This window comes from Homo sapiens, chromosome 3 (assembly GCF_000001405.40).
Source record: "Homo sapiens chromosome 3, GRCh38.p14 Primary Assembly".
Lineage (NCBI taxonomy): Eukaryota > Metazoa > Chordata > Mammalia > Primates > Hominidae > Homo > Homo sapiens.
This window is the reverse complement of record NC_000003.12, coordinates 187,952,338-188,996,428: the sequence shown is the minus strand read 5'-3', so window position 1 is coordinate 188,996,428 and position 1,044,091 is coordinate 187,952,338. Positions and strand designations below refer to the sequence as shown.

At 39.9% G+C, this 1,044,091-nt stretch overlaps 1 protein-coding gene, 7 long non-coding RNA genes, 1 other non-coding gene and 1 pseudogene across 69 annotated transcripts, besides 26 other annotated features; 7 read left to right on the top strand and 3 right to left on the bottom strand.

Moving 5' to 3' along the window:
* ENOPH1P1 (ENOPH1 pseudogene 1) lies at window positions 6,115-7,244 on the top strand (annotated as a pseudogene).
* Window positions 38,745-39,279: an enhancer, noted in NCBI's record as "NANOG hESC enhancer chr3:188674939-188675473 (GRCh37/hg19 assembly coordinates)". NCBI's record gives its function as "activates a minimal SCP1, AML or CMV promoter by ChIP-STARR-seq in primed H9 embryonic stem cells {active_cell/tissue: H9 hESC(primed)}" and the evidence as "EXISTENCE:reporter gene assay evidence [ECO:0000049][PMID:30033119]".
* Window positions 38,935-39,229: a silencer, noted in NCBI's record as "tiled region #8956; HepG2 Repressive non-DNase unmatched - State 13:Ctcf". NCBI's record gives its function as "represses a minimal TATA promoter and a strong SV40 promoter by Sharpr-MPRA in HepG2 cells {active_cell/tissue: HepG2}" and the evidence as "EXISTENCE:reporter gene assay evidence [ECO:0000049][PMID:27701403]".
* Window positions 41,595-41,889: a silencer, noted in NCBI's record as "tiled region #11355; HepG2 Repressive DNase matched - State 12:CtcfO". NCBI's record gives its function as "represses a minimal TATA promoter and a strong SV40 promoter by Sharpr-MPRA in HepG2 cells {active_cell/tissue: HepG2}" and the evidence as "EXISTENCE:reporter gene assay evidence [ECO:0000049][PMID:27701403]".
* TPRG1-AS1 (TPRG1 antisense RNA 1) lies at window positions 48,790-54,714 on the top strand. Its single transcript, NR_046873.1, has 2 exons — window positions 48,790-49,150; window positions 54,379-54,714. It is a non-coding gene; the product is annotated as a TPRG1 antisense RNA 1 (long non-coding RNA).
* Window positions 57,930-58,431: an enhancer, noted in NCBI's record as "H3K4me1 hESC enhancer chr3:188655787-188656288 (GRCh37/hg19 assembly coordinates)". NCBI's record gives its function as "activates a minimal SCP1, AML or CMV promoter by ChIP-STARR-seq in primed H9 embryonic stem cells {active_cell/tissue: H9 hESC(primed)}" and the evidence as "EXISTENCE:reporter gene assay evidence [ECO:0000049][PMID:30033119]".
* Window positions 58,551-59,052: an enhancer, noted in NCBI's record as "NANOG hESC enhancer chr3:188655166-188655667 (GRCh37/hg19 assembly coordinates)". NCBI's record gives its function as "activates a minimal SCP1, AML or CMV promoter by ChIP-STARR-seq in naive H9 embryonic stem cells {active_cell/tissue: H9 hESC(naive)}" and the evidence as "EXISTENCE:reporter gene assay evidence [ECO:0000049][PMID:30033119]".
* Window positions 81,655-81,949: a silencer, noted in NCBI's record as "tiled region #14211; HepG2 Repressive non-DNase unmatched - State 23:Low". NCBI's record gives its function as "represses a minimal TATA promoter and a strong SV40 promoter by Sharpr-MPRA in HepG2 cells {active_cell/tissue: HepG2}" and the evidence as "EXISTENCE:reporter gene assay evidence [ECO:0000049][PMID:27701403]".
* Window positions 94,959-96,158: an enhancer, noted in NCBI's record as "BRD4-independent group 4 enhancer chr3:188618060-188619259 (GRCh37/hg19 assembly coordinates)". NCBI's record gives its function as "activates an origin of replication core promoter dependent on BRD2, P300/CBP, MED14 and CDK7 cofactors, and independent of BRD4, by STARR-seq in HCT116 cells {active_cell/tissue: HCT116}" and the evidence as "EXISTENCE:reporter gene assay evidence [ECO:0000049][PMID:35650434]".
* On the bottom strand, window positions 105,758-843,408 carry LPP (LIM domain containing preferred translocation partner in lipoma). 59 transcript variants are annotated; one of them, XM_047448115.1, is made up of 14 exons: window positions 842,177-842,272; window positions 804,965-805,034; window positions 788,111-788,229; window positions 770,902-771,024; window positions 654,710-654,766; window positions 590,116-590,317; window positions 511,725-511,837; window positions 471,642-471,764; window positions 386,585-387,268; window positions 288,036-288,162; window positions 236,147-236,316; window positions 130,051-130,229; window positions 123,666-123,786; window positions 105,758-122,078 (listed from the first exon to the last, which is right to left on the bottom strand). In XM_047448115.1, the coding sequence occupies exons 6-14, from the start codon at window positions 590,306-590,308 to the stop codon at window positions 121,950-121,952; spliced, it is 1,839 nt and encodes a 612-aa protein (XP_047304071.1). In that variant the 5' UTR covers window positions 590,309-590,317; window positions 654,710-654,766; window positions 770,902-771,024; window positions 788,111-788,229; window positions 804,965-805,034; window positions 842,177-842,272; the 3' UTR covers window positions 105,758-121,949. The 59 variants fall into 59 exon arrangements, 58 of the variants coding, with proteins under 58 accessions (XP_047304071.1, XP_047304061.1, XP_047304059.1 ...); XM_047448105.1 differs by lacking the exon at window positions 804,965-805,034 and adding an exon at window positions 799,412-799,451 and having other exon boundaries at window positions 654,710-654,773; XM_047448103.1 differs by lacking the exons at window positions 804,965-805,034; window positions 842,177-842,272 and adding an exon at window positions 843,066-843,408 and having other exon boundaries at window positions 654,710-654,773.
* Window positions 113,063-113,562: an enhancer, noted in NCBI's record as "H3K4me1 hESC enhancer chr3:188600655-188601154 (GRCh37/hg19 assembly coordinates)". NCBI's record gives its function as "activates a minimal SCP1, AML or CMV promoter by ChIP-STARR-seq in primed H9 embryonic stem cells {active_cell/tissue: H9 hESC(primed)}" and the evidence as "EXISTENCE:reporter gene assay evidence [ECO:0000049][PMID:30033119]".
* Window positions 113,563-114,064: an enhancer, noted in NCBI's record as "H3K4me1 hESC enhancer chr3:188600153-188600654 (GRCh37/hg19 assembly coordinates)". NCBI's record gives its function as "activates a minimal SCP1, AML or CMV promoter by ChIP-STARR-seq in primed H9 embryonic stem cells {active_cell/tissue: H9 hESC(primed)}" and the evidence as "EXISTENCE:reporter gene assay evidence [ECO:0000049][PMID:30033119]".
* Window positions 200,059-200,228: a silencer, noted in NCBI's record as "silent region_14996". NCBI's record gives its function as "represses an Ori minimal core promoter by ATAC-STARR-seq in GM12878 lymphoblastoid cells {active_cell/tissue: GM12878}" and the evidence as "EXISTENCE:reporter gene assay evidence [ECO:0000049][PMID:35858748]".
* On the bottom strand, window positions 307,563-307,648 carry MIR28 (microRNA 28). Its single transcript, NR_029502.1, has one exon. It is a non-coding gene; the product is annotated as a microRNA 28 (primary transcript).
* LOC124906316 (uncharacterized) lies at window positions 350,125-391,073 on the top strand. Its single transcript, XR_007096213.1, has 5 exons — window positions 350,125-350,354; window positions 350,949-351,065; window positions 378,117-378,264; window positions 388,659-388,836; window positions 390,806-391,073. It is a non-coding gene; the product is annotated as an uncharacterized LOC124906316 (long non-coding RNA).
* Window positions 359,493-360,044: an enhancer, noted in NCBI's record as "H3K27ac-H3K4me1 hESC enhancer chr3:188354173-188354724 (GRCh37/hg19 assembly coordinates)". NCBI's record gives its function as "activates a minimal SCP1, AML or CMV promoter by ChIP-STARR-seq in naive H9 embryonic stem cells {active_cell/tissue: H9 hESC(naive)}" and the evidence as "EXISTENCE:reporter gene assay evidence [ECO:0000049][PMID:30033119]".
* Window positions 360,045-360,597: an enhancer, noted in NCBI's record as "H3K27ac-H3K4me1 hESC enhancer chr3:188353620-188354172 (GRCh37/hg19 assembly coordinates)". NCBI's record gives its function as "activates a minimal SCP1, AML or CMV promoter by ChIP-STARR-seq in naive H9 embryonic stem cells {active_cell/tissue: H9 hESC(naive)}" and the evidence as "EXISTENCE:reporter gene assay evidence [ECO:0000049][PMID:30033119]".
* On the top strand, window positions 427,763-434,192 carry LPP-AS1 (LPP antisense RNA 1). Its single transcript, NR_046623.1, has 2 exons — window positions 427,763-428,054; window positions 433,990-434,192. It is a non-coding gene; the product is annotated as an LPP antisense RNA 1 (long non-coding RNA).
* Window positions 705,494-705,788: an enhancer, noted in NCBI's record as "tiled region #910; HepG2 Activating DNase unmatched - State 5:Enh". NCBI's record gives its function as "activates a minimal TATA promoter and a strong SV40 promoter by Sharpr-MPRA in HepG2 cells {active_cell/tissue: HepG2}" and the evidence as "EXISTENCE:reporter gene assay evidence [ECO:0000049][PMID:27701403]".
* Window positions 705,494-705,788: a silencer, noted in NCBI's record as "tiled region #910; K562 Repressive non-DNase unmatched - State 24:Quies". NCBI's record gives its function as "represses a minimal TATA promoter and a strong SV40 promoter by Sharpr-MPRA in K562 cells {active_cell/tissue: K562}" and the evidence as "EXISTENCE:reporter gene assay evidence [ECO:0000049][PMID:27701403]".
* Window positions 782,287-782,436: an enhancer, noted in NCBI's record as "active region_20975". NCBI's record gives its function as "activates an Ori minimal core promoter by ATAC-STARR-seq in GM12878 lymphoblastoid cells {active_cell/tissue: GM12878}" and the evidence as "EXISTENCE:reporter gene assay evidence [ECO:0000049][PMID:35858748]".
* FLJ42393 (uncharacterized LOC401105) lies at window positions 815,621-817,886 on the bottom strand. The gene has a single exon (NR_024413.1). It is a non-coding gene; the product is annotated as an uncharacterized LOC401105 (long non-coding RNA).
* Window positions 816,510-817,122: an enhancer, noted in NCBI's record as "H3K27ac-H3K4me1 hESC enhancer chr3:187897095-187897707 (GRCh37/hg19 assembly coordinates)". NCBI's record gives its function as "activates a minimal SCP1, AML or CMV promoter by ChIP-STARR-seq in primed H9 embryonic stem cells {active_cell/tissue: H9 hESC(primed)}" and the evidence as "EXISTENCE:reporter gene assay evidence [ECO:0000049][PMID:30033119]".
* Window positions 830,988-832,187: an enhancer, noted in NCBI's record as "CDK7 strongly-dependent group 2 enhancer chr3:187882030-187883229 (GRCh37/hg19 assembly coordinates)". NCBI's record gives its function as "activates an origin of replication core promoter dependent on BRD2, BRD4, P300/CBP, MED14 and CDK7 cofactors, with strong dependence on CDK7, by STARR-seq in HCT116 cells {active_cell/tissue: HCT116}" and the evidence as "EXISTENCE:reporter gene assay evidence [ECO:0000049][PMID:35650434]".
* Window positions 840,139-841,037: an enhancer, noted in NCBI's record as "H3K27ac-H3K4me1 hESC enhancer chr3:187873180-187874078 (GRCh37/hg19 assembly coordinates)". NCBI's record gives its function as "activates a minimal SCP1, AML or CMV promoter by ChIP-STARR-seq in primed H9 embryonic stem cells {active_cell/tissue: H9 hESC(primed)}" and the evidence as "EXISTENCE:reporter gene assay evidence [ECO:0000049][PMID:30033119]".
* Window positions 842,065-842,404: a silencer, noted in NCBI's record as "silent region_14995". NCBI's record gives its function as "represses an Ori minimal core promoter by ATAC-STARR-seq in GM12878 lymphoblastoid cells {active_cell/tissue: GM12878}" and the evidence as "EXISTENCE:reporter gene assay evidence [ECO:0000049][PMID:35858748]".
* On the top strand, window positions 842,341-845,223 carry LPP-AS2 (LPP antisense RNA 2). Its single transcript, NR_036497.1, has one exon. It is a non-coding gene; the product is annotated as an LPP antisense RNA 2 (long non-coding RNA).
* Window positions 842,837-843,737: an enhancer, noted in NCBI's record as "NANOG-H3K27ac hESC enhancer chr3:187870480-187871380 (GRCh37/hg19 assembly coordinates)". NCBI's record gives its function as "activates a minimal SCP1, AML or CMV promoter by ChIP-STARR-seq in naive H9 embryonic stem cells {active_cell/tissue: H9 hESC(naive)}" and the evidence as "EXISTENCE:reporter gene assay evidence [ECO:0000049][PMID:30033119]".
* Window positions 943,262-944,234: an enhancer, noted in NCBI's record as "H3K27ac-H3K4me1 hESC enhancer chr3:187769983-187770955 (GRCh37/hg19 assembly coordinates)". NCBI's record gives its function as "activates a minimal SCP1, AML or CMV promoter by ChIP-STARR-seq in naive H9 embryonic stem cells {active_cell/tissue: H9 hESC(naive)}" and the evidence as "EXISTENCE:reporter gene assay evidence [ECO:0000049][PMID:30033119]".
* Window positions 953,832-1,002,156, top strand: LOC107986166 (uncharacterized). 2 transcript variants are annotated; one of them, XR_001741061.2, is made up of 5 exons: window positions 953,832-953,906; window positions 954,225-954,311; window positions 992,441-992,528; window positions 993,850-994,014; window positions 998,671-1,002,156. It is a non-coding gene; the product is annotated as an uncharacterized LOC107986166 (long non-coding RNA). The 2 variants fall into 2 exon arrangements; XR_001741062.2 differs by lacking the exons at window positions 953,832-953,906; window positions 954,225-954,311; window positions 992,441-992,528 and adding an exon at window positions 993,000-993,150.
* Window positions 959,674-959,968: an enhancer, noted in NCBI's record as "tiled region #10187; HepG2 Activating DNase matched - State 5:Enh". NCBI's record gives its function as "activates a minimal TATA promoter and a strong SV40 promoter by Sharpr-MPRA in HepG2 cells {active_cell/tissue: HepG2}" and the evidence as "EXISTENCE:reporter gene assay evidence [ECO:0000049][PMID:27701403]".
* Window positions 979,654-979,948: a silencer, noted in NCBI's record as "tiled region #1686; HepG2 Repressive non-DNase unmatched - State 23:Low". NCBI's record gives its function as "represses a minimal TATA promoter and a strong SV40 promoter by Sharpr-MPRA in HepG2 cells {active_cell/tissue: HepG2}" and the evidence as "EXISTENCE:reporter gene assay evidence [ECO:0000049][PMID:27701403]".
* Window positions 1,006,100-1,006,633: an enhancer, noted in NCBI's record as "NANOG-H3K27ac hESC enhancer chr3:187707584-187708117 (GRCh37/hg19 assembly coordinates)". NCBI's record gives its function as "activates a minimal SCP1, AML or CMV promoter by ChIP-STARR-seq in primed H9 embryonic stem cells {active_cell/tissue: H9 hESC(primed)}" and the evidence as "EXISTENCE:reporter gene assay evidence [ECO:0000049][PMID:30033119]".
* Window positions 1,009,594-1,009,888: an enhancer, noted in NCBI's record as "tiled region #2895; K562 Activating non-DNase unmatched - State 6:EnhF, and HepG2 Activating DNase matched - State 7:EnhWF". NCBI's record gives its function as "activates a minimal TATA promoter and a strong SV40 promoter by Sharpr-MPRA in K562 cells, with weaker activation in HepG2 cells {active_cell/tissue: HepG2 | K562}" and the evidence as "EXISTENCE:reporter gene assay evidence [ECO:0000049][PMID:27701403]".
* LINC01991 (long intergenic non-protein coding RNA 1991) lies at window positions 1,020,022-1,037,654 on the top strand. 2 transcript variants are annotated; one of them, NR_135538.1, is made up of 3 exons: window positions 1,020,022-1,020,103; window positions 1,029,220-1,029,700; window positions 1,037,466-1,037,654. It is a non-coding gene; the product is annotated as a long intergenic non-protein coding RNA 1991 (long non-coding RNA). The 2 variants fall into 2 exon arrangements; NR_135537.1 differs by lacking the exon at window positions 1,037,466-1,037,654 and having other exon boundaries at window positions 1,029,220-1,031,718.
* Window positions 1,037,466-1,037,605: an enhancer, noted in NCBI's record as "active region_20974". NCBI's record gives its function as "activates an Ori minimal core promoter by ATAC-STARR-seq in GM12878 lymphoblastoid cells {active_cell/tissue: GM12878}" and the evidence as "EXISTENCE:reporter gene assay evidence [ECO:0000049][PMID:35858748]".

The following is a 1,044,091-nucleotide window of genomic DNA, read 5'->3' as shown; positions in this document are numbered from 1 at the left end:
TGGTCTTTATTTCCAGAGCTCCTGATAGTTGACTCTTTGAGGATATGGTTTAGTCTTTCAATTTTCTTCTTTATTCTATTAACTATGTCCTTTGTCTTTTTTATTTTAATTTCCCGGTTATGTCTGTATTCCAGCCATTCTTCAGACCTTTTTATTACATATTTTTAATCTCCCAAAGCTCTTTTTTATTCTCCAGTTGTTCTTGTTTCTTGTTTGGTTTTTAAAGATATGAAACATCATATTCTTATTTCCAGAATATTCTATATTTTTATATCTCTCTGAGGATATTGTTTATAATTTTAATTGGCTTCTTTCATTATATCTACTTTAATTATTTTTATTTGTTATTGTATTTTATTTATTTAGTCTGTTTTGTGAGAGGCTTTCCACAGATGCTTTTCTTTTTTCTTGGAATTGTCTGTTTCCTTTGACAATTTTTCTTTAACTTCGATACATTTTTCTTGTTGCTATTGAACAGCTCTTTATATATTAAGGATATTAGCTCTCTGCTTTAGTATGGTCATAATTTTCTTAGCAATTAATTACTTGCCTCATTAAGACATCTGCATAGAAAATTTTAATTGCTATTTGGTTATATTTAGTGATCATTTTATCTTGGTGGTTTCAGTAATACTTAGACAAACCTTCCACAATGGAAGATTATATTTTATAAAATGTAGGTTTTTCTAAAATTTCAATGGTTTCTCTCATTTTTTACATTGATATTATTCGTTCCTACAGAATTAATTTTGGTGTAAAAAGAAAAGATTTCACTTCCTTTTTTCCCACACAGCTAGACACATGTATCAACATAATTTATTGAGAAATACACTGATTGGAAACGTCATTGGTATCAGTTAGGGTTGTATTTGGCTGGATATTTTATAAGCCTTACCAAAGTCATTAAATTAAAAAGATATTTTCCAACATTTAAGCAGAGATCCACAGATGAAAAGTGCTGGACTGTTTTTGCATTGCCATTACTGTCTCTAAAATCCTGCTCCTTATATCTTTATTCTTACAGTTTCCTCATGTGATGTAAAGGCTGCTCAACCCCTCACCTAAAATCAGTATATTCAGACAAGAAGGAAGAAGACAGAGCAGAAAAGGAGGGGAAAAACAAGGAGAAGGAGGATGAAGAAGAGGATGTGATGGTGGTGGTAATAAGGAGAAATAGGCAATGCCTTTAACAGGAAAGGACCTGTCCCTAAACCCCAGTAGACAGCTATTTACATCTTCTTTAGAAGGCTGTATCTTATGGACATATTTGCTGCAAGAAAGGCTAGGAAATGATTTCTAAAGCTGGACATATTGTTACCTTAAGCTTGTATGCGGCTCCCATTAGTAAAAGAAAAAAGGACAATGGATGTTGGATATATAACTAACAGTTGGGTACCAATTGCTACATGCACTTGATGGATGATTTAGTGCATTTGGTTGTGTATAAAATAATAATGCAGAGTATTTTATAAAACAGAACATCTGGAAACAAATTAGTTATATGTATTTAAAAATAAGAAAAATTAATAAACAAGGCAACTATTGACTTCAGGGAAAACAAAGAACTGTATAAAAACTCAAGCAATCATAATTTATTATTTATCTTAACAATAAACCTTGCTTTTACAGTCATAATAATATAAACATTGAAATCTTTCTGACTTCAGAAGATAAGAAAAAATATTTCAAACTTAGCCTTTAAAGTTCAATTTATTCATCCTTGCTCAACTCCTGAGCCCCAGGTTACAATGCATCAAGAACCTCCCTGAGGAGACTAATAATAACTAATATCACAGACACCCTGGGTTCAAGTGGATATCACATCAATTAAGACAACTCTCCGTCTTAACTCTTTAAAATATCTCTAGCAAGTGGTTACTTAGCTTCTGCTTGAACACATCCACTGACAAGGAGCTCACTGGTCTGGACAGTTTATTCAATTTCTAGACAGCTCATTCAATTTCTGGACAGCTCTAAACACTGCAAATCATTCCCTGTAATCAGGTGAAGGGACCTACTCTAACTTTAATTTAGTCTTTCTTTTTTACTCCCTTAAGTCCTACAGAACATACAGTTCTTCTTTCACAGGAGGAATAGATATCTGCTATTTGAATACTATTGCCAAGCTATGCACTCTCTGTCCTCTTTATGTTAAATTCTTTAGGCCCTTCAAACATTTTAAAATGATATGGTTTTATATTCCAGTGACATTTTAGACATGTTATCTGGAATACATGTCATCTAGTTAATGTCCCTCTTAAAATGTGGCACCATAGCAGAACATGGTTGCCAAGGAAAAAATATGAAAAACCATGTTTCCAAATTTCATTTTCTATTAGGAGATACCTTGTAATATGATTAAATTTCCTTTTAAATCTTTTTGGGATCGTCTTGGAAGAAGATAAGATTGTTGGTCTTTAAAAAAAAAAACTTACGGAAAAGTATGAATTCCATCTTCTAGAACTTTACGACATGTTTCCATTCACTATCCACAATACTAAAAAAGTGCCAAAGTCTAGGTATGAAGTAAGAAAAAATGGGGTCTGGGTGAGCCATTCTCTCTTTTAGGAATCAAAGAAGAATTGTAAACTAAGATATTTTTCAACAATCCTAAATATCAGATTACTTTAGGATAAAATTATTTTCCAATACTCTGTCCTAGTCACATGGAGAAGATGTCCCAATTTGCTGAATTCAAACAGCCAGAAGCTGTTTCTGATCTGCAGTCTTCTTCAGTGTTCTTTTTCTTCGTATCTGCTTATTCCTCTTTATACTGATTTAGAACACACTAATGGAAGTAGCCTGACACGTGGCTTTCCATTTTGCCACTCTTTCTCAAGAAATGTGATTAAAGAACTTGGAGTGGGCTGCTTTATGCACAAATATTCAGACAGTCTCTTAGCAATAAATGGCTGTCGCTTCTATTATCTGTCTGGCTCTGAGTTCTATTATCTGTTGTGAATTGGTGCAGGGCTCTGTAAAACAGTTTTTAGGCAGCCTCATTACACCCTTCCACACCTTCTGCTCCATCTGAGTGATACTGCTGTGATTGCTGGGTAATGTTTGCCATTAGACGAGGCACAAAAAAGAATCAAGCTATGACTAATTCACTCGATGGCTGTGTGCCCTGTGTCATGCTCATTAACACCTCTCAACTCTGTTATTAAAGAGAATCACACAGCAGACCTCAGCGGGCTCACATTTATACTATAGGCTGCCTTATTTTTCCATTGGAACCCCATTTTTATCACAGACTAGTCCTGAGCACCCTTACCTTCTACCCCAGGCCTATTCCATCCTGTTACACTCATAAATGCTTAGGAGAATCTACTGATAAGAAAGGCCTTTAGATTGTCTGAAAATGAGGGTTTTGCCCACTGAAGAATCAGCCAATTTGATTTCAGCTGAAAAGTCATCCTGAGATGCTCCTAATGAAAGCTCAATGAAAGAAATAACAATAACAACACCTTAAACTATTTGTTGAATTTATTAAAGTATATCCAGCCCTTTTATAACCATTATTTCCCTTGAGGTTCACAGCAACCCTGTATGGTAAGCTGCATAAACAGTACCCTACTATTAGCTTCAACACTAGATTTCTAACTCAGAGGCGACATTATATAAAAGACTAATAGCTCATCTACAATGCTGAGCAAAATGTAAAGGAATAGCATCATTTTTGTTAGGCTTTCTCAAGCATAGTAATCAAAGTAATAGAAAAAGCAGAAAGAGAGAGCGAACATTTTTCTTAGTACTGACTCATGTGTTCTAAGATGATAGGGGCATCATACTTACCTTCCTTAGTCATTTAACTCCAACTGAATAGTCAGTCAGTCAGAAGTCCATAGGACTTTGGGGTCCATAGGGTAAGTATTGCAATTGTTCACCAATATCTAGATATGCTCTACTTCTGAGTACATGAAGGATTCCACTAATCCACCTCTCGAAGTTGGACATGGCCATTTGACTTGATTTGACCATGAAATGTGAGTGGAAGCATTTAATTGCAGATACAGGATTCTCTAGTTTGGCTCTTCCCGTACCATAAGAATTGTAAAAGCTTGTATCTATATGGGGAGACCAAAATATTTAAGCAATTAAAATACTGAGTCAGCACATGGGACACAGTTGTCCTGTAGAAACACCTAGATCTTCAGTAGAAACCGAATGAGCAGTAAATAAGACTGTGTCACCAAAAAAAAAAAAAAAAAAAAAAAAAAAACTACTGTAGGTCAGGTGCAGTGGCTCACACCTATAATCCCAACACTTTGGCAGACCAAGGCAGTAGGATCACTTGAGGCCAGGAGTTTAAGACCAGCCTGGACAACACAGCAAAACCTAGTCTTTACAAAAGAATAAAAAAGTTAGCTGGGTGGGGTGGCATGTGCCTGTAGTCCCAGCTACTTGAGAAGCTTAAGTGGGAGAATCATTTGGGCCAAGGAGATTAAGACTGCAGTGAGCAGTGATTGCACCACTAGACTCCAGCCTGGGTGACAGCCAAACTCTGCCTCGAAAAAAATAATTACTGAGATTTTGGTGTTATTTGTTACCAGAGCATAACCTAATCTCTACTGACTGATGCAATCTTCGTTTGCTCTAGACGTATCATACAATTGAGCTATTTTTAGAAACAAAAAAAATTAGAAAAACATTAGAAATGAAAAAATGGGGAAAAACACTGTAATTGGGCTAACTTGAATACTATGTCCTCCATGGAACAATAAACTACAGCCAAGGTTAGGATCAAGGTCGTGAAAAATCATGGTAGCTCAACTAACACTAATTAATTGGAATCAAAAAAAATAAGAGTTTCTAAATAGAAATAAGAAGTATCAATAATAAAGAGAAGCCCTCTTTGGATTGTATCTTAGGGTGAATCCATTGGGGAAAGTGATGATAACAAAAACAAATTCAACTTTGGGAGGCCGAGGCGGGCGTGTCATGAAGTCAAGAGATCGAGACCATCCTGGCTAACATGGTGAAACCCCGTCACTACTAAAAAATACAAAAAAAATTAGCCAGGCGTGGTGGAGGGTGCCTGTAGTCCCAGCTACTCGGGAGGTTGAGGCTGGAGAATGGCGTGAACCCAGGAGGTGGAGCTTGCAGTGAGCCGAGTTCACGCCACTGCACTCCAGCCTGGGCAACAGAGCAAGACTCCGTCTCAAAAAAACAAATTCAATATTCTGGTGGGAAAGGGAGATCCAATTATCTCTAACATGGGTCAGTGACAGAATTTAGCAATGTATTTCTAACTATTTGAATAATTTTCCAGAAAGAGATTTCCTGGGCCAGCCGGATGCTTTTCTGTCCATTCTCTCTCCTACTATAGGGCACCACTTACTCACCAGAAAAACTTGAAGCCTGAACTGGAAGCCTTCTATCTAGATTCTCCAGAACCTCCTTTGCTCTATGATTCCAGATTTGACTTTGCTGATAAGAAGAACTCACATGAGATTTTGAAAGGCAGGACTTGGGGGATCAAGGCAGGCACATAGCTAACCAGAAGGAAGTTATTCAGCTAACCAAAATAGTCAGCTGGGGGCTCTCCCTGAAAATCAAGAATTGCAGCAGTTTCCTAATACATTTTATAACTACTCACTACAGAGTTTCAGGGTTTTTTCCCTAACATTTTGGATATACCCTTCCTGATTTCTCTCCCAGGTAATCCCTAATTTCTATATTAAACTTTACTATTTCTGCATTGCTTTACATGACTGTTTTCCTGTTCTAACAAGGACTGGAACAGGTAGAGATCTAGTTGGATACAGGTAGAGAGATTCTAGGCTGGTTGACTATAAAGTACTTAAAATGGTCAAAAATCAGGGTAGGTTTGGTAAAGAGATAATGAAAGAAAGAGAGAGAGAATGAGAATGAATCAGCAAATTGATTGAATTCCCTTTGAAATAATACAGCAAACCCCAGGGTCCTACATCAGAGGACATATTTCCCTACAAAATGTTTGAGTTTTTTTTTTCTTTTACTATGAAAGATACAAGTGATACAATTGATGAAATGTGAATAATATCTATAAGATTAAATAATGTTGCATTCAAGTTAATTTCATGATAATGATTGTACCCTGGTTATGTAAAAGAATATTCCTATTTTTTGGATGAATTCAGGGCTTCTGGGCAGCAGCCTTCTCTAGTTCCGGGTGTGCAGAGGTGGCCTCTCCCAACACAGGCCAGGCTGCACACAGTCGCTGGCTCCAGGACTGTACAGGGCCGCAGTCCACGTTGCTCTACATCCTCCCTACCGTCAGGCAGATTCCCATAGTAGCATCCAGTAGGGAAATGGTCGTGCTTTCAGTGCCCACTGAAGTCAACCTGATCCCATTAGACGTGGAAGGACATTTTATTTCCTTATATTGAAGAAAATGTTAGAGTATCTGCAGACATATTGGGCAGAAGAGGAGTGCCCGCAGGATATCAATCTCTTGAGGAAACAAGCTGAAGAGGATGGGGCTGTTCCTATCCCTGCAGCAGGAAGATATGCGGCCTGGGAATGGAGTGGATGATCTGCAACAGATGATCCAGGCCGTGGTAGATAAGGTGTGCTGGCAGATGTCCCTGGACGGAAAGACCACCATGTTCAAACAGCTGCAGGACCACACGTGAAGGGCAGCATTCACAGCTCGGCCCATGAAAGCGGAGTTCTTTGCAGATGTGTTTCCAGCAGTCAGGAAGTGGAAAGAGGCTGGAATGAAGGTGTATATCTATTCCTCTGGGAGTGTAGAGGCACAGAAACTGTTATTCGGGCAGTCTGCGAAGGGAAAGATTCTTGAGCTTGTTGATGGTCCCTTTGATACCAAGATTGGACACAAAGTAGAGAATGAAAGTTATCAAAGGATTGCAGACTGCACTGGGGGCTCAACCAACAACATTTTGTTTCTGACAGATGTTACTCAAGAGGCCAGTGCTGCTGAGGAAGCAGATGTGCACGTAGCGGTGGTGGTGAGACTTGGAGACATAATTGAAAGATGATGAGAAGACTTACTACAGCCTCATCACATCCTTCAGCAAACTGTACCTGCCCTCCTCAACCTAAAGAAGGGTTTCCAAGGAAGACCACACTGTTTCTCACAGAGTTGTCCCTGTTGTGTCCAGTTTTATTCTAATGGTAAAAGTAACTTACTTAGAAAACACACATGTATACACATATGTATGCCAGTATATATATATATATGTGTGTGTATATATATATAGTATGTATGTATGTATGTATGTATGCTCAAATTAACTTCCACAGGAACATAAGTGAAAATAGAGAGTCAGTTCAGTGAAAACAAAACTTATTTAAAGATGCTTATATGTAGAAATTGTTTGAAATCATACTCTAAATCTTACTGAGGGCAAAGTGTAATTGATAGAAGAAATTGCTAAAATACTTACCTAATGTGTGATGTTTATAAAGTCATGTACCAAAATGGAAAGCTACTTTGAGAAATTATTCAGAAGTTTTGTTATTTTAATAACGAAATATTTCAAAGACTTGTAATAATTCTGTGCCCCTGTTTAACTGTGATTTAGAAGATTATAACAGCCGTATTTCATATTTGACTCCTTACATATCAAAGACAAAGGTTTTTGTTTCTGCTCCAAAAGAGAGCAAAATTGAAAAGGAAAACTCACTTCAGTCTTGATCAATCAAGTGTCTTTAACTTAAGAAGAAACTTGCTAATCAGCATGGCACCCATAGCAAACAGCTGCCTTACTAGTGAAAAAGGTACACTGATGGAACAGCTAAAATAGCGATGTGGCTCCTAATGCTTAACAGAACGATCCTAATCCTGCTGGTCGTTATCATTACAGATTTTATAGTTGCCTTTTTAACTGCTTCTGAGCACAGTTTGAAAATATATGTTAATTGCCATTGACTATTTAAAATAGTTTTTACTGAAATCAGTCCATAAGATTAAGACAAGCCCTAATAAGTAATATTTTCCTTTGGAATGGAGGTGAGAAAGGTAAATTTCATAACACCAGTATTAATCTTGGTTTAATTCTAATAGGATGCCACGTCAACTGCATGTTGTGATTAATAAAAGCATTTTATTCTTAAAAAAAGAATATTCTCGTTTTTCATTTTTGTGTTTGTTTTTGTTTTTGTAAGACAGAGTCTTGCTCTGTTACCCAGGCTGGAGTGCAGTGGTGCGATCTTGGCTCACAGCAACCTCCGCCTCCTGGGTTCAAGCGATTCTCCTGCCTCGATCTCCTGACTAGTTTGATTTACAGGCACGTGCCACCATGCCCAGCTAATTTTTGTATTTTTAGTAAAGACAGGGTTTCACCACGTTGGCCAGGCTGATCTCAAACTCCTGACCTCAGGTGATCCTCCCGCCTCAGCCTCCCAAAGTGCTGAGATAACAGGCATGAGCCACTGCACCCGGCCTATTCTTGTTTTCTGAACGTACACACTGAAGTTCTTAGAGTTTGCAACTTACTCTGAGAGGGTTCAATAAGATTAGATAGAAATAAATAAATAAATAATGACTAAATAAATATAAAGCAAAGGGGCTAAAATGTTAACTATTTGCGGGCACTATGGATAAATTACATTCAGACATTTCTTGCACTATTTTTGTAACTCTTTAATGTCTAATAGTATTTTAAAATAAGATGTTGGAAACATTTATTACAATAATATGGAGTCAATGTTGTTTTTTTTAATCTCTCCTGCTAAGCACAACTAAAACCCCTGAACACATATATGAAACAAACACCTTGTCTGAAAGGCAGAGAGAAGAAGGTAGATAGTCTAGGGACCTTAGGATACAGGAGACAACACAGTGGTGAGTTCTCTTTTCATCTCACATAACTCAAACTTTGCAGTGCAGAAGATGGAAACCCAGAAACACTGAATGGGCCCAGACAAATAAATAAAGTCTCACCAAAATCAGCTCTCTAGCCAAAGGGCCAGGAAAGGGGGAGCCTAGCAAGACAGAAATACTTTTGACAATAACCACCCTATTCTCCAGACTTCACAGAAAAAAACTTATGCCTCTTTTCACGTACACCAGCAAAGGCCAAGGAGGAACCTGGAATTCCACGCTCACCTGGCTGTAATGAGCCCCTTGCAGGAGGAGTGCCTGAGATGGCCAAGTTAGAAGCTGAAACTTTCATCGCTATAGGGCAAGGACAATTTCTCCCACCCACTCAATGTCAGTCGAAACCACAGGGAGAGCCTGGACTTCCATACCCACTAAGCAGAAATGAAACACTCTCTTATTCCCTTCTGGAGTCCTATCAAAAAGGGCCTAGTACAGAGTTAGGGCTTTCACCGTTTCCCATGGTCCTGAGACTGCCACCACCATCACCACCATCACCACCATCCCGTGTGGGAAGTGAAGACCATGTGGACATCAGTAACCTAGCACTCGTCTCTTCCATCTAAGCAGGTATCAGCAGAGGCTCCCAGTAGGAGCAGTAAGTAACTCCACTCAGCAGTAAGGAGGAACCCACTCTATTGTGTGTCAATGGAGGCCAAGTTGGTAACAAGACAGTGTCCCCCTCTTTCCCTACCGAAGTGGTGTCAGAAAGAACAAGCTAAAACAGAAAGTTATTAATAAGATCCAGTTTTTTATAATGTAATGACCAAAATGTCCAGATTTCAATTTAAAACATTCATGCCAAGTACCAGGAAGGTCTTGAACTGAATGGAAAAGAAGAAAACACAATCAATATAAGCCAACACTAAGATGTCAGTGACATTAGAATTATCTGACAAATATTGTAAAGCAGCTATCATAAAAATGCTTCAATGAACAATTATTAACACCATTGAAACAAATGAAAAAAAAACAAAAAATCCTAGCAAATAAATATTTCTCAGCAAGAAATATAAAATATTATAAAAGACAAAATGAAAATATTAGAACTTAAAAATGTAATAACTGAAATTAAAAACTCAGTGATGGGTTCAACAGCAAGATGGAGGAGACATAATAATTAATGAACTTTAAGAACAGTAGAAATTACTCAATTTGAACAACAGAGGAAAAAATAGGCTAACAAAAATATGAACAAAGTCTCACTTCCTGTGGAAATATAACAAAAGACATAACATTTGTGTCATTGAAATGCCAGAATTAAAGGAGGAAAACTGAGGAGCTGAAAATGTTCTTAATGGAATAACTCAAACTCCCCAAATTTGGCCAAGAAATTTCCATAAATCTGCAGATCCAAAGGCTGGATGAATCACAAAGAGAAAAAAAAAAACAAAGAAATTCATAACAAGACACATTATAGTCAAAGTTCTCAAAAGAAATAAAAATTGAAAGTGATGAAGAAACAGTAAAACGATACCTACATAAGAAAAAAAATCAAATAACAGTGGATTTCTCATCAGAAATCATTAAGGCCAGAAGAAAGTGACATAACATTTTTCCATGTGCTTTACAAAAAAAAAATTGTCAAGTGGTAATCTATTAGCCAGTGAAAATATTATTTAGGAATGAAAGGAAATCAAGACATTTTCAGATGCAAAAAAATTAAGATAATTTGTCAGCAGAAAATTTATAATAGCAGAATGGCTAAGAAAGTTCTCTAAACAGAAAAGAAATAACTTTTTAAAGACTCTTGGAACATCAGAAAAAAGAAAGTAAATGATAACAAAAATATAAACAAATAAAATAGACTTTCCTCTTCATCTTGAGTTTTCCTAACTATGATGATTGAAGAAAAAATTACAACACTGTCTAATGTGGAGTTAAATGTATATAGAGGAAATATTTAAGAATATTATCTTATAATAATATTATGTTAAGAAATGCAAAAGAAAGTAAAGTTTATACACTTCATTTAAACTGGTAAAATGCTCACGCCTGTAATTCCAGCACTTTGGGAGGCTGAGGCAGGCAGATCACGAGGTCAGGAGATCGAGACCATCCTGGCTACCACGGTGAAACTCCGCCTCTACTAAAAATACAAAAATTAGCCGGGCATGGTGGCGGGCACCTGTAGTCCCAGCTACTCAGGAGGCTGAGGCAGGAGAATGGCATGATCCTGGGAGGCAGGGCTTGCAGTGAGCCGAGATCGCACCACCGCACTCCAGCCTGGGCGACCAAGCGAGACTCTGTCTCTAAAAATAATAATAATAATAATAATAATAAATAAATAAATAAACTGGTGAAATGATGATACAAGTAAACAGTGATAAGCTATGTATATATAATGAAAAATTAACAGCAACCACCAAAAATGCTGTATAAAGAGATAACACTCCAAAAGGTAAGAAGAAGTCAAAATGAAATGCTAAACAGTGTTCACATAACACAGAGAATAACAGAAAAAAAAGAAAACAAAGAAACACAAAAAATAGAATAAACCCAAACCATAAAATTAAAGGGAAAACTTAACCTTAAGAGATCAATAATTACGTTAAATATAAGTGAACTAAATACATCAATTCTTATTTAAAAATAAAAACAGAGATTGACAGGAGAAAAAAGAAGAAAGTGGGAGAAAAAAGAAGAAGAAAGTGGGAGAAATCACTCTGACTGATATTAAGGCTTTATCAATACAGTGTGGTATTTGGTGGAGGAATAGACACGTAGATCAATGGAACATGTCAGGGAACCCAAAAACAGACTCATACACATATGCCTAACTGATTTTTGACAAAGGTACAAAAACAATCCAGTGGAAAAAAGGTGGCCTTTTCAATAAATGGTGCTAGAGTAATTGGATTTCTATAGACAGTGAACCGTGACATAATCCTCACACTTTGTATAAAAATTAACTCAAAGTGAATCATGGACTCAAATGTAAATTACAAAGCTAAAAACATTTTATAATAAATATAGAAATTACTCTGGCATATTGTTAGCTAGGCAAAGAATTCTTAGAATTGACACTAAAGGCATGATCCATAAAAAGATACAAGTGATAAAGCAGATTTCATCAAAATTACAAACCTTTGATCCACAAAACACCTCTATTAATGGGAGGATAAGACAAGCTATAAACTGGGAAAATATAAGCCAAGTACATACATAACAAAGAACTGCTATTCAGAATATATAAAAACCCTCACAACTCAACAGTAGAAACAAACAAGCTCATGAACAGAAGTCCATCATCATTAGCCATTGGAGAAATGCAAATTAATATCATAATGAGATACCAATATATATCCAGTGGAATGGCTAAAATAAAAACATAGTGACAACATCAACCTTTAGTGAGAATGACAAGAATTTGAGCCATCCTTTACATTGGTCTGGGAATGTAAAGAAGTACAGCCATTCTGGAAAACAGGCTATTTTCTTTTAACTTAATATGCAGCTACCCTATGACCCAGTAATTGCACTCCTGGCCATTTATTCCAAAGAAATGAGGATTTGTGTCTGTACAAAAACCTCCTATACACAGATGTTTATGGCACTATATTAGTTTGCTAGTGCTGCCATTAACAAAGTACTGCAGAGTGGTTTAAACACCAGATATTTATTGTCTCACACTTTTGGAGACTGGATGCCCAAACCAAGGTATCATCAGGGTTGCTTTCTTCTGAGTGTTGTGAGAGAGGATCTGCTCCATGCCTCTCACCTCACTTCTGGAGGTTTCCTGGAGATTGGTGTCCCTTGACTTGAAGAAGCATTGCCCCAGTCTCTGACTTCATTTTCACATGGCAGTCTCTCAGTGTGCATGGCTGTCTCTAAATTTGACCTTTTCATAAGGACACCACTCATATCGAATAACGGCCTACATTAATGATTGTATTTTAATTTGAGTACCTCTGCAAAGACCCTACCTCAAAATAGGGTCACTTTCTGAGGTATTGGGGGCTAAGAATTCAACTTTTTAGGAGAACAAGATTCAATCTGTAACAAGCACCTTTGTAATATCCCATAACTGGAAACAACCAGACGTCTTTCAATAGGTGAATGTTTAAACAAATTCTGGCATGTCCATATCGTAGAATATTACTCAACAATAGAAAGAAAAATATATTGATCTATGGTTACTACCTGGATGACTTTCCAGGAAACTGCACTGAGTGGGAAAAGCCAATCCCAAAAGGTTACATAGAGCATGATTCCATTTATATAGCATTTTTGAAATGACAAAATTATGAAAATAGAGAACAGATTGGTAGTTGCCAGAGGTAAGTAGGGGATGACATGAGCGGGATGAGGATGTGGCTAAAAGGGCAGCACAAAGGCTCCTTGTGGTAGTGAAATGTTCTGTATCTTCACTGCATCAAAGTTAATACTCCGGATGTAATATTGTACCAGAGTTTTGCAAGATGCTACCATGGGTAGATACTGAGTAAAGGGTATATGAGATCTCTCTGTATTGTTTCTTACACCTGCATGTTTATTTAAAATTATCTCAAAATTAGGTTGGGCATGGTGGGTCACGCCTGTAATCCCAGCACTTTGGGAGGCCAAGGCAGGTGGATCGCCTGAGGTCAGAAGTTCGAGACTAGCCTGGCCAACATGGTGAAACCCTGTCTCTAGTAAAGATACGAAAAAAAAAAAAAATTAGCTGGGCATGGTGGTGGGCACCTGTAATCCCAGCTACTCGGGAGGCTGGGGCAGGAGAATCGCTTGAACCCAAGAGGCAGAGGTTGCAGCAAGCCAAGATCACGCCACTGCACTTCAGCCTGGGTGACAGAATAAGATTCCATCTCAAAAAAATAAAAAACAAAAATAAAATAAGATAAAATAAAATTATCTCAAAATAAAATTTTTTAACAAAATGTTTTAAAAGTTTGCACTATTTTTTCAAGATTATAGTAGTCACATGGAATAAAAGTTGAAGGCTTGGAAAATATAGACTAATTCATAGATAAACATTTAAAAAATCATTCATAATGTAATGTAAGGTTGGACTGTTTCTTATAATTAAAAATGTTACTATATACATGTAACCTAAATAAAATCTGGGATGATCCTGCCCCATAAAAGGTGGATAAGATTGAGTCAAACACATCCTCATTCTTACATCCCTTTCAGTGTCCTGTGAAAACTGAAACAGTCCTCCAGATTTCTGTTTTTACTTGGAGGTAGGAGTAGAGGGTGCTTACAGCTCACAGATATCTGTGTTTCTAGAAATCATGTTTTTTTAATCAGTTCCATTTATAGGTCATCTGCCAGGTCTGCTCATGGCATATCCAATGCCATTGCATACTTGGTTTCCCCAAAACTCTACCCTCTTGAGATAGGTGTGTACATAGTATGTTTTATTGATGATCAAAGGAAGGTGCTGAGGAGAGTACTACATCACACCAGCAAAAATATGCTCAAACGAGACATCAGACTTCTTCATTCTAGGAAGACTTGATTCTCCCACAACTGGATATTGTCCCTGTCCAATTTTCACTCAAGGTCTTCAAGCCTTGTGCTATTTTCTAACTTCTCATGTTTTCCCCTACTACCACATTTCAGCTCATGGTTTATTCAAATAAGTTTAAGGCCAGGTGTGGTGGCTCATGCCTGTAATCCCTACACTTTGGGAGGCCGAGGCGGCTGGATCACCTGTGGTCAGGAGTTCAAGACCAGCCTGGCCAACATGGTGAAACCCCATCTGTACTAAAAATACGAAAAATTAGCTGGACGTGGGTGGTGGGCCCAGCTCCTTAGGAGGCTGAGGCAGGAGAATCGCTTGAGCTCAGGAGGTGAAGGTTGCAGTGAGCAGAGATCGTGCCACTGCACTCCAGCCTAGGCGACAGAGCGAGACTCTGTCTCAAAATAATAACAATAAGTTTAATCTTTTCTTGTCTTATTTTGGCTGCTGGTAGCCCATGATCTCTAAGAATCACTTTCCCACTAATCAGGTGTCAAGAATTTTTCTAAACCAATATTTATTCTTCCTTAAGAGAAGTTATTGTGTCATTTGTTAAGAAAATCCATTTATTTTCTTGGACACACACTTGCTACACACGAATATGCTCTCACTGGATACTGCTGGCCACGTGTCCAGGGACATATCTAGCAACAGAGGTCATCATTATTATAATCTTCAGTTTTCTAAATTATTTCTTATATTGGGCTCTTTCATCACATTTTGGGAAATGAAGGCATCTCAACAATTATTACATGAACAAAATAATGAGAATAAGTAAAGACATAGGTGAGAGTCTCTCCTCTGTCTTTGTTAATCAGGCCCCTGTGTTACCAGAGCAGTAATATGCTGATCTCAAAGGATCAATCATGATGGGTGATTGGGGGTGAATTGTATGTCCCTCCCTCCCCCTTGTTGAAGTCCTGAGTCTTATTACCTCAGAATGTGCCTATCATTGGAGATAAGGTCTTTAAAAAGGTAATCAAGTTAAAATGAAGTTGTTAGGGTGGGCCACCATCCATTATGACAGGTGTCCTTATAAGAAGAAATTAGGACACAGAAACACATAGAGGAAAGACCATGTGAAGACACAGGGAGAAAGCAGTCATCTAAAACCAAAGAAGAGAGGTCTCAGAAGAAGCCAATCTTACTGACATCTTGATCTTGCATTTCTAGCATCCAGAATCATGAGAAAAAAAAATCTGTTGTTTGAGCCACCCTGTCTGTGATACTGCCATGACTATACTACCAAACTAACACAAGGGGTCTAGTCACTCATGGCAATTTGTTTTTACTTTGCATGTGACCCGGTTATGAGAAACACAATATAAGAGGAAACCTTATAGGTCTTTAAAATCAAAGTATCTTCTGTTGTGTTTTAATCATTGTTATATGAAGACATGTGGTTCAGAACTGCAGCAGCCATCTTGAAACCATGAAGAAAAGAAAAAGAAAATGCCAGGGACATTGATCTTAACCCTTGACATCGATGTGTTACTGATCTACTCCCAGAACTGCTAATCTCTGGACATCACATTTGTAAGTTTTATTAATAAATCTCCATTGTCTGAGTTAGTTTTGATAGGTACTCTTTTATTTGTAGCCAAAAGCATCAAAACTGTTAAACCTCCAAATATTGCATTAACTGTTTTCATAGGAAGTCAGTCCACTCTTTGAAATCAGGAAGATTCATTGTCAGAGGTAATATTAGTAGAGCAATCACAAGATTGAATTTCATCACATCAGAAAAGTGGAGAGAAATGGACAGAGGTACACTGTAAAAAGATTTCCTCCCTAGGTCTTGGCATATTAATTCTTTCACTCAAGAAATGTTTACTGAGCATCATTTATGTGCCTGTGCTTGGTGTCATTTCCATTGAAAGGGAATTTGAGTCTTGAATCTGAATTCAGTTCAAAATTGTTTATTGCGTATATGGAGACTAAATATTTTAGCAAGACTCATTTGGCTGATGAGTAAATCTAAACGAGTGAGGTAAATCCTGGCCTGTTGCCTCTGGCTCCAAAAGCAGCCAGACACTGTCCTTTCCACTTTCTGCTTCATGCCATGATAGAGAGGCCTCTTGTAATAGAAAAACCACTGGTCAGATGAGACAATACCTGAAGAAACAACATTAAATGGCAGGTTTGTTGGTAGCCACAGGGGGACTGCACAGCTGTGGGTCTCTGCTCCAGAGAGCAGCCCACCGGCACAGGCTGCCTGCCAGAGGGTAATTGCAGCTTGTAAAAGCATGCTGGCGCCACCAAGACACAGTCAACTGCCCCTCTCCCTTGAGCCTCATTGCTCCAGAGGTGGGAGAACAGGGAGAACAGCTGACACAATTGGTGGCAAGTTAAATTGTCTGTCCGAACCACGCAATTCATAATCAGAGGGAGGAGGGGCAAGTAAAATAAGCCTTCTTTTTTTTGTTTTTTGGTTGTTGTTTTTTTTAAATTTGTTTTTGTGATGAGTGCCAAGAAATCATTATTTTCCCTCCAGGTGCCCAATAACTGAAAAGCCACTTTTGCAGGCGCCAACGCTGCCATCTCGGTATTGTTGTTGCCCCACTGAAGAGTGGGTAGGGACTGGCAGTTAGACAGACTGTGTTTTAATTGGCCTCCTCCTGGAAGAGAAAGAGCCAAATGTTTGCAGGATGCTTACTCGAGCCAGTTTCAGAGTAATAAAAGTGCATCTTTGATACGCAGAGAGTTTATGCTCTTCATAAAAATGCTAATTTCAATCTTTGCTGAAAGGAGCGGCAAGAATGCTTTCCCCCTTAGGCTTTTTAATACGAATACAGTTGTACTATGTGGATGACCTTGTGCTTCTTAAAGAGGGGCAAAGCTTAAGTCCTGTCTACAGCCTTTCAAATCCCACTCTAAGGATTTTACCACTGTGAATATGAGAGTATTCAAACTCTTTTCATGGAAAACTGGAAAGCAATGTATTTGTTTCTTTAAAAAAAAATCTCTAATACAAATACACAGGGAGAGCTTACCATATTTTTTTCCTTCATTGAGTATGTTTTTCCAAGGTCAATTTAGAGGTTCTTCCTACTTGGCTGAGGAAAAACTGGAGCCCCAGTAACTGCGTTCACAGCCCTCTCGGTGGCTTGGAAACCTTCCCCACCTACAGATGCTACAAGAAGTTGCTGATGTTTTTCCAGGGCCCCAGTGTTTGCTTCTCTCGCTACAGAGAGGGAAGACAGGGTGATGAGTGAGGTTTTATTTGTCCTGTGGGATGACTCATTCGGTAAGAGTTTCTGACCCAGAATTCTAGTCTTTCTCTTCTCTGTTCATCCTTCCTCCCATCCTCTTAGATTTTTCAGTCCTTGGGCAGGTTTCCAGTCACCCTCTCCCATCATCCTCTCCCTCAATCTCAAAATACAACAAGATTTCCTTTAAAAAGTTAAACTTCCCACAATTGCATTCAATTTACTCTGGGAACTTGTTTAAAGGGCACGGGTTTTGAAACATGATCAACAAAATAATCAGTTCTTGATTACATTAAATAGTATCCTTACAGACTGCGCCAAGCCTTAAGAGGGAAAACAGCTACCTTCAATCTCTCTCACCATGAATGGGACTCTGTGTCTCAAAACTTTTTATTGAATATTTCCCGAAATGAAGTCTGTCTTTCCAATAGGAGAGTATGCAGTCTTTCTCAGAACTCAGACCCATCTTCAACCCAGCTGCAGCCAGGTGTGGCTCAGCAGCTTTCAGCAGCTCTCTGATGCTGCGCTGTGTCTCCCCAGCTGACACTCTGCATTCTCAGGAATGCTGGTCAGGTGAAACGGTCAGGTGAGAGGGCATTAAATATGAAGAAGTCAAAACACAGTAGACTAACTGAACAAAACACCACTAATCAAATTTCACTGAAGCCATGAAAATGCAAGTGATCGAATATCAAAATTTATTTTCATAATGCCTGATTTGTAATAACCCTATCATCTCTTCTAATCCACTGTAACATGTACAAATTGCAATTCTCTAAACCTCCTCTTCCCATCTGTAAATTGGATGAAGAAAAAAGGAAAGAAACACAGAACAATACTACCTCTTCTACTCTTTTTTAAGAAATTCCTAGGAAAAACAAGAATACTTCTTATGAAGATGCTGCTGCCCAACTTTATAATGCACTTCCCTTTTATTCCAGGTCACATAATAAATGGTCATACCAAAACTGTCTCTTCCGCATGTTTTAAATCTAACACAATCCAGTAATAACCAAGAAACCCAGTGAATAGACGCTCTTGTAGACTGTATCTTAAAGGAGACAGTTTCTACCCCCACGCCAGAGTGACAAAGGCCAGAGGGGTCAGTCAAATCAAACTGTGTGTTAGGGAAAACGGAGGCTTTAACTCAAAGACTTTCTACAAACACTAAGTTTATGTCAAGGTTAGTGTCACAGAACAGACTAATTGGTATCAGATGCTATCATGCTGTCCTGGAAGTATGAAGAGTGAACGGGTACCTAATGGATGGGATGAAAGGATGGAGAAAAAGCTTGTGAGCATGTTATGAAAGGCTTCAGTGAAGAGTGGAGATGTCTTCCTTGAAGTGTTGACATCTGCATTAATCAAGGTGTCTCTTCAATTAACTAAGTGACGAGTGGCTGGGTGCAGTGAGGTATAAAGAGAGTGCTGTGGGCAGAAGGAACCACATTAGCAAGAGCATGGAGACAATGAAGAGCATGGTGTGAAGGAGAACAAAAGAACATACGAATGATGAATGAATGAGTAAATAAATGCTGTGAAATAAATAGGTAACATTGAGGGGCACTGATGGCATTTGAGCAGAAAAGTGACATAGTCAGACAAATGAACATGGCAACATCATGCTGCAGGGCTCGGTAGTATCAGAAGACAGATAAGCCTGTGACTTCTCTTATTTTTCCTATATGGTCAAATTTAACAAGTTTTATCATAAATTTTTTGATGTGCATCTTCCCCCGTGAGAACAGGTTCAAATTCTCTTTTTGTCTTGTTCACTTCTATATTTCCAGCACCTGCTAGATATCTAGTATACAGGAACCATCCAATCAACACGTATGTTGAATGAATGAGCACATGGATGAATAAATGTATAGAGCTTAAGGAAGCCTAGGACAATGACAGCGAGGACAGAAACAGATGTACCAATGCAAGTCTTCATGCAGTATTAAAATCAACATCATTTGGCAACTGCTTTAGATTTGGGGATGCAGGGTTGGGGCAAAGGTGACAGATTTTGGGATTAAGCTTGTTTGGGTGGGGCTGGAAGGTAGCACTCACAAGAGCAAGAGTGGGACCAGGTTCAGAAGGAGTTGAGGTTGGCTTTGGTCCTGTCAGGTTTGGGTTGCGATGGCAATCTTGTTTAAAATGTCCAGAAAAACTGGGAATGCAGAAACTGGGGCTCAAACGAGAAGTTAAAGCTAAAAAGAGAGGTTTGACTGCTCCCTCTAAAGAAGTATCAGTTAAAGCTGTGGGCAAGGATGGACTTGTCCAAGAGGGAGGGCGGCGAAGAGAAAGCAAACAAAGATAGTGCCTCAGGGAGGAAGGCAAGATGAGCTGAAGTCTGAAGTTTGAGAACCAAGTCTTGATCTCCTGATCCAGTTATCTGATCTCTTATGCATTCAGCTGTCCCAGAAAACACCACAGATCCTTGTTCTGCCTAGGGAGATGAGTCCTTTAAATGCATGCTGCATTTTAGCCACTAACTACAATCACCAATTCTTGCATCAACCACTAACAGTGGCTCAGAGATTGCCACTTGAGGCTGCACATTGCAAACTTATTTTCCCCTCTGATGCTATTTAGTTTCTGATGGTGTTATTAAAATAAAAGGCTATTTTTTAATGAGCTGGGAGAGAATCCACTTAACCGAATTGTTCGTAAAAGGAATAAAACACGTCAAGACTCTGCTTAGCGCCAATCCACCAATATAGGATCCTGCCTTTGCAAGAACCTTCTTATGTAAATATTTACAAGGAGAGTAAAAAAAGAAAGCGGTTTGGGGAGCCACCAGATGGAATAATACAAGAACAAACTTGAACACAGTCAAAATGGGCTTCACCAACAACAGGCGTCCTCTTAGGAATCTACCATTGCCTGGGGGGGTGAGAAAGGAAGAACAGAGAGTTAAAAGGAAAAGCGGCTTCTGGCAAAGCTTCTCTTGGGACTTATTTCAGCTAATCTCTGAAAACTAGGTTTTCGTTTCTATTAAAATCTTCAAAAACAATTTATAATAAACCCTCTAATAGTATTTATGAGTTAATTCATTATCCGTCACTTTTGCCTCTCTAACCAAGCTCTACTGTTGTCTCCCAAAGATTTTCAAAGATGCTGCTTTGGTGCTCATGGGTGGTTAAGCAGGAGTGAAGCTCTCTCCAGGGTTCTCTTCCCCAAGTCCCAGGCTGGCCCCTTTGCATTTGACTTCTGAGGCAGAAGAGTCTGTTCACGCTGCCGCACATGAGCCTATTATGCATTGTTTCCATTTCTCCGTCTACCTTGAGTAGCCTAATTACAAAGCAAGGAGCAATAACTGATATATCTATTATATGATGTTCTTGCAGCTGCTCTTTACCCTCCCCTCCCATCTCTCTGGGTCCCCTATGTAACCATTTTCTGACTCAGAGCACATTTGAAGCAAACTTGGCTCACAATGCATTTTGCAAATAAACCACAAAATAACATGATTGTAAAAAATGTTAACTGCAAAAGTAATAAATAAGAAACTAAATAAGTACGTAACCACAGAGCCTTGTCTGGCTCCTCGGCTCGCTGACCACAGCAGCTCTCTGTTGTCCGTCCTCACTACGGGACAGAGTGAGAACGCTAAGAAAAGGGGAAGACACACCATCCTCGCCCAGGGGTCTCATAGATGGAAGTTACACATAGATAGATTGTTCTCTCATTGTAAGACAGAAAGTTTTATGTCAGAGCTCCCCAATCTAGACAAGCATTGTCAGAGAAGAGGAGAAGCAGGCTGTTTGTCACCATGGTTTCATGTTCACCTATTGCTTTTGTGAGCACCTAACAGGGGTCTGGCTCTGTGCCTGGAGGCATACACATAGCATCTCATGTCACTCCTTAGCAACCCTCAGATGTGGGTATGATTAGTCCCAGTGCACAGAGGAAGAAACGGAAGTCCACCAAGAATCGAATAGCAGTTAGACCACAATATTTCACAGATGCTGCAAAGACTTTATACAGATGAGAGTGGAAAGAGGAGAGTGCAGCAGAAATACGCTGTGATGTCCTTCTCCCCCACCACCACTTCCAAGCCTGGCTGTTGAGATGTGCCCAGTGTCAAAAGAATTGGGGATTAAAACACCAAAGCCTAAATATCAGACTTGCCAATTATTTTACTTATATTTACTTTGAAACCCTGCCAGTCTAAAGACCGTCTTCACCAGAAGACTTCTGTGGCTGGGAAAAATCTCTCAAGGCAATGACCAGTGTAGTCCAGTCGAAAATGAAATGGGAAATTGAAAGCTAGGCCTGAAGCTGAATAATACAGTGCAAAATTTTCAATTCAGGGTCAGTACACAGTAATATTTTATGCCTCAGGACAGGGCTTAAGTATTAAGGACAGAAAAAGAGTCACTAATGTTTAATACATACAGAGACAGCAGCACGCTAGGCCCTATGGCCAGGACCCCTACATCACAGAACCGTGGAGGACCCTATTCACATTATCAGCTATGAATAGTGTCCCTCCTCCAGGGTCACACAACACACATGACCTGCAGAGCCCAAAACAGGCTTTTCTCAGGGAGATACCAAACACAAAACAAAAACCAGGGAAAACACAGTCTCAAGTCAATTACCAAGCAAGGGAAAGAGAAAGGTCCACATGCAAATGACAACTAGGGGAGGGGGTAGTTATAATTGCTCTGCATGAATTGAGAATGGAACCACTGCCCAGTTTACTAAGCATGCTCACATGCATTCATGCCTTTTTTTTCACAATAGCTCCACGAATAAGGGTTATTATTCTTATTTTCTGAATGGGAAAACAGGGGCTCAGAGAGGGGAAGGGACTTTTCTAAAATTTCCAACTTTTAGGTTGGAAGCCAAGACCCATATCCAAGTAGCCCCTGCCTCAGAGTTTCTCCCACTGCCCCCTCACTGGCACATTGGAAATGCAGAAGAAGAAGCATCAGCAGGAGCTCCGTGCGCCAGACTCCAGAGGGGAGTTGCAGAAAGCCTCAGTCAAGGAAGAAGCAAAAGAAACCTTAGGAGTGGAGGAGGCATAGACGCGATAAGCAGGAGTTTGGATGAGAGTGTATGACATAATGTGATCCACAGAACTTTGGAATTTATTAAAAGTCAAACCAAATTATTTCTTCTCTGATGAGCAGCATTCCAAATACTGAAGGTTTATGGTTTAAATACAAACTCCATTGTAACTCAATTAGGATGGAACTATTTCTAAAATCGATTATGCATTTGTCTATCTTCTAAGACAAAGCATAAAGAAAATAATTTAGCCTTTCACAAGGGGGCACACTGTAGGCTGTCACTTTCTTCACTGCAATATAATATATGATGACATTCTAGAGGACTCTCTAAATTTAAAGCACCTCTTGACTCCACACTCGATCCGGATTGCTGTGATTTTTAAGTGACTGAGGATTCGCGGCAGGGGTTCTGTTTATCTTGTTTTCTGTCTCCTCTCTTCTTATCAAGTCATCAACCTTGTACTTGTCTTCCTTTTTAGTAGGCCTGCCTATTGTAACCCATTCTTCCTCATCAAATGTGCTGTTTTGGGTCTTGTATATATCTATAGGTAGCCAAGTTTATTAACAGTTTGTGTAAACTAAAATTATTCAAGCTCTGAGTGAGGAACCATAGTAATCAGCAAATGATGTAGACATTAGCACACGAAGCTTGAGTCCTTCTTGGAGCTGTGCCTGCCTCCCTCACTCATTTTGCCAGGTTAATTTGTGTCTTTTTAAGATCTAACTTAAATGAAAAGATCTAAGTTAAATGAAACCTACCCCAGGAAGCACTCCATGAACGCCCAGCTGAAGTTACTTCTCCTGCCTCTGAACTTCCAAAACCACCAGATATGCCTGTCTCTGGGGTCACCACTGCCTTCCTTGGGTTATTGCCTTGGGGATGCTCCTTCGATTACTAAAGACAGGATTTGCACTTTTTGTCTTGATAAAGGCCCCCTAACTGGGGCTTTGTCTTTAATAAAGATATTAATGCTGTCCTGAAGAGAATTTCATCCTATCAGAAGGGGCAAACAGAAAAACGAGAAAGGAGAAAAAGTTGGTGGGAAAAGAAGTTAGGGAGGAAGGTGAGGTCAGAGAGGAGGAGAAAGGAAAGCTGGAAGACCTTTCAGTTCCTCAACCTAGTCCATTTTCCCAAAGTAGCAGCAACACAAAGTCAGGGGCCATTTCTGGCATTTCCCAAGTCTCTCGCTAGATTCTATCCAGTGACTGCCAACAATGTAGCCAGCTGCCACAAGAGCTGGGACAGAGCATGGATACTGGGATAAGCTCACCAGAAAAGTGGGCTCATCCCAGTGTCCATGCTCAGGCCCAGCTCTGGTGGCATCCCTGCCCACCACAAAAGACACCAAAGGGTGGAGGCTCGGCTGCCGGGAGACTGCTGGGGGGAGGAAGCAGCCCCAGCTGGCAGGAAACAATACACTCCTGTGGCTGCAGACTCTTCCCTTTCCTGCCTCTTGGCAGCCTGGCTCCATAGCGCTGAGCTTGTCCTGGGCTGAACTCATCAGAGGCCCTCCCGCTTTTAGACAGGTATTCAAATGAATGAATGATTTATTCTAAAAAACTTTGTTTAAAAATATGGTTTCAGAACTTTCTCTGTTCCTCTCACTCTCATGCTCACCAATGCCAGTATAAGAAAACTTCAGGCCAGTTTGAAATCAACATCAAAGCAATTAAACGTTGGTTGGACTCCCAATATACGTCCTGTGAATATCCCTGTTTTGGAACTTTCTACAACTTGTCTTCTTTTAGATTTCTTGTTGAATGCATTGATTTGCCTCACAAGACATGGACTCTGATTCATCACAGCATTGTCCCAATGTGTGCATCATGGCACATCCACAAAGAGTATCTGCCCTTTTAGCTCCTGGCGCCTTGACTTATAAGGCTACTATAGTGATGCTGTAGTTATAGCCTTTTAAGCACCTACTTTCTCATATTCTGGCAACAGCATCACACTTTTCCTTTAGGGAACCACCGCTCCCACTCTCAATCCATGTAGTAAGAAACTGTCTTCTTCATGTAAGTTCCAGCAGTGGAGTAGATCCAGGCTTAACCAATCAGCATATCTAACTTCAATAGCCACTGAGACTGAATTATAGATAGTTGCATGCCCATTTCAGTACATGGAGAATTGATTCTTGGATTGTTGCCAAAATTACTTGGGGGAAAAAAGACTTTTGATTAAGGTTATTCAATGGATATGATACAAACCTGCAGCTGCTGAGAGGCACCCAGGAAGAGATGCCCAAAAACTTACAAGGGATGTGAAGGACCTCTTCAAGGAGAACTACCAACCACTGCTCAAGGAAATAAGAGAGGACACAAACAAATAGAAAAACATTCTATGTTCATGGATAGGAAGAATCAATATTGTGAAAATGGCCATACTACCCAAAGTAATTTATAGATTCAATGCTATTCCTATCAAGCTACCATTGACTTTCTTTACAGAATTAGAAAAAAAAAAACTACTTTAAATTTCATATGGAATTAAAAAAGACCCTGTAGCCAAGACAATCCTAAGCAAAAAGAACAAAGCTGGAGGGATCAGGCTATCTGACTTCAAACTATACTACAAGGCTACAATAACCAAAACAGCATGGTACTGGTACCAAAACAGATATATAGAACAACGAAACAGAACAGAGCCCTCAGAAATAACACCACACATCTACAAGCATTTGATCTTTGACAAACCTGACAAAAACAAGCAATGGGGAAAGGATTCCCTGTTTAATAAATGGTGATGGGAAAACTGGCTAGCCGTATGCAGAAAACTGAAACTGGACCCCTTCTTTACACCTTATACAAAAATCAACTCAAGATGGATTAAAGATTTAAACATAAGACCTAAGACCATAAAAACCCTAGAAGAAAACCTAGGCAATACCCTTCAGGACACAGGCATGTGCAAAGACTTCATGACTTCATCACCAAAAGCAATTGCAGCAAAAGCCAAAATTGTCAAATGGGATCTAATTAAAGAGCTTCCGCACAGCAAAAGAAACTATCATCAGAGTGAACAGGCAACCTACAGAATGGGAGAAAATTTTTGTAATCTATGCATCTGACAAAGGGCTAATATCCAGACTCTACAAGGAACTTAAGCAAATTTACAAGAAAAAAACAAACAACCCTATCAAAAAGTAGGCAAAGGGTATGAACAGACACTTCTCAAAAGAAGACATTTATGCAACCAATAAATATATGAAGAAAAGCTTGTCATCACTGGTCATTAGAGAAATGCAAATCAAAACCACAATGAGATACCATCTCATGCCAGTTAGGATGGCGATCATTAAAAAATCAGGAAACAACAGATGCTGGAGAGGATGTGGAGAAATAGGAATGCTTTTACACTGTTTGTGGGAATGTAAATTAGTTCGACCATTGTGGAAGAAAGTGTGACGATTCCTCAAGGATCTAGAACTAGAAATAACATTTGACCCAAATATCCCATTACTGGGTGTGTACTCAAAGGATTATAAATCATTCTACTATAAAGACACATGCACATGTATGTTTATTGCAGCACTATTCACAAAAGCAAAGACTTGGAATCAACCCAAATGCCCACCAATGTTACACTGGATAAAGAAAATGTGGCACATACACACCATGGAATACTATGTAATGATAAAAAAGAATGAGTTCATGTCCTTTGCAGGGACATGGATGAAGCTGGATACCATCATTCTCAGCAAACTAACACAGGAACAGAAAACCAAACACTGCATGTTCTCAATCAGAAGTCGGAGTTGAAACTTGAAGTGGGAGTTGAAATGAGAACATGTGGACATAGGGAGGGGAACATCACACACCGGGGCCTGTTGGAGGGTGGGGGGCTATGGGAGGGATAGCATTAGGAGAAATAACTAATGTAGATGACGGGCTGATGAGTGCAGCAAACCATCATGGCACATGTATACCTATTTAACAAACCTGCACGTTCTGCACATGTATCCCAGAACTTAAAGTATAATAAAAATAAATAAATAAATAATTTTTTAAAAAATCCAACCATGTGCTACATAAAGAAACCCACCTAACTGGTAAAGACGTTTACGGAGTCAAAGTAAAGGGATGGAAAAAAAGAAAAAGAAAAAAACAAGAAATCTACATAGAAGAACCATAGCTGAGAGAAGACATGCATAGTTCTGATTTTCTTACTTAGTATTTGTTGAAATTATTCAGTTATATTCCCCAAATATGCTTTTCTGCTTAGCCTTCTTTGTGTTGGGTTTCTGTTAGTGGCAATCAAGAGTCCTCATTAATATAGATATAGAAATAAATGCAATATAAAATTACTATATTTATAATTTTGTATAGTTTACAAAGTACCATCGTATGAATTATTTCATTTAAACTTCATAATAATTTTTAAAAGTGGCCATTAGCGTGCTCCCCATTTAATACATGAAAAAATGGACGTTAATCAATTTACCCAAGCTGCGGTAGCCAGTAGGTACCTGAGTCAGAGTTCAAATATCTTATTCCTATTCTGAATCCAGTGGCACCCATTTTGTTTCAGGGAAATTACAATCAAGTACAGGAGACAAGTTTAGCCCGTATATAAAGTTAATATAACAGTAAGATATAACTAATGAGGTAGCATTTGTTGGTCAGTAAAACTGATGGTCCCTTCGTGTGTTCAGAGGGTAGACAATGCTGAGGCATGGCCAGCATTAGGGGAATATACAGGGGAGAAGGGATGGCACCGTTGATAAATTTCCCCAGAGGATTTTACAACATGTTGGGGTATGAGATTCGGAAAGGCCTTTAAAATTTTCTATTCCAATCTCATCTTTTTACAAAAAAAAAAAAAAGCAAGATTGGTAAGAAAAGGGGGTTTGTTATTATTATTATTATCGGTCATTCCTTGATTATCTACTAACTTTCAGGCTCTGTTTATACACAGCATTGCCAATGCTTTCAACAACATTGCAACATAAGTATTTTTACCTCCACTTCACAGATTTAGAAAACGAAACTCAAAGTTTCTTCCCTTGGTTCTTTTGTACAAGCTGTACTCTGATTTCTTTTTTGTTGTTATTGTTGTTCTTTTTTTATTATTATTATACTTTAAGTTTTAGGGTACATGTGCACAACGTGCAGGTTTGTTACATACGTATACATGTGCCATGTTGGTGTGCTGCACCCATTAACTCGTCATTTAACATTAGGTATATCTCCTAATGCTATCCCTTCCCCCTCCCCCACCCCACAACAGGCCCCAGTGTGTGATGTTCCCCTTCCTGTGTCCAAGTGTTCTCATTGTTCAGTTCCCACCTATGAGTGAGAACATGCGGTGTTTGGTTTTTTGTCCTTGCGATAGTTTGCTGAGAATGATGGTTTCCAGCTTCATCCATGTCCCTACAAAGGACATGAACTCATCCTTTTTTATGGCTGCATAGTATTCCATGGTGTATATGTGCCACATTTTCTTAATCCAGTCTATCATTGTTGGACATTTGGGTTGGTTCCAAGTCTTTGCTATTGTGAATAGTGCCGCTATAAACATACGTGTACATGTGTCTTTATAGCAGCATGATTTATAGTCCTTTGGGTATATACCCAGTAATGGGATGGCTGGATCAAATGGTATTTCTAGTTCTAGATCCCTGAGGAATCGCCACACTGACTTCCACAATGGTTGAACTAGTCTACAGTCCCACCAACAGTGTAAAGGTGTTCCTATTTCTCCACATCCTCTCCAGCACCTGTTGTTTCCTGACTTTTTAATGATCACCATTCTAACTGGTGTGAGATGGTATCTCATTGTGGTTTTGATTTGCATTTCTCTGATGGCCAGTGATGATGAGCATTTTTTCATGTGTCTTTTGGCTGCATAAATGTCTTCTTTTGAGAAGTGTCTGTTCATATCCTTTGCCCACTTGTTGATGGTTTTTTTTTCTTGTAAATTTGTTTGAGTTCATTGTAAATTCTGGATATTAGCCCTTTGTTAGATGAGTAGATTGCAAAAATTTTCTCCCATTCTGTAGGTTGCCTGTTCATTCTGATGGTAGTTTCTTTTGCTGTGCAGAAGCTCTTTAGTTTAATTAGATCCCATTTGGCAAATAAACTAGAAAATCTAGAAGAAATGGATAAATTCCTCGACACATACACCCTCCCAAGACTAAACCAGGAAGAAGTTGAATCTCTGAATAGACCAATAACAGGCTCTGAAATTTAGGCAATAATTAATAGCTTACCAACCAAAAAAAGTCCAGGACCAGATGGATTCACAGCCAAATTCTACCAGAGGTACAAGGAGGAGCCAGTGCCATTCCTTCTGAAATTATTCCAATCAATAGAAAAAGAGGGAATCCTCTCTAACTCATTTTATGAGGCCAGCATCATCCTGATACCAAAGCCAGGCAGAGACACAACAAAAAAAGAGAATTTTAGACCAATATCCTTGATGAACATTGATGCAAAAATCCTCAATAAAATACTGGCAAACCAAATCCAGCAGCACATCTAAAAGCTTATCCACCATGAGCAAGTGGGCTTCATCCCTGGGATGCAAAGCTGGTTCAACATGCGCAAATCAATAAATGTAATCCAGCATATAAACAGAACCAATGACAAAAACCACATGATTATCTCAATAAATGCAGAAAAGGCCTTTGATGAAATTCAACAACCTTCATGCTAAAAACTCTCAATAAATTAGGTATTGATGGGACGTATCTCAAAATAATAAGAGCTAACTATGACAAACCCACAGCCAATATCATACTGAATGGGCAAAAACTGGAAGCATTCCCTTTGAAAACTGACACAAGACAGGGATGCCCTCTCTCACCACTCCTATTCAACATAGTGTTGGAAGTCCTGGCCAGGGCAATCAGGCAGGAGAAGGAAATAAAGGGTATTCAATTAGGAAAAGAGGAAGTCAAATTGTCCCTGTTTGCAGATGACATGATTGTATATCTAGAAAACCCCATCATCTCAGCCCAAAATCTCCTTAAGCTGACAAGCAACTTCAGCAAAGTCTCGGGATACAAAATCAATGTGCAAAAATCACAAGCATTCTTATACACCAATAACAGACAGAGAACCAAATCATGAGTGAACTCCCATTCACAATTGCTTCAAAGAGAATAAAATACTTACAAATCCAATTTACAAGGGAGGCAAAGGACCTCTTCAAGGAGAACTACAAACCACTGCTCAATGAAATAAAAGAGGATACAAACAAATGGAAGAACATTCCATGCTCATGGGTAGGAAGAATCAATATCATGAAAATGGCCATACTGCCCAAGGTAATTTATAGATTTAATGCCATCCCCATCAAGCTACCAATGACTTTCTTCACAGAATTGGAAAAAAACTACTTTAAAGTTCATATGGAACCAAAAAAGAGCCTGCATCGCCAAGTCAATCCTAAGCCAAAAGAACAAAGCTGGAGGCATCACGCTACCTGACTTCAAACTATACTACAAGGCTACAGTAACCAAAACAGCATGGTACTGGTACCAAAACAGAGATATAGACCAATGAAACAGAACAGAGCCCTCAGAAATAATGCCACATATCTACAACTATCTGATCTTTGACAAACCTGACAAAAACAAGAAATGGGGAAAGGATTCCCTATTTAATAAATGGTGCTGGGAAAACTGGCTAGCCATATGTAGAAAGCTGAAACTGGATCCTTTCCTTACACCTTATACAAAAATTAATTCAAGATGGATTAAAGACTTACATGTCAGACCCAAAACCATAAAAATCCTAGAAGAAAACCTAGGCCATACCATGCAGGGCATAGGCATGGGCAAGGACTTCATGTCTAAAACACCAAAAGCAATGGCAACAAAAGCCAAAATTGTACTCTGATTTCAACTCTCCTTCCTTTCCTTGTCTGAATGAGGAGCACCTACTCATCTTTTAAGACATCTTTGAAGATCTCTTTCATAGCGACTTATCTGTCCTTCACAGTTTACTATACTTCTCCCTCAACTCAAGTCCCAGCTACTCCTATCAAAGCACAAAAGTGTATTAAACTTAGAGGTCTTTGTTCAGACATCCATTGGCCCTCTACTAGACTGTGGTAGCCAGTAGGTACCTGAGTCAGAGTTCAAATATCTTACTCCTGTTCTGAATCCAGTGGCACCCATCCTTGTTTCAGGGAATTTACAATCAAGTACAGGAGACAAGTTTAGCCCATATATAAAGTTAATATAACAGTAAGATATACCTAATGAGGTAGCATTTGTTGGTCAGTATCTAACCTTGAGGTTAGATATGATGTTTCACATGTCTTTGTTTCCTAGTGCCTAGCACAACACTGGCAGAGCAGGTGAAAAAGAAAGAAAAAAAGAGAAGAAAAAACGGAGGACCACAGGTTTAGACTTAGGGAAATGTCCAAAGTTATAAGGTAGAGAAGGAAAAAGCTACGAAGTTTTTAGAGAAGGCCAGGATGCAGGTATAGGAGAACCAGAGTAACGTTAAATTTCAAGAGGTACTAGAGGTAAAATTGTCAAAAATATGCAATGCTGCAGAGCGGTACAAGACAATGGGACTGAAGAAAAGGTCACGTAGTGAATAACTATGCTGTTTTTGCAATCTGCTGGTAATTTCTCAGAGGAAATTATCAGGGGTTTGAATTATTGAGAGAAATGTTTTTCTCTGAAGGCAATCTGAAGGATCTATGAAGTTGAGCAATGGTGTAATTAAACTGCAATGTCTAGTTTGCCTAAATAGCCTACGTTGAAAAAACCTTCAGGGCTTCCGGTTTCCATGCTCAGAGCAGGGACTGGTTGTATCGGCTAAGCTTTCACCGGGGAAAACCCAGAGCAATGAAGGTGACGCACATTTCATATGCCAAGGAAAATAGGATTCAAAACCAAGGTATAGGCTGAGCTGAAAATGAGCTTCACAAAGCCTTAGCTAAACTCACAGGTGAGAGATTCTTAATGAATGACTGTAGGGAATCTAGATATCTAGGAGCTACACTCCTAATTTGGTTGTTGCAGTCAGGGAGACAAACCAGGCTCTTCCGCAAAATGCCCTCCATCGCCTCTGTCAGAGACGCAGTGCCAGGATGAATTAGCTTTGCGTTCGTTCCCAGGAAGAGGAACGAACAATGAGCCAGAAGACCAACTTCTAATTTCAGCACCTCTGTTTACCAGATGTGTGATGGTCAGACAAGATATTTCCTCTCTCTGAATCTCTATTTCCTTATCTACAAAGTGGATAGTATAATAATACTTTCCCGCACAAGGTTGGTGTGGGAATCTAGTAAGACACTGGCCTTAAAAATTATTTAGAATTCTTTGTTATACCAATATTCAGTATAGTAGATGTGTTTTTGTTATTGGTAAAGACAAAATGTCAAAATAGGCCTTAAAGTTTGCAAACCCAACCCACATGATTCAGTCCTTTTCCATTTTTTTCTGACCCTTAGGATTCATTAATCCTGGTGTAAGTATCTGCTGGGATGCAGACTTTCTTTTGCAGTCTTTCATTATCTGTTTGTTGAATAACTGTTATGTTATTCATAACATAACATTGTTCTAAGCACTAGAAATATGAAGGGAACAACAACAGTAACAAATAAAAATAATAATAAATACCCAGCATTCCTTAAGCACTTTCTATGTTCCAGATTTGACATATACCAACTCATTTAATCTTTTTTACATCACTATGAGGTAGGTATATTTATTATCTTCATATCAGAGGTGAGAAAACTAAGACTTGAAGAAGTTCAATAATTCACCCAAAGCCAGATGGTGGATAAGCAGAAAAGCCAGGAACTAGGACTGGCCCAGGTCGCCTGGCCCCAAATCCTGCACATTTCACCATTGTGCTATGCTCCTACAATAGTCATGGTCCCTACACTCGCGGAGCTCACACAGTAACTGAGGATACACACAGGTCAGCAGCCAAATACAATAACTGCCTCCAAGGAGGAATTCCTGGAGGGGCAACCGCTCTCAGAGAAAAGAATTCTGTAAGTCTATTGATCAGCACTTGGAAACCAGGCTCTGATAGACAAGGCAGTACCTCCCTCTAACCACATGCCTTGAATCTGAATATTTGCCTCTGAAATATATACAGCCTTTTAGTTCTAACCATAATACAACCTCTTCCATGTATGCAATACGTCACGACCTATTTATAAGGTATGTTACATCCATGGTCTCATTTGCTCCTCCCAGCAGTGATGTGAGATGGGTGGGCTTGGGACTATTATCCCCATTTTATACATGAGGAAAGTAAGGCCCTGAGAAACAAGGTCACTTGTCCTGTTATTAACTTAGTAAGTGGCTGGTTATCAGATTCATGTCCAGCCTTCACTCCCATATTTGCCCTCAAGAGCATATCATCTATCATCTCAGTTTAAAGCTTTGACAGCGTGAATTACTTCTCTGGTCAAACCTGCAGATATTTCAGAAGAGGTTCCAGAGTGGAGTTTTGAAGTTCTGCTTTCCACAAATGTATACTTTTTTTTTTTAGGTAAAGCTACTTTGCAGTGTCTTTTGTCGCTTACATCTAAGTTCTTTCAGGCTCAAAGTTTAGAGAATTTTGTACCCTCAGGATTACTTAGCCATTGACTTGGATCACCTCTGACCTTGTCTAAGGTGATCATCTAATGTGATGATTTTGGTCATTTTAAAACATTGCTAGCCACAGTTCATATCATTTAAGGAGGCCTGGCACAGGCAGAGAACACGGGTACCGGAAATGTACCATTCCTATTTCCAGGGCAAGGAGAGCCTGGCACAGGCAGAGAACATGGGTATCGGAAATGTACCATTCTTATTTCCAGGGCAAGGAGAGCCCTCCAAGCAGATTTTTCCATGAGCCTGAACTTGAGAACAGCATTAGGATATGAAATTGATTTCCAAGCATCATGAAAAAACGTCTCCAGAGACTCTGAACACATTCCTACTTGCTGAGTATAGCCGAGATAATTTTAAATTCTAGAGTGCAGTTTTATTTCTACCTTGTATCTCTTTTTTTTTCTTCCTCACCAAAATCATCCAGCTATCTAGCCAGGAGCAATGCCAGGTAGGCAGTAACTTTTATGGTGATTGACACTTGGAAAGGAACAAAAATACTATTACTGACTCTTGCATATCTCAGTAGTCATGAAGGATAAGAAGGTTATGAAAGGCTGGATTCTATCCAGGGGCTTGAAAACTCACAAAGTCGTTAATTTAAGGCCCATTCCCTTCTACATTTTATCCAGAGTTGTTCATATAACCAAACATCCTTGAGTTTGATTTCTGTTCCTCCTGGGTACATCACAGCATGCCCGAGAATAACTAAACTAAGTATTAGTATTTTTAGGTGACCCAGGTTGAAATATGTTGTGATCTTATTTATCAAACTCAAAATTTGAATATGTAATCTGACAAGTATGAATAACTTTACGGTGACAAAGGCGCTGATATTCACTGAAACCTGTAAAACCAAAACCCTGACCACACTATGATCACCACAAGGCAGGTGGGTGGAAAAGGGCAGGGCCAGGCAAACCGCAATTTGTACACATATCTTGAGAACTCAAGGATATCAGAACAAGCCATGGAACATCATAATTGTATAAATGAGAGCTACTGAAATCCCTACTCTATCATCCAAGGTTATCCTTCGAAAAGCACGGCTCCGATCTTGACATTCAGCAGCTTAAAATTCATCCCTTTCCATCTCACTCATGAATGCTTCATGTTCTCTGTCTCTAGGCTGTTGTACACACTATTCCCTCTACCTTGAATGCCCCTCTCTAACTTTTTCCCCCTGGCAAACTCCTACCTCCTATTCTCTGGCAAGCACAGAGGTTAATCTCTCTGAGAAATCTTCCCTGACTACCAGTACAGATAGCTGTTCCTTCCTCTGTGTTCCCTTACCACTTTGTACTGGCCTCTAGGGTTGCATTAAGCATGTTGCATTGCAATTTTTTACAGGTCTTTCTCCTTCACTACATTAGACCAAAATCATGCCTTCTATAGCCTCAGTATCTTACACGATGGCCAGCAAATAGCAGGCACTTAAATGTCTGACGAAAGAAAGAAAAGAGCTTTTCTTTTTTTTTCCCCCAAAAGAGGAAAGGAAGAAGGGAGGGAGAAAAAAGAAATGGAAGGTGGAAGGGAGAGAAAGAAAGAAGGAGAGAGAGGAGAGGGGAAGAAAGAAAGGAAGGAAGGATGGAAGGAAGGGAGGGAGAAGGGAAGCAGGAGGAAACAGAACAAGGAAGGAAAGGAACTTTATTTTCCCAAAGATAATCCTATATGAGATAGTAATGATTTCTCCTACCTCTCCACATATATGGAGAATCCATATTTATTTCAGTATCTCGATTAAGTGGCTTATTTGGATCTAATAAGACATTTATTGACTCTTGGTTTTCTATCAATTTTGAAAAGGCCTCTAGAAGATTTAATAAAGTATAGAAAAAATAAATAAGTGTACAGGTAATAAACTCTAGATTACATAAGCAAACATTATTTAATTACATTCCCATTAATATACTAACTCTGTAATGAATTTTTGAGCCATTTAATTATCAATTTGACAAGATAATCTAGGAGTAGTTAATGATTATACCAGTAAATTGTTTAAAAAAATCACTGACAATTATTAAGTCTCATAACAGACATCAAATTAACTTGCTAGAGCTGTCTGGTTAAATAGACAGCAGTTAATTATGAGGTATTTACACATGCCTCAAATTTTAATATGCAAGCCTTTTTAATAGTGTAACGTCAAAGGTGTTGTGTAAGGGAGCAGTTTACCCATGGGGAATACTCAAATTCCATGCAGTGTGGCCACTAAACAAGCAAGAGCATGATCTTAGATGCTTTGGCTGGGTTTTCCCGGTTTTCATCCTGGAACAGGAATATAGAGCTCCCTAAAAGAGGAAAATGACTGTCATACACAGTCAGGCTTGTGAGCCATTTGACTAGGGGATGTGGTCAGATTACAAAGGTTTAGGGTAACATTTGCCCCCTTACATGCACTAACGATGGGTCGGACCTGTGCAAGATGTTGTATATAAACTGCCTCCTTTAATAATCAAAAAATAGAAAATCCCACATCAATAGGCAGATTTTCCTCGAAAAGCTTAGTAAGAGAGGGAGAACGAAGAATCATATATACCAGGCCACTGAAATGGCTTCATCTTAGCTTAAAATGGCAGCCGGAGGCTGTCAGCCACTCCGGCTGGAACTAGACAGAGGGCAATGGTCTCACTGTTGAAGACATAAGCCCAGTCTAAGATCCTCTGCTTTTCAGGAGTCCAGAGTACCTATGTTTCAACTTGTCCTCTACCCACACTCTGTGGTTCCAGGAGACCCTGTCTGACCCCACGAATGGGTCAGTTTTCATTCAATGAGCAGTAGAGAGGAGAAACTTGATAAAGCACGCTGACCCTGATCCTCACAGTTCCAGATTTGAAGTTCTTTCTTGAAACTGCCTTCTCCACTGCATATTTCACCATCATTTTTATATGTGATTTATGCTTCCCCATCAAATTGCAAGTTTCTTGGGTCCTACTCCTCCCTCACAATGCCAAACACAGTGGCTATTGATGCAAACTAAACATTCAAAAAAATATTTCTTGAGCTGAAATGAATTAAACTGAAATGAATTGGAGTGAATCAGATTGCCGTGGATGGGACTGAACTAAACTGAATGGGACCTTGTAAGAAAGAAGAACAGATTCTAGAATTTATATTTGACTTTGGTTTCTCTTAGGCCAAAGCTGTTTCAGTGATAATAAGGCAGCATGAGGGCTGTGCATGGATTCTGTGGCCAGAATGTCTAGGTTCAAACCTCAGCTCCACCACTCACAACTTCTGTGATGTTGGATAAGTTACTCAACATTCCTGTGCCTCCCTGAGTAAAGCAACAATAATGATAGTACCTGCCTCATAGAATTGCTATAAGGAATCCATTCAATGAATTAATTGTTATAAATCCCTTGGAATAATGCCTAGCACATAAAACATACAATATAACTTTTTTAATAAAATAATTTTTAAAAATCACTACTTTGAATTGCATTGCATTTTACATGTGGCAACTCATATTTCATCCGTATAAGAAGAATGATTTTCATTTATCCAATAAGAAAACTGAGGCTCATAAAAACAAATGCAGAATAAGAACTCGAGCAGGACATACACTGTTGTAGAAGTTGAGCCCAGTTCTGTCTTATTTAAGGCATGCTTTCAGTTCAGTAGGCACCCTTTCCTTATGATATCTCTGGCCATTTTAACAGGTAGTTCTGACTATAGTGTATGCTATTGGTCACCTGATAGACAAGAGTTATGTAAAGTCACAGTATCCTCAGTATTATCGGAATAAGCTTTCTCTTACCCGGTGCTCACGAAAGCAAAGGATTTTAGTCTGGGTAAAGATGAAAGATCTATGACATAGTGTGACAGAAAAAGCCCCAGTAAGGAAGTTGAAAAAAGTGAATTCTGGCCCTGGCTCAACCACTGGCTTCTGTGATATCAATAACTAACATGTACTGAGAGCTTACTCTGTGCCATCTACTGCATTTATATCATTTAAACCTCACCACAAAACTCAGGCACAGATACTTTTATTATGCCACTTTTCAGGTAAGGAAACTGAGGTTTAGCAAAGACAAGTAACTTATTCAAGATCAAATTGCTTTTAAGTGGTATAATTCATCTTAATGATCTCAAAGGTACTTTCCAACCCAGTCCACCTATAATTGAGTGAGCTCTTGCCTAATCCTCACTCCTCTAGAGGGGTGATCCTGTGGTTCTAGCCAACTTTAAGTCAAATCCCAGGCACCTCAAGGCCTCCCAGGATGCCAGTGTTGAAAAACTGGTGAATTATTGCATAATGTGGGGTTTTACAATCATCGAAAGAATAAAACAGAAAAGAAAAATTAGCAAAAGGTAAAGCCTTAAATCTTTCCCCGTTCATACATTTCATACCTTTATTTACAAAGTTGGTAATTGTGAAGTTCATTCCATTTTGTATTTTTCTTTCTTCACTTAAAATACTATCATGAACAATTTTCCTTATTGATAATAGTTATATTTTAGAATTACAGAATTTGACTATGAAATTTTCAAGGTTCATTTCTAATTCCAAAAACAAAGTCTGGCCTGTTCTTATTTTTTTGGACTTTTTTCCTTCATTCCAACAGAGTCATTGTAATTACTACATGAGTGACGAGCAATAACCACCAAATGATACTTGGCCAAAATATCACAATAAAATGATTACCTTGTTGCTAAATATTTAAGTTGCTTCTAGTGTATTTGGCTAAAATATCACAATAAAATGATTACCTTGTTGCTAAATATTTAAGTTGCTTCTAGTGTATTTGCTATTACACATAATGCTGCAATGAACATCTTTGCACAGCATATTATTTCTATAACATGCATTCCCCAGAAGACAAGGCTACAACGAGTGTGTCCATGTTTATGGCTTTTACATTTTGAAAAAGCAAGATGTAATATTGATAGTGTCCACATATGGCCCTACACTGTTCAAATCTTAAGACATCAAACATTGGATCTTGTTCTAGATCCTGAGTGACTATTACTGAATTGCTAAAGTGAACAAACATTAATTTAACAGAGGGTTTGAAAGCTGAATTCTTGGGGCCTAGTTCAGAGACAAAGCTTACTTACTGTCAAGGGGAAAAGGATCTGCGGAAAGTGCCTGCAAAAAGGAGACTTATGGAAATAAAAACGGATCTTACAGGAATTGTTGAAAGACCAAATCCTCAGGAGATTAGCACTCAGGAGATATTAAGTAAACCAGTTTTCCTGGATCTCACTCTGATATCTGAATCTTAATACTAAAGAAATACTTTCACCTATTACAGTTCAGTGTCAGCTAATCAGAAATTTTGGCTAAAGCTAGGAATCATATAAATACATATATTTTAACTTAAGACTTTCACTTGCCAGTAGGTAGAGCCAAGGCCTCTCTTTAAGTGCACATTTTCCATTTGTGAAGCTCCATCTCATTTTTCTTGAATAAATCACTCCCATCATGCATCCTCTATTAGTTGAAGTTTCAGGTATTTTTGTTTTTGTTTTCTTTTCTTTTGTTCTTTGTAGCAGATAAAAACCTTAGAAACTTGCACAATTATTCTGGATTTTAATCTTTGTGTTATTCTTCTACAGTTATCTCATCCACAAACTAATTTTAGATCATTTTTTCAGCAATTCTTCCCTCTTGAGCCTTTCCAAAGCAATCAATTTAATTTTTATGGACACAGTCTCTTTATTTTTATACTTATATTTCATCTATTTGCATAATATTTAAATTATATAATTGCATTTACTAATAAAAGTAGCATAAACGGGTTTGAGGAAAAAATCAGCTGGTTCTTTGTATGCATCAGATTTGATTAATGGGAGAAGACAGACATCAGGAAACTAGAAAGCAGCCTACCACCCATGAGCACTTAGCATGCTATGAGCATCTGTCAGAATGTACAAAGGGAATGGAGAACTTAGGTTGGTTACCTGAGAGAGAGTTACATCTACTGAACAATTAAGTGCTCCTCATCACGAAAGAAAAGGAAAGAATGCGGACTGAATCCTGTGCCCTGAAAGTCGAATCAGCATATACCTGCTGTTTCTATGTCACCAAGAGGCTGATTCCAGGTGGGAGACTCTGGAAGATGAAGCGATTGGATCTTGAACCCAGAGCACCAGCAAAAGGTCCTGAGTTCCATAACAAGCTTTACTCCAGAGTCGCTGGTGTTGGGGAAATATTTGTAGTCATTTGGTCTAAGTTCCCTTGTTTTAGAATTAGACAATTTGACTCTCACATTTCTAAGGTTCGTTTTTAATTCCAAAACAAAGTCTGGTTGTTATCATTCTTTTTGGCCTTTTTCCCTTAGGTCCAATGCAGAGACGATGACCACTAGGGGTCAGACTTTTTACATTACTCCTCTTGAAAGAAGGAACCCAAGTCTTGGATTTTTTAACTGGGGAAAAACTAGAGAGGTCGTCTATCCTGGTAAGTAATGCTTCATTTAAACTCATTCAACATGTGTGACTATTATATTCTTAAAGATTTCTAAGAAATAGAGGTTTCATGATGCTCCCTTCCAAGGAAGTTTTTGATATCTAACCTAGATCCTTCAAATGTAATTTCAATCTATTTCTTATTTGTGATGTCTCAGTGGAAACTATTAATCATTGACTATTATCCTCTGAGTAAGAAATGTATTTATCTGAGCATGTATCAGTTCATGTCTCATTTCTCTAGCTGTCAAATAGGGGTCTAGGACTAGAATCACTTTTTCAATTAATAGTTCAATAAATAAGCAAGAAAAATAAGGTTCCAACTTAAATAACTCAAAATCAAACTGCCAGTCAATGGCTGGGCCAGGATTAAAATTGGGTTTTACATAACTCCAAAGTCCACATTGTTCTCACTAAGAACACTTCTTGCTGTCTCTTACTTAGTGCTCCTGCTGGCCTCTGGCTACTTGGGAGAACCATCGGCCTTTTCATTTAAAAAAAAAAAAAAAGTGAAAGTGGGGGATGAAGAAAGAGGGTCCCCTCAAGCTGTAATGAAGCAGTCACTTCCTTGGTCATCTAGACCACTGCGGTGATGGGCTGAAGTTAGCTCAAGAAGCCATCGGCATCTCTCAGTGCAGGTTTTGACATGAAATGGCAACATTCAGGCTTTGTAGAAGAAGCTGAAGGCAGTAAACTCCAAGCCAGAGTAAAAATCAAGTGTGTTCTGATGTGTTGGATCAAAACTTGGGAACCTCATGTGCTCTATCCTACCCCTGATAACAGCTGCAAATGTTTGTTTTTTTTTCTCTAGCATCTGGCCGGCCCATGTGTAAACAGAATGAAGAGTCAGCATGGGGAAAGAATCTGAATGCCCCGTTTCTCAGCCTCTTAAGGATACAGTGAAATGGGACAGGGTCTGAGTTAGGAAACTCTTTGAAATTACACGGAGATTCAGGCAGCAGCTCCCAATGGCACTATAGAATCTCTCACCTATAAGTCCCTTTTTATGCAAGAAAGACAGTTAAACAAAGGTAGTGTTGGGTAGTGGTAAGAACAGTGGATTGAGAATTGGATGACTCAAATTCCAAATGAGGCTCCTATAATAACTGACCGTGAGCCTTTGGGAAGACTATTCTTTCTGGGTCTCATTTCACCATCTGAGTTATAAGATGGCGGAGTCTTCTCTAAGGTTTCATCCAGCTTTACTTTTCAACTTTTTGGCATAATTCTAGCTGTAAAACAGGGGTCTAGGACTAGAATCTACCATATTGCTATGTTTATTCAATAGGTATATTCCTAGCTACTGTTTCTTCCTTTGACTAAATGACACTTTAAAGGTTATATCAACTCCCCCAAATCTTTTATGTCGCTTTACCTTGTCTCAATCCTAAACAACAAGTTAGGACTAACATCAGTGCTAAAGATAGAATTCAACCTATCAATTATTGTTTCTGTTCAAAAGCTAATTATTTAATCAGGGTCTTCCACTTGTTCAAAATTATAAGCAGATTAAGTGCTGAGCATGATTTTTAATGTGAAACATATGACTTTGGTATTCAAATGTACTTTTAAAGTTTTCAATATCTTTTCAATTTCTAAAAAGTAGATCAGAGTAAAATTTTTTTAAAGTAAAGATACTATTAGCTTTGATAAATGAAGTACAAACTAAATAACATATTATGAATTTGTAAATTCATATACAAATATACCTTGAAAGCTAAGTAAAGAATGTTGACTTAATTTAGCAGGCAATGAATGGAAGAAGGTTTCTAACTGAAGGAGTAATTACAATCTGAGACTAGAAACTGAGTTATTCCAAGAAATTACTCTTTGTAACCCAGCAATTAAACCTCTCAAAGAAGGCAGAATTCTTAGTTTTATGCCCATTTCACTGGATTACATTTCCCCTCTTTAAATTCTATTTTTTCACCACATCGTGATCCTCTTAAGAAAAGTTGTCAAAGAAATGGAAATAGAAGGAATGAGAAATAAAAGTCAAGAAGACATTGTAGACTTGATCTGTCTTATTTGGAGCTTGTATTTAAACAGAGGTACTTTTCATCCTTTCAGAGTTCCAGTTGGCCCCACTTCCAAGATGGCTGAGGATGTTGGCTCCTGCTCCATTCCAGCAGAGGGCGCTCTTGGAGCAGGATTGGGGATGGCAGTGGGAAACTGGGAGGACAATCTGAGCCTCATTCACCAGCCACTTAAGTTTGGTGTGAATCTGAGTCCTTCTGGACTGACCTAAAAGACAGCTCATTGGTCCGTGCCTTACAGAATTCTATTCATAGTCTAGTTAAACTCTGATGAAGACCCCATTTTCCAGCTCTACCTTCTCTGCTTACTGTAGAGAAAAAAGTGACTAAATTATCCTCAAGAAATAGAAAATAAGTTAAGAAATGTGACATCTGGGCACGTGCACAGAGGAGCTACTGAGGACTGAGAAATCAGGAAAAGGTTAGCCAAAATAGGTGTGTGTGAGAGATGTCAAAACTGCTTAGCAAAATCGCCTGTCTACTTTCTACCTCGTCTTCCAGAAGGGAATTCATAAATTTTTTTAAAAAGTAGTAGCAATATCATGGGCAGAGCCCAAATAATGACACAAAATGAATCTTGTACAATTGGCCCTTTGTATCCATAGGTTCCACATCCATGAATTCAACCAAGTGTCGATGAAAAATATTTGGAAAAATAAATGGAAGGTTGCATTTGTACTGAACATGTAGAGATTTTCTTGTCATTCTTCCCTAAATAGTACAGTATAACAACGATTGACATAGCATTTACACTGTATTATTATGAGTAATCTAGCAATGATTTAAAGCATATAGGAGGATGTGCGTAGGTTATATGCAAATACTACACCATTTTATATGAGATACTTGAGCATCCCTGGATTTTGGTATCCTCAGAAGATTCTGGAACCAATCCCTCAAGGATACCAAAGGATGACTATACTAGGAATGAATAGCTGAAATCCATAAAGGTTTTTGAGCTCAAGAATGATGTGAGCAAAGCTTAGCAACTGGGTTGCCTAGCAAAAGATTTATCCATTGCAACCCAGGGACTGAGCTCCAACTTGTAGCAAAAAAAAAAAAAAAAAAAACAAAGAGCACCAAGGAGCAGTGGAGATCTGGGCTGTAGCCCTAGCTCCAAGACTTCTTGTCTCTGTGTCTTTGGCCAGGTTCCTTGGGTGCGTCTCTTCAAGCCTCAGTTTCTCTGTCCATCAAGTGTGGGAGCTAAACCACATAACCTGTCAGATTCATTTCATATTTTACATTTTGAGTCTGTGCGTTTGTAGCATATTAGAACAGTAATTTAATTTTTCCTCAGGGAATCCATGGAAGGCAGGTTAAAGGTAGCTGACCATTTATTATGTCATTCTTCAGTGAATAGACATGTCCCTGAGGGAAGAGAAGAGCTCTTCTCAGAGACTTCCAGTCGCATCCTTCCCTCCAATCGACATATGCCCTCCAGTCATGAGCAGTGGGGGTGTGGTGTGGGGCTAAGGGTGAGGAAGAGAGTATCTATTTCTTAGCTGGTTTATGGAATCCAAGGTGGAAGTGGAGTTTGATCAGTCACTCAGTGTAGACTGACTTTGGGGCAAATAGAAAGCGAGCACTAGAAGAAGCTTAAGAGCTCAACTGCTCTTCCCTATCATTTAGTAAATGCTAAAATGTAGATCTCAAGGCCACACAGTAATTGGTAGAATAAACCTGGATTATGGTGTTTTTATAGGCTAAATGTAACCTCCAGCATATAACCTCCTCACTTACTAATCCCTATATCTCTACCAGAACTATTTAGATTTTCTCCTCCTGCTCATCACTAGATTTTTGCACTGCTTAGAGATGATCACAATCTCTTTGATCCTTCTCACACAAAACTTCACCTCATATATAGGAGCAGTAAGGTAATAGTTTCAGTGGAATCTGCTGTCTCTTGTGATGCTCTGAAATTTGGATCTTTTGCCTGAACTAACATCTTAGGAGGGCTTCAGTCAGTTCACCATTCGTAAGTGGATTTATTTCTTCATTTCGTGCACTAACTTGGGTCCAAGTGAACCTTTATTTATTTATTTACTTACTTACTTATTTACATAAACCTACTTGAAAAGATATATGAGGAAGCTTATAATAAAAATCACAAGTATTTTTAAACCCAACTATAAAACAGGAGCACAAATGCAGTTATACTTAAACCTAAGTAGATCCACCCAAATTTTTAATGATTTTTTTTTTACTATATAAGTTCACTGATGAATTTTCCATCTGAAACTTTATATAAAGCAACTTAACAGATGCTATCTTTATAACACCATTATAATAAAGGCTCTTCTATGTACCAATGTTACAGCAAACCTTGGTAAGTGTCGGAGGTGTACTATCAAGTTGTACTTTGAAGATAGAGTTCTGGGGCCTCCAAGCCATGTAGTCCTCATTGATATAAAACTTCCTGAAAATTTAATAGGAAGATACAGACAGATTTGAAATATCTTGAGAAATAGCTAGTTTGCAAGAACCCCTATGCAGTCTTTCGTTTTGTTTTGTCTTGTTTTGTTTTTGAGACAGAGTTTCGCTCTTGTCACCCAGGCTGGAGTGCAAGGGCATGATCTCGGCTCACTGCAACCTCCGCCTCCCGAGTTCAAGCAACTCTCCTGCCTCAGCCTCCCAAGTAGCTGGGATTACAGGTGCCTGCCACTACGCCCAGCTCATTTTTGTATTTTTAGTAGATTCAGGGTTTCGCCATGTTGGCCAGGCTGATCTCAAACTACTGACTTCAGGTGATCCGCCAGCCTCGGCCTCCCAAAGTGCTGGGATTACAGCCGTGAGCCACTGCGCCTGGCCAGTCTTTTCAAATATTAGCTCTCTCAGCTGAACTAGGAAGTAGACAGCAGACACGTCTAGACAGAGGTCGCTGGCCAGGCCCTAAAGTGCAGATGTGCTGTGCTGTGGCCTAAAGAAAGATACCCAGAAAGTTCTTCAGACCTGCTAGAGATCGTGAGGCTGCTCAGGCTTCCTCCCTAAAGAACAAGGTCTCTGGACTTGGCTTTGTGTCTAACAAAGCAGTTACCGCATTCCCACCTCTTCCCCTGACCCAAACACACACACACCCTCCACACACACACGTCAATATGACAAGCTGTTTCCTCATGTTCTTTAGTATAGAATCACAGCATATTAGACCAATTTGCTGTTTAACCCATCTATTTAACAGATGAGAAACTGAAGCTCAGACAGAGGGGAGCTGCCATTTGCTTACAAGGTGACAGACCCCAGCTCCCATTTCTGCCCCTCCATGAAACAGTGTCTCACTGAAACACACTGTGGGTCGTGCCATGCTCCTGCTCAGTCACCTCCACTGATCTCCCATAACCCTCAAGGGAGTCCAAACACCCCAGCCTTGGCATCAGAGCCCTCCACAGAATAGCCTTATTTGGGTTTCCATCCCAGTCTCCATGTTCTTCTTCTTGATTGCTGGCGAGTGATCTCCTCAAAGGTCTCCTGCTCCCACGTAAACAGACCAGACTCATTCGCATCTCCATCTCAACATGGATTCTCCTGCCCATTCCCACGTTCTGAGAGCCTGTTCTCAGTGAACTGGGATGTCCAGAAACGAAGCAAGGTCATAAAATGGCTTCGCATACCCTCCACGTGTGCCTCTTCAGAGCGTCAAAATCACACTATGGCTTATTTTTACTTTTAATAATATTTTTGTGTGTAATTAGCAAGGACTCTGAAAGCCTCAGCCCCCTCCTGTGTGGTAGGAATGGCAAATACGCCCATTTTATAGGGGAGATGAAGGAAGTGAGACCCAGTGCTGAGAAAGGGCATATGATTCATGTTTCAGCAAGCAATGAGTCAGAGGAGGAGACGTCGACCCAGGCTTCCTGATGCTGAAGCTAGAGCTCCATTCACACGGCTGGGCGTATTGCCTCTGTTACTTCCAAATGCTTGATATCTTGTTTAAAAAGTCAACAAACACTCACCCCAACAGGCTGACTTTTGAGTAAGTTTTTTATTATGATGAAAAAGCACAAGAGACCTTATCTTTTCTGACCTCTGAACAGAACCTAGAATGTTAACTACATAGTTTATAATAAAGAAGCTTCAAGCTTTCCAAGTTGTGATCCTCTCCTAAGGCAACTGTGTAAATAGAGGCAATTCTGAAAACTTGGACTGTCAAAGAAATTGGGCAAGTCTGGCTGGGCGCAGTGGCTCATGCCTATAATCCCAGCACTTTGGGAGGTTGAGGCAGGCAGATCACCTGAGGTCAGGAGTTCGAGACCAGCCTGGCCAACATGGTGAAACCCCATCTCTACTAAAAATACAAAAATTAGCCAAGCATGGTGGTGGGCACCTGTACCAGCTACTCGGGAGGCTGAGGCAGGGGAATCACTTGAACCCAGGAGGCAGAGGTTGCAGTGAGCCGAGGTCATGCCACTGCACTCCAGCCTGGGTGACAGAGCAAGACTCTATCTCAAAAACAAAAACAAACAAACAAACAAACAAAAAAAGAAATTGGGCAAGGCCAAAAGTCCAGTTGAGGCTGGAAATGATATATCGCACCAGCTGTGTTCTGACCTTCTCTAGTGTCTGATACCTATTTCCAATATCCAGTGGCTGTTCTACTGTTTAGGGGCTGAGAAGAAGGGGTAGGATTGTGGTAAGTGATTTCTCTTGTTGGGTCAGAGCATTTTGAAATCCTGGAAAGGCTTGTCAAAAAGAAAGTGGTCATAGGTCATTCTGCAGTCCTTGAGAGAAGAGGAACAAATGGTAGCCTGCCTCCAGAAAAGGAGTGAAAAGGGTAGGGCTGAGAGCCCCAGTGACCTGGGTATAAAAGATCCTTTAAATGCCCTTTAAGGTACTTTGCCACATTTACTGAGCCCCTGCTAATGTACCATGTACTTGGATAGAGACCCTCAGTAAGGTGACTGTATAATTTATCATCCAAACCCAAAAACTTCAAGGTGAAGGAGGGACCTATTAATAACTAATTATACCAAGACAGAGTCATAAACTGAGATGGCAAATCAGGATGTATTATGATGTACCTTATGATGTACCTTAGCCATAAGGTACATTTTATATTATACCAAGACAAAGTCATAAACTGAGATGGCAAACCAGGATGTATTTATGATGTATTATGATATACCTTAGCCATCAGTATTGAGATCAACAGCAGAGTTTGTATCCACAGAGAAATCTCTATGGCATAAGAGGGATCTAGCAAGCACAAAAATGGCATAACCCAAGGCTGGCTGGGTGTACTGAGACTGAAAGAGAAAGAAGTGACATCTAAATAGAGGAGATGGCATTGAAGCTGGGTTTTGAGGGATGTGAAAGATTTGAATGTGTGGCAGAGATAGGCCAAATAGAGGCCATCAAATTCTGATGAGTTTAAAAAATTTTTTAAGACATCTCAGCCAAGGCCCAAGTGGCAGGAAAGCAGGAGGCGTCCATGGAGCACCGCGACCAGCCAGAACCCATCTGATGTGGCTGCCATGGAAGGAGTGGTAAGACCAACGAGAGATGAGGCAGGAAGGGTGCTGATGCCAGGCTGGGCTTGGTTCTAATTTCCTAGAGAGCACCAGGAGCGAGCTTTCCTCCTCTTATCAGCATGGCTGCACAAATCTCCATTCTCCTCATCCTGGACTTTTGTTGAGACTGCTCAGACCCACATCTCGTGGGCTGCTGCTAGTCTTACCAGGCTGACTGTCTTCCCTCCAACAAGGAAGGGAGTCTCATTTGAGGAACTGCACAACCTCTTCTGGTTTCTGTACCGGTCACTTTCTCTCTCTAGCCACTGGAGAAGTGGGTTGGAGCATTAGGGGGAAGTGTCTGTTTGGCAACCTCACAGGGCTAGAAAACTTGAAGAGGGTGGATTTTAGGGGCTATCCCCTTGAAAACATTCAAACGTTTGAATCTTTCTGGTGAGACCACTTGTATTCCTATTTTCCAGGAGTACACACAAGGCCAGAGGCACTTTGGACCTCAGGGCTTTCAGAGGGGTGAAAGACAAGGCGGTCAGGGAAAGACTTTCTCATTTGGCCTCACTGTTTTGTGATGTATGTCAGGAAGGTGTTATTGTGGTGAACAATGGAGAAGAAGGGAATTTAAAAGCAGAGAAATGAGTGACTCACCCAAGGTCACATAGCAAGTAACAGAGCTGCAAGCGGCTTGAATGCAAATCCCCTGGACCCAGGCCATGTATTCATGAACCTACCTCAAAGCCTGCTCTCAGAAAGAAGTGGAAGAGGGAGAGGAGGAAGACAAGAAAGAAGAAAGAGGAGGGGGAGGAAAAAGAGGGAGAGAAGCAGAGGAGGGGAGAGACAGCAGAGCCCTTCACTGTAGGTGAAGGACCTGGAACCTTCTCCTTTCACCCCTACTCACCCCCACTCCCTTAACTCCTCCTGGACCCAAGAAAATGTGTCCAAGGCTGTGCGGTAGGGAACGGCTGCTGGGTAACTTCTTTGCTGAGGCGCAAGCATGGCCCTGCGGGGTTGCTGAGCCTTTCAAAGGTCACTTGTAAACTCTGATGTGGCGCAGGGGCTGGCCCGGAGGGGCTGGGGCCTGGGCCAGGACGAGAGGACGGGCCTGCCTTTGGTGCCTAGAAATCAAAGCAGTCAACCTTGGGCTTTTTCTTCCCCCTCACACTGAGGCACTTTTATTGGCGAGATGAAGGGAGGCAGAGCGGGCCTTACAGTCCTCGCTTTGCTTTTGGAGGTTAATGACCCAGTTAGCAGCTCTTGGCTGCGTTTCCGACATTTTGCAGACATCAAGCCCCGCGTCTCTGCCAAGTACATTCTGTTCCCTGGAGCACATCCAGTGCATCTCAGATTACTATGTAATGCGACAAAGAGGGAGAGGTGGCTGGGAGGGGCATCGGGGAGCGGGGCGGGGAGGGGAGAGGGCGGGACGCAGGAGCGTGCGGGGAGGAGAGGAGGATGCCACTCTAAATATAGCTGCCCTCCTGGAATGCATCTTTCAAGGTGCTTATTTACTGCACAAGAGTGATCCCAGAGTGAGGGTACGATTGGGCCCTGTCGTCCAGGAATCCTGGAGCGCCGAGAGCGAAGCCCAGAACCAGGGCGAGGACAGACAGTGGGGGTGGGGAGGAGGCTGCAGGAGGCTCCTGGCTGGGAAGGGCTGGGAAGGTGGAATTCGAAGGGGGCGGGGCTAGGAGGTGGTGGCCCCGCCCACAAGGCCGCCGCCCCGCTTTGCAGCTCGAGCCTGAGCTGCAGCCTGCGCGCTAATTATAGACGTGAATGGAAAGCGGCCGCTTCTGAATGATCGCGTTGCTCGAGCTGCCGTTGGAAGCTTAGAAGCAGGTGCTACCGTGCTAGATACAAAGCGATCTATTTAAAAGCCCTCTGTCACGCACGCACACTTACTGACGAATCCTCTGGCTCTCTCCTACCACCGCCCGGTGGCGGATTCCGGAATTGGTTCAAAAGGCCTTGATCCCGAACACCCAGGACAGAGACAGAGTACTTTTCCTACCTCTTTCGCCTGCATCCTTAGAAAACTCCCGTGGATGAGAAGATCCCCAGGCCTTTACAAGCTGTTGTTTTACAAAAGGAGAAACTGAGGCAGGAAGAGGCGGTGGATGTGCACCAGAGCACGTGGTGCGTCGGTGCAATAGCTGAGGTAAACTTCTGGTCTCCTGACAGCCTCTCCATTTGCCTTACCGGGTTGGAACCTGAAGCAAGTCTCACTTTAACGCCGTTAATTTCCAGGCATGGATCTTTAGCCAATGATGAGCATCCTCCTCCTTTCCTGGTTCAGCGCCTGCTCCCTCCAGTCCCCACCCCCACCCCACTCCCACACGGAAAACTTGCTAATGCTGGCTGATTCTCATTGCTGGGTTTACTAGTTCAGGCCTGGAAACTGGGTAACCTCAATAACTATGACCATTTCAGTATGTGTGAGTCAATCTAATGTGCCCTCCCTCAGCATAATCCTGTCACGAGGAACGACGCAGGGGGCAAAACCTAGACTTTTCTTTCCCATCAGCATCTTGGCTGCACCTAGTGCTCACAGCCAAGTGTGTTAATGCACATGATGGCCTAATCCAGTCCATACGAGCACAGTGAAAATTCTTATGCCCATTTTATGGAATCCCTGTAGAAATGGAGTCTTGGAGGGAGGAAGTGACTTGCTCACAGTCATCTGCTGATGAGTGGTCGACTTGAGAGCCAAAACCAAGTTCTCTACCCTCGATGTGGGCTATGTCCAGTATTCATGCTTTGGCCTGCAAGGGGGAGCAGCAATCCACTTAGTAATAAAGAGGGATAAACCTACGTTCCCTCAGACACCTGGAGTGTCCTGAGGATCTCCACTCTGACCATTGGCCTTTTCTGCCTGTGGGTCTGGGGCCACTCCCACGCTAATCCACAGTATTAAACTGGGCATGGAGAGCTGCTGTCTTCTCTAGAAACCGAAATCTCCAAGTCCAGTAACTACATTCAGCTTCCAATAACAAGGCCAATCCTACTTACCACCTGGACCCATCTATGTCTCCCCACCTTTGCTGACTGCTTTGGACTTAACTCTGCCTGTGTCTCTCTTGGCTATTCCTGTAACCTCAAGATCTCCACCAGGGCAGATGGATAAAGAGGCAGCATCCAGTAACATGCTGAAAAAAGAAGGGAGAGGGAATAGGTGTGGATGATAGAATATTTTAGTTGTTTTTTATTTACCTCTTGGAAGCAAAGACTGTATCTTAGTCTTTGTAAGTCCTCCTTCTTCCCAACATATACAAGGTCCAGCCAGCCCAATGCACCGAGCATAGCAGACAACCAGAAATGTTAAAGAGTCATAAAACTTTCACATGGCTGTGGAAAATTGTATATACCTAGGTTGGTCACAGTCATGTTTCTCTGATAACAAAGATAGGTAGTTTTACAATACTGACAAATTATTTAAGCTTTCTAAGTCTCAGTTTTCTCATCTGTAAAATGGGCATAATTGTACCTCAAAGAAGCAGTACTGGCAGTGCTGAGCCAGGAAAAAAGCAAAATGTTCGCATGTGAATGGTTGTATCTACAATCAGGCTACTTAATTTGGAATCTGAATTCAGCTATGAGTCTAGCACTATGACTAGTGTCAGCACTCAGTAGTTCTTCTCACACAGGGTTGTTCTAGGAATTAAGCTGGATAACATATATGAGCACTCTGTACAGTGATATAAGATTGCTCACATACTTTATTATTAATAAATAAAGTTGCCCAGGGTTACACAGCTAACATACAGTAGAACTGGGATTTAAATCCAGATATGCTCCTGTCTCTGTCCTAGGTCTCCAGTCTCAAGTGCATAATAGTCATCATTACTGAGCACTTATTCAATAATATGGTTTTGCATTAACTGTGTCTGCTTCTATTTGAGATGCAGAAATAATAGACATGCCTTTAGGTTGGAGATAAGTAGGTAAGGGCCTAGGACAGATACACAAGTAACTGTGTAATACCAGTCAGTGGATGATGAGCGCTCTGATTAGCACAATAAACCAAATGCCATGAGCACCAGGGAAGAACAAGCAGATACTCCCCAAGGTGGGGAGAAGGGTTCAGGATGGCTGCAGTGAGGGTAAAGGAGCATGAACAGATCCTGGAAGAATTGGTAGCATTTGGACAAGTGGAGGTAGAGGTGAGGGAAGTTCCTGATAAAGGGATCAGCAAGAGCAAAGACCCAAAAGCAGGAAAAGAAAGGGAGGATTTAGAGAACAGCAAGCTTGCCAGCATTCAGAGAACATAGTGCCGGCGGAGAATGAGCAGGGGCAGAATGAGAAAGCACACTGGGAGCTAAGCAAGGAGACCAGGTGTCCCAGGGAGCCAGGGCAAGCTCAGCAGGGCCAGGTGAGTCTCTCTGATGACATGGAGGGCAGATGTGCTACAGTCTCAGGATGATAATGAGTGGAGAAATTTTGCTCTGGGGCCAGTTATGAGGCAGCAGAAGCTAGGGTAGCTTCATAGCTCCTTTGTAGCACCTCCTAGATGTTGTATTTGTGTATTTACTTGTGTTTCATCTTTTACGTTGGCCTATAAACTCCATGAGAGATGGGAACAGGAGCCTTTCCTTTCTTACTTGTCCCAGGGCTTACCACAGTGACATCCATAGTAGGAGCTCGATAAAGACTTGATGAGCAAGTGAATGCTTCTTTGACCCCAAGGCCAAGAGGACCACCACAGTGATCCAAACGTGGACAAAGGTTTCTCCAAGAAGGTTGTTCCTACCTTTAACTTCAGTAAACAGGTAGCCCAGGGTGGTGTAGAAGAGTTTAAAATTCACTGAGCAGGAATGCAGGACTTCTTTAATGATCCCTCAAATATATGTGCTGCAGTTTTAGAAAATGAAATCAGAAAGAACTGGGGAGAAAAGAAAGAAAAAAAATGAAACCTTGAGCTGAAATAAAACCCTTCCTGTGACTCTCTATCTCTTAGTTATCTTAATTACCCATCTTCTGGTTTTAGTCTTCCCTCTCTAAAAAAAAACAAAAGAAGGATGAAAGGGAAGAGAGAGAGAGAAGCAAAGAAACTTGCCCGAGAGAGCTATGAGTTTAGGCAACTGATTTTGTTGTCTTCTAAAGCCTTCTATGGCCTGGCTCCCTTCCCAGCTCAAGTTGGGAAACAGAAAAGAAATCCAATTGGTTTCCATTGTTAAGGGTTTGGGACAAACTGCTGATAGAAGCTGTGCCAACTGTCCTATCCTGGCCTTCTTTAAAATATGAATGTCATTGCCTTTTGTCATTCCACTTGGAAAGGCAATTTAGTGCTATGTTTTTTGAACAAGGGGACAGGATTCCAGGGCTGGAACAAACAGAACCTAGAGGTTACCTAATTCCACTCCTTCATGTTATAAAAGAGAAAACTGAGGAAAAAGAGAGAGGAAATGACTTGTTGATGGCTGCCCATCACATAAGTGATGGAGAATGGCAGAAAGGGATGAAGCCTTCTCATTTTAATGTTAGTGCTCTTTCCATACATGATGACAACTTCTTTAAGAGAGAACTCATATTTCTCTGAAAAGAGGGTAGTTTTAGAGAAGCAGATCTGGATTTAAATCCCAGTTCTACTGTACATTAGCTGTGTAAGCTTGGGCAAGAACCCAGATCTTCTGCAATAACAATAGTCATCATTACTGAGCATTTATTTTGTGCCAGGCTTAGGACAGCTAAGAAACTGGCCCAAGGCTGTGTAAGTTGCAAGTAGTAGAGCCAGTTTGAACCCAAGTCTGCCTTATTCTAAATCTCATAATATTTTCATAGTAGCACATTTCTTCTGTATGCCTCAGCTTTCTCATCTGTGAAGTAGTTATTTTTAAGAAGGAATAAGATATAAAGTGCCTAGCACAGACTTGATATACAGTAGGTGCTCCATAAAAATCAGCTACTATTATGTTGAAGGAAACCTTTTGAATGTATTGTGTTACACCTTAGATCTTACCATTTTGATTATATTACTCAAGAATGTTGCCTATTATCAATCATCATCCTCACACTCATCAATCTCCACCAGCACTGTCTCAGCTTTCCCCGGATGTGTCCTCTCTCGGGGTTACGTTCCAAACATGGAAGATCTAAACAGACAGGTAGGGCAGGATGGGCACTGAACCTCCTCGTTGGTGCTGGAATGCTGAGGCAGACAGGTCAGGTCTGACAAGAGCAGCTATGGCCACTCACAGATCCAGGTGCAGGAGCCAGGTGGGTTGAACTAACTAGGGGCCAGATTACAGGGATTTGGGGTGAGTAATGCCTAAGGTGAGCAGACCACAGCCTCTGAAAGGCCAATTCATAGGAGGAGGGTTCAAGCTACCATTTCTGGCAAAATAAAGACAAGACGTTAGCTAGGAGGAAATAAAACTGGGTAAGTAGATCACCAGAGAAAGAACATAAAAACCAGGATTAAAGCAAAATCCATTTGGAAGGAATTGAGATTATAAGGGATCTAGGACCTCTAAAGATGACAGATGAGTCTTCCTTCCTCTGACTATAAAAAATAATAAATATCATGAAATAGTCTCGGTCATAAATTGCTGTGGATACATTTGTTTGGAGTGAAAGTATAAAAACATTCATGAGAATGATATCCACTAAATTCAGGAGAGTAGATTCCTCTGTTGAGGTTGAGAGTGAAAGAAGGAGGGAGGAAAAAGGAAATGGAAGGTGGAATCTTTTACTTTGCGTGTTACGTTTAATTTATTTTAAGAAAAAAAGAGATCTGAAGTAAATATGGCAAAATGTTAGGATCTGTGAATTCTGGTGGTGAGTACATGGCATCTGTTATGTCTTTTCTGTATGGTTACATATTTAATAATTTAAAATAAAAATATAAAGTCATAAATATATTTAAAATCTAATAAATTTCATTAACACTAATATGTGGCCTCATTGTAGAAAATCTAGGGACTTTATGAATAATAACACAGAAAGATAATGAGTTTTAAATGTTCTGATGTTGGCTAGCTGACCTGATATTTCCTAGATACAACAACAGGCCGTATTCCAAGGGGAATTTATGTAGGATCTTTGTAGTAAGTTAGCATACTGACAGCCCATATATGTGCATTAAGAGAAGAATTTCTGGATTCTTCAAATCACACCATCTGCCCAATCATTCAAAAAATCCGCACTGCTGCCCTCTAACCTGGTTACCCAGAAAGTCCCATTTTAAAATAAGATTCAGGATCTTGTACTCTTATATAAAAAGAAACCCTAAAAATGCTTTTGAACAATCAAAGCTAATGTTACAAAGTCTATAAATTAAAATTTGTTGATGGAAACCCAGCAAGGATATGTAACTAAACAACCACTGAATCTAATTGACCTTTGTAGAACACTCTGCCCAATAACAACAGAATACTCATTCCTTTCCAGGGCACATGGAACATTCACCAAGATAAACCATATGCTGGAACATAAAATTTATGGATGTCACCCATGAAGCAGAGTCCTTCAGACCCTCAATCAAAAACAAGTCTCATTTTACATTAAATTGGAGGACTATCTGGAGTCTCTGACCACCGTGTGACAGAAAAGAGAGCAGAATTGTTGCATGATGGGTAACACTCATCAGTAATCGCTGTTTGCCAAGCCATCTGGGAGGAGACCAAAGAGCTATAAAATAAGTTCAGGCACGGTGGCTCATGCCTGTAATCCCAGCACTTTGGGAGGCCGAGGTGGGTGAATCACCTGAGGTCAGGAGTTCGAGACCAGCCTGGCCAACATGGTGAAACCCTGTCTCTACTAAAAATACAAAAAAAATAGCTGGGTGTGGTGGTGGGTACCTGTAATCCCAGCTTCTCAGGAGGCTGAGGCAGGAGAACTGCTTGAACCTGGGAGGCAGAAGTTGCAGTGTGCCGAGATTGTGCCACTACTCTCCAACCTAGGCAACAGAGCGAATCTACATCTCAAAAAAAAAATAAATAAAAATAAAAAATATATACATAGGTACCAGAGCTGAGAACGTAGCAGCCTGGGACCATGTCATTCAGGAGCAAATAACAAGCCCAGAAAATGCCTGGGAGAAGTCTTGTACCAGTCCACTTCATGGTTTAGTAGGAACATCATGGACTCAGCTGACAATGATTTGGGCATGGCCCTGCCACTAACCCACGAGAAGCTGTAGACCAGTCCCTTTCATTTCCCCTTTCTGGGGACCCGCTTCCCCTTGTGCAAAATGGAGTCACTAGAATCTAGTGTCTTGATCTCCAAGATGATTTCCACTTTTACCTTTCTGTGTCTATTTTTGTGTTCCTTCTAATTCCCCTGGGTCTTCAAGGAAAGGATGAATAATTCTTGGTAGTCTTTGTGTTAGAAGGCAGGGGGTGGTCTGAGACCTGCACAGGGCATATTTGCTTATATGGATTGGCTTATATCGCCTCCCAAATCCTGGATATGCTCAGACATATCCCAAAAGGTTCTACAAGGACATATTTACAAACAGCTTCCAAACAGCAGTAAAATGGCAAAACAAGCCTTGCAAGAGAAATTCTGTATACCAGACAATTTAATTCTGAACAATGGACCACATGAGGGTGTATAAATAACTAATTATGCTGGACAACATGAACAGCTTTTTTGGATGATTGCAAAATTGGGGAGGAAGGAAATGTGATGGGTATTTATATATTTGGGCTTCAGTCAAAGATTTCATATTCATTCTTAAGCAATTTGACTTACAAAATTAGCTCAGACTAGAACATGGTCAAACGACTTGAAACTGGAAGAAAGTCTGCTATCCCAGGGGGATGGTTTGTGCCCAAGAATCCAAGGGAATGGAATGGAGTACTGTGTGTGTGCTCCTGCAGCCTCTGCAGGCTGCTCAGTGAGAGGTTTCTTGGTCTTCAGAAGGACCTGCAGAAAAGGAGTAGGGACTGTTTTGGAGCATTTGTAATAAGTGTTCCAATATGAATCCACTTCATCTTGTTATCACACAAGCACACGCTCCTGAACACGCAGGTCCACATTTTTCCTAGGTTCCTCCTATTCCATCAGTACTATGCCAAGCCTTGAAGTGACGGAGACTGGATTTCTGGGAGGTGCATGGGGACACTTGGCTCACCTCTAAATCCAGTGCCTGCTACTACTTCTAGTGCCTACATACCAGGTACACAGAAATACTTGTTGAACCAACTAGTTTTTTAATGAAATAAGTAGCAGACTGTCCTTGTGAAAACAGAATCCTTTGTGAACACAGAGGGGACAGAACAGTTCATTCTGACCTTAGGGATTGCAAGGCCCTTTCCTTCTTGCCGCAGGGCCTTCAAACATCTATTTGCCCCTTCTTGCCCTCTGCCTAAATCCTATTCATCTTTATATTGCTTCCAGAGAACCTTCCCTAACTCCAAACCCCTCCTCCTTGTCCTTGCATCATTCTATTTCATGACATCATGTCCTTTCTCTTCAAAATACATAGCACAACTTACTATTAATATCTATTTGTGTGTTTGTTTGTTGGGAATCTACTCCTACAATAGACTATGAGCAATAATGTCTTTCTTATCCATGGCTATCTCGCCAGTACCTACTATGGTGCCTGATGCCTAGGAGTGCATAGTAAATATTTGTAAGTTGTTTATTGAATAAATGCATATTATTTACAAAGGAAGTAGAATTTGAGCAGGACCTTGAAAAAGATTTTGACAGAGATATGCAAGAAGAGAATTCGAGGAGGATGGAACAACCTAATCAGAAAAAAAAGAACAGGAAAAGTACACATAGGAGTAATTTGAATGGCCATGAGAATGTCAGTGTTTGCCAGAAATGACATGCTAAGAAACAGCAGTGGGAATCACCCTGATTTTTGCAGAAGATAAATAAAACTACCAGAGCTGAGCCTTAGACAAGTGGCTCAAGAAGTTCCATGAATAATCGATGGTTAAAAAGAGAGACTGGAGAGAAGGATATTATTAGGAGGCTGCTAAAGTGACGCATGCAAAAACCGATGGGGGATCAGACAGAGCAGCTGTGGTGGGAATCGAAAGATCAAAGACTGCAGAATGATTGAATAGAATGCGTGCAGGAGAAAAGAGAAGGAGAAATTAGCAATAATCCTCAAGTTTCTACCTGGGAGGGTGGGTGAAGCAGGTGGAGCTGTGAGCAGAGATTGCAAACACAGCAAAAGTCAGAAGACTTTGGGCTGGAAGTAAGAGAGCTTTATATAGACATCTGGTGTTGGAAGTGTTGAAGAGCCACCAGCGAGAGCTATCTGGTAGAAAAAAGAGAGATCTGAACTTAGATGTGGGTTTAAGTAACACCTGCCCAGAGTGGGCAGCTGGAGTTGGTGAGCCAACTCAGAGTCCCAAGAATGCCTTAGGACCCACCTTCTTTACTTTTTCTGTACAGTAACTGAGCTTGAGCCTCAAATAGTGGTCCCCGAAGAAGGCTTCTAGAATCCGCCAGGCTGCTAGGATCTATACTGGCTTCCTTTGTTGGACATTTGGTAGAAGTGAGAGACAGGACTAGCCGGATTTCCTAGGCCAACTAAGAATCCCTAACCCTAGCTGGGAAGGTGACCGTGTCCACCTTTAAGCATGGGGCTTGCAACTTAGCTCACACCCAACCAATCAGATAGTAAAGAGAGCTCACTAAAATGCTAATTAGGCAAAAACAGGAGGTAAAGAAATAGCCAATGATCTATCGCCTGAGAGCACAGCAGAAGAGACAATGATCAGGATATAAACACAGGCATTCGAGCCGGCAATGGCAACCCCTTCAGGTCCCCTCCCTTTGTATGGGAGCTCTGTTTTCACTCTATTAAATCTTGCAACTGCACTCTTCTGGTCCCTGTTTGTTACGGCTGGAGCTGAGCTTTCGCTCGCCGCCCACTGATGCTGGCCGCCGTCACAGACCCACCGCTGACTTCCATCCCCCTGGATCCCGCAGGGTGTCCGCTGTGCTCCTGATCCAGCAAGGCGCCCACTGCTGCTCCTGATCGGGCTAAAGGCTTGTCATTGTTCCTGCACAGCTAAGTGTCCGGGTTCGTCCTAATCGAGCTGAACACTAGTCACTGGGTTCCATGGTTCTCTTCCGTGACCCACGGCTCCTAATAGAGCTATAACACTCACCGCATGGCCCAAGATTCCATTCTTTGGAATCCGTGAGGCCGAGAACCCCACGTCAGAGAATACGAGGCTTGCCACCATCTTGGAAGCAGCCCGCCACCATCTTGGAAGCAGCCCGCCACCATCTTGGAAGCAGCCCACCACCATCTTGGGAGCTCTGGGAGCAAAGACCCCTGGTAACAGAAGCATGTTCCACATATCGTTGAGTTGTTGTCAAGATGTAGATGTTGTTCTTGCATACTGGAAAATCACCTCCTACTTCGAATATCTTCTTGATTCTCTCTCCTGCTGTGCCCTTCTAACCAGCACATGAAGCCTAAGTTCCCTTTCTCTTGACTCTCTCCTACCCCACACTGCAAGTAATCAAATCGGAGTTCTCCCTGACCATGATGAAGTTTGTGTCCCCATTAAGGAAATAATAAACATGGGGAAAATATCCCACATAGAGCTAGAAAAGAATTCTCCTAAAAGTAGAAACTTTAGCTTTGACTGATAGAAAAGGTATACCCCTGAATGTTTCCAAACTTAAGTCACAAGGAAGCCCAGCCAAGTACCAGACTGGTGTGAAATAATTTCCCCAGGTGAAGAGTACCACACTATTAGTCGACCGTGCAATTGAAGAAGAGAACGTTGCTTTTCACCAGTCATCTAGGGTCTGGAATGGGAAGGCACGAGGCCAGTGTGATGTAGACATACTCAGCTCTCAAAGAATTTTTCCTTGAAAGAGAAAAACAAAGGCAGGATGAGAACTCAATCAGCTGCTTCCTTCGGGAGACTGGGTGTAGCAGGACGGGCCCCTCACAAATATGCCAAGAATGAAGCTTTTAAATTACCACCACCAAGAATACTGGGTCAGAAGTTCCTAGAATTACTTCCTACTTGGATCAAAGAAGCATAGAGGTACAACAAGGTCTGACATCAGATGTGAAGTGATTTTGAACCCTGACCCACACTCCGATCCCCTTGGAGAACATAACTACTCCTGGAGGTGGAAGCGGATCCTGCCTTAATGGATAAAAACTGAGACAAGTCTTTTGTTCTTTTTAATACCCCAAAGGGTTGAGCTTAAGCCTTTCTGTAGGAGCAAAGACATCACCGTAAGGCAAACAGTGCTAGTACAGAACCATAAAACCCTTCTCAGCATCTAAAGGATACCCATTATGTTCATCTCAAAGTCAGAGTTATTTACTTTGCCTTTTACGTTGACATTCTTTTCTCTACTATGATAGTTAGCAAAATTGAATGAGAAAAGGCCCAAGTTCAAAATCCGCTCTGCTGCTTACAGGCCTTCTTGGTTTCAATAGTCAAACCCAGTGATGATTCTTGCCTGAGCAATCTCAGGTTGTTATGAGGAGTAGAGAATATGTAAATATGGGAAAGGGCTTTGTGACTATTCAGCTCTCCACATGTAAGCGGTTGTAATCATTCACTGACTAAACCTATCAGGTGGATTTTCTTCAACCTCAGTTGCTGCTTCATTCTCCCTTAGGGTCATGAAGTATCAGCAAGAGGCTGTTACTAGTTTTCTTGGGCTGCCTCCTGTCTGTCTCAGTCTGTATCTACAATGGAACCGACAATGAATCATATCTGTGGAGCACCAGGCAACTCAGCACTCCAGTCTGTTAAAGTGTCTTGCACTGCTTATATTACAGCAAATAAAACAGGAAAGGAAAATATATTTATTCCCATCATTAATAATCCATCATGCCTAGTCAAATTGGTCATAGTAAACTGGAACAATCACTCTTGCCTACAACAGTCTCAATATAAGGGAGTTCATTGTGCTAGCTGGGAACTTGGGACCAGATCATCCTGGATCTCAGTGGGCCACTTTCTGGCTGAGTGACCCCACAAAGGTCACTTAATTCCTCATAATTTCCTTATAGATATAATCTTGGTTAATAATAACAACCTATGTAAAGAGTGAGCATATTAAGTTAAATGAGGAAATAATGATAAAAGTGTTACATAGTAAGTCCGCAAGCACATTTGGGTTCCCTTCTTCCTTGCAGGTGAAGGGAAAATAAATAATAATAATGATAGCTGGCTGGGCAAGGTAGCTCACACTTGTAATCCCAGTACTTGGAGAGGCTAAGGAGGGAGGATTGCTTGAGCACAGGAATTTGAGACTAGCCTGGGCAATATGGCAAAACCCTAGCTCTACAAAAATGCAAAAATTAGCTGAGTACGGCAGCATGCACCTGTAGTCCTAGCTACTCAGGAGGCTGCAGTGGGAGAATAGCTTAAGTCTGGGAAGTTGAGGCTGCAGTGAGCTGTGATTGTGCACTGCACTCCAGCCTGGGTGACAGAGCAAGACCCTGTCTCAAAAAAAAAAAAAAAAAGTAAATAATGATAGGTAATACTTACATAGCATCTATGATACAGCAGGCACTGTTCTGAGAGTTCTACTTATTAATATATTAGCTCACCTAGTCTTTGCAACTCTGAGATAGAATGCTGTTTTCATCTAACCTTTACAGGTGGGTAAGCTAAAGCTCAGTGAGATTATATACTTACCTGGGGTCACATAGCTCACAGGGACAGAACCAGGATTTAACTCAGGTGCTCTGACACTACAGTGCTGTGCTAACCTACCATGCTACAACGCTGCCCATGATTATGGATATTAATCCACAGGCTTCTTTCAACTTTATATTCTGAGAGCTGAAACATAGGCTTTTTACCCCTAATTAATATGGCATGTCTTCCTAGACAATATATATTCTAATTACATTTTTAATATCTGTCATTTGTAATGATTCAGCTTCTGATAAGCTTGTTAACTGAATGTCATTTTTTTCTCCACCTAAACTACCTTTGGAAAGTTCACACACATCATGCAGTTATTTATGATTTGAGGAAGAGCATCATATATGTAAACTAAAAAATGTTTATTAAAGTTAGAATTAATAATGATTGATTTGATTTCACTGATGAGTTAATTGGGGAAATGAACAGGTAATTGGGTATTTACAAAAGAAGGTCAAGAATGGTTTGTGGGAGTAGTCAGTCAGATCCATTTCCTAAGCTTTTGCTCAGCCTTTCCTTCCTAAAACCCAGCCTGCTGGGGAGCAGGAAAAGAAAGCAAGGCACCGTACATTTGCTTACGACTGACACACTTTTCTCACAAAAGCTGTGCTCTGATCTGATCTACTCTGACACCTCCAAAGGCACTTTTGTCTACAGAATAAAACCAAACCTCATCTGTTTCTCAAGGGTCCTCCGCACTCGTCTGGCTCCAGACCGCTTGTTCATGACTGTCTTCCAATAAGCTTCAGACCCTTGCCATTCCCCCAAAAAGATTTTTCCCCCCAAAATCTCTAAGCTCTCCATTGCTCCAACAGGCCCTTCCCTCTCTAATTCTGCCAAAGTTCTAGTAAGTTTTCAAGACTGTTTCTGGGGTGTCCAATCTTTTGGCTTCCTTGGGCCACATTAGAGGAAGAATTGTCTTGGGCCACACATAAAGTACATTAACACTAACAGTAGCTGATGAGCTTGAAAAAAAAATCACCGGCTGGGTGTGGGGGCTCACGCCTGTAATTCCAGCACTTCGGGAGGCTGAGGCAGGTGGATCGCCTGAGGTCAGAGTTCGAGACCAGCCTGGCCAACATGGTGAAACCCCGTCTCTACTAAAAATACAAAAATTAGCTGGGCGTGGTGGCAGGTGCCTGTAATCCCAGCTACTTGGGAGGCTAAGGCAGGAGAATCGCTTGAACTCAGGAGGCAGAGGTTGCAGTGAGCTGAGATCATGCCATTGTACTCCAGCCTGGCGCAACAAGAGCGAGACTTTGTCTTAAAAAAAAAAATCACCAAAAAATCTCATAATGTGTTAAGAAAGTTTATAAATTTGTGTTGGGCCAAATTCAAAGCTATTCTGGGCTGCATGAGGCCCACGGGCCATGGATTATACAAGCTTGGACTGTACCTTCTCTACTTGTATGTCCCACATACCCTCAGTTCAGAATTAGCTTTTTCTTTCTTCCATTTCCAATGGCACAAAATAATACTTCTATTTTAGAACTGATCCCTCATTATGTTGCACTGAATTTTGTATGTGTGTCTACTTGTTCCACCAGAGTGAGCCCCTAAATAGTAGGGTGAAGGTCACATTCATCTCTGAATGGTCCTTCATTAACATAGTTCCTGGCAAGAGGAAGTTTTCAATAAATTTGGTTTACTTGAATTGAGCTTCTTATACAGCAGAGTGAAATTATTTTGTGACTACAGTTTGAGAGCATACTCCCCAAGGCTAAAACGGACAATGAACTTTTTTCAACTAACTGTAAGATAGTATAAGCCATCAATCTCTTAAAGCCAGAGGGAAATTCACCTTTAAGCACTTGGAGATTTATTTAACTAAAGGAGTCATTCCACCAGAAAGCATCATTGTGATTTCTCTCATTATCTAAAATGAATAAGAATTATTATAATGATAAATTAGTGGCAGGAGACACTGATTTTTAGAAAGGAAAATTAATAATGCACAGTGAATAAAATCTCATTTAGATGTTCTTTGCACATGCTCTCCAATAATAATCATTCAATTTATAGCACTTTACAGTTAGTGCATCCATATATAATTTCATCTTCACATCAACACAGAAAAGCTAGTCTCATTGCCAACTTACAAATAACAAAACTGAGTCTAGGCAGGCAAGGAAACAAATAACTATTAAGTACCAGAGTTGGGTCTCAAATCCAGGACCCCTGACTATATCCTGGGTTATCTTCTCCCAGGCATTGCCAGCCCAGGAACCTCCCAAGGGTAAGTCCTGCAGATGAGCAGCTTCCTCTCCAGGCCCCTGGGCATCCTAGTCAGAGGCCTCTGTGTATCTGTGCCACCCCAGCTACACTTGGTAGAGCACACTTGAGGTGTCTCAGTGCTATAGAACCACCCACTTCAGGGTGTTTCACTGTGCATAGTCCTCTTAGGCCTCTAATGACATTTCAGAAAATTACTTTCACTTTTTTAATCAAAGTCCCCTGCCTTTACGAAACAATCAGTGTCTGACTCTCTAAATCTCTTCTTCCTATCATAATTGCCATCCCCAGTAAACTGCCTTATTTTTTTCAAATATCTTCTTTCAAAATGAAATTAAGCTTTGGGAGGCCAAGGCAGGTGGATCACGAGGTCAGGAGATGGAGACCATCCTGGCTAAAACAGTGAAACCCCGTCTCTACTAAAAATACAAAAAAATTAGCCGGGCTTGGTGGCGGGCGCCTGTAGTCCCAGTCACTCGGGAGGCTGAGGCAGGAGAATGGCATGAACCTGGGAGGCGGAGCTTGCAGTGAGCAGAGATTGTGCCACTGCACTCCAGCCAGGGCGACAGAGCAAGACTCTGTCTCAAAAAAAAAAAAAAAAGAGAAAGAAATTAGGGAGATAGGCCGGGGGTGGTGGCTCATGCCCGTAATCCTAGCACTTTGGGAGGCCAAGGCGGGTGAATCACCCGGGGTCAGGAGTTCAAGAGCAGCCTGGCCAACACAGCAAAACCCTGTCTCTACTGAAAATACAAAAATGACCCGGGCATGTTGGCGCAAGCCTGTAATGCCAGCTACTTGGGAGACTAAGGCAGGAGAATCGCTTGAACCCGGGAGGCAGAGGTTGCAGTGAGGCAAGATCACACCATTGCAACCTGGGCATTAGAGCAAGACTCCACCTTAAAAAAAAAAAAAAAAAAAAAGAAAGAAAGAAAAAGAAAAGAAAGAAAGAAATTAAGGATATAACTGTACTTGGAGGGAAAACTATTTTAACTGAGTTAAATCCTTATCTATTTTAGTAAGGGATGAATTGACAATATAAGTTCCTCAGTGCCTAGAATAGGACTTGGCACATAGAAGGTGCTCAATATGTATTTGCTGTTGAGTAAAGTAAATAAAATAAGAAATAATATTAATAATCATAATAATCATATTATTAAAAACCATTAATAGTAATATTAACAATCTCCACTTGTGGACATAATCACAGCAAAACCTCGAGCAAGAATTGCTGACAGTCATTGCCTCTGAAGTGATGCGAAGGGCATGAATCCAAAAACTGTTGCCTTTTGTTATGTTCCTTCTGGAATATTTGATTTTGGGGTGAAGTCAATCTAATCCAAGCTGAAGCTTTTGCTCAGGCATCCTACCTGAAAATGGTACCTTCCCCATCTGAAAACAGAAAACCACTACCTGGAGAGCATACACGTGCTGTGTCTGTGCCTGTTTTAACCACATGTATGTATTACTTTAATAAAAATTCAAACATTAAATATGTTTCACAAATCAATCCGGTTATGTTCCTTGCCTCTTACAGTATCTGGGTTGCATAAACAAAGGCACAAAGCCTCTAGTAAGAGCCCTTTTCTTCTAGTCTCCTTCCTATATCCTAGAACAACAGAGGCAAAAATGGAAGAAATAAACCAAGAACCACTAACAGGGACCCATTTCCCTCCCACATGCTCAACACTGTTTCTTTCAAAGTGGCTTTCTAGTCTCTCTCTACCAATTCTCTCATGAACCTCTTCCCAAAATATGCCATAGCTCCAGACCACTGCTATGTTCTCCTATCCAAGTTGAGGCTCGGGCCTCCTGAGCCCTGGACAGCACTGCTCAGTGCAGAGGGTGCAGGGAGACACCCTCCAGGCCAGTCTCCCAGGACATGCATGAGTGACTTCTGAGTAGCCTAACCACAGATGCTGAATGCAGGTGATGAACCACACTGCAAAAGACAGGACTGTAGCAAAAGTTCGAAATCAATGTCTCAGTTTGAAATGAAAGAAGAAAGACAAAGAACAGTGGATGCAAGTAGGAAATGTGTACTCTGGGCCTGCCTCTCTGTCGCCAAGGGGTTGTAGGTTCCTGAGCGAGCTACAGGCTGCTCCCCGATGAAAAGAGGACAAAATCCTGGCTTGCCAACCTTGTAGGATTGTTGTGAGGATCGGAGGAGATCCTGGGTGTGAAAAGGACTTAGAAACTGTAAGTTTTCATACATTTTGAAAGATTTTTGTTATCATACGGTGAGTTGTAAAGAGGAGAAGTAATTGGTATTTTTCTCTGGACTGGAACTTTGAATCACAAAGCAGCTAACTCAGCAGCTTTGGGGCAGACCTAGGGGAAAAATTCTGGCCTCCAGCCTCATGTCCCAGTTGTTAAAACCCAGCACATTTCTCTAGAATAGAATGCATCATATAGACGTAATCTTTAAAAGTAACCCAGGGGGACTCTCCAGGCCTTTCCTGCAAAACCCAGAGGACAGTTGTGCTGACTCTGTGAAGCCTGTACTCTCTCCCCAGGATTAACCTTCAGAATTAGAGTCAGAAAATCGGCACTGAAGTCTACTGTTTCTGAGAAAGTTTCCTGGCATTTAGCTAAAGACCAACAACCCTGTGAGGCATGTGCTGTTATCGCCCCATTTTCAAGATGAGGCTTGAGGTTGAGAGAGATGAAGTGGGCTCAAGCCTATACAATGTCAAGGCCCAGATCTCCTCTGTCTGAGCTCCTGGGCCTTATGGTCACTGGGTGTGGGATCAGAAAATCAGTCTGTGGGTGTCAGAAGCAGAGTTCCAAGCTAGGCTGGGATAGAGGTGGGTGGATGTCTTCCCCACCTGCCAAGTACTTACTCTCCAGGAAGGTTCTAGGGGCTTCCAGGAGAAACACCTCTAACCTAGTAACAATAGCACTGCCAGCCTGGAGGGTGAAATTGACGGGCTTGACCTTCTCAGTTCTCTTCCTGGCTTCTGCACTGCAAGGGCTCTTACAGGGAACTGTTACAGCCAGGACAAATCTCCAGGATCTTCCCATGGCAAAGGACCCTCTCTTGGGCGGCACTCCAACGTCAGTCTCACTCAGGCTCTGTCTGCACAGCACGAGCAGCTTCCCAGCCAGCCACAGCCTCATCTGAGGGCAGCGTGGATCCCAGTGGGCATTTGGGAACGCCTGTAATAGGCTCTGATCAGGGTGAGACTCCGGAGAAAGGGCTGTCTTCCTGGAGGTAAAGCAGGTGTTACAAACTCTAAGGCTCTCCGGGCCCCTGCGATCTTTGTGTCAGATTTTGTTTTATCTGCCTGAGCCATTGATGATATAAGTTCCAGTTCAACACTAGGGGATATGGGCTCTAGGGTACCCTTAAGCCAGAAACGTTGCTGAATATCTAGATCTGGAGCCAAGACTAGAATCCCATATGGAGCACACTCCTCCTTTTCCAGGTGTGGGGGTAGATAGGTCCCCCGCCTCACCAGCAGCTCTGCCCCTACTCATCCCAAGACGCGCCACCACTCACAGCTATGTTTCAGGGAAGCCCCGGAGCCCTCAAGATCCCACTGTGGGTTTTGGTTGTCCTCATAGCTCAGCCTCCCACGGCCCCTGACTGTGGTCTGGGGCTTCCTGGACTGGGGTCTAGAGATTTAGGCTTTTTGGCTGCAAAAACCCTAGCCCATAGATCAGGCTGATTCTGGTCCAGGGCTGCAGGAAAGCACCCAGGCCTGGGCCCATCTTCTGGGGGAGGCACTGTGGATGGCGGGGGTGCGGGGAGCTCCAAGAGGGCTGTGAGTGTGGGGGTAGCACGGGGTCGTGGAGGACGAGGACAGACAGAAGCCACGTGCAGGCTCCTTTTGTTCTACCCTCTTCCAGGGAGGAAGCAGGTCAGCTTCCCTGGCCTCTGGCAGTGGGCTGGGGGATCTAATTCTAGCATTTGTTGGGCCTATATGTGCAGACCATGGAAGGGCTTTCTGGGACTGGAAACAGGCTGGATCTTCCCTCTCCACAGGGTGAAGGCTGCAGGGTTGGGGCAGAAAAAGGAACAGCCATGGAATTTCAGGCCTCAGAATTAGACATTCCTTGGAAGGCTCTGGGCACAAACTTGGACTGGAGTTGGTTCAGACAGAATTTGTGAATTTGTGGGTCTTGTAGTATCTAGGGAGAGGGAAAAGATTGGAAATCCCTGTGACATGATTGGGCTTGGTTGAATGGCTACAGTCTCTGCAAATAAGTCCATGAGTGTTTTGCTCAGAGCTCTCCTGGTCAGGCAGAAGAGGGCATTGCTGAGCAGAATCCTGTAAAATTCTGACAGGAAATCCAGGAGCGGGCAGGTGAAAGGAGTAGGTTGTGAGAGTGTGATTTAGAGTGGCTACACTAGCCAGATGGCCGTGGGGGTGGGGAGGCCTAAAACTTTCTATTTTTATTTTTTGAGACAGGGGTCTCACTCTCCCCCAGGCTGGAGTGCAGTGGTGCAATCATAGCTCACTGCAGCCTCCCACCTCAGCCTCCTTAGTAGCTGAGACCACAGGCATGCGCAACCATGCCCAGCTAATTTAAAACATCTTTTTTTGTCTTTCTGTAGACACAGAGTCTCCTATGTTGCCCAGGCTGGTCTCAAACTCCTATGCTCAAGCAATCCACCTGCCTCGGCCTCCCTAAGTGCTGAGATCACAGGTGTGAGCCACCACACCTGGCCTGGCCCAGAGCATTTTTTTTTTCTTTTTTTTGAGACGGGGTCTCATTTTGTCACCCAGGCTGGAGTGCAGTGGCGCGATCTCGGCTCACTGCAAGCTCCACCTCCCGGGTTCACGCCATTCTCCTGCCTCAGCCTCCCAAGTAACTGGGACTACAGGCACCTGCCACCACGCCCAGCTAATTTTTGTATTTTTAATAAAGACAGGGTTTCACCATGTTAGCCAGGATGGTCTCGATCTCCTGACCTCGTGATCTGCCACCTCGGCCTCCCAAAGTGCTGGGATTACAGGCGTGAGCCGCCGTGTCTGGCCACCCAGAACATTTTTAAGTCAGTCAATCCTTTCCACCGCCACGTAGCCTCCCCAAAAGGCTACAGGAAGCCCAAGTCTGTGGACACAGGCACCTTGTCAGGAGAACATAAGTCCAGGCAAAGGGAGAAGGCAGCCAGGAGAGGGTCTGTGTGAGGAAAGGTAGGGCCAGCTGAACATGGTCAGCATGGTTGGAGGCAGGTGAGTAGAGATTCAAGCAGTAATTTGGGGTCAGGGGGCCTAGGAGCAGGTACACATTCTCATACCTGGGCCAGGCTCAGGGCAGGCCAGGCCCTGGTTGGATGGGGAATAGGAGAAGAAAGTTAAGTATACATTAACAAGTAGTAGGGCCCCTTCCAAGAGATTTTATAAAGGCAAGGCTCAGGAAAAGGAGGAATGGAATTGGGCCCAGGTTCCAAGTACAGGGAGAGGAGCCACAGCACCAGGGCCAAGGGGGCAAGTGGCCAGGCTGGCTTGGTGCTCATTTCCTGGAGCTACTGACCCAGGGCTTCCTAAATCCCCACTGATGTTTTCCTTAATAAAAACAGCATTTACTGGCTACAGAACCTAGGGCAAGACTGTGCCTACATAGGGTTGACATGGGATCTAATACAGGTTACCAGAAGGAAGCCTAGAAGGCCAAGAAAGTCCCTGGAGAACCCCAACTCCTCCCTTATTTCCCTGTTTGACTTCTAATAAATCCCATCTCCTCCCTGGGCCTTAGTTACCCCATGCACAAAATAAGGATATTGGACCCCCCTAGAGGTATCCAAACTGCTATCTGTGAAGTCCAGGATACGAAGAGGGGATTCACAGGACTCTACGGGGGTCCTATAAGAGGCAAGTTCAGAAAGGGAGACCAGAACCCGTTGCCCACCAAAATTACCTGGAGCAGTTTTATTTTTAAGTTTCATATGTTGGGTTTCTAGATAAGATTTTATTTGAAAGCCACAACAAGAAAAGGAATGAAAGGCAAAGGAAGTGGGGAAGGGGGAGGAGGGGAGAAAATATTAGAAAAGAAGGGAAAGAAAGAAGAAAAGATGAATAAGAGTGTTAGCTAGATGATCTCCAAGCTCTGTTCCAGGCTTGTTGTTTTTTGAGTCACCATGATACTCTCTTGCCCACATTTTCAAGAACCACTTCTGCCATCCTCTCAGGGAAAATCCATACATAAGGCCAGAAAAATCCACTGCCTTAGATCTCATTTCGCAGCTCTGAGGAGTGCTGGCTCGCAGAGAAGGAAATTGGGGGGTTCTTGTGGGCTGAGTGGGAGGAGACCTAAGGCCCAAGCTGTAAATCAGGCTCAGAGGTTTGGATTCCCTGGAGTTTGACCTTCAGATGCCCCTCTTGACTCCAGAAGCCTTCACACTCACACCCAGGCTCAGGGAAGCATGCCCAGCTCCCAGGCTACACCTGGAAGCTGGGCCCACTCTGAGGAGGAGTTGTTTTGATTTTTCAGGAAAAATTGCTCCTAGCCAAACCTTCCCTCCCAAGAACAACACAGGCAGGGATTTTCTACATGCTTGGGAGATGAAAGCTTTGTGGGGCCTTTTGCCATAGCCTGGCGAGTGAGACCCAGAGATAACATCCATACCTGAAACAGTAGATATGGTTCATAATTGCTGTATGTTTTTACTCTAAACACCTCCCAGCCTTGCCAAGCCTCTGAGCTTCCCAGCGTGTTTTAAATGGTTTTGCTCTACCCTTGCCTACCCTGACTGTGCTGCCTCTCTGTCAATACCCAGCCCACAAGCCGGGAATTCCAAAAAAGCTTGGAGATGTGGCAAATTCAGATCGAACTGAGGATCTTCCTTGGGCGTACACGTGCACGTAGACACACACACACACACACACACACACCTTCCAGTGAGGGCAATACTACTTTCTTAACAGGAGGATTTGTTGAAACCCCTTGAGAATGTAAGGTAGTTGAATGAGCACCAGACTAGGAGTCAAGAGATGAATTCCTTTGACTCTCCCTCCATGTAGGCTCAGATAAGTCCACTATTGTTTCAGGTCTGTTTTTTCTTCTGTAAAATGAGGGGGTTCCTTCACTCAGTCAACTTCCATTTACCATGTGCTTCCTTTGCTGGTGACCTGGCGATCAAAGTCACAGATCAAGGAATGGCACCAAAGCCACACTAGACAAATTAACTCTAGGGATCAGTAGGGTATCCGATTTCAAGTCAATTTTGCCTCTGATGCAAATACCTAAAAAAATAAATTAGACACATTCTCATCCCTCAAAAGCTCAGAGTGTAGTGTGGTAAATGCTCCGGTAGCGATTACTCAGCTATTATGGGAACACAGAGAGGGTGGTCCTGGAGTGTTTCCCAGAAGAGGCGACATCTCTGAGTTTTAAAAGCTGAGCACCTCTTTGCCAGACAAATAAGGGAAGGAAGGCAGAAGGAAGAATATGGAGAGAGTTTGGTGGATTGGAGGAATTTCAAGTAATTCTCCAATGGCTAGACATTGTGGGATGGGAAGGGAAAAGGAAGAGATTAAGTAAATCAGGTCTCCGGGGGTCTGCGTATGTCAGGCTATGGGATTTTGAGTTGTTTTTTTTTTTTTCCGGAAGGCAATGGGAACACATTGCAATGCAAAGGAATAACATACTCACATTTGTATTTTAGAAATTTCAGTCTGGCTGTCTTGCAGGGCATGGTTTAGAGAGGGGGGAAAAAATGGAAGGCAGAGAGATTCCTCCGGAAGTAAGAAGGAAAAGGTGATGGGCTCCTGAACCATGTCAGGCACAATGGGAATGAAGACGAGGGAAGTGAAATCAAAGCAGATAGTAGAGGCCATTCTTGAATGAGAATTTTCCATTTCTAACTTTCTAGGACTCTACAGTTAGAGAAATTTCCCTGCACACATCTCACCTCCCATTTTCACCCACTCCTCCCACCTCCCACACACTGTGAAGCTGGGCTGGCCCCTTCCACTCATCCGCTGCTCGGGTGAGGCTTAGATAATAGGCGTGGCAGCAGGCCCAGGCATCCCCGCCATCTTCTCCACCAGCCCGTTCTGCTGCTTGAGCAGTTGGCTGCCGCCATGAGTGTTAATTGGAGAGACATCTGAAGTGACCAGACTGGTTACGCCGCCGCCATGATAGACACACTCCATCTGCTCTAACCAGGCGCGTCTCAGCACACGCAGGAGGCCAGCCTGATTCCTTGTGCCCAAGACTTGTTAGAAGTTAGACTCAAAGAAGTTAGATTCATAGGCTTGTAAATGGAAAACTGCCTCAGAGAACATTAAGTCCATGCCCTTTGGTTTGACGAAAAGAAGAATAAGACCCAGTCTTGCCCAGGGTTAGACAGAGCTCATGACCAGGTCTCTTGATCTTGTCCTCTGCCCTTTGTAGGTGAATAAGACGTGAAGCTGGAGCAGCACTTCTAACAGTTTATCTCCTACACAGATTCGCTCAAACTGTCCATTAACCACTGAATGGCTCTCACTTGACTTGAGAATGGCATTTTGTATTGAGCCGATTAATTTCTTAGAAATTTTAAATTTAACTTGTTCGATTATCTACCAGAAGGGACTTTAGAAATGGTCTAGTCTAATGATTTTCTCGCTGGCATTTGTTTATTTGTTTGTTTATTAGTAGTAGTAGTAATAGCAGAGCCTTTTTCAGACGCTAAAACTGAGGCTTAGAAAGGGGCGCTCTTGGGTATTCGTGACATAACGCATAAGTGGGAAATTGTGACTAGAAGAAAGCTCTCGTAACTCCCATACATACTCCACATTATCTTATTTGATCTTCATATAACCCCCACTGCTGCCCACTCCCCAGCTCCGCCATTGGCAGAGACAAGAGAGGAGGAGGAGCTTGCTCAGAGTTCCATAGTGAATAAGTAGCAGGTACATACCATTCTTGTTGCAAGCAATAAAATCTTCCAGTAGACTCTTTTCATATGACCTGATTTGGTATGGCGTTTTCTAATTACTAATGCACATTCACACATATAGTTCCACATTCACTGTGAAAAAGGTCTCGTATGCCCAATTTTCAGAAGAGGTAGCAAAACGAGTAATGAATTGCCACACAGTCATTAAGTGGCAGGGCCAAGACCCCCCTTTCTCAGTGTCCAGCTGCCCATCAGGACCCCTGGATTCCTGGACCCTGTAGTAATTGCTCACACTGGGAGTACCCATGCTACTAATTTTTTGTAGAATGTGAGAGACCTGGAAGAGCCAAGGATAGGAATGCAGTAACTTGAATTGATACCCTTGCATTAGTTGCTAATTACATGAACAATTCGTCAAAATGTGTATGAGAAAAGAGGCAGGTTTGGGGAAGATAAGGGGTAAGTTCAGTTTAGGATGTCTGTTGAGTCTAATGTGCCTGTGGGACAAGCAGGTGGAGATGCCACCAGGTAGATGGAATTTCAGAATCATGGGAAACAATCTTCGGATGGACCTTAATTGAGAGATCAGGACCCCTTTCATCTGGCTGCCGCTCATTTGTTTGGTGTGAGGGCACAGCTCACGTAAGTTTCTTAAATGAGATGCTGAGAACAGTCATCACGTGGCAGAAATTCTAATTCTTAAGACTGAAAGAAGCACTACAAGAGGCCCCATCATTACCCGCAGCCTAGTGATTTTCAGACATGACATTTCTATTTGTAAAATGAGGGAGCTATGTCTTCAAAGAAACAAGAGTAACAGCCCTGTGTACCTGTAATCAAAGACACCCTGTGTGGGGATCAGGCCTGGGAGCAGAGGCAGAGAAGAGCAGGTAAGAAAACAAAGGTTCGCAGGAGGTGGGTCACTCCCCTCCCTATGCATATGTTCAACCAAACCCTCCTGCTTTCCTGCCTTCATGACCTGCTTGCTTTTCCTTCCACTTAGATTGAGCTTTCCTCCTCACCATCAAGGCTCAGCTCAAATGCCACTCCTCTAAAAAGACTTCCATGGTTCACCTCCAAGGAAATAATGCTGTCTACTTACTACTGCTTATATTTATTTTATACTTCTCTGCGTATAGTATCTTTCTGTTATCATTATCTATATATTTAAGGCTCTCCTTCTCACCAAACTAGGAATTTCTTGAGAGCACAGATTCTGCTTGATTTATTTCTGTGAGCCCAGTAGCACCTTATATAATGCCTTATACACCATCAGTGTTCCATAAATTCAGGATGAATGGATAAAAACATTCATTTGCGCACTTACTATTTCCATTCTCCCTCTTCTACCCTTTATTTATTTTTTAAGAGACAGGGTCTTTCTCTGTTGCCCAGTCTAAAGTGCAGCGATGTGATCATAGATCATAGCTCACTGAACCCTCAAACTCCTGGGCTGAAGCAATCCTCCCACATCAGCTTCCCAAGTAGCTGAGACTACAAGCGTGCACCACTACACCTGGCTAAGTTTTTAACATTTTTTTGTAAGGACAGGGTCTCACCCAGGCTAGTCTCAAACACCTGGCCTCAAGGGATCCTCCCACTTTGGTCTCCCAAAGCACAGGGATTGCAAGTGTGAGGCACCACAAACAGCATCTTCCACCCTTTAAAAATAGACTTTGTGTGACCTTCTAATGGGCAGGGGTTAGCTCTTAATTCCCAAAGTATCTACCTTGGATATCTTTCAAATGACCAAAACTCAATCATTGTTGAACTCAGTTGTATAGATGACTTATGACGTACAGCAGAGACTTACAATAATAAGGCCTGGGATAGTTATGTTGAATGAACATGCCATGAGAGCTGAAGGACAGATGAGTCTTGGCCCCAGGGTGGGAGAGGAGAACACACTGTAAACCCTGGCGAGAAGAGCATCAGGGTCCAAAGCAGGCAAATCCTGGTTATCTGGACAGATATGTGGACTCAGGATTCAGGGGAAAAACCAACATAATAAATCACTGGAGGGCCGAGTGCGGTGGCTCACACCTGTAATCTCAGCAATTTGGGAGGCCAAGGCAGGCAGATCACCTGAGGTTGGGAGATCAAGACCATCCTGGCCAACATGGTGAAACCCTGTCTCCACTAAAAATACAAAAAAGTAGCCGGGCATAGTGGCATGTGCCTGTAGTTCCAGCTACTTGGAAGGCTCTGGCACGAGAATCACTTGAACCCAGGAGGCAGAGATTGCAGCGAGCTGAGATCGCGCCACCGCACTCCAGCCTGTGTGACAGAGTGAGACTCAGTCTCAAAAAATGATGATAATAATTAAATTAAATTAAAATTTAACACAGGAGGAAGTCTTGAGTCCTGGATGCTAGGCCTGGGTTGATTTCTGATTAGCTCTATAACCAGATTTTTCCATGGCACCTTTTTCTCATCATTCAAATTTCAGCTCAAATGTCACCTGCTCAGAGAGGCCTTCACTGACCACCCTAGGTATAAAACAACCCCACATCACCCTATTTTCGATGTATTATAACACCAATAGAGTACATACAATTATTTGTGTGTTTGTTTATGTGCTTACTTTCTGCTTCCCCTCCTAGAATACAAAGAGTTTGTGGGTAGAAACTCTGCCTGTCTGGTTCATATCAGTAGCCCTGTAATTGGTGTTTGCCATCTTCTAGGCAATCAATATTTGTTGAAGCTAAGGAGTAAGAAAGATTATATCTAAGAAAGTTATGTATTTCCTAACTACACAACATTTTATTCTGTATATCTCTGTTGCCCTTGGAAAGTCTAAAATGAAATGTAAATTTAAGGCCCCATCACTGTCATAATGGCTCTTCAGTATGTAGCTAGCCTAACGGTTTCTCAAGCCTTTTCAAAATTAGTATCAATAACATCTCTTGTTTTTGTTAAAGACTGTAATTTACAGTGAAATTTCTAACTTGATTCTACAACCACCTTTGGGGGACAGTATTATTATCCTCATTTTACAGGTAAGGAAACTTGAAGCATAGAGGGGTAAGGTATATTGCAAGGGTCAGACAGCTTGGACCTGGCCAAGGCAATACTCTACTCCAGGTCTTGTAATCCCAAGCCCTGTGCTTTTCCACTAGACTTCACTGTGTCCTGGCCATGAGTAGGGCAAATCTCTATCCTGTATGAGAAACAGTGTTTGTAAGGAAAATTCTCTGGTGTGTACTTGCTAAGTCTTCCATGCTGGCATAAGCAGGTAGGTTCACTGGGTCATTTAATTCTTCTCCCTGTCAATACGAGATTAGTTCAACTGTGTCAAAACACTGGGCTCTGAGGCCTCTGGTCATAGAAGGATAGAATGTTATGTTAGAAAGTGGAAGAGTACCTAGTTCTTACCTACTATTTTTACAGAGGTAGAAAATCTAAGGCTCAGAAGAGGAAGTAATTTCCCAGTTCTCCTGCATCCATCTCCTGCATACCTTAGTGTCTCATGAAGAAACAGGAAAAAATCAAAACTTGACTTTTTGCCTTAGAAAGGGTGAAGCCAGGTTTGCATCACCAGCCCTAAGCCTAATTGGGAAATCCTAAATTTGTCTGGTAAAAGGAATAAGAAGGGCCCCTTTTCCCAGAGAGAGAAAAAGAGTACAATCCTAGGTCCCTCAGAGAAAATTCAAAGCAAAGATGCTCTCAGTAGTCTGGGAAATTAGAGCCACCATCCTTTGAGGAATGAATGTGACAGCCCAAGGGTGTCTGCCTTCGCCATGAGATGCCTCTTCCTGAGTAAGTGGGCTGGGAGACAGGCCAGGTCCTTGTCACCCTACACACTCAGCCAGAGTCTGAAGAGCACCCATAGGCAAACCTGAGAGGTGCTCCCAGGGGTGGACCTACCTTAGAACCCTAGATAGAGATAGCTTCCAGGGGACATAAGGTAAAAGATTTGGTTTTCCTTAACTCTGGAAAAGATAAGCTCATATCCATCATTTTCTCGTCTGTAGAATATGGCAGAACAGCCAGGAGAATTAAAAGTGATTTCATGTGTGACAGACACTGGCAACAAACAAGCCAAAAGTAGTTTTTTAAGTGGAGGAACTGGAATTTAAACCCAGCTTTGCTAGGTGACCTGGGCTCTTCCCTTGTCTACACATGCCTCATTGCCCATTGTACTACATCATTATTGTATTGCTATAAAGAAATGCCTGAGGCTGGGTAATTTATAAGGAAAAGAGGTTTCATTAGCCCATGGTTCTGCAGGTTGTACAGGAAGCATCGCGTTGGCATCTGCTCAGCTTCTGGGGAGGCCTCATGGAGTTCTACTCATTGCAGAAGGCAAAGGGGAAGCAGTTGTCTCACATGGCAGAATGGGAGCAAGAGAGAGAGGGTGGCTGGTGCCATGCACTTTTGAACAACCAGATCTTGTGTGAACTCACTCATCACTAAGGGGATGGCACAAAGCCATTTGTGAGGGATCCACCCCCATGTTCCAAACACCTCCCACCAGGCCTTACTGGGGATTACACTTCAACACGAGATTCAGGGGGGACATATATCCAAACAATGTCATCCATCTCTTCACATAGAAATTTAAAGGGATGTCTATGGCCATACCACCCTGAACGCACCCGATCTCGTCAGAAATTTAAAGGGATGATCACTCCTCTCTTGCTTCTCTCTCTGTCTTCCTTTCTTCTCCTGATTTACATATTGCTAAATGATGAAATTATACACTACATAATTCCACAGCAACTCTGCAGCTCAAAAAAAAAAATGGGAATGGAGTAATTAGGCAGAAAGGATTCTCAATTAGGCAGTGGATTCTGTTTCTAAAGCAGTAAATGGAGAAGAGATATTTTTTTAACTGTCTCTTGAATATATTGCCAGGAAGAGATTGCTGCCTAGGAGAGCAGCAGCATAGCTCAGAACTGGAACCTTCTGCACAGGCCTTGAAGCAGTGTTTGGCAAGTAAGTTTTCTGCTCAATTCTAGATGTCAGGGCTCAGAACACAATACCCCAAAGTATGGCATTATGGTGTGCTGAGTATTTTGAACTGAAGGGGATTGGAAGCAAGGTCTTTCTGATCTTCTCCCATCTTCTTGTATGCTGCCTTTTTTTTGTCCACCCAAAGTGATGCATAGAGATCAGAATTCTTCTCATCCAGGATGGGTTACAGAAACTAAAACTCCTCTTCCCCAACACACCCGTAAAACCTAAAAAGCTCACACTCTGAGCTTCTCCCTTCTCCCTTAAAGACTGTCATGCATAAGGTACCGTGTGCTATGCAAGAGAAAAGGACAGCCACACAGATCAAGAAGAATCTGAATAGGTGCTGGGTTTCTCCCCCGAGTCTATTATCATTAGATCATACCCTTTTGTCCCATCACATTTCTACATGGCTGTCTAATCTTCATTAAATCTAAGCATAAAAATAGTTTTCCCTGGGTCTTTAGGCTTTCATTTCTGAAGGTTCCCATGTCACATAAAACATTGATTAAATAAATTTGTTATGTTTCTTCTCTTGTTAACCTGTCTTTTGTTATAGGAGTGACAGCTGTGACTCTTACAGAAGGGGAGAAAAGGGTAACACCTTTTTGACACTACATAGACCTTCAGATTTTGGGGGTAACTTCACATTTTAGGACTCTGGCAAGGCGAATGGTCAAGACTACTTGCTTTAATCCGAGATGTCTTCTTTAGTTTTCTGTTTTAAGGTTAGCCCAGGTTGAACATCCCTAATCCAAAAATCCAAAATCTGAAATGCTCGAAAATCCAAAACTTTTTGAGAGCTGACATAATGCCACAAGTGAGAAATTCCACACCTGAACTCATGTGATGGGGCTCAGTCAAAAAGCAGTCAAAACTTTGTTTAATGTACAACACTAAATATACATACACATACACACACACACACACACACACACACACACATAAATTACCTTCAGGCTATGTGTATAAGTTGTATATAAAACATAACTGAATTTTGTGTTTAGACTTAGGTCCTATCCCCCATGATATCTTATTGCCTATATGAAACATTTCAAAACCCCAAGATATTTCAAAATCTGAGATACTTCTGGTCCCAAGCATTTCAGATAAGAAATACTCAACCTGTATTGATTTTTGACTGAACTCATTGAGAGTCCCATGTTTCAGAAAGCTCTGTTTTAGACAGGGCTGCTGATTGCAATATTAAGAGTTTTCTCTTCTGAAGATGGATAATCTTACAAGCTTCTGAATAAGAACAAGTTTCCTTTCATCCATTTACTTTATTTTTTATTTATTTACTTTTTTATGCTGGCTGCAAATATTTTCTCTGCCAGGAGAAATAGGTAGAATTATTCGAGAGAAAGCTGCTCCTTTGTTTGAAAAACACATTTATCAGCATTTTGGTTATTATGCAAGGGCTGGGTCCAGGATCATACTGGAAGAGTGAGCTAAATCAATGAAGAGATGCATTCCTTTGCGTAATAACACACAGTGCTCTCTTCCTTAGGCAGAGATTTCTAGAATATGTGCATATGAAGAGACTCCTACTTCCCCTTGAAGGTTGAAAGGATAAGTGCTTTGGTGATAAGATTAGATAAGGAACTCTGTTTAGAAAGAGTAGACTATGGGAAAGAGGCCAAAGGCAAGGGAATCTCTTGAATATTAGATGGCCACAGACTACATCACTATGGCTGATTTGCAGTTTTAAGATGTTTCCTATTCTGTGTCCCTTCCATCAACCAAATCTTAAATAAAAACTGCTACACAACAGCTTTGTGTCACTGAAGCAAGAGAGAGTGAACAGGTCAGAGGTGGAGTGCTGATTCCATGATCCTAATAAAAAGGTGTGAAAAGATGACATTTGTTAGAACAGTTGACAAGGAAGCCAATGGTGACTGGTGAGAAGCTGAAGAAGGAGCTTGGAGAGTGAAATGTCAATTGGCAAGAAGAGGTAATCTTTCCCTAAAATCCTCCAAAGTATTGGATTTCTTGTGGTATGAAGGGCTAGAGGCTTGATATTTAATTTGTATGTAAAGGTGAAAGTGACAATTTAGAAGACTGAGGACACAGGGCTGAGGACACAAGTAAAGATTGTCTGGCTCAGTTTCAGTCCTGGTTAAAGTTCACAGCACCTGAAAGGTATTAAGTGCAGGAGGCTTTCCAGGCTCCTTTGTTCTGGGAAGCAGCAGAAAATGATGGAAGGTACCTGGGCTTTCCAGGGCTGGTCCTAAATTCCTGACCTGTCACCTCTAAGCTGGGTGGCCTTGCTGAATTCCACCTGTCTGAGCCTTAGTTGGCTAATGAACATTGAGTAATTCCAAACCCATAGGATACTAATAGGATGATGGGAGGTAACGGTTTAAACTGTCTAGCATACTGTAGGGAGTAAATGAAAGATTCAGTTTCTTCTCTAAGAGGAAATGTTCACATTGTTCAAATCAAAGAAGAGTTGTCATGGGGGAAGTGGGCAGATTTGTTGAACTGACTTCTGTGTGGTGTCAGAGGATGTAACTAGAATTAGTGGGTGGAAATCACAAGTCAATTATAGCTCAGCCAAAAAAAAAATACAGAGCTGTTCAATTGTAGAGCTCAACAGGATGTAAGTTTCCTGTCACTGGAGATAATCAAGCAATGGCTCAGCACCTATTTGGAGGAGATGCTTTAGAGGGGATTTCAACTATCAGTAAAAGTTGAACAGTTTCAACTCTTCAGTCATTTCCAAAGCTGAAATTCCACAATTCTGAGTGTGGTCACTTCCCTTTTGTGGCATGAGTGAAAGACCAACAGTTACTAGTCCTTTTGCAAAGGCTTGTCTCTGCCCAAGGAGAGTGAGCCCAGATGTACTAACTTTTAAAATCCTGACCTTCCTCCTTCAGCATTACTGCTATATATTGCATTAACAGAAATAGCATTGCAATCTCTCCCTAGGCCATGTGTTCTGGGAGATTGTTAGAAAGATTCCCGGCGAAGTTTAGATTGAAGACAAAGATGGGGCCTCATGGACCCCTGCATCTTTTCATGCAAAATAAAATTTGAAAGATCCCTATGATTATTTGCAATGGGGTACTGGCTTTGCCAGTGTTGCTTGTTTGCTTTTCGTTTTTGTTTTGTTTTGAGACAAGGTCTTGCTCTGTTGCCCAGGCTGTAGTGCAGAGGTACGATCACAGCTCACTACAGCCTCGATCCCCCGCAACGTCCCCCCACTGCCTGCTCCCCAGGCTCAAGTGATCTTCCTGCCTCAGCCTCTCTAGTAGCTTGGACTACAGGTGTGCACCACCACATCTGGCTAATTTTTTAATTTTGTTCTGTAGAGATGAGGTCTCACTGTGTTGGCCAGCTGGTCTCAAACTCCTAGGCTCAAGTGACCCTTCCATCTCAGCCTTTCAAAATGTTAAGATTAAACAACTGCATAAGAAAGTTGACAAAGAACACAAACAGACACTTTTCAAAAGAAGACATACATGTGGCCAGCAGTAATTTAAAGAAAAGCTCAATATCACTGATCATCAGAGAAATGCAAATCCAAATCATAGTGAGATACCATCTCACACCAGTCAGAATGGCTATTATTAAAAAGTGAAAAAAACAGATGTCAGCAAGGTTGTGGAGAAAAAGGAACACTTATACACTGCTGGTGGGAGTGTAAATTAGTTTAGCCATTGTGGAAGGCAATATAGCTATTCCTCAAATACCTAAAGACAGAAATACCATTTGACCCAGCAATCCCATCACTGGGTATATACCCAAAGGAATATAAATTATTTTATTATAAGGACACATGCATGCATATATTCATTGCAGCACTGTTAACAATAGCAAGGACATGGAATCAACCTAAATGCCCATCAATGATAGACTGGATAAAGAAAACCTGGTACATATACTTCATGGAATATTATGCAGCCATGAAAAGAACAAAATTATGTCCTTTGCAGGGACATGGAAGGAGCTGGAGGCCATTATCTTTAGCAAACTAACACAGGAACAGAAAACCAAATACCACATGTTCTCACTTATAAGTGGGAACTAAATGATGAGAACACATGGACACATAGAGGGACATAATAACACACATTGGGAACTTTTGAAGGGTGGAGGGTGGGAAGAGGAAGAGTATCAGGAAAAATAACTAATGGGTACTAGGCTTAATACCTGGTTGATGAAATAATCTATACAACAAACCTCCATGACACAAATTTACCTGTGTAACAAACCTGTACTTGTACCTCTGAACTTAAAGTTAAAAAAAGAAAAACAAGAAACAACACAACAAAGTGTTAGAATTACAGGCATGAGCCACTGTGCCTGGCCACCAATGTCTTAATCTTGGTTTTCCCCCAGAAGATAAGACGTTTCTTGGGTGTGAGCCCCAATAGGAGGGTCACTATTTATTATTCCAAATTCTGCATGCTCTGAGCTGGACTATGCCTTTGTCACATGGCTAGTGAAATCTGCCAAATGGGTAATGGGTAAGCACCACAAAGCTAAATGAATTTGATGCCAGACTTGTATGAGTGAAACAGAAAGTTTAACCAACTCTTTGAGGTTGACACATCTTCATATTTGCAGGGAAAGCAGAGCTATGAGTTTCTTGGCAAGATTCAGTCAGATTGAAATCATTCTAAGCACATGATATGAGAACTATTGACAGGAATTCACATGGATACTTACACAGCCATTATTTCCTAATTCTATTACCTAAAAATGTTTAATGCTCCTATGTTATAGTTGGTTACATGACTTTCCCAGGAAGGGATCGTGGAATCTACATGTAAAAACCAAGAGTATCAGAGATCATCTAGGTTTTACATGAAAAGATGTAGTCCAACTGGTTTAGAGAAATTAACAATGGAACTTATTTTATAAAGTCTTATGTGAAGTAACCCTCTGAGTAACATAAGTAAATGTGGAGCTGCTCTGCTGCATGTGAGTGGAAGACTAGACACTTGCAGTTGAGGAACCTAAGACAACCCAATACAGAAGTGACTCATTTAGGGTCATACAATGACAGACTGAAACCGAGGCCTTTTCTTACTTAGCAAGGAAAACATGAAGAAGCTGACAAAAATGAAAAATGAGAGGAAATGCCTAATCTTCAGACTCTCTGGAAACACTGCTCTCCAACTCTGAGAATGCATCACACGCTTCATGATTATGGTCCCCAGCTCTAGGACATCTGCTTTAGGACAAAGTGCAAGGAAATTGAGCTTTAATTGTCAGCTTTGAAATGGTGACTTAGTCAGACTGATAAGAACAGGACAAGGGAAGAACCCTTCTCATAGGAAAGAAAGCAGCAAATTTCCATAATACCAACGACAATCAACAAATATCCTAGCCTGTTCTCTAACTGTGGTCACAATGCCTTGCATTTGCATTGTTCTATAGTTTCCAAAGAACTTTTTACGTACACAGTTTAGTTTAATCTTTACAACTATCTTCATTTTGCAGGAGAAGAAACTGAGGCTTGGAGAAGCTAAGAATGTGGCTGTGCCCAATTAGTTCTTGTTTGATAATTAATTTAGGTGTTATGTAGTAAACAGAAAGAAAGATGTTAGAAATATTTTTTTGTTTGTTTTGAGAAAGGCTGTCACTCTGTCACCCAGGCTATAGTGCAGTGGAGGGACCATGGCTTACTGCAGCCTCAAACTCCTGTGCCCAAGCAATCCTCCTGCCTCAGCCTCCCAAGTAGCTGAGGCTACAGATACATGCCACCACACCCAGCTAATATTCTTATTTTTTGTAGAGATGGGGTCACGCTGTGTTGCCCAGGCTTGTCTTGAACTCTTGACCTCAAGTGACCCTCCTGCCTCAGCCTCCCAAAGTGCTAGGATTACAGGCATGAACCACCATGTCCAGCCTAGAAATCTTTCTACATATATCCAGGGATTTCTCTGGACACATTGGAGGAATGAACTGGCATATAAACCTTCCCAGTATATGAGAGATATTACCTTGACATATTTAGTAAGATTTCTATCTTCCCTTCTATCTCCCACATATCACTCAAAACAGTTATCAAGCCAAAACCACCATAAAAATGTACGCTATATATGATAATATATTAAATATTATATAATATATCTATATTAGAGATGTATATAAATATAAATTAATGTGAAAATATGTACATGTATGAAAATATTAATGTAAAAAAGTATGAAAATTTTACAGTTCAGATAAAAAAGTTCTTTTTTTCCAATTTTATTTTGGATTCAGAGGGTATATGTGCAGGTTTGTTACATGGATATATTTTGTGATGGTGGGGTTTGGCTTACAGATGATCCCATCGCCCAGGTCATCAGCATAATACCCAATAGGTTTTTCAGCCCATGCCCCTCTCCCTCCCTACCTGTTTAGTAGTCCACAGTGCCTATTGTTCCCATCTTTATGTCCATGTGTACTCAATATTCAGCTCCTGCTTATAAATGAGAATACGTGCTATTTGGTTTTCTGTTTATGCATTAATTTGCTTACATAATGGCTTCCAGCTGCATCGACATTGCTGCAGAGGACATGATTTCATTCTTTTTCATGGCTGCATAGTATTCCATGCTATATAGGTATCACATTTTCTTTATCCAATCCACTGTTGATGGGCACCTAATGCAAATCAAGACCACAATGAGATACCATCTCACACTAGTCAGAATGGTAAATAGTTCTCAAATGAAAATAATGTCTTACAGTTTCAGACAAAATAATCAACATATTTATGGTGTTTATGTGTCAGTATTAGAAATTTTTATAATATTCCATAACATTTGGTGACTATTATATGCTAGGTACTATACTAAAGATTTTGTAAATATTAATAATAATTATAACAACAAATCCCATGTTTTCTATATACCAGTTGATATGGTTTGGATCTGTGTCCCCACGCAAATCTCATGTTCAATTCTCATCCCCAATTTTGGAGGTGGGGCCTGGTGGGAGGTGATTGGGTTACGGGGATGGATCCTTCAAGAATGGCTAGCATCATCCCTTTGGTGCTGTTCTAATGATGACAGAGTTCTCATGAGATCTGGTTATTTTAAAGTGTGCAGCACCTCCCCCCCCTCTCTCCCTCCTGCCCCCACCATGTGAGACACCTGCTTTCCCTTCACCTTCCTACCATGACTGTAAGTTTCCTGAGGCCTCCTCAGAAGCAGAAGACACTATGCTTCCTGCCTAACATGCAGAACCGTGAGCCAATTGAACCTCTTTTCTTTACAAATTACTCAGTCTCAGGAATTTCTTTATAGCAGTGCAAGAACAGACTAATACACCAGTTTAGCCTGGCAGTAAATGTGGGGCTATGATTTTAGTCCCTAAACAATCTTGTACACCTACAATCCCCATAAAGTCCTTTACAACTAGTTCTGAGAAGCCTGAGGTGACTTACGTGTGCATCATTTGGGATATTTCATTTCGTTCTTACGAGTTCTTTCTTTTGACTCTGGACTGAGGCAAAACCTTCTATGCTACCATCCGAAATTCCACTGCATATGAGCTATTAAACATGCAGACATCACTCATAGTTGCACACTCAAAGCATCAGAGCTACTTCGTGCAGCCCTTCTTTACATTTGGATAGAATGATGTTCTATGGACCCCAAATTGGAGCTGCCTGGTGCTCCTAAGTAGTCAATGAAATCTTGGTTTCAGACTTTTTGTAAGCATCCATTTTCCTGAGCTTTGGCATGAGTTAAGGCAGCAGGCAGTTCAGAAGTCAATGGGTACAACACTCTGAGAATGAATAGACACTCTCTCTTTTCAAATGCCCCATTTTTTGTGGACCTTTATTACAGGCCTTCACTCTTTCTTTTTCCTTAGAAACCTTCCTTTCTAGCAGGTTGTTTGGCCACCACTGCAATAATCACCTGCTGACCTATCACCATAGATCTTCTAGTCCTCTTCAGACAGATCCCCATCCTAGGATAAACTCAATCTAGCTTTTGAATCAACACTCCCACATCATAGATATCCACTTCTCTCTTTGGGGTGGTGGGGAGCGGGGGGAGAGAGAGAGAGAGAGAGAGAGGGAATTCACAGGTAATAAAATATTAAACTGTTCCATAAAGGCAAGTGAAGAATACAAATGAGGTATTAACTGACTATGGGGCAAATATTTAGGCTCTGAGGTCAAGTTTGCTTTCTCTCTGATCTTGGAAAGTACAAGAAGTATGGGCTGCTCCACATGCCTGAAACAGGTATCAGGCTGTACTGCATTCTCCCAGGTATGAATGCCACTGATGTAGAATCCATTTCCGTAATTCAAATGCTCAGGCCAAAGTCTAATGAGGCAGCCATAGTCCTCGCTGCACTCAGATCTCTCAGAGGCAAGTCCTTAGACTCCTATTGCTCTAATTTGCAGAAGCACTCAGAGGTCCCTCACAGACCTGCTGCCATCAGCCCAGAAGTGCCCGGCAAATGTCTGCAGCATCCTGCTCAGAGGTTTTGCTCTTAGAAAGTAGTGCAGAAACTCCTTAAATGAAGAGAGCCAATGAACGATAGATCACTTTGTATGTCCATTTCACAGAGGAAGACAATATTTCAAGGAAGCAGATGTTTCACATCTACACAGTTTCCACTTAGCCTCTGACCTACCGCTGCGGTAAATCTGGTTACTGCCCAGCTGTCAGCCTCCCAGACAGCATTGCTCTCCAATATCCTTTTAGGAGGAGAAAAAGTACACCACAGGAGAGAGAAGCTGTTTCAGGCAAGGTTTGCTTTTCTCTGTCTCTGTGAACAAGGCAATGCTGATAATGTGAATACGTTGAAGAGGCATGAGAAAGAAAGGGCAGTATCTGTTGCATGCACAGGTGTGATGTGCAGGCCTCTTGAAGCACTATCTTCCTAGTGATCCTTTCTTCTTGGTGCCTCTATAGGAGTAGAAATGGTTGTTTAGGAATTCGTTCTGTGGTTGCTGTCAAAAAATCCCTTTGTTTTTTGTTTGTCTGTTTGTTTTGAGACAGAGTCTTGCTCTGTCACCCAGACTGGACTGCAGTGTCACGATCTCTGCTCACTGCAACCTCTGCTTACTGCGACCTCCACCTCCCAGGTTCAAGTGATTCTCCTGCCTCAACCTCCCAAGTAGCTGGGACTACAGGTGTGCGCCACCACTCCCAGCTCATTTTTGTATTTTTAGTAGAGATGGGGTTTCACCATGTTGGCCATGTTGATCTCGAACTCCTGACCTCAGGTGATCCGCTCGCCTTGGCCTCCCAAAGTGCTGGGATTATAGGGTTGAACCACCGTGCCCAGCCCAATCACTTTGTTTTAATGTGCTGTATGATGTTAAAGTTGGATTTCAATCTTGTCTCTAGCCACCCACAGGCTAAGTGACCTTGTACAATCCATTTAACCCCTCTAAGTTTCCTTTTTATGTGTGTGGTTGAGAAAAATGTATTTATTCTACAAACGTACATGGAGTCCCCACTGTGTACCAGTTTCTATTCTAGTTGCCTGGGGTACAGAAAGGGATAAATGAAGAAGATAAACAAAACACAGTCCTTTCCATCAAGTATTTACTGGATTACTTAATTCTTAAAACTCTCTTCTCTCTTGGCTTATGTGACACCATTTTCTTTCTGTTTGATCAGGCCCTGCCTTTCCCCTGCCCCAATTTCATCTTTTGCTGTACACACCAGTACATGTTTATACTCATACACTCTGTCTCCCTTTCATGCCACTTTCTATATTCTTGCTATACTGAACTATAAGAAATATATGTGGCTGGGTGTGGTGGCTCATGCCTGTAACTCCAGCACTTTGGGAGGCTGAGGCAGCAGATCACCTGAGGTCGGGAGTTCGAGACCAGCCTTACCAACAGGGAGAAACCCTGTCTGTACTAAAAATACAAAATTAGCAGAGCGTGGTGGTGTACGCCTGTAATCCCAGCTACTCGGGAGGCTGAGGCAGGAGAATCGCTTGAACCCGGGAGGCAGAGTTTGCCGTGAGCTGAGATCGTGCCATTTCACTCCAGCCTGGGCAACAAGAGCAAAACTCCATCTCAAGAAAAAAGAAAAGAAAAGAAAAGAAATATATGTATTGTTTAGGGTTCTTGAAATCTTTCTATATATAATCCACAAAAAAAGCCATTTCTTTCACCTTCATAGCATTATCACAGTTATAATTTTTTCTTTAGTTCTGTTCTTAATTAGTGGCTATCTCGCCTGCTTGACTAATACCTGCATATGTACAAAGCTCATGTCTGCTTTTCCTCACCATTCCATCTGCAGAGCCTAGCACAGTGCCCGATGTGAACCAGGCACTTAATATTTGCTAAATAAGTGTATTAATAAAAATCTGGTTTCAACTCCCCTCTTCTCTATTTGTCTTAGGGCTTATATAGTTCAATTGTCTCATTTTACAAATGGGAAAGCTGAGTTACCAAGGGGAAAAAACGTTCTCAAGTTCACACTATATATTAGATGCTGAGTGAGAAGGAAGCACCAGGTTTTCTGACTTCAGGGAAAGAACTTGGGGATCTTTCCATCATGTTCTTTTTTGTCCTGTTGAAAATGGGTAATAATTAAAATAAAACTAAAATACCTTAGGCATTACCAGTTTGTGACTTACCACAAACAAATGTGAAGACTTCTTTTTTATAAACTGAAATTTTGATAATGCAACCCCCTACTAGCTCAGTTTCCAAGAATTAACTCCCTCCCCAGTGTCTCCCATTTATGGTTGGGAGATTCCAAAAAGGGGATTCACATGGCCACCCAAAGGTAAATGTCAGCCAAAACCACAGCTCATCTGCCTCTTCTTTTGCTTCTACCTCTACTCCTCTTGTTCATAGCTGATTTCCATAGCATCAATTGCAGAAATCTTACTGCCTCCACCCAGCATTGTGGGAACGCCAGTTTGGGGTCAAGGCATCCAGTGTTTCCAGTCTGCAGGCTACAAGACTATCACTAATTTCCTGAAGAAGAAAGAGAAACATCTCCTTCCTCCCCCATGCCTTGTATCATCTGTTCTTTGTGCTCAGTCTCATAAAGCTTTGTACAATTCTGGCAGATTCTATCAGTCTCAAACCCTTTTCTCCATAGGAGTCCCAAATGAGCAAGGACCAGTCAGGGACAGCTGATGCCATTGATACTCTGTGTCATCTCCCCCAACACAAGCCACCAACCAAAGTCCAGGAAGATACACTGATGGGGACAGGGCTAGGGGGATGAGAAGTTGTGCCTACACTATTTTAGTCTAAACTCAACCATCAAAAAGGTCCTTTTCATTAGTCACTGGGCTGAGGCAGCCCAGAAGCTCAGACAGCAAAGTGTTCTGCCTTACAACAAAGGCATTTTTACTGCACTCAAAGTGTCCTAAGAAAAGGTACTTCTGTTACTCAAGGGACTGCTTTATATCATTTTGCATCTTTTATTGAATGCAGCCCTTTATGCTTCTCATGGAAAGCTCCTGAAATACATGTTTAATGTTTATAACACATCCTCCTACAGGCTAACTGAATCATTTTTATGCTGTGAACTTTATCAAAATAAACACGTGGTATAATGGTTAATTTTATAATATGTGCCAACTTGACTGAACTAAGGAATACCCAGATAGCTGGTAAAACATTACTTCTGGGTGTGTCTGTGAGGCTGTGATATGTTTTGAAAGAGTTCCCTACAAAATTCAGGTGTTGCCAACGATAGCATTAAGAGGCGGGGCCATAAGGGCTCTACCTACATGAATGGGACTGAGTGCTCTTATGAAACGGTTTGACAGAAGGAGTTCATCCCTTTTTTGCCCTTTGCTTTCTGCCATGTGAGGGCACAACATTCTCCCCTCCAGAGGATGCGGCATTCAAGGAACCACCTTAGAAGCAGAGAGCAGCCTTCAACAGATTGATTCTGGCACCTTGATCCTAAACTTCACAGGCTCAAGAAATGTGAGAACTAGGTTTATGTTATTTATAAATTGCCCAGTCTGTGGAATTCTGCTATAGCATCACACAAGGGACTAAGGCAGGGTGTTTCTGGAAGAGACTAGTATTTGAATTAGCAGACTGAGTAAAGATCTGCCTTCCCCAATAAGGCTGAGTATCATCTGTTCTTTCGAGGGCCTGCATAGGAAAAAAGGGTGGAAGAAAGGTAGGTTCTCTCTCTCTTCTTGGGCTGGGACATCTGTCTTCTCCTGTCCTTGGACATCAGAACTCCTGATTCTAGGGCCTTTGGACTCAGGCTGAGTTTTGTTACTGGCTCTCCTGGTTCTCCAGCTTGCAGACAGCAGATGGTAGAACTTCTTAGCCTCCATAATCACGTGAGCCAATTCCCATCATATTTATGTTATATATATATATATATATATATATATATATATACACACACACACACACACACACATATATATCTTATTGGTTTTGTTTTTCTGAAGAACTCTGTCTAATACACTTTGATAGAAACCATATAGCCAGTCTGAAGGATGGAAATGGAATGGTGCCCTACTTGGCCTCTTGTAGCAAGATCTTGATGGGGAAATAGAGATTCTCTATCTTCTCTCTATTTCTTCATTTCTCCTTTCATTAGGGTTTGGGCTAGGATCTGGGGCTACCAACAAAGATAAGACCTGGCCTGGGCCTTAAGATGCACACATAGTTCAGCTGAGTTAGACACGTAAAAACAGAAACAATGTAGCATCTAGCATGATCTGTGCTGTAAATATGCCAGCCATTAGGGTATCTTAGAGAGAGGTGGCTAGAATCCAGGTATCAGAAGAGCACCAAGTCTATTCCGTAAAGATCTGAAATAAAGAGAGAAGTGCTAAAACAAGAAATTGGATAAAACATGAACAATAGGGACCCGGTAACTGAGTGCAGAACCAGCTAAGCAGGACCAGATGTTAGGCAACAAATGATGTGTATTTGGGTGGAAATAGAACTGATCTAGAAGAAAAGAGAGAGTGTGCACAAGGGTCAGAGCATGTACAGCACAGGTAGGCTCCTGGGGAAAGTTGGACTGACACCGCCAGCAAGCCACGAGACGTGGTTCAGACCCTCTGCTTGAAGGCCCCTCTGTTGACTGGGATTCGGTGTGATACTGCTAATAGTTTTATAATGTCCTAATTATTATTATTATTTTGCACCTTGAAGTGACTTTTTGAAGGTCATATTGAAGCTACAAATAGGCCCCCAGACTCCACAGATTCTCCTGTTGCCTAAGGACTCCCAACACTGCAGATCGAGAAGACGAGGCAAAGAGAGCTACACTGTGAACTACGGATGTGGTGGGGAAGTGGAAACCAAGCCGACATTTGGTGTGTTGTAGCATTCCCAGCTCTGGTTTAACACAAGCGATGTGTTTTGCTCACAAACTGGCACTGAGAGCTCATTTCCATTTAAATAAGAGGCTTGTTAATGCCAGCAGGAGGACGCTGTCAATGCCAAGCCTGGCTAAGGATTCCTGCCAAGGAGTTTCTAAGAGCATCGCTCTAGGAAACTCCCCCAGAAGAGAAGCAAGCATGCCTTCTCATTAAGACAACTCCACCACAGTGACATTTGCCTCAGAGCGGCAAGCCTTTGGCTGGGCTGAAAGCAAGTTGTTGAGTCTTGGAAAGTTGTATGTTGCCAAGACAGTCGTTTAGTTCAATTTGGCTCCACACACACTCAGAGACCACCTGGCACGTGTGAGATGCCCTGGTTGGGAGGATGGCTCATTCCTGCCCTCTGGCACCTCCCAGTCACATTGGGAGGACCGGGTGTTATGAAGAAGCACATACAGAAGATCCTGTTACAACGTAAATAGAGGGCCTTCTCCATTGTCAGATAATTCAGTATTGGAAGATTCTTCCTAACATTAACAGGAAACATGTTTGTCTACAGCAGATATCATGTACTCAAATGCCTACAGATGCCAAGCAAGAAACATGGATGGGTGAAATGGGCTGCTTATAAAAACCTTCAGAAGTGGCTGGGATTTTAGTAACCTAGAGTGAACCTCTCTAGTCTAAAGGGGCAAGCACTGCTCAGCAAGATCTGATCTTGGGTTTTATAAACATGGGTCTTGTCCTACGCAGCTTAAAAATTAATGGGGAAGTCAGATCATTAGACATGAATTTCAACACAGTTTATAAGTTCTCTAACAGGGAAGTAAAAAGTGCTGTAGAAGCACTTGATAGTAGCACATAACCCAAAATTTAGGAGTCATGAAGGAATTGATGTTTAAGTTCAACCTGAGTGATAAGCAGAAGTTGCCTAAATAAAGATGGGTGGGGTGGCCGGGCACATGCCTGTAATCTCAGCACTTTGGGAGGTGGAGGAGGATGGATCACCTGAGGTCAGGAGTTTGAGACCAGCCTGGCCAACATGGTGAAACCCCATCTCTACTAAAAATACAAAAAATTAGCCAGACATGATGGTGCGTGCCTGTAATCCCAGCTACTCAGGAGGCTGAGGCAGGAGAATTGCTTGAACCAAGGAGGCAGAGGTTGCAGTGAGCTGAGATCACGCCATTGCAATCCAGCCTGGGAGACAAGACTATCAAGAAAAAAAAAAAAAAAGATGGGTGGGGAGAGAGGGAAAAGCAAGTGCAAAGGCCCTGAGGCAGGAGAGAGCAAAATAGGTAAACTAGCAGCATTGAGATTAAGTAGAGGAGTGAAAAGATCAGGACTAGTGCTGGTTGAGTCTTCTAAAGGTTCTTATCCCAGTTCTGATAAAGGAAGTAGCAAGGTAGATAAGAGTTCAAGGCCGGGCGGGGTGGCTCACACCTGTAATCCCAGCACTTTGGGAGGCCAAGGCAGGTGGATCACGAGGTCAGAAGTTTGAGACCAGCCTGGCCAATATAATGAAACCCTACCTCTACTAAAAATACAAAAATTAGCTGGGTGTGGTGGCACTCCTGTATTCTCAGCTACTGTGGAGGCTGAGGCAGAAGAATTGCCTGCATCCAGGAGACAAAAGTTGCAGTCAGCCAAGATTGCACCACTGCATTCCAGCCTGGGCGTCAGGGTGAGACTCTGTCTCACAAAAAAAAAAAAAAAAAAGAAGAGCTCTGGACTTGAAGTCAGAAGTTTCTATAAATAGAACCCCTGGGCTGTGGTTCCATTTATACCACTCTGTGAACATGGTACATCTCAGTTACCTCTCCTGGAAAAAAGGAAGAATATATATCAATGTAGGTGAAATAATGGGGAAAAAAGAACTGTCCTACCATATTGATTATATGGTAACACAGTAAATGATTATTAAAACTTTCCTGTTAGTATTTTTGACAGTATGTATCCGAAGCCTTAAGAGCATGAATTTTCTTGTACCTAGCAATTCGTTTCTAATTATTTAGCCTTTAAAAAGTTAAGGATATGTGCACATATTCAACTACAATGGTGTTCAATGTAGTTTTGCTTATAAAAGCCCCCCAAAAGCATAATTTAAGCGTCTGCTGACTAGATATTTCTAAAGTCCTTTATTCTACTGAGATCATTTTGGCCTTTAATATTTAAACAAGATTGGATCAGCCAATTTTCTTATGCAGTGAAAACCTTCTGACCCAAATACCAATATCTCTGGCGATTCTTGTTTTCCTACTCGCCTCTGCCTCCAAATTCTGTTTAATTCTCTATCCCTACTCCATATTTCGTACCTGTCCCTGCTGTCCCTTTTTTACAATGTATCACCCTGCATAATACAACCCACCCCAAATATCCTTTACTCTTCCAAGTACCTGGGCCACAGCAAGGAGTATGATCAACTTTTTTCTGAAGGTTTGTGCAACGGAAGGGTTAACATCCCAACAGACAACTACCTTGCCTAGTGGGGACTCCTCTCCCCATGTCTAAGCCTCTTTCCATCTCCTCCTGTCTTTCTTTTTCCAGGATTCCTTATTCTTGGCCTCTTCTTTGGCTACACATCCCCAAGCTATTTGTCTTACTTTGTATTTTTCAAATTCATCTGGCTCTCCTTTTCAATTCTACCTTAGCCTAACTGAGATTCATGAACAGGTTCTATGCAGGCCCTTACCTATTAACAGCACAGAGGAGTCAAGAGGTCTTGATTTAAGATTCCCCTCTCTCTTTCTTGTTACCGCAATGGTCTCTGTAAGTGAAAGGAAACAGTATAAGTATTTGTTTCTCTATTCATATGCAGTATGCTAACCTTCTCCTATTTTTGAAGGCAAAATTGAGACAATGTTTTTTTTAATGCCCTTACTACCCTTGGAAATAATCTCAATGTCCAAAAACTGAGGGTTAAATAAACCATGGTACCACCATGCTATGGAGCACAGCAGAGCTACTAAGATGATGCTATAGAACAGGTATCAACATATTCAGGATACGGTTAAGGGAAAATCTTCAGGATATACCGTTAAGTGAAAAATGAAAATATAAAACTATATATACTACAACTCCATTTTAAGATATATGTGTGTAGGCTGGGTGTGGTGGCTCACATCTGTAATCCCAGCACTTTGGGAGGCAGAGGCAGGAGGATTACAAGATCAGGAGTTCGAGACCAGCCTGGCCAACATGGTGAAACCCCGTCTCTACTAAAAATACAAAAAATTACCTGGGCGTGGTGGAGGGCGCCTGTAATCCCAGCTACTTGGGAGGCTGAGGCAGGAGAATCGCCTGAACCCGGGAGGTGCAGGTTGCCATGAGACAAGATCCCACCACTGCACTCCAGCCTGGGCGATAAGAGCAAAACTCTGTCTCAAAAAAAAAAAAAAAAAAAAAAAAAGATATATGTGTGTATACAAATATAAACACATACATATATGCATACATATATGCAGGAAAAAAGGCCAGGAAAATGGCGTCACTGGTTATCTCTAAAATGATTTTCAGTGAGAGTGATCTTGCTCCTAGGTGGCATGTGGCAATTTTTGGTGACATTTTTGGTTGTTAACAAATGTGGGGAGGCTGTGCTAATGACATCTAGTGGGTAGGGGCCAGGGATACCACTCAATGTCCTCAATGCAAGGATAGTCCTCACAATGAAGCATTATCCAGCCCAAAATATCCCTAGTGTCAAGGTTGAAAAACCCCACTTTAGACAACAGGTTTATGAAAGACTTTCTTTTTGCTTGTTTGTATTTTCTATTTTTTCTTCAATGAACATGTAGATCTTGCATAATTTTTTATTAATTTATTTTTGATTGACAATAATTGTGTATATTTATGGGGTACAATGTGATGTTTTGGTCTATAGATACAATGTAAAAAGAATCAATCAGGTTATTAAAGGCACATCAAGTGAGCACTTCTGAGAATGTTCTGGAGCCAATGCCAATATTTTTGCTATGCGATAACTAATGTAAAAAAGTATTTAGCACAGTGCCTCAGGTTTCCTTGCCACTACGGTCCCTTTCTCTAAACCTACTCCCTTACATTGGGTCCAAGGGACCTGCGACCCTACACCCCAGAAGTAGCAGATGATTTTCTCACTGGATGGCCCAAGCCTTCAGGCAGTGTCGTCTCATGGTATACCCAGCGAATTTGCTGTTAACTAAAATTTACTTTGTCACATATATGGCCCTTGGAGGCATCTTGCCAGAACCCAAAAGGTAGAGCAGGGGACTGACTAATTGAGACAGGGTTGTCTGTGCTCATCCAGAGTTCCAGTCTACTGCTACTCCATTTATGGAGCCATGTCTGGGGGGTTCTATTCATTGGCTCAAAAAACCTGTGCAAGGGAATGTTTCTTGTGGTAATCAAAGTGTGTTTACTTGGAAGTTTCATCACTTGAAGAAGTGGTTTATTGCTCGCACAGACTCCTCTGCTGTGAACATTAGATCTAATTAGTAGCTGAAATAGTGATGATTTAGCAAAGCTTCTGCATTTGATGGCTGTGGTTTCTGGGCCACCAATTGCAGTTAAAAAGAAGGCAATCATCTCTGCCATGGAATGAATCCTTTTTCTTAAAATTCCCAGGGAGCTGAAAGGCCCTGTGGGGGCTGGCTTTTTCTTTGACCCTAAAACTGGTGGAAACTCAGAGTTATGGAAATGACTCACACCCCGGGAAAAGCGTATCCCACAGTTGAAAGGGGCTTTAATTGATTTTCAGAGGGGTACTGCACCTCCTTGTGAATGCTCTAGCTTCTAACAATAATGGGAGGAAAATCTTTTTGAGAGGGATAGCAGGCTTTCTCTGAAGGTGGCACGGGACAGCTGATCTGTGCTGCCACCAGATTGATTGGGAGAGGCAGAAAGCTGAGGGTGATGACTGTTCAACATATAGCCTAAAGTGGTAGCTAATAGAGACTGAACCTAGGAGTTGGATGGGGCAGGGGCTTATTGGTTTTAGAAGGAGTGGAGAACATACTGGAACTTCATTCAGTCTGAAATGCTTGGATCAGACAATTTTGGTTATCTATCATCTGCCATACATGTGAGAGAAGGGACTTATCTGACCTTCCAGACGCACGTTTAAACAGTATCCTTTGTTTCCACTCTCTGAAGACATTCCCAGAGCTTAGGCTCTGCTTACTTCTTCATTTCCTCTGTGAGAAAAGTCACTACCAATCGTGTCTCCAGTGATCTAGTCTGCATGGAACACGGCTCTGAATCACTTTCCTTTCCTCAAACACCACTTGCTTCCCAAAAGGCAGAGCTAAAAAGAAGAGTCTGCAGGGAGGCAGAAGAGAGTGCTAATAGTCCAAAGGTGTGAGAGCTTGTTTTTGAAGGAACAGAACTCCTGAAGAAAGAGAGAATTTACCAGTCTGAACTGCTTGGCAGGGAATGTCGTGGCGACACTGCAGGTCTCAGGATGGCCGGAAAAATGTTGGCTCCTCAATGAGCAACTTTGGCAAGGTCCCTTCCAACTTGGATTTCAGTATTCTTTATTGCTTTTGTGAACAAAACATAACAACAAAAACAACAAAAATCCAAGCCAAAAGCCATTGCTAAACTTAGGGGTATTCTTGGGAATTTTGGGATTCTCACCCCTTCTATTTTTCTCCATCATAAGTGGTTATGATGTGCAGGAAGTCATTCTGTCCAGACAGCAAACTATAACAACAGCCTGGAACATTTCCATTGTACTGAGTCAAAAAAAAAAAAAAAATGAAAAGTGCCAGAGGAAGTAATATTAGTCAGTATTTAGTCACACTTAAAAACAATGGGATAGCTTAGGTTGGCTTGACATCACACATTTTCATCTGGTTATGGCCAAGATGAAGCCCTTTCAGCTGGCAAATTTTGTCTGGTGTTTGAAAAGATTTGAGTCCCCTCACTTCTCCCCACCCCATTACAATAAATAACAGAAAATAGTTCTTCACAGCCCTGGAGGAAAAAGATCTTGCGTACAAACTAACAAAGATTTGGGAAGGGTAGAAATGGAATGGAAAACATCTCAGAGGCAACGAAGGGCAAGTCCACACTGGTCTGTCTTCATCTCCTCCTGGAGAAGGGTAATTGCCTTGCTCCTGCTCTGCAACCACACCTCTGGGTCTCCATTTTTTACAGGGACAGCTCTAGAAAGAGGCCTCTTAACCCTTACAATCCCACACACAGACACTCATTCCCTCATTCATTCAAGTCTCCACTTGATATGCATTTATTCAAGGTCTGTTCTATACCTGGCACCATGCATATGGGAATAAGTAAAACCCAATTTGCGACCTTTAGGGCTTTAGTCTAGATGGAATTTTGACCAGAGGAAAAGGAAATTTTAGTTTCACATGACTATCCTAGTGTATGTGTGTTTCAAGTTGCATAGGCACACTTACGAGAGGCAAACACCTTCCTGGAGGCCAAAGAAAGGAGATTTCCTGGAGGCGGTAACCTGAGGGCTGGGTCTTGGAGTGCGGAATTGTTAAAGATAAACAAAGGCAGACGTGTTAAAGTGGTGAAAATAAATCTTGCACAGTAAGCGCTGACAGTAGGGAAAAAAAGCTCAGCTCTGTTCCCAATTGTGTGGAGGTAACTGGGTGTTTTAGAAGGAGAATGAAGGAGTAGGGACAGGGAGTGAGCTCAAGCAGTCAGGAAAGTGAACAGTTACAAAAAGTGGGTTGGAGGGCAGGTCAGTGTAAATGTGATGAAGCCAGCCGTGTCTGCTTTTTAGGAGTCTATTCTCCCATGGAGATTTAGAGACCAAGGCCCTATCCTTCCTGATGATTACCTTTCAAAGGAATGGCTTTGCTTTCAGGTCCTTGAGAAAGACACTCCTGGGTTGTAGGAGACACATACACATACATCTCAAAGTAACAGAGGAAAGATTTACAATTGCAAGCTCCTTAAAGTAAATTCTCTAAGAAAGAGGGAGACGGCGACCTCTCCTCAAGTCTCAGCTAGAAGATACAGTAAATTCTTTTTACAACTACTAAGTTTTTCAGACAGCAACTAAAAGATGGGCTAGGTCTTCCCAGAGATGCAGCCTTGGGTTGCCAGAAGCTATGCTAGGGTTGGTCAAGTCTTTTCCAGCAGGGGTTCAGGATGGAGGCATTATGTGCCGAGAGTTCTTTTATAATTCTCAGAAAGGAAGGGGAAGGAGCAGTCTACCCAGAGATGTGAGATCTGTTGGAGAAGGGTATGTACTTTAATGGCAGGTGTGTTGGGGAGAAGTGGGAATAGATAAGATAACCTGAAGACTTCAAAGTTTTGCTGAGGAATTTTGATCATGTCTTAGGGGTGAAGGAGAGACAGTAAATAGGATCAGGGGATCAGGGGGACAGTGGGGTCCAATTTGTGGCTTGGAAATGCCAGGCTGCCTGCAGTGGTGGATGGCTTAGAGATGGTGATGAGGGGGTAAGGACAGAACTGAGACTGGGATATAAGTGAGGACTCTGGAAGGGTTTCCTAGAGAAACAGAAGCCTGGACTAGGGTGTTATGGACCAAGCCCAAGTGAGGGAGAGAGCCATATTAAGGGGAAGGAAAGAATAGGGCGTGGGAATGAGAAAGAGGGATCTAGGATAAAATTGAGATTTGGGCGCTGGGTGACCCAACAGACATGCAGACTTTGTTGACATGACTACCTTGTCTTTGCTTTTTTTCTTCCTTTTCTTCCTCCTGTTTACTGTGCTCATCCCCTTTATTAGAGAATTAGGAGTGAAGGAGGCTGTCCGATCTGAATTTAGGAATCTTGCTTGTGGCACTTCATGCAGAATTCTCTACCACTATTAGTTTTACATCATCCTAGGGAAATCATGAGAATGTACTGACTTCCTAAGCAGACTTTGCAAGGCAGAAAGAGGTGAATGCTTTGCTTTGGACATGAATCTGGAGTGAACTTGAAGAAGAATCAATTTAATTCCATTGGATAATAACTTATTTGGGATAAGTATATCTAGCTTATCCAGGATATGCTAGAAACTTTGGGAGCATTTAGGTTAATAAGATAATTTTCTGGCCAGAGGAATCATGACAATTGCATAGGTATGCAGACATGTATGCAACTAAGGAATGATAGTTTGCATAGTAATGGGAACCCAAATGAGGGAATACTTATTTACAATAAAAAAGCAGTAAAGATTTCATGAAAGAAAGTTTTTATGAAAGATGCCGGAGGCAGAGAAGTGTGTAAAGAGGCAGGGGCAGTGTCCTGAAATTATGTGGCCCACACAGAGCTCTGCTCTCTAGTCCTTGTTTTCCATTTATCCATTTATCCTCATCTACATTTATCAAAGGAGCTGCTTCTAGGATTTTGTATTAAAAATGTTGAGAAGTATTTGGGCTTCTCTGTAGCCCTCTCTTGAGGCAGGCTTGTCCCCAGATAAACTGGTCATTAAGAATATATTGAGCACCTGGCCGGTAATCACACCGGTAATCCTAACACTTTGTGAGGCTTAGGCAGGTGAAACACTTGAGATCAAGAGTTCGAGACCAGCCTGGTCAACATGGTAACACCCTGTCTCTGCTAAAAACACAAAAATCAGCAGGGTGTGGTGGCACGTGCCTGCAATCTCAGCTACTTGGGAGGCTGAGGCAGGAGAATCGCTTGAATGCGGGAGGCGGAGGTTGCAGTGAGCCGAGGTAGCGCCACTGCACTGCTGCCTGGGTGACAGAGGAAGACTTTGTCTCAAAAAAAAATACATAAATAAAAGATTATATTGAGCGCTTGACTGTGCTGGAGAGGAAAATGGAAGGGCAAGGGAACATTTCTTCCCTTTCTTTCTCTGTAAACTATTATAAAATATATGATATAAATATAACACATATTATAATGTATAATAATAAAATGAATGCCTATGAACCCATAATGCAACTAACAAAATTAATAAAGACTACTGAAGGTTCCCAAATGTCTTTCACCAATCACATCTCCTTCACTTTATCCTATATTTCCAGAATATGTGTGTATGCATGTATCCTTAAACAATGTAATTAGTTTAGCTTGTTTTAAAATTTCCTACCAATGATATGGTATGTATGTGTTTATTCTTTTATGACTATTTTTTCCACCCAATGTCATGCTTCTAAGAATTGACCATATTGATTTATTCAACTATAGTGCATTAATTTTTACTGTTGTACATTATTCTACGGCAGGAATATACTATTTATTGATTGATTCTTCTTGGATAGATATTTTCAGATTCTTGTCATTATAAACAGTGTAGCTCTGTACATTATTGTATATGCCGCTGAGGCAAATAGACAAGAGCAGAATTGCTGGTCTTAGGGATGGCACATCTTCATCTTTATTGATACAGCTAAATTATTTTCCAAGATTATTTTAGCAATTTAGATCCCATCAATATTTGTATAAATATTCATTGCTCCATATCTCTCTAACACTTGGCATTATCATACTGTTAGATTTTTGCTGATTTGGTTGGTATAAAAAAATGGTAACTTACTCCCAGCACTTTGGGAGGCCGAGGAGGGCAGATCACGAGGTCAGGAGATGGAGACCATCTTGGCCAACATGGTGAAACCCTGTCTCCACTACAAAAATCCAAAAAAATTAGCTGGGCGTGTTGGCGGGTGCCTGTAGTCCCAGCTACTCAGAAGGCTGAGGAAGGAGAATTGCTTGAACCAGGAAGGCAGAGGTTGCGGTGAGCCGAGATGGCACCCTGCACTCCAGCCTGGCTACAGAGCGAGACTCTGTCAAAAAAAAAAAAAAAAAAAAAAAAGGAAGCATAAATTACATTAGTTTTAATTTGTAATTCCCTAATGACTAACTCAATTGTTCTTGCATGTGTCAATTGGCCATGTGTGTTTCTTCTTCCATGAAATGCCTACTCTTGTGCCTGTTTTTCTACTGAAACTTCTTAGGAATTTTAAAATATATTTTGGATAGTAATCCTTTGTCAATTTTATGTCTGGCAAATAGCTTTTCCCAGTTTAAAGCTATTATGAATCTTTTGATTTACCAAGTTTATTAATTTTTGTGGAAACTTATTTGTCCATTCTTTTAGTTATAGCTTTCACAGTTTGTATTTTGTTCAAGAAATCATTCACCAGCTGGGCATGGTGGCTCACGCCTGTAATCCCAGCACTTTGGGAGGCCGAGGTGGGTGGATCACTTGAGGAGTCAGGAGCTCAAGACGAGCCTGACCAACATGGTGAAACCCTGTCTCTACTAAAAATACAAAAATTAGCTGGGCGTGGGTGGCATGTGCCTGTAATCCCAGCTACTCGGGAGGCTGAGGCAGGAGAATCTCTTGAACCCGGGAGGCGGACCTTGCAGTGAGCGGAGATTGTGCCACTGATTCCAGCCTGGGTGACAGAGCAAGACTCTGTATCAAAAACACAAAACGAAAAACCCAGAAATCATTCATAAAAGTCATAAAGATATTTTAATACTGAGTTAGACATTGGATGTTATTTTTTTCCACATGTAAAAACAATTATTTCAGTGATCTGCAATATCATCCCTGTTACACATGGAGTTATAATACCATAAACAGGTGATTTTTTTTTTCCAAGGATTCTCAACCGTCATCTATTTCTACTTTTCTCCTTTTTTTTGGTACAACTAATACACTCTGTTAACTAACATAGTTTTATAGAAAGTTTTACCTGATTAAAAAATAATCCCTCATTTTTCTTAAAAAAGTGTTATTTTGCATTTGTTTTTCATGTAAACTTTAGAATTAGTTTGTCAGAGTCCCTGAAAAGATTTGGTGAAATTTAGAGTTTCATTAAATCTATGGATCAATTTAGGAAAAATTTACATTATTATGATATTATTTTCCCATTTTTGAACATCTTTATCTTTCCATTTATTTCCATCCTCTTTAATGTCTTTCAGTAAAGTTTTAAGATTTTATTCATTAATCCCTTGCCCATTTAAAAAGATATTCTGAGGCACATTTTTTTTTTTGCTATTAATGAATTTTTTGGTGCATTAATGTTATATCTACCAAACTTGATAAACTTTTCTGTTTTGTTTTGTTTTGATACGGAGTCTCGCTGTTGTCCCCCAGGCTGGAGTGCAGTGGTGCAATCTCGGCTCACTGCAACCTCTGCCTCCCGGGTTCAAGTGATTCTCCTGCCTCAGCCTCCCGAGTAGCTGGGACTACAGGCGCCTGCCACCACGTCAGGCTAATTTTTTATTTTAGTAGAGATGGGGTTTCACCATGTTGGCCAGACTGCTCTCAAATTCCTGACCTCAGGTGATCCACTTACCTCAGACTCCCAAAGTGCTGGGATTACAGGCATGAGCCACCACACCTGGTGATAAACTTTTAAATGTGAATTTTTTACATATTACTTTGAGTTTCTATATAGTTTGCTATATAGCTATATCATAGGTGGCAGTTTGGCTTTTTATAGTCTTTATATATATATATATATAAAATTCATGTTTTTAATATAGCTGCACTGACTAGAGTCTTCATTACAAAATTGAATAGAAGGGGCCTATCAATAAAAGAAAGATAGTGAGCATCTTTCTCTTATTTTAGACTTAAAATAATTACTTTTAACGTTTCACTATTTGGAGTGATTTTTGCATAGATAGCCTTTATCCAGTTAAGAAAGTCCTTTCCACTCCTGCTGTGTGTTTTTTTAAAACATAAATGTTTTCTTTTATTATACTGTTTTTAAAAATCTATTAAATAATTTAATCAAAAGACCTTTCTTTTAAAACAAACAAACAAAGAAACAAAAACAGAGTCTCACTCTCTCACCCAGGCTGGAGTGCAATGGCACAATCTTGGCTTACTGCAAACTCCACCTGCAGGGTTCAAGCGATTCTCCTGCCTCAGCCTCCTGAGTAGCTGGGATTACAAGCGCCTGCCACCATGCCCAGCTAATTTTTGTATTTTTAGTAGAGATGAGGTTTCACCATATTGCCCAGGCTGGTCTCGAACTCCTGACCTCAAGTGACCCACCCACCTCGGCCTCCCAAAGTGCTGGGATTACAAGCATGAGCCACCACGCTCAGCCAATCATAAGGCCTCTCTATTTTGTTCTGTGAATGTGGTTCCGCTCACTGTAACCTTGGCCCCCCAGGGTCTAGAGATGCCCCTGCCTTAGTCTCTCGAGTAGCTGGGATTACAGGCACCCACCATCACGCCTGGCTAATTTTTGTATTTTTTAGTAGAGACGGGGTTTCACCATGTTGGCCACGCTGGTTTCCAACTCCTGACCTCAAGTGATTGCCCACCTCAACCTCCCAAACTGCTGGGATTACAGGTGTGAGCCACGGCTCCGGGCCATGTTAATAGACTTTCTAATGTTCAACTACTCTTCTATTTCAGGGTTACACCCAACTTATTTGAGCTTTGTTGTTGTCGTTGTTTTCTTCATTACTGTGCTTGGTTTTCCAGTAGTTTATAAGATTTTAATCGATATATTCACTAATAAGATTGGCCACTTGCCTTATAGATTATGTTGGAGAGTGTTCCCTTTTTTTTTCCATTGTAATTCTAACTTGAACAACCAGTAGAATTCACATTTAGAATCAAGATACTAGGTAGTTTTCGATAAAGAAAATATTTTATCCACTGAAGTAGTATATAAATAAAATGCACAAATCATAAATGTATTGCTCAATACATTTTCAAACACTAAACACAATCATATAACCAGCACTCAGATCGTGAAGCAGAATGTTACCAACCTAAAATGTTAACCCAAAAGCCATTCTCATGCTCCCTTCAAGTAATTATTTATTGGGAATATTTTAACCACTAATACAATTTAACTTTATTGGGTTATTCATGTTGTCTATTTTTTTTTACTCACTTTTTGTTAGGTTACAATTTTTAAAGAGGAACATTTTTATTTCATCTACATTTTCAAATTAATCACATGAAATTGCTCATGCTATTCTGTTATGTTTCTAATACCTGCTGTTATCTATAAATATTTTTCATGCCTTTTTTTCTTGATAAACCTTCCCAGAAATTTGCAATTTCTAACGCTTTTTCAAAGTGCCAAATTTTGACTGTTTTGATATTCTATTATATTCTTGTTTTCTATACCATTAGTTTCATTTTTTTCATATTTTAATTATGCCCTCCTTATATTTTGAATCTTAATTCTGTTCTTTTACTAACGTGAGTTGGATGAGTAGCTCATTAATTTTCACTTTATTTTTAATGTAATCATTTAAGGATTTACATTTCCCTCTTGGAACCATTTGAGCTGACTCCTACAAGTTTTACTACATAGAATTTTCATTATTGTTCAGTTCTTATGATTATGATTTCTATTTTGAAGTAAGCCATTTTAGGGATGTTTTAAAATTTCCAAATGTAAATTTTTAAAATTACCCATGGTTTTTAATTTGCGTTAAATGTTGACATGATGAAAATATTCAATTTGTGTGAAAGATGCTTTGAATTTTGCAGATAATTGGCCTAGAAGGTCAGTTTTAGTAGATTTCTCATATGCACTTTATATATATATATATGATGTATATATATATATATAATGTATATATATATAATGTATATATATATATAATGTATATATTTTAAAAGCTTATTTTTTATCCAATAAGTATGGAGATTCTTATATATCCATTAAAATCAAGCCTTTTAATAATGTTAAAATCTTCTATATCTTTAGTGATTTTTTGTTTTTAACTCATTACTTGAATAGTTACTGAAGAAGGTGTTATTAAAATATCCTTCTCTGAGGGTGGATCTTTGAATTTTTATGGGTTGGGTGTGATGGCTCACGCCTGTAATCCCAGCACTTTGGGAGGCCGAGGTGGGCGGATCACCTGTGGTCAGGAGTTCGAGACTAGCCTGGCCAACATGGCGAAACCCCGTCTCTACTAAAAATATAAAAATCAGCCGGGGGTAGTGGCGGGTGCCTGTAAGCCCAGCTACTTGGGAGGCTGAGGCAGAAGAATCGCTTGAACCCAGGAGGCGGAAGTTGCAGTGAGCTGGGATGGTACCATTGCATTCCAGCCTGGGCGACAAGGGCACACTCCAACTCAAAAAAAAAAAAATTGTTTCATTTCTGCTTTTCCCCAATTCAATTTCTCCTTTCTACTGATTTTGCAGTTATATATTTGTTTTCTTTAGATGGCAGCCATTGAAATATTTACATATATACATAACTTAAAAATGTAAAGATAATCAACAGCACCAGTCTTCTCCAAAATCAACAAAAATCTTACAAAGATTTAACTCTAGTCATTGGGCCTACATTCCACTATCGTCCAGTATTTTAGCTCAACTTTTTTAAGTCCCTCAACTTAGAAAATAATTGTTTGCTATTCCAGTCTGTTTAGAATTGACTATATGGTTGCCTACCTTCTTTGCTCAGCCTTCCTGTTGCCTTGTTGATATTCATTCCTTCTCAGCTTTCTCTCTTCCTGCAACATGATTTTTAGAATTTCTATTAATTAGGGTATCTGGACATTAAACACTCAGTTTTTTTTTCATTTGAAATTTCTTTTTCCTTGAAATGTAAATTATAAATAGAATGCGTCTTCCACTCTCTTCTGCATTATTCAAATCATTTGTATACAGCAATGGACAGAGAGTCAGGAGGCCAGGACTCAAGATCCAGCCCTGTCATTAAAATATTTTATGACTTTGGATAAGTCTTTTCATATCTCTGAGACTTAGTATTTCTTCACAAAGTCAGAGTAAAATAATCTCTAAAGGCCCTTCTAGCTCTTACACTCTGAATAGAACAAATGAATGTATACTATTAGAAAACAGAGCAGAAGGGTAGGTGAAAAAACAGAGTAATTTGAGAAATACAGGGAGAAGGAAGATAAGATTACCTCTTACAGCTTCTTTGTAGAAGAATAAAGAGAAGACAAGGTTACATCTCATGTATTCTTTTGTTTACAACTTTCTGGTAAGAAATTACAAGTACCACAAGTCCCATTGATATACCTACCCTTTGTTTGTTCAAAGATTGATCTTGTGTATGGCAGTTTAAAATAGTGGTCTTTAGTACAGAGTCTTCCCACCTGTAGTTCTCAGATGTCCCAGCACTAGTAGGCAGAAATGTGATGTTGGAGAGATAAGTAGAAAAGAGAACAGATAATCTTTTCTGACTTTCGTGGGGTGAGTTTCACGTATGCTGTAGTGCTAATCACTCTTATTAAGCATCAATAGACTGGGTATCAGGAGTCTTGGTTCTTCTGTAGAACTGCTACTTTAAAAAATGAAAAAAAAAAAGGCTCAGCAAATGAATGCTGATCTTGGGTTATTAACTTTTTTCCTCACTCTTGGAATTTTCATCTATAAAATGAGGGTAAGATAATCACAAGGATATTGAAAATGGAGTGACAGTGAAAAGTCTGGAACATGCTAAGTTACTTTTTCCTGTTTGTGGTTATTCCTTTCCTTTCCCCATAGGTATTTGTATCCATATCTATCAGCTTAACTAGACTATAAACTCATTGAAAGGAACTATATGTCATTGATAGCTGTATTGCTCAAGATGCCTAGTACAGAGGAAATTCTCAATGTTTGAAAAGCATGCGTAATACAGATGGAATAAAAGTATGAACAAGTCAGCCACTTGTTTGTGATGAAAATGGAGAACCCCAACCCCACCCTAAGGGACCCATTTACTTGGATCCAGCTTTAAAAATGAAAATGTCTTTGCAAGGTCAAGACACAGAGTGGTCAAATAATTTTAGAACACCTCTGACCTTAAGTTCTTCTGTGCTAACAGTGGAAGAGAGTGGGTGCTTTCATACTCTTGTGGCACCATATTTGCTATGAGAGATATTCCGTTTCTCAGAAGACCATATGGAAAGCAAATGATGTAAAAAATGAGTCACACAGTAAAGGGGGTTAGAAGAAAAGGAAACAGAGATTATCCAACTCAAAAAGAATTCCACACATAGGCAAGTAAATGTAATAAGAAGTTTATTGGATTTCTAAATATAATAAAGTAGTTGCAACTCTTTTACAGAAAAAAGAAATATAATTTCCATATTCATTCTTATAGAGCATTGAAAAAACATAATTGGTAGAGAAAACTGATAGAAGGTAAATAGAAAAACAGGTTTTAATATAGTCAGATAATGCATAAACACAAAAGAAAATACCTAAATCACTTGCTTATAACAGATTTTATTCTCTTATTTTCATACTGAACTATGTGTGCTATTTTGGATACATCAGTGATGGTTTGTAATGTAGTGAATAAATGCAATTTGCTAAGAATACAAGAAAAAAGAGAAACCTATATTTTAGGAATACCATGGCTCTGTCAGTATCACACATATGAAAATAGACATATTCTTTATATGTTTTTGTGTGCCTTTCCCTAAGTCAGGGAATGTTATTCAGACTAGCAGCTCATCACGGTGGGGCTATGATTGTGCTTAGCTAGTAGGAAGTGCTGCTCTTAGTAGACACATTTAGCATAGAGAAAACCCGGCTTCTCACCATCTCCGCCTTATCTATCCACTTGTAAACACCATTTAACCTTTACATAAGACTATCTTCCATGGTCATAATCATCAGATTGAAACTCAGAGCAAAGCCATGCTGTGTTTCTTCCCAGTCCATTTGTTTCCAAGGAAAAAAAAAATCTCTGTATCCCAACATCCTTATGACATTACACTGAAATTTTTGAACTCATTTTCCAGCGCTAAAATCTGATCCTCTAAAAAATAAAAAAAATGACTAGTGTGGAAATTGGACAAGGTAAAAACAGAAAAGGAACATCAACAGGAAGAGTAGGCATTTTTAGTGAAAAGTATCACCCTTTTGCCAAAGAGTCAACTGGATTCATCCAATGATGATGACTAGAGCAGGGTGGTCACACTCTTGAAATTATGAAACATAGCTGTTCCAACCTCACCCGTAGCTTATGTAATGGGGCTCCTTATATGGAAAAGAGAATGGTGGCTGACTGCAATGGCATGGAGTCCATCTTCCATAGTTTGTCCCCTTTTACTTCCATTTGGTAAAACTGGGTTAGGTAGGAGACAACTTTATGACCAAGAGGACACCAAGAGCTTCCTTGGATAAAGGTTAAGTGGAGGTATCTTGCTTTGCCCAAACAGAGGCATATTCAAGTGAATATGGAGCCAACTGACTTAGAAGGAAAGGGAACGACTTGGCAAGTGTAATCTGCCAGCTGGTTGAGTCAGACGACACATTGAGAACGATCTTTTTTGGAATCATGTCCTCCCTTCAACCCTTCTCCTACAATCATGCACTGTCTACCTCGTCCTATTTACATGGACCCTCTCCTATTGCCACCTCTGGGTAAGAATGCATCACTCTAGGCTATGCTGCTGCTCCATCAACAGTATTGACAGTTTTGTCAGTGATGGAACTATGGAAACAAAAGCCATCAAATAACATACACTACTATTTTTAGGAGTCAAAGTAATGCTCTAAGGATCTGGCAAGGACATTTGGCCCCCTGAGCTTCCAATCCCCACAGCCAAGACTTTTCTATTTTCTCTCATGTTAGCCTGAGAGACAAAAGGAGAAGGAATGTGCTGACACTTTAACACTCTAAACCCACCGATGCTTAGTTTATAGAACACACATATGACACACATCCTAATACAGACTACGGCTCTATTAATTCTCTTAAACATCTTTTTTTTCCCTAAATGTTTCAATGCCATAAAGCTTACATTCCCTTGAAGCAGAGTACAGGAAACCTTAGCAATATGCTACCATCCAGTAGGATATAAATATAAAGAAGCTGTATCAGCAAGGGATGCTCAGGGAATGTGTTTGCAGCCCGTTTCACGGTAGCCGCTTGAGAGGGGATATTGGAAGTGAGTGACTTTCTTTCATTTGGCAAAGTTTCCTTATCTCAGCACCTACTCTTTCTGATGGTATGTTTTTGAAGGCTGCACAGTACGACTCTGGGTACCGTGTGTACATACATATGTAAGGAATAACGTTTATGTTGCTCAGAATAGGCACTTTTTGAAGGCAGTAAATCTAAAAGTAAAGTTAATAGAGCCTATATTTAGTGCTCATCTTCTCACTTTGCTGATGTGTATGCTGAACAGAAGATCACAGATTTGAGTCAGTCTCGCAAAGAGGCCGGAGTCGGCAAATGGCTATATTCAGAGCTGGGGAAGTCTTGCCAACTTAACTGTAGCTGTTAAAAAGGCAGACTTGGAGAAGGTGCAATCGTTTTTCTCAAAGGTGACGGCACAGAAAGAGAAAAGGCATGAAATAAAAGCCTGTGTGCGTGGCTCAGGGAAAATTACTATCCTCAGGCTCTGTATCTTCACGCCACATCTACTTCATGGCACAGATTTGCTACTTAGAAAGTCCTTTCCCTTTCCTTTTTTGTATGTCTCATAATTGCACATATTCCCTTACTTAGCTGTAGAGAAAGAGAAGCCCTAAATCTGTTAGAGTAATGATAAAGGTGTAGGTTAAAAGACAAAACAAACAAAACAAAAGTGGTTTATTATACAGAAAACATGCAAAAGCTCAACGCTACATCCAACTGTAAAGGTTTCAGGTCTAAGTTTAAATTTTCACTTAAGGCACATTAAGCCACATGATAATTTTATACATGCCAAATAATCAGACAATCAAGTGTCATGTTTAATTCTATTTGCTCTTTGAGATATTTCTTGAAAAAGAATGAGGGCATAATTCAGATTTTCAGAGGGGAAATATTCTGACTTTGCCTAATAAAGAAATGAGTCTTGGATAATTTGCTCATCAGCTTTCCCAAGAGAGGAAATGGGTAGTAAAAGGAAGAAAGTCTTTTAAAAATAATTTTGCTACTACTTTACTATAAAGTCTTGGTGACAAGATTTAGTTTCTAGGGTCCTAAATGTCTTTCATCAAAGATACTCCTCAGTTCAGACTTCTCCATTATGCTAGAAGGATGGCATGGTCCCATGTTAGTTTCAATTTGCTGCCTACAGAGGGAGGACCAAGGCACTTTAACTATTTTTGGCACTATAATCCTGATATGTTGATGTATTTGACACAATTCTAAAAACTAAGCTCAAAGTATATAGGATTAGTAAAATGCAAACTCTGCCCAAATACCAACTCCCCATTTATTATTTGAAAGTTAAAACATGAGGCCATTCCTGTCGTTGGCATTTAAATTATAAAAATCTCTTTTACTCTCAAAGTTTATGTTTGAAGGAATGAAACACATTGGGCAGATATATCATAACCTGCTCAAGCTACTCTCCTATTTCCAGTTTATAATTACTAAGTGAGCATTGCTGTCACCCAAAGAGAAAGAGAGAGAAGAAGGAACTGACTTTTTCCCTTTTATACTTAACGTCTCCCAAGAAAGAATAAAAAAGGAAGAAATGTATCTAAGAAAAGCTAGCTCTTCCCATTTTGCATTTCTTAAACTAGTTTGGAAGCAGAGTTAAACAATTTGGGGGTGAGGAACGACATTCAGACTTCATATTTACTCTCTTGTGATGAAGGAAAGAGTCAAGATAGTAACGATTACTGCTATGCCTCGGGATAAAGCACAGCAGGCACCATACAAAGTGGCAACACAATACATCAATAATGACCAAGAATAGTTCTTTACCCTTTTCCCAACAGATAGAAATATAAAGAGAGAATCACGCATGAGAGATAAATACCTGTTTCCACCCCCACCTCAAATTGCTTTGGCATATTTTAAGAGATAAATGGATCCACACAAAATTTAACTAGCTTTTTCTTCTCCTTTTTAGCTGTTACAAAAATGGGTCAGGTTTAGGATTTATTAATTTTCTGGCCTGAAAACCCAAGTGCTTAAAAATAAGATTTATTTTCTGAAGGATCAGCTTTCTTGGAAGGGGTGTGTGTGTGTGTGTGTGTGTGTGTGTATGTGTGTGTGTGTGTGTTTTGAAGACAATACAATTGTATGATCCCTAAATATGGGAGAACATATTATGTAAAGTGAAATACGAAAATTTTTATTAGTTTTTTCTTTATATTATGTGAAGATAAATTAGATGATTTATAAAGGTATTTGAAAATAATGTTTTTCTAAAAGGCTGCTTTTTTCACATTTACCACCTCATTGTCTTTTTATTCCCTCTGATGAGACAACACAGATTCCACCCATGTGAGTCTCTACTCAGGCATACTAGATAATTCTGAGAAGTGCTCAAATTGTGTCTTCTATTAATCCATTCCTGGGGTGGGAATACTCTGTCTATTCGACAAGAATCATTTTCCACTCACTGGCCACAATATTCATCAAGCCTCACAGGGAGGTGAGGCACTTTTCTTTTTTTTTTTTAATTTTATTTCATTATTATTATACTTTAAGTTTTAGGGTACATGTGCACAATGTGCAGGTTAGTTACATATGTATACATGTGCCATGCTGGTGTGCTGCACCCATTAACTCGTCATTTAGCATTAGGTATATCTCCTAATGCTATCCCTCCCTCCTCCCTCCACCCCACAACAGTCCCCAGAGTGTGATGTTCCCCTTCCTGTGTCCATGTGTTCTCATTGTTCAATTCCCACCTGTGAGTGAGAACATGTGGTGTTTGGTTTTTTGTCCTTGAGATAGTTTACTGAGAATGATGATTTCCAATTTCATCCATGTCCCTACAAAGGACATGAACTCATCATTTTTTATGGCTGCATAGTATTGAACAGACACTTCTCAAAAGAAGACATTTATGCAGCCAAGAAACACATGAAAAAATGCTCACCATCACTGGCCATCAGAGAAATGCAAATCAAAACCACTATGAGATACCATCTCACACCAGTTAGAATGGCAATCATTAAAAAGTCAGGAAACAACAGGTGCTGGAGAGGATGTGGAGAAATAAGAACACTTTTACACTGTTGGTGGGACTGTGAACTAGTTCAACCATTGTGGAAGTCAGTGTGGAGATTCCTCAGGGATCTAGAACTAGAAATACCATTTGACCCAGCCATCCCATTACTGGGTATATACCCAAAGGATTATAAATCATGCTGCTATAAAGACACATGCACACTTATGTTTATTGCGGCACTATTCACAATAGCAAAGACTTGGAACCAACCCAAATGTCCAACAATGATAGACTGGATTAAGAAAAGGTGGCACATATACACCATGGAGGTGAGGCACTTTTCTAGTCTGTGAACGTGCATCTCAACCAAAGCCACCACTCTCCCGCTCCCATTAATGTCGCCCTTATTCCTCAGGCATGAGGACTAGGAAGGGGTGAGAAGTCATTTGCTATTTAACTTGGCTCTCATTAGTCCCAAGGAATAAGCAGGTGGATGATGATACTGGCTTGATGGATGATAACACTCCAGGGAGGGAAATGCATAAAACACTTATCAGGTGTGATTATTTTAAAGGATTCTTAGATTTAATGCAGGAGATTTAATGAGAAGAAATGATATTTTTTCTCTCACTTCACATATTTTAGGATATAGCAAACAATGAAAGGAGTGAAATGAGAGGAAATAAAAAGTGGAAAGCACACCCTAAAGGTACAGCTTCCTGAGGGACGCAGCTCAAGAGAAGGAACACTTGCTTGCTGAACTGTTACGTAGAGCAACTTCTAGAGCATACATGGAGACTTTCTAGGAGGTTTTTTGAAAACAACATGGTACCAAATTCCTTGTAATTATAAAAAATCACAAAATGACAGCATCCTGGGAAGCAAAGTCTATCAAATGGCAAAGGCCAAATCTCAGAAATGCCAACAGTTCCATAACATTTGTTTTCAGACATTGTTAGCTCATGGATCGGCTCTATCGGAAATGCCTGTTGCAGCAACATGCACGTGGTGTGCTCTCAGTAAATGTGAATGGAGAGAAAGACTAAAATGCATTGCTAACCTACGGCGGTTTCTGCCTCTGTGGAACGTACATCGTGGTTCATGGGAGAGAGGCTTCTTTTAGGAATCGAGTCACCTCTACATGCCAATGAATTCTAAATGATATGGTCTTGGTTGATATTCTGAACCTGACAGTTCCAGAGAGGTTTTTGGTGAATGGAATGTAAAGGAACTCTCTCTGGGGAAATTTATTGCAATGTGCTTCCTTCTGCCCATTGTTTGTTCTTATCAGTGGCCTTTTCCCACCAACTTCCTCACAGTGCTGATCAGACAGAATACCTAGAGGTTTCCCACAAGAAGACACAGATGTGTGCAAGCTCTAAATGATCTCTAAAGACCGCAGTACACATGTGGATTTGCCACCTGGCAGTCAATTGGTCTCTGAATTTCCCTGGATGACTGGGGGCTTGGTAGTCTGTAAGAAGTCGATATTGTCCTCTAAGGTGTTCTCAGCTGTGAGCGTGGCTACTTGGAGACAGCACTGGACTTGCAAGACCTGGTTATATCCCCAAATCTGCCACTTCCCAGCTATGTCACAGCTTTTGGCAAGTCACTTAATGGCTTGAGCCTCAGCTTTCTCTTCTAGAATAGGGGTACTAATAACTGTCCTCCCTGCGCTATTTTCTGTGTGGAAGCAGTTTGTAAGCTCTCTTAGGAATTACTATTTTACAGCTCAGAAAGTTACCTCCAGGTCCTGCCCAGGAGACTGATGGCAGTTTCTGCTTACAGTGCTCTCTCATTCAAAGTTGGGGTAGAAGAAGCCACAATCATGGTCTTCCCCATGACAAAGGTATATTATTTAAACTAAATAGTCATCCAGAGCAATGAGGAAAGCATTTGTACATTTCCATAGAAAACTATAGCATAATAGAACCCCTCTCCTCAAGAACGATATCCTTTTCCACAGATGAACTAACTAGAAATAATGAGTTTTCGGCAATACCACTATCTTTTGCTTTTGACTTCTTCCTTGTTAGACATGGGGATTATACACCAATATTTCCCAACCTTTTTTTTTTTTTTTTTTTTTTGAGACGGAGTCTCGTTCTGTCGCCCAGGCTGGAGTGCAGTGGCGCAATCTCTGCTCACTGCAACCTCTGCCTCCTGGGTTCAGGTGATTCTCCTGCCTCAGCCTCCCAAGTAGTTGGGACTACAGGCGCCCGCCAACACGCCCGGCTAATTTTTGTATTTTTTTTAGTAGAGTCGGGGTTTCACCATGTTGACCAGGATGGTCTCGATCTCTTGACCTCATGATCCGCTCGCCTCGGCCTCCCAAAGTGCTGGATTACAGGCACGAGCCACCGCGCCCGGCCCATTTCCTAACATTTTTAAGGTCATTATCAACAAGTCAGATAAAAGGGGTGTACTGTTCATGGGTTAGTTACTGGGGAAGGCATGAAGCTACACAACAACTGTCAGAACGGTCTGTCTTCTAAATAGGAAAGTACAACCAGCAACAAAAAAACTCACAAATTCTAATGTCTGGCCCTCAGAACATCCTTCAGACTAATTTTAGAGATTCTTAAAAATTCAAAAAAGTAATGCAATGCCCAAAACAAAACAAATATATATGGAAGGAAAAGGAGGGGGGAAGCAACACTGTATCATGTACTACAGGTTTTGTGTGGCACCAAAGAGAACATATGCCCCAAAGGCTGGCTCTGTTTTAAAGTCGTGTAGCTTGGAACAAAATGTGCTGAAAGAAATGTAAGACCTCAAGGAATAATGAGCTCCCTGATACAGGTGATGTTTAAGTAGAGTCAGAATTGGCACTTTGGGAGGCCGAGGCGGGCGGATCACGAGGTCAGGAGATCGAGACCACGGTGAAACCCCGTCTCTACTAAAAGTACAAAAAAAATTAGCTGGGCGCGGTGGCGGGCGTCTGTAGTCCCAGCTACTCGGGAGGCTGAGGCAGGAGAATGGCGTGAACCCGAGAAGCGGAGCTTGCAGTGAGCCGAGATTGCGCCACTGCACTCCAGCCTGGGCGACAGAGCAAGACTCCGTCTCAAAAGAAAAAAAAAGAATTGGCACTTAGCAATGAATCTGTAAGGGAATTTTAATACCAAGTAGAAAAGATGGCTGGGAAGTCCTTTCTAATAATGGACTCAGACTCAATAGGAAAATAGAGATGTCCTGCTTGTTCTTTTGTGGAGGGTCAAAGGACATGTACCCTTGCTGCAAGAATAGAAGATGTAGCTGTGGATCAATAAGAATGCTCATATTCTGTGATAATAAAGTTCATGGAGGGCTGCTTCCTGTCCATACTGTGCATGCTGGGTTATATTTTGGCAGATCATCTTCTCTTCCAATTATAAAGAGATGGGAAAAGCAAGTAAATACTTCCTCAGGCTTCCTCTATGCCTTTTTCTTCCCATTCAGCCTGATTATTTGGAAGCCTTTTTTTTCTGTTAAGAAGGAATTTCCAGAATCCATGATATTTTGGCCAATGCAGAGGGTCTTCTCTGAGTATAGCCCATGTTTCCCTGTTGTGCCTTAAATACTCTTTTCTCAACTTCTAAATCAAGTCAAAGAATCAGCTCAAGATTTCTTATCAAATTTTATGTACTCCATAAAGTCTTACTAATGTCACTGGAATGACTCTTCCTGATGTCACATTCCTTCCTATTGAGTAAGTACAGATTTAAGTGGTTGGATCTTATTACAGTTGGCCAGAATCAAAGTTACTTAGGGGCTGATTCTCTAACAGTGATTATTTGGTAATTATAAATTGAAGAGCTGAGTAAGAGATAAGGATGTTGGGAGAACAAAAAGAAAAGAAAAATATGGACTCCTAAATGATTAGAGAAAGAAGCTGCTCACTTTTTCTAACATGTAACGTCTCTAGGTACAAATATTTGAGCACAGAATGAATGAATCTCGAAATCAATCAACCAGCAAATATTTATGTATAACCTGTAAAGTGTCCATATATTAAAGTAGAACCTATAAAGTGTTAATATTTAATATGAAAATATGGAGGAAAAATGTCTTATTCTGAAGAAGACAAGGATAAAAGGAAAAGGTTGAATGGAATATGAACTGACCCAGAAGTGGGAATCTCATGGATGGCATATGCATTAGCTTGCTTCCTGTTTTCAGGATGAATTTGATTTTGGCAACATCCAAAATAGTACAGAACAAAAAGTAACAGAACTGTCTGTAGACATGGGAGTTCTATCCTTCTGTAGCTTTTACACTTCTGGGTCTGAGGTTTTTTGGGGAAATTCTCTTTGGGTGATTCCAATTTCGTTTACTTTCAACCCTAAAGAAAGCCTTTCAACCTAGCCTGACTCATGGTGAACTGCCAAGTTTCACTGAGTACACTGAAAATTAGAAAATATGTTTGTGTCCACTGTTTAAAGAAGCAGCAGAGAGTGATAGGACATGACACTATGTCAATAAGTGAAGAAAAGCTGAATGAGTTGGTGATATCAGACATGAAGAGGCAAAGATTTGGACTTAAGACTTGTTTTGTGGAGCTACAGAGCTAGAATAGACGTATGTGAGCGCAACTACATACTGGCCAGGACTAAGAAGATATGGGATGGTGATTCATCAGGAAAATAACAGAGAAGATTCAGATCTTTAAAAGGGCCATGATCCTATTTTTTTTTTTTTTTTTTTGAGACGGAGTCTCGCTCTTTCGCCCAGGCCGGACTGCAGTGGCGCTATCTCGGCTCACTGAAAGCTCCGCTTCCCGGGTTCACGCCATTCTCCTGCCTCAGCCTCCTGAGTAGCTGGGACTACAGGCGCCCGCCACTGAGCCAGGCTAATTTTTTGTATTTTTTTTTTTTTTTAGTAGAGACGGGGTTTCACCGTGTTAGCCAGGATGGTCTCGATCTCCTGACCTCGTGATCGGCCCGCCTTGGCCTCCCAAAGCATGATTCTATTTTATTTGGGAATAGCATTCGTGTTTGGGGGCAACTGTAACTCTCTATAGTGGTGTAGAACACAAGATGACATGGTGATGCTTCTCTTTCTTGGTAGAACATTCCATTCGTAGGGTAGAGAACTGATTTTAGAAGCTACATTCAGTGCCAAGTTGACTGAATGCGATTGTGGCTGTTTAATAACGTTTTTATTTGGGTATGTTACATAAATGCCCACCAGAGTTAAATGAATAAGGATTTCTCTGGCCCTTAAGTGGATGGGTATCTAGGAAAAATTAACAATGCCACATAACATGAAAGGCTTAATGCAATCATCTGAAAGTATTATAAAGGAATTAGCTGCAGTGTTTCACCCCTCTCTAGTATATGTAGGTGTTTGTAGAATATTAATTTTTATTTTTAACAAAGGCTAGATGTAGAGATATTTATTCGTGCATCAAGAGACTTCTGTCAATTAAATAACAACCAGAATTTAACAGCAAAAATTAGCACTTTTTTTTGTAACTTTGAAGGGGACCTGTCAATCAGCTAAAGAAAAAAACACGCGGGGCACGGTGGCTCACGCCTGTAATCCCAGCACTTTGGGAGGCCGAGGCGGGTGGATCACGAGGTCAGGAGATCGAGGCCATCCTGGCTAACACTGTGAAACTCCATCTCTACTAAAAATACAAAAAAATTAGCCGGGCGTGGTGGCAGGCGCCTGTAGTCCCAGCTACTCGGGAGGCTGAGACAGGAGAATGGCGTGAACCTGGGAGGCGGAGCTTGCAGTGAGAGGAGATCGTGCCATTGCACTCCAGCCTGGGTGACAGAGCCAGACTCCGTCTCAAAAAAAAAAAAAAGAAAAAAAGAAAAAAAACGCATCTTTCACACAGCTCTCCACAAAATAAGGGACATGCATGTTGTAACTAAGATAGAGTCCACAATTTTTTGCACAAGGGCCAGGAAAATTAAATAGAAAAGGAAATTAGTGTCCTTTTTTCTGGATTGAAGGGAAATTCTGCCTGTAGTCTGTGATCTAAGAAAAACTGGTGCTGTCCAACCTGCTGAAAAATATTTTAGTATCAACTATTACAATATATTATTAGTCTTACAGGCTAAGTGTTAATCTGTGTTAAAATTCTGAAAATACAATAGTTATTCCTTTGCTATAAGGAAAGTTATCAAGCTGCAATGGAATAAAATAAAATGCCATCATTAAAATTATAATTTTTTGGGGTTACATTGCTTCAGACTTAAAAAAAAAATCTTAACCTAGTCTTTGAAAGATTACTTTGCATACAGCTGAGAAAACTAGATCAGTCACAAATGAATTTTCCAAGAATCTATGACCTCAGTCCCTGATGAAAATTCATTAACATGAAACAGAAAGACTCTATTATCTCATTTCACTTTACGAATAAATACAACCTAAAAAATATGCCCCTATAAAAGAAGATTTTATGGATGCCACATATATTTTCTGGTAGCCTTCCCCTTATGAATATAATCATAATTCCCTAAAATCATAATGCATTGATTTAATTTACAAAAAATCCAAGTACAGCAACACTAATAGGTAGGATGGAAAGTAGGAAAGAAAATAAGAAGAGGAGGAAGGAAGAGGAAGAAAGGAAGGGAGGAAGAAAGCAAGAGAGGAAGAATCCTTACCAAGTCATAGTAGCTTCAGTCAGGTAACTTTTTAAGGTTTGAAATAAGGCTATGCTAACCAAACAACAGCCTCATGAGAAAAGTTTCATTCTAGTTATCTGTCAAGTGAATAACTTGGCCTGAAATATTCATGGTTGCACCATATTAATGCCTCACTGAGAACAAGTTTTGAACTTGTCTGGACCACTATTAAGCAAATACAATGAAGACAATTAAAAAATATGCTGAATGGTGGTAAAGAATCAAGTTGAAGTCTCTGTCCTCATTATCTGACTAAAACTACTGTAAAATCAAATAAAAAACACTAACATCCATTATATCACCTTCTGGCATAAAAATGTTTTACTCATTTAAAGACCTATGAGATACTTCCAAGACAAGGAAAAAATAAATACTACTAGAATATATTAAGATGAAAAGTTGACTTCTCTCTCTTTCTTTTCTTTCTTTCTTTTTTTTTTTTTTTTACTTTTTTACTTTTTGGTGAGTATATTTTTGAGATTTGGTGGTTATCATTTACATCATTGACTCTTCAGTGGAATATTCATAGTAGTGTAAATAGATTCTTTGAAAATAAGGCACAAGTATATGTTGTTCTCTGATTGTCTCCCACGAGAGTGCACCAAACGAGCGATCCCAAGAAATGGACTTGAGGCACATTTTGCAGAGGTGTCTTTTTCAGTTTGCTGGTTTCCCACAGATGGCTAAAGCAGGGGTATGGAACATGCTGTCATATTTCATTCATAACACACATGTACTATAGCTCTAGGCAACAGATGGACAATCGCTTGTTTGAACTACAAATGTGAAATACTAAGGTAGAATAGCAATATTTCTAGAAATGTATATGAAAAAATAAAGCCTTTCCAAGCCAAGAGGAATGGTGAGAGGCTTTGAGGTTACATCAGTGTTTCCCTGATCTCCCTAGCAGCTGCCATAATTTCCCCAACACCCTTCAAAACTTGATAATGGAAGGATCAGGGGGCAGCCGACACAGATTTGACAAGAGAAGCCCAAACCATATCCAATAGAAATAACACTGTTATTCCTGGCTGGTTCACATTAATAGGATTTTTACTAACTAAAAAAATGGCTGGAAGTTGTGTTTTCAGAGTCCTGTCTATATTCCACTAACTCTCTACTATAGCCCCATGGAAAAAGCCCTCTCTTTCTTCCTCTGTACCCAAATATAAAATACTTGTTTAAATGTAGAGTTTCATATCCTTTAAACCTCACCATAAACATCTCTGTGGAATCTTTCATAGGGAACAATTATAGTGTTGATAAGTCCACCCCCTTAATCAGCACATACCCAGAAAAGTAATTTTGATCAGAGAAGTTGCTCCTACAGAAATAACAATGTGTTAATGACAAGAAAAAGAACCCACATCTTTGAGCTGCAGAGATGCCAGCATCTAACAACCTGATGCCTTATGCTGGGACACATGACTTATTTTTGAGTCGATTATTTATTTATTTGTTTTTTTAAACAAGCGCATGCCACCATGTCTGGCTAATTTGGTTTTTATTTTATTTTATTTTTTGTAGAGACAAGGTCTCACTATGTTGCCCAGGCTGGTGTCAAACTCCTGGCCTCAGGCAATCCTCCTGTCTCAGCCTCCCAAATTGCTGGGATTACAAGTGTGAGTCACCACACCTGGCCTTATTTTCGAGTTTTAAAGGCAATTTTCTTGGCCAGTGAGACTCCATGTTGAGTCAGTATGGTCTGGGGGTTGAAAAATTTAAGAAATCCTATTTTGATATGTTCTGCAGAGCCCATGATATAGTGGATTTTTTTCCTTTTCCATGTCTCTCTTGTTACACAGAATTACCAAATATTTATATTCCTGATACTTTTCAAAATCAGTATATTTTTACAAACTTTCTGTTATAGACTCTGATTTTTCTACTATTTATGTATTTAAACCACAACAATTATGATATTATATCAGCAGACAGTATGATTATAATCATTAAAGTAATACAATCTTTTTCTCTCTGTTGCAGGCAAAATTTCATGCAACTAAAAAAGAGTGACTTGGCATTGTTTAAATCAAATGATTAATAGAAAAGACAGTAATATAAATCATATATTTAAGAAACCCTAGAATAAAATATTGTAGGATCCTTTCCTTATTATACCTTGTGAAAGAAAAAAAAAACTCTAAATCTAAATGTTTCTACATATGTATGAGTGCACATTCATTATTATAAAAGAATAAGTCTATCTTAAAAAGAGATTTACTTTAAAAACCTTTGGTAAAGATACTCTGAGGTTATGTTATAAGAATGCATAATAAAGATTGTAAGCAAGCAGTATTCTGCTGACGATGCCACAGGGATGGGTCTGTGACAGCATTTTCTTACAGCTTTTCCTCTTGACATGTAAACATTCAGTTACACAAGGATTTAAATGTAATAAGCAAGTAGAATGTTACTGCATTTTATAGTATAAATATTCAATAAATTCTTCTTCTTTTGGCAAAATTAATAATAATATGACCACTTTAAGAGATACAATCTATCCCTCAATAAATTGGACTCTCTGCTTTGTCCTAAAGAGAATTTCTCCGAAAGTATTACATAAAAAGTTACTAAGTCAAAATTCAAGCCGATTACATTATCAGCCCTATTGTCAAATAGTCAGTGCTACTTGAGGTCATCAGCATGGTCTGGCTTCAATTTGGAAGACAGGAATTCAGAGACACAGTTGACATTGCCTCCCAAAACTAACATGCTGCCCCTAAGTGAATCTCATCATATTTCACATTATGAGAAATATACGATCAAAGATAAGAGAACTAGGGTAAGAAAAAGACAGTGGTCAAAGGAAGCTCTTAAAAGCTATAATTTTGGTGGTTCTAACACAAAACCGTTTAGTGACAAAAGCAAATGAGCCATACATTAAGGATGAGCTATAGTGACCATCGGCTTAAGAATTTCTAGTCACAAAAAAAGAATCACTTTTATGATCATTCCTATTCAAGTAAAATAAATTTAATTGGAATTCCTGAGGAATAGTTTGCAATTCAAAACACGTATCCATAATTTTTTATTTCAGTTCTGATGTTAAAATTAAAAACTAGAAAAAAAACTAGAAATCTGAACATCACTTCACAATAATGAAAAAGATATCTGTGGAATAAGGAAACGGTACATTGGAGGATGTAATTATACTTGTTATATTTGGTGTCTTAAACTGGGTATTAGGTATATAGGAATTCATTATATTATTATTTATACCTTTTTGTAGACTTAAAATACTCCATAATTTAAAAGTATATACTTGTGGGAGATTTGAAGAAAGATTTAAGAAATCTCAGTCCAAAATCCTTAGTTTACAAAATGGCAACTTGCCATGACTAAGCTAGGTGTCTCTCCTTAAGTGAAACATGTTCGAACTTAATAAGTATGGCTTGGCAGTTGGCAAGCAAGTGTTTCACTGGCTAATAAAAGTTTGAATAAAGATTCTAGGCAGAGATTCTGCATATTTTTAGCTCATAAAGACAATTTTTGTTTCAGTGATTGTCTTTGAAAGTGTGGTGTAAATGTCACATTGATGATATGAAAATGTCTCCTGCAATATGTAATTTCAGTTGCAGAAGGATTATGAGAATAATGAAACTGTGGTTTCAGAATCTTTTCAAGCTTTCTACTCTTTTGAAAGTAAACCAAACAAAACTGCACAGTTTTATTTTGTATGCTCTGATTTGCAATTGTCAGGCAAAATGGACCTGGTAATAAAAAAGAAAAAGAAGAGAATTTGAACGGTTTTTTCACAGCCTTCATCCTCTAGAGAAAAAGGCAATTTTGATAGTTGTGTTGGATATTAGAATAAACATGACAATATTTTTAAGATGAGAAGTGGGACAGTATTGAAAATGTTATCTTCTAGAAGAAATCAAGTTTGTCTGTATTACAATGTTCAGGTAGTGCGGAAAAGAAAAATCTTAAGGTAATATTGTGGGACAATAATGTTTTTTTAAACATAACCCCAAAATGCCTTTTCTAGCATATCCCACCTGTAATTTCTTTAGAAAAATATTGAAGCTTGGTTGTCTGTCACTACTTATTAGCTATGGGCCGATAACTCTTTTCCAATTAGCCTTGATCACTGGTCACTATAGATTCTGAATTCTGATGGTTGCAAATTAAATTTGGGCTTGTTCTAACTTATGTAATTTACAGCTTAAATTCTTTACAGCCTAACAAAAAAAAATTGTGCATTTCCCTCCCCAAGGACGTGAGTAGTATAAAGCAAGAGAAGAATATCCTCTTCAATACATGGGAAAAGAATGGCTACTCTTTACAGTCACAGGCAAAACGGAAATGATAGGATGGAGATTTCAAGCCTAAAAGCACCTGTGAGTTGGCAGACTCACCCAGGAAAAACTATGTGACAGCAAATACCACACTAAGAAAAGCCATTCAACCAGATGAAAAGTGAGACAAACATAGGGATTAAAAGTTACAGGAATGCAGAAGTGAATGGGATGGAGCATAATCTGTGCAAAAATGTGGAAGTCCTTGGGAACAAAGGCCCATCAAGATCCTACATGATTCAATGTGAAATGTGTATTTGGTAACAACTTTTAAAAAAAATCTCATAATTTATGTGTTTCTAAGGCAAGGTTAATAGCAGATGAAGAACAGAGACTATCGCGTAGTTTGATGGCCTTTACTCTAGTATTTCTTATCTTTTTCTTGTGTTCGTTCTTCTCAGTGCCGGCTGAACAGGTGACTGAATCTAAAGGTCAGTGCTCGCCTTGGCGGTCAACACCCTGATGCGGGCAGAGTTGCAGGTCTTGCAGAGGATGTGCCCATCCAAGGGGTAGCAGCCTTGGTTATCTCCTTCAGACAGGAGACCACCGCAATCCTAGAACAGTAAAGACAGATGGAAACGACATAAGTAAAAACGTTAAGTACACATGTGGAGAACATCATGATTGAGCTTTCTATTCAAGGCCTCCATAATGTGGCCACTTACTATCCTTCCTGCTTTACATTCTGCTAATCCCCTGTATCCTTTCTCCCAATATATAACATAGTATATCTTGAATGTAATTGAATTAGAGATTGGGGACATAAATATAAATGGACATAAATATAATCCTCCTAAGCTCACTTGATATGAAATACAGGTATAAGAAGAGAAGAGGCCACCCATCTTGGCTCCCATGTAGAAGTTTGCTGCCCCCACTCAACAAGAGAAAATAAGAATGTCCCTAACCACCGATGCATTTTTTACCCTTTACCATTAGTTTAAGGATCTCTCAAAATGCATGCACAGGTACAGGAATGGAATGTTTTGGCCATTTCTGGCCTAGAGCAAAGGTAGACTGATGTCTGCCAAGCAGAAGGGCCACCAGTGGGTTCGGTGTATTTACTTCAACTGCAGTAAGAAAATAAAATCCTAAAGTTTGTGGGGAGTAGTGGTTTGCTGTACTTTCTAAAGGAGACAGCATTGTGGAGAGCAAAGATTGCTAGTCCAGGGGACAGGCCTCCTGAGCACCACCCACAGTTTTGCTACAGTCTGCCTCAATGCACACAGGCCGACTGCCACTCTGAAAATAACTTCTGCCTTTTCTACCTTACCAAGCTGTTAAGAGGATCAAAGAAGATAATGGATCAAAAAAAAAAATGCAAAGAACTGCATAACTGTAAAGGAATATACTACCGCTGACAGCTCCTCTTAGGGTCCATTTTGAAAAGTGTTATATAACAGTTAAATGCTGGCCTTTGTCTTTGGAGAAAATAGAAGTTTCTTTGGAAAATAAATACATAGTACTTCATCAAGAGGTGTGTGTTTGCTAACTTTAGTATAAACTCTCAAAGGCCACAACAGCTATGAACCTCGCCTCTGCTATCTACCATGGTGGCAAGGAGGTCAATGGAGTTCATGTCTTCATTTGACATAGAATGAAATTTAAGTTAACGGGGTATCCAGAACACAATAGCAGCAATGGTTATACTCTGCGGGAAGTTTGGCTTTACTGAAAAGAACATGCAGATATACTGCAGCTCTAGAGGCGTTCAGGAAACTGAGCAATTAGTAGTGCATGCTAACAAATAAATAAATCTCCATGACTCTGAACAAGAAGTTCTAACCAAAGCCTCAGAGCCAAAGTTAAATGTTCAATAACACCATTTCTCACTAATTTAGTATTTCACAATTTACAATGTCCTTTAATATACAATTTTGTATTTCACTCTCACAGCCATATTTGGAGGAGTTAAGGACTTGAGTCCTTTCTTCCGGTGAGCAAGCAGACTGAGAGAGGTACAGTGACTTATTCAACAGCATGTGCTCGGAATACTAGTGTCAAATCTAAAACCCAAGTCCTATGAGTACAGGCACTAAGGCCGTTCTGAGATTTAGTAATTGCTACATCTATGTAAACCTAGCTCGAACGAGCCTTTCAACGCCTGCCACAGACTGGCAGGGCAGGGCTGTCAACCAGACCTCGCATCGGTAGCAGTGAACATGGAAATCTCGATCCAAAGCCACAATACGGACAGTCTCCTCCTGGCCCGGGGCTGGCATAATAGGCTCCTTGCACACAGAACATCGCGGGGCAAATTTCCTGAAAGTGAAGAGAGAGTTCTGGTTAGATACTGCGCGTCGACACTGAGGTGGGACGCAGAGGTAAAAGGAAGAGGTGGAAACTGAGAGTCGGTATACCTGCTTCCTCATCCGTAAGGTGAGGGAGTTAGACTCAGGGACTGTGGAGGTTCTTCCATCAATCGGTGGTAAATATTGTGATATTTGGCGAGGTGAGAGAGTGAGCGTGTGAATTGCTTGGGCATGAAGAGCATCTAGCATCTCTTTCCTGCATGGTGCGCGGTATGAAATTCATCTTTAGATAGATTCTGAATGCAAACCCTGTGCTTGGGATAGGCTAACTGGAGGAGAGAACAAAGTCCTGTCCAGCCCCTATTTGTTTCTGACTTTTGTTTCTAGACTTTTGTATGCACTCCTTAGGTCCTAGAAAAATAGTCTGAGGTTGGTATCTTTGCCTTGTTCCCACCTTTTAGAGCTTCTTTCTTGGAAATTTGCCTTGACTTCTAGGAACTGACATAAGAAGACTCAAATACATAGCTTTTCAAAAGGGCAGAGGTTAGTGCGTTTAAATATACATTACACAAAACTTAAAAGTGGCCAAGTCTGCATTTCCTACATTTTTTATTGTGTTAAACTTTTGCTTAAAAATTAAAAGTTAAAGAGCTATCAAATTCTTTATTCTTTAAAGGATTTTAGCACTGTTAAAGGGTGAGTGTATACTAACACACATACACATACATATACATATAAATATGCATATGCATATGTTTTTGAGGCTGCTGGTAAATACTTTTAATACTTATTAATTTCTTAGTATTTCTCAATATGATCAATGGTACCTAACAATTTTTTTTCTATGACAGGTTAATTGGCTGAAAATATAAGCCATGTATCTCTCTGTATCTTCTGGAAATTGGAGATGGTATTTGTGAAGGTATGAAATGACATATTATTTGAAATGGACCTGGATAAGAACTGAAGAGATTTAAAAAAAGAAAAACAGACTGTGACTCAGTTTTTTCATGGTACTGGTTTTAAGATAAACGATGTTAAAAATTTATCTATTTGTAGTGAGACTTAAAAAGAAATAATGATAATAATCTAACTCTTTGCAGAGCACGTTACGGTTGTCAAAGCATTTCTACATACATTATATTCTATATGTAGGTAATTAATTTTCCTGGCAGCACCCAAAAAGCATCTGTATGGCTGCAATCTAAATAAATATGAATTAAGCAGCAGATCAATTGATTGCTGTGAAAGAAAAGTTAGAAGGATCATGGTACCACTGCAGCAGTAATCAGAGTTGTTATAATTGGTATTTTATGCAAGAAGTTTATATTCAGTGGCAAAAAATTGCTTTGGACTACCAGATTATTTTTAAATCTGGGTCATCAGTGGTGAAATAAGTAGGCTTCTGGGATCAACTGCAAAATTTCCTTTCCCCAAACTCTGTGGGAGCAGAAGTATGTTTTCCTTTTCAGTGTATCCATAAGCCTTCTCCAATTTCCCCAAATAGAATTATTTACTCCTCTAAGATAAGAATTCTGTCATTGAATTTATCCATTTTGGTAGTAATTATTTGGATATATTTATGGGGCACTAAACTCTAAGTTTCCACAAGATAGGACTTTGCTCCATCTCTGAGTCTCCAGGAACAACCACTGTGACTGGTGCAGAAAAAAAAAGTTGGGCTGTATCTAATGAAATGAATCTGCCATATTTCTGTATAAAAAAAGATATTAGTTGGGCTTTATGTTCAATCTCAAGGTTCTTCCTCTTTGGGAAGACATAAACTGTATTCTTGCTGAGTAATGATTCTTTCCTACCAATTGGCCTCATTTCCATAATGAGAAAAACCAAAGCGAAGAGGCAGGAGGTGGTTCTCATAGTCCCCACAGTGTTCCTCCGATAGCAATTCGAGGAGGGCTCACAATCCCAGGTGGTCTATTTCAAGGCTTAGCTCACTGAGTGGACAATAATCGTAAAAGTAAATTTGATGAAAACAACTTTCGATGATTAAAGCTACCATTTATTGAGTGCTTATTATGTGCCAAGCCCTGTTAAGTGCTGTACACACTTGACGTAATTTTCTACTGACAGCAACATTATGAGGAAGTATTTTTATCATTTCTACTTTACAGCCAACAGAGCGAAGGCTCAGAGAGGGATGATCTTGGTCATCTTGTATTCCGGCACATTTCTGGCAATCAACTAATGGATGCTGATTAAATACATAAATGAATGAGGGTAATATTCCTGATAAGAAAGCACAGATAGGGGAATAAAGCCTCCATACATGCAAAGAGTCAGTTAAAGAAATCTGCTTTTCTGGGTTTTCTCACTGGGAATACAAGAATAAGCAACGACTTCCAGTACAGACCTGAGAAGGAGTTCTATATATTTCTGCAGTATTTCTATTAATTTATATATACAAATCCTTATTGCAAAAATGATACAAGATGATTATTGTAAAGTTATATATATATATACACAAACACACATATGTATATACACACACACACATATGTATATTTCTATACCAGTCAGACTGTGGTAAGTGCTATCTACAGCAGACTTATAAAACTCTATAAAACACAGAGATTAAGATGTAAATCTAAACTTGAGAAAAGGGAGGGGTGGAGATCAGAGAAGTTTTCTTCCAGGAAACGGTAATTGAGTTGGGCCTTTAAAGATAACCATTTAGGTGAAATGAGAAAATGTGTACGTGTGTGTTAGGGTAGGGGAGATAGTCTTCCAGAAGACTGCAGTGGTTGCAGCGGTCATCTGAAATGACATATGTGAAAGATTGCATGTCCAGTAGGCTGGAGGATATGAGTCAACATTGACCAAAGGTGTTTATGTAGAGGATGGTCCATTAACAAGTTCTCAAAAACAGTATTCCAGAACCTTGTTACACAAAGTGCAGGCCATGGGCACCTGGGAGCTTGACAGAAATCCAGAATCTTAGGCCCCACTCCAGACCTGAATTAAAATCCAAAGTTTAACAAGATCCCTCTGTGGATTACAGGCACATTAAAGTTTGGGAAGCACTGGTTTAAAACGCAGACTAAGGCTGGGTGCAGTGGCTCACGCCTGTAATCCCAGCACTTTGGGAGGCCTAGGCGGGTGGATCACCTGAGGTCAAGAGTTCAAGACCAGCCTGGCCAACATGGTGAAACCTTGTCTGTACTAAAAATATAAAAATTAGCCAGGCATGGTGGTGGGTGCCCGTAATCCAAGCTACTTGGGAGGCTGAGGCAGGAGAATTGCTTGAACATGGGAGGCAGAGGTTGCAGTGAGCTGAGATTGTGCCACTGCATTCCAGCCTGGGTGACAAGAGTGAGACTCCATCTCAAAATAAATAAATAAAATAAACAAATAAATAAATAAAAGGCAGGCTAAGCAGGTGAGGTAAATCCCTTCTTATGGGTCTCCTGTATCTCAAGGTAATCTCTACTCCCAGGCTGCTCTAGTTACAGCAAAGCAAATCTCCCTGAACACAGAGAACCCTTTACTAACTCTGTGCCTCTGCTTTTTGCCTGAGTTGTTCCCTCTGCCAGGAATCTCCTTGTTTCCCACTTAAAACACTCTTGACATTCTCCGTCCACAAAGCCTATTCTGACCACAGAGCCAGGTGATCTGACTTTGACAGTGCAAGCCCTTACCTGTGCCTGTCTCATGGAGTTCAGCCCTTTCTCCCTGTCTGCACACTTTCTCTGCCCTCCTCCTGGCAAGCTCCTTGCTGACAGTGACTTCTCTATATATATCTGCACAATTTCTCTCCTTGTATCTCTCTCCTTCAGCATTTAATGCAACAATTGGCACACAGAGGGTTCTTTATAAATGTGAGTTGAACTGAATTAACATGCATTTTCTAAAGGTCCACAAAAGGAGACCCATTCAAAAGGACCACAAACAAGGCCCCAAAAACTGTCTGGAGGAGGAATATCCCTTTGTCTGCCCTCTCTTTGGTCTTTCAGTGATTAGCCTATGCTGGACTTTTAGCTGCTTTGTATTCTAGTAATTTTAAGGCTTATAAATAAGAGTTCCATAAAACAGTTTCTTATTTTCCTTTAGGAAATGGAGAAAGGATCAAAAAACTTCTCTCCCTACATACCTGCCAATCATGAAGACAACATTATTATCATTTTTAATTTATGTTTTAACATGCATTGAACGAGTGGGGAAGGTTATCTGGGGGTTTTAATTTTTTTCCCCCTTTTAGTTGCTCAAGTCTGCTTTTTGGGAGCTTTCAGACCCACAAACTGATGTCATCAGTCACCAGTCTCTAATTATGCTCCCTACCCCTAGACATGAAAGATAAATGGCATAGATATAAATTGGCATTTGTCAAAATTGATTTCCTGTTTTAATTGAGGGGTGTAATGTATCAGTCTTTTCTAGCCACAGAAACATGTGTGCTCCGATTATAAGTATCAGTCTTTCTTGGATTAGGATAAGTCTAAGAAAGGAGAGAAACAGTAACAGAACATACTCCCCATTGAGATCTTTTCACTTCCCTTAAGACGCAGGGATTTTTCAATGTGTAATTACAAGCTAAAAATATCAATAATGTGAAGCACAATTTATGCTGTGACTGCCCTTTAAAAGTGAGTCCTTCCTTGTCTAATTCAGGTTGCAAATTTCCGCCTCTGGGATTTTTTAATTCATTCAACCTCACGTCTTTTGGTGAGGTTTTCACTTTCTTTGCTACTTGGAAAGTGGTTAGGACATTCATTCTTAAAATATGAGTCTCAGATCTCCAAACTCCTTGGGGTAAGTGCTTCCTGGCTGTTGACAATCAACACAGTGGTGAGAATTAACCCAGAAGACTTCACACTTGGAAGCCATAGAATGGATACCCAACCTGGTGAGCAATACAAGCTTCATCTCTTTGATAGCCTCAAAGGCTGTCTTCAAAGCCACTGCCCAGCAAACACATACAGAAACCTGAGTCCACCATTTACAGATCATATCTATAGGTTTAGTACAGTTCTTAAAAATATAAACCAAACGTTGGCTGGGCACAGTGGTTCATGCCTGTAATACCAGCTCTTTGGGAGGCTGAGGCAGGTGGGTCACTTGAGGACAGGAGTTTGAGACCAGCCTGGCCAACATGGCGAAACCCCATCTCTACTAAAAATACAAACATTAGCTGGGCATGGTGGTGCATGCCTGTAGTCTCAGCTCCTTGGGAGGCTGAAGTAGGAGAATTGCTTGAGTCAGGAGGCAGAGGTTGCAGTGAGCTGAGATTGCACTACTGCACTCCAGCCTGGGCAGCAGAGTGAGACTTTGTCTAAAAAATAATAACAATAATAATATACATGTATATAAATAAATATATTTATATATAAAATATATAAAAATATATTTACATATTATTATGTATATATATAAACATATATATAAAATGAATGTTATTGAATAATTAAGTAACAAACTGGTCAAATAAAAATAAGCACAATACAAAACTGTTTAAATTTCTTAATTTTCATAAAGACCCCAGCTGTAATACAGGAAAGAAGGACCTAAAAATGAGATAAATGAAGTAGTGGGGACAGATTATTTTGGGCCCATGAATAACTGGCCTTGATCTTGAGGCACCATTTTTTAATCCTCCTCAAAAGAACACACAATTTGCATTCATTAATTCTATTAAAAAATAACTTGAGAAAGAGAAGACTTGGGTGGAAGAAAAGGCTAGGGAATGGCATCAATATGTTGACAATGGCATGAAACTGCCTTTGAATATGTGAGAGGCTTGCATTAGTAAAAGAAACTGAATGGTTCTCTGTGTCTGTCCACCATAACTCCCTATCAGTAGAGTGGCAGGGATGCACAGATTAGCTCTTGAGAAAACTCTGGGTCATCACAGCTGAGAGAGCTTTAGAGAGGGTTTGATCTAAAGACCAAACTGAAGAGCTCAAATAAGTTGAACAATGCCAAATGTCACAAATTTTGTTCATATTTAGGCCAGGATCCTGTTTCTTTCTAACACATACACACTATAGCTGAGCCAGCTTTTTCGTCATTAGAATTACCCAGAGATGCAATGGACAAGCTCTGGGGAAGCCTTGACACAGAGACCAGGCTGGATGACTGCATGGATTGTCTGATATTAATTCTTGCATTGGAGGAGGGGATCAATAAGCTCTTTTAAAAGCCTCACTAAATCCTGAAATTCTGTAGTTCTGAGAGAGAAGAATGTATGCCCAGATGCCAAGCAGTAAGAACAGACTCCAAAAGGACTGGCAGGGTGGTGACGAGAGAGTAGGTTGCCTACTTGTGGAAGTCCTCAATGCAGTGAATGAGCCCGCCAGCATCCACAGTGAATGGGATCCCATCCAGGCTGCGGTGGCACATCACGCAGGTGAAACAGTGAGGATGATAGGCCTTCCCGGTGGCTCGGAGAATCCGCTCCATGATGGGCTTGGAACACACATTGCACTGCTCCAGAGTATTCTGGGGAAGGAAACAGAAACCACGTCAGACTGGGACAGAAGGGGGTCCATACTGCATGACAGGCATCTTTACAAAACAGATTGTCTCAGGTCCTTATCACACCACTCTAAGGAAGGCATTTATCACCATTTACAAACCACATCTACAGCTTTAATACAGTCCTTACAAATAGAAAACAAGTGTTATCGGCCAATTAACTAACAAACTGGCCAAAGAAGTGTGTTATAGAGAGAAGGAAACACAATTAGATGGGTCAAGTGGCTTTTCTAGTATTACTCAGGTAGTAGGTGGCAAGTCCAGAACTGAGGACATGTGTTTTCTGACTGCTATCCTTGTTCCTTCCCTTGTTTCCTACAGCATGGGTGATGGCAAACTTTTCTCTAAAGTCCCATATAGTAAATATTTCTGGCTTTGTTGTAACAAGTCAACTTTGCTATTATAGCTGGAAAGCAGTCATAGCATGCAAGCATATGGGCATGCTTGTGTTCCAGTAATACTTTATTTACAAAAAAAAAACAGACAATGGGCTGGATTTGACCCATGGGCATAGTTTGTTGACCCTTGAACTATACCACTCTGGTTCACCGATTGAGGAATGCTTCACTATTACTTCTAAAACTTGATTCATTATCAAAGACATAGTGTGACCACTTAGACCATAGTGCGATCACTAAGACCCCTACTTTTTACAGAATAGCCTGTCAGATGACTGAGACAGAGCATGCTAAATGCAGAACCCAAATCAGAACTCAGCATAATCAATTAGGCTTCTGATCATTTAAAGCTTTGATTTACACACCATCTCCAAGTTTAGAGTTTGCAAACTCTTGACAGAAATGTTGAATGTAGAAGGGAGCTGGTTTGAAAAAGTGAATTAAGAAACACATTTATCTGGCCTTAAAAATATTCTAAGCTTTAAAAATATATAGCACCCCTTAAAAGAGACACCAGTTAGTGAGTCAGGTCTCAGAAAGATCGGCTGTTAACTTTCCATCCTGCCCTTTAATTCCATGCTCTTAGCAAACAACCACGTTTCACATGTAAAATGCTATATTACAACTGAGGTATCTGGATTAACTCATTGAGTTTACAATCAGGAATAAACCCGGGATGTGGATCTTATTAGAAAGATGCAGAACTGAATGGGATGTGGAAATTCAGGGGTAGCTGCTCTTTTACCATGAGGATATATAAATGGCTATGAAGCAAGAAGTGTCTGTACGTAGGTAACTAGTGTCCTTATGTCTAACCTATAGCAATGACCTATGATTTGGCTTCTTTGTATCTCTCTTCTTATAATACTCCCCTTGCCCCTGTCTCCAATGACTTCCAGTTTTCTTTCCAAACACAGATGTGATCAAATACAAGTACCTTTCTGGATAATAAAATCTTAATGGCTTCACAATGTAAAAAGAGCTTATTCTTTACATGGTATCCAACCCCCCTTTATGGTTCTCATAACATCTCAGACCACTCACTCTTGTTCAAACCTATGTGAAACTCCCATACTTCTGTGCCTTGGCTAATGCCTAGATGTATCGCAATTTGCCATTTTGACCTTTCAGGGTACAGGCTAGAAGGCCATTCCCCAGTGAAGCCTTCCTCAATGGTCCCACTTGGAATGAATTGCTTCTTTCTCTCCCATTCCTGAGCACTTTATTTGGTTTGCTTACAATACTTTCAGTGTGCACTTTATTTAAATTATTTGTGCTTATGTCTATTTCCTCTACCAGACTTTAATTTCATTAGGGGCAGAGACTATGTCTTAAGAATGTATTTCTCTGTCCTATAATGCACCCAGTATACTGTCTGAAATAGAAATAAGCCTGAGATGAATGTGTACAAAAAGAATGAACGAATGAATATTGTTTATATCCCACTCTGGCAGCACAGTGCTGGCCTGACTCCCTTAACTCTGGAATCCATCCCAAGATGAATTGGTAAATCCATCATCATCCTTCCCTCAAAGCTGTGGTTGCCTGAGGTTCTGAAATTGCTTCGTATGCCTCTGGTCACAGTCTAAACGCATGGAAACTATTAACCTATTTGTTTTTCCCATTTTGAAGTGGTGAAATTAAAATAGCAGAAGAGCACAGGGTAAGAGTTTGGAGATGATGATGGTTTGAAGAATGAGGGCCTGTTTCTTTTCTACCCTGACAATGTGAGCTAATGTGGCTGGAAATTGTCTTCCCAGGACTTGTGTTTTGCTCCTCTGTGGGTTTTTACTTTTTTTTTTTTTTTTTTAGTCAGCCCTGTAATGGAGTTGAATAACCAGAAAATGTTTGGCCAGAAAATGTTTTTGTTTGCACTGAGGCTTGGCTGCAAGATTCAGCTCATTTACTCAAAACTAGCAGCAATATAACAGGCTTAGTTCCTATGGAAAGACCTTGTGGTCTACAGATGCTGCATTCAAAGAACAGGTAATACAAACATTTCTGCAACAAAGGAAAAAAAGTATAAAATGTGATTAAAATCAGCCTATTGCAAAATGCCCGCAAATTGGAAAATAAAGGTTCCAAGAATGAAGTTGACTGGCATCCTAGGCTAGTGAATGATGTAGAAGGACATGTTATCCTTCGACAGCCTGCGCCTTTTACTGCAATCTTCCCCTTTCAGTCTCCAGTGGGGCCTACCAGTAGCCTTCGAGAAAGGAAAAACTCACAGTGTCAGGAGGAGGGGGCTGGGAGTTCCCTTAGTCCAGACTCTCATTCCACAGGTGAGCAGGCAGACTTTGAGAATGGATGTGCTGGACCTGAGTTGTGGAGAGCATGAGATGCAGAGGTGGGACTGGTACCCCAGTTACCTGACTCCTAATAATGCAGAGAGGGAGCTAAGGAATTCATTATGTGGCCATGAAAAAGGAAAGTTGCTAGGTGAAGAATATGAATTATCCTTCTGGCTTTGTCAAAATCTGCTGTATGACATTGGGTAAATAATTTATTCCTTCGATCTCAGTTTTCTCATTTGAAAAATGATTAATTCAAACTCTGTAATTGTATTAATCTGTGATAAATCAGTATTAACAACAATAGAAAAAGATACATGTTTACATTATCAGAAATATACAAAAACAACTGGATAACCCCTTATCAGAGGTTTGAAAGGGGCATTCATTTGCTAGAAACCTGGACTATATTACCTTTACTATGCACCTCCACTGATAATTCTAGAAATTGCTAATGGTAAAATTGTAAGGATCATAGAGGGATATTTTTGTGTTATAGATGATTATTTTAAAGCCAGACAAAAAGATGCACGCTTCATACAAATATTGGATTCATCTGAACCCATGACATGAAATGGTTGACAAATAAATCGGTTTTGAAAAAAAAGAAAGTCTTTAAGCAAATAAGTGAAAGAGGGATGTCTCTAAATATGCCTATTCAAATCACTTTTTTCTTTTTCTTTCTTTCTTTCTCTCTCTCTCTCTTTCTTTTTCTTTCTTTCTTTTCTTTTTTCTTTTATTTATTTATTTATTTATTTTTTTGTCTAGTAGGGTTGCCAGCATTGATAGCTGGGGATTTAAAAGAAAAGAGCACCTTCCAGCTTATGAACCTTCAATATCAGTAGCGTGCTTTGTGACTGGACTGCTGATCCAGCTCCATCGTGGTCCCATGGACTCCTCCTCCCAGCTGCCACACTGAGCTTTCTGCCACATCTTTAATAAGCAACATTCTTTTACCAGCCCAGACTATCTTGTATTCTACTTTGCTTAGAGAATGCCTACTCATTCTTCAAAGTGAAACTCAAATGTCACCTCTTCTGAAAAATCTTTCCTAAATCTTTTTCTGTTGTATTCCAAGAAAAGTAAGTAACTTCTTCCACTCCCATAGGATTGTATTATGCTTCCCCTATGACACTGAACACAATGTACTTGATTTAGTGGTTTATGTCAACCTCTATGACTAAACTGCAATCACTCCTCTCTCCTCCCATGAAGCCATAGTCTGAGGTTGTGTTTCCTAGGAAACAAATTCTGAAGCAGATTTGCACACAGTTAGTTATCAAGAAGTGTCCTTGCAATCAACACCTGTGGGAAAGTATAGGAAGTCCTTATACTTCTTATACTTCCTATTCCTATTGTACACTCTATCTACGGTATCCACAATAGTAAGCATCCTTGCCCAGGGACTACAAAGTTCATGACACACAGTAAGTAATTGGTAACGAGCTGTGGAAGGCCTTTGGCCAAAGCTGAATGAAGAATCCAAATTTTATTCATTTTGCAACAGGCACTGTTTGAGGACTTTTTTCCATAAAAAAATGTTTTAGGCTACTCCAATGAAAGTATGGTTAAAATGAAAGGACGTAGAGTAGCAGAAAAAAGCAGATTCTGTTGCTAAAAGTCACAGCTTATAAATTTTTCTGAAATGTTGGCAATACAATTGTGACTAAAAACAAAAAAACTCAGTGAAACTAACAATTAAATCACAAATCAACTTTGTACAGAAAACCCCCAAATGCAACGTTTTTAAGTCAGAGATACAATGGGGTAGTATTTTTTTCTATCTTTGGATATTGTATAAATAACTTGTAACTCACAGGCAGAAGAGCTGAAGAATCATATGAATATAAATGAAGCATATAGATAACATAAACGTGAACTACTAATGAGATGATAAAGAATAAGAATATTACCATTATTTACATATTACATAGGTATATGTAAGTGTTCAATTTTGAGTATTTAAAATCAAGATATACAGTCTTCATTTACATAAGTAATTGAAGATTCAGAAGACTATAAAGTGATTACTGCCATTTGGAAATGTTAACAACATTTTCATTTTATAAAATTAAAATGTGATCTTATATTCATCTTTACCTTTTTTAGGTACAAAAACAATATCGTGAAACAGGAAAGACTCTTGGAAAGATAAGGAGTGACATCTCATGATCTAGATAGTTTAGGTCTTGTTGAGATAAGAACAAAAAGAAAAAAAGAGAGAGTTAGAAGACATTCAGTCTTGAAAAGTCTTTAGAGATTACACTAGCCCAGGAATTTTCACCTTCTTTTACTTGGCCATTCACCCATAATCCTTTCTTCAGGGAAACAATTTATCAAAAAAAGCACATATTAAAGAGCCCAAAATCACTTCTGGCTGAAGGGCATGAAGGGATGGAACCTGTACTATCTGAAAACCATGATTCTAGTCCAACTGCTGGATTCAAGAAACTAAGGTATAGATAGAGAACACAGCTAGTGACAGATTGGGAGTTACAATAAAGGTCTCCTAATTCTCTGTCCAATGGAGACTCTCTCTGCTACATCACATTATATGGAATCTGTATATCGGTAGACACACACTGTATTTCAAATAGAAAGAAGACATTCAGGCTTGCTATCTGCAAGTTACATGCAAATAAATAGAGAAAACATGTTAAGATCTTAAGACAGTTTGTCTCCTAAACTCCTATAGGACAAGAGAAAACTCGTCGTTGGATCCCAAGCATCTACAACAGTATGCTTGCATAAAATTAATGCTCCACAAATATCAGTTAGTTAATGAATTAATAAAGTCCAGGTAAGTACTTTATATAAAATAAGTTTTTTTTTTCTATTTAACCATGCAAAACAATTCTCCAGTCTAGAACTTCTCAACTGGCAGGTTAACACACAGTGTGTTTCAAGTGGGTTCCGGATGCACCATATTTGGGAGGATTCGGAAGGACCAGAGGTGTCCAGAGTTCCTGAGCGGTTGCCTCAGGAACAGGACAGGAGAGATCTCATCCACTTACTCCGTGTGCTGAATGAATGCCATCATTTTCCACATGAACTGGGATGTGAAAAAGGTTGGGAAGTACAGCTCAAGTGTAGGTGTTCCCAACAGAATGGTAATGTGGTACAGTAAAGGAGCAGGGCTATGACTCAGCCAATTTCTCTTGAAATGCCAGTGCCATTATCTGAACTCAGAATACTGCTATTGCCTAACTTAATTATGGAATAAAAACTTATTCTCTACCTTGATTCTGGTCATCAAGATTGCTTCCCAAATGATGGCAGTACTTTTGGGTTTGCTTTGCAAGTGAAGATATCATTTTACCTTGGTAGTTCTAATGACCCTATACTAGATAACCTTCCAACAGCTCTGCCTTCCTGTGAGACATGAACTTTTTATTAACATTTCTCTTGGTCTTTCTAATGTCCTTTGTCTATATCTTAATCTAAGTCTATATTTGTATCTGCATGTAATGTGTGTTTTGAAACAGACTGAAAATAATAATCTCAAGCTTAACAGCATCCCACCCCTATGACTGTGATTTTTCAATTAGAATCAAAATTCCTCTTTTACAGATGAAAGTTTTCCTGATAGATAGGAAACGTTTTGAAACAATTTAATAGATAGCATCAAATCTCTAAACTGTACTTTTTTGATGTCATGACACACCCCCCTACCCCTGAAGATGACAGCTATGAAACACAGAACTGAAAATTCAGTGAAATAATTTCAACTTTTTTTGTTAATCTTTTGGAGCATAACTTTTTGCATCTATTGCCTCAGTTTTCTTATAAACTCTCTTTAAACAAACTTCTTATATGCCTCTCTAAAGAGCAGAGCTGCCTCCTCACTTACTCTAATATTGCAGAAAGCCTAAAGAATGGAACAAAGTGTTCAACAGCCTGGCAGGTACAGAGGAAGAGATGGAAGATAAAGATGCCATCCTTGCCCTCAAAGGTTCTCAATGCAGTGAGACAGGTGGACACAACTATTAACAACTGATTCGAGGCAAAGGGCATGACAAATTGCTATCATTGAGGCACGAGTAATGAATGATGGGAATGCAGAGAAGAGAGTAATTACTTATGAATGGTGAGAGAGCAGGCAGTATGGTGGTGGTCTATGACTCTTAAGAATCTATTCTAGTTGGGATTGGATTTGGCACTTGAAAAAAAACTTATTTTAACCCACTTTGGAATTAATGTTGTGCTATAACAAGAGTCTTTAATATCTAATACTCTTATAGGAGTCGCAGATAAGCCTGCACTGAAACAAATTCATTTCACAGGAAGAATATTGTAACGAAATCTGTGTATTGAGCAGCACTGATGAAGGGGAACTCAATATTGCCAGACATGAACATCCTTTTTTTTTTTTTTTTTTTTTTTTTAAAGACAGAGTCTCACTCTGTCACCTAGGCTGGAGTGCAGTGGCGCGATCTCGGCTCACTGCAACCTCTGCCTCCGAGGTTCAAGCGATTCTCCTGCCTCAGCCTCTTGAGTAGCTGGGACTACCGACACACACCACCACACCCAGCTAATTTTTTATTTTTAGCAGAGACAGGGTTTCACCATGTTGGCCAGGCTGGTCTTGAACTCGTGAGCTCAGGTGATCCGCCCACCTCGGCCTCCCAAAGTGCTGGGATTACAAGCATGAGCCACCACGCCCGGCCGAACATCCATGTTTTAACTAGCACAGACAAAACCTATGTGTTACTATCAAAATAAAATTTAGAAAAACAATTTTCTTATAAAATTTTCTGTTTGTATTTGGACTACATAAACTGGCTTTAAAATTGAGAAATATGCCCTAAAACCATAAGGAAAAAGCCAACAGAAAGAACAAAAAGATCACAGCAATTAGGCCGTTCTATTCAATTTTGCCATGAGCTAAAAATCACATTCTTCACAAAGTAAATTACGCCCTGTTTTTTATTCTTAAGCACTAGGGTTAGGATTGTGATCTGAGCTTTACTAAATCGGAAAAGAAAATCTCAATTATAGAACATTTAGTTTATTTATACCTTAATGCCCGGAGAGGTAATATTTTACTTTAAAATGCATAACCCATGTGACATGCTAGGTCTTCCAAAACACTTCTTTTGAATGTGTTCTGATCCTTGAAAAATGTGGGGCAGGGGGAAGGGGCCTAAGAGCTGAGGACTGTGGGTCAGACCCTCATGCCATGGGCATAATGAACATATCAGAGAAGACTAAGACTATGGTGAGAGAGAAAGAAAAGAATTGAGTTCCTTTCCTTCCGAGACAAGTCAAATGATAGATTTTGCCTTTACAACATAAGTCATGTGAAGATTTATTAACTCAGACATCAAAGAAGGTCTGCCATATTATAGTAAGAGAATTAGTGAAACAGTAGGAAAAAGGTGATCTGGGTTCGAAAAGCTAGGCAATTTTCTTGACCTTTCTGGCCTTTGGTTTTTGTAGACTGAAATGTCTACATTGCAGTGTTGTGAGGTTTAAATGAGTTCACATATTATCAAAGCGAGAACCCAGTCCTGACTATATAATAAATGTTAGTTTTATAAATTCCCTATACAAATTTCAAGGGGCTAAGACATTTATTCAATTAACTTGTCATCCTTTGATCATTTAATGTAACTACCACACTGAAGCACCGTATTTCTATTTTTTCCCTTCACCATTAATTCTCCTATATTTTATATCTGTCCTTTCAACAAATGGATTATCTAAGGAATTGTGTATATGATACTCTGGGATAATTGGATAATGTCATAATATAAAATGGGCTTCTAGATTTCTAAGTGAGTTTCCCCCTGCTTTCCTGGGAATTTTGTGAAAAAGCTCTTCTTCTGTGTAAACCTTATTATACCCCAAATCCATACATTTCTTAATTCTTCATAAAAGTAATTTATATTCCTTTATACACCAAAAATAATAACTGATACTTTGATTTGGTACAATCCTTAAAGTTTACTAAATGTACACAAACAGGAGCCCGTCTAATCTCCAGAGCAATCTGGTATAGGAGGTAGAATGGTAGAATTCTTTTCCGCATTACATGACACACAGCTATAAATGCAGCCAGGATTTGAACCTGTGTTTTCTAAAGTACAAAGAGAAAGGCTCATTCTTCTACTTCACACTGTCCTCCAATTAACAAGTTTCTCAGATATCTTTCTCCGTTATTCTGTATAAAGGCAATTATTCAGAATGCAGTTAATAATCTTTAGCATGCAGATTTCCCATAGCCTCTCATAAATACATAGTTTGGTTGAGCTTGAAAAATTCCCCGAATCATCTTGTCCAACTGTCTCACCTCACATACTAGGACACTGCATTTTGTGAAGCTGATTTGCCTATTGTGGTATATTTGCCCAATGTGATATACTATTTTGTGAAAAAGTCCAGGACGCAGATGGCATGGTTTCTATGCAGTGCTCTTCTCCCAACCCCACACTAGGTCCCTTTTTGAATACCAACACATCTCCCTGGTGTTCTGTCCCACTTAACAATAAGAATATGATAAAATTAACATAATTACTTACATAGCCAATGAAAAATTGTTAAGCTGAGTATGTGACACTACTTGGGTTTTGTCGCTGTCAAAACAAGATTGTTGCACACTGATAAATATGGGGGCCTTCTGGCTAAGAGCTCAGAGCAGATAATCCTATCCAAAGCCTCACATTAGGAAGCCTTAGGTCCAGCTTTCATAATTCCTACTATCAGCAACCTATAAATAGAGGCTATTAACCAACATTTAGACCAGTTTCATTGAGGCAGTGAATTTCCAGAGTAGCTGGAATTCACAGCACCTTGAACAAAATTCCATAAGCTACATGGGTGTCAATTTTCTCATCTATAGAATGGGATACTAAGTATTCTGCCTTAACAATCTCTTAACAATGAGAATTAAATATTATAAGAAATGGGAGAAGCACTGTTTAAGAATGTAAATAGATATAAAGATATTGTTATAAAGCTCTTTTCGCTGGAGAGAATTACTGTTACACAGAAGGATCGACCCTACATCTTGGTTCAACAGCCTCTGACTAATCAACTGAGCCAACTTCTATCATTCTTATTACTGGAGAGAAGTAGACAAGTATAAAATATATACACAAGTACCCATACTCCCTTGAATATTGAATATTGAGTTTGGAAAAATACAGATTATTTTGTTTTTGTTGTTTTGTCTTCAGCAGGTAATTTTTCTTGCCATGTATCTTATTTAGTTTACATACCTGGAATGCCTATCAAGTGATGGAGTAGTTACATACCATGCATTTAGAGTGTGTACAGAGAAGTCTATGAGCCAATAAGAAGTCTCATACAGTTCTCTGTCTAGTTTGCGGCAGTTATACTTGGCAAGGTCCATTTTCTTGACTTAACCGTAATCAAGGTCCAACAAAGCCCCTGGTACCCACGCCTGTGAAGCCCCATCTTAACAACCCTCAATTTTGTTACCTTTATTAAGAGTAGACATGAGGCCTTGATAGAGAAAAAGACTTATCTTTGGGTCACAGTGCTAACCAACCCCAGCACTAAACTAGAATTGCTGACATAGATGGTTACAGAGACTCTGTATGGCTCAGTGGCAAGGAGAAATAAAGCAGAAGTCAAGGGCTGTATTCCAGTCTTGCCAACGTCAGCCACCAGCAGTGAGTTTTGTACAAAGCATTTCCTCCCTGGGCCTAAATTCCGTCAGCTATAAAATAAGGGAATTAAGTTAATAGGGCTTTTGGTCCCTTGAAATGGAGTGATTTGAGGGCTGAACAAAAGCTTCAATAGGGCATGGTTCTTTGTCTTGTTCAAAGCATCACCCTCAGTTTCCAGAACAATGCCTGGGGCACAGAGAAGGAGCTCAGTAAATATTTTAGTAAGTAAATGAATGAACAATCATTTGGGAGTACTCCAAAGATTCATCCAACAGCATCTACTCCCATAGACATCCCCCAAATTTCATTACTATCCTCAGATGGCCTGCATCACCACACTATTTCAGCAGCCCCCTCTCCAGAGCCAGACTCTGTCTCTTTATCCTGTTGCTTTCTTCATAGTGCTTATCACTATGATATCACTTCATGAATTTAGTTGCTACTATGCTTCTGCCATGCTTATTGTTCATCTTACACTAGTTTGTTCAAGACACTACTGCATTTGCAGCCTCTGCGGCAGCGCTTAAGACATAACAGGCAATCAGTAAGTATTGGTTGAATACAAAATTAAATGACATTAAATAACCTAAAATCTAAGGCCTCTTACAACTTTTCTGTTCTTTATTCTACCTCAGCAAGAATATATCTTTTAAAGAAAAAATAGTGCTACATATTTCTCCAGGAATATAAATGATCTGAAGTTAATCACACAACATAGAAATTAGGAGAATGCTCTTTTTACTTACAGTATTTGTCTACCATGGGTAACTAACTCATCCAGGAGAATGTCTAAAACCCATGCTTAAGTGATGATGTTTTCAGCTATGTGTATACAGAGTAATGACTGCCTGCCTGCACATTTCAGATCAGAATTAAACCAGTTTGAGTCATCCATTAGAATCAAGATCTGCAAGCAGAGACTAGAAATGTTCCCAATACCATTCCACTCACATGTTGGTTCCCTTCAGAGCTGCCTGAAACTCAACCCTGCCAAGATGTTTATTATCTACCTGGCTTTATGAATTACAATTACTTCCTAAATTACAGTAAGCTATAAGTGGTCTGAGCCAAACAACTAGGGTCATGGAAGGGCTCTCTTTGTACTCCTGGGGATGATAGAAAAGCTTCTTTGAACCAAACTTGATCCTCTTTCAAAAGAAAGGGATAACTTTAAGCCTATAACTCCTGGGAGTGGCAAAGAGAACAGCCAGAGGGCCATGAGCTAACTTCAATTCTCTAGAGATCAGTTGAACAGATTTGGCAATCATTTGGCTTCTGTTGAGAACAAGGCCTTCTAATTGTATTTCTGCCAATGGAAGACAAAAGACAGCACATGACTTAGGAAGGCCATAAAGACATGCCAACATCATGGCTGTGACTGTGCGGTTCCCTTCCGAAGAGGGCACTGCTGATGTGTATGTCAAATGTCGGCTCTAGGACCCATTCATGAGAATTAAACCTCATGAGGAGCTCAAAAGGAAGCTGGTGAAGTAATTTGCTTCCCTTAAACAGTATCTTGGCTGTAATATTTTCTGACACTAGAAATAAAATAATTCCATGTTTTGATTCCTCCCCCACCCTGCCAAAAGTGATTTAGATTAACTAGGTATGAAACGCACAGCCAGGGAGTATAGGGTTTTCCATTCTATAACTGCTTAAAGACAAAGAGGCAGGAAATACAGATGTTTTCTCCTTGCTGTTGCAAAAGGGTGGTGGACTAACTCTTTCAGTGTCTCTGGAATGCAAATTTTCTTTCACAGTTTAGCAGTCTTTTTTGGATTTCAGCACAGTGAACTAACACTTTCCTGGATTCCAAGACCTCCAGAGAACCAGATGGATGACAGAAATTGGGAAAAAGAACCCACACTGCTTGAAAAAGGTATGAATTTCTCACTCTGCATTTAGCCAAAAAGCACTGAAAATTAGAAGAGTGAAATCACTTTTGGTTTGTTCAAATGCATGCCATTCTAGAGTTGTTTGTGGTGAGTAAAAGAAAAGGAAAAAAAAAAAAGAAAAAAATCTAAAGTGCTTCAATGGTTTGGAGTCTGTGTTCAGTTTAAGCTAGGAAGCAACTTTAACAGAGATGATATGTTTACTATCAAAGGAAAGAAAGATTGTAGATGGAAGAGATTACCAAAGACGATCAGTTTATATGCCTGTGCTCTAAAGACAGTGACTGCTCCCCAAAGCCAAACGTTTTAACTTGATGTTCAAGGCCCTTCAGGATGCTGTCCTACCTCCCCTGTCTAGGCCCCTAGCCTGTCACCTCTCCTACAACTCAGTCTTTGTTCCTGTCAACCCAAGCTTTTAAACACTTTGTGCTCATTGTTCTTTCATGCCTTTCCACCTGCTGTTGCCCCTGCCTTGAACGTATTTCCTTAACAAGTTACATACATCAAATTATATGGCCCATGATATGTGAATGTTACCTCTTCTGTTAATCACTCTCCTCTTCTGTTCTTTCACAGCACCATAGCAGAGAACCCAAGTATAGTGTTATCTGTTCATATGCTATGGCAAGTTGTAATTTTCAAAGATGACTACACCAAAACACATCCCATCTCACAATGTGATACTAACAGTCCACCACTAAGAGGTGAGGTCTTGGGAGAACCTATGCAACTGCCTGGCCAAGAGAATGTCATAGCAGTGATGCTGCCTGACTTCTAATGCTAACCTTTTTTTTTTTTGAGACAGAGTCTCCCTCTTTTTGCCCAGTCTGTAGTGCACTGGCACAATCTCGGCTCACTGCAACCTCCACTTCCCGGGTTCAAGCGATTCTCCTGCCTCAGCCTCCTGAGTAGCCGGGATTACAGGTGCCCGACACTGTGCTCACCAATTTTTTTTTTCTGTATTTTTAGTAGAGATGGGGTTTCACCATGTTTGGCCAGGCTGGTATCGAACTGCTGACCTCAGGTGATCCACCTGCCTTGGCCTCCCAAAGTGCTGGGGTTACAGGAGTGAGCCACCACACCCAGCCCTCCTAATGCTAATCTTAAAATGTGATATAGTTTTCTCTTGAAATACATACCTTTGAAGTCCTCAGTTGCTATCTTAGTTTGCTTTGTGTTGCTATAATACAATACCACTGACTGTGTCACTTTTGAACAACATAAATTTACTTGGTTTATGATAATGGAGGGTGGGAAGTCCAAGATCATGGTGCCAGCATCTGGTGAGGGCCTTCATACTGTGTCATTCCAGGGCAGAAGGCAGAAGGTCAAGAGAGGATGACAGCAAGAGAGCAAGAGGGAGTCAAACTCACTTTATAACATCCTACTCTCTCAATAACTAACCTACTTCCAAAATAATGGCATCAATCCATTCATAAGGGGAGAGCCCTCATAACCTAATCATCTCTTATTATACCCCACTTCTCAACACTGTTGCATTGGGAATTAAGTTTCCAACACATTAACTTAAAGGACACATTCAAACTATAGCAGTTACCATGTAAGAAGTTAGGTTATCCCAAAGCTGGAGAGACCACATGCAGATAGAGGGAGATACCTGAAGACCCCAAGTTGTTCCAGACTAGCTGTTCAAACACTCCTGGCCCAGGTGTAAGGAGAAGCAGCCTTTGAGAGACCTCACACCAGAAACCTCATGAAAGACCCCAAGCCAAACTTGCCCACTTGAGACACAATCAAATTTCTTTCTTTCTTTTTGTCTTTTTTGAGACAGAGTCTCACTCTGTCCCCCAGACTGGAGTGCAGTGGCATGATCTCAGCTCACTGCAACCTCTGCCTCTTGGGCTCAAGTGATTCTCATGCCTCAGCCTCCCAAGTAGCTGGGACTACAAGCACGTGCCATCATGCCTGGCTAATTTTTGTATTTTTAGTAGAGACAGGTTTTCGCCATGTCAGCCAGGCTGGTCTGGAACTCCCCGGCCTCAAGTGATCTGCCTGCCTCAGCCTCCCAGTGTGCCGGGATTAAAGGCATGAGCCACCACGCCTGGCCCAAGATGCTATCAAATTTCTGACCCACCAAACTGTAAGAGATAATAAATGATTGTTCCTTTCAGACACTAATTTTTGGAGTAAATAGGTATTTGGAGCTACAGTAATTGACACATAGACAATATTTTTATATTTAATTATAAACTCTTCGAAGACTAGGATTTAAACATTTTTAAATTGATGTTTCTAGCACTGACAATAGCACATGAAATATAGTAGGGATTGTTTGTTGAATAAATACTTGAATAAATGAATGAATATTAAATTTTGGACATGGCCATGTTGAATTAATGCAGTGTAATTTCATGAAGCAGGTTAGGTTTATTAAAAATCCTAGAGCATATGAGCAATAATAATGCCCAAGGCATAAAGTACGGATGCAAAATAGACTTTCCTCCTCCATACAGGGGAAAATGTGGTTTCAAATTTTGCAAGCTCTTGATTATCCCTGCAAAAGCGTAATACACTGGTATGGGATTATTTGCATAAAATTCCTTTTCTTCAAAAGCATGTAGTATTATTCTTATCATCTCTAGACATGAAAAGACAGTAGCTTTTTTAATGATTAGTTCTCAATCAATAAAGACAAATTATTTAATTATACAAAAAAATAGTTAAAAAGCTAGAACTTCACATAGAATCATAGAGTGATGTCAGAGAGAGGAGAACCTTTGGGGCTATTTTCCCCAATCAATCTGATCTATAAATTCCCTCTACAACATTCCCAGTCAGTCAGTGTTTTTCCAGCCCCTGAGGCTGCTTATACCATGTCCAGGGACAGCTCACTCTCTTGGTTCGTTCATTCCACTGGTAGGTCTAATTGTTAGAGCTTTCTTATTTTGACATAAATATCTTCTTCCCCATTGGCCCTACTTCTGTCCTCTCCAGACAAATCTGTTGCCTTTTCAATTTAACAGCCCTAAAGAGCACTGAAAACATTGCCTTTCCTTAGTCTTCTTTTTATTGGAATAAAGGGATACCTTCCATCATTCCTTATGAGAAATTTCTGTCACCTCACTCTCCCAAGCACCTTTGTCTGCCCAAGGTCTAGTTTATCCAGGTTCCCTTCATCATGTGGCGCCCAGAACTGAACTCAGCACTCCAGGCACTGCTGCTTCCCTGTTCTGCATGCTCCTCTTTAGATGAATGCAGTCCAAGATTTCATTTACTTTTCTGTGGTCCTACATTATTATTATTATTGTTGATCTTGCGGTCAGACTATCTTCTCTACCAGTCTTGTTTTCTTTCTTTTTTTAAAAAATATAAACAGCTATCAAAGTAAATGACATTTATATGATGTACTTGTATAGCTAACTTTTAAAGGTAAGAATGAAATTTGACTTGACCCTCTTAGATTTTATCTTGTTGAGTTTGGCTCATTATTCCAGATAATTAAGAATTTTCTATATATTAATAATGTTGGAAGAATTTTCTAAATATTAATATATTTCACATATCACAATTTCTCCTCTCCTTTACCCCGAACCAATTAGTTCAGGTCAGATAAATTTCAAGAGCTACAGTTTTGCTAGTGTTGAAAGATGTATTAAGTTTATTTTTCCTATATCTCATCAGGTATCAAGTCCTATTAATTTTGCCCACTAAATATTTTAATTCCATCTTTTGCCATATTGTTCTATCATCTCTCACTTAGATAATCACAATACCTGCCTAAGTGACCTCTCAGCTTCCCCGTTTTCTCTGTTTCATTCTACCATCATATTGATCTGTGTAAAACACAATAGCACATCAGACTCACTCAGGCAGATAAAAACTAAAAACTTCATTCAAAAACTAACAACCTCTAGGCCTGTTTAATCATTATCTCTGGGGCTGGGGCTCAGGCATCCATAACTTTTAAAAAGTTCTCTGATTGTGTCAGAACCTCCTCATCTTTTAAAATGAACAGAGTATGTATCTAGACATGTCCGCTATGGATAGCCAGAAAATCATTTTGTCAAGGATTTAAATTCCTTGTAATTATCTATGAGAAACATACGTTGTCTTCAGGTTGGAGGGAACCTAAGGAAGTGAGGAGAAAGAAGGAAACTGGTATCTGTACCATTAGATATCTACCTATTCAATACTAAACACTGGGCTAGGCTCTTTCATTAATATCATCCCATTTAATTTTTAAAACAACCCCAAGATGACATGTTGTTACTATTTTAGAGAGGAAAAAACAAAATCAAAGCATAGATTTTTTTATTCATATGGACCCAAAGTCACAAGTTGGTAGACAGAAATTAAACTTGGGTCTGCCTGACTCCTATCTATATATCAAGGGATTAATAAAAACAAAAATTGATCTTAAGCAAAGGGGAATCACTGCATCCCGTATGGACATATAAAATGATGAATTTGTGCATATTCAAAATGTTCTTATAGGCTTCTTAATTAAAAATCACATCTTTATGAGAATTAAAAATCTGTGGTATAGAAAAAACATTCTACTAGGAGTTAGGAAATAGGATACTAGTCCTAGAAATGGCACCAATTTGCTGTGGTAGGCCTTGAAAATTGTTTCCATTCTCTTCCTTTCTTTCTTTAGAACCTCCAAATTGTAGCTAAGTACATGGCTGCCCAGAATAAATATATTTCCCAGTCGTCCTTGCAGCTATGCAACTTTGTTCTGGCCAAAGGGGTTAAGGTGAAATGATGTGTCCTCAGAGGAAAAGGGTCCCTCCGTCCTCAGTGCACTGGAATGGCACAGCCGTCTGGCATCACTCCACAGTGGTCGCATGCTAGGCATGGCAGAGGAACACAGCAGAAAGCTGGGCCTCGCTCACCACGGTGCTGTGCCTTCTACCTCCTTCAGTGGGAGAGAAGCAAGCATTGTTTAATTATTTAATTAAACAATGTTTAATCATTATTACTTGCTGCAACACCCGGAACCTATTTTCTTTTTTTTTTTTTTGAGACAGAGTCTCGTTCTGTCATCAGACTGGAGTGCAGTGGTGAGATCTCAGCTCACTGCAACCTCCGCCTCCTAGGCTCAAGCGATTCTCCTGCCTCAGCCTCCCGAGTAGCTGGGACTACAGGTGTGCACCACCATGCCCGGCTAATTTTTGTACTTTTAGTAGAGATGGGGTTTCACCATGTTGGCCAGGATGGTCTTGATCTCTTGACCTTGTGATCCATCCGCCTCGGCCTCCCAAAGTGCTGGGATTATAGGCGTGAGCCACTGCATCCATCCTTAATACACTTTTTGATTTGAGCAAAGTTCTTCCCCTCCTCTGTGCCTCAGTTTTTACATCTGTGTATCAAAGAGGTTGGACTAGATGATGCCAAATGTCTACTTCAGGTCTCACATTTTCTAAGACAGAATGGCATGCCATAAGGAAAAGACAGCAGTGAGAAAAATAGTACAAAGGACTTCCTTGCTCCAGCATCTTGACACGCTGCCCTGCTATTGACTGGCCCATCAAAATCAGCAAGAGTGCGACATGAATATCAGTGGGATCTGCATCAGCAAGAGTGCGACATCAGTATCAGTGGGATCTGCATCAGAGAGGGACCCATTCCATGCAGTATGCTGGTGGAAACAGTTCTCAAGCAATTGCCTCTCATTGGAGCTGCAGCCAGTTCAGCTCTACCCGGAGACTCATAAGACAAGACTCGAGGCTCTTATGGTTTTCACAAGTCTCAAATTCAGAGCTTATTCTGCCTGTATCACCCCACAATGGGTACATACATAACAATTAGATAAGATCATAAATCTCAAATGACTATTGTAATCATATCTAGGGAATTTCATAAAATTGAGAATAACAGTTTGTGATATATAATCATAAACATTTCTAACATATATTTTTCAAAAACTCAAGGCAAGGATGAGGATGGGAGCAGTACCTAAGGAGATGCTTACCGTCAGGGTCCCACAAGTGCCTGAGAGGGGAAGTCTCCTTAATTTGGTTCCCCAGGAGCCTGACTTCCTTCTTCCTAGTTCCAGCTCTGCTTCATGTGTTACATTCACTTTATTAATTTTTTTCCTAACAAAATTCTCCATAATGGTTATCACTCATTTCAAATTTGCATTCTATTAAATAACATTACCCAGTTATTTCACATTGGCTGCTAAAGACTGTTTCTACTTTTCCATTGTAAAATATCATTTACAGTTATAAGCCCACTCTAGGCATTTCAAATATCCCAATTTCTTGATTTGTTTTTCTGGTTTCAAGAACAGATATTTGCCTGACAACCTGTTAAGAGTTCAAGATAAACTGTGAGAGTTAGACAATAAAAGTTATTTTTACAACTGCTTGGGTCATAACAATATTATTTTAGCACAATACTTTCTGACCAGGTTCCTGACCTATAAGTACTTTTCAACAGTCTAATCAATATTTTCCAAAGTCTTGAACCACAAAAAGCCACATTGAATACACTGTCATCTTCCCAAAGCCTTCTCTTCTTTCTGGGTTTCTGACTACATGGGAATCCTACCCAGTTACCTAAAATTACAACCTGAGAGTCTTCTTTGATTTCTCCATCTCTTTCATCCATGACACATCTAAACAATCAGCAAATCCATCCTTGCCCTCCTCTTCATTCCTCAAGGCTTCCACCTTAGTTTAGGTTTTCATCAGTCCTGACAGTACAACTGCAACATCATCACCAGTGATCTTTCTGACCCTGGGTTTGCTTTACTCCAAGAGTCTCACACTCAAATACAAGAACCAGAAAAGCAAATGTCAGACTGCATGCTCTAGCTGAAGGTGGAAGACACTTCTCAGCAACAGCTGTTTCTTGCTAGGCAGATATTGTGCACTCTACTTCTTAATAGAAGCTCGAAAATCTAGATTTTTATGTAAAATTTCCCAAATTTTAAATGTTTGCAACTAGTTTACATTAAAATCATTTGGCTATCAAACACAATAAATGTATAGGTATCTGACCTCAGGGCAGATGTGTGTGGCCTCTGTCCTACTCTGGTTGATCACCTTTTCTATTCTGCCACAGCATATTTCGAAGACACAGGCAAGTTCATAAACTCTTTCTTACCTAGAAACTATAAACAGATCTCTCTATGCCTTCTGGAGAAATCCAACTCATTGGCATGATAAGGATGTTTACAACTCTGACCCATGCTCAGTCATTCCCCTATGGTACCCTATATTCTAGCCAGATAAGATTACTTACAGTTCTCTACATGTAACTTTTCTTTTCTCTCTCTTTTTTTTTTTTTTTTTTTTGAGATGGAATCTTGCTCTGTCAACCAGGCTGGAGTGCAGTGGTGCAATCTTGGCTCACTGCAACCTCCACCTCCTGGGTTCAAGCAATTCTCCTGCCTCAGCCTCCCAAGTAGCTGGGACTAAAGGTGCCCGCCACCATGCCCGCCTAATTTTTGTATTTTTAGTAGAGACGGGGTTTCATTATGTTGGCCAGGCTGGTCTTGAACCCCTGACCTCACGTGATCCGCCCGCCTCAGCCTCCCAAAGTGCTGGGATTACAGGCATGAGCCACTGCACCCAGCCTCTACACATATCTTATACTTTCTTGCCCTTGGCACCTCTCTTCATGTTATCCTTATCACTTATATAGCTGACTGAACCAGTAAAGTCTCCGATCATGTGTGCCCTGTTCTCCAAAGCCTTCCCTGAATTAGTCCTTCTCTGGCAGAACTAATTAATCCTTCTTTCTTCACCCATATAACTTTTGCGGGTATACTCCTGTGGTATTCATTATACTGTGTTCTGGTTTTGTATACGTGCTTGTCTCCACCATATTTTGAGTTCTTTGAAATGGGACCAGCACGGACTCATCTTTTGCATCCCCTGACTAGCACAGTGTCTGCACAAACAGCAGGCGTGCAATAAGTGTTCATTGACTAATGACTGACCTAATAAAAGCACAAATGCAAAGAATTGATTTTGTCGAGATTAATAGTGTGAATCCTTATCTGGTTTAGGAGAGACTGGACATCACAGGGGAAAGCAAGCTTAGAAGACAAAGACAAAGCCTCGAAGTTTGGACTAATTATTAGTGTTTTCCTTATCTGAACTAAGAAACTAAATAACCTCTTTGTAGTCATGTAGCATCTTTCTCAGATAAGCTTTCGGTCTAGGACAGATATGATCTCCTTCAGCTTGTTTGTGAATCCACTTGTCCCAAGGTCACAGAGTCATTCTCTGGCAGAAACAACAGACCTGAGAGCTCCCAATTCCCACGTCAGTGCTCTGAGTTCCAGTGCATACTGTCGCCATTAATAGTGTTCTCCTTGTCAAGGGTACACAGCATATATACCAGAGGAGATTTATGAAAGAAACTTGCTGTGAGACCTGTTTAGATATGCTTCACACTCACTCACATTCAATCAAGGAGAACAAATCACAGGCAATCTACACAGTGACCTGAAAAGAGACCCTTTCTAAAATTCTAGATAAATAATGTGTCTCTTGCAAGTACAAATTCACTTTACGGTGTGGATATTATTGTAATTCAGTAATCCTCCCTCAAGCCCACTGAACTTTTCATCTCTCTCAAGCTTTCTGTCCAGCCCCCATAACCCCATCCTTTAGTGACAGAGGCATAAATGCTCTGAGGTTTCCAGCTCTGGGGCTGTCTGAGCCTTGACCGCAGAATCTCAAGACACATCTCCCCACACAGAGGTAATTTATCTGCAATGCAGTTCAAAGTGTGGTCACTTAATAAGCATTCTGATTATGGCCTTCTAGGTACTTCTTTAGAAAATGGCATGAACCAGGGCTTTAAAATATGATTTCCTGAATCCAATCTCAATTTGGTAAAAAATTCTGGAGCTTCTAAAATGAAGTGTGAACTGCATTTTCAAACTCACAAGGCCTCAGACCTTTCACACTTCATTTTGGAAGTTTCAAAGTTAGAGTTTAAAGCTCTGCGCCTCAGTAAAGATTGAAGGAACTAATTTTGATGTTCTAATGAGAAGCCGCAGAAATGACAACTCCTAATGAAGGTGTAATTGCATTGGCACCTTCATTGGTTCACATTTTATGTTCCATGAATGTTATATGTATTACCTAAGATCCTCAATGCAACCTTGAAAAACTGGCATTATTATTCTCAGTTTACAGATAAAAAGACTAAGGCTAAGAGAGCTTAAGTGATTTTCCCAAAGTCCAGGCAATGTAGCCAGGCCAATATTAAAAATTTAGCCCTCTAAATTTCTGTAGGTCTACGCTCCTTCCGCTCCACTGTGCTGCAAAGCATATGTCCAAAGAGATGGACAATAAAAATGGTAGATACTTCTCAAATTCCTTTTTAATTAGAGATAGAATTTTGAATTTTTGACTAATATATGAATAAATACACGAACCTCTCAATTCCCTTGGAATCACTACATTATTGATTTAACACAAGCTAGAAAAATATTCTCCTTTACTGTTCATATCCCTCCAGTATTTTTTCATGCTAGGGACAGATACTGTTTTGTAAAGTGAAGCAGTTTGTATTGAAAATGAAAAATTTATAGAAAGCATTTCCCATAGGGAGAGAAATTATGTTTCAAAGGCCTTTCCTCTATGTATTGTAAAGAGGAGGAGAGGAAGTATTAAATACGTTGAGTCCTAAAGTAAAACAGACATTGCCACATGAATAATATTAACCCAGGACTGGCTGAAATACAGGCAGGCCAGCACTTTCACTATCTCTGCCTAAACTTAGATTATACAACATCTACTACAAATCAGAAAGAAAGAAAATAAGTCAACAGTTTAGAAGGTGCCACCAAAAATAATGATTAAGCATGGGAGGAAGACAGAAAGAACAAATCCATAGTGCAGTTTTGAAGTATGATTAAAAAGCATAATAAAGTATGCCATCCATAATCAGCTTTGCAAATTAACAGTATTCTAAGAACTTGAAAATGAGATGAAATTTTAAGACCCAATACTTTTTAGGGAAATTTTCTTGTAGCAAGCTCTTTAGACAATATTTCTTCTCCAGGCTTCAATTCTAGAAAAGCAAAGTGTAGAGTGTGAGAGAGGAAGAGGACCAGAAATATTATCTCAAGTAATCCAATGCTTTGGATACTTCCTCACAGAAATGCTAAAGAGAGGGACTGCAGGGGCAACTGAAAAAGATGAGGTACCCAGAGGAAGGATTTTTTTTTTTTGAGACGGAGTCTTGCTCTGTCGCCCAGGCTGGAGTGCAGTGGCGCGATCTCGGCTCCCTGCAAGCTCCGCCTCCCGGGTTCACGCCATTCTCCTGCCTCAGCCTCCCGAGTAGCTGGGACTACAGGCGCCCCCCACTGCGCCCGGCTAATTTTTTGTATTTTTAGTAGAGACGGGGTTTCACCGTTTTAGCCGGGATGGTCTCGATCTCCTGACCTCGTGATCCGCCCGCCTCGGCCTCCCGAAGTGCTGGGATTACAGGCGTGAGCCACCGCGCCCAGCCCAGAGGAGGGATTTTTAAGGGACCGTAGGATGTCAGAGATGAAAAAGGGACTGTTCAGTCCAAACCAAACATTTTACTGATGAAGAAATTAAGTCCTGGTGATGGAGTGGCCAGTTACACTGCCAAGCCAGCGCAGAGCTGCCACTTGAACTCGAGTCTCCTAACTCTCGGGCCAGTACCCTTCCCACTTCACATGACGCTAGTAGAAAAAGTGGAGGAATAAATGACTGCTGTGAGAAGCAAAGGTCCATTCCTAATAGTCCAGGCTGGTGTCACAGCCCCTCATGGCAAATACCCTGAGGCCCTTAGAACTGATAGAAGATGGATTTGAGCCAAAGATACAGTTCATGTATTCCCATGTTTTTCCCTTATATAAGATTATGATAAAAAAGAAAAATGGGTAAATTAATTATGGTATAATCGTGGCATACTAAACAACAAAAAGATGAAGACTGCTAATACAACAACATGGATGAATCTCAGACAACTGCACAAAATGAAAGAATCCAGATACAAAAAATAAATATGGTGTGATTCTTATCTGATTTAAAAGAACATATAGAAATAATTTCTGGTGATAGAGGTCAGAAAGTCATTGCCTCTGAGGGTGGCAGATGGGACTTGAATAGAAAGAGGAATAAGGGAACTTAAGGGAACTTTCTTGGGTAATATATACAATTGCCAAATCTCCTAAAACTACGACTCATGATCTGAGTATCTCATTGCATGTAAATTAGGCCTCAATGAAAAATGAGAAAAATGCAAGATGAAAACAAATGATATTCAAAGTGATATTATGAATAAATATATTGTTATATGAATATATAAAATAGAAATAAATATAAAATGAATAAATAAAAATAGGAAAAACATTAATTCTATAGCTCATTTGACAAAGATGAATGTTCTTTGGATTGGGCAAAGATTTCTTGAGTAACACCCCACAAACACAGGCAACCAAAGCAAACATGCATAATTGGGATCACATCAAGTTAATCTGCACAGCAAAGGAAACAAACAAAATGAAGACAAAAACCAGTGAAAGGGAAACATATTTACAAACTATCCATTTGACAAGAGATTAATAACCAGAATATATAAGGAGTTCAAACAACTCTATAGGAAAATAATCTAAGAATCTGATGTAAAATTGGGCGAAAAATATGGATAGATATTTCTCAAAAGACATACAAATGGCAAATAGGCATATGAAAAGCTGCTTAACATCATTGCTCATCAGAGATATGCAAATTAAAACTACAATCAGATATCATTTTGCCTCAGTTAAAATGGCTTTTATCCAAAAGACAGGTAATAGCAAATGCTGTCTTCTGGAAAAAACAAATGAGGATGTGGAGAAAAGGGAACCCTTGTACACTGGTGGTGGGAATGTAAATTAGCCCTCTCTCACCACTCCTATTCAACACAGTATTGGAAGTTCTGGCCAGTGCAATCGGGCAAGAGAAACAAATAAAGGGTATTCAAATAGAAAGAGAGGAAGTCTAATTGTCTCTGTTTGCAGATGACCCGATTGTCTATTTAGAAAACCCCATCGTCTCAGCCCAAAATCTCCTTAAGCTGGTGGGTAACTTCAGCAAAGTCTCAGCGTACAAAATCAATATGCAAAAATCACAAGCATTCCTATACATCAATAATAGACAAAAGGAGAGCCAAGTCATGAGTAAACTCTCATTCACAATTGCTACAAAGAGAATAAAATACCTAGGAATACAGCTCAATCAATTTCTTACATAGAAAAGTTTAAAGAACAACTTCAGAGGAGGAAGGAATATTTTAAGTCATCTGTTTCAAGCAAATAAATGGGTAGTTAAGAAAACAAATTCAGGGCTGGGCGCAGTGGCCCAAGGTGGGCGGATCACAAAGTCAAGAGATAGAGACCATCCTGGCCAAGATGGTGAAACCCCATCTCTACTGAAAATACAAAAATTAGCTGGGCGTGGTGTTGCACACCTGTAATCCCAGCTACTTGGGAAGCTGAGGCAGGAGAATCGCTTGAACCTGGGAGGCAGAGGTTGCAGTGAGCCGAGATCGTGCCACTGCACTCCAGCTTGGTGACAGAGCGTGACTCCATCTCAAAAAAAAAAAAAAAAACAAATTCAGAAAGGGCAGGTGACCAACTAGACTAGAAGAGGCAGGAGTAGAATTTAGTGTCTTAAGTTGTCAGGATGAGCTTAAGTTGTCAGGACACTGTACCACACTGTCCCATGGCATTGAGAGATGTTTCAAACCCAGCCCACCTTCAGACATCCACCTTCCTAAAGCACTATGTCCAAAAATACAAATTACAGAGATTGTTTTTCTAAGGGGTCTTCCACGTGGCTGATGAAAAGACTTCACAAGGACTCATGAACACACGCTATCAATTGGCTGGTCTTAATGAAGGACCTACAGTTAACTACAGCCCTGGTGGTCTCCTAATTCTCCTGCCATGGCCAGGGACAGTCTGATGGCCCACATAGCACACAGTACCTCCTGCACTGGGACCCGGGAGGAAGAAAAGCGAGTTCTAAACAGAGTAGCATTTTCCCAAGTGTTTTGGATGCCCGCCACATCAGATGGCTCTACTTTTAATGTAAAATGAACCCCAGCTTGCTCTGGAGGCCAAAGGGTGCTAGAAACAAGGCTAGAGGTGGAAAAGAATGTTGCTGGATTTCAGAACAGGCTAGTACTGGCATATGTAATTTCACATGATGGGCAAGCCACTTCACTGGTAGTTTCCTCATGTGTAAGATGAGGATAATAATAATGCTTGTGGCCAGGAGTTCAAAACCAGGCTGGGCAACATAATGAGATCCCATCTATATAAAATTAAAAAGAAATTAGTCAGATGAGGTGGCACATACCTGTGTTGCTAGTTACTTGAGAGGCTGAGGTGGAAGGATCACTTGAGCCCAGGATGTTAAGGCTGCAGTGATCCATGATTGCACCACTGCACTCCAGCCCGGGAAAGAGAGCAAGACTCTGTCTAAATAAATAAATAAAGTCCTTGTGTGGGGTTGACAGAGCTAAACAATATGGTAGAAGCCAAAGTCCAGCCCTCTACAAATGCACAAGATTCACCATTACAAAGGATGATGTAATGCCTTCCCTTATCCTTGGGAGTGTCAATATGGCTTCCTTTTGCATTTTCAGTATCTAGTCTCTAGGTCTAAGAGGAAGATGTAGTTGTATGTAGGTAAAACATAGCTTCCAGTGACCCCAAATTCTCTGTTGAATTCCCAGATACTGGTTTCTAAACGGAACAAAGATACAACAAAGATCTGAACATATTACTCCCTGACCTCATCAATAGCTGGAAAAAGAAAGAAAGAAATCGTGGGTTTCTTGGAAAAGGAAGGAATAGGAAAAAGAAGACTGAAGAAACCAAACCAAACCAAAACAAAACTATCTCCTTCTAGTGATACACCGTTGTGTCTTCTGAGTATTCTAGGAGGTAAGACTGGAATAATACCATTTACCCCAAATTAACTGGATTGATGCATTTTTATATCATATATGTAAAGCAGCAATTTATAATTTATTATTTGTGGATAATAAAACTAAAGTTTAAAAAGTTGAGCAACTTACTCTTTTTTAAATTTAATTTAATTTAATTTTATTTTATTTTTGAGACGGAGTCTCACTCTGTCGCCAGGCTGGAGTGCAGTGGAGTGATCTCGGCTCACTGCAACCTCCGACTCCCTGGTTCAAGGGATTCTCCTCCCTCAGCCTCCTGAGTAGCTGAGATTACAGGCGCCCACCACCATGCCCAGTTAATTTTTGTATTTTTTTTTTAATAGAGATGAGGTTTAACCATGTTGGCCAGGATGGTCTCGATCTCCTGACTTCGTAATCTGTCCGCCTCAGCCTCCCAAAGTGAAGCAACTTACTCTTAATGGGCTATGTAAGATTTAAGTAGTGAGGCTGGTTTTTGTACTCGGGCCTGTCTGACTCAATCCAATGGTCCGTCCCTGCGCCTTATCACCTTGCTGTTTACTCAAATGAACAACCCTGTTAGCAGATGTGTTAGCTCAGTCTTGCAATGATTACATTTACTGCTAGTCCTACAAGTGATGAGCAAAATGTTTGCTGAAGCCTTGGGGGCTCTAACTACAGAATAAACATCAGTTATCCTTGTTGACATCATAATGGAGCTGTGGGCCTTGAAATCTACCTAGAGTAATGATCGGCCCTTGCAGTAAGATTCCAGATATTTAGATAAGATTCTATTAAAACACCAATAAAATGTTTTCCCTGTTTATATGCTACACTGTAGGACAGTTTCAGAGTTAAAAGCAGCTTTGCGTAACTCAAATGCCTTTCCCTACTTGTAGGTGCAGTCAGGGTTCTCTCTTTCCTAGAGATGTTAGGTAAAAGAAGAAATACTATTTGGTGATTTTCATCAGGTGGTAAGAAGTGTGAAAGATAGCACTGCAAATTGTGATTCCTATACCCTGACTTCAACTTCTTCTTATTTTAAAAAATTTTACTTTTGAGATACATGTGCAGAATGTACAGGTTTGTTACATAGGTATACATGTGCCATGGTGGTTTGCTCCACCCATCAACCTGTCATCTAGGTTTTAAGATCCACATGCATTAGATATTTGTCCTAATCCTCTCCTTCTCCTTGCACCCGACCCCCACGACAGGCCCCACCCAGTATGTGATGTTCCCCTCCCTGTGTCCATGTGTTTTCATTGTTCAACTCTCACTTCTGAGTGAGAACATGTGGTGTTTGGTTTTCTGTTCCTGTGTTAGTTTGCTGAGGATGATGGCTTCTAGCTTCATCCATGTCCCTGAAAAGGACATGAACTCATCCCTTTTTATGGCTGCATAGTATTCCATGGCGTGTATGTGCCACATTTTCTTTATCCAGTCCTGACTTCAACTTCTAAAGTCTTATAAGAAATTACGCTTCAACTTTTCAAATGAGGAATGAAAATCAGAGTATGAAATGGAGCTGCACCTATCCTAAAGCTGTATATTTTCAGGGAGTAAAGTTTTTTCTAGAATATTTTGAGATAGAGGAGACAGTGAGGAACCAGGAGCTGGATAAGCCATACCTTTTTATAATAGACTCTGATTATGTCAAATGTTTAGGACCACCAAAGCCTTTGGGGAATCAACATGGGTTTAGGAGTTTCAAAAGGTGCATATGAGTCCCCCCATCATTTAGAAGCTAACTTTTGTGACAAAGTCCCTTATCCTCCTAGAATCTTTTTTTCATCCGTAAAATGTAGATCACAGTACATCTGAAAAACAGTAATAAAGTAATGGAATAATAAAGTAAAAAAGGAACATTTATTGTAATAACAGAAAGTTTGATATTATTACCAATACTACAATGTTAAAATAATGAAGTACTTTGTAAGCCATGAAGTGCTAAACAAATATTAGCCAGAATTTGAAGCTGTTATTAATTGGAAGCTACCCAACCAAACAAGACTAGGGATAGGAACCACTAGAGATAGGCTTTTTAATAAGACAAGTTTGCATATGTTGAGTTTGCATAGAGCAATCTATGGCCCAAAGTTGTTTCACGTTTTCCCACACTAGATAGAGAGATGAGGTTTCTAGGGCTCCTGAATTACCTAAAGTTAGAAAGAACACACTGCCAGGATTCAGACCCAGATCTTATAAAACCAAAGCAAGGGCTGTCTCATTTCATTACCATTCTGCCTCCCTTTCTTGCCTCCTGGGCAATGACACCTTTATATTTCTTAAGGCATCCTTGTTAAGTTTGCTTTTCTCAAAGTAATGATGATATTTAAAATAATCTCAAAGGTGGAAAAGATTCTGGAAAGCAAGGTTCAGGCTTTAAAAAAAGCAAGTAATGGCTTTAATAATTAGTCACTGACCATCAGACTTGAAATAGAGGCAATTTCAAGATTTATATGAAAAGATACAAGCAAGGTTGGCAGAACAGACTGAATTTCTCAGTTGCTGATGAGGGTGACTATTGTTCTCTGTTCTCCCATCCTCTGACCAAACGCAAATCAAATTTAGCTGTGAACACAAAGGACAGAGGTTGGGCCTGATAGTAGGAATACCAAAACTAGAAATTAAGCAGGAAGCACAGATTATTATTATTATTATTATTATTATTATTATTATTATTATGTTTGAGATGGAGTCTCATTCTGTCACCCAGGATGGAGTCCAGTGGCGCAATCTCAGCTCACTGCAACTTCCACCTCCCAGGTTCAAGCAATTCTCCTGCCTCAGCCTCCCGAGTAGCTGGGACCACAGGCGCCAGCCACCACACCTGGCTAATTTTTGTATTTTTAGTAGAGACAGGTTTCACCATATTGGCCAGGCTGGTCTCGAACTCCTGACCTTGTGATCTGCCTGCCTCGGCCTCCCAAGGTGCTGCTGGGAAGCCCAGATTTCTTCTCTGGCTCTTCTTTATCCCTAGAACCAGCCAGTCTAGGAGCAGTCACAAAACAGAGTAATGCTACATATTTATGAAAAACAACATTGTGAATATACACACAATATCTTGATGAAGGCACAATATTTTAATTCATTCACTGCCAATAAATGAGGCAAATATGTCAGCTTGCTCGTCTGTGAGTGAGAAGGATTTAGATGGGCTCTAAAAGCCCACGTAGTTCTGACAGTTTAGAATCTTATGCCACATGAACACAAAGTTAGTCAACCAAGCATGACCATGAAACCCGGGAACCAAGCCTTATAAACCCAGTGTTATTTGTGGGAAGATACTGAAAATATTTCCTCTGTAATTGGAAACATTTTAATTTATATTTATTTGGACTCTACTGCAAAGAACACAAAACACTTATGGAGTATTAAAAAGTGATAAGAAACATGTACCAATTAAACGTCTTATAAAAGCCTAGGGAGCGCATCTAATAGAATTAAGCAGCTCACGGAATCAAACTGAAAAATTCATCCATGCATTCATTCATGCATTGAGCCTCCATCGTGTGCAGAGCACAATGAAAAGTCCTGCAGGGATAGAGTGAAGAATCTGACCACGGATGCCACTCTTGTCAAGTTGTTCACACAGAAACAATAAGAGGGAACTCCATACAGGATTGGAAAGTTGACAAAGCTGAAACGTCATGGAATGCCAAATGTTTATCATATAAGGCTACGGCAAATACAACAGCCCCAAAACCTGCATCAATTATTGTTATAGAAATATGAATACCCAGGAATATGTCATGTTTGCCCACCTCCAAGCCTACAGACTAAAGGGAATAATCTTTTATGTTATGCTTAAAAAGACAACATCAAAGAGTTTAAGGCTCAAGATGTGGAGAAGCCATAGCTCACACAAAGAGAAATAAAAACAGTGGGCTGGCAGTCGATACATTTTTCATTACTGTCTTCTTCTTTAAAGAAAAGTAAAATAAACATTTCCTGCAGTTTTGAAAAGCCAAACATGATCCTACAATTCTGGACAGAAACAACATATAAAATTTATCTGAAATAAAAGGCAAAATTGCCCAAATGCATTTGTTCTAAATCCTGGCTGACAGGTATTCACAAGATCTATAATAAAGCCTTTGGTTCCTCATCAAAAATACAAAGAAGTACCCTGGAACAAGATGCACATCTGAGACAATTATAATGGTTTCCCTTCAAATGAAACTACTGTTTCTTTACATATAAAGACTGGGCAGAAGGCTTGTCCTTGATTCAGGAATTGCTACCTTATTTATGGACAGCTTCCCTGTTAGGTAAGAATGGGCACAGCCTCTCTGCCCATTCATAATTCCATTGATATCAAGGTAGAGACTTGTCACATCGTAGGGGCGTTCCTTTCTTGTTGCCACTACTGACTGCTCTGTGGCAGTCCTAACATGAGTCTTGCCCTATATCTCACTGCCTCATAGTGTATTCTTTTTATTTTTTTTGGAGATGGAGCCTCACTCTGTCACCTAGGCTGGAGTGCAATGGTGCAATTTTGGCTCACTGTAACCTCCACCTCCCGGGTTCGAGTGATTCTCCTGCCTCCGCCTCCCGAGTAGCTAGGATTACAGGCATCTGCCACCACCACCAGCTGATTTTTTTTTTTTTTGTATTTTTAGTAGGATGAGGTTTCACCATGTTGGCCAGGGTAGTCAAGTGATCCGCCCGCCTCAGCCTCCCAAAATGCTAGGACTACAGCTCCTGAGTAGCTGGGATTACAGGCGTCTGCCACCATGCCCAGCTGATTTTTTTTTTTTTTTTTGTATTTTTAGTAGAGACAGTTTTCACCATATTGGCTAGGGTAGTCTAGAACTCCTGACCTCAAGTGATCTGCCCCCCTCGGCCTCCAAAATGCTAGGATTACAGGAGTGAGCCACCGCGCCTGGCCATAGCTTATTCTTTAATAGTGTTATGACCCTGTGAATAATTATTTTATCTAACACTGGATTAAATTTGCCTTCTTGTGGGTTAATTGAAGGATGCAAATAATTGATATATGGGTCTGTTATCAAATGAGAACAGGCAGTAAGGAAAATACACTACTAGGTAGAAGTTACTTCTGCCACAAGCTCTTCCCAGGACATTCAGAGGTCGTTCCTCTCTCAGAGATCAGTTAGCTCATCTATAAAATGGAAGGCTAAGATGAATTTTGTCATGCTCTATGAACTGTAAAACTCATTCATCTCCAAACCATTGGACATAATTCATCTGTAAATTGGCAGCTGCTGACATGGATTTTCACTGATTACCTAAATCATCATACGTGGTGTCCCAGATGCTATGGCAAGATCTAGGATTGCATTATTTGGTCCACGAGACATGGAACCTAAGAACATTAATTCATTTCAGAAATAAAGAGTTAAGGAATGTCAGCTTTCTGCAAGGCCTTGTGCTAGGCACTGAGGTTGTACTGAACAAGACAAAAAGGTTATCTGTATCGCAGGAACTCACCACCTGGTGGCGGAAACTGAGGAACTGAATGGAGAAATTAAAATTTTCACTGGTGTGTTGTGGTTAGTTGGTGAAGAGGATCAAAGATGAGAAAGCAGGCAACTTCCTTGGTGGGGAAGGCTGGTAGCACCACATCTGAACCACTGCAATAGTCACCCAATGGAACGTCAAGGAACCAGGCTCAGAGAGTTCACACTAGCATCAAATTAGCACTGGACCTCAGGCCTAGATTGGAAAACCAAAACCAAGATCAAACAAAACACACCAAAAAAAAAAAAAAAAAAAAAAACACCCAAAAAGAAACAAAAAAATCCTAAAATGGTAAATAATAAGTTTGATGAAAACAAAGATACAAATTGCAGCACCAATAGCACATTTCTATATGTTCCCGCCACTTGATATCAAAGCAGCATGTATTATCATGCTGGCAGGAGAATAGAGTGTGCACAGACAAAGGAAAACATTCAGACCAAAGGGGAAGAAAACTTTGTAGGACCAAGTATCAAAGGCTATAGAGTTGGCTGGCTGACTGAAAATTTCCTAATCTAAGTTTTTAAAAGGAAACTTTTGTGGAAGATTTTGGTTTTAATAATGGGATCTTGGTCTTGTTCTTCCCGAAGCAGGCAAAATAAACTTACAATAAAATGGGGATGCTTTAATAGTAATGTGAACAGTGTAATATAAACAGATATATAAAATACACCCTGAAAAATACATATATGAAAACTTATTTCTTTCTTCCAAATGAGGAGAATCAAAACATATAAATAGTTTACGTTAAAAGAATGAACAGTCCTTGCTGGGACATCCTTGAATGGATAGATTCAACATCCTCATAATTGCTCAGGCTCTTGGGGATTAATTTAATTCTTGGTGGTTCGTGGTTGTAGGGAAACTCTAAAGAAAATAAATGAATTTGAGGCTGACTGAGAGTGCAAAGTGGCTGGATTTGTAAGTGAAGACATTTTGCTTAGTGAAATCTTTCGTCAGATACACTGCCAAGGCTCTAACAGCCCTTCAAGAAGAGAGAAGCATGTCCAAACCAGTTTTGCCTGCAGACAGAGGGATGCTAATTGCTTTACTCAGATTCTCTTAAACCTTCTTGCATGCAGAAGCATCAAAATAGCCAAGCTGTATACACCGCCTCTAGGATCCAACGCTCCACCTGCAGAAAGGAATTCAAGTTTCAACTCTGTCTCACTGGCATAGGTTTGCTTTGGTGCCTAATTAGCAACTAAGTTTGATGACAACATAACTGGCTCTAGGGGATTCTTGTTCCTACCAAACAAAACAAAAAACAAATTCCTGAAGCAAGACCTGAAATGTACCATGGGGAATTCAGAATCAGTGATGCAATTCCAAACTGGGGCTGGTCTCCTCTTTATCTCTGCATCAGCAGTTTCCCTGGAGAGCCTGTCTCCCTCAGTGTGGACCAGCTTTGACAAATATTTACTGACAAATGACTATTATTTTAATAATAATCATCATTTGCAATCATTTGCTGACTTACAGCCAACAAACACTGTCATAGATGCTGTCTTACTTGATCGTCACAACTCTGTGAAGCAAGCATGCAGAGCAGGGCTCATTAAGTTATTTAACTGGGTGAAAGTTTGCACTGATGCCAAGTGGTAAAGCTGGGAGCAAACGATCCAGTGTTATCGACTTGCCAGATACATTTTCCTCCAGTCCTTTTGTCATGAAGGAGGCAGACTTGCAACTGTTAGAATGGCACTGGGATGGTTCAGGACCAAGAAAACCAGGAACCCCTCACCAGCCTACCTTGAAATCCCTGGCATGTCCTAGGCTCCCGCTGAAGACCACAGCTGAACTTGACAACATGCAAGCCTCTGTAATACACACATGGTTGCCCTGTGAAATGGAAGTTCCTTGCCACTGAAGATGGTGAAGCAGAACCCTGATAACCACCTACTTGGAAAACTATAAAGGGGACTCTTTTATTGGGTGGGAGGCTTTTCTAAATAGCAGCTGTCTAGAAAACAGTAAAGGGTATTATTGTATTAGGTTTTGATTGTTGGCTAACAATCTCAGTGGCATAAAACAACAAACATTTACTATCTCACAGTTTCTGAGGGCCCAGGCATGACTCTGGCTGGGTCCTCCACTCGGAGTCTTACAGGCTGCAATCAAAGTGTCAGCTGAGTAGCATTCTCATCTGGAGGGTTGGCTGTGGAAGAATCTTTTCCAGGCACATTCAGATTATTGGCGGAATTCATTTCCTTGTGGGTATGTGAGTCAGGATCCTAGCTTTTTGTTGGCTGTCTGCTGGAAGCTGTCCTTAGCTCCTAAAGGTTGCTCACAGCTCCTTGCCTCATGAGCTTCTCTCATATGGTCACTTATTTCCTCAAGCTGTCAAGGAGAGTCTCTCTATCTGCTGAGATGGACTCGTATATCACAACATGTAATCATGGTAAGTTACACCCCAACACCTTTGCCTTCTTCTATTGATTAGAAGCAAGTTACAGATTCACCTGCACTCAAGGAGAGGTATTACACAGAGATGTAAACACCAGGAGGCAGGGGTCATTGGAAGTCACCCTAGAGCCTGTCCTCCACAAGTATCTATGTAGAAAATTTAAGGTCCTATCCAACTTGCTCTTCCAATATCCCAGAATAAATACTACACCTTCCCACCTACTGAAGTCTCATTAAAATCTATGGGACACATATATAGCACATCTTTATGAGATCCTCTGTTAATTGTTCTGAGGGAAGGAGGTGGTATAGCATACTCAGAAAATGGAGGGCTTAGCCCATATGGCAACAGTCATCTTTATGATACATGTTAAGGTACATGTAGGGAGAGAGAGCTGATTGAAAGTCAGAAAACTTGGGTTCTCATCCAGTTCTCCTATAGACTCACTGTGTGATCCTGCACAAGTTATGTCTAAAATATTATAATTTCAAAATTAAGGTAAAGGAAAATCCAAGAGTACTGAGAGATCTCTTTAACCTGGGTGTCCACTCAATCTATGCAGTGTACATGGAACACCGGAAAGAGCCTGGGTGGCCAGGCCTGCAGGGTTATCTCCTTGTCCTCCAGGCTCCCTGCCTTGAAAGTGTATCCTTGTTATATGCTACAGAGGGGGAAGCACCCAGCTAGAGACCAAAAATGTCACTTTAAATTGAGGCAAGTGGGACTGGGCTGAGACCTGGTTGGCTCAGACCAAAAAGGATCAGGACTTTCTAGCAGCTGTTGGGGCAACTACTCCTAGGAGACTCCTCTCTCTCCTAACTGCTGGGACTGAACCCTTTGAGCCCCAGTGCTTGATTTTGCTCTCCAGATAAATGTCTAGGTATGACCACGCTGCTCTCAGTCTTTGCACTCTTGCTGGCTTCACACTTATAGTGGTGTCATCATGTCTTTGGGGATGAACTGCTCAGTTCCTCCTTCTCCATCTTTGCCAACTCCAGTGATTTGGACCAGAATACATTAAAATATGGAACTCTTACCAGGCGCCATCTCCTGGTAGACCATGGCAAACATAGCAGAATGATAGAGAAATCTTGGCATCCCCCCACAGATTAGCTTTATAATTCAGCCTACAGATCTTTGCTACAAATATTACTCAATTTAATAATCCAGAAGTCTATTGAGCACCTGTTGTAATATACACAATACTACAGGATTGAGATTTCACAAAAACTCTATGCAATTTCAATATTTCCAAGTCTCAAAGGACAGTTAATTTGTGAAGCAACAGTCAGCTGGACTCAACAACAATCCAGGGTAAGCACACAATGTAAATGAATTTCTGCAGTGTCCAATAAACTCGGCCCATAATGCTGAGCTTCTTACTATGTAATAGGAAAAATTGACATGTCAGCTCTGAGCATCACTGAATTTTATAGGTAGATGTGGAGACCTCTTGGATTTTCTCAGTGTATAGAAAGTTGTCCCAAAACATAACCTTCTTCCCTATTTCCTAAGTGTGTTTGTTCGTTCGTTGGGGGTGGGTGTGGGGAAGCATTTTTTTTTTTGTTTTTTGAGACGGAGTTTCACTCTGTTGCCCAGGCTGGAGTGCAGTGGTGCAATCTTGGCTCACTGCAACCTCTGCCTCCCAGGTTCAAGCGATTCTCCTGCCTCAGCCTCCGAGTAACTGGGACTACAGTCACGTGCCACCACACCTGGCTAATTTTTTGTACTTTTTTAGTAGAGACGAGGTTTCACCGTGTTAGCCAGGATGGTCTTGATCTCCTGACCTCGTGATCTGCCCGCCTCAGCCTCCCAAAGGGCTGGGATTACAGAGCCACCGCGCCTGGTTGAGCCTTTTTTTTTTTTTTTTAAATAGTGCTTACTCTTTTTTTCAGCCTATAAGTTTTAATAATTAAAAATGAGTTTCCGCATTCTATATTCTTTACAATCAATGTAAAACCTCACTCATGCTTGGAAATTCTAAAGATCTTTTGTTTTGTTTGGTGTGTATGGAAATTACATAAAATGTCCATTTCTATCTTTCACACAGGGACGCCATCAGCCATTATATTTTCACAGAGCTTATTTCATATCTCTTACATTTATACATGATGATTTAGATGATTTATACTTTCAAAAGTTTCTTAATATATCTTTTTTTTTTTTTTAATGAGATGGGGCTTCACTGTGTTGTCCACGCTGGTCTGAAACTCCTGGACTGAAGTGATCCACCTGCCTCAGTCTCTCAAAGTGCTAGGATTATAGATGTGAGCCACCATGCCCAGCCAATGTATCTTTTAATCTTCAAACTATCCCATGTGTCCGGGAGGGCAAGAGTTACTGTTTTACAGAAGTAAAAAAACCCTGAGGCTTCAAGGCACTATTCAGGGTCACATGGTGAGTAAGTAGCCAAGCTGGGGTGAGGACTCAGGTCATTCAACTGCTAAGTGTGAACTTTTTCAAACCCAGTATGTATATTGCCCCAGATAATAGGATTTCAGGTGTCGACGTGGCCAATTTTAGCCACATATACTTGGATTCTTTCATTCCCCCTCTCTGAGCTTCTGATTCCTTATTAGTAACATGCAACTGGTAATATCTGAAGTTTGTACCTCACACAGTGACTCTAAGTATCAAATGAAAAGATGTATGACATTGGGTCTTCAACTGCAAAGTGTTAAACATTTGTATAAGAGTATTATGACTAGGGGTATGGGGCATGCATAGAGGTTTTAGGAGGTGAGTGGGTGACTCCCACTGGACAGAAATGGTTAAGATCGTGTGTAAGTGGAACGAGGCTATGGGAACTGGCCTTGTAGATCATAGTAACTTGATCTGTGAGAAGATTCCCATGAAGGGACAAAGGATAGGCAGGTCATTGAGACAAGGACCATTAGTTCGGTATTCCCGTAAGAGGTGGGAAGGTATGGTGATTAATAGGCGAGGAGAGGCGGTGGAGGGAATATAGCTCTTCTTCTGATGTGATACAAAAATGACAGGAATTAGAGAAGAGTTCCAAAAATGAATGCTAATATAAGATGATTGTGCTTAGAAGAACAGTATCCCATTTGTTTCTCATTCAGCAGCCAAACATAAAATCTCTGATGTGCTGGGCACAATGGGGGGTATAGAGATAAATGAGAGGTGGTCTTTGCCGATAAAAGATCACAATCTAGTAGGAGAAAGAAATACCGACAAAACTATAGATATTTTGAGAAGCATGTAATACTAGAGGCACGAAGTCAGATAATGCTATATACATAACGCATACATATATTCACACTATATATTACATACATAATACCTAAAACACAATATATAATATTGTTTAAATAACAAACGTGACAATCACTATATTTATAGGAGACAGGCCCGAGGTAATGATTGTGTTACATGTGTCATCTCATTGAATCCCTGCAACAACCCAAGGAGATACTAGTTTCCCTAATGACTCTTGATAAACAGACAAGAAAACTGAGGCTCAGGGAGTTCTCTTAACCTGCCCAGGTCACATGACTGGGAAGGATGCAGCTGAGTTTTTTTTTTTTTTTTTTTTTTTTTTGAGACAGAGTTTCGCTCTTGTTGCCAGGCTAGAGTGCAATGGCGTGATCTCTGCTCTCTGAAACCTCCACCTCCCGAGTTCAAGCAATTCTCCTGCCTCAGCCTCCCAAGTAGCTAGGATTACAGGTGCCCGCCACCATGCCCAGCTAATTTTTTTTTTTTTTTGTATTTTTAGTAGAGACTGGGTTTCACCATGTTGGCCAGGGTAGTCTCAAACTCCTGACCTCAGGTGATCCGCCCACCTCGGCCTCCCAAAGTGCTGGGATTACAGGCATGAGCCACTGCATGCAGCTGGGGTTCTAATTCCAGCTCAGGCTGCCTAACTCTGGAACTGAGACTCTTAGCTCCTTCTCCCCCAGCACTCCCTTTTCCCTCCCAGCTTATTTCTCTCCCAGCATGTACTTCCTTCCAATATTCTATATAATTTGCCAATTATTTTGTTTATTGTGTCCCCACTAGAATGGAAACTCCACCAGGGTATTATTTTTTTGTCTGTTTTCTTTACTGCTGACCACTCAAGAACTAAAGTGGTGCCTAGGACACAGTATGTGCTCAATAATATTTGCTGAGCAGATAAATGAATAAATGTTACACTTTATCCTATTGTGAGCCTGTCTCATTAGGGAAAAATGTGGTCAGATGGAAATATTTAGAAGAGGGATGAGATGTACCATACAAAGGTAGACAGAGAGGAAGGTAGGAGAATGGAAAACGTTTTTTATATAAAGAAAAACTGAAAGGCAGGTGGTCGGGAAGCAGATGGGAGGAGCAGGGGTTGCTTGTGGGTCAGTGAAGAGGACGATGAGAGATTTACAGTCCACATTCCAGCAGGCACTTGGCTCAGAACACACAGAAGCTCTGAATTCACTCCCATAATGCTGTTACATGCTGGAGAAAGGAATCTTCCCCCTACCCCTGCCCCCACCATTTGGCTCTGGCCTTCATCTCCTTCTACTGATGGGGCACAAGACTCCCAATATTTTCTGTCTCTCTGTTCCACTCCCTGTTGTGGAAATGTTGCCCAGCTTCAACCCCACTTCTTTAATGCTGCCAATGACTCCGCCAGTTTGAACTCCAGTCATTAAGTCTTTTAACAAGAATGAAACTGAGTAGGACTTTTCTCTTTACCCAGGTTTCTGATTCTGCTCTGTAGAATCACCATATGATGGAAATAGTCATGTTTCCCTCTAAAGTTGCTGTTACTTTGTCTGTACTATTTGTATAGGCAGGGACTTAAACGTATGGGGTCATGTGCTGTGGGGTGGAAAACTGTCTTCTCACAATCATGTGTCTAATATGTGTGTCTCACTATTATTCCAGCCTTATTTCAAAAGAACATGTGGTGTTGGATGTCAGATGAGGTATGAGTCCTAGGTCTATTAATCACTCACTATGTGATCTGGAATGGTCCTATCTAAATCTTAGATTCCCCATTTGAAAATGAAGATGACCTGAGAGGTGGTTGTGGCTAGATTCTTTTGATGTTCATGCCAGCTCTAATAATCCATTCCATTAATATGAAAATTGCTCAGATCTCCTATACAATCAGTCTCTTTTTAAAAGCCCCCAGTCAAAGGAACTGTTTGCACCAGCATTCCACATAAGGTTTCTGCCATTTATTCATTTACTTTTTCATTATGTATTCTCTTAACAGTACAGTGTGGGAGGAACTACCCTAGGCCTGATCAGGGAAGAGACAGGAGAAGATAAGATAGGATCTTATCATCATTATGAAGTTTAATATCAAGTAGTAGAGATAAGGCATATTCAACTATGTAAGAACACAAGTCAGAAAGTGATTAAGGATGACATAGAGAGGTGCAGAGATGAGAGTGGGGGGGGTCCAGAGATGACTGTCACTTTCAGCCAGGACAATTAGGGCAATATGTTTTTGAGGCAGAGGTATTTGAGTTGAGTCTTAAAGAACAGGGTACATGCTGGTGGTGCTGGTGTGGGGAGCTTGAGGGAGGGAATTCAAGGCAGAGAAAATAACGTGAGCAAAGACAGTGATGAGAAAACCTACAGCTAATGTTAAGGGAGGATGAAGGGAGTTAGAGGAACCCATGGGGTAAGACCATGGATGGCCTAGAGTAGCAATCTAAGATATCTAGATATCATTTGATAGTTATTCTGCATTGCACATCTCTCCTTGTATACAGTTTTCTGCCTATTAAAATGTCTATCTTAAAATGTACTGACCATGTGGTACTAATAATAGAACTTTCCAGATGAGACCCTCAACTATTTACTGCTGAAAGCTAATGGGGCAAGAATCGACACGAGGATAACAGGATCTCCTATAAGGAAACCTGCAGAAACCGCAGAGCATTTTGTTAGCCCCTCACCCAAAACAAACATATATTGGATCCACTTGCAAATGGTAAAAAACTTCAGTGAGTAGGAAAGCGTAGGCTTCTCTTTCTTTAGAGGTAACCTGTCCACTGGAGAGTCTACAAGTGTTTGCAAGTAGACTGTCCTCTCCAGTTCATCCTCTGCAGCTGCTCCTGAACCAAAATAAGTAACAGGCTATCCGGTATGAGTTGTACTCTACATAGAGTAGCACACATAAAGACCCATGGGAGGGCAGGGTGAGAGGCTGAGGGGGCGGAGGGAGGAAAGAAAGGCTAGGTATGATTATGTCACCAGGTATCCTTGGTAGACAGAAAATATCTTATACATTCTGCTTGAGTGTGGTGGCACACGGAGAAAAAAACGTGTCCTACGTCTGTCAGCATCAACAGCATGGGAACAGGACATCTCTGTGCCTCAGTCAAGATGGGAGAAGAGATTTCCCTTAAGATTGCCCTTAAATCTTAAGTATCTGGCAAAACAAACAAACAAACAAAAAACAAAAACAAACGAACAAAAACCATAAGCTGAAATGTGTGTGTGTATGTCTTTTTCTAGGTACCCATGGTAAAGGTTTGCAAAGGAGGCAGTCGGTTAAGGCTGTGGTGACCCTGGGCTGGGGAGGGGAGTTTTCGAGGTGCCCCTGGTATCTTCAAGAGCAGAGACATACACATTCCATTACTCTCTCACTCTCAGAACCCTGTCGCCTGCCAAACTGAGGATAATAGCAATAGATTCACACTTCAGATACATGTTTCCTGTCTTGGGAGAGCAAGAGCCCCCTGGGTTGAACCCTTCCTTAGCAGTATATACACCCAACTCTCGAGTTGACTAGTTAACCTTAGTGCTTTCAGAACTAGCTAAGCTCAATGCTTTGGGACCTTCACAGTACCTCCTTCTGAACTTCTGTGCTGTGACAGCTTTCTTCACCACCATACTCCAGTGATCCTACACACACACACACACACACACACACACACACACACACACACACACAGAGAGAGAGAGAGAGAGAGAGAAAGAAAGGCTGGGACTACTGCACCTATACAAAGACAAAGGCAGCACAGATGGTCACTATTCTATGACTTTACCATAATGACATTTAAAAACAATCATTGATGATATTCATAATCAGTCCTAACTTTGGGAAATGATTTTATAGTTTAAAAAGAACTTTCAAACTCAGACATTGCACATAGAATGTGTTGGGATAACCAAAACATAAGCAGAAAGGGCAAATGTTTTCTAGCCATTATGCAGCTGCTCTTGGTCACGTAAGATGAATTTCTGCTAATCCATAAAAGCAGCATGATTCTCAGATGTCCCTTCATTCGTCATTCCCAGCACCAATATCCCACCCTACTTGAGGATTCTAAAGCTTGGTATGTCATCATCACCTTGGTCTTTGATGGCTAAATTTATGAAGGCGGCTGTGAGATTTCACTTCGGAACTCAGATGAAGCCAGATAAATGTGCCAAAGATGACACTGGACATATGGTACTTAACGATTCTGACGGCACTCAGAATAAGCAAGTCTGCTGATCTCACATCTGTGGTGATGTAGCTGACATACCATTCAGCACAAAATAACCACTCCCTCACGCATCCCAGGTTCACAATTTTGCACGCGGTTAAAGGAGAGTTAGAGTTCTTTGAGAACTGCATTACTCCCAGCAGGTCACAGACCAACTCAAGGTGATACCATCCCCAAACAGCAATTCCCAGTGCCCTACACGGAGCTGTCATTCTAGGTCTGTGCTATTCAACAGGATTATCTGCAATAATGGAATAGTTCTTCTGCACTGTCCAATATTGTAGCCACTAGCCATAAATGGTTCTTGAGCATTTGAAATGTGGCTCGTATGACTAAGGAGCTAAATTTTTAACTTAATTTAATTCTAATTAGCTCAAATTTAAAGAAGCCACATGTGGCTGGTAACTATCATATAGCACAGTCCAGTGCTACATCATCAATACTCATGTCTTCATTCTATTGCTACCGCATTCTACATTCTACTTCATTCTACTCTACCAGGAGTCATTTCTTTTAAATCTCACGCCACCCGAATGAGTGAACGTACTTTTCAGAAGACAATGCTGAGGCTACAGAGGATAAATTACCAACTTAAAATCACACTACTAGTATACAGTAGAGCCAGAATTACAATATAACTCTCTCGGTTATTTTTCTGGCTCTCTTTCTACTTAAATACATATTTTTGAGATGAAAGTATGAGACAAATGGATTATTATAAGTAAAATCATGGCTTCTAACTTCCCATTTTCTCCTTAAAATTAATGACTTTGGTAGTGGAATATACTTAAGATCTAATGGTTTTGAGAATCAGCAACAGTAATAACAAAAGCAAGCCGGAGAGATGGGAAAGATAAACATAGGGAGGAATATAAAAGTTTATGACTAACAACAGAATTGGCAAGTTGAAGACATTAAGAAACGTATACACTTTAAAATTTATTATTAATTTCATAATATTTTTGGACTAATACAAATTATGCAAAAACCTCCAAAACCTCCAATAGAATCTTTACCAACTGACCACTGTCATTCTACATATTTCTTCTGTTATTCTCTGCATTTATGTAACTTTATTTGTTCTTTGTCTGTCTATACTAAAGCAGTTATAGATTGCCATAAAATGCAAAAGTATTTTGAAGTCATGGGAATGCAAAAAAGCCTTAGTAAAACGAAACATTTTCATTTGTTTTACTTATTCTTTTTTTATTATCATTTACAACATAGACTTTGTGTTTGTTTTTTTCTGCTCCCCCCAAGTCTGTGCCCAATAAAAATTGGTTCCGAACTGGGATGCCAACTTTCCATCCAAATTCCATTTTATTTAATATCCCAGGGTGAACTCTCTTTAAAAGAAAGGTCTACAATGGAGCTTGAATGGACACAATGTTTAAACAGCAAGATAAACCATGCTGCAGCCATATGAACCTCTCAAGCTTAGATGGCATTAGGAGGAGATCCTTCAAATGACAAAGGTCCAGCTTGAGCAAAGTAAGATGCTTTCTGTCTGGCTACTAGGGGAAAGTTATTTACTGACCCTGAAAACATTTATTTTCACCCATCTCTTCTAGAAAGGCTAAGAAATTTCACACCTTCTTGCCACATTACCTTGATTATTATACTGGCTCACTCCTTTCTGGCTCACAGATTGGCTGGAATTCTAAATATGGCTTTTGGAAGGAAGTAATTGAATTATAAAATGTCCAAGTATCTCTACAGGAAAAGAAATGTCATCTAGCCCATGACAAGGCTTTTGCACAAAAAAACCTGCCCTAATAAAAAGTTTACAGTTTTCTGTATTAAAAAAGAATAAACACCAATAAAAAACCATAAAGGGGGATTTACTTTGGAGGGATTTCACACTGACATAAGAAAGAATTTCCTGTACATATGGTCCCCAATTTTAGACACAATGCATTCCTGGAAATTGTATCATAAAGCAGATCACCAGAAGGGAAAGCTGTGATTGTGCCTGCTTCTTCCATTCAACAAACACCTACTGAATGCCCACTATGTCCCAGGCATAATGACAAGCTCTGCCCTGTTCACATGGCCTAAAAAATGATCAGTGCATCAGAATGGGTAAGGCAATAAGAACAGAAATGTGTTTATGAGGTTATCAAATGAGCATGGCATCACAGTGAGAAAGACTGGGGGCCTCCAGGACATTCTTTCCACCACAGAGTGTGGAACTTAATCGTATACTTCCCCAAAGTGTGACAGAGATAGATGTCTTGTTTCTCCCTTATTTTCCAGGTATCCCATAAATATATGCCATGTCACACGGGTGACCCAAATCACACTGGAATTTCAGTGCTCTCATCAATCGTCTGTCCCTTCCAACCCTCTTGATGCATTTCTTCTTAAGTTTGTCTCAGACCTTCCTGAAACCTTAAGCCTCCAAATCCAGGCTCACTTCTCCTAGCCCAAGTAGCTCAATTTTTTTTGTATCCGAGAAGAGAGTTTTTACATGCTACACCCTCCAATGTTGCTTCATTTCACTTCAAAGAGCCCCGTCATCATTTAATGACCTCCCTGTTCTTCCTGTATCAGAAGAGGAAGTGGACCCACTCATTTCCAAGACAACTTAGCTAGTAGAGACCCTTTCGGTGCCAAGGTCCCATGCTTCTGAAACCTGTGACAGTATATTATTACATCCTGAATCTTTAGGAAGAGCAGAAAACAGCCATTCCTTCGTATTCTAGAGAAAAATGAGATATCAGGGAGCAAACAGCATCTTAGGGGGCTACCATTTTCATTCTTATGGACAAAATTCAGCCCACATAGAAATAAATCAATAGATCATAATTTATTCCCAAGGAAAAAAATTGGATTAGTCACACAAAAGTTGTTTAAGGATGTTGTCTGCAACATTAATATGTAAGAATAGAAGAATGAGTAAAAAAAATGGTCTAACTACAAGTATTAATGTTATACAAGCATTAAAAACCAGGTTCTCAGAAAATATATCTGGGAAGATATGGGAAAATGTCTCTGAGAATAAAACAGATTTGGAATAAAACAAATACACATATTGTAACGTGTACATGTATGCCATATATATATAAGCATAAATATGTAAATTGTGTCTAATATATAAATGAATACATTCACTATATATGCACATATATTATTGTAATTTTAGTTTAAAAGAAGAAGGAAAAAGCAAAAGAAAAAGGTTAGCAGGTTAGCTATTTTTAGGTGTTAAGAGTGACTTATAATAAATTATGGGTTTACAGGTGATTTTGAAATTTATCCTTTTGGAAATGTGTTTCTGTAAAAATGATGAACATCATAATAAAGAATATCTAAAACAATGAATCTTAACATTGGAATGACATTGGGCAGCTTTAAAAAAAAAATACTGATGTCCGTGACCAAACCCAGATATTCTGATTTGAGTGATCTAGGATGCTGCCTGGGTATCAGAGTTTTAAAACCATCCAGATAATTCTAAATATTTAGCTATAATTGAGAACCACTGTTTTAAAAACATGTTTCTTTTTAACTATGTGCATTACTTATTTTAAATATACACATTCAAAAGAATTCAACCTGTAACTAAAAGTTACATTCATTAGGATTTTTCCAACTGAAGTCTGAAAAAAAAATCAGAGGCTACAGAGAGGAATGGAAGAGAGAACTGTATCAGAAATCTAAACATGATGGTCACTTGTGCTGTCTGGTAACCAGGACAAAAGGGAGAATATGAATCAAAAAAAGATAATTTCTGTTAAAGAAGTTTAGAATGAATTCTAAGAGGAAATCATCTCGTATATGTAAACGATGACATGGACATGATGGAAAACATATTTATTAACAGTTTCATAGATAATACAGAGACATTTTCCTATACAAGTTTCGTATACTAACTTCTTATAAAAGCCAAGGTATAACGATGCTGATTTTGTGAAAACATTTCGGTGGTGAACTCAGTGAAGTAGTCTGGACTTATCGGAGTTAACGTTATATTTATTTACAATAAAAAGGATTATTTAAGAACACTAAAAATGAAAATGTATTATCCTTTTAATCTAACTTCCATTTATCTGTAACACAGAAGTTAATTTCTCAGTTAAGCACTTTGTGGTATGTAGATAGGACAGATTTAGGAAATTAAGTTGGGATATGTTAGAAATGGGCTATAGTGAGGAGAAGCAAACACACAGAATGTAGGAATTCACATTCACATATATGAAAGTAGGCTTTTGGACAAGAACATTGGTGTGTACTTTTGAGAAGAGTATTCCTCCTTTTATACCAATGAGTGCACACAGATTCACACAGATACAGACACAAAGAGACACACACTTTTTGTTTTTTAGTGATAACTTCCAAAGTAAATGTACAAATATTTGACTCAAAATAACTTGACATTTTCAGCCTGAGTCTCCTCTCCTCTGTTCTTGACTCAATTGAACACACACACACACACATACACACACAAACACACACACACAAACACCAGTTTCTAGGACAGCAAAACATATCAGGGAGTATAGTAAAGAAGTTCCAAAGGGGAAAAGCTTTTTTTGACTTTTAGCACATAAGCAATAATTTATTGCTAACAGCAGTTAATGTAATGGTTTGAGAAATGTGATTACCACACTTCCTTGGGAGAATCTGCTAAAAACAAAACTAACCCTATTACACAACAGTGAAAATAAGTCCAGAGTCTTGTGGATTATCCATGTGTAGCTGAAGTCACAGACACTATGTAACCTTCTGAAATTTCTAGGCTACTTCAAGTTAGAGTGCAAAGCTTCCCTTTCAGGTAAGATGGACAGCGATCTTAATTGCTTCGGTTTTCAAACTGATGGCTGGCAGTTAGTGGCTTGACATATAGGTTTGGGCACACTCCTGCAGTTCTAACAAACCTTCCCGTGGACCACCAAAGGTGAGTTTGCCATTCAAAGACCCCCTCATAAACCAGGCCTAAACTGTCTTTCTACTTTTATGTCTTAGTTCCTTCACATTCCTGCCCCTCTGCCTGAATCATCGCCACCCATGTGTTCATTTTTTCCACCTCCAATCCCTGGCTGAAGCTCACCTTTCTTTTTCCTCATTCCCACCGAACACCATCTGTCAAAGATCATACTCCGTCTTCAAAATCCAGAACCCACCTCCTCCACAAAGTATTCCCTAATTGTGTAGTTAGAATACATTCCTTCCTCACTCAGTTTTATGATTCTATTACAATACCCTTCAACAAAGTCAATTTTCATTTTTTTGAAAGCTACATTTTTCCTTCCTTTTATCAATGCCCAGGGTATGGGGCCTTGTTTTGTGAATCCTGTAGCCTCTACAGTGAGGCATGCAATAGGTATTCAGGGTTTTTTTTTTCTTTATAGCGAAAACTTGGGTACACATGGATGTAAAGATGGGAATAACAGACACTTGGGAATCCAAAAGGAAGGAAGGAAGGAGGGGGAGAAAGGGCTGAGACACTTCCTGTCAGGTATTATGTTCACAGTGTGGATGATGGGATCGATAGAAGCCCAAACTTCAGCATCACACAATACAATCTTGTAACGAACCTGCATATGTACCCCCAAAATCTAAAATTGAAATTAAAAGAAAAGGATAAAGTGTTTAGCATTTTAAGACCTGACTAATCAAATACTGTCATACAGGAAGAGATGGCAAAAACATTGTAAGTAACACACACACACACACACACACACACACACACACACACACACACGACCCCCATGAGTTGCAACTCTTTAGACAGAAAGGTAAACAAATCATTCAATTATCATCAACTGAATTCTCATGACAATTACCAGACAATTATCTTCATAATAAATTATCTTATCTTCCAACAGCCAAAGTTAAGTGGAAACCAGATCTGACCAGCAAAAGCCTGGGAAGGAAGCTGGTGTATATTAGGTATTTGCAAGGAGTTGGGCACTTCACATATATAACGTTCATATAATATTAACAACTCTGCAAGGGAAGGCTTATTCCATTTTTTTATTTGAAGAAACTGAGCCTCGGAGAGGTTAAGCAATTTGCCCAAGGCTACACTGTTAGGAAATAAAGCTGGGATACAAACCTGGGGCAGTAGAACTACAAAGTCTAAACTCTTTCCATCCTACCAAGCTGCCTCTCAATCTCACATATAAATAGCTCAGAATTTTACTGAAGATTAACAGGAGAGTGATTCTCAAACTACTTTATATTTTTGCAGGGCCTTAGAGTAACACCTGTCCAACTGACATGGAACCGTGAAAGTCCAGAGTCCTGTGGACTATCCATGTGTAGTTGAAGTCACAGACACTACGTAATCTTCTGAAATCTCTAGTCTGAAAGATTCAAGGTAGGGAATAGCTCAAGAGAGAAAATACCAATAGAAAGTATTATAATACTCAGAAGAGCTTGAACCTCAATAAACTGAGGATACATACTATCAACTATTAAATAGTTCTGACAGATTACACCTATTATATGTTATTATTCACAAAAAGCATATTAGCTGTACTGGGGGAAAAAAAGGAGGATTAATTAGAAGTTATGAAACTTGGAATTCAGTTCAGAAAACCATGAACTTGCTGTGGTGTCTTGAGCAAGTCATTTTTCTTGCTGGGTGTCATTTGTGCCTGTTTGCTCAATACCGGGATTGATTACAGGATATGCACCCGTTACTTCTAACATTCTGTAAGCCTGAAGTTAGTAACTTGTAGACCTACAGGACCTCACTAGCAGAGAGGAGAGATTCTGCTCATGCTTGCACTCTGAACATATTTGATACGCCTTAGAATATGATCCCTGCAACTTTCCTAAAAGCATGTATAGCCAGTTGAGATACTAAGATAATAATCGTGTGGAAGAACAAAAACGTAAACTCTTAAACAGGTGTCTGCAGGTGGTTCCCTTGCTGCATTCCTTTGCGGTGAGCCCAGACATTTCCTTGCCCTGTAGTATCTGTTTCTCCACCTCAGGTTAGGTTTTGAAATTTTAGTTTTTAGACAAACACAGGATCTGGTTTTCCATTTTTGTTCTGTATACAAAGTGACGTTAAAACCATTTCAAAGTCAAACAGGTCTCCTCTCCATCCCTCAGCCCTCAAGAATTCAAACAGGGCTGGGTTTTGTTTGGCAGCAGGGAGTGGCAGTAGCTGTGAAAATGCTTGTCAAATGTAAGAAGGTGTGATATGCTTCAGGAAAGAAAATTGCCAGGAGCAAGAAGGATAGAAAACATGGCATACGAATTGAAACAGCTGCAGAAGAGACATCCAGTTTGTTATATCCATTTGTGTATCTCTATAATACAGAACTAAGTGTTTTAACAGCCCTTTTGAAATTTGAAAATGGATCTTCCATCGATTCAGAGCTATACACTGGCTCAAACTAGCTCTTGTTCAAAGAGGTCATCTGGTAGGTCACTGCCCACTACTACACACTGGAGTCTACATCAAACTTTGATAAGGCTCTGTGAAAACAGGGCAAGTGCTATTAGGAGATCTGTAGAGGAAGAAACGCACCAGATTCTACTCCAACCCCACTGCTATGATCACCAGTGCTCTCAACACAGGGCATTTTTACAAGATATCATGAAGAGATGATAGGAAATAGACCCAATTGCTCTGATAACCATGTTGGCTTCTGTATAAGTTCATTTCAAATATATCTGAAAGCAGTCCTGCCTTTTCAAGGAGCCAAATTTTCCCATCTTAATTATTTGCAAATACTTGTTTCCATGCAACAATCAAAAAGGCAAAGAAACTCTTGGGTACTTTATGCTTCTCACTACTTACTCTTGAGGAAGAAAAAAAGGTCAAAAGCAGCTTTTCTTTACCAATGAAGAAGTTGTTGTCAATATTTTGTAAGCAATTCAGATCATTGCAATATTTCTTGTATTCCTATTCGGTGCTTAGCACTATGCTAAGTATTAGGGATTATATAAGATTTTTATAGTATTTAGGAAGACAAGATTAGTTATTTCATAAAACTTGGTCTTGGGTTCCCAAATCCTTTCGAGTTCTGTTTATTCCTCAGCAAGTAAATAAAAATGTCAATTTCTTTGGCACTGAATCTAAATAGCAGAGAATTTCAGAAAAGGAAGAAAGTAAATAAGAGAGATCTCAGGAAAAGTTTCATTAGGAGGATGCACTGACTCAATACATGTACATGTAACATACATGAAGGGAGGTATAAGCTCTGCCTAAGAGAGTGGAATTGAGAAAGCAAGTCAGAAAAACCTCCCAGAAGATGAGAAGGAATCATTCAGGCCGGGCATGGTGGCTCACGCCTGTAATCCCAGCACTTTGGGAGGCCAAGGCAGGTGGATCACCAGGTCAGGAGATCAAGACCATCCTGGCTAACATGGTGAAACTCCGTCTCTACTAAAAATATAAAAAATTAGCCGGGCATGGTGGTGGGCGCCTGTAGTCCCAGCTACTCGGGAGGCTGAGGCATGAGAATGGTGTGAACCCGGGAGGTGGAGCTTGGAGTGAGCCAAGATCGTGCCACCGCACTCCAGCCTGGGCGACAGAGCGAGACTCCATCTCAAAAAAAAAAAAAAAAAAAAAGAGAAGGAAGCCTTACAATTCAGGCTTAGATAAAGAATAAAAGCAATGACCATTGTGTAGAAAAGTGTCTATACAGCAGTTTGTAGTTTATCAGTTATAGTTTCTGATTTCATATCAATAATGTCATTTGAAAAAAAAGGTCAAAAGTGGCCAGAAACTTTACTCAATGTAAAGGAAAAATTTTAAAGTCACCTGAGCTTGATGTATAATCATTTTTTTCTTATGAAATTTACTTTCGGATCCTGTCTCAACAGAATCACAGTGAAATAAGTGATTTGTTGATACAAAGACCCCAGTAATGAAAACTGCTTCCCTGTGGCTTGCAGGAGAACCTGCCTGCAGTCCACCATTGGCTTGAGGTAGAGAAAACAGCTAGTCTTCCCTGAACAGTTGCCAAAGAAACAGCCAGTGTTCTATGACATTATGGTCAGATTAAAGGAAAATAGACTGACCCTGTAACAATGCCATTGGAAGACCAGCTGCTTGGAAAATCGCAATAATTATCCAAAGTCTTCTTTCACAACACACATACAACAGAAAATCTAAACCAACACATACAAGCAGGAAAACATTTTTTTTTTCCCCAACAAATCCATTGTGGAGTTCTTGCCTAAGCGTAAGAGTCAATTACTGCTGCTGCTGCTTTTTTTTTTTCTTTTTTTTCTAAAGGGAGATAGAATCATCTATTATTTTGTCTCACTCAGAGATACAATCTTAAGCCCAGGCTTATATTATTTTAACTAACATCAGCCAGAAAGGAAATGAGTCTAAGATGAAGTGCTTTAAAACCAAACCTATAACTGGCTCTACAGTCCTTGAACATCTTGGTTCTCTATACAATATATACTTGAGAATAGATCTAAAATCCAGAAAGTCTAATTATGCTTGTATTGTATTGGTGTGTTCATTGAAATGCCAGAAAAGTTATCCAGGTGGCCTAGGAGCTGGCTTCAATATAAGGAGGTGGGGTTAGCTTTGGAACTAAATCCAAATAGCATAATAAAGATTGCTTATCCATATGGCAAATACTACAGTGAAGTGTTAGGGGCACTAAATTCTGGTCATTTCCATTGGACAAGTATTTATTTAGTGTCAGATGCCAACACATGTTGGCTAAACATAATCATAACTAGTATTTATTAAGCTTTTATTGTGCGCGAAGCACTGAATTGACTGTGTGACGTGTTTTCTCATTTAATCATCAAATACCCAAAGGGAGGAAGACATATTATCATTGTCCCCATTTTACGGATAAGAGCATTCACTGAGTCTTGGAGTTGGGTAAAGTAACTTGTCCAGATCTCCACAGCTCATGGGCAGGGATATCTTCTGGGCTCTGCCGCTAATGACTTTGCCATATTGACTTTTAAGACTGAGAGACAAATGCAATGCAACATCCAACTTCCCACAGTGGGTGACACATGAATCACACATTGCTTTTGTTTTCTAAGAGCTAGCAGAAAAGTCTGAATTTCAGTGTATGTGTGTGTATGCAAGAGCAAGATGGAATGGAAAATACATCCATTTACAAATAAGTCTCATTCAAGTCACAATAAACCTGATACTACAAGAAAGCAGAGTTTGAGGAACAACAAGAATTTTAATAGCATTTGACTTAGAGAAAGTCATTTAATTTATTTGGAAAAAAAGTACATGGAATTCAAGTGAGGAGGCAGTTGGGCGGAATTTCAGTTATTAGAAGTGAATAGAAAAGCTTAATGTTGTAACTTAGGGCCATTTCCTTATGAGAATTGACTATAATACTGTGAGGAAAGGGGAAGGGAGATTTAACATTTATTCCTAGGATATTAACTATCTTCACCTCTACTTCTGAATTGAACCAGTGTCATATAAGGAGACTGGTGAAGAGAGATCATAACATTTCTCCTAAGCTATGTCCTTATTGTGGCTTTTTTGTAATGCATACTGTCTTAGTGTATATTTTAGGGCAACCTTCTTGTCTACTAAGTGACAGAGGTAGACCAGTTGACCTCCTAACTAAAGGTCCTTTAGCATCTATTAACATGCTATTGAGAAGCACTGCCTGGGACAGATGCTAAATAGACGTGTGTGTGTGTGTCTGTATGTGTGTGTGGGTCTGTATGTATGTGTGTATGTTTGTGTTTTGAGATAGAGTCTCACTTTGTTGCCCAGGCTGGAGGGCAGTGGCACAATCTCGGCTCACTGCAACCTCTGTCTCCCCGGTTCAAGTGATTGTCCTGCCTCAGCCTCCTGAATAGCTGGGATTACAGGCGTGCACCACCATACCTACCTAATTTTTTTGTGTTTTTAGTAGAGACAGGGTTTCACCATGTTGGCCAGGCTGGTCTCAAACTTCTGACCTCAGGTGATTTGCCCACTTTGGCATCCCGAAGTGCTGAGATTACAGTTATGAGCCACTCTGCCCAGCCAATAGATGTTTTGTTAACAAAACTTCTCCAGAATAAAAACTTCCTTTTAAGTATGCTAGATTTGCTCAAGTGGGTCCCCAAACTCAGCAACGGTAATAATCTTATGGAGCCAGGCAATCCCAAGGGGGCAGAGTGCAGCTTTCTGCAGTGTTTAGGGTTATCTAGCCAATAACTGAGTAATGCAACTACAAGAGAATCTAGAACTTTGCTAGACATAGTAGGCATTCAGTGACATGTGGAATGAATAAACACGAGTAGTGATTAAGAATTCATATTCTGGAGATACTACCTGGAATAAAATTTTATCACTACCCGTAGCCTTTTAATTTATGATAACCTACTTTTATATTTCAATATCAATGAAACAAGAATAATAATGATACTGATTTAACAGATTACTGATGATTACATAAGATCATTCATGCAAAATACTCAGTACAATAAATGGCACAGAATAAAGCATACATCAAATAATATCACTGAAGAACCCAGAGGGACATGAGTGACTGAAAAATGGTTTTTATTGCAATGAAATAGCTAAGGTATTTGCTAATCTCACTGGAGTCCAGTAGGTTCATTCATATATAAAAATATACATGGAGTACAATTTATATTATTCAAAGACCATTTTTCTAATTCGATTCGTAAATTCTATATGTGTCTGTCTAGCATGAGTCTATAAGCTCCAAATGCTAAATTTGCTGCAATAACTGGCTCCAGGAATTGGGGAAAATAATAGCAAACTTCATACTGAGTGAGTGGAAATACAGAAGCTATATTTTGTTCATAATCACTGATCAATCCTTTTATTAGTTTGGGTCCATTCTCCTTCCCTTTCCCTGCCCTCACTGATACTTTTTAAGGAGAAAAGCTAAAGGATAAAAAAAAAAGTGTAATTTTTTCCCCAAATCAAACCCGTACCCAGAATGTTAGATGTTTGGAGTAAAATTTCTTAGATATAATACACACACACACATACAGAAAGCTGCAGCGAGAGAGAGAGAGAGAGAGAGGGAGAGTGAGAGAGTATAATTAGCTCCTGGGCATGAGGGGAAATCTCAAAAATTACCCAGGAATGAGGGAAAAATGTCATTCTAGGGTTAGTCCTTTGAATTTATTTAATAATTACATCTACAAAGAGAACGCTAATTTACCCCATCAGTGAACATTTTGGAAACTATTTATTTGGTTTTAAAAATATAATCTTTAAAACATCCTCAATATGCACAAGAGAAGGGGAAAGATAAACACAGATGCTAAAGAAACAAACTGAATTGTGCTTTTTTCAGTTCTTCTAGTCATTTTTGCAAATTCCTTCAAAGTATGCATTTAGATCTTTTTATGTTCTGATTACATTCATCATTAAAACATTGGGTAAAATCCACCACTGCTACCATTGTGGAACTGGAGATTTATGCTAGCTGCAAGAAATACGTTTTTGGAATTCTTTGGTTGCATGAAGAATTCAGTTTGCCCACTGGCACTGCAAGCACCAATAAAAGGAATTGGGGAGCATTGTAGTGAGGAATTTTGTAGTTGAAACACACAGAGGAAAAGCAGAGTAACCAAAATTATCCAGATTTTACTTTATTTCTTATTGCTTAGATCATCAACTATATGAACTACACTTAATGTTGAAAATAAAATATATTTATAGAATATCTATAAACGTACTCAACCTTGACCTAGGAACAGACCAGGAGGAACGTAAGGGAATAAGAATTCTTTCCACAAAGATCCTCTTACTACCTTACAAAAACTTTGGTGGGGAATAAAAGAATGATGAAGACAATATTCTAATGATCTGCAACACAAAGGACAAATGCTTGAAGGGAGATGGATACCCCATTCTCCGTGATGTGATTATTATGCATTGCATGTCTATATCAAAACATCTTATGTACCCCATAAATATATACATCTACTATGTATCCACAACTTTTTTAAGGATTTAAAGAAAAAGAAAACAACAAAAGCACAATGTTCCAATACTCAAACGTTTCAGTGTAACTGAGAGATCTCATTAAGTACATTTACTAGCAAAAATTTACCCCAGGCAAGTCCCTTCCCTTCCCTAAGCCTCAGTTTCCTCATCTATAAGATGAGAAAGTTTTCGACCCCAAGACAGTTTTGGACCCCATGATCTGTAAGGGTCTGTCCTTAATAAATGGTTCTAAGATTATTTCTTCCAGTGCAAAAGACCTGGATATCCCCAGTAATTGCTATAAAACAAGGCCATAGGTTTCTTTCCTAACATAATGACTAAGTTCTATAATCCAATTCTTACGCACTATCTACACTGCTATACTTAAAGGTTAATATCAAATGATGTCTTCTCCAATATGCTTTTATTGATTTCCCCAATCATAATTTTTCTCTCCCTACTCTTTGAGCGTGTGTGCGTGTGTGTGTGTGTGTGTGTGTGTGTGTGTGTGTATACAGCACTTAATCATTTTCTCGCTTTCAAGACCCCTAAGGTCAGTAACTTTTCCTTCACTTTTCATTTCCTAAATGCCCACTGTATAACAGGTTCTCAGTTAATGCTTGGGGATGTGAATATCTATAGTTCTCTTATGTTACAGTCTAAATGATATCCTATGGCCACTTAAGATAGGTACACTTTTCTATGAGTTATACTTCATTGAAAATTTTTATATCAATAATTTACTGAAATCATTATATGCACATATATATATACCCTATAACTCATACATGTGTGTGTGTCGTATGTATTCTCCTACAATTAATGAATTCCATTCCTACATCTATACCCTTGAGAAATATTTTATATATGTACACCAAAAGACATGTGCTCATAGAAGCATTCCTTGTTGTCATGAACCTAACCATAAATAATTCAAATGTCTACTAATAGAACAAAAAAATTATGGTATTTTTCATTCAATCAAAAATTATATAGAATTGAAAATAATTATGGCTTCTGTACAAGATGGAGAAAATGAAAGGAGCACCACTCCCACCCATACAATAATTTAAAACAAGCCAGACAGTGTGCAAATCTAAAACTGGTTTTGAATCCATAGAGAACTGAGGCTGCAGAACAACCAACTACCGTAGTGTCCTTTTATCCGTGGAAGATACCTTCCAAGACCACCAGTAGATACTGAAACTGTGGATACAACCTAACCCCTATACATACTGTTTTTTCCTATACATACATACTTATGATAAAGTATAATTTATAAATTAGACACAAAAAAGATTAATAGCAATAACTAATAATAACGTAGAACAATTATAGCAATATCCTGTAATAAAAGTTACATGTATGTGGTCTCCCTCTCTCTCTCTCTCTCTTTCTCTCTCTTTGTAGAGAGACAATAGTCTCTACATGACTATTGTAATGTAGTCACCTATTTTTGGACTGTGGTTGACCATGGGTAACTGAGACTGCAGAAGGCAAAACTACTGATAAGTGGGAGTTGGGGAAACTACTGTAACCTGAAATCTAAGGAAAGATAGATGCCTCTGAGGAGAGACAGGATGTGAACACTTGCAGAACACTAAGGCAGATGCCTTACTGCCTTAAGGCCTCTGAATGCCATACTATTGGTAACAGAAAAAAAAAACTACAGTTATTAACCAGTTGCAAGAGACTAGTTGTAGGGTAGTATTAAAACACAGAATCTTTGGGCAGTGCAGATAGAAGCGGAATTTAATTTATACTCTTTTCCTCAGATCTCAGCAGATGCTCACACGAAAGACCTGAGGCAGAATAAGAGTACTGATAGACCAATGGAACAGAGCAGAGACCTCAGAATTTACACCACACATCTACAACCATCTGATCTTCAACAAACCTGACAAAAACAAGCAATGGGGAAAGGGTTCCTTATTTAATAAATGGTGCTGGGAAAACTGGCTAGCCATATGCAGAAAACTGAAACTGGACCCCTTCCTCACATCTTACACAAAAATTAATTCAAGATGGATTAAATACTTAAATATAAAACCCAAAACCATAAAAGCCCTAGAAGAAAACTTACACAATACCATTCAGGACATAGGCATGGGCAAAGATTTCATGAGGAAAATGCCAAAAGCAACTGCAACAAAAGCTAACATTGACAAATGAGATCTAATTAAACTAAAGAGCTTCTCCACAGCAAAATAAACTATCATCAGAGTGAACAGGCAACCTACAGAAAGGGAGAAAATTTTTGCAATCTATCCATCTGACAAACGTCTAACATCCAGAATCTAGAGGAACTTAACAAATTTATAAGAAAAAACCAAACAACTTTATCAAAAAGTGGGCAAAGGATATGAACAGACACTTCTCAAAAGAAGACATTTATGTAGTCAACAAACATGAAAAAAAGCTCAATGACACTGATCATTAGATAAATGCAAATCAAAATCACAATGAGATGCCATCTCATGACAGTCAGAATGGCGATTATTAAAAAGTCAAGAAACAATATATGCTGGCCAGGCTGTGGAGAAATAGGAACATTTTTACACTGTTGTTGGGAATGTAAATTAGTTCAGCCATTGTGGAAGACAGTGTGGTGATTCCTCAAGGATCTAGAACCAGAAATACCATTTGATCCAATAATCTCATTACTGGATATATATCCAAAGGAATATAAATCATTCTACTATAAAGACACATGTACCTGTATGTTTACTGCAGCACTATTTTTCAATAGCAAAGACATGGAACCAACCCAAATGTCCATCAATAATAGACTGGATAAAGAAAATGTGGTACATGTACACCATGGAATACTATGCAGCCATAAAAAGGAATGAGGTCATGTCCTTTGCAGTGACATGGATGAAGCTGGAAGCCATCATCCTCAGCAAACTAACACAGGAACAGAAAACCAAACACTGCATGTTCTCACTTATAAGTGGGAGTTTTAACAATGAGATCACATGGACACAGGGAGAAGCACAACATACATCTGAGCCTGTTGGGGGATGGGGGCAAAGGGAGGGAGACCATCAGGACAAATAGCTAATGTATGTGGGGCTTAAAACTAGACAACGGGTTGATAGGTGCAGCAAACCGCCAGGGCACACATATACCTGTGTAACAAACCTGCATGTTCTGCACATGTATCCTGGAACTTAAAGTAAAATAGAATAAAATAAAAAGCAAAAAAGAGTACTGATAAAGTATCTGTTGTGGTGCAGGCTTCAGGAGCGGAACAGCAGCAGCTCTGGGAAAGGCTTAATGCCCTGCCCATATACTTCTCCCGGATTGTCCCTTTGGAATAAAGGTCTTCAGCCCCAGGAAAATAACAGTGAGTCTTGTGGCTCTTAGGGCACCAGTGATAACTCATCATAGGTAGGGGAAAAGAATAAGAAGTGATTTTAGTCCCGGGGAGAGGCAGGATCACTGAAACAGCCTGCTTCGGAGACTCACAGCCACACTGCCTCTCTAAAACTGAAGGTAACAGCAGAAAATGTCCCTCTGCCTCAAAAGCATCAAGTAAAAAGTAACAGCAATCAAGTTCAACCACAAAACTAATTTACATTCCCACCAACAGTGCAAAATTTGGGAGACAGACAAAAAAAGAAGTTGTCTCTGTGGTACAGGCACAAAAAGAAGATCTAAATCTGAGGGTGGAGCAAATACTGAGAAAGTCCTTTTGGAAAACCACTCCTCACCACAAAGACAAAGTAACATTAGAGATATTTGAAATCTGTGGTGCACTAAGGGGAATCACAGCAACAACAACAACAAAAAATTCAAATCAAGGCCAACTTCTGACAAGATTGACACAAACACCCCACACTAAAGGCCTAACAAAAGAAAAGGCATGTTCATTTACAGGTGTGAAATATATTAGCCTATCTTTATTATCCTATATAATATGTCTGGCTTTTAACAAAAACTTACCTGGCATACCAAGAAGTAAAAATAACAACACACTGTCAAGAGACAAAGCAACAAACAGAAATAGACTCAGAAATAAGACAGATGTTGGATTGATCAGATAGGGAATTTAAAATAACTATGATTAATGTTTAAGGCTCTAGTGAAAAAGGAAGAAAATTTGCATGATCTCAAAGATATAGAGACTGTCATATGAGAATATTTCTCATTCTGTCTTATGAAAATAAAATGAAAATGCTAGAAATGAAAATCATAGTAACAGAGAAGAAGAATACTTTGAATAGGCTCATAAGCAGACTCAACTGGGGAAAGAATTAGTAAACTTAAAGATAGGTCAATAGAAATTTATAGAAAGAGTGAAAAGTAAGAGAACAGAGCATCAAAGAATTATAGAAAAATATTAAGCCTGTATGTAGTTAGAACTCCAAAGAGAAAATATAAAAGAATGAAGGCAACAAACCACCAAAACAAAATAAAAATTGAAGAGATATTGGCTATCTTCTAAAGAATAAACAACCAACTGAAGATAGAAGAGCCAAGAAATTAAGGGACTGACAAACAGGATATATACAAACACTAAAACTAAAACCAGAAAACTAAAACTAAAAACCCTAATAAACATAGCTTCAAGCTGTTAGAAAAGAGACAAAGGATAAAAGTTTGAGATCAGTCAGAAAACAAAAATTCATACTGCATTGAAAGCAAGAAAGACATTGACAGCAGACTTCTTGTCAGAAACTATGCAAGTGAGAAAACAATGAAGTGACATCTTAAAAGTGATAAAAGGAAAAAGGCCAACCAATTCTCTACTTGGTAAAAATAGTTTTCAAATGAAGGAGAATTAAAAACTGTTTCAGGACAGAATTGAAGAAATATTGAAGGGAGCTCTTCAAGCAGAAGGAATACGGTATCAGACACAAAGGTGGATTTATACAAAAAAATAAAGTGCTGAAAAAGCAGAAATGAATTAGCTTTCTCATTATTTTTAATTGCTCTAAAAGATAACATTCTAAAGCAAAATTAGTATCAATGTGCTGTGTATTTATAGAATATATATAAGTAAAATGAATGACAACAAGAACACGAAAAGATGGTAAGTAAATTGAGAGTAACAATTGTAAGGTCCTGAAACTACTCAGACAGTGATATAATAGTATTTGAAGGTAAACTCTAGTTAATTAAAGGTGTATATTGCAAATCAAAGGGTAATACTAACATTAAAATCAAGAGTATAAATAATAAACAAATAGTGTAAATGAGATGGAATTGTGAAAAACATTTAATTCAAAGAAAGGCAGGAAGAGAAAAATATAGCAGATGGAAAAGTAACAAAAGCTGATTGTGAATTTCAATCCAACTATATCAATAATCACATCAAATGTAAATAGTGTAAACACACAAATTAAAATACAGATGGTCAAATTGGATAAAATGAAAGACGTATCTGTCTAAAAGCAAGCTACTTCAATTATATAGACATTGATAGACTAAAAACAAAAGGCTGGAAAAATACTTTGTAAACTAATAAAAGAAAGTTAAATTAATATTATCTAAAATTCAGAACAAGAATATTTTCAGAGTTAAAGAATCATATTATGTAATAAGGAAGGAATTGAATATGGGGTTAAGATGATATAACAATCCTAATGTATGTGCACTTAACAGTATGGCTTCAAAATACATTAAAACAAAAACCATACAAGTGAAAGGAGAAATAGACAAACCTACAATTATGCTCAAAGTTTCAGTATCCCTCTAATAATTTACTGAAAAAGAAGACAGAAAATCAGTAAGAATAGAGAGAACTTGTACAATACTGTTAGCCAAATTAACCTAATTGACAACTATAGAACACTTCACCTAATAATAGCAGAATACACATATTTTTGAAATGTGCAGAGCATTAACCAAGATATACCATATTTCTAGCACATAAAACAAACCTCAACAAATTTAGATGAATTTAAGTTACACAAAACATGTTCACAGATCACAAGGAAATAAACTAAAAGACAATAACAGAAAGGCCTAGAAAAAATATCCAAATATTTAAAAATTAAATAACACATTTCTAAATAAACCATGCGTCAAAAAAATTACTAGATACATTAGAAAATATCTTGAATGAAAATGAAAACACAATATATCAAAATTTGTAGAATGCAACTTAAGCAGTACTTTGAAATTGGATGTTCATATTAGAAAAAAACAAAAGATCTCAACTCAACAACTGAATCTTTAACTTTAGGGAAATAGAAAGAGAAGAGCAAACTTAACCCAAGCCAAGCAAAAGTAGTAAAATAATAAAGAGCAGAAGTCAATATAATTGAGAGCAGAAAACCAATAGAGAAAATCTCAGTGAAACCAAAAGCTAATTCTTTTGTGAAAAAAAAATCACAACAAACTCTATTCAGACTTACCAAGAAGAAAAAAAAGAAATAAGACATTAATTATAAATATCATGAATGAGAGGGAAACAATACCACAGTACTTACAGACATTAAAATGAGATTAAATGGACCAATTTTCTAAGAGATGCAAACTGTCAATTAACAAGAATAAAATTTGTAGATTAAAGCCTTCTAACAAAGAAAATTCCAGGTCCAGATGGCTTCACTGGCAAACTGTACCAAACATTTAAATAATAATACCAATTCCATACAAATTCTTCCAGAATATAAGAGAGGAAGGAACTCATCAATTCCTTTTATGAGGCCAGCACTGCACTGATAACAAATCTAGTCAAATATATTACCAAAAAAGAAAACCACAGTTTAGTATACCTCATGACACAAATGCAAAAATCCTCAACAAACTACTGGCAAATTAAATCCAATAACACACAAAAGGAGTAGTACAACACAACCAAGTGGGGTTTATCTTGGGAATGCAAGGCTGATACAACATTTAAAAATTAACCAGTGTTACCTACCATATGAACCAGCTGTAGAACAAAAGTCTTATTATCATACCAACTTATGTCTAAAGGCAATTGACAAAATTCAACACACTTTCATGATTAAACCTCCCAGAAAACTAATGAAAAGAAGGAAACTTGCTCAGCTTAATAAAGAGCATGTTCAATAACCTTACTTCTAACATTACACTTAATGGCAAAAGACTCAATGTTTTCTCTTAATATTGGGAACAGCGCAAAAATGTTCATGTTCACCACTTCCATTCAACAACTAACTGAAAGTCCCTAGCCAGGGCAATTGGGCAAGAAACAGAAAAGGCATGACTTCAAATAATGAAATGAAACTGTTTCTACTCACAGAAAATGTAATTTAAATCTTTTAAAATGTTTATATATTTGGGGGTACAAGTGCAGATTTCTCACATGCATATATTGTGTAGTGGTGAAATTTGGGCTTTTAGTGCACCCATAAACCGAAGAGTGAGTACTGGACTGTATCCAATAGGTATTTTTTCAACCCTCATCATCCTCCCACCTTTATTTCATTCTGTATGTCCATATGTTTCCATTGTTTAGCTCCAATTTATAAGTGACCACATGCAGTATTTGGCTTTCTATTTCTAATTTATTTCATTTAGGATAACGACCCCTAGTTCTATCCATGTTGCTGCAAAAGACATGATTCCATTCTTTTTTATGGCTGAATTGTATTCCATTTTATATATATATATATATATATATATATATATATATATATAAAGATGCACTACATTGAAAACATAATTTTTTTCATTAAACCTCCCCCCGAATAAAAAAAAAGCTACTAGAATAAATAATTTTAGCAAAGTTACAGCACACATGGGCAATATACAAAGATCAATCTTATCTATACAGTAGCAATGAATACTTGAAATTGCATATTTTTAAATCACCATTTGTAAAAGCACCCCAAAACATGGAATACTTCATTATAAACCTTAGGAAATATGTACAATATTCCTACGCTGAAAAATATAAAACAATAATTAAAGAAATTAACAATCTAAATAAATACAGACATGTATATTCATGAACTGGAAGACATAATTATTGTTAAGATGTAATTTCTCCCTAGATTTACACCTACATTCAACAATTCTAATCAAAACCCCAGAAGGATTTTTGTAAAAACTGACAAACGAATTTTAAAATTTATATGCAAAGGTGAACTAACTAGAACAGCCAAACAATTTTGAAAGAGCAGAACAAACCGTACTACCTGATTTCTAGATTTGCTGCAAAATGATAATTGCCCACACAGTGTGTGAACTGGAGAATGGACAGACATATATTAACAGACTGATGGAACAGAATAGAGAATCCAGAAATAGACCCATCTATGGTTTATATGGTCTGTAACATGCATCTGATTTACAATCTGCATAAGATTAATTAAATTACAACAAATGGTGCTGGAACAATTGGACATCCCTATGGGGGGAAAAATACCTTTACTCAAAATTTGATCACCTTATATAAAAATTAACTCAAAACAATAAAACACCTAAAAGTAACACCTAAAATTATTAAAGCTTCTAGAAGAAGATAAACTATGGCCATATTTAAAATGTTAGAAGAACCTCATGAACATAACAGAACAAAAGAAAACTGCATAAAAGCATATACAACAAGTTGAGCATAGTGGCTAATGCCTGTAATCCTAGCCAAGGCAGGTGGATCACATGAGGCCAGGAGTTCAAGACCAGCCTGGCCAACAGGGCAAAACTCCATCTCTAGTCAAAATTTTAAAAATTGCTCTCTGTGGTGGTGCAAGCCTGTAATCCCAGCTACTTGTGTGGTTGAAGCACAAGATTTGCTTGAACCCTGGAGGCGGAGGTTGGAATGAGCTGAGATTGTGCCACTACACTCTAGCCTGAATAATAGAGTGAGACCCTGTCTCAAAAAAAAAAAAAAAAAGCATATACAACAAAAGTATTTTAATCTAATATATAGTATTATTATAAGTCAGGATAGTGATCACTTTTAGGAAAAAAGAAAGGCATACAACCAGGTTGTCATGAAGAAAACTTCTGAAGTAATTAACTGCTAATGTTCCTTCTTTTTTAGGGTGGGGATTATAAAAGTGTGTTTACTTTTGAGAACTTAGCCAAGTATACTTTTATGATATGTAAATTTATCCATATGCAATATATATTTTAAAGCTTTTTTTTTTCTTTTGAGACAAAGTCTCGCTCTTGTTCCCCAGGTTGGAGTGCGGTGGTGCAATCTCAGCTCACTGCAACTTCCACCTCCCGGGTTCAAGTGATTCTCCTGCCTCAGCCCCCCTGAGTAGATGAGATTACAGGCACCTGCCACCACACCCAGCTAATTTTTGTATTTTTAGTAGTGACGGGGTTTCACCATGTTGGCCAGGCTGGTCTAGAACACCTGACCTCAGGTGATCCACCCACCTCGGCCTCACGAAGTCCTGGGATTACAGGCGTGAGCCACCGTGCCCAGCCATTAAAGCTATTATTTTTTAAAAAGACATTCACTGGATGTCATTTAAAAGTCTTTTTCCTTTTTCAGAGACTCAGTTCTTTATATATAAAGAAAGTTCAACCTGACCATCCTAATTCCTTGCTTTGAGCCAAGTGGTAGCTTATTGCAAGTTTCTTAAACTGAATTTTGGTGGTTTAATATTACATACTTGGGACTGACAGTATAAATAACCTGCATTTCTATCATTGATTCCATGAGTTATAATGAAGAGTTAAACCTCACATAATATAAATAATATGCTCTATGAATGGATCCTAAGTAACACAGAACTAAGCATTCAAGAGAATGCCCTCAGACTACTACGTTGACCATTTAGAGTTATTACTTTGTTATATTTCAGAGAGATTGAAAACATAAGAGTCATAGTTACATCCTTTTTCTTTTTCTTTCAAATCTAAAAAATAAAACTGGGAAAAATCAAGACTTTCAGAAAAAAAAGAACTAAGATAAAATACTAAAAATATTAACACTGGTCTACATGATACGGGAATATGCTAAAATCAAAACACATTGAATTCCTGCAGTTACCGTTCAAACTAGCAATCCTACTTTTAACACCATGATGAGGGGCAATAGCTACTTGGATAATTCCTCACAATTCTGTAAGATACTATGCTATTCACAAAAGGTAAGAACAGTCTTTATCCAACTCCATCCTAGTCAGGATATCAATGCATGCATTATTACTCTCATTAAAAGAGAGAAGAACTGAAGCTCTGAGCAGTTAAGAAGATCTACCCAAGGTCACCAGCAAAGAATGGCAAAGTGGGGAAAAGTGCACTGTACTAAGAGTCAAGACATCACGGATCTGGGTACCACTCTGGTACTAACTAGCTGAGTGTCTACATAGATTCGCTATTTATAGAATTAAAAGCTTGGCCCAGTTCAGCTACTCATAACTGTGGGCAGCAGATTCTTGCTGGGCCTTGAGTCAGAGGAGTTCTCAGATAAATGCATCATCTATGGACTAAATAAAATAATAAATACCTAATAAATAAATAAACACCAAAATAATACGCCCTGAGCACTGTTTATAGACGTATGTGCCTCTAGTTTTCAATATATGTTGAAGCTATTATAAATAATAAAATACATATTACTGTTACAGAATATAGAATGCATTAGAGATTTCTTCAGTATTGCATGTATATCAACATATATTAACTGTATAATTTATATTACATGGGTGTTGGTAATAAAATAATCTCTGAAGGCTCTTCCAATTTGAAAATGCTACATTGTAGAGCCTAGGACAGATGACTTTATGACAAAATCTAGGGCTCTTCATTCCATGGCAATGTTTTTTAGACGTTTAGCCCCGGGAACCTTTGTTTAATCTCAAGCACAAAGCCCAACATGAAATGCAGGTAATAATTGGTCTATTCTGTTCGATCAGTGTGTGTGTGAGTTCGGAGAAGAGGAAGGGGAGGTAAGGCCATGGAGAGCTCTGCCAGCCAGTCAGCTGCTCTAAGAAACCCCCAGGGATCTGTGGAGGAGTTCCAAATTAGCCACTGACAAAGGGTTAAAACTCATATAACTACCAATACACTAATAAGGAAAACATGAATAACCAAACCAAAAAGAAACAAAACAAAACAAAAAACCTGGATAAAGGATATGAATAGGCAAGCAGTTACTAAGCATAGAAAATGATGCTAAATCCACCAAAAATCATAAAAATGCAAATACAAACAATGAGATTCCATTTTTAGACAATCTTCTTGGCAAAAATTTAAAAGATGGAACATGCTCAAGGTTAATGAGAGTATGGGGAATCAGGCATTCTTACATACCATTGAAAAGAATAAATTTGGTTTCACTTTTGGAGAGCTATTTCAGTAGGTATCAAAATGGAAACATACATACACTTTTGACTTGGAAAACCCATTTTAAAAATATATCCTGCAGAAAGTTTTGGCCGGGTGTGGTGGCTCACGCCTGTAATCCCAGCACTTTGGGAGGCCAAGGTGGGCGGATCACGAGGTCAGGAGATGGAGACCATCCTGGCTAACACGATGAAACCCCACCTCTACTAAAAATACAAAAAATTAGCCGGGCGTGGTGGCAGACACCTGTAGTCCCAGCTACTCGGGAGGCTGAGGCAGGAGAATGGCGTGAACCTGGGAGGTGGAGCTTGCAGTGAGCTGAGATCGCGCCACTGCACCCCAGCCTGAGCGACAGAGCGAGACTCCATCTCAAAAAAAAAAAAAAAAAGAAAGCTTCAACATTTCATGAAGATAATTGCACAAAGATATTTGCTTTTAATGGCAAAAAAAAAAAAAAAAGAAACAATGTTAAATACTAATCAGTAGAGAAATGACTAAGGGAGTTACGGTTCATGTATCCTATAGAATTCTATATCACTAAAAATACTTAGACCCATATACATTATTATTTTTAGAAATATATCAAGCATACATTCTTAGGGAAAACAAAGAAGCAAGGTGCAGAACAATGTGTGTACTACTGTGTGTGTATACATACGCACGTATATAGGTTTATAATACACAACAAATTCTGGAAGGAAATATGCCAACTGCTAGTGGCTTCCTCTAGAGAGAGGAGTTGAAAACACTTTCACTCTATATATTTGTGCATAACTTGATTTTTTACTAGAAAAGAAATCACTTTTATAATTAAAAACCAAGAAGAACATTGCACTATATAGCATGCTGCCTCTCTACATATGCAAGTTGCTTGCATGAAGAAACTAAAACCTAAGTTAAACCTTAAGTGCAAGACACTATTCTGAACCCCACTTACGTACCTTTTTGTGATAAAGACTATAAAATTAAGGTAACAGGCACACTTTATGAGAAGGTAAGCACTTGCACATTCTGAAGACAGAAAACATGACATACTTCTATGCTGGAAAGAAAAAGGAGTTTAACAATAAAAAAAGATTTAGTAACGATAAAGAGCTTCCTTAAAATAGCAAGTCTCTGTTAAAATAATTAACAGGGCAAGGAGGACATAGGAATGGAAAGCAGTGAATGGCAAAGCTGAGACATTTGCAGTGATCCCCATGTCAAGCTTCAACAATTCTTGCAAAAAATATCTCTGAGGAAAAGTAGGTCAGCATACAAGTCCATAACAAGAGAGCTTTAAATCTTAAGTGGTTTTGTACCCATCGCGAATGTAAAGGTTAAACAGGTATTAAAAGAGCAATAATTCTTTCTGATTAAATTTTTATCCAAAGATAGAGTAAAAGGTTCAAGATGAAGTCAAGACTTTATTAGTTACAGGAGAGGCTGTGAGAGTAAAACTATCAACTGGCTGAGTGAGAGCTTCTATTTATTTACTTTTTAAGCTAAAGGTGATGTAGAATTGGAATGTTCTTGCTCCAGCAGGCTGAATGAGAACATGATAAAAGGCAGTTGACTAATTCTGGATTATTTTTATTATTGAGAAGATTTGGCTCACACTGAAGAGGAAAGAAGCAAAACAACTACACACATGTAGCTGAACTGGCAATTAAATAATTATTCATCACAAACAGTTAATCACCCTTTTAAGTGAAGAGGGTGGAACCCACACTGCAGCTGTATTTTAAGATACTGAGCAAGAAAATTCACCAGCAAGTGACAGAGTTCATAAAGTTTAAACATAAAATCTAAACAGACGCTTCACAGACGGTGAAATTTCCCTTCTCTTAGCATTGTTCTCTTATTCCTACTCAGCATCTTCCCAGCGTGGGCTTCCCATGTTGTTATGAGTGCTCCAGGAAGTCAACATATGGCTACATTAATTAAGGTCTCTCTAAAGTGTTCCTTGACATCAGAAACTACACTATCTATTTCTCTCCCCTCACTGAGCAGTACCGAAAGCCATTGTACCCCATACGATAAGAGGTACATAAAAGAACTGCAGTATGTCCAGGGCAGAGCCACCAGGATGAACACAGTTAGAGCTGAAAACCTGACCTGTGAGGAAAGATAAAATGAACTTAGGATGTTGAGACTGAAGAGACAGCAGCTTAGGGAAGAATAAAAATTCATCTTTGAAGATCAGGGAGACATCTCTGAATGTCTCAACAGGCCTTATTATGTTCCTAGAGTGGGCTAGATTTATGAGTGGCATTGTCTATTATGTGGTAATTTGATACTGAGAAAGTATCAAGAAAGGAATATCAAGAGTATAGGCCCTGCCTGACTGCCTGAGTTGAAGTCTGAGATCCCCTTATATCTGTGCCAACTTGAACTAATTAGTAAATCTAAGTTTCTATTTTCTCCCCTATTATATAGAATGGGCCAGATTGCCCGTTTCATAGGATGAAATGCACTACTGTAAGTATTCACTATTAAATTTGTCATTACTACTTATATTTTATATGTCATGCAAACATTCAATGTCAACACAGACATACAAATGTATGAAGGATATAAAGTGGCCTTCCTGGGAACCTGACATGAGTCAGGCCCTACACCAGGAGCTGTCTTATAAGTTTTCTTACTTATTCATTCCCATTCTCCTGGTGGAAAATTCAGAAGGTTCAGAGTTGTAAAGAAACTTGTCCAAGTTCATAAGCAAATGGTTTCATCATAGAGTTCAATGTGAGCTTAATTCAACCTCAAAGCATTTTTCCCACCAGAAGGAGCTTTGGGAAACACAAATAGAAAGAAAAGTTATAGGCCCTTCTCTCAAAAGCTTCTCTTGTAAGGAATATAATACATACACATATAAATGCATAGCTATATAAATTAATATATGTCAAAAAGTGAGCAGAGCAGGGAGTGACTACTTCTAACTGGGGAGCAAAGGGAATCTTCAGAGATTAGATTACGTTGGAATTGGCCATGTAAGATTTAGACATAGAGATGTGGGAAAGGCATTTCAATGCAGGGGACAGAATGAGGAAAAGCAAAGTCAGAAAAGGATGGGAGCTTTAGGGGAACACACGGCAGGTCAGGATGGCTAGAGTGTAGGATATGCCAGATGAGATCGAATAATCTGGGTCAGAGGCAAGGCTTTGATCTCTCCAACTCTTCTGTATCTAGAAGTCTAGAAGATTATGAGATTTTGATCTGTAGGAACAAACATTAGGCAGCATGGGCAGGATGGACTAGAATAGTGGCAAATGCCTTCCTACTACTTTAAACATATCCCAGTCCTCTTGTGTGGGATGCATTACTTCCCTCAACCTATGAAGTAACAGACTTAGGAAGAACACTTTAATAGCTTCTAGCAAATCCGTGACAAAAACAGACTTCTCACGCTATTGACTTCTGTCCTCCCCTGCTATGTTAGGTTACCAGAGCCTAGAGTAACCAGCTGCATAGAGCCCTGCTGTGTTTGTATTTGCAAGAAGGAGGAAGAGGAAGAGGAGGAGGAGGAGGAGGAGGAGGGGAAAAGAGCTGAAGACAATTCCCTCTAACGGCTATTCTATTCATTGGGAAGAAAATAAAACCAACCAATTTGTTGTCAGGGCAGAGTCTGTGGAGATGGAAGCCTTGAGCTCCAATTTTAAAGTTAGTGGAAGTTTTAGAAGGGAAAGATAGGTCATTTTAGGGGGCAGGAAACGGGATGAAGAATAAGATATCTGGTTCAATCAGAAGGATATTTTGAAGATTGTGAAGAAGGGAGGACTGCAATGGGGTCTGTGTAGAAAAATGGAAAGTATCCTGGCCTAGGAATTGGAAGGCTGTGATCTAGATCTATTTCTCAAAATAATTATCAAAAAGTTGTAGATAAGATGGAATTGGCTAGCAGAAGAAATATGGTTCAAATCCAATGTGTCTTTCTACTAAATCATGTAGTAGAAAATGCAGACTGGGCTCCTATTTGGAACAGGAAATACCTTTCACTCTTCGGGTCATGTTCTTAACTAAACATGGTTTCTTCGTGCTCATCTTACTTTCAGCTCTGGGAAACGATGAGGAGAGTTGGAGAGATGTTGAATACATGGTGTGTGGCTAGCAACCACAACACTTAGGGAAAAGGTTCCCCCAGTCACTTACTCATGATGTTGCTTCCATAGCTCCCCTATTGCCAAAGACCTTTCAGGAAAAGCCTGTAATGGATGGGTGGTATAAAATAATAAAATGGCTAGGCTTTCCTGTACTTTTGGGAAAAAGGCCAAAATGCTTAGCAAGGCCTAAGTCCTTCATGGTTTATCTCTCAAAACTCATCCTGCATCATGCTTCTCCCTCAGTCTCTGAGCTCTGACCACACTGGCCTTCTTTCAGTTCCTCAAATCAGCGTGCTGCACTGTCTGGAGATGTCTAAACTCCTACTCACTCCTCATAACTCAGTGAAGTATCACTTCCTTAGGAATGCCTGTCTTAATCTCTGTCTAAGTCAGGTTCCTGTGTTTTAATTATCTTAGGACAATACTCCTTTCTTTTAAAACACTCTGTCCATCTCCCTTAACAGAATAGAAACTTCCTGAAAGCAGGCCACTTGTCTGTTTTTGCTCACCACGGAATTTCCAGTGCCTGACATGTGATAGGCTGTCAACTGAGATTGGCTGAATAACTGGATAAGCATTTTCTTCTTCAAAAATAAGGCGCACCCCACCAACTGTCAACAAGGAGGAGTAAGAGATTAAATTATCTAGTTGGTGCAAATCGAATCTATATGTTAGTCATTGATATAAATCAGACCACTGCAGAAAACACATATAGGAATAAAATACATATTATGTAGGGAAAATGAATTTTATATACTCTGTTAATATATAACCACAAAATTCGATTTGGAAAATTGCAGGAAAGTATGCTGATCCACAGTAGCTGATGACGATGATGATGACGATGATGATGATGATGATGAAAGCATGACAGAGACTAGATAAATTTGAACCAAACTAATTCCTCTTCTTTTGGGGGTATACAGTGTGGCCACATTTCCAAGCATTCTTTGTTACTGTGTGAAAGTGAATGAGCCCCAGCCAATAGAATATTTGTAGAAGGAACACTGTTTTACATTTATGAGTCTGGAAACTGTAACCATCCCACCACTGTCCCAGAAGATCCTTAATACTCTCTTCTAATTTTAATTCACATAATCTGGCATAGGACCTCTAGGCTTTAGAGACTGGTGGAACCACTGGATGGAATAAGACAGAGTCTCTGAATCCCACGTGGAATGCACTGGCTAAACATGGGGGATTTTTGTCAGACAAAAATAAACTTGCATTGTGTTAAATCCCTGAGATTTAAAAATGTGTTTGCTAGAGTAGTTAGAATTACTTGCTCAAACTAAGACATTAAGAAAATCACGTGTATTTTTTAACGTTATCTTTCCTGATAACACTTTGGGTAAAAACATAAAGGTAGATTTCATTAATCAAATTTACTTCTTTTGTTTTTGTTTTTGTTTTGTTTTTGAGACGGAGTTTTGCTCTGTCGCCAGGCTGCAGTACAGTGGCATGATCTCAGCTCACTGCAACCTCCACCTCCCGGGTTCAAGCAATTCTCCTGCCTCAGCCTCCTGAGTAGCTGGGACTACAGGCACACACCACAACGTCCAGCTAATTTTTGTATTTTAGTAGAGACGGGGTTTCACCGTGTTGGCCAGGTTGGTCTTGATCTCCTGACCTCGTGATCCTCCTGCCTTGGCATCCCAAAGTGCTGGGATTACAGGCATGAGCCTCCGCACCCGGCCTCAAATTTACTTCTAACACGGCTAGCTACCCATTCCTACTGCTCCATGGTTTCTGTAGGTTCCCGGGGCTGAGCATAATCTTGGGGCCATTTTTTTCTGGCTCTTGTCCAATAAAGAAAAAAAAAACCTTTGTCATGGTCTCTGCCTCTGCCAAAGACCTTCCTTAGTGAGGTGCACAAGGACCCCCTGAGGTAGCCCTTCTCAGCTTGTATTAGGTGATATCGAATTCTTTTTTGTGCTGAATCTCAAATCTCCTCGATGGCTTTTTCCAACAAATCGTTTTTCTAACACAAGGAAATGGGTTTGATAAAGATCACTTTTTTTCTATTTGCCCCTTCTTGCCCTCTAATATGAATCCAGCTAAATATAAATTGGGAGTAAGACAGAGGTAGGAGAGTCACTTAAATTGCAGTTTCAGAATATGCCAGAAACTTAGAGAACAAAATACAAATTCACCTTTTATGCTGGTGATACTTTGGGAAATGGCAAGTTCTCCTCCCTACAAATGAGCCATTAAAAGTCTGACTTTTACGTAATATTTATTATTAAACAATGATAAATAATAACAAAACTGCCCATGTCTGGGCCTCACTTTTAGAGATTCTGATTTTATTGTTCTAGGGCAGAGATTTAGGCATCAGAATCGAAAAAGAAAATTCTCCTGGTGATTCTAAAATGCAGCTAGAGTTGAGAACCAGTGAGATATACCTCTATGTAACTATCAACTGTCAATACAAATTATCCATGTATAAATATTGTACTGCAGGGAATAAAATGTAATATGCTTACAGAGACCTCTCCAAAACAGCTTCTAAAATCAGGCTGAATTCATTGCCTGAAGAAAAGCGTCCTTTCTTGTCATGATTTCTGCCCTTTATTAAAGCACCTTAAGTTGGAGCTATGAATAGTCTCGGTGGGGCAGTCCTGGCTGGAGGGAAACTAAGGCAAGGACTTGTGTCCTGCAAAGGCAACTACATAGACAGTCACTTCATTTACCACATATAAGAGGCCCAGACTCCTTTACAAACATGGGAATATGAGTTCCACAAGGGCAGAGACTAATGTACCTGGTTGCCACCTACAATACTGGCCCTAGCACCTAAGGGCACACCTTCTTAAAGATTCTTTCACTGATATTAAACCCAATTAGACGGAAGGCTAGAAAAGTTGCCCATTTACCCATACAGAGAGAAGACAGCTTCCAAGAAGGCCTGGATACCCTTCTGCTAATTAATAAAGCACATATACTCCCATATGAGTAGGCTTTACTTAAAGGGCAGGCTGGCCGCTTACTCTTATGTCAGGACATCATTGAAATGACAGGTTAGATCGCTGATGTGGGTCTCAATTTTGCTATCAGTATAATGAGAAAGTGGCCGGGCATGGTGGCTCATGCTTGTAATCCCAGCAGTTTGGGAGGCTGAGGTGGGAGGATCACCTGAGGTCAGGAGTTCAAGACCAGTCTCTCCAACATGACAAAACGCCATCTCTGCTAAAAATACAAAAATTAGCTGGGCGTGGTGGTGGGTGCTTATAATCCCAGCTACTAATGAGGCTGAGGCAGGAGAATCGCTTGAGCTCAGGAGGCATAGGTTGCGGGAACAGAGATCGTGCCACTGCACTCCAGGCTGGGAGACAAAGCAAGACTTCATCTCAAAAAAAAAAAAAAAAGGATAAATGAGAAAGGGAGGCTTGACTAATCTTCATAATCTCTTCCTTCTAGACTGATACGTACAAAGTAACTTCTCTGGGCCTCTACTACTGTCTGCCAGCCCCTCTGACACTGACAGCCACCACAGCTGGGCTTCCTGTGATGTGGACCGGTGCCCACCAGAGGGACTGGAGGCATACTGACTCGCAGTGCACGGCCCTGTCTTCTTCCCCTCTGCGGAAGCTTCAAGATTCTGTCTCTTTCACTCTGCTTGATAAAAATCTTCCTTCACGCAAACCAGTGAGGAGACTTTAAATTAAATCCAGCATCATCTTAACCTCATACTCTCCATACAGCTGATACTTACTTAAATGCAGTGCCTCCCAGTATTCCAAAAGTCTTGTGATCAGGGTGGGTGACTGAGCAGAGGGAACTCACTCTGATTTTACTTTCTTTACTTCTGATTTCAATCACATTATGAATGAGCGGGAAAAAAGAAAGAGTAAATTAATCTAATGTATTCTCACTTGTTTTTGTTATTTTTCTTTGCCTCACAATCAACCAGGTTTGTTTACACCTAGAAAAAAAACCAAAAAAACAAAAAAACTGTGGGCTTTCCGTTGGTTTGCACTGAACTGCACTGCATCAGAGAAGCTGGTCCTGCCAGCTGAACAGCAGCCCTTTGAGAGAAGAGGGAAGGGGCAATTCTAAAATGCTGCCAGTGAAGATTTTACTGGGACCTGAACAGAAAGGTAGGATTTGGATTGTTGCTTCTCACCGGCAGCAAACCTGGTATGTCTGGCACAATCTGAGGAGGAGGCAGTGAGCTTGCGGTAAGCAGGCAAAGGAGGTGAGTATGGAGCTGCTCCCAAGGGCTGTAAATGTTGACTGTCACAGGCTGAATCCATCTGATTGGAGCTGAAACTAAGAAGGATGAAAAACGTTTCTCCAAGCGGGAACCATTCCAGGTGTTCTCTCCTTTCCCTGTTACACAAAATCTTGAAGGGCGTTAAGTTGTTAACTCGTATCCTGTCCTACAAACTCTGAGAATAGATATACATGATTAGGCTACACACGGTGCTTGGGCTGAGAGAACAGAACCAGGAGGATGGCAGTGGGAAGAAGGACAGCCTGGTATAGCAGCAAAAACAGGGCACTTGGTTGGGTTCAGAAGACCTTAGGGTCTGTGTTGTCTTAGGCGCTTACTCACTAGAGCTCATCCATTCCAACACTAATAGAGCATCTACTATGTGTTAAGCACCAGGTAATGGCAGGGAACTTAATAGTGTCCTCAACACAACAGGGGGACAGAAACTTTCCCTGTCCTCAAGGAATGGGGTGCAGGCAAACAAAACCAAAATCTATACTAAAAAAATAACAGGTGCTATGAAGTGAGACATGCAGCATGCTCTGAGCAGGACATATGAGCAGGACAACGCAATCTTGTGAAGTCAGAGGGGGCTCCATGGAAGAAGTGAAAAATCAGCTGAGACCTGAAGGATGGCAATGTACTGGCCAGGCAAAAGCCCAAGACGAGTGTTCTAGGTACAGAAAGATCACACACAAAAGACTACGGATAGACTAATCATGGTGCAATGGAGAACAGTAGTTCCATGTGTTTGCATCACAGTGGTAAAAAAAAAAAAGAAATGAGGCTAGAGAGATACAAAAGCATTTCATCTCAGTCACTTAATTGCTGGAGCCTATTCATTCAGAACATACATCACCAACACAAGGCCAATGACAAACGATCGCATAAACAAGAGAAACAGAAACATGTGAAGAAGTTTAGCTTTTATATACAGAACAACTAGAGACAGAGCATTGGGAAGAGGGACTCATTGAAGAGTTTTAAATAGGGAAGCAACAGAATGAGGTTTGAATTCACAAAGACCATTCACTTTTCCTTTAGGAAGCTATTTAGCAGTAAGAGAAAAGCATAGAAATGTAGGTGGCAGAAGGGCTGGACAGAACGCAGAGTGAGTGTGCACCCATTTCTCCCAGAGCAGGACCTTGATCTGCAGAATGACCATGCTCCTGAGAGGCAATGGATGGTCTCTAGGGGCCCTTCCACTCTGAGGCCTACATTTCATGATTGCTGACAGACTGCAAGATACAAGAAAAGCCACAGGTAAGTCACCCGCTTGTCCATCATGTTTTGGGACTGAGGGCAAGGCTTCTGCCTAAGCAGGATTATTACCATTTTTGACTTTTGAAGTCACATAAATCTAAAGTGTCTAAAGTGTTTTTCTAAAGCGTTTTTTTTTTTTTGAAGACTTTTCTACTTGGGTCAATTAAGTTGGGCAAAGCAGTGAAAAGCACCATCGCTACCTAGAATAAGAAAAGCTGAATTCTACGCTATATGCTAACATTTTTTTTTTTTGGAGACAGAGTCTCACTCTGTCGCCCAGGCTGGAGTGCAGTGGCATGATCTTGGCTCACTGCAACCTCCACCTCCTGGTTCAAGCGACTCTCCTGCCTCAGCCTCCCGAGTAGCTGGGATTACAGGTGCCCGCCACCACACCCGACTAATTTTTGTATTTTTAGTAGAGACAAGGGTTTCACCATGTTGGCCAGGCTAGTCTTGAACTCCTGACCTCAGGTGATTCGCCTCCCAAAGTTCTAGGATTACAGGCGTGAGCCACTGCGCTCAGTCTGTATGTTAACTTTAAAAATACACAACACACACACATTTATTCATTTAAAAATTCAAAAATTCAACTGTCATAGAAGGGTAGAGAATGAAAAGTAAAACTCTTTTCCAGAGATAATCACTAAAAGATTGGGTAATACTTATACAGGCATGTATCAGATTGCTTATACATGCCTGTATAAGCATGTACACACACACACACGCACACACCACACACACATTCACATATAAACACTCATGTTTGAAATTTTTCTTCAAACACAAATCAGATCCTTTATGTCCTATTTTGTACCTTGTTTTTTCCTAAAATAGTTTTTAAGGTGTCTTTAATTAGCATATATAGATTTGTCTTATTTTTCTGATAGCCTCCATGTTATTATTGCATGCAGTTGCTGTACTTTATTTTACTAGTCCTTTTATTCTATCATAAAAATGTTGCAATGTGTATTCTGAAACAGAATACCACTGTGCCTTTATGCAAATACGCCTACTGTCTGAAATCGAGTTGCAGGGTCAAAAATAGTGCACACCTAAAATTTTGAAAGATAGTGCTAAATTTTGTTTCGAAAAGGTTGTATTAATTTGTACTCCTATCACAAGCCCATGTGAGTACATGCTTCCCATACTTTTGCCAATACCAAGCATTGAACTTATAAATGCCGGCTGGTCTGAGAATGAAAAAATAATATTTTAAACTGTATTTCTTTAAATAATTTGAACATCATTTCATTGGTTCATTTGTTATTTTTATTTTCTCTTCTGTGAATTGCCTGTTGATAGGTTCACTCTTTTTGTCTAATAAATGATTCTTTTAAAACCAATTTCATGAGATTTTTAAAATATATAATCAAAATTATTGGCATCAATGTTGATTATTCCTGTAAACATGAATAAGTAAGTGAGCTGGTTTCCAACTTTGTGAGGATTAAATGAGAAAATGGGTTTGCAAGCACATCAAAAGCTGGAAAGCACCACAGACACATAATTCTTGTATGTTAGGAAGATTTATTTACGTGAATGTTTTGAATCATAGTACATGCATAATCTGGCCACACCATGTGACAGAACGAGGTAAGTGCTTACTGTCATAAAGTATAAGACCGATTAAGGGAATAACCTGAGTAGCTCTTTTTGAATTAAATGTACAGGCTTAGTCAGCTGCTCAAGGCCAGCCCCCTGGGCCCAGCTTTCCTGATTTTCAGTTCAGTGTACTTTCCTCTAAATCAGACATGTTATAATAACCGTTCAACAACAACAACAACAAAAAGGGTTCCAGAACATTGCAATAAAGTGACTATTGAATAAAGTGTGTCACACTTATTTTTTTGGTTTCCCAGTGCAGTAAAGGTTATGTTTACACTATATGGTAGTCTATTAAGTGTGCAATAGCATTATGTCTAAAATAACAATGTACATACCTTAATTAAAAAATACATTGTTGCTAAAAAAAAAACCCAACAACAACAAAAGACTCACTATGGATGAGGTAACACATTCAGTAAAAATAACTGAGGTTAGTGGCCACAGACTGGGAGGAACAGCAAGGTCTACAGGGATGGAGTCAGCAGGCACAAGAGCAGCCACAGAAACTGAGAAGGGGCCCCAAAGACTGATGATGCAACACGGACAGTCAGCATAAGTTAGACCTTGATTCATTCTGGTCTATACTATGTGGGAAAGATGAAGAAAATGGAAAAAACAAAAAATGAAATGAGTGCTGGCAAGATTCACAGGAAATGACTAAAAGGTTTAGAGCCGGGGGGGCGTGCTGCAGGGTTGTAGGAATCGGAACCATTTAGCCAGGATGTGATCATTTACCCCACTGCTACCCCTTTGATGCTTATACAAAGGGTTCTGTAGTCAGTGATGTCATCCTTCTTCAACTCAGTACAGCCCCAGAGTCAAGAAACACTTACTCGGTGCTTACTGCAGGATGCAATGAGAAACAAGACATCAACCCTCCCCTTAGGGAAAATGTATAGCTACTGAGGTATGTGTCAAATAGGTAATTTAAATACAGTCTTCTAAATGCTATGATGAGGAAAAGCAGAGGATGCTATTACAGGATGATGGGGAGGATAAGGCACAAGAATCACACATACTTGAGGGAAAAGTGATGTCTAAATGGAGGCCTGAAGGAGGAGAGTTTTTGGCTAGGTGATTGGGATGGAGATGGGAAAGCTACACATTCCATCAAGGACAAGTGTTTACCCAGCCACAGGCATGAGACAATCTCTCTGTTTTGGGTGTGTGTTTAGGTATGTGTGCACAAGTGGATGTGCATGTGTGTGCATGTGGCTATGAGCTCTTTACATGGTAGTGTGAGGAGTATGAACTGTCTCTTCCAAGTAATGAAAAGTCACTAGAAAACACTGAAGGAACTTGTCTCATAAATGAAAGAAGATATAAAGGAAGCCAAAGTATTATGTCAGAAATTGGTTAATAAGTGGATAAGAGGGGATACTGAAGGAAGAGGAAGGATACAGGCCAGCTCCTGTGCCTTTGGTTGGAGCAACAAGGTAATGCCATTCATGGAAAAGGAACACAGAGAGGAGCAGGTTTAAAAGGGAACACCTTGGGTTCTGTCTGAAACTGTTGCATTTGTGGGCCTATGGGCCAATCTATGAAGACTGCAGGCTAAAATGATAGATACATATCTGGAGCTTACAGAGAGATCCAGCTGCAGATTTTGGCCAGAGAGTTCTCAGCACACAGATGATATTTGTACTCACGGAAGCAGATGAAATAACTCAGGAGTACAGATTGAGACAAGAAGGGAGATTAGGGCAGAACTCAAGAAAAATGGAGAATTTAAGGAATGAAGAGAGGAAATCTATTAAAAACGGTAGAAAGTTGTGTACAGCGATAGGAAGAAAACCCAGAGTGTACGGTGCTATAGAAGTCAAATGAAACAAAGATAGAGTCAACATCTTTAAATGCTGCAAGAGCTCAAGAATGATAAGGACTGAAGAGTCTTAAGTGTATTAAACATCAAAGAGGTCACTGGTGATGTTCAGAAGTGTGGTGTAAGTGGAGAGGTGGGGATAGAAACTGAATTACAGGGAGCTGAACTGTTAGTAGAGCAAAGACAATAAAGCTTAGATGTATGTGTGTGTGTGCGTGTGTGTGTAAGAGAGAGAGATCTAAAGTTGTCAAAGGGTTTTTAATTTTGATTTTAAATTTATATTTAATTAATTTTTCAGTTAATGTAGGAATTTTATTTCAAATCTAAAATTGCCTTTTCTATAAATTAAACTTTAAATTTTCTTATAATTGTAGATTCATATGAAGTTGAAAGAAATAACGTAGAGATCTAAGTACCCTTTATCCAGTTTCCCCCAACAATAATACCTTGTAAAACTATGGTACAATATTACAGCCAGAATATGAGATTGATACAGTCTATCAATCTTATTCAGATTTCTCCACTTGTCTGTATATATGTGTAAGTTCATGCAGGTGTGTGTGTATTTGATTTATGTAATTGCACTGCCTGTATAGATTAATGTATCTGCCACCATGGCAAAGATACAGAGCAGTTCCATCACCACAATGATCCCTTCTATTGTCCTTTTATAACCACAGCTACCCCAAACCCCCAATTCCTAATCCCTGACTTCTTGTCTCCCATCCCTAACTCCTGACAAACACTAATCTGTTCTCCATTTATATAGTGTTATTTCAAGAATGTTATATATAGAATCATACAGTATGCAGCCTTTGGGGGTTGGCCCTTCCCACTCAGTATAATTCTTTTGAGATTCACCCAAGGTGTTGCATATATCAACAACTCCTTCCTTTTATTGCTAAATCGTATTCCAGGGTAAGAATGTGCCACCGTTTAACCATTCACCTGTTGAAAGACATCTGGGTTTTTTCCAGGTTGGGAATCTTACAAATATAGCTGCTATGAACAAATATTTGATTTGTTCATTTCCCTGGGATATACAAGTCTTCATTTCCCTGGGATAAATGCCCAGGAGTGCAACTGCTGGGTCACATGGTAGTTGCAGGATTAGTTTTAAAAGAAGAAATTCCCAAAACTTTCTCTAGAATGGTTGTTCCATCTTATATTCTCATCAGCAAAATATAATTGATGCAGTCTCTCCACTCCACATCCTCTTCTGCACTGATGGTTGGTTTTTTTTTTTTTTTTTTTTTTTTTTTTTGAGACGGAGTCTCACGCTGTTGCCCAGGCTGGAGTGCAGTGGCATGCTCTTGGCTCACTGCAACCTCTGCCTCCCAGGTTCAAACAATGCTCCTGCCTCAGCCTCCCAAGTAGTTGGGATTATAGGCACCCGCCACCATGCCCGGGTAATTTTTTTTGTATTTTTAGTAGAGACAGGGTTTCAGCATGTTGGCCACACTGGTTTCGAACTCCTGACCTCAAGTGATCCACCCGCCTCAGCCTCCCAAAGTGCTAGGATTACAAGCATGAGCCACCGGGCCCAGCCTGCACTGATGTTTAATATCATTAGCACTTTGAGAAAAGCAAGTCAAACTATAATGAGATAATTACTACACACCTATCAGAATGGCTAAGATAAAAAATAGTAACAAAACCATCATGGTACCTATTTGAGACATGTCAGCATACTGATGATATCTAAAAGCTTGGGAGGATATGAGGGTGACTAAAGAGAAAATTGAGAAAGAAAATGATCCCAGAGAGACTGGACAACTTAGGAGTCAGGGAGAATACAAAACAGCAAAGGTAACTGAGACATAGGTAAAGAGAAAATCAGCAGGCTGGTCCTATGGAAACAATGTGGAGATTCCTTAATGAACTAAAAGTAGAACCACCATTTAATCCAGCAATCCCACTACTGGGTATCTACCCAGAGGAAAAGAAGTCATACGAAAAAGATACTTGCACAAGCATGTTTATAGCAGCACAATTCGCAATTGCAAAATCATGGAACCAACCCAAATGCCCATCAATCAACAAGTGGATAAAGAAACTGGGATGTGTGGGTATGTGTGTGTGTGTGTGTGTGTGTGTGTATATATATATATGATGGAATATATATATATATATATATGATGGAATATATATATATGATGAATATATATATATGATGGAATATATATATATGATGGAATATATATATATGATGGAATATATATATGATGGAATATATATATATGATGGAATATATATATATGATGGAATATATATATATGATGGAATATATATATATGATGGAATATATATATATGATGGAATATATATATATGATGGAATATATATATATGATGGAATATATATATGATGGAATATATATATATGATGGAATATATATATATGATGGAATATATATATATGATGGAATATATATATGATGGAATATATATATATGATGGAATATATATATATGATGGAATATATATATATGATGGAATATATATATATGATGGAATATATATATATGATGGAATATATATATATGATGGAATATATATATATGATGGAATATATATATATGATGGAATATATATATATGATGGAATATATATATGATGATGGAATATATATATGATGGAATATATATATATGATGGAATATATATATATGATGGAATATATATATATGATGGAATATATATATATGATGGAATATATATATATGATGGAATATATATATATGATGGAATATATATATATGATGGAATATATATATATGATGGAATATATATATATGATGGAATATATATATATGATGGAATATATATATATGATGGAATATATATATATGATGGAATATATATATATGATGGAATATATATATATGATGGAATATATATATGATGGAATATATATATGATGGAAATATATATATATGATGGAATATATATATATGATGGAATATATATATATGATGGAATATATATATGATGGAATATATATATATGATGGAATATATATATATGATGGAATATATATATATGATGGAATATATATATATGATGGAATATATATATGATGGAATATATATATGATGGAATATATATATATGATGGAATATATATATATGATGGAATATATATATATGATGGAATATATATATGATGGAATATATATATATGATGGAATATATATATATGATGGAATATATATATATGATGGAATATATATATATGATGGAATATATATATATGATGGAATATATATATATGATGGAATATATATATATGATGGAATATATATATATGATGGAATATATATATATGATGGAATATATATATATGATGGAATATATATATATGATGGAATACTATTCAGCCATAAAAATGAATGAAATAATGGCATTCACAGTGACCTGGATGAAATTGGAAATTATTATTCTAAGTGAAGTAACTCAGGAATGGAAAACCAAATATCATATTTTCTCACTGATATGTGGGAGCTAAGCCACGAGGACGCAAAAGCATAAGAATGATACGACGGACTTTGGGGATTTGGGGGGAAGCGTGGAAGGGGGACGAGGGATAAAAGATTACAAATATGGTGCAGTATATACTGCTTGGGTGATGGGTGCACGAAAATCTCACAAATCACCACTAAGAACTTACTCATGTAACCAAACACCACCTGTGCCCCCAATAACCTATTGAAAAATTAAAAACAAAATCGGGAGGCTGGGGTGCCAAGGAAGTTGGGAGGGACAGTTTTGTAAGAATGAGATATCAAGTTAGGTAAACACTGATTAGACTCACGGTTTTGGCAACATGGAAGTCCCTGATGTCCTCAGCTAGTCTATGAAGGGATAGGGGCCTGGTAGCAGGCAGAATACTTGATAGAAAAATGGAGGCAGGATTTTTTTTTCTTTTTTTAAAAAAAACTTTTATTTTAGGTTCAGGGGTATATGTGAAGGTTTAGTCACATAGGCAAACTCATGTCATGGGGGTTTGTTGTACAGATTATTTCACCACTCAGGTATGAAGCCCAGTACCCAACAGCTATCTTCATTCCTCTCCCTCCTCTCCCCCTCCACCCTCAAGTAGATCCCAGTGCTTGTTGTTTCCTTATTTGTGTCCACGTGTTCTCATCATTCAGCTCTCACTTATAAATGAGAACAAGCAGCATTAGTTTTTCTATTCCTGCATTACTTTGCTAAGGATAATGGCCTCTAGCTCCATCCATGTTCCTGCAAAATACATGATCTCATTCTTTTTTATGGCTGCTTAGTATTCTGTGGGGTATATGTACCACATTTTCTTTATCCAGTCTGTCGCTGATGGGCATTTAAGTTGATTCCATGTCTTTGCTATTGTGAATAGTGTGGAGACAGCATTTCTAATATCCAACTTTCCAGAGTTTGGCTGTGAAGGAAGGGATAAAGCAATAGCTACAGAGAGCTGTGGAGTCAATGGAGGGAAAATATGGGCCAAGCTGGGGCACAAATGGATGTTGACGAGAAGAATCCCATTGGGTAGGATAAAGAATGGATGATCCATGGAGCCAGGGCACTCAGAAGACAGGGGAAAAAGGGACCAGAGATACATGGAGACCAATTGGCAACTGATAATCTGATAGGCACTAAGGGACAGAAAGGATGGGCACAGATTTGAGAGCAGAAGCTGAAAGAGTTTCTTCTGGCAGCTTTCATTTTCACTATGAAGAATGAGGCCAGGGCATCCCTTGAGAAGGAAGGAGTGGGGAAGGGAGATAGAAGTCACAGTAGAGAATGTCTGAAACAGTTGAGAGCAGGGTGTAAGAATGTAGGCTGTGGGTGGGGTCAAGGCGCAGGTCAAGGCTGGTCACAACTTATAATGATATGATTATGCCCGGCTGTGTTTTGTTTTTTTTTTTCCCAGCAACATTCAGCTGTTCTGGCAAGCAAAAGACAAGTGGCTGGGTTCATCTGCATCAGAATATTGCTAGGAGGGTATAACAGGAGAGAGAGGCTAGGAACTGCATTCATGATCTATTTGACAGAGAAGGCATGACATGACAGGTATCTTCAGGGTAAATCTCTATAGTCACAGTTAGCATTTATTAAACATATCTTAGGAGGCAGATACTGTGCTAGGCAATTAAACCACATAAACTCATTTAATATTCCCATTAATTCAACATGATAAGTATTCCCTTTTATTAACCTCCTTTTATAGATGAAAAACCTTTGCTTTAGAGAACTAAAGAAACTTGATCCCTTTCACAATGTAGGAAGTAGCAGGATCTGGGTTCAAATTGATATCTCTCCAATTCAAAGGTTCTGTACATTGCTTTTCAGCTTCCAGGTACATGATGCCTGAGACAAGTGGCAAGGATGGTCCTGAAAGTGATGAGATACTGAGTTTTGATCTTTGGATTTGATATTTCCTGATGTGAATTTGCAACTGGAGATGAAGCCAAATTCCCTTTAGTTGAAAAAAGTATTAACTGGTATTACAACATTATTTCCATCCAAGGCAAATGAATAACTATGATACTCTTTCAAGAAGACAGGATATACTGTGGGCTTTGGTACAAGCATATCAGAAGATCCATGTAAAAAGATGTCCTTTTTCTGTGTTTCATGTGTGATATGGTTTGGCTGTGTCCCCACCCAAATCTCATCTTGAATTGTAGTTCCCATAATCCCCACGTGAAGTAGAAGGGACACAGTGGGAGGTAAGTGAATCAAGGGGGGTGATAGATTTTTTTTTTTTTTTTTTGAGACGGAGTCTTGCTCTGTCGCCCAGGCTGGAGTGCAGTGGCATGATCTCAGCTCACTGCAACGTCCGCCTCCCGGGTTCAAGTGATTCTCCTGCCTCAGCCTCCTGAGTAGCTGGGACTACAGGCACCCGCCACCATGTCCGGCTAATTTTTTTGTATTTTTTTTTTTTTAGTAGAGATGGGGTTTCACCGTGTTAGCCAGGATGATCTCGATCTCCTGACCTCGTGATCCACCCACCTCGGCCTCCCAAAGTGCTGGGATTACAGGTGTGAGCGACCGCACCGAGGCAGGGGGTGATAGTTTTATAAAGGGCTTTTCCTTTTTTGCTTGTCTCTCATTCTCTCTCCTGCCACCCTGTGAAGAGGTGCCTTCCACCATGATTGTAAGTTTCCTGACGCCTCCCCAGCCGTGTGGAACTGTGAGCCAATTAAACCTCTTTTCTTTATAATTGCCCAGTATCAGGTATTTCTTCCTCACAGTGTGAAAACGGATTAATACAAACTTCATGTTGGAAAGACCACTATAAGTCATTTTCTCCACTCCCAGTCCTTGACAAAAGTACTGTCCATAGCATCTCTGAAGAGTGGTCATCCAGTCTCTTTCCTTCCAGTCACAAAATGCTAGAGATCACTCATGTGTCCACCTTCCTTTTAATGTAGTACATATTGCTAAAGGTTAAGTCCTACTTATGGCACTAGCCACTGTTCCAAATATAATTTTATTTGACATTCACAAAACCCCTATAAATACTATTATAGCCGCTTTACACAATGAATAAACTGGAAACCCTCTTTATTTCTCCCGGTGAGTTCCTCCCAGTGAATACACATAACACCAGTCTAACTTCCCTTTCACTCAAAACTCTCAGTGCTGTCAGTCTGAATCCGGTAGTGCCTTTTGGCACCAGATTTGTGCTCTAAGTACAACTTGATGAGGAGATTGCTCAATCTCCTTTGAAAGTGTGATCCATTGCCTAATAGCTGAAAGTGTCTCCTCCATTACTGGAATCAGCTGCCCAGCACTGGGATTACTGGAAAGAACTGTTGTGATGGGAACATTTGATCACATATGTAAATTTTCTGGCATCTTCTGAAAGGGACAGTGGGCTGCATCTGATAAAGACATGGATCCAGAAACAATGTAATGAGAATGAGAATGGCGGGGTGGGATCCTGAGGGGGGATGTGTGGAACAATGGTCTTGAGGTCAGGAAGGTAGAGAAGAGGAACGTTTTCACTAGAAGGGAGAAACAAGGAGAGGAAGTGGACTTTTACTAACATTCCAGACTGAGTAGAAACCTGGGGAGCATGTCCAGCTGGCTGAAGAACCTGGTAGAGAACAGCAGCCCTGAGCTTGAATTCCTTCCCCAACTTCACAGATGATTCCTTTGGGAATGTCACCCTCTTTACCAAAGCCTAATTTCTCCCACTTGTGCTTATGAATTTGGATACAAACTGTGCCTCCTCCATTTCTGGAATCAGCTGTCCATTGATGGGAAGCCCTTAAAGGAATTCCATTTGCTGCTCCAATTCTGACCTCACAGACATCATTACAGAATCATTTTGGATACTCAAGAGATTGCAATGCTCCAAAAAAATTGTTGTTCTCAGAGCTCCTGGAAACACAAAGGTTTGATTTCAATGTTACTAAGAGTCCTTTAATCTGATTAACTGATTATTTGTATATAGTTTGGAAGAAGGGGAAGTTCTGATTTCTGTACCTCGTCGGAACTCTCCCTTCTTCCAAACTCTTTATAAAGTCCTATCCAGGCAGAAAACAAGAAGTGGCAGGAAGCTAACTGACGTATAGGTGTTCTAGTCTAAATGACAAGGTTTAGAGCCACACAGCCTTACATTCCAGTCATCCAACCAGCTCTATGTTCTTGGGCAACTCCCTTAAGCCCTCTGTGCCTTTATTTCCTCATATATATATATATTTAAATAAGAAAGAAGAAATCTGTTCGTTAGGCTCAAATTTAGGTTGGAAATGGATGAAGGAACTAGAAGTTAGCCAAAACAGAAGATTCAGATGGACTTGAGAATTTTCTTCAAATACTTAAAAGGCTGCCAAGTGGAAGATGTATTAGCTGTCTTCTCTATGGACCAATGAAAACATGTTGTAAGGAAATAGACTTCTTTCCAAAAAGTAACTTTTTAACCTTTAGAGATTTCAACACAAGGAAAAGCTGCCTTGAGAGCTAGTAAATTTCCCATCATTGGAATTACACTTATTTAAAAAAAATGGCATCCATTTTTTTTGCAAAATCCATTGCAAAATCACTTTGCAAACTCCATTGCAAAAAAAAAAAAGTCTTTTTGAAAAATGAATGAGCAGCCTTCTGTTTGTATCTTTTGTAAACTGCTCACGTGGTTACTTGGCACAAAATGAAAGCAGACCTCCATATTCCAAGACCGACCCATTGAAAGGGAACCAAACGGCACATGTGATGAGTTTGAAGGGTCCTTGCGTGTGCTATTCAGTGAGCTTCTGCCATCCTCAGATCTGTGTGTCAGCCTCGCACTGATGCACGTCCCTTCCTGATTTTCTACTGTCAATCGTACTAAATGAAATAATCCATGGTCCATAGCATCCACTTTACAATTCAGTTTTACTCACCTAAGGAATATGTCTGCAATACCCCTATCTCTCAAGCACACTATCATCAGGTACTTTTTCAGAAGGGGAGGTGGCAAATTACTCCAAACTGCAAGAATTTCTATAAGTGCACTAACATTCCTTAGTTTTTCAAGGACATCTTTTTTTTTTTCTTTTAAGTTGTCATTTGAATTCAAACTCTTTGGAAAACATGCATAATAATCTTAATGATCCCATTGACTAGTTTAAATTCAAATTGTGAAGCATTTGAAATACCATGCTGACAGCACTTTCCATAAATTACTCTCAAATTCAATACATTTCTACACACAAACACACACACTTTTATAAGTATCACACTCAAAAATCTTCAAATTACAGTTTCTCTTTGCTTGTCCCATTTATATTGTTATTTGGTGGATAAACTAGAGCTGTTGTGTCTGCTTACAAATTTCTGTATTATTTTTCAAAAAAATAATTTAGTGGCAGTCACAAAGTTTTATATCTCCTCAGGGTAAATAGAACTTTGTTGCAGGGTTCCTGGCTTTGGTGTGAGTGTGTGTTTGTTTGTATGTGCACATGGGGTGGTTGGTAAATCAAGCCTGATTTTCTCATTTACCTAACAATTCACTCTGTACACTGGCATTTTTAGGAAATTTCCCCACTTACCTCCCTATTTACTACGTACACTAGCAATTTTAGGAAATGCTGCAAGACTGAACCAAAAAGATCATTTCTGCTAGAAAGACTGTTTACCTAGAATCTTTATAATGAGATCCTATCTACAGCAGGGTTGGATTAATTACACCTCCAGAATGTAATGGTTAAAGGAAAGAAGTATCTTTTAGACCTATGAGAGAAAAGACCCTATTTTCACTTTATTCCTAGTATCTTTGAGAAGTAAAATTAGTTCACAAAGCTTGCCAGTAAAATTTCAGCAACCAGGAACTGTATATAAATGAGCTGGGAAATATTCCATTTGTAATATATGACCAAAATAAAGCAATACAGAATGTAGGCATCCTGCAGCAGAATTCCAAGCTTGTGCAATTCACAAATTTAATCATAACTTCATATGAGAAAAAAATTTCTCCATTATTTTGAAAACATGGGTGTTCTTTGCTACTGAATTGTACCTGAAATTCATCTTCTTCCAGTGGAAAACAGTTGGAATATTTGATTCCACTTGAAACATCAATGAAATAGTAAAAATAAGATACTTGGAAATAAGGGGAATTTTTGAGGCTGATTAAAAACTATTTTGATGTGTTAACAGCCCTTATTTAAAGTTACAATTCACTCACTTCAGAAAGGGACAATCTATACAAGCACAACTCTCTAAATTGCAAATCGTAGTTGAGTATTAGCTGGCTAAAATAGAATATCATTACTGTTTTGAATAAGTTCGTATTTAGAAACTCTCTCACTAAAAAGATATCTATTTTACTTAAGAATGATTTCTAAAAGGCTAATTCAAATGTATAAATAAAAATCTGTTATACCCAAGGGCCAACAGAAAATCTCTCCAGTGTTCTGGATGTCAGAGAGAAAAAATCACCAGTATCATCATCAACAAATATTAACAGAACGCCAGTGGAGTGTGAGGACTGTGCAAGGAGCCTCGGGGGATGCAGAGAGACAAAAGACATGCCAAGACACTCATAATCTACGTGAAAAGACAGGACCCTGACATGCTTAGATAAACAGCAGCAAAATTAGCTCCTCAATCTTTTGCTACCCTGTCCATCCAATCTCCAAAGACAGTGCATAGACCCATTATGGCACTTAAAATAATTCCCATTTATCTGTTTGGCTTTCTATCTCATTCAAACAGTGAGTTTCCCAAATACTGATGATTCTCTCTTTTGCAATTTCATACCCCCAATGCCCACTACAATATTTGAAATACAGATGATGTTCAGTAAATATTGATTGGATGGATTTCAATGGACTGAAGGCGATTTAGGCAGGCAACTTAGACGCAGAGGTAAAAAAAAAAAAAAACCTAGATGCATAGTTAGAAAATGGATGTCAGAACCCTGTTTTAGTTTCTTGGCTATATGGGTTACCTTCTCTATGCCTCAGTTCTCTCATATCTAATCTAGAAATAACACTTGCCTTGTAGGATTGTTGTGAATATCAAATGAAAACAACTATAAAAGTATTCTGGGTACTTGCATTTAAGTATAAGGTATTATTATGCTAAATGATTGGTACAGGTGGTAAATGCTAAAGGATGTATAATTAACATAACTGGAAAACAGGTACATAATTAAGTGAAGTTGCTTAATACCATCTAATGGTAACTCAGGGAATTGGGAGTCGTTATTCTCTCCTGGAAATGTCTAATCATTCTCTTCCATGTGAATGTACCATAAATGTCAAATAATAAACTGACTGTTATGTGATTTAGGAAATTCACATGGCTCTTTTTTATCTATAAAACTACAGTCTTACAGGGCTTCAGTTGACTATCTGCAAAAAGAGGAGCTTGGGTTGGAGAATCTTCAGTTTCTTCCAGTTTAAATGGCATGAGAATTGACTTCCACTCAATTCTACCAGCCAAATGAACTCAAACTGTCCAGCAGTACTCAGTGCTTCTTTCATAGCTTTTAAGTATTCACCTTATCAGAATAGGACAGGCAGCACTAACACGGCTTTTCCATTGGCTGTGTTTTCTTGTGGCTTCAAAACAAAGGAATTTTGGCCTTTGTATTGAATTCCATTAAGATGCCATCAGAGGAAGACAATGAGTCTAAGACTATTTGATACTTTTGTGAAAAAGCCTGTTATCCTGAAGGTATTTTTTTACCTCTCCCAGCCCCAAATTTTCTGCAGAATAATGCACATATAATGAATGCTCAACAAATCTTTACTGAACAAGAGGCTGATTTCTTTTCCTTTGATCCTAGAAGCTATAATGGAATTCAACATAAAAAAATGTTGAGATATTGGAACTGTTCTCATTCATTCTTTCCCCCTTATCCATTCCTACTCTACTTTCAAGGCTTTGCTCAAATGCTGCATCCTCTGGGAGGTCTTTCTCGATGCCAGTCCCCTCCTCTCCCCACTGTAGGATGGGGCATGGCCTTTCCTCTGAGCTCTCACAACTGCCCGAATCTCTCACAGATAAGTTGGATTACTTTGCCTTGTGTTATATTTGTTCACATGTCTGATACTTCTCATTCACCTCAGGGCTCCACGAGAGCGTGAACAAGTCTCACACTGCGCTGTATTCCGCATAGCACGGAGCACAGTCTTTTGCACACAGAAGGTGCTCACTCAATGTCTCTTAAAACTGGCAAATAGTTCACTTTTCAGTTAAAAATATTCAATGGACATGTGTTTAAACACTCACTTTTCCCAAGGAAGTGGAGACAATCTTCTCCTCCCTTTCCTAAATTCCCCTTTATAGGAACTCAGAAATACCCTTGAGAAAAATCTGACAGCACAATTTCACAAAAACAATCTTCTTCATTTTCTTTTACTTTGAACTTAATTAATGGTTATGCTTAACCTGTCACTTCTTAATTACATTGGCAAGTTGGTGGGGTTTATCGATCTGTGCATGAGGAGTTAATTCCAGAAGAGACTTTGACAAAAAGCACTTTATGGAAGAACACATCGTTATTCCAGCAGCTTTGCTGGAGTAACCTGCAGACACTGCCCAGCCAGACTCAGGTCAGTTTGGCTTCCTGCCACTTGTGCCAATTTCCTAATGATCTAATAGGAATGTATAATAACCCTCTGAAAAAACAAGTCTTCCTCTCTTTTTCTCTTGTCTTCAAAATGAGATGACATCTAGCAGGTTAAATGTATCCTTAAAGGAAAATGCACCTGAACTGTACGAGGTCTTAAACACTCATCAGGCCCTACTGAATGTCTAGCAAAATTGTTTAAAGCCAACACAGTGCTCAATAAACCTCTGTTAAATAACTAAGCATGGGCCGGGTGTGGTGGCTCACACCTGTAATCCCAGCACCTTGGGAGGCTGAAGCAGGTGGATCACGAGGTCAGGAGATCCAGACCATCCGGGCCAACATGGTGAAACCCCGTCTGTACTAAAAATACAAAAATTAGCTGGGCGTGGTGGCACATGCCTGCAGTCCCAGCTACTGAGAAGGCTGAGGCAGGAGAATCGCTTGAATCTGGGAGGTGGAGGCTGCAGTGAGCCAAGATTGTGCCACTACACTTCAGCCTGGGCAACAGAGTGAGACTCTGTCTAAAAAAAAAAAAAAAACACTAAGCATGTAGTTTCTATATAACTAGAAGCATAGGATATTCTGATCTGCAATCCATCAATCAGTGCCAATTATGCACTTACAGATCTATAGTCAAAAGGCCTAATTTATTGCTATGGACTAAATTGAGTCCCTTTATAAATTTATATGTTGAAGCCTTAACCCCAAAGTGATAGTATGTGTATATGGGGCCTTTGAGAAGTGATTAAGCCTAGATGAGGTCATAAGGATGGAGCCCTCATGATGGTACTAGTGACCTTATAAGAAAAGACACTTAGTGGGCTTGCTCCCTCCCCACACACACCATGTAAGGACACAGTGAGAGGGTGGCTATCTACAAGTCAGGAAGACAGTCCTCAGCAGAATCCTACAGTGCTAACACCCTGATCTCGGACTTCCATTCTCAATCTATAAGAAAATAAATCTCTGTTATTTAAGGCACTCAGTCCTTGTATTTTTGTTATGGTGATCCAGACTGTATAATACATTCATTTTTTAAAAAATGTACTAAATACTCCCCAAAGTGAGAGGTATTGCTTTGGGTGCTATTTTCAGAAATGTGGAGTAAGATTTGGAGGTGGATAGGGAAAAAAAGACACAAAGAACAACAGGAAAAAAAAAATGAGTTTGCTCCTAAGGAGCTCATAGTCTATGTATTTGGGGGTAAGATTACCTACCAATATAAAGCAGAAGTGGTAAACGGTTAAAACAAAGGCAAAAGATTAAACCAAGACATAGATGAAAGTTCTGTAAGTACAGTAGGAAGTGCTTGTCTTCAGTTGGAAGGGTATAGGCAAGGAATCTCAAAACAGGTGTAACCAAACTGGGCAGACCAGAGAGCTGTAACAATGAGACTTGCCGACATTAAAAAGAAAAAAAAAAGTCCTATCTGATGACAGGACATCTGTTAGCATAAATTTATTTAAGTGCAAGGTAGAAGCTAAGATTCAGAGTCCAGGAGCTCAAAGTTCTATTTTAATCCTACACAAATTCCTTATTTTCCAAACCCCCTGGTTTTCTAAGCTTTGATTTTGTTACATTGTAAAAGGGAATAATATCAGTCTCCACTTGTCTGTTGGGGGTGAAAAATGAATGACTATGAGGTACTAGGAGAAAGTGAGATCTACCGAATGACACATTGGGACAGGTCTCTTCCTCCATGAAGACCTTCTTTTTGGATTCCTCCTTTTGCCCCCAAATCCTCCTATGCCCCCTTCCACTAGTTCTTTCCTGAGGCCCCAACACATTTAGCGCGTTCCATTTTGTGGAGAAACTACGTGTACATGTGTTATGCTAAACAAACAGGATTTATTCAGATTATTTGCTTAAACTAGCATAAAATTATAGACATTCATTTTTAAAGGAATATATTTTAGAAGATTCAATTTTATTTTTACTAACACGTCCCATGAGCTTTATTAATATAAATTGCATCAAATATCTTTTAACATTATTAAAGAGTGTGTAAAGTAAAAATAACTTCTGAGGAAGATGTTTAATATCTTTTCCAAAATGACAGATATAATTAAAAAGTCATCACAGATGTGTGTTTGTGATTTTAAGGTTGCTTAAATAGTCCTCAGTGCAGCCATCCAATTGCAATATCCCAAGCAAGGCATTCCTCGCTCTTGTCTTATTTCCCCATACTATAAATGTAGGAGACTGAATTAAAAAAATTTATATATATATATATTCTTTGAAGACCTACATAATACCAGGCCCTTGTCCTTGTGAAGTATTCAAAAAAAGCACCTGTCTTGCTATAATGATGATGTCAGCCTTGGCTGGCATCCCCTTACTCTGCAGGGACAAGAGCAAAAAAAAGATCCAGGGAGTAGACTTTATTTATTCATTTACTTATTTTAAGTAAGCCCTGGCTGTGGGAAGGAATTACCGTGTCCCATTCAAAGTCATTGGAATATCAGAGAACTTCCACTCAAACTCCTTGGCAATTTTCATGGGTGAGTCAGTGTGTTTGACCTTGAGTGTAGTAGCTCTTATGATCATTCTACGGCTGGAAGCTAGACAGCTGGCTTCACTCTCACATCTTTCCCTTCAATCTTTGATATTTACATTTCAGCAATGACTCTGTTCATAGTCTCTCAGAGCCAAGTTCTCCTCCTTCCTTCTTATACATACATAGTCTCAGGTCCTAGGTGCACGAAGGGGCAAGCAAAGGGTATGTGAGTCAATGACTGTGGGGAGACATAGTGCTAGAGTGACACAGGCTCCCCCCAAATCCCCCTCACTATCAGAGCAGCAATAGGTTCACCTATTATGATAAGCACTACAGAAAAGACAAAGACGAATTAAAGGTGACCTCCCTGCAGTCAGGAGATCGAGATCATCCTGGCTAACACGGTGAAACCCCGTCTCTACTAAAAATACAAAAATTAGCTGGGCTTGGTGGCGGGCACCTGTAGTCCCAGCTACTCGGGAGGCCGAGGCAGGAGAATGGCGCGAACCCAGGAGGCAGAGGTTGCAGTGAGCCAAGATGGCGCCACTGCACTCCAGCCTGGGCTACAGAGTGAGACTCTGTCTCAAAAAAAAGAAAAGAAAAGAAAAGAAAAAAGGGTGACCTCCCCGCACCCCGCACAGTCTTCAAGGGGTTCCTGTCAGTACTGGAGTGTGTCAAGGATGCCAGTGACTTGATAATACCAGTTGTGGTGAGGATCAATCCTATGAGAGATGTGGAAATGAAAACCTTGCATGTTCAGAAATGGTTACATCTAGTTGGTTAAGTTCCAGGAAAGCATTTTAAGGCTGGAGATCGGAAAAGGCAGAAGGTAGGCAACCAATGGCATGGGAATAGACAGAGAAACCTCCATATCAATGTCCAGGAGAAGAGTCCTCACCTTGGGCAAGTGTTGTAAAAAGAATGTGTAGGAGAGCTGATGGGAGATAAGAATGCAAACATATTTTGGGACCAATTTTTGCATGAGCTTGACTGGAAGTACAGACTAGTGGATTTCAAACTTGACTGTGCATAAAAATTTACCTCCCAACTCCCTGCTGTCCCAGGAGCCTTGCAAAAGATGCAAAGTTCCTGTCTCCTTGTGCAGAAATTCTGGGGAGGAGTCCAGAACTTTACTTTTTAATGAGGAGTTCACAGTGATTACAAAGCAGGTGACCGCTGACACATTTTGAGAAAACCGAGCTCCTAGTCTCATGACTTGCCATCTCTCAGACTCCACAAGTTCTCAAACCAAGTGGGTATGCAAGTAATATTCCAGAGCCTGAAATGCTGACTTACAGTTGTCCTTTGGTGATTCAAGTTAGGCAAAATTCTCTCTTGCAGATTTGTTATGTGTCTAACTGGGGCTAAGCCCTGGTACAGTTATTTACGACTCAAAGCCCCCACACTGATTTTTGTTCAGTCCTGTCCTCTCCGAATCCTCATTTCACCCTATAACCATGTGAGCTAAGAAACAGTACTTTCATTCAAGTGCCTCTTTCTTTCTTTCTTTCTCCCTTTCTTTCTTTCTTTCTTTTTTTTTTTTTTTTTGAGATGGAGTCTCACTCTGTCGCCCAGGCTGGAGTGCAGTGGCACAAATCCCAGCTCACTGCAACCTCTGCCTCCTGGGTTCAAGTGATTCTCCTGCCTCAGCCTCCCGAGTAGCTGGGATTACAGGCTTGTGCCACCACATTCAGCTAATTTTTGTATTTTTAGTAGAGATGGAGTTTCACTATGTTAGCCAGTCTGGTCTCGAACTCCTGACCTCAAGTGATCTGTGCACCTCGGCCTCCCAACGTGCTGGGATTACAGGCGTGAGCTACTGTGCCCGGCCTCTTTTTTCTTTTTAAATTTTTTTTGATAAGATCACAAATGAATTCATTCCTTTTATGAATTATTAGTGACTTTTACAATATTATTGGTGAATTCTACAATGTTATAATATATAATGTGAATTGTACAATATTATAGAATTAGTGAATTCTACAATATAATAGAATTAATGAATTCTACAGTATAATAGTGAATTCTAACAATATTATAATAGATAGTACAAATGAATGCAGATCCATCTGGGCAAAAATAAACTACAAAGAAGGGAAAGATGTAACAGTCATTGCCTGCATGGGACAATCCTGGAGCTGAGCACGCTAATGTTTTCAAACTGTTTTACAAAGTCAGATGTGAGAACATATAACAAACTGGTTTGCTCTTATTGTTTGTTTTCATTCTAAGTGTGAGGAAACTGAAGCTAAAAGTAAAGGGAAGAATGCAGAATAGCAGCTGGCTGAGTGTGAACCAGGTCTCACTTTAAATTCTATATTCTTTCCTTAAAATCATTTACTGCCTCATACCAACCCCACTACGTAAAAGACTCTCATATCTAGAATCTTTGAATTTATTTTCAGGTTTACTTTTAAGATTAACTTTATGGCCTGATCACACGGACACACACTCTCTTCTCTGCCACTGTCCATTTTCTTCTAATAGAGAATATTAGGTTACAAACATTTATTTCTCCTGAGAATGAAGAGTAGTTTAGGAGACCGTACTAATATGGAGTCCACGCTACAGCTGGGTAATTATCATTCCTTTATCCATTAAGAATTATGGCCAGTGCAGTGGCTCACCCCTGTAATCCCAGCACTTTGGGAGGCCAAGGCAGGCGGATCATGAGGTCAGGAGATCAAGACCATCCTGGCTAACACGGTGAAACCCATCTCTACTAAAAATACAAAAAAAAAAAAAAAAAAAAATAGCTGGGCGTGGTGGCGGGTGCTTGTAGTCCCAACTACTCGGGAGGCTGAGGCAGGAGAATGGCGTGAACCCGGCAGGTGGAGCTTGCGGTGAGCCGAGATTGCACCACTGCACTCCAGCCTGGGTGACAGAGCAAGACCCCGTCTCGGAAAAAAAAAAAAAAAAAAAAAAAAAAGAATTATAACTATGAAAGAAAATGAGGAATAGGCTCCTTTCCTATTTTCTTTCTGTCCTTTTATCTCTAAAGGAGGAAGTTTACTGAACCACTGCCAACAATTCACTCAGCCTAATGAAGTGTATAACTAATGGGATTAAATAATCTTAAACCATTATTACAGTAGCCTGATGCTGACATTCATCCAAACTCTGGCAAACATTGAGTGGTGAGTTCATGCTTGACTTAAACAAACTAGGGCAGTGGGAAGGTTCTAGAATAAAGTTTCAGAGGCATTTAACCTGGAAATCTGAGACCCTTCATTCTGGTTAGGGTGAAAGCAAACGCTGTCCTATTTCTACACTCTCCAACCAAAATCTTACTAATCTCAGCATTTTCTAGGGATGTCTCTCTGGACCTGTAGCCACAAATGTTTAAACCCTTCATGTCGGTCCCAAAGAAAGTAGTTCTTTGAAGGCCTCATGAAGACTCATGGTTTCTAGTCCCACCTCTGCCGTTAATAAATCGTATAACCTCAGGCAAAACACTCAGCTTTCTTGGGATTTAGCTTTCTCAGCTATAAAATGGCATTATTGAATTTCTAAGGTTCCTGCTGGACTTTAAAAAGCATTCTAATTCTATGACAACAGCAGTTAATACGGTTTGCAACAGGAACTGGGAAGAAAGGGTTATGTTCAGCTAGGCCTCTTTGTTGTTCTGGGCAATCCACTTACAGGTCTGTGCCTCTCTTTCCTTACCAAGTAAGGGCTGCCTTGGAACGTGCAAGGATGTGGTGAGCAGTAACTAAGATGAGCAGAGGGCTGGGGGATATTTGGTTGAAAGGGCTAAATAAATACCACTAGCAAAGGAGAGTGTAGTAACTATTCATTCCCCCACTGAAAACATTGTTGTATAATAAAGGGTGATAATACGAATGTCTATTAAAGTGAGAGAGGCTTTCCAAAGCACATTCAATCCCCAAAATACCCTTTTTGCTCATGAGTTAATTATTCATGCAAAACTTTTTTAGCATTCCTCACTTAGATCATTTATACGTTTTAAAGTTTTACCTAGATATTTTATATTTTTTATTGCTTCTGTATGAGGACACTTTTCTGTTATATATTCTAAACCTAAAATTGTCATTTTTATATTGTCAGCTTACTAAACTTTCATTATTCCAATATTTAAAATTTTTCAGGTTCTCTAGAAGAATAATCAATCATTTGTAAATGACTATATGTACATACAGTCTTAAGATGTTGAGTGGAAAAGTCTCCCACTAATACAAATAATAGAATGCCATTTATTTAAAATTAAGAAACACTATGTGCTAACAACACTACATATTGTTTAAAGAAATGCATAAAATGATAAAAAACAAATTTAGAATAGTGGCTCTCTCTGGGGGAACATGATCATGGAATAGAACCCAAGGGATTTCTACTGAATTTTTAATGTTTTATTTCTTAAATTGGATAACAGGTACATGGACCTTTGTCATTATGCTTCATATCTTTATATATGTTAGAAATGTTGCATAATAAATCGAAATATGTAAATACTACTTAGAGCTTATTTTGCATTGCCATTGTTTTTGTTTTTAAATATGAATGCATGAAAAATTTTATTAAATGCCCTTTTAATGAAAAGCATCTATGGAGATTACTAGTTTTTCTAAAATTTTGATATATCAATATAGCAAATTATGCTAAAAGATTCCTAATTGTTCTAGCACTGAATATGGAATAACTGGAATGTTTTATTATGTGGTATTCAATTTGCTAATATTTCACTTAGGATTTCTGCATTTATGAAAGTTAGATTATCACAGAATTGTCTTCTGGGGGTAACCTAGGTTAGGTATTATTATTGGGAGCACGCTAGCTTTATAAAATGATTTGGTAAGCATCTCGTTTTTTGCTAGGCTCTTAAAGTTGAAATAGCACAGAAATCATTTGTTCTTTGGAGATCTGAAAACTTTGATTAGTGAAATTTTCTGGCTCTTTTGCAAGTAGTAGCTTCACATTCCATCTGTCTTTACGAGTTTATTCAAGTTTCTTTCACCTGTACTTTAGATTTGCATAGAACATAGTCTCTCATATAAAATTTTAAGTGCAATAATTTTAAAATGTCATCTGTATCTATGCTGAGTGTCTTTTTCATTCCTAATTTTCTGTAGTTTTTGTTTCTTTCTTGGTTATCTTAACCAAATGTTTATTTCACTGCTCTTTTCAAAAAATCATCCCCAGATCTAAACATTGCAGTATTTTTCAACTTATCAACAATGTTTTATTTTAATGGATTTCTTTAAGGTTGATTTTCTTGTCTGTTCTAGTTTTTTAAGTTAATACATATGCACTGTTTCCTGTTGCAATTAATGAGACTAGTATTACTTGGCATACTATGTCGGCTCCATCCCGTTCTCATTGCTATGCAGTGTTAGCATCATCACTACTTTCTAAGATTCCTTAACCCAAGAGTGCGCTTATGTATTTATTCATTTCTTGTTCTACTATATGGCTACATGTAATTCTGCCAGCCACAGTAGGAACTGTCTACAATTTCCTATTAGACTTTGATATGATAAATGTTTTTCTAAATCTCCCATGCAGATTTAGACAGAAGATAGAAACTCTTTGTTTGCATAGATCAGTGTATGTGGATTAAATTAACGTTATCAATCATATTATTTAACTCCTTTTTATGATTTATCAAAGACTAAAAGCAATGTGTTAAGGTTTTATAAAGAATATGTTTTCACCCTTCTTATCTCTTACTTCAGTATTTTTAAATTATACATTTCAATATAATGATATTTAATGAAGGAAAGCTCAGGGCTATTCTTCATGGGGAACTGTGACATTTATCAAAAAGTAATGTTCTTCAGACTGCTTGATACCTTTGTACTGAATGGTACTTTTCTTCTATGAATATTGTAGTTAGTAGGTAATTAATATTATCTTATTTTGGTCTGAGTTTACTACTACATCTTTGCCCCTTTATTTTTTTACCAGTAGTTTTATTACTTCATTGCTTTTCACCATTTTATTTGCTATGCATCTCTTGTGCATATTATTTTGATTACTTTATTTGCCTTTTGGAAAATATCCTTGAATCAACCTTCAGAAAGCATATGTAGGTGACATATATTCTTTTTCAGTGGTTCAAGAATATTTAAAACGGACTGTATAGAAGGCAAAGTTTGATATACTGTTATGTAACAAAAGCAAGGTACTAACCAATAGTTAAGGTATGATCTCATTGTGTGTGTGTGTATGTAACCACATGTATACAGATGTGTGGTTACATTTGTATACATCCTTCCATACCCACAGGTAAACATAACAGAAAAGAAGTGCATGACAAAATGTGAACTATTATACTGAGATGAGAGAATTACATACCTTTCTTCTTCTATTTGCTAATTTTTCTCTAATGGGCGTACATTAATGAAAAACTTAGGATTTTAAAAAAGAATTACCATCATGGGAAAAAGGTAACCTAGCAACAGCAAATGGGATTTCCAGTGTTTTCTGTTAGATGTAGAGATAGCCGGCCTTGGGAATCAGAGGCCCAGGGTCAAGTATTAGCTCTGACACTCATACTCTATGGAACTAAGCAAGCTGACACTTTCTAAGATTCAGTTTCTTGCCACTGGAAATGAAGGCAAAAATAACTGTAACTATTTTCTAGGATCATTAATTAGAGGGTAATATGATAAAAGAAAAGTGCTTCATAAAAGTTAAAGCACTGAGCAAATGTTAATGTCAATGTCAGTTGTTATAAATATTTTTAACCTTTTTTTTTTGCTTTTTAAGGCCTCAAATGCTCAAGAAAATACAAGGGCTTATGGTTTTTCATCAGTAGAAGTTTAGCATTTCAGGTTCTGTGATACTGGAAAGCATGAGTCAGGTGGTTATCAATTAAAATTTTCTGGGAAAAGGCTATAATTATACCTGATTTTAAATCTGAGTAGTTGGGGGCTTTTAGGATCTTCACGTAGAAAATTTAACATGGGCTGGGTGTGATGGCTCATGCCTGTAATCCAAGCACTTTGGGAGGCCAAGGCAGTGGATAACCTGAGGTCAGGAGTTTGAGACCAGCCTGGCCAACATGGTTAAACCCCGTCTCTATGAAAAAATAAAAAAATTAGCCGGGCGTGGTGGTGGGCGCCTGTAATCCCAGCTACTCAGGAGGCTAAGGCAGGAGAATTGCTTGAATCCGGGAGGTGGAGATTGCAGTGAGCCAAGATCATACCACTGCACTCCAGCCTGGGCGACAGAGAGAGACCCTGTCTCCAAAAAAAAAAAAAAAAAAAAAAAAAAGAGTTGAACATTAAGTTGCACGTTGCACGTGGTGGTGCAAGCCTGTAGTCCTAGCTACTTGCGAGGCTGAGGCAGGAAGATCATTTTATCCCAGGAGTTTGAGTTCAGCCTGGGCAACAACAGCAAGACCACATCTCAAAAAAGAAAAAAAAAATTAGTTGCTGAATGTTAGCACGGATGTTAGTATGGGCCAAGCAATAAAGTGTAAATTATAAAAGTTATTCATAGTCTTTGTTTTGTCATTTACTTTGAAAACATCCGAGCCACATTTGTAAAATGAGACTAATAATCTCCCCATGATCTATTTCACAAGGCTCTACTAGGTATGACAGCATGCAACAACAGATGCTCGGTAGCATTATAAAATGTAAGGGGCTGTATGAATGGAAGAGATAACTATTCCCAGTGGGTAACATGCTTAACTTCCCAAGAGAGTGCTTGACAAATTTTTCTCTTTCTTGAACCATTTTTCTCCTTCCTAGGAGAGTTCTGGTGAAATGATGATGTAACAGCAAGAAGAAAGTGTGTGTGTGTGTGTGTGTGTGTGTGTGTGTGTGTGTGTGTTGTGTGAGACAGAAAGAGAGACAAGAGGCACAGACAAACACTCCTTGGAGGTGAGAGAGCAGACGTAGGCAATTAGAAAAAAAGGAAGAAAGTTCATGTGGATTTTTCAGGTTTAGTCCAAACTCTTGCTTCCTTTTCCAACATCCACATAAAGCACTGGCCATAAGTGCTTTTAAAACATTTTATTAAGAAGAATTGAGTATATAAAAGAACAGCTTTCCTGCAGAGGTACAAAACTACCTCTTAATGTAGGCTGACAAGTTAGAATGTTTTAACTGTAGCCATTTGATGACATAAGGGAGCAAAAGGCTGCTAGTGTGTTGGTCACTAATGCGCCAAGTTTCAGGTACCTTAAAGTGTTTAGCCTCCTGTGGAGTTGGCCTCCTATTTCCAGAGGCCCTTTAGTCATTTGGATTTCAACTCTAGTAAAAATGTCTGTACCACCTTCTGCTGTCAGAGAGTTAGGACCTGGAGTCCATCCACTGGGAATAAAAGCACTGGTTTGGGGGAGGATCCTTGGCTGCCACTTCATAAATAGACTTTTGCTGAGAATTTCTGATGCACTCTGTCCCTAGGCCCAGACTCCTTGGTAATGCTAGGAATAAAACAGCAATTCTTTTTCTAAAACTATACTTATGAGTAAGGCTGTCTCTTTATGTGCAGAAGGGTACATAAGCAGGAGGCACTGTTGCTGCCCTTCATATTCATACCAACATAAAAATCTTCTTAAGCAAAGCATGAACCTCCGCTTTTAATATGTGTCCTTATATTCCTTCCATGACATTTATTTATTTCAGTATTTCCATAGCAACTACAGCCAAGAAATTGCCCCAGATTTAGAGGGTTTCTATAGTGTATCACATTATACTAAAGGGGAAAAAAAAAGCAATGATAAAAATTCTGTTAATCAGATTAAGCACTTATATTAGTAAATAATTTCATGTATACAAAATATCACAACTGCTTATTCCTTATCTGTGAAGACATGGGAGAAATTAATATCTCCCTTTAGTAAATGAGGACACTGATACTCAGAAGCTAAATGATTTACCCAAGGTCACACCAGGAGAGCTAGAATTAGGATAAATACATTCTATTTATATCACTTCCTAACAAAGTTTTAGTGATCTTTACTTTAATCTGTTTACATATTCAAATCTATAAGAATAACCAAAACTAGGCTTTCAAGAGACATATCACCAAAGAAGAAAAGCATCTCATTGATTTTGCTAATAATTACACAAACTTAAAATAACTAAGACATAATGTGCTTATTAAATTAGTTCAGAAAATATAAATAAACTTCTGCCATAGGGGATAGTTTGCATTTTAACATATAGTTTCATTATTGTTGATGGTTCTGTAAATTAGAAAAATATTTCTAAAGAAATCTAGCAAGGTAATGCAAAAGTCCTCCAGATTAAATTTGATTTGGTAATATAAATCAAAGAATTTATGCTAAGGATGTAATTCAAAATAAAAAATAAAATTTTTATTAACTATCTATAGGCATGTTATTTACAATTCTAAAAGATTGCAAAACACACAATACATTTTGACTGGCAAATGGTTTTAAAATGAAGTGTGTAATCTAAATGTAAAACTAAACAGATAAAAATCTAAAAATGAATACTAACAATGCAAAACTATATGAACATTTGTATTATGTTAATAAATAAAAAATAGAAAACAAAATATGTAAAATGATTAAAGAGAATTACAATGCTATACTGAATCAAACTGTTTAATCATAACTACTTAAGCACAAAGATTAAGAACAAACTCAATAAACCACAGGAAAATATTAAAAATCATTGAACCAAAGCTGCAGACATTACTGGTGCATTTTCCCTCAAAATCATGTAAATTTTTAATTTTAATAGGATCTTAAGTTGATCAACAACCAATTTAGGCAGAAGTAAATTTAATTTACATTAGACTGGTCTCATTCCTGAACTCAGAGTATCAAACATGCTGGTCCTTATACAAAAATAATTAAGCCACTATCTTGAATATTCTCATTCCATCAATTAAAAAAAAAAAAAAGACAGGCACACTGACTGATGGCCAAGGGCTAGGTTTGCTCTGGTTTGTATGGAATACCTTTTAGACATCAGTTTTCAACAGTGTAACCAAAGGCAATTTTGCTGGATCACACAGAATATGCTTCCTGTTCTAAGGCTTTTGGTTCCAAGAGAGACGCATAGTTCTAGGATTCTCCTTAATGCAAACTATCTTCAAAGCCAACTTGTTTTATTTCATTTGCCCAATTTCCTCAACCTCCTTACACTTCTAGTATGCAGCTTATTGGACATATAAAAGTTCAGAAGAAATTAAAGTTCTGATACATCCATCTGAGGGCTTGAGGACTGTGCTGAACTCGAATCAATATTGAACAAGGGTCTTTGGTAAAGCTTAACTGAATTCTGATAAGAATTAAATTACATTTTAGAGTCACCACGAATAGATCTCATTAAAGAAAAACCTTGATTAAATGTTCTTATGAGGGAAAGAAGTAAAAAAAAAAAAATGGTTAGAATTTCCATTATTTGAATTCACCCAGTTCTTCCAAGTACGCGATTAAATATCTCCCGGATAGTTTTCCTTCTCATAAGCATAGTATAGTAACAACAAACCAAAGAAGAAGGGGCTGGCATCCTACAGAATCACAGAGACCCATACTATGCCTGGAATGGAGATAGAAACTTGAGCCCACACACTGTAGAAACCTATTATTTAATCAGATTAGACCTTCTCCAGTTTTGTTACGCACTCAGAAAAGCAAGCAAACATGTAAAAATGCGAGGAGTATGTCTGAAAGGTTATAATAATTTCCTAAAGCCCAGTGAATTTCACTGCACATGTAAGGTTCCCACATTCAGAAATATTAAACAGTTTCAGAAACATCATTAAAGTTAATCCCAGAATAACATTTATTCCACTACTTTTCCTGAAGAGGCCCAGTGTGCTTTACTAGGATTGTCTCATTTCTTCTTCATGGAAAATAACTGCCATCGTCCCCATTATATAGATGAGGCAACTGATACTTAGAAAGAGTAAATAATTTTCCCAAGGAGGGGAGGCACTAAGTGACGTAACGAAATTCAAATTCATGTTCTTCCCACCCTGTTACACTGTTTCCCAATACTGTCTATATGATTTCAAGCTAACAAGGGTTGAAACAAAACAACTGAAGAAGGCTGCTGCCACAGTAGCATCATTAAAGTAGCAAAAATCAACTATGGAGTCAAAAAGGGATAAAAAATAGACAGGAGCTATAAAAAAACACAGCAGTATGTGTTTACTTGGTGTAAGGACAACCCTGGGTGCCTCTACACACTCTGCCAACATCACTACCTTAGGGCTCGTGGCAATAAATAATTTCATAAACGTGGTGCCAAGCCATTGTGAATGACACCCGGTTTAGTCTGTTTAAAAAGGCAAGGAATTATGTAATGCCTTTCTTTTTTCAATAAAGATTTCAAAGATATTTGAAATATTCTTATATTCTAAAGAGGTAAGCTTTTGTTTACTAGACTTTCGCTTATGCATAATTGCTCCTTCCAGATCAACAGTACATTACTTTGTTTATCTTTATGTTTAGGAAAATGAAAACCATGTAGCATCTGCAAAGAATCTAAGACTGTGGAGCGTGAATAACGGAATGCAGCCTTGGTTCTGACACTAATGATAGGTCATACGAAGTCGCTTTCCTCTTCTGTATGTCTTGGCATTCTCATTGCTAAAGAGAGTAATTACGCAAATGATTTTAAGATTTTTTTTCCAACTCTACCACTGTATGGCTCTACATGTGTTTAAGCTACCTTTGGAAAGAAATGATGTTACATGTATTAAGTTACCTTTGGAAAGAAAACGAAATAAAATTGAACCTAAGACAGATGCAAAGCCATATTTAATCCTACGAAGCCTTAATCTTGATGAACTTTCAGATCTGTGCTACAGACCCCAAGGTTACAATGGGTTAGAGCTGCCAAGTTATAGGAAAATACCAACCAGGCCAAAAACGTCTTCAATAAATGTGAACCTTGTAAAGCCAAGTATGACTCCCAATACCTTGGTAAAGAAACCAAGGTGTCTTTTATGTTGAAATCTCTGGGCACTGAGGGACAAACCATGACTGTTTTGTGGGTTTACATAACAAACAAACAAAAAACACTACTTTTCCCATCAACATGTGTTAAACAAAGATTAAAATCATGCTGAAGGATAGCAAAGAAATTTACAATAGATGAAAAAAGTCTGTGTTCATTCATCAAATTACTCTACCAGAGAATAGTTTAACAGGTAGATTAAGTAAGTAGCATTGTAAAACGCTAAGGTAACATGACTGAGAATTTTTTAGTTACCCAGGTATATTATTAAAATATAGTTTTTGTGTTCTGTAATAAAAGAAAACAATGATTAGCTCAGTCAGCATTACTGTTCATTTCTCTTTAAGGTGCTTTATAATAAACAGTTCCCCTGTTTGCATCATTAAAAACCTGTTGGATAAGAGGGGGAAGAAACATTTTGGTAGATAAAAATGGACTCAAAGGGCCCAGTATTCTGGAAGAGGACTGACAAGTCCAGAGATTCTGTAAAGTTTCCTTGAAACTACTGGGCACTTCAAATGTAGGGTGAGATCTTATAAGAGGTGTGACTCAGCTACTTGGAAAGCTTTCTGATGCTTTAAGAAAGAAAATTTTAGCTTGTACATACATGCTAGAAAGCCACAGGCTGATGATCTTCCCAGCAGACCACTAACTGAATGGCAGTCCCATGCTAATACACCTTTCTGACTGCTTATGAATGGGGGATGTGTAGAAAAAAATTACAATATGCTAATTTACATGCGCGCACGCACACACACACACACACACACACACACCCCACACACACATTTTGAAGTCTAGGAAGAAGCAAAGATCTGATGGCTATATTCTATCTAGAGTGACTGGCATTCAGCCACAGAAGACATCTTTGCAAAGTGCTTGAGGAACAAATCTGGAACTTACAATGTAGCAGGGCTCGCAGTATGCTTTCTTTTCCACAGCATAGAATGGCTGCCCTCGGAGCTTGTTGTTGCAGATGATGCAGGTAAAACAATCCACGTGGAAGACCTGATCCATGGCAGTGCATCCTGTACCTTCCCCAACTACGTTTTCTCCACAGCGAGCACAGCGGCCTGGAAAAAAAAGGGTTTGATAAGAACACACCAAGGAGTACTTCAGTCCTGCTAAAGCCAAAGTGGAGGAGAAAGCAGGTTCATAACGTCAGCAGCAATAGAACCACCACTCCTGCCGTCATTACCCCAGTACTATTACCCCATTACCCCAGCAAGATCACCAGTACAGCCACCCCTATCCTCTGCAAGATTGGCATGGAGGGGATTTTACATTAATCGGTTGAGGGGATTGAGTCTCATAGTCTAAGTTCTTGCAGAAAGGAACAGTAGAACCCGGTCGCTGGCTTTGAGGTCAGTGCTCTGACTCTCATCTCACATGCAAGTATAAAAGGAACATGACTCAGGATGTTTGGAGTGGAAGGCAAAATCTATAAAACAGTACAGAAGAGTCTTTCTTCTTGGAGATTCTACACATCCAGTTAGAATGTAAGATAATTGGGTCCAAACTCAAATTTTAGTTCCTTTTACAAAAGCCCTGATTGTAAAACCTCTGCAGCCAGCTCTCAGTGACAGGCAGATCCCAAGGCAGTCCTTTAATTTCTAGATCGCTTTGATGGCTAAAAGGTTCTTTCTCCTACTGAGCCATAGTGCTTCCTCATTCTAACTGCTTACCCCATGGTTCTAGTTCTGTCTTCTGAGACCTTATCTCTCTCTTGGACTTGACATCCTTTAATACATCAAAATTCAGTAAGCATTGCTTCCAAGTCTGTTATTCCTTTGAACATCCACACATCCTGCAATAGTTTCATATACTGTAGGGTTTTGAGTCTTTCAGGGCCACGGTTCTCGTTGTTCATGCAGTATTCTGCGAAGCTCCAGCATTCTTAAATTGATTAATGTGGCATCTGGCCTACATATGGACATCAGGTTTCAGTTTTTAAAATTTGCAGTAAGCTTTAAATAATAACAATAAAATATAAATTCAGACAAATAGTTATGTCAGTGAGAGGCATTATGCTGGTTGCCATCCATATCTCTATGTGGCTCCATCATGGGAATCTTGAGCTAGACGTCACGTCCACATCTAGTTTCCCTTCTTAGTCTTTGTTTCTACTAAGTTAAAAAAAATTCTATCTAATAATTATAGAACACTGGGAATGTTAGCCAGAAGCTGTAGGCTTTGATAGATAAGGTATAGCAAATGTAGTGCTTCACATATGTCAGACTTTTTCTAGGGGCTTTAGATATATTAACTCATTTCATATTCACAACAGTCTATATGCAGGTACTGTTATTATGCCTATTTCACAGATGAGGAAACTGAGTCACACAAATGGTTAACTAAATTCCAGCCTAAGCAGTCTAACTTCAGCATCTGTGCTCTTAAACACTATGCTATATTACCTATTCCCAGTTCTGTGCATCAGGATTAACATGGATCTGATGTTAGGGAGCATTATGGAGAGACTTCTCACTGAAGACGGCTTTCAGCACTCCATCACATTGGATTGACAGCCATTTCACACTCAAACATGGGAGGGCTAGATGTTTCAACGTGAGAGAAAAAAAGGTAAATTTATTTCTAATCCTCTCCAGTTGTATTTGGCCCTGAAAAGTATTTCTTTATATCCTGTTGTGGGATTTGAATGTGACTTTAAATATAACCCAAAGTATACATCTTAGTTTTTTTCCTAAGGAATAAGAAATATGAAGGCTGGGTGCAGTGGCTCATGTCTTCAATCCCAGCACTTTGGGAGGCCGAGGTGGGTGGATCACCTGAGGTCAGGAGTTCAAGACCAGCCTGGTCAACATGGTGAAACCCCATCTCTATGAAAAATACAAAAAATAGCTGGGCGTGGTGGTGTGTGCCTGTAACCACAGCTACTCAGGAGGCTGAGGCAGGAGAATCGCTTGAACCCGGGAGGCAGAGGTTGCAGTGAGCTGAGATGGCGCCACTGCACTCCAGCTGGGTGACAGAGCGAGACTTCATCTCAAACCAAAAAGAAATATGAAGTGCTGGAAAAAGAGTTAAAGTATTGGAAACTAAGCTGTCACCACTACAGTTGATATCATTATAAAGTCTTGATACCACAGTCTTGACATTTGATGAAAAAATTTTGTATAGTATTTGTTTGTGGCAGACTTCAAAAGTTTTTATCCAAGACTGAACTTGTACCTGTTTTTATTATGAGATAACATTTTGGACTTTCCTGCCAACAGTAACAAAACTATTTCATATGGCACTATTTTTGAAATTATTCTGAAAAAAAAAAAAAAAAAAAACCAAAAAAACAAAACCACAAAAAAAATGTGCTATGTTTGAAAATCATGCTTAAATTCTAACAGCTTCATGCCACCCTTTGACAACATTTCATTGCAGAAAACGAATTAGGGATTAGGAGTAAATGGATTACCAATCCATATGATTATTAAAAGCATATTAGATTCCTGTGAAAGCTGTAATTTTACATTTTACATTTGTTAAATGCAGGCAGGTCAACAAAATTCTTTTTCTATATTACTCTTCCCTTTTCTAGATGTCAAGCAGATTCACTACATAGTACACGAAGGGCTATCAGGGATCTGTGGACCACACTTCCCCCCGTCCCCTAAAAAAGTAGTTCTCATTAAACTATTGGTAATGGCAGTCTACTAAGCAGCTAAAAGTAGCAATTTTGATTCAGACTATGATGCCCGAAGTGTAATACCTGGAATCCAAGAACCTGAGCCTACATGGCTTATGGAGAGTTTGATAGCTACTCATGAGGATCTGGGAGCAAACTTCAATCACTGATTTAGAGGGAACGGCCAGAGCAAAGCCTTAAAGGTCAGGCTGAAAAGATAAGCTTTGAAATGGTCCATCTATTCAACCTCAAATATCTACTCTTGCCCACGACTATGTTCTCCTTCTGTGTGATATACAAAAATGAATTCGACGATGTCACGATGTCAGTGCCTCTCACAGTCAAGACAACCTACATGCAATAGTCACATGGCAAAGCATGTAACACGTCTTAGAAGAAAGTGCTATGGAATGTGGAAGGAAAACCACACTCACAGGGGCTCAGGAAAGGTTGTGTGGAGAAAGAAGCATTTGAGCCGAACCTTCAAGGATGGAATTTTGAAAGGTAAAGGTGGAAGAGGAAAAGACATTCTAGTTTTCCCTCACGGAGAGAATGAGTGACTATGGCTTGGATACCAAAACACTGCAGTGGCTCCATGATGGCATGACACGGAATTGCCTTCTCAGCTATGAAAACAGATGGACTGTATTGTATTCCTAAGGAATGATCTTCTACTTTATGCTTTGGAGAATATTCCTCTAGAGTGGGTCAGCCTAATATGCTGGACTCAGACACAGGCCAGTTTTGCTGCCTCTCATTATTTTTTCTATTCTTGGGATACAGTGGGGACACTAGCCTTGAGGGTAACCAGTCTGGCACCTTTAAATCACAAGTACAGAAAAAAGTGAAGAACAAAACATAAAAATAGCCCCACACATCAGTAGGACAGAAAAGGTACCTGAATCTTCCCTTTTCACATGAACAAACATTTACAAACTGTGTCCTTTAGGGAGAGATTCAGAATGGAGAGAAAGTTACTCAAGCATAGTGTATGCTTGCCTCTAGAGGCACTTACCCCACACATTATTAAAAGCACACCACAATCTTAAGGCCCATCTTTTAGACAAGTATCTCAGCACTTTTAAACAAGAGAAACCAGGAGAATAGTACCAAACTTCAAGGCATCAGAGCATGAAGGAAACACAGCTGATTAGCTCAGACCCAGGGCTGGTGTGAAGAGCTTGCTGCCAATGCTGAGCAGTCAGTCAATCAAAAGATCCGATGACAGAGGGCCGGCAGCCGATGGGGAACTTTGTCAGTGAATTAAGATTTCCAAACAAAACCAAAAATGGTGTTTATATATTATTACTTATTTTATATATTGCTTTGTACTGACTCTAGATTCAGCCAACAATTCTTCTTATCCTTCACCTCTGCTCTCCCATCTATAGCAACCTCAGCAATGTGTCAGAAATGCCTGCTTTCCACCACATGCCTACTACCTAATCACCCTTCCTTTCAAAGGCTATTGCAATGGCTTCCTGATTGTTCTGATATCTCTGATTTACCTCCTCTTACCAACAGAAAGACTTTACAGAAGTCTTAATAATGGAGCTAATCTGAAGAGTTAGAATTTTAACAAGTCATTTTTGGGGATGGCATGGGTGAATAGTGGCATTCCAGGGAAATCTACAGGTTGAACAAGAGAAGTGGCATAGCGTGATATGGGTTTTCTTTTCTTTGTTTTTTTTTTTTTTTTTTTTTTTTTTTTTTTTTTTTTTTTTTTTTTTTTTTTTTTTGTGACAGGATCTCACTCTGTTGCCCAGGCTGGAGGGCAGTAGTGCGATCATGGTTCACTACACCCTTGAACTCCTGGGCTCAAGTGATCCTCCTCCCTCAGCCCTTGCCACCAGTAGCTGGGACTATAGGCACACGCCACCAAGCCCAGCTAATTTTTAATATTTTCCTGTACAGATAGGGTCTTGCTGTGCTTCCCAGGCTGGTCTCAAGCTCCTGGGATCATGCAACCCTCCAACCTTGGCCTCCTGAGGTGCCGGGATTATAGTCATGAACCACTGCACCAGGCTGGGTTGTCATATTTATTTTCTCTTTTGGTAATATGAATTTGTTTCTTTCATGATGGCAAAATAAACTTTTTATTTAAAATGTTTTTCCTGTGATCACCACACAACTGATAAAAATAAGCCACAGACCCTCTTTTGCAAGCAGTGCTTGTTTTGAGGCAGGACCAAAGCTGTCCACAGCCATTTTGGGAGTTGATGCATGGTGACTGAGCATGACATACTCCCAAACTTTCCCATTATTCACCATCAAATGTAAAGTATTAAATATGTGCAGATGTAAAGCCAGGTCACATTTTTCTTTATGTCTTCCTTGCTACTTGAATTATAATAGACATTTTAAGCACAAGCAAAATTAATATTGTACCTTTAAATATGATAATGAACTGAAGCTCTATATGCCAATTGTATGATATATCAGCATTCCCATTAAGCACATTCTTCGATATATTCTGCAAAAAGTCTTGGTTCTAAAAGTTGAATCAATAAGATTATATAAGGGTAGTGAAATGATGGCAACATATTCCTAGAAACAAAACCTGCTCCAGTTTATCCTACATATGGCTACTGAAGTTATTTTCCTGAAGCACAGTTTCCATTAAGCTGATTTAAAAATTATCTTCCACTGAAGGCCCAAAAAGATAACAGAATGAGTTTGCATTCTTTATATGACAGGCCCATATGATGTTAACTGAAGGCTCTAGGATGGTGGCATTTTCTTATCACCAAAGCTTTTATTTCATGGACTCTGTAGTATTGATGCATGTAATAATAGACAACTTGTTTCTTAAACTGCTTATACTCTAGGACAGTGACTCTCAATCTTGCCTGTATATTGCAATCATCTGGGAAACTTAAAAAAAAAAATATTGATCCCTGGTTCCCAACTCCAAAGATTCTGATTTCATTGGTCTGGAGGTGGGATATTACAGGAGAGAAACTTTTAAAACTCTCCAGGTGATTCTATGTTGAGTCAAGTCAAACTCAGTGTTCTGGGGGTGCCTATTTCTGTCCTGCTTGTCAGAAGAAAAGCTGACAAGTATCGCCCAAACAGGTTTCGTCCGCATGCAAAACAGTTTGGGGACAGACTGCTCAACCACGAGTTGGCTGAAAAAAAGAAATTCCTAACGCATCATAATACATGTTGTTTTTCACCAGAGAGAGTATTCTCCCTAATGCTATCTTTATATTTTAGTTTGAAAAGTTTGCAATGGCTTTCCATCCATTGAAAATATACATGAGCAGAATCAGCTAAATTTTCTCATAAAATATTTTGGTAGCATTGAGCCAGAGAAAGTGGTTTACTTATATTAATTGGAAGCACTGCGATAGAACAGGCTTCTTTTGGGTTGCCGATGAATTTATCATATGGCTCTTCTGTAGCCTTAGACAATATAGAATCCACAAAGAATGTCAACTGTTAGCCATGTAAAGTAAGATATCACATATCACATCATACATCAAACTGAGTTCTCACTATTTTCTTGGGACTCTGTCTTTACATAATGTAGCAATATGCAATCTCCTATGGTTATTGCCATTTAGCTCTGTGAATACAAGAGTTTTTATCATATCTTAAAAGCTGGACTGTAGGACACATGTAGTTCTGTCACTGTGCTTGTGTATATCTGATTCTATAGAGAGGCTTGAAGGTTCAACAGGTACGTGGCTAGTGGGGGAAAGGTGGCTCCAATGTCTGTTTCCCTCTCTCTTGTTTTTCCCTCTACAAATACATATACACACTCACACACACCCACACTCAAACACTCGCAACAAGAAAAGGATCAATGACTGCCACTAGGATGAGTGGTAGACACAAAACAGTTTCGGAGACAGTCACATTAAGAAACATTTTAACATCTTAGTCCAAAAAGAGAAATTAAGGTAAAGTAAAAAAAAACAAAAAACAAAACACACACACACACACACACACACACACACACACACGCACACAACAAGCCAAAACCCCAAGGTTGTCAGGGAGAGGAGTTCAGGAATGAGTGGATAAAGGCCTGGGCAGCAAACCAGATGAGATGAAGTGAAGGCTGAGTGATCTCCTGGCAAGGGGAAGTTGTTATAAAGTCTAACCACGATGTGATTCATTTATAGACAGAGATTTGCTTAGCTTAGACCTTCAGGTGAGGTGGTAAATTAGGAGGGGGAGTCCCACAGAAGGTTGCAAAAGCAAGCATGTTTCGCTGATGTAAATATATGTATTGTGAAGGAAACTAACAAAAAATAGAAAATTATTGTGCATTTTTATCTGTGCTCAGCACTGTCCTAAGCATTTCACATACATTTTTTCATTTAGTCCTACCAACCAATTATTCTCCTTTTTAGATAAGAAACCTGATGTTCCATCACCTGGCCAAAGTCTCAAAGGCAGAATGTAGTGTGGCTGAGACTGGAACCAGGTCTGACTTGTAAAGCCCATTTTCTCAATCAGCACATGTTTCTATGTATACAATTCAATCATAACTCTGACCTATATCAGTATTGTTTAGGAGCAGAACCCATTAACACCTGCAGGGAAAGAGGAAGGGCCAGTCCAGCATCACTTCTCCATCCCCACAAGCCTCAGGGGATCTTAGTGAAAGTCATGATCTACCACAGGTGGCGAATCAGGACAGGTGATGGTCCTCCACTGCAGCTCTTGGGTGTTGACCCTTCAACTCTAGCTTTCCATCAGGAATGTGAGTTTGAGAACCACTGCTGTAACAAGGACTGTATGCTTCTGTGTTCCACCAAGAGTAGTTTGTCCCGGGGTATTGGAATGCAGTGATGGCTAGTGCCAAATCTCCCAGGAGATATATTCTAGGAAACTGGAACTTTAATATGAGGCGGAGAGGGGCAGAAAGTTGGGCAACATATACCCTATTCCCAACCTTGATGAAACTAATAGCATCTATACACATAGTAGTCATGACAGTAACTTTTTGATAACAACTTCCACTCTCAGGAAAAGTAGCAAAAACAAAACAAAAATACCATCACCACCACCACAACAAACAAAACAAAAAACAACCCTGTTTTGCATTTTCGAGTATAATACATGGTTATCTTTTGAACAGTTAGATGTAACATGGTGTAAAGAAAATCAGATATGCAATTCTTGCCTTTGTTACTAGCTATTGGCAGCCTAGACAAGTTTCCTAAATTTTCTGAGCCCGAATTTCCTTGTCTTCAAAACAAGCAGCTGAGTAGACGCACTCACTAGATAAGTGGTCTTAGTTGAGTCACTTATCCAGCCATTCTGTCAATCCCTCAACAAATGCACTTGGTGAGTTTCTATTTGCTGTCAAGCACTGCAGTAACCTTTTCTAGGCTTCTCTAAGAGGGAGATGATCATAACTGCCTTAAATACTTGGCTATGAAATTCGGAGGAGGTAACATCTAGAAGGTGTCCAGCATGAGACCTACTTCTTTCTCCTTTAAACTATAGGAAGTATATAGTTCAACTTCAAAATAAAGAGCTCATAACAACTAGAACAGAAAGGCACATGCTTTGGACTGTTCTCTAAAGATGACAGTCAATGAGTGGAAAATAGAGGTCCCTATGTCTCTGAGGCAGTTGGTTAAGATTTATATTTATCAATATTTTACTGATGGAATTTTTCGGTAGAAATTTCAATCCTAATCCTAATCCTACAAAAATTTGTAGACCCCGGGGTGATGATAATAGTCAATATTTATTCAGCGCTTTTTATGGACCAGGTGTTAAGTATTTAATTGTATTATCTCATGTAGTCACCCCAACAACTCTATGATGTAGGTTCTATCATTATCTCCATAACAGTTGATGAAAAGGCAGCATAAAGAGATTATGTGCCTTGCCCACAACCACAGAGTTAAATATTGAAGCTGGAATTGGGGCTTAGGCAGTCTGACTTTACATCTGTCCACTTAACCAGTTTTCTAAACTGACTTACTACTTTAAAAGTCCACAATTCCTAAAATTATCTGGCCAGGCAGGAAACTTGATTAAATCACAGAACATTCCTGACAGAAACAGTAGTATTTCTTTTGGCCAAAGCAAGATTTCTCTTTAAGTTAATTTTTACACATGGACATTTTCACATTCTCCGTCTTAATTTTTTAACCAGTCTTCTATATTTAGAATTCATTTCATGATTGATCTGCTAACAGAAAAATCAATATTTACTAGTACAGTTAGAACCGCTATTGCAACAATTATTTTTGCCTTATGGTTTGAATCTGCTCCGTGATCTCTCCCGTGGGAATCTGCATTTCCCTTAGGTCCACTCAAAGGGTAAATCTGCCCAGGTACTTTTAGCTTTTGTGGTAGGAAATCTCCAAATTTATTCTGGTTATTTGAGACCAAACCTGATAATAAGGGAACCCAAAGGGGTTTTTCTAAAGCTACTGTATTTCAGCAGCCAGCAACAGAATAATCTTCCCTCTGTGAAGTCATCAAGCATCCCTTATATTTGTCTAGTGCTTTATCTTATTTATCAATGCATTTGATCCCTCAATAATATTTGGAGGCAGCAAAGCAAGGGTTATAATCACTCTCATTTTAACGATGAAAATACTAAAACTTAAAAAGGCTTAGAGGCCTACAGAACTTAAGAGTTCAATGTGTGACTTAAGACCATGTAAAGTTAGATCAGATCCAACAAACAGAGCTCAGGCAGAAGACTATGTTGCAAATGAGGTGGAATCCATGTACATAACATGTAATAGTCATATTGACACCAAGACATAAATGGGAGCCACAGTTTGCAGATGGAGAACTATGACTCATTTTGTAAAGAACATTAGGTTTTCTCCAGTGTCCCTCTTACCTTCTTGTTTCACAAAAGAAGAAAGCAGACAAAAAAGAGTGTTAACCTGGACAAGATTCTCTGGATAGTAAACTTTTTTTTTTATTTTTTGAGATGGAGTCTCACTCGGTTGCCCAGGTTGGAGTGCAGTGGTGCGATCTTGGCTCACTGCAACCTCTGCCTCCCAGGTTCAAGCAATTCTCTGGCCCCAGCCTCCTGAGTAGCTGGGATTACAGGTGTGTGCCACCATGGCTGGCTAATTTTTTGATATTTGTAGTAGAGATGGGGTTTCACCATGTTGGCCAGGCTAGTCTCAAACTCCTGACATCAGGTGATCCACCCATCTCGGCCTCCCAAAGTGCTGGAATTACAAGTGTGAACCACCACACCTGGCTTGGATAGTAAACCAATATGCAAAGGAATGAGTATTTCTCCAATGATCATATTACCCTTTCCATTTTAGAAAAGATGTGTGCTATGATTTGAATTGGTTCCCTCCAAAATTCAGCAGTAGATATTGTGATTTTATTAAAAAGTGTTGATCAGGCCATACGGGCTTCTCTGTCATGAATGGGATAAAGCCCTTTGTGAAAGAGGCTTCATGCGGCATTCTGCTGGCTTGCTCTTCCACTGTCTGCCATGTGAGGAGGTAGCACAAAGCACCATCCTGGAAACAGAGAGTAGCCCTCACCAGAAAACCAAGCCTGCTGGTGCCTTGATCTTGGACTTACCAGCCTCTAGAACCGTGATAAAATAAATTTTCATTCTTTATAAATTACCCAGTCTCAGTTATTCTGCTATAGCAGCACAAAATGGATGAAAACAATATGTGACTAATAAAAGATTTTGTCCATACAGTACCTGCCTCCATGGGAGATACGAATTTAGAATATAGAACAAAAAGGGGAAAATAAAAATTATAATTAGCCTAAATTAAAATTGTGATATATAAAGACTGAAAATAAATTTGCAGATTCACATAAAACTTCATAATTTCTATATTCTCATATGAATCTTATAATAACTAAAAGCTAAATGAGACAATTATCATCTTCCCAACACATGAGTTAACATAGGAATGACCTTGTACATGACTTGAGAAGTAGGTAGCAGAGTTGCAACTCAGCCCAGTCCAGTGATCTTTGAGCTGGACCATACCATATTACCTGCATAAATGGAACTGGCCCCAAAGATGGTGCTATTCTCCCCTGACACTACTTCCTTAGGAAGCCAATTCATCTTACTCGGGATTCTGTTTTACCGTTTAGTAGCAAAGTATCCATAATACATTGTTAAGAGGATTTCAAGGGTCATAGGACGTGTAGAAAATTTAGAAAGTAGCCATTCCAAACTCTTCATTTACAGACTCTATAACAAAGGGTAAGAGAGAGGCAATTCATTGATTAAGATGTCATAGCAAGCTGTCAGGAGAGATGAGACCTGAGAGCCTTTGGGCTCTCAGTGTAGCACTCTCTCAAGATGCACAGAGCTATCTCCCAGGTGCCCTACCTCAAGTATCAGTTTCTTCCCACTAGTAGGCGCTGTTGCCTGATTGTGAGGAATTTCTCCTTCTACCTAACAGTAGATTTTCATTGTAATTAGGAGTATTGCGTGGGACACTAAGTCTACAACATGGCTTCTGTATGACTCCAGAACAAGGTGAACTCCATTACAATTGCAACCAGTAGAGTCATGCCATTTCTCTCTGAAACACTGTGGTGTTTTGGATTTGTACATCTCAATGTTCTGGAAACCAAAGGAATGGCAGTAGGACATGGGGTACTGAGTGGGTTCTGCAGAGCTGTGTTGAGGCAAAAAAAAGTCAAGGCTCTGGTCCCTGTTTGACCATAGCTGGTATAAAATGATTGCTTTATACGTTGGTATTATCTAGAACATTCATTTAACAGAAACTTTCCAGTTTGGCTTTGTTACTTCTTCGTCTTATTATTATTATTACTTTGAGACAGAGTTTTGCTCTTGTTGCCCAAGCTGGAGTGCAACGGCACAATCTTGGCTCACAGCAACCTCTGCCTCCCGGGTTCAAGTGATTCTCCTGCCTCAGCCTCCCGAGTAGCTGGGATTACAGGCGCACGTCACCATGCCCAGCTAATTTTTTGTATTTTTAGTAGAAACGGGGTTTCACTATGTTAGCCAGGCTGATCTCAAACTCCTGACCTTGTGATCCACCTGCCTCAGCCTCCCAAAGTGCTGGGATTACAGGTGTGAGCCGCTGTGCCCGGCCTGTTGTTTATTATTTTTTTTAAACACCACAGACTACTCAAGTAGTGGTAAATCTGTGGATAGAAGAATTGAGTTTTGATTCAAGCTGCACCACATGTATGAACTGTGACTTTGAGTAAGCTATTTTACCCATTTGAGCCATAGGTGGAAGAGAAATAGTAATCTCAGCCCTAGGTACCTCAAAGTATTACTGACAGGATACAAACATACATTCATATATATATGTATGTATGTGTATATATGTATGTGTGTGTGTGTATATACATGTGTGTGTATCCTGCCAGTAAAATAAGTATACACACATACAAATAAAATGCAAAGAATTCCTCTAAAATAAACTGCTGTAAAATAAATTTTCTTATGAATATCTATAAAAATCACCAGTACGATGGAGCAGATGTACTTATATATCTGGGGCTTCCATCAGCAATGACATTCTAAAAAATTTCCATGCAAAATCCACAAGGTAGAATGCAAGACTGATTTGAGTACACTGACTTTTAAGATATGAGTACCTCACAAATACTGGCAATGCCATTTAGATTCTCAGTGGAGTGGGCAGATGGGGCCACAAATACTTGACACCCGATGTTACACTGGAGCTCAGAGGGAGACCCATGAGGCAGGACCTAAGGCCATTTCCATTCTTGTATCTCTGAAGAATTCTCATTGCTAAACTGTAGTCTGCATCTGATTCCATCTCCAGCATTCGCATAGCAACACTAAGCTGTCTGAGCGCTGAAGTGACGTCTAGGGAACAGTTATTAATACACATATGTGTGCACACAGTATGTGGAAATATGCAAGATTGAAAGTGATTAGTGTATTACTTTTAGGTAATACTTCCCACTGGGACTATGCTCCTGGAAAAATTCCTCTCTCTCTCTCCATAGAAGCTTGCACAGTCATCTGCTATCACTTACCAGAATGTTTGGGATAAAAATGGTGTCAATTTTAAGGAAACATGCTTCTCAAATTTCTTTGTTAACATTTGAATAAAACATTAGAAGGTTCTTACTTTTCTCCTCTCGTTTTTCATTCAGAGAATAAGCCCCTTCAGAATCTTACTTTGTGTGAGAGAGAAAATAGTCATCCTTCTTTGCTACCTCCAGACTAGCAGAATCACTGGGTTTTAAAGTAGAAAAGTTAAAATTCCATTCTAATAAAATCCACTGGCTCTCATTACTTCTCAGTTGCATGGCAATGCTTTATAATAAGAACACAGCAAGAAATCATATTTCTACCTGTAAGAGCTTATAGACCTGTGAGATCATCAGAGAGAGCCACAGAAGAAAGGCATGGAAAGCATTATAGGAAGGATTTGGTTGGGAATGAAGGTACACTTTCTGGACCAATGAAAGTTTTGCGAAATGGAACATTGCCTAGGAAGCCATGTACCTGAGCTGGCCACATTTTCTCTCTGTGACTCCCTTTTATAAAATAAATACACCGAATCAAGTGTTTTTCTAAGGACCGTCCTAGTCTTCAGTTTTTATTATGAGATAAATTTTATAGGATAAACACACAAACTAAATTTTGATGAAGGCAGATTGAGGGTAAGGAAAATCCACTCTGTGGTGGTTTCTGGGCAGCCCTTCAAGACTTCAAACTTATTGACACATTATAAAAGTTACAAAATGAAACAAATGAGAAAACTGGGCAATAGGTAATGTTTTATTTATGCCAGTAGAGTATTTCTGGGTGATTCCTCTTGTACTAATGTAGTTTCCATACTTAGATTATCACATTTAGTAAACATATATCCAAATCCCTAATAACTAGTGAGATAAGTCAAGAGCTTTCCCTTACTAAGGCTTATAGGGAGCTCCCAGAAACCATGTAAGTCCACAGAAACTGCATAAAAATGGATACGCTCAGTAACGGTTTCTTGCATCAGCTATGTGATTTTATTTGAAGTTCTGTCTTGGGCAAGAGATACCACACAGGGAGAGTGCAAAGTTGAAGGTCTTCAGCAAAAATTTGGACTGTAAACACAGCTTGGCATTATCAGCATTCTGTTAAGTTCAAAGAAGAGATAGTTACAACAAATACAGCTTGCTTTATTTCTGAAACAAAACTGTGCACATATTTGTGGCCATACTACTAATTAACCTGTAGATTGTTCCTTTCATCTATTCAGCGTGTTTTTCTGCCCCCTGTTACAACATGTTGAGGTTACTTTTCCCATATGGACTATATTTAAACAGTTCCCTTATAGGCATTAGAGAGAGAATGGTACAAATGATTAAGGGACTAGAGAAGCCGACTGTACAGAAAGATTAAAGAAACCATATATGTACATATTAGGAAGCTGACAGGTGACTAGGGAGTGCCATAATGATGGTCTATAAATATCTGAAAGGGGTAAACACTGAGGAATAATTTAGCCTGGTGCAAGTGGTACAACTCGGAGTGATGGTGTCTCTTAAAGAAAAGAGAAGATCATTATTAAAGAAAAAAACTTAGATGCGTAAGATGCTATCCATGCGATATGGGAAAAGGGGAACATGCAGGCTAGTTGTAAGTGCAACGGGATGAGAGTCAGAAGACATGGGTCGGCTCTACCATGTATAGCTGTGTAACCTCGGAAAGGGCATTTAACCACCACGGGCCTCAGTTCCCTCTTTTGGAAATTAGAGCGTGGAATAGAATTAGAGGCTTTCAAAGTATGCTCCAAAGAACTCCACAGTTTTGAGGATCCTGCTCTATTGATCCCCACCAACAGAGGAAGGAGAACGAAGGGGAGTGGTGATTGCCTGGAGCCCCTTAGTCTGTTTCATTTCTATCCCATCAGCTTCCTCAGAATAATTTCTGAGGGATTTATCAACTTAAAAAAGTTTGTAAAAAATTTACTGACTTAAAGTTTGAAAGATGTATTAGGGGTCAGCTTTAAATCCATTCCTATTCAAAAGACTTGAGGTAGAAGACTCATTGAGGTTGTTTTCACAAAAGGCTTACTGAGTGGTTAATTATGGGCCAACATAGCAGACAGAGCAGTAAGACAGAAGTGCTGTTGCCCTCATGGAACTCACATTCTAAGTGCAACTCTTAATATAGGATGTCGAAAATTCACAAATGAATACAGGAATGACTTATGTAACTTCCTGTAAGATTGAAAATAATTAACTCAATTTAACATTTACAGAGCACCTATCAATCTTTAATACTTGTGATAGATAATGTAGGGCATAAACATTAAAATAAACAGATATCAAGTGCTTACTAGACATCAGGCACTGTATGTCAAACCAGGAATATAAAGATGAGTAAGACCTGACACCTGCCTTCCCTAGAACAAATGGACATCTATAATTACCATATAAAATAAATGAAGGCTGTTAGAGAACCACACAGAAATATCTTGAGAGTCATATAAGAAAGCTATTAATTCTTTCTAGAAAATGAGCTCAAATTGGGGGAGGGATGCTGATAAGAAAAAACTTTAGAAAAAAGAAAGGAGACTCAATGAAGGATAGGGAGAACAGTTTACCCTGTTCTCCCTAAAAAGCAGGAAGGGGGAAAGCATTCTAAGTAAAGGAAAAGCCAATTAACAGAGAAAGGAATGAAGTTGTGTGGAACATTCAAAACCAAGAGGGCAGGTAGGAATGGGAGGAAAATCGGACTGGAGTCCTGGGCCCAAGACAGACTAAAAAGGATTTCCTATGTGAGACTAAGAAACAAAATGTGTTTTATAGGCAGGAAGATACCAGTTTCAAGTAAAAAATGGGATGACCATATATACATTTTAGCAAAATCTCTAGCTATAATGTAGAGGAAAAACTGAAGAGGGGAAAGGAGGTTGGGAGGCCAGTTGTTTGGCCATTATAATGTTTCAGGCAAGGGGAGCAATGGGAGTAGAAAATAATGTTTTTGACCTTTTCCTATGCCACCTATCAGGTAGGCATTATCTTCTTCTATCTGCACATTAAGACAAGGAGGCTCAGGATAGTTAAATAACTTGTCCAAGATAGCACAATGAATACATGCAGAGCTAAAATTTGCACCTTAGTTTGCTTGATGTTAAAGAATATGCTCTTTTCATTACACTTGTTTGCAAAAAATGATATCAGCAGTTGGCAGTGCAGTTGCGGGAAGGGGACAGATTCAAAGGTTGTTTCAAAATACACAGTTGAAGAGGACACATTGGATGTGGAGAAAATGAAAGGTAAGAAACAGCTTCCGCATTCCCATTTTGGGCAATTTTGTGGATGATCCCAGAGATCAATATAATAAAGTTCAGATTTTCTACAGCTTCCAGTTAAACTAGGGGTAGTGGAAAAATTCTTACTATGCATCTCTCATTGTGCATGTAAGTGTGTGGATATACACCTTTGTGTACACGTGTGTAAGTAAATGGCTGTGTATATATGTTTGTGAGTATGTATGACTATATGGAAGTGTATGTTTGTGCGTATGGTTATAAGGAGCTTTAGCAGCTGTAAGTAGAATATCAAACTCACCAAAAGAGATTATTGAGAAAGTGTGATAAAGCAAGTCTGACATCATCCAATTTCTACTACAATGCAAATGCCCCTCACAGCCTAAAACGTCATCAAACTCTAAAGAGAAAGAAGACGCATGCCAAACCAGACTGACCAGACCAGATGGCAAACAGATATCTGAGGCTCAATAATCTATGAATCAAATTTAGAGTAAATGAGGATGGGAAAACTGGCCTCTTACCACTTGCCTATTCATTGCCTATCTTGTGATTAATTTTCCTTGTCTTCTCTTCTAAATTTTTTCCTCTTTGGAGACATTCAAGCAGAGTGGTTGGGAATTCTGTAGGTAGGACACAAGCTTCAGAGGAAGTTGGAGTACACTGCCTTTTTAAGGATCTTTCTGGCTCTGAAATTCCATGACAAATCACTTCTGCTTGTACACTTCATTGGTTGCTTGATTGATCATAGGAATACTGTTGAGACTTAATGTGCCCTTCATTTAGCAATAGACTCCCTAGATTACCCTCTTAATTTTATCTGTTAACACACACAGACTGGAGTTTATGGCTTGGCTGGTGTTCCTGGCTACTCTCTTACTCTTGAGTATGTCTGTACACTTTTGCTCTTTTAGGCCTAAGGATTCTCTTCCTCTGGGTGGACACGCTTAACCCTAGTACAATGTGAAGTGGAACCTGGCCTCAATTTCGTCTCAAATGTCCCCTCAGCTGTGTGCCTCCTGCTACACCTGCTATTAGAGTCAGCTGCATTTGATCCCAAGTCTGCTCCTACTGTATGATCTTGTCATTGTAATTATGTGAGTTAACCAATTATTATGTAAATTAATACAAATAAAATGTTTTAATTTCTTAAAATAAAATCTATGCAGAATGCTTTGGAAAAGTTCTATAAAGATATTTCCCTCAGAAAAAGCAGGTAAATGTTCTATGAGGTATGGTTCAGCAAACTTTAAAATATTAGGACCAAAAAATGCACAAAAATCAAAGCACTATGTACACACACTGTTTCACTGTTCTCTGCACTCACACTGTTTCAGGTTCTTGCCATCCTTTAAAGAAACCTAACCTGGACCTTGTAGAGGATCCATTAGGACATACTCACTGTGACTTGCAACAAATACAAGGCTGACAGCCCTCGCTCAAATATGCCTTGGCCGAATTTCAAACCAATTGGTGAAAAACACTTTTTCTTGTTTATTTATTAAAACCACCTTTGTTGAGGTATAATCTAAATGCAATAAATAAAACCATTTTAACTGTACACTTTGATGAATTTCAATACATTTATAAGACTTTGTAACTGCCTCCATTACCAGGATCTGGAACATTTCCATCACCCCAAAAAGTTCCCTATTTGTCAGTCCCCATTATAATCAATCCTTTCCCCACTCCCAGCCTCAGCAAACCACTGATTGCTTTGTGTCAGTATAGATTAGTTTTGTCTTTTCCAGGATTTTGTAAATATATAATTCTAAGGTAGGCAGTCTTTTTTAGGGGTGGAGGTAGCTCTGGTTCCTTTTATTCAGCATCATATTTTTAAGATTTTTTTCATGTATTTGTGCATATTAGCAGATCATTTATTTATTACCGATGAGTCATCTTTCATTGTATAAATATAGCATAATTTGTCCTTTCACCTGTTAATGAACATTTGGGTTGTTTCCAGTTTTTGGCCATTATAAATATAGTTGCTATGAACATTTGTGTACAAGCCTTTGTGTAAAAAAAAGGTTTCATTTCACTTGGGTCAATGTCAAGGAGGAGAATTGCTGGGTCATATGTTGAACACGTTTTATTTTTAAGACACTACCAAACTGTTTTCCAAAGTGGCAGTACCATGTTACATCCTCAACTGCAGTGTATGAGAATTTCAATTGCTCTGTCTTTTAGCTAATGCTTGGTATTGTTAGTCTTAGCCACTCTCATCAATGTATGGAGGTACCTTACAGAGTTTTATTTTGTTTCTTTAATGACTACATATATTGAGCATTTTTCATTTGCTTATTGGTTATTTGTGTATTTTCTTAGAGAAGTACCTGTTCAAATCTATTGCCTATTTTCAAATCTGTTGCCTGTTTTTAAATTGCATTCTTTGTCTTCTTCTTGAGTTTTAATAATTATTTCTATATTCTGGCATAAAATCTTTGTCATATACACATACTGTACACATATTTTCTCCCTGTATGGGACTTGCTATTTCATTTGTTATGGTGTCTTTTAAAAAACAAGTTTTAGAGTTTTTATAAAATCAAATTTATCATTTTTAACTTTATGGTTTGTGGGGTTTTTTGTATACTCCTTAAGAAATATTTGCCTATCTAAGGTTGTAAGAATTCTTTTCTTTTCTTGGAAAAGTTTTATAGATTTAGCTTTTACATTTATTTGTTCCATAATATGTGTTTGTTCCATAATATGTGCAAGGCCTTTACAATAATAATTAAAAACACTGCTGAGAGAACCAAAAAAAAAAAAATGAAGTAAAGGGAGAGATATACCATGTTCATGCATTGAAAGACAATATTGTTAAAGTGTCAGTTCTCCCTAATTTGGTTTACATGTACAACAGAATCCTTTATTGGTATAAATTGACAAGCCACATCTAAAATATATATGGAAATATAAAGGATGCACAATAGTTCAACTAATTTTGGAAAAGAGGAACAAAGTTGGAGAACTTAGACCACCTGATATGAAGATTTGCTCTAAAACCATAGCAACCAAGATAGCGGAGTACCAGCACAAGGATAGATACAAAGACAGAAGTTTAAAACTTAAATTACAGAATCTCCCTTCCCCCCCCAATTCAAAGGAAACTTTGAACCTCGGTGGGACCAAGTGTATCAAGGAAGGGTCTACTTTTTTTTTTTTTCATAAATTTCATGGTTTTAGTTTAAATAACACGTTTCGGAAAATACTGTGCTTCCTTTACTCATTTTCTCTCTGAAGATATTAAAAACTAGTGTTTTAATTTCTTATAAGAAGTGGGGGATTGTGCATATCAGTGAAACACACTGATGCTTTTTAAATTTATTTTCTCCTCCAGAAAGGCATTTGCAGATATCTTATCAAATTAATGTTTTTGCCTCAAATTTGCTTATTTGCTAAAAATAATAATTGTGCATGGTCATGGAAACTGAGAATAGGCACAGGATCAGCAAAGATATTTCACATTTTATCAGGAGATGAGAATTCATGCCTGACTTTTGATGGAACCCATATTCTTTATTTTTCCTGGTGGAAAATCATTTTGCAACTCATAAGAATCAAACTTAAGTGTTTCACTATGAAGTAATCTCTTATGGATCACTCCAGAAAGATAGGAATTTTACAACCTGCTGAGCACACATCAAATAAGTTTAACTGAACAATCACAAGCTGAAGACAAAAGACTTCTAAATGGTCCTTACCCTATGAGTTCAGGCTTATTTTTCATCTCTTACCAGTTATTGTGCCTGAAATATTTAAAGTAAGTTATGAGGTTCTGAAGTATAAAGCACTTCTTATAAAAGAATGTTCTTCACTAATAAGTTAATGTAATTTTTCTAACATTGTGGAATAAAATATTCATAATGGATTAATATGAAAGGATAGAGACACAATTAAATGTAATTTCTCTTTATTAAAACTGATGTAGGATATTGGGCTTGGATAGGTATGCTCCAATAGAGAATATGAATGTATCAGAGGATAAAACACACTACTTTCTTGCAGTCCTAAAATGTTAGAAGTACACTCTAAAGTCCACAGGTAGATCCATTTACTCATTGGCACTGTTATGAACAAATTAAAGTTCACAGCCCATTAGGCAACATGGTCCCTATTGCAAAAGCACCATTTAGTAAACTAGGGAAACAGAGTAATTGACTTTCTGATGCCTGTGTTGATATCAACATTAGCTCTCACATTGACAACCTGGCTCCCTTCTTGCCATACAGTCTGTTAGTACATAAGGGGATACAGTCTGGCCTTCCATACACATGGATAACACTACTGGTGATTTCTGCGAACATATTCTTGAGAAACAAAAGGCACATTATAAATAACACCTTAGTATCAACAAACTCAAGACAATCATGGCCAATGAATGACAGTCATTGGTCATTTAACTTCACAAAATATGAGATTCAGTAGACCAAGGAAGTAACTTTCAGAGATTATTATAAAATGGCAGTATTCTCAGTCAAATTGTGTCATTATCAAGCATGCATAAGGGCTCTTTCCAAACTCTGGCTTTTAGCAGTAGACAGAGATTGAATGACTGCAGCTCAAAGACTGCAACTACAGACAATTGTAAATTCTTGTCTGTAGCCAGCTCACAGATAACACAGTTATATCCATGCAGAGTTAGCTTATCAAGGATATTTTTGGAGTAACTAACTCCCTGGAAGGGAACTAATTTTTATGAGTTAGATTTCTAGATTTATCTTATAACCCCTCCTCCTTTTCCCTGGAATTTTATCTCCTAAGGAATTATACACTGACCCATCACTTGAAATTAAAAGCCCTTCATTATAAAACTATAAAATAAAACCCTTATACATCTTCTAAGAAGCAGCAAAGACTCTGGACTTGTTTTCTACCTGCCCCATGTTTTCCAATCTCTATGCCTTTGCTTGAGTTATTTCTGCATTCTGGATGCAATTCATTTCCACCAACGACAATCACACCTTATTATCCAAGGCCCATTTCAAATGCTATCTTCTCCAAAAAGGCAAACAAGATTTCAGTCCTTTCCTTCTTGTTTCTTCTCTTGGTCACTCCCTTCCTTCCTTTTCTTTTTCCAATGAATATTGCAGTGTTTCCCTTCTGTGGATTGCCCGTTTAAAACTGTGGTCCATTTTTTCATAGGGTTGTTTATAAAGCCTTTCTGTATACCCCCCAAAGCATACATAACTTCTTCCTTCTTCAAATTATTACAGAAATTAATTCTTTTCAAGCAATCATGTTAATTCATTTTGTGCTATAGGCATTTATCTAATTGCCTAATCTCACCTACAAGATCTTGAGGCATTTTTACAGTAGAAACTATGGTCATTTGTCTATGTACTCCATGTGGATCCCAGCTAATGGCTGATATTAGAAAGACTTCAAATTGGTATATGCAGGGGCAAGCCATTATTTCCTAAAGTATTTTTTTAAAGACCAATCAGATAGCGAGTCATCCTTCACAAGGAGTCCGATATTTACACCAGCTAATATTCTCATAGTAAGAGTTGAAAGGTGCATCATTAATTGGTTTATAGAAATTACATCTTGCTGATGTCAAATAAAGGGACACAGTGAATGCAACTTTCACAACAAAAATCAAATACACATAGCACCAGGGATCCAATTAAGTATTCAAAGTTAAGAATTAAAGGACACTTAGTTGCTGGGTGTAGCAACTAAGAGACTTTTTACATTCGTGATGAAAAGCAGCCCACACTTTATCAAACGACTATGTTTGAAAATAGGGATCCATTGCACATATATAATATAACCACAGTAAATTAAAGAGCTTTAAGTTTACCACTAGGGTAGAGTAAGATTCTCCACACAGAATTCTAAACCATATTCCATTAAACAATTAGGAACAAGGTTTCTGCAGTTACATTGTCTGCCTTTAAAATTTGGCTCTGTTACTTACAGGTTTGTATAACCTATCTGGGTATAAACTACCTCATCTATACATGGACAATAGTTTCTATTAAATTAGAGTTGCTGAGGAAATTATACAAGGCAACACATATGAAGAGCTTTGGATGTACCTAGCATATCCACCATAAATAATACTGTGTTTATTGTTGTTTTCGCAAAGGAGTCTACAGATTCACAACGTGACCGATCATCATCATTTGAAAAAAAACACTTTCGGGGACTCATTTGCTACAGAATTTTGTTTTTCAATAATGACAGGTCAGGGGATGGTGGACTAAGAAGACAATTGCATTCCAATATCCTACTCAAATAAAAGCACATCAGTACCAAAAATAACAAGTAACAGAAAAAAATGTAGAGGGGAAGAGAGAAAGGGGATGTATGTGGGAGAAGATGGCTATAACAACCAAGATATTTCAATATATGTCTGGAATGCAGAAAGCATATGATAGCATGTTGATTAAGTGGCATAAGCCATATCCTAAGCAGAATAGAGCTGAGAAAGAGGAGAAAGGAAAGGCTGCTTAAAGACCATTTAAACAGCACAGATTTTTCTCAACTCAGGGCATCCTGTGATGCTTATAATGACAATCTAAATCACAGGGTTGGAAATGGTGGACTAAAGAATCTACAGTTCTCTATGTAGGGGACACTGCCACATTCCCTAAGGCTATTAAACATTCAAAAGTCCATCACTGATACATTCAGCAGCAAACCGTAGCCAAAGCCAGCCCAAACTCAGCCTGGTGCTGAGGTGGTATCTGAGTCTAGAACTACTTAAGACCAAAAAGAACACACTGAATATTTGCTGCCTCCATCTCACAACTGAGGGCGAGTGGGAAAGGGGGATGGTATCAGAAGTTTCTTAGCTCTCTTCCAGAAGAGTAAAAGAACAACAACAACAAAAAAGGGTGATCAATGGAGCGGAGTTCTAAAATTCATCCACGGGAAATTTCATCTGGGCTACTAACCTGTCTACCAGGGTTGACAGGCCCATGGGTACACTAGGATGGGCTCTTTGATAAATTACTGGCTCATAAAATCTTTGAGCCAGAAGAGAGAACCTCAATAAGTCTCCTTGTTTCTTTGTGACAGAGCCAGTGTTAGTATCCACATTGCCCAGCTCTCAGTCCAAGGATCTCTTCACCACTCCATTCACAAATTTCTTCCCTTGTTCTTAGAAACTTTCCTATTTGGCTAATTAGTTCTATATATTTCTTTTTATAAAAAAGTCTTTTATACTTATGAAAATAACACATGTTCATTGTACGGAACTTGAAAATTAAGGAAAATTAGGGGGGAAAATAAAATCACATGTAATCTGATTATTGGGAAGTACTCCGTTTATATTTTAAGGTGTTTTTTAAAAAGAAATTCTACCCATTTTTTTATATAAATTTGGCAATACTGAATATACAAATTTAATGTATTTGCCCTCACAAGATAATATTTTCCCAAATCACTTAAGTTCTTTAAATATAGTGTTTTGGCAATATCTCATTATTTGGGATTGATAATATTTTGTTCAGCAGATTCCCTTTCTATTTGCCATTATAAGTTTTGCATTAGTGAACATTTTCATAAATAGATTTTGTTCAAATATATATTTCTTTAGGATAATATAGATATATATTTATATAGAAACATATATCTCTATAGATGTCTATGTATCTATCTATCTATCCATCTATGTATCTATTACTGATAAATCCATCCATCCATCCATCCATCCATCTGATATTTATCCATCCATCCATCCATCCATCTATCTGTCTGGATTGACAGATATGAGACATTTAAAGTTCTTGAGAAATATTGTAAAATAACTTTCTAAAAGTTTTGGGCCAATTTACGGTCTTACCAGCAGCAAATGACAGTAGTTTCTTTTCCTAAATCTTTGCTAATTTCATAAGTGAAAAACTAGATTTCAATTATTTAAATTTTCTTTTCATACTAATGTGAATAAAATTTTTTTTAAGTTAAATATCCATTTGTATTTATCTACTTAAGAATTATTTACATTCCTTGTCTTTCTCTGTTGGGATATTTGTATTTGCATGAAAATTTTCATACAGTTGTTAACCCTTTGCTTATCATAGTCATTGCAAATATTATTCTTACATATTTTTTCTTAATTTTATATGATATTTACATACACTTTAAAATTTTTGTTTTAAAATTTATTGATAAATTATTTTGTGATTGATCTTTATGTTTTATTATAAAGCACAGAGAAAATCTGTTCTCAGTACAGATCAGATCAATAAAGTTTTTAAAAAGTTGTTAGCTTCTAAACATTAAGTTTTGCAGTCTATCTGGACTGTGCGTATCATTTAAGTGAAGGGGCTGTGTTTTTTGAAAACACTACTTTTTTGATGAGCCACAACTCTTATTTTTAAAATAGTTTAAACTTCTAGGAGAAGTTTGTGGCTAGTCCTGTCTCATTCTTCTAATTAATTCACTCCCTCCATTCAGTTCCTCCAAACTACCTTGTCCACACAGGTCTTTCATAAATCATAATCCCACTAACTCTTGCTGGGACAGCTCAATGGATCAGTTGGCTTCTCCCATGTCTAGTTTTGCTGCCCAGCCCCGTTGTCACTTGTTTAGACACACAACAATTACCACAGTGTTAGTTTGAAACTCCATATGTCTGACATATCATCATGAAAATATTTTGGGGACATTGCCCTTTCTCTGTAACTTTAAAATATGTTATTACAGGCCAGGCACAGTGGCTCATGCCTGTAATCCCAGCACTTTGGGAGGCTGAGGTGGGTGGATCACCTGAGGTCAGGAGTTCAAGACCAGCCTAGCCAACATGGTGAAACCCCATCTCTAATAAAAATACAAAAAAATTAGCCGGGCACGGTGGCAGGCTCCTGTAATCCCAGCTACTCGGGAGGCTGAGGCAGGAGAATTGCTTGAACCCAGGAGGCAGAGGTTGCAGTGAGCTGAGATCGCACCATTGCACTCCAGCCTGGGGGATGAGAGCAAGACTTCGTCTCAAAAAATAATAATAATAATAAAATAAAATTTTTATTTTATTTATATTACACTACATACAGTAAGAATTAAATCACAATAAATGTGACTTAACCCGGCTAATTCATTTAGCATTTTGTCTTTTCTAACTATAATAAAGCTATTGTTGATATAATTAGGAGAGCTCTTCTGAAACATGCATCAACATATTTAATTGCCTGAAACAAACACAGAACAACCACTGAGAAACAAGCTAAGAAAACTCAATGTCAGTGGGTCAGTAAATGATGTATTATACAGGCAGATCCGGCTTAACCAGAAGAATCAGGGTCAACAGTATGTTCTGGGTATAGATCAGTTGAGCTATGTGTTAAAAAGGAATTCTGCTTATGATCAACAACGACGTGAATACTCCAATGTGAACCACATCTGCACATAATTTTCAAGGGTGAATGACTGCTGGGTTCACGTGTAGATTATGGCATTCTGGAATTCAGGGCATGGGGTGACACCGAGTGTCTCCAATTTCAAGAAGGGCTCAATACCCTCAGGCTCTTGACCATATGCTCCCCAAACCTATCAGTGTTCCTCCTGGACTCTTTTCAAATTCAGCAAATGCATCCTTTCCATTGAAGTCATTGGGATGGATGACAATCTTCACAGGTCATCTAATCCGTGCACCTGCCTTCAGGCAGGGCTGCTCCTAAAACCAGCCCAGACAGATGGTTCTTTGCTGTTCTCAAAATTCCCCAGGGAAGGAGGTTCCACAGGCTGTTACAATAATCCATTCCCATGTCTCCCAGTCACCCCTAGGACACTGAATCCTAAGCATTTAGTTAATAGCAGGTGGCAATGAGACAACTCTTTGTTGCTCCCTGAGGAATTGGAAGTTGGCCAAATTAGCCATGGGGCAATTGCCAAAGTGTACAGGAACCCCAATGCTACTCTGAGCTTCACAAATAGCAAGTTAAGTGGGGGTATTTAGTGTTCCCAGCTGACAAAATACCAAATTCAGCAATGAACTAAACAAGTTTCATAATGCTCAGTCAGGAATTTACATGTCACTAATAAATTTCAAGACTTAAATTCTTTCAAATTAAAAAATAGAATAACATTTTTTGATAAAAATAATTTAGAAATAAGTTTCTGAATAATTCTTATGTGGAAGAATGACTGAATTATAACACCTTTATGATAAATTTTAAAAGATATCCAAATGGGATGCAGATAAAGTCAAGGAGAGGCATTTCATCAATTTAAATGCTTTTTATTAGTAAACAGAAGAGACAGAGAAATATAAATGAACATTCAGAGTAAGATACTACAACAATGAATAACTAAATAAACTTAAAGAAGGATATATAAAATAATAAGGCAAACGTTAAAAGTAATGAGTTAGAAAACAAACTCCACACACACACATATACACACTTCTTAGGAAAGTTCCACTAAGGAGGAAAAAGGAAAAACAGTCAAAGCAAAAGGAAGCTATGAATATGGACAAGACAGATATTTTAAAAAGTATAAGTGAGAAATACGCCTATATCATAGTAACAACAGTAGACAATCTTGACAAAATGCATAATTTTCTAGCAAAATATAAACAGCCACATGAATTCCAATAGAAGTAAAACAAAACAAAACAACCACAAAAACACTTCAGTAGCCTAATAATCACTGAAGAACCTGAAAACGTTGTTAATATAAGTTTGTTAACAACTGAATTTGGTAAAGTGTTTGGATATGAGCAAGCAAAGTCAAGAGTTTCCTTTAAACTAGCAATAACCACACATCAACAACAACAAGCAAAAAGATTGCACAGTAGCAACAAAAATTGAATTATCTTGGAATAAAGTCCTCATGAAAAGAAATGAAACTAGAAATAATTGTTGAAGTGCATGAAACAATTCAAATAAAGAGAGAGAGTACCATGTTAGAGAAGGGGGGCTTAATTTTTCAAAATTGATTTTAGTACAGATTTATGAGATAGCATGTAGAAAATAAATTATTTTTCAGGGGTATTGCAGAATTCTTCTGTTTTCTACAGAGGCTTTGTATTTTAACTAAAGCATACTAGCGTGTACATGTATGGTATATAAATGTACACACACACACACACACACACACACACGTTTTTGGTGAAGTAAAGTAAGATTCCTAAGATAGGTTGAGAACTTTTGACTGTAGACGTAGTCACTCTGCAGCAGAGAAATAAAGAAATGTTCCCTTTAGACTGTACCCATCCACAGTCACATATGAGACTTGGATTAAAATTTACGACTACACAAGGTAATTACCCCCGAAATAATAAAGTTCAAATGTGGGCCTGACTATGGCAGGAAGCGGGCAGGAGCAGCCAGTTCCAGCCCTTTTTCACTGAGTTCGACCTGCACATGGGATTCTTCGACTTTGATGCCCATTGCCAAAGTGGTACTGGCCCAACTTTGCTCTATTGTCCAAGCAGAAGAAATTACCACTAAGGTGAGATGACAGAATGAATAGTCAAACAAAAAGAACTTTCTCAACTCTAATACTTTATAGTTGAAAGAGCATTTTCACTGGTATTATTCAGTTTAATTTATACCCCAATACTCTAAGAAGATGTATTTTCATTTTAATTTAATGAAGAAATATGAAACAGTTATCTTAGAAATTTCTGTCATTTTTCTCTTCATTAGGATATTCTTTTTTTTTTTTTTTTTTTTGATAAGAGTCTCACTCTGTCGCTAGGGCTGGAACACAGTGGTGTGATCTTGGCTCACTGCAACCTCCGCCTCACGGGTTCAAGCGATTCTCCTGTCTCAGCCTCCCAAGTAGCTGGGATTACAGGTGCCCACCACCACGCCCAGCTAATTGTTGTATTTTTAGTAGAGACGGGGTTTCACCGTGACCCGCCTCGGCCTCCCAAAGCGCTGGGATTACAGGCGTGAGCCACTGCGCCCGGCCAGGATATTCTTTTTTGACCAATATTAGTTAATCTAATTGGCACAGTTAGCATTAATGTGGCAATGTACAGTGCACAGTGGTTCATGGAAGAGGGAATTTGGGGATGTAAATGTAAGTGCACCCTTAAGACTATCAAAACACAATCCCTTATGTCTCCTCCCATCTAGATCTTAGAATAATTTTATTCATTTCATTTCTGAATTGTGTCTGACCTGGTTCTCATTGCGTCAGATAAACATTTCCATGGGGGAACCATAATTGTTCTCTAACTCAGGAAGAACCTATTGCTTTGACAAACATGTCCTTTCCCATAGCATCGGTCACAAGTTTCCTTACTTAATTCCCTTTTGTGTATTCCATGAAAGTTTCTACTGTAACTTCTGACCTAACTATTCTCAGGAAACGAAAGACTACGCAAGATTAGGATGGGAGTCGGGGTGAACAGCTTTTCCTCCTGGCCTCTTTTCTTTATGCGTATACTCCTTAACACATCTATTTTTCCCTCATCTTTCTTTGCTCACTCCTCTCATTCATTTCTAACACCATTTCTCTGTAAATGAAAAGAAGGAAAGAAAACGAGATAGGGAAGTAGGAAAAAGGAAACCATGAAGGAAGAAAGGAGGAGCCTAGATGCATTAAATAAAAGATTAGACAGGCCAGGCGCGGTGGCTCATGCCTGTAATCCTAGCACTTTTGGAGGCTGAGGTGGGTGGATCACAAGGTCAGGAGTTCGAGATCAGCCTGGCCAGCATGGTGAAACCCTGTCTCTACTGAAAATACAAAAAGTTACCCGGGCATGGTGGTGCACGCCTGTAGTCCCAGCTACTCTGAAGGCTTAGGGAGGAGAATTGCTTGAACCCAGGAGGCGGAGGTTGCAGTGAGCCGAGATCGCACCACTGCACTCCAGCCTGGGGGACACAGTGAGACTCCATCTCAAAACAAAACAAAACAAAACAAAAAAAACAAAAAAATAAAAGATTAGACAAAAATGACCAATGCCAAGGAAAATTATAGCTCAGCTTCTAATAACTTACCAGCTCAAGTGCTCCATCAAAAAGATCAAGCTTCCTTGGGAATCAGCAAACATGCCCCAGATAATCCAGGAGCTTCATGTGGTTGTTAAATCCGAATGATCTTTCCCACAGTGGAAATACCAGCACCAAAAAAAAAGGTGGAGTGAAATCTCAAACTTTCCTTTACCCCAAGATTAGAATCTATGCAAAGGGTAGGGCCTCTTAAAAAATAGACTTATTTAGGTCCCCGCCATGCATGTTCCCAGGACCAGGATTGTTATGTCTAGAAGATCACTGAAAATGTATCAGAAGAGCACTGTCACAGGCAGCGTAATGCCTCCCAAAGAGGACCATGTCCAAATGCTTGAAACCTATGAACATGCTACTGTATATGACAAAACGGACTTTGCAGATAGGATTAAGTTAAGAGTTTTGAGATAGGAAGAGTATGTGAGGTTATTCAGGTGGGTCATATCTAATCAAGTAGGTCCTTACCAATTGGAGAACTTTTCCCAGCTGGGGCCAGACACAGAATGACTATGAAAAAAATGGTCAGAGGTGCTATGTTACAGGCTTTGAGGATGGAAAAAGAGGGCCACAAGTCAAGGAATGTGGTCAGTTTTTAGAAGTCAGAAAAAGCAAGGGGGATTCTCCCCTAGAAAGAACCTTCAGAGACAAATGCAGCTTTGCTAACATGATGGTTTTAGCCAGATGAGACTCATGTTGAACATCTAACCTACAGAACTGTCAGATCACAGATTGTGTTGTTTTAAGGCCTAAGTTTAGAGGTATCATAAACACTTATTGACACAACCCCTTTTAGTTGATAAAATTTCTCCTCCTATCATGTCGATCCAGTTTGAGAATGACAAAGGGAAGAAAGGGCTTAATGTATTTGAACAAAGGTTAAATATGATAAATTCACTCATACTTCCTTACCAGATTCCCAGAATATTTTCCTATTAGTGTTTCTCCACTTACAAGTGAGTACCAAGATATCTCCAACCTTGGGATAATTCACTCAATTCATAACTACCAAACACTGTAAATACGTGGTACAAAAAGGAAATAAGGTTTCCAGAGTTAATGGAGAAAAGTGTTAGCCTGGGCACTGGCACTTGGTGGCTGTGGCTTACACTCCTGTTTCAATCTGGGCACCATTTGCTTCATCAAAATAAATAAATAATGAAGTCAGAATTAGGAGATGATTTCCAAGGTCCTTTCCATGGTAAACACATACAACCTCTTAAGTAAGCATCAGGATCTTGAAATATTTTCTCCTTGAAGGTGGGACCAGCACAAACAATGCACATATGCACATACGCACAATGATTTTCTAAAGATCTACTAATTTCTTAGAAAGTTGAAAGTAATCTTTAAATCTATATGTGTGTATATATGTACTTTTAAAACATCATGGCCATTTTTTAGTTGAATCTGGTGGATTATTCACATAATAGTATTCTTTTTTTGGAGACAGGGTCTGGCTCTGTTGCCCAAGCTGGAGTGCAGTGGCATGGTCACAGCTCACTGCAGCCACCAAAAATTCCTGAACTTAAGTGATCCTCCTCCCACCTCCACGTCCAGATTAGCTGGAACCACAGCATATGCCATCATGCCCATCCATTTTTTTTTTTTTTCACTTTTTGTACAGACAGGGTCTTACTATGTTGCCCAGGCTGGTCTTGAACTCCCAGGGCTCAAGCAATCCTCCCACCTTGGCCTCCCAAAGGGCTGGGATTATAAGCGTGAGCCACTGTGCCTGGCCACATAGTGTTCTTACAGTATTGCTGATGTGTGAAAATCTAAACACACACAAAACACACCAAAAATATAGCTGGCTTGATTTGCATTTCTGCATACCTAGGCACTTCCTGTTTTGAACTGAAAGAGAACAAAAGAGAGCAATATCATGTTTCTTATCCCACAAGCACTTTAAATCTATTCCCATTAAATTTCCAGCCCCATTATTCCCTATTAAGTGGCTTTATAAGGTTATCCAAGTGGTATACAGCAGTAGAAATGGTTATCCCTTCAGTTTTACATAAATCACTAATCTGATGTTACCCATTGTTTGACAATAGTCAACAATTTCCCATTTTGCACAGGTAAACATCCAAAACATCCTTCCTATGACTATCACACAAGATCTTTTATCACTGAACTCCAGACTCTCTATCCTTCCTTGTCCCACTACTTGTCCCTCAACTCAATGTGGCTTCAGCCACAGAGAAGTTCTGTTAGGAAGTAACATCTTCCTGTTCCCAGAATACCATGTTTTCCTACCTCTATACCTTTGTACATGCTGTTTCTTCTGTATCTAACATCTTTCTTCTCTTTCTCTACTTGGAAACATTTTATTCCTTCATGAAGACATCAGATATCACCTCTTAATCTCCCTAGGGAGGTTTTTCCTAGAGCTCTCAAACATTCCCTCTCATAATCATAGGTACAGAGCTCCTTTATAACATTTATCACATGGGAAAAGGGATTATCATATATTTTTTATTCTCTAACCTATAATGGTCTATGGACTTCTTGGGGGCAGAGACCTCTAAATTTGTTCATGGTACATTTTTTTTTTTTTCAGAAAGCACTTATAGTAATTCTAATTCACCCCACCTAAGACAGAGATGGACATATCATAGGCTCTGCATAAATATTTACTTAAACCAAATAACCTTATAATCTACTGTGTCATTAGTAGACATACCAACTCACTAGAGAAGGGAGATCACATAAAATCTGGAAGATAATTTGCTTGCTGGGTTTCACCATCTCTGTTATTTGTTCAGTTATCAAAGGAACAGAAATTGAAAACAGACACAAAAAAGCTATGCAACCCACAAATCTACTATGAAAATGTGTATTCCATATTGATGAGCTGTTTCTTAACTAAACGAAGTGAATAGGTATAGATCTGCATAATATAATAAGCTTATTATCTCTTGGTCAACTGGTTTGTTGTAGGATCCCAGGCAAATTAATCACTCTCTTCTTTTGTATTACTCCAGAACCATCAAATAACATAGTGCATTCTACAAAGGCAGTTTTAAGGAATAAACAAGAAAATCACTTAACATTATAAGTCAAAAGACGCAGGTTCTTTTGCAGATAGTTATAAGTGACATTTTAAAAATCTTTAGAAAGTGATTGTCACTCTTCATTCTGTTTTCATGTTTGTGATGTAAGATTGGACTAGATCAGTAATTGTCAACTTTTTTTGTTATCTCATCACACGTGGGGTATGGCACACTCCATCAGCTAAATTTTCTCCGAGTAATAATATTTTCTCAGTGGATCTAGGGTTATGTCAGTAGATCAGAGTTTCATTGTAAATACAAGGTAGATGTGTGTGGGTGTGTAGTTTTGAATGTGATAAAGCTCCCCCAGGTGATTCTGAGTCTTTATGCTGAGAACCAAGAAACTCCTCAGGTTTCCTCCAGCCTTAACAATCTATGATCTTATAATTCTATGAATGAGTATTAGGAATGACACAGAAAGGATAGCAGTGTAAAATGCAGACTGGTTGCAGAATATAGTAGCTAGTTGAGAAAAGCATCCTCATTAAAAATAGGTATTTGCTGAGCAAAAAGAACAGAGACTTGGCTTATGAAGATCTAGGCTCTTGATATCCGTATAACCTTGGACAAGGTACTGAACTGCCTAAGACTCAATTTTCTCATCTGAAAAATCCGGATATGAATGCTTACCTGTTGTGAGCATTAAGTAAGACCAGCTATGTGAAGTGTTCAGCATGCTGCTTGGCACATGGTCAATGCTCAATAAGTGGCTGTCAACAATTATGAGGCCCATTTGTGTTAGACATACATATATGAATAAGTGTCCCTGTCTTTCAAGGTTAGGGTTCTATTTCTGGTGTAGAATTTTACATAACTCTTCTCTAGACTGGATTGTCTAGAACTTCTATGAATGAAATAAATATCAAAGTTATTTTAATATATTTTATAATTATTCAGTGACCCAAGAAAAGTATTTAATATTTCAACATCTTAACTGGAAATCATCTTAACTAAAACACAGAATATCTTACCCGTGGTCATCACCAGAAATTGGTCTGAAGTTTATGTTCAAATACACAAAACCTAAGTAGCCTGTATCATAACGTTTCAATACTCTCAGTACTGCTGAACATTAACTGTGTGTCAGCCCACATCTGTAAGTAATTTGCATGTATTATTAACTTATTTAATCCTCCAAAACCCCCTATCACAGACACTTTTATAATCATCCCTACCTTGCAAATGAGCAAACTGTTGCAAAGAGAAGCAAAACTTGCTCAAGGTTACTGTGGCAAAGTGGAAATTCAGACCCAAGCTACTTTGGGCTTTTCTGGGATGGTGATAAGGGTAAGATCCTTAGACATGAAGTTAGAGCACCTAAATTGTAGACCTACCTGTGTGTCCTTGAATAACTGACTTCCTTGCTCGGCTGAAGGTTTTTCTGCCTAAACTAAGAGATTTGGATTAAATCTAAGGTCCCATTCTGTGACTTTCTAATTCAAACTACACAGCATTTTGAATGATAAGAATTTGTGTCTGAGAAAGCTCCCTTTTTTGATATTTACTTTTTTTAGCTGCTGTTTTCTTTTGTTTTTCCTGGCATGTGTTATGTTGGCAACACAAACTATTATGCCTACATCTATGTGCTTGTAAATGTTTATGTTGCTATTGCTGTTTATTTGCCTTGTTTACGAGAAATAATAATTCATCAAACAAACAAAAAATGGAAAAGAAACAAAATTAGGCAGACCAGATTTCACCCATAATAGAGACCTCACAATTATAGCGGTCACACTATTCACCATAATACTTCCACTCCAATACCACTGTATCACTCACTATCCCTTTCTCCTGCATAATTTTCTCAATAGGATATACTGCTATCTGACCTGCTATGTATTTTATTTATGTGTCATCATTTTCTTCTCACTGGAATGTAAGCCCCATAAAAGAAGCTTTTCATCTGCTGTAGCACCAATGCTTAGAACAGTGTGTACACACAGCAAGTGCTCAATAAGTATTGATAAAGAGAGGATCTCTGTGGACTGATGGCATCACCATTACTGAACTCCTTCTCTTTTTCTCACATCACTTAGTGATGTCATTACCCACCCAAGATAGAGGCCCAGGAATAAGTCTCAGCCCATCCCTCTTACGCCCCTTTGAAACCCTTCTCTAAATTGTCACAAGATGACTATCTTGGTTCCAGCCCTTATTCCCCTTAGACAAGTACAAATGACACCCAGACTGATCTTCATCCCCCAAATCTTGTCCCATTGAACACCTCTCCCCACAATAGTACCCAGAGTGATCTTTAATCAATATCTTGTGGTTCCCTTGTTGAAACCCTTCATGGAGTTTCCACACTTTCAGGACAGACTCTAGATTCTTTAGTAAGAAATAAGAGGCCCTCTTGATCTGGCCACTAATCATTCATTTAGTCTCATTTCTCCTTCCAATATTCTTTGGCAGTCATATTGCACTTTTTTTGGTGTTGGTCTCTATACCTTTGTCCCTATTGAATTGTTTGTCTGAAATGCCCTTGAATTCATGGCTTACCTGAAAAATTCCATTAATATTCAGTCTTAACATGATCTATGTCAGAAAATCTTTCTCCACTTTTCCATTCATAGTAAGCCATTCTAACTTCTTTCCTCCCATATCACCAAACTCCAGCAATGTATCATATTGGAATTGAGCTATTTGTAAGCACTTCTGTCTATATTTTGTGGACTAATGTTTAATGGAAATGCTTGGAACAATTGTCTGGCATATCATAGGCCTTCAATAATTATTGAATAAATGGAGAAACAAAGAACAACATATATTTCCTATCTAGAGATCCTTATCCTTCTTATTTAGAGCATGTTTACAAATAAAATAAGATTACAAGCCCCTAGCAACAACACAAAACTTAGAATTTTCCTAGTCTTACCTATACATGCTGTGTGGTCTGTCTAGAATACCTCTTGACTTCGAAAGTGACTGCAATGCTGAGGCCATTCCTTCCACAGATGTCTTCATAGGTGATCTCCAAATTAAGTCCACCTTGAGTCTAATGCGTCAGCGAGAATGCTGTTATTATGACGGATACATTTTGAATGGGAACGGGCTGCACGCACTTGGATTGTATTTGCTTGATCTGCCAGAGGAGAACCAGAAGCAAAAGTATCCCCATACCACCTGTGACCAGAGAGGTAGAACACAGCAGGTTCCAGCATAACCAGACACAAGGGTAAACTGTTCCGGATTGCTCTAGAGGCACAACGAAACTTTTCTTTAGAATCAAGGTGACACAGCAGCTTCCTAAAGACACCACACATCCAAAATTAGGAGTGGGAACTAAGTCGAAGAATCAGTTAATCAGTGTCTGACTTCCTGAACCATCTTAATGAAATAAAATGGCAAAATTCACAGATACATTGACACTGCCGCTGACGGCCTAAAATAGCATCAACTTCCGACTGAGTGAGCCAATTGCTAGCTATTGCACTGAACTCTTTTGACTGATGACATGTCAACAGGGTGACTTTATTTTCAAAATCAGTCCCCTTTTCCTTGCTCTCTCTTATTTCCACCTGGGCAATGAGACTGGGCCTGGCTTTTCTACACATCACTAGACTAGAAGATGCCATAGGCATGGATCGTTAAAAGTTAAAACTATTTACGTGTGTGAAAGAAAGCAGTACTGGATTGAGGCAAATTGTGGGGAGAAGAGAGTTTCTGGACATAAATATTGCTACAATCATAATAACCAAGTTTCAAGTCCAAGAAGGAATGGAGGAATAAAGATGCATATTTCAAGTGTTATTAACAACAAAAAAAATTACGGTCAGAAATCGCCTTTTGTTATCTGGACTAAGCAGCCCAACTGGGCACTACTACCCATGTAGGAGGGCAAAGACACTGTCTCAGCAGACATCTGGTACAGAGCAAACAAAGAGATGGTGTACCTGTATTTCTAATTGCTCCCTTATTAGTAGTGAGAGCTTTCAATCAGAGAAAATCAAATCATACTAAAAACATCCCCCAAGGAAAGTAGAGGAAAAAACAGAATAGGATTTACCAGAAAAGTCATGGAATGAGCACAGATCCTGTGAGTCTAATCTTTTTCCAGGCTTTGGCTAGCTCATTTTCTGAAATCTATAGTCACAGGCATGGTATATGCAGGGGTTAAGAGCTGGGTTCTGTGTTCAAATTGCAACTCTAATTACTAGATTCCGGGAAAATTATTTAACTCATCTTGGCTTCAGCTTTCTCATTGTAAAAAACAGTATCTACTGCCTAGAGTTATAGTCCAGATATAAGTAATGCATGTAGAACTCATACTAAATAGTCAGTGCTCAATATGTACTAGTCTTATTTTAAGCAGAATCATTAGTGAGAATGGTTTAGGATCAAATCAGACTAGAGAACCTCTATTGCAAGCAAAACTCTTGGTGGAGTGGCACAAAGATATTTAAAAAAATCATCCAGCTCTATCTCCTCTTCTCATTTTTCTTTTTGGGGAAGAGAGGAAGAGTAAGATAAGAAAGATGTGCTCTCCCATCTTAGTAATTTTACAGTAAAATAGAAAATATATAAACACACATGAGGAAAATAAAGATCATAAGAGTTATGAATCAAATACAATAGTAACAAAAATTAGAAATAAATTTTGACTTAGGAATTAGAGTTTTTTTCCTGGGATATGCTATAGTGCCTCTTTATTTGTGTAAAATCTTTTTTTTTTTAAGCTACATTCACAAGCTAAGTGGATTATGCATCGAAATTCTAGAATCCAATAGGACAAAGTGTTTTTGTTTAATCATTCACATCAATAAACCCAAGTAAGTTATTTTCAGGGAAGCAGCAATTCAGTCCTGTCCAGGTTTCTGTATGTCTGCCGTCTCCCTGCTCTTGACCATCTGACAAAATGACACTGGGACCAGACGTTCAATAGAGGGTCCAGTCTCTGATTGGCCTCTGTTCAATAGAGATCACAGGTACATTTCTGAATGGTTTGAGAAGCAATTACTGAGGGGCCCCAAACTCTCTTGATTAGAATGCTTTAACCAAGGCAGAACGAGACAATTTTAGCAGACTATAGACAAAGCAAAAATAACTAGGTTTCCGACTACCTGCAACTCTCAGCCTTGCAGAAATGTATTCTTTATTCTGTTGAAAAACACTCTATATTGATTATGCTGACACTGACAGTAAAGCTGTGTGGTGGTTGGTTTCCTTTACATTTTCTTCCTCACATCTCAGATGAGAAAGTGGGTTATGATTCATCCTGTTCAATTTGAGTCAAAATTCATTTTGTCTCTTTTCAATTAGTTCTTCTACATTCCACATTAAAAAGCAAGAGTAGTTTGCTCAGCAAACGAGAACATTGTGGTATATCTTGGTGTGTTGCTTTCTCACACACAATGACTAAAAAACACTTTTTGTATTCTCCAGCGATATTCCAATTACAACAGAACATCATAAGAAAATACAAAGTGTTAATTCAAATAGAGATAAACACTGACGTTAACAATTTAGAGGAATGATTATTACACACTAATCATAAATGACACAAATCAAACCAGATGCTGCACTAGGTGGAGATACTAACACCTCTTAAATTTTTGGTCTTCTGCTACGGTTTAGAAAACTTTTTCATACCGACTTATTTAATTTGATTCCCACAATATGCACATAAAATAGATAGGGATAATTATCTTTTTAATAAGTGAAATACCTGAAATTCAGGAAGACTCTGAGGTTCTATAGAAGAGCTAATCTAAACAAGAAAACTGAAATAATTTGGTTTTAACTTCTGACTTGTCCATGGATATGTTAGTTCTTCTGGCAAAATAACACTCATTTTAAAGCTGCTAAAAGAAGAGTTCTCAAGACTGTATAACAAAATACTCTAAGGAGAGCACAAATGTCACATGTCACTAACGTCACACAGAAAAGATGACTTACACTTGGATTTCCTGACTCCAAATCTAGTGCTCACTTTACTAAGCTATCTGACAAAAGATGAATTATTCATTTTTATTACTGCTGTATCATCTACATTAGACTATTGCTCCGTTGATGGTTACCCACACTAATATCACTCACATATGCCAGTTACCATTAGTAAACACCATTACTGAGCCGGTATGCCAATTACCATGACTGAACACCATTACTGAAAATGCTGAAACACAGTGACGCTGCTAGTGTACCCAACACTTAGTGCATGGTATTCTTCATCATATTCAACATCCTATTCCACTTTTATTACCTGGCATTGAAAGCTACTTTCAAGGCAGTGACCCTCTCATAAACCTCAGGAAATGGGTAACAGTAACAAGCAGAGCATAAAGTGATCTAGGAAATATAATTCTTGGGTTTGTTTACAATTCTCCAGAACTCTGAGGCAAGCAGCACTGAAATTTTATATGGGGCAGCTGCTTTTCTTACTCACCTACATTTTAACAGTGTAGAGAGGACAATATATGAAAAGTGTTTGAGGCAAAGGAATTAAGGTCAAAAGGATCACAATAGTTCATGTGTTCTAATCTCGTGATATGAGAGATGAGACCTATGGAAGAGAAACCGGCCTAAGATGTCACAGTGAGTCAGTGGGACAGTATCAGGCCGGCAATGCCTCTCAGTGCTGGATGCCTGGAACAATATCTAACAACACAACACGATCCTTCACAAGAACATGATGACTCCGCATGCAAAAGAAAAAAGAAAAAATTATGCTTTATACACTTAATGGGTAAGCTTGAGGACACCATTTCTTTCACCATGGTATCCTATCAATTTTTCTTCTTGTTGAATGATATCCACATTTCTCAATATTTCAAACATTAGCTGGTGCATGAAATGAACTTTGTTTTTTGTTTTGTTTTGTTTTGTTGAGACAGACTGTTACTCTGTCACTCAGGCTGGAGTGCGGTGGTGCAATCACGGCTCACTGCACCGTTGACCTCCAGTGCTTAAGTGATCCTCCTATCTCAGCCTCATGAGTAGCTGGAACCACAGATGTGCATCACTATACCTAGTAATATTTTTTTCATTTTTTGTAGAGATGGGGGTCTCACTCTGTTGCCTGGGTTGGTCTCAAACTTTTGGACTCAAGCAATTCTCCAGCCTCGGCCTCCCAAAGTGTTGGGATTACAGATGTGATCTGTAATTCCAGCCGTATTTTTAAAATTTAAATATAGTATTCAGTTTAATATCTTTTACAGGAAAGAAGCAACTTAGTACTTCAACCCACAGAATCAAATTATAGATGTTATTGACATGAAGGAAGACAAAGTCGGATAAAAAGTTAATTGATTTAAATAAAAATATTAGGCAAATAATACTATGGATAGTTTACATATATGGTAAAAAAAATTATGAAGATGCTCACTAATGACTGAAGAAAGGGAAGCTTTCAAGCAAGATGATTTCTAAATGCCTCTGTAACTTTGCCATGACCCTAAGGGTGACTAGGAAAGAAAGGGTGAGTCAGTGGAGGTTAAAAACTCATTTCCATTACTCCTGCCTACTGTATCTTCTTAGGCTCTTTCAGCAAGTCACTAGTGTACACTGTTTCTGTTTGCTCTTGTTGAATTTTAACAAATGATGCTCACTGCCAGATAGGAGTAGAGCCAAGTTCAAGGCTCATGCAAGCTCAAAGTTTGATGGTCAAACCTTAGAACCAAGTGAGGACTGAGATCAGAGCTGTACAGTACTATAGGAAATCTGGAAGAATTAAATACAACATGACTAACATCAGAGTCAGACTTAGGAACAGAATTGGGATAAGGTCATTAACTTGGACCTGCTTCTGTGATTTCCCTTTTTTTTTTTTTTTTTAATTGCCTCGGATATTTTTTGCTTTTTCTTTTTAAGTATTTTACAATTTTTGGTGGGAACTCTAACCAGAGACAGTGCATTGCCACTCATCTTCACACACCAGGAAGATGTATGCCTGTACCTCTTCTCATGAACTATTTCAGCATTTTATATGGCACAAGTACAGTGGCAAAATCCTCTGAACCGGGATGGAAAAGAATACATTTTCCACTGCCAGTTGTGAAATCTGTTCTCTATCAAAGCCCTTGGCCCTAGAGGATTTGACAAATGCTTTCTCTCCTTGGCCATTATATCATTTCCATTATCTCCCATAGTATACACTACAATAATTGGTGAGTAGTAGGCACTCAATAAATATTTGTAGAGGAAAGAATCGGTCAATTAAAAATACAACAGGGCCAGGTGCAGTGGCTCACGCCTGTAATCTCAACACTTTGGGAGGCCAAGGCTGGCAGATCACAAGGTTAGGAGTTCAAGATCAGCCTGATCAATATGGTAAAACCCCATAGCTACTAAAAATACAAAAATTAGCTGGGCGTGGTGGCACGTGCCTGTAGTCCCATCTACTTGGGAGGCTGAGGCAGGAGCACAGCTTGAACCTGGGAGGTGGAGGTTGCAGTGAGCCAAGATCACGCCACTGCATTCCAACCTGGGCGACGGAGCAAGACTACGTCTCAGACAAAACAAAACAACAAAAAAACAAGATGCCTACCAAGTACAACTCCAGAGATGTTCAAACAATAGCTTTGCTGACAGTCAATTAATTATGCCTTCTGACAATCCTAATGTCACTTCAAAGTCTGTAAGGAGATGCTTATCTGTGTGTTTTAGAGAAAGTGGTGGGGAAAGTGCAGGTTGGGGGAATGATGGTGGTTTGAAAGGGAAAAGGAGCTGAGTTCACAGTTAATTGTGTTTGTGTGTTAATACCAGAAGATGCATAATTAGCACTTGCAGGTTCAGGTACCAGTACCAAACTGAGACTTTCTTTGCACCACAGACAATGTGTGCCCCATCAGTGCTTTCTCTCCCAGAATTTCAAGTTTGCTTCCACAGTTAATAAGCAAAGAACATTCAATTATGAAGTAGAAATCTCTCTTCTACTTTTCTCTTCTTTCTTCTGATAAAGAGATAGTGATCCTAACGCAGCTGAATGACTGGATGTCTGCTGTTTGTATCAAGACGGTATGAAACACCAATCTTGGGTGGTGGTTCACAGTCTTGAAGAGGCTTACTTTAAACGGACAATCTTTCAGGACAGGTTGCTATGGACAACTCAAGTAAACGTAAGAAAAGAATGTTTCTTTCAATGTGATGCCCTATCCATCCAATCCAATTAGATTAGAACAGAAGAAAATTGTGGTGGTACGAAATGGTCCTGGGAACCAAAGACTATAGATGAAACCTACAGGTGGAGGAAATGTGACCCAGTACTTAAAAAATAAAATCTTAACCAAGTACTCTCTTCATTGACCAGTTGAACCTTTAAATTTCACAGAAGATACATGCAAAAGAGATCAAGTCCAAAGGTGTTAAAACAATTTAAATTTAAGTTCAATAAATGTAGCAGCCATGTCTTACTCTAGTTTATATGTTTTCCTGTGCCCTTAAGTGAATTAAAAAAAGGAATGAGAAAATCTGAGTTATACTCTGTGGCTCTGTCACTAACAAATTTGGGACCCTAAAAATCTCACTCATTTTCATGATCTCTAAAAATGAAGAGGTTTTCCTAGTCTCTTAAGATTCCCTCCAGCTCTAACGTTTTATGATTTTATAAGGTGCTAAATAAATATATCTTAAATGAATGAAGTATTTCCTCCCTATAGTTTACTATATACCATGTCCTGTCACAGAAGTGTGAAAGTCTGCTCACAGTTTTCATTTATTAGTTCATTAATTCATTAACACCTATTAAATATCTCCGATGTGCCAGGCATTATTCCAGGAATGATAGGAACACAATACTGAACTAAACATAAATTGTTGCCCTCACGCAGACTTACATTTAGTGAAGAAAACAGATAGGAAATATTACAAGTAAATTGGATAAAGACACTGAGATAAAAGATACTGGGAATCTCTTTTGTTTCTTTTGAATAAGAAAACTTTGGTTCTTTTGTATTTGAAAAATACATACACAAAATTCCTTAAAAGTTATTTATTTTATTCTTTTTAAGGACAATGTGTTCTTATGTTTGAATAAGGTGGATCTACGGTCTGAGATCACAAAAGTAGCAGGCCCGACCTATGTCTGCACCTTTGTAAACAGCCCTGCCATTCCTCTTCATGCCATCGGAGACTGTCCATTACTCAGAAAGAAAATTTTGACCATAGAATTCAAAACACACCTAGTTGCATGGCTTTGGATAAGTCATTTGGGATACAGTTTTCTAGAAAATGAAGGATTTTCCTAGATAATTTCTAAGATCACATTCTTCTTTACTCTAAGTCTGGGATTCCAAATCAATGCTTAAAAACACATTAGCCAGGCCGGGTGCAGTGGCTCACGCCTGTAATCCCAGCACTTTTGGGAGGCCGAGGCAGGAGGATCACCTGAGGTCGGGAGTTCGAGATCAGCCTGACCAACATGGAGAAACCTCGTCTCTACTAAAAATACAAAAATAATTAGCCTGGCATGCTGGCATATGCCTGTAATCCCAGCTACCTGGGAGGCTGAGGCAGGAGAATCGCTTGAACCTTGGAGGTGGAGTTTGTGGTGCACCGAGATCGCACCATTGCACTCCAGCCTGGTCAATAAGAGTGAAACTCTGACACAAAACAGACAAACAAACAAACACACTAGCCAAATTAATAAAAAATTAATGTATGCTAAGATAGAACACATAAAATGCTCAGAATTATTATTTATTTAGTGCTGTAAACATATACTACTCTGAACAAACATTACCAGAAGTCACTACCACAAAAGAAAATATATCTAATATGCCTCATTAACTAGAGAACATTCTATTCCCACAACTCAAAGATACCCTAAACAAAAAGTTAGAGAGAAACAAAACCAAAAAACCCATTTTTCCCCCCAAATCAATACAACCTTCTCTCTAAGCCACTTATTGTCTAATTTTTCTTCCATTGTGGTTTTGGGGTTTTTCATTAATTAGGTCATTTATCTGTGAAAACAAGATCCACTAAAGGTAGCTGCCTACCTGGAGTCATTTCCCAGTTTGTAATTGATAGAAGCACTTTGGAAACCATTTTCTTGTCACATAATAACACAAACTATGAAATACAAATTACTTTACACCTCTCAGTTGAGATCCTCTAAGCACTTTACAAAGTAATCACATCGTTCCTTATACAGATTAAAAAGCTAAAACATGAAGTATGTTAACTCATCTATCTTATGGCCCATGACCAATTCAGCAACATGGTGTTAACAGCACAATGGGGTGAAAAGTGAAAAGAATTTAAAGTCTGTAGGCCTGTGCCCCAGGGCAATTCTGCTACTTACCTGCTTTATGACTTGTGAGGGTAGTGGAGAGCCCTGGGGAGTGGGGAGTCCCTTAATCACTGAAATCTTTCATTTCTTCATATCCCAAATGGAAATAAACACACTGTCTATTTTGTAGGACTGCTGTCTTGCTCAAGTGATATAACATGTAGAAAAGTGCTTTAAAAAGCATTATATAAATGTTAGTTGAAATCATGTAATAATAATAATGATAATCTAGGGGTAGACCTAGAAGTTGGATGCAAGACGCTAACTTCCAAACAAGTTTAGCGTCTTGTTTGTGCCTAAGTCACAAAATGTTAGAATTGGACAGCACTTATGAAGTATAATCTAATCATCCATCAGTTGCTTGAGTACCTATCACCATTTTCACCAACAAGGGATTATTAGATTCTGACCTAGAATTTTACAAAGACTTTCTTCTGTCTCTTAAGAAAGTGATTTCATTACGCTGAATGGGAACTGGCCAGACTCCCCTCACTTGCCTTTGTTGCTAATTTTTGAATCACAAATATTAAGTCAAATTCCTTTTCCACATGATAGTCTTTCAACAGCAATGAGGGCTCTAGGTTTTCCTCTCTCCATACCTTCAACTGCACCTCAAATCATGGTTTCTAATTTCCTAAGCATCTTAGTCAAGTCCTCTGGACAAGCTCACTTATCAACTGGTCCCACTAGTGCAGAAAGAAAATGGACCATCCTCCTCATTGTTTTTTTTGTTCTGTTTCTATTCATGAACATTCACTGGCCCTCCATTTTCATCTTAATTGAGTTGATACCAAGGCACCAAATACAATGAGCTGGCATAACCAATAAAGTGACCGATCATAGCACTTTGTTCATGTTAACGCCTTTCTTCTCTCAAGGCTTAGCATGTGCTAGGTCCCTGCTGCCTCATGCCTTCACTTTTGTCTAGCTGTCCTTTGAAAAATGAAGGCCTAGTTCCACTGGAACAAACTCCTGGTTTTCTGCAAAAATTCTCAAAAACTCCTACTAACAATACTCAGAGATGAACAAAAAGTTTCCTTAGATAAATGCTAAGTTCTGAGAAGATAATTTACCTGGCACTGCTCTGAAGGATTCTTCAAATAGCTCACTCAATAATTTTAAGGCTCACATACTTCTGCTTTTTTTTAAAGAAGGAATAAGACAATATCATATAAACAATGTCAAGATAATTACAGCTCTATGCTTAAAAATCTACTGTCAGATATTTCCAGTCCATCCTTAGATGTATTACAACATCCATTTCCAGAGATACTGTCTTCCAACAGTGTTGCCTTCAGCCTTGAGGGCTCCTCAGCCAGAATATTATTATTTGGAAAAAATTATGCCATAGTCACAGACATGCATGTATGAAAAGCTTCATATACAAACACGCTTTCTCTTACAAAATGAATGAAAGCATAAAACTTAGAGGCTCTGGGTGTATTACTTAAGGCTGTGGCTGTATCAACCAACACAGAAAAGTCTTGGACAATTTCAAAGAGATATCTCAAGGTTATCTGGAGAAAAACTCAACTTTGCTTTCCTTTAGCTGCCTAAAACTGTTTGAAAAAACAAACTTTAAAACTGGCAACTAGCCCTGTAGATGTCCCAATTTTCTGAGAATAATACCTTTCTCTCCTATTCATTTTAATACTCAATTTAAAAGTTTTCCATTTTCTATTATAAGCTCTGAATTGACTCTAAATTATAATAATTTACAGCTACTTCATCGCCCCATGTTCCTTTTTTTTTTTTTTTTTTTTTTTTTTTTTTGAGACGGAGTCTCCCTCTGTCACCAGGCTGGAGTGCAGTGGCACGATCTTGGCTCACTGTAACCTCCGCCTCCTGGGTTCAAGTGATTCTCCTGCCTCAGCCTCCTGAGTAACTGGGACTACAGGTGCGTGCCACCATGCCCAGCTGATTTTTGTATTTTTAGTAGAGATGGGGTTTCACCATGTTGGCCAGGATGGTCTTGATCTCTTGACCTCGTGATCTGCCCACCTCAGCCTCCCAAAGTGCTGGGATTACAGGCATGAGCCACCCCTTGTTCTTTTTAAGTATCTATCACTAGAACTGAGAGCCTCCTTTAGTATCAACATATTTTTCTAGTTGTCTAGGAAAAAATTTGCTCTAAAATGCAAGCACTTGAACCAAGGCTTCCTGTAGATGAGCTGGGCTAAACACTCACTGTCTGGTTTATTGAACTGGGTAAGAATTTTCTCCTACCCCCAACTTTCTACTATGTTTCCTCCCTTTCCTCTACAGGGTAGTGTTTAGAGGCCCTCTCAATGACACCAGTATTAATGGAAAGACACAGGTCCATGGTAAGGAAATCTGTTATAGCCAAAACTTAAGTCCAAGTAGATGGCAAATGCCCACAGTATAGAGACTGTATCTTCCCTTTAGAGATATAGACTCATCCAACTGCTTTATCATGGTTCAACATCTGTGGCATTTACCTAATACTGTAATGCGACAGTCACAAGTTATAATGAACATGGACAAAAGAAGGCATGGAAACACTAAAACTATCACCTTTCCAGAAGAAATCATTAAAAAAAAACCCAGCTGAGACAGTTAAGGGTCCCTGTTTGTTATATTTTATAAAAAAACCTGACTTGAAAAAATAAGAACGGTGGCTATTAGTGATTTGCCTTCTCCCATGGTCAAGAGAAGAACTACAGACTGCAAAATGGCTGATAGGTAGGTATTCGGTAGACGGTCTTCCTAATGTATGTACCTCAGCCATGTCACAGCAGTTAATTCAGGATGTTTAAGATAGTTGAAACATATCAGTGACATCGAAGTCCAGATTACAAACATGTAATCTTGGGCAGAAGCAGTCCCTCCATCTCTCACTTGAAGATCATAACTTCATAAGGAAAAGTTATGACATGGGAGAGAAACAGCCAGTTACTAACATTCAGCAGGAACAGCATTTATATACCTTTCTGTAATGGTAATGTATTATGATAGACATGAGATCAGAAGAGTGAGGCCAAATTCCAAAATTATTAGCTATGTGAGCTTGAACAACTCACTGAGCCTCTCTGAATCTCTATTTCCCCATCCAAAAAATGAAATGAAGACATCATCGCCAGGTCTGCCAGTCATGTTGTGGCTGCGACTTGGTTTTTTAAACATATGGAGCTCTAGGTAAATATCAGCTTTTGTCATCACTACCACAATTGTCCTCATCTCACCAGCAATAGAAGATGTGTATGTCTGGTAAAAAATAAGAAAAAAAGAAAACGATAACGGGAAATTTCAAAGACCCACTGTAGTCATTAAAACAGGAAAGTTGAGAAGGTGCAGAAATGTCAATCTCTCTACCCACCCAAGAAGGGATTCTTAAGGTAATTCATTTGTGACAGGCTTCAGTACACTTTTAGAGAGGAGGGGAGTCCTTATAGTTGTTGCAGTTATAGCATCTCTAGCTGTTTTAACCTGAGGTGATTCTGCCTCCCCACATTTATCTCTATCTCTGTTTGTCTACGTATATCTGTCAATCATCCCTCTCTCTCTTTCTGTCTCTCTCTCTCTATTTCTGTCACTCTATCAATATTTCAAAATAAAACTGTAGACACAATCATACCTCACCTTATACTGCAACAAATAGCTCATAAAAATAAGATTTTCCTACATAATCACAACACCATTAATATCATCATGAAATTAACATTGATGTATTATCTAATATATCATTGATATTCAAATTTCTCTAAGTTTGTTACCAATCCTTTACAGCTTTTTTTTTTTTCATCCAGAATTCAATCAAGACACATGCCTTGCATTTGAATGGCATGTCTCTTCAATTTCCTTTAATCTAGAATAGTGTTTTATAACATTGACAGTGTTGCAGAATTCAGGACAGGTGTCTTGAAGCATGTCCCATCATCTGCATTTTTTACTTCCTCATGGTTGGATAGAGCTGAAATATTTTAGCAAGACCACTGCCTAGACGATGCTGCAGACTTCCTACATTCAGTTGGCACATGCCAGTCTGTCCCATTATTGAGGATGTTAAATTTCATTACTTGGTTTAAGACGGCTTCCAGGAGACCTCTCCATTATAAAAGTTCCTTTTCTCCTTTGTACTTAAGTCATCTGTGAGGTGATCTTCTGGTACCTCTCCCAGTACTTTTAAGCATACGATAATTATAATTCAATATAAATAAAACTGTTAAGAGTGATGAGGGGCTCCGCAAAGAAACAAGAACTATAATAACATATTCATGAATCATTCTACTTATGAAAAAAAAAAGAGTGTCTTGGAAGCAAAGCAACATGACCACAAAGGAACCTACTCTGTTGACATCATTTATTTACATTTTGTTCACTCTCACTCCCAAGTACAGCCTGTAGTCTAGCAGGAGATCTACAGCATGAAAGCACTTAATTACCTTCAGTAAATCAGCTACAGTTTAAATAAAAATTCCAGCATTAAATAGGCAAAGTAGTAAAGAAAGAGTAGGTGATGGGGTTTTGGCAGGGCTGAGAGGATAGTCCTGCAAAAAAGAGAAGTTATTTAAGGGAAGTGCTTGGCAATGCTATTTGCAGTCCAGAATAGGCCAAAGGTAAAACTCTGACAGAAAGGAAGAGAAGACTTTATCGCTCTTGGGTCAGGCCCTGCTGATGCAAACACACTGCTATGTATTCTTTCCGCTCATCCTCAGGCAGACTTATGGACTCTCACATAGCAGCTCAGTCACACCCAACACAGTGCTAATATCTGCACTAAAATCCTTGACATCTGTGACTCTCTTGTCCTTCCTAGGAACCCGTGAGCCCCATGAGGGCAGAGCCTCTGCATTTGGGTGTCCTGAACACCCAGCACAGTAGCAGGCACAGAGAAGGTGCTTGAGAAATGTTTAAAGCACGGAACAATAAAGGACAGTTCTTTTCACTAGTCCTTTGCCTCTTGATTTCATCTTGCTGGTAAGAAGTGCATCCTGGCTCTGGAGTGCATGTTTTTAACCACTATCCACAGAGCAGTTCTCATGGCATGTGATCTCAATGTGCAAGGGCTCATTATAGACAATAACGTTCTTAGCCTTTAGCCGGACATTGACAGCCTTCCCTAGATTGGTCCTAACCTACTACTTGAACCTTATTTCCCAATATTTGCTACTTCTCACGTGGACACTTCACTCCAGTGGTTTTATTCCCTGTTATGTCAAAAACTCCCCTCATGAGAAATGACTTCACTTCTCTACTATCTTCCTACTTCCAAATCTCAATTAGCACAATTTTAAAGACTTACTCAAAGGCTAAGTATTCCATAAATACTTTTCCATTTCTCTCTCTTGATTTTCTCTTTCCTTTTTCTGAATTCTCAAAGAACACTTGGTGAACATTGATTAAGTCACTTGTCACTTTCTGCCTTGTGCTTATAACACCATAACTCTGTACACATATCCTATTAGACTATAAGAACTTCAAAGGTAAGACCCACATCTACCCCCACCACCACCTAGCAGAGCAGCCTGAATATTACCATAGGCACTTTTTTTTTTGTTTTCTACATAACGTAAATTTTCTTTAAATAATCCTGGCCTCAACTTATATTTTGTTAATTCTGTGTACCTAGAAGAGAATGCTCATCTCTTATTTCCCATCTGTCCAAAGCTAATCTCCACCATAAACACTCTTCTAAATATGTAGCCTGGCTAGCTTTCCCCATCTTTTACAGTGTGGTGTGTAAATGTACAGATCTGCATTCTAATTCAGTTCTGCAATGTATTAGCTGTTGACATTAGGCAAATTAATATTTCTGTGCCTTAATTTCAAAATCTGAAAATGATAATAGTATCTATTTCACAGGGTTATGTTTTCCTATAAGAGTGAAATGAGTTAATTCCTATAATGTAAATAAAATATAGTGCTGCCATATCATAAGCACTCAATAAAAGTTAGCCATTTTTCCAAATTCTCAAATGGTTATTCATCCCCATTTGGCAATGATTACTTACCAGTGACATACGTTCTATTGTTGCTAGGAACTTAAACTTAAATTGAGCATTATTAATGGATTTTTAACGAGCATATCTTATGTCTTAAATAAACTATAAGCCCCAAGAGCATGGGAGAACCTTGAGTATTGTATTGAGCATATTCTACATGCCAAGAACTTGGCTAAGTGCTTTGTATAAATATTTCATCCATTTCTTAAAACAACAGTATAAGCTAGTTATTATTCCCATATTACAGATAAAACAAAACAAAAATGAAGGTTTAGAGGGAATAATACTTGTTCAAGTTTTCTAAGCTACTAAGTAGTAGAGCTTGGACAGTTCTTGAAGGGAAAGGTAATAATTTATATCTGTTTCCCAGAGTGTTCAATATATATTCATTCATGCAATTAGCATCTATGTTCAGTTTTTTTTTTGTGGCAATATATTTTGTTGCTATGATATTTGAAGCATATATACTTGGTAAGTCAGCTTTTCCTTTTTAATAGGACCTAAATACAGAGACCTTATTTTTCACTTTTAAAAAATGTATTTTAGACCCCATTATAAACCCTCCTCACATGGCAATGACAAGAGCATTAATAAACTTTTTGTGTATTTTGATGTAACTAGAAACCTTCGTGGATTTTCTATGTTTTGTTTTACTGTTCTCCATGCATTGTTGTTAATCTCCATCAATTTATGTTTAGCTTTATTGTTATACTTTAGATTAAGGATGTTTGTACATTGAACTTATTACTGTTGAAAGAAATGCTAGAGAACATTTGCCCCAACCGTTGATATAGTGAGGTGGGAAATGGGGCTCAGGCAGATGGGTGACATGCCAGTATTGCTTGGCCAGCGAGGGACAGAGAAGAGACCACAACCAGATGTTTCATTCCCACTCTTTTTGCTCTTTTAGCTAAGCTAAACTGCCACCCCAACACAAATAAAAGCCAGGGTTTTCATATCCTAATACCTCCTACTTCATCTACTGTGTGTTTTTGGACTGGTGTGGTCAGTTGACCTGTCATTACATATTCCCATATAGGAGCAAAAAAGACATGAAAATAGAAAATATTTGAAGAAGCAAAAATCCTGTGCAATTTCCCCATCTTTGTGCCTTTACTAATACTGTTCCCCAAATGTCGTTTCTCTATTTGTCCTTAAAGCAGTGCCACTCAAAAAGTGGTCCATGGATGGGTGTCTAAGAAATGCTTATCACCCTGGATGAGATAAATACAGGAACAAAGGATTAATATTTAGAAACTAGTATAAAAATTTAAAAGAGTAATTCGTTAACAGTTAACTCTAATAATGATAAAATTTCATCTTCCATTTTATTTTGTGTCTTTTATTTCCCTAGTAATTAATTTTAACTGACTCAACAAAAATACTGGTCTCCAACAGATTGGGAGGAAAATGGTCTTCTACCACAGAAAATGTGAAAGGCACTGGTTTAAAGGGCTCAGATTCAAGTGCCACCAATTCTTTACCAAAGTATTCCGGATGCTCCTAATAAATGGAGCTTTTAAAACTTCTGGCCGGGCGCAGTGGCTCACACCTGTAATCCCAGCACTTTGGGAGGCTGAGGCGGGTGGATCACCTGAGGTCAGGAGTTCAAGACCAGCCTGGCCAACATGGCGAAACCTCGTCTCTACTAAAAATACAAAAACTAGCCAGGTGTGGCGGTGGGCACCTGTAATCCCAGCTACTCGGGAGGCTGAGGCAGGAGAATTGCTCAAAATCCGGAGGTGGAGGTTGCAGTGAGCCAAGATCACGCCAGTATACTCTAGCCTGGGTGACAGAGCAAGGCTCTGTCTCAAAAATAAATAAAATAAAATAAAATAAAAATAAAATTTGCAACAATTGACCTAAGCCTTCTCATGTCTTTTATCACTTTCTACCTAGACTAGTAATTATTTGTATGCTTGTCTTACCTCTTTCTGAACAATTTTAACCTCACTGAGGACAGGTTATGCGTCCACAGAACCTCACAATCGGCATATAATTCATAAATTTGCATTATATTCATGGATTGGAAGGATTAACCATTCCTAGTTATTAACAAGTTTGAAGAGGGGAAAATTAAAACTACAAAGAAAACATCATTTCTTCAACTGAGATAGAAAAAAAAATTAAGAGTACAATCTGGAAATTGGATATCAGACAATATCCAATTCCACATTTTTTACTTGAATCTTTAGACCAGTGAGAAATGGGAACATACACAGAAATCCTATTTCTGCCTAATGGGAAGCTAATAAGTTGTCAAAAAATGTCTTCTTTTTTAAAACAAAAAACAAAAACAAAAACAAAAAACAAAAAAACAGGGTCTCACTCTGTTGTCCAGGCTGGAGTGCAGTGGCACAACCACAGCTCACTGAGCCACAGCTCACTGCAGCCTCGACCTCCCAGGCTCAGGTGATTCTCCAGCCTCAGCCTTCTGAGTAGCTGGGACTGCAGGCACATGCCACCACACTCAGCTAATTTTTGTATTTTTAATGGAGACAGGGTCTCCCCATGTTGCCTAGACTGGTAAAAAATAAGTCTCAACAATAAAATTTGTATCTAAGGAAACTCTAAGGACCACTGAAATTTTAGTATAAGCTAAGTAGACATCACATCTATGGCAGTCTTGCAAATGCAAATCCTACAATTACTTAGTTGTGCGGGGATGTATATCAACTCTCATGCATCTGGACTCAAATACTTTACCAGTGGAGCTGATAATAGTTCCAATTACTAAGGAAGGAAATCAGAGCAAGATAGTTACTTCAGAAGTCAGCTCTAGGCCCCACTCACCAAAGTATTCGTCAGCAGGTGGATTTTCCATGTCATACAGCATCTTTTTGGTCAGGTGCTCAAGCTCATCCTCTGGGCGGAATGAAGGGGCAACTGACGAAGGCCCCAGTTGCCCTGAATGGCCACCCTGAAAGGCAGAAAGCACACAGTCCTTTAATTGCCACCTAGACCATCAACCAAGGCAGTCAGCCTAAACAAGCAGCGATTGCACTGGAGAGGAAAAAGCACTGGACGTGGCTGTCAGGAGACCTGGGTTTTAGAATTAGTTTTATCACTTATTCAGTGGCTAACCTTGGACACATCTCTTTACTCATTTGCCTTATCTAGATGAGTCATCTATCAGGCTTTAGAAATCCATGTTTACAATAGGAAGAATCTATTTTGTTCAACAATTGCTAAGTAATCACTATTTGCTGTTATACATTTATGAGAAAAATAAATTGAGTCTTTCTTTCTTATGAACCTTACAGTGAAGTGAGAGATACAGGCACATTAATAATTAAAGAAAAACAGCTGCAGGAAGAGCAAAATAAGGGTATAAGGTGGGACCTCTCGCATAGCCCGCGACGGACTTCCTGAAGAGAGGGAGCAGAGCAGGCTAGGCCTTATTCAGCTAAAAGGGAGAAAACATACAGGTAGAAGTTTCTCACACTCAGGTGAAAAAAGTCAAGCAGCATAAAGAGCTTGTGGAAGTTGTGTACTTCGGGACCACATATAAACTTTGAGATAGGAAATGAGATAAATCTTATCGAGTACAGGAGTCCAGAAAGCGAACATTTTGGTTCTAGTTCTTTTGTTCCAGTTAAGGAAGTTGAGTAATTTCATTTTTCCAGCACTGCAAACAGCCAGATTTCAAATAGTGATGATAAGTCAGTAGCATTGACACTGGGTTGGTGTTGAAATGGGTGGGTGAGAGCAAAGCTACGAGGATGTGAAGACATACAGAGCAAAATGATGGACTTTGGGGCTTTGGCGCGGCCAGGTTGGGCAGGGGGGCAGGGATCAAAGACTCCATATAAAATGTATAGTCTTTTATCCCTCATCCCCTGTACCCATATGGGACATGCAGGGCCACTGGGGCCTTTGTCTATTCCCCCTTCATTCCACCCTTATGGGTACAGTGTACACTGCTTGGGTGATGGGTGCACTAAAATCTCAGAATTCACCACTATAGAACCCATCCATGTAACCAAAACTCACATGTACCCCAAAACATACTGCAGTAAAAAAAAAATTAAAAAATAAATAGGCGGGCGAGCCAGAATTATAGCAATGCAAGAGAATCAAATATCAATTGAGAGAGTACTTGAGATCATCAATGAAGAATAAAAAGTATGTAAAAAAGGAATAAAGGCCATATACTAGATTTAAAGTAGCTTTGTGCTATGTGATTAAAAGGGAATTTATCACATTTTCCATTGCCTATAAATTTGACCATTTCTAATATCTCACCCCAACATTCTTAATAAAAGTGTGATAAAAACAGAAATGCTATTATTTAAATTTAGAACTGATGATGATGTCTGCCATGAGTAATGGGCAGAGATGTGGGTTGGGAATGCTCTTGCCTTGATATTTATGCATTGTTAAAATAGTTGGCCAAAAGGTTCTCTTTTCAGAATGTTTACAAGAGTAAGTTCAACAAAACTGAAAGCTACATATTCATTCTCCTATTATCTTCACTACACCAAGTGAGCTCTTGGACGTGAAAATCCTGTAAAGTACAAATCTCTGAACACATGCTATCATTCCCAACATTTACTACAACTCCAAGATGGGTATTAATCATTTGTGTGATGTCTAAAGCGTTAAATGTCTTCTAAACATAGTCAAGAAGGTTGATTGGTACCTATTTGGCCTTTTCTCTAAAATAATTTCCATTTTTTTTGGTTTCCCAAAATATACAGACATTTGAAGTACAGACACGCAGAAGGCTGAAAAGGCCAAAAATATTTTATGCTGGTCACTAACCTTAGCCTGAGACTTTATTGCATTGTTGAACAATTTGGATTAGAGATGAGACAGTGATGAGTAAACTATGGCATATGCTCAGGTTACAGACAAAAAAAATTGAGTTGCTTGCCAGGATCTGAAGAACCATTATGCTAATCTCCTCTTTGTGAGACAGGGAAACTGAGAGCCCCCCAAAAATCAGGGAGGGCTAGTTTTGATAAAGTCAGGACAAGAGCTCATCCTTGACTGACTTATTTATTAGCAAACATTAAAGGTTAAACTTAGGACCTCCTCTGAACTGTAAACATTACCTGTCATATGAGGATTAGAGAAGCTACTGAATTATTCAGTTATTCTTTTGTTTATTGTTTTATCCACTCATTCTTACAGGGTTTATTTTGTGTACCTTCTGTAAGAACCCAGGAGGGACATGAAGATATATTACACACAACCTTTGTTTTTGAGAGTTTTGCAGTCTAGTGGGGGTAAGAAACATGCACAAATGATTAATTATAAAAAGCACAGGTCGGGCACAGTGGCTTACATCAGTAATCCCAGCATCTTGGGAAATCAAGGCTGGCAGATCACTTGAGGCCAGAAGTTCGAGACCAGCCTAGCCAAAACTGTGAAACCCCGTATCTACTAAAAACACAAAAATTAGCCAGGTGTGATAATGCACGCCTGTAATCCCAGCTACTCAGGAGGCTGGGGCATGAAAATCGCTTGAACCCGGTGGTACAGTTTGAGCCAAGATCGTGCCACTGCATTCCAACCTTGGTGACAGAGGGAGATTCTATTTTCCCCCCACACAAAAAAAGAAAAAATTAAAAAAAATTATATATATATATAGCATAGTATATTGATAGGTATTTGCATAAACATGAATATTGGATGAATGGTTGCCAGTATTGTTAAACTTTAAATTGCATACATGTGACTTGCTTCCAGGAAAATTGTACAGAAGTACTCATACAAGTGAATAAAATTAAATGACGAAGGTTGGTCACAGGAGCCATATTTGAGAGGAGGAACAAGGACTAACAAGGTAAACTAACCAGCAAAAGAATCACCTAAATAGACAATGACAGATACGTACATTGTAAATCTATGGAACAAGCCTGCAAAGATGAACAAGACATGTTTCATAAAGAACAAATCCAACTGCAGAATAGGATAAAGTAACTACAGTTTATTTACAGGTCTATATAAAGACCAGGTACGGAAATGTTAAAGGAGATTCTTTCTAGCAGGTGGAATCTTAGGGGACTTTCACTTTCTACATTTGTTTCTTTATTGTACAGCAAGTAGTTCTACTTTTGTAATCCATGAATATAAATCTTTTTAAACATGATGACTTCAAGTGATAAAGATATGCTAGACATGACCCGCTATCCTGGAGCTTCCAACCCAGGCCAAGTGAAGGACCCTGAGAGGAGCACAGTTTCAAAGTTGAGACGTAGTTTGGTGTGAGTGGGAAAAACTACAAGTGGTTCAGTATTTCGGTCTGGACAGGTGGAAAAATAGGAAGGGTCAGTTAATTACTGCTTCCATGCCATGCTGAGATGTTTAGGGCTTCTCGGTGAGCTAGGGGCTCCAGGCCTTGGGTAAGAACGTGGACAAGTCTCAAAATCTAATGTGTTAAACTGTCTTTTGACAAAACAACAACAACAACAACAACAACAAAACAGGTATCTGCAGTGTACACAAAATTTACTTACAATTTCAAGAAGTTCACAGACCACGGGGAATATATTTGCATGTTCTCAATTAGGAACATCCAGGCATTAGAAACCACGGTAAGTGTTTTTAGAAGAGTGTTCTAATCATATTTAGAAAGTTCCCGCTGAAGTAGAGGGTGAATGGGAGAGCAGCAAGACTGAAATGAGATGGTGAGTTTATCTAATATACTGGTGGCCAGAGATAAAGGAATACATTATACGGCAGTATCATTAAGGTTAGAGACAGAGATTTGACTATGACCTTCACTTGGCATCCTTAGGTGAGCTTGTCAACCTTTCATAACTTCAGGTTCTCTTCTATCAATGGACTTGCCAGTGGTACCTCACAGTCTCTGTAAGAATTAAAGTGAGATAACCCACATTTCATGATAAATAGAGTTTAACTACTTTCAGACAATTGTAACAAAGAGGATCTCTTTGAATCTCTCAAACTGCCTCTGAGGGAGTGGATTATTACAGTTCAGGTAGTGGAATTGAAAATGAGGTTGGGAAGTGACCTACACCTTTTCTCCAGGCTTGCAATACAGGGAGACCTTGAGCCCAAAATATGGTGTCACCTGTCTCCAAGTGCCATGCATTTTTTCCCCAAGCAAACGATGCTTCCCACAGAGAGTGCTAGAAAAGTATAAAATATTACCTCTAATAATAATGGTGCAAGTTGTTTTAATTAAGCCAAACGACTGTTAGAGAAAACTTGATAATTCCTGTCTTCAGTCTTAGGATGGACCCTCAGAGAACAGACACAATTTATCATTGTCTCAACCTAATATCAGTTTCCCTTTCAATATAGACAAGGCAGCAAGAAGGCCGATCCTGTCCTTTATAAATCTAAGCCAGAAATTTAGATTCTACCCCTAGCACTTACATTTCAAGTATAAATCTAATTTCAAAGTACTTACCTTGTCAATATTTCACAGATTTTGAGAAAAACGTTATCATTCTTTTTGTTCTCTGAATACTCTATTTGCTTGCTATGCTGTTTCTGAAATAACACTTGGAAAGGCTATTTTCTGTTAGATTCTACTCTTTTATCTAATGCTAATTATGGATTCCTGTTTTTTTCTTATGATGAAAGATTCTGAGAGACCATTTCTTTCAGTATTTCTGAAGTTTATTTGGCTAGAGAACAGCCTCCACCTCCACTCCACGGCTGTCACTAACCCAGTGCAGAATACTTAACACCTGTGGAATACACCATGGAGAAACACAGGGTTCCTCCGTTAAGAGTTGTCTCTTACACCAAAGAAGACAGCTTAAAACTTTCAGTGTTCGAGCCTAGAAGCAGTAATCCAGTACTATTCTTACTGTCATAATCAGAGACCTACTCTAATACCTCTCTCTCGATAGTGTTTAGGGCTCAATACCTCCTAAGAAAAATGAACAACTGTGTCCAACTTATTTGTTAATAAGCAACTTCTAGCATATTGTATGGGTAATAAAACACGATTGAATATTTGTGGTGGGAGGTGCTGAAAGGGAATAGTTTGTGTTATTTTTGTTTCTCGTTTCTTCAGAAGTAGAAGTGTGAGTTGTATCAGCAACATATTCACTGTAGCATATTAATTCCTCATGTTTGCAAGACCCTTTTCAAGATGCCTACTTTCACAGATGTGAAATCTCAAATGCCTACACAACAGCCCTGTATGACATGTAATCCTATTTCTGGATGAGAAAATAGAGACTTAAGAAGATAAGTGAGCAACCTTGTAGAGGTACCGCTGCTTAAAAACAGCAGAACGTTGAAACTGGGGTGTGCTGAGTTGGGCATACTTCTTCACTGCAATGCCTCTCGGGGTTTTGATATCATTGTCTCCAAGACTTTCTAGTTCTCTTACTGTGCGGCTGTTTGGATTTTAGTCTGAGTCTATTATCTAAGCAAAGATTTCTTTTATCAGAGTGGAGGTTTGCTGCCAAATAGCAAAACAAAGACATTGTGAAGCAAACCTTTCTCTTAAAAAAAGACATTCTTGTAAGTATCAATCTTAATCACTAATATGTTTGTTTCTGAAATACCCGAATCTCTTACTAAAGGCAAGTTAACGTTATATGATCCACAGGTGAGTTACTGAGCGACAGATTTTAGAGGACTCCGTCAAAATTGTCTTAACATAAATCTCCTACGGGATTACCAAGTGCCAAGAACTTTAAGTATAAAGACAAATTATTCAGAGATCCTGTCTCTAACAACTCACAGTTTGGGAAGAAAGAGACATGAAAATAGGCAATTACAATAAAGTCTAAGCTCTAAAACACAGGTATGAATTCAGTGTTCTGAGACGGAAGAAGGCTGCCAAAAAAAGATGACCTGTAGTTTGATCTTGAAGAATAAATTGCGTACAACAGCCGGAAAAAAAAAAAAAAGAAGAAGAAGAAGAAAAGAAAGAAGGAAGAAAGTTAAAGGCATTTCAGGAGGAACATGTATATCTAAAAAACTGTTAAGAGGAAAGGCTGGGCGTGGTGGCTTACGCCTATAATCCCAGCACTTTGGGAGGCTGAGGGAGGCGGATCACGAGGTCAGGAAATCGAGACCATCCTAGCTAACATGGTGAAATCCCACCTCTACTAAAAATACAAAAAATTAGCCGGGCATGGTGGCGGGTGCCTGGTGTCTGTAGTCCCAGCTACTCTGGAGGCTGAGGCAGAAGAATTGCTTGAACCCAGGAGGCAGAGGTTGCAGTGAGCCCAGATCACATCATTGCATTCCAGCCTGGGCGACAGAGCGAGACTCTGTCTCAAAAAAAAAAAAAAAAAAAAAAAGGGAAAAAAACAGAACTAGGATGAGAAAAGAGAAGTAAGATATGGTCAATGCCAAGCCTGTTTTAAGTAATGGGAAGTCATTATGAGATTTAAAAATGGGAGCTGAGTTTTTATGAAAGTCATGCTTCTGAAGTAAGTGTATTGGCAAACATCTTCTAACACCAAGACCACTGACACTTTCAAAAAAAAAAAACGCAGCCAGATATCGTGGCATTCTGAGCAATTTAGTGGCTAATATGCTTTAAAAAGGACTGATGTTTACTAAGCATGGCAGAGCCTGCTAACTGCTCACCAAAATCCATTTCCTCCTCTTGCTGGGCACACTGCTAGACTACATTTCCCATGCTCCTTGCAGTTAGATGTGGCCTTGTGAGGCACAGGAAGGATGGAGACTGGGCCCTGAACTACCACATGGAGATAAGTCACTCGCTGGCCAGGCTGACCTGCCTTACGGCAATACAATATGCTCAAAGGTTAATCGTTGAAAGTCATGGGAAATTGAATGCTTTATATTCTTTCTATGTTTCTGTATTTTCCCTTCTTAAAATAAAGATTTTTTTTTTTTCAGCTGAAAATTATCTAAAACTGGTTCTTCTTTGCCATTCCTCTTTTCTTGCTAGGGGCCCAGGTGATTGTCATTCAAGAAAATACTTAATATGAAGCCAAATTTACAGCCAAATCTGGGTCTAAATCCCTGGTAAACATTATGGGTGGGACTATGCAGTAATGAAGACTTGCTTCTGAAACAAAATGTACACATGAATAGGACCCTTGATGAAGAAGGAAACTCCACTAGATTAAGAATAACATACATAACAGTATCTGTCATATTCATATAACACTTCATGGTATTTGATTATACATTTACATAGAAACCCATAAATACAGAAGACCTGACTATTCAGAATATCTTTAATCTTAGTTCTGCCTTTAAGTTGTCCAGTGATTTTGCTCAAATCATTTCCATTTTCTGAGCCTCAGTTTCTTTATGTGTAACATGTTATTTTCAAAGCTTCCTTTGGTTCTACTCTATCATTTTTTTGTGCCCATTTGTGCCCATAGTATGCAAGACACATATCATTACCAATCTTTAGAGTGAAATCACAGATATTCATATTTACAGATCCTTTGTAGTCTATAAAAATAGACACACTGAGTAAGTGGAAACCTCATTATGACAGAGATTTCCATTTATGAGAGGACTTAAGCCAGTTGTCAGCATCCCCTGAAACATCCAGAACTTCATTCAGCATTCTGAATCTGAGTAAGCAATGGGCAGGTCACAGGGTTTCTGCAGCCTACTGAACTTTCACTACACTTGGGGCATGAAATCAAGAACACACAAAGGTTAATCACCTTATCATCCCACTGCCCCTTTTCTGAGTGGAGAAGAAAAATATCCATCATCCTTTCTAAAGGAAAAAGGAAGCATGGGAAACAGCCCGCACTAAGGTGCAAATGGCTCCCAGGAAAACACCACACCATCTTGCATCTTTGTTACTACAATTTACCTACTTTAACCTGTGTGCTAAGGATCCAATTTACAAAATGGATACCCACTATCTGTCGCAATGTCAGCCCCCTGAGTTCCTCTGGGGCTGACCTTGGCGTGATCATTTTTCTTTCTTGAGTGCTTACCTGCTGTTGATTTCTTTGTTACATGGTGTTAGATAACTCAAATTTACTGCAAATCTGAACCTTACCAGAAAAGCACCGCTCAGGCGGATAAAACACCGGGAAAAGGCAGCCAAGATATTCAAAAAGATTACATGATAATGAATACTCTATCACTCTGGGTACCAGAGCTGCTCATTTTTCTTGTCCATTTGTAGTGATGTACAAGAGGTTCCTTCCCTCAGAGGGAAAATAACTTCAATTATGTGTTCTTGAAAAAAAAGAAACATTGAAATTATCTTCTTTTCAAAAGGTAGAATTAGCCCCGTTTTAGAGCTGAAAGCCTGCCAGAAAAAATATATTTCTGATATTTTCGTTCTTTTCCCCCCTTCTATTTAGCTGTGTCAAGTCTGCAGTTTGCAATTTCCTGTGGCTGCTTCTACTTTTTGACTCTCACTGAATTATACTCTACTCTCAACATCTCACTGCTTAAATGGAAGGAGAACCCCTTCTGGCCAGGGGCAGATGATTTGCTGGATACCTCTTCTGTTTCAGGTTAAAAGCGATGGCCACAGAGAAGGAAAGAAGTGGAAGGTGGATACCTGACTATCTGAATTGAAATCTTCTAAATGAACACTCCTCACAGCTCCTTGGGATTAGAAAAGCATGCTCTTGGTTCTTCTATTCTTATGTTCCATTTTATTGAAGAATGAATTTTAAGGACACAAAGAGGAAGACCCAGAAATTTTGACTTTAAAAGTTTGATTCTTGCTTTGAAACTCATCCCAGTTGATCTTCAACTTTCGAAATCTTGATTTTCTTAAAATCTCTACTTCCTCATATTCCCTTTCTCATGCCATGCATCGATGCCCATAAAATGCCTTTTCTTAAACCAAATTTGGAGTCATAGCCAAGGATGGATGATTCTGAATTACAGACAGGAGGAGTTGTTGGAAGAGTTACTGCAGCTGGGAAAAGGCCTGGGCATCCAGTCAGGGGGCCCTGGTCTCTGCACACAAGGGTTTTATCTAGGCTGAGCTGGGGGAAAGTGAGGTCTCTCCACACCCACCTCTCTCCGTCTCCACGTGTCAAGGCAGCTATAATAGTGCCTGGGCTTGGAGCATCTGGCTCTTAGGCCTGATGTCTAAGATACTACTTAAGTTCTCCAGTGATTTCTTTTTCTATTGTTGATTTTCTCATATATAAACTGGAGAATAATAATATCTGATTCATATGAAGAAGCTTTGTAACATATTAAATATCAAATAGATGTCAGTTATAATTATCAAGAGGGACAACTTAGAAACCACTAACAAAGATGATTTTCTTCTTGGAAGCAGAATGTTTGCAGAATGAGATCTCTCCAGTAACTCTCCACTTTTCCATCTGCTGATAAAGGACTTCAGTGTAGTGTACCCGAATTTCACATTAATTGTTGCTTTAGCAAGGGATGTAATTACTCTGAGTACTTTTTAGCTACAAATCTTGAAATTCATGCCATTTGGTGAACGTATGCCTTGCTGCCTCTCCAACTATTAATTCTTGTACAGTCTCGCCTTTAGGACCAAAAGACAAATAGTAAAGTAAAGCTCATGCTTGGCTATTTAGAGCAGAGCAGCCTCCCTTAGGCTTCGGCAGACAAGGTACAACCACTGATGTTATCCTGCCGGGTAGGCAAGAAGTAAGAAAAGCGAGTCGCAGAGCAGAAGCGCCAAATCCTCAGAGTCGAGGAGAATCTAGGTCAAAGATCTCCTGCCAACCTTATTCACAGTTCTCATTTCAGGGTTCCTTCCCTCTAAACCTCCATGCGGGCCCTCCGTAAAGGAGAAAGCGAGTTTTCTCGGTGGGGTGAGAAGATCTCTATTTGTGTGAAACTAAAAGAACCTATTTCCACAATGTTATGGCTAAAACATACACTCAGTTTTTCCCATTAATTAGGCTTTATGGATGTTATATATTAGAGATTTGACATAATAAAGGCAAGAGAATTCCAAGACATTATTTCCATTGGATGGCTTCACCTAGGCAAGACCCATGACCTAAAAGTTTGATGAATAGAATGAACCATTATTCAAGGTTGGGTTTTCAAACTAAAACCATATTTTGGCCTTTGCTGTGCCCCACATGCCTGGCAGTGACTCCAGGCACACGTTTCATCTTCATTTGGTTGCCTGGAAGAATGCAATGGGCTAGTTGCTCTAATGTCGGGAAAAAAAGGTTTTATCACCATGCACAGCTTTCTATGCATTGTCCCATAGAAAAACTATCCTCAATTACAAGCTACAGTTTTAATAAAGCACTATCAAAAAGACGGCACAGAGTTTCGGTTGCCACGGCTCCAGCCCTGACTGGTTCTAATTTCCTGTCTGCTCAAAATAAGATTTTATTAATCTGTTATTTTAGATACTTGGATTGTCATAATTCTTGCCATTATAGTGCCAAAAAATAAGAAGATATGAAAATAGTACATCTGATAATTACAAATGTATAAAAATATATATGCAAAAGGGCCAGTATATGTTAGCCTATGTAAGTATTATCAAACAGCTACTAGAAGTGAATATATCCAAATGTTAACAAGACTTATGTCAGGATTGTGATATTATGATTAATTTGAGTTTTTCTCTTTATAATTTTAAAATTATCTAAACAGAATATTATAAAAATGGATAGCTCTTAGAAAATAACAGGAAACATACTTTATAAAACATGGGGTTCCAGACTTTTCTTTAGTATTTTCAGGTATGAACCTAGGAGAGATTGGAGAGCCCAAAGTGTGGACAAGTTGCTGATAAAAATAAGGCACCTAGATTTTCAGTCTGATATGCATAAAAACACTTTCCTACTGTACAAGCTGTTTCTGTCTAGTGGGCTTGACAGATGCCTGAACGTGACACAAGACACTGAAATAACATGCAAATCAGTTTTCGGTTTTAATATGCAAATATGACGCTTGGCACATCACTTTCCATGGCGAGGTAAATTTCTGTTTTTGAGTTTTTCGTGGGAAATGCAAACCAGCAAACAAATGGTTAACTCCCCATCTTTCACCTAACACAAGGTGGTTTTCATTTGAGTCAGAGCGGTTCTGGCTCAGCAATCCAAGACACTTAGGATGCAAAGAAAGGGCATGTGTTTTGTTCAATAACAATGCCACCCTAGGCAAGCAATCCTACCTTCTGACAGACACACCGATCACACTGAATTTTTGGGCCTCAGCAGGGAGGCAGACAAAGTGCCTAAGTGAAAATAACAAGAACATGTTTTTTTGCTTGACCAGTGAAAATCAAATCAAAGTATCTCAACATGGTAAGAAGATAAGCTTATAGCCAAAGAAGAGAAAAAAGTCAAGGGTCCTTGTTTCTAGAGTACACGAGCAGTGTAGCAAACTATAGCCTCCTATGAAATCTATATTAAATTATCCACAAATAATAGTAATTAATTAGGCATTAAAGCAGTCATCAAAATGAGTGAGATGCAACCAGTTCATAGAATTTATAATCCAGTCAGGAAATCAAGGTATATGAAGGAGAAATAAAAGAACAAAGCAAAAAATTGAACGTTGATAGTAATCAGTATGCCTTAGATATATAGGTTCTAGGGTCTGCTTACTTGGGTTCAAATCCCACATCCACAGCTTACCAATTGTATGATCCAGTGCAGGATGCTGAATTTTACTACCTATTAGTTATTTCAAAAATAAAATGGGGTAAATAGAATTTACTTTGTGAGTTGTTGTTGTTGTTTTAGACGGATTCTCTCTCTGTTGCCCAGGCTGGAGAGCAGTGGCATAATCTCAGCTCATTGCATCCTATGCCTCCCAGGTTCAAGCAATTTCTCTGTCTAATTTTTGTATTTTGAGTAGAGACAGGGTTTCACCGTGTTGCCCAGGCTGGTCTCTAACTCCTGACCTCAAGTGATCTGCCCGCCTCGGCATCCCAAAGTGCTGGGATTACAGGCATGAGCCATAAGTTAAATGAGATGGTCCAGCCTACACCAATTAAGAAACTAATATCATCCTTAAAGATATACTATGATGTATAAATATTATTCAAGTGTATCAATGGATGATACAGATTAAGAGAGACAGAGAGAGAGAGAGAGAGAGTACTGTGTGCTTAAAGAGCTTGAATTAGGACTTGAATGAGGGACAGAATTCAGAGGAACTGAGGTGGCATTCTACTCTATCAACCATGGGATTAAAATTCCTTCACCTTTCTATGTGCTTTTACAGTCAAAAGATACTTGGGTGCAACACACACACACTAGATTATTTAATATTGTCCAATGCATGAAATCATTTCTTCTTTCTGTAGAAACCAAGTTAGTGGTTTGTTAAGTGATTAGCCAAAATCATACCCATATTAAGTGGCAGAACCAAGAGTTAGGCAGGAGTCTTTTGATTCCAGCTTAGTGTTTTTCCACTAATTTACAGCCATCTCTATATATTCATTTAGAAATATGAAACTTACATGGTCTATCGTAAAGGTTAATCAAGACAGTCAAACTCACTGATTAAAGTATGGTGCTAATTAGACCAGAAGCTGGAGACCAATGTGGCCTTTTTTACTTTCAGAAATATTGATTGTGGTATAATGGAGAAAGCGTGGGCTTCAGAGGCAGAACAAGCTGGTTCAAATGCCAAATTATACCTCCAGTTTTGTATAACATTTCACAAGTTTTTTGTTCCCCCCTTTAGCGTCTTCACCTGTAAATGGAGTTGGGAAAGTAGGCAGAGGAGCTGGGTAGATGCCTTCATCTGAGAGCCACTGTGAGTAATACATAAGAAGACACATGGCATGTGCTAATATTTGACAGTGGCGCACGATTATTTGTATTAAATGCTCACACACAGTCTGTCAAATATGAGCTATGGATGTCTTTCAAATGTGGCAGGAAGGTGGATGAGAGAATATGAATGACTCAGTGTTATTCGTCAGCACTGCAGCCGAGGGGAAGAAAGATCATGCTCTGACAGTGAATCTAAAGACCAGCAACATTTAATATTTCTAATCAATCACTGACCATGATTAAAATAATAGTAGTCATATTGAAGGAATCTTTTATCCATTCCCACAAACTCTGAAAGGTAGAAATACATTAGTATTTAATTTATGTATTAATTTATGTATAATTTACAAGAGTATAAATAAGGTATTCTGAGTGCTTAGTAGGTGTTCAAAATGTTTTATATTGAGTAACTTATTTCATCACCAGTGCAACCATATTAGGTGGCTTCTATTCTGAATTTACAAATGAGAAAGCTGGAGTACAAAGATTACCGTGATAATAAGTGGAGAACCTGGGATTTGAATCCAGTCATCAATTCCAGAAAGGGATGCTTAACCGCAACAAAAGTGCCTCAGTCTCTCAACTCATCTGCCTTTTGCCAGTGAGATTTAACAACCCATCCACTTATTTGTAGTGGAATTTCACATACATTACAAAGTCTTGAACTATCAAAAGAACCTTTCTTAAGGACAAACATTTTTTAATGATATAGTCTCTCTGCGCACAAAGATGGAAACCAAAAATATTACAAGTACCCCCAACTAATTCTGATGCAGGTGGTCTGAGTACAAGGCTTTGAGAGACATGGTTGTTTTTTAGTTTTTATTTATTTTTTTTTTTTTGAGATGGAGTTTCACTCTTGTTGCTCAGTGTGCAATGGCAACATCTCGGCTCACCGCAACCTCTGACTCCCGGGTTCAAGTGATTCTCCTGCCTCAGCCTCCTGAGTAGCTGGGATTACAGGCATGTGCCACCATGCCCGGATAATTTTGTATTTTTAGTAGAGATGGGGTTTCTCCATGTTGGTCAGGATGGTCTCCAACTCCCAACCTCAGGTGATCCACCTGCCTCTGCCTCCCAAAGTGCTGGGATTACAGGCATGAGCCACCATGCCCGGCCGACATGGTCATTTTTAATGTCTTCATTCATTCACTTGACTCATCAAAAGAAGTAGAACTGCTCTTATCAATCTGAGATATAAGCTAGAGAATTAATGTTAAATCTTAAAATAGTAAAATAAAATAATAAATAGTACTGTACCTAAAGGTGGGCAAAGGGAAAAACAGGTAAATAATACTATATTCTTTCACATTAGAAGCTAAAGGACAGTGTCATTTTCCAGTGACCAAACTGAAAAATTTTCTGCCGGGTTCTTACCATATCATGAATAAAATGCTAAGAAAATATTCAATTCTACAACAACTTAGGCCTTTCTAAAATGTGGGAGGCAACTTTAGATTCCCTGCCTTCTGTGAATTTCAGAAACAGAAAAGACACTGGAGACCATTTAGTAGTACATGAATCCCTTCATTTATAAGAAGAAAACTGAGTGTCAAGGAGGGAAACTGAGTTATTCAAGGTCATCTAGAAAATAAGGAGTAAAATCAAGAAGAAAGCTCACATCAGGAAGGAAGGTCTAATTCAATATTCGTTTAATTCTCTTTGCACCAATAAAGATTCACTCAGAAGAGTGACGCATTCTTGATGCTCTGTAAAGTATGCTCATTCTTGGCAAAAATTTTGGGAGCCCTAATCTACATTTATGCAGCATTCTGAGATCCCAAGATGGAAGTTGCTATAAAGTGAAAATCATTGCTGTTATTCTCGGCGAGGCGACACACACTGACAACAGCTGGCATGAACAGATGTGGCCCACAGAGAATTCTGTCGGGCTGCGCTGGTGCCATCCCTTTGCAAGTTTCCTTTTCCTCGACAAACAAAGAGTGTTTCTCCTCAGTCTATGCAGCCCTATGGTCTTCTTGTTGATAGGGCTGAGTTCAAAGCCCTCATCAAGCTGGCCTCTATCTTGCCTCCCCCCTTTCATCTCAACAACTATTTCTCAAATAACATGCCTTTCAGAGAGAAACATCTCTGTTAAACGGTGAAAGTTTTCTTGACTTAGGGCCTTATGCAAAGCCTGGTGGTTGCAATAGTAATATTTATAGAATCACTATGCACTATGTCCTCCCACTTCTCAAATAATACAATGAAATAAGTACTCTGGCTGCCCCACTGTACAGATTAGGAAATTGAGACATCATGAAGTTAAATTACCTGCCCAAGTTCTCAGAGCTGATATGAGAAGGAGCTAGGATTTGTACCCGACCATTCTGGTTCTAGAAATTGCTTCCCAAGTTCTAATCACTAAACATTAAGACCAAAAAGAACAGGATTCAAGGTGACACTCTAATGAGAATAAAATGAGTTTCATGTAATTATGTGCCATAAACACACAAGGTGTTATTTTCATGATACCACCATGAGTATCATCAAAAACTCTAAATGCTTCTGCATCTCCATCATTCTAAATATCCTGGGTAATAGGCAGAAAACAAGTTATAACTGGCTTTATTCTTTTTTCTAATCAAATCATCTAATGTAGTGACTGACCCAGGTCATTCAGGACTCAATTCTGCTGACAATGCTGAACGTATGAACTCAGCCTCCAGTGCTTCTTGCATAGAAAGTCATTCGGAGAAGAACAAGTACATGTGAAGGATCACATTGTTTCTCTTGCAAGATGCAACCTAGCAAGCTTCTAACACAAAAACTACATATACCTGAAGAGATGATTGCAAATAATACATTTATTCAAAGGGCACTTGCTGAGTGCCTAGTAAGTGCCATGCTAAAGATATTGAGAAGTAGGTCTTGCCCTCTAGAAGATATAGTAGAAAATATTAGACACACAAAAATGTCCATCAATCCGAAGTAAAATGTTTTAATGATGTGCTATCAGAGCACAGAGAAAGGGGAGATGGTTGTAGCTCAGGAGATGAAGGGACATTCTCAAGAAAAGGTGGCATTTGAATTAGGTCTTGGACAAAGATGGGATTTGCATATCCAGAGATCTAGCAAGAACAAGATTCCAGGTGAAATCTCGAAAAAGTACATCAAGTGAGTCAAGTCAACAAGTTAGCATGTTTCCTTTCAAGTAAATGCAAATGTAAATGACCTCCAACCTTTATGTCCCTCTTTGTTCTTTTTTGTTTGTTTCATTGTCTGTGCTGTGCATGAAGATGTCAGTGATGTCTCGAAGGTGAGGGAATTCTTTGCTGGTAAAGTCAACCCATATATGAGGCTGCATGACAGCAGCTGTCTGCAGATTACCCAGGACCCTGGCATAGCAGGCTCTATAGAGGCTGAAGAAAATGAGGATCAACGTGGCTGTGGTGATTTTTTGATGCTAACAACTCAATGCTCAGAGGAAGGCCAGGGTGGAGAAATACAGGTATCCTGGGGTTTCTCTGCAAGGGCTATGCTGACACTCTAGGGGCAAGCATCATGAAGGAAGCCAAGATTTTTTTGCAGGTTCCATAAAGTTATGAAAAGTGGTTTTTTTTTTATGTGCTGTCTTTACATAAAAGCTTAGCTGTGAGTTTCCAGGAATACTTCCCATCCACTCCTTAAGTACTTACGTTTCAGTGGATATGAGGCACTATCACACAAAGCCAGCATAAAAGCCAGACTGAAAGAACTTAATGTGCTCTACTGTCTCTGTAGCTTGGACCACAATGTTAGATGGTAACTAGGAGTCAACAGTGTCCTTTTCCAACAAGAAAAGTATAGAGAAAATAAGAATAGAGCAGCCTGGCTGCTAGAGTTCTATGTTCCTCTCTATCATAAACTTTCTGGGTGCTATTTAGGAAATCATTTCACCTCTCTGGGTCCGGTTTCCTCAAGTGGGCGCAATCATCTTCAATCTTCTAATGCACATGTTTCTTGCAACAAATAAACCAAACAGGAGAAGTAGGACTACTCAAGTAATTTGTGAATGGCAATATGAATAAAGGGACACACAAACCATCATCATGTACATCGTCACCATCCACCTTTTTATTATTACAGCTAACCTTTGGGCCAGGCCTTACTCCAAATGCTTCAGATGTATTTCATCCACCCTGCATCTTGATTAGGTGGTTACTTTTATTGCCCTCATTCAGTGCTAAGGAAATTAAAGCACAGATTTCTAAGTAGAGCACTCAAGGCACTGAAGCCTGGATTCCAGTATGACTCTATAGTCCATGGCCTTCACCAGTCAGCTACATGTAGTATTACAAGAGTGGCATTATCAGTACCTATTTGTTATCCCTTCTCTACTTTCGAACTTTTAGCTATGTCATTATATTGCACTCATAACTAAAAATGAATAAAGTTTAACCCAAATTGTATTTACTGAGCAGGCACAAGGTGGCAGATACTGCATTAGTCAGCACTTTGATGATAAAGGTAAGGATAAACTTAGAAATGCAAAATAGTCATGACACAGTAGCTTAAACTGACAGGCAGGAGTAGCTAATACTGTTTCTCTCTAGGGAAAAATATGGATAGAAGTATCTTAAAGGAAGAAAGAAAGGGTCTCAGATGAAGATAAAAACAGTCATGAGAGATAACCCATAATTACCTACTTAAAATGTATAGGGATTATACTAGATGAATGTTCTAAAAACTACACATAATATTGTTAGCATCCTTCTACAAATAGAGGCCCATGAAAATTAAGGAGTTCCCTAAAATCTAACAGGTAGTACAGGTAGGGCAAGACTCAAGTCTGAGTCTGTCTGGGTCTAGCAACTGTGTTCTTAACTACCAAACTACCCCTAAAAGAAGAAGAAGAATGTGGAAAGAGAGAACACTTTGACTATTCTCTCCTTCTACCAGGGTCTGACTACAGGGATTTTGGTAAGTATTTATAGAACCCATCTACATTTTACACAGCTATTTATCATCCTTTAAAATGTGTTATTGCTTGTGCTCAAAGGGAACACGAAAATTAGGGCACCGTATCCATTCCAACTTGTAGATTAAAGGAACACAGAATGTTTTTTGAAACATTAGAAAAATTAGATGTAAAACCACAAATAAAGAAAAAAACTTATCTTTCAGGGAGCAGACCCCTTGAAACAACATATTTTTTGCTTCAACAAATACTTTCTGCTAGCATTACTGTGGCATACTAAGAAGTTTATCGATTTAGAGTTATCAAGCTCTAACCTCCAAAGGAAAAGCCTAACCCCGAGCAAACAGCAATACTGACATGTCACATAGCGTAATGAACACTGGACTCGGGAGCCAGAGGACTAGGATTTATGCCCCAAGCCTGCTGCATACTAGTCACATGACCTAGCTATGTCACATAATCTCTCTGCATCTCGCCTGCTTATTCTAGACTAGGTCAATTCCATTTGCACTTTATAAGGTAGGTATGAAGATGATGACCTTTGGGAGCATTATGCACATCTTTCAGAGTTTGTCACATGTAAATATTGGCAATATCTTGGGTTACCTTGTGATAAAGTCAGGGAAACAGATGCAGTGATTTCACAGGTCAGAGAAGGATATTCAACTTAAAAATCCCATTCTGGATTTTCTAAGGTCACTTATTGAGCCAAAAAAAAAAAATGAGCTCAGAATTCCTGATATACCATCATGTGTCAATGGGACAAAAATTACTAATATTTATCTCACTAGTTTCTGATACAACAGGAAACCTCTAACAAACAGGTAGCATAATAAGCTATATGGATTTGGGCAAGTCACTTCACTTCTGTGGGTCTCAACTATACCCATTCCTCCGCTCACTTGTGATTCAACAAATATAGTAAAGGGTACTAATTCTTACCATATGGACCTCAGAGAGACTATTAGGAACTGTGAAGTGAGATAATGAACTGTGAAAATTCTCCGAAAACAATGAAATGTCAAACAAACCTGGAGGACATTATGTTGAGTGAAATAAGCCAGGCACAGAAAGATAAATATTGCATGATCTCACTCAAGTGTGGAATCTAAAAAAGTTGATCTCATGGAAGTAGAGAGTAGAATAGTGGTTAACACCTCCTCTAAGCCACTGTGAGAAGGACTCCATCACTTGCAAATACAATTGATTACACAAAGCACAAGCAAGTCAACTTTTCCTGCCAAGAAGATTTGTTGCCCTTGGTGAAATAATAGCATTCTGGCCAGAAAGGAAATTTCATCATTTTCCTATGACTTCGATTCTGACTTTTGCAATATGCATGCCTGGGCTTCAGAGTCCAGAACCCAATTCTGGCCCTGTTAGTTTACAGCCTAGAGCCAGTGATTTGATCACTGACTGAGCTGAGGATAGATTTGCTAACTACCATAGCTGGGTGCCAGGCCGACCCCAGGCTCAAATCCTCCCAACACTGAGGCTGCATAGACAGGCTCTCCAGCCAAGCAGGCAGCAGAAGTGTCCTGAATGTTTACCATGTACCAGGCACAGAGATAGAGGAGGAAATAGCATACACAGAGCTCCTGCTGTGTCAATCACATCTCATTCTTTTCTCGTTTAATCTTTCCCTGATGAGGTAGGCAGTATTAGCTCTGATTTTCAGAGCAGTTAACAGATGTGAACAAAGTTAAAATAATAGAGGCGGGATTGTAATCTAGGATTAACACTGAAATTTAAGCTCTTTTTCAGATGAACGAAAGTGCCTGCCCTCCAGGAGCTCACAATCTAGTGGGAAAGTCAGAAAGGTAACTCAATAGACTGTGAGCTCCTTGAGGGCAAGGACCATTTTAAATTTTTTCTTGTATCTTCAGCATCAAGCATGTTGTCTACCATGCAAAAGGCACTTAATAAGTGCTTGCTGAATAGACAAGCCATATTTAGATGTTGCCCTTCATAAAATACAAACCTAATTATATTACTCATCTGACTTCACAAACCTCTTCTAGCTCCTCTTTGTCAAACTCCTGAGTACTACTTAGAAAGTCCTTGAAGGGCCTGCCTTCATAGTCTCATCTTCTGTGATTCCCTTCCACATCCTCTGTGTACCACACTTCCATCTTCCAACTATCTTGGCATATAGGTGGTGTTCAACAAATGTTCATTGAATGGGCAAACAAAGCCAAGAAGGGATATATCTGCATAACATCAGAGGCATCAATATAATGCCTTATGAACACCAAGGGTAGATTTATCCAACTGAAGGCATCAGGAAGGTTTCACAGAAGACAGGACAATTGATTTGAGTCATTAACTCTAAAATCTCAAAGGCTAGATGACATTGCATAGGGAAAATTCAATCCTCTTTTGCTATTAATTAGGCAAATGACATCATAACAAAACATTTTTCTTTAAACCAGAATATGAGCTGTGCCAAATTCCGTCATCTAAAGGATATGGGTTTAGGCCAAAAGCCCATCATATAGATTATTGTTTTTCTTCTCCCAAGTACTTTGGAAAAACTAAGTCTCATTTGGCATGCAGTGCCTCTCAGCAAGGTCATGGTTCTTCTGCCGTGGTGCCTGGGGCAGTTAAGGTAAGAATTGTGTTTCAAAAAAATACCTCAGACACTGTTAAGAATAAGATAACGTGGTGAAACCCCGTCTCTACTAAAAATACAAAAAAATTAGCCAGGCATGGTGATGGGCGCCTGTAGTCCCAGCTACTCGGGAGGCTGAGGCAGGAGAATGGCATGAACCCGGGAGGTGGAGGTTGCAGTGAGCCGAGATCGTGCCACTGCACCCCAGCCTGGGCGACAGAGCGAGACTTCATCTCAAAAAAAAAAAAAAAAAGAGTATAAGACAGCTGGTTAGACAGGATGACATGGGAATATTCAGAGCTTTGGTCAAGAAATCAGACCAATGAGTCAGTAAGAAAGGGTCATTGAATTACTCCATTTTCACACTGCTATAAAAAACTTCCCTGAGAATGGGTAATTTCTAAAGAGGTTTAACTGACTCACAGTTCCGCATGGCAGAGGAGGCCTCAGGAAACTTAAAATCATGGCAGAAGGGGAAGCAGGCACCTTCTTCACAAGGTGGCAGCAGAGGGAGAAGCGAGCAAGAGCAAGGAAAACTGCCTTAAAAATCTCAGATCTCATAAGAACTCCCTCACTATGAAGAGAACAGCATGGGGGAAGGGCCCCCACGATCCAATCACCTCCCTCCCTTGACATGTGGGGATCACAATTCAAGATGAGGTTTGGGTAGGGACAAAGCCAAACCATATCAGCTAGTAAGAAAGTGGGGGACACTCCCAAATTAGCACTTTCATCCTTGATCCCAGCATTAGAACAGACTATGGTATACCAGGGTGGGGGAGAGAGGAAATCTGCCTCCATCTAGATCACAGGCATCACTGGGTTTGCTCATCTGCAAAATAAAGCAGCTGAAACCGAACTAGATGATCTCCATTACCTGGAAATTGGAAATGAGGGAGCATGGAGAAAAGAGATAAGCTATAACCAGATATATTCATTTAAAGACTCATACACAAGCACAGCAAAGCTGTTGATATTGTGTCCTTTCAGACAGCCTGACATTGAAGCCCTCAGTCAGCACAAATATTTCACTTGAGCACACACATACCAGGTGCCTTAGCTTTTCTCTCAAGTTGAAGTCTTAAAGCCCCTGCCTAATATCTGTTTGAAGATTAGAAGTAGCTTTCACATCCTTGATATCAAGGTCTTCACTCCTTGTTTTTTGTGCTGCTTTTAAATAGCACACTGAGATAACAAATGCAGGAGAAGCAAGGCTTCAACTAGATGCACACTTGTTGAGTGCTTGTTTTATGTTGATTCTTCCCATACTCACCATCAGAGCTTTCCCATGGCCTCCCTCGGCTTCCCATCTTCTATCTAAATCATAGATTCTTAGTCTTGGCTGCCCATCAGAATCACTTGGGAAGCTTAAAGCATAACAGTGACTCTACCCACAAGAACAATTAATTCAGTATCTCTAGGGGTGAGGCCTAGGAAGAATATGGTTAGAATATGCCACAGATAATTCTGATGGGCAACGTAAGATAAGAACTGCAAGTTAAACATAGGAAGTCACGCCCTGTGTTAACTTCTCTTTTTCACTCTCTGGAGTATCACTGGGGTATGGTCTATCCACCCAGTATCTATGCCCATTAAATTTCTCCCCAGAAACAGCTAATAGGGTAAGAGTTGCAAGAGAAGCTGTGGGGACTAACTGAAGTGGGTTACCTTAGTTTAAAGGAGTATAGATCTTGCTGTGCCCTCTCTTTATTGCCATTGCCTTTGGTAAAGGCCTGTGGCTACATAAAACAGAATCAGCCACTGGAAGTGCCATGCACTTTGGTAGAATTCATTCTCAATATTTAATAATATTATTAATAATATCAATGGCTACATTTATTGAGTAATATATTTTGTACAGAGCTCTGGGCTGAGTATTTCATATGAATTATTAATATTTAAAAATCTGAAAATGTTCATAGGAAAGGTATTTATCCCATTATACAGAGGAGGAAATCTGGGATTAGAGAGGTGAGCAATGCATGACACCACTCTAGCTTTAAGACTGTCAAACTTCAAAGCCTGCCCTCATACACATTAGGCCAGGGAAGCGCCTTGACTACATCATTACATCATCACATCATCATGATGGAGGAAGAATGAGGATCTCAAAGAGTGGACATTCCCTTATAGGAAGGGGATAAATAATAAATAAGTCATAAATGGGTAATTTTTTTTTTAAGAAAAGTAGTAGAGAAGCTTGTTCAAGGGAGCTAGGGAAGAATGTATACAACTCAGTATTCGTGGTAATGGGACACCACGTTAAGGCAAATGGATTGAATTTGGGAAGTTTCCTTCTTTGATTGAGAGGTGAATAATTCCCAAGGAAATGGTCCAGCTTGCTTAGCTGGGTTTATCCATTTGAGGGTGTTCCCTCAGGACTGCAAGTTTAGCAGTTAGCTTTCTGACCTCACATCAAGGGCTGCTGTGGATGGAAGGCATTCTTGCCATGCGGGTCCCGGACCCGTAATTGCCTAGTGGCCCCATTAAACAAATTAGATAAGGTATACAGACTCTTTGGCATGGGGCTCAAGGTCCCTCAGATTTTGGCACTAAATTTGTTTTCAATCTTATCTTCTACTTACGTGTACACCCTATTCCAGACCAGTTCATTTGCTCTTCTCTCAATTCAACCACAGAGACCATTTTCCACACCGAGGCTGTGGACCACACTATGCTCACGGCTGTGAACACCAACAGCCAGCCATTCTCTGTAGGGTCAAACATTCTCTGTAGGGTCAATTCTGCTAGTCTTCAGATCCTAGTCAGATATCTTGTTCATTAATTCACTGGGCCCCAAACAATGTCCTCCTTCTCTCACTCCCTCAGAGCACAGTGTCGTCATAGAGAGAACATACTTCAGAGCCCACTGTCTTGCACCACTACAATTGATAGTATGACCTTGGGCAGGTTCCTTACTTTCTCTGTGCCTCAGCTTCCTCAATGCAAAATGGAAATAATCACAGTACCCACATTTCAAAGGGTTGTTTTAACAATGACATGGGTTAAGAAAACACATGGAACAGTGCTTGACATATAAGTATTTGGTAAATGAATAAATACCTAACTCTTCTGAGGCACCAATTACTGACTAGCCAGTAGTGTAGTTATATGCTTTTAGCACATATTCAGGGATCTTAAAATATTTGTTTCATTAATTCTGCCAATTGAATACCAACAAAAGAGTCTTTGGCTAAGTTTGAGCACCATCATCATCCTATACCATGCATGAGAGATGACACAGTAACACAGGGAGAGAACTAGTAAAAAGAAAATTTTGTTTTTTTTTTTTTCAGTGTTGTATAATTTTGGTCTCAGATTGACAAGCCTCAGGGAATAAAATATGTATTTACATAAAAATTTCTGGTAATGGCATATTGAAAAGTAATTAAATGAAACAACAGATTCTATTTGCTGACGGCTCCATTTCTAACACTAACAGCGTATGGGACAAAGTTTTGACATAAGACCTGGACAGCCCCTCTCCCAAGTGGTTTTTAGCTATAAGCTATCAGTGAAGGACCTGACTCACCTATGAGTTTTCAAGTACAGAAAGACCTTTGGAACATGGAAGAACTTAATAGGCATTAGGTCACTGGCATAACTCCATGGATAAGGTGAACATAGGTGTTTCATAATGTAAAAAGGTGTACTTTCTTCTTTTTCTCTGCCAGTTTTTTATCCCCAAAAATGTTCAAGAGAGAATTTAGCAACTGAGAACCTGGAGAAAATTTTAGAAATTTTGTAGCTTAATGGTTCTCAGCCTGTTGTACATGGAACTTGATGTGTCCGTGATAAAACTGTCTAATGGAACTTGAGAGGCTGATTTCAAATTTTTAAAAGTCTAAAAATATGCAAACATTTAACCGAGATTAGACTGTTTATTGACTGAATATCAACTCAGTGCAGTAAGAATGGTTATGTCATTTCTGATCAGCCAATGCGTATGTGTCTTGCAGTTTGACTGCAGAATCTTCAGCACAAAGAGTTCGAATATGAAAAATAACACAAAGTTCTCTTGTTCATGTAAAGATATAGCCTGAGATTAAAATGACAACACTCCGGTTTCCCGACTTCAAGTCTAGTGTTTCCTCAACTATACCATAGCTTATTGGAGGGTCTTTGAAGGGATATTTTTGTGCCTACGTGTAAATTGTATGCATAATGTGTTTGAATCCATAGAATAAGGTTTCTTGACCCTCCCACTGTACACTTACAATGGCTTTGTTACAGTAGGCCATAAATCTGTAGACAATTAGAAACATACAAACACAAATGTATATCATGCTCCCCACCCCGCAACACAACTCTGATTTCCTGACGACACATTTTCATAAACTTATTTTTTAACAAATTACAAGGGGTCTTCCTTCATTTGGGGCCCTGTGCCTTTTTGTTAATTTAGGAAATAATCAGGGTATACAGTCAAATAAATACCCAAGTGAACAAGGCAAATGGACACAGCAACTCCTACAGACTATTTCCCTAAGAAACCAGGCAAAAGGCAGGCTTTTGACTAAATATAGAACTAGCAGTCAAAATGTGCAAATAGAAACTTCCAGTTGTGGACTGGTGGGAAACCCCAATAGGCCATCTCAGCAAACCATGTACAGGAGGTGAAATCAGTACTTCCTTAAAAGATAATTCCAGTAAAAGGAGCACATAGGGTTCTCCAATGTGTCTCCTAAGTCATTTATGAGAAAGAAAAGGGGAAAAAATGAGTCCTGCTACCACTGAGACGCCCAGGTCCATGGCCCACAGTCTGACTCACGGTCAGAGAACTAAACTTGAGAATGTGTATAGACATCCCTTTACCTCATTATGCTTGGTCTAAGTGAATTTAAAAATAGGCCTTGGAGAGTTCCTGGACTACTCACAGCCATTGCCACAGAGTCGGTAACATAACATGTGACTTAAGATCACCTTTGTACAGTTTTGCACTGACTCATTCCTACCCAAATGGACTTTAGATGAAAAACTAATGCTAGCTTTCCCTCATGCTTTAATTTAGGATCCTATGCTACTGTATACCTTATTCTTCTTTGTGGTCATCCTGTTTTAAAATATAGGAAAAAAGAGAGGTGCTTGAGAACAGAAAGTGATGGCTGCCCCACCTCTATTTTGCTGCCAAGTATGATATACACATCCCTAGTTTCCTGTGTGCATTAGGGCCTGAAGAGTTGCCCTTCTCTGTCTCATGCATATGTGCCAAATCTGTCTCCAGTGACAGAGAGAAACTGCATGTGGTGCCTGGCTTCCGTTTCAGTAAAAAATATATTTATTTGGATTTCAAGATGATTATTGACATCCTTGGACATTCAGTACAACTTAGTAATTTGCATGGGTGTTTACTCCGCTTGCCAACATGAGCTACAATTAGGGTGAATATCAACTTTTTACAAAAACAGACTGGCCTAGTTCTACTCCTGAAATGCCTGCTCTCCAGCTTCCCTCAAACCCCATTCACTTGCCAAGGTAACCATAACAAATGCTGGTGCCTGTTGCTTGGCCTTAGCCTGACCAAGACACAGCCCTGATAGGCACCTGGGATAGTCAGGGCAGGGACAGCCTACAAAACGAATTCAGACTGGAAAAGTACAAGGTGAGAGCTGCACGGTGTAGATGTGTGTGCACTGACACATATGCTAATAAACGCAAGAGATGGAAAAGAAAGGCTCTTCCTCCTAAAAATCACACAATCTGTGTTACCATTGGATTGAAAAGTCAGTAATTTCTTGCATATGCATCATGAATTTAAAATTGGAAACAATTTTTCTTTGTGTGACATTTCTTGCTTTGCTATTAATATAGCAAATTCCCAGAAGACAAAAAGGAGAGAATAAGGAAATAGAAAAACCTGAATTCAAATCTTGCCATGGCCAAAAACTAGCTATGCAAACCTGAGCAGGTCTCAAGGCCTCAGTTTTGCCATCTGCAAAAAAACGAGGATACAGTATGAATACGGTATTCACTTCACGGGATTATGGTGAAGATCAAATAAGACAATATTGTCATTCATTCTTCTAACAAACATGAATTAGGTTCTTCCTCCTTGAAAGGTGCTGTTCAAGGTGCTGGGGATACAGCAGTGAACACAACAAACTCCCTGTACTCATAGAATTTGGATTTGTCAGTGTTGGGGCTGCTGTATGTGTGAGAGACAAACAATATGCACACACATTAAAAACATACATACTACACATCATGCAAACAATATCAGGATAGTGGTGAAAATAGATGTGAAAGAATTTTGTATATAGAAAAATGGCGTAAAAGTCAAAGTATTATTTAACATTATTACACAAGGGTCCCAGACATAAACTTTCTGCAATTACACGATTTCCTTCCTCCCTCCTTTTCCTTCTCCTTCCTTTTTTCCTCCCATAAGTATTAGTTAAGAGCATACTTTGAGAAGTGCATCATGGTGTAGTTTCTTAAGGGAATCTGATAAATTAGAAGCATATCCTGTCCGCAGGAAGCATACAGATGGCATAGAGTTAAGGCATTACAAATCTTTACCCTAGGTACAATGTGACAAAAGCTGCTTATCTTAGAGAAGGTAGATCAAATGCTATGAACATTTTGGAGGGAAAGGCTCTTCCTGAACCTTCTGGAGGTAACTCAAAGGGGACTGGAGATGTTGAGCCACTGTCCCAGGCAGAGTGAGCAAAGAACTGTGCATCCTAACAAAGACTTCTGGTACTCGGTAGCTCCTAGTGTACAAAAGGGAAATGCGGCCGGGTGCGGTGGCTCACGCCTGTAATCCCAACACTCTGGGAGGCCAAGGTGGGTGGATCACGAGGTCAAGAGATCGAGACCATCCTGGCCAACATGGTGAAACCCCATCCCTACTAAAAATACAAAAGTAGCTGGGCATGGTGGTGTGCACCTGTAGTCCCAGCTACTCGAGAGGCTGAGGCAGGAGAATCACTTGAACCCAGGAGGCGGTGATTGCAGTAAGCAGAGATCATGCCACTGCACTCCAGCCTGGTGACAGGGCGAGACTCTGTCTCACAAAAAAAAAAAAAAAAAAAGGAAATGCACCTGGGAAGATAGAGCTGGGGGTCTGTCAGCTGGAGCTGCATTCTCACTTATGCTCCCAGCTCCGTTTACTCTGTACCAGAAAGTCTTCATGAATGCAAGGATACTCAGTGCTCCAGCGCTGAGTATGAAAGATAAAACTTGCGTTTCATAATGAGACTTTCCCAGATTTCAAAGTTTGAGGTGACATTTACAGAAGCTCCTTTTTGCTAACAACAGCACAATGATCCTTTCAAAGATAATTTCTAAGTAAATGATAAGTAAAGTCATCTTCCTCTGTTGGGTGTGCAGCTCCAGTTACTTACTTCCTAAAGATAGGCTTTTAAGAAAGCTGAGACCTTTCCTGTAAACTTAATAAAATTATTATTTTCTCTTTTTGCTGTCTGAATGCATCACTGTTATTTTCTGCTACTGATTTGAGGGTAAGGTGGGGTAGTAAAAAAATGTTCTCCCACTATTGCAGGCATCTGAAATATGAAGTTAGAGAAGTAAGTTATGCTTTTTGGCTTTATTTCAAATACCCTTCTTATTATGAAGAGTGTGAACTGGAAATAAAGATGTCTTCTTTCATATGAAAGATTGTGAGCATTCTTGCTTGATAGTCCAAATAAATGGATGAAAGCTGCCAACAGTATGTGGCTTCAAATCAGCTTGTTCTTAAAGTCACAGAGAACTGAGACAATCTGAAGCGATCCAATTTAGAAACACTCCTCTAATTGTTACAATTTCAGAACAAAATCCCAGCAGAGGGTAAGTAAGAGCATATGAAGTCATAGTCCATATTTCCAGTTTTCATGAAGGTTGGAAAGGAAAGAAAAAGATGAAGAAAGAGAACGGAGAAGAAAAGAAGGGGGAGTAGCAGCTCTGGGTTTATAAAATAGCAATTTTTCAAAATAAAACAACATTTTTTCCTCTGATGAGTGCTCCTTTGGGCCACTAGTGAATGTTTGTTGACTCCTATTCACCAATGATTCTAATGACAATTTTGCTGTTTCTTCCTCATACCAGAGGAGATTAAAACCAATGAACTTTAGAAGGTAGTGGGAAAGACTGTGAAAGGCAGCACAGTGACAGCAGAGATGGCCGCTGACAGCCTGGGGGGATAGGAGGAAAAAATTACTGAGTTTCAGCAGAGCATAACAATAGATGGTCATGGTGATGACCCTGAGTCATCAAAAGGTTTCAAATGCTTAGAATAGCCCCATAAGAAAAAAGAAAAATATGCCATGCATTTTAATAAGGTTTTTATCCAAAATCTTAAAAATTGTTTATTATTAATTTTGTCTCTGATGGAGGAAAAGTCAGATGTAAAGTACAAAGTGACTAACCAGAGCATCCATGTAATGTATTCCTGAGCACAGGCAAATTTACCAGTTCCTCATAGTGGTCAAATATTTTCAACAGCAACTAAACATGCGCGCGCGCACACACACACACACACACACACACACACACACACACACACACAGAGTATTCAAAGTTTTGGCAAACTAAGACAGGACGACGAGAAAGACTAAAATGCTCATTTGCTTGGCTATGTTGTCCACAGGAGTGGCAAAAGGAATACCATAATTTTAATAATAAGTGAAAGGACAGAGTCATAAATTGAGTGGCTCCTATTATATTCTTGACAGTAAAACAAAAACAAATAAAAAAAAAACAAGTGAACTTTTCCATGAATGTTCACAATTTTCAACCACACCTGTGCTATTATCTGCATCTGTTCTAATCACTTCATGAGGAAGGCTTTCCAGTGATGTCCATTTTACAATTGTGGAATCCAAGGTGCCTATGCAGTTAGTAGTTGGTCCACAGTCACATGGCTTGTTGGGTGACTGGAGACCAGATCCACTGAGTTCCAATCCAAGTCCACATTCCTTCCTCTGCCCAGCACTGCTTCTTCCTTAGGCAGGGACTCCTCTCCCAATACCTCTGAAGATACCCCAGAGCACATGTTAACATTTCTATTATGGGTTGCCTATTAAATGCCAGCATCTTCCCATGTGTTCTCATTCAATCCACTCAACCAGTCTATAAAGCAGAGATTATTAACTGCCATTCTTCAAGTGAGGAGACAGTTCTTGGAAAGCTCAGGTTACCTACCTACATCTGCAGACTTATAATCTAACTTTACTCATTTGAGTCTGGCTTTCGTTTTGTGCATCTTTTCTATCTTCCCACAAGACTAGGATTTAACCTATTTAAATCTTATTTTTCCCTATAAGGGCAAGATCTAGGTCTTATTCATCTACATATCCCTCATCACATCCAACACAGCGAATGGGCCATTGAGGGTGCCCAAAAAATGTTCACAGCTGAATACATGTATGAATGTATGTATTACTTATGTATGTATGTAAGTATGCTGTATTCATTTAATGGAAAAAATATAAAGTTTGGAATCAGAAAGACTAGGATTTACTCTCCTTCCTGCCATTTGAGAACTGCGTGTCTTTAGGCAATTCCTAAAAACCTTCACAGATTTTCTGCTCACTAGAGTAAGGCAGAAATATACAACATATGCTGGTATCAGGAAATAGTCAATATTTGCCTGGCTAGGTTACAGTAGAATTGATTGCTCCATATTCTTTCTGGTGACCCATTCAGAAGTGTTTTAGGAATAGTTTAACAAAATGCTTAACCTATAGAAATAAATCTGAGCTGTATAAAGCTACATTAAATGTAATGTCCCGCAACAGAAGAAGACTTTGGTTTGTTATGCTAACATTTCAGCATCCTCATCTGCTCATTCATTCAGAATTGAGGAAAGCGTGTTGTAAGAGAGCAGCATGACGGAAACTGAGTCTTCAAAGAGGGGCTTTGCTGGCATTGGAACAGAAACTATAAAGCAATGTGTTAAGAGTTATAAGGAAAGTATGAATTGCTGCTTCTGGGAAATTTCCAAGATAGGTACTCATCTTCCAGTTGGCTGGGTGAATAAAGAAAAGCTACAGAATGTAGTTGAAGATTTGGCCGTTTCCACATAAGTCAGAAGCAAGACCACCCTGGGACCATGTTTGGGCTATTCCAGGGCTACAGTTTGATTTCAAGTATCAGCGTCCTCTGTCATTTCCAAATTGTCAAGCTACTGTCTTTGAGTAAACAATCCCAGGCAACCACCCAGACCTAGGGTAGGTGGGAGAAACAGCACTGATGTAAACACCTTAAACACATCCATCATTTAGATGACAATGGACAGTCCGGGCTCCTGTTGTACTTCCATAACATTTGTTAGGCTGAATTGTGATTTGGTAAGATAGATCCTAAATTTCAAAACTCCTCTTAATGTAAATTCAAACTTAATTTCACTGGCATGCAAATGACAGAGCAGCTCATGGAACGCTTCCCTCCCCCTCTCCCATTTCCCAGCAGAAGTTCTGTTATATCATCTCTAGGACAGCCACAGGAAGATTTAATAACAGCTTTTAAAGAAGCCCATTTCATGTAATTCAACTTGATTCAACAAGTATTTCTCTATCAGTTTCAATCTTATTCAACTTCCATATACAGTAGAGTAAGAGGGCATCTCTCCTGAAGAGATACCAGAAACTGAGGAGCAGATTTATGAATTTCACAAAGCCACAGATAAATCAAATATTAAATAAAAGACCCTTAATGATTTTGAGGATGGGGATAACAAGTCACATTCACTTAGTAACTATTATGTAGAAAACGAAAGGTGAAGAAAATGTTAGATTCTAAAAGTAACATAATTGTATTAGCTATCTATAAAACAATAAAGACTTGGCAGAGTAAAACAACATACATTTATTATCCCACAGTTTCTGTGGGTCACAAGTGCAGGTATGGTTTAGATGGGTCCTCTGCCTCAGGGTCTCATTGTCTACAAGCAAAGTTAGGCTGGGGTGGCAGTCTCAACTGAGGATTGACTGGGGAAGGATCTGCTTTCAAGTTTGCATGATTGTCGTCAACAGTCGGTTCCTTGCAGGCTGCTAAACTGATGGCTTCAGTTTCTTGTCAGCTACTAGGTGCCCTCACTCTTTACCACATGGACCTCTCCAGGTGGCAGCTGACAACATGGCAGCCTGTTTCTTTAAAGCCTACAAGGGTGAAAGTCCCCTCATAGAACAAATGTTACAGTCTTATATAACACAATCACACACAAGTCATCAAAGACTACATGTGACCTTTGCTGTTTCTATTGGCTAGAAATCATAGGTCCCTCCCACACTCATTGGGAGGCAATTACACAAAGGCATGAATACCACCACGTGGGAATAATTGAGGGCACCTTAGAGTCTGTCTAATGTCATTTTGTTCCCTCTGTATAAGGATCTATAAGGCCACATTGGTCTTTAATGCAGGAGAGGGGCCTTCATTTTCTGAACAAGAAAGACCTTTAGATGTTGATGGAGATTTTACCCTTTACCCTGGCACAATTTGTTTAAAACGTAATGCAGAATTTTACCTTTTTCAAGTACAAAGACATATAACAAAGAACGAAGAAAACTGTTGTTTGTTTTAATCTTTTCAAATATAATTTTTGCACAGGGTTAGAAAATACACGTTTTTTGGAGATGCATTAATCCCATTCTGGAGTTCAAATGTGTTCTCAACTTCAGTGCTAATGACCTGTCTTCTACCTATCTAAATTACCTAAGATGTGGCGACACGGAGTAGACTATTGAAAACACTTAATTGACAGCTTGTACCCGCTGGCTGCCCTTTATTTACATCTATGTAGCTTCACCTGAATACAATGTAGCTGTTTCAGTATTTTAGTGTATCTCCCCACTATGTGCAAGGCAGGATTTTGTCTAGATTATTCCATGAATACACAAATCTAATCTTCAAGAATTCGATTCCACCAGAATACGGTGGTGACTGCTACCTATTTTTTTTAAAAACGTTTTCACTTTTCTAATATTTTTCCCTTAAAAATCTTTTTATCTATTACAGACCAAAGCCAATTCTCATTTAGAGACTAGTAATCTTTCATTTCCAGTATAGTAATCTTTCACCCCTAGGATTCTTTCTCTTAAATCAAAAAGAGGATTCCAATCACCAAAACTTAAAACAGAATTCCAATGTAAGAGAGAGGATTGCAGCAGTCGGGGCAGTACAAGAAAACACTAAAAATTAGGAACTCTGAAGACATGATTCCTGGGTGCTTTCTATAACAAAGTCAGGCTTCAACATTTCTGAGGAAAAAGAACATACCTTTTCTGATACATATTAAAATGGTTAATATATGCCTATGTAATGCAAATGAGCAATCAGAGCTCACTAAGAACTTTAGAATTATTAAATGTTGGAGTTGAAATAGAACTTTTTATTCATCCAGTTCAATCCCTGTAATTCCAGAAGGACATTTGGGGCCTGAACGGTTACATGACTTGTCTAAGGCTATAAAGCCACTCGACAGTAGAAATAGAACTAGAACAATGATATACTGGCTTCTAAGCTTAGCACAGATTACTACCAACACCCCTTGATGTGTTGTCCTTCATATACAAACATACATCATCCAGAAGGCATATACTTGAAGCTATTTCTCTAATTTGCTAGGAGCTATTCACAGTCTTAGCCCCACCATTCTTTATTTACTTCTTTGCTTTGTGTGTATGCGTGGTTTGTTTGTTTGGTCTACTTGTTGAGCAGTTAAGGAAGCCAACTAATGAAAAATGAAGATCCAGGCTAGCTGTCCAGATTTTGCCATACCTCAGGGCTTGCCGCAACCCACTTCATTCTGTCTGTGAGAACTTCCCAGTATACCCTAGCCCACACTGGCTTGACACACTGCTTCATCTCTACAAATGACTCTAATCAGTACCACAAGTCTGAACAGCTGTTATGTAATCGTTCAATTCCTCCATCTTTTCATTTACCTTCCAGCAGGGCTGGTCCTCTTCTTTTGTATTATACTCATAACTAAGGCTAATGCTGTGGGAGAAATTTCTTCAAAAAATTTCTGAATTACTCCTATGCCCTCGTAATCACAATTATTCCAAACAGGGCAGGATTAGAATGGCACCTAAAAAGTAATATTGCCAAGGACTTATGCAACACAATAGTAATATTCATTCACACACTTCTAGTTGCTAAAGCAGCATGCATGTCCTGTGATAATAAACTTTGAAGTAATAAATATGTCACAGCCTCGGAAGGTTCCAACACTTGATCTTCTGGATGGTCTTTCTATGAGGTGGAAAAAGCATAGACTTTGAAGTCAGAGATGCCTAGGTTCAAAGTTTAGCTTTGCACACCTACTCTCGTACAAGGTATTTAATATCTCTGGGCTCCAGATTCCACATTGCAAAATGAGATGGTAAACCTTATCTAGCAGGGTTATTATGAAGATTAAATGAGAAAATGTAAAGAAGAAACCCAGCCCAATGTTTGTTGAAAAGTAGGTACTTACATAATCGTTTTCCTTTGTTACCTTTACTAAAATCATGAGATTATGTGAATTCAGCTAGAGCTTCGGTGCAGCAGTGTTAACAAAACCAATTGAGGTTCCCAAATTAAACATTTCCTTATGTAAGTTACATTGTGGTATGCTAAAAGATTTAAAGGCGTGACTCTATACCCAAGGCAGATTGGAGAAGGAAGGAAAGCTAAGACATTCCTGTGATGAGTAAAAAGAGAAGAGAGAAAGAAGAGGAATTAGGCACAAAATGGTAAAAAATTTACTTTTCGTGTTTACAAAAACAAAGTTGGGAAACATAGAGTTGAAGAGCAGGAGAAGGAAAAATTGTCAGGGAAGTCAAAGGTAGGAGCTTTTGAGATATAAAGCTTCCATCTATGTTCTTTTTTAAATTGTTGCAACCCTAGTATCCCAGAGTGTACTGTGTGAAAACTTAACCAAGTATAACTAGTTCAGAATGTGGCCACTCAATAGGCAGAAGGGCTTTTAGGCAAATTCAGCAAAAAGCCAAGGGCTCAGCAGTATATTCCAGAAAGGTATTGTGTTTGTTATGACATGCCCAACAACAGTAAGTGCTTATAATGGGTTTGGAATGTTCTTCCCTACACTACAAAGGAGTAAGATGCAAATGACCCAGGGGGTATATTTCATCAGTCATCTCCTAGAGAGACAGAATCTTATGCAATCTTCTTTGAAAAAAAAAAAAACAAAAAAGAAAAAAATTACAGAGACAGAAAGAAAGGGACTCTACCCTTCCTTAAGAGACTGAGTATTGGTACTGCTCATATTCCAATTTTTCTCTTTTCAGTTACTCCAATAAGTCCCGCCTCTCCTTCCTCCAGTTTGGCTGGACAAGCTAAGTTTTCACATCATGCACTCAAAATGGGGAAGGAGAAACTTGTCCATTTTCTCTATGTCTGGAGGAGCAGGAAGAGCCACAGTATCCAGAATCATAGCTTCAGGGAGAGGAAGAATGGTCACGATCTACTGGCTAAATGAACTCTTAGCTGATACCTGAATCCTGAAAAATGCCCCCTACCCATAATGTTTTAAAAGTCTCAGAGAGACCAAAGCATGAGCCTAATTATGATTGATGTTGGTACTAATTAAAATGGGGAAGTATTGAGAAAGTGCTACATTGATTAATTATAGAGGCTGTACACTGTCAAAGAGTTTTATAAATATTTAATAATTTATCTTAATATTGATGTGGATGAATACCACCTTCATTTTTCTTTGATATGACTCTACAGTGGTTTGTTGTTGTTGTTATTTGTTTCCACATATAGGGCCCTATGTCATTCATGAGATGATGTAAATTGACCAAGCTCACAGGGCCCTCAGAGTTAAAAACAAACAAACAAACAAAAAAACGGTACTTCTCTATTATGAATCTGCCCAGCTCACATTTAACTTCTCGTGACTGGAAATAAGCTTTCTTTTACTTGAACTTCCACAGGTTGTTTAATTTGTACTCCTTCAAAGCATATAACCAGTGATAAGAAAGTTATTTATATGCCTTTTTCTCTACTGGAACAGACAGACCATGTTGCACACACATTAATGGCCCAAATGGGACTTAATATAGCTTGGGGATTCTCAGTACACGAGTGCTGAATGGAAACAGAAAAAAAAAAAACAATAAAAGAAAACAATTTTTTCCTTAGAAATGGAAGTCAAAAACTAAATTATAGATAGTAAAATATAAAGTGATTCGTATATTATATTGACTCAATTCCTCCAGTTCCTCTCCTCCCAGGGTTTAGACCTTTAAAAGAGAAAACATACTATTGTCTTGGCAGCAGCTCCAGGAGCAACTCTAAAAGGTGTTGTCAAAGCAGTGGAGAGAAGGGAACGAGCTTATGGAAAGAACAAGCGATTGGAAAACAGTGAAAGGCACCAATCTTCAAAGGTATAGGAAGAGGAAGGGCACAGACAGCTTATTCTGCTCCTGCCTGCAGGGCAGCCTCTGCCCAGGGTTAAGAAGCAAGCTGGTAGCAGCAAATAGAAACAAAAATGGAGCAGGTAAAATCACCCTCTATCCCCACCACCCCCTCCATCAACGTACACACACTGTAAGTGAAGAAGGGGTAAAGATAAATAGCATTTTTACTCCAGTCCTTTAACCCTCCCTAACTCCATCCAACGACAACAACAAATTAATAAGAAAAAGTTGCATAAACAAAACCAAGCAAAACATGAGCCAACAAGATAATGTACCAAACAGGGTAAGCTCTGGAAAATGAATGGGGGTATGGGTGCACTTTCACTTTCTTTCATGAACTTCTGCACTGGATGATTAAAAAAAAAAAAGAGTCTTATAACAAACATTTGAAGACAAAAAGCTCACCATAAATAGCATTTGGGAAACAAACTGCCTTAGTATCAAGAAAGATTATAAACGTGAGTTTTGTCTTCCAGGAATGCAAATAGCTTCCTCATTTCTACCCCTCCCAGTTCTTGCTTAAATTCTTACGCAGTCAGTTCAGACTTGTTCAGTTTGATACCTCAAGTGTGAGCAAGAAAGCATTCAAAATGCAAACACGAAAATTAATGGAAAATTTTCAAGCGCTTCTATTTAAACAATGATTGCTATATGTCTTTTTGCCCTTCAGTGGCAGCTTTACTAGCAACCAATGAAGAATACTTATTTTCTTTATAATTAGATGCTCCACAAATGCAGTAAATGACACAAAAAGAGCATGTTTAGAGCTCTCATTTCTGGCTGACTAATTAGTCAATATTATATTCAAATGCAACTTCTGGTATTTCACCCATTCCGGGCCTAGAGTCTCCTGCACCTCCACTGAGGGTGGGTGCCTAGTATAGTAATTTGTCTGAAACAGACTCATAGTTTTCAGGAGAGAATGGGTAAACTGCTCTACTGTTACATCTCAAAATGCAAATAAGGAAGAGCAAATAATTAACTAGAAACTTAAAAAAAAATAACATAGGCAACTGCCCCTTGATTATCAGAATTCATGACTTTCTGGGCAAAGGGGGCCATGGAGCAGATTCTTAACATTAACGAAAGCTTGTCTCCTTTTATCATGTCAAGATGTAATCTTCCTATTGATGTAGTAAGGGAAAGGGGGAGGGGAAGGCATTAATAAATGAGATTTGTGATTTGCATAGAAAAAAATGGCTGATTGGTTTCAATTTAAATAAATATTGAAGTTTGATAAACTGAAGTAAATGCTGACAACTCTGCCAACACAACTAGATGTTAAATTTTTATAGCCTTTAACTTGATTGCAAAGGGACTCCTGTGAAACTTTTAAAAGACAAGGGATAATATGCCAAAATAATTTATTCCTTACACATTTATTAATTGAAAGAGGCAATGCTAGGTCCTATGGGGATAGGACAAAGGAATTCAAATTGTTATTCTTTTCAAAGTTTTAGTATCTATGGTCGTTATAATAACTATAATCCAAGGTAGATATTAAATGCCATAAAAGAGGCAGAGCCATTTTCAGCTGCGTAGTACTTGATCTAAGACTTTCAAAATTGGAAAGATTTTAGAACGTAGAGAGAACAATCTGGCAAGACTTAAACTGCATAAACAAATATGTGGAGAAAGGACAACTTATGTAGAAAACGCGGGGGAAACTGAAATTGCCCTATTGGGTTAGAAACCTATAACTGCCCAGAAGTAGCAACGGAGCTGAAGTCAGAAAGACAATGGAAGAAAATGATGGAAGTCTTAGGATGGCAACGAGGACACATTAATCATGGTAGCGCTCCAAATATAAAGCCTGTGGTCATAAGATGTGACCATTTGGAATCCCTTGACTTGAGTTTGTTCCCGTCATCCTTCCAACCTTTCAGTTTGGAGGCAAAGGAGGTTGTATCCAGAAATAAGTATAATCTTCAAATGTGCCTGTGGTCAAAGCCTTAGCACCAACCACATGAGTTTAATCCAACGGCAAAATTATACAGTGGAAGAGGAAGTAACGTGCGTGCCAACGTGGAGGTGAGTTTAGTTCAACATGAGGTCCCAGTCTCAAAAATGCTCTCATCTGAAAAGAGTTCAAACCTCTGCTTCTGGCCTGAGATAGCCTTGAATAACAGTGGAGAAGACAAATAACAGAACTAAAAGGGTGGAAAAACTATTGGCTTGAGTGATAAAAAAACAAAAAAAAAAAAAGAGAGAGACCTGGGTTCTTATGCTGATTTTCTCAGTAAATGATATTTGACATCTATGTGACCATTGGCAAAACCCTTCCTCACTCTTTCTCCCATCTGTAAACAAGGAATTTTGACTGGAAGATTCAGGGCATGTCTTCTAACTTTAATAGTGTGACTTTTTAAATTTTAATTAACTAATTAATTTATTTTTTTATTATTATACTTTACGTTCTAGGATACATATGCACAACATGCAGGTTTGTTACATATGTATACATGTGCCATGCTGGTGTGCTGCACCCATTAACTCGTCAGCTACATTAGGTATTTCTCCTAATGCTATCCCTCCCTCCTCTCCCCAACCCCCAACAGGCCCTGGTGTGTGAAGTTCCTCACCCTGTGTCCAAGTGTTCTCATTGTTCAATTCCCACCTATGAGTGAGAACATGTGGTGTTTGGTTTTCTGTCCTAGTGATAGTTTGCTCAGAATGATGGTTTCCAGCTTCATCCATGTCGCTACAAAGGACATGAACTCATCCTTTTTTATGGCTGCTTAGTATTCCACGGTGTATATTTGCCACATTTTCTTAATCCAGTCTATCATTGATGGACATTTGGGTTGGTTCCAAGTCTTTGCTATTGTGAAGAGTGCTGCAGTAAACATACGTCTGCATGTGTCTTTATAGTAGCATGATTTATAATCCTTTGGGTATACCCAGTAATGGGATGGCTGGGCCAAATGGTATTTCTAGTTCTAGATCCTTGAGGAATTGCCACACTGTCTTCCACAATGGTTGAACTCCCACCAACAGTATAAAATTGTTTCTATTTCTCCACATCATCTCCATCACCTGCATCACCTGTTGTTTCCTGACTTTTATTTTTTATTTTTTTGAGATGGAGTCTTGCTCTGTCACCCAGGCTGGAGTGCAGTGGTGCGATCTCGGCTCACTGCAAGCTCCGCCTCCCAGGTTCACACCATTCTCCTGCTTCAGCCTCCCGAGTAGCTCGGACTACAGGTGCCCGCCACCACGCCCAGCTAATTTTTTGTATTTTTAGTAGAGACGGGGTTTCACCATGTTAGTCAGGATGGTCTCGATCTCCTGACTTCGTGATCCGCCCGCCTCGACCTCCCAAAGTGCTGGGATTACAGGTGTGAGCCATCATGCCCGGCCCTGACTTTTTAATGATCTAACTGGTGTGAGATGTTATCTCATTGTGGTTTTGATTTATGCGGCTTGCTCTGAGTAAATAAGACTCTTGATTACCAATCTCAGGGTGAACATGAAATTAAAAATGTCCTCTTCAGTGTCATGGTCCTCTTGTTTCTGTCCAGTCTCAAAGGGCTCCCCACTCACTTCCCTTCTCAATTTTCTGAAAATCATATGTTCACATGCTCCTTCTTTAGTACTCTATACACAAGTTTAAGATTTTGATGAGCCCGTGCTTGTCTTTGACAGGTCTCCTAAGATCTTACAAATAATGATCATTCAATAAATATTAGTGGAATGAAAAAATGATTAAAATGCCCATTTTCAAGTAATGCACAAGGTTATATTCACCAAAAAGGATTTCCAGGAAAATCGTGGAGACAGTATAAACAATACACTTGATCTTAGCCAAAAAGCTGAGAAGCGATAAAGAGTATGAACAATAAGCAGCAAGGAAGATCACATACTGCTGCTCCTGATATTTTTTACTTTGGAGTATTTCCTAGGAAATCTGCAGAAAAAGAATAAGTAATTGTCCCACGGAAAAACAGCAAATGACTCAGTGATCTTGCACGTCTGTTCCAGATTGTAATTCCTAGCTAAAGGCTTTATCCGCAGATTGATGCATCAGAGAAGCCTGAGGATCTAACTTTCAATCTTGCCTCTTCTGCTCAAATACCTATTAAGAAGGAAGATTACATCTCGGCTGTTATAATGGCACTGGAAATTATGGAATTAGAGTTTTTTGGCACTAAAAAATTACTTGTATGGAAGCAATTATACATACTGCACCTACAAATCTTCCAAACCTTTAATACCTGAAAAGTTACATAGCTTCCAGAGAGCGGTTTAGAACTTAGTTATGGTGTTTGATATAAACACCTCCCAACACCCACTTTGCATATCATATGGCGAGTGTAAACTAAATGATTTCCTATTGTACATTGTTCATGTCCAGGCATAAAATTATAAGAGCTTCAATCTTCAGAGTCAAGAAAAAAAGCTAACTTAACACATCATCTTTAAGAATAAATGAGGTTACAAATCTACATTTGGAAGAACAGAATCTAGTCCATATGTACCAGATACCATTTTTTTTTTTCAAACTTAAACTCCGGATTCCAAAATGTATACTCTCTCTATATACTGAGGTAACAGCTTGTCAGAGAAATGTGGCAAGCAACAGCAGGACTAGCACAGCAGATGGGTAGTATTTTTATACTGGCTTTTAAGTGATAATGTGAGTTTACATAGGGTCATCCTAAATATTGTTTAAGTGCATGGAATGACTCGAGTCACTGTCTAACCTTGAGTAGGCTGTTTTGCTTTCAGTTCTTGTCTTAATTTCCAACCATCAAGGCTTCATCAAGAGAAATCTATCTTTTATTTGGAAAAAGGAGCTGCACAAATTTCTCAGAACCTCTCTTTTCAGATTCACATGTTTTACATTGCCATTAAAAACAATACGGAAGAAAAAAAAAAACTATAACAACTTTCCTGTTAACACAGTGGACTAAATCAGTCTCACTCAACAGGTCACAAATGGTATCTGTCCCAGGAAGAAAAACAAAAACAAAAAAGATTAGCACACTAGATGGTGAGGTTGAGAATACCAAGTTCTAATTTCAGCTCTTCTACTAACTGGCTTCATAGCATTTCTAAGCCACAGTTCCCACATCTGGAAGATGTGCTTACCAATAACTATGGTACAGAGTTGCTGGGGTGGGAGCTGTCAAAAGGGAATCTATGTAAAACTGCTACCAAAGATGTTTTTTTTTTTTGAGACAGAGTATCGCTCTGTCACCCAGGCTGGAGTGCAGTGGTGTGATCTCGGCTCACTGCAAGCTCCACCTCTGGGGTTCACGCCATTCTCCTGCCTCAGCCTCCCAAGTAGCTGGGACTACAGGCGCCCACCACCACGCCCGGCTAATTTTTTGTATTTTTAGTGGAGATGAGGTTTCACCGTGTTAGCCAGGATGGTCTCTATCTCCTGACCTGGTGATCTGCCCGCCTCAGCCTCCCAAAGTGCTGGGATTACAGGCGTGAGCCATTGCGCCCAGCCAACTCCTACCGAAGATTTTAGGACTCACATCCTTCCACCTTGTGCCTGAGACTATTTCACTTGTTGATAAAATGAACTTCTAACTTCAGTGTCAAAAGATTCCATGGATTTTAAATGAATCCTACGTAATCAGAGCAAAGTTTTTGTTCACAAATGAGAATGTACAGCAACCTCAAAATCTTAAGAAAGTGATAACTTTTATCACTGTTTTACTGTGTGCAGAAAACAGTGATAAAAGATATAAAATACAAACACTATTATATATCCACTATATAGTGGCCTCCTCTAAGGTAAGGTTTCCCCAATGGGGATGGTAGGTGGAAGACAGTAAGGCAGAAATTTTAGGATTTCAGATGGTATTAGGTACTATTACCTTTGAAAATCTCCTCTTTCTCCCTGCAGCATAACACAACCAGAAATGTAAGCACCCAGAGGGCAGGAATTTTTATGATTGTATTTACTCCTGACTTCCAGTGTGTGGACAAGTGATTGGCACCGAGTAAGCATTCAACAAGTATTTGATGAGTGACTGTTGAATAAATGATGGCTCCATGCAAGCATTTCTCTTTCCTTCTTTCCTGTTGAAAAATAATTGTTATAAAGAAATCCGTAAGGTATATTCTATTTCCCAAAGAAGGATATACTGTGTTTAAAATTAAGCATCTTACCTAAGTTTACACAGCCAGAGAATTACTGAGGCCAGATCCCACCCCAGACTTACAGTTTCTTATTCTTTCTACTAAGTTATACTGCCTTGATGAACCTTTTAAATCTAGAGGCATGGGTCTACTCCTGTGAACAAAGACAAGTCTGTGTGAATCTTTCTGGTCCTTCAACTTCCACACCGTTAAGGATGACATAATAAATATAATACTATAGAGCGTCACTGGCTAGAATGAGATCAAGTCATAAGTTAGGAAATGGTGAAGACTGAATAGCTTCTGAGGTCACTTGACTACAAATAGAATCACACAATTTTGCTTGTTAATTTGTAAAATACTAGAGAAATATAAATAGTTTATAACATTACAATTCTTAGTTTACAAGCTCCTTGAGTCAGGACACTTATGTTATTCATCTACTCATGAATGAATTGGCCAGTCCTTGATATTAGTATCTGGCAAAGTTAGTATTCTGAAATTGAATGACTGGATAAATGAATAAGAATGGCAAAATGTCAAAGGGATAAATGTAAATGACTGCATTTCTGACCAAAACACTAATTGTAGAATTATAGGATGGATCAGATCCTGCCAGATAAAGCACAGGCTAAGATAAAATTATATACTAAATGCAAAATTTTCCTAAAATGCAAACTTTATAGTTCCTCACTTACTTTGTTAACAAAACTGACTGATGTTACAAAGGAAAGGACAAGTTAGTCTCAAGACATGTGCTTTTAAAACTGTATTTAGGAACAAAAGAGTATGTTAGCTGGCCGGGCGAGGTGGCTCATGCCTGTAATCCCAGCACTTTGGGAGGCCGAGGCAGGCAGATCACGAGGTCAGGAGTTTGAGACCAGCCTGGCCAGCATGGTGAAACCCCAACTCTACTAAAAAAAATACAAAAATTAGCCTGGTGTGGTGACAGGTGCCTGTAATCCCAGCTCCTCGGGAGGCTGAGGCAGGAGAATCGCTTAAAACTGGAAGGTGGAGGTTGCAGTGAGCCGAGATTGTACCACTGCACTCCAGCCTGGGCAACAAGAGCAAAACTCCATCTCAAAAAAAAAAAAAAAAGAAGAAGAAGAAGAAGGAATATGTTTGCTCTGTTTAGAGAGGAAATTACAATTTTCTAATAAAACAACTACTCAGACAAACACATAGAAACTATGTTAAACAAAGTGATTTATGGAAACCATTCTTTCCTTTTTCCTAATATTCCAGTTTTTAGATTTTGTGACAATTTTATATTTTCTGGAAATTAATGATATTTTGGGTATTACGGGGTATTGAATGCCTGTAGCCCATTCAACACAGAAAAGGGGCATATACTTTACAAAAATATTTACCAACATTCAATTTCATTATAATGATAAGTCTAACAGCAAAATTTGAATTTGAGTGGAGCAACAGAAAACATAAAACAATACACCATCCTCAGAAAACCCTTAATCACACTCCATTTTTGTGCACTAAAAATCTAGACAGTGGCTCTCCAAAGACGTGGTCACTGAAGAAATGGATCCCTCTAGAGGGCGTACTACACTGGGTGTGTGGGGAAGATGCTACCAAAGTGTAAAGGCTGGAGACCTGGCACACTCAGGTCCTGCCATGTACAGGCCATCCCCACACAGGGAGGAACTCTCTTGCTTTCAATGCCGGTAGCACCAGTAGAAAAACAACTGGCTACACTCTAAGTTACTCCCAGTTTCCCCTAATTTTAGTCCCTGGTAATATTTTTATACCTAGCTCATGAAAAATCACTATTTGATCCAAAAAAATCAGTAACACAGAATATAATACAGAAGATATGGATAACCTCAACGTTATTTAAATATTTTTTGTTTCACATAATTAAAAGATTGTGGCAATGGGTCCATGTATCTCTTCTCTCTCTCTCCACACACACACACACACACAGACACACACACACACATACACATATATCCATCTTCCCCACCAATAGCTAAAGACAATACTCAGGAAAATGCTAAGGGTAAATATAATTTTTAAAAACAGTTTCTATCAGGCCATTGAGTAAATCAAAGTGTTAGAATACACAGGACTTGAACTTCACAGTTGTTTTATTAAAACCAGAAGTCTTTTGGTAGTCAAAGAAATAGGTGAACTTGAAACACCATGTGTAACTTTATTTATTCAAACAAGGCTATGGGATATCTTCTAGGTTTTACACATTTAGCGGCATGCCGAAATGAACCAGTAAGAAACACATCTTCACAGAGCTTTATCTCTAAGAGGGGTGCTAAGCCAAATGGGTGAATAACATTAATATGAAGGAAAAGACTAAAACTTTCATTAAAGATATACAATAAATGGTAATAGGATTTCAGAAAGAGGACACTTTTAGCTCAAGGATCTGAAAAAGCTTAGAGGTGAGTTGGCACTTAAAACCAAAACCTCATTGCAGCTCTGTCCAATTATGACAAGTGACAATATGTGGTTTGTAATAGGTTTAGTGTGCATATCAAGTGACATTTAACAGTATAAATTCTGTAACAGGTGTCCCCAATCCCCAGGCTATGGACTGATAGTGGTCCTTGGCCTGTTCCTAGCAGGTGAGTGGCAGGCGAGCCAGCATTACAGCCGGAGCTCCGCCTCCTGTCAGATCAGTGGTGGTGGCATTAGATTCTCATAGGGGTGCGAACCTTATTGTGAACTGCGCATGTAAGGGACCTAGTTTGCATGCCCCTTATGAGACTCTAATGCCGATAATCTGAGGTGGAAGAGTTTCATACTGAAGCCATCCCTACCCCACCAACCCTGGGTTCGTGGAAAAACTGTCTTCCAGAAAAGTGGTCATTGGTGCCAAAAAGGTCGGAGACCACTGCGTTACAAGGTCATTTGCCCAATTACAGTCCTGAAAAAATCCTTACTGCAGCTTTTCTCTTTGGGTCAGAAGATGGTAACACAGCATATGTTCTGAAAATATGCATAATATATATCATGTATATACAGACCGAATTTAATAGCCACTCTACCCGTTGGAGTTTTAAGTAGCGATGTACGTGACACTCAATATGACAGCATGGGAGGTGGAGAAAAGAAAAGTAAAAACTTGTTTGAAAGAGTTTTATCTTTAATTTATCAGGTACCAGGAGATTTTGAAGGCAAAAATAAACCCTCCTGTGGAAACATTTCATTTACCTAACAGCTTGAGATCTTTGCTGTGGATTATCTTTTATGTGACACTCCCCCATCCCTTTCTTGAGTCTGTATATGCAATTAAGGGAAATACAAAGCTGTAAATGCCAGACACCACAAGGCCCTTTAATCAGATCCAAGATGTCTCACATGGAAAGACCACCAGGCATCAACACACGTGCAGGTTACTGCACAGGCTCACATTCACACAGAGATGCCTTCCAATGATTTTAATCCCAGCCCCCACAGTTCATCATGTTTGTTTGTTTGTTTTTCTCCCCACTTGTTTCTTCTTTCCCTTTGGACTTTGTAGTGTCTTCTGTTCTCTTTGATGACAGTTTGTCAATTAGATGCATTCCATTCAGTTCAGAAGTTCATTAAATTCAGATAACATACTATTCTTGCAAGCTGACTGTGTTTATTAATGTAACATGTGACACAGGTAGTACAACAGGGAATTTGATCTTTTCTTCGCATTACTCAGACACCTGGAATAATGCATTGCATCTGCTATTCACTAAGGGACGTTATAATATTATTTACATATTTAAAGATTTCTGGAGAGTCACATGGCTTTGAGAAATTCACGAATGTGTGCATTGCACAAAGATAAATTAGATATAGGCAATATGCTGATTCACATATCTCTAAATAGCTTTAATTTTTGTGCCTGCTTTGCAAGGGGATGGAGAAGAAAAGGGGCAGGAGAGAGGAAATAAGAAGCTCTTTACATAATTAAGCTTTGGGTATTCAACAAGATGTTGGAACTATTAATAGCTACCATAAAGTCAATCTTTAAATTTAAACAGTAAGTCCAAAGTATTTTCCTCTATTTGTTATCTCATTAAACTGTTTTTTCTACTCTGCCTTTCTAAAGAATAAAAACAAACAGAAATGAAACAAATTCTATCAGGCCACAGTCCCTCACAGAACCTCACCAGCAGGAAAGATTTCCAAAGGCATGCAATGGAAGAACTGAGATGCAGCAAAGTCCATGGTATCTATGGGACCTCTGACTCTCCCAAATCTTAATAACTGTTTGTGCCAGTTGAACCCATCAGGATAAAGGCAGTTTGAAGCAGCCCAACGATGTTATATCACTTCAGGATAAATAAGGCTAGCAAGTTTAATTCAAGAAACATTGCTCAAATGCATATTACCTGCTGAGCACCTTGAGATTCTATGAGATGCATCCTTTCCCCTTAGGGAGCTTCCAGTTTAGGAAAAAATAGAAAAGCACTATGTCGCATAACTGAGAGAAAGTTTTAAAATATTTTTATTGTTTCACATAAGGACAGGATTGAGTCAACATTTCTCCCTTCTTTTCCTTTCTCTTCTCTCTCTTTCTGGTCACACTAACAGCAGATGTTGAAATGTTCATGTTTGTGCAAGTGCACTGCAATAACAGTCAAAAGCTTGACTTAAGAATGCAAAATAATTAAGCACTAACTAAACATCAGAATATTCCTTTTATATCCCCAAGTCTGCTGCCTATTAAATGAATGAAAGAAAAATGAGTTAGGAGTTCTCCAAGATAAATCAGCTTCCCTCAAGTTAGTCGCTTAAGCCTATTTGAAGACATGCTATAGATGAGGCAGGGTGCATGTCAAAAATGCATCTTTGTCAAGCGTTTATGAGAAGACAAGCCACAGAGTGGGAGAAAGTATTTGCAAACAACACGTTTAAGAAAGGACTATTATTATTGAAAATATCCAAAGAACTCTCAAAACTTAGTAAGAAAAACAACCATTAAAAATGGGCAAAAGACCTGAACAGACACCTCACCAAACAAGATATACAGATGGCAAATAAGCAAATAAGCCTGCTACCACAGGCAAAATCCAAAAGTCTGACAACACTGATACTGACAATAAAATTCTGGCCACAATGTTGTAGCAACAGGAACACGCATTCATTGCAGGTGGGACCGCAAAATGGTACAGATACTTTGGAAGGCAGTTTGGCAGTTTTTTACAAAACTAAACATACTCTTACCATACGATCCGGCAATCACATTCCTTGGTATTTACCCAAATGAGCTGAAAATATATGTCTACAAAGAAACCAGCACGTGGATGTTTATAGCGACTTTATTCATAATTGCCAAAACTTGGAAACAACTAAGATGTCCTTTAGGAGGTGAATGGATAAATAAACTGTGGACATCTATATAATAAAATATTATCCAGCATTAGAAAGAAATGAGTTACCAAGCCATGAGAAGACATGGATGAACCTTGAATGTATATTATTCAGTAAAATGGCAATATGGAAAGGCTGCATATTGTAGGGTCCCAACTATAAGACATTCTGATAAGGCAAAACTATGAAGCCAGTAAAAATTTCAGGGGTTACCGGGGTTGGGGGAGAAAGTAATAATAGGCAGAGCAAGGATAATTCTTAGGGGCAGTGAAAGTATTCCGCATGATTCTATGACGGGAAATAAATGCTACACACTCATCAAAGCCCACAACATGTACAACACCAAGAGTCAATGCTAATGTAAACTATGGACTTTGGGTGACAATTATGTGACAATGTAGGTTTATCGATTGTAACTAATGTGCCACTCTCGTCAGAGATGTTGATAGTGGGAAAGAATATGCATTTGTGGGATTTGTGGGGATGGGGGTATATGGGAACTTGCTTGTATTTTCTGCTCAGTTTGACTGTGAACCTTCCTTTTAAAAGTAAAATGCCTATTTAAAACACACACACACACACACACACAGATCTTTGGAAAACCATTTCACACTAGAGATGACAAGAAGTCATATGATGCTTACTACTGCAGCCTAAAATAGTTGAAAGAGAAGTTTAAGACAGAAATAATGAATTTGATTCTTGGTTCTGATTTTAACTAGCTATTTAACAACCCCTCTAAACATTGATTTCTACATGCATACAATGGGAACAAATATTTACCTGAAAGGAGTTTTGTGACTATGAGAATAACATAATGAACACACAAATATTACACACACCTCAAAGCATGTACACATTATTGAATGTTTTTGCTTTTAGATAGGTTGAAGCACCTTCTGCAAAGAATTGGCTCCCCAGATCTTAGGTTTTCTGTTTGCATATGCCAACATTGAACAATATCATGCTGTTGCAATTATTGTAGGTAAACAAAGTTGGGGAAGGAGTCACAATCCTGTGATTGGTGGCCTTAGGAGCATTTTCACACATCAGGAGAACCAAGGCAAAAGTAAGGAGAGAATGTAAAACCAAAAAGCAAATCTATGAGAAATACGGGTAATAAATATGTGTAAAACTAAAAAGCAAATGAGAATTTAAAACTAAAAAACAAATATGTGAGCTGTGCTCTGTGCCATTCCATTCATTTTATTCTCTCGTGCTTACGCTTTAAAGGACCTAACCAATGTAGTTCAGAATAAGCTCACTCCTGTTACACATAAAGTGAAAACCATTTGGATGAGAGACAAAGAATGAGGAGGAAATGGATTGGGAACAGTAACAATTACAAGCAGAGGGCATATAGATTGCAAAATAGTTTCCTATTCTTAAATGATGTGTGTGTGTGTGTGTGTGTGTGTGTGTGCATAGGATCTAACCCCACAAGGAGAACTAATAGTATAAAATGAAAATGGAATAAGCTAATCAAATATTCATATGCACAATGGGTTCCATGAGAGAAGGCTGATAGCAAGATCCCTTGCCAAGCTGCGAGTTGGAGCAAGGATTTGTAGCAATCCGTGGGGAGTTAGGAGCAAGTCTCTGGCTGCACTTCTGTGCTGTAGTGGATCCCATCCCAAGCTACCAACTTGCCTGCTTGCCTGCCAGGCTCTCATTTTTTATAAATCTAACTTGGAAAACAATTGAAGAAACATTTGTTGAATAAATATATTCCGAACATATATTAAAGGCCACCCTGGATTCCTTTGTTAGCAGCTAGTTAACTACACAGATAACTATATTTACCGGCTTACTTGATGGTTACATAAAAACAGTTCCAAGGTGGAAATGAGTAATCCTATTTTATAGATCCAAACTGAGGTTCTGATAAAAGACGTAACATGTAATTAATGACTGCCTTGCTAGAAAGCAACTGAGTCTAGGTCTCCTGACTTTGATAATCATGTTCCATCTACTGTATAACATTCTATTCACCTGTATTCAACGATCATTAGGTCCCAGGGACACAGAGAAATATATCATACATAAACAGCCATCTAATGCTGAAGAAAAATTATCCCTGCTACCTAACAGGTTATTTTACACCATAAAGAATGCATCAAGATGCACTATTATTTTTTAACACTTACTAAGCATCTAGACTATATTTGGAAACATAAAGTTGAGATGCAGGGGAGGCTGCTAGCTCTGTGGTCACTAAGAGCACCTTGTGTTTCCTGAAAGACATGAAAAATCTTCAAATCACTCCATCATTATTTCATTAAATCCATTTTTGCAGCTTTTAAACCTAAGTGTTGTGTGGAAATGGGGCTCTGGAGTATCATCAAGTAACTCTTTTGGCTCAAAGGCAAATATAATCAACCTAAAACAGCAGGTCAGCAGGTCAGTAATGCAGCCAGCCAAAGGACCAGATTGTCACACCTTCTGGAACACTGCAAGGACTTGAAGATAATGTCCAGTGAAAGTCCCTTTTCTCAATTTTGGAGGGAGATGGGTCAATCCTTCCCAGAGTAGGAAGCTCTAAACAGTCAAACATTTATATGGATGGCATATCCGTGTCTTTTGTGTTATTAATCCACAGATAATGTCTAAGATTTATGCCTCCAAAGATAGAAATGCATTTCTGTTTTAGACATGAAGCTGTGCAAATGCCAGGAAGAAGCAGCCAAGAGTGTCTTTCGTGAAGTAGGATTGAGAGAGTGGAGAGAGGAGAAGCACGGAGGGTATGTCGTTTGTTTTAGACTCATTAGTCCTATTAGTTTGTTAAGCCAGTTGCATGTATTAGTTTAATTTAAAAAATAACTTCAGTTAGGAGGCCAAGGCAGGCAGACCACCTGAGGTCAGGAGTTTGAGACCAGCCTGGCCAATATGCCGAAACTCTATCTCTACTAAAAATACAAAAAATTAGCTAGGTGTGGTGGCAGGTGCCTGTAATCCCAGCTACTTGGGAGGCTGAGGCAGGGAGAATTGCTTGAACCTGGGAGGCAGAGGTTGCAGTGAGCTGAGATCACGCTGTTGCACTCCAGCCTGGGCAACAGAGCAAGACTCTGTCGTTAAAACTAAACTAAACTAAACTAACCTAAACTAAACTAATAACTTCAGAAATATGGAACACTTCTTCAAATGTTTCAAAAACAAAACACTGGTTACTCATTCGTTGTCACTGTCACTGTGTTGATTGATAAACAAATATGTCAAGTAATCCCAACACAGTCACAAAGTTCTAAGGTTAATAGGAATATTAAGATGACACATATCTGAGCTGCACCATTATGTATTTTTATGTGTCACTTTTCAGTTTACAGTATCTACTCTAACAATGTTATAAGAGAGGACCAACGCTGTAAGAGTACTATGAGCATGCATATTTACAAATGGAAGAATCTGTAAGAGTATTATCATAGAAGTGGTGTTTTTGAGCTTAGCCAACTTATATATATTTTTAAAGGTATTCTCTATAGAGAAACAATTGTATTAAAAGCAGAGGGATGAATGTAACGGGTTAGTGTGCTTGGGGACTAGCTCTTTGTTTAGGTTGGACAAACTATGGATATCATGAAGAAATATGGGGTAAAAAGACTAGAAAGGCTAAGAAAAAAAGGCCCATAGATATCAGGCTCTGGAGTACAGACCTAATCCCATAGCCATGGGAAGCTGTTCAAAGATAAACTCACGAGTAGCAAACTGACAAAACCAAAATAAAAAGAGCATATCAAATACGCAGAATCCACTGGTAATGCTAAATTTATACCAGCCTGTGATCAATGATTTATAATGTCGAGGAAAGCCAAGTATAGCAAATAACATAAGGGCAAAAATTTTGAAATTAAAGTTGTAATGACACTCACAGAATTCTTTGCCTTTTTTATACATTTTTTATCCATATCAAAGTGAAACAACTGTAGTAAATGTACTATACTATCTGCTTTTGGAAATATATATATATATATATATATACACCTTGACAGCTCTTGAAAACTTATACATCACTACAGTATTACAAAGAATGTGCATGCTCGAGGGGAAAGAGGAAAAAAATAATTGAATTCAGATATAGTCTCCTTAGACAACTTAAAACCCCTAAACAATTCAGCAATTAATAAAATACCTAAAGACCAGCAAAATGTTCCATGGAAATGGGCCAATGTGGACTCTATTTGGAAAGCCCTGTGAGAAAGTAGGGATCAAATATTATCTTCAAAGGAGGTAACAGAATATCCTTTTCAAGAGCTACTGAATGAGTGGTTAGCTAGAAGTGGTATCATGTAGTAGGAAGAACAAGGGATATTGGAAAGCTTGAATTCTCACTTCATAATTTACTAGTCCTGTGACTGTGAGCTGGTCCCTTCTCTAATCCTGTTTCCTCATCTCTTTCACAGAGCTATTGGGCAGCCCTCAGTGGCATGCTGTGCAATGCCAATGTTAGGTATTACTCACTATTATTCCTTCAAGCCAGAAGGCTTCAGAGAACCTGCATTTCAAATGGAGGAAATGAGTGTGATGTGCTTACAATCACAAATCCAGTCAGTGGGAAAGTCATGTTAAGAGCAAGAACTCCCAAATCCCTCCAGATTTAACCACCAGGAAATGGGTCACCTGTCAGTAGTACAAGAAGGACACTGTCTGATGTGATTTGCTACAATTTGGCAAAAACAGAAGCTTAGCCACAAGGCCTTGGCAGGTGAGCAGAAAGGTTGTTGCTGGTTTTTTCCAACACTTTGTTTTTAAATGTAATTGTTTGTTTGCTTTTTTTGAGTCTACACAATCTGTTCTTTGATTTGGGATCTCAAACAGTTTGCGATTGCTTCACGGCTTTGAAGATCAACTTTAAGAAATGAAACCAACTTGCTGTCACAGGCTGTGAGCTTGAAGGCAGCCAATATTTGCAGACATAGCATGTGGAAGGAGGCAGTCAGGTTTGTCTTCAGAACCCTTCCTCTGAGGCCTGGCAGCACCTGGGAGCGCCTGGGCACAGACCTTCTTTCTAAAATCAAAGTGTTTTTTTTTTTTTTTTTTCCTTTTGGAGACTGAGTTTCGCTATTGTTGCCCAGGCTGGAGTGGAATGGCGTGACCTCGGCTCACTGCAACCTCCACCTCCTGGGTTCAAGCAATTCTCCTGTCTCAGCCTCCTGAGTAGCTGGGATTACAGGCATGCACCACCATGCCTGGCTATTTTTTTTGTATTATTAGTAGAGACGGGGTTTCACCGTGTTGGTCAGGCTGGTCTCAAACTCCTGACCTCAGGTAATCCACCCACCTTGGCCTCCCAAAGTGCTGGGATTACAGTTGTGAGCCACCGCAACTGGCCCAAAGTGTTTTTTTAATGTGAGATTAGCACCGCTTGCACCTTGTATAAGGAAGCACTGAAGTCACTGGTAAGAGCTGCATATGGTAGGTTTTGACTGAAAAGTTCAAAATGGTATCAGGATTATTTAATTTAAATAAACTTGTGTATAGACCAATTCTCTCTATTCTATAGTAGATTTCTAGTAGATATCCTCCTTGATCCTTGGAGAAGAACTCATTGAACTTCTGAAATTTAAGAAAACTTAAGGTTGGAAACAACCTTCATGGTGATCTATTCAACCCAGAGATCTGCTTCAGTTGGTGACTAAATCCCCAGTGTAATGTTCCAGCATCCCCAGGGGTGATAATCACACTATCTTCAAAATAAAATCGTCATTGAGATAATCCATGCTTCTTCCATGCATCTTCTACCCAGCATCGTTATATTGTGATATTGATTAAGCAATCTCCCTAATTCTGTCTGCCAATTTTCTCTTAATCCTTTTCTAAAACCCGCCTTATGCTGTGTGTCTTCCTTGAAGTGAACAGGATAATTCTACTTTTTTTTCTGATGTCCTTTCCCTCATCTTGACCCTGATACCACTTCCTGATCAAACTCTGGCACTTTTTAACGTGCTGCTAGAAATGGAAACTTCCCTTCTGGGCACTTTTTTATTTTCTAGTTAATGGAAGAACAGGGGCCTATTTTACATGCATATCAATGTTCAAGTGACTAGAACATGGAAGCAGATCAGTTAAGGCTAAAGGAAGAGAGAATATCCTGCCCTGTATTGCAAAACAAAACATGAGCCTAAAGAACAGTTCATTTTGTATCTTCTGGTCATAGTTGACTTCTCTATGATATATATGCATTCACCTGATTAATAACTGGTGCCATTTTATTTTACATGCATATTACACATATGTTTGTTCCATATAAATTATTTAATTTATGCAGTTTTCCTTTCTAAAGGATGCTGGTCAAACTCCATCAAACTCCTGGACTACAATATTCCATTGGTATTAGTATGATTAGGATTGTTTCCTTCCTGCTGGGTATAACCAAATTGAAGCTATCTTCCTAATTTCTGACTCACTAAAGACACTGCAGGTTGGAGTCCTCTGGAATTTATTTGTGAAAGGATTCTTGTACTTGCAGATGTAGAATCTGCGATCATTACTTATAGAGGAAGAGACTGGGTAAGCTATTGGGGGTCATGCAGAAACTCAGCAAGACTGAGAAATATTGATGGACTTACAACATTTTGCTGAGTGCAGTGCTTAAGCATGCAGTTTCTTGGAGAAAATTGTGGAAAATTGCTCCATTTGATATTGTCATTGATTTGTGGAGATATGTGGAGTATATGTGTGTACGCATACACACACACACACACACAACACAGAGAAAAAGAGTTAATTGTCTGCATTTTAAGGTCTTTGTTGATTTTCACCCTAAGGTGTGTAAGAATCTTGAAGTGAAATGTCGCTAAATTCGTATGATGCACCATTTTTAAGGCATTTTAACACAGATTCAATTTCCAGAATGTTCTATCTCCCTGTCTACTTATGTTATTTCCTCTGTCAGGAATGTCTCTTTCCTAACACTCCTTTCCCTGAGGTCACTGATTGTCCAAGCTCAGTTGGCCAGATTCAATCAACACCATTTTCCTTCTGAACCTCCTCTTAATTCCTAAAGAACATCGTTTCTCTTCATGGCACTTAAATATATTTTGTTTTGTGTATTTGTGCAAATCAATTGGATTTCCCTTTGTGTAAACCACAGAGCTATAAACCACAGTACTTTTCCTAGCTCCACATAATGATGAGGTCCTCAGGAAATCTTTGTGACTTCTATTTCCTAAGTATGAAATAAGGGTCATGGGCATTTTAGAAAGCACACAAGAAAATTTGTTCACTAAGACTAAGGTCACAGCGGACAAGGGATGCTGGCATGATAATCCTTTACCCTATTCTACCACCAAGCAATGGCAGTGGTGGCAAATCACTAACTGAGCTTTAGCTAACAAGCCTGAGGACAGATACGATGGCACAACCAATTAAAGATTTGTCAGTTTTGCATCTAAGACTCATAAGCAGATCCTAGCCAATCTACTGATCAGAGATTCTAATTTCTTATTTAATAAACAAAGAGATAAAAAGATCAAAATGCAAAGAAACAAAAACCAAGAAGGAAAATAAATTTACCTCATAAACTTAGTAACTGAGGGCTGTATGTGATGTTGATTGGTTACATTGGGGCAGGTGCGTTAGATGTGCCTATGAATGCAAGCTCAAAAAGACAGTGCATTTAGTAAAAAATATTTTTGCAGACTTTCAATTATCTTTCACAGTCAGTCTTCTACTCCAAACTGGACCATCTATTATATATGGATGACTTCAGTCCAAGAGTTTCTTTGTAACTCATCTGTTTAGAACTCAGGAATTCATTCTCTCATTAAAAAAAACAGTGCTATAATTGTGTGTTATGTTCACAGGCTAATCCAAAATTTCTATTACACCTATAATTATGTTAACCATATTTTCTGAACCCAAAATAGAAACATGGTATGACAAGTTCAAGTACAAAAGAAAAGTAATAACAAAAACTTACACAGCCAGAAACTTAACATGTGCTCATTTAATCCTTACAACAGCTCAATGAGGGAAGTCCTGTGATGCCCCCTTTCAGTAGATGATGCTTGGGGAGATTAGGAGAGGTGCTCAACATCCAGAGCTTATAACTGAAGCAGTAAGATCAGAATCTTTGTAGTCTGATTCCAGAGCCCATCTCAACCTCTATGCTTTATAATTTTTTGCTAAAAGAACATGTAGTGAAAGCTTCAACCTATTGTCTCAAGACGACTCTTCTTGAGGCAAGAATTGGCAGTGGAATCAGTCTCTGCTCCAGCTGCCTGAGGAAAAAGACACACACTTCCAAACCAGTGTTAGAGGTTCCATGGCCCAAGACAGAGAACTGAGGTGTGAGGAGCTTAGACATTTGGGGGTAGGGTTCTGGATAGAAGACTGAGCACATAAATGTAGAAGTAGCTCCTAGACAGGGCGTGGTAAGAGGAGTGAGCATAAGGGATGGAGACCTATGGTTACCAGCATTGTGAGTAATAGGACCTGGTAAATGGTGGGACTTGGGATACCTCTTTTCTCAAATACCAGGGGATGTTTAATTATTATTTCTTAAAGGCTTCATCAAGGCAGTTAAATGACTTGTTCAAGGTTTCACTGCTTATAAATGGTAAAACTTACCTGACCCTACTTCTGACTCTAAAGCCACAGGGCTGTCCCCTCAAGTCAAACTTTCTGGCCTAAGTCTACAGATATTCCCCAGAATTTAGAATTGATCTGAAATGCAAGAGAAAAGGGTTTTTTTTGCATTTTACAGAATCGGTTCTGTTTTGCATTATACAGAATCTGTTGTACAGAATCTGTTTAATTGAACAGATTCTCCTCCCTCTGGCCAAAACTCCACCTGAGAAGGAGAAAACCATGTGATGAAGAAACCCAACTGGTGACAGAGGATCTATAGGCTGGTATCAGAAACAAGGAAAGGAAAAGAGGACAGAAAATAGAGAAACCTCCAAGGAAAGTTGAAAGTAAGGGAGCCCTATGACAGTCTAATAAGAAGAGCCATATGCATGTTCGGTGAAAGCATATGAAGTCCAGATCACTATTACTTCCACTGGCAGCATGCGCAATAATGTCAGTGGCAAAAACAATTTCTTGGCAATGTCTGGAATAAGGCAGGTTGCTCCAGTGCAGGAAAATTCAAAGACTCTTTTCTCTTGCATTTCATGTCAATTAGAAATTCTGGGGAATACCTGTAGACTTAGGCCAGAAAGTTTGATTTAAGGGGACAGTCCTGTGGCTTTAGAGTCAGAGGTAGGGTCAGGTAACTTTTACCACTTATAAGCAGTGAAACCCTGAAAAAGTCATTTAACTGCTTTGATGAAGCCTTTTAAGAAATACTAATAAAATGGAGATAATGATTACAACCAACCTCTGTTATAAAGACCAAAAAGATAATGGATAATACTTTAGAAACTGTGGTGCCATTATAAACACACTGATAAGGTTTGGCTGTGTCCCCATCCAAATCTCATCTTTAATTCCCATGTGTTGTGGGAAGGACTTGGTGGGAGGTAACTGAATCATGGGGGCAGGCCTTTCCCGTGCTGTTCTCATGATAGTAAATAAGTCTCGTGAGATCCCATGGTTTTGAAAATGGGAGTTTTCCTGCACAAGCTCTCTTCTCTTGTCTGTTGCCATGTGAGATGTGCTTTTCACCTTCTGCCATGACTGTGAGACCTCCCCAGCCATGTGGAACCATAAGTCCATTGAAACTTCTTTATTTTGTAAATTGTCCAGTCTCAGGTATGTCTTTATCAGCAGCGTGAAAACGGACTAATATACACAACAAACTATTTCAAGATAGAGTTGAAGCTTCTAGAAATAAAACGATTGTTTCTACCCTTGCCCGTCTATCATGAGTTCATGCTTTCAAACATAGTTTAAGTTTCTACTGTTTTATGATATCTTCCCCAAATTCCCAAAAGCCAGGCCATCTCTACTCTCCAACTCTTCTCTGCCTCATTATCTTATCTCATATACAGCATGAGTTACACAAAGGAGTATTTGCTGCTTTCTATGTCCATCTCCACTAACAGACTAAGGGTTCCTGGAAGGCAGACTGCGTTATATATGTCTGAATATCCCAGCATATGGCAGAAATTCCTGAAGCACACAATATCCTCAGAACAAACTGGTTGAAGTTGAAAGGGAATTTGTCTATCATCTTAGCCCAGGTTTTATTTTTTCTTTTTAATTGTTCTACATCATTGACTGAGTGTTTCAAAACTGCATGCTGTATAAATTTAAAAATATGATTAGGGTCCCTATTTATTTTTTCTTCTCCTTCAGGATTAATTCGTTTTTATAGAGGGTCAAGCCTTTTCAATAAAGAGACGGTAAATATTGCAAAGTTTGTGGGTCATTTGGTTTCTCAAAACTAGTCAATGCCACCAAGTAGACAGAAATCAGACATAGACAACACATAAGCAAATGGGCGTGACTGAATTCCAATAAAACTTTATTTACAAACACAGCAGTGCACTGGATTTTGCCTATGAATTATAGTTTGCTGGACTTTTTTTCTGGACATATAATACAAGTCCCTTCTTTTCTATTTCCAAGTCACTCAGATAATGTAAAATCCTAATAATCAAATGCCCTATTGCTCTGCCAACCAATTTTAAATTGCAACCAAATGCTTATTATTTGTGAACATCCTTGTGGAATCTGATTTGTAGTCTCTCATCTTCTGACAGCACTTGGTATAGGTCCATTAGAATGCAACCAACAAGGACAGAAGATAGCAGAAAAAACAAGCAGCGGAGCAAGTGTCCACAACCTTTGACTCTGATGGGCACAAGCATAGGTCTAATCACCAAGAAAAGAGGTTTAGAAACAATGTCTCATGATATCAGAAGATGTTATGTCCCCGCTTTATGCTAGCACATCATCTGATACAGAATAAAACGCAGTAAATCAGGGAATAAATGATGAGTACAGGGGATTCTGGCTCACAAAAAAATCATTTTCAGCATGGACTGCCTGAGTTTATGATAATATTGACATCACCTTCAAGAAATTCTCCCTGTTTTTTTTCTTTAACTCATCTATGGAGTGATAACATTTTCTTAGCTGTTTTTGTCTCCATAATTAAAATAGGTATTAGTGCCTAAGTGAATTCTGTAGTAAGGATATAGCAAAATGCTTGCCATATAGAGGGCATAACAGTTTGTAGAATGAATGGATGGATGGATGCAAAACATCAGACAGACTGTTTCAAGTGAGAAATCTATCCTAATCTGAAACATACCATTAGGTAGGAACTCTAGACAGACAGATGGATAGATAGATAGATAGCTTTAGCTGTAAATATTAAATAATAATAGAGACATAGAAACAAGACAAGGTGGAAGCTTAATAATTATTACCTATAACAGAGGAATTCCCTCAGGAAGAATTTACCTAAGCCTTCTATGTGCTTCCTTGGTTCCTTGTTCATTATGACATTTAGCTTAGGAAGTTGGAATTAGTTATTTCTGCTTTGTCTCCATTTCTTAATCATGAGACTCTTGAAGACAGGAATCATAGTTGACTCAGGAATTATAGTTGTTTCATCTCTCTCTCTCTGTCTCAGACCCCAGTGCATTTCTTCTATGACTCACTGCAAGGCTTTATATAATAATAAAAAAAAACCTTCACAACTATTTGAAGAATAAAGGATTTTGGATGCCTGGCAAAAGAATGTAAGTGCTATCACTTCAGGACTACCAAGATGGTATTTCCCTAGCTCAGAGTTTCACCTGCGGTTATCACTTCCCGCATGGAAAGGGACTGGGTTTCACTGCAGGAGCTCTGAGTTCTATTGTGGTTAAGTCCAGTCCCCTTTGGTGAGGCTGAGATGAGGACTAGTCTGGATACAACTCCTGAAACTAAAGGTGCATTAAATCACAGTGATGTAGCTGTCATCCAAACACTGGAGGCCACTCTGGCAAATCATCCTAACCCCTTTGTCCAAGGATATATTTTTCTTTGGCTTGAGTGTTTACAATGTAACCATAATCCTAGTTAAGCATCATCCTTTACCTGTAAATGCTACTGTCAGAGCATGACATACTGGAAACTTAAAGCTATTTTAAATGTAGGGCTTTGAGAAATAAAAAAACTAATTAGCTTCTCACTATCAATATTTTTTTGCATTTGAAATTTCCTTTGTTGAGTTTACTTAAAATATGGAATATCCTTTGTGAAAATGGAACATTCCTGCTATTAAACTGAAAATGACAATGACGATAGCACTTTGACAAGATAACACAGTGATAAAAACATTTTGTAGCAAACACTTCATATGCCAGAATTAGAATCAAGCAAACACTCTTTTCCCTTCCTGAAGCATTACAGAAAAGAGGAAAAACCTTTTTAGAGAGGAAGAAAAAATATTTTTTGACATGTGCATCTTAGCTTGGTTACAAGAGCTAAGAAACCAATACAACCTAGCAACATGCTGGCCCAAACTGGCCAACAATAAAATAGAAAGGGGAAAAAATAAACCTCCAGTGCCAGATCCATCTCAAGTGGAAATTTTCTTGGTGCTTGAGCACCAGAGTCATCATTAAACTCTGGAGAAATTCCCCAGCCTCAGGAACACTGGAAACAAATACCCAAATGAGGGTACTATTTATTTAAAATAAGGGTACCATACTCAAAGTGATTCAAGAAGTATGAAGGCTAGATAGAGCAAATGAAGGAATGAATGAAGGAGAGACAAACAGGACAGAAGACAGAGATCTTACTGCAGTGGGCCAGAGATGATATCTGGGTGTCTGGATACGACGTGAGTGCAGCAGTACACATGAACAGCTCATGGTTCCCCACCAATCCTCCTTGATGAGTATTCATTGTCTGAAATGGAAACCTCATAAGCCAGTTATGAGCACTAAGCAGGATCTAACTTCCCATCCTGATTTGGCATTATGTAAACCTCTGTGAGCTCAATGGATTCCCAGGGGCCTAAGGTCTTCATCTATGGAGTGGGAGTAAGGCATGATCCTTTAGGAGCCTTTGCTAGTGGTGAAAAGAATTCACCATCCCTATGTAGCCCATAAAGATTGTAGAATCACATGATGGCTCGTTTTTTCTAAGTAATACTTAGTGAAAGTTTAATCTAAAGTCAACTACATCATGTGCTCAAGTCAACTAAAGTACTACTATAATGCAGAGCACCAACATATTAATGGAATATGAGGAAGGTTCCATTAAAATTTTCCTATTTATGTAGTGTTCTATTGTCCAAAAAGTACTTTTTCATTGAGTCTCATGTTTGAACCTCACAACAAGCAGAGTGAAAAAGGTCTAATGATTATTCCAGATTTACAAATGAGAACATTGAGGCTTAGTAAGACCAAACGATGTAACTGAAGACCCATCTTTGACCACAGGCCTTATGTGCTGACCATATCCCACAGCTTTTTTCATCCAGTCTTCCCTCACCTTTAATTATGAAAGAGGAACACTTTTTGAGAAAAATATGCTAAAGTAGCCACGATAGAGCAGAGAAGGATCAGGTCAGGACAGCTGTGATACATTACAGAAATGACCGGCAGTGACTCTTCTTCAAAGAACGTGTTTGAGGTAAGCTCAGGTGCTCAGATGCTCTCTCTTAAATCCATGCAGACAGGGTGGAGGTGATGCTTGTTCTGAGGTCCCCATAATAGCCAGGACTAATGTGAATGCACTCTCTGTCTCACATCCACACCTCCTTTATTGTCTCTTGAAAGTACACAAAGGGGACCATAGGGAATGGCAGGGAAAGCTTTCTTAACCTTGGAAAGGCATTAGTACCAGCTGTGTCCTGAGGTATAAACACGCTAAGTCAAACAAAACCCAAGAGAGGGCAGGAGAAAAGGAACAAGTGAATCAAGTCTTCTGTTTACAGTCCTTGCAGGCAAATATTTTTTTTTTTCAACTAATGAAAGATCCATTCATGAAGCCCTATCTCCCAATTAAGCGGGCACTTTCCATCAGGCACCGCAGCAGACGCTCTTTACCGGATCAAGCCAGGCCCCCGGATACAGTGAGCCCTGTGTGAGGACCACAGCTGGCATCCCAAAGTCAGCAGAGTCCTGCACAGGGTGGGCCCAGGTCAGAGCTGGATGGTGGGAAATGCAGTGTGTTCACCTCCACCCTCTTCTGCAAGTGAGCTTACACAGGGAAATCCAGAGTAGAAGTGAACAGTTCAAAACAGGGGTTCCAACTGTTAAGAAGAAGGGTGAGTGGATGAAAAGAAGTAAATATTAGTTGAATACCTATTATGGGCCAAGAACTAGGCCAGACACTGGCATGTTATCTAGCTCAATTAACAGCAACACTCTGCTTGGCACATATTCACAGTAAGGCTCAGGCAGGGGAAGCAACCTAGCTAGACACAAATGTCCAGGAAGTGGCAATGAGATGTGTATTGAGGTTGCAATGATTCCAGAGACTGTATTTGTTTGTTCCTTTTATAGCTTCCTGATGATTTGTTCGGTTTATGCATCTAAGCTTCAGCACCATGTGATAGAAAGGGAACTTGTGTTTTGTTCCTAGCTGAGAAACTTTTTGGCTTTCTGCCAAATGTGGGGCATCAGTTGAGGTGATTTCTAAGGAACATTTAAGATCTGGTAATGTTCTAATTCTGTGGCATATAGGAGCTTTTTGTACTTAAATGTAGCAAGATATCAGTGGTTTTGAGGTTGTGCCCCACAAAATACCAATTTGCTTTGGGTAATTCTGTATGCACATCCTTGCCTTTATAGGCAACCTGACTCCTACGGGCCTCAGTTGCATCATTAGTAAAACAGATAACAAAAACTCTGCCTACAATCATTCAAAAATATGCAGGGAGAACCAACTGAGTTTATAGTACTTTGTATGCAAAGAATTATTTTACAGATAAAATCAGCATCATTGTTCTTCCAGGGGCTAGCTTATAGGGTTCCTGATCATTCACTGGTAGCCAGGACTGCCTCCGTAAACAGAACTTTGGGTATGGTTCTGTTTACCATATTATGCTCCAGGTGACCAGCTGAGGTTCTGGCTGACCATCCTTGGTCACTCCCTGACTAAGGAATAAATCCTGAAGGAAAAAGAAGAAAACACTGATACTTTTACCCTAGGGTGAATGAATGAAGCTATGAAAGTATCTGTCCCTAGCAGGCTGAAACACAATATCCATAATATCATTTCTTCCTAACAACAACCCTGATAAAAAGAAAAAATATTTTCTTCATTTTACAGGTAAGGACATATAACAATGTCAAAATCGGAAGAAATCTTAGACATGATTTCATTTATTTCTCTGTTTAGATTTAGGAAAACTGAAAGCCAAGTCTTGGAATATGTAGGCAAAGCTTTAAAATATAAAGAAAATATAAAGATAAGGTCAGAATTCTACTTTTACCTAATGATTATAAACATTTTTTTTCCTGAAAATTTTGCTTAGATTCAGATCCATTTGTCTGATATAAATTATTTAAGGAATTTATTTTCTGTTTTTTTTTTTGAACTTATATTTGTCAATCAGGGCATGACAAACTTTGCAATCCTCTCAGGGTAAAAGAAGTATATAAAAATTTTCTTATAAATGCACTATCCCTTTAAAAATATTTTCCTATGAACAAGAAAAGAAGGGCTCAGTAGGTTTATCTGAAGCTACTCTGGGTTACAAAGGAGGGCACTGGCAAAACTGATATTAAAGAGAAGGGATCCACGTTCCCACACTGTAGGTATTACTGCGCATTTGTCTCCTAATGAAAAGTGACCTTGTACTCCATGCACGAGACCACACCTCACATAACAACATCTGATTTTGAGCCTTATATTTCTTAACAGGGATGAGGACAGGACCCCGAATACAGATGCTTCAGATGCTTCTGAAAATCATATTTATGAAGAAGTGCTTAAGCACTGAGGATGGCCATCCAAATGGAGAGACGACTGAAGAGATTTGTGAGTATTGTCTTCAACGTATCTAAAGAAAGCATACAAACAAAGGTGCTTTTCCTCTCTCTCTCTCTCCAACCCTTCCTTATTTCTTTCCTTCCATTAAGGAAAAAAAAAAAAAGTTCTAGAACTGAGAAGTAGGACAAGGGTTTAGAAATAATGGGAAAGAGCTTTCACTTATTCAAATATAAAAGTACTTGCTTTGGAAGGTAATAAGCATCACATCACTGGAAATAGTAATTACAACGATAATAAAAATAACCAGTAACTGAGTACATACTATTTTCCAGAAGCGGCTAGGTATTCACATGTATTTCTCATTTACTCTTTACTATAATTCTATATGTAGATGCCATCGTACCATTTTGCAAACAAGAAAGTGGAAGTTTAGAGAGCTTCAATAATTCAAGGTCACACATAGTTACTAGAAAACAGAGACAAAATTTGAGTCTAGCTTTGCCTGATTTCACAGTTTACACTAATCTCTTTCTTCCTGTTCCCTCTCTTGTCTGCACCCTGCACCAAGCCACAGCTACCTTGTAATAGATACGACCAACAAATACCAGGTTTGGAAGAACTGGTCACCCTTTTGTTGAGTTAATAAATCTATGTAGTAGTTGGCCATCTCCTCTCAGCATAGATTCTTTTTTCTCTTTTCTTTTCTGATAAAAAATTTTGGCTTCCACATTATAAAAACCCACTCTTTTGCAATGCTCAATCACACAATTTTATTTTAGTACTTTTTTTTTAAAGCTTGGAATAAATAATAGATGAATTTCAGTGACAGGAAGAGAGAACCATTCTTAGATTACATATCAGCAATATTGAAAATATACTTTTTTGTTATACTAAGCGGCCTCCAAATTTGAGATTAATTCAGGAGTTTCTCTAATCTGAAAGGAACATCATTTCCCATATCAATTTATTTTTATCTTTGCTCAGAGTCACAAGGTTCTCCTGAAGTCCACTAGGGTGTTCAAAATTCTTGGATCAATATTTAAGCTTCTCCATAAGATGGAACCATTTCATCCTACCAAACGTTTGTTTACTTCTTTCACTAGAATTGTTTTCTTTAGCTAAACTGGATACTCATTGATCCTGAACTTGTGAAGTACATTCCCAGGGCTACTGCCTTAGATCCTTTTGTTCTTTCAAACCAGGATGCTCTAAATTGTTCTTCTATCCAAATCATCTCTATTTATGAAAGTCTAGCTCAGATCCCTTCTCCTCCAGGAATTTCTTTGGAACACAGAATAAGCGATCTTACCTCTTCATCTTTTATTAAAATATGATGATCATGAGATTCTTACTGGTAGGTATGATGTAGTTTTTCTTTCCCAGTACTAAAACTGCCTTATAGTTCAATATTTCATGGATAGTGGATGATGTTACTGATCTTTGTTCATGAAAATTCCTCTAAAATTCCCAGTCAGCAGTATTTCTGTCTTCCTTTAAGTATCAAAGGTTTTATCTCTATCTACCTTGGTACTATTTTCTACCTTGTGTCATAGCTATTTGGGTTACCACTGGGTTCTTCCCAGTAGACTTCAGGTTACTCAAGAAAAACAATCTCATTGCTTTTTGTACTCCCAAACAGAAATCCTAGCACATAGACGCTACTGAAATACGGGGCATTTTAAAGTGATGGCTCAGGGGTGTCTCATGGTCTGCCAGAATCCTAACCTGCCTGAGCACAGGACAGGAGACATCACATTTATACTCCTGCACAGGACAGGAGACATCACATCTATACTCCTGGGTTGCATATACTCTATCTAAAAAGGCGTCCAGAAAAATTTTGTTTCATTTGAAGGAATCCACAACTACTTATACTTCACTTCTTGTAAGAGTATCAGAGAGCTTCACACATGCTCATTCTCAGATTTTTATAATATGTCTTCAGCAAGGCAATATTATCTCTCTTAAGTCATTCAGTGGTGAGACAGTATTCCCAGCTGATGAATCTTTAGGTGCATTACTTATTTAATTGAATCTAAAAGCCTAAGACAAATGAAGAAGTGACAGTCTTGGAGCTTAAAATGCACTGGTCTCAGCACATTTTACTCGTCTATAAATAGAAGAATAAAAATGCACCAAATTAAGTGAAGTAAGTTCTCTTAATATTTGCAGCAACCTAACTGTGTGGCCCTGGGTACAACTTTCATCTCTGAAACTTTGACTTTCTCCTCTGTAAAATGTCTGGGCTAGAATAATGAATATTCAATTTCTAGCTCTAAACATTCAAAATTCTAAAAGGAACCTATGTAGTAAGAATCAAAAGTTTCCTCTCATTCATTCCTAGTCTCAAACTCGCTTCTTCTTGTACCCAGGCTAGAGCAAAATATTTCAGTGGTCAGAAACTGTAAATTCTTTTAGCATTTTGGCACTTTTATAACTAAAACTCAATTATCAGGTTAATTTTTTTTTTTCCCTGAGATGGAGTTTTGCTCTTGTTGCCCAGGCTAGAGTGCAATGGTGCGATCTCAGCTTACCGCAACCTCTGCATCCCGGGTTCAAGCAATTCTCCTGCTTCAGCTTCCCGAGTAGCTGGGATTACAGGCATGTGCCACCACACCCAGCTAATTTTGTATTTTTAGTAGAGACAGGGTTTCTCTATGTTGGTCAGGCTGGTCTCAAACTCCCGACCTCAGGTGATCTGCCTGCCTCGGCCTCCCAAAGTGCTGGGATTACAAGTGTGAGCCACCGCACCTGACCGATTATCAGGTTACTTTTATGGCGTCCATCACCCACAGCATGGCATTTTATCCCAATTGTTGACCTCTTGAGTTAAAGATGTCATCACGTCAAATAATAAGTCTCAGGGATAAAGCTAAAATACTCTGAATCTTTAACATTAAAAGCTTAATCTCCTAAAGGGAGACTTCACCAAATACTGTATGAGGACATTTATTCCATTTCTTAGTCCGGCACTGTGTGTGGCTTCAGGAAAGTTGTTGACTACTAAACGTTAACCAAACATCCTATTTTTAGAAGAATATTTAGCTCCATCTTTATAGTGTCTGGACCTGTAACTATCCATTTCTCTAACATTATGCTGAGCCACATGAGAAAATTAATACAGTGATAATATTTCCAGGGCACACTGAGTCACTGTCCAATGTCTAAAATGGGAAATAAATAATTTATGAGGATTTCTTAGCTCAGTGAGAAGAAGGGTACTTGACTACTGGTTTTCTGAAATAAACCTCAGGGTTTAACTTTGGAGGAAATACTCTATTCCCCAAAACTGGGGATGTTAGCTTAAAAAAAAAATTCCACTTCAGGCTCATGAATATGAAGTAAGCATGGGCAGATGTCAGTATCACCAATAATTATCAAGCGCAACTGCTATAAAAGCAAGGATGCGGTTTGCTTCTGATGGTAATAGGCCTTCTTTGGGAAATGAAAGATCAGGTCCGTTCCATCCGGTAACCAGCCACGGGAGAGGCTAAGGATCAAAGACCTCCAGATTCAAATCCCAGGCCACACAGAAAGCAGGGAGTTTCTATCAGAACAGGATGAATGTCACAGCCATTGTGGGAGGCTGCCTAGTCCCCATGTGAATTAACAGAAGTGTTGTGTCTATACTTGGTCCATCCGAAACCTTCCTTTGCTGCCAACTTTACCTCAAAAAGAAAACAAAGAAGAAAAGAAAATAATAGTTACGCTTCTGGATTCTGAGTCCTCACAGTGCTGCTGCACAAAATTATTTTAATGGCAATCCAAAGAGCCTTGCAAAACACATAATGAAGCCATAATAAAATGGGATACGCATCCTGCTGCTCCGATTAGACCACTTCTATTCAATAGTTGTAACTACTGACTTGTTTTTCCTTTGGTATTAGGAGCCTTATTACTGTGCTGAACATAACATATCTCATTTTGTTTTCCTACCTGTGCTTGCCTCTCTTACTGATGACTGAAATTTGACATTTATGAAATCACATAAAAATACTGTATAATCCTCCCCACTAACCCCTCCCAAATCGTATAAAAATTTTCAGAGGACAATAGAAAGATGTACACTTCTATGCATGTGTCCTCTTCTCTAACCACTTCTAACTGACATTCTTCCTCTCACTCTCTCGCTCTGGCTGGAGAACACACTGTACTTTGGAGATAATTGACTGTGGAATATGATTATGTTTATTCAAAAACAGGTCACACAGACTGCAATTTGAGAGTCTTCCTTTATCCTCTTTACTTATTTTCATCCAAGGGAAATGCATAACGCAGTTTCCTGCAAATCAGAAATGTGGAGCCTTAATTACTTCTTTAGATTTAACCTTCTGAGAAAAATCCACTGCAAATGTACCCTCCTCCCTTGTGATTGGAGAGATTTGGAACATTCATCTCAGATTCTCGTTTAGAATAAACTAGAATGAGAGTGAGTGTGCACTCACATCATTCTAAGAGTATGTTCTACTGTTTCTGAAAAAACACATTATGGCATTTGGCCTTATTTTTTGGAGAATAATACAAATAGTAATTTCTGTATGGGAAGTTGTGATTACAATAATCAGTTGTGTTATCAATAATCACTGCCATGGTATAGACATGTAGACAGATTGCTCTTTGGCTTGAGGTCAGAGCTTTTTCTCCAGTGGCCAGTTACTATCATTCTGATATATTCAAGTTTAAAAAAAAAAAATTCCAAAAGAGCTATATGGTAAGGCAATGAGACTCTTGCTATGGGAAGAGTAGCCCATATAAATCACTTCTATTGTAAAAAAGATACCCATATTGCACAGGTTGGATTTTCATAAATTAAGGTAACTTTTATGGGATACCATGAGGGATCTGTTTCTTTTTTTTTTTTCGTCCCAAACTTTTATTATTATTATTATTATTATTATACTTTAAGTTTTAGGGTACATGTGCACATTGTGCAGGTTACTTACATACGTATACATGTGCCATGCTGGTGCGCTGCACCCACTAACTCGTCATCTAGCATTAGGTATATCTCCCAATGCTATCCCTCCCCCCTCCCCCCACCCCACAACAGTCCCCAGAGTGTGATGTTCCCCTTCCTGTGTCCATGTGATCTCATTGTTCAATTCCCACCTATAAGTGAGAATATGTGGTGTTTGGTTTTTTGTTCTTGCGATAGCTTACTGAGAATGATGATTTCCAATTTCATCCATGTCCCTACAAAGGACATGAACTCATCATTTTTTATGGCTGCATAGTATTCCATGGTGTATATGTGCCACATTTTCTTAATCCAGTCTATCATTGTTGGACATTTGGGTTGGTTCCAAGTCTTTGCTATTGTGAATAATGCTGCAATAAACATACGTGTGCATGTGTCTTTATAGCAGCATGATTTGTAGTCCTTTGGGTATATACCCAGTAATGGGATGGCTGGGTCAAATGGTATTTCTAGTTCTAGATCCCTGAGGTATTGCCACACTGACTTCCACAATGGTTGAACTAGTTTACAGTCCCACCAACAGTGTAAAAGTGTTCCTATTTCTCCACATCCTCTCCAGCACCTGTAGTTTCCTGACTTTTTAATGATTGCCATTCCAACTGGTGTGAGATGGTATCTCATTGTAGTTTTGATTTGCATTTCTCTGATGGCCAGTAATGATGAGCATTTTTTCATGTGTTTTTTTGGCTGCATAAATGTCTTCTTTTGAGAAGTGTCTGTTCATGTCCTTCGCCCACTTTTTGATGGGGTTGTTTGTTTTTTTCTTGTAAATTTGTTTGAGTTCATTGTAGATTCTGGATATTAGCCCTTTGTCAGATGAGTAGGTTGCGAAAATTTTCTCCCATTTTGTAGGTTGCCTGTTCACTCTGATGGTAGTTTCTTTTGCTGTGCAGAAGCTCTTTAGTTTAATTAGATCCCATTTGTCAATTTTGTCCTTTGTTGCCATTGCTTTTGGTGTTTTAGACATGAAGTCCTTGCCCGTGCCTATGTCCTGAATGGTAATGCCTAGGTTTTCTTCTAGGGTTTTTATGGTTTTAGGTCTAACATTTAAGTCTTTAATCCATCTTGAATTGATTTTTGTATAAGGTGTAAGGAAGGGATCCAGTTTCAGCTTTCTACATATGGCTAGCCAGTTTTCCCAGCACCATTTATTAAATAGGGAATCCTTTCCCCATTGCTTGTTTTTCTCAGGTTTGTCAAAGATCAGATGGTTGTAGATATGCGGCGTTATTTCTGAGGACTCTGTTCTGTTCCATTGATCTATATCACTGTTTTGGTACCAGTACCATGCTGTTTTGGTTACCGTAGCCTTGTAGTATAGTTTGAAGTCAGGTAGCGTGATGCCTCCAGCTTTGTTCTTTTGGCTTAGGATTGACTTGGTGATGCGGGCTCTTTTTTGGTTCCATATGAACTTTAAAGTAGTTTTTTCCAATTCTGTGAAGAAAGGCATTGGTAGCTTGATGGGGATGGCATTGAATCTATAAATTACCTTGGGCAGTATGGCCATTTTCACAATATTGATTCTTCTTATCCATGAGCATGGAATGTTCTTCCATTTGTTTGTATCCTCTTTTATTTCCTTGAGCAGTGGTTTGTAGTTCTCCTTGAAGAGGTCCTTCACATCCCTTGTAAGTTGGATTCCTAGGTATTTTATTCTCTTTGAAGCAATTGTGAATGGGAGTTCACTCATGATTTGGCTCTCTGTTTGTCTGTTGTTGGTGTATAAGAATGCTTGTGATTTTTGTACATTGATTTTGTATCCTGAGACTTTGCTGAAGTTGCTTATCAGCTGAAGGAGATTTTGGGCTGAGGCAATGGGGTTTTCTAGATATACAATCATGTCATCTGCAAACAGGGACAATTTGACTTCCTCTTTTCCTAATTGAATACCCTTTATTTCCTTCTCCTGCCTAACTGCCCTGGCCAGAACTTCCAACACTATGTTGAATAGGAGTGGTGAGAGAGGGCATCCCTGTCTTGTGCCAGTTTTCAAAGGGAATGCTTCCAGTTTTTGCCCATTCAGTATGATATTGGCTGTGGGTTTGTCATAGATAGCTCTTATTATTTTGAAATACATCCCATCAATACCTAATTTATTGAGAGTTTTTAGCATGAAGGGCTGTTGAATTTTGTCAAAGGCCTTTTCTGCATCTATTGAGATAATCATGTGGTTTTTGTCTTTGGCTCTGTTTATATGCTGGATTACATTTATTGATTTGCATATATTGAACCAGCCTTGCATCCCAGGGATGAAGCCCACTTGATCATGGTGGATAAGTTTTTTGATGTGCTGCTGGATTCGTTTTGCCAGTATTTTATTGAGGATTTTTGCATCAATGTTCATCAAGGATATTGGTCTAAAATTCTCTTTTTTGGTTGTGTCTCTGCCAGGCTTTGGTATCAGGATGATGCTGGCCTCATAAAATGAGTTAGGGAGGATTCCCTCTTTTTCTATTGATTGGAATAGTTTCAGAAGGAATGGTACCAGTTCCTCCTTGTACCTTTGGTAGAATTCGGCTGTGAATCCATCTGGTCCTGGACTCTTTTTGGTTGGTAAGCTATTGATTATTGCCACAATTTCAGATCCTGTTATTGGTCTATTCAGAGATTCAACTTCTTCCTGGTTTAGTCTTGGGAGCATGTACGTATCAAGGAATTTATCCATTTCTTCTAGATTTTCTAGTTTATTTGCGTAGAGGTGTTTGTAGGTTTCTCTGATGGTAGTTTGTATTTCTGTGGGATTGGTGGTGATATCCCCTTTATCATTTTTTATTGCATCTATTTGATTCTTCTCTCTTTTTTTCTTTATTAGTCTTGCTAGCGGTCTATCAATTTTGTTGATCCTTTCAAAAAACCAGCTCCTGGATTCATTAATTTTTTGAAGGGTTTTTTATGTATCTATTTCCTTCAGTTCTGCTCTGATTTTAGTTATTTCTTGCCTTCTGCTAGCTTTTGAATGTGTTTGCTCTTGCTTTTCTAGTTCTTTTAATTGTGATGTTAGGGTGTCAATTTTGGATCTTTCCTGCTTTCTCTTGTGGGCATTTAGTGCTATAAATTTCCCTCTACACACTGTTTTGAATGCGTCCCAGAGACTCTGGTATGTTGTGCCTTTGTTCTCATTGGTTTCAAAGAACATCTTTATTTCTGCCTTCATTTCGTTATATACCCAGTAGTCATTCAGGAGCAGGTTGGTCAGTTTCCATGTAGTTGAGTGGTTTTGAGTGAGATTCTTAATCCTGAGTTCTAGTTTGATTGCACTGTGGTCTGAGAGATAGTTTGTTATAATTTCTGTTCTTTTACGTTTGCTGAAGAGAACTTTACTTCCAAGTATGTGGTCAATTTTGGAATAGGTGTGGTGTGGTGCTGAAAAAAATGTATATTCTGTTGATTTCGGGTGGAGAGTTCTGCAGATGTCTATTAGGTCCACTTGGTGCAGAGCTGAGTTCAATTCCTGGGTATCCTTGTTGACTTTCTGTCTCGTTGATCTGTCTAATGTTGGTCTTTTGGTCTTTGATGATGGTGATGTACAGATGGGTTTTTGGTGTGGATGTCCTTTCTGTTTGTTAGTTTTCCTTCTAACAGACAGGACCCTCAGCTGCAGGTCTGTTGGAATACCCTGCCGTGTGAGGTGTCAGCGTGCCCCTGCAGGGGGGTGCCTCCCAGTTAGGCTGCTCGGGGGTCAGGGGTCAGGGACCCACTTGAGGAGGCAGTCTGCCCATTCTCAGATCTCCAGCTGCGTGCTGGGAGAACCACTGCTCTCTTCAAAGCTGTCAGACAGGGACATTTAAGTCTGCAGAGGTTACTGCTGTCTTTTTGTTTGTCTGTGCCCTGGGCCCCCAGAGCTGGAGCCTACAGAGGCAGGCAGGCTTCCTTGAGCTGTGGTGGGCTCCCCCCAGTTCGAGCTTCCTGGCTGCTTTGTTTACCTAAGCAAGTCTGGGCAATGGTGGGCGCCCCTCCCCCAGTCTTGCTGCAGCCTTGCAGTTTGATCTCAGACTGCTGTGCTAGGAATCAGCGAGACTCCATGGGGTAGGACCCTCCGAGCAAGGTGCGGGATATAATCTCGTGGTGCACCGTTTTTTAAGCCCGTCGGAAAAGCGCAGTATTCGGGTGGGAGTGACCCGATTTTCCAGGTGCCGTCTGTCACCCCTTTCTTTGGTTAGGAAAGGGAACTCCCTGACCCCTTGCGCTTCCCGAGTGAGGCAATGCCTCGCCCTGCTTCGGCTCGCACACGGTGCGCGCACCCACTGACCTGCGCCCACTGTCTGGCACTGCCTAGTGAGATGAACCCGGTACCTCAGATGGAAATGCAGAAATCACCCGCCTTCTGCGTCGCTCAGGCTGGGAGCTGTAGACCGGAGCTGTTCCTATTCGGCCATCTTGGCTCCTCCCAGAAATTCTTAAACATAATCCAGGGATCTGTTTCTTAATCTGAATACCATCCTTCAATTTCCTTTTCAACGATCTAGGCTAGGCATTGGGTAAAACAGGTGACTCTAACACAAAGAGTTTATTACTTGCAAGCAGCTTCTCCACATAGTCCTTTTTCCAGTAATCTGACACCACTTTTTATCAGCCCGGTGACTGGAATTTCTCCAACACTAAATTCAAATCAGGAATTGGAATTCACTTCAATAAACATTTACTGAGTGCTTATTGTGCCACTGGGGAAGTGCTAAGTTAAGGAATAAACTCATTTAAACTCGACTAAAGAACATATCATTCTCCCACACCCCAGGACATCTTCTGATTTCTCACTATATCAGATTCCAAAACCAGAACTTCTAGATTCTGATACATTAGGAATGAGAGCTGAGATGCTGATTTTTTGAGACAATTTCCACTCCTCAAAACACGAGAAATGGAGCCTCTTAGAGGCTCAGTAGCATTGTGTGTATTTCCCTTGCACACACACGTTCATTTCTCACATGGTTCGGAACGCCTTGTCTGAGCATGTCAAAATAATCTGAATAAGCCTGTTCTCACAATATTTGTGGACAGACTAGAACCAAACGTACTGGTAACCTCTTGAGAACAAGCTGTCTCGTGAGATTTATGCCCCACAGTTCAAAGGAAAGGAACTTAGAAACATATCCAAACTCTCAGTATTTATTTAGATGCAACGACAAGCTTTCTAAGCTGTCCCCACTGATGCCCAAGAAGCACTATCACAAAATAGAACCTTTCAGACAATGCAGCATGTGAGTTAGAGACTTCTGAATGCCTAGAGGCATCAGAAATCTAATCGTTCTCCTAAATGTCTATGAGATTAATATCAAACACAAAATACATATTTTAATAATATAATTTAAACATGGAGCCCATAAAGTTTGCAACTCACAACAAGAATTATTTTACTCTAGTTGTAACTCTTCTGCCATGTCCCACATTAGGGAGATGGAGTGGTTGACAAGAACCAGATCTAGAAGGACGGCTGCACAATCTCTTTCTGGTCCCTATTCTATCCTCGATGCCAGTGGTCCCCAACCTTTTTGGCATCAGGGACCAGTTCTGTGGTCTCCAATTTTTCCATGGATTGGGGCATGGGGATAGTTTCAGGTTGATTCAAGTACTTTACATTTATTGTTCATGCTATTTCTATTACTATTACATTGTAATATATAATGAAGTAATTATACAACTCACCATCAGTGGAATCAGTGGGAGCCCTGAGCTTGTTTTCCCAAAACTAGATGGTCCCATCTGGGGATGATGGGAGACAGTGACAGATCATCAGGCATTAGATTCTCATAAGGAGCACGCAAAATATATCCCTCGCATGTGCAGTTCACAATAGGGTTCACGCTCCTATGAGAATCCAATACCGCTGCAATCTGACAGGAGGTGAAGTTCAGGCAGTAATGTGAGTAATGGGGAGTGGCTGTAAATACAGATGAAGCTTCGCCCACTTGCCCGCCACTGACCACCTGCTGTGCAGCCTGGTTCCAACAGGTCACGGACTGGTAGAGGTCCATGGCCCGGGGGTTGGGCACCCCTGCTCTGTGCCTGTAGGACCATGAGCAAATGACTTCAGGCCTCATTCTCTTCATCTATTTCTTCTGTCACTGAAACCTTTGAGGGCAAGGGATTGTGTCTTCTCTACCTCCATTCCTATCACAGGGCCTGGCACACAGTAAGTGATCAATAAATGTCTGCAGAGCAAATGAGAAAAATAATAGCTTTAAGCCAGATACTATATAAACGCCCCTCCAATGCTAAAGTTAATTTGGCAAAGAAAATATCAGAGTGGTCATTTGAATCGCTGAGAAAAGAAACGAAAAGAAAGAGAGCTTTGATTCCAGAATCTGAGACACTAAGTGCTTCCCAGTATTTTCTTTTTATTAAGGTTTATGTAACTATTCTTTATATGGAATATTTTCATGCAGACTTTTGTGTAGATCCCCTTAAAATATATCTTGTGTTGACCGACAGACTGATGGTAGTACAGTTTTGGTCTAATCAAATTATGCATTTTATCTGATAGTTCCATGGCAGAGAGAGTAAGCCATGTCTGGAACAAAGTGAAAAATGAGATCAGAAGGTTAAAAGCCTTCAAATTATTTCCATGAGCAAAAGAGTAAAAAGGAATAACTCTATAGTACATTATACAACATATTGAAGAGGCATCAGTCAAAGATGGAACTGTGATAACAGCTTGAAGAATGATATGAATGATATATAGATGATATATAGATGTACTTTCAATTACATCCCTGCCATTTTACTTGTAAATATTGTGACTGTATTACCTCCATTTGGCAAGAGTGACAGATTATTTTTGTTAGCATGCCCCTCCTCACCCTATCTGACTTTATTTTAATATACTCATGCCATTAGAATATGTTATCTGGAAAAAAATCACTGTGGGAAGAAAAGATGAGCGTGTTCATTCACTGTAGACAGAGGACCAGGTTTTGTATAGTCTTTCTTATTGTTACTCCAAAGAATGTAGTTCACAGCCATTCTCATCGAGAGGTGTGCTAATACTGCTCACAGGAATGCTGTCTGCCACCAGTAAGCCTTACAATACCAGTTATGTAAGTAACTGGTTATTAATGCTTTTGCTTCTCAAATTACAGCAAGAAGAGTGATAGAAGCTTTGACAAAACAACACAACAGCATTTACATGGTCTGTGTAAAGAACTGTGTCTTAGCAGTGACGTGGGAGGTGACCCGGGTGGGTTCTGTTTAGACTGGTTGATGCCTGTGTGCTACCAGCATATGTGGTGAATTTTACTACACAGTTCCCTGTTCTCAAGTACTCATAGCCCAGTATGATAGTGACAACATATCTTGTTCAAGATTGAAGTAATCAACACATCTATATGACTTGGAAGAATCATTCAAAGACTGAACACTCAGATATCCCTACTGGTTCTGTCACTAGGTCACACTGGGTGATGGCTGGCCAACAACTTTCCTCAGATTGCATAAATAAGATAGTATGTTAGACTTTTCTCCCTCTGGGTCAAGGAAAGTTCAGAAAGAAGGCCATGCTTCTATGTCGTCTATGAGAGAGAGAAGAGCCACCAGAATAAACAAATAAGCAGGAAATGGGGGATGAGAAAAAAGATAATGAAAACGAACGTGGGGTAGAGTTGAGGGCTAGCAAGAGAGAAATGGAGGAAGACAAAAGGGGCGCTACAGAAGAACTACCAAATACAACTGAAGAATACCTTCCACTTGTCCGTAAGTGTTAGTATTGAAACGTAGAGTCTTAGTGAAAACAGTTAACGTAAGCCCTTTTCTGGTGACTTGGATAAAGCTTAATTCTTTCAGATGTTGTCACAGAAACAGCTTAAGGGGTTCCAGAACAGAAATGTGACTGGATGTTCTCAGCTTCAGCTGAGAGAGGACATTCTCCAAAGGAACTGAGGTGGCCACAAAACCAGAGTTTCTTTTAGTACATTTGCTTTGCCATTACCCAGGCCAAGTAACCAAAAAACTTTAACTGTTACAGATAGAGAATACATGTGATAGAAGTCCCACCATGTGCAGCACCAGCACACTGGAATGCCTTTCCATCTCCCAGTCTCCCCACCCAGGCCCTATCCTACCGGTCCTATAGGTTAGATCAAATGCTACTTCCTCATAAAGGTTTTCCTGAACATTCAGCTGAAGGTGGCCTTTAAATCACCAGGATAGCTAGTAGATTTTATTTGTAACCACTTAGGTTACCCATTACTTTCTATGCAGTGCTGTAGACATCAGCATATGTATCTTATTCTTCAACATGGGGTCTAGAATATAGTATACACTAAATAAATGTTTGAGGAAAAGACAGAGGTAAGGAGAGAGGGAGGGAAAAAAGGAAAGGAATAACTATTTCTGAGGAAGTATCCAGAGTAAAATAAATACTTTTAAATAAACATGCTTTGACGAGGAAGGAAATGAAGCTTCAGGGGCCCTCATGTACACTGGCCCCTACTAAGGTCTTGGGAGGGGACCAAGCTGTATGTTCACTATGGTTCTTCTACTCTGTCTTCTGTGTACGCTCATGTAGGGAAATGTTAGAATCAACATGTGACCTTTGAGATTGGTTAAGAAAGGTTGAGTCAGGGAGACATTTAGCTGAGTGTCATGGGATATATTTACATGGTCTGCAGTCACTATGGTGTGTGCTTAAGTCATCACCCATCGTCATTGTATAGGAATGAGTTCCTGGAATGCTTCAATGTGCCTGGGCCCATTACTGTCCTAGCTCTGTGACACAGATTTGTGGGACCAGAAGTCACGTGTCATTAATGTGTCCTATAACACCCAGCATGGAAATTAGACTAGTAGAGGAGACAAACAGGAGTAAAATGCATAGAGACAGAAATTGAGTCTGCTGGAAATTCAACCAATAGTCAGATGTGTAAAAGTATACATGTGGAGTACTACTTGGTTTTCGATGATGCAAATGGAGATACTTTCTCTTTAGGAATGTGCTTAGTAATGCACTGAACACAATTATAAATGCACGGCTGACTTGATTTTTCTTTTTGATGCTAATTGCACAAAATAGAACTCATCAGCTATGAATCTGCAGTAAGAGTAAGGGTGTTGTAATAGCTCACAAATAAAAGAAACTTAATAGGAGTGTCCCCAAATTTGATTATCTTAAATTTCAAACAACAATACTAATAAAAGTTGTGCAGATTAAAGGCAGTTTTCCAAACTTTTAAAAACTATAATAATAAAAAATGTTTATCACTCAGGCTAGAAGAAAGATAATTTTTTTTCTAAGTATAAACATTATTTTCTTTCTTTTTCAACTTTTATTTTTGTTTCAGGGGATACATGTGCAGGTTTGTTACATCAGTAAGTTGTGTGTCCCAGGGGTTTGGTGTACAAACTATTTCATCACCCAGGTAGTGATCACAGTACCCAATAGATAGTTTTTCGACCCTCACCCTTCTCCTAGCCTCTACACCAAGTATGTCCTAGTGTCTATTGTTCCCCTCTTGGTGACCATGTGTATTCAGTGTTTAGCTCCCACTTACAAGTGAAAACATGTGGTATTTGGTTTTCCGTTCATGTTAGTTTGCTAAGAATAATGGCCTCCAGCTCCATCCATGTCCCTGCAAAGGACATGATCTCGCTCTTTTCATGGCTGCACAGTATTCCATGGTGCATACATACCATATTTTCTTTACCCAGTCTATTATTGATGGGCATTTAGGTTGATCCCAGGTCTTTGCTATTTTGAATAGTGCTGCAATGAACATACAAGTGCATTTGTCTTTTCATTAGGTTTCTGCCATTACTTTTAATGGCAGAAACCACAATTACTTTTGCACCAACTTAATAGAACAATTTATATTCCTTTAGGTATATACCCAGTAATGGGATTGCTAGGTCAAATGGTAGTTCTAGTTTACATTCTTTGAGAAATCCCTGAACTGCTTTCCACAGTGAGACTGAACTAATTTACATTCCCAACAGGAGTGCACAAGCATTCCCTTTTCACCACAACCTTGCCAACATCTATTAATTTTGACTTTTTAATAATAGCCATTCTGAGTGGTGTCAGAAGGAATCTCATTGTGTTTTTGATTTGCATTTGTCTAATGATTACTGATGTTGAGCATTTTTTCATATGCTTGTTGGTTAATTGCACATCTTTTAGAAATGTCTGTTCATGTCCTTTGCCCATTTTTAAATGGGGATGCTTTTTGCTTGCTGATTTGTTTGAGTTCCATATAGATTCTCAATATCAGACTTCTGTCAGATGCATAGTTTGCAAATATTTTCTCTCTTTCTATAGGCTGTCTGTTTACTCTGTTGATAGTTTGTTTTGCTGTGCTGCAGAAGCTCTTTAATTAGGTCTCACTTGTCAATTTTTGTTTTTGTTGCAATTGCTTTCGGAGACCTCATATGAAATTTTTGCCAAGGCCTAGAATAGTATTTCTAGAATATAATTTCCTAGGTTTTCTTCTAAGATTTTTATAGATTTAGGTCTTACGTTTAAGTCTTTTAATCCATCTTGAGTTGACAAATGTTGACTATCAATGGTTGTAGGTGTGCAGCATGATTACTAGGTTTCTCTAGCTTCTTTCATTGGTTTATGTGTCTGTTTTTGTCCCAGTACCATGAAGTTTTAGTTACTGCAGTCTTGCAGTTTAATTTGAAGTCAGGTACTGTGATGACTCTGGCTTTGTCCTTTCTGCTTAGCATTGTTTTGCCTATTTGGGCTCTTTGTGGTTCCATATGAATTTTACAATATTTTTTTTTTCTAATTCTGTGAAAGATAATATTGGTAGTTTGACAGGAATATCACTGAATCTATAAATTGCTTCGGCCAGTATGACTGCCCCAAATTTTAACAATATTGATTTTTTTCCTATCTATGAACATGAAATGATTTTCCATATATTTGTTTCATCTCTGATTTATTTCAGCTGTGTTTTATAATTCTCATTATAGAGATCTTTCACCTCCCTGGTTAGCTGTATTCCTAGGTATCTTATTCTTTCTGTGGCTACTGTGAATGGGATTGTGTTCCTGATTTGGGTCTCAGTTTGGACATTATTGGTATATAGAAAGGCAACTGATTTTTGTGCACTGATTTTCTGTCTAGAACTTTGCTGAAGTTGTTTATCAGATCAAGGAGCTTTTAGGCAGAGTCTATGGGGTTTTCTAGGTATACAATGACATCATCTGCAAACAGAAATAGTTTGACTTTCTCTCTTTCTATTTGGAGCTCTAGAATTTCCAGTACTATGTTGAATAGGAGTGGTGGAAGTGGGCATCCTTGTCTTGTTCCAGTTCTCAAGGGGAGTGCTTCCAGCTTTTCCTGTTCAGTATGATGCAGGCTGAGGGTTTGACATAGATGGTTCTTATTATTTTGAAGTATGTTCCTTCAATTTCAAGTTGTTGAGGGTTTTTAACATGAAGCGATGTTGAATTTTACCAAAACCCTTTTTTGCATCTGTTGAGATGACCATGTGGTTTTTTGTCTTTAGTTCTTTTATGTGATGAATCACATTCATTGATTTGTGTATGGTGAACCAATTTTGCAACCTATGGCTAAAGCCTATTTGATTGGGTTGAATTAGCTCTTTGATGTGCTGCTGGATTCAATTTGCTAGTATTTTGTTGAAGATTTTTGTGTCTATGTTCATCAAGGATATTGGCCTGAAGTTTTCACTTTTGGTTGTTCTATCTCTGTCAGGTTTTGGTATCAGAATGATGCTGGCGTTATAGAATGATTGAGGGAGGAGTCCCTCCTCCTCGATTTTTGGAAGCTATTTAGTACGATTGGTACCAGCAAGTCTTATTACATCTGGTAGAATTCAGCTGGGAATCCATCTGGTCTATCCAGAACTTTTACTGGTTGGTAGGTTTTTTATAACTGATTCAATTTTGGAACTCATTATTGGTCTATTCAGGATTTTAATGTCTTCCTGCTTCAATCTTGTGAGGTTTTATGTTTCCAGGAATTTATTCATTTCTTCTAGGTTTTCTAATGTATGTCTGCAGTGCTGTTCATAAGAGTCGCTGAGGGTTTTTTGTATTGCTGTGGGGTTGGTGGTAATGTACCCTTTGTCATTTCAGAGTGTGTTTATTTGGTTCTCTTTGTTTGTTCTTTATTAATCTAGCTAGTAGTCTGACAATCTTATTTATTCTTGCAAAAAAAAACAGCTTTTGGTTTTAGTGATCTTTTGTATGGTTTTCATATCAGAATTTTGTTCAGTTCAGCTCTGATTTTAACTATTTATTTTCTTCTATCAACTTTGGAATTAGTTTGGTCTTGTTTTTCTAGTTCCTCTAGGTGTGATGTTAGGTTGTTGAGATTTTTCTAACTTACAGATGTAGGTGTTTGTCTCTACAAACATTTTTCTTAATACTGCTTTAGCTGTGTTCTCTGGTATGTTGTATCTGTTTTCATTAGTTTCAAAGGATTTTTTTTATTTCTGCCTTAATTTCATTCTTTACTCAAAAGTCATTCAGGAACAAGTTGTTTAATTTCCATGTAATTGCATGGTTTTGAGAGATCTTAGTATTGATTTATATTTTTATTGCACTGTGGTCTGAGAATGTGGTTGGTATGATGTCAGTTATTTTGAATTCTTTGAGAATTGCTTTATGAATGGGTGTGTAGTCAATCTTAGAGTATGTGTCATGTGCAGATGAGAAGAATGTTTATTCTGTTGTTGTTGGGTGAAATATTCTGTAGATGTCTCATAGGTCCATTTGGTCAAGTGTTGGGTCCCAAATATCTTTGTTGGTTTTCTGCTTTAGTGATCTCTCTAGAAATGTCAGTGGAGTGTTCAAGTCTCCCACTATTGTAGTTCTCTAATAACCTGTTTTATAAATCTGGGTGCTCCCTTATTGGGTGCATACATACTTAGAACTGTTAAGTCTTCTTGTTGAATTGAACCCTTTATCATTATGTAATGCCCTTTTTTTGTCCTTTTGAATCATTGTTGGTTTACAGTCTGTTTTTTCTGAAATAGAATAGCAACCTCTGCTTTATTTTGTTTTCCATTTGCTTGATAGAGCTTTCTCCATCCCTTTATTCTGAGCCTAAAGGTGTCACTGCATGTGAGATGGGACTCTGGAAAACAGCATAGAGTTGGGCCTTGCTCCTTCATCCAATTTGACACTCGGTGTCCTTTAAGTGGGGCATTTAGCCCACATAAATTCAAGATTAATACTGATATATAAGCATTTGATCTTGCCATCATGTTGTTACCTGGTTCTTATGTAGACTTGATAGTATAGTTGCTTTATAGTGTTAGCAGGCTATGTACTTAAAGGTGTCCTTGTAGAAGTAGGTAACAGTCTTTCATGCTTATCATTCCCTTAAGGACCTGTTGTAAGGCAGGACTGGTAGTAATAAACTCTCAGCATGAAATTATCTTTGTATTCTCTCTGCAGAAAATATTATGAAATTAGGTTGTACAGTTAGTTAATCAATGAATATGCTGCTAAAAATGTAAGAAAAAGTAATCAGGAATTTAATTCATAAGAGTGTTATTTTTCAAGATTTTTGTGATTTTTGAGGTATTTCATAGCTTTTATTAATGTGATTTTTGAGGTATTTCATAGCTTTTATTAATTTATAACATGTTGCATTTCCTCTGTCATTTAAAATAAATGTTCATTTGCCTACATAATTGTTATGAGCTGAGTCATGTCTCCCTTCAAATTAATATGTTGAAGTCCTAACCCCTAGTATATCAGATTGTGACTGTATTTGGAGAAAGGGCCTTTAAAGAGGCCATTAAGTTAAAATGAGAGCACTAGGGTGGACCTTAATCCAATACGACTGGAGTTGTCCTTATAAAAAGAGGGACTAGGACACAGAGAAGCAGAGGAAAGACCATGTGAGGACACAGAGAGAAGGTGGCCATTTTTATCCAAGGAGAAAGCTCTTAGAGGAAAGCAACCTTGTGAGTACCTTGATCTCAGACTTCTAGCCTCTAGAATTGTGAGGAAAAAAAAATCTGTAGTTTATGTCACTCAGTTTGTGGTACAGTTGTCCCTTCATATCTGCAGGGGATCAGTTCTAGGACTCCATGCAGATGCCAAACTCTATGGATGCTCAAATCCCTTATATATATGATATGCTATACACGTAACCTACACATATCCTCTTACATAGTTTAAATCATCTCTAGATTAGTTAAAATACCCAATACAATGTAAATGCTAGGTAAATACTTGTTATATTGTATTTTGAAATTTGTAGTATTTTCTAATATTTTATTGTTACTTGTTATTTTTTACAAACACTTTCCATTGGCAGTTGGTTGAATTCTGAATGCAGCCTACTTGAATATGAAGGCCTGACTGTATTTTGTTATAGCAGTCCTACCGAAATAATATAATACTTTTATGCATACAGAAGTTATTTCCACAGTGATAAGCTTCAAAGCTTCAGGTTTCATAAAATGTGAATATATCTTAACACACACACACACATACTTATAAATTAATCTCACTGCTCATTATTGAGAGTATTAACTAAAATAGGTAAGGCCCATTCGGTTTGTTAGAAATCCTTTATTTTTGCACATACATTTTTACAAATGCTTTCCATTTAACAGCCATTTACATCATAACTACCAAATGGTTAACAGACTTGAATCATTTAATCACAACATTTATTTGGCTTCTGAAATATGTGCAACCTTATCATCTATGGAGTCACTGTCTGCAGACACTTCTTGGATGGAATACTAAGTAATACCTAAATATTAGTCCAGGTCTCTTATTCAGTTTCCTGTTTAATGAATTTCATGTTTATCAATCTAAATGTTAAGCAACTGGAAATGGGCATTCTATAGGCAGAAAAGTTGGAAACTATGATTTCAAGTTCCACATATTTCATATTGTTGATTCTGTATATAAGGGACAAAGATTCAATGATCTATATAGTATGAAAAATTGGAAAACTGACTTGCCTTCTCCGAAATGTTTCATCATCTGTAAAAGAGGATGAATATGCATTATCTCATCATCTCAGTGAGTTCTTTTTTGAGGACCAAATTCACAATGGTTATAAAAATGTGTCCCATTAAAATGGTTTTACTGTTATTTTATCAAAGACAGTGATAAAGTATATATCAATGTATTATCTTAAATATCCCAATACCAGAGGTTTTATGGATTTTTGTTAAAGTCCTAATTATACTGTGAGGCCTTGGGTAGTCATTCTGTGGGTCTTAGTTTTCTTATGAATGGGCAAGATGGCATCTTTGAAAAGCAAAGGCAACATATTTATTTCATCTCTGAAGGTCTAAATATCAATGAATTTCCCATCATTGAACAAATATTTTGGGGTAGCTATTATGTTCTAGAAGAGTATTGACAAAGTTATGTCTTAATTTATAGGACATTTTTATGACTGAAATTAGATAACCCTTAAAATAGAAAACTAGACATCTGTCTTTAATAAGAAATGCTAACACTAAGAATAAAGGGATATAGAAACCTAAGACTTCCCTCACATGATAACATCTTGCTAAAGGAAATAGAAATCATGTGGTTAAAAAAGAAAAAAAAGGAAGAAGGAAAGAAGGAAGGAAGGGAGGAAAGAAGGAAGGAATGAAGGAAGGGAAAATATTTGCAATCTTATCTGTAGAGTCACTGTCTGCAGATTATTCTCAGCACACCAAAGAAGAGAGAAAGAGAGAGAAGGAAGGAAGGAAGGAAGGAAGGAAGGAAAAGGAAGGAAGGAGAAGGAGAAGGAGAAGGGAAGGGAAGGGAAAGGGAAAGGGAAAGGGAAAGGGAAAGGGAAAAGGAAGGAAGGGAAGGGAAGGAGGGAGGGAGGGGAAGGAAGGATATTTCTACTTGACTCCCTATTAATAGTCTGGTACTAGAACTCACAGAACTGCCACAGAAGGCTGAACAGTCCTGGGCTTTTCACATGATCAGGTTCGCACTTCCATGGTTCTCCCAAATATGGCTTTCTAAACAAACTTGGACTAGGCTCACTCACTTGGCATTTCTCCTGCAGGAATGCAACTCAATGTTCTATCCAAAGGTTTCAAGAACGACAGTTTTTGGATGTTTATTTAATCCTCTCTCAAGCCGTGTTTGTTTTGAATAAATGGCAAATGTGATTAGTAAATGGAACATTCATTTTGTTAGACTGCCTCTAAACTCCAGATATAAATGGGCTGGATTTTACAGCTTATTTTAACATTTCCTTTTTCCTATACCCTTTCTCTGATCAGCTCTTCAACGGTGATATAATTTCTTTTAATGCAAATGTACAAAACAATGTTAGTCCTGACTTTTGGCAAGCAGTTCACAAGTTTGGGTGAAAAGACATTGCTCTTGAAAAACAGGTCATTTTTAGTTTTGCTATGTCTTTCCTTCTCACTAGGACATATTGTGCTGATGCAGAACAATGGAGCTAAGGAGGTCTTTAGCTTGTCTTGCATCTATCAGAACTCAGCAGTACTTTCCTCTTTGAGGTTCAATGTTATTGGCTAAAATTTTTGATATTCTGCTTAATTCCACTCTATAGCCCACCAAATACACCCCTCGCCTTGCCGGTTGATTCATAGGTACTTGGCCAGGGCAGGCTAGAAGATGAAAAAGGAAGAGACGACCTGAAGCTCTGTATTAGAGAAACAACTAGGAGGATTGTCTGGCACACACCCGCCCAATGGCCTCATGTTAAGGAGCATCCTCAGCAGCTTAACATATATGTCCTGCTCAAGATAAAAGATAACTAGGTTTAAGACTTAAAGTTGAGTTGCTGCACAGCAGTGACAATTTGAGTTGCTGCACAGCAGTGACAATTTTTTAAAACATACTTTCGCAAGCAGGCAGTGTAGTATAATGGGTATAAACTTGAGGCATGCAGTCTTCAGCAAATAATTTTTTCCCTTTCTCAGTTTCTGACTCAGTAAAAAATCAAGATGTTTATAGTATCTTCAGCCGGGCACGGTGGCTCATGCCTGTAATCCCAGGACTTTGGGGGGCCAAGGCGGGTGGGCCACTTGAGGTTAGGAGTTCGAGACCTGCCTGGCCAACATAGTGAAACCCTGTCTCTATTAAAAATACAAAAATTAGCTGATTATGGTGGCGCATGCTTGTAATCCCACCTACTCTGGAGGCTGAGGCGGGAGAATCACCTGAACCTGGGAGGCGGAGGTTGAAGTGAGCTGAGATTGTGCCACTGCACCCTAGCCTGGGAGATAGAGTGACGCTCTCTTTCAAAAAAAAAAAAAAAAAGTATCTTCATAGACTTTTTGAGGCTATATGAACCAATGTCCATGAAGGCAACACATACAGGAAATAATAACTAATTGGGTGCTTCCTAGCATTTACACTTAAGAGCCACTCTTTAAGCCCTTATGTAATTTTTGTTTTAAATGATCTAGTCATCCATACAATCATGGGGGCAATGTCTATTTCCTTAAAAAGTGAAGATGTTAGCTCTCTCTTTTTTTTTTTTTTTTTTTTAAGATGGAGTCTCTCTCTGTCACCCAGGCTGGAGTGCAGTGGTGTGATCTGGGCTTACTGCAGCCTCCACCTCTCAGGTTCGAGCGATTCCCCTGCCTCAGCCTCCTGAGTAGCTGGAATTACAGGCATGCGCCACCACGCCTGGCTAATTTTTGTATTTTTAGTAGAGACAGGGTTTCACCATGTTGGTCAGGCTGGTATCGAACTCCTGACCTCATGATCTGCCTGCCTCGGTCTCCCAAAGTGCTGGGATTACAGGTGTGAGCCACTGTGCCTGGCCCAGCTCTCTTTTTCCAAAAAGTAATGTTTCACAATAATGAGAAACATCTATGAGTGGGTGGAGTCCAGCATCACCAATAATACATATCGATTTTGAGGACGAGCTGAGTTTTTGTTCATCATTGTATGTCCTTTGGCATCTGAAAATATATGCTAGGTATTTATTGAAATCAAAACTTAAAAAAAAGCAGTAATATAGTAACATTGCAAGTATAACAAAAACCACATATTTCCTCCACATTTTTTTCCCTAGAAATTACTATGAAACTAATATATGCTTGGCTGTGGTAATGCCATAAACAATCTGGCTAAATGACATATGTCCCAACTAGACAGAATTACGTTGTAAGCAGCTCATGTGCTACGTAAAAAGTCCTTGAAATGCCCCAATGTTAGTTCTGGAAAATGAGCCTATTAATGAACACGAAGAGAATACAGAGTATTGGGTAAGTCATGTCAAGGCACAGCTATAACTTGAAAAGGGGAGAAAGAGGAAAGTGAGGAAATATCAAGCTGATGACAAGAGTCCAGGTTAAGATGAGTGACACTGGTGTGAACATAAAGTCTGCAAAAACAGATACCATTATCTGCCTTTTACTGGTTGTATTGCCATCTGGGTGATGGCTGGATGAGACCAACAGAATCTCTAGCTGCTTAGAAGAATGCTCTTGTTAACCCAACTGATTTCATCATAGAAATAGAAATAGACAAAACTTTCATCTTTCACCTGTGCCCATGCCATCCCTGACTTTTAGAGCATTCAGTTTTTAACTGCTAAAATGCCATTAAAAAATAGTGGTGTAATCCCAGCCTGTAATCCCAGCACTTCGGGTGGCCAGAGTGGGTGGATCACCTGAGGTCAGGAGTTTGAGACCAGCCTGGCTAACAATGCGAAACCCCATCTCTACTAAACATACAAAAAGTAGCTGGGCGTGGTGGTGCATGCCTGTAATCCCAGCTACTCAGGAGGCTGAGGCAGGAGAATCACTTGAACCCAGAGGCGGAGGTTATAGTAAGCCAAGACTGCACCACTGCAATCCAGCCTGGGCGACAGAATGAGACCCCATCTCAAAATAAAATAAAATAAAATAAAATGGAGTCCATCTAAATGAATACTAATTTATCGGTTACACGCACTAGGATGTGAATGGTAGAAAGATGAAGAACATAGCTGGAAATGGTAGACTAGATTTAAAAAAATGTGGTACATATAAACTATGAAATACTGTGCAGTCAAAAAAAATCATGAAATCATGTCCTTTGCAGCAACATAGATGGAGCTAGAGGCCATAATCCTAAGCAAATTGATGCAGGGACAGAAAGCCAAATACCACATATTCTCACTTATGAGTGGGAGCTAAACACTGAGCACACATGGACATAAACTTGAGAATAACAGACACCACAGACTACCAGACGGGGAGGAAGGGAGAGGGCACAGTCTGAAAAATTACCTATTGGATACTATGCTTACCACCTGGGTCCAATTACCCATGTAGTAATCCCACACACGTATCCCCTGTATCTAAAATAAAAGCTGAAATTAAAAAAAAGAACATTTATAAAAGCACAGCTATTTAAGCCCACATAAACGACTCTTTTTTTTTTTGGAATAAAATTGCTTTTTTCAAAAAATTTAAGTTCTGGGGTACACGTGCAGAATGTGCAGGTTTCTTAACACAGGTATACACATGCCATGGTGGTTTTCTGCACCCATCAACCCAACAACTCTTGATAATAGGAACTCTATGTGGTTCCATGTCAATTCAGTAGGTGTTATTTCACTTGTTGGTTGACTCTTTCATTTATTCATGAGTGCCTGATACATGCAATGTACTATATTAGGCATACAGAAACAAAACTGAAACAGACATGGTTTCCACTCTTGAAGAACATGGATTTGTATTTGAGAGATAGACACATAATATGAATAAAATCAAATGCGGTGGGAGGTTGCAGAGAAAATGAGATCCTCATACCCTGCTGGTGGGAATGGAAAATGGGGTAGCCCCATTGGAAAGCATTTCAGCAGTTCCTCAAAATGTTGAACATTAAATTACCATGTGACTCAGCAATCCCACTTTTAGGTGTATACCCAAGAAAACTGAAAACATATGTCTACTCAAATATTGATAGAAGCATTATTTATAATAGCCAAAAGATAGAAAAACCTCAAATGTTCATCAATTGATGAAAATATAAATATAATGTGATGTATTCATACAATGGAATATTATTCAGCAATAAAAAGGAATACAGCAATCACATATGCTACAACATGAATGGAAATTGAAAATATTATACTAAGAATCCAGTAACAAAAGACTATATATAGTATTATTCCAAATGTCCAAAATTGTTAAATCTGTAGATACAGATATTAAATTCATGGTTACCTAGACTTAGAGGGTTTGGGGAAAAAGAAAAGTCACTGCTCATTGGTAGAGGATTTCTTCCTGGTGTAAAGAAATTGATTGTGATAATGATTGCACATATACTATATTTAAGAATACAGTAAAATATACTGTGAATATACTAAAAATAATTTAATTGTGTTAAATTAAATTAATTTAATCGCCATTTAATTTAAATGGGCGAATTATACTGTATGCAAATTATCTTAAAATGTTATTATATAAAAATACTGAATGAGGTGCATATTTTAGTGCATATTTTAGTAAATGAATGAAAAAATGCTATGAGAAAAAATCAGAGGAAAGATAAGCTAATAATATGTGGGAACTGGAAGAATGGTCAAACTTCTCCAAGAAGTTAATATTAGAGACAGATCTTGAAGTTTAAATAAGAGTTTACCAGGGTGGGAAAAAAAGGAGGGATATAGAACCTACTCTGCACATAGCATGTTAATTTTTGATTTTGATATTCTGTTCTTCCTTCCCTGAAAATTTCCACTTACTGTCACAACTTCTAATTTAAGATTCAGGATCTGCTGGACAAGAAATAATATTAAATAGTTCAGGGATGTTCAAGAACTTTTAATAAGAATCTAAATTTCATGACGTTCTTCCCATATTTTTGACCAGCAGTCAACAATGTTTTTCTGTAAAATGATATACAGAAAATGTTTTAATATCTGTAGGCCATACGGTCTCTGTTGCATCTTCTCAGCTCTGCTGTTATAGTGTGAGAGCAGCCATTGATAATATGGAATGAAGCGAGTATGGCTGTATTTCAAGCAAACATTATTTACAAAATCAGGTGGCAAGTGACATGTGGCCCACAGGCTGTTGTGTGCTGGGTCCTGCTTCATATTCTCTGGGCTGCCTTCCTGAACTCCTCTCCAGTTCCCATTTTTCTGCCCCTGCAGAGACCACCAGCCTCAGTTGTCTTCTAGTAGCTTACTTAACTAATATTTTGTGTGCTTTGGATGGGGTGGGTAGCAGGATTATAAAGCATGGTTTCTGTCCAGGCGTGGTGGCTCACACCTGTAATCCCAACACTTTGGGAGGCCAAGGTGAGTGGATCACCTGAGGTCAGGAGTTTGAGACCAACCTAGCCAACATGGTAAAACCCCGTCTCTACCAAAAATACAAAAATTAGCTGGGCCTGGTGGCAGATGCCTGTAATCCCAGCTACTTGGGAGGCTGAGGCAGGAGAATCACTTGAACCCGGGAGGCAGAGGTTGCAGTGAGCCCAGATTGCACCACTGCACTCCAGCCTGGGCGACAAGAGTGACACTCTGTCTCAAAGAAAAAGAAAAAAATAAAATAAAAAAGCATGGTTTCCTCTGGTAAAACCTACTAATATCATCTATAGTAAACTTATTCAGACTTATGTTAAAATTGCATTATGAACCACAAAAAATAAGTAACAGCTAACTGATAAATCCATAAATAAAACAACTACCACACTTACACCTTATCCTTCTTGTTTTACAATCATCTTTAAATGTGAATTTAAAAAAAGATGGTGTCATATTTGAGGAGGCATAAATATACCAAACACTTATAAAGACTGAATAACAAGGGACCTCTTACCTTGAATTCAGACTTAGGGTATGCACAGTTTCAGCTCCTTAACTCTTAATAGCAATGTTGACTGAATCTTGGGTTTCAAATAATGTTAAATATATGTTATGTCCCGGAAATACTACTCAGAAGTTTTAGTCTCTAAACTCTGCGCCAAAGGAATATTTTATGTTTGGACAACTCTACACAAAATAGAGCTAATATATACAAACACAGACAGCTACAAATGGAGGCAAGTTTCACAGAGTGGAAAGAACACTGGGCTGGCAGTGAGGCGACGTCAGTTCTTACCCTCCCTTAGGTATTCAGTATTGGTAGGATACTAAAGAAGTTGCCTCTGAACAACTTACAGAGTTTTTCTTATATGAGAGTGTTTCGTAAATTTTATAAGTGATTGAAAAAGAAGTTAAATGTTATTATCTCATATTTTCAAAATTTTGTTTTAAGGAAGCAACCTTCTGAAATAAACCAAACTGTATTATTTGAAGATCATTCTCTGAAGTCCAAAGATGAAACAGATCAAACACTGTATCATTTGTTAAGAGTACTTCTAAAAGTTGGGGTTGCTGTACTCCAGAAAAATCAAAGAACTAAGGTAACAAGTAAATCTTTGTATGTGGGACAATGGCACTTTTGATACTATAGTAGTAAAAATAGTGTCTTTCACTCTAAGACACTTCCTAACACTGTGTGTGCAAAACATTTCAAAGCTTTAATATTCACCAGAAATTATTTATCAATAATGGTTCAAATTTCTTTGTTTGGTGAAGAAGAGAATAACCATAGTCTCTTGTTGAAATTGGACAGTATGAGTGTTTGTAGCTGGCCAAGAAAGAAATGAGATTCCCAAAGGAATATATCAATATGTCAATAAGCAAAATAACTGCTTTGCTTAGAACTGAAGTAAAACAAAACAAAGAAAAAACACTGATAAATAGAATTTCTCTCACTCTGTAAACACAAAGAATTACATATTGCCAGAATTACCTGTTAAAATGATTTGCTGAACTTTCCAAAGGGATTTGAGACCTGGGGTATTTTTAAACAACCAAATCTATGAAAATGATTAGATAAGTAAAATAAATAAATAATATTCACAGACATTTCTTAGTATACCAGCACATCCATTCTGATGATAACTTTTAAAATCAGGATAGAGAGATTATGGACTGAGTCAAAATTACACAGAGCCCATGAACGAGTGTTTTCACAGGAGCAGCTGTGAGACAGAATAGGGAGCACCAGAATCGGAACCATTTTCTATTATTCAGTGGCCTTACAAAACTGATGATGGGGTTCTAAAGATAGGAAATAAGATCATCCTGACAATAGTTATTATTACACCTTTTAAAGGTCACTTACTTCTGACCTCCTCTGTCTTGAACTATCCTTAACCAATATAGAGAAGAACTGCAGAATAGAAGAGTTACATTTTGCATTCACATGAGGTCATTTACTAACCACATAACTCTGAAAGTCACTGTAACTCTTCAGGCCTCAGTTTTCTCATCTGTAAATGTAAGGGGTTAAGACTTATGATTCTGAAAATCGCTTCTATGTCTGATGGTTTACGTAGGCTAGCCTATGGAAGTGGAGAGGAAAGGTTCTTATTTTTTCCAACTTATTTCCTTTAAAGTTGTATCACGCTGTTTCTTTTTCAATCAGCAAGCAAATCTTTCAAACATAAAATGTTGATGAATAGGCTTATCCATAAAGGAAATAAACAATTGCATCAACAATTTTCAGATAAAATGATCAGGTAGAATTGCCTAAGAAGTCTTATTAAAGAAGCTAGTACAACTATTACATTTAACAAGTTATAGGATACAAAGGGAGTATATAAAAATCTATTGCTATTTCTATATGCTAATAACAAATGATTATAAACAAATTTTAAAATACCATTTACAATAGCATCCAATATTTGAAGTGCTTAAGGACAAGTTTACCAAAATATATGCAAAACTATGATATGTAGATGAGAGAAATTAGAGAAGACATACATAAATTAAGAGATAGGCCATCTTCATGGATTGAAAAACCCAGTATTGTTAACGTATCGGCTCTTTTCAAATTGATCTAAAGATTCAAGGTAATCTCCAAATCATAGCAGCCTATTTTGTGGACAACAACAAACTGATGCTAAAACGTATACGGAAATGAAAAAAAACCCATAGAAATGAAAAAGAGCCTGTACAGACAAGGCAATCCCAAGCAAAAAGAACAAAGCTGGAGGCATCATGCTACCTGACTTCAAACTATACTACAAGGCTACAGTAACCAAAACAACATGGTACTGGTATTGAAACAGACATATAGACCAATGAAACAGAACAGAGACCTCAGAAATTACACCACACATCTACAACCATCTGATCTTCGACAAACCTGACAAAAACAAGCAATGGGGAAAGGATTTCCTACTCAATAAATGGTGCTAGAAAAACTGGCTAGCTGTATGCAGAAAACTAAAACTGGACTACTTCCTTACACCTTATACAAAAATTAACTCAAGATGGATTAAATACTTAAATGTAAAACCCAAAAGCAAGCATAAAAACCCTAGGAGAAAACCTAGGCAGTACCATTCAGGACACAGGCATGGGCAACGGCTTCATGATGAAAACGCCAAAAGCAATTGCAACAAAAGCCAAAATTGACAAATGGGATGTAACTAAACTAAAGAGCTTTTGCAAAAGAAACTATCATCAGAGTGAATAGGCAACCTACAGAATGGGAGAAAATTTTTGCAATCTACCCATCTGACACAGGTCTAATATCGAGAATATACAAGGAACTTAAACAAATTTACAAGAGAAAAACAAACAACCTCATCAAAAAGTGGACAAAGGGTATGAGCAGCCACCTCCCAAAATAAGACATTTATGCGGTCAACAAACATATGAAAAAAAGTTCAACATCACTGATCATTAGAGGAATGCAAATCAAAACAACAATGAGATACCATCTCTCACACCAGTCAGAATGGCTATTATTAAAAAGTCAAGAAACAACAGATGCTGCTCTCTTTTTCTCTGGTCTTAAAAATGAGATGACATCTAGCAGGTTAAATGCATCCTTAAAGGAAAATGCACCTGAGCTGTACAATGTCTTAAACACTAATAGGGCCCTACAGAGTGTCTACCAAAATTCTTCAAAGTGAACACAATGTTCAATAAACCTCTGCTAAATAACTAAGCATATAGTTACTACATACATATGTTTCTAGAAACATAGGATATTCTCCTAAAACTTAGTCTAATATATGCTTGGATATAGGTTGATAGAAGACAGGAACACAAATGACTCCAGTACAGTAAAAGAGTGAAAACATCTAAAAGAGAGGGTGAAATAACACACAACTAGCTTTTAGGAAGAGGAGAAAACCTTATGGGAGAAATTAACACTGTAGCTGGATCTTAATGGGTCACTTTTAGATGTGTAGATTTTATTTGGGGAAGGACTGGGAAGAAGGAACTTGGTGAGCAAAGCCATAGAGGTGAGAATTAACTAAAAATGTAACATATCAGCTGGAATCCAGGATACTGGGGAGAGATAAAACTAGAAATCCAGTTTGGGATTTCAATGTATTCTGCAACTGGTTGGGAACTTATTAAGGTTTTTGCAAAAGGCAATTAATGATAAGGTACCATAGAAAGATTAATCTGGTATTACATGTAGGATGTATGGGTACAGAGATGACTGCCAGAGGAAACCCTAAGTAAGAGGCCATTTCAATGGTTCAAGTGAGAAATGGGGATGACTGAACTCCATATTAAGTACTTAGTGAAGGTAGAAAGAACCTCGGGACAAATTTTATGTGACTGATGGGGATGGGGAAGTATAGCTCTAAGGCACCAGGCCTGGGTGCCAGGCAGGGATTTAATGGGTGCTTCCCCTCCAACCGCTGATTTTATCCAAAGGCCATGGTGACTGCCTAAGCCCACTTTAATCTCTGCAGGTAACATGGGTCACAGTGGAGCCATGTACACTGGCGCTGATGAGGAGCTCCTGCCATCCAAAGCATGCCAACATTCAGTCACTTGCCACGGTCAAAGCATGGGAACAATCTTTAGAAGACCTGACTTGGAGCTGTGGCTGTCCGATGAATTTGACATATGACGTTAAGTGAGTGGCTCTCATCACTGGGCTTTTGAACCCTCATCAGAAAAAGAAAGACAAAGACCTCTACTTGGGCTTAATGATCATGGATTTTGTGAGCTCCACAAAGTGCTTTGGAAACTAAAAAGTCTGTACAAAGAGGAATTACTAATATTACAGTCACTGGCCTCAAGCAATATCTACCATTCTCATCTTCACATGTATTCTAGTGTTAGCTACTGACTTGAGGGATCTATCTGCATTCATTCCTCTGCCCACCCTAATCATCTCTTCCATTTTGTTTCTCTGATCCTAGAATTGAGACATAATTAACACAGGGATTACCATACGGATAACTCTCTCCAAATGCCAACAATTCTTTAGAGTGCAATCAATGTATATAACTTTCTCTTTTCAAAAATTAAAACAGGCTGGGCATGGTGGGATCACACCTGTAATCCCAGCACTTTGGGAGGTCGAGATGGGTAGATTACGTGAGGTCAGGAGTTTGAGACCAGCCTGGCCAACATGGTGAAACCCTGTCTCTACTAAAAATATAAAAAGTTAGCCAGGCGTGGTGGCGGGAGCCTGTAATCCCAGCTACTTGGTAGGCTGAGGCAGGAGAATCACTTGAACCCGGGAGGTGGAGGTTGCAGTGAGCCGAGATCACGTCATTGCACCCCAGCCTGGGTGACAGAATGGGACTCCCTCTCAAAAAATAAATAAATAAATAAATAAATAAATAAATAAATAAAATTAATTTAAATATTCTCATACTACTGGAATGTTCAAAGTGGTAGTGTATGAACATTCTCTGTTTCCTTAATCTTAACAGAAATTACAGATCTTAAAGTCCTTCAACACTGACCACAACAGTTCATTACCTCTACACTCTTCTCTGACCCATAAAATATGCCCCAAACTCGAAATCCAAATGAAAAGCAACAATCTGTTCTAATTCTGGAAAAGAAAAACTTTTAGATTTACTGAAAGATGGTTAGTTGACCTCCAAGGTCTCATCTTCCTGAAATATTTTCCAAGAAAATTTTAATAGTAGATGGTTTCAGAATTTAACATAACCTCTACACTAATTGGGACAAGATTCTCCAACTTCCCTGGAATGCACAGCCCCAGCACTTCTACACATTATGTAGCAAATACCTGTCCCTTTAATAGCTGAGGCTGACGGAGATGAGTTTTTATGATAATTGGAGGCTAAAGTTGCCTGGTCACTTTAGACTTGAGAGTTGTGACTAGCTTCCAGGTCCTAGCACTGGAACTTTCAAGCTGAGCCACCTTATCTAAATACTGGAGAAAACGTGGCTCCCAACTCACAGCGATATATATAGATATAGATATAGATATAGATATAGATATAGATATAGATATAGATATAGGTATAGATATAGATATATAAAATGCACAGGACACGAGTTCTGTGAACTACATGGCAAGATGTAGCTGACATTAGCTTTTATAAATCAGCAAAGAGAAGAGATTCCACTGCATCTTTAAGAGGATTTCCAGTGAGAAGAGAACATTTCTACCTTATAAAGACTTATTTATAACACTATTTTTCAAGGAACTCTGCTCAGATGGTATAGGAAATACAGTATGGCCCACTGTAGCATGCAAATTCACTGCTTAGCACATTATGGGAACATAAACATAATCATGATCCCCTAAGCCTTGCAGGTTCTCATTCTGCCTCTTTCCTTTCTTCATTTTTTCCTTTTCATTTTTTCTTTCCTTTCTCCTTTTCCCCATCCTGTCTCTCCTCTTTTTTACTATATCATATTCCTCTTTTTATACTATCCTGATATAGGAAAACTAAAGCAGCTCATCTCAAATATAAGGGAGATTTATTTATTTCATCTTTTAAACTTTTTCCTTAATGGGTTAAATGCCAAACTCCCCAGAAGCACTCAATGTAATAAAGTATAATTGTTTTCAGACATGAGGGTAAGTTTTCCATCAGTGACTAAAAAAAATTAAAAATAAATGAAAGCGAGTGGAAAGCTGAATAGTCTTCACTTGGCAATTATTCAGCCTTTGGAAATTTCCAAGCCTTTTGCAATCATTAATTAATTAGTAAAGATGGTGTTCTACTTTACTGAGGTTTGAAGCATGACATAAAGAGGTCTAGAGGTTTTCCTCAAACTGGAAGAGGAATGTCAAGGAAAGAACTGGGATAAGAATTCGGAGCTCATTTCTCATGCCCGTAGTCACATAATTAAGCCAAACAGTCAATATAAGGACAATAAGGTCCTCTGTGCACAGGTGCAGTAGAATACAGTAGTGTTTTGCTCAAAGGCCAACTGTGAAGGAACCCACCCTTTCATCAGCCAATGCCCTCACAACGCGCCCAGAATTTATCCATAACTTCATCAGCCTCTTCCCCCTTTCCCAAAGCACAGACAGGACAGATGGCTAAATATCAACCTCTAACCACTCTTAATAATCAGAGTGAAAAGTACATGGTTTGATTTTCATTTTTTCAATGCACAGCCGAATATGATGTGAAAACACATGAAACTGTTGAAAAACAAATATATCAAAAATTTTAAAAATAACATGAAATCTACTGATATCCAAAATCTGTAATCATCTAATAGATCATCTTGAATAACCACCTTGCTCAAATAAGAAGTAAAATAAAGTTCCATGTTTTCTGATGAGTGGTTTATAAAAATTCATTCCATCTCCCTGTGTCAGTTGGTGAGGACAGGCCAAATGTTAGGGATGTGGCTGGACCCAGCACTTTAGATCCAGTTCTAGCAGTGGGGGCTGATTCTTTTTCCTACACCAATGGATGGGTTCCAAATGCTGAAGAGAGGCTGGCCAGAGTGCCCAGTGACTTAGTGAGAAAACAACATCTGAAGACTAGCTCAGTACCTCTCACCAGGTGAGTCTCATCAAGACACATAGTTTTGCTTTCTCTCATGTCTGGTTCCTATGTGGGATAACACAATCCTCCAACAAGGCAGACACCATGTCATTCCTTCAGGAACATCACTCAGCCATCCTTTCAGTCACCCTGTTTTGGGCAGGGCTAAATTGTCTGTCTAGTTGAACTTAAACCTTGACAGCAGTTGTTCTGACCTAAAATTTTATTTTACTGTAATCTTCCCTGGGTAAATCTGTTGCAATTGTTGAAAACAAAAACTGTGGTTAAGTTGAATAATCTGTTTCTCTGAACTGGTTGTTTTGAAAATAGACTCCCCTTGACTGGGCCAGGAGGCACTGGTGCAAATATACTGCGACATTAACAAAGAGCAAGGCTGTCCAGATTGGCTATTATGGACAAATTCATTTTAAAAAGAAATAAAAAACTGTAATAACATTTCTTTTCATAGAGAGACTTAAGAAACTGAGTCATGTTTAAAATCATTTAAAATTCTAATTTGGAATCTATCTATCGGAAAGGGATCATGGCTGGCCAATTTCATATAGTGGTCACACATAAGGCTATAGGATTTCTCCAGCTCTTCACAGTCCCCACTGTCAGGAAGAGCTCTATTCCCCTATAGAATGTGAAATTCACATAGGACACCATTAATATGGCAGACGCTTTCATATAAGAAAAACAGTTTAGTAAATACCCTATAAGGAAATTTTTGATACAATGTTGAATATGTGAATAGATCTGTCTTGAAATGGACAATCTTGTAAAAATGTGGAAAGAATTTTTAAAAATACAGTCCAAACTTCTACCCAATCCATCCCCCAAAACTACCATTGAACTTCTAGCTAATTGAGGGCTCTCAAATTTCTGATTTCTCACAGTTCTAACTGAAAAGAAGCAAGGGCACTCTTCCAACCCAAGTGGCTGGAAACTGGCTCAGTTCCTCTATTTTCACCGATTCCAAGTTATTCTTATTGGTTCCTCTAGTCATAATGGGAGGAATCAACATCGTGTTGGTTCCAGTACTAATGAAAAATCCAAGTTGTGGTGAGTGGGCATGTGTAGTATTACACCTTACCTATTCAGACGAAGTAACAGAGAGTGTTAACTTAAAAGGTCCACATATGGACAATTAAATCAAATAAGAAGTAACTGTCACTCATAAGGAGTTTTTAAACATTGCTTAATAGTGCTAAAGGCTGAAGAATAAGATTCTTTCTGGAGGATTAGTAAAATGAATAAACAAGGGGTCACAAACAAGCTGCATTATACTGCAGCCCCTTCTCAAAGGAGAAACTGTCCAAGGCATTTGCATTATCTTAGACCTGCTTGGCCTCACCCATTTCCTGGGTCCTTGGCCACTTGTTCTGGCCCAGCAACCGCTGTGGTACCAACATTGCGGGAGTTATAATCGCCTTCACAGGGCCACAGCCTGACAGCAGTTCACTCAGTTTTGCCCTCCACATGTCTCACCCATAGATCACTACCCTTGCTGAGGCTTGAGATACTACAGACCTGTTTAATGTCCAAGCAAATGCAAGGTGTAGAGGAAGTTTCTGCACAACAGAGGGAAGCTTTAACCAATATAGGGAAGGATGTGAAAAATAAATTATTTTCTCTTTCTCCATCAGAACACTTTGTCCTCAGATGCTATGGTGTCTGTGGGCTTTGGAAGATGATTCTCTGAGATTGAGCAAGCAATTCCATTTGATACTAAACAGTGGCCATATTAGTAACATACTAAGTAGTCTCTCTCTCCTCTCTGGCTTCACTCATCCTTCCCTGGGATTGTATTTGTCAGTGAAATAAAAGTAACACACACACTTTTGCCTTAGGCTTCGCTTCCTGGGGAAGGCAGACTAAGATAGGCACCCCTGTATTCTCCTCCTTATGTTACTGAGTTTCTTACCTTTGGCTGCAATGGTGGCGCACAGGGGGCTGAAACAGGATCTGTGATATAGGTCTTCTTGGGACCAGTGACTGGATACATCCCAGGAGGGTTCTGGTTCCCTGCTCCAGGAGGAGTGTACCCTGGTTCCCGTTTCCAGGTATTTGGGTGACCTTGTTGACCATAGGTAGGGTCAGAGTCATTTCTGCCCCCATAGCCTGGCCCTGCTGCATAGTAGCCTTCATAATAGCGTCCCTGGTTGGGGGCATACCCATACCCAGGCTCCGGCTGAAGTCCTGGTGGTGGAATGTAGGCATAATCCATGCCTCCCCGTGTTGAAGGAGGTGGACACTGCCCAGAGACAGGAACTGGCTGAGTGTTATAGCCCTGGGGCCCTGAGCCATAAATTTGTCCTGATGAAGGGGCAGCCATATAATGAGGGCTGGGCTGGGCTGACTTCACCTGCACATTAAAGGTAGGCCTTGAAGAAGTGGAGGCCGTGGTGTAGGAGGCTGGGACTGGCTGAGGCTGGGGTTTGAGTGTTCCGATTGGAGCCACAGGGATGGGTCCAGCCTGGGGTGCAGGCTGTGGTTTCAATGTAGACTTCTTGGTTGCTGTTAGAGGGGGTTGGTTCGGGATGACCATTCTCTTGTGTCCTGTGACTGGGGTCGAAACTGGAGGAGAGGCTGTTGAACCAGTGGAGCTCTAAAAAGAATAGGAAAAAAAAGAAAGAAAGAAAGCAAAAATTACTGCCAACGAAACTCAATAAAAATGAATAAATGAAAAATATTAATAACTGCTAATTATTATTTATTACTATGTAGAACACAAATAAGGCATAATCTTGCCTTCAAAGTGTTCACAGATGAACACAAAAATCAGTTGTATATCTGTGCACTGCCGACGAATAGCAGAAAAGGAAAGAAAGGAAAAAATTCTACTTACAGTAGCATAAAAAACTTGGAAAAAAGTTATCTAAGGAGGAGAAAGATTATATACTGAAAACTATTAAACATCGGTGAAAGAAATTATACAAGACACAAACAAACGGATAAACATCTGTGTTCATAGGTTGAAAGACTTGATATTGTTAGAATGTATATCCTACCCAAAGTTATCTATAGATGCAGTGAGATCCCTATCTAAATACCAAAATGAAGTTTTACATACATAGAAAAAACAATTCTAAAACTCACATGGAACCACAAAAGACCACAAAAAGCCTTATCAATCTTGAAGCCAAGAACAAAGCCGGAGGCATTACAATTCCTAATTTCAAAATATATTACAAAGCTACAGTAATCAAAACAGTATGGTACTGGCATGAAAAACAAGATATACAGACCAACAGAACAGAGAGCCCGGAAATATATCCACGTGTATACAGTCAATTGATTTTTGATGAGGGGGCAAAGAATAGATGATAGGTAAAGAAAATTTCTTCAATAGATGATGTTAGGGAAACTAGAAATACACATACAAAAGAATGATATTGGACCCTTATCTGACATCATTAACTAAAACTGGGTTAATGATTTAAAGATGAGAAAGGCCTGAAACTAAAACTTCTAAAAGAAGTAACATAGAGGAAAAGTTTTGTGACAATTGGTCATGAAGAATAGTGACATAAACAATGTAACATGTTATCTGAACTTAAACAAAAGGGGAAGTGGAGGGCCTGCTCCAAGAGAGAAGGCAGACACACAGGGGTGCACCTTGTCTGTTCTTATCTCCTGGCCACAGCTAATTCTGATTGAAAATGTAGAAATCTATTTGGTCTAATCTATTGTGCACAGCTTCTCTACCAGACTGGGGGACAGGGAGAGACACACTATTCATCATCCTAGGACACCACTCTCCCCCCATTAACCTCACAGAGCTTTACATGTTGAAGAGGCTTAGAAAATGACTAATGGAAAAATACCACATAAAAAAAGGATTGCTACAGACATTTAAGTCTCAAAAAATAACATATTTGCATATCTGTATTTATAGATGATTGTATAAATAGATTTATATACACATAACAAATCATAGATAAATAAGTAATCTGTATATGTAAATTTCTATACCTGCATTTTTATTTTCAAAATAGGTGAATTTTGAAGTATCTGTTTTTGGGGGCAGACTACAGCTACAGCAGAGTAATTTTTAAAATGTGCTCGATTTTCAAAATAAAAATGTTAAATCATAATAAAACTTCAAAAATTCCTGCAAAAACAAAAACGAAATGAAATGCCAAAAATAAATGCTTGGAAGCACCAAATAATCCAGTAAGTAGAAAAGATTCACTATGTATTTAATTGAATATGTGGGCCAGAAGAATGTTGGCATAGTTTTCTTTAACCATGAAGAACATAAATAAATATGCTTTAAAATTATTCCTATTCTCTACCCCTTCCAGCTCCCGTGATGTAAGGCACGTAAAACTGCAAAGGAAAAAAAAATTATATATATATATATATATATATATATATATATATATATATATATATCTTCTATTTTCAAACATACAGTTATAATATGTAAAATATTCAGAAACGTGCTCACACATACACAATGGAATTCATAATAAAGTTGAGAAAAATCTTCTCATCTCCAAAGAGAGCTCTAATAGTGAGGTATTTCCTAGAAGAAAGCAATGGCTCCTGAAATTGTGCCCTGTTGCTTTAATTCAAAGACTTCAGGATGTTTAAATAGTGTGTGTGTGTGTGTGTGTGTGTGTGTGTGTGTGTGTGTGTGTGTGTGTCTTCACCAAGAAAGAGACTGAAAGAAGAAACTTATAAAAAAAAAGTTACTTTTAAGGAGTTAGGTCTATATTCTTTTTTGTTAATGAATGTTATTGGTTTTCAATTTCAAACTATGCAAATTTTGAACTGCTTTCTTGGGGCAGACTTTACAGCTGCAGCAGAGAGCATGCCTGTCATCAGCCCAGTTGCTCAGTCACTGTCTCCATTTATAGTTGGGTTTGTAAAGTGTTCAAAATAGGAACTCTGGGTTTCTGCTGATCTTGAGTCATCAAAGAAAAGCAAAGCTTTATTCCCTCTTTCATTCAATGCCCATCTACGCTGACTTTTTTATGACTGGCATTATTGACGAGAAAAATCTGACCTTAAATTTTTTCTAGGTTCAAAATGCCTTTTCCACGTCCTCTGTAATAGAATGTTGGAGTCTTAACTGAGTATTTTTTAGGAATGTCTTGAACATACATATTTTAATAAATTGCTTAATGAGGAAACTATGTTTCTATTTAGTACTATTGGGACCACCTTCAAGCAGAAAGGTAAAGCCCCTCCACCAACAAGACAAGAATATCCAGGCTGCTTAAATTACAAAAGTAAATGACAAGTTTACCCTTTTAAAGACGAATATCCAAAAAAACAGAACAAAACAAAACACAAAAACCAACCAAACAAAAAGATACCACTCTATCCAAGAGCTTCTTGTAACTTAACAGGAAGCTAAATCTGGAACTATGAGATCCCTAGGAAACTATATTTGAGACAAATGATATGTGGAAAAGATAGCCATAAGAGTCAGGATTCAAATAAAAATGACAGCACACACCAACTAGGTCTTCTCAAGGATCTGATTTACACAGGTATTATGTACATGGCCCCATGTAATTGCAGAGGAGTCACGAAGGACAGGGAAATAATATGGAACTAGCAGAGGCAGAGCCGTCATCTCCTCTAGGTTCAGGACAAAGAGAGTACTGTGGAGGTGAAAATCTAGAGAAGGTCTGTGACCGTTCTTGACAGTCAGCTCGGAACTTCACAATCAGCAAGCCAGAGAAACATATGTGGCACAAGAGTTTATCAGTGTCTCTCAACAGAGTACTATGGTCTTCTTGAGTTTGACAGTAATGTATTTTGCTCCCTACCCGATAAATGATAACAGTGTCCTCCAGTCATTGTGACAGTTTATAAAAATGTGCCCATTCATTTCCAAACTCCCCATCAGGAGGTGGTTTCCTCTCTAGTTGAGAACCATTGGAAGTAAAATGTTAACCAAATGTCCCTGGGAATTTTTTAATCTTTATCTCTGGATCAACCTAGTTTACCAGAAAGCTATCTATCTGCATCAAATGGAATATTATCTTACGAAAAATAAAATGCTTCTTAAATCTTTCTGTGAAATTGTTACTAATGACAATACCCAATATATTGCTCAATAGCCGCTGAATAATGATTCCCTTTATTTGACACCAGATCTCTGCTTTTGTCTCTCGATTGTCTCCAGGACCATGGCCACAACTTGATATACCTTCTATGTTATGAAGACTTTAGAATTTCTGTCTCCAGAATTCATCTGTATTCTGAATACTAAGCCCAAATCCTCAACTGTCTATTTCATGTGTCTGCTTGAATGTCTCATATGCTTTTCAGACTCAATATATTAAAAACAGATTTCATCATCCACCCTGATCTGCTTTTCATTTGGTTTTCTCATCCACCCAGTTGTTGCTCAAAGGAGAACACTGGGAATCATTTCTGAGACTGCCTACTTTCCATTCAAGAACTAAATCCTGTTGCTCCTACTCTCTAAATAGGGAATTCCATAACTCACAAATATGTCCACATTTTACCATTTCCACTACTACAATCCCATGCCAAGATTCCACCATTTTTCATTATGAATTCTCTAAAAACATCCAAACTGGTCTCCCAATGTCCACGACTGTTTTTCAATGAGTCCTTCATTTGGTAGCCAGAGTGATTTATTGCAAATGCAAATCTAATCATATTGCTTTCCTGCTCAAAAATCTTCAACAGGTTAGGGGAATGATGGATGCAAATCCACCTCTTCTACCTCTCTTTGAGATACATTGACCTTCTTTCATGTCTATTGTGCCAAGCTCTCTCACATCTCAACAATGATACCTACACCAATGCACTTCTCCATTGTCTTTGAATTATCTAGCTGATTCCTAGGAATGTCTTACATCTCAAGCTGAATGTCAGGTTCCTCCGTGAAACTTTGCCTGAATCCTCCAGCACAGTGGGTGCTCTTTACTTCTCCCTCCCTGTACATATCACATGTGCATATGTCTGCTTCTATACTAGTAGAGACTGTCCTTTTTATTCCCTGCTGCTTCCTCATTATGCTTCATCATATCATAGCCCATAAGCTGGCATTTAACAAATATTTGATGAATGAATGAAGGTTAATATCCCAAGAAAAATGCATTTCTTTGGTCAGATTATAACTGACCATGAAAAAATATGAACTATCTTATTTTCCTTATTGACTTGACAATCAAGAAATTCTGTAAAATATGTAATGTGTGCCTAATTACAGTCATCTCATTAGTGCCCCTCCACCTCTAAATAGTTTAATGATTTTAATTTGGAATGTATTGATACTATTATTTTTCCAGGAAGACTTTGAGGTACTTGTTTTCATTTTTATGGCCATACTATATGTGTAAGTTTTACTTGATGCTGACTCAAATCCCCTCTGGAAATAAAGGGCAATTTTTAAATAAACTTACTAAGAAAGGAAAGAGACGAATGCATTTAAAAATAGTATTTAACAACATGTACTAAAACAAAGTACATTCTGAATTTACTGCCAAGTAAACACAATACCACAAATCCCAGAAATTCAATCCAAATTATTTATTCAATAGAAATTTATTGAAAGTCTACTATGTAACAGGCATTGAGCTGCTTACTAGATTCACTATGAGACAAAGAAAGTCACACTCATTGCACTCAGAAAGTTCTTAGTTACAGAATATTTGGGGCAAAATTTAGTGTGATGAGTAAAAGTGATTTCTACTTAGAAAATTTTCCAATGTAACAGAAGGAGAAAATAGACAGTAGCAAAAGGTCAACGTTTAAACAGCAGCACGAAATTCAAAATCATTTTATTACATTTTAATTTCAGCTACATGACATGGGAAACTGCTTAAGATTTAAATGTAAATTTTAAATGAAAAACACATGATGTGAATTCATTTGTACAATACAATTGAGGCCATAGAGAATGATATTTTCATATGGCCAAGGAATATACAAAATATCAAAAGGGGGATGGTTGACTTGCTAGAAGATTAAGATGATGAATATTTCCATTTCAATTATATTTTCATGACAATTATTTGAGTTATTTGAAGAATACCTCAAGTGCTTTTCACTTTCAGTTATCTACTTTGTCTGGACATCCCTGTGGCAGAAAACACAAGCTAAAATACCTATTGGTAACCCCAAAAATGTGTAATAATAGCAAACATTTATATAGAAATTACCTGGTGCAAACATTTTGTGTTGAACATAATTTATATATAATCCTCACAGTTACTCCTGAGACGGAAACCAATCCTCATTTTCCAGAAGAAGATATTGACGAGAGATTAAGTAACTGCCCAAGGACACATCACTAGTAGGTGGCAGATCGAAGGTTCAAGCCTGGGTCATCTGGCTGCATAGTTTGGGGTTTTAAAAACCATCCACCTCTCTCAGGTAATAAAACAGTGAAATATAATAGTTGACATGTTAAAAAAAAAAAAACCACAAAATTCTTTATCAGTCTATCCGTAGTTTTCCTATTTTTAAGAGATAAGTGATCAAAATGTAGACACTGGAAAATCTTTCTCTCTCCTAGAAGAAAAATTGAATAAATTGGAGAATGAACAGAAAATGAGAATGCCAGTGTCTAGGAAACAACAAAGTGATGTGAACTATAAAGCTGAAGAGTTTACTCTGTTAAAAAGGCAGCTGCTATCCCATGCCAGCTCACTGCTGACATGTGGAATATAAATCCAATATTACTCTTCTGACTTTAAAGCTGTGTTCATTATTATTATTATTATTATTATTATTATTATTATTATTATTTCAAACACAAGGAAGAGAAATAAAACAATTTCTGCAGGTCACCTGTAGTGCATGAGGTGCACTTTACAATTCCCAGTTGAAGTTATGGATACTGGCAAATGTAAGTATCACTAGGAAGCATGCAATTGAAGAGTTGTGCACTGGAACTTGGGAGACCGAGAAAAAAAGTGCCAGCTTTACCACTGTTTAGAATTTAGTGACATTGGGAAAGTCACGTGACTTCTCTAGACTGACTCTTCATCTGAACAACAAAGGAGGGGAAATGCTAAGTTACTCTTCTCCTTTTTTTTTTTTTAATAAATAATCTTTCTCTTCAAATAAAAAAATATTTCTATATCACTCAGGAGAAAAAAAAAGAGCTTCACTGGGGTCGAGGTACCTATAAAAGAAGATACTCTGACTCTCAAAAATCCAGTGATTCCAAGAGTAAATGTGCAATATTCAGAGTTTTATTGCCCAAGAAGAGCTTGGTCTCATTATTAGGGATTCATATCAGGTAGGCACTTAATAAATAATGGCTGGATAAATAAATATAATTGGTTTCTGAGTTTGTACAATGAGCAAAAATGGAAACACAGCTAACCTATTTCAGTTATAATGAAATCCCTAATTTGCTGCTTCTTTTGGCTCTATGCAAAAATTACATCATCATTTTATCCTAACCATGACTAGAAGAATAACTAAATTTGCTTTCTTGAGTCATCTCACTAATTATCTTCCATAATTCAGGGTAAGTACCCATATCTCCATTCCTCATCCAACCAGGCCACTTACACTATCCACTTGATAGATGACCCCATGAGTTGGAAAACAACCTAACAGATTAAGAATGTCATATATATATATAATATATATATATTATATATATATTATATATATATGAGATTAAGAATGCTATATATATGTGTGTGTGTGTATATGTATATGTGTGTGTATATATATATATATATATATTTGAGATAGAGTCTTGCTCTGTCACCCAGGCTGGAGTGCAGTGGCACTATCTCAGCTCACTGCAACCTCTGCCTCGCGTGTTCAAGGAATTCTTGTGTCAAAGCCTCTCAAATAGCTGGGATTATAGGCACCCACCACCACGCCAGCTCATTTTGTGTTTTTAGTAAAGATGGGGTTTTCACTGTGTTGTCCAGGCTGGTCTGGAACTCCTGACCTCAAGTGATCCATCTGCCTTGGCCTCCCAAAATGTTGGGATTACAGGCGTGAGCCACCACACCTGGCCAAGAGTGCGATATATAAACATAATACCACACATTTAGAAAAGCATTTCTTAAATCTGACTGCACAACAGAATCATTTAGGGCTTTTTAAATGCAAGTTATTGTAGATAAACCCACTCAACAGAGTGAAATCTGGAAATTCAAAAGGGAAGGGGCAGGTGATTGTCAGTTAAAACCAGAGTTCAAAACTACTTTTAGATACTGTTGCTAAAGCCGAACAGGAAATCCCACTTGGAATTAGGGGCTATGAGTGACATAATGGTGTGACTCCACTTGTCTTAGAAGGAAAACTGATTATATAATTTAGATTTAGGGACGAAGTTAATGTTTGTTTCTATAAAATTTTTATGGGAAATCAGTGGTGTAATTTGGTGATATGTAACAAAAGCCCTAATAAAGTTTATACTTTTTAAACCCATAGTTTCATTTCTTAAAATTTAGCCTATGGAAATGACCAGAGAGCATAAATGTTTAGTTTCAAGAAGCTCCGTGTTAATAGTGTACTTTATAAAACTAAAAGATAATGGAAAATTTAAATAATCAATACATGAGGATTGTTTATATACATTACAGTATAGTCATATAATAGAATACTACACAGTCATTAAAACAATGCCATAAAAATATTTCAAAATATATCAATAATCTGGCAATTCAACTTCTGGGTAGATACCTAAAATAACTAAAAGCAGGAATGCAGCTATTTGTACAATCATGGTAATATGTTCATAGCAGTATTATTCACAATAGCCAAAGGAAGAAGCAATTCAAGTGTCCACTGATGGATGAATGGATAAATAAAATGTGATATATATATATACACACACACATCTATATCTATCTATATATCTATACATATATATACACACACACAATGTAATAAGAAAATTCTGATACATGCTACAACATAGATGAAGCTTGAAGAGATTAAGCTTGAAGCTTGAAGAAACAAGCCAGTTACAAAAACAAAAAACAAAAAACAAATACCATATGGTTCTACATATAGGAGGCCCCTAGAAGAGTCAAATTTATAAAGCTAGAAAGCAGAATGGTGATTGCCATGGGATGGGAGAAGGAAGAATGTAGCTAGTGCATTATTGTTTAATGGATATGTCATTTCAGTTTGAATAGATACAGTTCTGCTGGTGATGGTTGCACAACAATGTAAATGTACTTAGTGCCAGTGAATTATACGCTTAAAATTGGTTAGAATGTGAAATTCTGTATTATGTATATTTTACCACTATATAATAAAAATAATAATATGTATCAAAATTTTTCTTTGTTTTAAAATTCAGTTAGAAAATATTGTTTTATACCTGTTGATAAGTAATGCATCTATCTATATCTCATATATACATATGCATACATATATGGCTAGAAGGATCTATTCCCAACTGATAACATTGGTTATTTTAAAGGGGTTATTTTTGGCTATTCTATATACTTTTCCTATTTTGCTAAGTGTCTACCACATATTACTTTTTCACTCAAAGGAAGAAATATATATTATATAGGCATAGTATATATTATACATTTCTTATATATAAATGTATAAAAATAAATATATATTTAACATAATATATATCAGAAATATATACATTATTTTAAAAACCAAGCAAACACACTCTAAAATATTGTGGTATTCCAATGTCCATGTGTATGTACATACAAAAAAAGGAAGAAGCATAGCAGAAAATTAAAAATGGTTTCAATGTATTTTAAAAGGTTACAGTTTTACACTAGGTGAGGCAGTTAAGAGAAAATTTTGTTCTCCATTTTATGTTTTTGTTTATTTTCCACATTAAAGAAAAAAAGTAACCTTATAAATGAGGATAAATAGTAGCTGAAATCTGGTGATGAGTTAAAATAATCTCAAATATTATGCACGAAATAAAAATCACACAATTTTAGTTGGTGCCACCGAGTTCAAAACATTGCTGCCAATATACTACTAATACTAATTTTTAGTCCTCAATGAACACATAAAGCACACACCACACACACACACACACACACACACACACACACACACACCCCTAACGAGTCCCCGATAGTTTTTGCCAGAGAGATGCACACATAAATATCTTACTTCTTTGAAATGTATCAGCACTTATTCATTTCACAGCCTTGTGCTCTGCTAGTGACGGGTTATTCTTAATAGCTTCAGAGCCAGAAATAGTTAAAACAGTATAGTCTGGTGTGGCACTTCAGAGCAGTTTTTGTCCCAGAAGCTTTTCCATTTAATCCTCACAACACTTATGATAGGGTATATGACACTGTGAAGAAAAACATCTCCCTGGACTTCTAGAGACCCCAATGTTGGTATGTCAAGGTAGTTTTCTCAAACATAAAATCAAGTCAATTAGGAGCACCCAGATGCTACCTTGAAAATCTTCATTTTCTAGTTCCTATTAAAAAGAGAAGCAACGATCCAGGTGAGGGCCTGCACTCACATCTTCATAAAGCTAGCATATCATCAGATTAAAACTAAGAAATCCAATATTTTAAGGAGTGTCCTCTCCCACCCCAGTGACTTTCAAATGAGATAGAATGCCATCGGTTTTGAACTTGAGAGGTCTCCAAGGCTCCTGTTTATGTAAATACCCAGCCATGTATAATTATTTCCTAGAATGAATATGGGTATTATAAATACCCATACAGTACACTCAGTTCTTAGCATGCATGTGTCCAGCACTGGATAAAATGCCATTGTGATGAAGGTGAAATCAATCTGAGTGTGTTCTATCATCTAGAAATGTAGTGAGAGAAGAGCCTATTTCCATAACAAGCGACCTCGTTTGCTGAAGCATCTCCTCAAGGGACCAGACACTTTTCTCCAATCAGGCCAGGGGTTTAGTGAAAAATACTGTGAGTTCAACCAATTAGGCAAGAAATAATAAAACTCAATCCCAGTGGGAATATTACAGGTGCGTTTTTATATGACTGGTAGCACTGAAAATTGAAATGATTCTTTTGGTGGACAAACTTGCAATGAAGAGCTATTAAAACGCACATAAGTGATTTTACTTGTTTATATTAAAGGAAAAATCAGAGGATGGTTGAGAAAATCCTAGAACATTGAGCTAATGGAATGGTATGCAGCTGGAAAGCCAGAAAACATTAATTCGAAATACCAGTTTAAAAGAAAAGTAAGATAATGGTTCATATGTATATTGACAAAAACTATATAAATCAGTTATGTTTCAAGGTTAACAGATATTTTAAAGATTTTAGCAATGTGATTATATGTTATAAACGTGATCACAATTTTTTTTCTCCTCTTGATGCAGTAAAGCTTGTTAATTCTCTCTACTAGTTACCGTCAATGTTTCTACTTCTATTAACTTATTGGTGCCCTAGTCCAGTCCACTATGATTAGTGACCTAGCTTACTGCAACAAACACATACACACGTATATGTGTATTTTTAAAGAAACTGACTGCTTATTGTCCTCTAGTACGTACTCTATTCTAAAATCAAATTTTAAGAACTCAAATATGATCATTGCCTTCCTGTATTAAAATCTCTCAAGAGTTCTCATTGCTCTTACCATGAAGTCCAAATTCTTTCCTGATAGAACTACTGTTTATCTTCTTAGCCTCCTCTCTTACTTTCCTCTACACAGGAGTCAACACTCCAGCTATCCTGTGGTTGCCCTGATTTGAACACTTTCCAACCTGCTTCCATCTCGCAACTTCTAACTGGTTATTCATCCTTCAGATTTCAAACGAAATGATGCCTCCTTTAGGAAGCCAATCTGGAACCTCCAAAATTAGACAAGGTGCCCACCATTAATGTCTCTTTAATAGTTTGCATTATCCTTATGATAACCCTTACGTCTTGTTTTGCAATTACTTATTTAGTGTTCCTTTCCTCTCTAAACTCCATGTGGGTAGAAATTTGGGCTTTCCATCCTTAGGGTCTAGCAAAGAGATTTTTCCATATGTTTTTATTCAATAAATTAGTTTTTTCAATAACATATTATTGAAATCAGTTTTTTCAATAATGTATTATTGGCAAATTCCATACAAGAGAGAAGTGTTTAATCAAATGAAACAATAAGGGAAATAGTTCGGTAACAGAATTGCCCACACTTCCCATCCCCCATCAGTTTTGTGCACCATTCATCTAAGAAGATTTAAGTATGATAGAGGGTTCTGTAGTTCAATCTAATTTTAAAAGTTCTGAGTTAGTTTATAAACATTGGGTTTCTTAGCTGTAGGTAGCAGGACATTTGGAGAGTGTGGTTCACTAGTTTTTGGTTATAATCAACTACTGTAATAGAACCAACCATTCCTATCTTTTACTGCTACTCGGAAGCCATAAAAAGACAAAAGATAATAAAATAGGTGGGATCCCATCTCTCAGGAAACTCTCAAGTCATTCAGGGGTTTCTTATCACTGAAATTTGTGTATCAGTGGCAGAAATTAAAATGTGACCACCTTGAGACAAGTGTCGAAAAAGAGCTATTTGGGGAATAATTTTTAACAGAGGATTCTTTGAGAAGAAATAACTAATTTATCTGTGCATAACTGAAACATACAGTATTCCTCACATAACTGTAGGGCGTAAGAAATGTGAATATCACACATCTCTACATTTTCCTCAAGGAAACAAGGCTCAGGAAAGATTTGCCCAAAGTGAGAAGGTCTTCAGAGGGTCAGGATTAGAACTCTGTTTTCCAGAGTCTGAAACCAGCGTTCCTAACCTCACACCAGAATGCTCAGACTTAATAATAAGCCTACAAAAAAGTAACAAACCCAGTTTTGTTCTTTAACAAAGTGGATCTCAGTGTATACACACCAGGCAGCAGGGCATGGAAATCACAAAGTAGGCTCAATAGGGACAAATTGGGTTGCTGTATTTTCATACAAGAGTTTCTAACATATTCACGGACTTCAGTAAAAGAAGCCACCAGTGTGAGCAAGTGGCTATATTTGCTTCAGTGGAAACAAACAGACCCTCGTTCACATATTTCTAAAAAAATTTGGGTGACCGAAAGCAAAGCGAAAAAGGAATAGGTGGTGTGTTACAGTTCTCAGAGAATTCCATGAGCAAAATTTTCTAAGACCTATCAAATATTTCAAATAAAATATTTGAAGGACATCATATTTAGAGCACATTAAGCTCCTAACAAAGTCACTAGATGTTTGCTCAGTTTTTTTTTTCCTCTTTGCAGAAAACACTCTCATTTTATAATGATCACTGTATTACGATGATTTGAATGTGTATCAGTTACACTGTAGATTGTATAGGAGAAAAAAATTCTTCTTCTAACGTATTTGTTCTTCAAAATGGAGTTGTCTGTCCACTGATTGTAGATGGATAAAAGGAATGGATCCCAGAAAGGTATAATTTCCAAGGAGAGAGCACTTTTGCCACAGAGTAGGAGGAAGGGTAGAAAATGTTTTCATGAAGAGTGACTATTAGGAACAAATAAGAGCTCTATTCACCAAACCTGTACACATCCCTTTATCCCTGTAAAACAAGCTATGAAAGCACATAATGACTAACTGCAGCAAAATTACTCACATTCTAACTTTGCATAATCACTAAAATGGCTCTGGTTTTTTAACCCTCCCCCTTCAACAATTCTGCACTCTTAAAAAAATTTTTTTCAACCACAGCACAAATGGTTACAGCAAACGGGTGTACCAGGCACATCTGCTGCTTCAAAAAGAATTCACTCCCCTGTGCCAAATCCATGTCTATCGGAAGAAATAAAAATAAATTGCGAGCAGGTTCAGCAAATGCCCAGATAAATCCTGTAGTGACCACATGGGTTAGATTCATTTCTGGTAGTCGGTTTGTCCTGAAAAGGGTGAGGCAAAGGAGGGGTGATTTGGAAGCAAGGGACTCTCTCTCTCACGCCTGTCTTTGTCACTCAAGAACTGAATACACAGTTAAGGTAGCTCCCTTCTCGATTTTCTGCACAACTATTTAAAAAATAGGATTGCGTTTATATAATCCCATAGGTGAAGGGCAGTGGGCAACATGTCTTGCAATATATGGACAGTGTCCTTTAAAAACAACAATAATAATGAGAACAACAACAGTCTTAGTTTGAATGGTCCCACAAATAATCTTTCCTATTTTTTCTATTTATATTTCTAACAGCTTTGCTGAAAGCGCCTACTTGATATTTTAGATCATTCAGTGCAGTAGATAACCTAGAATTTGGGGTACTAAAAAATTATGTTTTCTCTTTTCTACACACTATTAGCTGGAAATCTAAGGATGGCTTTTGAAAGAGAGCACCATTATTTTGACCATGGTACAAGGTGACCAAGCTCCATGGCAGAGCAAGGGGAGGGTGGCTAGCCCAAGATCAAGGTGTCAGCACAACTGCTGAAATCCTCATCAGCTGGGGGATACGAATGACTGATGGGGGTTCATTCATTTGGGTCTTATTCCTCCAGTGAAACTTCCTTTTAAAGGTAAAATGAGGAATTAGTTTATTATTCTTCTTTCCTTTTTAAAAGAGCAAACATCAACAAATTCAAAGATAAATATTCTTTGGGACACAATTTTAAATTAGGACAACAAGTACTGAAATTCCTGGGTTCAAACAAATTCACTTATATTGTTTCTTGGGTTTCAATTTCCTCTTTATAAAATTAGGGGATTTGATTGAAAGAATTCAAAGAATTTGGGTAGCTTAAGGTACCTAAGGGACGTTTTTGGGCTCAGATAAATTCTGATACCTAAGGTTCTTTGGAACAGCATATAAACAGAAAAACCTTCTCATTCAAACATTATTTTCATAATTTATCTTTATAAATATCAGGAACTGTAGAGGTAATAGGATACTTAATCCTGTTATGCTATAATGTTTCAGAAAAATAACAGGATATAAATTCATACATATATCATGATAAAAGTCCTATATGTGAATAAGAAAAACAAAACAAAAATTATGAGTGGTAATTATGAGTGGTGTCAATACAGATATTTTGCTCTTTTTTCTCCTTTCATTTTCTTTTATAAAATGAGCATGTATATTTATATTTACAACAAAGTAACTTTATTTACAGAAAAAAATAATCATATCTCCAAATATGTTTTCCTTTCAGAGAACACATTGGATTTTTCCCAAACCACCCAAAACCAAAGAAATATGATGTTTAGTTGGCTCAAAATTTAGACTTCAGATTTCTTTTTGAAAAATGCAATCATTCAGATAGTCATTGAGCATTTACTGATCACTTTCTAATTACCAGGAATGTTGCCAGCTACTGGGTAAAAAGTTACCATTTTTGGCCTCAGTGAATTCAAGTATAGACAGAGAAACAGGCAGAAAACCAGTAGAATTTTTTCAGAATTCCAGAAGTCTTACAAATCCTACTTGGAACACAGCGCTCCACTGCAACCCATTCATTTTTTAAACAGAGAGCTGAGTTCTAGCCAGCTAAAGAACACTGGCTTAAGAGCAGGGAACCAGGGTCCTTTTCATTCCACTCTGAACTGCTGAATTGCTTTAGGCACATTCTTGTCTGTGTGACTCAGTTCCTTCCCCTTCAAGATTCTGGGTAAAAATAATTCTTTATACTTTACATGGGCAGCTGAATTCAAACGTCTTCTCCTAGTCTGTTCTCCCTCTTGATATTCCATGTGTAAGTGCTATGGCCTAGGTAATTCTTACACATTCTTAAGTTTGAGTACCATTGTTCTAAGCTATATAACTCAGGAAGGGGGCCATGTTCTAATATTCCTATCTTCAGCCTTTCATAACACTTAGAACATGGGAGCACTAAGTCTATGCCATAGAAGAGTATCAAAACATCATAGAGCTCTACTTACCATTTGATCCAGCAATCCCACTACTGGGTATCTACCCAGAGGAAAAGAAGTCATTATTCGAAAATGATACTTGCACACGTGTGTTTATAGCAGCACAATTCACAGTAGCAAATCGTGGAACCAACCCAAATGCCCATCAATCAATGAGTGGATAAAGAAACTACGGTGTATACATATACAGTGGAATACTGCTCAGCCATAAAAATGAATGAATTAACAGCATTTGCAATGACCTGGATGAGATTAGAGACTATTATTCTAAGTGAAGTAACTCAGGAATGGGAAACCGAACATCGTATGTTCTCACTGATATGTGGGAGCTAAGCTATGAGGACGCAAAGGCATAAGAATGATACAATGGAGTTTGGGGACTTGAGGGAAAGAGTGGGAGGGGAGCATGGGAAAAAAGACAACAAATATGGTGCAGTGTATACTGCTCAGGTGATGGGTGCACCAGGATCTCACAAATGTCCGTTAAAGAACTTACTAATGTAACCAAATACCACCTATACCCCAATAACTTAGGGAAAAATAAAATTAAAAAAGAAAAAAATTATCAAAGAGCAATGAATGAATGAATATATTAAAGTATGAAATTATTCCTCATTTTCCTCTCTTTACTTAATTTTCTCTATTTAATCTGTGTGTGTGTGAGAGGGAGAGAGAAGAGAGAGAGAGAGCAAGAGTGAACACCTCTATGGGATCTACAACAATTGGAATTATAGAAATAAAGGAACATGATAAGCAGATCAGCTACATCATTATTAGGCAGGAAAAGGAGAGAAAATCACAAGGGAAGAAACACACACACACACACACACACACACACACCAGGCATCAGAGGTGTAATCTATACAGTTATTCATTCTATTCCTAGATTTCTTCATCCAATAACCTAGAAGCAAATAAATAAATGAATCAGAAAAACATACACTTTTCCATGGATACAATTCATGGAATGGTAGGATACAGAATTATTCAAGAAGAATTTTTATTATTGTAAGAGGAGAGTTCAACTTTGTATTCACTGTTTTCATGTTTTTAAATAATGTTTAAATAAAATAATATTATTCATTGTTTCTTAGACTTTTGAGAGAGCTAGGCAAGCCCTCGTGTAAGACAGTGTATTCATTAAAACAATGATACGCCGGGTACAGTGGCTGACACCTGTAATACCAGCGCTTTGGGAGGCCAAGGCAGGCAGATCACCTGGTTAGGAGTTCAAGATCAGCCTGGCCAACATAGTGAAACCCTGTCTCTACTAAAAATATAAAAATTAGCCAGGCGTGGTGGTGGGCACCTGTCATCCCAGCTACTCAGGAGGCTGAGGCAGAATTGCTTGAACCCGAGAGGTGGAGGTTGCAGTGAGCTAAGATAGCCCCACTGCACTCCAGCCTGGGAGAAAGAGTGAGACTCCATTTAAAAAACAAAAACAAAACTAAAAACAGTGATACTCATTGTAGAAAATATGAGAAGTAATAACAAGGTTAATAAAGAAATAAAAAACACTCGTTCAAAACTTTAGTGATAACAACTGTTTTGGTAACTTTATTTTCATGGTTTGTATTTCTATGTATACTTGTATCTGTGTGTAAGTGTGTGTGTGACTGTGTGTATGTGTGTGTGTGTGACTGTGTGCGTGTGTGTTTTGTATAGGTGATGGTGCTTAAATGTGAACCCTCTTTATGTGTGGCTTTGTATCTTATTTTTCATTTAACATTATATCAGAGATTATAAATTTTAAAATTCTTCAAAAATGTTGTTTATAGTGTGATAACCAAGCAGTCAATCTGCTTTAACAGATGCATATGCTCCAATGCACTAATTTCCTATTTATCATACATATTTAGTTGCAAAATCAAAACCAGAACAAAAAGCACTAAGATTTTTCCGCTGTCCTGTATTATGCTATTCTATCATCACAAAGTAGTTTGTTTCTGTTAAAAAGATTTGAGGAGGTGCAATAGTATATCAAAATGCCAGGCATGCACTTCTAACAAAATGTCAGCTCCCACCTCCACACTTCTCATGTGTATCAGATAATCTTCTTTCAATCAGTCATACAATATACATGCAATTCAGACCCATGCCAAGTACCTCACAGTTAAACCCTCTGATATTGAATTCAAAAAGCCTTGTTGTCTCAAGACAATTGATATTAGAGATTAAATATCAAAGACCAGTCATTTATTGTTGTTGTGAGTACCATTATTATTTGTATTATCACATTCCTTCTGTCTCTGTATCAGGTAGACTGTGAGGAACTCAATTGTAGAATGACAGGATCAGGGCTGTGTTGAAAAAAATATTAATCTGGCAGCCATATGCTTATGAAGGGCATAAAGGAAGCCAGCCTGGAAGCTACTGCAATAATCCAGGCAAGAAATGATGAGGCCCTAACTAGGAATAGAGAGTTTGAAGGAAAAAGGCTCCCAGAGCATTAACTACAGAACAAATACTGTCAGAAATGTTGTTCCAGCATATCTTTTACTAGCATCTTTTACTTTGTACAATAATATTTCCTAATATGAATATGTATGGAGCAAATGAGATCCACTGGCTGGTTTAATGGAAACATTATGCTCAAAGAGATCTGCATTAAGAAAGGTACTAGACTGGGGCTTCAGAACAAAGGCAGATAAATGCAATAACAGAAAAAGGCTATGTTAACACTGAAGGCCTACATTCTGCTAGTCAAATTAGTTGATGTTCTTCATATTTAATAGTCTGGATCCTTTAAGAGAAAGGGTGATTTATTTCGTTTGGGCAGTGGTCATGCATATGTCTTAAAGAAAATGCTAGACAATTTTGTGGGAAAGCACAACATAAGTGTCCAAGTGACCTAAATAATTTTTCCTCAGACCAAAATTCCAAGAAATAATCTTGCCTCCAATTCTGAAAGTAATCCTCTGGCTGTGGAGGCTCCTATGTGAACCCTCAGAGGGAAGGAGGAAATATAAAAGGACAGAAAATCAACAACAAAAATCCTCAAGCTCCACTGTATTTATTTCACACACTTCTTAGATTTGTCTAAATAGTTTAAGTAAAACTGGGAATTTAGGGTCAGAAAGGACCATCAATTTGCCTTTGTGAAATAAAGCACTAAACTGACTCAGTTTTCCAGTGGTGCTGAACCTCATAATTGAAGGCCTTAGAGATCACAGGCTAGTTAAATATAACTTAATTCCAGAGACCTAGCAACACTGGGTCTGCATTCCTACATGCAGCCTGGGTTAAATCTGGGAGGTTGGTGAGCCCTCCTGCTTGCCACAGTCTTCACCACTCTCTAGTATTCTCCAATCAGAGGTCAGTTGTAAGTTAACCATTTATCTTCTTGCTTGCACTGTGGTCTGTCCTATAATAAAGGGTGAAGTGAAATACTTCTTTTGCAATTATGTCTTTTTATTTTTTTAAACACAGCCTTGCTGTGTTGTCTAGGATGGATTGCAGTGACGCGATCTCAGCTCGCTGCAACCTCTGCTTGCCAGGTTCAAGCGATTCTCCTGCCTCAACCTCCTGAGTACCTGGGATTACAAACATGTGCCACTATGCCCGGCTAATTTTTGTATTTTTTAGTAGAGGCAGGGTTTCACCATGTTGGCCAGGCTGGTCGCAAACTCCTGACCTCAAGTGATCCACCCGCCTCGGCCTCCCAAAGTACTGGGATTACAGGCATGAGCCACAGCGCCTGGCCAAGAATACATCTTTTTTAAAAATGAAAGAGTATTTATTTTAAAAGATCTTGAAGAACATGTAGATTGTTCCTAGATATTCTCTATGTAAACAAAAAGCATCTATATGAGGAGAACACAGCACACAATACCATTATAAAAGAAATCATACATTTTATCTGCTTCAACTTTTTACATTGCTCACCTGGGTCTGCTACACTGCAATTACCACCCTAGAATAAATGAGCTGTCATTCAGCAGTGCAGAACAAGAAAGGTTACTTAAGTATACGAAAGAGTGCTGTGCAGTGCAACGTAAACAAAAATTAGACATGACAACAATGCTGCAACAAACTGAACTACAAAAACAGAGCAAAAGGGGAAAACAAAAATCAGGCAAAACTGTTGTAAACAATAGCAAAACCTTCATCTTTTCAAATGGAGCTACACAAGCTACACATTTCAGGTCTTTAGTTCAAAATATGCTTTTTAAATAAATCTACAGGTTTTATTTTAAAAATGTAATAATAAAATATTCCCTGATAAAATTTGTGAAATTACCAATTACCATGTTTTATGATTTGTTTTTAAAATATGGCAAATGAGTAGCTTCAATATATAAAAATTAAACTACTTTGAGCCTCGCAAGTTTTCAGTGGTAAAGAAAAAAATGCAAAATAACTTTTATCATAGGATACAGGATGTTAAAACTTTATTTCAGGATATAATCTTTTTAAAGACATACTGGCATTCGAGTTTTCAAAATACATCTATTGGGCTTTAACCCACATGAGCATGACAGGAAAATCATGCAGGCATTGAGAGCTTCATGTCTATGTGCATAAACCATACGCTTATACATATCTTATTTATCTAATTATCCAGGATAGAGAATTGGCATTCATAGGACAGAAGGTAACAGATCTGCTTTCATTTTTCTTTAAATAAAGGAATTTGTCATTCTTTTGCAAAACTTGAGATCTAAATTAGGGAAGAAACTCAATAAGAGGAACTCACATGTTGCTTAAATGGACTAAATGCATTTCTTATTTGTGTTCCTTTTAATTTTCAGATCTTTGCCAATGCCCGGAAGTGATAGGCTTAATGCAAAAATAAGGAACCACATCATGTACACTCAAAAGTATATCAAATTATGTGTACATATATATGTACATATATATGTATATAGATATAAAAAAACACCCTCTCCCCTATCTATTACTAAGCACAGCAGCTCAGCACAAGGCACTGAGCTTTTTGTAGTAGGGAGAAATTTATCACAGGAAGTCCATGGACTCAAGAAGTCCACACACCAGCAAAAGAGGCAAAATAAACTTGAAAATAACTATAAAGTATAGTTGCAAATGCTAAGTAAGACAGAGAAGTGTATGAAAGTTCCAGATGAACTATGCTCAATCTGGCAAGCAGAGGGTGGCTCTCTGAGCCGTATCTTCGGAGGTGCGTGGAATCACAACACATGGATGGCTGTGTGTTTGTGGACACACATACACTGGCCTTGGAGGAGAAGGGTGGATCCTGTTTCCAGCAAACAATGTGAACAGAGACATAGACAAAAGGCTAAGGTGTGTATGGAGAACAAACAAATGTGGCAGAATTTAATAACAGCTAGTACATACAATCTACTAGTCCTTATTTAAATGCTTTACATATAAGTGAGGAAGAACCTATTATTATCCTCATTTTGTAGATGAGGAAACTGAGGTATGTGAGCTTAAGTAATTTGACCCAGGTTTCAGCATAAGCTACTGTTGGTATCTGAATCTACACATTGTGGCTCCAGAGTTGTTCTGTTAGCCACCTCTACACTCCATAAAGTAAAGAAGACGAATCAAGACTGAAAAATTAGACCAGGACAGATTGTGAAGGATAACATCTACCTTTAATTTTAGTTGACAACTAATTTAATAGAATTAAGGGACAAATATTAGGGCATAAGAAGGGCAGGGGAGGGACACAGTGATGAAAATAATACATTGTAGAGATAGCAAATACTTTCTGAAGAGAGGGGACCGTTTTTTCATTAAGAGTAAGGACACACACACCTCTGATGCAAATTACTTCTGTTTAGCTGAGGGTGACATTTTGTCTTGAAAAACACAGCTTGCAAAATGTTATTTTACTGAAGCCCTATTGTCAGAGCTGTATACGCTATTCCATATCCACATAGGATCTCAGTTTAAAAGATAACTATTATTTTTAAATATCAGAGTTTGTCTGCATGTGAAATGTGAATTTAAAATTCTTTCTTCACAGGACAACTAGGGGAATTTAAGTATCAGGTTAACACATTGTGAAAATTAAAACATCAATGATGACCACAGAACCAGATGCATGACTTTCCATTCATTAAGAAATATCATAGCCCAATGTACTGTATATTTGGAATTATCATGTTTTGTATTGTTTGAGGTTTTTACAAAGTAGGGTTGGGGGACACAAAGCGAGTAGGTAAATTATTCCCTAAACCTCTTAAAGAGTGAGCTCATCGACAAATAAGAAACCTATTTTATTTTAAAGGAAGCCAAATAATAGTAGACCCTACAAGATTCGCAACTTATTTAAAGTCCTGAGTACATTGCATCAGATAATTCTGGCCCACAATCTCTTAATCTAAATTCCAAATTCAACAGATACAAATCATATAACCACTTTACGAAAGGCTGTTTCAAAGTACAGTGCCTTTTTATTAGCCTATTATACAAAATTATGGTAATTTCTTAATAAAGTTTTGGAAACAGACCACATTATTAATTGTATGGCGTATATAATATTTAATTAAAGATGCATTATGCTGATAGAATTTAACATCTGGCACTCTGGTTTTGCAGACCATGGAGTGTAGTAACAACATGAAAATAAACAATCCCTATAAATGTCTTCTTGGGCTCCAGTCTTCAGTAGAGCGCCAACTTTCTTTTTTTTTTTTTTTTTTTTTTTTTTTTTTGAGACGGAGTCTCGCTCTGTCGCCCAGGCCGGACTGCGGACTGCAGTGGCGCAATCTCGGCTCACTGCAAGCTCCGCTTCCCGGGTTCACGCCATTCTCCTGCCTCAGCCTCCCGAGTAGCTGGGACTACAGGCGCCCGCCACCGCGCCCGGCTAATTTTTTGTATTTTTAGTAGAGACGGGGTTTCACCTTGTTAGCCAGGATGGTCTCGATCTCCTGACCTCATGATCCACCCGCCTCGGCCTCCCAAAGTGCTGGGATTACAGGCGTGAGCCACCGCGCCCGGCCAGAGCGCCAACTTTCTTTAAAACAACACTTAAGGGGCAAGCGCGGTGGCTCACGTCTGTAATCCCAACACTTTGGGAGGCAGAGGTGGGAGGATCACGAGGTCAGGTGTTCAAGACCAGCCTGGCCAATATGGTGGAAACCCCCGTCTCTACTAAAAAATACAAAAATTAGCTGGGCCTGATGGTGCGTGCCTGTAGTCCCAGCTACTCGGGAGGCTGAGGCAGGAGAATTGCTGGAACCCAGGAGGTGGAGGTTGCAGTGAGCCAAGATCGGGCCACTGCACTCCAGCCTGGCGACAGAGCGAGACTCCAACTTAAAAAAAAAAAAAACAATGTTTAAGGACTATTTTGCTAAAAATACCTACGAGGAGGGGAGAAACTCCCAGGGAACTGTCACATATTACACTGCTCAGCATTCTGCAGTTTCATTTCTCATAGAAATATCTTTTCTCTAAGCATGTTTTAGTAAAATGGGTGCTGCCTGAGGACCCTCACACACAATTAATAATTACTAATTTTTGAAACAGACACTCTAACGACTTTTATTAGTTTAACAGCAAGTTGTCTTACATGTACTTTCCAAAGTTTTCCAGACTCCTTTCTAATATCAATTAAACATGGTCCACAGTGGACTAATGAGGCCTATTTAGTAGCAATTCATAATTTACTGTGCTTGTACTGTTCCCTGCAGGGCTTTTTTCTCTCACTAAACCATAATCATATCTCATTACCATTGTTTCATTACTACATTTTTTGGTTTAAATTTTGTTGCTGGCATTTAGTTAAGAAAAAGACTCTTTCATATTACATATAGAACATTTTCCTCTTAAAATGTCAAACCAATATGTTTCCACCTGAAAAACACTGCACTCAACGTAAAACAGGCAATCTCAACAACAAAAATAAAAACAACAAAAGAATATTTTTTTCCTCTGATTTAAAAGTTATTTGATTTTGCTATAAAAATGGAAACAAACCTCCATAAAGCTAATGTATCTGGTAGCAATTTAACTTGTTGTACTTTAAAAGTAGAATGCAAAAGATCTTCACACCTCTTCCTGCCCCAAAGAGACCCTTTCCAGAAAGCCTGCCATCTTTTATTACAAAATGCAGTCATAGACCTTATGCTATAGCACCTTAAAGATGGATGCACAGCCTGTAAAACAGTGTTATCTAAAAATGCTGGTCTCCATGTAGACTTATATCTGTACATAAATATACAGGTATGTTTACATGTGTGTTTGCATATATTTCAAACACATTCAGTAAAGAAACAGAAATAATCTTGGAACTTCAGACATAAAACAAATACATTTACATGTTTTCTACTTTTTCCCTTATGAAATACCTGTATAAATATACAGTAATAGCAGGTTTTTAATTGTAAATGGTTTTGACGTTTTCAACTTCAGAATTTTAAAACATGTATTTGTAGCCCAGGGGCGAAAGCAGTATGTATGTCTAAGCTTTAGGACTAAAAGAAGAATGCCAAGTCCCCTGTGCTGGTCCCTTCAGTTGCAGAAGGGACCATTTCTCTTTGTCTCTTCCCTTTTTTACTAGGGGGCAGTGCTGTCAGAGTTGTGAGAAAATCTTTTCTACTATACTCCCCATGAATTCATTCAGTTGCCAAGGATATGGCTCAAGCTCAGAAGTCAGCCTTCAAAATAAGGAGAGGAAGAAGGAAAAACAAGTAAAATAAACTGATAGATCCCAACATAAAATGATGCATCTTAAGAGTAGAAAAATACAAAGGGGAGAGGGTTAAGACAGTGCATTTTAACAACCCATTGAATCTTCTTATAAAAACAAGGCATTGACATGCTAAAGGCAACAAGCTTAATAAGTTCTAACATGTTTTCCACCTTTCTGAGGACTCTGATTTCTCTAAATGAGTCACTGGTTCTCTGCAGAATCATATTAAAGTTAGATTATGCCGTGTGATTGACTTATTTATTTGTCCCTTTAAGTTGCCATCTGAAACATGAGCTCTGAGAGATCAAACTTCACCAATACTTGCCAGTCCTCAGTGGAAATCCTAGAGTAATTTCTTAAAACCAACAGTAAAAAAATTTCTAAACGCTTTAGGCAGTGATGCTTCATTTCAACTACATGAAAAAACTTTCATCCTAGTTTTAAAAAGTGTTATAAAAATGTTACATGAATGGAATTTTTCAGGGAGGGATAAATTTATATCACAGAGAGAACTCAGGCCATCTTCACCAGTTTTAATGTTTCAAAAAAGGTTGGTAGAAAAGAAGAGATCTGGGGCTCCGAAGTAAGATGATGTTGAAAGTATTGAAAAGACCCAAATAAAGAAAATGAAAGGAAAAAAAAAGAAGAAGAAAGAGAGACAAGCAAGGGAACAGGATGTAGAAATGAATAATTTAGATATACAGCATGAGGAATAAGCCATGCCAATAAGTAAAAAAACATAATTTAAATAGAAAATGGCTTGAGATTGTATTAAGTCATGGCCAACTTCACACACACACACACACACACACACACACACACACGACTAAAATTAAAAGAAACATTTAAACTTATTTTTCTAATCTAAAATGGGAAAGAAGCGCTTACTTTTTAAAGAAAAATTCCTCATTTAATTCTTTCTCTTATCAGAGAACCTTCTTTGTCAGTTTTAACAGCAGATTAATCACTTTCGCAACCTACGGAAAAAGTTTTCTGGAAAGCATAACAGCCTGCAAGTGTAAATGACAGTATTACTTTTCCTGCAGCTCACCCGCCTACAAATTCTCTCTCATCCATGACTCAGCATGAGGTAAAAGGAGCTAATGAAAAGGGCCACATTTCCTTTTAAAAATTGTGAACTTTCTTTCAAAGTGCAGAACTATTAAAAAAAATCCCCCAAAAGCTTGACAGAAAAATGAAGTAGCTCTCCATGAATGTTTGTCAGTTATATACCTAGAAAATTTCTTCCAAGTAATGTTAAAAATCAGCTTGCTGTTTGACTCCCACCCGAGGCCAAACGCTGTACTTGATTGGGGATGTAGTACTTACACATATCTATAGTACATTTGTAGGATTATGGGGGAGCAGGGGGCAGGGATAGAAATGTTGCTTTGCTGAAACCAAGACATCAAGAGGAAAGATGAGAAACACAGAACTTTGTGGTCAAGAGAAGGGACTTGTCCTGGGGCTTTCCCTCCTTGTAAAATACCAATTAATTTGATTTTGTGAAGAAGCTCTCTAGAAGCAGTCTGGTTCCTAGGGAGAAATTACAGAGGTAAGAAAATTCTATTTTATGATACAGAAGGAAAGATGGGATCACTTTGTTGTATGTGCACTGGCGAGACAGTCACACTATAAACATTCATCAAATATTTACTGAGTGTCCGATCTCTGCTAGACACTGTGCTAAGCTCTTGGCAGCTGAGACTAAGAAGTTTAACAACGCGGTCCGGGTCAATGGTCATCGTCCTCATGGAACTTAAAATGGGTGGAAAGAGGTTATCATTTGGGAGAGGCAGTGAGATAATGATCATTTGCAGGGTGGAAGGTGTAAGGATTAGGAAGTTCAAGGAGAAAAACACAGGAGAACACAGCAAGGACATTTAAACTAAATTATACCAGAGGAGTGTGCTGAAAATGTCTTAAGGGAAATGGCGTCTATGTTGAGACAAGGCAATAAAAGACTGAGGTAGTGAACAATGTTCCAGGCTAAAAACAATATCATGTGACTCTCCAGTGGTGGCTCAATGTCTCTGGGGATCAGAGCAAAGGCAGTGTGTGACTATAGCATGGTGCATAAGCGGGGTGGGAATGAGATACTACACATCTTCTTCATGTATACCAGAGAGGTATGCAACATCTAAAAAGAAAAGTTCAATTACTGTTCCTATTTCGCACGTGGAAAACAAACCAAAAAAGGTTATTTTGTCCAAGATCACATAGTTATATGAGATTCAAACTCATTTCTATTTGACTTCAGAGCCTGTTTTCCTAATCACTGTCTTATACTACAGGAATAAGGAGATAACATATTAGACAGGAAAGTAATACAGTCAGACTTGCATTTTAGGAAAGCCTTGGTGGATAGATTGGGGCGATGGTGGGGAAATGGATACAAGGAAACCCGTTAGGGGGATATCACCAATGGTCCATGAAAGATGATGCTGATCTGAAATCACGTACCGCAGCAGAAATGAGGAGAAGTAGAAAGATTGTGAAATATTTAGGAGGTAAAATTGATAATAAGGGAAAGAGAGGGCTTAGAAATAATACCTAAACTTCTGGCTTAGGAAACTGGTTAGATGGTGATGCCACATACCGAACAACATTGGAGTGGAAAAAATTCCTGAGAGAAGTGGATGAGTTTATTTTGAAAACATTGAGGCTGAGATTTCTGCAATACATCCAAATGCACCTGAGCGATAAGCAGTTAGAAACAATTGAATCTGAAGAGCAAGTTTACTGAAACAAATTTATATCATATTGTAGAGCTGATAGTTGAGGCCATAGTAGTTAAAGGCTCTCTTAACCAAATGTGGGAAGTGAAACAAGAGCAGGCCCTAGGAAAGACACCCCTCCCCAAGCCCCACCAAAGGAAAACAACATTCAAGCCCAGGCACGGTGGCTCATGCCTGTAATCCCAGCACTTTGGGAGGCCGAGGTGGGTGGATCAGTTGAGGTCAGGAGTTCGAGACAAGACTGGCCAACGTGGTGAAACCCCATCTCTAATAAAAAGAAAACAGAAAAAAGAAAAAAGAAAAAAAAATTAGCCAGGCATGGTGCACACCTGTAGACACAGCTACTCGGGAGGCTGAGGCAAGAGAATCGTTTGAACCTGGTAGGCAGAGGTTGCAGTGAGCTGAAATTGCGCCACTGCACTCCAGCCTGGGTGACAGAATGAGAGTCTGTCTCAAAAAAAAAAAAAAAAAAAAAAAAGAAAAAGAAAAAGGTAAAACGACATTCAAGGAGAGGGAGACGAAGAGCCACTAAGGAGAGCCCTGAAGTGAAATTGTTCAGAATGGTAGGAAGAAAACCAACAGAGTGTGGTGTGCAATAACTGTGAAAAGTTGGCAAGATGGCCTGACTGTGCCACAGATTTACATAAGGGCAAGTACAAAAGGGAAACTCTGAAAAAAGCCTACCGAAAGAAGGTCATGTGTTGGAAGAGTCGGCTGAAGTATTGAACCACAGACTGTAAGTTGGATAATAAAGGAAATATAAGAGACTGGTGAGGAAAAAGAAAGGTAATAGAAGGTAAATATGCTGAAGAAAAGTAGAATAGGAGTTACCTGAATGAGAGAGAGTGCTGGAAGAATGAGGGGTTGTGTTCCGAGGCTGGTTTTAATTTTTACGATTTAGGAGGTAAAATAGAGCGAAGCAATGATAAGATCCAGGGTATAACCAGGGGCTGTAGAGGCTGCAGCTGAATGGAGATGAGAGTTACAGATGAGTGAGTTGGGCCCTGAGCCTCCCAACAGGACTAACAGCCTGGGTAGTGGCAGGAGAGAGTTGAGCCACTTGTCCTGTGGTCAATGAGTAAAGTCCAGGACCAGGACATTAATGAATGACAGCAATGTGGAGAAAAGACCATTTAGTCGAATGTCTCTAACCTTCAAGCAGAATATAAACAGTACTAAATTGCAAGTTAAGAATGCAAGAGAGACAATCAACTCTGTATTTAAAACTAATACAAAAGACTGTCTGACCCACTGTGGTTCTGTTTCCAGGGCAGACTGGTGGAGCCTATCCAGGTCCAAGTGTGCCCGAGGTAAAATGCCAGTCTGTCCACATTTACTGTTCCCTAGACCTATCATCACTTCCAGTCACCATCTCCAACGACAATGCTGGCATTCTCATGGTTCTGCTTGAACCTTTATGCTCTTCCTGGACTTTTTTTGCCCTGAGGTATCTGTTGCTTCTCTACCACAGATTTAAATTCTGTAGAAAAAGACTACCCTCCTGTGATGGTCCATTTGTGTGTTAATTTTTTCAGGCTAAAGTCTCCATTTATTCAATCAAACTCCAATCTAGATGTGGCTGGGAAGGTGTTTTGTACATGTGATTAAAGCCTCTAATCAGTTGATTTTTAAGTAATGAAGAGTACACTAGATAACCTGGTTGAGCCTGATTCAATCAGTTGAAAGGTCTTGGAAGTAGAGCTGAGGATTCCTTAAAGAAGAAGGAATTCTCATTGTGGCAAGTAGCTTCATCTCATGCCACGGAGTTACAGCCTGCCCTTCCTAATTGCCTAATCTGTAGATGTTAGATTGCCTAGCCAGCCCACAAAATCATGCAAGCTACTCCTTCCCAATTAATGTCTTAATATATATCTTCTACTGATTCTGTTTTTCTGGCACTATTTTCTGTAGCCATCATCCATCATATAGGCTAATCTTTGACTTTTGGTGGGAAACAAACCATTCATAAGGGGTGCTGATGTTGCTGCAAGACCAATATGTAGACCACTCTTGCTACATAATGATTCCCACCCTAAATACAACAAATACTGCTTCTGAAGAAACATGCCTTCCTAGTATAAGCTGAGAACACTACCAGTGAATTTTCATAAGGACCTTTCAATAAGATGGAAACTCTCTGAATCCTTTAGAAGGTGTCAGCCATCTCATAAGGAGAAGGAAAGAAAGTACACAACATAAAAAGCTACCCCAAATGTCTTAATACTCGTATAGACAATGAGGTCATCAAAATCAGGAAGAGACCAGCAAAAGGTAGAGAAAAACATGATTAAAGAGGCAGAGGTTCTTGATCTTACTGATAATCTTTTATAAATTTTATCTGCCTATAATTATAATTAAATACTAAATGTTTTGAGTAAGTTTTTTTTTTTAATTGAGAAACAATTCTATTGAGAAAATACTTAATTTCAAGAGTATGACTCTCATGGAAAATATAACACAATTATGTTATTTTTCTGGTTAAAATAGGTGTTGGTACCTTGTCAATTCAGTTATTGCACGGTAGTACTATGGTTTGTATAAGCCGAGGTTTAAACCTGAGATCTTAACACATTGGGGTTTTTATTTTATTTTATATATGTGTGTTGTGTGTGTGTATTTGCTTATTTAATTAGAGGCAGGGTCTTGCTCTGTCGCTCAGGCTGGAGTGCAGTGATACAGTCATGGCTCACTGTAGCCTTGACCTCCTACCTCCTGGGCTCAAGCAAGCCTCCTACCTCAGCCCACCCCCAACCCCCCCAACCCCCAATGAGAGTGGCTGACACAACAAGTGCATGCCATCATGCCTGGCTAATCCTGGCTATTTAAAAAACTTTTTGTAGAGACAGGATCTGACTATGTTGCCCAGGCTGGTCTCAAACTCCTGTGCTCATGGGATCATACCGCCTCAGCATCCCAAAGAGCTCAGATTACAGGTGTGAGCCACGGTGCCCAGCCTCACTGGGGTTTAAAAAAAAAAAAAAGCGAGATTTAGAATTGTTAATAAAGTTAGATATTCAGTTACTAGAAGTACTATATTTAAAAATAAAATTTTAACACGATTGCTTTTATTGCTCTTTAATTTTAGTGTAGTTTTGTCCAGTTAACACAGAAACATGATGAACATGTATGATCTTTCTGTTTTGAAATAATTTAAGTAATTACAGAATGTTTTTAACATTTCAACATGTTAAGACCTTAATATGACACCCTTATTGTTCACATGATACCTGAAGTTCCAAAGAGGACACATTACTTTTCCAGTGTCATAGAGATTGGGTGGAACCCAGTCTAGAATGTCACTTTCCGACCTTTTTTCCCAGTGTTCTTCCCACTGCTCAGTGTTGAGTAAGAGAGTTTTAAAACAAATTCACACACACACCTCCATGTTCCCTGCTCTCCCCACCCTTAGTAAAATCCCCTGGGATGCTTTTGGCAGGATTCAGCGATGGCTTTGGCAGCTCTAGCCACGTTCCTGGAATCCATCTGCAAGTGCTGGTCAGCAGAGCCTGCTTCATTCCCTTTTTGGTATTAGTCAGTAAAGGTTAAGTGTATGTGAATTATCATAAGTTTATTTTTAGTCTCCCACTACCCCCTTTTTTTTTGGTAAGTGATCAATGACTACCAGGCACAGGAAATACATTTCACTGAATGATTTTCTAAAATCAAAACTCCATCTGGGCTGGAACTGAGACAGGATTAGGAATGACCATTTATAACATTAATATCAGCTACACTAAACTACTGAAAGATGCTTAGAGTGGGGAAAGGGTCTTCACCTTTGCCTGAAAGTACTTCCAAGGCTGAATCCTGGCTCCTCTGCTAGCCAATGTGTTGTGTGTAATAGCAGCACATGCAGCTGGTGATCACATTGTGACTCAGTGCACCACGGGGAGAGAGGGTCGGACGGATGAGGAACTAACTCAGAATTGTAGAACAGAAGTCTCAGCTAGCAAGTACTAAATGTGGTCTCCTTAGTTGAACAAATCAAGTTGAAAGAAAAAAAAAAGTGAGGGAATGAGTTGCTAAAGTTAGTTTCCTTAAAGTGAGAGATAATATTTCCCCTTTAAAAAGTAAGACACACAAAAAAACCTGTCGCCTTCATTGTGGATTAAGTTAATATTATAATAACTAAAACTAGTAGCATAGCATGGACTGATGAAGACAGTATTATAAAATGAAAATTAGTGTCAGTATAGCAGGGGTAGTCCTGGGATGGGGAGTAAAATTCATAGCCACAGCCATCTGGAGAAAGAAGAAAATAAAGTATATAAGCTTTAGCTATTAGGGACCCAAACTCCTGGCTGCTAGGAAGGAGGCCAATCAAGATTTTATGAACCTTAAAAGAAAAAAGGAAAGGAAGAGAAGGAAAGTGGGGAAAGGGCAAGGGAATGAAAGGAAGGAAGGGAAGAGGAAGGACCATAGTGGCCACTCCACTTGAAAGGGGTTTACTGCAACCACCAGTCTTATGTGTAAATGCTCTCTCTCTTCAGGGTAGTAGGCAAGGATGGTCACTCTATATTGAAATTATTATTAAAAACAATAGTTATATCTTTGTTTTGAGATAGATTCAAGTACAGAGACAAGGACAAGCCATCATCTTTCAAAAATCTCATCTCTTTTTCTACTGTAGTACATTTAAGATCTAGGTTTCACAGTTTATTCTGTGAAAGATTCTGGTTAGTGACTTTCTGGAAAGAAGGAAGGCGGCAGGGAGGGAGGAGAGAGAGAGGGAGATGGAGGTGGGGAGAGGAAGACAGAAGGGGGAGAGGAAAAGAGAGAGAGAGAAAGGGCAAGAAAGAAGAAGGAAGGGGAGGGGAGGGGAGGAAGGAGGGAGGGAGGGAAGGGAAGGACAGAAGGAAGGAAGGAAGGAACGAAGGAACGAAGGAACAAAGGAAGGAAGGAAACCAAAGAGAGGAGAGGAGGGAAACAGTAGAAAGGAAGGGAGGGAGAAAAAATGTAATAGTTTTTAATTTGCCTTTGTAGATATTTATTACTAAAGTTTTTTTACTTGCAAAACATATGTATATACATACATATACTTATATAAATTTATTAAAATATATAGTATACATACATTTATAAATATATTAATTACTGTATGTAAAACAAAAGCAAAGTAGGCTCATTAGAGAAAATTTAAAGATAAGTAGAGAAGTATAGAAAGAAGCCTGTTCCCAAAATCCCAGAAATAACTGGTTAGTGTATATTGACCATTAGATTTCAAGAAATACACACATGTACTTCTATATGTATGAAAATATATTCACAATTCAGATAACATATAGATTTGTCAATCATATTAGGCATGGAAGTAACTAGGGTGTATGTCTTATTTCACATAAGAGAAAATTAGATGAGAATAATTTGTTATTGTCAGGGAAATAACAGAATTAGGATTTTTTAAATCCAAAGCCCTACAATTATACATAATGAATAGCAAAGATATTTTCAGATTAAGTCTTACAAATCTAGAAAGTGTGAGGCAGAAAAAGCCAGTGTTTGAGAGCTCAGTGATCTTAAAAACAGCTACTGTCTTACAGGGGATTATTGCCACTTTGCCACTTCCAAAATGCTTCTTACTCCTTTCTACACAACACGTCTGTATGATTGCCAATGTTATCCTTCCATTTTACCCAAGGGGAAATGAGGCTCCAAGATAACCACGCTGATTAATGTCACCAACGCAGTAAATCATGGAGAAAGGACCTGGATGTCTGAAAACAAATTATTTTACAAGTGGAAAAGTTAACAAAGAATGTACAATGTTTTCTGAAAATGTGTAATTCTCTTCATCGTTTTGAACTGTGACTTCTGGAAATCTGCTCACTGGTGATGGAGATAGTCACGGAAGTATCACCCATCAGGACACAGTAAGATGCAGCCTCTTCTCCTCCCTGATTACTCTCATTTTGGACAAAATATGCCTACGATATGTAGCAAGACTAACATAATTTTCCTGTTAGAACTTCAAGAATTAAGATTCAGTGTTGCTAATCCTTGATTTGTTTTCTGCGATACAGAAGACAGGCCCTGAGACTCTGGTGACTTGGTGGTATAAAGTGAAGAGCACTGGACTGCAAATAAGGAATCCTGTACTCAGAACCCTGCATCACAGAATAGCCTTGCAAATGAGCAAGCCCGTCTCCTTACCTTTACCTACTCTACAAAACAGAAAATAAAGCGGATGAAAATCATAGAGGTACTAGGTAATGTGCCTGGCGCCATGTGTGTTATGCAGAATGAACCACTCAACATTCTACCAGCCTACCGTTTACCATCTCAGAGAGTGAGCCCACAACCCACTAACATATAATGAATGTCCTTTCCTCCAACCTGGTACCACTCAGTTCAACAGTGGCCATATCAATTCAATTGTTTAAATTCTGTGTACTTAAAGGAAATGCACCAATTGGTTTGAACTAAAGCAAATTCCTGCCCTATTAGAAGTGTGCAAAGACCAAAGAATATCAAAGGGCTACGACCTTTCCTGAATCAAGTCTGGATTTAAACCAATGGCCTTAAATAAAATAAGAAATACTAAAATAGAGAACATTAGCCTCAGTAGTTAAGAGCAGGGCTTTAAATCAGTGGACCTTGTGTGCTTGGGGGTGGAAAGTATCCAGATGACAGGCTTCTTCTCCAATAGGGCTTCTTTCCAAACATTTCCATGCATGTCTACTCACTACTGAAAGCTCAGGGTCCTAAAAGATCATCACATTTTATTCCTCAAATCCAGTCAATCACATAGAGGCATTTTCTTGTTTGGCTTGATAGAATAGATGAGAATGATCCCACATGATCCTAAGAGGCAGGAACAACTGGTGAGAACCCATTTCTCAGCATGCTTCAATCAAGAAGTCCACGTCATCAGCAGCGCTAATTTAATTTAAAAAAAGCGGTGGTGCTATAATTGGCTTGCCATTCTAGCTAGTGGGTTTCCAGGGTAACCGTGTTCTTGCCACAGATAAAATCTACCTAGTAGCACAAAGACTAAGGGTTTGAGAAGAGTCAGCATCAAATGAGAGGTCAAGAATTCAGCCTGAAGAGAGCTACATCAAAAGCATATTTAGTTAAGGTGGACCGGATCCAAAATCTGAGCCCTGCCACGTACTAGCTGTACCATTTCAGAAAAAAATATTTAACTTCTCTAGGCCTTGTTTCCTCATCTGCAAGATGAACACAATAATGGAACCTGTTCTTGTAGGATTGTTACAGGAATAAAACAGAGAACTTAAACATTAATTTGTACATTTTAAATCCAGACTAAACGTAAAATAAATAAATAAGACTATGACAGATGTCCCTAAACCTAGACATTCAGAGACTAGGAAAACTAAAAACAAAAAATCAAAATAAGTTTTGTTTTCTTTTTAATTTACAACTTCAGAGAAAAAGCATCCTGAAAGCTTCTGAAAAGAGCACAAAATGGCTTGTAAAACTACGTTGTTATACAGCAGTGCTCATGTTATTACTGCCTCCCAGGACCTGACTCCTGGGAATATGCTGCCATGTCAGAGGCAATTTGGAAAGTCTTAATTGAGGAGAGCCACAGCTTTTCAGGCCGCAAATTAAGGATGGGGAAACCTTCCTTGCTTAGGGTGTGACAGCCAACTGGAATGTTTCATAGCTGTAAATACAGCAGGCCCATTTACCACGATTCCCCTCAAGGAAGAGACTCATCTGCCGCAAACGTAACAGTGATGAAAAAAAGGGGGAAATTTTGCCTCTGAATGAAAAAAAAGACAGAAAAAAAGTGAGCAGTTTGAAGGGGTCTTTAATGTGTAAATTTCAGGAGGAGGGTATCACTTTTATTGTCTTTATTTCTATTAGAAAAGATATCTGAAGATGAATGAGTATAAGCTTCAGCTGTAAAATCCATCATGTTACACACCCCCCTTAGCCCCCACAACACACACACACACAGGAAATTACGCTGGCAAAAGAGAAATGGAATTACTTACACCTGTGCTCACACTGACAGAACAACTTTCAGGCAACAAGCAGCAAAGCAGTGAGAAACAAAGTTTGAGAGCAAGAACATGCACACACAAAAAAGTTTCTGTTGTCCTAAGATTAAATGCTGAGGCAGGAAGAGATACTATTCTTGAATCAAGTGAGAAAAGATGGTAAAGTGCGATATTAAAATGCAGCACACTGGAATAAGTTTGCCTCTATAAAAACTGTTATGTTCTGTATGTGATTTAAATTAATGCCTATATTTGTGGGAGATAAAATTAAAATGAAGATAAATGGTGCCAGCATATAGCGTGTTCGCTGGAGCAATAAATAAGGCAGTGAAAGGTATTTTACATTTCAGTCACATCTATCCAAACAGGGAGCTCAAAGCACTTGAGGAACATTTGTTAATTAAATGCTATAATAGATTTGTGAGTCACCCAGACGGTTATTATATACGTTTTTCAGAAAGAGACAGAGAGGTGAAGTGACCCAGGGTCCTCTGGATGCCACTGAAGAGGAAACCCAGGGTGCTGAAGGCATGCTTTCTATCCAGCTCAGCTGCTTCTTGGCCTGGTGGGAGGGCTTGGAAAGAAGCCTCTCTGGTTGCTGTCCCATTGAACAGAGCTCACAGGCTTTGGTTTATTAACTACCTCAATAGCAGGCAAGATTACAGTTGGAGCTACGGAGAAAGGTAATAATTCTGGCTCCCTATTAACAACATATTTCTCCTTTTCCCCCTTACATTACAAGAATGTCCTATGAATGATTAAATATTGTCATATCATTTATCTTCCACTTGCAAACTTGTCTAAACTATTGATTAGAGACGCCCTCTTTTCCAGTTGAAGCCCTTCAATTCTGTCCTCCACATGTCCTCTCTGGCCCTCCCCTGGTCACTGGCTTCCTGTTTTAGGAGCTCTATACCCCGCAACCCCAAGAACACAGTTTGTGTTCACAGCTCAGCTTGACAAGCAGCCAGATTAACTTGCAAAGTGAAATTAAGCAAGATTGAGAATGTATTGGTAATTGTGTATTGATCATTGATAATGGAGTAGACTGTGGCCACTCTACTGTTCTTCTACACGTTAGAAAACTCCCAAAATAGAAAGGTTAAATAAGTCAAAGGAGGAAGTATCTACCGAAACGCTGGGACAATGCCCCTCTGCTAAGCTACGACGTAAGTCAGTGGCCAGGAGAGGGCCCCTGGTTTCTGAAGATGAGGCGCCAAAAGAACACAGCAGTCATTGTAAGTGTAGGTCATTTGGGGCTGATCCAGGTGAAATTTTAGGGAGGCTTGGGGATCACCAAACCTCATCTCTTATTTTTCAGAACAGAAGATTCTCAACTATATTTGTATCTTCCTTTTACATTTTAAAAAATGCATTCAAATCCATTATAGTTTGAGACACACATCAATGTCACACAAGCAAAATCCCTGCTCTGTCTCTTCTGTGCAGGTTGGTCTACCCTTTTGTGCCTTGGGTTGTCATCTGTACAATGGGAATCATGATCATACCCACTTGATGAGTACTAAAGGACTCTACCCATCTAAAGCACTTACAACAGTGCCTGGTACTAAGAAGCACACAATGATTGTCAACCATTATTACTATTACAAACTTATTGACACTGTTCTCCACATATTTCCAGCTCTCTGCTCTGTGGCAACCCTATGGCTAGGTAGGGCCATGTGAATAGTTTTGGCTAAGGAGCTATATAAGAAGTGACATGTATTACATCCAGGTCAAAGTGTGGAATTGCCAGTTTGAGACCCTCAGAGCTCTTTTACTCTGGCATGGAGGTCAAAAGTGTTGGAAATGACAACTATTAGTCTGCAAAGAACTCCTTCTGTCCTATGATGAACAAGTAGCATAAGTAAGAAATAAACCCTTGTTTTCAGTACCGAGATTTGGTAAGTATTTGTTACTACAGCACTACCTGAACTATCCTAACTAATAATTCTTACTTGGATTTACAAAGTGCTTACACCCCTATCATTCAATTTAATCCTCATAATGAAGAGAAAAGGGCAGAGTACACATATTTAGCAGACATGAATTTCAGCTCAATTTCATGCAATATTTACTGAATGAAATTCAGTAAGTCATAATGATACAGTTACAAATCAGGTTCTCTAGACTTTTGGTCAATCCAAAATATTCTTTCATTGCACTCTGCTCACATTAAAAAGCCTTAGGACCCTTAACTCTAATAATGTGTCTACCGACATTAACCTCTACCCAAATCCTAATGAGGAGTCTAACATTTATTGAGTTCTTACTACACTACCCCATCAAATCAAAGATGCTACTGATTATAAAATACACCATTAGCTATTACAAAACCGGAAACAAAAATTACTACCATTTAAATTATAACATAGGGCTTTGTCGTTAGAATATATATTACATGTTTGTTGAAATAAATGGCTTAAAATTATCCATAGTTTTTTTATCATATGTCACCCCTCTACATACATAAAAAGCAAAATATAAGTGCAACAAATGAAAGCATTCCAAAAATTTCTTTACGTTTAAATTTCAACCCTTTGAATTACTTTTCAAGTCAAAATCATGGAAGTTCTATGTTTTCCTCATTATACTGACCTCTGGGCCATCAAGAGTCTTAATAAAAAAGGGGTCCACTATTGACTCCAGGATTTTCTTCCAAGTCACTAATCTCCATAGACAGCAGATTTTGATGTACAAGTACAGACAATGGCCGCTATGTCATGATTACCACGTAACAGTAATTAGTCAGAAATGTTAAGCATGTGAATCGGTCTCAGAATTGATGACATATGTGAGAGGAACAGCGCCTAACTGATGTCTCCGCAACTGTATGAAGTAGGCATTGTATTACTACAATAATTTTGAAGTCAGGAATTGAGGCATGGAGAGATTAAGCTTCCTGTTGAATGTTACCCAGCTGGCAAGCGGAGGATACAGAGTGTTCCATCTAAGGCAGTCTGACATCTTTAGAGGAGCTGCTCTTAGCAAATACGCTGTATGACTTCTCATAATAACAATTAGATTGGCTTTTTATTATTTATTTGTTTACTTTTTGATGGTGGGGGCATAAGACTTACAAACTCTAAGGGAAGTGCTCAAACACTTAAGTCTTATACAGTTTACATAATGGGCTGTTTATTTTGTTTAAAGCAAACCAAAAGGAAATTGGCTCTAATATTACTACCAGCTCATTTTTGAAACAAGTAGAAAGACCTCAGGGGTTCTTTTTTTTTTGTGATCCTAGAAAGAGATATTGGAAACATTTGCATACAGTCCTATCTTCTGAAAATATTGGGATGTAAGTGCAGTGAACACAGATATATAACATCTATCTATACCTACTAGGACATACATGTGGTAGATCTTAAAACACACTTTTATTGCATTTAGTTTTATATTGGTGTCTATGTTTATACATGAACATGAATGTGAGAAAGGCAAAGAAATCACCACTACTAAACATGGGAGGGCCAAATGTGTGCTTGATCCTCATGGAGCATGAAATAAGACTTAATCTTTGCCCAGAAGGAAAATCTTCCTGAACAAGTATAATGATTGATTTTTTTTTCTTTAGCAGTTCTTTATCTCTTCTCCTTTTTTAAGGACAGTTAGCACAACTGAACAATTACTTGGGAGGTACAATACAAAGCTTTGAGCGTAGCTCTTTATACACTTATCAAATGAGTATAATTTGCTATAATTCTTCCTCCTGATTATATACAGTAGCTATTTCATTCTCTAAATAATATCTTATACTTTTTTTTAGAAGTTGGTTAAATTGCTTAGGAGGAGAATATTAGGCTCAGTTTCTTTGAAGGGTAATATAGTGGGAGTGACTGTATAATTATCTCTAGCGGGCTTTCACCCACCATACAATGTCGTCTACTAGATCTATTGCTTTCCTGTTGAGAACTCCAGTTAATCCTACTAGCTAGCACACAGGAGAATGAGGCAGGCAAATTTTATTTTTAACTAAGGACTGAGAGCATAAGAGAAGGAAATACTAAGATTGATTAAATCTGGTGCATTTGCAATTTTTATTTTAAGCCATTTCAGATATATGTGCTACCCAATAGGTACACTAATTGAGACATTACAGTCCTTTGTGTAGCGTGTCCTATCTGGTACTCTCTGCCTGAGACCAATTGTCCTTTAAGCCACTCCACAGCTGGGCTATTTTATGCCTTGCAATTACTACTCTATTCTGGATGGGGAGTTTTATTTTATTTTAAATTGATGTGGATTTTATTCTCAAAATGCCAAGCATTCCAAATGCTTCATACATACTAAGTTTTTAAAAACAATTCAATGACTTCCAGGAGAGAGAAGTTTAACATAAGCCATTCACCAAAAACATCAGGATTTCTACAATAATTTCTTTCTCCAATATTGCTTAATAGTTTGTCTATGTGCCTTACCTGCAAGACAGAACTCCAGGGTAGGGTCTCAGGCAGTCTTACTCATATGCCTTTGACCAATGACTGCCACAAGGCCTGTCACTTTTACCCTTCTCTGCATCAAATTATGAATAGAGTACACTAATTGCATGCAGAAGTTAGAAATGATATGGTCAAACAATGTTATTCTCCTGAATTAGTGATTAAGGCTATCAGATTGTGACTACTCAAAAAAAAAAAAAGCCATTAAACTGAAGTTGCCATTCATACAAACTGACTACCACTAAAGTAGATTTGAGGTTATCTAGGGTTAGAGTGAGAATGGGAAGCAAATGAGCATGGACTTTTTAAATGTTCTAAAATTAAATTGAGGTAATGATTGCATGACTCTGTAAATAAATTACAAATCACTGAATTGTAAAAAAGCAAAATAAAAACTTTTTGCCAAATATCCCTCTTCACTAACACAGGGACTGTTAGTATTTTCAGTTGTGCCTTTAGTGGCCAATTCATACATTTAGGCTTTGGAGCCAGATGGCCGAGGCTGAAACATGACCTCTGCCACTTAGTGCCTCGATGAGTTACATACAACCTTCTGGGCCACAATTTCCTCTGCTGAAAAATGGGAGAAATGACAGGCTACATCATTGGATTACTAAGAAAAATAAGTGAATTGATTTGTGGAAGTGATACAGTAACTTCTCAATAAATGTTTAGTTACCAATCCATATCTTTTATTTAATTATAATTTTTAATATCAGAAATAATTGGCTATTGCTGCAAAGGGTTAATCTGATGGGGAATTCTACATAAAATTCTTTGTAGATAAGCACTATCCTACACAATACAGATGACATACTTCTAATTTTCATTCACAATCCAGGGCCCCTCCAATTCAAGTATATTCAGATTATCTTTCTAAAGCATGCTTCTCATTTTTTCCTCAAACTTTCAATGCTCCTGTCTTCCCCCCAGACTCCTGTCCCTAGTGCCTGCAACTGCCTACAAGGACAAGGTACAGAACATATAAAGTCATTGCATTGCACCGAATCCAATTGTAAGCGGCTCTCCGAACCCTCACCAATTTATTATTATTATTATTATTATTTGGCTGTTTTCTTTCTCTGTGCCACTTACTCCATTTTCCAGATACTTCAAATTCCTCACTCAGCCAAAAACACCATTCTTTCACGCAAATCTTCCTTTCACAATTGCAATTTCTTCTGCCTAGACTGTGGTCAGCCTTGAAAAACTCCTGTACATCCTTTGTGACCCAACTCGAATGTCACATCCTCTAGCTGACCTCAATCTTCATTGTGACCTCATAATAAGACATATACACCCCTACTGAAGCGTAAGTTCCCCCTCTCCACCCTTCAGGCCCTGCAGCCACTGTCTGCCCACACAGTCCCAAATGTTATCACAATACTAAGCTATTGTGCATTATATGTGATTCACCTCAGAGCCACAGCATATTTTCTTTTCTCTTCCAGAAAAACTTCTTCCTCTCTACTTTCCCCAAGCCACTCACCTCGCAAACTCCTACAAGTTTGTCAGACCTCAGTTTAGTTCAGATCGGATGCATTCAGGGTGTTATGGCAGGAGACAGACATGATCATAGGAAACTTCCTCAGATCTTCCAAGACTAGGTTTGCTTTGTCCCTGAATATGCTTCCAGAGTACCCTCTGCTGACCCTGAGTACTGGTCTATAGCACCAAATGGAAGACTGTCTGTCGATACACATTTTGTGACAGGCTCAGTTTTGTATAACTATTGTCAATCTCCATAACCCTAGCACATAGGAAGTCTCTGGCACATATCAGATGCTCAATATCGGTTGAGTGAATGTATTAATCATCTCCTTTAAAACCAGAGTCAGTGGATTGAAGGGTAAGTATATTATATCTCAAAAAGCTATTATTTAAAAATAAATCTGAATTACCAGTCTATCTTTCTCATTGTAGTTTTACCTCTCAGTTGCTGGACAGAGGTCTTACATGCTTGCATCCCTATCGTGGAGCCTGAAACCTACAAGTTGCTCAATAATGTTTACTGAAATTTCATAAAAATAAAATATTATGCCAGATTCTCAGCCACTGAACTACTTTCTACAAATGACCAATTTATATGAAGCTCCTCAGTAGGTAAATTGATAGTGATATCACAAATCAAGCAGCTGGAAGATTCACTGCTTTCAACATTCACATTTCACAACTAACAATTGGGTCCAGTAAGTGAATTACCCGAGATCGTGCAAATAGGATCACAAAGAATGCCTTCTCCCTAATCAATATCATTAGTGGTATCTAACTTAGAAAGACTGTTGTAATCACAGTAGTCAGATTTAGTGTTATGAGTATGGACTCTGCCAGCAACAAATCACCAAATACAGGTGATGAAAGCTATAGCTAGAAATAAATAGATCACTAGTGGGTTTTTGAAAACATGATCAGATTAAACAGGTGTTGATATGCATGAGAAGAGGAATAAACTCTTGGTTTGATGTAAGTCATTATTTGGCAGTTGTGTAATATCTGATAATCCTTCTAGGCTCTATTTACTCAAAGACCAGGAACTATAAGTATATCTGCTTCATAGGACAGAAGCCAGTGAAATTGGAGACAAATATTTTACATACCACAAATATGGTATTCAGGCAATGATGATAACAGCATCATTCTATAAGACCAACTGTATGACAGGCTTTGTTTTAAGCACTTTAGACACACTTTACACACGGCTTTGACTATAAACTGCATCTTTTTTTTTCCCTACTAACCTACTAACAAAGAACCAACAGGTGTCACTTAATATGTGTTACAATGGTTTCTTACCACATCAATCATAGGATGTGTTTCAATTTTCAAGAAATTAAACTGTGAGAAAGATATTTTATAGGATACAAGTAATAGAGTATAATACATTTAATAGTCCTAACAATCCTATGAGATGGGTCCTATTATCATCCCCATTTTAATGATGTGGAAGTTGAGGCGCAGAGAGGTTAAGGAACTTGTTCAAGGTTACATAAAAGCTTTAATGACGAGAAAAGTTTAACAGAGACTCAAAAAGTTTTACAGCGTCATCTCTCAGAAGCCCATAAAATGCTAAGAATTAGGTTTGTTTCTCTAAATCATACAATTGAACCAGTAAACTTTCCTCACTGAAGGGTATGGTGTCCTGAGATCTAAGAATTCTCATGGCAAAGTATTATGAAAATAAAAGTAGAAAGATAGCAATTTTAAACTCTTCAAGTTTTTATAATTTGCATCCTCTTTGCATTTATATAGCTCAGTTTGTATCAGACCAATTTGCACTCATTTGGATTTTGCTTTTAAGTTTTCTAAATCCTTTCATTTATCTGTTTTCTGTATGCATAAAGATACTGTAACTATTCTGGAAATGATAGTGTATTTGTTTTTCGATCTCCTTACTCCCCTTCTCCACCCTCCAAGCCTTGCTCTGAGCTTAGTGGGCATTAAATAAGTGTTGCTGACTAATTAAAGGCAAATTGGAGATCCAATTTGGCATCATATCCCAAAGCATGATATTAAAAAACACACAACTCAAGCATAGATTGTTAGCTTCTCGTATATGATTAGTGGTATTCTTGGTATAATTTACATAGTGAGAGAACATGGCTTTTTGAACTAAGCAGAAACATCCAAGGATTTGGTATGAATGTTGGAGGGAGAGTTGGGAGGAGGATCAAAGGAACACATTAAGAGATGAGACTGTGATTTGACTATGACTTGATCATCGAATAGAGTCCTTAGGCTGATCACAGTTAAGATACATATTTTTAAATCTGAGTTATTTGGTGAGGTAATGAGAGCTAACTAATAAAGCTAACATGAAATATGATACAGAAAATATGACACAGTTCCCATCAATGTTCATTTTCAAAACAATATTATTTTATGTATAAAATCATCTCTAAGCACAGAAAGGTTGTTTGCTGACTCTTGCTCCCACATATGAAAGTCAAGATATGATATTCCAGATCACCTGTGAAATTCTAACATGGTTATTAGGAACAGCAATCAAAGTGTAAGCACTTTTCCATCGTCTTGTAATCGTGCAAGGGAAGATTGAAAAGAAACACAACTGTATAATTTTCAAATTTTTCCTCATCAAAGACACTGGTTAATTGGGAAGTTATTGAGAATATAAAGTTAAATCTTGTTAATCCTTTTCCTATCATATGAAAATTCCTATTAACCACACGATGAAACCTTCTTTTCTCACACGCAGGTTAAACTAAAAGCTATTCCAAAATCCCTCACCTCTAAGCCCTAAGTGACACTGTGCAATCTCCTACCCACACCTCTCTTTACGGTAAATAGAGAAGAGGTGCACATTCTGGCAAACACATTAGTCCTCATCTACCAAAGTGAAAATCTGTGAGCTAAGAAACTTCTATACATTGTCCAGTAGTACATGTTTATAAAAATAACCTTGAAGCTTAGTCAAAGTCTCTCTGAAGTTATCAAATATTGAATGTTTTTCATTATTTTAATATCAAATATGTCTTCATTCTATTTGGTACTTTAAGTTTCTTTGCCATAATAAGATATAATATACATCAGACAAACATATTTAGGAAAAAACAAAAACCCCGTTCAGTTTTAAAACTGCCAAAAATGTTAGCTTTGAATGGGCAAAAATAGAATAAAGCTTCTTGAAAGTTATCAAAGTCTAATAGTATCTCACGATTGCTTTCTAATGGGCTCATTACTATGTTAGTTTTGCTTATCAGAAGTTTAAATTACAGGTTTACAGATAAACCGTTTTAAAACCAGAATGAAAACTAAATACTAGTGGAACATTGGTCTACAGACCAAAGCAAGAGGCAGTCAGAAAGTGAGAGGAGCGGATCTCTAAGGTCCACAACTTGTTTACTTGCAAACATCTGGGGTGAAGTCCCAGCCTCAGATATTTGGTTTGCCTTGACTTTATAAATTTCTCTCTGTGATAGAGAAGTACATACAATGTTGTCTCTACCACACCAACCACTCTGTTTAAGCAAAACCCTCAAAAAGTTGCTTGTTTTAATAACTACATTGCCACAGTTTTGTAACAGGTAATTCTGCACTCTGGCCACAGCTAGTTGGATCAGACATTGAACCCAAACCAGACTAGATACCCAGGAGCTGTGTTGGAGGAAGAATTCCTCCTCCATGTGTACTGGAGAAGAACCAGCTAAAATAATGGTCCTGTTGGTTCAGGCTTTTCAGTGTAAGGATACAGAAAAAGAAAAGCTGGGAGCAGAGATGGAATGGAGCAAAAGCCAGAGACACACGGCGTAGGATGAGGAGGCCATGAGGCAGGAGGACATCATATAACGAACATCCTAGTGTTCAGAAGAAGACTAAACAGAATCACTAACAGGAGCTGCCACAGAAAACAGAAGGAAAATTGAAGAAAGCTAAGTCCTTGTCCAACAAAGACCCACCGGACAAGGAAACACTGGATGTTTATTTCTGAGGAATGACAAAATCAGCTGCTGTTGTGTCCTCAATGATATTCCAAGTCTCCATGAGGCTTGGTTGTCTAGTTGCTGACATGGGTTTTTGGACTTCCTTCCTTCTCCCTGTATATTACCATAAATTCCCATCATCTAAAGTCATCTGAGGTAACTTTAAGCACATCTTGGTTCCTGCAACCTGAAAGGACCTAACTAAAACAGACCCAAGAAACGATTTCTTTATTTTAAAAGAACTTAGACACACATAATTCTGGCTCATCCTGGTATATTATGGTTTTAAAAAATGACTAAATCTATTAACAGAAGGAAAATAAATAAATAAAAGAGAAGGATAGGGGAGAGAGTTTATTTTGTGTCTCTCTGCTTATAAAGCACAACAACACATTATCTGTGATTTGGGAATTATCCGTGAGGATGCTCCTCTGCGATCTGTAATATCATAAAAGCTAGGCAGATTAGCTCTATTCTCTTACATACCTACATTTTCAGATATTATCCCCTACTAATTACCCTCAGTAGGACCAGCTGCGAATGGTGGAAAGAAGGAGTATGGCATGGAAGGTGGACCTGACTCTGGACCTTCCTATCATAGAATCAGTATAGAGAATTCAATTATATTTTTTAAAGTCTGATTATGCAAAACACTTGTTTCTTAACAAAAAATAAGCTAAAGGTATTTTTTAGTGCATTGCTACATTTGCATTTTTAAATTATGGTAGTTATTTTTATTGCGTTAAGTACCTTATTCTATCTCAGCGAAGAGTCGTGGCTGTTTTAAGTAAACAAGACTGTTACAAGAATACCCTACTCTTCTTCCATGGTGAGTGCCTGTATTCAAACCACAGTGCCATGGAAAATAACTTCCCCAACATTTACTCTCTTGGCCACAAGTGTCTGTTTAGAGAAGTGTCTGGCTTGGTCTGAACAACACATCCCCAAGCAACTAAGTGGAAACCCAGGTCGATAACATGAGCTAAGATGAGGATTCTAACATTTGCGATGATGGCCCACACTGAATTTTGATAATCTCAAAAAAACAAAAAAAAAACAAAAAAAAACACAAGCAATTCCAATTCTGGATTCACATGTACACAAAGATACATATGCAAGGAAGCTCATCTTAACATTGTTTGTAATAAAGAAAAGCTGAAGCTCTCCACTATAAAAGAGACTCAGTGATGAACCCTTACACTATGGAGCACTATACAGAATTAAAAATAGTATGGCAAATCCTTTTTACTGACATGAAAAGATCCAGAGGAAAAGAACTGAAAAAAATAGATAATATACCACACACACACACACACACACACACATATATATGTAAATGTATACATAAATGTATAGATACATGCTTGGAAAGATGCACAACAAAAAGACAATGGTGATTACTCTTTGGAAAAAGAGTTGGGGTTGGCAGGGGAGAAAATGAATGGGTACTGAGGGAGGGCTGTTATGTTCAACTTCATATACTTCTCACTGCTGAAATCCGTTGTGATAATTTATTTGTATATTGCCAGCATATATATGCTTCAGTAAAGTTAAGGAACAGGCTGGTTCCACAACGTGGTCCAATGTACTGCACACATGTTTGGTTGGTGAGCCAGCACAGAGAATTAGAGGAACTATTCCATTCAAAATCAACAGGACCAAGAGTGAGGCTCAGTTCTACCATTTTAGAAGTAGTATTTAGCGTAACTCACTCAACCGTGTGTGTAATAGTGGGATGATGATTTCTGGCCAGGCAACCTCCTAGACTTGATGTGATAATGAACATAAAGCCACTCGACAAACTGCTAGGCACTCCACAAATCTCAAGTACTACTATTATTACCGTTTATATTATTTGACTTCCCAAATTTCCCTGGAGAGATATGGCTAAGTGTGTAATAACAAATCATTTGTTTTCAACTTCTCCCTTTGAACAACATTGTTTTATCCTATTTCCTTTCACTAAGGTCTGAAACTAAACATCAAACGAGGCCGTAGGATTTTATTTTATCTGTCACATACTGCTGTCATTAAACACACTTAAAATGAGTGGGTTCAGTTCAAATAAAACTGCTTCTTTCCCAAACTAACAAACATGAAGGGGAGAGAAAAGGAAGCTTGCACTTGAATCACATTCAGAAGTGCCGCACGTTACATTTCAAGGAGAAGATCCATCTGGCAGGCTGACACAGTAATCAGTTTTTACAATTATCAGGTCAGGCAGATTACAGATCCAGGCTGTCAATTCTTTCATTGCAGTTTTATTTTGTTATTGGTAGCTCATTCAAAAGAAGAAAACCCCTCCTAGTTATTCTATGTAAAAAAGCTATCTTCTCTCCTTTCTAGGATTGACTTCAGTAGGCAGCAATTCAGTCCAACAAATAAGGATCTATTACTGAGCATCAACTATGGTGAAACTGTGCTTGGTGGAAGTTCAAGAATGAATATATCAAAAGTCACGTCCTGCAGGAAGTCACAACCAACAACGGAGATAAACTGTTAAACTGAAAATGATCCTTGTATGAATTAAAGATGCTGGTACACTTGATTTTCATTGTCTTTTTTATGGAACTCCTTCTCAAATGTTCAGATCTACTTAATCTTGACAATTTATCTCTTTGCTGGCTGAGGTAAAAAGAGCAACAGGCAGTATAGGTCGTCAGGAGACCCTGAAAAGGGATGAGTGTGTGTGTTTGTATGTGTGTGTGTGTCTGTGTGTGTCTGTGTGTGTCTGTGTGTGCGTGATTATAAATAGTACACACTGTAGAAGCCTCCACATTCAGTCCACACTGCCCTCTTCTCAACCTTAACGCCAACTGCTCACAAGTCCATGCGCTGCAAATTCTCCATGAATCTCCAGGTTCTCATTAGAAAGTGCACTTTCAAACTGCTTTATCTTTACTCATAACAGTTTCCTCTTCTGGAATGTCTCCCTCCTCCAAATGCCCATTACACTTTAATTATGTTTCACATAGTCAGTGCTCAATAAATATCTGTGGAAATAAGTGAAGTCTCCTATCCTTATATGTAATGAGTATTTCCTTGCAAAATTAAAAAAAATGAAGCAGAGTAATTTAATCAAGTGGGAAGTAGAACATGCTAGACAATTTACCAAATAGGGTGGAAAAGAACCTTAGAAATGATCTACTTCAATGCTTTATAAAACATGAACTAGATGTTCACAGAAGTAAAGCGATTTGCCACATTCCAAATAATTGGTAGAAAAGGAAGGTCTAAAATCTGCTCCTCCGACTTTTAGTCCAGTGCTTGTTCTATACATGCTGTTTCCTTACATTTTTGAGAAATGACAGGGATGTGTACTGACAAGCTCAGTGGATTAATAAGTATAGAATGGATTTCCATTAAAGGAGAGAGGAGAAAATTCAAGGCTGCCATTAAAACTACGGCATTTTCTTCTACAGTAACTACCTATTGAGGCAATGTTTGGGACAATACACACTCAAGTATCAAGGGGACCACTCTCAATGGCCACGTTTTTTAAAAAAAGTTCACTGCCAAGTTTTGCAGAAGCCAATGGCAATGGTAAATTTCTACAATGAAGTGAAATATCCTTCGGGCTTAATAAGGAATTTAAAGTTACAAGTATATTAGAAAATGAAGAGAATGTAGATCCTACAGGCTTAAGAAAATGTTTGAAAGTTCAATTTCATTCTCATGCAAGAAAAACCAGATTTGTCTAGGGACTAATGAGTGCACAGACATTCAAACTTGGATTGGAAATCACATTTACATTCAGGCCAGGACCTGGGATTGGGAGAAGGATGCTGCTTGAAATCCAAGCTATGTAACTAACACCTACTGTGGGACTCCTGAGAACATCCTTTCATCTCCCATCCTGTTTCCTCATCTCTAAAATGTGGGTAAGAATCCCCATCTTCAGGAGTTACTACTGAGACTTCAATACTAATGAATAAATGAAGATACTTTGTAAACTCCCAGATATTAGGTAAATGCACTGACTTATTATCAAGAAGGAAGGACAGCCTTTGTAGAGGTTCTAGATCAGCCAGGCTCAGAAATGTTACTACTTCAGGGGCAATGGCAAGAACACATAGACTTTGAATTCCATAAAAAGAAGAAAACATAGAAAAAGATAGGCTTCATTACTTGAATATCCAGTAAATCAAAGCATAAGTGCATCAGCCTGAACAATCTATGTATCTCTGGAGAGAACTAAGGTATAGGATTGTCATTTAAATATGTGGAAGGATATGACTTGGCATGGGTCAAAGAGTAGGTTTATCTGAGAATCGGAACTGGAAGCCAGGACTACTGGAACCCACTTCATGACTCTTTCTCCTAAACTACATTACGTAGGAGATATGAAACAGTAGTAGCATGAGAAACAGATAAGGACATTGACATCGCATTGCTGCTGAATGGTTGTTGAGTAGTGATTTGAGACCTCACTGAATTGCATAGAATCCCAAGTGATGACTGCAGACCATTTTCCCTCTTTATCTGTGCATAGACGACTCCTTGGTGGTAGCATAGCACAGAGATAAACCAGTGAAGAAGCAGAGATGCGTCAGAGACCCTGGACCATCTACAGAAGGGGAAGTAAACCTGCACCTACTACCTGTCAGTCTCTGTGTTAGATGCTCTCTATGCATTCTCTGTAATTATTCTAGCCATGTCAAAAAGTAAATATAATTATTCCTCTCTTACCAGTGAAGAGATTAGGATCTGGAGAAGTGAAATATCCTCCTAGCATTCAAAGAGCTGCTGAGTGGTGGAACCAGAATTGAGGCCCCAGATGCCACAGTGAGAACAGAAGCTCTTTCCACTTTGCCAAGTGGACAGCCACATTCCAAGTGCCAGCCCACAGACAGAGGGGTCTGAGGTCCTGGAAGTAGGAGGTCAGGAAAGCTGCTATGTGAAAAGCTGGCATTCAAAGAAGAAAGCGGTTTGGGGGAACAGTGTTACATTCACATTTTCTTAAGTGAGTTTATGTGAGGTAAGTGTTTTTATATTCTCGGACGAGAAATTGGAGGATTCTGGGTAGCTTTTTAAAAGTAAACATATTTCCCATTGTGGTACTGGCATAGTAAAAGAATAATAAAATATGTATAAATATAAATATAACTGGAGGGGGTGAGGTGTTGAATGACTCGGACAGAGGGGCTAACATCAGGTCTTGTCTTCCTGCCTTGAGTGAAACTATTGACTCTACGAACACGGAAATACAAGAGTGAGAAACAACATTTTTAATTGTTTTCCTTTCTATAAAGACTAAGACATACTATAGTTCCAGGCTTCATATAACTAGAGCTCTTATAGTACCATCATCTTTAACTCATAAAAATCAAATTGTATTACTGCCTTATCATAATGTGCAAAGTGTTTCTTGCTTGGTGCATATTTCACACATCATTTTACACTCACACGAGATCCTGAACAGGTTACACTACATATATATCTGATAGAACATTTAGGACCCAATTTTCACCATCATTGAGCAGCCTTATGCAATTCAAATATTCAAAAATGTGTGAATAATCTGGTGCCTGTTGTCACGATGGTGAGCCAGTTAACAGCTGAAGGTTGAGTCATATGTCATCACAAGGAATTACTCTGAATCCCACCTAGAATTCCAGTCTAGGATGCTTGGCTGCAAGAGCCACTGACAATTAACTACATCAGCTCCCTCATGTTACATCTGGGGAGACTAAGGCCTAGACAGAGGCAAGGAAATGTTCAAGGTCATATAGCTAGACAGGGGTAGAGGCAGTGCAGGCATTAGAACCCATGCATTTCATTACCTAATCTCTATAATACCGTCCTATCCTCTATTTGATACAAAAAAGTCAAGATCTTTATCAAAAACTCATCCTTTCCACCACGAATTCAAAATAGAACAAAAGCAGTGCTGCTTGGACAAAAGCTGAGTCATACACATTTCTTGGTAGGCAGAAATGAAATAAGTTAATAATAAGTTGTAACATCATTGCCCTTTAGATTCATCTTTTGACCATTGGCAAATCTGTGGTTTTATTCCACTTTTTTTGAGAACAGCAAGTGGGAGGTAGAAATGGCAAATTAACTGTGGTCTGTCAGTCATGGTAATGCTATTTACTATTTTTCTTAAAAAATGAATATTAAAGGTTTGAGTTTTTTACCCATTTGTTTTCATTTGTTCAGCAAACATTTGTTGATTGCCTAACCCATGCCAGATACCACAGGGTTAGACACAGTGGGAATCCCAGAAACGGAAGCACACTCAAACACACTTCCTACAATTCACAATTTTCCAGCCTTGTCAAGGAAGTTGAATCTACACAGCTGACCACAACCATAACAGGGTATATATGTGACAAGTGTCAAAAGAAACGTGTACAGCAACTCATACGGGGTAGGAGGCAGCTCCTCAGGTAAAAAATGAAGGGTGAGAGTGGCAGGTAGGAAGTGATGAATGGCATTGCAGGTAGATGATACGAACAGAGAAACAACCAAGAGCTAGAAAATTATAGAGCTCACTGAAGAGGTGTAAAAGAAGAGAGGATATGAACTCTACAGAGTACAGCACAGTGAGGTGGGAAAGTATGGTATGAATACATGCGTTTTCGTTCTGGTGTTTTTATTATATCAGTTTATCCAGAATGAGGGAGTTAGTTTAAGAGAAACACTCTTGTTTCTGTAGAAGGACAAAAGAACTCAGAGACAGATAAGGAACTTACTGGTTGAGGTAGAGATACTATTTTGTCGGAGTGCCTATGTGGAGTAAACAAGAAGGTGTACAAACACGCATGCTTTCTGCTCAAAAATACTGATAACATCCATTCTCTTTCTGGTCAAAAATACTGATAACATCCATGCTTTCTGCTCAAAAGTACTGATAACATCAGGGATCTTCTCTTTACCTGCTTGATGATTTATAACAAGAGGTACTGAAACTGGGCCCTCTCAACTCTTGTGTCTTCTGATGTCTTGTTTATTACAAGTACAGAAAAGAGAGCGCCAGAACATTCATATGCACATTCTGGGACTAGATAATATCTGGAATAAATTATGGCATTAGCAACAATAGAATTTACTTGTACAACCTCTAGTTTCCCTCATGTTCTTCTTGTCTCTCACCCTTACTCAGACAAATATGTTAGCCAATGTACAGTGTTTGTGGCATGGACTACACAGAGAGAGAGAGGCTAGGTGAGAAGTATAAATATAGCTTCTTTATTAGAAACTTATTACTCCTGACAAAGTAAACCAAGGAGTTGAAAATATTACCTTTTACCATCCAGACTACAACTATGTGAGCAAGGCAAGAATCAGCTGTTGCCATTTATGAATTGGCACAGGAATTGCAACAGATATTTGCTCATGATATCTCATTCTGTCCATGGACACAGTTCCTAAAATATACCACTCATTGCTGGTGTTGTTGCTTAATGTAGTCCTCCTAGCCCGGTGCTTGATTTAGATTTGCAAAACCGCTTTTCAAGAATCTAATAAACACAGTTTTGCTTTATTTCAGGTTTGTAAATAGTTACCTTTATTCGTGCATTTCAAAGAAGATAAAGGAAACAAATATCAAACCATCTTTTTTTTTGTAACGCATGAAGGCACGTCTGAAGATGTTAAAGGCACCATTATTTGAGTTTATAGAAATATGAATGAGAAGAATTCAACATAAGAGGCCATTTTAAGTTCTAGGTCCCAGAAATAGAAAGGGAGGGAAGACTTCACAAAGCTATCTACCGTAGGGCAAGAACACCAATCCCAAAGGTCAACTATCCTGCATGATATACCTCAGGATCACTTTAAAAGGTGAGAAAATTACAGAGGGTCATGCCTGTGAAATAATTTACAGAGAAAAGGAACTCAGATTAACAAGACATTAACTATTATTTTAGGAAATTTAAGTCATTTATTTATTTATAGGTAATTCCAGTAATTAAGAGTTTACCCTATCACTTCTACATTAAGTATTGGAATGACCTTGAAGGTGAAATGTCAATCAATCACCAGGGCATTCAGAAACCTGGATTTCAAGCCTGAAGTGCCAAAAGTGCCAACCCTTGCATAAGGTTCTAAGATATGAACAAGCTATGGTTTCGCAGAGCATTCACAATCTGGAGAACTATGTGGAAGTAATTAGATCATAATGAGGTTAATTCATGTAATGATTAAAAAAACTGAAAAAAAATCAAACCAAAAAAACAAAAAGGCAGAAAATAGTGCAACCGACTCAAGCACAACTCTAGAAAGAGTTTGTATGATTTTCAGGGTAAGAAGGAAATATAAGTCAGGTGTAATTTTATAGATGTTAGTGATCATTTTATTCTTAATCACTAGAGCTAACAATTATTGGTAATTTACTATATGACAGACACTATGGTATATGTTTAATTTTTGCAATCTTCCCAATAAACCTATGAGACAAAACATATCATTTCTTTCCTTTCAAAAGTAAAACAAACAAACAAAAAAAACTGAAGCACACAGAAGGGTTAATTAAACTTTCCAAGCTCAAACAACTAGTAAATATGAAACTAGGATTTGACCTCAGACAGGGCAACTCCAGAGCCCTTGTATTTAACCAATATTTAGAGGGGCCTCGACTTTGACAAAAAGTAAGGCAAGTGTGAGCAAATAGCTCAGAAGAGTAACGATAACTGTTCTTATCAAGGCAATCCTCAACTAAGATCTAGATCCATTGGTCCAACTTTTAATCCTCATGGCATTTGATCCAATGGTGTGGATACCTTGATCACACACTCACTCTTGAAGCACATTTTTCACTTCATTTCTGGACACCACTGTCCTTTGCATTTCCTCCTACCTCAGTGTTTCTTGTCCCAAGCATTCTTTAATAGTTCCTCTATTTTCTCCATGACATCAAAATATTCATGGCTTCCTCCATTACCTTAGGTGATATGATCCAGGCTCAAAGCTCTAAATGTATATCTGCTGACACCTACACCTATATCAAGTCAAGAGCCTGCCCTTGTACCCCAGACTCAAATATACAGCTGTCTACTCAACCAATACTCGAATCTCTAAAAGATAGCTCAAATATAACATATTCAAAGCCAAATGGCTGATCATCCTTTCTCCTTTCTCTTCTAAACAACAAAAACAGAAGCAAAATTAATCTTCCTGTCTCCAGAAATCTCACTAAATAGCAATTCCATTCTTCTCCTTGCTCAGGGTAAAAACCTAGGAGCCATTCTTGACTCTTCTATTACTCTTATATTCCACATCTGATCTGCTCACAATAGTTGTTGAGGCTGCAATGGAAATATATCCAGAATCCCACTACTTCTTATCCCCTCCCCAACACCAACTATACCTACCAAGTCCAACCAACTATCATTTTGAGTTTGATTGTAATTTCTAGTTTGTGTTGTCACTTCTGGTTTGGATTACCACATAGCCTACAGAAAGCTGCCTGAGTGATCCTTAACATAAGCCTGATAATGTGACTCCAAATGCTCTCCATCTCACTTAAACTAAGAATAAGAGGTCCTATGAGGTTCTATGTGATCATGAGGGCCCCTGCTACCTCCCTAACCTTATTTTTCCTCACTTCCTTGGGATCACTTGGCTTCAGGCACCCTTGGCTACTTCACTCTTTCTTAAAAATGCCAGATGCCAGCCATGATCTTCTCAGACTTTTCACGCTTGTGCTTCCCTCTGTCTATAACATGCTTATCCCAAATATCTGCAGAGCTCACTTCCTCACCTCCTTGAGATCTCTCCTCAAATATCTCTTCCTCTTAAGGCTTTTCTTAACCACTTTGTGCAGAATAGCAACTATGGCTCCACTCAACCCAAAGCACTCTTTCACTTTTATCTTGCTTTATTTTTCTCTATAGAACCTAACATGTTTACTATGCCTCTCCCACAGTAATATAAACTCTTTTAAGAAAATACACATTGTTTTATGCATAGCTGTACCCTCACCCTCTATAAGACAGCTTGCCACCCAATAAGTCTTCAATAAATATGTCATAATAACAAAATAAATGACTCCTCTGGTTATTCTTATTGGAGTTCTAGAAATAAGACTCAACTTGAAGAACCCAATAGTATAAAAAGTAATGCAGCAGTGTAAGCACTTCTAAAACTGGCTTGTTGATTTGGAATCAAAGTAAAATATTATATGTCACCATAGATTTGGATTGTGAGTCATAGACTATTAAACTTGGGAGGCAGCTGTGCTGGACTAGAAAGAGAGTAACTTGGAGTCAGGTGATGATAGTTGCAGGCTTGGCAGAGCCACTGATCTGCTGCAAACCTTCAGACAAACAGCTTCAACTCTATGGGTTCTCCTATTCCATCTAAATAAAAGAACGCATCACTGTAAATCTCTAGTGTTCCATAATCTGGTATAAATTGAACTACAACTTGTTCAAAAATATTCTTTTGGGGTTTGTTTACAGGACATATCTTGCTGTTGTCAGCTCTATTTGCAAGTTAGAAAAGAAGTCACATTTGAAATTGTGTGGCTATTCTGAAAAATTATGTCACATCAATAACACATAAAGTAGGGGATAGAAGGTTTTTCCTCTCCATGCACCACAGTGGGTGGTAGATATTATCAACTACAACACAGAAGAAACAAGTTTTCAGGAGGCTAAATTCTTCCAGAAAATCTTTCTTTTTTTTAAAAAAAAGCATCAAATTCACACGTGAGAAACAACTTGCAGTTTTCCTTCAAATGTATTTATTTCTGATTCTTGATATACAGTCTCACAGATGCATGGGATGTGATACATTGTTTTCTCATAAGCAATAGAGATGACCTTTAAAAATGCACCCCCTTTTATCCCCCAGCCTGCAATCCCATGAAGATGAAAGCCAGTTTGCTATTCTGCATTAACATTTCTGTGATCAGATATAGTGTGGGCACCTCAATTCTATCTGTGTCAAGACATTTTCACACAAGTGACTCACTCGGTAGAAGCTCAGGCATTGAACACCACTCTGACACCATCTCCTTTGAGGTTGATTCCACTTTGCTGGTGTTACCAGCCAACATCCTGTTTAGCTGCTTTCCTCTGCAACACAACAGTGTAATTGGAAGTGACTGAATAATAAATCTCAATTTCTCTGTTTCATCAAGAGAATCTTCCAATTTACTAGGCTTCTTCTATTCACCAGTTCATCTTCTGCATTATGAATCATTCTTGAACAAACACACAAGTTAACTGTCCGTTCCTATGTTAAAAACACGGTGTAGCAGGGATAATTCTTTCATTAGATTTCCTAGATCTGTTTTGTGGGGATCTCAAAGAAAAGCTAGTGTTGAATATATAGACAGGTCATCCACCTCCTCACATGGGTAATGCCAGCTCCAACATGCACGAGCTCAATGTGCGGCCATTCCAAGGCATCTCTCTGTCCTAAGTAACCCCCTCCCTGCTACCAAGCTTCAGTCTTCCAAATCTGAGTTACCTTTGCTTAATGTAGGTCTACCTGAACTTTTTACCCAGAACATTATAAATCATGAATGGCATTCTCACAGGCTAGAGGAAAAACAAGTAGGAGGAAAGGGTAGAAAAACACATGATATGGGAAAATAATGATAGGTACATGGCACTAATATGTGTCCCAAGTATACTGAGTCAAAAAATAGTCTTCATTTTCCCATGTTTAAAATGCGAAGGATGGTTGGGTACCACAAGCTACCCACTTCAATTGTTTGACATCATTATAGATTAAATATTCCTCTACTAGGTAGAATTGAATAGCTCTCTATGGCCATCAGAATAACTTCAGAACTCTTTACATTAGCACGAAACACACTTTATGACTGGCTGCTTCATTTCTTCTCACAATCTCAGCCTCCATGCATTAACGTTGTGAACTTATCTACTTTCCTAAAAACAGACTGTGATAAGCATAAGAACAGCCCTCCCCACCCCGCCAAGAATGTACACACTCTAATTCCTCGAACTTGTGAACATGTTGATTACAAAGACTTTGCAGATGTGATTAAGGTTAAAGATTTTGAGACAGGGAGATTAGCCTGAATTATCCAGGTGAGCCTCATCTAATCACATGAGTTCTTAAAAGCAAAGAATCTTTCCCAGCTGTGGTCAGAGAGACATGACTATGAAAGAGTGGTCAGAGAAATGCAATGTCACTAGAAAGACAGAGTCCGAGAGCCAAGAAATATGGGCAGCCTCTAGAAGCTGGGAAAGGTAATGACTATGACTAGAGCCTCCAGAAAGGAACGAAGCTCTGCTGACACCTTCATCTTAACCCAGTGAGTCCTGGACTAGAATTCTGACCTACAGCACTGTAAGATAAGAAATTTGTGATGTTTTAAGACACCAATTTCGTGGTATCTTGTTACAGCAATAATAGAAAACTAATCTGTAGACTAGGCCCACTCCTATTCTCCAGTCTTTGCTCATCATATCTTAGGAGCAGTTAATGGTCCTTATGGCATCCTCTACTTAGTTCCCATAAAGTTTTCCAGATGACAGTTAAATCAGTAATATATGACTACCCTCCCAACCCCAGCACACACTAGATTTTTCATTCCTTGAGTTTATCCAATGCTGGGTTGCTAGCTATAGAGCTACTGTAGAAATCACTTCAGTTCTACTATGTGATCAGTAAATAATTCTCAGGGAGAAGTTAAGATGTAATAATTCTGGGAATTGTAAAACATTAGAGCTGGTCACAATTTTGGAGATTATCAAGTAAAATCTCTCATTTGACAGAGGGGAAAATTAAAACCTAAGGATGGGAAGGTCCCACAGATACAATGCAATATTTTTTTCTGTTTTCTGTTTGTTTGTTTGTTTGTTGTTGTTAATGTTCAAACTTTTTGCACAAACTCCTTTGCTTGACTTACAAGGGCCTCCAAGATGGCATCACATCATTCTAATTTGGATTTTTACCATTGGTCTCTCCCTTTTCATACCCTACTCTGAAGATAAAGCTAAGCTGTTTATGGTTTCCTGAAATAGTTTATGCCATGTCTGCTCCTGAAGCATCACTCCAACCTACATTAGTGAATGTCCACAATTGACCAATGGAAAATTGATCTCTATGGCAGAAAGTGACTCGTCAGTAGCTGTCACCATCTTCCGCAACACACAATCTTCCTCAACCCACAGTACACACCAAACTGTACATCTCCATTCTCCTTTTACTCTGTAAAGGACCTCCTACTCTGTAATCTCTATTAGTGTATATGTTATATTTTCCCTACTAAAACGTAAGTTCCCTATGAGAAGGTCCATATTTTACAGATGGGTGATTATTACAGCATTTGTTCCCTATATCTCTTAGTTGGATAAGAATCCAAAATATTAAAATGAATTTGAAAATAATAGATAGTATATAAGCAATTAGGTTTCTCACTAAGCTTGTGATATGGCTTGGCTCTGTCCCCACCCAAATCTCATCTTGACTTTTACCCCATAATTCCCACATGTTGAGGGAGAGACCCAGTGGGAGATAATTTGAATCATGGGGGCAGTTTCCCCCATACTGTTCTCGTGGTAGTCAATAAGTCTTATGAGATCTGATGGTTTTATCAGGGGTTTCTGCTTTTGCATCGTCCTCATTTTCTCTCACCACTGCCATGTAAGAAGTGCCTTTCGCCTCCCGCCATGACTCTGAGTCCTCCCCAGCCATGTGGAACTGTAAGTCCAATAAAATATCCTTTTCTTCCCAGTCTCTGGTATGTCCTTATCAGCGGTGTGAAAATGGACTAATAGAGCTTAATTTTAAAAAGACCAGAATTTGATCTCTCTCCATGAGTTAATAGTTTGGGCACTACTTTTTTATATAAAAATTTATATAATTCTTATGGAAAACATCTTATGAACCAAACTCCTTCTGTAGAAACAAGCTCCCTGAAGTTCATAAGGAGACTCTTTGCCAAAAGATATAGTGACACCAACTAACGTTTCAAAATGTAGTATAACACATTTATATCATATCGTTTAAAACATAACCCTATGGGTTAGGCAGCACAGATACCATTGAATACATTCTAGAAATAAGGGCTGCAACCTTTTTAAACCATAATCTATGTGTCGTATCACCTCTAAACTAACAGCCTTTCCAGTTAACTAACCAGCAACCTAAAGCCAGTAAGTGCAGCTAACCAGCTAATTCCTGCTTTACTAAGATTTACCTAAAGTAAATACATACTTAGGGCATGATCACTATGGTTAATATCCAAAGACTTGTTCGATTTTTTTTTTTTTTTTTTTTTTTGAGATGGAGTCTTGCTCTGTCACCCAGGCTGGAGTGCAGTGGCGTGATCTCGGCTCACCGCAACCTCCGCCTCTCAGGTTCAAGCGATTCTCCTGCCTCAGCCTCCCCAGCAGCTGTGACTACAGGTACATGCCACCACACCCAACTAAATTTTTGTATTTTTAGTAGAGACGGGGTTTCACCATGTTAGCCAGGATGGTCTCGATCTCCTGACCTTGTGATCCACCCGCCTCGGCCTCCCAAAGTGCTGGGATTACAGGCACGAGCCACTGCACCTGGCCCTTGATTTTTCATTAAGTGTTGCCTTGTTAGATCCTGTATTATTTTTCTTATTCAGCTATAGTTTGAATTATGCCTTTGAAATCGTATACAAATTGTTATTTCTCACAGAGGGGTTTTGTTCCATTAAAAAATTTATGGGGGATGTCCAATAGGGGGATTCTGTAAGATTGGCTTTGAAATATTTTGGTCGCATTAATACAAAAACAGCATCCTCTTTGTCTTACCATAGAAGTACCATGTCAAGATACTGCATTATCTAAGACCCATACAAAGAGAAAGCCTCATGACAAGTGTGCAAATTGCTGGTGAAAATATAGTAACAGAGGTCACAAACTATACTTTCTATGAAAGTAGACACTGACTTTAGAACCAAGATTTTAATGCACACTAAGCAAGGCCTTTTATTGCCAGAAATTGCAGAACAGGGTTCGAGAATTGATGTGCGAGGCTGCAAACATTTATTGTTGTTTTATCCATTGTGAAAAAGGGTATCAGTTTAGCATAAGAATATACATGAGTAAATACAATTTATTTTTAATGAAAAGTTCCATTGCCATGTGAAGAGGGAAATGAGTGGTAGTGGAGACCTCTGTGCTACTCAGTCTCAGGTAAACTGAGTTTGTATTTTTTGGGTTTATCACTCTTTTCTCTTACCAAGATCTTGTACTCTGGAGACAAGGAGATAAAGCACAATGCTACAGCCTTCATGGTAAAGTCAGAGCATGACTATAAAGCAGAATTAACAGGTAGTCAGATTTGGAACTAACAAAGACCTATAAAATTTTTCTTTAAAATCGCTACTTACAGGTCACTGAACTATCAGTCATGCTAACATCCTTTTATTCCTATAGACAGTGGCTCAATGGCACCAGACCAAAAAACAAACAAACAAACAAACACACAAAATAGAGAAGTAGAACCACCACAGTGAGGCTCCATCAATTTATAGGTTTCTTAGACAAATTTTTAAATAACACAGAGCTTTAATATACAGGTGGGGATGATGTATTCCAGCACAGCCATTCTAACTTAATATTTTCCAGGCCAAAAAAAAAGATAAAATGATTAAAATACAACAAGGCTATACAGACTTCTGTTAAACTATCCAGCAACATCCAGCTTACATGAGAAACTGCTTTTTTTAAATTAAAAATAATTATACCTATTCATGTGGTACACAGTGAAATTCCATACATATAATGTATATTGATCAAATCAGGGTAATTAGCACATTCATCATCTCAAATATTTATCATTTCCTTTGTGTTGAAAACATTAACTATCTGCCTTCTAGTTATTTGAAACTACATCACACATTATTGCTAACTATAGTTATCCCACGTGGTATAGAACACTAGAACCTATTCCTACTACCTAGATGTAATTTTGATTCCTTGAGGACTGGACCCAAAGACCTCCAAGGATCCATCTCACTTGATAGTGTTGGGCAGAGGAAAGTTGAAACATGCAGCATTTTATAAAGGATCTGCAATCACTACCATCTGCGGCCTCTCCCAGTTTCTGCCTTGCCTCTCTTCCTACTTTTTATATTCAAATCCAGTCCATCCTGATTCTTCTGGAAGAGGCACAGTTGCTGATAAATGTTATAGTCATGGCCCTCCTTTTCTGCCTTCTCTTTCCTCTTCTTCATCCCAAAGATTTCTAAACTTATTATCCCCAAATTCAAAATATCCCCCCAAAAGAAGGCAGGAAGTCTAATGAAATGTTTGAATCCAATGAACCAATGCATGGATAAAAAGAGAGTAAGCACCTGAAGTGCTGCATGGTGATAACTCGCCCAGCTCAACAGGTCAAACTCCCTCAATCCATGCAATATGATAGATACCTCTAAAACATCGACCGCAAGAGGTCATATTAGAGAGCGTAAAACACTAAGGTTGATCCTCCTTTTGGGACCTGAGGTGGACTAAGCTATGTGTCTTACCAAGAAAAGGAATCACCACGGAATGTTTTTAATCAGACGGTGAGGAGACAAGAAGTCCAGTTCCCTAGTTTATGAATGGAAACCGTGGCACAAGAGAAGTGAAATAGCTTGCCTGCTAAAAATCAAAAAGTGAGTTAGAAGCAGAACTAGGAGAATTCACATGCTCCATCTACCACACCATATCGCCTTCACCATCTTCTTGTTCTTTTATTCTCTCTGTTACAGTCTCAGGGGCTGGGCTTTGATCCACAGGAATTTACGCTAGGATCAGAAGGAGAATGCTAGGGGAGATCCCACGTTAACAATGGCTGTCTTCCCACTTCAGACAGTAAAATAAGCATTAGGTCTTTTCTGAGTGCTCCAAGGTTAGACATAGGTAATAAGCACACTGCAGTTGAGTGGTTTTCACAACACTAGACATGAAGAAGCCTCAGGGCCGTTTCTGGAGTGAGCAAGAAGATGCTCAGCCACGCTCCAGAGCCCAGACTCCTTATTTCAGTCAGAACACCTCAAACTCTGCCATTTTATACATCACACTTCTTATTAAGGTTCACTTGAACAGAGTCCCCAGCTACGGAACACAACTGATGTACTAAAAATGTACTAGGATTTTGCAAAAGAAGACACGACTTTAAGGATTAGATTATTTTGTTTTATTTTTGTAAAAATTAAGAGCAGTCATTTCACATTTCTGGGCCACAATTTCACTATATATCAGGTGGGTTAACAATTAAATCGCAAATGCCAAGTAAAAAAAAGAGACAGTGTATTGCAAATGTGCTTTGTAGCAGTAAAGCTCTTGCAAATCATGAATGTTACCACATGATCCTGTTAGAGACAGGCCCGCAGCTTTATAAAAAGAGGGAAGCTAGATAAAAGGAGGCTGACCTTGGAGAGCCTAAGTAACTTACGGTTGGTGTGATTTTATCCTGAGGGGTTATGGGACTTTCTAGCCCTGACAGTTTTCAGATGAGCTATTAGTTAATTGAGGTTTTGCACTGAGGATAAATAGAGGGATTGTAGAGGAATTTATATTGTGCATGTGTGTTGTTTGTTTCCTGAGATTCCTGGTACTGAGTCATCATTGTGTATATAAGGCAGACAGGAAGACAGAAGGAGGGAATGCATTTGCAGAAACATATCTACGTGCCTTCCTTTCCAGGCTTATCACTTGCCCTACATTTTCTAAGCTCCAACTGGGCTGAACATTTCCAGTTCCTGTAATATATATGCTTAAATGCTCTGAAAAGCCCCCTCTGACCTCTCCAGGAGAATATTGGAGCACCTTCCGCTAGGCATCCATACAGCCTTGTTCATAGATTCATTATCATATTTATCACATATTCTTGTCGTTATGGCTTTACACATCTTTTTCTTACAGTAGAAGTCCCTTGTGGTGTGAGAAAGGGTATAAACTGTGTTCCCCTTGATTGTAATCTGCAGTGTCCTGCATTCAGTAGGGGCTTAACAATTGTTGGTTTGATGAAGTTTACAATAAATAAGTAAATTTTAATAACTGATACAAACTAGCTCACAAGTGACTGTGGATTTCCTCAATTTGTAAGCTGGACTCTGACAAACATCCCAATATGGAAGAGTTAATTGATTGAATAGATCACCAGATGGAATACCAGATAGCTAAACTTTTGTGGAACGAGAATAGATGCCCCTGAATTTCATTAGTCTTCAAATATTGGCCCCTATTTCCAATTTTTTTAAAAATATCGTTACTTACTCAGCTGCCTTCCCTAGATTCCGTAGACTCCCATATGTCTTATTAAATTAAAGGCAAAATCATTAAGGCCAATATAAACTCTGTATGGAACTAGTGAAATGTTACGTTGCTTCTTTTCTTGAGATCTCCTAGAACTGGTCCAGGAGCACTTAGGGACAAGCTCAGACCCACCTCTCTCAAAGGTAATGATACTCCTGCATGTGTTTCCTCCCTATCCAGTCTGATATCCAGTCCTTATCTACCCACTTTCTCTAACTGAGATACAGAGACAGGGATGGAAATGGTGATTAGTAACAGCATGGCATAAATATTATTTAAGACATAAAAACAGATAACAACATAGAAATAATCTGGCAGAGTGGTGAAAAGTATGGGATCCAGAACTAGATTGCCTGGTTTTGAACCTGAACTCTGCCACTTATGAGCTGGTTTGACCTTAGGCAAGTTACTTACCATCTTTATAACTTGGTTTTCTCGTTGGTGAAAATGAGAAGGACCACGTCATCACAGGGTTGTTGTGAGAATTAAGTCAACTTTAATACAGAATATACATGTCTGGCAGATATTAAGTCCTCCACAAATGGAAACAAATACAACATAAAACATTAAAATATGATGTAGTAAAATGTGATACAATGCAATAAAATACAATATAATGGCAGGCTGTACTGTACACAGATGGTCACGACAGTGTCTCTTGCCCACAAACTTGTCTGGAGCCTTACTACAACCCCAACAACAAAGGTGGAGACTAACCCCCTGTCTTTGAGCCCAGGTGGACCTCAATCAACAGTGTATAGTAGAAAGGACACTCTGTGTAAGTTCTAAAACTAAGTCATAACAATGCTGGCATTTCTACCTTTCTCTCTTGTGATACTTGGCCTTGGAACTCATCCACCATGCTGTAAGAAAGCCCTAGGAGCCTGTAGAGGAACTCACATTAAGAGAAACTAAGGTCCTGACACACAACTCTAGTCGCACTTCTAACACCAAACTGCCAGCCATGAGTAAAGCATCTTGAAAGTGAATCCTCTGCACCCAAATCGAGGCACATGGGCTCATTTCACAGAACAGAGTTAAGCTATTTTCATGGAGTACTATCAAAATTGCAGATATGTGAGTAAGGTAGACATTACTAAGCTTTGGGATAATTTATCAAGCAGAAATAAATGGCTGATACAGATACAGATGGAGATAAAATTGTATTTATATGAACCAGTACTTATCCCTTCTGTCAAAAGGGAGTGCTTGTTTTGCCTCAACCTACACATTAATAATTTAAACAAAGCTTACTTTTTTTTCTAAAGGCTTTTATAGCTTACAAAGAATTTTCTTTTTTTTTTTTAATGTTTTTTTTTTTAATTATACTTTAAGTTTTAGGGTACATGTGCACATTGTGCAGGTTAGTTACATATGTATACATGTGCCATGCTGGTACGCTGCACCCACTAACGTGTCATCTAGCATTAGGTATATCTCCCAATGCTATCCCTCCCCCCTCCCCCGACCCCACCACAGTCCCCAGAGTGTGATATTCCCCTTCCTGTGTCCATGTGATCTCATTGTTCAATTCCCACCTATGAGTGAGAATATGCGGTGTTTGGTTTTTTGTTCTTGCGATAGTTTACTGAGAATGATGGTTTCCAATTTCATCCATGTCCCTACAAAGGACATGAACTCATCATTTTTTATGGCTGCATAGTATTCCATGGTGTATATGTGCCACATTTTCTTAATCCAGTCTATCATTGTTGGACATTTGGGTTGGTTCCAAGTCTTTGCTATTGTGAATAGTGCCGCAATAAACATACGTGTGCATGTGTCTATATAGCAGCATGATTTATAGTCATTTGGGTATATACCCAGTAATGGGATGGCTGGGTCAAATGGTATTTCTAGTTCTAGATCCCTGAGGAATCGCCACACTGACTTCCACAATGGTTGAACTAGTTTACAGTCCCACCAACAGTGTAAAAGTGTTCCTATTTCTCCACATCCTCTCCAGCACCTGTTGTTTCCTGACTTTTTAATGATTGCCATTCTAACTGGTGTGAGATGATATCTCATAGTGGTTTTGATTTGCATTTCTCTGATGGCCAGTGATGATGAGCATTTTTTCATGTGTTTTTTGGCTGCATAAATGTCTTCTTTTGAGAAGTGTCTGTTCATGTCAGCTTACAAAGAATTTTCATAAAGAAAAGTTAATATGTTCATCAGACATAAATGAATATACATGATAATGATAGCTTCATGTTATAAACTGGGTAACCATATATCAAGCTTCCTTTACTTATCACTTGCTCAGGGTGACACAGCCACTCAGAGGCAAATCAAAAGTTGAACATGTGTATCTTTTCACTCCAAATCCAGAGCTATATTCATTACATCAAGCTGAAAATCTGTACTAAGTCAGGAGTTTGTGGACTTTGTTCCAACTCATTGTTCAGCCACAACTTCTGGCCTGAGTAAGGCCCTCTATATGCTTTGGACTCCTTGAGAAATGGAGGTGGTTAGATCAAAAGACCTCCTAAACCACATTCAGGTATAACTTTCTTAAATTCTGGAGTTCTTCCTACATCTGTTAGTACCTTTCATTACCTGTTACTCCTTCCAGATTCTATTCTTCTCATGATACCCCACATGCCTCCTCTGCTTTCTGACTTGACAGATTCTACAAATAAACTTACATTTGCACTAAATCCCTGTGGACAGTAAGTCTAACCTCACTCTCTTTTGTGATCGGCAGGTTTATAAGATTCCCCCTAGTATTCTTAATTCCTGGGCTTCACATTCTTTTACAATGCCATCTTTCTTAGTGTGGGCTAATCCTAGTCACTTACTTCAAACAAACAGACTATGGTAAGTGTGATGGGCTGTCCCCTCCACATTTAGGTTTCAAATGATTATGGCTTCCATCTTGTAATCAAACTCTACCTATTGCTTGCTCAGCTTCCATGCTTTGATGTAGTGAGATGCCACATGGAGAGGCTCCCATGACAAATAACTGAGGATAGACTCCAGCCAACAACCAGATATAAACTAAAGCACTTTATGCAACTGCCTGGAAGAAATCGAACCATATAAAAAAATTAAAAACCACCTAAGCAAGGAAGCTGATCGTTCTCCCGTTGAACCTTCAGATACAAGTGCAGACTGAGTCAAAACCTTGATTGCAGCCTTGTGAAAGACCAAGAAGTTGGTGGTCCAGCTAAGCTATATACAGATTCCTGTCTCACCAAGAACAAAGAGAAAATACGCGTTTTCAGCTGCTTGGTTTTTAAGCAATTTGTTGCATGGCAAAAAGAACAAATACTTCTTACTGTGCACTAATAGGGAGATGCTCTGAAAATCACTAAAGGGAAAGACTCACTAAAAATATAAAAGCCTCTCCACCCCTCAATCCCCCAATCCACCAACATCTCTATCCCAGGGGATTAAAGGCAGGACATGGCCTCTTCTATTTCCGATCATACTAACAGAAACGTAAGCCCTAAGAAATTGAGAGTCCTAGTGAAGACCAGTCACATCCTAAAGGAAAGACATGTCAGAGCTTCACTGCAACAGGCTGAATTGCAAAGAGCAGTCAGACCTGAGGCATGAAAAGAAAAGTATCTTAGCAGAATAGAGATAGATAAATGGGGATACTCTGTTCGGACTTCTTCATCAAGGTGAAGGTCATCTTCTGAAACTTCCTTTTAACACTGAGAACACAGACATTGAGAGTGGAAGGCATGAGAAAAGACTAGATTTCGATCTATGTACAAATGTACCTGAGGCTTCAAGAAAGGAGCTGACTTACCTAACACAACCTGCTGGTTACACAACTGGGAAGAGGACCCATTGCTCTTGGCTCAACTCAACTCCCTTTTCCAAGTCAAACGTCAAAAACAAAAACAAAAAATAATGCATTTCAGGCAAAACAGCAACTCACTTCATTCTTAATACATGTGGTGTGTAGGATGTCTTGCATAAAAGGATGTTATGAGAAAAATTCATAATATATGTTTATGTTTGTGACCACATCTCACATATACAAAAGTGTTTAGATGCATAAATGGCTAAATGACAAGCTTCTTAATTGTTTACTTTAAAAAGCAAGAGACTAGAAAAGAAAAAATAATCACAGGAGGGAAATAAAAGGATTCTGTGCACAAGGCAAGTAGTTCACAGTGCACTATTTCCTTCCTGAAAACAGTTAGAAAAGTCAATATTTACCCTAGCTGAGAGAGAGAAGGATGTGCCTATCATAAAACAGATGATGTTTAACAAGATATTGTGTGTGACAACTGGGATGAGAATGCAAAATAATCTTTGTATAGCGCTTTATAGTTCACAAAGCACTTTAATGTACAATGTGTCATTTACTTCTCACAATATCATATATGATAAGCAGAGGAGGTATTAATATCATGGACAAAGAAAATGAGGTTCAGAGAGATCAAACAGTTGACATTCACGTTTCTAGGTATGGCAGAACTGAATTCGGAATTCTAGTTTTCCAAACCTAATAGTTCTTTCAAGAATTGCAGATGCAAGTGTATTATAAATTTGTTGGGAGATTTTAAGTTTTCTCACCACAAAAAATAAATATGGGAGGTAATGCAAATTTTTATTAGTTTGATTTAGCCATTTCACAATGTATACATATATCAAACATCATGTTCTACACCATAAATCTATACAATTTTTATTTGTTTTGTTTTTGTTTTTTTGTGTGTGTGATGGAGTTTCGCTCTTGTCACCTAGGCTAGAGTGCAGGGGTGCAATCTCGGCCCACTGCAACATCCACCTCCTGAGTTCAAGCAATTCTCCTGCCTCAGCCTCCTAAGTAGCTGGGATTACAGGTGCCCGCCACCATGCACAGCTAATTTTTGTATTTTTATTAGAAAGAGAATTTCAACATGTTGGCCAGTCTGGTCTTGGACTCCTGACCTCAGGTGATCCGCCCTTCCCAGCTTCCCAAAGTGCTGGGATTACAGGCATATTTAATATCAATAAACATAAATTTACAATTCTGAAAGACAGAATGGCAGGTACAAATCTTTACTTTTTTTTTTTTTAAAGGGCATCTTCCAGATTCTGTCAATGTACTATGTATGCAGGGAAAGATACTTCTCTAGGTTATGGTTTTTCCTCCTCTAGAAAAAAGACATAAAACTAGCATCCACTTTTGACACTAGGGCAAGCCTTAAGGGTGTGCAGCTATAGAAATAAGAGAACAGAGGAAGACAGTGCTGCTTACAAACATGTGACTGACAAGAAGCTTTAAAGGGTTCACAAAGTGTGGTCCACACCAGAGCAACACTTGAAATACAAATTATTGAGCCTCACTCCAGCCCTACTGAATTGAAAACATAAGGTAGAGCCCAGTAATGGCATTTAACAAGCCCTCCAGGTCAATCAGATGAACAATAAACTTAACTATTGCTTTACATGCTTTAGCGTCTGGGTAGGTGAAGCGTGACAAGAATAACTTACATCAATAGGCCAATGATAGGGTTAGTAAATTGTGACAAATTAATAATCTATGAGTCATAATTTTTGCATTTAAGTGAAGGTTGTTCACTTATCAGAGGAATTATCTTGTTAACCACAGAAACATTCTAGCAATCAACATGTCTTTCAGATGGTAGGACAAGACCATTATGGCTCTAGCTGTAGCTTTTGGCTCCATGCATTAGAAACCAAAGGGGGCTGGGCAAAGCACAAGAACAGAGAGATGTCCTCAGATATCATAAGTAAGATGCCCAGCTGAAAAGAGGTAGATAATCTATTTCAGAGAGTTGGATGGGACATCATGGGCCAAATTTATAAGTCAATCTTCTTATATAAAAGCAGTAACTCAGACAATTTAAGAATAAGCACGCAGCTAACAATAAGATCTTCTAATGCATATGGTGCTAAATATGTCAAACACTGTTTCAAGTGCTTTATACATGGAAACTCATTTAGTCCTCATTACAATCCTGGGAGATAGATACTATAATGGTCTTCATTATAGAGATAAAAGAACTGAGGCACAAAATGTTTAAGTGACATCCCAGGCCACATATTTAGAGTCAGGGGAGTGTGCTCCCAAAATCCATGATTTTAATTACTATAATATATCTTAAACTCTATGAAATTAGTTCCAAATTATCCTGAGCACAATGAATTTGGGTTCACATTATCTTGAACAACATGAACTTGGTCTTTAAATTTGTGAATACTTCCTTATGTTTGCATATAACAAATCCATATAATTGGGTTGTATATCATCAACTCCAACCGAATGTTAAAACAAAATTTTCTATAGTGAAATAACAAAAGCAAAGAAAGAAATATCAATATAGTTTTTCTTTAATACGGGGCAAAAATAATACCAACTCAAAGATAGAATGGGCATGAGAGATCATCTAATTCCACAAGTCCAGTTTGCAAACCAACTGAAAGAAGCCCAGATTGAAAGAAACTCAGAGACTTCTCAGTGTTCACCAAAATTCTACTGATACCCACAGGGGCCAGGTCATGTTCCAAGGTCATTGGAGGTTCTTGTCAGTAACAACTTTAACAAATGAAACATCTATACCAGGTATCACAGCAAATTGTGCAAAGTCATGATTGAGGCTGAGCAGTTTGCTTTAGGCACAGAAATAATCAATTTAAGGGCCTGGAACAGAATGAAGGTCTTCTGTTCTTCCTTCCAAGTTTTATATGAGGAAACAGAAAACTCCAAGAATGAGAGTTCTTGGAGTTCTGTAACCAACAATGGGAGTACCATGAAATCCTAGCATCATTCAAATGAGCTCCCATCTGTTGCCTAAATTCCTTTCCCAGAATTACTGCCAAGATTCATTTGATAATGATGTTGGTGGTGAGACCAACAGTAATAACTGTTTATTATGTACAAGATATTGTATTTTCACATTAAACACACACTTATTATTCCTTGTGGTCCTCATGTCAACTCTGAAATGTGTTATCAACTCAGAACACTGAGATTTAAAGAGTGTGAATAATTCACCTTGTAAATACCAGAGTGTCATTTCAAATGCTCCAATGAAGGAAAACTTGCTCTCTTCTCAGGCAGCCTAAGTTGTACTTCAGCTGCCATTACTTTTAGAAAAATATTGACCTTACATTGCTGACTGCCTTCCTCAGTTCCTAGATACGGGTTTTCATTCTGCTTTCTCAAGCTACACGAGAGTCGGATTCTTCTTGCAAATACTCCCTATCCACCAAACACCTTCTGTGATCATCCAGGTAGATTTCTTCCTTTTCCCATTCAATAAGCACCCTCCATGTGCTTCTTTCTTACCATGTACGCTTAAGTACTATAACTGTTAGATTGCATTTTTCCCCAAGAGATTGTAAGCTTATTCAGAGTGGAGGCCACTCCCAATGCCATGTGTGTATTCTAGGCAAATTATTCAATACAGAGCCTTTTAAAACAAATTTTTTAGTTAAGACATGATTCACATACCATAAAATATGCCCTTTAAAAATGCACAATTTAGTGATTCTTAGTATATTCAAAGAATTGTGCAGCAAATTCCAGAATACTTTAATCACCTTTCCAAAAGAAATCCTGTACCCATTAGTAGCCACTCTGTATTGTCCCCTCCCCCTGGCCACTGGCAACCACTCATCTTTCTGGGTCTCTGGATTTGCCCATTCATATAAATGGAATCATAAACTGTGGTCGCTTTTGTCTGGTTTCTTTCGTATAGCATAATGTTTCCCAGGTTCATCCATATCGTAGCATGTTGCAGAGCTTCGTTCCTTTTTATGGCTGAGTAATATTCAATTGTATGGATACACCACATTTTGTTTATCCATTCACCAACTGATAGATATTTAGGTTGTTCCCACTTTTAGGCTGTTATGAATCATGTTGCTATGAACATCTCTATACAGGTCTTTGTGTGGTCATATATTTTAATTCCCTTGGATACATAAATAGAAATATAATTGCTTGGTCATGTGGTAACTATGACCAATTTTGAAGAATTGACAGATTGCTTCCAAAAGGGCTATGCCATTTTACAATCCACCAGCAACGTATGATGTTTTCAATTTCTCTACCACATTGCCAACACATGTTGTCTTTTTTTATTATAGCCACCTTAGTGAGCGTGAAGTGATATCTCGTTGTGGTTTGACTTGCATTTCCTTGATCAATAAATATGTCCAGCATCTTTTCCTAGGCATATTATCCACTTGTATATCCTTAGGGAAATGTCTATTCAGATACTTTGTTTCTTACTTAATTGGGCTGTCTTTTTCTTAATGAGTTGTAAGAATCTTAATATATTCCAGATATAAGCCCCTTAACAGATACATGATTTGCAAATTCCACGGATTGTTTGTTCACTTTCTTGATGGTGTCATTTGAAGCACAAATTTGGTTAATTCTGAGGAAGTCCAACTCATCTATTTTTTCTTCAGTTGTTTGTGCTTTGATGTCATGTTTAAGAAACCACTGACTAACCCAATTTCATGAACCTCACTTCTATATTTTCTTCTACAAGTTGTATAGTTTTATCCTTTACATTTGTGTCTTACACTATGAGGTAGGGAGTCCAGCTTTACTCTTTGTAGATATCTGGTGGTTCCAGCATCATTTGTTGAGAAAACTATTTTTTCCCTGTTTGAACGTCACAACACCCTGTTGAAAATCAATTGTCCATAAACATAATGGTTTATTTCTGGACTCTCAATTCTACTCCATTGATCTTTATGTATATCTTAGGCCAATATCACACTGCTTGATTGCTGTCATTTGAAAGAAAGTTTTGAAACTAGGAAGTGTGTGTCGGAAACTTCCTCATCTTTTTCAAGATGATTTTGGCAATTCTGGGTCTCTTGAACATCCGTGAATTTAAGGATGTTTGTCAATTCTTACAAAGAAGCCAGCTTAGATTCTGATAGGGATTGCTTTGCATCTATATATCAAATTGGGGAGTATCCCACTTAACAATATTACATCTTGCAACTAATCAACAGAAGATGTCTTTCCATAGATTTAGGGCTTCTTTAATATCTTTGAACAAATCGACAGAGACTTTGTATTCAATTAGTAATCAGTGAATAAAGGAATAAATGAGTGAATAAGCCAAAAACACAAATAAAAAGGAGCATCCAGATGGCTCTTAGAAATACATACACAATGGCCACTGTCTTGAATCCCATCTCACTTCTCAGAAAGCCACTGTTAATTAGTCACAACTTTCAAAATACTGATTTCAGCCCCTTTTTACATAACTTTTGTCATAAAATCTATTGTTTCTTTTTCTTTTGCCCATGTGATACGATCAATAATGCTAGAAAGGCAATGGCCCTGAAAGATACATCTCTATCCACTCTTCCTTCAGAAGGCACTCAAGGAAACATGTGCTAGCACAGCTGCAAACAGACCACTCTGATTTTCCTATCTTTCCTTCCTTCCTGGTTGGGAGATCTCATTCACAAGTGACTGTAGATCAACAAAGTTAAACATCATAATTTTAGCTATGCTAGACTAGATGATGGGAGAAAAAGCTCTAAAATTAATATTACATAGAATATTAAGTCATCCAGGATGCTGTTTATAAAAATTGTTTCCTGGCTTGGACTGCCTTGGTAAGCATCAAGTTAACATAAGTTGGCCATTTGGGAAATAAAACATAACTCTGTGTTGGCTGGGTGACGGAGAGAGCCAAGAAGAAGATTCCTGAATGGTAAGAAGCTTAGCACCTCTAGCAGTATCTAAGAAGTAACATTTTTCAGCATTTTCATATAAGCAGTACAACATCAAGATGAAATTAGAAAGAGTTCAAGACACTTCACAAATGATTTACTTTATGGGTTCATATATCTGACTATACAGGCTTCAAGCTTTATTGTTTCTTCAACTTGTTTCTTAAAAGGAACAAGTAAATATTATATCTTTTTAACCCACTTAAATCTTATATTTTATTTACACCAGCAGAATATGCTACTTTAATGGATCCACTGTTTACCATCAATATAAGCAAAGAATCCATTTAAAATTCAATACTCTCTTTTTAAAATTGTCCGAAGTTTAGATATATTTTTAAGATGTTTATAGGCAAATATATGTGTATGGACACAAAGTTTATTTCCACTTAAAAAGCATGACTTAGATTTAGACAATTAATTGGTTTTGACATGCTTTATAATTGGCATATATTTATCACATTTGAAATACTGGGTCAAGAAGTATCAGAAATAAATTGGTAAAGGAAGGAAGAGGTGAATCTTAGAGGCTTCTTTTAATGAAGCAGAGCTTCCTGGCAGTAAACGCAAAAAAAAAAATCTTGTAATATGGCCGGGTGCAGTGGCTCACGCCTGTAATCCCAGCACTTTGGGAGGCCGAGGCGGGCAGATCACCTGAGGTCGGGAGTTCGAGGCCACCCTGACCAACATGGAGAAAACCTGTCTCTACTAAAAACACAAAAATTAGCCAGGCGTGGTGGCACATCCCTGTAATCCCAGTTACTCAGGAGGCTGAGGTGGGAGAATTGCTTGAACCCGGGAGGCAGTGGTTGCGGTGAGATGAGATCATGCCATTGCACTCCAGCCTGGGCAACAAGACTGAAACTCCATATCAAAAAAAAAAAAAAAAAAAAAAATTCATGTAATAATTATACAGGTGTTTTGGTTGATGTTGTTGTTTTCTGAAAAAAGGAAGCATATATCAGTACATTCGGTAAGCAACTTCTTTCCTCTCACTGAATATAAGGAATTTATCATATTGGTCTTTATTTAGGAAATAGTAACATAATAGTCCTCTGTTTTCTTCAGTTCTGTGGAGAATATAGAAAAAGAGTTGATATTTCTTTCTTATGTTATCTCAACAGTAACAGAATTGATATAATATTGAATTATACCTCATGATAACATCATCTTCTTAACAAAATACATTGTCATCAAGTGATATAAGGCAATATAAGAGTATAGCTGAAAATTTTGGATGAAACATTGGTTACCATTAGGTTGCTCTTATAAAAAAATATTCACTTCGGCCACACTTATTTTTCTTAATGCAAATACATGTTCTTTATTTTAAAAAAATCACAAAGCAGCTATAACTTTGTCATGTGCTAACTCTATATCTATTACAGATTAGCTTTTTTAGCATATTTCTAGAATGGAAATGTAAAGATTTGAAGACAATATTTATTTATTCAGCAAAAATAAATTTGTATGCCTCTCATGTGCCAGAAAACAAATGATAACCTTGCCTCAGGGACTTCACAGTCTGGTACTCATCACAATTATTTCTTTGTTATGCAAACCGAAGTCATTTTATACCTATCTACTGTTCCTGTAAGGTATATTCTGTTACGTAAAACTTCCAAAATTTTTACTTTACATTGAAATATTTGTGACTCAATACAATGAAACATAATTCGATCCCCTTCTGCAGTCTGGAACCTCAACATGACCCCATAACTTAGGTGCATATTGGAGTGTGAGTGCAGGACCCAAAGCAGAGAGACCAAAATGCGCAAATGGTTCTGTCCGCATTTGTAAATGAAAACTGTAACTGCTGGCTCAACAGCAACACGTGCTCACTTTGTATATTTCATTTCAATAGTTCCAGCTTACAGATTCATAAGGAAATATGTATGTTCAAATTATGCAACATAAACTATAGTTTTGTCTTTATAATTAATATACCCACTGAAAGGCAGTGTTTAACTTTACTGGTAATTTTTCCATAGTGTGAAGAACCTTAGCAGTTACATTCCAATGTGATATTTTGTGTGGAGGGCAAACCAGTTACTCACCATGAAAAATTGTGATATGTAGGATGAGTTATTAACCACCTCCAACCTTCTGTCTAGAGATCATCCTTATTATCACTATACTCTAGTTTGGCTATAAAGTATATAAAGAAGTAGATGTCAAAATGGACAAAACAATGACTACAAATTATCTGAGACACGGCTTTTTCTCTTAAAACACAACAATCCTACATATTTGCTGTGGTTATATCTAGTCATCTTGAGTTAAAAAACATAGCTAGACTTGTGTTTTCTTGTTTATTTGCTTTTTAAATCAGAAAAGAAAAGAAAGGAACTATGGGGTTTCATACTAACACTACCACCAAAATAGATATTTAAACAGTGGGAGAGGAAGAAAGAAACAGAGAAACCAGTCCTAACAAGAACACTCTTTAATTTTGCAAATGTGATGTGTGCTTCTGCATAGACATAGGACTAATTATTTCCACTGAGATACTGTTGTAAAATAGAGAAACTCAACAGGCAGCTTTGTTCGTTTCTTTTCAAACCAATGTTGGATTGAGTGATTCAGTGTAATGTAACATAATCATCTTGGAGCCAAGGACTCATCAAGGTCAAACAAACAAATCACAGTTAAAGGCTACCACAAGGACCATGGCTAGAGAACCACAGAAGACAACCCCCTCCCATGCTTTAGCTGAATGAACACCCCATGGCACTCAGCAGCTATCTGCTCAGCTGCCCTCCCCTATCCCCACTAGGAGCTAAGATACATTCAGAGCCAGCTCTTACACTGGGACAAATGAAATGAATATTTTTGGGCAAAAGCTTTGTAGAGGTGCAATGCAAGGTAGATTTTTAGGCTAAATTTCCACTCTGAAAATGTTACATTTTCATGGCACTCAAAACAAAATTTATTTAAAGCTAACGTTGATTATGCTTATTACGCATGACACAAACACATCATCTTCTAAAAAAATGATGAGGTATAAATGTTATTGAAATGCAATTATATACCATCTAAAAATTAATTGCCTGTCATAAAAGTCATGGCATGCAACTCTGAGTCAGCTAACCACTCCTCCACCCCCAAATCATTGTTATTTAACTGTTGAAGTTTTCTGGCGGGTACAGGCTAATTCAAAACAACACAGATCCTCTAAGTAAAACATGGGCATTGTGAAGAATAAGATCCCTTTCTCTTTTAAAATGGTGTTTTGCAAATTTTATTTTACTGTATTCCACTTAACATCACATACCAGAGGTTTCTACAAGGTTTCAACTTTTACCATAGCTCTCAAAGAAAGTTATTATTAAGCAGACAATGCCAATACATAGACAAATCTATTTCTCAGCAAATCATGAAAAGCTCCTAAATTTTTCCTAAGAGAATATAGGAGGAGGAAGATGCCACTATCCACACCTATTTTCTTTTTCAACAGAGTATTTATTACCCAGTTCCTATCTCAAGTCCCAAGCAGCCTTGCCAGAAACAGCAAAGTTTCTAGTCTGTAGGGACAGTCTATGTCTCATCACACAGTATCAGCATGTTGTAGTTTTCATCTCCCAGTAGCCTACATGTTTGACTTGCATTGAATAATATGAAGCATTAAACATTTTAATTACTAATTAATCTCCCCTGCAGCTCCTCATGGCGTTTGCAAGCTAGAACACAGAACACATGAGAAGGGAAGATCCAGGGCACCACAAGACTCCACCCTGATTACACTGCACCCAAGCCCTCAGACCACATGAATTCTTATAAAAAGCTCTAAATACAACACACATATACCTGAAATAATTTCTCAGGTTGCCTCATACATTATTGCTCTATGAAAGGAACCCAGTGTGGGAGTGCTGGGACTGCAGCTAACGATGTGTCCATATGACCACACAGCATTTCAGTACTCAGTTTCCAAATAGACTAAGAAGTTAGAATAGTTTTTAAAGTGAGGAATTAAATATATCGTTTATAGGATGAACAGCATTCAGAAAGGACCAGCCCCCAACCTTCAAAGGCCTGAAGTTTTAAAACAAACTCCAGACACAAGCTAACAATCCCAAAATGAAATGGGAATGACTGTGTGAGCTGTTGCTTTGAGCCATCATCTTATTTCTTGTAGCTTGAGAATACTATTCTATCTTTTGAAAAGGGGGAATGGAGTGTAGTTACCCTGCCCATTTTTGAAATAACCAAAAGGAAGCACAAACTGGTAACATGGACAGGTTCACACAAATGGAGCTCCTTTCAGAGAGGGGACCTCAGGGAATCAAGAAGCCAATGCTCTTCCCGTTGGCAAACTTGGAGACGAGGCTATCAAACTATGCCCCACCCTATTCTTATTTTCAAAATATCTCCAAATTTTTCATATTAGTTGAAGAAGAAAAACTCACCTCTTTCCTCTATGCTACTCACAGAACACTTCACTTCTATTGATTGATTGATTGATTGATTGATTGAGACAGAGTTTTGCTCTGTTGCCCAGGCTGGAGTGCAGTGGCACAATCTCGGCTCACTGCAACCTCTGTCTCCTAGGTTCAAGCAATTCTCCTGCCTCAGCCTCTCGAGTTGCTGGGACTACAGGTGCATGCCACCACCCCCAGCTAAGTTTTGTTTGTTTGTTTGTTTGTTTGTTTTTAGTAGAGCTGGGGTTTCGCCATGTTTACCAGGCTGGTCTCAAACTCCTGACCTCAAGCAATCAACCTGCCTCAGCCTCCCAAAGTGCTGGGATTCCAGGTGTGAGATACCATGCCTGGACAGAACACTTTACTTCTGGCACTAAATGTGAGGGTTTTTTTCATACATCAACTGATTCTATGGTATCAGATGGGTGTTTTATGACTCAATTCAGTTCTGACACAATCTACCTGGAGTTACTATTACAGATCCCACAGGTTAAGGGTTCAAGTCCCACAAGACTGTTTCCACTTCATATGTCAATCACAAGCTGCGGTGGTGGGGCAGAGTAGGGGTGGTCACCAGTTACCCAGACTTCTGTCTGATTTGACTACAAATTGGGGTTTGCCATTATCCCCTTCCCAAGTTTGATAATATGCTAGAATTACTCATGAAACTCAGGGAAATGCTTACTTACATTTACTAGTTTATTATAGAGGATACGATAAAGGATAAAGATGGACAGGCAGATGATGAAGTGCACAGGGCTAGATCCAAAAGGGTCCTGGGTATAGGAGCTTCTGTTACCATAGAGTTGGGGTATGCCACCCTCCTGGCATAAAGATGTGCTTAACAACCTGAAACCTCTCTGCACTTCAGGGATTTTTATACAGACTTCAAAACATTCAAAACATAGGCATGATTTGTTATTCATTCAATCTCTAGCCCCTTTCTCATCCCCAGAGGATGAGAGGTGAAGATTAAACTTCCAAGCTTCAAATCATTGCTTGGTCATTCTGGTAACCAGCCAAAATCCAGGAGCCCACCAAGAGTTGCCTCATCAAAACAATAGATATTTCCATCACTCAGGAAATTCCACAGAATTCAGTAGCTCTGAGTCAGGAACCAAGGTCAATAACAAAATAATGTTAGAACAAAAGATGCTACCAGCACCCCTATCACCTAGGAAATTATAAGGATTTACAAACACTGATTCAGAAACTGGAGTAGAAAAATATATTTATATATTATTTCTTATTATTTCACAGTATCACACTAGTCTAAATGAGGATAGTGAAAGCCCATTTAATCAATTCAAAAGCAACTTGATTCACAAATTACTAAATCTCCAGCTACCATGAAATATTAACGTAAGACAGTTTATTTGAAAAGTGTTCCAAGTCACTCAGTCATCAGCTCCAATCCTACCAAACTTACTTGGGGAAAAAAAGACAGCCCTGTACTAGAAACTAGAAGATGAATACTGTACCCTAACTCTGATAAAAGAAGGAACACAAAAGTCATTAGTTCATGATTGATCTCTTGTCTTCTAAGAAATAGACAGAATTTCGTTCCAACCCCTGCATAGCTTCTAGAGGCTAAGCTGTACTTATACTAACAAATCATGCCTACCTAATGGGTTGGGTTTAGATATATACTAGCTTAAAGATGTTACAACGTCATAAGTTTTCTGTTTACCATTGAAGTACGTCTTTGATATGCCTAATTCTTTGTTATGTGTTTGAGACTTATTTTAAAGAAGACGCCATAAAAGAAAGACTTTTTGGAATAAACCAATTGTGATACTAAAGGAAACCAAACTCTCCCCTGGTCGTGGTTATCATCAAGCTGGGCCTTTGTGTCATAGTTCGGGGAAAATACAAAGAATCACTGAAACTGTCTCTAAATGAGCCTCCTTGAGTGTGTTCTTTCCCTCTCTGGGCAAAAGCTTTCCATCTGTAGAATAAGAGTTTGGCTAAGTGAGCTGGAAGGCCCACTAAAGCTCTGATATTCTATGATCACATTTTGTCTGCAATTCACTCCAGGATCACCTCTGAACTTTTCACATCTGTTCTTCTAAAACTACTCCCTGACAAACACATTTAAAATGTTTAGAAATTTTGGTTTCAAACACTAATGTAATTTAATTGCATAAATCCATGCAGCGTCATGGAGGATTTTTTTATAAAGTAGCTGTAAGCTAAAGTCATTACTCCAAAATCACTGCAGCCAGTAACACTGTTGCTATCCCCCTGTAAATTTCTCTTTCTAACAATGAAAGCCCTTGGGCATCAAAAGGGCTACTTAGGTACTGCTAAGTAAGTTTGAGTTTTTCAGCAGTAATCCCATTTACACTTTACATACCCCATTAGACAAACTTATTCTTCAAATAATATTCACTTTCCACGTTCCTTGACTTTCTCACTCTTGTTATTCTTGCACCTTGAATCCCATGCCCTTCCCGTAACACTTTAAGCCAAGTTAGCTCAAATACTGCCTGCTCTACGCAGTCCTCTCTGACACTGAAAGGTATAAGGTACAATGTTGGTATTCCTGTATTTTATCTCCCAATAATTTTGACACGTGGTGATTTACGTGACAATTTAAGTAGCACATTGAAGCCCTTCTCCTGTGTCCCTTTGGGTTACTTACGGGCTTATCTCTTCTGTAAGATTAAATATCACTCTAAAGGAAAGACCTGTTGATACTAACCTTTAAATCTCCAATGACTGATCCAGAGGAGGATCTCATCAAATGTTAGGTGAATGAATCAATGAATCAATGAATATGTGGAATTAAGCCAAATTTCCAAAATCAATATAGGGATTAGTAAGTGAACATAACTAAAGTCAGAAAATTTGGGAGCGGAAAATACTCCCTAGAATAAAAGGAAGAAAATGCTTTAGCAAAACCTATTTTCAAGAGCTCACATTTTTCAGACTTGTTTTGAGAATGGAGCTCCTTGGAACCTCTTACCATATAAACATTCCACATATATATCATTTTTCCTAGACCATGAGTCAAAGCAGCCTTCCAAAGATGATAGAGACATGGATTCAAAAAAGCTTACAACACATGTTTGACTAATGAGAAATCACAGACCTACTAGCCTATTTTAAGTAGTCAGGTGATTCTATAGGTTTTGAAATTTGCTTTGAACAAAAATAGAAACATCAATGTTGGGCATTAACGGTCTACATTTCTAGGACTTTTCAAGTACCTTTCAATTATAACACAACACCGTCTACTATAGACATCATCTTCTCTTGGCACATACTTTTAATATTTTAAGTGTGTGATTATTGTTCTCACAGCCTATAATTATGTTAACCAATAAATATTAACACATCTAATTCAGTTCCACCAGAGGGAAGATAATTCAAAAGGATGAGATATATCTCCCAATTAACTCTTGCTTTGTTAAATCATAGTAATAGAAAAAAATTAGAATGGATCATCCTTTAATTTCTGAATGGAACAGGCACATCGAAAGTGTATTTTACCATAATTATGAACTTATTCTACTTAATGGCTATTACAATTAATTTTTTTTGACCTTCTGAATGTTTTTCTTTTTATGGGAAAGCAACATTCAAGGGACAGTGTCACTCAGATGACTGATGCCAGCTTTCATCGATGGTAAAATCATTACAAAAACAAAGACAAAACCTGACACCCTCAATCTGGTGTTTAGAACTTAAAATCAAGCACAAGCCAAAATTCAAAGTCCAGTTGTGCTCACGCAGTGCTCAAACATATGGCCAAGGAGAAACCATTAATCTTCTTGGTGAGTCTTAGTTTCATCATCCCTGAAAGGAGCACATCACGCACATCTCAGAACTGAGATATCTATATCTCACTCAAGTGAGAATATATGTGAAAGTGCTTCACAATCAGTACTGTCCAAATATCAGTGATGATGAATTTGTGTGCTCAGAAAGATTCCTCAAACAAAACGTAGCTGCAGAATAAACCTATTAAAATGCAATGGTTTATGAGAGGCATGTATAGACACAACCTTCAAGAATAAAGGTTGTATTAAACAATAGACCTCAAAGCATGATCTCCTCAGTGTCTATTAGGTTATAAGGATTTAGGGGAGGAAAAAAAAGATTTAAATGAAAGCTCCGTTTAAAAAAAAAGCTGGGGGGCGGGGAGGGGCAGGGCACGGTGGCTCATGCCTGTAACCCCAGCACTTTGGAAGGCCGAAGTGGGTCAGTCACGAGGTCAGGAGATTGAGACCATCCTTGCCAACATAGTGAAACCCCATCTCTACTAAAAATACAAAAAATTAGCTGGGCATGGTGGCACACACCTGTAAGTTTGGCTAAATGACCTGGAAGGCCCACTAAAGCTCTGATACTCTATGCTCACATTTTATCTGCAATTCACTACAGGAATATGTCTGAACTTTTCTCATCTGTTATTCTAAAACTACTCCCTGACAAACACTTTTAAAATGTTTAGAAATTTTAGTTTCAAATATTAAGGTAGTTCAATTGCATAAATCCATGCAGTGTCATGGAGGATTTTTTATAAAGTAGATGTAAGCTAAAGTCATTACCCCAAATTTACTGCAGCCAGAAACACTGTTGCTATCCTCCCTAAATTTGGGAGGCTGAGGCAGGAGAATGGCTTGAACCCAGGAGGCGGAGGTTGCAGTGAGCCGAGATCCCACCACTGCACTCCAGCCTGGGTGACAGAGTGAAAACCCATTACAAAAAAAAAAAAGGAAAGGGAGCACAAAAAAGCATTTGGGCATGATACTGCTGAGTCCAGTGGCAAAGTCAGTGGCCTTCCTGTCTTCAGATATGAGATGAGATTTGGGGCATTTGCTTGGGTGGAATCAAAAAAAATTGCTGAACATCAAGCAATGGTCAGAAAGTATGAAGAGTGGCTTGCTGGAGAACATTTTTCTGACCTGGGCTCATTTCCTGCATCATTCTAGAGTTGGTCTTATTTCCTATGTTCCTTTTTCAGAATGAATTTTAGATTTCCCTGATTGAGAACCTTCAAATAATCCCATTATCTACAAAAGACAGATTAAAATCATAATCTGGCATTTAAACGTGTCTACACGCTGTCTGTAGGAAACTACCAGACTTATATTCTCTCTTTTTTTTTTTTTTTTTTTTTTCAGATGGAGTCTCCCTCTGTCCCCAGGCTGGAGCGCAGTGGCGTGATCCTGGCTCACTGAAACCTCCGCCTCCCGGGTTCAAACGATTCTCCTGCCTCAGCCTCCCGAATAGCTGGGATTACAGGCGGGCGCCACCACGCACAGCTATTTTTTGTATTTTTAGTAGAGATGGGGTTTCACCATGTTGGCCAGGCTGGTCCCAGACCTATATTCTACTCCAAGCCTTCAAAGGCTTCATCTGCAGCCATCTGGTTGCTTACAGATCTCTAAATGCAGCCTTGGTGCTTGCTTGCAGCCCTGTGGCTCAGGCTACTCCCTGCTGCTGTCTCGAACGATACAATTCCACTCACCCCTCCAGATGAAAATGCAAGTCTTTTGATAAGAATTATCAGACTGTGTCACCTTCAGAAGAATATATCACTATCTTCTTTGTGCTCCTGCAGTATAGGCCATATCCTCACATATAACATTACAGGCTATTAGAAGATTACAACGGAGTCCTATTTCTCTTCCTCTCAACTATCCACCTTTTTTGCCTCATCGGTTCCCCCAAAAGACCACAGTGCCTTCTACAGATGAGTTCAGTACACATTTACAGGGACAAAGTATATTTTTACTGCTCACAGGATGGATAGAGCCAAGAGCAGGGTCAGTGAGGAAGAGCTAAGTGGTAGTATATTTTGCCATGAATCCCACATGGCTAACAATTCCATTATATGTTAAGAAAAGGTACAGGGAATGTATCTAAAGAAGACAGCAGCTACGCACAGTGGCTCACACCTGTAATCCCAGTACTTTGGGAGGCCAAGGCGGGCAGATCGCTTGAGGTCAGGAGTTCCAGAGAAGCCTGGCCAACATGGTGAAACTCCATCTCTACTAAAATACAAAAATTAGCTGGGCGTGGTGGCAGGCACCTGGAATCCCAGCTACTCGGGAGGCTGAGGCAGAATTGCTTGAACTCAGGAGGTGGAGGTTTCAGTGAGCTGAGATTGCGCCACTGCATTCCAGCCTTGGCAACAGAGAGAGACTCCATCTCATAAAAGAAAAAAAAAAGAAGAAGAAGAAAGTGCTGCCACCTTATGAGCAGTTAAGTATTGAAATAACTGACAGCAGAGAAACAAGACTGGTTCTTAATTTAAGAAAGGAACCACTGTAAATACAGAAGCTGCCACTCAAGAACTGGAGTGAGGCTCAGAGGCTCTATGCACTCTCACTTAGTCAAACAAATGTCACGCAAGAGTCAAACAGCACAGTGACAATACTGCTTCTCTAGCGTTTGCAACTACAATTCTGATGGCTGTCTTCTGAGGAATTGGAAGCCCTGAAACAGATTTGCCACAACCCTTTCAAGACTTTAGAGAGGCAGGGAATGATCACTAGCAGTGGAAGATCAGCTTCTGGAATGCAGATATTAAGTGAAGATGCTGAAAAATAGCCAAGCTCCAAAGTAGGCAAAAATAAAAAAATTAAAAAGCAAAGAAAAACTAACAAGGCACCATTTGCACTTACAAAACACAGATTAATTGCAACCATCACATTCTAGTGAACTTGAGGAGAAACTGATATATTCAAACTAACTGGTGGTACCAGTATCAACTATTCACAACCTTAGGAAAGAAAAGTAAATAAAGTGGTCTCATTCATCAATGTAGCAACCCCACTCCTAGAAATCTGAGGCCAGGAAATAACCCCAAAGAAAATATACACAAATATGTCCCCTGTAGCATTATTTAAAACCATGACAAAAATAATGAAAATCACCTTAATATCCAACAAAACTAATTTCCTTGCAAAAGACACAGCCCTTCACCTTAACCTTACATAGCCAAGCTAAGTCATATTTGTGAAAACTATAACAACATGTAACAAAATATCCATATAGACAAAGCTGTAAGAAGAGCAAGGCAATGGAATAAGAGATTTACTTTTTTATATAACATTTTTGTATGATGTTGTGTTATTTTTAAAGAAAGTACTCAAAGAGTCAATTTAAGAAATTTCTGCCAGTTGACTAATACATGTTGATATTAAATAAAAAGGCAACTTAAATCATTGACTCTAAGAAGATCAAGAAAGAATAAAAGGGCCGGGCATGGTGGCTCAGGCCTGTAATCCCAGCACTTTGGGAGGCTGAGGCAGGCAGATCATGAGGTCAGGAGTTCGAGACCAGCCTGACCAACATGGTGAAACCCGGTCTCTACTAAAAATACAAAAATTAGCCAGGTGTGGTGGCAGGCGCCTGTAATCCCAGCTACTCAGGAGGCTGATGCAGGAGAATTGCTTGAACCCGGGAGGCGGAGGTTGCAGTGAGACAAGATTGTGCCATTGCACTCCGGCCTGGGCAACAGAGCAAGACTCCATCAAAAAAAAAAAAAAAGAGAAAGAAAGAAGAGAGAGAGAGGAAGGAAGGAAGGAAGGAAGGAAGGAAGGAAGGAAGGAAGGAAGGAAGGACGGACGGAAGGAAGGAAGGGGAAATAAGCTCTCAGGTGCAGCATGTTCTTTCTGATAAGAGTAGAATATCTGGGAATGGCTGTGTGGAGATGATTGTGGGCTGCACTAACCTGTGGAGGCCGAGGCTTATAGGGGGAGCTGCACTCAAGGTCAGCCAAGATGCTGGTCAAGGAGTCAATCTCAGCGTCCAGGCTGGAGCGCCTCTCCTCAAGTGTCTTGCCTCCGGGATTCCCCTGTTGGAAGCAACACAGACATGTTAACAAAGGAAATTTCCCTTGATATCATTATAAGTTCAAATTTCTCAAGTTATAATGTGGCTTTGTCCAAGTTTTTCTGCACCTCTTTTTTTTTTAATTAAGCTTTCATAAAATCTCAGTGAGGTAGGCTGAGATAGAATTATCACTTTATGACAGATATGAAAACTGAAAAATAAAAGATGATTTTTCTCAGGTCACACACTTATTTAGCAGTTTTGTCGTTGTTGTTGTTTAAAATAAGTATACAAGTAAAGGAAAATAAATGTCTCCATTCCTGCACCTAAAGAACAGAACCAGCTGAAGAGAGCTCACAAGCACTTGGTGTTTAGACACCACTGCCTAGAATAATATTTATTGGAGTAGCAAGGAGCAGGGAAGGAACACGGACATTCCAGAAAGAGGAATCAGCACTTGAAGACATTGGAGCATGCCAGTGCTTGGAAGTCTCAGGTCCAGGGGGTATTAGGTATGCATGTGTGCGAGAGATGGCAAGACCCAAGAGATGCACCTAGAACATGAACTGGAAAGAGACCTCTTAGGGTTCTGCCAAGGGGCTGCAGGGGAAGCATGTGGCAGTGAGCATGGACAATGAAGTCAGGATCTCCGGATTTCCTATGTCAGAACCTCGTATTACCTGCAGTCAGAATCAACAGGAGAGTAGAGGACAACAACATCGACACAGGGTGTTTCCAGGAATTATGATCAGGTTTGGGAAAAAGAAGCAAAGAATCTGTCTGGATTATAAAGTGAGATGACCCTAGTATTTGGAGGCAGGGTGAAGTAAAAAAATAACCTTTTAAAGTGACAATTTAATAATGATCATATATGAATATGGAAGAAGCTCTTAAAACTTCATTAAGAGACCAAAGTGTATCTTCAGCAAGACTCAATGGCAATACAATAGTGGAAAGTTACAATAATCTAATCAATTCTACTGGACTTGTCTAAGGACGTAAAATATCAAGAGAGTATCTAGTGTCTGCAAAAGAGTTTAGAAAAAGCATTAACCAACCAAGAAACTAGAATATCTTCAGTAACAACAACAAGTAGCGTGCCATGACAGGCTAGCACTAAATCTTATAACCCTTGAAGTCAATCTGTCGTTTTAGTGAATATGTTGAAGCAAGCGTAAAGGGTAATGGCCTGTGAAGACCACTAGTTCCGTATGCCCTAGTAGCTTACTCACCAAACCACCTTACCTGAGTCTTGGAGCTTATTTAACTATCTGTGTAAAAGAAACATAAAGGGATCTGGTGTTTTGGTCATTCTTTTGGGAACTTAGTCAGCTTGAGTTAATCCTTCCTGGGCCTGATTTCTCTCAAGCACAGTAACATCAACTGTCTATGAAGTTGTGGCCCAGGTCCTTGGAGCCAAACCTACTTCAAGAGGCAGTTGGCTTCCTTGTTTGTGAGCCCTCTTTAAACATGGATTTCAGGACGGGCGCGGTGGCTCATGCCTGTAATCTCAGCAGGTTTCGAGGCCAAGGCGGGTGGATTATCTGAGGCCAGGAGTTCAAGACCAGCCTGGCCAACATGGTGAAACCCGTCTCCACTAAAAATACAAAAATTAGCTGGGTGTGGTGGCAGGCCCCTGTAATCCCAGATACTTGGGAGGCTGAGGCAGGAGAATAGCTTGAGCCCTAGAGGCGGAGGTTGCAGTGAGCCAAGATCGTACCACTGCACTCCAGCCTACATGACAGAGCGAGACTCTGTCTCAAACATACATACATATATGTATATACACACACACACACACATATATGTCTCAAACATATATATATACACACATACACACACGTACACACACATACACACACACATACACATATATATATATATATATATATATATATATATTTCATATTATCACATTATCTAAAACAGCCACCTTATGATTTTCTCCTTCTGGATGTATTATTATGACCCCTCTACATCACGTCATGTTATTCCCCTACCCTTTTAAATCCATTTTTAAATAATATCTGCCACCATGTGTATTTTTCTGTTTATTTTCAGTCTCTCCCCTAGAACATATAAGCTTCATGAGAAGCTTTGTCTGTTTTGTTCCTGTTTCCTTGGACTCTCTTTCAAGACCTAGCCCAAATAAGTGTTCAGTAAGTATTTTTGAATAAATAAATCAGTGAATAATGACAGACTGTGACACAGGCAGTAACCTTTCTCATAGCACTATCTTTTGGGTAAACACAGTTAGAAGTACAACAATAAGCAGTGGATACTCTAGAATTTGATATAAAAACGGAACCAAAGAGGTTCAGTGTCCATCTGTGTGTGCACACACACGCTCACACTGGTAACTATGTGTGTATCATCAAGCTGGACGGCCCAGATTTGAAGGCTAGCCTTGTGAAATTGATAGATTTTCTTCAACTCTCTTGTCATAGCCAAAAATAGAAAAAGAGTGACATGACAGGTTGGTTGAAATTTAGACTTTTCTGAGTCTGAATTTCCAGTCTGATTAAACTGTTTAAGGCCAGCAGGTCTGTATACTGGAAACAGATGTTTTCAAGGTGCTAATCCCTCTATCAGAGGAGATTTCATGTTTATATCAAAGGGCAGTAATAACTATGAAACACTGTGGTATTATTAAGAAAAATTCCATTTAACATTTAAAATTCATGTGAACATTCTGGGTAATGGGGGTCCTGGTACAAGGAAAGACAGGACATTATTGTTTTGGAATGCAACTAAAAACTGAGTAAAGTTGATCCTCTTGTGCGCAGATATAAAATATTATAGTAGACATAAATTTGGTAAGTGTATTTCCACATACTCTTAGATAGTCCAATATATTGGCAAGGGTGGTAGAGTGTTGTCTGCTTAAATCTTTCCCTGGGCCATAGTTTTCTCATCTATAAAATGAAGAGAATATCACATGTTCTATCTAAGCCAGGGTGATGTTATAAGATTTAGATAAGAAAATGGATGGGAAAATACTCTGTAAGTTGTAAAGTGCTATAATTATGATGATTTTCCTAAATAGCATTAATTATAGCAACCAGTAACTATAAATTAATATGAATAATATAGCTATTGTTAATTATTCTTCTTCTTGAGGGAAGCATCATTCATTAAGTGTTCCCTTGGGGTATTAGTAAAGAGACAGGATTTAATCAGGTCTTCTACATCTGTACTTTACTGAAGCAGAAAGTACATCAACTGACTATGCCTGAAGTCACTGCAATATCTAACCACTGAGACTCAACAAGTCACAGAATTACCCTGAACTACACAATAAAACAAGTAATTATGATATGCAACCAGTCTGTGCTTGTAAGACATCAATTAGTTTCCAGGGTCCTTATTCTCCCTACCCTCTAAGTTCAGACTGCTCCCTATTTTCAGTTTCTCAAATTAGGTTGATGCAATTTATCACAAGTTCCAGTCTAATGCTGTGTGATTTTGCACAAAAACTGGATAACAGGGGAGCGTGGGGTGAGAGGGGAGAAGATTGTGCAAATACTATAGTAGCTTTACTCCTACATTTCAATTCCATTATGAATTAGAATAGGCCTTTTTTTCACTCTTGAGTCTCAATTTTATATCTCAGTTCAAATAACTGTTGTCCTGCCCAAGTCCTGCCACGAATCTGTAGATATTCATTTACCTTTCGATTTAGGGGATCTTGCTACTCTCAATCCCTTATAGTAGATACCAGGATCCAAAGTCCTATAACCAAGCAACAGAATCCTATAGACTTACCAACATGTCTTTCTCCTAACTCCCTATCTTTGTAGCTGTGCTAGTTACCTGACTGGTAAATGACCTTCCCAATGCCAGCAACAAGGAAGATTCTCCTGACTAATGCTTTTTCTAGTTACCACCACAAACTTTTATAAAGTAGTTAATGTAATTATAACAATCCCCACACTCTTTAACCATCACTAGAGAGATTTCAAAGATTACATCGTCTTAGTCTGTGTTCTGCCAAGAAAAACAATGCCTGTGAGAAAAGCTCGCATGTTGGCCATTTATTTTGGGAATCAATTCTGAGAAACAGTACTGAGGGACTAGAAGGAGTTAAGCAGAGAAGGAAGGAGATATGGTTTGGCTGAGTCTCCACCCAAATTTCATCTTGAATTGTAGTTCTCATAATCCCCATGTGTTGTGGGCAGGACCGTGTGGGAGATAATTGAATCACGGGGGCATTTTCCCCTATACTGTTCTCCTGGTTGTGAATAAGTCTCACAAGTCTCAGAAGTTAAATGGTTGCAGAGAAGGCCCGGCACAGAAAGTGAGTGAAAGGTGTTGCAGTTGAAGCCAAGTGCTACCAGGTCACACCTGTGCAGAGCTGATCGCTGTAGCAGCTGCTGGTACACGAAGGTGGGAGGGGAAGATGCGAGGTGGGGCACCAAAGGTGTCTACTGACAGCGTCCCTTTACCAAGGACCACAAAAATCCTATGAATAAACCATTCGAACATGTTATTTTTATATTTATTTTTATGCATTATCTGAATACATATGTGATAAAAAGCTCACCAAACCACAGTTGGGACTTATTATGACTTGACAAATCATAATAAGTGCTGCCAGCAGAATTATAGGATGATGACTCCCCCACTGTAAGTACATAAAGACAGTCCAATAAATAGCCCAGAACCAAAATGTACAGCGTGTGAATGAAATGAACTTAGGCCATTATCAAGAGTCTGATTTTGAATGGGTCATATTTCAGGCCAACTATCACTAACCCACTAACTACAGGTGATAGACGAGGAGTACCAGCAATTGGTTATGAAAGAGCATTCATTTGTATTTATTTACTTTTTCATTCTTTATATCCAAAAAATTTAAATTCACAGAGAAGTTGAACAACTATTAAAATAAACTCCACTCACCCATCCTTCACCCAGATTCATCAGTGGCCACCATTTCATCACACTAGCTTTCTGTCTACATAAATTAGATTTGCTGTTGCAATTGAACCATCTGTAAGATGTTGCAAAACCACCCCCCGACATCCCCCATATGCACCTCAGTTTGCATCTCCTAAGAATTTCTAATTTTTTCAAAACCATTCTCACACTGGAGAAATTTAACATAGAAACAGTATTATCTAATATCACCCATACTCACATTTCACTAGTGGTGCCAGTAGTGTTCTTTTATCTACTGTTAATTTTCACCCCAAATCCAAGGATCACATCATAAAATGATATGTCTTTTTATTCTCTTTTAATTTAGAACAGGCTCCTAGCTGATTTTTGATTTTTATAAAGCCAACTTTTAAAATAATTCTGGTCAGGTGTCTTATAAAAAGTCCAACCAATCTGGTTTTTCTTGATGACTGGATTCAGATTAAATAAGTCAGGCAGGAATATCACATGCGTGAGGCCACATCCCTTCTGCTGCATCCCATCAGGAAGCTCAAGGGTCAGTTTGGCCCATGCTTGGTGATGCTGAGTTTGATGACTCGATTAAGGTAGTGTGTACCAGATTTCACCATTTTAAGCATGACTGCATGATTTTTAAATTAAAAATAATCTGTGAGGTGATATTTTGGGGCACTGTGAGTATTCTACTAGTCAAAAACCTTTCACCCACCCAGTGGTTTTAGTGTCCATAGATGATCTTTGCCTGAACTAACTATGGCCTTAATGATTGTGAAACGGGATGAAAATAAACATATCTTGCCTAATACGTTAACGATTTATTTGTTCAGTATTCATTTCGGTTTCAAGGTAGGGGAGCAGGACTAACTGAAAAGTCCTGTGCTATGAAAAAAAAATCAGAAACTTAATCATCAAGTAAAAACTGTTACATAGGAAAATCTTATCCAGGATATTAAAGGAAACAAAAGGCCAAGGGGAATGGTCTATTTAATTAAGAAACAGTCTCCACCCTTGGATGTTTATATACTAGAATTAGATCCAATGCCCAGCGTCATACTCAAAACATACATGACCATGAACTAATCTTCAACAACCTTCAGAATCTCTGAGGTAGACAACCATACTGACACATTATAGATTGTGAGTTCAAAAAGCCGGAATTTGAATGTGACTGCTCAATTACAGACCTGAGAAAGTAACCACATAATCCTATTTTTTTCAACTGTGCTTCACAGAGCTCAAGGAATGTCTTACCACTGATCCCATATGGAAAACAAAGAGGTTCCCAGACCCTACCCAAGCTTGAGCTTCCTTTTGTGATTAATTAGAAAAGCTTTCCCTGATAACTTAGGAATATAAAACTGTCTTAATTTAGTAAAACCTAAGAGGCTAATAATACAAAAATTACATTGTGTTTACATACAACTTTTCTTTTCAATGGTAGTTTCATTTAAATTTAATAATACAACAGGAATTTCACTGTATTTTTTTTCTATTATGGTCAGTAATGTTTATTACTCTCTTCTTTCTAATATCAGTGGGGGAAAATGGTGATAACTAAAGGAATTTTGAAAGTGTGTGCTTTTTAAGTAACAAAACACACTATGTTTGTTAGTCTGTTTTGCATTGCTATAATGCAAAACTTGAAGCTGGGTAATTTATAAAGAGAAGAGGTTTATTTGGCTCATGGTTCCGCAGGCTGTACAGGAAGCATGGAGCTGCCTTCTGCTTCTGGTGAGGGCCTCAGAAAGCGTTTACTCATGGAGGAAGGTAATGGGAGGCAGCATGTCATATGGTGAGAGAGAGCGGAAGAGAGAGCGAGGAGAGGTGCTATACTCTTTTAAACAATCAGCTGTCCTATGAACTAACAGAGAATTCACTCTGTATGACCAGTACCATGGGGAGGTCACTGATACAGTTTTGCTCTGTGTCCCTATCCAAATCTCATCTTAAATTGTACTCCCATAACTCCCCATGTTATGGGAAGGAACAAGGGGGAGATAATTTGAATCTTGGGGGCAGTTTCCTCCATACTGTTCTCATGGTAGTGAAAAAGTTTCACGAGATCTGATGGTTTTATCAGGGGTTTCTGCTTTGCATCACCCTCATTTTCTCTTACCACCGCCATGTAAGAAGTGCCCTTCACCTCCTACCATGATTCTGAGGCCTCCCCAGCCATGTGGAACTATAAGTCCAATTAAACCTCTTTTTCTTCCCAGATTCGGGGATGTCTTTATTAGTAGTGTGAAAACAGACTCATACAGGCACCAAGCCATTCATGAGGGACCTAAATACCTCCCACTAGGCCACATCTAAATATTGGGGATTAAATTTCAACATGAGATTTGGAGGGGACAGATATCCAAACTATTTCTATCTAGTTTCTCTTGAAAGTGTAATCATTTTGTTGTAAGTTAGATCAATCTTTTTTCCATCATCTGTCTTTGATGAAATTGGGGAAACAATCAATATTTATTTGTCTATAATCATTTGTATTAAGTAATTTCCTCAAAGTATCCCTAATAAAAAAGAATACTGGTGAAAGCTTTGGAGTCAGGCTGTAATACCTGTATCTCCCAATTGCTGGCTTTGTGACCTTCAACAATTCACCTGAGCTCTCGGGTCCCTCATGCAGTTGTAAAAATTAAATAGGTTTATGCATGTCAAGTAATATTCACATAATAAGCATTCAATAAATGCTAGCTATTTAATTGTTACTTTGACAATAGTCTCAAAATAAATGCTTCTGTTAATAGTCAGGCAATTGAGTATGTGACTTTATAAAGTACTTTGATCAAAAGTAAAACTAAGTTACTGAGAGGCTTCAGTAGATGGGGCTTCTATGCATCTGAACATGTGTAAGGGTGCCAGGAATTAACCATAAAGAACACAATCCTAGATCAGTGTTTTTCAAACATTAGCCTATACAGAACCACCAGGAGGACTTATTAAACCTTAGATTACCAGGCTGTACCTGCCACAGTTTCTTATCTGTACATCTTGGGTGAGGCCCAAGAACTTACATTTCTACCAAGTTCGTAGGTGCTAGTGATGGCGCTGGTATGGGGATGTTCTCAACATCCCCAGTGATGGTGCTGGTCTGAGTCATTCTCAAAGTGAGGTGTTCTCACTTTGAGAATGACTTTTCTAAGTGGATTTCTAACACAATGAACATTTAAGTGTGTGGGGCAGGGGGAGTAAGGGTGGGTACTGAGTGAATTTATAGTTTATTTCCCTTAAAAACAACCTATATTATGTCATATATATGGTTAATGATGCCATGAAAATACCAATTGACACACCAAATAATAGCTAAGAGGTATTTGGATAAAAATAAAAATGAAGACAGTAACATTTCTATTTAATATAATCTCTCATGCTGTATAGTAATATGAGCAGCCTCACCAAACGGATCCTGGTAATGTTCAGTGGACACAGGCCGTATTCAGTAGTGAGAATTGCAGAAAATATGATCTATTTTATCTAATAGAAATATCATTTTATGGAAAGAGATACAAACTGTTGTAAGTTAGGGAAAAAATGAATGCATTCCTATTGGGATGTGTATCCTCTTTCCCAGTCATTCAGTTGAAGTGTTTAGCTTTCCAAAAACCTTACCTATCTATCTCCCCAAATGTACCCTTCTCCAGGGGAGGAGGACTTACAAATAACCCACTAACTTGATAACTGACTCCTCTTTGTCTAATTTTCCATGACACCAATGTTCATAGGGTAACTCTCATGATGGATTTGAGTGGATGGCTTTTCTCCCATGCTGCTCTAGAAAATAGTTTATGCTAAGTAGTATGCAGTGTAAAAAAGCCATGATACCCAACCTTGAGGAGTTTATATATATGTATTCTACTGAAAAATATCACTTGCACTTTTGCCTAGAGATATCAAATTCACTATGTTATTTGATACTCTTTGTAAAACTATGTGGAAGAGACACAAATTTAAAAACAAAAACAGTCCCCTTCCCTAAAATCCTTCTTATCTAATGGCCAACAGAAATACAATTCAACTTTTCTAATATGCAAAACCAGGCCTAAACTCAAGTCTTATTAATATCCGAGAAGGACATCTTCTCCACATGTTAAAGGCAGTGGGAAAAGTTGTCGCAAAAGCTGTCTTGGGAGCAAACACTAGAGCATTCATAAGGGGGAATACATTTCCATAATCTGAAGTGCAATACTGGCTTGACAACTGAGAACACAGCATTAAATAAACAAGAAATAAGGTAACAACAGAAGACAAGAGTTTTTCATGATAAAGCACAAAAACGTTACATTAGGCCATTTTTGCATCACTATAGAACAATAGCTGAGGCTGGGTAATTTATAAAGAAAAGAGGTTAAATTGGCTCATGACTATGCAGGCTATATAAGAAGCATGGTGTCAATATCCAGACAGTTTCTGATGAGAGCCTCAGGAAGCTTATAATCATGAATGAAGGCAACAGGGAGCTACCATGTCATATGGCGAGAGGAGGAACAAGGCTTGGGGAGAGGTACCACACTCTCTAAACAACCAGATCTCGTGTGAACCCAGAGGAAGAACTCACTCATTACCAAGGGGATGGCACTAAACCCCCATAAGAGATTCACCTCTGTGATCGAGTATCTCCCATTAGGCCCCACTTCAAACACTGGAGATCACATTCTGACATGATTTGGAGGGAAAAAGCATCCAAGCCGTATCAAACGTCAACATAGAACATAAATGCTACGCTTGATAAATGCTTGAATTTTTTTTCCTCACAATTTACATTATTTCATCCTTTTCAGCCCTAACACACTCACCCAGTGTTAGCAATGTTTGGCCAACCCAAATCTCCTTTAAAGGAAATGGTCCTGCCCCCATTCTTTGTTGCCAAAACAGCCATGTTTTCAACCATGCGACTCCATTTCAGAACACTGAGGCCCACAGAACCAAGGGTCCATAAATAGGCTGGTGAACCTAACTTTTGGACAGTGACAAGGAGATTAGATGGGCAAATAAATCTCCTTCTCTTATGCGTTTGGACTGAAAAACATGTAACAAAACTGCCGCCAGGCACGGTGGCTCATGCATGTAATCCCAACACCTTGGGAGGCTGAGGCGGGAGGATCACCTGAGGTCAGGAGTTCAAGACCAGCCTGGCCAACATGGCGAAACGCCATCTCTACTAAAAATACAAAATTTAGCTGGGCGTGGTGGTGGGTAACCGTAATCCCAGCTACTTGGGAGGCTGGAGGCAGAAAAATTACTTGAACCCACCCGGGAGGTAGAGGTTGCAGTGAGCCAAGATCTTACCACTGCACTCCAGCCTGGGCAACAAGAGTGAAACTCAAAAAATAAAAAAAAAAATAAAATAAAAAATAAAAAATTGCCACAGGGATGAGCTATGGCTGTGATCAACCAAAAAGATGATGTACATGGTTAATTATTAACAATCCAAACATACAACAGGAGGTAGGAAGTCTATCATTGGGTGGAGGAAAACAATGAACAAGCGAACACTAGAGAAGCAGAGGAATGGAGAGGAGAGGAAAAGAGGAAGGGAGAGAGGGAAAAAAAACAATGAGAAGAAAAATAGATGGAAGAGTTCAGCCACAGATCTGCCCTGACCCTGAGCTTCCTGATATCAGATCTCATTCAGATCCATCCTTAAGATAAACTCCATGATTCAGCGCTACTCCAGGGGGCCTCTGTTTCACACAATCAGCCCTACTGAAGCAGCCTAAACAAGACCAAGTCCCGCTGATATTATCAAGCAGTTTCTTTGACTTTCTGGAACTCAACTTTTACCTCTACAAAAATGAGGGTATGCACCTTCCAGGTCGTTTTCTATTTTTTTAACCTCTAATACTGCATAGATCTATAATGACATTTCACAACTTGCCTGTCACTATCTTTGCTGTTCAAAAGCCATCAGACTAAACCCGTAAGAGTTAGGCCAACTCCGAGTTTAAGCCAACTCTTTTATAAGTAAGGGCAGGGTCATGGTTAAAGTGATCTGAACTTGGGTATACACAAGTAGCCTCACTGTTCACTGTTCTATTCAAATAAGAAAGCAAAACTAAATATGCAACAAAAACCCCTCACTTTTCACAATATTTACCTACTCGTTGAATGATTTCTACTGAATTCCAATCCTTATAAAATAAAAATAATATAAATAATATATTTTTAAAGTAACCCCTTACAATTAAAATAAAGGTCAATTTGCATAGATAATAATAAGGAACAATACATATATTATCTATTCATCAATAAAACAGGAACTCTAAGAATAATCACAATAAGATGAACTATTTGACAGTAAAATAGATATTTGGCACCCCCTTTTTAAGCAGCAGATCCCCTGGTAAAATGAAATCAGACACGGAAACCCATTGTATGAAACATATACAGACAGAGCTGCTTTATCCCCCATCTCCTTTAGTAATATTTCCTGAAGCAATTCTAAGAAATTAATAGTTTAAAAACCACTGCTACAGATTATCTAGGCAAGCTGTGCCATCCTAGAGCGTCACCTTACCAGTTAGTCCACACACACAGTTTAGCAAACTCTAAATGAACTGTCTTTTCTGAACTCTGTGTTTGTGCATAAAAGGGAAATACATTTATTTGAAATTTCTACATTGAAATACCTATAAAGATATCCATAAGATCATCTAGGATCATGGATATTTTTCCAGGAATCCTTTGCATAACAAAATAACATGAAATAATAAAATTGGTAGACAGAAGTTTTTAGAGGTAGGGGAGAAAAGGTTTACTTTTACATTAAGAAAACTTTCATATGTGGTGAGGGGGCTGGAGATGTGCAACAATTGTGTGGATTTATGAATCAAACAGAACTTGTCAGGTAATTTTGCTATTGATTTTGTTTTTTAAAACCTCAAGGAAGACATGTTTCTTATTTTTCATTTTGGTAACACAGGCTTAATAAGCTCAGGCATGATACATTTCAAAAGCCACTTTCTCACATTCCCCAAAATTCAAATAGTTAGAAATGTGATGTTAACTTTATACATTAGCTCATCATTTTCAAGTATTTTTTTTCTTGAACTCTTGTTTGACCCCTTAAATGTTACCAAAATTGGAAACCATAAAAAAGTATTCAATTCCCATGTCCCATATTCCATATCATGTACTCAGAGATATAAAGCAAAGCGTCATGCCATGGAAACGTACAGAGGGTGGGAACTTTATTTATTTATTTATTTATTTATTTATTTATTTATAGACCGGGTTTTGCTCTTGTTGCCCAGACTAGAGCGCAATGGCACTCACTGCAACCTTGGCTCATTGAAACCTCCGTCTCCCAGGTTCAAGCAATTCTCCTGCCTAAGCCTCCCGAGTAGCTAGGATTACAAGTGCGTGCCAACACGCCTGGCTAATTTTGTATTTTTAGATGGGGTTTCATCATGTTAGCCAGGCCGGTCTCGAACTCCTGACCTCAGGCGATCCACCCGCCTAGGCCTCCCAAAGTGCTGGGATTACAGGTGTGAGCCACCATGTCTGGCCGAGAATTTTCTTCAAACATTTGTGGTTCTGATTCTATATGTTAAATACCATTGATGAGGATGTGCAGATAAAAGATGTTTGAACAACTGCAAGAGAATCATTTATAGTTGATAAGCATAGAAAATGGAAATAAGGCTCATAAAATATTAGAACTAGAAGGGGAATTTACGTCGCTATTCCATCATTTTCATTTAAAGATAATACAATTCCCCCAAAAAGGTAAGGTAGTTTGTATAGTGAAGGGGCTGAAGTAGGACTAAAACTTTAACACCTCCCACTGTGAAACATCTTTTCCAAAACGACATCTCGTACATTTCAACTGATCTTCTTAAGAACATATAAAACAGGAAATATCCTACAAGCCAGCAATATTACTAGGCAGCTACCCAGTCCACTGCACACAGCCTGGGACATAGTCACTACTGGGAAAACAAGAGGGAAAATATCATAGCTCCCTCTGTACGGCCATTATCACAGAGAAGTGCTCAGGTTTAGAAAAGCATTTTCATATATACGATCTCATCGAGCTATTCCAGCAATCCTAGAGATTAGTAGATGTTATTATTCCTGTTTTCAAAAGAGGATAGCCCAAGGATCAGAGAGAAAAAGAGAACTTTCTAGGGTTACTCGGGCAGTAAATGGAAGAATTGGAATTTGGAAATCAAACATTTTGCTCCAAAGCTCTAGCACTTTGCATGACATTAGGAAGAAAACACAAAAGGTGAAAGGTCTTCCCTTCTAACACCAAGCAGAGATTATATGGGCCTATTAGATTACCAAAAATTAGGTCATGGCTACAATTACAATTGAAAAGCCAAGCTCTAATACCCTTTTTTGCCATCTACTTCTCCATTTAGGATAGGTTTCATTCACTTTCCTATAAATATTTTTCAAATATTCAAGACACACTGATATGAAGTTCAGGCAAGAGGGACAAGGGAGGGAGGGAGGGAGAGAGGGGAGGGAGGAAGGCAGGGAGGGAAGGAAGGGAGGGAAGGGAGGGAAAGGAAGGAGGGAAGGGAGGGAAGGGAGTGAGGGAGGGAGGAAGGGAGGAAGGAAGGGAGGAAGGGAGGGAAGGAGGGAGGGAGAGAGTCAGGTAGAAAGGAAGGAGGGAGGGAGGGAGGCAGGTAGGAAGAAAGGAGGGAAGCAGGTAGGAAGGAAGGAGGAAGGAGGGAGGGAGGGAGGGGGGCAGGGAGGGAAGAAAGAAAGGAAAGGAGGGAGAGGGAGAAGGAAGGGGAGGGAGGGAAAGAGAATGGATCAGGGGTTCTCTGCCAAGAGCTTACAGTTGCATTGAAGAAACTAGTTTATCCACAAATGTCCATATTAGAAGGCAGACTACATGTAGGTAAGACACACAAGATGTTCGAGAAAAAAGCAAAATGAGAGAGAGGAAAGAGAGAAAGTAGCTGAATAGAGAAATCAGAGAGAGCTATATGGCGACAGAATTGAGAAGGCCTTAAATGGAGAACAAGTATTTAACATATTTACAACATGAGCATAAAGATATAGAAGGAACTCTGCAATGTGCAAGTGTACTTGGCAAACACGAGTGTTCTTTAAGGTAAAAATAGAGTAAGAGCAGACTCAAAGGGTCAGCTGTGGTCAGACAATGCAGGTGTGCAAACCAAGGCATATAAGGAGATTGGCTCTTACCCAAGGTGCTGATATCTAAAGGATAAACACATTCCCCATGACGAAGGAGAGAGTGGGCAGGGGTAATTGTATCTTGGGACTTAGTGTTGATGTGGGAACAAACACATGGTATGAATCACACATATTTCAGGCTGAGCACAGACAATTTATATTAAAACACTCCCAGCAGAAATTCCTATTTTTAGGAAAAAGGTTGCCATTGATAAAAAGTGAGTGAGAGACCGTATCAGAAAGCTACTGATTTCACCTTAATCAGAAATGAACGTGATTCCACAGCACAACAAACAAGGGTTATTGGAGCACGTACACATTTCTGCCTTAGACCCAGGGAATACAATGCAACAGACTGCTATGACAAGACTTTTACTTTGCTAGGTGGAGGCTGAAGAAAGTCTAAAGGAGGCAAGGAATAATGTCGTCTCAAGCTTCACTATTCTTGTCTCAACTTAAAAATCATTTCTATACCCCAGAATTCTGCTCATGTCTCATTTCAGGCTTTCTTATGAAATGTTCCTTTTTTCAAAAAATATTCAGAGTCAAATAATAATCAAATGTCTACTATTTACTCAGTGACAGTTTAGTACCTCGTATTAAAGAAATGAGACAGGCCCGGTGCAGTGGCTCACGCCTCTAATCCCAGCACTTTGGGAGGCCAAGGCAGGCGGATCACAAGGTCAGAAGTTTGAGACCAGCCTGGCCAACATGGTGAAACCCCATCTCTACTAAAGATGCAAAAAAAAAAAAAAAAACAACAAAAAAAAAATTAGCCAGGCATGGTGGCACACAACTGTAATCCCAGCTACTTGGGAAGCTGAAACAGGAGAATCGCTTGAACCCAGGAGGCGGAGTTTGCAGTGAGCCGAGATCATGCCATTGCACTCCAGCCTGGGCGACAGAGTGAGACTCAAAAAAAAAAAAAGAAAAGAGAGAGAGAGAGGAAGGAAGGAAGGAAGGAAGGAAGGAAGGAAGGAAGGAAGGAAGGAAGGAAGGAAGGAAGGGGACAAAAAAAAATGAAAAGTTGAATTACTCACTTCCAACTTTCCTTTTCACCTCTCCCTTGTTCCAATGTGAATGTTTTTCTTTATGGGACGGGTCCACTTAAGCCGAGTTTACAGTCTCTACTGTCAACTGCAAACTCTGTCAGTGCCAAAAAGAATCCCACCTGTTGTTCAAACTTAAAGTAAAATATATGCCTAACCAGGTTAAGATAGAAAGGATTAAACTGGATGTGATGTTTGACCAAGTCGTATACTCTTAGTTTTAGTGTCTTCTTATGAAATAAGGGAGCAATAATACCAACCCCACAGGGATATTTTGGAGACCAGGTGAAATAAGGTAGTAGAAATCATGTGTCCACTAGAATGCTAAGCATACGGTAAGTCTTCTGCACATGTTTTCTGGTGGTATGTTGTGTATAAAAGAGGATTACAGGATTATACTTGGTGTGTTATAAGAGAATTTGCAGCTATTAAATAAAAAGCCCTTGGTCTCAGGTGAAGCTAGATTTTGGTGGCCAAAGATACGTCCTAAAATAAGAAAATACTGGAGTTTTGAAAGGAAGCTAGCAACCTTTGAGGACAGAAGCACCTTCGATATCCATGAACATAAGATTTTCCTAAGCCCCCTCCTAGATTTACCAAATCTAAACCTTTGAAGGCAGGGCCTAATAATTGGCATTTAACAAACCCATCGGCCTCACCCCAATTCTTGTCCATGCTAAATTTGAAATCTGCTGGCCTAGAATTTGGTTGCCAGTTGCTAATCCAAGTGCTAACAATAACTGGAACAATTTAATTAAAATCCCACAACTCTGAACACATTAAAGAATTCTTTACTAATGTATTCTAACCCAATTCCAGGGGACAAGGAAAATACTTTTCTCTCATTCGACAGTTTCTGTGTTCTCACCCGCAGTGCCAACAGAGAAAACACAATCTACTTCACTTCTCCTCATCTGTCGAAATGGCAAAGACGTTTACCACCTCGAAGGAGTGCGAGTTTCCATTTACTGGTGTTAATAAAGTCTTCTGAGTGTTCTCATAAATCAACTATAAGTTGGCATTATTCATAGCACCCTGTTGGAGCTTAATACATATTCAATTAAAAAACAATGACAACAATACAGCAATATCCACAAATTAGCATTAATTATAGCAATGCATTATTCTCACCCTACTGCTACAATTTTGTCTAGGCAGAGCTGTTTATGTCTGGAGACTGTATAGTCCCTTTCATTAACAAAGGGCAATATTTGCTCATTGGTATCAACATTTCCTCTAGTAACATTCACATCACACCTGCTTCAAAGTCCTCATTTTTTTCCAAAGGATTCTTCCATTTGCCACATACTAGGACAGGAAGGATATGTATTCTCCCTGAAGAAAGTCACAATCCTGCCAAGCATCCTGGACTCTTCTCTTTCCCATAAGCCCCCTCTTTCCAAATTGCTTTTGATTCTTGTTCCCCTTCTCCATGGTCATGGCCACCACCTTGGTTAAGGTCCTTGTCTGCCTCAATGGACCCCTGAAGGTGACTCCAAGACACTCTGTCATCACCATTTCTGATCACTTGAGTACCACTATGTTATAGCAATCCATCTAAATACAGATCAAATCATTTTATTTACTAGCATAAAAGGCTCTTTATCGTGTCCTAATGATATAGCCTTAGATTGGAAAAATCTCCCAAATGCCATCACAACTATTAAAGAAAAATTATTTATTTGAATTGGGGGAGTAGCTATAAAGCAGTCAGGGAAACTTTTACCAAGGACAGAAACTGAAGCAAAAGGAACAGCTTAAGCAAAAAGCTGCAAAGCTATGTGTCTCTTTATCTTAGTTCAGGTTTCAGCCTTTTCCAGGGGGCAACGATCTGGTAGTTGGCCAAGTTCCCCACTAAATATGAAAGAACATCACCATTCCCTTCCCTGCCTTCCCCACCTCCGCCACCCATCCGCGCTTCTCTGGGGCACCACAGCTTATCTTGCTATACAAGGTTTTGCTGACTCTGGTCTCCTGTTCTGCATGAGCCTTTCACATGCATAGTTGAGGTTGAGGAATCTGTGCCTAGTGGGTTTGAGGTTTCATCAAGAGAAAAACGGGAAACTTATGTGATTTCACTGAGTAACTATTTTCACTACAAAAAAAAAAAATTCCCATATTTATTTTTTCCCCCTTTCGAAATGGCACTAAGGAAACACATGCCAGACTGCCATGAACAGAGGCTGTACTTTCCAAACAGTAGCAAGGACTAAAAATAGAAAAGCTTGATTTGCTCAAGATGTATATAACTTCCTCTCCCATTTCCTCTCCCCACCACCCTGAGTCAGTATACAGAAGCAGTGCACAATGAACCCTTTGCATGCTTACAACAACCCCAAAAGCATCAAAAGGGTGATAAGTATACAGACTTCATAGTCCTTTCCCAGAGAATTCCTATTGCACAGTCGAAGAAAGAATAGATCAATCAAGCCACAAATATCAATCAAGTAGCTATTCTATCTTCTCGCAATAAAATAAAGGTTATGGGCCGGGCGTGGTGGCTCATGCCTGTAATCCCAGCACTTTGGGAGGCCGAGGTAGGTGGACCACGAGGCCAGGAGATCAAGACCATCCTGACTAACACAGTGAAACCCCGTCTCTACTAAAAATACAAAAAATTAGCCAGGTGTGGTGGTGGGCGCCTGTAGTCCCAGCTACTTGGGAGGCTGAGGCAGGAGAATGGCGTGAACCCGGGAGGCGGAGCTTGCAGTGAGCCGAGATTGCGCCACTGCACTCCAGCCTGGGCAACAGAGCAAGACTCCATCTCAAAAAAAATAAAATGAAATGAAAATAAAGGTTATGGGTGATACAGAAATATGGGTTGTGATCCTGCCTTCAGGCAATTGCTAAAATAAATGAACAAGAAGGTAATGGAAAGAGCAGAGGCCTGGGAGTCCAGAAATCTCTAGTTGTGGTTAGGACCAGCTCTCCTAGTAACTGTGTCACCATGAACAGTTCACTTAAGAAATTTAGGCTCCAGTTTCCTCATCACAAGAAAGGGCAGAGGGGTTAGGACCATGTCAAATCTGGTGCTCTACGATTTGTGATTTTAAATAATTTCTACAAGTCTCCCATGTTATTTTATGATTCTGGCTTATAAAATAAAGTTTGGTGGCAAGATTAATGTACATGCAATGATTACATTACCCCACAAAAGGGTATATATTAAGTGGCAGAAAAAATCAAACAGCATTAATAAATCTATTTATTAACTGACTCATAGTAGCCTTTACTCTGAACCAGCAGTTGTTGGATACTCTACATTATCTTAATTAGTCCTCAAAATAACCTTCTAAAAATTGTTATTAATATCCTCATTTTTGCATGTAAAGATGGGAAATGCAGTGATAAGCAACAGAGCAGGGTTTCTTAGCCCTAAACCCTGGGCTCATGCCACCACATCACATGACTCAATCAAAAGACTGAGGATGCAGAGAAGAGAGAGATCAAGATGATCCAGTTGTCAGACACGTATGAGTAAAATAGTAGAGTTAGGCTTCTAAAAATGAGGATATGAGGGTTCATCAGGTATTGAGAAAGACACAAGAAAAATTGGCTTGGCATATGAAGCTGACAATGACGATATGAGCTTCAAAAGAGCAAGGACTGTATAAAAAGGACAGTGGGAGATACAGTGTGCTACATAGGATGAGGTAGGTCATAGAGTACTCTGAAAAATAAACCAAGAGGAGAAATTTAATGTGGAAAAGCCAAAGGAAGAAAATAATATTTTTTAAACCACTAAGTGGTTACAGATATGCAGTTGGAATGTGAAAAAGATAGAATGAAGGCAATGAGTAGGTTGTAACCCAGAAGATATGAACTAGGATGATGGGCAAGAAAATAAAGAGATTGAAATAATCCTGTAAGCCTTGGTGATAGATATACAAAGAAAGCAAGATATATCATCAATGAACACGATTTAGTTGGCAAGACTAGAAAATATAATGGTATGTCTAACAGAATGTAAGCCTTTGAGTAAGATGATGAGTAGAATTAGGGATACATTGAAAGTGAAAAGGCAGGTGTTATCTATGAAAAGATCTCATGGATAAATGAAACAAAACTTGTCAAAGGAAAACACAGTACCAAGTCACAAGCAGTTCAAATAATTAGATAAAGAAAGATCAAAGTTGATCTTATTAGAGTAGTGACATCTACTGAGAGAAAACGGAAGGTCAAAGTGAGAACTCTGAGTGGGAACCTAAATTTAGAGACAGGGAGAAAGGAGGAGGGGGTGGTAAAGAAGGGAGAAAAGGAATAGTTGCAGGCATGGCAGAGGAATTAAGGAAGTTAGTTCTGCTTAGTAAAAATCGAAGGAAGTGAAAGGGATTCTGAGAATATGGCAAAGCAGGAGGCACCACAAATCTGTCTTTCCACCTAGACAACGATTGCACTGCCACCATCTATATCAACAACTTATTTTGGAAGTCCAGAGTCTATTAAAGGAGTCTACTTTCTGGAGGGAAGCTTTAGATGGTAAGTTGTGGTTAATTTAGGTAAAGTTTACATCTCAGCACAATAGCAACTACCTATACCCCACCTCTTAGATCCTTGGCAGGCATCTGTGCACATGTACTTGAAGCAGCTTGCATACAGCTTACATGATCCAAGCTGGGCAAAAAGGACCTGTCTTCCATATATCAAGGATCTGTGGACTGAACATTAATTGCTGCTTTTAATCACACACATAAAGAAAAAGGGGCAACTATCATTAGTGTTGCCCCTCTCACTCCAGCTGAAGTGACTTCCATGGGACTCAAAAGGCCAGTCCTTTTTTTTTTTTTCTTCCTTTATTTTTTACTTTTTCTCATTTTGGGAGACAGACCTTGATAACCAGGGCATTTGAAAACAACAGAGGAAATGAGAAAGTCATGGCACATAACCAGGGAAACATGCAGGCTCAGAAAATACTTAAGACCACAAGTTAACAAAAAAAGCTAATACTTAGCACAGAGACTGGCAACAATAACCCCACAAAATACAAACGGTAACAGTAAACCTTGGGGAAGAGAAAAGGTCTGATTTCCAGGGCTCTACATTATTAGTTTCAAATATGCAATTTTCAACAACAACAAAAAATCAAAAGACATACAAAGAAACAGGATAGCACGGTCTATTCAAAACAAAAATATAAACCAACAGAAACTGTCTCTAAAAAAGACCTGATGGGGGATCTACCTGACGAAGACTTTAAAACTACTGTCTTAAACATGCTGAAAGAACTAAAGGAAGCAAGGAGAAAGTTAAGAAAACAATGCATGAATAAAATGGGAATATCAATACAGAAAAAGAAAAAAAAGCAATTGTGGAAATGAAAATTACAATAACTGAAATAAAAAATTCACTAGAGGAACTCAAAGACAGATTTAACAGCAAAAGAAAGAATCAGAAAACTTGAAGAGAGGTCAAAGTAAATTAATTAGTCTAAGAATCAGAAAGAAAAAAGATTGAAGACAGGTGAACTGAGCCTAAGAGACCTGTGGGACACAATCAACTATACCAAAGTATGCAGCATGGAATTCCCAGAAGTATGAGACAGAGAGAAAAGGCAGGGACAATACTTGAAGAAATAATCACCAAAAACTCCCCCAAATTTGATCAAAGCCAAGAGTATAAACATCCAAGAAGCTCAAAAAAGTACAAGTAAGATGAACTCAAACAGACAAATAGTGAGGCACCTTCTAATTAAACTGTCAAAAGACAAAGACAACCGGAGAATTTTGAAAGTTGCAAGAGAGGTGACTCATCACATACAAGGGATCCTCAATAAAATTATCCGGTTTTCTTAGCAGCAGCCTTAGATGCCAGAAAACAGAGGGCCAATATATTCAAAGTGCTAAAAGGAAAAAAAATTATCAACCACGAATCCTACATCTGGCAAAATTTTATTTTAAAAGTGAGAAAGAAAATCAAAATGCCAGTCATGAAAAAAAAAAAAAGAGGTGAGAGAGTTCTTTATTACTGTTAGATTTCTCCTGCAAGAAATGCTAACAGGAAGCCTGCAGGTTGAGAAGAAATGATACTACAGAGTAACTCAAAAATCATACAAAGAAATACAGATGTCAGAAAAGGCAAATAGGCAGACGCTTATAAGAGCTAACATCATTGTAATCATGATGTGTGACTTTACTTTTTGTTTTCTACATGATTTAAGAAACTAATATTTTTTTAAATTACAAATTTAAAATCTCATATTATTGTAATTTGATTGGTAAGCCCAATTTTGTTTTCTACAATTTAAGAAATGAGTGTATTAAATTATTAGCTTATGTTGTTGTGTACACAATGTATAAAGATGTAATTTTGTTACATCAACAACTGAAAAAGGAACAGAATTTTGTATGTTATCTAAGTCAAGCTGGTATGACTTCAAATTAGAGTGTTATAACGTTAGGATGTTAAATGTAACCCCCATTGTAACCATAAAGAAAATAGCTACAGAATATACACAAAAGAAATCAGGTAGGAATTTAAATATTTTACTACAAAAAATCAATTGAATACACAAAAAAAATTATATAGGAAATAAAGGACAAAGAAACTATAAAGCATATAGAAAATAAATATAAATGGTTTTATAATCTTATAAATTTTATAAGGGTTTGACTTACAATTTTTTTACCATATGATGGTGTAAAAGTGATACACATTCATTAAACACGATACTTGAAGCATCTATTCTGTCTTTCACTTTCAGTAGAACATACAATAAAATACATAAGATAATTAAAGCTTTATTATAAAATAAGCTTTATATTAGGTGATTTTTTTCCAACTGTCTGCTAATGCAAGTGTTCTGAGTATGTTTAGAGTAGGTTAGGCTAAACCATGATGTTTGGTATGTTAGGTATATTAAATGCATTTTAAATTTACAATTATTTCAACTTAAGACAGTTTTAGTGGGACATAACCCCATCACAACTTAAGGAGCATCTGTAGGAAAATAAGAAGTAATTCTCTACTTATCAATAATTACTTTAAATGTAAATGAATTAAATTCTCTGGTCAAAAGACGGGTTGGCAGAATAAATTAAAACACATAACCCAAATATATGTTGTCTACAAGAGACTTTATATCCAAAGACACAAACAGTTTAAAATGAAAGGACAGAAAACACCATTTCATGCAAATAGTAACCCACAAAAAGCAGACTAGCAAAATATCAGAGAAAATAGATTTTAAGTCAAAAAAGGCTAAAAGACAAAAAAGAGATGAAGAACATTATATTAATAAGAGGCTCAATACATCAAGAATATGTAACAATTGTAAATGTATACACACCTAATAAAAGATCATCAAAATATATAAACCAAAAATTACCAGAATTGAAGGAAGAAATAGACAGTTGTATAATAATAGAGATTTCAACGTCCAACTTTTAACAGTGGATAGAACAGCCAAACAATAGGTAAGTCAGGAAATAGAGGACTTGAACAACAATTGAATACACCTTCTTCTCATGTGCACATGGGACATGTTCCAGGATAGAACATGAATAAGCCCATAAACTAAATAAGGGTCAATAGATTTGAAAAAGTAGATGTCATACAAAGTATCTTCTCTGAGCACAATGGGATAAAAATAGAAATAAATAGACATAAGTAAAACTGCAAAATTCACAAATTTGCAGTAATTAAATAATATACTTGTTTGTTTTTTTTTTTAATGGAGTCTCACACTGTTGCCCAGGCTGGAGTGCAATGGCACGACCTCAGCTCACTGAAACCTCTGCTTCCTGGGTTCAAGCGATTCTCCTGCCTCAGCCTCCCGAGTAGCTGGGATTACAGGTGCCCACCACCACGCCCGGCTAATATTTTGTTTTTTGGTTTTTGTTTTTTTTGAGATGGAGTCTTCCTCTGTCACCCAGGCTGGAGTGATCTCGGCTCACTGCAACCTCCGCCTCCAGGGTTCAGGCCATTCTCCTGCCTCAGCCTCCCGATTAGCTGGGACTACAGGTGCCCGCCACCACGCCCGGCTAATTTTTTGTAATTTTAGTAGAGACAGGGTTTCACCGCGTTAGCCAGGATGGTCTCGATCTCCTGACCTCGTGATCCACCCGCCTCGGCCTCTCAAAGTGCTGGGATTACAGGCGTGAGCCACCACGCCCGGCCAATATTTTGTAATTTTTAGTAGAGATGGGGTTTCACTATGTTGGCCAGGCTAGTCTTAAACTCCTGTCCTCGTGATCCTCCCACCTCGGCCTCCCAAAGTGCTGAGATTACAGGTGTGAGCCACTGCATCCAGCCAATAATATGCTCTTTAACAAACAATGGATCAAAGGAGAAATCACAAGGGAAATAGAAAAATACTTAAAAATGAATGAACATGAAAGAAAACATACCAAACGTATGGGAAACAGTGAAAACAGTGCAAACGAGGCAATTTATAGCTATACACCATTAAATTTAAAGATAAGAAAGACGTCAAACCAACAACCTAAATCTACAGATTGTGAAACTTGGAAAAAAAGAAAGAAAAAACCATACCCAAATCTACCAGAAGGGAAGAAATAATAAAGATAAGAGTAGAAATAAGTAGAATGGAGAATAGAAAAATAATAGAGAATACTAACAAAATCCAACAGTTCTTAAAAAAGATCAACAAAATTGACAAACCTTTAGCTAGATGAAGTGAGAGAGAGACAGAGAGAGAAGACTCAAACTACAAAAGACAAAAATAAAAGTAGGGGCATTACTAACAATTCTACAGAAATAAAAAAGATTTAAGAGAGTACTATGAGCAAGTGTGTGGCAAAAAATTCGATAACCCAGATGACAGGGAAATTTTCAAGAAACACAAAATGCACCAAGACTAAACCACAAATAAAAAATCTGAATATGCTATGAATACTAAGAAGATTGAATCAGTATCCAAAATCTGAGTAAGAAAAAATCTGGAACCATGGCTTCACTAGTAAATTCTACCAAACATTGATACATGAACTAACAACAATTATCCTCAAATCTTTCCAAAAAATTAAAAAGAAGGAAACACTTCCTAACTCATTCTGTGACATCAAAGTCCGACAAAGATACTACATGAAAAGTACAGAACAATATCCCTAATAAACATTGATGCAAAATCCTCAATCAAATATCCCAAGTCAAATTTAATAGCATATTACAAGTTTGATATATCATGGCCAAGTGAAATTTATTATTGTAACGAACGGATACTCAACAAACAAATCAAGGTTATATATTATATTAACAGAATGGAAAAAAAGTTATCTTCTCAATTGACACAGAAAAGCATTTGACAAAATTCAATATCCTTTCATAAGAAAAATATTCAACAAACTGGGAATAGAAGAAAACTATCTCAACATAGCAAAAGCCACAGATGGAAACCCACAGAGAAAATCATACTCAATGATAAAAGACTGAAAGCTTTTCCTCTAAGATTAGGAATACCAGCTTTTGCCATAACAATTTAGTGTAATACTGGAAGTCCTCATCAGAGTAATCAGGGAAGAAAAAAAAATAAAGGTGTCAAAATTAAAAAGAAAGAATTAAATCATCTCTTCTTGTAGATGACATAATCTTATATGTAGAAAACCCTAAAGATTGGACACAAAGACTATTAGAACTAAATAGTGAATTTAGCCAAGTAGAGCATATAAAGTTACTACACAAAAATCACTTACATTTGTATCAACAATGAACAATTCAAAAAGGAAATTAAGCAAATCATTCCATATACAATAGCATCAAAAAATAAAAGACAAAATACTTAGAAATTAACGTGAATAAATAGTTAAAAGCCTTGAACAATGAAAACTTGAATACATTTCAGAAAGGAATTAAAGAAGACATAAATAAATGGTAGACATCTCATGTTCATAGAATGCAAGACTTAATATAACTAAGATGTCAATATCAACCAATATGATATCCAGACTTAATGCGGTCCCGATCAAAATCCCAGTGACATTTTTTAAAAAGTAGAAAAACCTATCCTAAAATTCATATGGAATATGAAATGACCTAAAATAGGCAGAACAATCCTGAGTAAAAAGGAACAAAGGTGGAGGACCGACACTTCCTGATTTCAAAAATTAATACAAAGCTAAAGTAAGCAAAACAGTGTGCTATTGGCATAATAACACATAAGAGACAGTCCAGAAATAAACCCTCAGATATATGTTCAAGTCACTGCCTACAAGGGCACCAAGATCATTTAATACAGGAAGGACAGTCTTTTCAACAAATGGTGCTGGGAAAATTTAATATCCACACACAAAAGAGTAAGGGTGGACTCTTTCCTAGCATAATTATAAAAGTTAACTCGAAATGGATCCATGACCTAAAGGTAACATCTAAAATTGTAGATTAGAATAAAACATATGCAAAAGCATCATGACATTGAATTTGGCAACGAATGTCTTAATATGACACAAAAGGCACAAATAACACAAGAGACAAATTGAATTTCATAAAAATTAAAAATCAAAAGACAGTATCAATGGAGTAAAAAGGCAATCTTCAAAATGGGAGAAAGTATTATCAAATCATACCTGATAAGGGATTAATATTCAGAATATATAGAGACCTTACAAAACTCAAAAAGAAAAAAAAGTCAAATTCAAAAATGAATAAAGAACTTGAATAGACATTTCTCCAAAGAAGATATATATATACAAATGGCTAATACATACATGAATAGATGCTCAAAATCAGTAATCATTAGAGAAATGCAAATCAAAACTACAATGAGCTATCACTCTGCACCCATTAGGATGGCTATTATCGAGACAAAAAACAGTGTCGGCAAGGACGTGGAGAAATCAGAACTCGTGTGCTGTTGTGAGGAATGGAAACAGTACAGCTGCTGTGGAAAATGGTATGAATGTTCCTCAAAATATTAAAAATAGAACTACCATGTTATCTAGCAATTCACTTCTGGGTATATACTCAAAATAACTGAAAGCAGGGTCCAAAAGAGTGATTTCTACACCCATACTTATAGCAGCATTATTCCCACAGTAGGTAAAATGGGGAAAGAACCCAAATGTCTATTAACAAGAACGGATAAGCAGAACATGACATATATATAGCATGACATATGCTACAACATGGATAAACTTTGAGGACATTATGTTAAGTAAAATAAGCCAGTTGCGAAGACAAATACAATCTGATTACAATTTTACCATGTGCTCGTGAAGTTAAAATCTTAGAGACAGAGAGTAGAATGGTGGTTTCAGGGGCTGGCTGAGAGTGGAATGGGGGGTTATTGGTGAAGCGGTATAGAGGTTCAGTTTTGCAAGATGAAATGAGTTCTGAAGATGGATACTGGTGACAGTTGCAACAATATGAATGTACTTCATCATATTGCTACTGAACAGAACATTAAACGGTGAAGATAGTAAATTTTATATTATGTGTATTTTACCATAATTTTACAAGCTGGGGGGGAAAAAAAAGAACATAGGAGGTTCAAGTCATCAAGAGTTGTGCCTGCCTGGAGGAGGTAGAAGACGCTGTCAGAAAAAGAACAATTGTTGCAGAATCAGAGGTGGTAAACCCATGCAACAGCCATTTCCCTAGTACTGAAATGAGCTAGTTCATGTTGGGACTGTTGCTTAAATCCTCATTATAGCAGAAACACAGTGGGTGTTAAGGGGAGGAGAGAGGGTCTCATTTAATGAATCTGTAACTCTATGAAAATACTTCTATATAGTTGCCGTGGCCCAAAACTGGTTTCTATCCCCACTGGGCAAGAAGAGAATTACTAAAGTGACACTGTATGACTTTCAATGAGCTAAAAGGAAATGAAAACAATCCTCTAGACACATCTCTACTTATAAAATGGCTTGATATAAAATGATAATAAAAATGATGAAGTCTTCTGAACATGCACAGTGAAAAACTCTTCTGGTTGCTGTATTTTCTGTTCAATTGTTTGATCATCTCTCCATGAAATACCTAACTCTAGCTGGCCAGACACTCTATGAAGTTCTGACACTGAACTTTCACTCTGAAGTGCGTATATTTTAGAAAGTGATGGCTTGAATCACTAAATCTCTATTCAGGGGATAGTTTCTCATTCTCTTTTCAATATACACCATACCATCAAATACACAATTTAAAAGTTATGCAATTATTCATTGCTCTAAATATGGGGATGACATAATTTCTAATGGAAAGAATTAAAGCTCACGAATAATGAAGAAAATACTAAAATTTTATTTTTTAAGATAAATCCTTCACTTGTTTAGAAATGCTATGAATGTCAAAAAGCCCAGAAGGCAGGACATGTGGAATTATCATACTATCATACCACCTCTACGGCTAGACACTGAGATTCGACTCTGAGGCTTGATCTACCCCAAATCACATCCTGATGTGTCATCTACAGTTCAGAGAGGAAGTGGCTGTAGGATAGATTCACACTCCTTTAATCCCCAAGGGAACGACAGAAACTATCAGGAAAGAAGGGAATTTATTCATTTTTTAAGCCTCTCATAAACCAAATTTTTATTTCAAAAAAAACCACAAAACTTATATTTCTTATAATATGAATGCTCTCATTCTTGTATCAATCCTGTATTCCTTAAAAAAAAAAATGCCACAGAAACTTTTTTTCCACTAGTTGGCAAAATTTAACTTATTTCCGTAGTAAGAAAGATTGACATTGACATCTTTACTAAATTTCATTAGTAAAATACAAATAAAACTAACTAAAAATTATGAAAACATTTCCATTTAACAGGTCTGTACACAGTTTTCCTGTATTTTCCACCACAGTGCTTTCTTCCAATATGTAGAGATACATTTTTTAAAATCTGAAGACAATATTACAATAGAGGATCCTGCAACAGAACTGGTGACAGCAAATAATGAAACTACTGGGAAAGGAAAGTGACAACTGCTGTTTTGTTTCCTTCACTAAAAATGAATATAAAGGGAGAGTAACAATACAGCAGCGATGGCAATGGAGAGAGAAATGGACTGGCACGTCTCAGAGAGCTTCATCCCTGCCTGGGACAGTTAATGCCATGGAAACCTGGAATGCTGCTTAACCTCAGAGCCCCAGAGCCTTCACTGATACAAGATGGAGAATCCTCCCTACCTTTCCCTTTGCAGAAGTTGTCTAAAGGTTCAAGTGAGATAAAGTATATGAAAGTCTTTTATTAAAAAAAGCAATGTTTGCTGGGTGCAGTGGCTCACGCCTGTAATCCCAGCACTTTGGGAGGCTGAGGTGGGCAGATCACGAGGTCAGGTGTTCGAGACCAGCCTGGCCAACATGGTGAAACCTTGTCTCTACTAAAAAAAATACAAAAATTAGCCAGGTGTGATGGCACGTGCCTGTAATCCCAGCTACTCAGGAGGCTGAGGCGGGAGAATGGCTTGAACCCTGGAGGTGGAGTCTGCAGTGAGTGGAGATCATGCCACTGCACTCCAGACTGGGCAACAGAGCAAGAAGACCCTGTCTCAAAAAAAAAAGACGTCAATTTTGAAATTTGCAGGCTAGGAGGCCCTGTACAAGTCAAACTCACAGAAGTTAATGATAAAATAATGATAATAATAGCTTAACCCCTCAAGGATTGGTATAAACACCCCATGCTATAATATATTTTAAGTTATATAGTAAGAGTACAAAAATGCTTGACTTTTGAATGGATCAAGTGAAATCAGCTATGAACAGAAAACCTTCCTAAGACACTAGGGTTTCAAAGTACTATATTCAGAGATAAAATATGAGTTAGTGCCCTAGGTTTTTGGTGTCAGCATCCTCTACTCCCTTTCACTCCTTCTTTCAGAACAAGGTGTTTCTGTGCCCCTGTTGATTGGATTATGTAAATTACAAAAGAACCGAAAGATTTGTGGGCCCAATAGGGCTTTCGTACCAAATCCATGGATAAAAGGTATGTGATACAATCAACAAGGGGTTTGTCAGAAAATATGCTAGAGGCCAGGATGGAAGATGTGCTAATCTTCCACTAAAAAATTACAAAGAAAACTACCTCGGAGGTTCATGGTTACTAAACATCAACATATATTATTGACGACAATGGCTGCTTTTTGAGGATTTAAGAGTATCCACATTCTCTCATTTGTAAAAAGTCACCGAAATGATTTTGTTATTGTCTATTTAAAAATAAGTAACTGCTTTCATGACAATTATGAGATCTAAACAAGTTCCTTCAACTCTTGGATCCTCATTTTTATTTCATTAGTTAAATTATACTTGTGCTGTTATAATGTATTTTGCAAATTATAAATCACCATGAAATTACAAAGAAGTGATATTTTATTACCAAGGCACTGAATTTTAGAGCTGTAAGAGAGCTACATGATTATTTAATTCAATCATTCATTTTATAGAGGAAGTTTGTGGGAGTATTTCTTCTGCAAAAAAAAATATATATATATTTATAAATATATATATTATATATTTATAAATATATATAAATAAATATAAATATAATATAAATATATAATAAAATATAAATATAAATATATAAAAATATATAATAAAATATAAATAAAATATATATATATATATATAAAATCCTGAACCTTATAATAGCAAGGGATGGGATCACGGGTTAACTCTGAGGAGGCATGGTGCAAATCAAATGTCAGTGACAACTATGGCAAAACCCAGCACAGAGACCTGCTAGCCCAAAATATCACAACAGTGAAAATATTTACTAAGTTTTAGGACATGTCAATTACATAAAATATTCTTTATGTGCATTATGTCTTTGAAACCTCACAACAATCAATCACCCATTTTACAGAGGATTTAAGTGGGCCACAGAAAGGTTGAGCAGCACGTTACAGTCATGCAGCCAGTAAGCAGGAAGCCAGATGTGTACCCAGGAAGCCTGGAAGAGCACTTGCAGTGTTAACCATCGCATTATGCTGTCTCTGAAGCTTTCTTTGGCTTAGATAATGCTATCAGAGAGCACGTTTTCTGTGATGAACTCCTCACAGGCAGCAAAGTGAGTTTGAGATACATAGCAAAAGACACCAGGACCTGAGCAGGACACCAGGAACTGTCATAACAAAAAGGGTGAGGGGTGGGGCAAGGCTCTTTAGAATGGACGTTAGGGGTATTTAATGAAAGTCAGTCAAAAGTGATTTGACTGAAGTGATTTAATGAGTTTATGCTTTCTAACAAAAAGGACTCTGCCACAATTCCCAGCACCGCTGGTGACAGTGTGTCATTGAGAAGCAAAGTCACCGATGAAAACACAATGAGGGAGGAAATCAAAGGGGCTTGAGAATTCAACTAGAGATCAATATACATAAGCGCTGGCCACAGCTCCTGCAGCCCTCACCTGGCATACATGTATGGCATGTAAGGGAGGGGCTTTGCTACCTGCCTATGAATCCCCAAACCATTAGCCTTGAGGACCCAGATTAACCTTGCTGGTCTGCTCTTGACCTGTGCATCTAAGGGCAATTCTTCTGCTGGCCTGCATCCCCTAATTACATATATGGTTGAAGACTGAACGTATATACCCTATGGCCACCCTGCATTTAAATAACTATATATTCCCATTTCAGATAAAAGATAAAGGTTTAAGTGCAAGCTAGCTACCCTGAACAACAGATATCCAGAGCCACTCCTACCAAATACTCTCCCCAAATTCAGTTTTATAGAGCATTTATAAGTCAAAAGCAGACTATCACCACAAAAATTAAGAATATAAAAGGGAAGTAAGCAACAGAAATCCCTCCATGTAGTAGAACTATTGGAAAAAGAAAACTAATATGAAGAATAGAGAAGAAATCCAATTCCATATAGTAGGAGTTCATAAAGAAGAAAAAGGTGAATGAAAGATTAAAATATATTTTCAACATATTATAAGAAAATCTTGACTGGGAGCAGTGGCTCACACCTGTAAACCCAGCACTTTGAGAGGCATCAGGACAGGAGAACTGCTTGAGGCCAGGAGTTCAAGATCAGCCTGGCCAAAATAGCAAGACCCTGTCTCTACAAAAATAAAATAATAATAAATAAATAAATTAGCTGGGCATGGTGGTACACACCTTTAGTCCCAGCTACTTAGGAGGTTGAGGCAGGAGGATCACCTGAGCTCAGGAGTTCAAGAAAGAAAGAAAAGAAAGAAAGGAAAAGAAAAGAAGAAAAGAAAGAAGAAAATCCCATTTACATAAAGAAAACCTTGACTTGAGTAGAAATAGCAGAATAGGTAAAAAGCGAGCTGTGTCTAGACACAGTTTAGTAAAATTGCTGAATCCCACAAATAAAGCCTATAGACCAAACAAGAAAAATTTACTAAACTGGAAAAGGAATCAGACTGGCATCAGATTTCTCATCTGCTGCACTGAATACTAAATGATACTAAATGATAGTGTGCAAATCTTGGTACAATACTGAAGTAAAGCAAATTTGACCCGAGAATTCTACTTATAGCCAAGCTTTTACTCAAATATGAAGGCAATAACAACTCATTTTAGATATACAAAGACTCAGGAAATACATCAAGCATGTAGCCTTCCCATAAAATTACTTAATGAAGTACTATGGCAGAAAAAAAGAACAAAAAAGAGAAGAATCAAGATGATGAATACAAGAAAAAGATAGTAAATAGAAAATAGCACAGCAAACAGGTAAAAGTTACAGTTTATTACTGATGTGGTTATAAAATTTAATGCAAGAAACAATTCTCAAAAGAGATTTGCTATAAAGTTAAAAATGTTACAACATATTCTCCAAATTATTTTAATAGAATGTGGGATGGAGCAGGGAAGAAAAGAATGTTCAAGCATCATTTGGCGTGTTTATTGGGAGCAGGACATATAAGCAGATCATAATTTTTCCCTCATAGAGAAATAAATTTGAAAATATCTAATCTACATCGTTTGATTTTTTTACGTTACTGTTTTTGTTTGTTTGTTTCTTTGAGACGGAGTTTCGCTTTTGTCACCCAGGCTGGAGGGCAATGGTGCAATCTCGGCTCACTGCAGCCTCTGTCTACTGGGTTCAAGCAATTCTCCTGCATCAGCCTCTGGAGTAGCTGGGATTACAGGCACACACGACCACACAGAGCAAATTTTTGTATTTTTAGTAACAATGGGGTTTCATCATGTTGGCCAGGCTGGTCTCGAACTCCTTGACCTCAGGTAATCCACCTACCTCAGCCTCCCAAAGTACTGGTATTACAGGTGTGAGCCACCACACCCGGCTGACATTACTTTCTTATAAGTAGAAAAAGACCCACTACTTTTTTGTAAGTTAAAATAAAAAAAACAATAAGTACATTTCACCTTTGAAGAAACCACTAAGACTCTTGATGGGAGAGACAAATTGGGATAAAACTTTCACTGACTCAAAAAGAACCAACTATAGTCTCACTTAACTTTGAGCAAAGGAAATGTTCTGAAATATGCAAGCATAGTATATTACTCCCTATACAGAAACTCAGGAGCTAAGGCAAAGCTAACCTCATTGGTTATCCCTACATTCAACAGAACTAACCACCATCAATTCCCCACAAGACTTTTTTTTGTCGAGCAGTTAACCAATCTTTCACTGCAGAGAGTATAAATGTGTCACAAATTATTTCAAGGTAGTGGTGGCAGTGGTAATCAGGTTGATATAGGTGAGTAGGTGGGTATGTGTATATGTACACATACTCCACTATCAATCCCAGGGGAAAGTTTTACCTCTTTAAGTTCTTAAAAAGTAAAGAAGAGAAACTATGATATTCCATTAAAAGTTTCCTAATGCTAAATGAAATATTGGAATACTCCCCTGGACTCTAGGTCGGCTACTGTCAAAAGGGTTTTTACAAGTCCAGACAACAAAAATGTCCATCTTCTTATCTGAATAACCAATCAGATGATGATTAAGAGCAAAAAGCAACCAGGAAAACTGTGACATTCGCTTCTAGAAAGTCACAATGACCAGAGCCAGTGACATGCTAAGAGCCTACCCAGCCTTAATAAACACACAATGACCTACATATGTGGACCATAAAAATAGGAGATAATTGCAAAGCAAGCTGCTGCTGCTATTGCTGCTTCTGCTGCTGCTGCTGCTACTGTTGCTGTCAGGGTCACAAACAAGCTACAAATCAACTGGGGTTTGCTGACCCAAAAGGAACTAGGCAAAGGGCCAGGAAGAAATAAGCATCTCAATCATCTCTTTGGTATGTTTTCATGGATCAAGATATCCTTGTATTCTCACCCTTTTGAAAACAAGCATTTTAGAATACATTAAAGCTCTTGCTGACCATGTTGTTTTTGCCCTGGCAACACTGTCCACTACCTCTACTCTTAATCTCCACAGCCGACATCTCTTTTCATACCCAGCCTCCTCCTCCTTTATCACACTAACCGGCAGCAGAAAGACAGACTTTTATGATAAGGTGGTCCAACCCACGTAAAGCCAGTTCAGCTGCCTATTTCTGTGAGTTCATGAATGAATGTGGCCATACTGTAGGTTTGAGTTCCTTATGTCTAAAAATAAAATCCTGTTGTTCTGTACCTGAGACCATGATAGTCCTACATGGAATCACAAGACAAAAATTCCAGTGCCGGCCAGGCGCGGTGGCTCACGCCTGTAATCCCAGCACTTGGGAGGCTGAGGCAGGCGGATCACGAGGTCAGGAGATCGAGACCATCCTGGCTAACACGGTGAAACCTCGTCTCTACTAAAAATAAAAAACTAAAAAAATTAGCCAGGTGTGGTGGTGGGTGCCTGTGGTCCCAGCTACTTGGGAGGCTAAGGCAGGAGAATGGCATGAACCCAGGAGGTAGAGCTTGCAGTGAGCCAAGATCACACCACTGCACTCCAGCCTGGACAACAGAGCGAGACTCTGTCCCAAAAAAAAAAAAAAAAAAAAATTCCAGTGCCAGTTTTGCTAAAACTTGAATTGATTTTCAAATTATCATTGTTAAACTAAACACATAAAATTAGTAAGTAGGAAAATGAGGCCGGGCATGGTGGCTCATACCTGTAATCCTAGCACTTCGTGGGGCCGAGGTGGGCGGATCACCCGAAGTCAGGAGTTCAAGACCAGACTGGCCTGTGTGGCGAAACCCCATCTCTACTAAAAATACAAAAAATTAGCCGGTCTTGGTGGGGCGTGCTTATAAAGTCCCAGCTACTCGGTGGGCTGAGACAGGAGAATCGCTTGAACCCAGGAGGCAGAGGCTGGTCAACAGAGCAAGACTCTGTCTCAAAAAAAAAGAAAAAAGATTATAAGCCACTATTCATCATACACATATATGAGCTTTGAATTGTTTTCACAAGAATAGATGCTCAAGAGCTTTTGGAGGCTGACTTTAAAATAAACAATTTCAGACATTTCTCTACTTTTCCACTAATTCTGGGCATAGCTCATGTTACTCTGTGCTTACTCACTCCTTTGAAAAGTAACATCTTTCAGTAGCTTTACTCATCAACTCCTTGAGACATACAGCACCTATCTCTCTCCTGGCCTGGTCATTCCTCTGACTTTGCATCACTTTTTAAAAGGGGAAAGAAAACCAATATGAGGACATCATAAAGGGACACATTTCTACTCAATAACAAAGAGAAATGTTTAACATTTGAAGTAATCACCAATGGACAAAACCCCTCTGTTTTCTAATGTGGAGGGCCTGGAGTTACATTAGCAAGCCTGGCCATTTTGCAGGACCAAACAGAAAAGGAAAGATGAAAACCAGAGGTATGCAAATACTGAATAGTAGGCAAATGAAAGCAAGCCACAGGACTGGGAAACAAACAGAGAAGCAGAGTTAGAAGTTGTCAACTGGAAGTCACCAAGAAAAGACGAACAAAGATATCATAAAAAGAGGAAGTTAAATATTGAGCCCCTGAATTCAAAGCCATCAGATGTCAGCAGGTAAGTCCCCATGGATCTGAAGGAAGTCTACCAGACAACTCAGAATTGTTTGCATGGGGTTTCCTGCAAGTGCAACATGTTTTGCCTTAATTTATGTTAACAGTATCACTTGGCATCCAACAACAGTTCTGGGGATATCACCCTTATATTTAAAATAATAACAAGCCCCTACAATAAATTGTCAATGGTTTCAGAACAAAGAGTAGGTTCCACAGTTAGAAACACAAGGCCTACCACACTTACTTTGAGCTCTCCTTCCTCTGTGTTTTAATTCTTTTATTTTATTGCTGAAAAATCCACTCACCTATCTGAAAATTAAGGTCCCACCCAGCCATCAAAGTTCAGTTCAATTTAAATTGTTTCTATGAATCCTTCTTGCCTCTCTCCAGTCACAGTTAATTTACTTCCCTCACTCTCCACCACTAACCTAGGACTTAGATTATGCTTCTGATCAATGTATGATGACCAAAGCATAATTTACCATAAAATGACTTAAATGACTGTGTATATGCATCTTCCGAATGTGATTCTGAGTACTGTACTGATCCATCTCCTTATCCTGCAGCACTGCCTCACCTATCATAATTACCCATAAACATTTTGTTATGTAGGAAAAAATTACAAGATTCAAACAATAGAAAGGAACTTGAATGTATTAACTCTAATTCTCTTGCAAGTCCAAAATTCTGAGACACGTGACTTCTTTGTAACTACCTTAAGCAATGTTATATAATACTAATACTTGCCTATGGCCTGGCTGAAAAGAGGAAGAAATTACCAACTGTGGGGTCAGATAAGAATAAAACTAACTGGCCGGGCGCGGTGGATCATGCCTGTAATCCCAGCACTTTGGGAGGCCAAGGCGGGTGGATCACAAGGTCAGGAGTTTGAGACCAACCTGGCCAATATAGTGAAACCCCATCTCTACCGAAAATACAAAAAAATTAGCCAGGCGTGGTGGTGGGTGCCTGTAGTCCCAGCTACTCAGGAGGCTGAGGCAGGAGAATCGCTTGAACCTGGGAGGTGGAGGTTGCAGTGAGCCAAGATCCCGCCACTGCACTCCAGCCTGGGTGACAGAGTGAGACTCTGTATCAAAATAAATAAATAAATAAATAAATAAATAAAACTAACTGACCGTCCCAAGGCTGAGACTCAGAGCATTAAACCTATGATGCCAAGTTTTAAGGCTATAATCACTAGCATATATGTCTACTTACAAGAAGCATTCAATTTACACTGAATGAATGAAGAACAAATGAATTAATAAAGTGATTGCTGAAGTGTCACTACAAACATCACAGGCATGGAGGTCACGTTGATCCTGACAGAAAAGCAAACCAAATCCTTCCCCTGTTTTCCAAGTTGCATCTTCCCACATGAAAATGAGAACTGTTAAACCAAGAATCCTTAAGGCTAAATATTTATTTGCCTTTTTTGAAGAAATAAAAGCTTATAGCATATATCAAAAATTCAGACAGCCAAGCAAAACTCCGGCATCACCTGCTCCTTCCAAATAAAAACGTGTAACCCTCTGCAATGAATCTCAGAGCCTTGAAGTCTGCTAGAGGACTAAAGCAAAACCAAGTTCATGGGCCATCTGGGACAGCAGGAAGAAGGTCAAGGCCAGGAGTCAAGATTTTTCAAATTCAATAAGACCTCTGTCAGAAACCAGAGGATCCATCCCTTCTTGGGTCTCAGTTTCCCCATTTCCAAAAAAAAAAAAAAAAGGAAATTAATTTAGCAAATACTTGAAAGGACTGTAACTAGATGCCTGGCGCCAGAGTTGGACTAAATGATCTCTAAGGTCCCTTTCTGCTCTCAAAATCTTACAACTCTTATAATCACTCTTAGTAGACGTTCTTTTGGCTCTGACCTGAAAATCTGGCTGGAAACATAAACAGTCTTCTGCATAAAAACACACATTTACCAGCTATAATTTGGACTTGGGAACATGAGGTTTTAACCATAGCCGAGAGGAAACTGCGCAGAATTTTCTCCAGTGATCATGCTACTTTAGGCTCTACCATGGCTCATTTCTATAGCTGGTACAAACCTGGGCCAGAGCAGGACCAAGCCGCTATCACATCTAAGTCACTTCTGCACAAGGGGAGGGCATGTTCGTTTTCTTTTGAATGTATCAACAATCTTCCATATGAAGCGTCTCAAAAATAACAGGCCTCTCCCTACCAGATTTGTCCTTTTCCATTTGGCAAACCGTATTTTATTTTTTATCCTCCTCCCTTCTGTTTTACAGAGAACTTAAGCCAACATGACAACAGGCATTTTGTTTATTTCCTTCCTCTTCAAAAACAAAGCCACGGCTTGAGTACATCTAACAGAACAAGGTCCACCTGAAAAAAATTCTTCATTATCTTTTGAAAGCCCCATGGTTGAATTTTTTAATGGAACCCACTGGAAAATCCTTACTAGTCTTCTTACATATTAATAGTGATTATTAATATAACATCAAAATATTTGTATAGCCCTTTCAGTTTAATACTTTCAAATCCATCTGTATTTCATTTAATTGTAAGAGGTATATATATTTGTTTTGTTTCTAATGAAGAGGAAACCGGGACTCAGCATGCATTGCGCAAGATCACACAACTAGAATAATCTATGTAACTAGTTTTCAATCACGAGTCTTCTGTCACTACTTCAAATAACATTGTGAGAACTAAAGATTTAAAATGCAACAAAATAGTTTCTATGACAATCTAAGAGAGGAAACAGAGTCAGTGACTTTAAAAATTGTACATATTAAACAATATGCAAAAAACCAACTTCAGCAAAGTAAGACCAAAGGTATATTAAAGCCAAAGCTAAGGATTTCCTCATTTTATTAAAAAATGACTAAAATTAAGAAAAATCACTCATATTGGTTTTATTTGCCAAAGGTTCTATCTGTTACATAAAATAAATACAAACTTTATAGGACTCTCATTCATCACTGGCATCTGATAGTTGATTTTATTAGTATACACCAAAATAAAATGCAAGAAATTCATGGCCTATATTTGCAATACACATATTTTTCAATAGCCTTAAAAGATCTAGACTCCAGAAACTGAATTGGTACTTACTGGTTACAACTGCAATTTACTGATTTCAAATGATAGATAATATCAAAAGCCTTTTCTACTTCTTAATATCTACTATATGAAAATACACTCCCCAAGAAATCTCTAGAGCTCATTCCCTCCTCTCCTTCTTCAAGTCCTCATTTAAGCGTCGCCTTCTCAGTGGGGCCATATTGATAATGCCCATCCTAGTAGGTAAGCCTTGACCCCCTCCCTGTTTCCCCACTTATCCACTCTAATGTACTTTGTAATGTGCGTATCTTGTTTATTTCCACTAGTCCCACTAACTTTTACGTTCCCTGAGGACAGAGTGGTGTCTGTCTTTTTTGCTATAACATTCCTAGTGCTTGAATAATGCCCACATAGGAATACAGAATATTTGTTGAGCGAATGAATCATTTCTTTCTTTGTCTCCTTCAACCTCAAATTTAGGAGAAAGAAAGGCAAATAATAGAACAAACCATTTAAGCAGTTGTTCCCTAAGACTTTTTCTCTTTTACACTTCTTATTATAGGATATTTTAAACATATACAAAGGTATATGTTTAAAAGACTGTATGCCTATATCAAAATATCTCATGTATGCCATAAATACATATCCTACTTGTAGCTACAAAAATTAAAATGAAAAAATAATACTGTAAAACAAATGATAAAATTAATGAGCAATAATTCAATATATTTTATGTTCCACAAATGATATTAGGTATTTTTTAAAAGGTAGACGGAATAACAGAATAAACTTCCATGCACCCAACAGTTATCAAATCATAACCAACCCTATTTCACCCATGTTCTCACTCAGTAGTTTCCAACCCTTATTATTTTGAAAATAATTACCAGACACCATTCCATTTTTTTTTTTTTTTTTTGAGACGGAGTCTCGCTCTGTCGCCCAGGCTGGAGTGCAGTGGTGCGATCTCGGCTCACTGCAAGCTCTGCCTCCCGGGTTCACGCCATTCTCCTGCCTCAGCCTCCCAAGTAGCTGGGACTACAGGCGCCCGCCACTACGCCCGGCTAATTTTTTGTATTTTTAGTAGAGACGGGGTTTCACCGTTTTAGCCGGGATGGTCTCGATCTCCTGACCTCGTGATCCGCCCGCCTCGGCCTCCCGAAGTGCTGGGATTACAGGCGTGAGCCACCGCGCCCGGCCCATTCCATTTTATCTACAAACATTTCCAATGTTTCTCTGAAAGACAAAGAAGACTCATTTTTTTCTTCAATGTATCTATGCGAACATAGTCACACCTAAAACTATAACAATAATTCTATCACTTTATTAGATTTTCTTCTTGACATAAAGCACTTCTTCAGCTTAAATGGTGGCAGCTTTCGGCAGTTACCGATGATCACAGTCTGAGAACCACTTCTAATGTCACATCTGATCCCAGCCCCGAGTTACTTTGCAATTACCACTCGCTGGAACCCAAGAGTTCTATATAATTGATAAGTATGATGTGCACCCTTGAACTTACCCAGAAGAGAAAATCCTAAGGATATTTGATGTTGCTTTTGCTAGAAAAATGTTGCTGACCAAAAGGATCCACATTAACCAACTACAGCCTTAAAATGTCAGCCTTACTCACTTGAATGCAATGTTTGAAGATAGAGAACATAGCAATAAAAAGACATGGCTGTATGTCCTCCAAAATAACAAGGAAATGTTGCCTTCTCAAATAGTATTCCTAAAAAAAAAATGGCTTTGGGATCTGAAACAAAATTAGTAGGCAAAAGTATTTTGAGGGCTTCAGAGGGTAAGCCAGCAGAACTCTGGGAAGCTTGAGTTGGGTATGTTGCATTAAAGTACCTTAGATCTTCATAAGTTGTAAAGCTCTCAATAGGCTCTGGATAAATGTTTATCCAGCACAGAAACACTCATGAAATTCATGAGCTCCCTAGGATGGCTTATAAACATGACTTTAACTTCAGCTCTTACCTAACATGACTTTAACTTCAGCTCTTACCTGTACTTTGAAAGCCTCTTCATCAAGAGGTGGTGGAGGAGGAAAGTTTCCAGAGATAGATGGAAGGGCACTGGAATCATCTAGAGGTGGAGGTGGGGGTGGAAGAAAATCACCTACAGAAAAGAAGTAAACAACATGAAGTTAATAAGGATGCAACGTTATAGTACTCGTGATATATTTGCTGGCATTTTACTTTTTTATAATTGGCTTTGACACATAATTTTGTGTTGTATAGCAATTATTCCCCATCTTAGTTTAATTAGTAGCCTTAATTAGTAGTCTTAACTTTCAGAAGAAAGAGTATCGGATTTGATATTTAGAAATGGTATAAAAGCTAGTCTAGAGGGGTCAATATATTAAGCAAAGCGAAGAATGAGCTTGGGTGGGAGATAGAGTTACTGAATTTTATACACCTTGGTGCTTGCCCTCAATACATTTTCAATCAAATAGAGGAGGAAGAAAAATTGTACAAAACTAAAGATAACACAAGGTGTAATTTATAAAGATGCATGAATAACCTCTGGAAATTAAGATAAAGTGGAGGATCATGGAAGTCTCAGTGGATCATATAATTTTCCTGAAACATGATGTAGAAGGTACGTCCATCCTTGGTAGAGAGACAGGAGAATGTAGGCATGGCGATCAGAAAGTTCAGAGCATAGAGAATAAAAAGCAAGTCATGACATAGGAAAAACATGGGACACAGGAATGTAAAATAATGCCAGTGAGTTATAAAGATTAGATATGCGATAAAATTAAGGTTTTTACATGTTGCACATCAAAAAAAGGGTTTGAATTTTATCATGCATGCAGCAGAGATCCACCAAGGATTTCTGAGAAAGAAACACTTGGTTACAATACGATTTACTAAAGACTAATGTAAAAGTCCATGCAGGACAGATTAGGAGAAATGAATAAGAAACACCCAATTTAGAAATCTATACATAATCCAGGCAAGAAGTAATGAGACTTTGGGATACCGAGAAAAACCTAGCATCTCTTACCAACAAGAGAAGCACACTGCTGTCAGAGTTATTGAGGGAGTGAACCTGATCTCTGTGATCTAAGTTATACACATATATCCAAGAGCTTTATGGTTCCTGGAATGAAACCTTTTTAAATAGTCTGCAAAAAACTGTATTGGGGAAACAGAAACTTCTACCTTTTAACCTGTTCTTTATTTGTTATTTTCCTATTAAAAATAATGTTTTTGATGTGTTGGAGAAGAGATCTTTTCTATTTATGGAGGAGTAGCCTTTCCTTGCATTTTAGTTGCTCAACACTTTGTGGGTTAGGGCAGCAGTCTCCATCATTAAGTGAGTTGCTTTTGGATATTATCAAAACATCACAGTTTAGGCCCTGAGAAATAGAAGTATAAGAATGGAAGAGTGAGCACATTAGAATGACTGTGAGTAGGTTTTGTTGTTCTGATACACCTTTGAAATGGTTCAGTTTGCCTCTATTTGCCTTATAAATAACAGTCTTAGAATTCAAAGTGTAGCTAAGCCAAGAACTGTCAGGTCTAGCCCCAAGCCAAATTCAGACTGCTAAGCAATCAAAAGCACTATCTCTCGAGTACTCCGCTTACTAGACTCGCACCATGCCAGGCAGTTTGCTAAGATTTTCATACACTGCCACCGAATCATACAACAACCCTTAAAGCTGATGGTTCTCAAACTTTAGAGTTCATCAATATCTCTGGAATGTCTTTTTAAAATACAGATTTTTGGGTCCTGGATCCAGAGATTCTGATTCAGTAGGTCTGGGGAGAACTCCAACCATCTTCATTTCTAATAAATCCCTGTGTGATCGATGCCTTTGGGTCTGACAGCACACTTTAATAACCACTGCATGTTGTTACTACTTTAGACCCACAGGATAAGAAATGTTCAATAACTTACAACATAAAGAAAATTTCTACTCCTCTTATTCTCTGGGTGCACAAATCTGTGGAAATAATTTGTACATATCCTTATGACAATTATAAATCCCATAAATCTGTATGCATTCCATTCAGTAGTTTTAAACATTGGTTAAATACCAGAATCACCAAAGAAACACATTCGAAAATGCTGATGTCCAAATTCCATCTCACAGCAATTCAATCAGAATCTTGGGGATAGAAGACAGGGAGTGAGGGGGTCAGGCACCAGGACACCTATAAAACCTAAGGGATTCGAACCTGCAGCCAGGATTGAGAAACTTTCATTTGGCCACAGACTGCATGAAAAAATATTTCATATCTGTTAATTAAAAAGAACTGTCAAGAAGTTTTTTACTGCCTTTAAAGGTCATATGTATGAAAACAGTGCTCACAATGAGAGCTTAGGCAATGAGGCAAAAAAGGTTTAGGTTGCTGTTCACAACCTAATTTCCAAGTTCAAATGTTCTATCTGAATCTATGTTGTATGAGTCTGTTCTCTCACTGCTATAAATAACTGCCTGAGAATGGGCAATTTATAAAGAAGAAGAGGTTTAATTGACTCACAGTTCTGCAGCCTTGACAGGAAGCATAGCTAGAGGGCCTCAGGAAAGTTACAATCACGGCAGAAGGTGAAGGGGAAGCAAGCACATCTCACATAGTGGCAGGAAAGAGAGAGCATGAAGGGGGAACTGCCATATAAGTTTAAACCATCAGATCTTGTGAGAACACACTCACTATCATGAGAACAGCATGGAGGAACCACCCCCATGATCCAATCCCCTCCCACCAGATCCCTCCCTTGACACATGGGGATTACAATTCAAGACGAAATTTGGGTGGGGACACAGAGCTAAACCATATTACTATGTCTTCTTCATACCCATTTTATAAAAGGATTCCTGGGTCCCCTCTTATACTTCATCAGATTCTGTTACATCATGGGAAATTTTCAGAGCATCAGACAGTATCAGAACTGAACAAAATCTTGGAGATCATATTATCAAACAGAGGCCCTGGGTGATTGATGTGACTGGGTCTGAGATCGCACTTTGAGAACCACAACATGTTATTCCTACTTTAGACCCACAAAATTGGAAAGGTTCAATAAACTATGTCATAAAGAAGCTACATGAAAAGTCCAAAATGTCACAACAAGTAAGTCTTAAAAAGTACAACTGTCTGTCCCTTCCAAATATATCCTTCTTTACTCTGTTTCTCTAATAGAACTCAGACACAGTGAGGCACAGGCTGCTGACAATCCTGGGAGGGTCAAAACGAACAAAAAAGAAAAGTGGAATGTTTTTGGTTTTTTTAAGAAACAACTTGAAAAGATGGATTCTATATTCTAAGCATGAAAAGGCAGATGTTTAAAAGCCCTCGTGATAAACACATAATTATCTGCTTTATTTAGATCAATTATTAAGTCAGACCAAAGTTTTCAGTTCTTTAAGCTTAACCATCAAAGGGTCCTTACTGCATTCCTTAGAGAGGTGCTCACGTTTTCAAAAGATGTAGAGGAACGGGCAAATGTCTCAAAAACAGATACAAATCTGATAAAAGGAGAGGAAATGGTTCCCTTGGAGAGAGGCATAAACTAACCGGGAGAGTTTCAATGAAAAACTGCTAATAACTATCCTAAATCAGACTAAAAGTTTAAGAGAATTCTAACTCAGAGCTCATCATTTTCATAGACAAGTAAATAAAGGAAAATGCCTCTAAGTTGCAGTGAAAATAAGTTCAGCTTTAGAGACAAGGCAGAATTATCATGTTTAAGAAAAATGGGAAAATGAAAAGAACTGTATTTATATATGATTAGAAGAAGGGGGAAGGAGGTCTTCTCCATTCTAATAGATTTCTGAAAACAATGAAAGAATGAAAGAGCATGCGGCTTTCATTCCTAGGTGGTGATCCTTCTGGAGGAAAGCCCCTGGATGAAATGAAATGCAGTACCTTCCAGCCAGCACAGCTAAGCTGTAGACCTTCATATTAGTGCATGCCCTGTCCTCTCTGCCTTGCCTCCCAGATTCTGTGACCTACAGGGAAATTGCAACTCACCTCCCAGATTCTCTGACCTACAGGGAAATTGCAACTCACCTCTCAGACTCTGAGACGTACAGGCAAGCTTTTAAACAAAACAAAACAAAATGCCATCCGGCAATTGGCAGCGATGTATCAAATCTAAAATGGAAATGTCCAGTTTTAGAAGCAGTAGAGTGGTCATAGACACGTGCCTTCAGACCTGGTCCCTCCATACTCCTCCACTCATCCTCCAAATCCTACCTACATACAAAATATATTTATGCCTCAATTTTCATGTAAAATGGTTTATTCAAAGTTACATAGCTGGTGAAATACAGAGCAGGAAATGGATTCTCACTCTTGGAGAGATGCTGAGACATATCTTGCTTGATTTGCTCCATGTGAACCCAAATCATTCAGCTAATATTCAAAAGGTTTTTGCTGGGTGCAAGAGGTAGCAGCAAGAAACAGTTAAATGAGGAGTTGGACAAATCAAGTATTCCATCTCTGATTCCCAAACACTACTTACTGCCAATTTACTTCAGAAAACAGCCTGTTAGGCATATTGTTAACTCAAAAAGGGAGTGAGGAAAGACTCCGGAGGACCTAGCTATGCATATTTTCTCAAGCTCTCCCTTTTAATCTAGGGGTAAAAAGGATGCGGCCTTGAGAAGCAGGGATGGTTAGCTGGGACCAGCTGAGCTATTCCCCACTGTGGTTACCCTAACACTTGCGTCAGTCAGATACGAAAGGCATCTACCTAACGCAGAGCTTGCTTAGCCCTTTATGAAACAAAGGCCCCCATCAGAGGGTGAAGATAACAAGAATTTACCTGCAAAGTAAGTAAATTACTAGTTATGGGTAATTGTGGTAGAAAAACACATGGGAACAATTCAACTCTGACTATCAACAAAGTTTGGATTCATTTACTGTGGTACAAAAAGAAAACAAAGAAAGCATCATGCTCTTCTTCATCTAAATATCCATATAAAACCTACACACACATCCAAGGATTTAGATAGCAGCCCTTTTTGCGTCTCATATACAGTTCTATCAGAGCATCTGTAATACTTGATTGTATTTGTGTGTTATGATCACTCCCTCCTGGTTAGAACTGCAGCTTCTTACAAGTAGAGTCCACTCATGATTTATCTTTATATGCCCATCTCTAGTCACAGGTTTGGGCCAGAACATCCTCAGTAACTGTAGGTCGCATGACTGAAAAATAAAAACCCATTCAATTCCTTAACTGATGTTTTAATAAATGACCTGGTGTCTTTGACTCGTACATCTCAGATGTCAATGTTCCAATCATCGGGGAACCTAGATCAAACGCAGACTCTGATTCAGGTCCACACTGGAGCCAGAGATTCTGCATTTCCAACATGCTCTCAGGTGTTGCTGACATAGACCCATGGGCTGCACTGGCAGTGACATGTCTCTAGCTTCTGCTAGCTGGCAGCTATTGCTTCTCCCACTTTGTTGAGGGGAGAATTTTTGGTTGTTGGAGGAAAATCTAACTATTAAGGTAAGCATAAAAGCATGTAGATACTCCACAAGTTAACTTTCTAAATTATGAAGTCAAAAGAGACTGGATTGGAATACCTACACACACACGCACACACACAAGGTGAACACTTTTTTAATCATGGTTAGCAAAGCATAAGTTTCAAGTAAAGACGGTTATTCATTTCCATTAATAGTAACTAGTGGCTGGGTGCATGGCTCACACCTGTAACCCCAGCACTTTGGGAGGTCGAGGCAAGCGGATCAGGAGGTCAGGAGTTCAAGACCAGCCTGGGCAACAGAGTGAAACCCAGTCTCTGCTAAAATTACAAAAATTAGCCAGGCGTGGTAGCAGGAGCCTGTAATCCCAGCTACTCAGGATGCTGAGGCAGAGAATTGCTTGAACCGGGAGGCGGAGGTTGCAGTGAGCCGAGATGGAGCCACTGTACTCCAGCCTAGGCGACAGAGCAAGACTCCATCTCAAAACAAGAAGAAAACAAAAAAACAAAAAACTATATAGTAACTAATACAGAAAAAAATATATGTTTGAAAGGAAAATAGTACGAAATTTTAAGTCCAAAAACTTAAAACACAAACCCCAGCTCTACCCTTTATTTCAGGCAAGGCAATTCTATAGTCCCAGACCCAGTTTTCCTCACCTATGAAATGAGGAAAACCACAGCTACTTCACAGTGTCAATCTGTGGATCAAAGCAGCTAACACAGTAAGTCTGAAACTTTTTGACCACAACCTAGATTAAAAAAATATATTTTATATAATGTGGTAATATTGCTATCTAGATATGTACACGTACATGTATACTAGAAAAAAAGGGTTTCATGAAACCATACCTACTATATAAATAAAACACACATTGAAATGCTCTGTTATTTGAAAAAAAATTGGTTCTGACCCACTAAATTGACTGTGGCCCAGAAATAGGTCTCAATTTACATTTTGAACATAACTGAGCTAAATTACGTGCAAGTGATTAGTACAATGTCTACATTATACATGACAATGCTTTCTTTTTCCTTATGCACAAGAGGGCAACTGAATCTAAACTTGATCACTCAGAGGAGGAGACCAAGCTCCCTGAACAAGGTCCCTTAAAGAGAAAAAGTGAGAGGATAAAACAAAGGTAACAGCAATGATGATCTCCATAAGGCAATGAATTATGCCACAGCTATAATGTACACTCCACAGACTACAGGCAATTTATTATGAAACTAAATAAAGGAAGACTTCACTTCCAATTTCAACTTCAACTCCATCCTCAATCTGCATCAAAATATGTGTGCCACCAAGAAAACTGTACCAGAAAGCACCTTGGGTGAAATATTTTTAAATGCAGCATTCAAGGCCTAGGACAGCATGTATAACGTTATCATTTATTTAATAATGTATACACATATATGTATGTATTATCACGGACTATCTTTTAAATGGAGTCCCAAACTATTGATAACAGCAAGTTGCCTCTATGAAGCTAAATTTTGCAACTGAGGAATGAAAGTAGAAGGGAAATACTCTCCATTATACAAATTCTTAACCTGTCATTATTTTACCCATTTATAATTTTTAAATAACACATATGCACAAAACAGAAATTTTCAGTACCTGAAAATGTGTCATCTCCAATTGTTCAGCTGAGTAAGGTTTTAAAAACCACCAGGAAATGCATTACAGCAAAGGCCAAGAGAAAAATTGAGGATACATCCCATTTAATGCATCACTTCTCGGCCTTCTCAACCTATTTACAGTGCACTGGTTGGAACTAACAATATGAAAGCAATTGCACTGACTTGCTCAACATGCTATTTCTATTAGAGACGAAACCTTTTCAAGCTCTTTTCCTGTCCCACTCTGCCCTTCTCTCTGACAAGGAAGGGGTTATTAATTTGACTGATCCAGCTACTACTGTTAAAGTCTCAGTTTTAGAAAGCAATACCCAGGAAATCTCCTTCTTAAACTTCCTGCTTCAGACCTCTGAGCATCTGGCTCCCAGGACAGACCAGCTGGAATGTTGTACTTCTTGACTCTAAAGCAAAGGATCAGAATGTCAAGCCAGGTCTTCAGGAGCTGCAGCTCACTGAGTATGTTGACTTCCAAGATACAGTGGTGTGAGGAAGATACCGGATACAAATTCTACTTATTCCTAGAGCCAAAGCCTCTGCACTATGTCAGTGGGATCACAGACCTCTGTCCCAGAGGGAGAGCAAGCACTTATGAAGCTATTAATAAAGCGGCACCTGGATTCTCATTTTGCTCCCGTTTCTACAGCGTGAAACTCCTTTGAGAACTCTCTGGGAGAGGGATAATTATCAGGGCAAGGCTTGGCCATTCCATGTTCTCTGTCCTCATTGTCATCAAAATAGCACAATATATCTCCCTTCAGTGACACATCTTCCTCTGTAAATAAGATATGTGACCTTGACCGAGGAACATTAATTTTTTAGTTATCATGCTAGATATCCTTAAACTTCAGGTTCCTTTTATACATTAGAAAAATTAACCTTTCTATTTTTCTTCCATTTGTATTTTCTGCTATTTAACTAGAAAACATTACTATTAATTTTGATAATACTCAAGTTGCTAACAAATTAATTAAAAGGAAGGACTAAGATTAAAAATATTGATAAAACACAGAATTGATAATAGTATAGGGAAACCAGCATTCTCATATGCTACTGCTACTAAACTTTTCTCAAGAAAATTTGGCAAGAGGAATCAAAAGCCTTAAAGATATTTATAAACTTTAATTCAGCAATATCACTTTTAATAAATTATCCTACCAAAGAAGTAACTTAACATGCAGAGGAGCATGTTAAGGAAACTTCATCACAAAGCAATGTAATGCAAAAACTCAGAATGTTCATTAACAGGGTACTGGTTGAAAAATAAATTGCAATCATACAGTGGGAAATTGTGTGGTCACCAAAATAATGATGTTGATCTACATCTTACAACTATTTATTCATCGAGTGCCATCTATATATCATACATTACTCTAGACCCCAGGGAAAAACAAACAAATAGAACTAACAAAGTGTGCTTCTCCACGAAGCCCCATGGAACTTATACTCCAAAGAAGAATAATGCTTAAAAAGTAAATCAAACGGAATATCACATGGTGAGAAGGGCTATGATGAAATGTAGGGCAAGTAAGGGGGTTGGGACTGTTAGGGTGGTGGTGGGAGTTGCAATTTTAAAGAAAAAAAAATGAAAATGGCCTCACCAAGGTGATATTTGGGGAAAGACTTAAATCTAGTAAGGGAGTAAGTATTGGCATATCCGGGGGAAGAACATAAAAAATTGTTTTTCATATCTTTTTTGTTTGTTTGTTTGTTTTTGAGACAGAGTTTTGCTCTGTCGCCCAGGCTGGACTGCAGTGGCGCAATCTCGGCTCACTGCAAGCTCCGCCTCCCGGGTTCAGGCCATTCTCCTGCCTCAGCCTCCCGAGTAGCTGGGACTACAGGCGCCCGCCACCACGCCCGGCTAATTTTTTTGGATTTTTAGCAGAGAAGGGGTTTCACTGTTTTAGCCAGGATGGTCTCCATCTCCTCACCTCGTGATCCGCCCGCCTCGGCCTCCCAAAGTGCTGGGATTATAGGCGTGAGCCACCACGCCCGGCCTGCTTTTCATATCTTATCAGGTAAGAAACAAGGGAGGTTATTGAATAGTGCTTATAATATGGTCCCAATTTTATATAGGCCTGTATGTTAACAGGGGTTGTCTACAGCTCATGAGATGCTAAGCATTGTTTTCAATTTTTTATCCTTTTGGCTTAATTATTATACAATAAGTGAATTATAGGCATGCATTTTTTTAAAAAACCAAAAATAAGATACTTTAAAATGAATCGCAGAATCTACTCAAACCCAGCGTTTAATTTTAATGCATCAGTATATGTACTCAAGCCAAAATTTAATGTCCCTGTCATCTTTCTAAATAACTTAGCTTGAAATGCTCTTTGAGATTCTCAAATTAAAAAGCAAGAAGAATTATCTTTAAAGTAGATGACGTCTCCCTGATTTTAAATTGGACAGTTTCACTCCATATTTAGCTAATACAGAATATATCTGAGACTTTAAAAGTCCTCTTTTATAATCACAAATAAGTACCCTGTACAAATGTGAGACACCTCAGTGTATTACATGAGATACAAGCATACTATAATTCTCTGTCATGCAGTGGTTGGATAACAAATTCAATTTCTCAGTAGAAAACATTAAATGGATTTCAAATCGTATGAAATTAAGACAATAGTCTAGCTCTGCACATCGACTAGAACCAAATAGCACTTTTGAATCCACCAAGTATCATTTGTTTTACAAAAACATAGTAATTGCTATCCAGACAACAAACCACACCATATATTTTTGACTTCCAAAGATGAGCATTCAAAATAAATAGGACAATGAGTTGAGCTTAATGCATCAGTCTTCTATCAGCTAGTGAGATATCTTTAGCTCCAATGCGAAAAAGTAAAATTACCTCGGTTTAAAAATGAAACAAAAATCTAAAAATTCATGTGATGGACAGAAAATGAGGCAACATCCCAGGAAAACAACAACAAAAAGTCTTAATTTACCAGTAAAAACAAAGAAGCTTGCAAACAAATATCAGAGTGCTGACAGAATAGTCCAAAAACATCCTTTCCCCTTAGGATTGGGACATTACCCTGTGGTGGTCATTAAGGCCAGAAGCTTACAACCCCTCCAAAGACAATGATGGTGCCTGAGGGAGCGTGGTTTCATAATAAAAACACTTTAAATAGGGCATTTAATTTATTTCACCACTGCTGTCTTTGGCTATAGAGGGAACCATTCTCATGTCAATGCATGTCAATGCATGTCAATGCATTGTCAATGACATGTCAATGATAATGCAGGCTTCCTTCCTGCTGAAGCTCTATTACAGCCAATATTCTGCTCTTTGTTAGCTTAATTGGATAACTATTGGTTTCCCCTACCTGATTAACAGCTCCTTGAGGGCAGACTCTCTGTTTTATAATCTCTACATAAAGCATATAGAACACATATGAGATACTCAGTAAACAGTAATGATATTATTGCTATAAATTATTATTGGTACAAAACTACCTATATTAAATTGAATAGAACTCTTGAGACAATGAACACATGAACTTTTCCCATGGTCAACTTTGCCACTTTTCAAATATTGACATAAGGTCAACAATGTACTACGGTGGGTCATAGGTCCTTCATGATACCAACAGCTAGACAGTTAATAACCTGTCTTAATGTAGCCATCTAGCTAGGTTTTTTGTTTGTTTGTTTTCACATTATCTTACTGAGGGTATGTCTTCAAAGTATAGGAACAGAGTCTTCATCCTCAAGTCACCACCTGGTTATGGGGGCACCCTAGCCTTCAGAAATATTGCAACCATCTGTACTGTATTGATCTTCTCCAATAAAAGATCTGTTGATAAGCCTTACCCAGTATATGTATATCCCTTAAGAGTATAAAGAGACATTTAAATTTGCTTTTTAATCCCATAAAAGAGAGATGGAGATGAAGAAAGAGCAGAGAAATGAGGGAAGGGGAAGGATACATGTCATAGACAGAATTTGAAAATACTTAGCTTGAGGTATTGAAACTCATCTGACTTTTAACCAGTGGTGTGTATCGGAATCTCCTGGGGCACTTGCTCACACTACATACACCCAGACTTGACTTTAGAATCCTTAATTCAGAATCTTTGGGGTCGGGACCCAGACAAGGACCTTGCAAAGCTCCTTCAATGATTCTGGCGTATAGCGCTGGTTAAGAATCATTGACCTTCTGGAAAAACAAAGATTGAACAACTCTCTCTCTGAAATTAAAGATGACTAAGGTGACAAGGCAATAAAATGCAATATGTGATTCTGGATATAATTCTAGACCAGAAAAGAGACATCACTAGGACAATCAATGAAATCTAAATAAGGTTTATGTATTAGAAGGAAGTATTATGTCAGTGTTTACCTGGCTTTGGTAACTCTACCGTGGTTATGTAAGATGTCAATACTTGGGAAAACTGGGTGATGACTAAATGAGAATCCTTTATACTATTTTCAACCGTTCTCTAGGGTCTCAAATTATTTCAGAATAAAAAGTTAAAATTTATGTTTTAAATTTTAAGGAAAAAGTAAGTCATTGAACTAGTCCAATAACTTTTTTTATAGATGAATACATTTTCCACCATGGAAAAAAAATAGAGAAACAGTCAAAGAATGTAGAACCACACCAGGCAGCCCACTGTGACCCCAAATATCTTAACTTCTAGCTAAGGACACACTGACCACAGCACATGGCAGACTTAGTGTGAGAAACTGAGACTTCTTGGGAATGGTGAGAAAACCCGCTACACCCCTACAAATTCAGAAGACTATGAAGAAGAGAAGAGGTTCTTACTATTTAGGAGACTTGGAATAGACGAGCAGGAACATGTAAAATATCTCCAACAAAATCCAGGCTGAATGCAGCATGGCTAGGCTGGTAATCCTGCCTCGATGATCAGCAGCAATTAAACCCCATAAAACTTCCTTTTCCCCAATGTTGGGGCTCATTCTCTTGCTTCAAGAGAATCCCCGAAGACAAGGATGGCTACATGAGGCCAGGGGCCTTCTGTGATTTATCCAGTATTCATCTTTTATGCACAAATGACTTCAAATTCTTCTCACTGAGAAATTCTTGTTACTATTTATATAAAATGATGCCAACCATTACTCACTCTCCTTCAACCCTGACATTTATTTCATCAAGTCTGAAGCTTAGCAAATGCATGAATGCTTTAAAAATAATCAAATAGAGACACTCATTTCATTTCAAGGTGGTTGTTTTTTGGCATGTATTTTTTTTTTCCAAAGGAATACTGGAGCTGACAGGTACTTGCTCTAAAAATTTACTTCACCACCTGCTAGCTGAAATATTGCTTTCATGGATTTATATTGTATTAAAAGGTCACTGGCTGTTTAAGTCTTAAACAGTTTTAATCATTCTAAAAGTCTCTTAACAGTAAGAAAAGGAAGCTCAGAACAAACAGCAGCAGGGACTCTAATTAAAAGGGCCAATTCATCTAATTTTATTTGGGGTTAATTATTCAGGATTCACTCTTTGATGTGTAAGGAATAGCAATTAGTAATTTTAGTGATTTGAGAATCATTGGAGGTGTAATCAGTTAAAATGAGTGAGTGTTTACAACACAAGATGGTGAATTAGTCTCTCTCAGCTGGAGAACAGGAACATTAGGCTCCAAGAGATCAAGGCTAAGGATTTCAGATCCTAGTAATAATAGTCACTTCAAAATAAAACACATGTCAACAGCCATCTAGCACTCTGTTTACTCTTAGCTGAGGTAAGGCACAGAAGCCTCATGAAGCTGCCTTTATCCAGATCTTGATTTTTGCTGCTGTCCCCAACTGCTTCCCAGTATCTGGCTCTTGTGCCATGGTAACCATAAATGCATTACATTAAAAAAGCAATTCTAAATAAATACACCATTTATAAGTAAAATAAGACCCAGAATAATTGTGGTACTCATTGATTTCACCTCTGAATTTCTGATTGCTGAATGAGCATCATCAAATGAACCTCTAGCTCAGTGCTCAAATCTGAATTTAGATAGGATAACCCACAGACCTGCTAACCTCCTCTTGTGTGCTCTATTTTTCTATTTACCTTATCACAATTCTCCCTATCACAAAGGTGGAAAACCCTTTTCCTTTTTATCTTAACCACCCACTCTGAATACAAACAAGCTATATTAAATTACACCAAATTTTTCTAATTCATTTACTGCTCTGCATCTCCTTTGCCACCAAAATACCTAATGCATAGTTACCTCATATCTAGACTAAACAAATAGCCCAGATAGTCAACATTCTTCCTGACCCAGGTTTTTCCAATGTATTTGATACAACTGTTGCTAGATTAAAAATATCATGGCTCTCTTTGAATAGCCAAAGCAATCTTGAAAAAAGGACCAAGTTGGAGGACACTCACTTCCTGATTTCACAGCTTATCACAAAGCTACAGTGATCAAAACAGTGTGGTCCTAGCATAAGGACAGACATAGAGACAAATGGAATAGAATACAGAGCCCAGAAATAAACTCTCTAATATATGGTCAATTGATTTTATGGCAATTATGCTGAAGTTTTAGAGAATTATGGTTTGAGAGTATTATTGGAAGCTTGGTAAACGTCTGTTCTGAGCCTCCCAAGATTTGACAAGATCTCATTCTGAAAAGGAGGAATCCTCTAACTGGATGGGCCTCTTATGAGGCAATGGAGAGAAACTTGATAAGCTTTGTTGTCAAAGTTTGTCAACAAACTCTGGAATGTACTGGTGAGTATGTATCCTTTGAGACTAATACTGCAGACAGCAGCACTGGACATTTTATATTTCAGAATAATGACTTTTGCTAAGCCACATACCCGGTAATCTGCCAGAATGCTTCCTCTGGCTTCCTGGACACCAAGACTTTGCTCACACCTCTGTCTCCGTTAAGAGTTTCCTCTCCACTATCTGAGCCCAAGCTATTCTTGGAGGCCCATGTCACCCTACACTACTATCCTTTGCCACCAGACGAAAGCATCTTCCCACCTTCAGCCCTCTATAGTAACTTTAGAGCATTATCAAGGTGGATCTTGTGGAATATTCATGAGACATTTACCTCACTAAACTGTGTGCTCCCTGAGGGCAGACATCATATATGAGTCATCAGTCTATCCTAAAAGCACCTCTTCCAATGCCTCACAGAGTTGAGATGGAGAAGATTTGGGAAAATATTTCCTGAGTGGGTATATGCAGGAATTTTTGACAACTACACCCATAAATTCTAGCCCAATAAATTAGTCTTTAAAGGAAGATTGAGAAACTGAGTGACTACCAATTTCAAAATGTGTGTGTATGTGGTTTATGTGTGCGTGTGTGTGTGTGTGTGTGTGTGTGTGTGTGTGTGTGTATGAGAGAGAGAGAGAAGAAAAGAGAGGTTGAAAGATTGAAATAGGGAGACTCAATTGAACATCACCATAGGGATGATCTCGGCAATCACTGCTGCAGTTAGGTAACTTACATATATAAAAAAATAGCTCTGCGACATTAAAATGTGTAAGTTTTTGTCCACTTGGAACCATTTACTAGATGTGTGTGAACCTAGGGAAATCATGAAACTTTTGATTCTCAATATTTTTGTTTGTAAATGAGAGCAACAGCACTTACCTTTTATACTACCCAGGGTTGTGTAGACCAAAGTATTTAAATTTAAAAATACAACACCCTGGTTTTTCTTCAGATGGTATAAATCTTTCGCCTTTTACTGAATTTAGAAATACCATAAAAACTATAATGTCCTACATAAATATAAGTTATTTTTACTGTGAGATTATTCTTTATGTGACTTGCCCAGAAACACATTCTTCACAAACATTTAGAAGCTCAAATATAAAATATAGTTAAGTGTTTATTGAATAGATGCTTTACTGTTAACATGGCTCTTAGCACACCAGGGCTCCAAAGAGTTAGGGGTAAAAGAAAGACAGGGAGTGAGAGAAAAGCATAAGACCGTAACTAAAACGATAACAAAACAAAGTCCTAGAAGCCAAATAAACAAATATTGTGTTCTCCCCAGAATGTTTAAAAATCTTGGAAAGGAACTGCATACGGAGCCTCGGGGTAGTACTGACTTGGCATATCAAGCCCTTGTGCAACTGATTAACCCGACATTCCCCTGGGTAGGGGAGTATTACTAGGTCACTTTTTTCTTTAATGGACAAACTGTTCTCGAACAATTTGCAAGACATAAACAAGCTATTGTAACATACCAATCAAAGAGGGTAGTTTTGTCCTCAAAAATGCGATGATGTAACCAAGTCAAAACAACCGCCACCACCACAACCACCACAACCGGGCAATCAGACAAACAAACATATCCCAATTCCGTCTGCCTAGCTCTGGATGGGCTCTTCTTTACCCACTTTGATGTATAAACACACAGTCCCACATCTGCAAAGGTTAAGTCCCAGATCAATAGCAAAGTTTACAAGACCTCCAAAATCTATTGGATGTTCTTCATCCAAGAACTTAACGGTTTTTGAATTAGAATACAGAGTTCACAATATAAAGGGTTCTCTTGAAAAATCAACTTTTGTCTCTAAGGAGGCCCTCCATAAAAAAGTCAATCCTTGGGTTTCATTCACTCTGCTTTCTTCACTTCCTCAGATTAGGAAGTCATGGGATAGAAGACAGTCCCAAATTGCAAAATTTGGTGACGTGTTCTGAGCAGAAGTTCAGCCACCTTGTTATTTTAGCAGACCAGGTCGGCCAGCCCAAAGACATAATTTAGCTGAGTGAGGAACTTGTTCCCTCCTCCTGCTTCATTTGGCCAGCTGCCTCAGAAGGTCTTTCATTCTGGAGTGCAAAGGATTTATTGCTCCCTTTTATTCCTCCAGCAGTAGTTCCAGTTCACTGAGTTTCAAGTTCAGCGAGCTCAGCTTTGGCATTCAAGGATCTCCTTATGTCTCATCCTAAAGAGAATTTGTCCCAGGTCCATTTGCCAAGGACATGGTGACAGTCCCCTTCCTGGCACTTGAGTCTCCAATATTATGCTTCTTCTTATAAACAGACCCATCCAATCACTTGAGTTCCTTCTTCAGGTCTTACTGGCACTTCCTTGGCTTAACTGACACGGCACAATGTTATAAACTGACAGAATAATCATATTAGACAGGAATTAGAACAGAATAAAGAGGTCCGCTAGTCTACAGGTCAACAAGCAACAGCCAAATGGCCAAATCCAGACCACCTCCTGTTTTTGTAGATAAAGTTCTTTTGGAACATAGCCAAGGTCATTCATTTACTTATTGTCTATGGCTGCTTTTGCATTCCAGTGGCAGAAATGAATAGTTGTGACAAATACCATATGGCCTATAAAACCTAAAATATTTAGTTACCAGATTTACAGAAAAGTTTGCCAAACCTGATCTAGTCCATAGACTCACATTACAGATAAGAAAGTTAAGATTTAGTAGGGTTAAACAGACAGGAAATAAAATTTTCAAAGCAAAATACCCAGGGCAGTGCCAGGCATATGGTGCATACACACTGAGTAAATACCACCTCTGGTGTTTGACAGGACATTTCGTATTCTTTTCATATGGAAATGGACTAAAATGATTTTTCAAAGATAGCATTGTTACCCTTGAGGAATTCATTGCCTAGAAAGGAGAAAAACATATAAACAGATCATTTTAACATGATATTGTGTGTATTCGTTTTCTGTTGTTACTACAACAAAGTACCACAAGCTTGGTTGTTTAGAAGAACAGAAATATATTTATCTTACTGTTCTATAAATCAGAAATCAGTTATGCATATCAATGCACTAAAATCAAGGTGTTGGCAGGGCAGCATTCCTTTCTGGAGTCTCTCCAGAGAATCCACTTCTTTGTCTTTTCCAGCTTCTCAAAGCTACTCCTCATTCTTTGGCTTGTGGCCCCTTCCTCCATCTTCAAAGCCAGCAAAGACACGTTAAGTTTTTCTCACATCACATCACTTCAAAGACCTCCTCTGTCCTCTTCTTCCATTTGCTATCACACTTGTAATAGCGTTGGGCCCATCCTTATACTCCAGGATAATTTCATTATCTTAGGTTAGCTGATTAACAACCTTAGTTCCATGTGCATCATTAATTTCCCTGTGGCATGTACCCTAACATATTCACATGTTCCAGAGATTAAGACGTGGACAACTTTGAGGGCTATTATTCTGCTCACCACAACATACCATAAGAAGGGAAGTCTGCACATAGTGCTAGACTCAGAGTAGGAACATCAGTGCAAGGACAAGTATAGACAAGAGCAAAAGTTCTTGTATTCATCGTACCTATTTTCCAGAGTTCCTCATGATTTTCTAAGAATTTCTTTATAATTTCAGCATATTTTTAAAAAATTTAAACATATTATTTAAGATACTTCTATTTTTTAATGCATTGTTCTATTCTTTTTGTAACTATAATCTTGCTACCACATTTAAACAAAAAACCCCTATTTAATATTAGATTGAGGAATTTCAGGAAGCAAGTCTGAGTTAAGATTGCAGCTAAACAAGTTTTATATTGTCCCCATAGGATTGCTTTTCTTAGGTCCATTTTATGGATAAGGAAACTATCCCTCAAAAAGATTAGGAGCCTGACCAGAATTATACACACCAGAGCTAAAGCCTAGAGAAAATTGTTCTATCTATTTGAACCTTATAAACAGAATGAAAAATGTTAGTGCAGAGTTTTTGCAATGATTCACATAGCAATGCCATAAAGGCGGGGGGGCGGGGGGAGGTGGTGACAAAATCCATCACATTGAGAAAAATGAATGTTATGATTAGCAAACAGGTGGAGTTTACACAGCATATATATATATATATATATATATATATATATATATGTTCTGAGATGACAGAAACCACTTTTTTCAAGTATATTTAGCTCTTCAGACAAAAATATAACTGAGACTAAAAGGCATAAAAATATGAGCCTCTACTGTCATGATATAGAAAGAAAAATTACAAGTTTATTTAGGGAAAAAAATGAAGAGTTTCAAAGCACCATATTAACGAAGGTATTATCAATAGGTATTTATAAACCCTGAAGATTAAGGGCAAAAATTAAATAGAAATTACCTGGTTTGAGGATGTGAGATTGACAAATAACTGGAAGTATTCAAGTAGAGGCAGGAAGGCCACTTGACATGAATATTATAAAGAAGATACAAGCTTTATTAATCCAAGGAAACTGCTTAGTAGCCCTCTCGACACTGATGGTTTATGATTCTATGACTCAAAATGCAAGGGTCAATTAATGGCAATAAGAGACTAAGGCTTCCTTTAATAGGTATAGCCAGAAAGCTCCTCCTGATGCCATAAGATGGCCGTTAACCTAACTGTAAGTAGGCACTTTCCAGGCACATTACTTAAAAATAATTCTCCAGGCAAGATCAGACAAAAAGCAACCAGTAACGTGGACAATACCAATGAATGACCCTGACTCTCCCATCTCACTGCCGTGTTGAAAATGAAGCCTTTAATATTCAGAAATTTCCACAAAGTTATATTCTACTGAACTATTGAGCCATGATTTTCCATATGACAAATGAGTAGTCACCAGGCAGTCTAAAGGAGAGTACCTAGGATTCTGATCCTCGCAAATCTTGCCCCTTCTTCCTGCCCTGCCAGGAATCCCTAAACCTTCTTCATGGAAATAGCCTATCCCCTTTGACTTAATGGATAGTTCAAGGTCTGGTAGAAAGGCTTAAAAACACGTGAGAACTTTCTGACTTGGCCCTTGATAACTGAGATGCAGGTGATAAAACAACATTTCTAAAACTAAGGTGTACACACTTCCACACTTCACAATGAAAACCAAGTAAAATACCAAATTACCAAGACGGAAAATTCCCACCATGGAAAACAAGAGCTACTCAGAAGAGAAAAACAAGACATCCAGTCACAGGAGCTACACGGCCTCCTATTAAGAGTAAATATACACACATTCCCACGCAGAACTTTCTCCTTCTGAATAGAGCTAAAGGTGCAGGAAATAGTTTAATAAAGACATTATATTACTTAGACAAAACTGAACTAGATTATCTGTTTGTTTATTAGATTGTGGTTTTCGACACATTGTTCTACACTAAAAGCTCTTGACATGAGCCGACACACACATTCTTTGGAATGAAGGCTTTTGTGAGAATATTTTATGGTACTTAGGCTCTTGAAAAGACCTGTGAAAGCAGTCACACCAGAGGATTAAGCCCAGTGTTTGGGGCCACCACATCAGGATGGTCCAATTCACTTCACACAGCCTTAACTAGGACATGTGAGCTTTCTTGGACATAACACCGAATAGTTCCGACTTACTCATTGCGGAATTTCTCATATTAATCCCAACCCACTCATCATAGTTACAAACCAAACACCAGGTCCTGGGTGCCAATAGATGAAAATAAAAACAGAGTAATCCAGAAATGGAATTCAACAAGGTGTCACTTCTATCTGTTACTAAAGGGGGAAGTATACTCTGGATTTTATTTTTATTTAAATTTCAGTCAGGAACATTCATAAAATAACAAATTCCCAGAGAATATCACACTGTCTTCTGAATTCCATGTCATCCTATTATCCTAATTTGATAAAAAGATCATGGTATCCCCTTTTGTTCTACTTTGTTTTGTGTGTGTATGTTTTGGGGCTTGGGCTTTTTTTTTTTTTTTTTTCCATAGTAAGCCTTTTTCAGCTTCAAATTGGGTCCGAAATTAGATTGGTGTGTGGAATCCAAAGGGTCTCATCTTAAGCTTCCCTAACATTTAAGGGACTCAGAATGGAGATTCATCCCAAACCAAATGGGGTGTAAATATGAGAAGACCACATGTTTATAAAAACAGAACATCCAACAATTCATTCAAACACCTGCAGCCTTTATTTTTCTGATACTTAAGGTGCTGTGTTATAGAGTGCCCTATAATCCTCTAAGTTATGAAACAGGTAGAACAAGTATTGATCCATCCTTGTAGTCAATGATATATCTATGTTGTTGCTCTGTTGATTAGTGTCCATGAAATCACTTTAAAACGTGATATCTGAATGTTTCACCAAATATCAATATTTTAAAGGAAGGGTTCTTTGTACTAAAACTTATAGAAGCAATTAGGTACACCTCACTACTTACTTCTCCTCTTCCCCTAAATCTTCCATTTGTAGAATCATCTAGATGGACACTGCACCACAGAACTTTCTGCAGTGGTGGGAATGTTCCATACTGTCCTAATACTTGCAAGGGATGGCTACTGAGCACTCAAAATGTGACTAGTGGCTGAGAGACTAATTTTTACAAATGTTTTATTTAAGTTTAATTAATGTAGATTTAAATTCAACTTCAAATGGTCACATGGGGCTAGCAGCTACCATATCAGGCCTTTCAGATTTAGTCATACTGTATTTAAAATGGTTCACTTGACTCCCTAAGCCATCCAAAAAATATTTTGCTATAAAAGCAAGAAATCTAACTTATGTGTTTTCTTCAAGATTTCAATAACAAATAACTTAAAACCTATTAAACACTGTAGATTAAAAGCTAGAAACCTCAACACATACCTGCTTTTCCATTTATCTAAATAGAATAATAATAGCTTTGGGGAAGGAAATTAGGTTTTACTTTCTTTCAAAACTCCAAATCCAATACTGTATTGAGTCGACTTACAAATGAAAGACTGTGATTAGGGCACACTTCAATTTTCTTAGTATGAATTGGTATAATGCAAGGTAAAAAGCAACATAGAAGCCACAGGTGCCAGTGCTGGCTCTGCCATGAATGCTTAGTGTGAATGTTATGAGGACCAAGTACATAAAGGATGCAAGGGTTTCTCAGGAGATCCTAGTACCGAACAGACACTGAACAAAAGCTGGTTAAATGACCGTTCTCTGCCTCATCAAAAGTAAATTAACAAACGAGCTGGATAGCTAGTACAATTTCTACTCAGGTCTTATCCTAGCATGACTAAATATCATACTGCTTATGGTCTCTGCCAGAGAAGAAAATTTAAGAAAATTAAGTTTATTAATATTATGCAGCATTGGACTCTTGCAAGTCTTCTTTCTTTTTGAAGATATTGCAAAGATGGGTAAGAAAATCTAAAATGAAATGGGAGTGGAAGTTATTTACACAGGAATAAGACGACATTAATGAAGAAACCGTGCACGCAGATATAATTGCCAAATATATTGTAGCACTATGGGAGGCCTAGGTTAATCACTTGAGGATCAACCTGAGGCCAGGAGTTGAAGACCAGCCTGGGCAACATTGCAGGACCCCATTTCTAAACTTTTTTTTTTTTTTTAAATTAGTCAGGCATGATGACACACACCTATAGTCCTAGTTACTCTGGAGGTTGAGACAGGAAGATCACTTGCACCCAAGAGTTCAAGGTCAGAGTGAGCCATGATTGTGCCACTCACTCCTACATGGGCAACAGAGTGAGATCCTATGTCTAAAACACACATACACATACACCCCACACGTTCATACATATGCAGTAAAAGAGACACCACAAATGAATCAGTAAAGGAAAGATTATTTTTGTTGTTGTTGTTTTTGGAGACAGTCTTGCTCTGCCTCCCAGGCAGGAGTGCAATGGCACAATCTCAGCTCATTGCAGCCTCTGCCTCCTGGTTCAAGCAATTCTCCTGCCTCAGCCTCCCAAGAAGCTGGGATTACAAGTGCCCCCCACCATGCCTGGCTAATTTTGTATTTTTAGTAGAGACAGTGTTTCACCATGTTGGCCAGGTTGGTCACAAATTCCTGACCTCAGGTGATCTGCCAGCCTCGGCCTCCCAAAGTGCTGGAATTACAGGTGTGACCCACCGTGCTCGGCTAGAAAAGATTATTTATTAAATGAAATTGGAAAAATGGGTAAATTATTTAAAAATCAATGTAGAGCCTCACCTTTGACCAAAATTAGTTTCAGTTTGATTACAACTTGAATAATTTAAAAAACACATTGAAACAAACTTTTATATGCTTCTAAATTGGAACAAAATTAAAAATAAACACCCAAAAAAGTAACACACACACACACACACACACACACACACACACACACACACACACATGCATATATATATATATATATATATATATATATATATATATATAAAGCTCATATAAATTGGCTAAATTTATATGAGCCATTTGGTGTGTTACCAGGAAGGTAACACACACATATGCTATATATGAAGCTCATATAAATTGGCTAAATATGCTAATGCAATAATATACAATCAATTTAAAAATATTTTTTAAAAAGGATAACATGAAGGGCAGTAGCATATCAAACTGAAGAGTATCATATTTTGAGTAAACTCCAAATGTGACACTAATTAGCTTCACTTCATTAGCTACATTAGTTAGTATCTCTGTTTCTCAGTTACCCCATCTTCAAAATGAGAATAATAATAATAATAATAATGTCTATTTTAAAAGTTAGTTTTTCAAAAAAGAGACGTAATTCTTAAGGAGAATTTAGCACAGTGACTGACTACATGTACCAAATCTATAACTAGTTTACAAACGTGAAAGGAAGTGTTGCCCTATTAATAATTGAAGAAAAGCCATTCTCATAAAATTAGCACATTTTTTAAAACAAAGCAATAGGCACTATTAAATATTACTAATGCAAGTATAATTTGGTAACTTTTGGATTAAAATTTGGTAAATATCAAACTTTAAAACTTCATTGTACCATTTGATCTAATAATTCCACATATGGAAATCAATTTGAAATATTGTGAGAAATATGAGTGAAGAAATGGGTGTGGAGGGGATAGGAAAGCTACAAGCCCAAAGATTTTAACAGATAAAAACTGAAAACAGCCTAAATTTTCCAATGTTAGAATAGCAAAATTCCCTTAAAACCTCATTAAGGTGCTGCCTACAATAACTTTGCAAGACTAGGCATATATAAAAATCTGTGGACAATAAAAAGAGAGCTATTTAAGCCTGAGTCAAAAAACGAAAACCACAATTAAAAATACTTAATAAATTCTGTGTGGTTCCTTTTACATATGATACAAAAATAAGCAAAACTAATCTATGCTGTTAGACATCATAATGGTGTTTTTCATGGGGAGATGAAGTAGTCTGAGTGACTAGTGAGGTTCTATTTCTTGATCTGGGTGTTTTTTAAACAAAAATGCACAATTTGCAAAAATTATTGAACATATCACCTATGATACATGCATTTGATACGTATATTGTAAAAGGTTAAAAGTTACTTGAAAGAACCATATCAATATATTCATTACTGGGTGATAAGAACATGGCTTCTATTTTCTTTTGTCAGAAGTTATTTATTGCCTTTTAATTTTATTTTTTAAAAGACTATGGGAAGTAAGATGTCTAGCCAGACAACAAAAATGTCTTTAGGTTGGAGGGGAAGGTCACCTAGTTAAACCACAAACTGACCCTTGTACATCTTGATATCCTTAGGGGTCACTAGGCTAAGGCTTGAAAATCCTCCAGTGGGAAGGAGCTCACCATCCCCCAGGACAGCCCATTCTACCTTCAGATCACTTTGTCAGAAACTCTTTTTCTGTACTGAATGAAAATTTGCCTCTGTTTAAGTTCTGTATTCTGGCATATTTCTATCCTCTGGAGTCCTCTAAGTCTTCCTCTGGTATCCCTGATTATCACCTTCTTAAAGTCACCTTACAATCTCTTTCAACAGTTCCTCCCAAGACATAGCCTAGTTCTCTCTCTATCTTGGCTGGTCTTCTCCAGATGAGAGTATCTCTTTCACAGTAGAGTAACCAAATTGAATACTAAGTCTACAAGCTGAGGTCTGGCTGGGGGACAGTAAACTTTGACATGAGGCTAACTCCACTCCATTCATGGACACTCCCTGCTCTATATTACTTATTCATATCAACTTTATCCAAGCTATCACTAATTACACAATTTCAGATATCTTGATCATGTTAACTATGTTCCTTGTTTTCCACACTTTGCCATGTTCTTTCAAAATAAAAATCTAATGTGAAGAACATAGCCTATACATACACCTTCAGAAACAAAGAAAATGGTTTCCTAAAATTATACCATGTTTTAAAAGTAATAACACAGAAGCTGGAACTCTACTGCCCTGCACAAGGAATAAAATCAATGTTGATAATGGCCGCAAAAGATTAAAGAGAATTCTGTTCCAACAGTAACTGCGCCTGGAACCAGTCAAGTTTTCTGCAAGGGACAAAGCCTGATTTTCAAGTCCCAACTTCTCCTGGATGAAATATTTAATACCAAGCTAAGTCATTTAAAGTCTTCAAAGGCCAAAGCACAGAGAATACGTGATTATCTTGCTTGATCTCTTTGTATAGGATGGATGAAATAGAATCCAAAGTAGAGGTCCCATTCTCAAGGCACACAGATAATGTGTGAGAAGACCTCTGCAATAGTCTTGATATCTGCACTCCAATTGCAGCAAGTTTAGGTTTATGGATCCATTCAGACTCAAAAACAGGAAAGTTGACATGTCCCAGAAAGCTGATGCTAGTACTGATAAATAGAAAGATGTCTGTAAATCAATAAGGCTGTTGTTTTTCTCCAAAATTTTTGTCATAAGGTGGACAAAACTACAGATAAAATTTTTACATAATTGACTAATTTACTCAGTGTGCAAAATGATTTCATCAAACTGCTGCTATGAAATTGTCAACCATGTCTTCGACAGTATTTCCTTGAAGGTAGATATTTCCAATTTTAAGCAAAAGATACATGAACATAAGAAACATGAGAAACTGACTAAGGCCACACATGGACATATAACCAGGGCATTCTCCTGATCTCAGAACAAAGAACCCCCCCCCATGAATAATCAATATAGATTGCTAAGAGGAAAATAAGTATTCCCTTGATCTGATTCTATTGATAATAATCAGATATTGGGGTTCAGAACTAGGTTTGGTGTTGAGTATTGTCATATCCAATTCTCTGAGTATGAGTCCCCATGACAATGAATTCGAAGAATTTTCTTTCCTATCGTTTTCATTTTAAAAAATAAAACCATACATAGAGAATTATTTTGGAAAGTAGGAGTACTAATAAAACAAGTTTCCTGGAAAAGTCAATACTAAAAAGGAAATATGTACTTTGAACGATGGGAATCAGGAACTGCTACGTAAATTCTTCTTCCTCCCTCCTATTAATGAACTATTCTGAGACACGCTAGTTTATGAGGCCTTTGTGAAGATGTGCTGTGATACCAAGAACTCAGCTGCTCTTGTCAGGAAGCTGTGGACAGCTTGATAATGTACCTCTCTCTATGTGCTCTCTCTCCTCTTTTCTCTTACTTTTCTTTTTTTCCTCTCTCCTGTTTTTCTGGGCGTGTTCATTCAAATTAAGCACATAAGTTGTTACCCTAGGTGCCATTTTCTAGGTAATCTAGTCAAACAGAAACATCTACTATGTTTGGTATACAAACAACCCCCTCCTTAGATTTAGGGAATGGCGGAAGTCTCTGTAATGAAGTATTAGCTATAATAAACTTGGGCCTATTTCAGTAGCTCCACTTACAGTATTTTTTAAATTAAAACCACAACTCTTCTATAAATGGAATACTAAGTGATATTCTAGCTAATTTAAGAATGCCAGTTGTTTGGGCTTCAGTACAAAAGGATTACAAATAAAATCTAGTTTATCTGACTTGTTAACTATAGTAGATCAGATCAACCTGGGGTCTCTCCAAACCACAGAAGCCACATAGAGTTTAAACCCTTACCCAATAACATTCCTACATCATGCCCCAAACCAATCCTACTTCCAGAAAAAAAAAAAGAAGGAAAGAAAGAAATCGGCCACGAAAAAAAACCCACACTGCATTCTTTAATCTCCTTTTCCATAAACAGTAGCCATTCCCATACTCATGCAAAAGGCACAAGATCAATAAACATCTTGCAAAAGAGCTCTCCTGACATGTTATTTATGGTTGAGAGATGTTTTAGACATACCTACTAAAGACTAAAATTTGCAGAAGTGACTAACTGACGTAATATCTGAGACTATCTTCAAAATAATCCAGGGTGAGGGAAAGGAATAGGTGTATAGGTGAAGCAAGACTGGCCATCAGTCAATTATTGCTGAAGCTGGATAATATATTCCTGGCGGTACATTATAGTAATCTCATCCCTTTGTATATGTTTAAACATTTCCATAATAAACTGTTTAAAAATTGAAAAGCATACATTTTTAAAAATTATAATAGTAACACCCAGTACCCTAAGGCTAAGAAAGATAATGCATCTCAACTGTGTTCACTTCCTTTATTAGTTAAAATGCACTATGCTCATGTAGTTTTATAAAAATGCAGACAACTCTTCAAAATCAAGAAGTCCATCTTCAAGTGAGTCTCAGCTAATATTTAATGTTTCATGTGGGTCGAAAGTGCTTAAATCCCTGCTGAATCTTTTATCCATATACACAATTTAGCCCATATCCAAGTTCTCCTTCAATTATCTCTTCAGAAGCTGGAAAATGTGCCTAGTGGATGCAAAACTAATAGTACCACTGTGGTTCATATTTGCTGCAAACTGTTTGCACTGGAACTCTAACTTGTGAATGCCTGAGGTAACTGTGTGAGTACAATATTTGAGTTTGCCTAAGGAAATGAACTAAAAATACAATATCTGCTGCTCCATGTATCAGCTCATAGTTTAATACCAATATGCTTCATATTTCTATCATTAATAATACAATTACTATTTGTATAGCATCAATCCTGTGACCTCAAAGGATATTTTTTGAGACGGAGTCTCACTCTGTCACCCAGGCTGGAGTGCAGGGGCGTGATCTCGGATCACTGCAACCTCCACCTCCTGGGTTCAAGCGATTCTCCTGCCTCAGCCTCCCAGGTAGCTGGGAATATAGGTGTGTGCCACCACGCCTGGCTAATTTTATATATATATATATATTTTTTTTTTTTAGTAGAGACAGTGTTTCATCATGTTAGCCAGGATGATCTCGATCTCCTGACCTCGTGATCTGCTCCCCTTGGCCTCCCAAAGTACTTGGATTACAGGTGTGAGCCACCGCACCTGGCCTTAACTCTTAAATCATACCCCTAACGAGTGGAAGTGTTGGGAGAACTGATACATAAACAATGGGATTCCAAACATGGGAGCATTTCAAGCGCTTAGACCAATGATAGTGAAGAGCTAGTACTCCGCTCCTGGGAGGGAGATGCTTCCTAGACAAATTCTAATTTTAATGGATTTTCCTTTCTTTCAAAAGTAAGATGTAACTGGAACTAGACTGGCACCCAGATGTCCCAGTATCTCAATAAGGTTGTTGTCTTCTCTAGAAACTTTGGAAAATTACATTAGTTAGCTGTACATCAAGATGGTGAGTTTAAAAACGGGAAGTTGTACAGTAGGAAAAGATCTTAATGCCATGGCACCTAACTCACACATTTCTGAAATGTCTCCTTTGCCAGATCTCCCAGGGATGGTACTGTGCAGGGTCAATGTGAAGACGTCAGTGCATTCTAAGAAACTCTGCTCCATTTTTGAGCAGGACCAGATTCTGGGGATGTTTTCACTACTCTGTCTATCACCCATGTATATTCTAAACCTGAATTCTTTCTAATTATTTTCAAAAGATTATCTTACAGATGTAAAATTCTGTGACTCTTTCATAAATTTCTGCTTTGGATACCAAATAATAGTCATGGAGTTTCTGAAGAGTTAATGTCACTATCAAAGCCACCTAACTTCTACAAGGAGTGACTCCAGCTCTGGCTAGTTACCTCTTACCCTTTCCTGAAAAGACTCAGGAACTAAGTGACTGTCACAGCCTCAATATAGCAATCTTAAAAGTAATTATAGACTATTATCCTGTCACTCCACGCATTTATTTTTCCTTGCACTCTTAGAGTTGAGCTCCTTTTCTTAAAAATCGACAGGCGTTTTCTAATGCCTCAGCTCCATTTGTTTAGCTGACTTATTTGCTCGAGGTGCTCACACTCTTCTTAAACTCAGAAGCCGAGGTTGACTCTGCCATCAGTGGCAAAAAGAAACGCAATCCTTCTTGGAAATATTTTCACGCCTTTAGGCATACCTACACACACCAATCCTCACCTGACTCCCCTACCCCAAACCCCATTCAGAATTAACCAACTGCCCAAGTCCAGCCAAAAGGCATCTCCCACACTAAGCCTCTGCTGATATCTTTATCAAATGATTTGTTCATCACATTCTTATAGTAACATACCTGTGTTTCTTTTATAACGTTATCGCTCTCTATGTTACAGTCATATCTACTTAATTATAAGGTCCCTGTTGGTGTAAACTGCTGTGTCCCCATAGCACCTTTTCAGATATTTTAAACCATGACTAGAAGAAAAACTGTACTTACACCAAGATCTAATGAGCACATATGCATGTACACACATGCATAGCTGAGAAGTTTCCCCCAATAATCTTTATACGTAGTACAGGGTTTCTAATATGGTGTCAATAAACGCCAAATGAGGTCAGGCCCATTGGCTCACGCCTGTAATCGCAGTGGTTGGGGAGGCGAAAGCAAAGAATCATTTGAGCCCAGTGCCAACATGGACAACATAGCAAGATCCCATCTCTACAAAAAATAGAAAATTAGCCAGGTGTGGTGGGGCACACCAATAGTCCCAGCTACTCGAGAAGCTGTGACAGGAGGATTGTTTAAGATCAGGAGTTTGAGCGTGCAGTAAGCTATGACTGCACTAGTGCACTCAAGCCTGGGTGACAGCAAAATCCTGTCTCTAAAATAAACAAATAAAAAAATTTTTTTTTAAATGCCAAGTGAATGAATGAGCCATGAACAAAAATAGATTTACCGTTTTACAACCACATTTGACAATTACAGTTCTCTTTGTTCCCTAAGTAAAAAGACCCTCTGCAAAATTCTGAAAAAAACCAATATTCTCTTTATAGGGTAAGTACTGAGAGCTGGTTTTACCATATCTAGAATAGGTTACAGTCATTTTTTGCCCAAAAATATTCACCAACATTGCCCTTCTGATTCTGTAATCAGTATATTATGATAGAGTTCATTTTAAAATCAAGTACCCATACCTACTGTTTTCAATCACAGTCTCTGTCTCGCAGAGAGCAAGTGACTGATAAAATAGCACTGACTCAAATGTCACACATGATATCAATTACTTTGCCAATCAAGGAAATTAAGGATATGACTACACTTCTTCTGAGTGTGTTTTATTCACTCCAAACATTAATTAAACCCTATTATCAGGGATGTGTAAAACCTCGGCTTCAGCTTAAAAATAAATCACTTTCTCCTGGGTGTGCGCATATTCTATTTACATGAACCTTTTAATAATCTTTTTGGGAATAGAAGGCAGTGAATCTGGTCAGTACCTTCTCTTTTTTTAATCCTTGTTGGTGCTTTTTATGTGAGCACTTTGCTAGTCCCCAAATATTACTATTAATAATAGCCTTAAGACTTCATCAGGCTCTCAGCTAAAAATTTTTTCTCTGTAAACTGTCCAGAAACCATGCAACTTGACAAAATAGCACCTGTGTTATCTATTAAACTATCTCCCACTCTAATTGGCCCTAGAGCTATGATTCTATTCTAGCTCAGATCTTGCAAAGACAAACATAAAAGCACATATTAACAATGTATGTCATCTCACTTGTATAAAGGATGCTTCTCCAAATGCTCACTACACTAAGTTGGCTTTCGAATAACATTGTGAACACCTTCTAAAACTTTAGATAAGCAGGTAACTTGATGTGGTTTATTCTAGTCATGGCTTTGTGTCCCCACCCAAATCACATCTTGAATTATACTCCAATAATTCCCACGTGTTGTGGGAGGGATGCCGTGGGAGATCATGTGAATCATGGAGATGGTCCCCCCATACTGTTCTCATGGTAGTGAATAAGTTTCATGAGATCTGATGGGTTTATCAGGGGTTCCCGCTTTTGCTTCCTCCTCATTTTCTCTTGCTTCCGCCATGTAAGATGTGCCTTTCACCTCCCACCATGATTCTGAAGCCTCCCCCAGCCATGTGGAATTGTAAGTCCAATTAACCCTCTTCTTCTTCCCAGTCTCGGGTATGTCTTTATCAGCAGCGTGAAAATGAACTAATACATAGCTCATCCTTGCATAGAATGCATAAAACTGGAGTTGTTTTCCAATAATACAAATTACAATTTTACATCTGAATTCTTCCCAAGCAGGAAAGATTTAGCATTCAGTTTATCTCAAATCGTAAATTTAAAGTCTACAACAGAAAAATCCTTAAAAATATTTAAATCCTAAAACCTATAGAAATGAGATATGTTGGTTTTCCATGGATGAAAGTTACTGAGGAATATCATAGACCACACTTCTCAAATACCATCAACTGAGAAAGCCAGTAGTTTCAGGCTTATATTGTTAGCTCTTGCTTACCTACAGCATTGCACGGCAGTTACAAGCATAGGCTGTGATGCCACACTGCCTAAGCTGGTGTCCTGCCTGTCACCTGCTAGCTGCCTAACCTTGGACAAGTTACATAATCTTTCCATACCTCACTTCCTCATATGTAAAGTGGGAATAGTAACTGTACCTGCCTTGCAGAAATTTTATGACAGCCAAATTAAATAAATGCAAAATATGTCACACAGTGCCTAGGATATGCTAAGTATTCAAAAACATTACACCTTATTCAAGCACCCTGCCTTCAATCATACTACATAAGATAGACATATATGGAATGAGAAGAATGTAATAGGATAAAAAGAGTATGGCATTTTAGGTTAAAATGTGAGTTAGAATCTCCACAGTTCTACATGCTATATTTGTGGCCCAGAGCTGTTTAAACGAAGTCCCATCTCCTTATCTGTAGAATGCTAAGAAGCCTAACAGAAGTACCCACAAAATTAACAGGAACTCAGAGGAAATCAAAATAACTTTCAGCTAAAGAATCAGGGGAGACTTAATAGGGAAGGTACTATTTTGATAAATACTATAGAATAGATTTGTGGAAGTAGAAATATTTAAAATGTATTCTGGACTGAGAGAACCATTCAAGCAAAGACACAGAGGAAGGAAAGCATGGTGTGTTTTCAGAGAATTAGCACATGTTCTAACCTGGCCAGCAAAGAGATTGTAAAGGGAAGCAACTGGCGCTGAGGTGAGACAAGCAGATCCCGTCGGAAGGAGATCAGCATTTCCTGGCCGGATTGGGACTTATTCCCCCAGGCATTGTGAACACATTCAAGATTGTTATTGTCCATGGATAGGATCCGGTCGGTATCATACAAGGAGCTGAGCACAAGGTGAAGAGTGTTTAGAAACCCCAGGTCTACACTCCAGCCTGGGTGATCGGAGTGAGACCCTGTCTCAAACAAACAAAAAAGCCCAGTCCTACAGATAAAGGCGTCCTAGAGATAAAGGCTTCCAGAGTCCATTAAGCATCTAGCCTGTGAAAAGCCAAGGAATCAAGGGGGCACGATGCCAGGGTTGGCAAAGATGGGGAAGTAGATTCATACCTGTATGAATCCGGAACCTAAGGAAGGAAGAAAGAAAGAGTCAAAGAGAAATGACGTGACCAGGAAGTATCATAAACATTCAAGAGGAAGAGCAAGAGATAAAACCAAAGAACCCGAGAGAGGTTGGTCCACCTAAGAAGGCATCTCAAACAACCAGCTACAATCTGCTTTCTTCACACCAGTAAGAACCATGGTCATGTATGGCCATGTGGGCTGACAACTTAAGAGGTGAATCTAAAGCTTAAAATAAAGAAAGAAACAGCATCAGGGGCAAAATAGTACGAGAAAGAGATATAAAAGATTTAAAGAGGGAATACAATATGACAAAACAGAGATTCTTCACAGGATACAGAATAACTCCATCGAAACAAGACAAGGAGAAACCAGGTTGTAGTCTCAGTCCCAGGATGTGAACTACTTGCTTTATATGAGATGGCCACTTCATGCCTCAAAAATTAGGCAGAAGCCAGTAAACAAGCATCCTGTCAACACCAGTCATTCTTCTCTCAAGACTTTAAGGTTAGGGGGCAGAAGTACTGAACGGAAAGCATTAAGTTCTAAAGGTCTGGAAGTCAGGAGTGGAGGAAATTTTCCCAAGTCCTTTCTTATTTGTCATTTTTCCTTTTCGATACACGTCACTTAAATGAGAAGAAGAGGACTCTATCATCCCTCAACAACAACAATAATAAATTCTTAAGGAATTGTGAAGCATCTTAGCTGACAATATCGAATGAGCAAACAATAGCCTGACTTGTCATGCAGCAAGTGAGGCCTTTCTGGGGAGAAAGGAAACAAGAGGAGGTGGGGGCCAGTCAGCCGCACAACATGCTCAGAGCCCACACGCTATCAGTTTTTAAAGCACTTCTTCACAGACTATCTGCCCTTGAACAACACATAATATAATGCTCAGCTAGTGAAAGAGAAGGATACGGAGGGATATTCATTGATAACAGTGAGGAAACTTAATTAATGTTAACGACACATTTCTTGATGGGAAGACTTAAAAATTTTATCCTTAGTTCTACTGGCCCCTCTTGAAGAGGGTGTCAAACAAACTGTAGCACCTTCAGAGAAAGGCAAACAGAAGGTTAAAAGAATCTGAAACCAGATTGTTAAGTACGGCTGTTTCTCTCTGAAAACACACAAAAAAACAAACCAAGGGAGATGAGTGTACAATAGGGCGAGCCCCTTACCTATTTTTTCGGCCTCATCTCAAACATCTCCTAGTGTTCTGTCTTGTTCACTGTCATATTCTAGAGCATAGTAAGCACTCCATAAAAATATGTTGAATAAATGAATAAAAGTCCTCAAAACAACTCTGGTTTCACTATCCCTCGAGGATGCCACATTCCCTCTTGCCTGTGGATCTCTGCACACATTATTCTCTCTGTCTGAATATTCCTCCTACTGCTTTACCTTATCCTCTAAATTTTCTGTCTTATAGCATCCCCAAAAGACACCTGCATCAAGTAAGCACACACAGATCATCTACCCCGTTATATACCAGAGCTCTTCTCCTTTCCCTTTGTAGCACTCATGATAGTTTGTAATTAAATGTTTGCTTGAGTATTTTGATTAATGCCTGTCCCCTTGACCACACTAAAGGTTCCAGAGAAACCACAGGACATGTCTATTTTGTTCACAATTTTGTTCCCAAGTACCTAGAAAAGTTTCTACAATGCAATTGCCATACAATAAATATTGAAAAATGTGAAGGAATGAAAGAAGGGCCCTGAAGTAACATCAGTAAAATGGCCTTCCTTGACAACACCACATTTTCAAGAGATTTTTTTCCCACTCAGAAACCCTGCTGAATAGCCAGTATGCCTCTCTATGACCACAGTCCCAGAGATAGCCATGACCAGAAACAGACACTTAACACTTATGAAACAAATCACTTTTCTTCCCAGTAATTTTGAGAGACTGAATCTGTTTACTATGTATGGAAAAGAAGCAGAAACCAGGAGGTACTAGTAGTTCCATACCCATCATATTAGCAAAAAATATAAAGTCATGCAATACCCCGTGCTGGTGATGGCATGAAGAAAACAAGAATCCTAATGCTTTACTGGGGGAAAGTAACCCTAGTGAAGCCTTTATGTTTAAAAAAAAACAAAAACAAAAAACAAAAAACACAGAGCCTAGTGAAACTCAATATTAAAATGCACTATGATCAAGCACCCTCCCCACAGCCACAAATCCTGAGCTAACTTCTGCCAATCATTAAGAACACATATACAAAATGCTCACGACAGTACATTTGTGGCAGCCAAGAGTTGGAGGTATATGACTACCTCACTTTGAGGTGTATCACTAACGAAATCAATCAGTGAAATACAATGGATGCACACTCTGGAAGACTCTACAGTATTACAAGTAGTAAACCTCCTAAAGGAGCTGCAATGTAAATAGATTTTTTTTTTTTTTTTGAGACAGAGTCTCACTTTGTCACCCAAGCTGGAGTGCAGTGGCGTGATCTCGGCTCACTGCAACCTCTGCTTCCCAGGTTCAAGCAATTCTCCTGCCTCAGCCTCCCAAGTAGCTGGGATTACAGGCGCTTGCCACCATGCCCAGCTAATTTTTGTATTTTTAGTAGAGAAGGAGTTTCACCATGTTGGTCAGGCTGGTCTCGAACTCATGACCTCAGATGATCCACCTGCCTCGGCCTCCCAAAGTGCTAGGATTACAGGCGTGAGCCACCGCACCAGGCCTGTAAATCGATTTTTGAAAGATTATGCTGATCATATAGATAAATGTGAATTAACATAATTATTTAAACTGATGAGCAATAGTACAGCAATAGTTCCTAATCTATGGGCAGGGTATATATTGGAGATACTGCAAAGGTCCTGACAATTCTATGCCTGCTCACTGAGCATTATTCATGTATGTGATTAAATATATTTCACACATATTTGTATCATTTGTAAAAGTATGTAATTGTTTTCTCATCTGTAGAAAAAACTAATACCAATGTCTCAGCGCTAATCAAATTTACAAATCTAACTCACACGAATAATATGTGACATTAAATATTTACACGTTATCTATGTATTATAATTCATAATACAGGTTGGGCGTGGTGGCTCACACCTGTAATCCCAGCATTTTGGGAGTCCGAGGTGGGCGGATCACGAGGTCAGGAGCTGAAGACCAGCCTGACCAACATGGTAAAACCCTGTCTCTACTAAAAATACAAAAATTAGCCAGGCGTGGTGGTGCACGCCTGTAATCCCAGCTACTCAGGAGGCTGAGGCAGAAGAATTGCTTGAACCTGGGAGGCAGAGGTTGCAGTGAGCTGAGATTGTGCCACTGCACTCCAGCCTGGGTGACAGAACGAGACTCTGTCTCAAAATAATAATAATAATAATAGCAATATAAATGTTACTTATTTTTGAGGGGGGAAGACTATGCTGAGCAACAACAGTAGTAAAAAGAGTAAGAAATAAGATCAGATCGATAGCACAGAACCATGATCTAAAGGCACAAGGACAAAGTAGCGAAGAGTGAGATGTACAGTCAGATTGCCTGATTTTAAATCTTGCCTCAGCTACTGACTCACCAGGTATGTGAGCTTAGAAAGTTACTTTCTTTGTGTCTCAGTTTTCTAATCTATAAAACACACTAGATAACAGTCCCTGTCTCATGGAGTTTGTTGTGAGATTATTATAGTTATTACATTTAAAGGACTTGAAAGAGAGCCTAGCATATGGGAAGTGGCTGATAAATGTTAGGCATGATTATTGTGGAAATGAAAACAATAGTATATATTTCTAAAAATTCATGCATTTATAAGTGCTATTCCAAGCCCGTTAGGCTTCTGTGAGGTGGAAGGGAGAATGGAAGAAGGAGAAAGGATGAGGAAAAGAAAAGAAAGAAAAAGAAAGTCAATCAAAAACAAGAGAGAGCCTCTTCAAGGACTATTAATAAGAATTGACCATGCTTGGGGTCTTATATTTAACTCAGCCCAGTGGATCTGGTATACATAAGGGAGAAAGAGCAGAAATATTCATGGAATCATGTCAACAGACGTGCAGTAAAGTAAAAGTTTCAAAACTCCTGGTTCCAAGGACCTCAGAGCTATTGTTGTTGCTTCCAACGTCTTTTGGATTTCCTACCACACAATAAACCAACCTTGACTAGTGTGTCACTTTCTATTTTTTGCTATCTTAGTATAATCTCTGACTACGAAAGGCCCTCAAGTAGAAAAAAGTATCAGAGTTGCTCCATGTTGCTGCAGAAGGCAAAAGATTTAAGAAGGTAGAATACAGTTTAAAAAGACACATTTCTGATTCTAATTCTAAACCAGGTAAATTCCAAGGTTTTTCAGAAAAGCACGTTTCAACAACTCACTAAGATTTTTATGAACATAAAAAGCCTCAGACACACTAAGAAATAGTGCAAAATGCATTTTCTTTACAAATGTTGTTTGGGAGAGGACTACCATTTGCCATATACACAGGCTTACTTGGTTCCTCTCAGTTATAGCACAGGCCACACAAATTTCCAGAGGTGAGATTAGTCCACAGTCTCCTACCCAAGTCCCACTGAACGTCCTAGGCAAAACTGACAGAGATCGTCTTTCTGATTGGTCCCCATATTTAGCCCCACCTTGGTTGCTACAGTAAATGTTAGATAAACTTACCACACTTCAGAATAAATTAACATTTATTTAGATAGATATTTAGATAAAGATATCTAAATATAGATCTTTATCTAAATATAGATATCTAAATATAGATATCTTTATCTAAATATAGATATCTTTATCTAAATATAGATATCTCAATATAGATAGATATTATTATCTATTATGTGTTAGCTTTTGCACGAGTCATCTCAGGTAACCTTCCTAAAAACCCAGGGAAATGAGAATATTATCTCCATTACAAAGACGGGGTGAAGGAAAACTCAAAAGGGAGTTTGTCCACGTTCCCAAACCTCCTAAATGCAAAATCATAACTTGAACCCAAGACGTCTGCCAACAAGTACAATTGTTTTACAACATAACACAAATAGTCCTAATGAACATCCCAAATTTTGAATTACAGAGCCCTAAAGATCCAAATCCTATGACCCTCTTTTTACAATCCAATATAGACCCTGTTATAAAAATTATCTTTATATTTTGAGTTGATAGCTTACAAATTCAACCCACTGATAATGTTGAATAGTTTGAAAACAACCTCCAATCTACTCTTCTATGTGGTTGAGGCTTGGGAATCCACTCTGGCCCCCCAGTACAACAGTAGATAATTTGACACAATCAAATGAGAGTAAATGGTAGTAAACAAAATAGAAATAGCACTGATGGTAAATGAGGAGGCATATGTTCTTGTCCCTACTCTATGGCCATACTGCTATAGAATCCCGGAGAGTCACCTTTTTTTTTTCTTCTAAGATGGAGTCTTGCTGTGTCGCCCAGGCTGGAGTGCAATGGCGCGATCTCGGCTCACTGCAACCTCCACTTCCCGGGTTTTAAGTGATTCTCCTGCATCAGCCTCTGGAGTAGCTGGGATTACATGCCACCATGACAGGTTAATTTTTTTTTTTTTTTTTTTTTTTTGAGGCAGTCTCACTCTGTCGCCCAGGCTGGACTGCTATGGTGTAATCTCTGCTCACTGCAACCTCTGCCTCCTGGATTCAAGTAATTCTCCTGCCTCAGCTTCTTGAGTAGTTGGGATTACAGGCACCTGCCACCATGCCTGACTAATTTTTGTATTTTTAGTAGAGACGGGGTTTCACCATGTTGGGCAGGCTGGTCTCGATCTCCTGACCTCATGATCCTCCCACCTCGGCCTCCCAAAGTGCTGGGATTACAGGCGTGAGCCACCACGCCCAGCCAAGAGTCACTTTTGCTTTGGACCTTATATATGCCCTGTAAAATCAAGTGATTCTCAACCCTGGTTTCACAAAATCATGTGGGAAATTTCTATAAACTACTGATGTGCAGACCCACTGCAAAACAATGAAATCAGAGTCTCTCAAGTTGAAGCCCTGGCATTTGTGTTTTATAAAACTCCCTCCAGGTAAAGCCAGAATTGATTGCATAGATGATCTCTGAGGTTTTTCTCAAGGCTTTCTAAGGTTCTGTATCCAAAGGAATCAGAGTTAGACCACACAGGCCACAAATCACATGTCAGACTTTTTGAAGCCCATACACTTCAAAAAACCTCCTTAATTAAGCCAACTGCTAAAGGAGAGACACCATCTCGTCTCTCACTCGTCCTGTGGTCACCAGCACCTGCTCTTGAGAAAGCAACTACAAAAATGAGAAAAACAGAAGTTCTATAATAGAATCCACATTTCTAGAAAGCTTACAAATGAGGCTTAGAGCTAAAAAGGACATGGAGAAAAGGCAAAAGAAAGCCATGAAAACAATCACGGTCCAATCATTCCCTGGGCAACTCACTCCATTGCCATGTTGAAAACATAGATGTTAGAAACCAAAGGGTTTTTTGAAGAAAGCAGGAGCTGAGTGGGAACTTGGAGAACAACAATGAAAGCAATGCCACAAAGAGAAGCTGACAAGCTCTGGAAGCAGCAAAACATTTTCATCAGTCCGTGAAAAATTAAGGAAATTTGGGGAAATGAGTTTAGAAAAGGAGATTGTTTACAAACAAATAAAAACAAAGAAAAATAAAAACCCACAGAAGCCTTTTGATGGCAATGTAAAACCAGTTACTTCAGAAACTAAAGACAGAGAAGTTAAATGACATACACAGTAACCAACAGGTTACAATGACACTTTTAAAAAGAAAAGGCTGAGATAATCTATGGTCAATTTCATGATGTTTTGACCTTGAGGGCCTGACTGGCACGGCGTCTGGAGAGTGGCAGAAAGAGACACATTTCAGAAAAACTGAAAGTCAAACACCACCTGCTACTTTCACTAGTTCTTCTAGGCCGTGTGAGATTGGAGTGGCAAAATGAAGCTGGGCTCTCATGCTCACTTAAAATGATGGACAACACCAGTGTGTTTATTAAAGAGAGCTGTTTCTAGTCATTTAAGTGGTGTCCCACAAGCCGTAATCAACCAAGCATTGTGGACAAGACTCTCCTGAAATTATTATGCATAGAACACATGTGGCAAGACCGCTGCCTTCAAGCAGACTATGAGAAGGCTCTTACTGAAAAAGAAAAACAGTGGGTGCAAAACTGGCAGAAAACTTCCCCTCCCTGTTAAATGGCATACGGAAGAAACAAATAAAATAATTTATTCTAAGAAGAGAGACCTTAAAAATGATAAAACTGATAGGAAACCATTACATCTATCCTGTATCACAAAAAATGGCCAGGAATTCTTTATCTCATTACCTTGCTGCATATGTTGGAGATGTGTGTGTCTCTGTGTGCCTGTGACTTTCACAGCTTGAGCTATTATATATTTATTTGTTTATAATCTATCAGGAGAGCAAATACTTTGGTCATTGCTTATTCCTGGTCCTAAAACAGTGCCTGGCACATCATGAGTTCCAAACATTGCCTGAATAAATGAATGAATGAATCAATGTCTTTTTTACTTTTTTTTTTTAAATTATACTTTAAGTTCTGGGATACATGTGCAGAACGTGCAGGTTTGTTACATAGGTATACATATGCCACGGTGGTTTGCTGCATCCGTCAACCTGTCATCTACATTAGGTATTTCTCCTAATGCTATCCCTCCCTAGTCTCCCACTGCCCAACAGGCCCCGGTGTGTGATGTTACCCTCCCTGTGTCCATGTGTTCTCATTCTTCAACTCCCAATTATGAGTGAGAACATACGGTGTTTGGTTTTCTGTTCCTGTGTCAGTTTGCTGAGAATGATGGTTTCCAGCTTCATCCATGTCCCTGCAAAGGACATGAACTCATCCTTTTTTATGGCTGCATAGTATTCCATGGTGCATATGTGCCACATTTTCTTTATCCAGTCTACCATTGATGGGCATTTGGGTTGGTTCCAATTCTTTGCTATTGTGAACAGTGCCACAATAAACATATGTGTGTGCATGTGTCTTTATAGTGGAATGATTTATAATCGTTTGGGTATACATCCAGTAATGGGATTGTTGGGTCAAATGGTATTTCTGGTTGTAGATCCTTGAGGAATGACCAGACTGTCTTCTACAATGGTTGAACTAATTTACACTCCCACCAACAGTGTAAAAGCATTCTTATTTCTCCACATCCTCTCCAGCATCTGTTGTTTCCTGACATTTTAATGATCACCACTTTAACTGGCGTGAGATGGTATCTCATTGTGGTTTTGATTTGCATTGCTCTAATGACCAGTGATAGTGAGGTTTTTTTTCCATATTTTGGTTGGCCACATAAATGTCTTCTTCTGAGAAGTGCCTGTTCATATCCTTTGCCCACTTTTTGATGGAGTTGTTTGTTTTTTTCTTGTACATTTGTTTAAGTTCTTTGTAGATTCTGGATATTAGCCCTTTCTCAGATGGACAGATTGCAAAAATTTTCTCCCATTCTGTAGGCTGCCTGTTCACTCTGATGATAGTTTCTTTTGCTGTGTAGAAGCTCTTTAGTTTAATTAGATCCCATTTGTCAATTTTGGCTTTTGTTGGCATTGCTTTTGGTGTTTTAGTCATGAAGTCTTTGCCCATGCCTATGTCCTAAATGGTATTGCCTAGGTTTTCTTCTAGGGTCATTTTTATTTTCTATAATAAATTCATGCTTATATATTTTCTTTCACAAAATCCTAAGAACAATCTAGTTCAAGTATAACAAATGTATTTTCCTATTTAATATGCAATCAACGAGTCGGGCATAACTTTTTCTTTCAAGTTCAAGATTTAAAGGCATTGCTAAAGGTATAAGACTTTTTGGTTTATACTTATAATTTCTCAAAATTTACTTTTATACATACCTCTTATCCTCTTAACATATACATGCAATGATACAAACCCTTACAGCCCTATATTATTTGTATTATTAGAAAAAGAATACAGCTCCACCATATCAATGCTGTGTAGAACAAAAATACATCATCCTTGTAGTTTAAAGTATTGAAATTATTTAGTTATTCCCTTCCCAAGAAGTGAAAAATATCTGAATTGTAAAGAGAAAATTTCCAGGTTGGAACATTTTAATGAAGAGAGGAAAAACACAGCTTCTGAGCAGGTTTGAGGAAGAGTCAAAGATGTATTTGAAAATTATGCACTATATTTGCAAAGTGAAGCATGTCCACTAAAAGTACATTCTTTATACACATGCTAACAAAATTAAGGGCACACCATCCTTTATTGAATGAGAGCCTGTTAGAAGAGCTAGTGTGTACCATTTCCTTTTGTTCCCTGGAGGAAAGCTAAGGGATGAAAAATACTTTGTTAATGAATAATATTAAGCTGCAAATTCAAAATTTTAAGCCACTGAGATTGATAAATTAAGGTTCTGATGGCAACCCAATTCTTTCCTGTCAGGCACATGGTATAGCTATAACTGGAACACTTGTTTCCATCTTAAGGAATGGGGAGGATTGATACAACACGAGATTCAGCATTGCTAATTAGGAAACATCAGCAAAAGTCGTTTGGAAGCTGCTGGAGTCAAAACCACAAAGAAAAGGACATGAAACTCATCCCACCATTTTCTCCTTAGCCCAGAAAGTGAGATCATAACAGTCCTTCATGTTTGTTAAGTACCTACAACTTACGATACGCTTCTATACAATATGTCATTTGAAGGAGAAATAAATGCAGGCCAATACTTTCCATCTCTATTGGATAAATGGAGAAACTGAGGTTCAATAGCGTAAGATAACCCTGCCAGGCCACAGAGCCTTCACGTGATGAAGGCAGGCCTCAAAACCAAGCCAATACCTTTTCACTCTAGAATATGGCATCAGACTGAAGCTATGCAGCCAAGAACTTGCTTCCGCCCTTTCTTTTCAATTGCATTATTTTCAATGGCAAGCAGGAATTGTCATTTTTGTTGTTGTAGATTGTGGTCAATGAACACTTAATAGAGCCCCAGTCTGAAAACAGTTTCTTCTCTTTTTTGCAAGTATTATGTGTACCTTTGTGTACAGGTGTTGGTAATAAAAGCATAGAAGACAAAGTTCAAGTAATGAAAATCAAGTTCTGAGAGAAAAGATCACAATGATCCCTTCATCAACCTGTCCACATGTCTCTGTCTTGCCTTTGAAAACAGAAAAAAAATTTGTGTGTCTCAGAATGCTTTTTATCATCTCCAAAATGGTTTTACAAATAGACACACAAACTCTTTCAACGTGCTCTTAAACAGAAAGACTCCTGGACTCAATCAGCACTCCTCTGGGTAACTCACGTATCTGCTCTTCTTCTTCTTCACAGAGCCAGCTGACATTCTCAAGACGAAACCCCTCAATCTGACATGTAACTGTAAAATCACTGGGCCCGAGGAGTGACTGTAATTAAGGGCTTACGTTGAAAATGTATAAACAGAGCTTGATTCTTAAGTTTCGAAAATTCTTCACAGTGATGGTGTGAACTAAATCCACAGCCACATAATAATCAAAACAGAAAAGCAAAAGAAAGCCACTTCAGGAAATACCACGGTCACACCTCAGTTGGCTTCATGCTACAGATTATAGAAAATATGTTGCTGCCCGGGCCACCAATCTGTTGGTTCACATTACTACGTGAGCAATGTAAGTGTTTGCAAGAAGCCATCCACTATCTAAATATCAGATATAGATGCTCCAAAGCAGCTACGTCAGTGATGAGAACAGAGAAAATACGTAGCAACATTTCATTAAGTTGAATTCTAATACTTAAAAGGCTCCTTTTAGTACTGACATTCTGGATTTTAAAAGTTATGTTGACCGCATGTTCTCACTCACAAGTGGGAGTTGAACAATGAGAACACACGGACACGGGGAAGGGAACATCACACACCAGGGCCTCTTGGGGTGTGTGGGGCTGGGGGAGGGATAGCGTTAGGAGAAATACCTAACGTAAATGACGAGTTGATGGGTGCAGCAAACCAACATGGCACATGTATACCTATGTAACAAACCTGCACGTTGTGCACATGTACCCTAGAACTTAAAGTATAATAATAAAAATAAATAAATAAAAGTTGTGTTGAATTCACTTATTCATTTTTTCATTCATTCATTCAATAGTTATTGCTAAGCACCTAGTGCCCACCAGCCATTAGGCTAGACCCCTAAGATACAATGATGCCCCTGTAGAGTGTACAGCTGAGTCTGTGAGGAAGTTATATGTTCTTTTACACACATACGCAATTAGAAACTGTAATGAGTATTGCGGCCGGGCGCGGTGGCTCACGCCTGTAATCCCAGCACTTGGGAGGCCGAGGTGGGCGGATCATGAGGTCAGGAGATGGAGACCATCCTGGCTAACACGGTGAAACCCCGTCTCTACTAAAAATACAAAAACAAAATTAGCCGGGCGTGGTGGCGGGCGCCTGTAGTACCAACTACTCAGGAGGCTGAGGTGGGAGAATGGCGTGAACCTGGGAGGCAGAGCTTGCAGTGAGCCGAGATCACACCACTGCACTCCAGCCTGGGCGACAGAGCGAGACTCCATCTCAAAAAAAAAAAAAAAAAAAAAAAAAAAAAGAAAAGAAAAGAAAAAAAGAAACTGTAATGAGTATTGCAATGGAAAACTTTAGGGGGATTTGAGAACATCCCTTCAACTCTGACACTGTACCTTCCAGGGACTAGTAATCAGAAAATAGAGGCAACTGTGAAGAAACTACGAATTGGGGTCTGAAGGCCTCTAAATGATGACAAATGCACATCCACTGCAGTTTTATTTTTATTTAAAACGTAAGCAACACTACAAAAGAATACATAAACATTCAACTTTAACCAATCCCTGCTTGCAAATTATCTTCTAATATATTCTGATAAACACATACGCACGCATACACACAGCATGGTGAAGATTACTGTTGTAGGACTTTGAGAATCTGGAATCAGTCCTTGATCTAGAACACACTAGTTGTTGAGATAAAACTGCCCCATCTTTATAAAATGGAGCTCATCATCTCTGCAGTGTCAACCACAAAGGGTTGATATGTAAGAATTCAATGATAGCATAGTATAAATACATTTTGAAAAGTGAATATTTTTTATAAACAAAAAGAAATCAATCCATATATCTGATGTATACAGGCACGCACACACACACACACACACATATTAAGGGAGAGAGAGTACACTGCATCAATCCATATATCTGATGTATACAGGCGCACACACACACACACACACACATATTAAGGGAGAGAGAGTACACTGGATTTCTCATTATCATACAATTTTCTTTTTAATCCCAGCAATTTTGCAGTTGCTCTGTTGCCTTTCTTTATGCAAAGTTTTCTATGCCAGCAGAAGATGGGAGAAGGAGGTAAAGATATGTAAAGGTCATTCTGCCTGACTCCTCCATTCACAGTCAGAATAAACAAAGGACTGGAATCAAACCCCAAAGGTCAAACTGCACCACTGTGTGATGATACTAATTAAGATAACCTATGGTAAAATTGGTACCAGCAGTAAGTTTCAGGAAAAATCTTGTGACTTTAATGTGACCATGAATTGACATCTAAGGGAAAGAGTAGCATAATTTTTACTTAATGTTTTGTCAGCAAGCATGCAAGAATGTCAGATGTAAATAACCGAAGCAGCATATTTACATCTGGTTTCCTATATTTAAAAAGCTGATGTGAAATCCTAGACTGCATGTCTCTTCTCTATCAATCATGAAGGACTACAAAAAAATCCTAGAAGGAAATGCTACTGCTTTGTAAGATCATTTATTAATGATAACATTCAGTAAGTGCTTACTAAGTGCTAGTCACTACTAAAAAAAAACTTTAAATATAATACTTAACCTTGACAACAACCTAGGAAGTAGAAATGGTTATTATTCTCTTTTTTACGAAAGAGGACACTGAAAATCAGCAAAGTTCACTAACTTTTCTAAGATCACACACAGTTAGCATTTACCAAACATACTAAACAGCTGTCATTCATCTGGCACTGTGCTAGGAGACCAGGAAGGTTGGGGAAGGTGAAAGGTAGAAAGGAAGACATTTCTGATCCAGAGATGTGTCACACACTGGTTTTAACCAAAGAACTTGCAGAGAAGCTAGGACATGAACAAAAATTTTGATAATCCAAGGTACAAAAATTTAAGTACCACGAGAATGCACAGTTAAGTTCCATCTCCATGTTTATGTGTATGAGTGAGGGTGGGGGCATAGATGAGATAAATTCCAGACAAAACAAATTACAGAATTAAGTGGAATAATCCTATCCTGCACAACTTTAGACATGTCGGTTACAGATTGATTCCTTTAGGACAGGCCCACAGCCTATGTATTCTCTGAACTTGTTTTCCCTGTGGTTAACTTGGTAATATAGTGAACAATAACTAGGATAGAAGGTTCCCAAGGGCAGCTACCATGTCTGTACTGCATCCTCAGTGCCTATGATGGTATCTACTACACAGCAGTGCTAAGACATACGGAGTTATATGTTGAACAAGTTAAAATATTCATTACTTAATTAAACATTGAGCAAAATAATGAATACAGAAACATAAAGCCAGGTATAAAAGAAGTATAGACTCCACTGGACTTCATGAACTGTCCCCAGGTTTAACTTTGCAAATCTGAGTGCCAAGGGACTTTTGTTAGACAGCAAGTGGGATTTCTCTTGAGTGAGACTACACTAGTTACCTAACTGGTCAATTATCTCGAGACTACCAAGGAGCAAAACATGAAGGTTTGTTTTACTCTCTGCCAAGGCAGGAAGCACACAGCGAAATACAAAAGCTGTATTTTCTAGAACTCTCTTGAGAGCTGTAAAGTAACTCATTTGCAGAAGTCGCTGATTTTGTACATGGGGACTGGTTGGTGAGATTGAGGAAGCGAATGATGGTTGACTTCCTGGAGTGAGTCACGGCTGTAACCCCCTTTAACATTATTAATAGAACAGAGGGAAAATTTCCAGGAAACACCAATTACCACAACAACCAAAATAGAAAAGGTGGCTGGTGACTTAATCACCAAACTTTAGGGGAGACTACTCCCCTTTCTTTATCAGAAAATGACAATAATAAATCAAACTAATACATTTTGAAACTAGTGTACCTGCATGTTTTAACAATTTGCAGAGTTCTTTAATCCTATACTAAGATTTTGCTCTAGCAGAATGACCATACATACTCTGCACTAACTACAGTTGAGCCAAAGTTTTGAAAACATGATTAGACCTCCAAGAAATAGACATATGCATTCAATGATTCATTTAGCCATTATTCCTTGTTTTAAACTTTAAATCAATAGGTATTTAATGGGAACCTGCTATGTACCAGAATCTTATTCTCTAAGAAACAAAGAATTAAATAAATGAGGTAACAACTATAATAAGTGTCCTATCCTCTGCTCACCATCGTAATTCTCTTCACGTGGTTTTTACGTTATAGTGACATTAAGGCTAAGAGATTAGTTCTGTTCTATAGCCTCAGGAAGTGTAAAAAACCTTAGGTCTGCCTAATAAGTTCAAAAACCTATGAGATTCTAGTCCTGTTCTGCAGGTATGCCATGCCTGCCTCCATAGTTTAATCACCTCATAAATGGGAAGAACAGTGTAGTTACTACACGTGTAAGTAAGCTCTGGGGCCAGGTTGCCTGGGTAGTACTACTTAATATGGGACTCAAAGCAAGTTATTTCACTGGTTGGGGCCTCAGTTTCCTCATCCAGAAAATGGATATTAATAATAGCACTACCTCATAATATTATGAGGATTAAATGAGACTGTGTGTGTGTGTGTGTGTGTGTGTGTGTGTGTGTGTGTGTGTGTGTAATGCATGGAATAGTGTCTGGAACACAACACCTTAAAATGTTTTACTAGTATTCTCATTATAATTACCACAGCTACTCTAAGATTGGGCTTTTTCATTAGTCACAGGAATATAATCAGTTCCTCAGTTACACAGCTATGACTGGTCATACATTCTAACCAACCTGTCTGTTTGGTCAGTTATGATCCATCACCATGCTTAGCCATCCTGACTGCAATGAAACGACATGATCCAGTCCAAAAGGATATTATATCCAGGCAGTCTAGTTGGGCCACAACTGATTTATCTCCATTGCCTATTTAAATTCAGTGAGTGTGGCCAAGAAAAATAGCCTGTCCATCCTGTCCCTACCCACCTTATACAAATAAATATCTTCCAACTTAACCAGTTACAAATGTCCTTTTGGCCCCCAAGTGCTTCGGCAAAGCTATCACACTTACTGCAGAATGGAATTTAATTAAAGGGATACATAGTAAATACCAATTCATAGAAGCTAGTAATAGCATGCTCCCAATTTCTTCAACATGTCTAGCTTCTCAAAAAGCTATACCCATGAAGACCTTCATTATGTTCTCTAACATAAAAACACTTAAAGCAGTGAAATAACACAAACGACCAGTAATATGGCAATAGTTCAATAAATTCTGGGATGCTTACTTCAAGAACTATAATGCCATTGCTAAATATGATGGTGGGGAATTCTTATTCTGTAGTATTAAGTGAAAAAAATGCAAAATTATGTCTATCTTTAGTTACATATTATGAAAACTATAAACATATATTGGCAAAGACTAAAAGAGTACAGAGAAAATGGAGTTGATGTGTTAGAGAGACAGAATTGTAGGTTTGTTTTTTAAACAAATTTGCTTTCTTGTTATAAAGTCATTTGTGTACATATTTAAGTGTGTGGAATATCTTTAAACTTACCTGAAGTCCACAAAGAACAAAAATATCCAAGAAGGATTTATGTGATTGAAACATATTAGCAAACATCAAGTGCATATCAAATTATCCTAATAGCAGGAACTTTTCCTGTTGAAGGATACACAAGGCATTACTTAGCATATCATTCAAATGCACGTACTTTGGAACGGAAGCTCTAGTATCCTCCTAGATCCATTTAGGCCTGAATCCTACAGAAAAAGCACTGTACCTAAGTCTCATTTATCAGCAGCATCAAGTGTTATTTAGGAAAGTTGCTCACATAAAAGATCATCATCTTAATTTCTAATTATTACCATGGTAAGCAGCTGTATAAATGGCTAAATAAGGTATGGTTCTTAATTCCAAGGAATTTACATCTTTAACTCACACTGTGGCTCTAGGCTCCAGGCTGAAAGGTTGGCAGAGTCTTTACTCTTTTCCTCTCTGATCCCCTGGATCATCCCTACTGCACCTCTGAAAACTGTTGCTCTGTGCACCTCATGTCCTACCCCCCATCGAAGTCGCCTGTCTCCATTAAAGCTGGCCGTGCCACCCCACACCCCAACCCCACTCTGCCTGCTCACCATCCCACTACCCATCTTCACCCACAGACAATCTTACCTACACAAACTTTAAAGCCCATCTACTTTTGCCCTTGTAGGCCTTAAAATATATATTCTTTTTCAAAATTCATACTGAAATTCAAGTCTGGGCCTACCACTATACACCTAATTATTTTCTAATTGGTTTTCTATTTTTAAAATCTCACCAAAAGCCCTTTTTGGCCTTTTGCATAGAAATCCCAGGCCTTACATTTTTGCTTTTGTTTTCTCCCAAGGCAATTAACAGTACTGAACAGATATCGGGTCCTAAGTAAATATATGCTTACACAAACATTATTTATACATAGAAAATGTTGAAAATAAACAGGAGTTGTTCACGAAATGCAAACATGTTTCTCAAGTAATATCTGCACTGTCCATTGAGATGATTAGAACACAGAATCTAGGAAATGTTAAATCTGGGAATCAAAGATCTGATTCTGATGTTGACACCCTAAGCACTAGTGGCTCCGTTTCTTTTAGCCTCAGTTTCTTCGTGTAAAATAAAATTTACTAAAACTGATAACGTCAATTATATATCAGCCATAACCTTAAGATGATCCACCTTATCTCCCTTGGGTCAGAAGTCAGGAGCCCTGTTATTCTGGTATTGGTATCACAACACTATAGTCAGTGGTACTAGGTGACATTACCTCTAGATATTTCATTTTAGTAATCTACACAATGGAAGAGTAACTCTTGCCATTTACATATCCACGAGTTCCAAGGATCAAATAAAGTAATGTGTGTGCTATGAATGTAAAACACCATATTATAATGAAAAATTGCATTGGCTCCTGTTATTGTTAATATTAGGTTTGGGACAGAGGAAGAATGGAAGTTCAAATGGTGGGAATGTTGCTTTAGAAGCGATCTATGGCAAGGAAACAGGTCAGGAAATGCAGCTGGAGAAAGCCATATGCCTTTTGTCTCTTTAGGACAGCAGGAAAGCTGTAGAGAAAAGGAAGACTGAGTGAGATGTGCAAGTGCCTCAAGCTTCAAGGAAAGGGACAAAATGGAAGCAACATTACAAACACAACATCCTCAGATTAATTCAGGTTTATGCACTTATTTCCTGTAACTGATGTAATAAACAAACCTTAGTCTGATTCAGAAAGTGACATCACAGAGATTATTTCCAATATCCCCAAAAATGTGGGGTATTTCCATGGTTTATAAATTTCTAAAGGTAAAATCAAACTAAATAAAGCCTGCATTAAGAAAAAAGAAAGAAAAAGAAACATATTCAGATATTATTTATCCTGAAAAGAAAACAGGTATTAATTTATATTTCCTTATTTACTTTCCCCCTCCCCCCAACAGAGAAACAAATTATATAACACCTTGTGTTTATATAAACGTGTGTCTCCAAGTAGGAGGTAGTACTGTACAAATACTATTTAATCAAACCTCACCTTATCACTAAATGTGGGCAATGGATCATTATTAAAAAGTCATGTTAAATTGGAAGAAAAAACAGCTATAAAATAATAGGAATATTTAGTGGTAAAAAGTAAACCCTTGTGAGTTCAATGAGGTCAAAAAACAGAACTCAAAGGAGACAATTAAGACTCCATTCTTTGATTCCCTACAACATTTAATCTACCCGGAACATCCTATTATTATCAATATTTTCCTTCCCTCAAAGTCCACAGCAAAGCCTTCCTCCTTATATACTAGTGTAGCATTCAGACATTCTTCCCAGTAAGATTAAATTATCATTTTTCTGAGTTTTTATATTTTACTTCTACCCTACCTGTAGTGTTTAACAAATTATATATTTTCTTCGAATTATGTTTATATGTGCGCATGGTATACTCCTATACCACACTGAGATGTTTGAAGTTATGTACTAAGCTTCAGTCTTTCATGTATACTTGTTCCTAGCACAGATCTTTAAAGAAAGTAGGAAGTCTATCATTCCTTTTCAAGAACTAAATCTTGGAAACAAAGACATTAGACAGGATGGTTTCTGGAGCCCCATCCAGCTATAAATTCCAAGATGTTACAGCCAGAAGGAATTTATGACATCATCTAATTCGATCCATCATTGACCCCAGGCTCAGAGTGAGAAAAGGATGCCATCAAGCGCAACCAAGTCTCCTGAGTCCAGTCCGGTGCTTCTTGAACACACTGTGGCACTTTTCTAAACTGAAGATAGTCCAGGGGGAATTGCCTCAGGTTTATCCCCTTAAATTCCAAACCAGGACAGACTCTTAGGATACATCTACTTGGCAGATGACAAGAAAATATTTAGCTTAAATAGCTGTTATTCTGAACATCACAGTGCTGGCCAAAGACTCTTCACCAAGACTGAACTTGCTGCCTGGCACCACTCTAGTAAAATCAAAATGTAAGGCAAGTGCTGATCCTAGACTGGTGTTTTCAAATGGAAGAATGTAACTCATTAGGGTCATACAATCAATTCAGCAGGTATCCAAAAGAATTTTTGTAATGAAATTGAATAGAAAACATTAGTATGCATCACATAAAGAGCCTATATATGAAAAAATATATATATCTATATATGAAAATTTCACTTAGCATAATATTACATTGACAATATATATTACATTGACATGTACATATATACGCTCTTGTCAATGTACTATGTGTTTCTTACCACTATTTATGTCAGAAAAAACAAAGTTCGAAAGTCATTACTATAAAGACTGCAGTAAGCTGTAGAACTGACTGCTACACGATTAACAAGCAGAGAATTCAAAAACAGGTCTTAGAACACTAATCACAGCATCTGTAGACTTCGTCTTCCTATTACTTCTCAACAGTAATCCAGATCGCAACTGGAAACCATGAGAAACATGGGACACGATGAAGTTATACTACCATTCACCCTCCCCACTTTCTCTCACGATGTGGACTATCAAGTTCCTGTTTTAGGAGACAGGGTTTCTTTTGTCCTCACCCACTCTTTGCCTCTTTCTCTCTTTCTGAAATAAAAATTTTAAAAAAAGATAACACCAAGAGAAAGGAAAACAAAGAAATAAAAGGTTTCAGTTTTTTGTTTACTTCTTTCTGCTTTTTTCCTTCCTTCTTTTCCTTCTCTCTCTCTCTCCCTCCTGTCTCTCCATACCTTCCTCTTTCTCTCTGGCCTCTCTTCTCCATCATCTCTCTCTCTCCTTCCTATTTTCTCCTCTTTCTCCCTTTCCTCTCTCTCCCTCCTTCTCTCTCTCCTTTCTCCTCTCTCTCTCTCTCTCTCTCTCTCTCTCACTTTCTGTCTCTCTCTCTTTCTCTCTCTCTCATCCCTGAGCTCTTTCAGCAAACTATCAGAATATTTTTTTCTTTCTACTTCTCTGGCTGGATGGCTGGGTTTGAGTAATTTTCTTTTTCCTGGGGTTGGTTGCTAAGAGACACTCTATTACTTCCCTTTCTCTTATGACCCGATTACTGTGATCAGCAAAGACGGCATGCAGACAACATCCTGACATGGTTCATACAAGATTGCTGTGCCTGGTTACAAAATGATTGACTTTCTTAACCCTCTCACAACTGTCAGACCAAAATTTCCTAAGTTATTTTTCACACAGGGACAAAGGATTTCCCCACTTTCCTTTGAAATGGTGGTTGTGATGGATTAACTGTATCCATCACTATAACGTTCAATACTCCAGTTGAAATACATTCAGTGAAAGCTCCACGCCACCTCCTTATTCTTAATATATATTTCTTTTCATTTTAGAGGTAAACAGACTAAAAAAATGTTCTGAGTTAATCTCCAGCCTAGATAGAGATAAGGCTCTAAGAGAACCACTAAATAGCTTCTTGGCAAGAGTCCTCCAGCCCCTGCTCGTTTTTCTGGTGTACATAGCCAAAGCAAAGGTCATCCCTTGTTCATTCCTATCCTGCACAGCTCTTGGCAGAATACCTTAAAGGTCCTAGGCACTTAATGGATGTTTGCTAAATGAATAAATGCATGTGTGTTCGCACTGAGCTCTTCTTCCCATCCCTTGAGGCTCTTGTCCAATCCTCCCATCCACACATTTCAGGAAAAGTAAAAAGAAAAGGTTACAAGCTCCTTTTAAAGGTTCTAATGCCATCAAAACAGACTAGAAATTTAAGCAACAACAACAAAACTAAATGTCAAAAAGTAATAAAGATCCTGGGTCTTTATCTAGCATATCATCCCTGGGTGATATTATCCTCATACAACTTGGAAGAACCAGCAAGACATTCATTTCTTTATTCTATCCTCCTCCCCAACACAAGGATAACCTGGAAGAGCTTTAAAAAAAAAAAAAATTCTTCTTGCCGTAGGTCAAATTCACACATGATCACCTATAGCATACACACAAAGACCTCTCTGAATCCACCCTGATTCATAGCTACATTTTTATCTTAGAACTTCGTGCCTTCAGCTAATACTCTGATTTCTATTAAAAATGAAGTCCTTCTGGGAGGGTTCCATTTTGACATACTTTTATCAAAGATTTAGAGGACGTCTCTCCTTTTGATAGCTATCGCTGTATACACAGATATAGTAGATATCGGTAGCTCAGTACATGCACATTTAACAAATATTTTTGTATAGACTTTGGAAGTGAGCAAATGAAATACAGTAGAAAAATCATGAAGTTTGGATTTAGAGATATTTGTGTTCAAATCTAAGATCCATTCTTTGTAAGTCATGATGCCTTGGGCAACTTACTATCTCTCTGAGCCTTAATTTCATCACTTGAAAAATGGAAATATTAGTACCAAACTTCAAATAATGCTATGAAGATGACATACCAGATACCCGGCATACAGCAGGAACAAATTAAGTGTTAGCTTCCTCTTAACTACATGCACTTAAGAACATGAATGTATATTTTGCTCAGGTGTAGAGAAAAAGATGTGTAAGGATATTAGCTTAGAATGAAAGGACATGGGGTTGTCAGAGGAATATACTGAGGGCGTACAGACTGCGGAGACTATGACCCATGTCACAACCTAACTAAATTCACGATATTCTATGGGAACAATTTTACTCCATGCACTTCAGGAGTAACCAATTTTATGCAATATCTGTAGTTGAATCATACTTTTGTACAATCTTAGAGCAGGAAGGAAGTGAAGAAACAATATTGTTCAATCACATTGTTTTACAATTGTGGAAACTAACCCAGAGTCATTTGTTGATTTACATAGGCCTCAAGAATGCAGGGAGTGTCCTTTCCATTCACCCTTCCCTCCAGTGAACTCTTGTCTTGTACAGTAATTGCCATTTTGATTGACTGCCACCTACTTTTCAGCATGGCTAAGATAAACTCAGCTTGACTCTGGCAGACCTTTTTGATGGACCATCCCTGCATAATTCTGAGATTATATTCACAACAAAATCAAATTTTAAGATAAATGCGAGGTCTTCGCTAAAAATCATGGCTCTTTATACTCTGTCTCGTGCTCCTAGGGTTGGGTTTATTCTTGAAAACAGAATGTTTGAAGAGTGTTTCGGTCTTCCATGGTGCCCAGCTTTCAACTACACGTCTTTCATCCTTCCAATCCCTCGGTGACTCTAGCTTTGCCTTTCTCTACTTCTGAAAAAAATGCCCAACTAAGGCACTGGTCTATGACCAACAAGTTTCCTGGCAGCTGTTCCAGTGAATAAAAATTTCTTGGTAGTTCTCAAAATAGGCACAGTTTCTCAGATGTGTTCTCAACCTTGGGCTGGCTGTTTTCTAGGGTAAAAGGCAGTCATTCCAGATGACAACCATTTCACGCAGGTTAATTTTCATCTGAATCATATTCAATATAGAGAAAACTGTATGAGATAAGCTGCTTAGGAATACTATAAACTTACCATTAGCAAAATATGATACCTCAAAAATCCCTATATTTAAGAAAACTGTGGCTGTAGCACTCTAAAAAGAGTAAAAGTATTTGAGAGCCAAGAAATCCTAAAGAAAAAAAAAGTTAATTATGTAATAATTCAATGAATTAAAGGAAAAATTCTGGAACAAATAACTTCTACATATAAAAAAAAAATCTCAATGTTGAGCTGGGTGGGGAAGACTCAACATCATCAGTGATGGTGTAAAGCATTTTCAACTTTACTGAACTTGGCCTTACTATTGGGCTTTCAGTTATGTCTATGCCTTCTCAGGTTGCAACAAAAAGATTTTCAGAAATTTTCAGAGATAATCTTGCCAGTGCTGCTTCTCCAGATGTCTAAGGATGTTCAGTCATCTGCATCTATTACTCTAACTGCACATTATTTACATTCTAAACAAACACATGGTATAACAAATCACACAGGTAAGTAAAAGAGTGCAATGATTGCTGCCACTTCATCATCTTAATTGTATAGGTTGAGTTTAAAGAGTTTTTTTCACTTTTCCAATTAACTGATATTTCAGTCACGGTACAACCAGATAGTGGTGGTGTGTAACTGTAATGCTCAAATAACAAACACTTGGTATAGACAGAGAGAAGGAAGATAACATGCTATCCTACTTTTAAAAATAATTAAAGAGCTGTAAGATAACTTAAACCCATGTACAATATAAGCCAGGGAAAGTTGTTAAAAAAATCACATAGGAAATTCTGATAATTTTCTTAATAATCTTAGTTTTGCCTTTACTATTACTCATTCTGAACTCTAGTTTTTCCAACTTATTTCCTCAAAATTTAGACTTATTAAGTCTAAAGACCTCTATGCTCCTTTAGGCCTAGTAAGTCTAAATTTTGAGGAAATAATAACTTATTTATTAAGCTATAGATAAACCCTATTTGTCCTAATCAATCTGGTTAATCTAATCACAAGAAAAGCTTTTAACTTATTTTTGATCTTCTCACTCTCAGAGATGCTGTGTTCTTTTCTATTTAAAATAAAGGAAGTAGTTCTTTCAAAAATACACACATTTTTTAATGTCAACCATAATACGGCCACATATAACAGTGCTATAAGGAAGCCTGACATGGTGTAGAAAAATGTGAAGGTGCTTCCTGGCAATTGCACCTTTGTTTAGGAAAAGGAATTCTCTGAGAGAACCTTACCATTCCCTTTCTGCATTCAATAGCAATATTTTCAGTTCTTGGTCCTTACAAATGAGGTCTTTCCGGATGTACTACATTAAATAATTAAGAGACTCTGCAGTGGAACTATTCCGCTTAAAGAAAAGAAGACGAGTCAGAATGAAGGACATATCTCTATTATGAAAGGGAAGACGGGCTCATATAAGCAAGATGAATTGGCTTTGTTTTTTGCAATTTATAAGGGCAGGACTAGGAACAAAGGTAGGTTTCAGGAGCAGCAGGTTTTACCAAAACATGGGGAAATACTTTCAATCTAAAGTAAAATGGATGATGCATAAATAAAACATATGCTCACTTTCACCATATAGTAAGGCCAATGCAAACCTAAGATTGCCTAAGAGGACCCACCTGCATCAGGGACTGTTACCATTAAGCCTCGTGTCCTTCTAGAGAGTTTGAGGTCATTACTTTGGCTTTGTCTTTGTTTTTATTGGGATATAGAACAATGTATCTCATTAAATTTGTGCCTAGGCATTTTAAGGTGCATTTTCTCTGCAAAAGGAACTTACTTCCACTATCATTTCTAAAGTATTGTTACAATTAAGGGCATCAGTTTTGCACATATAAATTGAACTGGGCCCTCTTAATAAAACTCATAATTATTACTTATTCAATAATAATAATGTAATGTTTCTTCTGTAACTTAACCATACGTTACACATTGTCAATATAATGATGAAAGGCTTAGAGTTCCAGCTCTCAGTCTAGTTAACAAGGTAACTCTAGTGCTGTCTCACTATAGAAAGTACTTATTTTATTTCTTTGTCTAATTGTTCCTCATTGTTCCTTTCCCTAGGATTTATAACTCAAAAGTGAAGAACAGAAAGGTCCTATCTGATGAGGATTGAGTCACAATTATAAAGACGTGATCAGGTTGTTCTTGTTTTGTTTTTGTTTTTTTGAAGGGCAGGTAGTTACAATTTTAAGTACTAACTAAACTCCATGGCTAGAAATTATAAATTTATAAGACTAAAAGATAATCTCATGTTATGAAGGCAGAATTTAAATAATAATAAATCTGATCTCTCAAAAAATCAGAACTTCCTTAAGACAGAAAGCGTTCTTTCAGTTTCCTGCACTAGAAATACTCAATATAAGCCTGAAAAACACCTTGACAGTGATTATATGAATTCAAGCATCAGTGAGAGATTGGCCTACCTTAGCAGTTCTAAAAATGGATAGTGTTAAAAAAAAAAAATATATATATATATATAGTGCCCATCCCAGAGCAATTACATTACAATACTTGAGGGTGAGACCCAAGACTGGAAATTTTTTGAAGTTCCCCAGGTGATTATTACCAGTGTTAAGAGGATAGAGAACCACTATAAACATGTAAAGTCCACTGCAATACAATACTGTCTGTATTCCGGAACATTTGTAGATTCCAAGTCCCAAAGTAAAAGAAAAATATGGGACTTAGGATGAAGATGGCCAAATAGGAACAGCTCCAGTCTGCAGCTCCCAGAGAGATCAACTCAGAAGGTGGGTGATTTCTGCATTTCCAACTGAAGTACTCAGCTTATCTCACTGGGACTGGTTAGACAGTGGGTGCAGCCCACAGAGGTTGAGTCTAAGCAGGGTGGAGCATCACCTCACTCTGGAAGCACAAGGGGTCAGGGAATTCCCTCTCCTAGCCAAGAGAAGCCATGAGAGACTGTGCCATGACAAACGGTGCACTCTGGCCCAGATACTACCCTTTTCCCATGGTCTTTGCAACCCACAGACCAGGAGATTCCCTTGGGTGCCTACACCACCAGGGCCCTGGGTTTCAAGCACAAAACCGGGTGACCGTTTGGGCAGACACCGAGCTAGCTGCAGGACTTTGTTTTTTCATACCCCAGTGGCTCCTGGAATGCCAGGGAGACAGAACCGTTCACTCCCCTGGAAAGGGGACTGAAGCCAGGGAGCCAAGTGTTCTAACTCAGTGGACCCCACCCCCACAGAGCCCAGCAAGCTAAGATCCACTGGCTTGAGATTCTCACTGCCAGCACAGCAGTCTGAAGTTGACCTGGGATGCTCCAGCTTGGTGGGGGGAGGGGCGTCCACCATTACTGAGGCTTCAGTAGGTGGTTTTCCCATCACAGTGTAAACAAAGCCCCCAGGAAGTTAGAACAGGACAAAGCCCACCACAGTGCCACAAAGGCACTGTAGACAGACTGCCGCTATAGATTCCTCCTCTCTGGGCAGGGCATCTCTGAAAGAAAGGAGAACTTTCCCAACCCAGGAAGACAGGCCAACATTCAAATTCAGGAAATACAGAGAACACCAAAAAGATACTCCTCGAGAAGAGCAACCCCAAGATACATAATTGTCAGATTCACCAAGGTTGAAATGAAGGAAAAAATGTTAAGGGCAGCCAGAGAGAAAGATTGGGTTACCCCACCAAGGTTGAAATGAAGGAAAAAATGTTAAGGGCAGCCAGAGAAAAAGGTCAGGTTACCTACAAAGGGAACCTCATCAGACTAACAGCAGATCTCTCTGCAGAAACTCTACAAGCCAGAAGAGAATGGGGGCCAATATTCAACATTGATAAAGAAAAGCATTTTCAACCCAGAATTTCATATCCAGCCAAACTAAGCTTCATAAGTGAAGAAGAAATAAAATCCTTTACATATAAGTAAACACTGAGAGGTTTTCTCAACACAAGGCCTGCTTTACAAGAGCTCCTGAAGGAAGCACTAAACATGGAGGAACAACTAGTACAGTACTAGCCACTGCAAAAACATAGCGCATTGTAAAGACCATCGACACCATGAAGAAACTGCATCAACTAACAGGGAAAATAACCAGCTAGCATCATAGACAGGAAAAAATTCACACATAACAATATTAACCTTCAATGTAAACAGGCTAAAGGCCCCAGTTAAAAGACACAGACTGGCAAACTGGATAAAGCGTCAAGACCCATCAGTGTGCTGTATTCAAGAGATCCATCTCACATGCAAAGACACATACAGGCTCAAAATAAATGGATCGAGGAATATTTACCAAGCAAACGGAAAGCAAAAAAAAGCAGGGGTTGCAATCCTAGTCTCTGATAAAACAGACATTAAACCAACAAAGATAAAAAAGACAAAGAAGGCCATTATATAATGGTAAAGGGAGCAACGCAACAAAAAGGGCTAACTACCCTAAATATATATGCACCCAATACAGGAGCACCCAGATCCATAAAGCAAGTTCTTAGAGACCTACAAAGAGACTAAGACTCCTACATAATAATAGTTGGAGACTTTAACACCCCACTGTCAATATTAGACAGATCAACGAGACAGAAGGTTAACAAGGATATCAAGGACTTCAACTCAGCTCTAGACCAAGCAGACCTAATAGACATCTACAGAACTCTCCACCCCAAATCAACAAAATATATATTCTTCTAAGAACCACATCACATTTATTTTAAAATTGACCACATAATTGGAAGTAAAACACTCCTCAGAAAATGCAAAAGAACAGAAATCATAACAAACAGTTTCTCAGTCTACAGTGCAATCAAATTAGAACTCAGGATTCAGAAACTCACTCAAAACCGAACAACTGCATGGAAACTGAACAACCTGCTCCTGAATGACTACTGGGTAAATAACAAAATGAAGGCAGAAATAAATAAGTTCTTTGAAACCAATCAGAATAAAGACACAACATGTCACAATTTCTGGGACACAGCTAAAGCAGTGTTTAGAGGGGAATTTATAGCACTAAATACCCACAAGAGAAAGCGGGAAAGATCTCAAATCGACACCCTAACGTTGCAATTAAAAGAACTAGAGAAGCAAGAGCAAACAAATTCAAAAGCTAGCAGAAGACAAGAAATAACTAAGATAAGAGCAGAACTGGAGGAGATAGAGACATGAGAAAAACCCTTCAAAACAATCGATGAATCCAGGAGCTGGTGTTTTGAAAAGATTAACAAAATAGATAGACCACTAGCCAGGCTAATAAAGAAGAAAAGAGAGAAGAATCAAATAGACACAATAAAAAATGATAAAGGGGATATCACCAATGATCCCACAGAAATACAAACTACCAATAAATAATACCATAAACACCTATATGCAAATAAAGTAGAAAATCTAGAAGAAATGGATAAATTCTGCGACACATAGACTCTCCCAAGACTAAACCAGGAAGAATTCAAATCCCTGAATAGACCAATAACAAGTTCTGAAATTGATGCAGTAATTAATAGCCTACTGACCAAAAAAAGCCCAGGACCAGAAAGATTAACAGCCAAATTCTAAGAGAGGTACAAAGAGGAGCTTGCTACCATTCCTTCTGAAATTATTCCAAACAATAGAAAAAGAGGGACTCCTCCCTAACTCATTTTATGAGGCCAGCATCATCCTGCTACCAAAACCTGGCAGAGACACAACAAAAAAAAGAAAATTTCAGGCCAATATCCCTGATGAACATCATTGTGAAAATCCTCAATAAAAATACTGGAAAACCGAATCCTGCAGCACATCAAAAAGCTTATCCACTATGAAAAAGTCAGCTTCATCCCTGGGATGCAAGGCTGATTCAACATACACAAATCAATAAACATAATGCATCACATAAACAGAACCAATGACAAAAATCACACTATTATCTCAATAGATGCAGAAAAGTCCTTCAACAAAATTCAACACCACCTCATGCTAAAAACTCTCAATAAACTAGGTATTGATGGAACATACCTCAAAATAATAAGAGCTATTTATGACAAACCCACAGCCAATATCATACTAAATGGGCAAAAGCTGAAAGCTTTCCCTTTGAAAACCAGCACAAGACAAGGATGCCCTCTCTCACCACTCCTATTCAACATAGTATTGGAAGTTCTGGTCAGGGCAATCAGGCAACAAAAAGAAATAGAGAATATTCAAATAGGAAGAGGGGAAGTCAAATTGTCTCTGTTTGCAGATGACATGATTGCATATTTAGAAAATCCCAAAATCTCAACCCAAAATCTCCTTAAGCTGATAAGCAACTTCAGCAAAGTCTCAGGATACAAAATCAATGTACAAAAATCACAAGCATTCCTATAAACCAATGATAGAGAGCTGAATCATGAGTGAACTCCCATTCACAATTGCTATAAAGAAAATAAAATACCTAGGAATACGACTTACAAGGGATGTGAATGACCCTTTCATGGAGAACTACAAACCACTACTCAAGGAAATAAGAGAGGACACAAACAAATGGAAAACCATTCCATGCTCATGGATAAGAATCAATATCATGAAAATGGCCATACTGCCCAAAGTAATTTACAGATTCAATGCTATCCCCATCAAGCTAGCATTGACATTCTTCACAGAAGTAGAAAAAACTAGTTTAAATTTCACATGGAACCAAAAAAAAGCCCATATAGACCCAACAATCCTAAGCAAAAAGAACAAAGCTGGAGGCATCATGCTACCTGACTTCAAACTATGCTACAAGGCTACAGTAACCAAAACAGCATGGTACTGGTACCAAAACAGATATATAGACCAATGAAACAGAACAGAGGCCTCAGAAATAACACTGCACATCTACAACCATCTGATCTCTGACAAATCTGACAAAAACAAGCAATGGGGAGAGATTCTCTATTTAATAAATGCTGTTTGGAAAACTGGCCAGCCATGTGCAGAAAACTGAAACTGGACCCCTTCCTTACACCTTATACAAAAATCAACTCAAGATGAATTAAAAACTTAAATGTGAGACTTAAAACCATAAAAACCCTAGAAGAAAACCTAGGCAATACCATTCAGGACATAGGAATGGACAAAGACTTTATGACTAAAACACCAAAAGCAATGGCAACAAAAGCTAAAATTGACAAATGGGATCTAATTAAACTAAAGAGCTTCTGCACAGCAAAAAAAACTATCTATCAGAGTGAACAGGAAACCTACAGAATGGGAAAAAAAAGCGTGCAATCTATCCATCTGACAAAGGGCTAATATCCAGATTCTACAAAGAACTTAAACAAATTTTCAAGAAAAAAACAAACAATGCCATCAAAAAGTATGTGAAGGATATTTATGTGGCCAACAAACTTCTCAAAACAAGAGATTTATGTGGCCAACAAACATATGAAAAAAACCTCATCATCACTGGTCATTAGAACAATGCAAATCAAAACCACAGTGAGATACCATCTCATGCCAGTTAGAATGGTGATCATTAAAAAGTCAGGAAACAACAGATGCTGGAGAGGATGTAGAGAAATAAGAATGCTTTTACACTGTTGGTGGGAGTGTAAATTAGTTCAACCATTGTGGACGAGAGTGTGGCGATTCCTCAAGGATCTAGAACAAGAAATACCATTTGACCCAGCGATCCCATTACTGGGTATACACCCAAAGGATTATAAATCATTCTACTATGAAGACACATGTACACGTATATTTATTGCAGCACTATTCACAATAGCAAAGATTTGGAACCAATCCAAATGCCCAACAATGATAGACTGGATAAAGAAAATGTGGCACAGATACACCATGGAATACTATGCAGCCATAAAAATGAGTTCATGTCCTTTGCAGGGACATGGATGAAGCTGGAAACCATCATTCTCAGCAAACTAACACAGGAACAGAAAACCAAACACCACATGTTCTCACTCATAAGTGGGAGCTGAACAGTGAGAACACATGGACACAGGGAGGGGTACATCACACACTATGTCCTGTCAGGGGGTGGGGGCCTAGGGGAGGGATAGCATTAGGAGAAATACCTAATGTAGATGACGGGTTGATGGGTGCAGCAAACCACCATGGCATGTGTATACCTATGTAACAAACCTGCACGTTCTGCACATGTATCCTAGAAGTTAAAGTACAATTAAAACACACACACACACACACACACACACACACACACACACACACACAAAGAAGACACCAAAAAGAAAAATATGGTAAGGAACATTAGCGTAACCTCTTCTATATTAGCAGGGCCACCAAAGAGAAACGCATATAGGTTAGAACACTGGCTGTAATACAGTAGTTCAAGTTCAAAGATGTGCACACGAGGGAGGAAGACCAGAACTATCCAACTGAATGAAGACAGAGAAAAGGGAGCACATTCATTTGAGATTCCAGAGATCGTTACACTATGTAGCTCTGCATGGGATAACTATATTGCACAAGGCATGCATTTTAGGTTGTTAGGAGTTCCTGTTCTTTTTCTTTTTCTATTCTTTTTGTAAAAACCAGAAAACTCCCTAGTCACAATCTCATCTCTCCCAAAACTGCATTTAGTTTAATGAGGTGTTTGCAAACTTCACTGGGATTTTGGGAAGACTGGCAGGAAAGACAGCCTAGAAAAATTATTATATCAAAGAAAAAGCTGTGTCTTTGGGTATTGAACACAGTTCTAGCAAAGACATAAAAGCAAAAGGCAGGCATTTAATGTAAGCTCAAAGGCCCCCACTGAATGCTTATGATTTCCATGTACCATAATCTGCTAACACTAGAAAACAGACTATTTATAGTATTTGAGGTTGTTTTTGAAAACCGTGCTGTCGAACCTTGATTTTCTGTTACTTAGCGATTACTGATGATTACTGACCAAAATATTCTACAACAAAAGGGAACATTGGTAATAATGTTGGCACAACCTGGGAAGGGAAAGATCCACCTCTACTCTTCAGAGACCTAGAGGAAGAGAAAGGTAAATGGGGAAGAGAAAGGTACGTGCATTGGTCAAGGCCAGAGCAAAAGCTGGTACTAGCCCCATGAGAAAAATGCAGAAGTTCTGATTCTCAGCATATACTGTGAACCACCAGCTGTTCTCACTTCCCCTGCCAACAGTGTTGACTTTGGCCAGTGAGGGAAGAACTAGTTTCACAAACAATTATCACAATAAGAAATACGGGTGGGGTACTTAGGAGCCATAACCTTGGTGGACCACTTTTTGACTGTAAGATCACGGCCAGGCTTTAAAAATAAATTTATTTGTTCCTTCAGCATTTTACCGGACATGTTTATAATAAAATCAAGTTGGCAATTATTGGTTGTATCGATGTGGTTGAATCTTTTGTTAAGGAATACAAGAAGCTTAAGCAGATGGAGACAGGCAAAACTGACCAAAATAATTAACTTTCACAATATAAAAGCTGCCATAAGAGCCACCACAAATGAAACAGCAGAAAAACAAAAGGGGATTTCTGCAGTTATTAATTGCTATATTACCATTACTATCATTATATAACCCAGTAGCTTATGGGGAGCACTAAATGGGGTATTTTCTGAAGAGACTTTGGCCAACTAGGTTAGGCAATGGCCTCCTTGAATCAAAACCTATTGCTCCTTAAGGCTTGCTTTCTGCCTTGATTAAACACAGTGGCAGGCTCCAGTTGAAGGGATGATTCTTCTTTTTTGAAGGGAGGTAGAATAGAGTAATTGCCAGATGTTTGCAATTTTAGCTATAAAAAGATGGCTGCTTTCCATTCCTGTGTATGTTGGATCTTTTTTCTTTCTACCCAAGCTATTGTGGTTCACTAAAATAGGCCACTGCACTGATGAATCATCATTCAAGACTGCAGTAATAGAAGCAGAACAAATATGACATTTTAAATTCACGTAAAAGAAAAATAAATAAAAATACATGGTTAATAGTTACATGCTAAGGAACAGAAAGCATGTTGCAGTCTAAAGAACACAATTTGGTTCAAACAAGTTATGCCTGAATCTACTCTGGACTACTTTTTACCTGTATGGTCTGGGGCAAGCCACCTCACCACCAAGCTTCCCTCTCTTCAACAGTAAAATGGGGGGTGAGGGGGTACCATCTAATTCAGCAGAAAGAACCCATGCCCTATTCATTTCTATGCCCTGCCTTACACATGCACAGCTCAGGCAACATGTGCAAATATTTGTTGTGTGAATAAATTAAATATATACATATATAAAATGTGTTTAAAAACCATGTATCATGATATAATTGTGTACACGTTACACTTTCTACTGTAGTTACTACCACCACCACATACTCAGTTTTTGCTACAAACACAGCCTAGTAATGTTGGTAAGAGCAGAAATAAAAACCTGTTTTGTTTATTCAAGCAGCAACAATATAACTGGCTTGAGAGACTGGTGACCCCTAGACAGAGATGTTACTTTTCTTAATGGGTAAGTTAAGAATCTCTTCGAGGGTCTGATGGTGTTGTGAATGCTTTCCCTAAAAAAGACATACACGCAGACTAAGTTTAAATACAATTTCAGGAGACTGGCTTAATCCAAAATATGAATCTCAAAAACGAATGGAACCCAAAATAAAATCCCTAATTAAATTAATTTTTCTGAGATTGTGTAGTTAATAATCCCTAAAATCTCTCTGTAGCAACTGACATTTTGGAAAATTAATTTCTTTAATTAATAAAAATCAATAGTTTCTTTCTGAAATGTTCATTTACATTTTAACTGTACTTATAGTTCAATAGTAAAAACACTACTTTTCAAAGAGATAATATAAACATGAATCATTTTTTGCCACATTGACAAAGTTCAAGTAAAGTAATTCTACTTCTAACAAAGGTGTAATGCAAATTCAAAAAAGGAATCATAATTCTAGCAAGGACAAACATACACCAAGCCAATTCTAAAATCTCTATTAGCAAATACAAAAAGAAACAAGGATACAACTAAGATTATTTTTTAAATGGTCAGCATGAGCTATATGGGATTTTATAATTAAAATTTTATAATCAGAATTTTTTAAAAAAAACTATGGATAGAACCCTCAGAGCTAATGTTCATATTTTCATTTCAATAATAATAGCAAGAACAATGATTGCAGCTTCCACTGATTTTGTCATTATTTTGTCATGACTTAACTTTGAAAACAACTCTTTAAGATACAAATATCTCTATTTCATTTATTCATATATTTATTTATTATTTTTATTTATTCATTTATTTGAGATGGAGTCTTACTCTGACGCCTAGGCTGGAATGGAATGCAGTGGCTTACAGCAACCTCCACCTTCTGTGTTCAAGTGATTCGCCTGCCTCAGTCTCCCAAGTAGCTGGGATTACAGGTGTGTGCCACCACGCCCGGCTAATTTTTGTATTTTTAGTAAAGTCGGGGTTTTGCCATGTTGGCCAGACTGGTCTTGAACTCCTGATCTCAGGTGATCCACCCTTGGCCTCCCAAAGTGCTGGGATTACAGGCGTGAGCCACCACGCCTAGTGCATAACTATCTCTATTTTAAAACTGAAAGAACTTAGGTTGCCACTTATCCTGGTGAGTCCAAGTTTCCAGAGAATTAAGAGGTAAAATCAAAACTCGAAACCCAGATCTATCTGATGCCAGAGTCTACAAGCTTAACCACTGCCTCCCTGAGTCTTTCTTCTCTGTAACCTTCCAATACTACCTTGGCTCCAAGCAAACTCTTTCTTCTGATAGAGTTAGCCATGGAGTCACTTCACAAATAGAAGCTGTACAGTAAAGCTTTATATTGTTAGTTAACTGGGCATTTTCATATGTTGAATTTCTAATGAAAATATAAACTGTTTAAGGGCTAAGACGTGTTTTTACTTTTTCCTGTCCACTACAGAGCCTGGTTAAGTAACAATGGCACAAGATGGAAGTGAATAGGACCCAGTAAAAGAACGGAATTTAATGCAGATGTCAAGATATAAAACAGTGAAATCTTATCTACCAGGAATCACATTGGGTGGCATTCATGACACTTTACTCTCACCTCAAGTGGTGATATTTCTGGGAGACCTCATAGAACTTGGAGATTTCTTTCCCAGGAGGTAATTTTTACAGAGGATGCCCTTACTAAAACCCAAGTCATTACAACATTAACAGATCAATAATAAAAATAATGACGAATTAAAATGCCATTTCTATAGAACGGTAAAAAATAAAATAAAATGTCATTTTAATTCCATTGTAATGTCAATAAAACTACCCCTGATATCTGAAAAGTTTAAGCAAGATGACACAATTCAACTGAACTAAGGAAAATTCCAAATGGTTATTCCAAAGGTCTTGTCAAATAATGTCGCCTTGAGACACTATTTGAGAAACTTGGTAATAACTTCTTGAGACTACTTTGGCTGTTTTATATTTGTATACATCATAGACATCCATGCACAGGAGATTGATTTTAAGCAATTTTCACACATTATTTGGATGACCTTAACCTTCAAATCGCTCTGGATAGTAATAATTCGGGAAAATAATGATGGAAAAATTATTTCATTTAATACAAGTAATAATGGCATTAACATGAGATACAGTGTACTGCTGAGGAACAGCTACAGACTTGGATTTAGGAGACAAGGGTTCAATTCCCAGCTTTGCAATATGCTAGTTATTTCACTTTACATACATTATACTTGGCAGATTGAGGGTGATAATAACTTTTTTACAGAGTAGCTAGAAAGATAAAGTAAGCAGTAAAGCAAAGTGGACTTCAGATGAAATGGAAGCTAATAAATCCACTACAATATTTTTCAAATAGTTAAGATACTGTTCTGCCAGATAAGTTGTTTTAGTAATTGTAATAATTCATTATTACCAAATAGTGTTTATCGTACATTACCAATACTTAAGGGAAGATACTAAAATTTGGTCAAATGTGACTTCTACATTTATTAGCCTAACCTTGGGTCTCTGAATCACAGATTTTTCATTTGTCTTTAGGAACCATAATAATGTAGGAACTATAATAACGTTGCAGGATATTCTGGTGATTAAACTAGATATTATGTGAGAAAGTGCTCTAAAATTTATTCACATTTGTGCACACTCATACAAACACATTTTAAAATTACAAGTTGTAATGAACATTTCACAATAAAATCCTTCTTTCATTGCTTCCTGTTTTCTCAGGATTACCCCAACGTGTGAACAAGTAAGAGAGCAAAACAAAACAAAAAATGATTAAGTTAGCTTACAACTCCATTCTTAAGCGTGTGTGTTTGACTAGGTAAAAAAAGCTGCCTGAAATTATTTCAGGAGATTTAAAGAGAATTGCCTTTTGCTTTTTCTTTCTTGCCTTAGCATTTGTATGCACAGGCACATTTCATTCTAAAATATAACAGACAAGTGCAGAGAGATAGCAATAGTACTTCTGGCCAGTACCTCCAGGAAAGTACTTCTTGCCTGTGGTATAAGATCATATTTCTTGGTCCTTCCTCTCTGAAGCTACCTAACTTCCTGGAGCTATTTCTAGAGGTAAGTTTCAGAGCACGCTAGAACATTTAGGTCTACCCATAGTGAAGTCACTCTGTTCACATTGCAAAGCTATTCCCAGGAGCCCAGATGCATTGCCTGAGGACATCAGCAAAGAGCTGCCAAAATTACAAGGGTCAGGATGGGGGCCATTCTCTGCTTTTGCACATGCTGTTCCCTTTACTTGGCATGCCATGCTGTCCACCACCCTTTTCTGCTTGGTAAACAACTAACTCATTCTCCAACACTCAGATCAGATGTGTCCTCGTCTGTGATGCTTTCCCCAGTTCCTCCTAGAGGACATCCTTCATATTATATTACGGCACTAAATTTACATAATGCAATTTTTATGCACATGTGGTGCCTGTTATATGTCTATCTTGACTAGTAGACTTATCTATTCTGTTTGAAGACAGCGACATACAGAACAATGTAAAGAACATATAATAAGGGAGAGTGCTGGAAGAGCAAACTGCTAGAAGACTCAGGATGCCACATCCCAATGACCTATACTCCTCTGCCCCAGGTGCTGTCCTCAGCCATCAGGTCTCTCTGAATGCAGTAATTTTAAGAAAGGATGATAAAAATATCATACTGATTTTTTTTAAGTTCTTTAGGTTAATCGTTATTCTAGGGTATGATTTCTTTATATGGTATATTTGCCCAAAGGCTCAGGTGTCAGATTTATTTTTATAATGTCCATAATGAATCCATTTTTAGATAATTTACATAGGCCTACTGTGACCCAAAATTGGCTGAGATTTCAGGCATTGCTACCCAAAGCAACACAATAGCAAGAGCTCTGTAATGCAGAAGCTTGTCCATGGCTAGGGCATTCTCGAAGAATCCATTTTTTTGTTGTTGTTTGAAATTTTCTGGTTTTGGATCCCAAATAAAATGACCCAGGACAACATATGCAAACGATTGGTGTCTATAATGAAAGCACTGAGGGAAAAGAATAGCAACATGAAAGATGCTCTAGGTCTCTGAATCTGTACAATGTTCACAAGATAAAGACTCTCAAGACTTCAAAAGCTACCATCATTAACTACGGGAGGAAGAGTACACTCTCAGGACTTGGAGAAGGTTCAAAGGAGATTAAGGCACTGGTCCCTGAAGTTAATGAAATAAATGAGTGGTTCCCAAACGTTGGTTGAGCATCAATCACAATTCCCGGGAAGTTCTGTTTTATTTTTTATTTTGCTTTGTTTTAATGCAGATTCCTGGGCCCCATGGCCAGATATTTTGATTCTGTAAAATTGTGATGGGACCTAGGACTTGCTTTAATTTTTTTCTTTTGAAAAATGTTCTCCAAGTCTTTCTGATGACTGGCCAGCTTTGAAAACCACAGGTTTAAGCCATACATTTTGGCAGGGATACATATAGCAGTGATCTTTCAAAGTATCATGCAAGCAATTCAGATGGCATGTAAGATAGCACTTTGAGTAAGAGAAGAATACATTAAGATATCTATATGCATTCCTTTATTTTACTATTATTAATTTTTTTTTAAATATGGACTCATAGAAAGTTGCAAAAATAGTACAGAGTTTCCATGTACATTTTACCCAGGTTCCCTAAATGGTAATGCTCATAAAGCTGTAATACATTCGAAAACCCAGCAAACTGACATTGTTACCTTATTGTTAACTAGGAGTTACTCAGTTTTTACCATTTTATAACCTGCATTGATTTGTGTGTGCATACAGTTCTATGTAACTTTATCCCATGTATAGATTCATGTAATCATCACTCCAATTGAGGTACAGATCTGTTCCACCCATACAAAGACTCTTGCTGCGTCCTCTTTGTAGGAATGACCAGTACTTGCCCCCCCCCGACCCACCCATTTCTGTCCCCTAGCAATCATGAATATGTCCTTTATCTCTAGAGCTTTGTCTTAAAATGAAATCATATAATACATGTAACCTTTCGAGACAGTTTTTTCATTAAGCATGTCCAGGTTATTGCATATACCAACAATACTTCATTCTTTTTTACTGCTGAATGGTATTATTCCATTGTATGGCTGTACCAGACTTCACTGAAACATCTGCCCATCAAAGGATATTTGGGTTGTTTCCAGTGTTTTGTCATTATGATAAAAAAAAAAAAGTTGCTATGAACATCCATGTACAGGTTTTTTCGTGAACATAACATTTTGATTCTCTGGATTAAATGCCAAAGGGTATATTTGCTGAGTCATATGGTTAGTACATGTTTACTTTTGTAAAATACCGCCAAAGAGTTTTCCATCGTGGCTACAAAATTTTGCACATGCCTACCAGCATTGTGAGAGATCATTTCTCCACATCCTTAGCAGCATCTGGTACAAATTTTTATTTTAGCTTTTCTAATACATGTGTGGTGATATCTCTTTGTGGCTCTCTGTTTATTTTTATTATCAAAAAAGCAATTAAATTCTCTTCAGATGTAAAATACGGAGGGACAATAGTATTGTATATTTGTATAATTCAAAAATAAAGATGATTAATATGTATCTCACCACACAAATCAGCATTAATTATTGTTTTTGAACCATACAAGAATTAGGAGGCACCCATCACCTTATTAAGGAACTCATTTCAGTAGTTAATTAAGCTGACAAGTTACAAAATAAAAGAGATTTCTGTCAACAATACAGGGACTTCTCCTTGTTCTAAAACATCCAATCCACTTTGTTCGGGTATATTAGTTCAATCACTGTAACTTCTAAACAAGTCCCCCAAAACGTGTCTATGGCAACCAGAGAAGGAATCCCCAGGATCATGGCTTGGCTTCCCCACTTACTAATCTGCAATACTGAACAAGCCACCTGCCTCTCTGAGTCTCTGAAATGAAGATTAAATTGTTGCCTGCATTCAAGAATTTTCATTGGTTATTTACAGCACTCCTGGGCAAAGAACCTGTACTTCGCTGAAATGTATTAGTGAATACATTCTCAACTATTCTCATCTAGGAAAGAAAGGGGTTGTATTAGATAACTTTTAAGATTCACCCTGGTTCTAGAATTTTACAGTTTATATAGTGTTGAGGCATTGTGATCTCTATCACTGTTGTTAGAAGCTAATGACATGAGTACTTATGGATAACATGCTAAATTATTATTATACTTATATTATCACATATTCATTACTACAGACTAAGTATCGCATATACAAAACATCTGGGACATGAAGTGTTTCAAATTTCAGATTTTTTGGATTTTTGGAATATTTACACATACCAGCTAAGCAACCCTAATCCACAATACTGAAATCCAAAATGTTCCTGTGAGCATTTCCTTTGAGCATTGTGTTAGCACTCAGAAAGTTTCAGATTTTTTCACATTTAAGATTTCAGATTTTTGGATTAGAGTTACTTAACCTATATTAAAGTATTTTTTATAATTTTGAATAGTTATTGGTAATTATATGTAAAGTTATAAAATGCATTTATTAAATAAATTTTATTTCACAAATGTTATCACTATTATTATTAATAATGTTATTTTTATTATAGCAAGAAAATACATCCCAAGAGGGCAGGAACTAGTCTCTGTTTCACTCAGTGCCATTACTTCAGCCCCTAGAAGAGTATCTGGCACAAAATCTGTTTTAAGTAAATGACTGCTGAATAAGTATATAATAGTAACTCCTTAGAGTTATAAGGTATTTTATGGTTTAAAAACATTTTCACATTTATCATCATATTTGGCTTTCAAAACAATCTTGTGAGGCAGTTGGTATTACCAGCTAATATTTTATGAATTAAAGAGGATATGGATTAGAAAAGCATCATGCCCAAGGCCAAGTGATGAAACTGAAGCTTGAATGTAACTGCACTGACCATCAAGCCAGGGCTGCATCTTGGCACTTTTGAGCATCAATAAGGCCTAAGAATATTTGGTAAGATCTGATGTCACTCCAAGAATTACAAGTTAATTTCTCTGCTGAAAGATGCAGTGTAAAGATCAAATTAATACAATTAATATTTGATCCTTTAATGAATACACAGCTTGTTCTTTTGTCCCCCTGAGGACCTGAAAATTAAAACTCATGCACTGCACTGTGCAGTGATGGATGAGGCTCGAGATGCTTACGCTCATCCAGAAAAGGGGCATGACAGGCAAACCCGAGCTTCATTACAGTTCCTGATGTTTCCGTGAATTTGTGGCTATCCTCATGGCATAACACGCATACTTATACCAAACGTCCAAGATGTTACAACTGCAGTCTCTAATTGCAATTAACAGGACTGTCAGGATTACAAAAAGATGTTTCCCATTTGTAACCTCCAAAAAAGATGTTTCCCATTTGTATCTCCAAAGTCAGAGCAAGATTCTCTTTGCATGGGGAAAAGGACAATAAGACTCCAGAGACAGAAAAGCACACCATGAGGACCATACGTTCGCAGCAAAAATAATGGGGAAAATCCAGTCTAAATTATTCCTTTAAATATAATGCCATAAGTGGACATCCATTTCCCTCACATGTTAGTTATCTGCTAAGAAAACAAATGTGTCCTGCCTACCCAGGATACATGGCTTCACATCACTAATGGCTAATTCTCCACCAAGCATCAATAATCCAGGACTCATCAGTTCCTAGGAACCAAGCTCCAAACTTGCCTGGTTCCCATAAACCACAGTGGTACAGCTGAATGAGTGCATTTAGGAAACCTGGGTTCTGGATCAATTCAGCCCCAAACTCATGGGTAGATTAGCAATCATCTATAACTGTTTCCCCTCCATGGAATAATACATTCGTAACCTCACAGTAGCAGAAAGCACAGAAAGATGTCATAAAAAAATAATCCAGGCTTAGGATCCCTATTTAATATAATTCACCTCACCTATCTTGATCTATCTTGACAAGTCTATGTGAACCAATATTCACAAAGCTGGTTTGTAAAAAGGGTCACCATTTTGAAATTAATTTCAAAGAAGAATCATGAAATAATAAAATAATGAAGTTAAAGGAGACATCAGACTGTGTAGCCAACGCTTTAATAAACGAAAGCATTTAAAATTCGTAAGAGCCCTAGGTGTGAGGGTCTCCCTCTACTCTTTTACTAGCTACATGATTCCTTATTAAGCTCTTCCACTTCTACTACTTACAAATCATCAAAATGACAATAACATCTGTTCTACCTACCTCAGAGAGTGACAGTAAGAATTTTCTACTGAAATGAAAAGACAATGAACATGCAACTGCTAAATAAACTATAAAAGAGTATACCAATATAAAAGGATTCCACCAAAATGATCACGTTGAATTGGTACCTAATGCAGACCCAAAGTCTGAATGGCCACAAACCGTTCCCAATATTTGTCTTTAATTTATATACTAAAGGAAAATGTCTCCTCTTGTATACTCAGAAAAGGTAAAGGTTATTATATTTAGAGAGAGAGAGGGAGAAAGAAAAAGAGTGAGAACTGGCATGTCATGCCAATTTGTTTTTTCAAAAATCTAACATAAAAATGTTTTTTAAAAAGAATTTCAGAAATTAAAGAAAGTGAATTCTAGGCCACAAGACAACTCCAGCTTCACAAACGTGAACTTTACAAATCTTTCCAAATGATTATCTATTTTAATGATGGATAAAAAGTATTATCAAATTTCATTCAGCCAAATTAGAGAGAGAGAGAGAGAGAGAGAGACAGAGAAAGAGAGAGAGAGAGTTATTAAGTTGGTGCAAAAGTAATCGTGGTTTTTGCCATTAAAGGCAACCTAACACTAATCCCCAGAGTGTATTAGTAAGATAATTTCAAAAACCATCTTTAAAAAATTATATTAGTACAGTAGGAAAGTTCATTTGCTTTGCTATTTACCAAAAACAGAAAAAGAACTATACTGTTCTGCCATCAAAGTCTAAGACTGAGTTTAATTGCTGTTGTTGTTTTATTTTTGGGGGTGGGGTGGTTGTTGTTTGTTGTATCTTTTTATTTTTTGATTTGGAGCAGAGTGAAAACCCAGATTATAGGACAAACAACACTAAAGGCTAGTATTTTGAAGACCAGAAGAAAAATTGCATTATCTTATCTTGTTGTCATCAGTTACACAGAATAGAAAGTGATGGAACAACATCATAAATATATACCAAAATAATTTCACAAAAAATGAAATAGTTAACACTATAAAATCTTTAAGAATTGTGCTGCTATAAACATGTGTGCACAGGTGTCTTTTTCATGTAATGATTTCTTTTCCTTTGGGTAGATACCCAGTAGTGGGATTGCTGTATCAAATGGTATGTCTACTTTCGTTCTTTAGTGAATCTCCATATTGTTTTTCATAGCAGTTGTACTAGTTTACATTCCCACCAACAGTGTAAAAGTGTCCCCTTTTCACCATATCTATGCCAACATTTATTATTTTTTTAATTATGACTATTCTTGCAGGAGTAAGGTGGTATCTCAATGTGGTTTTAATTTGCATTTCCCGGACAGTGAGTTGAGCATTTTTTCATATGATTATTGTCTGTATATCTTCTAAATACCCATCAGCCAACAAATGGATAAAAAATTGTGGTATATATACACTATGGGATACTACTCAGCCATAAAAAGGAATGAAATAATGGCATTTGCAGCAACTTGGATAGAGTTGGAGACCATTATTCTAAACGTAACTCAGGAATGGAAAATCAAATATTGTATGTTCTCACTTATAAGTGGGAGCTAAGCTATGAGGATGCAAAGGCATAAGAATGATATAATGGACTTTGGGGACTCAGGGTGAAGGATGGGAAGGATGTGAGGGATAAAAGACTACAGTGTACACTGCTCGGGCAATGGGCACACCGAAATCTCAGAAATCACCACTACAGAACTTCTCCATGTAAGCAAAAACCACCTGTTCCCCAAAAGCTATTGAACTAAAAAAAATCTCTAAGAAGACTAAATTTAATTAAAAAATAAGTATGAGTTCGTAAGCACAAAGCATTGAACACAGAGAAAGCATTTGGAAATGTAGGGGTATTCTAAGTTAGCTATGAAAACACAACTTGTTACAAAATCAGTGAAAAGAAATGAGAACAATGGAAGTAAAATAAAAGGACCCTGAGATCTAAAGAGCTACTAACTGGGAAAAAAAGCATGCCCCACTTTTCAGTGTGCCAAAGCCCTTTAGAAAATGGTTATTATCAGAATATCTTATAAAAGAAATTATAAATATGGGTACCCCAGAAAGATAAGTTGATGTGGAAAACATGTGGGTATTTTTCTACTTTCACAGTCAGAATTAAAACATGGGAAAGCAAACTCCAGAGATTACAGACGTAACACCAAGGTGAGAAATGTAAGTTCAAAGAATGGGCATAGGAAGGAAAAGTAATGCAAAGACGTGGGTTGAAACTGCAGAACCACAGTGTCTAATAAGTAGCTGAGAACCTAGAACCTGTGTCTGGAGAAGTAGGTTTATATTACTGTGCTTTATCAATTAATTCAGTTCTGCAAACACTATTGAGTTCCTAGTATGTGTCAGGTATCCTGCTAGGTGCTGTTGAGGGAAAAGGCATGAGTCAGGCAGCCCCTGACTCTCAAAGTTCAGACTCCGCTAGAGAAGACAGGTGCATATACAAGCAAATCTATTAAAAAACACATTGTCATAAGAATTGTAGGCAATGCATGAGGGTATGGGGTAGTAAAGAACAGTTTGCCATTAGAATATAGTACAAGGTTTGGGTAACTCTAGAGTTAGAGGGAAAAGACTTGAGTGCCAACTCGGCTCAGAGCAGGCTGTGCTTCTCTGAACAAATAACTTACACTCTCTAGACTGCAGTTTTCACATTTACGTCAGAACAAGATGGATTGCGTGATTTCTATTAGTTCTAACTTTCTGCATTTGTGGTTGAGCTTCGTGGAGGTCAACTTTTAAGCAATGAATTAAAAGACTGTAGAAGCAGGAAACTGGGGGACAAGTACACTCTAAAAGCCAAAAACAGCATGAGCTGAGGCAATACAGAGCATAAGCTGGTATCACCAATGCATCCTGGAAATAAAACCTGTGCTACCTACTATCTTGGGAATTTCACTGAGAGTATAGAACATTCTAAATGAAAAAAAGAAACGAAAAGGAATGGTTATAAATTGTTTAAATGTGTAAACAAACACAATAGATGTAAGTTACAAAAATGTTCAGAGTAACAGAATGCACTGATAACATTTAAATTAAATATAAAGAAAAGCAAATCTACTTCCAACAAATACATGGATACATCTTTGTTTCATACAGCAGATGCAGAAATGTAGCTTCTATTTTAAAAAGTCTGAATGTCCATAAACTGTTCCCAAGATTTGTCTTTAACTTATATATTAAAGGAAAATTTCTTCTCTTGCATATTCAGAAAAGGTAAAGGTTATTATATTTAGAGAGAGGGGGAGAGAGAAAAAGAGTGAGAATTGGCAGAAATGCAAGAGAGAGCCAAAATTTCAGAAAACAAAAGACTGAGTTATACCATATTCCAAACTGCTTTGGAGAAGCATCACTGAGCAGTGCACTCACCCAGCCAGCCATCCGCCAGCCATCCAAATATATATGCATACATAAGAACACACAGACATACATTTGACCATATGCAACCATTCCTACTAAAAACACAGTAGCATAATATGAGCTATGAGGAACATAAGGACGAGTGAGAAACCATGTCTTGTTGCTTCAATGAGGAAGCAAAGCTTATATATATTCTTATAAGGGATGCAGGGATGTATCACTGTAATATGGGGTTTGCTGCCACATGTGCTGTGAATAGAAGGACAGGCAGTACCGCATGCTGGATATGGACAGCAGCCTTAGTTCAGAAACATACTCCAAGCAAATCATAGAGAATGTCACCTCCTTTAAGCTTCCATTTCTTTATAAGAAAAAAAAAAAAACATTTTGTAGGGTTACATAAGAAGGCAATAAAATAATAAAGAGAAAGCATAGAGCCTGGCATATACTACATGTTCAATATGGGACAGAATGTAAGCAGGAGCAATAACAAAAGTGGTAGAAATTTGGATAAGTCAAAGAATAAGATGTGGAAACTCGGGAAAGGGAGCGATTAATTCTGACCTAGGCTGCACCTAGCCATTTTGGAGAAAGTGATACAAATAGAATTTTCAGGTAACAAAAACGTGTGGGGTGGCATGTTGAGAGGGGACCAAGGACTGTGCTGCAGGGCACGCAAACAAATCACTTCAGTGTTCCTAGAGAGTAAGACAGTGGGTGAACCACACATAGTACAAGGAGGGCATGTCAAATTCACAGTAAAGGAGTCTAAAGCGAGGCCATTATATGCTTCTCTTCTACCTATCTCATATATGCCATTTATGAGCCCACTTAATATAGGACCTGCCCTCACCATAACGCTCAGGCCTATAAGAACTCTCATACCTACAAAGACTTCCTCACACCTTTGCCTTCTGCTCTATAACTGGCCATGTCTGTATTCTGTTCAGATTAGAGAGAGGTCCACTGAAGCTTTCCCCAAAAGTTAGGAGACAAAATAACAATGCCCCTAGTAAGCTGACAAAGGGAAACATTGAAAACATAAATGAGGGCCAGGTGCGGTGGCTCACGCCTGTAATCCCAGCCCTTTGGGAAGCCGAGGCTGGCAGATCACCTGAGGTCAGGAGTTCAAGACCAGCCTGACCAATGTGGAGAAACGCCATCTCTACTAAAAATACAAAATTAGTCAAGCATGGTAGTGCATGCCTGTAATCCAGCTATACGGGAGGCTGAGGCTGAGAATCACTTGAACCCGGGAAGCGGAGGTTGCAGTGAGCCGAAATAATGCCATTGCACTCCAGCCTGGGCAACAAGAGTGAAACTCCATCTCAAAAAAAAAAAAAAAAAAACAAACAAACAAAAAAAAAAACCATAAATGAGGAAGCCAACATATGGCTCCTCCTGTCCCTATGAAGAGAGATTCTCTTCCAGATCCCATTCCCAAGCCCTGAAGTCACTAAAGAAGGATGAGTCAAAGAAAGCCAGTTCCACTAAGTGCTTGATTAACTGCAAAGATGCAGTCTCTTTCTAAGGCAATAAAACATCATGGAGTGCTACAGAGATTAGTACAGCACCAAAGGCTTCGTTTATTGTTTTTCAAGAGCAGCTTTCTGAGGGTCTCGTTCTTGTACTTTCTGAGGAAAAGGATATCCAAAGATCCACAGCTGCAGCTTAGCCATGCATGCTGAAGCCTGATCCTCTCTACCACCCAACCTAGGTGTTCACCTTACACAAGCTAGACATCTGAACTAGGCTTCTGGCATCAGACCCAAAATACTAACAGACTAGTAAAGTGTTTCCTGGGCGCAGGAGAGGACAGGAAAGAAAAGAGGAGGACTGGACTATATCACAGAGTGTGAAACACTTGCGTGCAATATTGACAAAACAAACATTAATGTCATCCAAGAAGCAACTGGAAACATCATGAAGAGGGTAAGATATTAATAATTTTTTTAATGGTGGGACAGGGACAGAAAACAAAGGGAGTTAAATCTCCTTTCACTGCCTCTTCTCTCTCAGCTCCTAGAAGTCTAATATTCTTCAGTTTTTTTTTTTTTTATTTTAAGTTATTTTTTCTTGAGTTTGAATAAGCTGCTAACATTCACTGGTAAAAATATGGAACCTTTTCAACCAAAGAGTATGGTACCATTTATACTGCCTCTGAGGCTTCGTGTGTGAGTGTATACATACACATGAGAGCTGGAGCTCACGTAGACCTTCAAACTCTACTTGATGTAAACTGAATGCATTGTTATTAAAACCCCTGGAACTAGGCTTCACTCATATTTGTCTGGGAGATTCAACAAATGCAGATCTCACAGAACACTCTAGACAACTTATCCTTCAGCAGCCTAAGGGAAGAAAAACAGCCAGAGGAGGTAAACAATTCCATGCACTTTATTAGGTTCACTTTGTATAAGTTTCTGATTGGACTACTGCTTGGCAGCATTTGTGGACATTTGTCCAACGGCAAGAGGGAGGGATGACTGTCTGGTAGCTAAAACCCTACAAGAGAATGAGCTGGAGGTGGAAGATAACGCAGTAGAAAGGCATTGAGCTGTGACTAAAGAGGCCAGGTTTCTAGTTTGAGCTCTAACCCTATTTCATTATGTAACCATAGCCATATAACCCATAAAAAGTCTTTTTCCTAAAAGACGGGGTTGGTCTAGACTATTTCCGGGGGCTCCTTTACTTTTAGTAGCCTATGACACCCACGCTGTGAATTCACAAACTACGTTTTTCTGACACAACTTTGTACTACAAATCACCTATATAACTGAATTTTCCTACTCCAAGTAACCAACTCTGAAATCCCAGCACTTACCCTCACCTCCAGGTTGTTTGTATGGGTTGTACTTAGGTTTTGGAGCAACTACCGGGGCAAACTTTTTGGGTGGCTGTTGTGTAGACACTGAAATGCTGGGGTTCCCAAAGGAATGGGTGGTCTCCATCCGTGCAGGCACATGGCCGAGGGGCTCACCAGTGCTTTTGGGTGGCAGCCAAGATGGGTGAGACATTGTTGGAATCTGCAATGAAAAAGAAACACTGTTTTTATGGAAGCATGAAAACGAAGACAATACTCCTCATTTCATTGCTATTTCACCTTAATCCATACTAAATGCATCCTGATAAAGTTCTCTGGAAAGAAGGGTGAAAGAAAATGGAAGAAAGAAAAATGAAGAGGCAGAGGAATCATGAATAGAAAGAGGAGGAGGAAAAGGAGGAAGGAGAGGAAAAGGAGAAAGAAAGAAAGAAAGAGAAAGAGGAGGAGCAGGAAGAGAACACTGCCTCAAACTTGAATATCTCCCTTCCAATAGTTACCTATTTTAGTGCCTAGCCACTCTTGGGAAATAGATATGAATAAGAAATGGTTCCTAACTTGAAGGAGATTTTATGGTAGGAGGATGGAAAAGAGCTTGAATTTTATTAATAATCTATTAAATTAATTATCTCACCAATTAAATGGTTATGCCTAAATGAAGTGCTAAGTTACCTAAGTGAGGTTAAGAACAAGTGTTGCTGAGATGCAGAAAAAGATAGGCTCACTTCTTGGTGGGGGCAGAATTAACAAGATTTTATTGATGAGGTGATATACAGACTGGGTTTGAGTGCTAAGTAGGGTTGAACCTGAAAAATGTTGGCAAAATTATACAGGCAGAAAAGTACACAGCATTTACGTTTAGTGTGCTTGGAGGGCGAATAACAGAAAGTAGCAAGCAAAAGAACTAAAAGGTGGGTTGAAACCAAAGCACAGACAGCTCAGCAGCCACAGTTGAGTTTAAATTTATTCTTCAGGCATTAAGGAACCACTGAAAGTTTATTTTGGAAACAGGGTTTTAACAGATACCTGGCAGGACACTTTTAAATGATCCATCTGCAGGAGCAGCTCTGGTCCCCACCAAGGGGTATGTGGAAAAGGGGAAGAGGGGCATATTGGTTGCCCCAACGTCTGGGACAATTATTAGAATTTAGGACCGGAGGATAGAATATTCAACACATGTAATGCAAAGGTCAGCCCCGCACAACAAAGAAATGCCCATCAACTTGTATGTTGAGCTGATACCATGTTGGACCTTCATGAAAAGCTTGCTTAAACTAGGAGGGGAACAATCAGCCCAGCCCAGATGCTGCTCTGATCAGATTGCATATAATATTTGAAGAGAGGAAATGTCTCCTCTGTCAGGGTAAGCCAATCACCTCTCCAGTCAGCCTGCCTGCTGGGGATGAGACTCAGAGGCTGCTGCCGAGGAGGGCTCTCCAAGCCTGATTGCAAGAGCTCTCCAGCACAGGGACGCCCGGAAGGCACCCTGTAAGCGCCCCCAGCCCAAAAGCCACCTACTAATTTATTAATTGAACTGAATTAATTAAGAGGGCTACACAATTACCTCCAGATGTCTGTAAAGACAAAGAGCATCAGAACACAGAAATCAAAGGCCTCAGTACATGGCATAGTAATAGAGAGACAGGGTGGAGGGGAGAGCTGGGAAACAGTGTTGCCTGGATATTCACATCAGTCCACACCACCAACAAGTGGCATGACTTTGAACGGCATCGCCTCTAGAGCCTCAGATAGTTTCACTGTCTCAGAGGACTCAGCCAAGCACAATGGCTCACGCCTCTAATCCGAGCACTTTGGAGGCCAAGGCAGAAGGATCACTTGAGGCCAGGAGTTTGAGACCAGCCTGGGCAATAGAATGAGACTCGGTCTCTACAAAAAATTAAAAAATTAGCAGGATATAATGGCGCACACCTGTTGTTCCAGCTACTCAAGAGGCTGAGGTTGGAGGATCACTTGAGCCTGGGAGATTGAGGCTGCGGTAAGCTGTGATTGCACCACTGTACTCCAGCTTGGGCAACAGAGGGAGACCTTCTCTCAAAAAACAAACAAACATATAAACCTCTGTCTTCCTTAACTCTCAGAATTTTTATGGCAACCAATGAGATGATATTAAAGTACTTTTTATAGTATAGAGTGCTATGCAAAGTGAGAAAAAAAGAAGCCTCTATTCTTGTAGAAAGTCAATGGCAATTTTATGACCATCTTGCTTGGAAGAACAGCTTGATGTATAGTTTTCTTAAAAGACGAGGATAACATGAATCAATGACAAAGACTCTAAACTGGTAATCAGGACACATGCTATTGAAGCCAGTGATGGTACTGGCTTTTCACTCTGGTTACAGGGCCTTTCTTTTCTTTTTCTTTCCCCCGTACCTTTTACATATTCATATATACACACACATACATACATGTATATATATACACACACACAAAGACACATACATACTTGCTAAACTTGAGTTCCTTAAAAGGGTAGGGACCATATTTTACACATTTATAAACTACCATTAAGGCCTAGCACAAAACCAATATAGAAAAACTACCAATGAATGTCTGTTTTACTCGTGGTTTTTAAATTTAGCTGTTCATTTGGAATAACTTCAGATGATTTTTTTTTTCTAAATACCAAAACCAAACCCATCTCACATGGCTGAGAAATGCCAATTTTGGTTTTGCTTTTGCTTTTAATTGAGGCTTGGTCTTCTACTAAATTGGGATAAAAGTGACTGGTTTGCTTTCAGTATGACTAAAGTGAATATAAGTGTGAAATAAAAGGGATCAAGTAAAGGTTTAAAACTTTTAATGCATTATGCACATTGGTAGTATAAATGTTAATTATAATTTTTAAAATGGCTTAATACTATCCTTGGAAGGTCTCTATAAATCTAAAGTCATTTTATAATAAAAGGTTGAAAAATTGGTTAATATAGGATGCAGTATTTTCTTAAGCAAAGATTCACATTTTTCATAGTAATCCCAAGTTACTGACTGACTGTATCATCTTGGCTTTTCGGATATAGCACAGATATAAAGAAACAGGCAATTTCTGGGAGAGTATAAATAAAATGTAAGTATCAATATGCAAATCATTGGCTCCACAGTCATTTCAGTTATCCCCAGCATCATAAATTACCCGCATGCTGCCCTCCATGAAGAAGCACCTCCAGCTGCTCCTCCTGAGAGGCCCATCTTCTGACCAATCATTTGTTTGCAGATGTCCTCCTCAGTATCTTCTCTTACCATTCTTCTGCATGTCAGCAGTGACCCAGTGACCCCATTCCCAGGATTTATAATAAGTTTTCATGATTCTGAACCCTTGCTCATGCTGTGTTCACCATCAACAATGCCGTTTCCCTCTCTTCACGTTCTACCAAGCCCTATATTTTTATATTGTCTCAGCTCAAATGTCTCTAACTCTGTGAACATTTCCCTAACTTCTCCAAGGAAGAGTAGCCTAATTCCTTTTTCTAGGCTCTTTAGTACTTTCGGCATACTTATAACAATCCACAAGAAAGCCATTTATTTACCTGCCTACATGTCCCAACAAGTTGGAAACTCCAACTAGTCTCACTATACCGGCACAATGCCTAGGCAGGAAGCCCCTTAAACAAGTATGTTACATAGAAATGGGAGAATGAATGAACGTTACTCTTTCTTAGTTACTCATATCTTTCTAGAATTGCTATAGCATTCACTGATACAATCATCTCTTTTATCTTCCCTTAATTTGGTGATGTAATGAAGCATGCTGATAGATTTCCAGATATTGAACTATCTTGGCATTTGTGGAATAAAATCCTATCTAGTTACAGCTGCAGTGCCCTCTTTAGCAACCACTGATACATTCAACTCTTTTTCCCTCCCTTAATTTGATGATGTAATGAAATATGTTGATAAAGTCTACATATTGAACCATCTTTGCATGCCTAGAATAAATCCTTTGTTACACTTGTGTTTTGATATATTAATGAATTAACTAGGCTATTTTATCTATAATTTGTGTACATATAATCATAATAAAGATCATTTTATAGCATTTTTTTCTGCTTGTTTTACTTATCATGATTAGGTTTTGATAGGGGAGTTTTCTCCAACCTCCTCTACTGTCTAGGATATTTAATAACTACACTGGAATTATCTGGTTTTTTAAAGGTTATCCAAATTCAGCATAAAGTCATCTAAATACATCTTCTTTTAACAGACATTAATCATATTGCCAGTAACTTCTATGATAATAGTAGTAGTTTTCTATTTATTCTGAGGTCATTTTGCAGTACTTTTCTGATAGAAATTCACATTTTTTTCCTAGGTTTGATCTCTGCTCCCTCTGAAACAAGCTACTTCTTGTCTAAAAATGACTTCCAACATACTATGCATCAATTTAGATCATAAGCATTACTTTCTACTAGTCCTTGAAGGCAAATCTTGCACTATATTCTACAGTTCAAGTTATACATCCTTATAGTACAATCCCACAGCATCTACATACTGTTGTCACATATTCGTCACATGGTGCTCTGCCCATCTGCTTTCCTGTTCCCCAAACTAAACTCGCAAATCCTTGAGAGTGGAAATATTTATCATTTTATAATTCCAGGGGCTACCACATGATAGGTACTCAATAAAAATGTCTGTTAATTTAATGAATGAATGAATTTATTTGCCTGGCACTGGAGCTATAGATGAATCAGATTCTTATTCTTTACTCAAAGAGCTCAAAGACTATTTGAGGAAGAAATATTTATAAATGTGAAAAGAGAAAGAGAGCAACACAGAAAGCACATGAAAAATCTTGGGGGATGTCAGAAAAGCTAGCATAAGCTTGGCAGAGGTAGCCCTTAACCAGGACTTTGAATGCTGAGTAAATAAAAGAAAACTGGAGTAACCAGGGCAAAGATTAGAAATAATACTGTGAGCTTGGGTATGAAGCAAGGCATTTCTGTAGGACAGGGATCAGACCAGCGGCACCAAAATGAGGGATTCAGGGAGAACAGTTAGGGGAAAGTTTTAAAAGATAACATGAGTTCTGCCTTTTAAAGGTTTTATATAAAGATAAGAAGCTAGAGCTTTTATCCTTGAATAGGAAGATAACAAGAGTGAAAACTCCAGGTATTAAAAATTGAATCATGTAGGATGGATCCAAGGAAAGTGATAAATCCAATAGTATAGACATAGAGTCCCTGTGGCCCCAGTTCTAGTCTCAGCTATACAAGTGTGACCTTTAACAAGAGATGACACTCATTTGCAAAATGAATACCTGTAAAGTCCCAATCAGCTCTAATATTTTAGAGTGCTTTCTTTCTCTAAAATCTTCATTACAGCCCTTCATTTTGATAAATGGGTTTGATGAAACTTCACAAGTTTAATGAACAGATGAACTAGCACATATCATTGGGGCTCTTGGCTTCTAAGAGAGACCCATGTAAACACAAAAATAAGCAGTGGTGAGAACTGGTGTTGCTGGACCAAGATTTACACTGCTCTTACTTCCCCTCATTCTAGCTAGGTTTCACTCGAAGTTCATAATCATCATGAAAGCAAGAAGTGAAAGGGAAGATTTCCAGAGAGGCTCTGAGAATACACAACCACCATCAGCAGACAGGAAAGCAAGAGCAGTGGCCCTCCTCTAAGCAAGATGCCTACTGCTGAAGGGAGCTGGGGAGCTGCTGCTTCCTCAGCATTGCTCTTTCAGAAATTGTCACATGCAAGCAATTAAGAAGAACCTAAGAGGTTTCACTTATCAACTCCTCTGCTGCTCTTCTGTCTGTTCCCCCAGCGGTCCTAAGAAGACTAGAGACTGACAATAAACAAGTGTTTATTGAAGGTTTATTATATGTCTAGCAAATTTTCAATGGCCACACAGTCATCCTGACTGCCATATGAGGTAGCACTATCATTACCCACATCTAGCAAATCAAGAAAGTAAGACTGTAAGAGGTTGAATAACTTGCTCAAGGATATACAGCTAACAAATAGCAAAGCTGAAGCTGGGACACAGATCTTTAACTCCAAATCTCCGGTCTTCACTCTGTACTACCTCCCTATTTGGAGAAGAAAGGAAAACACCACAATTCAAAGGAAATCAGCACTTAACAGTAGTTTTTGCTCTTATTATTTCCATTCCAGCTCTTGAATTCTACTTGCCATAATGTTTTCTCTATTCTGTACCCTCAAATCTAATCATAATAAGCCACAGGACCACAAAGTGATGAAGCCAATAGTCAACAGAAAAAAAAAATCAAGGCACAACAGAAAGCAAATAACTACAAAAGGCTATGTGATGACCAGGACCCGCCCCACGTAGGTGGGAAAACTTAGTGCCATAGGCAAACTGACAATTAATACTAACAAAGCTACTAAGCCTCTCTCAGGATACCATGTGAATGTCAAGTCACTGTCACCCACAAAAACAGAAAGAAGTAGTGTTTGGTCATATTTTCCTTTTTTTCGTCCAAATCAATATGCTACTCTTCTAAAAAGATTTATATAGATCACCAAAACTGAAAAACAAACAACCGTTACATCATATTATCCAACATCCAGTGCAATAAACTTAGAGTAGTGTTTATCAAAACAGTCTGCACACTAACCTCATATGGGGATCTTTATGTATATACTCTGATTCAAGGGTTGAGAATAATTGACTTAGAGCATTTCTATTAATCTTTAAATGACATTGTATTAGTCCCTATATCTTCCTGGCAACTAACTCAAGGCCTAGCTCTTGGTCAGTGTGCACTGAATAAATGAATGATATTAGAAAAGGGACGTAGATTAACACCACAGAACTGAGGGACTATTTGACTTAAACATCAGAAGTAGCTGATGGCAGACTAACGTTTAGCATTCATGTCCCTTAGCAACATTTTCTTCATTTAAACAAGCTGTTACAATTTAAATAACACTCTCCTATAACTTTGAAGGTTTTTTTTTTTTAAACATTCTCTTTATACAAAAGTCAGTACCTTCCTGGAATTTCAAAACTGCTTTCCTAATCATCCACTAAAGTGGTATAATGTGGTTTCCCCTCTGGGCTATACGGCTCTCCATTATTGTTCACATCTCAGTATTTAGTGGAAAGATGCCTGATCTTCAGAATTCAGACCCAGCTTCTAGTCTTGGCTCCGCCATGAGCCCACTGTGTAACTTCCGTTATCTCTGAAATCTTGTGTCCTTCTCGAAAAATGTAGTGATGGAATTAGATGGTACAAATGACAACTCTGCTCACAAGCTTTTATGAGTCTATGAAAGATCTTGACTTTACAAGTAGCCAACGCCAAGTAAAGCAGATTCGATATCACCCGTGATTCTCCTCATTGTTTTGATATCATCTGTAATTCTCCTCTTTGCTCATCAGTGAGGAAGCACAGTCCTCTTTTTCTCTTTTTCTGTCACCCGTTTCCCTGACTCTTCTATCCTCCCCCTTGAAGGAAGGATTCTTGGGTTGATCTCAGAGATTAACAAGGTATCAATCAAGATGTATCATGCACAAGTAAATAAGTATTTAGGCAAACCTTTTCCAAACGGGGTAAGTCCCTACCAGCGTAATTGCGAAGCAGATATGCTGTGGCATGTGGTGGAGGCGTGGGAAGACAGCATTGAAGAATAAGGCAGGCTGAAAATTACACACAATTGTTAGTTGAACAGCAAATGTATTCACTCTTCCTCTGAAGCATCAGGTCACATAGAGCCGGAAGGGCAAAGCAGGATCTACCATGGGCTGAAAATGTCAATGTATTCACTCAACTTCTTCTTACAGACAGCTTTGGCCCAGCACTGGCTAAGTGCCCCACTCTCTGCATGGACAGCTGGCATTGCTCAGAAGAGGTAACGAGAGAACAACGCTACAGAAATGCCAAACCTTTATATAGGCTATCTGAGAGACATTTGGAAAAACTGGAAAAGGCACTAGACTTAGATGCAGAGGACTTGGGCGTACTTTCTATCTAGCTCAGTCACTAATTGGGTCTATGACTTTCGTTCTTAACCTCTTTGAACCTCAGTGACCCTTCCTATCTGTACACTAAAGATTAGATATCCACTACCATTCCCTCTAACTCTCATGTTTCCATGATTCTCCCACAAGTCCACAAGTTCAAGGAGCTAAGGTTTCTTACAAAACTATGTTTTAACTCCTATGAGACCAGGGAGTGTAGATGAGGGAAGGTAGGGTTGGAATCAGCACATTAAATGCCCATCTGCCTTGCACAGAGTACCAGAAAAAATAAATTAACACTAATGGTGCACTCCTTGTTCTTGGCAATGCTGCAGGTGACAAGAAAAACTCAGCGGCATTTCAGGATCCAAATAAACTACGAAGCAGCAAGGGAGAGAAGCATCAGGTCTAGACCAGTAAACATTGTCTCAGATAAAGAAGTGAGACACGGCCGGGCCCAGTGGCTCAGACCTGTAATCCCAGCACTTTGGGAGGCCGAGGAAGGCAGATCGTTTGAGGTCAGGAGTTCAAGATCAGCATGGCCAACATGTTGAAACCCCTTCTCAACTACAAATACAAAAATTAGCCGAGCACAGAGGTGCACACCTGTAGTCCCAGCTACTTGGGAGGCTAAGGCAGGAGAATCACTTGAACCCAGGAGGCAGAGGTTGCAGTGAGCCGAGATCGCGCCACTGCACTCCAGCCTGGGAGACAGGGTGAAACTCCATCTCAAAAAAAAAAAAGAAAAAGAAGTGAGACACAACAGTGACATGCCTCCACGCTGCACTTTCACTTCAGATTCAGAACGGCACTCGAAAAGGAAACAATCAACCCTGACAGGGAAACAACAGCACTGAAAGATCAGGACTCTCAGGAGAGAAGGTTAAGGACGGAACAAATACTGACTAAGTGGCCTTTAGTTTGCCACAGTTTCTATCAGTCAAGGAAAAAAAGACATGGTTGACAATAGCCAGGACAGACTACTTAAGAGCTAAAAGGTCATAGAGAACCCCAGCTAGGAGAAATCTTAGGAAATAATTTACGTCTTCTAATTTGAGTATTCAAATACCGAGATTTAGAGAAGCTAAAGAAACTTATCCAATGTAATAGAGCAGCTAGAACATATCAGAGGCTGGGTTTAAACCCAAATATTCTGTCTCCAAAGAGCATCTGCAGTGGGAAAGTTTGATTACACAAGCTTATAACTCTATTGCTAGATTATAACTAGATGGGGTAGGTAAAAGGCAATGGAATAGGGCACAGAAGTAAACAATTTCTCTGCCAAGAAAGTTCGCAACCATGGCACTGAAAATTAGCACAGAAGATAAATGGCCCCAACCTTGCATTCCAGGTCACATTTGATAACAATTGTTCCACGTGGCAAAGTAACCAAGAAAATGTGAATTCTCTCTGGACCTCAGTTTCTGCAGATTTAAAATAATAAGCAACTAATGATGACCTTCAAAATCTCCTCCCACAACTTCTTATGATCCACAATGTTATGGCTAGTCTGTGGAGTGTGCAGTGCTGGCAAAAAAACGGGCTCCTTAGCAGGTTTCTTCTAAGTCCTTGATTCTTATAGACTGCTTTTCTGTTCAAGGCCAAGAGAAAACAGGCAACAATAGCCTGCACCTCTTTGAGTTCAGTAAATCTGCTTCTAAAGGTGGAAATCTGGATTTGTAAAGGTGAGACGCTAAGTGCCTAATTCATAAAGATTTTGCCCCTCACCCAGGAAAAAGTGACGATAGGAAAAATCACCAATATGATCTCTAATGAGACCTAGCAATCTCTTTAACGGTTATCTAGCATCTTCTATTTCTAAACCTACCAATAACTGTGTAAGTCTGCAAGTTAACTGCAGCTCACTTAGCTGTGTTTCCCTGACAGCTTGTTCAAACTTGTATTAAAACATGTAAACACTCCATTTTAGATATCCATTTACAAGTGTGTCATGACCATTAGTCAGGCCATGAGATTTTGCTACCACTTTAGGATGTTCTAATTATCTTAATTTTTTAATGATTCTGTTTGTATTTTTCTGTTTTTGAATATTTATTTTGATATCTCAATAAAATAAGGAAGATTTTAAAAGCAATTTTAGTTATAACTTGAAAAAGTAGAAATTCTTAATTTTTCCTTCAATGAATATGAGTCTACTATTGATGAACGTTAAGACATATTTACATCTGATAACACTGCTTGTGACTGTGAACCAATGTTGATTCAGGCCACATAATCTGCTAAGAGTAATCATAGCAACAAGATGGGGAGTTAGAGATTATACTTCAGCCTTTTGAACATCATATTGTTCACAAAACTGTCAACTGTGTTGTTTGTATCCTACATCAGAACTACTATAAATTAGCTTAGAGCTTTTGAATTGAGTTTGGACATTATAATTTATTTATTTGTTTATTTTTATTATTATTATTATCATTATTATTATTTAGAGACAAGGTCTCACTCTGTTGCCCAAGCTGTAGTGCAGTGGTACCATCATGGCTCACTGAAGCCTGCAACTCCTAGACTCAAGTATTTCTCCCACCTCAGCCTCTCCAAAGTAGTCGGGACTATAGGTGTGCCACAATGTCTGGCAAATTTTTTAATTTTTTTTGTAAAGACAGGGTCTCACTAGTCTCGAACTCCTGGGCTCAAGCGGTGCTCTCACCCTGGCCTCCCAAACTGCTGAGATTAAAGTCATCACACCTGGCCTGTAATTTAAATTACTATTATTGAATTAATATTTTATTGTTATTGTAAATTAAAGTTTCCAGTTTAATCTCCGATTCTCTAATTACATATCATCTTAAATATCTATTAAGAAAAAGCTCAGCTGGGAGCAGTGGCTCACACATATAATCCTAGCACTTTGGGAGGAGACCCTGGATTGCTTGAGGCCTGGAGTTCGAGATCAGCCTGCGCAACACAACAAGATGTGTCTCTGGAAAAAAAAAATAATAATAATTTCTAAAAAACATTAGCTGGGAATGGTGGCTCGCCTCTCTAATCCCAGCTACTCGGGAGGCTGAGGTGGAAGGATCACTTGAGACCAGGGGTTCAAGGTTACAGTGAGCCACGATCATGCCACTGCACTCCAGCCTGGGCAATAGAATGAGACCCTGTCTCTAAATAAGTTTTTAAAAATCAACTTTATTCTAAAGCAAAATATAAGTATATTGCTAAATTTAAAATTTTTAATCCACAAATAATAGAAAAATAAAGTGGTACCAGAGATATAAATTATCAACCTTCAAGGACCATGAGATACAGTTTTAGAAAACAAAGAAATCCAACTTCATGCATTATATACTCTGAAATATAATTTTTATTTAACTCTAATTCCAAGAGCCTAGAGAAATTATTTCTCAGTATTTGAAATGGTATGAAAAACAGGCAAGCTTCTCACTAGTTTTTGTAAGAGAGGCTAGTTTTGCAATTTCACATTTAATAGCAAAACGATTGGAAGCATTTTCAACTGGGGACCTTTTTCTTAAGTCATGTTGGAAGTTGTTCCACTTTTATTTCAAGATTTTGAAACAGAGACAAAATCTGGTTAAGCATTAACCAATGGCAACACAGTAAAAATGAACCAGGCTGTTTCAAATCAGTTTCAGAATCACATCTATGGACATTATCCCTTTTAAGTTTCCCTTGATGAGAGAACTGTTGTAGTAGCTTCTGTATTTTTATCAATTATTGACCACTGTGTAAAAATATAAAATAAAATACATGAAAAATATACTCAGCTAATGTTCTGGGGAAATAAAACACAAATACATACACACACACACACACACACACACACACACACTTTAGATATTTTTAAAGAAGTAGCAAAGGACCCAACATTCACCAATACAGAAGTTTAACATCCTTGAAGTGTGAAATTGTTAATGAAGACATTTTATCTAATGTGGAGCTCAAGATGAAGCTTACCCACCATCTGTGAGTTCATTTGTACATGTCCAATGACAAGGAACTCATTACCTTACAAGACAGCCCCTTCCATGGCAGAAAAGTTATGACTGCTAGAAAGTTTTCTGCAGCTGAAGCCTGTATTCCCATAAGTACCACCTATTGGTCCTACCTGTGCCCTCTAGAATCACAAAACCTCTAATACATAGCAGACCTTTATATATTTCAGGTAATTTATTTGTTTCCCACTCAGTTTACATCTTTATGTGTTTCAGCTTTAATCAGTCTAGTTCTTCCCCTCTTTAAAAAGTAGCCTTACGACTTTATAACCAAATATTAAAGATAAATTTTTAAGTCTCAAACCAGTAGCTTTCAAACTTTTCCTTAGCAAAATAAATGGTTTCTTCATGCCAAATCATAAACAAAACCCCAAGTATAAATAGAAAAATTAATAAAACCATTACAGGGGCATTTAAATCATCACACTTTGGCAAAACATACTTTAATTTGGGGGAAGCATAAAATGCATTATTGCCCTAGTATCTCCAGTATGCTATAAGCCAGACTGGAAACCCACTGGTCTAAAATATTACAATACTGTGAGTGAAGAAAAAAACAAAATTGGTATCTACTTTATCTATATATTCCTAGGACCTAATACACAGTATATCCCATCATCAGATCTCAGCAAGTGATTGTTATATAAAAGAGAAGGTAAACTTAAACCCATGAAAATACTAAGACTTAAGCTCTGGTTTCGAATCGTTTTAATTCACATTTCAAACACTGTTCTTGAAGGCTCTGTATAATTAGGATGACCATACATCTCCAATTTATACCTGCTGTTCTGGTGTAATTATTAACAGTGCCCCTTTGCAAAAGTGTCCCAGTTTTGACGATAACTCATATAATCACCTACTGAAAACACTGTGTTAATGAGGTTTTGGTCGTTTAGTCCAAGTGAATCCTGAATACAGTCAAGTCCTCTCCCAGAAGTTCCATATGGCTAAAGCCCTCCCATACTTTTGGTTCATTACTGGCGTGGATAAGAGGCCACAGCAATTAGCAACGGGAAGTAGAGGAGGCTTTGGGGGCTTCCCTGCTTTAGGAGCATGTGCTCTTAAGAAGGAAAGAAGGTACTAAAATGAATCTTCGGGAGAAAAGCAAGATATAGCAGAAACCTAGCAGAAACTATTATCAACTAACCTATTCACTCAGCCTCTTTCTCCTGAAGCAAAAATGTCACTTTTTCTTAAAATAAAAATAAAAATAAATCAAGAGTGTTTACTTCAATTATATCTTTAACACCTGACCCCACACATACGAGATTATCAGTGATTTTATAATATATACTTGGTTACAAGTACTAGAAGGACAATATGTTGCCTGATTCTTAATTTGGAGCAGGAAAAAAAAAAATGTGTCTAAAATACATCCAAATGCACTCACTAGGGTACAATGTAAAGGTGGAAGGGATTACTAACAACTATTTCACATTTCTAAATTGGGGTTACACAGAGTTGAGGGAAAAGTCAGAAGAATTCAGTGAAGGCTCAACATTTCGGAATGTTTCAAGGTGGTTCTTTTATGGCCTATTAATTCCACGTGCAGTTGCCTTGTGTCTGGGTGGGTTTTGTTACTGCAGTGGCCTCCCATCTATTCCAGGACCACCTCCTTTTTCAATCAAGGTTGCCTTATAAATGCACCTCAGTATCTGGCCAGGATGGTCCCAGTTGCTCATTCTGCTTGTTTTGGAAATTTCTTTTACCTATTTTGCCTGTTTATTGTCAAGACAATTTAGAAATTTTTGGTTAAAATTCAAGAATAACTGACCTGTGAGTTGTACTGTGATTGCATGAAATGTAGGGAAAACAACGGTTTAACAACCTCTATGTTTCCTTTTAAGAATAAGCCTATTTAGTTTGTTATAAAGAAACCATTTTACATTAATTCTCATTGCAAAACTTGTATTTGGCTGGTGAGGAGGAAAGTGGGGTCAAAACAGTGCAGCGAGGGAGCAACAGCATAGAAGGTAGGCAAGCTTTTTTAAGACAGAACTCCCCCCAGACATGGTAAGCACTGATATGTTATAATATCGCATGTCTCCATGTAGTACTTTCCAAGATGTTTGAAACCAAAACAGTTTAGAATACTCTCCCACCTCAGGGTCTTCCCTCCTTACAGCATTTTTCTGATAAATAGGAATTCCCCCTTAGGGATTCCCTAAAGTAAAACTGTTGCAGTCCATTCTGTTATATAATTAACTACACTGACAAGTAGAGATGTAATAGAACGTAATTGTTACTCTGGTTCCAACTTAATATCTACTACACACAAAGCCTTATGGAAGACATGCCCGAAATATGAAAACCATCACCCTTAATGTGGTGGATATGGTAGATCGACACTCAAACTTCCCATATTGCACAGGCTGTCTTGCAGGTAAGGTTTGATTGCAAAAGAAATTCTGCCAAAATATATGTAATTGGCTTGATATTTGAAAGGCAAAAGTAAGATGGAAGACATGTTTCTGCTGTTTGCCCTGTTTTCTGTTAGAAGAATGGTGACACAGACATGGGGTTTTTCAGCATCTGTGTTCTCATATTGAGTCTTCAGCTTGGTGGCTGTCAAAAAGCAGCCGTGACAAAAAGAGTAAGTAGCTGGACTCATGTCTCAGTGTCCAGCTACCATCATTCTGACTATGGCTTTTGATCTCTGTTTCACAAGTTTTGTGATGTATCACTGAACTCAGTAATTCCCATGGTGGCTTCACCATTTTTGTCTTGCTTGATTGTAGAAAATGGAATAATTTTGTGCAGTTTTGTGATTCATTTCTGGAGACAGCCTCGATTCTGCTCCATGCAGTCCATCTAATTACTTCTGTGAAACACCCTGTATTAAGTACCTTCCACTTAAAATATCTAAAGTGGTTTGTTTCCTATAGTGAATCCTGACTGAAACTCCCTCAAGATCCTTACAAACTCCCTCAAGATCCTTATGGGCAATAATGATATTTTATCAACAACAGACAGGTTCAAATTCATCAAGCAAATAAATCCTGAGTGCCTATGCAAAGCACTTGGATCACCTCTAGAAGAGCCGTGCACAGAGCACACCCAGTGCCGTCCCTCTCAAAGCTCCCAGTCCAGGGGGAAGAGGCATGCTACAACTCCAGAAGTACTGAGTGATATGGAGGAAGCCAGCAGAAAGCCGAATCTAGTCTGATCTCCGCACGCTAGCCTCAGCTCTATCACTCACCAGCCCTGTTTTCTAACCCAGGGGGCTAGATGAATGAAAGTCCCTTTCTCTCCAACATTCCACACCTCCACAGATGAGTCTTTGTACTCATGAGGGAATTTACTTGGATTTAAGTCCTAACAAGACTTCCTAAATCTTCAGTTCCCTAAATCTGAAGGTCAGAACACAAAGGTCACATAACACACATGCCCGATACAGTTTAAAAGGGAATAGGAATCTGTGACCCCGAAGTATTCTGTGGCAGCCTACAACTAGAAAGCCTCGAGGAGAAAAATCCAAAATTGTGGTTGCAGTACTTGTTAAGAACAGCAGAGAACAAACAGTGTCTTCAGGGTCTCTCTCTTCTTGGAAAATTTCTGCCTCCATGTCTGACAAGAAGGAAGATTATTTACAGACACTGGTTTCTCTTAAAGTACTCAGACCAATAGGTATAGTAAAAGAAATATTAGGCAAATGCAGTAATGCTTAGATCTCTCAAGAAAAGCCACTAATTTCCTTATGTGTCAGACAAGAAAATCTTTGAAACTCATAAATGAGAAGGAGTTTTTGTAGACGGAAAGAAAAACAGCAAGAGAGATCTAGTAAGACGTCTAAACCCAGTTCTGGCACCCGGTCCAGCAGTGGCTGCAGGCCAGGGCCTTCCAGGCCTCACTGAGCCTTAATTTCCTCACCTGTAAAATGGAGACAACAATCCTGCCTAGCTTATCCCATGGGTGTTTATGCTGATCAAGTGAAATACTAAACGTAAGAGCATTTTGTAAATAGCAGAGTGATATACATGTGAAGGAAGACTATTAATAAAGGAATTTCAAAGGAAAGCTATAAATAGTACTTTTTAAAGCCCAGGCAGCAAAAGAAAATGTAAATATAGCAGTGATTTTACAATTTTGTGATCTAGAGGAAGAAATGGTGATCAGAATTGTGACAAACAATGATGTCCAAAAGAGAAGAGAAACCAGCTCGGCTCTGTCATAATTGTCTCAGTTCCTGTACCACACACAACAATGGAAAGATTGCAGGGAGGGGCAGGAGCAGGCCTGTGACTGTGGCACACCAAAGACACGGAGACACAGCTCCAAGAAAATGACGCTTCTACCTCTGTAATAATAACAGTCAGAATCTCATGCTGTGGGTCCTCTATGGATCTGAAAGTGGCTTATGCAAGTGACTTTACCACTTTCTCAGTTTTATCTCTTGGAAGGAACACAATTGGACAGAGTGAGGCCAAACTCCAGGTTTGCTCACCTGGATGAACAGAAATGCAAAGGCAGATCTCACCCACAGTTAGATTTCAGGACCCAGAGGGGATAGGCAGGTTCAGACAAGATTCAGGCAACAACTCACCCAGATTTCTTTCTTTTTTTCTTTTCTTTTTTTTTTTGAGACGGAGTCCCATTTTTTTTTTTTTTTTTTTGAGACGGAGTCCCACTCTGTTGCCCAGACTAGAGTACAGTGGCACAATCTTGGCTCACTGCAACCTCTGCCTCCCGGGTTCAAGTGATTCTCCTGCCTCAGCCTCCTGAGTAGCCAGGATTATAGGCTCCTGCCACCACACCTGGCTAACTTTAGTATTTTTAGTACAGATGGCGTTTCGCCACATTGGCCAGGCTGGTCTCGAACTCCTGACCTCAGGTGATCCACCCACCTTGGCCTCCCAAAGTGCTGGGATTACAGACGTGAGCCACCACGCCCAGTCTCAGATTTCTAAGAGACCATGGAGGGAAACTAAGCAGGAGGTCAAGCACAGCCAAAACTGCTCAGTGCCCTCCATCCTCAATCCACTGTCAAGCGGTCAGGTTAGCAGACAAGTAGAACTGAGCCAAAAGTCAAGTCCCAGGCCCTTGGGCACAAAGGCACAGGAGAAGTTCTAGTTCTGAAGCAAACCAGTGACCTATTAGTCTGTACTGGGGTGTAGATATCACAAAGCTCTCCAGGGTATTGGGACATCAGGTGACAGAGAGGTGAAATAAGTGAGATAAATTAACTCTACCTATAATTCACATAAAAAGAGACATCAGTGGCACACAAATATACCAAACACACACACACACATACGCACACACATACATACACACACACAACTTAAATAATAATCAGGGAAATATAAATTAAAATAGCCATGAAATGCTTTTTCAAACAGTTTGCCAAAAAAATGAAAGATTCATAAAATTCACCATGGGACACGATTTGTCAGGAAATTAACATTCACAATATTATGACTCTTCCTATAAACCTACATATTCTCTATTTGTTTATATATGAGACATATTACATATTGTCTATTGATGCTTTTGCAGCACAAAGAGTTGAGGACCTGTGACAGAGACCATCTGGCCTACAAAGCCTAAAATATTTACTACTTGGCCCTTTACAGAAAAAGTTTGAGGACCTCAGGTGTAAACTTAAAAGTTACTGCTTTCAGTTACTACAGATATAACAAATTTCTTCTTTGCCTGAAGACTTTTGCAAGTTTTATTTTTTAACATGACCACTAATTTATATCAGGGTTTATTGTGAAACATACTCATGATGTAAGTTTTTCATTAACGCTGACCAATTATCCCAATGCCATGAGAATAATCCTTCCTTTTCGGAATGTAGCAAGGTGGTTCTTTTATTGCCAATTAATTCCACGTGCAGTTGCCTTATGTCTGGGTGGGTTCTGTTACTGCTTTGACCTCCCATCTATTCCAGCACCACCTCCTCCTTCAATCAGAGTTGCCTTATAAATGCACCTCAGCATCTGGCTAGGATGGTCCCAGTTGCTCATTACACTTATTTTGCAGATTTCTTTTACCTATTTTGCCTGTTTATTGTCAAGACAATTTAGAATTTTTTGGTTAAAATTCAAGAATAATTGACCTGAGAGTTGTACTAACTGTGATTGCACGAAATGTAGGGAAAACAACTACTTAACAACCTCTATGTTTCCATTTAGGAATAAGGCATGTCTCAACTTATTCAAACAGTCCTTCATGTGAGTAAAAAATGTTCTAGAACCTTTTATAAGACATGCACAATTGCACAATTCTCACTAAAATGTTTCCTCTTTGATTTGCTGTGAATGGGATCCTAAAGATTGGAAAGTACTCATCTTCAAAGGCAATAAAAAAAAATAACTGGAAATGAGGCATGTGGAAACATATCTAAATTTACAAATAACCAGAGAAATGCTAATACCAAAAAAACAACATATTTAATACTAGCATGATAGGGGAGATGCTGACTCACTCACACATTCCTACTAAAGCTAAAAAAAAAAAAAATCCCTTTCACAAAACAAGTCATCAATAGATAGAAATAACCATAAAAATATTCACCTCTGGGCCGGGCAGGGTGGCTCATGCCTGTAATCCCAGCACTTTGGGAGGCCAAGGCAGGTGAATTACCAGATCAGGAGTTCAAGACCAGCCTTATCAACATGATGAAACCCTGTCTCTAATAAAAATACAAAAATTAGCCGGGTGTGGTGGCGCACACCTGTAATCCCAGCTACTCGGGAGGCTGGCACAAGAAAATTGCTTGAACCCAGGAGGCGGAGGTTGCAGTGAGCTGAGATCATGCCACTGCACTCCAGCATGGGCGACAGGGTGAGACTCTGCCTCAAAAAAAAAAAAAAAAAATTAACCTCTGACCCGTGTGTCTCAACCCTCAGACATCATATATAAGATTATTGAAGAAGTAAGCTACATTTATGCATAAATGTTAATCATCGCAAAATTTTCAAATAATGAAACAATTAAGATATGGCACAATCACTCAATGAAATATTAAAGTTATTAAAATTGTAATCATTCAAGAATATGCAGTGATATGGAAAATGCTTAATGTATGATGTCAAGAGATACACAGCATGATGGGTAATTTATGCTAATAGCTAAAGACTTGAAAGGAATACATAAATATGATCATGATAGATTGCACCTGTATCTGGGTAATAGATTTATGGGTGACTCTATTTTACACCTACATGTTCTGTAGGTGTAAAATTTTACAGTCTACATGTTCTGAACTTGATAGAATGTTGTAACTTCACTTGTACAAGTTTAAGAAGAGGGGACAAATTATTAAGTGCCTTACAGATATAAGGTTTGTAATTTCTTTGTCATTAAAGGCAGGAAAATGAGACTCAACGATAAGAAAAGCCTTTTCCTAAGGCCACAGACTAAGTCACAAGCAGAAATGGGACTAGAACCCAGCTCTCTAGACTTAAGATAGCATATTCTTTTCTACACAGCATTTTGTATCCTTATTTTTCTAAAGGCAAACCAACTTTGGGGTCATTATAATGTCTTCGTACATTATAAATAAGCAGTTGAAAACAGTAATATTTAATTACTCTCTATTACAATAACTGCTTTGAAAACCCTGCAAAATGCTTTGATGGGCTGGAGTTTGAATTAAACTTCTCTTCTGAATATGGCTATTGAACAGAATAATGGGCATCAAAGTATGTCCTTCCTCACAATTTCAGAGCTCAGTTAAAGGTTCATTTAATAGAAGGGGAAAACTGGCTTTGGATGTTTACTTTAGAATATAAAAAGTCTCAGCTTGCATTATTATCATTCTTCGGGGAAAATTCATACAACATTCAGAAGCTAGTAAGAAATATTTCCTTGACTTTTCTCACTGCAGTCTGACAACGATTTGGGCAAAAGAGGTTTATATACCTGCATACACAATGGATAACCACAGTCAGTTTCTAATATTCTGTAATGCCTAAAGATAACATTGGGAGCTCACATCTATTCCAATGTAATGTGAATTTTGAGGGGTTGTAATTAGGTCCCAGTGGAGGTAATATTTAGAAAGGAACAAGGTAAAAGAAATCATCTACTGAAAGACAGTAGAGAATAAATGGCTAATAAGGCAGAGAGATTATGTGTGTGTGTGTGTGTGTGTGTGTGTGTGTGTGTGTGTGTGTGCGCGCATGCTATGACTTAAGTGCTATCTACTGAAGGTGCACTTTCCAAGAGACTGAGCAACCACTTCTAGCAATTGGTGAGATCATTTCCTATTTCCTGATATGCCAGAGAACTTTCTTCCTAATTCCTTGGGTTTTCTCAATGTTGAAATACACATCAATCATTTCTCATACTTTTTTTTGTTCACCTATTGAAAAAAAGAATAAATTCTTCATTCCCTTGTGATATTATTCAAATCATGATAAAATTAAAATGGTGGGACTAGGAGTCAGGGTGAGGGAGAAGCCAAGTAAAATTTGACATACAAAAGAAGAATCATCTCAGTAGAGATAATTTTGGGGTTAAATGCATAAAGAAAGAAGAGTATACTAGCAACTTCATGAGAGACCGCACTCAGGTTAATCTTTTCTTCTCACATATTTCTAATGCAGACTTTATCACAAAGGACCCAGCCTACCTAGTGTTAGAATCTTCCTGTTAAAATATCTATATCCTCCAACAGATGCACAAACAGCTCCTTAGGGCAGAAACTATGCCTTTATCATCTTTTCCAGTCATAAAGCATGTTCCACAACGCCTGGTAAAGAGTCTCAAATATTTGCAGAATTAGATTAAACACTTGCTTCTTTGTAGAGTGAATCAGAGAAATCTGCAGAGATATGTAGCTAATTTTATTTTAGATAGCTTTCCATACCACAAGTATGGAACCTAAGTACAGTCCTCATTCTCTTATTTGTTTGTGACATTTTAATAGTGTTTGTAACTTACGTAAGTTCAGAAAGCACAGCAAGTCTTTCTGCTTTGTGGCCACACTCAGCCCAATTAACCCTCAGGGCCCATCCACCACCAGCAAGGGCCCTTCCCCTCTCAGCTCTGTCACGAGGAAGGAACAAATGAACCCTCTCTTCACACCCCCCCACACGCTTACTCAATCATCCAACAAGTCCTGTGTTAATGCAAAGAGAACTGAAATATCTGCCTTAAAAGAGATTTTGTAAAGTTCATAAATATCTCTGGTCCAAAGTAAAAAGTGAAACATTGAATAAAGAAGCTACAGCTAAAGCACTATGGGAAGGTGAGGGGTTCAGGGGAAGGAAATCAGTTCTCAATTGAGGTGGACAGATAGAAAGAAACCAGAGGAGATTCCATCAAGGAGTTACATTTCAGCAAGGCCATAAAGGATGTACTGTCTAAAATAAGTAAGCAACTAGATCCCTAAAGAAAATAGGGGTAGGTGTGTGTGAACATCCCAAGGAGAGGCAAAGTCTTGACAAGAAAGGCTGGGTACTGGTCTGTATCCTTTGATTGCTCCAACACCATCTCATTTGACCCATAGGGTAAACACACGAGGGACAGCAGCAAGATGTACTACATAGGGCATGCCTCTATCTCTCTGGCCCTTCAAATGCATCATGGAAAGGACTCCGGGACTTCTGAAATTTTTTTTTTTTTTTTTTTTTTTTTTTTTTTTTTTTGAGACAGAGTCTCGCTCTGTCGCCCAGGCTGGAGTGCAGTGACGCAATCTCAGCTCACTGCAACCTCCGACTTCGTGGTTCAAGCGATTCTCCTGCCTCAGCCTCCCAAGTAACTGGGATTACAGGCATGTGCCACCATGCCTGACTGATTTTTGAATTTTTAGTAGAGGCGGGGTTTCACCATGTTGGCCAGGATGCTCTCAATCTCCTGACCTCATGATCTGCCCGCCTCAGCCTCCCAAAGTGCTGGGATTACAGGCGTGAGCCACTGCGCCCAGCCTTCTGAATTTTTTTCTTCTGAATACCTAGACAACTGAAGATGGTTTGAGTCCCTTCGTAAATACCTGGATCATCAGGGTTGCCCATCTGCTAAGTGATTCTGTCCCCATTATAAGCCATATATATATGGTGTGTACACATGTATGTAGATCTATACACACACACACACACACACACACATGCACATACATACACTACCATAACTAAAAAGGCAAACAGACTTGGAAAAAATGTTTGGAACAAATAGGTCAGGCAGAGAGTTAATAAATATTTTGGATCCCAAATAAAGAAAGAAGGCATAAACTCAATAGATCAAATGGGCAAGGGCAAGAATTTACACTTCATAAAACAATACATAAACTTCGTCAAAGACACATGGAGCAAAATATTTCTAATGGTCAGAGAGGATGAGAATTAAAACAATGGAGTACCATTTTCAATATGTTGGGTATCCTATTAGCAAGAACTAAAGAAAAGAAACCATACTTATCTCTTTCTAAGGAGAGGAACGTGTAAAACAAATGTGGTCTGATGAATGAGAACATTTGCTGCTGGTGGTATCAATGATTAACGTCTCTTTGGAAATGACATGCTGTTAGTTATTTCAAGAGCCAAAATGTAAATGCTATTTGACCCAAATATCCCACTCTTGAGATTCTGTCTTAAGTATAAATCTAGTGGAAATAAAAGAATAATAATATATAATGAATTCCAAAGTAATTTGGAATATGTAGCAACATTGACATTTAAAAATAATGTTAAGTGAAAGAAGTAAATTATTCTGCATATATTATAATTGAAACATTGTCAAAATATATTCAGAGTTGAGCAAGGACTGGCTGAAAAGGAAGAAGGAAAAGTAAGGAGAGGTTCAGAAATTGAGGTTCTGAACAGTGGTCTTCTTCATTGCTTTTGAAATTCTTTTGAAAATTTACATAATTGTTGTTTTAATATTATTAAGATTTTTATGTAATTAAAAGGACTGAAGAAACTGCAAAGACATCCATATATAGTATACATCTTTCAGATGAAATGTGTCCCTATCTGTGGCATACCATGCTAAGGAAGTAAGAAGAAAGCAGAGGAAATTGAGAAAGATAATAACAACAACAAAAATCAATTAAAATTAATTAAACATTGTCCATAGTGTCTACATTCAACATGACAAAAGAAACATACTAAATTTTCTCACTAATACACACCAAAATATAGTCTGTGTCTGGTGTCATTCCTGATTATGTCTAGGAACAAATGTACCATAACAGGATAAAAAAGAGAAGCAAATTTCAGCTAGAATTAAATAGAATGGAACCCAAAAATAGAATCCTCATAAATTTTTAATATGTGATCAACGTCAGTAATTTCATCCAAAAAACTTTAAAAATAATAAAGGCAAAAATAGAAGCATAACACCAGTATGCCTTAGTGCAGAGCACTGAATAGGCATTGTTTATAAACCAGCACCCAGATTGACTTGAACCAAATATAGGAGTAACCCTCTCTCGGCCTTACTTTTCTATGAGGCAGTTGGATCCTATGTCCCTACGGGTTTTAAGAGTCAGTAGACACACTAAGGTCATCATTGCTGGGACAGAGTAAGAACTTCAGGAGACATCCACCTCAGATGGTGGGAGGAGGTCACAGGTTACAGAGGATAAGAGGGGGAACCAGGAAAGACAAAGAATGAGTTCTTTAAGGAGACGTTAACATCCCACTAATTTCCAGGAAAACAAAATCTTCAAAATAAATGTGTAACAAAAGGAACAACAACAACAACAAAAAAGTGAAGAAACGAAACCATAATTAGCCCTGTACATTTAAATGTCAATATACATAGCACTGTCTTAGGTATGAAGGAGGGTTAAAAAGAAAAGTGTCCAAAGGCGTTTAAAATCCAAAGGAGTTTAGAGTTAACCCAGAGAGTGGGAAAAAACAAACAAACATCATAATTACACATGTAAATGTAGAAAAAAGTATTCATTTTGTTTTAAAAGGCTCTTTTTAAAGAGCCATCACATCCATTATTCACAGTTAAAAAGTGACCACCAATTCTGTGAGAGAGACAGGGTAGACATTATTATTAATCTCATTTTATTAACTTAGAATTTGATGCTGAAAGAAAATCAATCAATGAATCACACAAATAGCAAATAACAAAGCCTAGATTCAATGCACAGGTCTACTGATCTCTAGGCAAATATGATTTCCACTATATTTAGTAAATGCAGGAGACCTGTACAAACACACAATTCACACAATTGAGTGACAAAAGTAGACTTACAAGAATTCTGAGACCAATGTCTATGGCCTGCATTAGGAAAGATTAAAAGGGAGCATCTGGGCAAATGGGATATGAACTGGGTGCCAAACCGTAGAAGGAATGGAGAAAGCAGGGCTTTTTTCTCTATCTTCAAACATTCCCTGGCTGAACATGATGGCTTATGCCTGTAATCCCACCACACTGGGAGGCTGAGGCAGGAGGATCACTTGAGCTCAGGAATTGGAGACCAGCCTGAGCAACATAGCAAGACCCCTGTCTCTACAAAATCTAAAAAAAAAAAAATAGCTGGGTGTATCGGGTCACACCTGTAGTCAGAGCTACTCTGGAGGCTGAGGTGAGAGGATAGCTTGAGTCTGGAACATGGGCAATAGAGCAAGACTCTATACATATATATATATTTAATTTAAATCAACAACAGTTAATTGTCAATTAAATATTGACATTTAAATAAAGAGTTTCCTAGTCTTGATCTTTCTTCTAATCTCCAGCTTTAACTATAAGGCGATTCATTTGAAAAGCTCTCAAAAGTGAAAAGCTCAAACAACTCTCACGCTACCCCCAACCGATATAAAAGTGAAGCTTCCTTCACTATTTCATATTTCAATGAATGACACAATCCAGTCCCCCGAATCGGAAAGTGGGTACCTACTCCTGTGTACCAGTGTAAAGCACTGGCTTCGGGTACTTTGCTTTCCCCAACCTTCTTTCATGTGTGGTAACTCCTTTGAGAACCTTCTAGAGTAAAGAGATGTTGGCCACAGAAGAGCTGGACAGTCCATTTTAGTAACATGAAAACACACAATTACCAATAATTCCACCTAATCCAATAATTCCAATAAGGTAAATGCTCAGTAATGGTTGCTGAAGAAAGAAAGGAAAAGCAGGAAGAAAGGAGAGCAGAAGAGGAAAGAAGAGAAGGGGTAAGAAGGAGAAAAGAGAAAAGATGAAAATCAATAGCAGAAGTAAAGGTCAAAAAGGAGCATTTTAAATTAAATTTAGAAATTATGTGTTAAAGCCTCATAATCTGACTTTGGTGTTTGCATTCGTGTCACACGTTAACAGCTATGTGTCTTTAATCACAGGACCATCTTAGACATGTTTCACTTCTCTCTGGGCCTCCACTACCCATTTATTAAAGGAGACTCCATCAACTCCAGAGCCTATAAAAGGTAAACTAGAATAGTGCAAAGCAGGCATGAAGGTTGAAAATGCAGAAGGATGAAGACATAGGCTCTGGGGTTAGAGTCCAGGGTCTGAATCTAGGTTCTGTCACCTACTAGCTCTGTGACCTTGGGCAAGTCAACTTAACTACTGTATGATTCAGTTTCCTAATCCATGAGAATGGGCTGTAAAGACTGAATGAGATAACACAAGTCTTCTACAAGGCATAGTGTAAATACTCAATAAAAGTTCAATATTGTTGGTGGATAAATGATTCTTCCCCCTTACAGGGATGCAATCCATCTGAGAATTTTATGGGGGAGAAAAATACACCTCCACACAATTAAAGATAATTTTGCAAACAATTTCAGGAGGTTCATGGACCACTAAACCTTAATTTAATAACATTTGAACCATGTAATCTCAAAAATCCTTCCTCTTGCAAAAGTCTGTGACATGAGTAGCTCAGAAACAAGCAATGAGGGATTTCTCTTGGCTACAAGAGATGCAAACACAGGCCAACTACCCTCGGGATAGCTTTGTCTTCCATTTGATTGGCAGGAATCTGTCAAATGAACATAAGGGACATACTCAAGGCCATGAGTCCAAAGGAAATCAAAACAAGGATAGACTCAATATCTAAAATGACAGGTCAGAGTCCTGCAGAGGCAAACATGTGACCCAGAAGAGGGCCTCTTTCTCATAATATGACAAAAATATACAAAGTAGGGTTTGCCATGAAAATGCTGCCTCATGGCAAGTGCCCAAAGAACAACATTTATAACTATAATCTATCGAGTTTAATTTTCCACCATGCCTCTAGTAGTTTAAAAAATAATTATAACAGAAAACAAATCATCTGTGCTTTTTCTACTTGCTCCAGCTAACAAACATAAAAAGTAAGAGGCAGTGGAATATGAGGGAAAAGTACTTGGGAGGGAGTTGTTCATGATTTCACACCTGGTTCTCCACTACCAACCTGGGGGACCTTACAGCTTCATCAATTTTTCTCATTATGGGGGAGAAAAATACACATCTCTAGTCATATCATTCCCCTCTCAAAAACATCTGCATCTCAGAAAAAGTCCAAGCATTCATAATCTCCATGATCTGCTCCCAACTTATATTTCTAACTTCAATTCCTGTAACATTCCCTACAGGCCCTAGTCAGCAGACCCAATAGTCTACTTTCAACCTTTCAAACACAGACCGTGGTTTCTTACAAAGGTTAATCTCTTAGCTCTCCCTAATGCATCATTTTGGGGTAAACTTGCTTCTATTCTTCACCAATCAAAAGCCTACTTATCATGCTGCAACATAGATGAATCTTGAAAACCTAACTGAAAGAAACAAAGTAACAAAAGACTACATATTGTATGATGTTGTATGATGTTTATATAAATGTATGGACATTTATATAAAATGTCCAGAATGGGCAACTTCACAGATTATAAAGTAGATTCGTGGTTGCTTAGTACCGGATGCAAGAGATTTGGGAGAAATAAGAAACGACCACTATGTGTTTTTGTTGTTGTTGTTGTTTTGGTTTTGTTTGTTTGTTTTTTGGTGAGGGACATATTCTAAAATTGATCTTGGTGACGGCTGTGTAACTCTATGAATATATTAAAAATTACTGAATTCTACTCTTTGAGTTAATTAATTAAATTATGTCTCAATAAAGCTATTAAGAAAACTTGCCCATCCAACTAGTCTCTTCGAAAGTTGTAAGAATTGATTCTCCCCACCCTATCAGGGTTAAACTACTTCCACCAAGCCCCCTCAGAATGTCATTTGTATCTCTGGTTAATATATTTCATTGTGGCTGGCAATATAATTACTTTTGGTTAGTTTTGTGGCTGCCTCACCAACTAAACTACCAGTGCTTTCAGACAAAACCAAACTTGTGTCTTATGTTTCCATACCAGGATCTCTGTTAATCATTAGTATCTTTTGTGCAAATTAGGAAGAAAAAAAAAAAGAAAGAAAATGGTCCTTATCTTGGCCTGGCTAGTGGGGAGGGCAGGACTTCAGCCCCACTTGCGCTCCTGCCCTCAAGCAAGGCACAACTTGAGCAGCTGTAAGCAGTGGCCCTGCCCACACCCTTCCCCTTCTCACCCCCAGGAATCCAATAAAGTAATTAACACATGGAAGGCACTCAATAAACAAAGAAATACATGTGGAATGAAAATGATATGTCTGGAACATAGGGAGGAGGAGCCAAGATGGCCGAATAGGAACACCTCCAGTCTACAGCTCCCAGAGGGAGCGACGCAGAAGATGGGTGATTTCTGCATTTCCAACTGAGGTACCGGGTTCATCTCACTGGGGAGTGCCAGAGAGTAGGTGCAGCAGAGTGGGTGCAGTGCACCGTGCACGAGCCGAAGCAGGGTGAGGCATCACCTCACCCAGGAATTGCAAGGGGTCAGGGAATTCCCTTTCCTAGTCAAAGAAAGGGATGACAGACGGCACCTGGAAAATCAGGTCACTCCCACCCTAATACTGAGCTTTTCCAATGGGCTTTAAAAATGGCACATCAGGAGATTATATCCCCCACCTGGCTCGGAGGGTCCTAAGCCCATGGAGTCTCACTCATTGCTAGCACAGCGGTCCGAGATCAAACAACAAGGCGGCAGTGAGGCTGGGGGAGGGGCGCCTGCCATTGCCCAGTTAGTTGTTTGATTAGGTAAACAAAGCGGCCAGGAAGCTTGAACTCGGTGGAGCCCACCACAGCTCAAGGAGGCCTGCCTGCCTCTGTAGGCTCCACCTCTGGGGGCAGGGCACAGACAAACAAAAAGACAGCAGTAACCTCTGCAGACTTACATGTCCCTCTCTGACAGCTTTGAAGAGAGTAGAGGTTCTCCCAGCATGCAGCTTGAGATCTGAGAATGGGCAGACTGCCTCCTCAAGTGGGTCCCTGACCCGCAAGTAGCCTAACTGGGAGGCACCCCCCAGTAGGGGCAGACGGACACCTCACACGGCCGGGTACTCCTCTGAGACAAAACTTCCAGAGGAATGATCGGGCAGCAGCATTTGCGGTTCACCAATATCCGCTGTTCTGCAGCCACCGCTGCTGATACTTAGACAAACAGGGACTGGAGTGTACCTCTAGCAAACTCCAACAGACCTGCAGCTGAGGGTCCTGTCTGTTAGAAGGAAAACTAACAAACAGACAGGACATCCACACCAAAAACCCACCTGTATGTCACCATCATCAAAGACCAAAGGTACATAAAACCACAAAGATGGGAAAAAAACAGAGCAGAAAAACTGGAAACTCTAAAAATCAGAGCGCCACTCCTCCTCCAAAGGAACACAGCTCCTCACCAGCAATGGAATAAAGCTGGACGGAGAATGACTTTGACAAGTTGAGAGAAGAAGGCTTCAGATGATCAAACTACTCCAAGCTACAGGAGGAAATTCAAACCAATGGCAAAGAAGTTAAAAGCTTTGAAAAAAAATTAGACGAATGGATAACTAGAATAACCAATGCAGAGAAGTCCTTAAAGGACCTGATGGAGCTGAAAACCAAGGCACAAGAGCTACGTGACGAATGCAGAAGCCTCAGTAGCCGATGCGATCAACTGGAAGAAAGGGTATAAGTGATGGACGACAAAATGAATGAAATGAAGTGAGAAGAGAAGTTCAGAGAAAAAGGAATAAAAAGAAATGAACAAAGCCTCCAAGAAATATGGGACTATGTGAAAGGACCAAATCTACGTCTGATTGGTGTACCTGAAAGTGACGGGGAGAATGAAACCAAGTTGGAAAACACTCGGCAGGATATTATCCAGAAGAACTTCCCCAATCTAGCAAGGCAGGCCAACATTCAAATTCAGGAAATACAGAGAATGCCACAAAGATACTCCTCGAGAAGAGCAACTCCAAGACATATATTTGTCAGATTCACCAAAGTTGAAATGAAGGAAAAAATGTTAAGGGCAGCCAGAGAGAAAGGTCAGGTTACCCACAAAGGGAAGCACATCAGACTAACAGCAGATCTCTCGGCAGAAACTCTACAAGCCAGAAGAGAGCGGGGACCAATATTCAACATTCTTAAAGAAAAGAATTTTCAACCCAGAATTTCATATCCAGCCAAACTAAGCTTCATAAGTGAAGGAGAAATAAAATACTTTACAGACAAGCAAATGCTGAGAGATTTTGTCACTACCAGGCCTGCCTTACAAGAGCTCCTGAAGAAAGCACTAAACCTGGAAAGGAACAACCAGTACCAGCCACTGCAAAAACATGCCAAATTGTAAAGACCATCAAGGCTAGGAAGAAACTGCATCAACTAGCGAGCAAAATAACCAGCTAACATCATAATGACAGGATCGAATTCACACATAACAATATTAAACTTAAATGTAAATGGACTAAATGCTCCAACTAAAAGACACAGACTGGCAAATTGGATAAAGAGTCAAGACCCATCAGTGTGCTGTATTCAGGAAACCCATCTCACGTGCAGAGACACACATAGGCTCAAAATAAAGGCATGGAGGAAGATCTATCAAGCAAATGGAAAACAAAAAAAGGCAGGGGTTGCAATCCTAGTCTCTGATAAAACAGACTTTAAACCAACAACGATCAAAAGAGACAAAGAAGGCCATTACATAATTGTAAAGGGATCAATTCAACAAGAAGAGCTAACTATCCTAAATATATATGCACCCAATATAGGAGCACCCAGATTCATAAAGCAAGTCCTTAGTGACCTACAAAGAGACTTAGACTCCCACACAATAATAATGGGAGACTTTAACACCCCACTGTCAACATTAGACAGATCAACAAGACAGAAAGTTAACAAGGATACCCAGGAATTGAACTCAGCTCTGCACCAAGCAGACCTAATAGACATCTACAGAACTCTCCACCCCAAATCGACAGAATACACATTTTTTTCAGCACCACACCACACCTACTCCAACATTGACCACATAGTTGGAAGTAAAGCACTCCTCAGCAAATGTAAAAGAACAGAAATTATAACAAACTGTCTCTCAGACCACAGTGCAATCAAACTAGAATTCAGGATTAAGAAACTCACTCAAAACAGCTCAACTACGTGAAAACTGAACAACCTGCTCCTGAATGACTACTGGGTAAATAATGAAATGAAGGCAGAAATAAAGATGTTCTTTGAAACCAACGAGAACAAAGACACAACATACCAGAATCTCTGGGACACATTCAAAGCAGTGTGTAGAGGGAAATTTATAGCACTAAATGCCCACAAGAGAAGCAGGAAAGATCTAAAATTGACACCCTAACATCACAATTAAAAGAACTAGAAAAGCAAGAGCAAACACATTCAAAAGCTAGCAGAAGGCAAGAAATAACTAAGATCAGAGCAGAATGAAGGAAATAGAGACACAAAAAAACCCTTCAAAAAATTAATGAATCCAGGAGCTGGTTTTTTTAAAAGATAAACAAAACCGATAGACCACTAGCAAGACTAATAAAGAAGAAAAGAGAAGAATCAAATAGACGCAATAAAAAATGATAAAGGGGATATCACCACCAATCCCACAGAAATACAAACTACCATCAGAGAGTACTACAAACACCTCTTCTAAAATAAACTAGAAAATCTAGAATAAATGGATAAATTCCTCGACACATACATCCTCCCAAGCCTAAACAAGGAAGAAGCTGAATCTCTGAACAGACCAATAACAGGCTCTGAAATTGAGGCAATAATCAATAGCTTACTGACCAAAAAAAGTTCAGGACCAGATGGATTCACAGCCGAATTCTACCAGAGGTGCAAAGAGGAGCTGGTACCATTCCTTCTGAAACTATTGCAATCAACAGAAATAGAGGGAATCCTCCCTAACTCATTTTATGAGGCCAGCATCATCCTGATACCAAAGCCTGGCAGAGACACAACCAAAAAAGAGAATTTTAGACCAATATCCTTGATGAACATTGATGCAAAAATCCTCAATAAAATACTGGCAAACCGAATCCAGCAGCACGTCAAGAAGCTTATCCACCATGATCAAGTGGGTTTCATCCCTGGGATGCAAGGCTGGTTCAACATACACAAATCAATAAATGTAATCCAGCATATAAACAGAACCAAAGACAAAAACCACATGATTATCTCAATAGATGCAGAAAAGGCCTTTGACAAAATTCAACAACGCTTCATGCTAAAAACTCTCAATAAATTAGGTATTGATGGGACGTATCTCAAAATAATAAGAGCTATCTATGACAAACCCACAGCCAATATCATACTGAATGGGCAAAAACTGGAAGCATTCCCTTTGAAAATGGGCACAAGACAGGGATGCCCTCTCTCCCCACTCCTATTCAACGTAGTGTTGGAAGTTCTGGCCAGGGCAATCAGGCAGGAGAAGGAAATAAAGGGTATTAAATTAGGAAAAAAGGAAGTCAAATTGGCCCTGTTTGCAGACGACATGATTGTATATCTAGAAAACCCCATCATCTCAGCCCAAAATCTCCTCAAGCTGATAAGCAACTTCAGCAGTCTCAGGATACAAAATCATTGTACAAAAATCACAAGCATTCTTATACACCAATAACAGACAAACAGAGAGCCAAATCATGAGTGAACTCCCGTTCACAATTGCTTCAAAGAGAATAAAATACCTAGGAATCCAACTTACAAGGGATGTGAAGGACCTCTTCAAGGAGAACTACAAACCACTGCTCAAGGAAATAAAAGAGGATACAAACAAATGGAAGAACATTCCATGCTCACGGGTAGGAAGAATCAATATCATGAAAATGGCCATACTGCCAAAGGTAATTTATAGATTCAATGCCATCCCCATCAAGCTACCAATGACTTTCTTCACAGAATTGGAAAAAACTACTTTAAAGTTCATCTGGAACCAAAAAACAGCCTGCATCGCCAAGTCAATCCTAAGCCAAAAGAACAAAGCCAGAGGCATCACGCTACCTGACTTCAAACTATACTACAAGGTTACAGTAACCAAAGCAGCATGGTACGGGTACCAAAACAGAGATATAGGCCAATGGAACAGAACAGAGCCCTCAGAAATAATGCCGCATATCTACAACTATCTGATCTTTGACAAACCTGACAAAAACAAATAATGGGGAAAGGATTCCCTATTTAATAAATGGTGCTGGGGAAACTGGCCAGCCATATATAGAAAGCTGAAATTGGATCCCTTCCTTACACCTTATACAAAAATTAATTCAAGATGGATTAAAGACTTAAACGTTAGACCTAAAACCATAAAAACCCTAGAAGAAAACCTAGGCAATACCATTCAGGACATAGGCATGGGCAAGGACTTCATGTCTAAAACACCAAAAGCAATGGCAACAAAAGCCATAATTGACAAATGGGATCTAAATAAACTAAAGAGCTTCTGCACAGCAAAAGAAACTACCATCAGAGTGAACAGGCAACCTACAGAATGGGAGAAAATTTTTGCAACCTACTCATCTGACAAAGGGCTAATATCCAGAATCTACAATGAACTCAAACAAATTTACAAGAAAAAAACAAACAACCCCATCAAAAAGTGGGAGAAGGACATGAACAGACACTTCTCAAAAGAAGACATTTATGCAGCCAAAAAACACATGAAAAAAGGCTCATCATCACTGGCCATCAGAGAAATGCAAATCAAAACCACAATGAGATACCATCTCACACCAGTTAGAATGGTGATCATTAAAAAGTCAGGAAACAACAGGTGCTGGAGAAGATGTGGAGAAATAGGAACACTTTTACACTTTTGGTGGGACTGTGAACTAGTTCAACCATTGTGGAAGTCAGTGTGGCGATTCCTCAGGGATCTAGAACTAGAAATACCATTTGACCCAGCCATCCCATTACTGGGTTTATACCCAAAGGATTATAAATCATGCTGCTATAAAGACACATGCACACGTATGTTTATAGCGGCACTATTCACAATAGCAAAGACTTCGAACCAACCCAAATGTCCAACAACAATAGACTGGATTAAGAAAATGTGACACATATACACCATGGAATACTATGCAGCCATAAAAATGATGAGTTCATGTCCTTTGTAGGGACATGGATGAAGCTGGAAACCATCATTCTCAGCAAACTATCTCAAGGACAAAAAACCAAACACCGCATGTTCTCACTCATAGGTGGGAATTGAACAATGAGAACACATGGACACAGGAAGGGGAACATCACACACCGGGGCCTGTTGTGGGGTTAGGGGAGGTGGGAGGGATAGCATTAGGAGATACACCTAATGCTAAATGACGAGTTAATGGGTGCAGCACACTAACATAGCACATGTATACATATGTAACAAACCTGCACGTTGTACACATGTACCCTAAAACTTAAAGTATAATAATAATAAAATTTAAAAAAAAAAAACAAAAAGAAGCCAACATAATATTTACTCTGCATTTTCAAAAGGATGTAAAGAAGATCCCAGAAACTTGAATGCACTTAACTTTATTTTGGGAAGAAAAGCCCAGGGGAACACTAATCAGAAGAGAACTGACAAGAGTCTGTTTAGAAAAAAAGAAAAAGAAACAAAAGAAAATGATAGGTCTGAAAACATTTCTTACAACAAGACACTCCCAGATTCAGATTCCAGTAGGAAGCTCAACGCTTTGTATTTGGGTTTTGTTTTTTAACCAGTTGTTTATTTTCATGTTATTTAACAGTGACATGAAGTGTTTTTCTTACTAATTGGATTGAAGGAGCTTGTGTGTACATATGAAATATCGTGAATTATTTTAACAAATCTATATAGTAAGGAATACCATAAATTTATCTTATATTAATTTATAATTACTAAAAAGGGTCATGATACTACGAAAACCTACCATTTATAGAGGGGGACAAAAAAGAAGACACTGAGAGGAGTTTTGCTGTCAAGCCAATTTTGAAAAAGTTTTTTCCCCTTTCAACTTCTACAACACTTGGGTTGGGCATGGAAGGCTTTCTACCTTATATGAGAGGCATCTCTGTCTAAGCTCACTCTCCCATGCCTACATCAACAGGCTAACTCCACATCTTTGGGGAAACATACCTCTCCCCACAAACTAGGCCAGAGGGAGAAAAAAAAAAAGAAAAGAAAAAGCCCTTATAAAATTCCCACAACTGGCCTGGCATAGTGGCTCACGTCTGTAATCCCAGCAGTTTGGGAAGCCAAGACGGGCGGATCACTTGAGGTCAGGAGTTCAAGACCAGCCTGGCCAACATGGCGAAACCCCGTCTCTACTAAATATACAAAAATAATTAGCCAGGTGTCGTGGTGCACACCTGCAATCCCAGCTGCTTGGGAGGCTGAGGCAGGAGAATCGTTTGAACCCAGGAAGCAGAGGTTGTGGTGAGTTGAGATCGCGCCACTGCACTCCAGCCTGGGCGACAAGAGCAAGTCTCCATCTCAAAAAAAAAAAAAAAAAAAAAAAAAAAAAATATATATATATATATATATATATATTTTCCCACCACTCAGTCTTTCCTCTGTGGCACCTATCACAACTATAACTACATAATTATTTGTAAAATTATTAATATGATGTTTTTCTTCCCTAGACCTGAAACCCTGTGATGAATAGGCTTGTACCTGCCAGATGTCCACAGTTCCAGTGGCATGTCTGATACCTGGTCATGGTAGGCATCAAAGATGACTTGACAGAATTAACAAATCTCCCCTCTTCAGAGTATGAGGTTTTTGAAAGCAGGAACTGTGTCTAATTCATTTTGGTATCCCCAATTTTGCCTGGTTCAGTGTAGATAATATCTAATAATTCATATATAAATGAATGTAGATAATTCATATATAAATAAATGAATTAATGACCCCCATAGTGGGTCATTTAATGGGGATTGGACAGGCTATTCATGATAGGTTAATGGTAAAATAAGTACATTGAGTGGGTTAATAGTTACCAGTAACCCTCCATGAAACCTGGTCCCAATAAGAGATCTTGGTACAGCACCATACAGAGAAGGAAGGCAAAGTCGGAAATTGAAGATGTTCGTGGTATAAGATTTATGTCAGTTTCTTTGGGCTCCAAGAGTTAATTTTCTCCCAATTTCCGTGGGTGTGACTCTTTCCCATAAGCAAATGGTCTACAAATTTTGTGTTGTATATAAGCAGAGCCCAAGAAAACCAAGTCTTCAGAAAAAATAAAATAAAACAATGGCAAAGCAAAACAAAGCTGCGACAGCCAAGAGACACCAGTAGAGTTACGCAGGCGTGAGAAAAATCAGGGTCCATATGCCATGTAGAAAGTGAAAGAGCCACAGCTTGAAACAGGTTTCCCCTATAGAAAGACTTGTCCAGATTCATGCCACAGCGACCTCCTCAAATGGCTTTCCCAGCCCCATGTCGGGCAACGAGAAAAAAACCATTCTGCCCAACACAGTTGGGCAGATGCCAACCCAGGCTTCCTTGAGAGGCTCAAAGGATCGAAAGGATGGACGGAAAACAAATTGCGTAAACTGTGAGACACTAGCCTGCATCATATCTTGCATAAAACACTGGCAATACACATTGCAGTACAGAAAACCTACCATCGAGATGCTCGGAATCTAATTGAGGAGTTAAATGATAACAACAACTGAAAACCTAAAAGGCTCAATGATAATCATCATGTTGATTAGATGAGGATGCTGACAACATAACACACCTGGGATTGCTAGAGAGTTACCCACATCTATCTTGCTGCCATCACTCCAGGGCACAAGAGCAACGTGCGAACTCCAGCCCCACCACTTGTAGGCGGTGCAGCCTTCAGGAATTTACATGAGCTCTCTGTATAGCTGTAGAATGAAACTAATGACTGTACTCAGTTAAATGTGGGCTGTGATTAATAATTAGTGACTGGCCAGGTGTGGTGACTCACGCCTGTAATCCCAACACTTTGGGAGGCCGAGGCAGGTGAATCAAGAGGTCAGGAGTTCAAGACCAGTCATACCAAGACGGTAAAACCCCGTCTCTACTAAAAATACAAAAATTAGCTGGGTGTGGTGGTAGGCACCTGTAATCCCAGCTACTCGGGAGGCTGAGGCAGAGAACTGCTTGAATCCGGAAGGTGGAGGTTGCAGTGAGCCGAGATCCTGCCACTGCACTCCAGCCTGGGCAACAGAGAGAGACTCTGTCTCAGATAAATAAATAAATAGAAATAATCAGTGACTTAGCCTGTGGGGCCAATGACTGCCTGACAAAATCACAAATGACAGAACAGAAGAATCCTTCCATCCAACCTGAGTCTGTGATTCTTTTACAAAGAGTAAAATTCAGGCCTAGGGAAGGGAAAGGACATGCCCAAGAACACAGGAAATCACCAGCTAATCAGGGTGAGCTGCCAGTCCTGCTGATTCACAGCGCCCAGCACTGGTCATTGGTACACTAGAGTTGCTGTCAGAATTAAGTGAGCTTATCGACGGAAAGCACTTAAAACAGTACCTAGCTCAAAGGCAGCAGTGTGTGGTTGCTATTATTATTGATAATAACAATGCCTTACACATATGTATGAGATGCTTTGTAGTTTACAAGCCTTTTCATATCTATTATCTCACTTAATCCTCACAACAACCCCAGGAGGTTGACAAGACAAGAATTATGACTCCTGAAGTCATAATGAAAAGACTAGGCCACATGTGGTTCCAAACGATTGTTTGATTTCCCCAGGATCTCACTACTAGTTGGCAGAGAGGTGCAGCTTAGAACCCATATCTTCCATTACTAAGCTTAATGTACTTGCCTTCACAAGTACATTAGCATCTTCTTAATGGAGAATTTAAAAAAAAAAAAACTTTCCTGTGATCCCCAACCTATCAAATGCTTCTGCCTAAAACAAGAAACTCAGAGGCATAAGAACTGTTTTTGTTGCTATCACTAGGTTAAACCTAGCAGAAAGAAAGATCTACCTTGGATCTGACCTTCCTTTTCTGTCTATGCAGTGAGATAGTTCCCCAGGTTTAGACATGGGCAGTGGAGAAAGAAGAAAGAAGCTGTAAATGGGGGTGGGAGGAGAGAGAATCACATGATGATTTATAACCAGGCAATATCCCTTAAGCACTTGGAGATGAGCTAGTTCATCTCATGGCGATAACTGTAAACACCATCTTGATGTAGTGAATCTGTCTGCCTGAAATAAGACAGAGAGATAAAATGTGGCGGGTGACCCTCTCTTTCACACACACCTCTTCCTTTCAGGTAAACCAGTTTTCAAAGTGAATAGTATCAAAGGACTGACCCGAGGTAGATGAAGTTCTTTAGAAAAGAAGACATTCGAGGTCCTATAGAGGGTCTTCTCACCTTGAGCATAAAATGTTCCTAATCATGGCTTTCATCTGTTCTCTCTCTCTCTCTCTCTCTCTCTCTCTGTGTGTGTGTGTGTGTGTGTGTGTGTGTGTGTGTGTGAGAGTGTGTGTGTGTTTGTAGTATAACAGTTATAACCAAAAGAAACAGTTAACCTCTTTCTTTTTAACAGAGTGTACAAACAAAAGAGGCATTGAACAGGTAAATGACAGGTAAGTAAGAGACCTTGACTTTAGTTCTGATTTTGTCAGTAACTAATAAAAAGACTTGGAAAGATTACTAAAGCCTTCTGGCCCTCTATTTCTTCATCTGTCAAGGGTGGGCTTGGACAAGATCTCTGAGGACCCTTCCAGCTTAACGAAAAGCTAATATCCTAAAGACATAGGGGAAAAAAAAAAAGCCATGATGGTCAAGCCAACTGTTTCTGAAAAGTTAAAAAAGGGTGTTGTTTCTTCCACAAGCCCTGGTTTTGAATGCAAAAAAAGTATGCCACAGTTTAAAATCACCCATATTTGTGCCTTTGATGGTGAAAAAGTGTACCACCAGAAGCCAACAAAGTTTTGCTTAAAAACAAGCTATTTTCAGGAACAACTCTCTGAGTTAAAGTGCTAATTCACAAAATTGGTTTGGCCGGTATAACACTGTCTTCTTTCTACAATTATTAAGCTCTGAAAGGTTTTTATTTCCCCCTCCTAACAACATTTCATTTCAAAACTGTTTGATCCTTAAATAAACCTGTAATTTCTCCTGTGGGGAAGGGAGGGCAGATGGAGGTCTACAGTTTAGCCCAAATGACTTTATATTTCACACAAGATTATTATAAGATGACAGATGTGAACCTTAAGAATTTTAACAATAAAGTCATGCTATCCAAAGAATGTTCCACAGAACACAAGTCTGGGAAATCATCCACAAAATGGTTCCATTATAAAATAAATTGGACAAAACCTGAATCTAACATAAGAGAAAAGAAAGTTGTGCTTATTGCTTTTGCCTGTTCGACTTCTCAGAGTTAAACTTGTTGGGGATGCATCAAGAATCTCCACAATGGGTGGAAATAATAGCAAGAGTCCCACAGTGATTTGACCATTTATGAATCTAGTATTTCATGGAGCACATTTTAGAAAAGGCTGCCATGAATATAACAACTGACTAGGATAAGGGCATAGCTTTAGACTTGACAGCATCCTTACTCCTGAATGTTAAGTTCTACAATCCAATTAGGAACTTGTACATTTAACTCTATTTTTATCGACATCATATTTATATATTAACTAGTATGCTAAATTCTATTTTTATCCACACCAGATATATCTATTAACTAGTATGTTTAACTCTATTTTTATCTATACCAGATCTATTTTATAATAGATGTGACAATAGGCAACTAAAATATTTGACACTCAGAGTGATTTCTACTTCTTGAGATTTTCTTGGAATGTAGAAGAAGCCATAACCCACTCTATAAGGACTGGGTTCTCCCTCTGCTACAAACATACCCTGTGATAATAGGCCATGCTAAGGGGAACTTTCTCTCTTCTCTTTTTTTTTTCTAACTATTCATAGGCTTAACTAAGAATCAACTTTCTGGCCAGGTGCAGTGGCTCACGCCTGTAATCCCAGCACTTTGGGAGGCCAAGGTGGGTGGATCATGAGGTCAGGAGATCGAGACCATCCTGGCTAACATGGTGAAACCCCGTCTCTACTAAAAATACAAAAAATTAGCCGGGCATGGTGGCGGGTGCCTGTAGTCCCACCTATTCGGGAGGCTGAGGCAGGAGAATGACTTGAACCCAGGAGGCGGAGCTTGCAGTGAGGCGAGATCGCACCACTGCACTCCAGCCTGGGCGACAGAGCGAGACTCTGTCTCAAAAAAAAAAAAAATCAATTCTTTATAATGCAGCAAAACAGTGAGAAGACATCAGGCATAGAGCTAACAAGGGAATGAGAACTGATGCTGTCCCTGTCTAACTGAAAGCCTGCAGCACAGGCCAATATTTGTCTCAGGGTCTCAGCTTTCTCACACGCATGTGAGCTAAACAGATTCCCCGCTTTCACATCTCATGAGTCTGTGATTTTAGCAGTGGCTCTTCATTATCTCTGAAGACAATTCCAATGTGGGGTTACATTGGCAAATGACAAAATAGAGTTTCCAGCACTCATTCCCTCTCAGAAACTTCTAAACAACTAGCCACACACCAAAATACCTCACACACGTTAAGGAATTCAGGCGAGAGTGCAGCACCTGGGTGGAACATAGAAATAAGAAATGACGCATTGAGGAAGGCAGGAAGGACAGCTTAACATGACCTGTACAACCCCCAGCACACCGCTGACATAACCTCCAGGTGAGGGAAAGAGAGTGCCCTTCACCACGGAGCCCAGCCCCAGAATCCCCTCTAAGGCAAAATCAGTGTCTCAAGGAGACACCTGCACTCCCATGTTCACTGCTGCGTTATTCACAATAGCCAGGATGTGGAATCGATCTAAATGTCCATCATTTGAAGAGTGAATAAAGAAAATGCGGTGTATTACCACGTGGAATGTTATTCAGCCTTAACAAAGAAGGAAATCCTGTCATTTACGAGAAGATGGATGAATCTGGAGGAAATGTTGCTTAAGGAACTAAGCCAGGCACAGAAAAACAAACACTGCGTGACCTCACTGATATGTGCAAATTAAAAAAGTCAAACACATAGAAGCAGAGCAAAATGATGGCTACCGGGACCAGGGGAATGAGGAGATCTTGGTTCTTGGTCAAAGGGAGATCCAGTGATACCAAATGAATAATTCTGGAGATTTAATACACAGTGCGGTGGCTGTAGTTAATACTGTATTGTACACTTGAAATTTGCTAATAGAGTAAATCTTAAACGTTCTCACCACATACACAGAAAGGTAACTGTGAGGTGATGCCTATGTTAATTAGCTTGACTAGGGTAATCATTTCACAATGCAATGTACCTCAAAATATGTTGTATACCTTAACTATACATAACTTTTGTTTCGTCAATTATATCCTGATAAAGCTGGAAATTGATTTTTTAATAAAAACAAAATAAAAGATAACATTCAACAGAGTAAAAAAAAAAAAAAAGAAGAAGAAAAGAAAGAAAGAAAGACATTACCAAGATGTTTTGAGCAACGGGGCAGCAACTTAGGAACAAGTGTTCCCTGTGCCTGAATTCCAGTCTCACAAAGACTGCTGCTCGAATAACTACCTCTTGCAGGTACGTGTTCTAAGGTCTAGGCTAAAACTCCAGTCTCATGATTCTACAGTCATGACATGTAATGTTTGGCCAGCAACACACACATTATGGTGCCTCATCAAGTCACATACTAAAAGTGACGGTAAACTTAAAATCAGCTTGACATGGCAGAGAGCAGAGGCGAGACAGACACAGCGTGGAAACACATTCACCACATACTGCAGGGTTGCTGGTGGCATCCTCTGTTGTCATAATGACCTTCTACAGGAAAAGTATTTAAACATACACTTCTACTGCCCAGAATATAATGCATTCTAGGAAATACTCTCTTGCTGAAACCTACCCAGATTTATTTTTAATGGCAGAGGACAAGAGTGGTTTTAATATTAGCTTCTAGGAAAAGGAAGAGATAAAGAGAGAAAAGTAAGATTAAGAGGTCACCAGAAAAAAAAAAAAAAGCGCTTCTATTACCCTTAAAACTCATCTGAGAGAGGAAAAAAACATAAGGAGGACTCAATAGCCCTTTATTAGCCCTCTGTTTAGTGCTCTAAAGAGAACTCTATGATTCTTCTACAGACATCCAACACTTGCTGCCTCTGTCATTCCTATTCCTGCCTCTCACTCAGACAAAAGAAGAAAGCCCCCTTTGAAATACATTTATTAGAATGGACTCCAGGGCTTCTTCCTCTGTTCATTTTAAATACAAGACATCAATACTATAAAAGCCTCACTCACACATCTACTGGTGCTGGAACTTAGGTCCCACCTACAATAACAGGCCTCCAAACGGTCTGAATGGTGGCCAGAGGGCAGCAGGAAACAAATATGAAAAATAAAATAAAATGTGCAGCTCCAAAACTTCACTCAGCCTGGGAAGTCTTTTCCCCTTTCTGCCAGGTCGAATTCAAATTCTAATGAGCGTGCAGGTTCCAGATCAAAACCCTCCTCCTCCAGAAAGTCTTCCTTTATTTTCTCTCCATTTAACTCCAATCCCAGCCAAAACTAACATCTCTCTCCTCTAATGACTACAAATTCCTCAACTCTATCTCTGAGTGTTTTTGCATGTCTATCTCCAATAGAAGTTTTCTGCATTAATTGTCACCAGCCCCATTCTCCCAGAAAGGAAACCCCATAAGTGTAGAAGCTGTGTCTGGTTTAATTCAACAAATATGAAAATAAAATTTGTCTAAAAAACGAACGAAGGCAAGTATATAAATAAGTATCAAATAAGAAAGGCTCTATTAAAGACAGTAAGACAGGGATAGCAAAAAGATTCCAGGGCAGAAGTTAAGCAAGTCTGTGTCAGGTATGAAACTAGATATGAAGACTTCCAAACACAATGCAATATATTGACTGAAAAGCATGGAGATAGCTAACATTAACTGAGCATAAACAATGAGTCGGGCAGGGCCTTAAACATTTTTGGTAATAACTCTGAATCCCCAAAGTAATCCTTGAGGTAGATACTGTCATTACCTTCATTAAGTTGGAGGATGATGAGGCAAATGAACTGCAGAGAGTCCATGTAACTTGCCCAAGCAAATGGCATTGCCTTCAAACCTCGACCAAGACAGTCCAGCTAATGTGCTTGACCACGCTTCTGCAGAAAACTGCCAACATCTTGCCCAAAGGAACAAGTACATAGTATTTTTTTTTTTTTTTTTTTTTTTGGGAGGGAGTTTTCACTCTTTCGTCCAGGCTGGAGTGCAGTGGCACCATCTCAACTCACTGCAACCTCTACCTCCCAGGATCAAGGGATTCTTCTGCCTCAGCCTCCCTAGTAGTTGGGATTACAGGAGCCCGCCATCATGCCTGGCTAATTTTTGTATTTTTAGTAGAGACGGGGTTTCACCATGTTGGCCAGGCTGGTCTTGAACTCCTGACCTCGTGATCTGCCCGCCTTGGCCTCCCAAAGTGCTGGGATTACAGGCTTGAGCCACTGCGCTCAGCCCAGGACAGAGTACTTTCTAGAGCTCAGTCGAAGGAGGGCGTTTGCAAAGAGACCAAAGACGTAAAGAGCCCATACACCTAGGAAAATGTAAGGGTAAACATCATGCTCTAGGGACCTGAGCTGCCTTGATGGAAATATGAAACTCCTACAGTTTTAGAGGGAAAGAGTGAAGCCACTAATCCAGCTGCAGCCTTTTCTAATTTACCTGATTTCCTCAAATTGGAACTCACTCTTTGCTGAGAGCAGTGAGGCTGAACATCTAGTTGTACTGTTATTTTGTGACAGACAAGAGTGTCGTTTTTACCTTGACTTAGCATTTGAAATGCTGATGGTACCTTCGTGATAAATCCACATGCATTTTCCTTCCAGAAAAGGTTAAAGGCCTTTTAGCAAAAAACCGGGCGTGGAAATCAAAGCTTGAATGGTGAAAGAGATCATCCTGTGGGCAGTCTTAATGACACTTAATTCTCAGATGACAAATTCTGTAGTAAACAACCTCTTGATTCTGTGCAAAACGTTTTTAATTTCATGCCCTGCTAATCACACAGCTGTTAAATTTCCCTTCCCATCAGTTGTAAAAAAAAAAAATAAATAAAATAAATAGATAATAATTGTAATAATAATTTAAAAAACAGTTGGGTCTCAAACAAAATTTGAGCCCTAATGAATTTTCCCATCTGGAATTAATAATGTGGTGGATGGTGAAACTGTCTGGATTCAGTTGATGTGAACTTAGATTACATTATTTTAAAGTATCAAAATGGAAGGCTCTGATCATCAAAAGCTACTGACATGCTGGCCACAGAACGTGGTTTCCACTGCATCCTCAGACAAACCTGGAAGCTGACGTATTCTAACAGATTTTAGCGATTTATTTTCTTCCGCAGTGACCTTATCTCTACTCGGCCACAATGGGCACTATACACACATAGAAGTACTGACTAGACATGGCATTGTGAACTCGATGACTCAGAGCCTGAAGAAGAGAAAACGTGTGTGTTCATATTGTAAACACGTCGATCTAATCACTACAGGGAAATAAAAAGAGGCTATCTTTAACACTGCAAATAAAAACAAAAGCTAAGGAGTAAAGGATGGAAGGGGATGTAAAAGTATCAGGAAACAAGAGAAGGAGGATGTCCAAAGGAGTATGGCAGTGAGAGTAAGGCAACGGTGTAGGAGAGAGAGGCTAATGGCCAGGAAAGAAAATTCCAGAAAGGAAGCGGCAAAAAGGATATCCAGTAAAGAAGAAGACAAACACAAAAAGCAGTCAAATAAGCATAGTCAGATGGATCAGGATATTAGCATAGAATCTTTGGAGAAGATATTCTCATATTTCTACTATCTCTTTTCCCATAACCTCAGCTATAAATAGTTTAAGAAATGCCTAGCGTATTGAAAACACTGTGCCTTTTTCTGGCATGTTTCTACCCTAAATTTCATTTGCGGACATCCTTTTAGTCTTCAAAAGGGTTGTTCAAATACCCCCTCCTTCAGGAAACCCCTCCTTCATACTCACGCCCACGGAAACCCTCCTTCGGGCCCACAGCCTACTATCTGTACCTCTCCTTTGTCGCACTGTACATTTCGCTTGGTGCAAGAGCTAGTTATTTATGTGTTTGTGTCCCCTATTGAACAGTGAACTCTGGGAGGAAAGGAAGTACATTTAGCCATATTTTTATTCCTTGGTGGCAGACCTAGGCTTTGCAGAGTAAGCACTTGAGGAATAGATAGGTTTTCTTAAGAAAACCTAGAGGGGCTAGGCACAGTGGCTCACGCCCGTAATCCCAACACTTTGGGAAGCCAAAATGGGCAAATCATTTGAGGTCAGGAGTTCGAGACCAGCCTGGCCAACATGGCAAAACCCCATCTCTACTAAAAATACAAAAATTATCCTGGTGTGGTGGCAGGGCGCCTGTAATCCCAGCTACTTGGGAGGCTGAGGCATGAGAATCGCTTGGACCCGGGAGGTGGAGGTTGCAGTGAGCCGAGATTGTGCCACTGCACTGTAGCCTGAGCAACAGAGCGAGAGAAAGGAAAGGAAAAATGAAAGGAGAGGAGAGGAGAGGAGAGGAGAGGGGAGGAGAGGAGAGGAGAGGAGAGGAGAGGAGAGGGAAAAGGAAAAGGAAAGGAGAAGAAAGGAAAGGAGAGGGAAGGAAGGAAGGGAGGGAGGGGAAGGAGGGAGGGAGGGGAGGGAAGGAAGGGAATGAAAGAAGGAAAAAACCTAGAGAATGCACCCTTTTAGGCATTTTTGTGATAGAAATCATAATTTTAAGGATTTATAAATTTAACCATAACAACACCCTACGACCCCTATAAATGGCAACCGCTACTACTATTTCATGACTCTTTTCAAGTGTACATGAGAAGTTCAGAATATGAAAGTAATATTCAAAATCTTTATCACAGTTTATTTGAAGAAAAATTATAGTATAAATACAACATTGCTCTTCAACCTAAGCTCACAACTATTGGTATGAGTATCATTTCCAGAAACCTAAAAGAGCTTTCCTGAAATCCCAACATCCCGTCAGCTCCACCTAGTCTTCCATAGTTCATTAAAAACAAGCAGCATTTCTTTCATGCCTCATCATTAATGATAAAGCAAATGAGTCAACTGTACAGAAACAAAGAAAACATCAACAATAATTTACTATTAGCATCATTGCATTTGTGTAGCACTTTATACACCCGCTATCTCATTTGACCTTTTTCATGAGCTTCTGCAGTACAAGGAAATGGAATAATTATTTTAGAGACAAGGAAACTCCAGTCCATAAGATGTCCAAGAACACACGGCTAGTAAGAGGTTATGGCAAGATGTGATTCAGGATTCGAGAACTTTTCATCTAGATTTTTGTTCATTTATGCAAAACTGTCTCTCTTATCTAATAAAAGTGTTTACCAGGCTTAAGAAGTGGATGATGGAGCTTCTGAGATCCACATAAATAAGAAGTTGTCTAATTCAGGCCAGATGTGGTGGCTCATGACTGTAATCCCAGCACTTTGGAAGGCTTCAATGGGAGGATCGCTTGAGCCTAGGAATTCAAGACCAGCCTGGGCAGCATAGTGAGACCCCATCTCCACAAAAAGAAAAAAAAAGTTATGTAATTCAGACAGGATATCATATGGACTTCATGAGAAGAAAGAGAGAGGAGGGTGGGAGAAAGAAGGGAGGAAGAGAAGAAGAAAAGACAAAGAGGAGAGAGAGAAGGAGGCAAGGAAGAAAGGAAAGACTTTGGACTAAGATAGTTAAATATCCTGGAAAACAGAGGTCTTGAACTATGCTTTAAAGAAGTGCTAATAAACATAAGCCCACAGAATGACAGTTTCAGGATCATCTGGGAGTGCAATACAAATTCTCCCACACTCTCTCAGGTTTACTAAACCATAACTTCTGAGGGTGGGATTCCTAATTCCGATGCAGGCCGGGTTTGAAAAGCGTTCCTTCAAAGTTAAGGTAGGACCTAAGCAAATAGCAAGAAGGTAACAGACATGTAACAGAAGGGGGGAAAGTGACACTAACGATAAGGAAGCCTAGAATCCAGAAAACTCAAAATATGTCAAGTAAAGAAGGTCTAAAATAATGGGTTGAAAAAGAGGTATCTTGTGAGGGACTGGGTCTGAAAAGCTATCATCAAGTCATATGTTAAAGTGGAGAAGGCTGGAATGTGGGCAGAGCAGTGCAATATAAACCTGTGGGCTCTAGAGTAACCCAGATCGAGTTTTAGGTCTTAAGGGGAGAAAGAGGTATAAACCTAAAGAACAAGAGTATCGTCATGCAATACAAGAATAGAGTTACAGGGGGCTCAGAGGCTCTTCAGAGGAGAATCTCATTTACAACCTGGAGACAGATGAGTTCAGCAGACAAATAGGGAAAGGAACAAGGGAAAAGCTCAAGTTGTAAGACAACATGATCTATTCAGCACCAGCAAGCCACTCTGGATTCACTGTCCTCACGTATAGAGGAAGAGATTAATAATCCTGACTCCACTGGGTAGTTGAGGGGATTAAGGAAGGGAATTTGACATGACAATTCTAATGACCTGCCCAGCGTGGAATAAGCACTCTTTACAGTCCACTTACTGCCTCTCTTCCCCTTTCGGGCCAATGCAGGGTGAAAGAATAAAAAAGATAATGAGCTGCCCCTGCAGCTAATAGGTCAGGTGCCGACTTTAACCATGTTTTCTCCTAATATGTTCTCAGGGCAGCCAGCTAGAGTTCTTGTGGTTGGCAACTCTCACCCGTATGCACATTTTATTTCAAGAGCTGAGACTCCTTCACTTCCTGCTTCTCACTTTTACTTCGTCAGAGGGGCTGCAGCTCCTCAAGTTTGTTACCTCGGATGCAGCTTGCTTTCTAACTGACACATAACAATTTCTATAGGCAAACGTGCTCTAACTTCTTTCAAAAGGGGACTGTTGGCTGTCCTGAGAATGGAGCAAGTTTTACTCTGAGATGACCTGTGTTCAGCAGAAGCACACAACTTGTTGGAAAGTTTACACAAATTAGTCCAGCTGGTTGGCTGGAAGAGGGCTCCTGAAGTGTGTCTTCTGAGGGATGTTAACAGGGGTTTGCTCAAAGTAAAACAACAAACCAGGTCTACAGTCAAAGAAAGCAAGGTGATTGCTGTCTCACGGGACTTCCTCGAAGACTGGGCATGTTAACACGCACTGTCAGCACCTAATAGAGCACCAGAGGGTGCAGCATTTTCCAGACTCGTGTGGCCACTCTTTCTGGAGTGGTACCTCCTTGGACTAGTCTTTGCGGACAATGCATCAAAAAATAATGAGTTAAAGCATGACAAAAGCAACATTTTGCCCAGGATTGACCTCCAGAGAGATTGCGAATATGCTTTTGGAACGCTTGCATCTTCCCACTCAGATCCCTTCTCAGGGCTTCCACCTCCTTCCACCACAAACCCTCTCCACTCCCCACTTCTCAGCGCACACTCTTTCGGAAAGAATCTGCTAAACTCAACAGCATTAGACTGGCATCTCTTCCACTGTTTATTCTGTTTACTTGGAAAGCATCTCCCTTTACTATAATTCTACTCATTCAAGGCCAAACTAAGTCACTTCCCACAGGAAGCCTTCTTTGACTCCTGCCCTTCACCCTGGTGGAAATAATAGTTCTTTTTTCTTCTCTGAACTTTCTCTGCAAGTTTCTATCTACTTTAAGTTATAGTTGTTTGTGTGTTGTCTCGCCTTCACTAGTTGATATACTTCTTCCCTAATCCTTTCACACCTAAACTCAGCCTCACAACGTACAGGAAAGTAGAACAGGCAGTTATAATTATAATCACCATGTGGAAACAATATAGCTTCGTAGTTAAGAGAGAAGCTGCTGAAGCCAGACTACCTGAGTTCATATCCTGGCTTTAGCTATTATATTATTATTATGTAACCTTGGGCAAATTATGTAACATCTCTGGATCTCAATTCTTCCTCTGTGAAATGGTGATAATAACAGTACCTTCCTCAGAGGCTGGTTGAAAGGAATAAGTGAGGTAATGCTCAGAATGCTACCTAAATCTATAAGCATTTAGTACAAGTCCCAGAGAGTTTAGAAGTGGCCATGTCAGAATTTTTCAGATTCACGTCATTTTTTTCCTTCAATATGTCAATCTTTCAAAATTGCTCATCCATTCATAATGTTTATTGAGCTCATAAATAAGCCAAGTGTGACTCCAGCCAGCTGAAAAACAAGACAGACAAGGCCCTGAATTCAAGATCCTTCCACACTCTAGCAAGGAGTAAAAGGAGGCAGAAGGGGGTTGATGCATAAGTAAAATAAACAGAAAAGATAGCAAACATGCTGTTTTTTTGTTTATTCTCATGTCATACCCTCCAGCCAAATGATTTATTATACTATTCTATTTTGGCCAAAACTATACTCAGAATGCTTTCTGTTTTATTTAAACTGTATTTTTAGAGCTCAACATTTGTTTAGGATGCTTGCCTTATCTCACCAATTTCTTCAGAGAATGAACAAGGAACCACTCCAGAATTTTGGATAAATATCTTGTGCATGGATTTTGGATGAACCCTCTCCAACCTCCAGCCTAAACCCGGGTGCATCCCCAGTGGCTGACATGTGACTTAAAAAAAGAATATTCCTGACTTGGCATGCAACTGCTGTTTCTGGGTGCTCAAGTCTTTAAATTTGTTAGTAGAAGAGCATTTTATTGTGAGAAAGAGTTCAGCATCATTCATAAAACTATAGACGTAACCACTCTCTCCCTTCTAGATTTCAGCTATTAAAAGAGTTGAATCTAATCCCATAGTTTGATTCCTGAGGAACTTTGGAGATGATGTTTCAGCATCTAGTGAAATAGCCGTTCACCTTCTTTCCTGTCTTTAGGGTAGGTTTTCTGTCCATGAAAAATATTTTCTTCAATTTGATTTTTTTATGTTGATACATGAAGGCTTTTTGTTAGTGTCACTAACTCATGCCCCTTAATCATTTTTGTTCTTCTTATAGTCTCTACCTTGGTTTGTAAATCACAACTTTTTACTTTTCTGCTCCACCATGTCTGGGGACATACATAGGCCATGCGAAGAGAACCATGGTGGTGGTGGTAGTTGCATGTGTATGGAGAAGAAGGGAGAGACTTGAGGATGGAAAGCAATGGAATGAAAAGTTCAAGTTGTGGGCATTCACCCACCTCCCCAGAATGGTTGAAACGCTTTGGCCGTACAAAGTAAAATTCATATTCTTGACCAGAAGCAGTTGAAATTCCAGCCAAAGCTTTTAGACTTTCCTTTGCCTGTGTTTCTCTAAATAATGGTCTTTGTCAACCCGAAAATCTGGTAAGTTGGAAAGTTAGTTTATTAAAACTAAAATGATGCAAAGATTAAAATCAGAAACAAATGAGGTCTCAATTAGTAAATCTTATCTCAAATTGAAGGATGGAGAATCTTTTTCCACGGAAAGAACTTCCATAGTGACCAGGTTAGCCAAGAACTATTGCCACAGTTGCCCACTGAATCCTTGTGGGAAATAAGCCACTGACTCTAGATCACTTAAGACAGTGATGCCAACAGGTAGGCAGGTTAAGCAGTAGAACCTTTCTTTAAGTGAAACAGTTTATAAAACTCTAAATTTTAACAAGCGAATAGCAGAGCTGCTTGGTTTGAAGGGCCCAGAGTCCCCACTGCCCACCCCACACTCAATCATTGGAGCTTCATTTCTACCCAGAATCCTAGGGCTTCTAGAGCATAAGTTTAAAAATTCACTGATCTAATCTAATTTCACCCTTAAATTTTCTCCAGAAGACACGGAGGCACAGAGATTAAGTGTGATCCACGAACTAGTGAGTAGCATGGCCAAAAATCCTCCCGAAAGAAACTATGTTGCCCTTTTCCACATATATAATATTTATGTTCTAAGACTCTGCCCTTTTAGTAGGAAAAAGAAGTTGGGATCATCAATGTGCTGAGAAAAATTCAAAAATGTGTCCAAGTTCAACGAATGGGCACTAGCAAATAAGGACATCTGATATCTTGGGAAACTTTGGAGAAACAAAAAACATCCGCGCTATAAGTTAAAGTTTCATTTGATGATTCTGTAGTGAAAACAGCAAAATTACAGAAATTTTTTAAGCTACTATCCATAAATGCGTCAGGCACAAAATCAAACCACTCTAAAATAATGTGAAATCCATTCAGTTTTAAGTACAGCAAAACATAGCCGCCTTTGTGTGAGGTGTGGGAGACACGCAACTCAAATGTGCTCCTTGGGTTAGTAACTTAAGCTAGGAATTCATGAAAAAAGTGTGAGGAGCCTACGAGAGTGTTGAGCAAAAGACATTATGAGACACATTGATAGAATAGTCATATGATTAACAAACTGTCACATCAAACTTTTCTACAACGTGGGAACACTTTGACACTTCATATTTTTAAGACTGACATTTTGATTCATTACTGTAAATAGCACTTTGGGTTAAATATTGTGACAAGGAACAGATCATATATATGTACATATATATGCACTCTATATATTACTTGTATATATTTTTTCTAGCTCTGTAACATTTTATAATACACGAAACCTTTTCCTACATTGACAGTTTGAGCCAGTATGTAAACAGGCTATTTTACTGCTGAAGTACCCATTTCTATGACAAGTAGGCAGATGGACTTTCCTTATTTCTCAGAAAGTCTATAAAGCAGAGGGATTTCAAGAGTAATGGAATGACTTCTAAACAGATTCTGAAAAGTCCCAGTAAGTGATTTTACCAGGGCGTTTTACCTTACTACACCTGAGTTCACAAAATCATTATGACGATCATACATAAAATGTCTCTTCTTTCTAGCCAGGCGCGGTGGCTCACGCCTGTAATCCCAGCACTTTGGGAGGCCGAGGCGGGTAGAACACAAGGTCAGGAGTTCGAGACCAGCATGGCCAATATGGTGAAACCCTGTCTCTACTAAAAATACAAAAATTAGCCAGGTGTGGTGGCGGGCGCCTGTAGTCCCAGCTACTCGGGAGGCTGAGGCAGGAGAATCGCTTGAACCCAGGAGGTGGAGATTGCAGTGAGCTGAGATCACGCCACTGCACTCTAGCCTAGTGACAGAGCGAGACTCTGTCTAAAAACAAAAAAGAAAAAACAAACAAAAATATATATATATACATATGTCTCTTCTGTCTTCAGGGTGCTCCCAATCTACTGGAAGAAACAGACACATACATCCGAAATTCTGAAGAAAGCAGACAGGTTTGAATTGAGGAAGGTACAAAGTGATGCTTTTATTTCCTTTTTGTCCTCCCTGTGTGTGTGTGTCTGTGTGTGTGTGTGCGCGCACGCGCGTGTGTGTGTTCATTGATTAATGTTCCCAGGGACGTTATTCACTGTAAACTGATTCAACTGAATTAAGCAAAGTGTGGGTATCAATGAGGGCTGAAGAAATTTAGAAAGTTTACAAGAGTGCCCAGATTCCTAAGACAAAGTTTCTTCTGAAAGAAACTATAAAGATAGTGTTTGGTTTCCATCTAACTTCAAATAATATAATTTTCTAAAGTTTCACTTTGCCTAAAACTGTAAAAGAAAAAAAACATCCATTCCTCCCCACTAAAAACCCAAGTCTCAATATCAACTTTTCTTTGGTGATTCCAAAGTTATTATATACATTGAAAATACAGAAAACTTTATTTTAAAAACCATAAAGCCACCACACAGAGACACGCACACAAAGTACAGAAATAGGCCCACATGCATCTCTGTCTTACGTATTCAACTTTCCCTCTGGACATTATGCCATTATTATTCAAATTATTCTCCTCCTTAAAAGCCTGGAAAGGTACAAAAAAGAAGCATGAAACCTGTATTTAACAAGATGTTACATTCACTACAGATCAGCTTTGCCTCCGTACTGAAATTTAAATTAGTCAATGGTGTTTTTCCTGAGAATATACATTAAAAAAAGAAGACTGCTCGACATTTGTGTGTGTGTGTTTTTCTTTTCAGAAAGAATATAGAATGTTATCAACAAACCTCATCTAAATCCTATAAAAGTTAGGAAAGTATAATGAATGTCATCTAATGAATATGGCAAATATTGAGAAAACCTACAGAACATCAATATCAGACAAAATCTGGGTTTTAGCTGTAGCATTTAAAAATTCCTGCATCCTTTTTTTGAAACCAAAAAAAAAAAAGTGGTCTAGTTTTGTTCTCAGCTTAATTAGTCAATTCATTTAGGGCAGAGTGCCTTTTTCTTTATATTACATATGTGCCTAAATTTGTTAAAAGTTAAAGGAGTCTTACAAACTAGTTCAAGGCTTATTTCAAATTAAGGAAATTAAAGAAGACAGAAATGCAGTATTTTCCTTCTGGCTTTACTGAAAACAAATCAGCTAAAGTGTTACCCAAAGCATAACAGCATTTAAACCTGAGGCCCCATAATTCTTTTCCCAAACTCATAAGGAGGCAGATTACAACATAAAAAGACTGAAGACTCCTCAGCAGAAGGCTGAACCACTGTCAATGAAGTAAGACCTCTTCGGTATGTAGTGGGGGAAAGCAGAAGTAACATTACAATATTTGGAGACAAAAGATCTAAATGCAAATCAAATCTCCATCACCTGTTCCTAGAGGTAAATTTGAGCAGTCAATTGAATTTTTTTTCTTCATTGTAAAATAAGGATAATAATAGACAGTGTATTGGGTTTATGAAAAATAATCACACATAAGAATTCTTAACAAAATCTAATTCGGTGAGAACATTTTTCCACAAAATAATCATTTGCCAATTTTCACCAGCAATTAGTAAACATTTTTTAGAGGTCATCCGAATCCAACTAAGTTCAACTCAACAAAAACTTACTGGATGCTCATCCTGTGTTTAGATCTCTTCCAGGTGCCTGATTAAAAGGTAGGGCAAGAATAAAAAGTGGAAGGGAGAAAGGCCCATTTAAGTCACAATTTCTGCTCCCGAGGACCCTGTAATCTTGTGGCGGAGACCACATTTCACATATAAACTATTGGAAAAATACTTGACATTATACAGTACTCCAAAAAAAGCATGGTACTGACAATGAACGGCTCTTGTGGAAGTTTTAGGTGAGGTCTTACGTGAGGTCAGAAAAGGGTTCAGAGCAGTGAGAACATGGCATTATGATTATCTATCCCAGCCCCTTTAAGCACTCACTTCTCAAGGAACCCATCTGCGGAATCTGATAAGAAACATTCTCCCCCAGAAAAGTTTCTGTGGATGGACATGTTAGTGGCACCTTGGCCATTTACTCTGGGCTTCTTACTCTCCTTCACTTTCCCGTCGCTGCCTCTGCACTGAGTTACTCTCCGTGTCTTCACCTTCTCTGCCCACTCCTAGGCACGGCAGTGTCACCAGCCCATCCCTCTGCAGCTTTCAGGACTGAAGTGCGCACTCAGGCAGGGCTCAGTGCCGTGCATGCAGCTGGAACATCAACAAGCAGGGAAACAAGACCTGACCTCCTCTCCCAGCCTTCTCTCTATGCACTCTGTGGCCTTGAGCAAGTCACCTCCGCATAATGCGCCTCACTGTCCTCACACATCAAATGAGAGTACGGGATATTCACAAGCCCTTCTTGCTCCTAAACATTCAATGTCTGTGCCTGATCTACAGTTTCCAACCGTTTCCAAGTGGCAACTGAGGGCTCGCCAGTCACACAGCTCCCGAAGAGGCACTGACGTGACCACATCAACAGCTTCTATTGTGGGGAAGGTCAGCGACTCCTTCAGAAAATAGCTGATCTAAACAGAGCCCAAGGAGTGTCATGGCAACACCGCTCACAAGCTGCCAAAGGTGGGGAGAAAAAGCAGCCAATACGTGTGCGCAGCTGCCACATTTCAGAACAGCAATCAAACCTCGTTAATATCATCTTGCTTAATACCAAGTCCCATAGATCATAAGCTATTTTTATTGTGTATTTAACAGATTTGTGTATTGTCTTCCCTGCCAGAATCTTCACAGTCCAATACAGAAGACTCTGCCATCACAGAGCCTTAAGACCTGCGGCCACCCAAGGTTAAGTCAGGAGAAGGAGGAAGGGGAAGAAGCAAAAGTAATAGAAGAAAAATGACAAGGGGGGAGGAAATAATACACGTTGAGGTCGAGGCTAGCTAGGGAAGAGGCAGGAGTAAAATGTAGTAAGTGCAAGTAAAAGCCAATGCTACAGACACTCAAGAACGAGGCACTCAGGTTGCAGCTCTCCAAAGACTCAGATGTATGTGTGGAAAGGAGAGTAGAAGAGCTCAGTCTTCTGGTACACTCGGGTGACCACAAGTCCCCCAACGCCAATTTTGATCACAACTTCTGCTTATTTTCACAGTCTCTACAATCCATATCCCTTAGAAGAGCCATGCATGCTACTCTGCAGAGCCCTACACCCGTGTTCTAGGAGGGAAGCATCTATCCACTACCGAGTGCCTTTCAGAGCTTACAGGAAAGAGCTTCTGCTAAATGTCCTATTTAGAAACAATCTGTCTCCCTCATGGAGGAATGGGAATTCTAGCTTTTGATGACTGACCAAGCTAAACTATGTGAAAACACCTGTCACAAGGCCTGTCACATAACAGACATACAATGAATGTCTACTTCTTTCCATCTGTTTAATACAGCAGCAGCAGCACCTGTATTACCTTTATTCTTAGTGGTCTTCATAGAAACAAGGACTCCAGACAGAGCCTGTAGAGTCCTAAGAAGAGACTCAAGTGCCAACCATCTCTCCAATGCTTGGTGAGATGTGGGCACGATTTGCAGAACTGCCACTAACTATGCAGGCAAATTTAAGTAAGTCATTTCTTCCCTGGGGTGGGGGAGCTGGACTAGATAGGTTTTAACTTCCTTTCCAGTTCCGAAATTCTTTAAGCCTATAAGTCTCATATCCATCTCAGAAACAAGCAATAGGCAGAGAGAAAAACTATTGCAGAACATAGTCATTTGCTTCTCTACTGAGCACTATGTCTGGGGCCCTGTGCCAGGAGCTACAGGGAACTCAGAGAAGCAGAAAGTAATCCTTAAATTCAAAGCCTTTAAAATATGTATGAGGGATGAGATGGGGGTGGAAACATGGAAAGATGGCAATACAAAATAAAGTTTAATTATAAAACAAAGTCCATTGCTAAGACTGAATTCCAGAGCCAAAGAGCAGACAGGGATGACTTTCGTGGGAGAAGGGGTACGTGCTGGTTCCTCAGGCAGGAAAGCAAGGCCCACACAGGCAAAATGGCAAGGGGTGTATTTTATAAGAGCTGGCCCTCTGTGGTGGAAGGGTGATCAATATCTGGGATAGTTAAATCTCTTATTCGTTTTATGTCTTAGATTCCCTTAACATCCTATGTTTCATACATTAAAAACTAGAATAATAATGTCCACCCCACCTATCTTCATCATAATGCTCTGTGGACAGTAAGAAGAATATAAAATAGAGGCAGGACACCTGGGTCCCAGGCCTTGCTCCATTGCTGCTATTCTAGTGCCAGGATTTTGCTAAGTGGATAACCTGGCTGTGTGATAAGAGACTTTGTAGAATTTCAGCTAGAGTTCTTGAGGCTTCCTGAGAACTATCTTGTTCAAAGCTCATATTTTGCAGATAGAGTCTAGGGTTCACCAAAAGGAAGTGATTTCTCTCAGCTACACATGTCTGTGATTGATGCCCAGTTCTTCAGCCATGCCTGATATTTGCCTGCTTCCGAGTCCCACTGCAAGCTGGTTTTTGCCTGACAGAGACTTACTCTTCAAATCCTTGTAATATCTTATCAAAGTCCAATTAATAATCTTTCAAAGCCAGCTCTTGTCCCTAGTTCTATAAGAAACCTCCAATAGGAAAGAGTTCTCCAAATTCTGTCTCTCTCAAAGTATAATTACTGAGCTCACACATCACACCAAGTCTTGACTGGCCCTGAATCAAACTCACCTCCACAGACCCGCCAGCTCCCTCCTTCAATTTCTTAGCAAGCTACCTTGCTTGTAGGTGTTGAGTAAATGATTACTAAGTCACGTTGGTCTGAGAGCCACAGTTCGTGGACACTCAGCCAAGTATCTTCTAAAACATGCCATGTTGCCTGCCTCTGACAAGCTCAGAAGTGTGCAATCCCCAGAGCAAGCAAAATGGTTTCAGCCACCTCCAAATCCATCAAGCTTTTTACTAGACCAGCTGAACGTGCAGCAAAGGAGAAGAGGCATGAAGGAAAGGAGAGGAAGAGCAAAGGGCATGGACTGCAAATTGGATGAACAGCATGCTTGTGAGCTCAGGAGCACTGGTATTATCATTCCAGTTTTACAAGTAAGAAATTTGCAGTGCAGCAATTCAACAGCTGGCCGAGGGCCTCAGACAGAGTCCCTGATGGAGCAAACAGGTCTCAGTGCTGCCACCTTTTCGGCTACTGCTTTTACCACTGTGGTAAAATGTTGTATAGACAAAGTCTCCATACGTGCCATCCATGGGGCAGGCCCACTGAACCTATTGCAGAGGATAGGAGGCATCTGGAAAGAAAGAGCCACAGAAGCTACTTACAGCAAAGGTTTATACCGAGTTTATACTCAGCCAGTAATGTCTGAGTGAAAGCATGGCAGAAAGATTGATGAGACAGCGCTGTGTAACTCCAGAGGCAACCCCAGGCACTTATCAAATGGGAATTTTAAAAAATCCCTTTAAACACACGAGGACTCAGATGCCAGCACACGTTTTGATGGCCCCAGCCAGACAGCAAAGGCATATTGGCACCACTGTAATTTGTCCATTCACCAATATGCTTCCCAGAAAGCACCCATATGCTTTCTTTTAGCATCCATATGCTTTTTGAGCAAGGAAACTAAAATATTTCATTAGTTTTGAGTAATTAATAATTACTTATTTCACAATAGTCACCCTCATTAAAAAGCAAAAATAACTGATTAAGCTGCAGGATCCTGGCTTTCAACTCAGGCTTTTTAAATTTTTTTAAAAAAATTCTTCCCCTCTAGGAATTGAGTAATAGGGTAAAGCAGCCAGTGTGGAAATATTCACACTACAGGGAATGAACAGTTATCACCCACAACCCAGCATTCCTCTTGACTGAGACATCGTGGTTTAATGAAAAGAACATGGACTTTGGATCAGAAAGACTTAGAATCCAATCCCAGTTTGACCCCTTCTGAATAGTAACTTCTAAGGAAATGAAGGGTGTTAAAAAGATAAAGCCTGCTGGATCCCTTCAACCCAGTCTTCCATTATTCCCAAGGAGTGACTTCACAGCATCCCCGCCCCCCGGACCCCGCTATCTCAAGGCATGGTACAGCATGCCCCAAGAATGCTGGCAGCATGCCAGGCATTGTCAGCACACCACAGCAATAGCCTTGAAATAGGGCGAGGGCCGAAGTGAATGTTTCTCAAACACTAATGAGCATATGAACTACCTGGGGCTCTTGTTAAAGTAGAGATTCTCATTCAGAAGTTCTAGAGTATGATCTGAGATTTGCATTTCTAACAAGCTCCCATGTAATGCTGATGCTTCCGGTCCTCAGACCAAACTTTGAGAAGCAAGAGACTTACAACTGTCAAGATGAAGTTAGGAAATAGAATCTTGAAAAGCAGAACATCTGTGCCTGTCTCATTGGGCTGTGATAAGGATTATTAATCAGATGGGTGATAGTATTTCTGTATATTGAACAGTACACTGGTATAGTCCTGTTAAAAGGGTATGGTTTCAGCCACGCACGGTGGCTCATGCCTGTAATCCCAGCAATTTGGGAGGCTGAGGCAGGTGGATCACCTGAGGTCAGGAGTTTGAGACCAGCCTGGCCAACATGGTGAAACCTTGTCTCTACTAAAAATACAAAAAATTAGCTGGGCGTGGTGGCTCATGCCTGTAATCCCAGCTACTACAGAGGCTGAAGCAGGAGAATCGCTTGAACCCAGGAGGCAGAGGTTGCAGTGAGCCAAGGTCATGCCGGTGCACTCCAGCCTGAGCAATAAGAGCAAAACTCCATCTCAAAAAAAAAAGAAAGAAAGAAAAGAAAAAGGGTATGGTTTCTATTACAGACAACAAACCTGAGACCCAAGTAAATCAAGTAACTTATCCAAGGCCACACAACTAATCCTGCTGACCTTCAAATACAGGTTTATCTGCCTGTCAAGCCTATCAGTGTGAGTATATGCCAACGGAAAGGTAGGAAATAAAAGTAGATACTACTGTAGATTGCTGGTATAAAGCCTTGTTCTTGTTTTGCCATTATTCTCAGAGAGCCATTAACCTGCTGTGTGAATTTTAGTAAGTCTTACCCCTTCTAACCACCTCCATTTCTGCATCTGCAAGGTGAAGGTACTGCCATTGAGAAACTCCGAGGCGTCTTCCATCTCTGACCTGCCTTTCACTCTTCTGGCCCCCCCACACACTCACAGTGGGTCATCAGGTGCTAAGCTTTAGCTTCACACATGTGGCAGTCATCACAATTTGGCAGCATCCAAATTCTAGCTGCTCACATCTGCATTTGTGCTGATCTGTGCGTGGTCAGAAGTTATCTCTGTTAAAAGTCTCAAGCTCAATATAATGGGGGGGTAGGCCGGGAGGAGGGGAACAAAATAGATGACCCAAAGCACTGAAATTCCTATTTAGGTGAAAACTCAGTATGATCAGGGCACTATGACCCTAACTACTCTTCATCTCCTCATCTCACTTACCAAATGAAGATATTGAGAGCACTAACCTGACAGAAGTTTGAAGAACAAGAAAAAAACTGAGTTATGCATAATGTGTTTCATATGATTATCTAGCTTTTTTTATTCTTTCTTAAGGAGCCAGATAAACACGTAGTTAACGAATTATGATATGAAGTAATTCATAATGTATGATCTTGTCCCTTCCTAAAATCCCATAGTACACATTCTCTGTATTCCTCTGGGGCCCATCTACCATTTTCTACCAGAAATTTCCATGGTTTATGAACTTGCATCATTGTCTCTATTTGTCTTCAATGTTATCTCTGGAGGTATTCACATATTTTGGAGTAAATCCGGATTTAAATCCAGATTTTATATTTATTAGCTGTAAAACTTTGGGCAAATTACTCAACCTCTCTGAGCACCTAGCAATTTTCTATTTTATAGGATTATATACAATAATGTATTGAGATGTCTAGCATTTAGCAAATTCTGAATTAAAATTGAATTTGAATGCATGAGTGAATGAATGAAGTAGAATAAGAGTTTCAATATTAAAATATCACTCAATAGTTTGAGATACATACATGCCAAAAGTCATGCTACAAAACGAGCCTAACACTCAGAGTATAACAATAGGTGACTACGGGGAAAATCCAACAGCAAAAGGAAATGTATGCCACTCAAATGTCATCTCATACTTCCCACATAGAATGAAAACTTTTGCTTAACTCATGGATGGCCTTCAGAGCATCTACAAACCTCCTAAACTTGTTGATAGCATTTTCTGGAGTTCTGCATTTTCCAACTATTTCATAAATTCATCTGAGTTTCTGAAAATTCCATAATCCTCACATCTGCCCCAAACACAGGATCATGTGTATGCACGTGTGCACGCACATACACACACGTATATTAAGAACTACTACTTTAGGCCAGGCACGGTGGCTCACACCTGTAATCCCAGCACTTTGGTAGGCCGAGGCGGGTGGACTCCTGAGGTCAGGAGTTTGAGAGCAGCCTGACCAACATGGTGAAACCCCATCTCTACTTAAAAAAAAAAAAAAAAATTAGCTGGGCGTGGGGGTGTGCACCTGTAGTCCCAGCTACTTGGGAGGCTGAGACAGGAGAATTGCTTGAACCTGGGAGGCGGAGGCTGCAGTAAACCAAGATCGTGCCACTGCACTCCAGCCTGGGTGACAGAGCGAGACTCCGTCTCAAAAAAAAAAAAAAAAAAAAAAAAAAGATTTGCTACTTTAGGCAGGTCCCTGGACAGAAAGGGACTGTCAAATAAAAGAGAAAAAGTAGATTTAATAAAACAAGGCTGAAAGCTGCAAACATACTGTTTGGAAAGTATGGGTAGTGGAACTTATAATGATGACCATCTCAAACCAGAAAAAGGGGCTCTGAATTCAAGATCTGGCTTGGCTGCACATTCGCTGCAGGTCCTTGGGCAAATCTGAGACTCATGAAAATCAGAGGGTTCCTTTGACATCATCTATGCCACCCTCCTCCTCCCATCTCACAGATGGAGAAAGTGCAGCTCAGAGGAAAGTTAGGCATTCACTAAACTCATAGCAAATTAATTAGAGCCAGGATTTGAACCTCAGACTCAGTCAACTGATTTCTACTCTTTGAACCTCTGTACTGTGAGGTTCCAGGTAAGTGCTTAGGTCCAGTGGTCTCTAAGCACCTTCTATCGGATGGGTAACAATTACTACACTCTTCTCCAGACCTGGAAGCCCCCATGTACATGTGAGTTTCATTTTGGCAATGATTATACTAGCTGTTTCTCAGTCCCAGCCCATCCCCACAAGAATAAGGCAGAAGGGTCTGAAATAAGAGAGAAGGGTCTGAAAGGGTGAGAGACACTGCTATTAATGCTGTGTAGCCCAGCAATTGGGAATCGCAGGCCTTGAACTAGACTTCATTGTGTTGGCTATTATTCTTCTGTCCTCTTGCTTATAAATCCCTCATCTGTCTTCTTTTTTTTAATGTTCCCCAACAATGTGCAGGAAACAGGAGCTCATTCTCAGATTCCTATAATTCACTGATTCAGAAAAGGGCAGGAGGCGGGTGGAGGAGAGTGATGATGTCAGCGTCAAACAACCTCTTACAGGAAGAACTGCAAGGGAATCCACAGTCTTTTAATAAACACGGAAAGCAGAAGGTAGCCGGAACCCTCTGTGCCATGTCTTCATGAAATTAATGAAGATACCTGGAGTCCATTTATGTTTAAGGACATCTCACATCCCCATGCTGAAAATGAAATTGGTTTTGCCTGGAAGATAATGGCCTTTTAAGAACTAGGAAGTGAAAGGATAGTTTATAGAAAAAGATTTCTCTACTTAAAGATACAACTATGTAGTCAGAAGAATTCTAGTCCAAGATCAGTCAAAAACACTTTAGACAAATCAGATTCCCTCCCAGACACTAAAATCTCCATCTGTGACATGAAATAATTTGTTTAGATTACTTCGTGAAGTCCCCTCTGGCTTTGACATTCTGATCTCCTTTACAGATCCAGTGATTTGCTCTGGAAAAATCAAATAATGGAAGAAGCATCCACCTCTTCCTAACGGTCTTAATAGGGGGGAAGTTTACCAGATCCTCTCATAAGACCCAGATCAGGGAACAATGTCACAGAGTAAAGAAATGTGGAGGAAAACAGCTTTTCTTTCCTAACAAGGAATTGCAAGTTGCTGGGGTAAGGGACTACCGCTACCGGTGTATAAATGCCCATTCTTACAGTATATATAATAAAAGTCATTAACTGCATGTCTGGTATGTAAAAGAAGCAAAAGCTAAGCAGAAAAATAACTAATTTTCCACAGTGGCTGTGCAGTAGAGTCATAGGACTGTCCTATGATTTTGGAAACATGGCACCAGGAGAGAGAAGGGACTAGCTAGGAAATAAAATCATATATAAGAGAACATTTAACCGGAAGTAATGCCATGATCAACTGGTCCAACTTTGTCATTAGATGATGAAACAGACCTCATAGAGGGAAGGTGACTTGCCTAGGTGACACAGCCAGGTGACATTACAGCTGGGATTAGAAAAGGATTCTCATGGCTTCTGGTGCACATAACATACAACATACTGCTTTGCTCCCAAAAACAATGTGATTCTATTCAGGTTATTACAGAGGTAATTTCACTTATAACTACTGCCTCTACCTCCACTTCAAAAAACGGTAACTGATTAATTTTATTTAAAGCAGACTAGGACTGTTTCCACCAAATTATAATAAACAATTCACTCTGGCAATATAGACAAGTCCATGAGATTTAATTGGGTATTATTCATCCTTGCTAATGAATCACCCTGTGGAAAACAGGGATAATCAACCGTCTACAAGAGGCCAGAAGCCTGTTCTCGTTCAAGTACAGATCTTGCCTATTAAAGAACATTAGGTATCAGCTCTAAATAGTAAACAGGGTATACTGTTGCAGATTCCGTGGAGTGCAGCTTTAAATAGATTTGGTTTGGAAATGGGACAGAGAACACACCGCAGTCAGTGGATCAACGTTGAGAGCAGAGAAAAACAATGATTACACTCATTAAGTGGGTACCTGTTGACACATTTACTGTCAAGTCTAATTATTTATTGAAACTGTTATTCTTTCTTCATTACTGCCACTGATACCAATTATTGCCACAGGATTATTTTAAATTTCTACAGCATGCTCCCAGACTATTTACTTCTCCACCTCCCAAAGGTTACTTGAGAGGTTTCTATCATTCCCTCTCTACCATTCCCCACCTCCAAAATATAACGAAAAGAGAAAGAGAGAAAATTCCTCTTTCTTGAGAGTAATTTTTGTAACCTTTCAGGGCTTGCTTAAAACTCCTCTTGATAGTTTCAAGATGGGTTTCTGTGGGGACAGGGGATACAGTTAATTACTTTTCAAAGCTTATTCTATTAATATTTAACAATTGGCATCGGAGGGAAGGTTAGTGTGATAACTGCAGTTTCTAAATGAACAAGTTAGATCTCTGCCTCACAGAGCTGTCAAAAACTATGATAGTAGGTATCTACAGTACATTCTTTTCTGATATATTTATCCGTAAAAATAAAACATTAGAAATAAGTTTTTGCAGGGTTATTTTGTGGACTAGAAAAGAAATAAAAGGTGGACAGGAGCCATTCTTACATTTTTTGCTACTACCTTTTTTAAAAACAATGTTCTCTTTTTCTGTGTTAGTTTGCTGAGAATGATGGCTTCCAAACACCGCATGTTCTCACTCAGAAGTGGGAGTTGAACGAGAACACATGGACACAGGGAGGGGAACATCACACATCGGGGCCCGTTGATGGGTGGAGGGCAAGGCAAGGACAAATACCTAATGCATGCGGTGCTTAAAACCTGGATGATGGGTGGATAGGGTGCAGCAACCACCATGGCACATGTATACCTACGTAAAAATCCTGCATGTTCTGCACATGTATCCAAGAACTTAAAGTAAAATAATAAGTAAATAAATAAATAAAAAACTTCCTGGGTAAACTAGCTTATATTCCACTTGAAAAATAAATAAATAATAATAAAAATAAAAACAATGTTCTTTTTTTGTAGGAATGAGAAGAAAATCTAAATAACTTAAGTGGCTGTTATGTCTGGTTTAATTACAGAAATTTCATAGTCCATACATAACCTACCTTGTCTGCACGTGTTCTTATTATATATATATGATATTAGCTTTGAAAATCATGTAAACCTGACACCTTAATTTCCTCTCAATTCTAAATTTTCTAAGTCCTACAAATTTGGGGCAATACCAACCAATTTTATTCTTCTCAAAGGTCTGTGCAACTGAAGTCATGGTTGCAGTTCGAGGTCATAGATATAACATACCAAAGGAATTAACAAAATATTCAGCAGAATACATGTGTATAGTACTCTAAATAATGATATCAAATCTTCTACAAAGTTACTATTCTACATATTGACTACTTCACCTCTTTTTGGTTAAGTTACATTACATAAAACACAGTAGAGCTCATTAGAAGGTACAGATTCAGCAGGTTGACTTTAGGAGAAAAATCGCATCTGGTAAATTTTACAACTATGATGCTTCCTTTAAATGTTTTTTCTCCATTGGCCTCCATTTTCTTGGCAAACTCAAGACAAATGTATTCTTCTGCCAAGGATTGGTGTCATTCCCAACAGTCCCCCAGGAGAGTGGCATTCAGATACAATGGATGCAAGGTTTCAAAAGACTAACTCAATTTTCTGTGTTCTTAGGATTTTTCTGTTGTGGCTTTGGATTCTAGCTTTTTGAGATGATTTTGTTTGGCAGCTAAGAGAGAGTGACTGACCCAGCCATAAATATTTGGCCCCTTCAGAGCCAGGTAACACTGGCAGTATAGTGTAGTCAAAAATGCGCTCAATCAAGGGTTAGGAAACCAGGTAAAAAGCCCTCCTGCCACATACTAGTTGAGGATACAATAAAATAATGGTTAAGCACATTCTACTCCATTGCATTTTATGGACACTTAAATACATACACATTAAATCTGAATCGTCTGTGTGGCCCAGATTTTTGGTTTTGGTATTAAACCTTAAGGGCTATGAATTAAAAGGGAAAAAAATAAATCAAAAAAACAAAAATAAAAAGAGAGGTCAGCTCACTGTCTTGGCCATTTTTCAGTTCTTTTCCTCATAAAGTACTTTGTATTTCTTCTATTCTTTGTATTTCTTCTAAAATCAACATTACTGGCTCAGATGCCTATTAGTATTTCATAAACAAGAAGACACGCCTCCTCTCTTACCTCAGATAGCTGGCTCCTGGAATGGATGGTTGACACAAGGTTCAGCCAACTGCAATGCTAGTGTTTACAAATGAAATAAGTAAAAATTACTTCCAGACACCAAACCCATATTTATTCATTAATAGTCATAACCTCTTATATCTACATAATGGTTTCTTGTTTTACAAAACATTTTCACATTCATTGCACCCCACAGGAACCCGATGAAGAAGCAGGAAGAGATGATTCTACTGGCTTCATAGGTGAGGAAACAGAAGCTCAAAGAGGGACAGAAAGGATGAGAAAGGAACTAACACCATCCTCATGATTAACTTTACAGAAACCATATAAAATGAATATTATTGTCCACATTTTACAGAAGTAGAAACTGAAGTTCACAAAAGGAAAGTAATTTGCCCAAGATTACACAGTTTAGTATCTGGCAGGGCATGAATTTGGAGCCAAAGTTTGTGCCTGCTAGTCCAGTAATCCTTCCTTTCTACTTCAGTTTTTCCTAGGTTATTAGGCTAGGGAAAGACAAAGACAAACAGCAACTCATTGTCTTAATTCACAAGGCTTGGTGGAGAGAGAAAATAAAATAAAACCAGCTATTTGATTGAAATGAGGAAATGGGAAAAGTACATAGGATTTCGAGCCAGTCAGATTTCCTTTAATCAATGGCCTTAGGCAAGTTATTTAAACTCCATGAGTGTCAATTTCTTCATATGTATGTGAAGATTATGATATATACTCCATAGCCAAAGTTGCCCTTAGTTAAACTTTTTAAATAAGATTTCTCTCCATTATTCCATATATATGGTTATAGAGAGCAGTGATAACATTTCTTCCCATAAATCCACATTTATATGATCAAAAGATAACATTATAAGCACATTAGGCAAGAGAATATCTCTTTGACTTATGTTTCCTAGTTTTAAAACACCGAAATATTAATCTATGTCACTCTCACATGACCTCATCTAACAAGAGACAGCCCAAAAACTTTTAAGATTTTAAAATCAAAAGTTTCCTTGACCCCTAAAAAGCAAAACAGATACTGCTTTAGTTGAAAGACCTGCTGATGAATCGCACATCATTTTCAACTTTGTGCCCATAATCATGCCCTAGGTTCAGAGAGTTGGAGTTTCCACCAGACTCTAAGAACAAAGCAAATTTGTTTTAATAGAATGGATGGATTTATTGAGAAATATAAGACTTCTAGGAAGTTTTGATAAAATGTCCCGTTTACATAAAGGACTCAAAACAGGTTAAGAAAAGAACATGGATCCTGCAACTATACCCCTGAACTTAAAATAAAAGTTTCAAAAAAAAAAAAAAAAAAAAGAGCATGATTGATCAGATGCCCTGCAAGAAACTTGTCATCTACCACCAAATGAAAACATTAATCATCTTTTAACATCATGCTTTATTTTATAGCTTGAAAAATCACAATGACCATTATGTCTCAAACCATTCCCTTTATAACTCCAATGAGACCTTATTACCCAAATTTTACAAATACAAAAACCAAACTTCAAAGATCACATGGTTAACATGGAGCAGATAAAAATGTAACACTGTATCTTGATACCAAAATCAGTAAGCACCCTCCTACTACATGACGTAGCCTCCCAATTGCTATTTGAAGAGGGTAACTAAACAACTTCAGGAAAGGGAAACCGAGTGTATAGCACAGAAAATTCAATTGTCGAAGCACTAACACACACTTAGTTCTAAGTTCTGCTTTATTAGCAAGTGAAAGGAGAAAGAGTAGACTTCACATCTGTGGTCTAACCAGAAGGTGACACATTACTAAGCTAAGGCAAAAGGAGTGTTTGATGCAGTGTTACCATAAACACTTTCTCAGATCTCACCAGGAAAGTTTCAAGATGCAACATCCCTGGGCAAAGTGTCGAAGCACAAGCCATATACGCAAGTCTGTACCAGTGAAGTTTTGTGAAGAGTGTGATACAGTTTGACTGTGTCCACACCGAAAATGTCATCTTGAATTGTAAACCCCATGAGTCAAGGGTGATACCAGGTAGAAGTAATCCGATCATGGGGGCAATTTCCCCCATGCTGTTCTCATGATAGTGAGTGAGTCTCACGAGATCTGATAGTTTTATAAGCATCTGGCATTTCTCCTGCTGGCAGTCACTCTTTCCTGCCGCCCTGTGAAGAAGGTGCCTGTTCCTCCTTTGCCTTTCACCATGATTATAAGTTTCCTGAGGCCTCCCCAGCAATGTGGAACTGTGAGTCAATTAAACCTCTTTCTTTATAAATTACGTGGTCTCTGGCAGTTCTTTATAGCAGCGTGAGAATGGACTAATACAAATCCTTCACCAATCAGTCTCATTTTAAGCAATAGGAAAGCTGAAGTCTTTCTAGCTAAGAAGTTCACCAGCCCTCTTCACGTGGATTGAGTGGCATGTGTCCTGAGTAGCTCCTGAGTGTTTCATAATGCAATGGAGTTTTCCATAATTCCATACAGACATCTGGGACAACTGACAAATCCCACTCTAGCCTTTTGGTAATGAAGCCAGTTATCCTTGGCTGCCTCTGTGTATTTTATAACTAACTGCTGACCCAGAACCTGACATGTCTGCATCCTTTGTCAAACCATCCATCCTCTCTCCCCTCAAAAATATGCTCACCCTCAGAAGCAATTTTACAGAAGCAACTATATTTTGGAGAAAAACAGGATGGAGTAAATGAAGGTAAGATAATAAAGAGAGAGAAGCAAGAAAATAACAGGGGGTAAAGAAAAAGCAGAAGAAAATGGAATGACATGGAAATGAAAAGTGCAGAGATCAGCTGCAATGGGTTTTTCACAAACCATGGTGTCCTTTGAATTTTCCACCACACCTCACAACAAAATGTAACCATCCCTAAGATGATTATCTTAGTATTATGAACAAAAATTCTAAGTGTTATTGAACCAGTGTAAAGCTAACTCAAAATACTTGATATTTTGTAAGTGCTTTAGTACCTCAATAAGCAATATAAGAGTATCTTATAAAAACTCCCACTAAGTCAATAAACTGGTACCTCTTTCACCCTGGTGTCCAAGATATTCATTCCGAATAGGGGGAATCATATTGAAAAGAATAATGAAATGGGGATGGAGGAACTGGGTTCTGGTTTTAGTGCTGTAATTATCAAATCTTTTGATTAGAAGTTGCATAAAATACACATTCTGTGTTTCTCTTTTCACAGTTATCCCAAAACCACTGCGAAAAGGCCAATAATAATTTGGTCATTTTCATAAGTTTCATGTGGCAACAGAGGTAGTAGTAAAAGGATTACTTAACCTAACATTTATTAAAATAAAACAATGTTTTAAACATAGAAGTCTGTCCCCAGAAGCAACTGAAATGTTAAATCAGGCCAAAGGAATTAGATGACAAATATGGACTGCCCTGCATTCCAGTCATCAAATACCACATACAATTTAAAGTGCACTCTCATGCCACCCTAAGATACTTATCAAGAATACAAGGTATTCCATAGCTTATGATTTGGTTGTCTCATTAAAGTAATGTTTGCCAGGATTTAATTGCTTCCCTCTCTGATTTTAATTTCCACACCTGTCAGCATCTATCAGAGGCACTGAAATCTTCTGACATCTGGTTGATTGTGTTGAAATTAATCAGATTTTTTAAAAGTAAATTGCTTTGGCCTAAAGGTAATGCTCAACTTCTTAATGTTATATTTATAAGGGCTCTATCAATGGAATGTATAATCTAGAAATAAAATGAGAGACTTTAGGAATTCTGAGCAGAAATATAAGTAGCTTACAAATCTCCAGCACTGGACTTTTAAAGATAAGTACTTTAAGAGTGACATCAGTAGCATGGCCAACCAGAGGCCCCTAGCTCTCGTCTCTTTCACAAAGACAGCCACAACAACAATCAACAACTAAACTTTAACAAAAATAACTGGGCCAGGCACGATGGTTCGTGCCTGTAGTCCCGGCACTCTGGGAGGCCAAGGTGAGTGGATCTGTTGAGCTCTGGAGTTTGAGAGCAGCCTGGGCAACATAGGGAAACCCCATTGCTATATAGAAAAAAACAAAAAGATGAACTAAAAACAGAAGAAGAAAAAATAATAACTAAGGCAGTGTACCAGACTGCATCAGAGAAGTAACAGAAACCCTGGATAGCAAGAAACTCAGAATGACCACATAGAGAATAGAAACAAAACACCTGGTCTTTACCACCCATCACCCACTTGGGATCTGCTGGAAACAGGGAGGAACTTCTCTCTAGGGTAGAATGGTACACAAAAGGATCCCAGCAAGCCCCATCAACACCTTGAACAGCTACAGACCTCACCCATGGAGTCTCATGTAGTCCTCACAGGAGCCAAGTCCCAGCTGAGGGACCTGCCTGAAGTCCACATAGCCGTGCTTCCCCAAGAAAAAGAGCAACCAGTGTGACCTGCCCTCTGTGGCCTGCGCAGCTACTGCGCTATGCCGTCTTGGAAATGGAGCTTTGGCTGGAGTGTCTCTTGCTCTGGGAGTGCATAGCTATGACACTCCATCACTAAGGCTAAGCTACCGTTGAACCACCCGAACCCAGTGGCCCGACATCCCCAAGCCGAGCTGCCAGCAACTGTTCCACTCTTCCCCATGGGCCCAGGTGAAGGTAGAGTCACTTAATCTACCTTTCACCCTCCCCTTCAGGCCAGTGCTGAAGCAGTACCCTGCCTCCTGGGAAAACAGTACATTGGCCACTCAGAGCGGTCACGCACCCCAGTACTTAATCTGAAGTAGCACCCTTCATCCCAGGGAAATGGTACCTGGGCTGCCTAGAAAAGTCATGTCCCCCAGGCCTGAGCTGAAGTGGCATATTGTCCCTTGGTGAATTGGTGCCATCGCTCAGCTGAGCAGCTGTAAATCCCAAAGCTGAGCTGATGTGATAACCCACATCCTTGGAAAACTGAGCAGTGGCTGGGCTGATCTGAGACACTCCAGCCTAAAGGGAAAACAACTCTAATACGCTGTTTCCCTGGAGCTGGTCTACCTGCTTAGTGTCAGAGCTGCTAAGATACCCCTCTCCCTGTGGCATACAGCCACCACTGTGCTGTACTCTGCCCCCACTCAGGGCACAAGTAACAGCTGTATGTTGCCATTCTGGGGTACTGCTACCGCATGTGGTCTTACAGAGTCTAAGGTACTGCTGAGTCCCAACATCCAGGGGTCAAGAATCACTACTACATGGTGCCTCATCCCCTGAGATCCAAGTTGCCACTGAACCCTACTGGCTCATGTTGCCAAATCAGGGCATATCCTGCTCTCTGGGTCCAAACTTCCCTGCACTCCTTCTTTCCTGGAGTTGAGCCACTCACAGCTGGGACTGAGTTTGTAGAGTAATGTCTCAGAGTCACAAATCCTGGCTCTGTGGGAAGCCTACATCCAACCCTAGCACAGAGAGTGAACCTGTAACCCAAGACCCAGGTGTCACAATAGGTTGGCAAGATCCTGGGCATAAGACTCTAGTCCCACAGCCACTTCAAGCACCTGCACCTAGAACTCAGCACCACTGCACTTGCTTGTAGGTCATGTGATATCTGACATGAAGAGCAGTCCCCTTGGCTAAATCTCCCCATTATGAAAAAAATAAGAATAGGAGGACCTCAAAAGCCCTTGACACTGAGGACATTAATAATCTATGCCACCACCACCACTGCCACAAATTTCTACAACTTAAGCTACTGAGGTGCCCACAGTTATTGCTGACATTGAACGTAGCTTTAGAAGCTGCATGGAGACCCTATCACTGCATCTATTCAGAAACAAAGTCATCACACCCCTCCCAACTGTAACACCAACCCTAATTGCAAGCGGAAGTCTTTTTTTATGAAAACCACTCCAGAAAGTTTGTATAGAAGAGGTAATTGTTCCACCGGATGCAAAGACATCAACTCACTGACACAAGAAATATGAAAAAGCAATAAAATATGACACCACCAAAGGAATGTAGCTCTTTAGTTTCAGACTCCAGTAAAAAAGAAATCAATAAAATGCCAGAAAAGGAATTCAAAATAATGATCTTAAGGAACCTCAGTGAGATACAAGAAAATACAGATAGACAATTTTACTAAATCAAGAAAATAATTCACAATATGAAGAAGAAATTCAACAAAGATAGACATAATAAAAAAGAATAAATCTCAAAAATAAAGAATTTCATGAATGCATTCTTACCCTCATACCAAAACCAGACAAGGACAAACATGTAAAAAGAAAATTATAGGCCAGGATCTCTGATGAACATAGATGCAAAAATCCTCAACAAAATACTAGCAAACTGAATCCACCAATACATTTAAAGGAGCATTTACTATGATCAAGTGGTATTTATCCGAGGGATACAAGGATAGTTTAACACAGGTAAACCAATAAACGTGATACATTACCTCAACAAAACAAAGTACAAAAACCATGATTATCTCATTAGATGCAGAAAAAGCACTTCATAAAGTTCAACATTCCTTCATGATATAATATCTCAAGTCAGGTATAAAAGAAACATACCTTACCTCAGCATAATAAACACTTCACATGATAAACCCACAGTCATCAACATACTGGACACGTTCAAATTGAAAGGTTTCTTTTAAGCTCTGGAACAAGACAAAGATGCTCACTTTTACCACTTTTATTCAAGATAGTTCTTGAACAGGCGTATACACCAATGGGACAGAACAGAGAACCCAAAAATAAATCCACGTATTTACAGCCAACTGATTTTCAACAAAGGAAACAAGAAGAATCTCTTTAATAAATGGTGCTGGGAAAACTGGACATCCATATACAGAAAATGGAGCCACCATGAGATATCATCTAACCCAAGTTAGAATAGCTATTATCAGAGACAAAAAAAATAAGAAACGCTGGCAAAGATGCAAAGAAAAGGGAATTCATACACTGTTGGTGGGAATGTAAGTTAGTACAGCCATTATAGAAAATAGTATAGAGGTTCTTCAAAACACTAAAATTAGAAATATTGGCTGGGCATGGTGGCTCAGGCCTATAATCCCAGCACTTTGGGAGGCCAAGGTGGGCGGATCACGAGGTCAAGAGAAGGAGACCATCCTGGCCAATATGATGAAACCCCGTCTGTACTAAAAACACAAAAATTAGCCGGGCGTGGTAGCGCGCGTCTGTAGTCCCAGCTACTCGGGAGGCTGAGGCAGGAGAAACGCTTGAACCCAGGAGGCCAGGAGGCGGAGCTTGCAGTGAGCCAGATAGCACCACTGCACTCCAGCCTGGTGACACAGCAAAACTCCGTCTCAAAAAAAAAAAAAAAAAAAAGAAAGAAATATCGTAAGATCCAGCAATCCCACTGCTGGTCATATATCCAAAGGAAAAAAAAAAAACATTTTCAATAAGATATCTGCATTCCCATGTTTATTGCAGCACTAATTATAACAGCCAAGATAAGGAATCAATCTAAGTATCCATCAACAGATAAACAGGCAAAGAAAATGTGTTATATATTTACAATGTAATACTATTCAGCCATAAAAAAATGAATGAAATCTTGTCATTCACAGTAACATGGATAAGCCTGGAGGACATCATGTTAAGTGAAATAAGCCAGAAGCAGAAAGTTATTTGTCACATGTCCTTTCTCATATGTGGAAGCTGAAAGAAATCGATCACATAGAGAGTAAAATACTGATCACCAGAGGTGGAGAAAAGTAGCAGGAGGGGGAGGATAGCCAAAGGTTGGTAAATGGATACAAAAGTACAAAGGAGGAGTCAGTTCTAGTGTTCTACAGCACTATAGAATCACTATAATTACCAACAATTTATTGTATATTTTCAAGTAGCTAGAAGAGTGGCTTTTGAATGTTCCAAACACAAAGAAATAATAAACGTTTGAGGTGATGAATATGCTAAATACCTTCATTTGATCTTTACACATTGTATACATGTATCAAAATATCACACTGTACCCCGTAAACATGTACAATTATGTGTTAATTTAAAATAATAATAAAAGCAAAAAAGGTAAATACTTTTAAAAAATTCATTCAACAAATGCTCATTGAGCATATAGTGCTTGCAAGCAGGCACTTCAGGGTAGAGAGGAAAAAAACATGAAGCTATCTCAGAAAGTTTGGGGCAATAAGTAAGAATTAACTAATTAAGCAGAACTCACTTTAAGAGAAGTAGCCAATCCGGTCACTCAAAAGCTTAGTTTAATATTTATAATTGTTACCATCTGTATGCATTGTCCTTTCACACAGATAAATGATTTTATTCTTCACTGCAGCTCAGTGAGGCAAAACTGATACTGTTCCTAGTATATTCTCGTTTGACAAGTGACAAAGCTAAGGCACAGAGTAGTAAAGGAACTCTTTCCTAGACATCTAGTTAACGGCAGATCTGGTCTTGTGATATAAATAAAAGCAGACAACACAGCATGACCACTTTGCAATAGAGAAAAAATTCCTTCCAAATTCTCCAAATATAATTACTCAGTGCCAATTGTTGTGCTAATATCTATCAGATCAGATACAGTGCTTAAGACACTTATTTAAGGAAATCCACAAGCACTAAGCTTTTCTACAAGAAGTAAAGGGAATGATGAATAGAGAAATACTATGCAATATGTTCTACTATCATGAGATTATTTTTATGTACTTACATTGTTATTCTTACTTGGAAATATAGAAAAATTAATGTAATAATGACGCCCCAGAAGTGAGCCTATAATGTCACCACACCTATCTTTATGTTATTCTGTTGATTCTGATGCTTCCTTATTGAAAAGAAGAAGGAAAAATATGGCATGCATGCAACTGGGGTGGGAGGGTGGGGGTGAAGGTGAGGAGCCAAAGATAACACATGGAGCCTGGAGGTTGATTCTCACAAAATGGCTTTATAATCAAACAAAACCAAGCCCTAATATGGGTCTTACCTTTCTAGTAGAGTCTGAGGCCCTACTCAACATTTAGTGTCTCCCCGATAAGAAGCTTCTTAATGCAAAAATGTTCGATGAAGCAGCCTTTCTTAAAACTACCATAATGCCTAGTTTTATATCTGGATCACTAAAATTACCATATTGTTTTATCACTTTTAGTTGATCATGCATCTTGAATAGAGGCTCTTTGTCTAACACAGCTTCTTGAATCCGAACCCAAAGTCTATCCAGCATCTGGTCTTTAGTATGTACTCAAAAGAACATTCAATGAATGAATGAATGAGCAAATGAACAAAATGTTCTATGCAACTACTATAACACACACCTAGTTTAATGCATGTGATATAAGATGGGATTAGTAAGTGTTTGTGAAATTGAAATTAATTGAACTTTTAATTTTTTTAAATGTATTGTACAACTAAATGATTGTAAAGTTACTGAGTGATCAAGTGAAGCATTTAGCGAGGAGTTAAGTGACATGCAATGAGCCAGTCATCATTAACCCATTGGCAGGATGAAGTCACAATTTTCACAGGAAGATTAACAGAGGCTAAACACATGAGCAGAAATGTAGGCAGCAGCTGCGAAAATTCACATAGAAGAAAACATATTTGTCAAGAAAATCATGTTAAATTCTAGATATAAAAGTTTAGAAGGAAATCTAAACATGATGGTAACTTTTATAAGAGTATATACGTTATAAAATTTAAAGAGAGAAGAAAAGAGAGAAGGAAAGGAGGAGGGAAGAACTCTTGAAATAATTTTTAAAACCAAGTGCACATGTGTGAAAAAGAAAAGGAGTTGTTGGATAGATAAAAGATGAAATAATTGATCAAGCTAAACATAATATATTTTAGTAACTAAGCTAAGCATTTTATATCTTTAATCCTTAAAAATAGTCTTGGAATTTAATATTATATTCATTTTGCATCTTGGGAAACTGAGGTTTAGAAAGATTAAGTAACCTAATCAAGTTCACACATCTAATAAGCACCAGAATTCATATCTCAGCTTTCAGACTCATACACATACCATTTACTCATACTGCTCCTAGTACCATCAGAGATAAAATGTGGCCTTGAGGGAGTCCCTTAGAGTTGGACATCAGGACCAAAATCTAGAAAGTGATGTAGAAATGGGGAAAGCACCAAGAGGATGAGCATCCAAAGCCTTCTATGGGATGTAAGTAGCAAGAGAAGGTCTAAAGGAGGAAAGGAGGCAGATGGGGGAATTAGAGCTATCTTTGAGTATCTGGGGACATGTCATGTGTAAGCAATATTATACTTTTTCAAACTATGCAATGCTAGAAATATGGGGATTAAAATAATGGGAAAATCAGTTTTAGTGTAATACAAGGGAAAACATTAAACATGAAGCTGTCCAGCAGTAGAACAAATTGCCTTGCAAAGAGCTGCAAAAGTTCAAGTGGAGGCTACATAGCCATCTGTCAGAGAAGACATGTGATATCCTGGCAGTGGCTGGGAGTCTGCATTAAAAGATGGACATTGCAATTCTGGGTTTGGGAGATTTAGCAGCCCAATAGTGGGAGATACATAAAAGCTCAGATCTCCAGATAAAAATGTGAAGAACGCTCTCTAAAGAGGAGACCCCTGAGCAAAATCTATTCAACATATCCATGGGGCTCCTATGATACACCAAGCATGAGATAGCACCATCCTCAAGAAGCTGAGACAAGGAGGCAGAAAACAGGCATTTTGAAGGGGTCAATCAGCTATCACTATGCAATTTGCGAGCCTAATATAAATGGCTAGAAAAAAACAAATGTAGAAGTCTCAGGAAGAAAAAATAAGAAGACTAAATGGTCTTCTGGTGAAAGTAAGGGCAAAACACATCAGTTTTGTGGGAAAAAAAATTAAAAAGAGTAAGTCACCAAGGCCTAGGATTCTTACGTATTTATTTATTTATTTATTTATTTATTTATTTACTTACTTACTTACTTACTTACTGACTGACTGACTGACTTATTCTGAGGCAGTATCTCCCTCTGTTGCCCAGGCTGTAATGTAATAGCACGATCTCGGCTCACTGCAATCTCTGCCTCTCAGGCTCAAGTGATATTCCCACCTCAGCCTCCTGAGTAGTTGGGGCTACAGGCATGGGCCACCATGCCCAGCTCATTTTTGTGTTTTTTGTAGAGACAAGGTTTTACCATGTTGCTGGGATTATAAGCATGAGGCACCATGCCTGGCCAGGCCTAGGATTGAGGAAGAGCTCATTCAGAAGGGTAACCTGAGGTCTAATCAAATCATACTTTGGGATAGGAAAGAAAGACATGAAAGAAGAATCAGGAAAAAAGCTAATAAACAAAGTTTGACTCAAAAAGCTCACAGGTGGGGGAAGGCAACTGAACGGTGAATGAGAACTAGGAAAAAAACAAGACCTTGCAAAAGAACATCCAATTAAGTTGAAAATGAAAGCACAATACATTTGAAAGTTTGCAAGCCTCCTTCCACAGCTTATCAGATTTACTCACATATGTTCACACGCAGCATTGTCTGCAAACCTTAGCTCCCCAAAAAGTTACTCTATAACATAAGAGACATATTTAAAAGAACATGTAGTATTCTAAGTCCACTTCTATTGACTTTCTCAGCATTCTTCAATACAGTCTCATAGACTGACTACTGTTTAGTGAAGAAAACAAGTCACATAAAATATCAACATAACCAAAAGCAAAGTTAAGAGCAAGTTTTATTGGGCAACCTCTTTCTAGAAGGAAAGGGGAGGAGACAGGGAGAGAGAAAGAGAAGGATGGGGAGGGAGAGCAAGAAACTTTAATAGAGAATAATTGGGGAGCAAAGGGCACAGTTTGCCTAGTAAGATGGGTTATAGTGATATAAAGGATGATAATTGCTTGCACAATTTTCTTTCCTGTGACTTTTAACAACTTTAATTTAGGTAAAGAATGGCATGGGTCCTTCAACGAAAACTCACTGATTCTTCCTTCCCCACAAAGCTAGAATTCCATCTTATTCAGAAAATGAACAGTCAACTGTACCTTTAACTTCGCTTCCCCTGTGTCTTGGCAAATACAACACATGTTTTGTTTAAAAAGGCATGAGTGGTTACCATTGAAAAGCAGAAGAGATAGTAGTGGTGAGCGGAGAGTAGGGAAAATATGCAAAAGGTTTAACATTTTTTAAAAAACGGAATTATTCCCAAAAAGTTCAATAATTATACAGGTTTTGTATCCCTAACCCAAAATCTGAAATTCAAAATGCTCCAAAATCCAGAAGTTTCAAGGACAGACAGGACGCTGAAAGCTCACTGGGGCATTTTGGGTTTCATGTTTTTTGATCAGGAATGTAAACCAGTAAGTTTAATGAAAATATTCCAAAATTAGGAAAAATCTGATGTCTGAAACACTTTTGATCCCAAGCATTTCAGATAAAAGATATACAAACTATATATATTTGTCATCACCATCTCTGACAAAGAAGTTTGGAATTCCTTGAGTTACCTTTAAATTCCTGAAAGTGGAGCAGGAAATCAAAAGAAAAGAAAGAAGAGTTAAGTAACAATAGGTTCTTGTCCCAGCTCCGCCACTAACTTGTGCTGCCATCTTAGACACATCTTTCCACCACTCTCCTCTCCTGTCAAATGAAGGGACTGGACTCAATGAGTGGCTGTTAATGTGTGACCCATACATGTGTAGGAGTCCCTTAGACCTTTCAAGAGTCCACAAGTTCAAAATTATTTTCATAATCATACTAAGAAGCCGTTTCCCTGTGTTGAAATTTACATTAATGCTACAAAAATAACAGTGGGTAAAAAAACTGTTGCAGTCTTAAAGTGAATCAAGGGAGTGATTTCACTGTAAGACACATACAATAAGCGGGACAGGGAGCCAGTTTCACTTAAGACTCTCTTTAATGCATTGAAACGTATCAATCTTATTAAATCTCAGTCCTTGAGTACTGTCTGACTAGGTTTTACTAAAGAAACCTGATCACATAAAATGTTAGCATAATCAAAAAGTAGACATATTTTTAATATTCTTGAGTACACATCTTTTTTACATTCTGTGTGACCTCTGGGAAGTACCATGAAACACCTGCTGAAGATCAAACTACGATGATTGTCTCTAAGAAATGCACTTTGTGTAACTGTTTAAATTGACAGCTGCTAACCAATCGCTTTTTTCATGGAACATCATTTTTATTTGAAACAATGACTGACGAACTATGGTTCTTTAAATGTGGGTTTTGCCGGAGATTTTCTCAAAAATAAAGCAAGAGAGCTTATCGTTTCAAGGAAAACAACAGTATTTGTAGCCAAAAATAAAATTCATGTTTTCAAGTAAAAATCAGAATTTTGAAAACCTTACATCTACTACTGTGCACTTGACACCTTTCTAATATTTCAAATGCTTTTTTGATGAATGAGCAGTGATATTAATGAAGATGACTTTTTATATTATAGAATGAAATGATCAGTGTTTGCAAGAACTGAATAAGTGAGTGACCAACGACTTTCTAAATGACCAATGCATGATTTTACAAAATCATAGGAGACTCAATCAAAGTGAAAATTTGACCAATGGATTTTAATATAATAGGGTATAAAAAGTCCATTAATATGATTTCACATTCCACATTGAAACTAACCTATAAGAAACTACTAACTTTAGGTAATGTGAAAACTGTCAAGTTTTGGTATAGTATCAAAGAAGAAAATCCACAATTACTTTTTATCCTTCCTTTTTCAAATACATAGCTGTGAGAGACTGGATTTTCTTCATAAACATCAATCAAAACAATATTTCACAACAAATTAAATGCAGAATCCAGCTCCCACTTTTGTCACTATTTTTTCACAAATATATTTATTTTTTATACAAATATTTTTCATTAAAATTGTAGTTTCATTTCTTACTTTTTTGAATATGGTAAATATCATTATACATAATGCATGCAAACAAAAGCTCATTTTTAAGAACATAAAGGAGTTCAGAGATGAAACCACTGAACTAGACAGGACTTATGTTCCCTCTCTCCCTAGCACTAATCTACTTTGGCTCTAAACCACTAGGAAAGATAAAGAGTAGCTCATCTCTACTTTCAGACGCTGCTACCTGTCTATCTTTATATAGCTGCTACTTTCTTGAGCCTCTGGAAACACTGAAACATCTGTATGATGTCACCATACAAGAGGCCACTGGTCAGTAAAAAAAATACTCACTGTGTGCCTTCCATGGAACAGGCAGTGGTTACTAGGACCTGTATCAGAATTCAGACTCCACTACTGCTCCACTTATATGCTTCTTCAAAAGACAGTATCTCTCCAAACCTGTTTCTTTAACGTAAAATAAGAATACAATGGGAACTACCTCATAAGATTTCTGTGTAGATCCAATATAAGGATCCATTAAGGAGCTTACTATATACAGTGCCTAGCATGTAGTAAACACTCCATAAATCCTACAAACTGTTATTATAACTAAGATATCTCTTACCAAAAAAACACTTTTGGCAATGTTCACGAAAGAGATAATGGTAGTCTAACCGTATATTATTAGAGGCTCATAAACTATCCCAGTTGCAGACTCATTCAGTTAGATAAAAATAGAGAAGCGAAAGTATCCAGGAGTACTGGCTTTTCTCACCTCAAGAGCAGAAGAATCAGTCTTTGGCCAGGAATGAAATCAGTGTTGTAATCATGACCCAGCCACTACATTAATTCCTAAACTTTATGTGGTCAAATGAGTTGATACACAACATCATTCTCAGCACTATGTTGACAGGACAGAGGATGATAAGAAAGTAAGAATTTAATCTACATTCTTGAATAAAGAGAAGAGTTTCGTTTTTCCTTTGTTTGGGCAAAAAGTCACGTTCATTGTGTCTCTTTACTTCATTTAAAATCCAGAAGAATTGAGATTGAGGAAAAATAAGAATGCTTATCAAACAGAGGTCAGACCCAAAGAAAAAAGAATGCCCTCACAATACTAAGAATAGAATACAAGCAGGAAACAGGGGAGGATCTCCATGATATATAATTTTAAATTAGAAATATAATTCTGAAGAACAGACAGGTACATACCTACAATGTCTTTATAAATATATAAAGAAACTAATCATTAAACTAGTTATATTAGTAAGGCCCAGTTTCATTTTCAATAGAAAAAGCATCATGTCACTTTTATTTCACTTTATTTCATCAACTTTAAGTACAACCACTTTAACTATCAATACCTGATAAGACTCGTAACTGTGGATTTAACAGAATAACGTTAAGTTATACTTCCAGAATAATGTATAGAAACGATCATGCCCCCTTAACAGCACTTGGATCTTCAATCAGGAAATTCAATTTTAGCTGCAAAACTATGTTTTGGCAAAAGTGCAATTGAACTCAGTGTACTTGTCACATTTCTAAATATACTCCGGTCACCATGACAACAAGAGAGACTGATGGATTGCTTAAAAGAGTACGGTATATTTAATTGTCAGCATTTTAAACTGACTCAGAAAAATGCTGTGTGATAGGTCTACTCACCATGGTTACTGCTGGCTGAGTCCATAATAATAAAGGTTCACATACGCACATCACCAGCGTGCGCACAAAGAACGTAAAAGTCGGAAGACCTGGTATTTCCAACCACCTCAAACGCCAAACTTAAAGCTTTAGAAAGACTCGTTATCATCAAGGTGCCCCTCAAGAACCTCTCTCCCCAAATGGTCAGATGAATCCCAAGATCTGTGTCTGCACACAGGGCCACTAGAGCCAATCCTAAATCAGATTCCAACAACTGCTTCCTTCTCAGATTAAAGATAAGAAAAAGTCGAGGGTATTTTCTCCCGGGATATATCTGGGAAAAAGAATGAGAGAGACTCTTTGTTCTTTCTTGTCATGTAGATCTATTCCCAAATGATAATCTTCTGAGATCCATTCAGTTCCTGAATAAACACTTCCTGCACAAAAATCCCTATGCCAGAGAATCTTCTACAGGCGGAGATACAGATGCAACAAACATGGACCCTGCTCTCAAGAAGCTGATATCCTAAAACAAGAGGAACACAAAAAATATAAATATATAATCAGCTAAATAGAATGAAATAATCCAAATAAATGATCTATTAAATTATTTAATTTACCATACAGTGTGCCTAGCCTATAGCAAACACTCACTAAATCTTCACCATTATTATTATTACTAAAATATTTCTCACCAAAACAGTTTGCAATGTACATAAAGAAAACAAAAGCATGGTAATCACTCTTTTAGAGAACCATACATGCTTTGTAGACTATAAAGCAAGATAATGACAGAAGAATGATGGGGAGGGGGGTATGTGTGCTACTTTAGCTAAAGAATGGGGAAGAGCTAGGTAAGGCTTTAACATTTGAGCTAAGCCTTGAAAGATACTTCCAAGCCAGTTTTGCACAGAATCAGAGAAAGATCAAGTGGGAAAAAGCTTGGCTTATACAGAGGGCTAAAGGAAGGTCAGTGTGTCTACAGATTACTGTGTAAAGTGATGAGTGGTATGAAAAAAGCAGAGAGGCCAGGCGCAGTGGCTCACACCTGTAATTCCAGCACTTTGGGAGGCCGAGGCGGGTGGATCACCTGAGGTCAGGAGTTCGAGACCAGCCTGGCCAACATGGTGAAAACCCATCTCTACTAAAAATACAAAAATTAGCCGAGCGTGATGGCTGGTGCCTGTAATCCCAGCTACTCGGGAGGCTGAGGCAGGAGAATTGCTTGAACCCAGAAGGTGGAGGCTGCAGTGAGCCGAGATCGCACCATCGCACTCCAGCCTGGGAGACAAGAGCGAGACTCCATCTCAAAAAAAATAAAGAAAGAAAAAAAAAGGAGAGAACATAGAGTCATCTCACAGGGCTTTGCAGGCCATGAAAGGGCCTTTCAAACATTTCTACAGATGCTCCTTGATTTCTATGGGGTTGGTTACACCCAGATAAACTCAGTGTGAAGTGGACAAATTGTAAGTCAAACCATCATAAGTCAGGGACCTTCTGCAGATACTACAGCAGCCACCGTATGGCTTAAGGGGAGGGGTGTGATATGATCTGACCAACAATTTTAGATCTCTCCAGATGGTGTGGAAAAAGGCCACAAGGGGAAACCATAAAAGTAGAAGACAATTTCAGAGACTATTGCCATAGTCATGGCAATGGATGGTAACTTGAATTTAGGTAGATTCAAAAGAAGTAATGATAGCAATCAGAGTCAGAAAACATTCTGGAGGCAGAACAAACACGCACTGGCCAAGCATGTACTCTGAGCAGGAGAAGTAGTTAAATGAGTTATATGGAGGTCCTACAACACGGGGGTGAACATGCCTCATGCTTCAGGAGGTCTTGGTAGATCTTGAGATGACGCATTTCGGGTGATGCTGCTGCTCTGTGAATGACACTTTGAGAACCAAGGCTCTAGGAGAGCCAGGAGACAGGAACAACAGTGGAGCAGGAGGTGATGAACGTTGGACTTATGGTAATAATAGATGGAATATAGTAAAGAAGAAACATTCAAGAGATGTGGCAAAAAGAAATTACCAAAGACTTGAGGGCAAATAATCTAGGAATGGAAATAAAAAAGAAGATGGTGCTGGTGGAATTGCCTCTAAGCTTTCTTAAATGACATTGTTCATTATATAGATAGAAAAACATGGTTTCTATCTATCTAGTGCAAATCAGTTTTCCAAGTCACATTTCATGTTGCCACAACCTATCCCTATAAAATAAGGCTAGGGAAATTATTGTAGTTATAGATAATAACGACAACAACAACAATACCAATCATTTATTGAAAGCTTATTCTGTGTCAACCACATTGCAACATGTACTATCTCCAAATCTGGCAATAACTCTATTCCTATGTAAGAAAATGACAAACTAATGCTCAGAGACGTTATATAGCTCACCCAGAATCATTCCTGCTTCAGCTGGATTCAATCCCAGGAGAAAACCCTAAAATCTATGACCTCCACTTCCATTCTGCCTAACAAGCTGAATCCATAGGAGAATAAGATGCCCACTTGGGGCATTCACCCTCAAAGTCAGAGTTCCCTTTTAATCTGACTAAATTTCAAGATCACAACTGGCAAATCTTGATTCATAGACTCTAGCAGCATAGCAATAAGGACCCAAGGTCAGGTGCCACGTGCATAGAACAACCATGACTTATTTTATTTCCACATAAGGAGAATGCAACTTGAGTGTTTCATGAGCTATTCACTGCTCATGCTCAGACTCATGTCTCTGCACTCAAACTCTAGTGCTTTTCCATGGCCTCTGTTTACCCTCGACTTTATTCTGCTACTGCTTTGCAAAGTTTTCTTCCCAGAAAATAAGTGGCTGTCTACACAGTAATGTGTTTGGAGTGAAGATGTGAGAAAGAGGCCCTCATCTGTGAAGATGCATGGTGAACGGTAGTAGATATTGACAAGTAAGAAAGGTTAGTTTAGATATTTCCCCAGCCCAGGAAGTGGGTACAAAATGAGCCACAAGACCTTCCTTCTAGTTACCCACACTGTGCTTTCCCAAGGTGATTCACAGGTACAGCTCCACTGATCTGACAAAGGGGACTGTCTTCAGAAAGATGAAAGGATGTTTTTATGTCTGCTCTCTCTCTTTTCTTTATTTGTTCCTTCTCTAGTAACAACAATTAATTGTGCTGTGCGGGCAGTACAGAGATGAGTCTACCGGGAAGCCAGCACAAATCCATCAAGCGCTTTTAGTCCAAGCTTTTTAGAAGCAATTGCTTACCACATTTTCACCGCTCTTTTTCTCACAGCTAGAATTAGAGTGGATTTTACCACACAATCACTCTAATGCCCTTTTCCCCCACCTCTAAAGTGAAGATGGAAGATGACTATTGGTCCATCACCAGCAAAACCATAAGACATACATGAGAAAACCAATTCATTTAGTGTTTTATAAAGACTAAGTATTGGGTCCTGAGATAGGTATCCCACATACATTAACATATCACAACTTTGTGAGGCAGACATTGTCTATGTCAAACAGGTGAAGAAATTAATGCTCAGAGATGAGAAGTTACTTGCATAGAGTCATACAACTAGAAAATAGCAGAGCCAGGAAGTAAACACAGGTCTGACTCCAAGGCCAATACTTTTCCCATCACTACAGCTGTCCGGCACTCTTCCAAGAGCACTCACAACTTTTCATTCTCTTCTACCAGAGAATCAACATTGCAAATATTACTTAAAACTCAGGCCGTATATAACCAAAAGGCCTTTTTAAAGAGGTCTTTTCTAGGAAGAGTGAACGACTAAGCCATCATAGATTCTATAAGAGTTACCTCTGACCAACCAAACATGTTCCTGAGGGACCAGTTAGGGTCTCTTCCATGCCTAACTAGGAATCATGGAGACTCTTGAATTTCCCAGCTCAGGGCTCTGAGAAAATGACATCACATAAAGCCTGCTCCCTCACCCAACACCAGGGCATGCAGTGAAGAAGGACGAATCAGGGAAAGGGACACAGTGGAAGCCTGAGGGCCTATAAGTCATATGTTCACAGAGGCTCTGGTTCACAATGAAGCATAATAAAATAAAACCACCCAGTGAAAAGTATCTACAGTCCAAGCTTAAACTTGCCTTTTCATTGTTATCCTCACAACCTCCATAGATTAAATGTTGGAAAGGATCAAGCCACAGAAAAAATAAGATTATCCAGTCCTTAGGCCCTTAGACATAATATCTGAGCAAAGATGGGGATTCGTATATGTAAGCAGCATCCTTTTCTGTCCCCCTTTACCTAGAGAGTGATGAGGTGAAGCATCTTGAAAAGATTCCTTATCATAAGCTGAGATGACAGGGACACCTGATGAGAATGGTAATTAAATCAATAAGTAAATAAACACTTGGATCAATGTTCTTCATTTTTGCTGGCTATCTTAAGAAAATGGGATGCCTTATAAAGGTATTTCACTCTTCCAACCATAAATACAAGGTAGCTTCACAAAGTTTTCTCTATTTAAAGTTATTTTGGTTTTCAACAAATGCCAGTTAACCATCTTCTACGTGTTAGTGTGTGGTTTTGGGGGAAAAAGGATGGTAGAAAGAGAAAAAGACCCAATCCCTATTTTCAAAGAGCTCAAAGGCTGGTACCTAAGGCCAAGCACAAAATGTTGTGATTTTTTTTTTAAGTCAGCAAGTTATGTTCTCAATTATGAAAATACCAAATGTCAGATTTTTCTCCAGTCCAAGCAATAATATAAAATGAGCCAATTCTTCTGAATTAGACTTTTTAAAATGAAAATTATGGCTGTTGAAGCTTCTCCTTTTAATGACAATATTATTAGAACTCAGGGGAGAACACAAGGTCAATTGACTCTGATCCATGTTCTTCCCAGGCTCTAAGCCAGCACCATCCAATAGAATTATCATAGGAGCCACATACACCATTTAAAATTTTCTAGTAGCCACATTTCAAAAGGCTCATTGAAAAAAATTATTTTACAAATATATCCAAAATATTATTTTTCAACATGTGGCACTAGCCACCTTTCAAGTGCTCAACAGCCACATGTGGTTAGTGGCTGCCATATTATACAGCACATCTCCCACCTCGCCTCAACCTTCAACTCCCAGGATGAGAACAGAGCAAAACATTTGTTGGAAACAAGGAGCCAAGTTCTGTAATATTGATTGAGATACAAGTACTCCCACAGGCAGACCCAGTTCTCCCAATACTGCAAAGTGTTTCTCTCAACCTTCTATCTCAAGACCAAGAGACTGCAGGACACTGTGATGGCAAACGCCAGAGGGAGAAATGGCTCCATCTTATATGTGAGGATGAGGAAAATCAAACAGGACCAAGGATTACTACCGAAAATATGACAGCTTACTCACACTGGCCACTGGGATACCTTTTCTACTGATTCATCACACACAGGACTTGAGATTTTACCCTCAAACTTTTTGTGGCTTGAAACAATCTCTTTTTTCTAGATCAAGTCACCAATACTTCCTCTTCCCAATCCTCTGTGCATCCTCTGAGAAGAGCACAGAGAAGGTAAAACATTCAGTAAGTACGATGCATCAGTGCATGAAGCTACTGAAAGAAAGAGATGAGAAGCCCTTTTCCTCTCCATACCTTCTAGTCTTGATCCATGGATAAGGAAAATTCAATGTCCTTGTCAAATGAAAAAGAATTCTCTCCTCATCCCTATCCTGTCCTGAACAGTGAATGGCTGACATCCACTAAGCCATACTTAGAAAGGAAAAGGATTAGTTGTCAGGAATGGGCGAGTTCCGTTTCTTACTCCTTCCTGCTTTCCCAAGTGTTCTCCTTTCTATTGGAGATGTGGTTTCTGAGACAGGCCCCAATGCCTGGGTTGTTTACTGGGTAAGTATACACAGAAGCAGCACTGTGACTGAGCTCACCACTGAGGGGACCCCAGAGTTGAGACTGCAGGGCAGGCTGTAGCAAATCGCAACATTGTCGTCAGGTCCTAACCAAATTTTCTAATTGAACTTTGAGGTCCATGTGATTTGGGAGTTTCGGCTTTCCATTATCATGAAGTTAGTAGTTTGAGGACTAGTCAATAATCATTGCCACCAATTTGCAAATGTGTTGGAGTGTGTATAGTCCCAGACAACTGGTCTTCTATTAAAAAATAAAATAAAACAAAACTGGCCACTATCACAATTAACATCACCAGTAATAACTCACATTAACATCATGTACGCTGTGATATGAAGCAATGAGAAGCGTACTTCACCTCTGTGGTGGTCTTCCCAGAAATCTAAAACCCCAATTTAATCATGAGAAAGCATCAGTCAGACTCAAGTTGCAAGACACTCATTCTTCAAAATACCTGACCGTTACACTAAAAAAGTGTCAAGGTCCTAAAAACAGGGAAAGGCTGAGAAATAGCCACAGTCAGGAGGAGACAAAGAAGACAGGATGACTAAATGCACAGCAGCATCCTAAACTAGATCTAGGAAAAAAACGAAAGGCATTAGTGGAAAAACTGGAAAACTGCCAATAAAAGATATAATCACTTCTTTAGTCATGTTACACCAATGATAATTTCTTTGCTTAAACATACTTTGGTTATATAAGATGTTAACATCAGGGAAAGCTGGGTGAAGGGTACACAGGAACTCTTTGTACTGTTAGTCTAGCTCACCAGCTTCAACAGACAAACATTATTGGGGAATGAACACCCTTAAACTGCCTCCAGCTAAATCAAAACCCCATCAGAAAAAGAGCTGACAACAATGAACTACAATACAAGATATTACATAAAGTGATGTCTTGGGTCTTACTGTTATCATAAATTAATAGCATTTCAAATGCATTTGATTAGTTAAAAGGCTCAATGGGAGCAAGAAAGGTGAATTAAACAAGTATTTTAAAAGTAAATAAATAAAATGAAATAAATGAATGAATGAATAAGATGAGAAAGACCAACTGTGCCAAATAAGGAATTGGTAACTGAAAAATCCACATTTTTGCTAATTGTTGAAAATTTTTATTCTGTATTTGGACAGGCATTATATAGAGAATCCTCTTCCCAAACCACCGTTGGATGTTTCAAAGACTATTCTGGCCCTGTTTTACTGAAAGAAAGTCTGTTCCAGTGTGTGTTCCTGAGAAGACAAGGTGCTTAGCCAACACATTCACAGGGGTCTGTGGAGATTCAGTGTCTGAACTTTCTAATCCTTATCTCAAGCATCTGTGAAACTATATAAACTAACCTGAGAAAAATCCTTTTCAAAGAATCATAATTTTTGGCCGGGCGCGGTGGCTCACGCCTGTAATCCCAGCACTTTGGGAGGCCGAGGCGGGCGGATCACGAGGTCAGGAGATCGAGACCATCCCGGCTAAAACGGTGAAACCCCGTCTCTACTAAAAATACAAAAAATTAGCCGGGCGTAGTGGCGCGCGCCTGTAGTCCCAGCTACTTGGGAGGCTGAGGCAGGAGAATGGCGTGAACCCGGGAGGCGGAGCTTGCAGTGAGCCGAGATCGCGCCACTGCACTCCAGCCTGGGCGACAGAGCGAGACTCCGTCTCAAAAAAAAAAAAAAAAAAAAAAAGAATCATAATTTTTTTTCAATTTTTTCCCTCAAAAGTTAGTTTTTCTTCAACACAGTTTACTTGATTCACCAAGCCAACCAAAGTCGAAAAGAATAAGAAAAATTAAATTCCACCGTGTTCTCCATATATAAGTAGGTACTTATGTAAGTAGGTAGGTAGGTAGATGGAAGGAAGGTAGACAGGCAAGCTGAAATTATATGAGCCGAGTTTACAAACTCAAGTCTTCTGCTAAAAGAAAAGGACTTTAGGAAACATTCTACTCCATTCCCAAACCTTCATCACTATCACAAAAATATCCACATATTCATGAGTTTTGTTTTTCTTTTTTTTTTTTGTTTTTTTGGAAATCCTAGTTTTAGAAAAATGTTTTCTCTTCAACAAAGGTACTGAGTGTCATAGAAACCACGTCATGGAGCCCAACACTTTTCAGATGAGGAAACAGTGAACCAAAAAAAGAAATGGAATTGCCTAAGTTAGCTCTTTCTTATCAGAATTCCTCCTGAACATTTTTTCAGGTATTTGGGCCTAAAATTAAAAAGCAAGGCCCAGAATAATTTTTTAAGTGCTGTGAGCAAAGTACTGTGCTAAATTAAACTGCACGATGCAAAGAAAAATAAGAGAAGGATCTTCCTGACCCTGAGGAGCTTTAAAACCAGCTTCTACCCTCCTGGAGGACATTTGGAGGGCTTTTTGTGGAGAAGGATCTTCTATGAGAATGCTGTTTTCCCTAGAGCCTCTCTATTTGTGTCTGCCTGTCCTCCCACACTCCAGATACACAGGGTCCAAAGACAGTGCTGGCATTTTTCTACTTTCTTCTCTTGTCTCCAGATCGGTACTCCACGATCACATGCCCTCACTCTAGCCTCCTATTCTTCTCCCACCTCTTCTCCATTGAGACTTTCAATTCCTGAGATTCTCTCTTTTCTCCCTGTGCACCATCCCCTCAGAGCTTCATTTTTCCCCCCAATTCAAGACAGCAGTTCAAGGTAGAGCAGGTTAATACAGCATTTCAGGCATTATTTTGGTCCTTTATCTGCCCTGACCCTGCCCAATACAACAGTCTACCTTCCCAGCTCTCACAACCCTGCTTAGTTGCACTACACTAAATATAACTTTAGCAGGCTAAGACAGCAATAATGGAAAAGTGATTTCAATATGAATCCTCTTAATTTACAGTGTGGTTAAGAAAACATTTTCTTACTTATTGGCTAATTTGATTATCAGGGCCCTAATAAGTTAGGTACAAAAGATTTGAATGCCCATTTAACAGAAGGAGACACAAAGTCACAGAGATGGGAAATCACCTTTACCAAGGCCATAACGAAAATTTTTGGCACTGCTCAAGCCTGAATCCACATCTCCCTGGCCCAGCGTGCTTTCCATTACACTATGTGCCCAAGGTTCTAGGATGCCCTGCATGAATAATAACACACCATTAATGGTGAGGACAAACCTTTAATCTATACCTGAATTAGACCAGCATTTTTGGTTGACTTAGATACAGAGAAAAAAAAAAAACTTAAAAAAAAAAGTTTTCCAACTGATTCTGGTAGAAACGATTAGCAGAAATATCTTGCAAAGAACGTGGGTGTCCTGGAAGACTCATCGTCGTCATCATTATAATTTCTAATCATGCTGTGTGGGCAGGTGTCCATGTAGCAGAAACACCATTGGCACCCAGATTAGCAGTTTCATCGGGAGACAAGAAACTAAGTCTGCAATTCTTAGACTTCAGAGCCTGAATCACAGCTTTCCCCTCAGGGATCAGCAAATACACAAGTCTGTGCCTTAGCAAGGATTGTTGGGCCTGACAAGGGAGGTAACCAAATATCAGGTCCATCTAAAAATGCACAGTGGAGCAAGGGACAGGAGGTTCCCTGGGAACCTGGAAATACCACTAGCTGCAGAGACAGAAAGGCGGAGTGTTTGTCCCACATTATAGTTCTAATTCACTCAGCAACTTTTATGAATCATTTGCCTTCTTTGCATTTTTGTTTTGATTCTCATCTGAAAATTGAGTTTTCGAAGTAAAGCTACTGGTTTTTAAATGAGACATAGGAAGAGGTCAGAAGAAAAAGTGGCCATCAGTAGGGGTTTGGGCTTCCCCCCAGCTCTGCATCTTTCCCTGCACTACAGCAGGTTCATCGTTATCATTTCTATCCTGGACTTGGGCTTCTGTGCAAAATTTAGCCTAAAGTGTCCAAGGTCACAAACATCATGGGCATCATGTGATCTCTGCTATTGCAACACTGCTAGCATTCTAATTCTACTCAACTGTATTTTTTCTTGAGCAATTCTTATTTTTTTTTTCTTCCAGTAGGGTCTTGGTCAGTCACCCAGGCTGGAGTGAAGTAGCATGATCATAGCACACTGTAACCTCAAACTTCTAGGCTCAAGTGATCCTCCTGCCTCAACCTCCCAAGTAGCTAGAAATAGATTGGGCTAATCTTTTTTTTGTTTTGTTTTGTTTTTTTGAGACAGAGTTTCACTCTTTTCGTCCAGGCTGGAGTGCAATGGCACGATCCTGGCTCACTGCAACCTCCGCCTCCTGAGTTCAAATGGTTCTCCTACCTCAGCCTCCGGAGTAGCTGGGATTACAGGTGCCTGCCACCATGCCTGGCTGGTTTTTTTGTATTTTTTTAGTAGAGATCAGGTTTCACCATGTTGGCCAAGCTGGTCTTAAACTCCTGACCTCAGGTGATCTGCCTGCCTCGGCCTCCCAAAGTGCTGGGATTATAGGCGTAAGCCACCGCGCCCAGACAGGCTAATCTTTAGAAAGACATTTTTACCCAGGTATACTTGATTTGAGAAAAACTATGTAGACTTTTAAAATAAATCTATTAATATCATGACCTAAAAAGGTAATTTGAAGCATGTCTAATATGTTCTTATTCCTACACATTAGTAGATACCTAGAGAGAATATCCAAATGAGGCAGAAACGAACTAGAGTTACAGGACTGAATCAGCCACAAATTCCATAATTCCCTGGAGATTTATTTATTCACACAAAAGCATTTCTTAAGCACATTAGCAAGTGCTTAAGAAATATATGACAGGCACAACGGTAGACCCAAAATAAATAAACAGACAAGGTTCCTGTCCCTACAAAGCTTACATTCTAATGGGTCTGGGATTTTAAGAACCTGTGCATAGTCAAATAACTAAAAAATAAGATTAAAAACACTATTTAGCAAAACTTAAGGCATACAAATAAGCATCTCTTACAGGAAAATTTATATCTTATTTATATGAATAAAAAAGCAGAAATAAAAATATGGAAATTAAGAGCCAAGTTCAAACAATGAGAAAAACAACAAAATAAACCTAGAAAAAGTAGAAGGTATTATTGAAGATTTTAAAGAGAAAATAAAGAATTACAAAGTGGTAGAGCCAACACATAAATGCAAAAGCTATTTTTTAAATAAATAATAAATTAAACTCTGATGCTTTAGCCAGAAAGATGGATACACATAGCAGAAATCCATAAAACTTTAAATAATAATGTGAAATATAACCATAAATACAGAGGAAATGAAAACAATCATGAGAAATTATTTTACACCATGCAAATGAATTTGAAATAGGTGACTTCCCTAAAAAAACTATAATTTAACAAAGGTAATCACAGAATAGATATAAAAGCTAATTAGTCCAATTACTACAGAAAAAAAATGTAAAAAATTTTAAAGAGCAAACACATTCTTCACTCCAAAAAAGGCAATAAGTGAAGGTATTTTCACAAGGGAATTCTACCATATTTTAAAGAAATAACTTTCTTCACTCCGTTCTTCACTCCAAAAAAGGCAATAAGTGAAGGTATTTTCACAAGGGAATTCTACCATATTTTAAAGAAATAACCCATGTAAATGTTATCAAACTATTTCAAAATAAAGAAAAAAGAAAAGCTTCCTTGTTTGTTTGTTTGTTTATTTTGAGATGGAGTCTCTCTCTGTCGCCAGGCTGGAGTCAGGGGCGCAATCTCACTCACTGCAAACTCTGCCTCCCGGGTTCAAGCGATCCTCCTGCCTCAGCCTCCCGAGTAGCTGGGATTACAGGCGCATGACACCATGCCCAGCTAATTTTTGTATTTTCATTAGAGACGAGATTTCACTATTTTGGTCAGGATGGTCTCGATCACACACACACACACACAGAATTTTCAAATAATCTCACTTATGAAAATTGAAGCACAGATCATTAATATATTAATGATCTCTAGGATCTAGCAACACTAAAAATATATAATACAGAAACAATGAACAAGTTGATAATTATTTTAGCAAGAATACTAACAAGATTTCATGTTTGAAAATTTTATTCATATATTACAGCAAATTTACAGGACAAAAGAGAAAAACATAAAATTTTTTTAGAATATATGATTACTTTCAAAGTTTCTTTAAAAAAAAAAGCTAGATAACCTTTTAACAACCAGTCTCAATTAAAACAACAACAATAACAACACTATCAAAATAAGTGTGGATACTTTTCAACACAATACATTTCTCAAATCGAAAGCCAATGTCACTAGTAACAGGGAACATTATGAGCATTCCCATTAAACTCAGACACAAAAGAAGGACATTTACTCAACCACAGTTATTTAATATTTACTATTCTAGAGGTATTAGTACAGTTAGAAGAAAGCTATAAGTGTTGTAAAAATTGGAAAGAAAGGATAAATTATTGGCAGATAATATACTTACTTAACTAGAAACTCAAAAAAAATTTATCTAAAATTATTCAAATAATGAGACAATTCAGTAAAGTGGCTGAGCAGAAAATCAATGTACTGAAATCCAGACCCCAAACACAGAGGCACACACACATATAATTAAATGAAATAGAAAATAATTACATTAACTAGAGCAAGTAGAAAATATCTACAAAATTAACTTATTAGAAACAGGCACGGTCTACATGAAGAAAAATCTCAGTGCTCCTGGGAACATCAAAGAAGGTTTCAACAAATGGAAAGGCATTAGTATTCCAAGAAAAAGAATCAACATTTTTACAATGTATAGCATGTAATGCTAACAAATAAACCCAGCAAACCTCATAAGTATATCAACAGAACTTTTTTACATTATTTTATTTTATTTTTTTTTTTTTTTGAGACGGAGTCTCACTCTGTCACCCAGGCTGGAGTGCAGTGGCGGGATCTTGGCTCACTGCAACCTCCACCTCCCAGTTCAAGCGATTCTCCTGCCTCAGCCTCCCGAGTAGCTGGGACTACAGGTGCCCGCCACCACACTTGGCTAATTTTTGTATTCTTAGTAGATAGGGTTTCACCATGTTGGCCAGGCTGGTCTTGAACTTCTGACCTCAAGTGATCTGCCCACCTCAGCCACCCGAAGTGCTGGGATTACAGGCGTGAGCCACCACGCCCAGCCAGAACTAGATAGGTTCATTATAAAGGTCAATGAAAAATAAACAGGCATTAAAAGCCAGAAATTTTCTGAAAAAGAGAAACTAATAGGAATGGGGAATCTTTGTCAGATAATAAAACATATTATAAAGCTACAATAATTGAAAGCATAATAATGACACATGAAGTGACAGATGAATAGAACAGAAAGTCTAAAAATAGATGCAAATTCTTTTTTTTTTCTTTTTTTTAATATTTTAAGTTCTGGGGTACATGTGCACAACGTGCAGATTTGTTACATATGTATACATGTGCCATGTTGGTTTGCTGCACCCATTAACTCGTCATTTACATTAGGTATATCTCCTAATGCTATCCCTCCCCCGTCCCCCAACCCCATGACAGGCCCCAGTGTGTGATGTTCCCTTTCCTGTGTCCAAGCATTCTCATTGTTCAATTCCCACCTGTGAGTAAGAACATGCGGTCTTTGGTTTTCTGTCCTTGCGATAGTTTGCTGAGAATGATGGTTTCCAGGTTCATCCATGTCCCTACAAAGGACATGAACTCATCCTTTATTATGGCTGCATAGTATTCCACGGTGTTCTTAAGTATTAAATACTTAAGTATTAAGAAATTTAATATACAATAAAGGTAGCTTTTCAAATCAGTGTGAAAGAGATGGACTCCTCAATAAACAGTGTTTAGAAATGCAGATCCAGAAAAATATCAAAATAAATCCTAACCTCACATTTTTTACCAAAATAAAATTTCAATGGTTCAAAGATTTGAGAAAGAGCAGAAGAAATAACTAGAAGAAAAATTGGAAATTTCTTTTTAAATATCACAAAGTGGGGAAGGCATTTCTAGGCATCACACAAAATCAAAGAAACATAAAATCAAAAAAGGATTAACTATATAAAACTTTTTATTTTAATCTGCAAGTTAAAAAAGAAATGCAAAATGGTAAAGCATTACAATTCCTGTCACAGACTACAAGTTAATTTTCTTAACTGTAATAAATCAATAAGCAAAAATTCAGCAATCCAATGGAAAAGGAAGTGAAGGACAGTTCAGAAAACGGAATTACAAATGGGTACGGCTCATTTCAAATGGTGTTTAGAGTCGCTAATAACAGAAATGCAAATGTGTATATAAATGGCATGTATATAAATGTATTTATATACACTGGAATATAAATACATATCTGTGTGTGTTTGTGTGTGTGTTTCTGTGTGTGTGTGTATACACATGCTTATTTATACCCAGTTTATTTCTAAAAGGATATATAAAGAACTTATACTTTCCTCTGGGTGGGAGAAGTAAAGAGATAAAATAAAGATGTACTTGTCATTGCATAGTTTTGAATTTTATACTATAGTTTAAACTATATTTTTGTGTTACTTATTCAAATTAATTTTTAGTTTCTTTAAAGAAATGTTGGAAAGGCCTGGTGCGGTGGCTCACACCTGTAATCCCAGCACTTTGGGAAGTCGAGGCAGGAGAATCATCTGAGCTCAGGAGTTCGAGACCAGCCTGGCCAATATGGTGAAACTCTGTCTCTACTAAAAATACAAAAATTAGCCGGGCATAGCAGCGGGTGCCTGTAATCCCAGCTACTCAGAAGGCTGAGGCAGGAGAATCGCTTGAATTCGGGACATGGAGGTTGCAGTGAGCCAACATCAGGCCACTGCACTCAAGCCTGGGTGACAGCAAGACAGAAAACAGAAAAAAAACAGAAAAAAAAAAGAAATGTTGGACAATAGCACATCAAAGAGAACGATGAATTCAGGGCAGGGAAGCCAGATAGATAGCCTGCAATGTTCCAACTCCGTAAGTTTATTTTATCTTACTTTTAGTTTAGTTTAGTTTAGTTTAGTTTAGTTTAGTTTAGTTTAGTTTAGTTTAGTTTAGAGATAGGGTCTCGCTCCATTATCCAAGCTGGAGTATAGCAGCACAATCATAGCTCACTGCAGCCTTGAACTCTCAAGCAATGTTCCTGCCTCAGCCTCCTGAGTAGCTAGGACTACAGGTGTACACCATCATGACCAACTAATTGTTTTATTTCATTTTTTTGTAGAAATGGGGTCTCACTATGTTGCCCAGTCTGGTCTCAAACTCCTGGCATCAAGAGATCCTCCCACTGCAGACTCCCATAGTGCCGGGATTTGACAGTAGACAGAGAGAGAGAGAGAGAGCATATAAAATAATTAGAAAATAAGAATAACTAAAAAAAAAAAATTGGGGCCACTGCACCCGGCCTCAATTCTGCAACTTAATACGGCATATCAGAATAACTATGAGAAAGATATCAGGATCTGAAGACTAATACAGCTGCTTAATATCTTCGACTTTTTGGAAGTTCTTCATCCTTTCAGCACCTCAGTTTCCACAGCTGTGAAACAGAAAGCTAAAACTTACACTTCAACAGGTCTCTGTGAAAATTAAATAAGATAACTTATAATAAAGCACTTAGCCCAAGTTCTGGCAAGGAACATATATTCAATCAATGTTGGCTCTCTTTACTATAAGGATTCTTTTAAAAAATAATAATAGCAATAATAATAATGCTCTGCTCAACCACACACATTCCACCCAACATCTACCCCCACCACTCTGGCCTCAGCTACCCTTCCTATTGCCATTGACACCCTAACTGCCCAAGAAGCAAGGATTGAATAAACTCAAATTCTAAATGCCAGTCCAGAAAATGAATTTTAAAAAAATCTATTTCAACTCACATATTTCACAGTGGAGGCCATCTATAATTAGGTGGTGGCCAAAGTGATGAAAACTCAAATCTATTGACCCCCTTTTCATAGACTCTTCAACACAATTATTTCAATGTGTAGGCAAAGATTGAGCAACTCTCCCTCAACAATTATTTCATGTGTCAGCAAAGAATGAGCATTTCTCCCTCAATTCCACTGGCTAGCTATTTTTTAAGTTCACTTTGCTTTCTTGCCTTCTCACTCCCAAGCACCTATAGCGCACTCATCAACCGGGCATCCTTGGCCTGTCTCTCCTTGTGAACATGGATCACCACAGAATACACACAGTCACCTGCCTCATATCACTGCAGACATTAGAAGACAAAGTTATCTTTCTTGTAATATCCCAAAAGGCCAACTTCGTCAGTCTTCCAGAAGAAGAAAAAAAAAAAAAAAAGAAAGACAACTTTAACAAAAACTCACTCTATCCTGATAGAAACAAATAAAGAACCCCTTTCTCTAGAACACAATGACTTAAAGAGATCTTAAAGCTGATGCATCCTCACAGCACTGGGTTTTGTTGGCAGTCATGGTGGTGGTGGTGAGGTTTTGGGTGTTTGTTTGTTTTGTTTAATTTATCTTTCTGTTTTTGGCCTGTGTGAAAGATTCTGTTATGGGTATTATCAATTCTCATTTAAAGAAATAAGGACAATGGTATTAATAATGAAACAAAAGTACTCCTTTTTACTCTCTGTGGTCTGCAAGAAGTTTCACATTTCACTCAGATCAGAACTCCATGTTTTACTGATGTGAAAGTATGTGGTTTTTGCGATAGCCAAGTTCTTCTAATATTCAACTTTGTTGTTTCTTACTTTCAACTTACAGTAAATGAATCCCGATTTTTCCCCTTTGTCAAAATCAGCCCATTTTCAAAACAAGCAAGCCACCTCACTCATGACACTTTTCATGAATATTATACAGGCATAAGGCTATTTAAACCTATTTTATCGAATTATACAATCTCAACTATGAAGGAGATTGCTCAATTTTTGTCTGTGGATGCCACAGGACACAACTAATTCTGGAGAAGCACAGAAGAAAGGCAAGTCCTACCTCTGCTTATCTCGCCTCTCCCCTAAGGACCTCTCAACCTTTGTTTTGGGCAACGTTTAAACAGAGAAATCAGGGATCATCAATCAGTCCCCAACCAGAGAAGAACAATTACTGTCATCATGCCCATAGCCATCATCTTTAACCTTAGCTTCAGGTGCGCTCAATCTAACTCCAGAGCCTGCAAAGTAGGTAATGCAAAAATTACTCTCCTCCACTGTATATTAGAAGAAACGCAGGCTCCGGACAGGTGCGGTGGCTCATGACTGTAATCCCAGCACTTTGGGAGGGCAAGGCAGGTGGATCACCTGAGGTCAGGAGTTCAAGACCAGCCTGGCCAATATGGTGAAACCCCATCTCTGCTAAAAATACAAAAATTAGCTGAGCATGGTCATGCACGTCTATAATCCCAGATACTGAGGAGGCTAAGGCAGGAGAATCGCTTGAACCTGGGAGGCAGAGGATGCAGGAGCAGGGATTGCACCACTACACTCCAGCCTGGGCAACAGAGTGAGACTCCATATCAAAAAAAAAAAAAAAAAGAAGAAGAAGAAAAAGAAGAAGGAGAAGGAGAGGAGGGAGGAGGAGAAGGAGAAAGGAGAAGGGAGAAGGGAGAAGGAGGAGGAGGAGGAGAGAAGAAGAAGAAGACGAAGAAGAAGGAGAAGGAGTAGGAGAAGGAGAACGAGAACGAGAACAAGAACAAGAACAAGAAGAACAAGAAGAAACAACAACTCAGGCTCAGAAAGAACAAATGATTTGCCCTGGAGCCCCCAGCAATAAGTGGGAAGATCAAGTCCTTGACCGAAGTTTTATCGTTCTGAAACAAGGCTCTATCTACTCTCTACTCCGCATAAGGGGAGCACCCTGGATTTTGTTTGTTTCTCTCAACACTTTGTGCAGCACTGGCTCTTAGTTGCTTCATCGTGACACAATGACTCCACCAGCAAGGCTGACAACCAGCGCATACTTGATGGCACCACTGTTTACACTGGAGTTGGTTTCGATTGTTCGGTGCCTGGGCCATAGCAGTTGTTAAATATTTTCACTATCACTATGATCCATCAATTTTCAGATGGGTCACAAGCAATTTATTATCAGTAACTGTTTAAATCCTAACGTTCCAAATGATTTGTTTTTGTTTAAAAACTAGCACTCTTTCAAGGTTATCCCTATGATATTGTCACTCACATTCCCATTTACTTGCTTAAGTGGGGCATCTAGAAGCAGAGTTATAGACAGTTTTTCATTTATTCCACTTCACCACAGCTTGCCTTCTCTGTGATATAGGCATATCACAGCCCATAGTGTGCTGCGATATTAACACTATTCATCATAAGAATCTTGGATAAATAAAACCGAGAAACTGCTTCTGTAAATGTTGGGGGCAGAATGACCAACAATTTGGCTTTCCTAGAAAGAGAAGAGAATATCTGAATTCCCTGTAAACTGGTAAATCCTCTACCATCAGTCCTGAATTCTGAGGGGGCCTGATATTTAAGCAACAAAACTTAGAAGGTTCCACCTGTTATTCCTAGCTCTGTCACTAAAAATCGTGTCCAAACAGAGGTAATACGAATGTGTTACCCGTTCCCGAAATTACACACACGCACAGACACACACACACACTTACACCCCAGAGCACAGAATGGATCCAGTGTAGTAGTGCAGGTGACCAAAAATGCCCCACAGTCCATTCAATACGTATAGAAACAATTTATCCTAACAATGTCTAAGAGATAATCAGCTGTATTCCCTGTGTTAATAAAGTCATATTGAACATCCCAGTTATGAGCTTATCTCATAGGACTAAGAATGTATTATCTATCTCCCTCACTAGAGTGTAAGCTCCCTGTGATGAAGAACCAGTTATTCATTCAAGTAAATACTTACTGAGCATCTATTATGTGCCAGGCACTGACCTAGGTGGGGATACAACAAACAACTTAAAAAGACTAAATCCTGGCGCTCACGGAGCTTACATCCCAGTGTGGTAAAAGTAGAAAATTCATAAACAGGTAAAGATGCACATAATTTTCAGAGAACAATAAATACTCAAAAATAAAATAGAGTACAGGAGATAGGTAGTGCCAGATGTGGAGGCACAAATTTTATCTATCTTACAGCTATTTCTAATCATTGATTTGAGGCTTTCGAAAAAACAGCCACGTCTGAGTCCCACCCACAGATATTCTGATTTAATGAGCTTGGGGGTGGACTTTGGACAACACTGTTTTTAAGGGCACGCCAATCATTCTAACATACCACCAGGACTGAGATCCACTGGTATGTATGATTTTAAAAGAGAACAGGCTTTGGTTTCAAAGCTACCTGTCACATTTCATCTGTGTGACCTCAGGAAAGATACTTCATTTCCTTGAGCCTCAATGCTCACGTCTGTAAAATGGGATAATAATAGTAATAGACACCTCTTTGGGTTATTGTGAGAATTGAATGATATATGCAAAGTATAGCAAAGTTTCTAGCACATGCAAAGGACTCAGTAAGTTTTGCCATCATTTACTGTTATCTCTACCAGTTAAAAATATGCACAGAAGATGCAAATTGAGGGCTGCAGGCCAAATCTGGTCCTTAGACGGGTTCTGTTTGCCATTTGCAGTGTGGACTTACAACGTGCTTTGTTGTTGTTTTGAGCCAAAGTTGATGCTACTGAGTAAGATTGTAAGTTGCATTTTTCTTCTTCCATGAGGAAGTATCTCTCATAGTGCTTTAAAAATACTTGAATGAGCTGCCAACATTTTAAAAACCAAAGAGTTTACATAAAAATCTGGCAATGATGCATCTCCACGTGGCAATAATTAGCTAGCGCCAAGCGGCTGTCACCCCTTTCAGAGAGGATGCCCTCTTGAGCACCTCCCATTCCCCACCACGCACTGCATCTCTCTCCCCAAACACATGCCCAGAGCATGGCATTTCAACAACACACTAGCACTGTTACTTTCCTTACGGTAAAGAGGAAAACAAAATATTTCCTGCACCCACGACTCTAAAGTGGGAAGAGGTTAAGCTAGATAAAGGGCTTTGTGTTTCAAGAAAATGTGCCTGACTCTGTAGGCATATGGCCTAACATATCCTGGACACTGAAATAGGAGCTTTGCAAACATTAGCTCCATTCATCCCACAATTCTGTGAGGTACTTTCCATGATCACAATTTTCAGGCCAGGCACGGTGGCTCACACCTGTAATCCCAACACTTTGGGAGGGCATGGTGGGTGGATCATTTGAGGTCAGGAGTTCAAGCCCAGCCTGACCAACATGGTGAAACCCCGTCTCTACTAAAAATACAAAAAAAAAAAAATTAGCTGGACATGGTGGTGCACACCTGCAATCCCAGCTACTTGGGAGGCTGAGGCAGGAGAATCGCTTGAACTCAGGAGGCACAGGTTGCAGTAAACCGAGATCACGCCACTGCACTCCAACCTAGGTGAAAGAGTGAGACTACGTCTCAAAAAAAATAAAAGAAAAGAAAAAGAAAACACAACATTTTTCAAGGATGAAGAAACAACCCTAGAGAGGATAAGCAACAGCCTTCAGTCACATATACAATAAGTGAAAAGTTAGGTACAGAAACAGAACTGTCTGACTTCAAAGTTGAAACTTCCTCCACCATACTATGCTCCCCGCACCAACGAGAATATTTAGTGTAATTAAACTATTGAAGACAACAACAGGTAAACGAGAAAATCCTTGGAAAAGAACACCGTTAATTTACAATAGTATATGTCTCTCTCTGGCCAACGTACTTTGTTTCATGACACTACTGGCATCATCCATCCCAAATACTTTCGGTCGCTGTGTGTTTCAGACTCTGAAAAACCTTCAAATAACACAATAAAACCTGCTCCTCTTTTCCTTTAATCTTACATAAAGGCAGTTCTCTTAAGTCTATAGTCAAAGAGATTATAAAAAGAAAACAAATCACTTTGCGTGTGTGTGTGTATCTGTGTGTTTGTGTGTGTGTTGCGTTGAGAAAAATCAAAACCAGCAACTGAAATAGAAGACCAAGACCCAGTAAAACTCATCTCAAATATTGACACTTTGTGAGCCTCTCTGGACTCACCTTGTCAGAATTAACCTGCCTCCAGATTCTAGTACAGGTTATTTGTACCTATCTCAGATTTCCACATCACATTATACTTATGGGTTATGTCAACTTAACTATGTTTTATTTACTTTTTTATGTCCCAATCCACACCTGCTACCAATGTTAAGCTCACAGAAAGGCACAAAGCTGGATGTTCAGTAAAATGGTTGTTGACTTGAGGGCTGCAAAATAACACTGAAATCAAGGTAACACTGACCTTTTCCTAACAATTTTTTTAAAGTAAATATATTTAGTATTTAGCTCCTACAGAGCTAGGCTTTGTGGGTATATAGAGATTAATTTTTTTAAGTACATTGACTTCAAAGAACTTATCACCCACTGGGAGAGTCAAAAGCACATATATAACCATAATGCAGAAGAAATAAAAATGAAATCTCCTAAGAGATATAAACAAAAAAGTCCTGGCAATTGAGAGAAATGTGCAAGCTAGGAAATGTATCAGTCTTTTGCTATTATCTTTATTTTAAGTGGTCAATTAAAATATTTCAGCCCAAATAAATATGTAATTTATTTCCCTGATAATTTAATGACATTTCTTTTTTGAAGCAACTGACATTTAACTATCAGAAGAGCTGTTAAGAAAGGTCTCAGCCATAATAGGGAATTCAACTTTTTTAAGGAAGCTTAAGAGAAATTATCTTTGTATTTCAGCAATTCTGGAAGAGCTTGACTTTTCTGACAATATAACTGCAAAGGAACTTGAGTCAAAACACATGGGAAAAGAAAAGATGCTCAAGATATTTCAAGTCTACAATTATTTGCTGAACACATGCTAAGTGCCAGGAAATATGTTAAGCTCTCCAGGGAAACAGAGCTCAGCCTTTATTTGGGATAACAGTGGGCTACTCGTTCAGGATAAGATATTAAGATATAACTTTATGGTAAGCAGTACACAAGAGGTATATGAGCAAAAAGCTGTGAGATTTAAAGGGGAGAGAAAGTATGTAAATTAGGAACTTTATTGATACATGTGGCATGGCACCATGAAAAGAAAACTAAATTTAGTAACTTAACATTCGCATTATACTCCTGGTTCTGCCAAAATAATTTGGTGACAGAACTTGAGCAAGTCCCTGCCCACCTTTTAGGCTTCAGATTTCCCCCCATTATTAAAAAAGAGGCTTAAACTATACAGCCCTTCCAGTGATCTTAGTCTACAAACAAATCTGGGCATTACACTACACTCTGAATTGGAGGTACAGCAAGAGAATGCAAATTTTCTATTACGCCATTTAAATCTATTTGCCCTCTGAGAGGTTTGCCAACCCAGAAATTCAAAAGCAACAAAGCTAGTAGCTACAAATTTGATACATTTATTATAATTTATATGACTACAATTTACTGACTAAATTACACACTGTTCCATCATAAAGGCTGGGGTACTCCTACAACATCAACAGGGGACGTATGAAGACAGGCAGTTAAGTAGGGTAGATTTCCGCCAGGGCACTTCCTCCATTCTATGGCACAGAAGGTATAGGGTAATTATAGGTCCAGCAATTACTAGTTGATACTAGTCCTTTTACTAAGAAAAGTGAGAACTTTATTTCCCATTAGAAATGGTTCCAGTATAACTTTCCAAAGCCATACACCTTTTCAAATATTTATTTTGTAAATTATCATTGGCCAACCCTGTCTTACAAAATCAGAATCTCCAGGGAGGGTACTGGGAACCTATTTTTAATAACAGGTGATTTTGAAGATCAAGCAAGTCAGGAAACTCCTGTTATAAAACATCTGATCTCCTCATTATTCACCACAAGTGCCCTGCTTCTTATCCTATTTGCATGTTTCTCCTACCTGCAGTGTGCTTCTCCTACCACCGCTGGTGACATATACTTACCTATTCTTCAGGGTCCAGCTCAAATACCAACTGATTCCATGACCCTCCACACTCTCTCTTCCAGGAAAGTACCTTTTACCTCCCACAGTTCTTTGTACTCTCTTTAAGTATAGAAGAGATCAGAGAAGGAGTCTGAGTCATTCATTCATTTATAAGTTCATTCATTCAACAAATATTTACTGGTCACCTATCCCATGCCAGGTACTACTCTAGGCACTGGTGACACAGCCAATGAACAAAACAAAGTTCTCTATTTTCAGGGACATTTTAGTACAGGTGCTGGCAACCTGTGGCACGCAGACCAAATCCAGCCTACTGCATGTTTTTGTGAATAAAAGTTTATTGGAACATATTCACACGCAATTATTTATGTATTGTTTATGGTGGAGTCTTGAGTGTTTCGTGTATTATCTAAGAGCAGAGTGAGTAGCTACAACAGACACCTTATGGACCACAAATCTAAGCTGTGTACCATCTGTCCCTTTACAGAAAAAGTTGACCATCCCTTGTTCTAGTATATTTTTCCCACATAGCACAGTGTTGAGTACGTAGTAGGCAGTTAATACATGCTTAAAGAATAAAACAGATTAAAAGTAAGAATAAAATCATATAAGACAAGTCCTTTGGCAGAACCTCTTTTATCCACCCCCATCTCCATTCTTAATTATGCCAAAGCTAATTCCCACCCAGAATAGAATGTTGTTAGCAACTACAGTTTAGCATGATAAAAAGGGAGGGAGCAAGCTTTCAAACCTATGGAAAAGTTAAGAAGTAAATAAATGTGCTGTGATTTCAAAAGTCATTGCTATTTCAGGCTTGTTTGTGATGATAACAGCTGGCCTGGCAAAATATATTACAATAGCTGTCTTTTCTGGCTTTCCAGAGCTTACAAAAGTTTGAAGGGAGTTACTGCATTTCATTGGTTTGTTTGCTTCATAAGGTGCATCTTGTGGAGGAGACCTTTCTGTCTTCTGGATCAAGCTGCCTAATGAGACTCAGATTAGGTTAAACAAAAACACACAGCAGCATGTGAGGAAAACCCCATTCTGTCAAATACTAAAGTAAAGTTCATAAATGCAATCTTATATCCACATCCTAAGAGCTGTCTTCTTTATCATGTCCATATGAAAGCCCTGCCTTCTCTCAAGAAAAGAACTGAAAACTGTGCTATTTGCAGGATCCTTTTCAGAGGTTGAGTTACCATAAAATTTAAAGTGGAGAACTGATATATAGCTAAGGTTTCATTGTGGTTTACTGCAAAGAGTAACAGTTTTAGATTCAAACAAGTCTCTGTTCCACAAAAACTGTGGCACTCATTAATCATGTAAACTTAGGCAAATCATTTAGCCTCTTTGAGTCTCTGTTTCTTAGTTATAAATTGGGATAATAGAAATTACATTGAAGGAAGGATGGGAGAATTAAACGAGAGAGTAAATGCAAAGCAGCTTTCTCAGAATCAGAAGAAAAATGGTTTTCAGTAAAGGATGGTTGTTTTCCTTCCATTTTGTCCAAAATCAAGTTCCAAGCAGCTCCCCAAACCTTGAAAATACCTTCATTATGTTGTCTCTAAACTCCCTGAGAATGTTACAATATGTTCTGGGTTGTTGTTTTTTTTTTCTTTTTTTTTAAGTCAGTAAATTGGGCTGGGTACAGTGGCTAACACTTATAATCCCAGCACTTTGGGAGGCCAAGGCAAGCAGATAGTTTGAGCCCGGGAGTTCAACACCAGCCTGGGCAACATGGCAAAATACTGTCTTTAAAAAAAGTACAAAAAAAATTAGCTGGGCATTGTGGCACACAACTGTAGTCCAAGGTACTTGAGAGGCTTCAGTGACTCCAGGACATTGAGGTTGCAGTGAATTATGATCGTGCCACTGCACTCCAGCCTGGGTAACAAAGTGAGACTCTGTCTCAAATAATAATAATAATAAATAATAAATAAATAAAATCAATAAATTTGGAGAGATGGCAATTGTATATCTTTGACTTTTCCTTAGTCTGACCTCAAGAAAATTATTTTTAATTTATTATATCCTTCTTAAAAGAGAACTACTCTGAAGCTATACAATAGCTCTTCATTCTATGTCCTGGCAACTGATTCTTAGCAAAACATTCCTTAAAATAACAGTCTCCAAAAGGCATTATACTAAGAACATCCTGATTAGCATCACAGAAAGGATAATCAGGTTAGTTCTGACCTTCCCTCCTGATTTTGAAATGAAACAAAAATGGCCGAGCTCTGGTTATTTCCACTTTCTGGTCCCCATGGCCTTTGGCCCCTGTAACCCACAGTGTAAAATGCAATAAAGAAATTCATAAGTTTTCATCAAAATCATCTCCATTAACTTTATAGATAGACAGTGAGCAGACAAGCAGGTGTAGATATGGATAGGCAAATAGATAAATATAAATGACAGGTAAAAATGGAGAGATATACATGAAACAGGGAGGTAAGAATTGCCAGAAATGGTTAGACGGACGACTGGATAGAGAGGCAGGAGGGTGGATGGGCAGGTGTATGGAAAAACAAGCATGGAAAAAAGGAAGGATGGAACTAGGGCAAATGTAGAAGATAAGATGCTGAGCAGACACATAGAAATGCATAGAGACAAAGGGATAAATCCATGACAAAAAAGATCAATCTTAGGACTGAAATAGTAGAAAAATCTCCTCTCACAGCTTACTACTCCTTCAATCTTCATTTAAGAAAATATTCAAAGGTCTCTCTTCATCATTATGTCGTCATATCCAGAAATGTGTTTACAGTATTATATATGTGCCCAGCAACAGAAAATGAACTCTTTGAGCAAAACAAATCTATTGTATCCTTCTATGAAGAGAAAATAAAAAGTCTTCCAGATGGCATAAGGCAACTTACCTAACGCAGGACATTCAGGAGACCAACCAATCTATTTTTTAGTATTTCTGTAACTAATGTTTTATTAATAAAGAGAACTTGGGCTAATATGTTTTGCTGTAGTCAGAATTTTCTACAAATTAATAACTCTACAGGTCTGACCTTTTTACCTTAACTGAGATCTTAACTAAAAGTACTGCTAAACTCCAATTCAATACATATTAATTTATTTAAAAAACTGGATACTTCAAATTCCTTTACTGCCAAAAAAAAAAAAAAAAAAAAATGGCCAAGTGTGCCTGCCATGTTTTAAAGTAAGTTCCTTTCTTGGTAAGCAGCTAACCCTTAATTATGGAAACAATAGTCACAATCGTTCGTCACAAAATCTCAAAATGCATGTGCATATATCAGATAATGCAATATTATGCAATGATTAAAATTTACATTTTGGGAATGTTTACAATACAGTGTTATGTAAAGAAAACAGAATAAAAATACACATAGATATACACAAACACACACAAAAAAAGAAAAAAAATAAACACACACAACCCTTCTTAAAAAAAGAGAACAGATTACCCAAATGTTTAAATTAGAACAATGATGTCCCTGGATGATGGACTCATTAGGGTTATTTTAATTTTCATCATACTTTTGTGCATTTAACTTTTTAAAAAGAGTCTATGTAACTTTCATAATTGAAAAAGAAATGTCTGTTCTGTTTTAGGGATGATAAAAGTCCCTTTGTTGAGATTACAAATAGGAAGGTATTTTTCTGTTTACAGAGTACTTTCATAGGCATTAACTCATCTGAGCCATTCAACAACTCAGAGAAAGGGGTTTGATGATGATCTCCAGAGACAGACAGCAGAGCGGTGAAGCTCATAACTCGAAATGTGACACAGGCAGACCTGGCTCAAGGCTTCCTGGTGCCCTACTGTCTTCTTTACAATGTCCATCCATTTTTCTCAAGAAAGGAGTTTTGTCTTAGTTTGCTTTCTAAAAGGGTTCCAAAACTGTTTTACTTCCCTCTCATCCCAAGGTCCAACATCCTATTTTTTTAAAAACAAGAACCAAGAATCAAAAAACAGATAGCCCACCCCAGATGCCTCACCTCACAGTGGGACGGGGAGACTATTCAAGAACTTTAAAATTCACTGTTGCTATTTTCGCATATTCATACAGCCAATTATCCTAACGGGACTTGTCCAACCTATTAAGGGGATATCCAGGCACAATTTTAAAAAAAGACACAGTCTGACCTAGAAAGGGAATCAGAGACGAAGATTCAAAAGCTGCTTAAGACGACGTAATGCTGAGGGAGAATTATAGTCAGCATCGAAGAAGCAACACAGCTCAAATGTGCCTGGTCTTGGAATGACTCACCGGTATTGCTGTGACGCTTTCCTGTCCCATTGATCAGACAGGTTTTTCCATTAGAATTTACTGACGACGTGCTCCCCAGTAAGTTGGTAAGATCAATTCTGTAGTTTTAAAATAAGGAAGATATGACTGAAATGTTAGAACACAGTCTCCACGCAGCACACACAAAAAAGCCCAGGGAGAGTCCGAGGCTGTGTGAAGGAAAAGTGGCCTCCCTTCTAGCTCAGCCCATGAGCAAGTTCACCCGTCTGTCTGCTCTGGGTTTTTTGATAAAGAGTTAACTGATTCTGATACAATCTGCTGCCTTATTAAGATGTAAGACACATAAGTTAGAGAGAGAGTGTGTGTATATGGGAAAAGTCTGGGCCTGCTTAGGGCCTGGGGCAAGAGTAGAAGCTAGGTCTTCATAAAAAGGCTGAAGCCTATAGAATAAGATGGAGCCTCATGACTGGCCTCATGGGGCTAAGCTTCCCTCTGCTCATGCAAACTTCTAGAACAGAACCCATCCCACACTGGGCAGAATAAATACTCATGATGGGAATGGGCCTGGGGTAGAAAGAAACAGATGGTCAGGACGCTGAGCTTTTGTTCCTTTATAGGATTGTTCAGCTTCCTCTCCAGCTGAGACCACACCCTTTTTGTGACCTTCTCACTCTTTTCATGCCCTGAGTGTGTCTTTTTCATCCTCATACCGATGGATTAAATGTCTTTTCAGAAAGCTTTCACTTTATGCACTGCAGGCCATAAGTAAATTGATACCCGTAAAGTTTGAGAAGGGGTACTCATGAGAAGCGCCTCACGAGAAGTGTGTGCCCTAGTCCAGACCCAAACATTTAGGGAGATGAGCTGAATTCTGGTAAAACCTCCCTAAGTGAGTCTTATCCACAGACTTAGGTGAGAACAATTGCTGTGTGGAGCAATCACCAACAATGGTATTTAAGAGAAGCAAAGGTAAAATAAGCAATGGGGTAGCCAGGCTAGTGCCCCCAGGAGGATCAGTGGCCAGTAGCCTGTGCTCATGGTGGACAAAGGGAGGGGGCCCAGAGAGTGACCAGGATAACAGAACGGCATCCATTCTGGACAAGGAAACAGAAAGCTGTTCCCAAGAAAAGAGAAGTGTGATCTGTCGAGGATTTCCAGAGAAGAGGATCCTATTAGGATCGTATCAGGAGCTCATTGGGCTTGCTACCACAATTGGGAAATTTGGGCAGGATTTGGGTTTGGAGAGATAGGTTTGCAAAGGATGTTCATTTCAGGAAGGCTATCAACCAATCTATACAATATATTCAGTTTATTAACTTGGAAAAAAGATAACAGTAGGTAAAAGTAGATGAGCACATTCTCTGTAAATTACTTTAATTATTGTTGAAACAATGATAGGCTCTGAAGAAACTTCCCATTGGAGAAAATTTGTCATAGGCTCCCAATTCAAAGATACATAATCCATCATGGCTACTACATTTCTATGACATATGTCTTTTGCCAAAATGAAGTAGTGAGCTCAACTAAGTACCTCTACCTGATCCCTTTGAATGTCAAAACCAAGTCCAATTCAGTTGTCTCATCAGTCTCTAGAAACATATCCTTATTGTTTCACTTCAATATGAAATGCTCAATATGAAATTAAGGATTAAGCTGGGTAATGAAACCTAGCCCCAGTGTCCTTTGATAATGACTTTTGTATTAATAGTTTCTTCATATATAAAATGGAAGGGGAAAGAAAAGATTTTAGTTAATAACCAAGATAGCTGTTCAGCTTGAATCACTATATAAACTACTGACTCACATTTTAAAACCTGATAGGCAATCTTTTGTTTTCTTTAAGCAACATATAGTCTCTCATTTGTACCATCAATCTATTCAATTCCTGATTTCCAAGAATCTTTTCTGCTTTATTCACAATTCCAAAAATAGAATTTATCTACTTGATTAGAGCCTCCCATCTATTGTAGTATTACGGAATTTATGTCTTTACCCCTTGGAATTTTTTACCCTACGACATTCTCTAAAACAGTATCTTGGAGGGAAGGAGTCTGAAATTTACAAGCAATGTCCAAAATTTGGCACTGAGGGGTGGTTGTTATTTCCGAAGTGGGGGCTGATTCTTGCACTATGGACCTTGGCAGTGTTACACAAGATTTGTTGACTCAAGGCTGAGTTATCTAAGTGTGTCCTTCAATTGGTGTTGCATAAGTAGATTAACCAGACTGAATTATAGATCGAATGACATCATTCCCTGCTCAGGAAACTGCCCCTGGTTTTTCACTTCCATATTGTGGCCCTGTCCTACCATTCTAGCCTCCCACTTTTTTCCCCTAAAGGAACTATGTTGACATTTGGGAAGAGTGTGGGGCAAGAAGCCTGGCACTGCAGAACGTCTCCTTTCTCCACTGCTTCTTCTCTTTTCTTGTTTGCCTCCCTCCCACTCCCTTGTTCTCAGATGAGGAGGCAGAGAGTTACCCAATTATTGAGTTTGGAGAAGAAACTGGCCATGTGTAACCCAGTCACTTCCTTCCAGTCTTTGTGAGTTACCTGACTGTTAGAGGCAGATCCTCCCTGCTCTTCATGGTTGGGAGCTTTATGCACAGTGTGCCCTAAATGGGAGTTATTGAGTGCAGGAGCTATCTGAGAGGAAGAGGGTAAATTTCATTCATGGGTGCTGCATTAGCAAGCCCAATGAGCTAATGTTCCACAACCTGGACATTATTGCCATCTGCCTCTGTGTGACTCCATTATTTTCAACTGGTTTCAATATAGGTAGGAGAGAATGAGAGAGAGAACAGCAAGTGGAGCTGGGAAAGGACTTGGTGACTAAGGCAGAGGCTAAATTCAGTTTCAATCAGCCTCCTAAATTATCACCTACTGTAACCACACTAAATGTGCACTATCTGATACCTGGATACATCCCTGCCTCTGCTTTTGCTCACACTCTTCAGTCAGCCTAGAACTACCTTCCCAAACCCTTACCTCTTCCTACCCTAACCTCCAGCCTTCTCAGACGGGGCCAACCTCTGGGATTCCTCCATCCCCCGAATCCTCACTTATCTTTTTCAAGCATTTTTGTCTTTATCACTCTGGAGTTACACAGACATTTTTAAGTCAAATCTCTATAAGACTCCAAGCTCCTGAATTGTCAAGGGCCAAGTCTCATTTATCTCCAAATCCTCCTTCTCATCCTTCCCCCAGTGGACCAAGTTAAACATTTAGTGGGAACTTATTATGTGCCGGCATGAAACGAAGAGCATTATATTCACGATCTTGCTTAACCTTTCCTAGGAAATAGGTACAGTCATCAGTCTCTAGATGGAACAGGGTCTGTGCTCAAAGGAATTCATCATTCCAGGCACACCTTGCTGCCTCTGGTGTAGGGAAACTTAAAGACTTGAGGCAGACTGGCAGATGTGGTGAAAGTGAGGCTCAGGAAGGCTATGTGCATTTCAAAACTGACTGTTCTATCTTCACTGCCTTAACCTTCACCTACACTGCCCCTGGGTTTAAGAAAAAAATAATTCTCACTTAAAAACAAAATAAAGGCTGGGCACGGGGCTCATATCTATAATCCAAGCGCTTTGGGAGGCTGAGGCTCACTTCAGCTCAGGAGTTCAACACCAAGCTGGGCGACATAGCAAGACCCCATCTCTACAGAAATTTTGTAGGTGGGCACAGTGGTGCATGCCTGTTGTTCCAGGTTACTCGGGAGGCTGAGGCGGGAGGATTGCTTGAGCCCAAGAGGCTGAGGCTGCAGTGAGCTGTGATCACACCACTGCACTCCAGCCTGGGCTACAGAGTGAGACCCTGTCTCTAAAAAATAAAATAACAAAAAAACAAAAATGGGAAGATGAGGAAAATAAAAGTCCAAATGGTCACTGCTCAACGAAGGGCCTAATTGCTCAATGTGAACAAAACTCTTCATCCCCAATCTTTGCTCTGAAAACAGAGGTCTGGATGACTGTGGTTTTGTCACTAGATGAATAGCGAGCCCTGAGGATTGTTAGAATTACAAGGCCCAGACCAGATCCACTCAAATATAGCTGGAAGCTTTCTAGTAACTCTAACCGTGCATGGGGAATGAGCTGCTCAGAGAAGTGAGTCACTTACTGGAATCTGTGCTGCCTGCATTACTCAGCTGATATTAATACACCCACTTGTTCATTAAAGTTTAATTGGAGTTCATGTGAATTGGTTTCACCGGATACTTAATCAAAGAGAACTGTTTGTGTACGAACCGTTCAAATACAAAGCTAGCAACACAGCTCTCCTTCAGCCTCTACACACGTCCACCGGCTGCTCTTTTAATTCTGTTGACACAATAAGTGAGTCAGAGAAGGTGGGACAATGACCCTGATGGAGGATGGGAAAAGCTGTCTATACTCAAACACAAAACAAGAGTAAATGAAAAAATCCTTTGTGAGAAGCCAGCCACAGTTCTCTAAACCCATCAGCTACAGTCAGACACTGGCCAGGACTCGAACGGCACCTCCTAAGCGGGAGCTTGTTCCTTCTAGTTTCTTTCTGGGGCTCATTATCAAAGCTGCAGGTCTCCTCTATTCCCTGGGCACCTGTTTTCTAGCTGTACATCTTTATTTTTAAAATGGGTGGATAAGAAAATTAACTATCATTCAACATAATCACACATTTCTCTTGTGCTGACAAGCAAACCATGAACACAATCCCTAATGCCTATTTATACAATCAGGACTGTCAGTACCCTGTTATTTCTTATCAGATATCTCATTAATCAACATTTGAGAAAGTATAAATTTTTAAAGCTTCTGAGAAAAAAACGTGCATGAAGTTAGGTGGAAATATACTTGCTTCGGTTTGGTGGCTCTAGTTGTGTTACCACTTTTTCCTTAAGTGTGTTCACCATTGTTAAGCATGCATGACTTATTTACCAAAAACAAATCAATATGAGTTTAAAACTTGGCACTATGCACTATTTTGAATCCCTGAAGCAATCCTCAGAGAATAGATTAAAGGGAAATCCACTTTTTAAAACAGGTTTATTGAGATATAATTTACATACAATTCACCCATTTAAAGTTTACGGTTCTGTTTTTAGTATTTCACAGTGTTGTGCAATCATCACCACCATATAAAGAGCATTTTCAGCATCCCAAAAAGAAACTCACAGTTATTAGCAATCACTACCTATCCTCTACCCCAACCCTGCCGGCAACCACTACTTTCTATCGCTACAGACTCTATAGATTTGCCTATTGTGGGCTTTTCACATAAATGGAATCATATAATATGTGGTCTTTCATAACTGGCTTTTTTTTTTTTTTTTTTTTTTTTTTTGACAGAGTTTGGCTCTGTCACCCAGGCTGGAGGGCAGATCTCGGCTCACTGCAACCTCCACCTCCCGGGTTCAAGCCATTCTCCTGCCTCACCATCCTGAGTAGCTGGGATTACAGGCACACACTACTACGCCCAACTGATTTTTGTATTTTTAGTAGAGACGGGGGTTTCACCATGTTGTCCAGACTGGTCTCGAACTCCTGACCTCAAGTGATTCACCCACCTCGGTCTCCCAAAGTGCTGAGATTACAAGCATGAGCCATGGTGCCCGGCCTTGTAACTGGCTTCTTTCACTTTGCCATAATGTTTTCAAGGTTCATCCATGTTGTAGTCCATATCAGTACTTTATTCCTTTCACTGCTGAACAATATCCCATTTTATTTTATGCCACATTTTGCTTTTCCATTCAGCCAATCTACTTCTTAAAAATAAAATAACCTCCCATCTACCAAATAATAGCAAGTGTTTTGATAGATATTAATTCTCAGTTTGACATATATTTTGCTTATCCCTTCGATGATCCACTCATGACTGTCCAATTATCCATGTTTAAAAAGTGAGCTTTGCATTAGACAATTCTCAACAGTGGAATGAGGTGGCAGTACCTTATAACCTAAGCCATTCTACATGTAAAACTCATCAAGATGGTAAGTTTATTGTTTCAGTATACAAAGAGCTCTCGCTAACATGATATAGCTAGATTGTGGGCTCCCCACGTTAGGAGCCATAGTTACAGAGCCCCAGGCGGGCAGGCTTAGAATATACTAGAGGAACAACATCCAAAACCATCTCTCTCTCAAGAAAAACCACATTTTCTGCTTCTTAAGATATTAAACCCAACCACTTAGTAATAAATACCTATAATGTGCTGTGCGCCACCATTATAATTAATAAGATATGAGACCAGTCCTCCAGAGTTCAAAATCTAGCAGAAGAGACATATAGAATGAGTCAATGCCAGCTCAAATAAAATTAACGGTATGAGAGAAACTCAGAGAAGGGAATCTTCCATTTGTTATGTCTCACTTGTAATGCTGGTGATTTCATTTCTAACCTTGTTTGTAGAGTTGGAGCTAATTATTACACAGTAGAGACAGTACATAGACTTCCATGAGAATGTAGAATCTATACAAGTTGATCCTTACTGGGGGCATAAATCACACCAATAAAATTACCAGATGACGTAGACCTCAAAAGAAACCATCAAAAATGGAAAGTCAAGGGGTCAAGGAGGTCATCTGTCAAAAGAGAAACACTTTCTGCCTCCTTATAAAGCATGCTTTTCAAGACACTATCAGGAAGCTGGTAATTCACTGAGAATTGCCACCTAAGAAACCATGTAGTGTAAATAAAAGAAATAGATTTCCAAAACCTATGTCAGGTAAACCATACTCTAGTACATGATGCTAATAATACAGCACTAGGCTTATTGGGTACCATGTGTGTAAGAGATTCAAAGGCATTTTCCAAAGAGAATTCAATCCTTCCCACCTCCCAAGCAAGTATAGTGCAGACCCTTAAGTCATCAGGAAACTTAAGAGCATATTCCATCCCTCTTGCTCTATATTCTGACGACATGTCCAGTCTTCCAGATAAAGGCACTCTGCAATCAGAACTAGATGTTTGAGTCATGCTTCTGTTTTTTGGAGTGTAGAGGTATTGACCACCTTAGATCCAACTCATGAAACAGATTAAGTTTTCACACAGTCCAAAAATAATTGATATGCTTAATGAGAACTTATTTCACTTAAAATTTCTACCAGCATGAAACCCTCTGTAATATGCCCATCCAGTTTGTACATCAGTAGAAGTGCTCCTCTTTAAATTCATATAGCAAGTTTGCACATCCTGTTTCCTAATTACCTCATGCAAAAAAGGAATTGTACCTTCACTTCTCTTGTTCATTAAAGCAAGGTTCACGAAATGCTTTGACATTTGATTTTTGAAAAACACATGCTGGTTTAACCGAAGGTCCTAGAGACTCATTGCTGTTTAAACTTGGGGAGAAACAAGATGGTATCAAATCACAGTTAACTTTTTAACTGATCTGTTTAAAGAAAATTAAAATGGGCATTTTTAAGATATATTACAACTCTATATAATCTGACAGTACTTGGTAAGAATTACCTCCTTACAATCAAATCAGGGTGGTGGAGCAGAAAGCACCCTAGAGTCAAATGTTCTGGGTTTGCATCCAGAACTGCTTTAAGAAAACTTATTTCACTTCTCTGAACCACAGATCCACCATTTCTAAAAGGGAAATAATGATAAACCCTGCCTTGCCTACATCATAGAGATGTCATAAAGCACACATAAGAAAATGGGTACTTAAGTGTTTTGAAAGCTACAAGCCCCCCACACAAGGTAAGGTATCATCTTAATGTCCTTTCTCTTTTTTTTTTTTTTTTTTTGAGACAGAGTCTCGCTCTGTCGCCCAGGCTGGAGTGCAGTGGCATGATCTCAGCTCACTGCAAGCTCCGCCTCCTGGGTTCACACCATTATCCTGCCTCAGCCTCCCGAGTAGCTGGGACTACAGGCGCCCACCACCATGCCCGGCTAATTTTTTTTTCTTTCTATTTTTAGTAGAGATGGGGTTTCACCGTGTTAGCCAGGATGGTCTCGATCTCCTGACCTCGTGATCCACCCGCCTGGGCCTGCCAAAGTGCTGGGATTACAGGCGAGAGCCACCACGCCCGGCCAATGTCCTTTCTTATAAAGACATTCTTAATGACATGAAAAACACTTTAGCCTTTCTGTTTATATTTTGAATAAGCCAAAGAAACATCTCAAAATCAACACTACCAATTCCAGGAAGTTTCACAAACACACACGCACACATACACACACAGGCTTTATAAAGATAATTGTTGTTTGGGACAAGAAGCCCAAGAAAGTAAAAGATTCTGAAGAATTGTTCGTCTTAGAGTTCACCTCAGCAACACATCTTTAAAATTAAGTATCATTCAGTGTATTCTTACTCTTTGAAGGTGGGTGAAATACATATGTTAGAATGTATTACCTTTCAAAAAGTGGTATGCCAAATTCCCACCCACCTCCTTCTGATGCTACAGAAACAGTCCAAGGAAGAGGTGGCCCCATTATATCAATGCTTTCTAGAGAAGAGGGAAATGGGAGAGAGCTCTGAGGACAGACCCAGGCATGTGCAGACTGAGGAAAGACAGAACTTGCCCGGAAGACACAGAAAAAATACCAACCAGCAGGCCACCTTTGACCAGTGAATTGACCCTCAGTAGCCACATGGCAACATTCCACTAGGGCAGCTTATCAAGGATGCGGATGCATTCCATTCCCCACACACTCTGTCATCTGAAGTTTACTCGTTCAGATAAACAAAGGTCAAGGACAGAGAAGCCAAGAACTTTTCCAAGGTCATTAGTAGCTGTGTAAATACAACTCCTATGTTCTAAACTAAACTTGCTGATGCTCTTGGAGTGAAGAGGCCGGGAACATGAACAGTCCTAAACTATTCACTGTGTACCTGTCCTTCTCGGTGGCTGTAGTATAATGGAATAGTAAGTGCTACCACTGAAGCACGGCATGCTGTGTGCCAAGCATTGTTCTACATGCTCTACGCATTCTAACTTTGTTAATCCTCACAAGGACCCTATGATGTAAGCCCATTTTATAGATGAAGAAAGTACAGCACTAGAAGTGAAGTTGTTTGTCCAAGGTCACATGATATTATGTGGTAGGATGGATCCAAACCCAAGCAATGTGGCTTCGGCATCTGTCCCTAAACAGTACACAAAACTGCATGTTGAACCGGGCATGGTGGCTCACGTCTGTAATCCCAGCACTTTGGGAGGCTAAGGCAGTCAGACCACTTGAAGTCAGGAGATCGAGACCAGCTTGGCCAACATGGTGAAACCTCGTCTCTATTAAAAATACAAAATAAATTAGTCGGGCATGGTGGCATGCGCCTATAGTCCCAGCTACTCGGGAGGCTGAGGAAGGAGAATCACTTGAACCCGGGAGGCCAAGGTTGCGCCACTGCACTCCATCCTGGGCGATAGGGTAAGACTCCGTCTCAAAAAAAAAACCCTGCATGTTTATGAGCACTTCCAAGATAGGGTGAACTCCCACCATGAACTAGGTACCTTTGCAGACACTCACATACATTTTGTAATTTATTCTCATTATGATATTGAGAGAAAGATTTTATAATCCTTTATTCACAGGAAGACACCGAAATCCTAAGAGGTCCTTAAATTGAGGATTTTACAAACACTAAGAAGCATAGTAGGGTTTGAACACCTGTCTGATTTCAAGTTCCATTTTCTCTCTAAACATCCAGGTTCTGCATGAGTTCTGAGGTTCTCTAATCATCATTAGCACTATCTGTCTACGTATGTACCTGCTTATTCGTTTTTTGCCAAGTGGTACCATGAAAAAAACATGTGTTTACAGGGAGACCACAGCAGTTCTACCACTTACCAGCTGAATGACTTGGACAAGTTACTTAGTCTCAATTTCCTCATCTAATGATGAGAACAATAATAACAGTACTGACTATTATCTCAGATCATATTTCATATGATTGTTAAAAAATTACATGAGATGATGTATGTAAAATACAAGAGTGAACATCACATAAGTGCTCAATATTTAGTCAATAAATAATTGAGTGAATTTAAATTTCAATGATGTAACATAAGCAAAAATCCTACTAGAGTTCCTGTTCTAGAATATTCTGTCAAAACCAAGAACATTATTAATGTATCGTTAGTATCCTCTCTAATAGTTTAAACATGTCTTGGGGCTCATAGCCACGTCTGAGCTAGTCTGTAAAACACACAGTGGCCAGCACAGAGCCTTGGATTTTAGACGTGCTATGATTCAATGATTGTATGATCTTTGTTTGAATTTACTGAGAAAAGAAAATCTAAAATGCTAAAATAACTCCTCTCAAAGCTTAGAAGCTTCAGTTGTCCATTTTCACTCAAAACTTTATTCTCAATTTGAAAATTATTACCCATAATTGAAGCCTAAAACCCACTAAAAGGCATCAATTTAATGTTATTTATTTCTGATACATTTCCTAAGAAATAAGGAAGAAAAATGATTTCCCAATCTCCATATTTTAAAATCTTATCTCTATCTTCCCTACAAAAACTTATAACATCATTTATTTTGTTCCAGGTCCTTAACAGATGGTAATCACAAGTGCTTTCCTGATACAGTTGCTAGCTAGAGGGGCGGGGGGGTGGGGGTGGGGGGTGGGGGGTGGAGAGAGAGAGAGAGATTGATTTTAAGAGGCTATTTGGCATCAAGAGAAGTTCATGTGGCAGAAGTATTTCAACCCGGACATCAAATGAAAAACAAATGCAAGAGTACATAATTAACTTTTAGGAAAAGAAAAAGTATGTATGTATGCATAGATGTGTGTGCATAGGTGTGCACGTATGTGTATAGACAGGTGTAGATACACAGATCTGTGTGTATGTGTGTGTGTGTGCACGTGTACATATGGAAAAGGCCAAGGCTCCACCAGGAGCTCTGGACAACGACGTGAAGGGGAGCAATGCTGAGACAGGACTGGAGGCTGGAAGACTAGTTTTTACACCTCCACTTTGCCACTCAACTGCCTCATCTGGAACAAGTCATTTCAACTTGGTTTTCTATTTCTAAGAATGGAGACCTCACGGGACTGGTGTGAGGTTTGAGCAACAAACGAGATCTGAAAGTGTTTTGGAAATGTGTGTACAAGCATAAAGGGACGTTACTACCCGTTTGTTCCAATGCCAAGGAGAGCAACTTTTTGTCTGAGCCAATGTCGCTCACAAGTGGAATCTATTCCCATCACAGCCTGCTTTCGGCAAAGGAAGAAGGGATGTGGACAATTTTCCAAAGAGGCAATGCTTTCTAATTTCTCTATTATTTCCAAAACAAAAAAGCCAAATCTTTCTCCCACTTTTGTTTTTCAAAATAAAAATAAATTATAACCCTAACTTGCTAATAAATGCAGGCTGGAGCTGTCCTTAAGTAAAAGCTTTTGATAACAAATTGCCTGCACTAAATGCTATTTTACTGCTGATTTTTTTATTGTTGCTTAAGCACAGCAATTATGCTAATAAGCCTGGGAGGATGGTACATCCAGCATTGAATCTGACAGATAAAATACTCAATAAAATGCTAATCTCACCTGAAAATTGGAATCAGACAGCCTTATTAGTATTTATGAATATGGCATCTTAAACATGTTTTTTCAGAGATGAATATATATGAAATCAATGTTGTCTCCTAATACAGCCTGCCATTTCTAGGCCTCTATGTGCTCTAAATTCAAGGTGACGATTACTCCTTGCCTTTACTTAGCTTCTTGCCAGAGAAAAAAAGAACTTATTGGCCATCACTACTACATAAAGAATGAAGCAATAAAATGCTTCTTTTTTTCCTTCATCCACCTTCCTACCTCTCTCCTCACCCCACCTCCGCCAGTCCCCCGAAAAAGGGAAGGTAAGAACTGTCTGTCTGAGCAAAGAAAGAAGGCAGATTTGACAGCAACGAGAACCATTTGTCAAACCATCTGGCTTCTCTCTTCACCTGACAGGAGGGAAGAGTGAAGTGTCAGAAAGAGCAGGGAATTGAGAATCCAAAGAGCTGGCTTTTAGTCTTGATTTTGCCATTTCCTCGATGTGTGACCTTGCCAGACCTCAGTTTCTTAAATAGAGACCTTCTGGAGCCCACTGTTTATGTCTCTATGAGAAGCCTCCATGGGCTGCATTAACACACGGGGCGGGGGATGGCAAGCCCCAGTATCCATGAACACTTGAATATTATAAGCCAAGGGAGATATGAGGCTGGTGGAAACTTGTAATTTTTAAACTTGTGCTTTGGCCAGGCGCAGTGGCTCACGCCTGTAATCCCAGCACTTCGGGAAGCCGAGGTGGGGGGATCACTTGAGGTCAGGAGTTTGAGACCAGGCTGGCCAACATGGTGAAACCCCATCTCTAAGAAAAATACAAAAATTAGCCAGGTGTGGTGATGGGTGCCTGTAATCCCAGCTACTTGGGAGGCTGAGACAGGAGAATTGCTTGAAGCTGGGAGGAGGAGGTTGCAGTGAGCCAAGACAGCACCATCGCACTCCAGCCTGGGCAACAAGAGAGAAATCCCATCTCAAAAATATAAAAAATAAACAGGTAAATAAAAATAAAAATAAACCTGTGCTTTGTCTTACATGGTCTCCTCTTACTATTAATGTGTCCTCGATTTTGAAATATATACCCCTAATGTATATTTGAAATATATATCCTCCATATATGCTTGAAATGGTCCAGGCTTAATATTAGAGGCCTTGGACAGCAAGCAAAAACAGAATGGCTCATTTACCAGCCATCCTCATAAAGTTAGCTGGCTTTCCTTTTTAGTATCAATACATTTATTTGGGGAGGGAACACAGAAGTGAGATGCCCATTTTAAATTTCAGAAACTAACAGTATCTGAATATTGTATTATTATTTACAAAAAATAAGAAGTTCTCTTCTTTAATTTCCACACTAAACCCCATAAAGCAGTAACAGAGAAAATACTGTTCTCCAGAAGTTGCCATGAATTAGGAAATAGAGGATCCGAGAGGACTTTCTCATCCACCTAGAGTAAGTGGGTTCTGGGGTCAGGACAAGCAGTTTTGCCTTCTGACTAATTCCAGCATGCTGCCAAACACACCACAGCATCCTCTGGGTCATAAGCATGTTGAGTCACTCAAACCTAAAATATCCAAGGAGCAATTCCCTGCTCAACACAAGGAGAGAGGAATGGAAGCCTCCATGACCACAGCAGCACTTGTGTCAGAGACTTCTCCCACCCCTTCAAGACCTCAGAGAGTTTCCAGAAAGTATGACTTCCTCTGGGAAAGTCCCAGGCATGGACAAATCAGGCCCACACTAAATAATGGAATCTGACACGTTGTGACAAGGACGGGCACAGATCTCAGAATCCAATTCATTCCAGGGCCCTTGGAAAGTCACTTCCCTCTATAAGCCCATTTCCGCCTCCATATAAGTGGGTCTTTTCAAGACCAAAGAGGTACCTCAGCCACCAGAAGAAGGGAGAAAAAAGACAAAATGTGCTCCAAAAATACAAAGAGTTCGGTACAGCTTACAAAGGGTCTTCCCATTGCTTTCTGGAGGTAGTGTCCACAATGCAGACAAAGCTGAACTATCCCCAACTTTTGGGTAAAGAAACAAAGACCAAGAAACTCAGAAATTCTCCCAGGATAAACAGCAAGCTAGGAAATCCTCAAACCAAAGTGATACTTAATGCACAGCTGTTGGGGGTTGTGGGAGGGAGGCTGTTGGTGCTGGTGCTTTGCACAGGGCAGAATATTAAAAAGGAGGCCAGAAACAGTGGCTCATGCCTGTAATCCCAGCACTTTGGGAGGTCGAGTCAGGCTGACCACTTGAGCTTAGGAATTCAAAGCCAGCCTAGGCAACATAGTGAGACCCCATCTCAACAAAGAAAAACTTTTCTAATTAGCTGGCATGATGGCACATACCTGTAATCCCAGCTACTCAGGATTGAGCCCAGGAGTTCAAGACTGCAGTGAGCCATGATCACACCACTGCACTCCACCCTGGACAGCACAGTGAGACCCAGTCTCAGGAAATAAAAAAGAGGAGTTAGTAGATTCTACATTCAGTAACCATACTATCCAAGACACCCCACCCTGCAAAAGGAGAAGATATGGGGATTACCATAATATCAGAGATGTGCACAACCCACGGGAGAGAAACAATTTACCACCTCTCTCTAACGCTTCACATATATAGAAACAGAATCCAAGTCTGTATACCCCTTTATCTTTATTATCCTACGACCAACAATACAACTTGCAAAGCACTATCACAATAAATTTATCAAGCAGAAATCACTATCTTCTAATTTACAGAGGAAAAAGCTGAGGCACTAAGAAGTTGATTGATCTGCCCAATTCACATGGGTCTCTAAAAGCAGGGCCGGGACTCACAACCAGGGCCCCTGACCTCACATGCCCTGTTTGTTCATTTTTTTTTTCTTCACTTGCTTATGCCCCCTCTGAATTGCCAGTGCTACCATTTTTCAGTAAACAACCAGAGCAGAAAGTCAGCTCTGAACCGATACATCTCCCAACAGAGGAATGATTCGAGTCATACTTCGAGGAATAATTTCTGGGAAAGCAGAGGAGGTGATGCTATCAAACAGTGAAACCTAAAACTCCTACTCACTACCTGCCTGAGAGGGCAGGAAATGGGGCCGAGGCCCTTTCCCTACATGCTCCCCCTGCCCGTTTTTGTCTCTCGCAGTCATTACTAAACTTAGCACCGTAATCAAATGAAAGCTGTTTCCCAGCTGTATGGCCTTGGGTAAGTCCCTGATCTCCTTGGTTCTGTTACCAATACACACTCATGCACACATGCACGTATGTGGGTACACATACACACATACACACACATCCCAGACCATCCCTTCATTTCACCTAGCAGGATGGTAGCTACAGAAAGCCTCTGTCTTTCTTATCCTGCAAAACACCACAGCTACCTCCTAGGCATTCAGAAAGTGTCTCCAGACCCAGCATCTGAAGCTCTGACTTGAATCCTCCACCTCCCCCTTGGGCCTCCTGGGTCCCATCCCATTTCTCCTGCCCATCCTTCCCGTAAGCCCCTCTTCTCCAACCCACTTGCCGTTGTCCTACATTAGGCCTGTGCACCTCCACCTTGAATAAACACTAACTTGTCTCTCATTCTCAACCTTCCCTTCTAACTCCATCTTTCTCTGAGTAAATACTTCCAGCTCTGTAAGAGCTCCTCCTGGCCAGACACAGTGGCTCACACCTATAATCTCAACAACTTTGGGAGGCCGAGGCAGGCGGATCACCTGAGGTCAGGTGATTTGCCCACCTTGGCCTCTCAAAGTGCTGGGATTACAGGCGTGAGCCACTGCGTCCGGCCGAGATGCTGATTTTAGAAGGATATAAACCATATTGTGCCTAGAGAAGTGCAACCAGTTTGGTGGAGGATGTTTCCAGAGCTTTCATAGGAGGAGCTCTTTTTGTTTTATTAATTTATTTTTATTATTTTTTTTGAGATGGAGTCTCGCTCTGTCACCCAGGCTGGAGTGCCGTGGCGCAATCTCGGCTCACTGCAACCTCCACCTCCTGGGTTCAAGCGATTCTCCTGCCTCAGCCTCCTGAGTAGCTGGGATTACAGGCATGTACCACCACGCCTGGCTAATTTTTGTATTTTAGTAGAGATGGGCTTTCACCGTGTTGGTCAGGCTAGTCTCGAACTCCTGACAACCCTTCCTAATAATGATTAGTGTCTCCATTTTATAGATCTGAAAACTAAGGCCCCATGTCAAACATGTCTCTTGCAGACTTAGCACTGGAACCCAAGTGTCCTGGGCTGGCTCTTTTTCTCTTTCCTTAGTATCACGCATCCTCTTTCTACCTAATATATAGCATACTTATCTGAATGAGCCACTAGAAGCAGTAGTCAGCAGTACATGCAGAATCTGAACTGCAAGTCAGAAAAAGGTGTTTCGCAAGTAGCAATTCTAGTTAAGATCTCAACAGTGCTGTTGGGAGGCGGATTTATCAAGCACATCATGTGAGCAGTCTGACCCTGGACTGTTCCCAAAGGTCAGAGCCATAAAACGCAGCCAGAATTTCATTCAATTTCACAAATGCAGCAACTTGGCATGTCTGCTTTCCTTGTAACAGGGGCAACTGCAAAGTCTTCTTCAAGAAGATTAATAATCAAAGTCAAAAATTCAGAGGTCATCATGTAAACCACTTTCTCCTTTTTAAAAGCTAAGCTTTTCCAATATGAGGAGGGTTGACACTCTAAGAAGTTGAGAGCTAAAGAAGAGATGGCACATTCTGACCTAACTTCACTAGGAATGCCACCAGCATCTTAAGCAAACACCACCTCTCCTTGTGCCTCTAGAGAGACAGGATTAAGAAGGAGCCTGGGGAAAAGCTGATAGCTGCTCATAAAAGCCATGCTCCAAAACCAAGTTCCCAGGGGCCCTTCTAGTTCCCTGGGTTAACTGCATTTGACCTTCCAACCCCTCAGGCCTCCTCAGTAATTCAATTTAACAGTTACAGAGTGCCTATAAATGCCAGCTACTGAGCTAGCCTCCAAAGGATCAGAGATGTCTGCCCTCTGATCAGAACTCAGAAACAGATACCACCCATTGAATACAAGGTGGTGTATGAAAGTATCTCTGAAAGTACAAACTGTGTGATGGGAAATGGAGGAGGAGAGAGACTGACACCAAATGTGAAGTCAGATGTTTCTGAGAAGGTGGAATTTGAGCTAAGCATGAAGGATGCTGCCTGGCAGAGGTAGCCAGCAGGGTGGCACTGCACCTGGGATGAAGAATATGAACATGGGGTGGAGAGGCAGGGGCCAAAAGGAAGGCAGAAAGGTTGCCTGAAATCATGAGTGTAGGGTCCTAAGCAGGGATGTCACTTATGCCAGGAGCATTGGGAGGCCAAGAAAACACACAGCAAGTCTCAAGACAGAGGCTCTGAGCTCACTGCTCTTAGGAGCACCCCACCAAAATAAAGACTCCCTCTCCAGTAGCCCAAGGAGATGAACATGTGTACACAAGCCAACCTCCTGTCACCCTGCATTCCAGACAAGGAACTACACAACACATGCATCCCTCCTGCGCTACCATGGCCTCCTGAAGCTGGACAATGTTATCACAACCTCCAGTATTAAATACAAAGCAACAGTGGACCCAGAAAGTATATCAGCAGGAACCTGACAATTCAGAGCTGAGACTAGGTGTCCAAGACCTGATGTTTCAAGGACCCACAATATTATGTAAACGCCTGGCCACTGAGCCCCATATTAAGCTAAAGACAAGAGACTAAAAATATAATAAAGAAAGTATGAAAGGTAGGAAAGTATTGCAAGGGAGGGAGGGAGGGAAGGAGAGAGAAAAGGAGACGAACGGTAAGAAAACAGAATATAAGGGAAGGGAAAAGAGAGGAGGGGAGGAGAAGGACAAGGTAGAAAGACACAAAAAAAGGGAAGAAACGTCTCCCAAAGGGCAAGGTGAGAAGGAGAAGGGAAAAGGTTACAGTTATCCCTCTGCCTATAAGAATGATTATATACAAGTAAAACATGTGACTGCAATTCGGAGTAACTATTTCAATGTTTGTAGTCATGATATTTCATGAAAGAACAAAGAATTTAAATTTTATACAAATAACTGTTGAGGTTTTTAAAGCAAAAAATAAACATATATTTACAGGTATATAAATGTGAGACAAAAACTAGACACATGGCAAATTGCTAATGACGGTAACTTCTTGGAAGAAAGAAAGATGGGGGAGGAGAAAGGAGTTTGGAAAGTTGCAAAAATGGTCACAAATTTTCCCCTTCCCTACCTATGTCCTCATCCTTGCAATATGACTTTGGAGCTTTTTTTTTTTTTTTTTTTTTGGTAGAGTCTTCCTCTGTTGCCCAGACTGGAGTGCAGTGGGGTGATCTCAGTTCACTGAAACCTCCGCCTCCTGGGTTCAAGCGATTCTCCTGCCTCAGCCTCCCAAGTAGCTGGGATTACAGGCACGAACCATCATGCTTGGCTAATATTTCTGTATTTTTAGTAGAGACGGGGTTTCGCTATGTTGGCCAGGCTGTTCTCAAACTCCTGACCTCAAGTGATCCATCTGCCTCAGCCTCCCAAAATGCTGGGATTACAGGTGTGAGCCACTATGCCTGGCCTGACTTTGGAACTTCTGCCACCAAGAAATATACTCTTTCTAAACCCGCATCACTAATAAGTGTGTATTTGTTTACGGACTTATCCATACATATGTAAAAGGCTTTTATGTGCTTTACTAAATTCAAATGTCTTCCTACAAACAGTAGTAAGAACCACATTTATTAAATAATTCATATGTGCAAATTGTTTTAAGCTCTTCACATGCATTATTTCATTTTGTCTTCAAAAATTCCTTTGTCGCCTGTAATCTCAGCTACTTGGGAGGCTGAGGCAGGAGAATCGCTTGAGCCCAGGAGGCAGAGGTTGCAGTGAGCAGATATTGCACCATTGCACTCCAGCCTGGGCAACACAGCAAGATTCCCTCTTAAAAAAAAAAAAAAAAAAATTCCTTTGTCGTCCTATCATTAGCCCCAGGATAGAACTGACATGAAGAAGAAGCTGAGTCACAAAAATTAAACAACTGGCCTAAGGTCATTTGTATACAATGACCTGGACTCTGGATTTAAATCCAGACAATCCAACTCCAAAGCCCACATTCTCCCCACTATGTCTGTGTCATCGTGTTAATCCACCAGTTGGTTAACCCAGACAAAACGGGAACTGGTTAAGACCCTGTTCTGGCTCTTGGTGAACACTACTTCCTTTCAAAGACTCACAAATCACCTGTCTACATAGGACCGTCGACAACTGGAATCACAATGAAATCAGCAGATTCTAGACTCTGGATACCTGTTTCGTTTGGGGGCGGGGTGGGGGATGGGCACTGGACTTTTTTGATAATACCTATTTCCTCGTCTCCTCACTTTCTGGCATTTCTGCTGATTTCTGGGTTTCCTCAAAATTACTGGTAGCCGTTCCCCATCAGAAGTTCTCTTCTGTATCCTGAGATGCGGCATTCGTGGTCCATGAAATTTGCAACCATTTAAGGAAAGCAAATTGCTCTCTCACAACCTCTTCAATTGTCATAGGCATCAATTTCTTCCTAATGATGTCGATTCCACCCTTCATAGATGACCCACCCCCTTGATAGAGATGACTGACAGAGGCAGAAAGCAGCCATGCAGCTCCGCTTTCTCCTTTCATCTGGGCCATTACATCACCCTCTTCGGGTTACAAAAATGCTAGACATCCACACAAAAGGACTCCCTCTTCCAGAGCCCATTCGAATCCCACTCATGTCTAGGAGGTCACTGAAAACGAAAGGCAGTGATTGGCTGCCAATTACATCACTGCTCTACAGGCCTGATTAAACTCTTAATTAATTGAATGCCACTTTACTTACACACCTCACTCCACAGACAAATAAATAAACACAAAGAGAACAACACAGGGTGAAGGTAGTAATAAACTATAGCTTCTGGCTCAGGTAGGAAAGAGGAGCCATTTGCTGGAGTTACCTGTCATTAAAAATGATTCGGTCACCAGGTGGAGACACACAGCTCTCTATATTAAATTAGAGGAATGATTCAAAGGGGACCAGTTTCAGCTGACAAGAGCAAAAAGAAATCAATTTTAGGTTGCCAGGACAACTAGACTTTTCCTGCAAGAATAAATTTGATACAGCCCTAAAATCTGACAACTAAATGTTTCCTCACATTACATCACATCCCTAAAATGTGTGTTGAACCAGTGAGATAATCAAGCCTGCTAATTACTTTCTACAACACCCAGAAGATACAGAAATGATGGTCTTGGCTCCAGTCTGACTTTCCTCTAACAGCTCCACTCGCTATCTTACTTTTATAGTGAATGAGGATTGTGTGCTTCTTAAAATGAATCTGAAAGCATATCATTGTCAGTTGGTCCTTGAATCCTAGAGAAAGGAAGGTGAGCACCTTCTCAATTCAAGTCCCCTAATGGGTTATATCTATACCCATGTTCCCTGTCATATAATTCATTGGCTACCCAAGGGGTTCCAGAGAAGGAGTCCAAAGTCACAGAATTATATTTAATACAATGGGGGGTCTAAAGGGACTTGAGAGGTTACCTTTGTTTTATAGAGGGTGAGTCTGAGGCATAGGTAGGCAAAGCAACTACTCAAGGCCAGTGAAGCTGGTCAGCAGCAGAGTCAGGACTGGAATCCAGCTCTTTGGATAATGGCTTCTACGCCATTTCCTTAAATAGCTGCAGTCATTCCATGGCTGTGCCTTGGAGACTTTAGGAGCTGAAGTTAAGTCCACTTGATCTCCTACTAATCCATGGGAGGCAGTGACCCCAAATGGCCTCATCCCAGGAGGTCAGAGTCCTGAACCCAGATCCAAAAATATCTGATGAGATGAACGTTCCCTGTGCATTTACATTCTCAGAAGCCTGAATATCAATGTACCTCCAGGGGCTATTAAAAACAAGAACAGCTAATAAATCATGGGAAAGCAGTTCACAAATGTAAAGTAATACAAAAATGCTAAGCATGGATAATATAAGTGCCCCAGGCTGAGGCAGTTCCCTGGAGAGCGTGATGCTTTCAAGTGGGCTAGGCTTTGGCGTGTTATTACACAGCCTCCACCATCATCTACCAGAAGATGCAAAGGACACGCCTCTCTCCAACCTCACTCTCCTTTCTTAGATTGCTCCCAAGTTCTCGAGAATGCCCCTAGATCTTATTATAACGTATTGTATTATAATAGAGCCATGGTTATATAGTCTTCACTAAGTGTAGAGAAACACCGAGAGGAGATCTGAAACAAGCAGCTCTGTGCACGTCCCCAGACCACTGACGGGAAAGCAAATGTCAAGCTGTCCCTAGCTTGTCATAAACCAAGTAAACCATGAAAAACAATGAATCCACTAGAAGATGCATGTCAGCCAATTCAGCCTTGAGAGTCGATTCAGAATCAGAGAGGTCAGAAGAGTATATAGCACACACAGCAGGTCTCTGGCTGCAGGTGCCATGGGAGGAAGAGGTGAGGACAGAGCACTCCTTCCAACCACCTACATAGTCTTTGGCAGATGAGGACTTGCTCCAAGCCAGGTAAGCAGAAAAGGCCAGGGGACGAATATCAGGGGTGAGTAGGGTAAAAATAAAATCAAAAGCTAGTATTGGAGAGATTTAGTTTCTAAGTCTGACCCTGCCATTACAAGTTGTGCCACATTGGGTAAGCTACATAAACCTTTCTAATCCATCCATACCTCATCCATCCAATATGGATCACTAGTATCTACTGCATAGGCTGGCTTTGAGGATTAAATGAAATGAACAATAGAAAGCAATTTACCCAGTGCCTGGAACATAGTACGTGTGTAATAAATGCAAATTATCATGATCGAAAGAGAGGCTGGGGGCTAAAATCCAGCACAAGAAAAAGGGCAAAAAGAAATGCATGAAGTTAGAGGGCTAAATCATGGGAATGGAGAATAAATGATTTTTCCTCCACAAGCTCTGCCTTATCTCTACTAAAGGGTCATCACTGGCCCCATTCCCAAACAGCTAGTTTAGGGCGAATGACAATAGCCAGGGATGGTCAGGCACCTCAAGCTTTAGCAGAAATCTGTGGTCAGCATGATCAACCGTGTGGTCAATATGGAGGTCATGTCTCGGCATTTGAGCCACTGAAGTCTAGGACTGAGTGTTAAATGTAGCTCCAAGAACCTTATCCCATAACAAGGAATGAGTTTTCTTAGGAGGGAAATGCACCCTCGACCACCAGTTCATAAACACACTTTAACACAGTCCATGTCTCTTAGAGAGATTAAGAAATGGGTATAATAACCATGGAATTAAACAGAAAGTTCTATTAAATCTTATTATTAGCAGGTTTTATTCTTTATTATTAATTATTATTAAGTAAGTTCTCTTAAGTCAAACTCAGATAAAGAGTCATGAGACTTTCCGGAAAAGGAAAGAAACTAAAATTTACTGAGCACCTCCTCTGGGATAGAAGCATTTAAAAAACTAATAGAGAAGAGAGAATCAAGGAATATTTCCTGAGAGATGTTCCTCTGAGTTGACAATACTCTGGGGCACCTGGCAGCCAGGCTATGGCTTTTGGGGCCACGTCCATTTCTTCAGCAGAATCCTGGTAATGCAGTGCTGCTGGATGGGCCCCTGTATTAAACCATTCTTGCCCTGCTATAAAGAAATACCCGAGATTGGGTAATTTAAAAGAAAAGAGGTTGGCCAGGTGAGGTGGCTCATGCCTGTAATCCCAGCACGTTGTGAGGTGGAGGCGGGTGGATCACTTGAGGTCAGGAGTTCGAGACCAGCCTGGCCAAAGGGGCAAAACCCCATCTCTACTAAAAATGCAAAAATTAGCTGAGCATGGTGGTACGTGCCTATAAGTCCAGCCACTCAGGAGCCTGAGGCAGGAGAATCACTTGAACCCAGGAAGCAGAGGTTGCAGTCAGCTAAGATCATGCCACTATACTCCAGCCTGGGCATCAGAGTAAGACCTGTCTCTCCAAAAAAAAAAAAAAAAAAAAAAAAAGAAAAGAAAAGAAGTGGTTGAGTTGTTGAATTATTGGCTCACAGTTCTACAGGCTATAGAGGAAACATAGCAGCATCTCCTTCTGTGGAGGCTCAGGAAGCTTCCCAACGTGGCAGAAGTCAAAAGGGAGCAGGCACTTCACATGGCAACAGCAGGAGAGGAGGACAGACAGAGAGAGAGAGAGAGAGAGAGAGAGAGAAAGAGAGAGAGAGAGAGAGAGAGAGACAGAGTTGGAGGGTGGGGGGTGCCACACACTTTTAAATGACAAGATTTCACAAGAATTCACTATCACAAAGACATCACCAAGTCATGAGGGATCCGCCCCAACACCTCCCACCAGACTCCACCTCCAGCACTGAGGATTAGAATTCAACATGAGATTTGGACGGGGACAAATATCCAAACAAATATCTAAACAAATATCCAAGCATCAGCCCCCAGAGGCCCCAGGGCCACGAACCACTCTTTCCTCCAGGTTCTGTGACTTACAACAAGAGCACCTACCTGCCACTCCATGTCTGGAGATCAATCAAGGAACTAGCTAAGAAGGAATACGAAGTTGGGGTCCGGCCACCAACAACCTTCATCTACTTCATCGCCACATGATGAAGCACAGCAGACACAACAAAGAGACACAGAAGAGCCTGAGAAGCAAGTATGGCTGTGTTGATAAGCAGAGTGAGAGAATAAAAGGTGTGGAGTCAGGTTACACACAGGACAAAAATGGGAGACAAGAGAAAGAATAGAGGAAAGGACAGAATGAAAGAGCTGTTGTGTTTTTTGTTTGCTGTGTTTATTTATTTAAAGCATACTTTTGCCAAATCATTTTTTAAAGTCACACTTCTGTTCAGTCTTTCAAATGGTAACTACAGCAGGCTTTGTTTTCTTCACTGACCAGCAGCACCTAGAAAAGTTCCTGGAGGCTGGGCGCGGTACCTCATGCCTGTAATCCCAGCACTTTGGGAGGCTGAGGCAGGAGGATCACGGGGTCAGGAGTTCGAGATCAGCCTGGACAATATGGTGAAACCCCATGTCTACTAAAAACAAAAAAATTAGCCAGGTGTGGTGGCACGTGCCTGTAATCCCAGCTACTCAGGAGGCTGAGGCAGGAGAATCGCTTGAACCTGGGAAGTGGAGGTTGCAGTGAGCCGAGATGGTGCCATTGCACTCCAGTCTGGGCAACAGAGACTCCGTTTCAAAGAAAAAAAAAGTTCCTGGAATACAGCAGGTGCTCAATAAATAATAGCTAAATGAATGATGCCCAGTTAGACTGGACCATCATTGCTGAGAAGAAAGCATCATTTAAAGTTACCAAGAAGAATAGCAAAACACTGTTTATGCTTCTCTTAACTCACTTTAATAAGGTGGAGAGCCAGGCACAGTGGTGCACACCCACCGTCCCAGCTACTCAGGGGACTGATACGGCAGAATTGCTTGAGCCCAGGAGTTCCAGGCTGAGATGAGCTATGATCACACCACTGTACTCCAGGCTGGGCAACAGAGGGAGGGGAGACCTCATTTGTAAATAAATAAATAAATAAAGTGGGTAACACAGTTTATGGCTCCATTTATTCACCAAACTTGAATTAGATTGACCCGCACTCTAGGACAAAGGAAAAGAAGTCATCCCATCAATGAAACCCTAAAGCAGAAAAGCCTCTCTGTGGAAACAGAGAATCAAGGGAAATGTACTCTGTACAGTTATGTTTTAATCTGAAAGTGATGACCCAAAGTCAGGATGGGCTCTGGCCATTCCAGTCTCTCCTTTGGGAAAAGGTGCCAGTTTCCACCTCTTAAGACCACCACATGCTGTAGAACTAAAATAGAGGTGACTGCTGATTCCTTTAAAGAAATAACAGTTGGAGAAGGGGACAGGATTTAGAACTAAATTTAAGCACTGAATTAGGCTTACCTAGAAAGCTTGACTGTCAATTTTCATGGTGTTCCTTCAGTCAGACTCCTAACGATAATTGGAAGGATTAATTCCTAGATAGTTCAGAAACTACCCTTTTCCCATAATGGAAAATACGTGGTAACTTGGAGGTGAAACTGCTTATTACAAAACAGTGACAAGGGTCAGTCTCAACCAATCCACTCTAACCATAAGGTCTATCAGGAATTCTTGCGGCCTGCAAGACTGGCACTTCTTTGTGTGGCTGTGCCTAATCTTAAGAGGCTATTATTATTTATTACACATGAAGCACTTTCTATCTGCAGAGTGCTTTGGAATCGTTTTTTATTAGTTACTCAGCATTCTGAAGTCTAAACACAGCTAAAGTTCTAGTGGAGGATGGAAAACTCCATGATCTACCAATTCATCACACTTGACAGGTCCATGCCCCTCCTCCCAATGGGGTGGACAAGTTGATAAAGGCACCAAGAGAGTGGTCAGAACGAGAAATCCAATTCAATCCCACTCTCATTTGCCAGAGCTACCTGGCACTGGGCTAGGGGCTGGGAGCTGTAGCAGAAAGAGGTACAAAAATAAATTTGACACAGCTCTTGACCTCAAGGAATTTACAGTCTGGGACTATTTGACAGGACTTTTATGGTCCCCTTTGTGGTTAAGAAAGCATAAATAGGTTTTAAATATCATGTGCAGAAACACAGAGCATGTTCCTACATGACTCACAATTTGAGCAATTATACAGACATAATCCAGTATCAAAAATGGAATAAAAAGGAAAGAATACAGAATGAGCTTCTCCAATTTTCAATTTCCATTGTTAAGTTAGGAAGTCCCAAACTACATCAGAAAAAAATTTAGAATAAATGAATTCACTGATAAAGAGAAGAGAGAAAAGAAAGCCAACACAAGAAACTTACTCTAAGAAAAAAGCAGACATTTAAGAGAAGGGTTTACTTTTCATAAAGCCATGTAAGGGTGGCATTTGAAAGTTACTATTGAAGGAAGTTACAAATAATTTCATATATATCTCTAAACATTGACGTTTACAGCCTTTGAGGCAACCATCCTTTACTATAAGATATAAAATAGACGGCCAGACATGGTGGCTCACACTTGTAATCCAGCACTTTGGGAGGCCGAGGCAGGTGGATCACCTGAGGTCAAGAGTTTGAGACCAGTCTGGCCAACATGGTGAAACCCCATCTCTACTAAAAATACAAAAAATAACTGGGTGTGGTGGCGTGCACCTGTAACCCCAGCTACTAGGGAGGCTGAGGCACGAGAATCGCTTGAACCCAGGAGGTGGAGGTTGCAGTAAGCCGAGATCGTGCCATTGAACTCCAGCCTGGGCAACAAGAGTGAAACTCCGTCTCAAAAAAAAAAAAAAAAAAAAAAAGATATAAAATAGCCAAGTCAAGGTGGACTTATCACCTGGCAAAAGTACAAAAGTATCAGAGAACACACTGAAAAATGAAAGGGGGGTAAGATTGAGAGAGGATTCTACATGAATTTTAAAGTATTTTATAGCCCTTGGCTTAGGGTTTATGGTTCACTTCTACAGGTCAGCATCTACTACAAAGCCTGGCACCATATTAGGTATTATTAGTTCTTCATTGCCTTAAATAAGTGAAAGTACACACGTACAAATGAATAATAAGAAAGTAGAAATCCTCAATTCTGTTTTCCATCGTGGTGCCCTAGTTGATAATTCAGTTGTGAAAGTAAACTGACTGACATATCACCCCACCAATTACCAAGACTGATTCACCAAATACTATGGTTCACATGATTCATGACTAATTCAATCCCATCCTCTACCATCTTCTGGCTGTGGGTGGTGGGGGCAGTTATTGTGTGTTTTTATCCTGCTTTACTGGGTAGGCTGAAGCCTGGAAAGGCAGAAAACACGACGCAGGCATAAAAGCACTGAACGAGTCTCTGTTATGCCATCTCTTCACCATGTGACACTGGACAGCTTCTTCACTGTATTTCAGCATCGCTTTGCTCGTTAGTAAATAGAGGGTAGCATTCCTTAGCCTGCCACCCTCGTGGACCCATTAGCAGGGTCTAACAAGTTAATAGGTGTTAAAGGGGTTAGTCTACATAAAGCCCTTATACGCCTATGTCACATATCATACTCCCCAAAGGATTAGTCATAGTCAACAAATTATTACTGTTTATATAATGGTCTTTCCTGTGGTTTTCTCATAATAGCACCAGGCATTTGTAACCATTAAAATTTATGCTTTTGACTGAAGCAAAAGATGTATTGTGCTTACTGTCCCTAAATCTTCTTGTAAACTATTTGTAGAGTCTATCACAGAACCCCAGCATCCTGATTCATTCTTCTCAACACCACTCCTGACCCAATGACTCTGCCGTGTCATCGTGTACAGCTTCCTCTCTTTCAACAGACACATACCTCTGCAGTAGCAAAAGGCTCACAGAGAGCTCAAAGTAAAGATGAATGTCACACATGGAAGCAAACGCTTCCCAAAAACTAGAACCGTTAGGTGGAACTAGACTGGGAAAGGAGGTGAATGTTACACAAAAGAATTTGGTCCTAATATTACGGTGAGCAGGCACCCACAAAGAGGATTCTGTTTTTGTTCTGTTTGCCGTTAAAGAAGATAATGGCACGGTCTTTTTACAAGTTGATGAGCTCAGTGTCACCGGGCATACCAAGTACATGCAATAGGAAACATAAACAGACAATCTGGAAATATATTAAATTCATGCTTTTAAGAGCTAGAAGAGGCCTTCAAGGTCCACTAGCATGTCCACTTGCCAGACGGAGAAATGAAGGCCTCAAATTGCAAAGCATCTTGACCAAGTCACAGAGCAAACTCGTGGCACAGCTGTCATCAGAACACAGATGTCTTTGCTTCCACTCTCTCTGGAGCCATCCCCCTGCATCATAAGAATTAATCCCCTCCTTCTCTTCCTCCCAGGACTTGGTGGCTGTGTTATAGCAGCTTCCAGGAAAGGGACCACAAGCAGCAAGGAAAAGCCAAGTGCAGGTTTCTTTAGTGTTGCCCCTGGTTCTTCATTCTCAGCATGAATAAAAGGGACTATTATGGGTGCCTCTTAAACCACTATGGCCTTCTCGGAGCCATTGTGCACAAGTTTGGGACATCAGCTGCCATTAAAGCCCAATGCTGGAATATTTTCCTAAGACCCAATGGAAACTTCCTCCTTCCTTTATTTCAGCTGAGAAACTAACGTCATCCTTTCAGAAGAGAAAGGGAAGAGGACAACTTTGGTTTGAACCCTCTCCCAAAGAAGCAGAAAATTGCAAACTTTTGCAACAAGACAATTTTAGTCTGTTGAAAATAGACTACAGAACCCATAAAGACCAATAGGAGCATTTAAAATCATGCCTTATCTCAAAGTGAAAGTGACCGTAGTCCACCTTAGGGCCAGAGTTTTACAATTCTATTTCTTGTTAACCTTCTTAACATCTGTGACAGCAAAGTGTCTCATCCGATTACTGACTGGGAAACCAACACCTCAGTCTCACATCCCTAATTCCGTCTCTTGAGGTGTGAGGAAGCTGTGGAATCTGCCTTCTGCTGCTCCCACTTCTTCCACAGAAAAGGCTTCAATGCATGAGAGAAGCAGACAACTATCAAGGTCATTAAAAGTCTGCATTTGCTTAGTGCACAGCTGTCCCTGCAACTATGTGTTGAACATACCTACATTTCTTCTCCAACAATAAGAGGGGCAAGTGAAAGAAGACCATGAAGATGCAGGAAATGCATTCTTCTCTACCCCGAGCAAGAAATAATCTGTCAATTGAAGATTCATAATGCATCCAAAACATACTTCAGGAAATCACAAAGAAAAATTCAAGACTGGGATTTTTGTTTTTGTCTTTTTAAGTTCAAGCCACAAAAAGTATTTGGAAGAATTAGAAAATGCTTTCACTGGGGAATTCCACAGGAACTGGAAAATCTCGGGCAAAATTAGAACCAAAGAAAACAGAAATAGTAGAAATCTCGAAGATCATCAAATTCAACCCTGCTACTTTGCCATTGATTAAAAACAAGCCAAGGAGAGTTTTGCAGCTGGGTGGCAGTGGAGTTGGGCTGAGAACCCATGTCTGCTGACTGCAAGAACAATTTCTTAGTCTTCACCCCATGCCAGCATTGACTTAAACACTGACTCCAAATTAAACCGACATGTGACCAAAAAGAAAAGGGAAAATAAACTGTTCCCTGTGGCAGATGCTTGGAACATTAGCTTCTTTCTCAAAACTTCACAGTTCATGTTCTGCATAAGATGGAAACCAGCAAGGGTCCTGTTTTGCCAGTTATGAATGCACATTTCTGAGGAATGCATTGCATGTCTGGCATTCTCCCTCCACTCCTGCTCCTGTTCCTCTTTTCGCCATATATGGCACTGAGCTCTGATGCCTGGGTCACAGAACTCAGGCCTTGGGTATGAATGTAATCTGGCTTCTGAGCTGTTTGTCTTTACTGGAAAACCGATGAATCCATCTAGGAAACATTTACTGAAATGCAAAAGACAGGAAGAATTGATTCAAACTCTGAACTTGAGAAGAGGAAGATTCTTCTTTTGCTCACCCAAAGAAATACAAAGCACATTTTGAGAAAAAAGTGGCAAGTTTAACACACGTAAGAGGCTTTCTTTCTGAAGAATTGTTTGTGTGTGTGTGTGTGTCCACACACACACGTCTGTGTGTTTGGGAACGAAGGTTGTTCTTATACAAGCATTAGAAAGAAAAAGAAACTTAGGCCAGTTGAGAAAAAGGAAAGCATCTAAGTAATCCGTGCTCCTATCAAAGATGCAGAATACTTTTGTCACTCTGAAAAGTTCTCTTTTGCCTATTCTCAGGCAATCTCATACCACCTCTTTCCTGCGAACAACCACTATACTCTGATTTTCTATTACCACAGATTAGTTTTGCTTTTTCTGGAACTTCAAATAAATAGAATCATACCCTAAAGAAAAGAAAAGAAAAGAAACGATAAGAAAAGAAAAGAAAAGAAAAAACTGATACTAAAAAACAAGGCACGGCCAGGTGTAGTGGCTCCCACCTGTAATCCCAGCACTTTGGGAGGCCAAGGTGGGTGGATCACTTGAGGTCAGGAATTCAAGACCAGCCTGGCCAACATGGTGAAACCTCGTCTCTACTAAAAATACAAAAATTAGGGCGTGGTGGCACGCGCCTGTAGTACCAGCTACTGGGAAGCCTGAGGCAGGAAAATCGCTTGAACCCAGGAGGCGGAGGTTGCAGTGAGCCGAGATCGCACCACTGCACTCCAGCCTGGGAGACAGAGTGACACACACACACACACACACACACACACACACACATAAAAAAAAAGGCACAACCAGCTAGCCAATCAGAACATGTGTTAGGCATCTTTCTTGATATAACTTTATTTCTTCATGTGATGCTTTATTTCCAAACTTTTAACAAGCTACATTTCAGAAACAAAATCTTTTTGAAAGCAAGGATAACCTGCAATTGTCATTTCAATTTAAAACAATTATTAAGTTTTTATAATTCCAAGCAATATTGTTGAAAGGAATTGTACAAAGAGAATTCAATATAAACATTCACCAGCCAGGTAATACTTAAAAGGAAAGAATGATCGGAGCAGGAAAAGATATTTATTTTGAGACGGGGAAATCAATACCCCAGAAATAGAAACAACTTGCCCAATGGCACACAGTTCAATAGGGTTAAGGACTCATAATTTCAACATGGAGCTCATAAAATTGAAAAAGGAAGTAGAAGGAACAGCATAAAGATATTACGATCTCCAGGAACAAACACAGAAAACAGCCACCTATTAACCCTTAACAGTATGTCGTATTTACTATAGTATATGATCACCCACAAACCAGCTTTGTTATTTCAACAGCATGTTTTATATCTCCTAGGACTCAGGATGGGTAAAGATCACATCCTATACTGATAGACCCCTGGAGGCAGCAATCTTAATTAGAATTCGAGGTCCATCAATTCTGTGAAGTATAACCTTGAGCAAGTTATTTATCTTCTCTATATTTCTAGCCATTCATCAACAAACTGGACATAATAATTTCTACCTTATAGGGTTGTTGAGAAGATGAAATAGGCCTGTAAAAAGTATCTACCTAGTAACATTTGAAATATATGTAAGCGGTTAATAGGTAGTACCTGTTAATAGAATATTCATTCATTATTCCTGCCACGAGGAGAATGAATGATATGGCACAATGGCGTAAGTCAGTAAGCCTAAGCTTCAAATCCCCACAATCCTTCTCTACCTAACTGTGAACTTGGGCGTACAGGTATAATCTCATTGAATCTTGTTAAATTACGTTTAGCCTAAAGCTGCCTCCTCCGTCCTAACAGGATGTGTAAACAGGATGCAACCTACTCTTGTACCATTCACAGAGTTTCAGCCAATCAAAGACAGCCAACTGTTCAAACCTATTCAAATAAGGAAAACACCAAGCTGTAACCAGTCCAGCTGTTTCTGTACCTCACTTGTGTTTTCTGTCCGTCACCTTCTTTGTTCTGTCCACAAATGTTCTTCAACCAAATGGCAGTGCCAGATTATCTGGTTTGGGGCCTGCCCAATTCACGAATTGTTCTTTGCTTAATTAAACTGTGGAATTAGATTTGTCTAAGGTTTTTGGGGGTTGTTTTTTGTTTTGGTTTTGTGTTTTTGTTTTTTTTGTTTTTGTTTTTGTTTGTTTTACAGTCTCCTTTGCCCCAGAGTTGTTGTGAGGCTCAAATGAGATCTTAGCTGGGAAAAGCTCTTTAGAAATTGCCTTGCAATGTGAAAATGTAAAGCGTGGTCACAAAGGTCAGAACCTTCTCTGAAGAATAGCAGAGTGTCACGTGCAGGTAGGTGCAGAATAAATATAAGTGGAGGAGGGAGAGATGGCCCGTGCTCTACCTTCCTTTTGCAATGCAAACTCAGCAAAAAAAAAAAAAAAAAAAAAAATCCTTAAAAATAGTTGGAATTCCATCGATTCCTCTCATAAGTGTTCCTAAGGCAGAGGCTATAGTCCCAGAGCCACAGCAATGGTGGCAGGACTACCACTCAGCTGAGTGTAAGAACGAAGTGCTGGCCCTGGGTTGCCAGACACGCAAGCCCGGGTTTAGGGATGGAGGTCTGGGGGGTCCTGGGGCTGACATCCCCCTTGAGAAGAATCATCTAAAGTGAGCATGCTAAAAGGGTTTCATCAAAGCCCATGTCAAGAAACCAGCAAAGGTCAAATCTCTTACTGGACACATCTTCCTGATCTATAGAGGATCTTTCTCAAGCTTGAAAGATATACAAAGAGGCAGAAAGCTGAAAGAATGCTGAGCACAGGTCATCAGGGCTGTAGGGAGCCTTAAAGCAACTCCAGTACAATGGCTTACTAAGTGGGTCCACAGAGGCACAGAGCTCTTCTGGGGAGATAACTCGGCCCTGGCTAGAAGCCTATGAGATCTTCCACCTTTTAACAACAGCACCACCATTTAACTGCACTTTGATTATTTTACATATTGAGATTTGACATCCCATTTTGTGAGGGATTTATAAAGAGTTTCCATGAAGAAGAAACATCTGAAAACACCGACATCCAAAGAACTTACTATTGTAGGTTTCACAGCCAGTTATTACCTGAACTAACAGAGATTCCTCAGAAAAAGTCCTGGGAATGAGGGGCTAGTAAGAAACAACCAAAAGAGGACAAGAAAGCTCCAGAGAGCATGCACAGCAGTGAGCGAGGTCAGCTGAGCCTCTCAAAAGCCTGGAGATCCCTAGAAGGACTTGAGAGGCAAGAAGTCAATGATCATGGGAGCTAGAGGGAACAGAATGTTCCAGGAACTGACCCCTTCACGTCTCTCCACCACACTCCCTCTGGGTTCTCACACCCAGGTACGCTGCTGCTCAGGAAAGATCTTCCTGCTTGGAGGAGGGACTTGGAAGCAGAAAAGCAAAGCAGGAAAGAGGAGAGCACATGCTTTTTCTCTTCTTCTGACTCTTCTGAGGTTACTGGTCAAAATCCTTCATGAGTAACAATGGACTTCACCTTCCCATTCCTCTATCTTTCTATCTGCCAGATAGGCACAAGTAGATCCATACCAGCTCTAGACGGGTTTGGTGAAAGGGCCGGGAGGATTCTGTAATCTGCTCAGTAACGGCAATAGAAAGTGCTAAATAAGTGCGTCAAGAAATATTTCTGGAAGAGCTATGCAACTGGAATGCTTGGAGAGCCACCCGCATGGCAATAACTCGATCTGTCCTCATTTTTTAGAACAGACATAAACCCGGGTTTAAAAAAGGACTCATGGCTCCAAAGCAGCCAAATAAATAAATAAACACAAAGAAATCTCTCAGTGACTTATGGAAGCCATTAATGAGAAAGTTATGTACATAATAAGAACTTGATTTCCTTTCTCTCTCTCTCTCTCTCTCTGTCTTCCCCGTCTCTCCTCTCCTCCCCTCCCCTCCCCTCTCCTCTTCTCTTCTGTCTCTCTCGCGCTCTCTCTCTCTCCTTTCACATCTTCTCCCCAGCCACTTTTGGTAGTGAGCAGTTTGCTGTGTATCCAAGGGAAGCGACAGTCTCCTGCGCTGTGCGGCCAATCCATCTAAAAAACGTATCATCTGTCTGTGCGGCAGAAAGCCCAGTTGGAATAAGCAAGTTCTGTGCGTTCAACTAGAAAACACTTCTTGTTCTCGCTGTCAAAATAATTCTGTATTAAACTTCTGGGATATGTGACTAATGTGCTTGGAACCTTTGGAGTGACTGGTTTATTTATTTTAGGGAGGGGAGTGCTGCTGCTGCTGCTGGTGAGGGTGGTGATATAGAAAGAGGAGGAGGAAGAGAAAGGGAGGGGAAAAAAGGATGGGAAGAACACACACATGGTCTGCTCAGAGATCTCACATCACCTTCTAGAAGCCTGCATTGCCGCACTTTGTTACAGAAGCATGAGAAGGAGCAGAACCAGGCAGCAACAGAGAAGTAAAGACATATAAAGACAGGCAATGCACACTCCCCAGAGTTAAGGTTGCCTAAGAGTTCCTAAAAAGACTCTGAAATGTATAAAGTAAAAGCAAAACACATACACACACACACACACACACACACACACACACACCAGAGTAATCCTATCACAGCCCTTTTACAAAGCCCATGACAGCTCCTTACTGATTACCAAAAAAAAAAGAAGCCTCCAACATTACAGGAAGGCATAGGAAACTTCTCTGATTGGATACAGATATCTCACCTCCAGACTCAGCCTCCCACTCCCAATCTCTCTAGATATTTTCATGTCTCTGCTATTCCCTCTGTCTTAAAGACTCAGCTCTTTCTTTCTTATTTGTTAAAGTCCTAGCCATCTAGCAAAGCCTAAAACAATATCCTTCCCCCAATCCCCACAGCAAAGCCCTCCCCAATGGCACAAACAGAACACCTTGCCTTCTCACAGCGTTCCTAACTCTAGCATTGATCACTCTGTAGCTTGTCTCCAAGTATTGTTAACTGTTGGAAAACTTATTTACCTATACCTGTAACCATCACCCTTCCTCCCTTCCCCAGACACCAGTCTCCTTGTAGCACCCAAAGCATGAGCACACACACAAACATGAGCTCTTTCTTCGCAGACAGGGGTCCTCTTTCACTATCTTAATTTCTTCAAGGCCAGCCACTGTGATGCCTCCATATACAGGCCTTCAGTAAGCACATGGCCATAGCTGAACTTTTGTGCCATCCACGGAAAAGCATCTTTAGCGATAAACTCAAGAAACATAAAACAAAACAAAACAAAACAAACAACAACAATAGCTGAAAAATCTGCAGAAAGAAAAGACCAGGAATTTAATTCGTGCTAAACCTCTAAAGTCAGTTCTTAAAAGCTGCTTTTCTCTCTTCTCCAAATCCAGTGGTTTTGTTCAATGCTTCTCTCCTGCTTTGAGTCAGAAAGTGGGTGGAAGTTTGGGGAACTAAATGAAGAAGGGTGACGCGAGCAGAAGGCTTCCAGTGGAAAACAGATGAGGAGATCAGGTAAATAAATCTAAGACACATCATTTTTATGACCTGACAAATAATTGCAGGTTGAAATCATCTGCTTACTTTGTGTTTTGTTTTGCTTTTTTATTTTCTCCAGCTACTTACTTATAATATTCATATGTTATAAAAAGAAAAAAAAGGAAAGAAAAGAAAGAGAGAGAGACACACACAGAGAGAGAGAGAGAGAAGAAAAAAGGTGTTTGGGGGTGGCGAACAGGGGTGGGGAAGTGACCAGGACAATGACGAAAGAACGATTTGGCCTGTGTGCTGCTGGTCAGCTTTGGCAGGCCCTCACCCTCTGAACTTTCTCTCCAGAGAGTTATTTGACAAACAGAGTTTCAGAAAACAATTTTCACTTTCTTTCTCCAAACCCCACCTCCCTCCCCTACCTCATTTTAAAAATCAGCTCCAACCTCCTAAAGAGGAAAAGAAAAACTAAGACCCAATTCATTTTACATTTTATACCACTTAAGGAAAAACATTTCTCAGAGCAAATGCTTTATGATTCAGAGAATAACATATTCTCATCCCGTTTCCTTTGACTGCTACAGCTCTCCTCTCATTCCTGTCTTCTCCTTGCCTTTCTTCAACTTGGAAGTGGTTATTTGCCCTCAGATGTGGCCTCATAATTATTCCCATTCAAAATCTCTCTCTCTCTTTCTCTCTCCCTCTCTGTCTCTCTCTCTCTCACACACACACACAAAACTAATGTTTGTTCCTATTGTTCTTGCCTTCATTAGAAGGTAACAGATCTATAAAAGGTAGCATGTGCACTTACTCATTTTAAAGAAAGCTTAATAAGCACCTACTAATAAGCATCCTACTCTCCAGCTGTTTATATTCTAGGGGAGGAGATCAAACATGTCCAACACAAACTGCTCAGCAATGTCGAAGGTGATATGTACAAGACAGGCCTACATGACAGAGCTCACCTAGCTCTGGGAACTGTGGAAGGCTTCCTACATAATACACCTTGCACACAGTAGACCCTCCATAAAAGTCTGTTAAGGGGATGAATGAAGAACAAAATCAGTGAGGATTCACTTGAACATGGACTTAAAAGAATGCGTAAGATTTGGGCAAGCCAAAATGAGAACGCCAACAGTTTAGGAGTGAGAGTGACAGCTACAGGGAGGCAGGAAAATGAGAGGACGCTCCCAGCAATGACTAGAAAGAAGTCTGGTGCAAAAGAAAAATGCTATCAGTGATGGGTTAGAAAGGTACTTATTAAATGAGCTAAGAAAAAACTTTCTACGTGACGGATTATGAGCTAGTCACTGTTAAACCCTTTACAAATATTAACTTATTTAATTCTCACAATGACCCTATTCCTATTCCACAAATGAGGAAAGTGAGGAGCAGGGAGGTGCAGCAACCTCCCGGGGAAAGTGTTGCTTGGTGCTGGAGCAGCCTGGCTGCAAGGTGTGGCTCATAACAACTACCTTACTGTATCTCCACAGCCTATCAATGTCTGGGAGGACAGATCATAGAAAGCCTTAAATGCCAGATGGAGGAGTCCACGCTCTCTTCCATATGCAAAAGGAAGCAACTGAAGGTTTTGAGAGAGAAAATAATAGGGTTGGATTTAGGGAAGATGAATAATTTGGCATTTGTGTTGAAGTCTGACTGGAGCTGGTGAATGGATTAGCGCTTAAGTGATGAATCAACTCCAACATCACCCGCTACCCTCTGCCCCATCATACCCTCATAAATCACTGTGTCATTGTTATGTACATAGTCCAACAGGATATCCAGTAATTTTTCTGTGTACACTCAGACTCTGAAATTTGATTTGTATATTGGAATAGTTTGTTCCCATCTGATTTCCGGGCCGAGGATTCCATGGAGGGATGGCATGGCTGCAGTCAGCAGTGAATGGCCTCTTAGTCTAGCCGGAACACTCCAAGAGGCAGCATTGTACATGTACTGAATAGTCACAAAAATAGCTCAGCTAAAGGACACAGAAAAAAAAAAACTGCACTCTTTGGAGCTGACGTATTTTTCCTTTTCTCCCTCTGCCACTGTTTCTATGACCTAGTAAGGAGGCATCACTGTAGAATGGAAAAAGCACTGAACGAAAATTCAGGAGACCTGGGTTCGAGCACAGATTACCACTTTTTTTTTTTTAACATGATTTCAGACAAGTTCTAGATTTCAGTTTTCCTATCTGTAAAATGAGAGACTGATTCTTAACTCGAGTGATTTTTTTTCCCCGTGTGTGTGTGTGAGACAGAGAGAGAAAGACAGAGAGAGGAGAGAGGAGAGAGAGAAAGAAGAGGAGAAAGAGAACTGAGATAGAGTGAGAGACAGAGAAGAGAGAGAGACAAGAGAGAGAGAGAGATGAGGGGGTGTCAAAAATATACAAGTGCATTTGGGGTGAGATAAGTTTATTTTAAATCTTGAATCCTTTAAAAACGTTACATAAAATAGAGCTGAGAACTAGGTTACAGAGGGTGAGTTAAGATTTTAAAACTTGAGGTCTGATAGCAAAATGGACTTCTACAAATAAAATGTCACAGTAGTTAGCTGTAAGGGGTGGGATTACAGGTACAATCCTTTTCATTTTATAGTTTCCTGTATATTGAAAACCTATACATGAGTACATATTACTTTCACTGTTAAAAAAAAAAACACTATTTTCAATATCTATTTTATTATTAAGAATTTTAAGACTACCCATAATCGTGCTTGGTAGGGAATATCGGTAGAGTCAAGCAGCTCGTTGGCAATGTGAGATGCAGTCTCCTCATTTTTGTAAAGGAAAGGCAGGCTGGAGACCATCATCATCAACTCTGCACTGCCTCAAACCCCTTCGGGGTATATACCCTGGCTTCTAGATGTGTCCTCTTCCCACCAGCCTGGGAGAGAGCCGAATCCCATGCATTCGTCAACCCCAGCATGTAGCACAGTGCCTGCCACATCCTAAATACTTAGGCAACAGTTTCTAACTTAAGAAACAACCTTTCTAAGAACCACTACAGTAGGAAATGAAGATAATATTCAGTTATATCTAACGAACTGTGGTGCTTTTGTCTTTGTTTTATAGACAGAGTTGCACTCTGTGACCCAAGCTGAAGTGCAATGGCACCGTTCTAGCTCACTGCAGCCTTAAACTCCTGGGTTCAAGCGATCCTCCCACCTCCTCAGCCTCCTGAGTGGGTAGGACTACAGATATGTGCCACCACATCTAGCTAATATATATTTTTTTTTTTTTTGGAGAGACAGGGTCTCACTGTGTTGCCCAGGCTGGTCTCAAACCTTTGACCTCAAGCAATTCTCCTACCTTGGTCTCCCAAACTGCTGGAATTACAGGCATGAGCCACCATGTCCGGTCCCAAGAATTGTTTTTCCTTTTTTCATCATGAAGCTATATATGATTTAAATATAACAGTCACTTCTTTAAAAATTAGACTTTGAGTCTGAGCGAAAATCTATAGCTATTTAAAAGATGACAAATATCTGTATGTTGATTGACTTAAAATTTTTTCAAGGCATATTGCTGAGTGAAAAAAATAAATGATAGCACCTGCAGTAATTTACGTAAATTGTAAATGCCGTCATTCACATAAAAGTTGCATGTGTGTATGTGTGTGTGTGTGTCTGTGTAGAGAGAAAGAGAGACTCTAAAAAAGGTATTTTCCAAAACTTTAACAAGGATTATCACTACAGAATAGTCCCAGCTACTTAGAAGGCTGAGGTGGGAGGGTTGATTGAGCCCAGAAGTTCGCAGCTACAGTGAGCCATAATCGTGCTGCTGCATTCCAGCCTGGATGACAAAGGGAGATGCTGTCTCAAAAACAAACAATCTAGTAAGATTATTGTTTTCCTATTTGTACTTTTCTGCCTTGTTCAAATTGTCTTTAGTGCTCAGAAACATTTCTTTTTTTAACATGGAGTCTCGCTCTGTGGCCCAGGCTGGAGTGCAGTGACACTATCTCAGCTCACTGCAACCTCCGCCTCCCGGGTTCAAGGGATTCTCCTGACAGCCTCCTGAGTAGCTGGGACTACGGGATTCTCCTGACTCAGCCTCCTGAGTAGCTGGGACTACAGGCATGCACCACCACGCCCTGCTAATTTTTTTGTATTTTTAGTAGAGACAGGGTTTCACCAAGTTGGTCAGGCTGCTCTCAAACTCCTGACCTCAAACCATCTGCCCGCCTCAGCCTCCCAAAGTGCTGGGATTACAGGCGTGAACCACCGCGCCCAGCCCAGAAACACTTTCTTTTTAAACTTCGGTTCCTCTGATTTCATCTGGGATGGAGCTGTTCTCAAACAGCTGTTGTTGAGTCACAGTTGCCTTAAAAAACAACAACCAAGCATTGTGTAAATATAAGGTGCTCAATCGTTATGCAGCCATGAGGTCCTTCTTGGGGCTATAGCAATAGTGACAATTTCTATCTTGGTTTCTATCAGTGACAATAGTGACAATTTCTATCAGTGACAATGGTGATTAATAATAATAATAATAATAAACAGCCCACTTACTGGTCATACTGGCCTTGCCATAAGTCATTAAAAAAACAGAGGCAAATTCCTTTCTCCAAGCTCCAAGCACAAGACACCCCACATTATCGTTTTTGTTAAATAGGACAGGTTTCATTAATAATAGGTGGAAGTGGCCAGGCACAGTGGCTCACGCCTCTAATCCCAGCACTTTGTGAGGCCAAGGCAGGCGGATCACTTGAGGTCAAGAGTTCAAGACCAGTCTGGCCAACATGGTGAAACCCTGTCTCTACCAAAAATACAAAAATTAGCCGGACTTGGTGGTGGTGCATGCCTGTAATCCTAGCTACTTGGGAGGCTAAGGCAGGAGAATCGCTTGAACCTGGGAGGCAGGGGTTGCAGTCAGCCGAGATCGTGCCACTGCCTGGGTGACAGAAAGAGACTCTGCCTTAAAAATAAATAAATAAATAAATAAAATAAGAATAATAAATAGGTGAAAGTGATAGTGTTGATTTTTATTTTCTTCTTTAACCCTGTTTACAGTTTCTGAATTTTCTATGAGAATATATTGCCTTTATATTAAAAAAAAAAGAAGGTCATTTAAAGACATGTAAACAACCACCACCATAAATAAGCCAGGCTCTCCTTTCACTGAGTTTAAACATGAGCCTTCCTTACCAGTGAGCCTGCAGGGGATATTCTGTAACTAGGTCACCGGATTTTACGCCATCACAGTAGTCCTCTCCAAATGTTCACCAAAGCTACCAATAGCTCAAGAGATTAGCTTTGGACAACTGCTGAATTGAACAAAGTAACACATACACTGGGGGAAAAATAATTTAGGAAATGCCTACAATATTCTTGGCACAGCAGTAGATATCAAAATTAAGAAGAGGCTGCCCCACCCTGCAGAAGCTTACAGTAGTAGAAGGGGAGAAATTATATACATGCATAAATAAGAATACCTTGAGGTACAATGTGAGAAGTTCTACAAGTGTTCCTGCTCAATGCAGTGTGGAAGTTCTAGGAAAGGAAAGATTATTTCTAGCTGCTGGAAGGACAAACAGCTTCAGGACAGAGTTAATGTCTCAGCAGGATCGGGCAGATCCCACACCAGGGTATAGTTCATCTGGCTGGTGCCCAAGAATGGTAAAGAGTGGCCTTAATTAGAGCAAGAGAGACTGGTGTCAGGTGTGGGGTGAACACTCAATGTCATGCTGGGGAATTTGGGTGTATTTCCACAGAAGCAAGGCAAATGTCTCTGGATGCACTCTGGGAGCCACGGTGATTATCTCCATGGAAGCCATTCTTTTATATGCAATAGTAAATTAAATTAGCAAACAAAAATCAAAGAGACTACAAATATTCAAGCTAGTATAAACAAGCCATAGTATGTTCTGGAGTAAAATTATTAGATGTGATTGTGAATACCCCATAACTAGAAAATACACCCCTTCTGTGTTGAAAATCTGGTGAGGGGAAGAGATTACAAGGGAAGACAGCAAAAGCCACAGCACTGACTTTTGGTTGCTCCCAATAATCCAATCCAAAGTGGTTAATTCCTCTTCTCTGGGGCCACTAAATTCAGCATCTGTGTCCATCCCTGTAACACCCTCTCCACAGCCTAAGACATCTCAAAAAAATATAAATGTTCTCAGTGAATAAATCCCACCCTTCAATGGAATGGTAACATCATAAGATTGAGGGTTCATAGAGTCAGAAAAAAAGTATACTGTACCAACAAAATAATGAAAAGTGGACTTTCTGCCCCCTAATGCGGTGATCGTCTTCTCTAGACGAATCTTAGAATCCCTTCAGTACTTACTTTTTTTTGCGCTAATAGCGAGAACCCCAACCTAGCCCATTCAAATCAAGATCTCTGGAAGGTGAGGGCTGACATGCTTACAAACAAAAAGCTCCATGATTCCAGCACTTTGGGAGGCCAAGGTGGGAGAATCACTTGTGCCCAGGAGTTCGAGACCAGCCTAGGCAACATAGTGAAACCCTGTCTCTACAAAATATACGAATTAGCCAGGCGTAGTGGCGTGTCCCTGTATTCCCAGCTACTCACAAGGCTGAAGTAGGAGGGTTGATTGAGCCTAGAAGGTTGCAGCTACAGTGAACCATAATCATGCCACTGCATTCCAGCCTGGATGACAGAGGGAGACGCTGTCTCAAAACAAAACAAAACAAAACCTCCCCAAGTGATTTTAATGCGCAGCCAGTGTTGAAAGTCACTGTTAGAAGTTTGACTGAAATGTTCAAAGGGAAGGGAAGTAAGAACTCAAATAAATGGGAAGAACTGACTGACCATTCACTTCAAGTATCACAATAATCCCTAATCACAAACCAGTTCCTTTTCAGGTCTCTTTCCCTGGTTGGGGAGTCCAGGATGAGCTCTTTGTAGTGGGAACATCTGGGCCCCGTGGGCCTGTCAGCAGATGCCACACAGAAGTGTCATGAGCATCAGCACACAAATCAAGGACACCTTGTTAGTAGGGCTCAGCGCTGGTTTTACTTATCACTGTAATAGTACAGGTGAAAGTAGGAGTGTGTGGAATTCAATTTACAGGCTTTAATGCTGTAGCAGCACTGGGTGGAAGGTGGATATAGGCTTTGCAGTTAGGCAAACCAACATTTGAATCCTGGCTCTGCCACTTTCTAATTGAACTTAAGTAAGTCTTTTAATCTCTTTGAGCCCCAGTTCCTTATTTGCAAAGTGGGAAAGAAAACACATGTCTTGCACGTTGTTTTTCTTCTAAGATTAGGAATGATGTGTGTACACAGACTGGGTGCCCAGTGAACAACAGTAAATACTACTATGATTACTGAGCAAAAAAACAACTTGAAGTTGTCTTCAAAATTGCATTCCATGACCAAACTATGAACTGAGAACAAAAGTGAGAAACAGATAAGGTAGACAACCAATTTCATATCTCATAAACCAGGAAGAAGTATTATTCACACTTCCCATGTCAACAAAAAACCAGTCTGTTTAAACTACATGTCAGTTCCTTTCCCTCAGTTGTGTCTTTCAGCAAATACAAACTGGCTTGGACTTTAACTGTCGTTAAATCTTGTCTTTTCTCTATTCAGTCTTTGTCAAATGACAGAATGGCAAAGCTGAAAGGTGGCCTCAGGAGGTAACACGACCGTCACCCTCACTGTGCAGGTAAAAGAGGACACCAAGGCTTTCCCAGGACCACACAGCTCATCAAAGCCTGCCCATCCTCAAGAAGTCATTAGCAGTCAGAAAAAAGCTATGAGCAGAAAGCTAATTAATGAGCTTATCAACACTTCTTTTCATAAGACAGGGAAAATGGAAATTAAAGTCTTACTATATGTGCATCAGGGACAGTTCTAGCACCAGAACTAAGATTCAGGTCTATGGGATCTGGAGCACTGGACATAGAGTATGGAGATGGGGTCACATGATCAGGCTTCACCACGACCTCATAACCTCAGACAACTAATGCCCATCACGTCTCTATGCCACATATTCCCTCTCCCTAATGGTATCACACTCCCTAACTTCCTCAAGGATTACTGGGAAATTTCTGGATGGTGACCATGGAAACAATCTGCAAATTAATAGGAGATAAATGTGAGAGGCCTATTCCAGTTAGACTTTGAAACACCCACACGTATGCATGTGTACCTCCCTGCACAAATGTATGAAGAGCCACTGATAGATATGCACCCATTACCCACTTGGGCCAAGTGCCAAATGACTGAATGTTAAAATCAATAGTAAGCCAAAGCTGAGACTGAAATCTCTCATTATCATCGTCTGAATTTTTGTGATATAAGAATACACATGAAATTTCTCTGTGTTAAAAATCATTTATCATTGATGTTGCTATACGTAATTTGGGAGGTTTTCCTGATCAGGAAATGTTGAGAGACAGTGTAGACACTCTACTTTTAATTTATCTTCAGAAAATGTGAAAAAAAATCTTAAATAGGCTTTTTCTTGAAAGACTGATGACCTTAAGTGTAATTAAATAACTAAAAGTTAAAAATGGTTCTTAATGGTCATTCTGTTTGGTGTCATAAATGCATTCCACAAACAACCCAGTAACAATTATAATTATTGTATAATCTAGTTCTATAACAATACTTAGATTACAATTTATATTTTTATAAATGCTTGTTAGCTGAAAAAAGATGTGTTGGTCAACCCAAAGTTATCTAGCTAACAAACTGTAATAACTAAGATTTAATAACCTCAATTAGCTAATATTCATTAACTAAGGTTTAATTAATCTAATTTTTATATTAATTACCAACTAATTTCCCTACTTGTTTAACTATTTGAAAGTTCTTAATTATTTAACCCATACATTATTAGCTTTCACAGTCATCATTAAATATTGTAGCATCTTACTCTTAATATAATATATTCCTTTATATTTCAATTAGTTGGTGGAGTCTCAGCGTACAAAGTAGTTTAAGAAGGTTTTCCATTCCAAGTTATAAGTAAAATGCTCACTATATTTAAAAGTACATATCTGGTTATTAACAACAAATTTGAAAAATATACGTATTCATTGCCAACATTTTTATGCTGATACGGTATGACGGTAACCAGTGTGATGTTCGCATCAATGCAATGATTATCCTGCAAAATTTCAGAGTTGCCTACAATGTTAATGAGGTAGGTATTTGGCTACTTTACCCTCCTAAAGGCAAAGCAGAGGTCGAACTCAAAGAGCAGGTTTTGGCCAAATATTAAGGCAAAAACCAAAGTCAGTGCATCCTTAAAGGTAAATGGGTTGCCTAATTCTAAGAAAGCATGTCTAGATTTTTAGTGTCAGCATGGAAACACAGTATGGTGCAGAAAACCAGAATTTTCATTACATACGTATCAAAAGCCAGCTATGAATTAAACACTATAGGAAGACATCCAGAAGAACTCACAGTCCAGCACTGGAAACAACTGTGTATACAACTAACCATTACAATGTTCACAGAGTGTGTGTAGGGGGTGTGTGGAGGAGGTCAGGAAAGGTTTCATAGGACCAAGCTGAGGCTGCTTGCCCAGAATCTATGAATAAGATTCAAGAAAAGGTGATGCCTTGATATGATGTGTCATGTGTCAGGCATAGAGGAAAAGCACCAATTTCATGGGTATACAGACCTGGTTTTGAGTCTCAGTTCTGTGAACACTAGCTTTATGACCTGGTAGACTAATGCAAAGTCTCTGAGCCTCCGTTTCCTCGTCTGTGAAATGGAACAGCTCCTATATCTTGAGTGGGTGTTGAAAAGACTGTATGAGATGTCTGGAGAAAGCATCCAGCAGAGTCTTCAGCAGATGTGGTATTCTCAGTACCTTCTCTGCTCCTTTCCCAAGATGAATCCACACAGTGGATAAGGTCAGCAAACTATAGTTAGTACCCTGCCCTATGAAACAACTCACAGCCTTGTGTTGAAGCAACCAAGATGCTTTCCACAGCTCCATCAAGGCATGTCAAGAAGCCATGGCAGGAGTAATACTTAAGTAAGCTACTCAAACATTTTATAACTTCCTTGCATGAGGTAGGAGTAAGTCAGGGTGTAGAATTTATCTGTATTTATCCAGTACTACACAGAGAAAGGAGACACTGTGGTGACTGGTAAGTATGGTTGAGACAGACGAGGCCTCCAGGAGTGTAAATATTTAGGTATCCATTCCTGTCAAAAGTCCTGTTAGGATGTTACACTGCAGGAGGGCGCCCATACAGTTGCCCCAGTGATTTTGATCGTTCAGTTCCACATGCCACATCTTTCACCCGAGGAGAGGCATTGAAGGAATCCTATCCACTGTGTGTGGTAGGCAGGGAGCTGTTTGTGTCCCAAGGAGGAAGATGCCTGCAGAACACAGAATGTTCTCCCTTAGGTCCTTCAAAACCTTGGCTCTGATTTTTCCTTCACCATGCAACGACTCTAACAAACAATTCCATTTCTGTAGCATCCAAGGCAGAGCAAAAACATAGGCAAGCCAATTAACCAAAAGCTCTTGCTCCCAGATGTGTATAAAAGTGGCATTGAGTTTATCATGGGCTACCTTATACATCAATTAATGCAAGCCAGTTTCCTCCCCATTCCACCACAGAAACCCTGATTTGCTGTTTTTAACAGGGGTTGGGGAGTTCCAGGCCTAACCTGATGAGGACTAGATACAAACTGTACTGACCATACAATAAAGTAAGGCCATCTTGGAACTGGCAGACAGTTCCAAATCACCATATGCAACACCTACTGAACTGATAAAATCTTACTGAGTTTTTCCTGCCCATATAAGGACAGCTTCATCTGTTTTGGCTTTCACTCTCTTTTGCAGTTTTGGAATACATCATTTGTAGAGTTTAATTTCTTAAGAATAGGTGGGCAGACCTTGTTTTAGTTTAATGTGTAGTCATTAAAATTCATGAGGCACTTATTGAGTGAAAACCATGTGCACAGATGGCCCTGAGCAAGAACCTGGAAGCAAAAAGGTGAATTAAGACACAGTCACTGACTCAGGTAGCACTTTACTTGCAAAACTTCCCAAATTCACTTCTTACTCAATACAGCTTTGACCTACAAGCAGTGAAACATGGGCAGTTTGCAGGAGAGAGCACAGAGTAATTACCATGCGGCGAGGAACCAGAGGAAACATAGTCACACATGCTCACAGAAAATTTATGCAGCCCCATTCTCATAATTTATTTGGGGAAGAAGGGGCATTACAGGTTTTACTGAGGGGAGGGAAAGCACAGATAATCTCTAAACCCTCCTTTTGTTTTAAACACCTTCTCTATTAAATACGTTAATTTTTGACAAAAATGGACCAGAGAGGATGACTTGTAAAAGGTAAAGAGCTCTGTGTTGAAGTCAAAAATATGTATGTTCTTATTGGGTTTCAGTCATTATCTACCTGGGACCTCATTTTCCTCTAACTACCCTGTTCCACTGTTTACCATCATTCTCCTTCACACCTAGTCATGGTGTAGGTTAAAAAGTAACCACCAATCTCAAATCACACGGGAAGTATGAGAAGATATTTTCATACTAAATGGTGTTGAGACAGCAGATAACCATTTGGAAAAAAGTAAAATTAGATCCATTCATTATGTTACACACAAACTGCAGATGAATTAAAGATCTAAATGTGAAAAATGAAACTATACAGGTACTGGAAGATAACATGCAGATAACACGGGTGTTAAGAAATGCTCTCTAACTACGAACAAAGTCCAGAAGCAATAAAAGAAATGATTCTTAAATTTGTCTCTATAAGTATAAAAATTTTATATGACTGAAAAGAAAATAAAACACTGTAATCAAAGTCAAAAGATAAACAAATTGGGAGAGATATGTGTAATATACTTCATAGATGAAAGGCCAATATATCTAATTTCCGAAGACCTTTCTAATTGAGAAAAAAAGACCAAAAACCCAATTTAAAAAAAAAAAAAAAAAGGACTGAGCACAGTGGCTCACGCCTGTAATCACAGCACTTTGGGAGGCCAAGGTGGGCAGATCACTTGAGGTTAGGAGTTTGAGACCAGCCTGGCCAACATGGCAAAACCCCATCTCCGTGAAAAATACAAAAAATTAGCTTGGTATGGTGACATGCACCTGCAATCCCAGCTACTTGGGAGGTTGAGGCAGGGGAATCACTTGAACCTGGGAGGCGGAGATCGCAGTGAGTTGAGATCGTGCCACTGCACTCCAGCCTGGGCAACAGAGAGAGACTCTGTCCCAAAAAAAATAAAATAAAATTTTAAAATGGGCAAAAGACATGAACAGGTAACTCACAAAAAACTCACAAAATGAATACATATGGACATTAAATACATTAAGATGCTTAACTTTACTCCTAATAGGACATGTGCAAATCAAAACTATACTGAGATACCACTTCTCATCCATCAAATTGGCAACAATTCATAAGCTTCACAGACATCTGTAGTTGGGAATGCTAGTGGGACATTCCATCAGAGAAAAATTTGGTAACTAAAGTACCTCATAAAATATTTACTCTTAACCCAGCATACCCATTTCTAAGAATATATCCCAAAAATATATCCAATGATATGGAAATACATATGCATAATGTTATTCATTGCAGAAAACTATCCAACTGTCCAAGCATAGGAAATTGGTTGAGCAGGAGAGAGAGAGAGGAAAAAAAAACGGAAGAAGGGGGAAAGGGAGGGAGGGAGAGAAGAAGAAAAGAAGAGAGGGAGTGCAAAAAAAAAGAAAAAAAATTTACGAAATCAGAGTGCAAAAGAAGATATACAACATGCTATCTTTTGTGTAAGAAAGAAGAGGAAATATAAAAACATATATATATATATATATATATATATATATATATATGTTTGGGGAAGAAGGGGCATTACAGGTTTTACTGAGAGGAGGGAAAGCACAGATAATCTGACGCTATAATCTGATATATGTGTGTGTGTGTGTGTATATATATATATATATATATATATATATATATATATATATATATCAGGATTAAAAAGAAATACCAGAAAGATAACCAAGAAAACCTCCAAGAGGTGTGGGGAATAACAAGGTGGAGCAAATATCTGAGAGACTGGCACTTCTTTTGGTTTAGTTTTGGCTTCTGGAAGCATGTTAATGTTTTACATATTCAAAAAATAAAATTAAACAAACTAGGATGGGAAGGAGGGAAACTAAAACTCAAAGCAAACTGAAGCATTTGAACCCAACTGTATTTTAAATGAACATAATGACCATTGGGATATAGGGGAAAGACACATGAAGAAAGAACTAATCCAGGTAATCCCTGAAGAGCGTTTGACAATATACCCTCAGTCTTGGGCAGGGTTAAGTTGAAGGAGGAGCACCATAAGCAAATCCTCAACTCTTTTTCACAGATTTGTTTTGTGTAGTAAGTGGTATTAGCAAATTAATAGTAGTAGTATTTGTGTATACATATTTGTATATGCACCCATATATTTACAGATAAACATATACACGTAGGTTTTGTTTACATATATATTTTTATATATAAAATTTCCTAGCTCCAGTCATTGAAAGAGGCTATAAGTTAAGGCACCAGAGTAGCAATGAGCACACCTAGCACTCAGATATTGGTCTCTAACATCTTTCTCCACATAAAAAGAGTGAGGACATAATGAAGACATGCTTGACTTCATGGCTGGGACAGAGAATATACAAGACCAAACTAGAACATCTTTTTATTCCAGCAATTAATCAATTGCTAACAACAAAGATGATGGGGACATGTCTCAAGGACACAGGAGCCAACTTGATGCAGCTCCCACTGACCAAATCTGGGATAATTTGAGGGCCAAAATAATTATATAGCAAGAATGAATTATGAAAGATTGAAACAGAAATCTTGAAGACCATAACCAAAAGAAAGAAAGAAAGAGGAAAATAGAGAGAAAGAGAGAGAGAGAAAGAGAGAGAGAAAGAAAGAAAAAGACAGAGAGAGAGAAAGAGAGAGAAAGAAAAGGGGAGGGAAGGGGGGAGGGCGGGGGGGAGGGCAGGGGGGGAGGGCAGGGGAGGGGAGGGAAGGGAAGGGAAGGGAAGGGAAGGGAAGGGAAGGGAAGGGAAGGGAAGGGAAGGGAGGAAGGAAGGGAGGGGAAACAGAAGAAAGAAAGAGAGAGAGAGTGAAAGAAAAAGAAAAGAAAGAGAGAAAGAGAAAAAGAAAAGAAAGAAAGAAAAAGAAAGAAAGAAAGAGAAAGAAAGAAAGAGAAAGACAGAAAGAAAGAAAGAAAGAAAGAAAGAAAGAAAGAAAGAAAGAAAGAAAGAAAGAAAGAAAGAGAGAAAGAAAGAAAAGAAAGAGGAAAAGAGAGAGAGAGAGCGGGAGGGAGGGAGGAGAAGGAAGGGGCTCCCGCATACAGTAGAACGCAGGATGCTGAATGATGAATGTGAAGAGAGTAGTAACATGGAATCCTAATTTTGCACCAATCATAGTAAATGCTGGTTTAGGAAAAAATGTAGGGTAATATTTTGATAAGGAGCAAGAATAAAGTGTCTCCCCATGGATAGCTTAATAATTGCAAAGGAAAGAATACCTATACTGTGGAGAAACTGGACAATGCCTTGATCAGTTGCTCAAAATTAACATCCCCAATGACGGAGAGATGGACACATAAGACTCCAGATGTGATCCCTGAGAGGGACACATTATCTTTGTAATATTCCTTCAGGGAATGCATAATTGAATCAAAACATGAAGAAACCAGTGACTAATACAAAATGAGGAATACTATAATTGTAAAGGGGGAGAACAAAAGTGTCAATGCCATAAAAGATAAAGAAAGGCTGTGGAAATGTTCCAAATCAAAGGAGACTAAAGAGACTTGACAACTAAATGCACTACCTGACCTTAGGCTGGACTGTACACTGAATGGGAAAAAGCAGTTTTCTTCAAGGACAGAACTGAGCCACCTGACAAAGGAGAAGTACAGACAGTAGACTGAAGTATTGAATCAGTGTCAAATGTACAGAAGCTGATTACCATACTGTGAATATGATGAGACTATCTTTATTTTTTTTATTATTAAGAAATACACACTGTACTTAGGGGTAGAGGCAATGATATAAGTGACCTACTCTGAAATACTTCTGGAAAAAAAAAAAATATATATATATATATATGGGGTGGGGGAGACTGTGTGTGTGTGTGTGTGTGTGTGTGTGTGTGTGTGTGTGTAGACAGAGAAAGAGAGGAAGGGAGGGAGGAAGGGGGAGGATGATAAATCCAATGGGATAAAATGTTAACAATAGACGAATCTGAGTAAAAGTATATGGCTATATTGGACTATGCTTATTTTGCAACTTTTTAAATAAGTTTAAAATCATTTACAATAAAAAGTTAAGAAAAAAACCATCAGAAAGAGGAGAGGGGAAAATGTAGTAACTGAGAATTAGCTCTATTTTCAAACATGATTTTAAAATAAATTAAGCACAAGCAATTTTATTTCATATAATATATACACTGCATACATATATATATATTTATTTCAGAGCTACACAAAGATTTTTGTATATTTTCTTTCCTTTTTTCTTTCTTTCTCTCCCTCCTTCCTTTCCTTCCTTCCTTCCTTCGAGACACTCTTGCTCTGTCGCCCAGTGGCACAATCTCAGCTCACGGCAGCCTTGACGTCCCAGGCCCAGTCACCCAGTGGCAGAATCTCAGCTCACGGCAGCCTTGATGTCCCAGGCCCAATCGATCCTCCCACCTCAGCCTCCTGAGTAGCTGAGACTATAGGCATGAGTCACCATGCCAGCTAATGTTTAAATTTTTTGTAGATGTGGGGTCTCGGCTGTGTTGACCACTCCACTCAAACTCCTGGACTCAAGCTATCCTCCCTGCTCGGCCTCCCAAGTGCTGGGATTACAGTTGTGAATCTGTAAAATTAAAATAGCACCTGGCTATTTTAATTTCTTAATATGGAAAGCAATTCCATAAAATTTCTTCTTCTAAAACTCCTGAGGGTAGACAAACACCTCACATGTCCAAGACCACAGTGGATGTATAACTAGAGCTACAGTTACAAGTTTTGTAGGTCAGTTCAAGCCTCTGAAATTCCAGTTCACTATGTTTGCAACCTGAGTGTTATTTCACTTTTAGAAAGAGCAAGTTTAGAGTTGGAAGATGAGCTTTATCTAACAACGTAATAGCTAGCATCAATTTTTAAAAACGTATTAGCAGTGGCTTTTGGGATTAAAAATTACCAAACGAACTGGTGCAAGGGAGGGCAGGGAGCTTTCTTCTTTGTCAAAATATAGATTAGGTCACATGTGCTGCCTTCCACCACACACCTGAGTTCCCAGCAGAAGGAAAAATTAATGAATCAGGCCTTGAAGTCTCCTTCTTGGATAAGTTTGGAAAGGGAAAAAACAAAGATATAAAGGTTAGACATTATGAGGTCAAGAAACATCAACTGAATGGAACTTGATGTTGAAACAGAAACAGGTAAAATATCTGGGAAGGCAGCAAAACCCTCAGCCCTCTGATTCCAAAACAAGCTCTGCTGACTGTATATATATATATATATATATATATATATAAAGTTATACTGCAGCTGAACACTAGGTATTGTTCCCTTCCAAAAAGCATTAAAATACAAAGGTCAGTTATCTTAAAAGGCATTTTATTGCACACGCTTTTAAAAGACCTTGAACAATTAAAGCAATGAAATATATTCCTTGCTCTCATTTTTAAACGTTCCTAGAAGCATAAAAAGAAGGCAGGTCCCAATGCAAAAAAACGCTAACCCTTTCGCTCCCTTCGCCCAACATTTACTTCAAGGCTTGTAAGCCTTTTCAAGAGTTTCCATTACATTCACGTTGTTTGGGTGAATTTTCGGTTCATCCAGCAGTTTTCACTTGGGTGTCAGGGAGACACAGCACAAAAATGCAGCCCAGTAAGTAAGATGTCAAGCAAGATACCATCAGAGAAATTGATACGAAATCAAGACTAGATCAATAGTTCTAAACTCTCGGGAGCTTTAAAATGTAACTGAGCTTGGGTCTCACCCACAGACACTGTGACTGAGATGAGCATTGTAGCATAAAGTTCCTCTGAAGATTTTAATATGTGGCCAAGTTTGCAAACCACTAGGCTAGAATATTTTAAACTCTTCTACATCCACTAAGTCTTAGGAAAATCGTCAATCCTCTGCTGCTTTACAGTGTCCTTAGATTGATATTGATCACATCTTTTTTTTTTTTTTTTTCTGAGATGGAGTCTCACTCTGTCGCCCAGCCTGGAGTGCAATGGCGCAATCTCGTCTCACTGCAACCTCCACCTCCCAAGTTCAAGCGATTCTCCTGCTTCAGCCTCCCAAGTAGCTAGGATTACAGGCATGTGCCACCATGCCCAGCTAATTTTTGTATTTTTAGTAGAAACAGGGTTTCACCATGTTGACCAGGCTGGTCTTGAACTCCAGACCTCAGGCGCCCACCTTGGCCTCCCAAAATGCTGGGATTACAGGCATGAGCCAACGCACCCAGCCTGATCACATCATTTTATCTCTCACTTTTGCTCAATTTCCACAAAAGTGAAATGACAAAAATTACAAACCAATTTCACCAATCTATAGAAAAAATTATTAATAAATGTTAAAGTCTTTGCATACACAAGTATTAGTTTTGACAACATCCTTAACACAGTGTATAAAACTATTTCTTAACTTTTCAAAGGTATTGCTCTCCTACCAACTAGTCTATAACCAGATGAAGGCTCTAAAAATAGCCTCAGCGTTTTTTTTTTTTTCCCACTAAAGTGCCCTGCAACTAAGACTTTGGGTGTGAGTTGTACTACTCACAGAACCCTTGATCTCAGGGTAAGAAGAATTCTCCAGAGGTCTTCTGGACAGTTCCTTGCCTTCATGCCGAAAAGAGCTCATTACCCCATTTCACAGATGGGTCAAGTGAGGCCCAGGAAATTAGAGTGATCTGAACTCAGTCACACACAGGTCTCCACACAAACATGTCAAGCTTTTAAGTACTGACTGAGTAGAATTCTTTTTCTATTAATAGTTCATCTGGGTGACTTAAGACAACCAGAGTTCTCTCTCCAGGTCTTGGCTCACCAATCTCTAAGAAAAGAAGGCTGAAATCCCATCATTTCTGGTCTGAGGCTGTAGAAAGAGAGAAATGCCTCAGATGTCAATAAATTATTAAGTTACTTAATTGATTAGTAACTTCGAACAAGATATTTTGTGTGACTAAGCCTCCATTTCCCTATTTACAAATTAGGAAGGATAATATTGTGAGAATTAAGGAATCCAGTTGATTCAGTTAAATAATCATCTGAGTCCCTACTTTGTGTCTCATCTATGTCAGATGGTAGGAAAATGTGGGTGTATTCAGTGCTCCTGCCCTGTGGGGGACTCACAGGCTTTCACCCTTTTCCAGGGAAAATGTTGTTGCTGAATAGAAAATGTAGAAACTGGAAGGAATATTTAAGATCTCATGCCCTATTTAGACTATTTAAATTCATAAGACATGGAAAGTCAGCAGAGATTTCAGATAAGAGAAATGAAATACAATTGCTATATCATCTATGAAGAGGAAAGAATTCCCTGTAATTAAATATCAAAACACTGAGCTTGGGATATGAGAAGGGGCAGAGAGTGTTAATCACAAACAAATTAGTGAGATAAATTGCAGGGTATCTGCTTCCTAAAGGCTTTAGAAAGTTATTGAGGCTGATAATTACAGAAATTCTATGGGTTTTCATTCCTACTTGAAGGGTAGACCAAAGAAATAGACACCTAGACATATCAGCCTGATCCCAATGTTCTCAGGTACCAGAGATTTAATGTTAATGAAAGAAAAAAAAAAAGTTGTAGACAGCATCTAGTTCAATAACCTCATTTTACAGATAAAAGAATAGACAGGAATAGAGAAACATGTCTGGGATGATAAAACAATTAAAAAGCAGATAGGACATCCAAGGGATATTCTAAGTCATTTCTCCATTAGAAAATCCTCACATCATTTCACACGATTTTATGGTATCAGTCCAAAAATAAAGTAAAAAACTTTGAAAATACATTTCAACAATTACAGTCAAGAAACAGAAATTTTTCCTTTTCCTGATAAAATAAAAAGCATTCACAGACAAATGAAAACAGTGAGGGTAGTACAATATATTCATCATTATTTTGTTTTTTGTGAAAGCAGGGCTGGGCTGGGTGTGGTGTCTCACACCTATAATCTTAGCACTTTGGAAGGCCGAGGTGGGAGGATCACCGAGCTCAGTAGTTGGAGAGAGCCTGGGCAACATAGTGAGACCTCGTGTCTACAAAAGAAATAAATAAATAAAAGCAGGGCACACACAAATGCAACGTTATTTTGATCTTAAAAAAAAAAAAGTGTGGGGTTAGAAAAGAGGGAAGCATGCCTTCTATTTTATTAAATTTACTTTGTGGTCTTTATTGCATAGGTGACATTATCATATAAGGTACCTTCTAAGAGGAGGTGAAAAGGCAAAAGGAAGGCAAAGGTGGTGGAATGAAGTTTAGGTCAGCAAACATCTACTGAGAATTTTCTCTGCTAATGGCTCTGGGCCAGGATCTGTGAGGAATAGAATCATAAGAAAATACCATCCCTGCCCACAAACTGTTTAAAAGCAAACAAGCCTGTAATCCCAGCACTTTGGGAGGCCGAGGCAGGCAGATCACGAGGTCAGAAGTTCGAGACCAGCATGACCAACATGATGAAACCCTGTCTCTATGAAAAATACAAAAATTAGTCAGGCGTAGTGGCGGGTGCCTGTAATCCCAGCTACTTGGGAGGCTGAGGCAGGAGAATTGCTTGAACCCGGGAGGCAGAGGTTGCAGTGAGCCAAGATTGTGTCACTGCACTCCAGCCTGGGTGACAGAGCAAGACTCTGTTTCAAAAGAAAAAAAAGGCGGGGGCAGGGTGGGAAACAAGGCAGAATTATGCTAACAATTTACCCTAATACAAGCCTAGAATGATGAGTGCAAAGAAGAGGACAAAAATCACCACTAACAACGGACCAAGAATGAGACACTAGGTAGCCACCCATTAGACACGGTCCATGCCCTCAAGGAACATATGCCTAGTAAGGAGATACAAAATCATTCATCCATCATTCATTCACTCAGATTCATTGAAAATCTACCATGAACCAGATACCGATGTACATGCTGAGGCTTCAGAAATGAGCAGGACATGGCTGAGTTCACAGTTCAGGGCAGACAACAAACACATAATGCTGAGTAGACACCAGGCAGTGTGATTAAGCCAAAGGAGATGTGTTTTAAAAGCCTAGGTTACTCAGAGAGAGAGGGGTAGATTATCAGAGATGACACGGAAAAGGCACCTCTACAACAAACAATCATACTTTTGACTCTAATACAATGGAGAATGAATAAAGCGTCTAATAGAGAAGAGTGCCACACACAGTGAGAAAGTCCCTAGGGAGTATTCTGACCAAAGTCTTGGTCTTGAAGGAGAGGCATAGTCTTCTAATTGCTTTGATGAATCACAGACCAAACAGTGATTCAGCTCTGAAAGAAACCTTAGAGATGGGCATTCCAAGGTCTCATGGGGTTAGTAGCAGAAGCAGGACTGGAACCCAGAACCCAAGTTGGACCACTAGACTGGTGCCTCTCCCTAAGCCCACTCTGCCTCTTCCATGTCTGTGAATGAGCTTACCACTCCTAGCTATGCAAAACTGCATAGAACCATTTCAGCAAGAGGCTCAGGTAGCATTAAAGAAGTTCCCACCTCAACGATGTCAATTTTTTGTTACTGTTGTCTTGAGGAAGCATGTTTGCTTTTAAACGCTCCCAAATTAAAAGCCATTCTCAGCCTTCCTACAATTGTATGTGCGCTGGGCGCAGTGGCTCACTTCTATAATCCCAGAACTTTGGCAGGCCGAGGCAGGCAGATATCTTAAGGCCAGGAGTTCGAGACCAGCCTGCACAACACGGTGAAACCCCACCTCTACTAAAAATACAAAAATTAGCCGGGCGTGGTGACGGGCACCTGTAAGCTACTCAGGAGGCTGAGGCAGGAGAATCGCTTGAACCCGGGAAGTGGAGGTTGTGGTGAGCAGAGATTGTGCCTCTACTCTCCAGCCTGCGCGACAGAGCGAGACTCTGTCTCAAAAAAATAAAAATTTTAAAAATAAAATAATTAATTAAAAAAAAAGATGTGGACCTGAACTCAGATTAGTGTCAGAGTGAACTTTCTAGTTAGCCTCCTCTTTCCACAGTGAAGAAATTACACCCAGAGAGACTGAGGTTAGTCACCCTGTCCAATCACAGCACCAGTTACACAGCACCTGAACTCAGAAGGGTCTAGCACCTTTTGCTCAGTGCTGCCAGTGTGGTGGTCTATGGCCTCATTCTCATAGCCTGCAAGTGATAGACCCCAGGACAGCAAGAATCATGCCAAAAGGATAACATCAATTAGCCTGTGTATTGTAGAAACAGATCACGAGATTTTAGAACGTAAAGAAAGAGAAAAAGAAACGATTTATTTCGCAGCTTTCCGTGCAAGCTTTTCAAAGGCCCTTCCCAGATCCGGCCTTCTGAGACACCACCCCAAGCCCCCGGAGGTTTGTTCTCTACTTAAATTGCCCCAAACTATGCTGTTTTCCTATCAATACTCAACAGCAAAGATGGAAAAGAATTGCCAATTTCTTGTGAATCCTGAAGATTTCCTTTATGAGTCATGGGAAACTAAAATAACCTGAGGGGTAGGGGGAACGGTAGAAACAGTTTTAAATCGGTTCTCACTAGTTTGTTTTACAGTGTGGTATAACTCCTGAGAACAGAAAAAATCAAGTTTCTAGAGTTGTTGTAAAAATAGGAGTTTTTGTCAGGTTGTGTCAGCTGTCACTGTGGCATTTCTTATTAGTATTTTTCTGTCTTTTTTTTGTTATATTAATTATAGTTTGATCACTGTAAGAGCTATTTTGAATCTATGGGACTTTCCTAACCAGATTGTTTTGGCATTTTAAAGTTACTCACATTCAGGGCCTAAACAATATAGCAAGTATCTTTTCTTCCTCTCTTTTTTATACTCAAATTCTGAACAAAGGAACCATCTGTTCTCTCTCTGAAAACATCAGCCCTTGTTTTCATTTTTCATTAATCATAATGCCTCAAACTTACATAATCTCTTTCTCCAACTTGCTTATTAAAGCATTTTGTAGACATCGCCTCATTCGTCTTCAATATCATCCCCTACAAACTAAGGAGAAAGGGGAAATGTTTGCTAATTTTCACTTAGGTAAGTGATTATCAGATGTTTAATGAATTTTGCATGAATGATGGCATGTTAGCCTCAGAAGGGACCTTGATGATCACCTGGCCCAGTTCTGGCTCTTGCATTTGTAAAATGAAGACCCAGAAAGGAGAAGTGATTTCACATTCTATTTGTGTACCTAACTCTCTACTCCTGACTGTAAGTGGTGAGGGTAAGAACCGTGTCTTTCACAGTTTTGTATCTCCAGTACCTGGTGTGTATTTGTTGAATGGATGAAAATGCTTGCAAATAGTCACACAGGTGGCTATGACAGAGCTGGGGTCAGAGCTCTACTCTCCTGCCTTCCCATTCAATGTGTGTGGTTTTTTTTTCCTTCTTCTTTTCCTTCTCTCTCTCTCTCTCTGTCTCTCTCTTTCTTTTTATAATACAATATAGACCTGAATGCAAGAAGAATCAAGCAGAGACACAACTAAAAAGGTGATGAGGATGGAGAGGATAAAAAGCAGGCTTTTACCTATAAGTTAGAAATAGGTTGAACAAACCCAGTAGAAATCAAGTTTAGCCATTAGCCATGCTAAAAAATAACCCATGTTAAGGCTGAGTGTCTAAAAGCTCTGCATTCCTTATGTGTGCCATATATTTAAGGATTTAGTGGATTCCTTAAACATTACCCAACTGAGGAAATGATCTGTCTTAACGCCAAAGGACAGCATGCCTCCTTAACACCTATTAGCCCAAAAAAAGCACATCATCCACCCTGCGATTTGGCCTCATCACTCACTGTAACTCAAGAGGACATACAGCGTCAGAATCATGAAATCTACCAGCCCAAAGTTTTCCAATGAGCAGAGGTCACTGGAATAAAGACCTTTATTCCATATGCCTAGCTGGAAGTCAGAAATTCATTTGACATGTTTCTTCTTATTTTCAGAATGTCCTACTCCCCACCATTACTCTTTGAAGTTATAGGGAAAATAAACTCTTTCTAGAAAAACAAGTTAAATTTTCAATTCTATCATCTGAAATTACGTATATAGTAGTAGTTATAACAAAGTCAACGACTCTCTGAAGATTCTTTAAAAATAGGTTGTCCATGTAGATGAGAAAGCTGTAGGTCTGAAGAGAGAAGGAAATCTTTTATTTTTCAGTAAAAGAAAAAAAGAAAAGAAATCAGAGGGCCAAGGAGAACTCAAGTATATTATAACACGGTCTCACATGAAGTACATCAGTTACAGATACAAGCAGGAAACAAATTAGCTTCAAAATAAAAACAAATCAACATAAATGAACCTTCAAACAACTCTGATGACTTTTTCTCCCCCAAAGGGAAAGATGAAAGGAGATTAGAAGGAAGAGAAGAGAAAAAGATGAGGAACGAGTAGGGAGATGCTTAAATCCCTAACACAGCATGTCTCACACAAACACAGCAGGCTGCCGAGGGTGTCTGGGGCTGTCCAGCACACAGCGGACAGGCGTTTATACCCAGTCATGCAGGATCAGCTGGAGAAACGTACAGCATGTACTTCAGGGCAAACAGCTGCAGAGAGGCCTGCGCAGATAACAGCAGGTTGGATTCATGCTATATCAGTAGTTCTATCCATACCCACCACCTTCTGCTCCTAGAGTGTCAGGCTATCCCCATGACCACTTATCATTCTTGCAGCCACTACGTGGAACATTAACCCTCTATTGACACTTCCCTGATAAAACTGTGCCCATTTCACATGTAGGGACATTCTCACTGTCTTGCTACCTCTAAAATCATCACTTTAGACTATGCATACATACCCCGTAACATCTTAACATTTTTCATTTAAAAATAAAAGAATCATATAGTTAAGGACATATAAAAGATCCACAAAATGTTCCCTAACTGGCCTTGCTCTCCACACGGAACTTTTTCAGAGCATTACTTTAATATAGCCAATAGGGAGGTTCATTCACTAAGAGTGTCTCTGATCTCTGCTCGTGTGTCTGCTCAGGTCGCCGAGGACAGAGCAGCCCTGCATTTGGAGCTCGCCCCTCCCTTGCCATGCTCCTCCCACCAAAACCATGTCTGAGGGAAGAATCCCAAAGAAGGTTGATGTGTTATCCCACCTGAGCAGCCTTACTAGTTGACATGATTGGATAGTTATGATTACGCTTTTTTATATGAAAGTTTCTACCCAAATATGTTGCTGGTCTAATATCCTAACTACTCAATAACAGTGGAATGAGTTTGAATAAAGCTCTCAACTACTCTAGGCACATCAGTTTCCTTCCCTACAAAATAAAGCAGTCAAATTCAGTACGTATAAGACTTCCTTCCAACTCAGAAATTCTGTGCCTATGAAGTTGCTACTGTCAAACAATCTGACCTCTCCCTCTTCATTTGTTCCTCTTTACCTCTTTCTCTCTCTGTCTCTCTCTCACACACACACACACACACACACACACACACACACTCTTACCCAAAACTCCTGACTCTTATGCAGTCAACAACCTTGTTAGGCAAGCTGTAAGCTATTCCTACCCATGTTCCCCCTCACTACTTTTTGGCTTAAAATTTGATACCAAAAGGATTTTTAAATTAGTTTATGAAAGGAAAATGAAACACACAGATATCATTTACACATAAACCCCACCTTGAGATGAGATCCTCTGAAGGGTCCAGCAGTCTCTCCATCATCCCAGGTCACAGATGTATCCATCTGCCAGCTCCATGAACTACAGGACAGCAATACCAGAGATCTAGGTGCTCAAGTCCCATCTCTATTTCTTGCTCTCTGAGACCTTGAGCAACTCATTTTACTTCTCTGGGCCTCAGTTTCTCTGACTGTAAAGTGAGGTGTTTGGGATAAAATAAATTGCAAATGATCTACCAATTTTGATATCCTACCCTAGAGGCCTGAAATTTCATTAGAAATGAAAGCAAATACCCATCCAAGCCCTCTTGACTGTATTGGTGTTTACATAGGACCTGCCAGATAAATTAAAGTGACTTTTTGCATGATGTTGCGCAATCAATACTAATAGTGCAGTAATAGGGCAAAGACTTCTAATTTGTGCTTGTTTATTTGTTTATTTCCAGGCTAAGGAAGTCACAGACACCACCTGCCAATGGCTTTTGGAGACTCCATAATGCCTTTCTTTGAACAATGGGCCCCAAGTTCAGAAACTAAAAATGTCAAAGGTAGAAACCACAAAATAGAACTAAGGAGCCTGAAATATTGATAAAATGATTAAGAGAAAGGAATGTGATAGCCCTCTTTAAAAATTTTGTTAAAACCAATAGCGATAGTAAGAAAAGGTGATATAAAGTAAAAATAAAATTGAGCACAGAAAAGACTGATTTGCCTGGGATTCCTTTCAGCCGTGTAATCGACACAAACAGCAAAGACCATAATACTCATGTTTCTATTTGCTACCCTCAACTGACATGGTTGGCCATTTGTTTTGTTTTAAATAAAATGAGGAAGCAACAACTGTATTAAATTCATCCGCAAAAAGGCCATATTTGCATGTGGAAAACAAGTAAGTGTGTGCCTGAATGGGTGATTAGGCTTACGATTGCCCATCTGCACCCAGGGCCCAGGCATCCCTGCAGGTGTGCCTGCCGCAGGGGCAGAGAAACGGAGTGGAGAGCCCTCTGCCATGGAGGGAAACCCCACGGCAACTGGACTTGTTCAAAGCTGCACACCACTACCATCCTGCTCCTGATCCAGTGCCCCCATCTCTTAGAGCTGAAAAACAGAAATATGTTTTGTCATTCTTTTGTTAGATTTATGTGGATTCTTTGAATCACAAAAGCAATTTATTTTTTCCTGAGCATCTTCAATGTGTACTTAACTAATAAAGGCATATCTTGTTTTATTGCACTTCACTTTATTGTAGTTGGCAAATACTGTGTTTTTTACAAATAGAAGATTTGTGGAGGCAGCTGTGTATCAAGCAAGTCTTTAGGTACAATTTTTCCAACAGCATGTGCTCATTTCATGGCTCTGTGTCACCTTTTGGTAACTATCACAATGTTTCAAACTTTTTCATTATTATTATATGTATTATGGTGATCTGTGATCAGTGATATTCGATGTGACTATCATAATTATTTTGGGGTATCACAAATCATGGCCATATGAGATGGCAAACTTGATCAATAAATAGGTGTGTTCTGACTGCTCCACTGACCAGCCATTCCCACGTCTCTCCTTGGACCCTCCCATCTCCCACACTAATACTGAAATTAGGCCAATTAATAACCCTACAATGGTTTCGAAGTGTTCAAGTGAAAGGAAGAGTAGCACATCTCTCACTTTAATCAAAAGCTAGAAATGGTTAAGTTTAGTGAGGAAGGCATGTCAAAAGCCAAGAGAGGCCAAAAGCTAGGCCTCTTGTGCCAAACAGCCAAGATGTGCATACCAAAAAAAAAAAAGTTCATAAAGGAAATTAAAAGTGCTATTCCAGTGAACACATGAATGATAAGAAAGTGAAACAACCTTATTGCTGAGATGAAGAAAGTTGGAGTGATCTGGATAGAAGATCAAACCAGCCACAAAATTCCCTTTAAGTCAAAGCCTAATCCAGAGCAAGGCCCTAACTCTGTTCAATTCTATGAAGGCAAAAAGAAGTGAGGAAACTACAGAAGAAAAATCTGAAGCTAGCAGAGATTGGTTCCTGAGGTTTAAGGAAAAACTAGGTCTCCATAACATAAAAGTGCAAGGAAAAGCAGTAAGTGCTGATGGAGAAGCTGCAGCAAGTTATCCAGAAGATCAAGCTAAGATCACTGACGAAGGTAAATACTAAACAACAGATTTTCATTGTAGATGAAACAGGCTTATATTGAAAGAAGATGCCATCCAGGACTTTCAGAAGTAGAGAAAAGAAATCAATACCTGGCTTCAAAGCTTCAAAGGACAGGGTAACTCTCTTGTTAGAGGCTAATGTGGCTGGTGACTTTAAGTTGAAGCAAATGCTCATTTACCATTCTGAAAATCTTAGGGTCCTTAAGAATTATGCTGAATCTACTCTGCCTGTGCTCTATAAATGGAATGACAAAGCCTGGATGAAAGCACTGTTTCCAGCATGGTTTACAGAATATTTTAAGCCCACTGTTACCTACTGCTCAGAAAAGAGGGAAAAAAAAAAGATTCCTTTCAAAATATTTCTTCTCATACCTGGTCACACAAGATCTCTGATGGAGATATACAAAGAGATTAATGTTGTTTTCTTGTCTGCTAACACAACATCCATTCTGCAGCCCATGGATCAAGGAGTAATTTCAACTTTCAAGTCTGATTATTTAAAAAAATACATTTCATATGGCTCTAGCTGCCATAGATAATGATTCCTCAGATGAATGCGGACAAAGTAAATTGAAAACTTTCTAAAAAGGATTCACCATTCTAGATGCCATTAAGAACATTTGTGATTCATAAGAGAAGGTCAAAATATCAGCATTAACAGGAGATTGGAAGAAATTTATTCCAATCCTCATGGGTGACTTTGAGTGGTTCAAGACCAGTGGAGGAAATAACTGAGGATGTGGTGAAAATAGCAAGAGAACTAGAATTAGAAGTGGAATGAAGATGCAACTGTGTTGCTGTAATCCTTTGTTTAAACTTGAATGGATAAGGAGGGGCTTCTTATGGATGAACAGAGAAAATGGTTTCCTGAGATGGAAATTACCCCTGGTGAAGATGCTGTGAGCATCGTTGAATGACAACAAAAAAAAAAGTATATCAAATATTTCATAAACTTAATGGATAAAGCAGATCCAAAGTTTGAGAGGCCTGACTCCAATTTTGAAAGAAGTTTTCTTGAAGGTAAAATGATATTATGCATTATCACATGCTACAGAGAAGTGATACAGCTTGATATCACTCTTTCTCTGCAGAGTCAATCAATGTGGCAAACTTTATTGTTGTCTCACTTTCAGAAATTGCCACAGCCACCCCAACTTTCACCAACCACCACTCTGATCAGTCAGTAGTCATTAGCATCATGGCAAGACCCTCCATCAGCAAAAGCAGGACTCACTGAAAGTTCAGATAATTGCTAGCATATTTTAGCAATAAAAGTTTTAATTAAGGTATGTATACTGTATTTTTAGACATAATGCTATTTCACACTTAAGAGACTACAGTATAGTGTAAACATAAATTTCATATGCACTGGGAACCAATAATTTTGTGTGACTCGCTTCACTGCAATATTTGTTTTATTGCGGTGGTGGTCTGCAACTGAACCCACAATATCTCTCATGTATGTCTTACTGGTTGTTGCAACTATTTTTATTTGGCATGCATGACCACTTTTACACACTTCACTCTAGCCACACTGTCCTCTTCACTTTTCCGGCATGTCCCCAGCATGCTTCAGGTCAGGTTATTTGCATTTGCTTTCAGTCAGTTCTACACACTCTTCCTCCAGTCCATCCCACCCACACATCTCTGGCTTGCTACCTCGTTTCATTCAGGTCTCCATTCACATATACTCTTACCATCAAGACCTTCTCAGGCCAGTGAATTTACATTTGTGTCCTCCCTACTCTTCATGCCTTTAACCTCAATTATTTTTCTTCTTAATATATTTAGGTTGGTGTAAATGTAATTGCGGCTTTTGCCATTAAAAGTAATGGCAGAAATCACAATTACTTTTGCACCAACCTAATAGATCACAATGTAAATATTACATATTTACTCATTAATTTTTCTGTCTTTTTTTTAACATTTGTTCTAGTCCCATCACCTGGAATAGTGTCTAGCAAATAGTAGGTGTTCAGTAAACGCTCGAGTTAATGAGTCATCATTATTACTATTTGCAAACTATTATACTAGATGACATGGGACTTCCTATGGAAAAAGACATAATTCATGCCCTCAAGGAGCTTCTACAATCTAGAGGAGAAGAAAGATTGTGAAAACAGGCTTATACAGCAGACTGAAGTGGCATGAATGCTTTATTGGATGTATACACAAAGCATTCTGGTAGTACAAAAACAGCCAATCATTGACAATAGGGGATGGTGGTTGGAGGAGGCCTAAAGAAGAGACTTCCCTGGAACTACCCTGAAAAGAAACGTACAAATCATCTTCAAAAATACATTCAGTACAAAAAATTCTAAGACATCCTCAGTTAGTCTCCTTTCCTTCAATAATGCTAAGTGGAGAAGAGATTGCCCAAGGTAAGTCAGCACTTACATGTGCCAAGATTATGGAGAAAGGAACAATCACTTTACTCCAAAGAGCCTTCATTTTAAAATGGAAATTATTTAAATGTACACAAAAACATGTCTAAAAAAACTCTAGACTCTTAAGACAGGGAGGACCTTAAAAGTCATCATGTATAACATTTTATCCCCACCACAAAATACCTAAAATAGAAAATACCTAACTGCATCAACCCCACCTAGACATCTGCAGTGATTGTGAACTTCGACCTCCTGAAACACACATTCCATCTGTGGTTTGCTCTTAATATTAAAACATTAAGCATTTTCCATAAACATTGAGAAAACATCAACATTCTCACACTATCTATCTCTTGCTTCCAACCCACTGCTGCCAGAACTCTTCCAGAGGTCCCAAAAAGTGAGTTTGCACCCGTTCCACAGCAGAGACCCAGGACAGCACCACCTGCTCTGCTCTCTCCTCCTCCTGCCCCTTTATTTCTTCTTTACACTAAGCACTTCCAGTTCCTTCTTCATTCCTCTAGGGTTCAAGTTTCCAGCACCTTCAGCCATCCTAAAATGCCCTCTTCCTTTCCTTCCTTTATTCTTGTCCCAGTGTTCAATCACCTGGTTGCTGAGCTGACCTACTGCTCATGCAATTGGGCTTTTTGCAGAGAGCTAAGCATTTTGTCTGGAGTTGGAAGAAGGGGAACAGGAGATCTAATGGATTCATGGGGTAAGGCTGATCCAATTAAGACCCTGGCAGGATCACCTGCCTTTCTGACCTTGACCTTGAACTGCCATCTTTGACATAAATTTGAATAGTGGGGACATCATAACTCCTAGGAAGCAAAGAAGACAAAGAGGTGAAAAGTGACCTCACTCAACCTCAAAGACATACAGAGTTTGAGTAGTCTTGTGTTTTCAATAAGTCATGGATCTTCTAGAACTTCTTATTCTAGCTTTTCATCTCCCACAGCCAGCCTACGTGTATGAATGTGAGAGTCAAATGTGTAGCTTTTAACCATCTCTGTGTCAGAGAATCAGCTTCTAAAACTTAATGGGCTACGTGATCTTGGGCAAGACACTTCACAAGTCAGTAAATCAAAGCATCCAGAAGGTAGAACAAAAAGAGACATTTAAATCACCTAGTCCAAAAGCAGCTCAGATACCTCTCATATGCTTTCACTCTCCACTCCCATGGCGATATTCCTAAGTGATCATTAGCTGAGTCAGGATGCAGCCTCAGAGTCCTTCTCAGCACAGCACCTCAAGGAACCACTACCAACACATCATTTGGCCATGTGAAATAAAATCCAAACCACTCATTCCTCAGCTGAGAAAAACTGAACCACAAAGATGAGCCATGACTGACTGCCCGGGTCTCACTATTAGGAGCAGACCGGGAACTATCAAAACCCCTTACCCCATTCCTCTAAGTCATTTCTCCTCCCTAACTCTGACAGTCTGTGAATAGCCCTTGGAGCAGGGGTGGGGGTTTGCTATTACACTAAGTTCCATAAGAGTACAGATAACGGGTTTCTAACAAGGGGAAGGAGCAACACAGGAGGCTTAAAGGAAGATGTGCATTTGAGCAGGCTACAGAAGGATGCTATTTGTGGGAACCAGTGAAGTATGCCTTTAGCAGAAGAAAAGTTAGGATTGGGGTGAGCATTCCAGCAGAAGAAACAGCATAAGCAGAGGAATGGTGAGGACTCTGGAGTGCTGAGCAGGGGGTGAGCAGCGGCTACACACAGAGGCCATGGAGGGTGGCAGTGGGGATTGGGAGCGAAGAAAATGACAAGATTAAAAGAGTAACCAGAGACTTTGTGGAGTTGTAAATGCTGATTTTTAAAAATTGACTTAAAGGCCTTAAGTGTAATAAATGGTAAAAGAAGATTTAAACAGGAGTAGAAGGAAAAGTAAAGAATATATCTCCATTCTCAATGGGGGGAAAAAGCCTTGCTATAAACTGTATTACAGGAATACTTTCATTATGTAAAAACCTATTTTGTTTTCATGTCATTCTTAGATTACATCATAGAGTGGCTGCAGCCATCTCACACTATATTATAAATAAATCACTGGCTTAATCATAGAATGAGCCAGGGCCTCAGATTTAAAAGGAAAACATTAGATCATTTTTAATAACTGATATAACTCAAACCAGTTGGCATTGAACCACGGTGAGGTGATCTCATCCTGAAGAAGTCCAAAAAGGACCCAAAGCAGGTCAGAGCTGAGCAGGTCCCAGAGACACTTCCATTTACAGATGAAGAGGTTGCTAATGGCACCTGAGTAGAATTCACCCCTGGACTAGTCTTGCCATTAAAATCAACACTTACTTTCCAGTAGTGATGCCCAATAAGCCTTCCCCATGAAACACAGTGGATAAAGGTTTTGTTCCTAGAGCCACTATATTTCCAGGTATCAGAAAACATGAGCACATTATGATGTTTGTAGTTAGGCCTTGGGAGTCATTATGCAAAATTAGAAATGTTGAGGCTATTAATTATTCAGGAAACATGAAATCTGGGGTGACCAATACACAAACGCTGCAGGTCTAGGCCAATCCAAGGGGACAGTGTAAACAGGACATGAGATAATGGCCTAACAAAGAAAAGAACTAAGGGTGATCTCCAGCAAAGAGTTATGGACTCTTAAGGTGATCAGAAACTTAACATTTAATGTGTGCCAACTACATAAGAAGTACCACACTCAATAGGTACTTTATAGACATTACGCTGCTTTGAGAGCACCAAAGACTCTGAAGTAGGCACTCTTCACTCCATGGCTTGCAGAAGTGAAAACAGGCTAAAAAAAACTAAGTGAACTAGGTAGGATTCAGTGACTAACGTGACAGTCTTCCTACTCCAAATTCCTCTTTACCATGTTGTCCTTGTCCAACTAAAACTCTATTTCCTACTATGTACTTTTAATAAAAATGAAATAATTGGTAAGAAACACTTTAATAACAAGCAGAGTTAGCCAGGCATGGCAGCTCACACCTGTAATCCCAGCACTTTTGGAGGCCAAGGAGGGTGGATCACTTGAGGTCAAGAGTTCAAGACCAGCCTAACCAACATGGTGAAACCTCCTCTACTAAAAATACAAAAAAAAAAAAAAAAAAAAAAATAGCCGGGTGTGATGGCATGCATCTGTAATCCCAGCCACTTGGGAGGCTAAGGCAGGAGAATCGCTTGAACCTTGGAGGCAGAGGCTGCAGTGAGCTGTACCATTGCACTCCATCCTGGGCAACAGTGAGACTCCATCTCAAAAAAAAAAGAATAAGATGAGTATTAAAAAAAATTGCTGAGAGTTGAAAGGGACTATGGAGCAGGTAGTAGAATTCACGTTCTGGCCAGCCACATTCTCAGTGACCAAAGCTGTGCGTTCCTCATTTTGGCTGTAAAGTCACTAATAAGCTTGACCATAATTTTAAGGCTCCAATTTCCATTAATTTTTCTAGTTATGTGAATGTGGACTCTAAGGGAACCTGTCATCTTCTATAAAATAAACTGCGGAGCTTGATTTTGAAAAGGACTGCTTTGGTCGGGGGAAGAGAAGGATGCTCTGGAAAAGAAACTCCCTGCCAGACAGAGGGTATTGGCTGAGGTTTTATGTCTGGTCTTGTCAGTCTCAAAGTAACGTTGTATATCAGCTCTCTGTTCCTAAAACAAATGTTATTCATAACTGCAGAGATACACTGTCTGAGCCGTGTAATATTGATTTATGCAACTTTTCAGGACACAACATGGCCCACCAGGAGACGCAGACCCCTGAAATTTAACTAAAGGGACAAAATCAAAGCTCAAGATTCCAATTTTTGACCTATTTTTCCTAATCTGTTTCTGGGACAGGAGAGAGTTTGAGAAAAGAAGAGAAAACATCCTAAAAGTTGCACAGACTCATTATGCAGCAGAGACTGTGTGGAGCGGTGGAAGGCGGGGCACAGAGAGGAGCTGCAGATGGTTCCTCCCTTGACTACCGCTGGCTCTGTGGCCCTGGAAGAGTATGTGCCCTTTCCAAGTCTCGGTGTCTCACGCATACAGCAAGGGGCTCAAGCAAGAACCTTTCGACATTTCTACCAAAAAAGCTCTACCGCTGAGGAGGGCAAAAATACAGAGGTAAGGGAACACGGCATGAATTGAAAACTTGTGTTTTTCTTCTTAAAAGCCATGCCAACTTTACATCCTGTGCTATTATGTACCAGTGCTTCTCTTAAGAGTTTTAAATGGAGTTTTCCCCCAAAAATGTCTTCAAGTAAAATTGATCCACAGAGGTGTGCTGGGTTTATTCAACTGCTTCAGGCAACGTCCACTTCCACCTTAGCACATCCATGTAAACCTGGGGAATCTGTGGTAAGCAGCCCCTAAGATGGTTCCGTGTAACTCCACCTCCTGGTATTAATAACCTTGTGCTCATATTCACCCCTCCCCTTCAGTGTGGCCTGGACCTAGTGACTCGCTTCTCGTAAAGAGAATGAGGCAGAGGGAACAGTGTGTCACCTCCAGGATTAACTTATAAAAAGACTGTGATTTGCCTCTCAGGGACTCTCTCTTGCTCACTCATTTTGAGGGAAGGCAGCTGCCATGTGAGCTGCCCTATAGAGAGCCCTACACGGCAAGAAACTGAAGTCCTCAGTCCAATAATCTGTGGGGAAACAAATCCTGCCAACCATCATGCGATGTGCTTGGTAGCAAGTAGATCTTCCCCGGAGTTCAGCCTTCCGGTGAGACTGCAGGTCCAGCAACACCTGGACTGCGATGTGGTGAGAGATCTTGTGGCACCCATCCAAGCTGCTCCCAAATTTCAGAAACTGTGAGATAATATTAATCAATGCTTTTTTTCTTTTTTTTTTTTTTTGAGACAGAGTTTTGCTGTTGTTGCCCAGGCTGGAGTGCAATGGTGCGATCTCGGCTCACCGCAACCTCCGCCTCCTGGGTTCAAGCAATTCTCCTGCCTCAGCCTCCCGAGTAGCTGGGATTAGAGGCATGCCCGGCTAATTTTGTATTTCTAGTAGAGATGAGGCTTCTCCATTTTGGTCAGTCTGGTCTTGAACTCCCGACCTCAGGTGATCTGCCTGCCTCAGCCTCCCAAAGTGCTGGGATTACAGGCATAAGCCACTACGCCTGGCCTATTTTTTTCTTTCTCCCAACTCTTCATCCACGCCCCATGAGATCTGAGACTATAATTTATCTCAATTTCCCAAGCACTCAGCGTAAGGCCTGAAACATATCTGGTGATTAATAAATGTGTACCATAAATAATATGTTTCTTGTAATCCCAGCACTTTGGAGGGCCAAGGTGGATGGATCATGAGGTCAGGAGATCAAGACCATTCTGGCCAATGTGGTGAAACCCCGTCTCTACTAAAAATACAAAAATTAGCTGGGCGTGGCGGCACGCACCTGTAGTCCCAGCTACTCGGGCAGCTGAGGCAAGAGAATCTCTTGAATCCTGGAGGCGGAGGTTGCAGTGAGCCAAGATCGCACCACCGCACTCTGGCCTGGCAACGGAATGAGACTCCATCTCAAAAAAAAAAAAGAATATGTTTCTAATGTGTATTTCTCCTTTATATGTTTGTCTTTTTCCCTAACTATAAGCTTCTCAGGGTCAGGGACTAAGCCTAATTCACATAGTTTCCTAAAGATCATGAGGTTCACTAACACCCAGACCAACACTGAGATCAGGGCAGCAAACACATACTCTATGAACCAGGTGTAAATATTTGGCCACAATCTACAAAGGTCTCTCTACCCATTCAAACTTCAGATGCTGTCTACCACACAGCAACTCATTGAGGAAGACCTGAGAATTCGGATCCCCTAAGGCCATGCCTAATGTAGAGTAGAGGTATCTCCACTGTGCCAGAAGCCAAGAAATAGGAGAATGTGGAATTAGGAGGAAGGAAGCAAAAGAGAGAAAGAGATATCACTACTTTTTACTTTCGTGGACAGCAAACATACCTCCTACAAGACATCCCTGGGTTACACGAAGAACCATAGAGTTTCAGGGGACTGGATAGGTCACTGCTCAGACCCGACAAATCCTCTTGTAATTTTTGAAGCAAATAACATACAAGCAATAAAAGCTAGCTGAGCAAATGCTCACACATGCCCAGAAAGCACCTGACTGAGGAATTATAGACAGCCAAGACATTCACCTCTGACGGAAGTGACCAATGCTTTGCTTCCGGCAGAGACTAATACCTGATACTTCTGAGGACCAAAGAGGAAATATTAAAACTGAAAGCCCTTGGCGACAGTCGGCAATTGTAAACCGGTATCAACAGAGGGAAATAATTTCCTTCCTGACTCCCACTGGGCTAGTCACGCCTGGAGCAGCAGGTATGATTATCTAATCTAACAAAGTAAGAAGCCAAATGGGCTAGACTGTAGCTTCTATGGGTTCTCTCAAGCACTGAGCTTCCCGGGTTTCTTAATTTACCACCCTCCACCTCCTGTCTCAGGCAAAAATGAATGTGAAAAATAATAATACATAATTCTATTTCAATTTTAACCTGCATCATTAAGCAAAGTTGCAGATCTAGCTGCAGGACTGAGGACGAGTTAGTGCCCATCCAACCCGGAGGAGGAAGAGGTACAATGTTGGCAGGAAGGGCATACGCTGAGCATGTCTAATGTTCCCGATGCTGTGCACTGAACTTACATTGTCTTTTTCTTTATATTCAAGATGAGTCTTTAAGGAAGAAGACAACTGTAATAATGTATCATACAGGAACCACACTTTATAGTTTACAAAACAGGTTGGCATTTAACAATGCACTTGCTCTAAGCAAACATGAGAGGTAGGCAGGGCAATGATTATTGTTCCTAATTCTCAGATCAAAAAAATAAGGGTGAAGGGATGTTGTTTTTCTAGGGTTGCACATCTCATACTTGTCAGGACTTCTGTTAGGGCATCCCACCATACTCACTGCCTTTTTATGCCCTCACAAACTTCTTAAGTCAAAAGCCTCTTTCTGTCCAGTCATTTGGGATTTTGTTTGTTTAGTTGTAGAGACAGGGTCTTGCCACATTGCCCAGGCTGGTCTCAAAATCCTGGCCTCAATCGATCTTCCTGCCATGGCCTCCCAAAGCACAGGGATTACAGATGTGAGCCACGATGCCCAGCTTGTCCAGTCATTTGTTTCATTCTCATTAAATCACGTAGTCTGGCTTCATCTGTGCTACAATTCCTATACTCCCTAACAGAGAGTCAGCCAATGCCCGATAGAACACCCTTTGGGAAAGGGACCCTCACTTCCTTCAGATTTATTCTATCCATGAAAATTCATGCAGCACCTATCCCATGCCAGAGACCCCAGCAGACTCTGGAGACACACACATGAACAAGCAATGCTGTCCCTGTCCTGCCCAGGTTCTATGTTCTTGATGGCCATGAGCACGTGTGTCCCAGAATCTTGCAGCAGAATCCATGGTCTCATTCCCGTAACACTTCTTGGTTGGCCATCATTCCTGGTCCTCTCAGCATCCTCGTGTAGACAGTGCAGCTGGCTGATGCCTTTTCAGAAGGTGAGGCAGGAACTAAAGCCCGGCTCTCTAGAGGGTCTCTGACAGGGGGGCTAAAGAGGTCTGCAGAAGGCCTGTGGTTGCCCACGGAGCTTCCAGTCCTCTCTCCCTCTCCTAACAGCACCCAGATATTCCTTTGCGGGGCCACCTCTTCTCCACTGTGTGAGTACCATGAGGTTTGGATGGGACTATGTCCAAATTCAGTTTCAGGAGAATAGTGGTTCATATTACCATAATCCCATTCTCTTGGCTTCAATGACTGGTTCAGAAATATACAGTCAGCCAAGCCTATGAGAATATAGCAAACCAGGCTCTTTCCCCTAAATGGGAACAGGGATATCTATAGTTTGGGTTTCAGCAGGCAGCCGTCTCATGGCCCATGAGGTAAAACATTCCAAGGATGAAGCCCAGGCACAAAAAAGGGCAGAGCAAGAAGTGCTGCAGAAAAACAGAGCTAGAGTCCTGTTCAAACTGTGCCTGAGGCTCACATGACCTCTGCACTTGCCAGTTTCCAGGTGTTCTAGGTTTGCAGAATCACCCACTCACTTTGTTCTAGATGCCATACTCTATTAAACGCAGGTGAAGGCTGCATCAGCATTTCGGAAGCCACTCCCAACAAAAGCCACTGTTGGCTCATATTTAGCTTATGAACAACAAAAACTTCTAAGACTCTTCCAGTCTGCTCATAGGTGGGAACTGAACAATGAGAACACATGGACACAGGAAGGGGAACATCACACTTTGGGGACTGTTGTGGGGTGGGGGGAGGGGGGAGGGATAGCATTAGGAGATATACCTAATGCTAGATGACGAGTTAGTGGGTGCAGCACACCAGCATGGCACATGTATACATATGTAACTAACCTGCACATTGTGCACAGGTACCCTAAAACTTAAAGTATAAATAATAATAAATAAATAAAAAATAAAAATAAAATAAATAAATAAAAGTCTCTTCCAGTCTGCTCTTGTTAAGGAAATCTCTCCCTTTCTATCATTACACACTTGATTTTTTTAAGTCCAAGTGCAAAGCTTCATACTTATCACAGTTTAATTATAAACACTGAAAAAACTCAAGACATAGAGGAGGTGACAAAGATTTTTCATTTGATACTTAAACGTATGCTAGGGGGAATATATTCCAGATCATGTTTGAAATTTTAACAGACACTAAGGTTTAAGCATCAAACCAGTGGTTTCCAGCCTTTTATGTAATATAGATCAATAGGCACACAGTCAGTTGTACTTTTAAGATACACTGATTAAGAAAAGACAGAGAGACAAAACACATCTATAAACTCAGTCACACTTTTAAATGAAGTTAGTTTTTTTTCAATCACAATGGCATCATCTCTGTTTTGGAAAACTACACCACAAATATGTCAAGGTGTATTAATTACTCAGTACAAAGCCAATGCTGGGGGCATATATGAATTGGCCTCAGCCAATGGGGACCATCGAATCAGGATCCTAAGTGGAAGTCGCACCCAGAATTCCCTTACTAATTTCCTCAGCTTTCCTTAGAGCCCAGGGTATTCCACACTGTTGATTCTTTTTACCACCCCGATTTTTTAGAACATAATGTTCTACTCTACCCATTAAGTACAGAGGTACACCAAAACACAAGGGAAAGTTTACCTTACCTGGTCACAATTCTCCTTTCTGAGCACATAACAGGATTTGCACCTCACATCCTGGTGGAGCTCTGGCAGGCCCTTTAAAACAAAGGCTCACACCCTTTGCCTAAGCAAATTTAGCCTGCTCTGCCCCAAAGGGTTGTTATAGAAATAAAATGAGGCTGGGCGCAGTGGCTCACACCTATAATCCCAGCAATTTGGGAGGCTGAGGCGGGTGGATTACCTGAGGTCAGGAGTTCAAGACCAGCCTGGCCATCATGGTGAAACCCCATCTCTACTGAAAATACAAAAATTAGCCAGGCATGGTGGTATGTGCCTGTAGTCCCAGCTGCTCGGGAGGCTGAGGCAGGAGAATCGCTTGAACCTGGGAGGTGGAGGTTGCAGTGAGCCAAGATGGCACCACTGCACCCCAGAATGGGCAACAGAGCAAGACTCCATCTCAAAAAAATAAATACATAAAATGAAATGAGATCACAAAAGAAGCAGCACTTTGCACAAGGGCAAACAAGAGACACTCAATAATACTGCTTTCTTTCCTTGTAAATGCCCAAACACTGTTCAGTGACATTTTCATTTTGGTCTTTCCATTTCATGAACACTTTCTTCCATGCCAAATGAGAAAGAAGGAGGCAATACAATTGCTGGCAACCTGAAATCATCGTTACTCCAAATTTTCCTCCAAGTTCAATGCTACCACCTTCCAAGAGCTGAGCTCTGCCTTTGCTTTGCCACACATTTTATTAGCATGGTTATATATTGTCTATTGCCATAAAAGCAACTCAAGAAAGAAGGAAGGGCATTTCAGTTCTTCTCTTATTCTTAATGCATCCTAGTTACTGATGCCCATACTTTAAGTGGAAAACACTGATGTTTAAAACTCATTAAAACATATACATTGATTTTAAAAGGCAAATGTGTTCTTTTTGTGTGCGGGACTCACCAATTGAGGAAAAAGATCTTCCCTCTGATGAGCGTCCAGTGGAACAATGAAAAAAGCAGAACACAGGGAATCAGAAGACCAGGTTCTGTCTTCTGCTCTGTCTCTGAGCCTCAAAGTTCCCACCTATGAAAAACAGAAGGGTGTTGCTTATGTATCTCTAGGGTCTTAACCAGCTTCAGAAATTCCCAGGCTTATAAAGTCTCTGACTGGGCCGTGGTTTACTTCTATACCTCCTAAACTCCTAGTCAGATCCTGGCACTCTTATTTCACTAATTTGACTCAGAATGATGGGGAAAGAGAATGCTGATGCCTCAGTGTTCATATCTCAGCTCTCCTAGTTCTCCTGGGAAAACAGCTTCATCTTAATAATGGAGGTGAAAGAGGCAAGTCAGTTAGATACTCAAATTGTAGGGAAGAAAAAAATTAACAGATAAACCTAAACTATACCAAATAAAAAAAGAAAAGGAATATGAGTTTGGAGACAAATTTCTAACTATAGGACCTAATGTTCTTTGAACTTTAGTTTCCTTGCCTGAAAAGTGAGAATCAGTGAGCAGCAGAGGGATAAACAATCTTGACATTTCCCAGTAAGCCGTCCTTGATATCATTTGGATATGTGTCCCCTCTGAATTTCATGTTGAGTTGTAATACCTGCTGTTGGAGGTGGGGCCTGCAGAGGTGATTGGATGATGGGGGCGGATTTCTCATGAATGGTTTAGCACCATCCTCTTGGTGCTGTCCTCACGATCACGAGTGTGTTCTCATGATATCTGGTCATTTAAAAGTGTGTGGCAACTCCTCTGCCTACTCCCTCTCTTGCTCCTGCTTTTGCCATCTGAGACACCTGCTCCTCCTTTGCCTTCAGCCATGAGTAAAAGCTCCCTGAGGTCTTCCCAGAAGCCAAGCAGATGCCAGTGCCATGCTTATACAGACTGCAGAACCATGACCCAATTACACCTTCTTTCTTATAGATTACCGAGCCTCAGCTATTTCTTTATGGCAATGCTAGAATAGCCTAATACAGCCCTTATTACAGGTTTTATTTCATTAGCAACTATTATTGTTTTGCTAATGATTACACAGTATGTATGCCAACAGACAAGTATCCCAAGGCAAGGGCTGTTATAAAACTTGTCTTTCATGTATGCAGGAGAAATCCACATACGAGAAACTACCATGCCCATTTCATTGTTGTCACTGTAAACATTACCTAGCCAATCATACAATTGTTTTGTGTACAAAACAATTCCAAGTTCAAAGTTGGGAGGGATTTTTTAAATGACCCACCTCAACTTTTCCAACTGACAAGAGAACCCGGTGGCCTGGGTAAGGAGGTGACCTCTTCAGGAGCCACTTGATCCACTGGATCAAGTGACTGCTTGCTTTGACAAAGGACAACAAAACACACTGGGCAGAGGGACTTGTGCTTGGTCACATGAGTCACACCTAGAGCCAAACCAGGACTTACAAATCCAGGCCTCGAACACCTATTTCAACGCTCTCCCAGTAACCTCAACAGCAGACAGAAATTAAGTAGGCAAAATGGAGTATAATCACTATCAGCCCAGAAAAGCAAGGAGTTTCCTGAGACCTAGTGGTCTTCAAGGACATTGGAATTCTGAAAGCCATTTCCACTGAAAGGAGAGAGAGGCATAATTTCAAACTTACTGAGAAATGGGTTGTTAGGAAGCCAACATTAGACCTGTGAACAATGCAATTTCATAAAACAAACGAAAAAGGTTGTCCCTACCCTCACCCGCAAGCTGCATAAAACCAAAGCTTCTCCTTGCAGAGAGAGATACAAATCACAACAGTTTCTACAACAGCAGCAAAGGGCATCTGACTTCCCAGATTTTTAAACTTCACTGAAAGGAAGAGCTCTCCACCCTTGGCCCTGAGGGAGTCTCACTCACACTCTCCAGCTTCCCTCCAGGCACAAATGAAAGTGGTCTCCATTTTCCATAGCCAACTTCTCTTTTAATAATTTTTTCTTATTTTCCATAAAGAGAACAAGCAGCTTTGCTAAAGAACCACTGTGAAATGATTGAAGTTCCCATGCAAACAAACCATTAGCAGAGTTCAAACGCAATTTAAATTACCAGTTGTTAAAGTGCTTCTCAATTTCGTGGTAAGTTTCCAAGGAGAATTACATGCTATATACTATTTAATTGGTTGTTTTCTATTTTTTAACATCCATTTATCCCCCCCACCCGGTTATAGTTCAGAAGTATCTATAAAAGCTTCCCTTTAAAAAATTATACATTGTTGAATAGATTAAATCTAAAGATTGAAAAGTATCAGAGAAACAGCTGCAGGATCACGCAGCTCACCAGAAATTGATGGTTTTGACACCACAAAACATGCAGAATTTTAAATCTTAGGAATCACCTAGTAGTGCCCTCACTCTTTACAGCTGAAGCACCGAATTCCCAAAAGGGAATGATGGAGTTGGCCTTGAGTATTTTCCCTGGTCAGCGACAAATTCAAGATGAGACACATTATTCCAAACTCCCAGCTCCCTGCCACCTCTTCCACATGTTGCCCATAAATGGCAGAAGAAGATGGTATGAAATAGCTGATAAACTTGATTTTCCACCTGTATTTTTTTTAAGAAAATATAAAGCCCTCTTCAAATATACTCCTGACCTCAAACATTATGGGCAATGGCAAGTATCTCTCCAAAAGAGAAGAAAATAAGTAAAGGCTGATGAATGAGTACAGTTAAAGGAGCTCAAAACAAGACACTTTATGAGCAGATTCTTGGCAGGAAAAGTCAAGACACTAATCTAGATTCATTAAACAAGTTATGTGACATCAACACTGCAGATTTTCACAGTTCTATCTGGCCCTGAATTAGTGCTGCCCCCAGAGACAGAGAAAGAGAGGATAAAAAAAAAATCAACAATGTGAAAGCAAGTCTTGTCATATCTGTAAATGGAAAGGATTTCTAGAAGCCATCAGGAGTGCAGTTTGAAGTTCCAGACTTTGATATTGGACTTGTGTAAAGGATTTTCTCAAAGCTCAGGTTTCTCTGTCTGCAAAACAGGGTTAATATCATCTACCCAACAAGGTGTATGCAACCATTTCCTGGGATCCCATATCTAGCACGTATGGCACAAAGCCTGCACACAATATGCACTAATTCACGTTCACCCCTTCCAAGGCTTTTATAATTTCTCAAAGCCTATAGTTCTGTGATTCTAATTTATGTGGACTAAAACCACGTCTTGTAAGCCAAGCATATTCCCTAAGTTTGTTAGATACTGTATGTCTCCTGACTGTAAACTCATTTATTTTATCATTTGAAAAAAAATTCATAAAAATTTATATATCTAAGTACTTTGCTTTAAAAGCAAACTTTTTGGAAATGCTATTTTTAAATGGCCTCCAAATCCACATTTTGAAACACACACACTAATAAAATCCCAGTTTCATATCCAAGACCTTATTTAAACTTTCCATCAACCATAAGAAAAATTTCCCAATTGAACACTGAAGAAACTGAGGAACGGAGAAGTTAGACACTCATCCAATATCTCTAGGCTAGTAAGTGGTAAAGCCAGGATTTGAACACAGGCGTTCAAAATCAAGTTTCATGACACAGGCTTTATTAATTTATAATTACAACTATAATATGGACAGTTCTTCCTCTAGAGGTGGAAATATACCTTTAAAACTCCTGCTATTTTCATATTTCATGGAGCTTTGGGATAAAAACAAAGCCTACATTTCAAACTATTTTTTTAAAAGTTCACATTAACAGCAAGTAAATCTTTCCTGAATTCTACCTTGCTATTATATTCTTAAGTGAAATAAAAAGCTCAGAACCCTGGCACTAAGCAGACATCTACTGGTATGTGGGAAACAAACCTGAAAAGGGTTAACAATTAACTAGCTGATATCAGACCAATTCAAAAACAATTCGAATGGCCGGGCTCATGATCAAACAAATCATGGGAACCCCAGTATGGGCTATGGAAACCACTCTGGCACAACTGTTAGTTAACAGAATGTCACATGTTCTGCATTCAGGGGCGCACCAAAGAGAGGTTTGCTAACACCTTCTGTCTTGGATAACACAGTGTGTGGACCTAGCAGGTGTAGGTGCTGAGTTGGACATGCCTAGGGGTGTCGAAGAGCCTCAATGGGGGACACACTGGAACACAAAAGACAGAATGAAAAGTGTAGAAAAGCACGAGTACATGCAACGTCCTTTTGAGGGTCTAAAAGTTCTCTGCAGATGATGTGACTTCTAAACGATGCCTGAACACCCAAGAGGATTTCCACGGATGAGGAGGAGAAAAATAGGCTCAGGGAACACAATGTGCAAAGGCCTTGAGAAGGATGAGTTCAGGGTGTTCTCAGAGAAAGTGACTAATCTGGTGAGGCCAGTGACAGAGGATGCAGAGGAATGTGGTGGGACACACGCCTGGAAAGGGATGTGGCAGCCAGAGCCTGGAAGACCTTGTATCTCATGTTCTAAAGCACTTGGATCTTAAGCCATAGGTGTTGCGTTTCGGGAAGTGACACAATAGAAAGTTAAATGGTAGCCCTATCCCTTTAAGAAATGAATCCCTTTCCATGGTCAGTTTCCAAGCATAGCAAGGGTAGGGGAGCTACCTATGAAGGGATCTTCTCCCTGTGGCCCCACTCACAGAGAAGTCGGGGGGCAGGTGGCTTTCAGAGTTGCTCTTAACCCATACCTTCAGTGACCCTTTCCTCTAGGTCTGAAACTCTCACCAACATAACAGACCCACTGGAAGGCCCAGGAAAGAAACAAAGTTTCACGTTCCAAGCAGGACTACCACTCTGCCTTCAGTGAACTGCCAGTCCCACCCAACTCCTTGAATCAGAAGAAGCTGGTCTGGAGACAGGCTCCATCCAGCCTTTCTGCTGTCTCTTAAGCAGGAGCCAGAGGCCTACCCAGCTTGTACTCTATGTGCCTGAAGCTCAACATCACAGAGCTCACAGAGTTCTCAGCCAGGCCTGAAACCTCGTGACATGAGATTAGTAATGAGCCTGTGCTGATGTCACCACTTAGGTTGTATGGAATCCTCCTTTCCCTTAAAGGAAACTTTGTAGCAGTATCCATATGTCAAGGCCTTCAAAGATGCAATGCCCTCCCTGCCCTTGAAGAGCTCCCAGTCTAGAAGGAGAGATAAGACATCAAGTAAGGGAGGACAAGTGCCACAGAAGAAGCACAGGTAACAATGCAAATTTTCATACCACACGGTGACATGACATGAGGTGATGTCATAAAAAAAAGTCATGACAACAAAGGAAAGGAAAATTGTTGACGATTCCAGATTTACGTGACCTCACCGGGAGAATCAGACCATTTTTATACTACTCCTGTCAACATGGTGGGTTTCAGGGGGAGCACCTATTGTATCACACCCATCTGGCAGATGGGAAAACTCAGGCTCAAGCAAGTTAACTGACAGTGAGGAAGTATCACAGCCGGGATTCAAATCCATATCCCATGCTCATATGCAGCATACATTTGTACTCTATTGCCTCACAGCTAACTGTGGTTGAGTTAGCAGAACAGAGAACACAGAGATCACTTCTAATGGATGGGAGAGCAGGTGGTGATCAAGGATTATTCCCTTCCCAAGATGGCGTCTGTGCAGAAGTTTACAGGAGGATTGGGAGTTCTATGAATGAAGATTGGAGAGGTTATCTCAGGCTAAAGGAAAGGCATGTGCTAAGGCATGAAGGTGAGAAAGTGCAAGATATATCTGGGGGTTGGTAGGAAATGTGTTTGATTTAAAGATATGTAAGCAGGAGCATCAAGGACCCACATGGACCCACAGTGGACCGATGTTGGTGTCCATTTATGACAGGTCCTGGATACCAGGGGCAGGAGTTTTTACTTAATACTGTTAAGTACTAGAAAAGTAATAAATGTTTCACAGCAAAACTGTGGCATGGTTTCAGCTTTACTTGGGATTCTGTGCTCTAACAGTAGGGCTATGCAAATAGCCTTTCAGCACCTGAGCCAGGGTCAGGAATAATGCGCCCTTGGGTCCTTTCAGGTCAATATACAGAAAGACATTGTTCCCTGGCTATGACTTCAGAGGTAAGAAAATCTACACCTATTTCATAGAGCCTGACCATCATCTTAAGAGCCTCCGTGACTCATTAAATATTAAATTCCGGGCCCCGGCTAGAGCACAGGTACCCTCAATTGGTAAACACAGCATGGGGAACAGGATAGAGTCAAAGAATAAAAGGAACTGTGCTTGACCCTTGGATTCTACACTTATTAACTATGGAATTTTGAGCAACTTACTTCCTTTTATCAAGGGTGCAGTTTCTTCATTTGTAAAATGGAAACGATAATATGTATACAGCTAGGTTCTTGTGAGAACAATCAAGTTGTGAGATTAAATATGAGGACGTGTGATTCCTACACGCAGGCTAACATGTTTAGAATAAATCCCCCCCACCCCGCCCCTAAAAGCCACCATGTTGAAAGGGTAGTATAAAAACTGCCCCATCTTCCTGGTAAAGTGATCTAAATCTGGATTTGTCAACAATTTTTTCTTTCTCTGTTGAAAATTGAGCTGTATTCCCCAGGCAAGTCATTACATCTTTTTGTGCCAAATTGTTTTCATCTTTTAAATGACCCAGTAATCCCACTTTGGGCAATATACATAAGGGAATAATCCAAAAGGAAAAAAGAAGGCAATTTGTTCAAAGATGTTATTCATAGTGCTATTTCTGGCTCTTTATATATCCCCCTATTATAGCACTTATCTCACTGTGCTGTAATTATCCACTCCCCTTCCATACGCCTCCAAATTATCTTTGAATCAATCCCCAGCACCTAGCACAATGCCTGGCATACAGTAAGAACTCAATAAATGTTTGTCAACTCAATGAATAGGTAATATAAAAGAAATTTTAGAAGAAACTTGAATGAGCAATAACAAAACACTGTTTTTAAGAGATTATGCTAATTATTTGAAAACCTGGTAACTACAGACTGCAAGAGGGGCGCATGAGAAAGCCTCAGAAATGAGTTTTAGATGACTTAGTGTATGATTTCTGAGCATCTCTGGGCTTAGGCTGATTATAGTATAAGATTGCCAGGGGATACACAGGAGGATGAGGTCACAAGCTAAGTTGCTTTGGCCTGGTGGCTAGAGGATGGGGCTTGGTCAGAATTTTGGATTCTCTACCTGATTCAGCCACTACCTAACTTCTCCAAGACCTGAAAAATGAAGTATCTGCAGGAAAGCCCAGCCTGTTAAAAGGAATTACAGGGAACTGCCAAAGGGCAGCAACTGTGAATTCAAATGTAAATGAAAAAAGAGGGCTGGTAGGTGCCCTTGGACCGCAGTCCAGTCCTCAAGACAAGGAGAGGCTTTCAAACCCCAGCTCTTCTGGGCTCCCACTGAGCCTTCCAGACCCATCTCACATGGAGATTGAAGATTCCTTACCAGGGAGTTTACAGGAGACAGAAATCTCTGCATGAACAGACAACACCATGAAAAAACAACATGTTAAATACAGCCCATAAAGTCAGCATCACTCTGAACGTTCCTCATTCTTGGTGGGAAAGAATGTTTTACAAAAATACCCAGGGAGAGCAAAGGAAGCTGCACGTTCTGCAGGGCTTATTTTGGGGCGTTCCAACAGCTCTCAGCTGGGAAGCCAAAGGCAGGAAGCCACCATCCTCTGTGCACTGGCCCAAAGCTCAAGGTTAGAAACTAAATGGGAGAGGGGTGAGAAACAGATACTCTTTGGTCTTGGAACGCCAGCTGCTTATCTGGGCAACCCCCTAGGGCACCTATTTTCATTTCCCTCTGAGTATCCCAGATTCCTGCCCATTTAGCTCAGCATTTCTCTGAAGGAAATCACACTTGAGATCCTATAGACGATCACTCCCAAACATGCCCCAAACTTACCTCTCCTGCCCAACTTCTATGCCCTAGTCAAAGTTACCACCACATCACACCTGAATTACGGTAAAAGTCTAGCCTAACCTTCTTGCTTCTACCCTTGACTCCCTTTTACTATCAGGTTCCCTCCACAGCAGCTGGAAAGATGCCTGTAACACATAACCCATCACATCTGGACTCAGGTCTAAGAAGCTCAGGTCTCTCACTTACCACCACCTGCTAGACCCTATTCTTTTCTCCTGCTTCTTCCCCTGCAGCCCACATCCTGCCAGCACATCAGTCTCCTTCTGTTCCTCAAACACAAACTCCTTCCCACTTCACAGCCTTGACCTTTGCATTGACCGTCTCCACTGCCTGCAGTGCTCTTCCCCCAACTTCTACAAGGTGGCCTCCTTGTCACTCAGATCTCAGCTTAAACATAACCTCCCAGAGTCCTTCCCCACTCACTCACAGTCAGAATGCCCTTTGTGACTCCTCCCTTGGGTTACTTATCAGTCCCTCTTGTTTAAGTGTTCCTTTATCTGCCTCCTTCACACACCTGCAGCAGCGTGTAAGCACCAAGAGATCGTTGTTGTGTGTGTCTTACTCTTTGCTCTAAATCGAGTACTGGGATAATGCCCAGAACAGTGCAAGGCACCTAAGTGGAAACTCAATAAAGATTTAATAAAATTAGATGAATACATGCCACGGATGGAAGAAGCCTGACAGATTGTATAAAAGGATAGTAGCCCTGCACTGTGGCTAACATCCTGGGCTTTGGAGTCAAATACACATTGGTCACTAATGCCTTTGCCCAAGAGCTATAGCGGTTTGGACAAGCTTTCTCACTTCTTTAGGCCTTAATTTTCTCAAAAGTAAAATGGGGATAATAGCACCTGCCTTGTGGGAGTGTTGGGAGAGTTAGAGACAGGATGCTTAGTGTAAAACTCAGCACAGCCTAAATGTTCACTGTCATCAACAGTAACCTCCTCTTTCAGGTGAGAAAAGTGAGACTCAGAAAGGGGCAGGGCATTGCCCAGATGAAACATTGCATTATGAGCAGAGTTAGGTGGGGTGTGGTGGCTCATGCCTGTAATCCCATCACTTTGGGAGGCTGAAGCAGGCAGATCACCTGAGGTCAGGAGTTGAAAACCAGCCTGGTCAACATGGTGAAACCCCGTCTCTACTAAAAATACAAAAATTAGTGGGGTGTAGTGGCAAGTGCCTGTAGTCCTAGCTACTCGGGAGGCTGAGGCAGGAGAATGGCTTGAACCCATGAAGCAGAGGTTGCAGTGAGCCAAGATCACGCCCTGCACTCCAGTCTAGGCAAGAGAGTGAGACTCCATCAAAAAAAAAAAAAAAAAAGGAAGAAGAAGAAGACGAGCAGAGTCAAGTCAGAAAAATCATGGCCAGTTTTGGCCTACTATTCCACAGACTTAATAATTACTAAAATATTAGATATCATGCCACATATCTATATATTCTGCCTTGTTCCAGAAATGATCTGAGGTACCTGACAAAAGATGCTAATAGTTCATGATTTAAGTGAGAAAGTGGGTAAGGAGAGGAGAAAATAAAGCAAAGAAAGGAGAAAGGGATACAAAAAATAAGAGCTGGATGTCTCATACCATTTGCTAGAGGTGAGCTTTAAATTTAGCTATGGGCTTCCTAGAGCCCAATACAAAAGAAAGGAAGCATAGCTGCGTACAGCCCTTTGGAACACTTGCTTTATTGAAATGCCATAGCAAGGTGTAAGGAGGTGTCACCATCCAGTTGAGAAGCACCCTGATTTGTCACACTCTTGCCAATTAGAATCCAATATCTGCTTACTCCTGATCACATGCCATTCTTAGGTAAAATTAGTCTCCACTACTGACTATGTGACTTTGGGCCACTTACTTAATTAACCCTTTGAAGTCTCTGGTTGCTGTTCTTCTATAACATGGAGGTTAAAAAATAGTACCTAAATGGATAGACAAAATGTGGTATATTCATTACCACAGAATATAATTCACCCTTAAAAAGGAGAAATTCTGACCCATGCTACAACATGGATGAACCTTAAGGACACTACGCTTAGTGAAATAAGCCAGTCACAAAAAGACAAATACGGTATGATTCCACTTAGATACAGAACCTAGAGTAGTCACATTCATAGAGAAAGAAAGTAGAATGGAGGATGCCAGGGGCTGGAGGAGAGGAAAATGGGTAGCTGTTGCTTATAGGTACAAAGTTTCAGATTGCAAGATGAAAGAGGCCTGGAGACTGATTACACAGCAATATGAATGTATTTAACACTGCTGAACTGTACTCTTTTTTTTTTTTCTTTTTCTGAGACAGGGTCTCGATCTGTCATCCAGGTTAAAGTGCAGTGGGGCAATCTTGGCTCACTGCAACCTCCACTCCCTGGATTCAAGCAATCCTCCCATCCCCACCTTCTGAGTAGCTGGGACCACAGGTGCATGCAACCAGGCCCAGCTAATGTTTGTATTTTTAGTAGAGGTGGGGATTCATCACGTTGGCCAAGCTGGACTTGAATTCCTGGGCTCAAGTGATCTGCCCACCTCGGCCTCTCAAAGTGCTGGGATTACAGGCGTGAGCCACCATGCCCAGGCTTGAACTGTACTCTTAAAAACCATCAAGATGGCAAATTTTATATGTATTACACCAAAATTAAAAATAATATTTTAAAAAATAGTTCCTACTCAAAGGCAGCTATAGTGCCACAATAATTTAGGTAAAGTGTTTAGCCCTGTGCTTGGCACCCATTAAGCAACCAATGCTTGTCAGCTGTCCTTATTCAGAGTATTAGTATTCATACTGGTATTATTTACTCCAACCTCTTACTGTCCCTGTCCCTCAGCACCACAGAAAAACACCCCAGGCTTTCCTTCTTCAAGGCTCTCTCCTCCTGTCTCATGAACAGGGCTTACAGTCACCACCCAGCCTCAGCTGGTCACAGAAGGAGACAGATTGTGTACAGGTTCCTGGGAGTCCTGTGCAACTTCCCTCCTCCCACTTGCTTCAAAGCAGATTAGAGAGTCGCTTCCCCTCTCTTTAAAACTGGCCAGAACAAACATAGGTCTCAGAGCACTTCCTCTGCTCTATTACATCTGCCACCTAATGCCACTGGTAATAAAATGCTTCCCCAAAACATATTTCTACCATCTTCCCTGCACTGGAAAATAAGGCCCTCAAGTTGATCCGAGGCCAGGTGCAGCAGCTCATGCCTGTAATCCCAGCACTTTGGGAGGCCAAGGCAGGCAGATCACCTGAGGTCAGGAGTTTGAGACCAGCCTGGCCAACGTGGTGAAACCCTGTCTCTACTAAAAATACAAAAATTAGCCAGGCCTAGTGGTGCATGCCTGTAATCCCAGTTACTCAGGAGGCTGAGGCAGGAGAATCGCTTGAACCCAGGAGGCGGAGGTTGCAGTGAGCCGAGATCGCGCCATTGCACTCCAGCCAGCCTGGGCGATAGAGCAAGACTCTGTCTAAAAAAGAAAGAAAGAAAAAAAAAAAAGTTGATCTGAAACTGAGCTGACTACAAAGAGTTACTCCTGATGGCTGTGAAACATCTGAGGTGACGTAATAGGTCGGTGTCTTCTGGGTCTCTATCCTGCTTTGGTAGGCTTAAAAAGTGTGTGTGTGTGTGTGTGTGTGTGTGTGTGTGTGTGTGTTTAAAATCTAATCAGAATCAGGACTCACCTTTGAATGGGCATAATATTCCAGAATTCTTACAGCTTCAAGAATAGTGGTAGAGGCTCAGATGGGAAGCCTTGCTGAATTTCTCTCAGGGAAAATTGCATAATTTTCACTTCCATGGATAGAAAGGAAGTTCCACACTATTCATTCTGCCTTTTGGACAAGTGATCATCCCCTTTCGTGAAAGAGAAAGATATAGGGAGCAAAGGAGAGCAGAAGGTTGCATTCATACGACATTCACATGAACAAAAGAAGGGAAAGGTAAGTAAAAATCAAAGAACAAAAAGAAAAGAAAAGAGCCTCATACAAAAACAACAAATCTAGGCATCTGAGCCCATATATCCTAACGGGAAGAGGTCTGAACTAGAAGTAGGTTCTAGTCCTCAATTTCCCACCAACTAGATTAGTAAGTGTGGACAGTTCTAACATCTCCCAATTTCCTCATCTCGCAATAGAGGGGGCAGCTTAAGTCTAGGGGAAGGAGAACGAACTGAGAGAGAAGATCTGGGTTCTAATCCCACATAATGAGCCATCTGTCTTCAGGGCCTGGGTCTCTGCTGCCCATTATCTCACACTGTGAAATTAGACAGATGTGCTGAAAACTCTGCAGGACTCTTCCAACTCTGACAACTCATCAAATCTACACAGTGACCTGCACACAAGGTATTCCAGACCGTGGATGCTGTGCAAATGCTACACATCAACATTTTGCATACTCTTAAATCCCACCATAACTGTTTTCAAGCTAAAACTACCCCTCCCTACATGTCCACAGACATCCCGACATCCCTTCCAGCTTGTTGCTTTAGCCTTAATCATCAGACAACAGCACTCCCAAATTGTCTTTCTACCCAACTCAAGTTAGGCCTCAGATGAGAGGAAATACCTACTTTTTAAAAAATATACAAATATAATTTTTCTTCAGGCCGATCTTGTCTTGAAATCCCACTGTAAGAAGTACTCCCCTGGGAAAGCAGCTGTCCACACCCCCAAATAAAAGTGACCAGCACTCCCAGCAACGTGTCCCATCACCATGCAAGTGAGCCAGCCCACAGGCTGTAAGCCCCAGGTCTGTGAGCAGAAATGGCAGTAATGATGTACTCACACGATGTCCAGCCCCCACAGGCAGCTGGCCCTCCACTAGCCCTCACTCCCTCTTGCAGGCCCTCAGTCCACTACGGGACACAGCAAGGCGGTGGTCTCGAAGCCTGAAGGGAACAGAACTGAGACATTCTCGCCTCAGCTTCCAGAACAAGGGACAGAGGAATGAAGGGGGAAGGGTGGGGGCAGGGTGGGGGGACGACTTTGTTTCTGGAAACAAGAATTCAAATCCTGCTTCTCCTAAACCCTGAGTCACCTCCCTCTCTTCCAATAGATCAGCCTGGTGGGTAAACATTTCCAAATATGGAGAAGCAGGCTGGAGGATGTCAGAAAAATCACCCTTCTCTCTTCTCTGGCACTTGAAGAACATGCCCCACTTTAACAAAGAATTCCTTACTCGGAGTAAATTATTAACCGCTAAAGAAGTGGATTCTCAACCCTTCCATACACTGTCCTATTCCAGGAAAAAACCTCCTCCACCCCAAACAAGGAAGTGACTGGTCTGAAAGGCTTTAAGCTCATCTTAAGAATGAGACCATCCAGAATGCAACTAAATTTATGAAATAAATCATTAATTTGGTGGAGGGGAGATATTTTGGGAGATGCACCTGAAAAGGTCACAAGAATTTAAGCTATGGTTCCTATGATGGCAGGTGAGTCTCAAAACAACTCCTCTCGGCCGGGCACAGTGGCTCACACCTGTAATCCCAGCACTTTGGGAGACCAAGGCGGGAGGATCACCTGAGGTCAGGAGTTCAAGACCAGCCTGGCCAACATGGTGAAAACTGGTCTCTACTAAAAATACAAAAATTAGCCAGGCATGGTGGTGTGTGCCTGTAATCCCAGCTACTTGGGAGGCTGAGGCAGGAGTATCACTTGAACCCGGGAGGCGGAGGTTGCAGTGAGCCATGACTGTGCCATTGCACTCCAGCCTGGGCAATAAGAGTGAAACTCCATGTCAGCCTGGGCAATAAGAGTGAAACTTCTTCTCAAAAAAAAAAAAAGAAAAAGAACAGCCCCAAGTCTCTCACGCCCAAGCCCAGAGTCTCTTGGTCTGGGAGTCCTCCTGAGAATGTAATTTGGCATGAGTCCTTCATGGGCACAGACACCGGGCTGGAAGACTCAGAATAAAACCAGACTCTCAAGAGAACACTGTTGTCAGGAAAAGTGGGGGTGAATTGCTCAGTTTAACTTGTAACATGGATTCCAACCCTAAGGTTCTGTGATGACTAAGTTGGAGCAGTGAAGCCAATCAGGAATGAATCTGATCTAAAATGACTCCAGACTGAATTAAAGGAGGAGAAAGAGAGATCAGACACTAGGGGAAATGGTGTGTCGGGATATAGGAGGTGCTCCGAGATGGGAATCCAAGTACCACATCTTGGCTTCCCGGTGGTTCTGTTTCTTAGTGATCTCGTTCTACTGTTGGTTGTAAAGGCTTTCTGGAGGTCAGATGAGTCCTTTTTCAAAATCGTCACCCATTTCCTGGCTTTGGACTGCACCAAGAGGTTGCTTGTTCTCACCCCCAGGAAGTCTTCAAGCTATAAACAGCTCTGATCAGGGCATGAAGGACCCAAGCCCCAAACCCCAAGCCCAAATCAGTCAGTCGTTAAGATTTTAGACGAGTCAGTGCTCCTTGTGTAGCTTACATATTTTTCATTTACAAATTAGGCAGATATCTAGAAATGGTCCAATCATGTGTCCTAAAAGCAGCTTCTACTTGGTCTATCCAAAGGGTCATTACACATTCATTTTGATTATTTGTTTTATACTTAACAAGCATGCCGTAAGCAAACATTTATTATTTATTGTACATTTAATGAAGGAACACAAATATAAGTTACTATTAAAATAGGTAAGGAAACAGAATCAGAGGGCCTTCCACTGCATGCCAGAACCAGAATTCAGGACAGAGATCTCGCCATTGCAACCCTCCTCAGCGGGTGGGCGTGGGACGTCAAAATTAGGTCTGGAGAGCAAAAAGGGGTGGTCTTCATTCTGTCAGGAGCTCAGAGTCCCTTCCTGCATCCCAACAGGAGCATTCCAGCAAAGAAAGGAGATTATTCCATGGAAAAGAGCTTCTGGGAATGGTCTTAAGCTTTAAAAACCAAAGACCAAGGGGAGAGCCACAGAGATCAATATGAAAACCAGAATGAAATATTTTAAACGTACCCTCCATCTTGCAAACATTTGGAGATCAGTTTCCACATCCACATAGAGAGAGACCCTTCAGTTCCTTCAATATATGTGTGCCTCTCATCCTCCTAGCTCTGTGATCTCAAAATTAGAAGTGGCCATAAAGGCCATTAAGCCCAGTGCCTGCCCCATTGGTATTCCTGAGGTCTCCAGTGAAGCAAAGATCATTATCTCCTGCCACTGCAAATTCCATCTTTCCATCAGAAAGTTCTTCCTTACACGGAACTGAAATCTGGTTCCTCCCCGGCCTTCCATCCCTTGCTTCACGTTCTGCCTCTCAGGACCATATTTCAACCTATGTCTGTCTCACTGGTTTGGAATTTTTGTAGGTGAGTATGTACACTCGTTCCCTCAGTATCCATGGGGAATTGGTTCCAGGACCCCTGAGATACCGAAATCCAGAGATGCTCAAGTCTTTTATATAAAATGAGGTAGTATCTCCTGTATACTTTAAAGCATCTCTAGATTACTTATAATACCTGAGAATGCAAATGCTATGTGAACAGTTGTTATATTATATTGGTTTTTTTATTTGTATTTTTTTATGGTTGGATTTTTTTTTTTTTTAATATTTTCGAGCCTTGGTTGGTTGAATCCATGGATGCAGAAACCATGGATACAGAGGGCTGACTGTATATAGAAACAAAGCTATCCAAGACCTCATCCCACAGTCACTCTGGTTGTTCTCCTGACCACATCACACTGCTGACTTCTAATGCATTTTTTGCCAACTTGAAATCCATTCTTTTTGGATTTTTCCAGTGTGTTACTGCTAAGCAGTCCATTCAGCATATATACTGCTGGCCTTGTGGACTCACAAGTCATACCCTACTAAACACCCATCAGATGGACTTGTCTACTTTATTGAGAAACAACAGAAGATAGACCTGCAAGTCCAGCTGTTCATCTACCTCCACCCCACAGCCCAAGCCACATTCCCACCCTTTGTGGATGAAGCTCAGGGATGCAGATCCCATTCCAAGATCCCCACTCCTGTTCTCAGATCCTGCCAGACCTAAAACTGTCTCCAGGACACAAGGCTATTCCAAGCAACATTAAGAGAGAGCTCTGTAGGAAAAGAGGGTCTTGTCAACACAATTCTCAGAATAAGAAAGCAGCCAGCAGACAGGGCAGCAGGGTCAATTTGCTAATCACGGGGCTGGGAGCTTGTGATCCCTGACAACACCATTCTGAACCTGTGTCTTTCTAAAAAGAGAGAAAAAATGTTATTTTCTTTCACAGTTCTGATGGCACTGTTCGCCGTCAAGGCCCATGTAGTAAGTACAATGATGCCTCCCATTATTAGTGTGTTCTACCTTTTATTAAATGATTTCCCAGTCTCATTGAATCCCTTCCAACAACTATCCCAGGAGGTAGTATTATACCCAATTTAGTGATAGGAAGACTGAGGTTCAGAGAGGTTAAGTATATTCCCAAGGTCACACCAGCAATAAGGAGCAAAAGAAACACTGGTTTAGGAGACTCCAGTTCCAATTCTGTAGACTCCCTTTCCAATTCTGCTACATACTAACTGTTTTAACTCTGGCTAACTTTATTCTGAACCTCAGTTTCTACACCTGAAAATTGGAGATTAAAATAGGCGCTCTGCTTATATCTCAGAGCAGTTATAAGGATCATATGAGATAATGAGAGTGAAAGCCCTATGGAAAAGGGTAAGGCATTATAAAAGTGTAAGGGATTATTGTGTGATTACTTACAAATGACTGTGCATTCCATTACAAATACAAAAAGCAGTGAGGTCATTCGCAAGACAAAGAAACATTAAGTCTCTGGGAATTAAAGGAAAATGATTTGATGTTCTACGGGGTTATGTCTATATGCTGCTCACTCTTGCAGTTCAAAGCTCAGCAGCAGCTGTCAGATTTTCAAACTCCAAGTCACATATGTCTACAGGAAGGCTCAAGACAAAATCTCCCTTTTCAGCTAAAAGCAAATGCTGGGCCAAAAGGAGGTAATAGAGATGGACGTTTCAAAGACCCCCTGAGATTCTCAGTTCCGGAAACGTGGCCTGCGATGTTTTCCTTGGAGAAGCTGTTAGAAACACAGGCTCCAGTCTCTCTGAAATAAGCCCGTGGGGAAATAAACATACAGTAAGGAGCTATTTTCCAGAGAGCACTGAGGATGCTCCCAAGCATGAATTAATCAAGGGCACAAGGTATTTCAAGCTGCAGATACCAAAAAGCTAGTAATCTCCAACCCACTAAACCTCCCAGCCCGGCTCACAGAAGCTTACCCTGGAATTCTAGCATCCCTAGCAGTGGGCAGCAGGCTGAGCCAGCAGATGAGGCTCATTTACATACCAGGTCTTGCTGAAGATCACCTGGGGGCCGCAGGGGACCCAAGGAGCTCTGAGAGCAAGCTGGTCTGGCTTCCTTCAGGCCTTTCCCAACATGCCACTTGTCAGGATTCTCTTCAATTCCTGAAAAGAGCCAAGTCATCTCTGTCATTTGTAGAGGGGCCGGATCTTCGCCAGAAATCCATTCCCAAGGCTGACAAGCACAGAGCCCAGTGAGGTCTGTTTTCTGGTTTGCATTTTATCATTTGCTTCCTGTGCTGATCATTTGAGAAAGACACTAAAGTAATTTATTGCATAGATGTGTGAGCATCTACTATGTGTGCGTGCTTGAATCCCCAGGGATGTTACAGCAAAGAGCTGTGAGATACAAACAACTTCAAGGAGCTCACAAATCCAGTTCAAGACAGAGACTGACTGCAATTGAAGGACAAGATGTTGTAAACTCTATGAGTTCTGCAGAATCCCTCCCAATGGGTGGGTTAGACTTTTGGGCTAGGAATTAAAAGAGGATGGAGCAGGGGGGCACAGATGAAGGAACAAAGGGCATTCCGACAGAAGGAAATATTTAAGCCAGACACAGTGGCATATGTCTATGGTCCCAGCTACTCAGGAGGCCAAGGCAGTATTACTTGAGCCCAGGAGTTCAAGACCAGCCTGGGAAACATAGTGAGATTCCCATCTTTAAAAAAAAAAAAAAAAAAGAAGAAAAAGAAAAGAAAGATTTGAACCCCAGCAATGACTGAGAAGATATGACAAAGACCAGCAAGTTAAAATCAAGCTTAGAAAATGTGGGTGGAGCACGGTGGCTCACACCTGTAATCCCAGCACTTTGGGAGGCCGAGGCAGGCGGATCACCTGAGGTCAGGAGTTCAAGACCAGCATGGCCAACCTGGTGAAACCCCATCTCTACTAAAAATACAAAAACTAAACAGGCGTGGTGGTGTGTGCCTGTAATCCCAGCTATTCAGGGGGCTGAGGCAGGAGAATGGCTCGAACCCGGCAGGAAGAGGTTGCAGTCAGCTAAGATTATGCCACTGCACTCAAGCCTGGACAACAGGGCAAGAGTCCACCTCAAGAAAAAAAAAAAAAAGAAAAGAAAAAAAAAAAAAAGAAAATGTGTAGGTCACTAGTGAGAGAAGTGGGCAGATGGATAGAAATAAACAGAAGTTAACTCAGAAAGGTAGATTGAAGCCAGTTTGTTGTAGCCTGAGGCAATTGAATTCTATGTCTAAAAGCAGAGTGAAAAATAAATAAATAATAAAAGCAGAGTGTTCCTTTACTTCGAGATGCAAAGCTCTGATTATACCATTGATGAGTTTAAGAAAATAGGCTCTTTTGACTCCTCGCTGCCAAATCATAACAACGATAACAATGAAAATTTAATGAGTGTTTACTCTGTGCTAGGTATTATACTAAGCAGGTTACATACATTATCTCATTTAACCCCAGCAATGACCCTGTGAACTAGGCACTCTCACTCCCATATTACAAATGAGAAAACAAAAGCTTAAAGGAAAAGTCAGATGCTCAAATCTCAGAAATAGTAAGTGCAACAGTCCAAAACTAACTGCTTCACATAGCAAACTCAACCCCTTGCAATTCTAGACTGTACTCCCCAGTTCTGGTCTTCTTTCTCATCGCCCAGATTCTCCCCGTCTCATTTCTAAGAGATGAAATCCTCTCCACATAACTAGCATGCATAACAATCTTGTATAACAAAAATAACTGTCTCTGAAATAGTTGACAAAAGTTTATATTTGTTTCTGTCTCTCCATTAGATCCTTGGGATCAGGAACCTTGCCTTTCTTGTGAGCCGGTGTACACAGTGAACACTCAAGAGTTATATATACTTAGTCAGACAATGTCTGTGAAGGTTGGACCAGGAAGGTAACACAATACTAGCTATAATTTCAAACCTTTTTAGCACAGATATTGTACCAATCTCAGCAAGGTTCCCAGAGTCCAAAGGGGAGACACAACCAGGTTGCAAAATGCAGGTCAAAGACCTTGTGGCTCGGGACATCCTGAAGGTCCTGCAGCTACTCTGTGGTTGCAGGACCTCGAACCTCCAGCAGGTGCGCCAAGAGCCAAGATCTTCACAGGGATCTGGACAGATTAAACCTTTCCTTGAAAAAATGAAAAAGCCATGTCCCACTGAGACGGGGATTTGAATTAAAGGAGGTGTGTCTAACAAAGTGGCCCAGGGGTAAGGGAGCTCTAGGCTGAGAGGTCTCAGACCCGTCACATCTCGTGACTCGTGCTAAGCCACTTTGTGTCCCCTTGTGCTGAACCACTCTGCCTCTCAGTGTTAGCAAAAGGAAGGGTAGACACAGTGGTTTTTTAACTTTTATATGTAGCAGCAGAACTTTTCCTTTAAATGGATGCTTTGACAATGTTTAGCTTACAAAATAGGAAAAAGCAGAGCGACTCAGGTTGGCTCTAGCGGTCCCCTTCCTTCCTCCACTTCCCACCACTTTTCACCTCCCTCCGTGCTATATCCCTCAAGATGACTCCTGGAGTCTCTCAGGCTCAGAAGAGAACAGCTTGAAAACCACCAGCCTTCTGAGCTCTTCATAGTACCTTCCAGGTCTGATTCCAGTAAATTCCAAGGTCTGACATGTACCTCCTTAACAAGCAGCTCTGCATTTTCACCAGTGGGATGGGCAACACATGGCGTAGATGGGGTGCAGCAAGGAAGAAAGAAGTCTCAAATTAGAAAACTTACATTATACTCTACTTACAGCTGGGTGCAGTGGCTCAGGCCTGTAATCCCAGCACTTTGGGAGGCCGAGGCAGGCAGATCACTTGAGGTCAGGAGTTCAAGACCAGCCTGGCCAACACGGTGAAACCCCGTCTCTACTAAAAATACAAAAATTAGCTGGGTGTGGTGGTGTGCACCTGTAATCCCAGCTACTTGGGAGGCTGAAGCAGGAGAATCGCTTGAACCTGGTGGGGCGGAGGTTGCAGTGAGCCAAGATTGCACCATTGCACTCCAGCCTGGATGACAGAGCAAGACTCTGCCAAAAAAAAAAAAAAAAAAAAAAAGATTATAATCTATTTAGGACCTGTGTTCTCTCAAGCAAGTTATAAGCAAGTTATTTCATCTCTCTAAACCTCAGTTTTCTCATCTGTAAAATGGAAAATAATATTGTTTATCTACCTCCTAAGGCTTTTATGAGAATTAGCTAATAAACTAGTTGACAGAATTGTACAATATTACAATCACTCCATCCATAAATGTTTCTAGATACTCAAATGGAAAAGCAGGCAGTACTGAGTTCAGGGCAAAAAAGGTGCCCAATAAGTAGCAGGTACTGGTTTCTTTCCTCCCTGGCACTTATCAACATGTTCAATTTGAACCAACAACATGATAGCAAGCAAGAGTTACTGGAAGAAACACATTTTATGTCCCAAATTCTCTATAGCTCATCTTTGAAAATCTTAACAGCTTATCTCAGAAATCTTTGAAACTCATGACCATCTTACACTTCCAAGAGTGACACCCAAGACTGTGGAGGATAAAGAAATGTGAGTTTGAGAAAAACACTCCTCCAGGTCATTGGCACAGGAAGAAGTGTGAAACTTGGCATCCTCACTCCTGACTTCCACATCAACCAGCCAAGCGGCCAGAGAAATCCCATCTGCTCTCTGAGCCTCAATTTCCTTGTCTGTAAAACAGGAACGAAAACAATCCTACCTTCCCCCTCACTAAGATATTGTATGAACAATGAAGCCAACAGGTGTAAAAATATTTCATATAGCTCTACAACTATAAAAAATATTGCCATTGTTATTATAAACTCAAGTAAAAAGTTGAAGCACTGCAAAAAGTTACTTAGAATGTGTCCAAAACTTGAGAATCACCCCCCGCTACTCCAATTGCAAGATTCCCTGTTGCCCTCCTGAGTTACTGCCAAGATTCCCGGCACATCCTAAAGATGCATTTCATTGAGATTTTCCCAGTTGACTCCTCACCAGTGCTCTAAACAACACAAACGATAGCATCCACTCACCCTCAGGCCAGACTCAAGGCCTCCAGGATGAGCCCAATCTATGTTTTTAGCCACGTCTCCCTTTATATTGCTACAAGAACCCCTGGCCCCAGGCAGGAGTGCACCCTCAATTCCACAGGACTCAAAACTTGGCTCATGCTTTCCCCGCCTTGTGCTGTACCTCCAAATCTCAGTGCAAAACCTCTTTACTGCACAGTGGGGAAGTGAGCCCCTTGGGAGTGTTTTCTGATTGGGGTATGGTCAGTAGTGTCTTCACTGGCCCACCCCTTCTCTAAAGATGGCCCCACCAATTCCCAGTGCATAAACATCCACATCAAGATAAAAAGGAAGATGTCTGTAGCTCTTTGTAGTCAACAAAACTTTTCACACAGCTCCTCTTTTTAAATGCTTAATATCAGATGTGTCCATGGTGCCTATTTTACAAATTTTATAGTAAGTGGCTGAGCCAGTAACCATGTGCAAGCCTTTGGCACCAAAGCCTGCACACACCACTCTCTCTTCCCCCAAAGTGGGTGTAATTTAAACCCTGCTATAAGGCCAGGGGCTCATGCCTGTAATCCCAGCACTTTGGGAGGCCAAGGCAGAAGGATTGCTTGAGCCTAGGAGTTTGAGACCAGCCTGGGCAACATAGCGAGATCTTCTCTCTACAAAAAAGAGAAAAAATATATATACATATTTGATATGTATATATATTTAAATATATATTTATATATATTTAAATATATATATATTTAAATATATATTTATATATATTTAAAAATATATATATATTTAAATATATATTTATATATATTTAAATATATATATTTATATATATTTAAAAATATATATATATTTAAAAATATATATATTTATATATATTTATATAAATATATATTTATATTTATATTATATATATATTTATAAAAATATATATTAATATATAAATATTAATATATATTTATATAAATATATGTATATATTTAAATATATATGTAAATATAAAATACATTTTTAAATATTTTTATTATATTTTATTATAATGAAATTATATTATATATTATATATTTTACTATACTATATTAATATAAAATATATTGTATTACAATATGCTGTATTATAATTTAATATATATAATATATAATATATAAAATTATATATAATTTAATTACAATATAATTATATATAATTATAATATAATATACATTTTATATTTATATTATAAATAAATATTTTTACTATAATTTAATTATTATATAATTATAATAAATATTTTTATTATAAATAAAAAACATATAAATTGTTTCTCTTTCCTTCTTTTTGCCAGCAAATATATATAAAATAAACCCTGCAATAAAAGGTACAGGAGGTCTGGCTCCCCGGCCAGCTCCCCACGTGACACTGGACAAATCACTCTCCCTCTGTGAATCACAGTTTCTTCATCCATAAAATGAGGGTTCTAGAGTCACCTCATATATCCACACATCCTTTTCCCTCCCAAGAAAAGACTTCAGAAATGAAACCTCCATGAGCAGCAAACAAGGAAACATCTCACATATGTTTAGTCAGTTCCATCCCTGAGCTTCCTCTCCCAACCTCGAAAGCCCATCCAAAAAGAAGGAAAAGGGACCAACCTGAATATCAGAAAGCCACCACAACCCTACAGGACAGCACAGGGAACGCACGCGGCTGCCATCCCCAGGCAGACAAGCAAGCCACTCCCCAGGATCAACTGCAGTCATGGTCATAGCGCGTGAACCTTGTCAGCAAATTGCTGGTTTGAATGGCAATTTTTTAAAAGCTCAAGATGCAAGAGCATTGATGCAGACGACACAGTCTGCTCCCTACATGCCTCATGGCTTATGGGCCTCACACAGGAGTCCATGCAAGAATCTCTCTTTTTCACATCTCTCTTCGGTGTCAGCAAGTACTGCTGCTGCCTGACCACAATGTGGAGACAGTATCTGTGTGGCACGCCACTGTGCCCTTTCCATGTATTCTCTAAAAGTCCAAATGCTGGCTGCCAGGGCCCTCCCAGAACCACAGGATCCTAAATCTGGCAAAACTCAGGTACCCACTAGTCTAACACCTGTAAACTACAGTTTGAGGCATTCATTCATTCAAAAAGCATTACTGATGTTTACATGATGCATGGTGCCAAGACGAGGCTACGTTTCTGCTCTCAAGGACCTGCTCCAATATCTGAAATGGCTTCCCAATGGCAACAGGGGAAGTCCAAGTGCTTTATCTAGTAGCTCTAGTTTCTCCACAACCGGGACCGAAGCTTCTATTGCCACCATAAACTTTCTCCCATTGCCACTCAACACATATTCTTTGCTTTATTTAAACTAAACTCTTGGCTCACCTTGTCCCCTCTGCTTGACCTGCTATCCTTCCACTCCCAACACCAAATATCCACGTCCTACACATCATCAAGCACACTCGTAGTCTTCAACAGGAATGAGATGACCCTTTGGAGAAAGACAGTTTTTTATCTGTGGTGTCTTCATGTATTAAAGGACGTCTAACTTCCCTGGCCCCAACCACTAAATGCCAATGGCAGCCTGATCTCCAGTCGTTGGGACAACAGAAGACACCCCATTATGCTGCTATTTTGTCTTATTGAGATGGAATCTCACTCTGTCACCCAGGCTGGAGTGCAGTGGTATGATCTCACCTCACTGCAACTTCCACTTCTTGGGTTCAGGCCACTCTCCTGCCTCAGCCTCCCAAATAGCTGGGATTACAGGCATGCGCCACCACTCCTGGCTAATTTTTGTATTTTTAGTAGAGATGGGGTTTTGCCACGTTGGCCAGGCTGGTCTCGAACTCCTGACCTCAAGTGATCCGCCCGCCTTAGCCGCCCAGAGTGCTGGGATTACAGGCATGAGCCACCACGCCTGGCATCCGTCACATTTTTAAATGCCCCATAATGAGATGGTACTACCCCCAAAAGAGAATCACCGGATCACAGACTATATAAAACTCTCTACTTCTCAGCCCAGTCAGAATAATCTCTCTTCCCTGGATTTGCTGAGCCTGCTGTGTAGGGCATTGATCAACATCTTCCTTGCCCTGTTCTAACTGTGTGCCTGATTTATTCTCCTTCCCAGTATTGGCTCCCAGTGGAAGAATCCTTGACTTCTCTCTCCCCACATTGCCAAATCCAGCTCAGGGACAGGTCCATAGTAAGTGTTTAATAAATGTTTGTGAAGAAATTTTGTAAACAAGACAACTGTCCTAGGGTATGACTCCCAGGAGGAGATTAAACTGAACTGGAAAATTGCAAATCAACTGCTGTCGTCAAAAATAAGAACTCAGTTCAGAAACTGAACGTGGGCAACTGGCCTGTTTTTTCAGGGTATTAATTATATTAAGTTTATATATTTTACATAAATAAACAAATATTAAACATAATTTCATAGTGTAATTATATTACAGTGTTATAATTACTTATAAACATTAAGTATTTCAGAATAATAACTCCTGGGGATTTTAAATGGATAAGTTGGGGGTAGATATATTCTCTTGGCTGGCTCAATCAGACTATTTCCACCAGCTAGAGTGCCTTTCTGCATCACAGAAGCCGACTTAAAAATTACATTCCCCATACTTCCTCAAAGCTAGTAAATTAGGTTCCGCCAGTAAGATTTCCTTGTGTGTGATCTGGAAGGTGGAAGTGAAGCTGAATCTTCCTGCTACTATTTCTACTGGCAAGCAATACCAGGGAATCATGAAGGGCAAAAGGACACTCCATAGGCCAATCCAGTGCCCCATCACTAACTATTAAGATGTTGAGAAAAGTTTCTGAGGCCTCAGCAGTGGCTTCCTAATCACATCTTCCTTATCCCTGGATTGTGGCTAACCAGCCTGACCAATATGATGAAACCCCGTCTCCACTAAAAATACAAAAATTAGTGGGGCATGGTGGCATGTGCCTGTAATCACAGTTACTCGGGAGGCTGAGACAGGAGAATCTCTTGAACCTGGGAGGCAGAGGTTGCGGTGAGCCGCGATCGCACCACTGCACTCCAGCCTGGGCAACAAGAGTGAAACTCCGTCTCAGAAAAAAAAAAAAAAAAAAATTCTTAAACCCAGTAGCTCCAGTCTTTTCAATAACTTTGTTAGCATCTCTTTCCTGTTAAATTATACAGAATGTCTTTCCTGAACTTTGTTAGATGCAGGAGGGAAAAAAAAATAGATAAATTAACCGATCACTCATTCTTTATTTATTTGGCTGAGACCTATGTCTGTCTATATCTAAAAGCTTCTCCCTTGCCTCTGTGAAGGAACAAAAAATATCTCAGTTTAGTATAAGAAGCCAAATAGGGCCAGGCGCGGTGGCTCAAGGCTGTAATCCCAGCACTTTGGGAGGATCACCTGAGGTCAGGAGTTCGAGACCAGCCTGGCCAACATGGTGAAACCCCGTCTCTACTAAAAATACAAAAGTTAGCTGGGCATGGTGGTGTGCACCTATAGTCCCAGCTACTCGGGAGGCTGAGGCAGGAGAATGTCTTGAACCTGGGAGGGGGAGGTTGCAGTGAGCCAAGATCACGCCATTGAACTCCAGCCTAGGTAGGCAACAGGAAAACCCCATCTCACAGAAAAAAAAAAAAATCCAAAATAGACCTAGAACTCCAGGGTTACATAAGCAGTCGATGTAATCAGCAAATCAGAGTTACACAAACTAGTTTATGGACAATATAAACGCTAATTCATATACAATGAAGCATGGTTATAGCGTAACTACTGATCCTTTCCTTAGGATTCCTGGCTTGACCTTTGTTTTCCTGATTTGCCAGTGAATACTCAGCACCATACAGGTGCGCCTGCTGCATACCCTGTGGCTCTACCTCCGTGCAGCTCCACAGAGACGTCTGTTCCTCCTTTTTGGCCAAAAGGAGCCTCCGTTGTATTTTCCAACAAAGGCTCCAGCAAATTTTCCGTCCCACATGCTCTTCCAGAACTTGGCCACCCCACCAAGATGTAAAGTCTATTGCCTCTCCCCTTGAATCTAAGCGAGTTGGGGACTACTCCGACCAATAAAGTATAGCGAGATGATGCATCTACAGCTTCTTCCTGCACCTGCTAATGCTCACTCGCTCTCTTTCTCCCTCTCTCCCTTCCTCTCAAGGCTTGCCCTTTGGAAGCAGCCACCAGGCTGTGAGGAAGTCCAGGCCACATGGAAAGACCACATGTAGATATTCTGACCAACAGGCCTGGTTAACGTCTCAGATGTCATGTGAGTGAGTGAGCAACCATATCCCTCTAGCACCCAGCCTTCGAGTCTTCCAGCTGAGATCCCAGGCATTGTGGAGCACAGAAGCGTCATTCCCCCTTTGCTCTGTCCAAGTTCCTGATCCACATAATCCATGAGCATACTAAACGATTGTTGTATACCACTGAGTTTGGGGGTAATTTGCTACACAGTAATAAACAATTGGAACAAAGCCCAGCCCTTTCTTTTACCTTCACCTGGTGCCTGCTCTGACCATGCAGATGTGACTTTCTCATCTGGTGACCCACGTTTTTCATGGACACCAGTTTCTCTAGGGTTGTCAGTGGTGGGCAGAAGGGCAGGGGTGAGTTCTGCAACAATAATAGCTCTGAGACACTGCACAGTTCATGGGGAATGCAAATGAATCAACATAAACATGGGACCCAACAGCCCCAGTCGCTCTGTCTACCAAGTAAATGTGAGGAGGTGATGCTACCTCTCTATTACCTCATCTGTAAAATGGGCATGCCAATGCCTGACTATTGAAGAAGTTATGAGGATGAGATGAGAGGTCGTGTGAGGAGCACTCCACCCAGTGCCTACAATGTCAGATACCAAAGTCTATCCACCATACCCTTCAGCTGACCAAGGGCTTCCATCTACAAATGTGATTCAAGTCTACAGAACAGCACAACAGCTATGCTGCTCTCTTACCCAGCATCAAGCCCAGGCCCTTATACACAGCAGGTAGTTAGAAAACATTAAGCCTGTGCTATATAGCAAGGAAAGTTTCTATCATTTCAAAACAATAAGGTATATTGTTTAGGAGTGTGGTGCCTGGAGCCACTGGCCTGAATTCAGCTCTGTCACTGGCTGGTGGCCTGGGGCAACTTATCTAAGCTCCTTGTGCATTTGTTTCCCTATTTATAAACAGGGATAACAATAACACCATCCTCATAGGTTTCTTTAGAGGATTAAGTGAAACAATATGAATAAAGCAGCTAGAACAGTGACTGGCACATAGCAATCGCTTGCTACGTTTCACCAAGTGTGTAAACCTAGAAGCAATCTTAGGACACAGGTATACGAATGAGGTTTTACAAATGAGGAAACTGAGACTCGAATTATGTAACTTGTGCAAGGTCAAAGGTAGGGGCGAGATCCAAATCCAACTCCGTGGCCTTCCACCCAAATCCAAAGCTCTTTGCACCTCAGCATCCTGCTTTTCGATATGCACGCCTAATGGAAAAATGTATTTAACTAGAAGAGGGGAAAACAGCCCAGACATAACGGGGTTGCACCTTGGGAGCTTTCTGGGTATCACAGGATGATAAGGCCAATGTCATAAGCCCTGCCCTTCAGCACAGTCAGCTCCTGTGGGTAAAATTAGCTCAGCTCTGCTCCAGTGCCGCCTGGAGCCCCGAGGCAAAACTCACCCCAGGCATAGCATGACCTCACCTGACCCTCACTCTTAAGTAGGGTCCCTTATGCACCTCATTAGGGCCTGAGATGACTCATTGTGTTCTTTCCTGTCTCTGGTGCTGAGGTCACCTCTATGCTATACAGAAAGGCGGCTGTGAAGGAGAAGTAAAGATGAAAACGCAGGCAACCATTCTGCACTCGCTTCCTCCAAGGCAGCTCACAAGCAAGGATCGGAGTGCCTGCCTGCCATGCCAGCTGTGTACTGGGGCAATAAAGCTCTGCCGAGTTATATAACCCAGCTCAGGAGAAAATGATAGACACTAGCCCAAAGGGACTCCTGAGATTACCATCCTTATTCTACTCTGGTGGTGATGGTATTGAGCAGGGAATGGGCCTATTCAATATCCTTCAGTCCTGCAGAACATGGCACAATAACCATGACTATAGGGGTCTCCTCTGCACTGTCCCACCCAATACTACCCAAATTGAAGGCCAATCTTAAATGTCACCATTCCTTGAACCCTCCATGCTCCCATCCCTACCTGGCTAGAATTTTTATCTCAACTCCCACAATGTCTTATCTATACAATTTATTATTTGGCATTTATTTGCTCAACAAATATCACTTGCACACCTATTTTTGATTTGAAGATACAGAAATATAAAGAATTACCATTGCTCTCAAGGAAATGCAGCCCAGTTCAACAAATGGCCTAAAATGGAGGAAGCAGAGACAATAACAGTCAGAGGAGTATTCCAGGCAGAGGTGGTATCAGAGCAAAATCTTGAAAGGACTGATAGAGTGGGCAATGGTGTTTCAGACAAGGGAACACTATGTGTGAGGTCACGGGAGCTACAGAGAATCCCAGGTATATTCCTAGAGCACAAGATCATCTTGGAGATTAGTGAGATGAGGACAGAAAGAGGCAGGGGTCAAACCACTTCCTGCCTCTTTCCATTCCTGTCCCTTAATTCATGCAAAGGATTCTTAATTTGCCCTGAATGAGGAAAGCATTGAAGGATTTTAAAAACAGGGACATAGCATGAACAGATTTGCATTTTTGGAATATCACTCAGGAAGAAAAGAGAGAATAGGATGGATGAGGGTAAGAATAGAAAAAGAAGGCCAGCTGAGACTGCTGAAGCACTCCAGGAGAGAGATGCTGAGGGCCTGAATGGAGGACAGGCTCCAAAGGTAGAGGGAGGAGGGAAGTGGGCAGGACGTGTTACCGTGGTTGACTCTGTAAGACTGAGGACAGTCAGAGGCAAGAGTGAAGGACAGAGAGGAGCCATCCGGAATGAGTCCCAGTTTCCAGGATTGGGCGATGTCACTCACCAAGCTAACAATGCCAAAAGACACGGTGAGCCCCATGCAACTTTGGGATTTCCAACTGGAGTGTCCAAAAGGCATGTAGGAGTGTGGGCCTGAAGTTCAGGAGTTCCAAACTGGAGATAAACACCTAGCAGTCATGAGACAAAGCTCTGCAATGCTTGTATTTATGGGATACAAGAGAGAGCAAGAGCCTGCAAAGAAACCCCAAGGAGAGGCTAGGGAGGTAAAGGAATAACAAAACATCCAGAGACACTGGGAGTGGTCAACAGAAACAGCACCACCAATGCCAAATAAGAGCACTGCTAAAAAGGAATGCATCTGAGCCCTCTAGACCCGGACAAGAACAACTTCCATCCGACCAGAATGGGTTAAGAAGCCAAAAGAAGGTGAGGCAGTAGAGACAAATATAAAGGCAGAGGAGTAAAGAAGCGAGATGCCACGCTCTCAGAAAAGCATGTCCGTATAAATCTTACTTCCTCTACTAGACACAAGCTAGAATAGTGCTGTCCAAAAGGAATAAGATGCAAGCCACATATGAAATTGTTAATTTCCTGCAGCCACATTTTTAAAAAGCAGGAAATCATAGGAGAAATGCATTTTAATTTAACCCAATATATCCAAAATATTATCATTCCAAGAAGTAATGAACATCATATAATTTATTAATAAGATATTTTACATTACTTTTTATACTAAGCCTTTGAAATCTGGTGTGTTATACTTAACGGCACATCTCAGTTCGAACTAGCCACATTTTAAATGCTAAACTGCCATATGTCATTCTAATTTAACTTTGATGAATCAAGGCTCAACATGGCAGCTGGCATGCTGTGTATTTTTTTCTAATAATATGACAAAATGAATGGAAGGATGGATAGATGCTTGCCACTTCATTGAGAAATTCAGTAAACTCTCTACGGCTTCGTTCTCTTTATCAACTATACAGTACTTTAAGTTTCTAGTCTTGGGTTATATTATGAGTAGATCCTTGGTATAACTTAATATTAACGGCGTAAGTTTCATTCTTTCTAAATTTCCTCTGTTGCTTCAAAAATCACAAATTTCGTCAGCCTCTTTCTTTTTTCTTTCTTTTTTTTTTTGACAGAGTCTCGCTCTTGTCGCCCAGGCTGGAGTGCAATGGCGCAATCTCAGCTTATTGCAACCTCCACCTCCCAGGTTCAAGCAATTCTCCTGCCTAAGCCTCCTGAGTAGCTGGGATTATAGCCACAAGCCACGACGCCCAGCTAATTTTTGTACTTTTAGTAGAGACGAGGTTTCACCATGTTGGCCAGGCTGGTCTTGAACTCCTGATCTCAGGTGATCTGCCCACCTCGGCCTCCCAAAGTGCTGGGATTACAGGCGTGAGCCACCGCGTCTGGCCCAGGCTCTAACTTTCTTAGGTCAAAACAACTCTGTGAAACACTAGTCAGAAGACTACCACTGACACAGATCTCAAGCAAGCCACTTTACTCCTCTGAATGAACCTGTGTTTTCTACCATAGACGGGTATATAACTCTTAACTCTGCAAATCTCACAGGTTCATTGTAAAACTCACATGAAACAGTGAAAACACTAACAAAAGTAAGGTAGAATCCACAGGTACCTCTCTATTATAAAGGTATGTCATATGAGCTTGTAATATACATTTCAATCATGTCTACATGCATACATACATAATAAAACTCCACTTGGCTATCTTAATGTCAATATTTTGACTTCCAACATCATTATACTTCCCTTCTTCCCTCAAGAACTACAGAAGTTGTGGTCAACCTGATTTTCCTAGGAAAAAGAAACTAGGTTTTCCCTGAGTCATCGCACTGAGGTTAGTAGAACTGGATAGAGCTTGCCTCCAAAGTAGAGATGTAAACAGATTGGGCAGGACGGAGTGAGCCTGGGAGATGGTATGGTTGAGGCTCAGTTGCCTCTCTAGAGAGAGGACCCAGAAAGTGTCCTAATAATGAAAACATTTCTCCAGCCCAAACAACTTCTAAGAGCTGAGTGGTAATAACTATTTGGATCCATTCTGCCTTCTGGTGATACACAGAAATATCTGGGAAATTAGAAAAGGTGTAAAGCTGAAATGAGGACTTCTTATCGGCACAATTACGAAGTACAGAGGAAAAAATTAAGATGATCAATTGGATTCTTTTGCTGTCTAAATTTACCATCAATACACTTCATAAAACATCTTCCCTCAATAGCCCATGGCTAACTGACCAGGAATGAGGGCCACTCACCAACAGAGAATAGGGAGCTCACCTGACCATTCAGCACCCTGATTTTTTCAGGGAAGAAACAATGAGAACCAGAAGAGTACATAAAGGACCAAAGATGGTGAGTGGGGACTTGCCCATGTAACACAGCATGTCAGTGGCAGAGCTGAGCCTTAAACCTTGTTCATCAGAATCCAAATCTTTTGCTGGTTCCCTTTATGTGACCCCCAATTTTTTAAGTCAAATTAAAAACTATCCACTGACTAATCGAGCCAGATAAAACCATTGATGCATAGGCTGCACAGTGTAACTCCAGGAAAAATTTAAAAATGGATAAACTCAGCTGCAAATGCCATTTAACCCAAACTCTATCCTACTAGCAGAAAAAAAAAAAGAACCTTCTACTTGCTATTTCTCAACCACACATTTTCCCATAGCCAGCGAAGTTCTTATGGCAAAGCAGTCATCAAAACTAGTGTCCACCAGACCACACATGTGAACATGTCACCCTTCAGTGCCTGACCACACACAACAGAGGTCAGACTTGTGCAAATATCATGTCCTGTAAGGAACAGTGGAAAGCAGGGCAAGTTTATAAAATTTTGTTGTTGTCCTCACTTAACAAACACTTACATGGCACTTGTTGTATGCCAGGCAATTTTTTACATACTTTAGAAATATGAACTCATTTAACCTTTCCAATAACCTTGTACAGTAGCTACAATTATCATCATTCCCGTTTTACAGGTAAGGAAACCGAGACACAGACACAGATCTAGACAGCGACAGAGCTGGGAACTGAATCTAGGCAATCTAGCTCACAGTCCATGTTCTTCATCGCCATGCTATGCTGCCTCTCAGTGGATTTTGTTTTCCTTGTTGTAATGGTTGAGGGAGGGGAGGTACCAGAACGCCAACTTCTTCTTGTACAGTAATAAACATGAAAGACACACAAACCAACACGCTATCTTCAGCATAATCAGCACATTCTCTCCCTAAAGTCAAGTTATAGGACAGGCCAAATCTCAACCAGGAACATGTTATTGATTTACTCTAAGAAAGCCCTGTCACAACAGCATAAACACAAAATGTCCATGTGGTCAGCCTATTCTTTCTATCACCATCAGGAGGTTGTTTCACAGGAGTAAAAAGTCAAGTCAAAGTCTCAGGGGCAGCAAGGAAAGATGGAGAGAAACATCTCCCTGAGAATGGTCTTGCTGAAGGTATTGGAAAGCAGTACATCTGAGGCCTCGTCTTTCCGGAGCACTGCCGACGCCTGGAGCAAGAACTCTTGTCCTCGTTTTGCAGAACAGGATACGGACACCTCCAGTTTTTGTCACAACTTACATTTCTAGGCAAGAAAAGGGCCCTGTTTCTCATGGATGTCACTCACTGCAAATTCCCAGGAGAGAGAGGCCATACAGTGGAAAAGCGGAACGTTCAGACTTTGTAGTCAGATGAGACTGAGATCAAACCCTGTTCTTGCCATTGTGTGACTTTGTGCAAGTCACTTAAATATGCTGAGTTGATTTCTTAACCTGTAGAATGAGTGAAGAATGAAAATTCCTACTTCATGGAGTTACTGTCAGATTAGAAACAATGTTTGCTAACTGCCTAACACCTGGCATGTGATAGCTATTATTTAAAATAAAAATAAAAATGGTCTCATCTTGATATTTCCCCTACCCTGTGGGAGAGATTAAATGGATGTGCTGCTCTTTCTCCTTTCTTCCCTGCTGTTAACAGGACGACTGTGCTCACAATTACCTGAGCACAAAATCCCTTAGACCTGAACCCCTCAACTGTCCAGTCAAGTCCTGTGCTGTTTCACACACTGGTGTTCTTGCCCATGATCTCTCTTCTTCCTAGAAAGTTCTTTACCAAACTCCTATTCATCTTACAAAACCCAACTCAAGCATCACCAACCCCATGAAGCCTTTCTAATCGCTACCTCCTCTGTGCCTTGTGTGCACATCAAGTACTACATTGAGGATGCTATAAGATAGTGGTATAACCACATGAGAAACTGACATTCATCAGTACACAGAGATATAGCAACACAGGTTGCTAAAATATTTAAATATTCCCTTACTCATTGCCAAATAGTTTATGTTTTGAGGCTCCTAGTTGTCCTAACACCATCCCAATTTTCCCAATCCCCCCCTAGGAACCCTCAAACCTCCTCAAGATCCAGCAACTAAAGTTCCCCTCTGGCAGACCTAGAGTTATTTCAATACAGTGTTATACATATTTAAATATCGTCTCTCTGTCTGCATGGATAACTTGCCTACTAAAATCAACATTGATTTATATGCTTTTGGGAACAGAACAGATATTAACTGCTGGAAAAGATGCTCCTTGAGGTCCGGAAGCACATGACTCCCCAGCATCCAGAACACTCAGCTACAGTGAGCTCGTAGCAACGGCTGAGTTGATTCAATGTCTCCTATGCCTCCCCTCCTCAGCCACCACCTGGCTCACAGTGGACCTTCAGTGAGTGTTTGCTCACTGGCTGACCTGACTGCTGTGTTGAATCAAACTGTGGGGTCAGACTGAATTTGATTCCAGTTTCCACAGTTACCCAAGCCATCTCTCTGACCACTGGCTGCTGCCCCTCCATTCCATCCTCACCCACTTCCAGTGGCAAAACCTAAAGGCCAGCTCTTGGCTCCACACCTTTAATGGTCCTCTGATGCCCACAAATCAAATCCAAACTCTTCTGAAGATGGCAAAGGAGGTCTTCATTCTAAGAATAAGGAAATAACCAAAGAAACAGTTGTTTCCTCCAAGCACACAAAGCGTAGCAAATAAATATAAGAAGGTATCCTTTAAAAGTTAACCAAACTGTTAAAAACAGCTCCTTGTATTTTTAAAACCAACTGGGTTTTTTGTTTGTTTTTGTTTCTGTTTTGAGACAAAGTCTTGCTCTGTCGCCCAGGCTAGAGTGCAGTGGCACGATCTCAGCTCACTGCAACCTTGGCCTCCTGGGTTCAAGTGATTCTCACATCTCAGCCTCTCAAGTGGCTGGGATTACAGGCATGCAATACCACTCCCAGCTAATTTTTGTATTTTTAGTAGAGATGGGGATTCACCATGTTGGCCAGGCTGGTCTCGAATCTCTGACCTCGTGATCCACCTGCCTCGGCCCCCCAAAGTGCTGGGATTACAGGCGTGAGCCACCACGCCTGGCCCCAACCAGAGTTTTAAAAATGGTGGCACATCAAACTTATTCACTTCATCTTCTTTCATCATCTAGTGAAATAAGAAGAACAGGGATTATTTTCCTTCATTTTAACAATGATGGGGAGGTGACTTGCTCAACTTTCACAGTTGGTTCACATTATGGCCGGGGCTAAATTCTAACCTCAAGAATCTTACTCTAGAGCTGTTGGTTTCCTCAGATCAGCTCATCTCAGTGCACAATCTTATGGACTAGGATGTAAAAACACAACATGCAACTCTGTCACTCCTGCCTTCTACTGCTGTCATACTCTGCTGCTTAGCGCTTGTCACCCTCTGAAATATGCACCTGTTTACTTTGTTGTCTGTCTTGCCTCCTAGAATGCAAGCACTTATGAGACCATGGACTTTGCCTGCCTCCTTCATCACTATATCCCCAGTGCCTAGAACAGAGCATGGCACAGTTAGAGCGTGAAAGGAAGAGGCGACATGGAGTCAGACCCCACATTGACTCCTTCTCCCTCACTTACCAGCAGCCTAGCTGGACAGGTACCTAAACATCTCCAAGCCTCAATCTCCTCATAATTAAAATCCAAAGAATGGGCCAGGCACGGTGGCTCAGGCCTGTAATCCCAGCACTTTGGGAGGCCGAGGCGGGCGGATCACATGAGGTCAGGAGTTCAAGACCAGCCTGACCAACACGGTGAAACCCCGTCTCTACTAAAAAAATACAAAACTTAGCCAGGCATGGTGGCCCATGCCTATAATCCCAGCTACTCGGGATGCTGAGGCAGGGAGAATTGCTTGAACCCAGGAGGCAGAGGTTACAGTGAGTCAAGATCATGCCACTGCACTCCAGCCTGGGTGACAGAGCGAAACTTCATCTCAAAAAAAAAAAAAAAAAATCCACAGAATGACACCTACCACCTACGTTACAGTGTGTGTGGGAGGAGTAAAAAAAATATTGGCCATTTCTCCACACAAGTTATGCACCCAATACGTGCCTGCTCCTCTCCTTCTTTCAGTCTTTCATTCCCTGTCCCCCAATACCTCCTCTCATCAATCACCCCTCTTCGCTTGCAGCATCTACAGCCAAAAATAAACCCTTCCCCACCTCCGAGTGTCAGCACCCCCCTCTTTCACAGACCCTTTCTAAGGCAGGTGTCTACAAAGGACCCTGGCAGAGCTCACAGTTGGAGCCAACCACATTCTCGTGTCTGCCAAGTTCTGACCTACTTCCCAGCCAGACTGAAGCAGGTGACGCTGGTACTGATTCAGCAAGGTCTTTTTTTTTTATTCTTTTCAAATCATCTTGGACTTGGGACAGAACCCAGAATCACAGAGTTATGGAACTCAGAACAGAAGGGTTTACAAAGCCCAGGCCATCAGATACAACCCTATCATTTTATAGATGTGGAATTTGTATTCCAGAGAATGAGGTGTCTTAGGCAAAAATAAATCAGAATTCCAAATTCCTCAAATATCAGAAACCACAGCGTGGCCCCAATTATATCCTGAGAGAGGGCCCTGGCCTGCCTATCACTCTCGCACATCTCAGAAACTCTTCCTTATGGGCCTAGTGCGGTGGCTCATGCCTGTAATGCCAGTGCTTTGGGAGGCCAAGGTAGGAGGCTCACTTGAGCTCAGGAGTTTGAGACCAGCCTGGGAAACATGGTGAAACCCTGTCACTATTAAAAAATACAAAACTTAGCTGGGCATGATGGCACATGCTTGTAGTCTCAGCTACTCAGGAAGCTGAGGTGGGAAGACAAACTGAGCCTGAGGTGGTTGAGGCTTCAGTGAGCCTCAGTCATGCCAGTGCATTCCAGCCTGGGTGACAGAGTGGGACCCTGTCTCAAATAAATAAATAAATAAAATAGCACTGTTGGACCACATCCTCTCCAAGCTGTGAGATTTTGGATGTATGTGTCTCATCATCACCTCCAATACATTATCACCCACTAACCAAAATAATTAGACTGTGAGTCATTAAGCTTAGGTCTTTTCCATAGGGCAACAGGTACATATTCTTTTAGTATGATCAGTGTTCATCTATGAATTGTTAAGCTTTTCAAAGACAAGGATCCTATTTTTGTGTAATTATGTGATGCAGATTTCATCCATAACCATAGAGTAAATGTTGCTAGCCTGATGAAGTTTTATAGTAATACCATGGTGCAGGGTGACCAACAATGATGCAGCATCTTCAATACATCAATTACCATGCTTCCCATCACTATGTATTTCTTCCCAGCAGTCCATTCATTCTAACAACCTGCCATTCCTCAAACCCTTCCTTATATACCACGTGTAGAAGCAGTTGTAGATCTTGTAGCATATTCTCAATGGGAATTCCTCTTTGAGTTTTAAGAATGAATCTGGTTTTTCCCAAAGTCACCGAGAAACAATTCCAGTGAATAAGGGTGATGATCCAGTTGGAGATGATCATGCTGAATAACACTTCGCCAAATAATTGTTATACAAAGATTTTAGGTGACAAGAGCATCATGGGCCTAAGTCATGGAGTGTTGGCTGACCCCTGGGGACTCCTTTAAGGAGGGTGATAACTCAGTGAATTACTAGGCAGTACCAACTTTGCAATAAGTCCCAATACATTATATCTTCCAAAAGCTGCCAAGAAAACTAAATGTGCTGATTCAGAGGTGGTACTCCCCTCCCAATTCTTACTGCTCCTTTCCAAAAGGAAAAAAGAGGATCTTAAGTAAGAAATGCCAAGTGATCCCCACTAAAACCTAGCACCATTGTAGTCAACTGGCATATGTCCTCAAAGATGATGACACAGGCTTTCCAGTTTTCTTCCCCTATGAAGAATTCATATAAAATAATTTAATGAAAAGGCTTTATGCATAAAAATGTTCAAAAGAGTATTATTTATAAGAGCAAATAACTGGCAATAACTCCCATTCAACAATATGTAAATGGCTAAATTTTAAAAATAGTACATCCACTCAGTGGACTAGGAGAGTGGCTATTAAATATATAGGAATTAAAAAATAAACTAGAATGTCTATGAATATTCAGTAGAGAAAAAAAAGAAAGAGCAAACAAAACTGCCTGGTATTAAAAAATTGGTGAATAATATTTTAATAACATATCTGCTTCTGAATATTAATAATGATGACTAACAGATAATGACATTACTCAGGAGCTCCAGAAGAATGCCTCCATGAAAGCCTGGAAATATCTGAAACCATAATAAAAACACAGGGGTTTAAATAAAAGGAAGCAATTAGAAACTTTGTGGGAGGGAAGAGGGGGAAACTGCGTAAGAAATTATAGCCCAGATATGGAGAAACCAGTCCAAAATAAGAGAAAAAGTTGCTGGAACTTGAAGAAGACACACAGAACAGACTCCAAGCAGACAAGAGAACGACAGAATACATAAGAGATATGGTAGAAAATGCTAATTTTTTCTCTCAACAAAAACAAAATACAGCCTAAAATTTTAAGAAATAAGAAGAAATTATAATAAGAAGCTTATTTATTATCTATTTACTATAGAAATAAAATAAACAAAATGTAGAATGACTCTGAACAACTACAGAAAAAATTACAATCATCTATTAGATTTTGATGCTAAGGGAAAGTTCAGTCTCCTATAAGTGGCTTAAAGGTGGTGACCTCAGAACCCCAGAAAAGGAAATGAAACCACAGCACATGACTTAGCCCTGTATTAAGCAATATTTACCTAGAAATCATAATGTAAATATTATTTATTTTTTCAGCTTTTGCAATCAAACCACAGAGCACAGATGACTTAGCTATACGTATAAAACCATTAATATATACATGTGCCTATATGCATGTATCCATTATAAACCCTCGAGATGCAAAAGGTAACCTAAAACATTATTGACAAGTTGAAGGGTAAATGTGGAGAGGAAAAGTGGAGGGAAACTCTAATATCTTCATCTTACAAAATAGTGAGTGAAGCGAAACTGTCAAAAGTTCATATAGCAAAAGACTGAGATTTATGCATATTCTGTAAACATAAAGGAAACCACAAAGAATAAAAGTAGAAATGTAACTGTCAAGACTTGGGAAGAGAACTGGGAAGGACCAATTGGATATAAATAAATAGTCCTTACCTATCATAAAATAAAGTTTAATAGGCATATCTAAAACTAGTAACTCAAGCATGAGACAGAAGCATATTATTTAGAAATATGATAGTAACCACCAAAAAAACTCAAAAACAAAAAATGGTTACAAGTGGTTGACTATGGGTAATGGAACCGGTTTGGGAAGAGATGGGACAGGAAATTACTGTTTTATTGTAAACACTTCCGCATTATTTTATTTTTACTGTAAGCCTGTATTATAGCACCTTTTAAATTAAAAAAAAAAAAACTTAGAAAAAAATTATTTCAAGCTAGAAAGGATTAACTGCCAACAGCAGGACCAAGAGGTCACAAAAGTCAAATGTGAAGGGGCTTTCCTGGGAAAACCATTACAAGATGTCACTCTTTTGAAGATCATTAAATGCATGACAAGGTCGTCTTTTTAAGCCACCTAGCCCTCTTTTAAGAACTTCTCTTTCCCCTTCTCTACCCAAGCTCTTTAACTCTCTCCTAGCATCCTCCTATAAAATTTTCAACACTCTGTGCCCTTCAAGTCTCTTTGCTGGCTTCAAAATAAGAAGCAGTCCCTTATGAAAACTTGAAAATGTAAAGAATCCCTGAGGAAACCCCAAAATCAACAGACATCTCAGGCTGTGCAGCACTGTGGCCCAGAAGCACACCAAGGCCTGGGGGTTGGAGCTATATTTAGCAGCTCTGGGCAGACAACAAGGACTCCTGTTCCCTGGAAAGGAGGTAATTAAAGAAGGCAGATTTAGGCCTGAGGTGGTTAAGTCTCAAGAACTATGGCTCCGGGCAAGCCCAACCTGTGCCCTGAATGAGGAAATAGGAAGCCGCAGGCCTGACACTCCTTTCCTACACCAGCTTTTCTTCTCTCAGGTTTCTAAAGCCAGGGAAATGCCAGTTGTCAGCCTGATCGCTTCTTTTTCTCAGTCATTTAAGACCCATTTATGGGCACCCGCTATGTGCCAGGCTTCATGCTGAGTGCTGCAGAGAGGGGAGACATGAATCAGAACTTTGATCTCAGGCAGCTGACAGGTGAGAGGGGTGTAAACACAAAACATAACATTAGGTCAACAATTACCCACACCATGAGAGAACGACAGAAGGGAAGCCGCTGCCCGTTGGGATTCCTAGGGAGAGTGTCCAAGGAACCATGCAGAGGCTTGACCCAAACAAATGGAAATGATTGAAACATGTGAAGAAAAAGTAGCTTTCTGGAAGGTAGAAATTACACGGGCAAAGGCACAAAGTCAGCCAGGGTATGTAGGGGAAAAGAGAGTTATCCACGCAATAAACTGTGGGGTATATAGAGGGAAAAGAGAATTATCCACTCTATGAACTGTGGGGTATATAGGGGGAAAAGAGAGTTATCCACTCTATAAACTGTGGGGTATATAGGGGGAAAAGAGAGTTATCCACTCTATAAACTGTGGGGTATATAGGGGGAAAACAGAGTTATCTACTCTGGATAAAACAAGAGCGAGTGAAGAAGATTAATGTTCCTGACTTGCATTTACTGGACTCAGTGGATATTCTCTCCTTCCCTGCAACCTGTGCCCTACAGGGTAAGAATATTCCCCCCACCCCGCCCGCTCCCCGATTTCACAGATGAAGAGTCTGCAACTCAGGGAGGAGAAACAACATTCTCGAGGTCACAGAGCTGTAAATTAACAGAGGACAATTTCAAAACCAGGCCTCCTTGGCTCTAAGACTCAAGTCCTTTCCTCCTCTACCATCAAAAGAAGTATAAAAAGAAGGCGTCTCTGCAAACAGAGATAGAAGATATGCCAGTGGCCAGGTGCAAACACGTATCACAGTTCACAGCAGCACTCCCATTGGCTTCATTTTTAGGGATTTCCAAAATTTCACACTGTACCTGTGCCTGTGTTTCATAGCTCTCTCTTCTTACGTCCAAGACCCTGTCACCATCTCAGCATCTGGAGCCTTTCGAAACCTAGGTGCTGACACTGCACTGCCCCTTTACCTACACCAGCCAGTCCCCCTTCCTGGTAGGCCCTGCCCAACCTACATCTCCTTCAGGCTAACTCTTAGTCATTAACAGAGGTGGGCTCAGCTTGCTCCAGTCACAGTGGCCTCAATGCAAATGCTTATTGAATTACAAAATGTACCCCTGCTCTTTCTCTACTATCCTAAAAAAAAAAAAAAAAAAAAGTTTACCGGAGCCCTATTCACTTTAAAAAGAAGCCCAGGAGGCTCACTCTTCAATTCCTTATTACTCAAGGCTCACATTAGGGTCCGACCTGCTTTTCCCACCACACAGCTCAGTATGGTGACCCGATACCACCTTCCTACAACCTAAAGGAATGCCATATAGCCTTCAAAGCCCAGTTCAAATCCAATATTTAAAAAACAAATTTCCTGGTTCATTGAATGCATCCTTCGTGTAAGCTCCCCAGGCAGCACACTTGTCTCTCTCCCCACACTCCCTGGCACTGGATAGTTTATCTTTCAGTGACAGCATGCTCTCCCTTCCCTCCTGGATGGGGAGCTCCTTGTGGGAAAGTTCTCACATCTGGGGCCCAGCCAGAGCCAAACAGTGCAGGGCACATGGCAGGCACTAAGAAACCCCAGCAGCAGGACTCTCGGTGCTGGAAGTAGTCCGTGCAAAATCAAATCCTTCAGAGCCTCACCAATGCCCTATCCACAGATTTTTACCCAAAGTACATTTTATTGCTCTATGACAGAATCTTCCAAACAAATTCATATCTTGGAAGCCCCGATGAATTAGAATCCCAGAGGCACTGCGATGGCCAGTCAAATCTTCCATTTGATAGTCTCCCACAAGGAGGTACCGTGGTCCCTGCCTGAACACCTCCAGCAACTGGAAATCTTATACCAATTGATACAGTCCACTCCATTTTTGACATCTGCTACCATAGGTCCTTACACACTAGTTCAGTCTATCTCTATGGGCTTTTTGCTTAAATTCCTAGCAGTGGCAGGTTAGAAGGTATAAGCACATATCCAGCTAGGAAAGCAGTGTAGTACGACAATTAAGGTCATGGACTTTAAAATCAAGCAGAACTGGGTTCACATCCCAGCTTGCCACTTATGGGAGGCCATAAAACCTCCCCAGCACACCCCCTCCCACTCCCACCCCCTCCCATGGCTGTTACAGGATTACGGGAAATGATTCAAGCAGAGTGCCTGGCACAGTGAGCACTGGGTAAATGGCAGCTATCATGGTCATTAGTTCTATTCCGCTTTGCCACGTAATCAGTGCTAATCACACCCTTGGCCACTACATGAAGTCTGTATGCCCTTCCACAGGATGTCTTTGAAAAGCTTCAGCTGATGTCTCATTCTGTTTGCTGCTGGCTGGGCACAACTGGAAGCAAGAAGTTGACCGGGGGCTCCCATGACAGTGTCTGATACAGAGGGGACAGTGAAAAAAGAATCAGAACAAAGCTTCTTTCACACCTGCCTTTACAGGTGCTGCCCATGACTCTACAAAGATAAAGGAAGACACCAGATGTCACAGCAGCTGCCTGGGTCACTTAGAGCAGTAGATATTGATGCTCTTCAATGTCTCAAGCCTCTTCAATCATAGCCCCAAAGAGGACATAAGGAAGGTGGGCAAAGGTGGAGGGGGAATGGAAAGGATACTCCAGGACGTGGTGCCTGTTTTCTACACTCCCAGCTGCCCAATCAAGCTCAGAGATCCGAGGACAAGAGTTCAACCTCTTCACCCACTTCTACTTCCACCCCAACACTGCAGGTCAGAAGCAGCTCAGGTAATGTGAAGTGTGTCCTCAGGCAGATAGTACAAAATCTAGGTCTGGCCTTGCTATTAAATTTATGTGACCTTGGGATGCTCATTGACCTCTTTGGGCCTCACCTTTCTCATCTGTACAATAGGATGCTGGCCTAGACCATTGGTTTTTCACCAGCAATGTACAATGGAAACACTGAGGGAATTTTCTCTAAGTACTCTTGACCAGGTCTACTTCTCAGAGATTTTGATTCTAGACTGGAGTAAGGGCTGGGCATGTGTGTGTATGTATATTATATGTACATATATTATATATGTGCATATATTGTATATGTACATATATTATATATGCACATATATAATATATGTACATATATGTATATATATTATGTGCATATGTTATATATATATATTCAATTCTTTAGCTGGTTAAAAATCACTGGACTTAAAGATCCCTATGTTCCCTTCAGCAAACACCATCATGTCTCACCCTTGGAAGAATGTGTGTAAAGAGCTGGGCACAGGACTTGGCACATAGCAGGTGCTAATTAAATATTTGCTCCCTCCTCTATCTATCACAACCACTCCCAGCCAAAAACAATGGCAGCCACATAGGTCTCACTAGGCCAGATGGCAGCTGGTGCTGTATGTGAAACAAATTGTGTCAGTCAATTAAGGAATACCCATGGTCTAGTCACAGGAAGTTCCGACCAATGAAAAGAACGAGGTAGGGATGACTATAAATAAGTACATGATGAATATAGCAGAGGTGAGCTCTACAGTAATGCTTCTCAAACTTTCAGCAACACCTAAAGACATAGATTCTGGGGTGAGACCGAGAGTCTCCACTGGTAACAAGTGCTAAGTGATACTGATGCTGCTGGCCCAAGGAGCAAGCCTGGAGTTGCAATCTAAATGTAGGCATTGTGAAGGGATAAACTTGCAGCCTAAGGCAATCGTTCCACACAGATTTGCTGAGCATCTATTAAGCACCACTCAGGAAATGTGCTGAGGCTGGAAAGACTCACGAGGAGTTAGACTTAAGAAAGAGACATCTCAGCAAATACTCGCAATAAAATGTGCCTTAAATTCTATATCAGAGATCTGGCCAAAGTGCTGTGGGCATCCCAGCAGAAAGCCAGTAATTATATCTGGGTTGCCTAAAACAGAAAACTATGAGGACGCTGATGAAGTAGTTAAATTGTGGAAGAGAACAATTACAAAACAGTATGTACATGGCCAGGTGCAGTGGCGTGCACCTGTAGTCCCAACTACTTGGGAGGCTGAGGCAGAAGAATTGATTGAGCCCAGGATTTCCAAGGCTGCAGTGAGCTATGCTCATGCCACTGTGCTCCAGCCTGAGCAACAGAGAGTGACCCTGTCTCTAAAAAGTAACCAATTAATTTTTTAATTAATTAAATTAAATAAATTTTTAAACATTGCTTTCAAAGTATGTACAGAATTGCTCCACTTTTGAGGCTAGAACCAGGTGGGAAAACTGATATTTATACAGCTTACTAGCGAGAAATAATTTTTCTATAGTTAAAAGAATCTTGAAGCAGCAGCGGAAACAAGAGGAGGAGGAGACAGAGACCATGTATGGCCTGCAAGGCCTAAAATATTTACTACCCAGTCCTTTACAGAAAATGTTTGGCAACCTGTAGGGTAGAAAGATAGATACACAGATACAATTATGTAGCAAATTTCACACTGGCTGTTGCAAATGACTGCAGGTGGTTTTTATTTTCTTCTTCTTTTTTTTTTTTTTTTTTGAGACGGAATTTCACTTTGTCACCCAGGCTGGAGTGCAGTGATACAATCTCAGCTCACTGCAACCTCTGCCTCCCGGATTCAAGCAATTCTCCTGTCTCAGCCTCCTGAGTAGCTGGGATTACAGGCATGCGCTACCAAGTCCAGCTAGTTTTTGTATTTTTAGTAGAGACGGGGTTTCACCATATTGGCCAGGCTGGTCTCGAATCCCTGACCTCGTGATCCGCCCACCTCGGCCTCCAAAAGTGCTGAGATTACAGGCATGAGCCACCGTGCCAGGCCTATTTTCTTCTTTGTGCTTTTTCATGTTTCTGTGTTTCTCCAGAGACAACATGTTCTCTCTGAAACTAAGGGTGAAAAAGTTACTGTCCTTTGTGCAAGGCATTTCAAATTCTAATAATCTACCTTAGAAAATAATCATAGGTGCAGACAAAGAATTTTGTTAAGAAGGATGTTCGTCACAGTGCTATTTATAATGATGAAAAATTAGAATTATGGTATATTCTTAAGATGAAACAGCATACAGCCATTCAAAATTACATGTACAAACAATTCTTAATGCCATGAGAAGCTGCTTGTGCTGTATTGTTAGGTGAAGTGGCAAGATATGAAAATGTTTATATAGTAATATTTAGTCAGTAAAATGCAAATGCACATAAAATCATGAAAAGCACCACTAAAGAAAGAATATTAGAAACGTAAACAATGCTTGTGTCTAAATAGTGATTTATGAGTGATGCTCATTTTCTTTATACGGTTCCATATTTTTGAAATGTGTTACTATGACTAGGTCCTACACTTATAACACAAAAATACCACACATAGTAAGTTCAGGTTTGTTTTTGCCTTAAGTCTTCTTGAGGGAATATAAGGAGGTTCAAGAAAGAGGAGACAGAACATTCCCCAGACAGAAACAAAGGGGAAGGGCCCTTGGGCCATCAGGGCAGCATGTGCTAAGACACAGAGGCTGCAAGAGAGTGGGACCAGGGACACACTCAGAGTAGCAAGCACAGAGCATGACTGGCAGGGGACAGCCATAGCAAATCCTGGAAACAGAGGTGAGGTCAGACGAGAGCAGGGCAAGGTGGGCACGGTGAGGGATTCTGCCCACAGGCTACGGGAGGCAGTGAGTGAGAAGGCAAGAAGCCAGCTGGGAAGCCGAAGGACAAATGCCTTCCCAGACACCTTAAATAAAAGCAGAGTCAGGGAGCGCGGAAGCCCACGCCAGGGAGAGCAGGAAGATAGTTAAGTGTCTTACACTCATTGCCATTTACAAAATGGTTCTCCTTAATTTTCTTCAAACAAGGCTATGCATATATTGGTGTCTGGAAATGAAATTAATTAGTAAATCAAATCAATACATTCTTATTGGCCAAGCATCACTCACGATCCCTTCTGACTTCATCCTAAAAGTGGACCCAACCAACAACCCCCTATGTTGCTTCACAAGTAATTTCTGACCAGTCAGGCACAGATGCCATGCAAAAGACAAGGCCTCAAGGTGCCATTATCTGTCAAATGGACCCAAGGCAGGATGAGGCTGAATGAAAGAGGAGGAAGAGGAAGAAAGGCTCACTCAGGGGGAGAGGGGAAGCTGCTGCAAGCTAACTACTGCTCTCACTGACTCAGGATGCCCATTTCTCACAACCAGAGGCCACAGTTTTGGAGCAGACAAGAGACTGCAGAGAGGCTTGCTGAAGCTCACTCCACGGCTGGATTCCTGGCAGGATGAGAAATGGAGTTCTAGTAAACTAGAAGGAATGCTGCTGGCAGGAGACAGACCTCTCGAGAGGGCTTTAAATGGAAATATGAGAGCACGAGAGGAACTCTAAGTGTAGAAAATGCACTGGGCAAACAAGCGTGTCGCAGATGTGGGCGCCCCAGAAGGGAAGGAGCTCTGGAGTCACAGGGGACCCAAAGGACAGAATGTCAGGTGGCCCTCCAAGCCCGCAGGTGGCAATGGGAACAAGGCGGGAAATGAACTGGAGAGCTGAAGGCGGGGGCCTAGGAGGAGGCCGCAGAGCTGTGATGAAGGGCTGCTCATCAGAGGCACATGCACGGGTCAGATAAAGAAGCTCCGCTGCGAAGACAGGGGGCAATGCAAGGCCACAGCCGAAGATTCCATGCATGCTCTTCACGGTGGCAAATTCAAAAGCCTTGGAGGGCAGCATGCTTCTATGATAATAGGGAATGGGGGCCGGGGGGAATATGTAGACCCCATATCAATGCTCTCAAAACCTCTCTCTCTCTCTCTCTCTCTGTCTCTCTCCCTCCCTCTCTCTTGCTCACTCTCTCTCTCTCTCTCTCTCTCTCTCTGTCTCTCTCCCTCCCTCTCTCTTGCTCACTCTCTCTCTCTCTCTTTGTCGTGCTCTCTCTCTCCCTCTCTCTCCCACTCCCCACCTCTGGCCTAATATACCTGCATGTCCACAGAGGCACCAATCTGCAATGATGATGGACTCTCTCACCCACCCTGCTACTAGGAAACTTCTTCCATATATCATAAACAGAGACCAGTATTACAATACTTCACCCACTGCGCCAATTTGGCTTTCATGTCTGTTTCCTGTGTCGATCACAACATCCTAGACAGCCCAAACAAGGCTTTATTCACCTCTAGTCCCCGGTCCCTGGAACAGCAGACAATAAATAAGGAATCAACAAGTGTCCTTCACTGCCGCACACATTGGCTGTGAATATCCTTTTGCAAAGTGCAGAACATCTGAAAGATTCTCACATTGACTAAACAACAGTGTGACCTGAAGTTAAGAGAACCATAAAGGTAAATGATTGCTAGAAGTTTAATTCCAAACAAGGAAGAGCAATTTGATGCAATGGGCAGAAGACAAACATTGGGAGAATGAGAACGTATCCTCTTGAGTTGTGATGTGAACAAACAGAGATTCCAAGATCTTGCAAAAGCGAACAGTCAGCAACCAGCATGGTGCTTAGAGTAGTCCCTGGGCAACAGAAAAAAAACAGATAAATGAAGAAACATGGACAATCACCCTACCTGGGTCTCAGCGTGAGGAGGAGAACTAGGACTTCCAGACAGAAAAGAGGAGAAGCATGAGGAGGGGGCTGGGAAAGACATTTCCCTGTGGGCATGTGGTGCCCTCCACTGGGGCCAGAATTCCCAACCTGCCTCACTCTCCCCATCTGTGAAATTGGCTGATTCCCTGAGGTCCCTCCCAGCACTGACTATCAAGTGACAGAGAACCTAGAAACTCCAGGAGCTCCATCAGAGCCCTGACTACCTGTCCAAGTGAGACTGTGGGAGCCTCACTCTTCTCACACCTGTAAACTGAGGGTGCTGCAGTGTCAGCTATATCAACACTCCCAAGTATGCCTTTGCCAAAACCTCTATGGATGAGAAAGGAAAAGAGCATGTATGGAATTGGCCAGGGCTTAGAACCATCTTGAACATGACACACTTATGCACATCGTCACATCTTCCCAGCATCCCTGTCCCACCTCGGGCAGCAACTGTCAAAGTTCTGCCCCCAGGATGACCTCCCAGAGTCCTCAGGGCAGCTCCATCTCTCCAGCCCTCATTCCTTTCCAGCTCTTTGGTGTTTCCCTGTAATAAAAACACTGTGCACTTCTCTTTTCATGTTTTAACCATGAAGTGCCTTCCTCCAGACAAGTACTTTAATCCTTACTCCAGTCAGAATAGGTAACATCAGCATAATTACCATCATTACTCCCATTTTACAGAGGAGAGGGCTGAGGCTCACGTAAGACCTAATCTTCATCTTCCCAGGGATCCTCCAACTCCTAGCCAGGCCTCTCCCAGCTCCTAAATCAATCATGAAAGACTACAGCAATCACATCCAGTACTTTTCTGATCTAGTGTCTTTGCCGCTAAATAAAGGCAGAAATCAAGGTGGCAGGATCAATCCTGTATTCAAATCACTGTACTGTCTGCCACCCTCCTATGCTGGTCCAGGGAGCAGAACTGAAAATGTGCCTCAAGGCCCCAATCCAAAACAGATGCCATCACCCTGGACAGATTCTCCAACCATGCTCCAAGACTGGTATCCATCTCACTTCAACCAGCCCTCCTTCCCAGGCCTGGGTCTGTCTACTGGCACAGGGGGACCCTGCCATGAAAATGAGGGCATCTCTACTGGATTGCAGGCGATCCCCTCGCTGGGCTGGCCCACCCATTCAACCATCACTGGACCACCCCCAGGCCTGCTACCCCTTCAGACACTCAGCCTCATACTGCCTAGCTCTTTCTACCAGGTCTCTCCCTCAGATCAATTCCACCTCAGCCCCAAACTTGCCATCTCCTAAGCAGATTTATACTTCTTCCCAATTTCTATCCTTCCTCTAGCTCATTACTGCTTTCCTGTTGCTTAAGCTAAGTCTATTTCAAATTATAGCTCAGAGAGGGCAGGTGACTTGTTCAAGACTACACAGCCATTTAGTGGCAAAGCTGGGGCTTGAACCCAGCTCTCCCAATTCTAAGCCTTGTGTTTTTCCACTAAATCTCAGCTGTCTCTCTCTATCATACTGCTCAAGAAGCCACTGGTGCATGAGAGGGTGCAGACCACATCTTATTCTCTTTAGTAATGTGTACACTAAGGGCCAGGTATATGTTCAGTGACTTCTTGCAGTCCTAGGAGGTATGACTGTCTTTGTTTACAGATGAGAAAATGTTTTCAGACTACTGCACTGCTATACCACTAGTCTAAATACAGTTGTGAACACACAGCACTGGTCAATAAATGTGGGTTAACTGATTTTTTTTTTTTTAATTAGCTGAAGAGAGCCTAATGGAAAGACCTGAAAAACAAGTTTGTGGCCAGATCAGGCAAAGGGGGTAAGATCCAGTTATCATTCTGCAGTAGAACTAAACATAATATTGTTGCAGGACAATCTCTGATGGCAATGTGAAGCAGTCTGTGAGTCGGGGTGCCTGATTTTGACTCTACCTGACCTGACAGTGTGTGTGACTCTAGGCAAATCTTTTCTATTTCCAGGCCTCATTTCCCCATCTTCAAAAACTCTTTTTTAAATTTATTTATTTATTTTTTTTACAAAAGAAAGAAAGCAAGAAATCCCAGAAGTTGAACTAGATCATAGGTTCTCTTCAACATTAGTAGCACCTGTGAGCTTCTTAGAAATGAAAATTCAGGGGTCCCGCCTGATTTACAGCATCAGAACCTCTGAGACGGGGCCCAGTAAACTCTCCAGGATGACCCTAATGTTCCTTCGAGTTTGAGAACCATTAGACTAGATGACCTTTATGATCCTTCCAGCTCTATCACTCTGAGAACCTTATGCTTTCTCAATTCAACAGCATCAACTCCTCCCAATTTTGCCATTCTGATTTTGATCTGGCATGAACTTGGGTCATCTGGCTCTCTCATCTGGTCATGTCTGATGCTTCCTCCTGTGATTAATAGAAAAGGCCCCAAGAAACAGACAGTATACTCCACTGCACTTATTTTTTCCATTTACCACCTCAGTGGTATGCATTCTGTCACTATATTTAAAAAAAAAAAAATTAACATGTACAAAAAAGCCCAACTATGAGCACAGTGGCATCCTGGTACTATCCTTTTAAAAATTGGAAAAGGAGTTTACTCCTGAGGCAAGTCAGTAAGGAACTGCTGTATTATCTGAAAAATAGGACCTTTCTGAGCCCAGTGATCTCTTTTTAGTATAAAGCCAGTTGAAGGAATAAGAGAGCATTTGCATTCTACACCAGAAATACTCGTAGATTAGCAAACCTTTTCTTTCTTGGTCCTTACATATCAAAACAAACAAACAAATCCAGATCGACCTTACAAGTATAAAAACACATCCCAATGAGTACTATTTTCTCTGTGTTAACTATCAACAAATGGACTGTTTACTGCTGAAATAGTGCCTGAAACTTTATTGTGAAATGAATGAATGTGCACCTTCTCAGTGCCAGCATGGGAGATGTAAAGATAAGCAAGTTAAAATTCTACTCTAGGTGGGGCGTGGTGGCTCACGCCTGTAATCCCAGCACTTTGGGAGGCCAAGCAGGCGGCTCACTTGAGGTCAGGGGTTTCACACCAGCCTGGGCAACATGGCAAAATGTCATCTCTACTAAAAATACAAAGAAAACTAGCCAGGCATGGTGGGAGGCACCTGTAATCCCAGCTACTTGGGAGGCTGAGGTAGGAGAATCGCCTGAACCCAGGAGGTGGAGTTGCAGTGAGCCAAGAACCCACGACTGCACTCCAGGCTGAGCGACAGAGCGAGACTCTGACTCAAAAAATATAAAATAAAATAAAATTCTACTCTAAAGAAACTAAATTTGAGTCTAGTGTCAGCAGTGTCAAACCTGTCCATCCATCCAACAAATGTTCACTGTTTGCCAAGTTCCAGGCAGACGAGAAGGTCCTAAAGAAGTAAAAGCCCAAAATAAGACGAGCATATTGATAACTACAAGAGAAGGTAAGAAGTGATCAGTGCCATGCAAGCAGTACAGACAAAGGGCCATGGAACCATAAGAGGAAGTGATGATTTCCTGCTTAGGGGGGATGGGCAGAAATCAAGGCATGCTTCATGGAAGAGGTGGTATTAATATGCTGGACCTTGAAGATCAATTGGATTCAAACAGGTAATGATGGCAGGGCAGGGTAATCCAAATGCAGAAAGTGCTGCAACAAAGACAAGAGTGAGGGAAAGCAATGGAGATGAGGTTTCAGAAGTCAGCTGGCCCCCTTCAATAAGACCATAAATGGCAGGATAAGGAAGATATACAGGGTATTTATGTCTCCAGGGTTCAGCTCCTTCACCCAGCCTCCCAGCTAGAGATGTCCCTCCTCCCCCATCTCTCCAGGCTCCAGGGACAGAACTGTGCACCTGCTGCCTCACCCAGCATGCTGTGCCTTCCCTGCTGCCTCATGCGTGCGTTCCTCGGGTATCAATGCCTGCGCACGCTTCGCTGCACTTGCTATGCCATGTCTTTACACTACTGTTTTCTGTAATTTATAAAACACATACTGCCCACGAGTTTGTATTTTTAATTCCTGTAAGAAGTTTTGGGATCCAATTTGTGTGAAAGTCAGACTGTAACATAATGTAGTATTGTATGATAAAAGCCTCCAAGAATAAAAACAGACAGTATATCCTGCTTATCAGATACTCAAACACTGGTTCCATTCCTGAGTGTCACAGATTTCCTCATGAATAACTCTTCTTTGTTTTGCACCAGCTTGTCCCAATCTTCTTGAAATAAGTTCTAAGGGGAGAATTTCCTGATTTTCAAGGCTTCTTTTTCAAACATTGATTGAGAACCTACTACGTTCCAGGCTGTGCTAAAAGTGGGCACAACGGTTTGCTTAACTTTCACAGGGTAAAACTGTGGCATTTTGTGAGGGTTAAGTCCTATGAGACATTACTGATCAGTGAACCCACTTTACAGATAAGGAAAAATGAGGGGAAAGGTGGAGGAGCCTGGATCCAAACCCTAATTTTTGGGAGTCCCCGATAGTTGCTCACTCATTTATTCAACAAGGACAGGATCAAGGTATCTTGAAGATCCTTTTCTGATCTTCTCTGGGCTTCCAGCTTCTCCCAGCATTGTCACTTCACTTTTGGGGGCCTCAGTCTCTTCCCCTAAGAACAAGGAGACTCAATGCAGTGACTTTTAAGCCCTGCTTTGCTGGAGCCCTTCAGGGAGATAAATCAGGGGAAGAAAAAAAGGTGGGTCCCATCCTGCTCGACTTCATCCGCAGCTGCTCCAGATTACATGATTACAACATTATACGTCATAGTAGGCTTTTCTTTCTTACTTTTTTTTTGAGATGGAGTCACTCTGCTGCCCAGGTTGGTTTTTTTTGTTTGTTTTTTTTGTTTTTGTTTTTTTTGAGACGGAGTCACTCTGTTGCCCAGGCTGGAGTACAATGGCACAATCTCAGCTCACTGCAACCTCTGCCTCTCAGGTTCAAGTGATTTTCCTTCCTCAGCCTCCTGAGTAGCTGGTACTACAGGCGTGAGCCACCACACCCGGCTAATTTTTGTATTTTTTTAAATAGAGATGGGCTTTCTCCATGTTAGCCACGCTGGCCTCGAACTCCTGACCTCAGGTGATCTGCCTGCCTCAGCCTCCCAAAGTGCTGGGATTACAGGCATGAGCCACCGCGCCTGACCTGTAATAGGCTTTTCTATAAGGAATCCTTCTCTAAATATTAAGGAATATGGGCCAGGCGTGGTGGCTTACACCTGTAATCCCAGCAGTTTAAAAGGCTGAGGCAGGAGGATGGCTAGAGCCCAAGGGTTTGAAACCAGCCTGGGCAACACAGTGAGACCCTGTCGCTACAAAAAATACAAAAATTTATCTGGGTGTGGTGGCATGCACCTGTTGTCCCAGCTACCCCAGAGGCTGAGGTGGGAGGATTGCTTGAACCCAGAAGGTCAAAGCTGCAGTGAGCTATGATCACACAAGTGGGGGACCCCAGCCTAGGGGACAGAGCAAGACCTTGTCTCAAAAAAATAAGTAAATAAATATTAAAGAAGATGAAAGTTTTAAAATGATCCTAAACTGGGTATCCTGGACTAGATCTTGGAACAGAAAGAGGAACTTAGTGGAAAAGCTGGTGAAATCTAAATAGTTTGGAGTTTAGTTCACAGTAATGTACCAACATCAGTTTCTTAGTTTTGACAAACGTTCCATAGTAATGTAAGACATCAAAAATGAGGACAAGTGGGTGAGTAGTATATGAAAATTCCCTGTACAATTTTTACTTTTCTATCAACCTAAAATTACTCCAAAATTAAAAGTTTATTTAAAAAGACAACAATAACAAAAAAAACACAATCATTTAGATAATCTCTATTATCTTTTCCAAATCGCCATTTTGTGACTTAATAAGGGTAACACATAATAACAGTGGCTAATATTTAATGGGCACTTATCACATGTCAGGCTCTGTTCTAAGGGCTTTATATGTATTAACTCATTTAATCCTCACAACAAGATAAGTAATTTTCTTATTATTATTTTATGGATGAGGCAACAGAGGCCTAAAAATACTGAGCAACAAGTTGAGGTATTTTTGGCAGGCCAGAATGCAAATCCAGGCAGTGTAGCTCCAGAGCTCTGGCCCTTAAGCACTACATACTTAGAGCAGAGTTTTCCAGATGCTTCTGGAATTGGGCCTATCTAACCAGGAATAGCCAAAGGACTAAAGGCAAAGACTGAGAGGTGAGTAGTTTGTTTAATACAAAAGAAGAGGAAGCAAAAAGGACTCTCAAGGTGAATTCTTAGCTTCTGAAAATCTCTACTGGAGAAGAACCAAACCTCGCCGAGGTTACCAATGGCCTCTCCACATGGGAATGACATCCTTGGCCTTGTCCTAACTGTGTTCTGCCCTCTCTGGCATATCATCCTTGAAGAGTTGCACCACCAGCCCACATCATGCCCTCTAGTCGGCTACTTGCTGGCTGTCTGCTGACATTTTCATCCCTGAAGTGTCAGTTCGGGTAGAGAGTGAAATGAAACATGCAGGCTGTCTTTTCAAGGCCTGCAAAATAAGCTTAAGCTTTCCACATGACCAGTTTTCCTAGATACTCAAGAATCCACGCTGAGAACCTAGTAGTGCATTGCCCAATCCTAGAAAGCAAAAACCCCACCTTTCCAATTGATAATATACCTCATGGACTGTTGTTTCCACTAAGTGTCAAAAAGAAAGCATCTCACCTCCATTATGGGATCCTTGAGGATAAGACTTGGTCTCACTCATGGAACAACAATATGATTCCATAAAGAAATGGTGCTAATCTCTTGGAAAGATTTGTAGCTGGCCAGGACCACCACCCGGCAATCTGTGCCTCCATTGCAATCATTTGTCTTTGGGAGGTTTCAGAGTGGACAGCATCCATAGGCATAGCCTGAAGGGAAAAAGGTGAGGAGAGAGGAAGCTATCCAGATGGAGAATGAGAAAGGAAGATTTACAGCATTGAGGGTGTAGACAAGAAAGAGATAAGCTTGGGTGACTAAAAAGCAATGGCAATAAAAAGAAAATGAATCCAGAAGCAGTCAGGATGGAAGAGAACCAATATTCATGGAATGCCTACTTTGTGTAGGCATGAACTATGCTCACTGCAGGAGTTTCCTCATACTGCCAGGCTCAAAAGTACATGGAGGATCAAGCAATCCAGGGTGACTGCAGCTTGTGTTGACTTAGTAAACATTCAAATTCAACATTTTCTAGTTAAAAGGCCCTGAGAGTACACATAGCGTAACCCTAACGTTTCATACACAGATAAACTGAGACTCAGACTCAGAAAAATTCAAGCCCAAAATGGAATGAGAAATACAACCCAGGTTTGCCAGTGTTCCTTTTGATACAGATATGAAAAACAAGGAAGGTATTGCTGAGAGGCTCTGAAAGAATTCACTGTTACGTGAAATCTCCCATGATATGGCAGACCAGATTTGTAGATTATCCTCTACCTCATCTAGCATGTTCCATCTGCTGGTTGCTACCAGAGGGGAGGAAATTGGTAGCATTATTTTAAATGAAGTAGATGTCTTTCCAGGAAGATATAAAAGGGTACCTTGCCTTAGATGAAGAAGATGATTCAGATGAATAAGAATGAAAAATGAAGACACAGGTGATTCACCAGAATAAGAGAAGCTGGGGGGAAGGTAAGTTGGAGGAAGTGGTAGATGACAAGGTAAACGGAAACTAGACTGACTAGAATGATGCTGTTGATGAAGAAGCTGAGACTCCCTCGGCTGGGCATGGTGGCTCACACCTGTAATCTCAGCACTTTGTGAGATCGAGGCGGGCAGATCACAAGGTTGGAAGTTTGAGACCAGCCTGGCCAACGTGGTGAAACCCCATCTCTACTAAAAATACAAAAAAATTAGCTGGGCATGGTGGGACACACCTGTAATCCCAGCTACTCAGGAGGCTGAGGCAGTGGAATTGCTTGAGCCTGGGAGGCGGAGGTTGCAGTCAGCCGAAATCATACCACTGCACTCCAGCCTGGGCAATAGAGCGAGACTCCCTCTCAAAAAAAAAAAAAAAAAAAGAAAAGAAAAGAAAAGAAACTGAGACTCCCTCTCATAAGAGTGATTCACAAGGCAGAGGCTCTGCCCCAAACAAAGCATGAGAATGAAAATGTCTTACAGACGTGAATCAACAATCACTTCTGCAGATGGGCAGTCACGCAGTTGGAACAAAGCCGAAGGCAGAAAGTTCTGCGCCAAAAAATTCATTGCCTCTTACCTCTCCATATTCAGGCTATAATAAAAATTGGTCTACATTATATCAATGTGTTAGGGAGTCTCCACCAAATCAGCCATGTCAGAATTTCACTGTTATTCTGTTCCCGATGATGCTCTGGCAACCCTCCAGGCCTCTCTGCCTACACAGTCTATCTCCCGCTAGACCCAGCGCTCCTCCATGAGGAAAGGCTGTCCTGGTTACATACCCTCCACTCCAGTTAAAAGACTCTATGTCTAAAATCACCCACTCTATGTGCACAACTTTCAGACAAAGTAGAATTCTGACCCTGTATCATAGTTACTAGGGTGAATGTCTGAGTACCCCTTCTGGGCTGTGGGAGGTTCGTGGCCAGGGTCCACGGCCCACAGCAGCTTTCCCCAAAGCATATTACATCACTGAACCCAGGAAATGCTCTGGTACAAAGGGTAGTAGTGGGGTGCAGGGGTTCTATGATCAAATAACTTTGGGAAACAAACCTTCCGGGAGGTCAGAATGCGCATTCGTTTATTAAAGTCTCAAAATCCCATGGTAAAGATACACAATACTGAAATTTCCTTAATTTTGTTTAACTTGGACTTTTCCAAACTTACTTGGCTACAGGACCCTTTTCTTAATAAAACAGCCTTAACACTTTGGGAAATACTGTCTTACAGAATCACAGCATTCTAAAGGACCTTCATGTTCCTACAGCTGAACTTTGCAGCTTTCACACTGGTCTGTGTCCTCTTTAAGAGCAGGGGCCTTGTCTGAATCAAGGTGTATCCAAACACTCAGCTAAGTGCCTTACACACTGCAAGCCAATAATACGTGTTACACGGATAAACTAAACCCAATCCTCTCATTTCTAGGATGAGAAAATAAAACCAAATATGTCAGAATGACCTCTTTTATAGCTTCCTTAGGGTTTAAAAGAAGCCTCTCACAGAGAATGTGCTCAATACCTTTTGAAAAACGAAATGTTAATAGAATAGGATTGAAGAAAAAAGAAAAGATTGAAAAAGTTTCTCAGTTATACTACGAGCCCAAAGTTTCTATAACATGATGGACTGCTGCCTCTTCTCCTCTTTCACCCAAGTGAAGTCTTAAGTAGAAGAAAATAAAAATGATGAATCAAAAAAGGAAAACTGTAGGAAAACCAAAGGCCCCTTGGGATGGGAGGTGGGGGAGGTGGTGTTTGCAAACTGATGGGGATAAACAAGACTTGTCTGTATCTAATTTAGACTTAATAAGATAGTTTGCTGAATGTTAATTAAATACTCAGTGGTTGTTACCAACTGTGGTGATTAACTTAATTTTGAATTAAATAAGCAATAAATGCTTAACTGAAGTTCTATTAAATTTTACCCAGCAAGTGAGAAATATGAGGCTCTTAATTGACTTTAAACAAGATAGTTATGGCAAGTTAGTTGAATTTTTATTACCTGAAGATAACTGCCTTATTAAATCTAAATTGTCTATTTTATTTGATAGGGAAATATGTCATCAGTTCTTCTCATTTACCAAAAACATGTCAAAAGAGGTTCACAACTGGTCTGAAATGCTTGGCTTGGGATTTACTTCCTGATCTTATTTTAATATTAAGTTTATTCATTTAAGAATGAATTTAGACTTAAGCATTAGAGAGGTCTAGGAAGGAATTATATTTACAACTGAAGAACCAGGTGACCATGTTTTCTAAACCAAAAATCAGGACTCTGATTTTTCAACGTAGACACAGTTTAGAGATGTTCTTTAACATCACAATACTGAAATTTCCAGGATGTCGCCATGGTTTAAAAGGCTATGGACACAAAACATTTAAAATCATTACTGTTCAAATAAATGGTTGGCTCTGCTACTGAACAAGCTGTACGGCCCTGGGTAATTAACCTCACTTTTCTAGACTTCAACTATCACACATGTTAAATGAAGAGGTTGGAAGTCACTGTTTTCATTCATTTATTTTTTTCTTCATAGTATGTGCAGCACGTGCCTGGCACGGAGTAGGTAGCTCAATAAAGACTGAGAGAATGAATGAATGCACAAATAAATAAATTTAAGCAGCTCAAAACATTAAACATTTTTAGCCCTTTTATATCAAGCGTCTTCAGCCCAGACTATTTCTAAATATTGTCATATGACAATCCATATAAAGAGAAACACAAACAATAAACCACTACTTGGGAAATTTTTTTAGTAATCAAAGAAATTCAAATTAAAACAATAATAAGATATTTCTTACATATTAATTTAGCAAAGACAAATGCAAGTTATAAAATTAAATCCTGGTAAGTGCACAGAGAAACAAGTAGATTCACATACTGCTAATGACTGTGCAAGTCAATAGTCTTTCTGGAGGCTGACTGGCAACTGATCTGAAAAGTCATAGAAATAGTTGGGACTTTTGTGCTATAATTCTTCTCTGAAAGAACTTAAAACATATTTAGCCAGTCAGCAAACACTGGGTCTACCATAGGTCATAATTTGGAGAAATAAAAGGAAAAATACAGTGAGTGCATTATTAGCTAATGGGTTGACAGAGAATCCTAAAAAAAAAAAAAAACAACACACACACAAAGATAACATTTTTCAGTGGCACTGCATGGCAGGCCTTTGTTTTGTTTTGTTTTGTTTTGTTTTGTTTTGTTTTGTGGTGGTGGAGTCTTGCTCCGTTGCCCAGGCTAGAGTACAGTGGTGGCACAATCTCAGCTCACTGCAACCTCTGCCTCCTGGGTTCAAGCAATTCTACTGCCTCAGCTTCCCAAGTAGCTGGGACTAAAGGCACATGCCACCATGCCCAGCTAATTTTTGTATTTTTAGTAGAGACAGCATTTTGCTTTGTTGGCTAGGTTGGTCTCGAGCTCCTGACCTCAGGTGACCTGCCCGCCTCGGCCTCCCAAAGTGCTAGGATTACAGGCCTGAGCCACCGTGCCCGGCCAACATGGCAGGCTTTGAGGCTTTACTACACTGACCATAGAATACCTTCCACAATCATGTTATGTGAAAGATACTATTACACTCTTTTAGAGATGAGGAATTGGAAGTTCAGAGAGGCTAAGTAACCAGTACACGATTATATGGCTAACAATTAGCAGAGCTATAATTTAAATCCAAACCTTCTAACTCTCCAAACCATCCATGTAGTTTCTACTACATCCCTCAGCGATAACCACGTAATGCAAGACACAAAAACTGTAACCTCTATAAGGAAAAGTCAAAGTGCCAAGAAGGTACTCAATTAGGTGGTGGTGGTTTTTTTAATTTCTTAAGCTATTCTTAAAACTCAAGTCATCATTTATTACTTCATATATATTATTCATTCATTCATTCATTCATATGTTCATTCAATAAACATTTATTAAATTATTTATAACATCCCAGGATTTGCAGCAGATGCTGTGGATATGAATATGAACAAAAGCTAGAGCCGGACTCAGAGATCTGCACAGGCAGGGAACAGGAAGAATCTGGCATTGCGATAATAGAAAACTTAAGTCCTGGTTCAATGTTTAACTTGCTTGGGTTCTGGGCAAATCATTTAACCTTTCCCAGGTTCAAGCTTCTGATTAAACTTGGACAATAATAATAACCATCCGCAGGACTACTGGTATGATTTACCTGTAATTTGTAGGAAAACACATGTTTCCATAAAGCCCTATAAGAAATGGCAACAGCAAGATAAGTATTATGCTATGTGGATGGTCCATTTTGACCAGGATCCTGCAAGCTGAGCCAGCTACCAATATCTCCCACATGAGTGAGCATTAATTTATTGGCAACGAAATGGTTGTTCCATCACTACTCTGAATGAACTACAGGCCACCATTCTTAGAGCTCAATCATCCATTTTTAACTCTCTCTGCCTTTTGTCTAAAATAATCCTGAGGAGCCAAATGGATAAAGCATTCCCAGATAAGACTGTTATAAGTCTCTTTTCCCAGGAATTAAATTTAAAAAACAAAAAGAAAGAAGAAGAAGAAAGAAGAAAAAAAAAAATCAGGGTTGATAGGTCTTAAAGACCTCGCAGAGGAGTTTTCAACCAATGCCTGAACTTTCACGGTAACAGTTCAGTCAGTCACTGCTTGAATATCTCCAGCAATTAGAGATTCAGTAACTCCAGAAAGAGCCATCTCATCTCATTCAGAATTAAGAGATGTCACAGAATCCTTACAAGATAAAAAAGGGTGGAGATCTTCCTTGACAAGCAGTTCTCTCAAAAGCCGTATGTTCCGTCACCCGTCTAAGACACTGGGCAGACGAGATCACCTCAGTGTTACGCTGGGACCAGGGCTGTGAACTTTGCACGTGTAATTTTCTTAGGTGCTGAGTCTCCCCTTATGCAAAATGAGAAGACTCTGTGACTTCTATTCTATCTGTGAGTCATCTCTCATATCGACTGCCTCAACCCTAATTCGGTTTTGCTTTATCATTTGCCTGGGCTATTGTAGCAGCTCAGACAGCTCCTGCTGTCTCTAGCACCCTTGCCTTCAATCCGTCTAGCACACTATAGCTGATTATTTTCTTAAGGCACAGATCCAGTCATCTCATTGATCTACTCAATGCTCCTTTCAGAATGCAGTCTCAACTTCTCAGTACAGCAATAAAGGTTTCTCTCAATGTAGACCCTAACCCATCTCCACAGCCTCTCTACTATGCAGTCCACCTTCATGACTCTAATTTTTCAAGGCACCATGCACTTTCTCACCTCCATGTCTCTATCCATGTTATGTCTCCCACTTAAATATCCTCTATCCCACCAAACAAATTCCCACTTACCCTTCAATGCCCAATCAAATGACAATCTCTTTATCTGAGTTTCCCCAGGTCCCTAGGGAGTTACCATCCAATTAGAGCCATCAGACTTTTTTTTTTTTCCTGACAGACAGAGTCTATTCTGTAACCCCAGCTGGAGTGCAGTGGTATGATCATAGCTCACTGCAGCCTCAAATTCTGGAGCTCAAGGGATCCTCCCGCCTCAGCCTCTTGAGCAGCTAGGACTATAGGCATGCACTACCACACTGGCTAATTTTTTTATTTTTATTTTTTTAGAGATGGGATCTTGCTATATTACCCAGGATGGTCTTGAACTCCGGGCCTCAAGTGATCCTCCTGCCTCGGCCTCCCAAAGTACCGGGATTACAATGTGAGCTACTGCACCTAGCCCCTTCAGGTATTTTTTGCATATACTTCTACATACTGTCTTGATGATTTATGTGACCTCTTGCAAGCAGAGACCACACTGCATTCACGTTTCCATCGTCGAAACCCAGAGTAACATATCACTAATTCTTTCACAGATGCACCTGATACACGATGTCAAATGAATACACAAATGTATCAAATTTATGGAAAGAATGTTATCTTTAGGGTCCTGTCCAGCTGTCACTACTGGAACCCTAGATATTCTCCAGGTAAAGCTATTAAACTATGACCAAGAAGAGAGACTTCCAGGGTGACAATGACCACCTACTGGAACACTGACCTATCTTTCACCTCATTCTAAGAAAAGGTGTCACTTACCTGCCTGGCCAGGGCAGAGTTTGCCTTTCCCATGAGTCAGGGCACACCCAGCCCTGTGGGTGGCAACTCTTTATTGCACTTCCTGAAAATGATTCGTTTTCATACCAAACAAGACAGAAGCTCCAGGTGCCAACCAAGTTATTTTCTTCCTTGAACTAAACAAGAACCATCTTCAGTGGAAATTCACTAGGAAGTACAAGTGCAGATGACTCTGCATAATGGAAATGAATTTCCACTGTGACCTCTTGGCACAGAGTTTAGTAGAGCATTAGGCTTCCACGGTTACAGCTAGAGATCATTATCAAGATGGGCCACTGGATGGAAAATAATAGATTCAGGGACCCAGCTAAAGTACACACATGAACAGAGAACCAATCTTATTCCTTAACTCTCAGTAGCCAGAGCAATTCAGCTGCCTGCTGAATCCTGGTCTAAGCCTTCCCATCCTTCAATGTCTAACTGAAGGCTCAGCACTTCCAAAAGGCTCCAGCAATTCACAAGTCCATCAGTCCTTCACATGCGCCTCTCCCACGGCACTCTCTTATATTATAGATATACATTAACATGATTTTATCAACCCTCATAAATAGTAAGTGCTTACGATCTTGACATACCCTTCAAACAAACTTAAATTCCACTTCTATAAATGTAGTTTATTCAGCAGACTTTTTTTTTTTTTTTTGGAGACAGAGTCTTGCTCTATTGCCCAGGCTGGAGTGCAGTGGTGCCATCCTGGCTCACTGCAACCTCAGCCTCCTGGGTTCAAGCGATTCTCCTGCCTCAGCCTCCCGAGTAGCTGGGATTACAGGCGCCCACTACCACACCTGGCTAATTTTTTTTTTTTTTGTATATTTAGTAGAGACGAGGTTAAATCATGTTGACCAGGCTGGTCTCAAACTCCTGACCTCACGTGATCCACCCAACTCAGTCTCCCAAAGTGCTGGGACTACAGGCGTGAGCCACCATGCCTGGCCACTCAGCAGACATTTCTTGAGCACCTAGCACCCCCTCTAACAAAAACAGTGGATGTTTGTTGAGTCCTTGCCTTATGCCTGGCCTTATGCACATTATTTACACTACCTCACTCAATATTCACCTATAAGTAGGGTGACCATATAACGTATCCTCCGAATCAGGACACCTATGAGAGTAAAAAGGAACACTACTGATACCACTGAAGTCCTCTGCAAGTTGACAGTTGCGCTGCTGGGTGGTGGCCTGAGTAATTAAGGGACACTAACAATGGCTTCAGCAGGAAGGGTGCATGCTGGAGGCAGGTCAAAGCATCCTCCTTTAAGGTCAGTGACCCTGCCCTGTCCTGATCCTCATGCTTATCCAGCCCATGAAAGGTTCCCACACAAGTTTCTGAAGAAGACCTGGTTTCACCTTCAACACCAGCTTTCCATTTGAACTACAGAGGGATCTCCAGCTATGATGCAAAGTCACAACACAAGCAATTACAACAGTAGAAGCAGACCCTCCACGGGTAACAGATACAAACAGTGCAAACAAAACCCAAGAGAAGGTGGGATGGTGGCAGTGGAAGAAGGGACACTGCACAGCCATCCACTGGTGACAAATCAGCGCACAACCTGGAAATGCCCGTGAATGTCTGTGGCACTCATCCCACTTTTGCGGGCACACTATACTCAACTGTGGTGACCTCATTAATAAGAGATCTAAAAATGAATACGTGGAGAAAACAAATAGTGCCTGTGACCACCAAGGGAGCACCCTGTATTAAACAGCACAACGAGGACTTGAACTAGGAGTTGTCTAGGTCTAAATCCTTTCAGCCCCACAAGCACAGTAAGGTGTCATCACTGTGTGCCAGATGCCCCGCTGGGCACCCAGAATCGGACACATGTACAGACTGCATTACCACTGACAAAGCGCCATCACAGAAATGCCCCTGATTCTCACAAATGCATTGTGATAGATCACAGGATCTCCATTGAAAGGTAATTTAGGCTCAGGGATGTTCCAGAACTTGTTCAAGATCACAGGGCTTGTGGTTAGCCCAAACATAGGTCTTTGTTTTCCCTACACCAAAAATCACCACTATTGCCAAAATGATCCGGTATGGTGAAGCCCAGATCTTTGAACTCCCTGTCCCAAATCTGATTTTTAGTCTTGCCTTCCAAAGCCTTGAATATAGTCACCTAATGCTACTAATTAGTACTAGTGAAATAATAATAACTACTTCTCACCTGTGTAAAGGGCTTGCAGGGATGTTCACATCAACTATGCTCATTTGCAAAAGTTAAGGAACAAGACAGGAGTTTTGGAGAGGGGGGTTTGATTCTCACTCTGCCACTTAAGGCCCTGCACCCCAGTTAGGAAAGTTTTATGACCCTTGAACTCCCGACCAATATCTGCAAGATAAGACTGATCTAGCCAACTTGTCTCTTGCATTATATTTGGGAACAAAGTAATACAAATGATTATAAAATGTATTTGCTACATTAAAAGTGCTATGAAGGCTATGAAATACTCATGGTTTCTGTGAGATACATTGTGATGGGCAGGTTCAATAGGGAAGACAAACACAGGAGGATCTACCTTGTAATGGATCTAAAACTATTGCCTAAAAACTTCTAGGCAAGCAAAAATAAGTAAATATTAATGGAGAATGGTAGAGAGCAGGGGCAGGGAGCTGTCAAAAGCAAGGAACCTTGATATTAGCATGGAAGCATAGCTTGGTTCTCACAAACAAGCATCAATGGCAGCCATCCATGGCAGTTACATAAATAAATCGCCAGACCACACACACTCAAACTGAACCATCTTAATCTGATTGCTTTCTAAGTATGAAGCGCAAGTTTCAAGCCTAAGATACCATAATTTCCAAGTTACATCCTCTCCTAAAATTCTCCAAAGCAGAGAAACCCCTAGTGGAGGGTGGAGTGGGGAAGGAAGGTGTGAGGTACAGCAGAAATTGAGAATGAAAAATACCTGGAAACAGGGCTGGCCTAGGAGTAAAGGCTGTGACCCAACTCCACTTCAGCTGACAAGGGTGTGATTGAGCAGCTCTGTCCCTTTTCTGGGGCCTCAGTTTCCTCATCTGTATAACAAGGGATCAGCTCACTCTGGCCAAGAAGGCCCCAGTCCATGCTTGGCTGGCAGCTTGCTGCTTCTCCTGTTGACTACAAACTTTGGTGTACATTAAAAAAATTCTTTTCCCCAGCCAAGATGGATAAGCTGTCAAACAATTAGAAGGACAAAAGTAGGAATTAAGCTACCTGATATTATTCTAGCAGCAAACAGTTTCTGGAATCCATTTTTCCCTCCGTACGCTGCTGACCCGATACAGGCCCATTTCTCCTGTCCTGGAATACTTCAGCAGCCTTCTAAGCTGGGACTCTGCCTCTGGTCTTAACCTGCCCTCAGTCTGCCACCAGAGCTCTTTGAAATACAGATCCAACAAGGCCCTCCTTTGCTCAAAATATAATAATAATAAAAGCCTTCCTGCTCCCTCCCACCTCTGCCATCATCCTTAGCTTGGCCCATCAGCTCTTTATCAACTAACCCTCCCTAGCCAGCCCCATCTCCCACAGTGATCTCCAAACACACATTTATATTCCTCAAATACTTTTAGGCCTCAGGCCTGTGCACATACACCAAGGTCCCTATGGCTAGAAAGCTCTTCCACTCCTATCCACCATGTAAACTCCTATTCACTTCTCAAAACCCAACCAAATGTCTTCTTTTCCATAGGCATTCACCAGTTCTTCTAGATGATTGGTCACTCCTTTCTCCATGTTCCCATTAGCCCTTTGCTCATTACTTTATTAGAGCCTTAGCATCTTCTCTTTCAGTTTCTTTCCTATGATAGAAGGAAGACTCTGGAAGGCAGAGCCTATCTCAGTTTTCTTTGTAACCAGTATCTAGCATTTCTGCCTGGCATACAGTAATCACTTTGTACACAAGTACCGAACTCAATACATGAAATTGAGTTGTATCTGATCACAGATACGTGTGGGTTGGAAGGGTTAAGGAGTCTGGAAATTGCTTCATGGCACAAGGTAGATTTTGATATTGATCCTAGAATCACAGGTTTACAACAGGCAGAGACAGAAAGGCTGGAAACTCCAGGTAGAGAAAACAGCATAAGAAAAGGCATGGATTAAGAAAACAGAGGGCTGGGCACAGTGGTTCACTCCTGTAATCCCAGCACTTTGGGAGGCCAAGGCCAGCGGATCACCTGAGGTCAGGAGTTCAAGACCAGCCTGGCCAACATGGTGAAACCCCATCTCCACAAAAATACAAAAATTAGCCAGGCGTGCCAGCAGGCACCTGTAATCCCAGCTACTTGGGAGGCTGAGGTAGGAGAATCGCTGGAACCTGGGAGGCGGAGGTTGCAGTGAGCCGAGATCGGGCCATTGCACTACAGCCTGGGCAACAAGAGTAAAACTCCATCTCAAGGCTGAGCGTGGTGGCTCACGCCTGTAATCCCAGCACTTTGGGAGACCAAGGCAGGTGGATCACGAGGTCAGGAGTTCAAGACCGCCTGGCCAACATGGTGAAACTCCGTCTCTATTAAAAATACAAAAATTAGCCGGGAGTGGTGGCGGGCACCTGTAATCCCAGCTACTTGGGAGGCTGAGGCAGGAGAATCACTTGAACCCAGGGGGTGGAGGTTGCAGTGAGCCAAGATTGCGCCACTGCACTCCAGCTTGTGTGACAAAGTGTGACTGTGTCTCAAAACAAACAAACCAAACAAACAAACAAAAAAATACTCTGTCTCAAAAGAGAAGAAAACAGAGGACTGTTCCAGACCACCTGTCTGTGTGAGGGAAAAGTGAAAGAGCAGTTGCAACTGCAATTAACCTTGGCATAGTTAATCTCACAACCCTCAGCTCTACACTCCCAGTCCCTCAATCTTCACTCTGCTGGCAGGACTGCCCAATGCCACCTGTGCCAGCAACAACTGGCTCAAGGTTCTGGGGCAGTAAAAACAGTCCCGCTCCCCCATGATTGCTATCCTGTGGCTGCAGTGAACTATTTTACTCCCTCTCTTCATCAAGCAAGTATTTCTGGAGTGCCTACCATGTGTCAGGCATTCTTCTGGGCATTGGGAATACAGCCATCAACAAGCAGACATCACTGCAATCCTCAAGCAGCTTATTTTAAAGTGGAGAGGAGGCAGACACACAAATATGTAAGATGAAGTGGTGATGCATGCTTATTTGTGTCCATAAACATTGTTCATTCACCAAACAGCTACTGAACATCCTGGGGTCTGTCTCCTCTCACAACACAATAAACAGATTATTAATGCTTTTATCTGTGAGTGGCCAAAATGTAGATGACCCATCTGACTCAGGTAGGTGATAGGAAGGATTGTAGGTGTTCCCTCAGAGCCCTGAGCCAGAAAGCTTTCCTAGAGGACGCAGAAGCTATATGGTTCAGCACCAGAGAACATATAGCACCGTTACCGGAGCCGTGAGATCAAAGGTAATGACTGAGTTCAAGACTGTCACTTCCCCACTCTGTTACTTTATGACCCTAACTGCCTCTCTACAAGAATAAATCACATTCTTAACACAACAAGGGACTGGGGAAGCGAGCTCTGTTGAAAGAGGCAGATGATTTGCTAGAGAGGCTTAGTCCTTTCCAGTTAGGTTTGGGGAGAGACGACACCCAAGGTAGCATCTTAAGAGAGAAAAAGGGGCTAGAACAGCACCAGTGTGGGACTGAGAAGCCCGTTTGTCCATGTGAATCCTCAATTGTGACCCCACTAGGGCCCCACGAATGTGGGCTGAATTAAATTCCAGGGAAGAACACAGACAAGCAATGTCGATTTGAGCTTTTCATGCATGTGGGCATAGAAAAGAGTGGTGAAGAGGCTATAAGAATGAGGCAGAAGTTTGAATGCCTCCTGGTAGTTGTGTAACCTTATTTCACCAAATTCATTTTCTCATCTGCAAAATGAGACTGGTAATCAAAAAACCTACTTTAATGAATCAATATGATAATTACATAACAGGTGGTAAGCATTTGAAAATATTTCAAAATTATATTACTATTAAAAAAGAATGATAGGAAAGGAAACATTTTCCAGCCTCAACTCTGTGGTTTACCTGCTTCCAAACATTAATCCCTACACTACCTACAGCTACCTATCCACCTACCAATCTCACTGATGTGACCAACATTTAGAATGCACCAGCCTTTTTCTCCAAGCCTCCAGGCAGCCTACAGCAGACTTCCACAACACACTTGAAATCCTTCCACCCTTCCCCTTGCCCTCAGGTTCTCCGCCTCATATGTTCCCTCAAGCCAACAGATTTTCACCCAGATACTAGCTTCCTGCATGCATCAACATGATTATATCTTCCCCTTCCTCACTCTACTAAGTTTCTTCTAGCAAAGCACAGCCCTCCAAAGCCAGATTCCAGGAAAAGTCCCACCCACCAATGAACATACTCAGCTTGGATCCTCTAATCGCGGCCCAGGGTCAAAGTCCCAGGTTCACTCAGACTAAAAGTGGTACTATGCCTCCTGCATTACCATCCAAATAACTACTCCCACAGAGATGACGCTAGAGACCCTACCCAGCCTTATTCTCCTGTGAATCTCTACAGAACCACTTAACGGCCCCTATCGAGATTAATTTAAACCTTACTTATTAAAAAGTAAAGGCCCTCTTCTTTCTCCATTTTCCATGGTCCTCTTCATGGCTGGCCTTTCAAAACACAGCCTGGAGAATAAAGCAGCTTCTCCCTGCTTCTGCATCTGCTACTATCTTGCTAATAGGTCCTTCTCTCACCTGTCCTTCTTCCACCTGGACAACTCCTACTCATTCCTAGAGGTTCAGCTCAGACACCCCCCTCTCTATAGTGGTTTCCCTGAGGGTGAGCCTTCTCAGTGAAGAGCAGCCAAAACTTACCCTGTAAAAGCACTTAATACACGGACATGCCCCACTCCACCTTTTTCCCTCCCCCTCACACACACCACACACTTGTGTGCTCCTCAAAGGCAGGGACCATGTACACCTCATCTTTGTACGCTCAGGGCCAAGCCAGTTTCTGGTTCACCGTAAGCAGGCTCCAACCCCGGGTTTTACCTGCTACCTGCCATTTTCTATCTCCCTGTCTTTTTTCTGCTTAATGCAGCAAATATCTGTGCTAAGGGGGCTACACAGTTCTTATGAGTTACACTCTACCCGTGTACAAAATCCCCATCATCCAGCATCTTCAGCATAGTTCTGAAATCAAATCCGATCTAACTCTTGCCCCATTCCCAATTAACCCAGACTGGCTCAACAGCAGGGTAAAGTCACACGTCACCACCAAGAAGCAAAAGTTCTGGGTTGTAATTTTGAACACATCCCTAATTAGCTATATGACCTTGGGCAAGGGTTAAAATAAAGGTGACAGCAGCAGCAGGCCTCATTCTCAGGGGACCTTTGAGATTCAAATGGAGTATCTGATTGGAAAGTGTTTTATAAAGTGCAAAGCACTGTACATTCATAAACGACATGATGAACAATTTTATCAGATTTAAGCCATCAACTATAAGATGTGCCATTACCAACTTAGGATGAAAAACAACTGCACAACTATGGTACATTGTAATAAGACAACCACATTTCAGTGATATTAAAATGTGAAAAAAGTGTGTTTTACAATTGATTCGATACAACGTATTTGTCTCAATAAAATACAGGAATCTGCTATAAAATTTTCATATTTGCCAATGGTACGTAATAGGTATTCAGTAACCTATGTCGAGTAAATGAACAAGAACCAATTGATAATATTATTTTTCTTGGGGGGGTGGGGCGCAGCAGAGGAAATGGAGTCTCACTCTGTCACCCAGGCTAGAGTGCAATGGTGCAATCTCGGCTCACTGCAACCTCCTCTTCCCAGGTTCAAGTGATTCTCCTGCCGCAGCCTCCCAAGCAGCTGGTACTACTACAGGCACATGCCACCACACCCGGCTAATTTTTGTATTTTTAGTAGAGACGGGGTTTCACGATGTTGGCCAGGCTGTCTTAAACTCCTGACCTCAGGTGATCCACCTGCCTCGAGCCTCCCAAAGTGCTGGCATTACAGGCTTGAGCCATCGTGCCAAGCCAATAATATTCTTAGGCCAAATTATTACCTCTCTCATTGGAATTGGGCAGCAGGGGGCTTCTCGATGCCAGTACCTCCCCTCTAAATCATGTCTCAGCCTGCTCAAAACCCTCAAATGATGAATTTAAGATATATCCAAACTCCTTAGCCTGGCATTTTTAAGCCCCTTTATAACCAAGTTTCCTCTCCCGTCCATCATTTCCTGGAACTGTCTTCACCAGAATGTGTCACTCTAAGAAAGATCCTACTCAAGTCCCAGCCACAGCAATCAGCTCATCAGCTCAGCTTCTCCTCCCTCTGCGTACACTCAAAACCAACTCTAGACCCATGCTGCTTACAGAGAGCCTGCCTCTGGGGGGACTGCCAGACCCTAAGGCCCCAGGCTTTTACCCCTACCATTCAGAATAGGTAATCCCCTCTGGAGCCTACATTCTAGACTATAAAGTTTTGGGTGTTGGGGTTGGGGCCTGCATTGTAGAAATTAAATGCAAAAATGCACACTCTCCTTTGTTTGTTGTTGTTGTTTTTTGTTTTTTTTGAGAGGCAGTCTCCCTCTGTCGCCCAGGCTAGAGTGCAGTGGTGTGATCTCAACTCACTGCAACCTCTGCCTCCCGGGTTCAAGCGATTCTCCTGCCTCAGCCTCCCGAGTAGCTGGGACTACAGTTCCCCGCCACCACACCCAGCTAATTTTTTGTATTTTTAGTAGAGACAGGGTTTTGCCATGTTGCCCAGGCTGGTTTCTAACTCCTGAGCTCAGGCAATCCGCCCGCCTTGGCCTCCCAAAGTGCTGGGATTACAGGCGTGAGCCACCGTGCCTGGCCCACACACTTTTTCCTTTAACTGCCCCCTGGTGCTGGCAGGAACTGTGCAAGCAGAAAAACTGGTGACGAAGTGGAGAAAACCATATTGGATGTCCTAACCCCCCACTGTCCACCATTATTGACCATAGGCTCTAGGTCTAGCACCCACCTTCGTGGACCTTTACCTATTCTTCTATCTATAAGAGTTGAGGAAGGGGGAGGATGGGAGAGGGAGCTAGATGCTTTGTAAAGGTGCCTAGCCACACTTTCCCCTTCTTCACTTTAGGCTTTCTTAAAATGCACATGTGCAGGGAAAGGTAAGCCATTAAGTCATCAACACCTTAGTGAGAGTGAATTTTACAGGAAAGGCAAGAGATTTAGTAAAAGGGGAAGGAATGGAAAGAGAAAGGGGACTGGAAACACAGTTAAGTGAGTTTGGTACTAGCAAAAGCCCCAGAGAAGACCCTGAGTTCTCGCTAGTTGTTTTGTGTTGGGGGAGGGAAAGCAGTGGATCCCTTCTAAGGGAAGGGAAGCCAGAGAGATTTTTCAGTTCTCCTACGACTCCGAGGTTCCAAAGACTCTGCCCTGTCCAAGCACCCAGGCACAATTCCACTGATTAGCTCATCTCATATCACAACCTCCCCCATCCCCAACCCCTTGCCTCCAACTAAAGAATATTTATACTTTCATCTCCATTTCCCACACTACTTAGTCTTCTCTGGCCCACGGTTCCCTCGAAGAGATGTCTTCCTCCAAGCCGCTAGCTGGCTTCAGGAAACTCCTCAACCTCCAAAAACCCCATTCAGTGCAGGACTCTCCAAAAGGCCGTCCCAGGGACCAGAAAATCAAACCCCCTCCCTGGAACTTCCTTTAACTTTGTCCACGCCTTTGCTCCAGCACTTAGCATTTTCTACCCTAGGCCAGGTTTGACTCCCAGGTTCAACTGAGTTCCTTGAGGGCAACGTCCAATACACCCAGCACAGGGTCTGCCACACACAGGGTGCTAGAGAAATGCTTAGAGAAAGGGAACTTAAGTCCGGAGCCAACTATTTGAATTATGGTCTGGCCTCTAGTAAATAACTTCCGGGCGACCCTCCTTCTCTCTGGGCCTCAGCTGCCCCAACTGTAAAATGGGAGGACTTGGAGGACTGGGTCTAGGCCCTTTCCGCTGTGACAACTGTGATTCCGCGAAAGCTCTAAGCGGATGGGCGTGGCCCCGCCCCCTGGGCGCCCAGAAAAGTCCGGGCAGGGGGCGCGCAAGGCTCCAACCCCGCCTAGCCTGGGGTCGACGCTTTTGGAAAAACTCTGGGTCCCCCTCCCCCATGGCGTGCACCCCGTGATTGGGCCGCGGCCGGCACTTCCGCACAGCGGGCCAGGCCAGAGCAGGGCGCGCGCCCTGCGCTCTTGCCACCCCGGAGGCGCTCGCGCCGGGGGAGGGCTGGGGGTTCCCGAGGCGCCCGCGGGTGGAGGGTGAGGGGAAGGAAGGATTTGCAACAATACCTCAGGGAGGAGGCAGCCGGGGCAGCGGCGGTGGTGGTGGCGGCGGCGGCGGCGGCGGCGGCGGCTGGAGGCGGAGGCAGAGGCAGAGGAGGAGGTGCCCGGGCACTCCCCCTCCCATTGTCCCCAGCCCCGGACAGGCCCGGCCCCGCGCCCCACACTGGCCTCCTCGAGCGCGCCGCCCGCGCCCAGCGCCCCACGCCCCGCGCCCCGGGCCGTGCAGCCAGCCCTTACCTTGCAGCGCCCGGCTGTCTCCCGATCGCTAAAGCTACTTATCCCGGGAAAGCTCGCGCGGGACCCGGGAACGAACCCACAGACAAAAAGTGAAACTTCGGCAGGGCTGGAGCGGCTGCTGGTTGGTGCCTTTCCCCCTCCTTCCTCCCCACCGTCCCCACCCCCTCCCCTTGGTCTCCCGTGCGGTGCCCTGAGCGCTGGAGGCTGACGTCAGGGGCCTGAATTCCTGACTTTGCCTGCACGCATTTGTCCATGTAAGGTATGGGAAGGCGTGTGCCCGCGAAGCCGCCGCGCAGAGCTCGCCTGGCGGGGGAGGGGAAACCCGCAGCCGGCAGTGGCTTTGCCAAAAGGTGGGCGCACTGAGGGCATTGCATTTCCTGGGAGGAAGAGGAGGAGACGCGGGAATGCAGGGAGCTTGCAAAGGAGGAAGAGAAAGAGGGAGATGTGGAGACTTTGCCCCTGCTAGAGGAAGAGGAAGGAGACGTAGGAGGAAGCGGCCGCGTCAGGGGGCTCCTGGAAAATGGAAAAGCCTGCGTCTACTATTAAGGCGTCAAATTAGGGCACTGAGCTTGAGTGGAAGAGATCCAGCCATGAAATCCCCTTCCAAGATTTTCCTCGTGAGCCCCGCCCTGGATTCCCAGCAAGACTCAAAACTTACAAGGTGTCAGAGCTGGCAAAGACCAACTTCCAACCCGTCCGCTTGGCACGTGAGGAAACTGAAGCTCTCGGAAGAGAAATGACTTGTACAGGGTCGTCACTCAGCAGATCGAGGAGCGGGCCCAGGCGCTCTGCCTCCCACTTGGGTTCCCGCCTCCAGGAAGGGCCCTGGCTCCCTTTTAGCCCTGAGCCTTGAAGCAGGTTAGATGCCCGCGAGCTGTGCGGACCACCCAGTGATTTCTACTGCTCTTGGCCCAGAGCCAGTTCCTGGAAGGTCCTGGTTGACAGCGAGCCCTGAATATCAATGACAATCAGTTGCTTCAGGGCAACTTCCTCTGTCCTGTGCTCAAATAAATGAATCCCTGGAGTTTAACGTTTACTTCTGAGCCCCGCCCAGAAAGCTTGCTCTGTGCTTATAGCTTCAAAAAAGTCTGCGAACGAGATGAACTGGTTTGAATACAGACAAGCCTGTCATTGGAAGTTTTGAGTTGGATTTTTCTTTCCCCTCTGACATCTGTAAGGGTGAACGACGATGAGAACCACCACTTAACTGTGTTAGGGGATTATGACGCGCAGCAGCCATGGCCAGGAAAGCATTCCATACCCTGAGACTTCCTTTCCTTGCACTTCTCTCCTATTAATATCTAAAGTAATCCCTCACGTTAGCACATAATGAAAGCAGTCTCTCACCCGGCTATTGCATCTTCAGGTGAGTTAGATAGGACAGAGCGTAGTCCCCCCTTTACACCTCAGACAAAAACTTAAGAAACGTTACTCGCCCAACACAAAACAACTGACTGACCAAGCACCTGTCTTCCCCTCCTCCCATCCAGGTCTCCTGACTAATCCCTTCATCTTTCCATACCTGGCCCTGACCTCTAGCAGGACCTAATTCCATTCATAACTGTTGAGAGTACACCATGAGCTACTGATTCATAAAAACTCCAAAAAGTGGTTCTTCTGAGGATGGACTTTAGTGGGATTCTTTTGACCAGGAATTAAGGAAATAATGTAAAAACACATGTTATTGGATTTATTAAGCACCTTCCTTGTGCTTAATAAGTGTTTGAATTCAGACATTTCAGGGGTAAGACTACTTAACCTCTGTGTTCCTCTCAACTATCTAATGTACACATACAAAAATATGAACATGGCTGGGCGCGGTGGCTTACACCTGTAATTCCAGCACTTTGGGACGCCGAGGCGGGCAAATCACCTGAGGTCAGGAGCTCGAGCCAGCCTGGCCAACATGGCAAAACCCCATCTCTACCAAAAATACAAAAAACTAGCTGGGCGTGGCGGCGAGCGCCTGTAATCCCAGGTATTCCGGAAGCTGAGGCAGGAGAATTGCCTGAACCCGGGAGGCAAAGGTTTTAGTGAGCCGAGATTGCGCCACTGCACTCCAGCCTGGGGGACAGAGCAAGACTGTTGTCAAAAAAAAAAAATATATATATATACAAACACATATATATACACATATATATACATATATACACATATATATACATATATATACACATATATATACATATATATATACACACACACATATATATATACACACATACATATATATATATGAAGGCAGTAACAGAGAGATAAGGTCGAGAATAACCACCCATTCCACAGACTAATAAAGAATTTATCTCTTTGCAACTAACATAGTTTGAAATGGGAGATACGGGCTCTTGGAGAGAGTTTTTTCTGGGGTTCTGAAAAGGTCAGATCCTATCAAAACACAATCCACTCACTCAAACATTTCAGCGTACTCACATTCTGAGTACTACTGTTTAGTATGAAAAGAATTCCAGTGTTACATGAAGTAAAAATGGATTATCTCAATCCTCATGGAATATAACGGGACTTGACCAGCATTTCCTTTTTTTTTTTCCTTCAGTAACTCACTTATAAGGAATAATAGGGTCCTAATGAGGATTAAGATTTAATAAGGTGTAATTAGAGTTGTTCATTTCTTCCATCATATACATTATAAGAGTACTGTGCCGGATCCAGAAATGCTACTAATTATGTTGAAACTGTTGTATGGGTGTGTTGGGGAAGTCACTGTGTTTCTCCTCCTGAAATGTTTATGAATTGCTCAGGTGAGCATGGTGAGCATGGTGTTAGCATGAACATCATATAAAGTTAACTACAAAAGATAATTCTGACTCATGAGGAACTTCCCAAGAGTACAACCACCCAAGTCATAATCTGGATGCTTAGTGAACTGCATACAGTGTTGTCGTCAGTGCTAACCCTACCAAAAGCCTCATTCCCATTTACTGTTCTGGTTTCTTTCGTACTCTTACTTTTCTCAACCTCCTGTTACAACTTTCTACGTGCAGGCGCTTGCGTGAAATGGAAAGGTTGTATGAATTTGCACTCAGTGGTAGAAAAATACTGGTTTACCAATTCAGAGGCTAAAACACAGAATTTCAGGTGTAGTGTGGGGTCGTTTGGGCCAAGGATAGCACACTGGTGGCCTAAAGGCTACCAGCAGCATTTTCATGGGTTCAGTAATGGCATAAAAGACTTTTAGGCAAGCTGGGCTTGGGTCCTGCCTTTCGTTTGCATCCATTACAGTCCTGTACACGTGGCCTTTGTGTAGCTCATGCCAGTCCTTATTTGGAGTTTTCATATACATTTCACTTAACTCTCACAAGACCCCTTCTGAGGTTGGCATTATTATTTTTTTATTTTATCCATGAAGAAACTAAAGCCCTAAAGCCCAGGGAGTTTAAGTACTAGCTCTGTGTTAAGAGCTGAGTAAGCTCATTTTTTTTTTTTTTTTTCTTTTTTTGAGGTGGAGTCTTGCTCTGTCGCCCAGGCTGGAGTGCAGTGACGTGATCTCTGCTCACTTCAAGCTCCACCTCCTGGGTTCACACCATTCTCCTGCCTCAGCCTCCTGAGTAGCTGGGACTACAGGCATTCGCCACCACGCCCGGCTAATTTTTTTTTTTTTTTTTTTTGTATTTTTAGTAGAGACGGGGGTTTCACCAGGTTAGCCAGGATGGTTCGATCTCCTGACCACGTGATCTGCCCTCCTCGGCCTCCCAAAGTGCTGGGATTACAGGCATGAGCCACTGCACCCGGCCCCAAGCTGAGTAAGCTCTTACTCAGCTGAGGGTAGGTAAGCTAAGATTCCACACTGATCCCTGGCAACCTGGCACCTTGCTCACCCACTGTTGAGTGACCATCTGCTCTCAGTTTGAACACTCAAGCGTAGGGAACTTATGATCTCCTACAGCTGAGCAAGAGGAAAAGTTCTGAAGAGGCTATTAGAAAAATAATAAGAATAAGAGGGCCATGGGTGATAGAAGGTAAATACCCATCTGCTGTTGCCTCTGAGAGCCTAAAACCTATCAGGCCAAATGCCTCTAGTATGGTTTGCACGGACCTTCATAATTTGGCACCTACTTGTCCCTTCAGCCTCATTTCTTCCAGGCCTTTATGTGCCCCCACCCTCCACCCTCCTTCTAGTAGTTTTCCAAGCACATCTTACCTCTCCCTGCTTATCTCTGTTTGCATATCTTCCCTTTTCCCTCGGGAGTCCTCAGCCTTCTCTTTCAGATAACTTCAAGTGACGGGGCCTGAATGCAAGCAGACCAATGAGAGTTGCCCAGGCATTTGGAAGTAGCAATCAAGACTAGCATGGGGGCCAGGTGCGGTGGCTCACGCCCGTAATCCCAACACTTTGGGAGGCCGAGCCAGGCGGATCACCTGTGGTTGGGAGTTTGAGACCAGCCTGGCCAACATGTGAAACCTCGTCTCTACTAAAAATACAAAAATTAGCAGGGCATGGTAGTACACGTCTATAATCCCACCTACTCGGAAGGTTGGAGCACAAGTATCACTTGAACCTGGGAGGTGGTGGTTCCGGTGAGCGAAGATCACTGATTTTTCATAAGTGTGTTTGATCTCCTCCATGCAAATATAGGATTCTTTATAGTCGTCTTCATGTCTTGTTCATTTCTCTTCCCCAGCAGCCAAGGCAGTACCTGGCACTTGCAACCAAATGCACTCTAGCCTGGTTGACAGAGCAAGACTCTGTCTCAAACAAACAAACAAACAAACAAACTAGCATGGAGAGGGACACAAGAGAGAAATGTTTATGGTCCTTGCCTTACCCTAAATTACTGTGCAACCTTTTGGCAAGTCACTTCCTCTCTATTCTGAGTTTCTTTATCTATTCAATTGGGTTCTTAGATTTGGTGGTCTCTAACACTCTCCCAGTTTTTCAATTTGATGTTACATTCTACCCAGTGACCAAATTCATATTCCAGAAGCATAGTATGCTATGTCATACCGCAAATCTTGTAAACGTTCCTGATATGGTTTGGCTGTGTCCCCACCCAAATCTCATCTTGAATTGCAGTTCCCATAATCCACACATGTAACAGGAGGGACCAGGTGGAGCTAATTGAACCATGGGGGCGATCTCCCCCCACCTGTTCTTGTGATAGTGAGTTAGTTCTCATGAGATCTGATGGTTTTATAAGGGTCTTTCCCCTTCACTGGGCACTCATTCTTCTGCCTCCTGTTGCCACATGAGGAAGGACATGTTTGCTTCCCCTTCTGCCATGATTGTAAGTTTCCTGAGGCCTCCCAGCTATGCTGAACTGAGAGTCAATTAAACTTTTTTCCTTTATAAATTTCCCAGTCTTGAGTATGTCTTTATTAGCTGTGTGATAATGGACTGATAGGGTTCAATAATATCAACCAAATTAAGTTCATACCCTGCAGCTTCCCCTTCCTCATTTCATGATCAAATCCTGATGGCCTTTTCCAACTATAAGTTGTACCTCCAACACCCCCTCCTCCACCACACACATACACACACACACACACACACACACACACCACTTCCTTTACTTCCTGCCTCTGGGCTTTTGCACGTTTAGTTTTCTCCTCTTGAACCTAAAAGACTTTCCAGGGCCATCTCTGAATCTGCAGATTCTACATGTCCAGCCAACCCCCTCCCATTGCCCATTCCTTCCAAACTCCCTCCATTAATATGAAAATAACTTCTCTATTTTCTCAAAAAGATACCCATCTCATTATCCCAATGCATTACAACTTTTCATCAGTGTGTTTGATCTCCTCCATGCAAATATAGGATTCTTTATAGTAGTCTTCATGTCTTGTTCATTTCTCTTCCCCAGCAGCCAAGGCAGTACCTGGCACTTATAACCAAATGTCAACCAGTAAGTGAGTGAATGAGTGAATCACTCCTTCACTCAATGTGGATAGAAAAGCAACACAATTGATGCTGTCTCTCTGGAAGTTTGGTCATGTTTCTTTAGACCATGACTCTGAGCAGGCATCAGGAGGGGCAAGGGGAAGAGACAGGACTAATATTGGTCATTTGTTACAATGTGCTGTGTGTGCACTTTCTAGGCCTTCTAACGATTACCATACATAAATTGTATAAATTTTCCGATAACATCATTCTGCTACTAGAATAGACATGAAATTAAAGCCGTGGTTATTTTGCAACTTTATATAAACAAAATTTAAAAAGATACCTAAGGGCATCTTTTTTCAGAAATAACTAAGCATAAGTGACAGTTTTAATATTTTATGTATCCTCTTCTATAGTTGAACATAGGTCTTTTCCAAGATTATAGTACCAGTGTCATATACAAACCAGGCCTTTGGGTGACAGTGACTCCAGCTCGGCCCAATGAGCATCAGTCTTTTGAAAAGAGGTTAAAAACTTAACATGGTAAATAGTAGTGCAGGCTTGTAATGAATGCAACACTAAAGATAATAAAACAGTTTATAGACCGGGCATGGTGGCTCACACCTGTAATCCCAGCACTTTGGGAGGCTAAGGCAGGAGAATCGCTTGAACCCAGTGGGTGGATGTTGCAGTGAGCCAAGATCGTGCCACTGCATGCCAGCCTGGGGGACAGAGTGAGACTCCCTCTCAAAAAAATAAATAAAATAAAATAAAACAGATTATAAAAGGTTTGCTTACTCTCTCTTCTTCACATCTCATTGTAGAATGGAGGAAGAAAGTGAATGTAAAATGAAAAGAATGTATCATCAGACTTCCTAAATGAATGTTTTCTCTTTTTATTGAGTACTAGGTCTTTGATGTCACAAGGTAATTTCTTCATTAGCTTACAGGAATCAAATCAATATGGACAAACAATCATTTGTATCTGTCCCCTGAGTTTCTGCACAATGTTACCCAGTTTTTAGTAAGTGGCTATAATGTTTTGCATTTTGCCAGATCACAGGATCGGATTGTCTGAATGCATTTTGTTGTATCCCAACTCGGCCACCTGTACCAATTTAAAGGCTTTTGACCTCAGGTAAGTGCAGGACTTAGAAGAGATATGATCGTGCCTGGAAGCCTGTGAATCTTCAGAGATCAGGCAGAGCATTCTCACAGTGGGGGCCAGTCTCTTGTGGCAGAGATGTTGGTAGGCAGAGCTTTAATCCTTTTTGTGTTCACTACCAATGAAAAGTTTCAAAGAGGCTCAAACAACAAGGGAGACAACTTATGCCATCTTTTTTGCTCTAACAACAGGTTATTACTGCACCTACTAGCCTTATTAGGCCTGGGAATACAGTGTTGAGAAAAACATTAATAGACTCAGTTCCTACCCTACATCCTAAAACAAAGATAATACATAGTACCAATTCCAAGCAGAGGAGTGTGTTGAGATAGCTTGGCTGAGACCTCCCAGGTGGACCACTGGATGGGCTGGATCCACCACTGCAGCTGAGAGGCTCCTTTGATGGTGATGGGGCAGGCAACGATGATCCTGGAGACACAACCGAGGACCCACTGGGGAAACACAAACATGTCATGAACATTTTTGTCTTCACACAACAACAGAAGCAGGAGGTAAAGGATAATGTCCAAAGGTTTGAGTTGCATGGAGCTGAAGAAGGTCTGCCAGTTCTTGATGAGCTCAGTACCTGGAATAGGCTTTAGGATGTGCCTTGCCTCATTCATGGCTGCAATCCACAGTCTCACTGACTCCCTGAGCATCACAGCAGATATTAGGTCAGTTTTAGATAAATAGAAAGAAGTCCATGATATATATCTATATAAATCTCTTTATATATACATATATTATATATATGTATATATATACATATATTATATATATGTATATATAATATATTATATATATGTATATATATACATATATTATATATATGTATATATATACATATATTATATATATACATATGTTATATATATTATATATGTCTTCTATATATACATGTATATATACACAGTTTAATTGAGGTATAATCTGCATACCATAAAATTCATTCACTTTAGGCAGAAGTGGTTTTTAGTAAATTTAGTAAATTTATGGAATTGCATAACCATCACTGCATTCTAATATTAGAGCAGTTCCATCACCCCAAAACGAAACCTTGCACCCATTTATAGTCATTGCCTATTCTTATCTTCAGACCCAAATATCTACTAATCTACTTTGTGTCTCTATAAGATTTGCTTTTTCTGGACATTTCATGTAAATGGAATCATAGAACGTGTGAACTTTTGCATCTGATTTATTCCACTTACCATGTTTTCAAGGTTCATTAATGTTGGAGCATAATGTATTAATACTTTTTTCCTTTTTATGGCCAAATAATATTCAATTATATGGATATACCATATTCTCTTTACTCATTCATCAGTTGCTGAACATTTGGCTTATTTCCGTTTGGGGGCTACAATGAATGAAGCTGCTGTGACCATTCAGGTACATATTTCTATGTGGACATATATTTTCATTTCTTTTGGTTACATGATATTTTAAAGTGGGAGAAAAAGCATAGATGTAATTTTTTAAAGGATTTGAAAGGGTATGCTTAATGTTATAAAAGTGATTGTTTTAAAGTGGTAGAATTATTTATTCTTTTTGCTTACCTAAATTTTCTAATTTTCTTACAATAAATGTGTCACTTTTAAATTTTCCTATGTGTCTGTAATAAGACAGACAATACAGCTTTTTTAAGACAAAAAAGCAAACACATATTTGGGAAGATGTGATCCCTTTTGTTTGACCTTGAATCTTCTCAGCAATCTATGCCAGAAGGTTTGTGGTGGAATATTATTTTGAAATATTTAATTAGATCTTTACCCGTATTTCTAGACCTTGGCTCTTTATTCACCCAACTAGCTAAGACAGTCTGTGTTAGTGCATTCCCAGGGATGGAATAGACCTCAAATTGAAGGAGGCTAGGTTTCTTTTACTTTCAGAATAAACTTAATTTTAATTGCATACTCCCAATTATAGAAAATTTTCACATTTTTGCTTTTGAGTTTGTGGACTAAAATTAGCAGACTTTTACAGGTTAACCAGTCTTTATTTGAGAATCATCAAACTCAACATCGCTCAAAATTGAATTCTCCCGGGCTCTGCCTTCTTCCCACTTCCCTGTCTCCTTTCATGGTACCCCAGCCTTCTTGTGAGGAGGATGCTCACAACCTGTGGTCATTCTTGACTTCCCTCTCCCTAACTCCTCATTCCAACCACTGGTCAAGTCTGGCTGATTCTACCCACAAATTCAATGTATGGGTAGGGAGAGAAGAGAGGCAGCGATTTTATTTCTTTATTTATGAAACAGAGTCTTGCTCTGTCATGGAGGCTGGAGTGCAGTGGCACAATCTCAGCTCACTGCAACCTCTGCCTCCCGGGTTCAAGTGATCCTCCCACATCAACCTGCCGAGTAGCTAGGATTACAAGTGTGTGCCACGCTTGAAAATTTTTTTTGTATTTTTAATACAGACAGGGTTTCACCACGCTGGCCACACTAGTCTCAAACTCCTTACCACAAGTGATTCAACCTCCTCAGCCTCCCAAAGAGCTGGGATAAGAGGAGTGAGCCACCGCTCCCGGCCCAAGAGGCAACAATTTAAATTTAAATGGTGATCCTCTCCACCAGGATTCTTGTGAGTGGAGATGCAAGACCTGAACCTCCTGGCCCACACTAGTTCTCACATCTTTACCTGCTTTTCATGGAGTGCTCTTACCTTGTTGATTTTACTGTTTAAAGATACCCATATTTGGCCGGTGGGTGGTGGCTCACACCTGTAATCCCAGCACTTTGGGAGGCTGAGGCAGGCGGATCACTTGAGGTCAAGAGTTCGAGCCCAGCCAGGCCAACCTGGTGAAACCCAGTCTCTACTAACAATACAAAAATTAGCTGGGCTTGGTAGCAGGTGCCTGTAATCCCAGCTACTCAGGAGGCTGAGATAGGAGAATCGCTTGAACCCGGGAGGCAGAGGTTACAGTGAGATCGTGCCACTGCACTCCAGCCTGGGTGACAGAGAGAGACTGTGTCTCAAAAGATAATAATAAAATAAATAAAGATACCTATATTTTATTCAGCATGGCCCCAGTTAAAAGCCAGTTGCTGCTTCTGGTGCTCAACCAATAAATTGTGATTAGTCCCAAAGCTAGAGGAAAGGGGATTGTATCCTACGTATTTTTCAAGGATAATTTTAAGCAAAAATGTCCACATGATTTTATTTCAATCATCAACACTTACAGTAGGGTGGACTCCACCGTATGTTCACAAGGAAAATTCAAATGTAGTTTGAATATACAACGTTAGCACAATGCTAAAATAAACAAACTGGAATAAAAATAGATACCTATAGAGAATAGTAGGGCAGTAATTCATATCTGTGGCCCTAACATGATTTTTTTTTCTCTGTCGCACAGGCTGGAGTGCAGTGGTGCAATCTCAAACTCCACCTCCCGGTTGCTCACTGCAACCTCCACCTCCTGGGTTCAAGTGATTCTCCTTCCTCAGCTTCCCAAGTAGCTGGGATTACAGATGTGCACCACCACGCCCAGCTAATTTTTGTATTTTTTTTTAGCAGAGGTGGGGTTTCACTATGTGTTGGCCAGGCTGGTCTTGAACTCCTGACCTCAGGTGATCTGCCTGCCTCAGCCTCCCAAAGTGCTGGGATTACAGGCGTGAGCCACCGCGCCAGGTGTACATGATTTTTTAAACCAAAAAGCTTCCAGTATTTTCACCTTCCATTTGAACCTTACAAAGTCCCACTAAGGCACTTGGTATTCCCTCATTTATCAGGCTAACTCACAGAACACCATACTACCTTAATATCTCACCTCTCAATCCGATTCGCTCTAGCTCCAGATCACCCAGGTGGCTACCACTTGTAAGCTGAGGCACTGAAAAGGCTCTGGCTAAAAGATCTAGTTTCCTTTCAGCACACGAGTTTATTATAAACTTTCTCTTTCCCTGTGACACATGGCATAATAGGCAGGAAAGAAGTGAAGCCCTTTAAGATTTCCTGAGCAGAAATACAAGAAGCTTGAATGGTTTGGGTGGCATTTATAAGTTCCAAGTAGGACTGGTCACATTTCTTTAGGTTTCCCATGGAGATGTGGTTGAGATGAAGCCCTCAACCACATCACTGAGCCAAGGGAGGATGCTCAGATTGGGAAGCAAGAGACCTGGGCTCTAGTCCCAGCTCTGTGATAAATATATGATCCCGAATAAGTAATTTCCTCTCCCTGAGCCTTATTCATTTTTATTTCTCTTTCTTTCTTTCTTTCTTTCTTTCTTTCGTTCGTTCCTTTCTTTTCCTTCCTTTCTTTCCCTCTCTCTTTCCTTCCTTCCTTCCTTCCTTCCTTTCTTTTTCTTTCTTTCTTTCTTTCTTTCTTTCTTTCTTTCTTTCTTTCTTTCTCTTTCTTTCTCTCTTTCTTTCTCTCTTTCTTTCTCTCTTTCTTTCTCTCTTTCTTTCTCTCTTTCTTTCTTTCTTTCTTTCTTTCTTTCTTTCTTTCTTTCTTTCTTTCTTTCTTTCTTTCTTTCTTTCTTTCTTTCTTCTACAGGATGAAGATCCTCATTCCTGTCCCACCTTCTGTATCTTTATGGCATGGACCAGATAAAACAATGAATGTAAAAGTACATTACAAACTGTAAACACCATGCAATGTATGGAATTTCTGGTTGAAGTTCATGATTCCTGACACTGCTTTTCCTATCCCCACTCAATGTTTTCACCCGCTGCTTTCAAAGTGAACCCCCAGTGTTCTTTTGTGGTCTATTTGACCCTTAATTTGTCAACCTATTAAGAATGATCTACTAAACCACAAACTGACCTAAATTCAATATATATTGAGCCTTAATTTCCCCAAGTAGAATATAGATAACTTTCCAGCACCAAGCTCTGAAATTGAGGATTACTGAACTAATGTCTAAATGCTCTGAGAGCTTTTCTTTAAGGAAGAAAAGTGGTTGCTGCTTTGGGACGATGGCTGAATCTCCAATTAAATTCTTTAAAGCACAAGGCATTGACATTTTATTCCTACCTCTGATTACATTAAAGGATTATGTCTGATTGCTGTGGCAGATGTAAGAAGAGGAAACAGATTTGATTTTGTTTCTATGTTATAATGACTAATTATTACAGTTCAAAAAAAATCTAAATTTCAGTGTCTCCCATTGCATGCATCCCACTTAATCAAAAGACAAATAGCATTCATTGGGATGAAGAATAAGAGAATTAAGAATCCTGGGCAGTTTATCTATGCCTGTCACTAACTCACTGCTTCATATTTGACTATGAGATGATCATCTTTCATGCTCGGTTTGACCTTTTAGTGAATGTAATGCAAGAAACTCCCCCTGGCCCAGCACCTTCCGTCTTACAATCAAAAAAGCAACTATTAATGATCTGGCAATGGTGTGTTGCTATCTAAATAGGGTACTGTATATCCATGTTGCCCTGGACAATCCTAAATCATGACTATCTTCTCGGGCTAATTTTATTTATTTATTTATTTATTTATTTATTTATTTATTTATTTATTTTGAGATGGAGTTTTGCTCTTGTTGCCCAGGCTGGAATGCAGTGACACAATCTCGGCTCATCACAACCTCTGCCTCCTAGGTTCAAGCGATTCTCCTGCCTCAGCCTCCTGAGTAGCTGGGATTACAGGCATGCGCCACCACGCCCGGCTAATTTTGTATTTTTAGTACAGATGGGGTTTCTCCATGTTGGTCAGGCTGGTCTTGAACTCCCAACCTCCGGTGATCCACCCACCTCAGCCTCCCAAAGTGCTGGGATTACAGGTGTGAGCCACTGCACATGGCCTTCTTAGGCTAATAGCATTAATAGCATTGCCTTTTACTCTCAAAAGTCGCCCAATTTGGGTGATTGACATTTTGGTCACCCTACAGCATAGAACTTCTTCAAATAAACTTTCTTGAGTACCTATTAATGCAGAAGCTCCTGAACATGATACTTACTTGACTTGAAGCAGTCATGGATCCTACTCTACGAAAAAAAAAGGCTAATAAGCTGTATATACATACTTTACATAAAGTGTATACTTACTGTATTTTAAAATGTGATGGGTGTGCAGAGAGGAGTAGAATTCTTTTTGTTCTTTTATTCTTTCACAATTATTTTTAAGTACCTACTATAAAACAGGTAGATAACTGAATACCACGAACAACATATAATACGTTATGGCCAAGAAGGTGTAACACACTAGTTCAGGTTATAAACAAGTAAAAACAAATATAAACAAGTATGTATATATTCAGTTACTGTAGAGTGATCTATGTTAAGGTAAGGATGAGTCGGAGTGTTATGGGAGCCCATTGGAAGTGCACATAGGTCTTGAGGAGCAGGAGGGCAGAGAAGATTTGCAGAAAGAAACAACAGGTAAAATGAGACCTGAAAGAAGATTAAGTGTTAGCTAGGTGAAGAAATGTAGGGTAATGAGGAGTGCTCTAGCCAAAGTATACAGCACATGCAAAGACAGAATTATATTTCAAGATTGTTGTAAACTAAGAGAATTAAAAATAGTTCATTATGGTTTGAGCATAGCATGGGGAGAATAAGAAAAGATGAGCTTATGAGGAAGGAGGCAACAGAACTGGCAAAATTTGGATCAAAGAAGGGAGGAGATTATTCAAAGAAAGGAACAGAGAAAGCACTGGGGTATGGCAGAGCAGCAGGCAATCTATCCTGGATATGGACTTAAGTCCTCGGAGGATTCTTGAGCAAGCAATGGGCTGCCCAGAGCTGTGCTCAGGATGGTTGTTCTAAACAGTGGGACTGGCCTTGTGTGAGCTCAGTTCTTGCCTCTGGTCTCTCCTAGCCTGCCTTATCACCTTGGGGTCAACCTTCATGTATGCACATGTATGTGGCTTCTAATTTTGTAAGTGAAGAAACTCTGGGCCTTTGGGCAAGCTCTGTATCCAGCAGAGTACTGGTTAGCTATCCCGTTCACCATTAGACATTTATTTCTACTTTTTCAGAGCTAGAAAATCTCGGCCCCAACCAACAGACACGCACAGGAAAAAAGCCTGAGGACACCAAGAATTGAGCCAAAAACAGAGTATGACATCCAGCTCTCCTCTGGGGATGGATTTGGCAAGGGTCTAAGTAGATAGAGTGGAATCAAGGGTCTACTGTATCAAAGTAGCAGATTATAGCTCACTTGAAGAAAAGTAAGCAGAAAATAAGACCACGGTGGGGTCTATTTAAAATGCATTGACTGTGTCAGGCAGGATTCTCAGTTTTAAGTAGTGAATTGGACTCTGACAACGTAAGTGGGAAATAATTTACTAAAAAGATATTGAGTAGTTTCTAGAGTCTACTTTGACATGAAAGAACAGGTTCAGAATCTCTATACCAGAAATGAAACTATTTAGTCCAGTGGTGACACTCTTAAAGCAACTACTGGTTATGGACATTACTTGCACCACAAGCATCCCTAACACAGGGTGCTGCCTGTAAAACAGCTGTCATGTTGCGTCTGGAAACTGCATGTGGCCAGTTCTGCTCTGTTTCCTTGAACCACTTGTGTTAGTCATTGGCTGGAACATACACATCTGGCTCGCAGTGCCTACTCTGTGCATCCTAATTGCAAGGAAGACTTAGAAAGTGAGTTTTTCCAGGGGGCTGAGGCAGGAGAATGGCGTGAACCCAGGAGGTGGAGCTTGCAGTGAGCCGAGATCGTGCCACTGCAGTCCGGCCTGGGTGAAAGAGCGAGATTCCGTCTCAAAAAAAACAGAAAACAAAAAAAAAAAAACAAAGTGAGTTTTTCGTATTTTCAGTTTCTATATGGAAGGCAAGCTTTGCTTCATAAAATGGAATATTCTCCAAACATAGAAAGGTGTGTGCGGAGGGGATACAGATGCTGAGATGAGCAAATAATGACAAATGTCCATTACACTTACAGAACAAGGGAAAAGAGAACATCATCCTGGAGCTACAAAGGGAGAACAACCTTCTAGAAAAGATTTGTTGGAGGAACCAGAAGAAAAATAATAAAGAATGTTTTGGCATTCTTTCTCTAAAAGCTTAAAGGCATTGCCTTTTGAAACAAAAACATGAATTATAAAAAGAAAGCTTGACATGAAAAGACAGCAGGCAACATTTCAGACTAAAATGGGAAATGAATAAAATGAAAAAAAGTACTTTAGGAAAATAAAAGTGCAATAGTAGAATTAACTTTCACTTTGGGGAAAAGAACCAAAAGCAGAAATGACCTGAGAAAATTTAGTCTGCAATATAGAGGGTAAACTTGAGAATGTCTTCTAGCTTACAGAGGATAGCACAAAGAGATTAAATAGAAAGAGAGAATGATCTATGTAAGACAGGGGTCAGAGATCCAACCTGAGAATGATTGAAGCCCCTTAGGAAGAAAGCAGGATAATTGTTTGGAAACAATGGTTGAGGGCATAATTAAAGAGACTCTCCTGAGCGGCAGTTTTACATAAGTACGCAAGTGCAAAGGTCCACTGTATTCAAAACACAATCAAAGAAAAGCTATTCATACATATACCCATCAGGAGTAAAGAAAAACAGCAACAAGTCCTTTAAGCATCCAAGCATCCAGATGGTAGAAACCGTTTACCTAGAAAGGAATAAAAATTCCTGTGGTTTTAGCTTTTTTGGCAATGATAAATTGCCAAAAGTAATTAAAGGGATATCTATATAGATTTGCAGAAGAAAGGCTGTGAACAAGTTAATTTGTTTTGCTTGTGTGAAAGCAACAAAAAGACAGATTAGGTTTGAAAAATAAAGTACCCTAAGGCCTTGCTTCTCAAAGTGTGGTCCCTGGACCAGTAGCAAGAGCATCCCCCGGAAGCTTGTTAGAAATACAAAATATCAGTCTGGGCGCAGTGGCTCATGCCTGTAATCCCAGCACTTTGGGAGGCTGAGGTGGGCGGATCACCTGAGGCCAGGAGTTCGAGACCAGCCTGGTCAACATGGTGAAACCCCATCTCTACTAAAAATACAAAAAAATTAGCCAGGCATGGTGGCAGGCAACTGTAATCCTACCTACTCGGGAGGCTGAGGCAGGAGAATTGCTTGAGCAGTGAGCTGAGATCATACCACTGCACTCCAGCCTGGAGAACAAGAGTGAAACTCCGTCGGAAGAAAGCAAGAAAAGGAAAGGAAAGAAAAGAAAGAAAAGAAAAGAAGGAAGACAAAAGACAAAATCTCCATCCTACCCTAGACCTGCTGAATCAGGATCTGCACTTTAACCAGATTTCCTGGTAATTCCTACACATACTAAAGTCTGAGAAACACTGGGTTAAGACATATTCTATGGACCAAGAATGGAACCAAAATTAAGAACTTAAGAATGGGGGGCCAGGCGTGGTGGCTCACGCCTGTAATCCCAGCACTTTGGGAGACCTAGGCAGGTGGATCACAAGGTCAGGAGTTGAGACTAAAAATACAAAGAGGTAGGAATATTGCTTGAGCCTGGGAAGTCTCTACTAAAAATACAAAATATCAGCTGGGGATGGTGGTGTGTGCCTGTAGTCCCAGCTACTAGGGAGGCTGAGGCAGGAGAATTGCTTGAACCCAGGAGGCAGAAGTTGCAGTGAGCTGAGATCGCACCACTGTACTCCAGCCTGGGAGACAGAGCAAGACTCCATCTCAAAAAAATAAATAAATAAAATTAAAAAAAAAAAAGAATGGGGAAGTGAGTGATGGTGTGTATGATTGGCAAACCACTCTGATGGTCAATAGAGAGCCACCACCTCATCAGGAAGTACTGAAGGAACATGCTCACCGATTAAGATCACCCATGATTGAACAAATCTGTCTCTGCAAGAACAGGAAGAGATTAGTGCCCTCCCACACTAGCTTCTGGCAAAAAGCTTCCTTTTTATCTCTTTCACTGACCCTTTTTATCTCTTAGGAGACTAATCCTGTAATTGGACATAAATTTCTCTTAAAGGACCTATCTCTCATGGAAAATTTAACATGGGTTTGAGAAACTCAAGTATGATTAGAACAGTTTTTTTTTTTTTAATCTAGATATCCACGTCTGTGAAAAAAATACTGGAAAGAAGTAGAGCAAGTTATTAAGTAATAAAAAGTATTATGTTTTGAAATCTCTATTTTTTTCAAGTTTTATTGAATGAGTCACCTATTATGGATTATAAAGATAAACTTATATTTTAAAAATGTTTTCTATCATGAAGAGAATACATAAGCAAGAAAACAAATCATAAATACCTCTATGGCATATAATCCCTAAGTCATCCTTTCCAGCATTCTCTCTCCCTGTTCCCCTTCCTGCCCTCTGTGTTCTGGCAGACCTACCTCACGCTTTTCCACCTCCACATCTTTGATTGCTAGGAAATCCACCACTCCTGGCCTACCTAAAATGTCTGTGATACAAATCCTACTGTCCTTCAAAACTAGTTCAGGCAACACCTTCTCCCTGAAGGCTCCCCTGATAGTGGAACCTTTGTTTTTGTTTATGTTTTTTTTTTTTTTTTCTGAGAGCTAGTTCGCCCAGGCTGGAGTGCAGTGGTGCGACCTTGGCTCACTGCAACCTCCGCCTCCCGAGTTCAAGCAATCCTCCTGCCTCAGCCTCCCAAGCAGCTGGGATTACAAGCACCACCACCAAGCCCAGCTAATTTTTGTATTTTTAGTAGAGATGGGGTTTCACCATGTTGGCCAGGCTGGTCTCGAAATCCTGACCTCAGGTGATCCACCCACCTTGGCCTCCCAAAGGGATGGGATTAGAGGCGTGAGCCATCGCGCCCTGCTGAACCATTGTTATTGTAACCCTCCTCCAGTTTCCTATATATCTCTTCAGGTATCTAATACTTCATATCTCATATTAGCAGTAGTAGTAGTAATCATAAAGTAGTGGCAGTAATGCTGTAATGTGTTTGCTGTATTGTGAGTTCTTCAAGGCCATTTAGTGTTTTGAAATCACCTTGGTTATAGTAAGCATCAACAGGCAATTGCTAAGTGAATAACTAATAATTTGTCCTAAGGTTTGAGGCAGGTCCAAAAGAGCAAGAGAATGGAAACATCATGCTATTTCTTCTCTCTTCTTTTACCAGCTGTGTAGCATTCCTTTGCATTTGGTTAATATAGCAAGCAAGTTTCAATATCAGTAGAAAATACTTAAGTGGTTTTTTAAAAACATAAAATACCAAAAGAACATGTTGTATCTCTATTTAAACCAACTTACTATCCTACATTGGGCAGCTTGCCTCCTCAGATCCAGAGGAACTGTTTGCTGTAATATTAGAAAAAAATGAGTTTAGATTAAGAGCTCTCTAAGGCCCTTTCCAAATCTAGCCTTCTATAATTCTTAAATGATGATAAAACCAAATTTGGCTTTCAGGGATTTCAGTTGTTGTGTTTCAGATATTATAATGTCAAAGTACCATAACAATTAATAATGCTGATTTACCGAGTGCTAATTCTGATTCTTTCTTGGTTCTTACATCATCCAATCTCTTAGAGTATAAGTTTTTCTTTCTAGAACAACTTGAAGCCAAGAGCGTTCTCTCTGAGCCGTTTGCCTTCTAAAGTGAACGCATGCATTCTGCAGCCACAGCTGGCCCCAGTTAACCTTTCTCCTAGCCACCAGTGCATGGGCCCATAAGACTCAGCAATCCCAGTTTCTGAAGGAGCCCATTGTCACAACAAACAGTCAACAATTAAATTTTCTTGCACGCTAGTTCTAAGCTAGGCAAGTGCCACTTTATTCTCAGTGTATATCCCCAGCTCCAATTAAATGACCAACTTTTAATACATTCAGGGGAAATTTTATTGATAATCTATTAGGTACATAGTTATACCTTGTAAACTGTGGATGTTATAGAACATATAATGAGCCATAATACAAACCACTAGCATTTGTTTTCAATTTTACTGTTTATGAATAATTTCCACATACCTGTGGAATTCATATCAATGATTGTTGAGTTTCCAATGTGTTATAGTTAGGAAGCATCAACAGAGGCTTGCTCTTTACAGCTTTGCTGTGGTCAACACAGTGCAGAGTCCAGTAGTGAATCCTGCTACACAGATATGGGTAGAGGCCATTCTATGTTGTTCATTCAACCACAGGTGATCACTCTGTATATTTATATGTTGTCTCAACGGCCCAAGTACAAGTCAGGTTTTTCTTTCTCTATGAAGCCTTTGTAGATCCCCACCTCTCCAGACAGAAATATCTTTTATCCTCTGAATGCCTATAGCACTTTTCCTATAACTCGTTTATTAGATTTTTTCATTTTTATGTTTTTAAAATTTTTAGCTGGGCATGGTGGGTCATGCCTGTAATTCCAGCACTTTGGGAGGCTGAGGCGGAGGTTGCAGTGAGCCGAGATGGCGCCATTACTCTCCAGCCTAGGCAACGAAAGTGAAACTCCATCTCAAAAAAAAAAAAAAAACAATTTTTTTATTACACTTTTTTTCTTCTGTTTTTTTTTTTTTCTAACTTTTACTTTAAGTTCAGGGGTACATGTGTAGGTTTGTTATTTAGGTCAATTCATGTAATAGGAGTTTGTTGGACAGATTATTTCATCACCCAGGTACTAAGCCTAGTACCCATTATTTTTCCTGATCCTCTCCCTCCTCCCACCCTCCACTCTCCAGTAGGCCTCAGTGTCTGCTGTTTCCCTCTATGTGTTCATGTGTTTTTATTATTTAGCCCCTACTTATAAGTGAGAACATGTGGTATGTGACTTTCTGTTTCTGTCTTAGTTTTCTAAAGATAATGGCCTCCAACTCCATGCATGTTTCTGCAAAGGACATGATCTCCTTCTTTTTTATGGCTGCATAGTATTCCATGGTACATATACACCACATTTTCTTTATCCAGTCTGCCATTGATAAGCATTTAGGCTGATTCCATGTTCTGTGTCCTTCATTAGTCTATGAATGTCTGTCCTAGACCGACTGAATCAGACTCCAAGGATTATTTGTCATTATAAAAAGCCTCACTGTTCATATGTGAAGCCAGGAACATCTGTGCTCCACAGACAGGGAAGGCACCACATACATAAGTCCCATGTCCCTCGAGAGATTGTGGAATCTAGTGGTTAAGAACCCAGGCACTGACATAACTGACGGCCTGGGTTCATGTCCCAGCTCTGCCACTTACAATTTAGGCTTTCGGCGAGTCACTTAACCACTGAGAACTTCAAATGTGTACATGGGATAATAGTGCCTGCCTCATAGGCTTATCGTGGGCTTAAATGAGTCAACATGTATAAGCGCTAGGAGTGCCTGGCACTAAGTGTGTGCTGTATGTCAGCTGTTATTGTCCCCTGTGGAGAGCTGCATCCAGAAGCTGCTTGGTTGAGTATAGAAAATGATACACACATACTTCTACTGCTGTGAAGCACAACTACATGGATAATATACTTGTGTTACAAACTGCTCAGAGGATTTAAGGAAACAAATTGATTTAGGTTAAGAAATCAGAGCTATCTACGGTCTTTACAAAGCATCCATATTAGTATATGCACTGTCTCATTTTTTTACGTTTTTATAAAAACTGGCCACTTTCTCTCTACGGCAAACTTCATTCAGGCAGCGTGTAATTGCCAGGAAGCAGCAAGACCCATGCATCTCTGATGACTTCACTGGCCTGACCGTGTAATGGCCTGACTTAAGAATCCCCTAGCGAAAGAACTTTCATGGGTCATTTCCCAGTGACACATGAGAGACTGGAATCCTAAAAGAAGTCTCAGTTGAGTAAGGCCAAGTCAGTGCATAGGGTACATATGAGTAAGCTGTGGGCAGGAGATTAAGCTTTACACTAGCAAAGATCAATGAATAACTCAGATTTATTTTCCCTTTCTCTACAACTTGTATATATTTTGATATTTTGATTCCCAAACTTTTTCTTTCTTTTTTTTTTTGTTTTCTTTTTTTTTTTTTTGAGACAGAATTTCACTCTGTTGCCCAGGCTGAAGTGGCATGATCTCAGCTCACTGCAACTTCTACCTCCTGGGTTCAAGTGATTCTCCTGTCTCAGCCTCCCAAGTAGCTGGGATCACAGGCACCCACCACCACGCCTGGCTAATTTTTGTATTTTTCGTAGAGACAGGGTTTCACCATGTTGGCCCGGCTGGTCTCGAACTCCTGACCACAGGTGATCCACCCACCTTGGCCTCCCAAAGTGCTGGGATTACAGGCGTGAGCCACCACGCGTGACCCAAACTATATTTTTCAAATGCTATATCTTCCTTAAATATCAAAGAATAAGAGAATCAAATGTAATATCTTTAAGCCAAAACTGTCATTGGTCAGGGCAGTAGCATATTTTCAACTATGGCCACAATAATCTCTCCGATTCTCATGCACACACCTTTGCAATGTAACTTTGCTATTCCTCTCGTAAAAAGGTGGAGTCTACTCACCTACCCTTTGAATTTGGGCCAGCCTTGTGACTTGCTTTCACCAATGGAAGACTATGGCAGAAATGATGTTTTGCAACTTCTGAGCAGAGGGCTTAAGAAGCCTTGCAGCTACTGCTCTTAACTCCTCTTGCTGTGTATACATCTCAACTTCCATGTGAAAAAGCCTAGGCTAGCCTGGTAGATGCTGGAGACACATGGCATTGTTGACAGTCAATAGCAATTGGCTTCAAGCTAGCCTGCCAATTGACTATACCTGCACGGGTGTCCCAAGGTGAGTTTGTCAGAATGACTACTCAGCTGAATCCAATCCAAATTATTGACCTAGAGAATTGTGCACTATAAATGACTATTTTAGACCCCCAAATTTGGGATTGGTTTGTTACATAGCAAAGACTGACTAATACACAGTGCATGCTGTGGAAAGAAAAAGCTTCCCTTTAATTTAGTGAAGGTATTTGGGCAGTTAACAAGCCTCCTGGCCTTTACAAAGCGGTCTGAAATAAAAGTGGCCATTATGAGAGTGTAGGCACAAGCTCACCATAGAGAAAAAATACTTAATGGGTGGTTCCAAGAGACAGAGTTGTCATGGCAGAAATACAGGCTTTTTGTCGAGATGAGGTAACTACATACTCAGAATTTGTAATTGCTGTGGTTTAGATACTGTTGGTTTGCTTCCACCAAAACTCGTGTTGAAATTTGATCCCCAGTGTGGTGGTCTTGGGAGGTGGGGCTTAGCAGGAGGTGTTTGGGTTATGGGAGAACAATCCCTCACAAATGGCTTGGTGCCGTTCTTGTGTGGTAGTGAGTGAGTTCTTACTCTGGTAACACTGAGTTAATTCTTGCAAGAATGGATTAGTTCCCATGAGAGTGGGTTGTTACGCAGCCAGGAGCGTCTTGGGCCTTCCCTCTTTGCATGTGTCTGCCTCCTCTTTGATCATTCATCATATTTGGGCCCAGCACAAAAGCCCTCACCAGGAGCCAAGCAAATGCCAGCACAATGCTTTTTTTTTTTTGAGACAAGGTCTTGCTGTGTCACCCAGAATGGAGTGCAGTGGTGTGATCACAGCTCACTGCAGCCTTGACTTCCCAGGCTCAAGCAATCTTCCTACCTCAGCCACTGAAGTAGCTGGGACTACATGCACGTGCCACCATGCCAGACTAATTTTTAATTTTTTTTTTGTCAAGATGGGGGTCTTCCTATGTTGCTTGAACTCCTGGGCAATCCTCCTGCCTTGGCTTCCCAAAGTGTTGAGATTATAGGCATGAACGACCACACTTGGCCCAATACAATGCTTTTTAAACTTTCCAGGCTGCAGAACTGTGAGCTAAATAAACATCTTTTCTTTCTAAATTACCCAGTTTCAGGTATTCTCTTAAAGCAGTACAAAATAAACAAAGACAGTAATGAATCTAGTTTGTAAAATTATTCATAATAGTCATTACATATTAAGTCCAGTTTATAGTTTACCAAATACTTTCAACCACAATTGACTCTAGAACAACAGATTTGGACTTCATGAGTCAACTCATACATGGATTTTTTTTTTTTTTTTTTTTTGAGAAGAAGTTTCACTCTTGTTGCCCAGGCTGGAGTGCAGTGGCGTGATCTCAGCTCACTGCAACCTCTGCCTCCGGGGTTCAAGCTATTCTCCTGCCTCAGCCTCTCCAGTAGCTGGGATTACAGGCATGCACCACCATGCCCGGCTAATTTTGTATTTTTAGTAGACAAGTGGTTTCTCCATATTGGTCAGTCTGTTCTCGAACTCCCAACCTCAGGTGATCCACTCACCTCGGCCTGCCAAAGTGCTGGGATTACAGGCGTGAGCCACCATGCCCAGCCTCATACATGGATTTTTAAAAATAAAAATTGTACCAAGTGTGCCTGCCTCTACTACTTCCCCTTCCACCTCTTTCACCTCTGCTACCTCTGTCACCCCGAGACAGGAAGACTGACCCTTCTCCTTCTCCTCCTTCTTGGTCTACTCTAAAATGAAGTCGACAAGGAAAAAGACCTTAAGATCCACTTCCGCTTAATACATAGTAAATATATTTTCTCTTCCTTATGATTTTCTTAATAATATTTTGTTTTTTTAGCTTACCTTTTTGTAAGAATATAGTATAATATATGTAACACGTAAAATATGTGTTGATTGTGTTATTGGTAAGGGTTCTAGTCAATAGTAGGCTATTAGTACTTAATTTTTGGGAGTGTCAAAAGTTATATGTGAGCCATGCATGGTGGCTCATGCCTCTAATCCCAGCTCTCGGGAGGCTGAGGTGGAGGATCACTTGAGGCCACGAGTTCGAGACCAGCCTGGGCAACATAGCAGGACTTTCATCTCTTAATAATAATAATAATAATAATAATAATAATAAAGCCAGGTGCGGTGGCTCATACCTGTAATCCCAGCACTTTGGGAGGCCAAGGCAGGGGGATTACGAGGTCAGGAGATCGAGACCCTCCTGGCTAACACGGTGAAACCCCGTCTCTACTAAAAATACAAAAAATTAGCCAGGCGTGGTGGCAGATGCCTGTAGTCCCAGCTGCTTGGGAGGCTGAGGCAGGAGAATGGCGTGAACCCGGGAGGCAGAGCTTGCAGTGAGCCGAGATCGCACCACTGCCCTCCAGCCTGGGCGACAGAGTGAGACTCCATCTCAAAAAAAAAAAAAAAAAAGCTATGCATGGATTTTTGACCACCTGGTGGGTTGATTCCCCTAACCCCTGCATTGTTCAAGGGTCAACTGTACAATGCTTCATATGATTTGGAATAAAAAGTTGTTAGAGCCACCCAAGGGCATAAATTCAGAGGTTTTTCAAACTTGGCATCACAGAATTAGAAATGATCTTGGAGCTGTCAACACAACCTTCCATGTTATCTATTTTTAAATATTGAAGATCCAATTAAGATTCCAGTTGAATAAATCATTCAGTGGGAAATGACACATACATGGCTCAAACTATTCATTCACAAACATAAACTAAAATCAGTTAATGAGCCCATTCTCTCCACTACACACACACATGAATTCAAGTTCCCAGATTTCATGATGGGAAGAATGGTGGTAAGAAAAAATTTATTGGCTGGGCATGGTGCTCACGCCTGTAATCCCAGCACTGTGGGAGGCCGAGGCGGACGGATCGCCTGAGGTCAGGAGTTCAAGACTAGCCTGGCCAACATGATGAAACTCTGTCCCTACTAAAAAAAACACAAAAAATTAGCCAGGCATGGTGGCAGGTGCCTGTAATCCCAGCTACTCAGGAAGATGAGGCAGGAGAATCACTTGAATCCAGGAGGTGGAGGTTGCAGTGAACCAAGATTGCGCCGTTGTACTCCAGCCTGGGTGACAGAGCAAGACTGTCTCAAAAAAAAAAAAAGAAAAAAAAAAAGAAAAAAAAAAAGAAAAGAAAAAGAAAAAGAGAAAAAATTTCTTTACCACCATCTCTGCAGCTCCATTGAATCTCCATTTTCCACATATGAGAAACCTAGGCTCAGATACTTGCTTCAGATCACTCAGCCTGGGCGAAGCTCTAACACAGGCCTACTGATTCTAAACTCAGACCTTTCACCCTTGCCAATGATGTTTGGGAACTTGTAACTCTGTTGAGTCAAAACTCAACCACAGGTAAATTATATACTATATACATAATTGCCTACTTGTTGCTGTAATCACCATAAACCAAGATTCATGGTTAATTTTTAAAGAGTGAAATGACCTGTGTTTTGATATTCTTGTAAAAACACTTAATGCCCTAATATTAGAAAAGTAATGGCCTTCTTCCATCAGCAACCCACGAAAAAAGAAACAAATTTATCCTTGTGACCCAAGAGGTATAGAGGTAGAATCAAAAGTTGGAAGTAGCAGGAGATATATTGTAGCTGAAGTTTAAAAATACCTTTTTTAAAAACCTAGTTTTTTAAAAACAAAACAAAAACAAAAAACAAACCTGGAAACTCCTGTCCCTAAAAGCATCCAGACAGAATGGTAAAAATGGAACTTCTGGGCTGATTAAGAGACTGGATAATCTGAAATGTAAGAGTCTTGTAAGGAAGTCCATAAAAGCTCACATCCTTGTTCTCAAGTGAGTGTTACTGCTTTTATTGATTCTCAAAATAAAGGAGGTCTGTTGCAATTGTTTCCCCTAACATTGAAGAACCCTTTATTCAAGACTCTTGTAGAACTTTAAAAAACATTTGATCTGCTCAGTTAGCCTGGTCCTTGAAATTCATAGTCCTTCATATGTGAAAATATTTTACAAAAAATATTTATGGTCTTCAGAAGTCTTGAATATCCTTGGCCAAGTGCCTTTCATATTGTGGAAACAGGCTTAATAAGAGGAATAAAATTCTCTTATTTTATTTGCCTGTTTGAGCTCTTTCACACATACCAAGGTAGAGAGAACCGAGGTGGCGAGGAGAAAGAAAAGGAAATGTACTTTTACTTATCCTTAAGGGTATACTAGACACTGGACTAGGTACTTTGTGAAATTATTTCTTTAACCCTCAGAACCACTAGAGAGACAGTTAGTTTTATTCTCTCTATTTTTGCAGACAAGTAAACCGAAGCTCTGACAGGTTAACTTGTCTGAAGTCACATTGCTAAAAAGAGTTAGCTGATCCTAAGGCCCCCATCTTTCTTTTTGTTTTGCTTTATTTTTGAGTTGGAGTCTCACTCTGTTGCCCAGCCTGGAGTGCAGTGGTGCAATCTCAGCTCACTGCAACCTCTGCCTCCCAGGTTCAAGTGATTCTCCTGCCTCAGCCTCCCTAGTAGCTGGGACTACTACCAGCTTGTAGTCCACCATGCCTGGCTAATTTTTGTATTTTTGGTAGAGACGGGTTTTTGCCATGTTGGCCAGGCTGGTCTTGAACTCCTGACCCCAAGTGATCCACCTGCCTCGGCCTCCCAAAGTGCTGGGATTACAGGCGTGAGCTACCACACCTGGCCTAAGCCCCCACCTTTCACCCAGCGACCTCAAAGAAAGGCTTTAATGAAAGCAGCTCATTTTCTTTACTGGAATTCAAAAGAATGATGCATTAGTATTCTTTAGTCACTTAATCTATGTCATTCATGCAAACCCTCACCACCTCAAGAAAGCCCCTGTAAAAGAAACAGTGTTCTGATTCAGCAAAAAATTCACTGGGTTGACCAAACTCACTTCACTCTGATGTCCAGTTTGCCCACTTGTAAATAAAAGGATTTGGATCACTTGCTTTCTTAGGCCCTATTTCTAGCTCTAAAAATTTTCCATGGAGTCAAAGAAATCATTACCTGAGTAATGTGTGTTAAGGAATTTCTCTCAATAGCAGAGAATTCCTGTCTCTGTGAGTTTTATTTTTAATCTTTTTCTTTTCTTTTTTTCACGTGCATACTTGGTACGAGAAGAAGGTGTTGGAACGGGGACGTTTATTTATTCCCAGGGTGTTTTTGGCATAAGCAGAAACTGCTGTAAGAGCTTCCCCCACACATGAGCATCACAGACACCTCTCACAGGGGGTGCGAGCAGAGCCTCGCTCAGCCTTTGCTGAAAAGATAGCAGCCTGCCAGGTGGGGCTGGAGGTGACAGGGAATGTGATAGGAGACAGCTGGAAAGAGCTCAGCGTCACAAGATTTCATTCTTGTGCACACCCCAACTCAGAGTGTGAGGTCGGTCAACACACAGTCTTTCCAGGCCTCTGGTTTCTCAGCTCTAAAAGGAAGCAGTTGGGCTTACAGAAGGCTAAAGAAACTAATAAGGTGCCCCTTGCATGGCCATATAACTTTATTCGTTGATTAACAGACTTCAGTCCTTTAGAGCTGGATAAGAAAATGTGTCTTTTGGACTCTCTTTCTACCTCATACATCATGTTGGACTAGTCTAGTCTATCTTGGGGACTACGTGTCTGTAAATTAGCTACTTTGTGGATTAACTGATTCAAGATTCCAACCCCAGGAATGAAATATATCTTGCTCTTTATGCAGAAAGGTATTGCTTGACAATGTGCAAAGAACCAATTGGAAAACATCTAAAATTGGACAAAAATGGCTACGGGGAGATGGGTCACCCACCACTGAGAATGGGGCTTGCTGTCTCTCACAATCAGATAATTGGTTTAGATTTAAGAACTGAGTCTCAAGAAGACCAAAGACAGAGGCTGATCTCAGCCCGTCCAACTGGTGCTTAGTCTGAGTCTTCAGTGATTCACAGCCATCTGAGAGGGTAGCTGGACAAAGACCATTGGTATCTAGCACTTGGAAAGCATTTTTACTAAACCTTTTGATTAGATTCTGGTCTATTCTCCTGCCAAGTCCAGGAATCCCTTCCAGAGCATTCCTCTCAAATGGTTGTTCCTTCTTTATTTAAACTTTTCAAGCAACCAGGAATTTATTGCTTGTGTGCAGCAACCTGTTTCATTTTCAGACAGCAAGTAGTTAGAAAGTTATATCAAGATAGTTGTCTCTCCATAAGTGAGTAAAGGATGTTTTTCTTTTTTTTTTTTTTCTTTCCGAGACGGAGTCTCATTCTGTCACCCAGGCTGGAGTGCAGAGGTGTGATCTCGGCTGACTGCAACCTCCACCTCCCAGGTTCAAGCTATTCTACTGCCTCAGCCTTCCTAGTAGCTGGGACTACAGGCCTGCGCCACCATGCCTGGCTATTTTTTGTATTTTGAGTACAGACAGGGTTTTACCATGTTGGCCAGGCTGGTCTCAAACTCCTGACCTCATGTGATCTGCCCACCTCTGCCTCCCAAAGTGCTGGGATTACAGGCATGAGCCAAGCTTTCTAATAGAGGAATCATCTTTTTTTTAGAACCAATCAGGATTGTTGGCCACAAGCAACAGGAACAGACTGTGGTTATCTCATGTGAAAAGGGACTTAATTATGGCTTGACTTACAATTTTTTGACTTAAAATGATACAAAAGTGATATACATTCAGTAGAAAGTGTTAGGATACACTTGCGATGCTGAGCAGAGGCAACCAGCCCCAGCTCCCAGTCAGCCACCCAATCACGAAGCTAAAAAAACTCATACTTTATGGTGTGCAGTGTTGCCAGATGATTTTGCCAAACTGTATGCTGATGTCAGTGTAATCAGTGTGCTTAAGGTAGGCTAGACTATCCTGAGATGTTCGGTGGGTTTGATGTATTAAATGCATTTTTGACATAGGACATTTTCAACTTATGATGGGTTTATCAGGATGTAAACCCATTGTAAGTCAAGGAGCATCTGTATAGTGAAGTGATGATCTTAGAACGGACTTAGGAGACTAAAAGCATGAGCTGGGGTAGGAGACAGGATCTATAGTCAATGTCATGTATCAGGAACAATCTGGCCCATGTGTTAGTGCTCTGATCTGCTTTAACTGCAAATGTTTCCTCCATCTGCACCTCATTTTCTAAAGAATCAAAGTCCTAGGAGGAAGTACAGGATTGGCCAACCTCAGGTCATGTGTTTCAGACTGGGCAAATGTACAGGTCAGGAGTCTTGCTCTGTCACCAGGCTGGAGTGCAGTGGCACAATCTCAGCTCACTGCAATTTCTGCCTCCTGGGTTCAAGTGATTCCCCTGCCTCAGCTCCTGAGGAGCTGGGACTACAGGCGCACACCGCCACACCTGGATAATTTTTTGTATTTTAGTAGAGACGGGATTTCACCATGTTGGCCAGGATGGTCTCGATCTCCTGACCTTGTGATCTGTCCACCTCAGCCTCCCAACATGCTGGGATTACAGGCATGAGCCACCACGCCCAACCCAGCCCTTCTTTTTCTAAAGGAGTAGCCATAAAGACTTTGCCAGTGAACCCTCTGAGTGCATCCACAGATGGCTCACTGTTTTGTAACCTAAAAGTGCCTGTGCAGACTACGTGCCCATGGCCTGCCTCTGGGACAGATACATAGTTGTTTTCCAGAAGACTGTTTTGGAAAGATGAAGAAATGAATTCTGCCATCAAATCCAGTTGTATCTTTCAGCTTGTTAATGCCACATAGAGCTTTATGCTTCTATTACCTGCACTAAAACACACCAGTGTCACTTAGTGAACTTTTTAATTGGCTTTTTAAAATAGTAATGTAATCAGGCTCCTCATGCACAAAAATCTGCAGACGGGCTGAAAGGGAAAATGTGAATCACAGTTTAAATACATGCTTTTCGACTGCTTTGTAAGACAAACAGATGTATTAATTAGCACATACTTTAGGGTATGTTATATACTTAAATGGAGGAAAGCGAACAGAATATCATCTCACCAGAGGCAATAAAGATTTGAGCTCTGACCCTAGAAACAAAATGGCATCTTGTTTTCAGAAATGCCTAGCTGTGAGAACAATGAGTCAGGGGCTTAGAGGAATGATCTCTGGATTTATGTAACAAGAAGGCTCTTGTTCAAGTGGTATATAAGAACTAGACCACAGCCTTAGTAATGTGGGGAAAGCCTTTTAAAGTAGATCCATATGAAGAAATTCAGTAGTCACAGAGCTAAGACATTTTCAAAGGTCTTTAGTAACAAAATTGTGCTAATGCCCAGGACTTAAGAATAAAAAGATTTAGACTGAAGGTAGAGGTGAGTCCTTGGTGTGCATTGTATTATGCTAAGTGTTATTGAAATAATTTAAAAAATGGCAGGGTCTGTACCATGTAGGAGATGACATTGAAGGGATCACATGGACATAATTATGGATTTAATGCAGCATATTTTTTAATGAGAAATTAGTGTTTTGTTTTTTTTTAACTGAAAGATCAAAAGAACTCTTTTCCTTAGAAGGAAGAAAATGTGATTCTTCCTTTTCTTGACCTTTTATGGCATTCATTCTTGCCCACCTTGGGCAGTTATTTTTGTATAGGTCTTGTCTTACTGGACTTCAAGAATGAGATAAAGGAAAAAGGACTATGTCTCATTTCTTTCTACTCCATCCCACACATAATGCTTCCCTAGTACACAGAGAATTCTCTGTATGTGTGTGCTGAATGAATGAATCATCAAAGTCAGTAAAGAAGACATAGGGCTCCTTCAAGTCCAGAAAGAATCTTCCCGTATCACTTTAGACGAAACTGTGTGAACTTGGCAAGTAAATGCACCTCTCTGGGGCTTCCCAGTAAAATGAAATGATGAAATGTTGGTAAAATAGGGAATGGTAAATTGGTTTCAACTTACATGCCTACTCAGTCAATTTCTCTGGACTCTAAGTCTGGATGCTCTTTTTGGCCGGATTGCACACTTCTGATATGAGAAGGCACGACCTTGCCTGGTGGGAAAGAAAGTGGCATATGGGAGCATTGTGTCTATGTCCTGCTCATCTGTAGGTTGCTGTATCTACGTTGTTTTAGAGAATGAGGAAGGAAATGACTTGTGAAAGTACAACATTAACAGAATGCAAACATTGTGACAGTCTTCACCTGACCTTTGATGTAGATATTTTCTTACCCTTTAGAAGATTTCCTAAAAGAAAAGCCATGTTTATCCAGTGCTCAGGTGACACTGAGCAGAGTAGGCTGTGGTATACGCTGGATTTCCAAATGCAGGCTGATGGAACCTCATGCTTTCACTGATAAGAACCACCTAAAATGCTTGTTTTAGGTATGGCTTCCTGAGTCCCACCCTACAATAAATTAATTAAAATCTTGAGACTAGGGTTCAGGAGGAATATTTATGCTAAGAAAATTTTCCAAGATGATTCTGACATGAAGCCAAAATTGGAAAGCACTGTTTTTCATGGCTGAATCATAGTCCAAAAGTATCTGAACAGGGTGAAACAAACATGATGAAATGTCAGAGACAAATGTAAATCCCTTAACTTTACAATAACAAGAACTGGGAAAACCTAGGCCGACAGCAGCATGTGTAATACAACTGCAGCTTCAATATTTGGTTGCCTGTAAGCTCTGGCTGAGCCAACTCTGAGATACAGCTTACCAAAACAGCGACAGTGGTGTTAGGCTGAAGGCATAGGAATATAATGACGAAGCAAAAGACAGCTCTCTTTCCTATTCTGTAGTTTCAGAAGACAGCTGCATTGTGTTCTTGATTTAGTAGGGGTAATTGTTATTTTTAGTAGCAATATAGAGTAGCTGTAGTAGTAATAACAATCCTTTATGCAGCACTTCATTATTTATAAGTTTATATTCAACATTTTATCCGCCCTAAATAAAAACTTCAATTTAGCTGTGTTATGCAATAGAGCCCATTGGTGGACACACTACTCAAACCTACATCTTTTATCCCCCAAGTCTCATGTCGTGTTTGGCAATGTGGAGAATTTACAGGCCAGGAGAGTAAGATAGCCGAAAACCATGCCATCAGAAAAAACAGAGTTCCTTACCCAGAAGAAGACTTCATAAGGCCTTGCCTGTTGTCACCGAAGGCCTGGTGGGTTTCCACAGGGAAGAGAGGGCAGACTTGTCACAGGAGGCCTCAGAGGACAGAACTTGACCAATGGTAAAAGTTACAGGGAGACATACCTTGGCCCACACCTTGACCCAAAATATTTCTTAATCATCAAAGTCCCCGAAAGATGAAACAGGCTACCTATAGGGAGATTTTGGAAAACTATGTACTAGGAATGGATGGGGAAGAATTTGGGGTGGGTGACTTCAGAGGTCTTAGAAGGGACCCTGAGTTGTGCAACCTGGGCCCATGCAACCTTCTGATGATTAGGGCTGCTGAAACAGCAGGGCTGAAGGCAGGAGTAGTGGGATAGAATGGCCTCAGGTGTGGGAAGCTGCCACTCTGCACCCAAGTGACTGAGAGCTTCACCTGTTTGCCCTGTGACCTGCACTGGAGAACCTCATACTTTAGCCTTAGCTAGCACATTGGGAGCAACCTGATATCCTGTATGCTTTGGGGAACCGCAGCCTTTCTCCTTTTACATGTGTTTAGTGAGCCTTGATTTAGTCGTAGAATTACAGATTTCTAGAGCTTAGAGCCAACTCAAAGACCACTTAGAGGTCATTTGGCCCAACCTGGCCACATTATAGACAGGGAAACAGACAGTTAAATCTGTGACTTAAATTATAAACACCATTAAAAATTAGAGTTAGAGGCCAGGCACAGTGGCTCGCACCTGTAATCCCAGAACTTTGGGATGCCAAGGTGGGAGGATAACTTGAGGCCAGGAGTTCTTGACCAGCCTGGCCAACATGGTGAAACCCCATCTCTACTAAAAATAAAAAACATAGTCAGATGTGGTGGAACATGCCTGTAATCCCAGCTACTTGTGGGAGGCTGAGGCATGAGAATTGCTTGAACCCAGGAGGCGGAGGTTGCAGTGAGCTGAGATCGTGCCACTGCACTCCAGCCTGGGCAATAGAGCAAGACTGTCTCAAAAAAACAAACAAACAAAAAACAAATAGAGTTACAAGAGAACCTCAGGCCATGCCCCATCTGGCCACACCCCTTCATTTTCCTGAGAAAAGGAGTGATTAACTAAGATCACTAAATGAGAGATGGCATGGCCAAGACTGTAGCCCCGTCCCTTGTCTCTCAGTGTGATGTTCCTACTGCTGACACGTTTCATCTCCTCTTTTCCACTGAGGACCTGTTCCTTCTGTCTCTTCCACTAGGGAAAATACCCTCTGCTTTGGGATGCAGGGAGGCTGGAGCTGAGCTCACAGGGGGCCAAATCTGTCCCTCTATGCCACAGTGCCACCTTCTCTGTGAGCCTGGCCTCAAGAGAGTGTGCAGCACTGCTGTGACTGTGGATGCAAAGAATCCTCCAAGCACGCAGCATAACAGAGGTGTTTTATAAGCTGCAACTCACACCGCTAAACGAACACACTAAACATTATTCCAGGTAATTCTACATGCTAATTCCTCCCTGAATTATTTTCATGTGTGTATTTGTGCGCTTGAGCCCAGAGTTAGTATTATGGGTGGAAAATAGAATGTAACTTTATAGTAGTGAATTTTTTAATGAGGTGAGGGGATAAACAGTGTTTAGCAATTTTCTTCTCCTTCTTTCCTCCCTTCCACTTTTGCTCTCTCCTTTCCTTTTTTCTCATCTTCCTTCCTTTCCTCCTGAATTCTCCAACTCAGGGCTGCAAGTATTCATCAACTGAAGAACGAATGTCCACCCTCTAAGAGCTTGTGCATATAGCCGCAATGCGAGGATGACTTACTCTCTTTCAGCTTTTTTGCCCGTCTCAGAACACAACTTTCTTTGTGAAAGTCTATACCCAAAGACAGTGCAAAATCCCTCTTAAGTCTGACTAACACCCTCATTTGTTAGGAAATTCTTATCTCTGCAAGGCCCAGCATTTGTAGTAACAAATACTAGAGGGTACCAAATACTTTTCCTGTCTACTTCAAAGTTCTTCTTTGTGATTGCTCACCGCTCTTTGAGAAATTTTCCTTTCTCACTGGAATTCTCCACCGAGTACTCTACCCCAAGGTGAATTTTTCTAGTGAGGAAATGTGATCTTGAAAAAAAAAATCATGACTCTGTTTGCCATTTTTAGAAGGCAAAATTTTATCAAACAAGAAGACCCAATCCACTAATATTTAATTGCCCCCAGGAAGTGTCTCTCTGGGATAAAAACTAATTTCCCCAAATGTACTTGAGAAAAAAAAAAAGTTTGGAAACTAGTGATGTCACCTGCTGAGAGATTGAAATGAATGTAAAGAGCAGGGGCCACCTGGGGACAGAAGACCTGGGCTCATCTCCCATTTCCTGTCCTTCTGACATATTTTGCCAGGTCGGCCACTTTTAAGCCATGTGGCTTCGAGCAAGTGACTTAGCCTGTTTGTACCTCTGGGACATGGGGACAATACAGCTACGTACCTCATAAGTTTGTTTTAATGAATAAATAATGGTGAAAGAAGAGCTGAAATTTACTGGATCTTCCCTAGTAACAGAAGAGCAGAAACATGGTTCTGGAGGCTGGAAGCGGGCCATGTCCACATCAGGCACTTGCAAAGAGCAAGGGGCAGCAGGATGTTGGGACTGGCCAGACCTGCTCACGGAGGGCTGGGAACAACAGGTGACTGAGGATGCATCAGAAAGCTGAGATTTGCAGTTCTCAAATGAAGAAGCAGAATTCACAGTGGGAAGTGGAGTGTTGGGTCAAACATTGCTTTGGAAGTTAAACCCTCTAACGAATTACCAGGATTGGAAAGAGCTTCGGCCTGAAAGATAGGAGATCACAACCTTGTCTCAGCATGCTAGGAACTTGCTATTTGACTGTGAACAGGTAACCTCCTCTTTCTAAGACTCAGTTTCCCTGTTGCTTAATAAAAGGAGAGGGGTTGGATTGCTAGATTTTTTCTTCTGGCTCTGATATTCAGTGATTTCTGATTTGTGAACATTTGTTTCAGTGCTTAACAAAAAGAAGAAAGAATATTCTGGATTATAATTAAAAGAAAGAAAGGAAATCCTTATGATTTAATTGAACAGGTGAACTGTGCACCATTTCTAGAAATCCGTTGCAAATGTTTCATAACAGTAGCAGCTTGTTCACCCTTTATGGAATATTTGTAGGAAAGAAGGTACAGATTGTAAGCAGGAAGACACTTGAGAAGTTGAATATCTTTGAATGTCTGATAAGACAAGGAAAAATAGGGCATGACATTTGACGTTAATTTTATTCATTCAATAAACATATGTCAAGTGCATACTGTGAGCCTCTGCACCTGGTCCATGTGAATTCCACCTGATTTGGGTCTTCAAGAAGTCACAGTCTAGTGTAGGAGAAAGGCAAGTAATTTAAAAAAATCCATTTAACAAGACATAATGAAATGAGGGCTGGAGAAAGAAGAGATTAATCCCAACTGCGAGGATTAGGAAAGGCTTCATACAGGGCGACATGTGAACTGGTCCTTAAAATATGAGTAAGGCTTTGACGAACAGGGAATGGGGAGAGGGGGCATTCCAGGCTGAGAGAGTGATGTGAATAAAGGCTTGTAAGTGGGAAATTTGGGTTATTTTTAGGGCATGGAGGTAAGCCATTTCACAGAAACACAGAAGCCTGGGAAATCTCAGAGAAGCAACTAGAAGGGTAGAATTAGTTTGTTTTGATTTTTAGTTACTTTAATGGTAATGGAACTCCCTTATAATTTTTACTGGAGAATCTTACCCAGTATTCATTTGAAGGACAAAGGATTATAAAGTAGGTGCTTGGGAAGATGATGCCAATATTTAATAATCCAGCAAAGTGTGATCTGCAGGTGGGGAGCATACAGCCATATAGAAGTAATAATATTCTTGAGAAATGAATTTTGGTTTTCATATTTTGACTTTTTATTAATAGTAAGAAATCTATTGTAGTTCTCAGAGTGACATATTGGGGACTCGGTCAGCATCATGAGGAACATAGGCAAGTCATTTTGTGTCTTCCAGGCCTTTCTAGATGAGTGACTGGGGGTGGCTGAAGGTGGTTTTTAAAAATAAAGATTTTGTAGACACATATTCAAAGCTGATATGGCCTTGTTACACCTAGACTCTATAACCTTAGCCCCAATCCTCTGCCTGTTGGGTGTCTTAGCTTCTTCCTCAGAAAACTGTGGCAATGCTGCAGTGCCGAGTCACCCTGGGAGGCTGACGGTGGGGTGTGAGGCACACTGGAGCCAGCCTTGGGCTCACTGTATCCCTGCCCTCCTCATTCTCCAAGTAGTGATGCTACTATCTATATCATAGGCTTACACAATTATTAAATAATTACTAAACTATTAAACTATTAAACATGGATACGTAATAAGGCTATAATAAAACTCCAAGAATGTGAGTGACTATGTATGATTATTTAAACACTTAGCCCTGTTTGGAGCACTGAATAGACATACGCGCAGAGTACATTCAATCCAAATACAACCAAGGCAGCTGGGTGAGGTGGCTCATGCCTGTGATCCCAGCGCTTTGGGAGGCCAAGGCGGGCGGATCACCTGAGGTCAGGAGGTCGAGACCAGCCTGGCCAACATGGCAAAACCCCGTCTTTACTAAAAATACAAAATTAGCTGGGCGTGGTGATATGCACCCGTAATCCCATCTATTCCAGAGGCTGAGGCAGGAGAATCGCTTGAACCTGGGAGGCGGAAGTTGCAGTGAGCCAAGATCACGCCACTGCACTCCAGTCTGGGAGACTTTGTCTCAAAACAAACAAACAAATAAAAAAAATACAACCAAGTCACTAGCCAGGTCACATATATTTAGCACAAAATTTACCTGGAGGGCAACAATCAGAGAAACACAGGAAAGTGAACGCTAATGAAATATTGGAAGGAAGATAAGGCTTTTTCTGAAGAACGTTTTAGGGAATAAAAAAATATAAGTTACAAAAACACCCTTCCCAGGTCTAGTTTAACACAAATCACTGAAATCTCAGGGTTGGAAGATGCCTTGAAAATTGTCCTCTCCACGCAGAGGCTGAGCATCCTTGGCGTAGAGCCCCAGTCCTCCAAGAGCTCCAGTCTCCCTCACAGGTTTGAAAGGTTCCTTCTTGGGTGGAGCCACAATCTGCCTCCTTCAACTTTTGGAATCTTAGAAATTCAGAAATGGGGCCAGGCACGGTGGCTCACGCCTGTAATCCCAGCACTTTGGGAGGCTGAGGCGGGTGGATCAGAAGGTCAGGAGATCAAGACCATCCTAGCCAACATGGTGAAACCCTGTCTCTACTAAAAATACAAAAAATTAACTGGGCATGGTGGCATGCACCTGTAGTACCAGCTACTTGGGAGGCTGAGGCAGGAGAATCGCTTGAACCCGGGAGGCGGAGGTTGCAGTGAGCCGAGATCACGCCACTGTACTCCTGCCTGGCGACAGAGTGGGACTCTGTGTCAAATAAAAAAAAAAAAAAAAGAGAAATTCAGAAATGGGGCCAGGTGTGGTGAATCAAACCTGTAATCCCAGCACTTTGGGAGGTCAAGGCAGGCAGATTACGTGAACTCAGGAGTTCAAGACCAGCCTGGGCAACATGGTTAAACCCTGACTCTACAAAAAAATACAAAAATTAGCTGGCCATGGTGGCTTGCGCCTGTAGTTCCAGCCACTCAGGAGGCTGTGGCAGGAGGATTGATCACTTGAGCCTAGTAGGTGGAGGTTGCAGTGAGCAGAGATCACACCACTGCACTCCAGTCTGGGTGACAGCGCAAGACCCTGTATCAAATAAATAAATAAAATAAAATAAAATAAAAAATTCAGAAATGGTAGAGCCCTTAAAGTTTATCTAAGCCCACCCCACAGAGTGCAGAAATACCTTTTATAACCCAGCTCATGGGGCTCAGGGTCTCCTGGCCTCTACCTTGATATTTTCCCTGATGAGTTCCTCAGCTCCCCAAGGGAAAGCCTTTGCTATTACTGAGCAGGTCTAGTTGCTAGAAAAGATGTGCCTAGTTCTTTGCCATGGTCCTGGTTCTTTGCCACTAATTGACTCTATGGCTTTATGTCCAATGAACTGACCTTTTGGAATCTTAACTTCACAGAGCAAGACTTATCTACCTTTAATTTGACCACCCTTCAGACACATGGAAACCCAGGATTATCTTTTTTTCCAGTTAATTGTTCCCAGTTCCTGCAGGTATTTCTCATTTTACCCCTTTCCCCAAACTCTTCCTCCTTCTGGGTCTCTGCTTTTAACCTCTGGCTCAAATGCCTCTCCCCCAACATCTTCCTTTTTGAATTCTACCAACCATAGAAACCTGGGTGGCATGTCACTTTTCCAAGACACCCTTCCTGATCCCCATTAGAAGTGACAGCCTCTTTATTCAGACTCTGGGCATGCTCTACCATTTACCCTCATCATTTTCTGCTTTGCTTACCTATCTGTGGCCATATATTGAAAGGAAATTTCATACTTTCTTCTCATTAACCTACATTTTAGGGAGCACTGAAGTTATCATTCACTTTCAACTTGAAGAGTATATTACATTCTGGCCAAGCACGGTGGCTCACGCCTGTAATCCCAGCACTTTGGGAGGCCAAGGCGGGAAGATCACCTGAGGTCAGGAGTTTAAGACCAGCCTGGCCAACATGGCAAAATCCTGTCTCTACTAAAAAAATACAAAAATTAGCTGGGCGTGGTGGCAGGTGCCTGTAATCTCAGCTACTTAGGAAGCTGAGGCAGGGAGAATTGCTTGAACCCGGGAAGCAGAGGTTGCAGTGAGCCGAGATTGCACCACTGCACTCCAGTCTGGGCAACAGAGCCCAGAGTCTAATATTTACATTCATGTTAGGGCTAATTTTTCTACATAATATTTACATGCACGGTGGGGCTAATTATTATACTTAGTATTTACACCCACGATGGGGCTAATTATTCTACTTAGTATTTACATCCATGGTGGGGCTAATTAGTCCCCTTAGTATTTACATCCATGGTGGGGATATTGGAAAAGGAGTATCATTCCTTGACTTACTGCTGTAAGAAAATTAGTGGATAGCTGATACTACATGAGAGGTGATACGCTGTCTTGAGCACAGAAGACTTAGATCTCAGCAGGTGAACAATCTTGGGTTGGCTGCTTGGCTGCCCTGTGCCTCATTTTATTTCATCTCTAAGATAAAGATAATAATATCCTCAACATAAAGCTGTTTTGAGGTTCAAATGAGGTATTTATGTGATGATGCCTGGTTTGGAGGAGCTGCTTCATAAATGTTAGATGAAATGAGGTAGAATTAGAATTCAGTATGACCCCTTCAGTTAGGGAAGTTGATGTGAATGTGAAGGATTATGCTTAATTGAGGAAAAATGATGTATCTGACAGAAGAACAGTAAACAGCTATTATACAAGAAGCAGGATGACTGCTTATGCTCAAAATAAATATCAGTGTACCATACAAATATCAGGCGATATTATGTGGAGAATGAAAAATTAGAAATTAGCATAAGTTCAGTATTATTCTGATACTGATAAGATAATAATATCTTATTATCAAAATTCCTTAGGTCTTGTTTACTGTTCTTTGTCTTAACACGATAGCTCTGTCACCTAACAAGACCAGATATATTGGAGCCTCAGTCTTCTCAGGTACAAGATCTAGATGTTTGGAGAATGATCTCAAAGATTTTATTCAGCTTTAAAATTCTGCATTTTAACTTACTATAAAACTCTTAGATGAAACAACAGCAATGACAAACACTACATTTATGAAGAAAGGCATTGAGCATTGGGAAATGCTATGGAACATCTAATACTGGAAATCAGACATAAGAAAGGTGATTGCTGTATGGGTGGGAGTGTGGAGGTGTTGGCGTAGGCTGGCATGTGTATGAATAGAATATTTCCATTTCCACTGAAGACAGAGCCAAAGCAAACTGACTTAAATTGAGGCCAGGCGTGGTGGCTCACGCCTGTAATCCCAGCACTTTGGGAGGCCGAGGCAGGTGGATCACCTGAGGTCGGGAGTTCAAGACCAGCCTGACCAACATGGTGAAACCCCATCTCTGCTAAAAATACAAAAAAATTAGCTGGACATGGTGGTGCATACCTGTAACCTTAGCTACTCGGGGGGCTGAGGCAGGAGAATCATTTGAACCCAGGAGGCAAAGGTTGCAGTGAGCTGAGATCGAGCCATTGCACTCCAGCCTGGGCAACAAAAATGAAACTCTGTCTCAAAAAAAAAAAAAATTGCTTAAGGAGGCCTTTCCAACTATCTGAGGAGTGTAACTCAGAAACAGTTGTCAAAGAGAGCTTGGGAAATCAGATCTTGAAGAAAAATCAGAGCAAGAGGTTTCAGCAGAGGAGTTTGCCAAGGTCTTCCCAGCCCATTAACTCTCCAACACACTTCTGTAGTAGGTTGGCTGCCCCATCAGGCATCTTCCTCCTGGCTTTGTGGCCTGGGCTGGTTCTAGTTCCCCTACTTTCACTCTGACTTACAGCCAAAGCAAGACTGGGACAAGTGAAATTCCTGGTTGCTCAATGTTTTATTACTAGTAGTTAGATGACAATTTGCATAGTGGTAATGTGTTTTATTAGCTGTTCCTTGCAATTATTTTGAGGTACACTTGCTGTTGCCCCATTTTTAAGATGGAAATGCTAACACTGAGCGAGATGAGGGCAAAGTCAGAGATGGCACTAGAATGCATAAACTCCCCACCCTGAGGCCTTAATTTGGTCCCCTTATATCTATGTTACTGTAAGTACTACGAAGCCTTAAAAGATCCTCATTTAAGAAATATGAGAAATAGAGTATGAGCCTGAAAGATGCAGGAAAACCAGTAGTCCACACACCAGATAACTTTACTATGCAGATTTCAGAGCTGGAAAGAGAATATAGAAAATCCAGCTGATGCTTTAAACATTTGGTATTATTAGAATCATTGTGACAAAGGTAAACATGGTTTTTAGCCTATACCAAAGTTTGTGACTGGGGTTCCTGGGGCCGTGCAGCTGTGAGAGTATGTTTAATACATTCTTCCTTGAAAAGCCCATAATGGCTTAAGGAAGAAAGATATGCAGGAGTGGTATTCAGAGGCCTGGGTTCCCGTCCTGGCAATGCCGTGAACTTGCTATAGGATTTGGTTAAGTCCTTTCCAGCTCTGGGCCTTCTCTGTGCTGAGGCAAGTCTGGAGGGGATTGGGGAGCAGGAGATGTGGTTAGTTTATGGGTAGACAGTCTCTTTCTGCTCCTATGGCAGTGAATGGATCAGTTCACTGTAGACACTGGACATGTGGCAGGTGCTGTGCAAAGTGGTGTCTCACAGCCTAGGGAGAATTGTGGGTGTCAGAACAGTCCAGTGTTATCAGATCATAACCAGCATCACCATGATAGAACAGCAGATATGCAGCAAATGCCTGCTATAGGAATGCCTTATTGAACTAGCTAGAATTAGGTTCAGCTGTGAGCAACAAAGACCTGAAAAATAACGGCTTGGACAAGATAGAGGTAGAGTTCTCCACCACTGTGACCTCACAGATAAGCCCTAATCCCCAGAACCTGTGAAAATGTTATGTTACATGGCAAAGGGGAAATAAAGACGAAGATCGAATTAAGGTTGTTAATAAACTGACTTTAACCTAAGGAGATTATCCTGAATTTTCTAGGTGGGACCAGTGTAAACTCAAATGTCCTTAAAAGTGAAAGAGAGAATCAGAAGAGAGACCGTGATGGTAGCATGAGAAAGATCGGGTCTATGTTGTTAGCTTTGAAGACAGAAGAAGAAGGCCATCATTTGAGAATGTGGGCAGTTTTTCGGAGCTGGAAAAAATAAGGAAACATATTTTCCCCTATAGCCTCCAGAAAGGAATGCATCCTGCGGATACATTAATCTTAGCCCAGTAAGATCCCTGTCAGGCTTCTGTACTATAGAACTACAAGACAAAAAGAAAATTTTATTGTTTTAAGCCACTAAGTTTGTGGTAATTTCTCAGAGCAATAATAAACATGTAATACAATGGCCAAAAAGACATCTGAGATAAGCAACCTGAGGAAGGTAGCTGCAGTTCCATCAACTGTAGACCCATGTTCCTTCTTTCTTATTGTTCTACTGTGTGATTTCTATTTGCAAGGCCACCTCGAGGACAAAAATAGCTCCTGGAGCTTCAACCATTCAGTCTTCAGTCTGAGTAGATGAAAGGATGAAGGGAAGAGGTCTCTCCCTAAGAACAGTTTCTGAAAGTCACACATGTATCTGCTGATTTCTCACTGAACATGCCTTGGTCACATACACCTGCCAAACTGCAAAAGAAGCTAGGAAATCCAGTCTTTTAGCTGACACGGTTTGTGCCCAGCCAAAATCCAGTATGGTTAACTGAAGCAGAGAGTGGATGTTGGGAGGCAGAGAGCCAACTCTGGCAAGTAATGACCGTCTTTCTCCCTCCCTTTCTCCCTCTCAAACAAGAGTTTTTTGTTTGTTTGTTTCTTTGTTTTGTTTTGTTTTTGTTGTTGTTTGTTTGTTTGTCTGTCTGTTTTTGAGACAGAGTTTCGCTCTTATCTCCCAGGCTGGAGTGCAATGGCACAATCTCAGCTAACTGCAACCTCTGCCTCCCGGATTCAATCGATTCTCCTGCCTCAACCTTTGGAGTAGCTGGGATTACAGGCATCTGCCACCACACCCAGCTAAATTTTGTATTTTTAGTAGAGACGGGATTTCACCATGTTGGCCAGGCTGGTCTCAAACTCCTGACCTCAGATGATCCACCTGCCTTGGCCTCCCAAAGTGCTGGGATTACAGGCGTGAGCCACCACACCTGTAATCCCAAACAGAGGGGATTACACCACACCTGTAAAGCCCAAACAGAGGTTTTTAAAGATCTAAGTTCTAATCTCAAAATCTGCTTTTGATGCACAATGAGAAAGCATGTAGATGCTCGTTTACTCATTTGTGTGTCATTTACTTATCTTCCAACACTTTTTCCTTGGCCTAATCCACATTGTCGGCATTCCTCTCCACTTGGCTGCCTTTGAGAGCTTATCACTCTCTCCCTTGATCACCACTGTCTTTGTTCTGGCAGAAGCTCATGACCTCTCATCTGGATTCTTTCTGAAGCATTTGGCACTCTGTTGAGGTAGATGGAGTAGGTTTCACTATTCCTAATTTCTTCCAAATGAAGAATGTGAAGCTTAGGGAGGCAGAATGACTTGCCCAAGGTCATAGCTGGTAAATGGTAGGGTAGCAATGTTGAAAGGTGCTTGGCTGTGTATTGGCTGTCTAATGTTACCAAAGTCCCTTTCCACTGCTAACCAGACCTCTTGATGGGAAATGAATTTGCTGATGATAGTTTGGGAGAAGTTTTCTAACTTCTCAAAAATTGTGGTAATTATTATTATTATTATTATTATTATTTGAGACAGAATCTTGGTCTGTTGGCAGGCTGGAGTGCAGTGGCATGATCTCGACTCACTGCAACCTCTGCCTGCCAGGTTCAAGTGATTCCCCTGCCTCAACCTCCAGAGTAGCCTGGGATTACAGGTGCCCGCCACCACATCCAGCTAATTTTTTATATATTTTAGCAGAGATGGGGTTTCACCATGTTGACCAGGATAGTCTGAATCTCCTGACCTCATGATCCACCAGCCTCGGCCTCCCAAAGTGCTGGGATTACAGGCATGAGCCACCGCGCCTGGCCAAATTGTGGTAATTTATAATCTACTACTACAGAGTGCTAAGCATAGAGGGTAGGGATGGGAGAAGAAGAGATAGAAAACGAGAAGGGGTGACTATAAGGTGAACGCCCTCATTCTTAGTATCTGGGTAAATACGCTGGGATTTCCAAATGAAATTTCTCTATAAATCCAGCCCCTGTCCCATCCCCACTATCATGAAGATCTCTATTTCTATATTCCCAGGGTAGACACATTGGAATTATCTTTTATTCTCCCCTCTCTCACCCATCCCTTTACTCTGCCCCCTGCCATCTAGTTATTGCCAAATTCTCAGGATTATAAACCAGCAATGCCTCTTCTGTCCACTTCCTTCTTGCCATCCCCTCTGCCACTGACTGCTCTTCTTCCATTTTATATTTTGGTAGCTGCCCAAAGGTCCACCTTCCTTATCTCTGTTCCTCCCTCCTTCCTTCCTGTAATGCTGCTAAACAAATCTTTTTAAAATATGTAGCTAATAATTCCACTGCCCAGAAAAGTTCAGTGGCTCTGCCATGACTTCACAGCAGAGTGTGTCTCCTGCCCTTTCCTGCTTTGTTGCCCTTGTTCACGCTGTGCCCTTCAAAGGGAATCCCCTTCCCCTACTGCCACTCAATATCCAAATCATATGCAACTTTCAACATTGAGCATGAATGGTTCTTTATCCATAAAATCTTCTTTGATACCTTCCCACCACACCTAAGCTGGAAACAATTCTTCCTCTTCCTCTTAGACTCTCCAAAATCTTTTTATTTTTTTTTTTGAGAAAGAGTCTTGCTCTTTCACCCAGTCTGGAGTGCAGTGGTGCCATCTCAGCTCACTGCAACCTCCGCTTCCTAGGTTCGAGCAATTCTCCTGCCTCAGCCTCCCCAGTAGCTGAGACTACAGGTGTATGCCATCATGCCCGGCTAATTTTTGTATTTTTAGTGGAGACAGAGTTTCACCATGTTGGCCAGGCCTGTCTTGAGCTCCTGACCTCAGGTGATCCGCCCGCCTTGGCCTCCCAAAGTGCTGGGATTACAGGCATGAGCCAACACTCCCGGCCCAAAATTTTATTTTTCTACTTGTAACTGTATATTTAGTTGCCTAATTGTTTGGCTATGGTCTACTTCCATCAAGTCCTGTGTAAGTTCCATAATGACATTGACCATGTCTTTTTTGGTCACAGTTGTATGACTAGGACATAGTGTCTGTGACCAGTATAATCATGAGTTTTGTGTCCAAACAAAGCTCATAAGGGGAATTCAGAATATCTTGAAAACCTGCTAAAATGATTCCAATAGTAATGCTTTTTTACCCCCACCTCTTCAGCCTGACCCCTGATGAGGGCTACGGTATTCACTTTCTATCTTTCATTAAAGTTATTTGAATGTGGGTGCCTCTCTGCCATCTAGACTAAACTCTTAAAGGACTGGACCTTACCTAATTTATCTGTTTCTCTACCCATCCTGCCACACTACTCATGCCCCGCTAACTTTGACCACATCATGAATTCAGGAAGTAAACAATGAATGAAGTCAATGCTATGCAGGATGACATCTTGTAAATGTAAAAAATGTTGCCTTCCTTTTGGTGTTTTAGTCATGAAGTCCTTGCCTGCGCCTATGTCCTGAATGAACAAGCAACCTACAGAATGGGAGAAAATTTTTGCAATCTACCCATCTGACAGTGGGCTAATATCCAGAATCTACAAAGAACTTAAACAAATTTACAAGAAAAAAACAAACAACCTCATCAAAAAGTGGGCAAAGGATGTGACAGACACTTCTCAAAAGAAGACATTTATGCAGCCGACAGACACATGAAAAAATGCTCATCATCAGTGGTGCAGAGAAATGCAAATCAAACCACAATGAGACACCATCTCACACCAGTTAGCATGGTGATCATTAAAAAGTCAGGAAACAACAGATGCTGAGGAGGATGTGGAGAAATAGGAATGCTTTTACACTCTTGGTGGGAGTATAAACTAGTTCAACCATAGTGGAAGACAGTGTGGCAATTCCTCAAGGATCTAGAACTAGAAATACCATTTGACCCAGTGATCCCATTCCTGGGTATATACCCAAAGGATTATAAATCGTGCTACTATAAAGACACATGCACACGTATGTTCACTGTGGCACTATTCACAATAGCAAAAACTTGTAACCAAACCAAATGTCCACCAATGATAGACTAGATTAAGAAAATGTGGCACATATACACCATGGAATACTGTGCAGCCATAAAAAAGGATGAGTTCATGTCCTTTGCAGGGACATGGATGAAGATGGAAACCATCATTCTGAGCAAACTATCACAAGGACAGAAAACCAAACACCACATGTTCTCACTCATAGGTGGGAACTGAAAAATGAGAACACTGGGACACAGGGCAGGAAACACACGGGGGCCTGTCGTGGGGTAGGGGGCAGGGGGAGGGATAGCATTAAGAGAAATACCGAATGTAAATGACAAGTTAATGGGTGCAGCAAACCAACATGGCACATGTACACCTATGTAACAAACCAGCACGTTGTGCATATGTACTTTAGAACTTAAAGTATAATTAAAAGAAAGAAAGAAAGAAATGTTGCCTTCCTTTGCCTAGAGCAAGCTTGGCTTTGGAATATTTAGACAGTTCAATCCCTTACCTCTGCCAGAGAGAGTCCTTTTGATAAAGAGAATACTTGGTTATATTTTTAAAAAGTTTCAAAGCAAGGGCCAAACATTTCAAAAGGCAAGCAGATGGGCCCTGCAGGTAGCATTCACTGACTAACTAGGATGCTTTCAACTGCCTGTGCTAAAATTGGTGCTAGGGGCTAATGTCCTGCTTGTCTTGCCTCATTAGAAAGTCTTTCTCTTTCTAAGATGTGTTTCAGGGAAAAAAAGAGAAATGAGGGGGAGAGAAAAAGACAGCGTTGGGTTGCCACTGGAGGGAACTGGATCTAGAGATGAAGCATGTAGTTGAAGACCGGACTGATCATTTCACCTTTCATCTCTTTATTACTGCTCCACACTCCCGTGTCAAACGTCAAGCTGCATTTCCTCTGAGGATCCTTCCAAAGAAAAGAGCTTGCCCTTTTTTTTTTCACCGCCCCTCAGCTTCCAAAGGCGTTTCTGATCTCTTTAGCTAGAACTAGCTGAGGAGGGCCACGACCTCTTTCTTTCCTGCCGCTCTGAGGAGGAGCAGAAAGTGGAGTAGGTGATGGGCAGGTGACCTACCTTACAGCAGGAGTGGGGGAGTGCTTTGCCCAAATTAGCATCACAGAGAGGGTTCCCAGGCTTTCCTTCCCACCAGATTCTGGCATCAGTCTGGTGAGCAGCGGTAGTCTAAAGCTGAGGCTGTGGGGATGCAGGACAGAGGTGGAAGTAGTATCGTAGTTAACTTACCGTTCTACACGCTGAGCGAAGACAGGGAGGAGAGCAACACTGTAGCAAGTAACAGTTAAGAGTGGATCATCCTAAATCCACACACAAACATCTACTGAAGCCGTGGTCCAAAGCTGGCTTGGGGTCTTAAAAAACTGGCTTGGAAAGGAGCATTTGTTACCAGTTTTCCTCTAAGAGGATGAGTGAGAATTTATCCATTCACTTGGACAAAGCATAGCTGTAATCTTTGTGCTTCCTTTTGTTGAAAGAACACTGAGTTCAGAGCTGCTTGGCTATTGGCGCATTGATCTCAACCTCATTTTTTCTCTCTCTCTCTCAGAGAATAACACTGAATTAAAAGGCAATTCAAGTCCTGCCAAGAGGGATTGTGATTATCTGATCCAGGGGCCCTGGTCACACTATGAATTATTGGCCACTCTTGACCTTTCTCTGTTAAGACATTGACAAAAAGAAAAGACATCTAGTTTAAAACTGGGACTTAAACGCTGGTCCGTGAAAAAGTGTAGATCATGTTAGATGAACAACAAATATTTCCCCTTCTTCATGAAGAGATGACAAGGGGATGGGAGCAGGAGTTTCTACCTCAACATACCACAGTGCCCACCCTAGAGAAATGACTCCTACCAGCAGATATTGGACCAGGGAAAGGTCCAATGTGTATCTTGGACATTGGACCAGGGAAAGGTCCAATGTGTATCTATGCACTCCACAGATACATAGCACACAGACATACCACCGCTCTAGCAAAGACATCACAGAAGAGCTCTAACAGAAACAAGGGACTATCAGAAGAACCTAGGAGGATTCTTTATCCCATCTGTGGACGTATACCAAGTCTGGAATGACGTCTCCCCATCTGCAGATGAGCAAAGAGTAAAAGCTCCAACAGGAGCTCTTTAAAAAAAAAAAAAAAAGTTGGTCATGTAAAAGACTATCCCATTCAAGATACCTAGAGAAGACACATATTTGGAAAAGACTAACTGGTGAGCCTACAGTAGTCATTCCTGGTGTCCAGTCATCTTTCACATATATGTGAACCCTGGAGCCAGTGCCTGGAGAGAGGCAAATGAATTCATGATTTGGAATGCAGGCTGCTTTCTCTAGACAAGACCCTTGCTCTCTGAACACTTGTGCCCTTCACCTGGTGCAATATGTACATATTCCTGGGAAACGCCAGGCCTGAGGAAGTGAGCATTATCAAACTCACCAATTATCTCTTCTCAGTGTTTGTCAGAAACCAAATGTCCTTCTCACCTCATCTCATCTTGTCTAAGCCTCCTCTCTAAGCCTGCTTTCATTTGATATTAGTTATTTATACCTCTACATTAATTTTTATTATTGACCCTCTCCCAAAGGATTTACCCTCTAAGACTTGTCATTCTTTTGGGGTGAAAGGCTCCTATTAAAGGGATTCTGGGCATTCATCATTAAGAACCAGGGCTACTTGTGTTAACTTGGAAATTACACGATATGAGGTAGTTGCCTGCATAGATAATATCACATAAAATAATGATCCTTTTTGTTCTTGCATTTTAATAATTATTGTCCTCAGACTTTGGTGTGTATCACCACCTCCCAGGGAGCTTGAATGCTAGGGTCTCACTGTCTGGGTTTTAGTCAGTTTATCTGCGGTTGGGTTCCAGAACCTATTTACCTTTAAAGGTTTCTAGATATTCCTGATCATTAGTCTGATATGGGAATCACTGATCTACTGTTTTTTTCTTCTCTAACACACCTTAAGAATATGCTAGCACTCACACTATTCACAATAGTAAAAAAGTAGAAGCAGGCTGGGCGCAGTGGCTCATTCCTGTAATCCCAGCACTTTGGGAGACCGAGGCGGGCTGATCATCTGAGCTCAGGAGTTCGAGACCAGCCTGGCCAATACGGTGAAACCCTGTCTCCACTAAAAATACAAAAATTAGCTGGGCGTGGTGGCGGGTGCCTGTAATCGCAGCTAGTTAGGGGACTGAGGCAGGAGAATCACTTGAACCTGGGAGGCAGAGGTGGTAGTGAGCCAAGACCACGCCACTGCACTCCAGTCTGGGCAGCAAAAGTGAAACTCCATCTCAAAAAAAAAAAAAAAACAAAAAAAAAAAACAACCAAAAACGTAGGAACAACCGAAATGTCTATCGATGGATGAATGAATAAACAAACTGTGGCATGTACATGCAACTGAGTACTCTTCAGCCGTAAAAAGCAATAGAGTGTTGATACACAATATAACATGGATTAACCATGAACAGATTATGCTAAATAAAATAAGCCCGACATAAAAGGTCATGCATTGTGTGGTTCCATTTAAATGATATACCTAGACTAGACAAGTAAACCCACAGAAATAGAAAGCAGATTGGTAGTTACAAGGGATTGTGGGGAGGAGAGACGGGGTATAAGTTTTAATGGGCCTGGGGTTTTCTTTTGGGGTCTTAAAAGTGTTTGGAACTAGACAGAGGTGTTGGTTGCCCAATACTGTGAAGGTACTAAATGCAACTAAAGTTGTTTGCATTAATACAGTTAATTTTACGTTATATGAGTTTCACATCCACGACCTCATTTAGTCTTTCTAAAACCCTTGGGAGGGAGATATACGCACACTCATATCATAAATAAACAATGTACACACTCCATCTTTCATTTGGTTGTCGCTTTAAGGGAAGCCTGTGTTATCAAAACGTGTAATTTTATTGTCAAGAATGGCATGATTTTTTCCCCTATTAATCCTTATCTTGATTTAAAAATACAAATCTATAATAACCTGGAGTTATTTTGTTTTGTTTTGTTTTGTTTTTGAGACAGAGTCTCACTCTGTTGCCCAGGCTGGAGTGCAGTGGTGTGATCTCAGCTCACCACAACCTCCCTCTCCCAGGTTTAAGCGATTCTCGTGCCTCAACCTCCCGAGTAGCTGGGGCCACAGGCAGCCGTGACCACGCCTGGCTAATTTTTGTATTTTTTAGCAGAGACAGAATTTAACCATGTTGGCCAGGCCAGTCTTGAACTCCTGACCTCAAGTGATCCACCCTCCTCAGCCTCCCAAAGTGCTGGGATTACAGGCATGAGTCAACAGAGCCGGCCTTTTTTTGTTGTTTTTTGATTGCCAGAGCAGTGGCTTGGTAATGTGAAGCAAGTGGAATTGTTCTTAAGATGTATTTGTGTGGACTGCTGATGCCGGATGGGGAGCCCTGGAGGTGTCATTCTGGAGTCTGCAGAAGGATCCATGGAATGTGTATACTCATAACCCAGTTTGAGCCCCAAGAAAGGGCCCAGAATTTAGGAAAAAAAGACATGGAATATTCAGATCCTGCTGCAAGAAAGAACTAAGAAGTCCTTACAGGAAGTTCTTTTTGACAGAACCTACCAAGCTGAAGGGAAATCCTTGTTTTAGGATTATTTGAAATCCTTGTTTCAAGGTATATTTGTGTCCTATTGCTGCTGTGACAAACTACCACAAATTTTGTGGCTTAAAACAACAAATGCAGCTGGGCGCGGTGGCTCACGCCTGTAATCCCTGCACTTTGGGAGGCCGAGGCAGGTAGATCACCCAAGTTTAGGAGTTTGAGACCAGCCTGGTCAACACGGGGAAACCCCCGTCTCTACTAAAAATCCAAAATCCAAAATTAGCCAGGCGTGGTGGCACGCATCTGTAATCCCAGCTACTTGGGAGGCTGAGGCAGGAGAATCGCTTGAACCCAGGAGGTGAAGGTTGCAGTGAGCTGAGATTGTGCCATTGCACTTTAGCCTGGGCAAAAAAAGCAAAACTCCGTCTCAAACAAACAAACAAACAAACACATATTATCATATAGTCCAGGAGGCCAGAAGTCTAAATTGGGTAGACAGGACTGTGTTTTTTCTGGAGGCTCTAGCGTAGAATCTACTTGCCTTGAGCTTCTAGGGACTGCCCCCATTTCTTGGCTTCTGGCCCCATATCACTCAGACCTCGGCTTCTACTGTCACATCTTTGTTTCCGATGCTGACCTTCTGCCTCCCTTCCTCTTATAAGAACCGTTGTGATTACACTGGGCCCAATCAAGAAGAGTCTCCCCACCTCAAGATCCTCTACTGAGTCACATCTGCAAAGCCTCTTTGCTATTTAAGGTAATGTACCCACAAGGTGGGGGGATGAGAACATGGGACTCTATGGGCACTATTATTCTGCCTGTCACAGAAAGTGAAGCTTTGGAAACTGTAATCATAAAGGTGACCATGTATTTTCTTCCAAGCCTGTTCATCCTCAGAACACAGCTTCTGGGATGGTCACTGTATAGTCTTAGTCACTCATACCAGAGACCTTAGCGTCATCTTCAAATTCATTCCCTCAGCCTTCCCAGTCTGTATTCAATTTTCAATCAAGTTCAAAGCCCTATTAATTGAAAAATAAATAAATAAAATAACAATCGTGATTTAATATTTAAATATTTAAAAAATAGTATAAAACTGATGGAGAAAAGAGAAAAGAGTTTCTCTTTTCCCCTAGTTCTTTTTCTCAAAGGTCCATTTGTCACAGTTAGTATGAAATTGGCTACAAATCACAGAGACTGCAAATAAAAGATGCTTGAACAGGATAGAAACATTTTTCTACTTAAAAATATCCAGGGAAAAGTAATCCAAAGTTGATGTGCTGTCCTATCTTACAAATTGCTCAAGAACCAGTCTCCTGGCCGAGCGCAGTGGCTCACGCCTGTAATCCCAGCACCTTGGGAGGCTGAGGTGGGTGGATCACCTGAGATCGGGAGTTCGAGACCAGCCTGGCCAACATTTTAGTCTCTACTAAAAACACAAAATTAGTCGGGAGTGATGACGCATACCTGTAATCCCAGCTACTCAGGAGGCTGAGGCAGGAGAATCGCTTGAACCTGGAAGGCGGAGGTTGCAGTGAGCCAAGATTGCGCCATTGCACTCCAGCCTGGGCAACAAGAGCGAAACTCTGTCTCAACAAACAAACAAACAAACAAAACCAGTCTCCTGTCAGTCTTGTCTCTCTGTCTTCCCTGAAGTGTGGATCTTACACTCATTATCCAAGATGGTGACTATAGTTCCAGTGCCAATGTGTAGCATTCCAGATATCAGGATAACAAAACTGACAAAGGAGTACACACATTATCTTTTAAGCAATGTTATCAGGAGATGCTACACAACCTTTTGTTTACATTCTAGTGGTCAAATTTTATCACATGGTCACACATAGTTGGAAGAGATACATACAGGTGTGGTATTTGTTTAAAGTACATATCCTGGCTGGGTGCGGTGGCTCATGCCTGTAATCCCAGCACTTTGGGAAGGAGAGGCAGGAGGATCACCTGAGGTCAGGAGTTCAAGACCAGCCTGACCAACATAGTGAAACCCTGTCTCTACTAAAAATACAAAAATTAGCTGGCTGTCATGGTGCATGCCTGTAATCCCAGCTACTTGGGAGGCTGAGGCAGGAGAATCACTTGAACTGGGGAGGCAGAGGTTGCGGTGAGCCATGACCACGCTTTTGCACTCCAGCCTGGGCAATAAGAGTGAAACTCTGTCTCAAATAAATAAATAATACATAAATAAAGTACATATCTTTATTTTATTTAAACATGTGGGATCACCTTGCTATACTCTCTGCATTCTTGCTCAAACTACCTTGCACACACAGCCATACTTATTGTTTTTAACAGTTGAATGGTATTTCATAGTATGCATTTGCAGTCATTGAATTGTTTGATGCTTAGCCGATCTTCTCCTCTCTTTTTTTCCCCCCACACTACAGTCAATCCTGCAGTGAATATCCTTCACCATCCCTCTAGTGTACTTTGTGAATGATACCTTTTCTGTTGTCCTTTATTTAAGCCTGGGTTTCCCAGAAGTCAAAGCTAAGGTAGAGGAATTATGTCATTGTATATTATTAGGGAATCCCATCCCAGGCAACAGGAGTGAGCAAAACAGGACTGGAGGGAGAGTCAATATGAAAATGGTTATCGAGCTGATCATTGTTAAATAATACTGATAACTCAATCAATGGAACTATATCTCTAAGCAGCCTTAAAACCACATCTAATGATCACCCATTAATAGAGATAGGGGAGAGAAAAGAGAAGGAGCTTATCTCCTGACTTCTGTCTCCCAATCATTAGAGGTCTACTCCACAGGGTGTTAAATCCCTTCTAGTTTGTGCATTCGTGTTCAGGAATGCTGACCCAGCCTTGCATCAATGTTAATAAGGAAGGCCTGTGGTCGGAGGTGAGTGGTGTGCAGTATGAACAAGAGACTCCCAGTTTGTACCTATAAAGCTCATCAGAATCCACAGAGTTGCATGACGTCAAGGGGAACTGCTCTGGTACAAGGGGTGGACTGTATCAAACATCTGTCATTCATCCCTGCAGATCAGTTCATTCTTCTTATTATAACTGGTTCTATTACTACAACAGGGAATCATCTCTGTGAGAACAAGATGGCCTCGCTTCCTTTTTATGAGGGGAAATAAAAGTTCAGTTAGAGTCTGCTTCAAGATGATCTTGAGGCCACGATTGAGATTAATTACGCTCTTAACCACTTTTTCTAGACGTTCCTCCCTAGGCCAGCACTTCAGCTGTTCTGGGTTGCTTACTTGGTGGAGTGACCATCTGTGTATCTGATTTTAACATCACAGTGTGCCCTTCATTAGACTCCCTAGCCACATTCATGCTACCGCGACCTTAGTTCATTAGTTCAGGTCTGCTTCATTTCTTGACTGGCTTTTTTGTTTGTTTGTTTGTTTTTGACTGAGTCTAGCTTTGTTGTCCATGTTGGAGTGCAGTGGTGTGATCTCGGCTCACTGCAACCTCTGCCTCCTGGCTTCAAGAGATTCTCTTGCCTCAGCCTCCAGAGTAGCTGGGATTGCAGGCACATGCCACCATGCCTAGCTAGTTTTTGTATTTTTAATAGAGACGGGGTTTCATCATATTTCCCAGGCTGGTCTCCGACTCCTGGTGGCATGTGATCCACTTGCCTCTTCCTCCCAGAGTGCTGAGACTGTAGGCGTGAGCCCAGTCAATTGCAATAGCCTTTTAAAAGATCCTCATCTTTCGTTATTTTCATCTCTCTATTCCATACTTATGAGTTTCACCAGATGGAAATTTATAAAATGACAGCTTGGTTCGTGTGATACTCCACAAAAAAATGGCCTCCTATTGCTCATGCTATGAGCAATAGCCCCAAGTTTAAGGCCCTTGTTCATTATTTAACCGATTTCCCAGCACTAGCTCATCTTTCACACTCCCTCTAATCTCATGTACTCTAATGCCAGATAACCACTCTGGTTCTAGGCCTTCCTGTTGTCATGACTTTTCCGACACCCTTTCTATCATATGCATGCATATCCAAACCCTACTTATCTTCCAAAGCCGACATAAAGAAGGCACTAACCTGGGGCTTAGGGATGGAGTCGGTAGGAAATTGCAGACAGGCAATGAGAACCATGGCAAGGTAAACAGGGAGGTGAGTCAATAGCCAGTTTAAAGACCCCTGCTTATCCTATCTCTGAGTACCCCGTTTTCTCCAATACCCAACCCATAATGTTCTTCCTATGATTGTTTTATTTAACAACAATCCTTGTTTTACTATTATTGTTTTAGGTCAAAGACTTCAGAATCAGTAACAGATTTAACTTATTGAAAATTAATCTGTAATGTGTTAGACTGAACAAAATAAGAATGATTTTTGTGAATTCTTTTGGTTACATTAGGGAAATCACAATAACATGCTTTCATAGTTAATTGGGTATGTCACCGAGACAACTTTAGCTCTAGTCTTTTAGATGGACCAACTCAAAAGAGGGACTTGAAAAGCTTTACATATGTGTGCTGGGCAATAAGTCACATTTTTTAGAATTTTTCATGAGAGCTTATTAAACAAATATAGCAACAGTTATTTCTAGGTTAACAGGCACTGTGTTATAATAAGTATATTGTAGGCACTGTGCTAGGTGCAGAGAATGCAGTTATGAATGAGACACGTGCTTTGCCACCAAGGGACTTAAACACGAATCAAGAAGATAGACAAGTGAGTAGGAAGTCAATTATAGGAGGATTAATGGCACTATGGGACTGTATTAGTGGGCTAGCAAGGGGATAGGGAGGTATGATGGATAGGGGATTAGAAAAAAATGGCATGTGAGCTGAGTCAAAGAGTAGATCTCTGTGTCAAGCATTCATTCATCTGTTTCTTTTTTTTTTTTTGGAGACCGAGTCTCGCTCTGTCACCCAGGCTGGAGTGCAGTGGAATGATCTCGGCTCACTGCAAGCTCCGCCTTCCGGGTTCACGCAATTCTCCTGCCTCAGCCTCCCCAGTAGCTGGGACTACAGGCGCCCGCCACTACGCCCAGCTAATTTTTTGTATTTTTAGTAGAGACGGGGTTTCACCGTGGTCTCGATCTCCTGACCTCAGGATCCGCCCGCCTCGGCCTCCCAAAGTGCTGGGATTACAGGCGTGAGCCACCGCGCCCGGCCTCATCTGTTTCTTTAGTCATTACATAATCATTCACTTTTGTTCCTTCCTTCAGCTGGCCTTTATTGGAAGCTGTAGCAGACACTCTTGGTTGATCTCATGCTCATTTCCAACCTTCTTATTCCTAATCACCTTCAAAACAAGGGTGACCATTTGACCCAATTCTAGCCAATAAGGTAAAAACCGCTGCAAGGATGAATCCTGAGTAACATTTTAATTCCCTGACATGGATACCACCGTTTTTCTTTCTTTTTTTCTGTTCACTGGATTGTATGTATGATGACTGGAGCTTCTGCAGCCAGAATACAATCATGAGGAAAAAGTGCAGAGGGTTTCCACTGAATAGAGTTGGAGCAAGTGTATTGTGCCTCTGAACTAGCACCAGCAATCATCTGTCTCTGAATATCTTATGTGAAAAAAATAAACTTCCGTTTGTTCAAGATGCTGTGGTTCACTTTTTCTGTTACCTGCAACTGAAAATATTCCTAACAAATTTGGGAGTCTGCTTTTGGCCAGGACTTTTGTTTGGTGGTCTCTTAATAAAGTTGTCTGTTGCAAACAACTTAAAAAGGACAGCCCATGACAAAGGAGCAGGTGATAATATCTCTTCAGTTACTCCTCTTCCCTTAGTGAGTGAGGCACTAAGATTTATAACTGGGAGATTGGGATGGGAGTTATTGGTGTCTGGCCCCCTGTCTCAGCACCATCGTATATTTCCTTAATGAAGTGCGAGACCAGGACTCCATAAATTCACATAGTAGCAGAAGCGGGCAGCAGCTCGTCAGCAGAGCTATTCAGAGAGCCCAGCATCACTCTTTGCGTATTAGAGAAGTTCACAGCCAGTTAAAAATAGGCTTGGAGAGAAGTCGCTTTTAGACCACAGCTCATTTTGGATTTCTCTGGAGCCCCATTCTGGGCCACAGTGTATTTCCTTTTTTCTTTCGTTCTAGTAAGAGTACTCAGGCAGTTCAGAGACAATAGATACATGGTTATCTTTAGTTCTGTTGTGCACAGAAAGCAGAACTATGAAAAAACAACAGTAACTTATTGGGCACATGGACTGTTACAGCTTTTTAATAAATGGCAACACCCACTCAGCCTTTACGAGGGGCCAGTGCTTTAAATCCTCAAAACAACCAGGTGAGAAAAATGCTATTAATAACCTCATATCCCTGATGAGGAACCTATGATTCAGAGCAAATAAGCAATGTACACTGCTATTAAGTAGCAGTATCAAAATTTGAACCCAGGTCTGTCTGATTCCATTCAGAGCCTGTAGTCTTAGCCTCCATTCATTCAAAGTCACACATGGCTTTCTGTGTCACTCAATTTTCATCCTTAGAGGAGACCTGTGAAATAGGCAGGGCAAGGAAATGATCCCAATTTACTAGGAGAAAACCTAGGACCAGAGAAGTGAAAGAATTCTTTAAGGTTGACCAGTCCATGTGCAATAGAACTGGGACTTGAATCCCATCTTCTAACTCTGAGTCCTGACTTTGCTCTGCCATGGCAGGCTGAGTGCTGGAGCAGTTCAGTTTTGAAAAAACACCCTGAAATTGTTTGAAACTGTTTTTGGTTGACTTCTGAGTTTCAACACCCAACCCTGTATCAAGAAACCAACTAACCCAGGGCTGCCCTGATTTATTTAGGGTCTTTTAGAGATCAGTTCCTGCCTAGCACCTCTGTCGAATGATATTTGGTACTTTCATTTAAAATTTCAAATATAATATTTCAAATTTAACCATCCTTCAAATTATGGCAAGAGAGTGTGAGCTGGAGGGATCAATGTCTTTATCAGGGGCACGGCCAATTTAGCTGATAAAGTGAGTATAATATCTCTTTGAACATTACAATTATCCAGTGACAAGGAAGCTGACAATTAGCTTATAAGAGTTGAGTATAGGGATTGTACGTGTGAATATTTTTTTAAACACCTGAGTTTTGGAAAATAAAAGTGGCCTGCCCACATTTTCAAGCACAGTGGTAATCAAAAGAGAGCTCTGTGGAGGTAATAATACCTTGTATTTTAAATACTGCTTGTCTTTGAAGAGCTCAAATCACTCTATAATCATTTCCTTATTATGATTCTCAAAACTTCCTGGGTCAAAAAGTTACAAAGTTTATATCTTAACAGTCTGGCCTCAGTTTCTTCTTTGGGAATTTGAGGTGGAAGACCAGGTTGCTAAGAGCTCTGTCAGTACAAACACCTTTTCCACCTTCTCCCCACCTAGCCCTCTCCCATCTCCAAGGCCCCTGCCCTGCAATCCAGCTACCCTACTTAGCCTCTTATTTTTTTCTAGATCTAACAAGTTAATCTCATTATATAGAACCATAGATTATTTTAATTCGGAGAGTTTCACACCAGTGAGCTGGAGGCTGAACAACTGGCTCGAGGTGGGAAGGGGGAGCGGCCCTTCAGTTAGAGCAGTTTCATTTTTATCTGCTTTTATACATTGGGGATCAGCATAAGATTTTATTTTTAAGAAGGATTTTGATGTTTAAAAAATTGCAATCTGGTCATTCAGTCCAGCTCCCTCATTTTACTGATAGGAAAACTGAGGCCCAGAACAAGGGAGTCACCTGTTCAAGGTCTCATCCCAGCTCCTGAGAGAACTGCCTGTCCTTGAACACTGATCCCTGGGTGCCAGTCCCGGGGGGTCTTGGCAGGCCTCTAGGTTGCTTGTCCCCAGAAGTCACTTTCACAACAAAAGTCCGAAATGTAGACTAGTAACCATGGACTCATGCCTTGGGGGCTTTAAATGCACCTGCCCACAGACTTTTCCTCCCTTTTTAGAGTTAAAGGCACTCATTTTACCTGGGAACATTTGACTAGACCATGCAGAAAGAAACGAGTAGAATTAGTATGTGCCATTTTCACCTAGTCCCAAAATGGTTCTCCACCTCAACTAGGTCATGAAGAAAAAAAGTGTAAGTACAAACATACACATATATTTATATAGCTATTGCCTTCCAGTGAGCTCAAAGCATACACACACACACACACACACACACACACACACACACACATATATGTCATTAGTTCTTCTGGGGGAAAGGAAGAGCAGTTATTGTCTGCCTCATTTTGTATGAGACTATCAAGGCAGAGAATAAATTGATCTTGACTCAAATCATGGGCTGAATTGGTGGTGTTGGTGTAGGGGTGTCTAAGCTAAGCACTTGTTGTATCATGTTCTGCTCTGCTCCAGGAGCAAAGTCTGGGAAGTTGAGGACCTGAGCTCTAGCCCTGTGTCAGGCTGCACCCGTGAGCAGGTGTTTCATTCCCTGAGTTTCAGTTTCCCCATATGGTAAATGAATAGAGGAGTGGCATTGATCATTTTTTCTCTATGGCTCCTTTCTCTGTCCTGGAAGTGACGTTTGGAGGATTGAAAGGAACAGAGCTGAGCCTGGAGCAGCCCACCTGAATGAGGTGTGTCTGCCCCTCACTTCCTTAACCCAGAATATTCCAAACTCTGGGGAGTGTGCAATGTATACCCCCATGTAATAGTTTTGTTGGGGTCCTGGGCCATACTGCAGGCCAAGAGTTGGGACAGCTCCATAAAGGGAATCCAAGTCCCAGCTGCTATGTAATCCTGGGACTGAAAATGTGGATGGGGTGTGTTTATGTCGGTGTGGGTGCATGGGGAGGGAGGAGTGTGCAGGAGCTTGTGGGTAGCGAATGGTATATTGTGGGTCCAAGCTGTAAGTCGTGGAGATGCCAGGAGTGATTCTCCCGGTGTGGAGCTTGCCTCCTGGGTCTCAAGAAGACAGGCTAGAAGCAAGATGGGTGGTCCGTTAGGGACACACGTAGCACTCTGGGAACCAGCAGTGGCTTTAAGCTATTAGTGGCCTTACTTCTTTCTCATTTTCACTAGAATGTCCGTTACCTCATTAAAAGTTATCCCTGAAATTACTCCATGGACAATACACAAATGGGCAACACACACATGAAAAGATGCTCAACTTCACTAGTCACTAGAGAAATGCAAATCAAAACCGTAATGTGGTACCACTTCCCACTCACTAGAATGACTGTAATAAAAAACAAAATAAAACAAACAACCCAGAAAATAGCAAGTGTTGGCAAGGATATGGAGAAAATAAAACCTCATATATTTCTGGTGGAGGCCAGGCACCTTGGCTCATGCCTGTAATCCCAGCACTTTGGGAGGCTGAGGCTGGTGGATCACCTGAGGTCAAGAGTTCGAGACCAGCCAGGCCAACATGGTGAAACCCCATCTCTACTAAAAAATACAAAAATTAGCTGGGCATGGTGGTGCATGCCTATAATCCCAGCTACTTGGGAGGCTGAGGCATGATAATCACTTGAACCCAGGAAACACAGGTTTCAGTGAGCTGAGATTGCACCATTGCACTCCAACCTGAGTGACAGACAGAGACTCCGTCTCAAAAAAAAAAAAAAATATATATATATATATATTGCTGGTGGGAATGTAAAATTTTTCAGCCACGCAGAAAACAGTTAGGTGGCTCCTTAAAAACAGTTAAACAGGATAACCATATGACCCAGCAATTCCACTCCTAGGTGTATATCCCAAAAAGCTGAAAATAGGGACTCCGACAGTTAATTCGTCATCAATGTTAATGATGGCAGGATTATTCACAATAGTCAAAAGATGGAGAAAACCAAAAGTCCATCAACAAATGAATAAATAAATTCTGATATACATCTACAATGGAATACTATTTAGTTAAAAGAGGGAAAGGAGTACTGTATCTTCAGAATCATGTATTAGATTAGACTAAGATTACAAATACGAGAGAGGGAGTAAGTTCTTCCCCTAATGATTGTGAAGCCCAAGGCAAGTATATAAAATGAGACCCTGGCCTATAGCTTGCCCCTTTCTTTCCCCACTCCTAATTGCTTCTGCTTTGTAATGACCTCACAGACATGCATGTGAGCTCCAGCCTCACTCCCAAGATCCATACACAACCCAGTCCCCACCCTTGCCCATCCCTACACCCTGCACACAGCTGCCCCTTGACCTAAGTGTGCACACACTAAAATCATGTTTTGCCCTCTGCAAGACAGACTGGAGAAGCAAGGCCCTAAGAGTGGATTCGGGGTAATGTGGTCAGGGAATTCTGGAATCCTGGGTTTGTAAAGGATGGTCTAGAAGCTGAACATGACTTTGGGTGAATATGTTCCCTGGGGCCTGTGGACTCCTCACCCAGTAGAGAAGAGGACACCTCGGGGAGAGATGGTCTGGGACTTTTAATGTGCAAGTTCCAGGTCAAGGGTTGCTCTAGGCTAAAAGAAAGACTAGAAGGAACTATGATTTATTGAGCCAGGCCATGGCAGGACACTTTTTGTCTACTACTTGATTCTTATTCCATCTGAGAAAGTGTCATTTGCTCCATTTTACACTTGTCATGACATTGAGGTGAATTCTCCAGGGTCACATAGTGAGTGAGTGTCAATAATTCTAAAGTCTGTGTTCTGGCCGGGTGTGGTGGCTCATGCCTGTAATCCCAGAACTTTGAGAGGCGGAGGTAGGAGGATCACTTGAACTTAGGAAGTTCAAGACCAGCCTGGGCAAACATGGAGAAACCTCGTCTCTACCAAAAATACAAAAACTTAGCTGGGTGTGGTGGCGCACACCTATAGTCCCAGCTACTTGGGAAGCTGAGGTGGGAGAATCTCTTGAACCCAGGAGGTAGAGGTTGCAGTGAGTCCAGATGGCACCACTGCACTCCAGCCTGGGCAACAGAGCAAGACTCTGCCTCAAAAAAAACAAAACAAAACAAAACAAATTCTGTGTTCCTTTTAAGAGCAGTTCACAGGATGACTAAAGAAGGCATCAGAAAATGCTAAGGACACTTCTGGACAGAGGTGGTGTTATTTGCCGTCAGAAGTCAGTAATGCCACATAGCATGCTTGGTAGGCTTTTGTTCTTGGGTTTGGTTGATAATGAGGAAGAGTCCTTTGCAGGTTGCCTCTACTGCTCTGCTCAGGGGCCACCCAGATCATGACGTATGGTGTTCCCAGCAGTTCGGGTTGACAGTCCAACCGTGAGTCACGGCACCATCACATCTGTTCAGGACCACACAGCCTTCTGTCTAAACATTTCCACTCAGCACAGCTGTGCAAAAGGTGCCCTTGCATTTTTTGGTAAACAAGGCAGGGTGGTTGCCTTGGTGTCTTTCCATCCCTCGCAGTCTCTTTGGTGATTATCTACATCACAGTCCAGAAGCAGAGAAGCTTCTGAGCAACACAGTGAGATAAACTAAAATGGAACTTTTCTTTGCTAATTTATTTGCTACTTAAGATAAAATTTCTTATTCTGCTGATAGTGTCTCAGTTTCCTTGTTTGGAAATGGGGCATGTAGGTGCTAGCTTCATATGATGAAGGATTTAAAATGTGTTATCATTTTTGCTTTTTAAATCATCAGTACTGTTCAGGTTTGGAAGAGTAGAATGAACTACCTGAGGGGCAGGGCGTTCCTCACAAATTGTGGATTTCTGAAGAGATTGTGGAAGACTTGGCAAGATATGGAAGATTTAAGACCTGGATGATCTTTTAAGTCCTGTTTAGCCTTGTGACTAAATTATAAACATTATTCATTTTAAAGGAAGATAAATTGTGTTAAGTACCATAAACAGCACAGATTGGGCCATTATAAAAGTATGGAGTTAAGAAGAGGTTGGTTCCAATGGGAAATTATAGGTGGCTTCATGGAAGGGATGGCATTTGAATTTTGACTTTATTTTGGAAAACACGGGAAGCTATCAGTTGGTTTGCTTGCTTGCTTTTTTAAGCAAAGAAGTAATACAATAGTCATAAATGCTGTTTGCTGAATATTTCTGGGTCCATATCTTCTGGATACATGATAAGATTCTGTTTCCTGGACACCTGTGAGTGGGGCCATGAACAAGTTCTGACCAATGAACTGTGAGCAGCAGTGACATCTTCCACTTCCAGGCAAACATTACTTATCAGTGTGAGACCCTCCAGGGCTGTCTTTTCTCTCTTCTACATCTTCGGCAATATTTCAGAGAGTGGTTAGTCCATCAGCCTGGGTCTTAGAGTAAGGACAATAATGATGTGGAGCTGAATCCCCAGCTGCCAGACAATGGACAAGTTGTGAGAGTGAGAAATTAACCTCTGTTGTTTTAAGCCACTGTAATGTTGGATTTGCCTGTTCCTGCAGCATAGCCTAACCTATTCTGAGTGATACCAGGAGCAAGGCCAGGCTTGTACTTCAGGAGTGTTATGCTTACTGTGGTGTGCAAAATAGGCTTCCTTAGGAGAGAATAGAGGCAGGAAGAATGGTTAGCAGAGGGTGCAGTAGACCAAGCAAGAGATAATGGGCACATGAGGGAAGGCAGTGGCCAGGAAGATGGAGGACAGGTACAGTGGTTTTCAAAAAGCAGGTTTTCAAAGGTAACTTTGAAAAACGAAGAGTCACGGAGCCTGGCAAACAATTAGATTGATATGAAGACACATTGTTGACAACTTTCAGAGTCCCACTCTGGTGCAAAAGGCATGATTACCTAGAAATGTCCCTGGGAACTCATTCTTGGTGGCCTGGACAGTTGCCTCTTTGGGATCAAAGACCTCTGCTTTTCCCAGCAGGAGGGGCTGCACCCAAATTCAGCTTCTGATGGGACCTGGCAGGAGGCCTTTTCTACATAAGGGGGTCTCTTTCTGAACTCAGCCTTCTGTGATTCCAAGGTTTGCAGGTGTCAGATACTTGGCTCTTTCACATAACTCCTGTAAACATCTAAACCCACTGGCATATGAAAGCCAGACAGCCTGGCACCCATACAATCCACTGTTCCCCTACGCAAGTATGCTTCAATATGTGACCTTTAAAAACGAAACATGCACCCCATGACAAATTTTGCAGGATATCCTGGCTTTCATATGTCTCTCCTAGGAAAAGCATGAGACTGGCCTTTTGGCTTTCTACTACCGACTTTTACGTTGTAAGTTTTCCTTTAAAATTCTGTTTTGTACTCCGTGCTGTGTCTCGAGCCCTGTTGCATGTTGCCTGACAGGTGTGACAACAAAAGGACTCGTTGTGTGCAGTAACCATGGCTGCGGAATTACAGTTCCACTCCTCTGACTATGGATATGGAAGAACAGGCCTGCAGAGGGCCTGATGGATGTGGCCTGGCCCCCGACTCAAAAAGGAAAGCCGAGGGCTGTGTGCAGTGGTTCATGCCTGTAATCCCAGCACTCTGGGAGGCCAAGGTGGGTGGATCACCTGAGGTCAGGAGTTTGAGACCAGCCTGGCCAACATGGCAAAACTCTGTCTCTACTAAAAATACAAAAAAATTAGCCGGGCATGGTGGCACGCACCTGTAGTCCCAGCTACTTGGGAGGCTGAGGCAGGAGAATCGATTGAACCTGGGAGGCAGAGCTTGCAGTGAGCTGAGATCGCGCCACTGCACTCCAGCCTGGGGGACAGAGCAAGACTCTGTCTCAAAAAAAAAAAAAAAAAAAGGAGGACTCCTCCAGGATGGGTACTCAACCTTAACGAAATTATTTGACAGAATTCAATAAATCAGCATTTTTTGAGAAGAGATTCAACATTCTTCCAAATGATCAATTTGCACATCTCCACTTTTCAACTCCAGCCATTGAACATCTTGAGGAATTCTCAAAGGATCCCAAAACATGTACAACTTGGCAGTGAATTGTTTGCAGGTGTTTTTCAGTTGGTTCTTTGGATTTCAGGGCATGCTTGCTGGATAATGCTTCAATGGCAACCGAAGACCCAGCCCAGCTCTCTCATGTCTCTTATCCCCATACCACAACTGAAGCATGGTATGTTTGTATTAAAAATAGTCAAACATGCTCTAGTAATTTAATATGTAGGGTGATATTTTTGTTTGAGTTTCTAGTTGGCATATTAGTAGTTGAGAAAAACATTGAATGAGACTTTTGCAGAATGGCTTAAAGTAACTTCTGGGCATTTTCAAGGACTTTAAGAGGCTGATGACACTGGTTACTTGTAGTGTCTAATTTTACTACAAAGTGTAAGTCTTCCTTTGCCTTTCACTTGCGGTGTCATGTGCACACCTCTTACGGTTGTCAGTCTAAGAGTGGTTTGGGGCTTATGTCAGAATTCATGAGTGGGAAAGAAGGAAGAAGAGAGATTTTCCTGTGGTAAATGGAGAAGATCTGGAGAACAGGCAAGGATGAAGAGGACTGGAGAGGATGTGTTTGTACATGTAAAAGAGAAATTGCTTGAGGGGTGTTACCTCAGTGGTATGCAGTGTAAGAAAGTGGAAAGGGAGGGTTATGATAACTGCAAGATCCCCTGATGGGGAAAGAAAACCTCATGTGGAAACCAGCTCCAGCGCCAGCCATGCTGGCTTTCACTGGGGAAGCCTTTTGTGTGGGAGCGTGCTGAAGGTCTGTGCACGGTATTTGTACTCCACAGGCTCTTGCTAGCCATAGCCACAGCATGGTGTAAGCAGCCAGAAATGAAGACATCCCCAGGTCTTGTCCTGACTTTACTTTTGCTTTAATTCACTCAATGTATCTGGTGAATCCTTCAGTCTGATGAGGAAACAGCTTCCCCCACCTGCTGTGTCCTGTGCTTGCATCACTTACCCCCTCTGGAGAGGGTGGTCTGTGTCTCCAGGTAAATGAGCTTCCTAATACTGACCCCAGGATTCTATGGACTTCCCTACACTGTCACCAGCAGGGCTGGTCCAGTAAAGGCCTCCCACACATCCAGGACTTTAGTTTGCTTAGTTTACACTGTGTCAAGGACAATGGAGAACACATATTCTCTGGGACAGCCTGGCTCAGGCAAGAAGAGGGAAGCAGGAAGGTTCACGAGTCATGGCCCTACTTCTAAGAGGTCCACTGGCAAAGCCACCCCAGTTCCCTGCACCCAGGGAGGGGTGCAGAGAAGTAGGAAAATACCACCTTTTTAGCTGCTTACACTGAAAGCATCATCAGAATAGAGACATTTTAGGTAGAGAAAAAATTCCCCAAGTAACAGATATACATACAGTAGGGAAATTTTTTCTATTCTATAATTGCTTTATCAATTTTCATACTGGGATAATATTTCTCTAAACTGGATAGGAAATAAGAGGGGAAATGGAAACAAAACACGTATACAGTGATACGGGCACCTCAATCTCAGCATGTTCTTTTGTTTTTTTTTCCAAGACAGAGTCTCTCTCTGTTGCCCAGGCTGGAGTACAGTGGCGCAATCTCTGTTCACTGCCACCTCCGCCTCCTAGGTTCAAGTGATTCTCCTACCTCAGCCTCCTGAGTAGCTAGGATTACAGGCACACACGACCGCACCTGGCTAATTTTTGTATTGTTTAGTAGAGATGGGGTTTCACCATGTTGGCCAGGCTGGTCTCGAACTCTTAGCCTCAAGTGATCTGCTCACCTTGGCCTTCCAAAGTTCTGGGATTACAGGTATGAACCACTGCGCCCAGCCCTCAGCATGTTCTAATGGCAAAGAAATAACTAACTGCTGATTAAATTTTGCTCCAGTATATGCCCAGTTTCCGGTTGTTCTAAAAAGACATAAATGTTATTTACTAATTTCATTTAAAAGGTAATAGATTATCTCTGTTTGCATGGCCAGTTTTTTTTTTCTGCATGTATAAAACTGAGCAACAAAGTTCCTCTAAACAGAAGTAGATTGCAGCCATGATATGATCAATAAGAGAAACTTAGCCACAAAGTGTCCTCAAGCAGTTAGAGCATAAACCTGAACCAATATTGTGTGTCGGTAGCAATTTGCTTTTATTTATTCATCAGCATCCCCTTCAACTAAATATAAGTGTGGGCAAAGAACAGTTACAGACATGGACAGGCACTCGTTTCTCTAGAATTATTAAGAATCACTGGACTGTGAAATATCAGTGTTTCAAAATTTCTGATTTCTCCTGTGAGGTACTTTTCATATTTTATTTTGATAACTGAATGCAAATGAGCTTCAGGGAACCCTTTCTCACCTGTGTTCTTTGCATGCTGGTACAACTGAGTCTGTTTATTAAGGACTATTAACAAATACATAGCCCAGTTTAGAATTATACAAATCAACTACATTAGGGGAGTTGCCAAAAAAAAAAAAATTGAAGGTAGAAACAAAACCTTCTTTAATTGAAGCTCTGTTGATTTTAGTTTTCTGTAATTATTATAATTGTTGGGATGTTCGATGCTAAGAACTTCAAACTAAGAATGGAAAGTTTGAGTTCAGGCTCTACCTCTTATTTTATTATTATGATTATTTTTTGAGACAGGGTCTCGCTGTGTCACCCATGTTGGAGTGCAGTGGCATGATCTCAGCTCACTGCAACCTCCACATCCTGGGCTCAAGTGATCATCCCACTTCAGCTCCCCTACCTAGTAGCTGGGATTACAGGTGCGCTCCACTATGCCTGGCTAAGTTTTTGTAATTTTGGTAGAGACGGGGTTTCGTCATATTGCCCAGGCTGCTCTCAAACCCCTGGGCTCGAGTGATCTGCTCACCTCAGCCTCCCAAAGTGCTGGGATTACAGGCATGAGCCACCACACCCCAGCTACCACTTATTAACTCTTGAATGTGGAGCAGTCACCTCCCCTGTTGGCCTTGGTAAAATTGGGATGAGCATCCTTTTCATACCTGTCTTACTGGCTTACTGAGGAATTTAGATAACAGAATAGATGTAGTAGCTCATTGTGAGATTATCCAAACATGAAAGAATGAACATGACTCCGTTTAGAAGAGCCCAGGAGAACAGGGACACATTACCTTTGTCCAGATATAATGAGCTCTTAGGAAAAAGGAAAAATGACTTTCTTCACTGTCGTTTCAGTAATTCTCATCTTTATAACAGCCACAGCCATAGTTAACAGTCATCTCATTCCTCCTGTATTAGGTGCCTCATCATCTTGTATATATGTAATTTGACAAGCACTGATTAAGCACCTACTTTGTTCCATGTACCAAGTACCATGTACAGAGTCAAAGAAATGTTCTCATAGTATACAAGTAGATCTAATGAAAGGCAGAGGTTGGGCTGGGCGTTATGGCTCATGCCTGTAATCCCAACACTTTGGGAGGCCGAGGCAGGCAGATCACTTGAGGCCAGAGTTTGAGACCAGCCTGACCAACATGGTGAAACCCTGTCTCTACTAAAAATACAATAATTAACTGGGCTTGCTGATGTACACCTGTAATTGCAGCTACTTGGGAGGCTGAGGCATAAGAATTGCTTGAACCAGGGAGGCGGAGGTTGCAGTGAGCTGAGATCGTGTCACTGCTCTCCAGCCTGGGTGACAGACTCTGTCTCTAAATAAATAAATAAAAATAAAAACAAAGGCAGAAGTCTAATCGGATGACATGGGCTCTCTGTTGAAGAGAGCTTAATTCCCATGGGGTGAGTTTGTGGGTGCTCTTAGGAAAGGTGAGATTCAAGCAAGTCTCTAAAGGACCTGACACAAATATATGCTAGGTATGTCCTGATGCAATAAGCAAAAGAATCACTTTCAGCATCATGGTTAGTTGAATCAGACCCTGATCAGTGAACTGGCTGCAGTCTTCTTCCCTCATCTTAATGTCTGAACATCTGGGGTTTAGCAGAGAGGGGCAACACATAGTGGACACTCAGCAAATAACGTGGAGGCAATTCATGAGCAATGCAATATATTTGGGAGTGCGGCTGGATGGGTCAGATACTGGAGTAAACAGAGGGTGTTCACCTTGCTCCAAGACCTTGGCCAGGTCATTTGTCTTCTTCCCTCATCACGATACTGGACAGGAAAATCTGATCTGCCTTGGAGGCTTGTTAGCAGTTTGCTGCCTGGCAGGTCTCTGGCTCAAGTCTGATTGCCAAGTAGCAAGAATAAAGCAACTTCCTGAAAGCATGCTGGGGACGATAATGACCGTCATATGAGATTTGAGGTTGGGGAGAGTGTCGTAGGGAGCAGCCATCACTGTCCTGTACAGGAGGACTAAGCTAAACACTAATATTAGAATTTTTTTAAAGAAAGCGATTAAACAAAGATAATTGTCTGTTGTGTCAAGGTAAGCTTCCTAGGGCACTTTTCTTTAAGAAGGTTAATTATCTTCATAGATAGCTAGAATATTAGGGTTATTAAGGAGGGGGGAAAGATTGTTGATGTTTAATCTGTAGTTCTTCATGGCATGCTAACGAATTGAAAAATATAAAGCTGATTGGTCCAAAGGCTTGGCTTGGAAAGCTCACTGTGGAATAACAGAGAGTGAATTGGCCAGCCTCCGAATTATTGCCATGCAAATGTCAAGTAGCCAATGCTTCCTGTTTTAGTAGAGGCAGTGTCCGAGAAGCAGGTAGAGGCTTGAGGGTGCAATGATGGTGATTTTGGGGGAGTCACTGAAAGCTGCAGATGGCACTGTTGAGAGTGTAGCCCATGCCCACATCCTCACCCACCTGCAGGACTAATTTTGTCTTTGTTTTTGCTGCCAGTGGAGTCTTTCAGCTAAAAGTTTCCCTTGCATAAAGCGTGATGTTTTAGAAGTATGGAAAGCATCTTTATATATTTGGATTAGTAGTACCCACTTTGCAAGAAATGCTGTTTACCTCTGGTTATGGGAATTGAACGTAATGGAGAAATTAGAAGTGAGTAAAGCCTCTTTACAGCTTTACTGAAGCTGGGCCTTGGGCCTTTGGGAAAAGTTTGCTGCTGTTCTGAAAACAATCACTCCCTCCCACCACGTGGAGGCCCACTGCAGCTCTTGCAGTCACTGGCAGTCCGGAGCTTCAGCTTGTCCCTGCCCCTAGTACCTCTTCCAGCAGTGGCTGGTCGCCGCCTCACTCAGCTGTTATCCTGCCTCATGGGTTTTCCTGGCTGGCAGCTGCAGGTCACTGCTAAGTCTCAGAATGTCTCAATTTCTGCACCACCCTGTTGTACCCACTTGTGTTGGTGCTCCCCTCAAGAGAGAAACAGGGCAACACAGAGGAAGTTTGTAGGCAAGAGCAGTTTCATGAGTGAGCAGATCATGCAACTGATCAGAGCCCTGCGCTCAGAAGGCCCCGCTCTTGAAATACTCTTTGGCTCCAGGAAGACTTCTCAGACTAGATACCTCCTCTGCTGGTTCCTACTGCAGTGTTTCAACTCCATAAAGCACAAATTACATTGTAATGTTTTTATCTGCTTGCTTGTCTATCTTGTTTATTTCAGAACAGGAAACAAATTTTATTCATTTCTGTGTCCTTGGCACCTAGCACAATATTCAACATGTACTACGTGCTCATTAAATATCTGGGGAATGACAACAGAGGTCCGTAATTGGTTGGTGGCACTGGAGCTGGAATCAAAAAGTCTCCCATCTCTCCACCTTGGGCTTGGACAACTGCATTTGAAAATGGGTTTTCAAATGACAGCTTTTATGGGGATCTTCTTCTTTTCTGTCTCACTCGAAGTGGGTTTGTAAACTAGCAAAATTGCACCTGCCACTAAATTCTTCCTTGAAAGTCAAATTGGGTTCAGGTGAGCTCTGCATTTCTAGCTGAACAGGTACTGCCACAGGGTGATGAGGACTCAGCAAGACCAAAAGAGGTTTAGTGTGAACTCTGCTGGGTTCGCCACTGGTGCATCAGTTGCAAGCAACAGAACCGGACAAAGAAGAAAGCACAAGGAACAGTCCAGTTCTGGAAGGCTGGAAACGGAAAGGAGGTTATGGAATATAGAGAATGGTCATTCTTCTCTTCCTCCACATTTCTTGATTTCTGCTTCATTTCTCTTATTTGATAGCTATGTGACCCAGGGCAGGTCACTTAACCTTGATGAAACTCATCAATAAAATGAGATAATAACGTCTCTATTGCCCACCTCATGGTGTCTTAATAGGATCAAATTTGAAAGTGCTTGTAAAAATGCTTTGTAAAGTTATAAGATATGATGCTCATATAAAGATCTGTTATTACAAAATATACTTACCCATGTGGCTTTCTATGAGACTCCTTTACTAAATTTTAACCAGGCTTGGATATCCCAACTGAACTTTACTATTTAGTGTAAAAATTGAGATTTTGGCAGTTAGGAAAACCCAGAAGTGCCTTTATTGACCTTCAAATATGAGTTCTAGGATGGCCTTATTGTTGTCTCTGGGTAGGACAAAATTATCAACTTTGGTCCTTGCACCTTACAGAAGTTGTCTACTGCTTTTCCCCCCACAAACTCTACTTCAAATTCAAAACACATTTTTATGATGTTTTATTCTATTCCAAACATAATGGACAGTGTAAATCTTGTTTGAAGGCTCATGAAAAAAACCAGACACCAACACAAATAATTATAACCCAAGGTAGAATATAAGAGAAATTACAACAATGGCTTTTGACAGCTTGGAAGAGGAGAGATGACATCTAACTAGGGGACTGAGGAGTGATTCATGAAGTCTAATCTCTGGGTCCTGTGATTTTGGGACTCAATCTTTTTGATAAGGCAAAAGCCCTCCCCAATTCTCCAGAAACTTGTGGACCAGTGTAGAGAACATTCCTTCAGCAATCTTTCTTTCTCAGAGCCTGGAAATAACACTCTCAGATTCTCAGTCTTTTCTTCCTTGTGAGGCCCAGAGCTCTGCGCAGCTCATGTTTGAGATGATTGGCCTCCTAGAATCTTGCAGGGTAGCCCCTAGGCAAGCCTCTTAGATTCTGTTTTCTTATCTGCCAAATGCATGTAATAATATTTACTCCAAAGGAATGTAGTAACATTTAATTGATGTTTGCAAAACCTTCTGAGATCTACAGATGAAAGACCTTGGAGACAAACACAACATGATCATTAAAGAAGACTTAATCCCTTCATCAGCCTTTAGAAGTTCTCTGTTTGCTCAATCTGTACCTTCTTTGAGGGATCACTGTACCTCATTTCCAGATGCAAAAAATTCTTATGGAAAGAGACAAGTGGTCCTTGATTTTCTGGTCACCCTCTGGGATGTTCTCTGTTCAACATTATCCCTAGACTGACACACTCTCTCTCCTGGATTTTTTTTCCCATTTTGCAAGCAATGGCTTGTCTTCCTCACACCTGGTCAATGCTCACCCTGATCTCACTCAGGAGACTTCTGTGAGTGAGAAGACACTGACCCATTAGTAGTAAGTTTGTTGATTTCAAAGACTCACAAATTCCTGCTCTTTGAGCTACAAAGAAAACATCATGCTCATCTTGGATGTTAGTGACAGCTTTTTACTCCCTTGAAAAACTTATCTCCCCTTTCTGGAATATGATATTTTTTATCTCTTCATTCTAAAAATATGATGAATATTCTTGGTCTCTGACTCCCTGGTGGGAAGAGTGAAGCCCCGTCATAGATTGGTCATTTCCTTTGGCTTTATCATTGATTTTCCTTCTTTTCTATTCTTAGATTTTTCAACTATAAAATAGGATAATGATCATTGAACTATTTTTCTCAAAAGGTTGTCCTGAGGAGTTAATGAGAACATGTAAAGAAAATCACTTTGCAAACTCTAAATGATGTATAGACACAGCTGTGAGGTCTGATCCGTAATGCAGACGTCAATGGATACAGCCAATGCTCATAGACACAGATTTGTAGTGAAAGTAAAGTCATAAAGATCAGTGTCCCTGTTTCCAAGTTTGCTGAAATATTCTCATCTACAAACTCTTGTCTGTTGACCATCTGACCTCTGAACATCTGCAATAATGGGGAACTCACCAGCTACTGACAGAGTCTGTTTCATATCTGGAAACATCTCACTGTTAAAAAATCCTCCCTTTGGCTGAGATGACATCAGTTTCCCAGCAGCTTCCAGAACTGATTTGTAATTCTTGTTCTTGATTCTACACCAAAAAGTTATGAAAACCCCCTTCCCTATAATAGTCCTTCAGATTTGCAAAATAAAGGATTATGTCTTTGCTGGGTTTTCTTATGACTGATTAAAACTCCCCAGTTTTAAAATATTTTCTCATGGAGCTTTGTTTCTCGGCCTTTCACCATTACAAAGGTAGGATTGGTGATTTGCCCAACAAATGGGGGAGGCAGAGGCTCCCGGACCACAGTAGAGCAGATGGGAATGGTTGGATCCCTATGTACTCAAGGTTACAAGGATCAGGATGGAAAGGACATTTTTATCAAATAGTGCCAGCCAGCCCCATACCCAGCATTGTCAGTGCCTCACACACAGTTGGAGCTAAATGAATAAATACTGCCAGTGAATAAATGCAATGAGAGCTTTGTTATCTATAAGAGGCATCTATTTTATTCCTCCAGAACACTGTAATTTTGGAGTGTCTTTCTATAATTTTTCTGCTACTATATCACTATGGAGGACAAATTTTACTTTCTTCTTAAACACTGAGATGTATTGAATTCCACTGAAGTTTTTCCTTTGAGTCTCAGATTTTAGGTGCACATGAGAAAATGAGATATGAGGGAGAACAGGAAAGTGGGTGAGATAGGGTGTCACCTAAAATTTCTCCTGCTATTTGCAGCTATTTCCCATACTCAGTCTTATGTTGACAAAGCTTTGAGCTCATAACAAAAATGAGTTTCCAAAGCATTAAAAGGGGGTGGGGCATGAGTCACAGATCCCAGGGGGAGACATTGGATGTCAGTCAGTCCAATCCGGCACCTGATAATTGATCTCCTTTACAACACCGGATTCAGATTTGGTTAATATTTACTGAGCAGCTACAGTGTACTAGGCACTCTGTAAGATGCTTTTACATAAAACCTCTCATTTTGTCCTCCCTTCTCTGCAGTGAGAAAGGTATTAGAGTCCCCTGGCGTCAAGAAAGAGAGATTTGACACCAGCAACACTGACCTGCTGCTAGTATACTCCCGATCTTCTAAGGAGATGTTTCATTCATTAAATCAAGAGAAGTCTATGAAGCCTTCAGCAATGATTCCTAAACTGTATTCTTTCAGGTCTGTGGAGTTTGTAAGAGCTCCATATATGCGCTCAAGGTTGTCTAGAGACTGCAAAAAATAGACATATTTTACTCATATATACTTGTTTTCTCAAGTGTATTGCGGATACTGTTGTGATAAATCAAATACAATTTTTAAAACTATGTCACTAAAACCACAGTTTTTGTCACCATATATTTTATCAATCATTAGAATTTTTAATTAACATACTTTATTTTTTGAGCAATTTTAGTTTTACAGAAAAATTGAGCAGAAAGTATAGATTTCTCATACACTTCCTTGTCCTACCTCTCTCCCCAGCCTCCCCTATTATTAACTTTTTGGATTAATGTGGTATATTTGTTACAGTTGATGAGTCAATATTGTTGCAGTGTTATTAATTCAAGTCTATAGTTTACATTATGGTTTACTCTTTGTGTTGAATATTCTACAGGTTTTGATAAATGTGTAATGACATGTACCCACCATTATAGCATCCACTATTATAGACACAGAATAGTTTCACTGCCTTAAAAGTCCCCTGTACTCCACCAATTTATCCCTTCCTCTCTCCCCTGAACACCTGATATTTTTAGTGCTTTCATAGTTTTGCCTTTTCCAGAATGTAATATAGACAGTATCATGCAGAATGTAGCATTTTCAGATTGGCTTTAAAAAAATTAGTGGTATGCATGTACGTTTCCTCCATATTTTTTCATGGATTGCTAGCTCATTTTTTATTGCTAAATAATATTCCACTGTATAGATATACCACAATTTGTTTATCCATTCTCCTATAGAAGGACATCTTGGTTGCTTCCAAGTTTTAGTAATTATGAATAAGACTGCTGTAAACATCCATATGCAGGTTTTCGTATGGACATAAGTTTTCAACTCATTTGATTAAATACCAAGGAATGTGATTGGTGGATTGTATGGTAAGAGTATATTTAATTTTGTAAGAAACTGCCAAGCTGTCTTTCAAAGTGTCTATTTCATTTTGCATTCCCACTAACAGAGAATAAGAGTTACTATTGCTCCACATCCTCATCAGCGTTTGGTTGTCAGTTTCTTGAGTTATCTTTATTCTAATAGGTAGGTGCTAATATGTCTTTGTTATTTTAATTTGTAATTCCCCAATGATGTATGATGTGCAACATCTTATAAATACATATTTTCCATCAGTATATCTTCTTTGGTGAGGTGAATGTTCAGATATTTTGCCCATTTTTAAATTGCATTGTTTGTTTCCTTATTCTGGAGTTCTAACTGTTCTTTGTATATTTTGAATAACCGTCCTTTACCAGATATGTGTTTTGCAAATATTTTCTCCCAGTCTGTGATTTGTTTCTTTATTCTTTTAATAGTGCCTTTCACAGAGTAGAAGTTTTTAGTTTTAATAAAGTGTAACTTAACAATTCTTTCTTTTATAGGCTGTGTTTTTGGCATTGTTTCTAGGAAATCATCATCAACCTCAACGTCATCAAGATTTTCTCTTATGTTATCTTCTAAGAGTTTTATAGTTTTGTGTTTTGCACTTAGGTCTATGACCCATTTTGAATTGATATTTTGTGAAAGGTGTAAGTTCTATGTCTAGATTCACTTTCTTGCATGTAGATGTCCAGTTGTTCTGGCACCATTTGTTGATATGACTATTGTTTCTGCATTGAATTGCCTTTGCTCTTTTGTCAAAGATCAGTTGATTTTTCATGTGTGGGTCTATTTCTGGGCTCTATATTCTGTTCTGTTGATTTTTTTTCCTATTCTTTTGCCAGTCCTACTGTCTTGATTACTGTAACCTTATAGTAAGTCTTTCAGTTAAGATAGTGTCAATCCTCCAAATTTGTTCTTCTTTAAGCTTGTATTGGCTGCTCTGAAGCCTTTGGCCTTTCCACATAAACTTTAAAATCGGTTTGTTGATATCCACAAAGTAACTTGCTACGATTTTAACTGGGATTGGGTTGAATTTATAGATTAATTTGAGAAGAACTGACATGTTGACAATATTGAGTTTTTCTAGCCATGTACATTTATTTAGCTCTTTGATTTCTTTCATCAGGGTTTTACAGTTTTCCACATATAGATCATGTACATATTTTGTTAGGTTTATACCTAAGTATTCCTCTTATTTTAGTGCTATGTGAAAGGTTTTGTATCAGAATTTCTAAAGGATAAGTAGTATTAATTGGGACACCTATATTTTTTAGGTTAAAATGTGGTCTGCTTAATCCAAAAGATGAGAAACTGCTGGCTGATGTGATACTGGACATAAAGTAACTAATGGTAGGGCTCTGAGCTTCTGCTCCCAGAGGGGTATCTAATGGTGTTTCTGTGGCAATGTCGTGGTACACTAAGAGAGAAATGCCATTTGCAGCTCAGACTCTAAGAAGGAAATAACTTTTACATCTTCAAGAGTTTAAAACATGTTTCCCTTGCCACATCCCACATAGAGAGAAGGTGGGCAGCAACATAAAAGCCTGTGTAAAGAGTGCAGGTTAGAGGAAGGGAGAACTATAGCATTATTCGACTATTCTTTTTCTCTAGCAGAGTAGATACACCGCATTGCTCTTAGGACAAAGACAAGGATTCTTTCCAAAGCCTACAAACTGGGAATGGTCTGACCTCTATCAGCCTCTTAAACCATATGCTCACTTCCTCCAGGGCTTGGCCACGTCGGCCTTACACATCCTCTTCTTTGCTTTTCCACAGGGAAAAGTCTACTTTTTCCACAGGGGACTTGAATCTGCTGGTTTTTCTCCTCTTTAGCCAACACATGCATTACTTCCTTGATCCTCCCAAACCAGGCCTCTTAAAGTGCTATATGCTTCTGAGCACTTGTTGTACTATGATTTTGCATTTATTTATGTGATTAGCTGATTACTAGACCATAAGTTCCACAAGGAAAGGCAGTTACATCTGTTTTTTTCTCACCATTATCATCTCAGTGTCATCCCTGTTGAGTGAATCAGTGATTGATTAGATATCTTACAGAATTAAGAGCTGTATATATTTCTTATTTTAGAGTATGGAGGCCAACCAGTTATCCAAAAGATCCTCTAGGTATTATGATACATACAGACACTTGCTATGGGTGGTTCTCCATCCAAACAACACAATCAACATTCTGGTTTCCAGTGAAACTAGAAAAACTAAGTCAGTGGAAACTAAGTCAGTAGCTTTCCTCACACATCTTTGTCGTCGCGAGGCTTATACCAGTTTGGAAAAATTTAATTTTAAGAGCTTATTTGGCAAACATTTACTAAATATCTACTCTGTGCCACATGCTGCGTTAAATGAGAACCAGACATAAAGTGTCTCAGCCATGGTCTCCATCTTGGAAGACTGGAGTTACAGTGTGGGAGGGATACCTGTCAATTCCACATCAAACTAAATGGTCGGGGTGGAGTCATAGTGAGGGCTGTAAGCTGATGCTCTGGGGCCCCATTCGGTCTTCCTGGTTTTGTTTTTGTTTTCGTTTCTTTGGCTGTACACTCCTTCTGAAACTTTTTGACCTGAATGACTTAGGCCAGTCCCGTACATTTTGTTCCTTTAGTCTTCCACCACGCACTTCTGTCTCATACTTTGCTGGGTATTTCTTGTGTTTCCACTGCCTGCTTGGCCCCGAAGTACATCCAGTTGCTGACCTTTGGTTGGGGCCAATCCTTCTCTGGGGTCAGTGGTTGGCCAGAGAGAAACTGCTTTTCACATTCCTGTTTTGTGCAAGGAACTGTGGGAGACACATATAATTGGATCATGCAGGGCCCTGATGTCCAAGAACTCACAGTCCAGTCAAGAAAGTGACACACACTGTCTCAGAGTGTTTACCAAAGCAGCTGTGAGAAGCGACTGGAGCACATGTTTTGATCCCTGTGTTTGCAGCTCCTGTTCATGGCATGGCAAGATCACCATGCAAGCCCTTATCTTGTCTTCTTTTAGGGAAATTAACTGTGGTTCTGTTACTGTGTGACCATGGGTAAATTACTGCAACTTCAGCTCATTGAGCTATGGTTTCTACACCTATAAGCTGGAAGTGATATTAGGGGACAACCAGGTTGTTGTGAGGTTTAAATACACAATGCAGGCCCGGTATGGTGGCTCATGCCTGTAATCCCAGCACTTTGGGAGGCCGAGGCCGGTGGATTACGAGGTCAGGAGATCGAGTCCATCCTGGCTAACATGGTGAAACCCCGTCTCTACTAAAAATACAAAAACAAAATTAGCAGGGCATGGTGGCGGGTGCCTGTAGTCCCAGCTACTCCGGAGGCTAAGGTGGGAGAATGGCATGAACCCGGGAGGTGGAGCTTGCAGTCAGCTGAGATCACGCCACTGCACTCCAGCCTGGGCGACAGAGCAAGACTCCCTCTCAAAACAAAAACAAAAACAAACAAACAAAAGGAATATATATAGAAATGCTTGGCATAACATTCTGTATAGAAGAGATAACCAACTAATATGGAGTCTGAATCCTGCTTTATGGTGACCTTCATAGACCCTGTTGCAGAATATGTTTTGGCAACTCTCAGGCCTACCTTTCATAGGAAGCCTCAGCAGGGGATCGGGCAAACCTCATCCCTGCCCAGCCATCAGCTGCACAGAACACTCTGTGCCGGCAGCAGGCCTGGCCATGTGACCTCTTCTCCTTCTTGGCTGTTCCCACTGGCAAGCTGTGAATAGCCAGAGACACCCTCCATAATGCTGAGACCTTTTCCCAAGGAGCCCAGCGGGAAAAATGTTCTGTGTCTTTGCAAAGCCTGACCCTCTTCTGGGGCCAATTCTGCTGGAGATACAGAGAACCTAATTGTTTCATGTACTTCACGTCTCTCTGTTGGTGGCCACTTAAACCCTTCTTTACCATAATGAATGAAATGCTTCAAAGAATCAGGATCCAGCAATCTCAATGGCCCCAGGAGCACCAAGACGTTCAGGTTGACAGATTCAGAGAGTGTCAGAGCAGGAAGGCATCTTGAGCTTATTTGTCCAACCTCCCCCTTCCCCAGCCACCTTATAGCTGAAGAAGTTGAATGTCAAAGAGACAAAGCCACAGACAGACCTAGATCTCTTGCCTTCCAGGCCTGGGCTTCTGCTGTGACACCATCCTGCTTTCCGCATGTGGAAAGAAATATTGAGTGTGGTTGTGTGCGTGTGCATGGGGCCCCACTAGTGCCAGTTGTCGCAAGTGATAGATCAGACTCAGCCAAAAAAAAAAAAAAAGTTCACATGGTTGGGAATGTGGGAGACAACAGATTAGCTTGTACAACTGAGATGCCAGGAGGACATCTGGCTTTGGCTGTGTTCTTGGGATCTGGTTTTGCTCTCTCCATCTTTTAGCTCTTCTTCCTTTATGTTACCTCCATTCTAACATTCTCTTTTCTCTCAAGAAGACCTCCATAAGTTTCCAGGGTGAAGTCCTTTAGGATAATGTGCAGTGGGGGAAGTAGGAAAGTTCTCTGTCCCAGCCTTCTCTGCAAAAACCCTAAGGTTCGCTCTGATGAGGCTTCTTCTATCACATGCCCTCTTGTGAGCCAATCACGGGGGCTGGTGACTGCAGTGCACTAACTGATGTAGGCCTGAGCCATGCATTCCACCCCAGGGCTGGGGACAGGTCCCACTCAGACCTCGTGGACTGAGAGTGAGATGCTTCTAGAAAGGGGAAATGGGGCTCTAGGGCCAAAGCGTGAAAAATGTTCTCTGCACCCCTCTGGGCTTCTGTGTCTGATAATTAGTTTCATTGTGTATTAGGTTTATCAAATTTTCCATCTTCCCAAAGTAGGAAATGCTTTGACCTCTAGCAAATATGATAGTGCAATTCTTATAGTAGAAATAAACTCAGAAAAGACTGCAACATTTCCCTGGGTGAGGTGGAGATCCTGGGCTTTAGGAAACACACCATCCCACTGTTGATCAGCTAATCCAGGCCTTGTTCTGCATTTGCTTCTATTAAATAAAAAATGAGACATGTAAATAAACAAAGACAAAATCAAGCAAACTAAAAAAAACTCAAAGGCCTAATCTTTCAGATTGCTAAGAAATTCTGATTAAACATATTCCAACATAAGACATAGGCCATTGTAGCTACGTAAGGACGTTGCTTGGTGCTTGAGAATATGTAAGCCCTCAATGAGCACCAATTTAACATCTTCTTATTTTTATTTGTATAATTTTTTTTGAGACAGAGTCTCCCCCATCCCCCATCAGACCCCACCCCCCACCCCGCCGTTGCCCAGGCTGGATGGAGTGTGGTGGTGCAATCTCAGCTCACTACAACGTCTGCCTCCCCGGTTCAAGCGATTCTCCTGCCTCAGCCTCCAGAGTAGCTGGGATTACAGGTGCACACCACCACACCAGGATAATTCTTGTATTTTTAATAGGGATGAGGTTTTGCCATGTTGGCCAGGCTAGTCTCGAACTCCTGACTTGAAGTGATCTATCTGCCTTGGCCTCCCAAAGTTCTGGAATTTCAGGTGTCAGCCACCACACCCGGCCTCAGTATATCATCTTCTAAAAGTCAGGTAAGAGCTACTTGCACCATTTAAGAAGCATTTTCATGACAACTACTGCACAATCTGTATGAAGGCAGAGTGCCGCCTGTCTCCATTCTACAGACAGGAGAGTGAGGCTGGGAGAGGTGAGCAACTTGCCAGAGGCCATGTTGTCAGTAGTAGATCTGAAAAATCATCCCAGGCCCTTCGACCCCAGAGACCTTAATCTTTCCAGCATATTGTGGTCTCCCTGGAGACGTGTCAATACTTTCTATTATTTTCCTTAAAAGGAAACATCATATTCAAAAGGCAAATTAACATTAACAATCCAAATTCTTTTTACTATCAGACTGGTAAAAGATTTAAAAGGATCAATGAAATCAAATTTTAACTAGGTCATAAGAAAAGATCCTCTCATATGTTGTTGGTGGGTCTGAAAATTGATACAATATATTTGGAGTCAAATTTGGCAATTATCTTTTAGAATAAAAAATAATGGCATTTTGGCAGGTCATGGTGGCTCACGCCTCTAATCCCAGCACTTTGGGAGGCCGAGGTGTGCAGATCACCTGAGGTCAGGAGTTCGAGACAAACCTGACCAACATGGTGAAACCCCATCTCTACTAAAAATACAAAATTAGCTGGGCGTAGTGGTGGGCCTCTGCAGCCCCAGCTACTTGGAAGGCTGAGGCAGGAGAATTGCTTGCACCCAGGAGGCGGAGGTTGCAGTGAGCTGAGATCGTGCCACTGCACTCTAGCCTGGGCGACAAGAGTGAAACTCTGTCTCAAAAAAAAAAAAAAAAAATGGCATTTTAGGGGTTGTTTCTAAGGAAGGGCATAAAAAGTGTTCATTGCAGCTTTGTTTATAATAAACAAAAAAAATGGAGACCACCTAAATTTCCCTTCATAGGTGAGTGGCTTAACTGTGATCTAGTGACACCGTGGAACAGGAGGCCCCACTCAGGGACACCAACACTGTTAGGTCTCTACTGCTTGTTAAATTTTTAAATTGTAGAACAATATATACAGCAATAGGCCATTTACATAAAAAACAAACTGCAATATTTCTATATGCACATAAATTAATTGCATAGAGTAATGGTCTAAAATGATATGCCAAACTAATAACAGTGGAGGTGGGGAGGGGAAGAAGGATGAGAGGGTTTGGAGTTAGTGGGGAATAGGGCAGAGATTGAGGTCAAGATTGGAGCAGACAAGAGGATGCTTGCTTTTAGGTATTTACAGTTTTTACAGTAAGAATATATTCATATTCTATTTGTATAATTTAAAGTATTAAAATGTAACACAAGATCTTACTAAAACATATTAAGTCATTTCAATTAATGAATGTCTTATTAGTATCTGAGTTTGGAGGAAAAAATGCTGGCTTCTTTCAGAGTTTTCTGATTATAACAAATACTTATCAAGAACTGACCCAATACTAGGTAGCCTTCAACCCTTTGAGGGATTTACAGATTGGTAGAACATGAATGCTAGCAGTAAATTAGGTATCACTGATGTTCACCTATAGAGAGACAGGCTATTGAGGACCAGAGTCCACTTACCTTCCTGATTTTTTTCCAGATGTCACATTCGAGAGTGAGATCAGGGCCATGCGCCTGGGACTCCATCTCTCAAAGCCTTAGGTTTTGCCTCTGTAGTGTGGAGAGAGTCTTAGTGTTTCCTTCCTTGTTTTCTTTTAAGAATCAAGTCAGCCAGTGATTATGAAATTGCTGGGGAGCTGTCAAACATGATAAAAATGATAGAAGTTGATGTAATTTCTCCTGCTTCCATTTGTCTGAGCTTCAAAGTGTTGAAGTGATTTGCACAGGGACACGCAGCTACAGGACAGCTTAAGCTCTGTTTTTGTGGTAGTCCTGGTGGCACTTTGCAATAACACCCGTATCACATTGTGCACAAATTGTGAATGTGCCTGTTTCCCCCACTAAGCAGAGTTCTGTGAAGTCAGAGGCCAGACACTAGTCATCTTCTTATCCTAGCACCTATCTAGTGCCTAGAAGGCCTTCAGGGAACGTGTGTTATATATGAAACCTTCTGGACTCAGCTTTCTCTTCTCTAAACAAGAAATATAAGCTAGATTGCTGATATCCTTTTTAGCTCTGAGGGTCTGTGATTTTAAGATCTAAGTTTTCACTTCAACAGCACTCATTATCTCTAACCAGATGATTGACTTCCTACAAATCCTCCAAAGCTTGGGAAATTCAACTGGATGAGAAGGTGAAGGATTGGCCAGTTCTTTCATGTGGAGGGAGTGAGGGAGTTTCTGTAGGAACCTTAACTGTGATGTCCCTGGCTGATGCGGGCTTGGAAGTAACAACACCTTGTGCTTATGCAGCCTCCTGCTTCTCAGCAGTTCAAGTGCTTCCCAGACATTATCTCACTATTTCTCACCATCTTCTTCGGAAAGTGGCTGAAGGCAGCTCTTGTTATCATACCCCGGCACACCCTGCACCAGTGGGTTAAATGGTTTTCCCACAACCTTCCAGTGAGAGTCAGGACCAGGACCCCTGTCACCAGACTTAGCTTTCCAGCCTGCTCATTGCCTCATGCAGCTTTCAGGACCCATTATTTGCCTCAAGGAGAAGGGAAGTTCACCATCACTGTTACAACAATTTGAGACATTTGCTGGGGAGCCCTGGGAAAGGAGAATCCTCTTTCCTTCTCCAGGCATGTGCAGTTGATGATGTATATAAACTGATTATAGAGAAAAATGTTAAGTATGTGTGGCTCATCCTATGGAGGAATCTGCCAATACATTCGACATTTATGGATGTCAGGGTCAAGAATGTGGGGATATTGGAAGCCTGGTGCAGTGGTTTTAATTAACCTGGTGCATCATAGGCTCAGTAGGTATTGCGCCTCAGTAATGCTACTCCAGAGACTTTCATTGGACCACCCAACTCACTCCTTCATTCTTTGATAAATGATAAAATTAATACTATAGAAGCAAAAAAAACAAAAACAAAAACAAAAAACAAACAAACAAAAAAAAGAAGGACTGGCCTTGCAGTTAGGAAATCTGGGCTTCATTCAAGCATTACATACTTTAGTCTCACGTGCTGTTAGGAAAATTACTTGATCTGTCTATTCTTCAAATTCTCTATTCATAAAAATGGCTAACACCTGTCCCATCAGTTTGTTTTAAAGAATAAGTAAGAGACTATCTAAGCCATATTTTTACAAATATTTGGGTTACTTGATAGTACCAGGCACACCCAAAGCTATAGCATTTCTGGGATATCAACTTCAGGAAAGATTTTAAGGAAATCAACTTTATCATAAGATAAACATATATTTTTATAAAGTAGTATGCTAAAAGTGAATACCTTTTAAAAAGAAAACTTTTCAGTTTCACCTTGCTTGAAGGGTAGAGGAAGAGTGATGGATTTTCTGCCTCCAGATTCTACAGGATACAATTTCACTTCCCTCTTCCATGGGGTACCATTAAGATGACTGGGTAGAGACGTGTGAGAAGTGTTTGACTAAATCGTCCATTCCTTTGATGCTTCTAAATTATGTTCTGGCATCAATTTTGGTTATTTAGATGATATTAGCTCAGGTTCTTGTGGCAATGACTGCACAACTTTTTTTTTTTTTGAGACAGAGTCTCGCTCTGTCACCCAGGCTTGAGAACAGTGGTATGATCTTGGCTCACTGCAACCTCTGCCTCCCAGATTCAAGCGATTCTCCTGCCTCAGCCTCCTGTAGCTGGGATTATAGGCACCCACCACCTTGCCCAGCTAATTTTTGTATTTTTAGTAGAGACAGGGTTTCACCATGTTGGCCAGGCTGGTCTCGAACTCCTGACTTCAGGTGATCCACTCCTCTTGGCCTCCCAAAGTGCTGGGATTACACGCGTGAGCCACCACACCTGGCCAACTTTTAAAAAAATATCGTGTTCTCAGCTTTTATTTAAGTGTCAGTATAATAATTTGTTATATGTAGAATGTTTCCCCATTGCCTGAAAGATCAGTGTTGAAGATCTGGTCCTTTATGTGACTTTGTATCCCTCATATAAGGATTCAGGTGATAAAACTCTTCCTCAGATCTTCTGCCCAGTAGAAGAAGGTTGTCTCCTCTGAAGAATGGATAATGACACTTTTGATCACATAATCAAAGCCGGGCAATTCATCACTTTTCTGTTTTTGCCATGGCAGTCAGGGGGGTTGGTGCTATTTTATTCTTACATTTAGTAACAAACATATCTGAGGTTCCTGACATGATCACTTCCTTTCTTGCATACACTGCCAGATCTATATGTTTAACCATCTGGTGCTTTTATTCTACGTCTTTGCTAGGTTTTTTGTTTATTTTAAGAAATAGTTAAGGTATCAATTACAAGGAAACCATTCGTTCTGAAGCAAGCCTAAGAGGTACTAAGACTCAAATTTAAATGTAAAATTAAATTCCTTCAGAGATGAGACCTGAGGCCAGCTTGTGAAAGAGCCTGGGTTTGCCTGTGGGGCCATCAAGCAAACTTCCCAGTTAGACAGTTCCTTCTTAGGAAGCCCATAGCCAGTTACCTGCTTCCTGTTCCACCCTCTACCACCGTTAGTGAGGATCTTTCCTAGCCTCTTGTCTTATATCTGTCAGCCCCTACTCCAGCATTTGCAGGCCAGGTACAAGTACAAATGTAGGCTACTGGACATACCCTTGCCCATTCCTGGTTATGCTATATACCATTGGCGGCCTAGCATTGATGGGTGTAGGCACCCCCTAAAGACAAATCCTTCTCAGACATTTCCACCCAAGTGTTCTGATGGCAGGGAAGGGCAAGATTTGGAAGCAGAACATCAATCACATTTCCTACCCCTGGACCACCCTCTTGTCCTAGGGCTGTGGCCCCTGGGTCTGTGATCTGCTCTGGGGATGAGGAACCAGGGGAGAGGTGAACAAGCACCCGGAAGCAGGCTTTGGGCCATTTGCATAGGCAATTTCAGGGGCCCAAACACCCAGGTTTTGGTAGGAAAGGGGGAGATGGGTTCCAGGAGCACACATTCATGTGGCCCCATAGACTCCTACCCAATGGGGAAGGCCAGAGCTGGGGCCCCTGAGGCATGGAGCCTAGAGCAGGGATGGTGGTTGCCAGATTCTACTGTTATCTGACAACTCTCATGCTTAGAGAGACTGCCTGTGTCATCAAAACTGACCCAATCTGTGTCTTCTTCAGTCATGGGATCCTGGAGTATTAAAGCTGGAAGCGATCATGGAGAGCAACTGTCTGACTCTTCATTTTAAAGACAGAAATATCAGCCAGGTGTGGTGGCTCACACCTGTAATCCCAGCACTTTCGGAACTGAGGCGGGTAGATCGCTTGAGGTCAGGAGTTCGAGACCAGCCTGACAACATGGCGAAACCCTGTCTCTACTAAAAGTACAAAAATTAGCTAGGCATGGTGGCATGCACCTGTAGTCTCAGCTATTCAGGAGACTGAGGCAGGAGAATTGCTTGAATCCCAGAGGCAGAGGTTGCAGTGAGCCAAAATTTTGTCACTGCGCTCCAGCCTGGGGGACAGTGAGACTCTGTCTCAAATAAATAAATATAAATAAATAAAGATAGGAATATTGAGGACTAGAGAGGCAATTAACTTGTCTCTTAAGGTGTATTCTAAATATCTGTACCAAATCCTCAAAGAATGGGTTTAGGGTAAGGAGAGAAAGACATATTTATAACATGCTGCAATGGTGAAAGCATGGTTAGATCCACTAGGTTTAATATATATGGGCTTAAAAATTCCTCGAGGTTAGTGATGAACAAGGTGTGAGAAATGGAAGTTAGGAGGAGAAAAAAATTTTCTAACTTCCACTGTTAGAGAAAGTATTTTTCCCCTTGGATATATTGTATTCACTCAAATGTGCTATTGCACTGCAGCGATAAAAATTAATAGCTTTGTTTCCTGTGATCTCTTTATCAGCCAAAGCACAGGACTATGGCTCTCAGTTATTTTAATGGAAAAACTGAAGTTGTATTATCAGGTGATAAGGCCGTGTCAGGTGTTATTTTATTCTCTTATCTCCCTTGTTCAAGGTGAGGTGTTCAAGCCCTGATGGATGAGCAGGGCTACCGTGACTATGATGTTCTCTGAGCCTTGATCTAACTCTGCCTTTTAAGATAACTGTAGCAGGTAAGAGAGGCCTCCAGGGCCAGCTGATTCTTAGCATAGATCCTGAGCATAGATCCAAGGGAAGGCTTTGATGGTTGGGGTCCTTGTCCCAGGACAAGTAGCTCAGGGACTTTGCAAATTCAATCACATAGCTCAGGTTGCCTGCACTGCAGAACCTTTCATGACTCCCCAGGAGAATTTACTCAGCAAGCACTAACTGTGATCTCTGATGTTCCTACTGTTATGTTTGATAGAGTGGGAAAGATGAGTTATGCCAGTCCCTGCTGCCCTTGAGAAGCTCAAAGCTTGATCACATGGGAAGGAGGCTTAGTCATATCCTTCTCCTCCTCTGGACTTCCAGGACACATTATATCTATCCATGTTGTGGCTCTTGTCATGGTATGTGGTCATTTATTTGTCTGCACAAGTATTTTTTCTCCTAATAGAATGAATGCTCCCCTGAAGCAAAGACCATGTGTTAGATGTGGTCTCATGTCCATCTTCAGCACCACAGTTAAAACACTGTCAATGTCTGTGCACTAAATTAATGTGGGAGCAAATTCATTGGTTTGCTTGTCAGTCTGTTGCTTATTTACTTCCACGATAACTCTACTTCTAATCAGGCCTGTTACTAGTATCAGAGGTTTGCTGTGAGTGCCAGGACGAAGGAAACTCCTGCCTCCGTTCCCACATTACTAACACAAAGGCCCCTGGTTTCTCATTGTTTGTCAGCCAAAGTGGCAGTTCAGGACTGGCTGTGGGGCAAGAGACACCCCTCGGATGATGTGAAGCAAGTGCTGGCCACCCAGTGAGACAGGTGGGGTCTCGACTGTCCTGACTTCTGTTCCTTCTCAGATCCCATCACTGAGCCTCAGTTACTTCATCTGGGAAAGGGGATTTAAAAAAATCCTGTCTTAACTGCTTCACAAGGAAGGTTGTTAAGAAAGTCACATGAAAATGGATGTGAATGGTAAAAACTGCACAAGAGAAAGAGAAGATTATTAGGAAGTAATAATAATAGAAGTGGCTCCCTCTTCACCTTGCCCAAGGGTTCTTCATGTGCCTTTGGTAAAGGATTCCAACTCATGTGTGCCCTGCCTTCCTCTTGGTATGTCAAATAATTATTTCTCTACTTTTTTCATTACAGACACTCTGGAGGAGAGGCTTGGTAAGCAGTGGGACCAGATCCCCAAACTGCCTTCACATGACAGCATCCACATTTCACCAGGGGCCCATGAGCAGCTCAGGGAAGAGTGCATCCCCAGTGAGGGCTTCACTCAAGAGCCAGCAGAAGTCCTTTAGTCCTGCATGACTCAGCCTTGGGGGAGGCTCATCCTCATCTTAAAATCAAGGGATATGTAGAAGCAAGGTGAGTCTCAGGAAGCTATCCAGATAAAAGACTGAATCAATCAAAATAGAATTCCAGAATCCTCTCACTCCTGCTGGATAGAATTGAAATAAGCATGGTATCTCATTTCAGCTCCAGGGTCAGGGCCCTGGAGCCTAGGATCCTGAGAATGACTCTGCAGGAGTGATCTTGGACAAGTCATTGATGTCCTCAGGTTTCCAGGCCCTTCTCTGTCAAATGGGCAGGCTGATTAATTCCCAAAGTCCCTGCTACTTTGACTTTGTGACTCTGTGATATCGCATGAATGCTTTATGATGGCTGGATGCTCTGAGTGAATCTACAGGCAGGTAGCCCTTGTCCTGTGATCCCCTAATATATCTCTGGATCGCCTGCACCCTGTCTCCCTCCACATGAGGCCCTACACATCCATTTGTAGGGCCTGGGGACCCAATAGCAGCTGTCTGACTCCTCCAGGGCCTGGTCCTGTTTTGGCATTGATCCCTGTTGGTTTTAAGCTGCCATACACTGGACCAGGAGGCAGAGTGCGGTTGTAGTGTAGCTCAGCTACAACTGACTTAAGCTGTCAAGGCCCAACTTCAGTGAACGCTCTTTTATGAAGCCTTCCCCAGTTCTCATCCAGAAGATTCTCTCTCCTCTGGACTCTCGTGGCACATTCCCTGTAGTCCTCTAAAGGCCCTTAGCTCTTCCTATGTGGCTTTATAATTAAAACCATGTCCTCCTTTTAGTTTCCTAGTTTTGACAGAAGATGAAGAAACTTAGTTGAGTAACTCGCTGGACCTTAAAATGCAAGTCTCGGGAGGCCTTCAAAGCAAGGATCCAGTTGAGATAATGAAGCAATTAGGCATTTGTGAAAGTCTTTGACCTTAGTTTCCTAGAAGGAGGACATGGTTAATCCTAAGGCCACATAGGAAGAGGATCGTGAGGATTGTAGGGGCAGGCAGAGTATTCTGTTTTCCCGTAGATCCTGCGCAGGGTTTTGTACATGTTAGGGGCCCAAGAAATATGAATCCGTGACCTGAGGAATTCAAGTTTGAGACTTGAACTGGATATGGATGTAGATTGTCCAGATCTAACAAATACATTCCTATGATCTCCTTGGTGCTTGGCTAGTGATCCTAAGCTCAAGGATCTGTTTAGGTAGTAATGGGGTGAAGGGGGGATTTGATAGAATTATTTTGGTTGTAAGTTGTGAAAGACCAAGTGAAATTGGCTTCAGAAAAAAAAAAAAAAAAAACAGAGGATGGGAGGAGTATTATTAAAGGCAAAGCTGGCTTCTGGTTAGACAACCTAGGAGCTACTGTCAGCTTTTGCTCTCCAACCATCATCTTTGCCTCATTCTGTGTCAGCTCTATACTCAGGCCCATCTCTCCTGCTCGCAATATGGCTGGCAACAACCCCAGGGAAAAGAATATATCATTTCATCTCTAACTTTTTTAGGAGTGCTAGGCTTGTCTCTCCAAGGTCATTATTAATTAACAGTCCTTACAGCCAAAGGAGAATTCTCTCATTGGCTCTGGCCATATGTCCATCTCTGAAGCTGGCTGAGGTCAAGGGACTGGGAGAGGAGGTGTTATCTAAAAACAAAGAGGACGCTGTCACCAGAAGAAAGAGAATCAATGCTTGTGGCAAAACCAACAGGGCGGACCTTAAAAATATCTTATAGAGTTTCAAAAAGCCTAACAGAAATAGTCTACTTACTAATGTTAAAGCTGTACAAGTTAATGAACATGTCAAGTTTCTTTGCCTTTGTCTGAAATTATGTCAGCTCAGTTAGCAAACACTGGATATCTTTTGTTGACCAGAAACTCTTTGCCTCATAAAGAACAGAAAGAGAAATTAATTTCTTGCATGCTCCATTTAACAGCATTGAATCATTATAATCTTAACTTCTATGACACTTTTTTCTTTGAAACATATATCATATCATAATATCATATGGTAAATAGTTTCATCTGAGATTGGAGGGCTAGTGTATATTCTCAGCCAATGACAGCTGAATAAACTTGACTGTGCTTTCTCAGCCAAAGATTATTGACACTTCCCTACATGGTAGGCGGCTTTCGGCCAAGAAGCATTCCATTGTACTTCAAGAATTGCAAGTCTTTGGCAATATGTGTTTTTCCCCTTGTGGACCCTCCCTTTCTGCCATATATTTTGTGTTCTGGTCAGTAGCTTTACCCTCTACACCTGACAAAGTGTATGGAAGTATAAGTTTTGAAGGAAGATGAAGAAATACAGTTGAGTAACTTGATGGACCTGAAAATGCAAGGCTCCAGGGGCCTTCAAAGCAAAGGTCCAGAGTTGAGATACAGAAGCAATGAGGCATTTGTGAAAGTCTTTGACCTTAGCGAGGGCCTGGTGAGCACACTGGAGCCCAGTAAGGAATTTTTGGATAAATTCCAAAATTTATCCAAAAGGAAGGTTGGATAATTATATGTAGGAGAAGCCTTGGCCAGGGCAGGTCATAGTTTTAGGGGATTGGAAAGAATCAGAAGATCCACTGTCTAGAGGAGCCAGAGGCTAGGAAGGGGCTCCTTCACCAGCCAAGCTGTAACAGTTGGGTCTCCAATTTTAACATTTACAAATGTTAACGAGAAATTCTATAATTGCTTTATGTAATCATCAGAATATCTTAGGCAAGGGAGAAAAAAAAAACAACAAAAAACCAAAACCAAAAACATTTCCTCTGCCTTGAGTTCTAAATTTTAAGGCGCTCACTCTCTTTTTATGTTTTGTTTTGTTTTGTTTTGTTCTGGGTAGTTCAATTCGATTAATCTGAAACATCATCCTGTAGTGGGCTTGAGGGAGGGGATGTGATGGATTCTAGATATGAGGAACACACAAGGTTCAAAGGAACCGGCTCTCGCTAGACATCCCTGCTGGGAACAGATGATGGGTTGGGGAAGCACCATCTGAGGCTCTGTAGTTTTGAACAGGGCTGGGAGAAGAGGAGCGCATGTTATGGACAGCACCCAGTGGGTAGTGTACAGTGAGGAGGAGCTGGCAGTAAGTTCCGGAGCCCTTCCACACTTCACACTGAGCTCTGTATGAAAGAGTCCCTGTATTTCAGTGTGAAAGGAAAATATTGTGGGTCACCAAAATCGCTAAGCTAAAGAGAAAATTCGAGCTAGGAAATTAGGCAAACCTGCCTCCCATTCTATTCAAAGGCATTCCTCTGTTCACTGTGATAAATGCATATCTGATTGCCTCTTTGGAAAGACTAATCAGAAATTCAAAAGAATGCAACCTTTTGTCTCTCACCTATTTGTGACCTGGAAGCCGCCTACCTGCTTCAAAATGTCCTGCTTTTGCTTCTGAGTTTTCCCATCTATCTGACCGAGCCAATGTTCATATTACATATGTTGATTGAAATCTCATGTCTCCCTAAAATGTATAAAACCAAACTGTGCTCCGACCACCTTAGGCACATGTGGTCAGGACCTTCTGAGGCTGTGTCATGAGTGCTCATCCTCAACGCTGGCAAAATAAACTTTCTAAATTAACTGAGACCTCGCTGGTTGTGGTGGCTCATACCTGTAATCCCAGCAATGTGGGAGGCTGAGACAGGTGGATCACTTGAGATCAGGCTAGCCTGGCCAACATGGTGAAACCCCGTCTCTACTAAAAACACAAAATTAGCCAGGCATGGTGGTGGGTGCCTGTAATCCCAGCTACTCAGGAGGCTAAGGCAGGATAATCATTTGAACCGAGGAGGCAGAGCCTGCAGTGAGCCAAGATCGTGGCACTGCACTCCAGCCTGGGCAACAGAGTGAGACTCCGTCTTAAAACATAAATAAAATAAAGTAAATTAACTGAGACCTGTCTCAAATTTTCGGGGTTTACATGAGTTACATGCTTCTGTAAGTACGTGACTTGTTTGGGCTACCAAGGCAACCCAGAGGCAAGATTGGAATCCTGCCAGTTCCCAAGTCATATCATCTCCATTGCCCGAATCAGGAAGAGACCTTAGAGATGATCCTGGTTCATATTCCTCATTTCACACGTGTAGAAATTGAGATCCAGAGAAAAGAGGAAGATTTACGTAGGCTGGCCAAGGTTTTGGTATGGTTGTTCCACCATCTAGTTGTGTCAGGATGAGCCGAGAGTACTTGTTAAAGTGTTGATTCTTGGAAGCTATTCCAAACCTATGAAATTAGATGCTCTGGAAATGGGCCCAGAAATCTATATTGTAGTAAGTACCCCCTGAGGTGATTCCCAGACACCCCAAGTTTGAGGACAACTGGCCTAAGTTTCCAAAGGTGCTTCATAGTTGACCCTGCAGAAGGGCTTTCACTCCAGGCTCAGCGCTCGCTCTCTCTGGCCCCAGAGACCTGCAGGAGCTGGTGACTCTGGAGAATACAGATCCGGAAGGGTAAATCAGGGAGTGAGGTTCGTTTTTTAGTTCTCCTGCAATTTGAGAGGCCTTGTTGCATTTTTTTTTTAAGACTAGTTCTAAAGGAATTGGGCAAATGATTCCTGTTTGCCTGTCAAGCACCATGATGTTTAAATGTATCTCTGTCTTGAAACACTGTTACTCTCTAAATTCCAACTGATCATTTGACAGTTGAAAAAGCTAGCATAAACCACTTTCTTTCCTTTTTTAAGTTAATAGCTGCACTCCAGTCTCTAACGCTTCATGTGTAACAGTTTAAAAGATTGGCATGCTTCCCTCTATGGCTTTCCCATCTCATACAAACTTTAAGTTGCTGAAAATCACAAGTGATCGTCTCTGAATCCTAACTATAGACATTAAAATGAGAAAAAATAGTTCTTCTGGTTGTTTTGAAAATGATATAACTCTTTCCTGATAGTTAAAATAACATTTACCTCTTCTTATAAGTTGGTCTGGGTTGTCTTACTATTTTATTATGTGACAGCTTCTAACATTTTAAGCCGATTCCTTCAAGTTGTCCTAAAACCTCAGTATCACTAGAGATTACTTGCTAAAACTTTATTTTTCAATGATTAAAAAGTAAACAAATAGACCAGGTGCAGTGACTCACACCTGTAGTCCTAGCACTTTGGGACGCCAAGGCGGGTGGATCACGAGGTCAGGAGTTCAAGACCAGCCTGGCCAAGATGGTGAAACCCCGTGTCTACTAAAAATACAAAAATTAGCCCTGCGTGGTGGCACGCGCCTGTAATCCTGGCAACACAGGAGGCTGTGGCAGGATAATTGCTTGAACCCAAGAGTCAGAGGTTGCAGTGAGCTGAGATTGTGCCATTGCACTCCAGCCTGGGGTAAAAAGAGAAAAACTCTGTCTTTTAAAAAAAAAAAATTAAACAAATAGATCATCAAGTTATTTATGACGATTAAACAAAAGGACACAATAGGTTTTCTCTTAAAAATCAGCTTGTATATGTATGCTTCTATGGAATATTTGTCTGGGCTTCAGGACAGGGATCTCCTGCTACCCCTGCTGTGTGAACTTGGATAAGGCACCAGCCTTTCTGGCCTCAGTTTCCCCATCTACAGAACAAGAGAGAGACATACAAGTGATTTTTGAAGACCTCTCCAGCTCTCAAAGTTATCAGGGTAAAGTATCAAGAGGTTATGAAACGTCTCACACTGTGGGAGGGAACAAATATGTCATGATTTTGTTCCAGTTTAATCTGTTTCACATTTAGTATAGTCCAACCTGTGATAGGTCCTCTGTGGAACATAGATGACTCACTTCCTGTCCTAAGTGGGTCTTCTCTGAGGTATGGAACAGATCCTTCCTTCAGATATGGAGCCAGCAGGGGGGGTCAATGGGCCTCTGGGCAAATTCTTCGTGTTCTTTATCTGTGTCAAATTAAACCTGCTAATCAGCATACACCTATGCCCAAGGGCATGTAAGGACAGTGCAGCTTAGAAACTAGATGTTCCTGAAAAGTGTGCCCATCAAGTTTTTATAAACATGATCACATTTTAAATGTAGAAGAGTAGTTGGCAACTGAAATGGAGATTAGGGTAAACCTTTTTGTAAGATGACAAATGCCTTTTGTTAAGTAATATTGAAGGCTGAAAAGCCCAGTGTATCTACCACTTCTTCCAGGGAGTCTCCCCAGCCTGCTGCTGGATCCTGGCAACTTCATTCATCTCCTTCCCCTCTAAATTCCACTCTACTTTAAGAGCTGAGCCCACATCAGTAAGTACAAAATTATGCTCTTGAAACCACAGGGTCCTAAAATGTTAAGGCCAGAAGGGAACTTTGAAACATCAATCTCTTTACCCTACCTTTATCACCCACTCATTTGTGTATTCATTAATTTATTTATTTAACAAATATTTAGTTAATGCCTACTGTGTGTTAAACATTGGGCTAGGCATAACACATACAGCAAAATCAAGGCATAGAAATCTCCTACCCTCATGGAATTTACATTTTCTCTCTGTGTGTAAAGGTAAACAGTGTATATGTTGGTTGGCTGATGGAATGGGGAATTACTGGTTGGGAATGGAGAGCTACTTTAGATTGGTGGGCAGAGGAGGTTTCTGTGAGGAGGTGACATTTAAGCTGGCATCTGAAGAATGAGAAGGAGCCAGCCAGGGCAACTGCTTAGGGTGGAGAGAAAGAGTAACTGGTGGAGACTGAGTGACGGGGAAGAACTGGGAGAGCCTAGAGAACTTGAGAGGGGTAGAAAAGGGGTAGCGAGGTGCAGGTGCAGACAAAGGCAGAAAGGAGGGCAGGGATCATATCAGAGAGGGCTTTGAGGCCATGGTGTGGAATTGGTATTTTCTGCTGAGTTTAGTGGGAAGCCATTGGATGGCAAAGAGCAGGGGAGTAAAATCTGATTTATATTCTTGAAAGATCCTTTTGGCTGCTTTTTGGAAAAGTGATTGTAAGGAAATGAGAAAGAAAGCAGAAAAAATGTTCTAGAGGAGCTTTAATGGGACTATTTTAGACTAGGGTTGTTGCAGTGGGGTGCAGAGATGTGCACAATTAATTTTGGGGGTGGACTCACAAGACTTGTTTCTGGTGATAGGGGGTAACTGGATAGGGGGTTAAGAAATAGGAAGGAATGAAAGATAATTCTTTATCTTTAAGCTTGAGAACTGGGGGAAGGGTTGTTTATTAAGATAAAAAGATTGGGGAAATACAGTACAGCTTTGAGAGAAAATCCAAGAAACCTGTTTTGGATGTAGTAAGTTTCATATTCTTATTGGGCCCTCGAGTAGAGATGTTGGATAGATCACTGATTCTTCTCAAAAGGCCTTCTGATTATTGCAAAGGTTTTAGCTTTGTCTCCTGATCTAGACCAAAATTCTCCTGAAGATAGGCAAAGCTTATGTTTTATATGTCTTCTTCTTCATTGACTTCAGGGTGAGAGGAAAGTAACACAATTTTTATACTCCCATATTCTGGATTAAATAGGCTTGGTGTGCTGAGTCTGCTGTATCGGCTTGCAAGAGCTAATTGCTAAGATTCCAGAAATGCTACAAGCCAGTTGTAAAAGCATCCTTGAATTCGGTCATGGTGGAGTACTTACACACAAAATTTGGCAAACTATAAATTGGGGATTTTTTTTTTCTTAGTGAGCCTGGTTACCAGCGTATCAGAGTAATGCACAGAGCCACCAACTCAAATGCCCTTAGGAGAAAGGAAGATAACATTTATTAGTGATTCATCTAGGACATTTCTCCCATTGAAATACCAAAGCATACTGGGCCCTAGCTAGGCTAAATTAAATACCTACATTGCATTAAGTTCAGAAACTTAAATTTCTCAATCAAGTACACACACACACACACACACACATACAATTACAAAACATTCAATTCCCCCCTTAACATCCCTAACAGAAAATTTTAAATTTGTATGATTGTTTCCCCTGAATTCAAATAGTGCACCTCAAGATAAAATCAAACATTCATGTCTAAATAGGAAAGGTATATTCCCTCTAAAAGACTAAAGTTCTAAGATGTTAGTTGTCATTGTCAAGATTCCAACTCAGCGTTGCTAGATCTTATGCATTTTCAAGAAAAGCCAGAAATCTGGGTTTTAATGAGAAACTTCCCAGCTGTTAAATGTTGACTTAAAATTTTAAAAAGCACCATAAGCCAAACAAAACACCTGTGTAGGCTTCACTGGGCCCAAGGGTCACCAGTTTGCAAGTCTATTTGAAGTTCTTGTGCGTGGTTATCCATCTAAGGTGGGGGAGAAGGCCCCCCAGAATATGCCAGAAATGGACTTCCCTGCCAACTTTGGCGTGTGGGAGCCACATGAAATCATTTTATTAAAAAATACGTGTTAGGTGACTTATGCTATACTCTAGCACAACGGGGCAAGTACACAACAGCTGTGTTTATTTTTCCCATTTGACTGCAGGCTCCTCTAGGGCAAGGGCCATTACTGAATCTTGGTGTCCCACTAGTATGTAATATGAAAGACAGCAAATAGGAGCTTGGTATGGAAGGAGATGTAAACACATCTTTTCAAATCTCTTGAAGAACTAGACACTCAAAGAGAAGTCACTTGCTGTTGGCCTCAATAGTGAATTAGTGCAGAGCTGGCACTAGAACCCATATCTCTAAATGATTGCTCCTAGGGATAGAAGGGACCTGTGTTTTTCAGGAAATATTTGCTGAATTAATGAGTCCAAGGAAGAATTACAGCAAAATCAATGAATGTACGAACGAGTGAATACAACCTGCAATGACCATTTGGTTTATGGAATACATTTTTTAGTAAGAATTATGTGAATTGGGAACTGATTCTGGTTCTTCCACTAACTGTCATATTGCTATAAGTATGTCCCTTATCCTTACAGGTCTTTTACTTTCTTATCTGTAAACACTTTGTCTCTGCTGGTGTTCTAAAAATCACAAAGTAATAGCTATAGTCAAAATTATGAAATTCTACATGATTTACGTGGATTTTGTCATTAAGGCTTACAATGGTTCTATGAGCTGAACACTGTTTTTATTTTATTATTTATTTATTTTCTGAGACAGAGTCTTGCTCTATTGCCCAGGCTGGAGTACAGTGGTGCAATCTCAGCTCACTGCAACCTCCACCTTCCAGGTTCAAGTGATTCTCCTGCCTCAGCCTCCCGAGTAGCTTGGATTACAGGCATGCACCACCATGCCTGGCTAATTTTTGTATTTTTAGTGGACAAGGGGTTTTACCATGCTGGCCAGGCTGCTTGGCCAGCCTGTTTTTATACTGCTGTGCCATACATAAAGAAATTGATGCACAATAACGTAATTAAATTGTTCAACTTCATATAACAGTGGATTTGAATGCAGGCATTCTGCTCTGGAATCATAATAAGAATGAAAGTGCTATAGAGAAATAAAAAGATGACATAAATCTGTGATCAGAACAGTTTTGGGAGTGTCACGAATGTGGTGTTTCTATGGCTTTTGAAAAGAGTGATGCTCTAGGTCAGGCGTGTTGGCTCACGCCTGTAATCCCAGCACTTTGGGAGGCTGAGGCGGGCGGATCACCTGAGATCAGGAGTTAGAGACCAGCCTGGCCAACATGGTGGAACCCTGTCTCTACTGAAAATATTTTTTAAAAAAGAAAGAAAGACAGAAAGAAAAAAAATTAGCTGGGCGTGGTGGCACATGCCTGTAATCCCAGCTACTCAGGAGGCTGAGGCAGGAGAATTGCTTGAACCCAGGAGGCGGAGGTTGCAGTGAGCCGAGATTGCACCATTGCATTCTAGCCTGGATGACAGACAGAGACTCCGTCCCAAAACAAACAAACAAAACAAATAAACAAACAAAAAATCAATTTATTACTGTATGTCTTGGAAAGTTTCCTACACTTGCAGGGGCCTTTGGACTCAGTGACATCAATGAATGTCATGGAGTCATTATTTTGCCTTGTAGTTTCAGCTACTTTGACAAAGACAAATATATACAGCAGTAATCTTTGCACAGTTAATAAATTAAGAAATAAATTATCAGGCTTTGAGCAAATTTTCCCAGAGTTGTATTAATTTATGAGGAGCCAACAAATTAGGCATCTTGGTTAATGCCTTTGATTTAGCTAAACACTCCTGGTTTGTACTGGAAAGGGTGACCAGCCTTTTTGACTCTTTTAGCTGGCATAGGTAGTTACTTGTGCTAATTAGCAGGAAAAGGAGCAGAAGGCAAATAAGAGGCACAAAATATCCTCCAGCAAGAGGTAATGATGGTGCTTCTCCTGGGCTCTGACTCCTATGACATTAAGGGACAGAAAAGGACTTGATCAAACCCCTACTCAAATCTACATGTGCAGTTTGGATACTCATAGATTGCTAGAGCTGGAAGCATTTTAAAACATTGCCTAATACAATTCTTTTATTTAATAGATAAGGAAACTGAGGCCAGACAGGGAAAACATCTTGGTCACGATTGTGCTGCAAAGGAGTAGTTGAACCAGAACTCAAACCAAAAGGTCGTTGCTCACTTTTTGAGTGACCATTCCTGCATAGCAAGCCCTTTTTGGTTTTGCCCTCAGGACTCTGGTAAACATTTGAATTATGGGAGTTTGACCATTAGGAAACTTCATTTTAGTCTTCTCTGGAAGTTCAGGGAGGAGAAATAAGTTGTGGCTGTTGCAATGCCTTAGATTTAAATACCTTTCACTCTCATTTCTCCAAGCTAAGGGAAGGAAGAAATAGCCTGAGGTTTCTCAACATTAGAAAATCAAAAAGTAATCTGTCTTTGAAAAGGTGTATAGGGATATAGATTACGCTTACTTTCCTAGGTATATTTATGTTAGCTAATATTGAAAGATTGCTAAAGGAGGGGTTTGGGAATCTAAATCCCACTTGAATCTTGGTCTTGATGAATAACCTTGGGCAAGATATTCTTTCTGGGTTTTAGTTTTCTCATTTGCAAATTTCGTTGATTCTTAAGACCTTGGCCAGCTTTAAGTTTCAAGATGTCCGCCTAGATAACAGAGAGAGGCTCTCTAAAAGAAAAAAAAATGTTTATTCAGAAATAGGGTATTTCAATGGGAATACGCATGCCGTAGTATTCTTGGCTACACAGATCAGTAAAAAGGGTGGTGCCAGTTTAAAGATAGACAGGCAGTTACTGGGCAGATTCCTTGCAAAAATATTGTGTGTGTGTGTGTATGTGTGTGTGTGTGTGTGTGTGTGTGTGTAAGATTACATTTATGCAAGATTGTAGTTTTTGCAGTCTTTTGTGATAGTTCTTGTTATCAGGCATTCATGCATGAGAACCGTTTCTTCATGGCCTTTCTTAATTCTATTTTCAGGGTTCTTAACACAAGTGATTCCATTTTGATTCTGACAACATTCACAGCATGTCTAGAAAACACCTGTACTTTGAGTATCATTGCCATGGAAGAAGAAGTAACTTTCTGGATGGAAGTTGGCCTTCATAAAGCCGGGCTATATTTGCAAATTAAGTGCTTCCCTTATTAACATGGTCCAATGGAACAAGCATGGGCCCACGAGTCCAGACAGGGCTGTTTCTCTTTGATCCATGACCCTGGGCAAGTCCTTGACTTCCTTTAAACCTTTTTCTTTTTAATCTCTAAAGTGAGATTAACACCTGCCCATGTTTGCCTCCCAGGACTGTTGCAGAAGACAAAGGATATAGAAATACTTTGTAATACGCAGACATATGAAGTTATGTGTAACTTAGTTTTGCGTGTGTCCTTAACGACTAAGAAAAACGTAAAAACAACATGTAGAACCAGTCACAAGTTCAGTGTGGCTAAAGTGATACTGAAGAAACTAAACTTTCTTTTTCTCAAGGTCGTTTTGCTTTCCTAGTAATAGCCCAGCTTGAAATGGGGCTTTGGGGCTTACTAAGGTGTTCATATGTCCTGGCTTGGCTGGGACAGTCCTATTTGCAGTAGTCATCCTGGTATACTTTTTAATTATAATTTTTTTTTTTTTTTTTTTTTTTTTTGAGATGGAGTCTCACTTCTGTCTTCAGGCTGGAATGCAGTGGCACAATCTGGGCTCACTGCAACCTCTGCCTCCAGGTTTCAAGTGATTCTCCTGTGTCAGCCTCCCAAGTAGCTGGGATTACAGGCGTGTGCCTCCACGCCCAGCTAATTTTTGTATTTTTGGTAGAGATGCGGTTTCACCATGTTGGCCAGGATGGTCTCGATCTCTTGATTTCGTGATCCACCTGCCTCGGCCTCCCAAAGTGCTGGGATTACAGGTGTGAGCCACCGCTCCTGGCCTCATATTTTCATTCTTAAAAGTGTCCCTGTTTTGACAGTAAATTTCGTGGCCACCCCTAAACTTAAATACCATTCTGTTTCACCTTTTCATTATACATAATGGGGAATAGAGGCTCAGTGAAGAGAAACAACTTCCCAAATTCACTCAGCCTGCCCAGAGCCTGCAAGTGGAAAATCCCTTCTCTTTGTACCTAGGAAGGAAGGGGAAGAGAATACAGGGTGACAGAATGGTTCCCTTTGTCTGCTCTCCAGCGTCTTGAAGCAAATCTAATAGGAGTGCCCTAACTCCTCTCGATTTCCTGGAAAGTGATCAGCAATAGTATGGTTGCCAGTGGCCATGAGGGAGCTAGGGTTTGGAGCAAACATTACAGGAAGCTGGAGAGGGAAGCTTTTTCTCTTCTGTACCCAGAAGAACAGCCCAAAGGGAGGAACACTGCCTATGATTAACTAGCTCTTATTTAGGCACAGTATTTTTTTGGTTGATGTCATAACGTACCTTCACTTTCATGGTCTCAGTTGATCTAATTCTTACTGTCTTTGGAAAAGAATGTGAAGGTATCATCGTTCCCATTTTGTAGTGGAGAAAATCGAGGCCGATAAAGACTTGCTTTAAGTTTCACAGTAAGTATCAGAGTTGGTACTAGAGCTTCATCTCCTATGTCCTTGCCCAGTATTACTTAGGCTTCATTTTGCTTCCTGAACAGTCTGCCCTTAGGCATCTAACACAGAAATCTCATTATAATAAAGTATTTTTAGTATTCATGTAACTTAAGCCTTTTGGATGGAGCCCAAGGCAGAACCATCTTATATCCTGAATTTGGCTCTGTGGCAAATAGTGTTAGAACATGGTTCATGATCAACTATGGGTTTCGCTTTACAAACATATCTCTGAAAAACTTCCCTATGTGGACGGAGAACAGGCTAATTTATCTTGGGATAGGAGATTTCTCTTTGAAACAGTTGCTGGGATCCTGGAGAATAGAGGGACAGTCTTACTATAGTACTTAACCGTGCTGAGCTTGCAAATCCCTAACCTGATATTTTTGCAGAATCTCCAATTCAGAAAGATTTGTTTTGGCAGAGACTGAAATTCTTTATTTGGAACTTGAGGTATCCCTGACCCATAAGCATTCGGCTTGACAGATACGCAGTTGCATCCGTCATCACTCTGCCCTAAGCAGGGCAATGGCTGTGGTGAGCAAGAGTAGGGGATCCCGGGTATGGTCTTGAGTTTGTGGCTAACACATGAGATGTGGGGAAAGCTGCTTTTCTTTTAGGGGGCTCAGTTGTTTCAACTGTCATATGTTGAGACAGCATTAATCAGTGGGCTTCAAACTTTTAAAGCCACCAGATTTTTCCCCCCAGAATGCTGTGGGAACCTAGCATGAATAAATAGTAAAAGTGGGACTCACAGCTTCTCCATTTAGCCACTGTATGTCTGTAGGGCCTCTGTGGACTCTAGTATGGCAACATTCGGATACATACCTTTTAGCCCCCAACACTGGGATTCTAAAGATGAGTAATGGCTTAGTGATAGATGTTAACCTCCTGAGGGGTTGCAGTGAGCCTGGAATTCTGGATACAGAACTGGTCAGACAGGGAAAAGGGCTGTAACAGTGTGACAAACAGTAGAATTAGAGTGGAGGGTAGCAAGATAAAGTTTTACATTTCATGGGTTAACAGCACTTTATAGTTTACAAGTATTTGCACTATAGTTGTCTCTTTTGAACTTACGCAACACTGTGTGCTCAGGCATTTGTGCAGCAATCTTTTGTGAAGCTGGATTATGTGCCTGGTACTGTGGGTTGAGCTCATGGACATAAAGAAAGAGGAGAGCATGTGAGCCTGGAGGAGCTCATCATCTTATAGAGGAAACAGGCAGGTAAAGAAATCATTGCAATTGCAAAACAGAAAAGCTGTAAGAGAGGTGCAAACAAATGTTGAGCAGCGAAGTGAAAGCAATGATTCCTTTTTCCTGGGGAGGGGAGGAAGGCATACCTACCGTGGGGCCTGCAGGATGAGTGACCTAGGCAGATAAATACCTAGGTAGAGAAAAACACGTGCACGAAGCAGTGGAGGCCTGTGTGAGCAAGGTGCGTTTGGGGGAAACAGGAAGAGCTAGGGGAAATCTGGCCTTCAAGGTATGGAAAGGCAGTTAAACAGTGAAGTTAACCTGCAGCTTAACTGGGAAGGACTTTGAATACAATGCAAAGAATTTGGACCCCATGGCCATTAGAGCCCCATCTTCCAGATGAGGAAAAGGGCCTTCCCTTCGCACAGGGACAGCCGAAACTGTGACTCCCACGTTCCTTTTGCTACCCTGTGCTGCCTCCAGCAGGCCTGAACCGAGGCAGGCCCTGCGTGGGAGAGGCCTCTGGGCTGTTTATCCTGCGCCAGTGGGGCTAGCTCTGGCAGGGAGTGGAAGTAGGTGAGGTGGGGGCTGTGGAGGAGAGGAGGAGCCTGACAACAAGGGCTACATTCAAGGCCTGCACTGGAGCTGACGAGGAGAATGGAAAGCTACAGTCTGTTGGAGCCATCCAGCCTTGGCAAAGCGGTCGGGGCCTTATAAGGAAATGTTGTTCTCTCCCAGCCGGTGGGGCTGGGATGGAGCCCTGTGCCCACAGGACAGAGCTGCCCTTGTGGTGGTAGGCTGGGGGTGCCACCCGCCCCTCTGCTGTGAGCAGGAGCTGTCAATGGGCCACTTCTGCAGGCTCAGCATTCCCTCTCAGCCCCAGTGTGCGTGTAGCCCCCACCCCTCCACCCCCTCCCACTCCCCATTGCCTTGGGCTGATTGGAGGAAAGGAAAAAAACAAAACAAAACAAAGACTTGGCAAAGTCCCAGGCCTCATTGCTGTTTGATGCCGAATTATTCGGAAAATAGGCTCAGGTCAAATTCTCTCTTTTTCCTGAAGAATGCATGAATAAGGGGATTGCTCTTTGTCCTCCTTCCCTGCCTGGCGCCCGCATCTCTTTTCCTTGTGATCACGAAACTCCCAGCACCCCACACGGCCCAGTGCAGAAAGCAAGAAGCTGAGATGAGTGGGCGGGGGAAGCCTTGTGCTGGTGCCTTTTCCACCTCCCAAGGGTAGAGCAGCAGCCACCGGAATACTCATAGGAGAAGGGTGACTCTCGGACTCCTTACCTGTGCCGGGCAGACCAGAGGGCCAGGGAGAGAGAGATGGGCACAGGGTAAAAACACAGCCTGCCCAGAAAGCAACAGAAAGTGCTCCTTGGGGTGGGCGCGGTGGCTCACGCCTGTAATCCCAGCACTTTGGGAGTCCAAGGAGGGTGGATCACGAGGTCAGGAGTTGGAGACCAGTCTGACCAACATGGTGAAACCCCGTCTCTACTAAAAATACAAAAATTAGTTGGGCGTAGTAGTGTGTGCCTGTAATCCCAGCTACTCAGGAGGCTGAGGCAGGAGAATTGCTTGAACTCGGGAGGCAGAGGTTGCAGTGAGCCCAGATCGCGCCACTGCACTCCAGCCTGGGTGACAGAGCAACAATCTGTCTAAAAAAAAAAAAAAAAAGTGCTCCTTGGGAAAGGACAGTAAGCATTAGTCAGCTCCTGGAAGGAGGGCTTTTCTACAGGGAGTGAGGAGAGATGATTTAAAGCACTGATCCCTAGCAGATCTTTCTGAACTCAAGATTGGGGATAGGAGCAGAAAAGATGCTTAGTGTGGCCTTTTGCTTTGGCTATTCATAGACCCCGTGCATGAAACCCTGGAGCTACAAGGAAGCAGGTTGGCCAGTGCAGCTCCTCACCTAAAGCTGAAATATTTTTACAGCAAGCTTGGCAGACCTTCAGCTAACCAGTGCTCCTCTAGTCATCATGGACTTAGTTCCTCAAGTTAGTCTGTCCCAAACATACAGCTCAACCCAACAAGGAGAAGTAAGTCATGGAAAGCAAGAGGAAACTTCCGTTTCCAAGGAGTTTACCATCCAGAGCAAAGCTACAAGGAGCACACAATAATCCAAACACAAAGAAGAAAGTTATGGCCAGGTGTGGTGGCTCACGACTGTAATCCCAGCACTTTGGGGGGCTGAGGTGGGTGGATCACCTGAGGTCAGGAGTTTGAGACCAGCCTAGCCAACATGGTGAAAACCTGTCTCTACTAAAAATACAAAAATTAGCCAGGCGTGGTGGCGGGCACCTGTACTCCCAGCTACTCAGGAGGCTGAGGCAGGAGAATTGCCTGAACCTGGGAGGCAGAGGTTGTAGTGAGCTGAGATTGTGCCACTGTGCTCCAGCCTGGGGGAGAGAGTGAGACTTTGTCAAAAAAAAGGAAAGAAAGAAAAAAAAAGGAAAGAAAAAAGGAAGGAAGGAAGAAAGGAAGGAAAGAAAGAAAGAAAAGAAAGGAAATAAAAAAGAAAGTTATGAGCTCTAAGAAAAACAGAGATGTCTGAGGTGAAAGAAATTGCTCTTGACTAGGTGTCCACAGCAGTAGATGAGGAAAGCTCTTATAGAAGAGATGGAATTTGGGGTGAAGAAAAGTTAAAAGTCCAAAAAGTGACATTTTGAGAGATTGTAGGGAAATGGCTTCCAGGGGGAGGAACTAGCCTGAGCAGGACGTGGTGGCAGGAAATCTTGGGGCTCACTTGGTGTCTGTGGGGAGATGGACAAGTGGATTAGTGCAACAGGGAGAGGAGGGGCTGTGGTTGGAGAATGGCTGAGCACCACATTTGGGGGCACTGAATCCCAGAGGGAGGAGGAAATTGAAGTGATTGGCAGCCAGGAGCCACCGAAAGCTTTTAAGCGTGAAAGAGATGTGACCGGTACAGTGGTTCAGCAACTGTGATCTGGTATCAGGCGCAGAAGGGAGAGGCATCCTTCGCCCTGCTTTGGTGAAGCCAGGAAAGTACCACTTCCTGCAGCAGAGCTTTGGCGGTGTTGTGGCCCTTTCCTGAGCACTGGAGGCCTGGCTCTCCAGACAGCCACCTAGATCTCAGGATTTCAAGCACTGCTGCATCTTAGAGGCTGGCTGCTTTTTGAACGAGTGACCCTTCCCCAGAAAGGACTAGGACTGGCCACGTTAGCTCAGTTCTCTTTTTACTTTGAGGCTTGCACAAGTCATTGTGTTCAGATATGGTTAAGAAACCTAAACTTCAATCCCTTTTCAGGACTTGGAGACCTGGCAGGTTTCCAAAAAGCACCCAGGGTTGAAAGGCAAAAGCTCTCGGATGCCATCTTATCTCAAAGAGTCTGTCCTTTGTAAGGCATTCACTATTTAGACACCTGTGCTTGTCTCACACCTGATGATAATAGAGCAGTAACTTCCTCCCCAGCTTTTCCCTCCATGGCTTCTTTCCCTTCCTTTTGGATGCCTGCCTCCATCAAGGCATCACTATTCCTAGGGAGTATGAGGCTTTTGCAGAGTGCTTTGGGCTCCTGTTGCAAAGAGAGCAGGCATAGCTTTTTGTCCCAGAGACAAATCCAAGGTGCTCTGGAGGATAGCAGTGAGTTCCTGTCTGTGTTCTGGATCTGGGTTCTGGCCAGTCTTGCTGTCCCACTGCCCAGCATGGCCAGTTCAGCAATAGAATTCTGAGGGACCTGAACTTGATCTTCACACCTGGCCCCTGCCTCCTAGCCACAGGGCGCTGCAGCTGAGGAGCTGATCATGTGCGTCTTGGTAGCAAATCCTGCTTCCTACCAAACTTTTCTTCCTTGACAATGCAGACAGTGACCCCTGGGACCACAGAGATACAGTTCTAGTCCTGGAGAAACTGGTTGTTCCCCTGTCCTTCCAATAGGTTGTGGTTATGGCTAATTTTGAATTTGTATTAGATAACAATAAATTTACTTCTTCCCTTTTAAGGGAATATATGAGCATTTTATGATGAGATATTATCTTTTTTTGTTTGTTTGTTTTTTGTTTTTTTGAGACAGAGTCTCACTCTGCCACCCAGGCAGGAATGCAATGGCGTGATCTCGGCTCACTGCAACCTCACCTTCCAGGTTCAAGGGATTCTCCTGCCTCAGCTTCCCAAGTAACTGGGATTACAGTCATGCGCCACCACACTCAGCTAATTTTTGTATTTTTAGTAGAGATGGGGTTTCATCATGTTTGTCGGGCTGGTCTCACACTTCTGACTTCAAGTGATCCACCTGCCTCGGCCTCCCAAAGTGTTGGGATTACAGGCATGAGCCACCATGCCCAGCCAAGTGAAATATTATCTTAACTCTTAAGACTGCATTTCAGAATAACTGACTTATATGATGGCTGGCATTCTGTTATGTGAAGCAAAATTCTTCTCAGGACCCTTTGATTTACCACCCAAATTGTCTGCTAGCTAGCTCAGTCTCCAACTCAGAGAAATGTCACTGGCAAATCTCCTCAGTTTTTCATTTTAATTTTACCTAACCATTCATTATTCACCCCATTTATTTGATTTGGTAATAAGCAGTTTAAAATAATCACAAGGTATAAAGGGAATACAATAAAAATGTTCCTCTCAACCTTTCCCCAACTATCTAGATGTCCTCCTTTTCAAAGCCGACCACTATACCATTTTCTTATGTATCCTTCTCCTCTGCGATGTTTTTATACAAGTAATGATCAGGACTTTCCTCATCCAGTAGACAGCTCATGCAAAAAGAAGCAAGCCTGTTCAAACAGAATTCTCCAGGGACAGTTTGTCTCCCAGGTTTGCCTATACAGGGAGCAGAACCCTGATTCTAGATGCCAGATAGAACTCACCTGGCCCAGGTTTCTATAGCACAAGCCCTGATATTCTTTAGCCTGACCCTCAATGAAAATTAGCTGAGGACGCCTGAGCTCACTCTCTGGAATGAGACCTAAATACCATCTCCTGCATAATCTTATAGAAAATGAATGAAACAGAGACTGCACTGTGAGTTCTGGTGCCAATTATAAAGGATCTGGGGCAGGGATCTGGCATCCAGGTGGCTAGAGGAAGAGTCCTGGAGTTTTTAGCATCCTCCCCTCTGGGTCCCATTTCTCTGGTTTTTCATGGTGTGATCTGGACTGAAATGCCCATCAGTTATTCTAGACCCCGACTTACTGATCACAGAGAATCTTTAATCTGTGCTTGTTTACTCTGAAACTGGCATCTCCACTAGTGCTGCAGCTGCTCACCAGACACACCAGAGCACTCTTTCTTGCTGATGATGCTGGAGCACTTTGTTGCTCACTGATCATGCTGGAGCTCTATGTTGCTCACCCATCATCCTGGAGCACTCTCTTGCTCATTGATGATACTGGAGCACTCTGTTGCTCCCTAATCATACTGAAGCTCCATTTTCTCAGTGAGGATCAGAATTCATCATCCCTGGCTGCTCTAGTTCCCACATCCTGGTTGCTGGGAAGGGTTTTAAAACCTCTTACATGGAAAGAGTCCCTTCTTCCTGATTAGAGTCCAAACTGAAAATGGATCCTCTATTTGCAAGCACCACGACACTTCCAGTGCAGCATTAGTAAATACCTCCCAAGCAACAGCAGCCTGGCACATTATTGTTTAGCCACCTCCTGCCCGATATCATGTGGGTTTCACTTATAGAAGGTTCTACAAGGTAAGGGAGGTAGAAACAAGTCAGCACAAACAGAATTATAAATATCTTTATAGTGACAGATATATGAAATCTAATTGGGTGGGGAAAACAGATGCAGATAAACAGCTGGATAAGAATGCAGGTTTGAACCTAGTGAAATACAAAGAGGATGATATAAAAGATAATATTAAAGAAAAAGCTGCCTGTAGGTATTCTACCTTTTGCAATATTTTTTTATTTTCCATAGTCCCATCTGTCTTCTTGTCCATATACAATGCACATTTTTACATAGTTGCAGTCATGTCACAAATACTATTTAGGGTTCTGTGTTTTCGCTTAATATTACATGAATTTGCCGTATTGCTCCAATCTTTCTTTTATGGCTGCAGAAATGCCATTGTGGTGATTCACACCAAGTTTCTTGCCTTTTACCTATTGTTGGAATTTTATGTCTCCAGCTGCTTAGCATTATGGATAATTTTGTAAAGATTATCTTAGGATATTCAGCTTTGTGCTTTTGTTGATTTTCTTAGGATCAAAATCCAGGAGGGAACTGATTTGTAAAGGGGTATGAGGAACAACATTCCCTCTGGTACAAAGCTAACTGTGTTGGGCACAGCTCTAAGCCTCATACTAATCTTACTGGACATAGCTCTAAGCCTCATACTGATCTTACTGGCATGTTGCTCTAAGCCAGTAACTAGCATGTCACCTGGCAACTGAGCAGAAGAACAGAGGTTTACTAGGTCCTGAGGGAGGCTGTTACTGCACAAGTTCTTTGCTGGTGACAGCAGAAAGTACTTAGGGGCCATTCCAAGGGTCTGCCTTGTTTGCAGAGTTGATTCATTTGTGGTTGCCATATAAAGGCCTCTGAACCAACAATTGTTTGGGAGCAAAAGCAAACGAGTGCCAAGATCCAAGTTCTCGTACTGTGGCTGTAGGGTTGAGGGCTGCATAGGGTCGAAAGGTATAAGTCACTGTAATATCAGCGTGGGGACACCATGGGTCTCATCAGTGGTTTTGCCCATGGGCACAGCCCTTGTGGCGGATGTCTAATTGTGTGCAGCCCAGATGTCAGCGGAGGCCCTTGGAGATCCTATTAAACTTGACCCGAACCCCAATGCCAAGCCTTATGAGAGCCTTGAATCCACAGAGCAGTTGCTCTCCGTACCCACACCATATATCATCATGCCTCATTCAGCTTTCATGCCCTCTTATCTAAGAGTGCTGTCTGGTTCTGTCCTGCACCACCCATTCCAGGAACAAAGCCCATTTCCTTCACTTGGTCTTCACAAAAACCCACTTGCATTCAGACGTTTGTGAGTTTGGTAACTTTACTGAAGATCGAGGGTCATGAGGGGAGTCTTCATAGACTCGGCAGCCCTTGCTGTCTTTTCACCTCCTGCCTTCTCTGGTCCTCAACCTCATTCTTCTGAGCAACAGGCACCTGATCCCTGGTCTTCTTTAGTAAAGTTCCCCATACTCAGGTCCCTTCTGTGCCCATCCAGGTATTTTATCCCAAGCAAATAGATATGGCCCCCTGAAGGAAATCCTGGTAGAGAATCTTCCTCTATCTCACCATTTGCTGTCAATAACCATATCTTTACAGGTAGATGGTTAGTGAGGAGTTTTTGGTTTTGTTTTAAATGAGATAAGCTTTACATAAGAGGAGTTGTTTACAGGGAACTTTTACAGATATTATTCCATTCAGGACTCCCAGTAGCCCTGGCAGGTGATTAGTTAGACAGGTGCTATTATCTGAATGTTTGTGTCCTCCCCAAAGTCATGTGTTGAAACCTAAGCCCCAGCGGGATGGTGTTAGGAGATGGGGCCTTAGTGAGGTGATTTGGTCATGAGAACCAGGTCCTCATGAGTGGAATTATTGGCCTTACAAAAGAGGCCCCAGAGAGCTCTCTCACCCCTTCCCACCACATGAGGACACAAGGAGCAGTTGGTAGTCTACAACTTGGAAGATCACCCTCACCAGAAGCTGCCCATGCTGGCACCTGGTCCTGGACTTCCAGCCTCCATATCTGTGAGAAATGAATGTATGTTGTCAATAAGCCACCCAGTCTGTGATAGTGTATTATAGGAACCTGAACAGACGAAAGCAACTGGCATTATTATCCTGGCTTAGAGTTGAGGAGACTGTGGCCCAGAGAAGGGGAAGAACCTGATTGGGGCCACTCAGCTGATTATTGAAGAGCCGGAACCAGAGCCCAGATCTCTACTGGGTTCAGTGCATGATCCTTCTCCACATCATCTTGCCAGGTCAGTTCTAGGAGCCTCACTAAGCTCTAACAGTGGCAAGCATTCAATAAACGCCCACCCAGTAGACATTACCAAGTCCTCACTCTGTGCCTGTTTTCAAGAGTGTAGAGTGAAGAAAGCATGAATAAATTAAGAGGCTTCTTGTTACCCCAGCACCCAACACTTAGTTAAAACCAGATGTGATAGACAAAATATGTTATACCCACACAAAGGAATATTAGTCAGCCACGAAAAGGAATGAAAGAAATACTGATACATGTTACAACATGATTGACCTTGAAAACATGCTAGGTGAGAGAAGCCAGACGCAAACAGCCACAGATTCTATGGTTTCATTTGTACGAAATGTTTAGAATAGGCAAATCCATAGAGACAGAAAGCAGACTAGTGATTGCCAGTCTTGGAAGAGGGGGAAATAGAGTGAGTGCTTAATGGTGTAAGGTTTCCTTTTGGGGTGATAAAAAATGTCTTGTAACCAGATAGAGGTGGTGGTTGCACAATATTGTGGATGTACTAAATGTTACTAAATTCTACACTTAAAATGTTAATTTTATATTATGTGAATTTCACTTCAATTCAAAGTAAAAAAAAACTCAACAAACCAACAAACCAGTGTGACTTCACCCCCCCACCTTCAGCTTTCACCTCCTTGCATGGTTCCAGGTCCTGATGCTCCCTCACTGGACAGGGAATGAACATATGCAGACTCAGTTCTCAATTCTGTCACTTACCAGCTATGCGGCCTTGAGAGTTTATGCCTTTCTCTGGACCTCAGCTTTCTAACCTGCAAGTTGAGGATGTCACCCAGATTTTAACCCAAGTTCCTTCTAGGTAGGCATTCTGAGATATTGGGAGTAAAAGGAAGGATGCAAACCAATTGGGGAGGGGCAGGGGAGGCACTCTGTTTCTTCTGCAACTTTCTCTTCTCAGCTAGTGGACTATAGTAATTTTTAGTTTCCAGTCCCCAGTCACACAGATAGCAGCTTCGGCTCTTGGCTTGGCTGGCACTGCTGGGGCTCCCACTATGCTTCACTGAGCAACGTAAGCCCCTAGGTAATCCTGTTAAGCCACTGGGGTAGTGAGTCATTTCAGTACCACCTGAACACCTTCCTGTGGTGTCCCAGCAAGGAGAGGACCTCCAGCCAGATCATTATGACTTGATCTGCAAAAACTTTTGAAGCATAAATTGGAGCTTTTAATTGCATTGTGACTTGGAAATCCATCATGCCTAAATCAGTGTTCAGAAGAGCTCAAAGTATGCTCATTCATTCATTTATTACCCATCTTCTGTGCCCCTGTTACATCCCAGGTGCTGTGCCAAGCTTTAGGAAGACACAGGTATAGCCACTGTCTTCAAGGAATTCACTGCCCTTTGAGAGAGACGGACTCATAAACCAAAGTAAAATGTAGCATTTACAAAGGTAGTGAAATAAAAGTATAAATCAGGAAAATTAGCAGTTCAGTGGAGAATGAAGGAATAGATTAAAGGGTCAAGAGAGGTCTTTACAGATGAAGTAATATGCTGAGTTTTCAAGAATAATAGGGGACTTCCATGTTCTAGTGGTGCTCCAGGGAGGATGATGGTTACAGTAGTCTACTCCAGTAGGGAGAAGCATTTTTTTAATCACTGTTGACGTTTACAATTGCCAGTGCAAGATGACAATAAAAAGATGTCTAAATTTTAGGCTGTCTTATTGATTTTTAAATTCCTAGAAATAATGCATCTTCTTATTGCCTAAACTAGGATAGATTACTCCTCCCACTGCTACCAAGTACAGAGGATGTGGAAGGGCATTCAAAACACAAGGATCAACATGTGTCAAAAGTTTTGAAGGATGAAACTTTAGAGTGTGTTCATGAAGTGGCAAGGAGTTTGATATAGCGGGACATAAAATATTTGGAAAAAGTGAGCTGAGTAAGAGCTGAAAATGAAGCTGGGTTCATTTTTTGAGGGCCCAAGATACGGTGTTAAATTTGAGTTTTATTCCAGAAGGCACTGGGGAGCCACAGAGGGTGGTCAGCAAAAGCATGATATAATCAACTTTCTTGTTGATGTAGCACTTTGGCAGCTGTGAATGGATAAGATGGGTCGAGAATGAAGGAAGGAGGCTGGCCAGGAGGCCCTTTCAGCCATTTGGGAGGGAGATGATGAGGGTTATGCCAAAGCTGTGTCAGAGGATGGGAAAAGGGGGCTGAGCTCAAGAGATATGTAGGGGTTAAACTCCAAGGGACTAAGAGTCTGATCAGAGCTGGGGGTGAGCAAAGAAATGTCTAAATAATAATTTCTATTTCTCCTTGCAAATGTCCTGCGAATGTCGGAGTTGGAAGGGATGTTTGGGACCACCTGCTCAACCGTCTTTGTAGCCCAGAGAAATACAAGGTACTGCCCAAGCTCAGGAGTTGAAGGCAGAGTCAGGATGGGATCTGTTTTCCAAGTTCCCAGCCAGGGCTGTCTCTTCCACTGTGGCTGCTCTCCATGTGCTGGTGACCTTCCCTTGATCCCACCCCTGCTCGTCAGCAGAACAGTGACTGGATAGAGAAGCCTTGAGTTCTCGTTCTTAACACTGCCCCGAAACAGTGACTTGAAGGAAGACCCTGCCTTCTTTGAGCTTCTGTCTTCTTATTTGTAAGTGAAAGGCTTGTCAAAGAGGAACTTTTCCATTTTTAATTCCTCTTGCTTCTGATTTTCTTTCTTAATTTTGCCATAGTCCCTACCATTTCTTCTTGCCTTACATTAGGCCCACTTCACTCATTTCTGTCTGGATCTGAGCTCTGAGCTCTGACCTAGATCCCTTCTGGAGGCCCTGGCACTCACTACTAGCCTGTCCTGCTTGTCTCTGAGCAGTCAGGCCATCCACAGCAGAGGGGATTGTCTTTCCGAGCTGCACATTCCTGGGCTGGGCCACCATCCTCTCTCTCAGAAAAATTACGTCTTTCTCTGCAGGTGCTCTGCCTGGACTGTGTATTGGAGAGCAAAGGAACTGAATGCTACGCATTGCGGATTTGGATACCATGTCTGCTGAGCTCAGGTGTGCTCTGGTCATGCTCTTTCGCAAGGAAATGGCTTCAGGACCTGGGACCTAAGTCCCAGTGTGAGTCAGATTCCTCAGGGTGCTTGAGCTTTCTTTGCCTGTGCTCTTGGGGCACACCAGCCTATAGGGTCAGGTGCCTTAGGGGTAGATCTCAAAAATAGAAAGCTGTTAAGGTGAGCTTTCTCATCAAGCTCTCTCTCACCTTCCTGCCCCAACCTTCTCAAGTGTCAAGAGACGAGAGAGACTCAGAATTGGGGAAGGAGAAATGGGGAGTTCTCAGAGGCCCTGGAGCCACCCTTTCAGCCAATGCAGAATATCTTCACCACCAAACTGCCCCCCCCAACCCCCGAAAACCCTGGCTTTCCTCTCCTGTATTCCTGCGCCCTTCATTTGAACAGTTTATACACCTCCTGTATGACTGTGCAGGGCAGCTGTCTTGTCCTATTTTAAACTTGTCTTCCACACAATGATGAAAGTTGCCTTTTTGTAACTTCCAATGATTGCTCCTCTCAGAACGTACCAAATCCCTGTCTTGCAAGACAGTCTTTTGAGTATATAAAAACAGATCATGTATCTAACTCCCATTCAACTACTTTTCTGCCAATTAAACTCAACCAATTCATATGTGGTATAGTTGCCATATTCTTAGGATGTGGTATCTCCCAAAGGGCAATGATTCTAGGTATGGTTTAACTAACTTCTGTAGCAAGAAAACCACAAATGCCAGTGGCTTAACACAAAAGCGGTTTCTCTCTTATGTGACAGTTCCTGGTCAGTGGGTGGTTTTCTTCCATGTAGTGATTCCAGGCCTCAGGGACCTGTTATCTTAAATCTCTGCTATCCCCTAGGCACTGCCCTGTAGCCCTCTCAATGATCCTGCTGGCAGATGGAGGGACAGAGAGTGGAGGAGGCACAAAAAGTGACATTTGATCTTCCACTCTGATTCCACTGGTGAGACCAGTCCTATGGTATCTCCTTCCAGAAACATGGATTGGGAAATACAGTCCCTGGCTAGCCTGCTCCCCCATTGGAGACAACTCTACACAGTGAGAGTGGGGGACATTTGAAGGAAAGCAGGCCATCTTTGCCACACTAGGCACCTCTTCCACCTCCCACTTCTGAGCAGCCAGCATGGACGACCTGCTAGATGCTGGGTGGACCAGGGTGGATGGGTGCGTTGGGGGTGTGGAGGGGAGGGCAGGTGTGTATTTCTCCCCTCTTGTGTCTAATTGGTAAGCAGTATTTTCTTGAACTTCAGTTCTGCAAACATTACTTTTGAGATCTTTGCTATATCTGCATAACACCTGTACTATAATTGACTTAATATTCTCTTTACACTGATTCACTTTTTAATTTAGTTTCACCTGAAGGGTAATATCTGGGAAATCATAGTTTTGATATGATAATTATACTTTTCCCAATATGTTCTAAAATGGATATGTAATTATTTTAATATAAATATTTGCAGATATACCACCTCAAACAAACAAGATACCACTGGTGGGTACATTGCACATTTTAAGAAATACTGTGATTGAGCCTGTATAAATCCCTCATAATCTGGTCCTTGGCTTTCTTTCTGACCTTACATCCTGCCTCTTCCCTCTTGCCCATGATCCTCCAAATACATGGACTTATTTGTTCTTCAAGCCTGCAAGCTCGTTCCTACTCCAGGGCCTTTGCACCAGCTGGTACCTCCATGGGAAATACTTTCTGTACATCTTCCCATGTCTGGTTCTTTCTAGACATTCAAGACTTAGCTCAGATGTCCCCTGCTCAACGAACCACCCAGTCTTTACCAGCTGCCTCACACCTCACTTCATTCCACCCTGCACAATCACTCTTTGTTTCAGTCCCTTTAAGCACTTTTCAAGATCTGGCATGGTGTGCTTATTTGTTGATTTATTTATTGTCTCTGTAACCCTAGTAAAATATAAATTCCTTAAAAGCAGGGATCTTACCTATCTTGTTTACCTCCACTTTCCCGGCACTTAGCACAGGGCCTGGCACATAATACTTACTCCATAAATATTTGCTAAGTGAATAAAAATGAGAAAAATGAACATAGACACCTAGTTCACTAATCAAATGAGAATTAAAATAAAGTTTTTTCTTTCAAATATTTTTTATTGAAATGACAATCAAATAAAAAAAGAACAGTGATCAATTTAAGCAAATTTTTACTTTCTAAATATAAAAATATAACCAAAACTTATTTCTTTTATACATTTTCCATAAATGTAATACCAGAAAAGTTCTCAAAGCCAAACTATAAATGATGCTTGTGTACTATGATGTGAAATAAATTTTTTTTAGCAGCTTGGTTATCCTTGATATGCATTTGGTAAACGTTTGTAGAAAGCACCTTGGAGATGAGGTCATACGAGGCCTCCCATTTCACCCATGAACTGCAGGCATTTGGGCCTGCAGTATGCAGGCCATCTGACTTACTTGCCAGCCAGAAAGAGAAAAGCTGGACAAGATAGATTGGTAAGCCAGACTTGCCTCTGGAAGACAGACCCTGGGTTCACTTGTGCAAAGGTTGCAGGAGGCTGGGAGAGGAGGGGCCAAGGATCCAGTCATCCATGCGTGGGGCCACAAGCAGCCTCAGTGGCCCAGGGAGCAAACATGTGTCCCGAGGCTGTCAGCCTCCACTGATTAGATTGGCTCCTGCTCCTCCTTCGTGAGAGGTGGGATAAACCAAAGGATGCTGAAAAAACCCAGAAGTGTCCAATCCATATGTTGGCATGGGAAATAGAAAGGGGATTAAAAGTCACTTTACTTATGGAACTATGAAGAAGGTGAACATGCTTTTCCTTGCAGAATGATCAGTCCACAAAAGACATGTAAGATGAGGGCAACAGCCAATAGAACCCACTCCCTCTTTCTGCAGAAACACAGTTGTCATGAATGCTGTGATGCGGCCCCCCTGAATGCCCTTTGGAACTGAGGGACTCATTTCTGCTACTCAGTACTGCTGGGATCACAGCTGAATCTCTTCCTAGGAATTGCCGTAGCCTGAAGGGAGCTGCCTTACCCAAGGTGAAACCTCCATCCTAGGCACAGATCCCATCCAATGACTAGTTGATGTAGGGATGCAGAGACCTGACCCCGTGGCTTCAATCCCAGACAATTCTGAAAAGCCACACCAGCTCCTGACCAACCACAGTGCATTCAACCTCTCCTGCCACCCAATCCTGCTTCCCTCACTCCTTTGCATTCCCAATAAACTCCCTGCTCACGAAGCTTCATCTCAGAGTCTGTTTCCCAGGGAACCCTAGGGCAACTTGTGTTGTCCCTAGTTGACTGTGTCCTCCACAATCAGTTGCCATATTGTTTAAGTGAGAACCAAGTTCTCACCAGTTTTTTACTAAGTTTGTTTCTTGTACGTGAAGATGAGACAAACCATATCCAAATAAGTGTTGGTGCACCTGAAAGAATGGTGGGTTATTCCCTTAAAATTACTTGAGATAATAAAAGTTAAAACTACAGGAAGATAACAAAAATAGCCAAGTGAAGTAATATATGTAAAACAGTTGACATTTCCCAATCTGTTTCACACAAAGCTTTGGACCCCATTTATGTGCCAGTCCATTTCTGCGTCCCCACTGCCTCCACGCCTGCGGCTCACTTAGGGGAATGTCTCGGAGGCTGATACCTTTCTGGCATCTCCTACTACTGCCAGCTTCCTCAGTCATCCCCACCCCACTCAGGAAAGGGCTGGGCTGTGGCATGGCCTCTGCCACACCTGCTGGATGGGAGCCGTGCTATCACAGCTCCAGTGCTAGAACCAACCAGATGGGACCATGTTGCTTTCCTCCTTCCACCAGATGATGACTCACATCTTGCTTCCCCAGGGCTGCTCAGAGGAGTAGGGTGATACCACGGAGATCCAGGAGAGTTAACTCTCCATGAGATGAAGTTTGCCCCATGTGAGAAGGGAGGCAGAAGGGAGGTGACTATCACACCCTCACCTTTCTTCCAGCTCCTCCCTGCTCCAGCAATATTCTGTATTGCAGTGGTTCCCTCAAGGACAATATCTCACAAGAATGAGTCATTGGCCACATTCCCTGGTGGTGCTGTGGCCAGTGTGGTCCTCACCTTCTTGCATTTTTCCCCCCTCCTTTCTGCCTCCCTCCCTTCACCCTTATTCTTGCTGCCTGGAATTATGCTGTCTCAGAAAGCAGCAGCATGTCAGCTTTGCTTCAAATTTTCCCCAGATAATCCAGGTGAAGGCATGGGCATTAACTTATTTGATTGGTTTTCACAAAAAGTCATCCTCTGGGGGGTTAGAATTATTGCTGGTATTTTTCAGTTGAGTAGACTAGGGGTAAAATAAACTGCCTGAGGCCAAAGCTGCACAGGAGGTGGTAGATCAGGGCTCAGTCTGCGTTCTGGCTCCAAATTTGCTGTTTTCCTTACACTTGAATTTAAGTTTCCATCAAGAGTTATACAACCAAGGAACTATATCTGCTCCTGTAAAGGCAGTATTTAGGGGTGGGGTGGGGTGGGTGTGAGGGTGTGCAGGAATCACTAGAAAGGACATAGAAAAATCTCCCGCAGGAGGTGGATGAATTGAGATGATAGTCCCATGGGCTCCACTTCCTGTCTTTCTATCCCAAACTTTCACTTTCCGCAGGTTCAACATCAAATGTGCATTTTTAGGCTCATGAGAGTAAAGAAAATACTGTTGCCATGCGTATGAGTTTCCTAGGGTGGTTTAAAAGGAAGAGACTATTCTCTCAAAGTTCTGGAGGCTACAGGTCCTAAATCAAGGTGTCGGCAGGACCATGCTCCCTCTGGAGGCTCCAGAGGAAAATTTATTCTCTGCCTCTTCCTGCTTGTGGGGGTTGTCAGCAATCTGACTTGCCAACAGTCTTCCCTTCGCTTTCCTCCTATGTGTGCTCTCATTATCTTGCTTTGCCTTTATCTGATAAGAACACTTGGAATGGCATTGAGGATCCTCACATTTAACCCACAGAAAGCACATCTCAAAATAATTAATTTAATTACATCAGCAGTGACCCTTTCATTCCAAAAAGGTAATATTGACAAATTCCAGGGATTAGAACTTGATATATTTGGGTGGCCATTATTCAACTTGCTATGCTTGATAATAGGCTAATTTGCCTGGAGACATCAGTGTGTCCTTAAACAGGCTTAGAAACAGTTCTGAGTGTTCCTCAACATTACATTAGTTGTCTTACCGGCTGGTGCAGGGGAGGAGTCCTCTGGGCTGTAGAGGTGGCTGAAGCCAAGCTTTCTGCTTTTCCAGTAGTGAGCTAACAGGGGCACTGAGCAGAATTTACCCTGCCCAACCCTCTGAGCCCTAGGTAGGGAGGTCTGTGATGTTGTCTTGATGGTGCATGATTCCCCTACTGCTGGGACCACAGAGGATCCCTGGGCTGTATTGCCTTTGTTTGAATTTTCAGTTGCTGTCAATCACCCTGAGCCAATATTTATATTTCACAGAACTATCTCATGGCAACTTTTAGAGGAAAGAATCTTTCTAATCACAAATATTTGCAGTACGTGACCTTGTTGCACTTTGGCCAGTGATGTTGAAAAATGGGTCATGTGCAGCCCGGAGGTCCCCTACAGATATGTCTGTTTGAACAGTTTCCTGGCAGTACTGTCTTCTTAGGGCTCTTGTGGAGATTACTGAGGTGCTGAATAAAAAAGAGAACAAACTGTGCCTGAGGGCCAGATGCCATGCAAAGAGAGTCTTAGCAAATGCCAACTTCCTTCTTTTATTTATTCTTAGGCTGCTTCCTCTTCATTTTCTTCAGGGGCTACATTTGATTATATTAATTAGCGTATTTTTTCCTCAAGTTCTCTACCCAACTCCCAACCCTTTAGTTCCAGCAGTTAATATTACTTTTAATTTCTAGAAAATTGAGGCACTGGAGTAAATTCCCTTAATTGGGGCCTCCCTCACCTTTACTCTGTCACCTGCAAAGGTACCTTCGTGCTCATCCGTTCTCCCTTCTTTCAGTCTTAGAACTATTTAAAGCCACGTCTTATACTGGCATGGAGGGTTAGCCATTCTTATGTCCTCTAGGTCTTCATTCCATCAGTTAGTTCCTTGCTCTCTCTTTTCCAGAGTGGCTCCATTAAAATGTAATTAATGTACCATAAAAGTCACCCCTTTAAAGTGTAAAATAATATTTGTAGTACATTAATGAACTTTTGATTTAATAATCACTACCCAATTCTAGAATATTTTCAGCATCGGAGAAAGAAACTCAGCACCCACTGGCAAATCTCTCTCCATTTCCACTCCCTTCCCACCCCCAGCCCCCAGCTTTGGGTAAACACTTAGCTACTTTCTGTCTCTATAGTTTTTCCTATTCTGAACATTTCATATCAGCGAACTCATACAATAAGCCATCTTTCCTAAGTGGCTTCTTTCACTTAACAAAATAGTTTCAAGGTTTATCCATGTTGTATCACACATCAGTATATCATTACTTTTGATGTATAAATAATATTTCACCACATTTTGTTTATTTATCAGTTCATTAATATTTGAATTCTTTCCATGTTTTGGCTATTATGAATAATGATTCATATACAAGTTTTTGTGTGGGCATGTTTTCTCTTCTCTTTGGCATATATCTAGGAATGGAACTGCCAGGTCATATGTTAACCATATATTTAACATTTTTAGGAGTGATCAAACTTTTCCAAAATGTCTACACCATTTTACATTCCCACCAACAATGCATAGGGGCTCTAATTTTTCATCATCCTTACCAACATCTATTATTACCTTTTTGATCACACATATGCTAGTGTTGTGAAATGGTATCCTATTGGGTTATTGATTTTCATTTTCCCAATGACTAATGATGTTTTCTTAGTCATTTTGTGCCGCTGTAATAGACTACCAGAGACTGGGTAATTTGTAAAGAAAAGTTTCTCACAGTTCTGGAGCCTGGAAAGTCCAAGATTGAGGTGATGGCATCCAGTGAGGGCCTTCTTGCTGTGTCATAACGTGAAAAAAGTCACCACATGGGCAAGAGAAAACAACAGAGAGGGCCAAACCATCATTTATAATGACCCGCACTCTTGAAATAATGAACCACTTCTATGATAATGGCATTAATCCATTCATAAGGGCATTCTCTCATGATCTAATTACCTCTTAAAGATCCCACCCCTCAAGATTATTGCATTGGGGATTAAGTTTTCAACACATCAACTTTGGGGGACACATTCAAACCATAGCAGATATTGAACATGTTTTTATGTGTTTATTGGCTATTTGTATATCTTTAGAAAAACATCTGTTCAGATGCTTTTTCACTTAAATATTGTGTTTTATTTTTATTATTGAGTTGTGTTTTATATCTATATTCTGGATTCTAGTCATTTACCAGATACATGATTTTCAAATATTTTCTCTCATTGTGAGGATTATGTTTTGCACTTTCTTGGTTGTCTTTCCACTTTCACATTTTTTGCTTTTACTTTATTGTACTTTTAAAAGCGCAGAAATTTTTAATCTTGATAAAGTCTAATTTTTTTTTATTCTGATTGTTGTTGCTTATGCTTTTGGTATCCTATCTGAGAAACCATTGCCCAATCCAAGAGCACAAAGATTTACTCAGGTTTTCCTCTAAGATCTTTTATAGTTTTGCTCTTCCATTTAGGTCTGTGATCCATTTTGAGTTAGTTTCTGTATACAGTATAAATTAGTGGTTCAAATTTATTAATTTTTTTTGCATGTGGCTATCTAGTTGTCACAGTGCCAGTTGTTGTAAAGATTTTTTTCCTCTCATTAAATGGTCCCAATATCTTTGTCAAAAATCAATTAAACCTGAAGATGAGGGCTTATTTCTAGATTCTCAATTTTATTCTATTGATATATAAATCTAGTTTACTTTAGTACATCCTGTCTTATTACAGTGCCTTTGTAGTAAGTTTTGAAGTCAAGACATGTGAGTCCTCTAATTTTTTTAAAGATTGTTTTACTTATTCTGGGTGATTTGCATGCCTTACGAATTTCAGGATCAACTGCCAATTTCTGCAAAAAGCTAGCGGAAATTCTGAAGGGGATTGCATTGGATCTGTAGTTCAGTTTGGGGAGTGAACTACAGTTTTAAATATTTTGTCTTTTGATCCATGAACATAGAATGTCTTTTCATTTGTTTAGATCTTCTTTAATTTCTTTTAATGATGTTTTATAATGTTCATTGCGCAAGTCTTGTCTTAGTTTTGTTAAATTTATTCTTAATAATTTTATTACTTTTGATGTAAATAAAATTATTTTCTTAATTTCATTTTTAATTTTTCATCAATTATATATAGAAATAGAATTGATTTTTGTAAGATTTTGTATCCTGCTGCCTTGCTGAACTTGGTATTAGTTCTAATAAGTTTTTGTGGGTTACTTAGGATTTTGTATATACGTCATTTGTGAATAGATAGTTTTACCTTTTCCTTTTCAATATGAATATGTTTCATTTATTTTTCTTACCTAATTGTTCTAGCTAAAATCTCTAGTACAGTACAAATAGAAATGAAGAATGGGCATCCTTGACTTGTTTATCATTTTAGAAAGGAAATGTTCAGCCTTGATCATTAAGTATGATGTTAGCTGAGGTATTTATAGATGCCCTTTATCAGATTGAGGAAGTAATCTTTTATTCCTGGTGCATTGAGTGTCTTTATCATGAAATGGTGTTAGATTTTGGCAAAGATTTTTCTGTGTATATTGAAATGGTAATTTGTTTCTTTATTCTATTAATACAACTTTTTTTTTGGCAGGGGGCGTTGGGATGGAGTTTCACTCTTGTTGCCTAGGCTGGAGTGCAGTAGCACAATCTCGGCTCACTGCAACCTCCGCCTCCCAGGTTCAAGCGATTCTCCTGCCTCAGCCTCCTGAGTAGCTGGATTGCAGGTGCCCACCACCACGCCTGGCTAATTTTTTGTATTTTTAGTAGAGATGGGATTTGGCCATGTTGGGCAGGCTGGTCTCGAACTCTTGACCTCAAGTGTTCTACCTGCCTCAGTCTCCCAAAGTGCTGGGATTACAAGTGTGAGCCACCGCACCCGGCCAATACAACTTTCATGTGTTGACCCAACCTTGCATTCCTGGGATTAATCCCATTTGGTCATGATACATAATCCTTTTTATATGTTGCTAGAGTCTCTCTCTTACATCTTTAATGTTTTTCTGGACTGATTCCTTTCCTTTAGCTAATAAGCATGCTTAAATTTTTTTCAAAACAATAGAGAAACAAACTTACTCTTGGGCCCAAGCAACTTTTTTCTTTTCTTCCATTTTATTCTAACTTTGGAAAGGATTACCCTCTTTTTAGATAAACACTAATTCATCTCTTAACCATAATGAAAGTTGCTTGCATTGAGATTTGAAGGACATTCTAACTGCCAAAGTCCATGAACACTTTTCAGCCCCTACTTTATCGAACTTTAGTAGCATTCTACAGTTTATCATTTCCTTCTCTTTTGAAATATTCAAATACCTGGAGTTCTTTTGTATCTTTTTTATCACGGCTTCTTGTTCTTCTTTGGGATCACTTCTTCCCCTGATTATCAAATACTGCTGCCCCTTAAGGTTTTGTCTTTGGGCACATTTCTTCTCATTTTATAGGAAAATCTCATAGACTCTCATAGTTTTTACTATTATCTGCATACTGATGAATACTAAATTGTTATCTTTTCTTATATTCAGCAAGGTATATCCAATCACATTCTAGACATCTCCCCTTGAAAGTCCTACAGGCTTATCAAATTCAAGAACTCAAAACAAAACTTTGTAGCTTCCTTATACTGCCCAGCCTGTTCTTCAGATGCGAACATTTGAAATTTAGGTAAATTTAAACAGCTCCCTAAATGAGGTGAGAATTGCCATAGCTTACTGATACAAGTCGCCTTTTCATTGGTGTGAAATGCTGTGTTGTAGAAAGAGATAATTTAACATTTCCTATCCTCAGAAAGCTTTTAGTCTTAAGCAAGAGACAGAAATAGACACAGATGACTATATTCCAAGGCAATAGCAAAAAAAAAAAAAAAAAAAGAATTATAATAGAAACTCAAAGGTGGATGAGTTCGATTCTTCCAGGGCAGGTGGAAGATGGGAATGTAGAGGCTTCATAGAGATGGTGACTTCTGAACTGGGACAGGAAGGTGAGTGGGACTTAGACAGATGGGGCAGGGTGGTGGTGAATTGGCTGAGCTGTTATGGGGGATAAAGCCAGTGTGCAAGGAGGAGCATATGGTTTGATGTGTCTGGTAGGAGATAGGAGGAACATAGCAGGTGTCAAGGTAAAGGCCAGAATTTGAAGCATCTTGAATGCCACCAAGGGAAATTTGAGATGCATTCTGTAGACAGGAATAACTAATTGAAGCTGTTAATCATGGTAGTGACAGGGTCAGAGTCACATTTTAGGAACATTCAAGGAGTACTATTCATTTAATGTTTGCATGCATTATTTTTAAGTTATTCCTAGGCACCTCAGAGTAGTGAAGGGGAAAAGGTCTTGGGAGAGCACTGTCATTGTTTCTGTTTTGGAGGCTGTGATTCTTATATTTGAAAATAAGAAGACAATGAAGCAGCATTGGATATTAACTTGTCAAAGTTCAGCCATCTTTGCCAGAGGCATCTTCCTCCCACACCCCTACGGCATTGTCCTTTGCCAAAACTGAAATATGTGTCACTGTGTCCTGGAGGCAGAATGAAAATATATACATTAAACAAACAGGAAGAAACACATGAAGAAAAACCCACCAACAGTTATTACATGGCAGGTGTACAGACTCTTCCCCACTCAACAGCACTCCCTAGCATGACATCCTGTAATGTTGCCAGGGCGTGGGTAAAGAGGGGTTTTCTCAGCATACAGAACACAAAATTCTTCTTTACATACTTTATGTTCTGCTCCAGGGCCCCCTCTTCCCTGAAGACTCTTCTCTTCCCCAGTAGGAAGCAATCTCTCCATTCCCTGCTTTCACATGACTCTGATAGCTATAAAATTCGTGTGGCATTTGTTCCCAGGCTGCTGGTGAAATCCTGAGGACAGGGCCTGTGTTGTCCTTTGCTGTATTCTTCATGGTGTCCAGAAGAGAATCTGGTGTCCAGGCTCCTTTGAGCAGTAATCTGCAGAATGTGCCCAGCCTGGGGAAATATAAAGAACAATATTTTGAAGAGTGTGAAGAAAATATTCAAAGTTTTATTTATACCTATTTTTAACTCCAAATAAGAAACAAATTAACCCTTATTATTCTTTAATGTATAGATTTACGGAAGTGTATACATATAAATATAAAAATATAAATAAATGTATTGAGGTGAATGCACACATTTTCTTCTTGGTGGAGTTTGATTTAAAAAAATGTTTTGAGATCATTGCTCTAGTGCTGAATTAATAATTGCTGCTTGAAATATTTAGTAACTCTAAAGAGTTTAGCTTTAAATAGGAAAAGTTATTGCCAAAGACAAATGTAGGTCATTCATTTATTCTTGCCAACAAACACAAATATTAAAAACAGTGTCCTCTTTTTTTTTTTTTTGGAGACGGAGTTTCTCTCTTGTTTCCCAGGCTGGAGTGCAGTGGCGCCATCTCGGCTCACTGCAACCTCCGCCTCCCGGGTTCAAGCGATTCTCCTGCCTCAGCCTTCCGAGTAGCTGGAACTACAGGCATGCGCCACCACGCCTGGCTAATTTTGTATTTTTAGTAGAGACGGGGTTTCTCCATGTTGATCAGGCTGGTCTCCAACTCCCGACCTCAGGTGATCCACCCGCCCCGGCCTCCCAAAGTGCTGGGATTACAAGTGTGAGCCACCGTGCCCAGTTAAACAGTGTCTTCTATGTGCCAGGCATTGTGCTGGGCTCTGAGGGTTGTTTGTTTAAAGATGACACCTCTGATATTGACATGTGGGAGGGCTTTGAAGAAGTTTTAACCCCACATAATATAATAGCAGAATGTGAGTAAGGAGCATATAGTGAAATGGGCACTCATATTGCCTCCTGGGGATAGGGGGCTGGGATTTTGGCATAACTTTTCTGGAGGACATTTTGACAAACATACTGAAGACTTTTTAAAAGTTCACACCTTTGACCCAGTAATTTTACTTCCAAACATTTTCTAAAGCATAATTAAGAATTTATGCAGATATTTATCTACAAGAGTGATTATCATATCATTTCGAAAATTGAAAAATCAGAAACAACCCAAATGCTCAACATGGTATTCCTTATGTAATATGTGTTCTATGCATTCAATGGAACGCAACCCAACCATTAAAACTTGGTATGGAGATGCATATTTCATCACACTGAAAGTTATTTACAGCATTTTAAAACTAAAATTGGTTATACATTATTATATAATACAAAATGATTCTATTAATATTTATCCATATGGAAAAAGATTCAAATGAAGTGTGCTGAGACTTTTTTTTTAGTTTTGGTTTTAAAATTGACATGCTGTAAAGTACAGTTTTATGGGTATAAGCTATGTATAGATTTATATCACCACCAAAACAATTAGGACAGACAGTTCCGTCACCTCAACAAAACCTTGTGCTGTCCTTTGGAATCATACCCTCCCTTTACTTGTAAGCCCCAGCAACCACTGATATGTTCTCTGTTGCAATAATTTTGCCTTGTCCAGAGTGTCATATAAATGGGTTCATACAGTACGTAACTTTTAAAACCTGACTTCTTTCAGTCAGTGTAATGCCTTTGAGATATGTGTAGTAATAGTTCTTATTTTTGCTGAAAAATATTCCATTATATGACTGTACCATCGTTGCTTATTCATTCATCTGTTCAAAAGCATTTGAGCTGTTTCCACTTTGTAGGTATTATGAATAGAGGTGCTATAAACATTTGTGTAAAGGTTTTTGTGTAAACATGTTTTGCCGGGTCCTAGGGTAAGTGTATATTTACTTTATAAGAACCTACCAAACTGTTTTACAGAGTATTTTACTTTTTTTCCTTACCCACCAGGAATGCATAACAATATCAATGCTCTTCATTCTTGTTAGTACTTGGTACTGTCAGTTTTTAAAAATTTTTATTTTAGCCCTTCCAATAGCTATATAGTGTGGCTGGGCACGGTGGCTCATGCCCGTAATCCTAGCACTTTGGGAGGCTGAGGCAGGCAGATCACTTGAGGACAGGAGTTCAAGACCAGCCTGGCCAACACAGTGAAACCCCATCTCTATTAAAAATACAAAAAATTAGCCGGGCGTCGTGGTGCACACCTGTAATCCCAGCTACTCAGGAGGCTGAGGCATGAGAAACGCTTGAACCCAGGAGGCAGAGGTTGCAGTGAGCCAAGATCGCGCCACTGCACTCCAGCCTGGGTGACAAAGCAAGACTCTGTCTCAAATAAAATGAAAACAAAAACAATAGATACGTAGCGATATCCAATTGTGATTTTAATTTTTATTTCCTAATGGCTAATGATGTTGTGTATTTCCTTATGTGCTTATTTGCCATCTGTATATCATCTATGTTGTAGTGTCTCTTCATTCTCTTGCATATTTTGAAAAATTGGATTGTTTTACTATTGAGTTTTGAGAGTTCTTTATATATTCTAGATATAGGTCCTTTGTTAGATATGTGATTTGGAGCTATTTTCTTCCAGTCTTTACCTTATTTTTTCATTGTCTTAATAGTATCTATCTTTCCTAGAGAAAAGATTTTTTAATTTTGATAAAGCTCAATCAACTCATTTTTAAAATCTTATATATTGTATTTTTAATGTCATATCAAAGGGATCTCTGCCTAGCCCTAGGTCATAAAGATTTCTCCTATTTCTTCTTCTAAACATTTTATAGCTTTACATGTTATACTTAAATCTGTGATCTGTTTTGAGTTAATTTAATTTTTTATAAGGTGTGATGTTTAGGTTGAAGTGGTTCACATATTAGCACATACAGATATATATGTTCCAGCATAAGTTTCTGAAAATAAACTAAATTGTCTTTGTGTCTGTAAGAAATTAATTGGCCATACGCATATAAGCGTATTTCTGGAGTCTTTATTCTTTCTCAGTGATCTATGTGTCTATTTGTTTGCTAATACCACACTTTCTGATTACTGTATAATAGGCTGTGAAATCAGGCAGGGAGGCAGGGCCAATCCTCCAACTTTATTCTTCTTTTTCAGACTCGTTTTGATTATTCTAGTTCCTTGTATTTCCATATAACCTTTAGAATCAGTTTCTTTACACATTAAAAAAAATCTTTCTAGGGATTTTGATTGGAATTTTATTAACTCTATTTATCAATTTGTAAAGAATTGACTTCTTGACTGTACCCAGTCTTCCAATCCAAAAACATGGTATGTCTTTCCATTTGTACCCATACTTTCACAAAGTTTATGATTGTTTTCTTTTTGCTTATTTACTTACTTTGAAAGTTTATTTTTAAAATTTATTATTTATAAATTTCCAAGGCACTTTGGGGAAAAAAGAAAAAAAATTAAATTTTTGGTTATATTTAATTTAAAATTTGAAGGCCTTTCAGTAGGCAATGGAAAGGGCAGATCAGGACAGTAGTGGAACTGGAAATTAGAGATGCCCATCATGATGTTCTGAGGACAGACCAAGATGCTAGTGAGGTGAGAAATTCCAGTGAATAGATGCGGCATGTGGAGAGTATGATAAGAAGTGGCTTTGGTCAGGATCAGGGAGGACCAGAGAAAGGTAAAGGTTTTGGCAAAGAATCTTCCAATAATGAGACAAAGCCACATGTTAATTTGGGCAGAGTCTGAGTAGCATAAGAAGTCAGTCCTAGTTACTTGAATTTAGGAAGATGATGTCCACTGTCTATGGGAATGGAAATAGTTAACAAGGTCTCCAGGCTGAGTAGCAAGTGCTCCAGATACTCAAGGAGGAGTGCACCTGGCTTCTATGGAGAGAAACAAAGCAGTGATCCAAATTTGGACTGAACATCATCATGGGAGGATTGGCCAGGTACAATGAATTCTGAATCTTTTGAGAATCTGGACTAAAGCCCCTGAAATTCTACTTGACTAAGTCTTGAATTAGTCCTTGGAATGGCAGTTTTGAGCCCGAAGGTGGAATTCAGACGGGCTCAGTTGTGAGAAGAGGAATGTTCGGGTAGAAAGCCTGTTGAAGCGTTACTCATTTGTTCACTCATTTACCCAACATTTACTATATGAAAAGCATTCTTACTGTTATTGCTACCATCCACAGTAATGCTACTTGTGGAATGAGCAGACAGTATGCCTACACACGCTTGAACACACCCACCCATTCACACATGCGTGTACTCATGTACACATGCATGGGTGGCTGCACAGGAGGAATGGCAAGCTTTGGCCAAATGCCAGCTGGGAAACCCATGGTGATACTGAGCCTCAGCCTCAGGCACTGGGAGCCCCATGGATCAGTTCACAAGGTAGCCGCTAACATCAAAGAATGGCAAGATTGTTTCAAAACTGGGACAAAGGGTAGCTATAACCCTGAGGCCTCATGATGCCAGAGAATAGGTTGATGAATTTGCTTGCAATTAAAAAAAAATTCTAGGTAGTGTTTGAATACCTGGGCATAAGGACAAAATGAATTGGCCAAAGCCCTATTAAAAATATTAAGTAGTTCTTAATTTAGCTAGCAGCATGAGTGGGGCTATGGTTTTTTCCAACAAAAGAGATCAGCACCTTTTCTTCAGCATGTAAGAGCAAAAAGACAGCAAGTCTTTTGAACTTGAACTTGCTTATTATAAGCTCTTATCAAAAATCATCACTCTGTGTGTATTGATTTCTAGCCAACAATTAACCAGTTATGACCTTAGAGCCTTGATAATAACTGGGGAACTCACTCAACAGAGGGAAGCCTGCTTGTTTATGAACAAAGCAGGTGTTTATGGACCCCTTCAGCCTTGGGTGAGTATTTTTCCATCCAGGTGGCACAAGAAGTCACAAATACAGAGCTTCAGTGGATCCTTGTCCGTGAGCTTAGGCTGACTATCTGGAGAGGTGAGGATGTCTAGACCTGACTGCAAATGACTTAACATCAAAATTATGAGATCAGCCACCTGCTTTAGATGGTTGCAACTCAATGTCTATGTTCCCACATAATAGGATTGCTGATAATAATGTCATTTACTCATGCATATTTTACACTTTACAAAATGTTTTTTACAACCATCATAACATGACAATTTTTCCTGTATGATTCCATTTATATAAGTTCAAAACTAAACACAAGTAAACGGTATTGTTAATGCAAACTTAGGTGGTAAAACTATACAGCAAATCAAGGAAATGATCACAGTAACATCAGGAGAGTGGTGACTCCAGGGCAAGAAAGGCAGTGTGATTGGGAAGCGGCACATCGGTCCTTCGAGGTGCTGGCTCTTTTCCAGTTCTTCACTTGGGTGGGGCTTACACTGGGGCTTACATTGCAATAATATGTTAAACTGTACATTTATGACTTACGCACTTTGTGCGTCAGTGTATGTTTTATTTCACATATATCAAATAAAACAACAAACAGCAGACATAAAGACAAAAAGAAAAAGAAAATCAGTTTCATCAATGTCATTCTAACCAAGACTGGTTATTAGTTATTGTGATTCTTGTCTAGAGATGACTTAAAGCTATGTGCTATATAACATATGACTGCTTTGGTGGTATTTTAGGTAAATGCACATTGATCTTTCATATCCCTTATGTTTTTAAAGAAAAATCAGTATATCTATATAGTTCCAGTCTGGGAGCCCTATGGAAGGACTAAGAGACTTGCTCAAGTCACCTGGTAGTTAGTATTAGAATTTGAACTTGACTGTGGTTGTTTTGACTCCACATCTAATGCTCTTGGGTGGTAATACTAATATTCTCTTCCTGTCCTGAAAGACTCCACACATCTTTTTATTTCAAGGAAACTGAACTGAGTATCTTGGCTAATTGTAGAATTGTCCACTGGTTTTCAAACTTGCTTTAAAAGATGGAGTATGTTTGGCGCTGTAGTAGTCAGAAGTGCCAAAAAAAGGTTTCGTTCACTTAGCGTTGTGAATTAAGCCAGTAGGAAAATGCGCCTGATTTCGTCATAACAATAGCATCTTTAGAAATTAGAATCTTTTACATATAAGATTAAATCTCATCATAATATATTTGTAGAGCAAATATATTGTGTTCACTATAAAACATTCAGAGAAATTCAGAAGAGATAAAGAAGGAAATAAAAACCACCCATAATCCCAACCTTCAGAGGTAGGTACTGCTGAATTTTGATATGTCTTTAATCTACGCTTATATGAGAGTTTGCCAAATTGGTATCCTGAAAATGCTGTTTCAAAACTTGCTTCTTCAGCTTAATAGTGTATTATGGATATTTTTTCATATTAATAATTTTTCTATAACATAATTTTTAAGGACTGTACAATATAACATTGTATAAATGCATGTACCTGTTTTTTAAAAGCCAATTTTCTTTTATTGGCTATTTGTTGTTTTCTAATTGCTTCTATTATAAATACTGTTGCAATAAACATCTTCGTAAATAAATCTTTGCACATACCCAGTATTATCTCCTTAGAATAAATTCCTACAAGTGAAATCAGTGGGTCTGCGTCAAAGCGTATGCACACTTGAAAGGCTTTTGATAATATTTGCCAAATTGTGTTTCCGAAATATTACCTCAGTTTATACTCCCACAAGGAGTATATAAAAGTATTTCCCCAGCCACGGCAATACCAGATACTTGAACTTAAGTTAAAAAAAAATATTGTTATAGTATGGTTGAAATGTTTCACTTTTTTTTTTTTTGGTTTGTTTTAGCCCTTGTGTTGACTGGATTTCTTTCGTCTTTCAAGTAAAATTGTATGTTCCCTCTCCTGCAGTAGCCCTAATGATCAAATATGAATGATAGGACTCAGAAGTCTCACATGTATGCACATATTTTAAAATTTCCACTTAAAACATGAAGGGAATCCACTACTAAAAAGGAAGATAGTAGATTTTGCCCGTGTTAACATTGCTGTTCTCAACTGAATTGCTTATTTACCCTAACTAATGCTGCATAAGGCGTTCTAAGCACACTCATGTATTGTTAAATTACTTAACAATCATTCACAGAAATTGGAAATCAAATGAGCCCAGTGTATCAATTTGCCAAATTCAGCAAACTCTGGAGCAATCTGCTTATAAGACCTTGTGGGGGACAGCAGTCACGAATGGGTTAGAGAGCCCATTAGCTTATGAAAAGGGCTGTCAACACAATCATAATCTATTTACCTGTGTTTCGCTGACAGATTTTTTCTGAGCTAATGGTGAGAGAAAGCTATTTCCAACATTCATACTGAGACACTCAGCAGCATAATGGCAGGTTCAATCCCAATAAAGCAAAATAAAACAAATATTACTATGATGCAACTCTTTCTAAAACAGAAATAATGTTAGGCCCCAGGTGGAATTCCATTTCTTTAAAATATATATTTTTTATATTATAAAATCCTAACACAACAAAATAATTGGGACAATGTTTTGGCCTGCATTCTATTGGGATTTGACTGATTAGTGATAGCTTGATTAACAAGGCTTCTGGAAAGAAATCTCCATTGATTAAAACATCAGCCTAGGGGAAAGAAGTTTGGGAGAAGTATGGACTAGTTTCTTGTTATTCCCGAGCTCTAGAGGGTAGAACTGAGAAGGCGAGTGTGTGAAAGTGACAGAGGGTCTGGCTTTAGGTGGTCTGAAGAAATACATTTCTAACAATCAGGGCTGGTCTGAGAATGTCTGCTTTGTGAGGTAGGAAGCATCCTTTTTCCTTAAGGGAGGACTAGTTAGGAATACAGTTCCTTTATCATGGGGACTGGAGTCTGTGATTTCAGGCAGGAATCACATGAACATGGTTTGGTGGGTTGCTCCACCAAAATGGCTGTGAGCTCAGCAAACAAGAAACATGAGAAATGCCCAGTTAATAATTTTCAAGTGGCTTTTTTTTTTTTTTTTGGAGATGGAGTCTTTCTCTGTTGCCCAGGCTGGAGTGTAGTGACACAATCATGGCTCACTGCAACCTCCACCTCCCGGGTTCAAGTGATTCTCCTGCCTCAGCCTCCCAAGTAGCTAGGACTACAGGCATGAGCCACCACGCCCGGCTAATATTTTTATTTTTAGTAGAGATGGGGTTTCACCATACCGGCCAGGGTGGTCTCAAACTCCTGACCTCAAGTGATCTGCCCACCTTGGCCTCCCAAAGTGCTGGGATTACAGGCATGAGCCACTGTGCCCAGCCAAATGGCTTGTTTTTGAATAGTATACTGGTCAAAGACAGATCACAAGGGGCCATCATCAGTTGGGTTAGGCTTAGTGTTAGGGTAGATCATTCTCACCTAATCTCAGAGACACCTAGTTCTATCTATCAGAACCTTCACTGACAGACAGGTGGTTCTCCAGGGCAGGTCCCTTTCAATCAGTGACTTAAGGGTCCAGTCTAGGTTAATTTTGCATCTCCACTATCTAGACATATGACTTCTCTGTGACAGGGGAAAAGGCAGGATGGAGGACTCACATCCCTCTTCTTTGCTTCCACTTAGGTCAGTTCTACTTAGAGTCTATTGGCCAGAATCAGTTATGTGGCCCATTCTAGCAGCAAAGGAGAGCGGGGAGTACAGCCATCCTGTGTACCCAGGAAAAAAAGAGGTAAAATAGGTCTTATGAAGTGTTATTTTTGCCAAGGTGCTCAGGGGTTTTCTTTATGTTTACATTTTACCCTGGTGAAAAACATGTGTACTTTACTGTATTGTAGCAGAAATTGTACATGACTTATGCTTACCATATAGCATCACAGACAACTGATTTTATGTAGTTTGGGCAGTATTTTACTTATTCCACATTTGTAAAAAATGTTTTGTTTTGTTTTTGTTTGTTTGTTTTTGAGACAGAGTCTCACTCTGTCACCCAGGCTGGAGTGCAGTGGGACGATCTCAGCTCACTGCAACCTCTGCCTCCCGGGTTCAAGTGATTCTCCTGCCTCAGCCTCCCGAGTAGCTGGAATTACAGGCATGTGCCACCATGCTCAGCTAATTTTTTGTATTTTTAGTAGAGACAGGGTTTCGCCTTGTCGGCCAGGCTGGTCTGGAATTCTTGACTTCAGGTTATCTGCCTGCCTCTGCCTCCCACAAGGCTGGGATTACAGGCATGAGCCACCGCGGCCGGCCAAAAGTGTGTTTTGTGTGGGAAGTTGGGGCTATGTACTCTACCTGTGTATTCATGCCTTCTCTCCTGCCGCTGTGTTTATCTGGGGAGGAGCAATCAAAGATGGCTTCTGAGCCTCCAGTCTAGTTAAAACATTTTTCTGACTTTAAGTTCTGGATTCCTCAGTGCTGCACCCTCTGAACACTAGCTGTTGAGAAAGAGAGGTGTTATTAGTTTGCTGGGGCCATTGTAAACAAAGGAAATGTATCATCTCACAGTTCTGGAGGCCAGAAGTCTGAAACCAAGGCGTCAGCAGGGTTGCTTCCTTCTAAGGGCTGGGAAGGAGAACCTGCTCCAGGCTTTTCTTCCAGCTCATGGTGGTTTGCTGATAACGCTTTGGTGTTTCTTGGCTTGAAGAAGCATTGCTCTGATCTCCGCCTTCATCTTCACATGGCATTCTCCCTGTGTGGGTGTTTCTCTCAGTGTCGACATTTCTCCTTTTTACAAGGACACCAGCTGTATTAGAAGAGAGTTCACCCTAACCATCTCATTTTAACTTGATTACCTCTATAAAGATCCAGTCTCCAAGAAAGGTTACATTCTGAGGTCCTGGGGGTTAGAACTTCAGCATCTTTTTCTTGGGGGCGGAAAAGGTAGTGATGACACAATTCAGCCCATAACAAGGAGAAAACTATTCTTCTAAGCACAGACTTCTGACCAGCAGCCCAGGCTGGGCATGACTCCCACATGCTCCCACACCCCTTTGCCGGCCAGTGGTGTTTTGCTCTGGCTCTGCTCAGAGCCATGGCTAGTCCAGGACATGGGGGTGGTGCTGGTGAAGCAGACTGTCCATAGACTTTAAGAGGCAAGGAAGGCTGGACACTGTTCTGACACCAAAGGCCAGGGAATGAATGACTAGCTGTTTGACCATAGCGAGCTAGTGAGTTACAGTGGGGAAGAGAATCCTAATCACCACTGTCTGCCACAGTGAAGTTCCTTGACAAATGTGTACGAGGATCCCTTTTCTCTGGTGACAGACATAGAGTCAGGTACTGTGGCAGGTATGGTAGGGCAGCAGGGAAAATTATCGGACAAGGAGGTAAGAGACCTGAGTTTATACCTCCTGTATTTCCTTTTTGAGCTTCCATGCTTTAATCTATAGAAAGACCATGGAATACTATGCAGCCATAAAAAATGGTGAGTTCATGTCCTTTGTAGGGACATGGATGAAATTGGAAATCATGATTCTCAGTATATCTCAAGGACAAAAAACCAAACACCGCATGTTCTCACTCACAGATGGGTATTGAACAATGAGAACACGTGGACACAGGAAGGGGAACATCACACTCTGGGGACTGATGTGGGGTGGGGGGAGCGGGGAGGGATAGCATTAGGAGATATACCTAATGCTAAACGATGAGTTAATGGGTGCAGCTCACCAACATGGCACATGTATACATATGTAACTAACCTGCACATTGTGCACATGTACCCTAAAACTTAAAGTATAATAATAATAATAATAATAAAAAAGAAAGGCTGGGGTTGGTAAACTCTGAAGTTCTTGCCTGCTTTCAGCCTCTGTTAGATAGTTGGTGACACTGAAAAATACTAAGGCATCATAATACAAGAACTCATGACTGAAAGGGTCTATATGCCTTTCTGGGCCCCTAATCTCCTAATCTAGCATGACTTCGGTACAGGGAAAAGAGGATCACAGACTGTGGCTTATGTGCTGAAGGTCTCACTCTGGCAGACATGCTTGAATTCAGTCACTATCTATATCTGTATCTATATTGATGTATCTATCTCAATCTCTATCTCTCTCCCTCACACACACAGTTTTGTTTTTGGCTGGGGGAGGAAGATATTTTTAATAGCAGGTTTTTTATTCTCTCTTTTTTTCCTGGAAAAAGATGAAATCATCCGTTTATTCTGGACCAATTATAAGCACTAGAAAGCGCAGGAGGAACAGACAGCTTCATCACAAATAAATACACACTGTGGGAGGGGGAAAGGAGGAAACTGTTATTGATTGGCCTTGTAAAATCTGCTGCTGAATCGATAGCAATTTCTGGAAATGCCAGACATTTATTTTGTGTGGCTTGAACAGCGGAGATAATAATAAACATACTTATGAAGTGAGTCTCCTGACACTATTTCCTAGAGCCCCTTATAATAACATACATACATAATGGGTACTATAACTGTACAAGCCATAGTGAATATACTTCAGATTTAAAACCCCAAGCCGAGTTGCCCTCTGCTAACCTCTCTTCTGTGCTGGATATAGCATCTGAATGTCTTCTCTGTTAAAGAAACACAGACAATTCATCTGCATGAAGAGATAAGAGATGTGTCCTCCTTAGTTGTGGAAAGACAGGCCGAGGATTGCTCTAATGGTCAGGGAAGAGAATCAGATGCTGAAACTGCCTGACCCTGCCTGGCCACTCTGAATTTGTGGACCTGCCCCTTCACCTGCGCCTCTCTCAGAGCTCCATTCATCATTTCTTTCTAACAAGGGGCAGCTTACCTTATGTGGATGCTGTCTCATCCCCACCCACCTTTCATCCTCAGCCAGTCTCCTTTCCTCCTGGCATAATGTATTCTTTCTGTAGGCACATTTGGCAATCTTGCCAGGGCCATTGGCCTGAGAAAAGACTCAGGGGTATTTTGGCAAAAGGGAAATTGTTCAATGTGGTTGAGCATAGTACAAGTAGCTACCATTTATTGAGCACCTATTACATGCTATATAATTTATTCACCACGTTGCTTATTCCTCATGACAGCCCTTTGAGTTATTATTTTAAATCAAGTTTTTAATGAAACGGAGACTCCTCAAGGTAAAATATGTTACCTAAGATCATTAAACTATTACGAGACTGAGCTGGAGTTGAGCTCAGGTCTGACTTAGAGACTGTATTTTTCCCATCCTTCTTTTACCTGCTTAGGTGTAACTGGGATAGTGAGAGGTAAAGCTATATACCATGAGTGCCTGGTGAAGGTATCTGGACATGATTACTGTGCCATAAGGAAGAGATAAGGTTTCTTTGAAAATGTAGATGGTGCAGAGTCCAGTTTTAGGGAGATGATTTTGGTGTTTGTGTTTAGCATGGAGTGATGCAGAGAAACATGCAGACTGGGAGACCATGTAGAAAGATACTGCAGCAAACATGATGGGGAGAAAAGAAGCTCAGACAAGGAGAGGAGGCGGAATCATCAAGGAGTGGCTCTTGACAATTACAAGAATGGAAAACTTTCCCTCTTCTCTCCTCTTGTTCTCATCCCTAGCTCTTCCTCCCTTCCTAGCCACTTTACCTTCTCCTATTTTGTGATAGTGGGAGAGCTCCTTGGAAAATATTCATTCCCAGGATAGATCTCTCAATGCAAAGCCAATCTCAAGTATATTGTTGGATATAGATATGTTCTGAGCTAAGAATAGATGAAGAAGATCACTTTTCCACCCTGATTTTAAAATATATGCCCTTTTAGTTTGGCACTGCTAAGAAGAATTTGAACTACTAATTTGGATGATAGGAGGTGTTATTTCTATAAATCAGCAGATTTCTGGATCTCTGTCTACGTCCCATCTTTTCATAATCAACCTGTAGTCTTACAAGACAGTCTTTATGGTTTTGAAAGCCACAAAAAGTCTTTCCCTAGAGATCTGGCTTGGTACAGAGAGTAGTGCTTTCCCTCCAATTACACAAGAAACCAGCTCTCTTTAGATGCTAAGTCAATCCTTGCCTCAAGAGCCAGTCCTAGAAAACAGCTCCCTAAATACTTAAAGATGCAAAGTCAATTAGACTTTTTGGATGGACTATCATGTAGGGAACCATGTGAGTTACTGAGTTTTTAATTCTTCAGATGTTCTTTGTGCATGTATTTTGTGTCATGCCTTGTGCCAAGGCCTTTGGAGAAGGCCAAGAGGAATCATACAGGGCTTCATCCCTCAAGGATCTTATAATCTAGTAGTGGAGATAAGTTTATATTCACATGTAACTTCTACACAGGCAATAGGCAGTCCACACCACAGAAGTGCCACAGATAACGTAGGTCATAATTCTAAGGGAAATAGAAAAGATAGGTTGTAGTTTCTAAATGACCCTTAAATGGGAAAGAAAAAATTTGCACTTTTGGGGGGTGTCCTAAGTATACAGAATAACTAGCAAGTTGAGGCAGCAAGAAACCATGAAGAGTTTTCAGGGAATCCCGACAGAAGTCCAATTCACTGAGATTCTAGGTCCTGTGGAAGGGAAGAGCAAGAGATTAAAGAGGTAGGTAAAAGTTACATAACGAAGACTTTAAACAGCAGTCAGATATGTTACATATTATTCCAGAGGCAATAATGAAGATTCATGACAGTTTTGCAAAAAGGAAAATGGCATGGTCTCTCAGTATTTTAAAGAGGGTATGACACTTTATCTGCAAGGATGAGACACTGGGGTAAGAAATCCAGTTTTAACACCATTTCAAAAGTTCAGTGGAGACTTTCACTTCTGGAAAGATTGAGTAGACACACTTTTCTCTCTTCCTCCTGCTGAGTGCAACTAAAATCCTTGGCTGTTCTACACAAAACAAATGTAAGAATATTCTGATAGGTAGAAAAGAGAAGGCAGGCTAACTAGGGGTTCAAAAGCCAAGGAACAACATAACGGTGAGTTCCCCCAGCTTTCTTGTGTCTCTTATATTCCAGACTTGGAGCTGAAGCCAGTAACTAGAAGCACCTATGAGTACGGACAGAAAAGCCTCAGCAAAAGCCTGCTGTCTTTAGCCAAAGGATCAGGAAAGGGAAAGCATGGCAAGACCGAAATCTTTTAGATGATAGCCATTCTATCTCAACCAAAGTGATAAAGGGGTCACTCAATCAAGAAGATATAGCAATCCTAAATGTGTATGCACCATAGAGTAATGTTGTAAAATATGTGAAATAAGAACTGATAAAACTGAAAGAAGAAATAGACAAATCTATAACTATAGTTGGACATTTTAATAACCACTCTCACTCATGGCATGATCTCTCACTCATGCCAGCAAAAGCCAAATGGAAAACCTAGACTTCTGCCCTCACTGGGCTGTCCTCAAACTCTTCCCTGCACTGGGGTGATATTAGAAAAAGCCGAGTAAGGGGCTAGAATGTTCCTCCCTGCGGACTGGTAATCAAACACCCTCCCTCACCATCATTGTGTAAGTGGAGACCACATGGATAGCCCAGACTCCCAGTTCGACCCAGCAGTAACGAGGCACCTGTCCCCTCCCCACAGAGATGGTGGGAAAGTTAGCCTGGTGGAGAGTCAGAGATTTACCACCTTCTTTTTGGTGTCAATGGAGACAATATGGGAAACAGCAATGAGGCATTCCTGCTCCTACTAGCCAGGAGGTATCAGTGCAGGCCTATTGAGAGCTAGAATTTCTCCTCTTGCCCAGCGGTAATGACAAGCCACCACCCTCATATGTAAACTGAGGCTGAGTGTAGAACTTGGATTTTTACTTCCACCTGGAAGTAATGAAGTGACACCCCTTTGTCTGAAAAAATAGTGTCAAAAAAAAAAAAAAAAAAAAAGCCAGCTGAAAACTTCTCAGATTTGGCAAAAGACAGATTCACAAAATTGGCTAAGCCTCAAAGGAAATAGACTCACAATAAATTCATACCAAGACATACCATAGTCAAACTTCTGAAAACTAAAGACAAAGAAAATCATTTGAAAGCAGCAAGAGAAAAATGATACCTTCCCTATAGGAGAAAAGCAATTTAAAAGATGTAGATTTCTCATCAGACACCACATAGGCTAGAAGGAAGTAGCACTAATATTTTTCAAGTTTTGAAAGAAAACAACTGTCAATCCAGAATCCTATATCCAGCAAAAATATCCTTTAGGAGTGAAGGGGAAATCAAGACATTCTAAAATGAAGAAAAACTAAGAGGATTTGTCACCAGCAGAATGTCCCTAAAAGGATAATGAATGGATGTACTTTGAACAGAAAGAAAGGGTAAAAGAAGAAACCTTACTATATAAGGAAGGAAGAAAGAATATAGTAAGGAAAAGTATGGGCAAATGCGAAAGACCTTTTTTCTTCTTTTGAGTTTTCCAAATTATGCTTGATTGTTGAAGCAAAATATAGCAAACCATATCAACATTACACTTTGTTTTAACATTACGCAAAGCATAACGTTGTCTGACATGGTCTCAAATGTATGTACAGAAAATATTTAAGACATTTGGATTAAAATAGGGAAGGATAAAGGGAAGTAAAGATGAGTAAGGTTTCTATACTTCGCTCAAACAGAAAAAATTATGACATTAGTAGATTATGATATGTATATGTAATATACTACCTAAAACAACCATTCAAAAAGCTTTACAAAATGAAACACTCAAAAACATTATAAATAAATTAAAATGGAATTAAAAAATGTTCAAGCAGCCTATAGAAAGGTAGGAAAAAAGGAGAGCAACAAAAAACAGAACAAGTAGAAAACATAAAGAAAATGGCAGACAAATTCTAGCAAATCAATAATTATATTAAATGTTAATGGTCTAAATATACCAATTAAAAGATGGAAATTGATAGAGTGGATTAAAAGACATGACCTGATATTTGTTGTCTGTAAGAAATTCACCTCAAATATAAAAGTAAAAGTAATTTGAAAGTAAAAGAATATTAAAAGATATATCTGGAAAATATGGATCAAAAGAAAGCAAAAGTGGCTGTCTATATTAATATCAGATAAGGTGGACTCCAGAGCAGAGAAAATTACCAGAGACAATGAGGAACATTATATAATGATAAAGGGGTCACTCAATCAAGAAGATATAGCAATCCTAAATGTGTATGCACCATACAATAATGTTGTAAAATATGTGAAATAAGAACTGATAAAACTGAAAGAAGAAATAGACAAATCTATAACTATAGTTGGACATTTTAATAACCAACTTTCAATAATTAATGGAACAACTAGACAGAAAATCATCAAGGATATAGAATTCAACACCACTATCAACCAACAGGATCTAATCCACGTTTACATAACACTGCACTAAAACACAGCTGTATACACATTGTTTTCAGGCACCACAGAATATATACCAATGTAGAGCATGTTCTGGACCATAAGATAAACAAGTAATTAAAATCATGTGGAATGTGTTCTCTGACCACAATAAAATCAAATTAGAAATTAATAACAGAAAGATAATAGGAAAATCTCAAAACACTGGGAAACTAACCAACAGTTTACATAATCTATGGGTCAAAGAAAAAGTCTCAAGGAAAATTACACTGCACTGAGTGAAAAAAAACAAAACAAAACACAGAACAAAGTGAGATACATTGAACTAAATGAAAATAAGAATACACTGCAAATATGTGGGATACAACTAAAGAAGTCCTGGGGGAGAGAGAGAGAGAGAGATTGATTTATAGTACTAAATGCTTATATTAGTAAAAAGTCTCAGGTCAATCATGCAAGTTCCTGCCTCAACAAAAAAAAAAAAAAAGAAAAGTAAAGCAAAATAAACTCAAAGTAAGCAGAAGGAAAGAAATAATAAAGATAACAGAAACCAATGACATAGAAAACTACAACACAATAGAAAAATCAATGAAACAAAGAGCTTGTTCTTTGGAAAGATCAATAAAATTGATAAACCTCTATCAAAGTGCAAGAGAGTGAGATAGAAATGGAGAGATGGAGAGAAAGAGAAGGAAAACAACTTATTAATAGCAGGAAAAAAAACAGAGGATATCATCACAGACTGAATCACTAAAAGAATAATAAGGGAATACTATGAACAACTCTCCACACAAAAATTTGACAAATAAAATGGATCAATTCCTTAAAACCATAAACTACCACAACTTATCTAGTATGAAATAGATCATTTGAATAACCCTATAATTATTAAGGAAATTGAATTCAGAATTTTAAAAACTCCCAAAAAGGAAATTTCTAGTTACAAATGATTTCACTAAAGAGTTCTTCCAAACTAAAGAAGAGTTAACACCAGTTCTACATATGTCCTAGAAAATAGAAAAGGAAGGAATAATCCTTAATTCACTTTATAAAGGTAGCATTGCTTTGATTTTAAAACCAGACAAAGACAGTACAAATAAAGAAAACGACAGACTAACATCTCCCAAAAATATAGAAGCAAAAAAAATTTCAAAAATAGAAAGGGACAAAATAGAAAAAAATCTCAAATAAAATCAGCAATTATAAAAGGAATTATGCACCATAACCAAGTGGGGTTTATTTTATGAATTCAAGGCTACTAAAGGTTTATTTTGAGGATGAAAGGCTGCTAGAATAGCTAAGTAGAAAGAAAAATATAATATATGATTATATTAGTCAATGCAGAAAAAGCGTTTGACAAAATTCAACAGTAATTTGTGATTTAAAAAAACTCTCAGAAACCAAAGAATATGTCTACAAATCCCTTTAGCTTATATTATACATAATGATAAAAGACTGAATCCTTTCCCCCTAAGATCAGGAATGAGGCGAGAATTTTCACTTTCACCACTTTTATTCAACATAGTTTTGGTTCTAGTTCTAGCCAGTGCAATTAGGTAAGAAAAGGCAACAAAAAGAATAAAGATTAGAAAAACAAAATAAAATTGCCTTGATTTGTAGATGATAGACTTTTATAGCAAATTACAAGGAGTCTACGAAAAAAAGGCTCCAAGAAGAAGTGAATTTAGCAAGGTTACAGAATGCAGATAAACATAAACAAATGAATTACATTACTATATACTATCGATGAACACATGGACATTGAAATTAAAAATACAATACCACTTATCATTGCTCAAAAACTGAAACACTATGTATAAACTTAACAAAATACTTACAAGACTTGTATGCTGAAGGCTATAAAATGCTGAGAAAAAAATCAAAGACGGTCTAAATAAATGGAGAGACACCATTTTTGTTCATTGATTTGAAAATTCAACATAATTGTATTAGTTTCCTATTGCTGCTCTAACAAATGACCACAAACTTAGTGCCTTAAAAAATACTTATTTTCTTACAGTTTTGGATTTTTGAAGTTTGATACTGGATCTTACAGGGCTAAAATCAAAGTGTTGGCAAGGCATGTTCTTTATGAAGGCTCTGAGGGGAGATCAAAGTCCCATATCTGCAAAGTCTCCTTTCCCATAGAAAGTAACATATTCACATGTTCCAGGGATTAGAATGCAGAGCTCTTTCAACAGTCATATTCTGCCTACCACCATAGTAAAAATGAATAATCAATTCTTCCCAAATTGATATGCAGATATGTCACAGTTTCTCTCCAAATCACAGCAAGATTTTCAGTACGTGTCAATGAGATTATGCTAAAAGTTATATGGAAAGACAAAGGAATTTAAATAGCTAAAACAACTTTGAAAAACAAGAATTAAGTAGGAGGAATATGTCCACTGGATTTTAAGACTTATAGCTACAATAATCTATACTGTATAGTGTTTGTAGAGAGATAGACACATGGATCAATGGAATAGAATAGAAATCACATACATAGGCTCACACGTATCTCTCATCAATTTTTTAAAAGGTACAGAAACAATTCAATAAAGATAGCCTTTCAACATATGGTGCTGCAGTAATTTGACGTCTGTTGGCAAGCAACAAACAAACAAACAAACACAAAAACTTCAACCTAAGTTTCACCCTTATGTAGAAATTAACTAAACACAGATCATGGAATTAAATATAAAGCATGAAACAAAAAACCAGAAAAAGAGAAAAACCTATAGGGAGAAAATCTCCAAGATCAATGGCTGAGCAAAGAGCTCTTAAACTTGACACCAAAACACAATCCATAAAAGTAAAAAGTGATAAATAGTACACTATCACAATTAAAAATTTTTGCCTTGTGAAAAGGCCCTGTTAACAGAATGAAAAGACAAGTTACAGACTGGGAAGAAAATACTTGCAAATCACATATATGATGAGGGATTAATATCTGGAATATGCATAGAGAGAACTCTATCACTTAAAATTCCTAGAGGGAATGTAAAATGGTACAATCTCTTTGGAAAATAGGTTGAAAATACCTTTTTTAAAAAGGATACATGCAACTACCATACATCCCAACAATTGCACTTTTGATTATTTATCTCAAAGAAATAAAGATTTGTGCTCATGCAAAATCCTGTATGTGAAAGCATACAACAGCTCCATTCATACTAGCCCCAAACTGGAAACAACCCAGAAGATGTTCTTCCATGGGTGAATAAACAGTGGTACATTGGCCAGGCATGGTGGCTCATGCCTGTAATCCCAGCACTTTGGGAGGCCAAGGTGGGCAGATGACCTGAGGTCAGGAGTTCAAGACCAGCCTGGCCAACGTGGTGAAACCCCATCTCTACTAAAAATACAAAAATTAGCCGGGTGTGGTGGCACACGCTTGTAGTCCCAGCTACTAGGGAGGCTGAGGCAGGAGAGTTGCTTGAACCTGAGAGGTGGAGGTCGCAGTGAGCCGAGATCATGCCACTGCACTCCAGCCTGGGTGAGAGAGGGAGACTCTGTCTCAAAAACAAAGCAAAACAAACAAACAAACAAAAAAACAGTGGTATTGTGGGAAGTCAGGGACCCCAAACGGAGGGACTGGCTGGAGCCATGGCAGAAGAACATAAATTGTGAAGACTTCATGGACATTTACTAGTTCCCAAATAATACTTTCGTAATTTCTTATGCCTGTCTTACTTTAATCTCTTAACCCTGTTATCTTCGTAAGCTGAGGATGTACATCACCTCAGGATCGCTATGATGATTGTGTTAACTGTACAAATTGATTGTAAAACATGTGTGTTTGAACACTGTGAAATCAGTGCACCTTGAAAAAGAACAGAATAACGGCGATTTTTAGGGAACAAGGGAAGACAACCATAAGGTCTGACTATCTGCAGGGTCGGGCAAAAAAAGCCATATTTTTCTTCTTGCAGAGAGCCTATAAATGGATGTGCAAGTAGGGAAGATATCGCTAAATTCTTTTCCTAGCAAGGAATATTGATATTAATACTCTGTGAAAAGAATTGTGTTCCTGATGGGGTGGAGATCTATAAACGGCCGCTCTGGGAATGTCTGTCCTACGCAGCTGAGATAAGGACTGAGATATGCCCTGGTCTCCTGCAGTACCCTCAGGCTTACTAGGGTGGGGAAAACCCCATCCCAGTAAATTTGAAGTCAGACCGGTTCTCTGTTCTCGAACCCTGTTTTCTGTTGTTAAGATGTTTATCAAGACAATACGTGCACCGCTGACCATAGACCCTTATCAGTAATTCTGCTTTTGCCCTTTGCCTTGTGATCTTTGCTTTTGTCCTTTGCCTTGTGATCTTTGCTCTCCTTTTTGCCCTTTGAAGCATGTGATCTTTGTGAGCTACTCCCTGTTTGTACACCCCCTCCCGTTTTGAAATCCTTAATAAAACTTGCTGGTTTTGTGGCTCAGGTGGGCATCAAGGTCCTACCGATATGTGATGTCACCCCCCGTGGCCCAGCTGTAAAATTCCTCTCTTTGTACTCTTTCTCTTTATTTCTCAGACTGGCTGACACTTACGGAAAATAGAAAGAACCTACGTTGAAATGTCAGGAGTGGGTTCCCCCAATACAGTGGCACATTTATTCATCGAATACTACTCAACAATGAGAAGGTACCAACTATTGATACACACACACCCTGGATGAATCTTCTGATAGGAATTATCCGGTTTTGACACAGCCAATTTCAAAGGGTTACATATGGTATGATTCCACTTATATTACATTCTTGAATTGACAACATTATACAAACAGAACAGAATAGTGGTTGCCACAGTTAAGGAAAGGGTTGGGGCAGAAGAGAAGTAGGTGGGCCTGTAAAAAGACAATGTAAAGGATCCTTAGGGGATGGAAAGATTCAGTATCTTGACTATATGAACATCAACATATTGATTATAATATTACACTATAGATTTGCAAGATGTTAACATAGGGAGAAACTGAGTAAATGTACAAAGGATTTCTCTGTATTATTTCTTACAAGTACATATGAATCTACAATTACCTCAAAATAAAAAGTTTAATTAATAAAAGTTCAGAGGAGATCAAACTAGGATGGTGATTCCAGGAGTGGTGGAGCTTCAGAGGAGGGTGGTGTTGGAGAAAAACACAAATGAGAGAAATAATTTGAAGAGCTACTTTAGTGGTCCTTACTCCCCCACCATAATCATGGTATCTTGGGTTGACTGAGATTGTGTGTATGCCTCTGGATAAGGGCAATTCTTGTTTGCTCAGTTACTTGGTACAAAGGATGGCGAGGGACTTCTCCACCTTGCGTCCCTTGTTGCCTTGGAGCACTGTCCTGTTCTGATCTATTAGTAACTTTTGGAGGCAAATCAAAGAGCCATTGATAGAAGGCTTTGAGGGGCTAAACTGCCCTCTCACTGGTCCTAGTATCAAAGTTTGGAGACGTTACATAAAGAAATTTTCTAAAATTCTCCAAGATAGTGAGGAGGTGGTGGTGGAAGGGTAGTGGGGATGTACTGAATGAATATGAGCTTGCCCATTGAGCCCATAGAATAAAAAGAAGAAGAAAAAGTAGGGGAACACTGGCTTCCAGAGGGAAGGCAAGATCATGCTTTTCCCTCCTTCACACCCATGTCCTTGCCACAGCCACACTCCCCTTCAAAGATGAGTCAGGGCTGTCAAAGGCAAGAGTATTATGGACTCCTGATTTGGGGGGTGAGTTTTCACAGGGCTGAGCTAACAGCTTGAATGTTCACCCTTCTCCCTCCTTCTCCTGGGGCTTCTCTCCCTGTTGCTTGGAAGCGGACTGTGCTTGGAAGGTGGCTGTCCCTGGGAAGGCCTGGGGGCTGGGGCATCAGGAGGGTTTTGTTCTGTTTCCTCCTGTAGCCCAGGCAAGAGAAGACTTGATGAGTTCTTGTGGCCCAGCTAGACAGGAGCCTGACTGAGGTCTAGGGTGTGGGCCCAAGCTTGTGGTGATGAGGTGCTCCTCTGCCTGCTCCTGCCCTGCATGGCTCCTGGAGAAGCACCCATGGCAGCTGGCTTGAGGGCTTGTATCCTGGATCTGGAATTTCCAAAACTGAGAGAGAAAGCATGAGAACAAGAAAGAGCAAGCAAGGGAAGTGTGGTGGAGAGAGAGAGACAGACTATGTGCCTTGGCTTATGCCTGTAATCCCAGCCCTTTGGGAGGCTGAGGCGGGTGAATCACTTGAGCTCAGGAGTTTGAAACCAGCTTGAGCAATATAGTGAAACCCTGTCTCTACTAAAAATTAAAAAAAAAAAAAAAAGAATTAAGCCAGGTGTGGTGGCATGTGCCTGTAGGCCCTGCTACTTGGGAGGCTGGGGTGGCAGGATCGCTTGAGTCCAAAAGGTTGAGGCTACAGTGAGCTGAGATCATGTGTCTGCACTCCAGCCCAAGTGGCAGACCGAGACTCTGTCTCAAAAAATAAAAGAAAAAAATAAAGATACAGAGAGACAAAGAGCAAATGAACAGAATATAACCACTTCATTTCTTTCTTCCTTTCTTTCCATATACCCCTTACGTTTTTATCCTGTCTTCCTCACCATCTTAACCTCCCCTTACATGATTTGGTTGTTTGCATTTTGGCCTTGTCTTGTTTTTATTTTAGCTTTGTCTTTTAGTGCTTGTATTGGTTTTTAGTAAATGACAGAAAATTCTCTAAGTCAACCCCGGGTCTTTACAGTGGGCTACGTGCTCTAATCCCCAGTCTCCACTCCCTGCATCTTTAGCCTCTCCCTGTCTCTCCCTCCAGTCCAGCCACACTTGACTGCTTACTGTTCCTTGGACATGCTAGGAGGAACCACCTCAGGGCCTTGCATTTGCTGTTTCATTTGCTGACTGCCTGCCCCACGCACCACCCTGCAAATTGCCACATGGCTGGCTAGTTCCCGTTCCAGGTCTTGCCTTAAATGTCATGTTTTCAGTGAGGTAGTCCCTGAGCATCCTATGTGAAATTGCATCACCCCTTCAACGCTCCTTACCCTCTTCTTGGTCTGCTTTATTCTCCAAAGCACGTGTAACTCTCTGACATACTCTGAATTTTACTCTTTTATCTTACTCATTGTCTGAGTTCTTCAATTAGAGTGTGACCGCTACAGGGGCGGGGCTTTTTGTCTGTTTTGTTCACTACCAAATGTGTCTATAACAGACCCTGGCGTATAGTAAGCAGTCGGGAAATACCTGATAAATAAATGAATGGAATAAGGGAATGGATAAAATTCTTACTGGTGCTAGACAAGATATAGTTTACATACGATACATCTCTAATAGTGTAAATTAAGTATATTAAATATTCTGTCAATTAATGTAATATTATTAAATATATTTAATAGTAATATTTAAACATTTCTTAAAAGTATATGACTTTGAAAAGAATACTGGACTGAAATTTAAAGAGTTGGGGTCAGTTCCGGAATCTTCAAAACAGATTCAACAGGGAAGAAGCATTTAATTTCCCTGCCTCGGTATCTACACTTGTGAAATGAGTATGATACTCTCTGTGTACCTCACGGGATTATCATGAGAATCAAATAACATATTGAATGTGGAAGTGTAAAAATGCAAAGGTAAATCACACGTATCCTCAAATCTCTGCCATGATAGAACGGTGGTATTAATGGTTAGTTATCATGTAATGAAGGAATTCAGAAAGTGCTCTTACTTATCCTCGTGGTGATAGCGACACACAGTATGACAAGAGCGCCGACTACTCTGTGGGACTTAATTGTCATGAGGTACCGTGCGGTTCTCTGAGAAACTTATCCTATGAAACCTGAGTGTCATTCGGGAGCTTATCAGCAGTGCTTCTTGAGGGGAAAGGAGAGCAGAGCAGCAGAGCCTGGCGATGTCATGGAATATTCCTTCCTTTCTTCCATTCCCCGAGCTCTGTGCTGTTGCATTTCTGGCTGCGTATTATTGACAGAGGAAATGCTGATTCATGGGTCTGAGTTATAGGAAACCTTGTTTCCTGGTGGAGAAACAAGCCCGGTGGTGCTGCCAGCATCCTCCTCTGCCAGTTTCTGCCACATGGCCCTGCTTCTGGGCCTGCACCCAGGCGGGCTGTGAAGCAGTAAGGCCAACTCAAGCGCGACCAATGAGGTCACTTTCCCTGGTGAACTGAACTAAGCTGAGACTCCTCTAGGGCCTCTGGAGGCTCTTCAGCTCTGATCTCACGATACCTTTCCAGCCCATCTCCAGCTGCTCCCTCTGGCTCCCCATGCTGCTGTCATACATGGCTACTCCCAGTTCTTTGTGAACACCTTGTATTTTCCAGTCTCTATGCCCTGGCTCATGGTGTTCCCTGCCTGGAATGGCCCCTGACCAAGTGTCGGCTCATTGAAATCCTACCCATGCTTCAACTCTGCTAAATTGCTTCTCGCTATGTGAAGCCTGCTAGATTTCCTTGTATTTTTTCCTTTCTTCCTTTCTTGCTTTTTTTTTTTGTAGGGGATTTTCAAATATACACATAAATAGACAGAATTATCTGATGAACTTCCATGTACCCTCGCCCAGCTTCAACAATTCTGATTCTTCTTGAACAGCACTTGTTCTTTCCTTCTTTGAGCTTCCTCAGCAGCTCTCATGTTCTGTGCATAACCCATAATTGCTGAATTGAGTGGGAAGAAGGTGACTCTGTGGATTTAGGGCGCTCCTTTTAGCCACCCCCCACAATAAGGAAACTGAGGCCCAGAGAAGTGAAGTGAGTTGCCCGATGTTATAAGACAGGTGGTGGCAAATTGAGATCAGATTCTTTTGAAGGGCCTCACAATCTAATTAGAAAGCATGGATAACATACTTATAACATGTATATGTTAGCAGATCTCAAGTACTACAGGGGCTCAAGTTATTAGTAAGTGTGTGTTGAATGAATAAATTAAACTTCCATTCAATTGATTAATGAGATGACCTCTTAAGCTTGGCACTGAGTAGTCCACTGGTCCTCTCCATTCTATCATCTGACATCAACATGCTGAAGGAGATTCCTGACTTCTGTGGAGAAAAATCCTATACAATTATAATGGCCAGTATGAGTTAGTGAGAAGTTTAAACTGGTAAATATTCAAAAATAAATTTTGTTTTCTTACTACATGGAGTAGAGAGTAGGCATTTTGTATCTGAAGAACCTAAATACTCAGAGTTAATTCTTACTGGAAAGGTAAGAATATAAATTAAGGGAGTCTGAAGTTCTGTGGCTTGAAGCACTTGTACATTTGATGACTTGGGAAAAAGACATAAAAAGTATGGCAAGATAAAGCAAGACATAAAAAGCCAGTCCTGGGATAATGGCAATTTTTCATCTTGATCCAGACCTATCTCAAACCTGGATCTTAGAAGTACGGCAAGGGGTCATTTGGATGTCCAGCCTGAGGTGCCCTGACTTTACTCTGTAGCCATGGGAACACAGATCCGGTCATCAGGCAAGCACCAAAGCTGTTGCCAGTGGGACAGGGTGGTGGATAGAAAATGTGTGTGACTTTTCTTCATAAAAGTGAGTTAAGACACAATTTGAGATTCTTTTTTTTTTTTTTTTTTTTTTTTTGAGACAGAGTCTCGCTCTGTCGCCCAGGCTGGAGTGCAGTGGCGCAATCTCAGCTCATTGCAAGCTCCGCCTCTTGGGTTCACGCCATTCTTCTGCCTCAGCCTCCCCAGTAGCTGGGACTACAGGTGCCCGCCACCATGCCCGGCTAATTTTTTGTATTTTTAGTAGAGAAGGGGTTTCACCGTGTTAGCCAGGCTGTTCTCAATCTCCTGACCTCGTGATCGGCCCAAAAAAGATGGCCTGAATCAGAGTCTTTCTGCAGGTTATGCAGAAGCAGCGCGTAATCACTGTATGCCTTGGCAGGTGTCGCACCCAGGCATCCACCAGGCATTCTGACAGCTCTGTCCCATGAGCTCATCTGAAGGATGGTGGTGGTCACCTCAATGCCTAGGTCACAGGGTGGTTCTGAGGTTCACCAAAGTAAAGGATGAGAGAATGATTTGTAACCTGCGAAGTGCCTCGTTAAGGTCCTGACAGCTTCATATCTGCTGTTCTTATTAGGGATAGCTAGTGGTACCTGCCAACATCAGAGACATTGCCCTGAAGGCGAGAGAGGATACAAAGAGGAGTTCTTAGAACTAGGGGTTGCATTTCCCATTTTAGTGTGGGCCAGAGACCCGGGTAAGGAGAGCACTGGGGACATTCCTGGAACTTTTGTCCCTTCCCTACACTCATCACTTTCTGTTGGTATCCCTGTGCAGATGATCATAAAATGTATCAAAATAAAACTTGCCCTAGGTGCCAGTTTTAGGGGCAGCAAGTTGAAGGGTGGGTACTTGCGAGGACATGGGGTGGTGAGAAGTGTTTTGCATTCTGTAGGCAGCCTGCAATTATGAAGAGAGAAAAATGGGTAGAATTTTAAACTTTGTGGGGGAAAAAGAGGATTTTAGGAGTACAGGGCAGAAGGATGGAATGTGCCCCTGAATTGGGCTGGTGGGGAGTCCTTTCATGTACAGGAAGGAATAAAATACTGCTAAAAGGAGATTTATGACATTCACTACAGTCAGATAGGATAGTAGATGACAGTTTGCTCTCTAAAATCCGTAAGGACACATTTCCTCCTAGGGAAAAGTATCCTTCCTCCCACCGCACCTGGCACAGGCATACACATCTATTTATTTCCTTAATAAAGTATTTCTTCAAGGAGATTAGATAGGTAAGTGCGTCCTAGCACTAAGTAACCATTACTCATCCCAAATGTGGTCTTCAGTACAATAAACCTTAATTAAACACCATAAAGGGACAGGATACTTGTTCAGGCCTCTAGGGGACACAAATTGGAACAGAACTTGAGCCCTCAACATGTCTATAGCTTAGCAAACTCATGTGGCTCAGAGCCTTCACAACAAAGCAGGAAAGGCAAGGCCTCCCTTTTCACCTACAAAGGATTCATCTTCTTCTATACCCTCTTTGTTACAGGACAGTAATGCTTCCAAGCTAGAGGCATTCAAGGAGTGGCCCAGAGAACATGTCATTCAGGGCCTGGAAGATTTCCATCAGCATTCAGGTAAAGGCCTTGGCCCCTGGAGCCTGTCTCACCAGGAGGGAGCCCGGCAGGAAAAAAACAGTTGGGTTGTACTGAGCTGATCTCATTAGTGCTAGGGTTAATCCTGAGGTTAATGTATATTCGTTAGATTTTTTTTGTTTGTTTCCTGGTGAAATATTTCCATCCCTAAGCTGAGTTACTCTGTAAACTTCGGCATGGATTTAGCTGCATTCTCACTGAAATGCAGTGCCAGTCAGTGTACAAAAAAAAGCCCTAAGATCTTCCTTTAAAAGGGCTATATTTGAGTGTTCAGGTCAGATAATAAGGCCCAGAGAAGGTACAGAAGAAATGAAGAGTCTGCACTTATGTGCCTGTAAATGTTTAACAAATGGCTCTGTGGGGTGAAGGGGAAGCCCTGTTTGTAGTATTTGCTGATTTCTGCTGTGTAAATACTCCCACTGTGCCTGATTTCAAGCTACCAATACGATGCTCACTGAATGTGGAGCTAGGAAGAGATGCCAGGGTCAGCTCTTGTGAGCTGGTACCTGTTGGCTCCCGTACACCGCTAGCCAGCAGTCAGAACAGACACAACGAGAACACACTTGGAGGAGAGGAGGAGTTGGAACTCAGATGAGGAGGTTAGGTAGGTGTGATGGTGAATGTGGGAGTGTCAGCAGCACACGAAGATAAGCAAGAGGTGGACAGGCTGAGCGGCAGCCAGCATCAAGCCAGCCATAATAAATGGTCATCCTAAGAAAGACAGCTACTATTCACTGAGCAATGCTATGTGTCAAGAATTCAGTCTGCTTTGTGATGTATTCTCACAGTATCTCTGCAAGGGTAATTTTATTCCTATTTAACAAATGAGGAAATTGAGGCCTAGAGAGATAAAGCAACTAGTCATGTAAGAAGTGGTTAGGTAAGAGTGCAAACCTGCTGTTTGTTTCCACTCTACCATCAAGCTAGGGGGAGGCTGGGAATAAGTCCTGTTCCTAGACAGGCAGGCTATGGAGCTGTTGGTGGTAGACTTTAATTCCAACAGTTTTGTAGGAATGAGGACCCTGGGTGGATTATGAAATCAGAGATAAGATGAGTCACTGGACCCAGGGTGCAAGGTCAGAAAGGGACAAACTTGATGCTGGGTCACCTGACTGCTAAATGTCCTCTCACTGAAGACAATAAAAGCCCTCAATCCTGGAGTGGAGCAGAGAATTAAGTTGAGAACTCTTGCAGTGTCAACCACGCAAGGTATCAGTGACCAAGTCCTTGTGGATGCAGTTGGGACTTCTGAGGAAATACCCTATATAGGATAACTATGGATATCTATGTTTTATATCAATAGGGGTCTACAGTCCTACAGAGCTGTAATACAGCCTACGGAAACGAGTTTGAAAATGGAAAACTATGCTGAATAAACTGCTTATGACCCAACATCATTCCAAAGCAGAGTTGAGACTATGGTATAGCCGTGCACAGTGTAAGGCATGAAGGTTGGACGAGGATCCAGGTGAGTTAGGTAATGGAAGAGGGATGTGACAAAGCGTGCAGAACCGAAAGCCTCAGGATGAGATGAAGAAGGAGTGAAGGAAGCCTGGGAATTATATTAAAGAAAACTAGAGGAAAACCACCTTTCAGGTAGAGGGTCAAGAAGGCCCAGGACTAAGAAGAGCCTGAAAGGTCTCCAGGGAATGTGACACTGGTGCAAAAGGGAAATGGAGTAATAATAAGTGGCTGATAAATCAGATTAAACTTTGCTGGTATTTGCTATCTGTAGATAGCTTATGTTCCTGAAGTTCCTTTCCTGAGTAGCAGAGTTTAATGGTGTCTCTTAACTGTCAGTATTCTGTGTGAGCATTGAGAGTTGAAAGATAGAATTACAGTGACACAAGGTGGGGAATTTATTATTCAAAGAAAAACCAGATTGAAGTGGGATGTTGTGGTTGTAGATGCCCTGTCTATGAAGGACAAATCTCCCTTTTCATTCTGGAGTGCAGTAGCCAAAATCTGTGCCATTACATGAGTGAGCCCTTTACTACAACAACCTTATGAGATAAGGTCTCCTATTCTTCCCATTTTAAATTACAGAGAAGGAAAGTTTACCCTGCTAAGAAATGGCAGAATTAGGATTTGAACCTCATATACCCTTTAGAACCTGAACCTATATTATTAGGGCAAACCATATAAAATTTTCTGGGTTTTTTAGTATTTTATATTGGATGTCGGTAATTCCCAATCACATTATTTTGACCCTCAGTGTACTGAGAATACCATAGAAGTAAACAGATTTTGCTGTTTCAAGAAGCAGAATAGTCAGTTTCAGCTGCAACACAGTGTCTTGTCTTTTGTCACTTGTGATGCTAGTGGTGGGAATAGAACTTTTTAAGGAGCAGAGAGGATAAACTTGTGAGATTTTCAAGCATGTGGAAGTGACTTGAATGGATTCCCTTTAGGCAATGGACACCTGGATAGAGATCCAGGAAGAGACCACCCAGACGGTGAGCTACTTGAAGAGCCAGCATGGTTTCTGGCAGACAGTGTTGGTTAATAAACAGTGAACACTGAACGTGTATGCCTGTGTCAGATTTCACACTGAGATGACATAGTAATATGGCTCTCCCCTGGTGTGTACATTCACTACTCACCAACTCAACATCTTGGCACAAGGTTGAAAGTTTGGACCAGAGCAAATTTTGGCAGAGCAAATGGTGTTGGGGTGGAAAAGTCAGCGTTTGCTCAGATTGTTCTTGCACTGTCCAAGCCAGGTGGCTTCAGGAACATTGTTCATACTTCCTAAGTCTTCTGTTAAGTGAGCAGGCTTATTCTTTCCAAAGTTCTCTCTAGATGGTTGGGAGGCTGTTAACAGCTTAGAGAAAGTCTTTGTGAGCAAAAAAAAGCAAAAAACAAAAAAACAAAACAAAACCCCACAAAACCAAAAACATTATTTGAGGTGGGGTATAAAATGTTTAATCTTGTCGGAAAAATAGGGAAGCAACATGGTGGCTAGTCTGGAATTTCTGAAAGGCTCACCATTAGGGAGATAGACAGTACGTGGGTCAAAAGGGAGAGTGAGAAAGCACTTCTGACACTTCACGCAAACCTGGCCCCATGCCTGAATGTCTATGGAAGCCACCTCCCTACTGCCTCTGCACTTTGACTCAGTACCTTCACCTGCTGCAGAGGGTGATTAGCAGCAAGGTCTACCACCACAGCTGTGGGCTTCCTGCTCCAGCCTGCCCTTGGGGCCTCCATCACCTCATTTCTTCTGGCCTCCTCCCCGTTCCCCATTTTGGAACAACTGTACATAATCCCCTCTCCCCTGCCTTCCCCCTCCCCAAACACCCCCACCTGCCCCTTCTGGCTCTGTGCCAGCAGCTGGCTGGTAAGCAGTGCCAAATCAAACAGATGTGTGTGGTATTGACCAGCACGTGTTACCAGGCTCCCTGTCCAGCCCCGTGCCTGATCAGGGCTCTCTCTCAACTGGCCGACACCAGAAACCCCCTCTCAGGGGCACTGCAGGGCCTGGAACAGAGAAATGGCGAGATGCTATTGCCTTCTGGACATCTTAGTCTCCCTTCTCCTCACCTTGCAATTCTTTTTATTTCTTTCAGTTCAGCACCTCTTCCCCTGACTTGTTTACTTGTCTTTTTTATTTACTTATTTTTAACTCTTCCTCATTAATCAAGCTCCTGAACATTTAAAGAATTACAGTTTAAAAAGGCAAAACAGGGTCTTTAAAACAAGCTTTAAAATTCAAGTTCTCTTAGATTTATAAAAGACATCACAATAGGCCAGAACCAGCCAGAAGAATAATAGCAGCTGGTCTTCTTCACCGCAGCTCGCCCAAGCCCAGGATCTTTAAGATGTCACTTCCTTCCTTCCTTTCTTAGTGGCATGCAAAATTCATGGTAATTCTCAGAAGTAGGTAGTCTTGCAAGCAAATGGCTTTGATTCTCTGTACAATTGGCTAATTCTACTCACTCCCACCTACCTGTCTGAGCGAGGATGACTTGAGAACAGCAGCAATTAACCCAAGAGAGCCCTGTGACAGATCAAAGCTCTCTGGAGCACTGAAATCTCATTGAAAATAAAATTATCGAGTCTAGCCTAATGATACAAATATTGTTCGGGTTTTAGAGTATATATATTAAACATAAGAAGTGAAACAGCTTGCATTCTTCATAGCTGCTACCTAAGAAACAATCCTCCCAACAATGAAAAGCAACAATATTTTAGTGATTCATACTAAAGATGATGATTTTTCCAAAATAATGGCCTTAAATGTTGATAATCAACAGTGCCTACCTGAATTCCACAGACATGCATGATTTTGGCATTTTTCAGTTGAATTGAAAATGCAAGATTACTGAATTTGGCCTTGTCTACGCTTCTGAATATTACTTAAGAGATCATCAACATGTAAGAAATATTAAATTATAATAATATGTTTCCTATTTTGATTTTGCCCTGATGTCCAGAATGCTCACTTGAATTTGATTCTCAATTCGATAATTACATTAGTCTTTGCCACATCTTTTTGCTTTAATCTAAATATCTAGTTCCTTTTTTTAAAAAAACCCAGGGTATAACTTCTTTTATGTTATAAATTGTCCAAAATTCTTTTTGGAAAAAGAGATGATATAATAAAAAAGAGAATTCAATAAAAATGACATCTAATAACAATGATGAGGATAATTCATGACACTTCACTTTCTACCTTTAATTAGTTATTTATGTACTTGTTGGAAGGCCCTCATTAGACTGCAAATTCCCTGAGGACAGAGCCAGGCCTGCTATGTCTCTGCATCTCCCATGGGGTGGGTGTTTAGTAAGATTCTGTTGGATAAATACAACCTTAGGATTAATTTTAGGGGAAATAAAATGAGGTTGTCCTTCTCCTTTCTTTTCCATGTGTTTCTCTTTCTTGTCTTTTTTCAGGGAAGACTATTGATATAATGTTTTACAGTCAGAGCAGAGCTGAGTTATATGGGGCTGCTTTTATATTGCTGGGTGAGATGTTACTTTCTCCTCTTTCCCCTTTGAAGCCCATTGTAAATTTTTTTCTTCCTCTACATTGTTCTCTCCCTCTTCCTGCATAATAGTCAGTAATGTTCTCCTACATAAATAATAACCACTTACATTTACATAAGCATCGGTAACACTGGCACATTCTTTCCAAAAAGGATTTGAGATGAGCGTCTTGGAGGATTTTTCCATTTTACAATGCACTCTCAGATGCTATAGCTGTTGTTGTTAACTAATAATTTATAGTGTACTTACCATGTGCCAGGCACTAGGCAAGGGCGTCTTGTACACTATCTCATTTAGTCCTCACAGTAATCCTATGGGGGAGCTACTGACATTGTCTGCATTTTCAATGCAAAGAAACGGTGAGGGCGTGGAACTTGCACATGTTCACACAGCCAGGATGGGGCAGGAATGGGATTTGAACCCTGGCCTCTGGCTACAAAACTGAGGCTCCTAACCTCTGAATCATGTTATCCCTTTGGGTCATTACTTCAACCCAGTGAAATAGGCAGAGGGGAGGAATGAGGATGAAAGTAGAGGAACAGCGTTTTCTGAGTGTCTATCAATGTCCAGGACATTATGCTTTCCTTACAATATCTCCTTTGGCCCCTCAGACATCCCACAAGGTAGACATCAATACCGTTAGCGCAAATGAAGAGACAGAAACTGTCTTAGTTAACTTGCTAGGCACTCAGATGAGAAGGCAGGGTTTTATCCCAGGTCTATTTGGTTCTAAAGTTCATATTTTTTTTTCCGTTGTACACGTGGAGAAACCGGCCCAAGTTTACACAGCAGGTTATCAAAAACAACACCAAATCTGGTCTTTTAACCGCCCTTTGAGGGTTCTGGTGTCCTACTGGGGTCAAAATGTGCAGTGCCTGGCTACTGAGTGTCCTTCCCTATGTAACCCTGTGGGGCAGAAGGAGCACTTTAGTATGAGTTGACAAAGAGAAATGCCATTGAATTTTCATCTCATTCAGAGCAGAGAGAGAGAATAGCTTTGGGAACCAGGCTAGTTTGAAACAAGGGCTCCTGAAGCTAATTAAAAGCTAGTCTGGAGCTGTGCTTTTCATTCCTTAAGAATGTTCGACCTCATTAAATAGGAAAAAGCATGTAGAATTTTCTGATTTTTTTCTAGGTTCTGCAGGGGATGGGGATGCTGAGTAAGTGAGACACGTTTCTACAGCTTCTAGCCTGCCCAGTGCCTGCAATGACATCGCTGTTGCTGATGAAGACTTACTGTTCTCAAGTGCTTATCACACTGGGAGGATGGCAACTGGGCAAAGCAGACACAGAAGGACATCATGCTGCTGACTCGTGGCTTCAGACTCTCAGTCTCCTGTATTCCTTCCTCCTGCAATTGCAGGGGGTGCACAAAACATTTGCAGGCATGAACGCAGTGAAGCAAATAGTTGTTCTTAGGAACAATTTCCCTTGGAGTCTTTCACAGACACCTGGAGCAAACTGGTGCTCAGGGGCACAAGGTTCCAGCTAAAAGAAACAGAAAAGTTCACAGGCTTTCCATATGTCCTCTGGAAAAAAACAGAAAGCCTCAAAGATTGTTCTAATGTTTGGACTTCAAGTTCACAGGAGTCAGCTGTAACTCAGAGGCCGTGTGCTCAAGCCATGAAGATGCCTGGAATTGAGAAGACAAGAGATCAGGTTGGCAGAGTCTTATACTGGATATCTTGTAGTTTTGATTTAGGAAACCATTTATGGAGCACCCACTGGGTACCAAACACTGTGCTAGCAGATTTGAGTATATCATATCTAATCCTTCCAAAGACTCCACAAAGTAAGTGTTCTTTTCAATTTACAGGTAAGGAAACAGGAACACCAGCTACAACCCTCATCTTCATGGCTTTTGGCCCTTGCTCAGTTAGTAGAGTACAGCCTGAGGAATCTTGGTTTTGCAAGGTGTTAGAACTGAAAGGGATATTAGAGCTCATGTCTACCTTTTGAGGATAATGGTGAAAAGAGATCCAAAGCCAGAAATGTAAATTAATTTGCCCAGGGACACAGAGCAGAGCTGACACATCCACTCAGGCCTCTGGTCCTGCATGTGGACCAGTCTTTTCTTCTCCATGTAACAGCAGGAGAGCAAAGAGATTAAAATGCCATCTGGGGTGGATGGAACAAATGTCAAGGCCTGCCCTGGCTCTCTCTCTAAGCAATGATTACCACAGACATGGCGGTTTTCAAAGGGCTTCTCACTTAATCTGCTCACCATTCCTTAAAAACGAGGAAAGGGGAACCTTTGAAGTTATGGAAGATAAAGTGACTTGCCAATGTACAATGATAAAAATGTGCATCTATGTCTATAAAATATGTTAAGCTCTTTAGAAGAAAGGTGAAGGAAGAGAGCAAATTGTTTTGGCATTTTCTTATTTCCATCATCTTGTGATCTAAGTTGTCTGACACTGCTAAATCATCCTTTCAAAATAGTGACACTTGTTTCTCTCCCTCTTTGATTTTTCTCCAAACTGCTTGGGGTTCCAGAGGACAGCTCTTCTAGAAATGTCCCTGTCTTATCTCACAAGGCCTGCAGGAAGTGTATAGTCTACAATCCCAGCCATGACATAAACACCAGTCTTTCTGAACCACATGCAGCATTGCCCAGCTCTGGCATATCGGAAATGAGAAATGGCTATATGTTCTGGGGTATGACTGCAGCACTGTGTGCAGGGTGCTTACCAAGCATTAGGGCCGAAAGGGGTTGAAGACTCCTTCAAACTCTTGTTTTCTGAATCAATTTTTACCTGTTTTTCTTCTGACCCGTCCTGATAAATTTTCAGATAGCAAACCTTTTGGTATAGTGACAGTCAAAGTCATTTGCAAAGCATAGAATAAGTGGTTTAGATGCTTAGGTATATTTTTCACTTTGAATGTTCATTCTGAGCCAGTTTTGTTTATGTATTAAAATAATAAAATAAAGGATTAAAGCCATGTTTCTAAGTTGAATGAAAAATAAGATCTATGCATATTTAAGGGTGTCTCCAAGCTACCCTTAGTCATGCTCCCTACACTTCAGCCACTGGATGCCTTGCTGACTCCTGAATAAAGCATGTTAATTCCCACTTAAAATACTGCTAATAACTTCTTCAGTTTGATATCAGTGCTTTACACTCTTACCATAAAGAATTCTAAGCTGGGCATTTCCTGAATTGAGTTAAACCTATCATGTTCATGATCTCACTTATCCCTCAAAGGGACTTATAAAATAGATAGGGAAGAAATGTTTACTTCCATCTTGCAGATGAAGATACTGAGGCTCAGATGAAATGGCCACCAGCTCAGGGTCACATGATATTCTAGATAGAAGAACAATGGGTCTCCTGAATTCCAGTCTAGAATTCCTTTCTCTATATTGCTGGGATTCGTGCTTAACTCTCCCAGATTTGGATTGTATGTTTGGTCACTGATACTTCCTGTCAACATAAGTGAAAGCACCTGGTTGCTTCTTGCAGGGGTAATGACCACATAACCCCTGCATCCCTGCACTTCCCCACCTTGATTCATGCTGTTCCCTCTGCTGGGAATTCTCTCTTCTCTCCTCTGAATGGTCAACTCCTCCTAATTCAATTTTAGGCCAACTGAAATCACACCTACTCTTTGATTAATTTTCTTTTGTGTGTTGCCATAGTGCTGTGCATGCTTCTGTTACAGCACATCAGTGGGCACCAAGCTGTAGCCAGGTGTCTCTCATGAAGTCACAGAAGGGAGGGAATTCAGTGACAAGCTAGAGGAAATGCTTGTTGAGATCCAGGAACAGTCTTTGTTTTTATATTTTTATCACTTACCACAGTGCCTGGAATATAGTAGATATTTTTTGACTAAAAGTTGCTCAGGGCCTGAAAATTAGGCTGCTCCTGAAAAGAAATGAGATGGCAGACAAGGAGTTATATAATAAAAATGGAAACTAGGATCTTAGGCTTCAGGTTTCAGAGTGGATGTCTTGAGGCATTGGATAACTTCCTACAGTTCTGTGAATCATGAGATGGTTATGAACTCTTTGGAGCTGAAGGGACTCTTCGATCCTTTTTGTAAGATGGGTCTACCGGCATTTCCTGTTCTGAGAGAGCATGAGGTCCCTCAACTAATGCCTTGAGAATTGAATGTTGGTTTGCCACTTACTGTTGCCTTAGCCCCGATTTTTCCTTTAACAAAGTGTCAAAAAGAACTTTAGATGGAGAAAATGAATTGAGTGAGGGAAAAAGTCCATGAGTCCCAGAACAACCTCCAGTTTGGTAATGATTTATCCTATTCTATTGTTAATTTTGCAATTAAGCAAGAGTACTTTACATGCCTGAATGACCCATGGATTGTATCTTAATCAAATTAATGTGTCTGCAACATAAGACTGATTCAGTCTTCAACTATTAGAATGACAAATGATGCAAAAACCTCAATTTTTTTTCTCTCCTTTCTCTCTCTTCTCCCCACAAAACCCTCTATCATGAAAGGTCAACTGACTGAAAGTCTGTTGCTTTGATGGCTAACATGAGATCCTATTGGTTAAAAAGTAAGAAGGCTGGCTACCGCCCCTCACTCCACTTCAAACCAACTGTATGTGTATGTGTGACTGACTATGTTTGTAAGTTTGGATTAAAAAAATTGTGGTTAATTCTTCTTGTTGTGTACTTCCTGCCACTGACATTTGTTGCTGTTGCTGTGTAGTGAGGTTGAGGCTGGGTGGGAGAATCAGATACAAATGACCTATATATTTATTCCCCAATTTTGACTACCCCTCTCAACCACTATTCTTGGAAAACCTGGAAAGTAGAAAACGATGGCCAGGAATGCCAGCTAGAAATTGCATTGCCCTGAACCAACCCCCATGACTTTGGGTCATCTTAGTTGATAAGACATTTGAAAAAATATGACTCTGCTTAATAAAATGGCATACTGTTTTTTTAGATTATAAATCACAAGTAATGATTTTTTTTAGAAACAGGCCTTTGTGGTTTGAGTTATGGTAACTGGGATTTAAACCTCCCTAGACTCTATTCAATCATCTTTTACAGTAACTTCAGTAAATAGTCTCTCACCCTTGTCCAATCCATTTCCACAATTAGTGGGATACATTTTTTAAAATGTTAATTAGATCACAACTCTTCCCTGTTTAAAACTCTTTGATGGGCCGGGCTCAGTGGCTCATGTGTATAATCCCAGCACTTTGGGAGGCCGAGGTGGGTGGATCACAAGATCAAGAGATCGAGACCATCCTGGCCAACATGGTGAAACCCCGTCTCTACTAAAAATACAAAAAAATAAAAAATAAATAAAAAATTAGCCAGGTGTGGTGGCTGGCGCCTGTAGTCCCAGCTACTTGGGAGGCTGAGGCAGAAGAATCACTTGAACCTGGGAGGCGGAGGTTGCAGTGAGCCGAGATAGCACCACTGCACTCCAGCCTGGTGACAAGAGCGAAACTCCTTCTCAAAAAAACAAAACAAACAAACAAACAAACAAAAACTCTTCCATGGCTTCTCACTGTACTTAGAATCAAGTTCAAAGTTCTTGCCATGGCTTAGAAGGTCACATAGTCTGCCCTTGCCTTTCCCCTTGACCCCCTCTTTTGTCCTTCCTCTTCTATACTGGCCACCCACTTTCCAGTCTTGGGGCCTTCAGGCTGGTCTTGATGCCTGCTTGCCTCTCGCTTTTTTTTTCTGGCTCACAGCATAAGGATCACTCCTTCAGAAAGGACGGATCGGACCCACCATGTAGGTTATGCCATCCCTTCTGTTATGTTTCTTTACACTATCGTATACTTTTTCTCTCATCACAAATCATAATTTGTGATTTTAGATATATTTCTGTGCTTATTTTTTATTTTATGACTGTTCGCTCAGTAGCCAATAAGCTTTATGCCTGCTTTGTTTGCCTTGGTATCCAGTTCTGGGTATATAGGAGGAGCTTAATGAATATTTATTGAAAGAAAGAATGGGCAACCCATTGACTTTCATAATACTTAAAATTCCTCAGCCATAATATGGAAATAGTCTTGTCATCATTATTCTACAGCTAGCTATGGAATTCATTCTGGTATTTGTTTCACACTGAACTTTGAGATGTTAGGATATCAATTGACTATGGAAGAAACATGAGACAGATAGTTTTTTGTTTTTTCTTTCTCCACTCCATTCAAAGTTCAGTAGCTCATGCAGTAGGGAGTAGAGACAACCCCTGTTCTTTAACCCATGAAGAACATGAAGGGTAACCACACCATTGTGACATCTCCCTTTCTGTAACCCTGTTAGTTACTGTCTCTGCCATTAACAAGCCAGGTAAATTATGAAGGAACACTTAACACTTTTAAGTCAACAGTTGAAGCCTTATTCCTCACCATCTACCTTTTCTTTAGAAATTTCTTATTGTCTAAATAACCTTGGAGAGATTTAAAAAGATGCTCAAAAGTTGTTAGAGAAGATACTAAGTGCGGAATTCCACTGTTCTCCCAATCCTTTATCAGAAAACTCAAGGCCCAGTCCCTCTGCTTCCTGGGTGGCCTTCTCTTTGCTTATTCCCTCCAAGCCTTGAGATATCAGAGCCCAGAATTTCTCCAGATATGTTCTCTTAGAACCCTAGCTCTGATTTCTTTCTAGCTCAAGAATTTTTTCCAGGGTGGACACAGAAACCTGCAGGGAGGTAAGAATAAAAAGAGTCAAAGGAGCAAAAGAAGCTACAAGTCTTTAGGAAGCCAGTGAGTATCTCTGAACTTTGATTTATCTGTAAAATCAAAGTTTAGTATATTGACCATATCAGGGCATTTAAAACTAAACTGAATTACAAATGTCATAGTATTTTTTACAGGGTGACACTCAATGTTCAATAAACATCAACTGGTTATTTCTATCACTTTCAATTCTTCCTGCTCTTCTTTGGCCACTCCAGAACGCATGTGATTCAGCTCAAGATGGGAGAAGAGTATCACTTATAGTTGAACCACCTGGTTGTTAAAGAAATGGATTGAGTTCAGGTCCTCAATTGGTTAGAAGCATTGATCTCACACCAGATTTTCGATCTCAGCTCTGTATGTATGCTAGATTTTAAAATTCCAGTATGTGGAGAGGTTTTAATAATAAGCAAATTCAACCTCCCCCGCTCATTCATAACTAGAAATCTAGTAGACAAAGAGTCTTTGGTTGGAACCATCCCACTGTCTTGTTTGGCATACATGTTCCATCTCTACTTCCCAAGGAAAGAAAACCCTGGAAAGAATGTGAGATTAACAGAAGAGAAACAAAGATGTCACCCAACTACTGGCAAATCCCATCATCAAAATAAAACTTTAAGCTTGCTATGTTGGGTCTAAAAAAATGGTTGGGTTCTCATTCAGGAAGTTTTTTTTTTCTTTTTTTTTCCCCCTCAAAACAGAGGGTCCCTGACCCTCAAGAAGCTAAGTGGATGAAAGATATAGAAAGATACGCATAGAAGATCAAGGATCCGCCTTGGACACTATGATGTTTGCCTGGGAAACATAGCTAGGCTGGTAACACCTTAGATACAGAGTTGGAAGAGTATTTCAGGTAGAGAAGCCAGCATGTGCAAAGGCCTCAGGTGAAAGAGCATGAAGCTGGGTAGAGGACTGAAGGAATTTAGGTTGGGATGGATTAGAGGATGGTAGACGGGGATTAGTCAGAGAGGGTGGCAGGAGCCAGCACATGAACATCTGGGAAGCTACATAAAAGGATTAGGCTCCACCTTGGAACTAAAAAGTGTTTTGATCAAGAAGCGATCACAATCAGCAATGCTGAGTGCTGGGTGTGACATGTCTAGATGAAAGAGAGGAAGGTGACCTGGACTCAGGCTGTGGCGATGGAGAAGGAGAAAGGAAAAGAGATCAGGAGAGTTTTAGATGGAACATTAATGGGACTTGGCAATGGGTTGGATAGGGCATGCTTGAGGAGGAGGAAGCTGTTGAGGATGATAACTCAAGAGTTTTGTGGGGGTACTGAGTACCATTCAGGGAGAAGGGAACACCGGGCAAGAAGCAGGTGTTGGCAGACAGGTGGTGTGTTTAGTGTGTGAGCCAGGTTGGGAGGTCTAGTTAGTAGACTAGTAGTAGTAGTAATAGTTAGTATTCTAGTAATAGTAGTAGTAGTTATAGTAGTAGTAGTAGTTAGTAGTTTAGTAGTAGAGAGATAAGGTGGAGATAAAGATTTGGGTGTTATCAGCATACAGATAATAGTTTTTCAAATTATTCTTCAGGTACAACCTATACCAGACCCACCTGCAGTACTCAATAAACATGGATATTACTTGGGGAGGATGGGATAATGGCTAAAGAGTTGTTAAAAGTTTTACCTGTGAAATGAGCATAGGAAATATAAATTTGAACATTCTCTCAAAGTAATGGCCACCTAAGTAATGGTGTCTGAATATTCCTGACGTAGAGTGATGGCAAAACACTGCTGGAGAAGTAGGAAGTTCTCCTTTTATTTCATCTTTTCTCCCCCTTTTTTTTTCTTGTTATCCATTCCACACCCTTTGCCTCCAGCATACACTAATTCTGTTTGTTTTGTTTCTTGGGAGGAATGGTAAAAATGAGGCCCAGCCCCGTTCTTTTTTCTTTCATGTTTTCTTCTTCTTTTTTTAGTCTAATTCGGGACAAAAAAAGCTTTCATCGAAAGAGCAGATGTCATATGCTTTGGTCTTTTGTGGTGGTTTTATTTTATTTTATTAAAAAAAAATCCTCCTGCAGATGAGGCTCATTTAAACATAATGAGGAGGCAACAAAGGCGTCGCACAGAGGAGCTTCAGATTCGGTTTGACTCAGGGGAGGGAGAACAAACAAGGAGATGTCCTGTCCATTTGGCTTTCCTCTATAGGGCCCAGAGCAGCTGCATTTCAGATGCAAATGGGAGATGCAGGAGGTGGGGAGGGGGAGGGTGTGGAAATGCCCAGGAAGCTGGTGTGCAGGTGTTAAGGATTCCAGGCATCGCTGCAACAACAGGCTCTGAAAACACAGAGCTCCCAGACAGAGCGGGCTTGAGAGTGCTTGCTTGGAGGGCTCAAGTGGACCCGCAGCTGCACTGGACATTCCTTTTTGTGGTCATCAATGGGCCCTGTATTGAAAATATGAAAGTGAGCAACTGGCACGTTCAGAGAAAGGAAACGCTTTGGAAATTGAGCAAACGCTAGGCTGAAGGGGCCACCCCTTGGCTGCCCTGATTACTTAAACCCACGTGCATGCATAAAACAGATACTGGATATAGGATACTGTGACTCCTGGGGCTGGAAGGAATCCATGGAATCATCAAACTCTTCTCTCCCATTCTATGGTGAGAAAACATGCTCCAAGGGGCGGAGCGATTTGTCCCAGGTCACACAGAGGGTTAGTGAGACAGAGAACACAAAATGGGCAACAGTGACACTTATTGAGCCCTCTCTGTCCTAGTGACTATTCAATATTATAATTTTTCAAAGTGATTTACCCAGCAGACTTATGAGCTAAGTTTTTTATTTCCATTTTTTAGTATGGGGAAATTGAGGCTTTAGTAAATTTAAAACTTGTTCCCTGAAATACTGTTAGATAGAAGGAATAAGTTCTAGTATTCAATAGTACAGTAGGATAATTACAGTTAGCAATATTTTTTGTATATTTCAAAATAGCTAGGAAAGAAGAGTTATAATGTTCCTAACACAAAGAAAAGATAAATGATGTCGGTGATGACTATTCCAGTTACCCTAACTTGGTCATTACACATTGTACGCATGTATCAAAATATCACAGGTATGCTCAAAATATGTACAACTATTACATATCAGTTTTTGAAACCTTATAAAAATAAAATAATAAAATAATAAAAACATAAATAAAATAAAAATAACAAAAAATAATACAATTTGTCCCAAGTCAAAAAGCTAATAAGTAATAATCAGGATGTGAATCTAGGTGTGTATGTTTTATTCCAAAATTCATGCTTTTTTTTCATTACACTTCATTCCTGACTCATAGGTAGTGTTTTCTTCTCAAACACAAACACACACACACACACACACACGAAAATATTATTGCATATATGTCCATAGTTTCATATTGTACATATGAAAATATTATTTCTCTTTCCATTTGTGTAAAATGTACTAAAATGTATATATATTAAAACCATGAAATATGAAACATTTTCCTTCAGACACAAACATACTACAGCACTGTCTAATACAGCTTTGAAATAGTTACTTATGGTTGGTGATAATCCCTTTCATGTAATATGTATTCAATAACTATTCGATTTTGAATTGTTCCTTTTTATTGGAAAAGGAGCATTTCATTAGAGCCAGAAACTACTGTCCACCAACATTATTATTTCTGTGACTTCCACACATTTGCATTGTGCCTGTGTTTATGAGGTGCATTTGCATGCATTAATTCAATACTTATTGAATTAATTAAGTAATTAGTTGGCAGTACCTATGTAAGAAAAGAGTAAGCAGGGCCACTAGTCCCATCTTATAGATGAGAAAACTGAGGCTCATGGAAACTAATCAATTTTCCCACACAAGGCTGATGGTGAACTCAGGTTGTCTCATGCCAGCATATTGGCAGAAGCTGTTCAGTGAGGACCATGCTGACGATAGAGATCAGAGGGAGAGAGCCATGAGAACACAAGTGCACTTATTTCCCTGCTGAAGGATGCTGTGGTCCAATGTGTAGAACTCCAGATTTGCAGACAGACAACCTGACACCCTGTGGGTGTGTGAGTGTGTGGGTGATGCTGGGAGGTGCGGGGATCACGGAGATTGTGATCTTGGTGAGGTGAGGCTCTGTGGGTGGCTTTCTTTGCACAAATGTGTCACCCTGTGTGCCTGCCTGAGGACTATGACAATGCTCATACGAATGCCTGCAAATGATCACCCATATGGGTGAATGATACCCATGACTGTGCTGGTGATATGGCCAGAGTCCTGGGTTTTTTTGGGTCCTTATGTAGTGCACTGGCTTTCAGTAGTTTTGTGATGTCAACCTGAGCTTCTGAGATCAGCCTTTCTGCAGTGTCAGTGGATCCAGAGTTCCACTCTCTCCTTGGGAAAAAATAACCCAGCAATATCTCCTACTACTTAGAGGGCCAGGAGTGTGACATGTGTATTTGAAGAATGATACAGTATAAAATCTGAGGCTGCTAGGTTTTAAGGCACCTAGATCAGATACATATTTTATAGATGAAAACACTGGAGACCAGAGAAAAAATTGCTTGATTTATTACTTTGTGCCTGTTTTTGATATTTCATGTATTCCACAAACATTTGTTGAGTAGGTATTCTGTGGAAGGACCTGCCTTCAAGGATCTGTCAGTCTAGTGGAGAGAAGCATGCATAAACAAGTCACAATGCCAATCGGTGAGCCAAGTGGACATCTGAGAGGCCCACACAGCAGAGACAGCATTTGAACCCAATCTGGAAAGATATGCAGTCTTGCCCAAGGTGGAGAAGTGTGTCGCTGTGAGAAGGAGTGGCATGTTCAGAGACCCAGGGGTGGGAAGTGTGAGATCTGATAAAAGGACTCTTGAAAGCTGGCTGAAATGTAGGGTGTGTCTCTGTATGTATGAGTTTATGGGGTGGGGTCAGCAAGCAAAGCCAGAAGATGAGGAGGTGCTGGATCATGAAAGGCTTTATACACCAGATGAAGGAGTCTAGACTGTTCCGTAGAAACTGGGAAAACCTTGAAGGATGTTAAGCAGAGGGATAGCAGAATTATAAATTAGTTTTGAACATATCATTCTGTGCACAGTCTAGAAAATGGACTGGGGTGACCCTGCAGGCAGGAAGACTGGTCTAACCTTGCTGCATGTGCAATATTTGGGGATTTCAAAGTGGTGGTGTGGGTGGAAAAGATTGTCTGGAGTCGAGGAGAGAGGCCCAGGTGGCTGTCAGGATTAGAATCCATGCACGCTGATCTCAGTCATACGGGATACTTCTTAAAAAAACACTCCATCAAAAGTGGCATTCAAGTGTGCTCTAGTGCCTGGTCTGAAAGCCTCCAGAGGAGAGAGAATGCTCAGCATTTGTTCTGGAAGACATCCCTGGGTAGGCAGGGAGTTCCCCACGAGATGAGGTGGAGGGAGTCATGGAGAAGCACTCAGGCCCCTGTTCACTTGCACCGTTTCAGAGCCAGGAACCAGCTAGGGCCAACCCCTTTTTATTTTGGAGTCATCCTTCATCAGATATAGTGTTAACTCACTTCCTTTTTAGCCCCTACCCCGTTCCTACCACCACCACCTCCTTGCTTTAGTCACTGGAGCTGAGTCATCCTTCGAGCCTATTCCTGTCTCCCCGCACTGTGTCAGGGTGAAAGGGTTTGAGCATGAGCCACTGGGCATGGACATTCCCATCTGCTGGACAATCTCTGTGACTTCAGGAAAGAAGAGAGAAAAGGAGCTGATGTAGCCTGGGTACCTCCTGTGTGCCACGCCAATGCCAGACTCATCAACATTTATGTCTTGTCACAATTGTCTTAGGCAGTGGTGTTATCCTCAGATGGGGAACATGAGGCTCAGTGAGGTTCAGTCATTTTCCCAAGGCCACACAGACCTGAAGGATTTCAAAGTTTACACTATTTCCAATATATTACTTTGCCTCTTTACATCATCTCTGGGAAAGGATGGCATTTGATTCAACTCACAGTTTAGTACCTACTATGTGCAACACACTGTGCCAGAGGGGTTAATAGAGGGTTCCTGCTGTCAAGGAGCTCAGCATCTCATGATGGAAACCTTTGATCCTTAGATTTATTCACTCAATATTATTTGAGTACTACCTACAGGCAGAGCCCTCTTGGGGGATATGGAGATAAATAACCCAGGATCTCAGCCCTGGCACACAATAGCACTGAGCACAGGATGCTGTGGGAAAACAGAGGAAAGGATATTTAATAGTCTATGAAGAATTCAAGGAAGACATTGCAGAGCTACTTTTAGACTGACATTGAAGAGTGAGTGTTTTGATAGACAAAGAATCTGGGACAGGAAAACCAGCGCTGTAGAAACTACAAGCACACTGAAGGGAAGTACAAGAAACATCAGGTATAAATAGAGAGTGGGAGTGGCTGGCAGATGATGGGTAGTTGTTGAGCAGTTGAAAGAAGCTTTGAAAGCCCCACTCACAAGAGAGGAATTCCTGAAGTCTTGAATAGTTGCTCATTCTTCTGTTGACCCATCAGCTCTTCATTGCATGTTTCCTCTACACTAGGTGCTGGGCAAAGTGTTGAGGTACAGTGGAGGCTAAAAAGTACGAATAGGGCCAGGTGCAATGGCTCACACCTGTAATTTCAGCACTTTGGCAGGCCGAGGCAGGTGGATCACCTGAGGTTGGGAGTTTGAGACCAGCCTGACCAACATGAAGAAATCCTGCCTCTACTAAAAATACAAAAAAAAAAAATTAGCCAGGTGTGGTGGTGCATGCCTGTAATCCCAGCAACTCAGGAGGCTGAGGCAGGAGAATCGCTTGAACCCGGGAGGCGGAGGTTATGGTGAGCCAAGATCACACCATTGTACTCTGGCCTGAACAACAAAAGTAAAACTGTCTCAAAAAAAAAAAAAAAAAAAAATATATATATATATATATATATATGGATAGTCCCCAACATCAAGGTGGTCAAAGACTCATCAGACGGCCACAGTTCAATGGATGCTTGCAAACTGGGATAGTGTTGAGAAGGAAAGACAGATGGTGTGAGAGACCACAGAACAGGAGGAATTGTTTTAGGGGAGTGTTGATGATAAGAAAGGGGTTATTTGAAGAAACTGGGTTTAAGCTGAATCTGAACACTGAATAGGAGTAATTACATCAAGTGTGAGTGTGAGTGTGTGTGTGTGTGAGTGTGTGTGTGTACGCGTTTGTGTGTTGAGAGAGTGGCTGGGGTAGGGGATAGGGACAGGGAATAATACTGCTTCAGAAGGATGCTATTAACAAAGAGAAGACAATTGATATAACAAACATTCTAGTAAAATAACAGCATAGGGTGGCCGGGAAACTGGTGGCACCTTGCCGGGGTCCCTGAATTCAATTATCCAGGCCATGCCTTTGTGTTCATCCTGGGAAACAGCTGCTAAGCCCTGGTCTCAGAGCTTTCACTGACTTCCACTCCTGGATTTTGCTGTGTGACTAGGATGTTTGTTCCTCAGAGTCTTCATCTGTAGAGTGGAATAGAACACACTTACGTGACTTTCAGAATACAGAATCTAATAAAAAGTGACAAGATACAAGTTGTCTATAGACATTCATTCAACAAGTTGGAGTTGATGTTTAGAGTGAGAGAGGAGCTTTGGAGCTTTAATTACACACACACACAAACACACACACACACACACACACACACAAACACACACACACACACACACACACAGAGGCCAGGACTTAATATTGTCAGCCTCTAGTAGACAGATGTGGGTATTCATTTCCATACTCACATATCTCTAAATAAAGAGGTGGGCTCTGAAGAGCTGCAGGGCACTGACACCATCACTGTGCTCCTCGGCATGCTCCTGAAAAGAGAAAACTGTCTTCATTTTCTCTCTCTCTCTCTGTTTTTTTTTTTTTTTTTTTTTTTTTTTTTTTGAGACGGAGTCTTGCTCTGTAACTCCCGGGCTAGAGTGCAGTAGCACGATCTTGGCTCACCACAACCTCTGCCTCCCCGGTACCAGCGATTCTCCTGCCTCAGCCTCCTGAATAGCTGGGATTACAGGCACCTGCCACCATGCCTGGCTAATTTTTGTATTTTTAGTAGAGACAGGGTTTCACCATCTTGACCAGGCTGGTCTCGAACTCCTGACCTCGTGATCCATCAGCCTCAGCCTCCCTAATTGCTGGGATTACAGGCGTGAGCCACCATGCCCGGCCCATTTTTTCTTGATTTGTAGCACCCTTTTTCTTCCTGGGGCTACAAAGGGGTTTCAGTTTGGAGCCAAAGTGCATCAGACACAAGCATTAGTGTGTGAACTGAGACTAGAGTCCAGATTTCCACAGCACTGGACTGCCACTTTCTGGGAGCCAAAGCCCTGGCAGTCTTCCTGTTTGTTGTACAAGAGCCTAAGAATGCTCAGACTCTGTAACCTTCAGAGACAAATGAGAAAACATTTCCATGTTATTTGATAAGTTCCCATCCCTGAGAGCTTGACAGCCTGACAGAATGTCACTGTGCTGTAGGAACAAGTGTCCTGAAGTTGGAGCATAGCATTTTGATTTCTAGCTTTGGTTCTGCCATAGGCTGTGTGACCTTGGACGTGGTCATGTCCACAATCTGAGGCCCTGTTTCCCCATATCTAAAGCAAGGTGGGTGGTACGTGATTTTTGAGTCTTGGTAGCCTTGACATGCTATGCTCCTAGGACATGAAGCTCTCCCAGAAGGACACTGGGTGGCATTTAACCTGGCCTTGACCTACCAGTCGCCTATGTTTATTGTCTGGAAGAGCCTTCTCTCTTTCTTGCTGGTGTTCTGTCACCTAAAACCAAACTACAAACAAGTTTTCTCCACAACACTTTCAGTACCAGCATTTCATAGATAATTTCTAGATAGTTTCAAGATTTTCTGTTGAGAAAGGCCCAGTGGCTCTAAACTGATGTCAAATTATATTTGATGCATAATACAGGCAGTGTAGTGTTCAATCAGTACAGGCTAAGGGAAAGGTGATGAACAGCATGATCAAGAGTAGCTGGGGTGGAGATGGGCAGATGGATTGATTTGGTCCAAACAGCCAATCATTAGAGCTTTCTCTTTTATCTCTACTATCCAATACTCTCCTTCCAAGTTTCTAGCTAAGAACAAACTTGCCTGACAGATAAGTTTGCTTGTGAAGATTAATGTTTTTCTTTTCAAGATATTCACAATGATGTGTGCAAATGTATGTGTGCATATAGCTTATATTCAATACTTTTTTTTTTTTTTAGATGGAGTCTCACTCTGTTGCCCAGGCTGCAGTGCAGTAGCATGATCTCAGCTTACTGCAACCTCCATCCCCTGGGTTCAAGCAATTCTCCTGCCACAGCCTCCTGAGTAGCTGGGATTACAGGTGTGTGCCATCACACCTGGCTAATTATTTGATTTTTTTTAACATCACCTGATTTTGATTACATCTATGATTCCTGCAATTGGTCCAGAGCAGGGAAGGAAAGTGACAAAAACCTTAATACTTAAGAAAGCCTTTTATAGAGGGCTTTTCTGATCTCTCCTCTACTGAAGACTTTTAGAAAATAAGAAAGTAGACATCATCCTCCCAACTTAAATCAAGGCAACCCCAATTCATGTCACTTCCTTGGATGCTCATGATAACTCTGTGAGGTCGGTAGGCCTGGATGAGGAAACAGAGACTCTGAAAGTCACCCAGCTAGCAGGTTGCAGCAGTAGACTCCAACTGCTACCTTAAAAAAAAATATGTAGTTGTGTAAGTCTCAGGAGAGCATGCGCAGTATTAATAGAATTTTGTAGATGAGGAAACAAATCTCCAAAGTGTTCCCTGGTTTGTGCTTTGGCCTGGCTGTGCTGTTGATTGGACAGATTCCCATCACACTGTGGTGCTTCTTTCTGTTCCATTATGAACGTTACCACTCTGGTGAGACAGTTTTACTCACGGCTCACACATCTGTCATTCTCTGTCCCTTTGAAAACCCATTTCATGGTCCAGTAGAGCAGAGTTTCATCCAATAGCACTATTGACTTGGTGGCTTCAAAGTGCAGTGCCCACCCCTGGCTGAGCTTGGGGCAGTAATGTTTAACAGTCTGGTAGTTAAATTAGAAGCAATAATAACACAATAGTCAGGTTTGGTTCTAACACACGAATGAGTCCCAACCCTCTAGCTGTAACTGAAATAAGTAGAAGGGGAGGAATGGATTTGGGATTCTTCTGTAGGATTCCTGATCTGTTCTTCTATGGCCAGACAGAGCAAGAAAACCCATGGGACCACAACACAACCCCATGATTGGAAAAACTTGTGTTTTACAGACCACCTCTCAAGACTCAATGCTGACAGGCTGGAAATAAACTAGAATAATTAATTCTAAAATAGTCACGAAGACAAATCTTCCCTCCAATTCAGTCCAAAGGTCTGGATTGGCTTAATGTCTAGAGTGTGTGCTATTTGACTATTTCTACTAAACATTAATTAAATAATCCATCTAGCTCTGGCCCCCAGAGCTCCAGGGTCCCCAGAAGTGGAATATCCTAACTGGTATCTGTCCCTTTCCAAGTTAGCCCTTGTATGAGTGCCCCGCTGAGATGAGGTAGTGGGCTTTCAGCATTCAGTACCCTCCGATGCTCCAACCAGAGCAGCTTGGTTTGCGGTTCACCTCAGGACAATGCAAACTGAGCTATGCATTTACTGTAATTCTAATCAGATGATTCTATAATTGGAAGAACACCAGTGGCATTCTGTCTTTGGAGTCTTTTCCATTAAGCAATTGAACAAGGGCCAGGGGACCTTTACTTGTCCCAAACGCAGATCGTGATAGAGACTCTGAGATCTGGATACTATGTTCCATTCTATAACAGGATCAAGTTCTTAATTTTTTCTTGGTAAGATCATAAAATGTGTGTAGCAGTCATTTCACCCGTACTTTCAATAAATTCTGACCAACTGCTCTCCTAACAATGAAAAACAAATGAAATGAGCAAAGTGTTTGTGTGTATTTGTGGTGGGGAGTGTGTGTATGTATGCTTGAATATAGTGACTGAATATTTTAGGTAAATATTTCCAAGTCTAGATTATAATCATATATGATAATTGTTGACTAAAGTAATAAGAAAAATAACCTGAATTTCTTAATCTCTCTAGATACCTCAATTAGAAACAGAAAGAAATATTATGGACAAATGCATTGGGGAACTAATTTGCAGTAGGAACTGTGCAAAGTATTGCGTTGCTTTCGGAAATATAGGAATGAATCAGACCTCGATCTTGACTTTGAAGAGCTCATAATTTAAAGAGGGAGATAAATCATGATCATAAAAATCATAATCTAAGATAGAAAGTGCAGGGCCTGTGGCACTGGGATTTAGAGGAAGGAAAGTTTACTCCCTCCTGGGAAGCTCTGGCTTGGCTTTTTGGAGGATACAGACTTTAAAGCATGGGAAGGATTTGGTCCAAGGACAAACAAGGGGAAGGAATAATTGCAGGAGCAAAGGCGAGATGTGAAGTGAGAATGTATAACTGGACAGTGTTGCCTTCACAGGCAGTTGGGGTAAATAAAGGACTCTACCAGTGACCTGAGGGATCTTGTTAAAATATAGATTCTGATGCAGTTGGTCTGGAGTGGAACCTGAAAATTTGCATTTCTAATAAACTCTCAGATGATGCTGATGCTGCTGGTTCTCAGCCCCCTCTAAGCAATAGGGAATCATTACAGGTCTTAGACAGTACAGAGTTCCTGTTATGACCTTCAACCTTGGAAATCCCTTTAAGGAGACATTTTGAGGTTGCGGACACCCACATGATGACGAGTACAACAGCATTTGCTTTTCCTTCTCCAGTTGTACTGATCAAAATAAAAACCCAGTTAGGGGTGAAAATGGACAAGGGGTGAAAAGGTTAACTAAAGACCTGGATTCTAGACACCAGATAATACACAAACCACAATGTAAATGCTGTTTTGGTTTCAGAAATGGTTTCTCCTCCTAAATTGTTAATTGAAGGGCAAAAGAGAGCTGATGAGTATCTATATATTTGAGAGTGATTTAGACCCTCTAGCTTGATTGTTAATATAATTTTATAATAAGATGATAATACTTCAGTAGTACCATGGGGAAAGAACAGGAATTAGAATCAAAAGATCTGACCTTACATTCTTTAACCTCTCTGGGCCTCAGATAAACTTTCTCATCTATAACACAGGAGAAAAATCCCTTCCCCAGCTACCTCTCAGTTCTTCATAAAAATCAAATAAGCTAATGGGTATGAAAGTGCTTTGCAGACTAAGAAGTGCCTTGCAGGTGTGATGGCTACCTTTTGTTATTATGGATGGAGGCATTAGTCTTTTCTCTGTTCCTGGGACTTGCTGGCAGAATGAGTTAGTGCAAACTCTGAGGAGAAACTGTGTCAGCCTCAGGGGCAAGGCCCCAGGTAATATGGCATGAGAGATCCTCCTGTAGAGTTTGCGTCTCCTGTCAAAGCAGGATGCACCTGCTGCCTGTAGATCAGACATACACTTGCATCTGGTTGCGCAGCTTCCTGTGATCTCTGGGGAAATGTTATCAGCAGCAATATTGCCATACAGGGCATCCCCTGGGAGTGACTTTGGGGGCAAGACTTATGTCTCATGTTCTCTGCTACCCACTGAAGGCTATTCTGGCCAAGCCCCCAGAGCAGGTAACAGTGGCAGGTAAGAATATTTGTTAGGTAAGAGGAAAGTCCAGAGCATGAAGGCTCCAAGGTCTAAGAAAAAAATTAGCAAGACACCAAGAAGCATTTTTTTAGCAGGAAAATAGGTGGCATTCAGAGAGTGAATAGGGGGACAAGAAGATAACTCCTGAGAGCCAAACCTACAAAGTCAATACCTGGACCAGAAAGCTCACTTTTCAGGAGAACTCTACTGCATTTTACATGTAATAGAACTGAGTGTCACTTAAGGTAACAGGCATTAGAAATCACCATGGAGGTCAGGTTCAATCCCTGAATTGCCTGTGAGGAAACAGGCATTTGGTAAAAAGGGGCTTGCCCTGAGTTAATAGAAGATCCCGGGATAAATCTCAGATCTCTTGATTATCTTTCTCTTGCTGTTTGAGAAGGGCCATCCTTTTTGGCCCTCCTGGCCTAAGTTTCTTCATTTCAAAAATGATGGGAAAGATCACTGTTTCCCTTGTGTGCTCTTCCAGCTCCAATATTCCATGGGTCCCAGAGACCCAGGCTTCAGTCCAGGCCTAGAGCATCTCCCCATTCAGGCCGTGTTCACAGGAATCATAGCCTCTCCCTTTATTCTCCCCTGGGGAATCTGCAGTAATGCTTAATCCCCGCTCCCAGACTCACTTTCGCAAGGGGAAATCAATAGATTCTTCAAGTAGTTGGACCACAGAATGATGCCTGGGTCTATTTTGTCAACCAGGTGGCTCTGGTGAAGGAAGTTGTGTGAGTCATTGTCGGCCAGAAATGTAAATCTGGACTGAGGCTTCCCTTGCAGTGAAATTTGGGTCTTTAGTAACAGTGACCTTCTGTACAGCACGTTACAGTTACAAAACACTTTACATACTTCATTTGTTTATCACAACTATTCAGAGACTTAGTGTTATTGTTATGCCCATTTTACAGAGGAGGAAAATAGACATGGGCACTATGGCAATTTGCCCAAGGTGACAGGAAGTGTGAGTGGCAGAGCTGGGACTGACTTAGTGAAGTCTTTGGACCTTATAATCCGTGACCTGCATACCACATCTCTTTGTATCAGGGTTCCTATTGCCTACTCAGCCTCAGTGGATAGAAACAAAAGCAAAGAAGGTCAACCTGCTTGGGGTCATTTACATGGACATGCATTTCTGGAGAAGGGATAATTGCAGCATCATTGTGGATATTACAGTCATGGAGACAGGCCTGGGAATAGGCAGATATATGGGACTGACAGCCTCTGTCCACTGCTGTCCACCACCCACTGACTCTTTCACCTTCTGTTTCTCAGACTAAAACTCACCCTTCCTGATTTAAAAACCAGGGCTTTTCTTCCCATTGTGTAAAATATGAAGCATAATCCAAACATGTAAAAAAGGATGACAAGTACTGTAACAAACATCCATCGTAGTGAAGTTTCACGCTGTTAGCTAAATATTTCCAGTTCTTTCCATTTCTGGGAACATGGTAGAATTGCACTCCTGGCCCTTGAGCAAGGTAAATCCAGGTGCTAGTCTGGGCCACTTAGCTGTGAAAGGAGACAGCGTGTGTCACTTCCAATCTGGAGCATGTAATTGCTCTCTCTTTCCTTCTGGTGCAGCTGCCAGCAAGGAGGTGGTGACTGCTCTGTCAGCCTTGGTCCCTGAGTGGCAACAACAAGCAGCACCTTCTGCCAACCTACAATGTATGAAATAAAAAAAGAAATCTTTGCTCTTTTAAGCCATTGAGATTTGGGGTTTCTGTTATTGCAGCAAAACCTAACTTATACTGACCCTTACATTCACATTCCCACCACCATGATTTTTTGAGAATGTTAACATTTCCTTATACCTGGTTCAGCTTTTTAAAGAAGCGAAATCCAAAAATAACTGTATCCTTTGTCGCTTGCCTCCTTCCAGCCCTTTTCCTTCCTCCCCAGAATAGCTACCGTCTCAAAGATGTATGCGTCTGTCCTGTCCATGTTTGGTAGATTTACTCCGTAAGTATGTGTACAACACAATATATAGTATTACTTCATGTTACTAAAATTTGCATGAATAATATTGATTATTCTAAAAATTGCTTTTGTATTCAACATTATTATTTTAGATGTATCAATATTGATACGTTAGTTTCAGTTCACTCACTTTAAATTTGATATAATATCCCTTCATATGAATGTATCACAATTTATAAAGCCTTTTCCTACTAATGAACTTTTAAATTACTTTTTTCTTTTAAAAACAATTCTCTTAAATACAAGGCTTTTTATGTAGGTATGCAAGAGCTTCTCTTGGTTGTATGCAAGAGCTTCTCTTGGTTGTATACCAAGAGTGGAATTGCTAAGATATAAGGTCTACTAAACCTCAAATTTGATAGATATTGCCAAATTTCTATCCAAAATGGCTTTTTTTCATTTACAGTCCTATCATCAGTGTCTACATGTTTTGTCATTGCTTTATCATGTCAAACATTTCATGTTGTCCGACTTTTAAAATTTTAGCCAATCTGATGGGTCTGAAATGGCATCTCCTAATTTTTTATTTTGCATTTCTTTGAGTATCAGTGAAGTTAAGCATCTTTCCATTTCTTTTAGGATTATTTCCTTTTCAGAGTTTTCCTTGTTGATATAGACTGATCATTTATTTCTATGTTTTTTTCTCCTTATGGATGTGTAGAATTTTCTTCCTCCTGTGTTCTGGGTACTAATCCAGTTACATAAATTGTAAGTGCATTTTCTGCATCTGTGACTTGCTTTTAATTTTGTTCTTTGCCCAGTTATCCTTCTCTCGCAAGCCATTGGCTGCCTGCTTGTGCACACACTTGATTTTTCAGATCATAGCAACTACATGGTAAAAATGGCTTGGAGGCGTGTTTTGAAAAACCTAGGTGAATAAATGTTGCTTGCTCTAAATATCTGTAGTAGGATATGGAATGTGTTTTTACAAGATAATCGGTGAAGGACCTGTTTTGCTTACTCAAGGATCTCATTTGCTAACACGATTGTGTGGTGAAAGCAAAAGAACCAGGTGTAAGTGGAAAAAACCTTAGTCATTAAGAGTTGTTTGGGCTGCTCAATGGTGAGTATCAGGGGTGACTGGTTTCCCCCTGCCATGATGAATCCTGGCATGATTTGCCTGGCTGTTTTGACATTTTGTAGACCTAGCATATGTGGGAGGGCACTTGAAAGACGTCTCATACTCAAGTGGTCTCTCCTCTTCCCATACACACCTTACGGATTCTTCACAGGGTGTGATGATGGGAAGCCTAGACACGCTTATCAGAAGGTAGGAAAAAATGGTGTCTTGGAAGTGCTTGTAGCTTTCCAATGAGGGGAGTCACTTTAAAGCTTTGTTTATCTTTCTGTGCCTCAGCTAACCCCAGAGGAAAATCTTAGCTCAGGACAGGAAGCTCAGAGCACCCAAAAGGATGACTACTGCAGTGCAAGACTATTTATGTCTGCCTCTTACATATCCCTCCGTGTTCTCCCCCAGGAGGCCTGGGCTGTGCTGCAGCTCCAAGGAGGCCTGCATATATCATCACTCCCTAGGAAACCAAGGGGTATGGCAGAAACCGAGCTCTGGGATCAATTATACTGGTAAAACTACAAAGGCAGGGGGTGAGCCAGAGTGTTGTGGCTTAGGAACAACTTGCTGAAAAAAGACTTGATGTTCCCAAGTAGAACCCTGTGGCCCCAGGGGAGGTGACCTCGGCTGTCTGGTCAACCAGCCAGAGTGCTAGGTCTCAGAAGCCAGGACACACCTTCCGTTCCAGTTGACTCACTTGAGTGGCAAATTCTTTTCTCCCTCACAATCCTCTCATCTTCAAAGGGAATTCATTAAGCCCCACCATGCCATCGGCACTTGGCCAGGTGTTATACTGGCCCATTAGGTGGACACAGGCCGTAGCCCCAGGGAGCATGCCAAATGAGGTGGAGGGTGGCAGCTGTGACCTAGTGACATCCCCTGAGGTGGTTTTGCAGCACCTTCTATAAACCCTCCAGCTGTTTCAAACTATTTGTGTGGGGCTTTCCACACAAGCTGTGTTCTCTCCCGTCCCCTTGCTTTAGTTCACTCTTTTCCTTTTGCTTGGAATGCTCTTCCACTCTATCTGTCAATGCACTCAAATGCCCACTCCTGGATGGAGACTTTCCTGGCAACCCCAGGCAGAATTAGCCACTCCCAATTCTGTGTATTCTCATAGCACTCTGTATCATTAATATAGCACATGCCAATCTGTGCTGGAATCATCTGCTTATATGTCTGTCTCCCTAATGGACTCTGAATTCCTTGAAGATGCATTCTGCGACTTATCCATCTTTGTTTCTTCAGCAAGAATTTGGTTGGTGCTTAGTAAATGTGTGCTGAGTTAAATGCAGAAAGGGACACAGCTCATGATTTTATCTGATTTTACCTTGTGGTATAACTGGAAGCAGGTCACGTCTGTCTGAGTTTTAGTTTCCTTTTCTGTAAAATGGGTGGGGGGAGGATACATTAGAAAATGGCCTCTAAGAGGTTTTCTGGCTCTACTGTCTATGATTTTAAAATTCTAGTCTCCTATTGAAAAACCGAGAGTTCATCATAACTCTTTAAAGACCAACATGTTTTCGTTTACATGTATCAAAGAGCCTGATGTTCCCTTCCCACCTCTAGTCTGCCACCTATAAAAAAAGTTGTGTATTGCTTAGCAGTTTGCAAATTTTCTGACTGAAGTTTCAAGAGGTTTGTGGGATTGATTGATTACAGGAAGCGTGTAAATTTTATCTTCCCTGGGGAATAAAATTGTGGGACTAATTGATTCTTTTAAAGGCTTGTATTTTCTGGTGATTTTGTCAGCCTGGGTACATGTGGAAAGGGGTCTTGTGTAGCTGCTTGTGGCATCCCTGTGTCTCTCTTCTCACCACAATGCAGGCGTCACTGCACGTGCCACACCTAGTAGTCTGTGTCCCATGAGGCCCATGCTTTTCCTAGGCTACCTCTCTGCCCCTTGAGTTACATGTTTGGAAATTCCTGCATGGATAGAACTGAGTACCCCTCGCCTTCTGAGAACATATTTACAAGGTGCTAATAACACCTAACTATGATCTTAGAACTAGTCTACATGGTGAGTCAGACGGGGCTTATTTTCGACCCATTTTTCAGATGGAAGTAAGACACAGGGAGGTGAAATGACTTGCATGAGGTCTCACAGCTAGGAAGGTCTTCTGGACCTGGCTTAATAAAACCCAATGTTCTTAATTTCATCAACTCCTTTAAAAATTACTTTGATTGCTGCTTTCTTGATTGGCTGCTCTCAGGCCTCTTGGCTGATGAAACCAGAGGCAGGTGAATTCTACCAGAAGGAAAGAAGGGGTTCTAACCCACTACTGATTTTGTGGGACAAAGTGGCTGCATTCATTAGTGAAGGGGGAAGTCAGATTAGTTAAAACTGTCCATTTGGTGGTTTCTATCATTAGCATCTCACTATGCCAGTAAATGAGCTGTTGAAGCCTGAAGTAGGGGCTCCTCCTGAAAGCTCGAGAGGATTCCAAAGCTGCTGGGCTCCGTGGAGGAACATCCAGGAGCACATGGTCTCCATGTTCCCTTTTTTAACTCTACAAAGGCAGCTAAGAGGGAGCGCAACTTGTTACTGCACATCTCTGAGTGTCAGTTTTTCTATCTGTGAAATGGGGATAATAAATCCTCCCTAGCTTACCTCAGAGGATGGCTGTGAGGGTCACATATTATGATGGAGGTGGCAGTGCTCTAGAATCTGAAAGTGCAGGGCAAAAATCAGGTAATATCATTTGCTCTTGTTATTATACTTTTTTTTTTTTGGGACTGAGATTCACTCTGTTGCCCAGGCTGGAGTGCAATGGCACAATCTCAGCTCACTGCAACCTCCACCTCCCGGGTTCGAGGAAATCTCCTGCCTCATCCTCTCAAGTAGGTGGGATTACAGGCACCCACCACCACACCTAGCTAATTTTTGTATTTTTGGTAGAGAGGGTGTTTCACCAGCCAGGCTGGTGTTGAACTCGTGACCTCAGGTGATCCACCCACCTCGGCCTCCCAAACTGCTGGTTTTACAGGTGTGAGCCACGGCGCCCAGCCTTGTTATTCTACTTTCATAACTGTGAATGATCTTAATGAAGGGAAGTAAGCCCAGCTTGATAGGTGTTTCCTAAAAGTGGCCCGAGGTGACATTATGTGGGAATATATGGATCTATGAAGTATGAACGATGGCAGTTTTTGCCCTAACCTACCCATCAGAACACTGGAGAAGACTCAGGTAGATAATGGATTCAAGGGCATTGTTAAATGATAAAAATTATCATGATGATGACTTTTTTTTTTCTCTAAGGTTAAGGATATCTCTTAATAACTTGAAAGAAATGTACTCAAACCCTCTCTGATGCTATTTTCGTCATGGCCCTACCTCATCTTGGGAGTAAAGCGTTCCACTTGGCTGAGAAGTAGGAGAGGGGCTGGGTCGGAACTCATCTGCTCAGGTTTTCTTCCTCATACCATTCGGATGCTCTTTTTGAGTCAATGGCTCTAGCTTTTTGTAATGATCTATAAGCTTCTGGCTCCTTTGGCTCTAACTAGTCCCTGAGGATCAATTCCCTTTCCAAAGAGGGTGGGTTTTTTTGTTGTTGTTGCTGTTGTTTAATTTTCTCTCTTTTATCTGGGGAAAAAATAGCCACTGTCATAGACTGTAAAAAAAAAAAAAAAAAAAAAAAAGCTGCTTTTTGGGAGCCTTAAAAATATTTGAAATAAATAGGGCTCAACCTTAACTTAATAATATCAAGTGAAAACATACATACTTTTTATTACCAGAGAGAAGTAGAGGCAGCTTTCAATATACGGGACATGCAATGGGATGTTACACTGCAAATAAGAAGATAAAACTAGAACAATAGCGAGAAAGCCAATGTGTTATGTTCTAAGGCTTGGTGTAGTTACTGCAACTGAGCATGAAATATAAACTGAGCTTCCTGGCAGGCAGGACAAAAAAGTAAACATGATGACGTACATAATATTCTTTTTCTGATTGAAGTATGTGTCCTGATTATTTGAGAGACATTTTTCCTAATATTAATTTTGAAAAGGAATGTATCACTGAGTACATTATCTGAGTATATTCATTAGAAGAGTAATGAATATGTCTTTAGCAAGAGTTTTACATCTAATGAAAAAAAGTTCTTATATTTCCATCTCATTCCTTGTTTTGAACTGCAAGCGCATATTAACTAGTGACTAAATTTTTTCACTTGGATATTTCAGAGTCATCCTAAACTGAACATATTCCAAACTGCATTCATTAACTTCTTTCTGAAATTGGTTCCTCTCCCTGTGTTTATTATCTTGGTTAAAGCATCACACACATAAGCTCTCCCTGTCAGAAAATCTCAGGTTGTTTAGATGACTTCACCCCAACCTCCAGCCCACACCCAGTGAATCCTGGAGACACTGTCTCGTTGATTTATTCAAAATCCTTCCTCTCCTCTTCACCTCCAACACCCCTGCTTCAGTTCTGGTCCCTATCGTCTCTCATCTAGCCTATTTCGATGACTTCTTAACTTGCTTTCTTATTGTTTCAGCTTGTTCTCTACACTACCTCTCTACAAACTCATCTATAAAAAATGCAAACCTAGTCTTTCTGAATAGGCTGCCCGTTGCTTTCAAGGTGAAATCTAAACTCATGGCCTGGCAGATGAAGACTTTCACCTGCTTGGTTTTCAGTCTGATCTGCTGCCACACCCCTGACAGATTCTCTGTTCCAGTAACACGGGCTACTTGCTCCCCCGGTGCACATCGCTGCCCCTGTGGCCATGTTTTGCACAGGCTACTACTTCTGTCCAGAACTCCTGCCACCTTTGCAAACCTGGTCCCCTCCTATTCTAGGAAGCTTTCCTGATCCCCTTCCAACAGCCACCATAGTGTGGTTTTCCCTCCTTTGTATGCCCCAATACCTGTGTAAATCTCAGTTATACTTACCACATGGTGCTGCAACTGTTTGCTTAGTTTCTGAATTCTCCAAGACTAACTTTTCAAAGACAGGAACGGAACCTCAGTCATCCTAGATTTCCAGCTCTATATATGTGCTTGACACAGTTGGAGCCTGATAAGTATTTGTTGACTAAATGGGCAGATGAAAGATAGAATAATGCTGTACATGGAGCAATAAGGTTGTCTTTAGGATATGTTAACTGGTGATACAGAATCAATAGGTGTTGTGTTGATCAACAGAACTTTTCCTTTAGGATATATAAAGGACTGAGTGGATAGACAGTGCTTTAGACAAACCTCTCTGAAATCATCTCTTTGTGCTGGCTTTGGGTGGGTGCTGGATGGCAGACAGTGAGTGGCTATGCTGTTAGCAGAAGCCTCAGTGGCTGGCATTCTGTGTGCCCAACCTAGGCACAGCTGTATATTTTATTCATCTTATGTGTGTTTGGGTAGCTAAGGGCAGTGATATTGCATGAAGGAAAGAAAGAAGCCTGACCAGGAAGTGGATTATAAAGGTATCTCCCTGCACAGCCAGGATTTCCCTCAAAAAGTATTGCTTTCTATCAAGTACCTGGCAGAGAATCAATGGAGAATCTTTTCCTTGTTCTGCTCCATCAAGTTTCACACCATATAAAATTTTTTTTGACCAAGTCCTGCTTGTAACTGAATTAACTGGGGTGCTTGTTTAAAATGCAGACCCCCACCCAGGCACCCCCGCCAACAGACCCTAGCCTTAAATATGGCCTCAAAGTTGGTTGGGGAAAATTTTTGAGCATAGTCCATTGCCCAGCTCTTCAGGGATAATGGTAAAGCCCTAGAATGATGGTGTCTGGGCTGGATCATGTTTTTAACCTCCACAAGTTACTTGTTGTGAAAGTTTGTGGGCAAAAGCAGTTTTGGATGCTCCTAGGCCCAATGTAATAGAGCTACTCCACAGGCCTTAGGGGCCATTCACTTTATGTCTCGCAAGCCCCACCTGAGCCTGACTGAACTTAGCAGAGCCATGGTATGGGCTTGTGCTCTAGATAGAGGACTCAAGTTCCTGTGCAAGGCTTGCCTAGCACAGCATGGATTAGTCTAGTAATAAACTTTTAAGCAAGTCATATTAATAATTCAAAGCCAAATAGGATTTTGCTGTCCTCAAAACTCTTGCACTTGCATTCTTTCCTTTGATCTCACAATAGCCCTGGAAGCAGGCAAAACCAGGGCTCTTCCCATATTGTAGACAAAGAAACTGAGATTCAGAAATGGCAGGTGACTTGTGCAAGGTCACACAGATGGGACTGCAACTGCCTGATCTAAGATTCTGACTCCATTTTCATGCTGTGCTGGATTCCACTGTGCTTGCTGATCTCTCAAGTCATCAGATTTGAAAAGAACATTACTAAGGATGTTAGAACTACATTTTAGGGCTCAGGGATGTCCATAAAAATAAGAATTTCCATCTCTGAATTATTAGAGCAGACACTTGTGGCTGAATGTTACAACTTGAGTCCCATATGTCAAGAAGGCTTGCAAAGTTCATTATAGGGTCCTAAGCCTCCAGAGAAGTTTCCAGTAGTATGTTGACTTGCATAAAAGGGAGAGACAGTGGTGGGCATCTTTTCCTCACTCCATGGTTATTGATGTCACATTGAGAGCTTGAATGTGCCATGGTGCAAGTATTTATACCACAGAAATCAGCAAAACCTATAATTCAGGGCTTTCTCACCACTGTAGAACCAGTTAAACATTTTCCAGCTTATAGCTCATGGTGACTGCACAAATTAGAGTCTGAAAATTCTCCTCTGTCACCTGCGTGGCACAGGCGTTGATTTTGCCTCTAACCACAAGTCATACCCCAGTGCCCATCTTTAAATGGGAGACTCCTTTTATCTGAGCTTGCAAAATCAGATTCATGGGTTTCTACTAATAGTCCCTTGCATTTGTGTAGTTTGTAACGTGTTTTCACATCCCTCATCACTTCTGAACTGGGTATAATCTATTGGGCAGATGTCATCTACCCTTGGTAGGACAGAAGGGCCTGGAGATCTGACAGGTAATGTGACCACTCTCAGTGTCATAGGCCTGTAAGTGGCAGCCAGGGACTTGAACTGGGTCTTCACCTCCTTGTTCTGTGCTCCTTTCCTTTGTACTAGCTACCTTCACCTAGGACACTTGCAATGTCTGGAGATGAAGCCACTGTCTAGGGCGCAGAGAAGAGTTGCCTAGCAGCAGTGTAACATTGGAGTGTGACTTAGCCATTGACAGAAAAGAACAGACATGCTAGCTTGAGAGTATCCACACTTAACTGCTAGTCCCACTTTACTGATCCAATGCAAGGAAAGAAGTCTACTTTCACTTCTCCTCTGTCTTCCATCTTCTCTTTGTTTTTTTTTTTAAAAAAAAAATAACTTTTATGGGTACTTTGTGTCTTTAGGTCCTGCTGAGGGTTCTGAGCACAACAGATATTTGGAGTCTCCTGAATGATGTAGCAGTAATGCCCTGTTCCGCCTGTTGCATAACTCCCAGCCTCATACTGCCTGGTGATGGAATTATTGATTGTTAAGCATTTCACAACACATTTTCAAAACATGCTGAAGGTCAAGAATGGATGACTCATAGGCAGTAACAGTTCCTTCTGCCTCAGTCCCTCTACATGATATTGGTGAGGTTGGTAATGAAAGTCATTGAAGAAATTGAGGCAAAAGTTAACTCTGTCCAATCCTGGCCAGCAGGATTATTAAGTAACTTGAAAAAAATAATTCCTGATACTCTATTTATTTAGTGATTGATCTTCTAAATCAGTTTGTTTTGTTGTTGTTGTTTGATTGATTGATTTTTTTGAGACAGTCTTGCTTTGTCACCCAGGCTGGAGTGCAGTGGCATGATCTCAGCTCACCGCAACCTCTGCCTCCCGGTTCAAGTGTTTCTCCTGCCTCAGCCCCCCAAGTAGCTGGGACTACAGGTGTGTGCCACCATACCCAGAAAATTTTGTATTTTTAGTAGAGATGGAGTTTTGCCATGTTGGCCAGGCTGGTCTTGAACTGGCCTCAAGCAATCCACCTGCCTCAGCCTCCCAAAGTGCTGGGATTATAGGCGTGAGCCACCATGCCTGGCTTCACTTTGTTTTTTAATACCAAGTCTCATAAATAGTATAAAGTGGGAGTTAAGGGATTTCAGTGCTGATTTTGCCACTAACTTGTTCAAAAGCACCAGAGAGTACCACTGAGGTACTCAGCTGAGGAAAAACACTTAAATGATATCTAGGGAACTTTACTGCTCTGACAGTCTGTGATTGTACATTAGTACTTTAGACAGCAGAGAGATAAACCCTGATTCCGGTTTACAGATAATTACTCATCTCTCTGCCTGAGGCCAAGAAAAGCCCTCTGTGGAGCAGTGTGGAAGAATGCCTTAGAGCACAGTAGCAGAGAGTTCCAGACCCGGAGGCAAGGGGATCTGGGTTAACTCTCAACGTTGCCAACTGTGATTTGAATCTTCTGACAGGGTGCTGGGCCTGCTAGCATCTCAGTTTTCTCACCTGTAAAATGGAGACAATAACAGTGTGTGAGCTTTTTTTGGTACAAACGTTAATGCATGAAAAGACCTACAACATGTTTCCGCATGGGCTAGTTGAAAGTTTTGGAGGAAAAAATATCAAGCTGATAATTTTTAAATTTTTTTTTTTGTTTTGAGGCAGAGTCTTGCTCTGTCACCCAGGCTGGAGGACAGTTCCACGATCTTGGCTCACTGCAACCCCCGCCTGCTGGGTTCAAGTGAATCTCATGCCTCAGCCTTCCCAGTAGCTGGGACTACAGGTGCGTGCTACCATGCCCGGCTAATTTTTGCATTTTTAGTAGAGATGGGGTTTCACCATTTTGGCCAGGCTGGTCTCGAACTCCTAACCTTAGGTGATTCACCCCCTCCTCGGCCTCCCAAAGTGCTGGGATTACAGGTGTGAGCCACCTCGCCCAGCCGTAAAATTCTTAATATGTAAGTATTTTCTTCAAAAATGAATCTAATTTGCATAACTAAAGTTTCTGAATGCTTTATCTAGAATAATCATGGGACTGGAAGTTTCTTAATAGTTCTTCTCTAGGTTTTTGCACTTTAAATACCCTGCAGGTCTTTTCATTCTAATATAACATAATCACAGTAATAAGAAGTGTGACAAAGCTCTAGTAGTTCATGGTGCCTGTGCCTCATTCACTCGTCAGCGAAGCCTCCCTCAGCATCCCCTCCCCACATCCATCCCTGCACACTGCACCCTCTCCAAGCTGCTGCCAGCCGTGCTGCTCCCCTGCCTCCTTACTGGAGTGCAAGCCAGTAAAAAAGGAAGCAAATTCGGTTATGTAAAGCACATTCTGGGTAAGGAAAGGCAAGCATGTGTTTCTGCTTGACTGAAATTGGTTTTTTTTTTTCCCCACCAGTTTGTCCTCTTATCGGGATACGTCAGAAATTAGAGAGACCCTGGCAATCACAGCTTCCACCTCCTCATTTTACAAATGAGCAACTAGGCTCAGAGTACAGAAGTGGCTTTCCCAGGGTCACACAGCCAGCTTGTGACAGAGTCAGGATTCAAGTACCATCTCCTGACTTCTCCATTGCACCAGACGTCGATAGAACACAGAGAACCTAAAAGAAGAAAGAAAAAAAAATAGAGCTTTTGGGAATATATTGGGCTTCTGGTTTTCAAGGACAATTTTATGATAAGTAGCAATGATGCCTCAAAAGCTCTGGTAGCTAGCTTGAATGAACTTATGTAATAAACATTTATCACAGAACATGTGTCATCAAACACCTGCCAGTTCTGAGCGTTGGCACCAAAGCTGCTTTCATTGTCAAAGAAAAGAGGGGGAAAGGAACTTGGCTGAACAAAGCTGGCAGACGTTTATACTAGAAAATTTAGAGGTAATTTCTAGAGGAACAGAAACACATTTTCAAAGTCTTATAAAATTTATTTAAATGTGATTGGGTGAATTTAGCAGTTAAAGAAGTGAAGAACACTGAGGTCCAATTGGTGCCTGAGGCTTCTTCCAGGACCCAGTCTTTTCTGTCTGCCTTGGGCACAGATTTCTAGATGCCTGAAGATGGACAGGCCCAGAGGTTGCCCAGAGTGATGTCTGAGATTACTGATCTCTATCTAGGCTTCCATAGAAACACATCCCAAAACGTTCTTGGTTCTTATTGGAATCTCATCTCATTTGCAGAACATGGCCAGAGTCAAAGAGACATGGACCATGTGTCACTCAGACTGAGTCCATCCATACAAAGAGAATTCTCTAGCCTGTATTGGAAGTCAATCTACATCAGCATGACAGGGCATGTAGCCGAATACGTGGCCACTTCCCTTTGGCTACCCACACATTTTTGAACTGCAAGATCTGTTCTTTATCTACTCATCTAATGGTTATTACTGGGAGAGCACTGGACTATAAATTCTGTTGCACTTGCAGGTGTAATGAGCTCTTTGAACCTCAGTTTCCTCACCCATCAGATACTATTCATTATCTGCCTTGCGGACAACACCTAGTTGTTGGGAACATTGCATGAATGGCAGGTGGAGGTGCTTTGTAAACGCTAAAGCCTGCCATGAATGTGAAGGAGTGTTGCTACTCTTCTGTGCCCAACAATGTGCTAGCACCAAGGGAGTTCAAAAGAAATGTGAGACATGGTCCCTACCCTCCAGGAACTTACAACTCATTGTTGGGAGACCAAGACACATCCCCTAAAAACAGATATGTAACACCTCAAGTCTGTGAAGTACTTACTATTTAAATGATGCCCAGAGCCTCTGAATCCCCTAGAAGTACAGAGGAGGGGGAGATCATTAATGGTGTGGAGAAGTTGGAGGAGGTGAGACGATGCCAGGTGATAAAGTAGACAGAGAAGATGAAGGTCTTTTTTTTGAGACAGGGTCTCACCCTGTTGCCCAGGCTGGAGTGCAGTGGCATGATCGGCCCACTGCAACCTCCACCTCCTAGGTTCAAGCAATTCTCGTGCCTCGACTTCCTGACATAGCTGGGACTACAGGCGCACACCGCCACACCCGGCTAATTTTTGTATTTTTAGTAGAGACAGGGTTTCACCATGTGGGCCATGCTGGTCTCGAACTCCTGACCTCAAGCAATCCACCCACCTCAGCCTCCCAAAGTTCCGGGATTACAGATGTGAGCCACTGTGCCCTGGCCTGAAGAAGGTCTTTATGGGTACGGCATGACTGCTGGAGAGTTTTGTCACCGCTGCTTAAGGAAGAGCTTCCCAATGTTGGATATGTCTGTAACTTCATAATTTTTTTTTAATTTTGCGCTTTTGTGAATTTCCTCAATTGGCTTTCTTATTGGCCCCCAGGATCACACAGAACACTTCAAACTCCTCTTACGTGTTCTTGATTTCATCATTTAGCTGAAGATGCAGGCCCTGTCTTTCTTTCTGAGTTTTCCTTAGCACCCTCCTTTTAAATTACCTTTTTCATTGGTTAAATGCCATGAAACTTCATCAATTCTAGTTTTAGCTATCACTTGACCCAAAGACAAGAGAGTTGAATCCTGGACCTTAAAGAAAAAGAAAAAAGGAAAAAAAGCTTGTGGGAACCTTATTTACCTCAACTGGGGAAATTTTTTGCTCTTGCGCAAAGGTCAGGTCCCGTGAAACTTGTGAAATAGGTGTTTTTATCTCTTTTCTTTTCCAACTGATCAGATAGATATCTTTCCAGGAATTTGGTGTCAGAAATCAAATTCAATGAGTGGGAAGTTTGACAAGATTCAGGATAGTCTTGCCAAATAGCACAAGAGAGGAGGTAAAGTTAGGTCAGGTCAAGGGGGCAGCAAAAATGAAGTTTATAACAGATATACTGTATATTTGTCATGGGAAAGGGCTTCAGTCAATAGCAATTGATATTAATAAAACATAAAAGAAATGACAATAAACAATCAGGATAACTTTGAAACAACTTCTTTTTATGTAGGTAACATTAAAGAAAATTAAAGAAAAGGAATCGCTTTATTTTATAAAATAAATGCACTACTATTTGCAAAAAAAAATTTACCTAAAAATGCTGCTACTGAACAAACAAAACTACCCAAAATTAGAGAACAAAAGCATAAAAATTGTTAACAAATAAAAAAACTATATTTTTGAAAAGTCTTAGATGATACACAAAAAATGCAGATTTGTATAAATACACCATCGCCCTGGGATGACCTCTTATCATTGTCTAAGCAAGTTGTAGTGCCACGGTGTGTTTCAGACTATGCTATAGAAAATCTTTAGCACTCACCTTAAAAGTTTAAAGTAGAAAGAACAACCTTTAACAGGATCATAGAAAATGTTCCATCAGATCAAAACAAACAAGCAAACAAACTGAAGCAGGTCATTTTTCTCTTTTTGGCACTGTGCAGGACCATATGCTTCCAGAGATGGGAATTTAAAAATAGCCTGTCACACAGCTCACATTGTAATGCTGGGACATGATGCGGGTGGGAAAGATTGCCTCACACTTAATAATAGTGACACTTCACATTTACACCAACCTCTTTGCAGAGTAACCAAGAGTATTTCTCAGTTCTTTTTTTCCTTTAAAAATAATATGATCTTCTTGATACCCTGTAAGTGGAACAGGAGGGAGTACAATTCTTCCCACCTTACAGAGAAGGCGATTGAGGCCTCCAAAGGTAAAGTGACTCACTCAGGATTACAGAGTTACCCAGGGATCAGCACTGTGCTGTTCAAAATACACCAGGCTGCCAACTGCAGCAATATCCTGGGCCTGTGAGAACCGTGGGTTCATAGGATGTTGCACAAAAAAGAGAGAAATTTGCTTCCCATTGCCTCTGTTTTGAAATGTACTGCCTTTCATCTTGAGCATTTCATAAGTTTCTAATTTTAAGGCAAATTGCTTATAAGCCATGGTGACCTATATTAGCTGACATTTGAAATCAATCTCACACCAGTAAATGCCTTAGATTTGCATTTGGTACCCCCTTGCCGAGTCATAATAACAATGTAATTTCTCACATCTCCATAATTCTTTACACTTGAAAATGGTTGTACATTCACCATCTCATCAGATCTGTATAAGCAGCTATAATTTAAGCCAGGCCAGAGTTATGATGAGAGGGAACAGAGGCTCAGGATATGAAAAAAACTTTCTCATTTGGTAAAAGCCACAGAAACTGATGAAACCCAGGTCTTCTCTCTGCATGTGTAGGGTATTTTCCTGCCAGCCACACAGCCTTTTAGGTCTAAATAAAGTGTTGAGACTCCACTGCAAGTGTGTGTGCGCTCAGGAGTGACTCTTCTACCCAGTTTGGTGCCCAGCACTCAGTTCCTAATTGGCTGCAAAACCCTGAAGGGGGATTCTAGATGTGGCGGGCACCAGGTGAAGTCAGTAGTGAGCTTCCTTTTTGGAGGGAAGGAAAATTCTTGGCATACCGATGGGTCCAGGCAGACACTTTGGATATGTGTGGAGCCCAGTGATGTTGTGTTACTGGGTAGCCTTAAACCTTATTCCAACCTTGACTCCTTCTACTCTGTGCCATAAACTCTCTCCTTCCAATACCCCCCATTCCTCTGCTGCCTTCCCCTTTATCGTACCTGGCAAAACTGCAATCCTGGTGAAATGTATATCCTCTAATTCCTCCTTTGCTTGCATCCAAACAGTGGAATGTTGTTAAGAACATTGTAAACCATGCTGATCAGTTCACTTTAAATTTGTGATCACAAACCTGAAACGGACCGTGCCAGAGGATCCTATGATACATTTAGCAAATTCACTTTTTGGTTTCTGGGTCAACTCTTTCAAACCTTTAGCTCCCTACTTGAATATCCACTATGCTCTACACATCCCATGCCCTGGGATTATGACCTTCCTTTTTGCTATCAGAGGAGAGTTATTGCATTTTTCCTTAACCCACCTGCATCTGTGCCCACATACACTACCTCCCTCTTATTATAGTGGAGGAAGTGGCATAGTTTCTAAGGCCAACCCTTCCATTTGTCCTCTGTATCCCATCTCCTTTCCTATGCTTCTCTCTTGCAACATCAAATTCTGATGTTCCTTTACATCTAACCCATCAGCATACAAATATGCCTTTATAACAACTACTAAAAATAAAAAAAAACCCAGCTCTCCCTTGGCCCTACATGTCCCTTTAACTACCACCCCCTTTCTTTAATGCCTTCACAAAAAGACCTTTAAAAGTAAGATCTACATTTCCTGTCTCCACTTCTTTAGCTCCCTTTCTCTCCTCAACTCTGCTCTAATTTTCTTCAGACTCTATATCACTCCACTTAAACAGCCTTTATCAGAGTCACCAATGACCTACATATTTCCAAGGTCGAAGTGTATTCAGCTAACTGAACTATTGAGCTGAATTGGACATGGTCAATCCTTCATACTTCTTTAAACACTTTCTTCTCTAGGCTTTGTGATCCCACACTCACCTGGTTTGTCCTTACCTTTCTGTCTCCTTGTCTGGCTGTTTCTCCTCGACATCAGATTTTGGCGTGCTCTGGGGTTCTTATCTCTATTCTGTCTGTACTCTTCTTGGATGAACTCATTGAGTCCCCTGGCTTTAAAATACCATTTATACGCAGAAAACTTCAAATCTCTATCTCTAACTGACTTCTCCCTTGAGCTTCAGACTCCATAACTCTACTTGTATATGTAAAAAGCACTTCACACAAACTGTGACCCAAACCAAACTATTGATTTAGTCTTTCTCTACCCCGAATTCCTTCCCCTCAAGTCTTCCCTATCACAGTAAGTGCTACCTGGCCTCCTAGCTATTCGTTCAACGCAAATAATTGAGTCATTCTAATATTCTTTATTTCCCTGAAACCCTATGTGTAATCTCTCAGCAAGTCCTATTGACTTTACGTCTAAAATATATGTCAAATTAGACTATTTCTCACCATCTGCACTGCTGACTATCTTATTCCAAGCTATTATCATGTTTTTCCTGCCCACACTTTTTCCCTCTACAGTCAGCTCTTCATGCAGTAGCCAGACTGATCTTTCTAAAGCCATAAATTATAAGTTTATCTCTTTGCTAAACCCTCTTACCATGAGCTATAAAACCCTACATGATCTGGTCCCAACTGCCTGTTCAGCATCATCTCCCTCCACTCTCAGCCTCATCCATGAAGTTCACTGGCCTTTTTCTCCCTCAAACTTGCTCAATACTTTCAGATATGAAGAACGTTCACTTACTTTTCCTTCTGTTTGGATGTTCTTCTTCTGGATCTACAATGGCTGCATCATCTTGTCATTCAGGCCTCAGTTCTAATGTCATTTCTGTAGAGCAAGTTCACTTGACTGATGTAACTAAGGTATCTCTCTTTAGAACCAGGTAAGTATCCTAACCTCTCACCAGAGAAGTGTTTTCATTATGTTGAATTTTAGTGAATTATAAATTGAAATTGTCTCTTGTGGTTTCTGAAGACATTATTTGCTCTGTCACTTGGTGGCCTTTTCTATAAAACCCCATATGAGGAATTCTTTTAGGTCTAAGTGCTAGAAAAGCTTTGCTTCCCTTGAGGAATTGATGATGACACAACTGATTTTGCTTTGTTTTATTTGGCTTTGCCAACACGAAGCTCAGAGCCAAAATTTTGGCTGCTTTATTGCAAATGTGTAAGAATATATGACTTGGTTGTCTGTCTAGACAGCAGTGTCTAATAGATCTTTCTGCAATCACGGCAATATTCTGTATCTGAAATGTCCAATAAGTAGCCACTGGACACATGTGGTGACTAAGCACTTAAAATGTGGCTTGTGAACCTGAGGAGCTACATTTTAACTATATTTAATTTTAATTAATTTAAATATAAATAGATACATGTGCCTTGTGGCTGCCACATTGGAAAGCACAATCCTATATATCCTATGGTTTATTGATAAGATATTGTAGTTTATTTTTATGTACTCTTCATTATTCATTATTGTATTTCCTATAAATTACCTCAAACCTTTGTGGCTGGAGGTAGAAAAAAAAAAGAAAGGAACAAAGCACAATTAAATGAACAATTGACTTTGCAGGGCATGTCAGCACGTTCATAGGGTTGAAGGAAGTGGCAAGTATACAGCAACAGTGGATCTTAAATCCTATTTCTCCTTGTGAGATCTATGGAATGGGCACCAGCATCAAGTTGGAGATTCAAGTTCTAGTTCTTGTTTTACTGTTGGACATGTGTGGCTCTGAGTCAACCAGAGGTTTAGTATGTTCATATGTGAAATGGGACTTCTGTATTGGTGACCTGAAGCCTTTGGCATCTGAGATGCTGATGTACAACCGCTGTACCCATTTCTGTGCCTTCCAAAGCCAAGCAGGCCAGCCCTTGGCTACCTACCTAAAATAGGAGGCAATACTTTGAGAAATCATCTCATTCAAGCCCATGCTTCAAGACAGAGTCACCGGTAAACTAATTTAAAACAAATAGGAAGAGTCTTACCTTCCAAATGTCTTCTGGTGGAAAATAATTCATCCTACATACTTAGTAATTTGGATGTTTTTAATACAGAATGAAGTATCATACCCCTTAGTATATAAAGGCACAGGACTGAAATCAGAAGACTTAGGTTCTAGTCCCAGTTCAGCTACTAACTATCTGTGTGACTTTGATCAAGTCAAAGTTTCTTCTTTGTTTAAATGAGAAGATTGGACCAAATGATCTTTAATTTCCTGTTTAGCATTAGCCATAACCATAGCTAATATTTATTAAGTAGTTGGAATGTACTGAAATGCATTACCTTATTTTGTCCTATGGCCACTGAGAATATTATTATTCCCATTTTAAAGATAGAAGAAACTGAGCTTTAGTGTTTCCCAAAGACATAGAGTTGGTAAATGGTAGAGTCTTTATCTGAACCCCCGTGGTCTGGATTCGGGACCCACTTTCTTACCTGCTTTGTCTTCTCTAGAATTTTGTGATTTTTATAGGCCAGAACACTCTTGTTATTCTGATTAGACAAAGAGTTGACTTAATCCTTTAAACTGAACTTTCCCAAATCTGGGTTTCAAATGGGCCCAAATAGTGTCTCTTCAGTCTTTGGAGTGGCCAGGAAGAGCTCAGCACAGCCACAATTAATGAGTTGGTTGCTACCGGGCAAGAGTGGCCTTGTTCTTTCACCCAGTTTGCTGTACAAATAATACCATGTTCTAGGTATGCTGTATATAAAAAAACATTGGGAAGCATGTGAATTTAGATGTATGTCATGACAAGGGTTTAGCTTGGACTTTTCACAAGTCATATCATACACATTTCACAAGATCCTATCACAAAGAGAAGGTTTATCCCACAAATCTCAGGCATCACTTCTTGAACATGGAGCACCTCAATCATTCCTGTGTCTCCAACTTGTTGATTTCAGAAGCTGATCCTAAGCTCATCTTCAATTGTAAATGATTTTGCTAATTGTTAGAAAAGCACATTGTTAGAATAGCTAATTGTTAAAACAGTTGGTTAGAATCCATGGGAGCTTCAGCAATTTTGAGTTCAATCCCAAGAGGGAAGAGGATTTTCTTAAGGTCAATGTCAGAGTTTGGACTAAATCCCCGGTCTCTTTCATGCCCAAGAAAGGGCCCTTTTTCCCTTTTCTGACTAGTAGTCAGGTTTACTTCCTTGGGAGATGGAACAAATGAAACATAACTGAAATTTCATCTTGCCTCTGCAGATGTCAGGAGCAAGGGAGCACCAGTGGTAGAAGAACCTGCCTCCCCTGGCTCCATCAAAGGCCACAGGCCCATGAGAATCACCCGGCCTGCTCTGAGCAGCACACTCGGAGGCCACAGCCACGCACAGGAAAGTGAGAGGAAGTGGAAACGTGCGAGCAGAGGGCTCAAAGCGACGGGCTCACCACCGGAAAAAAAAAATAAAAATAAACACGCTCAGAAATAGTGTAACTGATATGCAAAGAAGATCAAAACAAGGGTTTTAAAATATCTTGGCTGCTTTAGAGGAGATGGGGGTGGTAATTAAAGCGAGGTTGCAAATGCGTGTTAGGGGAGTGGGGCGGTTAGGTGGATGGTTCACTGAAGCCTGCCAGGACATGGGAGCCTGGGAGCCCAAGGGTATTTCAGATGAAAATGTGGCACTTATATGTGGAATGTAAAAGAAAGTTGAACTCATAGAAGCAGAGAATAAAATGGTTATTCTCAGAGGCTGCCAGGTGGTGGGACTGGGGAGATGTTGGTCAAAGGACACATTTTAATAAATTCAAGAGATTCATTGCCCATCACGGTGACTATAGTTAACATCAATACATTTTATATTGATATAAATATATATATATATATTTAATTATTTTGTTGGGCTTTTTGTTTAAGTTCCAGGGCACATGTGCAGGATGCGCAGGTTTGTTACATAAGTAAATGTGTGCCATGGTGGTTTGCTGCACCTATCAACTCCTCATGTAGGTATGAAGCCCAGCATGTATTAACTCTTTGAAAACTGCTAACAGAGTAGATTTTAAGTGTTCTTGCCACAAAAAAATAAGGCGCTACATATGCTAATTAGCTTGATTTAGCCATTCCATAGTATAGATATATATCAAAACATCATCTTGTACACCATACATATATATAATTTTGGTGAATTAAATAACAAATAAAGAAAGAAAATATGAGAGGAATAAATTCCCATGGGTAACTCAGAGGCAGATATGGACTTGAGAGCAAGAAGCCCAGAGTCCCTCAACCCCAAACTCTGCCCTCCCCAGCCCTTTTACTGTTCCCTGAGATTCTGCTCCATTTAGAGTCCTGTACATTTGTCCCAGGGCAGGGCTCAGACAGGCCAGCAGTGGAGGCACCAGGAAGTCCACCCAACTTGGCTGAACTTCAAGGCTCAAGTTCCAGTTTGGAACAAATGTTCTAGGGTTAATGGCTGGGGCTGAGCAAACTCAGGAAAGACAATCTCCCCAGTCTTGCAAAGTGAAATTCTCTTTTCTTTCAGTGTGTTGTGAAGAACTACAGAAATGTGTTCTCATTAAAAAAAAAAAGAAAAAAAAAGATTTTATTTTGAAACTGGTTCCTGAAATGGGAAACCAAAAGGTTAGTGATGGCTGTGCTGGCCGTTTTTAGCCTCCCTCCACCAGTTTAACCATCCCTAATAATAGTCCAAGAATCACAAGACATTTCCAGCACCAGAAGGTCATCAGTCAACAGCATAGGTGCAAAAGGGAGCGTTTGCTCTTCTACAGATCCCAATGGTCTCATGTATTTTAACAGATGAAATGCTCTGAAGGTGGGGTTGGGGGCGGCCTGGCCTTTGGAAATTAGTCACCACTCACATAGTTCTTGCATTTACACTTACAAAGCACTTTCACAGCTATTATCCAGTGAGATGGGCTGGGCAGAGAAAATTACCCACATTTTCCAGAAATCTGAGACTCCAAGTGAAATGGCTCAAGGTCATCGCTGTTAAACCCAAAGCACTGGGTGTGTTCTTTCCGGGGCCTTGAAGAACCACAGATGGGAATCAGTTACCTTTGCTCTAAACTTGAGCCATCCCTCTAGATGTCTTCCTTTTTCTTCCCACCCTTCCTCCTCCTTCTATGATAAAGTAGGGTACAATTAGTATTTTGATGATGAAATAGAAATTTTATACCTTTGATCCAATATTTTTTTCTTCTGTTTCTCTTATTTGTCTAACCATGAGAAGGCAAGCCCTACCCTAAACTATTTTTGAACCTGATATTTAGTAAATAACCACCAGCAGATGCATGTGAGTTGAGGTGGGAGACCCTTTTCTGAGCTGAGGTGGGAGATGACAGGTAAAGGCTAGCCTTAACTTCTGCCTGATGCACATTTGCTCTCTAGGCCTAGAGAGTATTATGGTTTACACAAGCTATGGAATTTAAGAAGAGAGAGCTCACTGTGTGCTGGGAGCATCCAGAGATATTCTAGCAATGGGTGCCATTATTGAAGAAGCACCTTGAAGATGGATCTGTGGGGTGGTGTGGGGAAGCAACATGATAAGGTCCAGGCCAAGTGTAGTGGCTCATGCCTGTAATCCCAGCACTTTGAGAGGCCGAGGCAGGTGGATCACGAGGTCAAGAGTTTGAGACCAGCCTGGCCAATATGGTGAAACCCCATCTCTACTAAAAATACAAAAATTAGCTGGGCGTGGTGGTGCGTGCCTCAGTCCCAGCTACTTGGGAGGCTGAGGCAGAAGAATCGCTTGAACCCGGGAGGTGGAGGTTGCAGTGAGCCGAGATCATGCCACTGCACTCCAACCTGAGTGACAGAGCGAGACTCCATCTCAAAAAACAAAAAGCAAAAAACAAACAAACAAAAAAGTTAAGGTCCAGAGGTTTAAAAAGTGCATTAGACATTGTGGGAAATTCACATAGCTTCACCATGCTGACATGGTGGAAATAATGTTAGGGAGATATTATGGAGTCATACTGTGGAGGGCCTTAAAAGACAAGCAGAGTCATTGGAATTTTATCCTATGGGCATTTAGGAGTTGCTGAAAGTTTGTGAATGGGAGAGCAGGCGAAGAAGAATGGTATTCTAGAAAACTCTTTTTAGCTGGGTATGCAAGATGGAAAATAACGGGAGTAGCTGGCAGAAGAAAGATTATAAGGAACACTGAACGTGGAGTCAAGAGGCTGACTATAATTTCTAACCTTGATTAGGTTAGTCCCAGATATAAGCATAAACATATATGATTATCTCCTCTCTAATATGCAAACCTGTGTGGCCTACCCTTCAGGAGGTCCTGAACATCCCCTGAATTGAGGGAGGTTAGAGTGCTTTGTAAACTCTGAAACTACAGAACAAACATGGGAGATAGTGATGCAGCCTGGCAGATGCATTGAAAACATGGGCAGGTTGGTGCCTTGGGGATGGGTGGTTGGAGGGAAGGTTGAGTGAATGCCAGCTCTCCATTTAGGAAGTATCTTTCCTCTGGAGGAGTATCCCCTTTCCTTCCTGGAAACTTCTGTGTCACCTGGCACAGACTGGGGGCTAGTGGAAGATGGAGGCATGTCAAGCTGGTAGTCAAGAGTCAAAGACAAGAAATCCCTGAGGTCTCTAGTAACTTCCTCAAGGGGAATAAAAAAAAAAAAATGACAAAGCTAGCCCTTTAACCCCAAGCTTGAAATCAAAATAAACAGTTGGGTTACTGTTTTGCAGAGTTGCTGAGTAATTGTAAAGGGCAAAGAAGAGTCAGTTTTCACAAGAAGATTGCTCAATGGAAAGGTTTTGCCAGTGGAGGTGTCTGGGAAGGTACAAGCAGAAGCCGGCTTAGTTATTGTAAGGAGCTGCTCATTGGAAGACAAGCCTTGGCCTCATGGAGAAAAAGGGTTAACATGAAACAGTGGGAAGCAAACTGCTGAACTGGGACTAGGTTAGGAGGGTTAAGAGAGAAGCATCTGGGCTTTCAGCCACCCTTGGGCTTCTAGTGGAAGCATTTCACAATCTCCTTTCTTCACGGGTTATGTCCTTAAATTGAACAGCCAGTGGGGGCATCTTGGGGTAGTGGAAAGTGTGTTGCAGGCCTGGCTTCAGCACTGCCTGGTGGTGTGACCCTTCCTCTCTGGGCCAGGGTTAGACTAGATGGGATGATCCCTGGGGCTCCTTTCAGATCTAGACCCCTAGGAGGTGTGGGGCAGGCGCAGCCTGTTTTATCAGATTTAAATTCAGAAAGGACAGCTACTGTAAATGACCAGGCTTTAGTGCTGGCAGTGACAGCTACATAAGGAATTTCAAATAAGGTCATCTTAAAGCAAAAGCAACTGCGTGCTTGCTGACCAAGGCTTGTGGATCAGATGAATCAGAAAGCTGGGACCCTTCTGAGTTCATGCTTACCAATCTGTGGGGTTCAGTGTAACTAGATGATACTTTCCCTAATCAACATCATGTATGGGGCAGCAAGTTCCCTTTGAACTTTAGAGAACATAAGCCACAGATGATTTCCCTCCCACTTCCATTTTCCCTTCTCAAGTCTTAGAAAATAAGATCTCTTCCCTTCCCCTTTCCCCCATTTCCCAAGCAGGTTCTCAGTGATAAATGTGCCACTTTCTCTCTTGCACTCACTTGCCCTTGTCCTTTCTGGTGAAAAGAACTTTACCGGTCCAGGCTTTGGGAAGTAGGGTGTCGGGGCATGAAGACAAAGTTCACAAAGCTCGACCAGCTGGTTCCTCTGGTGGCCCAGACTGGGCTGGGTTGTGTTGTGTGTCCACACAGGCAGAGAGGTACCACAGTGAGGTACTCTTTTATTTCTGAAGGGAAACCCTATTCTTCCAGAACAGTTCACAATCACCATTGACATTTTCTGGCCCTGCCTGCAGAATCCAGAGAAACATCCACATGAAATAAAGCTTTACCAAGTGCCAGGATTCAGTTTTAGATGAGGCAAATGACCCACAGGCAGATAAAGAAGGAGACAGGATAAGTGGAGAAGTCACTGTGATACCCTGTAGCATATGGGGATGGCCCTACAAGTATAGGGTGACTTCAAAAGAAGGAGGAATCACACTCAGATTGAAGATCAGAGAAGGCTTCATGGAAGAGATGACATGAGCTAGACCAATTATCAATGACAATTATCAATGTCATTATTATTTTGATGATTATGATTAAAGCTAACTTTTGTTGTTCTCTCACTATGTTTGAGGTACTGTGCTATGCCCTTGTATATTATCTCAGTTCCTCTTCATGGAAATCCTCCCCTGTTAGATAGCATCATTTTGTAGATGAGGAAATTGAGGCTCAGAGGTGATAAATTGCTTTTCCAAGGCCACCCAGAGAGTAAATGATTAGAGCCTGTGATTTCCATAGAGGTATGGATGTGAGATATTCTTAGTGGAGGGTAAGAATGACTGATTAGAGTGGGTACATCATAATTTTGATTGGGTAGGGAATCTGTGGGAGTTAAAGCCAGTGGGACTTGAAGACCAGTGAGAAGTTCAACTTTGTCTGCAGACTGCAAGGAGCCTGGCAGCTTTTGAGGAGGACAGTGACATAATGAGAAGATGGCTTTTGAGATGCTAATTTAGCCTGGAGTGCAAATGGACTCCAGGGAGGACTGACGGCGAGGGGATGGACTCAGAACTGGAGTCCAATCTTCTGAGAGGTGATGAGGGGTTGAGCTAATGGTGCCAGGCAGGAAGGAGAGTTAGAGAAGCAACCTTAGTCTGAGCAGTTGTCCGTCCATGCCCTTGCTTCCAGCACCAAAGGCACAGCAAGTAGAAAAGAAAGTAAATAAAGACAGTCTGCATGCTGGTGAGGTTCCACAGGTTTCTCGGGAGCTTGCCTGTCACTCATGTCTGATGTCAGGTGCTGGTAAGGTGGCTGCCAGTCTTTCCTCACCTTCAGGTGCAGGGCAATGCACCCTCTGAATTAGACCACTTTACCAGTCCAATTTGTATGTTTTCTCCATCACTCTTGTCTCCCCACTCCCAAAACCCCAAAGAAGTGGAATCAAATGAATCAGAGTTGTTTTCTTTTTGTTTTTCAAGTGGAATCAAGGTCTGAAGGAGAATACCTGGGCGGAACCAAAGATGGGATGCTCTGAATCATTAGTCACCTTCAGGGCATCAAACAAGAGGTGAATCAGAGAGACAGGGAGAAGGGCAAGAAGTAATGAGCTCCTGGCGCACTTGTGAATTTCAGAGGCCCCATGTAGACCGCTAGTGGGCAGATGCTCTGCTTCCAAGCTCCTGAGGTTCCTCCTGCAATGAATGTGGCTAAGGCCAAGGAAACACTAAAAATTGCAGTGGTTTTTGACTCAGCCAGGAGAGTTTAGTCACGTGTAGTTGTACTCTTCCTTGGTGCTTCCAAAGGGCTGCTTTGACATCTCAGAGAGCAGTACAGAGTGGCATTTCCAGGCCTGCCATCACCAGGACAGTGAAAGAAAGGGGTCCTAAGGACTATTTAATCCAATATGTGAATACCTAGAGTAGGCATGTAACTGAGACTCAGTCTCCCGCCTTCTTATTTTATTGATTTTACAAACATATAGTGCTCGTTATGTGCCAGGCATGTTCTATGCACTTTATAAGTTATGAATTCGTTTAATTCTCATAATAATCCTATAAGGCAAGTGCCTTTGCCCTATTTACAGATGGGGAAATTGAGGCACATAGACATAAAGTAACTTGGCCTAGGCCTTACAGTACTAGGTTGTGAGGCCTACCAAGATGTGAATCCAAGCAGTTTGGTTACAAAATCCAAACCCTCAACACTTACGCTCTGTTACTCTTTGTTCTCATTTCTACTCTAAGACTGGCATCCCTACAAAAAAGGGAGACTAGATCAATTCATTTCTAAAGGTGAACCATTTTAGAATCTGTAA

Bases quoted from the DNA above. Each gene is read 5' to 3' on its own strand.
- LPP (XM_047448097.1), bottom strand. The intron at 654,767-770,901 runs GTGAGTCCCGCA...TGTAAACACTAG, and splicing joins AAGATCTTTTTCCTCAATTG to CATTGCAGTTGGCTGAACCT. The intron at 122,079-123,665 runs GTCTGGTTGACA...TTACTGTTCTAG, and splicing joins TTCACTGCTACCGATGCGAG to GATTGCGGTGGTCTCCTGTC.